This window comes from Clavelina lepadiformis, chromosome 7 (genome assembly GCF_947623445.1).
Source record: "Clavelina lepadiformis chromosome 7, kaClaLepa1.1, whole genome shotgun sequence".
NCBI lineage: Eukaryota > Metazoa > Chordata > Ascidiacea > Aplousobranchia > Clavelinidae > Clavelina > Clavelina lepadiformis.
In genome coordinates, this window is record NC_135246.1 from 18,837,533 (window position 1) to 19,929,550 (window position 1,092,018).

The 1,092,018-nt window shown below is 38.3% G+C and overlaps 142 protein-coding genes, 8 long non-coding RNA genes, 34 other non-coding genes and 3 pseudogenes across 236 annotated transcripts in view; 65 read left to right on the forward strand and 122 right to left on the reverse strand.

Moving 5' to 3' along the window:
• LOC143465014 (transcriptional repressor NF-X1-like) overlaps nt 1–3,718 on the reverse strand; it is a 10,417-nt gene extending 6,699 nt beyond the window's left edge. Inside the window, exons 1-6 of one of the 2 annotated variants that reach the window (XM_076963129.1) lie at nt 3,551–3,718; nt 2,397–2,493; nt 1,973–2,101; nt 1,230–1,392; nt 849–969; nt 285–321 (exon numbers count right to left, since the gene is read on the reverse strand). In XM_076963129.1, the coding sequence (XP_076819244.1) occupies nt 285–321; nt 849–969; nt 1,230–1,392; nt 1,973–2,101; nt 2,397–2,493; nt 3,551–3,619 (616 nt within the window). In that variant the 5' untranslated portion in view covers nt 3,620–3,718. Of the gene's footprint in view, nt 1–284; nt 325–848; nt 970–1,229; nt 1,393–1,972; nt 2,102–2,396; nt 2,494–3,550 lie in introns of both variants that reach the window. The other variant, XM_076963128.1, reaches the window with a different exon arrangement.
• A 1,540-nt stretch (nt 3,719–5,258) lies between these two features.
• On the forward strand, nt 5,259–9,750 carry LOC143464939 (single-strand selective monofunctional uracil DNA glycosylase-like). The gene is made up of 9 exons (XM_076963004.1): nt 5,259–5,649; nt 6,500–6,685; nt 6,801–6,977; nt 7,156–7,308; nt 7,632–7,744; nt 7,864–7,985; nt 8,233–8,371; nt 8,595–8,685; nt 8,936–9,750. Exons 1-9 carry the CDS (start codon nt 5,455–5,457, stop codon nt 9,014–9,016), a joined length of 1,257 nt encoding a protein of 418 aa, XP_076819119.1. The 5' UTR covers nt 5,259–5,454; the 3' UTR covers nt 9,017–9,750.
• Nucleotides 9,751–9,790: 40 nt separating this feature from the next.
• On the reverse strand, nt 9,791–13,122 carry LOC143464940 (uncharacterized). The gene is made up of 7 exons (XM_076963005.1): nt 12,935–13,122; nt 12,387–12,591; nt 12,212–12,315; nt 11,774–11,947; nt 11,528–11,577; nt 10,957–11,191; nt 9,791–10,849 (listed from the first exon to the last, which is right to left on the reverse strand). Exons 1-7 carry the CDS (start codon nt 13,118–13,120, stop codon nt 10,697–10,699), a joined length of 1,107 nt encoding a protein of 368 aa, XP_076819120.1. The 5' UTR covers nt 13,121–13,122; the 3' UTR covers nt 9,791–10,696.
• A 29-nt stretch (nt 13,123–13,151) lies between these two features.
• On the reverse strand, nt 13,152–14,212 carry LOC143464941 (cyclin-dependent kinase 2-interacting protein-like). Its single transcript, XM_076963006.1, has one exon. The coding sequence runs from the start codon at nt 14,031–14,033 to the stop codon at nt 13,353–13,355; it is 681 nt and encodes a 226-aa protein (XP_076819121.1). The 5' UTR covers nt 14,034–14,212; the 3' UTR covers nt 13,152–13,352.
• Nucleotides 14,213–27,903: 13,691 nt separating this feature from the next.
• On the forward strand, nt 27,904–48,888 carry LOC143464539 (inactive phospholipase C-like protein 1). 3 transcript variants are annotated; one of them, XM_076962370.1, is made up of 21 exons: nt 27,904–28,058; nt 28,356–28,548; nt 28,713–28,796; nt 39,804–39,985; nt 40,339–40,559; nt 40,968–41,116; nt 41,292–41,408; nt 41,799–41,904; nt 42,705–42,859; nt 43,120–43,244; nt 43,479–43,562; nt 43,731–43,890; nt 44,131–44,286; nt 44,415–44,575; nt 44,750–44,836; nt 45,131–45,243; nt 45,568–45,653; nt 45,785–45,893; nt 45,989–46,201; nt 46,503–47,353; nt 47,492–48,888. In XM_076962370.1, exons 2-21 carry the CDS (start codon nt 28,483–28,485, stop codon nt 47,990–47,992), a joined length of 3,726 nt encoding a protein of 1,241 aa, XP_076818485.1. In that variant the 5' UTR covers nt 27,904–28,058; nt 28,356–28,482; the 3' UTR covers nt 47,993–48,888. The 3 variants fall into 3 exon arrangements, with proteins under 3 accessions (XP_076818485.1, XP_076818484.1, XP_076818482.1); XM_076962369.1 differs by having other exon boundaries at nt 28,428–28,548; XM_076962367.1 differs by lacking the exons at nt 27,904–28,058; nt 28,356–28,548; nt 28,713–28,796 and adding an exon at nt 35,707–39,294.
• Nucleotides 48,889–51,933: 3,045 nt separating this feature from the next.
• LOC143465251 (uncharacterized) lies at nt 51,934–52,523 on the forward strand. The gene is made up of 3 exons (XR_013118596.1): nt 51,934–52,095; nt 52,264–52,298; nt 52,454–52,523. It is a non-coding gene; the product is annotated as an uncharacterized LOC143465251 (long non-coding RNA).
• A 3,367-nt stretch (nt 52,524–55,890) lies between these two features.
• Nucleotides 55,891–59,396, forward strand: LOC143466131 (beta-1,4-galactosyltransferase 1-like). The gene is made up of 5 exons (XM_076964750.1): nt 55,891–56,714; nt 58,105–58,325; nt 58,411–58,525; nt 58,615–58,731; nt 58,840–59,396. Exons 1-5 carry the CDS (start codon nt 56,011–56,013, stop codon nt 59,177–59,179), a joined length of 1,497 nt encoding a protein of 498 aa, XP_076820865.1. The 5' UTR covers nt 55,891–56,010; the 3' UTR covers nt 59,180–59,396.
• A 1,715-nt stretch (nt 59,397–61,111) lies between these two features.
• LOC143466212 (general transcription factor II-I repeat domain-containing protein 2-like) lies at nt 61,112–62,274 on the reverse strand. The gene is made up of 2 exons (XM_076964848.1): nt 62,242–62,274; nt 61,112–62,041 (listed from the first exon to the last, which is right to left on the reverse strand). The coding sequence occupies exons 1-2, from the start codon at nt 62,272–62,274 to the stop codon at nt 61,112–61,114; spliced, it is 963 nt and encodes a 320-aa protein (XP_076820963.1).
• A 3,150-nt stretch (nt 62,275–65,424) lies between these two features.
• LOC143464424 (transmembrane channel-like protein 7) lies at nt 65,425–76,814 on the forward strand. 2 transcript variants are annotated; one of them, XM_076962175.1, is made up of 23 exons: nt 65,425–65,573; nt 66,302–66,388; nt 66,609–66,698; nt 66,959–67,132; nt 67,367–67,427; nt 67,541–67,622; nt 68,029–68,125; nt 68,509–68,669; nt 69,929–70,077; nt 70,278–70,425; nt 70,584–70,748; nt 70,837–70,988; nt 71,247–71,346; nt 71,601–71,707; nt 71,884–71,994; nt 72,115–72,190; nt 72,898–73,028; nt 73,245–73,415; nt 73,701–73,887; nt 74,138–74,314; nt 74,753–74,873; nt 75,386–75,462; nt 75,610–76,814. In XM_076962175.1, exons 1-23 carry the CDS (start codon nt 65,492–65,494, stop codon nt 75,742–75,744), a joined length of 2,841 nt encoding a protein of 946 aa, XP_076818290.1. In that variant the 5' UTR covers nt 65,425–65,491; the 3' UTR covers nt 75,745–76,814. The 2 variants fall into 2 exon arrangements, with proteins under 2 accessions (XP_076818290.1, XP_076818291.1); XM_076962176.1 differs by having other exon boundaries at nt 65,425–65,564.
• A 798-nt stretch (nt 76,815–77,612) lies between these two features.
• LOC143464423 (trafficking protein particle complex subunit 8-like) lies at nt 77,613–84,047 on the reverse strand. The gene is made up of 2 exons (XM_076962174.1): nt 83,096–84,047; nt 77,613–82,346 (listed from the first exon to the last, which is right to left on the reverse strand). The coding sequence occupies exon 2, from the start codon at nt 82,319–82,321 to the stop codon at nt 78,536–78,538; it is 3,786 nt and encodes a 1,261-aa protein (XP_076818289.1). The 5' UTR covers nt 82,322–82,346; nt 83,096–84,047; the 3' UTR covers nt 77,613–78,535.
• Nucleotides 84,048–85,842: 1,795 nt separating this feature from the next.
• On the reverse strand, nt 85,843–88,598 carry LOC143464426 (D-aspartate oxidase-like). Its single transcript, XM_076962177.1, has 5 exons — nt 87,873–88,598; nt 87,456–87,676; nt 87,110–87,329; nt 86,869–87,011; nt 85,843–86,458 (listed from the first exon to the last, which is right to left on the reverse strand). Exons 1-5 carry the CDS (start codon nt 88,082–88,084, stop codon nt 86,052–86,054), a joined length of 1,203 nt encoding a protein of 400 aa, XP_076818292.1. The 5' UTR covers nt 88,085–88,598; the 3' UTR covers nt 85,843–86,051.
• A 5,360-nt stretch (nt 88,599–93,958) lies between these two features.
• Nucleotides 93,959–104,967, forward strand: LOC143464656 (uncharacterized). Of its 3 annotated transcripts, XM_076962559.1 has the most exons (20): nt 93,960–94,873; nt 96,541–96,614; nt 96,748–97,136; nt 97,251–97,924; nt 98,040–98,134; nt 98,473–98,541; nt 99,120–99,453; nt 99,663–99,732; nt 99,878–99,989; nt 100,138–100,361; nt 100,817–100,890; nt 100,972–101,053; nt 101,182–101,253; nt 101,361–101,456; nt 102,043–102,196; nt 102,423–102,501; nt 102,579–102,623; nt 102,970–103,037; nt 103,943–103,979; nt 104,065–104,967. In XM_076962559.1, the coding sequence occupies exons 2-20, from the start codon at nt 96,583–96,585 to the stop codon at nt 104,152–104,154; spliced, it is 2,796 nt and encodes a 931-aa protein (XP_076818674.1). In that variant the 5' UTR covers nt 93,960–94,873; nt 96,541–96,582; the 3' UTR covers nt 104,155–104,967. The 3 variants fall into 3 exon arrangements, with proteins under 3 accessions (XP_076818675.1, XP_076818674.1, XP_076818677.1); XM_076962560.1 differs by lacking the exons at nt 103,943–103,979; nt 104,065–104,967 and adding an exon at nt 103,249–103,922 and having other exon boundaries at nt 93,959–94,873; XM_076962562.1 differs by lacking the exon at nt 98,473–98,541.
• Nucleotides 104,968–106,335: 1,368 nt separating this feature from the next.
• Nucleotides 106,336–106,549, forward strand: LOC143466311 (small nucleolar RNA U3). Its single transcript, XR_013118756.1, has one exon. It is a non-coding gene; the product is annotated as a small nucleolar RNA U3 (small nucleolar RNA).
• A 624-nt stretch (nt 106,550–107,173) lies between these two features.
• LOC143465214 (thymidylate synthase-like) lies at nt 107,174–109,497 on the reverse strand. Its single transcript, XM_076963404.1, has 7 exons — nt 109,349–109,497; nt 109,087–109,257; nt 108,858–109,016; nt 108,537–108,691; nt 108,326–108,457; nt 108,132–108,255; nt 107,174–107,875 (listed from the first exon to the last, which is right to left on the reverse strand). Exons 1-7 carry the CDS (start codon nt 109,350–109,352, stop codon nt 107,658–107,660), a joined length of 963 nt encoding a protein of 320 aa, XP_076819519.1. The 5' UTR covers nt 109,353–109,497; the 3' UTR covers nt 107,174–107,657.
• A 151-nt stretch (nt 109,498–109,648) lies between these two features.
• LOC143465215 (methyltransferase-like protein 27) lies at nt 109,649–111,722 on the reverse strand. Its single transcript, XM_076963405.1, has one exon. It carries the CDS (start codon nt 111,644–111,646, stop codon nt 110,936–110,938), a length of 711 nt encoding a protein of 236 aa, XP_076819520.1. The 5' UTR covers nt 111,647–111,722; the 3' UTR covers nt 109,649–110,935.
• Nucleotides 111,723–113,911: 2,189 nt separating this feature from the next.
• On the reverse strand, nt 113,912–115,070 carry LOC143466213 (E3 SUMO-protein ligase KIAA1586-like; annotated as a pseudogene).
• Nucleotides 114,881–118,714, forward strand: LOC143465468 (uncharacterized). The gene is made up of 8 exons (XM_076963787.1): nt 114,881–115,104; nt 116,327–116,453; nt 116,615–116,705; nt 116,871–117,027; nt 117,091–117,241; nt 117,357–117,445; nt 117,848–117,999; nt 118,093–118,714. Coding segments are annotated over exons 3-8 (594 nt in total). The 5' UTR covers nt 114,881–115,104; nt 116,327–116,453; nt 116,615–116,662; the 3' UTR covers nt 118,095–118,714.
• Nucleotides 118,715–120,691: 1,977 nt separating this feature from the next.
• LOC143466168 (uncharacterized) lies at nt 120,692–122,932 on the forward strand. The gene is made up of 6 exons (XM_076964800.1): nt 120,692–120,909; nt 121,056–121,266; nt 121,351–121,501; nt 121,865–121,953; nt 122,303–122,454; nt 122,544–122,932. Exons 1-6 carry the CDS (start codon nt 120,888–120,890, stop codon nt 122,576–122,578), a joined length of 660 nt encoding a protein of 219 aa, XP_076820915.1. The 5' UTR covers nt 120,692–120,887; the 3' UTR covers nt 122,579–122,932.
• A 660-nt stretch (nt 122,933–123,592) lies between these two features.
• LOC143466167 (uncharacterized) lies at nt 123,593–127,447 on the forward strand. The gene is made up of 7 exons (XM_076964798.1): nt 123,593–123,931; nt 124,942–125,022; nt 125,580–125,675; nt 126,201–126,460; nt 126,859–127,047; nt 127,129–127,196; nt 127,289–127,447. The coding sequence occupies exons 1-6, from the start codon at nt 123,925–123,927 to the stop codon at nt 127,177–127,179; spliced, it is 684 nt and encodes a 227-aa protein (XP_076820913.1). The 5' UTR covers nt 123,593–123,924; the 3' UTR covers nt 127,180–127,196; nt 127,289–127,447.
• Nucleotides 127,448–132,390: 4,943 nt separating this feature from the next.
• Nucleotides 132,391–135,192, forward strand: LOC143465407 (uncharacterized). Of its 3 annotated transcripts, XM_076963661.1 has the most exons (6): nt 132,394–132,568; nt 132,725–132,926; nt 133,006–133,156; nt 133,279–133,430; nt 134,735–134,771; nt 134,904–135,192. In XM_076963661.1, exons 1-6 carry the CDS (start codon nt 132,514–132,516, stop codon nt 134,931–134,933), a joined length of 627 nt encoding a protein of 208 aa, XP_076819776.1. In that variant the 5' UTR covers nt 132,394–132,513; the 3' UTR covers nt 134,934–135,192. The 3 variants fall into 3 exon arrangements, with proteins under 3 accessions (XP_076819777.1, XP_076819776.1, XP_076819774.1); XM_076963662.1 differs by having other exon boundaries at nt 132,391–132,568; nt 133,006–133,126; nt 134,735–135,192; XM_076963659.1 differs by having other exon boundaries at nt 134,735–135,192.
• A 733-nt stretch (nt 135,193–135,925) lies between these two features.
• Nucleotides 135,926–138,195, reverse strand: LOC143465481 (uncharacterized). Its single transcript, XM_076963805.1, has 6 exons — nt 138,059–138,195; nt 137,663–137,864; nt 137,444–137,576; nt 137,064–137,158; nt 136,431–136,582; nt 135,926–136,358 (listed from the first exon to the last, which is right to left on the reverse strand). The coding sequence occupies exons 1-6, from the start codon at nt 138,114–138,116 to the stop codon at nt 136,348–136,350; spliced, it is 651 nt and encodes a 216-aa protein (XP_076819920.1). The 5' UTR covers nt 138,117–138,195; the 3' UTR covers nt 135,926–136,347.
• Nucleotides 138,196–138,682: 487 nt separating this feature from the next.
• LOC143466236 (uncharacterized) lies at nt 138,683–140,548 on the forward strand. 4 transcript variants are annotated; one of them, XM_076964868.1, is made up of 6 exons: nt 138,683–138,839; nt 139,047–139,245; nt 139,332–139,437; nt 139,551–139,693; nt 139,903–139,948; nt 140,052–140,548. In XM_076964868.1, the coding sequence occupies exons 1-6, from the start codon at nt 138,797–138,799 to the stop codon at nt 140,190–140,192; spliced, it is 678 nt and encodes a 225-aa protein (XP_076820983.1). In that variant the 5' UTR covers nt 138,683–138,796; the 3' UTR covers nt 140,193–140,548. The 4 variants fall into 4 exon arrangements, with proteins under 4 accessions (XP_076820983.1, XP_076820986.1, XP_076820985.1 ...); XM_076964871.1 differs by having other exon boundaries at nt 139,593–139,693; XM_076964870.1 differs by having other exon boundaries at nt 139,332–139,434.
• A 307-nt stretch (nt 140,549–140,855) lies between these two features.
• On the reverse strand, nt 140,856–143,551 carry LOC143466237 (uncharacterized). Its single transcript, XM_076964873.1, has 6 exons — nt 143,419–143,551; nt 142,485–142,686; nt 142,249–142,411; nt 142,108–142,187; nt 141,545–141,687; nt 140,856–141,475 (listed from the first exon to the last, which is right to left on the reverse strand). Exons 1-6 carry the CDS (start codon nt 143,459–143,461, stop codon nt 141,465–141,467), a joined length of 642 nt encoding a protein of 213 aa, XP_076820988.1. The 5' UTR covers nt 143,462–143,551; the 3' UTR covers nt 140,856–141,464.
• A 924-nt stretch (nt 143,552–144,475) lies between these two features.
• Nucleotides 144,476–147,406, reverse strand: LOC143465463 (uncharacterized). Its single transcript, XM_076963783.1, has 6 exons — nt 147,274–147,406; nt 146,352–146,553; nt 146,116–146,278; nt 145,925–146,004; nt 145,189–145,340; nt 144,476–145,119 (listed from the first exon to the last, which is right to left on the reverse strand). The coding sequence occupies exons 1-6, from the start codon at nt 147,314–147,316 to the stop codon at nt 145,109–145,111; spliced, it is 651 nt and encodes a 216-aa protein (XP_076819898.1). The 5' UTR covers nt 147,317–147,406; the 3' UTR covers nt 144,476–145,108.
• A 1,967-nt stretch (nt 147,407–149,373) lies between these two features.
• On the forward strand, nt 149,374–150,990 carry LOC143466031 (exodeoxyribonuclease-like). Its single transcript, XM_076964606.1, has one exon. It carries the CDS (start codon nt 149,408–149,410, stop codon nt 150,470–150,472), a length of 1,065 nt encoding a protein of 354 aa, XP_076820721.1. The 5' UTR covers nt 149,374–149,407; the 3' UTR covers nt 150,473–150,990.
• Nucleotides 150,991–151,046: 56 nt separating this feature from the next.
• LOC143466029 (protein mono-ADP-ribosyltransferase PARP4-like) lies at nt 151,047–166,466 on the forward strand. Of its 2 annotated transcripts, XM_076964602.1 has the most exons (33): nt 151,047–151,202; nt 151,396–151,597; nt 151,975–152,132; nt 152,341–152,528; nt 152,702–152,819; nt 153,196–153,336; nt 153,458–153,622; nt 153,723–153,931; nt 154,225–154,330; nt 154,469–154,590; nt 154,775–155,002; nt 155,371–155,470; nt 155,813–155,956; nt 156,191–156,322; nt 156,621–156,707; nt 156,930–157,159; nt 157,293–157,374; nt 157,528–157,668; nt 157,978–158,109; nt 158,203–158,346; nt 158,666–158,886; nt 158,978–159,077; nt 159,382–159,567; nt 159,635–159,715; nt 159,952–160,134; nt 160,200–160,313; nt 161,109–161,301; nt 161,590–161,827; nt 162,161–164,153; nt 164,352–164,451; nt 164,522–164,586; nt 164,734–164,854; nt 165,483–166,466. In XM_076964602.1, exons 1-33 carry the CDS (start codon nt 151,059–151,061, stop codon nt 165,599–165,601), a joined length of 6,687 nt encoding a protein of 2,228 aa, XP_076820717.1. In that variant the 5' UTR covers nt 151,047–151,058; the 3' UTR covers nt 165,602–166,466. The 2 variants fall into 2 exon arrangements, with proteins under 2 accessions (XP_076820717.1, XP_076820718.1); XM_076964603.1 differs by lacking the exon at nt 165,483–166,466 and having other exon boundaries at nt 164,352–164,405.
• A 198-nt stretch (nt 166,467–166,664) lies between these two features.
• On the reverse strand, nt 166,665–168,258 carry LOC143466032 (protein FAM241B-like). The gene is made up of 2 exons (XM_076964607.1): nt 168,150–168,258; nt 166,665–167,866 (listed from the first exon to the last, which is right to left on the reverse strand). Exons 1-2 carry the CDS (start codon nt 168,234–168,236, stop codon nt 167,528–167,530), a joined length of 426 nt encoding a protein of 141 aa, XP_076820722.1. The 5' UTR covers nt 168,237–168,258; the 3' UTR covers nt 166,665–167,527.
• A 6-nt stretch (nt 168,259–168,264) lies between these two features.
• Nucleotides 168,265–170,925, reverse strand: LOC143466030 (DNA-directed primase/polymerase protein-like). Its single transcript, XM_076964604.1, has one exon. It carries the CDS (start codon nt 170,373–170,375, stop codon nt 168,747–168,749), a length of 1,629 nt encoding a protein of 542 aa, XP_076820719.1. The 5' UTR covers nt 170,376–170,925; the 3' UTR covers nt 168,265–168,746.
• A 2,452-nt stretch (nt 170,926–173,377) lies between these two features.
• On the reverse strand, nt 173,378–174,659 carry LOC143465860 (mRNA-decapping enzyme 1B-like). Its single transcript, XM_076964371.1, has 5 exons — nt 174,475–174,659; nt 174,226–174,266; nt 173,957–174,090; nt 173,806–173,878; nt 173,378–173,516 (listed from the first exon to the last, which is right to left on the reverse strand). Exons 1-5 carry the CDS (start codon nt 174,601–174,603, stop codon nt 173,387–173,389), a joined length of 507 nt encoding a protein of 168 aa, XP_076820486.1. The 5' UTR covers nt 174,604–174,659; the 3' UTR covers nt 173,378–173,386.
• A 3,167-nt stretch (nt 174,660–177,826) lies between these two features.
• Nucleotides 177,827–178,420, reverse strand: LOC143466173 (uncharacterized). The gene is made up of 3 exons (XR_013118723.1): nt 178,346–178,420; nt 178,183–178,249; nt 177,827–178,031 (listed from the first exon to the last, which is right to left on the reverse strand). It is a non-coding gene; the product is annotated as an uncharacterized LOC143466173 (long non-coding RNA).
• Nucleotides 178,421–180,939: 2,519 nt separating this feature from the next.
• Nucleotides 180,940–181,021, reverse strand: Trnas-cga (transfer RNA serine (anticodon CGA)). The gene has a single exon. It is a non-coding gene; the product is annotated as a tRNA-Ser (tRNA).
• A 236-nt stretch (nt 181,022–181,257) lies between these two features.
• Trnas-cga (transfer RNA serine (anticodon CGA)) lies at nt 181,258–181,339 on the reverse strand. Its single transcript has one exon. It is a non-coding gene; the product is annotated as a tRNA-Ser (tRNA).
• A 77-nt stretch (nt 181,340–181,416) lies between these two features.
• Trnas-cga (transfer RNA serine (anticodon CGA)) lies at nt 181,417–181,498 on the reverse strand. The gene has a single exon. It is a non-coding gene; the product is annotated as a tRNA-Ser (tRNA).
• Nucleotides 181,499–181,575: 77 nt separating this feature from the next.
• Trnas-uga (transfer RNA serine (anticodon UGA)) lies at nt 181,576–181,657 on the reverse strand. The gene has a single exon. It is a non-coding gene; the product is annotated as a tRNA-Ser (tRNA).
• Nucleotides 181,658–184,265: 2,608 nt separating this feature from the next.
• Trnas-cga (transfer RNA serine (anticodon CGA)) lies at nt 184,266–184,347 on the reverse strand. Its single transcript has one exon. It is a non-coding gene; the product is annotated as a tRNA-Ser (tRNA).
• Nucleotides 184,348–184,424: 77 nt separating this feature from the next.
• Nucleotides 184,425–184,506, reverse strand: Trnas-cga (transfer RNA serine (anticodon CGA)). The gene has a single exon. It is a non-coding gene; the product is annotated as a tRNA-Ser (tRNA).
• A 77-nt stretch (nt 184,507–184,583) lies between these two features.
• Trnas-uga (transfer RNA serine (anticodon UGA)) lies at nt 184,584–184,665 on the reverse strand. The gene has a single exon. It is a non-coding gene; the product is annotated as a tRNA-Ser (tRNA).
• Nucleotides 184,666–186,574: 1,909 nt separating this feature from the next.
• On the reverse strand, nt 186,575–186,656 carry Trnas-cga (transfer RNA serine (anticodon CGA)). Its single transcript has one exon. It is a non-coding gene; the product is annotated as a tRNA-Ser (tRNA).
• Nucleotides 186,657–186,733: 77 nt separating this feature from the next.
• Nucleotides 186,734–186,815, reverse strand: Trnas-uga (transfer RNA serine (anticodon UGA)). Its single transcript has one exon. It is a non-coding gene; the product is annotated as a tRNA-Ser (tRNA).
• A 2,255-nt stretch (nt 186,816–189,070) lies between these two features.
• Trnas-cga (transfer RNA serine (anticodon CGA)) lies at nt 189,071–189,152 on the reverse strand. The gene has a single exon. It is a non-coding gene; the product is annotated as a tRNA-Ser (tRNA).
• Nucleotides 189,153–189,229: 77 nt separating this feature from the next.
• Nucleotides 189,230–189,311, reverse strand: Trnas-cga (transfer RNA serine (anticodon CGA)). Its single transcript has one exon. It is a non-coding gene; the product is annotated as a tRNA-Ser (tRNA).
• A 77-nt stretch (nt 189,312–189,388) lies between these two features.
• Trnas-uga (transfer RNA serine (anticodon UGA)) lies at nt 189,389–189,470 on the reverse strand. The gene has a single exon. It is a non-coding gene; the product is annotated as a tRNA-Ser (tRNA).
• A 1,909-nt stretch (nt 189,471–191,379) lies between these two features.
• Nucleotides 191,380–191,461, reverse strand: Trnas-cga (transfer RNA serine (anticodon CGA)). Its single transcript has one exon. It is a non-coding gene; the product is annotated as a tRNA-Ser (tRNA).
• A 77-nt stretch (nt 191,462–191,538) lies between these two features.
• On the reverse strand, nt 191,539–191,620 carry Trnas-cga (transfer RNA serine (anticodon CGA)). Its single transcript has one exon. It is a non-coding gene; the product is annotated as a tRNA-Ser (tRNA).
• A 77-nt stretch (nt 191,621–191,697) lies between these two features.
• Nucleotides 191,698–191,779, reverse strand: Trnas-uga (transfer RNA serine (anticodon UGA)). Its single transcript has one exon. It is a non-coding gene; the product is annotated as a tRNA-Ser (tRNA).
• A 1,909-nt stretch (nt 191,780–193,688) lies between these two features.
• On the reverse strand, nt 193,689–193,770 carry Trnas-cga (transfer RNA serine (anticodon CGA)). The gene has a single exon. It is a non-coding gene; the product is annotated as a tRNA-Ser (tRNA).
• Nucleotides 193,771–193,847: 77 nt separating this feature from the next.
• Nucleotides 193,848–193,929, reverse strand: Trnas-cga (transfer RNA serine (anticodon CGA)). Its single transcript has one exon. It is a non-coding gene; the product is annotated as a tRNA-Ser (tRNA).
• Nucleotides 193,930–194,006: 77 nt separating this feature from the next.
• On the reverse strand, nt 194,007–194,088 carry Trnas-uga (transfer RNA serine (anticodon UGA)). Its single transcript has one exon. It is a non-coding gene; the product is annotated as a tRNA-Ser (tRNA).
• A 1,909-nt stretch (nt 194,089–195,997) lies between these two features.
• Trnas-cga (transfer RNA serine (anticodon CGA)) lies at nt 195,998–196,079 on the reverse strand. The gene has a single exon. It is a non-coding gene; the product is annotated as a tRNA-Ser (tRNA).
• A 77-nt stretch (nt 196,080–196,156) lies between these two features.
• Nucleotides 196,157–196,238, reverse strand: Trnas-cga (transfer RNA serine (anticodon CGA)). The gene has a single exon. It is a non-coding gene; the product is annotated as a tRNA-Ser (tRNA).
• Nucleotides 196,239–196,315: 77 nt separating this feature from the next.
• Trnas-uga (transfer RNA serine (anticodon UGA)) lies at nt 196,316–196,397 on the reverse strand. The gene has a single exon. It is a non-coding gene; the product is annotated as a tRNA-Ser (tRNA).
• A 1,909-nt stretch (nt 196,398–198,306) lies between these two features.
• Trnas-cga (transfer RNA serine (anticodon CGA)) lies at nt 198,307–198,388 on the reverse strand. Its single transcript has one exon. It is a non-coding gene; the product is annotated as a tRNA-Ser (tRNA).
• Nucleotides 198,389–198,465: 77 nt separating this feature from the next.
• Trnas-cga (transfer RNA serine (anticodon CGA)) lies at nt 198,466–198,547 on the reverse strand. Its single transcript has one exon. It is a non-coding gene; the product is annotated as a tRNA-Ser (tRNA).
• Nucleotides 198,548–198,624: 77 nt separating this feature from the next.
• On the reverse strand, nt 198,625–198,706 carry Trnas-uga (transfer RNA serine (anticodon UGA)). The gene has a single exon. It is a non-coding gene; the product is annotated as a tRNA-Ser (tRNA).
• Nucleotides 198,707–200,615: 1,909 nt separating this feature from the next.
• On the reverse strand, nt 200,616–200,697 carry Trnas-cga (transfer RNA serine (anticodon CGA)). Its single transcript has one exon. It is a non-coding gene; the product is annotated as a tRNA-Ser (tRNA).
• Nucleotides 200,698–200,774: 77 nt separating this feature from the next.
• On the reverse strand, nt 200,775–200,856 carry Trnas-cga (transfer RNA serine (anticodon CGA)). The gene has a single exon. It is a non-coding gene; the product is annotated as a tRNA-Ser (tRNA).
• A 77-nt stretch (nt 200,857–200,933) lies between these two features.
• Trnas-uga (transfer RNA serine (anticodon UGA)) lies at nt 200,934–201,015 on the reverse strand. The gene has a single exon. It is a non-coding gene; the product is annotated as a tRNA-Ser (tRNA).
• A 1,909-nt stretch (nt 201,016–202,924) lies between these two features.
• Nucleotides 202,925–203,006, reverse strand: Trnas-cga (transfer RNA serine (anticodon CGA)). The gene has a single exon. It is a non-coding gene; the product is annotated as a tRNA-Ser (tRNA).
• Nucleotides 203,007–203,083: 77 nt separating this feature from the next.
• Nucleotides 203,084–203,165, reverse strand: Trnas-cga (transfer RNA serine (anticodon CGA)). Its single transcript has one exon. It is a non-coding gene; the product is annotated as a tRNA-Ser (tRNA).
• Nucleotides 203,166–203,242: 77 nt separating this feature from the next.
• Nucleotides 203,243–203,324, reverse strand: Trnas-uga (transfer RNA serine (anticodon UGA)). The gene has a single exon. It is a non-coding gene; the product is annotated as a tRNA-Ser (tRNA).
• A 5,412-nt stretch (nt 203,325–208,736) lies between these two features.
• On the reverse strand, nt 208,737–214,703 carry LOC143466021 (mRNA-decapping enzyme 1A-like). The gene is made up of 6 exons (XM_076964596.1): nt 211,911–214,703; nt 211,658–211,698; nt 211,393–211,526; nt 211,242–211,314; nt 210,838–210,982; nt 208,737–210,366 (listed from the first exon to the last, which is right to left on the reverse strand). Exons 1-5 carry the CDS (start codon nt 212,037–212,039, stop codon nt 210,853–210,855), a joined length of 507 nt encoding a protein of 168 aa, XP_076820711.1. The 5' UTR covers nt 212,040–214,703; the 3' UTR covers nt 208,737–210,366; nt 210,838–210,852.
• A 2,786-nt stretch (nt 214,704–217,489) lies between these two features.
• On the reverse strand, nt 217,490–219,383 carry LOC143465707 (mRNA-decapping enzyme 1B-like). The gene is made up of 5 exons (XM_076964141.1): nt 219,178–219,383; nt 218,943–218,983; nt 218,699–218,826; nt 218,560–218,623; nt 217,490–218,114 (listed from the first exon to the last, which is right to left on the reverse strand). The coding sequence occupies exons 1-5, from the start codon at nt 219,304–219,306 to the stop codon at nt 218,000–218,002; spliced, it is 477 nt and encodes a 158-aa protein (XP_076820256.1). The 5' UTR covers nt 219,307–219,383; the 3' UTR covers nt 217,490–217,999.
• A 5,226-nt stretch (nt 219,384–224,609) lies between these two features.
• LOC143465888 (EH domain-containing protein 3-like) lies at nt 224,610–231,381 on the forward strand. Its single transcript, XM_076964408.1, has 10 exons — nt 224,610–225,275; nt 225,528–225,734; nt 226,062–226,250; nt 226,602–226,737; nt 228,958–229,049; nt 229,459–229,564; nt 229,676–229,854; nt 230,175–230,361; nt 230,810–230,868; nt 231,007–231,381. The coding sequence occupies exons 1-9, from the start codon at nt 224,736–224,738 to the stop codon at nt 230,842–230,844; spliced, it is 1,671 nt and encodes a 556-aa protein (XP_076820523.1). The 5' UTR covers nt 224,610–224,735; the 3' UTR covers nt 230,845–230,868; nt 231,007–231,381.
• A 2,147-nt stretch (nt 231,382–233,528) lies between these two features.
• On the forward strand, nt 233,529–234,586 carry LOC143465889 (uncharacterized). The gene is made up of 3 exons (XR_013118669.1): nt 233,529–233,623; nt 234,072–234,130; nt 234,269–234,586. It is a non-coding gene; the product is annotated as an uncharacterized LOC143465889 (long non-coding RNA).
• Nucleotides 234,587–238,165: 3,579 nt separating this feature from the next.
• LOC143465582 (mRNA-decapping enzyme 1B-like) lies at nt 238,166–240,434 on the forward strand. The gene is made up of 5 exons (XM_076963957.1): nt 238,166–238,945; nt 239,153–239,193; nt 239,310–239,437; nt 239,514–239,577; nt 239,977–240,434. The coding sequence occupies exons 1-5, from the start codon at nt 238,817–238,819 to the stop codon at nt 240,086–240,088; spliced, it is 474 nt and encodes a 157-aa protein (XP_076820072.1). The 5' UTR covers nt 238,166–238,816; the 3' UTR covers nt 240,089–240,434.
• A 3,003-nt stretch (nt 240,435–243,437) lies between these two features.
• LOC143465697 (mRNA-decapping enzyme 1B-like) lies at nt 243,438–245,458 on the forward strand. Its single transcript, XM_076964126.1, has 5 exons — nt 243,438–243,591; nt 243,861–243,901; nt 244,180–244,316; nt 244,409–244,475; nt 244,627–245,458. Exons 1-5 carry the CDS (start codon nt 243,463–243,465, stop codon nt 244,637–244,639), a joined length of 387 nt encoding a protein of 128 aa, XP_076820241.1. The 5' UTR covers nt 243,438–243,462; the 3' UTR covers nt 244,640–245,458.
• Nucleotides 245,459–249,434: 3,976 nt separating this feature from the next.
• Nucleotides 249,435–253,060, forward strand: LOC143465633 (mRNA-decapping enzyme 1B-like). 3 transcript variants are annotated; one of them, XM_076964026.1, is made up of 6 exons: nt 249,435–249,630; nt 249,811–249,851; nt 249,985–250,118; nt 250,197–250,269; nt 251,734–251,878; nt 252,641–253,060. In XM_076964026.1, exons 1-5 carry the CDS (start codon nt 249,514–249,516, stop codon nt 251,861–251,863), a joined length of 495 nt encoding a protein of 164 aa, XP_076820141.1. In that variant the 5' UTR covers nt 249,435–249,513; the 3' UTR covers nt 251,864–251,878; nt 252,641–253,060. The 3 variants fall into 3 exon arrangements, with proteins under 3 accessions (XP_076820141.1, XP_076820142.1, XP_076820143.1); XM_076964027.1 differs by having other exon boundaries at nt 252,702–253,060; XM_076964028.1 differs by lacking the exon at nt 252,641–253,060 and adding an exon at nt 252,096–252,613.
• Nucleotides 253,061–254,606: 1,546 nt separating this feature from the next.
• LOC143465632 (uncharacterized) lies at nt 254,607–258,211 on the forward strand. Its single transcript, XM_076964025.1, has 9 exons — nt 254,607–254,910; nt 255,081–255,166; nt 255,284–255,536; nt 255,978–256,202; nt 256,461–256,569; nt 256,765–256,922; nt 257,023–257,192; nt 257,427–257,519; nt 257,630–258,211. The coding sequence occupies exons 1-9, from the start codon at nt 254,844–254,846 to the stop codon at nt 257,798–257,800; spliced, it is 1,332 nt and encodes a 443-aa protein (XP_076820140.1). The 5' UTR covers nt 254,607–254,843; the 3' UTR covers nt 257,801–258,211.
• Nucleotides 258,212–259,174: 963 nt separating this feature from the next.
• LOC143464973 (uncharacterized) lies at nt 259,175–260,828 on the forward strand. Its single transcript, XM_076963062.1, has 2 exons — nt 259,175–259,542; nt 259,867–260,828. Exons 1-2 carry the CDS (start codon nt 259,432–259,434, stop codon nt 260,392–260,394), a joined length of 639 nt encoding a protein of 212 aa, XP_076819177.1. The 5' UTR covers nt 259,175–259,431; the 3' UTR covers nt 260,395–260,828.
• A 192-nt stretch (nt 260,829–261,020) lies between these two features.
• LOC143464971 (protein AATF-like) lies at nt 261,021–262,990 on the reverse strand. The gene has a single exon (XM_076963060.1). It carries the CDS (start codon nt 262,942–262,944, stop codon nt 261,631–261,633), a length of 1,314 nt encoding a protein of 437 aa, XP_076819175.1. The 5' UTR covers nt 262,945–262,990; the 3' UTR covers nt 261,021–261,630.
• A 320-nt stretch (nt 262,991–263,310) lies between these two features.
• Nucleotides 263,311–268,046, forward strand: LOC143464972 (uncharacterized). Of its 2 annotated transcripts, none has more exons than XR_013118563.1 (4): nt 263,311–265,174; nt 265,358–265,469; nt 265,808–265,887; nt 267,485–268,046. XR_013118563.1 is itself a non-coding variant. In XM_076963061.1 (4 exons), the coding sequence occupies exons 1-4, from the start codon at nt 265,109–265,111 to the stop codon at nt 267,557–267,559; spliced, it is 333 nt and encodes a 110-aa protein (XP_076819176.1). In that variant the 5' UTR covers nt 265,009–265,108; the 3' UTR covers nt 267,560–268,026. The 2 variants fall into 2 exon arrangements, 1 of the variants encoding a protein (XP_076819176.1); XM_076963061.1 differs by having other exon boundaries at nt 265,009–265,174; nt 267,485–268,026.
• On the reverse strand, nt 266,412–267,491 carry LOC143464974 (uncharacterized). The gene is made up of 2 exons (XR_013118564.1): nt 267,138–267,491; nt 266,412–266,641 (listed from the first exon to the last, which is right to left on the reverse strand). It is a non-coding gene; the product is annotated as an uncharacterized LOC143464974 (long non-coding RNA).
• A 2,046-nt stretch (nt 268,047–270,092) lies between the features above and the next one.
• LOC143465584 (integrator complex subunit 4-like) lies at nt 270,093–279,993 on the forward strand. The gene is made up of 23 exons (XM_076963962.1): nt 270,093–270,343; nt 270,648–270,781; nt 271,092–271,276; nt 272,222–272,352; nt 272,557–272,721; nt 272,951–273,090; nt 273,280–273,373; nt 273,578–273,676; nt 274,012–274,183; nt 274,435–274,505; nt 274,922–275,011; nt 275,146–275,249; nt 275,395–275,484; nt 275,695–275,810; nt 276,002–276,138; nt 276,498–276,617; nt 276,853–276,993; nt 277,174–277,275; nt 277,567–277,688; nt 277,909–278,140; nt 278,590–278,726; nt 278,960–279,059; nt 279,327–279,993. Exons 1-23 carry the CDS (start codon nt 270,272–270,274, stop codon nt 279,513–279,515), a joined length of 2,943 nt encoding a protein of 980 aa, XP_076820077.1. The 5' UTR covers nt 270,093–270,271; the 3' UTR covers nt 279,516–279,993.
• Nucleotides 279,994–280,403: 410 nt separating this feature from the next.
• LOC143465036 (uncharacterized) lies at nt 280,404–289,435 on the reverse strand. The gene is made up of 10 exons (XM_076963155.1): nt 289,215–289,435; nt 288,991–289,031; nt 288,720–288,847; nt 288,576–288,642; nt 287,993–288,242; nt 286,477–286,581; nt 285,361–286,252; nt 284,571–284,641; nt 284,236–284,400; nt 280,404–283,906 (listed from the first exon to the last, which is right to left on the reverse strand). Exons 1-10 carry the CDS (start codon nt 289,353–289,355, stop codon nt 283,793–283,795), a joined length of 1,974 nt encoding a protein of 657 aa, XP_076819270.1. The 5' UTR covers nt 289,356–289,435; the 3' UTR covers nt 280,404–283,792.
• Nucleotides 289,436–291,395: 1,960 nt separating this feature from the next.
• On the reverse strand, nt 291,396–294,962 carry LOC143465276 (mRNA-decapping enzyme 1B-like). Of its 2 annotated transcripts, none has more exons than XM_076963493.1 (6): nt 293,137–294,962; nt 292,892–292,932; nt 292,643–292,773; nt 292,494–292,566; nt 291,997–292,159; nt 291,396–291,661 (listed from the first exon to the last, which is right to left on the reverse strand). In XM_076963493.1, exons 1-6 carry the CDS (start codon nt 293,263–293,265, stop codon nt 291,560–291,562), a joined length of 639 nt encoding a protein of 212 aa, XP_076819608.1. In that variant the 5' UTR covers nt 293,266–294,962; the 3' UTR covers nt 291,396–291,559. The 2 variants fall into 2 exon arrangements, with proteins under 2 accessions (XP_076819608.1, XP_076819609.1); XM_076963494.1 differs by having other exon boundaries at nt 292,027–292,159; nt 293,137–294,953.
• Nucleotides 294,963–295,740: 778 nt separating this feature from the next.
• Nucleotides 295,741–301,230, forward strand: LOC143465622 (kelch-like protein 12). Its single transcript, XM_076964012.1, has 12 exons — nt 295,741–296,055; nt 296,370–296,490; nt 296,741–296,888; nt 297,865–298,088; nt 298,245–298,394; nt 298,681–298,780; nt 298,920–299,011; nt 299,173–299,380; nt 299,782–299,925; nt 300,108–300,266; nt 300,498–300,651; nt 300,973–301,230. Exons 1-12 carry the CDS (start codon nt 295,955–295,957, stop codon nt 301,100–301,102), a joined length of 1,731 nt encoding a protein of 576 aa, XP_076820127.1. The 5' UTR covers nt 295,741–295,954; the 3' UTR covers nt 301,103–301,230.
• A 301-nt stretch (nt 301,231–301,531) lies between these two features.
• Nucleotides 301,532–306,626, reverse strand: LOC143465624 (phosphatidylinositol 4,5-bisphosphate 5-phosphatase A-like). The gene is made up of 12 exons (XM_076964015.1): nt 306,022–306,626; nt 305,170–305,259; nt 304,920–305,030; nt 304,705–304,828; nt 304,492–304,608; nt 304,157–304,326; nt 303,887–303,998; nt 303,640–303,717; nt 303,470–303,581; nt 303,212–303,357; nt 302,928–303,065; nt 301,532–302,736 (listed from the first exon to the last, which is right to left on the reverse strand). Exons 2-12 carry the CDS (start codon nt 305,181–305,183, stop codon nt 302,521–302,523), a joined length of 1,338 nt encoding a protein of 445 aa, XP_076820130.1. The 5' UTR covers nt 305,184–305,259; nt 306,022–306,626; the 3' UTR covers nt 301,532–302,520.
• A 341-nt stretch (nt 306,627–306,967) lies between these two features.
• LOC143465627 (dnaJ homolog subfamily B member 6-like) lies at nt 306,968–311,207 on the forward strand. The gene has a single exon (XM_076964019.1). It carries the CDS (start codon nt 308,755–308,757, stop codon nt 309,637–309,639), a length of 885 nt encoding a protein of 294 aa, XP_076820134.1. The 5' UTR covers nt 306,968–308,754; the 3' UTR covers nt 309,640–311,207.
• On the forward strand, nt 311,156–315,417 carry LOC143465625 (inositol polyphosphate 5-phosphatase K-like). Its single transcript, XM_076964016.1, has 11 exons — nt 311,156–311,293; nt 311,733–311,843; nt 311,937–312,045; nt 312,222–312,338; nt 312,546–312,715; nt 312,835–312,946; nt 313,165–313,242; nt 313,446–313,557; nt 313,796–313,926; nt 314,133–314,267; nt 314,551–315,417. The coding sequence occupies exons 1-11, from the start codon at nt 311,271–311,273 to the stop codon at nt 314,752–314,754; spliced, it is 1,302 nt and encodes a 433-aa protein (XP_076820131.1). The 5' UTR covers nt 311,156–311,270; the 3' UTR covers nt 314,755–315,417.
• On the reverse strand, nt 315,388–317,633 carry LOC143465628 (large ribosomal subunit protein bL9m-like). Its single transcript, XM_076964020.1, has 7 exons — nt 317,554–317,633; nt 317,198–317,399; nt 316,872–317,025; nt 316,195–316,316; nt 315,977–316,105; nt 315,698–315,799; nt 315,388–315,622 (listed from the first exon to the last, which is right to left on the reverse strand). Exons 2-7 carry the CDS (start codon nt 317,288–317,290, stop codon nt 315,539–315,541), a joined length of 684 nt encoding a protein of 227 aa, XP_076820135.1. The 5' UTR covers nt 317,291–317,399; nt 317,554–317,633; the 3' UTR covers nt 315,388–315,538.
• Nucleotides 317,634–319,417: 1,784 nt separating this feature from the next.
• Nucleotides 319,418–322,689, reverse strand: LOC143466134 (alpha-(1,6)-fucosyltransferase-like). The gene has a single exon (XM_076964752.1). It carries the CDS (start codon nt 322,641–322,643, stop codon nt 321,054–321,056), a length of 1,590 nt encoding a protein of 529 aa, XP_076820867.1. The 5' UTR covers nt 322,644–322,689; the 3' UTR covers nt 319,418–321,053.
• A 5,047-nt stretch (nt 322,690–327,736) lies between these two features.
• On the reverse strand, nt 327,737–340,886 carry LOC143465435 (regulatory-associated protein of mTOR-like). Of its 2 annotated transcripts, none has more exons than XM_076963724.1 (30): nt 340,539–340,886; nt 339,669–339,771; nt 339,428–339,510; nt 339,072–339,230; nt 338,700–338,846; nt 338,102–338,322; nt 337,787–337,887; nt 336,874–337,006; nt 336,672–336,768; nt 336,286–336,387; nt 335,961–336,155; nt 335,458–335,704; nt 335,289–335,386; nt 334,729–334,984; nt 334,454–334,579; nt 333,714–333,860; nt 333,277–333,401; nt 332,959–333,050; nt 332,681–332,801; nt 332,107–332,220; nt 331,902–332,010; nt 331,410–331,524; nt 331,009–331,133; nt 330,862–330,938; nt 330,491–330,628; nt 330,102–330,211; nt 329,879–329,962; nt 328,858–328,986; nt 328,248–328,377; nt 327,737–327,938 (listed from the first exon to the last, which is right to left on the reverse strand). In XM_076963724.1, exons 1-30 carry the CDS (start codon nt 340,719–340,721, stop codon nt 327,867–327,869), a joined length of 3,939 nt encoding a protein of 1,312 aa, XP_076819839.1. In that variant the 5' UTR covers nt 340,722–340,886; the 3' UTR covers nt 327,737–327,866. The 2 variants fall into 2 exon arrangements, with proteins under 2 accessions (XP_076819839.1, XP_076819838.1); XM_076963723.1 differs by having other exon boundaries at nt 330,090–330,211.
• A 5,410-nt stretch (nt 340,887–346,296) lies between these two features.
• LOC143466094 (membrane progestin receptor epsilon-like) lies at nt 346,297–350,437 on the forward strand. Of its 2 annotated transcripts, XM_076964705.1 has the most exons (9): nt 346,297–346,563; nt 346,841–347,064; nt 347,425–347,556; nt 347,856–348,001; nt 348,518–348,694; nt 348,922–349,084; nt 349,286–349,443; nt 349,655–349,778; nt 349,925–350,437. In XM_076964705.1, the coding sequence occupies exons 2-9, from the start codon at nt 346,883–346,885 to the stop codon at nt 350,073–350,075; spliced, it is 1,233 nt and encodes a 410-aa protein (XP_076820820.1). In that variant the 5' UTR covers nt 346,297–346,563; nt 346,841–346,882; the 3' UTR covers nt 350,076–350,437. The 2 variants fall into 2 exon arrangements, with proteins under 2 accessions (XP_076820820.1, XP_076820819.1); XM_076964704.1 differs by lacking the exon at nt 346,297–346,563 and having other exon boundaries at nt 346,570–347,064.
• A 76-nt stretch (nt 350,438–350,513) lies between these two features.
• LOC143466096 (testis-specific serine/threonine-protein kinase 1-like) lies at nt 350,514–351,720 on the reverse strand. Its single transcript, XM_076964706.1, has 2 exons — nt 351,060–351,720; nt 350,514–350,903 (listed from the first exon to the last, which is right to left on the reverse strand). Exons 1-2 carry the CDS (start codon nt 351,642–351,644, stop codon nt 350,532–350,534), a joined length of 957 nt encoding a protein of 318 aa, XP_076820821.1. The 5' UTR covers nt 351,645–351,720; the 3' UTR covers nt 350,514–350,531.
• A 1,298-nt stretch (nt 351,721–353,018) lies between these two features.
• On the forward strand, nt 353,019–359,568 carry LOC143465580 (proton-coupled folate transporter-like). 3 transcript variants are annotated; one of them, XM_076963952.1, is made up of 13 exons: nt 353,019–353,139; nt 354,883–354,980; nt 355,055–355,323; nt 356,357–356,457; nt 356,616–356,777; nt 356,861–356,986; nt 357,083–357,420; nt 357,511–357,648; nt 357,756–357,928; nt 358,000–358,162; nt 358,375–358,458; nt 358,721–358,877; nt 359,251–359,568. In XM_076963952.1, the coding sequence occupies exons 3-13, from the start codon at nt 355,279–355,281 to the stop codon at nt 359,339–359,341; spliced, it is 1,578 nt and encodes a 525-aa protein (XP_076820067.1). In that variant the 5' UTR covers nt 353,019–353,139; nt 354,883–354,980; nt 355,055–355,278; the 3' UTR covers nt 359,342–359,568. The 3 variants fall into 3 exon arrangements, with proteins under 3 accessions (XP_076820067.1, XP_076820066.1, XP_076820068.1); XM_076963951.1 differs by lacking the exons at nt 353,019–353,139; nt 354,883–354,980; nt 355,055–355,323 and adding an exon at nt 355,343–356,153; XM_076963953.1 differs by lacking the exons at nt 353,019–353,139; nt 354,883–354,980; nt 355,055–355,323 and adding an exon at nt 356,261–356,283.
• A 162-nt stretch (nt 359,569–359,730) lies between these two features.
• Nucleotides 359,731–362,942, reverse strand: LOC143465581 (membrane progestin receptor gamma-A-like). Of its 2 annotated transcripts, XM_076963955.1 has the most exons (8): nt 362,685–362,942; nt 362,320–362,451; nt 362,068–362,213; nt 361,744–361,920; nt 361,048–361,213; nt 360,786–360,958; nt 360,398–360,521; nt 359,731–360,254 (listed from the first exon to the last, which is right to left on the reverse strand). In XM_076963955.1, the coding sequence occupies exons 1-8, from the start codon at nt 362,837–362,839 to the stop codon at nt 360,095–360,097; spliced, it is 1,233 nt and encodes a 410-aa protein (XP_076820070.1). In that variant the 5' UTR covers nt 362,840–362,942; the 3' UTR covers nt 359,731–360,094. The 2 variants fall into 2 exon arrangements, with proteins under 2 accessions (XP_076820070.1, XP_076820071.1); XM_076963956.1 differs by lacking the exon at nt 362,320–362,451.
• A 2,732-nt stretch (nt 362,943–365,674) lies between these two features.
• LOC143466097 (membrane progestin receptor gamma-like) lies at nt 365,675–371,710 on the reverse strand. 3 transcript variants are annotated; one of them, XM_076964708.1, is made up of 10 exons: nt 371,402–371,710; nt 369,555–369,601; nt 369,399–369,445; nt 368,982–369,113; nt 368,613–368,758; nt 368,095–368,271; nt 367,546–367,708; nt 367,032–367,201; nt 366,577–366,700; nt 365,675–366,318 (listed from the first exon to the last, which is right to left on the reverse strand). In XM_076964708.1, exons 3-10 carry the CDS (start codon nt 369,422–369,424, stop codon nt 366,159–366,161), a joined length of 1,098 nt encoding a protein of 365 aa, XP_076820823.1. In that variant the 5' UTR covers nt 369,425–369,445; nt 369,555–369,601; nt 371,402–371,710; the 3' UTR covers nt 365,675–366,158. The 3 variants fall into 3 exon arrangements, 2 of the variants coding, with proteins under 2 accessions (XP_076820823.1, XP_076820822.1); XM_076964707.1 differs by lacking the exon at nt 371,402–371,710 and having other exon boundaries at nt 369,555–370,015; XR_013118699.1 differs by lacking the exon at nt 371,402–371,710 and having other exon boundaries at nt 366,178–366,318; nt 367,009–367,201; nt 369,399–370,017.
• A 2,042-nt stretch (nt 371,711–373,752) lies between these two features.
• Nucleotides 373,753–378,284, reverse strand: LOC143465261 (PAT complex subunit CCDC47-like). 2 transcript variants are annotated; one of them, XM_076963467.1, is made up of 12 exons: nt 378,024–378,284; nt 377,812–377,891; nt 377,184–377,276; nt 376,785–376,945; nt 376,495–376,663; nt 376,067–376,228; nt 375,538–375,651; nt 375,289–375,374; nt 374,986–375,044; nt 374,811–374,914; nt 374,330–374,497; nt 373,753–374,063 (listed from the first exon to the last, which is right to left on the reverse strand). In XM_076963467.1, the coding sequence occupies exons 1-12, from the start codon at nt 378,184–378,186 to the stop codon at nt 373,983–373,985; spliced, it is 1,440 nt and encodes a 479-aa protein (XP_076819582.1). In that variant the 5' UTR covers nt 378,187–378,284; the 3' UTR covers nt 373,753–373,982. The 2 variants fall into 2 exon arrangements, with proteins under 2 accessions (XP_076819582.1, XP_076819581.1); XM_076963466.1 differs by having other exon boundaries at nt 376,785–376,948.
• LOC143465262 (acetyl-CoA acetyltransferase, mitochondrial-like) lies at nt 378,217–381,651 on the reverse strand. Its single transcript, XM_076963468.1, has 3 exons — nt 381,306–381,651; nt 379,745–380,140; nt 378,217–379,482 (listed from the first exon to the last, which is right to left on the reverse strand). The coding sequence occupies exons 1-3, from the start codon at nt 381,592–381,594 to the stop codon at nt 378,917–378,919; spliced, it is 1,251 nt and encodes a 416-aa protein (XP_076819583.1). The 5' UTR covers nt 381,595–381,651; the 3' UTR covers nt 378,217–378,916.
• Nucleotides 381,652–390,096: 8,445 nt separating this feature from the next.
• On the forward strand, nt 390,097–391,656 carry LOC143465859 (lactadherin-like). 2 transcript variants are annotated; one of them, XM_076964370.1, is made up of 4 exons: nt 390,097–390,459; nt 390,813–390,956; nt 391,083–391,246; nt 391,319–391,656. In XM_076964370.1, exons 1-4 carry the CDS (start codon nt 390,171–390,173, stop codon nt 391,454–391,456), a joined length of 735 nt encoding a protein of 244 aa, XP_076820485.1. In that variant the 5' UTR covers nt 390,097–390,170; the 3' UTR covers nt 391,457–391,656. The 2 variants fall into 2 exon arrangements, with proteins under 2 accessions (XP_076820485.1, XP_076820484.1); XM_076964369.1 differs by having other exon boundaries at nt 390,098–390,459; nt 390,810–390,956.
• A 3,521-nt stretch (nt 391,657–395,177) lies between these two features.
• LOC143465515 (lactadherin-like) lies at nt 395,178–397,666 on the forward strand. Of its 2 annotated transcripts, XM_076963847.1 has the most exons (5): nt 395,178–395,316; nt 395,494–395,792; nt 396,338–396,493; nt 396,567–396,730; nt 397,258–397,666. In XM_076963847.1, the coding sequence occupies exons 2-5, from the start codon at nt 395,519–395,521 to the stop codon at nt 397,393–397,395; spliced, it is 732 nt and encodes a 243-aa protein (XP_076819962.1). In that variant the 5' UTR covers nt 395,178–395,316; nt 395,494–395,518; the 3' UTR covers nt 397,396–397,666. The 2 variants fall into 2 exon arrangements, with proteins under 2 accessions (XP_076819962.1, XP_076819963.1); XM_076963848.1 differs by having other exon boundaries at nt 395,206–395,792.
• A 2,091-nt stretch (nt 397,667–399,757) lies between these two features.
• On the forward strand, nt 399,758–401,516 carry LOC143466215 (neuropilin-2-like). The gene is made up of 3 exons (XM_076964850.1): nt 399,758–399,980; nt 400,453–400,596; nt 401,341–401,516. The coding sequence occupies exons 1-3, from the start codon at nt 399,758–399,760 to the stop codon at nt 401,442–401,444; spliced, it is 471 nt and encodes a 156-aa protein (XP_076820965.1). The 3' UTR covers nt 401,445–401,516.
• A 3,575-nt stretch (nt 401,517–405,091) lies between these two features.
• Nucleotides 405,092–408,660, reverse strand: LOC143465623 (uncharacterized). Of its 2 annotated transcripts, none has more exons than XM_076964014.1 (5): nt 407,080–408,660; nt 406,673–406,820; nt 406,430–406,589; nt 405,976–406,166; nt 405,092–405,869 (listed from the first exon to the last, which is right to left on the reverse strand). In XM_076964014.1, exons 1-5 carry the CDS (start codon nt 407,729–407,731, stop codon nt 405,407–405,409), a joined length of 1,614 nt encoding a protein of 537 aa, XP_076820129.1. In that variant the 5' UTR covers nt 407,732–408,660; the 3' UTR covers nt 405,092–405,406. The 2 variants fall into 2 exon arrangements, with proteins under 2 accessions (XP_076820129.1, XP_076820128.1); XM_076964013.1 differs by having other exon boundaries at nt 405,094–405,869; nt 406,430–406,592; nt 407,080–408,659.
• A 3,740-nt stretch (nt 408,661–412,400) lies between these two features.
• On the reverse strand, nt 412,401–415,191 carry LOC143465621 (uncharacterized). Its single transcript, XM_076964011.1, has 6 exons — nt 413,954–415,191; nt 413,670–413,874; nt 413,438–413,588; nt 413,098–413,288; nt 412,893–413,010; nt 412,401–412,777 (listed from the first exon to the last, which is right to left on the reverse strand). The coding sequence occupies exons 1-5, from the start codon at nt 415,116–415,118 to the stop codon at nt 412,899–412,901; spliced, it is 1,824 nt and encodes a 607-aa protein (XP_076820126.1). The 5' UTR covers nt 415,119–415,191; the 3' UTR covers nt 412,401–412,777; nt 412,893–412,898.
• An 8,372-nt stretch (nt 415,192–423,563) lies between these two features.
• On the reverse strand, nt 423,564–425,865 carry LOC143465626 (uncharacterized). The gene is made up of 5 exons (XM_076964017.1): nt 424,712–425,865; nt 424,562–424,625; nt 424,322–424,487; nt 423,982–424,172; nt 423,564–423,910 (listed from the first exon to the last, which is right to left on the reverse strand). The coding sequence occupies exons 1-5, from the start codon at nt 425,421–425,423 to the stop codon at nt 423,802–423,804; spliced, it is 1,242 nt and encodes a 413-aa protein (XP_076820132.1). The 5' UTR covers nt 425,424–425,865; the 3' UTR covers nt 423,564–423,801.
• A 2,362-nt stretch (nt 425,866–428,227) lies between these two features.
• LOC143465509 (fibronectin-like) lies at nt 428,228–436,373 on the reverse strand. Its single transcript, XM_076963840.1, has 14 exons — nt 436,185–436,373; nt 435,375–435,493; nt 434,888–435,044; nt 434,056–434,196; nt 433,120–433,236; nt 432,648–432,737; nt 430,935–431,031; nt 430,684–430,865; nt 430,357–430,487; nt 430,016–430,184; nt 429,752–429,918; nt 429,482–429,653; nt 429,064–429,174; nt 428,228–428,967 (listed from the first exon to the last, which is right to left on the reverse strand). Exons 1-14 carry the CDS (start codon nt 436,234–436,236, stop codon nt 428,855–428,857), a joined length of 1,818 nt encoding a protein of 605 aa, XP_076819955.1. The 5' UTR covers nt 436,237–436,373; the 3' UTR covers nt 428,228–428,854.
• Nucleotides 436,374–442,286: 5,913 nt separating this feature from the next.
• On the forward strand, nt 442,287–451,846 carry LOC143464837 (chloride intracellular channel protein 5-like). Of its 2 annotated transcripts, none has more exons than XM_076962854.1 (7): nt 442,287–442,410; nt 443,969–444,241; nt 444,579–444,650; nt 450,382–450,491; nt 450,559–450,800; nt 450,902–451,086; nt 451,173–451,846. In XM_076962854.1, the coding sequence occupies exons 1-7, from the start codon at nt 442,369–442,371 to the stop codon at nt 451,335–451,337; spliced, it is 1,089 nt and encodes a 362-aa protein (XP_076818969.1). In that variant the 5' UTR covers nt 442,287–442,368; the 3' UTR covers nt 451,338–451,846. The 2 variants fall into 2 exon arrangements, with proteins under 2 accessions (XP_076818969.1, XP_076818968.1); XM_076962853.1 differs by lacking the exon at nt 444,579–444,650 and adding an exon at nt 444,922–445,035.
• Nucleotides 444,093–446,978, reverse strand: LOC143464838 (uncharacterized). The gene is made up of 3 exons (XR_013118544.1): nt 446,312–446,978; nt 444,681–445,012; nt 444,093–444,233 (listed from the first exon to the last, which is right to left on the reverse strand). It is a non-coding gene; the product is annotated as an uncharacterized LOC143464838 (long non-coding RNA).
• An 808-nt stretch (nt 451,847–452,654) lies between the features above and the next one.
• On the reverse strand, nt 452,655–459,566 carry LOC143465153 (tetratricopeptide repeat protein 5-like). Of its 3 annotated transcripts, none has more exons than XM_076963331.1 (7): nt 459,462–459,566; nt 455,794–456,382; nt 455,582–455,682; nt 455,188–455,387; nt 454,583–454,677; nt 453,411–453,527; nt 452,655–452,965 (listed from the first exon to the last, which is right to left on the reverse strand). In XM_076963331.1, the coding sequence occupies exons 2-7, from the start codon at nt 456,364–456,366 to the stop codon at nt 452,762–452,764; spliced, it is 1,290 nt and encodes a 429-aa protein (XP_076819446.1). In that variant the 5' UTR covers nt 456,367–456,382; nt 459,462–459,566; the 3' UTR covers nt 452,655–452,761. The 3 variants fall into 3 exon arrangements, with proteins under 3 accessions (XP_076819446.1, XP_076819445.1, XP_076819447.1); XM_076963330.1 differs by lacking the exon at nt 459,462–459,566 and adding an exon at nt 457,026–457,100; XM_076963332.1 differs by lacking the exon at nt 459,462–459,566 and adding an exon at nt 456,998–457,018.
• LOC143465154 (protein O-mannose kinase-like) lies at nt 457,323–459,381 on the forward strand. Its single transcript, XM_076963334.1, has 5 exons — nt 457,323–457,673; nt 457,802–457,939; nt 458,018–458,236; nt 458,329–458,432; nt 458,768–459,381. The coding sequence occupies exons 1-5, from the start codon at nt 457,323–457,325 to the stop codon at nt 459,090–459,092; spliced, it is 1,137 nt and encodes a 378-aa protein (XP_076819449.1). The 3' UTR covers nt 459,093–459,381.
• LOC143465155 (meiosis expressed gene 1 protein homolog) lies at nt 459,565–462,731 on the reverse strand. Its single transcript, XM_076963335.1, has one exon. It carries the CDS (start codon nt 460,315–460,317, stop codon nt 460,030–460,032), a length of 288 nt encoding a protein of 95 aa, XP_076819450.1. The 5' UTR covers nt 460,318–462,731; the 3' UTR covers nt 459,565–460,029.
• Nucleotides 462,732–466,224: 3,493 nt separating this feature from the next.
• Nucleotides 466,225–470,822, reverse strand: LOC143465849 (glycosylated lysosomal membrane protein A-like). Its single transcript, XM_076964358.1, has 9 exons — nt 470,630–470,822; nt 470,485–470,544; nt 470,087–470,308; nt 469,417–469,545; nt 469,014–469,186; nt 468,468–468,669; nt 468,250–468,340; nt 467,378–467,510; nt 466,225–466,877 (listed from the first exon to the last, which is right to left on the reverse strand). The coding sequence occupies exons 1-9, from the start codon at nt 470,747–470,749 to the stop codon at nt 466,694–466,696; spliced, it is 1,314 nt and encodes a 437-aa protein (XP_076820473.1). The 5' UTR covers nt 470,750–470,822; the 3' UTR covers nt 466,225–466,693.
• Nucleotides 470,823–477,204: 6,382 nt separating this feature from the next.
• On the reverse strand, nt 477,205–484,848 carry LOC143465878 (uncharacterized). Of its 2 annotated transcripts, none has more exons than XM_076964395.1 (5): nt 484,613–484,848; nt 482,765–483,711; nt 479,278–479,423; nt 479,013–479,114; nt 477,205–478,906 (listed from the first exon to the last, which is right to left on the reverse strand). In XM_076964395.1, exons 1-5 carry the CDS (start codon nt 484,753–484,755, stop codon nt 478,025–478,027), a joined length of 2,220 nt encoding a protein of 739 aa, XP_076820510.1. In that variant the 5' UTR covers nt 484,756–484,848; the 3' UTR covers nt 477,205–478,024. The 2 variants fall into 2 exon arrangements, with proteins under 2 accessions (XP_076820510.1, XP_076820509.1); XM_076964394.1 differs by having other exon boundaries at nt 479,013–479,132.
• A 6,989-nt stretch (nt 484,849–491,837) lies between these two features.
• LOC143464789 (dnaJ homolog subfamily C member 16-like) lies at nt 491,838–499,092 on the reverse strand. Its single transcript, XM_076962777.1, has 14 exons — nt 498,749–499,092; nt 498,357–498,501; nt 497,413–497,589; nt 496,777–496,961; nt 496,312–496,447; nt 496,027–496,157; nt 495,494–495,627; nt 495,040–495,241; nt 494,608–494,796; nt 494,206–494,354; nt 493,524–493,667; nt 493,026–493,163; nt 492,858–492,958; nt 491,838–492,629 (listed from the first exon to the last, which is right to left on the reverse strand). Exons 1-14 carry the CDS (start codon nt 498,965–498,967, stop codon nt 492,139–492,141), a joined length of 2,541 nt encoding a protein of 846 aa, XP_076818892.1. The 5' UTR covers nt 498,968–499,092; the 3' UTR covers nt 491,838–492,138.
• A 2,952-nt stretch (nt 499,093–502,044) lies between these two features.
• LOC143464790 (uncharacterized) lies at nt 502,045–508,934 on the reverse strand. The gene is made up of 2 exons (XM_076962778.1): nt 508,733–508,934; nt 502,045–504,178 (listed from the first exon to the last, which is right to left on the reverse strand). Exon 2 carries the CDS (start codon nt 504,007–504,009, stop codon nt 502,069–502,071), a length of 1,941 nt encoding a protein of 646 aa, XP_076818893.1. The 5' UTR covers nt 504,010–504,178; nt 508,733–508,934; the 3' UTR covers nt 502,045–502,068.
• An 840-nt stretch (nt 508,935–509,774) lies between these two features.
• On the forward strand, nt 509,775–512,046 carry LOC143465050 (ubiquitin thioesterase otubain-like). 2 transcript variants are annotated; one of them, XM_076963182.1, is made up of 8 exons: nt 509,775–510,009; nt 510,171–510,232; nt 510,351–510,457; nt 510,649–510,747; nt 510,863–510,981; nt 511,125–511,209; nt 511,300–511,494; nt 511,721–512,046. In XM_076963182.1, the coding sequence occupies exons 4-8, from the start codon at nt 510,694–510,696 to the stop codon at nt 511,916–511,918; spliced, it is 651 nt and encodes a 216-aa protein (XP_076819297.1). In that variant the 5' UTR covers nt 509,775–510,009; nt 510,171–510,232; nt 510,351–510,457; nt 510,649–510,693; the 3' UTR covers nt 511,919–512,046. The 2 variants fall into 2 exon arrangements, with proteins under 2 accessions (XP_076819297.1, XP_076819296.1); XM_076963181.1 differs by lacking the exon at nt 510,351–510,457 and having other exon boundaries at nt 509,777–510,009.
• A 596-nt stretch (nt 512,047–512,642) lies between these two features.
• LOC143465790 (alkaline ceramidase 2-like) lies at nt 512,643–516,009 on the forward strand. The gene is made up of 6 exons (XM_076964259.1): nt 512,643–513,104; nt 513,270–513,384; nt 513,874–514,015; nt 514,392–514,529; nt 514,629–514,757; nt 515,121–516,009. Exons 1-6 carry the CDS (start codon nt 513,000–513,002, stop codon nt 515,302–515,304), a joined length of 813 nt encoding a protein of 270 aa, XP_076820374.1. The 5' UTR covers nt 512,643–512,999; the 3' UTR covers nt 515,305–516,009.
• A 159-nt stretch (nt 516,010–516,168) lies between these two features.
• LOC143465789 (uncharacterized) lies at nt 516,169–519,662 on the reverse strand. The gene is made up of 9 exons (XM_076964258.1): nt 519,380–519,662; nt 518,935–519,041; nt 518,350–518,513; nt 518,026–518,154; nt 517,850–517,943; nt 517,214–517,335; nt 517,045–517,148; nt 516,545–516,725; nt 516,169–516,438 (listed from the first exon to the last, which is right to left on the reverse strand). Exons 1-9 carry the CDS (start codon nt 519,502–519,504, stop codon nt 516,274–516,276), a joined length of 1,191 nt encoding a protein of 396 aa, XP_076820373.1. The 5' UTR covers nt 519,505–519,662; the 3' UTR covers nt 516,169–516,273.
• A 534-nt stretch (nt 519,663–520,196) lies between these two features.
• LOC143464753 (serine/threonine-protein kinase PLK1-like) lies at nt 520,197–524,782 on the reverse strand. The gene is made up of 11 exons (XM_076962712.1): nt 524,544–524,782; nt 524,207–524,356; nt 523,946–524,071; nt 523,620–523,807; nt 522,713–522,841; nt 522,460–522,638; nt 522,200–522,355; nt 521,803–521,880; nt 521,500–521,705; nt 520,980–521,111; nt 520,197–520,849 (listed from the first exon to the last, which is right to left on the reverse strand). The coding sequence occupies exons 1-11, from the start codon at nt 524,712–524,714 to the stop codon at nt 520,643–520,645; spliced, it is 1,722 nt and encodes a 573-aa protein (XP_076818827.1). The 5' UTR covers nt 524,715–524,782; the 3' UTR covers nt 520,197–520,642.
• A 3,932-nt stretch (nt 524,783–528,714) lies between these two features.
• LOC143464752 (forkhead box protein K1-like) lies at nt 528,715–535,617 on the reverse strand. Its single transcript, XM_076962711.1, has 13 exons — nt 535,228–535,617; nt 534,484–534,589; nt 534,022–534,248; nt 533,850–533,952; nt 533,437–533,523; nt 533,166–533,267; nt 532,802–533,007; nt 532,451–532,603; nt 532,178–532,362; nt 531,762–531,854; nt 530,259–530,489; nt 529,930–530,013; nt 528,715–529,806 (listed from the first exon to the last, which is right to left on the reverse strand). Exons 1-13 carry the CDS (start codon nt 535,581–535,583, stop codon nt 529,757–529,759), a joined length of 1,983 nt encoding a protein of 660 aa, XP_076818826.1. The 5' UTR covers nt 535,584–535,617; the 3' UTR covers nt 528,715–529,756.
• Nucleotides 535,618–545,403: 9,786 nt separating this feature from the next.
• LOC143465986 (noggin-2-like) lies at nt 545,404–547,382 on the forward strand. Its single transcript, XM_076964550.1, has one exon. It carries the CDS (start codon nt 545,440–545,442, stop codon nt 546,106–546,108), a length of 669 nt encoding a protein of 222 aa, XP_076820665.1. The 5' UTR covers nt 545,404–545,439; the 3' UTR covers nt 546,109–547,382.
• A 7,665-nt stretch (nt 547,383–555,047) lies between these two features.
• Nucleotides 555,048–586,093, forward strand: LOC143466216 (uncharacterized). The gene is made up of 75 exons (XM_076964851.1): nt 555,048–555,263; nt 555,711–555,877; nt 555,974–556,219; nt 556,375–556,515; nt 556,618–556,786; nt 556,986–557,171; nt 557,350–557,509; nt 557,712–557,937; nt 558,208–558,421; nt 558,544–558,711; nt 559,059–559,265; nt 559,560–559,706; nt 560,016–560,158; nt 560,483–560,619; nt 560,702–560,877; nt 561,128–561,322; nt 561,756–561,877; nt 562,194–562,530; nt 562,684–562,836; nt 563,032–563,260; nt 563,733–563,987; nt 564,382–564,563; nt 564,750–564,902; nt 565,070–565,382; nt 565,481–565,585; nt 565,673–565,767; nt 565,938–566,093; nt 566,382–566,601; nt 566,856–566,989; nt 567,344–567,579; nt 567,901–568,058; nt 568,173–568,309; nt 568,420–568,667; nt 569,023–569,161; nt 569,337–569,687; nt 569,758–569,820; nt 569,887–570,112; nt 570,234–570,357; nt 570,558–570,714; nt 571,297–571,521; nt 571,694–571,906; nt 572,051–572,172; nt 572,359–572,636; nt 573,214–573,332; nt 573,483–573,668; nt 573,734–573,922; nt 574,199–574,402; nt 574,627–574,795; nt 575,039–575,210; nt 575,356–575,464; nt 575,847–576,035; nt 576,299–576,490; nt 576,676–576,843; nt 577,299–577,519; nt 577,782–577,881; nt 577,942–578,070; nt 578,248–578,354; nt 578,423–578,531; nt 578,795–578,956; nt 579,188–579,406; nt 579,606–579,702; nt 580,076–580,228; nt 580,338–580,471; nt 580,751–580,951; nt 581,344–581,411; nt 581,542–581,748; nt 581,811–582,019; nt 582,124–582,227; nt 582,288–582,440; nt 583,113–583,253; nt 583,320–583,545; nt 583,749–583,938; nt 583,994–584,126; nt 584,418–584,563; nt 585,750–586,093. Exons 1-75 carry the CDS (start codon nt 555,128–555,130, stop codon nt 585,948–585,950), a joined length of 13,056 nt encoding a protein of 4,351 aa, XP_076820966.1. The 5' UTR covers nt 555,048–555,127; the 3' UTR covers nt 585,951–586,093.
• A 701-nt stretch (nt 586,094–586,794) lies between these two features.
• Nucleotides 586,795–590,805, forward strand: LOC143464746 (uncharacterized). Of its 3 annotated transcripts, XM_076962701.1 has the most exons (7): nt 586,834–588,010; nt 588,104–588,205; nt 588,306–588,365; nt 588,755–588,847; nt 589,297–589,431; nt 589,679–589,754; nt 589,851–590,805. In XM_076962701.1, exons 1-7 carry the CDS (start codon nt 587,873–587,875, stop codon nt 590,078–590,080), a joined length of 834 nt encoding a protein of 277 aa, XP_076818816.1. In that variant the 5' UTR covers nt 586,834–587,872; the 3' UTR covers nt 590,081–590,805. The 3 variants fall into 3 exon arrangements, with proteins under 3 accessions (XP_076818818.1, XP_076818815.1, XP_076818816.1); XM_076962700.1 differs by having other exon boundaries at nt 586,828–588,010; nt 588,104–588,365; XM_076962703.1 differs by lacking the exons at nt 589,679–589,754; nt 589,851–590,805 and adding an exon at nt 589,542–589,666 and having other exon boundaries at nt 586,795–588,010; nt 588,104–588,365.
• An 896-nt stretch (nt 590,806–591,701) lies between these two features.
• Nucleotides 591,702–592,347, reverse strand: LOC143465162 (uncharacterized). Its single transcript, XR_013118587.1, has 2 exons — nt 592,246–592,347; nt 591,702–592,173 (listed from the first exon to the last, which is right to left on the reverse strand). It is a non-coding gene; the product is annotated as an uncharacterized LOC143465162 (long non-coding RNA).
• A 114-nt stretch (nt 592,348–592,461) lies between these two features.
• On the reverse strand, nt 592,462–600,676 carry LOC143466218 (DNA-binding protein RFX6-like). Its single transcript, XM_076964852.1, has 21 exons — nt 600,433–600,676; nt 600,133–600,321; nt 599,809–599,953; nt 599,610–599,733; nt 598,518–598,579; nt 597,639–597,716; nt 597,534–597,561; nt 597,337–597,450; nt 597,176–597,253; nt 596,321–596,437; nt 596,157–596,206; nt 595,771–595,930; nt 595,297–595,441; nt 594,948–595,033; nt 594,743–594,869; nt 594,093–594,206; nt 593,751–593,933; nt 593,320–593,393; nt 593,168–593,244; nt 592,973–593,094; nt 592,462–592,814 (listed from the first exon to the last, which is right to left on the reverse strand). The coding sequence occupies exons 2-21, from the start codon at nt 600,317–600,319 to the stop codon at nt 592,462–592,464; spliced, it is 2,424 nt and encodes an 807-aa protein (XP_076820967.1). The 5' UTR covers nt 600,320–600,321; nt 600,433–600,676.
• Nucleotides 600,677–601,600: 924 nt separating this feature from the next.
• LOC143465630 (proline-serine-threonine phosphatase-interacting protein 1-like) lies at nt 601,601–605,478 on the reverse strand. Its single transcript, XM_076964023.1, has 5 exons — nt 605,208–605,478; nt 604,320–604,460; nt 604,153–604,242; nt 603,649–603,841; nt 601,601–602,764 (listed from the first exon to the last, which is right to left on the reverse strand). Exons 1-5 carry the CDS (start codon nt 605,393–605,395, stop codon nt 602,219–602,221), a joined length of 1,158 nt encoding a protein of 385 aa, XP_076820138.1. The 5' UTR covers nt 605,396–605,478; the 3' UTR covers nt 601,601–602,218.
• Nucleotides 605,479–610,333: 4,855 nt separating this feature from the next.
• LOC143465508 (uncharacterized) lies at nt 610,334–620,641 on the reverse strand. Its single transcript, XM_076963839.1, has 3 exons — nt 620,328–620,641; nt 611,389–611,532; nt 610,334–611,237 (listed from the first exon to the last, which is right to left on the reverse strand). The coding sequence occupies exons 1-3, from the start codon at nt 620,489–620,491 to the stop codon at nt 610,934–610,936; spliced, it is 612 nt and encodes a 203-aa protein (XP_076819954.1). The 5' UTR covers nt 620,492–620,641; the 3' UTR covers nt 610,334–610,933.
• An 8,088-nt stretch (nt 620,642–628,729) lies between these two features.
• On the reverse strand, nt 628,730–633,990 carry LOC143465506 (phosphate-regulating neutral endopeptidase PHEX-like). The gene is made up of 20 exons (XM_076963837.1): nt 633,853–633,990; nt 633,438–633,786; nt 633,204–633,333; nt 633,028–633,134; nt 632,896–632,949; nt 632,632–632,793; nt 632,434–632,517; nt 632,125–632,321; nt 631,971–632,030; nt 631,707–631,892; nt 631,486–631,613; nt 630,868–631,090; nt 630,417–630,599; nt 630,149–630,317; nt 630,016–630,070; nt 629,675–629,873; nt 629,517–629,582; nt 629,345–629,446; nt 629,180–629,256; nt 628,730–628,913 (listed from the first exon to the last, which is right to left on the reverse strand). Exons 1-20 carry the CDS (start codon nt 633,982–633,984, stop codon nt 628,814–628,816), a joined length of 2,763 nt encoding a protein of 920 aa, XP_076819952.1. The 5' UTR covers nt 633,985–633,990; the 3' UTR covers nt 628,730–628,813.
• A 4,000-nt stretch (nt 633,991–637,990) lies between these two features.
• LOC143465507 (peroxisomal succinyl-coenzyme A thioesterase-like) lies at nt 637,991–640,951 on the forward strand. Its single transcript, XM_076963838.1, has 5 exons — nt 637,991–638,128; nt 638,200–638,298; nt 638,430–638,530; nt 638,921–639,179; nt 639,468–640,951. The coding sequence occupies exons 1-5, from the start codon at nt 638,056–638,058 to the stop codon at nt 640,271–640,273; spliced, it is 1,338 nt and encodes a 445-aa protein (XP_076819953.1). The 5' UTR covers nt 637,991–638,055; the 3' UTR covers nt 640,274–640,951.
• A 5,850-nt stretch (nt 640,952–646,801) lies between these two features.
• Nucleotides 646,802–647,958, forward strand: LOC143465494 (uncharacterized). Its single transcript, XM_076963820.1, has 2 exons — nt 646,802–646,965; nt 647,032–647,958. Exons 1-2 carry the CDS (start codon nt 646,834–646,836, stop codon nt 647,239–647,241), a joined length of 342 nt encoding a protein of 113 aa, XP_076819935.1. The 5' UTR covers nt 646,802–646,833; the 3' UTR covers nt 647,242–647,958.
• A 625-nt stretch (nt 647,959–648,583) lies between these two features.
• LOC143465237 (acyl-coenzyme A amino acid N-acyltransferase 2-like) lies at nt 648,584–651,213 on the reverse strand. Its single transcript, XM_076963429.1, has 5 exons — nt 651,078–651,213; nt 650,797–650,895; nt 650,436–650,536; nt 650,093–650,351; nt 648,584–649,928 (listed from the first exon to the last, which is right to left on the reverse strand). Exons 1-5 carry the CDS (start codon nt 651,154–651,156, stop codon nt 649,120–649,122), a joined length of 1,347 nt encoding a protein of 448 aa, XP_076819544.1. The 5' UTR covers nt 651,157–651,213; the 3' UTR covers nt 648,584–649,119.
• Nucleotides 651,214–652,865: 1,652 nt separating this feature from the next.
• On the reverse strand, nt 652,866–658,529 carry LOC143464818 (Na(+)/citrate cotransporter-like). The gene is made up of 13 exons (XM_076962823.1): nt 656,700–658,529; nt 656,153–656,418; nt 655,889–656,036; nt 655,647–655,748; nt 655,452–655,576; nt 655,237–655,356; nt 655,084–655,161; nt 654,706–654,899; nt 654,516–654,631; nt 654,232–654,393; nt 653,906–654,043; nt 653,609–653,741; nt 652,866–653,246 (listed from the first exon to the last, which is right to left on the reverse strand). The coding sequence occupies exons 1-13, from the start codon at nt 656,802–656,804 to the stop codon at nt 653,209–653,211; spliced, it is 1,725 nt and encodes a 574-aa protein (XP_076818938.1). The 5' UTR covers nt 656,805–658,529; the 3' UTR covers nt 652,866–653,208.
• Nucleotides 658,530–659,688: 1,159 nt separating this feature from the next.
• Nucleotides 659,689–663,482, reverse strand: LOC143464819 (protein phosphatase 1A-like). The gene is made up of 5 exons (XM_076962824.1): nt 662,568–663,482; nt 662,135–662,252; nt 661,945–662,068; nt 661,751–661,871; nt 659,689–660,659 (listed from the first exon to the last, which is right to left on the reverse strand). Exons 1-5 carry the CDS (start codon nt 663,408–663,410, stop codon nt 660,642–660,644), a joined length of 1,224 nt encoding a protein of 407 aa, XP_076818939.1. The 5' UTR covers nt 663,411–663,482; the 3' UTR covers nt 659,689–660,641.
• A 7,264-nt stretch (nt 663,483–670,746) lies between these two features.
• Nucleotides 670,747–675,237, reverse strand: LOC143465793 (protein lin-7 homolog C-like). The gene is made up of 4 exons (XM_076964264.1): nt 674,995–675,237; nt 674,472–674,624; nt 673,695–673,904; nt 670,747–671,404 (listed from the first exon to the last, which is right to left on the reverse strand). Exons 1-4 carry the CDS (start codon nt 675,067–675,069, stop codon nt 671,240–671,242), a joined length of 603 nt encoding a protein of 200 aa, XP_076820379.1. The 5' UTR covers nt 675,070–675,237; the 3' UTR covers nt 670,747–671,239.
• A 6,604-nt stretch (nt 675,238–681,841) lies between these two features.
• LOC143464702 (ras-related protein Rab-32-like) lies at nt 681,842–684,625 on the reverse strand. The gene is made up of 5 exons (XM_076962633.1): nt 684,456–684,625; nt 684,161–684,329; nt 683,123–683,253; nt 682,730–682,879; nt 681,842–682,374 (listed from the first exon to the last, which is right to left on the reverse strand). Exons 1-5 carry the CDS (start codon nt 684,483–684,485, stop codon nt 682,228–682,230), a joined length of 627 nt encoding a protein of 208 aa, XP_076818748.1. The 5' UTR covers nt 684,486–684,625; the 3' UTR covers nt 681,842–682,227.
• A 169-nt stretch (nt 684,626–684,794) lies between these two features.
• Nucleotides 684,795–686,075, reverse strand: LOC143464701 (uncharacterized). Its single transcript, XM_076962632.1, has one exon. It carries the CDS (start codon nt 686,052–686,054, stop codon nt 684,933–684,935), a length of 1,122 nt encoding a protein of 373 aa, XP_076818747.1. The 5' UTR covers nt 686,055–686,075; the 3' UTR covers nt 684,795–684,932.
• A 2,457-nt stretch (nt 686,076–688,532) lies between these two features.
• Nucleotides 688,533–695,420, forward strand: LOC143464700 (headcase protein homolog). Its single transcript, XM_076962631.1, has 12 exons — nt 688,533–688,757; nt 689,046–689,167; nt 689,600–689,708; nt 691,465–691,614; nt 691,682–691,808; nt 692,369–693,224; nt 693,296–693,406; nt 693,478–693,597; nt 693,702–693,818; nt 694,041–694,161; nt 694,232–694,303; nt 694,374–695,420. Exons 1-12 carry the CDS (start codon nt 688,664–688,666, stop codon nt 694,517–694,519), a joined length of 2,145 nt encoding a protein of 714 aa, XP_076818746.1. The 5' UTR covers nt 688,533–688,663; the 3' UTR covers nt 694,520–695,420.
• Nucleotides 695,421–697,080: 1,660 nt separating this feature from the next.
• LOC143465900 (uncharacterized) lies at nt 697,081–702,035 on the reverse strand. Its single transcript, XM_076964422.1, has 10 exons — nt 701,877–702,035; nt 701,404–701,518; nt 700,838–701,021; nt 700,180–700,352; nt 699,600–699,989; nt 699,308–699,412; nt 698,947–699,039; nt 698,592–698,846; nt 698,293–698,521; nt 697,081–698,191 (listed from the first exon to the last, which is right to left on the reverse strand). The coding sequence occupies exons 1-10, from the start codon at nt 701,975–701,977 to the stop codon at nt 697,887–697,889; spliced, it is 1,950 nt and encodes a 649-aa protein (XP_076820537.1). The 5' UTR covers nt 701,978–702,035; the 3' UTR covers nt 697,081–697,886.
• A 10,273-nt stretch (nt 702,036–712,308) lies between these two features.
• On the forward strand, nt 712,309–714,422 carry LOC143465568 (uncharacterized). The gene is made up of 8 exons (XM_076963937.1): nt 712,309–712,742; nt 712,816–712,931; nt 713,197–713,253; nt 713,394–713,480; nt 713,549–713,704; nt 713,782–713,935; nt 714,003–714,065; nt 714,126–714,422. Exons 1-8 carry the CDS (start codon nt 712,613–712,615, stop codon nt 714,188–714,190), a joined length of 828 nt encoding a protein of 275 aa, XP_076820052.1. The 5' UTR covers nt 712,309–712,612; the 3' UTR covers nt 714,191–714,422.
• Nucleotides 714,423–716,064: 1,642 nt separating this feature from the next.
• On the forward strand, nt 716,065–718,929 carry LOC143465342 (T-box transcription factor T homolog 1-like). 2 transcript variants are annotated; one of them, XM_076963576.1, is made up of 9 exons: nt 716,065–716,334; nt 716,473–716,645; nt 716,728–716,896; nt 716,990–717,133; nt 717,213–717,274; nt 717,573–717,634; nt 717,920–718,129; nt 718,203–718,551; nt 718,628–718,929. In XM_076963576.1, exons 1-9 carry the CDS (start codon nt 716,242–716,244, stop codon nt 718,827–718,829), a joined length of 1,464 nt encoding a protein of 487 aa, XP_076819691.1. In that variant the 5' UTR covers nt 716,065–716,241; the 3' UTR covers nt 718,830–718,929. The 2 variants fall into 2 exon arrangements, with proteins under 2 accessions (XP_076819691.1, XP_076819690.1); XM_076963575.1 differs by having other exon boundaries at nt 716,069–716,334; nt 718,625–718,929.
• Nucleotides 718,930–721,109: 2,180 nt separating this feature from the next.
• Nucleotides 721,110–723,621, reverse strand: LOC143464428 (uncharacterized). The gene is made up of 4 exons (XM_076962179.1): nt 723,186–723,621; nt 722,595–722,639; nt 721,764–721,931; nt 721,110–721,583 (listed from the first exon to the last, which is right to left on the reverse strand). The coding sequence occupies exons 1-4, from the start codon at nt 723,384–723,386 to the stop codon at nt 721,386–721,388; spliced, it is 612 nt and encodes a 203-aa protein (XP_076818294.1). The 5' UTR covers nt 723,387–723,621; the 3' UTR covers nt 721,110–721,385.
• A 2,991-nt stretch (nt 723,622–726,612) lies between these two features.
• Nucleotides 726,613–746,629, reverse strand: LOC143464427 (uncharacterized). The gene is made up of 29 exons (XM_076962178.1): nt 746,285–746,629; nt 745,946–746,043; nt 741,765–741,928; nt 741,479–741,696; nt 740,838–740,925; nt 740,543–740,613; nt 740,028–740,244; nt 739,610–739,740; nt 739,227–739,409; nt 739,027–739,109; nt 738,833–738,935; nt 738,421–738,531; nt 737,543–737,695; nt 737,189–737,344; nt 736,713–737,027; nt 736,088–736,476; nt 735,778–735,926; nt 735,573–735,672; nt 735,310–735,370; nt 732,144–732,189; nt 732,014–732,049; nt 731,866–731,911; nt 730,155–730,387; nt 729,795–729,972; nt 728,425–728,864; nt 728,190–728,356; nt 727,830–727,999; nt 727,454–727,680; nt 726,613–727,354 (listed from the first exon to the last, which is right to left on the reverse strand). Exons 2-29 carry the CDS (start codon nt 746,001–746,003, stop codon nt 726,827–726,829), a joined length of 4,821 nt encoding a protein of 1,606 aa, XP_076818293.1. The 5' UTR covers nt 746,004–746,043; nt 746,285–746,629; the 3' UTR covers nt 726,613–726,826.
• Nucleotides 746,630–748,216: 1,587 nt separating this feature from the next.
• On the reverse strand, nt 748,217–750,715 carry LOC143465027 (actin, muscle-like; annotated as a pseudogene). The gene is made up of 4 exons (XR_013118577.1): nt 750,501–750,715; nt 749,879–750,360; nt 749,571–749,762; nt 748,217–749,400 (listed from the first exon to the last, which is right to left on the reverse strand). The product of XR_013118577.1 is annotated as an actin, muscle-like (transcript).
• A 354-nt stretch (nt 750,716–751,069) lies between these two features.
• On the reverse strand, nt 751,070–755,847 carry LOC143465985 (organic cation transporter protein-like). Of its 2 annotated transcripts, none has more exons than XM_076964549.1 (11): nt 754,815–755,847; nt 754,094–754,261; nt 753,848–753,951; nt 753,611–753,765; nt 753,328–753,517; nt 752,853–752,976; nt 752,534–752,663; nt 752,166–752,342; nt 751,868–751,976; nt 751,539–751,638; nt 751,070–751,379 (listed from the first exon to the last, which is right to left on the reverse strand). In XM_076964549.1, exons 1-11 carry the CDS (start codon nt 755,130–755,132, stop codon nt 751,233–751,235), a joined length of 1,722 nt encoding a protein of 573 aa, XP_076820664.1. In that variant the 5' UTR covers nt 755,133–755,847; the 3' UTR covers nt 751,070–751,232. The 2 variants fall into 2 exon arrangements, with proteins under 2 accessions (XP_076820664.1, XP_076820663.1); XM_076964548.1 differs by having other exon boundaries at nt 752,522–752,663; nt 754,815–755,845.
• A 1,513-nt stretch (nt 755,848–757,360) lies between these two features.
• Nucleotides 757,361–758,580, reverse strand: LOC143465106 (putative methyltransferase DDB_G0268948). The gene has a single exon (XM_076963268.1). It carries the CDS (start codon nt 758,553–758,555, stop codon nt 757,677–757,679), a length of 879 nt encoding a protein of 292 aa, XP_076819383.1. The 5' UTR covers nt 758,556–758,580; the 3' UTR covers nt 757,361–757,676.
• A 1,468-nt stretch (nt 758,581–760,048) lies between these two features.
• Nucleotides 760,049–764,140, reverse strand: LOC143465103 (uncharacterized). The gene is made up of 8 exons (XM_076963266.1): nt 764,009–764,140; nt 763,160–763,330; nt 762,505–762,651; nt 762,205–762,312; nt 761,619–762,046; nt 761,222–761,334; nt 760,941–761,062; nt 760,049–760,806 (listed from the first exon to the last, which is right to left on the reverse strand). The coding sequence occupies exons 1-8, from the start codon at nt 764,084–764,086 to the stop codon at nt 760,648–760,650; spliced, it is 1,326 nt and encodes a 441-aa protein (XP_076819381.1). The 5' UTR covers nt 764,087–764,140; the 3' UTR covers nt 760,049–760,647.
• Nucleotides 764,131–765,851, reverse strand: LOC143465105 (short-chain specific acyl-CoA dehydrogenase, mitochondrial-like). The gene has a single exon (XM_076963267.1). It carries the CDS (start codon nt 765,769–765,771, stop codon nt 764,491–764,493), a length of 1,281 nt encoding a protein of 426 aa, XP_076819382.1. The 5' UTR covers nt 765,772–765,851; the 3' UTR covers nt 764,131–764,490.
• A 1,819-nt stretch (nt 765,852–767,670) lies between these two features.
• LOC143464897 (kelch-like protein 26) lies at nt 767,671–781,107 on the forward strand. Of its 2 annotated transcripts, XM_076962938.1 has the most exons (13): nt 767,671–767,822; nt 768,046–768,210; nt 768,325–768,426; nt 768,506–768,752; nt 768,968–769,121; nt 778,723–778,815; nt 778,896–779,025; nt 779,123–779,298; nt 779,454–779,668; nt 779,919–780,026; nt 780,248–780,367; nt 780,442–780,652; nt 780,804–781,107. In XM_076962938.1, the coding sequence occupies exons 1-13, from the start codon at nt 767,819–767,821 to the stop codon at nt 780,990–780,992; spliced, it is 1,914 nt and encodes a 637-aa protein (XP_076819053.1). In that variant the 5' UTR covers nt 767,671–767,818; the 3' UTR covers nt 780,993–781,107. The 2 variants fall into 2 exon arrangements, with proteins under 2 accessions (XP_076819053.1, XP_076819054.1); XM_076962939.1 differs by lacking the exon at nt 780,804–781,107 and having other exon boundaries at nt 780,248–780,353; nt 780,442–780,628.
• Nucleotides 769,330–769,543, forward strand: LOC143466314 (small nucleolar RNA U3). The gene has a single exon (XR_013118759.1). It is a non-coding gene; the product is annotated as a small nucleolar RNA U3 (small nucleolar RNA).
• On the forward strand, nt 770,660–770,873 carry LOC143466313 (small nucleolar RNA U3). Its single transcript, XR_013118758.1, has one exon. It is a non-coding gene; the product is annotated as a small nucleolar RNA U3 (small nucleolar RNA).
• Nucleotides 771,982–772,195, forward strand: LOC143466312 (small nucleolar RNA U3). The gene has a single exon (XR_013118757.1). It is a non-coding gene; the product is annotated as a small nucleolar RNA U3 (small nucleolar RNA).
• LOC143464898 (nucleoporin SEH1 pseudogene) lies at nt 774,254–776,361 on the forward strand (annotated as a pseudogene).
• On the forward strand, nt 776,443–778,112 carry LOC143464899 (nucleoporin SEH1-like). Its single transcript, XM_076962940.1, has one exon. The coding sequence runs from the start codon at nt 776,537–776,539 to the stop codon at nt 777,641–777,643; it is 1,107 nt and encodes a 368-aa protein (XP_076819055.1). The 5' UTR covers nt 776,443–776,536; the 3' UTR covers nt 777,644–778,112.
• Nucleotides 781,108–782,285: 1,178 nt separating the features above from the next.
• LOC143465654 (growth hormone secretagogue receptor type 1-like) lies at nt 782,286–785,038 on the reverse strand. Its single transcript, XM_076964056.1, has 7 exons — nt 784,675–785,038; nt 784,252–784,433; nt 783,921–784,085; nt 783,652–783,801; nt 783,300–783,445; nt 782,946–783,195; nt 782,286–782,772 (listed from the first exon to the last, which is right to left on the reverse strand). The coding sequence occupies exons 1-7, from the start codon at nt 784,810–784,812 to the stop codon at nt 782,622–782,624; spliced, it is 1,182 nt and encodes a 393-aa protein (XP_076820171.1). The 5' UTR covers nt 784,813–785,038; the 3' UTR covers nt 782,286–782,621.
• A 1,683-nt stretch (nt 785,039–786,721) lies between these two features.
• Nucleotides 786,722–790,177, reverse strand: LOC143465656 (growth hormone secretagogue receptor type 1-like). The gene is made up of 7 exons (XM_076964060.1): nt 789,059–790,177; nt 788,659–788,840; nt 788,235–788,399; nt 787,841–787,990; nt 787,608–787,753; nt 787,412–787,523; nt 786,722–787,310 (listed from the first exon to the last, which is right to left on the reverse strand). The coding sequence occupies exons 1-7, from the start codon at nt 789,191–789,193 to the stop codon at nt 787,049–787,051; spliced, it is 1,152 nt and encodes a 383-aa protein (XP_076820175.1). The 5' UTR covers nt 789,194–790,177; the 3' UTR covers nt 786,722–787,048.
• A 1,621-nt stretch (nt 790,178–791,798) lies between these two features.
• LOC143465655 (growth hormone secretagogue receptor type 1-like) lies at nt 791,799–796,768 on the reverse strand. Of its 2 annotated transcripts, none has more exons than XM_076964058.1 (8): nt 795,385–796,768; nt 795,109–795,290; nt 794,073–794,237; nt 793,594–793,743; nt 792,804–792,949; nt 792,609–792,720; nt 792,114–792,242; nt 791,799–791,993 (listed from the first exon to the last, which is right to left on the reverse strand). In XM_076964058.1, the coding sequence occupies exons 1-8, from the start codon at nt 795,505–795,507 to the stop codon at nt 791,852–791,854; spliced, it is 1,149 nt and encodes a 382-aa protein (XP_076820173.1). In that variant the 5' UTR covers nt 795,508–796,768; the 3' UTR covers nt 791,799–791,851. The 2 variants fall into 2 exon arrangements, with proteins under 2 accessions (XP_076820173.1, XP_076820172.1); XM_076964057.1 differs by having other exon boundaries at nt 792,114–792,257; nt 795,385–796,762.
• A 2,421-nt stretch (nt 796,769–799,189) lies between these two features.
• Nucleotides 799,190–803,762, reverse strand: LOC143464615 (ras-related protein Rab-38-like). The gene is made up of 5 exons (XM_076962497.1): nt 802,110–803,762; nt 801,303–801,471; nt 800,675–800,805; nt 800,241–800,381; nt 799,190–799,817 (listed from the first exon to the last, which is right to left on the reverse strand). The coding sequence occupies exons 1-5, from the start codon at nt 802,131–802,133 to the stop codon at nt 799,656–799,658; spliced, it is 627 nt and encodes a 208-aa protein (XP_076818612.1). The 5' UTR covers nt 802,134–803,762; the 3' UTR covers nt 799,190–799,655.
• Nucleotides 803,763–807,667: 3,905 nt separating this feature from the next.
• LOC143464616 (uncharacterized) lies at nt 807,668–819,471 on the forward strand. 3 transcript variants are annotated; one of them, XM_076962498.1, is made up of 17 exons: nt 807,668–807,959; nt 808,212–808,317; nt 808,801–808,985; nt 810,888–810,974; nt 811,251–811,395; nt 812,924–812,962; nt 813,107–813,279; nt 813,510–813,584; nt 813,772–813,847; nt 814,118–814,275; nt 814,487–814,555; nt 815,218–815,326; nt 816,425–816,508; nt 816,556–816,742; nt 816,936–817,154; nt 817,321–817,487; nt 817,725–819,471. In XM_076962498.1, the coding sequence occupies exons 1-17, from the start codon at nt 807,837–807,839 to the stop codon at nt 818,447–818,449; spliced, it is 2,727 nt and encodes a 908-aa protein (XP_076818613.1). In that variant the 5' UTR covers nt 807,668–807,836; the 3' UTR covers nt 818,450–819,471. The 3 variants fall into 3 exon arrangements, with proteins under 3 accessions (XP_076818613.1, XP_076818615.1, XP_076818616.1); XM_076962500.1 differs by having other exon boundaries at nt 816,571–816,742; XM_076962501.1 differs by having other exon boundaries at nt 816,607–816,742.
• Nucleotides 819,472–820,301: 830 nt separating this feature from the next.
• LOC143464617 (uncharacterized) lies at nt 820,302–830,127 on the reverse strand. Its single transcript, XM_076962502.1, has 17 exons — nt 829,918–830,127; nt 829,566–829,671; nt 828,989–829,167; nt 828,215–828,301; nt 827,940–828,069; nt 827,069–827,113; nt 826,780–826,970; nt 826,293–826,367; nt 826,113–826,188; nt 825,752–825,909; nt 825,475–825,540; nt 824,791–824,914; nt 823,898–823,981; nt 823,567–823,720; nt 822,788–823,006; nt 822,453–822,619; nt 820,302–822,215 (listed from the first exon to the last, which is right to left on the reverse strand). Exons 1-17 carry the CDS (start codon nt 830,071–830,073, stop codon nt 821,494–821,496), a joined length of 2,739 nt encoding a protein of 912 aa, XP_076818617.1. The 5' UTR covers nt 830,074–830,127; the 3' UTR covers nt 820,302–821,493.
• A 1,759-nt stretch (nt 830,128–831,886) lies between these two features.
• Nucleotides 831,887–832,352, forward strand: LOC143464623 (thioredoxin domain-containing protein 17-like). The gene has a single exon (XM_076962508.1). The coding sequence runs from the start codon at nt 831,960–831,962 to the stop codon at nt 832,332–832,334; it is 375 nt and encodes a 124-aa protein (XP_076818623.1). The 5' UTR covers nt 831,887–831,959; the 3' UTR covers nt 832,335–832,352.
• A 632-nt stretch (nt 832,353–832,984) lies between these two features.
• Nucleotides 832,985–841,322, reverse strand: LOC143464618 (sorting nexin-29-like). Its single transcript, XM_076962503.1, has 18 exons — nt 841,085–841,322; nt 840,299–840,472; nt 840,043–840,168; nt 839,811–839,881; nt 839,549–839,740; nt 838,841–839,390; nt 838,282–838,406; nt 837,995–838,088; nt 837,510–837,565; nt 837,375–837,438; nt 837,098–837,226; nt 836,722–836,804; nt 836,425–836,495; nt 835,790–835,918; nt 835,029–835,181; nt 834,523–834,663; nt 834,133–834,272; nt 832,985–833,634 (listed from the first exon to the last, which is right to left on the reverse strand). The coding sequence occupies exons 1-18, from the start codon at nt 841,198–841,200 to the stop codon at nt 833,559–833,561; spliced, it is 2,490 nt and encodes an 829-aa protein (XP_076818618.1). The 5' UTR covers nt 841,201–841,322; the 3' UTR covers nt 832,985–833,558.
• A 1,826-nt stretch (nt 841,323–843,148) lies between these two features.
• LOC143464619 (fatty acyl-CoA reductase 1-like) lies at nt 843,149–850,187 on the forward strand. Of its 2 annotated transcripts, none has more exons than XM_076962504.1 (13): nt 843,149–843,324; nt 843,747–843,947; nt 844,022–844,197; nt 844,378–844,472; nt 844,899–845,037; nt 845,394–845,517; nt 845,889–846,096; nt 846,262–846,429; nt 846,860–846,944; nt 847,072–847,161; nt 847,350–847,479; nt 848,216–848,343; nt 848,478–850,187. In XM_076962504.1, exons 1-13 carry the CDS (start codon nt 843,313–843,315, stop codon nt 848,671–848,673), a joined length of 1,752 nt encoding a protein of 583 aa, XP_076818619.1. In that variant the 5' UTR covers nt 843,149–843,312; the 3' UTR covers nt 848,674–850,187. The 2 variants fall into 2 exon arrangements, with proteins under 2 accessions (XP_076818619.1, XP_076818620.1); XM_076962505.1 differs by having other exon boundaries at nt 843,151–843,324; nt 848,527–850,187.
• A 397-nt stretch (nt 850,188–850,584) lies between these two features.
• On the forward strand, nt 850,585–856,702 carry LOC143464620 (fatty acyl-CoA reductase 1-like). Its single transcript, XM_076962506.1, has 15 exons — nt 850,585–850,724; nt 851,019–851,138; nt 851,258–851,414; nt 851,484–851,675; nt 851,947–852,122; nt 852,675–852,769; nt 853,021–853,159; nt 853,415–853,538; nt 853,619–853,856; nt 854,048–854,143; nt 854,489–854,567; nt 854,783–854,875; nt 854,942–855,071; nt 855,236–855,363; nt 855,796–856,702. The coding sequence occupies exons 3-15, from the start codon at nt 851,361–851,363 to the stop codon at nt 855,929–855,931; spliced, it is 1,680 nt and encodes a 559-aa protein (XP_076818621.1). The 5' UTR covers nt 850,585–850,724; nt 851,019–851,138; nt 851,258–851,360; the 3' UTR covers nt 855,932–856,702.
• Nucleotides 856,703–857,392: 690 nt separating this feature from the next.
• On the forward strand, nt 857,393–861,978 carry LOC143464621 (fatty acyl-CoA reductase 1-like). The gene is made up of 13 exons (XM_076962507.1): nt 857,393–857,555; nt 857,844–858,038; nt 858,270–858,445; nt 858,947–859,041; nt 859,174–859,312; nt 859,454–859,577; nt 859,914–860,148; nt 860,307–860,417; nt 860,499–860,577; nt 860,721–860,810; nt 860,957–861,086; nt 861,175–861,296; nt 861,367–861,978. The coding sequence occupies exons 1-13, from the start codon at nt 857,538–857,540 to the stop codon at nt 861,503–861,505; spliced, it is 1,653 nt and encodes a 550-aa protein (XP_076818622.1). The 5' UTR covers nt 857,393–857,537; the 3' UTR covers nt 861,506–861,978.
• Nucleotides 861,979–863,190: 1,212 nt separating this feature from the next.
• Nucleotides 863,191–867,657, reverse strand: LOC143466123 (fatty acyl-CoA reductase 1-like). The gene is made up of 13 exons (XM_076964738.1): nt 867,578–867,657; nt 867,076–867,270; nt 866,669–866,844; nt 865,983–866,077; nt 865,712–865,850; nt 865,447–865,570; nt 864,949–865,183; nt 864,680–864,790; nt 864,520–864,598; nt 864,287–864,376; nt 864,011–864,140; nt 863,801–863,922; nt 863,191–863,730 (listed from the first exon to the last, which is right to left on the reverse strand). The coding sequence occupies exons 1-13, from the start codon at nt 867,593–867,595 to the stop codon at nt 863,592–863,594; spliced, it is 1,653 nt and encodes a 550-aa protein (XP_076820853.1). The 5' UTR covers nt 867,596–867,657; the 3' UTR covers nt 863,191–863,591.
• A 1,419-nt stretch (nt 867,658–869,076) lies between these two features.
• LOC143465779 (uncharacterized) lies at nt 869,077–869,865 on the reverse strand. Its single transcript, XR_013118647.1, has 2 exons — nt 869,736–869,865; nt 869,077–869,303 (listed from the first exon to the last, which is right to left on the reverse strand). It is a non-coding gene; the product is annotated as an uncharacterized LOC143465779 (long non-coding RNA).
• Nucleotides 869,866–872,226: 2,361 nt separating this feature from the next.
• On the forward strand, nt 872,227–888,522 carry LOC143464533 (uncharacterized). 5 transcript variants are annotated; one of them, XM_076962355.1, is made up of 48 exons: nt 872,227–873,362; nt 873,737–873,807; nt 873,903–873,948; nt 874,091–874,140; nt 874,274–874,320; nt 874,440–874,581; nt 874,789–874,876; nt 875,111–875,255; nt 875,382–875,517; nt 875,757–875,850; nt 876,008–876,062; nt 876,274–876,409; nt 876,562–876,859; nt 876,989–877,103; nt 877,203–877,353; nt 877,572–877,779; nt 877,990–878,211; nt 878,405–878,449; nt 878,541–878,667; nt 878,814–878,919; nt 879,046–879,185; nt 879,288–879,406; nt 879,468–879,653; nt 879,965–880,135; nt 880,229–880,334; nt 880,521–880,634; nt 880,882–880,999; nt 881,126–881,207; nt 881,316–881,502; nt 881,784–881,990; nt 882,167–882,289; nt 882,528–882,689; nt 882,990–883,115; nt 883,196–883,346; nt 883,524–883,630; nt 883,781–883,919; nt 883,993–884,160; nt 884,261–884,318; nt 884,421–884,526; nt 884,635–884,733; nt 884,954–885,070; nt 885,303–885,385; nt 885,465–885,610; nt 885,883–886,434; nt 886,608–886,663; nt 886,755–886,847; nt 886,950–887,107; nt 887,329–888,522. In XM_076962355.1, the coding sequence occupies exons 3-48, from the start codon at nt 873,926–873,928 to the stop codon at nt 887,765–887,767; spliced, it is 6,501 nt and encodes a 2,166-aa protein (XP_076818470.1). In that variant the 5' UTR covers nt 872,227–873,362; nt 873,737–873,807; nt 873,903–873,925; the 3' UTR covers nt 887,768–888,522. The 5 variants fall into 5 exon arrangements, with proteins under 5 accessions (XP_076818470.1, XP_076818471.1, XP_076818473.1 ...); XM_076962356.1 differs by having other exon boundaries at nt 872,227–872,552; XM_076962358.1 differs by having other exon boundaries at nt 872,227–873,807; nt 883,784–883,919.
• Nucleotides 888,523–890,946: 2,424 nt separating this feature from the next.
• On the forward strand, nt 890,947–896,904 carry LOC143465428 (pyridine nucleotide-disulfide oxidoreductase domain-containing protein 2-like). The gene is made up of 15 exons (XM_076963707.1): nt 890,947–891,633; nt 891,685–891,835; nt 891,911–892,008; nt 892,105–892,272; nt 892,385–892,540; nt 892,770–892,902; nt 893,094–893,155; nt 893,268–893,365; nt 893,435–893,576; nt 894,115–894,325; nt 894,706–894,862; nt 895,612–895,766; nt 895,913–896,019; nt 896,202–896,322; nt 896,395–896,904. The coding sequence occupies exons 2-15, from the start codon at nt 891,754–891,756 to the stop codon at nt 896,454–896,456; spliced, it is 1,752 nt and encodes a 583-aa protein (XP_076819822.1). The 5' UTR covers nt 890,947–891,633; nt 891,685–891,753; the 3' UTR covers nt 896,457–896,904.
• A 1,122-nt stretch (nt 896,905–898,026) lies between these two features.
• Nucleotides 898,027–899,400, reverse strand: LOC143465295 (uncharacterized). The gene is made up of 3 exons (XM_076963516.1): nt 898,999–899,400; nt 898,578–898,724; nt 898,027–898,371 (listed from the first exon to the last, which is right to left on the reverse strand). Exons 1-3 carry the CDS (start codon nt 899,180–899,182, stop codon nt 898,193–898,195), a joined length of 510 nt encoding a protein of 169 aa, XP_076819631.1. The 5' UTR covers nt 899,183–899,400; the 3' UTR covers nt 898,027–898,192.
• Nucleotides 899,401–900,026: 626 nt separating this feature from the next.
• Nucleotides 900,027–905,325, reverse strand: LOC143465269 (regulator of G-protein signaling 7-like). Of its 2 annotated transcripts, none has more exons than XM_076963482.1 (16): nt 905,074–905,325; nt 904,877–904,944; nt 904,605–904,688; nt 904,282–904,486; nt 903,955–904,076; nt 903,725–903,776; nt 903,350–903,411; nt 903,107–903,183; nt 902,671–902,846; nt 902,516–902,579; nt 902,059–902,178; nt 901,623–901,826; nt 901,250–901,468; nt 901,113–901,136; nt 900,663–900,716; nt 900,027–900,557 (listed from the first exon to the last, which is right to left on the reverse strand). In XM_076963482.1, the coding sequence occupies exons 1-16, from the start codon at nt 905,153–905,155 to the stop codon at nt 900,539–900,541; spliced, it is 1,632 nt and encodes a 543-aa protein (XP_076819597.1). In that variant the 5' UTR covers nt 905,156–905,325; the 3' UTR covers nt 900,027–900,538. The 2 variants fall into 2 exon arrangements, with proteins under 2 accessions (XP_076819597.1, XP_076819595.1); XM_076963480.1 differs by having other exon boundaries at nt 902,516–902,582.
• Nucleotides 905,326–907,630: 2,305 nt separating this feature from the next.
• Nucleotides 907,631–910,651, reverse strand: LOC143465315 (retinoschisin-like). The gene is made up of 4 exons (XM_076963541.1): nt 910,347–910,651; nt 908,542–908,685; nt 908,305–908,468; nt 907,631–908,207 (listed from the first exon to the last, which is right to left on the reverse strand). Exons 1-4 carry the CDS (start codon nt 910,639–910,641, stop codon nt 908,070–908,072), a joined length of 741 nt encoding a protein of 246 aa, XP_076819656.1. The 5' UTR covers nt 910,642–910,651; the 3' UTR covers nt 907,631–908,069.
• A 4,416-nt stretch (nt 910,652–915,067) lies between these two features.
• Nucleotides 915,068–916,015, reverse strand: LOC143466219 (lactadherin-like). Its single transcript, XM_076964853.1, has 4 exons — nt 916,006–916,015; nt 915,540–915,692; nt 915,303–915,466; nt 915,068–915,205 (listed from the first exon to the last, which is right to left on the reverse strand). Exons 1-4 carry the CDS (start codon nt 916,013–916,015, stop codon nt 915,068–915,070), a joined length of 465 nt encoding a protein of 154 aa, XP_076820968.1.
• A 2,592-nt stretch (nt 916,016–918,607) lies between these two features.
• On the reverse strand, nt 918,608–921,535 carry LOC143465314 (EGF-like repeat and discoidin I-like domain-containing protein 3). Its single transcript, XM_076963540.1, has 4 exons — nt 921,230–921,535; nt 919,457–919,603; nt 919,219–919,382; nt 918,608–919,121 (listed from the first exon to the last, which is right to left on the reverse strand). Exons 1-4 carry the CDS (start codon nt 921,522–921,524, stop codon nt 918,984–918,986), a joined length of 744 nt encoding a protein of 247 aa, XP_076819655.1. The 5' UTR covers nt 921,525–921,535; the 3' UTR covers nt 918,608–918,983.
• A 4,063-nt stretch (nt 921,536–925,598) lies between these two features.
• Nucleotides 925,599–926,546, reverse strand: LOC143466220 (lactadherin-like). Its single transcript, XM_076964854.1, has 4 exons — nt 926,537–926,546; nt 926,071–926,223; nt 925,834–925,997; nt 925,599–925,736 (listed from the first exon to the last, which is right to left on the reverse strand). The coding sequence occupies exons 1-4, from the start codon at nt 926,544–926,546 to the stop codon at nt 925,599–925,601; spliced, it is 465 nt and encodes a 154-aa protein (XP_076820969.1).
• A 2,592-nt stretch (nt 926,547–929,138) lies between these two features.
• Nucleotides 929,139–932,066, reverse strand: LOC143465317 (EGF-like repeat and discoidin I-like domain-containing protein 3). The gene is made up of 4 exons (XM_076963542.1): nt 931,761–932,066; nt 929,988–930,134; nt 929,750–929,913; nt 929,139–929,652 (listed from the first exon to the last, which is right to left on the reverse strand). The coding sequence occupies exons 1-4, from the start codon at nt 932,053–932,055 to the stop codon at nt 929,515–929,517; spliced, it is 744 nt and encodes a 247-aa protein (XP_076819657.1). The 5' UTR covers nt 932,056–932,066; the 3' UTR covers nt 929,139–929,514.
• A 4,063-nt stretch (nt 932,067–936,129) lies between these two features.
• On the reverse strand, nt 936,130–937,077 carry LOC143466221 (lactadherin-like). Its single transcript, XM_076964856.1, has 4 exons — nt 937,068–937,077; nt 936,602–936,754; nt 936,365–936,528; nt 936,130–936,267 (listed from the first exon to the last, which is right to left on the reverse strand). Exons 1-4 carry the CDS (start codon nt 937,075–937,077, stop codon nt 936,130–936,132), a joined length of 465 nt encoding a protein of 154 aa, XP_076820971.1.
• A 2,722-nt stretch (nt 937,078–939,799) lies between these two features.
• Nucleotides 939,800–942,727, reverse strand: LOC143465708 (EGF-like repeat and discoidin I-like domain-containing protein 3). Its single transcript, XM_076964142.1, has 4 exons — nt 942,422–942,727; nt 940,649–940,795; nt 940,411–940,574; nt 939,800–940,313 (listed from the first exon to the last, which is right to left on the reverse strand). The coding sequence occupies exons 1-4, from the start codon at nt 942,714–942,716 to the stop codon at nt 940,176–940,178; spliced, it is 744 nt and encodes a 247-aa protein (XP_076820257.1). The 5' UTR covers nt 942,717–942,727; the 3' UTR covers nt 939,800–940,175.
• A 4,063-nt stretch (nt 942,728–946,790) lies between these two features.
• On the reverse strand, nt 946,791–947,738 carry LOC143466222 (lactadherin-like). The gene is made up of 4 exons (XM_076964857.1): nt 947,729–947,738; nt 947,263–947,415; nt 947,026–947,189; nt 946,791–946,928 (listed from the first exon to the last, which is right to left on the reverse strand). The coding sequence occupies exons 1-4, from the start codon at nt 947,736–947,738 to the stop codon at nt 946,791–946,793; spliced, it is 465 nt and encodes a 154-aa protein (XP_076820972.1).
• Nucleotides 947,739–954,108: 6,370 nt separating this feature from the next.
• LOC143466223 (EGF-like repeat and discoidin I-like domain-containing protein 3) lies at nt 954,109–956,752 on the reverse strand. The gene is made up of 7 exons (XM_076964858.1): nt 956,680–956,752; nt 956,417–956,557; nt 956,176–956,343; nt 955,260–955,423; nt 955,040–955,175; nt 954,355–954,518; nt 954,109–954,270 (listed from the first exon to the last, which is right to left on the reverse strand). The coding sequence occupies exons 1-7, from the start codon at nt 956,750–956,752 to the stop codon at nt 954,109–954,111; spliced, it is 1,008 nt and encodes a 335-aa protein (XP_076820973.1).
• A 2,640-nt stretch (nt 956,753–959,392) lies between these two features.
• Nucleotides 959,393–961,938, reverse strand: LOC143465741 (retinoschisin-like). The gene is made up of 6 exons (XM_076964203.1): nt 961,895–961,938; nt 961,516–961,543; nt 961,136–961,439; nt 960,444–960,590; nt 960,207–960,370; nt 959,393–960,110 (listed from the first exon to the last, which is right to left on the reverse strand). The coding sequence occupies exons 3-6, from the start codon at nt 961,419–961,421 to the stop codon at nt 959,973–959,975; spliced, it is 735 nt and encodes a 244-aa protein (XP_076820318.1). The 5' UTR covers nt 961,422–961,439; nt 961,516–961,543; nt 961,895–961,938; the 3' UTR covers nt 959,393–959,972.
• An 8,969-nt stretch (nt 961,939–970,907) lies between these two features.
• Nucleotides 970,908–972,479, forward strand: LOC143465782 (uncharacterized). Its single transcript, XR_013118648.1, has 3 exons — nt 970,908–971,039; nt 971,186–971,495; nt 971,919–972,479. It is a non-coding gene; the product is annotated as an uncharacterized LOC143465782 (long non-coding RNA).
• Nucleotides 972,480–973,339: 860 nt separating this feature from the next.
• LOC143465640 (uncharacterized) lies at nt 973,340–974,790 on the forward strand. The gene is made up of 3 exons (XM_076964038.1): nt 973,340–973,516; nt 973,605–973,708; nt 974,124–974,790. Exons 1-3 carry the CDS (start codon nt 973,401–973,403, stop codon nt 974,246–974,248), a joined length of 345 nt encoding a protein of 114 aa, XP_076820153.1. The 5' UTR covers nt 973,340–973,400; the 3' UTR covers nt 974,249–974,790.
• Nucleotides 974,791–984,192: 9,402 nt separating this feature from the next.
• On the forward strand, nt 984,193–985,709 carry LOC143464657 (uncharacterized). 2 transcript variants are annotated; one of them, XM_076962563.1, is made up of 3 exons: nt 984,193–984,474; nt 984,563–984,666; nt 985,082–985,709. In XM_076962563.1, the coding sequence occupies exons 1-3, from the start codon at nt 984,359–984,361 to the stop codon at nt 985,204–985,206; spliced, it is 345 nt and encodes a 114-aa protein (XP_076818678.1). In that variant the 5' UTR covers nt 984,193–984,358; the 3' UTR covers nt 985,207–985,709. The 2 variants fall into 2 exon arrangements, with proteins under 2 accessions (XP_076818678.1, XP_076818679.1); XM_076962564.1 differs by having other exon boundaries at nt 985,085–985,709.
• A 2,713-nt stretch (nt 985,710–988,422) lies between these two features.
• On the forward strand, nt 988,423–998,455 carry LOC143464658 (uncharacterized). The gene is made up of 6 exons (XM_076962565.1): nt 988,423–990,712; nt 991,198–991,295; nt 991,603–991,717; nt 992,206–992,435; nt 992,600–992,785; nt 992,889–998,455. Exons 1-6 carry the CDS (start codon nt 990,580–990,582, stop codon nt 994,902–994,904), a joined length of 2,778 nt encoding a protein of 925 aa, XP_076818680.1. The 5' UTR covers nt 988,423–990,579; the 3' UTR covers nt 994,905–998,455.
• A 195-nt stretch (nt 998,456–998,650) lies between these two features.
• LOC143464659 (uncharacterized) lies at nt 998,651–1,001,646 on the forward strand. The gene is made up of 3 exons (XM_076962567.1): nt 998,651–1,000,356; nt 1,000,445–1,000,548; nt 1,000,964–1,001,646. Exons 1-3 carry the CDS (start codon nt 1,000,241–1,000,243, stop codon nt 1,001,086–1,001,088), a joined length of 345 nt encoding a protein of 114 aa, XP_076818682.1. The 5' UTR covers nt 998,651–1,000,240; the 3' UTR covers nt 1,001,089–1,001,646.
• A 2,260-nt stretch (nt 1,001,647–1,003,906) lies between these two features.
• Nucleotides 1,003,907–1,005,331, forward strand: LOC143465521 (uncharacterized). 2 transcript variants are annotated; one of them, XM_076963857.1, is made up of 3 exons: nt 1,003,907–1,004,104; nt 1,004,193–1,004,296; nt 1,004,715–1,005,331. In XM_076963857.1, the coding sequence occupies exons 1-3, from the start codon at nt 1,003,989–1,003,991 to the stop codon at nt 1,004,837–1,004,839; spliced, it is 345 nt and encodes a 114-aa protein (XP_076819972.1). In that variant the 5' UTR covers nt 1,003,907–1,003,988; the 3' UTR covers nt 1,004,840–1,005,331. The 2 variants fall into 2 exon arrangements, with proteins under 2 accessions (XP_076819972.1, XP_076819973.1); XM_076963858.1 differs by having other exon boundaries at nt 1,004,718–1,005,331.
• Nucleotides 1,005,332–1,007,489: 2,158 nt separating this feature from the next.
• On the reverse strand, nt 1,007,490–1,029,854 carry LOC143464540 (ectopic P granules protein 5 homolog). 2 transcript variants are annotated; one of them, XM_076962372.1, is made up of 53 exons: nt 1,029,714–1,029,854; nt 1,029,399–1,029,528; nt 1,026,368–1,026,595; nt 1,025,916–1,026,091; nt 1,025,541–1,025,657; nt 1,024,672–1,024,812; nt 1,024,452–1,024,562; nt 1,024,076–1,024,307; nt 1,023,813–1,023,979; nt 1,023,581–1,023,712; nt 1,022,734–1,022,913; nt 1,022,419–1,022,563; nt 1,022,229–1,022,349; nt 1,021,816–1,021,929; nt 1,020,237–1,020,481; nt 1,019,900–1,020,051; nt 1,019,673–1,019,799; nt 1,019,281–1,019,432; nt 1,018,924–1,019,061; nt 1,018,676–1,018,811; nt 1,018,402–1,018,564; nt 1,018,112–1,018,252; nt 1,017,762–1,017,907; nt 1,017,139–1,017,295; nt 1,016,686–1,016,886; nt 1,016,266–1,016,412; nt 1,016,076–1,016,195; nt 1,015,746–1,015,877; nt 1,015,106–1,015,270; nt 1,014,891–1,014,996; nt 1,014,528–1,014,692; nt 1,014,352–1,014,462; nt 1,013,939–1,014,078; nt 1,013,696–1,013,839; nt 1,013,376–1,013,496; nt 1,012,964–1,013,191; nt 1,012,738–1,012,886; nt 1,012,522–1,012,667; nt 1,012,174–1,012,381; nt 1,011,808–1,012,026; nt 1,011,633–1,011,725; nt 1,011,281–1,011,458; nt 1,010,758–1,010,959; nt 1,010,391–1,010,659; nt 1,010,063–1,010,264; nt 1,009,774–1,009,955; nt 1,009,329–1,009,473; nt 1,009,120–1,009,217; nt 1,008,837–1,009,030; nt 1,008,604–1,008,698; nt 1,008,401–1,008,532; nt 1,008,208–1,008,305; nt 1,007,490–1,008,067 (listed from the first exon to the last, which is right to left on the reverse strand). In XM_076962372.1, the coding sequence occupies exons 1-53, from the start codon at nt 1,029,762–1,029,764 to the stop codon at nt 1,007,873–1,007,875; spliced, it is 8,187 nt and encodes a 2,728-aa protein (XP_076818487.1). In that variant the 5' UTR covers nt 1,029,765–1,029,854; the 3' UTR covers nt 1,007,490–1,007,872. The 2 variants fall into 2 exon arrangements, with proteins under 2 accessions (XP_076818487.1, XP_076818486.1); XM_076962371.1 differs by having other exon boundaries at nt 1,010,758–1,011,013.
• A 2,316-nt stretch (nt 1,029,855–1,032,170) lies between these two features.
• Nucleotides 1,032,171–1,035,255, reverse strand: LOC143465518 (proteasome subunit alpha type-2-like). Its single transcript, XM_076963852.1, has 7 exons — nt 1,035,107–1,035,255; nt 1,034,807–1,035,016; nt 1,033,499–1,033,621; nt 1,033,258–1,033,339; nt 1,033,080–1,033,153; nt 1,032,743–1,032,800; nt 1,032,171–1,032,467 (listed from the first exon to the last, which is right to left on the reverse strand). Exons 1-7 carry the CDS (start codon nt 1,035,142–1,035,144, stop codon nt 1,032,351–1,032,353), a joined length of 702 nt encoding a protein of 233 aa, XP_076819967.1. The 5' UTR covers nt 1,035,145–1,035,255; the 3' UTR covers nt 1,032,171–1,032,350.
• Nucleotides 1,035,256–1,037,291: 2,036 nt separating this feature from the next.
• LOC143465516 (apoptosis-inducing factor 3-like) lies at nt 1,037,292–1,041,345 on the reverse strand. Of its 2 annotated transcripts, none has more exons than XM_076963851.1 (10): nt 1,041,071–1,041,345; nt 1,040,826–1,040,961; nt 1,040,569–1,040,746; nt 1,040,385–1,040,493; nt 1,039,873–1,040,108; nt 1,039,300–1,039,510; nt 1,038,940–1,039,052; nt 1,038,523–1,038,724; nt 1,038,232–1,038,378; nt 1,037,292–1,037,931 (listed from the first exon to the last, which is right to left on the reverse strand). In XM_076963851.1, exons 2-10 carry the CDS (start codon nt 1,040,957–1,040,959, stop codon nt 1,037,528–1,037,530), a joined length of 1,734 nt encoding a protein of 577 aa, XP_076819966.1. In that variant the 5' UTR covers nt 1,040,960–1,040,961; nt 1,041,071–1,041,345; the 3' UTR covers nt 1,037,292–1,037,527. The 2 variants fall into 2 exon arrangements, with proteins under 2 accessions (XP_076819966.1, XP_076819965.1); XM_076963850.1 differs by having other exon boundaries at nt 1,040,826–1,041,000.
• A 1,982-nt stretch (nt 1,041,346–1,043,327) lies between these two features.
• On the forward strand, nt 1,043,328–1,048,882 carry LOC143464995 (receptor-type tyrosine-protein phosphatase alpha-like). The gene is made up of 17 exons (XM_076963093.1): nt 1,043,328–1,044,074; nt 1,044,367–1,044,493; nt 1,044,643–1,044,701; nt 1,044,786–1,045,028; nt 1,045,139–1,045,215; nt 1,045,297–1,045,431; nt 1,045,592–1,045,723; nt 1,046,161–1,046,309; nt 1,046,377–1,046,512; nt 1,046,889–1,046,992; nt 1,047,121–1,047,257; nt 1,047,333–1,047,406; nt 1,047,473–1,047,601; nt 1,047,686–1,047,832; nt 1,047,926–1,048,065; nt 1,048,192–1,048,327; nt 1,048,512–1,048,882. The coding sequence occupies exons 1-17, from the start codon at nt 1,043,999–1,044,001 to the stop codon at nt 1,048,611–1,048,613; spliced, it is 2,103 nt and encodes a 700-aa protein (XP_076819208.1). The 5' UTR covers nt 1,043,328–1,043,998; the 3' UTR covers nt 1,048,614–1,048,882.
• Nucleotides 1,048,883–1,050,160: 1,278 nt separating this feature from the next.
• Nucleotides 1,050,161–1,055,179, forward strand: LOC143465354 (eukaryotic translation initiation factor 4 gamma 3-like). Its single transcript, XM_076963589.1, has 9 exons — nt 1,050,161–1,050,384; nt 1,050,607–1,050,780; nt 1,052,085–1,052,190; nt 1,052,308–1,052,429; nt 1,052,742–1,052,879; nt 1,053,595–1,053,822; nt 1,053,886–1,054,119; nt 1,054,444–1,054,548; nt 1,054,681–1,055,179. The coding sequence occupies exons 1-9, from the start codon at nt 1,050,256–1,050,258 to the stop codon at nt 1,054,720–1,054,722; spliced, it is 1,278 nt and encodes a 425-aa protein (XP_076819704.1). The 5' UTR covers nt 1,050,161–1,050,255; the 3' UTR covers nt 1,054,723–1,055,179.
• A 2,208-nt stretch (nt 1,055,180–1,057,387) lies between these two features.
• LOC143466115 (uncharacterized) lies at nt 1,057,388–1,062,051 on the forward strand. The gene is made up of 13 exons (XM_076964731.1): nt 1,057,388–1,057,597; nt 1,057,787–1,057,936; nt 1,058,072–1,058,162; nt 1,058,239–1,058,333; nt 1,058,584–1,058,688; nt 1,059,024–1,059,102; nt 1,059,301–1,059,425; nt 1,059,703–1,059,840; nt 1,060,082–1,060,315; nt 1,060,402–1,060,635; nt 1,060,761–1,060,865; nt 1,061,004–1,061,144; nt 1,061,399–1,062,051. The coding sequence occupies exons 1-13, from the start codon at nt 1,057,433–1,057,435 to the stop codon at nt 1,061,603–1,061,605; spliced, it is 1,869 nt and encodes a 622-aa protein (XP_076820846.1). The 5' UTR covers nt 1,057,388–1,057,432; the 3' UTR covers nt 1,061,606–1,062,051.
• Nucleotides 1,062,052–1,062,557: 506 nt separating this feature from the next.
• Nucleotides 1,062,558–1,064,327, reverse strand: LOC143466116 (uncharacterized). Its single transcript, XM_076964732.1, has 4 exons — nt 1,064,126–1,064,327; nt 1,063,927–1,063,999; nt 1,063,716–1,063,833; nt 1,062,558–1,063,545 (listed from the first exon to the last, which is right to left on the reverse strand). The coding sequence occupies exons 1-4, from the start codon at nt 1,064,248–1,064,250 to the stop codon at nt 1,063,463–1,063,465; spliced, it is 399 nt and encodes a 132-aa protein (XP_076820847.1). The 5' UTR covers nt 1,064,251–1,064,327; the 3' UTR covers nt 1,062,558–1,063,462.
• Nucleotides 1,064,328–1,066,005: 1,678 nt separating this feature from the next.
• Nucleotides 1,066,006–1,067,567, reverse strand: LOC143465101 (uncharacterized). The gene is made up of 4 exons (XM_076963264.1): nt 1,067,365–1,067,567; nt 1,067,112–1,067,244; nt 1,066,410–1,066,527; nt 1,066,006–1,066,222 (listed from the first exon to the last, which is right to left on the reverse strand). Exons 1-4 carry the CDS (start codon nt 1,067,481–1,067,483, stop codon nt 1,066,122–1,066,124), a joined length of 471 nt encoding a protein of 156 aa, XP_076819379.1. The 5' UTR covers nt 1,067,484–1,067,567; the 3' UTR covers nt 1,066,006–1,066,121.
• Nucleotides 1,067,568–1,069,476: 1,909 nt separating this feature from the next.
• LOC143464802 (uncharacterized) lies at nt 1,069,477–1,070,514 on the reverse strand. The gene is made up of 4 exons (XM_076962794.1): nt 1,070,334–1,070,514; nt 1,070,065–1,070,188; nt 1,069,869–1,069,986; nt 1,069,477–1,069,692 (listed from the first exon to the last, which is right to left on the reverse strand). The coding sequence occupies exons 1-4, from the start codon at nt 1,070,435–1,070,437 to the stop codon at nt 1,069,601–1,069,603; spliced, it is 438 nt and encodes a 145-aa protein (XP_076818909.1). The 5' UTR covers nt 1,070,438–1,070,514; the 3' UTR covers nt 1,069,477–1,069,600.
• A 1,006-nt stretch (nt 1,070,515–1,071,520) lies between these two features.
• LOC143464801 (uncharacterized) lies at nt 1,071,521–1,073,586 on the reverse strand. Its single transcript, XM_076962793.1, has 5 exons — nt 1,073,358–1,073,586; nt 1,073,174–1,073,225; nt 1,073,005–1,073,094; nt 1,072,205–1,072,371; nt 1,071,521–1,072,064 (listed from the first exon to the last, which is right to left on the reverse strand). The coding sequence occupies exons 1-5, from the start codon at nt 1,073,409–1,073,411 to the stop codon at nt 1,071,912–1,071,914; spliced, it is 516 nt and encodes a 171-aa protein (XP_076818908.1). The 5' UTR covers nt 1,073,412–1,073,586; the 3' UTR covers nt 1,071,521–1,071,911.
• Nucleotides 1,073,587–1,073,882: 296 nt separating this feature from the next.
• On the reverse strand, nt 1,073,883–1,086,254 carry LOC143464800 (uncharacterized). Of its 2 annotated transcripts, none has more exons than XM_076962792.1 (22): nt 1,084,371–1,086,254; nt 1,083,788–1,083,885; nt 1,083,283–1,083,397; nt 1,082,543–1,082,772; nt 1,082,193–1,082,378; nt 1,080,109–1,082,089; nt 1,079,604–1,079,797; nt 1,079,179–1,079,381; nt 1,078,363–1,078,546; nt 1,077,607–1,078,254; nt 1,077,279–1,077,477; nt 1,076,934–1,077,028; nt 1,076,614–1,076,742; nt 1,076,138–1,076,344; nt 1,075,921–1,076,002; nt 1,075,742–1,075,839; nt 1,075,569–1,075,647; nt 1,075,362–1,075,493; nt 1,074,942–1,075,017; nt 1,074,510–1,074,666; nt 1,074,217–1,074,295; nt 1,073,883–1,074,080 (listed from the first exon to the last, which is right to left on the reverse strand). In XM_076962792.1, the coding sequence occupies exons 1-22, from the start codon at nt 1,084,501–1,084,503 to the stop codon at nt 1,074,052–1,074,054; spliced, it is 5,334 nt and encodes a 1,777-aa protein (XP_076818907.1). In that variant the 5' UTR covers nt 1,084,504–1,086,254; the 3' UTR covers nt 1,073,883–1,074,051. The 2 variants fall into 2 exon arrangements, with proteins under 2 accessions (XP_076818907.1, XP_076818906.1); XM_076962791.1 differs by having other exon boundaries at nt 1,077,204–1,077,477; nt 1,084,371–1,086,246.
• Nucleotides 1,086,255–1,092,018: the final 5,764 nt, after the last annotated feature.

The window sequence follows — 1,092,018 nt, forward strand, 5'->3', positions numbered from 1 at the left end:
CTGAAAAAAACAGAGATTATATTGCAATATAATTATTATTATTATCCGGTCACAGATCTAGGAAGGTTTTTACAGGTTGCAAGGTGGCCATCTAAGTTTAAACATTCAGTAACAAATTTCCGATCACTATCAAATCACATGAAAGGCAGAAAACCAACCTAATATAATATGTTCATGTGGACTTGGAAGTACCCAAAAGTCACTCAACGAACAGGAAGACAATTATGATACAAAGAGAATTTTTAAAACTTATTTTTAATTTTAGTTATCATTACTTGACCCACCGTTTTGTCTCTGGTGACTGAATCGTATTGGTGCCTTCTTCTAAATGAAAAACAAATTGAGACAAATTTAACAAAAATTATGCTTTTCCATTTAAAGTTAATTTTGAAAAGGTTAAAAGAAAAAATTTTGAAAGGTTATAACTTGCTAATGGGATCTCTTTGACCAAAACTCTGCAGTTACATTAACAGCCTGGCTGTATTCATATTGCCAGGAAATCCTGAAAATCATGCCTGACTTAACTCAGTCCTGCTAGACCAAAACAAATATTATATTGCACAACATTTGGTAAACAGTTAAAATGGCGAAGTTGTTTTAAGGATAAACATAGTAAGTTAAGATACATAATTGCTTTAAGTTAGACATGATGTCTAAATTAGCTAAAATCATGAAAATGTGGTACTGTACAAACATATGGTATGCATCATACTTACAGTATAATGTATATAAATGTTTATGTGTGTTTATAAACATAGACTTTGCCAATGCAAAATATACATTTTTAAGGTGGCATAGTTTATAGCTCTCTCTCTCTCTCTCTTAGTAGAGTTTGGTGATATGCTTACATTTTGTTTGCTTGTATGCTGATTACTTTCTTTCTCAAGATTTTGGGAACATATTTCTCCACTCGTTCCAGGAGAGCTTGCTTCTTTGATGTTACGTTGACGACTGAAACGACGAGATTTTCTGAAAAAATAAAAAGTCTGTCAATATCTTTGTGACAACTCAGTGCTACCAACCTACCACCAAAATGCAAATGACAGAAACTATATCAGAATGCAGATCATCATTACTCATTAGCACTAAGTTAGCTGCAAGTTATCGTTGCCTGAGAACTCTTTTTACTTGATGCCGATTGTTGCTGTACTGATTACACATCATAAAAGCAAGTGCTGAACAGTATAAGTTGCATACGACAAAGTTAATGTACTATTCAACCTTTTTACCCTGCAGACATTGTGGGTGCTGTAGCGTCACTTGTTGGTTTGTTTGCATAATTATCACGACTATTTACACTGGCAGGTAGGTTAGTTTCATTCACATAATAGCTGCCACTTGGGTCAACAGGAGATTGCGCCATAGTAACTGAATATTGTTCAATCTGTTGCCCTGTATTATTAAAAGATAATTACTTCATAGCATATATATATAAGTTGTATAATACATTAAAAACTGAGATGAATAAGTGAAACTTTCAAGATCTGATTGATGATTTATACCCATAATAATCGCACTTCATAACGATGTTATATTTTCCATGAAAACTTTGACTAAGGATTATATTGTCAAAAAAATACATGCCGGTTCTACATACAGTAACAGGGTCGGAAATTACAGGTACTTTTTATGCAACCCACAAAAATAATCCCAGAGTATAATAACCTATAGGGTTCGCAAACAACATTGAAAAATTGGAGATTTATCTGATCTGTTTTTGCCAAGGATTTATCTCTAATATACAAAAGTTTTCCATGGACAGTGGAGTTATAATTACATCAGTAAGCATTACAGAAAACAACTGTAGTTTAATGATAACAGATCAAGTTGTAATGTAATCAAGCTGTAAAAAATGTAACAATGTTCTCGCGGACCAAACTTGGGTCACTATCCACTATTTGCTGATCCTTGCTATACAGACCTGCAGTGCAGCAATTTATTTCATCCACATTATTTCACACGTCAATTTTACCTGGGTGGTAGCCAGCTGCAAATGCATATTCTGGGTGGTTTGGATAATAATTATATTGAGTATAATACAAATCAGGTGATAAAAAACGATTTCCATTGAAATGAGGAGCAGCGAGGGAAGAGTTAAATCCTGGAAAGAAAATAGTGATCAGTAGGACAATAGTTCTGATTTATCCATAAGAATTGACATTTTGCAACTTCAAACAATCTTACTTTTTTAAAGAAACTGTGCTATTGTACATGTTTTATGTAACTGGTGTGTTAAATTAAAGTTACCAGTCGTGCAACAACACACCAACAGTTAAATGATTGAAATCGTGACATTTGAACTTTAATTATTAGCACATTTAAAACTTGCTTGCAGTGTTTAAACTGAACATATAAACACAAGACATAAAATTATAAATGGAAGCATTAGTCTCAACCTGGACCACTTGGGTCGGAAAAATAAGCTACATCTTGTCGAGGCGGACGGAACGCTTGAGAAGGATAAACACGTTCTTGGCCTTGATTTCTCTGAAACTTAGTTGATAAAATGGTTTTAATTTGCAACAATATTATAATAACAAGTACGTTAACCAGTTCAGACTAACTGCCATTAAAACAAAAGATAATAACTGGCATGACTCAAAGCCTATTAACTTAAAACATTGATATATTGACATAGTCTGATACTTGAAGTTCAAGTTCAAGTTCAAGTCTTGAACAGTGCTTGATATGTAAACCCCCAACTTTCATGTGTGTGAGCTTTGCTCGACACAACACTAGTTAATTCTAGTTTTACCTATTGCTTTAGCTCATTATACAAAGGATATGAGCACTAGGTTTGCAAAAATGCGGCTCGAATTCGATTCTTAGTAGCACTACCGCTGTAATACTCTTGGGCAAGGTATTGACAACGCTTGCATTTATTCAGTGGTCCTGGTCAACAGTTCTAAATTCACAACTTGCACAAAAGCCAGCTCTGTAACCGAGGCTCGAACGATAAGGAATCATCGTTGAGTTTAAGTTGTGCAAAGACTTTCCTCAGTCTAAAGATAAAGATTATGATACCATACCAAATACCGTATATATCAATCAAAAAGAGTATTTAGTTTCAACATTTTAGAAAAATATTTCTACATTATGTAAAAAAAAACAGCCAAAGTGACCAACTAAATGCCAAGTATTACCCAGTCAATATTAAAAGTTTTAAAATGACAAAAATTTGTTAATTGTTTGTGAGTATGTGTTTTATTGTGCTACAACGATAACGGTTAGCAAACCAAACTTTCGCTCTGCACAATTAATGGCGAAAAATAAACAATATCATACAATAAAAACTAATTTATTTATATAAATAAAGAGCTTATTTCAAGAAAGTTTGATCCTTTAGCAAAACCTATCGTGCACTTATTACATTTCCTTGTGAATCTTTAGCACCCGACTTGCTGAATATCACTACATACTTTACAGAATTATGACAATTTTTTTAATGAATGAAATAACTAAACTGTAGAGTAAGTTAACAATTTAATATATATACATATATATATATAATATCTTGGGCCTACAATATACATAATACTGCATCTTATACCGGTTCATTTTGCTGCTGTTGCTCAGGTGGTCCAGGAAAACCTCCATAAAATGAAGGGCGTAGACTCATTACCCACACATTGAAAAGAAGAAGATACCAGAAGCACAATGCTTGACACACTCACAATTAACTTGCTATAGATGTTTTTCTGCTGTTTGAAAAACAGAATGATTGGAAGTTGGATTGGAAACACGCAAATTTTAACGTAATGGCGTGCAAAAACGCCTTAATTGTTTGTTTATCTATTATAAATTGAAGTTTAAACAAACGGTTTTTCTTGGTTAATTACAAATCGGCATGATGATGAATATCGTGCGTGTAGGTGCCACACTTTCCACTGATCAGAGACCAGTAGGCTAAAATGACAGAATAACATACCCGTTTTTCAGTGGAAAAAGAACGGTCTCTAAAAAAAGACACTACTTGACACACCATTAGCCTAAGAATACTAGGCCGATTAAGTCTACTAGTCATTTAGTCTGGCGGCACCGGGTAAAAGCTGGACACGACGCAATCCGCGAATTGTCCATGGACGGTTTTACGCAAAACCGACGTTCTTGCTTAATCGTCCATGGACGGTTGTTGAAATAGGCTTCAACAACTAATTAATCAGTTGTTTTACAACAAAGCGTCCATGGGCGGGTTTTCGGATAAGTTTAAAGCAGAGGTTTCGAGATCGACCGACGACCATGGACACTTGAAAACGGACGATTTTTGCATGAGCGTCCATCGACGATTCTAGGATAAGCTTAAATAGCGGATATGAGGAAAGCGTCCATGTACTGTTTTGGGATAGGCTTAAATAGTGGATATTGGAAAAAATGTCCATGGACTGTTTTAGGATATGCTTTATAAGTGGATATGATGAAAGCATCCAAGAACTGCCCATGGACACTTTCATTATATCCACTATTCTCTGGATTATCTGTGTTCTCTGTGTCCATTGGGTTCGCTGAGTTTTCCGGGTTCATTAAGTTTACCCTGAGTTCGCTTGGTTTCATTGGCTAATCTTAGGTTTCATGACATTTCTTATATTTCCTTAAGTTTCTTGCAATTAAGGATAAACAATTGCACCCTTAACTTAAACGTTTAAAGCTCCTTGTTTCACGGAAATCAGGGAAGGCCCTGAAAACCTAGGGATCTCAGGGAACCCGGAGAATTCTAGGAACTTAGCGAACCCAGAGCATTTAAAGGAACCGATTGGTCGTTACATTTGTTATGAAGTGACAATAAAACAAAATTACATGGTATGTCAATAAGCACTGATCGAGCAAGCACACTGCTTTACACTTTAAGCTCACAAAAACATGAGTCACGAAAATAGTGCGTACGCGGCACCATACACACTGCACTATGTGCTAAATCACAATTAGTAAATTGCAAATTCCGATCGTCACATATTTTTTAATTGTTTTTGTATTTTGTATGGCCCGAATTTAGAACTGTTCACCTGTACCACTGAACAGGAGAAAGCGTCGCTGATGTCTTGCCCTAGACCCAAGAACTTTACAACGGTAGTGTCATTAGATAACAAACATAGGCAGTATTGCGAGCCCAGCGCTGTAAGCAGTGCGCCACCGAGCCGAAAACAAACCCCGGAAGTAACGCCAAGAAGCATTTTTTTTCAAAAAAAACAGCGTCAAATCGTCGCCACCTACCGGTAGTCTACCGATGGCTACTGCCTGCAGGTTTGGCACATAACATGGTTGATAGAAGTTTTTTAAAAATCCGGTTTTCAGACGGGAATCTGAGTTTACCCAATTAAGTTTAAATACCATTATTGCAGAAATGTAGTCTATATAAATAAAGAAAGAAACTGTAAAAGGCTAGTTTATAAACTGGCGAATTTTGTGGTGGTCAGATTCGTGCTTGAGCCATAAAGTCTGGATTCCACACGGCTGACAATGGACGGTTATTTTAATGGAGCCATAGAAAAGCAGGCAATTCAGCAACACCTTGGGCCTGGGTTTAACTTCTCCTCGTTTTCAAATATCAGTCAGACAACATCAACTGTTGATCAGGCTTACAGCAAACAAACAGAAGCAGGAATACCCCAGGATTATTTCAATGATGAACCGAGATGGAAAGACAATAAGCAGGTGTGAAAATGTTTGGTCGCTTTTTTATTTTGTATTAGGCTGCCTGAAACTTGTTGCTATAGATGATAATAGACCTATCATTGTAAGTTAGACTGTCGCTGTTTTACCAGAAAAAATCGGGTCTAGTCTAGTGCTAAAGGACACAGCCATTTTTGATGCATTTGTATACTAGATCCCCTCCATACAAACTGACGTCATTAGGTACACACTTCTGCACTAACCCTGACTTACTGTATCAGAGTTAACCTAACTTGTACCTACCTTCTATAAAATCCTATTTAACTTTTTGGGGTCTAGTATACTAGTGCACAACCACCAGCCCACAGGATGTCTTTGTATCCTAGACCCACTTTTTGCCAATTTCCTTAACTAACCACCTGTTCCTAACATGGAGCAGAGTGGAAAGCATGGCACTTATCAACAAGACATTAGGGGTACAGTACGGCCAAAATTGAGGTGACTGGGTGCAGCACTGCTGAGATTAATGTGCACTGGGTGCAACAGGTGCATTTTGCGGTCTGCTAGGCAAAATATAGAGCCTGTGGGCTCCGTTTTCGTTAGGTAATTGTGAAAATTTTCGGTGCAGCAAGCACAGTCTTTAAAAATCTCGTCAGTTTCCATGCTTTCCACTATGAAACAAGGACTGTGTGATCTACAAACTCAGTACAAAAATAATTACAAATAAGCAAATTTAACATAATTGGTATATAGCAGCTTCTTTAAATTCATTTGGAATTGACCATTGTAAAAGCACCTTGTAAGCCCAAAAAGAATGAAGCCTTTGCTTAGAAAGCATTGTTGTCATGTTATATATTTACAGTAACTGTTTGTTAAGTGAAGTGTGTTTTAGGGTTCATCGATGGCTTTTGCATCAGCTTACAATCTGTACAATAACAACTTGCCAGGAACCCTAATTGCCACCCAGCAGCAAGCTGCCACGTCTGAATTGGATGTACTGCCAGCTACACAATTGCCTAATCAGTTGTTCTCTGCCTCCGTGCAAGTCAATCGTCTGATGCAGCAGAACATGTCAACTGTAACACCATGTTGTTTCATTGTCTAAGACCACAGTTTTATGTTTTTGCACTATTTATGAAAAAAACTATAAATGATTGATTGACATCTATTTAATCTCATTTATTTCTGTATAGGATAATACTTCATCATCATTTACGAGTCAGGAGCAACAGATCTTGAGTCAGCATCAGGAGCTTGATTCCCAGCAGGAACAGGTGATACTGGGGAACGATATCGAAGAGGAGAACTTCAACTCTCAACTTGTCCTCGCATTTCTTTGGATCGAAGCAAAGTTATGTGCTCAACTCAAGGTGATGTGATAGCATTTGATGAATAAAAAATGTACATAAATTAGAAACGTTTAGCAGTTGAGTTGTATAACATTAATATTTTATTTCTGTCTAGTCCTGCAAAGTAAAAGTTAATTACTGTCCAATAACAAGTGCATCGCTGATATTATTTTAATTTCGCTTCATCTGATGTATTTAGTGTTTAAAGTTTTGTGAGAGGGTGACTTCCATCTACAATCCCTTGGAGTATGCATCAGATCCGCACGCTCATTATGTCAGCAAATACTGTGGGACGAAAACCGTTCTCTTCCTTGGAATGAACCCTGGACCATTTGGAATGGCACAGAATGGGGTAAGTCAAATTTATTCAACTTGAAAAGTCAATGTAAAGCTTTGAGTAATGTTGAGAAGGGGAAGTACATAGCTGTAAGGTGACGAAAAAAGTTTAGCGCCAAAGCATAGGTAAGCACTTAAATGAAATAAGTTACAAAGCAATTCAAGTGTTTGCATCTACTCCGTTCTTGTGTTTTGATTTTGTAGTAATAAATTAATAATAATAAAAGACACTCCAAGACTTGGATTTTAATAGGACGTGGTGGAAAAAGTTTGCTTAAACTAAAATCTAACTACAGTGAAATCATAACCTGTGATTAAATGTCAAATTGTATTAAATAGGTTCCGTTCGGTGATACGCGATATGTCCGTGAGTGGTTGAAGATAAGCGGCCAAGTCCACCCCCCTGCCAACGAAAATTCTAAACGACCAATTTATGGATTAAATTGCTCCAAGTATGCTCTTTAAAAAAACACCGTTACCATTCAATTATTTTTGTGGAACGTTGTAGCACCAGTTGTAACGTTGTGTTACTAGTGCTTAATTTTCAACCAATCACTGTTTGTGGTTACAGAAGCGAAGTCAGCGGGGCAAGATTTTGGGGCTTCATAGCAAAGACAAGCGGTAGCCCTGAAATTTTTTTCCAGAACTGTTTTGTTCACAATTATTGTCCATTGGTGTTTATGACCAAGACAGGTACGAAAATAACAAATGTTATTGACAGCATGAAAGTGGCTAGATGGGAGACATTTCATGTTTAAGTTTCAGTGCATCTTACCAGGATTTTGGCTCACTCATTACTGGCATGTACATCCTGCTAAATTGTGTCGTTTTATTTCTATCATTTTACTTGTAAGTGTCAGTGTTGTTGGACACTTCAGTGGCTGTCCGTTCGAACATTAATTGCTGAGGCGTTTCCCTTTAAAGCTTCGTCCCTTGTCAGGTAAAAACATAATCCCAGCAGCGTTACCAGCTTCAGACCGACATGCGTTGGAAGATATGTGCGATGTCGCTCTGCTGCAATGCATACGTGTCTTACGGTGTCAGGTTGTGGTCGCCATCGGCAAATATGCTGCTGAAAGGTGCGGTAATTGCATAACAGGCGTCTAAAGTACTTTAACTCGGAAATTTAGCCATGTTTTTATTTTCTGAAGTCTGGTGCATGTACAATTGTACATAACACAGCCGTGTAAACTATTATCTCTGTGTTGTGATAGCGCTATCTATCTTGGCAAGTTAGTCGGTAATTGCGCAATAAAAACGTTTAGGTTGTTAAATAAAGCGTTTATGTCTTCTTAAATACAGAGCACAGCATGTTCTCCAGACATCTGGTGATGCGTCATCTGCCAGTATTCGTGTCGAGCGGATACTTCATCCATCTCCCGCATCACCTCAGGTTTGTACTAAAAGCAGAGCTAGGCAATCAGTCTATTAAAAAGGAGCAGACTCGTGGTTCCATTCCTAAGTTGAAAAAAAAAGCATCGATCTCGCGTCCACATTTGACCAAAAGTAGGGTCAGCTTGTTTTCAACACTTTTGTGTCCCCAAATTGAAGCACATGCACACAAGGAATCGATAAACGACACTTTGTGGGTTTTTGCATCATCTCATACGTTTCAAACCGGTAATTTTGTATCTATTTTAAAGGCAAACACTGGCTGGGAAGAGGTGGTGACGAGACAATTGCGTGAAATGGGAATAATGCATTACTTGCAGCATCCCGGATGAACAATGCAGTAAAACTTTCTTCTTTGAGCGATATTTTTCCAAACCGTAAACTGCCTCGTTTTGTAATATCATGCTTGAATTTGTTTCCTCTTTTTTATGTATGTTTTTGCATGCTGGTCCCATCGAAATAGTTGTCAACTTTGCCCAGTGTTTTTGCAAAATTTCCTGTCATTTTGTTTTGCAGTCACACCTTGCAAACATAAGTTCCAGCTTCCCACTGTATGTTAGAAGGTTGACTTCTCTTGTATGTGTCCACTCACCTTGAAGATATGAAAAACTTGTATTTCTTGACACATGACCTAAGTTCCACATGTTTTTTTATAACCTCTTGTTTGTGTTTTAAGGTGCCAGCAAAGTGCAGGCGATTGGTGCATAAATTATTTTGCCAGTTTTTCTGCAGTTGTTTCTCCTGTTCACCAATACCTCAAACTTTCACATAAAGGTGCCATTTGTTAGACTATTTTGTGTTTTCAAAAGTCTTGCACTGCGCTAAGTAGCTACATTCAGTAATTACTGTGTTCGTCTATTTATGACATTGAGACTGGTACAGTAAGGTGTACAGTTATGTTTATAGGACGTTTATAATATGGAAATTTTTACCTCGTTGTGTTCTTCTTTGGAAATCGGCTTGGAGCTGTCATGTAAACCCACTAGATCATAATAGCCCCATTGGGGTTGAAGCGTTAATATTTGCATTTTATAGCATGTGGAGTACAATATAATGTTGCATTGTTCTAGTTATATATTTCATACGAGCCATGTACAACTGATCACTTACAACCAGGTTTGTGCGTTTATTACAAAACTTAAATATACTGCAAGCACAAAAAGTCAAATGAATTAGCGATAAACAATATCTGTAATATTGCCCTGTTTTTTGCACGATCACCACTCTCAGGCAAAATGCAATGTTTTAGAAATACATAAAACTTCACATGAGCGCAATCTTTCAAAATCAAGGTCTGATTTTGCTGCTTGTTTAATCATGTTCTACAACCACCTCTTGAGAACCGATCACATAGTGTTGTCAAAGCCTTCCAGTTTATGCTAACGTCTGCGATGTCACCCACTCTCCAATGCTTGTTTGTTGAAAAATGGAATTGTGTCATTTTTGTTGTATGTGACATTACACTAATATTCTACGTATGACAGGTAAATTATTGTGGGATTTGCGTGGTAACTTGCCATAACCAACCACAAATAATAATAATCTGAAGCAGACGTTGCTTTAGTGTCCTGGTCCACCACATTTGAATTACAAAGTAATTGCGTACAGTCTAAGGGCAGGAATTTAGCCTTTAGCTGTCATAGAGGCAAATAGTTAGGTCTCATTCACAATGTTATAATTGCAGCAAAACTACTGTATTTATTCTTGAAGGTAGAGGAAAATTGTCCTATTAGCAAAGCATGTCATAGTTGATCCACCGCTGGATTGCCAAACATTTTGCTTTGAATTCTTTTGTATGTTTTCCGCTGATGGTAACAATTATAACAGATTTTCTGTCCCCAAGAGCTGTAACAGTTAAGTGGATAACTGAAGCATGGCCGTCGATTCTTCCAAGGATTTTTGGTGGTCTCAGTAACATCATACAGCCAAATTGTCAGCAAAGATCCATGAACTCTCCAAAATCAGCAAAGAAGTCGTCCAAGCATCTGGTACAAGTAACATCCCCTCACGACTTATCCTGTGATAGACAGGCAGTGTAGGGTGGAGTCTTGGCAACCAACCAAAAGGTGACCACAAGATGGTGGATTAGGAAAATCCTCAGCCTCCGAGTCCATCAAACCACAAATAGAGACAGGCCAACTTGGAAGGGAGAAAGACTGAACAACCTGGCAAAAGATATGGTACAGCGATAACCTCTTATTTTTGTCAAAGATTTGTCGGAATCATTAGCAGAATGCATACAATGCAACTATGATCAGTTGTCACAAATTACCTTTCCATGTTGCAGCAGTTTTAAACATGAAAAGTGACCTCCACAGACTAGCAAATCAACATTATCATTGCCTGTGTTTGTAGCGGTGAACTGTACAAAGTTGCTTTTTGTCCGCAATCTCCACAAGTGAGTTATTGGATGACCAACTTGTGCATATGGAGCACTTTTATCAATGTTGAAGTCAACACTGATCCATATTGAACCATCTGCGCAACCCAGGGCAATCTGCGTGAGGCTAAAAAGTAGAAAAAATTATCAACTTACTGCGACCTGCCGTGGTCAAACGCAAGTAATTACCGCTTGGCAGTGGCCAGAAGTGGGCAGTCGGTAACGGTGCTTGACTACTCTGTACCGGTAATTTTTGTATAACGGATTCTGCTGCAAGTGCAATGTTTGCCTCTATTATGACACCGCTACAAATTATTCCAGGTCAAAACGTATTTCCCAAAACCAAAATCCACGATACTGGTATTGTTATTGTACTATACTGAAAAAGTACCATGGTGCAATAATTTGGTACTATAGTGATGTGGTACACCCACTTCTGGTAGCAACTAATGAGGACACTTACGACTTACTGCTGGAACTATCATCAGCTTGAAGAAAGCAACCAGCTGACATCTGCAATGGAAAATCAAATTTCATATCGTAGAGGAAAATAATTAATCATCATAATGTAGTGTGTGCAACAGATCCAATGGCATGAATCGTATTAGTAATGGAGGAGATTAGGAGCAATGCACAGTGATTTTGTATTACTAAAACTACTTGTGCAGACAGGTGTATATTATACAGCAGTAATATATAAATCATTTACCGTAGTCACAACAGCTCCAACATGTATTGACCTAAGGACATTTTCCTCCTGCAAAATGTGAAGGTATCCTTGAGAATCTGTGACCAAAAGATAATCTTCTGCTGTTCCAACAGATGTTGAAGATACAATTGAAGCGGCCAAAATTGACGTGACAGAAACAGATTTTTGGGTTGTCTGCACAAATCAAGCTTATGCCTTTTTATGGTTACAATGACGTGCAGATTTAGGAAAGTAAAAACTTGTAAAATAGTTTGAGGCAACTACATAAACAAACAGATGGAAAGCTCGTTTGACTAAATGCTGGAGAGGTGCGCTTTAAATGAAGTTGGTAAGGTGTTGGCTGGCGTGTATCGATGTTTTTTGAAGACGAGCTGAAGTACTTTGCACACTTAAACATAATTTTACATGAAGAAGAAATAAGTTAAAACTTCACTGTACTTCTTTGGTAACATCGTGCAGACGAATCTTCCACAACTGTGAAAAGGTGTTGAAACATGAGACCACTCCATCGTCGTAGCCAACAACCACACAGACATGACCCACTGCAGAAATAAAACATTAAGTTAACCTATGTGGGCGGACCAACTCACAACGCGACTGAAAAATAACGTACAAGCAGTTTCTTGGACTTCTAATGCTGAAACGCGAGACGCTTTTCCAGAAATAGAACATTTTCTAATGAGGATCTGGCCGTCGCAAAAGAGTACGACTGAACCTCTAGTGTCGGAGACTATCATGTCACATGGACACAACCGGGTGACGTCTTTAAGTAAAACGTTGGTTGCCGGCCCACACTTAGTTTCCAGGCATCTTTGAGGCTTAAATAAAAAGAAGTTTTATTTTTATGATTTAATATATTATATTTGTACAGGTTCAGTGGAATAAATGTATCTAATGTCAACATATTTACTTCATTCCAAAAGCAAGTGGCTTGACCAATAAAGGGATGTCTATTCATATTGTGACTCTGTACAACTAATCAATCTGAATTGTTATGTACAGTCAACGTAGTTAATAACCTACATTTCCACAAATTGTTCGGGATTTATTGGCACCCTATAAAAGTGCCTTCTGCTACAATGTCATATTCACACATCAAGGCCGAAAACACATACGTTGACACTTTATACGACATACAAACTGACATGGAGAGTTTTTTACCTCTAGCACCAGATGCTGATCAACCCGATCATTCTCAGGAGCTTTGTAGACCCTAATGATTCTGTCTTCTCCAACTGTGACAATTAAATCAGATGGACTTTTGAAAACTTTGCCATGAGCTACTGCATTGAATTTGTGCTTGATGGTAGCACACCATAACACGTTCACTTTTAGGTCCAGTAACATTATTCTGAAGATTTACTAAGGTAATGATCCACTGGTAGTAAAATACAGCGAAAATGTTAAGTGAAGCACAAGTACATTCCACTAGCATAGGGTGAGCCAAACAATATCATTATTTCTGTATTTTAATTCCAATGCCATGTCTGATTCCATTAAATGCAATTTACTATTAATGAAATACTATTAAGAATCAGAATGGTATCATGTAAGATGTGATAAATTTAGTTTGCAAAGACTAGGAAATATGTCCACTTTCAAAAAGCATTCCTTCCAAATGCAAGGTTTCAATGCACTCTTTAATAAACGGTTGATACAGCCAACACGATGAATATGTAGTTAATATATCACGGCACTTCTCACTGAGCAAAGTGACGTCATCTTCGTCTTTTATGAGGTCAACATGAGCGGCATTTTCAACAATACAACGCTTGCACAAAAGCTCTTTTTTGTACATGTTCGAAATTTCAGCAGCATTGTCTGCAAATTGTGAAATATGCCACGTTCTAAAAACAGCATCTTCACATTTGGATACATCACTGTCATCGGAATTGCTCACATCTAGAGATGAAAGTTTATGAAGCTTTAGAGAAATCATTTCCAGTTTGATTGAAATCTTTTCCAATTCAGAAAATGAAGATACAAGTTTCTTACAAGCTTCTTCCAACTCATTTGAATAACGAGGCTTATCTTTATCGCTTTGATCATCGTTAGTTGTGTTTAAAACAAACAGGGATAGCTTAATATTGGAAACTTCGGATAAGGCACTGAACCCAGAGTTATTAAATTTCTTCCATTTTAATATAAGGTTGTTTATGTCAGCAATGGCGTCTTTAATTATCCTCGGTATCCCAGTGAGTTCTCCTTGTGAGTGAAGACTTGAGCTTGAGAATTTCTTGTGTTTTTCACTTGAGCTCATTTTATGTCATAAATATTATCAGTTCACATCAAGTTGCTAAACTATAGAAATCAAAGAGTATTTCATGAAATCTAAAGTAAAATATATCAAAGAGTGACAACCATATTCTTAGACATCAGGAAAGCCATAAACATAAATTAAAAAAAACAGGAACACAGACTGTAATAATCAACTACTTTAATCTTTCTCAGGTCTGCACTTGGTTCGTTTGTTTTTCTTATGTTTTAACAATTCTTCTTCAGGAACATCTTTGTACATTGTATTGTCAATGAAGGAAGTGTCTTTTGTAATGTTTGCACGAAATTTATTTTCCTCTATTTGTTCAAGTTGAAGTACATTCTTTCTCAAAATGTTTGCAGAATCTTGGGCAACAGTGATGAGCTCTTCAATTTTAACAGGGTCCGTGATATCCTTGTTTTTTCGAAAGTTTTGGTTAATCTCCAACCGACCGGCATCCAGTGCCTTCTTGTCACCACGAAATGTCTGTAAACGAGCTTTGTGTAAATCTTTAAATGCCACCAACACTTTGCTTCTTAAAGCATTTGTTCCACTCATCACCTTCAAAAATTGAAGTTTGATTGGATATTACAGTATTAAAAATAAAAAAATATGAATCCAAGCACCTAATTGTCAGACAACCACTTTCGGACTATCTAAAGTTTAAAAGTTAATAGAAGAATAAAATTAATCATAAGCTAGGTTAGTTATGTGACTAAGGTTAGCAAGTCATATGGAATGTCTATGGTGCCTAGTAAAACCAGGAGGTCTGCTGAATCAGCTAGAGGTTAACTAACAAAGTAACCTATTGTATTGTTAACTTTTCTGATCCATTTAGGCATTTGATGTTTTGATGATGTTGTTTCATACAGACGTATCATTCTACTGGAAACAGGGGAAAGTTTGTATGATGCGTTGCCGTTTTGCCATACCGGTATATTCCGTGTTATAACTATTATGCTGGCGTGGCGCAAATTTCAGCATCGTGTGTATATTGACCTTCCAGTGCTCCATTTTTTTCTTAACTATATACTTCATACTGGTCTAGTGCAGAAATGCACAATCACTGTCCTTTCTTCTGCACTAGTATTCACATTCAGCATGCCAGGTTCACAATTTGGGGAAATCCCTGTAAGTCACACACTACGATGTTAGGTACAAACATCTTATATTTATAGCTAAGAACAGTGTCGCTTTGTAAAAGTATAGGTAAATATGGTTTGATATCATAATCTTTATCTTCGGACTGATGAAAGTTTTTTTGAACGGCTTAAACTCGACAATGATTTAGATTCATAATGTCAGTTAGGTTGAAAAAAGTAGGTTGCAAAGGTAAAATCTATGTCTTCAGTTTTTAATAATGTCATACGAAACTATAACTTAGATTAGATATATCATCTGTTCTCTTGTTTTTCATTGTACAGTTGGCTACTTGGCTACCTTTACTATTTGCTCAAGTCATGAACACAATCCCGAATGCTTACTCGATTTACTGCGTGAAAACAAGGAAAGGAAATCAGGTTTCCTACCGCTACCGTACATGAAAGTTTCATTTAGGCTATTAAACAGACGAAGTTTTAAAGCGTTTCTGGTAGGGTGGTAGTGTTCAAAACGTGACGGCGCCAAAAAGCATTCCTATTTTATCTGTTAACATTTCACGTTGCCTCATTAGCTTATTGTGGTCTCGAAAATATAGGCTACATCGTTTCTAAGTGCAACAGCGGAAAAAAGCCTATTTAAACTCCTCTCTTATGAATTTCGCCTTGTGCGACTGTTGAATCATTAGAATGGATTAGATGTATAGATAGGCTATCGATAGCGATATAGTCGATAGCGATATAGTCGATAGCGCGTGCGTGTTCAGATTGCGGCGTGAAATTTATTTTGTAACTTTACTCGTACAGTACATGCAGTATTATAAGTGGACGCATTTAAACTATTGTCCGTTTGGTATTGCGCAGATGGCTAGGCTATATTCCAGTACATATAGTTGACATAGTGGTACTGTAATAGCTTTATGGTCAATTTTTAGTACTTATCATATCTGATCTACGCTATTGTTGTTCGGTTATTACACTTTTTCCTATCTGAGGTCTAACATTACTGGTCAGACCTTTGGTAAATTGTTGGAAGTCAATTTGGTTCTAATACATTTCATTTAATGAGTGTTTGATTGAGATTCTATAACAGTTCAAAAACTTTAGTTGAATGGTTGTTGTGTTTATCGCCAATTTCTATGCTGAAAGCATGTTAATGGTGTGGCAGCCTAAACTTACCGGCGTAGTAGGTTTAACACAGTTAGTAAGCTGCACACCCACATGACGTCAAAATGTGGGCCATAGTGCAAAGTGTGGCACATACTAGGTCTATTGGAAAGCTCGTATGATACGCCGGATTTCTTCGCATAGAAAGTTGGCTCATTGTCCTTTTGCCTGTAGCTAGTATTATGTTAACATTGGTGCAAATTTCAGCAGTACATTTATGGGCGTATTTATCTGCCGCACTGAAAGCACACTTTCCAATAGGGCTGGCACACGCATGCAAGTTACTCATCATGTGCCTGCCAAACTTTCACCTTATCTTATCACAAACAAAGAAGGCAAGTTGGTTGCTTAAACACCGATTTATATTTAATAAGCAAGAATTAGAGCTTCATTGCACATCATCACACCAAAATTTATGTCTCTTTCAATTTCTTGTCGAAAACTACCATTCTATCCAGTTCGTAATTTCGCAAACAGGTGGCTGTTGCCACAAGCGCATTACTTTTACACTGTACTGGTTAGCTGTATGGATATGTGCATTAACTGAAGCCAAATAGGAAAAGTTGTTTGCAAACTATGTCAGTATGTGAGAGGTATAAAATATCCACAACAGCCTAATCTGTTCTATTCTTTATTGTTGCAACATTAGCCGTGTGTTTGCTGCACTGCAACACTTTATGACTATGGGAGAACAAAGAGGCTAGTTTACACATTACTATTATCTCATTAAGTAGTCTCATAAAGCACATCTTTAGTGCTTTTTATTGTGCTACAACTTCACTACCATAATAAGGATCATCTTGGTGTGCAAGTACATTTACTGTAATATAAGTGTATAGTAATTACCTCCACCAACTATAATTAAGTTATTTATATTACAGTAAGATCTCTGTTAAGCTTGCAACTTGAATCTGAGCAGTATGTGCGAACTTAGCAATTATGGTTTTGGAAATAAATTTGTAGTTAGCTGTATAATAGGCATATTATTATATAATGTACAGTATATATCAGCAAAACTGTAGTCACTGATAAGTTACCATTCAGGATGGATGCCGTAACCGATATTTATCCAACCTTTCTGCAAGTACAGTATCACAGACACTATTTGTAAGTTATATATGCGCTAAATATGCTTCGGCTGACTATACGTAATGTGTTTAATAAATCACAAAGTTTAGTAAAGCAAAATGTTTAAGTTTTTTTGAAGACGTGTTTGATTGATATACTGTAAATACCAAAAAACTTCTTAAAATATTTGAATCTAGATTTTTTGATAAATTTTTGCTTACTTAACCGGAATGCAAACCTAACGTTACTTAGGATAATGTTATAAATGTGTATGTGATTATTCTTTACTCCGTTCTAAATATTTTTTATTATTTTATACATTTATTTGGTGTTGCTATACATGCCTTTTTTTCTTGATTTTAACTTGTGTTATTTTCTTCATAATCATGTTTTGGGTTTGGTGGCGATACTAACCAAGCATCTTATTGTGCCATCACCTTGCTTGTTTTAAGCCCTTGGGGCTTTGTCAGCTTTTCCATTTGTTTACTGCTTTTGTAATATTCATTTAATCTGTGATATATATGTTGATTAGGATTTTACTGTATTTTGGTTCCCCACAGTAAACGAAAAATATTCATCTTGATACAATTATGTTATGTAGTTGTGAAACTGCCTTTACTATTTTCATTACATTTGAAATATGTACAATCATAATTATTGGTATATTTCAAATTACCGTAATCACACTTTAAGTTTCATTGCAGCAATGGACTGAAATTCAATGCAGATCTAATTGTCGTCAGGCTATTAAATTTGTTGGCCATGTAATGTGTTTAACCACTTTGTTTCTTGCACTAGAATTTCAGGCATGTTTCCACTTAGTATAATTCAATTTTCCTTGAGTTACTTACTTATTAAGTTTGATTACGGTTTGTAATTGAAACAAATTTGTTATGCTACAAAATGCGCTTTGTTATGCTCTTACTGAATAGATTACCATAACTCACTAGAGTAGGATTGTTTACATTTGATTTAAAGGGATGACACTTCAATACAACAACCTTTTTGTCAACCATGTCTAGTATTTATTGTGCTGTCCCGTCCCATAAACCTCATATTTGTTTGTAATTAGATACAAACTTGTCAGTGTAGAATTCTACAAAGCAAGGGCTGTGAAGGCAGTACTGGGACTACAAGAAGCTTACCTTCACTCATTTTGTAAGCTTATCATCTGTCTTCATGTCTTGGCGCCTTGCTCCTACTCCATCGCAATGTTTCTTTTTTAAAAGTAGCTAATCTGTGTTGGGCAACTGTTATTTTCAAGGTTTTGCATAGGAGTACATGTTCCTGTTATTTATCGGTCTTGCTAACTTCCTGACTTTGTGCTATTTGTGGCCAGCATATTTTTTATTAGACTTTGTAAGTTATAGTAAAATGATATCACCCTGTTAGAACCAGTTTTGTGTGGTATTAAGTACTGAACATTGTGAACAAGTTGCGACATTTGTTTATGCATTGCTGCTTATGTGGTTAAGGTTGTTGTCCACAAGGCCATCGCTGTGACTGGTCGTTATGTGATGCAGTGAAAAGCTGTGCAGACTGGTTTAAAGTGACAGTTGTTGAAAAAAGACTTAGTGCACCTGAGACCGAACAAAAATACTTACCGCAATCACAATGGTTGCGATTGGCGTTGTCACAAAACACATGGACTTGACTGTGTTTTTCTAATTGAAAGGTTAAGCAAAGCAGAGAATTGGTATATGTTGTGATTGCCCTAAAACGTTTCCGGTATTTCTGCTGTTTCCTTAGCAATTTGGCCGAAATAGCGAGTGTTTTTCCTGGCTGTGTTTTCAGCGGAAAAGTTTTCAGCGATGGGTGCAACTCATTGGAGATGGCCAAGATCTGTGCAGTTTGCACCGGCGAGCATTTTGCGGTTCGGCTTCGAGTGAGTGTTGACAATAGATAAGGACAGACGAGTACTGTTACACCACGTCAAGTGCCCAATAATCCTTCTCCGCAGAAGTTACTATTTACGGTGTGGGCTGAAATGGACTGATCAAGCGGCCAAAGCGTTGTGGTTACCTTTTGTTCGTTGCATTGATTACGCCTTGTTGTACACCACCGATTTAAACGCGATGCAAGTCTGATAAATAATTTAAGGCGCCCATGCGTCACGCCCAGCATTGGGCTGAGATTAGCGTCATCTAATGGCTTGAAGAAGCCAGTGGCAGCTTTTGTTACGTTGACCGAAATTTCTACCAAAGGCGCATTGTGTATGGCGCCCCGTCTTAAGTCTTATGTCTGAGCGCACTGTGTTATTTTGTCTGATATGTTAATGACCGTAGTTACAACAAGGGTGGTTTGACGTTGTCTCCCGTCCAATCTGATGAATTTCGAAAAATATTCAAAAACAAATTATCTGCCTTCAACCAAACAGCGATAGAATAGGTGATGGCTGCATGTATTTTATCCGCAACTATTTGTTTGTTTTTCAAGCCAGTTGTTGGATAAGGTGGTTGGATATTGTGAAGTTTGAATAACGCGCTTTTTATTACATGCCTGTACGCAACTTGGATTTAAATAACGTTCTATTTGCGGTAAAAGCGACAACACACAGTAAATACTGGCAATTTTTTTTTCATTGTTCACATTTTCATTTTCAGATTCACCGGATTTATAAAGCAAAAAAATCGAAATTACTTCAAGCGAAGTCGTATTTAACTGATAAATAATAATACTTCTTCAAGCTTTGCCGCAATCAATACTAGATGGAGGTTGTTACGTCGTAACAAGAAGCACATTTGTCAATAACACCAGCAATTTGGCCAGAATTAGTAATGGATAAAATTATCTTGCATATCCCCATTAATAAGCTGCGCAAAGTAGAGGTCTTATTGAAATTCGTCTTTCAGACGCGTTGTTTCTGCTGCATTTAAACCATTAAAATAAACATATCAGCTCGCAGAACGATGTGTCATGTTTCAGGCGAACGACTGATGTACTTTCGACCCTTGCTGCAATTAATTATGCAAATATACTTTCTCTTTTCAATTATCTTTCGAAATCCCCCTGTTCGGGTATTTGTGGGATTAGTACTTGTATCTTCTGCGCCAATGTTGTACAACCGATTCTTTTGTTAAAATGATAGATAGTGTCTTCTTTGTTGAGTAACATATTGTTAGTGCCACTTATTTCAAAGACCTTCACTAAATTTGCCAAGGACGAACAACGAAGCTGATACTGTGGGCGACAAAATTTCGTTGAAGTTTGCTGGGGTTTTAATGGTCTTCCTTGACATATGAAGTTTGCGAAACCCTTCCAAATGCTTTTCTATATTTTCTATAACTTGTTAAATCGTTAAAATTTAGTAATTCATTGAACATCGTTTTTGTCGTATTTGATCGGTGGGTCGAGTTTGGTCGAACTTCCAATAAGAAAAAAATTTGCGCCCTTTCATTGGGCATTGGGCTTATTTGTTCCAGCAAAATTAAAAACGTCGTTTGTCTCCTTTCGCTCAAAAAAGTCATATTCGCTCTCCAGTAATTGCGAGTGTTCAAGTCTTATCTCGCATATTTGTTGGTTTAGCAAAGCGTCGTCAACCGGAACCACACGTGACGTGCGTCGTCAGCTCGCTCATCCGGTCCCATGGCCGAGTCATTGTAGTTTTAGAGTGGGAGCCAATAACTTTTGCTTGAGATCACAGACTTAGGGCTGCAGAAAGTTTGCCGGTTGCTTGAGGTGGCCTTACACAATTATGCTACAGTAGTCAGTTTCAAGCAAACGTATCTTAAAGTTGACAAAAGCGCTCTAGATCGCGATGCGTTAGTCGTTGTATTCGTAAATAGTGACAGGACTTACTTCACCGTTTGAACCTCCTTGTTTATCGGTTTTTCGATGAACCATGTAACTTAGTTTAGCACCCTAATGTATCAAGGAACGTAAGGAAATCTTTACGGTCGGACAGCGTTTTTTAATTATGCCCAAGCAACTGTTGTGTTACGATATATTGTCATATATCATACGTTATACGTGTTTTTGTTTTACTGCGTTTAAAGCAATTTATTTAGACGAAACATCGTTGGTGTTGAAGTTACAATTAATGAAATTATGCGCGCGTTAGATTAAAAACACGATTTTTGATTTTGTCGATCGATATTGCTAACAGCTGCTTCAGGCCAGATTGAGTGCTGCGGCAAAGGATTTTCTTCTGTTTTTGTTCCACCACTGGAATAGTTCGAACTTTGTAAACCAAATTGTAATTATTTTTTGGCTTATGCTTCAATTTAATTCAATACTAATGCGACAATGCCCAAACTTACCCAAACTCTGAAAATTATTTGATGACTCTATTGAAATTTTTGACAAGTTTTCATGTTTAGTTTTTTTATTTCTTGTATTTTGAAATTATTCTGTCGCATGCATATGGCTGAGCTTCTGGTACAAAAGATACGAGTGTGTTGAAAGGGTCGCTCATAACAAACGAATTCCGCGCTACGCTTGTGTGACTTGGGACAAAGGTGATAAATTGATACCCTGTCACTTGATACTTTGTTAATATTTTGCTTCGAAAACAGAGTTCAAAGTATGGACTTGTGCGCAAACAAATCGCAGAACCTTTGTTGACTATATTGTAGTGACTAGCTATAACACATGAGACGTGCCAGGCGTGGCGAAGCTTATAAAAGACTGGGCATTGTACGTGTCATGACGCCGAACGCTTCAGAAAACTGAAATAAATGGTTCATTGCGTTGTAGCTGCTTGCCGCAGAAAACTATCTATGTGTTATGTCGAGCGGCTAAAAAACTTAGTCGTTCCCAGGCGCTTACTAACGTGTTGTTGTGTTCCTATGACTTCGCCCATAGTGAGTCACATGTGACGAGAAATCTAACAAACTTTAAACGGATTTATATCATATCATAAGCAGCTGTAGAACGTATTAAGGTGATGAAAGTGTATCTGAACTTCAGCGGTTTGGTCTTAGTCAGTTCTGCAGCGTAGAAAAACAAGATTGATAATTTTCTATAAATATGTCCCCGTGTTTTAGCAAAGTATCTTCAAAACAGCGATTTGTATATTTATTGCACTAGGTTGTAGTTTGTCAGCATAATAGCATAGTATATGTGAATGCTTGGTAAAAGGAATATTCTCACATCAAAGAAACACTTACTTAAATTGACCACTCTTCATGACAGCGGTCTATCACTTCCCTGAAGACAACTTTATGTCTGGGAGTTTTTCCTCTGACGTAATGACTGATCCCAAGAGTATCATGATCTTACTGCACCTTGCCGTCGCCTCAGAAGTCGACGGATTAATTAAGAAATTCGATTTTAGTTTTCTGCGCTCGACGTTTTTATTTCGTTAAAGGCTTGCAATAATGCTGTTTTCAACGTCGTTATGACGTCAAGGCCATCAGATCAATATATTGGATTATAACCGGCATCACCAACTCAAGTAATCAGCGAAGAAGATTCTATAGTGGGGCGTTTACTAATGTACGGTAGCTTCTAAGTCTTTTCGGCGGGCCATTAAGGAGCGTTTTCAAAAAATATCAGCAGTTTTTCGCGGTGCTTTGTGGACTCCTTCATTCAATTCAAGCTGTAAGTTTTTGTGTTATGAATTTTTCCAGGCTTTCACGCATGCCGACCGAAACACTGGGGATTTACGGTTCGTCGCTCGTCCCGTAATTGTAAGGGAACTCAACAGCATATTTTAAACCCCGGTCATACATATGGAATATTATAGATACCTTAGTGCTACGTAGACATGTTTAATGCGAATAATCGCCGATTCAATAGTCGAAAACAACTCCTTTTCAACGAATAATTTGCCATCAGATATTCAACTGTTTTTAAATAGCCTAACTTTCGTCTTTGATAATTATTTCGACTCGTCTGATATCACGGAACATTTAATTTAAGGATCGCATCACGTGTTTATTTGATTTTCGCAGAACGGTCGCCTTCTACAGTTCGAAGAGTCAAACGTTCACAGGATTGAGAATTTGGCGCGAGTGCAGTTAACCACAAAAGTGTAAATTGGTATTTTTATAGTTCGAGCGACGAGTTGAACCGCAATGACATCATCATTATGAGCTGTAAACTGTTCAGTTAAGTCACACTCGAGCACCACGAAGTGACATAGCAGTTGTGCAGAAAATTTGCATTGTCTTCGAGAACAAAATGCAATTAAATCGGTTTGGCGGCATACCACATAATCTTTACTTGCTACTGTGGCAATGGTCTTATCAATTGTATACGTTTTTATTCCCGATTACAGATGTTTAAAGAGACAAGTCGTTGCCCCGTTTTGTGACTTTTACTTTGCCTTGATCGATCCTATAATTGAATTACAACTCAATCGATCCCTTTTTGCTTCAGTTATTACTCTGAAGCGTGAAAACCGTCGATGCTCAAAGCGCTTAGGTCTGGAATATCGTGGATTGCATGGACGTAATACTGTAAGGGTGTAATTTCGAAATGTTTGCTGAAATCCTATTAATTATCGAAACGCTTCCGGCATATACAAACAGACGGTAAGAAAGATGGTGTAATATACATTAAATAAATTACTCACCGCGTGTTACATTTAATGTACATTATATCGAAGACATTAGACTGCTGATGCATTGTCGTAACACGTTTAGATGTAACATATACAAACTTCTTGATGCAATTTTTCGGACAGGAAGTTGTGTAAGAAGTGTCATCACTTCATGACGCGTTTATTTGCCCAGTATGTGGTCAGTTACTTGATGCCCGTCGCCACTAAGTTAACTAGCAGAAGAATGCTTTTTATTGTTATTTCATTCTGTAGCTATATGTTGACATCGTGCATGACAGCAAATTATTGAACAAAGTATTTGTGGTCAGAAGTAAGGTGGTCGCTTTTCCATTTAGAAAATGCACAACTTTTAGTAGTTTGCTTTTCATATATTTTCGCGTTCCTACTGCTCTGGATAGGTACGCGACAAATGTTAATTCGTCGAAAGTAGAAATTGTGTAGCGAGAGTTTTAAAATCTACTTTGGACTGAGATTCTCGTTTTTTGAATGGGTGTATATAAACACCGCATTATACATTCAATTTATTCTGTGTTGAAAAGTATACGAATAACATTGTGATATGTGTAGATAGGCTTTAAGCTTCGTTGCTGTGTGCGTGGAAAATTAGAACTTAAAATAGCGGTGGGATCAGATTCGCACCTAACTTTCGCTTTAGGTAAGAACCAGTCATTCTAAGATCGTCTTAGTAAACCCACTCCTTGTGAAACAAGTGAACATTTGCTGAAAGATTTTCAGCTGATTAATCACGGCACGTTCCCATGCAAATAACGGAGTGATATAACGACTTGTTCCGTTGCATGCCAGGAGCCGTATCCTTACTATAGTGCTTCGCTAAGCTTTGTAGCTTTAGCTAATGACAGCAGACGACGATAGAGTGCAAAATATTTTCTTCAAATAACCAGTTAACCTTAATTAAGGAAATCTAAGCTTAGTAATCTATGGCCGAGTGATCTAAGGTTAAGCTATGGTATTGAAAACTGTTTTATGAGCTAGGACCGAACACATATCAGCATGTCACGTAGTTTAACTTCGTTTTTGCAGGTTGGTTTCTGACTTGCTGATATGCATAACATCTGTATTGCACTCAGCGATAGCCTACCGCAGCTCATGAATTGCTACCGTACGCAGTGAATAAGTTTTTCCTAGTCTAGTTGTCATATCAAAATACTTGTATTAAATGTCTCGTAATACCAAACGTTTTTGAAACAATCATTTTCTGAAAATACTACCAGACAAATTAATAGGTGCTTGGGTAAATAGATGCTTTGGTAAATTAATTGTCGCTGCACCCCTAATGTTATATTTTATCTGTAACTGGACAAAAGCGACAATCTTGATCATAATGTAGTTGTCCATAATTAATTATTCCCGAATCTACGTGTATCATATGGCGTTATCCATGGGTCTTATAGGCCGGTGTTTCAGATTGTCAGACCTGCATTTTCTACGAGAAACGGTCATATTAAAATAGCGTTTCAGATTTTTGTTAATTACGGTAATTACCTATAGAAATAACTTAGAAATTAGAGAAAGTAAGCATTTAATATGACTCATTAACGAATATTTTGCTGAATCGGGATGTTCTTTGTTCGTTAAAGACGACATCCGTAAATATTGGCAATTAATGTCCTGCCGGATGTTGTGATTGTCACGTAGCAAGGTGCAAAGAACTGTTATTAATCCGCATTGTTAATGTCTGTTTATTTCCATCAAGGATCTCAACTATGAGCAATAAAGCCTGCTGTTTGCGCTAAGCTATGTTTGGACCAGGAATATTCTACTCAGCTTCTTAGTCTGCGTTGTCATACGATGATATGTATTTGCTTCAAAGTTAATTTTCAACGAATTGTGCGAGCACATCTGTTTACACGAACAGTTGCAACTGTTTATTTATCGTTTTTCCGCAGCCCAGACGCAGAGCTTCCCAGCACTGAGCAATTCAGAATAACTTGCAAGTTATCAAATAGCACCCTCTTGTCACTAAATGTTCGTTGAGTTATTTCAAATTGAAATGGATTTTTCGTAGAAAAAATGAAATGAATGCATTTCTTTCAGTGCTACCTAAGTGGACGATGATTCGATGACGATGACATTTAGTCAGTGGTTGTGAAATGTTGATGAAAGGTCTTAACAGCGGTGCAGTGCATTTACGAGATAATTTTTTATTTCACAGAAGGCGCACCGCTTTGACGTGTCGATTGCACAGCTGCAATTATGTGCGAAACGCATAAAGATTCGCTTCGACAGCGATGTGTACCTGTGACTACGCGGAACATGCTGGATTTAAGAAACTGTAAATGCCTCTTTCTGTAAAGCTGTCTTCCATTGAGCCTACCCCAGGATTAAGAAGCTTTTTCTCGTTTTCTTTTTTTACTTGCGCAATCGGTTGTCAGTAAATTCCAGTTCCGTTTTTTTCTTAACCGACACTGGCTGACTGTACCCCACTGCCCTGTTGAAGCTGACCCGAGTGAGTTAACGAAACGTAGGCAGGACCAAATTTCTGTATTTCACCAGTGGTGCCTTGTTCTTATGCCTGGTGCCAACCATAGCATTTTTAATGACAGCGGCTAATTCGATCTCTGCTGAGTGAACTTTAGTTTAGATTAGAATAAGTTCATGTCTCGATAAATTAAGAAACTTCAGCTATAAAATTTGTACCCGAACTTAGTAAATTAAACCAAATTCCAAAACCAAATTCACCAATCTAAAGATACTCCTAAAAATACCCTCGTGTTATCGTATTCACAATGTGTATTTATTAGTTAAATTATTACCAATTCCTTACAAGTTAGAGTTGTTATTATTTTTCGATGAACAGAAATTCTGGGTCTTTAAAGGTATTAGGTTGATTGAAAGCGATCATTATTATACTTTGCACTGAACTAGCTTCAATTTCAATCGGGGTCCGGTGAAACGTTACCTGTTATTGAAAGGCAGCCCTGTTTGCGCTCGAAGTTTTACGTTTGAAACTTTACCAAATAAACAGTATTTTCGATCTTTAGTTAAATATTTACGTACCGCTGAATTAAAATATATGGCCCTTACGAAGCCACTGAACCTTTTGTTAGCTTCGAGTTTACGAGTTTCTCGTATGTGCTAGATGATAGGTGCGTGCCATAAAAATTTTATGTGCCGTAAATTGAAAAGGTGGTTCAAATAAAACGCCGTGTACCGATAATTACCGTTTCTGACATTATCGATTTACAGTTGTCTAGTACCAATAAAAATTGTAAGCTCTAATTGTTGGATTATTGACAAGGGATTTGGTTATCCAGTGCCTATGACATCCTCGTTCAAGTAATTGATTTACCAATGCGACGTCAAGTTTGCAACTGCTTAGTTGGAATAAAGCATTTATTTTCGCGTGTAGCACCGTATAACAATTCCAGGTCGCGTTGATATTTGGGCTTTCTATTTCTAACTTGCACTTTGAGTGATGATGGCTCAGTGTAGCCCAAGGCATAGCCTGGCATTTCTTTGGCTGGAGATTATTGTTGAGTGTATGTCGGTTGTTGTAGTTGAGTTTTTTCACTCGTTTTGCTTTCATGTTTTTTTCCTTAGTGCTCGGGTAATTTATCGGTATCGCTTTTGGTAGATTCCCTTTTAATTGCGGTTAAATTTCAAGTTGACTTCAAGCTCCTATTCCAGCGGTTCTTAAACTTTTTTGAGCGCGACCCAAATCTGAGTTTCATGATCACCTCACGACCCAAACCTATGTCGCGACCCATTTTAATGTCCTATAGACCTATATTATATTATATTAACCTATGTCGCGACCCACCTATGTCACTATGTCGCGACCCATTTTCTGACCCTCCGCGACCCATGTTTGGGTCGCGACCCATACTTTAAGAACCCCTGTCCTATTCGGTTGAAAGGATACGTTTAGTATTAGGTTTGATAATAGCCATACATTTAATATTAAGTTCGTCATATTTATTGCATATAAACTGTAGAATGCTTTGTACCGGACTATGTTTTCAGTTAAAAAGTTTTCCTAGAGTGTTCCTAACGTTGGCAATCTATTTTCAGATTTTTAGGGCTTTTGACTTTAGAAAATGTGTGAAAGTTAAGATAGCTGTAGTGAGTTGTCGTCTCTTAGACATGCCCCAAGAAGAAACCTGAAAACTAAACATCAAGTGGATCTGAATCGTTAAACTTCAAGCATATACTTAGCATGGAAGACCAAAGGTTGGTGGTTGGTGAACATATTTCGCTTTTCAGATGTGTCACAAGTCAAGACATTTACCATCTTACTGCGCTTTTTATTGCCCCATTTAATTTCTTTACCCGCCTTTAACCTCTAGTCCGGCATCCGGTTCTTCTGCGAAATCTATAAGGTTTGTCGACTTAACTGACCAGTTTAGAAGCGAGGTTGAGCTAACTCTCAATTTTTGGCGTCAAACTTGCATAAAGTTTTGCTTAATTGAAGATTTTTCTTAAAACGAACAACGATGGCGATTATCCTAATATAAGTTGCGCTGTCAGGTTATACAGATCGTAACCTTACATCCAGTCGAGTTCGTTATGGTTCGAGTAACGTCGAAATTCCTCACGCAGTAAGAAGACTCATCAGATCCTACACTCCACGGCATCATCTTCGTCCTTTTCCGACATGGAACCGATCCCAGAGTCGGAACACGACGTAAGCGACGCATCGGAGTCTCCAACCCCGGCGCGCGTGAGTAATTTCACTCGAGCTCAATTTTTTGAGTAGGTTATATTTATGGTGGTGAGCGTTAAGAAAATACAACCTGAACGATGGACGGTGTAGTTAAAGTTATAGTTTGTAAAGTTGTAATTACAGTAGAGCTAACATTCTACCAACTTTTAATGCTCTTTCAGACCACACCGGTATCAAGCCAACCTCCTTCGGCTTCTCAAACGCCAAATGTGAACGGGAAGGAAAGACGACGCAGCATTATAAAGGTGAGTAGCAACACTGCATGCAGCTTCTTTTCGTGATGTTGCCAAGTTATCGTTAAGCTTTCTGTGACGCCACAATACCTTATTGTTCCCTTGATACCATACCAACGATCGTTATTTCGTTTGTGTTTTCTTTCTTCCCTATTTGAACCATCATTAGGTCCCGATGCCACCAATGCACCGTGTATTTTTGAGAAATACCTATTGCGCAAGGCATTTAAGTAATAAGTTGTTTCAGCAGCAGGTGTAAGCCTCCGAACGTCACAGAAGTCGCGTAATACGTGGGCTTACGAAAACATCAATTTACATTGTACCGTAGGACGTAGGACAATCGAGATTAATTTTGTACAGACATCAAGATTAGCTTAATCCGTCCCAGTTTTTACCAAAACATTCTTCTTTCGTGCTCAGTATAGGCAAGGGTTAGAGATGCCGTTTATTTGTTATCATGACGGATGTCGGAATACCCTTTTATTATTGTCGATTACGTCACAATCGAAATTACTTCGACATCAAACGGTGTAGTTTCCCTGATAATAATAGTTCTACTCTCGGAATCCGCACGTCCACAAATGAATGTCGGAAGCGCTCCGCCCTTAAGTAATTTTTCGCTTGTCAAACTTGTCCGGGATTTTTCAAACTTCATTTAAGCAAGTTTCGAGTAGAGAATGTGGTTTACTTTGTCCTTTGATTTGCTGCCGCCAATTTCAAAATTAATTTGCTCTGGAAATTGTTTGCTACCGTTATCCATTTTGTCTTTCTTTGCTTTTAACTGACTGATACGGTATAATAAATAACATGATTTCTTTGGCCACATTTTATCTCTGATTGTTTAAAATTTTGATCAAAAGCGCCGAAGTTGTTTGATCATGGAACTTACAGGGCATGTTATGGAATATGTTCTACCTTGTTGTCATTATTTGCTTGTTATCTGACTTTTTGAAGTTTTTTTTTGCGATTTTGTTATTTAAGGTTTGAAGTGAAGTCGTGTACCGCTCGTTACATCAATTAACAGATTAATACTTGTGTAAAGATTAATACTTGTGTAATTTGTTTCCTATTCCATCTATTTCTCTCCGAATGGAGGCGTGGGTTCGAATCCCACTTCTGACACCATGTAACGTTTGTTAAGCTTTTGTTGAATATTTCGAGTGTGAGTCACAGGTCACTTCAATATAGAATGAATTTCAAAACTGTTAACCTGACATAGAGGTCGTCACATCGCGCATGCGCATAGCATAGACATCAGAGATTAAACGTAGACGTAAAACATTATAACATAGGTCGCGTAAGCATAGAACATTGCACCATCTGTAACACCATTTTGTCTCAAATGTATCTCTCCATGCAGCAGTGTTTATATATGAAGATAAACATAGATATGTTTGTTAGCAAAGTCAACTTTGCTATTATGGTAATGTGGTTGTCGTCGCACTCTTGTGAACTCGCAAGGTTAAGTTAAGTTACTTTCGTTTTTTCGTCACTTCCGATTATCTGATTTAATTGCTTATCTGATTAAATTGCAGCTATTTCACTCTATCTCACGATTTTTGGTTTCAAATTTCACTAAATTTCTTCTTCAGAAAACAATATATATTCTGGTATTTATGGTTTCGTTACGTAAATTTGAGACATACACTTTTGTAAGAATATCATTTCAAAAAGAAAAATAAACAAAAAGCAAACAAGGCCATTTAGTCAGTTAGAATGGTTGGCTTGTGTTTTATAAGTTGAGATATCAGTGAAATTTTTGCTCCCGCCAAGTGGCGCTCGTGGTTTCCCAAGAAGATTGAAGTCAAAATTGTCAAGTTGATTGACACGACACACATTCTCTGAATCTACACTTCCAGGAGCTTATCAACATTTGTAAATAACTTGAATAATTCAGCATTTTTATGTGGCCATAACATTGCCATCATGTTTTGTAATCGTGATAATGGAACTTTTCACACCAGATTGACCTTGTAAATGCTGCTTCAGGTAAAACGCATGAAAAACTCCTATGACGTAAATACAACGCACGTATTTATTATGTCGCTGCATCTTCATTGTAAAGGTTTAAAAGTGATGACGTCTAACTCAACATCGACCATGCAATGGCCTTGAGTAACCTTGTCTGTGGCTAAATCTGCTGACATTTTTTTTCACTGGTGGAGTTTTTTCACTTAAATAACAACCACTTTGTAGCAGAACTTTTTGATAGATAAGGCTTGTAAGTTAGTTGACAAGCTGCTAGAATTAATTACGATGAAATTCTCTTTAAGTGGAAAGTGAGCTTGAGAAATAATAACATATTAGCACAATCACGATGACAACGAGTAAAAAAATCAGGACATTTAACTCCTTCATTGAGTTAGTGGCGAAAAAATTCTTGGTTGATGTCATAACTGTGACGAACTTGTTGATGTGAATTACTTGTTAAGTGTTTCAAAAACTGCCAGTCAGTTTAGCTTCTACCTTCACCAGATGAGAAGATAAGTTGCCAGACCGGACCGTGTCCCGGTATTCTGCCGTTTTTAAATGACAGCTCAACGGCAGATAATTATAACAAAGCCCAATAACCTCCCAGCGATCCATTTGGGATTTATCAGTGTTTTAAAGTTCAGTTTCATCTTTCATGATATCACTGGTACGTTTTGCAGTTACATAAAAATGATATTAAGCCTGCCAGGGTATTAGAAGATGGAGAGTAACTATTTCATGCAGCCCGTTGTTAGAGATCGGCGATTAAGTTAAAAGAATGGGTATGCAAAAAATTAAATTGTGATATTTGAGGAAGATTCAGGTTAGGCTTGGTTAGAATGCTATGTTAACAAGAAACTGTAAAAAGCTGCTTTGAATTGAACAGACGATTTTCCGGTGAAATAGCGGCATTCCAGAAATACGGGGCCATGCATAATGCCTACTGAACATATTTTTTTAAAGGAGCGCCGAACCAACCTGTAAGGGCAGTCCAACCAACCAACCAACCAACCAGTAGTACCGTATTCTTGCGCAGCCTGCAATGGCGAAGTAATCAAGTAACCGGTGACCTGAATGAATGTTTAGAGGGCACCTAGCAAAGAACAAATAAGGGCTTAGGATACGGAAATGCTAGACTCAGCTGCCTTCTCTGCGTGCTGTGAAGGATTATGATTTGAGTGCATGCCATCACCCGCACACACACTTCGAAGCGTGAGAGTACACACGCGCCCACGACATCCTGTTATTATGTGTGTGGTAGATGAGAATTTTGACATGCATTGAGGTCGACATCGATTACATTTTGATCATCACTTGTAAGAGACGTGTTTTTGGATTGAGAGAGAAAGGTGTGGGCACCCGGAGGATTACGTCTCTTCATTTGTTTGTTGTTGCCATGTCGTAGTTCATGTAGTCTGCTTAGTGAGTTGGAGGTCTATTATGATGCCGGCGAGTGTTTATTGCAGTAACCCACCCTTGTGAGGTTTGGTTTTGATTTTGTTTAAGCTCCAATCACGTTGGTGTGATGCCTGGAAAAGATAGGCAAGAAAGATTTGATAAAATGTTTTTTGTTACAATCAATTTCTTATAGTTTTCTTTTATCTTGCAAATCTTGTGGATTTCTTTGCTAACTCTTGTTCTTGAAGCGATATGTAGTGGATTTGTCAGGATTTGTTAATTTTGTCTGCAACATATCACGTTTTCGCTTTCATTTGTTATTTTTTACTTTTCAAATGTGACGATTACGTTGATGAAATGAACATGTAATTGTTCCGTTATTTTATTGTTCCCGACATAATCTTGTAATGGAAATATTTGCTTAGCGAATTTTCAAAAGCTTTTGTTGTTTTGGTGAATACGATAATCTCTTTAGGCTTTGTGATTGCCTAGTTCAAACTTAAGAAAGGTTTTCGTAGGCTCTCCACGCACCCCACATAACCCATCAACGTATTGCGCAAGTTTGTAGCAAAGATTATTTTTCAGCGAGATATTGTTGCACTAATATTCTGCTGGTTGTGTTTCGTGGCTTGTCTAAGGCAAAATATCATAATGAAAAATATATTCAGCCAGAAAGGCAATTTGAAAACCAAACCCTAGATTTGCGTATAAGACAATAGCAGCAGTACTGGCTGGTTGGTCACTGAGCTCATAGCCTTCGTTTACCTGTGTTGCTCTGAGGTGCTATCATAAGCTTCCTTCCGCCTATTTAGTACAACCTTCATTCTAACGCCTCTCAGTTTCCTAAACAGTTTGCAAGGTTGTTGTGTAACTTAGGTTGCAGGCATTACTGCTTCGCTCGCAATTACATGTTTCAGTTGTAACCCTAAATACAGGTTAATTTAGGTATTAAGTTTTGTTGATCAGTTCGTATAAACTGCTCTAAGTTCAGACGATTATTCTGTAAAAGGAAAGTGCTGCGGTAGGTTTGTTTGTTTTGGTTCCAGCAGGAGTCGTAAGCTTCGTGAATCTGTTTGGAATGGTCAAGTCTTAAGTTAGCAATAATTGCGACATCCATGCAACATCAGATATATAAATATACTGTACAAGATATTGATTACTTTCTTATTTGTGCTGCTGCGAAATGGTTCAGTTTTAATAGGTTCCGGAAAGAGAATTTGCATGACTTGAAGACATCGATTATGCTCATCATTTGCACCTAGTTCGCTGATCTAAGTTGCTGATAGTTTTGTTTTTAAGTTTTTGTTTGCTGTCATTCATTCTTTACAGTGGGCTGTGCTTCTGCACACCGGGATTCTTGCTTGTGTGATTGCTTACGGTTTAGCTAATTTATAAGAAGGTTATAAATCCCAAAAGTGAAGTGAAGTGCAGACCCAACAATTACAACTTCCCGTTTTTCCGCATTTGCGCGTGGCCATCAGACGAGAAATTTTCCATGGCCTGATTTTGACACGAGTGGCCTGCATTGTGTCATACGCAGCCGTCAACCGTATGTCACGTGATGAAACATTTCGCAATGGGTGCCCATTAGGTACGCAGTCTGGTCAGTCGTCATGTGACCAACCTGCAACGAACGACGTACATTGACCAATCAAAGTAGCCATTAAGTAGAGTTCCAACACCAACGTTGTACGCAGTTGATTTTTTAAAGTTAGAAGTCGCAGAGTTGTTGGGAGCATTGCGATGCGGAACTCAGTACCTGGCAAATGTAGCCTTATGTAAAGCTCTCGTATGTAGTTTTAAAGCGTTAGGAAACACAGTAAATAACCGCTGTCCGTCGTTTGATGGGATCCATGTAAAATTGTAAATACTAGGTTTCAAATGTGTTTACTGGTTGTCATTTTCTTTCTGTTAAATCCGTCAAACACGAACTTAATACCGATCTTAAGAAATCCAACGAATCTTACAGGCATTGAAATACACGTCGCACCAAACTTAATACAAATGACGACCGATTGCAACTTACCATCGTTGTGTGCAAAATAATGTCAACAAAGGTAATATGATGGATTAGTCATACGAACTTACGTACTTGTCTTCGATACGTCCGTCACTTGTAGCTTTCTGGTGCCTATACGCCATGCCCGTGGGCGTAATATCGAGTTTTCTTTCATATACTTGAACGTCAAATGTACACGTTTACTCTATATTTGGCCCCAACAGTGCCTTCTTGTATTTATCAGTGGTTGTCCACCTATGACATGTAGCCGTGTTTTTTTGCTACTGCGCTTTTTCAAAAGACGGAAAGTACAGAAACAGTGCAATTGTTAAGATGAAGACTGCATGCCTGCATAGTGTATAAGCAAGCTTGCTGGAACGTTGTTTTCACAGTTATCTTTTACTGCGTTCTTCCTAGTAGCACAGTATTGGATGTCGCTTTTGGCTGCTGGTTTTTCTTTCTGTAAAAGTATTTTGCTCATATGTTGACTTAAAAGAACTCATTATAATTTAGCTATCTTCTGGTACAGTGGAAGTAGGAGAGTTTTCTGTCTTAAGACATCGCATGCATTATGGGATACCCTGTGATCGTTCAAACATAATCCTACATGTCATGACGTATAACGACATTTGTTTATACGAAAACCTGCAAATCCAACTGTATCGTCTGCGGCTCGTGGTTTGTGGACGTATCTCTCTTAAACCCCTTGTGTACCGGACAACGCTTTGATTCGTCGATATTGATATCTTCGTATTACCGGACCTTGGTATTGATAAGTTGATAAAACCATGAGATGAAAACGACTTTAACGTCGTTTGGTGCTATAAGCTCATATTGGCAGCTGAGATAGCCCAAGCGCTATTTGACTTCAATGGCCATGATAATTGATAAGGCATTTTTAACTTATTTGATCGTACTTTCTCACCACTGTAGCGAAATACGCGGACCTCTGGTAAACGTATAGGATCGTTGCGGGCTTTGTAAATTCACCACACTATGAATGGAAGCTTGTGGAAATGTAGCGTAGTCATTCTTCATCTCGGTTTCAATTCTGGTGACGTCAGAACAGACCGGAAAGCATGATTTGTCATTAACAAGGAGTTCGCGTGCTTGCGATGCGCAGCCCTACTTAATATATGACTTGTTACTTGCTTTGGTTTGCGCCTGTGGCCGATTTTTGGCTATTTGTAAACAGAAAATTGATAAACGTTTGGGACAAAGGAAGCTTCCGCATATAAACCGTGTGATGAGTATACGGTTCTGGAAAGAGTGAAGTAAAATAATGTACAGTTATTATCAGGAAAAAAAGCTTAGTAATAGAAGTTGGTTTTGCCTAGCTTCAGCAAACATTATGAACGTGGTAAATTATTTGACTTACATCTGTATAATAAATCACATTGATTTTCCTGCTCTGCTCGGCTCACACAAAACTAAAATCATCGCTTGTCAAGCATCTTACCTATAATCGCCGTATGGCGTATAGAGAGGAGTCAGCCATTTCAAAGTTAGGGCTAATTTGACAAAAAGGCAAAGTGTTGATGTATTTGCGTATAAGCTGTTTTTTTCAGCAGTTGGAAATTATTCATGAAGTCAGTGTCAGCGTGCGTTAGATTCTCAATATTCGAATAGAGCTTTAGTTAACTAGCGGCTGTAGCTGTACTTTTTTTAATATGACAATATGACAGGACGTTTGCAAAGACACAAACATCAGACATTTCCGCCTCACGCGTGTGTTATCTTCCTTTAGGCTTAGCCGTGTCACCATTTGATAATAAAAGAGCAAAATTGTCTCTACTATTCAGTGGAATATTTATTCTGTAAACTGATGCAGATGCGCATTGTTATATAACAGACGTGCTAGGCTGGTATAATCCGAAAAACTGGTCGTTACTGCTTTTGATGACGTCACTATGATTGTACCGGGATTTTATCGCGCCAGTGTTTATATTGGTTGTAAAATACGTCAAAATAATTGCGTTTTTTGCCTTTAAATACTGCAAAGAAAGTTGTGGTTTCAATTTATTGTTTAAATGATTTAATGTTTAATGATAATGTTTAAATTTGAATGTGATTTAGTGAAGATGTTTGTTAGTAGAATCAAAGAAACACAGTATCCCGTTGGCCATTGCGTGGATATACGTAGTTAGAGGTGCAGTGCTGGTGCGGTGTGTTGTACATTGGACTTAGCAGATTCTTTGTAGAGATATTTCCCTGTTATTGGCGTTCGTTTCAAGCTGAATAAACTCTGCGCCGGTGACGTTTGTAGGTCAGTCGTCGAATTATTTTTAACCTGAACTAGTCTGAGTCTGCAGAGAATTGGCCAACAAGGAATTTTTTTCCAAGTATGGCCTTGTACTTGTGACGTAATTGTTTCCTGTAAACAAAATTGGGTTGCCATTGAACCGGAACGAAGGAGCTCCTTGGTGGCTGCCCTCTTGTCTTTGCTGCGCAATAATAAATTTCGTGTGGCGCTAAATTCAGCTTTTTGAAGAGTTGCAAGATAAAATACTTCCGAACGAGTGTCGTCTTACTCAGCGTGAAATAATGCCGAAGTCGCGGACGCATTAGGGTTTCATGTAAATCGACTCGCAATTTAAGTTAATACGTTTTCTAATCAGTTTGAGAGCTTATAAAAAGCGGTTTATGAACATAGTTATAGTCAACAAGTTCAACTTCATTCGCACAATGAAATCAACGCGTGCTAGTCGCCATGCGCTGATGACCTGTCTTGTGTAATTATTGGGCTATTTACGGAAACTGACTAGACCCGTCCTTGCCAGAAAAGGTTATCTGAGGTCAGTTAACTTGGACCTTCCGATATAGCAGCATTATCCAGCTGCAAATTGTTCTCGGTTACGTCATATACATTGCCGTTTAAAGTCATTGTGACGTAAGATTGTGTAACAATTCACCGTTTATAGCGTCATAAATTACCGACTTTCCTTGTTCGCAAACAAGCAATAGCACTAACTGTGTTACGTTTGCGCGGTGTTGCCATGGTGGCGTAAAAAGGAAGTGACGTAAAAGCGTTAGAAAAAAACAGTTTCCGGTCGTTCATAACCGTTTTTAATCTAACCTTAAATTAAGTTAACAACAGATTCGAGCGATCTTCCGTGCCAGTCAGCATTTATTCAGACAGACTGAACTTAGAATAGCGAAGAATGGAAGGTGTTTGTGCTCCCTTGAATGACGACTACTTGTGTAAAAATGTCAAGAAAATGCACGTCTCGCAGTGCCTGACTTGCATTTGGACTTCTTCTAAAGCTACGGCCACCGCAGTAAACAAGGAGTTTAATATTTAATCGACGATTTGGAAATGTTTGTGCACGAGTGACGAGCTGACGTCAACGCCCTTCGTTCACAGATTTTGCCTAGGTAGGGCCAGCCTTGGCATGTAGTGCTTCGACATAAGTGCCTCAAGGCTACATAATTTTGTAAATATTTTTGCTTGTGCTCACAGGCGCATCTACGGCCATAGCATTCAATTGCAATTAGCCGCAACGTAGATTATACAGCGCTTTATTATTTCTAGTCTTGCATAATTTATTATACACGGCTGACTCGATGTCTTGGCAGCAGTAAGGCGTCGTGTAGCAAGACGAGCTCAAAAATATTTTCATTTGTGCAATCAATATTTTTCCGAGCTTGCACCTGTTGACCCGTAGTGAGACATTTTTTATCTGATAAGACCAACCTGCGTGATCGTGGGTTGAGTTGAAGGTAACTCGTTGGCCCTTGAATTGTCTTCTAAATGGCAGGGGATTGATTTTATTGATTGTGCAAGCTGATTTTTATTCCAGACTAACCAAGTTAGGCTTTGCTAGTAAAAGTTCGCGTTCATTTACGAACAAAATGGGAGCAGTAATCCCAGATTGCCGCTAAATCGTCGCAGAAATAGTTTCAACAATGGAAATCCAAGTCGAAAGAGCGAACGTCGTGGTAAGCTCGAATATTGCCGCACAAGACCCGGATTATCCGAAGAAGAGCGGCAGCAACAGCGACAGCGGCCGAAGCAGCACCGCAGAAGAAGACATTGAGATCGGGTTAATCAACGAGGTCGATCTTTGCAATAACCTCAGTTTAAAGGCCGACCCCAGCGAAGTAACGTGCGGCGGGTCCTGTCATGGCGCCGGCAACGGGCTTGCCCTCACCGAAGCAGTCAGTTGCGCCAATAACCCGTGTTTGCTTCGTAAAAACAAACCCCCTGACCTTGAGCTAAAACCAACGACCCCGGAAAGTGAAGATTCGCCCCCGGGGGTGGAGAAACAACCCCTAACTCGCGAGAGCTCCACGGAAAGCGACAATCAGTCCCCGTTACAATTTATCACCCTGAGGAAGCGAGTCACCAAATCTTTTGGAGCCAATGAGCTCAACTCCCCGTTCGTGAAAAGAGCGTCACGTCTGGAGCAGATTCTCGAGATCCCGGATGTTGCAGCCGCGCTCGTCCGTGACGAAGGGTACGACATGATGATGAGGAGACGTAGTCATGACAACAGGGAAGTCAACAAGCTGTTGGCCGGCCGCCAGCCCACGCCGGGTGGAAAGAAATTGGCAAACGATCAATTTGTGTTTGAGCCAGGTTCTGTCGATTCCCCCGACGTCGATTTAGAATCCACGACGACCGAAAGTGATACGTCATCTATCGCGTCATCAGTCTTATCCAATCCGACAATTTCTCCCGACATATACAAGACCGCAATTTCTCATGTGGGGCTGGTACGAGCCGAGGCCCGAAACGGCGACAGAGACGTGGCCGAAGCACTGAAGAGAATATCAGACTGCAGCGTCCCAACCACTGTGTTCAACGCTTCTCTGGACAGGGAATCCCCCCAGCTTTCTCCGTTCAAAAAAGGCAAAAAGTTGAAAAAAAGCGCCCGTGTTGACGTTGACGAAGACGGAGAGACGACACCGACACCCAGAACCCGTTCCTTCCTGGCGAGGTTAAAGTTCACGTCTGGGGGTTCAGGTCGGAGTTCAAGCACATCTAGCTTGGATGGCTGGCAATCTCTGACCAGAGCGCTGGCGAGGGTCGGAGTTTTATCGTCTGCGTCATCAGATACTGACGTCAACCCGCCACTTACTCCAATCTTGAAAAAGAGAACGGCCCCGATTTGGGACAGAGAACCACCCAGTTCACCCAAGGTCTTTTTAGCTTAAATTTTCTAGTCGTAGATTGATATCTGATGGTATGCCTGGCGCACTCGTTTGTGTATGACGTCATAATCCAATACTGTTCCTAGTTTCTGCATAAATTGATTGTCAGTGCAATTAATTAGAGCTGCTGTGAGCAGTTGCTTAGTTTGTGTTTAGGAATCGATGATTGTGAACAGTCGTTCAAGAAACTTATTAAACTCTATTCTAGGCGTGCTGACGTCAGTTTGACCTTGGACTCGTATTTCTACTTTTTTATACATGTCAAATTAACCTTTTCGTAATTATTTGGCATCAAAATTCCAACAAAGAGTCTTCTCCAAAATCGCTTATGAACATTGCCTGGGAATATAAGAGAAATAATAAGTAGCCTAATCCTTAGGGACCGTAATAGGGGCCTCGCACTCATTAGCAATATTGGACTTTTTCCAACAGCATTAAACACAATCATCAGAATATATCGCTTTGGTTTCACTGACAAATCTTCTACCATCTTTTAGGAGCCGGGCACAAGGGGTTCCCTGCATAAGAAGACGGTGTCATTCAGCAGTCTGCCCAGCGAATCGTGTGTCAAGAATGCTTCAGATTGTGTCAGTCTCATGCAGGCTGGGCACCAGTTCGTTAAGATGAGGTCAAATTCAAGGGTCTACAATCGATTCTACTGGCTCAATGAGAATATGAGGTGAGTATTCAGTTTGTTATGGTGTTTGATATTAGGCAAACATCTTTTTGCACAAGTTGCCATCTTTTTGGAAATCATCTGGAGTCATCTGTGCATTGTCGTTTTCTTGTAATTGACCAACTTTGTAAAATATAATATAATTTAAAACCATAACAGCAGAAGAAGTTTTCAGATCTGCGAATTGGTTTATTTCAACTTGATCCTAGATATCTTTATTTCAGCAGTATCTTATTCAAACGGAACTTGGTATTTTCATAAATATATAGCTTACCTACTAATATTTCAACAGTAATATAATGCTAATTGAGAAAAGATATGATCAAAACTTCTTCCTCATCTTCCATTTTATCCAGTTGTTTGCATTGGGAGCCGACCAAGAAAGACTCCGGGAAAGCGAGGATTGACGTCACCAACATCCGTGAGATCCGACCTGGGAAGACAACAGAACTCTTCCTCACGTCGGACATTTCAACTCATTTTCCCGATGAGTGCTCCTTCTCCATCATCCATTGGGATGGAAAGACGCTGGACCTCATCGCAAACTCCCCGGATGATGCCAATATCTGGGTCACCGGTACATCTTCTTGTTGGTCTTCTTAATTTTTTCCTCCCAATAGTTTTCATCCATCCATTGTGCTACTATTTTTCTTAATTAGAACTTTACTCAAGATCATATAGTGTATTGACCAAAGATGTCCTTTATCGTGGGCCAAAACGTGTTTATTCATGCTTAAAACTTTACTATTTTCAAAAATTGCTTTCTTTAAAAGTGCGTTATCTTAGATAGAGTTTGGTATCTAAGCAAATGTTATGGGCATTGAATGAAATACATTGCTGCAAAAACTTTGTACTTTCAATCTTATGTTTAATCATCTAGATTTGTTAGTTAGACATAGAAATCATTCTTTCCTGTTGAAAGGATTTTTTGCCTCCTTGGACATCTTTGAGCTCCTCCTTTCAAGATGCCGTCTTTTCCTTGCAGGTCTTAGGTGCTTGATGTCAAGTCAGGATGTGGAAGGTCTTCGGATGCGCTCGGATCACCGGGATACCTGGTTGTCTTCCATGTTTGATGAAGCAGACATCAACAAGGATGGATATCTTGACGAGGAAGAGTCAATCAAACTCCTCAAGGTAAGTTCAACTCAGTTGCTCCTTTATTCTGCAACTACTTTGTTTCTTCAACGTTAAGGCATCGATATCATTGAGAATTATTCACTGTATAATCCATTGATTAAAACTGTTGTGAATCGTTTAACACTGAAAAGGATGTTTCTATGTTTCGCAACTGATCTTAATCATCTTATAGAGTCTCCATGATGGAATACGTGAGCTTCGAATCAAACAGAAATTACAGGAACATTTCCTGTTCAAAGAAAACGACAAAAGCAGATTGTCCAGGGACGAATTTATTGAAATTTTTAAGGTGGAAACCGATTTATGTTAAGTTTCACTTTAACAGGAGACGTATTACATTTCAAAGCTTTGGTGTGGTTACCCGTGTACTGTGTAACGGATTTTGTGGTGATTAAATTTTTACCGGCTGAAGGAAACTCGAATGTTTCAGTGCTAAATCGACTGAGTTTAAAGTGATGTCTTCCAAGAATTAACAATATTTAATCCTCGTAATGTTTTATGGCTTTTATAGCATCCTTCCCAAACGAACCGTGTGGTTGCTAAGTTTAACGTCGCAGCATGACATAACCACGTGCTCATAACATTCAACCGTTACATCACATTAACCGCTACATGATTTTATATTGAAACTTAAGATTTTATGTTTTCATGAGTGAGTAAATTTCTTGTGTCTACTCAGGATGTAGCAACCAGACCAGAGGTGTACTTTTTACTGGCCAGATACGCGACCAAGAACGACCAACTGTCCCTTGACGATCTCAGACTTTTTCTTGAAACTGAGCAAGGTGGGGACATATTTGCAGTTTTATCGATTGTGAAGAAATTCGCTCACTTTGATTTTGTTGGAGTTTGAAATTTTTGCTTTTGCAAAAGCAAGAATTTAAAACACGTTTAGTCTGTGTTGACAACAGCGTTAGATAATCCGATTTTAATCTGCGGTATTTTTGGTCGCAAAACTCCTTCCAAAATTGCGTTGCTCCCAGAACCTAAATAAACGTGCTGAAAATTTAATGAGCAAAATTGGGTTGAAAATAGCTTTGTTTTCATGTTCTTATGAATGCCAAATCACATTCTTTATTTGGAAGTCGGGTCCATAGTAGGGCTGGGAATTTAAGTCGTTAGCTGCCATAGCCGCTAATTTTCAGATCACATTGTTAATCGCAGACAAAACTACTTTTTATTCTTAAGAAGTGTGATGGAAAGGATTGTGTTAGCAACTCCAGCCATGCTAGGCCACAAAGTTTATCCGGAAGCCAAAGTATTCAAGATTTAAAATAATTAACACAGTAGCAATCTATTGTTAATCAATCAATGGATTACCAAAATTTTTGCTCCAATTTCTCCGGTACATCATGTACATCTTCGGCTAATCGCTAACAAAATTTCAAATCCAGATTTCCCAGCCCTAGTCCGTAGCCAAGTTGCGTGTATTTTTTTGACGCAACTGAGTTGTTTTCAGAGTCGTTTGTGTGTTTTCAGAGTTAGAGTAGGACTTAGGAGTCCTTCCTACTTCAAGCAATCCCTAACCGTTGCTTTGTTTACAAAGGCATATCAAGCAAAGTCTAAGACGGTTATTTGTTTGTAGGTGTCTGTGACGTCACGAACGATGACTGCGTCAGAATCATCGAAGAATTCGAACCGTCAGAAGTGACAAAAGCGATACCGGCGCTGGGCATCGATGGTTTCACCAAATATCTCATGTCCGACAACTGCAGCGTGTTCGACCCGAAACACTTAAAGGTGAGCGTTGTAACTTGGTCGATTGAAGTTCGAACGAGTTAGCACCGGTACTAACTTGTAATACAAGGTTTTTACAACGTGAAGTGTAACGGTAGATGTGGACTTCGTAGTCGGCGGGTTAGTTTGACCGCAATTTTTCATAACCTCAGTCTCAACCCGAAAGCGTCACCTGAATGTTCCCAGACATTTACAATCCGGATGTTAACAAGTTGTATAATTTGTCGACTTGCCAGCTTAACACGTATTACATCGTATTACAGGTTTGCCAAGACATGACGCAACCGCTATCCCATTATTTCATCGCCTCCTCTCATAATACTTACCTCATGGAGGACCAAGTGAGCGGGCCAAGCAGTGTCAGTGCCTACGTGCGAGCCCTTCTGAGGTAAGTCTTCTGGAAAATTCTTTATTGTTGATTTACTGTACGCCGCGCTGGTGCTTTTTTGGATTTTATTGTTCAGTAGTGACTTTTATGACGATAATAATGGTAAAATTTTCAAAATAAACTCTTCCAATAAAGGCGGCGTTAAATAAGAATTACGACGTACGGTTTATAACCTTCGAACGTAAACTTGCTTGTGTTAAAATTAATTCCAAATTCGTCTGCTGTGTCTTGCAGATGTTGTCGCTGTGTAGAACTCGATTGTTGGGATGGTCCAAATGGTGAACCAGTTGTATCACATGGTCACACACCAACTAATAAGTAAGTCAAGAAATTATGGTGACGATATTGTTATGCTTAAAATGTACGCAATTGTGTCTTCGTACGATAAAACTTTAGTCAAAACAACTTCCCTATAAATTTATGCCAATGTTATCTGTGCTAACCGGCAAATGAAGTTGTACTTACCGCCGATTTTCACGCTCGCAGAATTCCATTCAAGCAAGCGATAGAAGCAATCAAAGACAGCGCATTTCGCGCCTCACCTTACCCGGTCATTCTGACCATTGAAAACCACTGCTCGGAGTCACAGCAAACCGCTATGACGTCATATTTGAAAAGCGTGCTTGGCGACAAGATGTACACAGAGGTATTGTGGAGCAATTGTTGGAATTGCGTTGTTACTTATACTGTGAGCAGGGCGTATGATATTCATTACGAAGATTGACATTTTATGATCTGATAACTGGTGATAAAATGCGAAGAAAAGTTTTCAGCAAAGTATTCCGAGAGCAAATATCACTGACAACAAACTGTTTCGTGTTCAATATGAAGTATAAACTTTTTTCCAACTCTGATCAAGCCATAACCATCGCCTTCTAATGTCCAGGCTATCAACAGCGACACGCATGAGTTACCGTCGCCGGAATCACTCAAGCATAAATTCCTGATTCGCGCCAGGAAACTACCGCTAGAGTGCACTGGTGATGTTGGTTATGTAAGCGAAGATGACGAAGGGAAGGAAGTGAATTACAAAGTTTGTGATGTAAGTATCACGTGATCATAACGATGGCATGCATTTCTTATGTCTTTGGTCTTGGCCTTGAGATGTGTTCATCATTTAAATGGCTCTGGTCCGATTCATTTTTTAAACAAAACCCGTTCTTATTTTAGCCCACAAACTCTCCGGGAACTCCCCCGGTTGACGACCCGTTCAGCATGATTGACCAAGCGGAACAGAAGCAGCCACTGGTGCGTGAACTCTCCGATCTCGTCACAATATGCGAGTGTGTTCGTCTGCGGGACAGCTTCGCCATTCACAGACAAACATACAGGCGAGTTGTGAAGGCTGCTGATATGCATACGTCATAATTGTTTTCAAAATTCAGTCATGCGCAAAGATTGCATCACTCTCCTAATCAATGAAATGATCGGCTTAATATCTGTGAGTGACGTCATTAAAAGAGATATCTGACAAAATCAAAAAATTTTCCTAACTTTTTGTGCAGTTGCCAGCACACTAGTTCTCTCCATGAAAAAACTGCTGCCAGATTGGTCGAAACGCTTCCTGAGGAATTCGTAAACCACAACAAGAAGTGAGTCACATTTTCAGCCATATTTTTCTGTGGTTAACGCGGAGGTTCTTATGCTTGGCGATTAAAATCGGAATTAATTTCCTTGCAACTGTATTACCGGTTTCAAATAGCGTTCAAATGCCGTCATATATTAAGCTGTCTAGTGTCCGACAAGTTTAAATTCTTAAAAATACTCGAACATGTACTGTTTGTTTTATATTTTGCCATCATCTTTACAACTGTGCGTTATTCTACAACTTTCTTTACCGCGATCTGGTTTCCTCGGAGTAAGTTTTTTTTTCAATTTCCCATCAGGTACCTGACCAGGGTATATCCGAGCGGACTTCGAGTGGATTCGAGTAATTTTAACCCCCAGGATTACTGGAATTGCGGGGTACAGATCGCATCCCTTAATTATCAGACGCCGGGTATGTTTTTAAAGGTTTGCTTTCGTGTTTTAGATCTCCGCCTTATGAAAGGAAAGCCTATGATATTTTCATCTGTGGGATAAGATCAACGTTAAAGAATATCAAAATAATGGAATTGGTGTAATTTAGTGTAATTAGTTACAGCAATTAGTTAAACTTGGAAAAGAACTTATTGCTTTGATGAAACTAATTAAGAAATTTTAAACTTATTCCATTGATTAATTATCTCATATCTTCATTCATGCGAAATGCGTTACTTCATTGTAACTGATAATTGTGACGTATTCCCTTCTATTGCGTGACTTTCTGTTGTTTCTATGTCAGGTTTAATGATGGATATCAACGATGGAAAGTTTTCGATGAACGGCGGCTGTGGCTATGTGCTCAAGCCCGCCATCATGCGGGATCCGGTAATTCATTTGATTTTCAGTATTTTCTCAAAACCTGTAACGTCCACGTTTAATCTATTTAATTCAAAGTGTATCTTGTAGTGAATTTCAGAGCTTGATTGTGAAATAATGAACGAAATTTCGTCCTCTAGATGGCGTATTACAGTTCTCAGCTCCGAGATTCGATCCCTGGCGTCAAACCCAAGCTCTTGCATCTCCGCGTGATCAGTGGACAGAACTTCCCCAAGCCTCGAGGTGGCGGTAAGTGATATATTTGTCCATTTTTTTTCTGTTGAGTATTTGAAAGTTCATCAGCGAAAATTTTCAAAACTTGATTTTTAAATAATTTTGTGCAGGCGCCAAAGGCCAAGTCATCGACCCTTACGTGTTAATTGAAATATTCGGCGTTCCGGCCGACTGCGCAGAGCAGCGAACCAGAACGGCCCCAAATAACAGTGGGGTCTCCCCTATTTTTGATGAATCTTTCGAATTTCATCTTGTCGTATCTTCACTCGGATTGGTGCGCTTCGTGGTGCTTGATGACGATTTTATCGGAGACGAGTTCATCGGTGAGTAGCTGAAATTTCGATCAATCGAATTAATCAGAATCGTCTGTTAACAGAAGTTGATTATTGCGTAATAGCTGGTTAAGCACATATGGGAAATGTAGCAGTTTATGATGTGTTTGGTCTGTGTTGAAAGTTTAAACAGAACCTAAACACGCAGAAGTGCCTACCACTGGTATTCACACGGCCTTATAGAATAAAATTTATTTATGGAAATTTTGTAATAAAATTGTCAATAACGTACGAAGTGAGTGAGTTATCTAGAGTAAAAAAATGTCTAATTTGTTACGTCATGTTTACGTAGGTCAGTACACGATCCCGTTCGAGTGCCTTCGACCCGGATATCGTCACCTCCGTCTCCGCTCCATCTTCGACGAACCCCTGGAAAATGCGACCCTGTTCGTCCACATCGCTATTTCTGACGCTGAAGGCCCCTCCCCGGGTTCTGCGGCTTCGACGCCGAATCTGACCTCCAACGCTGCGCCACGTATACCTGGCAAGCGTGGCAGCACTCAGAAGCGCCAGCGTAAAACGCGCGGGCGAAAAGACGCCAGCAGTATTCTTCAGATCCGTGACGTCGGCCGACCCGCCGTGGACGATTTATTTCGTGGCGCCACCGAACATATTCAATTTGCCGCCACACTGCGCGATACCTGGCGCTGGTCGCTTTCTTATTTTCGCGAAACGTGTGGCGTTACTCCTCTGGCGTCAGTCAAACAATGTATCCGTGCTCTTGGACAAAGAAGTAGAACGGATGCGTGCGCTCCGGAAGCTGTTTCGCGCCAAAAGCGAAAATATTCGACCCCAGTTGAACCCGAATTAACTAAACTGGACGATAATCGTAGCGTGGCCGAATTAAAGCGTCGAGCCACTTCAACCGACGTGCTAGTGACGCAGCTCAGACGCCAACCATCAGATACATCACAATCGTCGACAGAATCAAGCAACACGGCGCCGGCGCATGTTTCATTATTACGTCATAATAACAGGTTTATGCTTCACTTGAAAGGGCAATGCGCGACGAACGAAACTTGGAGAAAAACCGCTCTGGCGTTCGATGCTCTCATCGCCGATTCCCTGGCGCTTCGGGCCAAGGCCAAGGCGTGTTGTGACGCGTTAACTGCCATCTATCAGAAAGCCGTCAAGCTTAGCGCTGTGAGTTTGAATTTCAACGTTTTTGGTTCAAATTTTCTTTCTGCCGCTACTAAAGAAAGCACACTTGTGGTTAGATATTTAACAAATTTCCATTCTTGTCGTCTCGTTCTTATTTTGAATACGTTTGAAATATTCCAGGATTTTCCGGTTATTCTTGACAACGGAAGTGCGCCTTCCAAGAACGATGACGTCACTTCGGTAACAAACGGTGCTCCCCCTTTGAAGAAGAAATCATCAAAGAAAAAGCTTTCCATGTCGCTGGATCTGGAACGCCGCAAACGCCAAATGTCAGAGGAAAACTTCCGCTGGAATTGCAGTGTCATCAAGGGACAACGTGACGTGCTTATGACGTCATATACGGAGGTTAGGAAGTTGATGTCAGATATTTGGGAGACCGGCGTGGAGGTCGGACTTGCCGAGCAGCAGGAAGAAAAAGAAGTCAATGGAGTGGAATCAGCCAATGAGAACTCGAACAACAATGTCAAAATTATGGCGTCACAATCAAACGGCAACGGGGTGGAGTTGACCACCTTCAAGCGGGCAGTGGGTCAGTTTACACGGCCTCGCTCGAAATCTGTCCCAAAACTAATCAAACGTTCCATCTCTGATGATGACAATTTCCCGGTCACTTCACTGTAATGACGTACCAAAGTGATCTCTGACGTGGTAATGTACTGCTGTGCCAGTGCCCCATCGCGTTTTAGAAAAAAGGTGTATGACGTAACGCAGTTTTGCGCATGGTGGTGTGTATCCGTGTTTAATTGAATTACTGTTCCAGTCATAATTCTGTTGATTACCTCGCGCTAAAGGCTCTGTGACGTCACTATGGCGTTGATTTCGTCACGATCGAAAGTGGACCAATTTGATGTTTGTTTTTGTGACTTCATTTCAAATATTTATTAGTTTTATTTATGGTATTTTATGACAAAGTAATTTTCGTTGTTCGATTTTTTAACAACTTATGTCATTGTTACGTAATCAATCTAGTATTATGTGTTGAAAGATGATTTGTTAACGAACCAAATTTTTCTTAATTGCCCAAGTCCTTGAATCTCAAATCATGGTTGATGACAAATTGGAGCGCAAAAGAATTCCAAGACAGTTCCTTTAAAATACAAAGGAATACGAAACGAAGGGGTTTTTTCAGAAGCAGTTTACATTTAACTTTGGATGTGTCAATGAAGAAGGTGGGAAAACTTTTCCCAGTCCAAGGCCATCTAGGGGTCAGCTACGCCGCAAGCCCGCAACCCTCAAACAAGAAATTACAAAGGTTACTTTTTGAAAGCAATCAGACGATTGAAACGGCGCACAAACCTCTCGGAAAAGCTGCACTTTTCCAACCACTGGTATATTTAGTGGTAGGTTGAGCGGTGATAATGTATCCGGCTGTCCACAACATTTTGCTAGCCCATGGACTCGTGTGGAACTGTGCTAGTTAGTCATAATCATTGTAATGCTTGAATAGTTTGTTTTACCAATTAGCTTTAAAGTCTAGTTAGCATGACATAAGTTGCTAATACAACACTTTTCACTTAGCCTGCAATTACCAATGTGACTGGCCAATCAGCGACCATGGCAGCTGTCGACTAAACTGATAGGTGGCCCACGGGAAGCAAAATAACTTGTTAGATGGGGCACAGCCCTAGCTCACCAACCATTAGATTAGCGCTAGTTTATGCAAAGTACACTGAGTTTACTCTCGCATGGATGTTAAAACATATGAGCCATGCAGTACACCAGCCTGTCATATCAACTTTTCAAACGTTCACTTACTGCATAAGCTTGTATGGGCTTTAGAAATAATAGTTATTGTGGCTAGTAATCAGAACTGCTTTACCCGGGTCAAGTATCTTAAACTAGATAGATACAAACGGATATCTACTGCTTGTGTATTACTATTGTGTTTGACGCTTATGGCTGCAAGTATGTTTTTTCCCCTATAAACTGTAGCAGCAGAAAAGCGCTAAAGGTGAACCGAACCATTTTCAAGTCGCGTTTTGTCGCTGGATCTAGACGTTTTCTGAGGAATCATCGCCGGGTTTAAGTCGGGCAAAAACTTTTCTCAGTCCGAGGATAAAGTTTACATACTTTGGACATGACCAGAATTTCAGGTTGCGGCATTGACATTATGAAATTACTGAAGAAAATCTAACAATAAAGAGAAACTCAAAGTGAAAATCACAAGCACATTAATGCAAACGTAATAACAATTTTCGAAACAGATCATTTATACTGAAACCAAAGCAATGTTGCACAATGCAGTATAAGTTTAGTACAGCTGTGCAAAATGCTAATGGTCTTAGGTTGTGTAGAAAGCTGGAAAATCACTGAAAAGGATTTATTAATTGGTTTTCTTATACACCAAAACGTGATTAATTACATAGCGCTGTCTATAAAACAGCAATTGCCCAAGGCACGTGAAAACCGATGGTGTGCTAGGTGGTTACAATGTTGTTTTCCAGTGAATCCAACCAAGGCCAATGCAGAATTTTGCAAAGCTCCGAAATGGCCTATAGATATACTTTGGATTAGGGCTAGGCTAATTATACACTTAAGCGCATTCGCATTTCTAACAAGAACACTTAAACCAAGTAGGAATACGATCCGCACGCTGATCAGTTAGGAAAATCCCAAACTACGTACACAGCGACCAAAGCAGAAACAAAAAAAAACAAAAACACAGACTCATCAGGAAGCAAAAATCTAAACGATTTAGTAAATAGTTTAACATTGCGCACGTTTCGAGTAACAACTGTACTCATTTACATGTTAAATAAAATTTTTAAGTTGGAAACGTCGTTCTTAAAATGTCTATAAGATATCTATACTTTGGCTCTAGAATTTTTGCATAAGTTGTTGTTCCCAAAATTTTGCTCTTAATGCTAATTGTACAAAATAAAGGTTTATATTCAGATGGAAAGTGAAGCTACAGTATAAGGGTATTAAGTGTTTGTCCCTCGCAGCTGCCTCACACTACGACGGGAGTTGTTATGTAGCTTGCTACAGCTACTGTAGGCTACAAGTGTTGTTACGTTTAGAAGTAAGCAAGGTCAATTATATAGACGAAAACAACGGTAATCATAGTTTTCTCCACATGACACCTCATTTCCAAGTGAGCACATTCGAAAATTTGACCACTATTTTCTTGTTCTGCCAAAAAACAGTCAACATCTAAACCAGCAATCATTATATAGGTTGTAAAAGTGATCACGTACTGACTGGGTGCGGGCTTTTCGCGGTGCGATTATGTTGTAACAATCGGTTACCATTACAAAACAATTCATTGCGTCAAGTTCAGCCGCCTGTGACAACTAACAACACAGTTTGTCGGCTTGTGACTAAACAGTGTTCTTTAAATTACAACGATTGTCTTTTTATGGCGAATGTTTTGTTGGTGATGACTTTCCATTCTCGAACAAAATATCAATATTAACAGCATGAAATAAAGCAAACACACCGCAATAAAATTAATATCTACAAACACCCACTGACGTTAAGCCTTCACAGAATATCCTGATGATGCTATAATTTGCACACGGACAATCTCAGTAACCGGTGCTGGAGTGATGAGAAATAATGTCCTAGTTTAAGTCGCTCAAAGGCCGCACCGCTAGATACATCCATATTGCACACAGTTACACTATAGGCTATGTTTATTATTACTTTGTGGAGGTGTTATTTATTTGTGTTTCTTGCTGTAGATAGGCTTCTTCATTTGCAAATTTGTAACAGCAAAAAATAGCTTGAGTTAACTTGTAGGTCCTTTAATCACTTTTGACTTTGGGCTCAAAAGTCTTTCAAGTTTGGTCACTAGCTGGCGTTAAACGTCTTTATATCTATAGTTTGGTGTCTCTCCCATCTTCAATCGCGGTTTGTATTATTTGCTTATAGAGGTATAATTAGTCTCATTTTTAAACATTGTTTGTTTATTTTTGTAAATAACTTTTTCTTTGTTTTCTTCATTTTTCGTTGATTTTATATTATTGCTTAAATTAATCTATGACAATAATTCGTTGCTGTATTACTTGTGTGAAGTATTACACAACAAACATAATCGCCATAAAGACCGCGTACACTGGCGGCTATTGTTACTATATGAGCGAGGACCATTGATGGTTGATAACTTGTTTTGATTATGCTTCGATGATATGAGTTCTCATTTCTCAAACGGCGTGACTATGCTGTTAGTTGCTTAATTCTGTCTATACTTATTACTAAATGATAAAGTTCACATTTTTATTTATTATCAGACACAAAGGTTTTCACCTTTGGGTAAAGCTTACTGAATGTTACATTGCGCAGTAGTAATAAGTGAAAGAGTACAGGGTAAAAAGGAAGTTGTAAACATTACAACAGTATATATATGTGGCACATCAGTTCAAGCGAGGTAATTTGTCTGAACGTCATTAAGGAGGATTTAAGTTTGGTCAACAACTGAATTGCAAGATCCCGAAATAGAATTTCAGCATCGACAAAACAACCCATGACTCGTGACGTAACCGTCACAAAGCCAAACTGCGGTCCCACAGCGAAACAAACTTGGATCGAAACGAAAAAAAAGTGGTCGATATAAATACCACAAACTCACAGACATTTCAAGCGGGAGTCAGCATTCAGTCTGAACAACCAATTCTTTGCTGTTTGTAAAGATTTTCGAGTTTGGAAATGAACAAACTTCTCATCTACGTCGTTGTCTTTGCGCTTCTGTGCGCAGCCACAATCTCTGCCTTGCCCTACTCTATGTAAGATTATGCTTTTGTGGTTTAGCATTTGATTTTAGATTTTTTATTTTGCTATTTTATTGTTTTATGTTGCTATTAACTCTTTGATTTTAGCCTTTAGCTTTTTACAGTAATTAAAGTAGTTAACCTGATATGTGCAATATTATGCAGTTTTTCTTTTATTTCCAGGAACGCCGATGGAAGAGCCCCGTTAAGAGTAAGCGGTAAGTCGCTTAAATGTATAGTTTTGCATTGTTGTTTGCATCTAATTCAATGGCACTGAAATTCTATAGTTTTACTGCCATAGAAATATGGTTTATTTACTTTATTTATGTCTCATTTTGATTGTAGTTTGTTTTAAACTGATCTAATTTTGCAGCCGATTCCGACTACGCCGGACGCTGTTGTGTTGCTTGCTACTGGTACTGCAGGTGTTGTTACGCCTGAAGGTGAACAATGTTTAGTTTATTTTCTTGCATTTAAAATCATAGCCTGACTACTACGAGCATATTTCATTTAACAACTTGATGAAAACTTATCTGTTTCGTCAGAAAGAAAGCCAACAGCTCCAATCAGGCAGCAATTTTAACGGATTGTGAGAGTAATAAAGCAATGAAATAAAATGCAGTATGCGGAAAAACCTGTTGTTTACGCTTATACTTTATCAGACAAGCATTAATTTAAAACATTTATTATAAACAATGCCGTCACAAATTTTATCTGCAATCAAGAAGTGGCTCGTAGTATATTAACGGTTTTGTTTTTTTCATTTTTATGATTTTGTGTAGCCCAGAGATTTTTCATACGTCTAGCAGTAAGAAGTGGGCAGGTCGGTGCATGAAAGTTTTCAATACGCGCTTGGTCGTTGTCAGTGTAACTTGGCTTAAAAACCTTGCCAGCTCCAGAATCTAGCTTAAACCGCAAAAGTAACTGCCTCACACATTCCAACGCGATTTCTTGACTTCTTAGTGAACGATAAAGTACTACAGTATAAACTATGCACAAAAAACAGGGTTCATTAAGTTACAACCGAACCGGATAAGAGGAAAACAACATTAAAAGCAAGATTAAACATTGACAACACCAATGGTCATTCACAAATGAAACCACTGTATGTGAAGTCTAGAACGTACAATTCCTTAGTCATACTGTAAAGGAAGATTTTCAATCTTCTGATGCCAGGCCTTTTTCCACATTTAAGGTAAGCCGCGACACCATCAGTTAAACATAAGAAAGAAATTTTATTAAATAGCCAACAACCAAAAATCAAGAGTACCCTTAAATGACACAACAACGGCTTTTATAGCATGCAAAAGTTGTCTAACTATTGTTAAGGTAAGATCGTGCAAACGTGAGATAAGCATTGATATAATAAATGATTAACTAAACAAGCCATTTGAATAAGCAGACAATTATCGCATTACGAAAACGGTGAAATATAAAGTACCAAATAAAACGCGGAACACCATAAAAATAAAACAAAAACATATCATACAGAAACACAAAGCTGCGTCCAACAAATTGCTAAATGTTAGATGTTCGGTGTAAAGCCAAATTCATTTCTAGGCGTTTTACTGGTAAATTCTTCGACAAAAGCAAATAATACCCGGACAAAACTATCGCTACATACGCAGTTCTAACGCTACTATTATTATAATGTGAAAACAAACATTTCAAGGTAACAGTGCATAATTTTATAGATGAAAGTCTAATTTAGCAGATTTCAGACGTTCGCTCAAATGACCAGACGGAAGCGGATTCATTTCGGTACCAGATCTCAATTAACAGAACAAAATTTTGTTTGGTGACTGGTCTTTTTGAGGAAACTTAAAAAAAAACACTAAGTTCAGGACGCAATACGTTTAACCGCCATTAGGCTAAAATAGGGAAATTGCCGATTGTATCGGTCTTCTCTTGTTGATTGCGCGGTGGTAACCTCCTTCATCACGTGGATCAACAAAATAAATCACCAATTTCTATAATTTAAAAGTTTGATTAAAATTAAATTTCTCTCTGATGTTCAACTTCACACAAACACGACAAGAATAAAAGCAATACCGAATCTTCCAATTTTCTCAGTCTTGCCCGGATCTCTAATTCTTCCTTAAGGTATACAAGTTTATGTTAATGGTGTAAAATTGATTTATGATGATGACATCAAGACAACCACATGTGTCATAATAACGAAGAGCGAGAAATCAAAAACATTTAAAAGTGTGTCTAGATCCACCCGCTTCGTCAAGGATTAGCCCATAGGAAAGGCAAAAAGGAAAAGACGGATTAGCCATTCGTATGGGCTGAAAGGAATAATTCCATCTTTTAAAGTAATTGTTGTAAGGCTAATCGTGTTCGAATGAGTAATCCATTTTATGTGAAACTATGGCTGGTCATTGTACGGTCAAGGCTACTGCTGTACATTATTGATATCTATAGGCTGTTGTGTTGATACCAACTACAGTATAGTACAGTGTGATTACTGGCTACTTTAGCATATAGCATAGGTTTATCTGTGCAAATGGCATTGGTTCTGCAGTTACAACCGTTGGAATGGCATTGCACAAAGTATTAACGGATACTGCGTCATAGACTGCTTACAGGCTATCTATATAAGGCTTGTAGGCATTAGAATAGCCGTATGCGACAAAATGGATTACTTATTCGAACACGATTAGCCTTACAACAATTACTTTAAAGGATGGAATTATTCCTTTCAGCCCATACGAATGGCTAAATCCGTGCCTTCCTTTTTCCCTTTCCTATGGGCTAATCCTTGACGAATGGCCTGCTAGATCGCTGAAAATTATTGCTGTAATCACTAGTGGAAGAAATTTAGACTCTGAAGTTGAGCTTGAAATTTAGACTCCGAATTTGTTTTGTAAATTTTAAGAGTATGAAATATGTAACCTAGGTCCACTAGGCCACAGGGTTTCTGAAACTACTGGTCGCGAGTCGCAACCCCATAAATACAAATTAAACGACAAAATGAAAACTTACAATAAAAAGTTCAATTAACTTGGTACTTGCGGCCACACTAATATAAGGGTCAGTATTTCAGCCAGAGATGCCATCAGTTTGGATTCAAAAATAAGGACGACTAGGAAACGAAGAATACTGCCTTAAACAGTGCACAACAGGAGAAGGAAATCAATGTTCCAAAAAAGAATATAAAACGAGACATATTTGCATGTTCTTAATTTTGGTATCCATATGGTACAAAAAGGTATAGGTGACGAAATGCCCAAAATACAAACCTCTGCCCTGAAAATAAAGACGTTTCGTAGAAAAAACGATAAAAATATTTTCTAAGACACGGATCTTCAAAATTGGATAAATTTTAGAAATAAGGACGGTATGGCAACCCTGACTTTAGCGCTATTAAGCTTGGCTTATACACCTGATGAAGCAAGCTTATACTTGCGAAAGCTAGAGTAGGGTAATTAAAAATTTTAAATAACATCTAACTTTATAGAGTCCAACTTAATATTCTGTTATCCTACATACTGGTTTAACACGATTCAGCCACCACCAACGAATTAAAAAGAAATTTCGTAAATATGAACCATGTTATTCCAAATTTTGATCCTTTAGCGGGCCCACACTTACACTACAAAAAACGCATAGAGTTTTTTTGTTTGTAGCAAAGTGTTTAACAAAACTACGATGCATTTAAAAAACCATCAACTTAAAAGTCTTTATAGTCGCATAGGCTAAAATTTCAGCTAAGGTGTGTAGTATTAAGTTTTAACTTTCAAGCGAACCTTCATCATTAAGGGCTTTGTGTGATGTCATAATTATTTTGCTATCTAGTCTCCAGTTGCTTAGTAATGACCATACTAGTCATCTAAGCTGTAGGCTAGGTTTTTATTGACCTAGCCTACGTTGCGGTACCGTATTTGATCCGTGAGACTTGTTGTACCCGCTGCAAATATTTTGAAGATGATCAGAAGGAGACTAACAGCTAATAATTCGTTGATTTTTTGTTTCTTGCTCTGCGGAACAGCGTTGTTTGTTTTCACTCAGCTGGGAGTTATGTACGAATTTTTACCGGCTAAATCAACTCGCGTCATTAAAGCTACAGGAATTAGCCTGTTATCAGTATTTCGTCGTCTAAAACCAAGACTACACCCATATATAGGTTTTTTGGCATCAGTTGTAACACCGAACGCAACAGACTTGATGAAAGATTGCCTTTGGCAAATGCAAAATAACAGAACTTTTATGTCCACTTTGGAAGTCCTCTTACCTTACAGACAACGCTCAGAAGAAATCGTCAATCATATACAAACTGGGCTAGTGATTTGTCTTAGAACATTACCAGCAGTATCTTTTCGGTCTCGAAGAAATTTTTCTTCTCAAACAACGCTTGCGACAACCACCAGTATTCAAAACCTTACAACAGCCACTGTAAGCTTCCGTCAATTACTGGATCGTTTCCAAGAAAAGCCATGTTTGCTACAAAAGGAAACTTTGGCCACTCCAATTTCGTTTGATCTTTCAGTGACTCCGCCAGAAATGGAAAATATATCAAACGAGTACCCGCAGTTGCAGGCCGGTGGTTTATATCTTGGCCCAAAGTTCTGCAAACCTAGGCAATCTGTTGCGATCATCATACCGTATAGAGATCGTGAAACTCATTTGAGGTAAGACTTAAACTACGTAGTACCGGTACTCCACGAATTTTTTGAACATTCCAAATTCAGCATTACACCTGATCTAAAACTGTACTTAAAAATTTGGTAAAATATAGGTAATGCAAAAAAACATATCATGATTTAAATCAGCGACATGTTTGCGCTGATTTACAAATGCAATCGCTGTACCATAGCCTACGTTTGACTTATAGTGTTCGACTTATATAGCATTCAGTGGCGTAGCCAGCCCCAAATTTTTTTGGGGATAGGGGGCAAATATTAAGCGATTAAGAATGCGGACTTTAAACGATTAAGAATGCTATGTTTGGGGCAGCGCTTATCCAAGCATATAGTCAACAGCTTTCTCAATGAATTTCTTGAAGTCAATGCATGGTATTGTCACAAAAGCAGCGTTTCTGAAATTTCCATGCTTTAGACGTGCTTGCATTACGATGTGTATCTTGCACAAACCGTCTCCACCAGTGAGTTGGGTGTAGACTAACCAATCGGAAAACCTGTCATCCTCAAGTCAAACTTCTAGAAATTTGCGACGATTTTGTCTAATGGTATCAAGAAGCGCCACGTTTTTCGGACCATCCGAAGTTAGAAATCTATATCTTTCAGTGTCGGTAAGCTGCGAACGATGTTCAAGGACGAACCCAAGATCGTTTGTTTTCCCCACTTCGTATGTGTATTGATGCCCGGGAATACAAGCATGAACATTAGGTGTAATTAGTGTTTCCACGGCAGGTGTGCCCTAATTGATGTTTCTAACGGCTGAAAATCTTGAGACTTTGTAGAAAAAAAAAGCTAACAATTTTGCTTGTTTAGGTTTTGTCATCTAAGTAAACTGTGGTTTGCAAAACTTATATAATAAGCTGGCTAAACGTTTGAAATTCGAAATCGCAGAGTACAAATCTCGACCAAGCTAAAACTTGCCGAAAATAAAACACAATACTATACACCAAACTGTTTTCAATAACGAAAACCAATGGTCGAGTAGTAAAACCATAGGTGGTCTATGACGTAACAGTGTATGGAAACTGAGCGGGCGTAATAAAGACCGACCTAACAACTGACCGCCTGCTCGTAAATGTGAAAAATATAATTATTGATAGTCCGAGTCTTAGAAATTCGGGGGGCCTTTGGCAACCCCTGGCTATATCTGTAGTGTTATTGTTTGCTGCTGTTCTGGGTCATTATCTTTTTGGGTGCACGCCATTACTCTGCTAGAAAAATAAAAAGCTTTACCTACAAAGAAAAAATGGTTGACGTGACGTAAAAATACGATGTTTTGCTGCAAGGTGTGCTATGTTCCGATTTTTGAATCGTCTTGTTAAAGCATAAAAGGGTGTCTGATCAATGATCATTTTAACAAAATCACGATTACTTTTTCCAGACTCTGGCTCCACTACACCTTGGGAACGTTGATCATGCAGCAACTGTATTTTACAGTGTTCGTCGTCGAACAGGAGGCCACTGGAGTGTTCAACAAAGGCCAGCTGATGAACACTGCCTTCAATTGGGTTACTACATATTCAGGACATAAATTTGATTGTTTTATTTTTCACGATGTTGACATGATACCAGAGGTACCGGGGAATTTTTATCAATGTCCAAGTTAGTAAGAAATCTACTGAAACTACTTTTGATTCAAACTTAATGTTGGCCCGGCTAGCCATAAGACATATTTTCTCCGTTTCAGAGGGCAAAGCAATCGCTCATCTGTCGCCGTTCATAGACAAGTTCAACTACACGTACAATGTTAAGATTGGAATTACGGTGGGCGGCGTGGTAGCGTTTAGAGAGTGGCAATACAGGTTAGGAAAAAGTTAAACTTTCAATGACCAGGTCTCGTCGCCAATTTTCACACGTCTGAGCAGAAACCTAAATTTTATTTTACGTGCAGGGCAGTCAACGGATATTCAAACGTTTACTGGGGTTGGGGCGGCGAAGATGACGACATGAATGTTCGTATTAAATTATCCGGCTTGAAACGAGTGCGACCGACTTGGTGGTATGGACGGTAAGATTACCATTGAAAAATTCTACACCGCGTATTGACACTTTGCGTATTACGGGCAAACCCGTAAATCTATCAAAGCGATTTTCAATGGCATGTTGGTGTTTTTAGGTATACGATGATTCGCCACCCTCACGATACCGGCAACCCCATTAACACCATACGTCATAAACTGCTGAAAGCTGCCCCTGAGAGAATGGCCGTCGACGGACTCTCGGACTTGGACACAGTTGTGGACAGAGTGACGTATTTACCAACCCACACCCACATAATGGTGCGTTTGAAGCCGCAAAAAGATGTAAATAATACTACGCCTCTCCCGGAAAATCCAGTTGGTGTCGGACTCGAAGCTGTTCCCGAGAAACCGTTTAAGAAGTCAGTGAAACTGCCTCCTGTACAAATTAACAAAATAAAGAAAAACAGTGGCAATGCCGTGAGACCACCGGGCTAAAATCCTGTTATTTTAAAATCCTGTTGTTATCTCATGTGCGTGTTGCAAGTCTGGAAGAAGGCTTCTCCTCTTAGTTGCCAAACTATTGACCATTTGCGATGTGTTCGACAATTTTAGATATGTTTGCCGCTGTTTGTATAAATTTATTTATATCGTTTGGGTATGAGCGGGATGCCATCCATGAAATAAAACAATGCTTGGTGGTGGCACAAAATAATCTTTTCACTTGAAAAACTTTTAATCCTGCTAAAGCTTTATGTTTGCAGATACTGTACAAGTATTCAAATTCGCCTAAGACCGACTCGTTTGATTAACTTTCTGTGTGATAATTTTCATGGTCAGGTTAATGTATATGTCTATGATGAGGTCACATCTTCACACTTCTTGAATTAAATGTATAGCAAGCCCTCCCTTATAATTATGAACCATATTTGTTACTTAAGCCTCAAAAACGCTTTCCCGAAAAAGCGACAACTTTCCATAATGGACACTTCCACGCAAAAAACAAAGCCATAAACAATCCAGAATGTTATAATGTCGCACCTTTTTCGAAACCAAGTAGCACTAACGTTGTAATGGCCTTGTGCACCTGCTCCTGTACAGTGGACGAGGTCAACAGTTCCAAATTTGGTCCGTACTATATTAGCAAAAAATAAATAAATTAAAATTGTGTGTTTATCGGAATTTGCACTAAGGCTAGCTCGGTAACTAACGCTTGGGTGGAAAGAAGCATCGCCAAGTTTAAGTTGTGCAAATTCTTTCCTAGTTAATGGATTTTTTATAGAGCTTCATCATAAAAACGCCAATTTTTGTTTCGGCAGAGATTTTTGCCTAAAGTTCATCACGCAGCTTGTGGTAGAGGACTTTTTGTGATGTCTATTATTTTGACGTCACACCATCACAGTGTGTATACCAGGCATGCACAACTCAAAACAGTACGCGGGCCGTTTCAGGGAAAAAATATTTTTCGCGGGCCGCATGCTAACGTTGTTGTAACTAACGTGTAGCCTACTTTATATAATGTAACCGTTAAATAAGAGATATCGTTGAGAAGATGGTTACTGTCAAGAGACGGTTGCCTCTCGCACTGCAGTATCTAGTTTTTAACGCTTATCGGCGGTAAAGCATCGGATTCGTTGATGGTGTCACTGTAACCGTGGAGAAACGTTTATTATTGTTTTGTTCTATTTATCTCTCATAAGAGCTTGTAACTATGTTTCGACGGTTTTATAACAAAAGTAACCCCTCGACGGTGACAAACAAAAACAAATCCAACGAAGTATAAATTCCTAACATTAACAAGAAATCTACATACAAGACAAATATCAAAAAATGAAGTTTAATGAGAAACGTTACATCTTTTGTTCGCAACAAGCAAGTCATAATTAGGCGAGATGCTGGAAGTTGATATTTTTAGGATATCTTCCAAATGTCCATCAGTAAGCAAGGATCGTTGCTTACTCTTGTTATAGTTCATTACTGAGAACGTTTGCTCACATATATATGTGCTTCCAAATAAGCTGAAAATTTGTTTTGCCATGGTAAGCAAATTTTTAAACTTTTCTTTGGGCAAAGACTTGTAAAATTCTTGCAAACTGCTTTCTCCATATTTTGTTTTGTACAAAGATGAAGTTTGCAAATCAATGACCTCCATTTGTAAATGTGGAGGTGCTTCTTCCGGCTCTATTGAAAATGGATTTTCAATGATTTTTAGCTGTAGTTTTTCTTCACTGGAAAGAGAAAGCCTGCTGTTAAATTCTTCAATCAGAAATTTGATTTGTTGAGCATATTTGATTCCTACTGCTGAATGCCTCTCTTGCAAAATATGCTGTGAACAGGTTGGAAAATGTACCAATATTCCATCTAAAAGCTGATTTTTGAAAAGTCGTAACTTTGCTTTGAACCCGTTTACCGCAGCAAAAAGATCGAAAATCACCTTCCTTTTCCTTGAAGCTTCATATTGAGGTCGTTCAAATGTGAAGTAATGTCGCAAAGAAAAAATAAATCTTCATTCCAAGACAAATCGTCTAGCTCGGAAAACTTTTTTGGCTCCGTTTCCAAAAATTTCTTTATCTCGTCTTTCAAAGCAATGAACCGTTTTAGTACTTTTCCTCGACTTAGCCACCTTACATCGGTGTGGTACACTACGTCACCATATTCTGCACCAGTTTCTTCAAGAAACGATTTAAATAAGCGATGCTTTACTTTCCTAGTCCGAATGTAGTTTACAATCGAAACTGCGACCGACATCACATGATCAAATTTTAAAACCTTGCTGCATAAAACCTGTTGGTGTATGATGCAGTGGTGAGCAATTATGTTTCTACCAATAACCTCCTGTAGCAAAGACATCGCTCCTTTCGTCTTTCCGCACATTGCTGGAGCACCGTCAGTGCACATTCCAACCAATTTTTTAAAATCAACGGATAGTTTTGTAGTAATGCAATCAACAATTTCGCCGCAGATGTGTTTTCCAGTGGTACGACCTTTCATAGACTGCATACCAGCAAGGTTCTCAGACACGTTAAAATTATCGTCAATGCCTCTTATAAACACCAAAAGCTGTGCTGTATCAGTACAGTCCGTACTTTCATCCACAGCCAAAGAATAAGAATGAAATTCATTTACTTTTTGTTGTAGTTGATTTGTTAAGTTTGCCGCAATATCTTCAACTCTTCGTTGTACAGTTGTACGTGAAAGACTAACGCTTCGAAATTTCTCGATCTCTCTCGGGCATATCCTAGAAACTGCACGCAACATGCATTTTTTAACGAATTCTCCCTCAGTGAAACTTTTTCCTGCAGCAGCAATATCCGTTGATATTTCGTAGCTAACTCTGGTAGCGGTAACATTTACCGGACGCTTAAAAAAATTTCGTTCCGAGCAAAGATTCTTAATTAAACTGTCTGCTTTAAGGTTCCTTTCAGTAGCATCTAATTCAGCTAGGTTCGGGTGATTCGATTCAAAATGGCGTCTCAGATTATACTCCTTTGGGACTGCAACCACATTTCGGCAAACAAGACACAGTATTTTCGAGTTTGTTTCTGTAAATAAGTATTTACTTGTCCATTCTCGGTTAAAGATTCTGCCCTCATTTTCAATCTTCCTTCTCTTGTTTTCAGTTATAACGCGATTACGGCCTTACGGGGTACTGTATATTTCACAAAATGCTGACAACTCAACCAACAGTAAACTCAACTTTGTGCAGAAACAAGCAACAAAGGTTGGATTGTTCTTGTAAAATTTTTCAGCAAAAATGAGCGAAATCACGGAATAGCTCGCGGGCCGCATGAAAAGGTTTCGCGGGCCGCATGCGGCCCGCGGGCCGCATGTTGTGCATGCCTGGTGTATACTAATAGACGTCACTATTCACAAATAATAATATTAGGCCTAGCCTATAGCCTATGCCCTATACCTATAGCCTAATCGTTTGATGTGGGCTTGTGGAGCTGAGCCCTGCTAGTAACGTAACTACAGCCTGGACAGACCGAATTTTAGAGCGGCAGTGCACGCTACTACGTCACAATGAGCATTTGCTTATTGTTTTTACAAGTGTAGACCCCAAATTGCCAATAAATGTGTTATTTTTCCTTTGTTGCGAAGGTTTTGTGTTGATGTTCTCACGATTGCTAAATTCAGCAAATACCGGTTACGGGTCTTGTATACAAATGCACAACCACAGGACGCCTTTGTGTACTAGAGCCCAGCTAAATAAATTCTGACATCATCTGGTTGTGCACTTCTGCACTAGGCTAGACCAGAATTATGATTTCATTGTTTATAATAGGCTAGTTGCCTGCTGCCACATTAAAATTTGGATCTCTGCAAGCAGGATTTCTCATCGAAAACTGCAATGTTTGCCAGTGTGGTCTATAGTGTGAGTGTACTTTAGTCTCTAACAAGTGTTTTATTTTTTACTATTGTGCACGCACTAATTATAACAGTACCGATAATTGGTAACATAGGCAATTGACTATTGACTATGGTCTATATTAGGGGTTGGCAAAAGTATTTGATGGAAGAGCCAACTTGCAGAAAACCACAAAACACCAGAGATCTGTAAAAATCAGTTTGTAATAAGTAATAATACTATTAAGTTTAAATCCAATTTGGCTTTCCATACATGTTTGAAGCGCCTGATTATGCTGGTATTAATGAAGAAGGGGAAAAGAAGCAACGTTTACACAGACTGCGCTCTTTGAAGCCATTACAATTTTTTTTAATCTTACGATTCAACTCAGCGAGCCACAAAAAACATGTCAGCCACAGTTTGCCCACCGTTGGTCTATATAATTAATTAATCGAATTTTAAAAATGCAAGGTGATTACACAGATATTCTTGGTGTTTGTTTCGGCTTGTATAGATTTAAGCTATATATGAAGCACCAAAATAACAGTGTTGGTTTTCATGTCATTACTATGTTGCCACACTGCATTTTTTGACCTTTTTTGACAAGATCTAAGGTCAAAAAATGCCTAAGAGTGTACTTCAAGTGGGCACTCACAAGCTGCCAGGTGCTGGTTTTGATGCTTTAACACAGGGTTGTCCAAACCTTTTTCACTGAATATCTGCAAAGTTAACCAGTGTCCTGGCCACTTACTATGTTTGAAGATCGTCGCTTGCCTTCAACGCAATGAATATCGTAAAGATCATAAACAAAGGCATTGGCGGAAAATTTCATTAATTCTAACTAAAAATGTTAAATAGTACTCCGAGGAAATATCGCCCAAAGCAATAAAAAATCACACAAATGTAGCGACTCACTTGCCCCTGCAACACTAACAGGTACCACAAACTCAAAGTTTATGCCGCCCTATATAAATAAAAAACCTTAGAAGAATTAATTTAATGATTTCATTGCAAAATGGGCGGATAAAGATTGGCAATATTTAAACGTTCTTTGTGGGCGCAGTGATGCGATGGTAAAGACATCACTAGGGCAACCAAAAGTCAATATGGTCAATTTTTTTTTACCTGCTCAGAATGCTATGAAACAAGCACAAAACAAATTTCAGCTTTGTACGACGTGTGGTATAGAAGTTATTAGGTCAGATAAAGTCAAAATGTTACGTTAGGTCAAAATACGGTCAAATTGTTTCGTTAGGTCTTTTTTTTAGGTCAAAATCTATTAAACTTGTAATTTTGTAACCATTTTGTAATATTATTCTTCCGTTTTTCTCTTTTCTTGTACCGCAAACAATTCCAGTCCCGCAAATTTTACTTAGAACCCAAGCCACAAAGAGAGGGAAGGCTTTTCAGCGCGTTTGGTGACGTCACGATGTGACGTCATTGCATTTGAAACTGCAAGTTATCAATCTTAATACGCAGAAACGAAAAAAAAGTCAACACTAGAAAAGCATTTTGTCATTTTTAAATGCAGCTTTAGATTAGAAAGTTGCTGTAGACAGTGTAGAGACTATCAGTATAGCGTTTTTCAAAATGAGGTCAAAATTTAAACTTTTTAGGTCAAAATAAGGTCAAAATTTGCAAATTTTAAGGTCAAAATTTAAAATTTTTAGGTCAAAAAACTGGTTGCCCTAGACATCACATAAATGCTTCTCAGTCTTTCTGGCTCTCAGTATATTTTGGTTAAGACTTATAACAATGAAGATGTTTAATTTGTGTACGTGTGTTCGAAAAGTTCCTTTGGTTCTGCCATATTTGATGTAACAGGTAACAACATTCAACCGTTAACTGCAGTTTACAGGCACCACAGGGTCTTGTGACAGGCGGGACCATAAGAAATTACAGTATTGTGTTGTTCTTGTCCACGCAATATCTGCTCAGTATTGTACCGTAACTTAGGTCACCTTACAATTAACCAATGCAAATTAATAATTACCGCCAAATGCTTGGAAAAATAATTTGCACCTGAATTGTTTGAAGTTGAACAGTTTTATGTAAGCCATGTTGAAATAAAGTTTGATAGACTTAAACTTCAACTTCATTTGTTTCATATTTCGTTATCTTTGGTACGACATTAAGTGTGACCTTAATGATGGCCGCATGCCAATGATAAACAGGTGCCGGTCCGCAGTTGGCCCGTGGGCCGTAGTTTGGACACCCCTGCTTTAACAAGCCTACGTCAGCATTTCTGCAAAACATTTTGCTATAAATCATGTAAAAATGCATAAAATATGTGTCCTCAATTGATTAAATGCATACAAAACTCAGCTAAGTGCGCATGATTGTGCATAATAATTTTCTGTTAAATCGTAATGTGTTTTATGTAATATACAGAGCTGTATGGTCTGTTGTATTTACATTTGTGCAATAAATGTGTGTAAAGTCAGCAGGATCTCTGCTAGACGATGAATGTTTATGATACAGAACTGGAGGAACATCCCATCGTAACTCAGCAACATCAGAACTACAGTACCAATGGTGAGTTAGGTGGGTAGCATTGAATTTAATTTAGCATAACTGTATGTTCTGTACCTTTGTGGAATCCACATAATATACCGTTATATGATTGATTTTAAGTATTTGAATTGTCTATTCATACACATATTTCTGAAGTAGACATACATGGAGTAACTTTTGAAAGTCTACAAACATAAAAATTTAACTAAAAATCCTTTACTTGAATCGTTGTTTTTGTCTATTTTTTTTCATTCGTCAGAAATTCAGAATCATCAGTTACAACAAAAGAAATAAAGCAATCAGATAAAGAGTTCTTTGACTAGTTGCTATAGTATTATGCTTTTCACAATGCTCATCAAATAGTCAAGGTCTGTACACTCATGCATATGCAGCTGTTAACTGTTGACATCTGATTAACACCCTCTACCCCAGGAAAAATTGAGATCTTTGGCTGAGATGAGATGAGGTGAGGATTTGATCATGGCAAGATATGCTATATACAACCCAAATCATGAGAAAAACAGAAGAGAGAAAGAGACCGATACAGAATTACTAAAAACATCCACAGACCATCACAGGACAGCTGGTGCAAGTGTTAAAACAGACAATTGCTGCAGAATGTTGCAGATAGAGTGTAGTTAGTGTGTTATCGTAAGGTTCTTTCAGCTGTCTTCTCGCTGATGATAATGACAATTACTGGCATGTCAATTAGTGTTTTATCCTAGTCGGTTTGTCTAACTCAAGTTGTTTTATTGCAGGATACCAAGGTTACACACCTGCTGCAGTTTATCAAGGAAACAATGAATTGGACAGAGATGATGACCCTTATCAACCCTACCCTCAAGGTGTGTATGATTTCATGTGTACGACAACCCAGTCAATTTATTTGAAGACTGGAAGCTCAGTACTGTGAATAAATATGACATTTTTGCTGAGTAAATCCTACTCTGTTATCTAATCTGGTTTAATTGCATTGGTTGATTGGTTATTCAGTATTCGGATAATCTTAGACTAAGGCAAGCCCTATGAATTTTAGGAATGATATGTTTGAAATTATTTGTTAAGATGCATTACTCCGAAATAGGATGCCTACTGCCAGGGAAGCGGCAAGTGGCATTGAAGAGATTATCATGGAAATGCCAAGCCGAACAATAAGTGAGAATTCCGTTTCCCCGTCACAATTTTCTTCTTGGGCAATTTCATAAACAAATTTGAGCAAAATTGTTGAAAACTGATAATTAAAGTTATTCACAAATAAAGTGGCCAGCATTTACATTAGCATTTACATTAGCATTACGTTAGCATTACGTTAGCATTGCATAGGCCACTAATAATGTTCAAGCTTTTATCCCACTGCAGTTGTTTTGACAAATAATGATGTGTAGCAGGTAAATGTAATGCCAATTTTCTAACAGGCAGAGGGATGGGTGGCCATATTGGAACTATGGTCAACGCTACCTTGGCCCGGCGAAGTGCTTCTAGGTATCGCAAACGTCAGTTGGTTACGCAAGGTACTTTTGATGGAATAGAAAGACCGAACGATGAAATTCAAGAACTTTATGAGGAATTGGCCGATGAACAGACTGGAGGTTAAAACATAAAAAATGCTTAAGTTTTATTTATCAAATTAAATTCACGTTTAATTCAATTTTTTTTTGAAGTAAAGTTCAGCGCATTAAGACTCCGTTCAGACTAACAGGCTGTGACAGAACAAAGAGTTGTTTTACTTTCTATTGTTTTGCTACTTTTATTCATTCTGCACGTTATGTCTTGTTTTGGTTGAATAACTTTTTGATTCGTATAAAAACATTTTGTTCTTTCAGAAATTGACAATGAAGAGCTCCGACAATTTCCAGTCAGCATGGCCGTGAAAAAACAAGTCAGGTAATGGCTTAGGCTTCGTCTTATTTTCTTTGTTATTATCATCAAATTACGAATATTTTTATAGTGCGCTGAACATTTAAGATTGTTGATAATGGACATTTTAATTTAAACAGATCTCACGCAAATGAAAACCGTGAAAAGAAAAAGTCCAGGACCGTTGGTTCCTTTAAGATATGGAGATATAATATGTCAATAGTAAGTGTACCAATTTTTGTGTTAATTTGTAAGTTGTAGCGGAGATAATTCCATGTCATATTGTAAACAGTGGTTGATTTGTGCTCTTGAAGTCCTGTTTTATTTTGATGTTGTTTTTACAAAATTTGATACTTCTGTAGTTGATTTCAAACGTTCTGGTGTTAGCTGTTGTGTTTTCTAAGTGGTGTTTTTCAACTAAACTCACAAAGCCTGATGTGATGTCATAATAGGTAGCAGGAAGTGCCACTTGAATGTGGTGTGTTCACATAATAATAGCTGTTCCATTGTGCATTCTAAAGTGCTATTTTGTCGTTAACGACTGCAGTTCTTGACAAAACATTGCACTTAATCTAATGATTGCTTGCCAGTTGCTTCACGCAGGAGCCTAAGATCATGTTTGTTTTAGAAATGGCGTCATTTTAAACAAGACACCAAGAAATTTGCTCAAAACTTTCGTCTCTGGCAGCACGACCTGAAACAAGTGGAAGGCCACTTTGGCACAGGTATACCATTGTGAGGTCATAATACTACAACATCACGTAAATTTGTACAATGAATATTTTCAGTATCCAATAATGTACTCTTGTGTGATTTTTGATTTCAGTCTATTTTCCCAAGCATTGTGACAAGATTAATCAAATATATGCTTTTATTTCAACAATAAAGTCACCATTTTAAAATTAGATTTTTCTGAAGAGTAAACTTTAAAGCAGTGTTTAATACTGCTGCAGGAGTAGAAAGAATATGCCAGTGCATGGTTAATAATGTATATGGGCATATGGCATGAGTTATCAAAAGCTGAATTGGGTAAACACTGGGTGCTTTAACTGCTCTTTTTCTTACCGACTTTTTTATGTAGGAGATAATCTTTATGTGTTATCTGCAGGAGTGTCATCATACTTCACATTCCTTCGTGGGTTGTTCCTTCTCTCGATTCCGTCATTTATCTTCAACTTTGCGTTCATTTCCCTTCCTCAACTTCTCCAGCAACCAAACAGAACGGATCCCAACATCACCTTCACTGGAGAAGAGCTGCTCACTGGTGCAGTAAGTAATTTCAGTGTGTAGTGTGTGATGTGTTGCTCTAATGACTATAAAAGTGGGCCTTACATCAAAGAAGACTTGTTCTTAAACATTCTAAATCTTTGTCTCAAAATATTTCATGTAAAAAGCAATTATCTCCAAACATGTGCACTATGAAATCGCAAATTGTTGACAGGGTATGGCAATGCAATTATGATGTCACAACGTGAAATCAGTATGCATTGTGGCTGGTGTTTGGTTCAAGTATGAGTGAAACTTACCAATTTGTGTTGAATTTAGCCTGGTATGTAGCAGTCAGGGTTTGAGCATGGGAACGTCCAGCAATTCCTTGTTTCAAAGATTTGTTTTTTATGGTATATTCAAAATCACGTATGTAATCTTTCATTGTTCAATTATCTAATGCAACTAAATGCTGTATAACAATACAAACATGTTGGATATTTTTAAACCAGCCATGTCGAAGAAATAAACTTGGTTACCAAAACCCAAAGTCCATAAACTACAAGTTCTGTGATATTCCATGTACTCCAATTTTGTCACATTGTATAAATTGTATCATTATCGTGACAAAAGTACCGCGCCCTAGCATGTATCGGGCTTATTTTTATAGTTTTACGTGACAATAACTTCTATGATTGGACTACACGGAACGCTTTGGCAATTCAGTACTTATTCTATCTTTTAAGCTTCTTGCTGTGATTGTAGATCGTTGATTAATATTTAAGGAAAGGATATTTGGTAAAGACTCAGCTACATTTATTGAGCAATAAACTATAAATGTAAGGTGAGTTCTTTACACTAAACAAACACCAAAGTGAAAACATGGGATCGCATTTATTCAGCATAAGTTTTATTGCCAGGTAAATAACTATTGATCTTTAGCATTTTCGCTTCAATACTCGTTCTACGTCCCATCTGGAATTTCCCACTTTTTGCTACGCACTATAAAACGCCAAGCATATGTTGTAATAAAGAAATATATTGAAAAGAAAACCTATGTTAGTGCTGATCTCGTGCAACATTAAATTTGCTTGTGTTTACCATTTACGTCACTGGATGTGTAACTTATTAACCGAAAGGTCTGCCGCTTGAAAGGTGTTTTCTTGTTAACAATTCAGCATTATGACATCACCCCATAGCTTACAATATTTTTATTTAAATGTACTGAATAGTACTTTTAATGTTGACAACATTATTCTTAGTTGGTCGCACAGATTAATGTGTAATTTATGTGTTGGGAACTAGAATTAGTTTATGTTTAGAACTGGCTCACCGAGACCATCATGTACTATGGCTACTACATCAATGGGACAATCGAAGCCATACCAGGTTCAGAATATGACATGCCGCTTGCTTACCTTCTTGCCACTGCCGGCTACTTCGTTCTCTGTCTTATTTTGATCGTTCGAACGTGAGTCCATCATTGACGATTTAATGTTGTTGAATTTTAAAATGCCTGCTGGGTGCAAATACATCGGTCATCTGAAGTAAACTGAATACTTTTTCTTGTGAAGAATTAGTGAAGATTATTGGTTAAGAAACTTAACCACATTATTTTATACTATTGTGCGCTCACTGTTTTTTTTCACCAGTTTATGTGTTAACATTCAGAACGGCGTCATCATTTCGACAAAATTATGTCGACGGGAGAAGTGATTACAATAATTTTATCAGTAAAGTATTCTGTGCTTGGGACTTTGGAATTACGTCGGAAACTGCCGCCAAACTCCAACATAAAACCATCACCACAGAATTGAAAGTAAGCTTCTGAGAGAGAATGCCATTTCCTAAATCTTGGATGGAATTTAGGTTTAGCCTTGGCTTGACTTTTTCATACCAAAGCTTACTCTGTGAATTTAGTGGAAGTTTTCTTCAGGCGTCAGTGACTTCATACTTAAAATTTAACGGTTAATGCAGGAAATTCTGTCTGAGCAAAGACGATCCGGAGAGAGCAGAGATTTTCAGGAGAAGTTGAAGTTTTTCTCCTTGCGGCTCCTCACTTGGACTCTTTATCTGTCTTTGACTGGTGGTTGCATGGCCCTTGTCTATTTTGTTAATGACTTTTTGCTGGACGACATAAAGGTATGGGGGACAGTGCACTGAATGTTTATTAACATTTTCCTACTTCTTTTGAGTTACTCTTTCAACGATTTTGTCTTTGTTTTTGCAGAAAGGTTTGGGGGGCATTGTCATTCTGGAACAAATTGCGCTTGCACTCATAGTGTCTTCGATTAACTTGATTATGCCAATTATCATAAACCTATTGACACATTTGGAGAAGTATAAATACCCACGACATGAGATTTACATCGCTGTTTTCAGGTAATTGTCATGTTATGAGGAGTGTTTTCAATTTCTAAACATGCCAAGGGCCTCAAGAATTGGGCCTTAAAACTTGGGTTTTAGTGGTGGGCCACGTGTTGGGAAAATATGAAAACCACCGACCAATGTTGAAAATATCTCCCAGAGCAGCAGAATAGACTCTAGTTTTAGATCATAGCTTTTGTATAACATGCATGCGCAAATTGGAATCATTTTTTTATCTCAGTCTTGATAAGAATCATGTTTCATTTTTTTTAGAAATTATATTCTTAAAATGGGATTGATTGCTGTGATATGTGCATTCTGGACTGATGATGAATTAAAATCGACTTCAAACGACAACAATGGATCAGCAACTGTAAGTATTGTCCGCTGCAATATCATTTAAGTGTTTTCTGACAACAGACAAATCATAAACTTTTTGTGCAATTATTCAGACATTTTCTTTTCACCTTTGCTTAACAATGTCCGGTTTCAGTGAAAACCACGAAACACAAACACAGCTAATACACTTATAAGCATAAAAGTGCACATTTTTTAACATAAACTTAAACAACTACTCATTACAATGCAAATTAAAAGCAAACTTCTAAAAGAATGTTCAATTGAAAGGTGGAGTGCTGGGAAACTGAACTTGGGCAAGAAATTTATCGTCTGGTCATCATTGACTTTCTATTCACAATCTTCTTTGCAACATTTTGCGCTGAATTTTTGAGAAAGTGAGTTGTTTTTAAAATGTAAATGTGAGAGCAGTGCTTCACTCTGTCTAATGCCTTTTTGAAACATTGTATGGATATTGGATGCATAATGTGCTTAGTGCATGTTTAGTTACAAAATCTACGTCATCAAAGGCAACTTTGATGCATAATACATAACAGCTTGCAACATACCGCAGGCTTCTCGTGCTCTTACTTGATGGCAAGGAAATGTGCCGAAAGTTGGATCGGGCTGAATTTGCCATCGTCAACAGTGTCATGGACTTGATATACGGACAAACTCTATGCTGGTATGTGCTTTAGTCTTGCGCTGAACAGACAACTTGGCGTGTATGAATTGTTTGATTATCGTATTTAATAGATCAAGTAGCTAGTAAACATGATTAGTTAAGGGGTTATGCTTTTTTCAGGATTGGAGTCTTTTTCTGCCCCCTGTTGGCCGGCATTGTCTTCATCAAATACTTTTTCATGTTCTACATTAAGAAGGTAACGCTTGACCAGACAAGTCAAAATAGAAACATTAGCTACAAAATTCTAATTGAAAATGCAACTTACTAATTAATAAGTGTGTTCGGACAGTTTGCTTGCAGTGATTTCTTGTTTGGCCCAAATGTTTCCCATAGGACCGAGAAAATTTGGTTGGTTAATAGTCGCTAACGGCAAAACGTTGGAAACGTGCTTCTCTGTTGATCATTTTTATGCTTGAATAGTTTGATTCCTGGATAAATGTCGTAGTCTAACATGATATATGCATATGCTTTTCACCACGCTTCTTAAGAATAAACAGTACTTTTGCCTGTAGTTAACAACGTAACTTGCAATTTAGCGACTACGGCAGCTAACCACCAGCCAATGGCTAATGCCAACCGGCTAACAGCTAAAGATAATCAACTAAATTACCAGCCCTAGTTTCCTGCACTGTGAGTGCAATTTTCCCAAAACCTACAAAATAACATACTTCGTAACTTTGTTAACTTAATGTTGCCTAAAGTAGATATTTCAAAGCAATTTGATTGATTTTAGAAAATGCTTATAGAATAAAAATGGTTACACCAACTCTGGATATCTCAGGTTATAGAGCAGATAATTCAACCCTACAGCATTGAGCTTTAAAAGCCTACGCTGCATATTCAGTTTTATTGTGCTCCTTCACTGGTTTACCATCCGACTTCTTGAATTGAGATCATTTTCAGGTGAGCGTGATGCAGAATTGTCGTCCTTCTCGTAAAAGATGGAGAGGTGGACAGAGCCAAACAATCTTCATCGGACTGCTCTTGCTGAGCTTCCTGCTGTCTGCTATATTCTTGTGTGTCGTTGTGTTCAGGTTTGTGTTCCTTGAGTATCTTTTTCTAGTGTTCTGAGTACTCTTTTCTGTGGCTGTGAGTGCCAGTTTTACTGACAACCACTCTACAGATGCTTCGGCTAGCATCGAATCCTTGTTTTACAAGAAGTCTTACATAGAAGTATAACTACATGAATGTACAATGTACATTTTAACGTGCATAACTGATCGTATTATTATTTTATGTGATGTCATTAGGGAAGTCCCTTCCACGGCATGTGGACCATATCGTGATCAAGATCGAAGTTACGATGTCGTGGTAAATCTATTTAACTCGCTTTATGCAACGTCGTCAGGACAGTGGTTCGCGACCATCATGGATATAATTTTCAGTGTCTGGTTCCTCTACTCGGTTGCTGCTGGACTTCTGTAAGTTCCAAACTTCGTGCAACTTTTAGAGAAACTTACATGCGCTTTGTGAACATCTGTAAATAATAGCAGCCTGATTTTTTATGGAAAATAATAAACCACTATAATCTACAGACTTACGCGTTTAAAATATATTTCCCAAAGTTTTTTGATAAACATTTCATCCTCACCAGAATTTGAATGCTAAGTAGCATGGTGATAACATTATTTACATGTCAAAGTCTGATCGTTGTTACCAACAATCGAGTTTAAATTAGCGATCAATTGACATCATATTTCATGCAGAGTGTGGGCAGTCATAAAAAGCAGCGAAGCGAAGGGGTACGAAGAGCTTGTGAGGTCACTTCGAGCTCAAATTGAGCTGCAGGGCGATGACAAACAACTTCTTCTCAAGTGGCTTCAATCGACGGTCGCCAACCAGAACGGGAAGCCTCCTCCCACTGGTGGGGCTTTCCAGGGCGGGAAGGAGAATGTAATCGCTTGTTATGTTTTGTTTGAATCAAGACTAGGATGTATTTGTGTGTTGTTGTAACCAGAGTGTTGAACTGGAGCTGAAGCAACTGTTCAATCACGATTTAGCATCCTGGTCATAGCCTAAATTGTGTTGTTACCAAGTTTTTTTTATCACAGACCCACCCCTGTTACCTGTTCTAATTGCGCTGAACAAATTCAAAACTCGCTCGAAGAATATTACAGCCATTTACCACAGAATTCTTTTGCAGCATGTCATTCCTATCCTACATCATCGTGACTCAGCAAAAAGTACACCCTGTCCGTCCCGATCCGCATCAGCGAGAAACTCGCCCAAGCATGACATCAATGCTCCAATGACTGGCGACGTCTTGACCTACGTTGACCCCCAGCATGTGCAGGCCAGCCACTTGGTTGGAGAGAGAATGGTAAAATAGAAATGTTATGAAATAGCGCAACATTTATGAGACTTACCTGAAGCTCATGAAAGATAAATCACACCACTCCTTTGAACAAATTCTAGCCAGATTGCACTTTAAAGGATATTCAACAAACCTGCAACTTTATCATGATAATGCTGTGATCTTGTTGATATAATTTTGCCTATTTTGCAGCTTCTAGTTAACCTGATAAAAATGTTATAACATAGCAACCTAAATATTTCTTTTAAAATCTAAATCTAATTTCAATTAAACCCTGAATAGCTAAAATCAACTTTCTGCATACCCATTCTCCTCGCCAAACCGCATAATTTTAGCAATAGCCTGTATGACTTAATTAATATGATGGAATAAACTTATTTCTATATAATTAAGCGATTCTTTCAATGGCTTGCAACTTGCTGATACAACATTTTCTTTGGGCAGATGGCTACAACATCATTTTCAAATCCCTCGCAGATCTCGCTGAGACAGAGAGAACACAAGGATCCTTTGCTACACAAGGCGCTGGCCAATCAGCAACGACCACGCAGCATGTTCGTGGAGGGTCAGTGGCTCTTATTGACTCCGTTTATTGTCGTTGTTATGAGGTCATAATGTTTATTTATGAAGTGAGGAAAGTCTTTGCACGACTTAAACTCAATGATGGTTCTTCATTGCCCAAGCCCAGGTTACCGAGCTTGTCTTTGGTGCAAGTTCCAAACAGCAAACGTTTTTATTTGTTCTTGCTGTAATGCCCAAATTTAGAACTGTTCACTTGATCCACTGAACAGGAACATCGTTGATGCCTTGCCTAAGGGCATTGAACACAGGTCGCAATTGTGTGCCAAGTGCTCTAAGCACTACCAAGCCCACCATAGTGTTGTTATTGCTTCGGTTTCTGTCCAAAGAGTTAGGTTTCAACACAAAATTGACGGCGTTTGCTTTTCGCAACTAACATTCCTAATCTACTCCAGCTGGTTACGGCTAAAGCAATAATACGGCCAATTGCAACTAGAAGAAAAATTCTATAAACGACCTTCCAATGTGTAAGATTTTGATCAAGGTTTTATTGCACAGGTGTGCCATCGTCTTACGACACACAGAGAAGAAATAGCTTCGCTGGAGCTTCTGTGGACTTGGAAGACTTGGATACGGTACGAACCATGAATCTATTGTAAATGCTGTGAAACGGAGATGAAACCCCTGTTACCCCAAATGATTTGTAAAAATTCGATTAGATAGTTCAAACTTGCTGGACAACTCAGGTTTGTAAATGATGAAAAAAAATCTTTTTGCATCAGGAAACCGTCTACGAGGAAATTTTAAGTGATCCAAATGGTCCATCTCCACTATTGCTTGCTCTTTCGGCCAAAGTTCAAGCGGAAAAAAGTCAATCAAGTGAGCAGCGGCCTGGTTACGGTCGTGGCGGATATTAGAGAACGCCACGCAACGTTTGGCAGGTTTCTTGGCTGTTATTTGTTTTCAATATTAATGATAATGCCGTTCCTTGTTGTGTTAACTTTGAACAAAGGATCTTCTCTTAACTTTCCTGCATTCGTACTTTGATGATAATTTTAATGACAGTTTTTTACTGATAGTTGTAATTTCTACAATGTGCAATCCGTAATGTGTGTGACTTGGTAACAATCGTACTTTCTAGTTCATAATTATCAATGCTTATCGCTGTGCAGTGCTCTGTGAAATTATTAGTAGAATCTTCAATTGTGACATTGTTGAAGTATAAGCTGCATCTTGCTGCATTTTTGTTTTGAGTATTCAAGCTATTTAATTCTGCTAATCCATGGCAATCATCTTTTTTATTCGCTTGCAGAGTTATATTTTTGTTGTAAATTTCCCATTTTATTTTGCAACACTGTCTTCATAATTGTGCACTTTTGAGAACCCACGATTTTTGAAATCATGTCATGAGGTTGATTTCTTGTATTTTTGCTCAGTAGCTTGTGCTATAATTATTAATGCTTTGAACTTGCTTGGGCGAAAGCAAAATTTTAAATGTTTTAATTGAAATCTTTGGGTAATCTTCTGTTGATATTTTTTATCTTATGCCTTGTATCATGAAACAAACATTTTTCTTGAATGCTCTGGTATTGTGAAACCTATCTTGACGTTATGTAAATTGTAGAAACAAGTCTAATTTCATTCTGTCTTCCAAAACTATTTTATTTGTTCGTGGGCAATAAGCATTAATATGTTGAGTTAGTTATATCAAAAATCCTAGAAATAACCTGGTATAATAATGTATAAGTTTGCCGAAAGCCAGTGTGTCCATGTATTCCCTGAAGCCAGCATATTTCTTCTGGAGTTGAGCTTTAATGCTGGCAATACTACACGTCTTTTGCAAGAATCGCAGCCATCCATTTCGTTATTAAGTTGTTTGTTTACAAAAAAGGTTACAAAGATATTTGTCAAACTCTTTAAGCGATTAAATATGAAGCTTTGAGATGGGGTTCTCATTTTATGCAGAAATAACAAGAGATTTAGCTGATTGCACGAGCAAAACTGCTGGTCATCAGAATTCGACTGTATAAGCCGATGACAGTAACCTTTCATTTAGTAATGGAAACAAGTCTTAATAGTCTTGACACAAGTCGAGTCTTTATAATTACAATCCAAAGTCAAGTCGAGTCAGTAACGCTTATCAAGTTCAAGTCTTAACACATGTCAATTCACAATTTATTTTAGGTTGAAAGTAAACGGCTTTCTGAATACACATAACATAAATACAAGCATAAAATCTCATTTCTGACGCTTTTTGTCATTCAGTAGATTGTCTTGCATAGTGATTTTTGAATAAATTGTAAAACTTTTTTACAAATGTAAAAACGAATTTGAAATAATTTGTTTTGTGACTCGAGTCAACTCAACCAAAATTTCCATGTTAACACGAGTGAAGTAGAGTCTTTAAAGCACTAAAACCCAAATGAAGTCTTTCCACAAACCTGTCTTCCGTTTTTGCTTTCATTACAACAGGTTAATTTTATTGTTATGAGATAGCTCATCTGGCTGACATGGGGGCGGCTTGTTCATATTACAAAAAAATGGGTTAATGAAAGGTTTTAGTGGTCCAAGAATGATATACTTGAATTGCTTTCATTGTTTGAATAGAAACACTTTTTAATTATTATCATATTTTCTGCATTTCAATATCACCAGCGAACTTCAAAAGTAGTTTTTAAAACTACATGATTTTGAATAATCACAAAGCATCAGTTAAAAGATTGTTATTTTCATTTTTTCATGACAAGCATTCCAATTAAGTACCTAAACATAACAATAAACCACAATGAGTTCATATTGTATATTACGGAATCACAGGAGTATAATGTGCTGTCTATGTTTGGTTGTAGAGGTGTAATATCATTTATTGATAACACGGTCAAAACACAAATCATTTAAACGAAATAAAAACATTCATTGCAAATAAACACGAAAGCTTAAAAACAAGGCATCGTTGTGAATGATTAACTATGTGACATGAAAAGTGATTGTTTGCGATTGGTTTAACATCTGCAGCTTATGCTTATGTGATTGGCAAACTTTGTGCACAAAAGCAAACATATAAAAGCTTGCGCAGGTACTGCAATGATATGAAACACTTTTATTAAACCATTCCTGATTTTCCAGGAATTTTCACTGGCAACAACAGTTCTGTGTTGAAAACACAATGACAAAATGACCAAAACATCGCATCGAAATAAAATTAGTTGGTAATTAAAACTCTAAGTGATAAATACGTGCACCAAGGTGAACATGCTTATATACAAAATATATATAAGCAAAGAACTTATTTTATTGCACTTCTGCTTTATTCTATATTTGGTTGCAAAAAGACAAATTACAACCGGTCTAGAATTTTGAACAGTCAAATTATATCTGACCAAATGTCGAGTATATCAAAGCAAATTACCTCCTATAAGAAATAAATATTTGCAAAAAAGCTACACAACATTGGATGATGCAGAGTAGTAACAAGAATCAATGATAAAAGAAAGTGATTAATTACCACAAACTTATAATTCATCACAGATTAAGGAGTTTGAGTAGGCTTGTCTGGTTAACCCCCTCACATGATACTGAATCAATGATAAATTTAACAACCAAAATATATTTCTTGATCTAGAGCTTAATACAAGTTGAAGGAACAGGGGGTTTATTTTGCAACTCGACAAGGAATAAAGAACCATTCTTGCATTAAGAGCAGAAAAATTATGGTTTATAATTTGCATCGTTTATGGTAACTAGACAGGAGTAATGGCAGTTTTGTGGTAAAAGTGGAATTTTGTTCATGATTCGAGTGGGAACTGCCCAAACGCTAAAAGAGTTTAAGTTGTAGACCCCGGCTGACGAAATACACGCTTTCATAGTTACCGTGTGGGTCTTTTTAGGCTGCATAGTAAATTTCGATAAACATTTGCCGGCCCACAAAAACCTAGTACTGGCAGCTGGTATTCCAGTGGTCTGTGTTTGATTTGAGTCCATTCCATTAACATCGACATTCAGTTCACAGTCGTATTGATTTTGCAAAACAATCTTAACCTTTACAAAGCATGCACCGGAAGTTATAAAATCATGCTGCTTGCTTCTTTCAAATTCCAGTTTCCATTTGACGAGCTGATGCAGAGCAACTAAACTCTGACTGCTATCTTCAGCTGCGTTCGAGTTCTTTAGGAGTCCGATTTTCGACAACGAAACTTTGCTGTCGACCAACTCAGACAAGTGCAAGTAATGTTGGCCAACCAGGGTTTCACCTTGACACCGAGCCTGCCATTCCAGCGCTACGAGCAGGTAACCAGGATTTTCTGGGGATAAAATATTTCCAAAGTCTGATACAGATTTGAAAGAAAGATTGTTTCCTTCAACAGAAAACGCAGATGAAGTCATTCCAATTTTTTCAAGAAGGTCAAGCTTCTGTAGGTTTCCTTCCAAATTTTCATGAATGTTATTTGCTTCGAAATAAACTTTGGCTGATTGAAAGACATCTATTTCTGGTGATGGTGTCTGTGATATCGCACCTAGCACCCAGTCTTTGGAACTGCACAAAAGTTTTGCACCGTTGAATGCACAAGACTGACTTATGTTGGTCATGTTGACCGATATCAAAGCTCCTTGCCTACTGTTGTCCCAATTTACAAGAGGTTGCACAGATAACGATGGCCTTGTAAAAACATCATTACTGTATTTCAACGTCCGAGATTTCAACTGTCCGTCAATATTACCGGCCGATTCGTAATAAAAATATAAATTCAAGGGATGAATGTTGTCACTGGATGGCGCGTGTATCCAACATAGAAGCTCCACACTTTCATTTGGTTTTAGCTCTCTGTGGACAAGAGTCTGTACTTGACAGACTTCACCTTCATATGACTGGCCAGTCACTCTCAAGAAGTGGGCCTGGGCATCAAGTAAAGTCTTGTCAGGGGGGGTGAAAAGGCATTTTGTGTGAGACCCATATGCAACCTTCACATTCTTCATGTTGCACTGGCCAATATTCGCAAGACAAACTTTATTTGACTTGAGCTCTCCACACAACATCTTATGAGGAAAATTTTCATAAATCACATCCAGTTTGGGAGCAGATGGACATACACGGATGCTGGTATTAGCACCGGACCGAAAAAGCTGCTGTCCGGTTAAATCAAGTGTTGAAATGCTGGTCTGTGACGTAAATCCTGTAAGTTTTGCGATGCTGAGTTGGTAAGAGATCCCAACAAGCTGAAGGTCACCAACGCTTTGCGGATTTATTTCAAATGTTAAAACATTTGTGGAGTCCTCCGGGATAATAAACTCCTTAATAGGTGGAACATTGATCTCAGCTTCTGATTCGTCTTCTTTTGTGAATTTATAGATCAAACCGACATTGGCAAGGGACAACGCAACTTGCAAGGGGTTACAAACAGTGACATCTACCCAAAGGAGCTCGTTAACAACAGCTTTAAACGACGAAGACTTACCAATGCCAGTGAAGATTGATGAATTTTGTGGCGATTCTTTCGTGACAACAGTCTGAACAGACTCCTCCAATAACTTCCATTTAGAGTCGGGAATTACACTTCCGCCAGATGTTGCGTTGCGTGCTGCTATACTAGAATGGTTTATGAGAGGAACTGGAAGATTGGTGACAGCTTTTGTGGCTTCAGTGTTTCTCTTGGCAACCTGGAGGTATTCGTGAAGAAACATAGCTTGCTGGCTGGTGGGCTGTTTGGAGCCATTGAGCAGTTTACTAAATGACTCACATGCAACTTCTAGCTGCTTCAAATTAAACGACTGCCTGCCAATGGTAAAATTGATGTGATCTTCTGCTAAGTTCCACCCACTTCCTCGATAGACCTGTAAGGCAGACCTGTAGCATAAAAGGGCACAAGAACGTTGAGAAACTTTTCCATATCTATGTCCAGCTAGCACAATATGAAAGGCGAATTTTCGAAGCTGAGGCTTCTGGGTACGTAGAAAGCAGTGTGCAATTTGCTCCAGTAGTATTGCACTTCTGAGGTCATCCACTTCACTTGTTAGACGAAAAAGCTGAGCAGATGCTTCAGCGTACAAGCCCTGCATTCGAAGACATTCGAGACTAACAAGACCACATCTTAAAGCCAAGTAATCGTCGCTGGTTGTAGTAGAATAAGTATCGATTGCTGAGTCCACGTAATGGGCAGGATACGCTCTTTGTGAGCGCGGTTGCATGAAGTTGGCTAGTGCAGCCATTTCCGAAGCTCCAGCAGCGTGAATCCATACTTGCTCATTAGCGAAATCTTTTCTAACGGCGTGGTAGTAATGATAGGCCTGATCGTACATCTGACAGAGAAAATAAAGATCTGCTAATTTCCGAACTTGCAGTTCTGGTGATTCCAGGCCACCACTGCCATAGTTTTTCAGTGCGGGGGCACTGGATGTCTTTCCTCCACCAAAAAAGGTCCGCGTTGCCCTGAAGATGGATCGATGTATTGCTTTTCTTGATGCAATTTGTTCACTGAAATTGCGAATCAACTTTTCGATGTGAGGGATCAGTCCACGAGAAGCAAAATCGTGCATAAATGTCTTCAACCCCTCATGATCGGCCAAGGTGAGACAGCATCCGTATCCTTTATCAGAGATGTTGGCTTTCTGTTTCAAGTCTTGCATCCACTTCTTATCAGACGGGTGCACTTCGGTGGACGATACGGAAAGGGGGTCAGCTGACAAATCATTAGACGGAATATCGGACATGTTAATGCCGTTTGCTTCAGTGGCCATCTCTGGCAGTTTGCGATTCAGGAAACATCCCCATGGATCAGGTAGTTGCTGAGTCTCACTGGCATCTTTGGAATTGATGCGCAGAAGGTAGCAGTTGTTGTTTCCGTACATAGATTGAAGATCATTCATCACAGACTTTGCTCTTTCAAAATCGGGGTGAGAATTATCATGCAGAAGGACGTAATACTTCAAAGTATTTGGTACCATCCATCGCACCGAGTGATGTTGAGTGCTGTGCTGTATTTGATTTTGATGTTGGCTAAGCTTTCCAAATTCTTCTACCGGATTCGGATGACGAGATGAAACTACCAACATGCAAGCTGGACAGTGGTTGATGAACTCGTGCGGCTTTTGTGGAGCCGTGGCTGTCAAAGTGTCACGATATGCTTCAAACCAAGGGCAAGACATGTTGACTGCAACGCTGTAGCCATCTGATGAAAGAGAAAGCGTCTTTGATGTTTCTAATATATTGGCCGCGTCACTCACTACATCTGACAACAATTGTTTAACGGCATTTTCATCGGCTGGGGAACATCTCATATCACATGTTGTTATGTGAAGATCACGGATAACATAAGCTTGGTTGTTGGAATCATGAACGTGTATCTCGGAGTTAATCGTACAAAATGGACGAATTAACTCAGCGAACGAAAGATTATTTCGACGGCTTATGATCTCGGCATCTTGACTGCACAGAACTCCCACTCTTGGCCCAAACAAAGTCTTAATGAAGCCATCAGTACTTTGTGAGCACTGAGACATCTTTAACTCTCACAATAGTTTGCTCCTATAAAAACAAAAATGTTTGTTTTTGTTCCAGTTCAATAAAAACACTCCATGTATACCAACTTCAAAATTCCATCAAAATTGAACCATAGGCTATCAAGTATTGGCAAGGAATGGTCACATAAAAAACACTGTCAAACATTGGGTTATCAAGTTATGTACAGATTTAATGTAAAAATACAAATAGGGTAAGATAAACTGAACTGGTGCAACAGACCAAAATTAGCACATACAGTCAGACCTCGTTAATCCGGACCACTTCGCTTCGTCATAAAATGTCGGTTTAGCGGGGGTATCCGGATTATCGGAAAGCGAAAAATCAATCAATCTTGTAAATGTAGCACTGTGTTCAAAAAGTAGTATGCACCTTACTCCAATTCTAAGTATGCGTAGGAGTTTAAAGAGTGGAACTGCAACATTATTATGTGTAGATTATCGGCTATAATCGGCTATTTTCGTCAACTAACTACTGTGTCTAGGACAATCGTGAATCATTTTCGCTTCACTCTCAATAATCCGGTTTGTCAGAATTAATTGCTATTTATTTAGCACATTTGTTCCAAAACTTTTGTGTCAGAGTTGGACAGCAGGGTTTCCAGATTAAAGGGGAAAAATGCATAGGAAGAAATCTGTTCCCGGCATTTTTGTGTCGGATAACGGGGATTCCGGTTGTTCAGAGTTCAGATTAATGAGGTCTCACTGTATGTACATTTCAATTTAAAAACTATAGCCTTTAGAATTGCCATTCACCATATTCATCCAACTAGAAAGTATGGCATTTTTCGACGAGAACTTGTGCGTGCAAAGCTGTGAATTTAGGCGTGCACTTGAGCCTCAATTCTTCATTTGGGTCTAGCACAGAAGTACACAACAAAATGACATCACAACTTGGATGACAGTGGTCTAGCATAGAAATGTATCACGCGTTTGTGCACTTCTGCACTAGACCCTTGTTTTATTATAACTTGGCATCCAGGTGACTAGCATTTGTTGTTTATTTATTATAAATCGGCGTTAAGGTAAAAAAGTTTGGTTCTAGTACTGTATACAAGTGCGCAAAGTTTGGCATAGACATGTACCACCTTATGTACACATTGATGAGCTTCGTGCGTGCAGGTGTCACACTTTCCACTATGGTGTATTCCTCTTTTCCTACTTTGGTGAACGGCGGCGGCGGCGGTTAAGATAAGTGTCTAGGCAGCTTCACCGGCCGCCGTTTACCGAAATAGCCTAGGAAATTGCGTAACCAGCTAGCCTAGTCGTTTACTGAAGTAGCTTTTTCCAAATTCGGTATATGGCAGTCAGTGAAACAGACGCTGCCTTGATTAAATGCACAGGCGACAAAATTCAGCCAAGTGCATATTTATTCATGTAACTGTGCGCATTAACGTACCTGAAGTGAGCTACCGGTACTGAATCTCATGAAAACTACACTTGAGTGCGCCCTTAGGCTTGTCCAACTCTGCAGACCGGGTTACAAGCCGACAAGCCTGACACTGACAGGCTTCAGGGCTTGGGTTTAGATTAGTAGCGGTCTACCCGCGGTGTGTTGTATAATATAATCCGTAAGTTTTGAACAGAACACTAGAAAAAATATTTTTGGACGTACAAGTTTTTCCTGTGAAATAATGACAACCTAAATTAATCCAGTATCAAATCATTTTTCTTTCGATTAGGCTAGCTGCAATCGCATAAAACAACTTTCCCACTACCGGTAACACTGTGAAGCACCTTGAAGAAGCAAAGACTGGCAAAAGTACAGCCGCGGTTTCAAGCTATTCGATCATGCAACAGTTCTTATCGCTTAATGCACCGGTAACGGCATTATTTGTTACGTCATGCGTGTGTCATGTTAAGGTTTTTCGGTGATGATGATACATTTTGATGACAGTTAAAGAGGAGAGGATTCGTGCAAACAAATTTAGCTTATATCAAACAGCAGTATTCACTGATTAAATTAGGGTAAAAGTTAGTAAAATTTGGCCGCTGTACTAATCAGTAATCACTATAGAATTTAGACTAGGCCTATAATAGCCTACGTTTTTTCTTTAGATTGTATTTTAACTTTGCTCATTCCAGACGCTTAAGTTTTTGCTGCTTTTTCTCATTTGTTTTTGCTGCTATTTTTATCATGCCATAACGTAATGGTTATCAAGTTTATTGTTCGAACCCCAGATGCAAAGAGGAAAAATAATCCTTGAAATAAACAAAGTAACCTACTCATGCTTTGACGGTAAACTAAACAAAAGGCGTGAAAATTTCTAATAAATATTGAGACAGTTGTGACGTTTTGGACCTGAAAAGCCAACAATGGGTAAATAAATAAACCCTGTGCTAGGCAACTTGATTTTGAAAATTTTTATGATGAATCAAAAATCTGATACCTATCGCAATTAAACGCATGTACCTTTCCATAACCGCTTGTAATTTATTTCCAAATATGGTTAGTTCGATTACTCAATGTACGTGAAAAACAAACGAATTTATTGACATTCAAATAAAGCACCAATTGTGGAAAATAAAATGTGCATATTTTTAAGGAAAAGAACCGCAAAAACAGAAGTCATTCAGGGCAAGTCAGAGACGTACGCAGCAGCCTATTTTGACGAAACGAAAACTGTCACGTTTGGACTTCTAAAAAAATTAGTTTCATGCACATCGCAAAAGCGTATAGACTGGTCCAAGTTTCGCTTTTCTCATATTCTTGGGTTATCTGACGGTGCTGCGTGACTTTCATTAAAAAATAGACATCATTTATTATCCTTATACGCAGTTTCTTTTGGGCATAATTTAGTTGCCGAACGGTTAAAACCAGGGCTTTGGAGCCGGAGCTGGAGCCCGGAGCCGGAGCCCCGGAGCCGTGCATTTTCAAAGGAGCTGGAGCTGGAGCCGGAGCTCTTCGTGAAATTCAAATGGAGCCGGAGCAGGAGCTGGAGCCAGTTGTTTGAAACATAGCTCCGGCTCCGATGTATTTCATAAGATGCTATGTTACTAGCCTACTACTATTGGCTGAATTCACATAATTTAAGAGCAACCCTTCACAAAATTAAGAATTACTGGGGATTTGACAGCAGAGCAGTCACATGTTCATAGTAGCAACCGATGGTACTGACTACTGACTGACCCATTGAGCTATATATTCCAAATTGAGCCTTCATCCTTAAACCTCAGTTTGTGACGTAATGGAGCCGGAGCTGGAGCCGGAGCAGTGGTATCAATGAGCTCCGGAGCTGGAGCTGGAGCTAATTTATGATAAAAGAGAGCTCCGGAGCTGGAGCTGGAGCAATTTAAAATTTACGCCTGCTCCGAAGCCCTGGTTAAAACGCCCGGCACACAGTAAAATAATGTCACCCGATTCCGATACCTATCGGCTTTCAAGTTATAACGTTTTTCAGCAACGTATAAAAATCGCTTACTTTTGATCAATGATCCTGCAGGGTGGACCAAGCAATTTGTTACAAAAATCAAAAACAAACGCAATGTTTTATGTAGCAAAATTGATCAATTTACGCGCACTAAGTATTATAAATATACCTTTTCACATAGGATCAGTAACGTTACATAGGCTTGTAATAGAAAAATAATGATTAGGCCTACGTTACACAGTAGACTACACACCGTTTAGGTTAATTACCACAAACATCCACCACTTCGAGGTAAGCCACAAATTAGGCAAATTTTGTTGGATAAATTAAGTAGCACTATCTCATAGATTTGATGAAAGCTTGAAGTATTCTGCAGCAAGTTCGGTCACTTTTTGTGCGCAACCCCAATGCTGAGCTATACCTCTTGGACCGTGCCCGTAATTGTGGATGATTGGAGTTTTCCTATTTCCTCCCTTTGCGCTGATAAATTCAACTTCAACCCGTGGACCACTAATGCGTCCAGGTGCTATGCCAACGTCCACTTTACGGATTTCGCCTGCTTTCAGCGCTGGTGAAACGGCCTCAGCTTGCCGCAGAATATTGTTTGGATCCTCGGGCTCTATTTGACAATTCCATCTTCCCACTTGATAAACACCAGCAACCGCCGTGTCGTTTCTTCTTGGGACAATTACAATGTGATTAGCACAAAAACATCGCTTCACTGGGCATGTTAAGCTGAAGTATTGACCTGAGAAAAAATCTTACCTATAGATAGCCTAATTAAGAAAGTTACTATTTCACCGTACGTGGGCCAAGACGAAACAGAGGTTTAAGACATCCTAAAAGGATAGATATCGCAAAAGGTTGATTTTAGGGGTTTTCTTAGGGTTTTAAAGTTAGATTTAAATTAGAAGAAAGATTTAGGTTACTACGTCACAGTATAGGCCTAATGTTCAAATTAGGTTAACAAAAAAAGGAAGAATAGTTTCGAACGTTGGCTGCGAATTCTCCGGTGAAATAGTGACAGCCAGTAACCAAATAAAACAATTTCAATCGAGTTTAGCAATTTTCACTTCAATCTATCTTGAAGAAAATCACACATTAAATGTTTACTGTACATTGACAAGCGGTTGTGGATTACGAAACTGATTTTTTCACCTCTCATAGGAAGCACATATGGATCATCGCATAACTCTCTAGCGCCAACGCCCGAGCAATTAATAATCAAATCACATGGTTGAAGATCGCTAAAATGAACCAGTTTTCGATTCACAAAATTAACCCTTTTTATTCTTCCATTGCTATCAAGGAAAAAATTAAAGTTTTAAAATAAAATACTTTTCAGATTGCCAACACTTTTTTCGTATAAATTTTCATTTTTTGTTGAAGAGACACAAACCTCTTTGTCAATTCGTCCAGCCTTCTTCTCAGCCAAGGCAGGTAGACGGTGGGATCGATGACGTAATGATGACTTATGTAGCCTTGCAAAGAAACATTGCTGATGTTATTGTCTTCTAGAACCTCCGCCAGTCCGCGGTTCTTTTCTACGTACCCTGCTTCTTGCATTTCGCGCTCCGTCGCTCGGCGAACGTCGATTCCAGAACCAATCAGGTTTGTAACTAGACAGAAAGCAAGATAAAGCCTTGTTAGTCGCACAAACATCTTCCAGGTTACCCGGGAGAAGAATAACGTAATCCCGCAGAAGTAAAGCGGTTTTGTTTAGGGCTATTGGCCGAGTCACGAACCTTCAACGGGCGTGACAGGGCCCCGTTTATGAGCCTTCCTTGTATTATTCTCGTGAAAATTAATCAAAGAGAATATCTCCATTAACTCAATGCCCCGCTCTCTAGCTTCCTCTGGTGACAAATCATGACAGTAATCACGTGTTTTTTGAACGAATTTAGTGACGTCATCGTGGTCCATTATACCCAGCTTTCGGGTAATGACTAGGCCAAAACCATGTTCGCTGAAATAAGTAAATGAATATTTACACCAAATTAAATGAGGTATCGAGGTATAACTGAAATAATGGTTTTCTCCAGAATAAACACCCTTCCAATAATGCGGTTTTACACACATCAATTTTATTTATTCATAAAGTTTTTGATTGAATTTTTTCATTTTTAAACAGTATTCTAAATTCGATAATTAATCGAGATTACCTACAATTCCCGGTTTCATTATCAGCTGACGTGATCGTGATGTCACAAAACGGAAAGCGTTCTGCAAGGCAATAAGCTGCAGAAAGTCCATTGATGCCGGCACCAACCACTTCGACTTTCATGTTTAGTAAAACTTTATGTACATTTGACGGAGAAAGGTCACTATGCCTGCCTTCTACTTTGTACAATTCGAACACTGAATTTAATTTCATTAATAATAAACTATTCTAACACTGTTTATGGGCACATTTCCATATACTGCTGTGAATGACTATCATTCCATATACTGCTGATAATCGTTGTAGACTACAAGTTCTGATAAAAACAGGCATTTTTATTTTTTATGGTTTGTTTTTTTTTGTATTGTGTTTTGTACCGAGTTTTGAACTGTTTACCAGGACCACCGAGCATCAGCCATTAGCCACAAATTAACCACGTAATCTGAATACTCCCCATATTTTCATGTCTCTAGGCGCCTGACAGCTGTGCTATATAGATGCTGAAAATTAAACGTTAAGCAAACAATTATCAAGGTTATAATCAGCTAACCATATGCAGCAACCCTCGTACGTATTTTACAACTTCAACGCTGCAAAGCTATTGTTTAGAATTAGATGATTTAAAATAGATTGACAGCGGGTTGCTTTCCGCCGAACCATTCGCATAACGGAGCATTAGCTTTTGTCAAGCAGAAATGCGCTCGATAGCTTGCGAACTAAAACTATTTCATCAAAGATCGAGCCGCGTTGTATAAGTTCCTAAAATCGCTTTGACCGCTCAGGCTGTTTGTCTTTGGGCCCCGGGGCCTTTACTGCCTGGTTATCTGATACACGAAAAGCTATCAAGTTGCCTTTTCAAAACAAATTACATTAAGTTAATATATATATATACAGTATATATACCTAGGCTATACAAAGCTGTGTAATAAACTAAAGTTGCTTGCTTTCATTGCAAACGAAAGCACTTACATGCCTTGAAGAAATCAAACACTTCTTAAATTCAACCTGCAGTTATATAAAACAAAGTTTCTCTGACGTGTAAAGTTGGAAACGATTGTGGTGTGTGAATGAACTTGCGGTTGAGCTAGGTCAGATGATCACCCTATCAGGTTACAAAACGCGGCAGGTAGTTTAGAACATGAAAAACTTATTTGTCTTTGCCAACAAAAAACAAGTTTAGGAAAAATACTAATCTGCAGAAGTAACAAGATTAATAAATCTACAAAAGTGACGGCGTAAAGAGCAGAATTGATGAAGTAAATCAAAATTCGAAAGCAATGGATTTAAAGAAGTTACGTTTTGAGGGTGTTCCTAAAGAGTATAAAACACTTTGGTTAATTACACTTTTATACTCTTTCGTCTTCTCATAAATACTTAAAATTTGGGTCCATGGGAATTCGTTTTAAGTTAATTTAGGGTTTGTAGAGAATATTATTATATTTTTAATTTAAAAATTGACTGCTACTTCAATTTGTAGGCTACCCTAAATGCCATTTAACAAATTAATATGGCAAATTCCGCAGCTCCTCATTTCCTCACTTCCGCAGATTAGTGTTCGCCCAAGTTCTGCATTGACAAAATCTGGCACCTTCAACTTCACAGGTTGCTTGGCTGGGTTTGGTAAGGTATACGAGTGTACAGCCAAATGATGTTACAATTTGAGTAGCTGGGGTCTAATATTTAATATTTAATATTTGAATAGGTAAGGTCTAGTAAACAAAAGCATCCTGTGGTTGTGCACTTGTATTCTAGACCCACTTACGGATGTAAGCTATTTAGGCTATTAAGTTTCAATTTGAACATTACCAAAGAATAGGTTTTGCTGGCTTAGCTTATTAGGGGAAGTTTATATGCTAGCCTAGATGTCTTGAAAGCTTGCAAGGTGCAAGCCTTTTTTTCTATTTTTACGCAAGACCAATAGACAAAACAAAGCAAAAAACTTACGCAAAAATTTGTTTTTCATTGTAGGTGGTTTCATTTTAGAATTTATTTTGTTATTGTTTCTATAGACTGATGGTAGATTTGTATGGTGTACTTATTCAGACCATTTTGATGTTGTTCCAATGAAGATATTCTTCTGTTAATAATTAAAAAATTGCATCCCCATTTAAACAACTGAATATGCCTTGTAAAATTATTTGGTAGGCTATGCATGGTGATGGATTTTGTATGTGCTTGTTCATCACACTTTTATCACGTTCAGGTTTCAGCAGCAAAACATACATTTAATTTGCCTGTTACATAAACTGTGTTAGAGCATGAAGTTAAAGTTTAACATACTTTTTTGGCAATTACCTATTGACAACAAATGACGTCTTAATAGAGACAGCTAAAATGTGCGAAGCTCCCAATGTAGACTTTAGCGCTTCACAATTCAAAGCACAATACAATTCAGAAGATGCGTCAAAATACAAATACACGCCACAATACTGATTCTCTGTAATAAAACAGACAAATTGTAAATAATGCAGTCAAGGTTACAAGTGAATAATAAAAATTAAAGACACTTTCTGGGCCGTTTTACTTCCAACCTGCACAGTTGAATGCAATAAAACTCAGAACAATTTTTACCTTAATAAGCCTGATAATTCTAAACACTGCAAAATAACTCAATGTTACACTTCAAACAGGTTACTGGCGGCATAAATAACTCTAACCACCAAGAAACTGAAGAGATTACTTGGAATATTAACCACATCATACACTTTTCAAATGGCCAAGTTCTGTCATATGGATACAACTAATCCATCATGACTGATATGCACCAAAAAATATATACACAGGCATCATAATCTGTACTTGATTATTATATAACATTTAATATATGTTTATATGAACTCATCTAACCCTGGTACCAGGTTTGCAGTGATTATGTCTACCAAGTAATGGAATAAGTAATTGCTTATATGTTAAACTAATTGGTTTTATTCGATTTTTAATAGGACTTTTTAGAGTATTGTTACAAATAAAATGGAATAATTTACCAGAACCTGTGCATTATTTGATTAAACAATTGATTTGTCTAAGATTTTGGCCAATTAAACCGAATAAACTGTGTGATTTAGATGAATAAATCGATTACTTTTCATACACGTTATAGAGCTTGGATGATTACTTCTAGAATGTTACTAGAATAAATAAAGTATTCAATAAATAAACCGAATTCAGCAGTAGTTTCAAATGCAAAGCAACCCAAAAAATTGTTGTAATAGCTTTGAAATGACACGAAACATCTTAACTAAGCATTGACTACGACAGGCTTTACTTGCGTCACACCTATGAAAAGCTGTGCAGCATTTTAAGATTGTGAATAAATGTCTATAAACCCAACGCCTTCAAACAGTTTTGCTGTTTTACTTCACATTTAAGCAGTGCACGTTGTTCTACATTTACTGTAAGTTATTATGATGCCTTAAAGGTATTGTTTCTTACAATAAATAATACTTGATTGACAGTGCTGTCGGTTAAGTGTTGAAAAACAAGTATTTATTGTTGCTTGTGTAAAATTACCAATTAATAATTAAAATTAATTCTATGTGGGATTGCATATGACTGGAGAATTGATCACAATTTGAATTAACAGCAAACTTTTAGCGAATAAATCAATTGTTTTTCACTTTTGTACCTTACAAATTGAATAATCAACCGATTATTTGAGACTAAGCGTGAGTTTATTCTAATAAAATTCGATTCCCAGCAAATGCATATGATAGACAATAGATTACAACTAAGGATTAAGATTGCCGCAGCCCATACTGGTACTTATTTTAAACTTATACATATATATATACTTTCATACATGAAAGCTGGTTTTTGATTTGGTGTATGTTTTTACATTAATATTTGTACCTCTGCCTGCACGAAGTCTCTTTGAAATCTGCCGTACTTTCCGTTTTGGCTATACAAAGATATTTTATGTTGATGTATGGCTAAATAGATTGTGCTGTGCCATGGGCTGTATCTATGCTTGCTGTGGGCAGATCATATCAATTGTTGCTTGGCTAGATATTGAAAATTATTTGAGCCCGGTACACGTTTTCTTTTCATGTGTTGTTGCCTCCTTTGAATGAACAGTTTAAGTTCACTTATTGTCTGTCATTCTAAATATAGTCAAGTGGGGCAAAAAAATGCAAAATTGACAAACTTTTGATTTTCTCGCTAAAAAATGCGCCAAAAAGTCAAGTTTTACCCTCTATTGATCAATATTAATATTCCATTGATGTATCCAAAAAATTGGAGCATTATGTTTATTCTTTTTATTTTTATCGAATATTTTGTGTTGCTTTTTTTTCCCCAGTGTTTGGGGCAATAAAAACCATGCTCGGGGTAAAAAAAAACAATCAATTTTGACAGCAAATTTTGTTTATTAAAAGCAACACAAAGCAGAAGAAATAGCAATATATACAGATGAGGATGAAACTGTAACATCTTGTTCAAACAAACAAAAAAGTTTATGCATTATGAAGTCCATATTTGCTTAGGAACACAAATTTTTCTTTCACTTCCTCTTCTTCGGCAAAACCAAAATATGATTTTGCACGTCCGACAGAAGTTAACACTGCGGTTGAAGGACCCCAAAAACAATTTTCAACGGTGACTATATCTATGTCTTCCTTTGTTTGCCAGTCCCAATACACTGCATCTTCTGAAGTTGATTTCTTGTCCCAAAACTTAAATTCAGCTTGCTCAATTTTTCCATCAACCTCGTCTCTGAAGACCTTCAGAACTTTTCCCCAATAATATGTTTTTGGCTTCTCCCAAAACACTGCAAAGTACTTTCCAACTTGCTTTTTGTTTATTTCCAATTTAAATGTTCTCTTTTCTTTCTTCTGTTCGTTTACACTTTCTTCAGTTACATCTCTTCTCTCTTCCTCTACATCTTCCATTCTAACAACTGTGTCTTCTCTTGTTTTGTCATTCATTTCTTCAGATTCATCGTCAGACTCTTCTACCATCTCATCCTCTGTATCTACTCTCCTCATGTCTTCATCCATTTGTTTTTGAATTTCCCGCTCCATCCTTCTTTCTATTTCTTCCTCCTCCTCCAAGTCCAGTGAATTTATTTCTTCATCTTCGTCTGCGTTCCTTTTCCTTCTCCCAGCTTTTTTCTTTTTTGCAATTGTTCCATTTGCTTCAAAGTTTTCAACTTGCTCGTTAAATTCTTCATTTGTTAAAATGCTTCCATTCATCTTCACTCTTTTTTCTTTTTTTCTTCTTGTCATTTGTTTGTCGTCCCCTTGATTTTAACACACTTTCTATCGAAACCGATTCATCTTTTGACACAAGCCGTATTTCATACTTCATCCCTTCGGGAGCGTGAAGTTGCAACTCATTGATGATGTCCTTTGTTGTTCTGATCCGTGATTGTACTGTGGTGCTCGTCGACGGTGTGGAAACAGCTTAAATGTTGCGGATTGATGAGGTGGATGGCATTTCTTCCACATTACTTGACCATTCAGTTTCCTGTGGACTGGTCTTTTCCAAAATTGGATTGCCTTCTTCATCTTTTGGAGAAACACAATGCTACCAGGACTGGTTAAACTACTACTGAACAGAGACTTCTGAAACTGGAAAATGCTTACAAGAAGGTTAAGCTTTTGAATAGCTATTTGGCAGGAGTTCAACAAAGTGGAATGGTACATAAATCAATTAACTACAAAGAACAACACAAAATGATTGGAGAGTAAAACTTAACGCTTAACTTCACTCGCTTAACTTAATTTCAAATGAATCATCAGTACATTAGGATTAATGTATTTACTAGTGATCAGGAAACTGAGACAATGCAAGTAAAGCATTAAAGTGCTAGTTTAATTCCTTATAGCAACCAAAATCGTTTTAAAATGAAAGTTATTAAAGATGGGGTAAAAAAAAACAAGCACTGGGAAAATAAAAACAACTGTTTTTTTTTGCCCCAACACATTGTGTAGTTTTGGGGTAAAAAAAGACAACATAGAATAGAATGAAAGGTTAACAGCAATCAAAATTGAAGTACTGGAGTACAATCATACTAAAATATCATGTAGATACACATAAAAAGATTGTGATTTTTAACCATCGTTTTTGATCCACAAAAAGTTTAGTAAACAGCAAAAAAAGTTTTTTTGGACCGTTTTTGGGTCAATTTAGTGATTTGCATAGTTCCTGAAGAGTACTTACCTCTAGACCTGTATTGTATGTTAAAAAACTATGCAAATAAATGATGTTTCTAACCATGCAAAGCTTTTTCAAAAAAATCATTCTTAGGGGGAGTTGGGGGGGCTGTCCTTTTTTACCCCAAGTACCCCTATGTTTTTTTTTGCCCCAACTGACTATAATGCAATACTTTGATTATTTTTTATCGTTTTTCTCTGTAGCACTTGTTAGTTTAGGTCCTTCAGAGTCTTTTGTTGATGTTTTTATTGTTACAAATATTGGGTGGTACAAAATGTGATGCAATGAGTAACAAATTGATAATAATAACAAACCAATCATAGACCACAAAATGGTTAGGCGAATTCTTGGATCAACCTCCATGCAAGTTTGCTATTAGGTGATTGTGTTTTTGTTTGTTGTTATTTATTGAGTCAAATTGTTGTTAAATATTTGGTACGAAAAAAGTGACTTGCACTCGAATCAATACAGTAAGTCAGAATGGGACAATGTTTGTGCTTTAGTTGCAAAAATTTGCTTTGTAAGTTGTTGTTTTCCAGCACTGGTGCTGTCATACCATCACGCGATGTTTGATTACTCTTCATTTGACTTGTGTAACTAAGTGACATCATTAATGACATTGTGACATCATATTCGACTACTTGGCCGAGTAACGAATTTAATTAGTTGGATCTGGCAAGTCCAAGTGCTTTTGATTTGCCTCAACCCTATTCTAAATGTATAGTTTGTTTTTTCTTTTAGGTTTTTCGCTTATTGTGATGTTAACATTTTAAAATACTTTTGGGTTCATGACAACTTGCTTGAAGTGATTGAGGTGGAAGAAGCCCTTCAACTTTGTAGTTTACTACGGTAAGTGAAAACCTTATTGTGCTTGGTAGGATCTTACAATCTTTTTTAACGGTATTTCCAAAGTGGCTGCTTAACATTTGAAAAGGTTTTCAAATGCTGTCTTGATTGTCTTTTGTGCTTTGTCAATGTCCGTAATTATATAATCACATTTTCAACTTCTTACATAGCTTTTAAGATCTTGTGGATTCTTTAGTGCTTTTTTCCCCACTCCTGTCAGATTAAAGTATAATTGGATATTCTCAATCTGTTACCAAAAGTAGTTGTGTCCTTATTAACTTAACAATCTGTTGCCTTCCACTGACTACTTACCTCATTCAAGTGGGAACATGAATAGTTTTTTGGAATTTGAAGTGTGTAAGTGTTCAAAGATTTCTCCATTTAAAATGGGTTGAGTGTTAATTTTGCCAGGCTAGTGTATGTTGTGTCATTTGCATCTGGCGATTGCTGTAGCGTTTAAATATTTCTGACTGACACTGTGAGAGAAGTTTGTCACAAGTAGCATCATGTGTGCAAATAATTTGTGTGAAAGAAATTTAGAGCACTGTGTCGATAATTCAAATATAATTCAATGATAAATCAATAATAAGTTGATAAGTTGTAAAAGGCAAGTTATTGTGAGAGTGTTTCAAAAATACTTAAATGTATCTCTGCAGTTGCTCTGCTCAAACATGGCAAGTACTTAAATTTAGGGAATGAATACGTCCAAATATAAAGGCTAATGTTTGCCTTGCTGTTCATTTCAGTGGGTTCTTGAAATGAAAAGCAATATTAATAAGAGGACGTAAATTGTTCTGATAATGTGACGTTAAATAAATAATGTCAGATTTTTAATATTAATCAGATGATTTAAATGGTCTCGTGGGCTAATAAATTATTCGGCACTGTCTCATGTGTGTAGGTCAATAAAAAGTTTTTCTTGTACTATATTTTTTTCATATGCTGTAGCATACATCTTTATTTGTATTGTTATCTGTGGCGGGTATGTCTTTTGAAGCATATGATTTATTTCGGTGCAATGGAAACATTCACCGTGGGTGGTTAGTAAACTAAAAACATTTGATCTCAACATTCTCATTTTAACAGGATAGCTACTTGGGCAGAGCAGCTATAACTAAAGCTACGGTATCGAGTATTGGGCTATAGTTTGTGCAATATTTCACACATTGCTTATTCTTTGTTGCTTTATTCCAGTTGATTTCTATTATCTTATGCAGTCTACAGCCTCTTTACTGTTAATTTATATATGATTTTAATATTTGATTTTAAAATTTGTTTTCTAAAGTTGGGTGTATTTTAGAATCCAAGATGTATTTTCTATTGTTTGTTTGTTTAACACGTACTTGTACGATATTTTACAGTTTTCTTTTGAAATCAGTTTCAACACGGTGTAATCTATATATCATGGAGTAAAGCGTTAAAATTATCATGTAAAAGTTGCATAATAAATTACAACCACTTAACTCAGCGTTTTGACTAGTATCTTAACAAATAAAAATTCCAGTCATGTCGTAAACTAATTTAATTGTGACCTAAGTCCTTTCGGTAATTCAGAGCTGAGTTTTTTTATATACAAGTGCAGTGTCTTTTTTGCTGTTAATGGATATTTTGTTTAAGTTTTGAAAAGACTTTCCAGCATCATTATTGTATTTTGTGATTCATATTTTTAGAAACTTAAAAAGGACTCCAGTACCTTACTTCTTATACAGACGATGTCTGTAAAGTCAAGGATACCACAAGGAAGGTAATAAAATATTTCTTTATAGCATTGTAGTTTATTTATTGCTATGCTCTTGCTGTATACAGCATTTGAATTGCATGTTATTAAGTTGGTATTGCCTCAGATTTTTAACTTGTGACTTTACTATTATTTACAGGCCTTCAAAAATCCCAGGTTTTGGTGGTACATCCAGGTTGCCGTTTGCCTCTGGCAGAAGCAAATATGGCGGTAGTAAGATAACAATGGCAATGAAAAATGAACCTCTCTCATCAAATAGAAACTCGACTGTTGTCAGCGCTGTTTCTGACAATTATAAATTGACATTTGTGCCACCTGGAACCACAGATTTTTATGAAAACCTTAACGACAAAGTTACATGTGACACTGTGAATAATATTTCCGTTATGCAAAATGGTTCGTCAATCACTCTTCAAGCAGATGGCACTTGCCAAGAGTTTGAAGAAAATTGTGAAGTTTTGTCTTTATGTTCAACAGATCCATCACCTACCAAGCATTCCAGCAATGATAACTTGATGCACCAAACTGGTATCGTATTTTGTTAAGCTAGAGATGCAAATATGAATGCAACACAGTCCAGAAATATTTGTAATATAATAAGTTAAGTTTATTAAATTGGGAAAAAAACATTGTGTTTTTCAGATCATAACTATAACAACCTTTCTAGCGCCAAAACAGTTGCTGCCCTTAAAGATAAGATCTTAGCTGCAAAAAATAAATGGCTAAATAACAATGAAGTAGTTCACGACTATCATCCACCTCTGCACGTGAAAGATCTTCTTGAAGATAACCACACAGACTCAGGTGCATCTAGCACAGGGGGAAGTAGCAAAGCTGGAACATCGAGAATCAAAAAACTGAAAAAAAGTAGTCATTCTACGAAATCAAACACTGTGAAGAACTTTCCACCTGGTAACATAAGTAAACAACCACTGACCACTACAAGCGCTTTTGTTAACGAATGCATCGGAGGTGGTAAGCTGTGGAAAAGTACAACCAGTCGGACAATTGTGAAGCAAAAGAAAATTACCTTGCCACAGAAATTAACCACCACTGTTAACCCATCAAGTGCAATGGATTGTGTGGCTTCAAACACTGCCAGGGCTTCTAGCAGGCCACTTACTCGTAGAAGAGGCAGTGCAAACCTATTCTCCGATGCCGCGAATGAAACTTGCCAAAATGCTCGTCCATCGCGCAAAATTTTAGCCCCCAACCATTCGGTAATGGATAAAAAATCGAGTGGGAAATGGTCGAGCGACATAGACAGCGCGATGAATCTCGCTCGCCGAAACTCCAGGAAACCTGTTGACGATGAGGTTGTATTTTTGAATTGACATAAAATGAATTTAATAGAACTATGTTTTCTGTTCGTTACGTTTTTCTAAACCTTTTGCTTGTTTGGAAAGACAAAATAAAAGTTGTTGTTCGTAGATCGCGTCTAATGGTAGTGTCGACCGAGCAGATCGAAAAAAATCATGGCGTGGTTCGAGACAGCAAATGCAACTGACTCCAGATGGAGTTGAAAAGTAAGTAAATTTGTTATCTTAGTGGTCTTTCTGAGTTTGATAAGGTTCAGTTTAATCATTACCTGATAACTGTTTCTAAACTAACCACAATTTCTGACATCTTTGTTAGTTTTACTTGTTCAAAAAAGTTTGGTTTTCTGCATGCATCATTGTGGGAATAACTTTCATTCAATGCTTTTTATTTTTTTGTTGTTTACGCATCATTTCTAGCTTTGTTTGAAAAATAACTGAACGCTGAATTGCTCTCTTTTAACCATCAAGTTGTTTTGATTGCTAATAATGTAAAATTCTATAATGTTCATTTTGTGTTATTATGAACAATTTGGTGTGATGTTCAGTAATTCTGAAGAGACATTGCATGCCGATGACTCCTTGTCAACTTCATTGAATGAAAATGACCTTTCTGGGTAGGTCTTAGCGTTAACTGTTTGCTCAGTGATAAGAATAGACCGTTACCGTCGTTTTGTTTCTGAGGAAGGTAACTTTTCAAATACCTCTGTAAGGCCCTAATGTGTGTCTTACACTTCTTCTTGGAATCTTGTCGTTTGCTTCTCTTTCTAATTTAATTTGTGATGATTTTATCACCTTAGAAGCTCTCACTTTTCTCTTTCTGTTTGATTGGTTGATTGACTTAAAAATTATTAGTGACAGAAGCAGAACATCTGCAAGCAGAAAGTGCTGACATATGGTAGGCAATGCAAAAGTCACTGTAAAAACTTCTTTTCTTTCCTATATCCTGTTGGTGCTTGCATTTTCAACTCATACTCTTGTTATGCCTTGTTTTCACTCATGTACATAGTTTTGTAAAACTTGCAATGACATATTTTAACACTTAACAAATGTGAACACTCTTTATAAAAATATATGCAAAAAAGTGCAGCTTGTAAGAAAATACCTGCAGTAGCATTTCTATGACAAGTAAATTGTCTGACTTGTTTAGAAATAAATCTAACAAAGCAGCAAATACTATCACAATAATTTGTAGAAAGTCCAACGGCCACAAATCGTCGAGTGAGACAATAAAATCGGCCAATCGGAGCCCCAGAATCGCTCGACCTGTCACAAGACCTCCCCGAAGAAGGGGTGTGCAAAATGACAAACCCGACTCAACGGACGACCCCACCACAACCCCAGATCAGGACACAGCAGGTGTCAAACCAGCTGACCCCGAGGAAGAGTCTGTTGTGCCAGCTCTGGTCCATCTCAGCCGGAGGGCGAGTGTCCCCGCTGAATCGGCGAATTCACCAAACGGAGCTCTACCAACGAGAAGTCGACAGAGACGTCGAGCTTCTGAGGCAGTAGCTCACCATCGCCACCAGGTGTCTAATCTCGGCCTACTTTTGTGTTTATTGTATCATATTCTTAATTAATTTATAACTCAACAATGTCATGGCAGCTAACTTTGCTTTAACATGAAATTGAGTTGCTGCTTGCTAACACACGTGTATTATTCGATCAACTTAGAAATCAGTGTATGATGTGTCATTAAATAGCACATTGCAACTATTTACATTTTGGTTGTCATCAGCGCATGATTTCTGGAGTGAGTGAAGAAAGCGGTTACATCGCCAACACAGCTTCATTTCTTGGCAGCTCAGGTTTGATAAATCACATTTTGATGTCATTATTTCGATATCAACTTGCTCTGTGAGTAAATTACAAATCTGGTATCTTGTGGTATGATTGACAAATATCACTCAATGTTCACTGAACCACCATTCAATGTGTTGTCTTTTTGTGTAGGAGATTCTGTCGCTGTCGAAATCGCTTGCTGGCAAGACCGCCTTCACCAGAATGAACGATATCGACAGATTCTGGAAAATCCTGATATTGTCACATTTGGACAGTGGAGAGTGTAAGAAAGCATTTCTTGTGACATCACAATGCCCTTGTGGTTAAACAAATACAATTTCTCGGTTTAAATGAGCCTGTTCTTGATCACTCAAAGTTAATAGTAGTTTAAGTAAATGATGTCAGTTTTGAAAACTCCAATGTTTTTTCAGGAAAAAGGAGGGCAATTATGCTCCGGAGGAAAAGTACGGGAGGACAGAACGACGATCGATTCGATCTTCCTCTGACAGCGACAGCATCTCCCCACGAAGAAGATTAAAAACGCCTGTTGATGACACCGCTGACAATCAAGCGAGGATTTCCAACGATCACGCGGAAGTCTTTTCCGAGTTTGACAAAAATCCGACGACTGGAACAGATTTAAGAGAAGTGGATGGTGAGTGACTTGAAGCTGTGCTATTGACATCAGTGTTGTAATGACTTGAATCATTGATTTGAGTCGAGTCACATTTTTTCATGACTTGACTTGAGTCAAACACTCTAAATGACTTGACTTAAGTCAGAGTCCGAAATGGCTCAATTCGCCATTGACATGACATAGGGAGATGCAGCATAAAAGGTCTGTGGTTTACTCATTGCCAGTTTGGGTTCCTACCTTGAACGTAGCTCTGTGAGAATTCAAAATTTGTTGTAAGAATGCTCGCTAATAATTTTGGGTAAATTTTTCAATTTTATTTAAAACTAATACTCAAACTTCCAAGAATATCTGAAAACCTTGGAAGTAGCGACACTGGTTTTTCGTCCCTTCTGCTCAAGTCTTTCTTATGCATGCTTGGAACCTACAATATGATTGACATTATTACTTTAATTTCACTTTGAATGTATTTGCAGATAAAACACGCACACCTGAAAATACTTTAGCAGAGGAAAGCATGATTGACAGAACAGACCAAAGCCTATTGACGGTAAGATCAGACGCTGCCCATTTGTGCTTAGCATCTATATTCATGTCTAACAGTTGCTAGAAGTGTATATTTTATGGTCAGGACCTCCCCAGCATAGACAGCACTGCGATGATGGTAGATTACCTCACACGGAGCAATATTTCAAGCCCACAGGATGACGAAGGTATGAAGCCGCGTCCTCACTTAACCCTGGACTCTGTTTGCTCATCTTGTTGAATTTGCAAACACAACCCTCAACTCAGGCGCTCTTAGCTCATGTATAACCGTGGGATTATGTCTTGCTTTTGACAGATGCCCTGATGACATCAATGACTGGAACAAGCACTGAGACGTCAAATGCCGTCAACAAGATCTTAAACAAAGGTCTGTTGTGACGTCTGCTTAAACAAACGGTTTCTTGTGCAGTTGAAATGATATTATATATAGTATATATATATGATACCATTATAACTGCTTACATATTTTTCCAGGTTTGAACGGGGTGTCTGAACGCTTGGCATCAGAGGTCATATCAAGGTCAAATGTGGGGAGTCCCCGATCGCATTCCAGTCCTCTGCAGAGGAGAGGTGAAACATGTTGTGTTATTTATGACTCTCGTTGGTCAAGTATACCACTGAAAACACAAAACGCCATATTGCAGTAATACGATGTTACAACTCCTTTCCATATATACCGTGTTTCTCCAGAAATAAGACAGGGTTTATATTATTTTTCGCTTAAAAATATGACACTAGGGTTTATTTTAGGGGATGTCTTTTATTCTCATTTATTAACAGCAAAGTTGAGAAATATGTTTATTCAAACTTCAAACGCGTAACTTCAGGTCATTGCACTTTCGCGCTATCGACGAGGTCTTATTTTAAAGGCAGGACTTATATCAAAATCATTCTCTAAATTCAGGCTAGTTCTTATTTTTAGGGTAGGTCTTATTTTTGGAGAAACACGGTAGGCGTCCAGTTTGCGTTTGCGTGACTGTTTAATGCCAATGCACCTTTGTTGCAAGAACTTCTAACCTTTTTTCTTATCCTCTATTATTTTTGCTTTAAATGTTGTCAGTTATGATAATTAATTCAAAACATACATTGCTCTGCTATGCTGGGCAAAATCAGTTGACGGTAAATTTGCCCACAACAAAGCACTCTTCTCTTCCAGCACTGGATGACATCAACAAGTTGAGTGAAGCGATTCGTGCGAGCGATGATCTCGCGACGACCATCGATGACGTTTTGAACGAGTACAAAGTCGTTCGTCTTGTCCTTGAAAAACTTTACGACACCCTCTCCCAGGATGAAGATAAAATGGCCAAGTAAACTGTAGATTAGATCTTAAACTTGTGTTATTATGTCTTCCGTGATGAAGCTCTTTCATTTACAAAGCAAACATATGCAAGGCAAATTGATAAAAGCAAACAGTAATGTACTTTTAGTTTTGAAATACTGTGGTGTTTGCGAAATGGTTTTAGCGCATGTTCAAAATGCATGCTTTTTAAAATATAATGTTAAACATTATTATTTGATGTTATTGACCTTTAGGATGTCGACGGAAAACGTGAAGTTACGTCAGAAGAACGACGAACTTACTGATGAGGTGAACAGAATCACACGACTGCTCGTACGTATTAATATTTATTTGTGTTGAAATAATCACGTTTTCATTAAACTAATTCATGGAGTTATGACGTCACATAGGAAGTCCAACAAGCTTCACCAATCAAGCGGAAGACGTTCAAGCTGGTGAGTTGTTCTGTCACACGTGTTTTATTTTTGTAATTATTGACATTGACAAGTCATCGTATTCCTCTGAAATATAAGTCAAATTTTTTTATGATAGTTTCTAGAAACGTTTTGGTTGGCTACTGCTGCCTTAATCAGCTGGTCTTAAACGTACGCAAAGGGATCTTAAAAATTTCTTTTTTATGAAATTTCATATGTGGAAAAATTTCAAACTGACTTAACATGAAGAGTTACTTGACCTTGCAAAACCCTGTGAAATTTCTGTGCTGGTTAATGATCATGTGCGGTTATTTTGAAGCCATACTTCCATTTCATAGTCGTTCTATTTCTCTTTTAATACTTGCAGACCACCACCAGAAACGCTGAAGCTCAGACTGACCAGAACTGCCAGACCTGGTATAGAACAGAACTCAAGTATGTCGTTTTACTGCTTTGGTTTCCAGAATAATTCTCTTTTGGTTAATTAAATTCGTTCCTGTTGAGTTTTGGAACTTGCAGTTAATTTTTTTTTAACCCAGAATTAAGTCAGTTTCTCAACAATAGCATAATTTTCAATTTTTATTAAGTTTTTTTATGACTTGAACTCGCAAGGAACTTTAAATTAATAAAAAAAAACTTTTATAAGTTTTGCGTTATCGATGCCAATGGTGAGTGAAGCATGCATTGTGTGTTTCAGACAATATCGTAAATCTGTTGATATGAGGCATATATGGTGTAGTCCTGTCGGTAGTTTAGACTTTTGATGGTAAATTTAATTAAACTGCCGTGAAAGTGCAATCATACGTTGCTTAGCTGCATGTTGACAGTGGCAGCTGTGTAATGCCTTGTTCAGCTGGACCCCTAAAGTGTTGTGATAAATGACACAACATGGGTAGATTGCGCTTGGTCAATCAAGTCAAAAACATTATGCATTGATATGATTGATTGAAAATACGTTCATGATGGTTACAATGTTACAGCTTAAAAAAACACAGAATGATAAAATGATCATCGTTATTGATCTGAACGTCATAATTACTTTCCATAATACCGATTAGCCAACAGGATTTTCCCTGAGTTTATTAATGATGATGCATAATGTAGATATCGTGTGACCTGCTTTGTTGCCATGTGAGGTGTGATTTTAATTGTTAAAATAGGAAAACTGAGCTAAATAGGTTCATGAATAACATGCATGGTAGTCAAAAATGTAAACAGTGCTAGCTTGTCTACATCTTTTATGTATGTGCAAATCGATCTCGCTCTACAACATTTTTTAATGTAAATAATAATTTATAGATGAAAGTTTATTTGATATTTTTCTTAAATCATTTTTGTAGTTCTGTGGGATTGGATCTCAACGAAGCCAAGTCCGCTGTAAGTGCTTCCTTTTTGATAAATTCTAATTTTTGCTTTTCGTCATTTAATTTTGCTCTTGTGGTTACGTTTTTCTCTGTTATAGCTTCAAGATCTGAAGATAAACTTTGAAGACAACGTGAAAAAAGCCGAAGATAAACTGGATTCAATGCTGAAAGAAATGAAGCAAACATAAAAATGCTCTTCACAATCGTGATGTCACAATGTTGTCGCCTTTTGAACAAAGAGATTTATAAATTAAAGTGTGCTTTACAGATAGCTAATTTTTGTAGTTTTTGTCACAGTTTGTAGATATTAGTCGTCACTCTAGAAAAACAGAATCTATTTATAATACTCGATAAAAAAGATTGATTATTTCTCTTTTTGTGGGGTATAGTTTTGCACGAGTGAAATTCAGTGTTACCGTAAATTCCATGTAATCCAAAGTGTTATCAGCTTTGCCCATGTTTAATGCCACGCTATTATTTATATCCATTACACAGTGAACACATTTAAGCGCAAATTGCCATTTTATGAAATGTTTCATGTATATCTCATTTTCCACTTAACGAATAAACCATAATATTATGATGATACACATGATATCATATTCAGTAGAATATTTTTTTGCTGTAGTACTTCTTAGCTTAGCCATACTGCATTGAAAATGTTTAGCATAATTCAATATTAGCGACCACTTGTCTTTCAAAGCTGCTACAAACACTGTGTTTCAGTGGTTTGCAAAAAATATTTATTAAAATATGGTGCAAATACCGTTATAACTTTGTTTAGAAAAACTTAAAAATTGTCGTTTAAATCTACTTCATTTTATGATATTCCTACGGCTTGGCATGAAATTTTAGCATCAGCCATATTTTGTGATAACCGAAACTTAATGTTGAGCACGTTTTGAAAGTTTTTCGCACGTTTGTCGAATTTGCCGATGTGCTGTCAGAGTTAATCACTAATGCACTGTCGTTACTGCGCAATAAAATGAAAACGTTTTGAATCATGTGCAACAAGGACTGAAACAAAATATGGTCGCCCAAGTCTGGGTGTTTATTAATCACAGAATAGAGATAGTGTCAAAGAGACCAAGCGCTGAAGAGAATTGCCAAACGCTGTCTCGTTTCGTTTCTTCTCTTGGAGATTTTACTCCAAACCCTTGTAGTCAGCCATATACTGTATACACCAAAGTCGCGCCAAGTCGAGAGAATCGAGTTATTCCATTAAAGTTCGTGTGTTGTACAAGTCTGTGCTGGCCTCACCTTTCTAAAAGAATAAGCGTTTATATCAGCACTTCAAACAGCGGTCAGTATAGAGGCAAAACGATTACTTGGTCGGAAAACTGCGCTATGAGCTAAATGAAAAAAAGTGTAATATCTTTCAAAAAGTGTCATATCCTTGGATTAGGTAGATTTTGAACTTAGCGTTACAGACACTCAGGACAACTTGTATAAGTAACCTTATCAAGATAAATTGAAATAGCCTGCTGTGGGCTAGTTACCCAAGCCTAAAGTAAAGCTTTTTGCTGATTATCTTCTAATTTTACTGCAGTTTCATGCCAAGCAACTATAATCAGCTTTTTTATATGAATTATTTCATAACAACCGTTTGTCTGAATTTATCTAAATAAGGAGCAGGTGACCTACTTTTGGTGAACTATTCGCTTCCTTTTCTGACCATGTAGCACGTCACAAAAAAAACAAACACAAAAGTGGATTATGTTATACTGTAATGATATAATACGGACTTAATGTTTAAAAAGAAAATTAATTTCATAAACACCAAAGTTTCTGTTTCATTCTTATACAGTTCTATTCCAAAATATCCAATTACAGTAATAAATAAATAAAAATTATAGCTTTACTAACGAATCGTTTGCCGCATTATATGATTTCTTTGTAGGGAGTTTCCCAAAGTTGATGTTAAAGGTTCCATTTTTTATAAAAAGATCATTGTATTGGTTAAAGCACGACGCAAATATTTATGTAACAAACCTTAAAAGTTTTTGCTTCGTACTTCATACATCATACTGCAAGGTATCTACACACAAACATATGCTAAATAAATAAAGGCCAGTCGTCTTAAAAAGAGCTAGCTTACTGAAGTTTAGACTGCTTGTTAAATTTAACCACTCGACGTCTTTGAAAATGCTGTATGCTTTGGGGTATGTGCATGCACAGAACTTAACAAGATGAATCTTGGAAATTAAATTAATGGAAGTTTAAAACATAATTCTTAAATATAATTTAAATAAATTTTACAAAACTTTCTAAAACAATTGATTACGTTGTCGGTGGATAGGTTTGCATGGGTACCACAAATAAAAAGCTAATTTTACGAATAAAGTACAACAGAATGAAGCTGTTTAATTAAGATCATACTTTTAGGGATCATTTCTATAGTATGTTTCTTGAAAACGTCATTCAAGCATGACAAAACCCCAACTACGATGATGAGTTGAAGGGTTTTTTCCTGAGCATGAAGCTTGATCGGATGTTGCTCTTCGGAGCAATTTCCGGTTCTTGAGGAATGTTCTTTGCTGCGCTTGTCGCTAGCGAGGAGGGAAGGAACTCATTCTGAGTAGTTTCATCTAAATTTACAAAATTCAACTGTTCTAGTAACCACTGCTTGATGTAAAATGTGGAATGAATAAACTTGCTTTGCTGTAGTGGAAATTTGCAAACGTACAGTTGTTGGGCAAATGCAATTGAGATGGCGACCGGTTACAGCCGGAAGTTATAAATTTCACTAAATATCTTACTCCGGTACCTCAGTCAAGTTACCTTATTTGCTACAGTCCTAAACTTCTAATTGATTTACATCTAACGTGAAAACTTTTTTCTTATTTTCAACGCTTAGTAGATATTTTGTTGCCGTCGCCGCTCATTGCCCGGCCACGATGTTAGTTGCAAGCAAAACTATTTTTGGTCATAAGAATCGGGATGTTTGTTGTCTTTGCAAAAGAACTCGCGCAAGACTTTTAATTTATTGTGAAAATATGATGAGGAAAGTAACGCATTTCCACAGGACAACGATATACACTAGAAAAAAATTTCTCTTTAAATTCTTGCCAAATGATTTTGAAATTAAGCTGCTGCTTGTATTTTTTGGATAAATTATCCTGTTCTATTCTCAACATCCTATTCATGTTCCCAGATCATAAAACGTCCTGACCAATCAAGATTACCCGACTCGGTTAAAACAAAATGTTAAAACGAACGCAATACATTTACTTAGCGTATTCACAGAGAAACGTGGCAGTGAAGAGAATTAATCACAACAACAACAACAATTCATGAAGTTTGCAGTCACCACCATTCCAGGCAAAACGTCCGCTTGTGATACTGTAACAGACACATGGCAAGCATGACCGCTTAGAAAATCGGGCAAATTTTAAAAATATTTCTAATAAAAGGTAAATCATTACCAAGTTCAAAGTAAAGACACAATCAGATAACATCAGCATCGCTGTTGCTTTACCTTCCTTTGTTGCTGAGATGATATTCAATGGCAGTTACAGTCGCAATATTTAATGAGCAGCAAGGTTTTGCGAGATTCACCAACTTTGGCATCAACTCTTTTATGATTGTGTTGATACAACACAAACGTGGAATATAATCACATAGAGTTTGTAGGTTGCAGTTAAACATGTACAACAACCTTTGGCAGAATCGACAGCTGAAGACATTCAAGCTAAACGGCCATTTTCATCACTATCTTTCCGTGCGGCTTGTAACCTTCCAGGCAAAAATCTTCCATCTTGAAATCGTCGATTACTTTGACAGTTCGGTTGAACTTCAATGTGGGAAATGGACGAGGTTTTCTAGCGAGTTGCTCTTTCAGTGGTTCGATGTGGTTCACGTAGACATGAGCATCACCAAGTGTATGAACAAAATCACCAGGTTTCAAACCTGAAAAAATGTGTTTTAACTTGAATAAATCGTTAAAATTTTAAAGAGTTTGGTCAAATCACAAAAAAGTAGAGATTTATCTGGTCAAAGTCCTACCAAGGTTGTGGTAAAACGTCTAAATGGTAAGTATTTTATTTTCACGTATGAGTTGCTCAGTTAAATATGATTATAAACTAACACAATTCAAAACCTCCTAAATTAAAATTTTGTGCTGTATTTAGCTATTAGTCAAAGCAAAATTATTACAAAGCTATACCTGTGATATGAGCAATCATACAAGTTAAAAGTGAGTAACTCGCAATGTTGAACGGCACCCCCAAGCCCATATCTGCTGATCTTTGGTACAGCTGGCATGAAAGTTCCCCATCACAGACATAAAACTGTAACAACGATAACTAAAACTGAACAAAAATTTCTTACGAATTCTTTCTTTCAAGTTGTCAAAAATACCTGGCAGAGGGCATGACAAGGGGGCAGTGCCATTTTCTTCATGTCGGCTGCATTCCACGCACACATGATTATTCGTCGATCATTTGGATTTGACTGAATTGTGTCAATAACACGCTGCAACTGGTCGACGCCCTAAACAAGAAATTTGAAAACTTCTTAACTGTTTGCAAGTGTGATGTTTCAATGTTTGTGACATGCAGAAAAAACCAACTTGTCCAGTGTAATCCTTATGCATGTCTTCATATTTAGCTCCGAAATGTCGCCATTGGAACCCATAGACGGGCCCCAGGTCTCCTTCGTCACGGTTGGTAAACCCGAGTTTGTCAAGAAAATCTCGGGAACCGTTTGCATCCCATATATGAACTCCTGGATATTTTTTGAACAATTAGCACTAAAAGGCCCAACCAATTAATTCCTATCTTGAAAGGCATGCATGTGTTACATGTGCAATTGTGCATACATCATATTACTCTTGTTTTACCATTACGTTGGAAATTTTAATCATGTTGTCTTTGAAGAATTGAAAACTTGCCTTTCTCAGAAAGTTCTTTTGCGTTTGTGCTTCCCTTAATAAACCAGAGGAGCTCTTCAGCCATTCCTCTCCAGAATACTCGCTTTGTTGTCAACAGAGGAAAGGAAGTACGAAGATCGAATCTCATTTGAGCTCCAAAGATGGATTTGGTGCCGGTGCCTACATTTCAAAAATATTATTTCTAATAACTGCTGTTTTTGTTTGTATTTGGATAAGTTGCAATACAAGCCTGTTCGGTCTCCTTTTTCCTTTCCAGTTAAAATAATTTTTCGTATCAGATCAAGGTATTGGTTTTCATCGTGGCAAAAGGAGATTCCATTCTCCAATTTATCATGTGAAATTATTCCATTTTCCATCTTCCGATCGTCATTTGCTTCACATGTCTTGCATTCACTGGAATCTGGAAAAAATTCAAAGTAAGTACGCTACTCGACATTTGGAATAAAAACTGCCAATACAAGCTGTGTTTCAATTGAATTAAAACTACTTACCCATAGCGACAGAGAATGTGTTTCGACAAATGCACAAAAACCTAAAGCACTACAAGGCACCTTTTTTAAAACATGAGATGATGAGCAAGTAATGAAATAAATGCATAATTATGATACCGTAGGTCAAAGCTTCAAAATCTTTAATTCTCGACCAAGGCTAAAGTTGGTTTGTGGCCGTTTATAAGATATGTACGTCACGTTTTATGGACAACTGTACCAGGAAACTAATTCACAGGTGGAAACTCTACAATAAAACAGCTTTGTCACAAATTTTATTTAATTTCTACCAGACCGGTTAATTATGTGCATAATTGAAGTACGAAGTAATGGTAAATGTCACATGATCAAGCATTTGTAATGTAACAGCAGCAGGTTGCCAATGTCAATCCGCATTGTAATAAAACCCAAATTAATCGTTGCAAAACACAGAAATTTACACAATTAAAATAGACAGCAACATCTCTTAAGCCTAAAACTTGGTTGCTGCATGGAAGGTTGCGAAACAATGCAGTAAACACAGTTGCTGTAAACATAGTAAATGCATAACATTGCAGGGCTGGGAAATTTTGCCAGCAAATAGCTCTTAGCGACTATATATTTTGTTAGCAATTAGCTGAAAATGTACATGCAGGGGAAAATTTGGAGCAAAATTTTTGGTAATCTATTGAGTCACAGAAATTTGCTGTTCAGTTAATCATTTTAAATCTTTGCTATCATTTAAATACTTTTTTCCCGATAACTTTTGTGGCCTAGCATGACAAAAGTTGCTAATAGTACTCTTTTCATCACATTTATTTCTAAAAATAAATATAGTAGTTTTACCTGTGATTAACAATGTGACATGACAGTTAGCGGCTATGGTAGCAAACGGTTAAAGGAAATCGGCTAAATTCCCAGCCCAATAATATTGATACAATTTTGTGCACTAATGTTATAAAATTGAATTACACGACAAAATGTGAATGCAGTACTATAGGCTATAACGTGATGAATAATGTTGTGAAACAAATTGCAAAAGCTCCAAACTCAATAAACACAAAAAGGATGGTTACATAAAGCACTTTGCATATCACTTGATTCAAGATTAATATCAATTTGTAACATAATGCTTGTACTTTGGCCTTAGCGCTACATTCGAAGGAACTTTTTACATCGTACATTTTTGTTGTTAAATTATAATTATCTAGCAATGTCCATTTCACAAAGAGCAAGAATCTCATTTTTCCAAGAGAAATTAGTTGCCTGATTTAAAAAAATACACCTTGGTAACAAAAAGTGAAACACTTCAGTTATCATGTGATGGATTAATACAAGAATTACACAATTAATACTTTTATTTGGTGATTTTTGCGTCTATTCATGGTTGATTTGATATCGAAACAAGTGCAAAATTTGGATATTTTATCATTAAAATTAATGAAATTAGATTTACATAAACTTTTATTAAAAGCATACAACTCTTGCATATTGTACAAGCAAAGCATTTATCCACACACAATATTTCTTTTCTCCTAACATATATATGCTAGATATTGCCCAAATATTTACAATTCAAGTTTGGTGCAATATATTGCAAAAAATCAAGTTTCACTTTTTTCGATAACAGTAAATTGAAGCCAAGAGTGGTTTAGATTTCTTTTCTTCAGAAGCGGATAAATCAACGCAGAAATAAGGAGCTAAGAAAATTTTCACTTTTTCCCATTTATTTTGTGTCACCAACGCATCTGCCTCGTTGGTTAGTTGCTTAACATAAGCATCTGCTGCCTCGTTGTACCTAGTGGAGTAGACGATCAACCCGCCTGACTTTGTAACACGAATCAAGTCTTGCAAGGCAGCAGGAATTAAATGGCCTGGCCCGAAACCTCCACAACAAACAATAGCATCATATGAATTGTCATCGAATAAAATTGGTTTGTCGATAGAAATAAATTGCTCTTTTAAAATTTGGTACAACCCCTTTTCTTCGGCTATTTTCAGCATGCCTTCACTACCATCGATGCCATCAATAGAACCTTTAAAACCATCGTTTCTCAGTCCTTGTGCGACTAGACCAGTTCCGCAAGCAATATCAAGTATCTTGCAATTGTCAAGATCTTTCTTTGTTTCCTGGAGGAGTTTCAGTGCTTCAGAAGCGAGAACTTGCGGTGTGTCGTATCCCATTCCCACAAAGTCTTCTTCATAACTTTCAGCGAGCTTGCTGTAATTGTCGACAGTTTTCTCTGAGTTTGTGACGTCGATGTAGGAACCGTAAATTTTGCGATAAAGCCCTGAAAAATCTTTATCTTTTGCAGCAGACATTTTGATTTATATGTTCCAGCAACTTAAACAGGAAAAAACACTAGGCTAATATAAACACAGGACGTTAATAGGCTTATACTAGATTGCTTAATAATTGAATTGGAGTTAAGTAAGAATCATAACCAACTAGACCAGCTTGAATCACATCAAAGTCTACGTATTGCGCTAATTCTTTTCTATGTAACCCTCTAAATATTGCAACAAAATTAGGCCTAAGAGCACTGTATACACAAAGAACTGAGGATTCGATGAAAGGCGTTATGCCAAAATTTGTATCGCTACATGCAAGATTCCTCATCAAAAACTGCATTATTTTTTAATGCGGCAATCAAATGCAATCCCCCAAAATTGGTAAGTTGTTTGCAAAACAAAAGTGAAACTTCCACCAAAGGCAGAAACGTTTGGGATAAATCACCAAACAAACAGAAACAGTTGCCAGACCAATACAACTGAGCTTTGGATACCAATGAATACAAACAGAAATGCAATTGTAGACCTAACCATAATTGAGTAAATCAGGTACCGGTATCTTACTTCATCTACAATAACTAGCCTTCATAACGAGAAAGTAGATTACATAAAACAAGCGAAGGTGCAAAGCAGAGGAAGCAAACCAATTAAGTAAGCTAGCTTATTAGTTAATGGTTTATGTATGCTGTAAGTAAATATGTATATATAGGTGCCGACAAACAAAAAGGGTAATCTAGAGCCATGCAGTGTCTTACCGATCTTTGTTTTGAATGATTATAATGTAACTCGCCAGTAACCTAACCTCAACATTCATCGAATAATAAGCGATCATTTTACAGTAATGCTGTCAGTGAAAACTATTTTGTTATAAAGAACTATAAAAACAGTCGTTTTAAAGAACAATTCTTAAGTAAACAGCAGGAAATATTAATAGTTTAAGAATCTATATATGAAATAGGCCAGTAGACGCAAGTATACAATCGGCAAGTTAGCGGTAGCCTGTCCCGTCCGCACTTTCGGTACTACTGCAGGAATTACACTTCTGGTCTCGTCCTAACTTTGGAACGGTAACAAACTTCACTTTTTGAACAATCAACGTACGAGCAAAAAGCGCAAGCCAAACATTTATTAGACTTTAGACCGGTACTTGTACGCTAATAATACTAGCACCAACGAGTATAGGCATCACATAATAATCAGATCAGCTTTAGGCCTATTTGTAACTAAACGAGAATCGAATTTGGATTATACGCGGGCGCGCGAAGTGAAAATAGCTCAAAACCGGCGGGAAAATACGTAAATAAATACTCAACAACAGCAAATATGGTGGCGCGTAAAGTCGCATCGCATTCGATCACCAAAAAATATGGTGACAATCCTTGTTACAGCATATGAGCTCAATAAAAAGAACAACATGTTGTGTTGCAATCTGTTGACAAAAAAGTGACCAACAACAAGAGCTAAGTTTTATTATTAAGTTTTCTGATGAACATAGCTTGTGTTGCGTAGGGGTCGTTACCCTACTCACGTTACAAACAGTTTGTGAAATGTTTCTTCTCAACATTTGTCTTGGAAAATACGATACCGATGATGATACGGCATGATTAATGGATGACTTAAGTTCGTTTTAACAACTCGCAACGTGCGATTAACTTTGCAGATAGTAGGCCATCAAATCTTTCTGGTTGACAACCAGAACGACAAGCAACCTGCGGTGTTCTAGTCATAATAATGACGTGAGACTCACGTCGTGAGTCGAAGTCGAAGTCGAAATGACCGGTTGGCATACTGGTATAGACAGTGGTGGGATTCAATCTAGTTAGCAACCGGTTCGCCTACATACCCATTGTTGAAGATCAACTTATTCTTTGTATGGGTAATAAAAAATACAAATATTTAGGTAATAATTTTATTTACCATAATAATCCATATACTTCCGTATAGACAGTTTATTGCTATTATGTGAAGCTTCAGTTGAATGTTTAACTCTGGTATCATGTGGTTTTTTCTTAACCACATTTTAACCGAATCTTTTGCGTTCCACAAATTAAGGGGGAGCCCAATCAATTTTATTATCAAAAGATTTGATACGTTATTAGCGACGAGGCGCTTTCTTTTGTTGCTATATATGAGATTCATGCTCGAAAATCTTCGTTCTGCCTCAGCAGAGCTTAAAGCAATCGTATTTATAATATTTTTTGCTTTTAATGTAATTTGATTGTATCAGGAAACCTTCGATTTGAGCGATTTTGCACCACATTTTCAACGTAGTCACGGAAATCGTTCACACAGGTTTCATGATGGAATTGCAGATACAAGTTGTAAACGATGACTCAAATAGTGCCAAATGATAACATCTGGAAAGTCGTTTTGATGCCTTGTGCTAACTTCAGATAATTAATTTGCCAAGCATCACACTTGCTCCGTCAGAATACAAGGCAATTAAATTGCGCTTCAAATATTGGTTGTCAAATTCTACGTTGTTCAAATTTTAAGCAAATTTACATGTATTGTTTCAGCATCTTGTGCTTCCAACTCTATACTAAATTTAAGAAAATTGTTGGCAAAAAATCATCATCTTCATTTTTAATGAAAATGATCAAAACTGCTTTGCTAGATATTGTTGAAGCTTCATCAATAATAACAAAGATCTTCAGATTTTGTTGAATTATTTTGCCAAACGCTGTCTGTTTAATATGTCCATCAATATGCTCAACTATTTTGACAGCAGTTTTCCACTCCCATATCAAATCCACTTTTTATCTGCAATTCAATTTCATCTTCTATGGATGAAAGCAGTAGGTTGCGTTTTGCAATACTCTAAACTGTATTGAAAACCTTTGCTGTAGAACTTACATATCTATCATTTCTTTTGTCAATAGCTTCGAGAATTTCAGGTTTCCCACGTTGTTTCAGTTCGACAACGCACAAATTGTGGGCTTCAGATGTGAAGTGTTCGTGCATTTTTCCGTTGAGACGCCTGTCTAATAATTCTATTTTTTCCTTGTCCTTTGATATTATGACTCGCCCATGATTTGGATATTTGTAGGCTATAGACTTTATATTTAGAGTCCCAAGTTCAGCACATGCTTTGCAGCCTAGTTTTCTGTTAGTGACGAGCAAATATTCGTACTTTTCTTTGGACATTTCAGCCTGCTTTTGATTCCAACACTCAGGAAGTTCATTATTTACGCCATATTCGTTCTCTTCATCATCTATTGCAGTGGCTTCTAAACTTTTTCAACTTGTGGCACACTAGAAAAATTATAAAATGCTGGCGGCACACTTACAAGAGAAGAAAAGTTGCTTTTAAAAAAAAATTTTCAGGTGTTAATGCGATGGATGACGAAGAGCAGCCTTGGTCACGAAGAGCAGCATTTCAGTCACTGAGCAGCAATTAAGCAATAGCAAGGTGCCGCTTTTTTGGTTACGACCCCGTCTTTGCAATGGACATATTGGGCACTCCTGACCTCAAGGCCGTAGCCAAGGTAAAGTTTTTACGGAGGCAAACACGTCAAGTATGCCGCTAGTGATCAATGTTGTTGGTGTGGTAGTATAGTATCATACCATAGTACTCGATATTGTATTACAACGGTAATGTCCGAGAAGGAGTAAATCGTAATAAAACTGTCCAACGATTTTGAAAAAAAATAATTTTTTGTTTTTTTTCTGACGTTTTTTTATAGCTAAAGTTTGACAAACGTTTTGAACGCAAAAATTACTATCAACTTATTGCAAAATTGTTCAAGTTATAAAACTTCAAAAGTACATTGTCACAAAAAACACAGTTGTTACAATTCAGTAATCAGTAGCCTATTGTACGTCGAATAAGCTTACACTAAGAAAATAAAGGGTGAAAATTTCAAGCATAAAATTATAGGTCGCTACATGAATAAAAATTATGCTTTCGGCGCTGACTAGAAGATTATATTGACGATCATTTACATTGATGACAACCATGGTTTGGGAACCGCTGATTTATAGTTAAAACGTTTGATGCCGAAGTAGGCCTATAGCAAAAGCAGTTTAAAAAATACAACCAAGAAATACAGAAAATATAACAAATAAAACCAGTAAATACAACAAGAAAAGTAAGTTTTAGGAAAACGTAACCATGATATAAGAAAAAGAGTCTGCATGTTCCAATATCCACATATAGCTTACGTTTTATTTCTTTATTTATAGGCCTAATTCAAAACCAGGGTATTAAACTAATTTATACTATAACGCCTTGAGTGGCATTCTGAACACATAGCCTATATACTTCGCAAGGGTTTAAGCAAAGTTTCTTCTGTTGTTGTTGTTTTAGCTACTTTATAAGATCAAACGTTTGATGTCATTGATAATACGAGCTCGTCATTCAGACTTTTAGGCGGTTATTTCGCACATGACAATTTTTCATGATGTCACTTAACTTGTGAGTTATAAATATCCTTAAATATAACATGTTTCAATCAGTTACAAGCACATGGTGAAAACCTCAATTCTATTTTTATAACATAATGTTGCAAAATGTGCCAAAATTATGAGGTAAACTGTTTAGTTTTCCTTTTCGATTAGGTAACTTAAACCAATTACAGTATAGTTGTTTTTGCTTAAGGCTCAAATGTTACGTGGGGTGATTTAGTGGCCCCGCGTCCCGTGTAATTAAGTTGTAAACATGGTTTCTGTTTTTCTAAGCAATTAACTGTAGATTTGTTGGTGTAACAGGGGCTTCGATTCGGTAAGCGCCTAGTAGCTGGTATGGATTCAGAATCACTGCCGCGCAAGAAAGATCTGATTCAATGCAACAACCAGATAACTGGTCCGGGAAATCGTTTTATTGAAGACAGTTGAAGTATAAATGACGTCTTTGAAGGATATCATTCCAACAAACAAACCAGCTTACTTCGCTTGATTTTAAAATAATTGGCATATGGGCATGTCTGACTATCACTAATCTCAGTTATAAGATAATGAAGATCTTTTTTATTTTAACGAATTACATTTGTTTCATAGGAGTAAAAATAACAAAGTAGGCCTAAAGCATCAATTGCAGCTACAAATATGACCGAAGAACAGCAACCTCCAACTGCAAAATCATTGCAAAGTATGTATTATGAAGAATTACATGATTTAAACCAAAAATCTTTGTAAAAGTGTCAAGTGTGTGCTTTTAATATATTAATTCATTAGTAACGTCATGAAAATGTCACTATTTTATACATTTGCTTGTGCTTACACACTGTTTAAGCAAAGCTTTTAAACGTTGCAGTTGAGTTGCAAAATGAAAAGCAGAAATATCAAAATCTCTCGTCCACTCTTCAACGTGAACAGGAATGTAACGGGCAGCTGTCTACCAAGCTTGCGGCATTAAACCAAGAAATGAGTGTTGTCTTCCAGAATAATCACAAACACATCGTCACATTGAAGTATGTATAAAACGGAATTGAGAAGTTGGTTAGGTTTTCTCTGCATAGAAACTTTTTTGCCAGGTCGTGGATGGATCACACCACCGCGGAATTGGTTTTTACCCAAAATAAAGTGAAAGAACTGAACGAGAGAAACGCGAATAAAAGGGAGGAAAGAAAACAACAAATAGAAAAAATGCAAAAAATATGTGACCAACTTGCTAGCGATATCAAGGCTAGTGTGATAACGATAACAATATTGCGAATTATGAACTGCACTTAGAGGTATCTCTTACCAATACCTTGTCAAAAATAACATTTTATTTTGCTAACTTGGTTTAAAATTCTAGTGGATGCAGAGATCGAGCAATACATTTTGCGAATTTCACCAGAAAAATGCAAATGTTCTTAAAAACGAGTTTATGCAACTGACAAACAAGTAAGTATGTAATCTAGGTATATTGTAATTTTGAGCAAATAACATGGTTGAATACAGTTTTGAAACTATCGATCTCATTTATTTGATGTAACACTTCTGCTCCCTTATTTGTAAACGTAAGCATATGCCTACGACATTCTTGGGTGCCTGATCTCGCCTATACTCGTAAATAAAAACTCTTGCGATAGATAAGTCATACTCATGCTCGCAGAAAATACATGTTTAGCTAAATACTACATTTGCTTGATGCTTTAAACCGTTTGTTTTTGTTGCTTTTACTGTGTTTTTAAAATCTAATTAAACCCTTTTAAGACCTAATCTTTTTAAAACCTGATAGCTTCTTGATTAATATCACCACGACTTAATAAACAAATTTTGCATTTTTCTAAACGTATCATCTAGTTTTGAAGAAATGGTAGCTGCAGGAGAAACAGAGCGGGACATACGTTTGAACCTTCGTACTGTTTTGCAACAAAAAATGTTTTTTTCCGGTGCAACAAGAGACACGTTGAAGAAGATGCTGAATAAAATTGATAACCTCCAAAATATTGCCTGTAAGTATTATTGATCAGTGGTTAGCATATATCATAATATAATGGGCCAATACTTGATCAAGATAACTACAGATACGATAAAACCTTTTTTAGGAAATGTGATGCATATCTACAATAGATTTGAAATGAGATTCTTGGCTACGAATAAAGGATAAGCCGTATTCTTCCAAACATTGCATTTCGGTGTCATGATACTCCAGACAAAAACATAATTTTGCCTCAGAGTATTAGACATTTATTCAGTATGTCACAAATCTTACCACCAATCTTCCTTTCTTACTGCAGTAAAAACATTTGAAAACTTTCATTGCGTACAAGTTAAGAATAAATGCCTGCACGACACTTTTGCTGTCAATATTGTTTGTATTCTAAAAGCTACTGTATGTTGTGTATTAATAATAAGTTAGGATTCTCGCTTTTCTTCATTTTATTTTTGTCTTATTCTCTCGTCCTCAATGATATAGTAGTTTATACGTTGCTGATAAAATTTCTAAATTTGGATTTTGGAACGAGCGAATTGTGCGTGTCCGTTTGTTATTTAATACGTTGTTCTGCTTATGGATTTATTTTGCCTTTCAATTTTTGTACATGCTCCTTGTATAAAAAATAATCTGATACTTTACATATTTTAATTATTAATTTTAGTTTGTTTAAATCATTAGTGATGAGAATAATGTGAATTACTTGTTGATAACATACTTGTATATTAGTTAAAGTAGTTGCTGAAGATGCTCTTAGTGATAAGTTTTAAATTAACAACAAAAATATCAATATATGGCAGGGTTGCCGGAGATACAAATATATTTCAACAATTACGTAATTTCTAACCAACAGAACCTTTGTCCAAAACAATGCAAATTTGAAACCAAAATCCATAGTATCATAAAATATACTCTTACTTTTAAATATGAGCGCTGCACACTAAGCTATTACGATAAAAATGTAAAAAGCTAGTTTTGGGTCTCCAAAAACAAGTTAGGCGTAGGATCAACTGCAAATGCAAGATTAAAACAAGTTAAGCTACCAGAGTTAAAATCATGTCAAACAATGTAAACATTCAATTCAACGAATAACAACGTTTAGCAATTTCAAAATAATGTATAGGCTACAGGTCGTTTTCAGCTGGTCGGCGCTAACGCTAATGTACTATATATACCTATTCGTACATAGGCTTATTCGAAATAAACTTTGTGCTTGACTTGCATAGTTCATACTGAACAGACTTGTTCATAGCAGTCGTTTGTTTCTGCTTGAAAGGAAGTGCGTAGGATTCAAAGCACTGTATAACAAGAACTAAATGACATATTTTCAAACATTTTATCGCGTAAAAGAATTCATATGCAACTGACCTGATCGAAATCTTTACAATCCAATGCCCAGAGCGTTCGTAATTTAAAAATGAATCAAACTGGGTTAAAAATTTCCATTGTTAAGTACAGGCGATCGAAAAATCTTGCCACCTCATAAAATTAGCGGCGTTAAATCGGAAAGGGTCTGTTTTCCAAGCAACGTCTCCACAAGTACCCTGGTAACTCAATTTGTTACTGCTCTAGCCTATCACTGTATAGCACGAAGCTGTCGTTTAACGGATGACTGATTTATTTTGCTTTGAAATTTTACAAGAGGCTTCATGAAATCACTAATCGTAGGTGTATTAGTTTATTGTAACATGATATTGTTTGTTTATTTTTAATATTTACTTGATTTATATCGATCCTTTATCTGAAAGCTGCATAAAGCAGCTGTTTTTCAATTATGGTGAACGATTTTAACTTATTTTGTACAATGCTGTTTCGTATGTGCTTTTGCTTTTATTTATCAATGGAATAAGTGATCGAATGATTTATAGCTATAGAAATTTTGGTCAGATTGTTGTAGTTATACAATAAGCATACAGGAATGTTTATTTAGCATTGTATTGAACTTGACATTTCTACTCTTTTAGAAGTAAAATACAAGAAAATAAAACGTTTACTTCAAGAGTGAATTGACCACTATAGAAGTGACAGAAAACTTGAGAACTCCTGTTGTCTAGAGAGTAAATTTCCCTTTTTTTCGAGTAAAACTCCCATCCGTTCAAAAGAATAAAACGGAAACACTCTTTCGGAAGGAAGAGAGGTAAAAGAATAAAAAAGAACGGATTTTGTTTAGAGTGTAAGCAAGCCGTTAGCATATAGCCTACTTCACATGTTAGTTGGCAATCGATAAACAAAATTTTAATAAGAATAGCCACCTGACACTGTAAAATGAACAGTAACATCTAACCATAAAAAAAACTGTTTCTTCACTTTTTATGTGCGACGCAATCACGCAATCACGCAATCACGCAATCACGCAACCACGCAAACACGCAACCACGCAACCACGCAACCACGCAACCACGCAACCACGCAACCACGCAACCACGCAACCACGCAACCACGCAACCACGCAACCACGCAACCACGCAACCACACAACCACGCAACCACGCAACCACGCAAACACGCAACCATTATTTGCATCATTCAGGTACGAATAAAATAACAGTTGGTTGTTGCAGGTTGCGATCATTCGCCTTTAAAAGCATTGCACGCTTACCTAGGCATTCCTCATAATTATGACGTGTTTGGCCACGCTTTTCCCTTCTGGCATTAACAATTTTAGTTTCAGGTTCTTTGTGACCAATCAGATCATTAACGTCTGTTGTCAAACCTCACCAAAAAAACGTCGACGTAACTAAAATCAAAAAGGAACAGTTTTAGCTCAAGCAAGAGCCTGAAAATAAGAACGTTTCATGTTCCTCTATTCTAGAACTGCTTCGATATACTTCTTTGAATATTTTAGACGTTCAGGTTTTAGATTGATTGATTTGATTGATTTCAGAATTCATTAGAAGAGCTTGTAGCAATGAGCTCAATGGACAATAACCGTAAGTATTATGGCAAATTACCAACTGAAAACAATGAACTTACATGAAAATTTAGTAACTTAATTGTCAGTTTATAGAACGACATGTTTATACAACTTATTGCTCTTTGCTTGGTATAATTTTGTTATAACTTAAGTTTACAATAGAGGGTCAGAGGTTTGAAAATGAACAAGAAGACGCGGTCATCACTGACCTTCGCACCTCACTTAACACTGAAAAAAAGAGATCAGAAGATCTTCTTGATACTCTTGAAAGCGTACAGAAAAGCAACCTGGAGTTATTATGCGATATTGCGACTTTAGACCAAGACATGAGAAAGTGCAACGACAAGGACCAGCGCCAAATCGTTACATTGACGTAGGTGGATGAGATAGAAAAGATGGTGTTGATATTCAATATTTTGGTGATGTTGTTTCTGCCTACAACCAACTTCTTTGTCAGATCAAGCTTGGAGCTGGCGAAAAGAAATTTGGAATTTTCCAAACACGAAGTTAACGAGTTGGAAGATCAACACAGAAGAGAAGAATTAGAGGTGCAGCAACGAGGAGACATGTTGCATAGACAGATAGAACAACAACAGCAAAGTTTAACGGCAAGTAAAATTGTTAGGATGCCATTATTTCATCAGAAAATTGTGCGTTCGAAGCTGTTTTTCACAGCTTCTTAACCTAAGTTAAACGCAACCTAGCTCTAACATAACAAAATTTTTTTTACCCCGGTCTACATTTATCTCAATGTTACTTCAATGAAATGTTAAATACCTGTAGCTAAAATAACCGTTTGTCCTTAACAATATACTGCTTAACCTACCCAACACGCTAAAATGGTCACTTTCAATTTGCAATCAAAATTGGAATCAATGAAATGCATTAAAGCGTTTCTTGGTCCCTTATTTAGAAAAATACGACCTTTAATTTAAATAAATTTAACTAACAAAGTCTCAATTAAAATTCAGGTGCTGAAAAACGATTTCCATATGAAAAGCTTTCAGAATCAGGAAATCCTCAGGACATTTAGAAAAGAAATTGCACTTCTGAATGACATGTGCGTGCATGCTTTGGTTACAAGTAAAGTTTTAGCTCACAGTACTGTACGTGTGAAATACTTTGTTGAAACATATTTCAAACGAACGCCCCTGTTTCGCTTTTTCGTGAACACATAAGTGACTACTTTTGAAACATTAGAAAATCATGCCTCCGTAATAAGTTCCTGTTCCAGTGAGTAACAACTTATAGAAAAAAACCAACCTGATTGTGCATGGAATGTGTTCATTTGTAATGATAATTACTCAAGTTTGGGTTTGAAATGGTCGTTGCTTTATTACACTAAAAAAACTTTATTGTCCGCGAAATGCCAATTTTTCATCAATCAATGATTTCTATCTCTACTGCAGATGTGGGGAAATGCTAGATTATGAGAACACCGAGTCGAGTAGGTGTGAAGCGCTTCGTGCCGCGTTGGATTGTAAAACGACTTACAGCCCTCATAAAGTAGATGAAATGCAGAGCCTGCGGCACAAAATCAGCGAAATGCAAACAATCTTGGGTAAATATTGCTCACAAGTTATCAGATGTTTTCGTAATAAACCAAACGTTTATCAAGCTAGTTTATTACAAAGATAACAAATCTTGCAGAGAAGCTATTGTTATGTTCAAAAGAAGAAACTTGAAGTGAACGTGAATGTTGATGGAGATAATATGCACTATAGTAGTCCAGATCGCTTACAGAAGACGAAACGAAACCAAACAAATTCTTAACATATTAAGCAGTAGCGTTTTTTGCAGTGATTTAGACACAACTTAAACTTTTCTATGTAGTATTTGTCTTAAACTTGTAAGCCAAAAAGATAATTGTCTGTTTTTTGATTCAAGTTAAGGACATGGTAGTAATACGCTAATGGGGAGATTCTTTGGATTTTCATTTTCGGAGAAGTGGACTGCGTGTGTTTGTTTTGCTACATCTTATATTTTTGACTTTTTCTTTACTATTGTTGCTTGTTGAATTAAACAATTTTGACCCTTTGCTTTTTGTTTCGTTTTACATTTACCATGTATTGTGATATATATATATATGAGTCTTATGACGTAAATATTGCTATTTATTTTGATACAAGCCACAAAACACATCTTACACTTAATAATTTTTAAAACAGCTACCAATCTTGACAATTGACACCTACTTGCATCAAGCCTTAAGAGTTGCAAAATGATTTTTGTTAAGTAAAAAATGACCCAGATAACCTTCGGGCGATTGTTTTGTCGGTTAAAAAAGAATAAAAAGCACGGTTATGGAAACACTAACGTAACAATGGTCTAGCATTTAGTCCTTCGTTACACGCTTCGCTTTGATAGGTGAAAACAATACAAAGCTCCCTACTATGTAGCTCTTAACATGTCCAAAGCAACAATGAATGCTACTTTACTGCCACTCTTTGAAGAAATCACTCGACGACAAAAACGTTGAAGAATGAGTTTATCTTCAATGAAAGTACAGCAGTATGGAGTCTATGGACCGTCATATACTCCATGCTTGTACATTCAACTCAAATGTTCGGGCAACCGATATCACGCATTAACACATCTGTACATTGTTCTTGTGATCATGTTTCCATTCAGTCCGTTGAGAATAAAATTGACGTCACAATTGCTTTTGTCTAGAAGAATGGTCCAAAAACTCAAACGAGCTCAAATATTTCTGGAGCATTGTTTAAGATGATGGAGACCCCAAAACAACTGAAACATGCGTAAACGTTTGACGATGCTGGCGGTAAAAACGCCATCTAATCACAAATTAAGTAATTTCGGAATAGCGCATACGCTTCGAATACGCAAAAGCAGAAGGTGTTGAAAAGCCACACGGTTCAGGTGGCTCATGGCTGTGATTCTAACCGTCACACGTTCAAATCAGTTCCTAGTTTGACTTGATTGATTTGTTAAGAAAAGAAGCATTTGCAATTCTTTGTGAAACGTTCTAGGCCGTAGCCAGAGAAAAGCTCTTGCGGAAGCGGAAGCAAATATGTCAAGTACGTTCCGGGTTAAGTATGTTGTTATAAGTACAGTATATAATTTAACACTAGAAATGTTTTGTGCCAGAATTCCGCAAAGGTTCAGGCAAACATCTCATTTCACTCGATCGCTAAGACCTAGAAGTTGTTTATTAAATGAAACGTATATAAGGGTTTTGTCTTTGCCGTGTAGAAGACTGCTCGATGTAATTATTTCACAATTAGTATGGATCCAAATCGACATTTCTCGCAAGCAAGTTTTACGTTTGTGTAAAATAACCAACTAATCGAAATGCCTAATCTGCAGTCTTAAAATATTTGTGTGAATCCAGCTTTTCTGTTGAATTTGCGTTCTTCTGGGAACAATCAATAAATCTTCTCTTTGAAATCCATTTTGGAATTGTAGCCTACTTCTATGTACGCATAACTATCAAATTTTTGGGAAACAAATACACGTGGTTTACTTCTAATTTGTTCAACGGAACCAACTGAGTCCCGAAATCGAAAGGGGGATCACTTTTATTGGAAAGTTTGTCTGCTGCGTTTAGACTGAATGCGGCCCATAGGTTCAGTGAGGTCATTACACAAAGTAACCATCATCCAGTATGGATTTTTATTCAAAAAAATTAATAGGAAGTAGTAACTAAAAGTGCGATTCTATATCGCTTTTATATGCGAGAAACATATAAAAATTGAGCTGGGTGGTGCGGATGTAAAACGTACTACTACATAAAATATACCGTAAATGTGGCACATTTTGGTGCAAAAAATATACTAGTACCATTAGATTCGGTGTTATTTACAGAATTCTTCCTCCCGTCCATTAACTTTACATTCCAAAACTGTCTCTGCAGTAAAAACTTTGTCAAGACTGTTTCCCAAATCATCACATAAATAAGGAAAGGCTGTCGGGGTTGCGTATCTTACACTTGTTGCGAAATAGTCAAGTTCTGAAAGTTTTATGAGTGTTTTACCCAATTAATGACAGATATCCCGTTGTAACTTTTAATGCTTTTGTTTGGTTTTAGACACCTGTGCTAACCAAAAAGTTTCAGACAACAATTTGCTCACAGTGTTTAACTGCTTTTCATCAAAAACACCAAACCAAGGTAATTTCACTGCGGTTCATGTTGTTTTATAACAATGATATGACTTAACATATAATTATGATATAACTATAGGGCCTATGTGTGTACCCATAAGTTAATATGTACTTATGTGGTTTAAAATAGATATGTAAAGAACAAGGTTTACTGCAATAAAGATCAACTTAAGTATGGTACTATGACTAAGTTATTATGTTACAAGACAGTCGAGCCGCGAAGAATGAAAAATTAATTATTAAAAGTTAAATTACTAAGGTAGAAATAGTTTTAATAATTCTATGAAGCATTAGATGCTTCATCACATGTGGATTTGTGATAGAAAAACATTGTGCTGTGGAATATATTTGCTGTTGTATGCAATCAAAGCATCTGGGTTTCCACTTATAAAGTGAAAAAATGACTTTTATTAAGTCTAGGTATCCTAATTTGTTAGACACGGCGGTGGGCAAAGTTTGATATTCCGGTTTTTTCTAAATTTGCCACAATTTTTTCACTTCACACCATCAAGTATTTCTTATTTTTTTGTGTATTTTCTTATTTTTTACTCTATCATTATTCAGTTGTTCTTGAAAATCGAAAAATTCTGGTGAAAAGACTCATCAAACAACTGAAATGGTTCTATAAGAAAGGACGGGATGATATTTGGTGGTGTAAAGGTAATTTCATTTCACTTTTGCAGCTGCTTAGTAAAAGCATCCACGCCAACAAGATCACATCAAGCACAAGAACACCAAAAATACAAAGTGTATGAAATGCATGCAGGATATGTGCAAATGTACATCAATCACATATCCTTGTGTTGTACAAAACACAGTATAGCGAATGTTCCATTACACACAAAAAAGTTAGCAGTCTAACCGCAACCTACCTTTGCTTGTCTCTATTGTACCTTGTACCTATAGCTTATTGTAATGTAGGCTTTCTAGCTTTTACAGCAAGCTTAAAGGCTTTATAATTGCTTCATATTTTATTATGTTTATATGTAGGCTTTTGATAACAACTTCTAAAAACAACTTGCGACAGTTAACAATGTTTGTCGTACAATTTATCGTCACAAACAAACACTTGCAGCTGTGGCCTATAACAATATCAGTCATAAATGTAGCCTAAACATTTCTAATTCTAATTTTTTACAATCCGGCACATAATAGCCAGATTCAGCAACTATTATGTTTATTTAGGTGAAAACCAGCGTAGATACATTTCCTTGCTTACTGACGTCCATGAACTCTTTGATGAGAAGTTGACAGAGAAAGCAGCTGAACTCTTCCCACAAATACTGAACCTGAACCGAACTAAGCTAAACTCGTCCTCTACCGCCATCTTGTGTGAGCTACTGATTAAACAAAATAAATTGAAGGAGCTTTATCTGTGGGACTGCTTCTCGAACACCGACGACGTTGGCAGAATAATTTCGGCAATCATAAATTTACCCAGAAAGGTCTGTGATTTTTTTCATTTTTTATCGTTTTCGTTGATTAATTGAAAATCCGGTAATAATGCGCTTTTGCATCGCAATGTGACGTCACAATTATGAGCATGTTAAATTTGATCAAAATTGAAATTTAAACCTTAAAAATTGAAGATAGTTTTCCGACTGTAATCCCAGGATATATTTCTGCAACTATACAGCACTCGATGTCGCTTGTAATTGGTTGCTCAAAATTCGTTTATTTTGTTTGAAAAATCATGAATTTTCTGTTGCTTCAGCAGGTTTAAGCCTGCATTGGTATGGTTAATTATTAAACCGTTGATAATGGTAATTTAATTAGATAATTAGTAACGTGCAGGAGTTTATTATTAGACGAGGGTGTAAATTTACAAACATTTAATCTCCAGATTCAGGTGTTGAACATGAATGGAAACATAATTCCAGAAATCCCTTCCCGCGAATTTTTTGCCAAAGTTGAAGAGAAGCTGGATATGTGGGACTGCTTTTCTCGCGGCGATGGAATCGAATTAGGACGAGCTGCAATCAAATCTGAAAGGAATCAGATCCAAAAAATCTTGAACGAGCTAGAAGACACGGTGTTGTTCTTGTCTCGTTACGTTTGTGTGGAGTTGAAAATCAAAGAGAAATTTAATTTTTATCGAACTTTTTATTTGTAGAAGTTGAAGGTATGGATTGACGGTTTCAGTTCGATTCGCCCGCAAAAGTGAAGTAAGGTCTTACACTGGTACGTACAATTATTTTTAAAGAAAAGATCGATTTCTACGTTTATTTTAATAAAAATATTCCTCAACAACATTTTTTTCCACAAAAACAAAGGTTGTCCGAGATTTTTTTCTGTCAATCGCGACCTGGACGGAAATCGTACCCAGAGTTATGACGACATTCGAGCGAGCGCCAAAATCTCTCCGCCACGTTTGGATGTATGTGGTTTGGTGAAGTGGATTTGTATTGTCATTAAATTTTGTTTTTACATTATTGCCGTGTGTTTTGTCATAATAGGCATAATGATGTAAGAATAGCCTAATCGGTTATGATTTTGCGCGGTTTAATCGGATAAATTTCGGTTTTGAAACTAAGTTTTTTTACTAACTGAATCACAAACGTTAGTGGGTACTTTGGAACTTGTAAAGAGCTATTTGCGTAAAATAGGAGTATGTATTTTGATCGGACGTGTTTACCTTCTGTAGTGGCTTGATCAGATGTGTTTCCTTTTTTCAATGTGTTCTGTCACATGTAGCGTTTTATTTTTCAATGGTAATATACTGAAAACACACTTTGAAATTAATAGTGGCCAAGTAAAACATTGAAAGTACAAAACGAAACATGTAACAAAACTCATTCAAAATCACAATCCTGTTTAATAACTGCTTCTAGGCTGTCAACAAGCAGGCTATCATATTTTGTTTAAGAAACATAGTTTAAGAGAATTAATAACAGAATTGACCACAAAATGAACTAAAAATAAACATAAGACAGCAATTACTTTAGAAAATCATAATAAATATAAAATTTTAGCTCAATTATGGAATTCTTTGTTTTTCCTAAAAAAAAACTGTTTTAGACATTATTTAACCCTAAAAACTCTCAAAATTCAGGTAAACAATAGTGTATTAAAGCCATTCCTAAACATAATATGGTGCTCAGAGATCAAACTTATACAAAGCAAAATGTAACATTTCTATACATGATATTACATTTTTGAGCAGCAAAAATCCTACAAACCCAACAAAGGAATTTTTGGTGAACATTGAGGAAATGACACTGGGGAATTTTTCTTTGTTCTCTACTGGACAATTAAAATCAAACATTAATATGCTTAATTCAGAGTAAATGGTGCTACATTTAAGGCTAAAATGTCACAACCTGACAACACCAATAAAACAACTTACCTTAATTAAAATACTTAATTCAAGGACATCTTCAGAGCAAGTTTGTTAACTGTTTTTTAAGAAAAACACACCATCATTATCTAAAAAGAAAAATGTATATGCATAGCACACTAACACTAAAATATTTGCTTGCAATCACACCTGGGCTAGGCTAAAATATAATAAACAAATACATATAACACAGTATAACATCGGTGAAGCAAACTACATTATAACCAATGAAGGAACAATCTAAACCGCATTCTTTGCATACTGCGCAATTTAATGTTCTGATTCACCTCTCAGTTCTATGATTTAGAATAAGCTCACACACAACGTACATACACGACTGTTGGTTTGGATTGTCATGGCAATCAGAAGGATATCGACACAACAGTAATCATTTAATCAAGGAACAGCTTGTAATAATTTATGGGCAATTAAAGTTAAACAACCTGTTTCCCCATTAGGTAATGTAGCAGTTAGGGAGGCGATGGCGAGGCTAGATCAAACAGTTACCAGGATAACTAGTATAGCGGCAAACACACCAGCAATCAAACATTATCACATGCGGCATAGATTAAGTTTGAATTTTCATAATGTACGATTGACCTATTGGTTTGGAACAAAATCATATCGTGTTTACAATTACAATTAAACGTAATCTATACTTTTGCTTCCATTTATTGCCCAAATGTGCGGTCGAGATGTGCATTAGTCTGTGCGGCGGAGTTTAACATAATTTTGCGCAAAAGCAGCTGGAATCCAACAGTTATGCGCAGGGAGTATTAATACTATATTTTCCCAATTTGACAAAAGTTCCTGTCTTGGCAATAATCTACACTTAGGCAAAGATTTAACTCTCTAATATTGTTAAAATCTAGTATTGATATATGTTGCAACTGGTTGGGCTGCTACGTTCGAGACTGCAGAGCTTGGCATAGGGGCACTCAATATTATTTTTGTCACGAGCTTTAGTGGCGCACTTAAGGTGCGTTATTTTGCATTTAACGACTTCGACTAAGTTCTTTGCAATCAATTTTCAATGGATTTGAAGATTGAATAAGTCAAACTGTGCATATTTGCACACTGCATACGAAATTTGCACACTTCCATTGCGTCTGAACATTTTTGCAAACTCGCATTTTTGGTTGTTTGGTGCACGCAATTCTGCAGGCCGAGCAACATGAATTCCAGAACACTTTTGTTTTTTTTCGTTCACAACACATTTTTATTTATACATTTTTCATTTCATCCTTGTCTTTACACAAAACAAACTTTTTAACAGTAAAAGCAGCAAAATCTTGACTTCAATAAATAATAAATCTAACACAAATTATTTAATTTTTGCAAGCAATATAGGTTAAGAAAAATACAAATGGGATTAATTCTTGAAAAAGCTAGACCTGTACAGCAGGAGCTGATTAATAAGTTAGGGCGTTAGGCTATAAATTGCTAGTGATGCACATATACAGCGCATCAAAACCTTTCTCTAGGCCTAACTTGTAGCCTAGGTTTCGCTGTATGTTTCCTAAACTTGTAATTAAAGATAAGCTTGTGTTACAGATTTTCTTTTGCCAGATCCTTTTCTACCTTTTTCACGGCCCACTCAAAGCCAACGAACGTTTTTCAATGTAGCTCGATTGTATTTTCAAATGAGATTAAAAACACTCCTCTACGTTTGGGGCTTAACTTTCGGGACACACGTTCAAAATAAGTCGATAAAATATAATAAAAGTAACAAGAGCAGATCCGAGGGACCAACAAAAACGACAGGTCCTCGTCTTCTACGCTCGTATCCTTACTGCCTTCGAAGGCCACGTTTTCTTAGGAAGGCAACCACTCCCGCCTGAAGCCCATAACTTCGTCTTAACAACGAAACATTTTAGGTAATAAATAGCATTTTTGGGTCTAGAATACAAGTGCACAACCACAGGATGCATTTGTATGCTAGACCCCAGCCACTCAAATTGTGACGTCATCTGGTTGTGCACTTGTATACTGTAGCCGCATGTTTATTACCAGCATTTCAACAACGGTGCTGGGTACTGGCGCGTGTTTTTCGAACCGCTATGAAATCTGTTAAGAACGCAACCAACTGGAAACATCACGTGACGTAAAATTTTTTTTTACGCGACACAAATCGCTGACACGTGTGTAACATGTTCTAGTTATTCGTGGTGTTTTCTATGTTTCATAAAAGTGTGATACTTGATCAAATCTAAGGCAACACGTGTTTATGTGTTCAATTTCAATATGTTTTATACGGTTTTCGAAGCAAAATAGATCTAAAACAACACACAAACAGGTAGGAAACGCCAAAAAAGCATTTTTTGTGTTTATCAAGTGTTGTTTTGGTATAAAAAAAGAGGACAGTGTACCATTGTTGAAGATAAGTTAGGTAAGGAGAACAGGTGTGCAAAAAGTTGATTTTAGCTATTTTAGGTCTTACTGAAGTTATACTTAGGTTGTTATGTTATAACTTATAACATTTATGTTATAGGTTAACAACAAACTATGAAATTAGCCCCGAACACACCATTTTTTCCGGTGAATTGTAGTGCCAGCCGTCACTTTTAACTTAAGTTACATAGAGTAGACTCTGTCTTGTCTTGCATTGGTTACTTTCGTCGTTATGCCATTCTCACACTGGTGGAAAGATATAGCAAAAGTCTCATCATTTAGGTACATTTAAGCGTCCAGTATTCACCATATGTCGCTGATTAAAATCGATGCCGGTTCTTCTAATCTCAAATAACCCGCTGTTAATTACTTGCTTTTCTCGTGGGAATGCATTTGCGTATACTGTACTATTGATTGTTTTGCTCTACTATACCCTCCGGTCTTATATCGCATTTTCTTTGGGTCAGCGCATGTGATTTCTATCAGCACGTCTTAATAATCGCTATAATCACCGCACAATAGTATACAGCGCTACAGCGCAGTAGGTTGTTAGAAATGCATGGAGTTCGCAGCTAACAATAGGAAAGGTTTAGCCACATTTTTGTAACTAGTTCGCTCAAAACGTTTTCAAAGATCTCTGTTTTAGTCAGCTAGCTCAAATAAATAATAGACAATTCACAAAACTTCTCGTGTACGTGGTGTTGTACTGTACATGCGTAAATGACTTTTTCTACCGATTTGTAGTTTTACAATAAATACTTACAGCTCTGTGAGTTCCACAAACGGCTCAGGTTTGTGATTAGTTTAATAAACGATAATGCCCGGGTAATTAAGATATCCGAACCGGTGACCTATAAATGCTATTTCACATCGTAATATTCTTTTTGATCAAATAACCTCTTTATGTTTGTCATAAGGCATTTTCCCTGGTGACGTAATAATCGGTGCAACAATAATGTGACGTATTAATGCGATCACTATTCCGGATTTTCATTGATCAAACCGACGAAATGACTCCGGGATGCAAAAGCAGCGAAGCTTATTACACAGAGCAACATGTTGTTAAAAAAATTTGCTTAGCTTTCAATGTTCTTTGTTTTGGTATTTTCGGGACTGTTTAGAAAGCCTTCCTACTAAAATAACTTTCATAATAATTAATCAATCGAATCCTTACAAGTAACAAATCTTGGGAAGCTTTCGAAGTAATTTCTTACAGAGTGACCTTATGTGTAGTGAATAGTTAAAGAATAGGATTAGTATTATTATTATTATTGTGGTTCTATCCGTCCTATACCTTATTTTATTGTGTATGGGAACATAGTCAAAGATAGGCTGTTAGATTAGGAAAATGGGAAGGAAAAAATCGATTTAAGCTTTTGGCGTTTAATTAAATTTATTTGTACCGTATATCAGATGGTAGATTTAGGTTAGGTTTAGGTTACTTTGTTATGACATTTAACTTAGGTTAACAATAAACCACGAAAAATAGCTTTGGATTTACGCTTTTTCTGGTGAAATAGTGGCAGCCATTTCTTATTCGCCACCGCCACAATGCAAGTTGGATAACGCAATGCTTTAGTGCCGTGTTAGGTTGTTAACATCTCAACGAGTAACAAATATATTTGTCCAACTTCGATTTTATATTACTGAACGGTTTGTAAAAGTTATTTTTAAGCAATTTTGGATTAAAGGTTTTCAGTTCAGGTTTATGCCGTTTGTTAGTGTTTTGTTTATTGCTCACTGCGTTGCGTTGAAGACATCAATAGCTGAATGCAGCAACAAAACATGGCGGAACTGGAAGATTTGACTTCGCTGCAAAACGAGTGTGAGTGTTATAAAAATGTTTATGAAATAATATCAATATGTATACAAAAGTCATTAGGTATGTTGTTGTTTCCTTTAAATAAACAGGGAAACTTTTTGTTTTCTTAAAACAGTTTGCTCACATACTTGTTTACTGAAGCTGTTAAATCTTGTTCAGTTGAAAGCTTGAAGTCCGAGGTTCAAGATTCGGAAAGAATTTCAGCTGAACTTCGCACATCACTTGAAACTGAGAAGCAAAGATCACAAGAGACGCTCTCTGCTCTAAAGCAAGAACAGAAACGTAACCTTGAATTGACAGCCATGGTTGAGCTGAGTTGTAATGAAGCCGAGAAACTAAAGCGACAAATTGATACGCTGAGGTAGTTGCTGAAGAGTTGATGTAGGTTTTCATCAATTTGATGACGTATGCTTTGTGTATAAACACTTTCATTCTTATAGAATGAGTTTGCGTGCGGTTAATAAGATGTTGACAATTACGGAAGACGAACGTAAAGAACTTGAAGAGCAGAAAATGAAAGAAATGAGAAGAAAAGCGCAGAGAGAAGAGTTGGAAAAACTGGTGAACCCATATTATCCGAATGATAACACGGCTAGTGTGATAACAACATGTCAAACTTCTACAAAGAAAAAAATACGTTGTTTTAGACAACATTTGCCGTTTATTTTTGCACAAACGCAACAGCTAACCAATACTTATTTAAACGTCAGTAGGTCTATGAAACGATAAATGTTGAAGAGAAACCTCCAAACCATCGAACCTTGAACGCAATTGAGAGAGATTGTGGCGACATTTCCCAAACTAATAAGGAGCTGACTTCTAAGCAATTATCCCCAGAATGTGACGATATTCTATCGACATCAAAGTACGTATGACGCATTACTTTTACAAGATCGCACTTTTATTTTACATCGCGCTGACCAAATAATATATATCTTTATATGTATATTTTTATATTTTTAGATATAAATTATTCGAAACAAAAACAGCATTTTGTGGGTATTATGATGCTTCTGTTTCTTGTTTGTGAACGTACCCCTTGTGCTTCTGTTACTTTCCAGAGGTTTCCTCTACTCTAGGAGTATAGACCCCTACGCTTATGAAAAACAAAGTTTGAATAATTAAGTAACAGTAAATTAATTGTTCAACTAAACCTTGTACATAGTTGGCGCTTATGTTGAGTTATCTGAAAGTATAAGCTAAATGGGAAGTGACGTTTGGTGTAGTTTTATTTGTGGTTTAGAATTTTACCAATAACTTTAAACGACCTCTCGCGGTAGTACAAATATGGCCTACGCTGCTTAGCCGTATAATAACATAGAAACTTTTCGCTTTATAAATGTATTTGCTCTGCAGATAAACTATTACCGCTGAGTGTTGCGATAGACTAGGGAAATACACGCAGCTACAGTAGGTTGTACTGTACTGTATGTGGAACTCCTTTTGATTTATCGTGTTAAGTCAAAATCTATTGATTAAAAGATTTGCTCTTGATGATAAATTGCAAACGAAACAGAAAATGTAAAAAAATATAAAAAGAAACTGGTGGCAAGTGGCAAGTGGCAAGTGGCAAGTGGCAAGTGGCAAGTGGCAAGTGGCAAGTGGCAAGTGGCAAGTGGCAAGTGGCAAGTGGCAAGTGGCAAGCTCTTGCAGATTTGCAGAAGTATTTATTTGAAAGCTGTCAAAACGTTGTTCAAGTCAAAACATTTGTCGTTGCTAACAAAGTTAAATCTATTGCACCGGCTATAAGTACTAACGTGAATCCCCTAGTTCAGAACCTTAATGACGGATATCGGGAGCATATCCTATACCCTATATACTTTCTTTGCGATTACCTAACAAAACAACAGTCGTACTGACGTTTTGAATATATTTTACAAGTTTTTCAAGCATGTTGTTGTTCATATTGAGTCGTATGTATTCGAAATAAACGGGTACGTGAGTGCTAAGCATAAGCCTACGAATTAAGGCAACATGGCCCTTATGATATATTGTAACAAGACTGTCGCTACAGATATTGGGCAGTTTGACATATACCTGATATATAAGCTACACTTAAATACCATTCACAAAAAATAAATTTGACCAGTAAAATTACCTGTATAATTTTTTTAATATGAATGATAGATCACACAAAAGCTATTTCAAATTGTTCTTATATTTTTTCAGTTCTTCTGAGGTAAATGCGATAGAAGCAATCAAAACTGTGAGTGTTTTTCCTTGTCGGAAAAAGATTTAGCTTTCACGTTTTGCCATTTTATATTGCTCAGCATTTTCTTACTTTTATTTATGTTTTCTATTAATTTTTTGCGTATTAAAATGATGAATTGTTGAGAAGGTTACAAAAAAACATAATCGAACTGATTGAAGAATTAAATCGAAGAAAATGAAGAAATCGCAAAAAAAATTGAAGAGAAGAATTCATGCTAAAATCTCTAAGATACAAGCAAACTTAAAATACCCTTCATGTGATCGTGACATCTCTTCGCTGTATTGCGAATTAAACAAATCGGAATATAAAGAATAAAAGATGTGTTTTTTTGCTGATATCTTTAATTTATGCAGTTTTCGCCATCGTTTGTAAAATCTGTTACCAAATTGCTTGAAATAAAAATACTTGAAGAGAATCCAGCAGTACTTGGTATCCAAAATGGATTGTGGCTTCCCCTCGAGGGGCGATAGATAGAAAAGGCAGGCATGACCACTGACCATTGTCTGCGGTTTGCTTCTGAGCGTAACACTCGTAGACCGCGTAGTGCGGAGTGTTCCACCTTCTAATTAAGAAGATTTGGGCGGAAAGGAGCAAAAACGGGTGCAAAGGTACTCAAGGCACACTAAAGCTACCTTGTAACTAGAAAGGAAGGTCGTTGGCGGCCATCGACGTTGAGGTTGAAATTACAAAAGACAGGGTTGTGCTGCCACTTCGCAGTTTATTTCGCCAGCTCAATGGACCACATTGATGCTTCAATCGCCAACTCATTGAAAATTTAGCAATGTGGACGGACATCTCAATTTCTGTGATCGGGTATGCATTTTTCGTAGGAACATAAAACGTTTTGAGTTAAAGTGGCTCTTATTGCTTAATAAGCCAATAAATTAAGAGTCATGTTAGGTCATGTCAGTCAATTAAGAGTCATAAAGTATGCCATGTTAGGCACCTACACCTGCGTTCCTGTAATGGTTACACTACACATATTCCTTGTAAATATGTTCTAAATTTCTGTAGCGTTTTATTTTCTACTACTAAACTACTCTCCCTGTGATACCTGCACTTCGGTTACAAGGAACACAAAATCTGGGTATCGCTAACGTCATCTGATCAACATACATAACAATAAACCACAATAGACCACAAAAATGTCCCAGAAATAGGTCCAGTATTAAGCTATTTTCTATGCATCGACAAAGTATAAACAACGGAAAGCAAAAAATATAATACAAAACGGGATAGAGTAAATCTAACCGACTCTGAAGGCAAGTGTAAAGAGTTTTTATACCATTCTGGATCGAACAGGCATAGACAAATTTAATTTTGTGAAAAGTTAGTTGTACAGCTTCAATCGAAAATTGAATGTTCTCAGGTTTGAATCTTTTATCGCTTATTGAATGCACTGTTAGTTGAATTAACTAAAGAATCTGGAATGCACTAGAATCTAGTTTAGAGACAAAACTTTTCGTTAATTCGTTGATGTTTTGCTAAACAATGATTTTAAATGATTGGAAAGCAGCGCACCAAGTCTTCACCACTGCCCATACCATCGCAATTGATTGAGGAAGACGCGCTACATTTTTTCTGCAAAAACGTTTTTAAGTTAGCTGGACACATTAGTGTAATTTATGAATACTGGTAAACAATTACAGTTACCCAAAATAAGTTCCAAATCCGCAAATTTAGTCTTTAGAATGTTTAGTACTTCTTCCATCAGACGAGCTCGAGTCTGCCTTAGTTCTGATGAAGCACGATATTTGGAGTTTGCCTTTTGCTCTGCGATCGCAACAGCTTTCAAGTCCTTAATTCTAGTAAACACGGTTTAAAAGGAATTTAACGTAGCAGTCAACGAACGGAAATCCCTGAAAACTTCAAGCAAAATTTAAAATTATTTTGCAAGATCGATTTTGCATTTAGTTTTAAGTTACAATTATTTATATAAACTTTGGATGCAAAAACTCGACATTTTCAGAAATTGGTGCTAAATTTTATCCAATATGTTGCATAAGCAGGGCTGTGATTCAGCCAGTTCGCACCTGTTCGTACGAACCGGTTCTTGGAATTTTAATGGACTCCGTGAACCGGTTGTTAACAAGCGTATGTAGAGGCCCAGATATATATCGGCCCCGGGTCAATATGGTATGCTGCTAGTGACAGAACCGGTTGTTAAAATATTTCGATCCCATTACTGTGCATAAGCACTATTTCTCCCAAAATATATAGTGCTTGCTTTGAATATTCAAATATCTTGGACACTGAGCATAAAGAATAAGCCTGAAAAAGCATTACGTTATGTTTTGCCGACGCAGTTCTCCATTAAGCCGATTTATCTCCGTCTGTCGGATTCTCAATTCTTCTTCTTCAGTGTGGTATGTTTCTTGAATCTACTAAAATTTATGTTTTAGGCTTACAAGTTTTTCCCCACAAATGTATGGCAGCATGGAAACATCTAAAATCAATGTTTTCCGATCTTCTCCCAATGCAGTCGTTGGTCGCCTAACTGAAATAATCCCTTTTTCTCGGACCCCGACTTAAAAAGGGTTAACTTAATAAGCTATGTATGACGAATTAAAAAATTATTTGCCGAGCACGGGTTAGAAACCACTGGTGTAAACGCATCTTATTGTTTCCCCTTGTTCAGATTAATATCATGGCTTTGTCGTAATTACTTCCTCGAAATCTAGCTTGAGTTTCTTGAACTTGTCCAAATGATCGCTTACGAATGTCTGTGTAAACAACTTCTCTCGTTCAAGCGTCATGGAATCCTGCATCAACGTTCCTTGGGTTTCCTCTAACTCGAGCCTGTAAGGAAAAAAACATTTCCGCCCAAAGCAGGATTCAATAGAACATTCAACGTCAATGTTTCCTTATGGTCCAAACTCCTTTACCTCAGTTTATTGATTTCTTCATTCATATTCCTCTTCTCCTTTTCTAACGCCTCAATATTAGCTACAAGTTTCCGGCTGTTTTCTCCTTCCTCTTGAAGAGTTGTAAGTAGGCTGTTTGCTCTCGCCGTTTGAGTTCTCAACGATATACGAAGCACAGATGAGACGTCGTATTCCTGATGAAGCTTGGCCCCCAAGTTCTGAACTGCGGGAAATGTCAGAAGCTTTGCAATGATCAAAAACAAATCATTGCAAATACGAACTTTTCTTTCTAATCTTAAAGTATAAGATAAAAACAACGCGTGTACTAGTTTACATTATATGCATTGTCAATATTTTATAAATCTTTTTTGTCTTTCGTGCATATTTAAAACCACAATACTACTGCACGGTACTCACGGTCATTTTGCAGTGCAGTTACATAATCAGGTCCTTCAGAATTGGGTACTTCTGCCATTTTACGCTGCTGAACTCAACCAGATATACGTCTTCAAAGCAATGCGCGATTACCAAGAAATGAACCGCACAGTTTCGAGCTAAAAGGAGACAAAGTACGTCATAATTACTACAAATATTTGAGCGAGCAATGTCTTTTAAAGGTTATATGTCCACAAATTAAAAAAGATCAATATTTTTCCTACGACTGCAGTTTGTTAGAAGAGCGGTTAAGAACGAACAAATGAGGGCAATGTTGGTTATCTAAGGCCTTTTTAGAACAACAAAAAGCCTCGTTAAAATGTTCCTGTTGTATATTTAGTGCGACATATGTTGTTAGTCAAAACGCCTTGAGTTACTTTATTGAGATAAAGTGCTGAGAAATGTCAAATATAAAATACAAGTTGTACAAAAACTCACTTATTTAGGCGCTGTTCACATATTCGTTCTTATTTTATTATATGATGTGTCAATGCAAATGATTTGATTTGTTTTAGCTTGTGCACAATCGCCTTTAAAGAAAGACTGTGTGTGCTGGCGCATTCCTTCTAGTAATTATGACGCACTTTAACGCAGTTACTTTTAGCATAAAAATTTTCCGTTCAATTCTTGGTATTCGACGAGTAACGTTTGTTTGTGAATATAGCTTTGTGCTCATTTCATTGCATTGAAGACATCGTTGACTGAAATCCGGAACATAAAATGGCTGAGAAACTTGAAGCTACATCTTTATTACGAAGTCCTAGTGAGTACTTAAAAACGTTTGTAACATATTTGTTATGTTTATACGGAAATAACCGTGTGTATGTAACCTTTATCCATTCATTATGCCCTGTATATTGTATATATATATTTCATGTCAGTAAAAAACAAAAAAAGATTAGCTTTTTACTAACTGTTCATTTGTGCTATGTAATTAGTAAAACATTCAAATTTACGGTTAAATACCTAGAGTTAGAGATTCAATTGAAGAAGATAATCACCGCTGATCTTAGCACCTCGATTAAAACTGAAAAGCAGACATCACAAAGTCTTAGTTCAGTTCTTGAGAGAGAGCGAGAGCAAGAGCAAGTACCATCCAAGCCTGCGGCATTAAACCATCAGACGAACAAGACACTCGATAATGCTCACGAACGGATCGATACGTTGAGGTGTCTATACATAGCGTTTAAGTGATGGTGTTCATGCTGATCGATTCGATGAGGCATATACTTTAAGTGCTAAAATTTTTTCTCAGGTCAATGTTGAAACTGACTAATGCAAAGACGGCTCTTGCCGAAAAGAAGCTGCCAGAGGAGAAAACAAATACAGATGTGGAAGAAAAGAAGAATACGGAAAAGGTGGTAAGTACCAAGGCTAGTGTGATAGTAATATCAGTATTAAATACATCTCCGTCTGTTACCGGATAAACACTTTTGTACTTTACAATCAGAGGTAACCAATTTATAACAAAAAGGTGCAAGAAGCATTCAGTGCTAAGCAGCAATCTTGCCAACAGATCGTGAACCCAGTTAGAGATAGTCGTAATGTTTTCCAACTTTATCAAGAGCTGGCTTGTGAGAACCTACACTCGAATGCAGACCTTCCGTTTGAATTAAAGTTCGTACATTACGTTTATACTAAAACACTCTTACTATGCTGAGTGACTGGGGAACTTAAAATTATGCAGGCTGTGTATGGTCAAACTTTTTACACTTAAGAACTATTGTTGGCTTGTTGCCGTTTTGAAGAAAACATCAGCCAAACAATTAGCCAATGATTTGCTCCTTTTGCACGGTAGATAATACTTTATTTCTCATATGTTTCAGTTTTCTTCAGTCTGGTAAGCTGGAAAGAAAATCATCATCATCTGCGGTAAGTGTTTTATTGTCGAAAGTTGATTAATCTTTTACTGTAGGCTTCTTAATTCGGTATTTGCAAGCTTGTGCTTGTAATTTTTGTCGTTTTTGTGCTTTAGTTACAAGATTTAGAGAAGGAGTTGGATAAAGCATTGAATGTTGTCGATGAACGCGTGGATCGGCTGGATAAAGGTATAAAAGACACAAAGAAAATTGAAGATCTGCTGGATTCATGCTTGAAAGAAATGGAGCAAACATAAAACGTCCTTTATGTACTTAGTGTGATGTCATAATGTTGCTGTTTGGTGTTTTGCTTAAAAAGTTTTTTTATTTTAGTCACAGCTTGTGGTTTGTTACCTTTGAAAACTTGCGTGCAGTAGAAACACTTGACAAAATGTTGTTTGTTTTCACGTTGTGTAATTTGCATCAGAAAAATTTTAGTGCTTTCTTAAAATCCATGTTCTTAAGTAATAACCGTTGTCCATATTCGGTGTCATGCTATACTATGTACCCTAGACCAAGGCAGTTAAAAAACTAGAAGATGCGGTAAAGTATTTTATGTACTGCAAAGTCGATGTAATAGATATGTCCACAATAAATCTGTTTTATGTTGTCATTTTTGCTGTAGATGTGTATTTGACTAAAGCAACCATAAAACAGTAGAAAGACACTTATTATAGCAAATAACTTACAGTTAATTAACATAGAAAACATTTATTTATTATTTCATTTTGCTTCTGAATCCCAGACACACACAATAACATTACTTGGCTTTGTAGTTAGTTGATTTTATTTCAGGGTTGTACTACTCCGTTGTAAGACATATTTTTACTTTGGTTTGTAAGGAAAAGTTTTAATTAACAAGGTGCTCTTCGGAACGTCCAAATAAGCTGAACCATAAACAGCTTACCGACAGTAAGTAATAAATATCAAGTACCATTTAATTCTGGTTGGAAGAAGATTAAACCAATTCTAAATTACCAGCAGTGATAAACAACACACGATCAAAAGAGATGGCATAACACAGAAGAAAGACATTTGAAGTGTATAGTGTATGAGTAATTGACATTAAAAATATTTTAATTCTTTATATTGCTTATGACACCCAGAATATGATTAAGTCATGAGATACTTCCTTTCAGGATTGCATACTTCGTGCACTAGTGCGTTGTAAAGCGTATTTTTACTTTGGTTTGAAAAACACATTCACAAGGTCAACGGAACGCCCAAATGAAGAAGCTGAACTACAAACGGACAACGATGATCCGTGTTTGCTATGAAATAGTTTTTCCAACAGCAAGTATATCAAGTACCATTTAATTCTGGATGGAAGATTAAACCAATTCTAAATTACCAGCAATGATAAACAACATAATTTCTACAAAGCAAGCGATATCAATATAATAACAAGTAACGAGTCAATCATATCAGTATACATCAATCTGCCAGGGAGTTGTACCACACCGCAGTGTTGGAAGATTTCAACGTGCAGACAGATACGTAGTTTCTCTTTTCCATATGTTCCAGGCGAGCTATATTGTCTCTGCAAAAATATGTTCGTTTGACAAGTGTCAATTACTGATACAAAGGGCCATTGCCTTGCAACCGTTACCCAAGAGAAGTTTTAGATTGTTAAAAGACTGTTGTAAATCGTGAAACACTTGTCTTGCCCTACGAGCCTCAGTCTGATTTTGCTGCAACGCAGCACAAAGTGCGAAGTTCATTTTCTGCTCCATCTCCTGAGAAGCTTGTTGACTAAGAATTTAAATCGATGTCATTGCATACGAATATAGTCAAGCAATCTATTTAAAGCAATAAGTATTTTCAATATTTAAATTTAGAGGTATAACCAATGTAATGCATAAACGATGCAAATATTTTTCTTTCCAAAAGTAATTACTTAAAAACATATAGACGTGCATTGAGGGTTAGTCCCTCCATAAACTTAATGATTAGTACATATGATGCACAATTTTGCACCACCTCTCCCACCGACGCCTTGTCAAATTTTCCTGCTTTAGTTGTGATTTGTTAATTTTGTCATTGTTGCTAATACATTCGCTACTTTCATGGTCAGGACAAATTTATCGTTCCACACAATTATGACAAAAAATGAAATAAATGGTCATTTATGCAAGGCAAAGTATATATGCATAGCTTTCAAAAGAAACTTGCCCGCTTCCCGGCATAAGAGATTTGGTGTTGGTTAGATTTTTTGGGCAATATTTCTCTTCATTACGGACAGCTTTGCAGACCTAAAACAGTTAAATTCGTTCCATCATTTGACACTCTTTAAATTATCATCATCAAACAAACCGTGTTAGTGCCATGATGTTGTCCACCCATGTCTGGATTGTGTTGCCACATCTCCATTTTGTTTGATGCCTGCTCTCTTTGCAATTCTTCGTATCTCGCCTTCTGCTCTTCCAGCTCCTTGATTTTAAGAACCAACTCTGAGTTGGTCAATTCCACGATTTCCCTAAGAAAAATTTCCAAAGGGATAAAACCTCAGCAAAATGATCAGCATCAAAAGTAACTTGTGAAACTCATACCTGCATTCATCGTTTTCTAAAATTGCATGACTTATCTTCTGCTTTAATATTGAAGTTGCATTTATCAGCTCCTCGTTACGTTTCTCTTCCATCTCGAGGTCAGTAAGAAGATCACTTGATCTTTTTCTTTCAATTTCAAGTGTTGTTTGAAGACTATCCAAAGTTGACTCAAATTCAAGAATCTTGGACCTTAAGTACTTAACTGCAACGTTTAACAGCTTCAGTGAGCAATTATAACCTATACTTGAGCAAAATCGAAGTTATTGGAAAATCTACCTTCTCCCAATGTTTATGTAATGTTATAAGTGGGCTGTACCGCGGTACTTCATTTGTATCGATACCGGTACTGTCGGTATTTTTGAAAAAAGTACCGAAACTCGGTACCGAATTACTTTTTTCAAGAAATTTTGGTCGGTCCCAGTCCCGGTACTCGGTACTTTTCAGGTGATAATTCATTTCAAAATTTTGACAAATACGTTTTCAAAAATACATGTTAATTAATCCTTAATATTAATTTTAGCATTTGTTGATAATTTTTTAATCTAAAAATGTCAAGTATAATTGCAAGCGATTAACATCACATATGTTTTGACCTAGATTAACCTTTACTAGGGGCATAATTGCGGCAAACATTGCATTTGCTGCAGCATCTTTTACACAAAAAGTATCGGTACCGAGTAGGCTTATCGACAAACTATCAAACTACTTTTTTAAAATAGTACCAAATACTGGAACTGTCGGTACACTTTTTGCAAAGTACCGGTACCGTTACCGACAGTACTTTAAAAGTACCGACGGCAAACCTCGGTTTAATTGTACACATTTGTACACCTATAATCATTTTTGTATAAGTTTTAACTGTAAATTACCGAATTTCATACTAATGTTATAGTTATAAGTATAGTTGTAAGTTATAATTCGCCATTATACTCACTTTCGCTTTTCGCAGAGGGGAAAGTTCCTTGCTCTTCTGTCATTTTCTGTTCAGCTTAAATACTTACGTCTTCAAAGCAATGCAACGAGTTGATGGCAGACTATGGCTGCTTGTCGATTACCACGAACAGAAGTGAAAAGTTTGAAGACGAATAAAGCGTGATCAGTAACGTCATAATTACGCGAAATCGTAGCGTATTTTTTAAAGACGATTTGTCCACAATTTAAAAAAGTTGAATAATTTTCTTATTAGTTTGTCAGCGGTGTAGGAGAGAATGATTCAAAACGTCAACAGAGTACGTTTTATTAAGCTTGGTAGATTCAACAAGATGATTAGAATTTAATACACTTCCTTGCCGAAATGATTAACTATTGGCAAATCTAGGATTGTAACCAAGTTATATTTTTCTGACTCGAGTCAAGTCGTGTAATTTTGAGTTGTGATTCGAGTAGAATCGAGTCAATTTAAGTTGTGACTACACTCAAGCCAATTTAAACTATGACTCGAATAAAGTCAATGTTTTTAACGTAAAAACTATTCTGAGGTCACACTATGGGTTGCAATAAACTGATCAGTAGGTCTATATATAAGTAGTAGGTTATCGATGAACGCGTGGATTGGCTGGATAAAGGTATAAAAGACACCAAGAAAATTGAAGACCTGTTGGATTCATGTTTGAAAGAAATGGAGCAAACATAAAACGTCCTTTATGTACTTAATGTGATGTCATAATGCTGGTGTTTGGTGTTTACAAAGTTTTTGTAAAATTATTCACAGCTTGTGGTTTGTTACCTTTGAAAACTGGCGTGTAGTAGAAATACTTGACAAGATGTTGTTTCTGTTTTCACGTTGTGTAATTTTCATTAGAAAAATTGTGGTTTCCTAAAATCCATGTTTGAAGTAATAACCTTTGTCCGGTGCTATGCTACTGTGTACGTTAGGCTCACGTACGCAGTTAAAAAACAGAAAATGCTGTATAAAGTATTTTATGTACTGCAAAGTTGATTTAATAGATATGTTCACATTAAATCGGGTTTTATGCTGTCATTTTTGCCTGAATGTTTATTTGACTTTCTTAACCATTGTCAACTCTGAATGTTGGGAAAAAATATTTAACTGTGGTCTAATAGGCTACATTTCTTAAAAACGATCGAAGGAGATTGCTTAAGACAGTAGAAAGACACTTTAAGTGTAAGTTAGTAATTAACTTTGAAAACATTTTAATTCTTTATTTTGCTTATGAATAATCCCAGACCACACTTATCATTTCATTAACTTCTATGAGACACTTCCTTTCAAGGATGCATACTTCGTTCACTAACTTAGTCAAAAACACATTTACAAGGTGAAACCCTGCGGAAACGTTCACATAAATAAGCTGGACTACAAACGGACAACCATGATCCGTGATTTCTCCGAATAAGTTTTACTGACAGTAAGAAATAGGCCTTTCAAGTACCATTTGATTCTGGATGGAAGAAGATTAAACCAATTCTAAATTATCAGCAGTGATGGACAACACAATTTCTACAAAGCAAGCGATACCAATATAGTAATAATAATAAGCAAAAAGTCAGTCATATCAATGTACATCCATCTGCCAGGGAGTTGCACCATACTGTAGTATTGACCGAAAGAATTCAACGTGCAGATAGATGCCTACTTCCCTTTTCAATCTGTTCCAGACACGTTATATTGTCTCTGCAAAAATATGTTCCTTTGACAAGTGTCAATTACTGAAACAAGGGACCATTGCTTTGCAACCGTTACCCAAAAGAAGTTTCAGATTGTTAAAAGACTGTTGTAAATCGTGAAAAACTTGTCTTGCCCTACGAGCCTCAGTCTGCTTTTGATGCAGCGCAGCACTAAGTTCAGAGTTGTTTTTCTGCTCCATCTTTTGAGAAGCTTCATCTTTTTCACGTCTGTTGATAAAAGCTTGACGTGATAAAACTGAGTTTTTGACTAAGAATTTAAATTGATGTCATTGCATACGAATATAGTCAAGCAATCTATTTAAAGCAACAAATATGTTCAATATTTAGCTTTAGAGGCATAACTAATCCAGTGCACGTACAATGCAAATATTTTTCTTTCCAAAGGTAATTACTTACAAGCATATAGACGTGCATTAAGGGTTAGTCCCTTCATAAACTTAATGATTAGCATATTTATGTTCACAGAAGATGCGGAGTAGGCCTAATTATTTGTAGCAGATAGAGTTTTTACTTGTATCTAAACAGGTTTGGTGCTTTAACGGTCGCTATAAATTTGCCTTTCCTAAAATTTATCTTTATGATGCACAATTTGTCACCCCCTCCCCCACCGACGACTTGTCAAATTTTCCTGCTTTACTTGTGATTTGTTAATTTTGTCATTGTTGCTAATACATTCGCTACTTTCATGGTCAGGACAAATTTATCGTTCCACACAATTATGACAAAAAATGAAATAAATGGTCATTTCTGCAAGGCAAAATATATATGCATAGCTTTCAAAAGAAACTTGCCCGCTTCCCGGCATAAGAGATTTGGTTTCGGTTAGATTTCCTGGGCAATATTTCTCTTCATTACGGACAGTTTTGCAGACCTATTAAATTACAGTTATTACCTATTAAACAGTTACCTATTAAATTACCTATTAAACAGTTAAATTCGTTCCATCATTTGACACACTTAGGATTATCATCATCAAACAAACCGTGTTAGTGCCATATTGCTGTCCACCCATGGCTGGATGGTGTTGCCACATCTCCATCTCGTCTGATGCCTGCTCTCCTTGCAATTCTTCGTATCTCGCCTTCTGCTCTTCCAGCTCCTTGACTTTAAGAATCAACTCTGAGTTGGTCACTTCCAAGATTGACCTAAGAAATATTTCCAAAGGGATAAAACCTCGGCAAAATGATCAGCATCATAAGTAACTTGTGAAACTCATACCAGTATTTATCGTTTTCTAAATTTGCATGACTTATCTTCTGCTTTAATATTGAAGTCGTATTTATCAGCTCCTCGTTACGTTTCTCTACCATCTCAAGGTCAGTAAAAAGATCGTCTGATCTTTTTCTTTCAATTTCAAGTGTTGTTTGAAGACTATCCAAGGTTGTTTCAAATTCAAGAATCTTCGACCTTAAGTACTCAACTGCAATGTTTAACAGCTTCAGTGAGCAATTATAACCTATACTTGAGCAGAATCGAAGTTATTGGAATATCTACCTTTTCCCAATGTCTATGGAATGTTATAAATGGGCTGTACCGCGGTACTTTGTTTGTATCGATACCGGTATTGTCGGTATTTAAAAAAAAAGTACCGAAACTCGGTACCGAAGTACTTTTTTGAAGAAATTTTGGTCAGTCCCGGTACTCGGTACTTTTCAGGTGATAGTTTATTTCAAAATTTTGACAAATATGTTTTCATAATTACATGGTAATTAATCTTTAATAATAATTTTAGCATTTGTTGATCTTTTTTAATCTAAAAATGTCAAGTAAAATTGCAAGCGATTAACATCACATATGTTTTAACCTAGATTAACCTTTACTAGGGGCATAGTTGCGGCAAACATTGCATTTGCAGCAGCATTTTTTACACAAAAAGTATCGGTACCGAGTACCGACAAACTATCGAAATACTTTTTTAAAATAGTACCAAATACCGGGGCCCTCGATACATTTTTTGCCAAGTACTGGTACTGTTACCGACGGTACTTATGAAGTGCCGACGGCCAATCTCTGTGTAGTTGTACAGATTAGTACACCTATGATCATTTTTGTATAAGCTTTTACTGTACATTACCAGAATTTCATACTAAGGTTATAGTTATAAGTATAGTTGTAAGTTATAATTCGCCATTATACTCACTTTCGCTTTTCGCAGAGGGGAAAGTTCCTTGCTCTTCTGTCATTTTCTGTTCAGTTTAAATACTTACGTCTCCAAAGCAATGCAACGAGTTGATGGCAGACTATGGCTGCTTGTCGATTACCACGAACAGAAGTGAAAAGTTTGAAGACGAATAAAGCGTGATCAGTAACGTCATAATTACGCGAAATCGTAGCGTTTTTTTAAAGACGAGTTGTCCACAATTTAAAAAAGTTGAATAATTTTCTTATTAGTTTGTCAGTGGTGTAGGAGCGAATGAATCAAAACGTCAACAGAGTACGTTTTATTAAGCTTGGTAGATACAACAAGATGATTAGAATTTAATACACTTCCTTGCCGAAATGATTAACTATTGGCAAATCTAGGATTGTAACCAAGTCATATTTTTCTGACTCGAGTCAAGTCGTGTCATTTTGAGTTGTGATTCGAGTAGAGTCGAGTCAATTTAAGTTGTGATTCCACTCAAGCCGGTTTAAACTATGACTCGAATAAAGTCAATGTTTTTAACCTAAAAACTATTCTGAGATCACACTATGGGTTGCAATAAACTGATCAGTAGGTCTACACTCTACACCGTTATGGCTGTCTACAAATTAGTCTGGTTGTTACTTAACCTACTACAGAGTGTTGTAATTGTTTAGAAAAATATCCGATTTTGTGACCTAAAGTTGTCTTTCTTGCTGTGTCGATTGTCATAACGTGACTCAAATCGTTTGGAGGCTGACTTGAGTCAAGTCGAGTCATCGAAAAGCTTGACTCGAGTCAAGTCAATGACTCGATTCATTGCAAAACTGGTAATAAAATTAAAAACACAAAACGTTTTAACCGCTTTGCTTGGTACAACAAATGATAACAAAGTCGAACTAAATGTGTTTTCGCACCATAAACCGAATCGCAGAAACTTGACTGGGGACAAAATTGCAAGTAAAGCAACAGGAAGAGAACACGATTGATATTTGGATATTGTTGGTATTCTGAATGGTTTCTTATTCACACCTTTATATATACTTTATTTGTTTGATGGAGATACGACACTTTAAAGAAACTTTGATTATTAGTTTGTTCTTTATAAATGGCGTCTGGTTGATGCCACATTCTTGGGATTCCCCCTTTTCCTGATGATGTTATTTTGGGAAACCAGGCTTACCAGGCCTACTAGCCTACTGCCTATATGGCATTTCGGATTTTCGGTTACAATTTGAGAGGGATAGGTTACAGACTACAGCATATTGGTTACAGACAGGATCTAGGCTACTGGATGTTGATTGTTAGACAGGGCATAGTTATTGGTTGTGATGTTCATTCTACATTGAAAACATTTGGGTTTGCTCTTCAAAAACGGGTTGTTTTCGACTTTGGGGCGGGGATTTCCCCGAAGTATAATAATTTTTTTTATGTTATTTGTTTTGACTGCTAACTTATTTACCCCGTTACCACGAAATAAAGAGCTTTGATAACGTCACACTTTGCTGGCTTTGAGGTGGTTGTGTATTTTCGTAGTCTAACCCTGAAATCCAGTTTAAAGTAAAGAAACTTTTGTGCGTCATGCCACAGACCAGCGGTTCCTAAACTTTTTTGAGGGCGACACAAATCCGAGTTTGGTGAACATCTCGCAGCCCAAGCTTCAAACATCGTATTTTAACACGAAAAAATAACGATTGTATAGATGATTTTTTTGCAGTAGCTAAGTTGCAATGTCAGCAATTTACTCTTTTCTCAAGTACCTTGGGGCCTACGCTACAGACAGACACAGCAGACAAGCAGTGATAATAATCTGATCCACTCACTATGGAACAATGTATTTTATTAGAAACATCGGTTTGCATCGCCTTGGTGCGACCCATCTTTTGACTCTTCGCGACCCTTGTTTGGGTCGTGACCCATACTTCGGGAACCACCGCCATAGACTACCATCGAAACCTGACGTAATTTCCCGTTTGGTTTACGCCTAAATATGTAAGAATATCTTTGCTAGGCCTTGTGACATGTTAAATCACTGCAATGATCTAAATGCCAACTTTTGATTTTAATGAGTTAAATTGATATCGCCAAATATAAGTTTAAAGACTAACATCAATTATGCCTAATCACCACAAAGTTATTTTGTTAGCAGGTTATGCTAAGGAGTGCTGTAAAATCTTTTTTGAATAATTTTCGCAGTTATCAGTTAGGATTACAAGCAATGGCACCAGGCAGAAAAAGGAACCGTGGAAAGGGAAATAGTGAACCTACCACTAAAAAAGCAAAATCAAATGCAAAGAAAACAACTGATAATGAGATTACAACAAAAGACGACCCTATTGTTGCCCCTGTGAGTGGGGTTATAGAAAATGGTCAGGGTGACAATGGATCAAGTGATGTTACTGCTGTGCCACGGGAAACAACAGCTGATGGTCGAAGATACAATCTTAAAATTGCATCGTGGAATGTAGCCGGTGTTCGAGCCTGGGTTAAAAAAGACGGGCACAAGTGGCTCTGTGAAGAAAGTCCTGACATAATTTGCTTGCAAGAAACTAAATGTGCTAAGAAAGATATTCCGAAGCAACTGAAAGACATGAGTGATTACAAAATTTACTGGAACGAAGCCAAATCGGTCAAAGGATTCAGTGGGGTGGCTTTGTTATCTAAAGCTAAACCCATGCAAATTGACTATGGTATCGGTGTCGAAGAACATGATCAAGAGGGGCGGACAATTACAGCTGAGTATGAAAAGTTTTATCTTGTGACCACATATGTTCCAAATTCTCAAAGAGGTTTGAAGAGACTCAGTTATCGCATGAAGTGGAATGAAGATTTCCTGACTTACTTAAAGAGTCTTGATGCCAAAAAACCTGTCGTTCTCTGTGGAGACATGAACGTTTCACATCTTGAGATAGATCTTGCCAATCCAAAATCAAACAGAAAAAATGCGGGATTTACTCAGGAAGAAAGGGATGGAATGAGCACGCTTCTTGAAAGTGGGTTCGTGGATACTTACCGCAAATTCTACCCCGACTTGATAAAAAAGTACACGTTCTGGACGTACATGAGCAATGCTCGAGCCAAGAATGTCGGTTGGAGACTCGATTATTACATTGTGTCAGAGAAATGGATGGACAATGTGTGTGATAATGTCATAGAGCCGTCAGTTATGGGAAGTGACCATTGCCCTGTTGTTCTCTTGATGGCAATACCAGAGTGACAAGCTTGAAGCAAACTTTTTTGTGCTTAAAAACTTATTATTACAAGTATGTGTCAGTAATGTCTGTATACTACCTTTGTGTTGGTACAAATAAAACCAGATTTGGTGCATTCAAGGGTTATTTTTATGCTTGTTAATTGCCAGTAATTCTGTTTATTTCAGTGCTAGTTTATTACTCATTTGTTTACGGTAACTGCTTAGTACGTTGTGCATGGTTATCTTTCTTAGCAATGTATCCATTTTAGTTTGGTGCTGCAGTTGTTATGTGAGTACGGTCACTACTAGTAAATTCTGTGAGTTTTTAATGATTTTTATCATCACTGCCACGATTTTCTTATAACAAATGTCATTTTCAACTTCGTTTCATTTCTTTTTTGTGTTTGGAATTTATATGATATTGGCTTAAGTAGCAACATCAGCTTCTTACCGGTATTTGTGTGACCATAAGCTACTGCATTAACTTATTGATATGTTGCAATGCTGTGAGCTGACTTGTAAATATTTTCATAAATTTCAAGTTTTCTGTGTTATAATGATTTAAAAAGCTTTTGATGAATTCTGTTGTGTGTTGATAAAACAAGTTATCATGGGGCTGTTCGAAGAGAACCCGCTGTTCATAAACAAACTCTTTGTCCTCGATCTTGGATCTGCTTCGCATAAAACTAAGAAGAAGGTTCGTGAAAAGATCACAGAAAATGGCGGAACCATCTCATATATTTTGACAAAGAAGGTGCGTTATAGTTTGTTGACAAAGCAGAAAGGTGTTATGTGACACTTTATTTGACAAGTAAATTTGTGCTTAACTCTATATATATACGTATGCCTGTACACCAGTATATGAATAAGGTAACTTACATGAATAGAAAAAATTGCCCTACAAGCCTTAAAGTTTTTACGTTGTACATAACAGTGTTCTTATTCAGAGTCATTTTGTTGTGGTCCCACACAGCAAAGGAATCCGGGTAGATACATACAAGACTCGAAAAGCGCAACAGCTTGAAATTCCAGTTGTGTCGCAGGATTTTGTGTTTGATTGCGTCGAAAGAAATTGCATTGTTGACACAGACCAGTATTGTGCTGCTGGATTAACAAAAACTGACAAATTTAGCAAAGGAAAAATTCAGGGTAAGCAAATAACTCGAAGTGAAAGGAGTAATTATATCTATTAATCTTTTCTTGTCTGCCACAGAAAACATTCTGTTCATACTTGATCCAAATACATGAGTCATCCCAATTGTGTTTTATTGTGACGTAATAAGAACCGCCATCCTCGTCATAATTAAGTGATAATTTGCATTTTTGACCACTAACCTATGGCAATAGCTGCTTAACTGCTACATATTAGTACAAATCCTTTCACCATATTTACTGACAACTACTCTTTGATTTAAGGCCAACTTGTTTTTGGATTTGCTCCTCACTGCAATAAATGAATATATACTTAACATTTATTGAACGTTTTACAATTTGCACAAATTAAGATGGTATTTTTATAACTTTAGTGTCAAACTGGGATTCATTTTCTGGAAAAAGTCACACCAAAACCAAATTGACTTCCACACAAATACAAGCATTGGCATCACGTCGGTATCAAAGTCATGCAAAAGATTGCCCAAAGTTTTCAGAAAATTTCAGTATCGTTAAATTTGCAATTCTACAGGTGCATTTAATTTCAAGGTTTATTCCATTCATTTTCCACGTGATTAAGAAACTAACAAGAAAAATTCTAAATTTTTAATAAAATGTGTTGTAATGCCGGGCATTAAGCGAGAATGAAAATATTTATCAGAATTTTATGCTAATCTGTAATTACAATGACTATTATCATCATGATGTTTCAACAATCACAACAGTTTCTTCCACTTTAGGGTGCAAAGCAAGGAAAAAACGCTGACAATACCCAGATCTTGTGCATTGTGGAAATGCATGTTCCCGTTGCATTGAAAAGTGAAGCAAATCCAGCCAACTACGTCAGGATATTGGAGCAATCTTGTGAAAAGAATTCATCGATTGATGAAGTTACCAAAAAGCAGTCATTGGAATACTTCTTTGACAGGTTGAGTCAACCGTTTACACATTTCCGATGTTCTATTGTTTCCTGTTGGTTATTGTTGATGCAATTTATGCATAAGCTGGTGCGTGCATAAACCTGACACCGGGCTATATAATTATAATGATGTTGTTTTTGATTTCTTGTTGAAATGTTGTTTTTGACACTTTGTTTTGCAGTTGCACCAAGGCGTTGACCTATATGCAGTACTTGGTGAATGAAAAAGTTGCAAAATTGCACTTGGTGGTTGTTCATCAAATGCCGTCAATAAAACTTGGCTCTTCAAAACTGAGACAAGTAATGATTTTTTTTAAATTTACTCCTCAAGTTTATACTCAGTGTTGTTTTCGTTCTTTTAAAAGAGAAGCTTTTCTGGCTCGGAAAATAGGTTAAGTTTTGTGTGAATACATTAAAGACACTGAAAGCAGCAATTGACATAATACATTGACATAATACATTTGACATAATACATCCCAATACACTGTCTACTGTGAAGTAGCATAGGGCACAGCAATTACTACAGAAAGAAACATTTAAATTTTGCTGCAGTTGTTTTATTATTGTCTGGTTGATTTTGTAATGTTCCACGAATGTTTCATGACATATCTGTGTAATAAAAAAGTCAGGCAAAATTTTCATTATCATCTCTAACCTCATCATCCTTTATCCTCAGATGCTCGATGAGATGGGAGCATCTGGTGGTGTGCTTCATCCTGAAGTGACAAAGTTGGTTTACGGCATTGCCACTCTTGCGTTTGGTGAACTTCGAAACGGTTTGAGCCACAGAGATGTTGCAAGCATCACTCCTGATGAGGTGTTCTAGTTGCTGGAAAACTCATTTAAGTTTGTCCTAGAAACAATATAAAGTTTACAAATAGAATAAGTTTAAGTTTGCCATGGAAATACTATAAAATGGAATTTCTGACTTTCACCAGATCACCAAGGCAGTTGTCATCCTGATGAAAATCCGGAAATCAATCGACAACAACATGGACACGTCCGACTTGTCTAACGACTTTCACTCTCTTCTTTCCCTCACTGGTCCTTGTGAGGTCATAAACGACAAAAAAGTTTTGTCTCGGAAACAAGACTTTGTCCAGGTTTTCATTTGATATTTTTAAAACCGTTGCGGATAAAATTGTTCTGCGGTAATAAAAAAGTTATCAATCCCATAGACATGATATTGTGTGTTGCGTGCAGCTTCTGAAAGATACGATGCTTCTCTCCGAGAGTACTTCGAACGAAATTATGACATCACTGGGAAGGAAAGACAGAAATGAAGACGATAAGTTTTCTGTCGTCGCTCCTTTGTACAAAATGTTCAAGAGCGCCATCGTCTGCTTAGAAGATGATGATTCTGAATACATCGACATCCTAAAACTTCTCAGGAAAGAAACTGAATCGAACAGGTAAAATTTTATTTATTTGATGCTGTAATTGTAAACCAGTCTTATCTAGCAGTTGTAGTGTGTGCCGCCTGGGCCATGTTATTCATGCTTCGATGTTTATAATTTCAAGTTATAGCATTTATTTTAAATACGTTGAAAAGTAGAAGAGTTTTTTTTTGATTTTCCGATATTTTGACTATTCTGAAACAGTAATTTTTATAGTAGTTTGAAAAAATTTCATATTATTTGTGTTGAGTTTAGCGTAGTCTTTACCAAAAAAACAGTTCAGCTCACGTAAATGCCATTATTTTTAGCTTTCAAGTGAGGAACATTTTTCGAGTTCATCGTGGCATTGAAGATTCAAATTTCACACAATCGCTTCAGCCCACCAGGCTTCTCTTCCACGCATCAAACCCACAGGTGAAAGTACAATTGCTTTCATTCGTAATGCAACTTAGTTTGTGTGGGCCTCCATTTAGTTTTTCTGCTTTCAAATGCGTGGTTGTAATCGAGTGTAGAACAACCAGTGGAAGTAGTTTTGAAAAATTTTTTTATCAGAACTTTATCGGGATCTTATCTCGGGGCTTATTACCCCCTCTAGTGGTTGTGAGTGAGCACGGAGGAGAAAGAAGTGATGTCGGGATGCTTGGAAACGCCATTTATTTTGCCGATGACGCAAGGTTCGTCAGATCAACCAACAGATTCCTGCTTTAGTTGAAAGTGTCACAGAAAATCTTAAATTGTTTAGAAGATAAAGATAAAGTTTTAATCTTCTGGAGTGGAACCTTCTAAATTTTTAGCGTAGAATATTTTCTTAACAAACAATTTTCTTAATAAACAATTTTTGAATTTCTTGATTTGTAGGACGAGTCTTCAGTTTTCAAAAGTTAATCCTGTCACTGGAACACGACTCATGCTTGTCAACGAGGTTGCGCTAGGACATTGTCATGACTACAATAGACATATGCCATCGCTCACTTGCCCACCAGAGGGCTATGACAGTGTACGGGGAATTGGGCGACGAAATGATCCGAGCTCGGAGTTTGAGAATAATGAATACGGGATATACAACGTGGCTCAGCAAAGAATGAGGTCATTTTATGGATGTTTTTGATTTGAGTGGAAACTTCATTTCAGACTGAAATTTTGAACAAGGAATTTTTTAACATGCTACAAATCAGTGTTTTTGAATGTTCACATTGCTGAATATTTTGTTTATCACTTCAGTGTACCTTGCCGACATTGTTAGTACTGAGTGTGTAGAAAAACTGTTGAAAAAAAGAAAAAACCTTGTGCGAACATGCGATCAGTTTAACAGATTATTTACATTGATTTTTGTGTGCAAAATGCTCCCATTAGTTAAAATACTCACGTATCAAATTATTGAACAATGCTATGAAAACCGTCCCTCAATATATCCTGGTATTTTTTGGAATTAATTGTTAGCTTTCTTTTTGCAGATACTTGATAGAGTTTGTGCTCCCGGATGACAAGGTATGTCCAATAAGTTGTCCTCCTGCCAGCCTAGATATTGTGAACAAGATGGAAGGTTATGAAATGGTGGGTATTCTGGGTTCATGGTTGTTGGAAAAAACTTTTAAATTGTTACGATGTTTATTAAATGTTCAAAGTCGTGTTTGATATGTTTTTAAAACTTATTTTCTGTCAGTCAAGGCATCAAACAAGGTTTAAGCCCAAATAACCATGGAAAATTTATATGCTTAACTCTCCTACTGTTTTGCTGTTTTTTCATCAATGTCGGGATGTGTAGTTCGCTCCATTTGATTTCTTTTTGTTTTTGTTTATCACCCAACCAACCTTACACAAACACAATCTGCAAAACAACACAAAGTAACTTAAGCTTAAGTCTAATGTAGAAAAATATTCAACTTCTATCTGAAGGTGGATTTCATTGACATCGAACTCAGAAGCGATCCACTGGACAAGGTCAAGCCTGGTTTGCTCATCAAGCATGAAGGAGAAGAAGTTCAAGTCCCGCTGCGGGAAGTCCATGTCAGAGCCAAGATGATGGACATGGTTGCTGAGGTTGGAATCTATGTCATTGTTAATTTCGTGTAATATTAATAGATATCATAAACTTGCTATTGTTCTATGGTGCTTGTATTTGGTATGGTTCATTTTTTATGGATATTTAGATTTCGTTTATGTATAGATTTAGATTCTGTTTTGATTCGTCATCTTTGGTGAAGTTGAGAATACCGTGTTCAGTAAAATATTCAAACCTCAGTCTTACATGTCAGTTCTCAATTCTTTGAACAGGTCGTTGTCATGCAAGCTTATGCAAATGACTCAGATGCGGCCGTTGAAGCAAAATACGTCTTTCCACTCGATGACTCTGCTGCTGTTTGTGGTTTTGAAGCTTTCATCAATGGAAAACACGTTGTCGGCAAGGTTTCTAATTATGATGCAATATCCTCATTGAAAAATTATCGCAAAAGTCACGGCCATTTACTTTATGCAAATAGAACCACAGTTTTGTCTGTTAAAATGTCCACCAAGGAAAATGCAACTTTTATCGTTCTCATTTAATTCAAATCTCCATAAGGAAACTTTGCAACATTTGAAAACTTTGTCTTTTTGTTCAAACTGAAACCATAAAATTAAAAAAATCAATTTCATCTTGTCAACATCAGTTAAAATCTTGGACCTTTTCTTGAAAGACCGGATGTAAAACCTTCATCTTTTACAGGTCAAGGAGAAGGAAGTTGCTCACAAGGAGTACCGGGAGGCAGTGGAAGCTGGACATGGAGCTTATTTAATGGATGAGGAAAAAGCCGTGAGGATAATTTACTGTTTGTGCACAATTTTTTCTTTGTGTATTTATGAGCTTACATGCATATTGCTGCGGTCTATTTGTGTTCTTTAAGATAGATGAGCTTTGCCGGATTTGTGATGTCATAGCGGAAGTGTTTATTTTTATAAAAAAATTCCAAAACAGCAGTTTAACAAATTTTTAATCTTTCAAATCGAATGTTGTTTCTATTTTTTCTCTACGAAGGATGTTTTCACCGTCAGTGTCGGGAATCTTCCTCCAGGAGCAAAAGTTCTCATAAAAATAACCTATGTTGCCGAGTTACCCGTTATCCCCGGCACCGATGGATCATCGGATTCGATCCAGTTTTATCTTCCAGCCTCAGTAGCGCCATCAGTGAGGAACGACATGCTGATATCCGGTCCAGTCACCCAGACAATGACGGACAGAGTCACGGCTGACAGAGGTCAAACGAGGTGGCCAATCAATTATTTTCGCATCGAGCATTTTGAGTTTTATTTCATTTATGACCCTCCTGTTGGAATGAGTGGTCTTTTTGCTCTCTGGAGTTGCTGATTTGTTCTCACCTTTAGTTTTATGTTCTTTCAGCGTCACGTCATTGGTTGTGTCGGTTGAAATGCCGTTTGATATTCGCAAAATTGAGTCACCAACTCATAGAGTTCATATCAAGGTCGGTGTCATCGGAATCTAAGCGGAGCCATTATTTGAAAAAAAATTCATTTTAATCGTGTTGTCTGATGCAGTGAGAACGAATACAGTTTTGAAAAGTATCAGATCTTGCTTTTCACAGTTAATCAACATGGTCTGATTTTTGTGTTTGCAGAAAACTGCTGCAAAAGCTTGCGTACGTCTCGCGCTAAAAGAAAATCTGGGAGACAGGGATTTTCGTTTGTTGGTGAGTCTGGCTGAAATTCATGTTCCGAGAATGTGGGTAGAGCGCCACCCGGAAGACTCAGACAGTCAGGTTCGAATTTGTGAATTTTGTGTTTTATTCTATTCTCAGTTTATTATAGCATATTCTAAAGAGACAAAAATTGCTTTATTATGAAAAGTTTTTTTTTCTGGTGATTGTTATGTATGTTTCATAAAATAATATGCTTGTCAACGTGTCCATAACTACTGGAAAAGAAAATAAGTCTTTATGAAAACACTTCTGGTTTTCTTGCAAAAACCATTTCATAATTTCTTGTATAGATTTGTGTTACATGTGTGTAATATTGTTGCTTATATATTATTTACTATATATTTATGTTATGGTATCCCAATGTTCCAGGCATGTATGGTTGCTTTCTATCCCGAATTTGATGCCAAGCCAATATCAGATTACAAGGCGGTTATCATGTTGGACATGTCACGGTCAATGGCAACAACGCCACCAAACAACCTGGAACGTGAAGTAAAAAAGGTGAAATAATCAGCAATAACCACCTCAATTAGCTCGGTTTTAGGGTTCAATGAAAGCTTATTTCCAGTGCTTTTATGATTATTTTCTGCTCAGTTGGCGTTAATGATAGTTGCCAATCTTCCTCAATGCTGCACAATCAATGTCGTTCGTTTTGGTTCAACGTATCAGGAATTATTCATCCTTGAACAGCCGCTCAGTGATAATATTATTCGAGAGAAGTCGGAGGCATTCATCCAGGTAAGCGATAACTTTTCACATAAAACGGAAAAAAATTAAAAGCTAATATTTTTGTAAACATCAGCTTTTTGTGTTCTTTTAACTCCTGAAATGTCTCATCCTGCTGTGTTGAAATCATGCAAATATTTTTCATTTTGATGTAATACTTTTTAGGACTTGTCGTAGACTAAAGCAAATATTTACTGCATGAAGATTTCTATTGATATGTTAATCAAGGTGGAGACATAGATTGATCCATCGTCACTTGTTCAGCATCAATCAACTTTTATTTCTATTGAAGAGAATTTTAAATATTTTCCTAAAACGAAATGTTTTGCAGCAATGTTCTGCTTTGATACTTGGTTCATCCGATGCCTGGCGACCTTTGACCTCGTTAGCGAACATCCAAAACTCGCCAGGTCATTCCGATCAGATCACAAACATATTCCTGCTTTCCGATGGTCACCTCAGTGAAGAGGGGGTCCTGCTGCAGCTCTCCGCATCACTTGGAGGAGGAGGAAAGGATGGCGGCATCACCCGGATATTCACGTTTAGTGTTGGGTGAGTTGATGCTGTAGAAGTTGTTTCATTTTTTCTTGCCGTGAACTTTTGAACTTCACTGACCCTTCACTTTTATACGTGACATTTGTAGCTCAACTGCCAATCAGCATTTGATGAAGGGCATTGCGACTGCATCTGGTGGCGCTCATGAGCATTTCAGCAGTGACTCAAAATCGAAATGGCGAGGCAAGGTTTGTAAAGTGAATTGCAATAACATTGGCATGATCTTGTGTAAAGTGTTCTTTTTTATCTTAAAAGAAAACATGAAATATTACAACCAGTGTTTTTGCTTAAACTTTCGTAGCTTTTGAATTTTGAATTGGAGGTGGAGATGTTTTCTATATTGCAGTTGTTAGATAATTTCTAAAGATTACCTGAAGTTACTATAAACTTTTTCTTTTCATTGCACCAACGTTGGCAAATGAATGATGTTTTGCCACCAGCTTGACAATAAAAGTTTGAGAAAGTGACAATGTGACTCATAATTGCATGCAGGTTAAAAGTCAGTTGGAAAAATCCAGTCAGCCACTGCTGACAGATATCAGGATTGAATGGAAAAGGTTCGATGATGCTTTTATGAACGCAGAAATCGATTTTCCGATACAAGCTCCGGAAAAAATAAAATCTCTCTTCAATTCGTCACGCTTGGTCGCATACAGTTTCATACCTCACTGCACACAGGTAAATTCATGCAACTGCCTAATATGGTCATGAAGGAAGTTTTAATGACTGTATTATCCTGTCATAGGCAGAATTGTTTGCAAAAGTTTGTGGAAGTGAAATATCAGCTGTTGTGTCGACGTCAGATTTGAGCATAACAACCGGGAAGGTGATTACAACATCATTCCACTTTTCCTGTTTCATTTATTTCTCAGTATATCAATAGTTTGTGTATAATTTTTGCTATTTTTTGAATTTGCTAACATAAATTTTAGTTGTTTAGTTTTGAAAACGATAGATTAAACAGGTACAATTGTGCATGTATGGCATTGCAAATATGCAAGAACATTTCTTGTTGAGTGTATTTCACCTCTAAACGGTTAAAAAAGCTGTCATTGTTTTCAGACTCTTCATCGACTTACAGCTCGAGCGATGATCCGAGATTACGAAGACGGAGCGCACGATGTTGATCCGTTGCTCCGTGACAAGATAAAGACGACACGAAAACCTCACATCATCGAACTGAGCATTTCTCAAGATGTTGTTTCTCCTTACACCAGCTTCGTCGCCATTGAGAAGAGAGAAGAGGTGGAAAGGTTGTAAAGATTCAAAACTGATCTCTTTGAACTGAACGGTGTTTGTACTTGGAATAGGGTGAAGATTTAACAACCAACGAAGGTCCGACGATAAATGAGCTCGTAGCGATTGAAGATGTCGATGTCATCCCTGAGGTGGCATGGGAGGAGGAGGTTATAGAGGAAGACGTCGTAAGATGATCGGATACTTTTATTGAGTTGATTTATCTTAGTTAATTAATGTCAAGTGTTTTATTCTTATCATAAGTCAGAAGTATTTTATCGATAAAATTCACATTAACTTGTTCAAGTCCATGCTTCATGCACGGCACGAGATACTTTTTTGCCGTGAATGTATCAGCTATGTGTGTTGAGAGATTGTACTTGTCTACGTCAAACCATTATGCAACAAAATGTCATTCAATGCAGCCCATTTTATACCCGAACGTAATCTCTGACTCCAGTTAATTAACCTGCTGCGTTAATAGCCCTTGTACTTTACCAGTCTCTGAGCCGACACAGTAACAACAATCCGACTTGTCAGGTTTTTTTTTATTCAGGGCTTCGCAGCTTACTGGCTAGCTTGGTCTTATACAACTCATCACGGTAATAAATTGAAGTATTAATATATGCTCAAAACAAAAGGCGGTAAAACATCATTATAGAATTTCTTATTTTGCGTTTACACTCTCCCAAAACACAGTGTGCTAATGTCCCAAACCAGTTGCCGAATATATGGCGTTATGGTTTATCGTTCTTTCAGTTTGGTAAATGTCTGAGATTGATTGTAGAAGTCATAATGAATAATTTAATGAGCGGAATGCTCCAACTTGACATTTGCAGGTGATGATGCACCATCATGTAGCACTTAATGCAGTCATTTATCATCAGTTCTAGTCTAGCCGTTACATTTTACATGCAATGTTTGCCTTACATTGCGTAGTTTTTTTAAAAATTGATCGGTTTAAAAATCTGAGATATATTTAGACTCCCATAGACAACTTGAGGAAGGAATTAGAAGCGGCTGAGGTGTCGTACGGAACTTCAGTTTTCCAATCTCAACGCCACTTTGAAAGTGCAAACGATCTAGCAGACAGTTTGTGTGATGTTGAACGGAAGGAAGCAGAGATTTGGATAGCTGCAACCAGGTCAAAGTTAAACATGGAAACCAATCTACCATGTACGTTAGAAAATTTGCTGTTTGCCTTACAGATTGTATTATATTTTTAAGCATTGCAAACGTGTAAAGTTATTGGTTATTATCTGTATTTTAGGAGATGTTTTTATCGTTATTTGAATTATAGTTTGTCAATCTCTTGTAGACATTTGTTATTACAACTTTCTTGTTAGTACTTTGTAATTTTTATTTATTACAATTGATTTATTGCTTTAAAAATCAAACATATTTTGTTTCATCCCATGTAACTTTGCGCTTAGATTGACAATTTTCTTGTCGATATTTTTCCAGCTGTTAACAGCGACATGGTCAAATTGTTGTCTAAATCAGAAAACAACGAGGAATTACTTCGCACTTTCGCCACAATTTTGTCAACGCACGACATATCCGAATGGTGTCTTTGTTCGGCCGAGTCAAAGGAGATAATTCCGATGGTGACCCTTCTCTTGGCTTCGATTCGCAAGTTAGATATCACTGATCTCACTGATACTAAGATTATGGAATGGAAAAATCATCTAAATAAACTATCGTAAGTATCCTATCTTTGATTGTCATCGTATTTGTCGTCCATTATTGTTGTATCGCATTAAAATTAGAAGCAACTTTATTTTTCAAACACATAAGTAGGTTGAATAACTTTTTCTCAGCTGAGATAGTTATTACAATAGACCTGTTAATTACTTTAAATATTATTATTATCTTATTCATATTAAGATATTTTGTTTGTAAAACTAAGAACTTTCAAATCCAGCAATTTCTTTCGTTTGCATTTTTAGTTCTTTCCAAACCAGTGCAAAACTATTGTGTAAGAATGAGAATTTATGTGACTAGAGTTTGTGAATTTCCTTATTTAATTCTGCAGGGATCATGTTGTGAGCTCAGATGAAAGATATTCTGAACATGAAAGATCGTCATCATCATTTGATTTTGATTCAGCGGCTATGTGGGGTCTGTCTAGTAGTGCTTCTTATTCAGAGGCCTCTTCTTCACACTCCGATCCTTCATCATCTTCCCCTCTTAGAACTAATTACCGACAAAGTCGAGCTCCGCACGATTCTGAAAGCTCCGATGATGAAATGGGATTCTGTGTGGTGGATTGCTTCATGGATGTTTGTCCCACTCCGGTGGTCATTGATGCAGGAAGCGACTCTGTGAAGTTGGGTTACGCTGGGAAGCCTGCTCCGGAGGCTTCCATCCCGACCATCGTTGGAAGACCGCGGCACAAAGGTGTGATGGTTGGTATGGGACAGAAAGATTCTTATGTTGGGTCAGAGATTGATGACAGCAGAGTTAGAGAATTTAGCCCGGACGCCATTTCAAGTTCGAAACGTTTCAAGAAGATGAGGAAGAAATTAAGTGCTTTCTCGAAAGCATCTTCAGCTCGAGATGTGGTGCCTGATGGCAATAACAGAAGGTCAAGATCAAGAAGCAGATCCAGGGAGAGAAGAAGCTCAAAAGATTCACCAAATGTGGATTATCTTCGAGATATGATGTCGAACGCGATGAGTTCAATGCTGCAGCGATCAGCTGATGATGAACTGCAAGATAAATCTTCTCCAGTTTACATCCCAACAAGTCCAAGTTTTGCTCAAATTGAGAAATTGGAGCCAACGGTTGAATGTGATTTGTTATCCGATGAGCCGCTGGAAGCCCAGACGAAAGATATTTCTCCATGGAAGGCTCTAAATGCAGAAGACAAGTTGGCTGAAGGTCCGGCAACATTCGGTGCTGCACAAGCTCACACCAGGTTTAATGACCAACCACTGTCGCCACCAAAAGCAGATTTATCCTCAAGTATACCAGCCTTATTTCTATCCTCACGCCGTGTACAGGGTGATCCTGTGCCTGGTCTGACTCAGTCTTTTGGTGTCCGACCGCCATTGGCAGGAGGGGTGTCTGGGCAGTTGTTTGGGGCTTCTTCGCAGAACCAAGTAGTATTTGATAACTCAAGCGTTTCACAATCGTCAGGGAATTTCGGGGGATTTGGTGCATTACGTGCAGCAAACATTCCTGCTGGGCTGTTTGGAGCCAAATCACGATCTCCGACCCAGCATGTTAATTCTTTGGCTGCACCGCATTCACCACCAGCATCTTTGGAGGAAGAGTCCATGGAGGTATCGTGGGAATCTGCCTCAAAACCTGTGCAACCCCAACTAGAGAGTGACTTGTTATTTGATGTTTCTCTGGCTGCGCCACCACCACCTCCTCCTCCAACATCTTTCTCATCTGATGTTCCACCACCTCCTGGAGCCTTTGCCCCTCCACCTCCACTAGCCCGAGGATTCAGTGGATCATCATCACGACGGCCTCCACCGCGTCGTAACCGATTATCACCACAAGAAAGAGAGACCAGGTTATGCGAAGAAACGCCAGAAATTGCGAATCAATATCGTCCTCCAGCCGCGACTACATTCAATGCTGCATCATACTATCCACAGAAAACAATGCTTACCAAATCCATAGAGAACTTTACTCCACCTCATCCTAAGCTGACTGAGGAACCAGACTCACTCAAGGCGTCCACATCACCGAGTGTAGTGTCAACACCAGCATTAGAAAGCATATTTGGAACAGAAATTTTTACAACGACACGGGCACGACGAAAGACCTCTTTATTGGCTGAATTGTGTCCAGATAAACAGAAACTATCCGTGGAGAGTAATCGTCGAATGCGAAGGTCAAGACGACGTTTAACAAGCGTTGCAGGAAACTGCCCAAGCATCATCGGAGAATTACTTAACTTGGCACCGCCTAATCCTTCTCAGTTGCTGACCAGGATTACTGGAGATGTTTTTTCACGTTTATCTTCAGAGGATGTTCGCTTAATGGCCGTAGAACTTGGAAAGTTCGAGCAGGTTCGTTCGACTTCTTTCTATTTATCTTCAACATGAAAGGAAACTTTGTTTTACAGTGTTTTCATGCTTTTTATCACTATATTTTCAATCATATTGTTCACTATTTCTTTCAATTATGTTATGTGTTAAATCTGATATTTAAGACATTAATTTATTTCATACTTTTGTTCAATAATCTTGCCGTTGTCTCCGACACAGGGCCATAGTTTTTGGTTTCTTCCCTTGTCAGATGAGAGGTTTGAGAAAGTAACGGTGAGTTGCAGAAATGTACTCAAGGAAGTTGGCGCATTATCACTGGGTAGGAAAAAAGAAAATGTATAGACTTGTCCTTGCATCATTTATTAATGTTAGTCGTGAATTTCTGACAGGAGAAAAGATTTATGCCACCTTGTGGAAGATGATATGCACTGCTTTTGTGATTTGGGCTCTCCAGGTACTTTGGTCAAATATTAAACATTGAGTATTTTTGTTTGAAAACCCATTTTTATAGCCGGAAGTCATTGGGTGTAATGTTCATTAATACATCATTAAAATGTGGGTTCGCAAACGTAACAATACAATTTTTGATTTCTGCTGGCAGCTTGCAGTCAGTATGAATGTGTTATATAACACCACGGTTGAAGAAATGTTAACGGTTGCTCAAAGTTGGCTCAAGAAACAAGACAGTGAGACTCCGAGCTTACATTTCAGGCTTGAACTTGGTAAGAACTTCACTGTCTCAAGTAAATTTATTGCAGAAGACTTCGATGGACAAAGAAATTACAAAGCTTTTATATTAAATATAAAATATTTTTATATAAATTACAAAGTTGTATTTTTCCTATTTTTGACGTTTGTTATGCCGGAACAAATGACAAAATCACAGTGATGTAACGTAGGGTTTTTAAACTATTTTTGTTCGTGGCCCCTTCATTCTGCTAGGAAATATGCATGTGACCTTATTGTACAGCATATAAAAGGCATAAACCACCCAATCTTTAACGAACCTTCCAACTTTCCTCACATATTGATTCCATTTAATGATGTCATAATCACCACCAAACAAATTTAAAAGGTGCTTCAAACCTGCAACACAGTTTTGATCATAATTATTTAACAAGTAGGCCTGGGAAAAATTCTTAGCTTAATACGTATTAGAAACCTTCTTTGAAATTTGGTGAACTTGTTTCTGCAAAGCCTCCGCAAGACAACATTTTTGCAACTTTAACTTCATATATTAGGTTTAAGAAAGCCCCGATGTAAAGCATCAAAGTATGGAATGTATTGTTCACCGAATGTATAAACCAGTGTGCAATGTTATGCTGTAATATTATTTTTTCTCATCCACAGGTAGCAAATGGGAGGAGGCAGCTTTAAACTTCTTTTCAATGGTTATATCCGACGTCAACGATTCTGACAGTGTCATATCGGAAATGACGAGACTGGCTAAACTTTTGATCAAGAAATAGAGAAAGTCCCTGTCCGGAAAACCTTGATATTTCGACTTACGTTAGAAAAATCAACTTCAAACATAGAATATGGAGTTAATTAACTGAATGAGCTTTCTACTGGAACGATCTTGTATAAATCAAAGGCTTTTAAATCCAGGACGCAAAGTCATTATGTCTGTCTCCAAAACAAGTTTGATCTCAATCTCAGCAAATTGCAATGAAGTCAAACAGCATTATTGTTTGTCATTATTATGATTTTGTGTGTATTTTATCCCACGGACTTTCGTTTGAAATATTATCAAATAAAAATAATTTTTTAAAATTAGCCATCAGATTCAGTGCGATATTTTGAAATGGAAATACATGCTTTTGATGTAGTTTATTATATCACTACTCTCACACTGGTTGTATTTGTACAAAATCTCAGATACCTTACTCATACGTATGTAAATGTGTGTGTAACTGTGTTTAGTAAGTATATTTGTGCAAGTAGTTTGAAGCTTATACAAAGTTTTTAGCAGTAGTTGTAGTAGCATTGTTATCGTATCCTAGGTGTGATTAAATCGCCTATATCTGAGGTGTGATTAAATCGCCTTCCAGACTGTAAACACAGTTCTGGTAAAATGAAGCTCAAGTGTTATCTTATATAATGCCAGATTTAATCTGCTCTTATGCACTTGTTCATTGTAGCCTTATTTTTATGCATTTGTTTATGGTGTTTTAATTTCCAAGGTATTGTGTACATTTCCTAAATTTCTTATCCAGGCACTTGTAAGTTTAAGCTTGATTGTAGTAGGTCTGTATATTTCTGTGTGAAAATTATTTTGAGTTCTCTATCATTGATAATATCACTCAAATAATTAAAATATGCAGCTTGTATCAATCATGTGAATGTCATTACCAGGTGCGCGCTCATATTACTCTACTATTAAAACACTTTGATGTTTTAAACTACTGGTGGTCTTCAACGTTTCTTAAACTTAACGAGCATCTGCTTACCGTACCAAATCCCATATGCATGCATTCTCACTATGTGCTTTGCCAGAAAGCAAAGCAGTTTATTTGCAATCTTCCCTGTAAATTAAATTGTAGCTTTTTATTCGGGGAATTACGTAGTATTTTAAATGGATTGGAATGGCATCCATGCGAAATTTACATACATACTCACTTGGTAAACTTTGAATTTTAACAATGAATCAAATCAGCTTCATAAGATACTATTTACTACTAGACCAGTTAAAAATAGTTACTACACAGCAAGTTACGCATGAGCGAGTACGATTTAAATGGTGTTGCTAATTGTTTGGTCAACATTATTATCACTGCTCAAACATTTCTAATGAACAGGAAAGTTAAAAATTTTTGTAAAGTGACATCTCTCACCATATTATTTGAACACCTAGACAGGATAACAATCTTTTATATGATTTCCACATTTATAATCTAAAAACAGTTGCACGTAATAATTTCATCTACAGACATTTTATCAATCCATTTTATATCAAACAATGATATGTACTATTAAATATACTTGTGACATCATAAAGAAACCTGATAAAAGCTCTAGTGGCAATTTTAACATTCCTCAAATGAGTGCAACAGGACATCGTGAAAGAGCAGACAATAGAAATCATACTCTGACTAATTATGACAGAAATGGCGAGAACACAATGATTTACTGCATAGCAGTAGCGCCGCAACCAATAAAAAGCTAAAAACGGAAGAAATTGCACAGGTAGACAATTCATTGACAAATTAATTTGCAGATCAGTGGTAACACATTAACCCAACAACTTTCAGTTCATGGACTAAGTGCCCATCACAATTTTAAAATCAATTTTTCTCATTTTGGAGAGTTTTCTATTGATTTTATGAGCAGCTCAGTATTTGTAAAAAATATAAATGAAATGCAAAATGTTAGATTTGACCTTTGAGAAATGATCATCATCTTCCTAGTCGCCTTCCTCCTCCTGTCTGCCCTCTTCCTGGTCCACCACTAGGTCCTCTGCTTCTCGGAGGTGCGTTATCTGTCCTTTGCTGACTTGATTTTACAACAAAATACAGTAGTCCGAGAAACAGGAGCCCGGGAAGCCCGACAAAGATGAGCACCAGCAATGCAGCGACCGTCATAATCGGTTCAACTGTGTGCGACCCTATGTTCCATCTTGGTATGCCAACTTGTAGAAGTTTCTGATTCCAGGTATCAAAGATCGTTGGCCCTCCTTGATAGGCGTCGTTTTGTCTGTAGTTGCCCTCCTGTTGTTCATCCCTGTTCACGCCTCCCTAAGAATGTTAAAATTTTGACGTCAGCAACTGTGCAAGTAATGTAAGACATGTGCTACGTAAATGAATCTAACTTTTAAGCTAGATCACAATATTACACATGAAGCATATGTGCTGTTTGCATGAAAACAAAACTGGATCAAATATATGATTCAGTGAACATTGTTTCCAATGAAACTCCCTGTAACTAGTAAACGAAAAAATTGTAAAACACTCTGAAGTGGAATATGCTGTGCAAGATACATGAACTGGTAAATTTTGCACAACATTAGATATTACTTACAATTCTTGAAGTAGAACTGGTTGGAGTTCTTCTAATTCTAGGATCGTCATCCTGCACAATCTCACCATTTGCTAAAATACGAACCATTCTATATGATAACTTTTAGTTTCTGAAAAAGAATTTAAGGGTTAAGGATAGTGTTTTTCAACCCTTAGAAAGACACTTTGTTTTATCACAAACATCTCATTTGGACATCCAACCAGTGATGCAGATGAGTAGTCATAAAATCAAAATAAACTGCTAATAATGCAACAGAAATTTTTAAATGCCAAGTATTAACTGAAAAACTACGAGTATGAAATTGTATAAAAATGAGAGATTTAATGATATAGGGTTTTTATCCACAATAGCATTCCCCATACGCACCAGTGCATTTGATGATATAGACAAGTAAGAAAAGAAATAATTATGCTTAAACTGATAAACTGCCTCTGGTGCGAAACAAGGGCATAAAATACAATTAAAGTTTAAAAAATTATTAACAGAATCTGCTAACACAGCACATTCCTTAAAATAGCTTTAAGTTGTGCCTTGTAATTAGCATTACGTTCGACAAACTGTTTTACATGTGTCATTTATTACCATTACAGATCCATTTCAAAAATTATCATTTTCTTGAGCAGTGTGGTTCTGGTTTCTTTCCCAAATTTCCACTTCTTTAACCATTTCATCATCAGAGAGTTCATTAAAACTATTTTTTAATCTCTCCTTGACGGCTTCGGGAAATGGAATGGGATCAGATCTGTAATTCCTGCATTCATAATCATGACATTTCTGATAGCAATACATTGTTTTTAGGTTGGCCACGTATAAGATTCCATTGCTTTTATGTTCACGACCAATGTTTCCACAATACCTTGTTCCTGTGATTTCATATGATATGGTTTTGGTGGTTGGGAAATACCTTTGCATACGCACGAAGGCATCCGAATTAAATTGTTTTATTAGGTCAGTCACAAACGCATGTAGCTCCTTGAATGGTACGTCAGTGTCATTGTCTTCTGGTATACATGACTCGTCATACTCAATGTTATGCGATGTTCCACTGACCAATTGGGAATTTTTATAAGGTGAAACATATGCGTTTGATTTTTTATCGTGTTCAGGCATTTCTAGTATTGTTAAATCATCACGATTAAAAACATTTGTTATAAACGAAGAAAAGAATATAAGTTCATCTCTACATTGAGTGAGCCCACCGTTTAACTTCTTGGTTTTGCTTGGGGACATCATGTGATGCATGTGATGTGATGTGTGCATCATGTGATGCATGCAACAAGTTGTTCTGATGTTGACCGGTTCAAAGGGAAATTGACAATTCTCAGAAAGCTCCAACTCTCGAATTTTTCCTTTTTTACTGGAATGAAATAAACGGAAATTTCGATTGTTTGAATAAACAGATTGATCAACGAATAATTGTTTTTCACCACTAGAACTTGTCACCAAAAGGTTGCTCAAGTCATCTGCATGGTCTAAAGAAGTTATCCAATGTTTGGCAATAGCATCAACATCACTAGATACGTCATTTTTCAGCTTAAGATAAGACAGCAGATCACAACAGATTTTTTTAACAAAGTTTCCAGCTTCCAAATTATTTTTAAAAGCTGCATTAGGTACATGCCAGATAAGATGTTGACTAAACTTGGTTTCTGTAGTGGAGTCCAATTCTACAACGTTTCGCCTTGAACAATTGACTTTAAATTCATTGTACAGACATTTGCAAGTGTATGTGACCCACATTTGTATCATTGACTCTGTGTTTTTTGTCTTGTTCAAAGTCTTATCAAATTCCAGGTCAAAGTAGAGATGACACAGAGCTCCTGATTGGATAAGCTCATAAAAATGTCTCTTTCCTTGAGCCATCTGAATGTAATACGACCAGAATTCTTCCAGACTTGCCACAACATAACGCCTGGCCCCAGGTCTTGAGTTATCAATTTCGAAAGAAAACACAAAAGCATGTTGGTGCTTCTGAGTTTTTGCATAATCTATAGCATCGCTTTGTTTGTAAAATAGTTTCCACAATGGCGGTGGCAACCACACATCTGACAATCTTGGTTTGTAGGTCATTTTTACTGGATTCTCCTGATAATCTTTCATCCGCTTTTCAATATTGCACTGGTGTTTAGTTTTCAACTTTTTTATCATGGCGCCAACACAGAGCTTTCTATAACAAATTTTGCTAACATTAAAACAACAAAAGGTCCACGATTTCAACATCGTCATTTAGATCTATAAAAAGTGTCAGTGCTATTTTATGTGTGTTCAACTAGTGTATCTGCTACAGTGAAAAGCATGGCAACTGCATTCCCATGTAATTTTGAGAGTATGCTTCTCGAAACACTAATACGCAAGACTATTAGCAACACTATTCTACTTCTACAGAAGTCACAAAATTAGGACTATTCCATGAAATGTGGGACAAAATTACTAAAAAATAAAGTTTGAATAAATTTGGATCTCACTAAAAACCTGAAACGAAGAAAATAGGCCTATAGTTGGAAAACCCTGTTTTTAATTTCAGCCCTTTTGGTGTGTCCTATAAATTTCACTGCTTATTATTTAGTTGGAATCATTTTCTGTATGAGACTACGTTTTCTTTTAAGATTAGTTTTCATCTTAGTTTAGTTTTCGTTTCTCATTAAATTAATGTAAAACTAATCCACACCGACCCCAACGCTCACTTTTTGTGACTAAATTTGAATGCTTTGTACCCAATACTTTGAAAAGGTTGTTTAGGCTTAGCAGAGGTAATCAGAAATGAAGAGACCCTTTTAGCATGTGAGGGTATCTTTACTTAATTTACCTGTTAAATTGTCTGATTCTATTGTTGTGTGCAGTTAGAATACTGCAAATCTTTTGTCGGCCGAAAGGTTTTAAATTACAATTACAATAGAAATGGTTTACAAAAAAAGGTTTTCTTATAGGTGCGTCACACTTTCTCAATATAACGAATAACAGGACATAACATAAGCAATACTACTGCTTATTTATAAGATGTCTATTGAATTGCAATCACCATGGCTAGCCTGTTGATTTCAATGATTCACTCAGCTAACTCTGCCCGCTAGTAGAAGTGCGAGCTACTAGGGATGTGCCGCGAGGAAGATTATTCTGGTTCGTGCGAGCCCGAATGTCATGAAGGTCGACACGAACGAATTCCGAATCTATTCGTATTAGAACCAAACAATAAAATTTCATCCAAAATTTTTCAAGTCTTGCTTGTAACATGATGTAATCGATAAACAAATCGTTTTCTTTCGAAAAATAGTGTTTAAAAAACGATTGAAAAAGCGAAATCGTTAGGAAAACCACCTTCATTGTAAGTAGTGCTGACTCTAGTTTAGCTTTGTCGGGAAACTACATCATCATTTTTAACAAAAGTCAGTAAATTTATAAGAAATATTATATTCGGGTTTGCCATTGTTGGTATTCGTATTCGCCCGAATCTTCCATAAAGGCGATATTCGGCGAATCTATTCTTATTTGGGTTCGTATTGGCCCATTCCTAGTAAATACCGTGAAAGCGATGGGAGTGAAAATGCTCGACATGAAAAACGCACTCGTACCAGGTGAAGCGAGTAAAACAATGTTTAGACAACGGGAGATACATATAGTTGAAGCTGATACATTGAAACATAGATAAATAAAAATTAATCAATGTTAAGAAGCGGCCAAACGGGCCTTTCCGATAAAGATTTCTAATAACTTATTAATAGATGCTAAAAAACAACCTGGGAACATCAATCAACCGAGCAATAATCTCAATCAATTTATTTTTGTCAAAAGCGTGGCTGGGACGAAAAATAAAGCCAGAAGTTAATAACTCGAGCCAATAACTGGTTAAAAGTAACAAAGCCGAAAAAGCCTAAAACGGGCACAAGAAAAATGACATTAATAATTGGTGGTAACAACAAGCACGACCACAAAACCGAATTAGTTGATTCCATAAAACGAAAGTTGAAAAAGTGAAACGTAAGAAGACGGGCAAGTGGTGTGTTCAAGCAACTGATGAATGAAAATTGCTTCAATGCTGTAGCCTACATCAGCGAGTGGAAAAGAAAATCCATCCCGGGGAAGAGCCCGGTTTCTGGTGGCCATAGCACTAATTAAGTAACGGCGTCGTTGATTAGCCCGAGTTTATACAGCAAGAATGCACAGTAATGATAATGTTTGGAAGATTAGATGACAATAGGCTACTACTTGTTATTGTCTAAGATCTCTACGATTTTTTTGAACGTCTCACGTAGGACTTTAAAAAACCTGTTCAGACCAATCAGAAGGCAACATGGTTGGTGTTACTTTCTAGCCTGGGAATTACCCTAGCAGTTGGCTTGCTTCAATGTCCCAAATCGCGTGCAGATTTAAGCTAAAAATTGGCATGAAAGGGGCTAAATATAGGTTTTTTAAGCAAAAAAATGTAGGGGAGACCCCTACATTTGTTGAAACATCGCTGTTTTAGTACTCTCCGAACATCTTTGTAAATGTTTACTGCCCCTTAGTGATTGGCAACGATGTTATCTATTATTCTATTCACCATGTTAATTTTATTGGTTTCGGAGCAGAAGCATAAGATTGGTACACGTGTGGCAAAATAATATTTCGCCCCATTGTTTGTTTGTTTTTCGAGTGTTTTCCCACGCTTTTATTTTTGTTAGTTAATCATCAGTTAGCTTTTATTCTGTTTGTTATCACTTATCACCATGATTTCTCTTGTCCACTGCTTTATTTCATGTTGTTTTCTTTGCCGCCTCAAGTGTTTCGATGTAGCCGAGCGCGGAATCATTGCGTGTCATTTTTCGGTTGGTGTCCCGCATGGGCTTCAGGCGGGAGTGGTTGCCTTCCTAAGAAAACGTGGCCTTGGAAGTGAGTAAGGACACGAGCGTTCAGGACGAGGACCTGTCGTTTTTGTTGGTCCCTCAGATCTGCTCTTGTTGCTTTTATTATATTTTATCGACTTATTTTGAACGTGTGTCCCGAAAGTTAAGCCCCAATCGGAGAGGAGTGTTTTTAATCTCATTTGAAAATACAATCGAGCTACATTGAAAAACGTTCGTTGGCTTTGAGTGGGCCGTGAAAGCGGTAGAAAAGGATCTGGCAAAAGAAAATCTGTAACACAAAATAAAATGCTATTATTGTGATATTATTAACGTTATTTTACTTGTTCATACTCATAACCCAGGGTAACAATCTTTAATAAATTGCAACCTTGACTAACTGACCTTTGTTGTCCTCGATTAATCCACTTCTTCCAGAATGTCTTCCTCGAACTCTTCATCGCTGTCTATTTCATAAATCCCAAAATGTTGTGTTCGATATGCCAAATCTTGTTTTTCTTTGGCATCGTTTTCTTCATGTTCCATTAGACTGTATAATTGTACAAAAGATAACTTCAATGACAAGGTTGACATTTTCATGCCACTACCAGTCTATGTTTTGGATGCAGACAAATGCTTGCTACTGCATTTAAATCTAATGCTTTATGTCAACTTTTCAAACACTATTTTGTGCAGTCCGCTTTGTCATTAGGCTAAAATTTTCAATTAAGCATTTGGTTTCAAGGTTACTACATTTTTCTTACATAAATACATGCTGATAGAAACAAGTATGTCCAGTTATATACAGATATGTATGCTATACATGTTCAAGAACGCACTTATTTAGAAGATGCCCGATTCGATAACCATCTCCTTCATCGGAAAACTGTAATCGATGATCAAAATTTGGAGCTGCAAATAAATAATCTTAAGTAATCCAACGTCTGATATAAGCTTATTGATATATTCAACTAACATACTTGGACATACTGGGACATCTTATATATTCAAAACTTTGTGATCGAATGTCGAACAACTCCGTACAACAATAAGGCATCGGTTCCAACAAAGTTTTTAATTGCAATGGATCCAATATTATGAAGCCATAGTAGGGACGAACGTAGCTATAAAACAATGAGCGAGTTAAGAAACCCAGCCGAGACAAGCTATAGTAGACGAAAATAGACGCAAAGTAGAATATAAAATCCATCAAAAAATGAGAAAAGATTATACATAATACGGTAATGAGCTGGACTTACCTTGAATAAACAAACAAAGTTCCTTCCATTATAAATTCCTCCTAAAAAAATTGAAATTTGTTTCAAAAATATAGACGATAGATTAATAACTGCTGGAATGATTACACGGAGAAGCTATTAAAGTAACACCAGCTCTTTGCAGAAATATTAAGTAGACTGAAACATTTAAAATACAGATAGTGTAATTACCATAAAATGGAAAATATGTAAAAAATTTCAAACAATAAACAATATACACAAGCAACATACCGTTTTTGCATTTGAATTGTACAGATAAGCTTCAACTTGAATTGCAGAATCTATCATGTGCGAAATGTTAGAATTATGACGCCGAAGTATTCTCAAAATAACGTTCTTTTCCATTTCAGAAAACATCATGAAAATTAATTTGTACGGAAATGCAGAAAACCTGGTATTTTAATCGCGAGCAATCTTATAACTTATATATACACTACAAAAAAGATTTTTTTTAAAGTAAAACACATTCCTTAGACAAACTTACTTGTCATCTGCTGTCATTCTACAAGACAACTGGTTTTATAGGGCAGTCATCTTATTAAAACAAAGGGATTGTCTAACTCTAACAGAAAAAATTTCAAGCAAAAAAAGAATTTGAAACCATGGTCTCAAAAGTAATCAACGATGAAATGAACGCAGGTTCAAAGTTGTGAATAGGTAAATATTGCACAATCATGGTTAGCACCTGTTGCCCTGAGACAATGAGCTTTCTTGGTTTACACACTCACACGATTTTTTTGACTTAAAATAAAATAAAATGAAACGTTTAGAAACCCAGCAGCGTTTTAGTTTGAAATCAGGAGGAAATTAGGTGTGAGTTGGATAACAACATGCAACGATTGGCATCACCAGATAAGTCACTGAACGTAAGTTCGAATTGGAGAAGATGAACATGAAGTGTTTGGTTCTTACACAACCGGCTGGGAAACAATGTGAGAGATATAACCAGACTGAGCAATATAACTTGTTCGCATGTGAAACTTAAATATGCGAAAAATATTCTTTTTTCAAAACGTAACTCAAACGGTTTAACCCTTTTTTGCCCTGGTTTGAGTCCAATGGATCCAGATGATTTTCAGATTCTGGTAATTATTGATAACACTATTTAGCATATCGACCACTACGATATAACGATTGCAAATTGCACGTTAACCGCGCTATATCAGTACACTAAAGCAAAAAGTAAAACGTCAAACCCATACTTACCCCGCATGAAATGAATAATTTGAAATGTGCCTCGCAAACAAGCAAGCTATGTATTATGTTCAGTTCTAAGCGTTACTAACAGAAATATGTTAAAATACACTAAAGTGTTGAATTACAAAGCATACATTTCGTCACAATAGCCAGTGCATTTTGTCATGTACTTTTAATCGTTGTTAGACAGTGTATTTGATTATTTTATTACAACACCTTTGGCTTACACGTTATGAAATTTGTATATTATATGTACTAGAGTAACTAGACTATTTAGGGAGAACCACTTGTCCATGCTCCCGGCACAAACTCTATTTTTAGGAGCCAGAAACGATGTTATGTTTTCGATTTTTCGTTCTTTACATTTTCTTGTTTGCGACTCCTTATCGGTTACAACCATTACAATATAAAGTTCTGGGAAATCTCCAGACAACATTTTTTCAAAACAATTGCAATAGTCAAAACAAAATGGTCTTATCGTCAAACATGGCAGGTTGCTTGTTGTTATCGTTGTCAAGTGATGTGAGCTGATTCTAACCCCCAACTTTCAAAAAAGGCGATATGGGCATTGCAGTTGTTAATAAGAAGCTGTTTATTGTTTAATCGAGTTGTAAAAGTAAACTTAAATCATTTCCATGTTTCAAAAACGTATCTGTTGAGAAGAAATATGTCACAAACTTATTATGACGTTAGTACAAGTTGGGTGAGTATTCTGGCTTCGACGAAGTTCAGGAGTAAAACAATGTGCGTGATAACTAGTCGAATATTTTGGGATCATAAAAGTTTTTACCTCTTTATTCTTTATTTGCTAAAACCGTGGCAATATTAAGTGTTGTGAGTCACTGACAGCATTGTTATAACACGATGACTCTAGTCGAGATGGACTGATGGTGATCAAATAGAGCAGGTTGCTTGTTGATCTGGTTGTCAACCATTGAACGAAATATTTCCATGATCTACTTCCAAAAAATCAAGTTCCACTTTGCGTGCGTTATTTCAATATTGTGCTCGATGAAGTGTCAAACTTTACGTGGGGGTTGTTTTAATAAAGGCAGAGGAAAGCAGTGTTACGAAATTTACCGTACATTAAAATACGAGAATACGTTTCGATTGATTTTAAGAAACTTCTGAGGCATAGAAGCGCAAAATTCTTGGAATATCTACACCAATTTTGGGCGGTTTCCCTCATCGCAATCAAACGTCGCTACTGAGTATAATGAATGTTTAGATTTTTGAGTACGATGAGTGCATATGTGACGTGTAGTTTTAAGTTTTAACAGTTTTAAGTTTTAACAATTTCAGCCTAACGTTACGTTAGGCTGAAATTGTTTGATTTAATTGTGGTGAGCAATCGTCATAAAATCAGAAACAGAAATAATTGAAACTCTATGAGAGGCACAACTGAAGCGAACATAAAAACAAGGATGTACCCAATCATAAACACGTCCGTTCGGTTGCTCACTCAAACGTGGAACGAATTGTAATTTACTTAACATGCACACCAAACACAAGAATAGTTAATTAACACGCTCAAAACGACGCGATTGCATGATGTAGTACTAACTTGATTTATTTGAGGTTGCAGGTTTTCGCAAAAACACACCATCGATGCAAACATAAGAAACCATCCAAAAGCATAATGCGTGATCACAATCAATGCGCTAATATGACATCTATGAGTTAGTGGTGGCAGTGAATAGAAATATGTGATATCTAAACATCATGTTTAAAAATTAAAAGCGATGTGATACTGGAAGGAAATATTAAAATAATGTTTGGTAATGCTGCACTATTGTGAGTGTGACAGTGTGTACTTTTTTTAGTCACACACAAATAAAACATTTAGAGTTTGATATATTTAAAAATCTAAAAACCACTGGATATATCTTCCCGATATAAGCAGGTTGTCTAGCTTTCATACGAATTGAATAATAGTGAAAATAGTTGTGAAATATATACTTATACATACTTCCTATACATGCGGTTACTTATGTAAATGCTTGTCGCTAACTGCAAAAATGGTTCCCATCATTTATTAAGTGTCACATTGATATTTTACAAGATTTTGAAAATATCTCGACTCTATGCTTACAATTACATTGTGCTGGAAACAATAAAACTTTTTGGAGCCCAAACGTTATTCCACCACACGTTTTGCCGTCGTTAGGCGAAGTTAAACTAAAAGATAGCTTATATCTACCAGCTAGATACAGGAAACTTTCAAAGGCAGCAAGAGACTAAATAATTGTTTTTTATACCGTATGATATTTCGAATTTTGTACAAATACAGCAGAAAATTTATAAAACATAGTTTATTTATTGTTATTTTCGATATAAAACATGATTCGAAAAAACAAACATATATACGTGTACAAAATACGAAAAAAATACAAATCACACTTAATATAAAAGGCGACATTTTTAATCAGTTGATACACAATAATACAACACTGAACTTGGAAATCCCAAAATATAAATATAAAACAATTGAATTCAAAAAAAATCCAGAAAATTTAATCCCATAATTTAATAATTTAATTTAGTCCTTCAATGGGAGTCGCTTCACGGTCCATTCTATCTATTTGCAAAGACTGTAAAATAATCGCAAAATCATTGCTCAGTAATAATCGCTTTTAATTTATATTACCATCAAATCAGCGTTTGTTCATAATGTTACCGCTTGGTGTTTCATAGTAATATGTATAAGTTTATGTGCATCTTTATAATGAAGCTAATACTCACTCGTTTAGAAGATATCCCATGCGTCTGCAATCGACCATGTTTTCAAATTTTAAGCCGAAACCCATTGCTGAAACATATAAAACATAAACTCCAATATATTGTCCAATGCATTCTCAACTTAGGCTACTACTACGGTATAATCGATCATATTGAATGCACTTACATTTAGTATTTCTGGTCACCAGGAACGTTGAATATTCATGAAATTCCAAACCAGGATAGATAGTTTGGCTCCAATTAATTATCCAATCTGTCTTGGTTCATGATGGTGAAACCAAATGTAGGGCAATGCATAATGTCAAAACTTGAAAGAATTTATGTCAAAAATTGTGGTAAAAATTGCTGTATTATGTAAAAAGCTAAACAAACAGAACAAGATTAAAGAACAGACAAAAAACACTTTTAATATTTCACAACCTACAACAACACATAACTGAAAAGTCAAATTAGAAAATGCAAAACAATGTGCTCTACATCCTTAAAGTACTCGGGATAAACTACTGCATAATGCGAAATATTGATTAAACGGAACAAGACTTAAAAAATACTAAACAATAAGGTAATTTAATAACTTTGGCTTACCGTTTATGAACAAATATCGTTCCGTCCATTTCAATGCTTTTCTTGAAAAAAACGTTTATTTTAATGTAAGATTCCATTGTTGTAGAACTATTTCATACATCTTATAGGGAATCTTTTTTGCTCGGCAGCAAAGGAGGGCATAAAACTTATTAAAAAGTTGTAACTTTGTGATCTCAATCATCCAAGCTACCAAAACGAATCGGACAAAATTGCAGCATAATTTAGCCTTTGCAGAAAGATTAAAGTTAAACTATAGTTAGAATGATTATTTAAATTTATACCAACAACATACCCATTCTTTGCTTTCATCATTGAAAATATAAACCGCAACTGGATTTGCAGAATCAAGGATGTCCGAAACGCTTTGATCTTCGCGAAGAAGTGCTTTCAAATTAACTTCTACTTCACCTTCGAACGCTATTATGTACCAAGCTGCTATTTAACACTGACCTATAAAGAACAAGTCAATTTTGAGTAATAATGCAATTGTATGAATTAAAGAGAATACAAAAATTTTTTATGTATTTATGGGCAAATGCGAATTCAAGTAAGATGGTTGACTAAGCTATCATAGAGTATCATCTCATCAGACAACACTACACTACTAACAGGAACCAAAACTTGACTGATCGATCTACTGTAATTCTGAAGGGGTCATGTCCCAATTCAAAGAGATAGGCTTTTCAATGCAAAGTACATTAAATCAAGAAGCTACCAACGCAAAACTACATCATAAACCTACCCTGAATTTTGGCTTGCAACAAGACCTAGGTTATGTCTGTCTACAGTCTTAATTTGGACAAAATCCATGTACTCAGTTTTCTATAACAATTGCCTAAACTTTACAACAAGTTTTTAGCTTAACATTTTATGACAAATACTCCAAAAAAACAAAAATTCAAACCCACACAAAATTTACAACTTAGCCTAGACCTGGAACCAGCTGTCGTCAAAGCAACGACGAACTACTCCACATCGACGTCACATGCGCATTGGACCGGAAAATTTTTACTTTTTTTAATATGACGCATTGAGTGCGACACGGTCACAATCACTGTGTTGCCGGCACAAAATTGTCGTTTTATTGGGAAGTGACCCCTTAAACGTGAAGAAATTCATAAATTTTAGTTTTACTTATGACTATATCTATATATAGATATCTATATATATTATATAAGGTAAGTGATTAGGATTAGGATTAGGTGATTAGTAGGGCAAGTTTTTGCAACTTTTGCAACTTTTTTTACAGCTTCCGGCAGCTTCCTAAATACTCAGGATTTATGTGAGTCTAGCCAGCTGGTGGTCTAGACACCAATCAGCTGGTGGTCTAGACGGTCAAATGGTCATCAAACGGTTGTTGGCTCGTCGCTCTGCGGCTCGCTGGTTTGAACCTGCAGCTTGTCTGTCGACGTTCTCCGGTTTTTCCACTGTGCTATGAGTTCCCCCCACCCACCCTATGCTTTCTGCGCATCTTGACTTTATTGCTTTAGGACTTTGGGCGTTTTTGCAATATTATTGTGCACTTTAACGCAGTCGGACTTACAATCTCGCAAGAAAAGCAGGAGGTGGGTGGACAAGGTTTGGAACCTGCAAACTCTGGGAGGATATTCGGCAACTTACAACCAGAGCAGTATTAACCGGTGTTGATATCTTGTTATTATGCAATACCTAAATTATTCCAACATCAGTAGTTGTTACGGCTGTTAAACTTTAGTTACTGTACATTGCTTTCGTCAACCAGAATATGTTGCAAATTACCCGCTCTGCCTTCAGTCAGGCCAATGGCGCAGCATCCTGATGCACATTAGGTGGAGAGTAAAGTTTAGTGAATAACAATCCAAAGGTTCCCGGTTCAAACCCAGGACCTTGCAAGTCCGTTTCGGCGTATAAACTTGAATTCCAAATGTTTTCATTGGTTTTTTTAAAAAATACACCACAACTGTGCTTAATGTTCAATGCAAATAGATAAAATCGCACTTTTCGCAAATCACTTATGGAAGCGTGATTCCAATTCCGCGTTGTCGGCAGGATTCGAACCTAAGCGGGCAGAGCCCAGCAGATTTCTAGTCTGTCGCCTTAACCACTCGGCCACGACAACTGTGCTTAATGCATAGATGAAATAGTTAAAATACCACATTTCCGAATATCCATATGAAATTGCAAAAGTAATATCGGCGTTGTCGGCAGGATTCGAACCTACGCGGGCTGGGCCCAACAGATTTCGAGTCTGTCGCCTTAACCACTCGGCCACGACAACTGTGCTTAATGCATAGATGAAATAGTTAAAATACCACATTTCCGAATATCCATATGAAATTGCAAAAGTAATATCGGCGTTGTCGGCAGGATTCGAACCTACGCGGCCTGGGCCCAACAGATTTCGAGACTGTCGCCTTAACCACTCGGCCACGACAACTGTGCTTAATGCATAGATGAAATAGATAAAATCGCACTTTTCCGAATATCCATATGAAATTGCAAAAGTAATATCGGCGTTGTCGGCAGGATTCGAACCTACGCGGGCTGGGCCCAACAGATTTCGAGTCTGTCGCCTTAACCACTCGGCCACGACAACTGTGCTTAATGCATAGATGAAATAGTTAAAATACCACATTTCCGAATATCCATATGAAATTGCAAAAGTAATATCGGCGTTGTCGGCAGGATTCGAACCTACGCGGGCAGGGCCCAACAGATTTCGAGTCTGTCGCCTTAACCACTCGGCCACGACAACTGTGCTTAATGCATAGATGAAATAGATAAAATCGCACTTTTCCGAATATCCATATGAAATTGCAAAAGTAATATCGGCGTTGTCGGCAGGATTCGAACCTACGCGGGCATAGCCTAACAGATTTCAAGTCTGTCGCCTTAACCACTCGGCCACGACAACTGTGCTTAATGTGAAATGCAAATAGATAAAATGGCACTTTTCTCGAATCACTAGATAGATTCCACCATGTCGGTGTTTCCGGAATCTTCTCCTGACTTTCAAATCTGACAAGATGAAAATGTAGCTAGCGTAGTCTAGATAAAAATCTAGCTAGTGTAGTCTAGATGAAAATGAAGCTAGCGTAGTCTAGATGAAAATCAAGCTAGCGTAGTCTAGATGAAAATCAAGCAAGCGTAGTCTAGATCAGGGCTTCTCAAACTATGGGTCGCGACCCCAAATGGGGTCGCGTAATGAAATTTTGGGGTCGTAATGAAATAGTTTAATTTAGTCTAGTGCCGGTAGGTTGTAGTCTTGCCATGATGTCAATCTGAAGTGGCCAAGTTTTTCAAAAAATCACATGGAAATGACTGCATTTTAGGGCCGTTATGTAAGCGGTCCTTGATGACTTTACAACCAGCCCGGCCTGTGCACATGGATTAACATGGATTTAATGTCATTAACGTGAATGTCCCCATAATGGGGTCGCATAGAAATATCTTTTCCAAAATGGGGTCGCAGAACAAAAAAGTTTGAGAAGCCCTGGTCTAGATGAAAATCAAGCTAGCGTAGTCTAGATGAAAATCAAGCTGATTTCGAGACCTAGCTACGCCTACGTCTCTGTAGTGTATTAACTATAAGCTAGTTTCAACTAAATTTTAAGTATTAAAGTAAACTTCTGTTATTTTCTTAAGGGGTCATGTCCCAATTCAAAGAGATAGGCTTTTCAATGCAAAGTACATTAAATCAAGAAGCTACCAACGCAAAACTACATCATAAACACCCGATTCGTCTGCTTTCCGCCCATTGAAATGGGTGGAAATGCGGTATTATTTTCCCATTAGAATGCCAGGAAGTATGCCTTTCTTACCCTAGAGTAAAATATATGCATTTGGAATGGGGAGATGTTTACTTCGGCAGAAATATAGTTTGTGGGAAACCCCATTGCTGAAAGCAGGTCCATTTTAATGGGCGGAAAAATAGACGAATGGGGTTCACAAACCATATTTGTGCCAAAGTAAAATTCTCCCCATTCCAAAGGCATATATCTTACTCTAGGGTAAGAAAGGCATACTTCCTGCCATTACAATGGGAAAAATTTCCCGTACTCTGGACCATTTTAATGGGCGGAAAGTAGACGAATGGGGTGTCATAAACCTACCCTGAATTTTGGCTTGCAACAAGACCTAGGTTATGTCTGTCTACAGTCTTAATTTGGACAAAATCCTTGTACTCAGTTTTCTATAACAATTGCCTAAACTTTACAACAAGTTTTTAGCTTAACATTTTATGACAAATACTCCAAAAAAACAAAAATTCAAACCCACACAAAATTTACAACTTAGCCTAGACCTGGAACCAGCTGTCGTCAAAGCAACGACGAACTACTCCACATCGACGTCACATGCGCATTGGACCGGAAAATTTTTACTTTTTTTAATATGACGCATTGAGTGCGACACGGTCACAATCACTGTGTTGCCGGCACAAAATTGTCGTTTTATTGGGAAGTGACCCCTTAAACGTGAAGAAATTCATAAATTTTAGTTTTACTTATGACTATATCTATATATAGATATCTATATATATTATATAAGGTAAGTGATTAGGATTAGGATTAGGTGATTAGTAGGGCAAGTTTTTGCAACTTTTGCAACTTTTTTTACAGCTTCCGGCAGCTTCCTAAATACTCAGGATTTATGTGAGTCTAGCCAGCTGGTGGTCTAGACGGTCAAATGGTCATCAAACGGTTGTTGGCTCGTCGCTCTGCGGCTCGCTGGTTTGAACCTGCAGCTTGTCTGTCGACGTTCTCCGGTTTTTCCACTGTGCTATGAGTTCCCCCCACCCACCCTATGCTTTCTGCGCATCTTGACTTTATTGCTTTAGGACTTTGGGCGTTTTTGCAATATTATTGTGCACTTTAACGCAGTCGGACTTACAATCTCGCAAGAAAAGCAGGAGGTGGGTGGACAAGGTTTGGAACCTGCAAACTCTGGGAGGATATTCGGCAACTTACAACCAGAGCAGTATTAACCGGTGTTGATATCTTGTTATTATGCAATACCTAAATTATTCCAACATCAGTAGTTGTTACGGCTGTTAAACTTTAGTTACTGTACATTGCTTTCGTCAACCAGAATATGTTGCAAATTACCCGCTCTGCCTTCAGTCAGGCCAATGGCGCAGCATCCTGATGCACATTAGGTGGAGAGTAAAGTTTAGTGAATAACAATCCAAAGGTTCCCGGTTCAAACCCAGGACCTTGCAAGTCCGTTTCGGCGTATAAACTTGAATTCCAAATGTTTTCATTGGTTTTTTAAAAAAATACACCACAACTGTGCTTAATGTTCAATGCAAATAGATAAAATCGCACTTTTCGCAAATCACTTATGGAAGCGTGATTCCAATTCCGCGTTGTCGGCAGGATTCGAACCTAAGCGGGCAGAGCCCAGCAGATTTCTAGTCTGTCGCCTTAACCACTCGGCCACGACAACTGTGCTTAATGCATAGATGAAATAGTTAAAATACCACATTTCCGAATATCCATATGAAATTGCAAAAGTAATATCGGCGTTGTCGGCAGGATTCGAACCTACGCGGGCTGGGCCCAACAGATTTCGAGTCTGTCGCCTTAACCACTCGGCCACGACAACTGTGCTTAATGCATAGATGAAATAGTTAAAATGGCACATTTCCGAATATCCATATGAAATTGCAAAAGTAATATCGGCGTTGTCGGCAGGATTCGAACCTACGCGGGCAGGGCCCAACAGATTTCGAGTCTGTCGCCTTAACCACTCGGCCACGACAACTGTGCTTAATGCATAGATGAAATAGATAAAATCGCACTTTTCCGAATATCCATATGAAATTGCAAAAGTAATATCGGCGTTGTCGGCAGGATTCGAACCTACGCGGGCATAGCCTAACAGATTTCAAGTCTGTCGCCTTAACCACTCGGCCACGACAACTGTGCTTAATGTGAAATGCAAATAGATAAAATGGCACTTTTCTCGAATCACTAGATAGATTCCACCATGTCGGTGTTTCCGGAATCTTCTCCTGACTTTCAAATCTGACAAGATGAAAATGTAGCTAGCGTAGTCTAGATAAAAATCTAGCTAGTGTAGTCTAGATGAAAATGAAGCTAGCGTAGTCTAGATGAAAATCAAGCTAGCGTAGTCTAGATGAAAATCAAGCAAGCGTAGTCTAGATGAAAATCAAGCTAGCGTAGTCTAGATGAAAATCAAGCTGATTTCGAGACCTAGCTACGCCTACGTCTCTGTAGTGTATTAACTATAAGCTAGTTTCAACTAAATTTTAAGTATTAAAGTAAACTTCTGTTATTTTCTTAAGGGGTCATGTCCCAATTCAAAGAGATAGGCTTTTCAATGCAAAGTACATTAAATCAAGAAGCTACCAACGCAAAACTACATCATAAACCTACCCTGAATTTTGGCTTGCAACAAGACCTAGGTTATGTCTGTCTACAGTCTTAATTTGGACAAAATCCTTGTACTCAGTTTTCTATAACAATTGCCTAAACTTTACAACAAGTTTTTAGCTTAACATTTTATGACAAATACTCCAAAAAAACAAAAATTCAAACCCACACAAAATTTACAACTTAGCCTAGACCTGGAACCAGCTGTCGTCAAAGCAACGACGAACTACTCCACATCGACGTCACATGCGCATTGGACCGGAAAATTTTTACTTTTTTTAATATGACGCATTGAGTGCGACACGGTCACAATCACTGTGTTGCCGGCACAAAATTGTCGTTTTATTGGGAAGTGACCCCTTAAACGTGAAGAAATTCATAAATTTTAGTTTTACTTATGACTATATCTATATATAGATATCTATATATATTATATAAGGTAAGTGATTAGGATTAGGATTAGGTGATTAGTAGGGCAAGTTTTTGCAACTTTTGCAACTTTTTTTACAGCTTCCGGCAGCTTCCTAAATACTCAGGATTTATGTGAGTCTAGCCAGCTGGTGGTCTAGACACCAATCAGCTGGTGGTCTAGACGGTCAAATGGTCATCAAACGGTTGTTGGCTCGTCGCTCTGCGGCTCGCTGGTTTGAACCTGCAGCTTGTCTGTCGACGTTCTCCGGTTTTTCCACTGTGCTATGAGTTCCCCCCACCCACCCTATGCTTTCTGCGCATCTTGACTTTATTGCTTTAGGACTTTGGGCGTTTTTGCAATATTATTGTGCACTTTAACGCAGTCGGACTTACAATCTCGCAAGAAAAGCAGGAGGTGGGTGGACAAGGTTTGGAACCTGCAAACTCTGGGAGGATATTCGGCAACTTACAACCAGAGCAGTATTAACCGGTGTTGATATCTTGTTATTATGCAATACCTAAATTATTCCAACATCAGTAGTTGTTACGGCTGTTAAACTTTAGTTACTGTACATTGCTTTCGTCAACCAAAATATGTTGCAAATTACCCGCTCTGCCTTCAGTCAGGCCAATGGCGCAGCATCCTGATGCACATTAGGTGGAGAGTAAAGTTTAGTGAATAACAATCCAAAGGTTCCCGGTTCAAACCCAGGACCTTGCAAGTCCGTTTCGGCGTATAAACTTGAATTCCAAATGTTTTCATTGGTTTTTTTAAAAAATACACCACAACTGTGCTTAATGTTCAATGCAAATAGATAAAATCGCACTTTTCGCAAATCACTTATGGAAGCGTGATTCCAATTCCGCGTTGTCGGCAGGATTCGAACCTAAGCGGGCAGAGCCCAGCAGATTTCTAGTCTGTCGCCTTAACCACTCGGCCACGACAACTGTGCTTAATGCATAGATGAAATAGTTAAAATACCACATTTCCGAATATCCATATGAAATTGCAAAAGTAATATCGGCGTTGTCGGCAGGATTCGAACCTACGCGGGCTGGGCCCAACAGATTTCGAGTCTGTCGCCTTAACCACTCGGCCACGACAACTGTGCTTAATGCATAGATGAAATAGATAAAATCGCACTTTTCCGAATATCCATATGAAATTGCAAAAGTAATATCGGCGTTGTCGGCAGGATTCGAACCTACGCGGGCATAGCCTAACAGATTTCAAGTCTGTCGCCTTAACCACTCGGCCACGACAACTGTGCTTAATGTGAAATGCAAATAGATAAAATGGCACTTTTCTCGAATCACTAGATAGATTCCACCATGTCGGTGTTTCCGGAATCTTCTCCTGACTTTCAAATCTGACAAGATGAAAATGTAGCTAGCGTAGTCTAGATAAAAATCTAGCTAGTGTAGTCTAGATGAAAATGAAGCTAGCGTAGTCTAGATGAAAATCAAGCTAGCGTAGTCTAGATGAAAATCAAGCAAGCGTAGTCTAGATCAGGGCTTCTCAAACTATGGGTCGCGACCCCAAATGGGGTCGCGTAATGAAATTTTGGGGTCGTAATGAAATAGTTTAATTTAGTCTAGTGCCGGTAGGTTGTAGTCTTGCCATGATGTCAATCTGAAGTGGCCAAGTTTTTCAAAAAATCACATGGAAATGACTGCATTTTAGGGCCGTTATGTAAGCGGTCCTTGATGACTTTACAACCAGCCCGGCCTGTGCACATGGATTAACATGGATTTAATGTCATTAACGTGAATGTCCCCATAATGGGGTCGCATAGAAATATCTTTTCCAAAATGGGGTCGCAGAACAAAAAAGTTTGAGAAGCCCTGGTCTAGATGAAAATCAAGCTAGCGTAGTCTAGATGAAAATCAAGCTGATTTCGAGACCTAGCTACGCCTACGTCTCTGTAGTGTATTAACTATAAGCTAGTTTCAACTAAATTTTAAGTATTAAAGTAAACTTCTGTTATTTTCTTAAGGGGTCATGTCCCAATTCAAAGAGATAGGCTTTTCAATGCAAAGTACATTAAATCAAGAAGCTACCAACGCAAAACTACATCATAAACCTACCCTGAATTTTGGCTTGCAACAAGACCTAGGTTATGTCTGTCTACAGTCTTAATTTGGACAAAATCCTTGTACTCAGTTTTCTATAACAATTGCCTAAACTTTACAACAAGTTTTTAGCTTAACATTTTATGACAAATACTCCAAAAAAACAAAAATTCAAACCCACACAAAATTTACAACTTAGCCTAGACCTGGAACCAGCTGTCGTCAAAGCAACGACGAACTACTCCACATCGACGTCACATGCGCATTGGACCGGAAAATTTTTACTTTTTTTAATATGACGCATTGAGTGCGACACGGTCACAATCACTGTGTTGCCGGCACAAAATTGTCGTTTTATTGGGAAGTGACCCCTTAAACGTGAAGAAATTCATAAATTTTAGTTTTACTTATGACTATATCTATATATAGATATCTATATATATTATATAAGGTAAGTGATTAGGATTAGGATTAGGTGATTAGTAGGGCAAGTTTTTGCAACTTTTGCAACTTTTTTTACAGCTTCCGGCAGCTTCCTAAATACTCAGGATTTATGTGAGTCTAGCCAGCTGGTGGTCTAGACACCAATCAGCTGGTGGTCTAGACGGTCAAATGGTCATCAAACGGTTGTTGGCTCGTCGCTCTGCGGCTCGCTGGTTTGAACCTGCAGCTTGTCTGTCGACGTTCTCCGGTTTTTCCACTGTGCTATGAGTTCCCCCCACCCACCCTATGCTTTCTGCGCATCTTGACTTTATTGCTTTAGGACTTTGGGCGTTTTTGCAATATTATTGTGCACTTTAACGCAGTCGGACTTACAATCTCGCAAGAAAAGCAGGAGGTGGGTGGACAAGGTTTGGAACCTGCAAACTCTGGGAGGATATTCGGCAACTTACAACCAGAGCAGTATTAACCGGTGTTGATATCTTGTTATTATGCAATACCTAAATTATTCCAACATCAGTAGTTGTTACGGCTGTTAAACTTTAGTTACTGTACATTGCTTTCGTCAACCAGAATATGTTGCAAATTACCCGCTCTGCCTTCAGTCAGGCCAATGGCGCAGCATCCTGATGCACATTAGGTGGAGAGTAAAGTTTAGTGAATAACAATCCAAAGGTTCCCGGTTCAAACCCAGGACCTTGCAAGTCCGTTTCGGCGTATAAACTTGAATTCCAAATGTTTTCATTGGTTTTTTTAAAAAATACACCACAACTGTGCTTAATGTTCAATGCAAATAGATAAAATCGCACTTTTCGCAAATCACTTATGGAAGCGTGATTCCAATTCCGCGTTGTCGGCAGGATTCGAACCTAAGCGGGCAGAGCCCAGCAGATTTCTAGTCTGTCGCCTTAACCACTCGGCCACGACAACTGTGCTTAATGCATAGATGAAATAGTTAAAATACCACATTTCCGAATATCCATATGAAATTGCAAAAGTAATATCGGCGTTGTCGGCAGGATTCGAACCTACGCGGGCTGGGCCCAACAGATTTCGAGTCTGTCGCCTTAACCACTCGGCCACGACAACTGTGCTTAATGCATAGATGAAATAGTTAAAATGGCACATTTCCGAATATCCATATGAAATTGCAAAAGTAATATCGGCGTTGTCGGCAGGATTCGAACCTACGCGGGCAGGGCCCAACAGATTTCGAGTCTGTCGCCTTAACCACTCGGCCACGACAACTGTGCTTAATGCATAGATGAAATAGATAAAATCGCACTTTTCCGAATATCCATATGAAATTGCAAAAGTAATATCGGCGTTGTCGGCAGGATTCGAACCTACGCGGGCATAGCCTAACAGATTTCAAGTCTGTCGCCTTAACCACTCGGCCACGACAACTGTGCTTAATGTGAAATGCAAATAGATAAAATGGCACTTTTCTCGAATCACTAGATAGATTCCACCATGTCGGTGTTTCCGGAATCTTCTCCTGACTTTCAAATCTGACAAGATGAAAATGTAGCTAGCGTAGTCTAGATAAAAATCTAGCTAGTGTAGTCTAGATGAAAATGAAGCTAGCGTAGTCTAGATGAAAATCAAGCTAGCGTAGTCTAGATGAAAATCAAGCAAGCGTAGTCTAGATGAAAATCAAGCTAGCGTAGTCTAGATGAAAATCAAGCTGATTTCGAGACCTAGCTACGCCTACGTCTCTGTAGTGTATTAACTATAAGCTAGTTTCAACTAAATTTTAAGTATTAAAGTAAACTTCTGTTATTTTCTTAAGGGGTCATGTCCCAATTCAAAGAGATAGGCTTTTCAATGCAAAGTACATTAAATCAAGAAGCTACCAACGCAAAACTACATCATAAACCTACCCTGAATTTTGGCTTGCAACAAGACCTAGGTTATGTCTGTCTACAGTCTTAATTTGGACAAAATCCTTGTACTCAGTTTTCTATAACAATTGCCTAAACTTTACAACAAGTTTTTAGCTTAACATTTTATGACAAATACTCCAAAAAAACAAAAATTCAAACCCACACAAAATTTACAACTTAGCCTAGACCTGGAACCAGCTGTCGTCAAAGCAACGACGAACTACTCCACATCGACGTCACATGCGCATTGGACCGGAAAATTTTTACTTTTTTTAATATGACGCATTGAGTGCGACACGGTCACAATCACTGTGTTGCCGGCACAAAATTGTCGTTTTATTGGGAAGTGACCCCTTAAACGTGAAGAAATTCATAAATTTTAGTTTTACTTATGACTATATCTATATATAGATATCTATATATATTATATAAGGTAAGTGATTAGGATTAGGATTAGGTGATTAGTAGGGCAAGTTTTTGCAACTTTTGCAACTTTTTTTACAGCTTCCGGCAGCTTCCTAAATACTCAGGATTTATGTGAGTCTAGCCAGCTGGTGGTCTAGACACCAATCAGCTGGTGGTCTAGACGGTCAAATGGTCATCAAACGGTTGTTGGCTCGTCGCTCTGCGGCTCGCTGGTTTGAACCTGCAGCTTGTCTGTCGACGTTCTCCGGTTTTTCCACTGTGCTATGAGTTCCCCCCACCCACCCTATGCTTTCTGCGCATCTTGACTTTATTGCTTTAGGACTTTGGGCGTTTTTGCAATATTATTGTGCACTTTAACGCAGTCGGACTTACAATCTCGCAAGAAAAGCAGGAGGTGGGTGGACAAGGTTTGGAACCTGCAAACTCTGGGAGGATATTCGGCAACTTACAACCAGAGCAGTATTAACCGGTGTTGATATCTTGTTATTATGCAATACCTAAATTATTCCAACATCAGTAGTTGTTACGGCTGTTAAACTTTAGTTACTGTACATTGCTTTCGTCAACCAGAATATGTTGCAAATTACCCGCTCTGCCTTCAGTCAGGCCAATGGCGCAGCATCCTGATGCACATTAGGTGGAGAGTAAAGTTTAGTGAATAACAATCCAAAGGTTCCCGGTTCAAACCCAGGACCTTGCAAGTCCGTTTCGGCGTATAAACTTGAATTCCAAATGTTTTCATTGGTTTTTTTAAAAAATACACCACAACTGTGCTTAATGTTCAATGCAAATAGATAAAATCGCACTTTTCGCAAATCACTTATGGAAGCGTGATTCCAATTCCGCGTTGTCGGCAGGATTCGAACCTAAGCGGGCAGAGCCCAGCAGATTTCTAGTCTGTCGCCTTAACCACTCGGCCACGACAACTGTGCTTAATGCATAGATGAAATAGTTAAAATACCACATTTCCGAATATCCATATGAAATTGCAAAAGTAATATCGGCGTTGTCGGCAGGATTCGAACCTACGCGGGCTGGGCCCAACAGATTTCGAGTCTGTCGCCTTAACCACTCGGCCACGACAACTGTGCTTAATGCATAGATGAAATAGTTAAAATGGCACATTTCCGAATATCCATATGAAATTGCAAAAGTAATATCGGCGTTGTCGGCAGGATTCGAACCTACGCGGGCAGGGCCCAACAGATTTCGAGTCTGTCGCCTTAACCACTCGGCCACGACAACTGTGCTTAATGCATAGATGAAATAGATAAAATCGCACTTTTCCGAATATCCATATGAAATTGCAAAAGTAATATCGGCGTTGTCGGCAGGATTCGAACCTACGCGGGCATAGCCTAACAGATTTCAAGTCTGTCGCCTTAACCACTCGGCCACGACAACTGTGCTTAATGTGAAATGCAAATAGATAAAATGGCACTTTTCTCGAATCACTAGATAGATTCCACCATGTCGGTGTTTCCGGAATCTTCTCCTGACTTTCAAATCTGACAAGATGAAAATGTAGCTAGCGTAGTCTAGATAAAAATCTAGCTAGTGTAGTCTAGATGAAAATGAAGCTAGCGTAGTCTAGATGAAAATCAAGCTAGCGTAGTCTAGATGAAAATCAAGCAAGCGTAGTCTAGATGAAAATCAAGCTAGCGTAGTCTAGATGAAAATCAAGCTGATTTCGAGACCTAGCTACGCCTACGTCTCTGTAGTGTATTAACTATAAGCTAGTTTCAACTAAATTTTAAGTATTAAAGTAAACTTCTGTTATTTTCTTAAGGGGTCATGTCCCAATTCAAAGAGATAGGCTTTTCAATGCAAAGTACATTAAATCAAGAAGCTACCAACGCAAAACTACATCATAAACCTACCCTGAATTTTGGCTTGCAACAAGACCTAGGTTATGTCTGTCTACAGTCTTAATTTGGACAAAATCCTTGTACTCAGTTTTCTATAACAATTGCCTAAACTTTACAACAAGTTTTTAGCTTAACATTTTATGACAAATACTCCAAAAAAACAAAAATTCAAACCCACACAAAATTTACAACTTAGCCTAGACCTGGAACCAGCTGTCGTCAAAGCAACGACGAACTACTCCACATCGACGTCACATGCGCATTGGACCGGAAAATTTTTACTTTTTTTAATATGACGCATTGAGTGCGACACGGTCACAATCACTGTGTTGCCGGCACAAAATTGTCGTTTTATTGGGAAGTGACCCCTTAAACGTGAAGAAATTCATAAATTTTAGTTTTACTTATGACTATATCTATATATAGATATCTATATATATTATATAAGGTAAGTGATTAGGATTAGGATTAGGTGATTAGTAGGGCAAGTTTTTGCAACTTTTGCAACTTTTTTTACAGCTTCCGGCAGCTTCCTAAATACTCAGGATTTATGTGAGTCTAGCCAGCTGGTGGTCTAGACACCAATCAGCTGGTGGTCTAGACGGTCAAATGGTCATCAAACGGTTGTTGGCTCGTCGCTCTGCGGCTCGCTGGTTTGAACCTGCAGCTTGTCTGTCGACGTTCTCCGGTTTTTCCACTGTGCTATGAGTTCCCCCCACCCACCCTATGCTTTCTGCGCATCTTGACTTTATTGCTTTAGGACTTTGGGCGTTTTTGCAATATTATTGTGCACTTTAACGCAGTCGGACTTACAATCTCGCAAGAAAAGCAGGAGGTGGGTGGACAAGGTTTGGAACCTGCAAACTCTGGGAGGATATTCGGCAACTTACAACCAGAGCAGTATTAACCGGTGTTGATATCTTGTTATTATGCAATACCTAAATTATTCCAACATCAGTAGTTGTTACGGCTGTTAAACTTTAGTTACTGTACATTGCTTTCGTCAACCAGAATATGTTGCAAATTACCCGCTCTGCCTTCAGTCAGGCCAATGGCGCAGCATCCTGATGCACATTAGGTGGAGAGTAAAGTTTAGTGAATAACAATCCAAAGGTTCCCGGTTCAAACCCAGGACCTTGCAAGTCCGTTTCGGCGTATAAACTTGAATTCCAAATGTTTTCATTGGTTTTTTTAAAAAATACACCACAACTGTGCTTAATGTTCAATGCAAATAGATAAAATCGCACTTTTCGCAAATCACTTATGGAAGCGTGATTCCAATTCCGCGTTGTCGGCAGGATTCGAACCTAAGCGGGCAGAGCCCAGCAGATTTCTAGTCTGTCGCCTTAACCACTCGGCCACGACAACTGTGCTTAATGCATAGATGAAATAGTTAAAATACCACATTTCCGAATATCCATATGAAATTGCAAAAGTAATATCGGCGTTGTCGGCAGGATTCGAACCTACGCGGGCTGGGCCCAACAGATTTCGAGTCTGTCGCCTTAACCACTCGGCCACGACAACTGTGCTTAATGCATAGATGAAATAGTTAAAATGGCACATTTCCGAATATCCATATGAAATTGCAAAAGTAATATCGGCGTTGTCGGCAGGATTCGAACCTACGCGGGCAGGGCCCAACAGATTTCGAGTCTGTCGCCTTAACCACTCGGCCACGACAACTGTGCTTAATGCATAGATGAAATAGATAAAATCGCACTTTTCCGAATATCCATATGAAATTGCAAAAGTAATATCGGCGTTGTCGGCAGGATTCGAACCTACGCGGGCATAGCCTAACAGATTTCAAGTCTGTCGCCTTAACCACTCGGCCACGACAACTGTGCTTAATGTGAAATGCAAATAGATAAAATGGCACTTTTCTCGAATCACTAGATAGATTCCACCATGTCGGTGTTTCCGGAATCTTCTCCTGACTTTCAAATCTGACAAGATGAAAATGTAGCTAGCGTAGTCTAGATAAAAATCTAGCTAGTGTAGTCTAGATGAAAATGAAGCTAGCGTAGTCTAGATGAAAATCAAGCTAGCGTAGTCTAGATGAAAATCAAGCAAGCGTAGTCTAGATGAAAATCAAGCTAGCGTAGTCTAGATGAAAATCAAGCTGATTTCGAGACCTAGCTACGCCTACGTCTCTGTAGTGTATTAACTATAAGCTAGTTTCAACTAAATTTTAAGTATTAAAGTAAACTTCTGTTATTTTCTTAAGGGGTCATGTCCCAATTCAAAGAGATAGGCTTTTCAATGCAAAGTACATTAAATCAAGAAGCTACCAACGCAAAACTACATCATAAACCTACCCTGAATTTTGGCTTGCAACAAGACCTAGGTTATGTCTGTCTACAGTCTTAATTTGGACAAAATCCTTGTACTCAGTTTTCTATAACAATTGCCTAAACTTTACAACAAGTTTTTAGCTTAACATTTTATGACAAATACTCCAAAAAAACAAAAATTCAAACCCACACAAAATTTACAACTTAGCCTAGACCTGGAACCAGCTGTCGTCAAAGCAACGACGAACTACTCCACATCGACGTCACATGCGCATTGGACCGGAAAATTTTTACTTTTTTTAATATGACGCATTGAGTGCGACACGGTCACAATCACTGTGTTGCCGGCACAAAATTGTCGTTTTATTGGGAAGTGACCCCTTAAACGTGAAGAAATTCATAAATTTTAGTTTTACTTATGACTATATCTATATATAGATATCTATATATATTATATAAGGTAAGTGATTAGGATTAGGATTAGGTGATTAGTAGGGCAAGTTTTTGCAACTTTTGCAACTTTTTTTACAGCTTCCGGCAGCTTCCTAAATACTCAGGATTTATGTGAGTCTAGCCAGCTGGTGGTCTAGACACCAATCAGCTGGTGGTCTAGACGGTCAAATGGTCATCAAACGGTTGTTGGCTCGTCGCTCTGCGGCTCGCTGGTTTGAACCTGCAGCTTGTCTGTCGACGTTCTCCGGTTTTTCCACTGTGCTATGAGTTCCCCCCACCCACCCTATGCTTTCTGCGCATCTTGACTTTATTGCTTTAGGACTTTGGGCGTTTTTGCAATATTATTGTGCACTTTAACGCAGTCGGACTTACAATCTCGCAAGAAAAGCAGGAGGTGGGTGGACAAGGTTTGGAACCTGCAAACTCTGGGAGGATATTCGGCAACTTACAACCAGAGCAGTATTAACCGGTGTTGATATCTTGTTATTATGCAATACCTAAATTATTCCAACATCAGTAGTTGTTACGGCTGTTAAACTTTAGTTACTGTACATTGCTTTCGTCAACCAGAATATGTTGCAAATTACCCGCTCTGCCTTCAGTCAGGCCAATGGCGCAGCATCCTGATGCACATTAGGTGGAGAGTAAAGTTTAGTGAATAACAATCCAAAGGTTCCCGGTTCAAACCCAGGACCTTGCAAGTCCGTTTCGGCGTATAAACTTGAATTCCAAATGTTTTCATTGGTTTTTTTAAAAAATACACCACAACTGTGCTTAATGTTCAATGCAAATAGATAAAATCGCACTTTTCGCAAATCACTTATGGAAGCGTGATTCCAATTCCGCGTTGTCGGCAGGATTCGAACCTAAGCGGGCAGAGCCCAGCAGATTTCTAGTCTGTCGCCTTAACCACTCGGCCACGACAACTGTGCTTAATGCATAGATGAAATAGTTAAAATACCACATTTCCGAATATCCATATGAAATTGCAAAAGTAATATCGGCGTTGTCGGCAGGATTCGAACCTACGCGGGCTGGGCCCAACAGATTTCGAGTCTGTCGCCTTAACCACTCGGCCACGACAACTGTGCTTAATGCATAGATGAAATAGTTAAAATGGCACATTTCCGAATATCCATATGAAATTGCAAAAGTAATATCGGCGTTGTCGGCAGGATTCGAACCTACGCGGGCAGGGCCCAACAGATTTCGAGTCTGTCGCCTTAACCACTCGGCCACGACAACTGTGCTTAATGCATAGATGAAATAGATAAAATCGCACTTTTCCGAATATCCATATGAAATTGCAAAAGTAATATCGGCGTTGTCGGCAGGATTCGAACCTACGCGGGCATAGCCTAACAGATTTCAAGTCTGTCGCCTTAACCACTCGGCCACGACAACTGTGCTTAATGTGAAATGCAAATAGATAAAATGGCACTTTTCTCGAATCACTAGATAGATTCCACCATGTCGGTGTTTCCGGAATCTTCTCCTGACTTTCAAATCTGACAAGATGAAAATGTAGCTAGCGTAGTCTAGATAAAAATCTAGCTAGTGTAGTCTAGATGAAAATGAAGCTAGCGTAGTCTAGATGAAAATCAAGCTAGCGTAGTCTAGATGAAAATCAAGCAAGCGTAGTCTAGATGAAAATCAAGCTAGCGTAGTCTAGATGAAAATCAAGCTGATTTCGAGACCTAGCTACGCCTACGTCTCTGTAGTGTATTAACTATAAGCTAGTTTCAACTAAATTTTAAGTATTAAAGTAAACTTCTGTTATTTTCTTAAGGGGTCATGTCCCAATTCAAAGAGATAGGCTTTTCAATGCAAAGTACATTAAATCAAGAAGCTACCAACGCAAAACTACATCATAAACCTACCCTGAATTTTGGCTTGCAACAAGACCTAGGTTATGTCTGTCTACAGTCTTAATTTGGACAAAATCCTTGTACTCAGTTTTCTATAACAATTGCCTAAACTTTACAACAAGTTTTTAGCTTAACATTTTATGACAAATACTCCAAAAAAACAAAAATTCAAACCCACACAAAATTTACAACTTAGCCTAGACCTGGAACCAGCTGTCGTCAAAGCAACGACGAACTACTCCACATCGACGTCACATGCGCATTGGACCGGAAAATTTTTACTTTTTTTAATATGACGCATTGAGTGCGACACGGTCACAATCACTGTGTTGCCGGCACAAAATTGTCGTTTTATTGGGAAGTGACCCCTTAAACGTGAAGAAATTCATAAATTTTAGTTTTACTTATGACTATATCTATATATAGATATCTATATATATTATATAAGGTAAGTGATTAGGATTAGGATTAGGTGATTAGTAGGGCAAGTTTTTGCAACTTTTGCAACTTTTTTTACAGCTTCCGGCAGCTTCCTAAATACTCAGGATTTATGTGAGTCTAGCCAGCTGGTGGTCTAGACACCAATCAGCTGGTGGTCTAGACGGTCAAATGGTCATCAAACGGTTGTTGGCTCGTCGCTCTGCGGCTCGCTGGTTTGAACCTGCAGCTTGTCTGTCGACGTTCTCCGGTTTTTCCACTGTGCTATGAGTTCCCCCCACCCACCCTATGCTTTCTGCGCATCTTGACTTTATTGCTTTAGGACTTTGGGCGTTTTTGCAATATTATTGTGCACTTTAACGCAGTCGGACTTACAATCTCGCAAGAAAAGCAGGAGGTGGGTGGACAAGGTTTGGAACCTGCAAACTCTGGGAGGATATTCGGCAACTTACAACCAGAGCAGTATTAACCGGTGTTGATATCTTGTTATTATGCAATACCTAAATTATTCCAACATCAGTAGTTGTTACGGCTGTTAAACTTTAGTTACTGTACATTGCTTTCGTCAACCAGAATATGTTGCAAATTACCCGCTCTGCCTTCAGTCAGGCCAATGGCGCAGCATCCTGATGCACATTAGGTGGAGAGTAAAGTTTAGTGAATAACAATCCAAAGGTTCCCGGTTCAAACCCAGGACCTTGCAAGTCCGTTTCGGCGTATAAACTTGAATTCCAAATGTTTTCATTGGTTTTTTTAAAAAATACACCACAACTGTGCTTAATGTTCAATGCAAATAGATAAAATCGCACTTTTCGCAAATCACTTATGGAAGCGTGATTCCAATTCCGCGTTGTCGGCAGGATTCGAACCTAAGCGGGCAGAGCCCAGCAGATTTCTAGTCTGTCGCCTTAACCACTCGGCCACGACAACTGTGCTTAATGCATAGATGAAATAGTTAAAATACCACATTTCCGAATATCCATATGAAATTGCAAAAGTAATATCGGCGTTGTCGGCAGGATTCGAACCTACGCGGGCTGGGCCCAACAGATTTCGAGTCTGTCGCCTTAACCACTCGGCCACGACAACTGTGCTTAATGCATAGATGAAATAGTTAAAATGGCACATTTCCGAATATCCATATGAAATTGCAAAAGTAATATCGGCGTTGTCGGCAGGATTCGAACCTACGCGGGCAGGGCCCAACAGATTTCGAGTCTGTCGCCTTAACCACTCGGCCACGACAACTGTGCTTAATGCATAGATGAAATAGATAAAATCGCACTTTTCCGAATATCCATATGAAATTGCAAAAGTAATATCGGCGTTGTCGGCAGGATTCGAACCTACGCGGGCATAGCCTAACAGATTTCAAGTCTGTCGCCTTAACCACTCGGCCACGACAACTGTGCTTAATGTGAAATGCAAATAGATAAAATGGCACTTTTCTCGAATCACTAGATAGATTCCACCATGTCGGTGTTTCCGGAATCTTCTCCTGACTTTCAAATCTGACAAGATGAAAATGTAGCTAGCGTAGTCTAGATAAAAATCTAGCTAGTGTAGTCTAGATGAAAATGAAGCTAGCGTAGTCTAGATGAAAATCAAGCTAGCGTAGTCTAGATGAAAATCAAGCAAGCGTAGTCTAGATGAAAATCAAGCTAGCGTAGTCTAGATGAAAATCAAGCTGATTTCGAGACCTAGCTACGCCTACGTCTCTGTAGTGTATTAACTATAAGCTAGTTTCAACTAAATTTTAAGTATTAAAGTAAACTTCTGTTATTTTCTTAAGGGGTCATGTCCCAATTCAAAGAGATAGGCTTTTCAATGCAAAGTACATTAAATCAAGAAGCTACCAACGCAAAACTACATCATAAACCTACCCTGAATTTTGGCTTGCAACAAGACCTAGGTTATGTCTGTCTACAGTCTTAATTTGGACAAAATCCTTGTACTCAGTTTTCTATAACAATTGCCTAAACTTTACAACAAGTTTTTAGCTTAACATTTTATGACAAATACTCCAAAAAAACAAAAATTCAAACCCACACAAAATTTACAACTTAGCCTAGACCTGGAACCAGCTGTCGTCAAAGCAACGACGAACTACTCCACATCGACGTCACATGCGCATTGGACCGGAAAATTTTTACTTTTTTTAATATGACGCATTGAGTGCGACACGGTCACAATCACTGTGTTGCCGGCACAAAATTGTCGTTTTATTGGGAAGTGACCCCTTAAACGTGAAGAAATTCATAAATTTTAGTTTTACTTATGACTATATCTATATATAGATATCTATATATATTATATAAGGTAAGTGATTAGGATTAGGATTAGGTGATTAGTAGGGCAAGTTTTTGCAACTTTTGCAACTTTTTTTACAGCTTCCGGCAGCTTCCTAAATACTCAGGATTTATGTGAGTCTAGCCAGCTGGTGGTCTAGACACCAATCAGCTGGTGGTCTAGACGGTCAAATGGTCATCAAACGGTTGTTGGCTCGTCGCTCTGCGGCTCGCTGGTTTGAACCTGCAGCTTGTCTGTCGACGTTCTCCGGTTTTTCCACTGTGCTATGAGTTCCCCCCACCCACCCTATGCTTTCTGCGCATCTTGACTTTATTGCTTTAGGACTTTGGGCGTTTTTGCAATATTATTGTGCACTTTAACGCAGTCGGACTTACAATCTCGCAAGAAAAGCAGGAGGTGGGTGGACAAGGTTTGGAACCTGCAAACTCTGGGAGGATATTCGGCAACTTACAACCAGAGCAGTATTAACCGGTGTTGATATCTTGTTATTATGCAATACCTAAATTATTCCAACATCAGTAGTTGTTACGGCTGTTAAACTTTAGTTACTGTACATTGCTTTCGTCAACCAGAATATGTTGCAAATTACCCGCTCTGCCTTCAGTCAGGCCAATGGCGCAGCATCCTGATGCACATTAGGTGGAGAGTAAAGTTTAGTGAATAACAATCCAAAGGTTCCCGGTTCAAACCCAGGACCTTGCAAGTCCGTTTCGGCGTATAAACTTGAATTCCAAATGTTTTCATTGGTTTTTTTAAAAAATACACCACAACTGTGCTTAATGTTCAATGCAAATAGATAAAATCGCACTTTTCGCAAATCACTTATGGAAGCGTGATTCCAATTCCGCGTTGTCGGCAGGATTCGAACCTAAGCGGGCAGAGCCCAGCAGATTTCTAGTCTGTCGCCTTAACCACTCGGCCACGACAACTGTGCTTAATGCATAGATGAAATAGTTAAAATACCACATTTCCGAATATCCATATGAAATTGCAAAAGTAATATCGGCGTTGTCGGCAGGATTCGAACCTACGCGGGCTGGGCCCAACAGATTTCGAGTCTGTCGCCTTAACCACTCGGCCACGACAACTGTGCTTAATGCATAGATGAAATAGTTAAAATGGCACATTTCCGAATATCCATATGAAATTGCAAAAGTAATATCGGCGTTGTCGGCAGGATTCGAACCTACGCGGGCAGGGCCCAACAGATTTCGAGTCTGTCGCCTTAACCACTCGGCCACGACAACTGTGCTTAATGCATAGATGAAATAGATAAAATCGCACTTTTCCGAATATCCATATGAAATTGCAAAAGTAATATCGGCGTTGTCGGCAGGATTCGAACCTACGCGGGCATAGCCTAACAGATTTCAAGTCTGTCGCCTTAACCACTCGGCCACGACAACTGTGCTTAATGTGAAATGCAAATAGATAAAATGGCACTTTTCTCGAATCACTAGATAGATTCCACCATGTCGGTGTTTCCGGAATCTTCTCCTGACTTTCAAATCTGACAAGATGAAAATGTAGCTAGCGTAGTCTAGATAAAAATCTAGCTAGTGTAGTCTAGATGAAAATGAAGCTAGCGTAGTCTAGATGAAAATCAAGCTAGCGTAGTCTAGATGAAAATCAAGCAAGCGTAGTCTAGATGAAAATCAAGCTAGCGTAGTCTAGATGAAAATCAAGCTGATTTCGAGACCTAGCTACGCCTACGTCTCTGTAGTGTATTAACTATAAGCTAGTTTCAACTAAATTTTAAGTATTAAAGTAAACTTCTGTTATTTTCTTAAGGGGTCATGTCCCAATTCAAAGAGATAGGCTTTTCAATGCAAAGTACATTAAATCAAGAAGCTACCAACGCAAAACTACATCATAAACCTACCCTGAATTTTGGCTTGCAACAAGACCTAGGTTATGTCTGTCTACAGTCTTAATTTGGACAAAATCCTTGTACTCAGTTTTCTATAACAATTGCCTAAACTTTACAACAAGTTTTTAGCTTAACATTTTATGACAAATACTCCAAAAAAACAAAAATTCAAACCCACACAAAATTTACAACTTAGCCTAGACCTGGAACCAGCTGTCGTCAAAGCAACGACGAACTACTCCACATCGACGTCACATGCGCATTGGACCGGAAAATTTTTACTTTTTTTAATATGACGCATTGAGTGCGACACGGTCACAATCACTGTGTTGCCGGCACAAAATTGTCGTTTTATTGGGAAGTGACCCCTTAAACGTGAAGAAATTCATAAATTTTAGTTTTACTTATGACTATATCTATATATAGATATCTATATATATTATATAAGGTAAGTGATTAGGATTAGGATTAGGTGATTAGTAGGGCAAGTTTTTGCAACTTTTGCAACTTTTTTTACAGCTTCCGGCAGCTTCCTAAATACTCAGGATTTATGTGAGTCTAGCCAGCTGGTGGTCTAGACACCAATCAGCTGGTGGTCTAGACGGTCAAATGGTCATCAAACGGTTGTTGGCTCGTCGCTCTGCGGCTCGCTGGTTTGAACCTGCAGCTTGTCTGTCGACGTTCTCCGGTTTTTCCACTGTGCTATGAGTTCCCCCCACCCACCCTATGCTTTCTGCGCATCTTGACTTTATTGCTTTAGGACTTTGGGCGTTTTTGCAATATTATTGTGCACTTTAACGCAGTCGGACTTACAATCTCGCAAGAAAAGCAGGAGGTGGGTGGACAAGGTTTGGAACCTGCAAACTCTGGGAGGATATTCGGCAACTTACAACCAGAGCAGTATTAACCGGTGTTGATATCTTGTTATTATGCAATACCTAAATTATTCCAACATCAGTAGTTGTTACGGCTGTTAAACTTTAGTTACTGTACATTGCTTTCGTCAACCAGAATATGTTGCAAATTACCCGCTCTGCCTTCAGTCAGGCCAATGGCGCAGCATCCTGATGCACATTAGGTGGAGAGTAAAGTTTAGTGAATAACAATCCAAAGGTTCCCGGTTCAAACCCAGGACCTTGCAAGTCCGTTTCGGCGTATAAACTTGAATTCCAAATGTTTTCATTGGTTTTTTTAAAAAATACACCACAACTGTGCTTAATGTTCAATGCAAATAGATAAAATCGCACTTTTCGCAAATCACTTATGGAAGCGTGATTCCAATTCCGCGTTGTCGGCAGGATTCGAACCTAAGCGGGCAGAGCCCAGCAGATTTCTAGTCTGTCGCCTTAACCACTCGGCCACGACAACTGTGCTTAATGCATAGATGAAATAGTTAAAATACCACATTTCCGAATATCCATATGAAATTGCAAAAGTAATATCGGCGTTGTCGGCAGGATTCGAACCTACGCGGGCTGGGCCCAACAGATTTCGAGTCTGTCGCCTTAACCACTCGGCCACGACAACTGTGCTTAATGCATAGATGAAATAGTTAAAATGGCACATTTCCGAATATCCATATGAAATTGCAAAAGTAATATCGGCGTTGTCGGCAGGATTCGAACCTACGCGGGCAGGGCCCAACAGATTTCGAGTCTGTCGCCTTAACCACTCGGCCACGACAACTGTGCTTAATGCATAGATGAAATAGATAAAATCGCACTTTTCCGAATATCCATATGAAATTGCAAAAGTAATATCGGCGTTGTCGGCAGGATTCGAACCTACGCGGGCATAGCCTAACAGATTTCAAGTCTGTCGCCTTAACCACTCGGCCACGACAACTGTGCTTAATGTGAAATGCAAATAGATAAAATGGCACTTTTCTCGAATCACTAGATAGATTCCACCATGTCGGTGTTTCCGGAATCTTCTCCTGACTTTCAAATCTGACAAGATGAAAATGTAGCTAGCGTAGTCTAGATAAAAATCTAGCTAGTGTAGTCTAGATGAAAATGAAGCTAGCGTAGTCTAGATGAAAATCAAGCTAGCGTAGTCTAGATGAAAATCAAGCAAGCGTAGTCTAGATGAAAATCAAGCTAGCGTAGTCTAGATGAAAATCAAGCTGATTTCGAGACCTAGCTACGCCTACGTCTCTGTAGTGTATTAACTATAAGCTAGTTTCAACTAAATTTTAAGTATTAAAGTAAACTTCTGTTATTTTCTTAAGGGGTCATGTCCCAATTCAAAGAGATAGGCTTTTCAATGCAAAGTACATTAAATCAAGAAGCTACCAACGCAAAACTACATCATAAACCTACCCTGAATTTTGGCTTGCAACAAGACCTAGGTTATGTCTGTCTACAGTCTTAATTTGGACAAAATCCTTGTACTCAGTTTTCTATAACAATTGCCTAAACTTTACAACAAGTTTTTAGCTTAACATTTTATGACAAATACTCCAAAAAAACAAAAATTCAAACCCACACAAAATTTACAACTTAGCCTAGACCTGGAACCAGCTGTCGTCAAAGCAACGACGAACTACTCCACATCGACGTCACATGCGCATTGGACCGGAAAATTTTTACTTTTTTTAATATGACGCATTGAGTGCGACACGGTCACAATCACTGTGTTGCCGGCACAAAATTGTCGTTTTATTGGGAAGTGACCCCTGAAGTCATTCATTGCGTCAACTTTTTCTACGCTATACTAAGCAAAGGATGAATGCTACGTAACTTAGTATAGAAGTAAATTGCTGGTAGTTACTACGAATAGACAAATGTGTTGAAAAGCAGATCTTAACGCTGACCTTTCAATTGCAAATGCATGATTATTTTGCAACTCGAGCAATTTATACGGTACAAGACGGGAAATGATGAAAAAAGAGATGCGTGAACCGAAGTATAAGTTGCAAACTGATTAACGTCGCCCAGTGGATAGATAACACAGCAGGAAACCTTCTATTGTTCTCAGTGTCATTATCAAGCTGTGAGTCTGCATATTTCTTTATTTACAGAGTCGTATGATGGCAACTACATAACCAAACTACAACAATAACCAAACTACAACGTTGCTTTTAACTGTCGTTTTTTGTCGTGATTGTTTTGCACTTTTTCCAGAACGTCTTGAATGAACTCTTTATTATAGTTCATTTCATAGATCTGAAAATGTTTGTCGCTCAGATCCTTTAACATCTTCCTTATCTGTTAGGCTGAAAATTGAGTATAGCTGTGATTTACCCCTTCATAAGAGTTCCCATACAATCGTTTTCGAAGTAGTCCTCAAATGAAAGGTCTTAAGTTGCTGGAAATCGAAATGTTATCCAATGTTTGCATGATTTACCATTTCAAGCAACTGTAATAAGTGCACCAACATCCATCTCTTCAGTAACTTAAAACACGTCGCATGTTCTTCATGGAAGTCGATATTAAGGCATGACATGTTCGGTCATATGCTGGTAAGTTATTTTGCTCATAATTAATTCATTCACGTATGAATAGAAAATAACTGTTAAAACATGAAAATGTGGGCAAATTAGGTCTATATACTTGATATAATATATAATACAAATTTCTAAGTTAACAGAACAAGGACAAGTAAATCTACAAACACGAATAATGGTTTGATTTACCATGAATAAACAAGTAATGTCCCTTTTAATCCAAGGTAGTCCTTACTCCTTACAAGTGAGAAACTTCTTTCTAACGATTTCAATTTGCAAAATAAGTTAAACACAAAAGTCTTAGAAACAATTATGGGCAGCAGCAACATCTAATGTAAATGGTTCAACTTTCATGAGCAAGTAGAACTTGTACTGTATATTGGTCTGGAGGTGTACCGACACTTAATCACGTGACACTTAATCACGCGACGCTTAATCACCGACACATAATCACTAGGACATTTAATCACGCGACACATAATCACTAGGACATTTAATCACGCGACACATAATCACTAGGACATTTAATCACGCGACTTGGATACTTAATCACGCGACATTTAATCACGCGACACATAATCACTTGGATGCGACTGCCAAAGGCTTCCTTGGTCTTTCTTTTAGAACTCCCCGACAATTGTTTTGACTCCGTTGTTTCTTTAAATCAACACCAGCTTCATAAAGTCTAATTGTTACATTGTCCGAAAGTATAACCTATGTAATATCTAACATTATTCTACTGTATTGTCACCGAAGCTCTTGACCAAAGTACCATCAAAACGTTACACCGTAAAATACAATGCTACTTGAAACTGTGTCAGAGCGTCGATTTTGGAACTCTGGAACAATGCCACTGAATGAATTATTACAATTTACTATCACGACCGGTTTACAATTTACTATCACGGCTTTGGCAAGACAGGCTATCAGTCAAATGAAGGTGAATATGGGTGAACTGTCAGCCAGTACAAGCAACGTCATCGGGTCTGTAAGCAGAGACTTGGAACCAGGTGTACTCATGGCGCTGCCAAAAAAGCAATCTTTGAAGCGGACCTTGCAGAGAAAACGTCGCGATATGCTGACTGCACACTGTACGGCCGCTCTACAGTCTCCGATGGATACTAATTTCACAATACCAGAAACATTCCAGCGCATGATTTTGCACGACTCTGGACCTGGAAACAATCGTCTGATTCTTCTTGGCAGCAGGGATCTGCTAGACGGTTTGGCCAGAGCGAAATTGTGGCTAGCTGATGGAACGTTCAAGGTTGTACCGTCTTTGTTCTTTCAACTATACACAGTACATTTTGAACTTGTTCCCGGTCTTATTCCTGCAGCAGTTTACTGCCTCGTTCAAAATAAAACGCGAGCAACGTACGATCGCATCCTTGATGCAATTAAAACAATGATCCCCACTGCTGTACAAGGCACTGAAACTGCGCGTGCAAAACACAGCTGACCGTTATCTGTCAAGCGAGATTTTAGTCTATCTTCGTGCAGTTGCTTACATTTCCCATGCATAACATTGCTGTAAATTGTAAATGTAAAAAAATATTGTAAATGTGTAATTAAATGTCGCGTGATTAAATGTCCTAGTGATTATGTGTCGCGTGATTAAATGTCCTAGTGATTATGTGTCGCGTGATAAAATGTCGCGTGATTAAATGTCCTAGTGATTATGTGTCGGTGATTAAGCGTCGCGTGATTAATTGTCGCGTGATTAAGTGTCACCAAACCGGTCTGGAAGGTTGTTTTTGTTTGCAAGTACTGTAGAAGAAGGCGAAAAAATTAACTTTAATGACAAGTTTGTTGTCTTTCTACCTCTTTTTGACTGCGTTTTTATCACTTATTTTCCTCGATATATATTTACTGGCAACATCGATGTTATTGATAGAGAACAACGTACATAGATTTAATCTGCAATGTAAACTTTTAATAGAGAACGTCGTACTTACTGTTTTCACGACCGAGTCTTGACATATCCTCTTTGCTTTGAACAGGCCCACGTTGGGCAAAGTTGCCAAATTCTTTACATCGAAACGCTTTTTGCCATGAGCAAGGCGACCAAACTCTGCCCATTCCAAGTCAAATCACAGAAAACCCGGAGGCAACATGCTCGGTTGACTTTTCCGTTGATGGAACCACGTGGTCATGGACCATATTTTTTAAGACAGTGCCTTACATTATCACTGCAAACTTTTAAATTGATTGAAAAAAGATAAAATTAAATGTGGCAGGAATATCATGTTAGTAAAACAACTGTTTTTAATTAGTGGAATACAAACAACATCCAAATGACGTGTAGGCCATGATGGACAATGGGCAGGGTTGGGGTTGTGATGTACGGTGCATATTATACCACACAGATGGAAAATAATATATACTTCCTGGTTTGGGAAATCTACTTTGCGAAGCGTTGCGTTACGTGTCGCCTATGCATAACTTCCTGTGTATCGTTATAAATCGTGACGTGAGTTATTCTTTCATTCATAGCTATTCATTGCGTTACAGTCTACTAAGTTAACCCTAGAAAGTGGTCGACTTTATTATGTAGCTGTCCCAATGTTTTATCTAAATGTGTGCGTTTAAAGAAGCTTCAATATAATCAGAATATACAGTTGTCATTGTTGTGTAACCTTTGTAGTGAAGTGGGTAAACCTTACAGGTTAAGGTACCATATACCACTTTTCATTACAGGGTATAATGGTTAGTAGTTATCGATTCGTCAATTGCCGGAATTTACTTGGTTTTATCAAAAAACATTCATTATTTGATTAATCATTACTTTGAACAAAATGACACCGTACCAATTAACGCCATCAGGCGAGTAAACTTATATCAATTTGAATTCTCATTCGGCCTCTTTATATCAGCGCACGTTTTTAAGTCTGAAGTCTTAAGTCTTTAAAAAGATTTGCACGTTTTCAAAAACATTTTATAAATAATTGTTTGAAACGTCTTTAAGTAGGATGGGCAACCTAGTAAGTAGTTTATTAAATTACTTTAAGGAATATTGGATTAAACATTCTTTCAGAGCAACTCAGCCTAAGCGTAATCAAAGTGACGAAACAACGCGTAGGTTATTCCTCAACTGGTCCGTCGCGATTTGTGAGTATCTCCAGAATAAACAGATTTTTCGTTAAAAGGTGCAGGCGACTAGATAATTACACTTTTTGCCGTCTGATAGTTTGCAACGACAGTATACGAATGGCACATAAGTTACAAAACGAAGTTTATTTATTTTCAAAGTATTAAAAGTTAGTTCCCTTTGGAACAACGCGCTCTTCCATCGAAGCATGGACAGAGTTTCCAAACAAGACATCTATCTGAGACCAGCCGCTTCCAAACAAGAAACGTTCACACGGGGCAGAAATAGATAAGTCCGTTTATTAGAAACCTGGGAAAACAAAGTCATGCAACTCGCTGTAACCATTAAAGCAACATATAACGACCCCATTGAAATTTAAAGCTCTCGTAAAACTTGTGCTTTTTGCACAGTTTTTAAACTACCAATATCAATATCAATAACCGGCCCTACTTTGATCGTGATATAATCGTATCTGTTCTAAGCACTGCACGCGGAAATTGTTTGGTTTTATGATAGTTAAATGCTGCGAGAAATCGCTGAAAACTGACTGAGCCCTGTGGAAATAATATATTTCTGCAAAAGTCTAACTAAAAGAACGTAGTAAATAGACTAAGCTATGAGCTTTCGCTTCATCTCAAGACACTACCTCACCAGCAAGTACTAAAACTTAATTTAAAAACGAAAACTATTTATTGTGTCAAAATTCCGACTCCTTACTAGTTACTACACATTTGCATCATGCAATATTGAAATTGTCATATTGGAGCGAATGTCTGGAACGTATGATGAGTAGACTAATGAACGGAACGTACGACAGATCCAAAACGCTTGAGAACACAATTTTGAAACAGAAATTTCAAACGAAAAAAAATGTTTTCGCCAATAAGATAATTTATGGGGAAAGATTAGACAGGGAAGAAATAAAGATTTGGACACAAGGTGCAAGATTGGTAAAATTAAATAAAGCAAGCAGGGGATATTGCAATTTTAGGATTAGCTCAGGTGCCAAGTCGCTATATTTCGAAGGCTCTTTTTGTACAGTCTCACGCAATTATCAGCTTGAGATAAAAGTATTGCCACAAAGCCAGGAGCAATTAAATCAGATATAACTGGAAGCAAGCGCGACTTCCACAACAAATTTTAAAGGTTTTGGCAATAACGAGACTGGTGGCTTCAAAATGTGAGCAAAGCGTTACTGTGAAGAACATAACTGAAGATTAATCGATTTTAAACTAAAATTTGTGTTTTTAAAATTTGCAGAAAGTTCGGTTTTGTTATAAAATAATTGTGCAAAATATTATTTCTAATCAAATTGATCGAATCTTCCTTACACGAAATCGCAACAAGTAAAAACTTTTAGATAAATTTTTCTTCTGCGGCATGCATCCTGATATTTATTTCATAGATCAAAAAATCTTTGGTTACATTCGCCAAAGCTGAACCATTGTCTTCTTTATCTTCTGGTGAAGCTTCTCGAAGGCGGCTCATTGTATTCAGCCATGAAACCGTTTGGTACAAAAGTTTATTTATAATTATAATAAATGTAATCAATCAATACAATGAAGAAGCACCGACGACATAACTTGGTACAAATCATCGAACTGATTTGAGAGTTTATAGATCGATATAAAAATCGCCACCAGCCGGGATATTAAACGAGCGGTGAAGTGAAGAAAGCGCGTATTGTAATATTTCGTCAAGAAAATTTTACGCTTATGGTCTTTATATATTGCAACAATTTTTAAAATGCTGGATCGGTGCAAGCGCTCTTGTGCTACCGTGGCATCAAAACGAAATGCAGTGAGCTTACAAGGAAACTTTCATCAAAGACGAAGCAAGAAGCTAAAGGAAATGTTTCCGAATTAAAAAAAAGTTTCTGATATAATTTATGCGCGGTTATTTGCATTACTAGTAACAAGTCAGCCATTGCTTACTTAGAACATTGCACATAATTCTGGCCAAAATCGTGGTAAATGGCAATATTGCAGCATTCTACTAAATTGCACTGTTATGTTTGAAAAATAATATGAAAAAATAAATAAACTCGAAGAAAGCAATTCTTTTAGGACGTGGCAAATATGGTAAAAATGTAGAAGAAATTGTTATTTCAGCTAGAAAGTGCTAGTTGCTAATTGCAATTTTAACAAAAAACGTGGTGCAAGATCATATAGTAATGAGGTCATTTTACAAAAATACATTTCACAAACTTTTAAAATTAAACAAAACTTAAAGGATGAAATCAAAATCAGGACCTTGATCAAAAAAATAGAACACAAAATTCGAGTGCTGTCTTAATGCGAAGCAGAAACAAAAATCCATGATGTGTTTGAAGTATGATGTTAATTCCACAACTGAAACGTAATAATTGAAAAGCATTGCCTGCCAGTTTTCCAAAGTAAAACTAAAATTTGTAAATTGTGACTTAAATGGGAAATGAAGAACTGGACAAAATAGCAAACTCTGATATGGGGGAAATTAACACGTTGGATGGAAAAGACTTTTCGTATATTGATTGAACACAAATTTTAAATAAATAATGTTGTGTGAAGATGTAAGAGGCAAGAGAGGAGATACATAGTAAGAACTTCTACATGGTAAGAAAACTTAACTGGCGTAAGTACTTCATCTAAAACTTAAAACAGTCATTTTGTGTTAAGTAAAACCTATCTGCGGTTAAATCTCTATTCAAGTAACGCAACATTTTATGAAACGCTTTTACAAAATGAAATGTTATTGTTGTGACTTGTGATGTTATTCAAGTTATTTTACCTCTTCACTATCTTTAACTTGAAATAAGGAAACTGTGACATTGACCAACTGACCTTCGTTGTCCTCGATTAATCCACTTCTTCCAGAATGTCTTCCTCGAACTCTTCATCGCTATCTATTTCATAGATCCCAAAATGTTGTGTTCGATATGCCAAATCTTGTTTTTCCTTGGCATCGTCTTCTTCGTGTTCCATTAGACTGCATAAAAGACAACATACAAAAGATAACTTCAATGAAGAATTTGTCGTATTTTGCTACTACCAGTCCGTGTTTTGGATGCAGACAAGTGCTTGCTACTGTACTTAAATCTAATGCTGTACTTCAACTTTTCAAAAGTTATTTAGTGTAATTTGCTTTGTCATTAGATTAAAATTTTCAATTGACCATTTGGTTTACATAGACAGGTATTTGTGCAGTTATATACAGACATGTATGCTACACATTTCCAAGAACTTACTGAAGTAAAAGGTGACCAATTCGATTACCATCTCCTTTGTTTGCGAAACTTAAACAATGTTCGAATGTCATATCTACAAATACATAAATTTAACTCAACCAAGGTTCTGTATAAGCTTATTGATATTATTAATTAATATACTTGCACCTACTATCATATCTTGTGTATTTCAGGCTATGACTTTCTAGATTGAAGAACTCCATACAAGAATATTGAACTGGTTCAAACAAACTCTTTTGATTCAATGGGTTCAGTACAATGAACCCATAGTAGGGACGAACATAGCTGACCAAAAATGAGCGAGTCATGAAATCGGCTCATGCAAGCTATGATAGACGTTTAAGCAGCAAAATAGAATATAAAATCCGTTAAAAAATAAAATAATATTACACAAAACGGTAATGAGCTTGGCTTACCTTGAATACACAAATAACGTCCCCTCTGCGATTAATTCCTCCTAAAATAATTGAAATTTGTTTCAATAATATAGAGAATAGATTATTATTAACTGCTGGAATAACTACACGCAAACGCTGTTACACCTACACCAGTTCTTTCTAGAAAAAGTAAAACTAGGCTAAACTTTATAAAAGTACAGATAGTGTCATTGCCATAAATTGTGAAACATGTAAAAAATTCAACAATAAAGAAAATACACAAGCAACATACCGTTTGTGTATTTAAATTGTGCTTGTAAGCTTCCACTTGACTTGCAAAATCTATGATGTGTGAAATAAATGGATTATGACGGCGAAGTGTTCTCAAAATAACGTTCTTTTCCATTTCAGAAAACATCATGAAAAATAGTTTGCACAGATATGCAGTAAATCTGGTATTTTAATCGCGAGCAATATTATACATATGCACTGCACAAAGAAATTTGTGAAAGTAAAGAACATCTTTTAGACAGATTTACTTTTCAACTGCAATCACTGTACAGGACAACTGCTTTTATAGGGCAGTCATCTTATTAAAACAAAGGGATTGTCTACTAGAAAAAAATTACAAGCAAAAAAGAACTTGAAACCATGGCTCAAAAGCAGTCAATGACGAGATCAACACAGGTTAAAAGTTGTAAGTTGGTAAACGATGCACAATGTGTGAAAAATTCAACAGTATACACAAGCAGCATACCCTTTATGCGTTTAAAATGCAGATATAAGCTTTAACTTGTTTGGAAGAATCTATGATGTGTGAAATGTATGAATTATGACGCCGAAGTATTCTCAAAACAACGTTCTTTTCCATTTCAGAAAAAAATGGAAATTATTTTGCACGGATATGCAGTAAACCTGGTATTTTAATCGCGAGCAATCATATACACAAACATTGCAAAAAGAAATCTGTTAAAGTAAAGCACATCTCTTAGACAGACTTACTTTTCAACTGCAGTCATTCTACAGGACAACTGCTTTTATTGGGCTTCCATCTTATTAAAAAAAGGGATTGTCTAATGCAAGATATTACAAAGCAAAAAAATTTGAAACCATGTCTCAAAAAGTAATCAATGATGAAATCAACACAGGTTCAAAGTTGTGACTTGATTGGTGATAGCACCATATTCCAAGCATAAACTTTTTCGTTAAAGATAAATGGCCATTCTTTGGTAAGAGTTTCAGTAATGCACCACTGCTAATTTCCGGTTAACTGAATGAAAAGCTTTCTTTCATGAACCTTTTAACTTTGCCTTGATCTTTGATGGTTTACTTATGCGTCTCCTGCAAATCCAAAGATATTCCCAACTTCTAATTTCTTTTCTTATCACAGTTTCCAGCCTGTACTTGAGTTGCTTGGTCAATGACTTATGTCCACCACCCAAAACCACTCCATCGCAAAAGTCCTCAATTGGCTGAGGAAACTTTGATATAACTTTGTACGATATTAGCCGTAAATCTCTAAGTGATAGTTTTTTGCAACTTTCATTACATCTTCAATAATAACCCTAACCATATACGGTATAGCTGCCAGATCTGGCATCAGGCCTTTGTCAGAAGTTTGGTTTAAAATGATTGGAAACTTGTTACAGGGATATTGAAATCCAGCTGGCCATGAGTATGACTGATAGCTCACTGATGAAGTCGACGCTTTCATACTAGTGCTGTCTTTTTCCATAACTTCACATTTTCCTGCCACCTGAACTGTAGCAGCTAAAATTTGGAAAATCATTCAAATTCATTACTGCACAGGATTTTATTTTACAACAAAGGTCACAAATGACTAAACTCAATATGACTTCCAAGCTCTTATAAGCTTTCTTGCTTAAATAGGTTTGATAATGGAAGTGATGTCTGACTCTTGAACTTCAGATAGGTCGGCTTCCTCTTCTACTCCTATATCTTCTAAACATTTCAATAACTCTACCAATTTAAGTACGCTAAACCCAGGTAAAATTTTGCTTATGGACTGCCCTATCACTTTCAAAAGAAAATAGCAATCAGTTGAAAGTATACAGTATCATAAATGTAACTTGATAAATGCTGTACAAATCATATTTCAACACTAACGTATACCTTTTACAGCCTGTGAGTGCCAATTTAGATAAAGCAGTATGACGTAAAGTAAGAAGCTTGCAACCATTAAGATTATAAGCAATCGAAAGATAGCCTAATAGTTATAAAAATCGGAAATAAGCACAAACATACTCTCTATGCGCTTCTGCACTACATAAACCCCCAAGGAAAGCAAGAAACGTAACAGACGTTTTTCTACACCGATTTATCAATAATTAACCATAACTTAAGCTTTCAACGCACCACGCATGTCTTCGCCCGAAAATGTGTTTCAGCACATACAATTTCGTTAAAAACTGTTATAGTATGACCTGTAAGCCTATACTGGGAACAGTACTGGTGTAGTGGGAAATAGTCACCCCTGCCAAATATTGAACTCCCTCTGTGACGTAATGAATTCATTGTCTGATAAAGGATTTGACTCAGCAGAAAACGTACCATTATTCTATGGCTGAATAGTGTAATATAGTAACTTTTGTGAATGCATGTATACTGGAAAACAAAATACCCTATACACTGTATACAGGTTACATTTGTTGGCCTACTTCTGTCAGTAAGTTCTGTAGGCTACTTGTGTATAGACTTGTCACGGTTACGTCAAGAGTCACGACTTGTTTTGTCGATGCTGGAATTTTATTTCGGGATCTTGTAATTCAGTTGTTGACCAAACTTAAATTCTCTGTAATGACGTTCAGATAAATTACCTCGCTTGAACTGGTGTGCCACATATATATACTGTTGTAATGTTTACAACTTCCTTTTTACACTTTACTCTGTCACTTGTTACTACCGCGCAATGTTACATTCAGTAAGCTTTACTCGAAGGTGAAAGCCTTTGTGTCTGATAATAAATAAAATGGGAACTTTATAATTTAGTAATTTATATAGACAGAATTAAGCAACTAACAGCATAATCACGCCGTTTGAGAAATGATAACTCATATCATCAAAGCAGAAGCAAAACAAGTTATCAACCATCAATCGTCCTCGCTCATATTGCAACAATAGCCGCCAGTGTACGCGGTCTTTATGGCGAACACCGTATTTTCTTGAATAGAAACCGCCCTTGAATAGAAGCCGCCCTCGAATAGAAACCGCACGATTTGATTAAAAATAAACAATAGAAGCCGCTTTCGCATAGAAACAGCAGAAGACAATGCTGAAATCGCTTCGGTATAATATAAAGGCTGTCATTGAGAGCTCGCACATGCGAAAAACAGCAGTTGTCACATTGTAGTAGTGATCGGATAGTAGTCAAAAGAGAGCGCAGAATTTTAATGTCACCTAATCCACACTACCGGTACTTCATGTAATAAATATAGAAGCTGCCTTCGAATAGAAGCCGCCCTCGAATAGAAGCCGCACAAAACCTTCAAAAATAAAAAATAGTTGCCGCGGTTTCTATTCAAGAAAACACGGTATGTTTGTTGTATAATACTTCGCACAAGTAATACAGCAACGAAATCTGTATTTGTCGTAAGCTTTTTGGGTGTTGAATGAATGAATTTATTACGTCACAAAGAGGGGTCACTATTTGGCACGACTCCGGTACCTCCGATCCAAAACTCTTAACTCTCATAACTAGGCCTAAATTAAACTGAAAGTAAATTTTAACAAAAACAAAGATACGAAACAATCGTTGCTACCTCAGCAAATACGTCACGTGAATCGTCACAGCAAATAAGTCACATGAATCTGTCAGAATACGTCAGACGTAGTTGGTACCGGTATACCGCAGCTTAGCATAATCCGCCACAACTTGATTCATGAATCAAATTGACTATTTCACCGGCGTCCTTTCACCAGAATTGCAGTTTGTGTACATCACAATGATGACTCGAACAATCAAGGATGATTCCAAACGAAACTTAAACACGTGATTAAAAAACAAGTATCAGTTTTTAGTTGTGCATGTTGCCCATGCTTGATCAGTACACTAAAGCAAAAAGTAAAAAGTCAAACCCATAGGCCTACTTACCCACCTGAAGTGAATAATGCGAAATGTGCCTCGCAAACAAGCAAGCTATATATTATGTAGCTTACAGTTGAAAACGTTACAAACACAAATACGTTAAAATATCCAAAAACGTAGAACTACAAAACATACATTTGTGTTTTGAATCATTGGTAGACCCATGTATTTGATTATAATAATATATAATATAATAATTATTATAGCACAACACCTTACACATTATGAAACTTGTATATTATATGTACTAGAGTAACTAGACTATTTAGGGAGAACCACTTGTCCATGCTCCCGGCACAAACTCTATTTTTAGGAGCCATAAACGATTTTATGTTTTCGATTTTCCTTTCGTTGCATTTTCTTGTTTGCGACTCCTTATCGGTTACAACCATTACAATATAAAGTTCTGGGAAATCTCCAGACAACATTTTTTCAAAACAATTGCAATAGTCAAAACATAATGGTCGGAACGTCAAACATGGCAGGTTGCTTGTTGTTATCGTTGTCAAGTGATGTGAGCTGATTCTAACCACCAACTTTCATGAAAACAATATGCGCATTGCAGTTGTTAATAAGGAGCTGTTTTTTTGTTTTATCGAGTTGTAAAAATAAACTTAAATAATTTCCATGTTTCAAAACGTATCTGTTGAGAAGGAATATGTCACAATCTTATTATGACGTAAGTAAAATTTGGGTGAGTGTCCTGGCTTCGACGAAGTTCAGGAGTAAAACAATGTGCGTGATAACTAGTCGAATATTTTGGGATCATAAAAGTTTTTACGTCTTTATTCTTTATTTGCTAAAACCGTGGCAATATTAAGTGTTGTGAGTCACTGACAGCATTGTTATAACACCATGACTCTAGTCGAGATGAACTGATGGTGATCAAACATAGCAGGTTGCTTGTCGATCTGGTTGTCAGCCATTGAACGAAATGTTTCCATGATCTACTTCTAACAAAACAAACTTCGCATTGTATTTCTTGATGCGGAGTTGATTGTTATTATTTGGAAAACCGAGCTGCAAAAGCAAATTTAGATCATACGTGGTTTACAAGATAGTGAATGAGGGGAAATATGTCACAAAACCCGAGTACGGTTGTGTGCGGTTACGGCTCCTATCTGCGAAACCATATAGACCTCAAGCTTAATTTATCAGAAAAATTATCTACTCCTTGCAAAACACATGGTAGAAAGATTATATAGCGTTTCAAAATTATCGCATTTGGTGTTTCAATATTGAGGTCCATAAAGTGTCAAACTTTACGTCTGGGTTCTTCGAATAAAGGCGACTTTTTTGAAGAAAAGACGTTAAGGTAATGCTCAAAACTGATCAGACAAAGCCAACAAAGCAATTGGGGAAAGTTGCATTTCTGCGAAGCAAGCCGCTGGTGAGGTGTGATGTTGTAAACATTCTTTATCTACTGACTTCCTGCTTACAAAAACTTTTATGAAAGAAAAGTCGCAAGTTTATCAGAGTTTGAAGCCGATGTCACTGATAGACTTGTTGTTGTTGATGTTGCAAATTGTGATCTGGAAACACTTTTAGTTGAAGAGTAGCAGCATATTATTGTATTAGAAGTTAATGATTTATTTACTGCATTTAGCCAGTGATGACGATTTGCAAATCCAGTTAATGAGAAATAGTTCTAAAGTAACAAGCGAATAAATGATATGATGTATTCAGTCTGCGCTATCGTTTTCTGTGCCTATACGTCGTACAAAAGAAACCAAAACCGGTTGAATTATATTTGTATTTGCCGCTAAAACGCGTTCAAGACAAACTTCACAGATGTACAGCAAATATATATAGACATCTCAATGAACTACAAATGAACATTAAACAACTAAAATATATACGAATATAAAATAATATGTCACTTATAAACACGCTATTAGTTTTTATTAAACGGTGAACAACAAGTTAATAGCAGAAACCGGTTTCATAGTCTTACTGGCTGCTCCAGCATTTATCTTCATGGTGATAATATAAAAAGAAAAAAGATAGAACGACAAGTTGTAATGATTGTACCATATCAACGCTTAAGAACGCTTGGAACCACGGTTTGCTGTTAGTGAAACTACAGTTTCTAACTTAAATATAAGCGTATTATGCAACAGTTACCTTCAATTACACTCAGCTATGAATGAAATACATGCACCCAGGAAAGTTACTTAATTTCGACAATTTAACAGTTCTTGAAACGCTGCCTGATAGAAGCTGATTGTTTATAAAAATATTTTATCAGAAAAATTAATGATCACAGCGATCTTATATTAGGCCATATTCTCCTCCGAAGCAACATCGCTTAACTCCTCATCATCACTGCTCTCTGATGATGAATAAGTGCTGCAGGGAAAGTCCGGAGGATTCTCCAACTCTTTCCACACACTGTGAAAAAAGTGCAAAATTCAGTTTTAATAACAAGTCTTCCAATTCCATTTGTCTGAATTTTGATGGAAATTTATTGCATAATGACGTGCAGTAACTTATAATTAAAGAACAGTGTTATATACTTGTTGCCTATATGTTATATATATATTGATTTATCAGCATATATAGCACAAATAGAAATATTAGATTAGATATTTATTAGATAGCACTTTGTAATTATCGCTTATTTTTAAATGCTCAACACAAGCTAAGCTAAAACAATAGAAATAACTGTTAAGATGCATAATGCTATCCAGAATCTTGCTTTTTACTTCACTGTATTCTCATTATATACTGGGCTCACATGATTCAGCTTTCATAAATTTTGGAATATTCTTTCTGTTACAGGCTTACAATTATATATATAAATGTAACTTGTAAACGTTAAGAAACTGTAACTTACTCCTTCAACAGATTTCCCATGCATATGCAGTCGAAATAATCTTGAAACATTAGGCCGTAAGTTGCTGCAAATAATTAATTAAAATTAAATTAAAATTTTTCATAGGTTACTACAAAACAACTATAACAAGGGCACTAACATCCATAGTACTTGTAAGTTAAAAAACAATGTTCGGCGATCATCTCGGCGCTAGGCGTGTTGGGTTCCGTGAGGTCTTTCGGGGAAAGTTTGTTAATAATAACATGGCCAGGTTTGAAAGGATAAGAACTGTTAAAACATAAAAGCGTACGCGTCAAAACCTTAATAACAAATATAATGCAAATTTTTAAACAATCATAATAAGAACAAGTAAATCTATAAAGAAAGAAAATGATTTGACTTACCGTGAATAAACAAATAATGTTCCTTTCATTTCAAGATATTCCTTAAAAAATAGAAATTTATCTTTAATGATTAATTTAATTTTTGTAAAATGAGTTACGTAAAAAACTGTAAAATCAGTAACAGTTATTTGCAGTAAAAGGCACAGTTGGAATTTCAAAACAACTTAGCTGTAGTTGTAAGAAGTTGAAATTAGTGCAATTTTCTCAAGATTTCCGAACGTTGCAAACGACTTACCCATTCTTCACTTTCCTCATCAAGACGATAAACCGCCACTTGATTAGCATAACCCAAGATATTTGAAATGTGAGGGATGTCAGCCAGAAGTGCGTTCAAATTGATTAACATTTCAATGTTCGACTCCATTTTAGCAAGTTTATAATTACTCTGATAAGCAAAATATTTTAATCGCGAAAGATAATGCAAAGTTGCAGCTTACTATAAACCCTGGCAAAAAACGAATTGAAAAGTAATGGTTAGACTTTAGACTAGACTATAACGTCATTTCGTTGCTTGGCACTATACCGTCAACTAGCATCTAAGCCTGATTAAAAATTTTTGCTCAACATTGCGTCATGTTTTCTTTACTTTACCAGGCATTGCATCAAGCAATGTAACTTTACACAGAAGCAAACTGCTGAAAATTACGCAGAGTACAAATACACTGCAAAAAAATCTTTTAAAGTAAAGCACATCCCTTAGACAGACTTACTTTTCAAATGCAGTCACTCTACAGGACAACTGCTTTTATAGGGCAGTCATCTTATTAAAACAAAGGGATTGTTTACAAGAAAAAATTTCAAGCAAGAAAAAGAATTTGAAACCATGTCTCCAAAGTAATCAAGGACGAAATGAACGCAGGTTCAAAGTTGTGAATTGGTAAACATTGCCCAATCTTGGTTAGCACCTGTGCACCTGTTGTTCTGAGACAAGGAATTTTCTTTGAAAGACTCGCGCCATTTACAACTTAGAATAAGACCGTTTAGTAATCCAACAGCGTTTTAGAGTGAAACCAGGAGGAAATTATGTGCGAGTTCGATAACAACATGCAACGATTTGCATCAACAGATAAGTCACTGAACGTAAGTGCGAATTGGATAAGATGAGATTGAAGTGTTTGGTTCTTACACAACCGGTGGCGAAAGTGTATGAGAAATATAAGTACTGTAGTCTGAGCAATACAACTTGTTCGCATGTCAAATGTGAATATACGAAAACCATTCTTTTTTCAAAAGGTAACTCAAACGGTTTAACCCATTTTGCCCTGGTTTGGGTCCAATGGACCCAATGGAGCGTGTTTTAAAATTTCATTAGCTGCTTCATTGATTAGACCTGCAGGTTCTTATTACAAGTTTGTAATGTTAATGTTAGATAAAATTGCAGTAAATTAAATTGCATTGCCTACCATTTCACAAAGGCAAATAAATAACTTCTCCGTAATCGGGGACGTATTTGATCAACTTTTTGCAGTAATAACAATTACTCATGTAGTTACCTGTTTGTGTTGTCTGCGTCATATACTGCAAGTAGGCTAAAGCAAGATCTCAGCAAAAAAAAAATAGGCTAATATAGGTTTCCTAAAATATGCTTTTTCGTTTAGTTTGAATTTGAATACAACGTTGAACGGTTAAAGTGAACTTTAAATCCCAGCACGTAGTTGCAATTGAAGCAACAACTTCATGCAAAAATTATCTTTATATCCAAGGTACTTTGACACGTTTTGGACACAAATATTACTTGTTTATAGATAACTTAAAGGAGAAATTTAGGAACAAGCCTACTTGGAGGAAAGCAAAAGTAGCAGTCCCAACAAATAACGTAAAACCTAAAGCGTTTCATGACCAAGATATGGAAAGTACACCACAAGGATAACATTAGTGATAAATGGTAATAGGAATTGCAAGAAATGAAGCGAGGTATAACATTGCACCAGAGGCAACGTACTGTGCTATACATTGGAAAAATGAGCATTGATGTTGATAACGAGAATAACACGTTAGGAAAAATGGAAAGTAACTGTTAATTTTGGGCGCTAAATTTTGGTGTAGATCTTACAAACTAAAGCTTTTTATTTAAATGGACAAACCTTTTCAAATGCTTATTTGTTGATGACAGGGTTTAATTGTTTGATCAAAAAGGCCTCATGTACTTTGTTTTCATAACCGGTTTTACATTTAAGGAATATGTTGAAGTTATTCGGTCGTTACGTCACAGCGTCTGTATTTGATGAAATGGTAATTTTTATGCACCGATCTGACAACATGTGTGTAAAATTATGAAATATTTTTGCATTGCGCCACGAATGGAACGAGCCAATTTCGTCCAGCTCTAAACAAAACCATCCGGTCATTTTGTGTTAAGTAAAACCTGTCTGCGATTTAATCTCCATTGAAGTAACGCAACAATTTATGAAACGTATTTTCAAAATGAAATGTTATTATTTTGATGTTATCAAAGTTGTTTAACTTGTTCACATTCATAACCCATGATAACAAGCTTTAATTTGAAATAACGAAAGTGTGACATTAAATAACTGACCTTTGTTGTCCTCGATTAATCTACTTCTTTTTTGAGAATATTTTCGTTGAACTCACCTTAGCAGTCGTCATCATCGAACTCTCCTGTTTTGGATGCAGACAAATGCTTGCTACTGTACATAAATCTAATGCTTTGTCAACTTTTCAAACACTATTTAGTGCAATTCGCTTTGCCAATTAGGCTAAAATTTTCTATTGAGCATTTGGTTTCAAGGTTACTACATTTTTCTTACATAAAAACGTGCTGATAGAAACGGATGTTTGTACAGTAATATACCGATATGTATGCTATACCTATCGCAAAAGTTGTTAAAACAACACCAGTTTTTTGTAGAAAAATCAAAATTAGGCTTAACTTAATATGAGTACAGATAATGTTAACACAATAAAATAGAATACGTGTGAAAAATTCAACAATAAACAACATGCAAAAGCATCCCATCCGTGAAGGCAGTTGATCCCGGTTTGACGTACTTAGTTCCCAAACGCTGCTGTCGAGGAGTTAGGAGGAGTTAAATTTAGTTTTATATCTAGGCATACCATATTTTTGTGACTGAAAAGTGGGACGCTTCAGAACAACGAACCTTATCAGATAAATGTGGTTCATATTTTACTAGGAGTATGCAACTATTTTGGATTCCTATCGTCAGGGATAACTAAAGTAGTAAGACACCAAGAAAAACTAAATTAACTCATTTTACTAAGAAACAAAACAATGTTCAAGCATTTGTAAATTTACATAATCGTCCAATCATACTTTTCTGTAGAATATACTTTCTTCAAGAAGTCTTTATTCGACTTTATTTTCTCATAAAAATCACAGCAGGAAAAGTCAGTGTTAATTTTGCAGGTGGTAAGGGCTTTCACATTCAAATGGTTTTTGCAGAAGGAAACGCAAACAAGTACCGGAACGAAATAAGTTCTTTCCATAACCTAACTGCAAAAAGTTCACCTCCTCCTTCTAGCCTGCTATTACTGAACTAGCGAATGCGTTAACATTAAACTCACTACTGGACCAATTACCCGTTAGAATGACGTAACAATTGCTTTCACATTAAACACAACAAAACAAGAACACGCATCGAGCATTGCTCTTCAGCAAGTTGGCTAAGCAGACCTATCACAGCATGCTAATACTGGTGTAGTGAAGGGCAATGCTGGTTGACTAAATGCCAAAGCGGGACTTTGGGTTGACTCAGCGGGACGCCGGGACAAAGCCTTAAAAAGCGGTACTGTCCCGGCTAAAACGGGACGTATGGTAAGCCTATTTATATCCCTAATTGCCTACCATCTCCATTGCAAGTTCTATTGGTTTTCACAAGTACATTCAAAACGTATATCCTGTTGAGGATAAAAACATTTCGGTTATTGAGAACTATAACTGATAAAACACGTACAAAATTTTTTCCAGTTTAAGACAAAACCATCCAATCTAGAATTAATCTTCCTTTAGTTAAATCACATTTAATAAAGCGCTTTATTTCAAAAACAAAATGTCAGCATTGTGGATTTATTAATGGAATTGTAGTTGCCGTCATATGTTACATCCAGAGACAAAAGTTCGTTGTCAAGCTTAAAAACGTTAAGTATCTTCCTCATACATGAGATTGTGAAAAGTGTTTTACGTCGTTTTAGTTTATCAGAAAACTTATCTATTCCTTGCAAAACACATGGAAGACAGATTATACGGCGTTTCAAAATTATCGCATTCGGAGTTTCAGTGTTGAGGTCCATAAATTGTCAAACTTTGAGTCTGGGTTGTTTGAATAAAGGGGGTGGAAAGAAGTGTTACGAATTTTACTGTACATTAAAATATGAGAATATATTTCGATTGATTTTGAGCAATTTTGAAAGCAGAAAAGCACAGAATTTGTGGAATATCTGCACCCTATTTTGGGCGTTTTCCGTCAGAGCAATCCTAAATACGTCGCTACTATGTACAAGGTAGGCTTGTTGATATTTTAAGAAACTTCTGATTTTTGAATTTCATCAAAATGCTTAAACTAAGCTTTTTATACTTAAAATCGTAATATTGTCACGTGTCATCTAAAAACATGCTTTATATCTTACTTTATATCTTTATATAGCTTTAATCTTCTCATTTTTTGTCTTTCTTGTACTTTTCTTCAATTTTTATATCCTACTTCAAACTTTTTTAATAATTTTCATTATTTTGTTGAAAACAAGTTATTGTTTGCGATTTCTATGATTATGTTTTGATTTCATCAGAACGCCAGAATGACGTTGCTTTTGTTATTAAAACTACAACTACAGTACTACTACTGTACTACTTTTGTTATTAAAAGTCTACGTACAAATGTAACAGCGCTGTTAGTTGTTTTGGAGTCTACATAAAAAGTAATATAATTGCAGAATGCTTTCTTTAAATAATACTGACAGGTTAATTTAGAAAGTAAAAAGAGTAATTGCCTATTATCTTCCTTTTTATTACTCAGAGGTTTTGATGCTGAAAGGAGTGGAAAATACAAACAAGTTGACAATAAATCAAACTAAGCTAGCGCTGTCTTTTAGGCTTGACTTTTCAGAATAGTAAATATATCAGAGAAAAAACTTTTAAATGATGCTGTGCGGTTAAACAAGTAAGCCTGCTGCCGAAAGATTGTCCCAAAAAAGCAGATTTGACGCAAATTTTGACATTTGTGGTACAGTAGTGACGTCATAATATAAGAGCAATATGTATGAGTAGGCTAGCATGACTCTGGTAAGGTTACGCCATGCAGGGAAACCTCAATTGTCTGTTCATTTATTACAATTGGCATTGAAAAATTCTGATTTGCTTTGTTTATTTGCTATAAGTTAGTGTGAAGATGTAAAAGTTTGGCGTGCAAGTTAATGAGATTCATTAACGCAGGGTGCGGTGGTGTGGTATAATCTTTATCCTTGGACTGAGGAAAGTCTTTGAACGACTTAAACCCGGCGATGATTTCCAATAACTTGAGACCCGGTTACTGAGCTAGCCTTTGTGCAAGTTTGTAACATGAAAAGGGTCTTTATTAGATCCAGTGTAAACCTACATTAACCTGCAACTGATGTATTTATGCTGGTGAAGATTGATGTTAAGCTACAGCTCAGTTTTGCCTATGCGTTCAGTTGCTGGATGAAAATATACAACCTGTGTTAAGAAATTTTTCTCGTTTTTCTCAGTAGAAAAACTTCAAAGCAATCATGTTAGATATGTTTGGTCCTTAAGTTTGTAGGTTGAGCTGTGCAACAAAAATTTCACTAACTTAAAGGAAAATGCTTCGTTGGATATGTCGAGAAGAGAAGGAAAGAGAGCCAGAGATATTTGAAAACGTGTCGTTGGGTTTAAAGAATCTTTATAAAAGCAGACTTAAACCACTGGAAGAGGCATATAAATTCCATAACTTTCATTCACCTGCATTACACAATGCTGACTTTGACTCAAAGCCTATGATTTTACTAATAGGCCAGTACTCAACCGGAAAAACAACGTTCATTAGATATTTGTTGGAAAAAGATTTTCCAGGCATGAGAATTGGCCCCGAACCAACAACAGACTGCTTTATTGCTATAATGGCTGGTGCAAAAGACAAAGCCAGTGGAGTTGTCAATGAAGGGATTGTTCCTGGAAATGCTGCTGTTGTCGATGATACAAAACCTTTTAGGGCCCTTTCCTCATTCGGAAATGCATTTTTATCTCGGTTTTTATGTTCTCATATGGAAAATGAAGTTTTAAACAGCATCAGCATCATCGACACTCCTGGTATTTTGTCTGGTGAAAAGCAGAGAGTAAACCGAGGTTATGATTTTGCAAAGGTAATTTTAAAGTGAGGTTTCTCGTCAACATGCATAACCGAGCCATAAATTATCTAAAGTAACACTTGTACATATTATAGTCCTTTGCAATTAATTTAATCAAATTTACCGATAATTTTTGTTTTGGTTTGCTCGTATTATGTTTTGTTTACCTTTTAAGACAAATAATTACCATGAATACAAATAATTACTTAATTACCTTAATGTTTACAGCGAATTTAGAAGTCCTTTTGTTAGCCTCAGTTTTTTCAGGTGCTGACCTGGTTAGCAGAGAGAGTTGACCGGATCATTCTCTTGTTCGACGCTCACAAGCTTGACATTTCAGATGAGTTCCATGAAGCTCTCGACGCCGTTAAAACCTTTGATTCCAAGATTCGCGTTGTTCTAAATAAGTCGGACCAAGTCAACACTCAACAACTGATGAGGGTTTATGGAGCTCTTATGTGGTCCCTTGGAAAGGTAGGCTAATCTATGCAGGATGGGGAAATTATGGAATTTTCTTCCAGTAGGGACCACATGCACAGTATGATTTTAACATCATTATAGTTTTTCTCTTACCAAATTGCACTGAAATGATAAAGTTGGAGCTGTTTGATATGACATAATCATATGCTTTGCTTGCATTTATAAAGACTAAACATATATCTTATACTGTATGATGTCATGAGTTTGTGCTTAACTGGTATTTGTTGGTATCATTTATAAACATATTTAAAGACAGCATAAAGTTGACAGTTTTATGCACCTGACTCCAACAAAGGGTGCAGCTAAAGCTTGTGATCTCAGGTAATAACCACACCGGAAGTGGTTAGGGTGTATATTGGGTCATTCTGGGACCAACCACTACGCTACGATGAAAACAGGCTCTTGTTTGAAGCTGAACGCAATGATCTCTTTGATGATATTCAAAGTCTGCCCAGGAATGCTGCTTTAAGAAAACTGAACGATTTAATTAAAAGAGCTAGACTAGCAAAGGTGAACATATTATCAAGTTTCTTCAGACTAATTTACATTCCATTCTCCACATGCGTTCATTTGTAGTTTAGCTACTCGATATTAGTTTCAATATACACATGTTCCTATTACTTTGTAATACACTTGTTATTATAAGTTTTGCAAATGGCAGCAAGAATGTTATCTGTGTTTATGGTAAGTTGACTTTGCTTCTAGTTAAGGCAGTACATTAGGCATCAGTTTAGCGTCACTATTTTCAGGCACCGGCTGAAGTTAGGAAAGAAAACATGCATTTGTGATAGTGCATGTGCATCATCGATCAGACATGCAAGTGTGATAGACTTTTAATGTTTTCACTTTTCTTATTTTTAGGTCCATGCTTATATCATCAGTCATTTGTATGACAGCATGCCGTCCCTGTTTGGCAAGACCAAGACCAAGAATAAGCTAATTAATGATCTGGAAAAAATCTTTGTCGAACTGTCTCATAAACACAGCATCTCACTTGGTAAGCTATTGCATTTTTGGCCTGTGGTTAATTTATGCTGCATAACTATGTCAGTGAAGAAGACCACAGTTACACTTTGTAGTACGGGTGGTTGTGTATAAATGTACGATGGCTTTTGTTAGGCAACGATTTAAAATAAAATTTTGCTTGATTACACAATGTAACAAAAAAAGAAAATTTTTTTGTTCCCAGGTTCTAATCGATTTTTCCCTATTGCTTAGGACCAGTAAGTGTTGAAAATCAACTTTATTTCATATAAACTTTGTTTTTGTGGTTTAGAGACTGAAATTCTAAAATCGCAATATTTTTGAGAAAAGATATCAAAGATATGGCTAAAGAGCATCCAAGATGGATGTTAATCACTTTTAAATGTTAATATACTCTCATTCAGTCCACCTGAAAGAAAACTATGAGACTGTTAAGACTTTGTTGAATGTTTTAAAGTACGATCAATATAACTGGGAAAAATTGGGGACTTTAAAATGGTAGCGTTTGTAATGGGTATGCAAGGGGGGTTCACCAAGTATCCTTGCCACCTTTGCCTTTGGGATAGTAGGGCTACCACAGAACACTACAAAAAGCAAATATGGCCAAAACGAAACGAATTTGTTGTTGGAGAGAAAAACGTAGGGCAAACTCGGTTGATTAACCCAAACAAAGTGCTTATGCCTCCCCTTCACATAAAACTTGGGCTTATAAAGCAATTTGTGAAAGCATTGGATAAAGGTGGTGACGCATTCCAGTTTCTGAAAAACTTGTTTCCTGAACTATCAGAAGCTAAAGTAAAAGCTGGTGTATTTATTGGCCCACAAATTAAAAAGATTCTCAAGTCAAATGATTTTATCCAAATGCTTAATGATGTTGAAAAGAAGGCTTGGGATAGCTTTGCAGATGTGGTGAATGGGTTCTTGGGCAATAACAAGGAAGATAACTATGCCGAACTCGTTGCCAATTTGGTAAAGTCGTATGGAAACATGGGGTGCAGAATGTCCATGAAAGTACATATGCTTGATGCTCACTTGGACGAGTTTAAAGACAATATGGGAGCTTATTCAGAAGAACAAGGGGAGCGATTCCATCAAGACATAACAGATTTTGAAAGGAGATACCAAGGGCAATATAATGAAAGCATGATGGGAGATTATGTCTGGGCCTTGATGCGGGAAAGTGATGTGGAGTACAAAAGAAAATCCCGCAAAACATCCCATTTTTAACTGATTTTATACTTGAACTGTTTTAGCCTGAAATACTTATTTAGTTTTGCATTTAACATTTAATGATGGTATTGATTCGGATACAGTTGATACATTTATGTGCAAATTTCCATGTACCAAATGCCTGTGCTTTGTGATTTGATTTTAATAACAAAAATTCTAATTCGTTGCCTGTTACTAGGCAAACTCAGAATTAACCCTTTGCCAGACAGAAAAATAGCCAAAAGTTGGCTGTAATTTGCTTTGCGAAAAAGCAATCGATAGCCTACGACTAGCGCGTCAGAATATTTAGTAAATACATTGATAGAATATAACTTCTTAGTCGATGCCAAGCGATTAAAAATGGACTTACAGCGATCAAAGACAGTTTGGTAAATATCCATTTCCTATAGGGTAAATCAGTATAACCATGCACAATATTGCACATACAAGCAAATTCAAAAAATTACTCTCCTAACCACAAAATCAATGTTTGGAATGAACTATATTGATTTTTGGAAGTTTCTAGGTGAGAGAGATCAGGAAATATCAATTAGAACCCGGGAACAAAAATCGTGTTACACAGTGTTATCTAACTCGATTGAACACATTCATTGTATAAGCCACAAACATTGTCTGGTCAGTCATCCAAGGTATTTGTCTTTAAGTAGTTGTTGTTGTTGTGAAATTGTGTTGATACGAAACGAATAGTCGTTTTTAAAACTAACATTACTTGATAGGGCATTGCAATCAGAACTGCTTTAAAGTGCAAGTGCTAAAACAAGTTTACCTTAATCAAAAATGTGTCGGTTGCTGTAAAATATTTTTTTCCGGGGCTTTTCCTGGCATCTCTTATTTGGTTTAAGATCGACTTGTTTTAGAACTTGCCCTTCGCTTTATACAAGAATACTTCTAAAAAATAATAACAGTTTTTATTTTCCAAATGTTTGGTTTCATTTTGTTCTTTTATAAACTCGCTTGGCTTTGTGTTACTATTAAGATTGCTTTGATAATTTCTGTCTTGCAGGTGATTTCCCAAACGCACAAAAAATGAAAGAAAAACTGAAACTCACAGATTTTGGCAAATTACGAAGCTTGAGTAAGTCCATGGTTAAAAAGGTATTGGCTTATTTGCTCACTAAAGTCATGTTTGCTGTTATTTATACACGTTTTAGAGTTTTTATTACTAACTTAGCAGAAAAAGTATTTACTAGTGATGGGCCGCACGAACCTGAATAATCTTCCTCGCGGCACAGTATTTACTGAAGTAGCCCTTTAATTTTCATTTAGAAATAGTAAATGTTCATGTTGACTGCTCAGAGACAGTGTTGCTTTCTGTATTAAATTTTATTTCCTTGGAAAGTAGACCTATGTCTTTTCATTTTATGGAATTATATTGAGACAAAGAAGCTGTTGAATCATCGCAAATTATCACACACATTATGACACAAGCCTTTAAATGCATGGTCATTCTGGAGAACAGTCGTTCCCAGCCTTTTCCAACTTATTATGTATCAGTTCTGTTTAGGTTGACGACATGCTTGCAAAAGACATTGCCGAGTTGATGAAGTTGATTCAGAGAGAGGAAACTAAAGCTGCCGAGAAAATCAAGTCTGAAGGCCCTTCAGTTAAAGGTATTTGCATTTACATTTCTGTACAGCACATGGTGTGTTTTACAAACTATTTGACAAAGATATCACCACTAAAATTCACCTTTAACCTTAGCACACTGTCTGTTGTTTCAGGTGGAGCATTTTTTGCTTCCAAAGATAATCCTTTCAGCAATACATTTGGAGTCGGAGTTAACGCTGGGAGCGATTGTGATGGAGAATGGATCGTTTCAGAGAAGAAATCAGCGTATGACGAAGTCTTCATGAAACTGAATCCGGCCGACGGCAAAGTCAAAGGAAGTGAAGCGAAGAAGGTGGTACTCTAAATAATAACAGCAACCAGTCCAGCTGGTCACTATGGTGTCATAACTGGTGCAAAATGCACGTAGTTGTATAAAAGTTGTATTATTCCAGTAAAAATTTACTAAAAACTGCCCATTGTTTTCTCAGCGAATTAAAAACATATGTGTTACTTATTTAATATGCTGCATGTGTATATTAACTTATCGCTTTCCTTTTACTATTATCGCATAAAATGTGTCCGAACCTATACCTAGAGTAGTTGCTGGCAATAGCTACTATCATACTATCACAAAAGTTTTTGGTTTTTTGCATTTTTTTCTCTCGTATGCAGGAAATGATCAAATCAAAACTCCCAAACACGGCACTGGCAAAGGTCTGGCGTTTGGCAGATCACGATAAAGATGGTATGCTGACCGAGGAAGAGTTTGCACTCGCAATGCATTTGATAAATGTTCGCTTGGAAGGACATGTCTTACCTGACGATCTTCCAAAGCACCTCATCCCACCTTCTCAAAGATGTAAGCTAATACGATTTAAATTTTGTATCCACAAATCTATTAAGTGTAACTGTTTAAGCAAAAAGTTACAGCATTTGTCTAACCACTTCCTTTATCTTTCACGTTTTAATGATGTTTTTCTGTGCATCTGGGTCTGCAGCTTAGCTTCTTTGTTTTTCAAAACCAAGCCTGTTCGGGGATTGTGAAGCACTCGATATGAATGTAGTTAACATCATCAAAGCTAATTATATGACTGAATTGAAACACTCATAGCATTGTAGACCCAATTAATTATAATAGATAATTATAATAATAAACAATAAACATTATATATATTTAGAGGTTTATGTTATTGGACAAGATTTGGGAATCAATAACGTAATGGTGTCACAATTGCCATTCTTTGATGTACCGTTGAAACTAGTCGTATAGCTCCTCTTAGCGCATTTTAACTAAAGCTATCTTTTAGCTGATGAGCCTGACTTAGAAGAAGAATCAGATTAACTAACCTTAAAACACAACACAAAGGTTAGTTATTCTGTACGAGTTGCAACATTTGCTTTTTCTCTGGCATTATTAAGTCGTTACAACGACAAATAAATTTTTCATCCATTGTATAATCATGTGATGCGACTGGGATGATTGACAGTTGTTGTTTTCTTTTAGTTTTGGAGGCATGATGGCTTATTTCAAGTTGTTCACTTCAAAAAGAAAAAATCTAGTGTAGCAATAGGCAGATCTTTTTTCTGTTTGGTAAAAATATACCTTTCCCAATATTGCAAGAAATGTTTTGAAATGCGCACAAATTTTCACGCAGCACTGTGTTGTTTTGTACTATGTTATTTATTTTTTTAAATTATAATAATTTATAATATTTTTTATAATATACTTTCTGTAATTGTTCATTCTTACAGTTTTCAAGTTTCCTATGAACAAATGTGATTAGTAGCATAGCAGTATGTTTGCATTGCATTTGTACCTGAATGAGTACATTCTTACGCATGCGTGCATACTACATTTTATTACATTTTATATTACACAATATAATTGAAACATTTTGCTATTTGGTAGCCTAGATTTCAGCATAGATAGGCAGGTACTCTGGTACTGATAGAAGGCGAGTTGAATGGTAGAAAAGAAATCCTTGGACAGATGACTCAGTTTGGACTTTGGATGCAAGAAAAAATTTTCTAAAAATTGATAAACAGCATTTCAAGTCTTTCAAAAACTATCAGTAGCCTACTGGAAATTAGCACTCCAGTACGTTGTAAAGGGATGTCAAGTCCAGTACTGTACTCTACAAAAACAGCTCTGGATGCTAGATTGACTATTTTTATTGTATAAATGAAGACAACATGCGCCGATGAAATAGGCTAGCACATTTTGAAAAACGTCTTATAGAGCAGACGGCTTTCACGCACAAAGATAAAATAATTTAATGGATGAATGAACTTAGTGCTCTACCGCCAACTGGCGGTCGTTATGACAAATCTACCATCACATAAGCTTGAAGTATTGATGTCAAAACTCACTACACGAGAGCCAGATCCGTTTAATTAATCTCCGGAGTTGTTAAGACTAAATACACCGACGTCAATCTGGTTATAGGTTCCCTGGTTTAAGTGATAACCATTTAATTATTCAGTTCCAGCCTACCTGCCTAAAACGTGTTGGGTAAACAACTGGTGTGGTTTGAAATTAGCTACAACTTAAAAGTAACTTAGTCCTTCCATATATACACTAAAGCTTACACACCATATTTTCAATGCCCTTTTCTTAACATGAAAATAATGGTTTTTGAAAATCAATGCACTTTTACATTCACTACGTTAACAAACACGCATTTAAACAAAACAAACACAATTTTAAAGTAAACATTTGTCTTAAGTTTAAGCAATGAAGTTATTAAAATTGAAGTCTAGTCCCGTAGTTCTTTAAACTCTGTCAACTTTATCCGTGAGTCTAACAATAGTAAAATAACTAATATTCAAAATTTGCAAATTTTATTTTCAATGATAAATTATCTTGCAAGTGTTGTACTTTTACACTCTGCCGTTAAACGACACAATAACTAAACCAATTTTTATTCAACATGTAGCATGGTTCTGTCGAACTTATATTTCAAAAATGGATTGGTAGTGGCAAAAAACGACAAATTTGTCATTGAAATTAAACTTTGGTATATTTATGCAGTCTAATAGAAGAGGAAAAAAACGATGAATATGAAAAACGAGATTTAGCATATCGAACGCAAATTTTTTGGATATATGAAGAACTGCATGACGACGATAGCGATGGAAAACTCGATGACGACGATAGCGATGATGAGGTCAACGAAAACATTCTGGAGGAAAAAGTGGTTCAATCGAGGACAACAAAGATCAGTTAGTCAATGTCACAGTTTTGTTATTTCAAATTAAAGATTGCTACCAAGAATTGTGAATGTGAGCAGGCAAAATAACGTTAATAACATCACAACATAACCATTTCATCATATACAATTGTTGTGACGTAACGCCCGAATAACTTCAACATTTTCCTTAAATGTAAAACTAGCAATGAAAGCAAAGATGATGACGCCTTTTTGATAAAACAATTAAACCCTATCATCAACAAATAAGCATTTGAAAACGTTTAATCATTTTCAATGCAAAGATTTAGTCCATAAGACCTATTTCAATATCCAGCGCCAAACCTTACCTGTTATTTTCCATTCTTCTCACCGTGTCGTTCTCGTTATCCAACATTGTCAACATTGCCACTGTTCATTTTCTCATAGCACAGTACGTTGCCTCTGGTGCAATTTCATACCCCGTTTCATTTTTTTCGAAGTTTTTTAATACCAATTATCACTAATGTTATCCTTGTGGTGTACTTTCCATATGTTGCTCATGTAACGCTTTAGGTTTTGCACTATTTTTTGGGACAGCTAATTTTACTTTCCTCTACGACTCTACGTAGTTATTATTATTCCATTATGTTATCTACAAAAAAAGAAATGTTTATGTCCAAAACGTGTCAAACTAACTTGAAAATAAACATCATTCTTGCATGAAGTTGTCGCTTCAATTGCAACTACGTGCAGGGATTTAAGGTCGATTTTAACCGTTCAACATTGTATTCAAAGTCAAACTAAACAAAAAAGCATATTTAAGCAAGCTTATAGGAAGAGTTGAGTTGCAGGAAGAGTTTGCACTCGCAATGCATTTGATAAATGTTCGCTTGGAAGGACATGTCTTACCTGACGATCTTCCAAAGCACCTCATCCCACCTTCTCAAAGATGTAAGCTAATACGATTTAAATTTTGTATCCACAAATCTATTAAGTGTAACTGTTTAAGCAAAAAGTTACAGCATTTGTCTAACCACTTCCTTTATCTTTCACGTTTTAATGATGTTTTTCTGTGCATCTGGGTCTGCAGCTTAGCTTCTTTGTTTTTCAAAACCAAGCCTGTTCGGGGATTGTGAAGCACTCGATATGAATGTAGTTAACATCATCAAAGCTAATTATATGACTGAATTGAAACACTCATAGCATTGTAGACCCAATTAATTATAATAGATAATTATAATAATAAACAATAAACATTATATATATTTAGAGGTTTATGTTATTGGACAAGATTTGGGAATCAATAACGTAATGGTGTCACAATTGCCATTCTTTGATGTACCATTGAAACTAGTCGTATAGCTCCTCTTAGCGCATTTTAACTAAAGCTATCTTTTAGCTGATGAGCCTGACTTAGAAGAAGAATCAGATTAACTAACCTTAAGACACAACACAGAGGTTAGTTATTCTGTACGAGTTGAAACATTTGCTTTTTCTCTGGCATTATTAAGTCGTTACAACGACAAATAAATTTTTCATCCATTATATAATCATGTGATGCGACTGGGATGATTGACAATTGTTGTTTTCTTTTAGTTTTGGAGACATGATGGCTTATTTCAAGTTGTTCACTTCAAAAAGAAAAAATCAAGTGTAGCAATAGGCAGATCTTTTTTCTGTTTGGTAAAAATATACCTTTCCCAATATTGCAAGAAATGTTTTGAAATGCGCACAAATTTTCACGCAGCACTGTGTTGTTTTGTACTATGTTATTTATTTTTTTAAATTATAATAATTTATAATATTTTTTATAATATACTTTCTGTAATTGTTCATTTTTACAATTTTCAAGTTTCCTATTAACAAATGTGATTAGTAGCATAGCAGTATGTTTCCATTGCATTTGTACCTGAATGAGTGCATACTACATTTTATTACATTTTATATTACACAATATAGTTGAAACATTTTGCTATTTGGTAGCCTAGATTTCAGCATAGATAGGCAGGTACTCTAGTACTGATAGAAGGCGAGTAGAATGGTAGAAAAGAAATCCTTGGACAGATGACTCAGTTTGGATGAAAGAAAAAATTTTCTAAAAATTGATAAACAGCATTTCAAGTCTTTCAAAAACTATCAGTAGCCTACTGAAAATTAGCACTCCAGTACATTGTAAAGGGTTGTCAAGTCCAGTACTGTACTCTACAAAAACAGCTCTGGATGCTGGATTGACTATTTTTGTTGTATAAATGAAGACAACATGCGCCGATGAAATAGGCTAGCACATTTTGAAAAACGTCTTATAGAGCAGACGGCTTTTACGCACAATGATAAAATAATTTAATGGATGAATGAACTTAGTGCTCTACCGCCAACTGGCGGTCGTTATGACAAATCTACCATCACATAAGCTTGAAGTATTGATGTCAAAACTCACTACACGAGAGCCAGATCCGTTTAATTAATCTCCGGAGTTGTTAAGACTAAATACACCGACGTCAATCTGGTTATAGTTTCCCTAGTTTATATCATAACGATTCAGTTATTCAGATCCTGCCTACCTGCCTAAAACGTGTTGGGTAAACAACTGGTGTGGTTTGAAATTAGCTACAACGTAAAAGTAACTTAGTCCTTCCATATATATGTGGCGGTCGTGATAACAAACAATAATAAGTTATGTAATTAGCATTTTAAAAAGCGGATTGTGTGTTTCTCCAGTTAGAGGCAATTCAATATTTAAACAGATGTATTATTCGTGGTTAAGCAGTTATTCAAACAAAGGAGTTTGAAGTGTTTCAAGTACCATATTGTATTTTTACCGTGTAACGTTTTGATGGTACTTTGGTCAAGAGCTTCGGTGACAATAGAATAATGTTAGATGTGACATAGCTTGTACGTAAGAATGCAAAAATAACATATGGCACGCGCCCATTGGTCAAAATACGGGAGTATAAAAGCTAAGGTTTGGTCTAAATTGGGATCTTCTCTCTTCGTGCTTTTCGGATTATTCGGTTTACTGAATTATTCGGAATTGGAATCATTACTGAATTCGAGTTATAGCTTGTTTAAATGTGAAAATATGGTGTAAATGTTTCTAATTTGATACAACCTATTCGGACAATATAACAATTAGACTTTATGAAGTTGGTGTTGATTTGAAAAAACATTATAGAGACAGCAAACACAACGAAGTCAAAGACAATTGTCTATAGGAGTCTAACAGTAAGACTAATAGTCTTGGCTTAGGCCAACCTAAAAGCAAAGCCACACCGCCATCCCCACATATACACTAAAGCTTACACACCATATTTTCAATGCCCTTTTCTTAACATGAAAATAATGGTTTTTGAAAATCAATGCACTTTTAAATTCACTACGTTAACAAGAACGCATTTAAACAAAACAAACACAATTTTATAGTAAACATTTGTCTTAAGTTTAAGCAATGAAGTTATTAAAATTGAAGTCTAGTCCCGTAGTTCTTTAAATTCGGTTAACTTTATCCGTGAATCTAACAATAGTAAAATAACTAATATTCAAAATTTGCAAATTTTATTTTCAATGATAAATTAACCTGCAAGTGTTGTACTTTTACACTCTGCCGTTAAACGACACAATAACTAAACCAATTTTTATTCAACGTGTAGCATGGTTCTGTCGAACTTATATTTCAAAAACGGAATGGTAGTGGTAAAAAACGACAAAGTTTTCATTGAAATTAAACTTTGGTATATTTTTGCAGTCTAATAGAAGAGGAAGAAAACGATGAATATGAAAAACGAGATTTAGCATATCGAACGCAAATTTTTTGGATATATGAAGAACTGCATGACGACGATAGCGATGGAAAACTCGACGATGACGATAGCGATGATGAGTTCAACGAAAACACTCTGGAGGAAAAAGTGGTTTAATCGAGGACAACAAAGATCAGTTAGTCAATGTCACAGTTTTGTTATTTTCAGTTAAAGATTGTTACCAAGAATTGTGAATGTGAACAGGTAAAATAACGTTAATAACATCACAATATGACCATTTCATCATATACAATTGTTGTGACGTAACGCCCGAATAACTTCAACATTTTCCTTAAATGTAAAACTGGCAATGAAAGCAAAGATGATGACGCCTTTTTGATAAAACAATTAAACCCTATCATCAACAAATAAGCATTTGAAAACGTTTAATCATTTTCAATGCAAAGATTTAGTCCATAAGACCTATTTCAATATCCAGCGCCAAACCTTACCTGTTATTTTCCATTCTTCTCACCGTGTCGTTCTCGTTATCCAACATTGTCAACGCCACTGTTCATTTTATCATAGCACAGTACGTTGCCTCTGGTGCAATTTCATACCCCGTTTCATTTTTTTCGAAGTTTTTTAATACCAATTATCACTAATGTTATCCTTGTGGTGTACTTTCCATATCTTGCTCATGTAACGCTTTAGGTTTTGCACTATTTTTTGGGACAGCTAATTTTACTTTCCTCTACGACTCTACGTAGTAATTATTATTCCATTATGTTATCTACAAAAAAAGAAATGTTTATGTCCAAAACGTGTCAAACTAATTTGAAAATAAACATCATTCTTGCATGAAGTTGTCGCTTCAATTGCAACTACGTGCAGGGATTTAAGGTCGATTTTAACCGCTCAACATTGTATTCAAATTCAAACTAAACGAAAAAGCATATTTAAGCAAGCTTATATTAGTCTACTTTTTTTGCTGAGATCTTGCATTAGCCTACTTACAGTATATGACGCAGAAAACACAAGCAGGAAGCTACATGAGTAATTGTTACTAACCTAAAAATTGATAATTTTACGCTTACGCTTTCCAGTATCTGCAAAGACAGGATACATATCATAAAATCCGTCTCTATGAACGACTATACGTCCTGTGACATAATTCTGTGACATATTTCCTCTCATTAACTATCTTGTAAAGCACCTATAACCTAAATTTGCTTTTTGAATGTCTATCGTATATTTAAGTTTCACATACGAACAAGTTATATTGCTCAGACTAGTTATTTTCCTCACATTGTTTCGCCGCCGGTTGTGTAAGAACCAAACACTTCATGTTCATCTTATCCAATTCGCACTTATGTTTAGTGACTTATCTGTTGATGCCAATCGTCGCATGTTGTGATCGCACTCGCACCTAATTTCCTCCTGATATCAATCTAAAACGCTGCTGGATTTCTAAATGTTCTTATTTTATGTTGCAAATCTCGCGAGTCTGTAGGCAAAGACAGCTCATTGTCTCAGAACAACAGGTGCACAGGTGCTAACCATGATTGTGCAATATTTACCAATTCACAACTTTGAACCTGCGTTGATTTCGTCGTTGATTACTTTTTGAGCCATGGTTTCAAAATCTGTTTTTGCTTGAAATTTTTTCTAGTAAACAATCCCTTTGTTTTAATAAGAAGACTGCCTTATAAAAGCAGTTGTCTTGTAGAGTGACTGCAGTTGAAAAGTAAGTCTGTCTAAGCCCTAAGGAATGTGTTATACTTTAACAGATTTCAGTTTTGCAATGTATATGTACTCGACGTAAATTCAGCAGTTTGCTTCTGTGTAAAGTTACATTGCTTGATGCAATGCGTGGTAAATAAAGTAAACTTGAGGCAATGTTAAGCAAAATATTTTAATCAGGCTTTGGTGCTAGTTGACGTTATAGTGTCAAGAAACGAAATGACATCATAGTCTAGTCCAGGGGCGGGCAACTTTTTCGGTCGGCGGGCCTGATATGAGAAAATAAAGTACTTGGCGGGCCGGATTCCTGAATCGATACATTAATCGTGGATTTATCCACCTATGCAAGCAATAAATCGTATTTAATGTAAACTTTAAGTTTTAAGCATAGAGACCAAAAACAGTATTTAATGAATTTATTAACGATTAATGTACTTCAATAGCTGCTGAAGTCAAAACTGAACTGCTAAACTGAACTGCTGAACTGTCTGCGGGCCGCTCAAAATCCCGTCGCGGGCCGTATATTGCCCACCCCTGGTCTAGTCTATATTCTATCTATTACCTTTCAATTCGTTTTTGTCAGGGTTTATAGTAAGTTGCAACTTTGCATTATCTTTCGCGATTAAATTTTTTTGTTTATCAGAGTAATTATCAACTTGCTAAAATGGAGTCGAACATTGAAATGATAATCAATTTGAACTCACTTCTTGCTGACATCCCACACATTTCAAATATTTTGGGTTATGCTAATCAAGTGGCGGTTTATCGTTTTGATGAGGAAAGTGAAGAATGGGTAAGTCGTTTGCAACGTTTGGAAATCTTGAGAAAATTGCACCAATGTTATAACTTATTGGAATTACAACTATACGTTTTTTTTTTTGAATGTCCAACTGTGACTTTTCCTGCAAATAACTGTTATTGATTTTACAGTTTTTTACGTAACTAATTTTACAAAAATTACATCAATTATTATTATTAAAGATAAATTTCTATTTTTAAGGAATACCTTGAAATGAAAGGAACATTATTTGTTTATTCACGGTAAGTCAAATCATTTTCTTTCTTTGTACATTTACTTAACCTTGTTCTGCTTGTTTAAAAATTTGCATTGTATTTGTTATCAAGGTTTTGACGTGTACGTTTTTATGTTTTAACAGTTCTTATCCTTTGAAACCTGGTTTTGTAATCATCAACAAACTTTCTCCTAAAGACTTGACGGAACCCAACACGCCTAGTGCCGAGATGATCGCCGAACACTGTTTTTTAATTTGCAAATACTATGGATGTTAGTGCCCTTGTTATAGTTGCTTTTGTAGTAACCTGTGATATATTTTAATTTAATTTTAATTGATTATTTGCAGCAACTTACGGATTCATGTTCCAGGACTACTTCGACTGCATAAGCATTGGATATCTGTTGAAGGAGTAAGCTACAGTTTCTTAACATTTAAAGGCTACTGTAAATATATTTGTAAACATATAACAGAAAGTACACTCTAAATTTATGAAAGCTGAATCATATGAGCCCAGTATATAACCAGAATACAGTGAAGTAAAATGCAACATTCTGGATAGCATTATGCATCTTAACAGTTATTTCTATTGTTTTTAGCAAAACTTGTGAGGAGAATTTTAAAATAAGCGGTAATTACAAAGTGCTATCTAATAATTAATTAACTAATATCTAATAATAATCTAACATTTCTATATATACTGATAATTCAATATATACATAACATATGCAGTAAGCAACAAGTATACAATATTATTCTTGAATTATAACTTACTGCACGTCATTATGCAATAAATTCACTTTTTTCACAGCCTTTGGAAAGAGTTTGAGAATTCTCCGGACTATCCCAGTAGCAATTATTCATCATCGGAAAGCAGTGATGAAGAGGAGTTAAGCGATGTTGCTTCGGAGGAAAATATATAGCCTATTATAAGATAGCTGTGATCATTTATTTTTTTAATAAAATATTTTTATCAACATACAGGTTCTATCAGGTCGATAATAGTCGAAACAAAGTTTAACTTATATTTTCTTAACTTTCCTGGATTATTGTACTTTATTTATCAGGCGTGCGTGTTTATAAGTGCGTTTATAATTGCGTTATTATAAGTGACGTATTTTATGTTGATATAAATTTTAGTTGTTTATCGCTATTGAAATTTAATTAAAATCTTCATTTTTCATTCATTGAGATGTCTATCTATATTTGCTGCACATCTGTGAAGTTTGTCTTGAACGCGTTTTAGCGGCAAATACAAATATAATTCAATCGTGTTTGGTTTCTTGTGTACGACGTATACGCGCTCAAAACGATATCGCAGACTGCATACATCATATTTTATATTCGCTTGTTATTTTAGAACTATTTCTCATTAACTGGATTCGCAAATCGTCATCACTGGCTAAATGCAGTATGTAAATCATTAACTTCTGAAGCAATATGCCGGTACTCGTCTCCAGATCACAATTTGCAGATCGTAAAGAAATAGAAGACAACTTGCAAAGTCTATCAGTGATATCGGCTTTAAATTCTGATAAACTTGTGAATTTTCTTTCAAAGTTTTCGTAAGCAGGGAGTCTGTAAATGAGGAATATTTACAACATCACACCTCACCAGCAGCTTGCTTCGCAGAAATACAATTTATCTCACTTGTTTTGTTGACATTGTCTCATCAGTTTTTGAAAACGATCTCGTTTGCTACCTTTCAATGGCGTTATAATAAAGAGGGTATAAGCTTATAATTTCTTGAACACAGCAAACTTTAAAGCTGCAGATATTATTGCACATAAACGAGTCTGTAAAAAGACACAAAATAAGTTAAGTTTGTTGAAGTAACTTCCTTAAATGTCTGAGGATCCCAACGACAGTGGACCCGTATTCCCTTTTTCGACCAACTGTGCCAGGACGACGCGCCCTGAATAAAAGAGCTTTGAATTGCAGAGGTATGTCTTGATCAAAGCTGAGATTTTACAGGCTTGTCCATGGGACATTTTTTTCTGTCCCATCCCATCCTATCCCATAGCAATTCATGCCTGTCCCATCCCATCCCATCCCAATGTCCCATCTCATTTAAAATTGGCAGGTTAGAATGAAGCTATGACATTTTCGGGCAGATATTATTTTTTAGATTTACATTTTCGGATAGATATATTAAATTAAAATCGATTTCACCCACAAAATGGCTTCAAACAATAACCTCTGTACTGGTTCCCATGTCCCATGGGAATTGCAATTCGTGCTGTTCCATCCCATCCCCTCCCATGGGACATTTCCCATGGGATTCCCGTGGGAATCCCATTCCCATGGACAAGCCTGGAGATTTATGACTTTCCCTAAAATTTTACAGTCCATTAGACTTTGCAACTTTGATAAATTTCCCTTTCGAAATTTATGAGATATTAACATATTTATTTCGAAATGTTGCTTACTACCTTCTATGTTGACCTCACTTTTATTATTCGCCTGTTAATATTTGGGGTCTGGCTGTCAAAATTTGTAGTTGCTGCTAGCTTTCGCGAGAGAAAAGATGGACCTTTTCTAATCACCGCAGTTGACACAAAAGGACATTTTTCTCTCTCGTGCTGGGCAGTTGTATGCTGCAACCTCGAACTGATCAACCTTCTCGCTTTCATGTCCCAGATTTTCTGCTGCGCGTAATAAGCATAAGATACAAAACAGCGGGAGCGCGACAAGTCAACGTAACAAAAACTGAGCTGAGCGGTAAGTCTGGCGTTTTTCACAAGGTGTGCTTTGCACAAAATTAACATCATGCAAGGATTCAAAAGCCAAAGAATTTTTCTTTCAAGTCGTGAAAACCCGATTGTTCTACCACGGTAGTTTTCGAGCACTATGCAGTAAAGTATAACCAGGAGTGCGTCGCTGCAATACACTTGTTCCTTCGACCGACATGGTGAGCATGTTAGAAATAGGGTTAAGGTTAAATTGTTTTGGACTGTCCTTTCACTTTAACGAAAAGTGTTAAAAACCATGCAAAAAATCCTTTTCACGTCTTTACGCAATTAAGCGTTGGTTGGTATAATTATATGTGAATACTCTATACAAAAAAGGCGTTGACTTATGATAAAAAGTTCACAGTAATTAAGCTCACATTAACAGGAACAACTTTAAGAACCTACACACAACCCCATGCTCGAAGTGGAACTGATTTGATATAGGTAAATGTATTGTATCAGGAACACGGAAAGAATTCAACAATTAGCTTTATATTAAGTATGGATAAAAGTAATTATGTATGGATAATAGTAATTTAATTAGGTTGTTGAATTGAAGCAGTTATTCAAAACATAACAATACCTAATATTTGCTTCGAGATAATACGTTTTGTAAAACTTTTCTCCGACAATTCAAAACAATAGTTTTACACCGGAGCAGTATTAGGCACTTCTAGTATGAAAATGTTTAGAGTTTATGTCTAACACATTTCGCATTGAAAGTAATTGCTGTAAGTTTCGACTCTTGCATTCATTTGCAGAGAAGTCTCATTGGTCTTCCAACAAACACTCTAACACCCTTTTAGAAGAACCCCTCCTTATCATAAATTGATAATTGGTCCAACTTTATCCTTCAGGTCCTGATTCCAGGCCTTTATCACATGATATCGTCACCCATTGTGTTGTTGTTAAGTCCGCGTTAATCATCTTCGCACTCGCTATCAGCGACACCTCCTCTTCTGCTTTTACATTTCTAAACAGTTTATGCTGAGTTGACATCAGACGACTCTGTAAATAAAGAAATTAACAAACTCGCAGCTTGATAACAATAGAAGGTTTCCTGCTGGTTTTATCTATTCACTGCGGGACGTTAATCAGTTTGCAACTTAGACTTCGGTTCAAGCATCTCTTTTTTCATCGTTTCCCTTCTTGTACCGTATGAATTCATCAAGTTGCAAAATAATCATGCATTTGCGATTGAGAAAGGTGAGCGTTAAGATCTGCTTTTTCAACACATTTGTCTATTCATAGTAACTACCAGCAATTTACTTCTGTGCTAAGTTACCTTGCATGATCCATTGCTTAGTATAGCGTAGAAAAACTTGACGCAATGAATGACTTCAGATTTATAGTAGATCGATCAGTCAAGTTTTGGTGCCTGATAGTAGTGAAATGTTGTCTGATGAGATGATGCTCTATAGCTTAGTCAACCATCTTACTTGAATTTGTATTTACCCATAAACACATAAGGCCTTTTTTTACTTTCTTTAATTCACACGATTGCATTATTGCTCACAATTGACTTGTTCTTTATAGGTCAGTGTTAAATAGCAGCTTGGTACATAATGGCGTTCGAAGGTGAAGTAGAAGTTAATTTGAAAGCACTTCTTCGCGAAGATCAAAGCGTTTCGGACATCCTTGATTCTGCAAATCCAGTTGCAGTTTATATTTTCAATGATGAAAGCAAAGAATGGGTATGTTGTTGGTATAAACTTAAGTAATCATTTCTAACTATGGTTTTAACTTAATCACTTATTTTAACTTTTCCGAGACTGCTAAATTATGCTGCAATTTTGTTCGATTCGTTTTGGTAGCTTGGATGATTGAGATTACAAAGTTACAACTTTTTAATAAGTTTTATGCCCTCCTTTGCTTCCGAGCACAAAAGATTCCCAATAAGATGTATTATTTAGTTCTACTACAATGGAATCTTATATTAAAATAAACTTTTTGTATTTTTAAGGAGAACATTGAAATGGAGGGAACGATATTCGTTCATAAACGGTAAGCCAAACTTATTAACTTACCTTATTGCTTAGTGTTCTTTAAATCTTGTTCCGTTTAATCAATATTTCGCATTATGCAGTAGTATATCCCGAGTACTTTAAGGATGTAGGGCACATAATTTTGCAATTTCTAATTTGACTTTTCAGTTGTGTGTTGCTGTAGGTTGTGAAATATTAAAAGTGTTTTTTGTCTGTTCTTTAATCTTGTTCTGTTTGTTCAGCATTCTACATAATACAGATAATTTTACCACAATTTATGACATAAATTCTTTCAAGTTTTGACATTATGCATCGCCCTACATTTGGCTTCACCATCATGAACCAAGAGAGTTTGGATAATTGGAGCCAAACTCTCTATCCTGGTTTGGAGTTTCTTGAATACTCACCGTTCCTGGTGACCAGAAATACTAAATGTAAGTGCATTCAATGTGATCGATTATACCGTAGTAGTAGCCTAAGTTGAGAATGCATTGGACAATAGGATTTTATGTTTTATATGTTTCAGCAATGGGCTTCGGCTTGAAATTTGAAAACATGGTCGATTGCAGACGCATGGGATATCTTCTAAACGAGTAAGTATTAGCTTCATTATAAAGATGCACATAAACTTATACATATTACTATGAAACACCAAGTGGTAACATTATGAACAAACGCTGATTTAATGATAAAAAAAATCAAAGCAAATATTACTGGGCAATATTTTTGCGATTTTTTTTACAGTCTTTGCAAATAGATAGAATGGACCATGAAGGCTCTCCCATTGAAGGACTAAATGAAATTGTTAAACTAAAGGATTAAATTTTATGATTTTTTTTAATTAAAATGTTTTGTATTTATATTTTGTGATTTCCAAGTTCAGTGTTGTTTTATTGTTGGCTGTTTATTTAAAACTAGCAACTGATTAAAAATGTTGCCTTTTATATTAAGTTTGAATTTTTATGTTTTTCGTATTTTGTACCCGTATATATATTTGTTTTTGGATTATGTTTTATATTAAACATAGAAATAAATAAATGTATTTTGTAAATTTTCTGCTGCATTTATACGCATTTCGAAATATCAGACGATTTTATTGTCTCCAGCACAATGCAATTGTAAGCATAAAGTCGAGATGTTTTCAAAATCTTTTTAAATATCAATGTGTCACTTATAAATGATGGGAACCATTTTTGCAGTTGGGAACAAGCATTTACGAAAGTAACCGCATGTAAAGGAAGTATATATTTCACAACTATTTTCACTATTATTCAGTTCGTATTAAAGCTAGACAACCTGCTTATATCGGGAAGATATATCCAGTGGTTTTCAGATTTTTAAATATATCAAATTCCAAATCTTTCATATGTGTGTCATCAAAAAAGACACTCTTTCGCTATCACAAAAGTATACCAATACCAAATATTGTTTTAATATTTCCTTCCAGTATTACATCGCTTTTAATTTTTAAACATGATGTTTAGATATCACATATTTCTATTCACTGCCACCACTAACTCATAGGTGTCATATTAGCGCATTGATTATGATCACGCATTATGCTTTTGGATGGTTTCTTATGTTTGCATCGATGGTGTGTTTTTGCGAAAACCTGCAACCTCAAGCAATCGTTGCGTTTTGAGCGTGTTAATTATTCCTATGTCTGTTGTGCATGGTAAGTAAATTACAATTTGTTCCAAGTTTGAGTGAGCGACCGAACGGATGTTTTGGTACATCCTTGTTTTTATGTTCGCTTAAGTTGTGCCTCTCATAGTGTTTCAATTATTTTTGTTTCTGATTTTATGACGATTGCTCACCACAATTAAATCAAACAATTTCAGCCTAACGTAACGCTCAGGCCGTTACTCAAGAGTGTTCCTGGAAGTCTAAGGTGACAAAAACTGCACGTCACATATGCACTCATCGAACTCAAAAATCTAAACAATTTGCTTTAGCGGCTCGGTTTTACAGTAATACCAAACTCCACATCAACAAATCCAAAGTGTGATTTGTTTTCTTAGAATTAGATCATGGAAACATTTCGTTCAATGGTTGACACCCAGATCGACAAGCAACCTGCTATGTTTGATCACCATCAGTCCATTATTGTCTCGACTAGGGTCATTGTGTTATAAAACTTATAACAATGCTGTTAGTGACTCACAACACCTAATAGTGCGATGATTTTAGCCAGAAAGGCGTTCACAAACACAAAACTGCGAAAGACATTTTTTATAAAACATTAAAAAGTTATTTTGCTTCATCATCACACTTGCAGGACACTATGTGAGAATTGTAATCATGCAGTATGTAAATCTGCACTCCAGCACCAAGCACTCTCGTATATTTTATTGCACTATACACTTATTTTTCTCTATATTATGTAGGCCTATATGTTTTCAATTGTATTCCACTAATAGATGTTCGCTGGCTTTAAATCACATTCTGTTATTGAGTGCGGGCAGCATGTAGTAATGCTGGTTAACTGTAATCATATTGACGAGGTTTCACAGAATTTTTAATACAATGTAAATCAATACAGTGTAAATCTTAGATACTGTGTAATTTTAACCATAAAGAGTTCATAAACAAGAACCTGCGATACACGAACAACAATAAAGACGTAAAAACTTTTATGACCCCAAAATATTCGACTATTTATCACGCACATTGTTTGTTTCTTGAACTTCGTCGAAGCCAGGATACTCACCCAACTTGTACTAACGTCATAATAAGTTTGTGACATATTTCTTCTCAACAGATACGTTTTTGAAACATGGAAATGATTTAAGTTTATTTTTACAACCCGATTAAACAAAAAACGGATTCTTATTAACAATTGCAATGCGCATATTGCTCTTTTGAAAGTTGGTCGTTAGAATCAGCTCACATCGCTTGACAACGAGAACAACAAGCAACCTGCCATGTTTGACGATCAGACCATTGTGTTCTTGATTATTGCAATTGCTTTGAAAACATGCTTTCTGGAGATTTCCCAGAACTTTATATTGTAATGGTTGTAACCGATGAGGAGTCGCAAACAAGAAAATGTAACGAACGGAAAATCGAAAACATAAAATCGCTTATGGCTCCTAAAAATAGAGTTTGTGCCGGGAGCATGGACAAGTGGTTCTCCCTAAAAAGTCAAGTGCATAAGATGTATAAGTTTCATAATGTGTAAGGTGTTGTACTAAAATAATCAGATAATCGGTCTATCAACAATTCAAAACACATTGCAAAATGCACTGGCTACTGTGACGATAAGTATGTTTTGTAGTTCTACACTTTAGTGTATTTTAACATATTTGTGTTTTTAACGTTTTCAACTGTACATAATACATAGCTTGCATGTTTGCGAGGCACATTTCGCATTATTCACTTCAGGTGGGTAAGTATGGGTTTGACGTTTTGCTTCTCGCTTTAATGTACTGATATAGCGCTGGTAACTTGCACAACTAAAAACTTACATTTCTTTTTAATCACGTGTTTAATTTTCCTTTGGAGTCATCATCGCGATGAACACGATTGTGACGAATCTCCTTCCCGCGCCTCAAGCCCGAGGCAAGGAGCGCGTTTTGTCACAAATCTTATTTAGGTTTTTGTACCTTGTTCTGGTTTTGATTTGCCTTGGAGTTAACTTCAGTGACGGCTATAACAATTGTGACAAGTGATCGAATCGAGGGATCCTGCAAATAAGGTGGTTGTACGAAAACTAAAAGAAACTTGCTTTTATTCTGATTATAAATCGAGGCATTTGGGAAGTTGTAGGTTTGGTTTTCAGAGACGAGCAGCAGCTATAAGAGTGGGGAGTTTTCTGGATAGAACACTTTAACGTGACACTACTTTAACATAAAAAAGTATTGTTAATATTAAAAATTATTAAAAGTAAATAAGTAAGTAAGTATTAAAAGTATTAAAAAGTATTCAAGTTATTGCTGAGAGATAGTAAAATTCAGTGCAAAAGTAGCTCCATGAGCAAGTCGATAGAAATTTTACTGACAAAATAGTTCATCATATTCTACCTGGGCTTCTTAATATACAGAGGTGGGCAGTCGGTACTTTGAAAGTACCGTCGGTAATGGTAACGGCAAAAAATGTACCGACGGTTCCAGAATTCGGCAATATCTTGAAAAAGTAGTTTGATACTTTGTCGGTACTCGGTACCGGTACTTTTTGTATAAAAGATGCTGCTGCAAATGCAGTGTTTGCCACTATTATGTCCCTGTAAAGTTTAGTCCAGGTCAAAAAAAATGAGACGTTAATCGCTTGCAAATTTTCTTTGACATTTTTAGATTAAAAAAGATCAACAGATGCTAAAATTGGTATTAAGGATTAATTAACATATATTTTTAAAAACATACTTGTCAAAATTTTGAAATTATCTTTTGCATATTCAAGGTTGACATGCAAACAAGTCATATTGCTCAGACTAGTTATTTTTCTCACATTGTTTCCCCACCGGTTGTGTAAGAACCAAACACTTCATTTTCATCTCATCCAATTCGCACTTACGTTCAGTGACTTATCTATTGATGCCAATCGTTGCATGTTGTTATCGAACTCGCACATAATTTCCTCTTGGTATCAATCTAAAACGCTGCTCGATTTGTACAGTGTAAAAGATATTCGTTAGTTTTACGTGAAAATGTCTGTAATAATTTACAGTTGCGTACGTTTTCTTAGTTTAACCCTGTTTTGAAGTTTACCTGATTTTCTAGTATTTTCATTTCCATGCGATTGCCGAAGTCCCACAACCAATGATTTGTTTGATAATATCACGTGACCTTCCAGTAGTCACTTTGAATATATTTTTTCCAATTAAGGATGTTGTGTGCGTTCTGTCAAGTTGACCTAGGCTAGCTGTTGCTAGCAGGCAAGGGTCATGGGTTGTAAATGATACAATGCACGATATATAGTTATATATATATAGGCTAGAAGTATACTTTCTGCTGGTTATGATAACGCACGGGAAGCATCAGCTCAGCAAAATTTATTTGATACGCGTAATGGCCAACGTTGGAGTTTGTATGCTAGAGGGTTCGATTCTTGCCGTTGTTTAATTTCTTTCTTTTTGTTAAAATTTATTTTGAATTTAACATAGGCCTATAGTCATGAGCAGGGTTTTTTTTAAGGTTTGGTTTGGGTGACCGCTAAGTAGTTTTAAGAGACCGCAAGTGTGTCATTTAAATACCAAAAAAAGTAGTAGTAAGTTGCAAGTCCAAATTTTGGGAAACCGCTGGAGAAATTTGGGGGACCGTTTCGGTCCCTCAAAACACCTTAAAAAAAAACACTGGTCATGAGAGATGAAAGTTTGGATCGTAGGTACCGGTGTCGTGCCAAATAGTGACCCCCATTTGTGACGTAAGAAATCGATTCATTCGACACCGAATAAGCTCTATACACAAGTAGCCTACAGAACTTTTTGACAGAAGTAGTCCAACACCTGTGACCTGTATAGGGTATTTTTTTTGCTGCTGTGCTGTAGAATGACTAAATAAGTAAGTCTATTTAAGGGATCTGCTTTACTTTAACAAATTTCTTTTTGCAGTGTTTATGTATAAGATTGCTCGCGATTAAAACACCAGCTTTACTGCATATACCTACAAAATAATTCTTCTAATTTTCTCTGAAATGGAAATGAATGAAATTGTATTGAGAATACTTCGTCGTCATAATTCATACATTTCACACATCTTAGATTCTTCCAAACAAGTTGAAGCTTATATGTGCAATATAAACGCAAACAGGGTATGTTGCTTGTGTATATTGTTGAATTTTTCACACATTTCCCATTTTGTGGTTTAGTCTACTTTTAATTTTTCTACAAAGACCTGTTGTTACTTTAATAGCTTTCGTTTGTAATTATTCCACCATTTATCAATCTATATTCTATAATCTATAGTATTGAAACAGATTCTAATTTTTTAGGGAGAATTCATCATAAGGGGAACGTTATTTGTTTATTCAAGGTAAGCCAAGCTCAATACCGTATTGTGTAACCTCATCTTATTTCACTGTTGGATTTTATATTCTGTTTTGCTTCTTAAACGTCTACAATAGCTTTTCTAAGCCTGGGTTCCTGACTCGCTCATTGTTGTACAGCTACGTTCCAGCCTACTATGGGTTCATAATATTGGACCCATTGCAACTGTGCAGCTTGTGTGAACCGGTTTGTTATTCGAGCGTAGAGGTCAACGAACGCGAAAGTGGTCTTCTAAAATACGCAAGATATGACTGTAGGTTCAAGTATATTAGTTAGTAATATCAATAAGCTTACGCAGAACGTTGAGCTACTTAAGATTATCTATTTGCAGGTCCGTTTTACGTTCATCTTTTAAACTTCGCCAGTGTGGAAGAATGTGACCGAATCGGACAACTTCTAGTTGAGTAAGTTCTTGTATGTGTATATAGCGTATTCGGAGGGGGCATTGGGCCATGGCTCCCATCACTACCCCAAGTTTTTTGGGGTCCATAGGCGTTTTTGCGTCTTAAGCTTCTTCGTTTATCGTATTTTTGAGACTCCTTTCGACTTTGACCGAAAAGCGTTGCAATTACAAATACACAAAGCTCCCTCTTAATTGCGTTCCCTTTTAGAAGAAACACACAGACCAAATGTTTGCAATAAAAGCCACAGAAGCAGGTATAAATATTTTATTAAGAAGGCGCGAAAAAGGTTTCGAACAACATTCGTTCTTTATCGAAGCTGGAATAAATTATAGGAGTTGAATTATCGATTTAAGTACTCCACAATGTTATATTAAAGTAAGAAGAGAATAAAATAAGTAGATAAGAAATATGAGCCAACAACGTGCAGAAGTAAACGATAATGTCAGGAAAACAATGAGTCTGCAACGATTCGTGGAACATGGTAGTTAAACAAAACGGACATGCAAAGCAGTAAACCGCATGGTGCAGACATGTCGGAATATTGTGTTTGGGCTCTAGTAAATTTTTAGTCCCACATGTTTTACGGCGCCGCTGGCACGAAAATTTATTTATCGTTTGTTTCAAATCGCCATTGTTATCGCTTTGTCAGGGAGAAAAGTTATTTATAAAGGGTTTTTTTGCAGATAGCAACATTTCAGTTCCAGTACAGTGAAGTCGATCATAAAGCAGGAAGGGAAGTTTATTTTTCAGAATCAAAAAAGCAGAAAGTTTTGTTAGTTTCCGAAACGACCAAGGTTGTAAGCGGCGATGTAACAGAAAAGAATCACAGTAACGTTCCCTGTTTTTGTAAAAAAAATACCAATGTTTGTCGGACGCAGAGCCGCCATTTGACATTGCACGTGCCATTGTCACTCCTTTGTTAGATGACCGAAAGCGTTTTGTGATAAGTGTTTTTATAAAAAGACATTGTGTGCATATTTTGAGGTGACCTTGACTTTAGTAGAAATGACATATCGCGAGAGTAATTAGAAAACTACAATTTATTTCCAGGCGTTTTTAAGCGGTGTTTTGACGAAAAAATATAATTTTTGCGCTCCACGAATTTTGGCGGAACGGACGTACGCGTGAGTTTTAAACCTAGTACTAAAACGTTTTGGTCCTCCATAAACGTCATCCAAAATACGCTACTGTACATGGCTGTATGTAACTGTAGCCTGCATGAATCAGTTTCTATCAGCATATTTTTATGTAAAAAAAGGGTAGTAACCTTGAAACCAAATGCTCAACTGAAAATGTTAACATAATTGGCAAAGCGAATTGCACCAATTAACTTTTGAATAATTGACATAAAGCATTAGATATAAGCACAGTAGCAAGCGTTTGTCTGCATCAGAAACACGGACTGGTAGTGGCAAAAAAACGACAAACTCTTCATTGCACTTAATCTTTTGTACGTTTGTGCAGTCTAATGCAAGATGAAGAGCAAGATGTCTATGAAAAACAAGATTTGGCATATCGAACACGGAATTTTAGGATCTATGAAGTACATAGCGATGATGAGTTCGAGTATGAATTACTACAACAAGTGGATTAAACGAGGACAACAAAGGTCAGTTGGTCAATGTCACAGTTTCGTTATTTCACCTTCAAGATTGTTACCATGTGTTATGAATGTGAACAAGTAAAATAACGTTAATAACATCACAATAATGACATTCCATTTTGCAAAAGCGTTTCATAAAATGTTACTTTACGGTTTACTTCAATAGATATTTAACTGAAATTAGGTTTTACTTGACACAAAATGACTGGATGGTTTTGTTTAGAGCTGGGAGAAATTGATTCTTTCCATTAGAGGCGCAATGTAAATATATTTCATAATTTTATTCACATGTTGTATGTGCAGTGTGACATCGTCACATTTTAGGTTTAGGTTCTTGATACGAGATACTTAAATTTCTTGCAATGTATCTAGTTTAGTTTTCTTTTTAACTTTTCTTTTAAGACTTTGTGCTTTCCCATAGCTTATCTACTTATTCATAAATGTGGGTTGGGTAAAGTATTTGGAGTAAAAGATTAATGTCATTTGTTTAATCGCAATTAAAATAACAGCGTGATTGTGGCAACCTCTGCCTGGTGTAATATTGTGATGGTGATCACCTCTTGACACAACATTATTCATTTAAAATTTGTGTTCAATCAATTAATATGCGAAAAGTCTTTTCCATCCAACGTGTTAATTTCCCCCGTATCAGAGTTTGCTATTTCGTCCAGTTTTAAACTTCCATTTAAATCGCAATTTACAAATTTCAATTTTACTTTGGAAAACTGGCAGGCACATTGTTAATGGTTTTCAATTATTACTTTTCAGTTGTGTATTAACATCATATTTCAAACACTTCAAGAAATGAAGAACTTTAACTCTTGTTTAGGCTTCGCACAATGACAGCACAACGTATATCTGCATCAGCATGGCATAACTGATTGCAAACCTGTGCATATATTTTATCCGTTTGCATCAACGTATCTGCCCGAATTTTGTGTTCTATTTTTGTGAACCGGCGTCTTAAGATGTTTTATCAAGTTCGTGACTTTGAGATTATTATAAAAGTCGTATTTACTTCGAATTTACATAACTATATTCTCCTACGCATCGTTTTTTTGCCAAAATTTGCCATAAGCCACCAGTAGTGTCAAGTCCATATCGGAATTTATTTCTACATTTTTACCATATTTGCCACGTCCTAAAAGAGTTGCTTTGTTCGAGTTTGATTTTTTCAAATAAAATAATTTTTGAATACGTGTGTGTAATTGAGCATCTTGTTATCAGCAGACGCAGATATCTACAGTAATAAGTTCTTTTACCTTTACTTTGCAGGCTTTGTATCTGATCTGGAATAATCACTGATCTTTATAAACACTGTGGGGATAATCCGGCAATGCCACGATTTTGGCCAGAATTATGCGCAATATTTTAAGTAAGCAAGAGCGCAGAATGAGGGAGACTTGTTACTAGAAATGCAAATAACTGCGCATAAATTATATCAGAAACTTTTTTTTAATTCGGAAACATTTCCTTTAGCTTCTTGCTTCGTCTTTGATGAAAGTTTCCTTGTAAGCTCACTGCATTTCGTTTTGATGCCACCGTAGCACAAGAGCGCTTGCACCGATCCAGCATTTTGAAAATTGTTGCAATATATAAAGACCATAAGCGTACATGTTTCTTTAAAAATATTACAATACGCGCTTTTTCCACTTCACCATGACTTATTCGCTGAATTGTTAAAGTAATTTGTAATAGATTATTATGGTGTTATATATTGTCGCTATATATTATGTGCTATATATACTTTCTGATCTAAGGCTTAAAAAGTTGTTAAAACATGCTTTGCCGCATTTCGCAAAGAACAAGGATTATTATGTACAGTAAGGTTTGGAACGTGAACGGAAACAGAATTAAAAATATTAAAATAATAAACACACGCACCGATCGCATACGACTTAGAGCTGATCGTGAAACCTCCAGTCAAAATAATACGCGAACATGGTGTTATTGTTGACATTCTATAGCAGGGGTGGCCAGACCTGCTTCATGCTCGAGCCGCATATAACAAATTCCAGTTTTAAAAGAGCCACAACACAAAACAATAAAAAACACGAATTTATTCAGTTACAACGAAGTGTAGCTATTGATAAACATTAGTGCTGCGTGGTGATACTATGAGTCTCCACCTGGGCTTCACCAACTCTTTTTGCAATTTACAATTATTAGTATAACCGTAACCAAGACTTAAAACTAGGTCAGCCCTGACGTACAGCTTCAATTTGACAGTTTACTTAACTACAGTGTACAAGTTAGCACACTTCTGTACAATAATGTCCTTTTTGGAGTGTAATTTGATTATTACTAACAATGAGTCCATTGTTACTACGTGTGATAGAACGCATTGCTTCATAATCTGATCAAACAACTCGTCTAGACCGGGAAAATTGCATGTCTAATTCAACAATGCTAATTCATTAAAGAGCCGCAATCAAAGGCTCAAAGAGCCGCAGTTTGGCCACCCCTGTTCTATAGCAATGTATTCTGCATATAAAATCATAATTGATCGCTCAAAAATTGTTAAAGTTTGAGATAACCTTTTAAAAGGCTGGAAGATTTTCATGGTTGAAGATAATGGGCCGCCTTCAGATTTTATCGATGTTTGAAGTTCATTTTCTTTCCTGGCAGCACCGTTTTGTACGGTAACCGTCACCCACCCAATATCAGGTTGCAAAGGTCAGTTCGATTATGACGTTATAACTTGAACACAGCAGCATGAACCAAGGAGGACTTATAATACCCGCTTTATAAGAAGATCAACGAATTGAAGCTTAAAGGGAAGATTAAGAACTTTTAGTTCGTGTGAAGGTTCATGGTACAGACTATTCACAGAGCAGGCTACATACTACTATTTGTTGCTTTACTGGAATCTAACAACAGCTTTCATAAAGATTGTTACCGTGACAAGACAACACTTGCCAGTTTAGTTTAGAATATATTTATACGCACCAGAGCTCATTAGTCGCAGATCATGAGTTTTAAGTTTGGTATTATTGTCAGTATTTTACATTTGTGTGTTGTCACAATTGCTGGTCGTGGTAAGTTTTGTCTCGTTCTTAATTCGTAAATAGTACGTTCGGGTTTTAATGTAAATATCAATTAATAAAAAGCATTCTTGCAAAGAAATCTCAAGTTACAGATGCTTGCTAAAATGTTTTCGGTCCGTGCTGTAGCCTATAACTGAACTTCAACTTCATTGTTTTTTTAGACTTACGCTGCTACGAATGCGTCGACGCTTATTCCAATAAACACTGTCTTAGAATCGGGAAGATAGTCAAATGTCACCACAATCAGGTGACAACAAGTCATATATTGTGTAACATGTAGAGGTCACCAAACCACAAGTTTCAGTTTTTTCACCGGAGCGGTTTTTCCAAATAGAATATTTTATCACCTTTTGTGACGCAATAGGACGCATGTATGACCGTAGTTAGACGAATGCGCACCGGATACAAAGCCATCAGGATTTCGAAACGCTGCAAACAAGGGCTGGCCTGCGAAAACAACTATCGGCAAAATGTCGGTGGATTACCTGGTGTTTTCAGAGCAGCAACAGAGCGCCAGTGTGCGGGTGAAGACGGACCATCTACTCCAAACGCTGCATGCCGCTGTTGCTGCGCTGGAAATCTTTGCAATTACGGATTTATGGAAGCCTGTAATAGCGGTGAGTGTGGATATGACACTAGAAGTCTAAACCTGAAAATTACCTGCTTTAATCATTCACTTGTATCGCACGGTCTGTATAGCCACTCTTGGTTATGTCATGAGCACTATCTAAACACATTAATCGGACAAGTTTCGAATAACTTTATAAGCCTACAACTACAGTAGAGTCGTGGACAGGCTTTTTTCGCTTTTGCTTTGGCGACATTTTAAGAGACCGCGACTTTCAAAGATTAATTGCGTTTTTTTCTACTGTCATTACCGAAGTATACATTTTATGAGATCGTTGAAGATATGTAGAAGATCATTTGGGTCCCAAAAACACCTTAAAGACACTTGTTGCAGGGATGATTGATCAACGGTCTTTTAGCAAAGGAGTTGCGTTGTGTTTGTGAGAAGGTTTGAAAGTTCTCACTCACTTGAATTTCTCCTCTCTTCCTAGCTCTCCTCAGAAGACCAAAAATGCCTCAAAATGAGCCCACCTGCCCATCAATTGAAGGTATTTTTCTAAACGGAAAAGCGACTTGTTCGCGCGACCATCTTCTCACTTCCCGATGCCACTTCAAGTGCGATCGGTTCTATGATTTATACGGCAGCACTGACGTCACATGTGTGAAGAAAGGTTTTGCAAAGGCTGAGTGGTCAAATCGGCCACCATGCTGCGCTCGTGAGTGAAATTGTTTGGGACTGCTTGATATTTTCTAAGCGTTCTAGAATGTCCTTTGAATAGCTTTTTTGAAGGCCTGTCTTATGAAAACGATTTTGTTCTGTTATAGACAAGTTGAAGAAGCGACTCCTGTTTTTATGATTAAGATAAACCTCTGAAAAGTTTGTAAAAATAATGTGACCGAAGAACGGTTTATCTTACTTTTTTATTTGAATAAACCAAAGCGTAACAAATTGTTTTTTTTATAACGACCTCTAGTTCCCTGTCCGCCATACGGCAGTATGGATCTTATTTTTGCGATGCAACACACTGTTGCCAGTTTGCCGATCTGGGAAGCTATCAAAAGTTTTGCAATGTCGATCTTAAGGTAATTGTGTAACGTCCTATACTATGTAGAAAACACAAATCAAAACATGCAGTTTTAGAAAACAACAAAACACTTTTATTCCATCTCTTTTTTTTATTTGTTTTTTTTGAAGTGTAAGACAAAGAAACGGTGTTGCATTGAATAAATAAGTTATCGAGCGGCCAGTTTCTTGAAAACCAAATTATTCCATTTCAGACCATTTGTCCAGGCAGACAGAGTGGGCACAAGGGTGGGATTCTTCACATTTGGTAAGAAACCGGATGCTGTCAGCCAGTTTATGCTCAACAGCGACATCAAACCTTCCAACTTACTGTACAGACGTGTCCGAAACCTTAAACGCAGGACTTATGGAAGTGAGTTTATAAACTAATTGGATTATTCTCACAAAATGTCGTTCATTGTTAAAGTTTGACTTTTGTCACTTTGTTCAATCTTGTTGCCGCTATGTCATAGACACAAATCTGACGCTTGCTCTTAGACATGCGCAGCAGATTTTCGTGTCTCGTTTTCATGGTAACCGACCAAACGTGCGAGATGTGTTACTTGTTGTGACGCAAGGTCAACATGAAGATTTATTTGACGCCATAACACCAGCTAGACAAATGAGAGATAACGGAGTACAGGTAGGCCTATAAATAAAATAAGACAAGAATAGCTGAAGAACCATCTTGGTGCCTATCTTTATCGCACTAGCCTGTAAAAAGGGTTGAAACAGTCTGAAACAACTTCAAGATGTAACTCGCTTCTAGTTGTAGTTTGGAAATATCAGTTCGCTATATTCCGTTATTGAAATTTTCAGCGTCCCTCTTACGTCACTTACATCGTTGTATTGTAACATTGATTTTACCAATTTTCAGATTTTGATGGTCAATATAAATACACCAGATGGCACCAAACCTAATGTCACTTATCAGCAAAATGTAAATGATATAACCGGTTTCGAGAATCAGGTAGCCTGGCTCTTAACAATAAACCTACACAACAGGAGTTTGCAGCTTACACACGTGAAAGCATGTGCAACCAAAGTTTATTTGAAGTTCAAATTTATTATTTATCGCAGACTTTCTATGTGGAAGGATTTGTACAAGACCTGAGCCAGATTGTTCGTTCCGTCCAAAAGGCGCTGTGCAGCAATCCGTGCGACAGAATCATCTTTCCGCAAGACGGCGCTCATAAATTTTACCACTTCTTTAATCGCGTTTCCTTGTATTATACAACGAAATTTGATTGAAATACCGGAGCGTTTATCAATCTTTCAACTTTACCATTTACTAATAATTAATTTTTTCTGAAAGTTTCTCTAGGAACTGTAATCGTGCAAAATTTTCATCTGCAAGAAATAGGAAACCACTTAACATATTTTGATAATGATGACCGCTCGGCCTAATACTTAATTTTATAAACAAATAATTTAAAGGAAATAAGCCTATCAAGTAGAACTCGCAAATAACGGATAACCATAAATACAGGATGAAAATTCTTATCCGGATGGTTTCCTATTCCTTTTAGTGCATTTCAACTGGCTTATAACGGATCCGTTATCACATATAACGGATATTGTGTAGGCCTATAACGGATAAATATCGCTGGTCCCGACTTGCCCGTTTTATGCGAATTCTACTGTATAGAATGGCACGTTATGTTTTTACTCCTTCACTTCCTTCACTTTATCCACAGTCGTACACTCAGTCAAAAGCAACATTACTAGTTTCAGTTACGTGATTGTTTATGTATATTTATAAAATGCACTAAAATTTGGGATGTCTACATGTCAAATTTTATTTTCTGGGCATAGAAAAAAACACCTTGGATGAAAAATTTGTCAAGAGGCTGAAGTTATTGAAAATAACTCTCTAATATATTTTGCTTTATGGCAGCATTGCGTAAATGTACAGTATGAACAAATTTGCAATGAGCCGCTAGAAATCATATCATGACCCTTGTTCGGCATTGCGTCGCTGTAGTGTATATGACTATAGGTTTGAATCAACAGAAAATAAATGCTAACGCAGTTAGAATAATGAATATTAAACAAAAGCATATTGAACCAAACTGAGAATAAAATTTGAAGGTTTGAATAACGTCCCCAAAATAACTGCGTAAGCGGTCAAGCTTACACTTAACAGCCAAACAAATAACTATGAATAAGCTTAAACTAACAGAGAAATATATTTTACTCAGCAGTCAACCATTGATCGCTTCGAACGCTGGCCTTGCAATAATTGTGGCTTGTGTTCCGTGTTCGATTCTCTGTAGTGCCATTTAAGTCTTGCAAAGACTTTCCTCTGTTCGGAGATAAAAATTACCATACCATTATCATCAAACGTTCAACCAATTAAGTTGTTAAACTTTGGTCCATTAGGTGTTACTGTAATTACTGTACTCAAATTGACGTTGTAAACAGTATTAAAATTTTAAGCTGGTATGAGTTAAAACAGATTATATTAACAACGCATTTTTAGACGAGGCAGGACATGCCACTCGAATAGTGGCTTGTGGCCATTTACTGGTGACCGCTCTTGTGCACCAAGCAGCAAGAAAGGTTGCACTTTTTTCTCTGCTGTTTTTAAACATTTCGCGCTATGTTTACCGAAATCGTAAAGCAAAAGCTTATTACCTAAATTGTTGTTTACGGCTTCAATAACTCACTATTAGCGGCGAAATGCTCTACGATTTTTGCAACTAGGCCTATTTAGATACTTATTTCTTTGATGTTTGTCTTACAAATAAACAGGAACCGGTAGCCTATAAATGGACTATGGGAATAGGCTGTTCTGGATGAGTTACCGGTATAGGCTAGGCTACTCATGCTCAAAAAGTAGGAGCATACTCTGAAAGTGAAAAGCAGACAGACAAAACGTCATGGATTTAATTAATGAAAGCAAAAAGAGATTAAAAGATTTTCTTGAAAAATTGCAAAATGAAAGTTCGTTTGCTGATTTGGAAGAAGGCAATGCTTCCGCTGTATCTCAGGTACGATAGCCTACCACTTAAATATTCTGGTTTTAATGTTTGTGAGTTTGGCCTATGTTTTGTCATAACGTAGCATATGTTCTGGCCCTCGAAACATTGCCACATTTTTCCTCATGCTTCAAGTTTGCTAATTATTATTATCATTGTCATTGATGTTACTTGCAGTCATCAATACTTTTGTGAGCACAATTTTTTACCCCAATCGTATATGACAAAAAAGTGAAATGAATGAAAATAGATTTTTCCAAAAGTGTTATAGCCTGGTGTGTAAGCTAGGCTGGTCTCTATTGAGTAATAACTATTGCATTTGTTGCTTTGAAAAAGGATACAGATATCTTAACTGAAATTGAGCACATAGAAAATGCACAACAACTGAGATGGGATAACTTGCAACAGGCTCATGCTAATCAGCAATCATCCTTGGAAAGCCTGTGGGAAGAGCAACATGCATTGAAGCAGTTGATTAATGATGTTGACAAAGAGGTAATGAGCCTTAGAGAAAAAGAAAAGGAGTCACTGTGCGAACTGGAAAATCTTGAACAATCTCGATTAGCTGTTGCCCAAGCGAGGCAAGAAGCAAATATGGAATCACTGGACATTGCTCGACAGACTTTATTTGGTGCACGTCGAGAGCAATCGATTAATCAGTTGGTAAAATTAATCGCCCCAATAAAATGGGATAGCCCAGACACTTCTAACCCAAATATTGTAAGAGCAACGATTGTTCAAAAGTCAGGTGTCAAATCTTTGACATTTGAACGAAGTGGTGAGTCTGCCGGTGATATTGGCAACAAGTTGTGGAATGTTTTGGAGGATGGTGAAAATTTTATTGGAACAGAATCTTCCACGTAATTGTTTAAACTTAACCACTTTACGGGGCACACATCAAAGGAAAAAATACTTGTGGTGTTTGTAACGTTACAAATTGTTTAGTTTTGCGATTAGTAAGCTTGATTGTCATCCAGACAATCAAGCTTGCACATTTATTGTTATGTTACTCTGGTCATTTTTCATATTGTATTGCTGAAACTTTTTCTGCAGTTCTTCACCAAAATTGAAGTTTTTCCTCAAAAAAGAAATGTGTACAGCTTTTCACAAATATGTTATCAAAAATTGAACTTGTAGATATTGTCTTTTACTCAAAAATGTTATTTCACGATGGCAAGTTATTTTTATTGTTGCTAAAACTAGCTATTCTTTGATGTATAAATTGGTTTATGTTTCATGTGTTCCATGTTACAGTATAATCAAATGAACATTGCAAAGAAAGTATGCTTATGACTGTCGCTCACCATGAATTGTACTGTAAGCAGTTCCTAATTGGTAGTTATAATTGGGGGAAAGAAAATGCAGGACTTACCTGTATTGCAGTACCGTTTCTGTATCAGTATTGGTGGGCTCAGCATTGTTTCAGAAAGTGAAGATTGCCTGCACCCAGTCTACTATTTCAGCTAATTCCTTTGAAACTCACACACAAAAATCGCTCAAAATTTTATAGAATAACACCATTGCATAAAACATCATGACAAGATGGTAAATAAGTTGGAACACTGATTAACTTCAGTTCTATCCACTGAAACTCTTTCATGTTATAAAATATCCCCAATTCACTGGAATTCAACAAGGGTAAACATAAGCAATAGAAGCAGAAGGTTAGATAACACTAACTGTGATCTGTGTGTATCACTTAAATATTAGCTTCCAAAAAACAATGTTGCCTAACATGAATTAATGTACAACAAAGAGCATTGTGTAGAGTTTACCAAGAAAGCAGCAAATACTTCATCAGTTGATGATTTTAAAGCATATGGCAAAGCCTTTGGTGATATAAATAAACCAAATAACAGAGACATTCAATAATAACAGCGTCTATCAGGCACCAATATGTCGACCATACATTTTACGGAGTTGTAGTTAGATTTAGGAATGGATAAAAATTTTTATAATTAGGTGAGAATCAAACTATATCATATATATAAACTGTTCTCATGACAATTGGAGTTTACTGTCTTTCTGGAAGCAATAAAAATAGTTCTTGCGAAAGTAAACAGAAAATAGTTATAAGAAAGAAAATCCCAATATTTTGTGTTAACTTCCACCTGGTTTGCCAAATACAGATTTTAAAAGTTGGTTGCATGATTCATCAGACCATTTCTTTTTGTTTACAGGTGCGGTAAAGTTGAGTAATTTTGAGTGCACATGGTACCGAATATTTCTTCCTTTACTTGCTTTAGTGTCAACATTTTTCTTTACTTTTTTCCTGCTTTGCATTTTCAACCAATTCCTTGTCATTTGTATAGAATTTACCGCAGCGTCTGCAACATCTGGTGCCATTTTCCATTCAATGAGTTGTCGTAGCAACTGCTGATAAAAGTCATCATCGTTGAAATTTTCTTCATCTGTTTGTTTAAGATGGAAGTCAGGATCATTCTTGTCTTCATCTGCACTTCCTGTACAGCCAAGGACTCTACAGTTCAAGCGGCAAAGTTTTGTTCTTTGAATGTGGTGAGACAAATCAGCCAGAGCATGCTCAATTTGGGCGTCGGTTGAATGCTCAAAATTGGAAAACGACTTGTTAGGTTTGGAAGAGAGCTTAATTTTGTTGTACCAATATTTCAAAATATGGTTTCTTTCAATCCTTAATCTGCAACTCATTTTCTGTGCTCTCTTTGTCCATGTATCGGTCTTCAGTGGTGCATTGTTGACTGCTTTCAATTCTGATTCGTTTTCAACAGAAGTTTGTTTTAGAAGTGCATACTGCAAATCAGTTAAAGCTGTGCCCAGCGCATCTACAGACAAAGCTGTTTCTTTAACAGATGAGATGAGACTTTCTCCTCCGTGGTCTGTGAATTTTGAATAAACACAAAATTTTGGCAAACGAGATGAAACCGCTGTAAGTGTCTGCATTTTTATCCTCATTTCAAGAACAAGTTCCCACAAATTAATCTGGTTGACTGTCGCTAGTGATTGAAGGTTTCTGGAGACGGCTTTTTGGGCAGAAAATATATCAAGTGCTGCATCTTCATTACTGTTTAATACTTTTTGCTCTTGTGAAATTATCGGCTCGAAGTTGTCTTCCACTGAAATACTTTCTTCTTCCTCCTCGTCCATTTGTATGGCATCAAGCATATCAAATGCATCATCCTCATCACTGGAAGAATTAAAGTTTTCGGCTGCTTCCTTTCTACTAACCACCTTTCCAGGGAAGCTAATATCTTCACTCTGCAATACATGTTTACGTAGTTGAGATGTCTGTTGTATGTTGGAATCATTTTCCGGTATTTCATCAATCAAATCTTTTTCCACTAGTTTAGCTCTTGATTCTTCAAAAACGTAATCCTCAGGATCGCACTGAGGCTGTGGATTACTGATAGAAGACAAATATTCAGCAAAGACGCTCATGTTGCAATGTACGGTCAATTCATAAGCACGTGTAAAAAAACTAGGCAGAGTTTTCAATGAGCTAAAATCGGCAACACTGCTCTCCAGTGTTAAAAAGTATTTTTAATTATTATTAGAAAGCATGTGATTTTTTTTCCATAGTTTGTTACAATTTAGTACTTTACTCTTAATCTTGAATCAAAAACCGGTACATTGGCTAACTGGATATCTATGTGGTCAGCAAAGCAACAAAATAATTGCATAAAGTTAAATTTTTTCCTATGGTATTTACTGCTGTTGCTTTTATATGTGGGAAATCACCTTCTTGTTGCACTGTTGCGTTGAATTGTATTGTTTATTTTTCATCGTTTACTGTGCGGAGCGAAAGTTAGGGCACTGGGTAAAACCTGGACACGACGCAATCCGCGGATCGTCCATGGACGGTTGAAAATGGACGATTTTTGCGTAAGCGTCCATGGACGCTTTTACGCAAAACCGACGTTTTCCTTTAATCGTCCATGGACGGTTGTTGAAATAGGCTTAAATCAGTTCTTTTGCATCAAAGCGTCCATGGGTGGTTTTTAGGATAAGTTTAAAGCAGTGTTTTCGAGATCGTCCATGGACGGTTGAAAATGGACGATTTTTGCGTAAGCGTCCATGGACGATTTTAGGAAAAGCTTAAATAGCGGATATGAGGAAAGCGTCCATGGACGGTTGTGGGATTAGGCTTAAAAAGCGTCCATGGACGATTTTAGGATAAGCTTAAATAGCGAGATGATGAAAATGTCGTGGACAGTTATGGGATAGGCTTAAATAGTGGATATCATGAAGTATCCATGGACGGTTATGGGATAGGCTTAAATAGTGGATATGATGTACCGGTAGTGTCCATGGACTGTTTTGAGATAGGCTTAAATAGTGGATATGATGTACCGGTAGTGTCCATGGACTGTTTTGGGGTAGGCTTAAATAGTGGATATGATGTACCGGTAGTGTCCATGGACTGTTTTGGGATAGGCTTAAATAGTGGATATGATGTACCGGTAGTGTCCATGGACTGTTTTGGGATAGGCTTAAATAGCGAATATGATGAAGTATCCATGGACGGTTATGGGATAGGCTTAAATAGTGGATATGATGAAGTATCCATGGACGGTTATGGGATAGGCTTAAATAGTGGATATGATGTACCGGTAGTGTCCATGGACTGTTTTGGGATAGGCTTAAATAGCGAATATGATGAAGTATCCATGGACGGTTATGGGATAGGCTTAAATAGTGGATATCATGAAGTATCCATGGACGGTTATGGGATAGGCTTAAATAGTGGATATGATGAAGTATCCATGGACGGTTATGGGATAGGCTTAAATATTGGATATGATGAAGTATCTATGGACAGTTATGGGATAGGTTTAAATAGCGAATATGATGAAGTATCCATGGACGGTTATAGGATGGGCTTAAATAGTGGATATGATGAAGTATCTATGGACAGTTATGTGATAGGCTTAAATAGCGAATATGATGAAGTATCCATGGACGGTTATAGGATAGGCTTAAATAGTGGATATGATGAAGTATCCATGGACGGTTATGGGATAGGCTTAAATAGTGGATATGATGAAGTATCCATGGACGGTTATGGGATAGGCTTAAAAAACGTCCATGGACGATTTTAGGAAAAGCTTAAATAGCGAATATGATGAAAGTGTCCATGGAAAGTTATGGGATAGGCTTAAATAGTGGATATGATGTCAGCATCCAGCAAGCATGGACAGTTTTGGGGTGATATGCAGAAATGATGGGACATGCAAAGACGTCCATGGGTTTTGGGATAGACTTAAATGATGTATTTTGGATTAACGTCCATTTAAGGGTTTTGGGATCTAGGTTTAAAATTAAATGATGGATATACGGTTTTGGGTTAGGCTAAAGTGATACAGTTATAGGCATCTATAAGCTGGACACGACACAATCCATGGACTGTTGAAAATTTTGAGTAATTATTTCGTGGCATGACCAACTTTTTTATTTATGTGTCTTTACTGTAAATTGTTGTTATTATTCTGATTTAGATATAACATTACTGATCTCAATACATATTTTTCTGATATTGTAAGTGTATTTTAGATCATTTTTACGTGCTAATGGCAAATGTTTTTGTGGCACTTGGGATAAATGGATGTTTCAGCATAGCAAACATGAAAGGCAACAAGACAGTTTGAATTGTGGCTCACTTGCTTTAAAGGTATTTTTAGAAAGGATGAATTCAAATTTGTGAAGATTAAGTATATATATAATCACTATTATTATTAGTATATATTATCACTAATTCAAACTATTTGACATCACAATGTGTAATCGTGTATATTCCTAAAATCAAATTGGATTGTAAAAAATAGCTTTTCTATCAATAAGTGGCATATTGCAGGAAGCTCAAAGAATCCTTAATGAAAGTTCTTCCGAGGAACAGATCGATACGGACAGCGAGTCCTGCAAAAAGTATCGCATGGACTTTGGCAATTTACTGCTTGATTCCACCGGTGAGAGGCTGTTGGGCTTTTAATTAGAACTGCAGTATTTGTAGCATGTTGTGACCTTGTTGTTGTTTAAGGTCGTTGAAGTATACCACATAATTTTCCAGAAGAGCACTAAACCATACTTATGTATAAAGTTAATGTAAAAGAGATTTATAGGAAAACCACCAACATTTTTAACCTGACTTTAAACAGATTAACTATTTTGTTCGTTGTTGTATTTGTAACTGGCACATTGTTGGTCTTGAATTTGTTAACTAAATATTTTTAAAAACTGTATACTTCTGTATTCACAACAAAGTATTTTAATGTAAAAATGCAGATAGATTTATTTCATTTTGCAGACTATGATGTATTGTTGAGTTTTTGCAATATATGCCACAATCAAGACCCATCTGAAATTGACCAGCAAAAGACAGAATGGGTAAACCTTGTTCATCATATAATATATTAACTTAGGCAGATTTAACCATCATTGCATACAGTTTAGTAGGTATTATAAGTTGCAACTATTTTACCACTGTAGTGAAACTATTTCGAACTGGGCAGCGGCAGATATTAGATTTTGGAGAAGTTTATTTTCAGTTTTACTGTGGTCTAAGCCAAATTTTGAACTTTTTACTTTTAGCTTGATACTTCAACAGGACCATGATAATCTCTATCGTCGTTTCTTCGCATGACTTAAACCTGGCACTGATTCCTAATCATTCAATACTCTGGTTAACAAGCTAGCCTTTGTACACTTTTTTTTGTGACATATTTTTTATTGGTTTTTGCATCATATTGCCCAAATTTCAAACTTTTTGCCAGTTTAAATAAAAAGACCTAGCGTTGTTAATGCATTGCAACTGAGTATCGAACACAAGCCATGCACAAAGTTTGCTCATTTGTTTCAGATGTTACTCTATGTTTCTACATACAGATAATAAATGTCTACGAGCACACAGGTCCAGTAGTGCATAGTTTTATTTTTGTATAATTCCTGTTCTACAACCAAAAATTGTGTACATAAAACCGTACATAAAAATTACTTAACTCAAACACAACTAGAAAATTTAAAATCACTTTTAAAATTCTAGTTGTTTTAATTTTGCACTCGTGGTTCCAAAACACTTATGAAAAAACTAAGTTAATGACTTGTGTTTTTTTTGATAGGTTGTTTTAACTTTATAGAACACCTATACCAGGGGTGGCCAGACCTGCTTCATGCTCGAGCCGCATATAACAAATTCCAGTTTTAAAAGAGCCACAACACAAAACAATAAAAAACACGAATTTATTCACTTACAACGAAGTGTAGCTATTGATAAACATTAGTGCTGCGTGGTGATACTATGAGTCTCCACCTGGGCTTCACCAACTCTTTTTGCAATTATTAGTATAACCGTAACCAAGACTTAAAACTAGGTCAGCCCTGACGTACAGCTTCAATTTGACAGTTTACTTAACTACAGTGTACAAGTTAGCACACTTCTGTACAATAATGTCCTTTTTGGAGTGTAATTTGATTATTATTAACAATGAGTCCATTGTTACTACGTTTGATAGGACGCATAGTTTCATAATCTGATCAAACAACTCGTCTAGACCGGGAAAATGCATTTCTAATTCAACAACGGTAATTCATTAAAGAGCCGCATGCGGCTCGAGAGCCGCAGTTTGGCCACCCCTGACCTATACCATGCTCAAGCATATGTGGGCAGTACTGCGGTACTATAGTACCGAATTACTTTTTTCAAGAAATTACAGTCAGTCCCGGTAATCAGTACTTTTCGTGTGATTAGTTAAAATTTAACAAGTTTATGTTCAAAAAACACATGTTAATTACTCCTTAATACCAATTGTAGCATCTGTTGATCTTTTTTAATGTAGAAGTGTCAAGCAAAATGGCGAACAAGTAACCTTTACCGCAGCAAATATTGCATTTGCTGCAGCATCTTTTACACGAAAAGTGCTGTCTGTTCACCTCTTTGCTTAAGAGATCACTTTACAGGATTTAATTGTCTATATTGTTTTTTCAGATTGAATGCAGTCTTTGTTGTCGATGGGTTCATCAGAATTGTGTACCATTAATACAGTATTTGTCGCAGGAATAATTTTGCAGCACCTGCAAAAAAGAATAAATGGATTAATACAAATTTTTGTGTTTGACGCGAAAGTGAATATATTCAATTTTAAGCAATATATGACGAAATGAAATCGAGATTAGGTGTTACGCTGCTCACAGTTATAGTAAAATATGTACAATTTAACACATTAAGCTTGAGTGATGATGAAAACAACTTGGTTAAAGTCTGTAATCACATAATTTAAAAAGTTTTTGGAATTGGACTTTATTCAGACCCAGATTGGAAAGTTCGCTGTTCTTGGGTGAGAAATCCCCTGTGCTACATTATAAAAGAATAGCCATTGTACACCCAATTAATTATATTCCTCCCCCTCGTTCACATTCAAATACTGAGTGAGTTTTTACTGGATTGACGATGATGGTCACTTCTCTCCTGTCAGCTCATCCTATAACAAAAATCGTTCATGGATGCTTTTTAAGCCCATCAAATCAAATCATCAAATCCACTATTTCAGCCTATGCCATAACTGTCCAAGGATACTTTCATCATATCCACTATTTAAGCCTATCCCATAACCGTCCATGGATACTTCATCATATCCACTATTTAAGCCTATCCCATAACCGTCCATGGATACTTCATCATATCCACTATTTAAGCCTATCCCATCATGGTCCATGGATACTTCATCATATTCGCTATTTAAGCTTTTCCTAAAATCGTCCATGGACGCTTTTTAAGCCTATCTCAAAACAGTCCATGGACACTTCATCATATCCACTATTTAAGCCTATCCCATAACTGTCCATAGATACTTCATCATATCCAATATTTAAGCCTATCCCATAACCGTCCATGGATACTTCATCATATCCACTATTTAAGCCTATCCCATAACCGTCCATGGAAACTTCATCATCTCGCTATTTAAGCTTTTCCTAAAATCGTCCATGGACGCTTTTTAAGCCTAATCCCACAACCGTCAATCGACGATTTTCCCATATCCGCTATTTAAGCTTTTCCTAAAATCGTCCATGGACGCTTAAGCAAAAATCGTCCATTTTCAACCGTCCATGGACGATCTCGAAAACACTGCTTTAAACTTATCCTAAAAACCACCCATGGACGCTTTGTTAAAAAATAACTCATTTAAGCCTATTTCAACAACCGTCCATGGACGATTAAAGGAAAACGTCGGTTTTGCGTAAAAGCGTCCATGGACGCTTACGCAAAAATCGTCCATTTTCAACCGTCCATGGACGATCCGCGGATTGCGTCGTGTCCAGGTTTTACCCGGTCCCGAAAGTTAGTATGCTAACAGTTGTAGTTATAGCACAATAAAACACATGCTCAAGAGGTGCAGAGCCCAAGGGCTTAAAACATGCAAGATAGCAACGATAGCACATAGCTGTTTTGTTGTTTGTTTCGTCACAAACAACTACACTGTTGGAAGATGTAGAGGACAGGTTCCCTAACATTGAAAACACAGATATTAATAGCCGAAATAAATGTAAAAAGTGACATGTTTTTTTATTAAAATGACAATAAATATCTTAAGTGCTCAACAAATGGACGTTAAAAGAAAACCGCACAAAAGGAGCTCCATTCTAAGGACCAGGATCCCGTTTCTGTCGCCTACAAGAGAGGGAACAATATTGAGGCCTATAGAAGACCATTACAAGATGGACATTATGGATCAAATAAAAATTATAACAATGTTATTAGGAAATCATGCCTCTACATTCCCTTCAACCACAGTATCTGTGATGAATAGTGAATACACCGACTATGACGTATACACACTAGCGATTACGATAACTCGGCTACAACATATTACAATACACAATAACAGAAAAAGATATATTTTTTAAGAGATCCCCGATTTAGAATGAGCACAACCAGCAATGTGGAAGACCCGATATGATGATTATGTTAAATTTGACCGATGATAGTGAAAATGCTTTGCCAGCTTGACAAGACAATTGTTTCATCACAATTGAATTCTGTGCAGCCCCGACCAATGAAATCTAACAAAAGAAAGCAAAGAAAAACTTGGCAGTCAACTCTGAAAAAGAGTGTGCTAACCTGTACATAGTTGCTATACAGTATTAGATTATGTAAACAATGTTACATAGGTTAAAGAAATTAAAAACAGCTTATGGTTGTAGTTGTTGGTGGCAGTTTAAAGCACATGCAAATTTATGATGATTTGTATATCTTTTATTGGTTCGGGCGAAACATTCCAAATTTTAACACCAAAAGCTGACTTGAATGAAATTTCATAACTATAACCTAGGCCTGTAATTTATTGCAAGGCTAAACAATTTTCCGGAATCTCCTGACCTATGCTATGTCCACTAGTACTGCCTTGGTATGCCAAGTAGGCTAAACAATTTTGAAAGAAAGTTTGGGGTAGGTGAAAAGGACAGAGATCAAGACAAAAAAGAATAGGCCTATTTGATAGATACATCTATGATCTGTTGTTTGATGTCGAAATTCTGAAATTTAGTTCAAACTTGAGTCTGAAATAATCGAGTTTAATGGAATTATTTATCTATAGAAAATAAATTAGGCTAAAAGCCTGTTGGCTTAATTCCAAAGAAAAATTGGTAAGACTTGAAGACAAAAGGAGCAGAAAACCACAACAGGCAAAATTCTGCGTTATCTACTAGCATACCATAACAGTTCTGCAGTTAGTTACATGTACGATTTAGTGCCAAGTGAATTACAACCACCACCATGGCTGTTCACCTGAAGAAACGGGCCTATGAAGAGTTTGGCCATGTCATACAAGAAGCCCCAAAACTAAAGGTATTGGTTTATAGGCTACTTGTTTTGCAAAGAACCAAACAATCAAAAAAGGTTAATACTTTAGAGTTAAGAAGTCGCTAATTTACTTATTGTCCTGTAAATTAAATCGGAAAAGATGTGTAAGTAGTTGTAACGCCAAGAAAATGTTACGTTTTATTTTGGTTAGAAGCAGTATATATACTTTTTATCAAGTTTGTAGTGGTAGTACCGCTACTTTGTTGAAGCAGCATTTAGAGTACATAAAATTTTAATTATTAAAATCCATTTTGTTCAGGCTGACGTAAATGTTGAGCTATAATTTTAGTTAAGAAAGCTTCGAATATCGAAACCATCATCAAGTGAGCCAGCAACGTTATCAGCTGTGTCAGAAGACATTCAACTTGATCTTGAAGGTCAACCGTCACACGTCGTGTTACAGATTCTACTCAAATTTTCCAAGTATATAACTTACCATATATATTGTATATACTGTTTTATTTTTTCAAATTCATTGTTCATGATGGTCACTGATTATGGAGTTGACTATAGAGTTTGACTTGCTCCAGAAACGTGTTCTCCACAGAAAAATTTGTTCGCAGTTGTTCACTTGTTCATGCAATTTTTTGCTTCTCAAATTTTCTGTGTATTCAGCAAAAAGCTAAGTTGCATACTTTTAGACTATCACTTCTGTTGCATGCCATTTAAAATCTTAAGTTTTTATTCTATGTACACGGATTAAGTTATGTATTATGTTTTTCTTACCTCATAGGCAATTACCTGTTTCTGCTGACCATGCACAACAAATCTGTGACATTTTGCTCAAACATTTTCATTCTGAAAAGAACACAGCTGTTCGGGCCAAGATTGCTTGGCTTTTAAGGAGACTTTCTTCAACACTCGGCTTTCATCCACTGCAGACAGCGGACAAGATTATAATCTTAATGGACGCTGAAGGTAAACGGCGTTAGTGATCTTGTCTTAGCAATAAAGGATATTTTAAGGTTGCCTCGTTTCATGGAGTAATAATGTTGATTTTGTTGCTTACCATTAGTTCATGTGATATAACAGAATTTTTCATTAACTTTAAATTGGCGAGTGATTCTTGATTCGTTTCGTAGCTTGTATCTTTTCCACAAGAAGAAAATGATTTGCATCAGCAACAATAGCTCGCATCTTACCTTTCAACCTATAACAGTGGTTCCCAAACTTTTTCAGCTTGTGGCACACTAGAAAAATTATAAAACGCTCGCGGCACACTTCCAAGAGAAGAAAAGTTGCTTTAAAAAATACATTTTCACGTGTTAATGCGATGGATGTGCTTATTGGATGGACATGTGCCTATTATCAGCTATTGAAGCAGTTAGAGCACTTTTAAGTCGCATATGCTTGTCTGCATGTCTTATTTTAAATATTTATACAGGTCTTTTCCAAAATTCCAAAAAGATTCGCGGCACACAGTTTGGGAATCACTGACTATAATGTGTGCATAAATACAGATATTAACTTTGCGAATTAGAACTGGAAGTTTTGTGCAAAACTTTTGGGGTATATAAAGCAAAACAATAAAACCCAACATCCTGCTTTATAAAAAGTGATGTTGCGAAGTTAATTACAATATGACAGAATAGTTCTCATTCCCCAAACCCATAGGGGTTGAAACACCTCCAACTGATATAAGCTGTTCATTGAGGATGTTTTCTGTGCAATTTATAACATTTTTTTGTCTTCAATATGGTAATCTTATTACAAATAATAACAATAACAATTAATAAACAATTTACAAATAAGTATATTTATGTAATCAATACAAAAGTTCTTGTTAAATCTTTGTAGTGAATTTTTGTTTGATCCAATCATGATATCTTACACCCAATCCTTTATATCCAACATATCTTCCAGTATCTGGCAAGGTTCTTGCCCAGTTATGGTCTGCTGCCCTCTCCATTGCTCTTCGTCTGACACAGGAGAAGTCGTTGCATCAGAAGTTGGTCACAATGGCGTGCTCGGGATTGACAGACCATCACCAAGAGGTCAGACTGAAGACAGATTTATTGTTTTAGTTTCATCAACGAGCATGTACTGTGAACAGAAGTGATGGTGTATATATCATAAATATGACAAAACATGGTCTTCTAATGGGGATGTGACAATAAGATCGCTGAACGCAATATGATCTAATAAGAGTATTGGCAGTCACACAGAAATTGTTTTAGTTTCAAATGTTAACATTTTAGGTGAGGTGCTGTTGCCTGAATGTGATCGGAAATCTTGCAACAAATAAAAACACATCGAAACTTCCTTCGGAAAAAAGATGGGACCAAGTGAATGTACACACTCTAGTGGCTGATTATTTTGCTGACCCCGAACCACGAGTTCGAAGTGCTTCTCTTCGAGCCTTGGTCTGTTCATCATGATTTTGTTTCACTCGGCTAAACTTGTATTTTTGAAAGTCGTCGACCAATATCATAAATAGAATTGAAGCAGTTTGACAAAAAATTGCATTAAATTAAATTAATTTTTTTTAAAGTTACTAGCTCCCTATTTACATCTTAGTGCCGTGCTGCTTTCAGTTCACTGACACACTATGAGTGTCTGCACATTGGTATTAACATTAGCATGTGTTTATAGATACTCATGCACCAGAGAGGTCAGAGGCTTGAATTAAACGTCTATGAACAGTCATGTGCAGCCTTAAACGACGATCATGAAGTTGTCAGGCTGACTGCAGTTGAACTTGTCTGGATTCTAAGCCACGTCTACCCTGAAAGGTTGGATAATGTCAGAGTCTGAAAATACAAGAATTAAACTATTGAACAATTGAGGAAAATTATCTTTCCACAATTTCATAGTTTGAAGTTTGTTTGTTTGTTTGTTGGAAAGTCCGAACGTAGATTCAATTAAGTTCAATCAAGTTCAACCACAATATTCTGGACATTTTCTAAATTTGCTTACTTCAGTTTAGTGAAAGCTCCGTGCTCTGATGAAAAAATTCGCCTTGTGGACGACGCGTTCGCAAAGATTTGTAACTTGTTTAATGACAGCTCATACAAGGTCAGTATTTTGCATTTTGATGTAATCTACTTGTACTTTTTTACAGGAAAAGTTGAACCTCTGTTATGCGCCAGTGTTAGACAGAAAATGTGTTAAATTTGTACCTTTTAGTTGGCCTAGTCATTTTTAGTTAGCTTAGTGTGGTGCAATGTCAGTTTTAGTGCAAAGTCATTGAAATAACGATGCCTAATATTTCTATGACAGGTTCGAGCAGAAGCTGCGCGGTTACTTGGATCAATGCATCTTGTCAGCGATTCTTTTCTCTTTCAAACCCTCGACAAGAAACTCATGTCAGATTTGAGGGTAAGTTTTGACTTGTTCATTTCTTTGAAAACTTCAAGGAAAATTTGTTTTCTCAAACATAGCATAAATGTTCACGTATCGATTAAATTTTTTGCACCAAATATTTCTCAAAAAATAGGGTGTGCCGTATATTCTAAGGTTCAGCAAATATGAAACTTTTTTACAAATAAGCATGATAGCCTACGTACAGTTTGACAAACTATATACAATTACATGAAAAGAAATTCAATATGTATACGTTAAAAAGATTCTGTTATTAGCAATATGTCGTGATATAATCTGACGACACGATGTTAGCGTTTATAAACTGTTTTTAAACAATATGTCGTTTTCAGAGAAAGAAGTCATTAAACGAACAGGCCAAAGAAGGTTTCGTTGAGGAATTCTCCTCTGGGGCGAAATGGGCTGATGACGCCGTCCCACGTGAACAAAATCCAGACACGACCACCTTAATGAACAGTGGTGCTTGTGGAGCATTCGTGCATGGTTTGGAAGATGAAATGATGGGTTTGACATTGTTGTTTATACTTCCTTAGTTTTCATAAATTAGCTCGTCAGCTATTTTGGATTATTTTTTGTCTGCTGCAAGGCTTTGTACCACATGAAAGTAGAAATTAAAAACACATCTAACCTTATAAATTCGCGCATGTTTTATCTCAAACGTTTATTTTTGAATTTTTGTTGTGTTAAGTGGAGCAGCTTAGGCTTGAAACGAAATCAGTCACATTTCTTGATCAATGTTCAAAACTTCTTTGCAGAGGTTCGAACTGCTGCAGTAGACTCACTCACAGAGCTCGCATCCCAGCGCAGTAATTCAAGTTTTGCGCAAGTATGGAAACTTTTAGCTGCATTTTTACAGCCACGTATCAACAGTGTACCACGATAACATGATATTTAGTATATATACATATTATATATTATAGAGCTGTGGTTCTCAACCTTTTATGAATCATGGCCCTTTGCTCATCAATACAAAATGTACATTGTTGATTGCAAAACACTTTTTACTTCACTACTGCGTGTGCGATATCCTTCGTGCCGTTAATTTTGCACAGCAAGCACAAAGACATGGGACTTTCCCTACCACTACACTATAGCTCACTAGTGGGTCATCTGCTCGTGGCCCTTGTAGGACGTCCCCATTGTCTCCCAGTTGAGAAACCCTGTTAATGAGCATATTGTATTGACATCATATTGACTATTTTCCATATATTTTACGTATTTAGACAAGTTTATTTTTTCCAGGCTGCGCTTGACTTCTTGGTCGATTGTTTAAATGACGAAATTGAGGCAGTTCGGTTGAATGCCGTCAACTCTTTGCACATGATTGTAGAGGTCACTTACAAATATTTTCAAACTTAAAACCTAAAATTTGATAAGAAACTCTTCTTCAAGCTAAACTTTGAAATAATACACCAACAATAAATGTTCTGCCCATTGAAGAGTAATCTTTGTTATTTTTACCACAGCACGTTACTTTGCTTGAAGACCAACTTGATAATGTGCATTCAGCCATGGAGGATTCGTCTGGAGATATTAGAGCGGGGATTCACCAGTTGCTTAGCAGCTGCAGGTGACTTAAATATGGATTTGCAACTATTGTTGTGTTAAAATTTGATGATCTCACCAATTCCTTATGAATTTTTTTATTTGTAGATGGTGATCTATTGTTTAAAGTATCTTTTAAATTTTTTCTTCAACAAAGATTCGTTTTTCAGGTTAATGTCAAAATCCTGTTTGTACGACACGGTTATGATGTTATTGAAAAATCTTAACAAATACCCTCAAGATCGTCATTCAGTATGGAAGTATGCGAGTTATTGTTCCACTCCTGAAAATTAGATGTCAATTGTTTCAGTTACACACTATATCGTACACGACACATTTATTTGAAATAAATTAGCCAAACTGAATGCATTTGCGGGTTACTTCGGCCAAAGTGATAATACTTCTGGTAGTAAAGTTTCATTTCTATGTTTCTATATTATCAATCATTTTGATGTTTTTTGTTTTCGAAGAACTCAGCAGCGTCTTGGCAAGCATCACAGTGAGCTGGTGTACCTGTTGGTGCCCCAGCTACTCTCATGTCATCCTTTCTTTGATACGTCTGAACCTGAAATGGATGATCCTAGCTGTATCCTTTGCACCTAGTATTACCCCATAGTTGTATAAATTTTTCAGCAGTGATAAATTATTTGGTTGGTACGCTAGGGACAATAACCTGATTGCTTAATATGTCAGCAAGATATCGAGATTGTTAAAAGTGAACTTTTTGTCATAATACCACAATGAGCGGTACCTTCCTTAGCTATCCACATCACAAAGACATTTCGATTCTCATCCTGGTTTTCAATGCCGCTGAGTCATGTCCGCAAATGATCCAACTCTTTCCCGAGCACGTGCTTCGTCATTACCAGTACTTAAGAGACAGCATACCGGAGTTAGTGCCACAGGATATTCAGGTAAATTTATTCAACTTGTTACATTAATATCGTCAGCAACAAAGGACAACTCTTCTCGTGTGCGGCTTCTTTTATAGCAGCTTTTCACCGCCCCATGTGGCTGAGCTTCATCAGGGCAAATTACAACAATTGAAAATAGCAATTCATTTTCAAAAACTACATTGTATCGGCATTCAAAATTACACATCTTTCAATATCTGAGTTGGTTGTGATACGTTAACACTAAAAGTCGTATTAAAAAGTTTCTGGAGATTTTAATGTTCCTGACTTGGGAGATTTTTTAATAACGTTACCAGACGTATAAAATTCCTTTCTAATCCATTTCTATTATAATCAAGTCGGGTTTCAATTATATTCAGTTGACGACGAATACATCTGGAGTCGACTTCTGCATTCAATCCCCACCACATCAAAGTGACTCCAACAATGACCCTGCGTCTTTTTTGCAACAAACTTTGGCTAGAGTCCGGGATTTAAAAGTAGGTCCTATTCGCACATTTGCTATCATTTAACTCATTTTTCTCTGCAAAGCTGTATGCTCTACCTTGCTCTACCTGCCTTTGCATGTCCGAAGTAAATGACCATTGGGTAACTGGCATTTCCCGTTCAGATTGATGCTGGCAGTTAAACCCTAACCAAAGGGTAAAATTTGTCCTGGATAGTTATTGTTGGTTTGAAAACTTATTGTATAAGCTTAAAATTTTTTATATGTAGAGTCACGAAACATCCACACAACGAATTCTTCTCGAACGAACCATCCATGACCTACGCCATACCGTGGAAATAGCGCCCTCACTTTCCTCAACTGCGCAATGCTCGGCTGACTTTTTGCAAGCTCAGCTGTTGCTGTTGAAGGTGACGTCAGTTAACACAAGTTGTTTAATTAACTCAACAATAGAAGTTATGTAACAATGTGCAAAAACAGTGATCTATGGACATGACAAAATCTTTAATGTGCTTCATTTTGTGTCTGTGCTCTCCAATTGAACTCTCTTAATTAAAACAATCTATTTTGGTCGATTCTTTCCGATGCAGGCTGTCGATAAAAAAAGCTGGTCCGGGTCAGCACAAATATGTTGTCAGCATATCGCCTTCGCTAAACCTGCTGCTGACCAGATCATACAACTCACGTTGGAGGTAATCGTTACTCTTATCAATCACCTGCTTTTTGTTGTGCTTATTAGTCATTTGTTGACTAATTGGGTTTGACTGTGCAGTATGAAATAACCGATAACCACCCTTACAAACAATGTTCTTGGGCATACAAAACAGCAAATAGTTAAAAGAAATTTGCTGAAGTGCACATTATACAGCTTAAGTGCAAAACCTGAATACTAGCGACAGATGGGTTCAATGCAATAATTTAGCTAACTTATGTTTAGAACACCGCATGTGTTTTACTTTTGCCAACATGCCTCCTTTTTCCAGCTTGAGCATCTCTACTTGGGCTTAAGTGACGAGGAAGTAGCAATGATCCGACAACTTCGCATCAAGGCACAGGCCTTGCTCTTTGTCCTTCAGCTGCAGGAGCTAACAGCAGGCAAGCAAAGGTGACTATTTGATTGTGAAACATTTCTGACTAATGCATTTCTTAAACTGGTGATTTGTCGTTGTGATGTTTACGACTGACGTAGTTTTGAAAGAAGATTATTAGCCTACTGCTATTCTTCATTGCATACAATTGTCTTCAGTGCATAGCAATGTTTCATCATAATTGTGTTAACTTGGATGTTATTGTGTGGTTGTTACCAGCATATTTGTACTTCACAGCCAACCTCAACAGGACAATGCACGGCTGACTTCGCTTTGCAAAAAGTTCTTTAGAATGGTTGAAGGTTTACAAATTTTCTTGAACGACAGAAGCCTAACACCTGACTCATTTGCACGGACTCTTTTCAATGAACTTTTGAAGTTGTCTCCCCAGAAGCATTCTCTGATTATAAAGTTCTTGCAACCGCTACTTTCGCATTATTCCGCATCTGAAGTCGATTTCAACAATAAGGTAGATTTCTATGACTTTGATATTTGTACTGCTGAAAATATTGAGTTAAAAACACTTTCAGGGTTCTTTCGTGTTTGACAGAATATTTTTATTTTAATTGTAACTATAAGAATTAAATCCCATATACGTCTGTTGGCAGTAATACTAGTAACTAGGCAGTTGATAGTATATACTATCTTAATGCTGTAATAATCCACACCATGCTAAAAGTACCATAGCTACAGTACATAGTTATATCCGTTCTTTGAATTTTATATGAAGTCGTTGCCCAAAAATACTCTACATCCTTACATTTATGCAAAAATATCAGAACTAGGAACAATTTTTAATTTTGTCCTGCCGTTTATGTGTTGCGGGATCAATTCATTATCTACCTACTTCTATTATATCGGTAGCTTAAAACCTTATAAAAAAACGGCAAAAAATTGTCGCTTTGTTTTCATGGTCAGGTTCAACGATCGTCTGTGGTGGTCCAGCAACCTCAGCCTCGCTTTGACGCCCCGATCACTTTCAGCGCTGGATTGGCCGCCTGTGTTCACGTGGAAGCAACTTTATTGAATGTGGTCAACCCTGTGTCAGAAATCAGGTGAATTGGTTGCTAATGGTTTAAAAATGTCAAGCCAAGTGCTGTATCATGTGAGATATGTGCCGTGACAACACCTGTTATTGGTTTGGAGTGTAAAGTCTCAGTAGTTTGTGTTAATCTGCATTGTATGAAGTGCGGCAGACCTCTTGTCATTTGGTTATTTTAAACAAAAATTTGGTATAACATGCAACCGTTAAAAGTAAATGCTGCATGTAAATAGCTTGGTTTTACAGAATACGAGTGATGTATCCAGATATGAGTTGCCAGTTGTTTGAACTTCACTCATATGACGTTAAACAACTGTCACCGTTTCGACATCAGATTAAATCAAAGGTTTGCTGAAGTCAATGTTACTTTAAGTGACTATTTAACAGGCTAACTTGCGTTATTCAAGAGATTTAATGGTTAAATGATAACTTTGAAGTTACATTAATATTTCTGTAAAAAGTATTGTTTTGAAAGTTTACATTTTGTTCGTTGGTGAACTAGCATGTTACCATAGCGACTGTGCATTATGAGGAAAAGTTTTGCCATCTTATAAATCTTCCTGTAGTTTTTTTCTCTGACATGATCATTGGATACCAAACAACTTACTTTTAGATCTACCTCAGCCACACCCAGTGGTCGGACTCCTGCGTGATTAAGCTAAGTTTCGTGAAAATCCACAACAAGCTGGTCGTCCTTCAAAACTGCCAGAAGGAATCAGCAACCAATCATGAGAACGGACAATTGCAATTGTGCAAGCCAGTTAGTTTAACTATACACCCAAAGCCTGCCATAAGAGTTTGATATGGCCGCACTTGTACGTCAGTTGTATAATAAATGACAAGTGGTTGATAACCACCAATCAGCAGTCGTCTTAGCGTGCATAATCATTTTTAGAGTTTTATTTCTCTCTTCTTGCTTGTCATTCTCCTTTTTTGTCGTGGTGTATTTAGTGATGCAATTAAGAACGCCTTAAACAGAAAAATGTCGGATTTCTGCAAAGTTACACTCCTGTGTTTCACCTGATTAGATATCCGTTTAGACTAATGGCAGCATCGTGTACGTATCGATGGACTTGTTATTTTAACTTGGGTCTAATGCTAGCAAACGGAGCATTTAAAAATAACAGGTTGTGGGCAGATTGTAGCTAGAAATGGGCATGAAAATTGTTAAAATTTATAACTTTTGCCCACGGTAAATAGTTTGGATTTGAAAAGTTACAGCCCGAGATGATGATGCAGCGATGTGACTCATCCTACGAAAATGAAATTTCCAGAAACTATTGAACATCTGAGCCCAGTCTTGATTAAGTTAGGGAGCGAAACCGTCCATTCCCACAGTAAATGGTGAAAGAACAGACATGGCAAAATAATGGCCACAAGTTATTTCCGGTCAGGTGACAACGGTACTCAATGATGTCTGCTGTGTTATATATGTTAGGGTAATTGTGTGGTCAGACAGAGAGATGTCTATCTGAATTAACTTAATGAAACCTTGATTTTTAGGAAAATTTTGCAATTTATGTACTGCTATTGCACGGACCGTCCCATGCTTAGACATTTTTCCATACCTCTGCGACTTACTGAAAAATCTTAATTTTACTATTCCAGTGTAGGTATATGTTGGGCTTTCAAAGTAACTGGCTCAAACTTGAGGAACAACTTTCCCAAAAGTAATGAACAGACAGATGCAGAATGTACATTGACACACAATGTGAGAGACAGCTGCACTTTTTTATTCAGTTTAAAAAGAATTATCGCCGACGTATCAAATATCCAAAATAATACAAGATGTAATAGCAAATTCAAGGTCATACAATTTTTGATGTACTATTAAGAAATGCAAAGTTGAAAATACTGAATGGCAGCGGCAAGCTTAGTTTATCTGACAATAATTATGGCTCTAATTTTTACAGAATAACTTTCCAAGAAATAGTACAATAAATTTCTAATTTGATTTGTCAAAAACTTAATAAGAAAATAGAAGCCATAATTAAAATCGGCAAATAATTATTTAAGAAAAGCTTAATTTTTTTCTTGAAAATAAAAAGAATCTTCAGCCAAATCCACGAAACAAAGCATGATTATCATTTTAGATGGTTTGAAACATTTTAAATTCTCACAAATGAATCTCCACAAGTCAAGTAATTAAAAGATAAGGCAGATACACTTAGAAACATAAAAATTCTTCATAACAACAAAACCAACCTGAACGCTTAATTTAGTTGTGTTGATGCAACCAAGAAAGAAAAGGCGAGAAAATTGTAAAGGTATCTCGTAACAAGACTCATGGAAGAAACATTGGCACATAACGTAAAAAGCAATAATAAGCGTTAAACACTGAACTTTTGAAAGGAAATACCCGAGAAAAGTTTATCACACAAATCAATCAGATTTTAATGTTTAGTTTTAAGCAACAAAAACGCGTTATTTTATTCTTGTTTCTAAAACAAAAATTTAACATTTATCAAAAAATTGGGTCACCATTAAACATCCTGTGGTACGACAGAAAATGTTGCAAAACTAAAATGAAATTTCTTTCATTGCTGCTTTTACACCTTTAAAACGTATGGAATTTATTCAACAAACGCAAATGATAAAGAGTTTAAATATTAACTTGCAATAAAAATACCGACACTGAGCAGAATATTTTGCAGTATTTGAGTGGACATCGCCGGTAAAATAATGAAGGTTACAACAGTCTTAAGTGCTTGGACATCACGTATGCTTTTGACACTCGTAAAATTTTACCTGTTTAGTTTTCATACAGAATAGCATTAGCTTGCACCAAAAATTGCACATAACCACGTAGAAAAAAATTTGTGTGGTAAAACTCTAAAAAACGGTGCAACATTTCCCTTTATAATTTTCTTTAAGTCAGAGGGATATGTAATTTTAATTTATCCTTTCTTTAAGTGACCACAGTGACAAAATTATACGTGTCATGTTTTTTATTTATGAAAAGTAGTCATACAAACCCATCCCAGAAAAGTTTAACTCATCACATTCGTACAAAGTTCATCGCGAGACCTTTGTTTGAAAACGGGGATTTTTTCTTGAAGTTTTACCGCCTTAGATTACCCCTAGACGCTTAATCTTTGGCGTTCTTGTCCATGAAACCTAACCACCCCTAAATGGACAAGCCCCCCCCTCCAAAAAAAAAACAGCCACTGTAATAATCGTGCTGGGGGTCGCACACAGTGGTGTTGGTGTCGTCGTCATTACAACCTGCATGGACGACGAGGAAGTTGGAACATGGTTGACAAACGGTCGCATTCGACCTTGCATAGGCATGAAATAAAACCGCGTGTGCAACAATGCCCAACCTAAAAGGGTACTGCTATACAAAACACAGTGTATGTTGTCTAAATTAAGCCTTTGATAAAAAGATCAAATTGAATGGAAGCCACGATTTACAAAGCTTAAACAACTTTTTAAGGAATTTGGATTTCTTCTTTCGCCAAATTGATGAATTTAAAAGTGGCTTATATAATAAGTTTTAAAAATGGAACCAAAAATTCGATTAATGTGTTGCTTAGTAAACATAGGGTCATGTACGTTATCTAAATAACAACTTAATGTGAATTTTAACATTTGTAAAAACATACATATTATGGTACACAAAGACATGAGTGACTATTTTCTGTGAACGAGGTGCTGATTTAGTCAACAAAGTTATGTAATCTAGTGATGCAACAAGACGTTTGATTATTACTAAGTGGAACTACTGACAGCATTTCGTAGCTAAAATTTACAGAATAATTCTAATCTATTTCAGAAGACTTCAATATTATTCATATTGTACCTAAGAATCTTAACCTAAATTGGTTGGGAATCGTTTAAAAATAATTTTCGTCAAAGGAGTGCATTTATGTGGTGAACAGACGTAACGACTTAAAACGAAAATCAAGAAATTATAAATGTACAAATTTACAAAACAATTGTTAACACAGCTTCCCACCCAATTATTTTCTCTGCTATTCCCCAACTATCTACAATTAAACCATAGACTTCACGGAATTCTGGTCCTAATACTTCTAATTATCTGTACAGTCAATACATGTGATAGGTGTTATACGAAAAATTTCAGTAATCTACTCATAAAGCGCAAAGTATCTCGCTGACTGGGATATAATTTGCTTTGTCGCTTTCTTTGTGCTAGAATAGACATAAAAAACAAAACAAAATCCAAAAAATATCGGCAATATCATGGGTATCGCCAAAATCAATGTACAGGCAGGCACATGAAATTATAAAAAAAAATCTTACATAATGCCCCCACTCTCAAGTAGGCATGTTTGTGTGTGGTACATTTGCCAAAACTGGAGTTTGTGTAGACGGGCGCCTACACAGACAGCCTGGGCAATTTAAGGAGCTTTTTAAAAGCACCGCAGCAAAAGTGCAAAAAACAAAAAGACTCCAGAGATTCTTTGCCTGATCGTGAAACTTGGCAAAAAAAGACATTCTGACAAACAGACCAGGTCTCCAAAAACCAAACAAAAACTGGGAAAAGCATTTCGCATCACACTACGCGCTGCTTCACTAAACTGATATTGAAAAATTAAATATCTAAACAACAATTTCAACGAAGTCCGTCATAAATGAGTAGAAAAGTCATGACTTCACTGCGAGTACCTGAAAGAGTCATGAACTTGTGCGTAACTCTCGTCTGGAATAAATACAGACTTCAAAGGTTCCAACATTTTTGCAAAATTGTTGGCCTTTATAACTAACATACAGGATTGAAGACACATACGATGAGAGCGAAAACATCAAGCAAACAAAGCACACGGATTGAATGGCCTGATCAATGACTCGCCCTTTAACTGGCAGTATTAAGAGAAAGAACATGGTTTTGTATGTGCAGAAAAAAATCTCCTTTTTTAAAAATTCTGCAAAAATCCAAAGCCAGCGTCAATATGACAATCACCATACCGGCTAAATGTAATGCATGCTTAATACAAATGCACATTTGCAAATGATGACAGCTCTTACACATTGCTGCTGCCTATATACACTGCCTCACTACTTCAGCAGAATGAGAAATAAAGCTGTAGCTGCTTAACAAAACCAACTTGGGGGTCATTTCCATACTGGAAGCGGCGGTACGCCATTGGTACTGGTGCCGTCACCACGAGCGGCTTCCGTTCCAACAATGTAAGCTTTGTGAATTGAGTCCACAAAGGTCTGGTCAGTCTAATAATAAAACACCGATTTTAAACCACAACTATCTACGCAGATGAACCAAATATGGGTTTTAGCATGAATGGTGTGTGATGATACTATTTTGGAAGTTATTTACATTTCAATTGTATTTCATTGAAGTAAAATAGTTGAAAGTGGGATCTCAAAAATTAATTGCTTGTATTGATATTTTAAGCGATTGTACCGATTGATTAAAATGTGATTAAATTAAAATAATAATTCAAATTATAGTAAAAATAAGGCAGCTCAAATATAAATACAACATGGATTGATTATGATTTAATAGCCAACACAGTCCCAGTCTAAAAAGAAAGCTCTACCTGCAATAAATGGATCAGAACTTTTGAAAGCTGTACTTTATCCAGAGACAGTTGTTCTTTGGTTGGCAGTAAACGTTGTCTTAGTTCCATAGTTTTTTGTGGCGTTGTTGTGGAATGTTCGAAATCTTCTGGAGATATCAAGGTTTTTGTGTTCGACGTAGACGGCTGCATTACACATAAATTGCATCACCACACATTGGAAATGTTTCATAACTCACAACACTTTAGGAATTTTAGATAAACCAGTTGGTTAATTTACTGCATTAAAAGGCAACACTTTCAACAACAGAAAATACGAAAGCTATAAGATAAAATTCCACGTTTTACAAACTTACTTTATTTTGTACCAGAGGAGAAGCAACTGTAGACAGAGACACAGTCGCTGTTATTGGAGTTGTATTGCTACCTGTATCAATAATCAACATCTTACAGTATTATTGGCAGTACAGTATTTAGAATAAGTACAGTAAATAGTAAATAGATTATTTCACAATAACTAGTAGTAGAAATGGGGAGCATTTGCGCCTGTGCACTATGTGCTCTATTGCACTATGTTAAATGAGATCTGCATAAAGTACAGATATCACCATAGATCCAATAGCAAAAAGGTGTTCAAACAAGGGCTGGGAAATTTTGGCCGGCTACTAGCCGCTAGTGGCTAAGAGACCTCAGCAACTAAAGACTTTGTTAGCCATTAGCCGATAACATACGTGTGGGAGAGAAATTGGGGCAATGTTCTTGGTAATCCATCGACTCACGGATATTTGCTGCTCTGTTGATAATTTTAATGCTTGAATACATCGTTTTCCTGATAAACTTTCTGGTCTAGCATGACATAAATTGTTAATACAAGCTTTAATCACATTTCTTAATAGTGAATAGCAGTTTTGACTGCGATTAATAATGTGCCATGATAAAATTAGCAACCATGGCAGCTAATGGCTATGTTCCCAGCCCTAACTTGGACATAACTTCAAAAAAGTAGTTGACAAGGAATGACAATAAAGAGTGGCCAAATTGTAAATACGTATTGTATTTAGTTTAGTATACCGTCAGTAAGTATTTTTCAATGAGTGAAAAGATTGCGCAATAAAACTGCTGCTTACGAACACAAATTATGCTCACATGTGTCTGAAGTATTATTGCACTGCACGTTTCGAGGTCTGTTCCTCACAGGTTGTAGAGCGTGTGGAGACAACAACAGCATTTTCTCCCGGTCTTTCTTCGCAGTGCCATGTAGCGTGGCAGCAAGCTGTACTGGCTGCATGGCAGGTGGCATTCGATTCATGCCAGCAAGTCCACTTGCCACAGACATGCTTTTAACCAAGCCAGCAACATTAGGGTTCTCGTGCAGGGTCGCCATCAGTGGGGCGGGGAGCGACGATGCAAATGGGGCTTTCGTTGCTTCAATTTCATCAGTTAATATCTTTCTGGGGGGATCCCCACTATCAAGCATCGTCACTGTGCTTGGAATTGACTGGGAACGATGCAGTGTCTTTGGTGGTTTTGGCGGTAAGCCACCACTAGATATGACAGTTTGGCTGAGCGCGGAGGCTTTATTGCTATTGCTCAGATTTTGTGAAAAGTTTGAAACAAACTGGGGCAGCGTGGCCAATTGATTGTCAGGTTTTGCAACGGTCTTCGAGACGGGCGCAAAAAGCTTACTGAGGGCAGATTCCTCTGCAAGAGGCATTCGCGGTGAAGGCCCATTCCTTACCAACCCTTCACTAGTGGAGTGGTATCGTGAGCGTCTTGAAGGCTTGCCCATTACGGGACTTTCTAGTTCTTCAACAGAAATAGCACCATTAACGATGTTCTTGTGTGCGTTATGAAACTGTTCGTTTGAGAACGACAGTGAGAGGGAACGCGCGGCATAACGTCTATTTCCCTGGTTCGAAGTATTAGTAGAATTGCGAGTGTTTTCGGTTTCTCTTCTTTCAAACATGTCTGCGGAGGACGGACGAGTACGGTTTTCAGGTTTTGCATTGGACTGACTGAACAACGATGCAACACTGACCTGGAAACACACATTATATCTAAATAGAAAGATTATTGGTAAAAGTAAAAACGGCATTTATACCCTGTGTATACCGTAAAGAGGTACATGAAGCATGTTATACTTGAAGAAGTCCTGCTATTAACCAGCAAACAAAAGTAAAACATCTCAATAAAAAGAATTTTAGTAGGTGATTAAATTAGTTAAAGCTAAGAATAACACAACGAAGTTGAAACTTTGCCCACCTTCCTTGAACTATCAAAGTTCACAAAATGGGGCTGTGCATTCTCATTGGCTGCAGCGTCGTTTCGTTTTGTAGGTTCTTCTTTATTAGTTTCGATAGAGTGGTCCTAAAATAAGATGTTTATGTCATGAGAGTTCACAGTGACTGAAAAATAGTGCCCGCCAGTTCACCAGAGAAAACAGGAACTTTGGTCCAATGTTATTTTAATGAAATGCTGTAAAGCTGGATGTAATATCAAAACTCTTCAGCAGCTATAAATTATGCAATTATGATCATTCCTTAGCAAAATGACTAGAAATATTAGAACTGTAAACGTTATTTTTTTAGAAAATTTTTGCATATGTTCAATGTTTACAATTCAATGCAAATACTAATTGAATCAGAAAAGAATAAACCAATACTTTAAGTTGTTATTTAGATCGAATTAGGCTAGAAATGAGTTGTCTGTCTGGATAATGCCAATTTTTAAAGCTTTATCTGTACCATGCCATGTTACGTGCACAGCATGAAGGGGGTGTATTAAGAGATATATTTACAGGAATGACTCTGGCAATTGTGACCATACAATTAAAGATAGAAAAAGCATAGCTTTTATGAAGCCGGTCTAAAAAGCACTACATTGTTCGATTGTGTCTGTTGGCAGGTCAAGCTTAGTTTGCCAGAGTTGGGCATCCAAAGTTTTTGAGGGCACCCATTTTTACAGAGCCAGTACACCCAGGGAAATTCACTCAGAAAAACAAAGGGTGTTTACTGCAAAATTAGTAGGCAACGCTGTTAGTACGTCAATATTTGAGCATAATTTCACTTGTCCTCAGATCAACGCTGTTTTCTATTCTTATATTAAATAATTTTGTGTTCCTTTTAATTAATTCAATACGACACGATAAACTTAAAATGAGGTTTTAACACAAATATTTTTCTTATATAATTTGGTTCAGACCTACACGCTCCTTAACGTTTAAACTAGAGCAACTAAAGCAGAGCAGAGTTAATTCAGGCCTGTGTTTAACTGGAAGTGACCAGGCCTACTTCAGAGTATGTAGGACAAATGGCCTTTTCTTGGAGATTGTCAATTAGACTGCGAATAAGAAAAGTGAAAAGGTTGGTTTTAATTATTTAGGATTAAATTTGAAATTGGTTTACGTTGGTTTAGATTAGGTTTAGAATTAATGTCCACACGCTCATGCTATGTATCTAGGTTTACATGAAAATGCAAAAAATAGCTTCAAACAAGCGCTACGATAATAGACATAACTATGTTACATTTTTGCGTTGTAATCACCTTACAGAAATTATCAATTACATTCAGCTCTAGACAGGTAAACCCCTTTTTACATATATAATTTTACAATTAAGTTAAGCAGCAGTTTGATAAATGCTTTTCTAAAATGAAATCTTATTATCATGCATTAACTGTAGTATTAATATATAATAGTGTATGATCTTATTAACATTACTTCACTTGTTCACAAAGTCTTAACTTATTGCTATTATTACTCTTGTCCTAATTGACCTACCTTATCATAACGATCCTTGGCTTTAAATAGCAAGTCCATAATATTGACAGGTTGGTTTGGGCCATTTGTAGTTGCGGACGTTTGAATCTTTTCGTCCGGAGCAACCTGGATCAATTCTTCATCGATGGCGGTTTCCGATATGGACGAGGTACTGCTGCTGCCACCTGTTGAATTTGGTGATGGCACAACGAGGTCGTTCTTCACTGCCAGTTGCTTGTTGGGTGCGGAAGGTTTTTCCCCTTTGCAGAGACTGGGAAAAAGTGTCACATAGAACATTAACCTTAACGATAAATCTTTCATGCTCACGCCGCTTCTCATCTGGGTTTTGGCAGCAGAAAACTGCTTTCAGCGATATACAATGTTTGTATATTATGACGACAATGGACTTGTAAGCATGAAGTAAAAATGTAGAGCACCATACCTTATATACATAGAGCCTATTGTGTGAAGCTTTTTTATCAGGTTTTTCACACAGCGTTTGATAATGTTTGTTTTTTTTATTGTTATCAACCAAGTTTTTGGTAATAATGTTGCAACACTTTGATTACATAAAAAACAAATATATCAAGTTGTTATTGCTTACTTAATTAGAAGTTTCCCAATCCGAGTGCAGTCATACATGTCATAGAACCATAAACCGTAAATCATTACTGTAAATAAAAAAAATACAAGCAATCAGATGTTTGGAAAGCTAATTTATATAATCGACTTCGGCAAGTGAACCAACATTTAGCATTTCTGTAAAGCAAGAAAGGATCTTGGTTTTGGAACTCCAGGTCGGCAGTGAGAGCCTCAGTCAGGTTTTCCATGCTCAGTTGGTTCATGATTGTGAAGCCAGTGGTGGGAGGAGCAATACTGTGAAATCATGAGATTTTACAGATCAATGAACCTGACATGTACTAACTGCACAACTAATATACCGCTAGGCTAAGAAAAATAGGATCAAAAAGTGTAAACAAGGATAAAAAGCTATACATTAACGGAATAGTTTGGCTTACCGTGAATATACAAATAATGTTCCCTCCATTTCGGTTTTTTCCTTCAAAAAATTCAGTAATTTTTTTACAAACTCTAATTCAAATTTCGTGATATAAATTACAAATGTAAATTGTCAAAGTAGCCCCTGTGGCATATTGTTAAAGTAGAAAGTTTATTATAGTAAAATTAGCGTCCTTAACTCAAAATAGGTGTTAAAATAGGTGAACTGATACAGACAACATACCCATTCTCCACTTCCATGATTAAAAGTATAAACGGCGACTTGAGTTGCAGAATCTAAAATGTTTGAAATGTATGGGTCTTGACGCTGAAGTGCAGTCAAATTAATGCGCGTTTCGGCTTCAGACGCCATTATTGCAACCATTTCACACTTGTATACAAAATATTTGAATCACGAGCGATAACGCAATCATATACACAATACACTGTAAAAAGAAACATTTAATGATCGAATGAAGGCAAATTTTTAGACTAGGATAGCTTAAGTTACAGTCCTCTCGTAGGATAGCTTAAGTTACAGTCTTCTCATAGCACAGTCCTCTACAATCCACAGCTTACCAGCAAGATCCTAAACTTCAACTAAAACCAAAATGATTAATAACGTGACACTTTTGAGGTAAGACGCCACGTCACAAAAAAATTGCATGACAAAGCGTAAGTTGATTATGAAATTGACACAGAAAAGGAAAGCAAGAAAGAGAAGTAGAAGATTACGGATAGAATCAGGTTTTTAGGATAACTACATTTTCTCAGGTACCATATCATAACATAAATTTTATGTGACATTTGCTGATAAATTTTATCTGCAGCATTGAGTAAGTTAACGTATCGACTTCTCGTATTGTTTTTAGACGCCACCTTGCATTTTTCATAGCCAAATTTCGTTTGGTGACAATCAGGAATGCGTATGCTAAAGCTAACATAAGTTTTTTTAATAAACTGTGTGATAAAGACTCATTCTAAAACTTTAAAGTAAAAATTCTGAGGATTTGTTTAGGAGCAAATCGTTGGGAGTTGGTAAGGTTGTATGGTTTGATGATCTTTATCAAAGAATCGAGGAAAGTCTTTCCCAGACTTAAACCCGGGAATGATTGTTTATTACTTGAGCCCCGGCTACCGAGCTATAGCCTTTGTGCAAATTCTGATTGTTACAATTTTTTATTTTGGTTTTTAAATTTTTATGTCGCATTGCTCGAATTTAGAATTGTCCACTGAACAAGAGCAAATGCAGTTACTGGTTTGCCAAAGTGCATTACAGCGGCAGCGTCATTGGGAGAATACGGAACACGAGCGGCATTGTTGCAAAGTCAGTTCTAGAACCACTCGACTACCGAGCTACCATTTAAGATTCTGCAAACACTAGAGCCAAGGCAACAGAAAACATATTTTAAATTGTTACAGCACAAACATTCATGTTTTGCTATTGGTGTGTGATAATATTATGAATTAATGTAATATAAGATTGTGTACGACATAGAATTCTCATCTATCGAATCAGCGAAGCATAACACTGCGTGACGTAATCGATTGCTTCCCTGTTATTGTGCGTGCAGTACGAGTTATCACTTATCAGTCTCTTCTTGCTATTACGTTCAACGCCGCAACATGTCTTTATGCTGTTGCTGTGACAATGTTTTATCTTGATGTATTCGTTCAAAGAAGCTTCAATATAATCAGAATATACATTTGTCGAGGTGAACAATTAATTCTAAGATTAAGAAAAGCAGACAACGACCTTGAGGCTCATTTACATCGAGGACATTAAACAATTCAACAGACAAACGTTGTAGTGATTTGGTCGCCCTTACAGGCTAAGGAACGATAAACAACCACTTCATTACAGGTGTTTTGCGTGTAAAGATTTATCATAAAGTGCTTTTCCATCTCTAACATGTTACCATGAATGTTATAACACCTTATAGGCTTAGACTCTTAGAGCTTAGATATCGCGTTATCAATATAGGCGACATTCAGACGTAGGCTACAATGCCTCAATATACGATTGAGTTAGGCCCAACGTGGAAAACGATGTTAGATTAAAAATAAAACTGATAAAATATTTTAACTTCGGCTAAACTAAACTAAACGAGACATAAGAGCTTTTTCGGGTAACTAAGAGCAACGCTATGACAACTTTATTTTTGCGCATTGTAAATACTTTTTATGTTTTGCAAAGGAAAGCTGTGAGATGGCTGCCAATCCCCATACGTCTGATATCACAACATGTTTTTGAAGCAGCCAAATTTGGTCATTGCCCTGTAAGTTTTTTTATGACTGACAATAATTACAGTATAACGCGTTTATAAGCCTACCCCGAAGATTTAGGTTAACATTGGTCGTGCTTTTTGCCATGAATTAATTAGTTAGCCTACTCACTGCTGCAAATTAACTGAAAAGTCACACATAAGACATATTTGGATTTTATTGACAACAATTGTAGTCTACACAAACTCTTTAGTAAATTGGTGCTTTTAGAACACTCTAAACATTGGTATGATATACATTGGAACATTCAAAAAAAAAGGACATAGAAGAACAACAATGAACTATTAAGAAATAGACCTTCTTTCAAATATCCAAATTTGCTAAAACAGGTTTTCCAATCTCATTGGCCGACCCATCCTTTTCTTTTGCGAGTTTTTGTATATTATTATCGTGCAGATGGTGGCTCTAAATGAAGATTTTTATTTCACAAACGTTCGTAATGATTAAAAAATAACAACTACTGGTTTGTCAAAACGGAAAATTTGGACAAGACTGGCACAGTCAATCAACAAAACCTGAGTTCAGTTATGCTTTCAATTAAGTCTGCTATGTTGAGCAGTGGTATACAAAAAATACTTTTGTAAAAAATCTGTAAAAAATTCTGTAAATTTTTGTAAGCTTACTAGCACAATTTTTCTTATTCACACATAATTTATCTCCATTGGATCCTCAACGTTTAATAGAACATCCATACGTTTGACAAATTGTTATAAGCTATTTGTTGTTATGGGTGTTTTAACCTTTTCTTTGGGAGCAAGTTGACTAAATACCTCATCAAAGGCAGTTTCATATACGGAGGAAGTGCCGCTGTCGAATGTTGTATTCGGAGACCAAAGAACAGATTCGTCATTCGCTGACAGTTTCATGTTAGGAGGTGAGAAAGGCTCTTCCTTTTTGCAATGACTGAGAAATATGTGAAAAATTACCGTCAATGACAAATTTTTGATGTTTATGTCACTTCCTGTCGGCGTTTAGGCTGTAGATAAAATGTAGCCTAATATGGTTTTTCTTTAAAAATTGGTTTTTGTATATTTTATACGTTTAGTATTTGCTTCTTTTATTTTTGTTATTTATCGAACTTATGGGCATTTGGTTGTACAGCTATGTTACGATTCTTTGCTTATGTGTAAAATAAATACTGTGTATTGAAGGGCAATTTTTTATAACTTAGTGCTAAGCCTACCAATTTTGATAAGATGAAATCTAGACTACAAAAAGCAGCGGTTACAGTACTTACCTCATTAAAAGTGTTCCAATGCGTTTGAAATCGTGCACTACATAGAACCACAGACCGTAAATCATTACTGGTGCTGCAAAAGAAAAAATTGTAATAATAAACTGATCGAATGTTTTCACTGCTCTCAATCAATTAAAAGGTGTACCAACATTTGGAGTTCCTATAAATTAAGAATTCGTCCCGGTGGTTCCGAAATTCTAGATCAGGTGTAAGAACTTCGGCCAAATATTCTCTACTTCCTTGGTTCATAATTGTGAAGCCAAACTTAGGGAAAATGCCACTGTGAAAGCAAAAAGCTGTGTGTGTCAACGAACTGGTTGAACTGTCATAACTGGTACAGAATTTTCAATAAATGGAACAAGTTTTTATGCAAGATTAAGGAAATAAGCTTGGCTTACCGTGTATAGACATATAACGTTCCCTCCATTTCAGTTTTCTCCTTAAAAGAGTTAGAACCGTTTTTTATATACAACTCCTAAGTTATTCAACTTTTCATGAGAAATCGCCCACAAACAATTGAAAAGTAGCAACAAAATGTTTAAAGTCAATGTGTCAAGTCAAAAACCCAGCAGGACATAATCGATCAGAGCCTTTAACATAAAACATATGGAAAAAAGATTCACAACTGACACAGGCAACATACCCATTTCCTACTTTGGGAACAGAAAGTATAAACCGCGACTGGACTTGCAAAATCTACGATCTTTGAAATGCAGGGATCTTGGCGCTGAAGTGCTTCTAAATTCGTTCGCATCTGGCCTTCAAACTCCATTATAGCATATAAATTAAGACTGATACTAAAATACCTTAATTGGCATCGATAACAGAAACTTACAGCACTGTCAAAATTAAAGTCTCTTGATGAAATCAATGTTGAAACATAATTGTGGCGTGACGATACTCAACTTCATAAAAGGCAAATTACGTTACGATAAACTTCAAGGCTAGGCTATTGTGTGATCACAGCAGGACGTCATACACAACCAGCAAGTTTCGAAACTTCAACAAACACTGAAACCAATGATTGCGTCACGATCAAATTTTACAAGATAGTACCTCAGACAATTTAAATTGACATGTGAGTGGCTGAAAAACAGAAATCACGTTAAGTACAAAGAACCTACATGTTTTGTAGATAACAATGATAAACAAACACACATCAATAATGTCACCTAGTGGCTTACACTGTACAGCTTGCACAAGCACAGTTATTACGAAAGTCCGCTTTTTCAAAAGTTTGACCCACTTTGCAAGAAAGAAGAATTGTCCAGCAAGCTATAAAACCCCCTAGCTGCAATGTCCTCTTTTCACGATACTATAACTTTAGCATAAAAAATTTCTTTAATAAAAGAAACATAATTTCTATGTAAACTGTGATGAAGATCCACGCACAAGGTTTGCCTAGTAAAAACTGCGCCCCTATGCGGCAGCATTGTACAACATTGAAATATTACCGAGTAAGAAATGAGTTTTAAGTCGGTTTCATTTTGACCATAAATTTCGCTATCAGTAGTAGCAGTAGCTTGAATCAAACACGGAAGCGCAAAGTATTCAACAACGTCCTTCCATCATCGCTTCAAGCTGTTCGTAAATGAACATGCTTACATTTGGTTTGAGAGATTTAGTATATTGTTGTTTGTCTTTCTCCACAAAAAAGCTTTGTTTCTCTTGCTTATGGTGATGCTGCTACTGATGTTTCGTACAGTGAATAAAAGCCTTTCCGAAGCGGCATGCAGCTGCACACGCGACTTACCGTCAATAACTGGGCCGAGTATTGCAATGAAGCACTTCAGCGGTGGCGACACCCCGACTGGCGAGCGCTAGAAATAGTCGCCATCCCCATAGTTAGAATCCGTGCTTGAGGCGATTGAATAAAACATATGCTAACTGAACATCTTTACATTTGGAATTAAGGTAAAATTTTTCAGAGAAAAATAATTGTTTCCATACCAGTGTCTATTACTTGCAATGAACCCGTGGAAGCAATCAAATGAAAATGTTCAGTTTTATGACAAACAGGCCTCTTACACTTTCCAGGCGGTACCTCAAAAAAACTTTGCTATGCTCATTGTTTAGCAACGTCAGGCTAAACGGCCAACGACTTCTTTACATCCACAAAACGTTTTCTTACTAGCAAGTCCACCGCAAGCCTCAAGCAACGAAATTGACACACAGACGGAATGCTTGGTTGATTGCATTCCTTGATTAGAAGAATTTTTCATCAACTTTTTACCTTGTGGCCGCTTTTTGCTGCAGTACACATGTAACAGCCGTTTCTTTTAATATATTTTGACTGCAATGCAAGCCTAAATAGCCGTTACCATCGTTACATCATCTTATTTCGAAAAATTGATAACATTCGGCAGTTCGATGTATATTGTAATGAATTAATGACAATGTTTACAAGCAAATTTTTTTCCCACGCCTTAAAGTGGAACATCGGGCAACCGTTCTGCCCATGTTTACCTAACATGTAAAAAACAATATAATTATCTTGTTTGGTTTACTTCTTTGTCCAACCACGTAAAGTTAAACGAGGAAATCTCTATTCGATCACTTCCACTGGTCAGCGAAATCCCTACAACATGCTTTCTTGTGAAGTGGAAGGATTCTATCGCAACTAGAATCTTTTACCATTGACACCATGTGATGGTCACAACCGAACAACACCAACTTCCTAAGGTATAACTACACGTTTGATAGCACCAATAAACAAACAAAGAGAAATAAAACAAAATACGTCATTTAGCGGAAGTTTTTTATACATTTTTAGATGACGTCATTGCTAAACTGTAAAACTGTTTGTAAATGAATGCTCAAAAAACAAGATTGTGACTTGCAATACATGAACAAATAGGTGTCTTTAAGCAATTTTTAACCGTTAAATGTGATTTCAATGCATTTTTTGAGGCAATGAACGCATTCTTTGAAAAACTTATTCCACTTTTTTTTCATACAAATAAGTGAACTTAGTATCTTGCCTTTATCTTTTGGTATAAAAACGGAAAAAACCCAGAAATTGCATATTTAAGGAAAAGGTTGCTTGCGAAGCAAGGACAAAACTTGAATAAGTGTTGACGTAATTCTACTCCGCGTCAAACTGATTTGCTTCAGCGATTTTCTGAAGAAAAATAACAAAACTTGGTCTACCCAGGGTTGGAAAAAAGCGGTGAAATCGAAAGAAAAAAGCCGTGTGTTTGCAATAATAGCGCGAAGGAAGTTAGCTCGTGATCCTTGCGTAAACGCTTTAAAAGTACAAGGTCAATCAATGCAATGCAAGCCTTTTTGTGCTAAAGTTTTAGCAAGAAAATGTAGTGAGCTCACAATAGAACTTTAATGATATGAAACAATTAACAGCGTCAGGAAAACGTCTCGTAATTTAAAAATTTTTTCACTGGGATTTAGCTTAAATTGATTCTGTAATCAAATTAGAACCTCCAGTGCAAAAGACTTCATCTGAGATGCTGGCATCCTTAAAATCGGAGTTTTTATCCGGGCCCGATACAGATGAAGTAGAATATGACAGGAACGGTCAAATATCGTTTCTAAAGCTTGCGGACAAGTAAGTAATAGAAGGTTGCAAAAATGCATTATTTTTGTTTATTTTCACGGTGGTATAGTTTTCGGGCATTTCTTCATAAGAAATTTCAGCAATGCTTTTTACTGTTGCATTCACAGTACTGAAGTGTTTATTTTGCGTTAGGACCGGCATCAAAGTGCCTTACTCGAGTAAAGCAGCTCCGGCATAGCTCAGTACCGTTAGCGCAAAACACCTCTATTTAGCCGCGTTTTTATGAACAGCGAAGTCTGTCACGCAACTCCTCCAAGCACGCAACTGACAACGAAACTAAACTTTTTCTTTTCTTTATTCTGCAGACACCGACAGTCTGGTTTTTATAATGACGTCACGATACGCGTGAATGGTCGCGACTTCGGGGCGAACAAAATGGTTTTGGGGAGTTTTTCAAAATATTTCCATGAGCAATTCACAGTCAAGGTAAGAGCGTATGCTGGTGGGCTTGGTGATAATTTTTCGAAAAATCTCAAATCTAAGTTAAATTCTTATCGTTTTCATAAGTGCAAGCTATAAGCTGATAACGAAACGAACGGGTTGTGTTTATGTTTTTGCTTGCATTTTAGTGAATTCCGATGTTCTTAAAATGCTGTTTATACTGTACAAGTGGGGTAAATCCGAGCAAACAAAACACACCACACTTTTTGCTAATCTTCGTGTTTTCGACATTTAGAAACCAAACCAGGAGGTGATAAATATAGAGGATGCCGATGCGGAGAGTGTTCGACTTTTGATAGAGTTCATTTACACCGAGTCGATCACCGTCACTAAGGAGAACGTATACGATCTACTGGCGACCGCCGACTTGCTGTGTGTTGACGGTAACACTTTCATTTTATGGAAAATTTAGGGTTAAAATATTTGGCGCAGTGTGACTTTGAAATTCTTTGGAGGCTAAACACCACGCTTGAGTTAAGATTTGTGTGTGCATTTGCGCGCGTATTTGCATATCCTGTAAAGGCGGAATTTTACGTTGAAATTGAACACTGCTCGTGCGGTCTTCTGAAATTACACCGACGGAAAACACCTGAACTTCATTTGCACATAAACTGATGAAAGCAATACAATGGAAATCTAAGAAAAATCTTTTTGTTAACAGTTTGGTCCCTAATTTGTCAAAATGAGGAAGAATATACCAGAACCCTAACTGCAAAAAATAATACAGTATTAAGTAGTTTAATTGAAATTTAGCGAAATTCCTTCAGTTAACAACTAGGCACCTAATTTGTGAAAATAGAGATACATATAGTAGGGTTGCCATACCGTCCGGAAAATTCCGGACATGTCCGGAATGTAGCGTTAAATTTTGCGTCCGGGAGGAATTTTAAAAAATGCTCAAATGTCCGGAATTTTATGATGGGCGTTTTGGGGGAATTAGAATTGCGGGAATAATCCTGTAAATCAGGGGTGTCCAACACGTGGCACGCGACGTGTCTGACCTAGACCCTAGCCTAGAGATCACCATAGTCTAACCCTAGCCTAGAGATCACCAGAGGTCAAATCAGAAAAAGCCCAATAGCCTAGTGAATTCACGACACTATGTTCAAAAATCCACTCCGGTATACAATGGATAGGCAAAGCATTGCTAGTGTGACGTCATATTGACAGACAATGTGTTCATACCTCATTTTTAAAAACCGCTAGTGGGCACTAAAAAGTGTCCGGATTTTAGGCCACGAAAATATGGTAACCCTAACATATAGGCTACCGGGTTCTGTTCATTTAGAGACTTAGACCCATGCTTTTGGTCAATAACAATATTCTAGTTTGATGAACTTTGAACCCTATCAACTTCAGAGGTCAAACAGTTTTGCGCCCTTTATCTCGCCCGTTGTTTGTGCCCAAGAAACGTCTGGGTTGTCAGAAGTCTGGGTGATTACAACAATCACAGCAAAATGCTGGTGGAGATGGCGGATGCGTATTTGAGGAATAATTCGGAACAAATCCTCGGTAATCAAGATGACGTCAATCCGCTGATGGCCGGCCAGATGAAAATTGGCATTCAGGCCAGGAACAAAAAGGTTTGAGGTTGAGCAAATAATTTCAAAACTCCTGCCAATAAATTTTATTGCCAAAACGCTTGACACAAAAGACGAAAGATGGCTTAAAATTCGTGAAGAATTCAAAAACAGCAATTAAATAGAGGTTTGATTGATGAAGGTTTTATCAACATGCAGGTGATTTCGGAAGAGTCGATGTTCAAGAAATTGATTTTGTGGGTGAAATACAACCAGGAAGATCGAAGGAAAAAATTTCCCAATCTTTTTCGGTTGTTAAACTTGGGTAGCATGTCACATTATTCATTGGAAGAAGTTGTGGCCAACGAGGTAAGAATTTAGCAAAAGAACTTCTTTTCTATAGTTCCCATCATGACAAATTGTCTTCCGTTTTATCTCCGCATTCTTCTGCGGAGTTTGAAACTCTCGAAGTCAACTGTATTGTTGCTATTCTGAAACAAATTCATTTGGTTAAATCAACAATTTCTAAGCTTTCTTCTGAACAAAACAATTAACTAGAAATGACCTTGACCCTGCTTATATGTTATGTTGCACGTTTTGACAAGAATGTTTTAAGAGATAAAGATGACGTCAGTTTACGAGAAACATGTTTCAGGAACTGGTCAGAGAAAACACGGCTTGCTACGAACTCTACGTCGCGACCTTGCGGGACAATTTTAATAAAGCACGCCGGCGGAGAGAAAGTGAAATCAGCCGTGAGTTTTATGTGCATGTTTTTTCATATTTTTTTATGTGCAGCGGCCGATTGTGACTTTCAGCGCGATTGAAAATTTTAGATGTAATCTATTTAGATTAATAAATATTGAAAACTAAGTTTGTAAAATTGTTTTTCAGAGGCTACAAATTTTCTCGTGCTCGGGGGAAAATCCCCTACAAATGACGTAATACAGCTGGACACCAACAAATTTGAATGGAGAACATTTCCGGTTAGTTTAATAAACTTAAGTCCGGTTATATCCGTCGGTGCAGAGACATAAAAAGTCCAAGTAACGAGAATTTTGCTTCTTAGTTCCTGCTGGTTGTTTTCACACGAGAAGGGGCCTTATTATGTAATTATATTACAGACTTATTTTCCTACTTTTACCAGAAAACAACAAACACAAGGTTGGGGTCTTCAGCAGCTACGGTCCAGGACAGAGTGTACATAGTGGGAGGCCTTAGCCAAGACTTGGCAACTTGCAGAGCAACCGATAAAGTTGAGTTTTGGGATTTTGGTCAAACCGGCCAGCAGCGCTGGGTCAAAACCTCGCCAATGAAAAAGAAAAGATACGTCACAGGAGCCGTAGCTTTGAACGGTAGGTGCAAAATTGATTTTAGCGTAGCACGAACGCTGTAAGCCTAAACCAGATGCTTGGATCGGGTGGTCATGCTAATCTTTCATCGTTATGACACCGTAGCATCGTAAATATCCAGATCACTCAATGGCCAAAAATAAACTAGGCTATAGCCTACAATATAAAGAGAAATAAACGATATCGTTTGATATATTATGTGTTAATACCATAGACACCTCTATTTAAGGTGTCTATGGTTAATACGCAAAAAGCGCCAGACTATCATTTAATTTATTTTGTGACCATGCATAGTCTCCTCGTGGAAGCTAACCGCATGGGCCTACGCCAAAGAAGCAACTGTCTATCATCATGCATCAATATAGCAGCCTAATTGCTTTAAACAAAGGTATGTTTACATTCAGGTAATCTGCTGGTGGTGGGAGGAGCAGACGAAATGGGATATTTCTTGGCATCCTCCGAAACATACGACCCAATACGAGACGAGTGGAATCTATGGCGGAACATGAACAAGATGATATCTGCCCACGCGGTGGCAGTGTGCAGAGGTCATTCCCCTAAATAAAAACCATTTAGACTGAAATTGCGACCTATCATTTTGTTTTGATGACTGCTGACAAACGACTTTTAGAAGAGACAAATTTTCATGACTGTCAGAAGCAACAGAACTTATTCGTTAACTTTCTTGAAAAATTCTTTGTTAAGCTGCTTTTCCGGGAAAATTTTTCAGGCTCCGTTTACGTCATTGGCGGTCACGACACTAGAAAAGTTTTGTCCAATGGGGAAAGATGTGATGCAAGATCAGGAGAATGGGAAGAAATCGCCCCGATGAGGAATGCACGACGGTGGCCGGCTGCGGCTGTGCTAGGCGACACAATCTACGCTATAGGTGAAGAATTTATCTATCAAATTGTTGCCAGTAATAGCCTGTTAAATTAGACTCAAATATTTTCCTGTTTAGACAAAAATGTGCCCGCAAATCATTAAAAAAACAGAGAATTTCATGATTAAGCCCCTTCAAGCTTACTAAGGCTCTTAAAGCTTCTAGCTCTAATCTCTTCATTTTCTAACCACCGCAAAAACACTGTTGGCCTATTTTAAGCGCACATTCGTTCTTCAGGTGGCGATGAAACTGGCGACAAGAAATCCCCGTTGGACACTGTCGAAGCCTATGACGTCAGAGCAAACGCTTGGAGGTCGGTGGATTGTTTGACCAATCAGAGAAGAGGCTGCGGCGCATGCGCAGTAGGCGGGAAGATTTACTGCGTTGGAGGGTGAGTTGCGAAAAGTACTAAGAAATAAATACCATTGACATCGTAGATAATTAAAAGCATAAACATTACATTACTGTCAATGCACTTGTTTTGGTTGTCGTTAAACTTCGCCAATACATGATTTTTTAACACTCCGTGTCTGTTGAGAGCCAGCGTGCCCGAGCATTACACCTTTGTTTGTAAAATTCTTTAGTTCCTGGTAGCCGTGCAGCAAAATGGCAAACGAAGCAAAAAATCACAAAGCCCTCGCTTTGAGTGGAGCCGGACAAAGCTTCTTAAAGCAAATTAAACAACCAGCTTTAAATCTTCTTCCCGTTTCAGAGCAGACGCGTCCGTTACGCACACCACCGTCGAGTGCTATGACCCGGTAGGAGACGAATGGTCCGCTCTTCTTAAGGAAGCCGACTCTGAGCTGCTGTACCCTGCCGTGGCTGTGATGCCGGTCACGTGACCGAGAATTGAGGAAATTTTTGCTTCTATGGTTACTTTGCGATTGTGTTTGGAATATCAAATAACTCGCGTTGCACATAGTTTTTTTTGTCTGCAGTTAATCTCGGAAATAAAACGACATACAATATCCTACATGGGTGTATTGCTGATATGATTTCGTCACCAGGCCCAGAACACACCATTCCAAGTAAATACCCTTTTCTGCGACTTGCTTTACAGTTCTTTCCGACTCGGAGAAAATGATAAAAAAGTGAACGAACGAACGTCATATTTCTTCATTAAACCATTGTGTAGGTGCCGGTCACTCTCCGCTTCGTTGAGCACAGGACAGAAATGAATTAAAAACACAATTTAAATTGACAACACGGAGATGAGCCAAAACGTTTGCAAACTCACCTTTCATTAAATTTCTTTGTAAAAAAAGTCTCGGTTATAGAGCGAAGTAACTTTTAATATCATCTTTCTTCTGCAATAACACCAACTTACTCACAACGTAATACAAAAACGTTTAGTTAACTCAAATCTGTGCACAATAGTCATGAAATAAGTGCAGCAAGCAATCAACTAGTTACGAAATGGCAGCAGATAAATGAAACTCGTCGAAAAGTTAAAACTGTGTATCAGTTATAAATAAAAGAAATTTTATTAGAACTAAAGCCCAGTGACATATTATATCTTTGAGTAGCGGAAAGTTCAGAAGGTAGAGATATTATGACAAGAACAACACTTCACAACCACGCATTAGCGCATTCACTGCCAATGACAAAGCATTAACGATCGGGATACTTGAGCTGGGGTAATAATGATTGACACTTCCGAAGCAGTTTATCACATAATACACGATAACAATAGGTAACATTGTATGAATATGAAGCACATGATTAAATAATATAATTATACAAGAACACGAGAGGAAATGACTTCTAGATTATGAGCAACTTGACTAATATAATGCACGATAGAACAAAAACTAAATGGAATGCAAAGACACAAGTAAGAACGCCAAACAACTAAAATTGAACGGTTCATCATGATTTTAGAATTATCAGAAACACTTTATCAGCAACACTATCCATACTATGATTGAGTTAATGTAGCAATAAGCGGCAAAACTAGCCAAAACACACACTAAATCAAAGCGAGTTGTATTTTGTCACAAAGAGTAACTTTCTAACAATGCACGTCCAAGCAATAGTTATGATATTTAACACTAACAACAACTGCTAAAATATAAAAATGAAAGTAGATCATCGTAGCAGAAAATGCATGATGTGCAAATATGAAAACTTACATAACGTAAACACAAATGGCTCTGTGCATTCAGTGCAAAACACTTCAAGTGTGTACTGTTTTGCTTTCAATAAGAAACACTGCAGTAACTGTGACATGAACGAATAACTTCAACGTGTAACTCACAGTTCAGTTGTCAATTGTTGATATTTCAAAAGGATCGCTCAAAGCCAATAAGCAAGACATCTTATTGCTGTAATACCCAACACGATATTTACCAGTTTCCTTTATCTTGCTGGTTGAAAACTTACAGCTTTGTGTCAATTCTCCAGCTTTGTTGGGTTTTGTTTTCATTTTTGGCACATCCATCCAGGCTTTGTAAGCTCGATATTCAGTGAATGGAGTCTGAAACAAATTGATGCAGAAGCTACTATGACGTTAAATTAATTATGTTCATGAATGAAATTAATTATTTTTAGTGGGATATTTTCCACTTCCCACTAAGTTGAAATAATTTTAAGTGATCTAAAAGTAGTTTACATTATACTGGATGAGGTTTTTAAAGGAGATGTTTTCAAAACTTCGCCACAAAATACCTGATATAAAGCCAAATAATCCTTGTCCTTGGGTTGCATGTGCTTTCTATAGGTTACTTGGAATTCACCTTTTGATTTGGCAACCCATGAACCAAGTATTTCAATGTCAACCAAGCAAGAATTATCATTCCGTGGTAACTAGCATGACAAAACAAGTTATAAAAAATAAAATATGATCATTTCAAAAGCACTCGATCTTCATATAATTTCAAAATATTTTGAGTGAGAGTTAAAATATAAAATATGAATACTTCCAGGAAATTGGACTCAAATTTTCAACTTACTGTAACGATGCATTCTGCCACTACAGGCTTATGATCACTGTTCTGAAAATCCATGAGACTCGTATATGACCCTTTTATTATCTGAATGTCAGATTGCGGAACTGAGTCATGTGGTTTAATTGAAAACAAGTGAAGCATTCTTGCAACTAAAACATAGTTAAGTACTGTGCGTCAAAATCTCGTGGCAAAAAATGATTTCACTTTCATTCAAAATTAACTTCATTGCTAGAACAAACCACGGCTGTAAAAGTCACTCACATGCACTACGCATGGTACGAGAATGTGGACTGACTCGATACAGTATACGATCGGTCCACGCTGGGACTCGCTGCTTTTCACTTGTGTCATACGAGTCGGAGTCAACATCAAACTAAAAAGAAACAAGTTAACGCTGTATATAAATATTTTTGCTGACTGATGCAACCAACCTTGTACGATGGCGGAAATGTTATCGCAGCTTCACAAAATTCTGATATAACTCCCTTGTGTTTCATATGTTTTATCAGCTGCAAAATAAGTATTGCCATTAACGTACAGTGTGCAAATTGCAACTTGAATCCAATCAAGTTTGCAATGGATTGAAATGATGGAAAAGCTAAAAACCAATTTGAGTTTGCAAATTTGGGAAAATTGGATCTTATGCACAAATAGCTTTAAGCATGATTGTATAAAGACCTGATCCTTATGGAGGAGTTTATCGTATTCTTTCTTCACAATCATTGACACAACTTCTTCTTTTGAGAACTTCTCAATTCTCCAATTCATGTCACCAAGCCATAAAACCAAGCTTAATTGGCAAAAGTTGTAATTCTTAAGTTACAGATCATGAATCAGCATAAGTCTTAAATACACTCGTAGAGAAGAAATTCTTCACTTCAGCACATGAACCAATGTCACACATTCAAGGTTATGTTTATTAGGCTACTTCATATTAAAATAACGTACTCATGACTTTGAATGGTTGCTCTTCTCTTGAAATTGATCTCCTTGAAAATCTCTAAAACATCTTCCATCCGCTCATGATCCTTGTCCCGATGAGCAGCGAGATGCGTATTGAGGAAGCAAACGTTTTCATTGTAAATATTTGCTGATATCGCAACACCACCCTTGTTCCCCTGCACAATATGCCATCAGAATTCTGCATTTGCCACCACAACCATGTATTTTTAGACTGGTTGATGTAGTTGTTTCAGAAATTCATCAGATTTGTTGTTTTGTTGATTTATAAGGTTTTTCTTAATGATTTCTTATTTCATGAAAAAGTGCAATCGTGTACAAACCCAGACTCTGCCAATCCCGGTTCTTTCCACATCAGTCCGAATGAAATGAATGAATGGAAGATGTGAGATGTGGGCAAATACTGAGAGAGAGATCGCTTGGACTTTCACGTTTTCAATCTTAACCGAATATGCAAAACATTTGCAAAATACAAAAAACACACAAAAACAACTACCAACCTAATGGAGTTGAACCAACCAACCAACCCTATGTACCAAAAAATAGTCACGCTTCGACAGAATATTCAGCAAAACCTCAGCCCAGTCGTCATATGTTTCAGAAGCAAAGTTAAGGATTCTTGACGCTGTGTCACCAAAGTCTACTTTAATTTCTTGCAACCTAATAAACAATTAAGAAACACAAATCTAATCCATTGCATCACCGGCACCAAGTAAAACACGGGCAAATAGTGGAGCCAACTGCAACTCACCCGACCATGTAGATGTCAGCACATTCTGTCGAATCAAGTTTCAGCAATTTGACAATATCGTCGTCAACAACAGGGTCTGTGTTGCCAACATTCCAAGTGCAAAGACGAACTCTTTGAAGAAAAAACAAAAAATCTTGTAATGTAGACATAGTGTGTTACTAACACATAAGCAGTTTATCCAAAGAGATAACATTTTAAAATATGTGCGCTCCCTACAACGGTCAAAATAGCCTATGGTTCATGCACTTACTTAACCTCCTTCATACTCGTGAAGTTGTTTACTGATTATTTAAAGAAGACCCAAGCTCAAGCTGTTCATCAAATGCACTTTATTTAAGAACTGGAAAAATAAAAAGTCAACCAAAATAAGAAGTTATTTTCGAGTACCATCCAACCTAAAGCATGTTTCAATTGTCGTGAAACAATATGTGATTTCAAGTTTTCGGACAATTTAGACCGTGCAATAGTTGTTATTCACAATAAACACATAAAATCATCTTTTATCTCATTATCTGGAAAACTGACATTACAATATAGGCCTACTCAGAATGGCGCAATCGGAAGTGCCATAATGAAATAGGCTAAATTCTTCAAATAAAGATTTAATTTTAAAATGTTTCCGCCTATGCTAAAAAGGATGAATGAAATGAGCGTACGCCACTCGTATGTTTTCATTGAACTATTGTGTAGATGGCAATATAAACCCATTTTGGGGAGCACAGGACAGACTGTAATTAATCATACAGAGTGAACATTTCACCATATGTAGGTTAGGTTACGCCACCCATATAGTTAAAGATAGATTAGGAGAATGGGTATGGCATGGAAAAAGTCGATTTAAGCTATTTAGGCCTATAAGATTTAATTGAAGTTAGCTTTACATTAGAAGGAAGATTTAGGTTACTACCGGTATGTCAGCATGTCGTAATATTTAAGCTAGCTTAACAAGAAACCATGAAAAATTGCTTTGAACGTAAGATTTTTTTTCCAGTGAAATACTGAAATAGTGGCAGGCTCGCAGTCTTAATCATAACACATGTTTGATTGACAGCACCGAGTTCCGGAGTTGATCTAACTATTACTAAAACCTTTGCAAACTCACCTTTTTGGGAAGGTTCATTCATTCATTGTAAGGGGATAAAAAATTGTTCTGACGCAGAGCAAGTGCTTAATCACAGAATACTAACAACAAGCCTAATTAATGCAATGCTTATCAAGCACATCAAGAAGTACAATTATTTTGCCCTTTGGCGCTATCATCACTTGGCCAAGACTTTCCTCAGTCCCAGAGAGAAGGTTAATTATAATGATCATACCACATCATCCCTAACCATTGGCGTATGCAGAAAATTTTCATGGGGAGGATTTTGCAAGGTCGCCCACTAAATTTGGTATGGTCTGGTAATGGTATCATAATCTTTATCCACGGACTGAGGAAAATGTTTTTACATAACTTAAACTCGGCGATGAGTCCTCATCATTGGAGAACCGGTTACGAAGCTTGTGGTAGCGCAAATTTCGATGGATACACATGTTTACTTCATTTTTTTGATTTTTGAGTTTTTACTGCCCGAATTTGGAAATGTATATTAGCACCACTGCAAAGGAGCAAGTGGCCTTAGTGCCTTGTCCAAGGGCATTACAGGAATAGCGGTACTGGGTATCGAACACGGGCCGCAATTATCCAATGCCAGCGGCCTAACCACTTCGTAACCGAGTCGATAATTTAGTGATAATTACCGCTCTGGTTACCGAGCTAGTTATGCAAGCTTTGAAACAAAAGTAATTTGCGAAATATTATTAGAGCGTTTATGACCAAACCAAAAACACTGGTTGGGAATTTCCCTATAAGGTTATTTTCAATTGCAGAAATTTCGAGAACTTGCTCAGAGCTGGCCTAATGCGTACCGGATGCTAATTTTGGTGGATCAGGTGACATGGAAAATATAGAGCCTGCTACTTTAAATCGGGTTGCATCAAAATCTCGTAATTCTTAAGTTGTAGTTAACCAACCAATACGGATGGATCTGAGCCAGGCAAACTTACAGAATAATAATAAGGATGAGGAAAGTTGAAAATGAAACCAAGAAATCAAAAGATTTGCGGTTATTGGTTTATATGCTTATTTGTAGAAAGTGATCAATAGTTAATTTCATCTTTTACATACACAAGTAGTGCTCATTTTTAACATTAACAGGCAAAGATTCCTACCTATAGCCTATTGAAAATGGGATCTTTTTTACTTTTGCACTTCCATATTAGGATCGAGTATTGAATTATTACGTCATAATTTCTTCTTTAATACCTTCAGACACCATTCAATTCATGCCTTCGAGTTTGAGTGCAAAAGTATAAAATACCCCAAAAAAGTTTCTTGTACACCAGTAGTATAGTCCTACATGTAGACCTATCAAACGCTGACAAGGCCAAGGGCTTATCAGCTTCACGCTTTTTGAAAATTTTATTTAGCTTATCGAGAATAGAAAGAAGCGATTAGAATTTTCTACAACTGTAAAAAATAAATTTTGTTGTTATCACAGTGCATTTTACTGAATAGGCTCTTTTCAAGTTACAGCCGCCATTTTTTTTGGAGGTGACAAAATTTTTTCGATTGCATTTAGTGAAAATTGTGGCACCTACACGCACGACATTTATCAACCTGCAAGCCAAATATATTTCTCATCACTCTGATTTGTAATGCTGTACCGGTAATTATACAGAGAAAAACTCGTTGCTTGAACGCCAATTTGTAATAAATAAACAAAGACGTTAGGCTTCATTGTACGCCATCATGCCAAATTTATTATAATTATAATGTTGATTTAATATAATTCTGTGTGCACGTTGATGAATCTCGTGCGTGCATGGTTTCGCGAATGTTCGATCATTGAAACGAATTCAAGCAACAGAAGAGCATCCTTTATTATCAAGTAATTTTAATCTTAACAGACTTGCTGAAGCATTTGAGTTTGCCAACTCTTGGTTGAGAAACGTTGCTTTAGACCAGGGGTCGGCAACCTTTTTCTAGTCACGGGCCAAATGTCGAATGTACAACTCTTTGGCGGGCCAGAATTTTCATTAATACTATAATTCACACTCACTTCAGTATATTACGCTACATTGTTGCAATCTCAATCATACCAATCACAAAAAGAGCAAAATATATGTATTCACACTTCAACAACTAAGCATTATAAAAAAGTTTAGGTTAAAGCTCGTGTGCATCTCTCTTTTTATCTATAACGACTAGTCTAGTCTACTCTACAGACTTGTACGAGATACTAGTCTACCGCCTTCGCACCAGTTTTATGGCGTAACAATAGACTAGTACGACGTACTTATGGCGTAACCATACCACAATTTTTTCAAACAGTGCTAACACTGCAGTTTGAAACTCAACAAGAAACGGCAGGCCGTATTCTTGTGATAACTAATTAATATGTCTCTGGCCGGACGATTTCGCATGGTGGGCCGTAGGTTGCCGACCCTTGCTTTAGACCAAAGTTTAAAGGTAGCTTGTCTGTTAAAATCACATCGGAGACACGTCAGCAATAGTTGTGTTGATTTGAAATTTGGTCACTAAACTTGTTTGGTTAACAAAATTTTTAGCAATACATGTGACATGACTCAACAATTCATGTCACAGTATACAGATCAATTATATATAGATGTTAAATGCTAATCTTGTATTAGGTCATGTAGTTATTGAATTTATGCATTAAGAAGCTTACTATATATATAACTATATAAGTTTTGCTTGCGTGAAAGTTAAAACTGATAATTTAATCATTGGTTTTGTTTACTGCTATCATATAAATTTTTGCTAGACTAAAGAATGTCGGACTATTACGAAACATTGGGCGTAAAAAAAAATGCGACGGAAGCAGACATCAAAAAAGCTTATCGTAAAATGGCCCTGAAGTGGCATCCAGATAAGAACCCTGATAATAAGGAAGAGGCTGAAGCAATGTTCAAGAGTATATCGGAAGCATACGAGGTGCTATCCGATAAGCAAAAGAGAGAAGTTTATGATCGTTACGGAAAAGAGGGACTCACAAATGGTGCAGGACCTGGTGGTCCAGGTGGATTTCACTTTGAGTTTCACAATCCGCAAGATATTTTCAAAGAATTTTTCGGAGGACATGATCCTTTTGCGGAAGCTTTTGGGGGTGGAGGAGGATTTGGGTTTGGAGGTTTAACCGGACATGACCCATTCGCTGGCTTTTCTACATTTTCGTCAATGGGAGGGTTTTCCGGATTTTCTGGATTTCCTGATGCCGGTGGTGCTGGCAGTGCGTCAAGTTTTACAACATTCAGTAGCAGTTCCAGTGGCGGTGGAGGTTTTCGTGGAAAATCTGTGACAAAAACAATAAAGACTGTCAACGGACGCAGAGTTGAAACCAAGAAGGTTGTTGAGAACGGTAAAGAGAGAGTAGAAGTACGAGAAAACGGCAAAATAAAATCTGTTACAATTAACGGAAAAGCAGACAATGAAGCACTGGCAATTGAAAGAAGTAAGGAGAATGAAGGAAGCCCCGTGGACATGATCCAGGACCGCTCGTCGTTTCGAACTTCCTCTCATCACTCTTCCCGGAAGCATCCTTTCCCTGAAAATGATGGGTTTAGCGAAGAAGACATCCGGCGAGCAACAGAAGAAAGCCTCAAAGAGCAGAAAAAAAGCAGACCAAGCAGCGGCAGAAGTTATTTTAACTGGAAATAACTGAAAGGCGACAAAAACTGACGTTTACTGTGCTAGTATTTTTACTTTATTTTTTTCTGTTGTCTTGATGTTTACAGATACACTTTGGCGAGTAAATGTGATTCTAGTTAATTAAATGGAAATGTCCAGATTCATTCATTCATGAATGAAAATTACAATGAATGTGTAACGTTCTGTATATAATGTGAAATACAAAAATACAATTAACTTACGCATTCATTTGTAATTTGATAACTTGGATGTCACATAGAAATGGAAAGCTGGTTGTTTATACTAAACAGGAGTGAAGAGATACTTTAAATATTATTGAGTGATAACTGACATTACATGTTGTTCTACCACTTTTCTCTGCCTTTGCAACTTTCTTTCACCCTTAATTCCACATCTTATTGAACCTAAAAGCTTTTGTGTATAGTTGAGAAATAAGTCACTCAAAACATACTTATGAGAATATTCAATAAGAAATACTTGCTGTATACCTATTTTTTGTAAGTTGTACATGTTATTGTTATATTATTGTGCATCTTGGTCAGGAGAGTTGGTTGTGGTTAGCTCATTGTGATGTAGGGATGATGATATTTAGTTTGTTCTGTTTTTGGAGATTTGTTTACCATGTACATATAAATATGCATTGATATTGACTGATCCATTTAGTGACAATCCAATTTGAATTTAATTCATTCTGTGGGATAACAGTCTAACAAGAAAAAGGTAATGAGCGATTTCTAATCTGTCAGGATTATAAATATAGCTTAACCTATTTATGTGTTTTTTTACATATCGAACATTGTGTGGTCACATGCAATTCGAAAAAAGAAATCAAGACCGCCACTGTCATACTTGAAGTTTATCGTTACTTGATGCTCCGTTGTTTCTAAATTGCATTCCATTCGTCTATTTAAAAGGAGACGATCTTCTTATATTATAACTTACAGAAGTGTTCGACTGAGTAAGAGTGACCTACACGCTGTCGTATTAATAAGGCTGATGTCTATGTGTTTTATATTATGTTGTGATATTTCATTTCTGGGTGCAGAAATCGTTGATGTAGCTGCAAGTTTGTAAATTGTCAAGTGTCAGTCTACATTTTTTGTTTTTGTTGAGTGGCGTTTACTGTTTTTACTCGTTCACTACCAATGCAGGAGTATTTGATGTTAAAAGTTTAAGTTTTAAAATAACAAAGGCGAGGATCATTCAAAACAGCGTTAGTTTAAATAAAATAGCCCACTTGTGATTCAATAAGTTTCATCTATATTTCACTATATTACTAATTTCACTATAGTACCAATCTGCCCGAGGTATTGGCATTATTACATTTCATCAGATATCGACTTTCAGTGAGATTGTTTTACATATTAGAACTGAGAATGTCTCTGGCATATAGCGCTACCTTAATTCATGTGTTGTATGTAATTGTATATGCCAATTATATTTCTCAAGTGAACGTGACCACCATATGAAGTTAAGGACTTAGATGCCGCAATACTTAATGTTTATTATAGCTTACTGGAAAGTGGTTCATTGCTCGCTTAATGCATTTAGGATAAGTGTTTGCTCTCTTGATCAGATTTCTAGCCTAAGGATAAAATGTAGGTTCTCTGGTGTAAGTTAGCTTCTCTTAAAGTGTGTAGATGTACATCATGAAGCAGTTGAGGTAAGAATTATAGAAACATTTAATGGTGTTTGTAACAACTACTTTGATCATTTGTTTACTTCTTAACTCTCCTTATTGATTTGAAATGTTTGTGAAAAATATAGGGATGTTGATGCAGTAGAATCCACCTCCAATTCACTGCAAATCTTTTATTTAGTGAGCAGTAAATGTATAAGCAAATACACTTGAAAATACCAAAAATAATGAAATAAAATCTGTTATTATTGTTTACTTTATACATCTCGCACACAAGAGAATATCACGGTATCATAAAGTGTTTTACTGCTTTCAGTGCAAAAATTCCACCCAATTGTAAATAGGACGCAGCAGTGGTTGGATTTATTGTTTAATCAGCAATGAATTCGTTTAAGTTGATTGTTTTATATTTGCTTATTCATCTCAGTTGAAGTTTTTGACTTCACTATGAACTTATCTTTAGGTTGCAGATAATCACATGGAACGTGGGGGGGTCGGAAACAATAAACAATGATCAGTTCACCAAATTGCTTTGTCTGGATAAAGCAAACCCGGTTGATGTCTATGTAATTAGGTACTCTCGTTTAACTTTTCTTGATATTCATAAATTTAACAACAATGTTTCCTTCGGTAATATTTTGCCTGATGTCATTTTGAAAATGTTTAGTCTACAAGAGATCGAAACGGGATTTCTCGAGACCGCAAAAAGCTTTGTATCTTATGATGACTGGGCCAAGTTATTTATGTCAACTCTGTCTTCTCTTGGATTTTACCTGGTAAGCGGCTCATTGTCATGAAAGATCAACCATGTAGACGATATATTTATCAATACATAGCTGCTTCAAAGATAAGTCATAACTTGTAATTATAAACATGTCGAATGAACATAGATGCTAAAGTGGTTTGTGGAAGTTGAAAAAAAGCTGCCATATATTTCTTTGATTTAATTCAGGTTGAAAATGTTCGTGTTCAAGGATTGTCTCTTTCGGTTTTCGCTCACCTCACTCATCTTCCGTTTGTTCGATTTGTGAGGACACATATCGTTCGAACCGGTTTGGCAGGCAACTGGGTACGTTCTCGATATTACAAATACTAATTTCTACTTCAAAGTTCATTTTCACATGGATGCTCATTGTTTGAAATATCGTGATAACTGATAATATGATATGATAATTTAATGATATGATATAATAATGGCACCATGTTTGCTGCTAAAACTAACGAAGCAGTATCAGTGACATTCATGGTCCGTTTCAACCAGAGTTTTTTGCACCAGGGCAACAAAGGTGGGGTAGCGATATCTGCCAGGGTGTACGGTGAAAAAATTTGCATTTTAAACACCCATCTCCCCGCACATCTCGAGTACGATGAAGCACGCGTGGAGCAATTTTCCGATATTATCGAACAGATGGATTTTGATAATACGCTACCAATCTTAAGTCACGAGTGAGTTGCTATGAATGGTATTTTTGCTGTGGTTGGTTAAAAGAAATTGTGGTTTTATGCACCTGCAACAGAGACAAATGGCATGATTCGTTTAGCTTTATCTTCTGTTTTGTCAACAGCGTGATATTCTGGTCGGGAGATCTCAATTTTCGAATAAATGGCTTTTCTCGAAAAGAAATCCTGGACTTGATTGAGAAGAAAGCTTACACTGATCTTTTACAAGGCGACCAGGTAATTATTTAAACATTGCCAAGTTATTTAAAAGATTCTGTATTTGAAGACAAATTAATCACGTGCAATTTTTTATTATATACGAGCATGTAGGAACATGTGTAAATGAAATGTACACATAAGTGCAACTATAGCGATAAGGCTGCGTGGTTTGCAAGAAGCTACACCATAACATGACAAAACATGTTCTATGGCATAAATGAATGATCTGTATGCAGCTGAAGAGGCACCTAGTACATAAAGATATTATGACAGATTTCATTGAAGGGGAAATCACCTTCCCACCTACCTACAAGGTAAATAAATTCAGTATTCAATGGATCCGTTTTGTGTAACTGATATTTTGATAATAATTTGTATAATATTGTTTCTATTGCCTGATTTCACTTCAATATTCATCAGAGCTTACCTGTCATTAATTTGATTGAAAATTTGACATGTTCACAGAATTCACATAAGTGCATGTTATGTTGTTGTTATGCTTTTGTTTAAATAATAGTTTGATTTTGGAACTGATCGTTATGACACGAGTGAAAAGCAGCGGAAGCCAGCTTGGACCGATCGTATTCTCTACAGAATTAACCCCGACGTTGAAGCACTGGCTGGCTTGGGTGAGTAGATTGTTACTACTTTATTCCAACAAGTAAAACTTTCAACTTTGATATCTGCTTATTTCGCCAAAGCAGTATTTTTGTATATTTAGAGTGAGCAACATCTCACTAGAATTTTAGCAGATTTGTTGTGATTATGAATTATATGGTTCAAATTTGCTTGATCATTCAGTGTTTTTACATTCAGCAAGTTGGCAAAATTCCATCGATAATAATTTGACTTATGTTTTATTTATAGTGTCTAATGTTTCACTCGAGCAATGCGATTACAAAAGGTCATATGAGTACATTAAACAAGGGTCATACAGAAGTCACATGGAACTCAAAAGCAGCGACCATAAGCCTGTCTCAAGTCAATACAAGATTAAAGTAAATAATTTTTTTTTTTATTTAGCATAAGATAAGATTATAGTATTAATTACCGGTTGGAATTTGCCACTAAGCAAGTTTGAACCTGCCTGTCAACTAGTCTGCTACAAACTGCAGCGATCCTTCGCCTAAATTTACATAAAACACAAGTCGTCAACATGTTAACTTCCTCAGTCACCCCAAATCCGCCATTTCTCCACTTTCAGATCAGAAATGCCATAAAACAACTGGTTGAAATAAAAGTTGTTGGACCCTGGCAGAGTAAACTTGAGGGAGAGGTCAGTGTTGTTTATTCCAACGGTATGGTGCCGGACAGTTACGACTATCTTGCTCTTTATGAGGTCAGTGGGCTCTTTGTTTAAATACGTTATTTCCACCATAGTTGCCAGCACAAAATAATCAATAAAAATAAGCTGACTGTAACAATAGAAATCATGTTTGGATGGCAATGGTTTGAATCCATCCACAAAATGAATGAGTGCAATTTCATCGTACTAGCTTCTTTGTTTCACAAACTCTTAGCACTTTTTTTCTGTCATTTCTTGCAAAATATAGAAGCTTAGCGTTATTTTTATTATAGTTTTGACTATGAATCTTGTAGCAAAACTTCTGCTATGTTCACAGGAAAACATTTCTGATTTTCGTTCGTACAAAACGTGGGTGTATTTACCAACGGTTGGAGATGAATACAGGATAAAAGACTCAATTCAAACCTGTCGATTTCCCTCTTTTGAAGTTGAAAAAAATGGAAGATTTCGTGTCGCATATTATAGCAGTAGAATGTCATGTTTATTAGGTTTAAGTGAGCCTTTTGAAATTAAAACTTAATGAAAGTGTTACCATAGTTCAGCTGTTATTTGCGTTTTGTTGTGATGGTACTGTAGAGTGCTTTGGTACGGTAGTTGCAGATAAATTTATAATCAACTTGCTATTATTAATAATTAATTTGTAAATAGTTTGCCTGTGTTCCATTGTCGGCATAAAGTAAGGAATATTAATCAGTGTTACAGTTTATTGCATCACGAAACTTGTGGCAGCTGCCACACCCAACCTTAAAAAACTATAGAATAATCAAATGCAAATTTTCTGTTTTAATGTTCTGAGCGCGAAGAATCATTTGTGAAGCTTTTAAATAACTGTTTAACTGAAGACACTAGCTAGACATCCAGTAATGCATTCCATGTGTTCATGTATTCTGTTGCAACTGAGGAACGCCTTGTATTGTACGCTAAACTTTTATAAACTGTCTTCTAAAAACTTCCTATATAACCAAGCAAATGTACCCGGACCTTCACGTTTTAGGCATCAGGTCAACTAGCTGTTAGTGTGACAGATAGTTTTTTTTCATTTCACTTTTATCTTTGTTGTTTTTCCTTAACTTTACAAAATTGTGCTCTGTATACTGTGATTAGACTCATGTAATTGCCATTTTGTTGAATGCAAACTAGTTTTACACAGATGAACTGTAAATAATAAATTTTATTCAACAAAGTTTCAGCAATGGTGTCCATGACCCCTCAGACTGTTTTTCGGCCGTAGGTCAACCCTTTCACATTGACCATTATACAAAAACATTATGTAACAAGAAGCGTGTTCTTCCAAGGCCTTTTTATCAAGATAACTCGATATCGTTGAGCTCCGTAGGCTCCCATCCCGTGATGGTGATTTTTAGTGGAATTGTGTCGAGCTCGTTTACCTGTTATAAAGGGTCAATACTAAATTTGGAAAACAGTAAACATAACAAGCAACTATAAACTTCTCTTTTACTTACTGTTACTTTGATCTCGTGCACGCGATCCTCGTCAACATTTCTGTTTGTAATCGGATAATCAGGCAGAGTTATAGCTGAGGGTACAAGTGAAAGGTTGTGTGTCTGGGAAGGGATAATTGTATATGGTGAAATTGTGCAGTCTTCAGTATAAATTATGTTATTTTGACTGCAACAAAATAACTTTAACCTGCTCAAACAGAACCACAGAATGGTCTAAAACAGTCAGCTCTTGCTTGCACATATTTTTACGGAATGACAAAATTCGGTGAACTGTCTCACCCGAAGAAGTGACCGAGCCAATAATTCAGGGGTTAATGTCCACTCTACGTCTTTTCGGAAGGAGCAGGGGAGAATGGTTTGTTCCTTTAGCCAGAGGATCATTCGACGGCCGGAAACTGATTGTGATGTCTTAAACATTCAAACAAACATTTCTCAAAATGTTTTCAGCGAGAGAAAGCGAAACACACAACTCATTTATAAATACGGTCAGTAAGCACCAGTTGTTGGGCCGAATACTCCTCAATATTTTCAGGGGATGCATACACTGCTTTTCCTTGAAAAATTAATCTTCGGCCGAAGTGTTTAGGTAAATCTAACATCTCCCCTTTGACACCAAATTCTGTAACGTCAATACAAGACCACTTAATATACATACATCATACGTGCAGACTAACCGTCAAGTTCTATATTCTAATACATTTTCAAATGTTTAACTCTTGTTTGTTTCATCAGAAGTGAGTGCATGTTCCAAGCCAATTCTTGCTACCAAAACTTGAGCTATGTTTACAAAATGTAAGGCAACTTATAAAAGTCAGTTGAAATAGGGCGATGAAACTTCCAGCAAGGGATTGTGTAACAAGGTCTGATCGATGCGGCCAGATGAGAATTTGCAGTGTACATAATCATAAATATTCCAACAGTTTAAGAATTTATCGCGAAATTATTAACTGTTGGCTTAAATCTAAACATAAGAAGGGGGGCTGGTGTTCAATTCAGAAACCTTAAGCTTTGAATTTCACAAGTTTCTTTCCTGGAGTAAAATCTCATCCTACTAAACGGCAGGTAACTTGACTTGCTCATAATGAGGAAGCTAAGTCTATGAAAGTTCCCTCATGCAAAAACATTGTAAACATATTATGGACATGCCTTGGAATTAACTAACGTATTGTAATACCTGATACATCCTCTGTTAATATGAATTTCAAGTTTTTAGGACCATTATCACGTCCAACAACCTTGTAGACCTGATGAAGCTCTGTAAGTTTGGCAGGTCGTCCTAATTTTGGAAGCGGCGCTTTATTATGTCTTGCTAATTTTAATGTACTGGCCTGAGAAAAATATTTATCGTTACCAAACAAACAGTAAAATTTCATCAGCTTCAAAATAGACAATTTATCAAAACTACTACGCCAAAAAAGACTAGCTTTTTTATAACCTGAGATAAGAAAATAAATATAAACCGTGTAAACAATGTACAACGATAGGCCAGCTTCCACATACCGATGATGTTGCGGTTGTCTGTAACAAAGCACATGATTGCCTTGTAAAATGTGCTAAGGTTTTTAGTAGTCTTCCTCCAACAAAGTAAATCATTTTCTAAAGTTCCTCGATCAGCAGAGCAGTGAATGTTAGGCTAACAGACACCGGTAACTCAAGCCCCGACTTGCCTACGTTAGTTGATCTATCTTGCGTATTTCACCACCTGAAAATCAAGCTAGCATATAATCAATGGTTTAAAATACGGGACTGGTATACATGTACACAACCACAGGATGCCTTTGTATATTAGACACCAGCTACCCAAACTGTAACGTCATCTGGTTGTGCACTTGTATATTAGACCCTAAAATACTTACATGTGTGCTTATCAACTGATGAATGCTGTTCCAAACAAACTTTTCTAAACCACTTCAAATGAACAGAGAAACAATCGTTTGTAGTAGAGCATAAAATCCTTCTCATATGAAGGGAATCCCCTTAACATAACCCAACCACCAACCATTTCAACAGAGAGAGTTTTGACTTTTGACATTGGTGTAAACAAATTGTTGTGTCATCTTGGCTTGCTATTTAGCACTAACTTTTGGTTACTTTAATGTAACCATAGACGAGCACACTTGAAGCATTAAAATTAATCGTACGAAGAACGATGAAGCACAATTTGGCGTTCTGCTCTGTTGTCAAAATGCAAAGGTGTAATAGTGCTTCTTCGTTTGTCCGATTTAGTTGGGATAAATATTTTAAAAACTTCAACGGATAGGCAGAAAAACAGAAAACTGAATTGTTATATTTGGGAGATAAAATAATTTTTTCAAAGCCAAACATTTTAATTTCCTTTACATTTAATTTCTCAAACATTTTAAAATAATGTATGGGGTTTAGTTTTTAAAGACGAACTTCAAATACAATAATAGTAATAAGAAAACCTTACAAGAACAGGTATGACTGATTATATGTTTTAACAACCCTCAAAATGGTATATTCATCAAAATATTTGAGCGAACACCGCAGAAACCTCCAATTTCAACACTAATTTTTGCAGTGGCAGATTAGTCTTGTTTAAATAAGCATACTTAGCTAAATTGCTGCCTGTCGGTGCCATGTTATACTTTAATGTGAAGTAATTAAATACCTACTGTAGCTTAAGTATAAATGGCTAGCATCACTGCAAAAAGGTATAGCAGAGTTGCGCCTTAAAGGTCAAATGTCTAAGCTTTTGCTCTTGTAAATAGTCTACGTGTTATTTAAAACACTTTAAATGTGTTGTTATCTAAGTATTTTTCAGCAATGAAAACTTCAATTTAGTTTTGCGAGTTTTTTTTCTGGATTTTTACCTGAAAAATACATCATGTAAAGTAAGAATTTATTGCAGTGGCGTCTTCATCTTTCAATCTTGTGGAAAAGATCTTCTGAAACAAACGTTGATCTACCGCAGCCGCTTTGCTCCTGTTTTTGCAACTTTAACACAAAAGAAAAGTAATGAGGCCTATTTCTCGTCATTTAAGCCTAAAATTAGAAAGTCCAAGACCATGTGAGTTTAACCAATGACGGAGGAAATATTTTTTGTTGTCAGGTGTTGTTGTTGTTGTTATCGGTGCTCTTCTGCGAGGGCCATAGGTTAAATTACGGAATAGTTTTATGCTGGCTTGTCTGTTGCACGTATAGTTTATGAACCCCGACAACTGTTTTTTTTATGAAGACATTTTCTTTATCTTTTGTGACATTATTCAACAACACGTCTTTGGTGTCATGATAAAACTTGTACCGGCCCAAGTATCCTTCTCTGCCGAGTAGAACCATCATCTCCGTCGCGGTCTATACACCCACAAAATTGACAATGTCATAAACTGCGTCATTGTGAGAATAAGAAGTCCGTTATTTTAACTGCTAGAACTTAGAAGTATGGTGAGCCTGCAGACAAGCACTCTTTCAATCATCACTGTTCAGTAATTCCGGTGAACTGTTCTAACTTTGGGTAATACGATAAAACAAGTAAAATGTGTGACAGTCGGAGCTTGCACGAAGGCTAGCTTTAGTGTCAGCGTCAGAAAGCGCGGGCCCACTTGCCAATTTTAAATATAATTTAATGTAATAACAAGAACGTTAGCCAAATATCAACTTTTTGAAAATCAGCTCCGATCAAAACCTTGCTTTGTTGTTTATTTTCACCAGAACAAATTGAGAATAAATTGTGGGGATGGCGATCGTGATAATAATTGCAATAACTTATATAATTGGCATTTTGCATAAGCTTTTGTATTTCTCCAGTTAGATAAAATTGAATATTTAGACAGCTGTGTTACACTTGGTAAATTCTGTTATTCAAACAAATTGTATTTCTAACTGACATATTTGACGCAGATATAAATATTTCAAGTACCTTGTATTTACGGCGTAAAGTTTGAAGTGTACTTGATGAAATGTTTGGATGACGTAGAATAATAGATATTACACATATAATACGTAGCAATGATAAATATAACATGGCGTTAGCTGATTGGTTGAGGTGTATGATATAAAAGGTTAAGCTTGGTTCAAATGGTTCGGCTCTGGCTGGCGAGTCTCTGCAAGGGCTTGTCTCTTCAGGACTTGCTAGTACTTCTCTCGGTTTTTAGTTTTGGATCTGTTTTACGTTTTGGCTTATTCAGTATTGAATTCAAGTGATAGTTCTATTCAAATATGGAATGGTGATTAATTGGTTTCGATGTGACAACGACTATTGGACAATATAACAATTTAGGCTTTATGAAGTTGTGCTGACTTAAGAGACAATCAGAAAATAGCACACGCAAACGGAATCAAGGATAAAATAGTCAAGGAGTCATAAAAGTAAGACTGAAGCCTTTGGCTTTAGGCCAACCTTAAAACATCTCAACATCACCCTCCCCACAGTGGATTGCTTTTAGGTTGGCCTAAAGCCAAAGGCTATTAGTCTTTCTTTTAGAACTCCTAGGACCTAGACAATTGTGTCTTTGACTCCGTTGCACCTGCTTTCTCTATAATGTTTCTTTAAATCAACACCAGATTCATAAAGTCTAATTGTTATATTGTCCGAAATATGTTGTATCACATTAGAAACATTTTCATCATCTTTTCACATTTAAACAAAGCTATAACTGCAATTCAGTAATGACTTCAGTTCCGAATAATTCCGTAATAACTTCAATTCAACAGAAAGAAGAAGAGAGAAGAGAACGATTTTGACCAAACTTAGTTTTTATACTCGCCCTAATTGACCAATGGGCGAACGCCATGCTATATTTTACCCTGACACGTATAACACGTGTCCATGTTGCACATTTTAAGCTTTTTCATAAAGAAAACCACTTGACACATTTCACTACGTCACACATCGATTTGGAACTGTTTGAATAACGGGTTACTACGAAAAATACACTTCAAATATCGAATTGAATTGAATTTAGCGAGAGACAAACCCAGTGCATTCTTTACAATGCCAATGAATGAATTATTACAATTTACTATCACGACCGCCACAAAATAATGCGATTTACGCAAAATAAAAGTTTAATTGTTATAAGTTAAGAGTTAGTTAATTAATTAATTAGTTAGTTAGTCGTGCATTGACTTAGAATCCCAGAGACAGACTCATAAAAGTTACTTTAAAAACCACAGTTCTAGCTACTTTATTTTGAAATTAAGAGTAGAGATACCGCAAAATGACTCAATCGTATCGTCCTACTAAGTTATAAGTGATATTTACATGGAAACAAATATACACCGGAAAAAGAAGTAGCCTGCCAGTATACGGAAATCTTTATGCAACTGGTATTTATTTCGTAATCTAAACATCAATCAAAATATGATCCAACGTTAACTTGATATTGTCACGTTTTCACAAAAATGAAACTGAGTTGGTTCTCAAGAATGGTTCTACTTTATAACTTGGAACTAAACCTACTTCTCCACTGACGGTGCTGTTCATCCAATAGTAACCTCCTGGTGGATGGCTATAACGTTCGAATTGAGATATGTCGTAGATAAATAGTACGTCCCCACGCTTGATGTTAAGCTCTTTGGACTGAGGCCTTGCTACGTGGTCCATGGCTGCAAGGTATCGATTTCTTGTGATCGGAGCCGTTAATTCCGGATTGTAGGCGCCAGTAACAGAAACCATACGATCACTAGCGTCCGTGTAGAGGGATTGCATCAAATGAAACGCTACCTGGCATACGTGTGATTCAAACCCGCAGACAAGAAAATCGCATTTGCTCAGAGCATGAACATCAGTTACAAAACCTATTGCACCCATGTCGGTTTTACGTATTGTGCTCGAAGAATGATTTGTGCTTTCTTCGTCATTACTGATATGATAACTTGGGTAATCTTGTCGTAGCTGTAGCACAACTGAAAGTACGTCGGTTGCTACGTACAGTGTTCTTCCGAATGAGGAAACATCTTTTCCTGCTAGCTGTTGTTGCTGTTCATAGCTAACCCACCACTTTTCCACGTAACCCATGTAATGACTGAGCGGATGGCGTATGTGCTTGTCCATGCCAGCACGTATATGAACCCCGACAATTGGTCTTTTTATGAAGGCGGTTTCTTCTTTATGCTTTATGATATTTTCTAACCATTTCTGAGGTCGCATGATAAAACTTGCAATCTGCCCATTCCACCAAGCTAAAGGCTCGCTGTTAAAAGCGAATATCAATGGGAAGATATCGCGCGGCACACTGTAGGACAAATAAAATTCGTTGGCAGGTGGGCGCATGTTAACTTCAAACGTCAGACAATTTTCATTGTCCAACGTAGCTTTTTCGGTGTCCACCGTTACCACGTGATTGCAGGACAAGGAGACATTTTCACAACTTTCACTGAACGGTTTATGCATTGAGTTGAACACGAGTCCTCGTTGTTTGGTTGTAATAAGCACTGTTCGATTCAGTGAAATACCAACATTAAAGCAAGTAATAAAATGCCTCACTAAGCAACCGTAACCGCACTCGACATTTACTTTGCAATTTAGGACTTTAGCGTCACTACAATCCCTTGGGTTTTGTATGTCGTAAAATTTTTTAGCGGCGTACAATCTGAGTTTTTCAGCTAACCCATCCATTTCTGGCGATAGCACGTCATGCGATATATTGTCAAGCTTGTTCAGCAGAAAGTTTATTCTGTCTTTTAAATTACAGTCACCTGGGGTTTCTGGTCTATCGCGATTTGCTTGTTGATCAAGGCAAGCAAACATCTGCTTAAGTTCCTTCTTTTGTTTTGTAAACCTTTGCTTCAAAGACGAGCTCGGTTTCTTCAAAAGATCTCTTTTCAAAACGGAGATTTCCTGGGATACTGATCTCATTTGCGTTGGTTTCGGCAAGGTAAGGTAATTCCAGTTGTTCGTAGAGATGTCGGTGAGGATTGATATGACTAATAGTCCACCTAACACTCCAGCGCACAGGCGTATCAGACAATTTTTGAGTTTCATTTTGTGTTAAGAATCAGCTTAAGTTGTAACTGCTATAAAAAAATTGCTAAACCTTTTTGTTATAAAGGTACCGAGATTATATTTCGACAAAAATATGTGTTGACTTTGCATTAACAAAGATCTAACAAAAACAATCTGTTCGTAATTTATACAAAACTGATAACAACCGAACGTTCAAAATAATCCTAATGGCGTGCGGTCTACCCAAACTACGGTATATTAGTAACTAATGCATCTGGCTTAATCTCTTACAATTAGGCCTACCATATTTTCAGCACCCAAAAAGAGGACATTTTTTTTGCCGGCAAGTAAAACAAAAGTACAATTGTTACGTTTGAGTTTGATGATGCATTATACCAGGGGTAGGCAAACTGCGGCTCGCCAGCATGTTTTTTGTGGCTCTTCTAGTCGAATCGCAAAATTCCAAAAAAACTGTAAAGGCTACCAAGAGTACCGTTTATGAACGTTTCTGTCTGTTTTTTTCTTTATTTAGGCCAGCATTTTGTTTATGACGTAACAATAGATATAGAATCCGAAATTGTTTTCAGATATACAGTAGATTCTATACTCAATGGTAAAGGTGGTCAAAGTGCGCTTCGCTGACATGTTTTTTATGGGTCTTCTAGCTGAAAAGTAATATCCCAAAATGACTACTAATAATACAATAACCAAATTGACAATCATTACTGATTTTGCGGCTCGCTGGTGTTAGTAGTTTTCCGCAAGCGACTCTTTCATTGAACAAGTTTGCAAACCCCTGTTTTATACATTTCCTTGGTAGTTGCAGGCAAAAGTTCCAAAAACAGACAAAAAAACAACAAATCAATTTATTTTTCGGATTCAGCCCATGAAAACGTTGCGGTTCCCTTAACTTTTGCCAATAAGGAACGATCACTTTTAACGAGATCCTGAAATAGTTTACACTAAAAATCATTGAAATTATATACAAACGTCAAGATGCTCGAAACTGATCTAACTGTTATAGACTGTCTTTTTCTTTGCACCATTGTGGCTGCATCAAAGAAAAAATGCGTTCAACATTTGCATTATGGGCCATAATGCTAAAGTAAAATTGCACGATTTTTAACAAGATCAAGAAAGTAGGGCTGGTAGGGCAATTTGTTGGAAAACCTTTTTTCAAACAGCAATTCAGCATGTTTCATGGCTACAGTACTAACAGTAGGCCTAATTCTTGGAAATAAATACAACGTCTCGCCTAAAAGTCCTGTTGAAAGTATAAGCAACTAACTCGAAATGCGAAAAAAGAGGACATTTGGGCATTTTTGAGCGTCCTCGGAGGACCATTTACTTTTCTTGAGAAAAGAGGACAAATCCTCCTAAAAGAGGACGTATGGTAGGCCTACTTACAATCATTGCGCTCTGTAATATAAATTCACAGAACCAGATGACAAAAGAATGAAACACGTTAACATTTCTTTATTCTTTTACGTTAGACCAGGAGGTTCACTATAGCTGTATTTCGACAGATCAGGCGTTTCCTTCTTACCATTGTTTGGCATCTGCTATTGTTCAAATTTTCTTAGGCTCTGTTTCAAATGTTTTGTAAACGTAGATACGAGATCGGGAAAGAAATAATTTCTTTATTTTAATTTCCCTTTTCAGTCGTTCAATACTAATTAATGTTATATTAAGCGATTTTTGCCAAGGCCGAGGATACCAAAATTAAAATTCATTTAGACACTTCTATTTTTATTCCACAGTAGCCTATCTTCTCCTATCTAAAGGGTCGCTGGGGCGTTGTTGATATTTCTGCCGATTACACCAAGCGATCTGTTCCCTACCTCTGTAGCGGCCTGGGTGGCATTTTTAATACAATTACATCATTTCTTGGAAAAGTGTTTTCTAGTTACTGATTGAAGTTTATGAACTTGTTTTTTGATAACATTTCAACTGTCGTTTGATATTTGGAAACTTGCTCTGAATAACTTCGTGTGAACACTCCTTTTAGTACGTTCCCAGGTTGTTTCCAGCACCTGTTCTGATAAGAAATCTTTATTAGAAATGCCCGCTTCTTAACTTTACACTCATTATTTATCTACGTGTCAGCTTTAACTACATAGCTTATATCTCCCATTGCCAACACATTGCTTTCCTCTCTGCACATGTTATGAAATGCTGCGTTTTTATTGTCGAACAATTTCACTCCCATCGCTTCACGTTTTATAAGCTCGCACTTCTACCAGCGAGCAGAGGCAGATAGAGAAAATCACCGAAACGAACAGATGAGCTTTCTACGCTAGTCGCGATGATTGCAACTGAATAGACATCTTATAATCAGTGGTATTACTATGTTCTTGATTATGCGTAGTATTGAGAAAGTGTGCAGCACATACAATAAATATATTTTCTTGTAAACTATTTCTGTTGTAATATTAAAAGCTTTCGGCTGACAAGAGGTTAGAGTATTCTAACCGCACGCAACAATAGAGTCAGATAATTCAACAGTTAAATTAAAATACTCATAACATAACATAAGTTAAGTTAGTGCTCTGCACTTCCATGCGATACGAACTGAAAGCAGTAAGCCTAACTGAACACAGAGGCCGGCCCGAGGCCCACTGACCTACCCACATCAATATTTTCGCTGAGTTCACTCTGATGGAGTTCAACAAAGCAAAACTGTAATCTGAATGGAGATGAAGCTTGCCCAGTAGTCTAAGTCTTAGATATCAGGTTATCTTTAATCTTAATTATCCACTTTTTTGACGTTTTGTTTTGAAACAAACGTTTTGTTCCTGTTGGTACTTAAACTTTCATAAAGGTTTGTTTTCACAACTGCTATGGGTGGGGTATGCATACCGGTTTGACTTACTTTTTTTGATGACAGTTCCTGGTCTCTTCGAAGGTACACGCCCGCAATTAAGTGGGCCAAAGAGGCTCAGACCCTCCAAGAGAAAAGGTCGGTTCCCCTGAGGAAATGTGTTGTACTGTAAGTATAATGCATTTGTAGTAATTGTTGTTCAGCTCCCTTCAGAAAACTATTGGCTTCTTCTGGTACGGCGTGCTTGTGAAAGCAGTAGCAACATTGTGCTCATCCAATGTACCACTACTTTCTACATTATGCTCATCCATTGTACAACTACTTGCTATCTTTCTTCAACTCACGGCTCACTTTTGCTGACAATTGCTATTTGGGCCCAGTAATTTAAATGACTATATTTTACTGGCAATGTTTTTTACTCACATAATACGAACACGACCGGGTAATGGCAATCTTTTTCAAAAAATGCTTTTACGATAGCTTCCGCGTCACAATATCCTCACCTCACGGTAAGCCTATTTGCTTTTTTTTAAGTTAAATTCCCACCTGAAATAGCTTTGCGGGCCATTCCGTAGCACCGCTACTAAAGCTTGAGAAGGTGTTTTGATACAAGCAGTAGAAACGCTTTTGCCACAATTATCATAATTTTAGCAAACTTGTCGATAACAGTAAAAAACGGCATAAAAATCTTGTTGGTTTTTTCGTAATGAAATCACTAAAAATAAATTTCGTATGGACTCACTGCGTGACGTTACCCATGGTTTTGAAAAAAAACTGGACTTATACTTTGTCGCACACCCACAAACATCTTAAACTTTTGTAATAAAGCTTCGAAGCCAATACTAAAATTTTTGGCCAAAAATACACAACTCACTCGTTTTTGTGCCAATTTTTACCTAAATTCTGCACGCGACCTGCAACTTTCATACCACGCTAACCATGCTGCCCTTTGATTGGTTAAATCAGTTTTGTAAATGCTTTCATAAGATTTTCAAAAAATCATTTCAGTCTTAGTTGCATGTGGTGGTTGGTAGAACCTTGTAGGGTACTAACCGTATTAGCGCACAAGCACACACGTTTATCTGAAATAGGCACACAGTTGGTGCCCTGAAGGAACCATAGATATCTTATATATAATAACTAGATATCCAACTACCTTGCGCTTGTGCTTTAAGAAGTGAAGCCAGTATGTGTCCGCCATTTTGTCAACATATGCGACCAGAAATGCTCTGGCGCATATGTGTGGAATGCAACATATGAAAGGATTATGTGAGATTGGCAAATAATTATAAAATGGAAAGACGTTTTTTTGATGCAGACGATGCTAAGCAATATTCCTGAAGCTCAATTGCATAGTTAAAGGGTGTTTGGCGTTTAAATATGGGCCCAGATACTGGAACGGCCCGTACCGTACCGGTATCATTAGCGAGCAGTTTGTGCGAATGGTAGGATGTTTCTGGCAATATTTTTGTGGAAAATAATTTTTTATGTATTAATCATTTGCTTTGGATCATGCAACTCTTACTCAAATGAAGGGCTACCACATTGCCTTATGCTAGGCCTATACGGTACCGGTAGGCAATTAGCCTAGGCAAGCTCACTCATTGATACAGCAAAAATACAAATATTTACAAAAACAGTCAATGATTGTGCAGAGCAAACACCTCGGCCTTCCGAAAAACTTCCATAGAATTAGGACTATACAGAACTACTGCCATTTACAATTGGCTTTTAGCCTTTGTCTCACTCTCGCCCAACGCTTTTGGGCGTATGTGTTATCGCAGGCTTGCTTCACTTTTCAGCGAGAGTTGGATATCTAGTTATCATATATAAGATATCTATGGAAGGAACTGTCTGACTACGATGTCTATGATTTTGCTGGACGTCTTTGAATAGCTGGCGAGTCCAATCATAGGGCGAAATGGTTGGTGTTTTTTTAGCCGGGGATTTACCCTACCAGTTGGCGTGCTTGAATGTCTCAGGTCGCGTGCAACAACAGCCATAAAACCAGCTAAACTTGTTATTTAGATCAAAAATTCTGGTGTTGATTTTGCGCCTCTTAAAAAAGTTTGAATCCTGTTTTTTTGATGGCACTTTATGGAATGTTGGTCCAAAGCATACCAAAGTATCAATCAAAATTTCAGAGAACCCCATGGAAGGGTCTTCGAGTATTCAGCTTTTTTAGTAAATTCGCTGTATAATAAAAAAAACAAGACTTTAACGGCATTTTTTGGTATTGGACGGCTTCGGAAACGGGTGAAGAAAACTCGCAGTAACCTGACGCGACCGGCAAAACAGTAAACGACAACAGTAAGACGAGATGTTATAATTATGACGACAAAATACGAAACATATGACGACAATGTTTGACAATATGACGTTGTGTGTGATTGACAGTGAGCGGCTGATTGCAAGGTTTTAAAATCTTTGAGAAATAAAAGCTAAGACTGGGATTTGCTTTCCCCGGAATAGACGGTGAGAAAGCAGTCAGCAGTCCCAACAGCGAGGTTCGCCTGCAAATGAAACCAAGTTAAGTTGACTAACCTGCGAGCGCAAACACATCTAGAGAGATAACAGAGACACATAACATACATTAACATAACTAACATTATTCGCCGGCTATTGCCTACTTTTAAAATATTGTTTGTAATTTAATTAGACGGATAAACCCTTTCCAGTCTCACATAAATTGCTTTTCATACAGTTAACACCGGCGTACAACTAGCCTGCAGAAAATGCCACCGGTACCAAACGGTACGACAGCGTATGGGTTAGAGCATAATAACTGTTAACAAAATAATAATTGTTCGAATTCAACTCACAAGCAAAGGGTGAAAGGCCATGCAAGTTATCCTGCCGAGTCTCTGGCCAAGAAATCCCTCGTAATATTTGACAGTGCCAAGATCTTCGCCATCCAATCCAAGGAAACTGACAGAATGATCGGCCGAACCACTAACAAGTTATTGAAGAGATTTGACACATATAGCTTAAGCATGCAAAATTTTGTTAAATTTGTCACATACAATTTCAACATGGGCATTCAAGCGTAATACAACAAAACTTTATTCTAGTTACTGTCACAGTTATTATTGTGTTATTGTGCGCATGACCGGATCAACGTAATGGAAATAGTGGCGGAGGCAACTTAAGTAAATTATATGCTTAACTCAGTATGAACAGTTTTTAATGTATAATTCAGTTGAGAAAACTTTCCACTTTACTGTATTTATTCTCTGATGTTGGCTACATTTGGGTAATAACACAGCTGTTTGTTACTTTGTCAAACTAGCTTAAGAACAGCTTAAACTGACGACTTAAAACTGAAAATTTACCACGGGCCTCGTAGTTGGTTTACCGGTCCCGAGTGTGTTCAAGTAATATGATCAGTACCTAAAGGAAAGTTGAACGCTATCAAGTATGATTACCAATTACCATGCTATGATGTGAAGATTTGGATGAACGCCAACGTGTCTGATTCCTCCTGTGCGTACGACTTTTATGGTGCGATACGGGTCACCTGACATCTTACGTATGTCCCACATTTTGACGTCACCAAGCTCACTGTAGATGAAAGAATAAGTAAGAAAAACCTATGATACTAATTCACAATGTAAACACGATTTTATGAATTCTGTCCAATGGTTGTCCTAGGACTTGTGACTACATCTTTGTTTGCTGTTCGAGAAGCAAAAGGACATAAAAGCTACCGTCGTCAGGATATGCTTGAGTTTTGATACACAATGCAGAGTTCTTAAGGAGGCGACAAAAACCTAAAACTAAGATCTTTATGAATTTGTTGGACGTCCTACGTAGGGCTTTAAAAAACGTGTTCAGACCAATCAGAATCCAGCATGGTTGGTGTTGTTTTCTAGAATTACCCCAGCAGTTGGCGTGCTTCAATGTCGCACTTCGCGTGCAGAATTATGCTAAAAATTAGCATAAAAGTAGCTAAAATTGGGTTTTTAGACCAAAAATTCTAGTGTTTAATTTGCACCTTTGTAAAAAAAGTTTGAATCATGGTTTTTTGATGGCATTTAACGGAATGGTAGTTCAAAGCATACTAAATTGACATGCAAAATTTCAGAGAGCCCCTTGCAGGATTTTTCGAGAAATCAGTCTTTTAGTAAATTTGCTGTATAATAAAACGAACAAAGATTTTATGGCATTTTTTGGTGTTTGACGCCAACTTAAATGAACTAGATTTAAACAGGTATTCAGTATAATCTAATACTAGTGGAAAGTTAAGCTCATACATGAGAGTAGTCACAAAAAACAAGATAGCTGAATGGAAGCTGAATGTCACAAATGCCGCTTATTAAGCCACATTTATCCAAAATGCACGTTTCGGTAATGTTCAACAAATTGCTCGGTATTCCGTCCCGAGCAGAACTGCTTTAATCTGCGAACGAAATTATCAAGCTAGGAATCGAAACCAAGTAAGCAGTTGACCAACCTTGCCGTGAGCAGAAGTTCCTTCTCCAGAAAAGTCGTGTTCACGATCCATTGGTTGTGGGCGGGGTGGGCTTTATGCCTCGGACTGTAAAACAACCGCGCATGTGCGACTTACAACAGGAAACGTCCACTCACAAAAACACAACTTCCAATGGTCGGGCTCCATTAAAATTTAAGGAAATTCTTAGAACTATGTTAAAGTGACCCCTGACCTGTCAACGTACCGGTCGCGCGTGTCGAACATCCTTACACTACCGTCTCCGCAACCGGCTGCTAGGAGGTTGCCGGAAAAATCCAGGGTTGTGACGCAGCTGTCAGCGCCGGTGAGGAATTCCTGCAACAAAGAAGATATTCAGGAAAGGGCTGGCGCACATCTGATGACCTACTGTGGCCGCAAAACACGCTTTGGTTCTGCTGCGGTAACGACATGACAAGTGATTCGTGATCGAGACGTGATTTGGGCACTGATGGAAATAGTTGAGCAAGTGTTCTTAATCGTAAAGTTACTATAATTTTCTGCCCTAGTAAAATTTAGGAGACCCCTTCGGCCTTCAAAATACCTTAAAAATACTGGTAGTACATAGAGATCGTTTAATGACATTTCCCATTTAACCTGTTCCTTCCGTTCCGTTGTAGTGTCCCAGAGTTGTATGTGTCTCGAATCGCCTCCGATGTAGATGTGGAGGTTGGACTGGTCCCAGGTCGTGACTAAACCTGAACTCCTGGACGACGGAATGATGTCCGAGATTGCCTGGAACATGACCAACAGTGAGATTACTACATAGCGTTGCTGAAAGATCGGATCCAATCCTGATCAAGTTAAAGCGATTTGTCCAGATAACATTGACTGGTGTTTCGAATGAATGTATGTTGCAATTTAAATTCCCAGTAACATTCCGATAATGCTTAAAATCATCTTTTGAAAGTTTGATATTCATCCTGGGTCCTAAGATAATAGTGCAATAGAATGATCATTGAACCAACCTGCCATGCTGCGACCAACTCTGGATTTGGGTTTTCCTTCCTGCAGGGATTCTTCCAAATCCGAACACAACCATCATCTAAAACCGATAAAAAATCTTTGCAATTTTCTTCAAATCGTCCTTTTGAACACCATGAATTATCGCCTACCTGAGCCGACCAATAGGAGGGGATCCTGATGCTCGTTGATGAAGTGCATGCTGCTTATTGACGAGTTGGTTGGGTTATTATTTCGCAGACATTGCTTCCGCTGGCCACATTCCCACTCCCATACACTGACGAGAATGATTGGGTTGAATTAAACCGAATAACTTATGGTTGGATTATTTTAGCTAAGCCACAAATCTGGTTTATCTTGCTTAGTTAGTATTTTGATTGGTGGTTGGCTCAATCAAGCCACAAACGATTCGACATAGGACAGTTTAATCCAGGACTATTCAACCCACATATGTTATTTTCGACGTCCAGGTCGTAATTACAATAAGTTATATATAGTTTATATAGGAGTTTGTATATAATATATACTGTAGCGTCTATATAAGCTTCATTACTTGATTCCTGTTCTATCAGCGACAAGGAGATTGTTGTTGTGTGGATGAAACAAAAGTGAAACTGGTTGCTGGGGATTTTTGTTGAAAAACTGCTGATCACCGAGTCTTGACATATCTGCATTAACAAGTGCACTTTGAATTTTCATTTTGATGCAAAAACAGAAATGTTAATATTGCAATAGCCAATAATTTGTTGTAGATTGTGCAGTGTGTATTACTTTTATTATTACTCGTTGTTTGAATCAACGATGCCTTTTGGCATAAATTTTGCAGTATGTCGTGTTTGAAAAAAGGTGGAATGAAGATATTACCGGCAACGAAACGGCAACTTGCCATGAAACAATATATTCCACAACCTTCTTACCACAATGCGATAATAACCATATGTGAGGATAGTAATTGACCAATTAGTCATTCATGTATACTTACACACAACACTTCTACACAACAAGTTTACTAATTTGCTCTGTTGAAAGAGCAATGAGTGGTCACCTAGCTTCTGATGAGCGACGTCAATCTCGATTCTGTTCAGGAGAAGTTTCTCCAGGTGAGAGTGCCGTTTTTGTCGAATCAATTCTTCCTTTTCTTCGTTACAAGTCTCCTGATATGGAAGATTCGCGTTATCGATGCGATATGAACAATTGGTGCCCTACTTTTACCGATGGGTGACGTAGAAAAAAACTGCAGCAACTCGTACTTTGCACAAAGGCTCGAAAAATGCTGTTGTGCTCCATGAGCAGAACTGAGTTGAGACGAGGCGATCCTGTACCAAAGCGATGGATGTGGAAGGAACATCCGAGGCACGAAAGACCTGTGTTTGTGAAGGCAAGGTGTGCATTTTAAGCTGAAGTTTCGAAACAGGGCTGGGTTAAAACAGTGGGCCATTTGACAAGAAAATGACAATCAAGATTAAGTTCAGCGATGTCACACAAATGGATGTGAGGAGCATATCCCTGTAAGCTCAATCGCAACGAAATGTGTCTATTCAGGAAGATCAACCGATTAAAAGTGAAGTAATTTTTGACCAAAACTGATGGCTCAAGAACTTTTCAATGAAAATAATATGGTTTTTAAATAGAAAATCTACCAATAAACATACGCGGTGTTTTAGGGGCCTGAAATGGCCTCTTACATTTTTCCAACGTTATGTTAAAATTTATTTTTCTGCAACTACAGCAGAAAATTAGCAGATAGTCTTTAAAGGTCGTGATATCTTAAAATTTCTTAGCGACCACCACAGTCAAGCCATAACACAAGAATGACAAAATTACCTCCTTTGACCTATCCGGTCCCTTCCAAAACGACTTCCTAGTCCTGGAATAGGGAGTCAGCTGAATAGGAATTAAAGGTGAATTATTGCTCTGTGATGGGGAGCTGGATTCGACGGACAACCTACGAGGAAATAACAGCGGTGTCGATAGTGAAGTAGTAGACGCTCATACGCGTTAACTATAACCTAATTCCACATTAGCCAGTTTGTTAAGAAGATTATCTGTTTAATTACGACTAAATATTTCAGCATTATAGGCAAGCAAATTAAATCTTTTACCCGTCTCCGTAGTTTTCTGAATCTCCTCTTCTCCGCGGTCTTGGACTGCCGGACTCCGACAGGTAACGACAGTTTTGCTCTTTTGCCATCAGCTAAATTCAACTTCAAATTTCAAATATCATTTTCAAATTTTTGTGGAAGTTTTGCAGTCGGTATATATGAAACATTTCATAAGAAAACCTTCCGCTAATCACAGCAACCAGGAATATAGATTACATCATATGCTAACTTGTGCCATGTATGATGTATTGTAGCTACTTATATGCCCTCAGCCATGATATTACCAGCAATCACTATCGACTGAAATCAAATACTCACAGCCACACGTTCCATTACTCCAGCAACAACACACTTGGCAAGCGCTGATACATTTGGGTGAGGGTCTGCGGCAAGAGACAGAAGAACCTTCCAGATATTTGCGTTCACTGAACTATACGACGATCCTGACAAGTGGTTTAAAGCGTTACAGGCATAGTGGTGGAATCTCGTTTTGATTGTTGATATTTTTTATATAAAAGGAATAGTTTTTCGAAGTAAAATATATATTGTGCAAATTGGAATAGTTTTAAGTCATACATGTATGTAACGCAGTATAAACATGCTGAATACCCACAAAACTTTAAAATGGTCAATTAAAAAAAGTCGTTAGCCTGACAAGTTCGTGTAATACACGATCCGAATGCACTGACTGTTTAAACCGGATCGTCAGTATTCGCAAGTGAATGATGTCAATAAAAACGGAAAAGATGACTCACCGACGATTGAAGGTAACCCAGAGAATGAGATTTTCCTTAAACGATTTAATCTTTCTGCCGAGAGGTTGGTGTCTTGATCGTACCCGGATGCCGCTTGGGTGGTTGAATCAGATGAAGACGAAAGTCCGGACACATCTCCAGCTAAACCTGGAGGAGAATCAATTTTTGGTCAACATCTACTTGCTTGTGATTTCCACCTCATGGAGGACCTCAACAAACGGCTCATAATTTCGATGAGTTTGTTTTCATACCCCGATATCATAAATTTATGATATGCATAATGTCATGGATAATAACAAACTATGCTTATGTGACATGAAAATATCATAATAGTGTTGTTCGGGAATTTAATTTTTGATGTCACGCCATATAATTAGTTCTTAAGATAGGAGGGAAGTCAAAAGTTTGGATGATATGAAAACATGGAATTGATTACAACGGTTGAAAAACAGCAGCTAAACACTTTTAAAAGCTGCTGTACAAAACTTTTCTAAGGCATGGCTTTGGCAATAAGAAAAGAAATGTTTTGAGGCCGCAATTTCCGCGACTTTTAAAGACTAACTGCTAATTTCATGCTGTGGCAGCAGAAGAATAAATTTTGAAAGGTTGATGAAGAAATTTAAGCGGCTGCCTAGGTCCCCTAAAGGCCTAAAACAATGGCCTTGTGTAAGAACTAACAGCTGGCTGCCCAAATTTCTAAACATCAATCTGCTAAGCTGTCAGCACAGACCATGACCTACTTTGTTTCATCATAGAAAGATAATTCGCCGGTGGGTTTGTGTGGTCGAAACTTGAACGTGAATTTGATCGCGTCACTTGATGAACCGAGCCATTCCCAGCAGTTCGTGTCTTCGTTTTGCTTCCGACTATAAATTGCACATGTTTGTATGAGTAACATGATAAGGTACCTACTACTGAATGACGCACAAATCATCAAAGTTAAGATAAGTTTTGATAAGAACGCTGGTAGAAGAGCTGATAAATAAGGGCCTTGCGGTGTGTTGCGCTAACTCACCTTCTTGTATGACATCCAGATTTTTTTCCTCTTCCACAAAACGGAATGCAATTGCGGCAAAACTACTGTCGTAACATGACACCAGTCTCTGTAGGGCGCTAGCGAGTTCACAGCGAACAAGCACACTTGCTTCACGGCGTTGCAATGGAGCCAGTGTCGCTCCCACTGCCTGGTTGACGTGTGCCGCGTGGTCGCTGCCGGCCTTTGGTTGGTTGTCAACGAACGTTCCGAGAGCATACACGGCAGCGGCACGAACCTGAGCACCATAAATACTATTCACAGCCAACATAACTCCATAACAAGGCATGACCAAATGACAACAAAGTCAACTAACTATGAAAGCTGAAAGTTAAATATGAGAAAAAACTGTACAGAATCGTTCACATTTACAGAAAAAATGTAACAATAACAGTTAAAATTAGTTACTTCATTACAGTAAATATGATTATTCAACAATATTTCATAAAAATCTTCAAGTTCATTGACACTACGACTAACGCCAAGATCTGCAGAAAACAGGCCACTAGTAGTAAGTAAAAAGATCCAAGACTGAGACTTGCCTCGGCTTGTGGATCATCAAGTAACTCGTAAAGTCTCTCATGTGCTTGGTCCCTCACACCTCTCCACCTGGCCTCGTCGTAATTTGTCCACACACGACCTTCAAAGAATGTGAAAATAAGGTGACACTCACTTTTAGACGGGGTCACCAAATGATGAAGAAAACCTCACCCAAACATATAGACACCCACTGCTTCAGCTTAGGAGTGGTCATGACGATCTCGTCGTCGAGTTGATCGAGGCAGATCGAGACGACGTTCCGCTGCAGGCATGCCTCCTGCCCAGCTGAGTTTCCATTGACGATTTCCGCAAGAACGAACGCTGCCATTGTCCGTCGAGATGCGGACATCTGTGGGTCCTGAAGTGCTCGTAGAAAATACTGGTGACCCCCATCTTTGACTAAGTCACTCTGACATGTCTGAAAATCAGTGACTCGACATTAACACAAATAAACCGGGTTATTCTGTTAATTAAATTGTCCAACCTTTTCCCAACTAGAACAACAACATCAGATTTCACATCATCATTTCTATTTCCACCAAATTACTTAGATACTACTATACTTGCTAAACATCAACATGAACTATTATTATCTCAATTTTATCAATCGTTTTATTTTTTTGTGAAAATTGCGATGGCAACTTTCAAAGCACAAACAACACGTAAGTACTCACTGAATCCACAGCTAGTATCTTAGCCCATATGAAGACCAGCAATGGACGGAGCTCTTTTGCTTGACTTTGTAGCAACTTAAGAACGTACGGGAAGATTCCTACAGACAGCGCCAGGCTGACTGCCCATGGTCCGAGGTCAAGAAACCTTCCGAGCAGATCGAGAGCCCTCAAACGATGAACTTGACTAAGTAAGACCTGTGGTTGATGGTAAGTAGAAGAGTCACCACAGCTAAACAATTTAGTCCACCGTGTATGATGCCAATAAATATACAGCGCTTACTTGTGTTAGTACAACACTGACTACAATAGGTTTATGATGTCATACTTGCAACACAATGGGCAATTGTTCGGGAGGGTCACGTTGCTCAATTCCGAAGGACAGCCAGACTTCAAAAGCGGTCAGATGTTGAGCAAAAAACTGACTGTTCTGAACGATAAGTAACACGGTTTGAGACACAAGCATCATACAACCCAATTGCAATAACTTATTCATGAGTTTGCACAGCTACAAGTTTTGAATTTACAGTATTCCACAATTGAATATTCTCAAAGCATATAAGAATACTTTATCATGGTATGTATGTGGAATAGTGGATACAAGTTTCCTCTTATCTTGGTTACACTGCAATGTCATGATGAATGGAACATAGATTGCGTGGATTCATATTCATGAAAAAGTGTAATATAAGTATATGACTACAAAAAACATACCTGGAATGCGTAATTTGATGAATCATCGCTGAGTAACTGTGGCAACTGAGACAGGCACACATCAACTGCATGGTCCCACGCTGCCCACATTGGGTGCCTGCAAAGACATTACATTACTTCACCACTGACATTAATCATGAAATAACAACAATTCTCAAGTATAAAAACGCATTATACGCTTTATTTGGGCGAACTTCCTAACCTGAAAGTTGCTGGTACTGGTGGGCTTGACACGGGTGTGCATCTGTATGACCTCATAATTCTCTCGGCCAGTAAGAAGTTGCGGAACAGGCTGGCTACCAATAGATCTTGTCGGAATAATTTTTGAAACAAATCTGCACCAGAAAAATAGTAATTATATGCACATGATTTAGATGAACCCAGAACATAAATACGCAAGACATACAAACTGCATGGATCGATTGCAATTAACGGTTTGATGTGTTTCGAACACAACAGTTAACAAAAACAATTCAATCAAATATTCTAGCTTCAGTAGCTTGAATGTTATTCTGGGAAAAACAAGGCGGATACAAACAGCTTGAAAGAGTACGAAACATTCACTTTCAAACCAGCTTTAAGAATAGCAATATTCCATTAGACCAGGGCGGTCCAAACCCAGGCCCACGGGCCACATGTGGCCCGCAACATCATTATCTGTGGCCCGCGGAACATCATTTAATTCAGTGATTACTAAACTTTTTCTATTCAAGTACCAGTACATTAGTAGGCTACTGCTACTCGTCAGTAGGTTGCAGTATCACAGTGAAAAGTTTTGGGTTTTCGTTGAACAACGTGGAGTGTTGCGTCATAAACACATGAAACCCGAATAAAGTAATTGTGACACAATGCTCTCTGCGTATTCTGAAAGTTCTCGCAAGGTCTATTAGTGATAAGATGTTGATGTATGTATCAATAAACAGGAAAGTTGTTTGAATTGTTTGACTATGGTTTAATGGTTTTCGTGTAAAATAAACTTACGTGTGGCCGGCGAACAACGCTCGAAATAATATTGTGGCCCCAGATGCTGGGGGACTTGGACCACCCTGCATTAGACTATGAAGACCTGCTATGCAAAACATACAAGTGGCAATCTACATAACGTAAAGCTTCACCTCGTGGCAAAATATTCCAAGCAATTGTGTCGGTTATTGCTGTAAATATCCAGTTAAGTTCGCCAAGTGGAGTGCGTCGATCGTTCAGGCGACCTGGAATCCTTCAAATAAGCAGCAGTATCAGCGAGGATAGAATCAAACATTGTGATATATCACAAACAATAGTCACCAACCAAGAGATAGCCAATAAATTAAAATGACAATAGGTAGTCAATAAAGAAAGATTTTATTATTTATCAGTGATTCCAGACAGTTTTACTTATAAAAGCATCGTTGTGCATGTACGACAGTTAACAAGTTGGATCGAAATCTTACTTTTCAATGAGATCTAGGGTGACACCCGGCGCCAGCGATCCTTGTCGTTGGTGGCAGAACCACTGGAGGGCGATCTTGATCGGAGTAGTCAGACAAGTAGTGAAAAGATCAGCGGGTAACTCCGGATTCATGGGAAGAAGCTGGGAGGCTGAGCACGCGGCAAGCTGAATGCAGTTCTTGGCATCGCATGAGTTTGAGCTTGGTGAGTGTAGAGAGTTGATCTTAGAAAAACAAAAAGATTGTTAAGTGATAAAAAGAAATCATTTACGAGATTGACTTAGTTTCGAAATCCGCAACCTGGTTCGTTGAATTGAAGCCATAAACTAATCACGTGAAGCCACTCGTTTAGCAATGACCGCTGAAGCATGAAATGTTCGGTGACGGCACACTACGTTATTTATTTTGTTATCATGTTACGATATTTAACCACAAGCCTACAAAAGGACACACTGACACCTACTCGCCAATTAAACAATACAGTGATGTACAATGCATAGATTTATAATTAAATAATAATAATAAAAGCTAACATCCACATATTAAATTGATACAAAATGGTGCAGATTCTATGATCAAAAAGTAAAGTCTGTCAAGTTACTTGAAAGTCTTGTTCCCGTTGCTCGGCGAATGATTGAAATGAACTGACGATGAGGCCGGCACACGAACAATCATAGACAAATATTGACGGACTTCCCATCCATGATTGCAGGTCATATATGGACAGTGGAATGTATTGGGTGTAATTCTGAGAAATTAAACTTGGCGGTAAAATGTAAAAAATTCGTTTAAAAGTCTAACTATATTTACCAAAACAATACACATGCTAGATGTAAAGCATATAAAAAAGAAACTTACCAGTAGCTTAGTTTGATTTTAATTAATGTAATTAGCAACTTGCTAGTAAGCATAATTGCATAACATGTTGCAAAAGCCCTAAATAATTACATCTTCTGAGCATATCAACACATACTTTGTTGAAAACCCATATCTCTCCGTTAGCTGTAGGTCGTGGCACTCCATGTCCATTGTAGTGGAGGAGGACTCTTTCTTCCTTTGCATTTCTCCTCAACGATGTGCAAAGTCTCTTTACATCTTCTACAGTGGGATCAAGACTCTGCTTATACCTTGCCTGGAAAATAAAAAACTTCTGGATGATATTTGATGCAAAGTGGATTGCTATGGACGGGGTTTAATCATCACGCAGCAATAAAGTGGACTGGAGTTTGTGAGACATTAAACATGACAACACAGCCTGTCGTTGAGATTATAGGCATCATGTCTTACATCAATTGTATTAACAGTTAGCACTAATGACAAATGCATTACCCTTGGTTGCCATCTCTCGTATTGCTTCTGTATGCTGTTTCCAATTGATTCTAAAGCTTTTTGTGGGCTGTTCATCAGAGGATCTACCACAGATTACCATAAAATAAACATAATTCCCATAAAAACTAAACGTCAAGAATCGTAGCTACAAAACCTAGCGTTTATTACTGGAGACAGTTTTAGTAATCCACACAATGATTAAATTTTGAGCTTTGGATAAGGCTGGCTAATCGACGCTCACCGATCCAACATTCTCTTCTTGCACAGGGTGATGTCTTCACCACATCAGGTGGATCAACTCCAACATTCAAGCACAGGACAAGTGCAACACTGACAGTTTTCATCTGAACAGAATTACAATTTTGTTAAATACTATCTGCACATCTGGGCTACGTTTAGAAGATGTAGTTATGTCAGAACAGTAGAATCCACTGAATAAGACCTCTTTCAGACTGGACCCTTTTCGTCATATTACCTAATTTGTCACACATATAAAGCCATTATAGTCAGACCTTCACTAATAGGATTAGCCAGACTATAAACATCCTATTCATGCGACAATAGTTTGTTTCGTGAGAAAAACCAAACTCAGAATTTCACAAAGTCAGTCAATGTAAACTAGTAACTGTCAGTTTCGACTAGAAAAAAACTTGATAATGATTTGCAAAACAAAAGAGAAAAAAGAAGAGCATGGAAGATAAAGATTAAGCTGCTGTTTTAACGCCAAAAACTCAAGCTCAGTCATCAGATACATCAAAAAATGTGACAATTATAAAACTGTGATGCAGATTTAAAATGCTACATGGCACACAACATAGATACAAAAATTGAGGTTTCAAAGGTGACTCTCATGAAACTAAACAGTATATATACGTGATTAAGTGCAGTGACATGGTGTGTAGCAAGAAGTCTAATAGAAAACAAATATGTAATAAAAAGGGCCATAATATGTGAAATCTGATCATAGCAAACAAAGACTGGTATAATCTGCAGCAAAATTCAATGTTGCAGGTGGCTTTTACTGTGTTTCTATAAAAAATATTAACATCGCAGGAAAATATTAGGTTTGCAATTACAAAAATTCAAAATCAATTATCGAAAACATAGATACCCTTTCTTTCAGTCTCCATGACTCGGCGACTATTTTAGCGCCAGAAATTTTCTCCAAGTGACGCTTTTCCTGATATGCGATTGGAACGTGCAACATTTTATCAATAACGGAATTGATTTCCAAAACTTCCTCATCGTCTTCAAATTGTTCTTTACTTCCATTGTCTTTGGGGCCCATGGTCATTTTCAACCACAACCAGATCCTGCTGCAATTCTACTTATAGGCAATGAGTGTTTGCGCATTAACTGGATAAATTCACCTGAAACGTCTTTTTATGAATAAATTAACCTGGACTAAGCATTGGCAACTGGTGAAATGAGCAGATATATACGTGATAAAATGCTTATAATGCCTGTGCACACAAAATGAGAGATTTGATAGCCCACAATAGTAAAGAGATATATACCTTGGAAAAGCCAAGAAGTAACAAATTAACAAAGTGGCGAAAAAAATATGTCTAGTGTTAAATTCTAGTACTCTCAACAAAAACTTCAATTTCAGATTGTTTTTTCAATTTCTTAGTAGAACACATGGCAGTAATTATGATTTCACTGATTTCACTTGCCTCGTTTGTGTAATTTCATGGTTCATATGCTACACTTCATATGCTAGCTTATGTCAAAACTTCTTTGTGCTGGTTTTAGCAACAGTTTGTAAAACTGCCACTTGACAAATCTCATTTTTGCCGTGGGGGTTTAGTTTGAAACCACTGAGTGAATTCTATTGATGATGTTTTTAATGAACAGATGAGAGTGTCCTCAGCTTAGAAAAAAATATTAGAGAGCACAAAAGGCATGTAAAAGACAAGTCATAGTGTTCCTATTAACATCTCCGTGACCCAGCCCATGCTGTATTTGAAACAGAACGACAAATCAAGTAGAACCCAGAAATCATGCTGTAATCCATGAGATGTTGAATTATTTAACCTCATGTACACATCGATTTTTATCAACACAAAAACAAACAATTAGTTGTTTCAGCGCCAATTTACAATAAACAAGTATTGTTTACAAGTTTATTGTTTGTTTGTTTATTTTTTATAATTTATACAAACAAGTTAAATAAACTAGAAATTGAAATTACACTTGCAAGAATGACTGAATGGTTAAACAAATATTGCAATTTTGAATTCAGAATAATGAGCTATTGGCCATTCTGCCATTTTTCAATATGGTAGGTATGTAGTTTATGGTATAGCCCAGGGGTGGGCAAACTTTTCGTACTGAGGGCCACATTTGAAAAAATGTTGCAGCCGGCGGGCCGCACATTTTCATTACAAAGTAGGAAAATTTACCCGGTGTGTAAATAAACGCATATTCATATTAAGCACAATTTTTGTATTCCACACTCAGTTACGTTTAAATCTATGCAATCATCATCACAAAATTTAATGAGACTTGTGCAACTGTTCACAGTTTTACGGTTACGGTAGGCCTACGGTAGCCGCTACCGTAATTGTATTTTATGATCAAACAATTGAATCAAGCAATGCGTGAGAAGTGTATGTTGCAATACATGCTCGACTGACGCCTTACGGTATTACGGTAGCCGCTACCGTAATTGTATTTTATGATCAAACAATTGAATCAAGCAATGCGTGAGAAGTGTATGTTGCAATACATGCGCGACTGACGTGTGTGTGTTTACGCACTGAAAGTGAAGAGAAAAACACACTCGTAAAGGGAATAATATTTTGTCATGTAACCTGTTTAATTAAAACAATAAGTGATGAGTAGGAGTTTCTGCAAGTGCCGGCGGGCCGCAGAAAATGGACCCGCGGGCCGCATGCGGCCGTAGTTTGCCCACCCCTGGTATAGCCAGACTACGGAACAGATGCACTCAATACTGATTTACATGAATTCCAGTGCTGCATTTAAGGTGCGTTATTTTGCACTTCTGCACTTAATGACTTGGACAAAACTTGTGTACAATTTATTTTCAATTGATTGTCTTCCATTACTGGATTGTCAAGAGGCAGTTTTCTATCACTGGAAATTACAACAGCGTTTAACAAGAAATCGGGCACGCAAAGATAAATATTTCGGTGTGACACTGAAAGCAGACACAGAGCAGACACTGAAGCTTTAATTCTTTGTTTATTTATTGTAACTTGGTGTTCAAACAACAAGCTTTTTTATTTGTTTAGTATAAATGAGCATGAAGATAAAAAATGTTGATGAAACTTCTGCATGTAACTGCCACAGTTTCAACTATGGCTGAACAGGAGCAATTGTCATAGCTGCGGCTGCCCAGCCCAAGTGCATTACAACGGCATTACAACTGGGAGTTTCCCAAGGAAGCATGATTACGAGATTGGCGCTTAAACTACTCCACTACGGCGCCGACAAATTTTGTGGAACTTTTAGATAGGCTATGGGGCTTGCTGTATAAAATCGCGTTTGTCTATGCGTGTTTAAAGTCGTGCGTCTTCTGTAGACAAAGAGAAGGTTGGACAGACAGTTCAAGAATGCTGAAGAACACTGGGGCAGACGACCTAGATGACCGTGAGGTCTTTCCGCTGCCCCACACCTATCAATCATGTTACGATCCTTTTTAGTTTTGTTTTAAATGGTGAAATAAACTCTCTCTCTCTCATTATTTTGACCAATGACAAACAAACTGACAATCTGCATTCCAAATCTGACTTCGTTCAAGTCAAACAACCAAATAAGCTAACTCAGCAGCAGGCTGCAGAGTTTATTAATTGTCATCCGCGCGCAACCTTTCAAATTGGGACTAACTTAATTACAAAAAGCCTTTTTCACCGGAAAAATAAGTAGTTGGAGCGTTATTTCCAATGAATAACAAAAGGTGAAAGTTGTTGTACTAGTCACAGTTACCAGTTGATTTACTGCAAGCCTTAGGCTACCTAGGCCTAAGACGGAGCGGAAAGTTCTTCACACATGAACAACCCTCACACGGACTCTAAGGACAACAATAGTTTACGGAATGAATTAAGCGAGGCGTCTGAGGAATCTCGGAAAATGCAAATAATAATTTACAAAATCTCAAAAATACCATTTTTTATTTTTATAACGACTGATAACGAAAATAAATTGTAATGGGTAGGGTAAACTAGCATCATTAATAAGTTAATAAAACAAATAAATGTATTTACAAAAGATTTTTGAAGCAAATTCTAACCGCTTTTTTGAAAAATAAAAATGATTAAAAATTGTCAGTGATCGATATCTGGATATCACCAATTTACGCTAAATATCGCCGAGACTGTGAAACAACGTTCTCTAGAAAGATTGAAAATTTTCCTATTTTCCTAGTTTCCTTTTTTTGTATTCTAATGAATTGTTTATTTTTCGTCATTAATTAACTAGTAACTATTTTTCGCCGTTAACTAATTATACCTATTAACTAGCTATTGTTCGCCGATAGTAAGTTAGAATGCTAACCGTTGTAGTAATAGCACAATAAAACACATTCTCACGGACAAATTAAATGGACACGGACTTAGTTAAAACTGTAAATATTTCTAAGTTTCTTAGATTTCTAACTTTCAGTAAACAAGTTTTGCATTCATCAGAGCCTTTACATTTTAATTTGGTTTCGACTTCGAGCAACAAATTAGCGCAGCTCTAAACCAACCACTAAAGTCAAACTTTATAGGCTACTACTTCAATTAAGGAAATTTAAATTTCTATGCATCGTTTCTTGTTGCCTATACAGTATGCTAACTGCCTGCCTGCCTGAAGCAACACAATTTGCCGATAAAATTATTAGGCAACTCAATTCCCTGTTGGAGCATCCTTTCTCTCTCAAATTTAGACCTCATCCACACATAGTAGGTAGCTGTGTGCTATCAGCACATATTCCTGGTAAAACTTCACATCAACAGCCAACCTCAGTAGTCAGTACTTGGCACACTTTTCAATCAGGCAAATGACGGCAGCAAGTTGGTCTTTATTTGCATGAATAAGCAGCAACTAACAGTAACAGCTGGCCACGCTAAGGCTTCACGCTGTGATATAAGATTAACCTCAATCCCTGGTTTTACGCCAGCCACGGCCACTCTACTAACAGAAGATAAGATGTTGGATATTTCACAGCAGGACATCGTCACCATTGGCGTAAGAGGAAGGTTTTCTTGGTGAGGATTTTCCGAGGTAGTAGCCTACGTTACATTCAGGTACATGATAGTTACAACACTGTTTACTTTTATACTAAAACACTCCCCTATAGCACATGCCAATTAGCCTTACTTGGATGTTTTATCTATGCCGTATAAACTATCGACATTATAATGCAAACGTGTCATTACTATTAGGTTACTTTTTTTTTGTAACACTGAATATTATAAACGGTGCAATTTGCATTTTTATGACCCAAATAGGACCAGAATTTTTTTCCTGTTGTAGCTAAGAATGGAAATGTTGTATCTGAATTAGAAATGCATTAGAATACGTATAACTATAAAAGTCTCCCGTAGGAGACGTTTAACAAAGTCACTTGGCTGACAGTAACAGACTTTAATGTAGGCTACTAAGTCGAACCCTGAATTATTTAATTGCTTTTAACGTAGGGCAACTCTAATTTTTTGCTGACAGGTAAGAACTAGCTTTCAAACCCCTAAAATATAGTTTTGCATATAACCCAGGACATGTGCAGGACAATGCAGTTTCTTTTAACACATGAATTCCGAGACCGATATGAAATTTTAAGAGACCGTCGCCTTTGAGGAGCCGTATAGGCTAAATATAACTAAATATAAATTTTGAGAGACCGTTGGAAAAATGTGAGAGATCGTTTGGGTTCCCAAAAACACCTTAGGACTTAGGAGTACCGCTTTGTTGGACAGATAGGCTAATAAATGAACAACAGGACACAATGTCTAATTGCGCGTTGATTGACCAAATCTTAACGCCAAGCGACACTTTTTATCTTGGCGCAACACCAAACCAACTGAAAGCATTTAAGACGATGCATTATAGCGCCCCTTGTTTCCTAATATTCTGCATTCACGTTTGCAGACTGCGTTGATTAGAACCCCTTAAAGAATTTATTGGTGCATGAAAAACAAATTGCAACCGCCTATTTGACCATTGTTTGCAACTTTGCGTCGTGTTGCAACGCCAATACGCGGGTGTTGTATTATACAGTAAGGCACGTAGCCTACGTCGGCAAATTGGAAGATGGCCTAAATCCAAAGGGGTTTTAAGTAGGCGCTATAGAATATTGACACAATTAACAAATGTTTACTTAACTGTTTTCTGCTTAATGACAAACTTTGTTTAGAGTTAACTGACGAATTTAAAAAAGTTTACATTTACGCGTAGACTACTTGTAGCCTACCGCTCTTTTTTGACATCAGTAATGTTGAAAAGCAGTTTATCAAAATTTTGTTGCACCAGTTCTGCTCTGATTTGTATTGGATGCACACATTTACTTCGTTCAGCAAACTTGAGTTTACATAGTTCGTTCCTTCTTAAAACTATTTCTTATAGTTTAACTACATTTCTTCATTTAATCTGAGTTTTTCGCTTGGTTAGAGTTAGCTTGCAACACAAAGTTTATATTTTTCCTTTGAAATGTTGTTATGTACTTTATTTTGTAACTTCGTAATTCTATATGTTTTATTTTTTTATTATCACCGTATTAGTTAAGTATGCATGATTATGACATCACAACCATGCGTCATAATTGTTCCTAAGTGGGCTAATTCAGCACGTTGTAACCTAGCAATTGCAATTTTAACACTTGCAATTCATGCAAACACTTTGTAGTATGTAAATGGTAAAAGCTTCAACTAAAGTTATAATTAGAACCTATCAAATTAACTGGCTTGTGTATTTTTTTGTCAGAAATTTTAGCTATCAACAGTGTTAAGATGTCGATGGATTGCGACGTCTCATTATTCACAATTTAATGCTGTCACCTGCAACTGTCTGTCAGGTCTGCCGATATGCCTTTCTGTACATCGACGATCCGTATTGTGGTGTCTCCGCTGTGAGGGTTTATTTGTTTTCTTTGAAAAAAAAACTGCTTTTCGAAAATTGTTTGTCGGATTCAGAAGGTAATCTTTAACTAGTTTTGCGTCTGATTAGTCTTAGCATCGTTGCGACATAGACAGACGAACCAAGCAATCAAAGTTAAAGCCTAAAAAATAATTGATCGATAGAGTAGGAAAAAACATATTTTAGTATATCAAAAAGGTAATTATAATAAAATTAAGTTAATTTGACAGCATAGGTCGGAAACAATTCGCTTAAAACATAAAACTAATCAACTTTGGAAAAGCGGACATTGCTCATCTAAATAAGTGAATAACAATCGCATATAACGTAATTAAGCGTCTTCATTTGCTGAGTTAAAGCAAAGTCCGCGTCAAGTAAATGCAAACAAGCGCCACTAACAAGATGAGAAGAGGTGAAAATGGGGCAACTAACGGTAACTTGGTCAGGGACGATGAAAATCATACCTTGTCTGTCATCTCGGAAGACGACATCTGCTCAACACAAGGGGTCAAGCCGCGTCGTCAATCGAAAATTGGACAACAACTAAGCGCCGCGTACAAGTAAGTGTAGTTTTGTCTTTAGCGAAATCGAGGGCAACCGCGGTCGTGTTTATTGCCATTGCCGACAGCCGACTGATAACCCCGTCAATCAAAATTATTGTTTGTCTTTTGCCATGATAAGGTTTGTGTAGCCTGCACGGCTAATATTAGGCAATAATTGGGGTCAATGTACGAGTGAAGACTATACTTACGACAGAAACTTCTTACGTAGATACTTTTGTCTGTTTCTAAAATGGAAGTACCGATAAACTATTTTGTTTGGTAAAGTACGGCAGTCAAAAAGTGTTCTATTTTCATCTGGGGCAGCATGTTGGCATAACCTCATTACACCGCGGTTATACAAAGGATTTCGTTTTGTAGCAATAAGTACGACACCTGGCTACGTTCGTTTGGTCTGAAACCTTGTTGGGAAGTTCCGAAAGACGTCATTGAAATTTACATCTGGCACGGATACAGACCTAATCCGTCGTCAATTGTCTACTGCTTAAAAAGGTATCTTTTGATACGGAACTTGCTGTAAAAGTAGCCTAATATATTACTCGATTGGACGGACTATTATTATCTGTGAATGTATGTTTTGTGTACATTTATATTTCTTGAACCACTTGCCTTAATATCTGCAAATGCGGACTTGCTTGCACTAATTGTCATAAGGCGGCATCGTGTAGAATCTGATGAGTTCGCTACTTTATCGTTGATTGACGTACTTGACAATTTCGGAGTAAAGCGACAGCATGTTTGACAAGTCAAGCCTGGAACAAACAAAAGCATGATTATTATTTTTCAAACAGTGCTTTCTATCCATCCAACGAGACTCTGAACGTGTGGACACACTTCATACCGTGCCTTCTGTTGCTATGGCGACTACAGAACATTTTCTCTTCATTTGAAAACCCGACGGCAATGATAACTTATCCATTTTGGATTTACTCTTTTGGTAGGTGAACATTCCATTGACTGTTCTAATTAATCTAAAGTGCTTTAATGCAAGTAGGCTACTTGAATTAATCATTTTTCGGTTTTTGCCGCGCTATGTGCCACAGTATTATGCTGGTAGTAATGGTGGGCTGGTGGCGCTAAAGTGCTTTAACCAATTCTTTCATTATATCACTTATATCAAAGCAATTACTAAATAATAACGGACAAACGTTGTGATGTTGCAGTTTCCACGGGCCTCGTGTCAGGCGGAAGGTGTGATTATTTCGGCCGAAAAACGTTTTCATTTTACGGCATTGCTTCCTTTATCCAAATATTTTTGCAAGTTGTATACACGTTTGCAATCAAAGAAAAATTAAATTGGTGTTTCGTATTTTGACGACTAGCTTTAAAGCACTTGAAACTATTCCTTAAAAATAAAAACATTTATGAGTTTTTCGCTGAAAATTTGTCACGTGCCCCGCAATCAAGTTACTTTAAGCTTGAGAAAACTAACTCGTATATTTATCACATACAGGATGCTGTTTCATCTTCTTGCTTAGTGCAAGTGCTCATCTTTTCAATTGCCACTCCGCAATGGCGCAGGAATTTTGCTTCTGTCTCGATTATGGCGGCATTTTTGTTTTTGGTCTTTCTTCCGCCATTTGCATCCACTTTTATATTTGCTCTTATGGGTGTTTCGTGCTTGACACAGGTACGGAAAGACAATCGACCTTTTAAATGCAAGTTTATTTTAGTAAGCTATGCAGGGAAATATTTTGCAATATAGGCTACCATAAAAGCCATTAGTTCCATTATGAGGTTTGGTAACCCTAAAAGTTACCGAAGTGACACTGCGCACTAAGACTGTAGCTTTGTAGGCCAAAAATGTGTGCTAATCAAATAAAGCCAGATTTCATGTTGCTACCATTGATGCTATAGAACACATGCCTTTGCCGTATCCGTACGTGATACTTTTCATGGTCATGGTCTCCACTTACGTGTCCTGCCAGTCGAGATTTCCCAATTGTCGAGCCAAGTATTTGATGCGTTTCATGCCCGGAGTACTTTCTCACGTTGTTTGCACTTTTCCTTGTGCTGTGAGGTAAACAAAGTTACAAAAAGGTGAAAATACAAAGTGTATGGTATCATACTAAAAGTGTTTTTTTAAGAGGTAAAAAAGTCAGAATAAGTTAAGAAGTCACAAACTGTGACTTTGTAGTCCTAGCTAAGCCTAGCCTAGCCAAGCTGTTCGGTACTTTTTAGAATGTTTAAAATATCATCATTCTCTCTTCGTTTACTTCAGGTTCTCGATGTTACGACATCATGTTCGACTGGCGCCTAGTCAAACTACAACCTGCCAACTCGGCGAAGATCCCGCGTACTGGTTCTTTTTCCATATTTTTTCCTACCTTGTTGCAGTTGCTTTCGTTGCATTCAGATTTCCGGAAAAATGGAAACCAGGCAAAAGCTTTCTTGCAATTTTGCTTAATATAAAGATACTTTTGCTTAATCTTTAAAATCAATTTATAACTCAGGTTGTGTTCAATAATCACAAAACGTAGCCTAGTTTTTAATTGCATGTTATTTTCAAACATAAATTTATTAAGATATCTTTGCGATTAACGCATCATTGCCTTTGACTGATAAATAATTTTGTGCTTTGAATATTCAGGACATTTCGACATTGTTGGCAACTCCCATCAGTGGTTCCACATTTTTACAGCTCTTGGCATGTATTGCGAACACTTGATGGCGGAAGACTCGCTTCGTCACGCTCTAGCGCTCATAGAGGCCGGGTAAGCTATGAAAGAAAGCTTAGCTCAATACCCCAGTTTACTTGCACATTGGACTAATGCAGAGAAAATAACTGAAACACTGTTGTGGGACACTTTTAAAGCAGCTACCTGTCAGCCTACTGTTTAATACTGTGCTATGTGTTCAGGGATTTAGATGAAGACCAATTTGGTATAAACGAATGGACAACGATTGTGCCCATGGTCCTGATCGTGTTAGCTGTGCTGATTATTAGCTGCAAAATGGCAATACGTTTAGCTCCTCTAGTGCACGAAAATCGAAAACAGAGTTGCCACTAGTTGAAACATACAAAGAGATTAGGCAACATAATTTGGTAGCAAGCATACGCTTTATTGTAATTTTGGAATAACTGTTTCTGTGCATGAGATCAATACAATCGTTTAAAATGTTTACTTGCATCTAATTTTTTTTACTTTATGCATTTTTTTGTAATTGTCTTTTTTGGTTGCTCATATAATTAAGGAAGTTAATACGCAAATAAAAAGATGGAAATCAAAAATGATATTTTTCACGACATTTATCAACTTTTATGAGACTCGTGTACAAGAGTTTGGTTAAACTTTTAAGTCATTGAAAATTACAGTAGTTCGTTTAGTGAATGAAGATAGCCTACACAAAATTTTACAAGCTAGTCGACCGTTTCGAAAAACTTTATAATAATAAAGAGATTTAAAAACAAACACTTTTTCACATGTTCAATAAAACGATATACAAAGTTGTAATTCCAATTTTATTCAAGTTGCAACAGATTCCGAAACAGTACGTTGGGTGGTTTCAAGGCCACTTGAGTTCCCGCTTTTCACAATTGCACTATCTGACCCAGCACGGTTAGCTGCGGGTCTATTTATGTGAATCCACTCATGAGCAAGAATTTGCCTCATATTCAAGCGCTTTTTGAGGTCATAAGTAAGTATGCCTTGCATGAGTGATTTTGCCGGCAAACTTAGTCTCTGTTCTAAGTTGGGTGTGAGACGCAACGGCATGCGTTGATCCATAATTAGCGAACGCATATTCCCGTCGCGGAATGGCATGAGCGCACAATTCATGACAAACAGTATCACTCCAGTGCTCCAAATATCAGCCTTGGCTCCGTGGTAAGGTATGCCCTGCGTGTAAGAATTGACATGGATTATACTGTACCTACGAACGAAAACTAGGTTTTAAAAAAGTTGGAAACAGTTCGGCCTGTTTTTTTATAAGTTCAATAGGCTAACTTAATGTTCTTATGCATGGAAATGCCTGATAGTGTTTTGCTCCCGAACCTGAAGTATTTCTGGAGCTGCGTACGCAGCACTTCCGCAATAAGTCTTGCTTAAATCTTGCTTGGACATCTGTCGGGCAAATCCAAAATCGGCAAGTTTTATCCGATTTTTACTATTTAACAGGATATTTTCACACTTCAGGTCTCTATGCACTATGTTACGTTCATGGAGATAGGACAGTCCCTGAGCGATTTGCTTGAAGAAGCATGCCGACTCTTGTTCTTTTAACGCGCCCCGAAGCTGTATATAGGACAACATATCGCCGTGACCAGCGAATTCCAACGCAAGATAGGTCTTCTTGCACCCGTTGAATATTTCCATTGTCTTGATGACATTTGGATGATTTAAAATTTGAACGATTTTAATTTCTCGAGGAAGGAATTTTTCTTTAAAATCTTGAGGCATATCCGGGTCGTTTATGATCTTCAGGGCGACTTTGATGCCCTTCGGAGCGCCGGGACGCTGCCAGATCGCGCTTTTAACAGTGGCATAGCTACCCTGGCCTAAGTCTGAACCTAAAACATAACCTTTCTTCTGAAGCAAAGCCGTTTCGCTGCGGAACAACGTCATTAGCTTGTGCAACATCCATTCGTATTTGAAACACCGGTAGTTTAGTAAAAACACAGCAGTTATTTGGGAAATCAGCTTTTCTCATAACATGCTGGGCATATTTGCTATTATTTGTAGGCAAATTACTTGCAATATTCACTCTTTATTGCGTCATAATAAATTACACGTTGCCACAATTAGGGCAATAAATTTATTATGCCAATTAAGTGAAACTAGAGCGCCAGACTAGCAATTATCCTAACTGTAAAATCCGAGTTTGATGCTCGGCGGCGTTACGCTACCGTGCAATGAACTTAGACAAGATATTGACAATGCTTTTTTTCTTTTTCACTGGTTGTCATAAAAAGTTCAAATTTTAATGGACAAAAAAATATCAATGCCAGATAAAAAATGAGATAGATCTCCCTCAGCTTGGTAGCTGCTGCTCAGGAAGCAAAGAGTTATTGCCTATTTGTGTTAAAGCTTCAATAAGTTATTCGAAAACCATATTTTTCCGATGCTGTGAAAGAATAAATACTGATTTATTTTGTAATGGAATGATTGGTTATTGTTGTTGAACTTGACTGTACCAGTCACTCCAATACAATCTTTGATTGTCTGAATGTTTATTGTCTTCGATATAATGAGTCTCAAGGCCGTTGTTTGCTTAATCAATCCTAGACTCGTCTGTTCAGCTAAAAGCTGATTGTCTTGTGAAGCCGACAAGCAGAGTTGTCTGACCTGACACTGAGCTTGTCTTAAATTGTACTGTTCAATAGTTTGCACAAATTGTTGATTGTATAAACTGGCTATATTGATTCTTCGTTGTACGATTACAAATTGACAGAACATTGGCACATCAACAGTATTTCATTTAACAGTTAATGTAATAGCATTGTGGCTTAGCTATTTTCAACTGCATTAATTTGCTGATTGCTGATTATTCCCAGACTTGTTAATTCGTACTGCCATACGCTAACAAACTTATTTTCGATAAACTGAACGCATACGAAAAAGGCGAAAGTATTACGTCACAACAATGGTACAGGAAGTGATTGTGGCTCGTGTTACTCTTAGCTAAAACGACATACAAGTACTAGAATTGAAATCTCACATAATCTGTATATTAGTTTTGGTTATAATCACAATATTATCACAATTTGTTCAGAAATGTTTTTTGATTTGTTTCGTTTCTTTTCGTTTTGGTGTTTGTTCGTCGAATGAGTAAGGTTGCAGAATACCTACAAGAGCAAACTGGGGTTTGTAACCGCAGTCTTAAACTCTTAACCGCTTTTTATTTTGGTTTTTGCGTAAATGATTTTATCTCTTTGGAAACACTGGTTTTGGAAAATAGCTGTAACAGTTAAATCGAATTTGGGTATTTCCAAAACTATTGCAACTGAGTGGGAAATTTTTGTTGACATACATTGCTGACTGCAATCTGCACATAAAGCAGATCTGTCTGCGCAGGCCTACAGACTTAACAAGGAACCACGTTATGCGTTATGTGAGCAAAGAGCAAGTGGGCCAGGTATACAAAGACTTACATGCATTTGCAGTCTTAGAAATGTTATGACGCTTTAGGTTTCGTCACAATGGATAGCTGTATTTGACTTAGCTATCGTCTTGGTTGGCATACGAGTCCCTCTCACTTCTGACCGTGAAGTTTGATTTTTCGGTTTACATCAATACGTAAATGTTATTTAACGTACATTTACCTATTGATAAATCGCCTGCAAAAATAATGAATACCCCAGCAGCAACAGAATACACTTTTATTATAGCCTTCAGTCGCCCAACAAATGTAATTCAGGTAATCACGTTTTAATGCACTCGTTTTACTGTATCCCCATCAACTCTCTTAGACTCGCAACCAAACCATCCCCTTTTTTAGCATAAATCTTTTTTGTCCGTTCGTTGTTTTTCTTCAAAAGTTGCATCATCCTGGCCAAGTTTGACCTCTGACGTATTTGTTTTCCAATTTCCGAACCAGTTCAATCAAGGTCTTCACATTATCATTTCTGATGCAGATGTTTTTCTGCACGTAGGCTATGACGTGACACAGAGTCACGTGGTTTGGTTGTCACAATGTATCCTGACAAATACCAAAAATGGATAGGCATATAGTACCTGTACCGTATTGTGATTTGTGCGCGGTAACTGTTGTCCTTTCATTGTCTGGTGTTAACATCGAAAAATTGTCAAACTGACCAGATTGCAAAATTTCCTGTTTTTCATAACAAATTTCCCGTGCAACAAGTAGAATCAACTCGTAACAAATTAGTCTGCAGGTTAAAATTTCCCCAACACTTTCCAAACTGTTAAACTGAACTATGAACTACACACAACTTGATACAGTGATATGTATAAGTTCCTCGATAGGTGTGGAGCGCTTTTAAGTCTCAATTAATGCTAGATAGTTTTTTAGCACGCACCAGACTAAAATGTATGGCAGTTGTTTAGTGCTTATAATGACTGCAGTAATGAAAAAGGATTTAAGTTCTTGGTTTATCTGATATATACTTTCAAACAACTAACTTTGCCTTGTTTGAGTATTACAAGAATGGGGTAAATGGGCAAACTTAGGCGTAAAATTTAACACTACTTATGTATTCATGCATGTTGATAAAACTCCTACGTGTATTTGCCGCCCTTTCCACTATGGAAGACACCTCCTGATAATTCTTAATTTTTTATATTTATTTCCATGCTGCTGTGAACAAGATAGTAAAGACTAAATTCTGGCAGATAGTATAGATAGCAGATACCGATTTAGTGTAGGTAAAAATAGCACATTTTGAATGCATTTTCTTGCGTTAAACAGTTAACGTTGACTGTTTATTTTGCCATACTAACCTTATATATGTTATGTAAGTTTGTTTTATTTGTTATTGAAACTTGTAATGAAACTTTATTAAGTCACAATGTCAATGAAATTTAACTGTCTGTTGCTGTATAATTTTCCCTAATCGCAACCACTTGTCTTAAACAATGCAATTTACCAGCAAAATAATTGTTTTGTCATATAAATCGTATGTGCAGGGAAACATTCGACCCATTGATAAATTTTTTTGTGCGTGCCAATGTGGTTTCTGGGTAGACACTATTGTTACATGTAATGTTCAAAAGTGGCAGAAAAATTTTTCATGTTTGCTTTGTAAAATTGACATTCATTGCACAAGTCGCAACTTGTTAAGAATCATTTAAATGGAGTTTTAAAATTTATGACTGCAGACAGTGCCAGGGATGTTTCTTAATTTGCCTTTTGTTCTAGGTTGGACATAGTAGAATGACTGTGGGTCAAGAGATCAAGTATGCAAATCCTTCAGGTCTACTGCACAGATGTCACCTAACAACCACAACTACTTACAGGTTTTGTAACTTTTATTGTAAACGGAAAGGCGACTCCAAATCTTGTCTTTCGTTGATTGAACCTCTTTAATTAGTGTTATGGGGTACAAGTCAATAATCTCCACGTGGTGTTCCCTGGAAACCAAAGAGTAACTCCATTTGCAAGAGTAAGAGAACTCTCTAGGCGGATGTTGACAACTCATCAATCATCATCAATGATCGATTCATCTTCACTGCTCAAAGTCTCAGAGTTCCGGACGAGGAGATGAAGAGCTGGCTCCAGCATCTGGTCGAGTACTTTTGATGAGCTTATACTCATATGCAACGTCTCACAAATCAACGTCTTTTGACACAAGAAGAATTGGTATGCAAGAAGAATTAGTGTCTTGTTTATTTTGTGCTTTTTTAGCTTTCGTTACATTTAACTTCTGAATCTGCAGAATGCAAATGTTATTTTTGGTTATGAAAATAAGTTGTGTAAGGATGCTTTCTTTTTAAGAGAAGTAGATTTTACAAGTAATAGAAATGTTAGGTGTGCCTCTTCTGAATGCTCCATACCACCTATGCAATTACTGGATAAATATACGCTGTATATATTATATATATATGATTATATGCATGTTGTAGACTACTGTAAACTTATTAAATAATATTATATCTACTTTTCCAGTAATGTTCACTTCCATTGTATGCTCTCTTCAATTTCTTTTAACTGTATAACATATATGTCTGTGTCTTGTTCAGTTTCGACAAAATGTCAATATTTTCTATGGATAGCTTGTAAGCTGATGCCATGAAACTTCTTGTCAGGAAGTCACGTTTTTATTAATTTATTTCCTCTGTTGAGAGCTGGTAGCAATTGGAGCAATTTGGCGGTAAAATGTAGAGTTAAATGAGAAGTAAAAGCAATGCAAGATGTGACAGGATTTTTGTTGGAGATAGAAATGTTGATAATGCATTATTTAATAGAATTATAAGATGAAATGTGTCAATGTGTAGCCAATCTCTAGAAACAAAATACATTACAATTTTCAATTTTTTGTAAGTTTGACCAAGTATAAACAGTAGTCGGTATAGTTTGCTAACATGAACAAATCTCATCAAAAACGAAGTTTTCTTATTTATGTCATTATTACTTTGCAATCAATTGCTGCGTTAACTCTCAATGCTTTGAAAAGCGAATACATATATAGGGTATGATTTTGTTTCCCTTTCATTATAAACATATTATATAACCGTTTTGCGAATTTGTTTTTGTCGTAAAATACCTGATATGTGTCCTATCCAGTCCTAATACACCTAATAGCTGCTGTGTTGGTCACTGGTAAGTTGACAAAAAAGATAGAAAGAAGCGATGAATAACTGAAAGATATTGTTATTTGATACTGTTTTGACAGAAAGTTGCTGAGGCACATAACACCACAAAGTCAGCGACAGGAGGGTGCGGACAGAACAAGACTTCTCCAACTGACGTTCTTGTCCAGCAAGAAGTATCAAGGTAAGGGATTTAGTTTAACAACTTTTAACAGGTCTGAGGTATGTTCAACTTAATGTTGAAAGGTTCTGCAGTATTAGATCTTTGGTCATAAACTTTTTAGTTGCACTGTTTCTTAAAAATACTTTAATATTCTCTGTGCTGTGAATGTGTTACCTCAGTTGGACTCTTCTGTTCAACGTGACTTTGACAATTCCTGCCAGCCTAACAACAGTTTTGATTACATCTTGGGGAGACAGAGTGGGCCGTAAACTTATCCTTTCAATTCCAGTTGCAGGAATGACAATCAGTGCAGCATTGCTTTCAACTTCTATCTATTTGAAGTGAGTACCCTTGGTAATTTTTATTCCAGTAAACTGACTTTAGTTGTAGTAAATGTCTCATTTATTGTCTTTTCCAACCGTAGTTGGTCGCTGAGCACACTGTTTGTTTACTATTTTCTTGCTGGCATCTCTGGATATTACGCTGCATTGTTAGCGCAAGGCAGCGCCTACCTGAGCGATATCACATCCTTGGACAAGCGCGGATTGAGGTAGCTGACACAATTGTAGTCACAAACATGGGTAGTAAAAAGAATGAAATAAATGTTATTATACCAGTGACATAAAATATTTCAAACTTTTTACAGATTTGTTATCCTGGAAACAGCGCTTGATATTGGTGGTGGCATTGGTGGATTGAGCACTGGCTACTGGGTAAAAGCTGAGGGCTTTTTCAAGCCAGTTGTGGGCATTGTAGGGATAAGTTTTCTGTCGTTTCTCCTCATTCCTATCTTGCCGGACTCAAGAAAAATACGAGATATGAAAGATAAGACACAGTCAAGTCTAACTCATCAAGACCAACCTGAACAGACTAAACTTAAAAGACATGGAACATTCAATTTAAATGACAATGTCAATTGCATAGAAGAGTGTCCAAGTTCTTGCAGTACTTCTCAACATGACAGTGCAGAGAATGGCAATGGGGGTGGGTGTTCTACAGAGATGGCTTAGTTAAGCGATCAATGTGGCTTGAAGATTGTTGGTGTGGTTTTAAAAGAAGTTTGCAACTTTGTAGGGTTGCTGCACCATGAGAAATACACAGCAGCGGATTTACTAAGGGCAGTTTGGAAAGTGTACAGTAGTGATTACAGCCACTGTGAGAAATGCTACAGTTCCTGCAATGACACATCCAAGAATGGCAAATTACGTTCAGGTTTACACCGCAATTACTACAAGTAGCAGCATGTATAAATGTAGAATTATTGCAAATAACTTATTTGTTTTTGGTGTCTTATTGTCAAGTTTTGTTGTTTCCTCCAGAAAGGTGCAAGCATGGAGGTGGAAGATATCCTGGCAGAGTTTGGCGAATGTGGTTCTATCTTGTCGCTTACGCCTTCACCATGTATGTCATAATTGGGTCAACAATGGTTCAGACTATTTTCCTTCTGTCACCACCCCTCTGCTTCACCCCAATCCTAATCGGGATTAAAATGGTGAAGTTGCTGTTTTTGTTTCTACTCAAAAGAAACATGGCGCTTATTCATGAAATTTTTCATATTTGTAGGGTTTCGGGTTTGGCTTCTCTCTGCTTTCACCATTGATTGTGTTGCTTTATCAGCGGGTTTTTCACTTTGGAAATCATGTCGTAATCATATTGGCCCTCAGCTCGCTTGCTATTGGTTATTTGATCATGTCCTTTGCTACACAGTTATCAGTGGTGTTTCTGGGTATGAATTTTTGTACATTTAAGTTATTGTATTGGTACAGTCAAGTACTGTAATTGCCAATATGTTGCGTTTGATACTACTATATTGTCTAATTTGTACTGTATACCTCATTTATGTCAATGTTCTATGTCATAATAATTAGCCGGTTTGTGACATAACCATGGATAAGGCTTAAAGAATAAAAATCTTACTGCCTACAACCTTATTTGTAGCGGCATCCTTTGGTCCATTCGTTACACCAGGAAAATCTTTCATCGAAGCCCAGATTTCAAGCCTAGTATCCGCAAATGAGCAAGGTTCCATGTATTAGAAAACCCATTTTTTGAGTTTGAATTTGTGACGTTGAAAAAGTATTAATTTTACTATGATAATGTACAACCGCCCATGAGGTTCCATGCTAAACTTAGCCACCCCCACTTTTCTCCCATTGAAGATTGACAATAACATACAAAAAACTACTTAAACATGTATCACTTTTGTTTCGTAGGGAAAACTTATTTTGAAGATTTTTTTTTGACGAATGATAACCTGTTTCTGATCTTACATCTGTCTTTACAGGAGCTGCGTTTGCTCTTTTGTCTTTCACTGGCACCATATCGTGTTTGTTGTCCGCGGTTTCGTTTTTGTTGCTTTACTCGGTCACTGCCGGGATATATCACGGCTTTGTTTGGCTTCATGGTTCTCTCTTCGCCCTCGTTCCAATCTCATTGATAATGTGAGTTCCTATTTCAGTTTGTGACCTGTGATTTTGTATGATGAGGTTGCTTCGGTCGTTTATTTATTGATACTACGAGAGGTATATTTTCGGTATACCTGAGTCCTGACTCTGAAGGCTGCTGCTAGTATCCTCGCTCATACATTACTTGATAGATAAGCCCATCTGTGCTCTATTGGAAACTATTACCTCGAGAGCTCAAAACATAGAATGGTAGAATGAACAGCAAACGTGCATGCAGCGGTTGAAATACGAGGTTTACATAAAACCCGAAATGGGTAAACTGCGCCAACCAGCGACACAATAATAATACGTTAATGACCGCTACATTTGAACAAGAAGATTTCACGTCATTAGCGTCTGTGTTTTCTAGATTCGTGATGGTCTGTGATCGCAGGAGAAGAAGATTGCTCGGAGTTGGTCGGACGCTTGATGACGAAAATAGGCCATTGCTTCATTCATGAAAGCAATTAATGTAAAGCAGGCGCGAAGTGTCAATAATTTGTTAGATACAGCGTTAAAGTTCGATTTTATTGTGCACAACTGATCCGTCCGTTCCGTTTTTGAAATAAGTTTGCTTTCCTCCGACAAAAAATTTTATTCGAAATAAAATTGTACATCTACGTAAATTGTATTCTCGATCAGGGAAAACCTTTTTGTCAATTAAAATAAATGAACCTGCAACAGCTCAGATATTACACGTCGTCGAAATATTGATTGATTGGTGAAATTGAAAGAACTCAAAGCTCGGACAATGCGCTGTAGATGACGGGACTCCTTTCACCCACTGACATCTTAACACCGGGGCGGACTAATTGTTAAAATTTGCAGACAAATACCATCCACACACCGGTCAAGTGAACAGGTCCATATTCTAAGGTTACATACATTCGGCATTATTAAAATTTCTTGACATTTAGAATTACAGCAGAAAGTGTTTGCATATTAAAAGAAAGCATAAAATCCTTATTGATAGTAACTCAAGTCAACAACAGCAGGATTCAACGACGAGGCAGATGCGAAGCAAAACCCATTGGTCGGTGCAACCGATACATAATAAATTAAACTTTCCTGAGTACAATGAAGATTATTCTGTAACAAGCACTGTTTGAAATAGTTTTAACGACAAGTACTTTTTCACTGTGACGTAATAAGCAGAGAGAGAGGTATGTAGGATGAGCAAAGTGATGCAAAGGAGGTTGGTGGCAGTCATGTGCTTAATGCTCAAAGGATAAATTTTCTTTGCGATTTCTATGAACCAAAGACCCAACTTTGCTTGCTGTGCTGTACACTATGAATAGCACAGCGGTTATAAAAAGAAACATTGGAATAACTGTTGACCACTCGTTTATGCCAAGAACACTCTCTTCCAGTTCGCTAAAAATGAAAAGGCAACTCTGTAAAATGAACTGTGACATGAGTTTCCATAAATAAGTTTTCTTATTTTCCGTAATATTTAAAAAAATAAAAAAGAAATACTGCCCAGTCAAAGCTCATTGTGATTTTGTCGTACATCTTACCCGGCCTCTATGAGCGCTAGAGCGTGACGAAGCGAGTCTTCCGCCATCAAGTGTTGATAGTACATGCCAAGAGCTGTAAAAATGTGGAACCACTGATGGGAGTGACCGACAATATCAAAGGTACCTGTTAGAACCGAAAGATGACATGTCCGAGGGTGAATCTTCAAGAACCGCTTGGACAGACCTTAGCCTATATGTAAACTACTACCGAATGTTTACAGTCCAGTACAGTTATTTATTTCTATTCCTCTATCACAACTTTCGCCTTTTATAGCACTGTCGATTGTTACAACAGAACTGTAGATCAACACTTATTTACAGAGGTGGAACATTTTACAGCAAAGCTCTATCTAACAATTCCCGCAAAACAGAAACATCATAAAAATACCTGGAAACCATTTCTCTGGAAACCTAGTAGCAACAAAACCAATCGCCGCTACATAAAAACAGGTCTGGAAGAAGAAGGAATGAAGATAATTGTCGCCAAGATGACAGACCTCGTGGTCGGTCGAAATAAAATTCAAACCTTCAAGTAATGAAGGTTGCAGCGTCATTATCACTCTGAAGAAGAAATAAAACACGTCACTTCACGTTTTCGTGCAGTAGATTGTTTTAAAAACTTTTCTTTTTTCCATGAGTGAAGTTTGTACCGGTTAATGCAGGGTACAGTGCAAATAGTATGACAGATAGCCGTCGGTCCGAAACGACATAGATATCTTTGTCGACAAAAGGGAAATCTGGATTGACAAGTGACGTAAGTGGCGAAAATTCCCAACAGTGACATCACATAGGGATAAGCTGGCAATGAGAGATGGTCTGTGATAAAACAACAGCTCGCTATGAAGGCACAATTGCTTTAGTTCGAAACTCTTTAGTTTAAAAAGCTAAATGTGGAAGGTTGTTTTTGGAATGTTAGAATTTCTTGCCTTAGGCCAAATCAACGCAAAGGAACTTTTCAAGTCCATTCGTTGTCTGTTGGGCTGGTTTCAAATGCGACATGTATAAAATTGTAAGGTTATATTAAAAAATTAGCAGTAAACTCCGATTTCTACTAACTAGTAATTTTTACAATATTGGACAGTAATATGTTAATATTTTATAATATTAAGGTTTTGGAGTTTGCTAAGTGAAATTTGGCTTGAAACAAGTTTATGTCTTGATAATTAAGAAACTTTACAAGAAACTCACGCTTCAAAATCTGTGCTCAAAGCTGAAACCCAAGTTACTTGCCCGAAATCTGTTAGCTCCAGCCCAAAATTTTTTTTTATAGGAAAAGATAGAGCGTATTTGCATTTTGGCAAAAAAGTCGCGATTTACATAAATTCAACGAGTGCAGTTAATGGTACCTGTTTCAAAGCCGAAGCATCTATACGAGCACATGTAGTAATGGATGCATATGGCGGACGATAGACCGAAAACAGAGATACCGCCGTAGTCCAGGCAATAACAGAATTCCTGGGCCGTAGCCGAATAACAGTTGAACAGGTGAGCCAATGTACTCACCAGGAAAACAAAGCAACAACCTGCGAGAACAACATGACTTTGGTGTGCTGGCCTGAAAAACCTCTAGCCACGGCTTGCTTCAGTTTGTCTCGGAATTGTTAGTCCACAAATCACGGATCATTTATTCAACTTCTGCATTTCAAATATTTCGACAAAAAGTGACTCACCGATGGAGAAAATCCAGAAAGGGTACGTGACGTCATCAGTTTGGTATTCCAACGAGCAATAAACGTTGTAAATTCGAAAGCAGAAAAGAAGAAATGGGATGAAATGAGTCCAAGCGTTGAGAGTCTCGTTGGAGGGGTAAAACGCACTGGAAAAGTTTAAAAATGATTTATTCGTTAGGAAAAGTGACTTTATGAACTCACAAACAGCAACATCGAACTGAAAAGTTGCAAAAACAAAGCTAAAATATCAACCTCTTCAAACAGTAGAACAGCGAAGAGGGATTTGGTCTATATCCATGCCATATATGCACTTCTACGGTGTCCTTGTGTACCTCCCAGCAAGGTCGCAGTTGAAAGGAACGCAGCCATTGGTCGTACTTGGTGCTGAAATTATTTAAAAAGTTAAAACCTAATTTCAGTTTCAAACGAGAACAACATGTATATACCACGGAGTTGCTTAAATGCGTAGTCTATGGCATAATGACAATCAATAACAATATCCAATATAAAGCAATAATCAATATCAATAATCTAATTCTAAAGCATTAATCAATTTACCGTGGTAAATCAAACATGTTTAAATACTAAAATACACAATGCCCTAATTCTAGAAGTACCCATAAACTGAATTCAGCTGATGTCCTATTCTGGAATCGTTTCGGGGTTGTTTTCCATTTAAAGAGCATATGACGTCATCATCGTCGTCATAACGATGCTTGACATAGCCGTTGGGATGTTTGTGGATAGAACTGGTCCCGTTTTGGTCACGCATAGCGGTCTTCCAATGGCGGGGGTTTATGCGTTAATAATTATCAGAAACAAACAAAACGCTTTGCTACAACTTATCGTCATAGACATCATAAAATTGCCATGCTAAACCTGTTAAGCAAGGCGGTGAATAATTTAAGTTGATGTAACTTCACAAAAATTACGTGAAAAGTAGATTTTATCAAGTGGTGGTCAAAGTAACCGCAAGAGTTACTTGAGTAGAAATACAGTAACTCCCGAAAAAAACTGCTTCACTACAAGTAAAAGTATTGCCGTTTAAAACTACTCAAGTATGAAGTAGAACATCATAAACTACTCAAGTATGAAGTAGTTTGAGAAGTAGTTTTCGATCTAAAACATGAGGTTGTGAAAGCACAAGTTACCAAGAACTTGCTAAAAGCAATACAACTGCAGGGAAACGCATAATTCAGTGAAACTAACTAGTTTCAGACATACTTTGTCAGAGCATTGTTACGTGAAATACATGAAGATCAAGTTGTAGACTGTACGTAAACGCTCTACCGTATTTGCTTGAATAGAAACCGCACGATTTGATTTAAAATAAACAATAGAAGCACAGATGCGACAATAATTACACAGATGCGACAATAATAGCAGCTGTCGGATTAGCGGTTTTACAAAAAGAGGCAATAAAATTGCAGCTGACTTACTGTTTCCGTTTTCTTGTTACCAGTACTTATGGTAGATAAACTCAAATGCCCACTGAGCGCCAATTAAAAGACAGAAACGTTCATGTAATAAAAATAGAAGCCGCCCTCGAACAGAAGCAGCACAAAACGTTCAAAAATAAAAATAGTAGCCGCGGTTTATATACAAGAAAATACCGTATGTACAATTTATACACTGCCGCCAATAACCGACCCGACCATCGCAGCTTTGCAATTATTCAGAAATCGGCTTTCTGCATGGCAACGTTTAACCAACTGTTTACTATTTTCACACGAAAAGCAAAGCAATTTCCGGTTCAAGCCTCTATATACCAACTACACTCACATACCGACGAAAGCCTGTCGAAGCCGGATACGTTTGGCGATGTAATAATCAAAATCCAGCTACAACTTTATCATGTCATAAACCTCAACCTAATTCAAACTAATCAAATTAACCTTTCTTCAGCAACCCAACGGCCGACGTTTATTGCGGTCTGGATGACCTACTAGTCAGTCATCGAGAAAACAGTCACTGTATTGAAAACTACTGTATGTAGCCTAATGATGACTAATGTATCATTTAGTCGATTTAGAATCAATAATGTGTAAGCCAAAATAGTCACATGTGCTTTTTAAATCAGTCATCCTCACATGTCATACCTAAGATACTAACAGTCATGTAATACAAAACACAGCCGTAAAGATTTGCTATTATTTCAACACATAGACTAAAACATCCTAGTAGTGGAAATTTGGGCCGTTAAACTTTCTAACTTGGCCATCACTGGTAATATACAAAACTAGCAGAAGTCGAAAAATAACCTGTGCTATTAACCTTAAAGTACGGTACATGTTATTTAGCCTAAGGCGGCCTACGCTTGAGATCCTAGCAATGCATATTCAACCCGGGCAAAATGGCAACTCTTAAAAACGCTTTTACTAACTTCCTTTTGAGGTTAGTTATGCAAATCATACGCAAAAAAGCCACATATGTTTAAGCTATTGCAAACTGTCTAAATGCATTACATGCCTCAGTGTTGCTGTAGTTTATTTGAGCAAATAACGATCAAGTTGAGGTAGTTCATGTTTAGAACGCTAATATCTGATCGAGTGTAAGAGAGATTATGATGTCATAACCCCCTTCAGGCCTTTCATATTGACCTACGCAGGCGTAAACTGTTATTAGACCCTACACCTTGATGAATTATTATGAGTATAGTATAATAACACCTTGCGCATAAATTGCTTGACTATTAAAACAGTGAGTTATATCTTCCCTACATAGCTATATACTATCATGCAAGCGTCGTGCTCTGCCCGTTAAATAATATATTAATTCTATCAACTACGGGAAAGCGATTTGGTGCTGCAATAAAACAACTTACAGCACGAAATATTGATGCACAATCTACGCAATGTATTGATCAAGCAAAGTTCATGTTTGACTCTTTTTTTCTGAAGATAATCATCAGCAACAGGCAAAGCGATTGAGTATTGATAAATCAGATTTGAGCTGACGACATGATGATGGTTGTTTGCTTGTACAACTCTTGTTAAATACATTCGCACACTGACAAAACAGACATGTCGTACTTAAACTCAACTCCACTCGTGAAATATTTATAAAGGACATTGATGGTTTTGGTCTCATGCTCGAACAGGCGGGACATTATAATCATCACGTTTCTTTCTGAGCCACTATCTCTGAAGATGTAATAAGGCGGCAAATAAGCTAATTCAGTAAACTTTAAAGCGACGTTAGTTTCTTGGTGAAATTGTTTGGAGGGTTCATGTTTTATCGCATGAGAGAGGTAAGACCTACACAGGAACAGATCTAAAATATTGAAAGAAGACCAAGATCGAATTTAGTCAAGTTTGGAAAAAATATGACAACTTATTGTTTTGGTCACGAAGGAATTATTCAGGGCATTCTGGACTTATTTTGCTGATGATATTATTCTGTTTTCGATCTGTTAAAAACGTTTTCAAAGTTGCTTGCATAATGAACTCATGATAAATTTAAGCTGTGTGCATGACCAGGCTTTGCCGCCACCTTGTAAAATACACATTTGTCTAACTTGCAGTTAGCCTATAGACATCATAATTTGACTGTAAACGATTTTCACTAAATCTCTTTGAAATTGTGCTCCAGATCACCAGTTTTTTGATTTTGTAATTTTTTACTTTATTAAGCTGCAACGCGTAAAATAACTTGGAAAACGGCCAAATTAAAATAGCAACAATACAGTGCACGTAGAATAATAACACAGTAAAGAGTTTAAGAAACATCTCAAATTCACATAAGTTGTGTGCAAATTATTAAGTTTTTACACTTTTCTTGGACTATTCCCAATACCTAGTTTCAAATAAATATCGTAAATAAACTCGGCAAAATATGAGTCAGACACATCAAATCTTCGATAAGTGCATTTTGTTTGTTATCGAAAATGGATGACTCTAATTATTTACTTATATTATAAGTCTATATCAAACCATACGATGTAAGTAATATTAAAGATAATCAGCATAGTCTATTATTTATTGCAAAAGCATAAGTACAACGATAGCCTGCATTTTCTGATGTATTAAGAAGGGTTCTCATAAGCTTGGAATCTGACCAAGTAAATGCTTCACAAAAAATCCGGTTGTTTCTCACGTCTTTTTCAGGTTGCTACGTCTCCGCTGTTCTTGCACGATTTTGCCCAAAACTTTGCTGGCGTAGAAGCCAGAAGTGAAAATTATCGCCAAAAAAAATACAAAAGACATCAGCATTTCCCGGAAGGAGAATTTCAAGTTCTCGTTCTTTAATAAACTAAAAATTGAGAAGTTTTGTTACAACTTTGTTCTTTACGTTTTGTGAAGGGTGCAAGTTCTTAAACTTTTGTCTCTCAGTTTAAAAACTGGAAGAAGTATTACAAATTTTTCGTCTAATTTTGAAATTACATCCCCTTCTTTTTATACACTCGATCAGAGTCATTTGGGCAGCAAACAATTATAGCAAACAACGTTTTCGAAGTATTCTTAATTTTTAAAACGTATACCATCAAGTGAATTGTAGAAAAGCACTTACCCTTGGCGCTTCAATTTAATAAGATCTAGCATTCCATTTTCGGCCATAACGTTCGTCATGTACAAACAAATTGCAGATAAAATATGGAAACACTGGTGTGAATGCCCCACTATGTCAAACATTCCTGTTACAAGAGCAACGTAAATCAAACTTGTGCACAGTTACACCATAACTGATAAAAAATAACTGTACTTTTTACATAATGGAAACTTTTTTCTTTAAATATAAAAGCGTTTCCATTCGATTAAGTCTGGAAATACTTTTTGACTTGAAAACTTATAACTTTAACGGCTTAACCAGCAAAAGAAGCTTGAGAAAGGTTTAAAGACTTTTGCATTTAGTATCACTCTAAAAATCGATTGTCAAAGTAAAGGAATTGAAAACAATTGTAGCCTAATCACTTAAGTTTAGTTTGATCAGAGCTTGATCTACATAGATTTTGAAGCCGTTTAAACCTGGAAACCATCTTTCCGGTATTTTAATTCCAATCACCAATGAGGTAACGTTCATCAAGCACAAAATTAGAATGAATTCTGAAGGAAATCTTTCTTTTACCAAGTTGCATTCCGTCAAATTAACATGCCGTGAATTTTCAAAAATCTCTGGAAATTTTACGACAAAGAACCTTAATAAAAAAAAACGAAGTCATCAGAATAATACGAACAATAAAGAACTAAACATTGAGAACTGTAACTTATACATTAATCCTAAATCTATGTAGTTGAGTTAGATAGTTTAACTGGGCAAACAGTAGCGTTTAACAGAAAAATTATCGATTAAAATAACTTTTCCTTCTAGCGTCAAACACTCTGCCAGCTTGATGTGTGCGGTAATGCTTAATAGGCCAATCCTAAACCTGATTCGGAAGTTGTAAGCATGTGTTAGACAGATTAAGCTATCTGAGCATCACAGTATTACACGTTAATTAAACTGACGACTAACTAGCGCAGCACAACACTGAAGCGTTACCGATGGAAACACGGCGTTAACAGCACCCAGCAAAGGGCAATGAAAGGAAAAAATCTCAGTAACGTCTTCCACTGTTGACAAGACGGGTGGCGCGAAATGAAAGTGACGCAGACAATCAGGCCACACGCCACAGCTAATAAAGCCGGAAATGGAAGGAACAAATCTAAACATAGAAAGATAAAATACATTTCTTAGTTGGTTCCACGAAGAGACCATTGCAGTATATTGACGTTGACGTGATGATAAATTAAATAAAATGAAACATAGTAACACGCATTTGACTTAAACAGGGTGGCACCAGGGTATAAGCTAAACTTTCAAAATACCAAGTATACGCCATTAAACTTTTTTTCAAGCAAAGCTTCCAAAGTTCAGGCATTTCTTAGTACACTTGAAAAATCAAACTTATGCTTGCGAAAGCTCGTGTATAGAAGAATCAAAAATAAAGTTAACTTCAGAATGCCAACCTTCTTGTTTTTTTATTTTACTATAAACTGGATTAACACGGTTCCGCTACCATCAAAGTTTAGGCTTTCACATGTCTTGTACCTTCTAAATTTCCATAGCAATGTAAAGGGCACAAGTAAGCGTTTGTGGCCACGCTCAGAGCGAACGAAGTTATTCCAATGCTGCCGTAGTCGATACAGAAACAAATTTCCCGACCCTCTCCTGATCGACACGAGAAAAGATGAGCGCAAGAACTTGAGAAAAACAGGATAATGAGAGCTGCGTTTTAAAACAAAAATTAATTTTAGATCAAGGATTTCTAAGTGTTTTCACCTGATCACATTTGCCCACTACGAAAATTTAACTTTGTTAAAACGCTTTTAAGTGCTCAGGTCTCGAATATAGACTTTAAATTTAAACCAGAGTTAGCCTTGGCCAACATAACCTAAGTTCAGAAATATCGGCTATATACTAGGCCTATCCTAAGTTCACTTAGGCTAAGCTCACGTTAACTTAAATTAATGTAAGCCTAAGTTGACATGACATTTAGGCTACATAAGAAGTTAGTCAATACACCGTTGGCAAAATCAAAAAATAATAAGAAACACTTTCTTCCTCACCAAATGTTTCGAACCAGAAAGGATAAGTCTCGGGGTTGGTGGGGTCATCTAATGACTGATAAATACGGTACGATCTCCAAATCATCAATGAAAACGGGATAAAATGGGTCCAAACGTTTAAAGTTTCGTTTGTGGGATAGAATAGGCTACAAAATGTAAAATAAATGTAAAGTTACGTCTAACCAAGTAAGCTCGATTCTTTCAATACAGTAATGCTATTGGAAGTGGTAATAGTAACGCGAATGATAATAATTCGTTTATTTTTCCTGGAAACTCTTTTGTTTATAAACATTTATGATTTATATTCCTGAGTGTATAATAAACCGCCCATTTATCAATGACAATAGTTTAAATTCTTCAAACAGAAACCTTTTCAGACAATAAGAAATGGATGAAGGACTTGGCCTGTATCCGTGCCATATGAAATCCTCTCGGCTATCAGCGTAGATTTCTGGATAAGTTATCAACCCAAAGGAACGCATCCATTTGTCGTATCTAGCGCTGTGAGCAAAGAACAATTATTTTCTTTCACCAGTTTCGCGACAAATACGTCTGGAACAGTTTCAAGCTTTATTGAGACTATAACAAGCCATGAAGACGACGCTTCTATAATTTAACAGGGACTGAATCACCATCAAGTAACTGCGACCAGCTAGTTTAAACTAACCGGCAAATCGCTCTCTTACAATTTAAACCTGATATAAAGTGATGTGATGACGTCAGATGATCAGTTGCATAACTTCTATTCACACAAGATACAGGCTTAATACAATTTCTTATATTTACCTTAATTCCATTCTCGTTATTTCCATAGCGAAGGGTCCCGCAGATCACTTTAACAATAAAAGCTACAACTCACACGATTACAATATATTATACATGATGACAAACCTCAAATACCGACCGCTCATGCATTGTATCGATTGACAGAAAGCAAATTACCTTTGAATACGTTTGTTTTGATGCAACATTAACAGATCCGAGGGACCCTGTAAAGGAAATACGCACAGTGGCTACGTTAGCCTAACCAGCTTACAATAACACTTTTTTACGTTAATATTACACAGGGTTTCGTCAAAACTGTCAGTTCTATTAAACTAAACATTTACAGTTTGTGTAGAAGAATTGAAAATAGAGTTAACACTGGAGTATCATCATATGTCTTGCTTTTCAATTTTACTACAGGTAGGTATTTATGACACCATTACTATTATGTTTGGTGTCACAATCTTTTCATTCTTTGTCCTCGGACAATGAACAATGGGAAAACAATGAACAAACAATGTTATGTTATAAAATATCAAGCTTTATCCTTGGAATAAGGAAAGTATTTGCACGACTTAAACCCGACGATTAATTATTCCTCCTCGCTCGAGCACCGGTTACTGAGCTATTTTTTGTGCAAGTTCCGATTGTCACACATCTATATTTGGTTTTTAGTGTTCTTTGTCCGTATTGGGAGTTATTCGCCAGGACCAACCTAGCGTCGTTCATGTATTGCACAAGTACGTTATAGCGGTAGCCTAACATGTAGTATCATACGTTGGTCGTATAATTGCTAACTTATTTAGTCAGGCGCTCCAACCCAGGGTTGTACAAACTAAGACCCGCTGGCCAACTGCTGTCTGCCGCATAATTTGGCCCGCTATCATTAATTATCGGGCTATTGCATATTTTCGAACCAAGACAAAGAAATACGGAACTAACGTTGGAAGTTCGAGGCTGTGATAATAAAGGGACTTTATAGTATACAAATCGAATTCTTATTTTCAGAAGTCTGCTTTACCAAACATGACGTCAATGATAGATAACATTGCGTACCGGTAACTTTCTGTTTTCTGAAGGAGATTGGTACCACCGGTCGTGCTCGTTTTGTTGACATATCATATACCATGCTAACATAGTGGTCAGGTAACGTTACACGTTTCAATTGAAGTAATCACCAGAAATATGCTCAATTACCGGACAAAATTGTGCAATGGATGATAAATATCTGAATTGCTGTGCTGTGGCATTGTCCAATTTAGAGGGAATGCCCGTTACCAAGACTTTATGGTCAGTAAACAGGCAGAACTGTCGACCATATAAAAAGTAACGAAAATGCTTGATTCTGAGATATAAAGCAAGCAATCCTCGGTCATAGACACTATATTTACGTTGGGCATTGGAGAATGATTTTGAATAAAAAGCAAGAGGTTGGGGAGAACCATCAATAACTTGTTCTTAAACCCTACCACAACTGAGTCTGAAGCATCTACTGAAAGCCTTATTTCCGGACCATGGACCGGATGACCTAATGTAGCAGCTGTGCAAAGCGCCTGCTTTGTTTCCTGAAAGGCCTGTCTGGCAGTTGGTGTCCAAACAATGTGTCTTCTACCCTTTCTAGGTCCCAGCAGCTTGTTGAGTGTATCTTGAATTCCTGCAGCATTGGGCAAAAATCGTCTATAAAAATTCACCATTCCTAAAAAGCGACGAAGCTCCTTAATTGTCACAGGTTATGGGTAATTTTCAACTGCTTCGACTTTGGGTTTGATAGGACTTGCTCCATGTTCATTTACAGTAAAGCCAAGAAATTTTACTTCATTAGCATTAAACTCAATTTTACTATTCTCAGGGTATCCTGAATCAAACAAATTACGCCTATTTGCACGTAAATTCGAAGATGTTGAAGTCAGTCGTCGACCAATATACTTATGATAGGGGCGAGAAAGAGAAGTAAGAATATTATACTTAGAATTCATTAATGAAAGAAAATACACAATACATTAAAACAACTAAAATCCATGTACCGAATGTTTGAATGAAGATTTCTTCCACGGTCCTTAGATGTCCCACGATGGTAAATGAGTGTTCCGAGATTTCGTGTGTTTATTTCAGAATGCGTAGATGTTCCATGATGGATTTTATTGAACAGTTTGATAATATATTCATATATTCCTTGAGAAATGAAAAGCGTATTTCCCACCGATGTCGGAACACCAGACTTCCCACTGCTATATTATAGGACAAAATTCCTTGTTGCCTTGCGAAGAGGACAATGAAGTTATCTATCTTAACACTGAACTTGTTCCAATAGAATTCAACAATGGTTACACAGGAATGACAACTGTATATACTTGAACAATTACAATTATACAAAACATTAGCACAGCAACAGCAAAAAGACGTCCATGTTACAGTGTTCATCTTAGTTATTAGTAGAATGAATGCATTGAACAGCTGTGCATAACTCACGCAAGATATAGGCAGGCGCGATATTTATGTCACGACTTAAAAACGGAAAACAGAAAGTTATCGGTACGCAATGTTATCTATCATTGACGTCATGTTTCGTAAAGCAGACGTCTGAAAATAAGAATTCTATATTCTATTCGATTTGTATACTAAGGTACCTGTACCGAATAAGGCCCACCTAACACTTTTTTGAAAATAACTCAAGAACCAAAAATGAGAATAGACTGAAAAATCGTATTCTATTAGTGAGGGTATATGACTACAACATATTAAAACCACAATACCTGACAACCCCCCAAAAAAATTTTATAAAGAAATTAAAAATTCCAAAAAATGGGCCTTATTAGGAGCATAGGCTCCTAATAAGGCTCACCAATTTTGTGAGTATTTTGATTCAAAACATAGTAATAGACAACATATAACATTATTAGAAATTTCACATTTTAAGTTGTACAAACATTTAAAAAGATTCCATTAGGCGCATCAAAGTAACTGCAACAATTTGCCAACTGATGACTGGAACCACTCTTGAAGTCTGGACATCAATTAGCCAAGCATCTTGTATGGGCCTTATTAGGCGCATGTGGCATCCACGAAAAAAATGTCACATTTTTATCATCAGAAAAATTTTAGCAAAAAAAAGTGCATTATCCTTTTCAATACTAAGTTGGTTGTTACATGAAAACTTCAACCGGCTGACAACAGTTCATTTAACCGGCCAAATTCTCACTTACTTTTTTTCTAAATTAACAAAACCACCTTAATTGCAAATATCAAATTTTTGTTGTGCTCTAGCGAATCGGTTGATCACGTGACAAGGATGAAATCTGGTAAACCATGATGAATTTATATTAGTTTTTATGTAGGGACAAAATCTTTTATTTATTTGCACGGGTTTGCGAAATATGAGCAATGGGCCTTATTAGGGACCGGGCCTTATTCGGTACAGGTACCTTATAAAGTCCCTTTATTATTACAAGGTTAACAAACGTTTTCAATATGGCTGAGATGAAAACGTCTTAATCAAACGCAAATTATGTTTCCAAGCGTTTAGTGTTAACTTGTGTGCATTAGTTGTAAGTTACGTTTCGTTGTTGGGTAGCAACTACACCAACTAAACAGAACTGTTTTTTGTATCGTCTCACCCACCCTGAGACCTTCTACAATCAACCGTTTAGTGTTGTCATGAATGTGTTACATCAAAATGGCAGAATGAAAGAAATCTTCTGAATCCACGCGCCTACAAGGCAAAAATTCTCATTGTTAAGTCTTAACCAAATGCACTGAGAACCAGAATGACTGACAATCATTGGGCTGACATCTTTCGCATCGCTGCCGCCATTAAGAACGCCGAAGCGTACTCGTCCTTTATCCGTCCAATGAAATTGTTGTAATAATTCTTTTATTTTTTTGTCTTATATTGCGCTGGTGGCGCCAGCAAGCGATTCGCCACTATCGCGCGATATTTTTTAGTGATTTAGGACGATTGTTTAGTAACAAAATAGATTTCACTGGCAAACCCATTGTCAATGGTCTGTAGTTCTGTACGATCTTTATTGCGTTGTAGGCAAAGTTAATCTTCACACAGAGCGAGTGGCACTTGGTTGACCAATCGGACCAGGATTCGATATTGTGTTGGTCCGCCTTACCATTACTAGGCAGCAGACGCAACTACTTTTAAAGTGAGCTTTTAGGTTAAACTGTTCACATTCACACCGATTCGTAAACAACGTGTCTCCCTGCCATCTGCCAAGCTGGTGAACGCAGCATGTCCCGAATACGAGTCGCCACTCAGCTTTCTATTTTAAGTGGTCAATATTTATTCGGACTCCCAGAGATATTTAACTCTTCCATATCTGCTTACTTACAACAAGTAACTGAATTTCCGCACAAAAAAGCAACACGCTTTAAAATCAACTCTGTCCATTGCGAATTGTGGTACACACGTTTGTTACATCATAAACTGCACAAATGACGAAAAAAGTCCGGACACTAATTGCACGAGTTTGTCAAATCGCGGTTCGAACAAAGGGGCTCTGGACTTTTAAAATTCTTAAACTGAGAGCTTGAAAAATTGTAACTGAATTCCCAAGATGCATGGAACATAAAATCAACCTGCAGCATTCGTATTTCAATCTACATCGCCTTCACTTTAAATTGGCGACCCTTCATCATCTTCTTGTTCTTCTTGTTCAATTCACGCCGATGTATTTGCTCCTGCGAATACGACACGTGAGTTTCAAAATTAAAATCTTCTTCGCAAGCTTAAGCTGATATATTTATATTCGACTTTTTTATGAGGTGGAATTTACTATATCAGCAACCTTGCAAGTGCCCAAAGCAAGTTTACTATGAAGCAGCCACCACCCATGTTACCTTTACTTCGACAAGTCACAGTAGAGCCTGGATTTATCAAACCTCGACCAGAAGAAAGTCTTTGCACCACCTATTTCAATTACTCTTCTACAAAATCACAGACTCACATCCATGCGACGCTGCTTCTCGGGGTCCTCCTCGTTCATCATCTTGTCCTTGAGAGCGCGAGCTTTCTCCTCTTTCTTCAGTTGGGCCGCTTCCTGACGTTGCAAGTGAGTTTGCTTCATCAACTTCAGCATCGCCTCCTGTCGGTGCTTGTCCGTTTTCATCTTATTCTGGGGCCAACAAATAAACATGGGTGAGGTGAAGCAGAGGCATTATTTGTCTGATAACATACTGACGTTAATGAACGTCTGCCGGGATATCTTCTATCTATTAATAATAACGAAGTAAATGTAATTGAAACCACGGTAAGATGGACGGAGCATAAATTGCTATGATGACAACATACTGATGATGATACAGAAATGTTTACAAAAAATATCTGCCGTCTTCTATCAATCTACTTATAATCGTGTTGTGATTGCAACAAGAAGGAATACAGGCTTGTAGTTAAGTAGTTCGCAAAATGTGACGTCATCCCCTTACTTCGCGACTCAGTCTGTGTTTCTTCACTTTATCGGTGAGGTAGAGCGCCATCTTGAGGAGATTGAGAAGATTCGGGATTTTTCTTTCTTTGTTCTCGGACGGGACTAAAAGTGAAATTCACTAATTTCAAAACCAACTCTGATGATGCGGGACAGGCGCAAGATTTGAAACTTACTGTTCAGCGTGAGCGAGATTATCTTTTCGGCTTCTGGGAACTTCGCGGTGGGTTCTTGCCTGAATGATAAAAACCAAAACTGGCAGATGCACACAAAGTTCAAAGCTAGGCATAAAAGGTAGATAAGTTATGACGTAGGTTGATGGTTTTTACGTTGTATGAGACAATGCTATAATGAAGAGACGAAATAATGTCAATAGGTTAAAATTGAAGATATGGATAGAAAACGTCTGTTGTCTTCAGAAAACCATTCAAATAAGGTTGATAATATGAGGCCCGACAGAGAAAATGGAGAATACTTACTGGTCTGTGAGCAACGGTCCAGAGAATTGGTCGGAGATTAGCAAGGAATCGAAAACACCTTCGTTTTCATTCAGAACTTTTCGAACCTAAAACAGTTGATTTTTAATGGTAAATAGTTTAATTAGATTGAAATAAACTTCCAAAAATATACCGATGGTTTGGTAGATATTGAATAGAAAAGAATAAACATAAAATTTTACCGCTCAACTCTGACGATATTCAGAACAAATTACATAAAAATAATATTACCGCATTGTCAAGTATTGCATTAGGTAGTTCCCCAAATAGCTCGGACAAAACAAATAACTTAGAAGACAGGCCATACTTCTCTCCACCCCTGGATTTTTCAACGCAAAATGAGTTCTGCAAAAAATCCATAGTTAGAGTTATTACAACAGAATTGACAATCTAAACCACACGCTGCGTGTTTAACTTTTGCCACATGTCATAGTTAGACAGTCCAGTCTGGGTGTCATAACAGACGACCGATTGTTACAGTGCATACTGTACATGTATGAAGATTGAGTCACGTTGAACTACAAAAGCTATTGGACAGTGGCCTGCATATGTTATGAACACTGTTAGAACTGATGGTTTAGCTTTCAAACTGGACCATGCTAAGTTTTGTGGTGAAACTGGAGCAGAAATAAGGCAACTCATCAACCTGCCATGCTCATCCAGATATACAAACAGCTCTTTGTGTAACAATAAATCTAACCTAGAAACCTGGATGCAACAAACATAGCAATAAAATGTAAACGTTCTTATCACAACTTACCACGTCCTGCATGTTCTTGTGCAAGTTTGCGACCGATTTCTTCGTTCCAACGCAGAATACGAACGGGTCCATGGAGGTAAGCGTGATGGTTATCACCACCTGGTCTACTGCAGGCTTCAATCGATCCGATATCACCGAGATTAAATCTTGTCTTTTGAGCAACTGCATCAAAACAGATCATTGACGGGCTATCTTTAGAACTTAATTTACTAGTTTATGTTTATTTATATTTCTTAAAAACAATATGCGATAAACGAGTCATACATGAGGGTAACGTAATAGTTTTAAGGATTTGCAAAAACATATTTAGCAACATTAAGTAAAAATACCATCATTGACTTTTAGGCCGTTTTTATTTGCGAAGCATATTTAGCGACCGAAAACGTTTCTACTCTGCTATTACTTAAACGTACGATGTCATTATTTACCTTAAGTTCGACGAGCATTCCTTCACAACATGTCCGTCCAGAACACCAAAGTGTGTACAAGTGCTCAGATTCTTTCACAAATTGGTGGGTGCTCGCAGCTTTCTTGTTACTAGGGTCGTCCCCAACGAGTTCAAATTGCTTGTTAAGATGATCGACATGAGATTTTAACCTGGGTAAGAGCGTCCATATATTCTTTTACAAAATAGACACCTTATGATCTCACGGAATTAAATAATTATTTACTCTCTAGAGTTGTTGTTAGTTGACACATGACCGAGAAAACATCATACCACGTTGATGCTATGCTGTTGTTTTTTGCTCGGCCAATGAAGAAATTAACGACATAAACGAGGAGACCAGCCCCCATAAGGAACTCGATGTAATACTTGTCCCAACTTCTCAAGTGCAAAGGAACATCTGCTATCTTCAGTTCCGGCTCAGACGACTTCTTCTGCTGGAAATCACAAAAATACATCCGCAGATAATAAAAAATTTACAAGCATAAAAGCACTAAGTTTAACTTCCTTGAGATTAAGATAGACTTAAGGTATGAAGCTAGTCAATCTACCAAACCAGTAGGCCGGACACTGAAAGTTAGTTCCGCAACAATGGTGTGTCAATACAATTCAAACATTGTTTTTAAAGTTGCGGATGATAAGACACAGTTGCTGTAACTTTATAAATTGAACCTTCTTGGTCTTTTTGTTCTCATTTTCCCAGATCGTATCATCGCCTGGAAGTCCTTCAAACTCATCAGGATCAAGAGATTCAAATTCATCCTCCTGGAGAAAGTTTTAACCATTGCAATTCAAAGCAAGCAGTAAGTTGTGGAAATAAAACCATAAACAAGATATCGTGTAGTGATGTGCCAAATCGAACATGAATCTGAATATTATTAGGCATGAATGTCAACAACTTTAGTTATTCTCATCCATTTAAGTGTTGTGGGCAAATTCGGGTCGAACCTTTTAGTTTGCAAAAATTAAGAAAATAAAACATTGAAGTTTATACTAGTTTAGTCGACGATAAAAACAATGAAATGTTTGCGAGTACTTTTAAATATGCAAAAATCTTGGTTTCTATGATACACTAATAGAGCAGCAACTATTAGCATTGACTCTCTCCGTCTCTTGGTTATCAGGACATTTGATCAAGTGAAATTAGCAATGTTTGTAAATTTGGATATGCACTGATATTAACATCACATCTATTACAGTATTTGTGTTCTCAAAAGTCAATTTTTTGCTTTGGAACATCCTTAATATTGAGACAAGTGGAATCAGAGTGAACAAGAAAAGCACAAAACACTGATCATGCCTCAGTTTCAACGACTGCGTCCTCATCTTCTTCATCTAAATCCTGGAAATCATCGGCGACTTCCTGCGGTTCCTCCTTGTCTGTAACCAAGATGTGACGTTAACAATATTATGTTTAAAATACTCATTTCTTCATCAAAATAATCTCGCAAACTTCAATTGAACAAATGCGATTAAATTCTACAATCGTTGACGTAACATTCATCACTTTACCTGGTAGGTCGCCTTCAGATGCTAATTCCACCACATCTTCGTCAAAATCTTCAAATTCGGCAAATTCATTATCTTCGATTTCTGCCCCATGCTGATTACGGTTGTCTCCGTTTACACCGAAAGTAGTCAGCAGAAGAATTAAAACAAAGACCCACAATTTCATAATAAGGCTAAAAAGTGTTCTAAATAAAACCTAAAATTTCAGGAAAAAAATATTACAGATTTAAACTTTACAGACTCAAAATCCAAGCCAAAGCCAAAATCAATAGGTAATTTTTCAAAATAAAACAATAATTCAATGGCTATAATAAATTCTGAGTGACATGGAAAACGCACGGTAAAAGAAAGAGTAAATACAGAACAAACACCCTAGCTCGGGAGATAAAGTCAATTAGTTTTCCGTCATCAATGTCAAATACCCAGTTTATTTCATGAACTAAAATACCTAAATATTCCTGAATAATGAAATCTATGTGTAACGTGTGAAATTTCTGGGCAGAAAAGGAACAACAGAAGTAGCTGATGAAGAATTACGTTATCAGCAAATAAACTGTTATAAGAAAACAAAAATTTCACTCTACATCTATTCTACACCTGCTCAAGATACTCATGAATCATGATACACCAATGTATATGATGTTTAGCCAAAACCAGTTCAAATCATTCATGATTAAATTCCACTTATAGAATTATAAGTAAATTATAGAAGTAAAATTAAATATAAATTAAAATTACAGAAAATTACAGAAATTTTCATCCATCCTCATCTTTCATTGTGGTTAAAACGGCACAGTATACAATTCAAATACAGGAAGGCGATGCATAAACTACAACATACTTCATAAAATCTTCTCAATTGTGTACAACAGCCATGATAAAGTTGCAACAACATTTTAGGCACATTTCCTAATAACTATGGCACTGGCACCACCACCGCCATTGCAAATGCCAGCACAGCCAAGCTGACCAGGGCCAAGCCGATGAGCAAGATGGGTGACAAGCCTTGCGCCGGACATGCCGATTGGATGGCCAAGTGACACAGCCCCTCCATCGACGTTAACTTTTGACGGGTCGAGATCCAAAAGTTTGATGTTTGCAAGCGCAACGACGCTGAAGGCCTCGTTTATCTCCCACATAGCAATGTCGTCTTTTGTCACACCTGCAGCTTCTAGTGCCTTAGGGATGGCGTATGCGGGTGCAGTCGGAAAGTCGATCGGTGCCAGTGCGGCATCTGCGAATGATACAACAGTAGCGAGTGGTTTTACACCAAGTCTGTCAGCTGCCTGTCTGGTCATTAGCACAAGTGCTGCAGCTCCATCATTTAAAGTGCTTGCATTGCCGGCAGTTACGGTTCCTTCTTTGGGTTGAAATACGGCCCGCAGTGTGGCCAACTTGTCAAAATTCACTTTCTTAAATTCCTCGTCTTCAGCAACCGTCACATCAGGCTTGCCTCGTTTGCCTGGAAATACATCATCGGTGTTGCAACGATTCAGTAAAAACAGAGTTGAGAATAAACATTTGTAACTTCTTTCATAAGAAATTAGACATTCATTAAACACCCAGGTAAACACTAGGTTACCACCGTTACTGGCATGTTTGACTTTTTGGACTGTTTCACCATACAGACAAAAACTGCTGCATAAACACAAAATGTTGCAAAAACATTAAGAAAGCTATATTAGTGGAAGATTAGATGATCAAATACATTGGTAGTGACCTACCTTCGATGGTGACTGGAACAATTTCATCGCTAAACTTGCCATCCTTTGTTGCTTGGGCACTCAACTTATAAGACGAAATCGCATATTCATCTTGCTGCTCACGAGATATAGAAAACTTACTGGCCGTGTCCTCACCACATATTCCCATGTGCATCTTCCCGTAAGCGTCGGTCAAACCGTCATGCACGATTAAGTCGAGCATCTTAATCCCTCCGTACATGGGTGGGGTTCGAGGCATGACAAAAGGAGTGTTGGACATGCTCTCCATTCCACCGGCCACCATCACTTCCTGGTGACCACACATAAGTGACTGCGACGCCAACATGATCGACTTCATCCCGGACGCACAGACTTTGTTGATGGTGGTACATGGAGTACTTTCAGACAAACCAGCTCCTGTATCAATATGACATTATTAAAATTCCGTGTGGAAGTGACTGTTTGCAGTGAACGTACCAGTCAAATATCATGGGCAATCTACCTGTGGTTGGTTTACTATAAGCAAATTTATGACAATTGAAAATGAATACACCATTTAATCACAAGGCTAAAAACAACCAGTACATATATATGTGTAAAATCGTTTGGAATGTTTTGATTTAGTGTCAAAAACCTTGTCAATTTCTAAGGAATACATCAATGGGAAAAGGAACAAAATCGAGTTTGGTAGCTGAGGCTCAAGCAATGAAGAACACATTACCACGTTTAAGTCGAGCAAAAAACTTTTCTCAGACCAAGAATAAAGATCCTGATACAACACAATACCAATTAGATTAAATTGTACATAAAAGAAGACTAAGTTAAAACACTATCTATAGTCATCATTACTTGATGTGCATATACCCAACTGAAAAAAAGCTGTCACCACTGGTGTCAATATTTATATCTCTATACCCAATTTTTGCTGGAAAAAAGGCCGCCCTGAAGAGAATCAGATTTTAAATGGATGCCAGTTTATTCACCACACAGTGAGTTCAACCTGTTGTGTTTTCACTTTTATAAATGACCATATGAAGACCTAAATGGGAGGGGCTTAGTGTGAAGTAAAACAAAAGAAAGTTATGACGTAATAATTCCCCGATTTTTCTGGATTTCATATGTAAAGGTGAAAAAGACATGTTCATGCCATCCACGCCTAAATAGTAAACTGCAGAAAATCACAGGTGGGAGGCATCACTCACGCATCGTGGCATGCTACACCCGATCATATTGCACATTATATAGTCTATCGACATAATATTGCCTGGATTCAGATGTTACTTGTGTACACTTAAGTACAGAAAAAACAGCATTTGCGTTGATAGCGGAATTGTCACTGTCACAGGCATAAATATATACACACTAAATAATATAGTTTATAAGCTATGCAAAATAGTAGTCGGGTTAAAATGAGATGATTTAACTGCGTAGAGAGTGCACACTGTTTAATTTATTTCGTTAAAAACTAATCTTAGCATTACTGCAAATGCGGCAATTTGCCAATCAGTAGTAACAGATGATGCAAACACAAACTTAACAAAGTAAAATAAAACTTTAAACCCGGCTATCATATATGTAGTACCTAATGCAGCTTGCCTAGTAGGAGCTTGGCCCTGACCAGCCTGTAGTACGTTTCCCATATACACTTCTTGTACATCATTGGTCGATATTCCTGCTCGCTCAACAGCAGATTGAATTGCAATGGAACCCAGTTTTGTAGCGGGAAGAGAACTCAGTGAACTATGAAACGATCCCATCGGCGTTCGAGCTGCGCTGGCAATTACAACTTCATTCAAAGATAACTTTGATGAAAATCGAACAGAGGCTTGACGAATTCGAGATAGGCTTTGCCTCGCAAACTGTGGGTTCATTTTGTAGGTTTATGAGGTAAACACAATTATTAAAAAATCTGCCAGAGAAAAAAGTAGAACCGATTAGACAACACTGGCATAATAAAGTAAGATAAATATCACGTCATAGATAGCTTCAGCTTCCAAGGTTTGCATGCGATATTTAAAACAGTGCATGCCAAGTCAATAAACTTGAACTATATACAAGCTAGCCTTTGCATTTAAAAATGTCGTAAAGGCGTAGACATTAGGCTACAAGTAGCCTGGCTGTCTGGGCTAGCCTATGAAGCAGATGGGATTTTTTGGCCTTTTTCAACAAGATCTTGGGTGTGCAAAAGACCTAAGAGTGCACACTCATAGGCTGCCAGGTGCTGCTTTTTATGCTGTAGCAAACCCAGAGCTGTCAGTCTGTCGGCTCTGTGACGTAACGGTCACAGTGATCAATTGCTTCAATTGTAACATTATGATGCCCGTATTTAAATGGAAATTTTGGGTATAGTGTAGAAGCGCACAACCAAATGACGCCACAATTTGGGTATTAGGGGTCTAGTATATATATGCATCACACGGTTGTGCACTTCTGCACGAGCACTCTACGTCAACCTTGCTTCTCCAGCAGCTTACAATCACATGAGAAAAGCCTGTAGGTGACCGGCCGGTGAAATAGGGCGAAAATAAAAGACGGAGATAATAATTTATGGTGAAGGTAGATCAGAATATTCATCCTGGCACTTAGTTAGGAAACTTTTAATCGTCGCCGACCAATAGCGGCATTGGGTATCGAACACAGCCAACATTATAGCGACTCTGCTCACAGTCTCATGCCAAATCGACACAAGACTACCACTACAACGCACAATCATACGGAAACAAACAATCCGTTTCAAAATTATATAAAACTTGCTTTGTCATACCGGTAATTACGTGTGGCGGTCAAGGCCATCATGAGTGTCGTAAATTTATGTAAAAGAATCGTAGTCTTGTTTTTGGAAAATTTTCCTTTAAATTTAAAGTACTTTACGTTTTCGTTTATCCTTGCGACCTTGTTTGGTTCACTTTGATCAGCAAATGCTGAAGTGAGGACGTTCTCTCTTCCGCATAGTTTTGCTCTGTTTAGCCTAAACCAAATGTTGAAATAGAAGTTTTGTTGGCGTTCTCATGTTGAAGTGCGTGGTGGGAAGTACACTCAGCCTTCTTGAGAAGTCAGAGTATGTATAACTTTCAGTTATAAATTTTCAGTTTATTTTAGGCTGCCACTATTTCAACGAAAAAAAAATCGTGCGTTCAAAGCTATTTTTTACAGTTTTTTGTTAACCTAACTTAACTTAACCTAATCCTATACCATAGTAACCTAAATGTACGTTCAAGTCAAGTCTTACTCCTATAACTAAAATCGACTTTCTGAGCTTTTCTCCTAACCTAACTGCCTATATTTAACAAGCTACAACAACAACAACAACAACAACAGGCTAAGTGACCTACATACGAATACAATGAAATGGTATGGTATGATAATGTTTATCCTCGGACTAAGAAAAGTCTTTGCACGGCTCAACCGAACAATGATTCAGACCCGACGACACCAGACCTACTGAACAGGAGCAAGTGTCGTAATTGCCTTGCCCAAGTGAATATGACGGTATGGCGCTACGGGTATCGAACGCGGTACCTGAGCCGCAATTATTGCGACGCCAGTTCTCGAACCACTCGGTTGACGAACTATCAAATAAGCACTCTTTACTTTCTCTTTATTTTATGAAATATTCACTCTCTTTATGCGCCACAAGCGTTACACCTCCAAATGATGATTGGCAAGCCTCGATTTTGCCAAAAACTAAATTTTACAAGCCCATTCCTATATTCTGTATCAAAGTTACCATTTGACATATAGATAGCCTACGCCACACCCCGTCGTTTATAACTTGGTTTAGTTGCCGTACTAAGACAGTAATCTGCCGTCTTTATAATCAGTGGGGTGTTTGCAAAATGACAAAATGATAAAGCCTTGTAACGGCTGGAACACATTATCACTACGTCATGAACAATGACGATGACGTCTTTGATTAGGGACTTTTCCGCAAGTTCAATTTATAACACTGGACAACAGCAAAATTATTCCTCAAATGAAAATAAACTGCCTAGACTAACTTTGGGACGCTGATTCCAAATCTGAAATCAGAATTGGTCTATCACGTCAGGTTTTCAAGATATGAAAATTCACGAAATTCGGATTTTGCATTGATTGGCACTATATTATAAGGTTCTACAGTACAAGGTATTGTGCAATTTTCTTTCCCAGCGAATTTTTGGTCATATTATGTCACAATGCATGTTATGTAAGATTAATATTGACATTATTTTGTAAATGCAATGTTCTATCTTTTCACAATTAATGCATTCTTGAATGTTCTTGGCCATGACTATAGAGGGGAGGGGGGGGGTAGGGGTAGGGGGGGGACATATGTGGAGACCTTAAAGTTGTGTCACTTTTGCTCGGATTGCAGTTGGGTTACACCAAGCATATGTGCTTTCTCTGTTTGTGGGACAGTCGAGACGATGCAAACCACTATGACACAACTGAATGGCCAATGAGAACGGACTACATTGTTGGAAGATATAATGTTAAGTGCCAACCCCTAATTGATCCGAGCAAAGTGTACTTGCCACCACTTCACATTAAACTGGGCCTGATCAAACAATTTGTGAAGGCAATGGATTTCAATGGAGATGGATTCCTGCATATAAAAGAAAAATTTGGTGCAATACCAAGTGATGCTAAACTGAGAGCTGGAATATTTGTTGGCCCCCAAATACGTGATTTGATCCGTGACCCAGTATTTCCATCCAAGCTTAATTCAATTGAATTAAAAGCCTGGAATGCATTTGTACAGATTGTACAAAATTTTCTTGGGAAGTACAGGGCAGAAAATTACTCGGAACTAGTGGACAATTTGCTGGAATCATACCGCGAAATGGGCTGCAGAATGTCGGTTAAACTGCATTTTCTTCATTCACACTTGGAATTTTTCCCGCCAAACCTGGGTGATGTGAGTGACGAGCATGGGGAAAGATTTCACCAAGACATCTCTGTGATGGAATCGCGGTATAGAGGTCGATTTAACCCAAACATGATGGGGGACTACTGCTGGTTTCTTCAGCGTGAAACTGACACTGAACATACTCGAAAGAGCAAGTGTATAAAGCACTTTTGAGGGAATATAATGTTATTTTTGTCTGATTTAATTATCCTGGGTTGTGTTAAATTGTGCAGTATGATAATGCTGTTATTTTCAATAGAAATTACTGGGTTGATTACATGTAATGTTTTGTTCCGCTCAGCCAAAATTAGCCAAAATCACAGTTATGGGTTGTCGTGAGCATATATCATATCTCAAAAACGTGACGTGTTAGAAAAAATCTAAGACCAGATTTGGATTCAGCATTGCAAAATTAGTCTAGGTAAACTTGAAATGAGCGAGGAATAAAAAATAAGTTGTAAATTGTTGTCCAGTGTAATTAATCAATTCTTACCGGAAAGCGGGGTTTCCATTCACGAGTGAATTCAACAAGTGTAAATTGGTTTACGATTTAAAAACTTGTTTTAGATTGTAGCGGCCTGGGTGGCATTTTTAATACACATCATCACATCATTTCTTGGAAAAGTGTTTTCTAGTTACTGATTGAAGTTTATGAATTTGTTTTTTGATAACACTTCAACTGTCGTTTGATATTTGGAAACCTACTTTGAATAACTTCGTGTAAACAATCCCTTTAGTATGTTCCCAGGTTGTTTCCTGCACCTGTGCTGATAAGAAATCTTCACTGCAAATGTCCCCTTCTTAACTTTATACTGATTGTATTTATCTACGTGTCAGCTTCAACTACATGTAACTCCCATTGCCAACACATTGCTTTCTTCGCTGCACATGTTTTGAAATGCTGCGTTTTTTGTCGAATATTTTTACTCCCATCGCTTCACGTTTTATAAGCTCGCACTTCTACCAGCGAGCACACAAAGACGGAGATAGAATCAGATGACCTTACTACGCTAGTCATGGTGTTTGCAACTCAATAGACATCTTATAAGTAGTGCTGTTACTATGTTCTTGATTATGCGTGATATTGAGAAAGTGTACAGCACCTACAATAAAAACCTTTTCTTGTAAACTATTATGACACATTTTTTTATTCGTTTGTGTATTACTTGTGTGAAGTATTACACAACAAACTCATCTGTCATAAAGACCGCGTATGCTGGCGGTTATTGTTGGAATATGAGCGAGGACGATTGATGGTTGACGACTTGTTTTGCTTCTGCTTCGATGATATGAGTTTTCATTTCTCAAATTGCGTGACTATGCTGTTAGTTGCTTAATTCTGTCTATATAAATTACTAAATTATAAAGTTCCCATTTTATTTATTATAACACAAAGGCTTTTGCCTTCGGGCAAATCTTGCTGAATGTTACATCGCGTTCAGTAATCAGTGAGACAGTAAAAGGGAAAAGGGAAGTTTGTAAACAAGACATCGGTATTTATATGTGGCATACAAGTTCAATCGAGGAAATTTATCTGACGTCATTACGGAGAACGCAAATCTGGTCAACAACTGAATTACAAGATCCCAAATTAAATTTCACATATCGAAAACAACTCGTGACTCGTGACGTAATCGTCACACTATATCTGTTGTAATATTAAAAGCTTTCGGCTGACAAGAGGTTAGAGTATTCTAACCGCACGCAGCAATAGAGTCAGATTAATTCAACAGGTAAATTAAGTTAACATAACATAAGTTAAGACAGATAAGCTCTGCATTAAACTAAGCTCTGCAGTAAGTAAGCTCTGCATCTGCATTGATAAGCTCTGCAAGATAAAGGAACTTAGCAAGGCAAAACCTTTCCTTCAATTTTGATTCAAGTATCGATTAATTTGTACAACATAGGCCCAGTGGTGGGATTCAGACGGTTCTTGGAATTTTAATGACCTCCGCGAACCGGTTGTTAACAAGCGTATGTATAAGCTTATGTGTATATCGGCCCCGGGTCAATATGATATTCTGCTAGTGAGAGAACGGGATGTTAAAATATTTGAATCACACCACTGCATAGGTTGCTATAGCACGTGACACGATCATAAAAAGTAGTGGAAAATACTGACAAAATGCTGGCACCGACAATTAAGCCTTTTCTTATGACAGTTTTCGCCGATGTTCAGTTGCTTCATGTTGCACAAACTGAGGTTATTTGTTCTCATTTTGCGTTGTTTTGAATTAAAAGATGATTGTATTCTGAGAAATCTTCAAAAGTTTCCAGGCAAAACTAATTATCGCTCTATTGTATTTATATTTAAACAAAATTATGATAAAATTTCACAAGGTTAAACAAACCTTTTATCTAGAGTTTCTCTTGCCATGTAGGCCATCACTTGACATGCAATAACTTATAACGTAATGAATGTTACTGATATAAAAATTTGTAGTGAAAATTGGTTAAGATAAGAAAAATTCCATTGTAAAGTTCTAGTCTGACTGGTTAATTCAAACACGAGTGATCGTTTTAGCAAATGTTGGTTTTCAATTGGGAAGAATTTGTAGAGACGTTTGGTTTAAAACAGCAATTTTCAACAAACGAATTCTTTACTGATGTGACGCTTGAAATACAAGCACTTGTTTTGGCGATTTTGTGTGTTTAATTGAGCGTAAATGGCAGTACAATTTGTCTTAAAAAAGCAAATTTCGAAAAACAAATTTACTCTGACGCATTGCTGTCAAAAGAGGTGAGACTTTTTACCGATAACGCGTTTTCAATAAAAGGCATTCGGAAGTGAAAATCGGTTTAAAATAACATATTTCAACGAACAGGTTTATTCTGACAAGAAGAGAAAAGTTTTACCGATTGCGTTTTCAATGCAAGGCGTCTAGGAGTGAAATTTAGTTTAAATTAAGAAATTTCAAGTGTTGTGGTGGTGAACAGTCTGGAAGCAACAACTCAATGAAGAAAAATCACAGCTAGATGTTTTAGAATGTTATTGCAAACGAAAGATAATTTTCTGGTTAGAAAACTGCTATATGAGCCTAAGTGCCATTTAAAAAGTTAGTCTGTGATGAGAAACTTGTATCCCAGCTTGTTTGAAGCAGACTTAAGCCTAACTACAAGGAGAACTATAGCCTATAGTTGCCCGAAAGGGAAGCTTAAACTTCTTTGAATTATTCAAGCTTTGTGATTTTGATATTATGTCGCGTATAAATACAAAATTAAAATAGGCTGCTTAGTAGGCCTATACCGAGTACCGACCAAACTAACAAACAAACAAACAAACAAACAAACAAACCGACATAAAACTAAAATGTCAATTCTCTGGAATAACTACTGTACACAATAGCTCATCAGGAGGCAAAGATAAAACGTAAGTTGTATTTAATGGGGTAGTTACAGGGAGCTCACGAACCTGATTTTTTTGGGCCATAAGCCTTTTTAGGTCTATTTTTTTGCGTCGTATATTTCCTTTTCGCGCTTACTTACGATTACTAAAATTTATAAGGAAACATGCAAAAAGCGCGGGTCCATCAGGTATTTCAAAATCGCTGTATATATGCCACGAATATTTTAGTTGTTTTGTTTACTATTGTAGCTTTGGCTTGTGTTTTTAATGTGTACTGTGTGGTCGCCATTTCACCTTACACGTATAGGTTAAATCTTTTAAGCTTTTATTTTCAGCTTGTCGCTTTTCTCACTATATCCACGATCACTATGTTTGGCAGCAAAAAACCGTCTTAATTGCATGCGTGGTTTGTACGGTTTTGTTTGCAACTCCCAGAGCACTAATTCTGCCCAAGCGTCTGACTTAAGCTGATTGCTATTAAGTGATGATAATAATTAATTGTTGTATTGGTGATGGCGAGAGAGAACAGTCAGGCGGAGACGGTACGAAGGTGTAAAGGTCGGTGACGTTCTGCTGAGTTGTTTTGTGAAGTCGTTTTTACTGGTATTAAAATTAGACGAGTACCATCTTAAAACAAAGCCGTTGAAAGCAAACTTTCCAGCGTTTTATCGGGCTGTAACAAGCAGCCGTTACACAGCAAGAGCCTGACAGAACGGACCGACCAAATTCCGTTACATTTACAACCTTATAATAACACGGCATTTCAAAAGTTACATACAGTACACAACCTTACAAAACACACGACGGTTCAAAAGTGTGCACCATAAATTGGCAACTTTTATATAAGCTGCATGTAAATATGAGAATACATTTTTTTTCAAGGCGTTTTAAAGCAATTTTTGAGACTTAAAAACTCTAGATTTTTGTGTTTGCGCGTTTTTGGCATTGACATACTTGGAAAGTTTGCTAAGCTTTATAAGTTATAAATTTTGTCCCTCCCGCAACGCAATCCTAAATATGCTAATAGCTATATTAATAAAATCTTTGTGACAAATTACTGTGTGACTTTGTTGCTATAACCATGCGGTTGAGTGACTTTGAGTCAAGAAGCGATCGATGCACTTACAAGCTTTCATTGTAAACTGTAACTCCGATAAGTAAGCTAAATTCTAAGCAGGACACCAGCACCAAACCTTCATGTTTTAGAGCGTTCATGTGTCATGTTTCATGCTTTTCAATCAATTTAAATGCCGTGTTGTTCGCAGAGGTGGTAGCCTATGGCGTGGTCGGACCGAGGAAAATCTTTGCACGAATTAAAAACGTCAAACATTTCTCATCGCTCGAGCCCCAGTTACCGAGCTAGCTTATGAGTAAATTCCGATTGTCGCACATTTTATAATCTGTTTTTCTGATTGTATATGGTTTTGTCCGAATTTAAAACTGTCCAGAAGATCCACTGAACAGGAGCAAGAGTCGTTAATCCCTTGCTTGCTCAATGGCATTACAACAGTGGCGCCACAGGGTATCGAACACGGGGACACGGGCAACATTTACGCCAGTGTTCGAACCACCGATGTCTCGTTGGATTACTTCATTGAGGTTCTGAATCAGAAAAACATTTTGGCAATCTGTGAGGAAATAATTAAGGTAATGTTTCGTCCTTCGTCTAACAGCGTATCAGCAGGCTGGATCGTGTGGTCCCTTAAGAACCTTGGTCTTGTGGCATTACGAGCAGAGCGCTTGATTTAATGTTACAGTCAAGACTCTTGACTCAAGAGTATCCTGGCAACACAATTTTATTCAAGTGAAATCTGTCTCAACTTTTTCTGTTATCCCCAGGCAATTTTTCGACAGCACCAACATGCAAAATTTTCGTGCTCTCCTGCGCTCAACTGTTGATGACTCGGTTTAAACAAATTTTACCAATGCATTGTCGGTCTGTCTTTTCAATTTTTTTTTTAAAATATGCAACAAGTTGTACCAGATTTACAACTAAGAGTAATAGCCACGAGTCAGTTTAAGCAACGTATGCCAACGCTTCGGTGTTGTAATTTAGTGACGTGAGCATCAAGTAATGCTCCACTGAACATTCAGAACATTATACATATATATACAAACGAGATGACACCAAACCAAGCTTTTAACAATCTTATTTTCAGCCTAAAAATTAACCGAAAGTATCAAATTTCGTAACAACTAGTTGAACAACATTGATGATGACGTCGGTAATAGCGCACGTCTTAGCATTGGCGTTGGCTGCTAATCTGGCGACACTTGTGCTGAGTCAAAATGAACAAATTTGTCTGAACGTCCGACGCGACCCGCAAGGAGTAGCTAATATTAATGGTGTGCCAGGGCCGCCTGGAAAACGGGGAATACCCGGAGTTCAAGGCCCGCAAGGAACCAAGGGAGACCCTGGTCCGCCAGGTCGATGTGAGTGCGATCGAAGCGAAGTCGTCGAACTGAAGGAAATGTTATTTCGCTTGCATCCAAATTTTCGAGGTAAACTGCAAACAGTTTTAAAGTAGGTTAGATGCGTTGTGACAAAAAGATATGTTAAGGAGGGCCATATGAATATATTTGCATATACTTGGTCTATAACAAATACGCTATTTTATACGCGCAAACAATAAGTTGCTATTGACTCAAATACTTCTGATATCGTCTTTTAGTGCTTTGTTGTAGCAGAAATACTTACTTTAAGTGATTTTATTGTTCGCCATGTATACGAATCGTAACTTACCATTTGCTACGATCCAACGAAGAGCTGTATTAAATTTTACAATATCTGGTTGTCAGTCCTGGAGATCCACCATATTTGAAAATTTTCAGCAATTTTACCTCTTTTTCAGAAGAAATGTGCTCGGTGGGTGTGAAGAGCGGGACAGTCCGGGATGAGGATATGACAGCATCGTCGAACTACTGGGACAGACGCTATATCTCATATGCTGGAAGATTGGACGGAGATAAATTTTGGCACCCAGATGCATCCAAGTATCGTAAGTTTTTTTTTTTTTTTCAGTAACTATTCTGTCCAAGCAGACAACACGGACGAAAATCGAAAACTGTGATGCATGGTAATGAGTAATGACGCAATATTTTAACGACGTAATATTTTCATACAGAGTCACCAGGCGAGTGGCTTCAAGTTGACTTGAGAACTCCGACCACAGTGACAGGTATAGTTACACAGGGTGCTTCTGGATACTGGATGACAAGCTTTAAGGTATCACTTGGAAATTCCACCGATCAGCTTCAAGTGATACAAGATGTCGATGGAAACGACGTGGTGAGCTTTATGCTTGAGCGCAGGTCGTGCTTTACAATCTTGTTTATTTCAAACTTGTTTCTGACCCTACAGATTTTCCAAGGCAACACTGACCATAACACTCACGTGCAAAACATGTTCCCGAACCCGATCAAAGCCAGATACTTTAGGCTTATTGTGGTCACTTTCCACAGATACATCGGCTTACGCTTGGAATACCTGACTTGCTGAGACCACGAAACGACCGATGCTGAAAAGACCGACCGACGCTGAAACGATTTCATAAATACCGATCATTAATTGCTCTTATAAAATATAACTATACCACTAATTATAGCTGCTAAAATAACTACTCGTGTGTGTATACAGAAACAGAAAAAAGCGTATAATAAGTCTATAATATCTTATTGTTAATACAGAAATCTAATGAACAGCGTGGGCATTGGGTTGCGTAAATGCAAAGTGACCTTTGTGTGTATATAAACTTTTTCTGCATCTGACGCAATAATCAGCCACCTTTAATGACGGTAACAGTCGATTTTGATACTGGTAGGAAATGAAGCTGCCGATATTTTTAGGTTTCAGTTGCTCCAGTATCATAAACTAACAAAATTTTTTGACACGAGATATGTACTATAAGAAGGGATTGACAATCTCGACTTGAAACAGAAACTTTCCTTCAACGAGCGTACAGTTAAGCAGGGAACCAATGCACCAGACGTAATTAGCACGTAAAGCGAAAATACAGACATCAATTGAGATTCGGGCAAACAACAAATTAATTAAAAAACTCGGTGAATGAATTAAACGTCAAATGTTTGCGAAACGAATCAGAGGTTTTTCTAATTTATGCGTGAAGCACATTGATTGAAACACATTCTCGTATTCAGACTCCGGAATTAGGATAAACATGATCAATTTGAGCTTTGAAATATCCGTATTGGAGCCAAGTAAAGTAATTTGGTTTTCCATTCGTTGTGAAATTGCAACTATTAAAACGATCGTTATTTTGACCAAGCACGAAGCTTGATCCATACCTATGTCTGCCGATGTGATGACGAACACCAACTACGCTTTGGTCTGAAATAAGTTTGCAGAATTTAAAAGTTAACAACAAAATCAATTTTTTAGAACTAAAACATAAAAATCAACCCTTTCATTGCTATTAGTCTTCAGCATTTTTAAACATTTTTGCGACAGTTCATTAACATATAATTGATAAACCTCAACCAGATTAAGCGGAACAGATTTCTGTTTAACTCTATTCCTAATTCGACCACCACCTAAAGTAAAGAAGATCGACCTACAGAACCCTAACCATTATGCCTACATACATGCATGTAATCTGAAGAATTGTTTCATCAGAACAACACATTAAGCTTTTAAATTACAGCAAAGGTAATGAATTGACCAAAACTGACAAGCTACGACATGACGTGCCAGCCCTAAATAGTATGTTTCTTAAAACGGATACCGGTATGCAAATGTGTCCAAAGATTACTTCCGTAATCTGCAAAGACGAGAATGCGGCTAACACTCCTCTATCCGTGCTTTGGTTGTGCTTCTGTGTTTCATTAAGTTGTCTATTCTTTTATAGTATTGTAATTATTTCTCTTATTCAACTATATACGCCAGAAATGTTCATCATCTTTGGAAAAACTTCCCTTTTTAGTGGATCTCACCTTAATTTGAATCTGATGTGGTCTACCGCAGCCATTATATGGCTGTTTTCTTGGTTGATGATTATTTTATGCATTTTTTTGAAGCATTTGTATGGAAAAGTTTGTTTACACTTTTCAAGAAGTTTCTTTCCCAGAAATGTATAACTTTATCGTTTTTAGTTTAAACGAACAAAGATAAAATATAAAGCTGTAAAACCATTTTGCTCTTTAGGTGGCGTCAATGGGTCAAAAATTGGTAATTTTTTTCTTTCTAATGTATTTTTCTTTCTCTTTTTCCGAGTGTGTATCTTACCCTTTTTACCCTTTCTTACTACTATCCACAATACGCGCAGCAGGTAGCCGGTAGTACGATGTAGCAACCTGTTTTTTTCTTTTCGTGCAAGCCGACGTCAAATATGTGATTGTGTCTGTTATAGTTTGAATTAAAAAACAAATACGTTTCAAAATTTAAAATTTTTCACTCAATAACTATTTTGCGACCTACAAAATTTAATTCCAACAAACTTGTTTATCACAGTTGAAACAAAATTTCCATCCAACAATTTTCCATTTTACTTACTGTTACCGTCACAGGCACCAGTTTTACTGCTAGCGAATTTAAAAGGGGAAATGTTTTCAAAAAATCTTCCCTTATCAGCAGCAAACTTTAACAAATAACTTTCGTTCTTAGAAAGAAACCATAACAGGAAACCATCGGCATTTTTATTGCTAAAAAGTTTACCAAATATTTCCGGATTAAAAACCGACTGATTGTTTCCGCAGGTCTCAGTTCCACAGTAAGGCAGCCAACGTTGCCAACTTTGTGTTTGAAACTGGTAAGAGTTGGCTGTAAAATATTTTTTGACGATTTCAACAAACTGATATATCCCGAGCTATTGTTTAAACGCAGGCTCCAGGCTTTCCGTTGTCGGGGTTATATTGAGAAATGTTGGCGGTGAGGTTTGGCTAAAATCAATGTAAACCAACAAACAAGTTCCGTTTTTGACGTAATTAAGCTGCCGTATGAGGAAACAATTAGAAGTGTTGTTGACAATTTCCAGAATTGTCAACTTGACCGTTTTCAAGTTCCAACAAAGTTTCCTGCAATCAAGCTTTTCCATTTCTTCAAGCCTTATAAGGTGGAAAGCGAGTTCTTGAAAATCCATTCGACTGTATTGCCGTGGGTCACCTCACAATTGCTAAACAATGCAAAACAAGTTCTAATAGTTTTGGTTAAGACCTGAATAGTTTTACTCGGAGTAATTTTATTTTAATTGTATTAATTTATATTAATTATTATTTAACAGAGACTCCGTTTTTATTGAACTTTTTACATAAATATTCGTTTTTAATTTTAATACAACTTTATCCCGTTTTTCTTTTATTTACCAACTGGTTTTATTTTATTTTGTTACGTCATTAAGTACTTTGTGATTGCTTGGATCCATGTAGATATTACGTCACAATTGCATTTGTTGTTTCCAAGCAGATCTGTACCAAATAATTTTGAAATATTTTTTGCCATTTCTTAGTACACCTGTACTAAGACACCTGACACCTGAAAGTTCTTGTAGAAAAATCAAAATAAAGTTAACCTTCAGAATGCCAACTTATATCTTGTTTTTATTTTGCTATTTTTATATTGGTGTCGTTGACAAATTTCACAAAGAGCATTTTCATTACCGCATTCTGTGATGTAATAATAATCATTCTGACGCACTTGCGATGTCCAACAACCACGTCCTGTAACGTTTCTTGTGTGTGGATAATGTGTGTTATTAACAACGTGCGCACTGTACGTAAAATGTTGCTTAAAACTTATAAGTTTTCTCGACTTGTGGAAAATTGTGTGGCGGGCCCTTGCCAATTGGAAAAACGTTAACTTATAAGTCGAGTATTCAAAACAGCTTTCTTCAAAACTCTGCTTTGTGGTATATTTGTACAAAAACATTGTCTTTTGAGAACAGATTAAGAAAGAATACTGTTATTTGCGAGAAATAAAAATTAAATTGTTATTTTTGTTGTGCGGGACCCAACGAAATCGCGTCGGCCGCATTGGCTTCAAGCCCTGCTTGCATCAAAACAACTTTCCTGTAGTTCCATTTTTAACTTCACGCGCAAAAGAAAAAGATTAGTGGCTGGAAAATTTGCTTTAAAAGCGCCATTTGCTGACTGAGCTCTGGTTCAGTGAGATGTAGTTAACTCGTGCTTATGGTCGGCTCACAAACTTGGTACTTTTGTTCGATGACATTTGCAAAAGTGACAGAGTCAGTTGTTTTTCAGATTTAAACAAATCTGCTGACTGCATTTTATCTTCCGCTCAAGTCTGCGTTTATCTCTTAAACTTTTTCGTGACTAGGTAGTTTTAATTTCGTAATTTTTCAAGACGGTTTCTTGACAACTTCAGGTTTCAACGTGCTGAAGGCAAAAGTACACTTTATTTTAATTAGATTTTTATATAAAATATAACAAATAAAATCGCCTAGAATAAAGTCAAAGGCTAATCTTGTTATTAACCACAAGATGCCGCTAAGATCCAAAATAAGTTAGTTGGCAGATCCGTCAATTACTCCTACACTTTATTGGCCTTTATAAATATTGTTTCAGTTCGCAGAGGGACTGTCAATTCAAGATGACGTCATTGACAGCCGCCTGCTTAGCACTGGGGTTTGCTGTTAATCTGGCGACGTTTGTACTGAGTCAAAATGAACAGATTTGTCTGTCTCTTCAACGTGGTGCTCTAGCGCCACCCCAAGGCAGAGGCCAGAACGAACAATCTGAGAGACGGGGAATTCCAGGACCACGTGGCCGAAAAGGAATGAAGGGGAATCCCGGTCCTCCCGGCCGATGTAAATGCGATCTGAGTGAAGTGGTGGAACTTCGAAAAACTTTTGATCGTTTGCAAGGTAAAAAACTTAGGTTCACCCAAGTTTTCTGAAATTGTTTTATCTGAACTTCTGTTGCTGATATAATTTGTCTTTTCATTTCTGAAACACATTTCTGTGAACTTGTGGATAGAATTGGGTTCAAGTATCATGGCTTGTGCTTCCTGTATAGTTTTAAGTAAGAGAAAATCGCTCTTTTTCCATGGCACGAGTATAAATAGAGCAAAGTTGATTTTGAGAACGCAGAGATGTTCTAATATCGCACCTCTTAGTACGCACCTGATGAAGCTTTTGCTTGTGAAAGCCCGTGAAGTACAATTAAAAATAAAAGATAATCTTATAGAGTGCCACATTGTATTCTGTTTTTGTGTTTTACTGATATCTGCAGTAACTCTTCTTGGTTCTGTATCGCAGTAACTTAATCTTGTCCGTGTTGTTTGAAACAAACTTTGCTCACAAATAGCGGACGTAAAAGCGCAGATAAGTCCAGAATATTTGAGCTCCAGATCTGTCCTAAATTGTTACATTCAAGAATTTATCAAAAATTTCAAATTTATATTTTGCAGAGAAATTTTGCTTTGCTGGTGTGAAAAGTGGGAAAGTGCGAGATGACGAAATGACCGCGTCGTCATTCTACGACCAAAACATGGCCGCTAGTGAAGGAAGATTGGATAGTTCAGGCAGAATAGGAAACTTTTGGACGCCTTATCATTCAAGATGGGGTAAGTTGTACTTCTCGGCAATAAACAATCCATGGTGGCATCCACGATAAGATGACGTAATAATTTCTTGCAGAGACGCCAGGCGAGTGGCTTCAAGTTGACTTGAGAACTCCAGCGAGAGTGACCGGTGTAGTTACCCAGGGAGGGGCTAGCTGGTGGGTAAAAAGCTTCAAAATATCATTTGGAAATTCCACCGAACAGCTTCAAGTGATACAAGATGTCGATGGAAACGACGTGGTAGGTTTCAAACAAGACGTAAGTTCAATTGTTACCACGACGCCCTTTCTTGACCTCGGTTGCACGCGTTGCACAGAACGTATCTGCAGATCGTTGTCTGTGGAATAAAATCTACCGCATTCTAGAGTAACTTAAACTCCAAAACTCTTAATTGCCTCTTGATCGCAAGTTTTCAAGCAAAATCAAAATTCAGAAACGATTTCAAACTGAAGATTGCTAACAAGCTTGTGCGGTTTTTCCGCTTTTTCGACATTTATTTGTTGTCTCATTGTCTGTGGGAATATTTACATTCAGTTACGCTGTGACGATGCTAGCGATATTGTTTTCGCTTCCCACAGTGGCCTGAAATAGACCAGCATACGAATTAGTCGTGCTATCACCATACACAGCTCTGCTGTTTATATTAATCGTGTTATAATTAATTAGTTATATTTAGTTATATGGTTAATTAGTTATTATCGCAACTAGTTCTAGTTAATTAGTTATAGTTAGTTAGTTAATCGTTAATCGTGTGCTTTACTTTGTAGATTTTCCCAGGCAACACAGATCTCAATAGTCATGTACAGAATATGTTCCCGAAACCAATTGAAGCCAGATACTTCAGACTTATTGTCCTCACTTTTCGTGCCGTCATCGAGTTACGCTTGGAGTATCTGACTTGCTAAGTTCGCGACATCTGAAGTCCACAAGACGAAAATTGTAAAGTTCACAACAACATGACCAACCGATGTTGAAACGGATATCCTATAATTGCTAAAGTCATGAATATTTCCATTATGTTTTCTTATATACCTCTTTTATTCATGTGTTTATAGAAACTCAACTATATAACGTGTCCAACTCTCCATGTCACTGCTCAAAGTGAGCGGCAAGTCCAAAAACAAATTGGCCTTAAATCAAAGTGTAGTTGTCGGTAATTAAACTTCTCCAAACAGACTTCACAATTTCATCACTAGCTCCGATTCCCACTTCACCGGGGAATCAACACCCAGAATGGTCTGGGTAAGTTTGACCGCCTGCGAACCGACGTTTGGTTGTTTCGCCCAACCCGTGCAAATGGGGAGATGCAAATGTTGCCGCTAGTGGGCGTGTCACGAGAAAGCAAACCGCACACTGTCGCTTTAAAGTTTAAACCAAGGGGTCGCAAAATATGCTAAAATGTACAGTGCAAATAGAAACAATCGTTAAACGAAACTTTCGTGAACCTGAACGTTTCTTAAACATTTTCTGGAGAAAGTTGTCTACGCCCCACTTAATTATACCATAGAAAACTGACGGTTAGGTTATAGGCACAGATTTCATAGCCCAAACTAATTTATTGTGTCGCCTGAAGCCTAGTTGGGTCGTGGTCTCGTTTTATCGTGGCTGCTTGCCTTGTAATTAAGGCACTGACGTTTTTTTCTCTTTAACTGAAGCTCATTACATTTAGTTTGTTGGTGCCGACTTGAGTGTAGGTTTATGTTTATTGCCAAGGTATTTTACTTTTAAGTAATATTGATCAATATACGTGGCATCATTGGGCTCGCTAGGGAATTATTTTCCTTGAATGGCAAGATGACCAAAATTTTCAATGGCTTGCCACACTGTAAGTCGACGAAAAAGAAGCCCAAGTATAGCAATAGAAGTGCACTCACGGTAAGATTTACGGTCTCTGCCTCTTTATCTGTTCACTTCACGAAGCCAATTGCAAATGCGAGGGCAATAGAGAACGTTTCGGGAAACGATAAAAAGACAAGAAAAAAGAAAAGTTTTTCTTTTTTTTAGTAAGTCTCGTCAATCGTAATTTTTAATAATAATATTATATATTAATTATATAGAATAGATTATAACCTGTCAGCATATTTCACGCGAACAAATCGTGCATTCAAAGCTGTTTTTCCTGTCCTATTAAACGAGCTTAAATTTTATAGCATTGTAACGAAAATCTTTCTTCCCGTCTAAATCTAATTTCAATGTTTTAATTTAAACCCTAAATAACTAAAATCAACATTTACGAACATCGATTCTTCTTACCTAACAACCTATCTTTAACAATGGGCTGCGTGGCCGATATATATTTACGGCGAAATAGTTACTCAATTTTGAGTAAGCCAATAATTTAAAGTAGTGCAGTCTGGAAGGTAGTGACGTAACTTTGATATAAATATAGCCCAAGCTAACATCGATAACTGGAGAAGAGTGGAAACGGACTTTTTGTGCTTATGCCGATATCCAACGAAAAACATGACCCGAAAGTTGCGCAAGATCCAGCACTTAGATAGGGTCAGGAACTTTTTTGTACTACTAAAGATCTTGCGTAGCCAGCAGCCTTGCGTGTGCACCAGCGCTAGTGCAACAATAACGTTTTTGTTAGGTGTTTGACACGTTTAGTTTAATTATTTTACGGTTTTTTATGTTAAATATGTTTATATGTTCGTTACTTGTAGATTTTTACCGGTATCTGGCATATTGTTTGCTGGTTTCTCTGTCGCCACGTACTTTTCATTTTATCTATTTTGTGCGTTGTTTTGTATTGCACGAACAGTACAGTGTTAGCATTCCCTGCAGCACAAGCTTTTGTAAGTTTAGTTGTTTTGCCTTTGGCCGCGTAGCGTCATCCTTAATTACAGCAGCAGTTCCGCATCGTTTTGCTTACGTCACAAACTTCCTCTGTTCGGTTGTGAGTGTTGGTGAGAAGACAGAACAAGTCCCGTAGTTCTTCTCAGTTAACCTGTCGATCTGGTCATAGTATTTCTACCTCGAAATTTTAAAACACGTTGTGGTTATAGAGATTTTGCTGCGCCCCAATGTACTAGCGTAGTGGTTGCCGTTGCTGCTTTATCTTCCCTTAGATTTGTTGTTTGATGTATTCAAGTTTTATACTTCTCAGCCGGTCAACACTCAGTCGGGCAAATGCATTTCCTTAATTGCTTTGAAACGTTCTTTTGTTGATCGACTTGATCATGAAAGGTTGTGCGCAGATCTGTGTTGCATAAAATACTCGTCTCAATTCATATTTTGTTGCATTTTGCAGAACAACAATTGAATATGACGTCATTGATAGCTCTTGTTCTAGCATTAGTGTTCGCTGTTGTGCTGAGTCATAATAACCACGAAATCTGTCTCTCTGTTCCTGAGTGGGGGGCACCAGGGCCTCGCGGCCCGGAAGGGTTTAAGGGCGATGTCGGGCCAACTGGCCAGTGCCAGTACAATCTAAGGGAAGTCGTCCAACTCAGAGAAGAGTTGTTTCGTTTGCTCGAAGCTCTTCGAGGTAAATTAATTATCAACGAAGGTATTAGTAAGTTGGTTGCAATATGCTAAAATTTTATTAAGATGTGTCGGAAATATATTGACGAAATAATAATTTCAACATCCTGAAAAAAGTAACATAAAAATGTTTATACTATATCTATGGTGAAGAATAAATGTATTTCTAAAATATGATGTCACGAAAAAAATTAATCTGTTTTTAAAGTTGATATGAAATCGAAATTTTAAAACTTTCACTCAAAAATTTTCCGCTGACCAGTTTTATCAATGCACTGAATCGTAATAATCGAAGCATCCCCTAATAAATGTGCTGTCTATGGTTTTAATTTCATTAATCATTTTGCACACGAATAGTGGGCTCTTCTTTCCGAAGAAGTGCATTCAATCCTGAAACTCCTGGCCATGGGTTTTGGAAACTCTCACACTTAAACTAATCCAGCAATAGCTTTACATATGTCGTTTACATTTTGCAGAGGACACTTGCTTGGTTGGTGTGAAAAGTGGGAAAGTGCGTGATGACGAGATGACCGCGTCGTCATTCTACTTGCAAATTTATGCTGCTCATCAAGGAAGATTGGATGGAGACGGTTTTTGGCATCCTGACGTATCGAAATACGGTAAGTTTGCTTACTGTATAGTCATTAGTCATTACACATTAGAGTCATGCCACGCGACAGTTTAGGGAACTTCCCGCTGTTAGGGCAAGTCACTGAAGCCGAATCTACAATTTCCCAAATGCCGGCATCTGCCGACAGAATAAAAGCAGCGTTTTTGTGTAATTTTCGTAAAAACCTTCATAATTGGGGCAGAACTTCATTCAAAATCACTTTTCGCAATCGCTGCTATCACTAGAAATGAATCTAAAATCAGCCAAAATCCAGTGCGCCGCCCAGCAAGCTAATTAAGAATGGAGCGTTCCTTGTCTCGAGGGGGAAAGCGTAAATGGATTTCGAGGCAATTCCGCACCTTAGGCTGATTACGCAATTTATAAAACGTGAGAGTTTCAATCGCAACTTAAACAAGTGATTAAAAACAAATAATATACTTTAACTCTGTGCGCGTTCTAAATGTTGCATCTGTGCATAAAGACACAAATGAGAAAAGTTTGACCACAAACTTACTCTACGTGGAGTGGAGAACGTCGCTTGCAGCGACAAGCAGACACAAAGCGACCATGCGCGTGCATGACTGTACGACAATTAAACAAGCTATATATGACGAACGACACGAAACGTTAAAAACATACAAAAGTACAAAAATACAAAACCTACATTTCGTTACAGTCATTTACGGACGTTACAGTAGCTATTAAAACATCTGTCAATGCTGCCACGATATAATGACGTAATAATTTCTTGCAGAATCGCCAGGAGAGTGGCTTCAAGTTGACCTAAGAGGGCCGACCACAGTGACAGGTGTGGTCACCCAGGGAAGTGGAGGGAGCGCAGGTTGCACGACTTGCTGAGTGTCGAGCTTTAAGATATCGTTTGGAAATTCCACCAATCAAATGCAAGTGATAACAGATGTCGATGGTAACGAAATAGTAAGTTTGTGATTCAGCTCCAAGCTGTTACCTGTTTATGTCAGGCTATACTGATCTGTTATGGTTAATCTTGTGTTTCTTTTTCTAGATTTTTGAAAGCAACACTGATCGTGAGACTCGTGTGCGGAATATGTTGCCGAACCCGATCAGAGCGAGATACTTCAGACTTATTACCGTCACCTTTCACGGCCGCATCAGCGTACGCCTGGATTATCTGACTTGTTAAGTCCGGTTAAATCCACTCCGAGACCGGCCTGTATAGAGACTACCAATGTTGAAACGGGTTTCTTATTTACTACGTCATAAATATCTTTATTACAACTGTTATATATTTTTGCGTATAAATGAACTTCAAATAATGTCTACAATCACGTGAGCTTTTTACAAAATATTTTTAATTTTAGCACTACAGCTAGAAAGTAACAATGCTTCATATTTATTTTACTTCTGCGATGGTTGGCAATAAATATATCAAATTTCTGCTTTTTGTAAATTTGTACAAATTAATAAAAATCTAATGACTCTTGAATTTCTGGCCAAGCCTCAAACAAGTAAACGAGTCAGTAAGTGTAGAACGGATGAGCGCAAAGTAGATTTTCACTTAATACTTTGGAATTTCTTGGAAAATTGAGAAAAAGTTCAAAGAATTGGGAGAAAAGCCTAATTAAATGTTGTCATTCATCGATTAAGTCGAAATATTAGCGCTACCAAGAGGTTTACCAGCGTAGTCATTTACTCCGCCAGATGGCGATGAAACAACGATCAATCCATTAATCGTTATGATGTCATAAACGGATAGGCAAGCGCAAATTTTGGAGATAAAAATTATGACAATTTTCAGCTGATCACGAACTTACGGACAGCTAGGCACCATTTTCAGACATCAAATTGAGGTAATAAGTGAAAAAGGAAGTGAAAAACCGTTCACGGAAGTGACGTATAAACTGGCATTGATGCAGCCGATAAATTGCTACGGAGGTTATGGCGGAGATTATCAATCCGAGAACAAAACTTCACTGCTTAACTACGGGTGAGTGACTTGTTACAATCAGACTTACAACAATCCGCTTACATTTGCTGTATGCTTGATGGCGGTTGATCTTGAAGTAATTTGAACTTATCTCAAAGTTTGTTCAACTTGGAAATGGTTTGTGCAAGTTTTGGTTCTTTAGCGCCATCTCGAGTCCAGAAATAACAACTTCGCAGCGTGATTTACGAAATATCGAAGATGACAAAGATAAAAGGCAAATATCTCAATTTGCTGGTGTATGTTGATCGATCAATGCCTGGTTGATTCTAACACAGATATCTTATGACGTAAAACCGTCAATACTTGCGTATTTTATTGTTTTTTCAAAGCTGAACGATTGTGACGTCAGAGTGTATACGACTTTGAATATTTTCTACCACTGCCCAGTGTCCAGTTTGGCAAAAAGTGCATTTTTTCTAAATATTTTTGCAAATTAAAACAAAATTATGTTTTTTTTTACAAGTGTTACAGCAAAATGTACGAAAACTGAAACTGTTACTGCAAGTTTGTTGCTACTGTTCGTGTGTTTTTTGACGTGCTTTGGTCGCAATAACTAAATTGTGGCAATGAATAAAATCGTTTTTTGTTGACAAGCTTGCTTTAATAACACTTTTGAATCTTTTACGTGAGAGCTCTTAAAATGATTTCATTCGTCCCAGGTGCAGATTGCGAAAAAGAAAAAATACTTTTTAATTCAATAAATCCCGACCTCATCCGTTTTACTTTCCGTTAAAATAAAAGAGTATCATTTATATGATGCGCCGCCCCATTCATATCCAAGCACCATCGTCGCTGGTTCTGAATTCTAATTAAGTACCACTTGTTGCAAATTTAATATAGTCAGGAACCAGCCGACATTCATTTGAAGTGCGTCAGCAGCATGAAAATTTGAACACGAAGTAGCACTCTCGCCGCCGACTTTGCGCGATTTCACTTCGCAAACTCGCGATGAATGATCTAGATGGGATTGGTTTTGTGTTCTTCAAAAACATCTGCTCATCAAAGCGCACTCATCAAAAAGAACTTCTTCAAAAACAAAACCGGATATTTTCTATAAAGAGGATGCACCGCAAAGCGATAAATTGTTGCATCATCAAATCATATGGATTCGTCATACGCAAGTCGTACAAATAAAATCAGCTTCTGCCAGTGCAAAGTATAAACAATCTGGCAACCGACAGATTCTGATGACGTAGACACGTTTTTATTTTTGCAACAGAACAATTTCACAACCGTCATAACTTCAAAATAGCCTGGAAACGGCCATCAAAAGTATAAATTCGTTTATGCTCATAGCAAAAGTATTTTTCCAAAGTTAATTCAAAACCATATTTATTGGTCCTTCGCTATTCGGTGGTAACCTCACTTTAAAATTTATGACTTTTTCTTGATGATTTATTCGTTTAATGGAATCACGATAAGGCCAATGATACCTGCTAAACTTCATTTTTGCCACCCGGGTTCCAATACACGTTGCTTTACTGACAGCAAATTGGTAGTCAGAAACGAAAAATGAAAAATACTACACTACAGTTTTGTGTTGCAACTTGCAGAGCGCCGTTTGATGACTTATTTACTTGAAAAACATAACCTATAGCTGTTTGCTATGCAAAGCCTTGTATTCACGTCACATTTTAGGTTGAGGTTATAACTTTGACAAGCAAGCCTTGCTTTTTAACATATAAAACAACGTTCCATTTGAACAATATAAGGTATAGCTTGTTTAGTCATTGCGTGATATCTTTTGTGATGTAATAATTCTGTGCCAAGACTTTCGGCGTTTTATGAAAATTTACCGCTCGCTGTTGCGTTGCTGTGATTTGAACTTTGTCACTTTCGTTGCGGAGAAGCTTTTTTGTTTAAAGACAAGCTACGTGTACAGTGTACAGTGACCTGTACAGCAAAGTGAAGGTTGGACTTCACGGAGGAAGCTGATAGAAGTGGAAACATGAGTCCAGGTATGTGATGCTTGTCTTGAAAGATTTTAAAGTTTCAGCCAATGGCAGTCTGTAGCGTTGTATGAAGTCTTAGTTAAATTTCTTATAAAAGTTTTTGTTAAAATTGTTTTATTTGTATCTTTAAAATTTAAAGTACATTTTAGCTTGGGTGGTGAATTGCTAAAAACGTCACCTGTTAACTTACATGGAGTTATCGTAAACGGTGCATTGTTAAAAGCTACGGTATTCAGATAATGACACCGCAATGTTGCCTTTCAAACGTCAACAAGCCGATGATCTCATGCTTCATATTAATGACGTAACAAACCGTTTTCAAGCGTTCTTGTTTTAGCTTATTGATTTGTTCTTTTGCCGTTTAGGTTGCAATCATGAGCTGGTAACTTTGACGTTTTTCGTAGAAATGTTTCAATATAAAGTTTGCGGTTTCCGGTGATGGAAAATACGTGCGAATCACTCTATTTGTAATAACTTGACTCACGGTTCAAAATGCTGTGACTTGTGTTTCATTTGGTCAGTATTTATATTTGATTTGATAGTATTTGATCAGTATTTGCTACGGTATTTGTTTTGTTTATCAGTATTTGCTTTTCAAACTTGTGTTTTCGTTTTTTCACGCTCTACCAGGTATAATTACATACTTTACGGCAAACTTATGTGTTGGAATTCACGATAAAGATCTTAACGAGCCATGCGCTGAACAAGAACGCCACAATTTGCCCTTTCAAGTTTTGTTACTATTTGTTTACCAATTACACGTCATCGTTAACATATAGCACGACTGCAAGCAATTTGCTCATCAAAAAACCGCGATTGTTTACCGATTTATAAACAAGCTTGCACATAACTGGTAACTCGGTCGTTCATCATTTCGCCCATAATGAAAAAGTTAGGGCTCGTTAGATTTTTTCAAAAGTGATCTTGGTCGGAAATTTATCTGCAACTGATCCAACGTTGTTCGAAAGATCTCCAGATGTGGTCGCTCTGGTCGAAACGATTCCATCGCGATGATATATTTTACGTCCAGTTTCGATTAACAGCGCTTTGTTGTCATGGAAACTTGGAGCGAAAGCGTTGTTTGCTAAATGTGTTGACATGGGACGGCACGTCGTAAACCCGCCGTGCGCATGCGCGGAATTTCCTCCCGGGGTTAGATTTCTTTGATCGCTGGTGTCGCTGTTGATTGAAAAGTGGCAAACAGCTCGAGGCAGATTCGCGCAAAGATCGATGCGTTTCAATCTTTGGTCGACGTCACTGCGCGCTTTCAACATTTCATCGAAGCCGCTATTTATACGAGAGGAATTCCCGGGCATCGATGGCCGTGTGTTGTCGCGCTGGCAAACTCTTCCCGGTGAGAAAATGCTAGAAAGAGAAAGGCGGATGACGCTATTTTGTTATTACGAGATTGAAACTGATAAGCATAATCGTTAATCGATAATCGTTTTGGTTGCTAGGCAACACCCCTCACCTTGCATGGAGCCTCATGTGGGTCTTGAGGTTGCTCGTTGAGCTAAACCGCTTATGACAAACAGCGCACTCGTGCGGTTTCTCCCCAGTGTGGACGAGGTGATGTTTCTGGAGGTGGGCGAGTTGGGTGAAGTCTTTGCCACAGACGCTGCATTTGAACGGTCGCTCCCCGGTGTGAACACGAAGGTGAACCTGGTAATGGAAAAAAACGATTAGATGCACCACAATAGAAAGTAAGGATGTGTAAGTGACAGGTTTTTTTTAAACTGGAGTCCACGGATCCCAAAGTGGTCTTTGAATGAATTTTAAGGGGCTTCGTTTAAGACCATCAATATGATGGAGATTCGCAAAAATCAAACAATTATATTTAGGGCTCCGTGTTCTAAAACCTCAACGACCTTTGCCTTGGTCACATATGCAGTTGACACGTGTCGTCTAGTTAAGTTGGGTTTTACCTTTAAATTGGAAAGTTGTCCGAATCTCTTCATGCACACGTTGCACTCGTACACGATCTTTCCATTCTCCTTGCGCAGCGGATAAGGAAGCGATTTGTAGCCAGATCCTCTACGGTTCTGTAAGTTCAGCTGAACCTTCTGCTCCGTTGAATGGGACTCGCTGCTAGAAGTGTGGCGTGTTGTCAACATTTCAAGTTTTTTGCTGTGTTTTTTGTCTCCAATAACGGATGATTTTTATTTTACCGTTGATAGAGGGCCAACGTGCTTTCACTGCTTTCTTGTTGTTGGGACAGCATGTGAGTAAGATGTCTATGAGAGGGATGCGAGATCTCTGCGACGTTTTGATAGAGACTAGTTCTTCTTAGAGGGGCTTTCCCATATGATTCTAAAGCAGACAAATCAAAACAGCGCAATCATCCAAGGCTTGTTTTACTTTAACAAATATTGCAAAAAACATTAAAATGCAAAACTTTATGTGGCGTCAGAAATCTATCAACTTAATGCTCCATTAAGTTCATTGTAGAAGCGACTTCATTATTATAAAGATCGTGGTTATTCGTGGTCATTATATAAAACGTCACTAATTATTAGGCATCGGTGTGCCTTGTTACGTAATAATAAGTAACGTTGCAGAAAATGTAATGTCTAACCTGGTAACGCCGCTGTATGCTGCCGAGCTTCGTTGAAACGCGACGTCGACATAATTGCGTCACAATGCGCGCTCACGTCCGGTTTGTAGGAGCCTTCGGGGCCTGCATTGAACGCACCTTCTTGGTGATTCCCCACCGAATTACCCACGGCGACGTTGGCGAGCCAGGAACGCAGCAAGTGGGGATAGATGGCGGTGGCGGCGGCAAAGAAGGCGTTGTAGTTGTCGCTGTAACTCACCACATCCTCCGATGTCGATCGGAGCGGCATCTGGTTGCGGACAAGGGCGGTATAAAGCTTCGCGAAATCGAGCATTTTCCTCCAGGGAGAGGAGAAGGAGGAGGAGGACTGCGTTTCGTCGTTCTTCATGACGCGCTGATCATTATGACGTTGGTTGTTATTCTGGTCGAGTCTCTCCCTCTTCGCCGCTGAAGATAGCGAGAGGTCAAGTGGACCTTCTTCTGACGTCATAGGCGGTGCGTCGGCGGTACTTCTTGCGTGATTACTTGAAGTCGAATCCCACGCGTGGCATTTATACGGAAGAGTCGAATTTTCGTCTTTTGTCGCGGTGTTTTGCCTTTTGTTTTTGCCTACGTCATTTTCGTTGTCGACCTGCCAGGGCTGCCAAGTTTTTTTTGAAAGTTTGTTGTTCATTTTATCCTGAAATACTTTGTAGAGTGACCAGAAACGAGAAACAAAAATTAAGAATCTTCCAAGGCTGGAACATTGCCGCCATGACGGTTCTGGCTGTTTTATTCCTGCTTAGAAATTAGAAGCGTTAGCGTTTCTCTTTAATTGTAACAAATTATAGCAAAATATTTGATGATGTCTGAATCGTGTTAACCCAGGATAACATTAACATAACAATAACATTACTTCTATTCCTAATTTCTTCACACAAGCTTTCGCAAGCATCGGCTTCATTGGGCGTATTAAGAGATGATTGTGCTGCTTCAATTGTATCTTTTCATTGATTGTACAACTTCATTAGGCGTTCTCTTAGTACACCTGATGCAGCAATCTTATGCTCGAGAAAGCTTGTTTAGAGCAGTGTAATAAAAGTTACTCCTAGAGCCCCATTGAATATCCTGATTTTTCATTTTACTAACGAAATATTTGTAATGCGGTTTAGGAAGAGTCGAAATCAGTTTTAAAAGCTTCACTGTTGCAATGAAAGCAGTAAATGCAAGAATCCTATTCATCTGGTACGTATCTTGCAGTTTTATTCCGTTAATAAATATCATTTCTAAATTTATTGCTTCGTATTGTAACCGCATGGTTCTTAAAATATCCGCAACTTCCATGAACCAAAATCCTATCTAACTTCCAAAGTTATTCCTGGAACGCTTTCTAGCTTTTTAAAGTCAAAACTTACTCTCCCCACAAAATTTACATTTCTGACTTTCAGTGAAACGTTTTCTTGAAAACTGTTACAAGCAACTTCCAAATCTTGCGCGCTTTCGCTCCAAGGTGCAGTCAATAAACTCGCTGATTACAAAATTCCTCGCGCGTAGTGAAGGTGCTTTTCAAATTAGCTCAGTATAGTCCGGCGTACTCGTTGTCTCTGTCAGGTTCTTGCTGCATGGTCAGATATACAGCGCTCATTTTGTAAAGTTTCTTTGGTACGTAGGCACTGACTAATTTGTTCAGCAAACGCTGTTTATTGATTGATTGAATGTTTGTGACTTTAAAACTTCTGAATAATGCGACGTTGTCAACGTTGATTAGTGATGAAACACCAAACTATATTTTCAACTTCAAACCGTCAACATACTCGCGACGCCTGTGTTGCAGAAACATAAAAGCGCGACCTTCGCGATTGCATTTGAGCGAGCGCTTTATGGTCATTGCCTTTTCCTGTCAAACAATCGCAATTTCATCTCGATTTTGCAAAAGTTCTTTCACAATTTCCAAAAACTATCGCAGACTCTGCACCGGAAGTGACGTCATGTCGCCGGTTTAAAAGTTCCCGTCGAATTGAGTTGTTTTTTAACGCGCATAAGAGTTGGTGCTGCGCTGTATGTAGATGTTTTGTTGATATTTGGTTTAAAAACATTATTTTTCGTTTCATTTTTCTTGCTTGCAGCAAGTAGTAATTAACAAATGAGCAACATTTCTTAATTATTAACCTTTATTTATGCCCGAGCTTGGAATGCGCTTTGCCGTATTTTGATTGAAACAGAGTAATTACCTGTTGCCACTAGGTGGAGACAAAGATGCTTGTGTTGCTTGTTAAAACTTGGTTTTCATTCCTTTTCTGACGTCACATGATAACGAAATAGAATCTTCACGTGACTTGCCAGCCTTCTTCTGTGCAAAACCCCACTTTAAATGTCCGACGTTCGGCAAAGTTCGATGGTGGGATGAAATTATATGACCTTGAACTGCAAACTTGCCTGCGTGTGACGTGGCTCGGACCCTGTCATAACTCACGGTGCCACATGTCTTTATACCTACAGCGTCACCCGCTATTCCAGAATTAGGTGCAATAGAAATAGATCTAACTGCGGAAAGGGGGCAGTACTTTGTTACGTCACACTGATTATCGAAACTTGCTGAACAGCTCGTTGGTTCGTGTTTTAAATGCAAACAGTGAGTAAGATGTACAATTGTTCAGGTATAATTAGTACCACCCCATCAAAGACCCTTTCCGTTGCAACTATTTTAGTTGCAATAAACAAAGAGCTGTTTCATGTGTAGTGTAGGGATGCATTTATATTTGTGTTTTGTGTAGGTGGTTTTCTGTCGAGAATGTTCTAAAATGTTGGGAGACTTTTTTTATCTCGGCCCCGTTTTTATAATGACACTTCATGACGTAACCGAACCTTTATCTCCGCTGAAAGCGAAAATAATTTTAAAACTTTTTCTGAATATTGTTTTTTGCTAAAATTCTTATGTAGGTCCGTCTTTGGCTATTCCTGATTCAAACAAAGAAGTTGATGGAAAATTGTTCAAGATTGGGTGGGATCTATATATAGCGGGGTCACTATTTACTGGGAAGCGGGGAGAATTTTCAATTAGGTTTCATATTTCTTTCCTATTTTGCCTCATTTGTCCACCCTGTGTGAAATCAAGCCAGGTTAAGTGACGGAGGAAGATTAATGACAACTGACTGCGGTTTGTTTTTTGTTTTCATTCGATCAACTTATTCTAACATATGTTCATTCGCTACACTGAGTGTGATTGGCATATTTGGTCCTTGTAACTTCGCCATTCTATGCAAAAAGGCTTCTGTTCCATCGGGATAGTTTCCGAACTCTCAAAGATAATAAACTGCTTTTCCTTTGAGGGTTTTTGTTTCGGTTTCAACGAAGGATACGCCCACGATGCCTCTTTCCGCTGCAAAGTGCTGCAACTCTCGTGATTGTTGCGCGGGAAAACAGATTTTGCAGAGTTCTTAATTCCCCAGCAATTTTTTATTGTTGTCATTACTGCGCATCACGCCAATCAACTTGTGAAAGTAAACATGAAAACAAACAACTTCAAGTTCCTTGTCTGTTACGTCACAAACAAATGGCTGGCATGTCGATTTGCGAATTGGCTTGTTTCCAATGATTACCAGGTCTTCGCTCCTGTTTATGCCGCTGCTGTTCTACAGTAGGGCAAGAAATAGAGATGATTAATTACTCTGATATCAAGTCATTAATCACTTGCTGCAATGAAACCTTAAATAGGCGAATTGAATTTAACAAAATAGAAAGGAATACGGAAAGGAATTTGATCGTGGAAAACGACGCCAGCAGATCGCTTCGAACAAAATTATGTAACTTAGCAAATAAATATAACAGCTTTAAACCAATCAAACTCAGTCTTAAAAGAACAACAACTATGGGAAAACGACCCGGTTATGCTGTATATCATAGCAAGCGATTCTCATAAAGTTTGCATTCTGCTGACGTCGCTCGACGACATTTCCGACAATAATTAATAAGAGCTAACAAACGCGATTGTTTCGCAAAATACGTGAAATCATAATCAGAAAATTGTACTTATCGAAGCGGAAAGTTGTCTTTGCACGACAAGATGTTACAATTGCTTTACATTTGTGTGTTTTAACTCGACACGTTCGTGAAATATTAGAATAATCGCCATCGCACATCGAGCCGTGGTTTGTATTGCACTACTCGATGATACTATAGGTGCACGTGCAAAGAGGAAACGAGTCGACGCGTAGGTTGCATTGTTTGCACTTTCCGTTCCGTTCCAGCGATTTGATTATCACGTCATAATTGAAACAACGTTATAGAGTGCGCGTTGTTATTCTATGATTGTTAATCTTGTTCGCTTGTTGTTGCCTCTGTTTCATGTCGTCTCTATTGCGATACACCCTGTCCAGTGGCGATGTAATTTTTGATATGAATCGACTACACTTCGTGGGAACATTAGCCACTCTGAATTCTATTGGCTTTTGACTGGTACAGTAACATCGAAATTTGATTTTATTTCAATTATTCCTGGAAGTATGCCTTGGTTATGAGCCTAGTCTCATCAAACGAAACTAGTCCTGTTAGTTACAGCCCATACTGTTACATGATAGGTTGAGTGCAACTGCTGTTCTGTCCGGAAAGGGGCTGACAGAAGCAGACCTATTTTGTAGCACACCTCCTACAATTTTCTTAGAAATCGAATTTAGCAGCTACGAAAAAGAGCATGTTATGAGAAAGTCGTTTGCCTGTATGACGATGTAAGACGTTTTGGGTTTACCTTGTTTTGTTTCGACCCTCGCTCTTTTAGGCGAGTTAAGCTACTGTTTCATCAGCTCATCGCAATCTGCTGCTTCGTTGTTGTTTATTTTCGCCGCCACTTATAACTGTCGATGTGTAATCTCGCTTATACGCAGGTGCACTTTTTACTCGGGTCGTTTATACAAGAATAGTTAGTTTGCTTAATTGCACTTGCGTTGCCAATAACATGAGACTGGCCTTGTGATAACAACCTCTCCCTGACTTCCACCTCGCCGTGCAAATGTTCCTGCGACGCCCTAGCAACAAGCACGCCTGCGTCACAATCATGCATGGCAACAGCTTTCACCGCCCCGTAGAAACCGACTTCGTTGAGAGCACTTGAGATCAAAGGCTACATCCGATGCGGCTACCATGCGACTCTCCCAGTGACGTCACGATCATTTTGCGTGCGCGATGCGTCGTTAGAGCAAGACGCCATTTTATTTTTGCGATGTCTGCTCTGTCGCATTGGAGACAAATTTTGGATTCATTCGGATTTTTTGACGACTGCTTCCGAATCAAACTGAATTTCTTTGAATTTTTGTATTTTCAATTCACATTTGCACTTCCGCTGCCTGGTCTATATCAACAGCTTATGATTGTGTTGTATGATTGATATATTACACTTTCTTGAACTATAAGCGCATATATAAACTTGGCTAAAAGAACAGAGTATAACCATACACGTGGCGTAATGAATTTCAAACGCATAGACGTCACGTGAAATCTAAAGTTATCGACAAAAGGACAGTGGACGTTCATGTTGCTGTGTAATATCATGTCTATGTATAGGAAGTTCAAGATATACAGTCGATTGGTGGCGCTAATTTTTCTCAGTGGATCTGATCTGCTTTGCCGTGATTACATCAGGATCATATCTGTTGGTTCGATCTTATTTCATCATTTGCATTCATCAAACGCAGAAGCAGCGACGTGGATTATTACGTCATAATTGATTTCTTCCAAAACACGTCTTCTGTAAAATCAATGGGATATTATTAGACCTGTACGAGTTTTATTTTCCTTGAGTGGAACCTAATTCTCGTTACAATCGTGCTCCTGTTACTCCAGGGATTAATCGCTTTCCTCACCTGGATTTAGAACCATCGCAGGATCTGTGGAATGCTTCCTTGGTGGAACGGATGCGAGGACGCTGAGTAGGAAGATTTTGTGGAAACCGTCCTCATCGGATTCGACGAGAATTCATTGCTAAATTAAATTTACTCATTAAGAGTGACGTCCATCATATGATTTTAGACTTGCTTCCATTTGTAACTAAACCTGGTTTTTACCCACCTTGCATGGAGCCTCATGTGGGTCTTAAGGTTGCTCGTTGAGCTAAACCGCTTATGACAAACAGCGCACTCGTGCGGTTTCTCCCCAGTGTGGACGAGGTGATGTTTCTGGAGGTGGGCGAGTTGGGTGAATCCTTTACCACAAGTGTCGCATTTGAACGGTCGCTCCCCGGTGTGAACTCGCAGATGAACCTGGATGACGATGAGGCCACAATAAAAACTTTTGCCCTTTGAGCTTAAATTAAACTGGATGTGCTGTTCATAAAACGCGAATACGAATTTCCTGTATGTCTTAGGGATGACTATAAAAGCTTTTGGCGTCAAATTGTCGAGGTTTTTACCTTTAAATTGGAAAGTTGTCCGAATCTCTTCATGCACACGTTGCACTCGTACACGATCTTTCCATTCTCCTTGCGCAGCGGATAGGGAAGCGATTTGTAGCCGGAGTTGGGACCTCGTTTGCACCGCGTCGAGCCTGGCGTCGACGATTCGCTGCACGGAGAGATATTTATCAAGTTCAGGTTTATCAGCAGTTTATCAGCTATTTTCGCGTTATCCACGCGATTCGTGTACCTGCTAGTTGGGGAGGAAGCGCCTCTGTTTGTCGACTGGGCTGGTCTGGGGAGGTTCTGGTGAGTTTGGAATTGACTCGAGTTGAACCTAACAAGTGGGTTGTTGAGCAAGTTGAAAACTCTTTGACCACTTCGCCACGTATCTGCTGATGATGATGATTTTTCGCTCAGAGCCGCGCGTCGTGCCGAATACGGGAACGGAATTTCTTGATAAACAAAAAAGAGAAAAGAATTATTTGCCGCATTTCACGACTCTCAACTTGTAAAGGTGGTCTTTCAACTCACTTGGGAAGGTCGAATGAGTGGAAAGGCCCCAGCTAGGAGATTGGAGCCCAACACCCAACCCCGACGTTGGGAGCTGGAATGTCGCGGGATTCGGAGCATTTTTTCCCGAGGTTTCCATCAACTTCTGGAAGTGGTCGACGTAACTTGATCCCTGGAGTTGAAGTGGAGGACGTTTTCCTGATGCCGATGAAGAGTGGAACAGAGCGCTATCCCACAACATCTTGTTCATCTGCATGACGTAGTAATCATGCGGGAGCACCGGAACAAAACCGGGGTTGGCAAATGGAGGGACGGGGACCGATGATACGGGCTCACGGGCTCCATCATCAGCGGGTTTCGCCGGCTTCACTTCTTGCTTCCCACTTTCCACAGCGGCTTCTACGCTTGAGGTTCTTCTGCTCGGCTGGGAGCTGGACTTTATTTCATCGCGTTTTTCAGTCGTGGAAAGATTTAAGGCTTCTTCTTGACAATCCGAAGAATCTGATTTAGCCGACAATTCACTAGAAGGTGGATTAAGTTTGTCATCTGCGCCCATTTTTCTATCTTTACCCACACGTTTGTCCGACTCGACCGGTTTTGTTTGAGAATCGACGTTTTGGCCAAATGTCTGCGGGGCTTGGGAATGCTCAGATCCGGCCGGCCGAGCATATTTTTTCTGTTCCTCGGCTTGCCTTGCCAAAAAATGCGAGTTCATGGCATAGAGGAGGTTTTGGTAGTAGACAGGCAGACATGTCGTGTTCTTTTCATCGGTTGCTGTCTCGTTTATATCTCCGGTCGATTTATTTCGCCAAAATTGTTCGAGAACTCGGTTCCGGGGCAAGTCCTTCCACGTCGACGGAACATGGGTGTTACTTTCATTGGGACTGGGGCTACCACTTCCGTACCCACTATCTGAAGGGGATGTGACGTCTTGATCGAGAAGGGACTTCACCGAAAAGTTGCTGCATCGAGACTTGCCCGGAAGCTTTAGGGACGGCAACGAAGCGATCGCGTTTCTTCGCTTCTCGGGCGACCTATTCGCGAACTCTTGGGTTTTCGTGTCGCGTTTCGCCATAATGTTGCACTTGATGTCGTGAGTTGCTTTTCCGGTCTCCGGTTTCACGGTATTAGCTTGACGGGGAGCCGTCCACAGTACGACGGGTCGATCAGCCCTAGCTTGACTCATGCTTCGTGCAGAAGTTTATGCAGCGGTTTATTTTCAGTTGAGTTTGAATAAGAATTTCTAAAATGAAATATAATTCAGAAATATTTTTTATGTTTTTATTATAATAGTCTATGTTCATATAAGGCTTAGTTCTCCTGTCCAAACTAAATAGCCAAAAAACACTTCACTTTTCACTAAAATTTTGTTTCAGTTTTCTGTAAATATTACAAAACGTCAATCGAAAAAATGCCTAAACTCAATAAAATCTGCTGCATTAACAATGACTGAAAATTTACCCAAAATAAAATCAGTCTGTCTCAAATCAAGCTTGTCTCTCTTTTGCTGACAGCTTCGAAATTACGCAAATATCTCTGCATTGCATTGTCAGTAATTGCTCTACAACTTAACTTAATTATGATCCCAAGCTAAAGCGACTAACCGCAAAATTCAACTGACAACTACAACTGCCAGGGCGTAGGTTCATCTTGTTACAAGTAATTACACATCGATGAGCTTTCTGTGTCGCTTATTCGCTTTTATTGGGCTGTGCGTGTAGAAGCGACGATCGCTTGTAACCGCTTAATACTTATTCCCACTTAACCCTTTTTCTCACGCAACTCGCTGTTTCCACTTCGCCTTTTTCTCGCAACAGACCTGACGACTTAATCATTTTATTAAAATAACTTGAAAGGTTTTGATCGTATACTTTTAAAGCGCGCAATGCAATATTTTTACCCCCTTCGACAATCTACAACCCACAGATTTTTACCGCGTAATCATAGTCTGAGCTCTTCCTCATTTATGGGCAAATTTGTTGATTAAAATTGACTTCAACCTGCAACAAGTAATTGTGACGTAATAATAAAGTGTTGCTTTTGTCACGTGTAGGGGTAGAGCATCGTGGGGATTAAATTTAGAGAATCCTTTATGAATTTCCACCCCTGCGCTCTGATGCATTGTTTCGAACGCGTAGGCAGGTGAGCTATGATGGCGCACATTCTTCCTGTTCATAAACCAACTTGCATTATATGACTTACTGGGCTTTTGTGCTTTTAGATTTTGTGATTTAAACGCCACATAACCGCCAGCGATCCTATCCACTTCGTTACGTCATAATATGTCAATTGTCTTGTTTATTTGATTTGTTGAAGCCGATTTGTGCGCCAGGTTAGGATTAGGAGTTTGTCGCGTGAAAGTTAAACAAACAGGGCCGCTTTATCCGGCCTTGTATTTGCAGGTTTGTCTTGAATAATGAAAAACAAACAAAAACATTTTTCCTCGTCGCCGGCAATCGGGGACAAGTTGATTGTTGCTTTTTCATAATGTTATCGCTTTTTGCCCGCTCTTAACAAAAGCAACACTGATAAGAACTTGCGTTGCGCGGAATTGTTTTTGACTTGTCTCAAAACTCTTCTTTGACGAACGAAGCTTGGAATAAAACGACAACTTCCTCATCATTGTCTAGAAAGGGTGGTATCTGCAATTAGCGGATGCGACAATTAATTCACATTTTCAAGTCCGGTGAAGATAATTAACTTAAAATTACACTCGCGCTGTCTTTCGCTTTCAACAGCCTATGAACGCAAACTACGTCATTCAAGCCTAACCAAAGCGATGGCGTCACACTGACGTCAACTACACTTGTAAGCATTTGATTAATTTCACATTCTCAGTTCAGTCGCTGCTGGCCTCAAAGCGCCAAAGCCTTGTTGCGAAAAAACACCAAAGCGTTGGTGCGCTATTTTGATAATGACACATTTCGAGCGGGTGCTGCGCTCATAACTTTCTCATAACAATATGGCGGAAACGTACCAGGCTTCGTTCTACTGTTGGTTTGTGACGTCACATTGTTATGCTGATACTAATCTTTAGTGAAGATAAATTAGACGACAAGACTGGTTGGGTCTAATGTCTGTATCATAGACTTTGAGCCTCGATCCCCTGAAACATTTCCTATTCTAAATCCAGTTTCACAACTACTTTGACGGCCGACAGGTGTTGGTTTTGATTTTACATCTGCGCATGTATTCTGTGTCCGTTGTTGGCGAGGAAAGGCCCCGATTTGTGAAGCGATTAGTTGTCCTATAGAACGTTAATGCGACGAACAAGTGTTTTGACCCATTGTCTAACTTCTATCTCCCGAAGCGGGGCCGATATATTCGCACGGGCGAAATACGCATCGTTGCCGACTCTTGCTTGCCGTCGTTTCGTGGAAAACATTTTTGTGAATCATTCGCGGTTCGCTATTATGCCGTCGATCAAGCAAATAATGTCTTTTCCTGAGCAGAATCTGTTCTCCGATTCGGCCAGAATGTTCGGCTCGTGTATCGCGCCGAAGAACAATTGAATCCCGATTGTCAGTTTGTGCGCGTGTTGCCGGTATTATGCCGTTCAGTTTAAAGGTAATTATGCGAAGATAAGACAATATACTTCCTAGGCTGTCAGGTGGCTTAAATAGACCTCACCTGATGGGCTGACTGCCTTTAAATATTAAAAGAATCGACTGAATGCAAAATAACAATCGCTTCAGCTTTTTTTTTCAATAAATATCGACTGAGTCTTTGCCGTTAAAACCATTTAAAATCTTTGTTTGTTTCATTTAAATCAAATTGTGGCTGCTTTGCGCCTTTTCAACCGACTTTACGCGATGGTTAATGTGATTTCTATGCTTGCATATAGCTATATGACGTAACTGGTACGAGGGCAGCCGGTGAAAGGTCGCCGCTTAATGTCGACAGAATAACTCACTTCCTACATGATCACGTGATCCTACCCCGAAACATTTCCATTCATAGGAGACAAGAAATGAAATGTTCGACCCAGTTTTTATGCTTTCGATGAAATCATCAAACAATGACGTCATAGCTAATGTTTTCATCTGTGTTTGTGCCTGATTGTTGCAAAATCTCATTTCCTAAAGAAAGCTCCATTTTTTGAGTCGAAGAACATCAGCTTCACATAATTAGATTTTAAATGACGTAAAATGAGCAACTGGTGAAAACCTAACAATGGGCATTGCTGTAATTTGAGTAAATAACTCTTTGCTGCCACCACATGAACGGATTTTATTGAACGAAATCAACCACGAACACGCTCGGGGCAATTTCGAAAATAAAATCATTAAACGTTGAAGTGACCGTGGCTGAAACTGATGGACGATGATTTTTTTGAAACGTTTTCGCAAAAATAATCTTTTCCTGCCATCGATTTTACTTCTTGGTAGGTTTTATTGTTCTATTTATACCGGCAGTCAGTAAGAAAACAGTTTTATTGATTCAAATCAACAACGAACAGGAAAACACGCTTTAGGCAATTTCGAAAATACAATTAAGCATAATTAACCGTGACTAAAAGTAAAAGTTGGTGTTTTTGTTTGAATTGTTTTCACAGAATTAATCTTGCTCGCTGATAAACGAGTTGTTTCCTGATGGTCGTTATGTTGCCCCATTCATATTCAATGTGAATTGATAATAACATTGCGGTGCTGGTACTTTAATTAGCTCAAAGTTCTTTATCAGAGAATGCTTTGTTTTTCCAAGCTTTGTTTCTTTTTCTACGCCAATGAAGCTGTAAATATTGACTCGAATAAATAAATGTCAGATATTTTGACATTTTGCTCCAGTGAAAGTGACAAAAATACTCGATCTTGTTCAACAAACTTCGCTCGTGCAATCTGCAAGTTGTCATCGCTCTCTCGGGCGAAGCCGCTAATGACGTGATTAAGTTCAAGGGTCAAGTTGTTGAGCTTCTAGAATGCAACCGACGACTATCACTTACAGGATGACAGGTGCGCGCGATGCGTCCGCGATGGTGAAATCGGGTTTTGCATTTCTGCCGAGCCCGGACGAGCTAATTACTTCAAGTAGCCCGATACCGAATATCCCGAGCATAGGTTAACAAGCTCGCGGGAAGCACGCCGTATCACCTTCGCTAAGTCGATCGCTCTTGTCACGAAGATGTGACCAACTTACAAGTCTTAAAGGGACCTCCCTTACCAGCGCAGAGCGTTGCCAAATCCTAACGTGCGTTTCGTCGTTTATCTGCAGAGGCCTTTCTACCTTGACCTCAAGTTGCCGTGGAATCCTCGATGGATGACGTATTAGTTGCTGTAGTGAAAAGTGACCCGCTATGTCAAGTGCTCTGCAAGTCTTGGTAATCCTAAACCACCAGCGATCGGCGAGTTATGCCCGAAACTTTAAGTGTTATTCTAGGAGAGTTTGGTTTGCAAATTTCGGGCTTCGTCCGTAATTGCCGCTACGTTTTATACAAATCAGTTTGTTTTATTTCGGCTCTTCGATGATAAGCGTCTTAATCGTGCTCGCAGCTTGTCAGTTGTCATTAACAGATTTGCTTTTCCGCTTTGGTACTTTTTTAATTGTGGCGTCACAGCTAAAATTCACTCCATCAATTCAACCGCTCCAATAGGAAGATGCGCTGTCCAATAGGAAACCCTGCAATCTGTTGCGTCACAAACGGTGTGGCAGTGGAATCAATCGATATTAATCTGGCATCGAGAACTTCCATCGGCGCGAAATGTTTCCTCAAATTATTTTCCACGCGAAATCATCCAGGTCGGAAATGTTCGAGTTTCTCGGAACTCGTAAAAACAAACTAAAATTTTCACTTTTCGACCTTCATCGAGGAAGAAAATGAACTTCGTCGCTGCTTCACATTTCATTGTAGATCTTCCGCATCTTTGCATTTTCCTGGTTGGAGTTTGATGGATTATCTGCGAGTTAGTCGGCCAAATCATCGGCTGCTTTCAATCAATCATTTTACAAAAGCGACCAAACTGTAACTTATATTACGACAACACTCTGTTTTGTAAATTTGTGCAATTGTAATGAAAGAACACAAGATACATTAAGATGCACAATGCAAATTAAATATACCTTATGATTTTCATTAACGCATTAATTGATTTTGTTTGTGACGTATCACAAATTTCCCAGCACAGTGTAAGAACTGAAACAGGACCGGACTTTGCATTGATTCCCGGTTTTTACGCGGAGCTATTTTTAACACCTGCGGAATTCTCTGGCGGAAATAATACTTTGAAAAATTCCGGACATTTTTGATAATTGTTTCCGCGGTTTTCCTTCCGCGCTCCCATTCATTGTACCGGTTTGTTTTTTACCCCCGCCCCCTACTTGGCAAAGCTTCTTCACAGAGAAAAGTCTAAAATTCACTCTTTTCTTGTCCCTGGATGACTTTGCGAGTCTCGTCTTCCAAATCGCGATCAGCCGGTTTAAGAACATCCGAATGTCACGTCACACTCGATTTGGTTTGTGACGACATAATTAGATGCAGATTCTTCGTTGTCTGTTTGTGGTCGAGTTTAGCGTTTCACTTCCGACTCTTTGTCTTGAATTTGACAAGACGCGCATTTGCGTGCAAAGCGCGGTAATTCAATCTCGAAGTCTTAGACCCACGAAGGCGTCCATTGAAGCAGATGACGACCCGGGTCGTATTCGAAACCACTTCGTGCTAAATCGCGAAATTTGGGAGATGTTTTCATCCCAAGATTGATGAGATAAAAAAGACGATTTTTGAGGATAATTCTCGACCTGAAAACTCCCGCGTCTGCTTTCTTCTTGCACTTCCGCTGTACCAAGTGTTTCAGTGATTATTGCGGAGACTGACGCAGACGTAACTCTTACCCAAATCTCTATGGTTGGGATTCTCACGTTTCTATTGGAAGTTTAATTAGAAGGTAACACTTTAGGCAAGCTGAGGAGATTTTTAGCGGAGCTATTTGATTTATTGAGACTTGTTTTCCTCGTCGCCTACGTCACGTGCTCGCAGAGATCTTGTTGCTTTCCGTGAAAAGTTGTTTTGTGGGGGACAGGTTCTCCTACGGTAATTTAATACACCCTCCCTTCTGCTTGAACAAATCTTTATTATTCCTCCACTTTCCGCTCTGTAATTGCTCGAGTTTTGACTTGTACTGTTGAATCTGCTCAATGTGGAGCGGAGAATCGCTCTGTGGTCAAAGTCCGAGTCGCGAACGCCGTGTAGAGAAGTCCCTGGGATACTAAAACTTGTTGAGTTCTTCTAATTATCCGATGCGGCGTATTGGAAGTGCAGTGAGATGATTTATAGCCCGGAAATTTCGGTTAAGCTTTAGTTAACAACACATCCCGTTGCTGGAAATGAAATATACACTTTAAAATTTTCTTTTTCGGTGATGCGAGGTCTCGGTTGTACATATTGAGCTGGAATTTTCTTGGCATTCGAATAAGTTGTCGCTCATTGTCGCTGAGAATAAGTTGTCCGTTCTTCTAACGGTGCATTTGCAAACACTTTCCCAATTTTTATTTCTTAAAACATAATCACGCTATTCCACAATACACAGGCTCTGACGTCACAAAGCGATGGAACACGACGCGAACAGGTGGTCGTTGGTGGCGAGATTGAAAACAGGAAAAGTCAAATGGCGAATAACTTCGATTAATCACACTCTACTTTCGGAAAGAAATGATGTTAGATGCAGATTTACGCGCAATATATGGTGTCATCTTTCATTGGACCGTGTAATTTTTTCAAAAACTTGTCAAGTTTGATCAAGGCAAAGCGCCATCGACAATTCGCTGTCGAATATTCGCGACTCGGCCGCCCGAATTACATCTAAATTTCCGATTTCATGTGACGTGAAACCTGTGTAGGGCGGCGGCTCACCTCAAATGGCTTTAACGTGTTCTTTGAACTTGACAATGGGGCTAAGTTTTATTTAATAACACACAGCTGGGTACGCGGTGGCTCGAAATGTCAATCAAATCAAATCCAAAAGAATTGATTCAACTTCGTCGATTTACGGCGTTGGCAGATCCTGGCGCGTGAGAAATTCGGCTTCGACCTCAAGTGGGCGAGTGTTTACAGTGACATTTAGGAAACGGAATTCGATCATCCGTAGATTCCCTCCCCCCCCCCCCGACCACTCTCGCTTGCTGTCACGTGGTGTTATCGCGATTGAAAAGGAGCTGATTTTCTACCAAAATCTTGAAAGGAAGCAAATTTTCTTCACGTTTGTTTCTTTTTTGTTTTGAGTCGCGATTTATTTATGACGTCATTGTCTGGTTTTAATCCACAATTTTTTTCAGATTTAGAAAGATTTTTTATTTCGGTTACAAAGTCACAATTATGGAATTATTCTCCGACATATTGCTGACGAGTTTTTGAAACATGACGTCACATCCGGTATCGATTTCACGAGAAGTATCCGTCTCTTCACTCGATTAACATCGTCAGCTCCTTGAAACTTTTCGTTGCGCTATTCCTTTGTCGACGTCACAATACTTAATTGTGATGTAGCGTTCATCTTCGCACGCCAACACAAATGACGCATCGATCTTTGCATTTGTGACGTATTGAATTCTCCTTAAAACATCGTTTCACCAAAAATTTGTTCGACATGATTTACGCGAAACGAATGATTATGATTTAAAAATGAGCATTGTTACGTCATAGATGTTTGGTGTTAATTACTTTCCCGCCAATCGTCGACATGGGAACTGCAAGCACTTTCTACACTGCGCAAGGTATGTCACGCTTCACTGATTCCTTGATTAGATTTGTTTACCTGATACTCCGGTTACGTCACTAACTAGCTCACACCTGATTGGTTGAAATAAAATAGAAATTATTTCTACATTTTGACATTAAAAGATGTTAAAAGACATTTTTATCATTAAAACGACTATGAATCATCTGAAGTAATTTTTCGTTGATTTCGTCACGCTTGAGTTGAACAGGTCTGCGACCTGTCACTCAACGCGCCTTCATAGGTGTTATGACAACTTAGGGCTTGAGAGAGAGTTCACATTCTCGCTTTGTCGATTTTGACAACTTTTCAAAAACGTTTTTTTGGATCTCATCCGTCTCACGTTCCGCTATATTCGATAATAATCGCGATTTTCTTATTTCGCGTTTCTCGCCGAAACTTTCGACGCCGCTGACAGAGTGAACGTAAACTGCAGATGCGAGAATTTCTTTGATTTTCTGCCGCTCTTTCAAGCCAAAGTCACCCTGACAAGTTCATTTGTATACATCTCGGTCGCATCTCCGGCTCACATCAACGAAAGTTGGTCTTTTGGGAGAGTGCCAGCATCGTGCCCCCCACCACCTGCCCGATATCGCGCCCTTGTCGGTGCTGATTCATGCTACGTCACAATCTAATTGCGTTATGATGTCATTGTTCAATTTAGCGCAACCTGAAACCTGTAGAAGCAAACTACAACGGCTCATACGTTGGATATAAAAGATTTCCTCGCGCCAAGCTCAATTTTCTTCTCACTCCTATGAGTGACAGGTCGGTTTGAAATGTTTATATAAATGCGCTCCTGACATATTTCAAAGCACGATCGTCTTTCTGGTGGAACTAATCTGCCCGGTTTATTAGGTTTAATTGCGTTTCTGATGTCACAATGCACACCTTCTGATGTCATAATACACGCATAGGCTCCGAGATGGAATCAAGGGCTTATGTATTTGCATAGGCAGACATAAAACACAGAAATGTGAATTATTCTAAAGCGATTCAGAAAACGCAACTGAATAAAAATATTAAATCAAACAAAATCTACCATTGGCGCCTATTCTAAAGCTATTGAAGCCAAACCAGTGGCCCAACCACCATGGAACGCCACACTTGCCGATTAAAATCGTAAGGTGTTTGTGAGGTAATAGAAGGCGGCTTCTGGTTGATCTAAAACCACGGCCTCAGTGGAACGGTTCGTGATTGGTGGAATTTTGTCACGTGAGCTGCATCGGGGGTTTGAGATAGCGGATAACCGATGTCGGTGACGTAATCGCCGCTGTAAGAAACGAAATGGCGTTAAAATCGATATAAGGATCGATCCATCATCTTCAAAGCGATGTTACCCACCTTGCATGGAGCCTCATATGAGTCTTGAGGTTGCTCGTTGAACTAAACCGCTTATGACAAACAGCACACTCGTGCGGTTTCTCCCCTGTGTGGACGAGGTGATGTTTTTGGAGATGGGCGAGTTGGGTGAATCCTTTACCACAAGTATCGCATTTGAACGGTCGCTCCCCGGTGTGAACTCGCAGATGAACCTGGATGACGATGAGGCCACAATAAAAACTTTTGCCCTTTGAGCTTAAATTAAACTGGATGTCCTGTTTATAAAACGCGAATACGAATTTCCTGTATGTCTTAGGGATGACTATAAAGGCTTTTGGCGTCAAATTGTCGAGGTTTTTACCTTTAAATTGGAAAGTTGTCCGAACCTCTTCATGCACACGTTGCACTCGTACACGATCTTTCCATTCTCCTTGCGCAGCGGATAGGGAAGCGATTTGTAACCAGATGCTGTCTTCTTCTTCCAAACAGTTGGCGAGATCAAGTCCTCACTGTGAAGTGAAGAGGTTCTAGTTGAAAAATCCAAACATCTACTTTAGTGTAAAATGCATGCGCGCAACTACCCTCTCATCCGGTTTATTACCTGCTGCTCTCAGGTGACTTGACCATCACGTGGCCAACTTCTCGCGTCGTTAAAGAAACTCGACCTAAATAGACATCATATTTTAAATCTATTTAAAACAAAAATGAAACCCGGGTTAAGATAGAACGGATGACGTCAACAATATCTCACCGTCACATCCGGATCGGGAGTATTGGTGATGTTGTTTGTCATCAACCGATGATCCATTCTTCCTCATCGAAGTCAAAAAATCCTCCGTGTTCCTCATCTTGATTTGAGGAGGAGCGACTCTGCTCGCGATCAGGGCGTTCTGCCAGAGAAGCTGCTTTAGATGATTTGCGTAAAGCTCGTCGGCGAGCGGAAGGGGCGGAAATGTTGCGGGAACCAAAGCAGCTCCGAAGTTCAGAGGAGGCAAGCTGTGCCGGTGTTCTCGTTTCACTTCTTCGCTTAAAAGTTCTCGTTCGGGTTCGGGGAAAGAAAACTCAGACATCGAGTCGGATTTGGTCATCGGCAGCATTTTCCTCGGCCATGACCCGGCAGGAATAGTTGGAAACGCGCCGGGGTTCTGCACGAGCATCGCGTGGTTCACGGTATTCAGAAAGTGATGGTAACACATTGTCAGCATTGGGTTTACGAGCGCCGGCATGGAGGAGACAGAAGTTTTAGGATGAAAATCTTCTCCAATCTTCTCCGAGTCTCCTTGCTGCGTCCTATCTTCATCATGGCAGTCAACAGAAGAATGAAGAGGGGACGGGCTTGAACTGCTGTACCCGCTGTCCGATGTAGGTGACGTCACGCTTCTGCTTAAAAGGGACTGAATTGAAAAGTTTGACAATTTTTTCTCCTTTTCGTTTTCGGGCTTCGTCATTTTCTCAGATTGCATTTTTTCAAAAGTTGTTCGATCCAAATGAACTTAATGCGGATTTCACTGCAGCTGAGGTCTTTTATAAAACCTACGAACAGCAAGTTTGTCTGTTTTCCAAATACAAATTCATGACTTGCTTTAAATCAACCATCTTTGTATATATTTATACTTATAAACAAAACTTAGTTCACCCTCTTTTTAAAATTTAAATTGAATTGTTTCACTTGATTGAGCGTCTAAAGCTCAGCCCAATTTATTGCGGAGCTGAAGATGCCGACATTTTGACGCATTCGCTTGAACTGGCTCACCTCAACCCTATCTCGGCTGCACTGGCTTATAAATAGTCTGGGGTTGGGTTTCTTAAAGCCCCAGACTCAGAACGTTTTTTCCCAAGTTGCCGTTTGGGCTGAAAACGTTTTTCTAGAAGCAAACAACAACGCGGTATCTCGTGGTTTTTCCTCAAATCTATTATTACGTCAGTTTGTTATATTTTTAGTGTCTGTCGCTATCCTAGTATAAAGTTTACGCGCTTCTCTGATATAACAAAATCACGCTTTTAATCAGTCCATTGCATGAATTCGTTTCGTCACCTGGGCCACCGAATAACTAAAAATAAGGTGCATCTGAAAGAAGTTGAGCTTACCCAACCTACTGTGGTAATATGCGAGCACTTGTCGTCGCCGCGCCTGCTTAAATCGAGGACCTGGCAAGAATTAACGCGCTTATTGTGCCAGCAGCTAGGTCGGGGTCCCCTGCAGAAAATAATTTTGTTTGTATAAGTGGCACTGGTGTCAAATTTATGTCAATACTCTCCGCGAAAGTTAAACACAGTGGTCACTATCGCTCAACCTGATTGTCTTCTGTTTGTTTAAGATAAAGTGCATTATGGTGGAATAACTTCGCCAAAGTTTAGAAATCTAATGCACCGTTGGCTGACTGTGTGCATTTGTACCTGGCACCATTGATAAGGAGCTCAAGTCGCATGCGTTTTATTGCAGTTAACGCGATTATGAGATATCTATGTGCGCTGCATGGAAACGAAAACTCAGGAATTCTTAAATGGCCGATAAATCTGTGCTAAAACAGAAAAAATATTATTCTGATTATTTTTTTTCTCTGCTCAAACTTTCATTCACACAAATCGGTATTGACACGGATGTTGATTGTTTACTGTGGTGGTTAATGTTCCCAGTCATATAAGCCGTGGAATTTGTTTTTCCTTGTTGTTAAACTGCCGATGCATTGAGCTTATAATATCCCGGCGGATTATTGGAAAGTTATAATTTGTTTGCATAACCCCATAATTTCTCTTTAACATTAACAATAACCCGTCGTATGAGTCTCTGCATATTTGCCGAGCACCTACACTAAAAAAAACAAGTTGAATTTAATCAAACAGCGAGTTTGCTTCCTGCAATTAATCATATCAACCTTTGTTTGCCGCACGTCGGAAATTAAACAAGTTTTCCGTAAATTATTAATAATTCCTTGCAGAGAATTATTAGGTTGAGCGATTTCGGCCGGGAACTTACGGATTTTCGCAACAGCTTAATGTTTAAAAGTGACCGTATTTCTGGTTCATTTTACTGAGCCCTTCGCAGAAGTCTTTTCACAGAACATCTGTTTGCATCTGCCTTCTACATACGAGTAGCTAAGTGACGTGTTCACGTCGTAACAATGGGCGTTAAAGTGTCGATGTCAATTCTGTCATTCCGCCGCGCGAAAGCTGAACTATTTGAATCGTTTGCGAGTTGAATAATATGTCAATTAAATATCTGATTTTTCCACGAAGTGAGCAATCCAGGAACCGCTTCCCATCTCGGATTTGATTCTTCCATCTCGGCTTTCGCGGAAAAGATTCACAGCATCTTGTCTCCGCCCACTTCACTATAGGATACGAGTTGAAAACTTTTAGGAAAATGTTTGTGACAACTTCTCCAGTATCTGCAGACATCTGGTCCCCCTACTGCTTCGTTCTCAAACCTTCCATTGATTGTTATCCGTTCCCAACGTCCCGGTGTGGATGACGCAATACAGGTTATGACGTATCTATTGCAAGAACTTTGTTATGGTCGAAGTTTGCCAATGATATTGATCAACGAACCGTTCATTGCAAGTGTAAAGTTGTTGAACAATTCTCTGATTGTTTTCTGATTTTACGTATCGAGTCACGCGAAGTCGATTTCCGAGCGATGTCAGATCAGCATTCACGGCTTGTCGACGCCGAAACGCGATTCGTTCGCGGGCCGCTGCACCCCAAGCTAGCCCGGAAATGTTGTGACTTTACACCCGATTCTGTTGCGGGTTGTTGAGCACAGGTGCGCGCTAGCCTAACTCTGACGTCACTGATTAATTCTGGTTTGATTTGATGCCGACCGGTTGGTATAAGATTAACGACTAATTACGACCCTTATTGTGATATCATAATAATTAAACTTTTATAAAAAAAATTTGAAGTTTTGCGCGCCGATGACTTGGACCCAATCACGTAACGTCACACTTCAGTGCACGTCGTATGCTGATGACGGTTTCATTTCCGAGTTTTTTCGCGAAAAAGAATAGGATTCGCGTGCAAGGGCGCGTAATCTAATATTATCGCGTTCAGTGATGACTAAAGTTAGTGCTATAGCCCAGTGACCTTGTTTCGTTGGGTCCTCTTACTTTTCCGTATCCTGTTACCAGTGTGGGGGTTTAACCCGAAAGCTTGTGTTACTCTGGAAACTTGTCTGCTCGAACCGGGACACGTTCTAGCGACCTCTTAAACCTTCTAAGCTTGACACGGTCTTTGAGAAACCTCAGTAGCTACCACGAGCGGCAATAAATAGCTTCAATATTTTATATTCAGCGGTTTGTGTCGTCACGAAGCAAGGTGCGGAAATTTTACTGATAAAAGAATTGTGACGTCACAAGAGTTTTTATGTTACTTGATCCCACGAATTTCCAAGCGATAAGTAGTTGCTAAACTGCATGAGGTGAAACCAAAATTTTTTCCAAGTATGAAACGACGCGAATGCAAAATGGCGATTATTTGGACACGCACAGTATTTGTCCTGTTAAGCTATTGTGACGGCATAATGTAGGGTACAATAGATTGCGAGAGTAAAAAGAATAGCAAAGAATCTCATGGCATATAGACAGTCCAGAGCAGAGATTAGATTATTTTCAATTTGGTTAAATGATTCGCTTTTAAAGTAACATCGTGTAACAACTGAAAGCAAAAGCGAGCACAATTTTTTTAACACGTCACCGAGAGATTGTTACGTAAGAATTTATATGCGCCGAAGCAAAAATTGTTGATTAGCAAATCCTGGTTGGATGAAATGAGGTTTAAGCTTCCAGTTTGTCCTCAAAAAATCTGAACTTTTTGCTCAAATAATTTCTGCAGCGGTGGAATGTATTTTAGTGTTAAATAAGAATTGTTGACTAGCTTTGTGGCTGCGCAGCGCCATCTAGGGAATCTCGCTAGGGCATCCCGGAATCTTCGGGTGAACGAGATCGTCCCCGCAACAAACGAAGTCATCCTTCCTGTACGGTCGCTCCCCACAGCAGAGTCGTTCGCCGTCTGCGAAGAAAGTTCAATCGAGTTCACAACGGTAAACGTCGCCAGAAACCGATCTGCATGCTTTAGTACGCAACCGTTATGACGCAATAATCTTACTCTTTTGAACTCGAATGCCCCCGCAGCACTCCTCCTTCGCCGAGTGATAAGGGAGATCCCCACAACACGCGTCGGGTCGGTATGTGTCTGGGTTGGTCGGGCCCGGGTGAACTGCATGTGGGTGGAAGAAAAAAGGCGACCGTTTTGAGCGGACTAAATCACTACATAAACATCCTATTTCAATAAATATACGACTGCTTAACGCTAGAATAATCGACGTTTTGTACAAAACAATTCTATTTCTAAATTAATGACAGTTTTTCCAGTGCATTTGATATGTCTTGCTTAAACTCTTCGAAAATGTCGGTATTTTAACGGATCTAAATTCTTGAGCGAGTCTCGCATGTTTCTGGCGGGGTGATTCCAGCGATACTTGAGCGTTCCCATGGCAACATAGCCTGTCGTTAGCGATGCTCACCTTTCTTGATCAGGCACGGGACGAACATCTCGGCCGGGGTGTCGTCCGGACCGCGAGATCCGCTCAAAATGTCCGTGAATTCCACGTCTTCTTCGCTCTCCACGTTATTACTCACGCATCGAGCGTGGATGGTGTACAGGGTATTGCGGTTGGTCCCGTGAAAGAAAATGGTCTGAAAACGTCGACAAGCGTCATATTTGGTCGCATTTTTAAAGCGATTATTTGCCCGGATTAATCGCTTCGTTTTCCCGCAAGTTTTAATTCGCTTACCGATCCCGTTTCGTAAAGCAACGGTCGTGTCTGCTTCCCATCCTCACCCGGGCTTAAACTCACTCTCACGAACGGACATTCCCCTTCGTCGGGGGGAGGCCCCTCAACCAGAACTTGAAGTCCATCATCCGTGACGTTCAGAAGGGTGACGGTGGGTTTTGGAGGAACTATGACGATGAAACGCTTGATAGGCTTTTTTTCCAAGCTTAACTTGACAATGAACTTGCACTGATTAGACCTAAACGGAATTCACAAATAACTCACCAGTTGTGATGGTGAGTTCTGCTTGCACCTCGCTTCTTACGTCATCAGTCACCGAGAAGACCATTAACTTGTACGTCACACCCGGCGTTAAACCCCGCAGTCTGGTGTGAACCAACTGGCCACCAGGTGGCACCACACCCGTCTCGGTGCTCATCACTTCTTCCGGGTTCTAGCGGAAAAATTGACGTCATAATAGACATTTGTTGTCTAACAAGCAACTCCACACGCGGTAGAGGGTTACGTTGCATTTAATTCAAATATGAGAAATGGAGTGGTTGTGATTAGCCGCAAGATGACGCCCTGGTTCGTCATGACGCATTTTTGGAGGTTATTGAACTTACTCTGATGTCTATATATTCGATGACGTATTGTGTGACGTCACCTTCCATCACGTTGGCCGGTGGCTCCCATTGCAGTTCCACTGACGTCATATCAAAATCGGTTGCTTCTAATCCCATTGGTGCGGCAGGTTCTATTATGATGTCATAAAAGTCAGTAAATTTGAAGTTATTTTCTGAATTTTCCCAATAAGTTTCAAAGTGAAAACCAGAGCCGCACAGCTGCACTGTGCCCTTCACAAGCAATAAACATCCCTTCATCCAATAAACAACATCATTCATCATCAACAGCCCTTCACAAGCAATAAACAACAGTTCGAATGAACTCACTCGTCTTGAATCTAATCGTGAAAGGTTCCTCGCTGAGGACACCTTGCGACGAGGTGAAAACGTCGATCGTGTAGCTGGTGCTCGGGGTAAGATTAGTGATGGAGTACATGTCGTAAGTCTGATAAACCGGGTCCGGCTCCGGGCCCCCCACTTCCCCGCCGTCAGGCTCCATCTGGAACACCCTGTCAATGAAATGACGTCATCAGTGACCGTTTTGTGACGTCATTGTGTTTTTTATTCAGTAAACTCACAGTTTGTCGTGGATTCCGTTCATTGGACCGATTGCTCTGATCTGCGCGGTCGTGGCCCCGATTGCGATTTCGTCGACCGTAAATGGCATAATGGGAGCTATGACGTTACAATAAAACATTTTCTTATATCAAAGCAACAAAAGGTACAAAAGCATACCCACGTGCAGACAACAAGTGAAATAACTTTTTACTGATTATTTTGTAAAATTAACGTTTCTTGTTTCACTGGTCCCGCATCACAATCACAACGTTAAGATAAATGAGACCATGTGGTAAGAAACATACATCTGCACGGTCTGGGCAATGAATTCAAGTCTAAACTCCCGAAGTTATCCTCCGATTGACAACCATTGACAATTTGTTTAATTTTTAGTTCGCTTGTGTTTTGATATCATCCCTACGCAGATATATTTAAGCGCTCAGTTTCACAGAAAATCATTTTGATCACAGCATAATGACGTAATAATGGCTTTGTTTGTCTCAATCGCTTTTTCTCACCGCTTTTGAAGGTATGGTCACGTGCGAGAGTTAATTTCATGTTTATGACAAAAACTATGAAGTCATACATTAGCGATAGTGGCCAGCATTATTTCGACATAATAACTCAAACAATTCAGCGCTTATGACATCATAATCATTAGTTTGAACCAAGGTGGAGCTTGAGAAATTTTTTGTTCGAGCCAAGTTAATTTTGAGCATCACAGTCGCTGAGTGTTGTGCCTTGTCTTGTAGGCCGCGGGCGCCTCGGGCGTACGCTGAGGCGAAATGATTGCGGCACGAGATTTATCAGCAAATTTCAGGACAAGCAGATACTGTACATAGCGCAGCCTGCGGCAAACCACATTTTGCGAAGAATTTTCGCAAAATGTGAAAGCGTTCGAACTCGCGTCGATTATTTCCCGATTGAAAGATTCTCGCTGCTTGCGATGCGTCTTTTCTGACGTCACAAAGTAGTTTAACATTTTGCGCCACTTTTGAAGTGTTTTCCTATATTTTCGCAAAATGTCATCAAGAATTAAGCGATGTTGGTCAAATGTTGATCTGACGGTTGGATACGTCAAGTGGAAAATTATCACTTGTCAAACTACACGATACCGTGACCAGGTTTTGTTCAACTAAGCGGTTGATGTTTTTCAAATTTGAGCAAAAAATAACTTTACGGAAAACTTTAACCGATTTAAAGCTGTGTAGGCTAAAAATTTAACATTTTTCGCAAAACGCACGAACAGTTTTACCTCTAACCAACGCTTTTTGAAGTGCGACGTTTTTTAGGAACCGAAAGGGCCGCTTGGATGTCTCCAACAGTCTCGCAAAATTTATGCTTCTGCAACTACAGCAGAAAAGTAGAGAAAAATAATCTTCTTTTAGTCTTTAAAATTATTTAAAAACTGTGCCTCTGTCTTCCCTGAAACAGCACACAGTCAGATAGCAGCGTAAACCTCAGATTTATGGAAAATTCTGCCAATTTTGGATATCTTTGAAAATTTATCACAGTTTGAGGTATGGCCTACAACTTAAATATTTCCCGATAAGTGTTTATTATTTTAAGAAACTATAGTTATCCCAGCGTTGATTGTAGGCCAGTAGGGGATGAGATGGAGGTTATTCTGTAATTTTGCGATTTTAATCCATCAAATAGTTTTCACAATTTTTATATTTTAATTCGAAGTTCATGCTCAAAAAACCCCATAATATCATAAAACTTCTACTCACGTATGACCACATTCATGGACACCGGCTCACTGAAGACCAGGTCAAAGGGAAATCCCGCCTTCGTTCGGACGGACACCGTGTATTCCTCCCCTGAAACGATAGTGACGTCATTATCATTATGACTTAATAATTTCTCGTTTAGATCTATGCTTTACCCCTTTCTATTTTGTGGGGCATTAATATGAAATTTATTTCTATTATGACGTATTGACAACATTATTAGGGATGACAGCGGTTAATTATGTTGTCATTATGGCATCCAGAACGAAAAGAATTGTGACGTGATAATTATTTTTTCGCCAACCACTAATTTCATGTCGTTGCTAAGAATAAGTGTGATGACTGCAATAACACAACCGTTGTTCGTGACCGCCACACAAATTCAACCTGGCTTCTAATTGTTACGTCACAACGCAGCAGTAGTTAATAATTTTTAAGTCAGACTCATAAGGAAATGCTGCTGACGTCATACCTGGGGTCAGTCCGGTGAATACCCTGCTGGTCCCGTCGAGGTCATCTTCGGCGAGTTCCTGTGGGTAGAGTTCGGTCCCGTGTTTGGGGCTGATTCGTACGTCATATCCGAACGAACCTGGGTGAAAAAGTCGACTTCAATTTTGTGGGCTGGTGGGTTTAAATTTTACTTCAAACGCAAAGGCGTGTAAATTTAAAGCCGACATTTTTTTCGTCTTAAATTGATAATTTACACGAGGAAGTTGGCAATGAACTTGTCGATTGTTGGTTAAGCCCTAAAAATTAAAGACGTTTTCATCGAAAAAATATCGAAAATTATTGACACGTATTGAAACTGTTTCTAATATGACTTAAGTGGTTCACAAATAGGTCATAATTACTGTTCATTACGTGACAATAGATGGTAATTGTGAGGCAAGATTATAGATATTTTATCTGCCTGCTGGCCAGGGTAAGGTAATATTATGATCTCTCTTCCTTGTTCCAAATAAAGCCGCTGTTGCTCCTCCACAAAAATGTGGCCTGGCTGGTTTTTCAACTCGACTCAGTTATGAGATGTTTATGAGCTAAGTATCCGACCGTATTCTCGGCAGCTTTGAATTCTTACATACCGCGTTTTGGTGGAGTTTGTCACGTTTAGAAAACCCGCGATTTTAATATTAATGACGATGCGTTTTGTTGATTTGAATTCAACAAATAAAACTAAGGGACAACCTGATCAAAACATTCTCGAATCAACTGAAAATTACAATATGGCCGAAAGGGAAATCTAATTACCTATTGCTACACAATCCACGTAATAATTGACAATTAGCGTAATATTACGTTATAACAGATATTGTTGTACGACTAAAACATAAAACTGGTAATATCTTAACGCAATTGCGTCATAAAAGGCGTTGTTTTACAAAAATAAAAATAATAATCGTTTTCAAACCGATCATTCCTTCCGCTGCGTCCCAGTCCGCGTGAAGTCCAACCGTCGCTACCGTATACACGTGATCATATTCAGCCAATTGGATAGAAAGCATCACCTCGCTGACCGTTCTTAACCTCAGGTTGCTTGGGGATAGAGGTTCTAAAATGAAAATAAAGGTTTGATTGTGACGTCACATTAGATAGAGACCGACACTTGCATATGATTGAGTGGAATTATTTCTGTTCGAAATCGCTTGAAGAATGCATAAGTATAGCTTATTTGGGTGAATTAAGTTTTAATAAACTTATAAATTTACTAAATACATAATGCAGCCGTTTTTCCTGTTTTTTAACTCATTGTTTAGTTCTAATCACAACAGATGTGAAATCCGGTTTGGCGTTGTACGTAAAAAGGCAATGTCTGGCCGTTATAATCCATCTCATCGTGTTAATCTCGAACAAAGATGGTTTATCGTCAAACTGAATCGTCGTCTAATCTATTTTTGTTTAAAACTAAAAACTTTTCATAAACATCGATCAAGTAAAAGTGGTTGTGATTTCTTAATGCTTTGCTCTATTAGCGAATAAACAAGTTTTTATTGCGTATTTCCGCTTTTTATATGAGTTTTCTTCTCACAGCTCAATCAATCAATCAATCAATCAATCAAAAGAGAAACTGCGATTTAGACCACGTCAAAATAAATTCGTCCAATAAATTAGGTGCACCTGCTTCTGCATAACCATGCACCTCCTAATCACAAGGCAAAAATCTTCGTTCGCAGAAGTATTCCTTATTTTTGTGACGTCATAATGAATTTATCTGTTAATAATGATGTCATAATGAAACGTACGGCTCCAGAGTGGGAAGGTCAAAGGAGGGGATCTTTGGAGTCGCTCCGTGACCCCGACGATGCTGACGGTGTACCTCATTCCGGGCCGGAGGTCGCTGAAAGTTCTGCTCGTCTGAGAACGACTCGACGGCCGACCGATGCGCGCGCGCGGTCGGATCTGCGGAATACATGACGTCATAAAACATTATTTTAACTACAGAAATTGTGAAATGATTTTGCAGTGTGCGAGGTACATGGCTTCGTGTACTGTGGTATGCAGTTGCCAACTTTATTTTTAACATTTTTCGATACATTTTGAAATTCCTGAATTATTGTCTTTTGTTTAGATTTAGCCAGAGTCTTTGCCCCGCGGTAAAATTTCGCCCACATGAAAGATTTCGGGTGATTCATTATGACGAAATAATTGCGGTTGTCCGTCTTTTGTTTTAATCACGCGGCATAAGTCGGCAGATTTCAATCAATCTAAATTTACGTTTAAAAGACTGACCCTAACGTTGAACTGAGCGTACGTCACTCCGGGAGGTTGTCTCCATTCCACCTGGACGGTGGTGGGCGTGCGAGAGAGAATATTCCTGCCCACCACAGTAGGAAGTCGTTGGGAAATTCCTGCAACATTTAATGAAGTTAATAATACTATGGTTATAAAATAAGCGGTTTGCCTCTAAAATATTTCACCTTGCCCTGATGAAGTTAACCCGAGTGAGTTAACAAAACTTTGACAGATGCGAATTTCTGTATTTCACCAGTTGTGCCTTTTATTTGATTCAATAAAGCTGTTTTATTTCTCAATTCAGGTAAAAATGCATTGAAACATTCGCTTTCGCTGACCATATTTGTTCTTAATTTTACCACAATATTCCACTTATACGGTTATATCGATCTATACTGGCTGAAGTAAATTTTGCGCGACCAGTCTTAAAGATAAACATTTCAAATCACATTATCAGTTCAAAACACGAAAATTTCGCGATAATCCGTCGCTTTAGACGCAAATATGTGAACGTTTGGTTTTCTACACTTGAAAGCGTTAGTCATGCACTGAAAGTACAGATATAACCTTTAAAGGATGTAACATGTAGCAGTCCATCTATAGCAAGAGTTGCCGCCGATTAAATGCTTTAATGAACTTTCTCAGTTATAGTTCTTAAGACTAAATTAAAAGTTAAATGACTTCAAACATTCCTTTACAAGTTCCGAGTTTTTAACAAAACTTTTCTCTGCACGTTTTTAGAAACCGTAGGCTCTCTTTGTTCGCATCTCACGTCATTAATATGAAGTTATGTCGTAACAGACTCACCACTTCCGGTCAAACAAAATAATCCAATCAGAAATAAGGTCAACTTCATCATCTTCTGATTCGTGGAAGCTTAAGTTGATCTTGAAAAAATTCGCTTAAAAAGCTTCCAAATTCAGGTTTGTCCTTACAGCCAAGTTTATAACATTCGCTTATTCCATTGGTGGATTTTGAAAATTTTCCACCAATCCTTCAACTACAAAAAAAAACATTAAAACTTTTTAGAACTAACACCACAGCGCTATTACTACTAACTAAACTGTGACAGAACAAATGCTCATTTAATCGGCTAATTGTTTCCTATAACAACTACCATAGTCTCTGAAACTGAACTGCGCAAAAAGAATTCTCTCCGTATAAGGAACTGGACCAAGCAAACAGAGTTAAACTTTTTATCGAGAATCTTTCGAAGAAATTTCACTTTTTCGTTAAATTGAAGTCAGTTGAACATATCCAGGACACTTTGTAACTTGAATCTTAAATTGCGTACAACTCGCCTCTCTTTACGGTATTCCTTTCACGATTTCCGCTACCAAGTGCGTTTGGTCTCCACTTAACGACTTTTATGTCGTTTTGAACGACATTTGCCCTCAATTGTTGCGACAGACGATTTTTTTTTGTCCCCAAACTACCTTGATTTTTATTAATCTCATGCATTTTATTGTCTCATCGTCCAGTCTCATCCAATTTGAACTAACCTTGACTGACCCTAACCAGCCAGCCAATTAGATCATTTATCTCCATTTGGCCAAAATGCTTGTGATTATGCGCGGTATGAAGAATTAATTTAACCTTGTTGTTTTGTACAGGGCTTGTTATTAACTCCTTACAAATATCTCGTTTAAAAATCTGTTTTGGCTAATTATATGATTTACGGTCCACTGATGCCTGCTTCAAAGAAATATTCTCAGCCTTGAAAATCACTGAAACACGAAGTCGATCTTCAAAATCGCTCCGGACTGATGATCAAGTTAAAAATTCTGCAATCGCTTTGACTTTTCTCGTTGTTATTTTAGAACTCGCCCGAGGCCAGTTAGCTAGCAAGCGCAAGAGCAACGACTAATGCTAACGTCACGTAATAGCCATTGTTACACGTCGTGATGTAACAAGAGAACCTTGTGACTATGCTTTGCAAATAAACGGTCGCAAATTTGTTGGGTTGATGGTTATATGACGTCGTAAAATATTTTACACATTAGTTCGCGATTTTACTGGAAACTTTGGATTAATTCGTAATAAAATTTATGGGATGTCTGCACAGTAATGACATCATTGATCTGATTTCATCCAAAACGAAAAGGATGACGTAATAGACAACCGCTGATGAACTCAAAATTAAGACTGAGATCGCTTTTGAATGTGAGAAGCCTCGATTTTGTCCGGAAAATTTCCGGTACAAAAACGTTCAATTACGAGTGGACAACGTTCAAAATTTTAGGAAATATTTTACCCTGAAAATGGCAGCGACGCCTCGCATTGAACCAAAACCTGTTCGACTTGGTAATGAACTTGTCTGCGCCGTGCCCGAGATTAAAATAAACATTCTTCGAGGGAGAAATTTTTTCTCCTGTTTATTTTTCCAACGCAGCTCAGATGTGTTATCTCGGTATTCGTGGACTTGTACAACGAAACCTTCCATAATTTTACCCCGTGTTTCGTCGTCAAGACACAAAGTTGCCAATGTATGACTATAAGTATAATCCAAATAGACAACTCTGCCTACACCGGTTTCCAAGGAACACTTCCCGACGAAAGGTTAATCTCTGACCACGTGATTAAAACTCGCGTATACAATAGATTGAAGAATCGATTCTGGTTTTAATTAAATAAACCAAAATGACATCGTAATTCAAAGGTTGACAATCTCTATCTGCAGAAAGTATACACAGTCCTGTTACATGCTGTTCTGGTATTGCACCGTGACGACATAGACATCACTGTGTAATGAATCATTTTTCGTTGAATTTGCACGCGCTTTGACCCCCGTAGTTCACCCGCGCATGAATCCACACCTGATATATCATCCGCGCAGTTGACAAACGGTCCTTCAATAATTCTAGAGCACTTTAACCGTCGTCATGGTGACCAAAACGTGGTAAAACGGTAAATTTAAGGTGGACGTAAATCACGTGAATTTGTAAATTGCTCGCTTTGACCTCACAGTGGACACAAGCTAGGTGTGTGTGTGCACGCGCGAGTGTGTGTGTGTGAGTAGCGAACGCCAATTTTCTTAATTACCCTTCGTTTGAAGAGAAATTTTTCAGACTCAATTAAAATATTTTTAAGCACATAGGCTGGGCAGGTTGTGGGCGATGTTGTGTCAGGTTATGCCCAGCACTGAGCTTTTTGTATCAAGCTTCATATAAAGCCACTCCCCTTTACATTGGGCGTGGGCTATTTAGCTTTTATGGCATCTGCTTCTATTGTTGTTTTTTACACTTTTTAAATTTTTGTGTAATTGGCGAATTTATAAAGCTATCTAAAATGATATTATTTATTTTTGTCTGTTCGAAATATTTCTTCGTGTCTTGTTTTTTGCATTTTTTCTCTTTGCCAAATTTCAAGTCACGCTTAAAGTTGTTCGAAGGCTTTTACCATGAAAAAGAAAATTTTGAAAAATTTCAAAATAACTTCATAGATTCTTTCTTGTGCGTTGACCTTTGCTTGTGATCATGCAAAATAGTTAAGAAACCTTAAAATATTGTTCTATTTTACGATAAAATGTTTCTCTCTTTTTCAATAACCGTTTTTACATCGCGATGACGTCTGAATTGCCCCCGAGGGTTTCACGTTTTTGCATCTTGTAAAAATTCGTTTTAAAAAATTTTGTCGTAATTTTAGTAAAATATCGTAAAAGTCGTAAATTTTTATCGTAAAAAGTTTTATCCCCGGTGTTTCATCTTTTTCAAGCTTGTTCGTAACCCCGCTGCTCTTCAATAACCTAAATCTACCTTCTAATCTAAAACTAACCTTAATTTACTTCTAAAAAACTAAACAACTAAAATCGACTTTTTTCATTCTGCCCAATTTCAAAAATCAACCCCCTAGTTTAAAAATGGCGTTGCGTGACTGACACACTTACGATGAACTAGTCACTTCTTTAATAAAAGTACAGTATTATTCTTCTAATGAAGCCATACTTTTGCGAACTTTTGTTCGTTTGTTTGTGAGCGGAAATTACGTTACATCTTTTTGCGAATGCTTCTTCCGGTTTATTCCTGAAATAAAAATTTGCATATTGTTGCAACGAGGTTTTGAGTAAACGGTAAACACTGGTATAGGCCATATCCAAGTTTAAATGAAATATCGAACTAATGGTATATTTCGTTGGGATGAATGAGAGGAATGCCATATGCTACCACCGCTGCGTACTCTAGAATCATTTGGGTAGTTTTTGTAATAAAGTAGCTTCTTGTGCAATTTTTTCTGTTTTTTTTTAGTTGAACTGAACCGTAGCCTATGGCTGTATTTGCAGTTTTTAAGATCGCATTTAATTTCATATTTACGCTTGATGCAGCCGCTAGACGGTGCACAAGAACAAATCTGAAAGAAACAAAAGGCGAGCGCCTTCGAAAAGCGTCTGAACGAGACAAGTCCTCTTCAATGGAGTATGGTAATGATATTGACTTCAGTTAACAAAGCGAATACTGTAATTAATATTTGATGATACCCAGTAACTTCCGGTGTGACCCCGTCTAAAACCGTCCAACAAAAGATTGAAGGCAGGTGACGTCATTGTACAAGTACAAAGTAGCAACAAATTAACCAATTATTCTTAAAAGGTGATGCGTGAACGTATTAATCCATCAACTCAATAGCTCTTGAAAGATAAAGGCAAAGAACCAACAAAGCGAATAGTTAGTTAATAATGAACCCGACATTCAACGCCTTCTCTGTGAATGAGACAGAGACAGCTGAACCTTAATATTCTCCATTTTAAGAGAATACACGTCGACTTCAGCGGCACTTCACACAATAAGTTCGACTCTGAGTGCGCTGTTTGAAGAAAAGTTTTACTATTTCGTCGAAGCGGGCTTGTTAAGGCAAGAGCTTACATACCGAGCATTGTAAATCGCGAGTTTAAGCCCGTAGTGTTAGAAGCAGAAGTCAGCGGTGATATTTGTTTTGCTTCTATGCGGCGCGCTATGGTATTTTTAATCCGAAAGTTTTGAAAGCTCTCTGTATACATTTCAGCTGGTGGTATGGCATGTTTCAACTTTTTATTGCTGCCACAAAACTTATAGCTCTAGGCCTCCGCATTCTATTGCGTCAGTAGCAGGTCTGAGTAGAACCGAAAGCATCCTTTTTGTTGCAATCTGCTTAAAAGTAACTGTACCTTCCACAGTTGGCTGACTGAGTTGGATTGCAGGGTAGGCCGCCACTATATTTGAAGAGCAACTTATGAAAAACCCCAAAAAGTTTGGGAATCTCCTTAAATTCAGATATAGGTGCCAGGTTCAAGAGGCCTATTATGAACTCTATCTGACAGAGACAACACGCGCTGCTTCATTCGAAGCCTACGATGGGGCAACCAAATCGGGTCATAAAACCCGGGACGTCAGCAAATTACTTAGCAAACATCTGTAAATTGAAGTCGTCAGCCAACCAAGCATTGGAAAACCTATCAACGTCAGTGCAGGAAAACACGACCTTATGTTGTCGAGCACGAAATAATGCGCACTGTGTAAACAGTGAACCACCCTTGGATTAATATATAACCAAACCCGGTTTTATCTGCGTGGTTATAAACGCGATATCAATTTGCAAGTTACTTGGAAAAGTTTAGGCTTGAAGATAAAGTGAGCTGCCTATTGCAGTTGATGATTATATCGATAAAGACAGAAATGTGTTGTAATGCTGTAACTGAACATTGCAACATGTTAAAATGAGATAGTACTTTGCTAACAGGTTAAACGTAAAAAGCGCAGGATAAAGCTAGAGAAGTGATCAAGACATTTGACAAAGAAATTGCCCGGAGGGTTTCATTGTAAGAGTCTGTCAATATAAAGATTAATCTGAGCGTATCATCCATTCCATTGTCATTCAACTTATCGTTTCCTATTGATTGTTACGTCCCGTTCCCATGAATAGAGTCTATGACGACACAAATACAGCACTCGAAGTAGCGACAAGAACATTCGAAAGCACTCACACATTTATGACGTTACAATTCTAAATTTATAACGAACTTGTGCTTTTTCCAGAAATTTCTTGATTAATCCTGTCCAACCTGATTTAGATCAATGCAGTTTTCAGTAAGTTCAAAGGTAACTCACGTGATTTTTATGGAAGGACGATTATGACCAAACATGGATAGACAAGACCTAAAACAAAAGAAGTCATGGCTCTAGATCAGTGGTTCTTAACCTTTTTTCGCTTACGTCACCCTGCAAACAACCAAAAGATTTGGCAGCACCCACAGTCAAACCAAAAAAGTTTCTGCATTAAATTAAAACAATTTTCGCAACCGTTTTCCTGGTCTAGTGATTAGTGCACAATAACTTGCGGCACCCTTGCTAAACGTAAATGGCACCCCGGTTGAGAACCACTGCTCTAGATCAATTCAATCCAGGATGATTACACCGAGAACGACCCAACCAACGCCCATTGGTTTAATCATCTTGGGTTAAATCGTGCGAGGATTTAATTGACCTACCATCTGAAGTTAACTCACAAAGGGATTTAATGCAATCTTTAATGAGTATTCGTTTCATCGGTCTGTATTCTAATGATCAACATTTACTTACAGCCAGGACAGGAACTTGTGGCTTATTCTGGAATGCCATCAATAATAAACTTGGCGTGGTGACGTCACTTTGAACTTTTAAAAAGTTTTCCACCACTTTTATTCCCGTGAACAAATCATTCCCACCTTACGTTTACTTAATTCTATGGAGAGACATCACGTTCTCACGGTACAAAAACATTTTGTTTTAAAAACTTCGAGAAAGGTTTCCTAGTCAGAGTGACTTGTAACCGAGTGGGACTTGCTGAAGTGCTCGTGTCAAAGTGAGAACTTGTTTGGTTTAAATTTGAGATTATTCCCGTGGTATTGATACGGCTTCCATTCCGAACATAGAAGTTTTTTTCTTTGGATTTGAAACGATTGAATGTTGTTTGTGTTTTAGGGTGTGGTAGGTTTTGTGCAATATTCCTAATTGCTTAACTTATTGAAAAGCCACTTAAAATGGATGAGCCCGGGGATAACGTGTACGAACACCCAGAAGAGGTAAGTCATGTTGTTTGATGTGAAATTCATAGAATTAAACTCGTTTATTTTAAACTACCCAACAACACTTAAAGAGTAATGACAGGTACCCTTTCCGCCACTAGTGGGCGAGAGCGGGTCCTTTAACTACAGTGCTAGACAATGGTTAAGGAATTAAGCACAATGGTGGAGGTTGGAAGAATGACGTCACGACAAAAAGTACCACAGTAATTTACGGGGTAATATTGGCCAAAATATTGCCCATTTCACCGAAATATGAAACTTAAAACACTTGTGTTTAGGATATTTGTCGCAGTAGAAAATGTTACAGTTACATTGAGTTATAATGTCATTTAAAATTTAAGAAGCATGAAAACGCTTTGCATTATACAAAACAATAAATCTCGCGAGTACGCAACCCACTCAATTTCGTCATCTTCCTATCTGATTTGTGCGGATATGACGTCACCCTACAATCCTCCACTGGATGACTACATTACATAGTTATACATGCGCCTTCTTGGCGTCTTGCAAAGCGATTTCGCGTGTTTTCATGTTCACGTCTTGTTTTGAAACTTTGCAGAATTTAAACCCAATGGCCGCTCGGCCTGGATTTGATAAATTTAGTTTATCCAAAGATGTGCGCCGCTCAAGTGCGTCAAGTGGCACCAAGTAAAATGGCGTGCACAGCGTCGCATTGTTGTTGGGAAAGCGATGAACTGTTAGGAATTCAGTTGCGGTTTTCGGGAATGGCATAAAGACCAGATATAGAGAAGAGAGTCGGTGGTGTTAATGATAGCGAGAAGTGGCTTTCAGGCAATAGCTTCGCACCTAGCAGTCTTACAAATCTAAAAGATCTCGATAATGAATCGCCCCATTTGAGTTTATTCTCAGGTTTTCATATTGCAGTTATTTAAAGTGTATTTTCCTTGAGCCGCGTAATTGCATTTGGTCTAGTGTTGTAAGACTGTAAACAGAGCTTACGAGCTATGAAGTGCGCGTGTTTAACGTTGTTGTATCAATATTCGCGTTCCGTTTTGGCCTAGTGCAAAACGCACAATTTAATTAAGCATTTAATAGCAATCAAATGTCACTTCCGGACATTCATTTATGCACAATATTAAGCTAGTTTGCCAATCAAGCATATAGACCTACGTGCATAGTTTAGATCCGCCAAAGTGGACCAGGCCAATGTTCCCTCTAAGCTGCGCGCGTGCGCAAATGCGCACTGCTGACACGGTCTCCGCGCACAGAAAATCTGTGCTGCGCACAAGAAAAAAATCTAACCTGAATTGAAATTAAAATAAACGCATAATTATGGCCACAATGCGCACGTGGCACGTCTGATGTTGCTCACGGTGGTCCAAGGTACCGCTCAGGGAGTTACTGTGTTTGCTCAGACTCGTGAAAAATTAGAGGGAACATTGGACCAGGCCAAGTTCAATGCACAGCAAAGAACTTGCAGACAGAGGCTACTATACGTGAACATTGTTTTAGCATTTGTTCTAAACGCAGTTGCATGTAATGCTATGACGTCCACACAATTGAAGTTTTCATAATGTTTTTATTTTATGTACAGAATATTTATAGTGAGGTACCCAGTGAGGATCCCCCTGTGGCATCATACAGTGAAGGTGGTAAAGATTACATCGACCATTACACCGACGTAGCAGACGACCTGCCCCCACCACCAGCTGCTGAGCCAGAGCACAGATACGATTTCGACCAGCAGTCATCCGCATCGTCCGTCAGCGAGAAAGAAGAAGTACACAGTGAACCTCCACCTCTTAAACCTCTCGGAAGTATGGCTGAGCTTGTGGTTGAAGGCATCGAGAATCTTAACACTGAGGAGGTACAGAAGTAGAATTAAACTTGATGCATAATCTCATAAATACTGGATGTTAAATTTAATATTGTACATGTTTGTTCGGTTTGTGAATTTGTTTACTAAGGTGTAGTTTTTATGATGGTCCTACAAATTACCAGATGTCGAGATGATTTATGAGAATGATTTTCAAGCCAACATTACCTAACATTTACTATTAACCAGTTATTGATTAATTGATAAAACTTAGACTCCATACAAAAGCAGTGTAAGATGATCAAATCCAAAACTTAAGCCTCAACCAGTTGCAAATGAATGAAAGTAAAACAAATATCTTCTGAACAAATGTGAAAATAAATTTCAGGAAGAGAATGAGGTCCGCACCATCAACGAGGGTGGAAGTCAAACTGAGAAAGTTATCTATCTCTTTATTAAGGTTCTATGACAAGACTCAGTTTGAACTCACCTTTTAATTTCCGAAAGACATCATATAATGCTGTCTTGGTGCACGTTTTATTTTTGCTCTTCAGCTGCGAGTTATGGTGGTGGATTCAGAAAAATTTCACTCATTTGTGTTTTCACCACACGATGGCAGCAGTTACTCCACATTTGACATTTAACACACGATACTTTTTCCGTCATTATTTGATTTTCATGGTGATTTCTGTTCTCTTTTGTTTTCATTTATGCATGGAACACTAACATAGAAATCAAACAAAAGCGAGGACCCACAGACAATATTAGTGAATGGAGATGCTCCCATTGATGAACCTCAGCAAGTATCTCAACGACCGGAACCTAAAATTATGCTTTTTGTCAAGGTCAGTTCCAAGTTGTGTGCACTTGAACTAGAATAACATATATAAGTATATCTTATGGCTGTGTATATCTCAGCAGATTTTGTTTGTATGTTCTTATACACTTGTAAAGTAAGTTAATGTTGCTTCAAATATAATTTTATGACTTCAATAGTTCCATGATAGCATCTAAGTCCACACGTCGCATACAACTTCATTTGTATATGTTCCTATGAACGAGTTACTCTCAGTTTTTATAGCCTAACACTTTTCGGGTTTGACCTTGACCTTTAATTTGTTAGGCTTGGGCACAAATTTTATAGCATATCTTTCAAAGTTGGCAGTAGAATGGTTTAATCTCTAACAGTCTATTATAAGCTGTTCTTATAAAAGGTCTTTTGTTAAAAATGAGTGTACTATGCTTACGTTGTGTATGTATATGACACAGTCATCCACAACCAATGAAATTTTAACGAATACAAAGCATAAAAACTAGGGCTACCCTTTCAGCCTTAGTATAACATGCAATAATAGCCTTCAGTATAACATGCAATAATTTTAAAGCTTTTATCTGGCTTTGCTTAACACTACATTATTTAACATACATATTATCGTATTATAATTGCATATAAATATATTTATCTTTTTACTGGCGATAAGATTAAGTTGCAATTTATAAAGTAATGTTAAACATTGATTGCAATGCCAATATTCGCTGTGGCATAGAATACTATCACCTCACTATGCCCCACTGTTAACTTAACATCACAACGCAAACGTTGCTGTAGTGGCCACTTCTTGAAGTGGATGGATTGAATTACAAATTAAATTTGAAACCTTTTGTTATTGGATCGAACTGCTCCACCTTATGTTTGACAACCAGGAATGGTGAATATGTCCAGAGAAGCGTGAAAATGGCAAAGTTTGTTTTCACTTTGTTTCGTCACAGACGTCTTTCATTAGTTGGCTTGAAGCTACTTCAACAAAGTACGTTTTTAAAGGTTTTCATGGATTTAGTCCGTTTTAGAACCCACCCAGCCAGACTAGCTCAGTAAGCTTAAACCTGAACTTGATTGGTAGATCAGTCTGTAGGTCGTTAGTAATAATTCGATACAGAAGTTTGTGATGGTAGTAACTGATAACCTCTGCTATAGAATGTTTTCACAGATGCTATGTGTGTTTGTTAACGTGGCGGGCGGCCGCTTAGTATTACGACGATGTGTTTTAGCCTATCTGCGCTAATGTTTAGCAAGTAACAAGTGGTTTATAGCTTTGCAAGTTTTAAATGAGCTGCACTTACCGTTTCAGTGAAAAGGTCACAAAACTCTTCTGTTGAGCCAACCGTTTGCTGAAAACCTTGCAACTATGTGCAACTTGTTTTTCGCTTCCGTTCTTGTCTTTCCGCAATGCCGCTTCGCAATTGCGAGCTTGAGCTTGGAGCGTAGAAACCTGGACAGAAGACACCGTACATTGTATGACATCACGCTTTATACAACGCCCTATAGCCCAAGGCAATGCTGGTATTTGCAACTCAATATCACACAATACTGCCAGCAGGGAATTGTGAAGTCATAATTGTTTAGATGAGAGAAGAATTTCAAGGTTGAATGCGCACAGTGAGGTTACATCTCGAGCAACAGGCGTTGTTAGAAAACCTATGAAACAGTTAAGTGTGACGTGCTGCGTTTTGTGAAGTTATGCTTTTGATAACCTAATCGCTTTAACTGTTCGACTAGAAGCTTATTGGGTATTATACTAGCTACTTATAGCGAAGGTATTAATTAGTTTTGGATAATCTGCGTTCATCCCATAACACGATGTTTGCTGCAGCATAACACGAGATTGTCAGGATACTGTGGTAGTTTAGACAACAGCTAATGGCCTGTTTCGCATCAGTGATCGTCAATGTTCTGTTGATTCGGACCTCGCTTGAGATAAAAGATCATGGCGTCTTGTGTAATTACATCACTGTATTTGTTAGACTTCTTCGGTTTGTGACGTCACCTTATTAGACGAAATTACCTGTGAGTCGTTGTCCGCGGCCACCGCCCAATTCGTAAATAGAAGTCGCGCCAAGTATTTGATTGTTGCGTCATTTATGGTGATGGTTGTGTTTAGAATATTCAGTTACGTCAGTCAGCACCGAATTTGGTGGAGCATTATTGGCTTATTGCCTTCATATGCGCTGGTAGTTTTCGAATTACGTTGATTGGTCGCTCAGTATGAATACTCCTGCTAAATTCTTACTGCAGTGTAGTGGAATTTCAACTCCGAGGTGAAGTTTGAACAATCTAGAATCTTCCAGAAACGTCATAATCAGCCGCGGACTGTGTTCGATGTTTGACGAGTTTTCCACCCGGTTCTAACGCAAGCGCGGCCATGTTTACAACTTCGTTCCGACTTATTTCCATATTTGCACGTTTCTTGCCGACAGTGCTGTTGATAATTATGGGTTGTCGGGTTGGTATTAGACGTTTCGTATATGCTAGGATAGCGGAACACGATGAGTTACGCCAGGCGAGCGATTTTATGTAAACTCGATATTCTCTGTTCAAACCAGATTCAAGGTTTTTCTATAGAGTTTAAGGCTCAAGTGAATATTTGTGCAAACGCACGGATCTCAAGTACAGCAGATGAAATTGTTACTCGTGCCTGAAACGAAAAACGCTTAGGTTGGAATTACTGGAAACTTTATCACTATAGGACATGTCAGAGGAAATTGTGAGTAGTGCGGCTGAGGAAAACACGCGCGAAGTCGTCCCTTCTGGGGCTGACGGTGAAGAAGATTCGCTCGCTGACCGAAAGCATGTCATCAACCTCTTTGTGAAGGTAAGTGCTGTCTGGGCACGATTGTGGAAGGGTTAAGTGTCAATGGCCACCTTTTACTCACTCTTGGGTAATCTGAGGTAATTTTAGCATGACAGCATACGTTTGCTGCTTCAGTAATTTGCGTATGACTGTCGATGGAAACTGTGTGAATGGTTTAACACAGCGCAAGCGGAGAGAGCTTCAAGTACCCCATCTTTGCTTGGTGAAAATATTTTTTTTCCTTTTCGTAGCAACGCGCCCAAGAAACATGTGACGTCATCATGTTGTTTTCGTTTGCATTTGAGAGCTCAAGTGCCTGTTGCGCATGCGCACTAACTCGTCATCATCATATTTTGTGCGGTCGCTTGCTGATAAACTGTGTTGGCCTTTTCTGTTCCAAACAAGATATAAAAGCAGTGGCGTTCAAATGCGCGAATTCATTTGCTGTTTAGAAAGTTGTATCTTGTTAAATGCGCCGGTAATGCTCAGGTGTGTTGTCATGTTTGTAGAAATATTATTAAATATCATGTGTTAGTGAATACATATGTCTTGAAGTTATGTATCTGATTGTGATTGCCGGAATCTATACCCTACCCACAGCCGCATATTTGCTACGTCCGCCCGTTTACAGTTGACATGGCAACCAAGTTGTTGTTGGGTTTTATTTAGTCGTAGCGTTGATATTGAGCGGTTACCGGCTCACGCGCTTACATTTCCTATCGAATATTTTCATTATTTTACTATCAATTGGCCAGCGCTAGCGTGGAATGTCATGGAATTTTCTTTATTGACGTATTTCCTCACCAACGCTGTTTGGAGTAGGACGCCGACGCCCTTTCATAAACGCGCCTCTTGGAGCGAATTGATAGCATTTGAATCAGCTTTTCTACCTCCAACTAACTATATATCAAACCATGCTAAGAGTCAGTGCGCTTGGAAGTACACCAGGTTATGACTGATCTTCTAAACTTGGAATTTTGCCTTTTATAGTCGGGTGCGACCTCTGCGTGGGTATAATGGCGGTTGTTGTGTGCTGGTGAGTCAACTGTCTCCCTTCTCTCTTTCATTTTACTCCCCGTTTGTTTGTTTTTTCACCCTGCGCGCTTACGTCGTTATTGTGGATCTTGTTGCTGTGAATTTGCTGCTTCAAGTGTGGAAATCTTCACGCACAACTTGTGATGAAATTTATTCTCGACATTCAAAATGTATTGGTCCCATGTATTAGCTGTGGCAGCATAACTTACCTTCATGACTGCCTGATTACTTTAAATGGGATTTGTTTTAAAGCTACTGACTGAATTTTTAAAACAAATTTCACTGTCATAAGTTTTTATAATTTATAGTTTGTAATAATCCCGCTATTTTTTGCTCACAATAGTGCGTGACCACAAGCCCTAAAGTTTTGGATTAATTAAATCTGATTAATATAATCGCTTAAAATACTTAACCCTCATTTGCCATGCCGTTAGAACTTCCCATACTTACAATGGTAGTCCGGACAAGTTGATCACAAACAGTTGCAGCAAAACAGTGGATATAGAGGAAGTAATAGTAGAAAGGATTATTCCATTGTGACATGTGTGTTTGTAACAATGGAACAATCCAGTTTTGTCTTGAACATGAAAGCTTTGGTTCTCACTTCTCAAACCATTTAAAGGAAGACTGAGACAAATTCTATTTACAATCATGACAAAAACATTCACTTCCACTTTGCAGTTTTGCCTCAAAAGTCTTCATTGCAAGTTTTCGAATATATCACTGAACTCAAATCTATTCTTAAAAAAAATCGGTGATGAACAAGTTGTGATAAACCAACACAGCCAGCTTCATCTAGAAATAAGAACAAAATAAATCATTGCCTCGCAAATTTTGAAATAACTCCGCTGAAATACTATCAAAACAATATGTTCGTCCTTTTCAACTCCAGACGTACAGTACGCTGTACACCTTATTCCAACAAATGCTAACCATCTGTTACACAATGATGCCTGTCATCCACCAAGTAGCACTCAACTTGATGAGACTTTATATACCATAATGTCGTTTTACGAATTCGAATCCAGTTCTATATTTATGATGTTGTTTAGATTTGCAACACAGCTTCGTAGCAGAGGTAACTCGTGGGATTGTTTGAGATTTTCAGTTGAAACATTTCTTTGCATGTATTTTAAGTTTTGTTAAGCTTTGTTTTAACAAGCTGGACTCAAATTTAACACCCATCCGATTTTGTTTCTTGATAAGTTTTTATTTTTCTGTATTAACTGCTTGTGTTCAAATTCCTTTTTGAATCCGAAAAGCATTTCTTATATTTTATGCTCGGCTTAATATTCACTCAAATTTGCTCAATGAACAAACTAAAACAATAATACCGCAAATTGTTCTTAAAAAACAGGTTTTGCTGACCATGTCAAGGATTTTTTATAAGATATGAGAAATGCCTTTTGTAGTTTTTTTTTATTAAGCTGCAGCATTCCCTATATGCAACAGATCTGCATAAATTGATGAAAATAAATGTTTTGGCAGCATTTTTTCCAGTGCATTAAAAAAAATTTTTTCAACTAGGCTGGCTCGGACAGGGAGTGTGTTGGATGCTGCCCATTCTCACAGCGGCTCTTCATGATGCTTTGGCTGAAGGGGGTTGTCTTCAACGTCACAACCGTCGACAAAGCAACGTAAATTTTGTTGTTAAATTTGTATGTGCTTGTCAAGGGTTGTGATCACTTTTGCGTCAATTCACAGAAAACCAAAACAACTGAAAGATATCGCGTTGGGTGCCAACCCCCCCTTTCTGCTCTTCAATGGGGAGGAGCTGACCGACATCCAGAAGAGTGAGGACTACATTGAGGCCGAACTTTACCCCCCTCGCTATCCCAAGCTCGCCTGCAAGCACCAACAGAGCAACCGGGCTGGGAACGATGTCTTCGCCAAGTTTTCTGCTTTTATCAAGTTCACTGGAAACCAAAATGACCCTAAACGCAAGAGTAAGTGTGGATTGTGTTCTTCAAGGCTTGGTTCTAGTTGCACCGGCTGTTAAAAGATAGCTGTGAGATCACAATCGAATCTGCTGCTTTTGCATTTTTAGTGCTGGAAACAAAGTTGAACGATGCTCTCAGAAAATTCGACAAATATTTAAACGAACCACTGGATGACGAGATTGACGAGAATGACGACGGGGACGAACCACAAGTCTCGAAGAGGAGGTTCATTGATGGCGACGAAATGACGATCGCCGATTGCAACATGCTTCCTAAGCTGAACATGATTCGGGCAAGTTCACGTCACATTCTTCTCCGTCACTCAATGTTACAAAGATTTTCAAAGCTATCTTGAGTCTGTCCATCTTGCTTGTGTAGGTGGCGGGAAGAGAGATGCTGAAATACGAGATCCCGGAGGAGTTCACCGGCATCGCCCGATACCTGGCTGCAGCGGACGCGACTGAAGAGTTCATGCAAACGTGTCCGGATCCAGGCGAGATTGTCTGGTATTACGGAGGAAGAAAACCCCGCCCTAAGAAATGATCCGCCCCGTCTTTTCCCGCATCGTCAGATAATCCTTTGAACTGATTTGGACACTCGAAACCACTCGAATTCGATTGTTTTTGTGGATGAGAGTCAAAGAATTGATGAGAAATTAAGTCAGTTTTGTCGATTTCTTTATAAATTTTCCCCGTCTGTGCATTATAGTTTTTTTCACTGCAGCGTCACTTTGCTGCGGTCTGTAACAATAACTTCTTATAATCAAATCATGTTTTATTTGTATATATTATCTTTAATATTTTAGTGTAACCAATTGCTTCGATTACGTTATCATTGACGTTGGTGCAGCCTTGTCTGAAAATAGAAAAGCAAACACTCTAGTTTCGGCTTCTTAGCGCCATCTTTTGATCGGTTTATTTATTTCGGTTCCTGTTCCCTCAGAGTTGATCCCAATTTCTATCATTGTTTCTGGCAAACAGACACTTACACGTGTTGTATATATCGCTGTTACGTTCATATGACGCGCTACAAATATAATCTCTCAAATTGTGTGTGAGCTCGGAATTTTGAAAATTGTTGAAACGGTCGTGGTGTTAGAATGCCGGCATTTGGTGACTTTGCCTAAACATTGGTGGGGTCGGCCACTGTGAGATCAAGTGTTACGTCAGAAAGGCCGTCAAAGCAGGGTTGTAACCAAGTCACTTTTTCTGACTCCGGTCAATACTTTTCAACGTAAAAACTATTTTGACGTCACATTATGCGTTCAATTGGTTTCAATCCTTATCCTTGACCGAGGAAAATCTCTGCACAACTTAAATTCATTGAGGATACCTCGTCAATCAGGCCCAGAATCTAGCTTATCTTTTTGCAGGTTGCCAATGAATGTTTATTTGGCTTTTACAGTATGTCGTATCTGGAATTGCTCATCGGGAGCTAATGTCGCGTATGCATTTCTCATGACATCACAACTGTAGTGCCGCTGGGTATCGCATTGTTACCAGCCCACCGTTTCAATCACTCGGCTAGCGAGCACACTTTTCTAATCCCGAAACAGAGCAATTATGACTGTTTTATAACCCTAAATTTTATCCTAATGTATGTTCTATGGTTGCAATTTTTTACCTACTCCAACTTCCTTACAAGTAGGTTCCGCCAACAGTGGATGGTTCCTTAAACAACTTTTTAGTCTACGTAAGTTTTGCAACTCCAAGTTTATACGACCATACAACCTCAACATTATCCTTTGATGAATACTGAATTTTGTTAAGCTCTGTCAGTGTACCGGTAGCATATCATAATGTAGACATAGATTATTCACTTGTTCTATGGAATTTATGGACACATTGTGCAGTAGCCAACTATAACAAACATAGAAAGTATATATTTTCAAGCAAACAACTGCACATCGAAATAAAAACGGCCCTAAACGACGTCACACCAACATAAAATATAAACACATTATGACGTTACAAATCGCTCGGTGTCATCGAAACCCTGGTGTATCCGCAATGTTCATTGGTCAGTTTCTTCCCGTTCACGACAAGCACAACCGGGTTGGTGACCCGGATGCTGCTGAACTTCCATCTACTGCCACCTTGCCACTCGATGTCGTGATGAGTAAGGTAAGGCTCGGGGATGGCGACCGAGTCCCCGATGATCATGCCCCGACCCTGCCATGATGGGAGGTTAACTCACTCAGGGGCACCATGTAGCGGTAGTAAATAAAAGTGTTAGTGGAAAAGATACGTCATTGCTATATGCCAGTGGTTCCGAACCTTTCCTACTCGCTTTCCCGTAGCTGCAATGATTCATTTCTCGCCGAACCGCAACTTAAAAACTGTTACTTAATGCGCTATTTATGAGAAATTAAAGAATAATGTGCGGCCTCCAGGCTGGGAACCACTGCTATATACTGTATTCAAAATTCGTTCATAACGGTTTGGTTAAGATCAGATGCTGGGTTAAGTTAAGTCTGTGGTCATATACATTTACAGTATCATGTAGGTTGTCGGTTATACAAAAACTTAAGTCATATAAAACCAAGACACAACTGTTCGATTGCAAGACATGCGCCCTCCAAACAATACAGGCAAGACAGCCATGTACGAGCCTCACCTGGGCAAGGTTGTAGAGAGTCACCGCGCAACAGGATCCCGATGAATCGACGATGGCGAACGTGAAGGGGACCAGCGTGAGGTCAGCCAGGTTGCAAACGACTCGACCGAGTAGAACCTGAATATTACAACATGAAGGATGTTGAAGTTTTGGGAGTGAATACTTCCAGGCAAGTATGTCAGGTAGCTTGTTGCTAAAGGTAGGCGGTTAGGTTGGGAGGACGGGTATGCAACAAGTCGATTTGAGTTATTTAGAGTTGAATTGAAGTTACATTTATAGATTAGAAGAAAGATTTAAGTTACTGTCAGAAACTGAAAAATGGCTTCAAAGGTAAAATTTTTTTCCGGTGAAACAGCGACAGCCAGAATTTTTTATTTAAATTTATTTGAAAAACACAGAAGTTCTAGACTGTTTGGAATAAAAAAACAAACTATTTAAAACGAGTGAAGATCACAGTTTGAGTTATCGTCTTATCCTGTGAAGCAAATCCTACTGCGAAAACTAATCGATTTTTATAACGTGCAATACATTATGACCAAACCTTACTACTAGCTGTTACTAATAAAATTACAACATTCACGGTGCTGTAAATTATTTCCAGTTTTCTTGTGCTATTGTGAAAAAAATTTACGCCAAGAAACAAGTAAAAACGAAAATTTCCAGTAAAACTAACCGTAAATATTGCAAATTACTGAGTTAATTCATTACTCTAAGACCGCGAAGAACACAACAGTGCGAAGTAAAAATTATTGCAAAATTGCAGGATCATAGCAAGCATGTAAGTTGAATAATACTTTGGTTGTGTTAATGCTATTGTATGGAGAGGGTGTGTTGCATTATAACGTTCTGAGGTCCAGAAAAAATTCTATCATCATCGACAAAACGTTGGGGAATTCCACTGGGATGGATTATAAGTTTTTAAGTTTTTTAAGACCAACCAATTCGTTTGCAGTCCAACGTTATACATTGTTAAATCTTGGCTTGAGGTCATATCAAAAACTTGTTAAGAGCAAGCAAGATATGTAGATGCGTATATTTTAAAAGCTTTTTTAATTCCTAGATATTGTTTGTGAACTGTTTTGTTCGTGATCCAATCTTATTCTTGAATCGAAGGACGAATCTATTAGTAAAAAAATCGAAATTTCTTAGAGGAGCAGAAAACAGGAAACTACCTTTTCTTCGTTCCTCCCTTCTTTCAAATCTTTGATATTTGTCGATGTCAGCGTCACTTTCTTATCTTTGTTAACAAATTCGCCATGGTAAGGACCTAAAAATGACATCACCAGATATAAGAGCGGCAGAAAAACCACAAATCAACTATAATATGTTATTCTCTGACTTTGCATCAACACGTTGTGGCGCTAGTAACAGATTCAAAGCATCAAACCAGCTAAGACCTGGTTATCTGAATCTTTTATTAATCCACGCAACCAAATAAACAAAACATGAGGAGAATGGTTGTGTTATGGTGACACTGCAATAGGTAACTGGTCAGCCACACTGTTACCAGTTACCAGTATCTACAAAATGCTTTGAATACGACTGGAAATAGCCGTCACGAAAAATCTTTGACACTTTTCAATTCAAACTTTGCCCAAAACGACATCCTGCATTACGTAGTAGAAATGCATTCTAAAATAAAATGCAGTTCTTGCAAGTTGGCAGGAAAATAATGTGGGCCAGACACACTGTCGACTGGTTACAACGTATACAAAAGATTAAAGAAAACATGCAGTTTTAACCACAAATTCATCTGAAAATATACGACCCGACTAACCAAGATCTTTCTCTTTAATTGATGAGATGAGGTTCTGCAACCTCTTATTCTTCAGCCTCCCTCTCTTCTTAACGAGCTCATTTAGCTTGTCGAGGAAGTTGCACAGCTCCGATATCTTCGCTCTCGGCTCTACCCACGTCGGATCAAGTTCCTCCGCTTTCAACCAACCTTCCAGCGCAAGCTTGTAAGCCTCCTCGTACCTGACAAGGACTAGAATTAAGACCATGACGATAATAATCGAGAAAAATGACATTCCTACTATTACCGAATAATCGCTTAAAGAACATCAACTGTATACCAATTCAAATCTGCGAAAAGAGGGGACCGTTGCAAATGTCAACGGGAATTACTCAGTTGTTAAAACAAGCACAACTCTGCTTAGCACTCCACTGACCTACAAGCTGCCGCCCTGTTGAAGTGGAGGTCCGGGTTGTGCACTGACAATGGATCAACCTTCTCAGCCTGTGCATAGGCGTTTAGGGAAAGCGCCAAGACCTGGAAACGATACTAGAGCACTCAAGCCAGCAAATTTATGCACTACGGTATAAGTTGAAGCTGCCTTAGACTTGCCACAAACTAATAAAGTCAAAAAGCTCAGATTGTTACCTTTGGATTTTGCTCTGTTGAGAAGAAGAGTGATAGATACGCGTTTCCAAGGACGTACCACGACGTGCCGTCATTGACATCTAATTGTACGGCTTCCTTGGCGTGCTCCACACTTTGCAAAATGTTCTTTTGTTCATCCCCGAGTTTAGAAGGTTTTAATTGTCTCAAAACCATTGAGAGCGATCGTAACGAAACTTTCTCCTTTGATCTCTTCAATGCTCCTTCAAAGCAGTCCTTGGCGGCCGAGATGTCCCCTTTCTTCCAGAACGTCTCCCCCAACATATTCCATGCTTCGATTAATGACGGGTCGCGTTTGACAACTTTTGATAAATATTCTTCGCACTCGCGGCTGTACTCGGGGACAATGTTTAGAACTTTTGCATAGAGAAGCATGTACATTGTCTTTTGACAGTTCGATTCCTGTTCCTTGAGCCTGCACAGTGTCTTGTCCATTTCACATTTAACTAAACCTGGTTTTTCTTTGATATTGTTTAGACCGTGAGTGTCGACAAAATTATCTCGGTACTGGTAAAGTTTTTCAACCAAATCTGCAACGTCCTCGCTTGATTCCATGTCAACAGGTACAAGGCTGTAACAAAAACATTTGGTGTTAATACAAACACTAAACATTGACTTAAAAGTGATTTGGTAATTTCTGTTAGGCGGTAATTTTTCGCTGACATGACAGCAATTTTGCAATAATAGTAATAATAGCGGTGGAAGCAATTTTATAACCACTGTTAAGGTTCTTGAATTTGAATTTTTGCGGACAACATTCTGAAACAAGCAAAGTATTCAACTAAACTGATTGATTATTCCTTAAATAAACAACAGAGATTTCTTTTCGTGCTTGACAGTGGACGTAGTGAATGTTTTCACAACTTGCCCTGAGGCGATGATTAACTTTAAACAAGTGCAGTCAGTCTGTTTACATTCGTGGTTAAAGCAGTTGTAGAAGACAGCGCAGGAGACTTTATGCAAAATTTAAACAACTACATTAACTAACATGTAATTTCTAATTATGATTCTTTTCATATAATTGACAAGGAAGAAAGGTTTTGAGAAAGAAAAGTTATAAGATTTTCACAAATTTGTTTGAATTTGTGAACAGTTTTGTTAAAACAAATGACAGTAATATTTACTTAAAATGTCAAATTTTATACCACAAAAATATTGGCAAAAAGGACAAAAAGACACTTTTCACCTTTAAAGAAAACATGCTCTTAAAATACCCTTTATTTGATATGAACTTGAATTGATGCATAAAACTGCATTTTCAGCGCTTCTGCTTGTATTCACATCCTAACTTTATTGATGTGGCATTTTAAAAGCAGGTTATCGTTGTGACAGACACTGAATTATTAGATCTCTCTTATATAGCTGGAGGCAAGTCTACAAACCGATGTAGTCGGCTGGACACCACATGACGGCCATTAAACATTATCTGATGTCGTTGAAGTTGAAAAGTGAATAAAAAATCTTCTGGTCAAATAAGTGGATAATATTGGACAAAATCACAAACAAGTTAAATGACTTGGTTGACAAATTGCAAAAAACTTTTTATCCGACTTGTCATTCTGATCGTGTCAGTCTGCTTGATTGCTCAGACCTTAGCGTTTCTGGATGAGAAAAAGCAGATCAGTGTGAAAAATAAAACCAGGAAAATCCAACCTCTCCTCGAGAGAACAGAAACGAATAACGAGCAGCAAGTGAAAGCGGAACATAGACAGACGATAACACGAGAAAACGACAAAAAATGTGAGCACGGATACTTCAAAGTGGATGAGATGGTAGAGTGTGAAAAGTGGCTCGGTTGTAACGAGATCAACAAATTGCTGAAGAAGGAAAATAAGAAACTGGGCGAGGGATGGTTCAAACAGGTTCAACACATCACAATGCTTTGACCACTGTGCTTTCGCAGAAGGTTTCAATTTGCCAGTTCGAGGAGTTTTTGATGAGAACACTCACAAAGATTAAGGTTCTTCTTTTGAATATCTCGTTTGTATAGGTTCATCTTGTCCAGTGGAAAGGTCACAAATTTGCAATGGTCATGCCGAAAAGTCTTTCGAGAAAAGGATCCATATACAGGTCAAGGATCGCAGCGGAAACTCTAGCAAGTTTTCAGCCCCATAGAGAAATAATACAGGTTACAAGATTTCTATGCAAATAAGGAAACACTGGTCTATACATTCACGAGCATGTCATTAACGAGATTACGTTGCAGTTAACTGGGCTTTGCAAAGAAGGCAACAATACAATCTTTCTAACGGAATCGTGCAATAAGTATGGTACGCCTACAGATCTCTTGAATTCTCCAAATTATGTTAAATTGTCTGCCAAAAAACGCATGAGGCTTATCATAGACATCATAAAAATCTATGTCTTCCTTCATCACGAGATTGATGAGCCACGAGTGAATTGTGACACCCACGAAGCGAAACAGGTGACTTGGATAAAAGAAGATTGTGAAAATTAGTTTATAATCTGATAAACAATTATACACTTAGATTGAACAATCTGTTTATTTGTTTCCAGGCCCTTGGTCAGTTTTTGGTGACTGACGACATGAGAGTTGTGCTCAGTGACGTTGACGAATTGCCGATTGACAATCCAGCTAAAAATAAAATAGCAACGTGTCGGTCAGTAAATTTGCTTGTAATGGTGAATGACAGAAAAACTGTGCACCAAATATACATGGTTTTAAAACTTGAAATCTTATCAAACATATTTCATTTGTATAACTTTATCTCCGTGATTCATTTCCCGCCATAAGAGTAGGACATTAAACTTTGTTGTCCATTGACGTCCAGGAGGAAGTAGGATATTAACAATTATCGCAAAATTAAAACATGTCTTGAGCAATCAGTGGCAAAAAAAGGCATCAAAACCTTAAGAACATGAACCTTGAAAGATGTTAAAACAACAAATGTTCCATCTCAGACTCAAATCCAAACGAACACATTCTTGTTTGCAGCAACGAACCAAAGTGCCGACTGTCCGATGCAAAATTTATGCCACCGGAGGAGCAATACAATGAAGAAGAATGCCCAGAAGATTTGTCGCAACGTCAGCATGAAGTCACAATTAAGGCCGACGTTTGGAAGATCCCGGCTATTTCGAATGAAATATTAAACGAAACTTTGCCAGATGACTCGCATAGAAATCAAGTGATAAAAATTAACAAACTGCTGAGTGAGACACATGCACGGTGTAAATCGATAAACCCTCAGAAACGAATTTCTTCCATAGAAATCTTGAAACAATATCTAACAATTTATAAAAAAATAAATGGGAGATGAGAATGGCAGACCTGCCACAGATTTTGTTCAACAACATGGGGTCACATGGGGTCAGTGTCACAAAGAAGCTCCAACTATTGTTGACAAAAGCAGCATTTGTTAGTCAGAAGTGTAAAACTGTCATACACCTACATAATGTCTTCATTTTACTGTTATGTCAGAACACCTTTGCAATTGTACCAAAGCTTTTTATGCGACATGTCATTTGCCCATGAAGCAAATATTGGTTTTGATTTCAACTTAGATAAAATAAATGATCTTTTAAAAGTATTTCAACTAACGTATTGTTTGGATGCCAAACAACACCAAGCCTACTGACAAAAGTCAATAAATGTTCCAACAACAAAACATATCGGCTAAGTTACTTGCCCAAGTTCTCTGCTGAAAGCTTCAGGTCATAAATAATTGATGTCTGCTTTCATATATTCGTACACTCGCTATAAAAAAACAATAACTTTCCTACGTGGTTCACCTATAAGATTGTAAAACAACCAAACATAAGGTACAGATAGGATTAAAATTAGCAATGCATGTAAATTCTACAACAATTAAAAAAGCAGCCAAGAAAATTGAAGAACTTATGTATAAATGGAGCAAAAAATGACAATATTTCTGACAAAATTCTCTTCCAAGCTGCAAAAAACATGAAAATTTACAAATGGAAGGTAAAACTGTTTTGCTTCTATGAAATACAAACCTTGAAAATAAAGGCTTCAAAGCAAATTCAAAACAGGAATAACATAACTCATACAGTGGTTTATGTAATTATATATTTATACATGTTTTATACCAAAAACTGTTCTCATAAATCAACTGTAACGGGAATAAAAATACTGAAAAAAAAAGACACAAAACTTAACAAAAGAAGATTTTGAGAGAAAACTCAAAAATTCAAAAAACGTAGGAATGTTTATAAGTCTGTAAAAATCTCTCGAGATTAATATTGATAAAGTTTGATTTTATGAACCTCCTTGTCCTGGCATTCACGCTTGCGATTGTAATAATAAAATGTTCCATCTCTCCGCTGCAGTTTCTTCACATAACCTGGCCCCACCGGCCATCTCTCTGCCTCTGTTTTCTTGATGATCTTGTATTCAATCTCGTCACGATATCCGGCCGTTTGGAAGCGGTAAGCATTCTCCACCTCGTCGTCCCAACGCTTTGCGCGAACCATTGACTTCGGTTTCGGCCCATCGCCCATTTGTTCCACAGAAACAGACGCCATCTTTTACAGCTTTTTTATAACAAACTGTTATCCTGTCAGGAGCAAACTGTTGGGAGTAATGACTCATTGGAAAATGAAAACACGAGGCAAAACAGTAGAAAACATTTTATTAAACACACATTTTGATCGGCGTACTATTAAGTACATTGAAAATGGTTGTTGTATCAAAACCTGGGTAAAATGGGCAAAGTTGGCAAGTTTATTAACTCCTCAAACTTTGTGTCAATTGCAGTTTATTAAACATGGCCCAATAATCTTTATCCTTGAATGAAGGAAAGTATTTGCACAACTTAAACCTGGCGACAATTCATTATCGCTCAATCACCAGTTACCGAGATAGCCTTTGCGTAAGTTCCGATAGTCAAAAATTCTTTTAAATCCAGTCTTTTGATTTTTTTATTTCATGCTGCCAAAATTTTAATAATTTATTTAGGTCACGCTGAACAGGAGCAAGTTTCATTAATGCCTTGCCCAAGGTCACTACCTCGGTATAGCGCCACTCGGTATAAAACATGGAAGGTCAAGCCGCGAGGGCGGCGCTAGAATCCTACGACTACCAAGCCGATAATTCCACCAAGCTACTGCACTTCAGCTCCACACACACACACCAACAAAAAAACAAAGAAAACATTATGGCAAAAACAGCTTTTTTTAAAAAATACTATGTCCGATTTATTCCAGATGTGGAAGTATATAGGCTGGACCTTATATGGGAAATACCAGTGGTCTTGGCATCTTTCTTCAAAACTCCATACGCTACTGGCTAAGCTGGCAGAAAACGTGACATACTCACGCATAAAACTCAATTCATAGGGTAATAAACAATCAAGCGAAAGGTATTTGTTTGAAAGCTGATAGGTAAACCAAGAAAAAGTTTGCAGAACACACCATCAGCCAGATTGGAAAGGGTGCTGAGTGCACAGGGGATTAAATTTAACTGCACAAATAGGTTAAAGGGCTTATTTTTTATCTTGTTGTGCACAGGATTTTTCACCCAAAAACATCAATTTATTTTCCAATCTGGGCCATCACGCCAAAATTGTGATTCTGGTCGATACCATTGTCTTATGACAAATTTTAGTTTTGTTTGATATTACTTGTGTAAAGTATTACACAACAAAAATATTTGCCATAATGGCCGCGTGCACTGGCGGCTATTGTTACAATATGAGCGAGGACAATTGAAGATGATAATTTGTTATACTTCTGCGTCGATGATATGAGTTCTCATTTCTCAAACGGCGTGACTATGCTGTTAGTTGCTTAATTCTGTCTATACATATTACTAAATGATAAAGTTCTCATTTTTATTTATTATCAGACACAAAGGCTTCCACCTTCTGGCAAAGCTTACTGAATGCTACATTGCGCGGTAGTAACCAGTGAAATCGATCACGTAAAAAAAGGGTCCTGATTGCAAACAACACAAGAGTATATATAGGGCACACCAGTTCAAGCGAGGTAATTTATCTGACGTCATTGCACAGTCTTAAAAAGTGAGTGATAAAAGTAACAATTCATGATTCGTGACGTAACCGTCACAGTCTGACTGAACAGACGATTTCTTATCAAAAACTGCCATATTTCCGAGTTGGGCAAAGAATATTCCGATTACCCCAGTGACTTATAATTCATTTAGCTAGATTATATCTAATTTCTCACATCATGAACATCAGAACATGTCTTACTCCAAAAGTCAAAAAGATTTCTTCGAAAAAATCTAGACCTATGCAGAAAACAAGGTATCCCTACTACAATAAACCATGGCAAGAAAATAAAAGGAAACATCAGCGTTTTACTTGTTTAAAACTTAAAACAATTAATGATGTACTCGGTACTCCAATTGACATATAACAGTGGTGGGCAAACTGCGGCTCGCGAGCCACATGCGGCACGCCGGCATGTTTTTTGTGGCTCTTCCAGTCGAATCGTAAAATTTCAAAAAAATGTAAAAGCTACCAAGAGTACCGTTTATGAACGTTTCTCTCTTTTTCTTTATTTAGGCCAGCATTTCGTTTATGACGTAACACTAGACATAGAATCCGAAGAGTTAGTTAACAGCAAGTCAACGCAATTTCACTGCTAAGACAGTAAACTTTAGCTCAGTTTAGTCTACTTAAATACACTGCAAAACGAAAACGATGACATGTAATGCTAGCAAGTATAGTCTTTAACAAAGATGGGCACACTGTGGCTCGGCGACATGTTTTAGTGGCTGCTTTAGCTGAACAAGTAATATCCAATAGCCTAGTGTTCATTATATCGATGCATTGTTTACTGTATTTGTATAGACACTACTGATTTTACGGCTCGCTGGTGTTTGTAGTTTTCCGCAAGTGACTCTTTCGTTGAACAAGTTTGCCCACCCCTGACATATAAGCACAGTTTGAATCATAGCCTGACTCAAGCACCTTCAAGCATGGAGACCAGCTGTGCGTTGCCTAGCATTTGCAAAAGCACAATAAATGCCGTTAAAAACCATGTTTCCAAACTAAAAAAATAAAAATTATTAAAATTCTAATAGAAGTCAAACGTGACAACATTTCAAAACATGAAAATAATTAAAATTATGTTAAGGAAATGTTTTATGTTTGATTTAAAAGTTTACAAAAATCGCATTATGCTACACACAAAATTTAACTTCTAGGGCTCAGATTAAAATGTTTTTCTGCCCCAAATCCTTAGGCTTACCATATTTTTTTGATTGAAAAGCGGGACGCTTCAGAACAACAAGCCCTATCAGATAAATGTGGTTTACATTTTACTAAAAGTATGAGACTATTTTGGATTCCTATCGTCAGGGACAACTGAAGTAGTAAGACAACAAGAAAAACTAAAATAATGCATTTTACTAGGAAACAAAACAATGTTCAAGCATTTGTAAATTTACATAATCGTCCAATCATACTTTTCTGTAGACAATACTTTCTTCCAGAAGTCTATATTCAACTTTATTTTCTCATAAAAACCACAGCAGGAAAAGTCAGTTTTAATTTTGCAGGTGATAAGGGCTTTCACATTCAAATGGTTTTTGCAGAAGAAAATGCAAACAAGTACCGGAACCGTACGAAATAAGTTCTTTCAATAACCTAACTGCAAAAAGATCATCTCCTCCTCCTAGCCTACTATTACTGAACAGTGAACAAGCGAATGCGCTAACAATCAACTCACCACTGGACCAATTACCCGCTACATTGATGTAACAATTACTTTCACATTTAACACAACGAAACAAGAACACGCATCGGGTATTGCTTTTCAGCAAATTGGCTAAACAAACCAATCACATCATGCTAATATTCGTGTAGTGTGGGGCAATGCTGGCTCAGTAAATGCCAAAGCGGGACTTTTAGTTGACTGATCGGGACGCCGGGACAAAGCCTTTAAAAGCGGGACTGTCCCGGCTAAAACGGGACGTATGGTAAGCCTACAAATCCTGCAACAAGCCAACAGATTGGAGTCTTCCAGTGCTTGGAAACACGATTTTTCTACCGAAACCTATGGTGTCGCTAATTCAATTGCAGCGCACTTCACCAAGATCCCTTATTTAGTTGTTTTGCGTGCTTTGTTTCAGTACACTGCGTTTACACGTGTTATTTGAGTAGAAGTTAAACCTGCTCACTATGTTCGATTTTATGTTTGTTTGAATTTCAGTTGAATAAAGCTCATATTAGCTGTTAGTGGTTTCAGTTCACAACAATGCTTAAATTAGTCAACTTTAGTTCTGGTTTGGTAACACTGTATCTGAAATTTTTATCATTGGACTAAAGAAAGTTTTTGCCCGACTCAAACATAAAGATAATTACTCATCGCTCGAACCCCTGTTACCGAACTTGTTTCTGTGCTTTAGGTAAGAGCAATGTTCCCTCTAAGCTGCGCGCGTGCGCAAATGCGCACTGCTGACACGGTCTCCGCGCACAGAAAATCTGTGCTGCGCACAAGAAAAAAATCTAACCTGAATTGAAATTAAAATAAACGCATAATTATGGCCACAATGCGCACGTGGCACGTCTGATGTTGCTCACGGTGGTCCAAGGTACCGCTCAGGGAGTTACTGTGTTTGCTCAGACTCGTGAAAAATTAGAGGGAACATTGGGTAAGAGGTGTGGTTTTCTATGTTTTACGCACTTTTACTATCGTTTGACGCTGACGCCAAACAAGAGCAAGCGTATTAGGTGGTTTTGTGAGTCGAATGCTTACTACCAAGCTAAAATTTGTAGCAGATTTTTGATGATCTCAAACTTTAACCATTTAATTGTCGTGTAATTTTGTACAATTTGCTTCAAGGAGAACTGAAGTTATCTGATTATACCAAGTAGCGCTATAGGCCTATATTGTTTAAAATCACCTTCGTAAAACCCTGTGCTTCATGGACCTTTTCCGCAACTAGCCTGCTGTTGGCCTAATCCTATTCATCAACATCATCGAGATTTTAAAGACGGAAGTAAATTTTTACCCGATACACATAAAAAAGTGTAAACTATATCTTAACTCTGACAATAATGATTTTTTTCAGAGGTTTGCAGTCGGTAACGGTACCGATATTTGGCAAAACATTCACGGACGGTTCTGGTTGTAATAGAATGATGGTTTATGGTTGTTGAACTTGACAGGTTGACCCACTCCACTACAATGTTTGATTGTCGAATTGTTTATTGCGCTCGATGTTATATGAGTCTCATAAGGTCGTTGTCTGCTTTTCTCAACCTTAGACTTAATTGTTCACCTAAACGAATAATTGTCTTGTGAAGGTGACAACAAAGTTGTCTAACTTGACACTGAACTTCTTCAAATTGAATTCAACTGTAGTTTACACAAGAATCACAATTGTATAAACTGATTATATTGATTCTTCTTTGAACGATTACATTTGAACAGAACATTGGCACATCAACAGCATTCTATTCAACAGTTCATTTTACAGCATTGAGCTTAGTAGACTTTTTGCTATTGTCAACTGCATAACATTACTGATAAAGATAAGCGCTACTGAAAAGTTTCTACTGCAAGCTAAACGCATACAAAAAAAGGCAACACAAAATTTTATAGCACAAGTTATAACGGGAAGTTATCATGACGCAATGTTACGCTTCGCTGATTCGATACTTAAAGACGAGATTTCCAAATCTTGTTTAAACCCGTACATTACATTAATTATAATATTATCACATGGTATTCGGTAACATTTCAAAAAAGTAATTCGATACTTTTTGTACAGCGGATCTTGTTGTGAATGCAATTATTGCCGCTATTATGACCTCCCTGCAGGTTACTTAATCAGGTCAAACAATTTGCGAACTCACTGCTTGCGATTTTGTTAGACATTTGTAGATTAAAAAAGAACAAAAAGCGCTAAAATTGGCATCAAAGTTTAATTAAAACGAAGTTTTGAAAAATATACTGCTCAAAACCTTGAAGTAATCATTTTAAAAATACCGAGTATATCTACCGGGATCGACTTATATTTCTTGAAAAAGGTTATTTCTGTACAGGGAATCAGTACTTTCAGTAAAAGGTACCGACGGCACCGGTATCCCTTCTAAAAAGTATCGCGGTATTGCCCACGTCGGCTTTCTACTACAATACCTCGTGTCAATTTCAAATATTATATCGTAATTCGAATCGCCTTCTAAAATTTGTTGCTTCTTTTCTGACGACGTTCAGATTTTATTTATATAAATTACGAATCACTCCTCGATAAAATAAGTCAGATCCTCTCAAAAGCTACTTCTGAGTTAACGCAAAAACTGCTGTACAATTAACTCCGGCATAAAAGCTGATATGGTGACAAAAGCACGCAGGAACATTTCATAAAGTCAACACATCTCACCAGGTATTGTCGGTTGTTTCGCAGGGAACTTTCAAATTTAAAAAATGTTAATACCTGTAACTCCAGTATAAACATAATTTATGTACAGTGCCTTTTATTTTAATGTTGCAATGTAAAAACACGTAATTGCTGAAAATGACACAAAAAATATTGCAAAGGGAAACACTGGACATGGATAAGTCATTGTGGTCCACAGTGGCATCAAACAAACATTTGTGTTTATTTAAACCGTGAAGGCGAATTATGCGACCAGAACGAGGTAATGAGACATTTTTTCGCACTAAGACAGACGTAAGAAGCTAAGTCCGATAAAAAGTGCAACAAATTTGTTCTTTGCCTCCCGCTAAAAGAAAAACACAAACGATCAAAAATTTGCAATTCAACTACGGTAAACGAAGTTTCAAGTTAATTTCTCATAATGACGTCATCATGTGTACTAAATCGTAGTTGAAATACTGCATAAGCGCAAACAATGCAACAACAAACTACCGCACAATGTAAATCGAATGCGGAAAATCGGAAGATGGTGAATATATAAGATGACCGTTATTCAATGGGTTCGTATTGACTCCTCCTAATACGAGATTCGTCACAGAACCTTCTTTTGAGGAGGAAAACCGAACCGATGAGAATAATTACGATAGGGATGCCGACTCCAGCAATCAGGATGGAGATGACCGTGATGGAGAAACTCTCGGGAGGAGGCGTCCCGAATCCGACCAGGGAGGTCCTGAGGAGGCAAGATAATGAATATGATGGGGAAGATGATATGAAGCTATCTCACCACATCGATGAAGATGGATTTCGTTCGTACTTATAAGCACGTTGTAATTATGAGTGCCGCAGAGATCTGTGTGCGTTTGAGCTTGAAACATCTTACGTACGTGACGTTGCCTTATCTTTACGCCTTACATCAACTATAGCAATAATGGCAACGGTTGGTAATAAGATTGATAAGAGCAGCAGTTACAACAACTCGCATGTACTTGTACGGAACAGCATCATGCAGAAATTGTTGAAGAAAAGTGCCCTTAAGCAGAGCAGAGTAAGGTGGGGCTTTAACAGCTGTGCGACTTGTGCGTGTAGCAATGCATGAGCTTTAAACTAAACAGCTATTGTCACTCAATGATGTAACTATGTAATGATGTAACTATGTAATGATATGATGTAATGATGTAACTGCTTTTCGCTGCTTGCGCAGCGAAAACACTACCAATGCCATACACATACCAGCTGATGTAGGCAGTCGCATTGTAGTAACCGTCGTCCTCTTTACCAAACCCAGCAATTGTCGCTCTAGCTTCAATCAATTGAAGGTTGCTGAAGCCAAAGTAGCCCTGTAGAAGCTTGTTATCCAACAGAGCTGTAAAGCGGTAACAATGGTGCTCAAATCATGTGACAAGGGAGGAATTTCTGCTGACTAAGCAACTCTAACGTTTGTTAGTTGGAACAAGAAGGGAATGTTACAAAGAATGTATATGACCTATTTGCCTACTAACACTACGCTTAGAAACTATTTACTCTTAATATTAGAGCCATATTTGCGTTTCTAATTAATGTCTTACTCCTAGAATTAATTTCCATTGCCCTAGTACAGTGTTTCCCAACCCATGAATGACAATATAAGAGTCTTACACAATGACCCAAAAGATAACACCTAATTACTTAATAAGCCACTGTAACAACTGTAGTTGCTTATATAAACAAGATTAACTGGAGACCTGTCAATACAACTCTGGGGATCAGCACCATTATTATGTTTTGGGTCATGACCCATGGATTGAGAAACGCTGCCCTTGTTGGCACTTGGCAGTAGCCAAATTAAGATGTCAAAATCGAAGGATTAAACACGTATCAGCAGGTATGATCTAAATAATTTGGCACTTTATGAACATCTTTAATGCAAGTTGAACAAAATCTTTGGCGCATAATATTTGGAACGACTTGTCATTTCAACAATGACTAGGAAAAAAAGAACTCAAAACATTTATACATATTTGTAGCAAATACTTCATTAGAACCAGGTTCAATGCTGCATATTCTGGACCATCCCTGCTTTGAAATAAAATTCAGTTATTAGTCATGAAGTCACTGACACTAACCTGGTGCCACATAAGTTTGGTTGCCAGTCAGCGTGGTTGACTTCACATCTGTGGCGTCATCGTTGGTGTGATGCGGCATGACATAGCAGACCTTTACAAACAAATGCAATCCATCAATTGGTGAAATAAAAAAGAATGCACAGCGGGAACAACGATGGAAAATGTGAGCTCAGTATAGAGTAGATCAAACTGCATTAACAAGGAGTTTATAAGTTTACCGTCCTCCACTGCCAGAAATTATTTGTCGCCGAATTTTGTTTTGTTTTCGAGAATATTTGGCCAAATGTGAAAATAGTTGGTGCATATTCATCATCAATGATTCGTTTTGAAACTTGTTCAACAACTGAGTCGCTTGTCACTTTGACGCTCGGCAAAAATGAAGAATTTCCAGGATTGGCTACAACCAGCATGACGGCAAATCTGAGAAAGATGAGATATAAGAAAAAACTGGTCTGACATGAAAATCAACAAAAGTTATTACAAAGTCGTAAAATGTTATCAGGTGAATACAATCCACCATCTAATCAAGCTTCATTGAATAATATGATGTATATAATAAAGCAGTGATTTAAAGTCATATTTTTTGGAGAAAAATACTAACCTGACAAATAAAACGGAACAGAAGGACACACAACATAGACAACATTTATATCCTATATGTAATTTTTGCTTTCTGCTGCATTATTGAGGCAGAAAGTAGTAAAATGTTTGAGATTTAACGTTATCGCGCAAAACACAAACGCAATGACATTCACGGAAGGTACCTTGAACTTGGACGAGATGCTGCGATGCCATCTACAATGAACTCGACATCCGCGGAGAGTTCATTGTGTGCCATCCTCGGGAGGACTGACCTTCGACCTTTCGTACTGAAGGGAGTGAAGCGCAGTTCCACTTTACTAGTGTTGGTGAATTTGCTTGAATTCTTGTCGGTGCCCTGGTTCGAAAGCAAAATACGCTTTGAGAATATGGGTATAACTATGTAACCATTATTATTATATTGTTTGTTTGCGAATTAAATCATATCGTGTTGATAAACCATCCGTATACAGCTGCTATGAGCAAATGAATTGAAAATTGCATGAATGTGTTAAAGAATCCATGACATATTCGGCAAAATGTGAACAACTTAAGTTGATTTCAAGCGAATCAAAGACGTGAAGTCACCTGCAGAACGGCCGTGAATCCAGTGACATTGGCGGCCCATGACAACTCATCGAGACGAATGCTCGTGAGGTTCTTATTCTTAGGGTCAGTGATGTCGCTGCTATTCTGGAGGTCTTCGTATTCAAGCAGCTGTGTCAGAGCAAAGTATAGCAAATTTATTAAGCTCAAAAAATAGTACGTACACTAATACCGCAACTAAGTTTGGTCATAGAGTAATCGTGTTGAAAACTTTTAAGCCCATGGCACATAAGCTAAAAATATCACCGCACTTGCAATTGTCACAATGAAGCACAACAGTTGATATTATAACACAGTTTGTTTTGGCCACAAGATACGAAGCTCGCAGGTTGGTAGGTTTACTTGAAATTTAAAGTTTTCTTGTAAAATAGAGTCATGTCAGCACATCAGTAAGTTATAGTTGAAGTTGCACTTTCATTACTAGAGCTACAGTTTGGTGTCTGTGCACTACACCTCCTGTTTTATCAACCTATATCGGGTGATTTATTTATCACTCAGTGTCATATGTGTTCATTTTTACACCACCTTGTCAGTTGCATTGTGGACACAGTTTTTTTTTTGAAGCATTTGGGCGTAAGGGCGGCCACTGTTTCATTTGTTAATTACCAAAAATAAATGAGAATTATTCTAAGGAAAAACAAAACCAACAAACCTCATCAAAAATGTAAAAACTTGTTTTTGGTGATTTTGGCAGCGGTTTACCGTTTTCGTCAACGAGATGAACAGCGCCTTCTACCACTGATGAATTGGGGTGAAGCAATTTATCCCAGAAAATATGGACCCGAGATGTGTTGCTGGCACTTTTAAGCAGAAGGAGAGTCGGCGATGTGGGGCCGACTGTCGTGATGACGTAATGAAGACAATCAACTTCGGCCTAACGTGGTGTTAGAATCAATACTTCAATAAAATATAATACTGACAAAATATTATCACTAAATCCAGTCACAACATGCCTGGAGAAATAGTAAAATCAGTTTTAAAAACGAGTTGGATGATCTGATAATAATTAACCGTTATTATTACCAGTACAAAAAGTGAAAATTAATATACTTGAGATCTTATGTAGACAACACTGTTGTTCCCAGGGCCATCTATCTTCTCAAGTGTAACCTGAAAATAAAATCAAACCTTCATTAACCTATGCAAGTAAGAATCGTATGTTAAAATGAAAGCGACAAAAAAGAACAGGACTCACATTACGAAGTGTAGCAGTGCCTTCAGCATTTGAAGCAATGACTATTAGGATAAAAAAAATTCCAATTGATGTTTTTCCACCCGTAGAAAATCGTAGAAATCTCATCATTTCTTCGTACATCCACAAAAAAATGATATCAATTCAGTACACACACTTCTATAAACAGAAACCTAACCAAATGCGTATACAGTGAGACGTGTATTAAAGTGAGAGTTTATTTAAATACAAACATTTAAGCCTTCAAAATAGTTTCAAACAAAATTGTGCCAGTAACCTCGGCGCAAAATTTTATTTGTGCTTTTCACAAGCATCGTTTGATCTATCTCTAACAGCTGATTCGACTGACTAATACATCTCAATGCTTTGGGTCAGCTCTTGCTTAAGTTAAGGTGAAAGAAGAAATCGTTTTTGTACTGAAACAAACACATTCCAACCATATTACATTGTAGCCTATACAATAAATTTCAATCAAGCAAAGTTAGTCTGTCAGCGTCACAAAATTCCAGATGTTTTAACTTGTTTACCAAACGGAAATATAGTTGCCCAATTAATTAATTAGTAGCAGCTGGAGGTTACAAAATGTGCAGATACCACTTACATGACTTACTTGCAAAATGGGAACATAGGTCTAGCCCTAGACCTATTTTAGACAAAGTTAGGGCGTTTGCCCAGGTGGCAGCCTTGCCTACTGTACATCGCAGAATGCAAAGTTAGGATCGCTTTGTCTGTTCTATGCTGCAGGCTTGCTTCAACTGAATTAACCTCTTCTCCTGACCAGTAATAAACAAAACTTTAACAACAAACGCAAATGTGGTGGAGCCGCAAAAAAGGCCTCGGAGCCACACAGCGATAAACTCAAATTCAAACTCAAATAAGCATAAGCAAAATTAATGTGACGGCACTCAATGGCAGCCAATTATCACTACCAAGTAAAATATATACCAGAGAAAAATGGTTTAGTTGTAAAATGTCTGCGATATTTTTGCCCAACAATCCGGTAATTCTATGCGAGGGTTAAAAACGGTAGTGATGGCAGCCTCACCTTTGTATCGTATCGCTAAACCTTTGCAGTTAAAATGTCTGCCTTTGCCATTAACTGTGAGGAGCAGTAATGTGGTGCTCACCGTTGTTATGGCACAAATAACATAAATGCTCCCTTGCAATTAAGAGACGAAGGAAATATGACAAAGAAGAAATAAGTCGCACCTTTTCAAAGTTTTCCCGGCTATGCAAGCTTAATTTATAAAGTTTGGTAATACAACATTCAGTTACAGAATAGTAAAACATACCTTTGGTAATAATACTTACATTATATATTTCTCACGCTAATCTTCTTGGGTAGGCTAGAGAACTCAGAACTGTATATACCGACCGTATAACAGGCGACAAACTTTCATTACCACGTAGGGTATGACGATTTGCTGAGCGAAGCACGTTGTTCAAAGAAGACCACATAAAACTGACCTGCTGACCTAAATCTGTCTTCTACCACAAGTCTAACTTTAATAACAATGCAGCACCTCTACTACAGGGAACCTACTTTCGGTAAAATAGTCCCTTCCCAATTGACAAATTTGTTACCAACGACCCAATAACGAGGTGTAAGCTACACCAGCCACGTCTGTAGTCCGTAGTGCTAGCCTATGCTGCACCTCAATTCTAGAGTAAGCTAATGCTTATCAACACAAAAATATGACATTCAGCAACAAATCACAAACCGGTTAAGACAAGTTCCCAAAAGTAATGACAGCTTTAGTCGGCTCGGGACGTACATTAAGCTCGGTAGTCGCTTTGAAAGCGTATGACAAATTTTATATTCACTTGTGCACTACTCGTGTGAAGTATTACACAAGAAACATATCTGTCATAACGTCCGCATATGCTGGCGGTAATTGTTTGAATATGAGCGAGGACGATTGATGGTTGATAACTTGTTTTACTTCTGCTTCGATGGTATGAGTTTTCATTTCTCAAATTGCGTGACTATGCTGTTAGTTGCTTGAATTCTGTCTATGCATATTACTAAATTATAAAGTTTCCATTTTGTTTATTATAACACAAAGGTTTTCACCTTCGGGCAAAGCTTACTGAATGTTACATAGCGCTGTAGTAACCAGTGAAATCGATCACGTAAAAAGGAAGATTGAAAACATTACATCAGTATTTATATGTGACACACCAGTTCAAGCGAGGAAATTATCTGACGTCATTAAGGAAAACTCAAGTCTGGTAAACACTGAATTACAAGATCCCAAATTAAATTCCAAACATCTCAAAACAACTCGTGAGTCGTGACGTAATCGTCACAAGCGCAATAATTCAGTCAATTCATCGGTTTCAATCACAAAGCATCTTCCTAAACAGGTAATCGAACAAATAAATTAAAGCCACCTTGTATCATTTACTTATAGGGGCATTTAAAATGTGGACCTGTCGTACTCTATTTTCCTTTGATGATCTTCTATTTCGGGGGCGTTCAAATGGCGGATCTCGATCCGGATCCGGATCTTTTCAACTTGTTGTGTGGATCTTCCAATGTAGTTTTGAAATAAAAAACTTTTTACAGTATTTTCATGTGGATACCAATTGTCAGTCGTTGTTTTCATCAATGAATTTTGTAAAAAAACAAGCATAGAAAGAGACTCACAAATGCTCATCTTCATGAGCTTTTGAGGATATCAGTAAGTGACAGAAAGCCCCGATTCGATGCTATTGTGGGATCTAAACCAACTTATCATTTTTCTCACTGAAACAATCTTGCAGCTGTAGCACACTTCACTTTTGAATTTTACAAAGTTATTAATATGTTGTAGGCCCTACAATGTAGGGTATATTTACATATATAAAGCACCATAAAAATTAAAGCATGTCCAATATGTTTACTATTCGTATTTAGTGGATCATCACGTTGTCAGGTTTGACTGTGGTGAATCATCGCAGAAATCATTTGAACATCCCTGTTCTATTTATTCAACCCACATTCTAAAGCATAAAGATGATCTCGTAGATTTTGCGCGCCCTTTTCAAAACGTGTTGTTTTATCTCTGGTTGTTCAATGCACCAATCGCGTCTGTTGAAAAACGATGGCGGGCATGATTGTTTGCTTGATATCGTAACGAGGTCTTTTATGCCTGTCTACAAAAGTGTAAGCTACAGCAATTGTTCCAATAACATCGCTTTGTTTTTCTCGACATCGCTTCTTGGAGAAGGAAAAGTAAAAAAGCGTGACAATTTCACCATATATAGGTCACGCAGTCCGTTGTGAAAGATAGGCGGTTAGGTTAGGAGAAAGACCATGCAAAATGTAGATCTTAACCATTTAAGGCTTTATTGGAATTAGATTTAGAACGCATGATTTTTCTGGTAAAATAGTGGCAGCCAAAATAAAACAACTTCAATAAAATCTTAAATAGCTTTAATTGACTTTTTGCCAACACATTCTCCTAACCTAACCGCCTATCTTTAACAACAGTCTGCGTCATCTACATACGGTAAAATAGCCACTTCGAATAATAACTACACATAAACGAAAAACTCTGCATACAAAAATATATTGAAAAAGTCAACGTCGTAGTAAGATTGAGTTGCTTCGTATGAAATTCAGGGGCGAATTTAAAAATCAAAGAAGAAATTGTAACGAAAAAAAATCTAAAAAGAGAGAACGAAACCTGAAAAACGACCTGATGTAAAAAACATGACGTTGACAGATAGCAAAAGAGTAAAACGTAAACCTATCAGGTCCATAAGCACCTGCACATTTCACACATTTTTAACATTGAACAAATGTAAGAGTAAGTTTCAGCCGAACAAATTGCACCTCACTTTATTACGTCAGTTTCTTTGCCCAATATCTAGAGATACTGCGAACATCCTCATCGGTCGGGTACCGTCGACTAAACATCGACTAGATCGTTCACTATTGTGGCGTTTACGCTTTCATGCCTAGGGAAAGACAATTGAAAATTGACATGCTTTAAATTGTGTACAAACAAACACGACAGATGGCATAAAACATGAAGTATGATATGTAATAAAAATAAGTACAGTTAGTTATGTACGTTATGTACTTATGTAAAGTAGGAAATTTATGTAAAGTTAAGCAACGTAACACATCGATAGTCGGCGTCAACACGGTTTTAGACGTTTTTGATATGACTTTAAGTTGCACATAATGTGACCGGGTGGAAATATTTTCTGCACGAGTGACAGAGAGAAAAAAATAACAGACAGCCTATAGAAGTATCCTGCAACATCAAACAGCATGTGATGGTGCAAAGGTTTGTTACATAAGCCACAGTTGATAGACTCAAAGCACACATTCTTAATAATCAATATAACTGTGTGACGTCATTATTTAGACGTGCCGAGAACGATGGAACAATTTCAAAAACACCTGAACTTACACAAAAGGAGGTTGGTGCTTGGTAAAACGGTGGACTAGACTAACTTGAGCCGTAACACACCGTCAAATATGCTTGTTTATTAACTTGTGGTCATAGAAACTATTTTGTGTTTTAAATAACTTTGCACAAAGCCTTTATATAGTAAACAAAATATCAAGTCGCATGGTGGCGACAAAACACCACACACTTTTAAATATAATACAGTTTAGTGGCACAATGCACTTAAACTTAGTATAATTGCTTCCGCTAGGTAGAACAAGATAATAACAAATTGAATTTGAACTATCTTTTTACAAATTGCTTGACGAATTTATTACCTGGTTAATGGTTATCTTTTTATAGCAAATGACCCGATCATGCTTCAATCACCTCGCACACAACTTGCTCTGTTTTACAGCGTCAGTGAGTTACGTATGAAGTTATGAAGTGTCATGTTAAGTCATGTGTGAGCATGAACATCAGGTGAGTTATTTCTACTCTTCACCGTTTAAAAGTTATATATTTGAAGCAATTATGTTGTGTTTCATGCAATTAAAGTTTATAAAATCTGTCAAAAGCTGTCAAAAATAAATCGCACTCAAATTATTGTAAAATTGTAAAAAAGAACTCCTCGAGACGAGATTAAACAAAAAGCAAAATAAAATTTCGTAACTTCCAAATCTAAACCCTGACCTGAGCGATTCCATTTGGAGAATATATAATTATGACGTCATAGACACAAAGTGGCCACGGTCGAGTTTTCGCGACACACTTAAGAGGGGAAAACAACTTTCTTATCAGGATCATTTGACGTTGACCAGACCTTTATGCTGCTGACGGGCGGAGAATCATTTAGCGGACGTCATTGTGACGGCATAAACGACATTTGTTAAGGCGACTGCAATTTAGCGCAAGGGCTTCGGGCACTTTATTACAATTGAGCAGTGAAAGAGATCTGGGCTGGAGTCTCTAAAATGACAAATGTTTCTTTTAAATCGTTTCCAGTTATAGCCAACAGGTTTCATTGATCGGCGAAAGCTGTTTCAGAGCTTCAAAGTCCGCTAATTAAAATCGAAGCTCGAAGCTCCCCGGCCACACACAAGCACAAAAAAGGGTTATATTTTTGGGGAAACATTGTTTTACGTTTATCAGATAATTGTTTACAAGGTGCAAAAAGTGAGACAACGATACATAGAGATCAAATAATTAGTGTTAAAAAGGCGATTTACCTCCCACAAGGATCGCCATAAACATCTGATAGTATTCTGCCAAACTCACATAAACATCTTCTATCCCATCTATAAGCAAAACAATTTCATCGCTTCTGAGACTAATTACGGGCAGCCCGAAATTTTTCGCTGATTTTTATCGAAGTGTCGCTATCTTGTGGCCCGCGACGTCATCCCCACTTTGGCGCGTGGGTCTGTTGACTTTTCCGTCACGGGTTACAGGAACCCCCGGTGCTGGGGTTTAATTGGGGCCACGCTGTTTGCACAATTTAAGCCCACAGTTATAAAACACAAGGAGCGATGTAATAAAAGGGTATTGTGATGTAACAATACCCGGAGAGTTGCAATTAGCTTAAAATGCCAGTTCCGTGTATCAATGACGGGCTTTAAAAAGCGCGCGAGTAAAAATAACATCAGCCAGGAAACTTCTCGCGAAATCTTCGAGACGGCTCTCTCCTAGTCGGCGCCGTCACGCTTAAACGCTGATTAAAATGACGTAATTAGCTGTAATTGGTGATTTAAGGCTTGAAGGGTAGTGGGCTATGTCGGTGGGTAGTCACAATATCGTTACGTCCCCGCCCTTCAACGCGCGCTAATACAAACATAACAATTGAAAAATGTTGGGATTTAGACAATAATTCTCATAAATTAAAGTCTTTTTAGAAATGTTTCAACAATTTTGACACAAGTATGACTGATTACTGTTACGTCACAAAAAGCATTCGTGTTATGTGCGATTGTCAGCTGCCACGGTGGTCCAGCAAAGCCGGAGTCTCAACACAAAATATTCTAGGGTATTCCTGTAGCTGATTGCTGGCAATTAGCGGGAGAATGTTTGATCAGAAATTTGTCAGAGAAATTGTTGCAAAACTCGAAGACGAATCGCTTCGAAAACTGCGCGCCATCGCCAAAAAATGCATCGAATCTTGTCTTAACTTCCCTGGTGTAAACGCCACTCGATGTGTTTAGGCAAAGATTGTATTTCGAAGATGCAAGAATCGATTTAAGAAACGTCACAATTATTTACAAAGGCAAGAAACAATGCTAGTACAATAATGCAGAAACTATGACATCATAATACATTAACAATATGAAAGAGACGCAAAATAGATGGCAAAAATAGAATTATATCTCATAGAAAACTTTGTAAGCATAAAAACGGACAACAAACATTTTTGCACAACCACAATATTATTCAGTCAAACATCTGTTGTGACGTCACTATTAATTAAAGACAACGCAACAAATGTTTGATACATGGAGCAGTATATTTTCTAAAATTCATTGTCACTGATGTCATGCAAAAAAGCTTTAAGAATTGGGTGGTAATCGCGAAAAAACGCGTAACAACGTAAGGTGTGCCAAAACATCTCTAGCTGCAAGCAAATTAATTGAAATTATTTTAATTGAAAAACAAACACGAAATAATGCAAACAACACAAATATGCATTCATCTAACGGGAGCAACCGCTGTTACACAACAAACAAGAAAGCAAACATAAATATATTAGGTATTTAGACGTGATTCTGGCACAGTTGTAAGAAACACTAAGCTGAAAATAAAGCTGGATTTGCTTGATGATGAAACGTGAAACTAATAATTCCGGAAAATGGCAGTTTTATGAGATGTCATGTGCAATAAGAGACGTTTTAGAAAATAGCAGCATTTTAGTGACGTCATTTTCCGAAAAAACAACAAATTTTCCAGAAAACTGTGAAACCTACACTTTAGCGAAATACATTAAGTGTTCATTTCGCTAAACATTAATGACATCGAGCAATTTTTAATTAACGGCCGACTCTGGCTTTATATAAGTCGGCCGATGGCTCGAGTATCGCGGGTAAGGGTGATATTGCGAAAAATGGCAAGCTTGGCCTGATCTTGACGCACCCGACGGGTTTGCGCCCGCGTAGAAAGCTGTCAGTCCATTGTAGTGAACCCCGTGGTTGTCCGCGTCCACGGAAGCCGGACTTGACGTAAAATTTTGACTTTCCAGGTACGTGGGGCGGTTGAGCAGGTTTGAAGCCACGCCATCAAATTGCGAGTTCGATTTCTGATCGCTCTCGACGCTGTAGTTGACCCCAAACCCCAAGCTGTTGGGGGAATTTGTATCAGACGATGTTTGCTTCTTATCAAAAGGGTCTAATTCGTGTCCAGTCTCCCCTCCTACGAACTGTCCCATGGGGCTGTACCCGTTCGACTCCGGGGACGACTTCACTTCGCTCAGTCTCCGTTCCTCGCTGCTTCCCGCTGTTGTGTTCGCTCGAGCATTACCGATCCCGGAATCTGGGGACGATCCGACGAATCCACAATTTTTTGTCGATACCTCGGGAGAAGCGGCGTCTCCGTCTACGATCGCGCTCACCGAGCTTAAATTGGTGACCCCCACGGTTAGAGTCGAATCGAGAATGGAAGCGGAAATCGTAGAATTTGACACCGCGCTTTCCGGCATCGATAAATCTTCCGCTCTCACGGCGCCGACGTAACCTCCGTATACGGAAATTGCTGGTGACGTCACCGCTAACGACGTCACCTTGTTGTTGACCTTGTTCAAGTTGTCGGTCTTGTTCGACCTCTGTTTTTGACCTTTGCTCTTGCCTTGACCTTTAGGCTTTCGTTTCCTGGTCTGGATGCTGTCTTTCTTCATCGTGCGCGGCCGTGGAACCTGCGATGATATTAAAGCTCATTAGACAATTGTGACGTAATAAACTGTGATTGTTGTTATTGGAAGCATAACGCTGGCTTGGTGTTTCTTACTGGGCGCCACTTACCCCGTGTAGTTTCTGGTAGAGGCCACAGGCGTTACAGACCGGGTTGCCATCGGGACTTCGCCGCCACAGAGTGGTGACTGTTGTGCTGCAGTTTGAGCAGACCTGTCGATGACATGAGACCTGTTAGAGAACACACGCGACTATTTTAGAACGATCTATCGCAATCGCCAAATCGCGTTTACAAATTAATTTGCAGATTTTGTTTCAATTTATCAAACGCGCGATTTCCGGTGTCGGATGAAATGAATTGAAATATTTTTCTCACCAATTTTCCTTTTGCTTTTGTTGTGCTCCGGATTTGTGTTCCATTCCGCCAGATGGCGCATGTGTTGCAAACGAAGTGGCCGCTCGTGTCGCGACGCCACGCCGAGGCAGAGACGCTGCCACAATGCACGCATTCTCGAGCGTCAGCTGTACAAGAAAAATAAGTTTTTGTAAATAACCAGGTTTGCCAAGAGCCCTCTGTGACGTATGCTAGGGGTTTTATGACGAGGCGATATCAAACAAAAATATCAACTGCTTATGAAGCTCGCGCAATAAACGTACATCCATACAGTGGTGAAAGTCTAAAAAGATTTTCGCGGAATCGAAGCTATTTATTTCTGGCCGTGGCCTGTGAGGGGTGAACACCATCGTGGTTAAGCAAAACGTGGGAATGCAATTTGTGCGGTGATCGACCTTCCTGTTACTAATTCCGCCACAAGCCGCACAATACTCCTCCGCTGAGCAACGAAACGGCCTAATAACTGCAGTGTCGAGAATGATTTGTACAAGGCCGCCAATTCTACAGAATCGATCCGAATTTTCATAACACGATTTTGACAGAGCACAAGTTCGGGTCCGGCCTTACCGGATACCTACTACGTCATGCCTGAGAGTCGTGCCTGCTGCCCCCCTGCTTTATAAGGACGAATAAACGTGGAAAACTTGGAATCGTCGATTTGAGTTTTGACATCAATTTCAATGTATTTATTTATCAGCAAATTAAAGTAAAGGATTGACTTTGAGATACCGAGCAAAATTTAGCGAAATTACGAATGATTTGAAAAGTTTGGAACCATCAGTGCATGAAAGGTTCGCAAATATTTAAACTGCAGAGTTGGCCAACCAAAGGTAATGTTTGCTTCCACCAGGCACTGATAGGCGGGAACTCCAAGGTCAAATGAGGACATTTTGAAAGACCGACTTCCTCTCTGCGCCGTCACCGTGTTTGTTTGGATTTTAATATTAGCAGGTTGTTATAACGTGCAAACTTGTAACAGATTTGTCTTGCAAAAGTTTGCAATTAAAGAAAGCGGTTTGAGCGTTGAAAGAACACGAACATAAACACGAAATCTACATTCAACTACAAGCGTGCGGACAGAGCCCTAAATTAAATCGACAAATTAACACTGGCCACGTCCGCCCGACCAGCAAATCGTACACAAAATGTCGTGTTCCACCTGAGTACAACCTCGTAACCGGCATGTCACGCAGAAATGTCGAGTGTACTCAACGAATGAAGAACGCGCGTGTGTTGAACGGTCGATCTTGTTCTGCCGAGCAGTTTGCTTAAGGCTTTTGCGCGTAGTTCCAAGAAAACTGACAAGGCTCAGATTTGTTTGGTTAACTTTTACATCCCGAACCCAACCCGACGATTGGCCAACACGCAAACACGTCAACATAACCCACTTTATGATGCAACAATTCCTACTTTAGAAACAATGAGTACATGGAATCATGTCGTTAAAATCTTTATTTTTGCGTAACAAAAAGCGAAGGGACGTCAAAATGTCGGCGACGTCTTACGCAGAACCTTCTCATTCATCATCGACCGCCACCCACGTCACAATAGAAAGGCATTGAGGTCATAAAGTACTTATTGTGAGTTGGACTTTTGAATACAAGTTCGTCTATCACTAGGTGGTGATGCGTGCATGTAGTTGTGTTCCGGATATCTGTCTAAATGAGTTTGCGAACTCCCCAAATCAAATCTTTGCACCTGCGCCGTCAAACGGTGCTGTCCATGTAGACGGCGAACCTCTATTCCGAGCTGGATCAACTTAGAAATAAGCAACCAGCAATGCTTATCATTTTGACATGTTGAAACTGATTCGATAAAAATATTTTCAACAATTTTCGCTTAATTGGGAGTCCAAGATGCGGCCGAGCTGCCCCGGAGGTCGCAGAAAGTTTTGGAAAGTTAAAAAATGATTTGGTCTGATCGTTCAAAGTTTTCAAAATCTTGTCACAAATTTGAACGGAGCATCGTCTGCGCAGCTGCAAGGCCAGATGTTTACGTCAACGTCGAATCGAACTGAATGAAAAGACTGAAAGTAGCAGTTTATGCGCCTCCGCGTTTGTTGTTCTAATAAATCAGAAATGACGTCGGATTTCAAAACGACCGTGATTTTGATGCGAAAATATTACGGTTGATAAACTTCCTTAGCGCAGCTGCGGACCGGGTCTTAACAGATTTAGCTGACCAGTGGAAACTTTTAACGAGCAACAAAGATGGATTAATTAAATTATCTACCCAAGGGCGTTACAACTAAACGATATGACAAGGGCGAGAACCATTCAAAAAAACATCGACATCTAATTACAAAACAAAGTCATACGGCGCCGTTTAATTTTTGTCTTGCTTGGTTATTGGCTGTTAGTAAAATTTAGCTGATAAAATATCATTTTCTGAAATCTTGAGCAATCAAAACGGTTGTTTTTGGCCTTTCGTCGGCAACTGAAAATGCGAGCCGCCACAAACCGCAACGCGTAGAAATGGCTGCATTATGCGGTCATAAGCTTAGAAAACAAAACATGGCGCTAGTTATAATATTTTTATTCGGTTGCTTAATTCCCTGGAGAAAAAAAGATTCAGAAAAATCATTACGGAAAGAAACCGCAACAGAAATTGGCTATAACCCAGCTACGTCGGCTGTAATGATAAATATCCAGAAAGCCTGGACACCTGGTTTTTGACAGCTCCAGTACACAACTTACTACTTCATATAATAGTTGATCAACTGAGTACAGAAATAGAGTTATAACCGCGCTCTGATAGATCATGTCATTGAAGTATGAGAAGGTTCTTTTAAAACTTGTTGCGCGGCCCTTCGCTATTCCAAGCAAAGCGATTTAAACCAGAGTGTCGAACCGGAACCGAACACAAACGTTTAAATCGATTTGAGCGGATGTTCTTGGGAACCGGAACCGGAACCGGAATCTAATACGTATATTAAATTTTTCTAAACGCAAATCCAACCGGAACCGATGAAAACGAAGACGCAAGACACGAATAGCAGCCACACTTTTCACTGATTGTATGTGAGCATACTTTTGTTCCATTCTACTGTAAAGGTTAATTCCTCACAGGCGATGACGGAGACTTAACGACAAGAAATTTTTCTCGCTTTTTAAGCGCGGTAACTTTGTCGAAACGTCATTGAAAATGTTTCTTAATTAGTACTAAGTCCACCTATTTCAAATGTAAAAAGCCATAAACCATACACCGCTGCTGATTAATATTGTTAAGCTAACGTACAGTGGTGTTACTCAACGAAGAAAGTAGATTTAGCATTTAGCTGGAGTATATTACTTGAACCCGGAGCACCCGTATGTGATTGTACGAGCGCCCGCAACAGATTAAGAGTGCGCGTCCATTGCAAACTCGAACCGGAGTAATAAAACGATACAATGAACTTTTGTAAAACCTTACCAGTCTACACGTCGTTTCTACATCACAATACTACAGGCTAAGCTACCAAACTGCTTACCATATTGTGACGTCAGGCCGGTCATGTATGATTGGTGGTTCATGGTCGCTCCATAATTCATTGCGGCCGCAGCAGCCGCTGCAGCAGCGACCCCGTTGGGGTCGTACCCAATCGCCGGGGCAGCAGGGTTCCACAGGTCTGTGTGACCAACGTAGCCGTAGCGAGGGTTGCTTGAAAGGCTGCTACTACCAGTCATTGGATGCTGGGTGAGACCTGTGACTGGAGAATTGTAGTCACACGAATTCTGTCCGCCGTAAGACGAGCTGCTCGCGAATGGGTGATAGCTTGGTTGTTGGTTGGCGCCGTACAGGGGGTTGTTACAACCCTGCATCGCGTAGCCCCCGCTTTTCATGGACCCCAGAGTCTGCCCCGTCGTGTGGTATCCCGAACTCTCGCCTAGTTGTTGGTAGAGGCTCGATTTCGTGACGTAATCGCTTCCCGATGGCAGTATTGGCAAACCAGCATGGGGCTTGAATGAAAGGGACGAATAAGCGTCCAAGCTTTTAGCCGAGAAACCATCGAATACGGGACCAAAATTTGTCGGGTTGGCATCGCGCGATTTTTCGCGATTTTGAAGTTCGTCTTCTTTAGAGTCGTAAGAGTAAGCGCGCCTCAGGTTTTCTATGGTGCTGTTTGTCGGGTTGATACCAAGGTCGACGTTGCCCGTGACCAAGCCACAACCTCCCAAAGCTGACGGGTTGGCCAGGTCACACGATGAGGCCGGGGAATCGGTCCCGCGACATCCGAACAACATGCTCCCATCCGACCCTCCTGCCGCTATGACGTCATCGGATAGGGGAGACGAAAAAGATTGCGGAGAAGTGGACGACTGTACGGGTTTTGTTGAAAGATCTGGAAAACTGTTCATGTTTTCATCTGGGCCGGTGGCTTTCTCTGCACCGTGGTATGCAGCGTAAAAGGGTGTTTCGATTTCACCGCTACCGTACCTGCAAATACAATTATTGTAATCGGTCAATATCTCACAATCGAGTAGATTAACAACGGTCAGTTATGGCGTTTAGAAAACGTTCCGAAAGCACAATAAGTCAAAATCTTAAGAATTTGCGATAAAACGTATCAGCCAACAGTCCAGAAAATCAGGCGAAAAGTGATACATGGCCCCAAACATACTCGCAACTAGAATTTTAGAATTTATGTCGCGGTTAAGGCGCCAATGCCGAAGCTTTTACGACGATCTAAGCAACAACTTGATCTATGGCGAACAGATTTCGGCGGTTGGTCACGTTAAGTGGCCGATTAATTAGTTCTGGGACTTCAAACTCACAACGAATGAATTAAATCCCGGACTTGGTACAGTTGAACCCAATAGGATAGAAGTCAGTTAATCAGGTTATTTATTTAACGCATTAGGTTCGCTTGATGCCAACTACTCCGCCAAAAACGAGCAAAAACAACAAAAATGTCGCCGCCGCATCGCGCTTTCCCGACACGGCCAATTGAAATTGACTCTCCAACGCGACCCACTTGATACAAAATTTGAGAAGTTAGTCAAACTCCAAAGATTTGGCAACAACTTGTTTGTTTCTCTGTTTTGCAATTTTTTGCTTTTCTTGCTTAACAAGCTAAATTTTGATTTTAATATTTTTTTACAAATATGGCGACTTTGCACATTCGCTGTTAAATGCGTTCAAACTTACTTGCAATTCTTACTGTTAATAACACAACAAAACAAACGTTTTGACATAAACATACATTATATTAGAACTTGTAGCGAATTTGAACAAACAAAATGGAATTACTAACTGTGCTGCCGAGGCCATTTTTAAAGACGAAAGTTAACGAAAAATTTTACTGCTACTTGACACTATTTTACTAATTTTCACTTACTTCGTGATCGACTTTCCACCCTCGTCGTCATCTGCAAACTTCGTGACGCTCAACTTCAAATTTTGCTCGTTGTTTGTGACGTAATGGGATCCGGTTGGCTGCAGGACTCCACCACCTGATGACGTGTGATCTGACATATACATTTTACGGAACTGAGGAATCTTTTCCGCTTTTTCAGATTTCGAACTCAAAATTAAATCAACTGAAACCAAAACAAAAATCGAACAAAAACCTTCTGCTCTGCAAAACAAGGAACTAAATATCAACATGACGGTATTAGATAATATTTTACATCGTCTAAACCTCTCAAATTCTGCCTAAACTCGGAGGTTGAATATCGGCAGGTGCAGAAGCACTGACTCGAGGTAGTAAATGGCGTCCACGGTCGCGCACCAGAGACCTCTCGCTCCTCGCCGCCGCGTATAAGTGAGTGGCTTATCTAACTCAGCTTGTTTGTCGAGCAATTTAACCGATTAAGAAAGGAAAGAAAGCAACAGGTTATGCGGGCGGACACGTGCATCGGGCCGGCCCACAACAATACTATACCTTGCAAGGAGTCTGATAAAAATATAAACACTCAACAATGGCAGGGACACTCCTTTCATAAAAGTTTTCCTGCCAACTTTTGAGCATGGACTGATTAGATAACAAGTCACGTGGTTGTCGCACTATCGCGATTCGAGCCCAAGATCATTCCGTCGATTATGACGACATAAGGGATAGTTGTCAAGCACTGCGCGAAATCCGCGGTTTTGTGTCAACACAATAAAATTTATCCGACTCTATCGGTGCTATTTAATACGATTTATGGTGGTTCGACGTATTTTGCAAACACCAATAAGCCTATACAACACGTCATAAAACTATGACGTTTTGCGCTACTGTGACGGGCGATCAGGCCACGCCTGACGTATGGATTTAAAAAATAAAATGTTTGACGGTCGAGCCTCGCTTTAAATGTTGAATTTTATTGAAAATGGGTGAAAAATGACAATTGCTGACAAAAACCTTTGATCTCACCAAGGAAATTTTCATGAATAACTTTAGTTGGAATATAACCTTCATAAAACAACATGGGCTTGTTTGAAGTAAACAATTAGCAACTTGTAAACAAATGGGCTCTGTGACGACTCAATTGAAGAAAATAAACAACATTATGGCGTCACACTCGATCGACTACTGATTGGCGAAAATGGCGACCAGCAGAAGCCAACAAACAACAAGTGCTTGCAGAGCGCTGATGTCGTTCCAATTTCAAGTCGCGTTTTGCGAGACACCGTAGTTCTAGAAAACGCGATTCGATTTTGCGAGAAACATGAAAGTTGGGCCAAGTTACAAGTTTTGAGCTTGTTAAATTACTTCGTGGTTTTAGATTTTTTCGCTCCCGCCCTGTGAGCTAAAAAGCGACTCCCTCCGTCGAAGCAAGCGCATAGCACATAGAAATCTAATAAATTAAATTATTGCTGTTTAAAAATAATTGAAAACTAGTCGCCAGTTTTTGTTTTTTTTCATCAGCCCAGGTTTATCTAAAGAATGATAAAAAACCTCACAAAATTTAAAGTGAGAAATTTGGGGCGGGGATTAACCCCCGGTGGTGGCAATAACAAAAAGCTCTAAACAATGATCTCACTGGTGCGTGATGCCCCAAAATATTCCCGCAAACTCATATCATGATAATTGAACAAGGAATGGTTTCAAGAAGAATCATAATTCTTGACCAAACAAATGATTATTGTTCGCAAATAATTACTTTAAAGAACCGGGAATTTCCAATTCATCGGCTGTTTACATCAAAGATACTTCAAATGAGACAAAGATTATTATTACAGTAAATCGATTAGTAATATCCAGGAATTGTTTTTAATCAAATAATTTCACAAGTTTTCTTGATACAAATAGAATCTTTAAACTTTGTAATTTTATGTTCGTCTCTGAAAAATACGAAACCAACCGACAGGTCACGTGAGATTGTATCGGAATCACTTCATTTAGATGATATCGGCTTAATTTTACAAATATTTTTCAAAATATTGGAATACGCAATCAATTTTTAACCCAAATTCCTCACATTAACACAACGTTGCATCTGTGACGTCAAACGAGTCAAAGCAAGCGCATTGGGAGGGCTTTATGAAGTGTCGGGCGCTAATTGGTTAAATTAAAATCGATGGGTCGCCGAAGTGTTGCTAAATCCAAGTCAAACAGGGCTAGAAACGCTCAAGTAAAAAGACAACAAGTATAAGCGCCAACCGACGATCGGCGACCACAAATATTGGCACAAACACACTGCCGGGAATTGCTACATACAAAGACACATTTAGATCAACGCTCGTATGACGTAACAATAAACATTGAGACCCCAGCGACGCCGCGCGGTCGGAAGCGAATTAAGCGAGGAAAATAATTGTCGATTATGATTGACAGGTGGGAAAATGTTGCAAAATCATTCCAAGAAATTTATGAATCATGAGCGGTTGCAACCCACGTTTCATTCAAGCTTGCCCGGTCATTCCACACATTTTGTGGCAAAAATTTAATTTTTTCAAATAATATTTTGAGCGTTTGTCGAAATAATCATAATTAAAACGATGACGTCAGAAACTTCACACACTGACGTCGTGTTAGAGTCATAGCGAGCTTCATTTTATATTAAAAAGCGTAACAAAGAATATGCAATTTTACTAAAGTGTTTCCATCAATATTTAAACAACCTATGCAAGGAACAAATCTATCTAAAATCTAATCGTATTCTTGACGGAGCATTGAAAAAAAAGGTGTCAATATCATGTAAATTGACTTTCTCTTTGGAAAGTTATTACTTTGAAAGCCGCTCAGCCGACGATGTGGAACAAAATGCAAAGTTAAACAATTGTCATGAGTCTACTGCTGGTTAGGACAGACTAGTTCGATCTGTCAAGAGCAGCACAGAATTCAGAATGAAGAGAAATTGTTTTGAAATGTTTGGTCCATGCTTTTCTTTTAAAATGTTTGGTAACTGCGAAATATTTCAACTTAAACAACAACAACCGTTGACGAACAAGCTACTTCCTGGTAAGAGGGAAGTAAAGCGCCAAAGAGCAAACAAAACGGTTTAACACCTTCAAAAGTTAAGACATTTTGGAAACACTAAACCCACCAAACGATTTTGTATAAAAAGTATGTTATGGAAAATACTTGAGAACATTCTACCTTCAACTTTGAAAGTTTTTTTAATGCAGAAAGCTCTAAACTATGACCAGGAGTAAGCAAATTTTGACAGATTTAAACGACGTTGGACAAACATTCTGTTTGTTAATGAAACTGTTTGTGAGGTAACTACGGGCAACGACTGACGTCAGGTCTTAATAATTACGTTGATTGCGTAAAACGTCGTGAAAATGATTTTGGTTGTAAAAGACAGGATAACCCTCAAAGCGCAGCTGAAAAAACTTTTCGGAAATGTCACCGGAAAGGAAACGACATGAAGTTAATTCTCTGCCTAATTGAAGCTATCTACGGCAAACACCGACCCACCTTAATCACTTTCAAAATTGCTCCCAACTCATTAAAAAGACTTTTGTCATGCGTCATAGGCGGCTTATTATCCGGTAGCTATGATGTCATAAATAAAATCCTCGCATCATCACGAAGGTTGGAGTGTTGGACACACAAAAATGTTCCTCAATGCTACAAGCGGAGCCGTTCAGCGAACCGCATATTGCGAGTTCTTTATTTATCGAAGGTAGTCGGTCGATGGGCGACGTAGCTGCTTCTTCAAAATGATTAATTCCTTCCCTTTGTGCTTGTTTCGCTTTGCGTAGTTTACTGAGCAATTCCGCTCACAAATAAACGACGAAGCGGGTCTCAAACAAGGCCGGGCCCTTCATATTCGTACTGACACGGTGTCAGTCAATCATTTACGGAGTCACAGATCGGGCGTCGATCGCTTCCGCAAATAGAATCAACCTGAAGGGGTCAAGCACTTCGGGAGCAAATTATTTAAACTTCTCCACGTCGCCCGGCTAAGAATCGCTGCTGCAAAATCAGCTACCGTCGACCGGCCGTGTTTGCTCAAAACACAACTATAATTGATTTCATTAATCGCTAACCAACCGGCGAGACGTCTCCGCCATTTTACGAAACTACAACTTCTCTGACAATCGCGAGTTACATCGCAATCCTAAATCTATTAAATATCTCATATCCTGCACTTGTCATTTTCACTTTCTGCCAAGTCCCGAGCCTCCTGGAGCTACAAATTTTCACCAGAACTGAGCACGCGAACACTGGGACGGAATGAGCCCGAAAATCGCGGGTTCAGTTTCTTCGAAAGCGTTTCTCGCTTCCAGCGCTTTTTGCTGATAACGCGTCTACTGTACGTTGATTGGCTCCACCTTAAAATTGGGAATGTCGTCACTAACCAACATCTTCGTTCGTTTGACTTTGTCATTGTTCGATTGTGACGTTAACAAAGAGTTTTGTTATAAGCATTCTCATCGAAATTTAACATTCTGAATTTTTATCTGATGTTTATTTATCAATAAGAATATAATAAAATCATCACATTCGCTACAAACATTTTGACAAAATAAAGTTCATTGCATTTTGACGTCATAATACGTCGATTCACCTCAGTTATATCTCATGTTACGTCATAATTGCGATATCGTCTCACCTAGTTGTGACGTAACAAGCAAAACTTTACCACTGAAGTTGAAACAATCTCTCAAGATCCTCTTCAGTTCATTTGTAACAAGTTTTCACTTTTCGCGCTTTCATCTTTGAGGATGCCAATCGCGTCGGCCGCGATTTCAATTCAGAAAAAGATTTCCAAAAAACTTTCTCGGCCGATTAAGTGATTGAATTTTCTCGGATTTCACGGACGATTTCTTCCTTTCCCTCTCTGCCCGCGCCGCGTCAAACGCGATCGCAAATCAAACAGGTAGCTTGTATCGATTTTCACCCAACATGGAGCCCACTAGCCCCAGATTAAAGATGACAAAGGGTGATTTATTGCCCAACTAGTACCCAATGCATCGCGGATTTTCGGTGTCATGTTACCTGGTCCATTACCCCCAAATCACGCGAAAGAAAATCGTCGAAAAATTTGTCTGTTCGCGTCGGTTAAACGTAATTATCACGTCATAATTAATTCTGAATTGAAGATCTGAAAGCACTGTACCCACTGTGCTGTAGGTTAATTCTGCTTGTGACGGAATAATTTGCGAACAAAGCAAAGCGTGCAGATCACAATGGTATGGCAACAAAAAGTGAATTGTTATAGCATTGATTGGCATGCCACGGACCTTACATTGGCTGGAATGCAGCCCCTTTTACAGGAGCTGAGTTAAACACACAAACGTATCAAGCAGATTCTTTCAAAAACCATGTCATGTATTGGTCAACATTCATAGAATGAAATCGCAAAGAAAACTTTAAAATCTTACGAAATGTAAAGATGATTATAAATGCGAGAACCACGAACTTGACTGCACAATTAAATCCAAACGTCAACAAACAAGCTTTCGAGAACGTTGTTTATTTCTATTAAAAGTTTACAATCTGCTTGTCGAGAACCGCACGTGTTACCTCGTATTTATCATTTGCGTTGTTGCCATTGTCCTACGCTAATCTTCGCACCTTATGATACGTTGCGTCCGTTATCATTACGCCTTGTAAGTTTAGCGATTTTTCGCATCTGTTATCGGCGATCCTATTGTCGCGGCCGCAAAGATTAAATTGCGTGTTTCGTTCGAGCCGTTACTTTTTTGCGGAGTTTATAGGCTTGTTTATTTTACGTCCATTTTTATCTTTCATTCGCTTGTATTGTTGCTCTGAGGAGATGCGAATGCCGACACGTCCGAAATATGTTTGTTTAAAGAGCCCGTGAATTTCATTCTTGCGTTTGCTGCTTTAATTGTAGCCACACGTGTGGTTTTAAAAACCGACCTTTACGATTCTATTCATGTGCGATGTTTCAGCATTATCGGAAAAGTCGGGATGTCTTGGCAGGCGCCCAGAACCTCTGCCTTAAGATGCAGAATCTGCATGAAAAATCGACTCAAATCTTGTAATTTCTTTAAAGTGGCCAGGGTCGCCGTTGAGTCGGGCAGACGTCGCTTTTCTGCCGCTCTGTTGGTTCAAAGCGCTTTTAAAAGTCGCCAAAACGATGATTCGTCATATTTCAGTGAAAACAAAACGACATTTCAAACAAGCGGTCGGGAATATGCTAAAAACGAAGATTCTTTAAAATAGTAAAATTTTGTTAAAGTTCCACAGATTCTGCAAAGTCGAAAATTTTTCTTTTTAAATAAATTCTTTACTTCGAGTGATAGAGGTCACAAACATTTAGAGGTTTACAAAAAGTCATGAATTCGGCGGATGTCGGCTTGTAATTACTTTCAAATACCGGTCTCTGGCTGAAGCTTTTCCACTTTCATCGTTCACATTCCAAGAGTCACTTTAAATCGCCCCCACTCTGTTCATTGTCATGTCACCAAAGTTCACAACGATTCGCGATTTCATTCGAAGACATTTTCGAGCACAAATGGAGAATATGACGTGGCGCTTTCCTACTGGAAGTTGTCAGGAAGGCGCCACAAACGATGAAGGCTTTCAGGCCATTCATCCGACATTAGAAGTCGTCAAAGAATTCTAGAATGGCCTACTTGGAAGTGTCTGCCTCGGAATGACACGAAATTCTGGACACAGAGCAGACCTCGTTGGAAGAATAATGAAGGATGCGTCTCTGGTCTCTGACGCACTTTTCTGCAAATATTTTGTCCTAAAACCAATAAAAATTTCAGGTGGACCCGAAAATTATTTATTTTGAGCCTGTTTTATCGCACGAATAACAAACTTTATGACGTTCAACAACGTCACAAAGAGCGTGGGAACGAGGGACAGAGGCACTCGGCTGGGATAAACAGACCAGGTCTGGGTGTTGGAGGGAGACAATACGTCTGTCAGCGAGGTGAAGGTTGTTACAGTGTGCAGGTCCTGGATCGTCGGAGCCGGTTTGGTGGTCCACGGTGAATCAAGCGCCTTAAAATAGACGGCGTGGTTTCAATAATAGACGACTATGACCCATATAACGTCCAAGGAAACCATATTTGGGTGAATGACCCAGAAACTAAACCTACGGAATTCCCCGCTTCGCCACAGCCAGAGTCGTCCTTCACAAATAATTACCTTTATGACGTCACCCCCGCACAATCGACGGCATAGTGATGTAATAACGCAGATGTACGATAAACACGATTTTTAATTTCTCAGCTTTAATGGACGAATGCGTATCTCAAAGTAACTCTGTAGCGGCTCAGCATATTGGTACGATCAAAATTGCACGATGTTTATGACGTAACAATGCAAAATACAAAAACTACATACGTAACGCAAGTTGATTGGCAAGACAAAATCTAATTGAGTTGGTAGTTGACGTGCAAGAAATTCAGGTCAAAACATCAAAATAAAAAGCAGCCTCAAATTCAAATAAACAAAGAAATGGAAATATACTGGCGTGTGCAACGCTACTACAACCTTCAAGATTATTTATCTTCGTTGTCGCTGACATCGGGCGATCTTGTGTAAAGTCCCGGCCACTGGCGCACGTAAAGCCGGGGGAGCTGGCCTTCGCAGACGCGATCCATCCAGTGCGTGAGAGAGTCGAGGTAACTTGAGCCGCTCTCGGCTGGACCGGCTTTCTCTAAGCTCTCAACGCCACCTGACGGATTACTATTACCGCTTTCAGCCTGAGTTTGATTTATGTTTCGTGGCGCACTGTCCTTACTTGATTGAGGTTTATCGCCCGAGCACACATCATTATTTGATGACGTATATGGAACGTCATGTATGACGTTGCCATGATTCAGAGACCTGCCTTCTCTGGGCACGAATATGCAGTACCAATGCTTGGAACCGTTCAAAGCAAGCGCGGTGCCACGGGCAGAAAGATCAGTACGCTTTCCGCAAGATGGCAGCAGGTGTTCGTCACTGTTGCTATGGAGAGAGGAAAGTCCGGGTGTGGTAATGACGTCATCTAAAACCGTTGAAAGTTACTAGAAAGCATGACCAGCGAAGCCGTAAACTTTTTCATAATAATCACTGCTTGGTATATTGATCGATTTTCTTTTATAATAACATTGTAATTTCTACAGCAATGAAACGTTATTTGAAAAAAAAATTTGAAGAATATTTTGAACCGACAGTAACATGAGATTTCAAAAAGTAAGAAAAATGCTCTTGGACAAAATTTGAATTTTCTCACCGTCGCCACCATGCGGTTGGGCAGATGATGCTTTTCGAAGCTCAACAAACCAACTCATGAAAGATGACAAGTCGAGATAGACAAAGTGAAGCCTCGGATCTCTATAAATGATGCATGATGACGTCATAGGGAGCATTGCTACGCAAAAATAAAACCTTATCTTTAAACCTTGTGTAAGATTTCACAATTTTCATCCAATCTTCAGTCATGTGATCTTGCCCGTCCAATAGGAAGACGACAGTCATGTGACCACGCTTCTGATGTAAAACGAATTGTTCGTAAGTCGAAGGTTTCAGTTCCGTTACGCTGGACACGACAAAAATGAGATCACCAACATGACAACTCGCTTTAGTGGAGCGCAAGATTATGTGCACCAGGGTTACAAATGAAAGCTACTTTTCAACGTATAAAAACTGGCATAATTATGGCGATTTGATATTGGCGAAAACTTTTATTATTCGTTCCATGCATCTCATTTATGTAATTAATCATTAACTTTGGTTGATAAAAGTTTAACGCATTCAATTATTTCAACATTCAAATTAATTAATTAATTTTATTCATCGTTTTAATTATTAAATAACTCCCAAAAGCTAATTTTCCATGAATTATTTCTCCTGGTTTTAGCCTACATAATCCCATGATGATGAATAAATTGATCCTCACCAATCAAGGAATCCTCCCACGTCTTCGGGATCACCGACCTCTTCAACTTCCACTTCAAACTCTTCCTCTTCTTCCGTGGATGGTGGCAGCTCCTCTTCACCAGCTGATTGCGGTGGACTCAAGTTTTTCTGGAGTTTACTCAAGCTGATGACAAGAAAAATGGGATGAATCTGGATCAGAGTTAAATTGAGTCCTTTGGAAGAAGTGACTCGATTCAAGTCGAGTCATTTGGCAAATAAGACTCTAGTCGAACTAATTAATATTTGGAGGCAAGCCATACAAAAGGTAAATATTCCATTCCTGTCCACAAGAAACGCTTCAAATTTTGGAAAATTTGCTTTGTTTTGCTGCTCCATACACTTTCGGACGCAAACAAACCATAATTTCACATAAATGCTGAAACCTTCCAGCAAACTGTGACCCGAGCCAAGTCATGACCAAGAAAGATTTGAGAAAATGAAAATACGATATATTTGCAAGGTGGAGCCTTTTGCTTATCATTCAAAAGACAAAATGATTACGTTCAAGTGATTTAGAACTTTTATGCCAGCAAACTTGGTTATGCAAACATCTAAAAGATGGCGCTTTCCTTTTCACATTTTGAACAGCGAGTAAAAAGCGCCACCTAGTTGCAATCGTGTCTTCACAAACATAAACGAAGCGATGAACTACGTCTACTTACAAGCCGGAGCAGGTTGACATGATGGAGAGGATCATGATGACGGACGTGATGAGGAAGAGCATTACTTCCTGCTCTCCGAGAAGATGAAGCTGGTTGTAGAAGCGCACCACGGAGCTCCACGCATCATAAATATAACGCATGATGAGATGCTGCAAGAAAATAGAATGCAATTAAACGACGATTGCACCATATATATTGCATATATGCAATATTTTGGGAAGCAAATATTGAGGTTTTGGGCCGTGTTTAAAATATAGAGAATTGATATATTTTGCTAAAAATATTACCTATAAACATCCATTGCAATAAACTTGATTTTTTCTCATCTAAAGCCTAACTACTACCACAAAACTCTTCATCCTTGCTATGCATGTCACCAAGACTAAACATTTTAAAACTTACCGGCCCAAGTTCATCCTGGATTGGTAGAAGTTGGACATCCCTCTCAAACTGCTGCTGTCTAGATGTTTCTAAAGCCAGTGCGAGAAACTTCTGAAAGCCATAGTCCAGGTTCTTGTAGGAATTCAGGAACTCGGAAGATACGGTGGAGGCGGACGCCCTCTTTTTCCCTCGTCGCCAAATCAAGTAAATCTAATAAGATATTTTCTTTTCCTTTAAACACGTGTACTCATGTTGTCCTCACAGAATCCATAATTGGTGTGGTTTAATTTTGGCGATGACTTAATTATTCAAATCCGGGTTACAAAACCTATCTATCTGCTTGCAAAATTGCGTCATCAACAGCAATCCGCTTTATTACAAGTTTTGAGAGCTAAACAATTGCACCTATTTCCCAGCATAATGAGCTTCAAATTCACTAAAATGTTGACTTACAGCTGGATCGCTCGGTAAATCTTCGCGGCCGCTCAAAGAACGAACAAATGCCGGCTGTGTAGAGTCTAATACAAACACAAACTTCAGCCAATCAGAAATTTGATCATCTTTTTCTATTGCTATGGCAACAGACTGTCGAAGATTTTCAACTGCTTCTTTGTAGCTGCGATGTTTTGGGTTCGTTGCAAAAATAGCACAAAACCTGCAAAATATGCTATGTCATGATTACAGTGCAAAATATCCACAGCTTAATTGAATACGCAAACGAAAAGGTGTGTGCTTTGGGAAATGGCAAAACCTGTATGTTGCATTGTTATGAATTGCCTGTCTCGTATATGGATGCACTCATCTTATTTATGACATCATAAAGCATTGTAAAGTAGACCTCACATGTCAATTTGTGCAAGTTAAATCAAACCAAGCCACATGAAATCATGACGTTCTTTGTACTCACTGCATATGGTAAGTGTGGTCACTAGGTGGCGGACATAGGTCATCAAACACAGTGGGCGACGTGATGCGAGGAACGGTCATGTAGTGGTGCCGGCTGAGAAGGTCATTCACTGCACCTTGTGGCATATCGGACGACTAGGTACACATACGGCACACACTTAGCTGTGAGTCTGAACTCGTGAGCATTAGGTCTCAGTTCAAGGAATAAATCAGTGAAAGTTCATTGACGCCAAGTTGAATGTGATATTCTAAGCTTTTATAAATAGTTTAAGCTAAAACGCTCAACTGATGAATGAATTCTTTAATGAAACCAGGGTTTTGCAAACCCGTGTGGGTGAGCTTGGTCAGGGCAGATTACAATAACAGAGAATGAGAAAACTTTCATTAAAGAATTCGGTCACCTGTTGAGCTCCTTTTATTGTTGAAATAATGCCTGGTGGCAAACATAGTTTAGTTTAAGCTACAGTTTTGAAAATTGTTTAACACGACAATAACAGGTGTAAGCTAAGTAAGTTCACAGCTCCACTAAACTACCTGTAGAGTGACAGCCGGCTTTAAAGGGTTTTCCTTGAACACAAGCAATGACGGACCACTACTGTCCTTCACACCAAACTTCCTGCCAACCTTGTACCAGCCACTTGTTGCGAAGGAAACAAAACCAAATTCTGCATCAAAATTTACCTTAATTATTTTTAGAAATAGACAGAATAGTTAGAGTCAGAATCACTGGCAAATGAGAGATCATAGTGTCTGGGGTAGTGCACTTATTGTACCATAGTCAGTAAACTATTCAAAGAAAGCTGCAAAATTAGATCCAACCGATATATTTCTGGTGTTTCATGGCCATGAGCTTATAAAGCAGGGTGGGTGACAATTGCTTCGAAAATAAAAGAACTCGGGGTTTATCGTCCATTTCGACTTTGCGGAGGAATTTATCCGCGTTGCTCGAAGTTACCTGATGAGATTAATGATGATGAGATTAATGACATACCGGATAAAGTGCGATAAATAATGGTGTTCGTTTCCGCGCCACCAAGTAAAATCAACACCCAGGATCTCATTAATCAGATCCAACGTGTTAACAAGCAAATGAGGTTGAACAAATATTTACTATATTTCATAATTCCAAAGTGCGTTGCCTGTATGCTCATGTGCATTTTGTACTCGAAAATAATAACCATACTATCGAACACTTTTCATATAATCCCTTACAAATATCGTAACCGTTTCATTTTTAAAACTTTCATCATAATAACATCCCTAAAAAAAAGTCAAAAAACTTACTATTTTCACCAGATAATGAGGCAGTTGCTGATTTACAAAGTTCTTCAAATTTTCATAAGAAATAATTCCCTGATAATACGAATATTGTTCCTGAAATATGACAACTGTGGTGGGAACCTTGGAAACCCGGAGACTTGTTGCGATTCGTTTCGTAAACGTTGTGTCAACCGTCCCAACTCCAAGACCTAAAAATATTTCTTCTTTAAACAGTAGTAGTGTAAATGGGTAGTGCGGTAGTGTAAATGGGTTTTGTAACGGAAAATAGTTTTCAGTAGTTCAGCAACTACGACTGAACTTCAATCAAATCAACAAGAAAATGAAACAAAGCAAAGTTTTATGAACAGACTAACTGCAGATTCAGGTCATGCAAGTACTTTCTACAGAAGTTGGTGCAAAGATTCTGTAGATGGCATATTTCTTCTTAACCAAGCGTTAAGTTCTCACAAAACTAAGTAAACAACACTATGATGCACTGCGGTGTTTCAAAACAAGATATCAATAGCTTTACAGTTTACAGTGAATCCACTGACAGTTCAACAGATCTAACAATTAGCCAATGCTAGTGCAATCATTTGTTAAACAAACACCTTCTAAAAAATTACATAAACTACAGTAAAAACAAAGTCACAAACTCACCTAACTTCTCCAAGTCTTGTGCTGCTCGTTCCCATGATGTCCTCAGTATGACAATGCACTGAGCACAGAATGTTGAGTAAACGTAGAGCACTTGTGGAGTGTGATGGCTGTTTGGAAGAACTTGCTTGTAAAATTTGTAATTTGAAATTGACCTTGAAGAAGCGTCATCAGAAGAATCTGTAACAAAATGGCAAAAGTGATAACTGTATACAAGTTTGAACTGTTTAGCACAAATACTACATATATACATAAAAAGTATTTTTCAAGTCCTAATCACCCAAAAATTTGGTAAAGTTTTGCTCCGAAGCATAAAGTGTTGACAGTGATCAAGTGCAACTAACACAGATTACCTGCAACAGTTGTTACTGCAGCATCATATGATTCATATCATAGCCTACTTATACGGGTAGATAGGGATGGGCAATTCAGCATACTAAATTACTAATTTCAAAGTATTTGAACCCAAAAAGCCAATTTAAACCGAATAATAGGATTCGGTTTTAAGAGAGTGAGAGCGCAATCGAACAAGCGAGAAAAAATTTGCGACGAAACAAGTAAGAGAAGTGAACGTGTCACACAAAATTGAAAAAAAAGCTTGTGAGTTTTCTTGTATGCAATTGATTGAAGGAAACAATCGTAACCATTACTCGCACTTGTCACACGCACACGTGCATTTGTTACTCACTTGTTTGTCCTCGCTGTTCGAGTTCAAGCATACTGTATCTCATTTATTAACGTAAAGATGTCTGGGAAAAGGAAAACTTCACAAGTGTGTGAGCATTTTATATTAATTTTTAATAAGGTTGCAGTGTGTAAGCACTGTAAAGAACAAATGAGTTAATGTAACGGTACTCTGGTTTAGAGTATTCGGAATAATTCTAGAATACTAAATTATTCTGAATGGCCAATCCCTATTTATTGACCATACATGCAATGTTCCTCACCAAAATCATAAAAGTCATTTCCAAAAAAGTCGGAAAACCTAAAATTCTGCTGAAAATGTGTGCGTTGGGAAGCCCAGTTTTGGCTGCTATCGCTACCAAACCCGTGGTTGTCATATTCCTTTCGCTTCTCTTCGTTGGACAGCACCTATAGCAATATAAAATTCCAATTACTTACATATTTTACAACACAGCAATCTAAAACGATAAGCATGTTGATACATACTGCTGTACTGGGCATTTTATATTAAACTCAAAAATCGGGAGTCCGGGTGAAATTAGGAGTGAATTATGATGTCACTACATAAAACTTTACGTTACGGAATATATCATGCAAAAATGACCAGACTTTAATCCAATACACAGGCGGATATCACATTAAGCAATTCCGTCACCTCATACGCTTGCTGTAGCTGAATAAATTTGTCCTGGGCATCAGGGGAGTCATTTTTATCAGGATGACATTCCTTTGCTAGCTTACGATAAGCTCTCCTGATATCGGCTGTACTGGCAGATTTTGCAACATTTAATACTTGGTAAGGATCAAACTGCTCTTTGGCAAAAATATTAAATATATTTAAAATAATTATTGTAAATATAATTGTTCGAAACATTGTGCACTGAAAAACAAAGTCATACGCTTTAATGCTTTACGACACTTCAAGTGATCACCCAAGCACTGAACAGTCACAGCGGGTTATCACTGCACAGGCTATACACATAGAGTATCAGTTTATAAATTGACCTGTATGAATTTAAACAAACCTGTGACTACTTGCAGCCCAGCCTGAAAAGTATGACGTTATAAATGATGTGCATGTTAGTGAGTTTTGTATGTGTGTGCCAAGCTTTCCACTACAGTCTGTAGTAACCTTTTACATACAGCAGGAAGTGTGGCTGTTCACCTCCTGAAAATACTTTGATACTATAATTATTTAACACATATTATACATATATAATTATAACATAAAAAGTGCATTGCTTGCCTGGCGTATGTTTCATGCAGACACAAAGTAGTACACCATGTGGCACTTTATAGAAAAATATTTACAATTTAAAACATATGTTTTTTGAAATGGGACTAAACTTCAGTATTTTGATCTCTGTTATCCCAGGTTCTTGGACAAAAGAATCGCAGATATTTCATGATTTTATCACTTACTGTTTATCATTAACAGTACGACGTCATGACTCATTGTTTTAATATGAAAAAACATTCTAACAAGTTCAACCAAAGAACAAGAAGAATCCACATGAAGCCCCAAAAGCTTATAACATGCAGTTGATGACAATAATGTAGTTGCGCTGTCGGATGGTAAATTAACATGGCCACCGAACCCACAACATAGTAAGTTACTAAATTTATATTAAAAATATCAAATTGTGCACACAAATATCACAAACTACAAAAAATGAAAATCTGTTATAAGGAAACGAGAAGGGCATGCTCATCAACGTTACCAATAGCAACCTAAATAGCAAATAACATAATTTGATTAGATTAACAAAAAATATCATATCTTTATTCTACTTCCGAATTCCGCTTCTAAATACAAATACAATAAGAAGCTTCCGTCAGTACACAGACGCATGTACAGCCTAGGCAGATAGAGCTTTAATTTTACTAAAACGCATCATAGGCTACAATATAGGGCTACTATAGGCCAAGGCAGAAATACCAGTATACATGCCCCAAACATAAGCTGATGCGGTTTGTGTAGTGTCTGTACAATGTTTTACACCCTATAGTTTCCGCAAACAATGGTTTCTCGAAAATTTCCTTACACGAAATAGCCAAGTAATAGTGGTGCAACGTACGGTCGTGCAATGTCTTCCCCAACTAAGCACGGGTCATACTAGGCTAACACTACTTGCATATAAGCCTGCTGCCCTGCTGCAACATTTAATCCAACACCAGCTAAACCTAAAACGTCATGACTAAGCGTAACATTGTAGAGGTTGGGGTCGTTTTAGGATGTAGAGGTTGATGCCGACAGATGCAGATACAGATGCAGAGTTTATCGGTCTTAGCTTACGTTACGTTATTGACTTAGTTAACCTACTACATTAGTATCTGACTCTATTGTTGCGTGCGGTTAGAATTCTCTAACCTTTCTGATAGCCGAACGTTCGTGTTATATTATAACAAATACCGTTTGCCAGAAAAGGCTTTTATTGTAGGTGCTGTACACTTTCTCAATATTACAAATAACCGAGAACACAAGTCATGTGACTGTTTACACGATGTCTACTGATTCAATCACCACAACTACAGTAGTACGGTATTACATATGTCTATAACTTCGCGTCTGTGACTGAGGTTCTGAGGCTCTGAGGGAGTCTCACACAAAAGTTCAAGCTTATAAAACGTGCTGCGATGTGGCGGAAATATATGACAAAAAAGGCATGAACATTTCAAAGCGTGTGAACGTGAAAATCGGTGTGTTTGCAATGCAAATTAAATTTGGTTAAGTTGGAAACAGTTACTTGGAAGCGACCTGGTAACGTACTAAATAAGGAGCTTTCACACGAAGTTATTCGTAGCAAGTTTTCAAATATACCAACGGTAGTTTGCAGTGTTCTGAAAAGGCAAGTTTTAAACTCCATTTACTAGCTGGAAAACTCTTTCATAAGAATGATGTGGCGGGACTGAAAGTTTAAAAACTCCAATTGTTCTGGAAAACACATTTCTACGAAAGACGTAAGGATTTTACAAAAGCGAGCCAAGCCGCCACATTCCTCCCCCGCTACGGAAGGAAAAAGATGACAATTAACATGTAACGTACTGAAGGTGGCAATGGCGAGCAAGCACAAACAAAAAACTGAAGTTATATACAAATGAATGAACTGTAACATATGCTTAAAATAACTGATGGTAATATAGCTACATGTTGGAGGGTATCTCCAAGATTAACCGGGCATGCAAAAATTGTTTGAACTGTTCGTATTCCAGGGTTTTGTCCGTAACCCCGTTGGATATATACTTCATCAAGGGGGCCATGTGGAAAGCAGGTGTGGCTGCTACCATGGTAAGGATTTTGCTCATAAACTCAAAATCAGGAACCAGCTGGAACAGTTCATCCAGCTGCTGGAACCAAAGTAGTAGATCCTCAGCCGAAGTGGTTGGCGGCGCAGGAACCGCAAGGGTCGGCATTGTAACGGTTGTTTTAAACGGCCGAAATAGTCTATGTACTGGTTGTAACACCGTAGCTTGTATATCTGCTAGATCAGCGCTCTGGGGCATGGGGGCAGGAGCGCCTTGCTCCCCAGGTCTGACGATCGGCACATACGGCGCGGGAGATGATTGTTGAACCGGTGAATCGGGTGAGTCGGGAATCATCTCAGTAACTGAAGTGATTTCGTCAATTTGAACGTCAGCGGAGGAATCAGATACCGTCGACATACTGAAGTGGTTTTGGCAGCAATGGTAGTGGCAGCAAAGTCTGTGGAGAAACTAAAGGGGTAGAGGGTAAATTTTTTGCAACTGCACCTCCCCCTATTGAGGTGGGTTGAAACAGCTAAACTCATGCACAGGAATAGTTAGCATGCAATAAGGCGGGAAAAGTGAAAACGATACTAGCACAAGAATAAGCTACTAAGCATGCAACGAAGCAAAACGGTTACAAAATCGAAAGCGGCGACAAGGGAAAACGGCAAAATTGTACATGCAAAAGACATTATCGGTATTGAAGCAAGGTGATACACATAGTGAAACTTAAAGTGTGTGGGTGCTCGCGAAATTATCACGAGAAGATGAAGCGGGCGGTGCGTCATCAGCAGATCCGGACGGAGACGGTTCATCACGAGAACGCCGAGGCAAGGGCAGCGGTTGTGGTAGTTGAGGTCTTGCAACCGGCGCCTGCTGTTGGTGGCGCCAAGCGCGGACACGGGATACAAGGGATCTGGCATACTGCAAATGGTGCGGAGACGATCGGATAAACCCGATGGTATGGAAGAGGGCCCACATCATGGCAAGGAGTTGCAGGATGAATATAAGGGCTGAGAGAAATGGATTCGTAATTTGCGACAGAGCAAGGAGTAACGTTTGTTTCGCGGCGTGTGCGAATGTGTCTGCGACGTAGGATCCGTTGATCATAGTTTCATCAGTAGTAGTAGTAAGGCTTGTCATGACATGTCGCATTTGTTCCTTGAGAAGGTTGGCTTCAGACATAGAGCTGAGCAGCGATTGTAGATCAGTAAACGAGTCAGAGTCAGGTAGCTCGTTGAGAATTTTCTCGTAGTCGGGTGCCTTGTAGTTGACGTGTATAGGCGACAAAGGTAAGTTGAGTTGATGCACCTGCACATGTTCGTGCGATAAAGTATAGTTGTGATACAGGACAGTGTGTCCCAGAACTCGGAAGACAAAACTTCTTGCTGGTCGATACGATTCCAGCAGGTGCACTCCCGGTAGGACAATGTTGTCTGAAATGAGTTGGCCGTATTGACTGTGGCCGTTTTGATCGCGATATTTGATGAGAGGACGTTGGCTGAATGCGTTTCGGTACGCAAGTGACGGTAAGACGGTACCGTTGATAGAGTGACATGCTGCTCTGGACATAAAATCTCCAAGGCTGGAACCCATGGTTTGATGTCCAAGAGTAGTAGTGAGTATCTCAGTAGGGAAGATCTTCCCAATTGCTTTGTAGAGTGTGCCAATTAGCTTCGTGAGTTGGCAATGTAGGAACTTGTTCTCTTCGTTGAAGGTAGTGAGAACTTCTGAAATAAGGTCGTCCTGTTGTGTGTCGAAGGTTGCAAAAAGTCGCTCGAATTGAGAGTATGGCGTTCGAAAAGGGGCACGCCTTAGCCGGTTAGGACGAAAAAGAGCGAGTCTGTCGAGCTCTGTACATTGTTGGTAGCGAAAGATAAAGTTGTTGTTGTCGCAGTGAATATGTTTGCCATAGCAGTTTTTCGCACGAGAGGAGCATTTCCTCCAGTGATGTACCGAGATCCCGAGATCAGGTAAGGAAACTCTATATAAGGACGTAGAGTTGTAATGGAGGAGCATCTTGTGAGTCCCGAGAGGCTTGGTTGGTGGGCAGTTGATATGCGAAGGTACTCGCCATATAAACATACGATTGCCCGTTAAGCAGTATCCACGCCCGATTGAGCACGATGCAAGAGATCCAAGAGACGACGTCATTGTGTCCGTGACGTAATCGTAGTAAATTGTAGTGTGAAACAAGAAGTCGTTTGTTACTGTTCCAGAAGCTGAAGTCGGCCAGACAAACTTATAATGGACTGCATTGCGTGTTGAGTACGCCGCAGGATTAGACAGGATCAGCGGTCCATGTGATGAAACGTTGGTTTTATTCCACGACGAACATTCTGGGTTGTACGGTGGGTGTGCGTCAAAGGTGTTGGCCGATTTTTGATAACTCCCAAAAAAGAAGTAAGTAGTGCTCCAGGAAGTAATCTGTGAAGTGCAAACTGTTGCAGGAATCTTCTGGAGATGCAGATCTGGAGCAAACACGGTAGCAGAGCAGTTGTGTATGGAGAAGGGTGTCTGCGTTTGACAATGTATGTCGTCATCAAAGGTATATAACCCGAGAGAATGCGAACGCTGACATAACAGAAATTTCTGTGTATCCGGATGAAGATTCGTCTGAGCGGCGGATGTGAACAAAAAGAAACATGTAAGCAGCAGACAAACGAACATGTTGTGTTGTTTAGTCAGAGAACCGTTTCGGTGGAATGATTTTGCGACCAGTCCGAGAAGTCTTTACAACTTCAGGCGGTTTTATAGAAGCAGGAGCAGTGACAGTAGGTGGTGTCGTTTGCTGTTTCGCTGAAGTAGCGGAGACTGACTGAGGAGCAGGGTGTCGAGTCTGCAAAGAAAAATTTTGTTGATGCGAGGAGGATGATGGTGAGGGAGCATCAATATCAATTGTATAGCTAGGTTTGAGACGGTCGAGTGAGACGCGATCCGGTTTGCCATGACGGGATATTACAAAATATTTTTCGTATCTTTCCAATACTGGAAAAGGACCAACATAAGGGCGTTCTAACGCACGTTTGACATGATCGCATCTAACATAAACGCGGTCACAATGTTTCAAATCCGGATGCACGTAGGACTGCATGAATTTTGTATGAGCGGTCGTTGGAGTAAACTGAAGGTCGTTGATGAAGTCTCGGTAGGCACCGAGGTAGCTGGATGTAGGAACTGCAGAGGTAAGCTTGGAATCAGAAAAGAAACCACCTGGGAGCCGTAAGGTGTGTCCAAAAGCTAACTCAGCAGGTGTACATTTCAAATCCTGGAGATAGCGATTACGCAGGGCCAAGACAATAAAACCTAATTTGTGAAACCAACGTTCAGGTTCGTCTGAACACTTGATGGCGCGCTTGATTTCTGCATTTGCACGTTCTGTAATTCCATTGGCAGTGGGGTGGTAAGCTGTAGTCAGATTGTGTTGAATACCAAGCGAGCGCATAATTTCCGCCCAAGCGGAACTTATGAAACATGGTCCACGATCACTTGTGAGGATGATTGGAACACCGACCAAGGAACACCAGTGATTTACAAAGTAAGCGGCGACGGTTTCCGTGGTGGCATCAGGGATTGGTATGGCTTGAACGAAACGCGTATAACGGTCAATACATGTAAGGATGTATTTGTAACCATGGGAGGTTGGTAGTGGTCCAATCAAGTCAATTGCAACATCAGAAAATCGTCCGTAGGGAATTTTAAATTTCCCCGGTGCGGTTTTAGTGTGGCGGAAAATTTTTCCTTCCTGGCAGTTTGGGCATTGTTGAACCCAGGTAGCGATTTGTTTACACATCCCTATCCATATAAATCTTTCCTTGATGAGCTTAATTGTGGCTTTTTTTCCAGGATGCGATAAATTATGTAAGTGCAGGAATACTTGACGTTGGAAGGAGGAAGGAACTAGAACACGCTCTGTGTCAGTGGACACGTCACAAAGGATGGTAAGGTCCTTATTGGGCAGCTTGCAGTCCTGGAGTTTGAGTGATGTTGTTGCGGTGCGTAGTCTTTGAATAGCAGGATCATTGGCTTGAGCTTGTGCTATTTTCTCATACTCTAAAGGAGGCGGAACGTCCGAAAGAGTATTAATGTTGGGTGCCGAAGGTTGAGACCTTGACAAGAGGTCCGCCACAACATTGGCAGAGCCTTTGATGTGCTCAATGGTTGTTGTATATTCTGAAACAAACAACAATTGCCGGAACTGTCTTGGAGAGTAATGTTCGGAGAGCTTACTGAGACTTGAAACCAGAGGGAGATGGTCTGTACGCAAAGTGAATTGTCGGCCTGTCAAGAAGTAGCGGAAATGACGTATTGACTTGTAAGCGGCCAACAGCTCTCGGTCAAAGCAACTGTATTTACGTTGAGTAGCGTTCAGCTGTCTTGAAAAGAAGGCCAAAGGAACAAGTTGATTTCCTTGCAATTGCTCTAATGTCGCTCCAATACCGGTCAACGAAGCGTCAACTGTTAGATAAGTTGGAGCATGGAGTTTCGGAAACGCTAAAGTGCTAGCATTTGCAATAGCTTGTTTGCTGCTGGCGAAGGCGCATTCGGCTTCGACATTCCATGTTAAAGGGGCCGCGCGTTTGCTGCGACTGTTCGGAACTAGCTTGTAAAGCGGTTGTAAGGTTGTGGAACAATGCTTCAGAAAGCGAAAATAATAGCAATAAATTCCCAAGTAACGTTTCAGCTGTTTGCAGGTTTGTGGCTGTGGGTAATCAAGAATGGCCTGCACTTTTTCTTGAGTTGGTCGTATACCCTCAGAATTTATGTGATGGCCAAGGTAGTCAAGAGACTCGCGGTTGAATTCACTTTTGTCTAAATTGAGCGTTAAGCCAAATTCCTCAAGTCGTTGAAAAAGCAACTTAAGGTGTTCAAGATGTTCTGATAGGTTACTACTTCCAATGATGATATCATCGAGGTAAGCAAAGATTCCAAGGTGCTGAAGGGGACGTACTACTTCCCCTATTAGTCTGGAAAAGGTCCGTGGGGCGCCCGATAAACCGAATGGGAGTCTTGTGTATTCAAATTGTCCTAGGGGGCAAACAAACGCCGTTTTATGGACATCTTCTGGAGCCACTTTTATTTGATGAAAGGCGTTTTGGAGATCGCATTTAGAGAAGACAGTTTTACCATACAAAACCTCGGAAAAACTATGTAAGAACGGAAGAGGGTAACAGCTGTCGATTGTTTGTTTGTTGACTAATTTATAATCAACGACAAGACGATATTTATTGCCAGAAGAGCCTTTAGGAACGAGCAAGGCCGGACTTCCATAAGGAGAATCACTGTATCGGATAATTTCTCGCTCCAGCAAGCTGTCAATTTCTTTCTTCAAGATCTGCATTGTTTCTGGGCTATATCGACGTGGACGTGCACGTACAGGAGAACCTGTGGTATGGATGTGGTGAACGATGGAATGCTTCACTGGTTTAACAGCTGACATGGGTTTTTGCAAGTCTGGAAATTGATGTAAAAGGTCTGCAACAGGATCTATCTGGCTGAGAATGGATATGCGAACAGGATCACTTTCAACAGGCTCTAACGTATATTGCTGTTGGTTCGGTACATCTATGAGATGCTTGGCTTTAAGATCCAAAACAAAGTTGTATTCAGTGAGGAAATCCAGCCCCAATATGCAAAAAGGTGTGTCCGCAAGCACAAATTCAAAGGGATAAGAAAAACGAGGATGAAGGGAAACATTAAGTTGTGTAGTGCCATACGTAGTAATTGGCGTGCTGTTAGCAGCGAAAAGCGGTGTTTGCGGTTTGCGGTTTGATACGTCAGCTAAACTAGCGGACAAAAGAGAAGTTGCTGCCGCGCTATCTACATAAAAGTGAATACTATTGGCGTGATCATATACAGTTAACAAGGGGCAGCCTCTTTTTATTGTTGATGCGATCGACGGGACTGACGGGGTTAATGTTGCGTCGATCGCCACGCGTTTTTTGTTGGGCGGGATTGGTTCTCCCACATGCTACAACTTGGGTGACAGCGGCGCGCATCCCTACCGAAGCGGGCGTGGTAATAACATAAGCCATTAGAAGCATCAGACGCGCAAGGGTAATTGCTACGTTGGTAGTCTGGTTTCTGAAATGTGGGGGATGAATGTAAAAAATTATATTTGCGTTGGTTTGCAAAAGAAGAACCATTTTGTCGGCGATTATCTCGATTAAACCCGTTGTTGCTGTATGATTTGTGAAACTGTCCATTGTTTGTGCGTGGTGATCGTTGTTGCCATGCTGAGTTAAATGAATTGCGTTGGTTTGGCGTATTTTGATTTGTGAAATTCGTATTTCTTTGCCCGGAACTCTTAGATTCGTTGTTAGCGTTAGATCGTGTATAGCGCGGTGGTTTAGACAATTGAATTTGCTGTATTTGCGGTTGCATTGGGTAGTCAATGTCATCCGTATCAGTGATGGCAAGGGAAAGGTTGTGCGAAGAAGTTTTTGGTTGTTTAAGCAGCAAGATTTCGTGGGCTCTGCTTGCAAGGTTCTGGAGATCGTGATGTTCCACGCTGGCTAACGCAATTGCGACGTCTGGTGGTAACGCTTTAAGGAATTTAGCACGAATTAGTTTGACGACTGGCGGAGTAAGATTCTCTTGACCTACTGCGCTCATTAATTCGCGCATTAAATGTTTCGGGGACTGATCGTGCAGCGTCAGGTCCGCCAACAAAAAATCTAAATGGTCCTCACGTTTATCAAAGTTTCTCAAGATTTCATTGATCAATATGTCGTAGCAGTTCTGTGCTGACGCCGAAGGTAACCGAAGGAGCGCGAGGTCTTTCGCAGGAATTGCCTCTACCGCCAACAAGTAACGATTAGTTTGAGAAGTGATTTGATAAAGAGAAAATTTATGTTCAAGGTGAGAAATCCACGCTTCGGGATTAAATTTCCAAAAGGTAGGAAGTTTAACGTGTGAAAACAAATCGTTTCGTAAAGTATTGTTCTGTGGTTGCGCGTTTGTTGGTAATTGGTTACTAGTACCCAGACCAGACGGACCAGCAATGCCATTATCGGGAGTATTTGCAGATCCCTCCCCGTTTTCGTTCGACATAGTTGTATTATTAATTGACTCGTTGGAACGGTCGGTTGATCGTGTGCTCATGTGGTATTCTGTCTTAGCTTTGCCAGGCACCGAAGTAACTTTTCGTTGTGTCGGCACAGGTTGTGACATTTATCAAAACCGATAGAAAATGTTTTAGGCGGCGCACCGCAAAAATTGTTCACAATTGAACCAAAAAATACTTTACAACAAGAAACTTTTATTTCAAACTGCAGCACAATGCAGCACAATAAGAATAGCTTAAGCTAATTTAATAAGGTACAAGCCGATGAGCATGCATTTACAAGCTATGGTTGCAAGTAGTTGTATAAAAAGTGAAAAATCCACTTACCAGTGAAGAACGGCTGTGCGAATTGCGAGAGTGTGAGAATTGAAACGCGTCGTTTTTGACACAAGATCGTCAGTGATCACTAGAACGTCGGTGGTTTATTAGAACGTCGAAGCGTCGGGTTGTCAGTAGAACGTCGGGTTGTCACCAGAAATGTCGGTGGTCACTAGAACGTCGGGGTCATCAGAAATGTAGTGTCTGTACAATGTTTTACACCCTATAGTTTCCGCAAACAATGGTTTCTCGAAAATTTCCTTACACGAAATAGCCAAGTAATAGTGGTGCAACGTACGGTCGTGCAATGTCTTCCCCAACTAAGCACGGGTCATACTAGGCTAACACTACTTGCATATAAGCCTGCTGCCCTGCTGCAACATTTAATCCAACACCAGCTAAACCTAAAACGTCATGACTAAGCGTAACATGACGTGACATGACTATACAGTTTCACAATTCCTTTGCGATTTCGCAGCATGTCTGTGAAATATGGTTGACTTAGAGAAAAACGCCACATGAGAACAATCTTAAGCAGTAACAAGTAACTCTGTTTAAGCTAATATTTAATCCTTTTGTATTAAAAAAGTTGTGCAAAAACTTGGAAGAAAGGAATGAAGGCAGATACTCTTTTGTCAAAATGTATGGTTAATGTGGCTTCCGCAAAGAGATGTCGTTCTCTAAAACTTTGATTTTGTTAAGGCCTTTTTTCATTTAATGTTTACCATTTACCAGCAATCTTCTGTGAACTGGACTAGCAGCACCGACAATAGGCAATGTATTTCGGCGATTTTAGAGCTATTTTTGATGATTTTTTGAAAGAAATTTTTTATCATTAATATTTTCTTATAACCTGAATAAATATGGGTCGGTAGCCGGTGCTCCATCGATGAGGAATCACATCGCCGAGCTTAAGTGGTGCAAACATTTTCTCAGCATTTGCTCTATTATAAATATTTCGGGTCTGGTATACATGTGCACTACCAGATGACGTCACAATTTGAGTAGCTGATGTCTAGTATACAAAAGCATCCCGTGGTTGTGCATTTCTATACTAGACCCATTATTTCTACATTATACCGAGCACCGACAATAGTAAAAACCTAAGGCTTGGTTTTCCCAATAGTTTAGACCTTCAAGCTTGCCTACTTTCTGCATTTCAGCGTTTTAAACAACCAAAAAACAAATAAACAATTTGATTTGTTAATCTTAGAATCTCTTTTGTAATTTTGTGATGGACAACGATAGAAGCCATGATAACTTAAAAGAACAAGATTATCTGAAAGGTTCACCATTTAGTGTTTAGAGTTTTTAATCTGGAATTAAGGGTTTGCTTAAAATTTTTGCCCCAATGTAATTGGTTAAATTTAATTCAATTTAGGCATTTTTGTTCTTGTTGGCATAACTCAAGCCAGTTATTCAATGTTTTTCAACCTTTTATATTCAGACATGCCCAACCATGAGTTTGATGAAGCTGTAAACACCATGCAAAGCTCCATCCAGGATGAGGTATTTTTGTTAACACCAAAGTATGCCATATTACTCTGTTAGATTTGTATTTTATTGCTTATTGTTTGCCATTAACTGTGCGGAGAGAAAGTTACGATACTAACCGTTATAGTTATAGGGCAGTAAAGACACATGCTCACGAACAAATAACAAACACGAAAAAGTGGCGAAGCTCAAGGACTTAAAGCACACAAGATAGAAATAATAGAATTGCGCTTTAAGACGGTAGGTTAACATGGCCACCAAACCCATAAAATAGTTCCAAAGTGTAACATATTTACAAAAAATATTACAAACAGCAAAAACGTATTGGAAAATGTAGAAGACATGCTCACTAGCATCCAAGGCACTGACATTAACACCCGAAATGAAATATACAAAGTAACGTCGTTTGATTACAATTTTGTCGTGCACAGATTGCTGCTTCTACTGACTTGCTTGGTGACAAACTCGACATATCAATGTTGAAAAATGAATATTCTGCTGATGATGTGCAATATCAAAAGAAGATACAGGTTCGGAACTTTAAGATAAATCCTTAGATCCATTCAAATAGTTTTTGTAATCCATGGTGACGTTTTTCATGTTATAGAAAATGTACTGTTATAATGATGTTTATTTGTGTTCCAGAACCTTGAAAAACGTTACAGCCATGTGAGGAAAACAAGAGGTGATGGCAACTGTTTCTTTCGAGCTTTTGGATTTGGATATTTGGAACACATGCTAAGTGATAAGAAAGATTATCCAATGTAATATGCTTCAACTTATCTCATAGTTAAGAATTTTTAAGTGGTACTTCTTGCATGTGAGATATATGCACCAACATGTTTTGGCGATCGTCAAACAAATTTAACTCGTTGAGAATGAACTTCAAAGACTTTTTTTTCTTCAGCTTTCAAGAAAATGCGTCAAATTCCTTCCAGAAACTTATGGATCTAAAATATCCCTCATTCACAGTAGAAGACTTTTTTGAAAATGTAATGTGCTTTGGTAGTTTTTTTTGCAGACATATTAATACTTGACCTTTATTAGATAAATGACATTACATTGACGTCAAAACTTTTCAGTTTATTTCTGTCGTGAACTCTGTTAAAGAAGGGGTTTCTCATACTGAACTTCTAAACACATTCCGAGAGGAGGGAATGTCAAATTATTTTGTTGTCTATCTGCGGCTGATAACATCGTGTCAGTTGCAGAGCGATTCAGATTTCTACCAGAATTTCATCGATGGTGGAAAGACATTGGTCGAGTTCTGTAAAACGGTATGGTGTAGAAATGCTTTCTAAAGTTTGATTTTAGTTTTCATGTTGACGACTGATATGCATATTTGTCATCATCAATTCTGCTAATCAAAGCAAAACCTCATAAGTGTTAAATAGACAGTGTAATAATATAAAGTGTTGTTTATACAACAACTTAGACAATAGAAGATCCTAGACATAGGTTCAATCAGAAAATGGATGAATGTGTAACCGGTCACATTTGTAGGAAGTCGAACCGATGTATTTGGAGAGTGACCACATCCATATCATCGCACTGACCAGTGCACTAGGTGCTTCTGTTCGAGTCGCGTACATGGACCGCGGTGGGGACGACTTGAGTTTCCACGACTTCCCCGAAGATAGTCAGCCCACTCTACATCTACTGTACCGGCCTGGGCATTATGATGTCCTTTATCCCAGATAACTTGCATTGTCATATTTTTGCACCATTTTCTTTACTGTGATGTCATGTATTTGCAGTTCAACGCCTTTCCTTGCTGTATTGACATTGTTTTGTGTGACTAATCATAATAAACAGTTTTGCTGATAAAACTTTTGCCCTTCGCTGGAATTAGCAGTGCTTGCTGTCAATCTAAGAACAGCAAGGAACTGTTCACTCTTCAGCACCAGTGTTGTTTTACCAATCTCTTTACTTTTGCAACAACAATGACATGCATAGTGTTGTCATAATGGAGTTGGCACTGCCAAGATTTTAAAATTGGCCAAATATTTGGTAAAACAAGTAGAAAAAGATGTGAGAAATGTAACCAAAACTTATGCGTGAAGAAGGCAATTAGCATGTAACAGGTAGGAAAATAATTATGCCCTTGTTAGGAAATATGAAGTTCAGTTAAAGATCTCAATATCAAAAATGTTCCTGGCATTCATTTCCAAAATTAAGATGAAACCTTTAAAAAAAAATTAAGTTACTGTAACCACCAAAACTTTATGTCAGCGAAAGTTAATTGCAAAAATTACCCTCTCAAACTAAATTTTGAACCTTATTCATTTTTAAGTGGCGTTATTAAAGCGCGGTTACCAGAAAATAAAGTGGGCGTATTGAAGGTGTGACAGGACAACTGACAAAGAACTTACGAATCAGCTGTTCCTTGAGTACAAGGCCAACCTGGCATTAGACCAACACTAAAAGTAGACATTTTACATTGGTTTTTGTAACATAGTCTTCTGTTTTTGGCATGAGGCTACCGTTTTTAGGTAATGAAAAGATTAGTTCCTGCCGTAAAAAACGCTGCGTGAATTTGACGTAGAAAATGGGACACAACTGCCGATCTGAACTTCTCTAAATGCAGTGTCCTCCTTGTATTGTAGAAGAACCAGCAATTCCGTGCCAACAATAAGAGAATGGTTGTAAATATTTTAGTTTAGATTTAGGCTAAACTGCGAAATGATCAGTGCATTTTTTAAAAGAAAGCAAGTGCATGTAGGTGTTGCAGGTTTTATGTTTTAATTTAACTTAATTGTTGTGTTTGGTGTAATTTTGTGAGATGGGTCAGTCATTGTGGAAAGATTTTATGCCCCTTTCCTCGCAAGTGGATTGGTGTGAAAACAATTACGAAATTATTCCAATTGTGGCCGAATTCTGGAATACAGTATGTTTATAAAATGACTTTAGGCTAATTTGATATCATTAATGCATATGGTTAACCTACTGTCTGTAAAAATACTTAAGTAATATCTGAGCCCTATGTTCATACAATGCTACATTTTAGCAACAACTATCGCTCTAATTAGTGCAATGTGTTAAACTGTTTTAGATCAGCAACTCCATATTTTTCATCATTCCTCCAATACTGATATATTTGTTTAAGCAATATGCCAGGCAAGTCTGTGGATTGGTTAATTTGGTATGGTCTCTTCTCATTATTGTTGGTGAGTCAAGTTATCTCTAAAACTCTGCCTACCCTTTGTATGTTTTTCTATGTTTGTAGTAGGGTAAAATTGTATGAGAAACTTTTCTGTGTTTCCTAAAACTTAAAAACGTGTGTCTAGTGCAGAAATGCACAACCAAATGACGTCACAATTTAGATAGCCGAAGTCTAGTATAAAAATGCATCACATGGTCGGCACTTGTGCACTAGATCTGAAAAAAATGTGTCTTACGCAGAAGTGCGTAATCAAATGACGTCACAATTTGGCGTGACATCAATTGACGACATAAAAGTTTGAGTACCTGAATTCTAGTATGGAAAGGCTCCCTGTGGTTATGCACTTGTATACTAGACCCAAAAAACTGGCATGAAAATATGTCAACTATGTGCGATTATTTGAAATTATTCAATATATTTCAGCCAACTTCAGTGGGATTGAAGCTTTGTGGAGTCCATGTAACAACAATAAACCAAATAAATTTTTGTTTAGGTGCTGGATCAGTTTATTTTCATTCGACGTTGAGTTTAGTTGGCCAGCTTATGGATGAGATCGCCATCTTGTGGGTATGTCTGGCTGCGTTGGGAGCTTGGCTGCCAAACAAATATCTTCCGTTATCCCTGCGTGACGATAGGTAAGATCAAGGACACATAAACATCATATGTACCTGAAAATATGTGTTGCAATAATCCTGCTTGGTTGCATTGGGTAATGCGTCTATGGGAAACAATAAGGACCATGTTGATGTACTTACACCAGAATAATCCCATCCTACATGAGTTAGCAGCTTACGGAAAAAATTTGTCAGCAATTCTTGTTTTTTGGATAATTTTTAAATTTGAGCTATTTAGTGTTTGACAAAATTGCCAAAATATTTAACTTAGTAAATACTATAAATATGTATATAAATACTTCGTAAATGACAATTTTGTTATTACGGAGTTTGGATTATTCTGACGTTGCAGTTAAGTTGGGTGCCAGCCTACAGTAACTCATGATTTTTGAATCAGACGGAAATATCAGCTCATCATAGCTGGTGTGGCGGTTGTTAGTTCGTTCCTTGCACTCATCAAACCAGAATTTAACCACGGATTGTTGTTCATGTTTGGAGTTCCAGCTATATCCCTACTCGTACTCGAACTAAAAAAGTAACGCAGTGATTAATGATTTTTCTGCTTTTTAAATACAACCCTTGACAAGATGTGGACGAATAATTTTGCTTTATGTCGTACTCGGGCTATTTCCAGGTGCAACTGCCCTCGTGTGGTGCATGTTGGGACGATGTCGGCAGTATGGTGGGTGGTCGCTGTATTTTGTTGGGTCACAGATAGATTTCTATGCCATGTCACCCATTTCCCTTATCTTCACAGCGCTTGGTGAGTTGTTAAATACTGCATGTGCTGTGTGAATAATATACAATTAGCATAGAAGCCTGTATTGCTTATAATGCATGAGTTCAAAGATGAAGTCATTGAATGACAGATTGGGATTTTGATGCAGCTGCCAGTGTCATGTAATGACAGATTCACTTTAATTACAGAGAGTAATTCATCTGATTTTTTCATAAACGTTAATCACCATACATAAAGTTTTAGTAAAAATAAACAATTAGAAAAGCTTAGGCCACAGTTAAGTTGTTGATTTCTGTAACTCAATTTCTTACTCAAAAAACAAATAAAAAATGCTCAATATTACCTAACAATGCTTTCATAACAGTTTTAATTGTTTCTTGTCTCCAGGCACATAATGGTGTGTTTGGCATCATACATGGCTTGTGTATGTTACGCATACTTCTACGCAAGCTATGAAGTCCCCGAACAATGCCCCCGTCTCCGATTTTGGCCCCACGATCGTCACACGTGGTTCGGTATCCCGTATGTCTCGCTAATGGTGACTGCCGTCAAACCTCGAAAAAATTTGTAATGTCTGTGTTTTTAAATGTACAGTACCTTGCCAGCTAACAGTCAGTTTTCCTTGCACATAAGCTTTTGTACGCTGTACTTATTTCGCGGTGCATAGTTCAATCATAGTCGCTATTGACATGTTTTGTATAATTTTGTTATTTCATTCAGTGCAATGAAGTCTGTTGTTGTTTTTAGAATTTCATTTCCTTGCTTAATTACTCTCAAAATAGTTTCTTCTTCATATTTTTTGCTTTTTAAATAAACGTTGGGTGTTCATTGCAGCAGACAGGAATTTCTTTCAACAAATTTCTCTCCATTCATTTTTTTTGTCATGTGCTCTTACACATCTCGTATTGTGCTCCATTATTCTTTGTTTTTGCTTTTAGCCATGGCTTTTATGACATTATAGAATTATTTTTGTTGAAAGTAAAGACCTGCTACTGCCACTAGGTGATGATATTTGCACAGTATTCTTCCTCTTTGCAACATTTTTCTTATATCAAGCTGTTTCACTTCCATGCTATTCTGCATTGTAGAGTTTATTTTGCATGCACTTTTTGTAGTTATGACGTCACAATTGAATGTTTGTTTAAATGTTGTGTTGAAGGCTCAGCTTGGTGATTGTTACGTCGTGGCAGACCGGTTCCGGGCGGTTGGCTGATATTTAAAACATTGTATAACGATTGATGATTGGACCCTTCCTGAATAAAACTGCTTTAACCTATTGCGGGCTTGCTTTTACGTCACGTGATATGTGACGTTAGATGAAGGCAGTTTGTGTAAGAGTGACGTCATATAGTGTAAACGAACAAAGAACCGAGATAAGGAATAACGGAGTTCGTAGTATGAGGTAGAAAAGTTAGTTGTAAAGAGTTTCACGAAATTTCTGCTTAAAATATATTTAGTTGCATAGTTTTGGCGTTAACTTAAATCACTTGCGATAGGTCACATTTACAATGGGCTTTGCTTGCACGATCGACGTAGTAGGCTAATCGTCGTCGCTCGAAAATGACGTAATCGACATGTTATCGGACGCAGTTGTGCCATCACTACTCGAGGAACAGGAGGAATCTTCTTCTTCGTCAGAGTCTATCGCGTATGTCTTCGAGAAACAGGAATCGGAAGTTTTCTTGATCAGCTTCTGGATGGCCACCTGCCAACAATGGGTCATTGTTACGTTGACCAATCTCCGCTCAAAAACATAAATCTTTATAAAACAAATTGTCCGATTTTACGACAGCACTATATTACGTCACAACCTGGACTCGACTCGGTTTCTTTTGCGGACGCGCTGCCGGGTGTGGGCGCTGCGGAGTATGCAACTCGGCGACTCTGGTTTGGGACGGGCTGGCCTTTGTGAAAAATCCCAGTTTGTGAAGATCAGACAACCAGCAATTGAAGCGGTGGATCCTCTCTAAGCTCTTTCTCTCACATCCAAGCCTTATCATAAACATATTCTGTGATGTAATAATGCCAAGGAAACAATTCCCGCCGGCATTGTAAATTACTGGGAAAACGTTTGAAATTTTTGTTTCAAATCTAAAGTGATTTCTTCACCTGAAGTTGTTTATACTACAAATACCTGAAAGTTAAAATTGAAACTTATCTGTTTAAAATTTAACAAATTCAACGGGCCCTCTGATTTGCAGTGAGTTTCAAATTCTAAATTTTATTCATGTCACGTATTTTGCAATTTTGACGTCAATTTTCGTCTTAGTTTTCATTTCACTTGTACACGGCTGTGTCTGCTGTCGCTTACCTGTACACGTGCCTGGCGAGCAAATCGCTGTTAGTTTTCCGAACAATCCTGAAATAGACCCAATACCAAATCCAAGTCTGACACATCACGTCATTCTTATCCGACTGCAAACAAACGCGTCATTATGATGTAAGAAAAATTTGTGTGTGACGTAACATTTGTCAGTTACCTGGAAGTTAATCCCTTTCGCGGCCTGGTAGAACTTGATTGTTTTCCCGGTTCGTGTGCCGAAGTAGTTGTGCATCCACAACTGAACCTCTTCCGAACCTCGCTTGTCACCGGACGGTCCGGCTAGTTTGGTAAAAATATAAGCATTATTGCAGAGGTTCAGTTGTCTGACCGCTAGACGGCGATAAAGCACTTCAGTTTCCATTCATAAGAGTTTGATTGAGAAGTGTGTTTATCTGTAAGACTTTACGCAGCCGTTGTTTAGACGAGGAAGCACGAACAAATACAAGTTCTTTCGGGGATGTCTCTTCGCACAAACTTTTTGCCTACGTTTTAACCAATCTTTTTTCTTGAATAAAACTTAAACGAAATCTTTCAACTTATGGGCCACAAAAAAGCTCAACAAGATATTTAGGTGAGCTATCTATCAAAGCGTCTTACATTGGTTATACCAGCACTTAGTACAATGCACTGCGGTAAAACCTCAACCTTCAAGGCGTTAAAATTTGGAAAGCTGCACATTAGTTTCTACGAATTGTAGCGGAAAAAATAATTTCTTGGAGTTTCTTTCTTATATCTTCAACGAAGCTACACGGGCCGGTGAAACGATGCTTTAAACTGCAAAATACTTTCCTACCTGGATCAACGTATTCAACGTAGACTTGAGTGGTCGTTTCCCTGATGTAGGCGACGGTAATATGTTGTGGTAAACCAATCAAAATGATTGTGTCCTGCGTAAAGGGCAAGGCGTTATCACAAATCTATTCTCGATAAACTAAACACAAAAAATTTCAAACGAATATTCTGATTTACAAGATACGTTCTTTTGCGCCATCTTGTGGGAACTAGAATGCTCGCGGGGGCGATCTTCGCCTTATAAATTCCCTCCGAATTTGCAGTGAATCTTACGTCACAATCGGGACAAGGATCTTCATCAAGGGGCTGTAATCAAGGCGGAAAAGTGTTATGCTTCATAAAAAAGCGTTAATGCTACTAAGTAATACATATGTTACTTGTAACAAGGCCGAGTTAGTGTGTAATTAATTAATTAATAATGTGCTAGTTATTACTACTTTACTGTTACTAATTAGTAACAGAACTCTTTAAACTTTAAAGTAAGTGATATTCTTTTTTCACCTTTTCGTATTCTGCCTTCCATTTTGGGTGTTTCCATAAATCGTAATGCACGCAAGGTGGCAGCACAGAAACGTTGACGCGGTGTTTATCGAGAAATCTCTTCATGATGCAATTTGTTTGAAACTGCATCATCCGCCATTTCTCGTACAACGAAATAGACTTTCCTGCAAAAAAGATTTGAAACGCGTTGACATTTGATTGTGAACATACTTACATTTTTTCAAACTTCTTTAGATGGCTAAATGGGTGAAAATTCGCGAGTTAGCTTACGCCTTGAACTGTGAAAACGTAGCCTAAAACTGGTTACATGTATGCAGTTCCGTATGTAGGCCTATATCCAATTGTACACATCTATCTGTATCTTTTGTCCTGGCCAAATAGGGTCAAAATAACATGTATTAATTACGTGCAGGAAACTTAAGTAATTTATAGTTTTAAATCCAATAAAGCTTTGATAGGAGAAAGTTTTAATCACAAGTCACAATTTATCTTCGCTTCCAATAGCCTATTACAAGTCTGAGCCCTTTGGGCGAGCCTACGATTACAACTGATTGTTCTAAATAAGTCGGAATTTTGCCTCCTAACCTCCGGCCGCCCTCAGCTTCGCTCGCCGAGGAATGAAGTGTCTGTTCCCGGGAGGTTTCGAACCTATGCTGAAGTCTCCGTAAGTAGATCTGCCGTCGATGTCGAATCTGAAAATGGTTCAATAGAATCACCGAAAACATAACGGCATTTGATGGAAAAGTTCCAAGCGTAGCGTACGTAAGCGCCCAAATCCCCACAAAAAGGCGGATATCTTCATTAACGTTTACTTAACTTATACTATGTTATGTTATAGTGTGGCATGTTTAATCTGTTCCGCTTAGATGCATTGAAACCTCAAAAAATCGACATATTGTCTGGAATAAAAAAATTCCTCCTTCATATAGATTTTGGTACCTTATCATATTATGTAAACAACACCACGAGAACGTACAGAGCATTTGCTTCTGCTTCAAACATTCAGCTAATTTATTGAAAGCATTCTTACCTTGGGTCTTCTAAATGGCGCGCTATGGCGTATCTTGCTCCGGATGGGTTTAGTTGGTCCTGTGAAGAAGTCTCACCTTTGGATGAATGCCTTCTACGGGGTGCTGCTGATTCTTTAGAGCTCATTTTGAGGCGTTGCTTTAGTAACTTTATGTTTCCCTACGTTTCGTTATTTGTCTAGCCTGTTCCCATGCCACGAGGTAAAGTTTTGCTTTACTTGGCCTTTTCCTTAAAAGATTATCTTCGCAAAAATATCCAGTGTTGGTTAGTTGAAAGAAACTTGCAAGTTTTGTCAGTTTGTGGCATCATTTATCCTGTTCAACATTCGCTTGTGACGCCATAATCAGCAATTATGAATGAATAGAAAGGATGGAGGTTGGCTTCAGATTGCTAAGAATAATAACTGTTACAATCATTTTCAAGCGACAAAATATTCGGAAGACCTCTCTGTGACGCCACAAAGACAGTTTAGTAGAAAGTTCCCTCCAATTAAGTGAATCGAAGTGACTATTTCACTGTACGTACTTCACGCAGCCCGTTGTTAAATAAATATAGTAGGCGGTTAAGTTAGGAGAATCGGTATTCAAAAAGTTGATTTTAGCAAATTAAGGTTTTGTTAGATTTAGGTTGCTGTGTTTTAATATTTAAGTTAGGCCAACAAGGAACTGTGACAAATAGCTTCGAAAGCACAATTCTTTCCGGTGAAATAGTGGCCGCCTAAAAGAATAAGGCCTTGGCGGAACGTGCATATTGCGGATATCTTGGACATATCTTTATCAAAATCACAGCATAAGCGAGATTTAAAAAATCCAGCCAAGTTAGTTACAAGAGTAATTTTATTTTTGCAGAACAAAAAACACGCAGAATTTATTGTTTGGATAATACACAGTCGAATAAGAAATAATTAGGCCAATATCTCTGAAGCACCGACAACAACCGATCCTGGAAGAGGATAAAAAAAGTCGGAAAACAAAAAATTAACGGATGCGTCACTAAGACAACACGAAAAGAAATAAACATGATCCTAAAACAAAGTGAAGGCCCAGAGAGAGAGAGAAAAATGCGTTCGCAACGCAATTCATTGTGCAGAGGCCACAGCGAGCAAACACTCCAAATACAGCAGCTGTAAGGAAAATATAGAATCCTAAAGAACTCGCCTATATGGGCAGTGGGATGGTTAAGGAATTAAGATAGAACAGGATTGGTCAACAACTGTGATTACAAGCAAACTTGATCGAAGTGAAGTTCGACCAGGCGATGACGATCACGCTGTTTCCTTGTGTCGGGCTGTGGTCGACCGGCTGTTGATCAACTTCTCAAGCATCGTGCGTGCGTAGCGAAGCCTGTGCGCCAGCTCGCGGATGCATCCGTGCGTCTCCAGCTGAGACAGACGGAAGGTAAGAAATCGCTTGCTGGGGTCTATGTAGGTGACAGCGCCCATCAGTGGGCAAAGGATGACCTTCGTGTGGTCCTGGATGTTAGAAATTGTAATGTTACGAAAAAGTTTTGATTGAACTTGAACATTTCTTTAAATAAAATGATTACGAAATAGTTTGCTGACAAATAACACAACGTCAAAGTCAAAGTTGATAATCACTAACATTAAAAAAGTTGATCTGCAGAGTTCCGTTGCTTAAATGAAGGATGATCGCGCTACGAGTTCTGAACCAGGTCCTCAGGAACGGAAGACGAGAGAACTGGTCCCCTTCCTTGGGAGCCATACCCGCTCCAGCCTGCGTTGGAGGAAGAAAAAGATGCTCTCATTGGAAATAATTTTGTGGAAGGTATGTGCCTTAGTTTCTCAATCTTTTGGTTTGTTTTTGGTGTTGGATTGTGCCAGAGTTAGAACAAAGTTTGTTTTAACAATAACCCTGGAGGGCAGTGGCCCCCAACCCAGGGTAAGCAAATTTTACTTCAATTCCTTATAAATATTGGGTAACAATTTAGAAGTTGGGGTCCGTGGGAAAGAAATTGTTGCGGCAAGGAGTCCGACTATTTCGTTAATAGTGAAAGGTTAGGAACCACCACTGTAGAGGGCGTGCATGTGTGCGTGTGTGCACGCAGGTGAAAATTCTTAAAAACCTTTATTACCAGCAACGAAAGTTATTATAATAAAACTACCTTCAGCAAATGTTCCGACATGTAGTTCCGGAAGTATTTCAAAAGAGTCACTTTCTTTACAAGAGTCTCAGGGTAGGAACGAAGAGTGTGGTAAGCCTCAGTCATGTCCTTATCAATGTACTCAATTTGTTCATTGTTGTTGTAGAGTAGAAGGCGAGTGCAGTCATTAAAAAGTACTCCGTTGCTGTTGTCACACAGTTGGTAGCCTGTTAAGCAAACAAAAACAATCAGTGTTGGATAAAAAGGCACAAGTTTCTGATAAAGTACAGCTACGAACCGATCGTACAGTCCCAATCGTCTTACCAAGTCCATATTTGTCGGTGTAGTCGACCCACTTGCTAATCCATAGGACTGGGTGAGCCGCTGGGTCTTCAGCTTCGTCTGCACAAACATAAAACCCGGTCACGCAGGATAATTATAATTATTATCAAACATAGGATTTGGTAAGATGGGCGAGCAGCTTGTACGTTGGAGCAAAGATATAAATTGTGCAGCTGGATAAAGCAAATGGTTTGAAATAACGGTTGCTATTCATCTGCAGTAGGGCCAATTCCTCCCCATTATCAAGCATAACCCAGGGCTAAAATTGTGTCAAAGATCGCGATATACGGAGAAACAGATTGTGACATCACAAGGAAAGCAACATGATTTTAGGAAAAACTACTTTCCCAAAATAAACTGCTGTTGTTGTCAAACATACCCATTTGAATCACCCTTCGCTGAGATGGATTGGAATCGACGAGTTTTGATAACTGTCGCATGAGGTCAGCCATGTGGAAGTCCGGAGACTCGTTGCTTTTTATTTCATTTTGCTCACATTTCCCACTCACGCCAGGAGCTGTGTTCACTGTACCAGCTGTAAAAATGAATCACGCATTGTCACAGTGATAAGCTCTGCAAGCACTGTCGTATACACCTATGTACAATCAGTCGAACGTTCAACATTGCAATGAAACGTACTGTTATTTATGTCATGAAGAGGCTTGCGTTGCGCAGACTGCAGCAGTTCTGGGGCGAATCTCGGGGCCATTGTCAGGCACGTGGTAGGCAAGCGCGGGGGCAGGTACCCACTGGAGAAGAATTCGTCCGAAAGCAAACTGCTCACTGAAGGTCTTGATTGAGGGTCACTTCGCAGCATTCTGGAAAATTGTATTTTGTTTTATTTCTGGGATCTGTTGCAGCACAGATTCTTTCAGGCCAATTATTTTTGTACCTTGTTATAAGATTTTTAGAGACAGATGAGATGTGAGAGGGGATGCGATATTCGTTCTTCTTGATCCTGGAGTAAGTTTCTTTCAGCGAAGTTGTTTCAAACGGTGGTTTCCCGATCAAGAGGGTGTACCTGGTAGAAAGGACAACGCTTCAATATCTGGTAAACACACTACACAGATCATATGTCGGTCAATATTTCGAACAGGAAAAGGCCGAGTATCGTATTTGGTTGAGTATTGCATAACATTCTGCATCATGCCGTGTATTGTGTTTTGTTAATGAACAGACAATTGGCTGTATTCGGTATCCAGAACGGGACATTCTTAGAGGATATTGTCATTGAAAGATTCGCTGTAACGTTGAATCATTCCTTTAAAATTATTCCTACTCTTTATAAATGTATACGTTTGCAGTTCAACTCAGTCTGTTAATTTCTCAATCATGGACTTCAAAAGACTGTTTACCAAAAGCAAAATGCTCAATCATTCCGTTAACAACCTCTATCGGTATGGGTCGATGTAAACGAAAACATCAAACGAACCCAATATCTGTAAAAAATGTCGTACAGCTTTAACTTTCAAGAATCGGAATTGCAATTTGGAAGGTGCTTAATGTGTAATGGTCGAATTATTAAACTTTTTACTCTGTTGGTAGCATAGGGCTGCTTCAACACACTCAAGAAAACATGGTCAGTCTTAGTATTTAGCCCCTGTTCAACTACTCCTTATGACGACTCATACTGTGCATAAATGCCGACAAGAAGATTAACCCCAGTTGCATATTGGTGAAAAACTACAGGTTTAAGTTGGGAAAATTAACTATGTTAATCATCAGTCTATCGTAGTAGCGTCCAAATTTCATGAAGGTAGAATTATTTCACTGGGTACGACAATCTGCAAATTACTAACATGATGCATCCAAGAGACCAGATATCAACTTCGTAACTGTGGCCTTTCTTTCCTAGAACTTCTGGGGCAATGTAATTGGGTGTTCCACAGAGTGTCTTCTTGCGTTCACCCTCAAAATCAACACGTGTGGCAAGACCCAAATCACCGATTTTAATTTCCATCTCCTCAGTCAGGAATAAATTGCCTAACTGTAACCAAGATCAAACTTTTTGTTATAATGAAACATGCTATCAAAATTTCTTTTTAATATTGCCATATCTAACATTTTCTAGGTAAATCTGCTATTGTAATTTACTGGATGGCTGATACCAAAAACCTGTATCTACCTTCAAATCCCTGTGAATGATTTTCGCGTCATGCAGAAACTGGACTCCCGTTATTATCTGGCGCATGTAATATCGTGCCTCTGGTTCAGTTACAGCTTTTCTTCGTTTGTGCAATTCCATCAATGACTTTATAAAGAAAATTGTTTAAGGCCTTTCATTTTAGTTTTTTTTCAAATGAGTTACAGTGAGGTATTACATCGGTGCAGTCAGAAAACCAAAATTACAATTGATGTTACAGTAGGTAATACATGCATTTTTTACCCGGCGTCTGCAAAGTTCCAGGACAACATAAACAAAGTCTTTATCTTCAAAAAATCCATGAAAACCAACAACGTTCTCATGCTTTATGCTACGATGCAAAGCGATTTCCTGTGACATTTTGTCTTTCTGATGTGGTTTAACCAACAAAGCCTTTTAAATGAAAAATAAAAATTTTTTAAAAATGGGCTGGAAGCCAACTTTCAGAGGATTACTGCAACATATAATATACAAATTCAAATATTAGATAGAATAAGTCTACTAGAACACCAGTTCCATAGGTATATTTATTTCAATGGTAGATAGGCATAAGATTTAAGAGTTAGGCTGTAAAAATAACCTTGGGAACAATTTTTCCAGCAAAAATTTTGCTTGTGTCAAGATCAGTGATTTCATAGCATTTTGCAAAACCTCCCTTGCCAAGAAATTTTCCTTTTTCATAGCGTTTTCCATTTGAAACATCATGTAAGATGCTGGGAATCTCCTTCTGAGGTATGTCTTTGCGAGACATTTTTTAAAATAGGTTAAATACACAAACAAGCCTATAAATATACAAGCAAAGTTCACTAATCAAGAAGATTATTATTAGTCAGACATACTTCCTCAAAGAGGCTTTGTTGGCTCAAACTTAGCCTACTACAATATTTGCATCTTTTATCTTTCGCAATTGACTGCCAGGAGCAAAAAGCCTATGGAACTACAAAGACGTTCTAGGCTAGACTGATAAAACAAGAAACACGGCCTCGGCCACAGTGAAAAACAGAAAACTTAGATGAGTTATCTAGGCTATTCTAGGCCTGTTAAATCTAGACTAAGTAACGACATATCGGTGCGCTTAAACTTTACAACTGCAAGTTTTCCCAGGTAGACCAAACCTAGCCTCATATGGTAGGTTAAAGCTGGTTAAGTTCTCCGTTTAATCAATGAAAGTGAAATAAAGAGTAGGCTAATCTGAAAACTAAATTTTAAAAGCAGTTTCTAACAACAAATCAAGTAAACATTAATCTAACTTAACGACTAAACGTATTCTGCTGTCTTGTTTCTTTCGGCGTCCTTTTCACGCGTCTGACGCGGTCATTTAAATCGGTTTGAATCTCGCACATAAAGAAGACGCGCTCTGATTGGTCCATTCAAGTGACGTAGCTGGTTTTCAATTGTTTGAAAAATTCGTGTTGCGTGGTTGGAGAGGATTTCCCAAACGACCATATGTCGATCTGTTTGCGGTTACAGTACTTATATTTACTGTTTGTCAGACGCCAAGCCGATAGCTGAAGTATTTTGGTTTTGTTGGATATTTAAAAAACCGTTGACTAGCTCGAGTTCAACGTAATTATGAAGTGCTTTTTTCGTGTCACACTGGCTTCACTCTCCAGCATAAAGTAGGTATATCCGCCTAATGCAGTACGCACCTTGGTCTGTATAATGCAGTGTTTCTCAACCTTTTTAGCCCACGGACTATTTTCTCATTAGCATAAGTATTCGCGGACTCAGGTAATATGAATAAAAAATAAGTTATTTCAACACTAAAACAGTAAGATAAAAAAGCAGAAGCGGTTTGTTTATTGGGCACATATGCACTATAAATCTCAGTGAGAACCTTGAAAATGACGACCTTTGCTCAACCTATCTCAATGAGAACCTTGTCCCTGAACTTGCTTCACAAGTTTGTCGAAATCAGGAATTATGGTCGTCAATGCACACCTGATATCATCTTCCGGTTGAAGTTGGTTCCGGCACTTGGTTTTAACCATAGCCAATATTGAAAATCCAGCTTCACACGAGTATGTAGTCGGAAAAGGCAAAAGAGCTATTGTTGCTTGTTTGCAGAGGTCAGAAAGATTAGGTTCCTTCGACAGAACATTCGCCCAAAATTGAGTCAGAGAAACAATTTTGAACTTGTCTCTCCACATCTGTCGACTTTGCAGTTCAATTAACTGTTCAGCAATGCAGTCTATTTCTGAATGAACCTCTAACGCTGACACCTCAAAAGGACTTCGTACCCAGTTAAATCTCTTGTTATAATTTAGGGAAGGAATATATCGATCCAGCTCAGAAATAAATGTATTGAGGTGCTCAAGAAACATTCGATGAATATAGGTTCAAATATAACAAATAGGTTCAACGTTGGAAAAGCAGCCATCTTCCCACTTTCCATTCGATGTATCCACAATTTTATTTTACCTTTAAACGCATCAATGCTTTCTGTTACATCTAAAATATTTTTATCTTTTCCCTGCATAGAGCCATTCAATTGGTTCACATGGCTGAAAAAATCAGCTAAGAAAAGCAATTTGGCAATCCATATGTCATCGCTAAAGCGATCAACAAATTCATGTTTCTGTTCTTTCAAAAAGGTGCTGATTTCATCTCCTAGGTTGGCCACTCTCTCCAGTACCTTTCCTCGCGATAACCAACGAATGTTTGAATGGAACAGAAGCCCATTGTGTTCTGCCCCCATTTCTTCACATAATACACGAAATAAACGAGTGTTCAAGGGACGAGATTTAATAAACTTGACCACAGAAACAACTTCTTTGAAAACTATGGCGAGGTCTTCTTGGATCTCTTTTGCTGCCAGATTTTCTCGGTGGAGAAGACAATGAACAACTGAAATGTTTTTGTTTTCCTTTTTCACGAAACTCATAAAATCCTTTTTACTTCCCATCATGGACGGAGCGCCATCAGCGCAAAGAGACACACAGTCAGACCACTCAAGCTGATGTTCTTTTGAAGAACGAATCCACTTTCTTAAATATTTGCTCTCCAGTGGTATTTTTGGCAAGTGCACGGCAAAACAAAAACTGCTCCTCACAGTCATTTGTGTCAACGTATCACACAAACACCATGAGCTGTGCATCATTCCCGATATCTATTGTCTCACCCAATTGCAAATTAAATTTTCCACTCTGCTTTACAGAAGTAATAGTTTGTTGCAGAACATCTTCTGAGAGTTCTTGGATACGCCGCTTGATGGTGTCGTTTGACAAAGGAACCATAGCTAACTTATTAGCAACAGCATCACCGCACATTATCCTGGTCATTTCTACAACTACTGGTTTAATCAAGTTCTCTCCCACTGTATGAGGTGCTTTTTCTCGAGCAATTCTCCAAGCAGCAGAGAAAGAAGCACGCACTGCTTTGCTGTGAGGGTAAACTCCTCCCCAAGCGGTTGGGTGATCAATGCGACTTCTCTTTACCTGATATTCTTTTTCTTTAAACACAACAAGAGGTTTGTTTACGAATTTTTCATGGTTTGCTTCCAGGTGTCGACGAAGTTTGGCTTCCTTCAAAGAGCTATGCGCTAAGACTTTTAAGCACAACACACACTGTGGCCTAACTTCACCATTTACCTCGACCGAAGTAAATCGAAGCGTCAAGTAATCATCATTATATGCAAACACCTGCTTTCGTTTTGCCATGACCAGATATTAAATTAAGTTGTTAAATATTTTAACTTTTCGCCACTAATAATGCCTAATCTGGCTTCCTATGCACAGACATTTGTGAGCATAACCAGGTGTAACTTGTTTAGGCGAAATCGCATTGCGAGAGAAGGAAAGAAACAAAAAAAGCTCTGACACATGGGAATACCTTTTAAAAAAGAGAAAAAAGGAGCTGATTCGCGCGCCAGGAGTTGGAAGAAGGAGAAGAGAACAGAAGAATTAAGGAATTGGATTTGCCACCAGCGTAACAATAGAAATAAGCAAGGCTCTTTATCAGACTATTTTAAATTACCAACAATGGATGTTGCAATTACCAAAATTTTCCAACACACTAAGGTATCTCTTGCGACCCCTACTTGTTGAGAAAATTACGACCTATGCCTAATTATATACGGTAAATTAATGGGCTTGCGGACTCAAATGAGTCCGCGGACTCGGGGTTGAGAAACACTGGTATAATGTATGTAGCCTACAGTTTCTGCCCGTACAAGATTGCTTAGTTCTACCTTTTGCCGTAGCTGCAACAAAAGAAAATATTCATGAACGATTAATGCAAATGTTTATACCTGCATGTATGCAAATACTGCAGATTGCTGATGAAGTTTGCTTCTCATTATCTTACGCCGTTAGGATGAGACCACGCAGTGAAATGTTGCTAACTGCCGGTACACACTTGTTGAAACAAGCTACTCAAACGTCAAATACAATATAATAACGCAGTTGGAACTGTAAGGTGAAAAAACTTGGTCAAGTGTATTGTTTATTTTTCGCCATTGACTATGGGGAGCAAAAAGTATGGTGCCAACCCCGTTGTACACCGGTCAAAAATATAGACCCTTCTAAAGTATGGCAGCGACATGGCTAGCTAGAAGTTCATTTGGGTTCGACAAATCAGCGTGAGACATAAGTCATTCAGTTGCGTCCACTGCTTTCCATCAGGCTGCTGTAGCGACTGGGCTCTCCTGTCACTGACCATTGAGAAGAAACTATTCTGACAGCATTAGAACAAGCTGCCTTAGATTTTGCAGCTCTAACCACCAGGAAAACGATAACATACCAACACAAATATTTAAACTGGCAAATGTACTCCACAAAATGCGATATGCAATAAAAATGTCCAATGAATTTCCCGTGACAAACATAAAAATATCCTCAAAACCACATCGGTGAAACAATTTGCTTATTCTAAGATACCGAAATTATGTTCTGAAGCACCATGAGAAGCCAGTATTATTAGCTATTGGCATCACATATACGTATATATAACAAGGTTAGGATATTGCGTAACAATTGATGCAAAATGTTTCATTGCGGAGTTACAAATAAGCATGCAAAACTCTTCGGATGAAAATGGTATAGAGTGGTGAATAACGGCCAAATTAACAACATCAACAAACAGGGCCTAAAAGAGTTTTAAACCAGCATAAAGCACTGGTACATTTGCTGAAGACAGGTTTTCCAGCTGAGATGCCATGGAACTTTTACACTGGAACACTCACAACATTGCACCAATACGAATCCTTACAATCATTGGAAAGGTTTCTTGAATTAATTTTCTCAAAAGTTGGTTAATTGGGATTTCAAAACGATTTTAATCCATAATCAAAAATGAAATGATTGATTAATTCCAATCATCCGGTAATTTTTTCACAAATATATGAATATAATAACTAGAGGTATGTCAGGTGAGGAAGTGTGGCTTAAGATGGTTGTTGCCGGGCAGGGAATTCCCCTGATGTAACAGATCACGAAACACAAAACAACTTTTCACAGCACGGGCGCAGGCAGGAAAAAAACTCAACACAAAATTAAGAAAGTCCGCTGCAAAATGGATTACTGTTCGAGAACAAAACTTACACAAACACAGCCTTGATGTGGTTTGGCAACGCGCTGAAAAAATTTGCATCACGGCATTACACGTCAACTATGTTGCTCGATATTATCTATGTACACCAGGAACTTAATACGCCGCACTGCACGAGACGGGCAGGCTGCGTTTCAAGATCGCATGCAGTGTCACTGTGACTCAGGTTCCACTCAACAATTAACACATCCAACATTTTCCTTTGTCATCATGATACGGCAATTTAACTCCCCTCCATTGTTAAGGTCACTCCACTTTGTTGACAATGGGCGGCTCATTTGGTTTATCTGTGGTTTCTGTTACAAAAAATAAATTTTAAAAGGTTGAGTTGAATAAGAATTGCTCTAACAGACTTCCGATCATTTGGAAGTAATCATAGCAGGGAACAAACTTGGTTGTTTCATCACAAGCCTACTTGCCTTCGATTTTTGCCCTTTTCATAGAGTGGGGTGACTCGCCTATAGGAGTTTCGTTGACTCTTTTTACAACGTATTGCTGACTCGCTGCAAAAAAAACAACAAAACACAAGTTGTAGTTGAAGGTTAGCACTTAACAGTAAATAACAAGTTCATCATGGAACACTGATGCTTGAACAGAATAAAAAAGCAAATGCTCATACAGAATAAATAATTGTGCTAACATTTTTCGACTACCAAAGAATTGTACACACTGAGTGCCAACCTCAGGATAAAAAGTTAATGGTGAAAGATCATGTTTTATCGTGAAAAATTTGAAAATATTTTCCTACCTGGAACAACGAATGGCATTGCAGAGCTGACAGCAGATGTCGGGACAAGAGTCCCAATATTTATGGGAATCCCCTGTGGGATACAATGCACATTTTGTCCGCCAGTCATTACAAAGTTCTGTTGCTGTTGTAGCAGTTGTTGATGCTGCTGTGGTGTGAAAGCGATCGTTGCACCGGTTCCGGCATTTGGCGGTTGCATTATGAATGAAACTTTGGCACTGTCTGGGTTCGCTGAAACAAGTCAAGTGAGTTAATTCTACTCACAAGGAAGATTTCTGACAGAACTTTAAAGTTTACTTCCAGCACAATATCAAATTTAAAAGCAAGCTATTGGAAAATTTTAAAAGCCAATTAAATATTTCTAAAGATGTGATGTATCCCGAATCTGTTTGTATCAGCACCAAACGTTTTAGCCCAAAAGTTGCCAAATCTCGCTTGTAATATGAGCCAATTGCTAAATAAACTATTTTGCTTTATAAAAATAAAGTCTGAATGACGATTGCGGAAGTACAATGGATAGACAAATAACCTTCATTGTATGGAATATTAACCTTACTTTAGCGCAGCTAGATCATCATTTCTTGATGAAGTCCATAAATTTATAGGTAATTTAGTTTGCCTGAATCAATTCAGGTTTTGATTCGTATCAGTTCATCCCTAAATATCCATAAACTCATTATCAGTGACAAACAAATACTTAGTTAGCAGTTGGTATTTGTATCGTCGCTTTTATAGCACGTCAACATGGGCTCAAGTCCTTTTACAATTGTATATCTGTGGTTCCCAACCTTTCATACTTGTGGACCTAAGCTGCAATAATTCCTTTCTTGAGAACCCCCTACTTCAAAATTGTCACTTAAAAGGCTATTTATGAGGAATTAAGGTAAAACTTCCAGACCCCTGGGTTGGGAACCACTGCTGTATGCCATCAAACTCAACTAAAAAATATGGACCAAAAAGACATCAGATATTACAAGCATTTAAACCAATAGTTTCCAAGCTCTCCTAATGTCAGAGCCTAGAGTATTATGAAGCCCACACCAATAAACAGTTCTTGGTTACTAATTACTGCGTCATCATGTAAGCTGAAAGAATTACACACAAATTTACCCAGAAGGTTCATCTACTGCTTCGTGATTCGTGATTTATTTCCATTAAAGTTTTGTTCCTTGCCAAGGAATCAGCATTTTTTTAAATATCAGGTTTAATTTTAGCTTCCAAAATATTCTAGTAGCACAGATGCAATGTTTAAGCATCCTTGAGAGTCACTAATTTAAATCATTTCACATTAATCAAAAATCTGCCAAGTTATCACACAGCAAGAAAGCTGTGTAGAGTTTTGCATAAAATTTAAGTGAAAATTTTCCTATTGCGCATACTTGCTAAACAATTTAAACTTTAAACGATTCATGCCTGAGGCAAGCTTTGTTATAAACATACGAGCAGCACTAGAAAATGTGTCATCGACCACAAAATGTAATTGTTATTGTAAAAGTAGCTCACCGGGAGTGTAGGTAGTAATAGAAGTTGTGATGTTATGCTCAAGGCTGGGCTTTGCACCGTTGTCTGCATTAGCTGGAACATAAGACTGAGATCCTGAAAAAACAACAGATCGATAAAGATCACAAACACCAAAGTAGCATTTGTCTGACTTTGCTTATTTCTGTACACAGAAGATTTAGCAAAATGTTTAACATTGTAACAAGGTTAAGGCAATGGTTGCATGGATTGGACTCGACAATGATAAACATCTGATCAAGCAGCAACTGATTAAAATGCAATGGTCTTTTTCACCACCCAATTCAACTGCCTTAAACCCTTCACAATTTGAACGAGGAAATAAGCAAAGTTGCGATGACTCGAGTCACTTTTTCCCATGACTTGAATCGAGTCGACCCGATTTCAACCTTGGTACGAACCTGGTTGCTGCTGATTGATGGCTTCCATCGGCCACACCATCTTGGTCGGGTCCGCTACGATTGGTACATTTCCAGCTGGACTCCCTATCGCCACCTGGTGCTGCTGTAGACCTGCAATGACCTTGCTATCAACAACTGTCGTCATGGCGATCCTGGAAGGAGACCCAGGTGCAGATTGGGGGTATCTGGGTAAAAAATTAAACACAAGTGTGGAGCTGGCGTCGATGGCACTTAGTCGAGAAAAACTTGAAACTGATGAAAGTATCAAATTACCTCGACGAGAGTTGGAGTAGGTTATGTTTTGAGTCATTGCTGAAGTTTGAGAGCAGATGGGCATGTTCCTCTTTTGAGGAGTTTAGTGGGACCGTGTGGGGCATGGTGATGGGTGAAATCGGGTTTGAGTGTTCCGGCGAGACTGGAGCTGATCTACAATGACACAAACATTTACTCTCACGACCTCTAAAAGTTAATGCGTGGTAACAAGGTTGGAGAGGGTCCATTATTACGTTGTAAAAAAATTATCAGCAAAAACTTTTCACATTGTTGTCAGAGCCGTACAACATCAATCATGAATGCAGCAATGATCTTTCAAAATAACAAAAAGTCAAAGGAAAGTTGTAGCACCGTGTTATAGTTGAGACGGTTGTCGTAAATGGTGCGGCACAGAAACACGGCACAGCACGTTGCCGTCTCTTTCTCCAAGCTTGTTCCACTAACTTTCTCTCGGAAGCGGGATCAACACGCCAAAATGATCCCTTCCCGGACTCCTCTTGGGAGCGAGGGACTTTCACAAAATATCGATTCAACGAGAGATTATGACGAATCGAATTCTGGAAAATATTTTCATCAGTTGTAAATATTTTCATTGTTACAAAATAAAACAACGACTCAATCCAAAAATCTTAAAATAAATTTACTCAAAAGAAAATGTTTCCAGTTGTAATACGGCATAAATTTCAAAATAAATCAAAAGTTTACGGCCAACTACCTGCCAGCCCTTATCGGCATTCCTGTAGTAAGGATAATTTTTTGTGATGTGTGCGTAGATGCCACTTAATGTGAGCTGACGGTGAGGTGCAGATGAAATAGCCTGTGTGGGGAAACAAACCAAAATTATCACAAAATCAGATCTTACAGCAAAAAGTACCTTGTGTCGACAAAATATAAATATTAACATTAGGGTCAAATATTTTGCCTTTTCTGTTTTATCATAAAAACTGAGCAAAATCAAAAGTTACGGTTAAAAAACAACAACAAACCTGTATAATAAGTTGTGCGTAAGAATATGGCGGTTTGGAATCGATCCCTTCCGTATTCGAACCCTTTTCGTTGTGTTCCTCCCCAACCTTCATAAGCACGGGGTTTACAAAATCGCACACACTACAAGTACTAAAAATGAATACCTTAGTAACACTTTATAAACTAAAGAATTACATATCTATATGCGATCCGGATGACAATGATGTAAATTTTTCGAGCAAAACAACAAATTATCCGGATATAAAATTATGACTACAATAAAACATAGGAGAAACTAAATGTTAATTTTTCCCTTAAGCAACAGGAAAATCACAATATGAACAATGTTAGTACAGCTATTCCTCACCAGTCACACAAATTAGAAGATCAGGTCAATTCAATCACACACAAATTAACGAGTAGGTCAACTTACAGCAGCGGCGATTGCTGAAGCAGCTGCGCTAAGATTTTCTGTGACGTTGTGAACGAAAGGGGTGACACCACTTCTCGGGCTAGCCGGACAGGAATTCACGGCACTGTAAATAAACAACAGTTACAATAGTGGAAACATTACACTGCGATTGTGGAATGCGAGAAAACCTCACCTGATGGTGCCTGTAGGAGACGGCGGCGCACTTAGGAATCCTCTAGGTTCCCTGGGTATCACATACTTCAGCGACGGTGATGACGTTAATTCCGGATTATCTCCTCTAACGCTAGGTTCCAGCTGGTATGCTGGAGACAATGATTTTGTTGGTTTTAAAGGAGCTTGTAAATTTGATTCCGCTGGTTTCAAGTCGGGATGTGAAACAATAACAGGTGTCATGTGACCCTGCAAAACAAGTTCAACCAAAATGCTGACTTCATAGACTTCTTTCTTTGAAGTACAACGATATAACACCTACAGCAATATTATCATACTCTTGTGAACAATATATGTTTCATCTTTAAGCCAAAAATACAATCATTTGCTCCACAAATGTAGATTAAAGTTTTATGCAAATATTACATATCTAGTAAAAGCAAATGCATGGATGCAAACAAACATGCATTTGTTGCAGATATACCGGGACAGTAATTTTCTGGTTTGTGTTTCCATTTATCTGTTTCGTTTCTTCTGGCAGCGGAGTAAAATGAAGTCTGATGTCTGTGCTTGGAAACCGAATCACACAACTGCAATAAAAGTAGGATAAATAACTTGTTGAAAACAATTTATAACATATTAAAGACAAATGTGGAAATGGTTCGTAACAATCTCAAAATGAGCGGTTTTTGTGGAGCTAGAACAAATAACTATAAATGGATGCTATCGTATTTTGCAAATCATTTAATTAACATCGAAACAACATTGGTTTTATGCTAACAGCGTAAGCAATAACGTCATGGGATGATTTGTTTTGGAAAAGCTAAGTAAACCCCAGACACCCAAGTGACAAAATATTTGATTAGAGAATGAAACGGCCTAGTACTTTTATTACATAACTTGTTCTTTATACTGTTTCACGTCGTGTTTCTATAAAACACCGGACAAATTTAACTTGTAAACAATAAGAATGCATGTTGTGTTTTGTTTTGGTGTAATATATAACGTCAAATCGTAATACACACGTGCACAAAGAGCATAGTAAAATAAAAAGAAACAAACAGATATTTCGCAATCGCTGCTGTCGCAACGAGTAAACACGAGGCTCCATTAGCTAGCGTTTGTTTACGTGCGAGCCACGTGATCGCTCTACAGCCAATAGCACGAGAGCTTTGTCTCACGCTCGAGCGGCGGCGTTGCGCCCGCTATATCAACAAACACAACTCACGCTTTATCTAAAGGCAGAAGATTGGCACCCAGCCTTTGAAATTGTCCATCGACAAAAACTCCATTCTTTCCGAGGCAGCCTAGAAAGAATCTTCCACGTTCGAAGGTGATTTGTAAATGTCTTCGTGATACATAGGAAGAAGTTCCAATGTTCACGTCAACTTTCCCGTGTGAGCTGTTTCGGCCGATTACTACCTTGTCTTTCGTGATCCGGTACTCAAAATCAGAACCACTTAACTTTGCTAAAACTTTCTCACCGCCATTGGCAGTGTCTTCAGGGTTTATTTCGCTTAATACTGACTCTGACTTAATTCCCATATTGGCTTTAGCGCCGATGTCAACAGGGCTTGTTGTCATCGTTCTCAACTACTCTCGCCACGTTGTTTTCTGACCTTGCAAATGAAAACAAGCCGTGATAGAGCGCCTCTAGTGCCGGTAAACAACTTTATTATGACGTAATTTCATCTAATGATTCCATTATATTTTGTGTGATAAACAGCTAAAACAAAATAAGATTAACCTACTTAAAACTTAAAGTTTTAATAAAACCTACGCAGCCTTTTAGGGTAAACAATACTTTCAAGATTACCGTATTATTTTTAAATTTTAGTCGGGATAGCGAAAAACAAAAACGGTAGTAAGCTACATTCCAAAGCATATCTGTGCTTTCCATATAGTTTATGATATTGATAACATTACTATTTACATAATAAACTGATTCACTTAACTAAAACGTTTTACAGTTGTCGGAATAAATTTTAGGATACGCTAGAACTTAAATAATCAGCAGCAGTAGGCAAGGCACAAACTAAAACACCCAGATAGCGCAGCTGGTTGAAATGGTTCTTAGCTGCAAAAAGTTTTGGGTCGATGTCGTTTTGCTGAAATGGACATGTCGCTTGTTTTTTGCCAAATTTTCAAAGTATTCACTTGTCTATTGTAATGAAAAGTGGTATATTGGTACCTTTGCCTGAAAGGTTTACCCACTTACACTACAAAGTCTGTTTCCTTGTGTATATCTCAACAGTGAACTTTGATAGACTTCAGCAATAATGACACAGGAATGATAACTGTATAATCTGATTATATTTGAAGCTTCTTTGAACGAATACATCAAGATAGAACATTGTGACAGCAACAGCACAAAGACATGTTGCGGCGTTGAACGTACGACTGAAAAAGAGACTGAGTAAAACAAAATGCACGGACAAGGGAACAATCGATTACGTCACGCAGTGTTATGCTTCACTGATTCCATAGATGAGAATTCTATGCAGTACACAATTTTATATTACATTAATTGATATATTTATCACATCTATGAACTTAATTTTAACTTGTGGCGGTCAGTGCCACACCTAAATTTATTTGTTTTTTAAAAGATGTAATTGGACATCTGCTTTTAATGTCTACTTCTGTGTAACCTTCCGTATCTTCCTGTGTCCTGACCTTCATAATTGCGTTCATTTTCATCATTTAGTTTACATGTTACATAGAAGGTAGATTTATAGTTTCTGATCTGCCGAACGTTGAAGTTATACATTTAGTTGGCGGTTGGTGTGAGTTCTGTGTGCTTTCTGGGAAGGACAGTCAGCCTTCTCGAGGAGTCGGAACTTTCAGTTGTTCTTTCATCAGTTAACGTTGCCACAAACTGTTTTCAATGCGACGAAAGCACTTCACTTAAAAAATCTAGAAGGTTTCACCAAAATTACCTTTATTAGATGGTTCGACTTGAAATTTTTGTTTTTGTTACCGGACCCGGACAGCATTTAATTCAGAACCAGCCTATACAAACAGGAAATGGCATCAGAATCTTTCTCTTTGGACAAATTTCGATTGACACACACGCATTGTTTTGTTGGTATTTTATTCGATTTGAATATCGTTTTGTTAGAATTTGGAGCTATTCATCTGAACTGGAGCAAGCTTAGTTCATGCCCTGGGCAAAAGCATCGCGACCGTATCAACGCTAGATATCGAACGTGGGCTGCATTTGTGCGAGTTCGGCGCTTGCAGCAGACTTGACTTGATCCGTATTGATATGGATAATGACTCGGTTTCATTAGACTTGCTATACCTAGAGGTAACTCGAATTAATAACTTTTGTGAAAATAATCTGACGCAAATTTGATGAAGTTATGGCTACCTTGTCGCCAACCTGGTTCTAAGTAATTCGTAAACATATTGGCCGAATTCAATTTATGCACAAGGAGTCATTTGTTTCTTGGCAGGTCCGAGTATGGAAAGCAGCAGCGCTTTACACATCGAAGCTGGCTAATCACAGTAAGTAACATCATGGCACTTGATCAACTCCATGAGACAGTGACAGGCAAAACGAAGTGGTCACATCATCGTGTGGCAGTGACATCATTAACTATTGGGTAAGGGGAAAGGGGTTGAGGGAGTCGTCTAAGCACGATTTAAACTCGATAGGTTCTTTTCAATGTAGGCCACCAACTTTTTTCTGTGTGTTTTTTTCGAATTGACTGACGGCATTCTGTCACTGGCACCACCGCCAGGAATCGACCCCACGTTGCTTTAGTATGAACCCGATGCTCTTTACCGGTTGAACTGCGTCATTCCATGTGCGTAAAAGCAATCTATCAGACTCTCCTGCTGTTTTACAAAATGTGTTATCGGTAAGATGTATTTGGCGGTGCGCGGCCGCTACAAACTCCCCATCACGCTGGCTTTGCCGCAACAACGTTGAAAGGTTTATTAGTCATGCTAGAGTGGTGAGAATGTAGGCCCCTTTCACATTTCGCCGGCCCTCTTGTACATAGATTAATAATGAGTAAGATATCCTCTAATTCAGCGACGTGTATCAGCCCTAAAGCTTGTATGGCTGAATAAGTAACCTAATCGATGGATCAATGGTTTGGAACGAGTGCGCAGGTGCGTCTCGAATAATGCCTGAGGCCCGACATTCTTTCGTCAAAGGATTTGCATTTTTTGAAGTGATAGTTTGACTTTAAAAGTACATCATTATATCTTCATTACACGCAGACCATTGACCACAGGTGGAATGGAAGTTAAGGCTTGGTTTCATTTTAAGCTGATTAATTCGAATTTTACGGAACATGTAACCATAAATTCAAAGTTTTTTCCTAATGCCCGCACATTCGAAGCCACTAACGTATGTTTGACGTTGTTTTATGCTAATGTCCATTCAACATGTTTTAAAAACAGAGAATTAAAGAAAAACTCAAAATCCAAGTTAGGTTAATGATTAGGAAGTTCAAGTTTTAAAGTAAGTTTTCGACATAAACGATCTTTCAAATTTCATTGCCACAAGATGTCTATAATGAGCTAATGCGCAATGCTATTTTCACGGCAACAGGTCTTACATAATCTTACAGGTTTGCTTTGTAAGTCTTTCATGTTGGGTTTGTGGTTGCCACTTCTTCGTGTTTATTCATAACAGCCGCAGTGCCTGTGGTTGCTGCTCAAACCGAGTATAATATCTTGTGCCAAAAATACAGGAACACAGCCGCTTTGTCCATTGCATTTTTTGTTCGTTTTCGCCAACACAACTTAAACTGGTGATTGGTCAATTTGATGACGTGTTGACGCGAGTTTTAGGAGTCTCTCATCCATTAATTATTTTGTCATTAATGTTTTGACAAATTAGGGCAGAAAATGGCGGCGTGCACATCGATTCAAATCGAATAAAACTTTGTTTGAAACGACGTTTGGAGCCTCACATACTTGCGTGTCATCGAATTTGCCGACAAATCGAATTCATGAAATAAAATTAGCGAATTTCTCGCCAGGTACTGTGACGTGAATTTTGCGGCGTTGCTACGGGCAACTATTGATTTGACCCGGGCTTGATCAAGCGAAAGTGTCCGCAGAGAGTCGATAATTGATTCGGCGCCGACCCCCCGACGAGAGGTGATGGCGGAATCATCCGAATCTCAAACTCTTCAACTCTGCGACGGAAAAGTCGTGAGTCCTGGGACTTGGAGGTCGGAAAAAATCTGACAGGTTCGCAGGAATTTCACAGCTACGGTGTCATCTAATTGAAATTTTCACAAAAAATCCCGACCTTTAAAAAAGCCGCCTCGTCGTTAGAAGCTTTATACGAAAAACAAAGAAATTTGCGGTCAACGATGATGAAGTCTAATTCGCTCCGCAGTGGCCATTTCAGGAAGTGTTTCATCTCTCATAACCGCATCAGGGAGTCGAAATATATCGTTACAACAACAATAATATAGCAGTAAAACTTTCCTCATCTTGAAGAATACAGTTTTCAATGCGGTGTTTAAGCTCTTGACTTCATCGGAGTGAAATCTTCACACAACTTACGCAGTAGTGACGTCATTTGTGGCGAAACTTGAAGCCTTTTATGTAAAAATGATTCAAAGCAAGGAAATCGCGTTCCTGATCTCTCATCACGGGAAGACGATGAGGAAAGTTACTTTAACTAAAATTTTTGTGGCGACGATAACTGTATGAAGGTTTTTTCGTCTCTCCAGAATCAGCATGCGTCACATACGCGAGAGGATTATTGCATTTCAAACGTAATACTCCACCCTGCAGCATTTCGGTTTTAATCCGAAAACGTGAACTTTATGCCCAAAGAAACCTATGTGTGAGAAATTACGGTTTCAGTTTTTGAATCCCCTCACATGAAAGCGAATAAATATCACGGAGCCAATGAGGACCCTTCACGTCACTTTACTTATTTATGACGTCTTAATAACAACTCGACTTGTGATCAATCGGACCAATCGAAATTAATCTAGACTTCTTAAAGGTAAATCGCCCACTTTTATTCCACTCCAAATATCGCGGGAGTTTATATAAGACGCGCATCCAATGGTCATCACGTGGACAGGTCATCCATCTATATCGACCAATGACAGCCGCGTTGACGTCACGTGGCTTTACGATTCTCGAATGTCACTTGAAAGCTGGAGTGAACAAATCGTGAAATCGCCAATGAACGCGATAGAATTGGCATCCATCGAAAACTATGAAACATATTTCAGGCTTACACGTCATAATGCAACGTTTTGTTGACGTCACGTCAGAAAAGACAGCTCTGCGTATCACGTGATGCTGTAAGTAAAGATCCCATTGTTTCGTAATAAAGTGCGAATACGATTGGCGCGCCTTTCACAGGAAGATTATGGCTTGGAGCGGATGGGGAAAGAATTCGAGAACAAGGTGGAAACAATCGCGATATCGTGTATAGTGACGTCGAAAACAACGGCGGAGTTGGTTGAAAAAACACAGAGCGTCGGAGGGGCGGGGCAATGAAGGTTTATCCAACATAGAAATCACATCATCGAGAAGATGATATTTACAACTGCTCCACCTTCGTCGAAACTTGGGCCATCCAACCACCCACCACATAGAACGTTCACTGAGAATAGAGATCAGGTGATTTTTTTCTTTGGACTTGAAAGAAATCGTCGAAGATATGCGAATGAACTGCGGGTCAAGCTGACACGATACAGCGCCGCCCCTTTACACGATGTTATACATTCTTCTACGTCAACCTGTCCTAGAATTACTCTGCTGCCAATCTTCCACTGTTACATGATATGACGTAACAATGTTGTTTCTGATGATACGAAAATGTCACAAGCGAGCAAGCGAGTAGGCGATTTCCTCGCAATATTTTTACGAGCCAGCCAAGTTGTGGCGCCAGGATCGCATTCTTGCATGCTGAGGACCTGCTAATAATGCCTTTGTTGACGTGGCAACTTAACAAATTACGAAGAAAAATCCGATGAGGAAAGATTTAGTCTGGATGAGCGGAGGGATCAACGTCAAAACCCCGGGATCAAATTTTGAAGACGAGGCGCTTTGATAATGGTTCATGGAAACATTACAACTTTTTCAATAACTCAAAACAACCAGCGCTCATGGTCGCCTCATACAACAGCGTGTTGACTTCAGCAAAAAACTAATGAGATTTTGAAAACTTTCTGTCAGTTATAGAACCGTCCAAGAGCGCCACAAAAATATTTGAAACATTTCAAGCGCTATGTGGAATGTGAGACAGAGCCAATCAAAACGGAGATTTTTTGTTGTACAAAAAAACTTATTTCCTCTTTCTTAAACTAAACCACAAAAAATGTTTACAAACACTTTTATTCCATCGTTTTAAAACATATGGCGCCACTCGACTGGGCGGGGCTATTTTGGGAAGGTCAAATCTTTTAAGAAAAAACGATTTCGTTAAGTATTGCGTGGGCAGTTGCTTTATGCGCACCACGCGGGTGTTTTAAGGTTTCCAATCTTTTTCGTTTTAAACGTCCAACATTTTCAACAAAACCGGTCGCACGTACGCAAACCCACGCAAAGCCTCACGTAAAATAACACGTTTTACGTCGATGACGTCACAGGTCAAATCTGACACCGCTTTCAGTCCATCTGTGAAGAATCACGTGATTCGTTCCAGGTTGGGTGAAATCCACTGGTTTATTATAACACTCTAAATTTGGGTCACATTTATAGCCATCATACATGCAACCAACGCATCTCTTTTAAAGGCAATTCTCGAAACTTCTGTATTTTGGCAATAAACTATTGCAACAAGATTTAAATAAAAATCCCATTCTTGTTTAATTATGAGTTCAGAATGGCACCCTTGTTGCGTCAACAATGTGATTGTTATGATGAAGGATACTTTTACATGCAAACAAAGGGCCAGACTTGTGAGTTGTGAGAGTCAAGATAAACAGCGTGACAGCATTTAAGCAGACAATGCTTTGGGGACAATCGTTTGCAATGCAACAAAGATTTCGGAATTGAACCGCGTTTTAATCACAGGGAAACGCCGCTCGTAAGTGCTTGGAATGTCTTGTGTCATGTTGAAACATTTGAATTTAAGTTTTTCCTCGACTACCGCAAATGACATGTAAATTCCAGGGTATAAGGAGCGTTTTTTTTTAAGTTTACGAAACCTTTCCAGAGTTCCAGAATGCACAAAAATAAATGTAAATTTCGAGGCAGGAATATTCTTAACAAAACGACTGTGTCGAATTTTTAATTCGGAACGTCTCAGAAATTGGAGACATTTTCTGAAAAATTTGAATCTGTTGAACATTTTTCCCACGCACGGGCTACGAAGATCTCGAATGAAAAGAAATCTTTGAGAGGGAAAAGGGGTCACAATTGAAATGTTATAACGACGATTCTTGAACCATCACTCGAAAGCTTTTGAGATGTATTACATCGGCGGTAACTTAGGGCGAATACGGCTTCGAATTACGCGACAATTTGTAGATGTGCCGATTTTCATTGTCGCGACGATGTAGCATCCGCGTGCAGCAATAAATTCATCGATCCGTAACGACCGGTTAGTTAATATTCGGTATGGGAACGATTTGAAAAACCGACAGAGATTTTCCCACAGATATTCGCACTTTTAACGCTCAATTGAAATTCGAAGTTTTGTCGAATATTTTCCTGAAAGTGCCCAGAAAGCTTCGTGTCTGTTCACATTAAACTATGAAGCACACAATCATCTAAAAGCACACGGATTAGGCCTGATGCTTAATATTTGTAATTCACATACAACGTTGTGTAGATGTAGGCTGCATGCGGTGTTTGGTCAGCGCCTGCGTTCCTGGAAAATCTCACCTATAATGAAGCAAAACAAAGACCAGATGAGATGAGATCGTAATGAGTAGTATCGTAGATGAGTTTACGTAATGAGATCGAGGAGTTGAATTTGGAAGCAATGCTAGTTGTCATCATCAACGTCGCCACAAATAGCTGTATGCACGTTTTCAACTTTTGCGTTTGCGCAAATAGCAGCTAGGACCGTTTTTCGTCCCCACCGCGCAAATGACGAAAAATAAAATGGCTGAATTGAAAATCGCGTCTGAAGCCAGCTGCCTGTGAGACGTAGTCGCGGGGCAGTATGATTGTCATGGACGAACATTTCACCAATAAAATAAACTCTAATTCGAATGTCAACGATTCTCATTCTGATCTTTATCGATCTCTATTCTCCCAATAATCTGACAATCCATCACGCGATACCATCTCCACATCTCCTTCTTATGACGTAACAATGCTTCCTTTAATAAGGGCAGGTTGCCATAAAAATAGTCTGCACGTGTCCTATTAGCAGGTCCATGTGACGCAACATATGCTGCGCGTCCCCAACCTGTGAGGTCTTGGGTCGTCAGATCGCGATGACAGTCTGCAAACTTCGCGCTTTCCACGGGTTATGAGAAGTCACAAAAATATCCGCGTCGCGATGGACAATTATGAGGCAATAGTTGTCAGATTGGTCACGTAATATGACAAAACAATGAGAGCTGTATAATGGCAGGGGCCGTTTTCAGGGCAATTGTTACCAAATAATCGGAAAATTGTCAACAAACAATAGAAAACTCCGCAATGATAAAAACTCAACAACCAACTTTCACGTCGAAAAGAGAGGGAGATATTTCCAGAAAAATCGATGATTTTGTAAACAAAGTCGCGGGGAGGAAAGAACGCGACGAAAAACAGCGATATATCGGCGATGACCCTCAAATTTCACCGGATGAAAATCTACAAAAGTAAACTGTAAAAATAAGGCGGGTGCAGAGCGGAAGTGACGAATCTGACAAGTTTCGCGCGCTGACGGCGAGGAAAGTGCTTTTCCGGTCAACTTGATACAACCTGGCCGGTTAGTTCTTTCAAAAACCATGAAAAAAGAAAAATAATTTCGCTTCGCATGACCCGAGTTTGACCGAGTCCAACGCGCGTCTCCGATTTGCGAAACTAATCTTCGAGCTTTATTCCAGGCGACGCGTTATGACGTCACAATGGAATTTTTCGATCGGCAGAGCGCGACATCAAAAAGCTGCCATCATGCATCGGAGCTTTTCCTGCAGCGAACTCGGCTGCGGTCCGGCAGTGACCCAGTCTCGCCGGCGCCAATCTGCCGGGGCAAGAGAACTTCAGGGCGCGGGAAAGCTTCGACAAAACCCGAACCAGCTTTGCGTTGATTAAAAACAAAAATCTCGCTCGAATTTAAAGACAACTTCTGGGGTCGGCTGGTGGTCTCGTTGTCTGGAAAAAAGAAATCGCGAAACTTTGATTCCAATCAGCGATACTTAGAGGAAAGGATCGAATAGCCGCGATTTCGCTTCAGTCAAAGTAAAAAGGAACTTTATTTTACAAACCTGTTGGACGCTGCGCAGTGTCGTTTGATGGGAACATGGATAAAATTGCCTTCTACCGCCGCCATCGTGGCGCGGTCATGTTCGCATCACGATTGTTTTCTCTCTCAGCTTCAGAGAAAGTTCTTTCGAGTTCAAATCAGGGCGCCATCGTGTAGTTTTGCCAAAAAACGCGATGCATAGATTAATTATAAGTTCGAATTTTTCCTAAAAATCGAATATCTGTCCGGCAAGTCAAAAACAGGAATAGCGTGAGGTGAAATTTAAAACGAGAGTCGTCGGAGAGAAAAAAGTCCGTATAAAAAAGAGAGAGACCCAATCGCGATTTGTCACTTGTGGAATATCTGTCCAGCGCGGACAGGCCGGGTTGTTTATCTAGTAATCGCGCTAAGCCGCATTCCCAGGTTCCATATTTACGTATAACAAACGCTGCGTGTAGACGCCGAAAGTTTAATTAACCGGGACGCTTATAAAAGGCGGAAAGTTTCCGAATAAAAGTTGCATTCAGCGATTGTCTTAAGCCGAGACAAGTAAGAAAGATGATCAAAGCGGTGCATGTTTGGCGTCTGTGTCGATTCTTATACAGTCAGGCTTAGTAGTTTAAAGAAGTTCGGCCGAGCGCGAAATAACAACGCGATATATTTGGGGGGTGGCGGTCGGGAGATATTTACAACCGGATTTTACACGAATGGAATTTCAATATTTTCATTTGAAACGCATCAAAGAATCGTGTGTTTGTTTGCGCCTGTTTTACTGCGCGTTGTACCTCCGCAGAATTTAAGATAGAATTCCCATGATTTTAAAGATGAGAAGTGCGTTGTGCATTGGAAGGCAATTGTTAAAATAAATTGTCTTTATTACGTAATAATACAAGAATGCGAAACGATTTATGGCAGTATGGCTGTCGGTTGGATTAAGCATTTTGATGTGGATTATTACATCATAATATAGTGACAGTTGTACGTTGTCCTGTAAAAATGTTATATTATGACAGTTCTTGTTGTGGTCTAAGTAGTCTAGTTTGCAATTTATTTATTTTATTGTTATTTCTAATTTTCAGCGATAAGTTGACGTCAATGATTGTTGAAATGTTTAGTTTAAATTGTGTCTGCTTACTCCTGGTCATCGCCGTGTTTGAGGGATCGGGAAAATTTTCAGCGCTCGGCCAGCATTACAACCACCTTCGCCCGATGCCGACCAACAAAATGCCCCTGCCAATTTTGACTGAAGATCCTAACGACGAATACGACCCAAAGCCACACGATATCAACGAGCGGGAGCTTCGAGACCGGCTCGGAGTGGATTATCTTCCCGACTTCATGTCTCCGACGCAGCCGGCCGACTTCCACGACACGGAGATGGTTAAACCCTTAACAGGGAAGATCCCGAGCGAGATCAGGAAACTCCTGAAGCGGCCGACGCGATTTAAAATGCCGAAGAAAGCGTGGAAAAAGATCATGAAGAACAAGAAGATTCTTCAGTCGTGGCTTTACCAGGAGACAGCCTGTCCGGTCAGATATCGCTGGAAGGATCTCGGCGTCCGGTTCTGGCCTCGTTACGTCAAAGAAGGTTATTGCGACTCGTCGCGATCCTGCTCGATCCCTGCAGGGATGAAATGCAAGTTTTCCCAACAATCGGACATCAAACTCCTCCGCTGGTATTGTCAGGGAATTCTAGAACGGAAGTATTGTTTGTGGCTTGAGATGCAATATCCGGTCATTTCCGAGTGCAAATGCCAATGTTGATCGGAAGATCGCGCGTTTTTATTTGAAGCTGGATCTGGAAAACGGATCCTTGGCGGAAGTGACGACGTCGCGAGGGTGCAGGTGGAGTAGAACTTTAGAACTTTTTCCAGCGCATCTGTCGTGATTCTCTTGTGGCGTCACAATAGAGGCGAGTGACTTTTCCCCTTAAAGATAACGTTCAACTTTGTAACGACGGTCGTCTCGTCGGCCAAATTTTTTATTTCCTTTTTAATTTATTCTTCATTTCTTTCTTTGATTTCGTTGCATGATGACGTAATAATAACTCTTGGTACATTTCATATTATGACGTAAACAATGATTTGCAAGATTTTTGATTTGTTTTCGAAGCGGTCGGGTGAACCTCAGCCGGAGTTTTCGTTAAACAGCGGAAAAGTCGGCGCCGACCCCCCACTGGTCGTACTTCGCGATATAGACAATACACCCCCCCCTCCCCGGGTTGGGTGAGGGGGCGCATCCTCTCTCAAACCAGCCCTGGGATTTAAAATCGCTTTGCGCCGAGAATTACTAAAGAATTAGTCCTAAATAGATGATTTTTTATGGCGAAAATTCCCACAAATATCTCCCTCTTCAAATTCGAACTTCGCGGTCAAGTCGAAAATTGGGCGAGTTCGAGAAAGAAAATCGCGGATTACTCGAATAACACTTGACATCAGACAAATCCTTCCTTGAGATGAAACAGAGAGCGACAAAATGCGCGCGGCGCCACACAAAGCCAATGTAATGTCTCAGCCTCCCCGCAAATCAAGTCACCTGCTTGCAAACTCCTATTATGACGACATAAAGCAGATAAGTAGCGATGAAAAGTTTTTCACGCACTCTAAATCTTGGACAAATTTCAGAGATAGGGGTGGTAAGGTCATAAAGATAAACCTTGTTTCCGGTGTGACGTCATAACTGACTGACGACTGGCGCGCGGTTCAAAGCGACTTTCATCGATCCTAATTCTCTAAAATTCGAAAAATTGATTTCGCCACGAATTTACTGTTCTTTGGTTGTTTAATTGCAGTCCAATTTCCACTCCCAATCATACGGAACTCTGTGTTTGACTCCCGGGAAATTTCCTGACAGTTTTTTGATTTAAACTCGCTACAGCGATGTGAACTGTAATTTCGGGCGTGACGTGCCATTTCAAACTTTTTAAACTTGTTTCTTTGTATGTTTTATTTTTGCAATTTTTTCAGTTTATGAGCGCATTTTTCAACGCCAATTTTTCTTTGCTGAGTCACCTTCATTAAAAATCTACTAAGTCATAATTTGTTGTTGCTGTGTTTCCAAATAAGGAATGTCAGGGCAAAGTCACGTGATTGTGAAACATCGCTCAGCACAGATGAAGATGGTGTAGGGCGACACACAGCGATGAAAATTCACAAGTCTTGAAAGATAAAAACCTTAAAAATGTGTTGCGTATAAATGTGCGCATTCCGCAAATTTGTCGAATAATTTTCATGAGTTCAAAACCCACCGTAGATTTGCTTTCTTTATCAATCATTCAGTTTTCGGGCCCGTTGCCCCCCCCGCCCCTAAATTCGTCAAGTGGGGTGCCTAACTTGATTAAGGGCTTATATGACGTCATAAAACTTAAGCGCTTGTTTCACGAAAGATGTCGAGAATGTTTGTTTGTTTGTACCAGACGCTTTTAAGGGACCGCAAATTTTGTTTTGAAAGACAAGATCGCTTTCAGAAGGGTCAGCCTTTGCTTTATGAAGACAACAGGATAGTTTGGATCAGAGCCGAAACCCTCTCACGTTAATTGAAAAATTATCGGTCCTTGCGTGTCATAATCCGTTTAAATCGCAATTTTCAACACCCGAGCGCGCCGCAGAAGCAAAATTGAAAAAACTGCATAAGTTTTCTAGAGAAAAATATGACGCTTTCTGTTGTAAGCAAACATTCTCCTGCCAAAACCCTGTAAAAACCAGAGGAGGTGTTCTAGAATTACCTCCGCCTTGCGGTTGGATGAATTACACATCGCTTGTTTTGTTTGTTGTGACGTCATTAATAAATTTTAAACGTTGCCGCTGGGTTCTTAGAATAAAGAATGTTTTCGAAAAATTTACAAGAAGCATTTGCTAAAAATTACATTCGCAAACGGAGAGTTTTTAAAGGAAAACTCAGAAATTGGAAGAATTACTCGAAGAAGTCCAATCGGTCCAAGATCTGCTGTGGCTTGCACGCTTCGACGAATTCTAGAGTGCTTGGACCTCTACGCACAGTCCTCGAAAATGGCCACAAGGATCGAACAATGCCATTTTCCCACGCCATAAACGATTCTCAAAAATCACTTGTTTTATTAATTTCAACAAAAAGTCGCTGTCTTCATTTGTGCAGCCCCTTTCACGCTTATTACGTCACAAAAGAAATCGAAATCAAGGAAATTAGACACAGTTACCATTGTGAAGTCACACTCTGGCACACAGACCTTATTCACGAGCTAATAAAAGGGTCTTTTTCACATCATAAAGCTTCTGTTGATCACGTGATTGCAAACAATGGGATAAAAAGAAACCGACGCAAGCTATATTGCGCGAAACGTGAACTGAGTAAGCGCCGGTTAGAAAATCGTCATTAAATCGCTCAAAATACAGAGTCTAGTCGCTCAAGCCTTCTACTTTATCAGTATCATCATAATTCGAAGTGTTATAATGACGCCATAATGAGAGTGTTTCTGTAATCCCCCTTTTCGTCGTCGTCAATTACACGCTTGAATGAGCACGTCGTGACCAGGTTTGTCATTAGCTTCGATGCAGACTTCGATTCCAGATCTCTACATGATCAATGATGATGTCACCGTTTGCGTCACTTGCAGACTTAGCGCCGCTGGTCAGCTGTTGCTCCTGTCAACTCCATGCTCCTTGTATAGAAACGTCACAATGACATCATTTATTCGGGAATTGGGCTTTTATTAACCTGAAGTTATATTGATGGCGACGAAACGCGATTTTATCTTTTATCGCGACAAATTTAGAACTGTCGACGACAACCGAGGTCGATAAGGGGGTCGGTGATAATCACGTGATACCCATGAGAAATAATCGCGATGGGGTAATTCGGCCCCAACATACTTGAAAATGGAAAAGATATTTCTAGAATTGGGTTTCGTCGATTTAAAAACCATTTGCTTTGACTCTACAGCAGGAAAAATTGAAATTTTTGGTTGTCGTTATGCGGCCCGACCACGACGTTGTCGATCTTCCGCGTTTGTTGCGTGCTTGTTACGTAATAAACGTAAATGACGCATAACATAAAACCGCTATCAGATTGTGATATAATCGCTCGTAGTTTTGTGAGCTCAGTGCCAAAAATAATCAAAAGTAAAACGCGATTCTTGGCGCTATTTCAAGTCGGCGAGATGAAAGCGGCGACCGCTCGCGACAAACCGCCGCTTGTCGAGGTCAGAGGTTAAAATCATTCCATGTCATCAGGGTGCATCGTGCGAGTTTCTCAGGAAGGTTTATTTTCTAATTATCAATAAATTTAGTATAAGCTTGAAAAATGTCAAACGACAATCTTCCAGGACTTGTGTCGTCATAATGGCCATTGTGTAAACAAGCGATGAGATTTCATTCCATCAATCATCGAACCCTTATCGAAGCTGGCGCGCTGCAGCCTTCGTTCAAGTCTGGAATCGTGCCATATCGGCGTTCCAGAATTCCTAATTCAACTTACTTTAAATTGGCGGAAGAGAGAGTAAGCTTCATTCGACCAATGACTGTCGCCAAAAATCGTCGTAGCCCGCGATTTTAATGAAATAAACCAGAGTATCGTCACGTCGACATTTCCTATAAAATAGGAAACATTTCGCGTTTAATCCTGTTTGCTTATCGCTTATCACAAGATGTTGTTGGATACGATCCAAACTAATCGTTTTGAGACCTCATTATGACGTCAATAAAGTCACTAATTTAGAATAAAGGACCAAGGATGATGTAACTGCGGTTTCGGGAGTTTGCCAAAAAGCAAAATTTCTTTCAAAATTTTCATAACAGGAAAGCGCGACCAGACCCAGATTGGGGGCAAACAAAAGACCACCCCTCCCCCACTACGGCGCTCTGTGGCTTGTTGTCATGGCAAATAAAACATGGAAATCGGCGCCAAGAAGTTTTTGAAGGAGAAGCATTCGCGCGAAGTTTGGGACGATAAGGAACTCATTTCAAGGGAATTTTATTTAATTCTGGAGATAGCGAAGCGATTTTTCGTCGTCACAAAGGCGATCTCCTCTATTTACGTACGTGACACGCATCAATGGTCAGCGTTCTGCCTGCTAAAGTCGCACTATTATTAAAATGCATCTGACAGGGAATAATTCACGCTTTATGACGTAACAATAGGGAGTATTGTGAAGAAACTACACGTCAGACACTTTGATGAAATTAATCATTTGATTGACAGGAAATGTGGGCGGACTATCTTTTATTTGAAGAATATTTCTCTCACAATGTCGTGCTGAGATTGTCAACAGGTCTCGCGGACTCGAAACCACCAAAGTTTCTTTGAGGATCGAATCCCAAACTTTACATTGATAAGAACTTATTTATGGATGTTTGTTGCAATAATAATGTCGAGAATGACGTCATAAACGTATGTAAACTTGACGTCATGTTTTCACGAGGTGGCGCAACGATTTGACCAAGCGTCTGTGGAATAAATTCTGGAATATCTAGTTGTGTGTGGGGAGGGAAAGAAATAAAATCTCTCTCCAGTCATGGGCAGGCGGTGGCGAAATACTCCAAGACCGGTTTGAGAAAATACGATCAATTGTTGCATCACAATGCCGTCGATTGCTGGGAATCGCGGATGATTATGGGGAAACAAACACTGGAACGTGACCGAAGCCACTTTTGGTGCGGACGTCGTCCAATTTTCATCGAAATTCTGTGGCAAATATCTCAATCTATCCGCGACGAGGTGGACAACCAGACGCCATTGATACTTTAATTGGAAGTTTAAAATATCGCGGGCACGTGACGATTTGGCGACGATCCAACATCAGACCTGGGAATTATTACATCACAATAAAGTTGCGACAGGGAATTTTTGATTAATCGAATTCCATCGCTTCTGTACACTTGAACACGGAGCAGGGCTTGAACCGGCATCGCACAAATTTCTTTCAGTGGACAAACAAAGATGATGCTCGGGACCTGAATCGAGGAATGTTGTGGACGACGGGAGAAAAACAACAACTTCGAGAGAAACAGTAATTCAGCGAAGAAGCTGACACCAAGACCCAACCTATCAGGACAAGCTGTGGAACTGCCGGGGTATGGTTACGCACAAAAGCGATTTAGTCTTCCAACAAAGGACACAAACAATGATACGAAATAAAGTCCACAATATATCTGCAGAAGCTTTCCACAACAATGGCATTATCTGAATTTGTAAACGAGTTGTACGATCAGGGAAACAATTAATAATGTTTAGTTTGCCGGGGACAGTGCATTTACGCGCCCGGAAACGATCGTTTTTTAACGGGCAACGTTTATGGAGCTTGTCACGTACGAGGGCAGGTTCCATAGAATGATTTCAAACAATGGAAAAAGACAAACTTTGCTTTTAAGAAAAAGCAATCTGGGAAATTTCGGAAAGATAGTTTGCAAAAACCGCCCTTAAACAATTAAATCATATAATACAAAAAAACGAATGACCCGAAATGAGAACGGTTGCGTCTGTAAAACACAGTTTCATTGTGCTACTTATATAAGCTTCGAAGTGAACTTATCGATAGAAAGGTTAAAAAGTTTTAGGTTACTCAAGGTTTTTGAGATCAGATTGCAGCAGAAATCTCGTAAGTTTGTGATCAACGATTAAAATTCAAAATTGACGTAAGACATAAAGAAAGGACCTGATTCCACACAAAGTTTTATTGAAATTCTTCATCTTAACCTTGAACCTTAAACCAGAGATCTTTAAAGAGAATGAGTTAACCATGTTTACCGTCAACAACAAACTGCACTTGCTCCCTTGAACAGAAACACGTCGCTTTGGCGCATCTGTGACGTCACGATCAAAATCGTGGAAGTTAATCGTTCGGATTCGATCAGGCGTGCGCGGTTATTCAATTCGGGATTAATTTTATGTCCTGTTTACGCGGCAGAAGTTTAATAACATTGAAATATTTTCTCAAATTCTTACCAAAGGCAACAAGATCATTTGCTGAAGAATCAGGACACACGTCACAAACAAAGATTAAGTTTCAAGGTTGAAGAAAAATGATCTCAACGTCTCGATGTCGAACAAGAAAAGTTCTATTTGCTAAACAAGTAGAGTACAAGCGCTCGGTCGTTTTAAATAGCCAAGTTTCTGAGTTGTTTGCTTAAATCTGGCGCCGTCGACAGGCTTAGACGCTCTGGGGCATCAACAGAAGCCTGGGGTTGGTCGATGAACGTAAATTCTTTTGCTTCTCACGACTTACATCATGTGTTAGGGCTTCCCTGTATTGTGAGGTGCCAGCGGTGAAACGCAACGATTGTCGTCGAAGCTGAAGTGTTGACCCAACCATGAATAATCAATTTTTATTAAGTGCCCAATCGGTTCATTAATAACTTTATTATGATGTTATTAATTAAAGTAAAAGGTTTGGAAAATATCAAATCAATCAACAATCAACTCAAAAACTATGAAACTTTGAGGCAATTTCTTGCTTTGAAACATGCATAAGAAACGTTAATTTTCTCCATACGTAGGTCATATGCACAGAGGTTAAAAAAACATTTTATTTTAAATAATGATAAAAAAGCTCAAAGGGCAATAAAACGTCACAGTTGTAAAAAACGTAACAAACAACTTACAATTGAAATCGAAATAACAGCGTAGTATCTAGAACACTTGGATTACTCATCATTCTTCAATCCAGTTAAGACTAACCTGCTTGATCGAGTTCAAATACGGATTTTACAGAGTTTTTCTTGGCGCCCAAGGGACGTGGGAACCATTTGAGAAAGTTTTCATGAAAGGTATCTTCAACCTAAATTAACGTGACTTAATGGCATGCTGGGATATCATTTCCTGGTGACTGTGTTTGTAATTCAAGTGGTTTGAACCTGGTCGGCTCTAATGCCTTGCGGGTGGTAATGAACAAACTTTGTGGTTCACTTTTTTCGCCTTGACGGAGTAAAGCTTGACAGCGACATCGCGCGACTAGCAGGATTGCAAACGTGTGTCTAGATATTATGATAAGACATCGTTTATTTTTATCTTGTAAGTAAATGCAAAAAAGTCTTTGGACGGCTTAAACTTTGTAAATATTGAATTGTTGGAGCTGGCTTTACCACAAAGTTACTTAAATAAGTTAAGTTGAAAATTTAATGTCAACATTTAACTAATCTAATGCCAAACAATGCATTATTCCATAGCTCAATATTTTTAACAAGGTTATAGCATGATCATGGCTTAGTAGTTTGCTATGGGTCAAAATGATCAACCAGTATAAAAGCGAGTATGTATTTACTATCGCAAAACAAAAGAAAAAATTCATTACAAGCAATGATTTACAAACGATGTAAACGTATTACGTTTGTCTTTCACTTCATGCAGTTTCTTCAAATAGTGTTTGTATGCAAGAAGTTTGAAATAGTCATGCCCCTAAACTTATGTCACAAGCAACTTGGAAACCAAGCTCATAGAAATCAAAAAAAGTTTGGGAAATTTCCCTGAAGAAACGCGCGGAATAGTTCGTCTGATCTCAGTTGGATTCAAAAATTAAGACCAGGCTCGACCTAGTCGATGAGAACCAGGTAGGTTTTCTTAAATTAATTTTATGAGTTTGATTTCTGGGAATAAGTGTGTAGCTATACAAAAAATCTTTCCATTTTTGGTACCTAACTTACAACTCTGATAAATTGCTTTATTCATAACAGCTAGGCTAGGTTAGACTTCTCGTTTCTTAACAGGGTTGATGTAATATGGTGTGGTACCGCCAGGTTAAAGGCTTGGCCAAATTCAGTTTCGTAATTTATGTTGGTCTAGTTTAGATTAGTTAAATATACAGTAGGTTTGGTGGACGTGTGATTTATCTATCTTTATATAGCCTTGCAGCAGTAGCAGTCCAACACTATTGTAGTTTACCACTATAGGCATCGTCAATTGTACCTGCTGCCAGTTACCCATAGTGGAAAATGTGGCAGCTGCACGCCTGACTGCAAAGTAAGGCAGTTTTTGCTGAAATTTTAATTCTATTTTTTCACTTTACACCGTCATAATGCACGTTTTTGCCTTTGAGGCCTTGCCGCATTTGCCTGACATATTTGAGGTAATTATCATCGTTATTGCTCTGTTGCTATTATGTTTGCCACCACCTGTGTCAGCAAAATTTTTTATCCCCCACATTTAAGGCAAAAATTAAAAATAAATGAGATCTCGAGGGTGCAGACGCAAAGTTCTGGTGTGCAAGGAAGCAGCCGCAGTGCACTCCGACTTGTGGCCCAAGCCTATCCAGTGTTTGTGGTAAGCAAGGTACGGCCTTTTACAATAGAAAACGGAGAAATCTCCTTTTCTTTTTTTGGAAAGATCGCTTGTCTTCCGGTGTTGTTTGAACACCAATTTATAATGAATAAATAAAAATTTGAGTCTATAGTGCATCCAATTACACCAAAATTTGCATTTTTGCATGATTTTTGCACGATTTCTCGTCGTAAACTGTCGTACTTTCCTGTGCGCAATTACATAGTAATGTGTGCAGTTTGACTAACTTACTTTCAAAATTTATTAAAACTGAAATGCGCCATCCCAGCCATTAAGTGCAAAATAATGCACCTTAAGTGCACCACTATAGCTCGTGGAAAACAGAATTGATTGCACCTATGCAAATCTCTGCAATCTGGTGTGCTTGCAGATGCCACACTTTTCACTATGGGTGCTTATGAATCAAACGAACCCAATTTTGATTTGGTGTAAACGATAGTTTTCTTGTTACAGTGAAATGATTTTTAGGCTTATAGCCAAGCCTGTAGGTTTGTAAGCCTGTAATTGACAGCCTAGTGTTTATGTTTCATTTACAGTGATGAACATGGCTTCTACATCTGGAAGCTCTCAGTTGCTTGTCATGAACAAGAGTTTTCGAAGATATCGAAAAAGACTTTTGTGTATTTCGGCTGCTGTTGTTTCATCCTCCTTGGTGGCGTGTTCCTTAACTATAGGTAGGTATGATGGATTCATCTACTTCTAGGTCATAAACTTGTATGTAAATAGAAGTCGTATCTGACAGTGTTTATAGTTTTAAACATAGCGTACGTCTGACCAAAAATTTGTATTTGCAAATTCAGTTATTAACTCAATCGAGTTGAAAGTTATGCTATAGTACTACTTAGCTTAATTCTAATCTTATTTTGTTCTCTAGACTTAATCCCAGTCTGCTAGTACTGACTTTGTAGTCTGTTGATAGACTATAGTTCATGTATGCTTTATAATCAAACTTTACTTTCTTGAACCCTTTTTATTGCTTAACTACTTAACCTGAATAGCACATTCTTCTGTTGAAATATTTATATAATATAAACAAGACAAAATTAGAAGTAGCCCTACTTAGGCGCAGTTTATGTTTTGCATTAAGCAGTCTTGCATTATTTCATATTTTTCATTTCAAGGTCTTTTTCTGTACTTCCATACCGATGACAGTCCTCATCTACGAAGCAATCTCTTCGCAAGAATTAGAATCACAAAGGTTGAAGATGAGCAAATTGAATGGAGCTCAATCTTAAAAATTCCTGAAAATGATCAAACCAAACATACCAAAGAGATGGTGGAATATCAAGTTAGTTTGATCTAATTTTTTCGCACCTCTGTTTATTTTGTTTTTCTTCTCAATCAAATTACGCTCAGGATATGCTTGATTGACCATGCGTGTTAGTTGAAGGTCGCACTAATGCAAGTGGCTGATGAGGTCGACTCTGTTTCCGTGATGAAATTTCAAGAAGATCAATTTGCTCGTTTGGTTGGAGCATCCAATCGAGGTGTTGAAGTTTCTTTTAAAATTGAGCTCAGTCAAATGATCAACAGCTCCAAAGAGGTAGAGGACTTCAAAGACAAGTTGGTGATGTTTTTTGCGAAAGACAACAAAATGGTTGTGGATCTGGATTCGCTGGAAATTACCTCTGTATGTCGTTGTGAACATTCCTGTCAGATATTGTGTTTTATTCATTAACTTTGTCTTAATAAATCTTGTTACCTTTGGTTTTGTCAAATTCAAAAAATAATGTCTTGGCAAAATGAGCGTTGTGCTCGATATGAGTTTGTGTAATTGTCAAACAGGACCCAAAGCTTCAAGGAAGATCTTTTGACACATTTGAGACTTTCTTATCCGATAGTCGATACGATTTATCACATGTGGAATTAAGTGGAATAACACGACCCGAAATAAATGATGACAAAATAACATGCCCTACGTTGCAGGTAGCACTATTTTTTTGAGGGTATTTATCATCAGTTATCTAGTTATAATCTCATTAGTTCTCGTGAACAAGTACTCAAGGTATGGGTATGTTTTTTTTTCAGACAATTGATTATGGTTTTATTTCTCCGTTGACTTGTTTGGTGGCGAATAATTCCAAATTGGGAGACACCTGCTTCTTTTTTTGTGTTGTCAACCACACACTGATTGGAGAGGGCAAGATTACGTGCATGTCCACTGGGCACTGGAGTCATTCGCCACCGTTATGCAAAGGTCGAAAACTTCTCTCATTTGTTTTAAGCCACCTGATATTTTTATCTGCAGATTAAGTTATTTTAAGAAACAACTCCTGTATCAGTTGGTGAATGAAGTAAAACCCCTCCTGCTACTCCTTTGCATAAAATAATACTTTTACGATTGTCAATAACCTGAAAAAGTAAACGCGAGTTTGTTTAAAATATCCATCACGCAGTTCAGTGCCAGCCGCTGGGAAAAGCATTTGGCATAGAAGTTCAACCAAGGTCATGTTCCGACAAGGTGTCTCTCGCCGGCACTCACTGCTTCCATCACTGCGCTTCCGGTTTCGTGCTCGATGGGGACGCCTCTCGCGTCTGCACTGGAGCAGGAGCTTGGAGTGGGACTCCTCCAGTTTGCAGGAGTGAGCTGCAGTTTATTGAGTGAAATTTATCAAAGCTTTTCTTAAATTTGAATGTTTTTTAACCCAGATTTAAGAATTTAAGTTTTCACTGAGTTAATGACAGCTCAGATAAATGATAAGTGGGTTAGGGCTTAACCCACTCATGTCCGTAAATCACACAAGTTTACGATGTTGACAGGGACATGTGCTTCACTGAGCATCCCCGATAGCGGAAACATCTGGCCAACTTCCTGCTCCACAGACCACCTGCAACCAGCTGGGACAGTTTGCAGTTTTTCATGTCGGGAAGGATACGCATTGGCTGGAAGTCCCACTTTACTCTGTGATATGGACGGAAGGTCAAGCTGAGATTTAGTTGGAATGTTTGAAAGTAGTTAACATTTAATGAAGGAAAGCTTCGAACACACTTCATTTTTATTGTTAATATGTTGCTTAGACTGCAATGCATTGTCAGCCATTGTAAGTCTTTCACAGTATGCAGCTGCTGTTTCAGTTGTTTCTATGCAAACATCATCTTACTGCTTTATTGATCCGTTTTAGATGGAACTTTCCCGCCCCGACCTGTCGACAGGGATGCTTTCCTCTGCTAGCGCCAGCGAGTGGTGAAATCTTTCCCTCGATTTGTGCAGAAAATTCTGTGATTGCGGGACGACGTGCGGTGGTCATGGAAGGAATCATCTGTGTTGCCTGGTGTAGTGAAGGATACAGGTTGGAAGGAAGCACACAGAGGTTATGCACGACTGGTGGGATATGGACCGGAGAGGAGGCAAGTAAATCAGATGAGAGGAAAGAATTAGGGTATGGTATCATGCATGAAGCAAGTTGACCTGTCTTGTTGTATTATAACGTTTTTACTCACATTTCAGGTGCATAGTTAGTGCTTATTGTTCAGACTTCATAGCAACCAGTTTATTGTGTGATACAGATAATTGCATTAAGGTAGTGTGAAGCCCTTTGTCCTCCATTCTACATACTTTGTTGACTTTCAAGGAAAATACGATTGCTGTGTCATGAATATTCGTGAATTTTGACCCAGACTTACTGCTCCAAGCTGTGTCCTTCTCTGAAGCTCCCAAGGCTCATGGGGGCTTCCCCAGCATATTGCACTGATGTTAAAAGAAAATCAGAGCTCGCTGAGGGTCAAAAGTGCGAATTATTTTGCCCCGACGGCTTTGAACCATCCAACGAAGTAGACGCTGTTATGTGCCTCAGTAATGGATCTTGGAGCCAAATTCCTGACGCTTGTATAAGTAAGATTTGACCAACATTGTAAAATGTGCTAAAGAAACTAAGCCTGTTATCTTTTTGATATGTCTGTAGATTAGCGCTTGAAAACTCTTTTTTAAAGTGACCCTTACAACTTGTTCACCAGGGACATGCCGCTCGCATGCAAAGGTGTTGAACGGGGTCCTATCACCTGATTCTTGCTACGGGGCTAATCCGCTTCTCCAGGACACAAGATGCACTCTCGACTGCGACGATGGATTCGAGCTGCGTGGACCAATGCAGGTTCAGTGTCTGGCCACTGGGAAATGGACAGGTAGACAGACTGATGTGGTGTCATTTATTTTAGATTGTACCGTATCGTTTATTTTTTTATCGATGCTTGTGGGGGACGAGAGATAAAATGCTAACCATTATATCGAGATGACGTAAATAATAACTCCCCGAGCAAACAAGCAAAGTCATAAGGAATAGAACATGCACGGCATGATGATGATTAGCACGGCCACTGAACCCAATCAGCGGAAACGCTTCTCATCTCACAATGTATATTACATTACTGTTATGTTTGAAGATTGAGACATTTGACTCTAAGCTGCCTCTGACTCCACTGGAGTTTTCATCATAAATTTGCGCAGTAATTCAGTTCTTGTTTCTCCCAAGATCACCTCGGAGAATGCTTGAAGCGTTGCCCTTCACTTACCCCGCCCTCACACGGTTCGTTGACCCCCAACAACTGTTCGGCCACTCAACTTTTTCAGGGGTCTGAGTGCCAGTACATCTGTGACAGTGATTATGGATTGGAAGGCGACGAAAGTCGAACCTGTCTAACTGATGGTACCTGGTCTGGGGATCCCCCTGAATGCGTCGGTGAGATTTTTTCGTTTCTTCACTCGTTATACGGTCTTTGACTTATTGAGACCTAAGTTGCCGTGGGTTTTAGTTTTAATGAATCTTCAAATATAAAAAACTTCACATGTGCAATTACGTTTACTTAATATGCCTAGTTATTAACCTACCGGTAATAACTTATATCCAGTTTATTACCTTAGTTAATAATTCTATTAATAAACCTAACCATATGATAATAATAATAATTATATAACAATAATAATACCCACTAAGTTAATAACTAAATAACCTTCCACTTGTCGTTTATTGCAGCCGAGAACCAGTTCCTGATTCGACAAACCACGGCCGATCGAGACGTGTGTCTGGATATCAATACGGTGACGGGATTTGTCGAGAAGAAGCAGATCAAGAAATGCTCGTTCAACAATCGACTCCAACGATGGACTATTCTCAGCCAAGGTTCAGCTCATCGTTAGCTTTCGTTATTCGCCTAAATTTCATTCCTTGCCTCATGTGCCTATGCTGGTGCCAAATCAAAGCATGTGGAGTGGTAGACGTTAGTAAGCATCAACATGCAGCCTGAAGGGATCTGGGTGGGCACTCTTGCTGTAATCATGAATGGATAATTAGCGTGTCTGGGGTTCTACGTATTTTGTAATGAAGTTCCAGTAGGATTTTCACGGCCTACCATCCAATTGTGTGTGCTTAGCAGAAATTGTTTTTGCAAAACTTGAATTAAAACGGAAATTAAGTTGACAATCGTTCCAGGTCTTATACGGAATGTGGCATTGAGGAAATGTATTGAAGTGGAGCACACAGAAGTAGGCTCCTATCTCACTCTACAGGACTGCTCTGACGATGATGAGCGGCAAAAATGGGACTGGACCGACAATGGAGACGTCACACTGCATGTGAGTATGTGCACAGACAAGCTCTCTGAGCAGGAATCAAGCGGTGAGGAATCATTGCCGTGATAAAGCCGTGTAAAGACTTTCCTCGGTCTGAGGATAAAAATTCTGATGCCGTACAAGTCGTTGTCGTCTCAGTAATAATCTCTGTCGTCTTAATAATTTAGCTTAGATTAAGGTGTCATGGGAATAGACATCAAAACAAGAGCATTTTTTGATTATGTAAGATTTCAAGATCTTTTAATCTGCTAGAACAATTTTTCAAATTTAGTGATGCGTTTGTGATGCAATAGTGATGTGATAAAGCATGAATTTTTGTTTAACCAGAACACAAACCTACAGCTTGGTTATGGCTATGCTTCAATTGGCAAGATCATGTTGGTTGAGGAAAGTGATGCATTAACGTGGTATGCAGTGACCTCAAGTGGACAGCAATCGCTTTATAGCACCTTTTCCAACTCAAGGTCAGTCAAGGTTATATAGCGGATGTTATAATAATATCAGGATATGAAAAATTCTAAGCTGTAAAATATGATATCTATGTAGCTGTCCACGACTCCGTGTTCCTTCCTTCACAAACATCTCTCCGACAGCGTGTGCCGAAAATCAAACTATCGTCAATGAGACGACTTGCTCCTTCTCCTGTGCGGAGAATCGTAAACTCGTTGGAGAAGGAAACAGAAGCTGCAGTAATGGTCGATGGAATGGGACATACCCAACATGTTGGTGTTTATATTGCACTGGATGTGTCATTGTTTGAATTATGTTTGTTGTACATAGATGGGTATATGATAGTGGTACTCTTTGAAGGAGCCTATCATAATTAATGCTTCCACACATATTCATCTCTTTTTACGCCCAATAATCTTCGTCAAAAAAGAATAATTTTACTAATACGGTGAATTTGTATATATAACCGCCATCTTGTTCCATCATCATGACGCCGTGCATTAAGAGAGCGATTAATTTCAGGTGAGACTGCTTGTCAACCATTATCGCCCCCTAGCGGCAACGGAACAGTAACAGCGGAATGTCAGTCAGGGCTACAGGATGAAGGAAAAGTCTGTAAATTTGACTGTCCGCTAAGTAATTATCATTTGGAAGGAGAAGCCGTTTTGATCTGTCTCTCAACTGGCAACTGGAGCACCTCACCAGCGGCTTGTACATGTGAGCAGCGTTTTATTTGAAGTTTGGCGACCGCTAAGAAGTTTTAGGTGACCATGGCCTTTAAAGACTAACTACTAATTTTCTGCTGTAGTTACAGAAGTAAAAATTTTGACAAACCATTAAAGAAATTTATGAAAGTGTTTTGATCCCCAAAACCACCTTTTAAAAGCACTGCGTGACTACGTGTATTTACCTCATTGTCTTAACCTCCAAGTATTTCTGTTTTGAGGAAAAAGTATTAGTCGGTACAAAACGAATCAAACTCGGATAAGAAATATTTTCTTCGTTGAACTGATTGCAACTTTACACTCAACAGATTTTAATTCATTTCTCCAGTTAGACAACTGTTACGTTTAGAAACCAAAATGGAAAGGTGTCATGAAGGAAAGCTGGCAATAAGACCAGACAACATAATTGCTCCTGCTTTTTACAGTGCGATGTCCTCAGTTGGATGCGGTGGAAAATGGAATTCTTTTTCCATCATCTTGTTCCGCTGACGACAGCTCCATCGGTGCAAGCTGCAATCTCAGCTGTGAACAACCTTACAAGGCAAAGGTAGCTTCCACACATACTGTCACAGCTTCTACTACAGCTATTGTGGTTATCTCCATAACCTGCTTCATGAAATAACTGCTTCTTCATCATGATTCGCGTGACGTTCATCGTAAAGGCATCATGCTGACTTGGGCAGTCACAGCTTACTAGTTCAGCCACTCCTCTGTCAGTCGTAGAAAGCATGACTTATTTTGAAGGCTTATTACGCAATAACTTAGTGAGATTGTGTGATATTTAATAATTGTGAAATATTACTTCCGCGTCGCAATTGTTGTGGATTGCGTGACTTGTTCATTGAGTGTTCATCTTGTCTCAGACTTTAACGTCGTTAACTTGCCTCACCAATGGGAGTTGGTCGTTCGGAAATTTTTCCTGCGAACAAGGATGTTATGATGTTAATGCTCCCCCTGGTGGTGGTAATGTGTCATGTGACTCTGACGAGTTGTGGGAGGGAGACCAGTGCACATATTCATGCGGCGACGAGGAACATCGCGTCCTTGCGTCCGTCACTCCAGGAAGTGGAGACACCACGCTCCTCGCTGATCCTGGACCCAGCGGAACAATTTCAAGAACATGCAGAGCGAATGGGACATTTAACGGAACACTGCCCTCGTGTGTGTCAGTGTGTGAGCAACTTTCCATTCCGAGCAATGGTACGAGAGATGTCATTTGGTCGTGAAATGTATTTATCATACGTTACATAAAAACTGGTATCAGTGCTGTTTTGCTTTTGCACGAATTTATTCCTTAATTTGCTGTGCCCTAAACATTGTGTCCTGATGTGGAGGATCACTCTGTCTCCTCAGGTACATTGCAACCATCCAACTGCAGCAGCAGTAGAAAGGTGGAAGGATCAAGATGTGAACTTAGATGCTCCACGGGTTTTGGTGTGCAAGGAAGTCCGGTTGCCACGTGCCAGTCTGATGGGGAGTGGTCCATGGATGGATTTCAATGTCAAGGTCACTCCATCATTTGTTTGTTTTTTTCACATCTTTAGTGCCACAAAGACACTTCCACTTTGAAGAAAAAATAAAAATAAAAACTCACACTTTTAAGAAGCTTTCAAACGTAGACTTTAGTTTCCACTTGGTAGAAATTGAAATTGTAAGAATAAATTAGAGTATTCACTCGAAATCGCATCTTTTTTTCTGCAGAGGAAACACAGTTCGTCATAAAAATAAAAGACTCATCAAATCCAGTTTGTCTCGAGGTTAACACGTCATTGGCCGAAAATCATCTCGATTATCTTCGTGTCCTGAAGCGAGACAGCATCTCGACATGTTTAAATTCAACCAATGCTCTGTGGACATGGTCGAGTGCTCATCAACTCAAGCACGTCCAGTCTCGATATTGCCTGGCAGTTTTGGACAAAAACGCAAAAAGGTCAGAATATGATGGTTTTTATTGCTATTGTTGGTGATGTGCAAAATTTTGCAACTATTATGATACGTGGTCAGTGTCAGGGCAACACAGCAGTTGGTCTATCATGAACCCGAATAGATTAATAACTGTAAGACATCGCATATTATAATATAATTGCAATAATAACCACAGCAGATCGTGCCCAAATACAACTTAAAATGTGAACTAAAATCCAGTGTTTTTCTGGATTTGAAAGACTCATAAGTTTGTGATAACTTGATTGACGTCATGTGCAGCTTTTTTCAAGTTTAACTTTGGCGACCGCTGAAAAAGTTAGAGCGACAACGACTTTAAAAGATTACCTGCTATTTTTGTACTGTTGCCGCGGAAGTATAAATTTTGAAAGATCATTGGAAAAATTTAAGAGACTGCTTCAGTCCCTCAACACAACAATGGTGTAAATTTTGTGTTGAACTTGTCTCCTCTTCCACAGGTTGACTCCTCTCCTCCTGAGGAATTGCTCCACATCTGATCTTTCCCAGCAGTGGAGTTGTTCCCCAACAGATCCACATCTCCTCCACCTCACCCACCACCCACTCCACGTCCACCTCGGAGATTCAAACTCCAACCAGGCGGCTGCTTATCGCCACCCGGTGGGCCACATTATCAACGAGAAGGAGCTGTGGCTCGGAGTCGATGCCACCAACAACTCGCATGCCGTGGCTCCATGCTCTCTGCACACTGACAGGTGCGTGATGTCATAATAGAGGCTCACCCATGCGTAACTTGGCCACATCCTAACACTTTCGTTGAACGACAAAAATACAAGTCTTAAACCGTCTGACATGTAGAATTCACTTTTAACATGTTAAGGATTTCATAGTTTTGGAGTAGGGCTTTGTTTGTCATACCCAGTGTTAGTATATGCATCACTTGGATACTTTATCATAATAAACTCCAAATTTGGTTGTTTTTATCTTACTTTAGGATTTTTTATTGTCGTGCATGTGCCATGCGTTCGTGACAAGCTGGTATGCCTGCATACAATCGCTGTACAATGTACATATACGTCATGCTAGGATACAGTGCTTGTATGTTTTATCTTAGCAAACAGCGATGCGAACTGTTTTTGTGGCACACAGGTGTGCACCTCTTGTAATCCCTGAGCATGCCACTGTCACCCCGTCTTCATGTAGCGATGGAAATGTTGTGAGTATCAACACCACATGCATTGTGACCTGCTCCACCGGGTACATATTGCGCCACATTCTAACAACCGGCATATCGGCCACTTGCAATGACCAAACAGAATGGGATTATAATGGTATGGTCCATTAAAGAACTCATGCAAAATATGCTTTCGTTTGGTTGTTTCGTTTATTTTTCTTCTGTAATGAGATTTCTATTAAATTCAAGTTTTTGTCTTTTAATTGCAAACATACAATAGGGACCACTGTACCAGTATGTGTTACCTGTATTGCTCAGATATCAATACTTTATTCTTTGACAGACACTGTAAATACATTTCCACTGGAGTGCACTCAGCCATGTCCAGGGATGTCTGTTCAATCATCTGTGAATTTCTCGTCAAATTGTGAAAATGGTCTCGCTACATTTGGAGATGTCTGCAACTTCACTTGTGACGAACCCAACCAAATGATAGGTGTGCTTTGATCTCTGCTTCGCAAGTACACACAGTTTGAGCGGTGATGAGTCGTTGCTTAGGTTTAGTCGTGCAAAGACGAATATTACAACATCAGATGTGATTAGATCTTTACCTGAAGTTTTCAACATAGTCCAGCTTACTTCTCTCAATTTTGTACCACACAGGTGTACCACACTCCATATGCGGTCTGAATGGGGCCTGGTCCTCCACTTCACCCACCTGCATCCGTGTCTGCCCCCATCCTGCTCCTTCAACCCACACGCTTGCCAACCAGACTGTCTATGCAACCCCCGGCAACTGTCTCTATGACGACGACATTCTCGCCTCTCAAGTTGTAAGCGATGATGAATGTAGTTACAGTTGCAATCCAATGTACACTGTGGGAAATACGTCGATGACGCGTACTTGTTTGTCGAATGGATCGTTTGATCATTCTCTACCGACCTGCTACATTCCGCAAGCCTCAACCACTTACAGGTGGGTTTGGCTGCTCTCGCTTTAAAACTAGAACCGGTTTTGTTGGTAGTTTTTTTTATAATAATCGAGCTTGTTGCAATATTGAGCTTTTAATGCAGCGACTCATCCTGTGGAACACCGCCGTCCCACAGTCAGTACGTCGGAAGATTGTTACGCGTTGAAAATTGCACCACGCCTGCAGACACTCAACGACTTTGTGCTGTGTTAGTCACCAACATCTTTCATTCACAGTGCACTCACTTCCATGTGATAAGTTGGAACTTTGTTCATTTGTTTTGTTGTTTCTTCAGTTACGGCTGCAGTTCTGGATACAAGATTCCATCCGGCGATACGATTCACTGCGCCGCCAACAGCTATACCTGGCCTTCCCCGCCCTTGTGCAAGCGTAAGTAGGTGTTGATGGATTTCCAGTCAAAGAAGTTTTCAGATCATTCTAAGACTTCGCGCAGATGATAACTCTTTGCCTGAAATTGTGCGCTGCAAAGACATGTTGGAAATAAAAGATGGCTGTGTTGAGCGCCTAGTTTCTGTCAATCATTTTTTGTGTCTTTGCAGGGTTGTGCCCAGACATCAGTACTCAATGCTCTGGTAAAGTGGAAGGAGAGTATTGCATCATCGAGTGTGAAGCGCAGCAGACGATATCTCATGGAAACAATCGATTGCTCTGTAACGTAGACGGCACTTGGAGTGACACTCTTCCATATTGTGTTGGTGCGTTCTTCACCTAAATCAGGCGTCACCAAACTTTTCTTTGAAAAGGGCCAGATAAGCATAAGAACTGACTGGAATGCTTTGTTCAATAGTTTGCAATACAATGAGCTCATTCACGGCACAGTGAGGTGGGCCGGATAAAATTAACCATGTGGTTCGGGCCGTCGTTTGGTCACCCATGACCTAAAACGTTGCATGCCTCTAGTATTGTTCTGCTTAATTTATGCTGGGGTTCTTAATGTGTCATTTTACCGTGATAACTTTATGCTTGCGAAAACAATTCCTCAGATAAGGCCCACTTCAAAATCCAAAGCTCGCTGCAATCGTCGGGTGATTCTATCTGCATCAGCCACAATGGGAAAGTGAACATCGATGCCAAAGTGATGTTGGCCAGTTGCAGCCCGTCGAACCAGAATGATTTGCTCTGGTCCTGGGAGAGTTCTTCGCTCATCCGACACATTCGAAGCGGGTTTTGTCTTTCCTCATCCGATCGCAAGCATGGATCGAGGTAAACAATCCTGATTGGCTGAGGAATTTTGACCATACAGATGATGCAGACCTGTCAACAATAAAGAAGTTGTCATCTAAAACTTTACATAAAATTCAAGAAGGGTTGTAAACCGTAACATAATGATCAGCATACCACCTAAAAGCTCTTGGTAGAAGTTGAAAGTCTTCCAAAGTTTTATATATTGGAGTTGTATTAGACAATGCATCACAGTTGGCCCAGCTCCAAGCTCATCCTCCTCCTGTTCGTTGCAGCCTGAAGCTGGAGGAGTGCAACGTTCTCGACCAGCTCCAGCAGTGGAGATGCTCGGATGTTGCCGACCATCCTCATCGGATCAATCTCAGATCCGATGATGAGTTTATGTGGGTCGCTGGATCTGTGTTGACCGGTATGGTGCTTGTGGTGCTTCTTAGATGCGGCGTGAAACATGAGACCGCTAACATTAGAAAGTTTGACGCTTGGATGGATTATCTGAGGGTTTTATTCATCCCAGGTTGAATAAACTCAGAATGACCAACCTACGATTAAAGTTACAGATGTTGGTTTAGTCATCCTGGCTTAATCGTGCGTGCGTTAGTTAATCTAGAACTATTTTAATTTCGTTAAAGTGGGTTCGTTCAAACATATCCACTCTTTAACAAATCAACTTCAGTTGATTCTTCTTGTTTACGACACAAAAATGCAAAAGTTCCCGGTGTAAGCTTCGCCATAAACTTTGACCTTACATTTTCCGATGACGAAGGTAACAGCAGCGACGGAGTGAGGCTGCTCCATTCAAGTTTCTTCACCGATTCTCAAAAGAATTCGAGCGAACTCGGTGTCTCGTGGGTGGCCTTAAATGAAAGCCAACCAAGCGTAACGAACGTCACGCTATGCGCCGTACAGTCCTCCGTTGTCCAGTGTCCCCCACTCTCGTCTGTTGTGCCACTAGGCGGCGTGATGGAGCCTTCGATGTGTGCGGAAACGTGGTCGCAAGAGGTAAATTAATATAGTGCATACGTTATACACATTTTAAATAGTTTAGTATAATCTGGTATTTTAAGAAAATCTTTGCGACGATTGTTTCTTTATTAATATTTGACAGATTATTTCTATTTATTTTGGTGGCGATATGTTTCAATAAAAAAATGAAACCATTTAAAATCTTCTTTATACTCACATCAAACGATACATATTAGCAGGGCTGGTGCATATGTTAGAGAAATATTATCGTTGACTTATTATCATGCAAAGGTTTAAATTGAACAGGAAGCATTCCAGCAATAAGTAAATACCTTTGAAAACTCTTGTTAAACTTAGGGACAAAACTGCACGCTTGAATGTGGGTCTGGTTACACATTGCCCTCAGATTCATCGACAACGTCTGAGTGCTTACGTGAAGGTACTTGGTCAACTCTGGAGTTTGAATGTCTTCAAGTTTGTCCTAATCTTGCATCTCCTGAACATGGGGCAATTTCGTAAGAAACATTTGTTTAGATCGGGAAACTGGATTGTGTTCTACTCTTTATTACGTCACTTTATTTGTGTGGTTCCAAATCTTCACGAGTAATCTTGTTGTCCTCATCATACAGAGCTTGCAATGAAAGCTCGCTCACAGAGGGATCCACATGTGACTTCACGTGTGACGAAGATTATGAGCTAATAGGAGATTCTCAGCGTGTGTGTCAGTGGGATGGAAGATGGTCTGGCGTCACTGTTCTCTGTGCGAGTGCGTACTTGTTGGCTACCTCTGTGTGCAAAACATGTTTCAGTGTAATTCAGGGTCGCAGCGTAAGTTTTTCACCAACATAACGTGTTTAAGTTGTCAACCGATCACAGAGCGATGCGAAACACTCCCTGTGCCTTCCAATGCGCTTGTTTCACCACAAGAGTGCGCAAGCGAGGACAGTGACGTCATTTCTGGCACGGTGTGTTTGTATACGTGCGTGGAAGGATACCGCATATCCATCGCACTGGATGCCAGTTCGGAGGTCACCCGAACATGTTTTCAAAACGGGACCTGGTCAGATAGAGCGCCCTCGTGTGTAAGGGTCTGCAGTGCCCAGGAAGATCCCCCGAACGGAAAGGTGATGAGAGAGATATTTTGTGTTCATTTTTGACTTTATGATGTCTTTTATGACACATTGTATGTGGTATTATGATGCATTTTTTTACGTAACATTTGTTTTATCTAAATGTTATTTTATTAATTTCTTCTTCTCAATTACTGTAAGTAAGTGAGTAGCACCCATTCCAGAGCACAGCATCTGATTATTAATAATGAATTCCTGCGTGATTGTGGACTTTTGTGGATTGTGTTTTCTACAGAAACGTCAACCTTCGCAATATTCTGATTCTGTGTTTATCCCACTTTATCTGAGTTAATCAGTGGCTAACATGTGGTAGTCGTAAATTCCACAGCAACTTGGTGTTTTTTTACAGATAAGTCCTGTGCTGTGCACCACTCAGTCAAGCACAGCAGGTTTCTCTTGCAAGGTGAAATGTGACGATGGTTATGCGGTCTTTGGTAACGACACCAGGGAGTGTGGTTCTGATGGTGTGTGGACCAACTCTGTTACTGGTTAGTTCTTTGGTTTAGAAGGATGCCAGCTTTGTTTGGTTACTGTTTTTTCAATGCAAATCAGCAAGAATTGAACATGAATTTCTATCAAATTATTTTATTGCTAAGTTTTTCTTATAAACTGTGAGGAATAATTTTAAATTTGTTTGAGTTCGAGTTAAAATTTTGTTTGAAGACGACCTCGGAGCGGTTTGTCGTTCCAAATGCCATCCACTGCCGGCAACAGACAACTCAGTGATGGAATGTAACGTCATCGGTTCATCCTCGTCAGAGTTTGTTTCCGGATCTCGATGCTCAGTGGAATGTGAATCTGGCTTCGGCCTCGCAGCCGGCTCCTCCAGGACACGCCAGTGCAACGATTCTGCCACGTGGACAGGCCAGGCCATGACCTGTGAGAGGGAGGAGCAGTTTGCTGTGTTTCTTCGTAGAACATCGAAATCAAATCTTAAACCTCATATTTGCCTGGTTGCCGACGGCGACGATCTGGATGCTGTCAATAAAAAGGATTACTCACAATGTCAGACTGGTGAGTCTGGATTGTGATGCCATGTGCTGCGCGTTTGTTACATCATAACGTATCGCTTATCACATCACAGAACAGAATCTTCTTCATAAATGGTCTTGGTACAACAACTGGCTGATAAAGAACGCTGGGACAGGTGCAGAACAGGTCAAGTTGAACTTAGAATTCACGCAGATGATTGATATTCTTGTGCCTGTGGCAGGTCGCTGTTTATCCGTTGAAAATCTCGAAGTCGGCGAGAAGTTGCGAACCACGGCTTGCGATGATGTCACAAACAACAAGTGGTCATGTGATGCCGTTTCAGGTCGGCCGTGGTTTTTGAGACTCGCTGCTTCAAATTTCTTTCTTGATTATGGTCACGCTTCATCGACCAATGTCTGGTTGATGAACACTGAGTCGATCGACTTAAAACACGATGAAGTGCACTGGTACGTGCTATTTCACCTCAGCAGTGTTGTAGGCTACAGGCTTATCCTGGTAGACAATGATTGTCCACCACGTTGTTCATTATCAAAACATCAAGACCATTTTGAAGAGATTTTGCTGTAGGTATGCCAGGCATTTCAACCCAGATGGTTACACGCCGCTGACGCAATCGCCACCAGTCACTGTGTGCTCGATGAGATTAAATCATGGGATCTGTTCGCCTCTGCGCTCACCGGCGTATGGGAGTGTGAGTTTAAACTTGTTTGTCTGCTGCTTTAGTGGCTCTACACCTTGAGGCATTGTTCTCGGCTTCTGCTTGTGAAGTTAACTCATTGAATGAGCAGGAACCGATCAGAAAGATTTCTTTTGTTTAAATGCTCGTATCTAACGCTAAACTATAGACATCTTAACAGTGTAATAAGTAAACTTTGTCGAATGCAAGCACAGGTCCATCCATACGCATGCTCTGGCAATGAGATGGGCATTCACGTCGGAACAAAGTGCCAGTTTGATTGCGTGGTCGGTTACAAACTTACTGGTGGGTCAACGCAGGCCACGTGTCAACAGAATGGGCTGTGGAGTGGTGCGACCCCACTGTGCACTGGTTGGTGGTTTCAAATATTCGCTACTTTCGCATATTTGCTCCAAATCTGTAAATTGATGAAATCTTGAGATTTGTTGCAAACAAATGTTTATAGTTTAGGCCTAAAATTTAATTTGAACTTTGCTTCATGACTTTGTGCTAGTGAGTATGACTTATTGCAGGGGTGGGCAAACTGCGGCTCTCCGGCATGTTTTTTGTGGCTCTTCTAGTCGAATCGTAAAATTTCAATAAAATTGCAAAGACTACCAAGAGTACCGTTTATGAACGTTTCTCTCTTTTTCTTTTCCTTATTTAGACCAGCATTGATGACAAGTTGTTAATTATCCAAATTTAATGATATTTTTCGACTGAGGAATGCAGATATGGAACAATTAAACGACATAAACTATTTATGACGTCATAAGTTCTTATGACTTGGCTCGTCAGTAAAAATTTAACAACCAAAGCGGCTCTCGGGTTCAAAAAGGTTGCCCACCCCTGACTTATTGCATCACAAACACCTGATTGCCTCATCCATTTAAACTTGATTATCTTTTACTTCCGTTTTCTATTAGATCACAATGCTCTATTGTTTCATCACAGCTCTATGTCTGAGACTCCCAGCTCCGGCACACGGTCGCATCTTCCCTCCGTCGTGCGTGGAGAACGTCGACAGCGATGATGAAGACTCCTCCCACCACACGGGTGTCATCCAGGACGGCACCTGCTCGTTTGAGTGCAACCGCGGGTGGGGGCTGGTGGACGGTCCGTCGATCTTGAGTTGTCTGCGAAGCAGGAAGTGGAATGCTCGTCAACCAACGTGTAAACGTGAGACCTTGTTATGGTTGTAATGAAACTGTCAATCATTTTGTTATGTGATAATGTCCCATCCGCTTCGGCAGGATGCTTAGTTTGTAATTGCTGTTAATGCTTACATCACAATTTATTTTGTGACAATTCTCTTACAAAACAATATCATTTGTCAATTAAACAACTGCAGGAGTATGTCCGGTGTTGAGTTCTGCTGAAAACGCCGAAGTTTTAAACCAAGATTGTCTGACCACGGAGTTGACTGAAGGGAGCATCTGTAGCTATCAGTGCCACGATGGTTATGCCATTCGCAGTGTCTCAGCGTTATGCAACACGCAGTCCAACTCCAGTGTCATGACAGCTGCCGTGGATAATGAAGGATACTGCAGCAATAAGCAAAGTGGTGCAGTTACACTGAAATGTTTTTCTAAAACGAGTTATTACAGACTTTTTTTTGAAAAATTTGTGTTGCTTTGTGTTTCATCATTTCTTTCTACAAATAAAACCCGTAATAGCATTGTAACAATCACCATTTATGACATCACAGAAAATGATGACGGTTATGAGACGGTGGTCCACCTCTCCTGTTCATCGGATGGCAAGTGGTCCGCATCGGAGCCAGATTGCGGCCCGCTTTGCCCTCCACTCAGCTATCCAAAGAACGGCTTCGTGAGAACTTCTATAATTTGCCTGTTTTATTTTAACTCTTTGCTTTTTAACATTTTGCATTGTTATGATTTTTCTGCTTGATTGACAGGAATGCTTTTGATTCATTAGAATGCTTTTTTATTGGCAGGAATATTTTTTCCACAAAGTTTTGTTACTTTCATTGACATCTTATAACATGTTCGGCAGGTCCGTCCTCTCTCATGTGTGGAGCGCCCACAAGTGGCAGGTACATCATGCGCGTTTGAGTGCAACGAGAAGTATTTTGCTCGTGGCGAGTGGTCAAATGTCACTTGCCACAGTGGGAAATGGATCCCTACGCAACGACTGCTCGATTCTGATTTTGATGTCTATGGCCTCGACGATTATGAACTGCTGATCCCGACTTGTGATTTCTACTGCCCTCCGCTGGTGATGGTGGCAGCCAATCGAAGCACCTTGCTCCCGTCCAAGTGCGCATCGGAGAAGTAAGACATGAAACATTTGCATAGACATCATAGGCAGTGTACGTGACACTATTAAGTTGTTTTCGTTAAATTATTCTGAGGAACCACTCAGCTTATTTAACTGGAAGAACAGTTCATGTTAAAATATTTGTAATTTCTCGTTATGGGAAATTATCCAGCGCTTAATATGCGGGTTACGCTCCATGAAGTGTCAATCACACACCAATAAATATTTGATAACATTTCTTCTTGTCACCACTTTTCTTTTATTTTCCACACATCGACGTTGTTCCTCACTTTCTTAAAGCTTTGATAAGCCAGAACAATTGGATAGGTGTATTTCATGGGTAAAGTGCCTAAATAATCAAATACATTTTGCAATGGTTGTAACCACTTCGCCGGCCGATCATTTTGACCAGGCTTCCACTACTGTAGCTCTTGATCACTCAATAATTGGTCATCCTGTGTTAAGACATTTACCACATACTATTGCCCACTAGGTTGACTTGTTGCACTTAGCTGTCTTAACTTACACGAACGGCAATCTTTTTTATTATGTCATTATGGTGACGTCACATATTGTTCTATGACATCACAGGAATAAAGTGGGATCGAAATGTGAGATTGTCTGCGAATCAGGATTTATCTTGAGGGGAACTCCCTCTGTCACCTGTCGCCACGATGGAACGTGGGATGGCTCTCTGGGATTTTGCTTGAGTAATCCTCTGCTTTTATGTCCATGCTATTGCAGTAGATCAGGACTCGACTAAATGCATTTGTCAATTTCTTGCACCTAACCTAGATGGCTTTAACACCTGCTTGCAAATGCTAAGTTAAATTGATCACTGGAGTCATTTTATGTCTTAGAAAAGTGTCCTTCGCTTGGAGCACCCCCTAACGGGGCAATCCACCCGATAGAGTGCACCATGACCCAGATGGGTGATGGGGCCACGTGCACCTTCTCTTGTATGGATAAGTACGCACTAGATGGCGCCGTAACAACATTGTGCAATGGGAGTGGGCTGTGGTCGTCACCGACGCCTACTTGTAAACGTGAGTTGTGACATCACACTGTGCATTGTGATGCTGGTTTGTCACGGTAATGGATCATTTTTAAGGGAGGTGTCCCGCGCTGCCACAACTATATAATGGTCAAGCATCACCAATCACGTCGTGCTTCACCGAACACATCACAATGGGAGAGCAGTGTTCTTTTTCCTGTCTCGATGGATTCCTATTGGTCGGCAGCGACATGGTTGAGTGCACGGAGTCAGGGGAATGGAACAACGAACCACCAACTTGTAACAGTAGGTCACTTTAATTGATATTGTGAGGAGATTATTAAGTCCAGGTAGAAAGTATTTAGAAGGTTTTATTCAAAAATACACTTTGCTCTCCTGCAAATACCTCGCTGCTGTTGTGTTGAGAACTTGAGAGAACTCCACATGTTGCACCCTGACATCGTACTCTTACACGAAGCTACGTAACCTACCCATAGTTATAACTGTATTTTGGTATCTATGGATTTTATAGAGCTCATAACTCCTTTTTCTTTCCCACCTGAACCATTGTTATTTGTACAGGGATATGCGCCAATCCCGAAGTCAACCGCGGTCATGTGATGTGTGTGATTGATGGTGCAGAGCAACGATTGGTCGATGATCACGTGCTCACCTGGGGTACGAAGTGCCGGGTGGAGTGCGCTGTAAATTATTCACCCACGCGCAGCACCGTCTTCACCTGCAGGAATGATGGACAGTGGAGGCCAAGCGTGCCGGACTGTGTCGGTGAGTTACGATGTTTCTCTGAGAGTGGTTCAAGAATATTACCCGAGGTTTTCTGCTGCCAGATGAAATAGCTTAAACTTTGAATGGAATCTGTGAGAGCAGCACAATGGTACCTCATTGCATCGAAATGTGACAACATTAATGTTTGGGCTTATATTGTATGAATAATATTTGATATTTCACAACCAATCGCTTGTTACATACCAAGCACATACTTGTAACAGAGACAGGTGTTGCCATGTATATTTTACAAACCCTGGGATCAACTTCCGTGTGTTTGACTGAAGATGAAACGAAACACGTGGTCGTGCAAATGTCACAATCTAAGTGTTTAGAGCACGGTGACTTTGTCAACCCTTCAACATGGAGATGGTTGGATCAATATAATATACAGTAAGTGCATTGCTATCCCTGGTCATTCAATAATGGCTAAAAATTATCAACATCTCTTTCATTTAAACAATTCTTCGAAATTATTGCCCGTTGCCTACTTTGATTTGTCTTGAAAATAGAACGTTAAAGAGATTGACGACTATAGTAATAGGAGAATAATTACAGATGAAGTTGATTTATGTCTATTGCTGGTTTGTTTTCGGCAACATTAGTGGTGACAGTGCGGCGATATATTTGTTGCAGAAACGCCCACTCTGGGAACTGCATTGCTGTGAGGTCCGCTTCTGAGAATGAGAGGATTCGAACTGTCCCGTGTAACACAGGCCACCCACTCCAACACTGGGACTGCTCCGTCCATAATCCGTTTCAGGTCGTTCTGCACGGAACTATCCTGGCGCCTACCACTTTCTATTCTGTGAGTATGTTAAAGATTCGTGTGGTCGTCGTGGTCGCAGAAGTTAACAATGAGCAGACGTGCTCATAATAATTTTAAATTTACACCTTGCCGTATATTTGGGTTTGAAGGTGCAAGAAAAATTGAAACAAAATTTCTTCCTCAGAGCATCGGAGAGGTCATCCTGCAAACATGGAGCGACTCACACAGCTACTATTCGACCTTTGACCTTGTTACCCTCACCCACTCCAGCATTTGTTCCCGCAGACCAGGAAGTCAGTCAACATTTTTCAACTCACTGCTCATTTTTTGCGGATAGTTTTTTTGAGACCAACTAATTTAGAACCAAACCAAACTTTACTGACATTGTTTTCAATCACACAATACAGACAAGTCCAATTAAACACAATCTTTTTGCAAAATTATGTTTGCAGTTGCCCTCCAGGTTCACAGTAACCTCGCGTTACAGTATTCAGGTTTTGTATCGTAACAATTTGACATTCTTCCAGGTTTACTTGCCATAACTTCGCCGCCCACCAATTAGGATTAGGACACCACAACCATAGGACACCGATTTATTCATTCCCACCCACAGTACTCTATAAAGAACTTTCAATTGCCCAGTGTTGTAACTTTTTAAATGTTCTTGCTATCAAGGTGTTTGCCCGCCGTTGTCCAACCCAGAAGGTGGTCGCGTGGTACCGGTGGGCAACTGTACGTCGGACAACGTGAGGGCGGGTCAGCACTGCTCGTATGAATGCAATGAAGGGATATCTTTACATGGGGAGGATTTCACCACATGTATGGGCAATGGGTTATGGATGAACCCACCACCAATCTGCACCAGTAAGTCTGGGTTCTCTTCAGAAGCTTATAGCTGTTTAGTTTTCGCGTTCTCTCTCACTCTAGATTGACTTTCAACAAAGTTTCAAGCAGACTTGGAGCATTTTCTTGTAGGCGATGATTATGTGTTGCAATTACCTGGCCAGTTTAAACAAAGAAATTTACAGTATTTGTGTCTACGCTAATCTCCACTCCATCTATGTAATAGCATCAGTTGTACCCTAACGCTGCAAATATATCAGCACTAACTTCCATGATTTGTCTAGATCTGTGCGAACCACTAGCTGGCGATATAGCGCCTTCTTCGTACCTGATCGACGCAGATTGTGTCTTCGACTATCTCAAGGTTGGTCATTTATGTGCGGCGAAATGCGTGAGTGGTTATGATCTCCATGGCAACGACACCAGGGAGTGCTTACCATCGGGAACGTGGTCCCCTCTTCAATACCAGTGCCACAGTAGGTTCTAAGATGTTGTGCAGGTTTCTCTTCGGTAGGTTTTCAACCCATAGCTCAAAAGGATAACTCAACCAAAATATAAAGTCACCAATCGCGCTTATCAGTTTGTCCTGTTGGGTTAATTGAGCGAATGCTGCATCGTTTGGGCAGATCAATAAATGAACGTTCCATGACCTCGTCTGCAGGAACTTGCCCGAGCATATTTGGAATTTTGAATGGTGAAGTGAGCCCACTGCCGTGCAGATCAAACTTGTGCCAGTTCAAGTGCAAACCCGGGTACGTCCTGGTTGGAGAAACTCGTGAGCTTCGTTGCGTGGACGGCAGCTGGGATAACGTCCTGCCAAAATGCATTCGTAAGTTAGATATTATGATTCTAACATGATGAAAAGTTCAAGAATAAATAATTTAGTTAGATAAAGATCCAAGAGGTTCCCAGAAGTTCCCAGCCCAGGGTCAGCGAACCCCTTGGGGTCTGTGAAGGTGGTGCAAGGGGACCCGAGGGTTAAAATTTAATTTGTCATCAAAAATCTATTAATTAACAATTTAGAAGATGGGATCCGCAAGAAAGAGATTGCAGCTCGGGGATTGCAAATAAAAAAAATAAGTAATAAAAAGGGTTGGAAACACTGGATTTAATCAAAGTCAACCTTTGGATTGAAAATGCTGAGTTTATTGGTTTGTGAAATGAAACGTCCCACATAGGGTTCTTGTCATATTATGTCACACACGACAAAGCACAAACGCTTGACACTTTATCATCAACAATAACCTTTAACCTGCCGTACATCAACTCACTCTTTCATTTCAGAGGATATTCAGTTCCGCATCATTTTAAAAGGCTCGTCCACGGAGAGGGAGATGTGCCTGACAGTCGATAAGGACCCCGATAAGCCCCTGGTAAAAGCCCCATGCACACCTCTTCAAAGCAACGATGGGTCTCAGTTGTTCAAGTGGGGATTCACCTCCGATCAGCTTGTCCATCCGGATAGTGGAAAGTGCGTGAACGGGAGCAGACAGACATGGGGCAAGGTAAGTACGACGCCAAACTTTATGTTTTTTTGGCTACAACTGGGAGATTTTGAATACATCATCTGCAAGGATAACTTCCATGCTTTGCCAAATCACCAACCATACTGCCCTCTGATTGGTCTTTTCTTTAAATTCTTTGGCATAAGTTCAACATCTTTTGTAGGAATTTCAGTTTTTATTATCTAGCATCTTCTATGCTTCAGCGTTCTTGGACCTTCTCATACAGATAAGTTCTTTCATAGAGAAAACATTTATTTTCCAGATTCGTTTATCAAATTGTTCCGACGCAGATCCAGACCAGTTGTGGGATTGTGGAGAGTCCTCAGGCATATACGAGTACAGCCTCCGTCTCCGAAACTCGAGTGAGTGTGTCCGGTGCGCTTTCTGTATCGCCCACTGATAGTGACTGAAACCATTTCTAGGTTCCTTTTTGGACAACGGACCCAGCGCTGATTATCTACCGACTCCGATTGAGGGTCTCCTGCACGTTGTCATGGAAACAGATTATTATGAGACGAGTCAATGGTTTGCGCGACATCATTTTGGGAAAGGTTCGTTCTCTAAATAGACATGACAGGATATACTTGTCTCAGGTTTTGAAAGTTATTTTTTTATTTTTCTGCCATCTTTGTAATGTTTTAACATTTCCAACTTGCTAAGGACTCAAAGCTCTTTAGTGTGGTTTCACGAGACACCACAGGCTTTGTGCTCATAGAAATCATATTTAGGCACAGTTTGCTCGATGAGGAGCACGAAGCAGTGCCCACCCTTCTCTCAAATACTCAACGGAGTTGTATCGCCGTCTTCGTGCCACGACCATTCCGCTGTTGTCAAGGTGAGTATTAGAATGGATGAGCTCATTGATTTCATCACATAAATTTTACCGCGCTGATAAATTACCAGGGCCTGGTCTGCAGTGTTACATGTGATGCCGGGTACATGCTAGACCTAACAGAGCAGGCGGTGTGCGGTTCAGATGGAACCTGGAGTACCCCGATACCAGTTTGTACAGGTGTGCTATGTGCTGCTAGGGCTCAGGCATGAGAGAGGTTTCTTATCGGAAATGTAATCACCTCAGAGGTTGAGGCTTAACTAAGCTTTTAAGTAAGGTCTAAACACCGTGAAAGGTTTATTCTGTCGAGACAAGTGTTATAGACTTCAAAATTTTGCAGCACTTCGACAGTCTTAGAAAAAGGCGTATATGATGTTATGAGAAAACATGTGGCGAAACACATTAGTCGTTGACAATTCATCACCGGTTATTTGTCATTTCAGGCATTTATCAGTGCCCAGGTGTCACCCTACTCGACCCATCAGTTAAAGTAGAGCCATCGATTTGCTCATCAAAGGCGGTCTCCGAGGGTTACAGCTGCAAATTCTTCTGCGAACACGACCACTACATGGTCGGCAACAGAATGATAACTTGCCAGGACAAGGGTGAATGAAAAGCTTTGTGAAAATTTGTGATTAATGACGTCGATTCTGTTTCACCAGCGAGTCGCGTTAGGTCGCAATTCATGCCACGTGTGAAGAAAAATTTCTACACGCTTTGATGCTTATTCTAAATTTGATCTGGATTTGGAAGTGACCAGCACGGCAACAGCAGCAAGCGCCGTACAATGAGGACTGGTATATTGTTAAAAGTGTAATATTGGTTTCGCTTTTTAGGTACATGGGCGGGTTTTCCCCCATCTTGCAAGCCCCTGTGTGGGGCTTTATCATACGTGCAGGGGGCCACCATCTCCCCAATGACGTGCTATGGCCCCAACAACCTACTGGGCACAGTGTGCACACTGACGTGCGATGATGGCCTCAACTTGGTCGGGGTGGCGTCTAGGACTTGTAGAAGTGACGGCTCATGGTCAGGCAGTGAAGCTCAGTGCATGGGTCAGCTCCTGTTTTTTTAATGCTTGAAATTTTGTGCAGTTTTTTAAATGTGACTTTTTCTCGGATAACACAAAGATTCACGAAATTTTGTTTTAATAATACTCTGACTTTTTGTTGTTCCTTTAAAAAAAGAATTGTGATGTCATAACTGCATTGTTTCACTCAAACCAAAGGCTTAGTGAAAATCTTTTTGTTTTAGCTTATTGTCCTGCCGTGCTACCGCCCACTAGCGGCAACGTTTATCCAGATCGCTGTAAGAAGGAGAAGAATTATGAAGAAAACGCTTGCAATTTCAGGTTATAGCATAACAGTATTTCTTAAGTTTCACGTTAAAGATAAGTGTAGGGCTCCCATTATGATCTAATTGCTTCGTCATAAACTGGAAAGAACTTGAGTACCGTAATTGTTCGGTGATTTTAATGCTGAATATGTGACAAGCGACCAAAATTCGACATTAACTTAAATAAATCATTCCCAACACAAATTGAGTCAAGAAAATTGCCACGTTATTCTTTTTATTATTAAAAGTGCGTTACATTATCCCATTACAATGCATCATTATTTTTAATACCAAGTTAACTTGGTGTTCACAACTTACTGGTAGTAGCTACGTAGAATTCCCACCGTAATCACATAAACCTATCGTCTCATCTCTTGCGTTCATCACAGATGCAATCTTGGCTTTCTTCTGATTGGTCCAGACCGGATAACTTGCACCAATGGGAAGTGGGCAGGCGAGATTCCGGAATGCGCGCCCTTGTCGTTGTGCACGGAGATTGACAAGGACAAGGCAGCATTGGAAGACGTTATTTACAGTGAATTGTAAGCGGTCAAACTTTCCATTTCTCTCAATAGATAATGACGAAATACACAACCCGACTGTTGCGTCATAATAGTGGATTAAAGTCGAGATTTTTCGTATTGTTGTCAGGATAGACGGTCGTGCGATTGGGGCAGCGACGGAGATCAGATTGACATGCAAGGATGGTTACAAGTTAAACGGACCTTCCACCAGGAGATGCATGTCGAACGGCCAGTGGCTGTTTGGTCTGCCAAAATGTACAGGTACTCTAATCGTTTAAAGCCATTTACAGTGGCATTTTGAGCGGAAGCGTTTCTTTGTTAAGCTCAAGGCACCACAATTCACTGTGTCATTGTCATTTGGTAGAAGCTTCCTAATTTTTTTTGTCACATCGCTACATTATGTCGTCACAACATCGCTTGTGTTAAACAAACTACATCCAAAAAACGACGTCGATGAACCGAACCTGGACGCTACGACGTCGATGAACCTGAATGTGTCCTGGAGGAAACTTTTTCCCTGATAACTTCTTCATTTTCCAGCAACATGTCCTCCCCTCCAGCCTCCAAATCACGGCAGCATCGTCCCAAGCTCGTGCTCCTTAGAGAGCCAGGAGCCAGAGGGGTCCTGCATGGTGAGATGCGAACAGGGCTGGACCCTGGATGGGGATGCGATCGTCCACTGTGGAGCGGACGGAAAGTGGTCCCCGTCTACTCCGCGATGTGTTGGGGGAAGTCTTCAAGGTTCAGAAATTTTTCTTTTATTTATGTTTTTGTCGGAATTTATTCCGTTTGCCCACTCGGTGGCGCAACAGTGAGAGTGTTGGTCTTGTAAAAATGCGACCAAGCTTCGGTTCCTGGTGATGTCGCAATATTTTTGTGCACGGTATTAACGATGCTTGCTCCTGCTCAGTGGAGCTGATGGAAAGTTCTAAATTACGGCGAAACGATGCAAAGAATCAAATAAAAAAATGTGTGAACTTGCGCAAATGCCAGCTCGGTAACTGGGGCTCGAGCGATGAGGAATCATCGCCGAGTTTTAGTCGTGCAAAGATTTTTCTCAGTCCAAGGATAAAGATGAAGACACCATTCGCATTCATCTCGCCCTTTAGCTTGAATTTTGTTTGAAATCTTAGAAATTGCTCAGAATCCATTCATCGTTCATCAGAAGTATCTTGATCGTGGAGTCCACGTTTGCCTACAAGTAAGAAATATCTGGGGCACTGGAGCCATTACTATATGAACCAAGATCATTCTTCAGATATATGCGATGTAATTCATTGATTGTTATGTAATTAATATACTCATCAAGTCTAAACCAATCTTTTGCGCAGGCTGACAATGACAGCAGCCTTGTTCGCCTTTCCCGCGATTGTGACTTCACAATGCCAGTGCAGTCAGACTTACAGTGGAAATGGCGGGACTTGGATAAAGGCCTGGTCGAAAGCCTGGAATTCCCCGGGTCCTGTTGGGCCCCTGTTCGTCAGAAGACTCTGGTCGTCCTGGGACTTTCCCCTTGCGATCGAAACGACCCTACGCAGGTAATTCCCCCAATGTCATTCGTTGATGATGTCATAGACACATTGGAGTTTTGCTCTGCCAGAGTTTCCACTGCGGTGACGTATCATTACGTCAGTACTCGTTGCACGTCGGCACTGGCGTCCTGTGGCTGGCACTTGACGAAGATCCATATGATGGGCTGCTCCACCTGGTGGCCGTGCCTCGGCGCCACCTGCTGGACTGGGAAGCTCTCGCGATCGATGCGAACCAACTCAACCGTGACAACATGACGCCAAGCAACACAATGTGTCGGTGAGATGTCTATGTTTGATGATGACGCTTGTCCAGGGAAGATCGACCTTGGATGGAGGGTAACTGTAAACGAGGTTTTGATGTCGATGTTTGATGTTTTGCAGCCAGATGTGCGGGGGTTACCTCAGGTCAAGTTCAGGTTCTATTTATTCGCCCGGATACCCCAGCAACTACCCAAGAAACACGATCTGCCAGTGGGAGATAGAGAGTAGGTGAAATCATGCGCGGTAACTTTTATGGAGCGTGAAATATCTTCCCCTTTCGGCAGTGCCAGGCTATGTCTTGCGGTTATGGATATCCGATATTGACGTCACAGAAGGCAAGGACGGGTCAACGACCCACTGCGATAGAGATTACGTCATCGTGGCAGAGGGCGGTGGTTTTGAAGTCGAGTCTTCGCACATCCTGCTCACAATCTGTGGTAAGTCCCATGAGTTATGACGTGTCTATGTTTCTTCTTCTTCACAATTCTTGAAATTGAAAGCTCTGAGCTCAGTTAAAACTTCATGGGTTTCTATTCAGGGGACTCCCCCACGTTATCATCTCGCTGCTGTTTCCTTCCTTGTAATGATGGACGATTTCATAGTCGTTTATAAATAGTAGGGATGGGCCGATACGAACCCAAACCCGAATAGATTCGCCGAGTATCGCCTTTATGGAAGATTCGGGCGAACACGAATACCTTCAATGGCGAACCCGAATACAATATTACTTATAAATTTAATGACTTTTGTTAAAAATGATGATTTAGTTTCCCGACAAAGCTAAACTAGAGTCAGAAATATTTACAATGAAGGTCGTTTTCCTTACGATTTTGCTTTTTCGATCGTTTTTTAAACGCTATTTTTCGAAAGAAAGCGATTTGTTTATCGATTACGTCATGTTACAAGCAAGACTTGACAACTTTTGGATAAAATTTTATTGTTTGGTTCTAATACGATTAGATTCGGGATTCGTTCGTGACGACCTTCATGATATTCGGGTTCGCACGAACCAGAATAATCTTCCTCGAGGCACATCCATAGTAAATAGTGACATACCGCACACCTGCTGCTCGCTGCACCGCTTATCTTTTAAATCTTGCTGCCCTCAGGTCAGTCACGTGAATCGGTTGGTCCATTCACGTCCCGTCACGGTCGGCTGATGTTGAAATTCAAAAGCAATGACGTGATTTCGAAGAAGCGAGGTTTTAACGCGCGATGGACGGCGGAAGAACTCCCGAAACCGATGGAAGGTCGTTTGATTTAAAGGATTTGGAATTCGCTTCCGACGTCACGTTTTTATATTTCTATGATCTTAGATTGTGCCAGCCCACTGCCGGAAGCGACACCACGTGGAAATTCTCCACACTTTGCACGACTGGTAGGTGGCGAGCAAGAGTCAACCGAGCGAATACCCTGGCACGCTTCCCTGTATCGCGTGGGTTTTGGGGACGACACCGCCCCCATATGCGGGGCTGCTATAATAAGGGACCGGTACCTGCTGACGGCGGCCCATTGTGTCGATGACGTCACAACAGAGGAAGGGTAACGTGCCAGCACTATTATGGTTGAAAAAATTTTAATTTGAAAACCCTTAAATTGATTGAGGCGTAATGCGGTGTTTCATTGTTTTTCTATTTGTTTTATATTTTTCACGTAATATCCTCATTGCCTCTTACTGAGTCACATATCCAGTTATGTTCTTATACAGTGAGTTATATTAGACATTAACGATGTGAAATACGCAGAGTCAAGTCTCTTGTTGTCGCGTTTGGTTCATCAGAGTCCTGGATGTTGTTGAAACTCGTCACAAAGCTTCACAATGACGATATGGACGTACTTGATGACGTGGCTGGGGCTGTTGCATCTCGCGTTTCCCGCCTTTTCGTACATCCGGGTTACAACGCCAAGATGGAAAACGACATCGCGCTGTTGCAGGTGACGTCACAAATGAAACAGGAACATTCCAGAATCTGATTGATGTCACGTTCAGGTCTCGTCTACAATTTCCTGGACCAGTGACGTATTTCCGGTTTGTTTTCCTCCGGCGGATGTTACGTCGTCGGGGTTCAGTGGCAGGGTGGAGCTACCGAAGTTATACTGCAAGATGGCGGGTTGGGGCGAAGGTAGGAATAAGCAGAAATAGAAGAAAAGTCAGAACATCGCTTCATTCGTAGACCGCGGGCCAAGTCCAAAACTAGTCGTGGTTGTCCTTGGACGGCTTGTTTTGTTTTTGGACTTGCCCCTCGATATAAACTCGAATCGTCTCATGCTTGTGGGGCGAGATACTGAGATATTCCCGGTAGAACGTTCTTGTACATTCATACTGTTTGTTATATACAATAACTTTAATATTATACATAGTATATACGGTAGATGTAAAATCATGTGCAAATATTTAATTAAACGTCCACTAGATGGCGGACTTGCTTCTATTCAACTACCCGCAATGTCCGACCGTTATTGCGTCACAATGTCAGCTCGAATGTTCGGTCATCGTTTGAACCCGAACACCACTATGTGTGCCGGACACTTTGACGGAACCCGACAGGCTCCCTGTGACGTAAGTAAAACGTAACACAAGAAATTATGATGTAAATAGAAATAACAATGTGAGAATTATTTCAGCATTGTGAGATTTTAGGAAAAACACGCGCCCCCTAGTGAGCTTATTTCTTTTATGACTTTAAATGCATTCACTGTCTGAGGGTAATAAAGTGGCGCTTTACTATTCGCATTGGGTTACTTTGAAGACGGGAAGCGCGTTTTCGACAATGGTCAGCACGGCCACCAAATCCACATCCTATTATCCTACAACGAGGCTGGTGCAATACTTTTCGCTCCCCGCGGTCAAGGTTGAAAAACAAACGATACGAAATAACTTTTTTAAATAACAATAACAAGTAATTTTGGACTCAAAAAGTCAAAATCCGCAATTTTCAATCACATTTTAGCCTTACCCAGCAATGCGACCTGGGAGTTTTTAACTGCTGTTAACTCTGGGCAACCCCGTACTCAAAAACACCGCCGGACATACCGGCCTCTGATTGGCCGAACATACCTTTTTAACCCTATCCAAACCGGACTCGCGACATTACTAATTTAACTAGGTTGTGGCCGACCCTGCACACATTTTTAATCGTTAATTACTAGAAAACTATACGTCGTAAACCGATCGGATTTTGACAGGTTAGTAGCAAAAACATCTGGCTTCCTGTATACATTATAATTGTAAAACTAAAGAAAGTGCATTTAGTGTAAATTAAGTATTTCTACAAGTGATACATTTCTAAAAGTTTTTTTTGTTAAGCCGCGCCCCGCTGTGCGGAAAACTAGCTGACCGCGAGAAGAGAACACGAGAGAATAGTTAGTCGAGTTATTGGTGCGTTAATGAGTAAACGAAAACGATACGCTTCAATGCAGAGAGAGAGCAAAATTATGACAATATCTCAAAAATTACAAAATCCAACTTTATAAAACAAACATGGACAGATAGCTGAACATTTTTTAGAAAAAGTCACTAAATTTCAAGTTTCTACAGCAAACAATGCAACTGTACGCAACATTTTGCTGTAACTGTGTGCAGGAGAAGCCACACCTAGTGTAAATTGGGTTAAACCATTTGGCACAAGTCCAACATTTTCAGTGAAATTGAAAAATTCTAGAATATACCTCTCTTTAAATATTGAGCTCTGCCATTGTACGATAATGATACGTGCAAGCTTGCTTAGAGGTTCCAGTTTCAACAGGGCGACAGCGGTGGTGGGCTGGTGTGCGAGTGGAATGACAACCTCTACCTGGTCGGGGTCGCCTCCCAGCAAATCGCGGCTTGCACTGCGCTCAACTCGCCGCGTTACTTCGCTCGAACATCGACGCAACGATCCTGGATTGACGAACGAATACGAAAGGCTGGTGCGGGAATGACGTCAGAGTTTGGGAACTGGGTATGAGTTGGTGTGAAAGAGAAGTTCTTGGTACGAGGTTATGACGTCATGATGACGCAACATGCTCTGCATGTATCATGTTTCGACTTTCCAAGGAATATCGTGTTTGTTGACGTCACCATAGCGCAAATAAATAGTCGATTTATTTTCGTGCATAGAAGTTCAGTAAAAGTCGAACACGTGCACAGAATGAACAGAGACAGCGCATATTGATAAGCTACATATGATTTTGTATAAAACGAAGTTCACTGGATGTGCCGTAGTTGCTGGGTAGACGCAGGAAGTAACTAGAAGTCTTGGCAGGGCCAGACACAAACCAACGTGGTTGTTCATTAACCCTTAAACAGTAATTACGGGCCTGGGAGACCCGGTGAGAGAGAAAATTCTTTTAATTTTTTTTTTTTTTTTGGTTTTGAAAGCTGTTGCTCCAGAAATGCCTAAAATAGTGTCGTTTGCAAAACTTAAAACCGGAGTGTAAGGATTAGTAAGTCCAAAAAAAATTTTGTAGGCTAAAAACAAAAGTACACCTCAAATTGCAATTTAGGGCCTCGGAGGCCCGGTTGTAGTTTAGAGTAAACTTTAGAATTTTAATCAATGTAAGTTACATTGCATTTGTACAGTGGATCTCAATAAGATGAGTTCTTTTTTAGGCGCACTCAATAACAACCAAAATATGTGATATGTGTGCATAGTTAGGTGTCGCCGCTGCTAACCGGGTTAGCGAGATGCTCGGAGCGTCTGCGGTTAGGGTTGTGTTTGTCAAACATTCATTCATTCACATTCCTGTTGCTACATCCGTGGTTCCGTGCATTATAGGCAACTTTGGCCTAAAATCATTTTCGCAAAACGAATACAGCCGATGTAATGAATTGAGATACGATTGACTTACTTTTTCATATTATGTTAGTATTTGGCCAGAGAGGCCCGTAATCGCTGTTTGTGTAACAGAACAGTAATTACAGTTTAAGGGTTAAACTCACCGTGAATTCATGTCAGCACATACAGGCCGTGCAGGAAGCTATTTGAAAAATATCCCAACAACGGGTTGTTGACAATGTTCGACAGCTGCCAGACAATTGTTCACAAAGCTGGTCATGCATGACGCGTTTCCTTGAGACTGGTGTTATTCGATTACCAAGTTGAAGTGTAAAATGCCGATAAATCAGACATTTAGGCTATTAAGAAGGCAAACTTTTGGTCTTACCTGTAGGTTCATACACAGCTTATTCTTAAACACGGGAACTGCATTGTACAACATTCCAAGGCATACTGGGGTTTAGGTATTGATAAAGGGCCCATGTTTTGTGCTATGTTTGACAAGAAGTCGCCCACACAGCGGTATTGTGTTAAGCAAGCAGTAGTTATTCAGTCATGCGACTCGGTGCTTGCCTAAAGTCAACAGACAGCGGAACAGGAATTAAGTTTCCGAATTATTGAAACCAGCATAGAACACTCATGGTGGTAAACTAAGTCGCTCGCTTTAAGTCAAAGGTGGCCTACCTGGGGTTCATGCTGTTAGTTTTCTGATTAACAGTAGGAAAACTTTCGATAGAATAATGGTTTTCAACTAGGGTCAGCCAACAAGACGGTAGAAGTCGATTACGGATATCACCATAACGATCGATGTGTACAATGTACTACAGGTGACGTAGAATGAACGAGTTCAAATCACACAGAAGATTGCTGCTGCTGTTTTTCAACAACAGGGCGATTTACGTCAGAAAGTATTGAGAAAGGCACATCTCCAAATATGTAAATGTTTGCGTTGTAATCAAATGTTAGACGGGTTGCACTGACCAACTCATTCTTGAAAAGCATACTCAGTGTAACTACTTCAGAAAAGGTTGAAGAAGATTTTTATCATTAGAAACATTACAACGTTTGATAAAGATTTCTGTGTAAAACTTCACGAGTATCTACAACTGATTATGGCGACTGTCAGCCAGCAAAACGCAGCAGCCAACGATTCAGTCGATGTTGGTCAGTATCAGACACAGATTGTGTTGATGCCGAATATAGTCAGAACCGTTTCCCCAAAGACAATGAGAAATTTCCGACGAATAGCGGTGAGACCCGTGAATAATTGAATGCGTTTTAATCCAATTACAACTTTCTGTGGAAGGAGCATTCAGTATCTGGTACCTTTTTCTTGTTTTCAGATTGCGCAAGTGGTGCTCGGGTGCTTGTCCATCCTGCCGGCTATAGGGCTGGCAATACATCATGGGACCATGGTCGACTTGATGGCCTGGTTTAGTATTTTGGCAAGTCAGGACTTTAATTCGGCGAAGTTGTTACTAAACATCGGTCCAAATGCAACGTTGGCTGAAATTAATCTTCTTCTTAATCGTTCTTCTTCCTCAGGTGGTGGTTGCAGGAGGGATCGGGATACGCGCCGGAGGAGACAAATCTTCCCCCTGTTTGGTGAGTAGCCGTCAAATGCCCGCAACTTTTATAAAGTGGGGTGAAACTTTTGAATGCCACGAAGTAGCAACGGCTGCCAGGGCTGACGTAGTCAGAGTAAAATGTTTACCAAGTCAATTCAGTCCCCGGTTAAGTATCTCGTTAAATGTAGTTTAGCACTAAAGATTTTTGTGCCCGAATTCCTGAAAATTTACGAAGGCGAACGCCTCGTCTGCATCGATGTAGCCACGACCTTTGAGCTGCGACAGTGCGAAGTATATTTCATTTACATGACGTTTAACTATTTTGAAATGTTAAACAAAAACCGCCCATGGTTGAAAGCTTGCCAATTACGCAAGAACACAACGAGGAGGACAACAACCTTTTTCTTTGATTCTCGAACATTTCAGATCAACACTCACATGGGGTTCGCCATCGCATCGGCGGTTTTGACTGGGATCAGTTTCATCTATGGAGCGATCGTGGTTGCGACCTTTTACATGGTGAGATATTTCTTAACTCATTTAGCGAAGGTTTTACACGTCACTGTATTATCAGTCAATCTTGTTTCGGGCAGGAAGAAGCACTAACTTTTAAGCTGATATGCGGAAGCATTGACGCTTACCCTTATACGTATATGCTTCGGTATATTTCCATATAAGTGTTCGCCTTCTGCTATCTTGTATGTCTGCTTATAAACGATTAATTTTACTTGTTGTCAGTTTTTCAATTGGTCGATATTCGTTTCGGTATTTGTCTGCATCGCAAAAACGTCAATTCACACTAAAATACAAAACATAGCAACTTGTAAAAGATTGGTGTTTGCTGCATTGAAAGTACCGTTTGATTCAATAAAACACGCAGTTAAGGAATTTTCCTCGCGATGACGTTTGTGAAGAAGTCATGATAATCACTAACAAAAAAATAAACTTTCTGAAACATGTTGTTTCAGGATTTAACGAGCAAAGTGTTGGTCAGCCTCACAACAGTGATAACATTCGTGTCTTTTGTTCTTCTCATCGTGAGCTCCTCCTATGCTTGCTGTGGGATCAACAAATTCGGATGTTGCGGTGGCAGTTGCAACCAGGTGATTGTAACAGATGGCGGAACAAAGGGTTCCAGTGGGCCTACCCCCCACTATTTTTACAGGGAAAGCCCCTCCGCTTTTTAAAAACCTAACATATTAAAAATTGGTAGACTTACAGCAAAACAAAAATGCCGTTGTGATAGACTTTGCATGCCAGATCGCTCTGACAGAGGTTTCACCGTCACTGATGAGCATGCGGCAGAAAACGCTTTGAGCGCCAACATAATCAACATGATTCTTGTTACAGAATACTGCAGGTGTGGGCAGCCATCAGGTGACTTACCAACAGACTGTCTCCACCCAGCAACCGCTACTCGTTCAAAGTAAAAACATATTCGATATTTACCAAGACCTCTATAGCTGTGCATTGCGGTGCTTTAGCTGTTGAATACTGTGATGTTTGTTTTTTTTTTCATAAGGCGCTCAACCTGGTCAGCCGCCACACAACAACTTCGTTCAAGTGGCGCCGATTTTGGGTCAACAGCCAGGCACGCCAGTTCCCATGCAAACGCACGCCACAACCAGCCACGGCACATCTGGTCAGCTTCTTGACGCCAGCGTTGTTCAGCAGAAACAACAAGAAGCTCTCGATTCAGCACAACAACCGCCAGAGGGCGGACAAGATTATCCACCTCCATATTCTTTATAATGTGCCGGGCTTAATTGGAAATTAGATGAATCCTTGTCAGGTCGACAATGCACTGACTGAGCCTGTTTCCATAAGTTGTAAAGTTTTGTTCATCTAAAGCTGTAATCCAATTGAAATATCAAATGATTTATCTTTCCAAAATATTTCGGATACTTGGCTTTGTAGTAGCGTACATAGAATCCCAAAGTTAATACCCATTTTAAGTTAATTGTTTCACCAAATAAAAGTACAAACTGGTGCTTTTATTGTAAGGATGTTTTCCTAAACTTGTATACGGCAGCATAAGATGTTGCAATGTCATGAAATGGCTTCCTACGTATTCATGTTTTTGCTTTAACCATAAAGGCTCGGGTGCCACACCACGATAAACTGCCAACGTCTACCTTGGTGTTAGTTTAAGCGTGACGTCATTTTTCTTAAACAACCTTGAACTTGTTGCCATAACTACCAAGCATGGGTTAAATGTGACAGAGTCGAATAAACAATTATCATTATTATTATTTCGCCAATAAAGCTGACAACCGAGATCGAAATTTCCTTTGCACTGATGGCTTTCATTTAATGCAATGCCTTTGTCAAAAAGTCAATGAAATGGTTTCAGCAATTCAGTTTCATATATTTGTGAATGTTCAAAATGATTCACGATACTTGGAGGAAATTCAACGCGTCAATAGAACTTTGTTATATTTTGTGAAAAGATGAAACTCAATAAATTTTAAACGTGGTTTTCGTGGTTACAGTACATACACAGTTTGGTTTAGCTCAGTGGTTCTCAAAGTTTTTTCTGATTCCTCCCTTACCAACCCAAACACCGTCAATTCCTCCCCCCAAAAAAATCATAAAAAATAATTGCCAAAATTTTACACTACCTGAATATTGTCCCTGGATGATGTCTTTTGAGGATTTATCTCAGGAATAAAATTAAAAATTGCAAAAGAACGCTATTACAAAACAACCAAACAAATTTACAAACAAATCGTTGTTCATTGTTAGTGAGAACCGTGAGCCTCATGTTTAGAAGTTAATAAAGAAACTCGAGGAGAAAAAGCGTGTGAGTTAAAAAATTAAGGTTTTTTTCGTCTTCAGTTTTTCCTCCCCAATTCCTCCCTGGAGCAAATTTCCTCCCTGGAACTAAAAATTCCTCCTTTAGTGAGCCAAGTGGCCCGGTTTGAGAAGCACTAGTTTAGCTCAAGACTGTCAAGTTGTTAGCATCCCGCTCAACTTCTTCACAGGCTCGTTGAAGTTGGAAAGAATAATCGTTGTAGGGCGTATTATTATTATTGCTCCAACAGAACACGGCTGGCCAATACCACGTGATCACCCGCGACGAAATGAAAAACTTCTCTGAAGAACAAAAACGTGCGTTTACGTTCCTTGAACAGCGCAGCATGATGAAGCAAGCTTGCGTAGCGTGAACGTAACGTAACGTGAACGCGTTTCACATGCGTGAATGAACGAATTATGGGATGGACGTCGACGTTGCTTTGATGTGCACAGGACAGCTCATCACATAAAAGTTCTTTCTTTTTTAACGGAAAGTAAAATGGCGAAGATTGTTGACTTGAAACCTTTCTTTGGTCATAAACTGCGCTTTATAATGTGATCATTCAATTCAAGAATGTTTAAAAGTATGACAAAGTTTTTCATTAACTGTCATTTTCAAACAACAAACACACAGAACAACACACAACAAACAAAACCTTCTCACACAAATTTGCGCAGCAACATTCGAATAAAAACAGGATTTTGTGTAAATTTGCAAAAAAGGAACATTTCAGGCAAAGATACTTTTCGTAGCAAGTGTAGGCAAAACTGCACGTTTAGGCTGTTTTTAAGTAAATAATAAATTCAAACTATGTACAGCCAGGCCCAGGTCTTCGATTTTTGAATAAAAAACACCCGCATTGATGAAATTTACATCATAATACAGCTTTTGTTTCATTTAACCAATCGCTATTCTCCGCTTAAGACTGAAGAAATAGAGGGAAGATCTTTTTGCTCATTCGCTGAACTAGATATCACGTGATTCGCTAATTGTGTTTCTTTGCCAATCAGAACAGGGCTGGTGACGTCAACGCTCCACGATATTCCTTCTAAAGAAATATATAAAGTTTATTGTAACGTCATTTTGCAGCAAACATTACGTAATGTGCACACAATCTTACCGCTGATATTTTGTAAATCACTCTGCGGAGTTATTATTTCTGGACTCGAGATGGCGCTAGAGAACCCAGGACTTGGCAAGGATTTTTGAGTGGAAGGAAGTCTGAGAAGAGATTGTACTTAAGTTTTTCAGGTAAGTTGGAGTCATTAATATGAACCACCATCAAGCATAGAACAAATGTAAGTTGATTATTGTAAGTCTGTTTGTAACAAGTCACTCACCCATAGTTAGGCAGTGAAGTTTTGTTCTCCGATTGATAATCTCCACCATAACCTCCGTAGCAATTTATTGGTTGCATTGGTGCTAGGTTATACGTCACTTCCGCTGACAGTTTTTCACTTCCGTAAATTTTGTGTGACGTCAGTGGAAGAAATTCTGGAATCGAAGTTGAAGTCGATGCTGTCGCTGTCAGCTGACTATCATCATAGTTTCTCAGGCCAGTTTGCGCGTTTGTTTGTACATTCATGACGTCATAATGATCGACGGGTTCGATTGCTGTTTTTCCGTCATCTAGTGGTGTAAACGTCAAAGATTGCAACTCTCTCGGTGGCGCTAACGTTCCATAATAATCTGATGAGGGCAAATCGTTATCATTATGTTGCAATAATCAGTAATAGTGATTTTCAATCCTTTCAAGTTCAACCAGTCTGGTCTCTACTTGAATAAAAGTGCAAATCTGCTTCATAATCGAAGTCCACCAACTCCGTGAGATAAAAGCACCAACGTACCTGAGGTATAATTGGACGCGGAAGGTTCACTTTGTAAGAAAAAATTAAAATTTTGATTTCTTGAAGTTGGTGGAGATTGAAGGTTCGTAAAAACCGGGCAGTTTTCGTTTGTGTAAGATCCCCTGAAATATATGATGTCTGTTGTTACAACGAAAGTTTCAAACAATTGATTGCAATTGCGAGAAAACGTCATACCTGATGCTATTTTGTGGGTTATACCCCGCAAAATATTCACCCGCACTTCCGGCGTAAGATGTCTGTGGATAGAATTCCTGATAAATAGAAAATAGCAGTTTAAATTTTGGTCCTATAAAAAATCAACTTTGGGGAATTCCCTTCCGTTTTACCTGATAGAGGTTACTTTGGTTTGCTTCACGATTGAAAGTTAATTGCGACGGAAAATAAGAATTCGTGTCGTTTTCTGCAAATAAGTTAACTCAAAACGTGAAAAAATGTATTGAAAAGTTAAATAGCGTATATAGAGACAAAAGTGATGCTATCAAATGGACCATTGTTTGAACGATGAAGCGTTTCGAACGCATCTCTCGTATTTTCAATTTTAATCAAAAGAAGAATTTATTAAAAGTTCCAGCTTGTTGTAGGGATGGATTACTGGACGTTTTGTGAAATGCTGAAGCCCGTTAAGGCAGGTTTGGTTTTTGCTGGTTTTAAAGCTACTTCAGATTTTTATGAACACACTCTATGGTTCAGAAGAAAGATCTAGTAGGTTATGCAGTGTCACAAAAATGTTTTGTGACGTAATAAACCTATAGCTTACTTTCAGTAAACTTTTCGTGCACGTTCGATGGATACCAGGTCTCATAATCGCACGAACCTCGCGCTGGATTGACGCGATTGAAAGAGCTCGAAGTGGCTTGGCTGGGATTTGAACCGTAAGCACAAAACTCGCTGCTGGAGACACCGGGCATTGATGAAACCACGTGACTAGTCCGTACTTGTTCTGGTGAGTCAGCACAAATTGCAATTAGTTATTGTGACGTAACATAACAACACTTTCTTGCATTGTGGCGTAACAATCTCGAATAAGCACGAGATGTATTTTGAGCATATCTGTCAGGATATTAAGTTAAATTAACCGAATTAAAGCAAAATAACCTACTTGCATGTTTGGAAACAGTATTTTTTATTTCTTGTTTCTTCTCATTCGAGAATTGAGTTTCAATCGCAAATAAAATATATTCGTCCATTAACATTCTCAGGCAATGATAAGAATCTAAAATATTAAGTTTCAGAAATTTTCAATATTGCAGAAATTATTAAACATAAAAACTATTGAGCTTGACCACGTTTTATCAGTGAACATATTTGAAATTAATTTGAGAAATTTTACCTGCATAGATAAAACTTGATTCTGTAACAACTCGTGAATTAACAGAATTAACAGGATTGCGTTTACACAAACTCTCGCAAGTGATCTAAAATTCAACGATCACATAGAAAATTATTGTGCAAAGGATTGTGTGTTCAGGCGATAAATTTAAATTTGCTGAAAAATAAAATAATCAACCAACGTAAAATTCAAGTAAATCATCACGATTTGGCAGTGGCCGTAAAATTAATGAATGAATTGCAAAAAGCGGAAATGAAATTATTCGAAACTGGACTGAACTTACGATTAGCAACAAAGTAAAATTAACAGTTCAATAAATCGATTTAAGTGCACCCAAATCCCAAAATCAAATGTTTAGTGAAATTTGTCCAAAATCGCAAAAGCATGTGGCATGTGGCAGGTGGCATGTGGCAACTCACTGAACGAGACCGCTTTGTTGATCGTCAGATTGTGAGTTATCCGAGCTTCAAAGAAGGACCATTTATAGAGGAAATCCTGGGCTCGTTTCTTCAAGGAGCGGCCATTTTGTCTGCTCGGCTTGATCACCTATTTATGTATTGACAAGCATTTTAGAAATCATACACGTTGTCTTCCTATTGCGCTGTTTTTGTCCAATTTTCTCACCTTCATGTCAACGAGGGTGTCCAACCACTCGATGAGCGTTTCAACTGGGGAGTGTTTCTTCAGCAAATCTTTCAAATCTTTCAGAACTATATTTTTAAAAGTTCGTACTTAAATTTACTGGAAAAAGTATTTCAGCTTTATAAATTTACAGTCATGTGTGATAACGTTAAAAATAAAAGTTAATTAGAAAAAAACGCATGAATTCTTACGATTTTGTAAGATTAATTGTACAGAAGTGCACAACCAAATGACGTCACAACTTTAGTAGCTGGTGTCTAGCATAGAAATGCATCCTGTGGTTGTGCACTTGTATACTAGGCCCCCATTAATTTTATTTTAAAAGTCTTACGATCAGAGTTGAGGTTTTGTTCTCTGTCGTCGGCGTCTTGGGTCGGGTAGAAAGCTTGCGATCCGATGTTTTCTAAATTAATCATTTCAACGTCGTTCAACATCGGCTGAAACGAGGCCGGATTGTTGAAGATTGAACGAACAGTCTGCGCGAAAAATCGCGTGAACATCGCGAGTTAATCAATTTTTTGTGTTCAATTAGTTAAGTTTTATTAATAGTAGGTTAAGTCTAAAAATAGTCAAAGTGAGTTCATGATTAAAACTCGGCGCCAACTTGGCGGAATTCCTTAAATAAGCAGGACAATGCCATCGCAACATTGACAACTTATCATCAAATAAAGCCCATTGTGACGAGTAAATCATATCTTTAATTACACAATAATGGTTGAAATGAAGGCGTGCAAATAGTAAGAGTTTATCAGACTGATCATAATTTGTTCGTTTTCATAACTCGAGACAAACAAACCGAACCAACCCTGCTGAGATTTATGATGCTGATCTGTCGGGAGATGGACTGAGAAAACTGTTGCGCCAAATTTAGCTTCTTTCCCACGAGAACGGCGGGTAATGACGTCATAGAGGTCCTGCACCAATCGACCCAATGTTTGCTGAAAGTTTCAATTTCCAGCAAAAACCTAAATTTTTAAAAATGTTGTTGTTGGAAAGTGCAATAATTGTTACAACTGCAGAAGTAGTTCACGGTTCACTGATTTATTTTACTTTGTTCTTAGATTTCTCCTAAACGGCATCATCATAGTTTTTATTCAAATAGAACATAATTATCAATGTACTACTGTACAACAAACAAAATACGGGGTGAGGTCATAGGGTCATAAATGAGATCATAACAACCACACTGACCTTTCATCGATGTTCTCGAACGGAATTGGAAGAAAAATCTCGTTCAGGGCCTGTCACGTGATAGATCATTAGGGAAATTCCCAATAAGATTTTTTGTTTTCAGTAAAATCACAATTCATTATCAAAACATTGAAATGCTTCATAATCTGAAGTCTATTTGTTACCTCATTGAGCAAAGAGTCACACAGAATGATGATGTCACCAACAATGACGTCATGCAGCAGGACGCTGTTGGTCTGGCATGGAAGTTCTGTCCAGCAATGATGTAATATCGATGGAATCTACGTCACAAAGGTTAAGTGATATGAATTTTTTCAAGAATAATCAATTTTGACAGAAATTATACTCAGTGATTACTTTGTTTAAACACTCAGTGATGGGACGATGAAAGTTTTGTGACAGAATTAATGTTTACCTTCGTTTTTTTTAAAAAGTAACAGAGACTAATTTTATTAATTTAATACGAGTCAATGTATGTCGCCACACGTTGATGTTTCACCCCTGGAAGTTGGTGCATAGGATATTAATTGAATTAATTAATTACTTGGCAAAGTGTCGGCGTTTCTTCTACAGTTGTGAAACATAGTTTTATATACTTGCCCTAAAACGAAACCACTGGTGTCAAGTGTGGCTTGGTGTCACTACAATGTGGTTTGGCGTCACCGTAATGTGGCTTGGCGTCATTACAAGTGTATTCTTCAATTCCTATGCATTGTTATTCTAATTCTGTGGCTATCAATGAAGACTGGTCGGACTTTTCACTTATTTTTTATCAGATTCTGGGTGTTGCATTGGCTTCGCTGCTTACCCGGCCCGAATTCAAGTCATTTCGTAAGTGAAAGGTTATTGGTCAGTCAGTCTTAATAAATCACCATCTTGACATTTCTTAGCAATGAAGAGAATACTTTCGCTACGGCTTCACAATTGCGTCATAATGTAACCTGTTTTCAAAAATTCGGAAAACAGAATTCGATTTCTAACACAAAGAGACTCGGCAAGATTTTGAATTTTTCTCTTACCGCTTCCAAATCTCGATTCAAGGCTGCGTTTAGAAGTCTTTCGCAGAAGGCTTTTAACAGTTCGACAAAATTTTGGACCTGAATCGAAATCATTTTCATGTGATAATTCTGAATAACTCGGAAATCATCGATTTTAATATTTTCACTTCTAATAAACTCACTTCGGCCCTTGAAATTCCATTCTCAAAATCTGACGCAAAGTTTCTCACATCTGGGAATTCCCCGAAAAAGCCACTTGTACCGTCTTTGTTAAGAGACGCTTTTCCAAGATTTGTCTGTTACCGAACAGTAGTTTGTAACAAAGATCATATCTCAATAGACATAAAATAAACAGAAAAAATAATTACAAAGTTCTCACTTCCTCGTGTTTTGATTTTGGCGAGAACCTGGAAGCAAATAAATTATCGATTATTGTCTAGTTTTGTTGGTATTCGAATCTAAACCGAAACCGTCATAGTCTTACCTTGTTAGTCCTTTTCCTGCGTACACTGAGTTGTAATAAATGCTTGTCTCTCGGATCCCAATCCCGTAGTAATGATATCTTTGAATAAGCCGATATTCAGTTGAAAAACAACAAAATTTATTTATTTTCAATAACTTTATTAAAAAGTTCTTTTATTTTGTAAAATCTTGGTGTTTTTACTTTGTTTATATTGGACCTTGTTCAAAGTTCGTCATCAAAGCTTTCGGCCGAGATACGCGACTTATAAATTTTCTTAAGATATTCTTTGAGGCGAGTGATGTTTTTTCAAGACTGAAATTTACGAGCGCGCAAATACAAATCGATATTAAATCGGGATCAAAGAAGTAAATTAAGATCAAAAGACGGCGCCGATTGATTAGCCGCGTATACCGCGTCCTAAGTTTCATCCAAACACCCTTGGTTGAGAGTGGAACGCTGCCTAAACGTCTTTGTTTTCATTAACACTGTGAAATATTAATTTTCAACTTATCATACTAACGTCACAATGCCAGCTTTGATTTACTGTAAATGAGCATTATGGCGCCATAGTGGTGTCTCGAAGTTGAGATTATTAAGCCACAAATGACTCAGCATCTTGTTGACATTGTACATCGCGCAATACATTTGCCTCAATCTATTTGCAAATAGTGTTTGTTTAAAGAATGTTCTTTAATCTGACATAATTAGACCCGTATTGACTTAGAAAGCGGTCAACAGCACGTATCGAAAAGCTTTGTGGCCGAACACTGATTACATTTGGGTCGTGTGCCACGATGGGTTTAGTTTAATTGTAAGGAAAGTGACGATGCGCGGCAACACTTGGATGGTACGGTCGTCCACAAACAAATGCAACAATTCCAATTAATTCTATTTACTCACTTCGAATGACCACGTGTTCCCAATCTTCGCGTTGTCACCCGCGGAAATTTGTGACGTATGGTCTGTGAAAATATTAATTAGTTAAAGCACGTGGCATTAGCTCTCGGCGTCACGTGGGTTAAGGTCCGTCATAGCTGATGACGTGGGTCTAACACGGCACAACAAATTCAGGGAATGATGCTTTCAATGCTGCGCTAGGAAACCTACACCCAGTAGCGCATCGCCATCTACAGCATGTTGCACTTCCTGGAGACGTTCATATGTGATTCGTGTAAAACGCACTTTCTTTTGACAAAAGGCTCAAAAATCTCCCTATGATTTGGTATGGGAAGTTGGAAGTGAATCTACCTCAAAATTCACTAGAATTTTATGTTTAATTGTCCAACTTCTTTAAAGCGGGAGCGAGGGCTGAAAGGAGTGGTCTCCAATTCAAAGAATAGTTGCCATACAGTAACGTACCGGAAAAGGCATTTTTTAATAATATGTTTGGCCGTTTAACGTTTTTATTGTCAAAAATGTATTGGAAATTGACCGCTAATTATGACGGAGATGGCGGAAATAATGGCGTCACAATGTACGATCTATAGCATCTACTGTACTTTCAACAATAGCACATCTTTCATCTACTCGCGTAAATACGCCAACTCTAAGGTATAGGTTAAGACTAATTTGAGTCATTCGCTGAAGAACGCATCATTTCTTGTCTCTTGCTCGTCACGTTCAAACCATTGTTGATCGAAACACCGACGCCATGCACATGGGCCTTACATTGTGACGTCATCATTGCGATTACGTATGTCATAATTAACAATAATTATGTCGATTTTTTGCAACGTAGCTTTGACAATAATTGCTTCACCACTGTGTGTTAGTGAAAAATCTTTTGTCTGGTTTATTAACTGACAATTTCACTCGTTACGTTCTTCAACCCTGCTAGTAATTGAGAGTTTACTAAACATGATATTTCTCCTAAATATGCCAATTCACGGAAGATGCCAGTACGCGGAAAGTACGATGATGGCGGCAATCTCGCTCAAATCACTGAGCTCTTATGAAGATTTGAACGGGCTGAAGTCAGCCATTTTGTCTTACCTTTCCGAAAGTAGCCGCACAAGCTGGTTCGAGATTATTCTTCTCGCAGAAGTCCAGGTAGTGATTATAGAGGATGCATCTTGCCAGGCAGACGCCCTCGCAGATCATGTAATTTCCTTCCAACCTGCAAAGACAGCGCTCCGATTAGGAAGATGCGTAGACGACAGATGACTCCTCCTACTTTTAAAGCGATGCTCACCATTCCAACGTGAGGTCAATCTTTCTCCTTTTCCCCAACGAATTCTTCTGCTGTGAAGACTTCCTTAACTTTTCACCGACTTTCGTCACATTTTGTTCCATTTTCACTTTTCCTCCCGATTTTGCCGTCACAATCAAATTGTTGTCTGAGAAAATGATATAAAATAGCTTAATCCAAGAAATTTCGATACATGTTTAAACGTAATGTAACTTATAGTGTGCTTAAACTTATTCTTTAGACTATACGTACAAGAGCATCTTATGGGAACCATCGCCTACTCTGTTTTCTGCAATAAACAAAAATATTCATGTTCATCGTTGTTACCTCGGTTGTCAAATTTCCTCTTCAGATTTCTTCGTGGAATCTCCTCCCTTTCGTTCAATCCCTGGTTGAAATTGAAATGCGGGAATGGCGGTGGAGGCGAGTTTGTTTCCTGCTTTGCACTAAACTCCGTCGGTTCTCTGTATGGCGAGTAGTTACATTGCAAAACCATTTCAGAAGTTTTAAACATACCTGGTGAGAAAAATATCAACTTTGATAAAACCAACAAGACTTTGAACTCACAATTTCAACGTTTTCTTCAACTGCACTTTCAACGTCAAATTTCACGCTAAAAACGCAAACCTTAAACTGAACGCGTCATTTTTCTTGCCCAGGACTTTCCAGTTTTTTAGACTTTGTGTTCCTGACCAGTTCAACCCAGTCTTTGTACAAGCGATGACGATAACACAGACTTACAACACAATTACGTCATACAAATATTAATGCAATAATTTATCTCGTTTCTTTGAAGTTCTCCGATGCGCGCGACTCGAATCGCGAAGAAATTCCGTCTTTGTTGTGGAAACTCGCCTCGAACTCATGCGATCTATTTACCGACTCGTCAATTACTAAATGAGCGTCAAAGCCCGGCGCTACAGATTTTATACAACTCGGTGTTTACTTAAATGCAGTCCCGGCAGACCCGAGCCACCTAAATCACCTATTGCTTTGAAGAACCGACGTAGAGTGCTGTTTAATGATAATTGCCTGTCTAAGCCCGGCCCTTCGGTCTTTAATTGATGCTCCATCGGAGAAATGTTCCAGATTTCTTATTAACTCAAACATGCTACGATTTGGCGGCGAACGATTATTCCGCTCATTACAAATTCAGGCATGATACGGCACGAAAATAATGGAAACAAAATTGTAAGTTTTATTTTTTTTAAATTATTTTATATTTTACAAGTTTAGCACAAATTCGTGAAGTTGAAAGTGAGGTCAGTGACCTTAACATCATTATCATTGCACCGTTCAACGACCTTTCCTATGAAACTCGCTTTTTTTCCTGAACTTTGCCGATGAATATAGCCGCTCGGTGGAGATATGGAGCAGCTCAGCTCACATAGCTTGACTTCCATATGATGTGAAAATGCCTTCATAAGCAGCCTATTCGGTCAGAGTCGTGTGTTTCTATTGATAAAAAGGCATCAGCTGTTAGTACGCTTTGGAAGGCGGTCTCCAGTTCCTCGCTTCACGTGATTGTTCAGGGTATTTTAAATTCGTCTGACAAAAAGTTTCGGACATGAGATCTTAAAGCCGCCACTTACAAGCCAAAGTGAACATGACGTAATAATACAGTTCACCTTCGACCCTGTCCAATTACGAATCACACCTCGGCCAGCCTCTTGTAGTTGCAGCTGTGTTGACAAAGATGCATTATGACGGCACAATAGCCTACGTTATATTTAATATTTTTGATCTAAAATGGAATACTATCGTACGTTTCCGTGACCAAATGAAACAGAAAAAATAACTTTTTAAAAAGATGTTTGTTTATTTCAAAAATGACGCAACAATTTAAAATACGCAGAAGACGTTCACGCTTCAGTAAGAGCACGTGACATCGCGCAACGTGTTGACAAAATAAATAACTTTCAACAAGCAACAGTATTGAGCGAACCCTGACGTCATAGGTCGATACAACGTTTATTGCACGTTTCTAGAATAAGATTGTGTGACGTCATTGCATGACAGTCTCTACAAGAATTCAGTGTAATTTCACATTTAGTGCAAGAAAATTTCTTCTTGCGTTTTGAAAGTCTTTTAATGGCGCTTTATTTTCGGAAGAACTTTTCCCTTCAAACGAAAGTGATAAAGTTCGTTGCACAACGAGTTTCTTATTTTCATCGGAAATGACGAGTTATGACAAACACAAGGAACATATGACGTAAAAAAGTGGCTTCGTGACTCAGCGAAAAACGCGAAATTATTAATAGATCAGTGTTTCCAACAAAATTATTTGTAAAACAGCTAAGAATCTGCTGAAAACTTTATCTCGAGCAAAAAATGGGTGAAGACGGACAAAGTAAAACGGAAACAAACGGAACAACAACAACTTCTGGCATTTCAAAACCCTGGACCAAAATCTCTAAACTTCCTGGACGTAATTCTTTGGCAGGAGGCCTCTCAACTGCGTACGGGTGTTGAGTCCGTAAAGCCAGCCATCCTCCGTGGCGGCGCCAAGCGTCACTTGTATTCGATCTCCGCATTCCATGCCAACCTCATCGGCGTTCGCAGGCGAGTAGTCATAAATGGCTTCGTACAGGTCATCTGGGTCCTCGCCCACTTCGTAGATGTGACGCGAGTTGGACAGTTTTGGCTTCGGCGCTGCGTATATCATGTTGTTGTGGTTCGGCGTTGGATGGTTTTGTACAGAGTCGGGCGCCCCGCATGGGATGTACTCGACCGCTTGTAACGGGCTGGTCGAGGTGGACTTGGCCTTAATAAAGTCCTGGATGTCGGTATCTTCGTTACAGAGTTCAGCGACAAGCCTAATCTTCTCCCTACTGTCGTCCAACCGGACACAGAGGTCAGACACGAGATTTGTAAAGATCCATATCATATTCCTCAAGTACACTATCCGGTCTTCTTCCAATCTCTGAAGAGTGTCGCATCCGTCCGCGTGCTCCCGGACCTGGAATTGAAACATGATCACATTTCGGGAAGATTTTGGTTCAGGAACCAATTATAAGAGCAAATAGAAAACAATTATTGGAGTGAAACCAAAGTCAGATAATACCAAGACCGTATTCAAGAATTGAAATTAAAAAATAGTCACAAGAACACGCTGCTTTGATGGAATTATTCAGGTTACTAAATTAAGCGTTTTAATCTTCGCGGCTATGCACGAACAAAGACATCGCGAACACATCGCTTTGGCGTGACGTCACAGAGATCACGAATGATGAAAATGAACTCACAATGCATTATAGTATCTTCACGAAGGGAAAAACGTTCCACTAATCACATCAGGTTTATACATTACCTACAAAGTTCGACTGACGCAGCTGTGAATCAAGTTTACTAAATAATTCCAGTGCAGAGCGATTCTCAGCGTTGGAAAAAAAACCGACTGAATCATTCCAAAAAGGTGATTGTCGCGGAGTGGTGTTTGCAGGTTGTTTGCTCACAAACGGCGGAAGTAGTAAAGAGCGGAATGATTGAAGGATTTTACAAACAATTGCTCACAGTTCAATTGTCGCAAACATCGTCACACGCAACATTCCGCCATCGGGCTGCTGTGTGCTGTGATTGCACCAGTTATGTGTCGACTGGAATCTTTTTAACGCAGGTTCCGAAATTAAAGCCTGCTGTGGTTTGTTACGTCCTCAAAGCTTGCAGGCGATTTAAAACTGCCTCGTTCTACTCGGAAAGCTTTCGGCTGAGCTCGAAACTAAAAACGGGCTTCGTTGAAGGTTGTCATTCGGTGTTAGCGTGTTAGCGCCATTTAAATTAAGGAAGACGCAGCATCGCGGTGCACAAGCAACATAAGCGAGGTTCCTCCAACTTTCCACTCACCCAACATTTTCGGGCATTCTCCACCGCTGTCACCGACATCTTATAATCTTCATCCGCCTTCATGGAGCTCGCCTGGCACTGATGGGCCACCTTCCGCGCTTTTTCCACTTCCTTCGGTTTGGTTCCGAATTTTAGCTTTTCCGCGTCCGACTCCGCCTTTTCCGCCGCTTTAAACTTTCCCTCGTAAGTGTTTCTAAAAATATGAAAGTTTAAAGATATGGAAGTTTGCTTCTTAAACCAGAAGGGCCGCTGACCAAATTTGGACATACTGATACTGATAGATCGTGATTTTGTTTAGCATAAGCAGCAGTAGCTTCTTTGAAATTCAAATGGACACTAATCGCTCTATTTTTAGCGTCGTGGGCATTGTACATATTGAACTGTTTGACAATTGATTTTGGGTCGCGAAAAAATTTGGTTGAGAAGGGCTGCCCGAATCTCTATAGCGTGTAAAAAACCGCAAACATTCGTTAATATGTTAGTTTATGACGTAACAATGCTCACTTGCAATTAAGCATCTTCCGGTAGAGGTCAGCTTTAAACTTGTGGGATTTGTGAACAACCTCCTCCGCTTTCTTCCGTTCCTCCTTCTGCCTGTAGATCCGTTAAATTTAAATCCCCCACCAAAACTTAAGCCTCGTCGACGTGACTCAGTGAAAAACCGAACTTACTTTTCCCGGAACTCAGTGAGTTTGGTGACCTCTTCCTGGATTTTGGCAGCAGTCAGGGCGTGCACGGTCGCTTCCGTTTCCGCTTCCGCCTTCAGTTCGTCGACCGCTTTTCCCAGGCCTCCATAATCAACGGGGAACGATCTACGGATAAATGAACAGGTTTGCAGGACGATCGATCATTCTTGAGTTTTCGTCGATGCAATAAAGCTTTGACGTCATAAACACGTCTGTCTTCGGTCAAAACCTGGTTCCTTGTTCCAAGCTTATAAAGTGACTATATTGCCACACGTTGGTAATGGACATATGCTGGGAACTATACGGTTTTATACTCGGGCAACACCGAGATTAAGGGAGAGCGAATGATATAACAATCACAGTTTATTCGTCAAAAGCAAATTCATAGCGCGACAAAGCAATTGAAAAGGCCCCATTTTCAAGCAGCTTGCAAATAATCTTTAATCTTGGACGATTTATAGTGACGAAATAATTGCTGAATTGATGCTGTCATGTTGCTGACAGGGGGGAATAAAGTAGCAATATATTTGCATGAAAGACATGAATACATGGAGACTGAAATAGAACATTGTCATACACGATCCTATTTTTAACATCAAAACGACTCAATGGCGGCTCAATTCTTATTTGCTGTGAATCGGCGGAAACCCCCGAATGAAATCTGTGGCCTGTTTAACCAGCCAGCTAAGGGGTAGGGTCATTACTGGCTGAAATGAAAATCAACAAATGCTGACATACTTCCCTGCGGAAAATGCTGTATGGAAGCAGAGCCATTGGCTGTGAAACTATGTCCTATGTCGCACTGACATCTATTTGACGACGAGATGATTGAGTTATTGAGATGACTGCTCAATAACCAAGTTAAAAACTCACTTGGTCAGCTTCAGAAGCGCCTTTGAGTATTCGTCCTCCGCTCTTGCCCTCATTTTGAGATAGTCCTCAAGGGTTTTACTCGAACGTTGCCCCTCCTTGACGTGAGATACAACAGCGTCGAAGCCATGTTGAGTTAAAAAGTCTGTCTCCCAGAATGATCCTTTAAAAGTACCTGGTGGGTAGGCCATTGCCGCATAAACTGTCCCTAAAACCGACCTACAACAATGATTAATGGTTACTCAGATTACGTGAAAGTCTTTTGAAGCTTTAAATATACAATACCCGATCCTCTCGTTAATGCGTCCTGATCGATTTTGCCCCGCGTTTAAAACGCCAACACACAATGAGGGTCACATGAATTTTTATGAGGTTTTGCATAACGTCAGTGTGACGTCATAATAACAGAGAAATTTAGTTCCGCCCGAAACTTGCTTGCTGAAAATTTCCTCATACGTCATACATACGTTTCAATGTGTAATTTTGACGCAACAAAATGAAATGAGGGTTCGGGGCTAAAAACGCAGTTGAACGTCGACGATTAATATCAATTAATATCAAAAACTGAACGAACTTCACTTCAACTAGATTCTAGAATATCAAGTGCAATCTAGTATGACGTCAGCATTCAATTGCAAAACAGTTCAATAACAACAAATAGAAAGCAAACCACTGAGAAATACCCTGGCAGTTTTTTCCACGATGCTAAGTTGTTCAGACTTGGACTAACAATAGCGTATTGTGTTTATTTTCTAATGCTACTTTTTCCTAACACCAGCCGGGAATCTGCATTGGACAAACCACAAAGCTGTTTTTACAACCCGGCAAAAACTTTCCAATGACACTTTCAGCAGCTCGCCCTGTAAATTCCAAACCACAACAGGCAACAACTATTTGCGCGCACAAATGGCAAAGTATTTATGTAAACAGTGCAAAGCCTGGTATGCACGACTTGGCTGCTTCTCTGTAGGCCGGGAAAGAATCGATCTGACGTCACCAGTCAGTGTTACGTCACACACGATGTTGGCCTTTCTTAATCAGCAAACAGCGATGCATTGTTCGTTTATACTGCTGCTAACTTTGGTATAATTAGCTTCATAGCAGTTGATTTGACTTTATCGTTTCTACGGTTTGAGACTGATAGTTCATAAATCCACTCAATAACTCATCTGCTTCTAATTGTCTAGGACTTAACTGCAACCATACGTTTGCCGGTTTAACCTTTTACATAGAAAATTTAGCATTAAGTCTGGCAAAGACTATGACAACCCCAATCAGTTCTAGTCATTATCCGTCACATTATGTTCAGCCTAATAATGTCGCTTTAGCGCCGAAGAACCAACACTGTCTATTTACCTACCCTGTGGTCCATCGCTTGCCTTCTCAAAAAATAAACAAATTTCTTGAGGAAAGGTCTTTAACATGTTAACATGTCCAGGCATAAAACGTGCAACTACTTAAAACTCTGCCTCAGATATCCGGTACAGTTACCAAAGCACATCTACTTACAGCGATCGTTGTAACTGCTCAGTAAGTTGCTTGTTGCGCTGCGGCGTCTGCTTTTAATATTCGCCGAGTCAGTATCACAATTGCTTTCGTTTTAAATGTAAACTTCAGCGCGGTAGAGGCTGAAACCGACGTTAGTTGTGAGACCATCTCACTGCTGGTATAACTCATCTGTCTAAACAGCTGTAAAATATTAAACACTTGCTGAACGCGGCCTGCAGCGCGCTATTCACTGCAATGAACGTTTGTCATTGGTCTCGCTATTTACTTTTATATATTAGTGAAGCGAACGCCGCCGAAGGACAATTTACTATCGCACTTTACACAATGATACTCGCTGGTATTAAATATGACGTGTGCGGAATCTGTGTTCTGTAATATAATAGGATACATTGTGATGTCACACTCGCGCAATGGATGAACTATGTGATCAGCTTTAACCTGATACTGCCTCCACTTCCTTCTATAACAGCACTGGTCTGGTTTCAACGCTCGTTGAAGCTTCGCGAGCACCATTAATACTCTAGATATGACACATTAGAAGTAATGAAGGACAAAACATTACATTCAAATATGCGTTGTCGATTTCGGACAAGCATTGATTCACACACACACACACACACCAGTAGTGCGCAAACAACAGAGCCATAAGGAACTATGAAGCTTCCTGTTTGCTCTGATCGGTAAAAATCGCCAAATTCTGGTCACTGCTGACATCTGCTGGTCGCAAAATTCTATCAAAATGAGCGTTCACAAAAGGGTTCCGTGTTTACTTGAATAGAAAGCGCAGGAAGCGGTCTGAAGGAAAAAGAATGTAACTTTGGTTGAATTGAGCCGCGTTTTACACACCAGCTGGTTGCAAGAAGCGCCTCAAAAGCAGGTAAAATCATTTTATTAAATGGTAAATATGTTTTAAAGAACATTTGTTCTTTCTGGAAGCCAGATCGAAAAGAAACGGTTGATAAAGGCATTTGACCCTATCTAAACTTTGTGTGGCCTACCCTGCAAACAGTCACCGCAAAACGTGGCGTACAGTTGCACTGTTTGCTGTAGAAACTTAAAATTTGGAGACTTTTCTTAAAAAGGTTCAGTTATCTGTCCATGTTTTATTTTATAGAGTTAGACTTTGTAATTTTTGAAATATTGTGTTATTTTCATAATTTTGCTCTGTGCTGCCACCATGAGCGCATTGAAGCGCATTGTTTTCGTTTAATCATTCACGCACAACTAACTAGATGACAGTTAGAGGAAAACGGATGTGATATGGATCTGTTATCTTCTCGTAGTCAGCTGGTTTACCAGGCGATTAACCACAGCGGGAGTGCGGCGTAACAAAGAAAAACTTCTAGAAATGTATTACTTGTAAAAATACTTAATTTACACTAAATGCACCTTTTTAGGTTTGCAATTATGCTGCATACAGGAAGCCAGATGTTTTTGCTACCAACCTGTAAAAATCCGATCGGTTTACGACGTATAGTTTTCGAGTAATTAACGATTGAAAATGTGTGTGCAGTGTCGGCCACACAAAGACAAGATCAAAATGTCGCTCACCCGGTTTAGATGGAGTTAAATATACTCAGGGTTATGCGATATAATCATAGGGATTAAGAGATAAAAGCAAGAACGACAGAGGACAAATATAACAACATGCGATAATGATGACTATAAGTCTGCAGCGTTGTTGGACGTACTATAAAGGCAAACAAAGTAGATGTGAAAGTGACAAACCTTAATATTGGACGAGATAGGAAATTATGTAGTTACCACTGAGATTGACTGAAAACTTAGTAGACTTTAAACAATATCCTGTCAAGTCTAGTAAAGTAGTTAAAAATATTAAGTGGTTAAAAGCATCGAAGTCACCAATGTGTATTGAATTAGTTAAAAAAATTCAATCCCATACGCGCCATAGCGAATGCTAAGAAAAAGGTCGAAGTTAAAGCAGAACAGAAAATTGCGACAGCAAAGTGCGTGGTTGTTATCAAAAGCTAAACTTGACCGGTAGGGGACGCCTAAGTGGTCCAAGATGACCATTCTCCAGGTTGGCGGTAAGAATGACATCTTAACTTTTTCTGGAAAAAGCGCTGATGCTGGAAATGTAGTTATTTGGTCACTTTCCCTATACTGTACATTATTCGGGAAGTTCCCTTAACCGAATTAGATACAATGACGTAGATATAGTGACGTGTCGAAGTAAATGATGTCCTGTCGGACCAACATTGCCGAATTGGGATCAGTCCTTGTGAATATTTCAGTTTGATTTCTTTACATAAACATCGATGACTTCATGCAGATACGTAGTTTAACTTATCATTTTGAACATAGATTGTGTCACACTTAAAGCATTACGTCATGTTGTCATAGTGATTTAAACGGACAAATAAAAACAGCGATGGTTTACATTAAGCCTGTGTTGAACAATCCGAGATTATCCGGCATTTTAAAATGCGCCTTCATTGCTTATTGTGCTTTCTGGTTGAAATATTTCCAATTTTTTTCTACTCGCTGGAAGTGAGATTGTGTCAGGGTGCTTACCCTTAATCAAGAGCGAATTTAGTGCAATGTTTCCATTTTAAATAATATTATTTGTTGAGGTGAAATTAAATCGGTGTGAAGCGGAGAAATAAATTCCACAAATGAACGGAATCAATGGACTCGTGGAAACGCGTTTTTCAAAGTTTTTACGACAACGACGACGCGATTGGTCGATATGCAATTCTAAAATTTATTCTTTTTTGACAAACGCAGCTTATGACATCACAATAAACGCAATGAAACGGTGCTTTGTAGAAGATTTTTATAAAACCATGCTGGGCCATAAAAACACTCGTCGGTAGCTGGCGCATTGTGCCAAAGCTACAACATTTCTCTCATAAAAAAAGTAAAAAACGTCGTAAAAAAGTGCTCGTTAAAAAGTATAAAAGTGCGTAAAAAAGTGCTATTCGTTAGACTTGTGTATTTGTCTATTCAATGAGTGCAATAAATTTGAATTGAGATAAAAGAAAACTGTACTGGAATAGCGCCACACCGTGATTACGGTCCGGGTCATATCAAAGAATCTAAAAATGAGGATTTTCAGCTCATCGTTTGGCACACTGAAGTTTCCAGGAAAAGTAAAAAGGTCCCTGCTGTGACACACGTACGCACGAAAAAAGCTACGTTTGCGTCTTTCTTTCGCAACACTTATTCAAAACCTCTTTGACGCGGGTATAAGTCTGGTCACGTGATTTTCTGCCAATGGTTGCTGCCTTTTCTGTCGTCTCAGCACGAACTCAGCTGACCTTGAGTTCATTCAAGCGTGACGTCCATCGCGTTCGCGTGAGAATCGACAAGTTCGGTGGAAGAGGATTTTACTAAAAATACATTGTACAAACAACTTTCTCGGTCTGGTGTGCGGGTTGTTTGGACTTGATCGGGTGGTTCCTGAGACTGAAAATTGGAACCCTTTAAGCATTCTGGCTGACTGACGCTGTGCGACTAATCATAGGGCTGATGAAAGGTTGTCAAGATTTACAACATTCTCCGCTTCTTTCAAAATCGTTTAAAATGGACCTACTTTGAAAAAGGTCATTGTTCCATCTAAACAAGACATTGGAGCGATCAAGTGAACGGTCAATGAGTAATTGAGAAAACTTTTATTAATTTTTACAAACATCAAAAAACATATGGAACATTATCGAGGTTAGAATTATGAAACCTTGGTAAAATATTAAACAAATTGAACTTTACAAAATTTGAGTCGGCCCAGTTCGTCGCTTTGAGAATTAAATTAGAAAAATGAGCACACGAGGAAATCCACGTAAAGAAAAAGTTTGGTCTAAATTGCACAAAAAGGCAAAATTGAACTTGAAAGACAAGAAAGAGAAAAAATATGTTAAAACGGGAGCGACAAAAGAGAAAAATAACAACAAAACGTACAAAAAGAGACGAAAAGGAAGAAATATGCGGGAAAAAGTATCGACAAAAATATTCAAAAAACGAACCCACTCGAACTAGAACTTAAGTGTCGTTTTTATAATCAAATATTTTGTTAAAAAGTTTCAAGAAATACTCGACGCAAAAATGCTGATCAGTAAAAAGCGTGACATAAAGAGTGTTAGTGCGACAGCTGATGGTTGCCCCAAAGTATCTCCGCACGCCACCAGGAGAGCGCTTCAGTCTGACAGGGCCGCGGCCTACAACTGCCAGTTTAAGGAAATAAATAAAGCAAGAATTTTAGTTTAAAATGATATCATCTGCTTTCCATCGAACGCAGCCCTCGGGTACTTCGAAAGAAATCTTTTCCGCAACAAAACTCGTCGCCTCAAACGCATCAACCTATTCCTTCCTAGCGCCCTCATACGGCGAGCTTTATGTAACTCTTTTAGGACCAGTTTGAGGAACACCGATCTCTGTGAGTCGTCCATACTCCTCACAACTCTGTCCAGTTCCTTCCCGGTCCCGCTTTCTGAAGATCTCAGGGAATTTATCAGAGTTGATAGCAACGACGTGAAGTCACAGTGACACTTGTGACGATGTCCGGTTCTATGGAAAAATTAAAAAACAGTTACAACTCCCTAAAAATTTATTTTAAAGGCTCTGATCGAGTCAAAACACATCTGTGGTTTGTTCACGACCGAACATGTTTACAAAATCATACAAAACTTGTCGATTTCACCAATTAATTAATGGCTACCTCTTCACGAAAAGACATCCGCATTTTCCACCCGTGGCTGTATCAGCGGTCTGTAGAAGTTGAAGGAGAGCTATCTGACGTTCATTGGCGGCGTGGCTCCGTGAAGCTTTGTCCGTGATCGACAAATCCGCCACGTGGCGTTTGCTGTAGAAAATAATTTTTCGTGAAAAACAAAAATATTTTTCTGTCGGTGGTTCACACAAAAAAAACAAGATTGTCACGTAGGCAGTTGGCGCGTATTTTCACTCAAAGTTAAACAAAAAAGGTCAAAAAATTGCCACCGCCCGGGAAGGAAAATGCAATTTAACCCGCATAAGTCATTTTTGCAGTTAATGACGTGCAAGACCCCGACACAATGACTGGGGCCTAACCGGGAGTAGGCGAAATGCGATCCCTGATTGTAATAAAAGTGGAGAAGCTGAGAAATCTAAAGTATCCTGGGGTAGAGGGCTCATGTAAACTTATGTATCTGTCACAGTAAGCTTTGATAAATTCGAGATTTATTACAATTTCTTAAGTCGAGCGAATCACCGGGAGAAACTTCAAGGAAACTTTTCAAAACTGCGCAAATTACGGTTTCAATTCTCTCGACAATAACCTTCGTTTGTGGTTATTACATGGTAATGGAAATCGCGTGTTTTCGCTACCATCTGCAGAGCTTAAATATTTGTTCGTTCGAAGAGGTTGCTATCGGTCCCAACGTGTTGACATTCCGTTTTGTTTTTCACGAATTAATCTGGCGGCCACATCAAAGCCGAACTGTTATCGCATTTGTGTTTGTCGGCGGCGGAGAAACACTTCGCTCGTTCAATTAGTTACGACCGACACTGGTCACATAACAGATACCTTCCACTTTCCACGATAACTTATACCGTGCTTGATGGCCTGTTGACAAGCGAGTGAGAACACAGCACTTCAACAAGTGACGTTGATGACTTTTGGTGATCTTTCGTCATTAAAGACACAAGTGTCGTTGAAGACCTGAACCTTACAAAACGAACTTGTTGTCCTGATCATCGAGCGTGGCCCTTATCGATTTTCCCTTATCACGTAATAAACAACACGGTTGCCAATAAGAATAGAAGCCACTTTACTGGCTTATCGGGGCGATGTTTGTTTAAGTAAACGCTTCCGGTCATGAATAAGTTTGCCGCAGAAAATTTTCATTTTGCAGAGTTTATGCAGGCTCTGGATCACGTGTTTGCGCGGTTTAAATGCGTCACTCTAAAATGCAACGGAGCGTAACAGGTACTTTTGTCAAAACACGAGTTTAAACTTCGTCATCTGGTAACCAAAGATTCCCAATCTTATCTAAATTTTACCCAATTTTAAACCCGATACCATTCGCAGCTCGTCTGTCCGCTTATTGCTTAACCTGTGTAGTGACCCTTTTTGACCTCGCCCAAGCACTAATTAATAACTAATTAATAATTAACATTGGGTTGCCGGGACGGTCGCGCCTGGAAACTGCTTGTTTGGTCGGACGAAGTGGACAAACACACCAAAGGCCAACAGCAAAGGTTTCGTGAGAATCGAACCTAATCATCGGTGATGACGGCAAATGGAATTTCATCCACGGCCAAGATTCAAATAAAATTCCAGTAAAACCGTCACCGGCCTCGCAATTTCCTCCTCCTTGCGGTCATCAGTGTTTGTTGTTGTTACGTAATAAAGCCGTAATTTATTTCCAAGGTCAATACTTTACTTCCAAAACACGTAACTGGCCGAGCGTGTAACAACGCTAAGTATGACGTCATAAAGTTAATTCGATTTTTAAAAACAAGTTGATTAAATTAGTGCATGAGTCACGTGTTACAGGTTGAGTTTTATGACGGAAAACTTTTAGTTTGACACAAAATAACGAAATTTTCGCGGTTTGTTTTAGCTATTTGTTTGCATTCCGCCAAAAACAACAGTTTCATGCTCCCCCTAACTAGGGATGATTAAAGTTCGTCTTGAGATGACCCCGAATTATTTACCATCCCCTTGCTATCGCCCACAATGCAATGGAACCTCAAAGTCCAAACGAACTCATACGACAAACAAACATAAATTTACCGCAGTAGAAGGAACAGAATCACCGCGACCCTAGAAAGTCTTGTAGTCATGTGATCATGTGACCTCTACCTCTACCGACCCAGCCACTGACAATGGGGATTCTGTGCAAGTTGTCGGTCGCCGTCTCTTTCGGGGCTTTGAAAGGAGAATTCCAAAATTAGCTAATCCTGATTGGCGGCTTCGAACTCAAACCCATCCAAAGGGTAAACAATCGTCGATAAAATTCTTTAAACTTCTCGACATGACAATGAACGCGCCCCTATATCGCGTTCGTCTCTGACTATCATAAACATCATCACCTGCATAATGAGAGGCCGCAGAATGCAAATACCTCGTTTGATCGGACCCGGGTATTGTCTATTTTCCGTTGATGGAGATGATTACAGACGGGCTGCAAGCAAGCGTGCTCGATTTTGAAAGCACTCATCATTATTAAAATGGTTTCGTGCTTGACGGCAGCCGACTTTTAATAAACAAACACGCTTCGAAAAGAGAATGTAAATTTGCTCTTCGGAAAAAACCGACCGAGGTTGCATCCATTAATGCAGCTTAGACCAGGTGGTCGGGTGCAGGGCAGAAAACCTTTTTGTTTACTTTCACACTTTCCTTCTTCAAATTTTGACAAAGTTTCAGTTGATTTGACGTAAATTCAATCAATACCAGACAAACCCACTTAAAATTTGCCGGGAGAAATCAACTATTGTTGATTGTATTTCACGGGACGTAATTACACAACCCGCTGCATTAGCAACCGGCGGGACGCAGCAGCAAATTGCAAAATCAAAGCAGCAAAATCGATGGAAAGCTTTTAAGTTTTCGAAAATTGATTGTGCCGTCAAGAAATCCGATGGCAAGGCGCCATAACATTTGTTTGATTAGGTTAGGAACTAACCACATGAAAGTAAGGTGCCAGGCAGAGAATGTTTTACAGTTGCTCGAAAGAAGAAGCTTCCGCGCAAAGCAAAGTTCAGTCTGGTCGTAATTCCTTCACAATTTAATTTCTTACCCAAATTTAAATTCTTTGCAAACGCTGAAACGACTCTTAAGGCTTGGGGAGGCTCGCAGATGTCAAAGCCGCCATCGCGCTATCGCGGAGATATCGCTGTTTGACGGCAAACGACAAAACAGACCTCCCACATTTGCCGGAATGACTGGAGATACCTGTCACGTCATAATGCAAACGACAATGCCGAGAAAAGTCGTGCTCGGTTTTCGCCGATTGATCGATTCTAATCGCGATGAACGCGCTGCCTACCCCTGTGATCAGTTGTAATCGAACGTAACATTCAATAATCGGAATAATCGGAGCGAAGTTCAAGTTGGTAGATCAAAGCAAAGGAAATGAGAAACGAAATCGTGGTAATTGATGCAAAGAGAACATAATAATCAGGTTTTTGCAGTTAGACAAGTTTTAAATCTAAAATCGCATTTATCGATGCGATCTCCTTATATGGAGTTGTATTTTCGCGGGCGCCTCATATTGTCAATCTGCAAGCAACGAAATCGTCGAGTGATTTTTGGAAAAATCGAAATGTTTCGCGTCAAGGTGACTGACGTTACGCGACTGTTGGTCGTTGAAAGCTTAAACAAACAACAACAGTCTTTCACAACTCGCATGATTAACGACATTGTCCGTCATAAACGGATTAATCACGTAATAGTACTCGTTTATCTGACGTATATCCAATCAATTTTATATGTTTCAATTTGTTTAGTAAGTTAATATTTTCACGCCTAATCAAAGCACTCCTGTCAAGAATATGACATCGGTATGTGTGAATGATGTTCTGCTTGATCCAGATAAGATAATAAGCTGCCAATTGACTTCTTAAATACGGAAAATGATCTTGTTCAAATGAACCGCGATACCCACGCATTCTATGATACGTAAAAAAATCGTTCGCGTTTTTCATCCCAAACCGAAATCGCGTAACACAATAATCGAGCGATTTTAGCAAATATTTACAAAATATCCTGATTTAATGAGATCGTTTATCGTGCTTGACCTGAAAATATCCGGCCGAGAAGATCAGTGAACTGTGACGAGAGCAATTTTGCCGCCAAATCCAACCAGGGAATTAAAAAACTCTGCTTTGCGTCTGTTTTGTGTCGAAACAATCACTAATATCTATGACGTCAAACAAATGAATCTCAAGAAACTCCCACTAGTTTGAGCAGCCTAACACTGATAACATTATTAGAACATAAACAGCGCAAAATTGGTTACAAATTACTAGCTTACTAGTAATTCGTTATTCGTTAATTAGTTAAATAGTTATTACTACAACTCGCTCAACTAAATAACTTCCTCGACAAACAAGTGGATGATTAAGCAGCTAAGTAACGTGTAACGGCTACTACTGTGAATGAGTAATAAAATAAGCATATTGGGCAAGTTTACGTCCTAATTTAAAGGTATTAAATACGAAATAGTTACTAAATAACTAATCAGAGAACAAATAACTAACATCACACCGATAAGATAAAAGTAGAATTAGAAAATTTGACTGAAATTATAACTTGAATTTTTCATAACTGAGAAACCAAAGTAAAGGCGAAATTGAAACACGAAACCTGAAGAGCATTCTCTCGCCGGCTGCGGTCACAATACGACCTCGTATTAACTTGTAATTTGGAGCGAGCTGAAATACTGGAAGAATTTTAATTTGTTTAAATTGCGTCGAGTACCTCGTACCATCGCGTTTTGCAAGTTCAAGTCTCCTGGGGAAATTCGATCGAAAATTTTCCTGGACAAAGCTGAATGTCTGACCGCAACTACAGCATTTATTCTCACACATATCGACGCACCCATGTCTATAAATTGACAGCCAAGTACGGCGCTGCTGGTAATCAAATACGTCACAATGAGGTCTTTGTTATACTTTTGTGTCGTATACGTGTAATTTCTTTCATGACCCTGGTTCCCAATGAAACGCTTGTTTAGAACAAACTCAAAGATACCGACGAAGACGACAACACATGTTGAAAGGGATATTCTTCATCAATGCAGTCATCAACAACAAGATCTTTAACATTTTAAAGCCAGGTTAAGATTCAAACATGTTTTTACCGCCAATTACGTACATCTGCGACATTTACACAAGCATAAGCAAAAACACAGCCTTGCGCATACACTGCAAGACAATGGTCTAAATGGAACCTACTTTTATTAAATTTTTTACACCCGAGCAAGTCAAACAAGATGTGGTGTCCAATGTTTTATCAAAGATTTACAATGACCTGGCAGTAGGAAGAAAGTGAGACGACATTCCGCCTCATAATCTTTCTGGACTGGTCTTGAACAAAGGTTTGAGACAAATATGGGAGTAAAGGTTCGCTTGAAGTATTTAACATTTGTGCGACGATTAAATTTTTACAAATTTTCAAATTATTTCTTATTATTTGATATAATGATCAAATTTGAATGAATAATCGTAGTCTCACTACAGAACGAACAAACTTTACAATTTGTCTAAGACAAGAAAGCGTTAAGGTACATGCCTTCAAAAGTGGTTTAAAGAAGAAAACTTCAAAACATCTCCATAGTATTTAAATTTATTTTATAAAGAGAACATAAAAAGGGATGAGCTTTGACGCGTTTTGTGGTGGTTAGTCAAGGCAGCACAGCCTAAGTCGACGAGGTTTACTTGAAAATTCTGGAAATGCTTTCAAACCAAAAGCGAAATTTAAAACCTGGTTTCCTTGAACTTTCATTGCTTAAAAATGCTGATTTTTCCTGGTAATTGAAACCGAGTTAAGCCAACGATGCCTGCCACGCTCGACAGTCGTCTAAAATAACTGCTTACTAATGTCAAGAACAAAAGCACCAAGCGCAACACCGGCAGCGCCCGAGATTGAAAGCAGATGGCTGTTGCAATGAAGTCAAGTGACACTTTGAATCGCTGCGATGGACTCAAAACAATTGATCAAAGGCGGCAGTAGCTCGGATCTTTCATCGTAGCAAATCTTCGGCAGCTGGCAGTGTTCGCCCGGTCGTTTACAAGGTTTACGGCCACTTTAGCGCACTTAACTAACAGCTCGCGCAGTAAACAAGTTTAAAAGTATTCACTCTGATATCAGCGACCGCTTTTAATAACGTCAAGTTTAAATCTCAAACCGCCAAGCGTCAGAACATCGCAAAGTTTTCGCGTTTTAGCTCGAAACATTTACGCGAGAAACCAAGCCTCAAACTTCGTCATCTTTTCTTACAAACCACCGAAACAAATTTGACATTTTCGGTGTAAACTTCAGTCCAAGGTCAAGGTCTGTTGGTGGTTCGACGACGTCAAAATCCCTCAAACACGCGACGCTGTGTCTCGGCCCAAGCTCGCCGCGATGCTTATTCCGGAGATAAGGGATGGGGGGTGGGGTAATAAAGCGGTGGAACAATTACTGCGACCATTTTGAGCTGAAGAATTATGCACAGGTATCTGTTTTGTCTCGCGCGTGATCAAGCGTCAAGTTTTTGCCGATGCCAGGCAATGAAAAATCCGTCAAGTCACCGTCTCGTTCGAACTAGCAGCATGCCAATGAGGTATTTAAACGTCGAGGCCCGAAGGCAGATAAAAATATTCTGGAAGTCCGATATTACTGCGTCAGGCTGTAATTAGTGATTTTATAAGCCTGCACCGACCAGCAGCCGATGAAAGACAAGAGCTATAATCTTGTTTATTTATGTCTATCCAGGTAAACGGATTTCTATTAAAAAAAGAATTATCTCAATCGCTCTACCAACTGAAGTGTCTTGTCATGAAAGTAGGTGACAAGGTATCTTAAAAGCCTTGAAAGTTTCACAAATTCGTTTAAAACATCAACTTTCTCGGTTGTATTTGCTTCATTGGTCAAGCGAGCGAACGAAATCTTCGAAGAAAGTTGGTTGGTGACCCCGCAAAGATGAAATCCTTTCACCGTTTTATCAGTTTTTAATCACGTGAGAAGAAAACCTTAGTGACGTTTTACCTCCTCACAGAAGAGTGGGCCGCAATAACAAGGTCAAGTTCGTAGGTGGTCGTCGCTGTAGCGGTTTCGTAATCGTATTAAGTGACTAAATATTCGGTTTTAGGTGTCCCTTCTGGAAACTAAATTTTTTCATTTTTTTCAAAAATTCGTTTTCTAAGAATAACAACGCGTTTGATTATTTTAGCCGTGAAGTCATCAGCAATAACCACAGTAATTCGCTCATCAATTACATTGTTGTAATAACAATCAACTTGTTATTACACAATAATAGACAGCGGGGCGGCGGCAGACAAGATGGAGGCATCGCATAAACAGGGCCGACCTCAACAAAGATCTTTGAAAAAGGTTCAAACGCCGAACTTTCGTTCTACAAATTAGATTTTTGGAGCTGCGGGGAGAAAATTTTTAGAAATAGTTTCAGCAAGTTTGGTTCTTTCCAAATAAATCTAAAAAAAAGTTATTTTAACTTCTTTTTTTAATTTAAAACGCACTTTGAAGTTCACCCTTACAACGTAGGCTGACGTGTAAGTATAAATCAAACGCCACGGGGCTATCTGACATGTTTTCAGCGTAAAACGTCAACGACCTATCAGCCGAGCTGACATCCCTGTGTTTACCAGAACATGATCACAATTTATGAATTCTTTCATCGGGGACGTCACAACGGTGATTATTTCCTAACCAGGCGCCGTTTGATACCGATTATTCGCTCATAATGGATTAGGCCTGTAGCAGCAGCATAGAAGGTCGGCAAATGAAAGATGGCGCCGATTTTTACATCTGGATTTTGGCCAAAAAATAAATCTTATTTCCTGAAACTTTTTTAAAACTTTTCGAGCGTAAAAACGGATTTGCCGCCCATTAGGTTTATGACATCATAAAACATTCGCTGCTCATTCAATCACATCAACCGCCGACGACAAGTTGTCTGCATTGTTGTGAGCTCAAATCTAAAATGGCGAAGTTGCCACAATAAAAATAACAAAAATGAGATTACCTCGTGCAGTCTTGCGGAACAACGAAGCGATTCTGCCACGAATGTTTATTTCGGAGAAATTTCAAAATCCTGTTTTCCGACTTAAAATAACAAAATCGCAATAAACAAACCAACCAATCAAGTTAGATGAGAACCTTCGTGACGAAAACGGCCCGAGTTATAAATAACTCGGATGTGTGAGGCGGCGAATCTCATCTACTTAAATTCACCTGCTGGCCTCCTTGAAACAATGACAACAAAGCACCACACGCTGTGATTATGACGTCACAGAGGACAACTGGTACAAAGTTTGAGGCGGGACTTAAGGCGTACACCTTTATGACGCAATAAACGTTCGTTTTATACAAACGCGATCGGTTTAAGGCAAATAACTTAAAACTAGCAAGATTTTAAGAAGGAAATTGAACAACAATTAACCATCACCAAAAGTTATAACCATCAAAACTGTCCAAAAAAATACAAAAAATATTTTCAAAAATTTGAATTTTTATCAAAAGATCAAGAATGTCCGACAAGCTGGTGACATTAAAGGAACGTATCTCATACCTGCGACTTGTTTCGAGTAACAACACCATACAAGCAGACGATGACCGTGATGTCACTACATGCAACATAAAACACTTGGCTATAATGTGTATTGGAAATACCAAAGGATTTTGAAACATATTCAAGGCGCGTCGTTCTCATACTGATAAGGTTCTTCGTAAGATAAGCCAACCAATAACAATTTCCTATCCTCGCGGAAATTACATTGCGTCGTTTGGACGAGTTATTATATTTTCATTTTAATTGAGCTTTTTATACATTGTACGAACCAACTGCCAATTCTTAGACTTTGATTTGAAATAAAAAATATGTTACACAAAGAAAGCTGAACAGGACTAAGTCATGGTCATTAGGCCATTCTGTATTTAATGCGACTTACCTTCGGCGCATGAAGTCTTTGTTTGGCGGTGATGCGAGGTCTTTTTTCCCGCCAATTGTCGTGACAAGTCTCCGAGCCTGCACTGGAGAAGGGTTGAAAACAAGCAAACAGAGACTGCAGACAACAATAACTTTTGATCTCGATAAAGCTTTTAAATCCGTCATCGTCGAATCTTCAATTACGCGATGAAAATCTTTCGAAATTTTTCAAGTTCCGAATATTTTTAGCAAATGTGAAAAACTTTCTACAATTGTGGAGCTCTGCTGTACAACACAATAATCTAATTTCAGAAATCCCTGCTCTTATATACGAAGATATCTGCGTAAAACAAAAAAGGTTCAGCAATTCCTTCTACGCTGGACGCAAGCACCGTCTGCCTCACAGCTTCTAGAAAATTTAGTCCATTTCGTTGCTGTAGTAAAACGCGCCAGTGCCCGCTTTGCCTCTTTGCAGTAAGTGACTGACAACAGTTCCAATGAAATACGATTATTGCCTTCGACTTTTTTTATTACAACTTTCTTGATACGTTTAACCCGCTGCTTTTTATAGTAATGCATAACTTCTCTGTGATGTCACAAAGCCTGCACGCTTAACGATTGTTCGACGCCTATTGTTTGCTTTGTGAGCGTGTTCTCAACTATGTCAGACGCGACGGTTTACGACCATGAGATCGCGCCGAGCTATTGAAGTCAAACCGCGACCACGCAGCGATATTTCTTGCCAACGGTCAACTTGGTCAGGTTGAACATCGCGGACCGTGTGGACTTCGTATCTGTAACTCTCTACGTTCGTCGACAACAAGCCTCGGTTAATATTTTACCTTTTCAGCTTGCACTCCGCTCTGCACACCTGGTTATGGAAGGAACTGCGTTGTTGAGTCATAATCACATCTTTGTTTCTTCACAAAAAGATCGTTTGCTACTTGTAACATCGCTTGTGATGTCACAGATCGATAAATGGTGTCGAAGATGTTGATGTGATCGACTACGTCACGTGCAAATTGCAAAAGCACTCGACACGTGATTAATTGCGTCACATACGTTGTTGTTACAGGTTTTTAAGAAATGTTCATTAAAATTACGTCATTTATACTTTGTGGGAGGTAGCATTTTTCTTTTACTTGCATGACGAATATTGTTTATTACGTCATAAATCTTACAAGCGATTTACGACCAATCTGAGCAGAAAGAAAACTTTCTCTTCAAATCTAAAACTTTCTACGTCACGTCGTAGTGGCTTCTCTCGTAAATCATCTCTGCCGCCAATTCCGGCAAATATTTCGGTCAAGACACGATTACGATCAGTTTCCGTTTGTGCTTTATGCGCTATTTGATTTCTATGGCCACAACCTGCTCAAACAAATGATGCAGTCACGCAATGTGTGACATAATAATGTAAACAGATTTTAAGTCCAAAACGCTCGATTTTGGGTCGCTGGGTCAGAGTTTGTACCAGCCTTGACCCCATAGCGACTTGACATCAATTAACCCTCTTATTGTGAAGTCATAATGAACAAGAAAGGCTTCGTTTAAATTACAAGCTTTTGAGATTGACAGGTGTGATCATGCTAAACCTGTTTTTGTTCTTAAACTTGAATTTATTAACGAGATTGCTGTTGGACTTGAACTTGCACAACTTGCAACGAAAGTCACAATAAGTCCGCGTAAGTTGAGCCGCTAGTCTCATCCGTTCTACTTTCTCGTCTGCTCAGTTCATCCAATTTAACTGCGTTAGATATGTGACTAGTTTCACTCCTATATTATTATTCAAGGCAACTAAATCGATCCACGATTTTCTGTCACGTTGACTGAAGCAAACACGCGGGAAAGCAAAATGATAAAAAACCCGATGAAAATTTGTTTTCCAAAATCTTCACGTTTTACTAGAACAGCTTTTCTCGCTTCTAAAATAAAACATGATTCTGTTGTCCGCGATTCAGCCTGTAAACTTATTTGCGATGAGTCGGACTCATGCGCCGAAATATTTGGAACAAACAACGAAAACTATTTCGGGCTTCAGAGACTCCGGCATTTTATGCTGAGTAATTTGACACCCATGTTGCTGACTCGACAAATTTCTACTATAAAGCAGCACGTTTCAATCGGTCACTTCAATCATCTGGATTTCTTGCTTTGTGACTTAATAATGCGCATCCAATAGTCTGGAGAACGGGGTTGGGGGACCGACATCGATTTTTGACGATTAAGATCACGTGATGTTACAGAACTTAGAAAATCACTGAAGCGAAACGGCGCAAATGTATCACGTGATCAACAGCAGCAAGCGCATTAATTGTCTGCTTTCATCTGTCTTTCATGTTTGTCTGTTCATTTCCATTTTGTGTTGGAGTCTGTTGAAAATGGCCGAGATAAAAAAGATTTCCCAAGGCCCATTACCGCGGGGAGAGTCTGGTGCAAAGTTTTCGTGGTTTTGCCATTTTGCGGGGGATTTACAACCCGGATGCGATCTAACATCTGCTACACTGCTGTTACTTTGATGACGTATCAATGCTTATCAGCCAATCAGCGATCGTTATCGTCCTTGTCGAACCAATCAGATAATGGGGTAGGGAATCGAATCATTATTGCCAGAGACGACAGTAAGTAAACAGGACAGCAGCAGAAATGCGAGATGAAGATTGTTTGTTTCTTCTGCGTTAAAGTTTGCACAAAGTCGTGATTAATCGATGGGCTACTTCATACACACGATCAAGCACGATGACGGTATCAGTTGTATGATTTATTCTCAACGAAATAACCCAATAGCAACGACGGTGGCCGGTTAAGCATAGGACGCGAGGGTCAAAGCAATATCTTTGTGAAGATTTGCGTGTGTTGTTGGAGCAAAAGGGGCAACTTTTCTTTTTATTGTTAAGTTAATGTCTGCAGGGTTTCTGGAATGAATTTTATTGAACCTCTTCCTAAATCGAACGCATATTCACTATAAAAACAAAACTTTAGAATATTTTACAAAAATTTTACAAAATGCAAAAATCCGCAGTTGCAAAGCTCAAAGCTTTTTTGCAAGATTATTCATCTCGCGCTGGTTTTCCCACATTTTATGAAAAATCGCCATAAAATTAGACTCCCGCAGAGGATAGTTTTATAAAAATACGCTCATTTAGGCGTCACAATCGCCGCTTTTGTGGTAAATCGCGTGCTGTGTATAAAGGCGAATAGCTATAAGCCCGACCAATGTCCTTTTAGAGAGTTTGATTTTTTATTTAAACTGGGCGCTGCAAATCCGTTGAAGTTCAAATTAAATAAAACTTCACACAGTGCAGATCGATTCCAAAGTTGATTTAAATCACTGGAAGTTCAAAGTGTCTTGGAAAGAAGCCAAAACGCGACGAAATTCGATAAAGATCAAAGCAAACCACAGAATTCCTTGCCGTGAACTTCTTGAATTAAGCTCTACTTTGCGACCGCATCGTTTTCACTTATTGAGCTTTTTATTTATTCTGAGAGAATGAGGGCTTTATTGCGTCATAATGGCAGCAACACTTAAGTTCTCGAGATCGTTGTCTTTTTCCCGAGAATGCGATGTTTTCATTGACATTTCTGGTGTTTATGAATCCAAAGCCTGACTTCACGCCGCGCCCCCGTGTTCCGTCGAGTCGCCTTGAAAGTGATAGGCTAAATGCATTGACTAATTAACCAATCACTCGTCGCTCCACTACAAACCACAACGTCACTTATCACTCTGCCCTGTCAAGTCACGTGATCCATTTCGATCCGTGACGCCCCACTCTGTTCGCTCCGGGGTGCGTGGGAGCCCAAGTGGTCTTCGCGATCTGTCGCGGCGTCAACCGCTTTTATCCTAATGATCGTCTGACTTTTACACGAGAGTGCCAATATCTTGAAAAGCCGTCACTCAGTGTCATCGTGTCAAAGGTCAATTGGTTGTGACCCTTAACCCCCATGCACAAGTACACTTAAACCAATTTATCGTTATTGATTGCGCCGGAGCTGGTGTCGGCGGTTGATCGATGCAATATTTCTTCCCAAGAATCGATTAAAACATTTATATTGGGAATCGATTATATTCGATTAATTATTAGGAGTCTGAAGATGCTGAAGATGTCGCTATGAGGCAAAAATTCCATTTCTCAATAAGCAAATTTCGAATTGAAAAAATTTTCTGAATTTAATTCAATTACACCAGGATACGAAGCACCAGAACCACCCTCTACTCTAGGGAGGTCCTGCGTCCCACAATTTCATTGCATTTAATTTTACGACATTTAGAGATTCAGAGATTTTAATTCAGCAGCTTGTGCGAATCATTTTGTCAAAACGAGCTAAATGGTTAAACTGTTGCTAAGAATGCAGAGTTTCTATAGTTTGGTGGACGTTGGTTGATTTTAGAAACTTCAGAACTTCAGCTCCAAAGCTTCAGTTTTCAATCGCTGACTATTTATTACATCATTCTTCCCTACGGGCTAATTTCTCATTGGTTGATATTTTAATTTATAAGTTATCTTGAGTAGCTGTGATTGGCCTATGGAACGTGGGCGTTATTAAACGTCACAGTTATGATCATGACGATAACGTATTTAATGGTTTAATCTAGAGAAGATAGGGAAGGCTGTCGTTTGAAAATCATCCTTATTACAAACCACTTTACAGCCGTGCCTATGTATTAAATGAAGACCTAGACACGATATGCTGAAGGAGTATGACGTCAAATTTTCAAAGTTTTTCATGCGGAACGTTTCAGGCTTAACCCGAGCCTTCTAATTGTTACAAACGCACCAGGTATAACTTTCTCTGATGTTTTAGCCAAAGCCCCGAGCTTATGATTGATCTAGTCGACCAGGAACCATCATCGCTTGAACGGAGTCAATTACAAGACCTCTCCCCAGCCCAAGATTATCCGCTTTTATAAAATCTTCGTTGTGTTTGCTGCGGCGGTGGTGAAGCTTTGTCAAGGTGCTTCCATATTAGTGGAGTTCTTGTGCCAGCAGGTGCAGCTTTTCGTGTTTCGGTTAACTCCAGAAGCGGTGTTGAAGCCTATTGTGAGGTCATTATGCTCTCAAATATGTGCAAACATTTGAAATACGTGCTCGACGTTGAAACGTCGGTTGAGCTCGACCACATCAGAAGAAATCTAGACAACGAAGAAGAAAGGGGAATTGTTTCCCCTTTCCTATTTTCGCGATTTTGGAGATCCTTTGCGTGATTTATTAGATTAGAAAGCAAATTTTGCTTGACATTAAATCCAGGCGTTACATTGTAAATAGCGTTAGAAAACATTTCGAATCAAACAACTATTTGCGATTTACAAACGAACGCAAAATTTTCTGCCCATTCATAGTTGGCATAAATTTTGCAAGGTCCAAAAATCGATTAATTATATATAAACTCGACAAGGAAGAAGTAAAGCATATTTCGAAAAGGCGTGTCTAGGTTTTTGGGCGTGATTTGCGCTTAAACAACCTAAATTACCGCAGACGACCCGAGTACAAGTTCTTGATCAATTCAACGATCCTGTTTACCACATTCGAGTCTTCAGAAAGAGCAGTTACTAGTTATTTTCTTCAATTACTACAATGGTGGTGAGCCAACTACGTGAAAGCGGTTTTCGTCGCGATTTTTTTCCACAAAAACAAGCGACTGTATAATAATTAATGATTGGTTCCACCACCGCGGTTATAGGTTGCGTCAAAATACGAACCGAAGCAGCCATCAAAGTATCTTGCAAAGTGCCGGGTACGGTTGCAGATACGAGACAAGACTTTTGTGGTAAATCGAAGAGTTTGCCTGTGTCCATTGTTGCGGCAACATCACTGCTGCTCCTGGTATTTTGTAAACACCAACTCTGTGCAGCGCGGGCGACGCGTTTATTCAAAGAACAACCTTAATCCAATTAAACTAAGCGGCTAATCGCTGAAAATTTATCGACCAAACTTGGAGTCAAGAATTATGAAGGTAAAAAGCCAAAAATTATTAACTGGGCTTTGGAGCGCTTTGGATTTTTGAGGTTTTTCTTTTATTTGTTTTATTTTTTACGGACCCCAAGCATGACAGGTCGAGGATCGCTGCTTTAGAACGCTCGATAAAATAACGAAACTTCTATCGCTTGTTGTATGAGAGCGCGGCCTGTTAAAAGAGATAAACCACGATAATTACCATTTAATCGTCATAATCTATTGACGGCCGGAGGGACAATTTGGGTTGATTTAATTCAATTCCTGTAAGTAATTCTAGGTTTTTTCGCGTTTCCGAGAGTTTCGCTGTAAATTTGAATTTTATCCGCGATAATGTCATAAAATTATCACTGTACGTGACCAAATATGTCTTCGAAAACGCGATAATACCTGTCTTTAACAAGAAAGTTGTCGAGACAGTGGCACGAAAGTTAAATTTGAGTTCGGAAAATTTTCGGGAAAGTTCTTCGTATACTCTGACCTGACGTATGTCGCTGTGTAGAAATCTTTACCGCCACTTAGTGTTAAAATATTAATATCGTTAAAATACGATAAAATTTAACAATTACAATTTACCGCTGAACAATTTAATCCAAGTGTAGAAATTCAAGGCTTAAATCGATAAATGGAAAGTAATCGAGTTGTGTGGCAAAGTAATCTTCTGTCCAGTCTCATTCCAAAGTAGTTTTCACATTTTTTAAAGTTTTAGTTATCAGCGGTCCACCCCAAAACCAGGGCGGATGATTATCCAAAGATAGATGATGAAAGCGCGCGCGATATCAACCAATGAGTCACTCTGATTGCGAATCATTATGATGTAACAAGAATATTTGTTTTATGTTTATGACGTCACACAGACAATCCCCTTTTCCGACATCTACTTAACACGGAAATTTATGGATGTTTCGCGCATCGTAAAATGCGAACCTAAAGTTGACGAGTTTGCAAACAGGTGATAAACGTCAAGTTGTCATCTACTGACGTCATCCGACACAAAACAATCACAACATCATCGCGATAAAAAGATTTTCTCAATAACCTCAGCGAATAAAGAAAAAACTCCCGCCTCAAGCGGGAATCGAACCTGGGACCCCATGCACGCTTCGGATTGTTCAAAAGGCCTGAGGTCGTGGATTCAGTCACGTCGTACTACTTGCATTGCGCTATATTGGGCCAATCGCGACCGCATCGAGCTTAAATAAACTTCTCTCGTCGTTCTTACTACGAAAAGTAACCAGCTGATCGCGGTTGCGTCTCGCGCTTGTGACGTCATTGCAGAAAGAAATCGAAAGGAAAAAGTCCACAAAAGAACTTTGAAGTTGCCATTGCCGCAAAGCAGCATGGTGTGAATGTCGAAATAAATATGCAAAAGTAATTAAACATTCTAGAAAAGCGACAAACTTTTTTAAAACTATAACAACCAATTTTTTTTTTATTCCGTATCATTTTTTAATCAACGTTATAAATTAAGAAATCGAAAATATTTTTGAGTTAATTTTGGTATAATTAACTATATTTCCAGCAAACTTAATTGTTTTTAAAAATTAAATTTTCTGGCGCTTTTGTTTCTCTATTTTCTTTTAAATGATAAACGGAGCATTTTTGGATACGAAATCACAAAAGTTTCTTGTCACCAGGTGCTTACGTGCCAGCGTGGAGGTGTCTTTATAATAATTAATTGAATGTTTAATTACGTCTCGTCCTGCGGGTTTCATAAATAGCGACGACTGCTAATTTATGATCCCACCTGCCACGATGAAGATCAAATAAACTCCGATATCTGCCTTCCCTCTCATAAACCACCTTTTCTACGTCACTGTACAGTGACGTAATCATCTTATAGAACAAGTAACTACGTGACGTCTCTCACATGTTCTAACCCGATCGCGTGATTCCACGTAAAAGTCATAGGCTACGGACCTCCGACTACGGACCTCCATGTGCAACGACTGCTGGATATTTTTGGCGTTTCGATATTTCGTTCCAAGTCAATCGAGGTCTGAATCTTCAATTATTCTTTATAACGCGCCCTGGTTGTACTGAATATAAATCTCATTTAGAATTCATTCAACAACAGAAGAGCTGTCGCGTACTATTTCATATATCGGATGTCAACTGAAGGACGAGCCCGCGACAAAGAAGATTTTAGTTATAGTAATACAATGATTTAAATTTGTAATTTTCCCAATTTTTTTTAAAGAAACTTTTACTTAGCACTTTGCACTTTCCACTTTAACTTCGAACTCTTGCAACATCTGCCAAGCTTTCGCTGATTTTACGCAACCTTGCACCTTGGAGCTGTTAACAGTTCGCACTGTGTCGTCACAATTGGACTTTATACTGACGGGCAAATTCATGTCAAAGGTTTTGCTTACTCAAACGTGACCGCCAGCAATCTTCAACAAATAGCGAAAAATTGTGACGTCACAACGGCTTGATCTGACTTGAACTTTTTGCACAACTTGGTTTGGTGACGTCACAATCATTGATCGCTCGTTGCTTTATTTTTCGCAAAATTGAAAATTTGTGCAAAAACGCAAGTGTGCTTATTACGTCATCACCATATGACGCATTTATGACGTGGGTTCATGAAGGATCCAACAGGACAGTCGAATGCTTTTGAAAACTTGTCGAAGTTTTGTAAAGACCCGATAACTCTGCAAAATGAATTCACATCTTACAAGTGGTTGGGAGCTTAGAGCAGAGATGCACCACAGTGAAGTGGAGTTCGTAAAACCCTTAATTATTATCAAAGACGCTTTCTATACAATAATACATATAAGCAAATTAAAATTATATTAATATAAACGTAAATGCAATAAGTGGAAGTAGATTTATGCAAATTTAAATGGGACCGTTGTCAGATTGTCATCGAGAAATAGTTTGAAGTCAAATGTAAAAAATGTTAATATTTTATCTTCACCTAAACCTGCCCGGACTATGGACGTTCGCGGCAAGATCATGTATCGCGGCTTCCGGTTTGTACAGCGCACAACGAGCCTGTGTGACGAAATAAAACGTGAAGTTCTGGTTCAACAAGCACAAAACAGCGCAAAAAGAACAACAACAGTAGCAGCAAAGCTCATACTGTCGCAAATCCGATGAAGAATAACTGGTCGTTTGTGAACCCCGATGCGGGTTCAAGTCTTTCACTTGTCTTGTTGTGAGCCTTCAACCACAGGTGATACCCCTAAATCGATACCAAATTAAAATAAAGATCACGAGTTTGTTTGTGCTGTCGATTGTCATTAATGATGTACCGCGTAAGATTCTCTAATTCCTCCGTTATCCGCAATATTTTCCGCCAGGTCTTTTTTCCCGTTTAACTATAAAAAGGAGAAAAGTTGCCTCCAAAAAGTTTATTTCAGATAAATAAAAACTTTCAGCGTAAAAACGCACTCCCCCAAACAAAACTCACATTCTCGCCTGCAGGTTCAAAGTAATACCGGTCGTATTGCTCCTCCATACATTTCACTCTCTTCTTGAAACGATCCAGTGAGCTTGGAGTCCACCAGCTGAGCAACTCTCCGTCAATTCCTCTCTTCCTCCCGTTGTTATCGAACGAATGGGTCAACTCATGTCCTAATATGGTGCCGATTGCTCCGAACTGAAACATCCTGCACAACCACGTGACAAAACATGAAGGTCCTTCATGATTATTTTAACACCTTGATATAAAAGTTGACGAAGATTTCAACCTGGATGACGCTTAATACAGAAGTTATTTTGTATCAGGAGTCATTATTATTTTCTACTTACGCCGGGAATTTATTTCCCCAATAGAAGGGGTACTGCATCTCGCCGGCAGGGAGCACTGCAGAGCAAAGATACACACGTTACGTTAATCGAAATCAAAACCAAAACAGATGCTATTGTGATGTCATTTACATACTCATGACGTTGTGTTCTAGATTGTTTAACGCGTTCACCATCGTTGGTCGAATGTTGAAAGGTTCAACTTGAGGGTTGTACAACCCCCCCATTAAACGAAATTCCTTCTGAGCCTGATTGGTCAAAAGACTGATGACGTTATTGAAGTAATCGTTCGGGTCAATAACAACCTGTAATGTCATAAAAGAGTAAAATAGTTACGTAATAAACATCGCCTATAATTGCGGCAACATGTTTTAAGATGGGAAAGTTCGCATGACGTCACTGACGTTTTTGTAGTGTTGGTCCAAGTAGGTGGCGTTCTTGTAAATGCGAGGATTGTAGCCGATGTCGCGTTTAACGCCGAGCGCTTTGAGTCGCGCGTAAGCTTTTGTCTTGTTATCCATCCACGTGACTTCGTTGTCCAATAAATGAAGGAATCCTTTCCGAATAAAATCGAATAGTTCCTCGGCCTGTAACAACGACGAAGCTGAATTTTATTGTTTCTTTGACTCCATCAACAAAATATGAAAGTGAATAAAGTTTGTCACATCACTTTCATATCACATCACTTTCATATCACATCACTTTCATATCACATCACTTTCATATCACATCACTTTCATATCACATCACGTTCATATCACATCACTTTCATATCACATCACTTTCATATCACATCGCTTTCATATCACATCACTTTGCTTCAATTCACAAAACGTCCTATCACGAAAGACTCACGACTTTCTTTTTCGCTTCAGAGAAATATGTTTCGATGTACAACTTTCCGGTGGGTCCTTTCATGAGGTACATGGTGTCCATAGCGCATCGCTCCCGTCGCGATGTGAGCGCGCGTTTGCCGAACAAGGTTTCCTCAAACTCGAGGTATCTTTGCTGGAAACGGGAACTGAGAGACTGGATTCGTCGCTTGACGTTTGTCCAAACCAGGTAGTTTTGAAGGGTTCTGAGAAATTTTTGACGTTTGTTTTCATTTATTTCATAAAATCAACTTCATTATCAAGATATGGTCGACCTAGTAGTCGAGTGGTTGGAGCACTTGTCTCGCAATAATGCGCTCCGTGTTCGATTCCCAGTTGCGCCACCGTGGTAAGCTCTTGGGCAAGTCGTGAACGACACTTGCTCCTGTTCAGTGGACTTGGTTGAAAATTGTAAATGCGGGCAATAACATATAAAATGAAATATCAAAAAAAATTGAAAAATGTGCGACAATTGGAACTTGCACAAAGGCTAGCTCGGTAACCGAGACTCGAGCGACGGGGAATCGTCGACGGGTTTAAGCCCTGCAAAGACTGATTCCGAGGATTAAGCTGTCATACCATCTCAGAATTATAAGATTACCTTCGATCTGTGTTTTGCACCAGATTGGACAGGTGGGTCAGATATTCTTCATCCCAGACGAGGATCTGCGTCGAACTATTCACCGGATGTGACGTGATCATTCTTTTAAACAGATCAAGCCAGTCTATCTAAAAGTTTGTGAAGTCGTTACAGGGAATATATTGATTTGTCCCGTAAACTTATTAGACCGCGTCGTAACTTCTACTATTGTGACGTCTCACCCCCGGTATGTCTCTATTCATTTCCGCGATGCTTTTTTCCACTATGACGTCATTGTCGCTGTACTTGTGGGTTGCCAGCTTGTGTTCTAGCCTTCTTACATTTATGACGTCATTCCGCGCAACCTGTGGGTCTGCCCCCAACATTATTGCTACATCATACATCAAATCATAATAAGCGCGCAGTCTCTGCAAAGTATAATACGTCATAAGTAAGCATTTGATGACGTAAGAAGTACTAATTACAGTGCAACAAAAGAATCTCACGTCATCGTAACGGCTGTCTATGTAGAACTTGAACGGGATGGACATGGTCCCTTTTAAAGTCTGACAATGAAATGAAATATTGTGGTTGTCTTTAAGGTTCTGGGTTTCACTCCATGCAAGACCGCGAGTTACGTTCAAAGCTTAACATGCTTACCATTAGGTATCTTTTGCCCTTGTGTTTTCCCATCTTTGCGTCCAGGACAACTTTATTGCTGAGCTTTCCCCTGAGACTCGCGACTGTAGACTCAAAATTGAAGTCGTCCGGATCCCAAAACTCGTCCAAGATCGGCCACGCCATGTCGCCACGGAGCATGTCCAACAGCGGCTGACTGTCCAGTCTTTCAATTAATTCTAAAGCATAAAGTTATCCCATGATGGCTTCAACGATTAATTACTTATTAAGTAGTGGCCCATCGGCACACCAGGGCTACGGATAAGCATAGAAAGTGCTAGGACACGCCACCTTCATTTAAGCAAGCTCTGTACGCTGTTTTCGCTTTTGCGACCGCTTCACACTCAGTCGCATTTATTGGTTCCATCAGGAGCTCTGAAAGTACAACATTTATTAACCGTTATGACGTATATATTTTTATTGTGACGTAATAATTGTAAAAACAAGTATTAATGCTATTAATTGAGACGTCATAAACAAACGTCTCACGTGAAAGTTCTCTATGAACTCTGTCTCTGATTATTGTATAAGTGGAATATTTTCCATCAGCGGGAGGTATCGACGTTTCGCTCATCCATCTTCCGCAAGCGAATTTATAGAAATCGTTGCAGGGGTTAACGGAAAAGTCAATCCGGTTCATGTAGTAAGCCGCTGAACAGTAAATTAGTTGTCATCAGTCGATAACGCGATTAAAATCTAGAAGCGCACAAGGCTATGACAGAACATCTAGATCTCATTCGGTTTACCACTAACCTGTTGCCAGGCATTCTGGCGTCAAGCAGACGTCTATTGTTTGATTCGTGGAACCTGAAACAATTTATCGATGGAGTTATAACAGGATGTGACGTTAGAATGTGCAGTCTTAACGGAAGTGACGGAACCCACCACTCAGGCATCTCTCTTCCGGCCGTTTGAGGCCTCTGAGCTGGTACGACCATCGGTGTTTGGTGGCGGCGCCACAAAGCTCGAATTGAGGCGAAGAGCCCTTCCACCTGTGAGTGTATGATTGTTGATGACGCAATATTGGAATTGAAACTGAATGTTAATGTCATATCACCCACATGTATCCTTCCCTGCAAGTGACGTGGCACCATTCTATTGGACCAAGTGGCGTTGTTGCGCTTCCACATGATGTCACCGTTGAGTTACCAAGCGGCTTGTGAAATTTTGAGCATTTCCGAGGAAATTTGCCTTAAATGTGACGTGAAGTAAAGAAATAAATTTAGTGAACCTTAAGCTCAAATACGTATAATGCGTAATATTAAAAGCATAAGCTCAAATAAATGGCGATTTACCGGTCGCGGTGTGTACGGCTTTGCGTTTCTTGGAACCTTTAAGTATGTCCCAGATCAACCAGCGAATCGAACCTCGGTTTAAACTTCTTTTTTCTACCTCATGATGATCATCAGCGTCCGGAGGAATCCCTTCCACATTCTCGATCTTTGCGTCCGGTAAAGATTGATCTTTATTCAAGAGTTTGCTCAACAGATCTCTGAGTTCCTCCTCCAAACGATGTTTCCTCATTTTCTCTTGATCCTCTGATGCTATTTCTTGGTTTTCATCTTCATCACCTGTCGATGATTCTGAGCTCAATTCATGTAGAATCGGTAAACTCCAGTCCGGGATCGAATCGAGTTCTTTCATCTAAACAACGACTCATTAAACAAAATTGTTGCTTCACTCACAGCAATCAATGCAGACAGTTTATACCTCATTCTCTGCTTCCAAGAGTACGTCATCAAATTCAGAATCCGCATCCTGCTCACTCTCCACATCAGCGTTGGACCTCTGAGTCAGCAGGAAGGCAATCAGCAAAAATAATATCGGTCTTGAACCAAACATTTCTAAGGAAACTGCAGAAATACCAAGAACTTTAAACGGTTGCGAAGTCAAACACAGACCCCTGCAACTTTCCTGTAAACCTCTTATGGTTTATATTGCCATGGCCCATGTGCTCTTTTGTTATAAACTTCTCAACAAGCTTTAAACAAAGCCAGAGAAAAAATACGATTTCAGCTAATATTGTAACCTACCCTAACGTGAGTTTCAACGTACAAGCCATTCTACCTCTGCTTTAAGTAACATTAAGTTCAGTTTTTTTGCACTACAAATGTTCTATTACATTACCTACGCATTTACCCAACAAATTTTCAATAAAAAAGCTAAATGAATTTGATTTAATATAGGGTCTAGAAAAGTCGCTTAAAGAAATGCACTTGCTAATGGTCTTTATGCTACTTTATTCTTTCCGATCAACTGACAGTTTAATCTCATTTAGCTTGAAATCTCTTCACACTTTTAGCATATGGACAATGCCGGTCTATCCTCCAAATATTAACAGGAAGCTGGATAGGATAGGAAGCTGGGGGCAATTCAACTTTAAAACAATGCGGCAATCATCACAATGTCCTAGTTGCCTCGTCATGCCCTAGGAGGAAATGCATGCAAATGTACAAAGTTAAGCCAAACTCAGGGTCGGGTTATGCTGGTGCGAGGCCTGTAGCAAAAAAACTCTGCTGAGCTCTAATGCTCTTAAATTAACGGCTGCCTCTATTTCATCGGAAAAATTGTTTAAAATTAAAATTAAATTAAAAAAAATCTAACCCCAATAAAACCTTAAACAACTTAAATCAACTGTTTGCTCACCGATTCTCCTAACCGTCTATCTTTAACAACGGGCTGCTTTACCTGCATACGATGAAATAGTCACTCTTTAAATTCTGATCCATCGAATTGAACCAATCGAATAGCCTACTGACTGATTTATTTCTTTAACTTGTTAGTTTAGATCTTGCAAAATCCTATTGTAGAAAGGGAACGATACTCGTCATGCCATTTTACGAAGCGATATTGGGTGTAGATATGACTACACATGCTTTTCTGACCTAGCGCTAGATTATCGTCAAATAAAATTTGAAAAGAAGGTTGCTTGAAGACTTTGAACGAAGCTGCTAATTTAACATTTTCTGTTTCACAAGAGAAAATTTATTTAGTTTCAAACTAACATGCAAAATAAATGTAAATTTAAGTTAATATGATATCCAGTTCCAAACATTTCGTTAATGAATAATGTTTGGAACTAAATTTCTTTGGCACTTTTCATATTCATTGTTTTTTTAATCAGATCATGTCACTTCATATAATTATTTCGACTGTTAATATCCGTGTTTTTAATGTTAGGGAACATGTTCTCTACATCTTCTAACAGTGTAGTTGTTTCGTTGTTTGAGTTATTTTGGTTTTACATTTGTTAAAATTAAGAACTATTTTGTGGGTTTGGTGTCTATGTTAACCTACCGTCTTATTTATAGCGCAATTATATTATTGCTATCTTGCATGTTTTAAGCCTTTGGGCTTTGCCATTTTTTCCTGCTCGTTAATTGTTCGTGATCATGTGTTTCATTGTGCTATAACTACAACGGTTAGCATCGTAACTTTTGCTCCGTAGAGTTAATGGAGAAAAATAAACTATACAAGTCAAATTGACCAATTAACTTAAAAATTTTCGTAAGAGTTTTTTATTTGGTACTTCCCCTATGTTAAATATCTTAGAAAGTTGAATTGGAAAGTTGTCTTTTTCGCCATCATTCTGCCTCAGAATCTTAACACAGTCATCATATAGAAACCGGAAGTCATAGATTTAGAAAACTACTTCAAAAGTATTCAAAGAAATTTTCTTATTTTAGTAATTTTAATTTCATTCATTCATAAATCCCACTTCCTATTCTAAGGTAGGGCTATATCACATGAATTGTGTTTGACTGGCCTGCACAACCAAAGGATGCAATTGTCAGTTTTTATACTAAACTCCAGCTGCTCAAATTGTGAAGTCATTTGGTTGTGCACCTCTGCACTAGACCCGGAAACCAAATGTCACAAATTCGGAATTCTGGAATTTGATTTTTTTGAATCAGCCCGGGTTCAAAAATAAAAATTTGAAGATAAGTTTTGATTTTATTTTAACTTTATTTCACATTGCACAGGTTTTGACTGGTTTGTACTTTATGGCAAGAGCACACCCGAGATTTTTAGGTCAAAATGACAATGCGTACTCGCAGGCCAAAACGAGGTGGGTCTCTAAAAGAGCAAGACAAACTGACAATGCCTTCTCTTCCATTTGTGCTATAAGATGATTTGATTACGAGTCAAGGTGCACACTTGGCTGGCTGCGCAGACCCGAGATTTGACCCAACATTTTCAAAAAGTTATTTTTAATCTGATTTTTTAACATCAACTTTGAACGTCGGAATATTTTTCACTGTTTAGCCTTTTTGTCCCGTTTTCATGGAATGACCCCTCGGTGAATTCTGCCATGAAATACAGACCGACAAATTGAAGGTTTGAATGAGGAGGAGATAATATATAGAAAAGAAATTATGACGTAATAATTAGGCTACTCGATCCTGATAAAGGAGAGAAAAAGTAATCACATTACAACTTTTTCGGATATTTACTGCAATTACTGCTGATCGCTTTTACATATTTTCAAAATAAAAGACTGGAACCAGTTACTGAATTGAAACGTCACCACTAGCGCCACTCATGTGTTTAACTTCGGATCAAGAGAGGATTTAGCACTACCATCTATTGGACAGCATTGGCATCTTTTTCCGTACATCATTGTCGATGTACCAGAGAAGTTTCCATCTTGCAAATGTGTGCATTCATGCTGTACAAAGTCGGGCTATTCAACAACGCCCTTCCTTAGTGCTATGGCCATCAGAAACCGGGTTCTTGCTTGAGATGGGGTTTCCTTTACAGTAGGTTTCTTTTCCCATCCTCTGATGTACAGCACTGAAGCAATTTTCAATCATCAGTTGCTTGAACACACCACCTGCTCATTTGCTTAATTTTTCGCTTTTTTAAACTTATGTTTTATGGATTTAACTAAGTATAGGTTTAGTGGCCGTGCTAGTTGTTACCAGCAAATATCAACGTTATTTCTCTTGAGTATGTTTTAAGCCTTTTCGGCTTCGCTACTTTTTCTTGTTCATTGGCGCGTGCTAGTAACAACTGGCTTGATTTTTCGTCTCCACTGCGCTTTTAACAAAAAATAAATGAAGGAATGAAGGAATGTAAACCTGAACAGACATTTATTTAAATGCTTTTCCTGTTGTGAATTGTTTAGCTCCTAATTCTGTAATTGTGGAAAATGTGACCCAAGTTGGTTACTTACCACAGTGGAAAGTGTGCCAGCTGCACGCACAGATTCAATAATTCATCCACATGCACGCCAAATTTTTTATCTTCACATCGATGTATTATAAACAAACAAAAGAAAACTGGTTGTTTGAACGCCAATTTATAATTAATAAACAAAGAATTAAGGCTTTGGTGCTCGTCATCACGTCAAAATTTGCGTTTGAGACTGAGGAAAGTTTCTGTATGACAAAAAAGTCAGTATCAATTTCTCATCTCTTGAGGTTTGAGCTTCTGTTACTGAGAGTTCGGGATTTATGAAAAATTATTTTTGGAACAAACAGAACCCGTTGTTATAATTAGCATTGCTACAAACCGTAGGAGCATACCCGAAATTTTTTGGTCGAAACGGAATTGCACACTGGGAGAAAAGCGATCTCTCTAAAAAGAGACACCAATTTTTTTTCCCTTTTCTGTTGTACACACCAAACACTGGATAGGCCTGGGTCCACAAGTCGGAGTGCTCTCCGGCTGCTTCCTTGCACACCAAATATTTGTTTCTGCACCCCTAAGCTCTCGACGAAAAGTGCCTTACTCTGCAGTCCGGCCTGTCGGGATGTCCCGGTCAAAGATGCAGTTTGTTTTTTTTTCTAATTTATTCTAGTATGGACAATACGTATGATCTCCTTTCTGGACCTCAGATGAGCTTTATGTTTACAATATTTTCAGGCAAAATTTATATCATTAGGATAAACTGACCTTGCCATTCAAAATATGGCATCACCAGCGATAAACGTGTATCCTGAACGTTCCATGTTTGACGAGAAGGCCCACATCACTATCAAAGGTTAGTGCGCCTGTGACTTGTAATTAACAATGTATCATGTGTCTGTTGGTCAAGTCTGTTTAACATTGCAGGGTTAGCTTCGAATGAGCTGTTCACTTTGCATTCAATAACTAGAACTGAAAATGGGAATTCATTCGAATGTGTTGCTGTGTATCGCTCCAACGACAATGGTAGTTAAATTTATCACCTAACTGAGTGATTTTAATGTTGGTCCATGCATTATGAACTTGAGTTTTTTAGGGCAATAATTATTCTTTACACATCTAAGGTCTCTTTGACTGATTGTCTTTCTTGATTTCAGGTTTCATCGATCTGTGCGAAGATCAGTCGGTGGGAGGTACGTTCACTGGAGTGGAACCGATGGGTTTATTCTGGGCAATGGTTCCATCACCATTGAACAAGGTGGTGACGTATACTGTGTATTAAACCACGATTAATTTATTTGTCGTTGTCTAATTATTTAATTCCAGAAACACGAATAATTAATTAATTAGCAGGAATTATTTTTATTTTTCACATCTATCACCTTCATTGAATGCTTTGTAACAAAATTTGATATTTTTCTAAACAATTACAACTCTCTGAAATAATTATCAACCAGGCTAATTTATTGACAGTTGTACCGTTTATGTAGCGTTTTAATGCAACATATAGTATGATCTTACAATAGATTTTAGGTGAAAGGCATTGATTCAACTTGACTGGAGTCAAAACTTAATTTTCACTTGACTTGACCTAAGTCAGACAAAATGAGATGGTTACAACCCTACACGGACATATTCTTCATTTCAGCGACCACACGCTCGTTTGATGCAAAAAGATGTCACAACGCCGATGTTGGTTAAAATAAGAGTTCTTGACATCATGATCGAGTCAGTGGAGGAGCTTCATCAATTGAGAAAGAAGAACGAGCTTGAACGGCACGAACTGATAGTAACTGAAGTTCGTCGACTGTTTATGGCTCCCGGAACGAAGAGGAAGACATACACGGTCCAGGAAGATGGTTTCCATGGGACTTTATTCATTCCTCCAGGAGATGGTCCATTTCCAGGTCACTGTTGTTGTTATTTCAAGATTGTGTTGTTAGAAAATTTGTCTTTGCTGGAAATTGATGAAATAAATAAAGACAGTAACTTGAAATATATTTATCCAATAACAGCAGAGGTAGTTCTCGATTCTGCCAATCGACTATTCGAGAACTACTTCAACTGTTATTGCGTGTGCTATCCTATCATAGGGTGATCGCCTGAAAGAGAACCCCCTGACCTCAGATTTTGGTTGTTATACACAATAATTTAAAATAGGTTTAAGATCAGTTTGAATTGGTTTGTATTTGTAGGTGTGATATCGATGTTTGGTGGCTTTCCTGGAGTAGTAGAATTCAAAGCCGCCCTCCTAGCGTCTCACGGCTTTGCTACTTTGGCCTTGGCATTTTTTGGTGTTCCTGGTCTCGTTACTGGCCTTGAAAGTCCTTTGTATTTGGATCTAGAATATTTTGAAAAAGTTGTGGATTTCATGAGAAAACAGCCTTGTATTGATGGACGAGATGGTATTGGTGTAATCGGTTTATCGATGAGCACATTGGTGGCTCTGAGAATGGCAGAGTTCCTCCCCGGTATAAGATGTGTGGTTTGCATCAATGGTTTCACTATGGGCACATTCCCAGGGATTAAATACAAGAACATCTCCATTCCCCCGATGGACTGCTCAGTGCTATATTTCCCTGGTGCCCCACTGGACAGTATTTTGTCCTCGAGAAACTTGCTTGATAACTTGATACAGAATGCAGACCATGATGACATCGGCATTAAAATCGATTTTTACAACAAACACAACATCTCGTTTTTGTTTATTGCTGGTCTCGATGACGATGAGACTCCGTCAGAATTCTGTCTCAATCATGCCGAGAAAAAGCTGAAAGCTGCGAAACATCCCGACTACAAATTACTTCGCTATCCAGCCACCGGCCATTCCATCGAGCCTCCGTATGGAAACCATACCAGGATCTCAGCCAGTGTTGGCCAAACCATGAGATCCTGGGGCGGATTGGCTCACATCCACTGCAAAGCTCAAGAAGACGCTTGGCTTAAACAAATACAATTTTTGAGAGAGAATTTAACACGGGATTTCTCTCCAAAGTTGTGATGTTGAAGTCCTCTTTCTGCTGTCTACGCATGACGCGAAGATGTTTTAATGTTAAGCAGCTTTGACATTCATTCATTTAAACTGCAATATGTGATTCTGTTTCTGTTTTTGTTGGTGCAGTATGGTGCTGCTACTCCATGTTGATTCTTTGGTTTTGATTATTCTCCTAATATTTTCTTATTATTCTTTTGATTGTTATTGATTATTCTCCTCAGTCAAGTATATGTGGTTTGTGCTGCTTTTAGAATCGTAATCTTGCGATCTTAATCTCTGCCCGTGTAGATCATTGATTCATAACTTGGGAGGCGCGCCCCTCTCTATGAGTTAGAACTAAACATGCTTTCACAACCGAGCCGGGCAGTCAATTGCTGTCAGTTGTCAAATATCTGAGTTATCTCAAATACTCACTCAGATATCTGAAATATCGTCTTTCATCCTATTTACTGTGGTGTAGATTCATTGTCAAGGTTTTTTCATCATTTTGTAAACGCATGTAAAACGTGTATACATGTTAATTGTGAACATAACATGTAAAATTAATGTAAAGTATGATTTCAGTATCCAGTAATCTTTAAAGCTGCAATCCTGTTGTTTTCCACCTATGCATCGCACATTGATATAATTTCTTCAGTGAATAATTTGTGTTTTTACGTAAATAAGAAAAAAAGCCAAACTGCATCTTTGACCGGGACATCCCGGACTTCAGAGCATGTCACTTTTCGTCGAGACCTTGGGGGCGCAATTCTGGTGTGCAAGGAAACAGCCGGAGTGCACGCCGACTTGTGGCCCAAGCGTATCCAGTGTTTGTGGTAAGCAAGGTACGGCCTTTTACAACAGAAAACGTTTTCAAAAGCATTCGACTGTGTTGTTGGATCCTTCATGAACCCACGTCATAAATGCGTCATATGGTGATGACGTAATAAGCAGATTTTTTGTTTCGTTGTTATAGTTTTAAAAAAGTTTGTCGCTTTTCTAGAATGTTTAATTACTTTTGCATATTTATTTCGACATTCACACCATGCTGCTTTGCGGCAATGGCAACTTCAAAGTTCTTCTGTGGACTCTTTCGATTTCTTTCTGCAATGACGTCACAAGCACGAGAACGCAACCGCGATCAGCTGGTTACTTATCGTAGTAAGAACGACGAGAGAAGTTTATTTAAGCTCGATGCGGTCGCGATTGGCCCAATATAGCGCAATGCAAGTAGTACGACGTGACTGAATCCACGACCTCAGGCCTTTTGAACCTCCGAAACGTGCGTAGGGTCCCAGGTTCGATTCCCGCTTGAGGCGGAATTTTTTTTATTCGCTGGGGTTATTGAGAAATCTTTTTATCGCGATGATGTTGTGATTGTTTTGTGTCGGATGACGTCAGTAGATGACAACTTGGCGTTGATCACCTGTTTGCAAACTCGTCAACTTTAGGTTCGCATTTTACGATGCGCGAAACTTCCATAAATTTCCGTGTTAAGTAGATGTCGGAAAAGGGGATTGTCTCTGTGATGTCACAAACATAAAACAAATATTCTTGTTACATCATAAAGAGTCATGAGCTGGTATCGCGCGCGCTTTCATCATCTATCTTTGGATAATCATCCGCCCTGTTTTTGGGGTGGACCGCCGATAACTAAAACTTTAACAATTGCGAACACTACTTTGAAATGAAGCAGGATAGAAGATTACTTTGCCACACAACTCGATTACTTTCCATTTATCTTGAATTTCTATGAATAATAACATCTTGAATATGTTGAATTTCTACACTTGGATTAAATTGTTCAGCGGTAAATTGTAATTGTTAAATTTTGTCGTATTTTGACGATATTAATATTTTAACACTAAGTGGCGGTAAAGATTTCTACACAGCGACATGCGTCAGGTCAAAGTATATGAAGAAATTTTTCCGAACTCAAATTTAACTTTCGTGCCACTGTCTCGACAACTTTCTTGTCAAATACAGGTATTATCGCGTTTTCGAAGACATATTTGGTCACGTACAGTGATAGTTTTATGATATTATCGCGGATAAAATTCAAATTTAAAGCAAAACTCTCGGAAACGCGAAAAAGCCTAGAATTACAACAGGAATGGAATTAAATCAATTCAAACTGTCCCTCTGGGCGAATTAGCGGTCGTCGCTATTTATGAAACCCATAAGACAAGACGTGATTAAACATTCAATTAATTATTATAAAGACACTTCCACGCTGGTACGTAAGCACCTGGTGACAAGAAACTTTTGTGATTTCGTATCCAAAAATGTTCCGTTTATCATTTAAAAGAAAATAGGGAAACAAAATCGCCAGAAAATTTAATTTTCAAAAACAATTAAGTTTGTTGGAAATATAGTTAATTATACCAAAATTAACTCAACAACTAAGTTGGTCGACTATTTGTCAATTTGACTTGTATTGTACTGTAGGCCTATTGTTTATTTTTCGCCATTAACTGTACGGAGCAAAAGTTACGATGCTAACCGTTGTAGTTATAGCACAATGAAACACATGTTCACGAACAATTAACAAGCAGTAGTCCTGTAGAATTTTTGGTCAACCTAGAAAAAATTCTTATAAAGACGTATTATATACTGTTGGAAAGATAATTTTATCAGCTTTTCAATGATAGGTTTTGTCATTTTTTTTACCTTGGGGAAAAAAGTTATGACCAAAAACGTGCCAGGGGGTAAAACACTATTTTGCCTAACATTATAATACAATTATAAGCTAAAATACGATACCTTCGTAACAGAATACAACACCATAAATTGGAATATTACTATCAGCAAAGCAAACTAACAATAGGACAGCAAAAAAAATAAAACATAACTTTATTAAGAGGTATTTATCACACGTTTAAGGGGGTAAAAGTTGACCGAGACGGAGATAATAGGAGAGATTTCACAGAAATAAAAGGTTTTTCTTTTATAAGCAAGGTCATGTAAGCAACACATAAAAGTTATCTAAGACGTAGTGAAAATGTATTTAGTTAAAATGCTATTTCATAGGGTATTTTGTTACAAAAATACACCAAAAATCTGTACACCCCCAGTCCTGGAGTGCCAAAAAAGCCCGGTCTTGCTAGGGTTAAACCAACTGTAAAGATGTAAAAACGATATTTACAGTTTTAAGTTCTAATAAAATATAAACACATTTCAATCAAAATCATGCAAACGCATCCATAAAATGTCTCTCTTCTTCTCCCAATTCGTCATCAAACACGACTGTAGTATTTGTGCATGTCATTCCGCAACATTCCTTGCATGACGATGTGCATGTTAAGCCCGCTTTCCGACAAGAGCAGCGTCTGTTACATGATCCCTTGCAGCTACATCGAATGATTTTCAAGACATCTTCTGGTGCAGCAGCTACATCCGTCATTACTGGAGAAAACATGTCATCTTTCTTTTGCCAACCCCATGACAAGGGTTTCAAATCTGAGTTGCTTAAAGTTCTCCAAACTTTCAGCTGGTGATATACTCTGAGGCCGTGGTGATATGCAGCTCGTGGTGATGGTGGAAGGAGAGCTGGATCAACGTGAGAACGATTAGACATGACCATTTCCTCGTACTTCTGTTTCCTGATTTGCGATAAAGTATACGTAGACGAGTTTAAAAATTCGAAGAACCGTATCGAAGCCCTGCCAACTTGGTCTGGAGACACGTCGTCTTTGTAGAAAACATCGGCAACATTTCGCAAACTGCTTGATTTCAACTTCTCAAATATAGATATCTTGCCGAATTTATGAATTGCTGAAGTTGTATCGCAGCCCGTAAATGCATGAGCGAATAACAAGTACTCCAAAACAATAACATCTACCTTCGCAATAATATCTCTAACTCTGTAGCACTATCTTTGCTGGCAGTTTTTCCCTCTTGTAATGTTTGTCAAGAAGATATCAGGATAGTTGCGGTGCATAGCATGATGCACTAGCAAGCAAAGGACATCAGTATCGTCGGAGTACACAGTTACAGGTGTCCCACCTACCGAATCAAAAGCAACTTGAACGATTGTTGTATCTGCATCACTAGGGCACAAATGAACTTTGAAACCATTCACCTCCAGTTGTTTCGATAAAGCCACCACAAATCTTTGTTTGTTTGTATAGTTTGAGAAAAAGATGTTCCTTTCAGTTGGGCAAGGATTTTGATTATTTAATTCAACAGTTTGAGACGTCGTACCAGAGCGTTTTTGATGGGTCGAATCTTTGGTTGACACCCTGTAGCCATCAAAAACAATAACATTGGCGCGCAAATGCTGAAGTGGCAAAACGCAAAGGCTTAAAACATGCAATACAGCAATAATAGAATTGTGCTATAAATAAAACGGTAGGTTGGCATAGACACCAGACCCACAAAATAGTTCTTAATTTAAAAAAATGTAAAGCCAAAATAACACAAACAACGAAACAACTACACTGTTGGAAGATGAAGAGAACATGTTCCCTAACATTAAAAACACGGATATTAACAGCCGAAACAAATATATGAAGTGACATGATCTGATTAAAAAAACAATGAATATGAAAAGTGCCAAACAAATTTAGTTCCAAACATTATTCATTAACGAAATGTTTGGAACTGGATATCATATTAACTTAAATTTACATTTCTTTTGCATGTTAGTTTGAAACTATAAATAAATTTGCTCTGGTGCAACAGAAAATATTTAATTAGCAGCTCCGTTCAAAGTTTTCAAGCTGTTGCGGCCTGGGTGGCATTTTTAATACCAGTACATCATTTCTTGGAAAAGTGTTTTCTAGTTATTGATGAAAGTTTATGAACTTTCCAGCACATGTGCTGATAAGAAATCTTTATTGGAAATGCCCGCTTCTTAACTTTATACCGATAATTTATCTGGTAGTTGATCAACTGAGTGACAGTTCATTTGAGTGACACATTGGTAAGTACTGTTCAAACTACAGTAATGGGTTAGGGTTAGGGTTAGGGTTAATTATGTCACTCAAATACTGTCACTCAAATGAACTGTCATTCAGATGATATACACGCGATTTATCTACGTGTCAGCTTTAACTACATGTAACTCCCATTACCAACACATTGTTTTCTACGCTGCACATGTTCTGGAATTTGGAATTTCTAGTCGAACATTTTCACTCCCATCGCTTCACATTTTATAAGCTCGCACTTCTACCAGCGAGCAGAGGCAGATGGAGAAAATCACAGAAACGAACAGATGAGCTTTTTAAGCTAGTCATTGTGATTGCAACTCAATAGACGTCTTATAAGCAGTGGTATTACTATGTTCTTGATTATGCGTAATTTTGAGAAAGTGTACAGCACCTACAATAACAACCTTTTCTTGTAAACTACTTCTGTTGTAATATTAAAACCTTTTGGCTGACAAGAGGTTAGAGTATTCTAACCGCACGCAACAATAGAGTCAGATAATTCAACAGGTAAATTAAGTTAACATAAGATAAGTTAAGCCTCTGAAAGGCAACCTTCTTTTGAAATTTTATTTGACGATAATCTAGCGCTAGGTCAGAAAAACATGTGTAGTCATATCTCCACCAAATATCGCCTCGTTAAATGGCATGACGAGTATCGTTCCCTTTCTACAGTAGGATTTTGCAAGATCTAAACTAAGAAGTTAAAGAAATAAATCAGTCAGTATTCAATTGGTTCAATTCGATGGATCAGAATTTAGAGAGTGACAATTTCATCGTATGCAGGTAAAGCAGCCCGTTGTTAAAGATAGACGGTTAGGTTAGGAGAATCGGTAAGCAAAAAGTTGATTTAAGTTGTTTAAGGTTTTATTGGGGTTAGATTTTTTTTAATTTAATTTTAATTTTAAACAATTTTTTTACGATGAAATAGTGGCAGCCGTTAATTTAAGAGCGTTAAAGCACAGCAAAGTTTTTTTGCTGCAGGCCTAGCACCAGCATAAACCGACCCTGAGTTTGGCTTAACTTTGTACATTTGCATGCATTTCCTCCTAGGGCATGACGAGGCAACTAGGACATTGTGATGATTGCCGCATTGTTTTAAAGTTGAATTGCCACCAGCTTCCTGTTAATATGTGGAGGATAGACCGGCATTGTCCATATGCTAAAAGTGTGAAGAGATTCCAAGCTAAATGAGAATAAATTCTCAGTTGATCGGAGAGAATAAAGTATCATAAAGACCATTAACAAGAGCTTTTTTTTAAGCGACCTTTCTTGACCCTATATTAAATCAAATTCATTTGGCTTCTTTATAGAAAATTTGTTTGGTAAATGCGTAGGTAATGTAACAGAACATTTGTAGTGCAAAAAACTAAACTTAATGTTACTTAATGCAGAGGTTAAATGGCTTGTACACTGAAACTCACGTTAGGGAAGGGTTTGGTCTGAAAGTTATTATTTACAAAGTTACAGTAACTGTTACAATATTAGCTGAAATCGTATTTTTTCTCTGGCTTTGTTTAAAGCTTGTTGAGAAGTTTATAACAAAAGAGCACATGGCCATAGAAACCATAACAGGTTTACAGGAAAGTTGCAGTGGTCCATGTTTGATTTCGAAATCGTCTTAAGTTCTTTGTTATTTCTGCAGTTTCTCTAAAAATGTTTGTTTCAAGACTGATATTATTTTTGCTGATTGCCTTTCTGCTGAGTCATCGGTGTAACGCTGACGTGAAGAGTGAACAGGATGTGGATTCGGAATTTGATGACGTACTCTTGGAAGCAGAGAATGAAGTATAGACTCTCTGCATCGGTTGCTGTGAGTGAAGCAACAAGTTTGTTTAATGAGTCATTGTTTAGATGAAAGAACTTGATTCGATCCCGGACGGGAGCTTACCGATACTACATGGATTAAACTCAGAATCATCGACAGGTGATGAAGATGAAAACCAAGAAATATCATCAGAGGATCAAGAGAAAATGAGGAAACATCGTTTGGAGGAAGAACTCAGAAATCTGTTGAGCAAACTCTCGAATAAAGATCAATCTTTACCGGACATCAAGAAATAGCATCACTGCTGTTGTAAATTCAGGCCGTCACGTTTCGCTTTGCCCGCGTGCGGTGTAGGCTAAGCCCTGCATTTTGCTCCTCCTGCGCATGACTTGTTCTTTATGTTTCTTGATGTGTTTACTTGAATAAATTTCCATCATTTTTGAAACGCCGAAACCAGGTGATATCGACGTTCAGCAGCAGGGACAGGCTTAAGCTAATGCAAGTGATGCGACTGTTTTCCGCCCGGTGGTGCTCAGCAGCAAATCTCAATGTTATTTCTCATTTTTTTCTCGAAAAAGAAATTTTTGCTGAAGAAATATCACGAAGCAAAACTTTTATGAGAGCTGATTCGCAAAGATATTTGGTTTAAGCTGTTGTTATTTTCATCATTACATTTAGTAAATTGATATCGGCAAGAGAAACGTCATCAGGTACCATTCAGTTTTTGCATTAGACCCCACGCTTGCTTGGGCCGGCACTGTTCGCTGCAAACCGTACGTACGTCCTGGCTGACAACATTAAAAGATAACACGTATAACCTACTCCTAAATATAAGGGAAATATTTTCCTACCAGGCTCATTATAGGCCTGGCAACTCACTTTTTATTTGTTGTTTTGAACTAAATGTTTTCTTCTTTACTGCGAGCAAATTACTCCTGACTTGTGACGATAGAAAACATCTTCCTACTACTTGTGACCTGTAGTAAATATGTCTGTTGACTGCAGTTTGCGAAACAACAAACACGTAACGCTTCGTGTTAACAAAGCATGTTGGCGTTTGTCTTATGACGCCAAATTGGCAATGCTGACGTAATTCGATTGATATAAATTGTTCGATGTTTAGCGTTTTCCAGGCTCTTGATGGCTCGATCAGGCTGAAGTTGAAGCAAACAATAGCTTTTCTTCTAGCGCTTGATACCTTGATATATTTTAAGGAAGTTAATTTAAACAAGTAGGCCTATAGGCTTTCGTGGCAGGAGTCGATGTGACTGACTCACGCACTGCTCTTACCACGCACTCTAGAATTCTTAATGTTGACGCGGTTTTTCAACAGCTTAAATTGCGAGTTGACTTCGTCAAATAAAGTGGAACGTGTAAGCGAGGGAATGTTACAGAAAAAATTGAGGGTTAATTTGTTTAAACGACAAGGTCTCATCTTGACGAAAGTGATTAAACTTTTTTATAATAATGTCGACAGACGTCACAAAACAAGCATTATCACCAGACAATATGAAACAATGGTTCAGCCTTGAACATGTGACTTAGAAGTTCAATTGCAACGTGTAGACTATAGCCTACAGTTTAAGCATAGTATCGTTTCAAAATACCAGGAATATATTTATACGATGCTGAGACAAATATATTTTTTGGTAGTTTAATGACGATTCTGGAAATAGCTTAGGCGTACATGACTTGCTGAAGTGAAACTCTCAGAAAGATCAGAGCAATGGAACAACGAAAACAATGCAGGAATTATTTCCATGTACCTTATATTAAACAGCTTGTAAAGACAACCCCAAAACATAAGCAATACAAGTTTGAACCTGTGGCAAATGCACTTCGTCACAAGTACCAAAGTTAACGTCGCATTGTAGCAGATGGCAGAGTTAGTAGAATTCCATCCGTTGCCGAAGTTGCAACATTACAAACAGCAAAAATGTTGCTGCATAATATCATCAAATGCACAAAGATCTTAACCAGCAGCAAAAACTGTAAATTTGGAAACAAACTGGCGTAATAAACAAAAATCATTCAAACAAGAGCTAAGATAAATTACAATACAAGGTTTAGTAGATGACAAATCAGAATAGACACAACTTACTAATTAGGCTACAATAAAGGAGGATATCGAAATAAGTGAATGTAATGAAGACATTCATTCCTTACATTATACGCTACAACTTTGCCTTTTCCATACATGGATCTAGATTGGCTTTCAAGAATTCAATCTGACAATGCCAAGCACTTTCCTGAGCCCGACAATGAGCTACTTTTTCACCACCTTGGACCATTTTTATATTGAAATTTCCCTGATCCAAGGTGATTGTTATGGGTGAATATGGGGCCATGATAACATGCCCTGCGCCTGGTAACCTTAGAATCTCATAATTGGGGTGATTGACTTCTTTTAGAAGTGTTTCAGCTCGATTTACGTTTAATTCTGAAGGCGAAGCTTTGTCATCCAAACTTGTAACGAATAAATAACCTACTTTTGGCTTTAAATGGAATTTAATTAAGCTTGAAGCAATACTCTCATGCAAAGGATCATTACAAAGGTTATGAGCATATCTAGCTGATGCGAAACCCTCTTTAGAAAACTTGGATTTTTTAAAATTTGGCGGAATAGATGGCAGAGTGACCTCCTTAAAAATCAAAGGACAATACGTCGCATGGGTCTGGCCATTTATCCAGATAACACATTTAACTTGGTCCAGATGTTGCGCCATGGAAAGGCCAAACGCTGTGGTAAAAGAAAATGACACTACGCCAACACCGCATGCAGAATCCACATAAGGATTGCTCGTGAAAACTTTAAGTGCTCTCTCAAAATAATCTAATCCAAATCCTTTGTCAGAATAATGAGTGAATTTTCCAGGAGTTTTATCAAAAGAAGCGAGGGCCATTGTTGCAAAGCCGTATCTTGACAACAGAGCGGCTTGGTTTTCTACTAACCCAGGACGACCTCCCCCCAGATGGATCACTCCTACGTTAAAATCTCGTGATAAGAAAACTGAAATTTAGTCTAGTAAACAATGGCCAATAAAAAAAAACATGTCGTTAGTTGCAAAAGCAAACCGTGGAGTGAAACAATATGATACGTAGCCACCCAAGTATAAACGCGACTACTCCAAAAAGCAAACTTTATACCTGGAAACGGTCCTTTACCGGGTGGAATGAACAAACTCGCCCAGATTCCATCGTCTTCAAGAGTCAGAGACATTTTCCTCACACCATCTGCCAGATAACGACGTTCAACTTGCTTCGATGACACCGCGTGCTTCTGCAGGATTCCTTGCTTCCTCAGGCGACTGATCTCTTCCAAGGAATGAAGGATCAGGTCATAGACATGTAAGTCAACTATGGTTGGTTTAGACGCATTCCTTTCAGCCATCCTTGCGTGTGGGTTCTACAAAAAGATTTTTATAGACTCGAGATTGGTAGAAAAATTGATTAATCAACAAAATGTAGCATTGACCACAACAATATTCACTGTATTGTCTGGTGAACGGTCCATTGCCCAGAATAGACCCATCGGTTCTACTCCACGATATGATCCACCCAACGAACTATCATCTTTTATGCTTACTACACCTGGTTCAAAACACAGTTTAAGTTATATGTTAGAAGCATTAAGGCATTTAGGGGTGATCTTGTGTTGTGACAGCAAATAAATACATTTGTGACTGGGTTCGAGAATCTGGATATCAACAATAGGGGTGTTCTCTTCTTAGTCAACACAATGGATGATATTAGCGAATCAAATCGTCGCAGTATCATTGGCGCCACTGCTTTGCATGCAATAGAGTCAATGTCCATTAGCAGGAATAATGTGAAATACGTAATCAACTCACCATGCTTATTGCTCTTATAATGAGCAAAGCATTCAAAGGCTGACTCCTTGCTGACATTTGTATATGAATGAATGGTGTATGTTCTGTTGGGTAGAAGACCTGTATAGAAACATTGCATTGTAGTGAGGAGAAGCAGTAACACTAACAGTAACAATAGCACACTTGGTACTGTATCACGCAGGTATAAAGCTTAAAACTTCCTTGTGTGGGGAAAAATAAAACTGCCAACTACGCAAAATGAGAAAAAATATTTCATTAAATTTATTGCAGATGGACCTCACCTTCAACAGATATGTTGACTTTTTCATCAAACATGGACCGCTGTGGACTGACGTGGATCTGTGCTTTGGTTTCTTTCATTTCTTAGTTTAGTTGAAAGTTTACTTACTAGTTACATTCTAAACTTTCGATTAAAAAAAGGAAAAATATTTTATCAACAATTGCAAATAGGCTCCTTTATGGACAAGTTTCGGTTGGGAAGAAGAAAAAACTAACACGAAATATGTCATTAAAGCAGTCTTGGACAATAAAAAGTTTCAGAATACCAATTTATCAACAAACTTATATAAAAATACAGTAAAATCCGCTTGAAAGCCTTAACTGAATCCATCAATCCTAAACCAACCGACTATTAGGCCTACATTTCTAACTTGCTTGGTGACGGAACTTTGTACTAGACACTTGACGTGCTAATATTGCACATTCAAATTCTTATATAAAATTTCACTTGTGATCCTCAATATCAAAAAAAGAAATACATCTATTGAAAGTACTGCTTCGGATGAACAAACAATCAATTTCATCTTGTCGCTGGTTTCAAAATGATTGCGATTATGAGCAAACTAGAGCTATGACCGACCTGGCAACCTCATTATCGCGTATTGACTATCAGCAGGTCTGTTAATGTTTAACAAGAAAGCTGAATTGCTACGCTGTTGTCTTTGGCGCAAAGTACATGCTTCAAACCGGCGTTTTTGGCCGTGTTTACAAAGCCATTGTCCAGTAGAGCAGCGTAAGTTTTGGGTTCTCGGGGCAGCTTGAAGGCCCTTCCCGCCCGCCCATGCCGCGCCATTGGAACTACTCATAATTCCGTCGCTTTTTAAATCCAATATTGATTGGGCCGGAGATGGATGAGATAAGCGGATTCTATTGCACTCATAAATAACCATTGTCTGAAAACACCAACTAGCACAAACCATACACAGTAAATTGGTTAAAAATTACAACAAAAGCATCCATATGACGTCACGATAGATGAATGCCAACACTTGGCGCAGAGGAAAGAAAAAGGTTAACACCAAAAACTGCAGCTTAAGTGTTTTCTAAGTCCACGTGTTTATGAGTATTATATTACCCACTTCTTGCACCTAAAGGCCTTGAAGCGTGAATGCAAGTTTTTCCGGACCCTGGTCGCGTCGCAATTAGTAATTCTGTAGATAAACAAGTTCTCAGTTGTGACAAATGAAACAATTCGTTACAGTTGTTTGAGTCAATACCTGCGAAACTACTGTAAATAAAATAGGTTTTTGGGATCGCCCATAAAGACAGTAGAAACTTTGTGCATGGAACATAAAATGGAAAAAAATTAGTAGCAGCGTTAAAGTTATGACTTGATTAATAAATGATCAAAAAATCTTTTTGTTTTGTTCCTAGTGCTTTAAAGAATAATAAATGAATGAATTTGAATCAAAGAATGAAGTTCTTTGTATCAAGGCGACGATTTTAATTGATTTTTGCAGAAAATGGAAACGTGAATTATTTCAAAAAAACTGGGAAACTGAAATTATAACCAAACCAATGTGTTCTCTTTTACCTGATTCATGTACATCCTTGCTGTTTGTGATGTCACATTGCAACTTCATGACGTTTCATTGGTTCGTGCGTTTGCTGCTTTCTACGTTTCGACGTGTCTGTTATACAACTATAATATAATGTTCCACTTTTATTTGATACCAAACATTTTTGTCAACGACCTCACCATTCGAGCAAACTTGTTTGGCTTATATGACTGTGTTGTTTTTGACAGGTTGTATACACTACGCAAATAAACACTGAAAGATTTCGTTTCGTTGGTATATTGTTGTGATCTTTCCCATAGCTCAGGTACAACTGATTAAGATAATGAGCGTAACGTGAATATACTTTGACAGAAATGCTAAAGAAATGTAAACAACAAAATAGAAAAAGTAAAAAACTTTTGAAAATTCATTGAATTCATTTTTTATTGAAAATTAACAATTGTGCTAATCAACGATTTTCGTGACGCAATAAATCGCGACGGAAGTATAACCAATTCGCTTTAGAAAGTACGCCGCAAATATCGCTTGCAGAGTTGTAAATGATTTCGATACAATTTCCAAATAAGCGGTCGCTCTCAGTATTGCAATTCGTCATTTCGATAAACGCTGATGCTCAAAGAGTGTTGTTTAGTGTTAGATTGTAAATTTCACCTGAAATAAAAATATTTTCTCAAAATGTAATAAAGCCTAATAAAGTAATAATAACGTAGTAAAGTCACGTAATAAATCTTAACATTGCGCCCTTTGAGCTATTTCGACATGAATCATAATCTTAAACTTGGTTGTGTTACTTTTGAAACATTTTTTCTCTATCCTATGGTCCAATACTGCTGGACCAAAGCAACATGTTGAACAACAACAACAACAACAAGCATGAAAACTTGCTCCATTCCAAGTGAAATATATGAGATGTGGGCCAAATTACTTTTCCACTTATGTTGGCTGCAGAAACCTCACGTCAACTCTGTTAACTCCTGTTGAGTTTGACTTAACCTTGAACTTGGTTGTATTACCTGCTTGCGATGCGTTCAACGTCTCTGCCCAGAGAGGGTATTGGTCAAAGTTAAAGATGAATCCGCCGTATGTGTGCGTGCCGAGCATGATCACAAACACTCCCACTAAGTTCAACAACCAGCCGGTTTTTATCTGGGAAAGCATGATCTATATATTATGTATCCATTTTATATACATCTTGCTGTTACAAGATATTACATAGATACTCTATGTTACTACGTGGTATATTTTATCTGAAAAGGATAATCGTATGACGATTTTTCACGCAGAAAACAAAGGCGACAACTTTTCTTTACCATATCCTTGATGGTGAAGTGGCCATAACTGTAAGCTAGTGTTGTCGGGACCGTTGCCACGGGCAACATGAAAGCCAGCGAACAGGCCTGAGCAGGCGGCATGCTAAAATAGAACGGATGGATGTGCGTGGTTTTGGCCTGCAAGGAAACAAAAACATCCCTGTCACCTTTCCAAAAAATATAATTCACATCAAAGCAGACAAAGCACTTAAACTTGGGCACTGTTGGCTCGTCGGCCACAAAACTAAAGTCTCAAAAACTAAAACTTGTAGCATTGTTCCTGCCACCTTAAAACTTTGCTAAAATTGGATTTAAGCGTCACCCACCACTCCCTTCATCACTGGAAAAATCAAAGTCAAGGCAGCAATCCCGCTCATGCACTCAGTGACGTAAGTTGTAAATAACGCGGCTACAAGGCAAGTGAGCCAAGGAGGTATCCAGGCCAAGAAAGAGAGAGCTTCCTCCAAAATATCCGGCAAATTGGACGACTAAATCAGATATTATAGTTAATTGGTTGTCAGCGGCGATAGTTATGAAGTATAAAAAGATGATTTCTTTGTCAAAATGTGTAGAATCCGCCTTGCGAATGGTGGGTTCGATCTGAACAAACCTCGAAAGCTTTGGCGATCGTCAGACAACCACCAACCACGAAGAGAATTCCCCACGGAAATTTTGCTTCGAAAACTTTCCAGGTCAACAACGGAACAGATCGACGTTTCGCTTTGTCTGAAAGACACGAAACCATCATCTGTATTTTTATGCGCTGATGGATTAAAAACTAAACAATGTCGATTTCTCACCGGGGCGGTCAAACACGACTGGCTTTTGGTTCGGAATGAGAAAAAGAAGAAAAGACGTTGCCATGACAACCGTGCCGTCGGCGACGTAACCATCCATGACACCATCCCCCCAACCAGTGCAGAATCCGGGACTTCTCGTGAACCAGAAAACAACAGTTGTGAGGAAAAGTATCAAGATCCAAAGTTGATCCCAACTGAAAGAAAAATAAGACTATATGACTACAGGGACAAGGCAAAAGATTATGATGAATTCCTGCATTGAAATGTTAAAAAGTAAGATTTCTTTGAAATTGGCGAACTGAAAACTGCATGGTCTGTGATTCCAAATCAGTTTAAGGCTACTTCAAGTATTTCAAATTCACATAAATTTGTACCCACGTTATCGGGCCCAACTCGTCGTATTTTTTCATCATCATTTTTCGAGCTGAGAAGTTTTCGTCCATTTCTTCTTTAGAACTCGAAATAAAAAATGCCTTTGAAAATATTTTTATTTACCTATAAGTTGATCTTATTTTGGTGTTTTATTCTCACCTAAATCCGAGGTGGTACCAAAGGATCCAGGCGTACATCAAGATGAGAGTGACGGCGGCGCAGGGAGTGCAATAAAGAAACCACTGGCCGTAAGATATCTCTGGGGAATCCGGGTAAAGGCTGATGAGAAAAATATCGAAATAATTCATTTTCAAATTATTACGTAATTGTCCATATTACAAGTTGTGTTAAGAAACGTGTTCTGTCTAACTTACTCCTTCAACATGGCGACAACAGCCACGTTCCCCGCACTTCCGGGAATTGTCCCGATCCCTCCGACTGCGCTGGAGTAAGAAACACTCAGTGTAAGCGCCACTCTGAACCTCTTCATTCGATTAGCCTGGACGACAAACATTTAGAGACATGGAAAGTTGATGAAATGTTCATAGAGCGATGGGATATCCACCTACGTGATTTTGCGCATGCTCTGATTGGTTATTTCCATCTTCCATAAGTGGTGACGCATCTTCTTTGTCCGTCAAATTAATTTTGAGCAACTTGCTTTCGTTCAGCTTATTAACGGAAATGTAACATGTTTAAGAGCGATAAGAAGCAATAAACACTAAGTTCCGAAGATGACGTTTAGCTTATTAATAAGAGCACAACATGTTCAAGTAATAAGGAAATATAAAGCACAGTTCTAATGAATAACCTCTAAATTTAATCTTTCTTCAGATGCGGTTGGTTTTTCCATTTCGTTCAAGACCTCTTCGGCTATCGGCATCAGCATGGCAACCACCGCCAAATTCGCCAAAAACATCGAAAGTATAAATGCCGTCACCATGAAACCGAGCAATAATCTGAAAGAAATGCGCGAACCTTTCTAAATAAGAACTGAAGTTTTATTTTTAATGTAACTCATTGTTTTGAAAGTTTCTTGTTCGTGTTGGTTTGAAAATCGTCGAAGGAGTTTTACCGCTTCGGCCTCGTTCCAATCAGCAGCAACATTTTAAGCGCGATCCGAAAGTGAAGATTCGAACTTTGAACCGCGATCGCGAATATGATACTTCCGGTGAAGAGCCAGAGGCCTGGGAAAAAGAAGGCGGAAGTTGCCTCTTTATTGGTCAGGATACCGGCAGCCGGGAATAGGAAGACAGGAATGATTCCAGTCACGCTGAGAGGCAGACAAGCAGAAGCCCAGTAAACGCTCACCAACAGACTGATGTAGACGATCAACGATTCCTGCAGTGACGTAGAAGATCACAACTTACAGTTAACTGACGTGGTAAGTCATGCTTCAGTGCACAGCCTATGGTTAGAACCTTTCACTTCATTAAACAGCGCTCTAATTACGTTCAGTTAACAATTAACTAACCACACAGCACGTATTTCTAGTAACTTATCCAGCCAAGAGAGCGGCCCTAAGCACTCGAAACTGTCCGAGTTAGTTAAATGACTTAGAAAGTCCGGTTATGTCCGCCTTTATAAAACCTTTAAGTTAAATCGCTCAAGCATCGACTCGCCTTCCCAGGGATGTAGACAGGAAGAGGAAGAAGCAGGAGCGGAGTGATCACGATCACCAGGGTGGAGATGCTCGGGATGCAGAAGATCTTCCTTTCTTCATCCATTTTCCTCCTCGATAAGCAACTTTGACAAACTTTGAGCTTACAGTCCTTCGACCGCTTTGGAGTTATGTGAAGGATTTAGTAACTTTATGTCTTTGCAGAGTGATAGAATTTATCGCAGACAAATATTTGTGTATGGCTTCTGAAACGAGGTTATGGTTGTTAGAAACGTTATTCAACAAACCTCTGGCTTTTGTCCGGCGTTTATGACGATACTTTATGATTATGACCGAAGCTGCCATCGTTTCATTGAAGATCTCAAGGCGTTATAAAGTAAACGTTGCCAGCTTTTGGTTTTATGTTCAGCCAGCATTGCAACGCATTGCTCTTTGTAACGAATCCAATTTTCCATAAACAAGTATTCGGACGGTCTTATGAAAGAAGTTATTAACTTATGTAAGGTTTGTCAACAGCGATAACTCTTTATTGCGTGTTAACGACATCGACTCAAAACGTTTTGCCCAAATAATTGTAGGCTAATATCTAAGCTGACTGCAGGTATTTATTCCTTTTACGTTGGCTCTACACAGAGATTGCTCGTAAATTCGGTTTAACGTTTAAAAAGTGCAAAGCAATCGTGAGAAATTTCTGTGCTTAGGGTGATATGTTTAGTCGGCGTAAAAAATAGGGGACCCTCCCGAAAGAAACATATCAAACTGCGTATAAAAACTGGCCTAATTTGGGCTAGGCTAGTAGGCTGCCTAGCTTTTAAGCTTGTGATAAATATATCACTTAATATAATATAAAATTGTGTACTACATAGAATTCTCATCTATGGAATCAATGAAGCATAACACTGCGTGACGTAATCGACTGCTTCCCCTGTGCGTGCATTTTGATTCATTCAGTCTTTTTGGTTTCTACGTTCAACGCCGCAACATGTCTTTGTGCTGTTGCTGTCACAATGTTCTATCTTGATTTATTCGTTCAATGAAGCTTCAATATAACCAGATTATACAGTTGTCGAGGTGTACAATTGATTCTAAGATTAAGAGAAGCGAAACAACGACCTGAGACTCATTTCACTTCGAGGACATTAAGCAATTCTACAGACAAACATTGTAATTGAAGTGATCGTCCTTACAGGCTAAGGAACGATAAACAATCATTCCATTACAAGCTCTTGAAAAACCGCATCAACGTAATTCTAGGAGTGCGTGGTAAAAGCCTATATATAGCCTATAGGCCTACTTGTCTAAATTAACTTCCTTAAAATATAGGCTATAAAGGAATCAGGCGCTAGAAGAAAAGCTATTATTTGCTTCAACTTCAGCCTAATCGAGCCATCAAGAGATTGGAAAACGCTAAAAATCGAACAATTTATATCAATCGAATTACGTCAGCATGGCCAAGTTGGCGTCATAAGACAAACGCCAACACGCTTTGTTAACACGAAGCGTTACGTGTTTGTTGTTTAGCAAACTGCAGTCAACAGACATATTTCCAACAGGTCACAAGTAGTAGGAAGATGTTTTCTATCGTCACAAGTCTGGAGTAATTTGCTCGCAGTAAAGAAGAAAACATTTAGTTCATAACAACAAATAAAAAGTGAGTTGCCAGGCCTATAATGAGCCTGGTAGGAAAATATTTCCCTTATATTCAGGAGTAGGTTATGCGTGTTACCTTTTAATGTTGTCAGCCAGGACGTACGTACGGTTTGCAGCGAACAGTGCCGGCCCAAGCAAGCGTGGGGTCTAATGCAAAAACTGAATGGTAGGCTACCTGATGACGTTTCTCTTGCCGATATCAATTTACTAAATGTAATGATGAAAATAACAAGAGCTTAAACCAAATATCTTTGCGAGTCAGGTCTGATAAAAGTTTTACTTCGTGGTAATTCTTCGACAAAAGTTTCTTTTTCGAGAAAAATATGAGAAATAACATTGAGATTTGCTGCTGAGCACCACCGGGCGGAAAACAGTCGCATCACTTGCATTAGCCTAAGCCTGTCCCTGCTGCTGAACGTCGATATCGCCTGGTTTCGGCGTTTCAAAAATAATGAAAATTTATTCAAGTAAACACATCAAGAAACATAAAGAACAAGTCATGCGCAGGAGGAGCAAAATACAGGGCTTAGCCTACACCGCACGCGATCAAAGCGAAACGTGACGGCCTGAATTTAGAACAGCAGTAATGAGCCTACTGTCAAATAAAAAGCAGCAACACCATTCAGGTTTTAGTTTTGTGACAAATTATAGGCTTCCACATTTATGACGTAAATTTTACTGCAACTTTCTTTTTGTAGCTGAAGTGTTTTATATAAAATTGGGATGGTAAGCATGATGATTGTGGTCGCTGGTGCAAGTTGCACACCATTTATGACGTCACAAGTATAACGCGTCTGTTCGAATAACCGTATGTGCATGACTGATCTTTCCGTGCGCTGTTTACGAACTTACCACTTTGTGTCTATTTTGCAAGTTATTTTTGTGTTTAGTTGTTGGTCGGCTTGGTGTTAACTGGAAAGAACAAGCCTTTGCTACGGGGTAAAATTTCTCAACCTATTGACATCGAAGCCCACCTTGGTGACGTTGACAAAATTTAACGTAAAATCTCAAAAACTCTGAGACTTAATGGATTCCATTAATTTCGAATAAATGAGTCTCGACTGGAGTTGGTCATTCACCTCTGGCAAAATCAATTGTTCGCATACTCGGAAAACTTTGCAATTGTCGACCAAATTCTTCCACTTGTATGGCGAGACTGACGAAATATTCCAGTGTCGGAGATTTTCAAAATCTAAGTGACGGTGAGGCCACGCCACTAAGACCAAAATTTGTTGCATTGACAATTTATAAAAATGATAATTGCGAAGAATGAGAAATTATACAAGTTGTTGCAGAGGGGATGAAGCTAAAAGCTGTGACGTACAATAAAGTTCTTCGTGTATCGAGGCGACGCTTTTAATTAGTCTTTGCAAAAAAATGGAAACGTGAATTATATAAAAAGACCGCGTAATACATAATATCAACAATAGAATAAAGGAATTTTTGAACAATCAAGAGTTGACGGAAGTCCACGGTCAGATGGCGGAAAACCCTCCTTACGATATAGGTTGCCATAAAAATGTATAATACATATCGACGATTGGTTGCATTGGAGCTGGTGCGAGAATTCACATCGCCATAACGTCACTATATTTTTGGGCGGCGTATGACGTTACTGATTACGTCACATGACAAAGGAACCAGAAAGTATAGACAGGAGGGAGGGATATTAAAGCGACAGGTCTATTTTATTATCTGTCGGCGTGACCAGATTGTCAATGAAGTGCAAATCCATCAAATCTTTACATAGAATCAGGTTTCTCCAGACAAGTGACGTCACTACATGGAAGCCGGCCATTAGAAACGGGAATAGAAAACACACACAACACAGTTTACGAAGTACTCTGTGAATTTGGGTCTAGCTACCACAGTTTCAAAACCAAAATATTGTGCGATTTGCTAAATAATTACAAGGATCACTGTGAATATGCTCAAATACAAGTTCGTCGCCCTTATACAAATGAAACTGCATTATAAATTAACTTTAAAATGTTACGCGAAAGCCGGTGACGGTGCTAAACTACCAATTAACAGACGGGGATTAACCGAAACAAATCACTCTACAAGCAATTGGTGCCCTACAAAAACAACATTAAAAAACATGAGATATGACACAGAATTTAAAGAATCAACAGTTAGCAAAGAAACTTGGTTGATATCACAATGCGGTCATCAGTGGCGCGTATGGGCCACCGTCGACAGTATCACAGCCAAAAAAGACTCGAGCTGTGAAGATTAATTCCTTGCACTTGCTGACCAATTATGATGTCATAGCTGATTACAAGTACATCATTTAAACACCGGATTCAGACTGAAAAACACAAAAATTTGCATAGAGTTAGCGCATTTGCAGCATATAATGTGACGTGTGGTGCATACAATATGCCTATAATATACAACGCTTTTTAAGGCGATGTTGGACATCAAAACAATGTCTCAAAACATATACTTTTGAAGCTAGAACAGAAAATTAGCAGTTAGTCTTTGAAGCTTGTGGTCTCTTAAAATTCTTATCGTGCGCCAAATTATAACTTTAAAAAATCCAGAATATTCATTTTACATTTATAGACTAATATACTTATGTAATATACATGGGCACAAAAGCAACAGAAAGATGACAATACTTGTATTTGGGCCAAACTTTATAAAATCGCTGAGAAACAATTGCTACAAATTAAATACAAGGCGTTGGTAAGATTGGAAACATCGGACTTATTTGATGACTGTTCAACACTGACGGAAAATTGAACAATCTGAACCAGTGAATTAAAAGATTTATCGGAAGGATAAAAAAATATAAAATAAAAAATTACAATCCAATAAAAGATTACATGCATGGCGAATCAATCGTATTGAACATGACGTTGAGATGATTGTACATAATCGGAAAAGCAATATTCTAAGCTAAAATCAATCTTTCCAATGATGAAATTTATAGATGAATGAGATATTAAGAATTTAAGGAGATGGCATCGGTTTGCAATACCAAAATATTGCAATCACTGCTTTGAGCACAGAAATAGACACATTTTTTTACAATAAAAATATCTAACTTGTGTCAAACTATACTCTGGTCTTTCATCGTAGCGAAAATTATTTAAAACACAAATGCCTATGGTATAAAATTACCGAAAAAAAATTCGTGGGTTTTATGATGGGTAACAAAGATAATAATGCAAAACAAAATCTAATATAAAACAATGGAGGCTAGCGAGAGAAACATGTGACAAAGTTGAAAACATGCATCATCGCAAGAAGAATAAGTTACAACTGCACTATATTCCAAAACGTACTAGTTACTTTTTGTTGTAAATAAATGTGTCTGTTTCTACATTTATTGCGTCGATAGCAACATTCGGTAAATGGGATATTTTAAACTATACCTTCAAGCAACAATCTCACCTCCATTGGAGTTGATGTCTCTGAATCTGGGCCCAATTCATCGATATCACACGCATCACCGTTGATGGCGCTGCTGCCTTCAGGGAAGAATTCCTTGTATACACTTTCCAGGAAACCTCGCCTGAAACAAATTAGGTTTTTGAGTAAAAGTTATTACCGACTGGTTAAGTCGTTTCCCTTCCTGTTTAACTCACTTAGAGTATATCCCACCACCTGGAGGAAGACCCTCTATTTTCTCATGTTCATTGATAAAAGTTTCGAGGACAAATGAAAAATCGACATTGTTTCCTCGGGAGTCCTTTGCTCTAGTGCAGATGTCTGCTCAACGAGAACAAACAATTTAAAACTGTGTAAAGTGACGTAACTAGAGAGTAGCGTGGATACCTTTCATCATGTCACGGAGACTATCGTCTAACTTCTTTTCCTGTTCTCTCGCTTTCTCAGTTGGTTTCGGAATTGCGGGAAATCCGAGCAGAACGAGTGTCATGTTGTCACGGCTTCCCTGCAGATGAAGACATATTATCTCATCTATTTGAACATGATCCAGTTAGTATTAGCTTGTGGGTGAATGAAGCACTTTAAAAGAGTGCTAATGACACTTTAAACTGAAGTCAAACAAACAAGGCGATATACACACACTTACACAACAGCAGAATAATCTCAGTATGTTACACACGAGATGTGATCATGGAAAGGAGCTCTTTACACTAATTTCAACAATAGCCATTCACTTTCGTCAATAATATTGATTAAGTACCATTAATTATTCGTGTAAGTTTGATTCGTATTATGCGGCACTAAATTAAGGGTTTCCTACCTTATTTAAGCTCATATCTACTACATCGTTGCATATGTCGGTGAGATTCTCAGTGATTCTTAACCTTGACATGATATAACTGCATAACTCTTCATTGGTCGACACATCGTAGATACCGTCACAGGCAAGGACGAGAAACTCATCTTCCTTGCTGTTCCTCTCAATCACTGTGATATCTGGCTCTGGGGACACTAATTGTTCAGTCGGTCCTTTGTTTTCGACATTCTTGTACTCGTAATCGCCAAGAGCTCGGGACACGGCAAGGGATCCGTTCACTCGTTGAATCATCACGCTGCCTCCTGCGTTCTGAATTCTCTCCCTCTCTATCGGGTTGTTGGGTTTGTGGTCTGCGGTGGCAAAATGAACTTCACCCTGACGGCACAGCATTGCTCTGGAGTCTCCGCAGTTGATGAAATAGTACCGTGAAGGAGATATGAGGACACATACCGATGTAGATCCGCTGCGATCAAAACCATTTTTTGCATCTGATATTTCTCGCATGGTGACATCAAGTTTTAAAAACGCTTCAGTGACGGCTTTTTTGATCAGTTCTTCCTCCTCATTCTCCCCTCCATCACTGATTAGTTGTTTAATGTTCTTCTGTTCCAGTATGACTTCAAGAAGATGCTGTGACGAGTATTCTGCAACTTTGGAACCAGCGTGACCATCGAACACGGCAAAGAATGACCAATTGGGAAGGCCGTCAAGACTCAACTTTGCAGTGTGGCTATCTTCCATATCCACCCGCCAGCCTTGCATGCTGCTGACGGCATAGTCCACTTCATTACCACGGCCGTCCTCATTCTCTTTCTCAACCTTTGGTTTGTCTAAAAATGCCCCCATCAGTAAGATACAATTGTTGATAGGCCTAACATATATAAATACATGGACAATCTGCAAAACGATATATAAACTTCTTTTATAATGAAGTGTTAGCAAATATATACAAAAACATTGGGGATTTCCCCATCATAAGAGCAGCATAAAGTTGACATTGTTATGTAATCCATTATCACAATGCATTTTACAAGTTTTATATAGTGACTTGCTTTCATAGGTGTCTACTTTTCAGATTATCTGGGGGGAGGCAAAATGTTAGCAAAATATAATAAGTTAGTGACTAAGTTTAAAGTAAATTTAAGAAAAATTCTCCTAGGATCGAATTACTTTGAATTTGAATGCACTGCTTATGTTTAGTTGTATTTATGTCTTGTCCCTTCCACAACAATGCGAATAATTTCCAAAAACATTATCTATAACAATTTAGGTAAGACACTGATATCGAGAAACTATGCCACACTTTTCACTGCGGCAAGACACCATAACTTGCAGAAAATATCTGAGTCGGACAATCTTTAGTAAGCTATTTTAGTGGGCTCAAGTCTGTAAAATGAAACCTATGTTCAGTTAAATATTATAAGTACAGTAGTTGAAAAGATGACAAACATATTCCTTTTAAACTCTATCTGGCTGTGTACAGACAAAATCGGTTAATCCTATACTGGTTTAACGTATCAATCGTTTCATGGTATCAAAATCTGAAATCCCAAACCAAATCCTATCTAATGTTATGTAAAACCATCGGTTAATCGAATCACACTTAAAGGAACAAATCGGATTATGGTATAAGGACTTGCTTTTCACTTGCATGCTGCTGTCATTTAATCGTATCATCGTCTTCGGCCAGATGTTCGGAAGCAAAGATGAGTCGCGCATCTCACGTTTACCGATAAGCGAAAGGAGAATGGAGAATGCCTTTTCGCGTAATTGTGTTGACGTTTAAAATCGAAGTGGAGATGAGGTCATGTGTGCGGTCATCTCAAGTAACCAATTAATTATTTTACACAGTACCGGTACCGATTATGCTTGAAAAAAAATCTGTGACGTAACAGAGACCATTCACGATAGAAGGAAAGTCCGATTAAAGCAGTTTGCCGAAAAAATGCTTTAATCAACAACGTGCTCTTGGGGGATAGCTGGCAATGTAGCCAGCTGTAATAAACTCTACATAATTTAACCAGAATTGTCGTCAGCTGACGTTGTACGATTGTTTCACAGAGTTGTACAGTACTGTAATGCTCATTGTAACCGAGTTACCTCATACACATTATCAACAATAATGCCTGTTCATGATAAACATTCTTTAGCATATTGGTTAAACGGATCAATCGGATAATCGTATCGAAACGTCTGGCAAATAGGTGATACGATTAACCGATTTCATCTGTAGCAACAATCGGTGAGTTACCAGGACTTTGAATCTTTCACAGAGCAATTCCAGAAGCAGGCCAGATCCTCCATTTTAACATGGGTCAGTAATATTCAAGCGAAAATATTAGGCTACTTATTGCATTCAAATGAGTTATACTTGTAACAAATCCATTTTTCAATGTTACCATATGCGTTATGCTATTTTACATTAGGCTGTCAAAAATATTTTGCTAAAAGTATGAAATGGCATGGTTTTGTTGGTTTACAAGATTGACTAGGCCTCAGTTCTCATAACCTGTATTCAAACAAAGTTTTGTTTTACCAGTATATATATATTAATATACTACAAAAAAAGTTGTACATGTGGTAAAGATAATGAGACTAGCTATTACATCATGCAGCTTCTAATCTGAAGATGGGCGGTAAGGTTAGCAGCAACAATACTGGAATGCAACGAATTTAATCTAACTAATTAATATTGTGTTTGATGTTGAGTTGAAAGATAAAACTTCATTTGTTGTAGACTTCACATCAACTGGAAAATCGCTAAAAGCTCGAAGAATTCCAGCAAGTTCATATATATTAGCGGTAAAGGTAAAGCAGAGTTCTTCTGCTCTAATGCTGACAATTGGCAAACAAACCTTATAACTGCTACAACTACAACCTGGGTATCTGTGGAGGATTTAGATGGGGGTGTTTGGGTGTTGCTCCCCGCTCTTCAGGGAATAGACCTGATATTATTGTCATGATATTGCCCTTCGTTGTCACGTCATCTCGACCTGAATAGACTAAATCCCGAGACAGTAACAGCAATCTCGATTGGGATGATATTAACCGGATAATAACACAACGAGAAACAAAGGAACATTTAATTATTGACACGTTTGCAACGTCTATGATTGGTTTTGTGCCTATTTCGATTAAGCTCCTGTTCTAAACAATGCAACGGCAGGAATGCGCTCTTTTTCTGTGCAATCTGTCCAATAGTCTGCCTAGTTTTGACTATTGATAGAACGATACGACCTCATCACCTGATAAGTGTTTAATATAGCTTTTGCGCAACTTAAAATGAAAACAGACTTGTCATACGTCTGAATGAGATGCAAACAAAATAAAGAGTTCACAAAAAATCAAAGATAGTTTTTCATACCAAGTAGTTCTAACGAAAAGTTAGCATGCTAAATCTGTTAATTAAAGATCGTCACTTCAAAGGAAAGTTATTGCTTGTGCAGGTTTTTCAAAGAATAAATATTATAACCTAAACAGCAGCTCTTATTTTATTTGCTGACATTTCGAGTTATGCTTAACTCTTTTTAAGGCGATATGGAACGTCAATGTTTTATTAAAAAATTGTCTGTTTTACTCTATTTGGTTCCTTGAACACCTTGATTTTATCCAATTTAGATTTAGTTTAGTATTAAATAACTAAAATCAATGTATAACACGTCCTTTCTTCTGAATCCTTACCGCCGATTTTAATTTTAAGAACGGTCTGTGTGACTAACTTATGGTAACTTTGTTCATTTACAATGGGAGGTTGGTGCTAATACAAGGGCACAAAACATCAAACCAGACTGTAAAGTAAATATACTAACCAGCAAAAATTTTAAAATTGTTTATCGCCTCCAAGTCAATGCAAACTTGCCACCAGTGTAAGCAACCAGATTTTCTTTATTCATTATAAATTGGTGTAAAAAGAAAAAGTTAGGCGTGCACGTCGATGAATCTTGTGCATGCAGGAACCACACTTCTAGCCCTACTGGAAAGTTTGCTTTCTGCGCGCCCAAACATTCTAATGCCAGAGTTTGCACCATGCCAACGTAACACTTATAATACAGAACAGCGTGGTCCAACTTCTTTTCATTGCGGGCCAAAATCTGAAAATTTTTTATCTTGCGGGCCAATGTTTTTAAATTAGAACTGAAGAACAATGTGACATTGATATTAGAACTGAAAAAAGTTCTTTTTTATTAAAACTGAAATTAGAATAGTTCAAAATTTAGCTGATAAAATTTAAATGCTGATCAATGTGACATCTGCGGTCGAGGTTCTTCCTCGACAATAGTGACTATCAAAGCTGACTATCAGTTCGCGGGCCAAAAAATCGGTGCTCGCGGGCCAACTTTGGCCCACGGGCCTGCAGTTGGACCACGCTGATACAGAATATAGGGCAAAACAGCAATTCTGTGTCAGCAAATTGGCACAAAAGCCAACTTACTGCGCCGGATTTCTATTCACATTACACAATTTTTTTTAGTAAGGATTACTACTGATGTACAGCATTGAGGCAATTTTCAATCATCATCAGTTGCTTGAACACACCACCTGCTCGTCTTCTTAATTTTTCGCTTTTTCAAACTTATGTTTTACGGATTTAACTAAGTATAGGTTTAGTGGTCGTGCTAGTTGTTACCAGCAATTAAATTATTAACGCTATTTTTCTTGAGCAAGTTTTAAGAATTTTCGGCTTTGTCAGTTTTTCCTGTTCATTGGCGCGTGTTAGTAACAACTGGCTTGATTTTTCGTCCCCATTGCACTTTTGACGAAAAGTAAATGAATAAGTGACTACTATGGCTCATGAATCCGAATCTTTTTTAACTTGGCACAACTCTAAAAAGGAGAGCTCCATTTTACTACAACCTGATTGATAGATTTCTAGCCTAAAGGATGCCTTTGTATACTAGACCCCAGCTACTCAAATTGTGACGTCACCTGGTTGTGCACTTCTGCACTAGAGCCAGTAAGTTGGAAATCTGGCACTAGGCTTCAACAACATAGTTTGTCAGTCTGTAATGAAGAGACGACAAGCTAGGCTATAAAAATAACTTTATAAGATCTTTGTTAAAAAAACATTCCGCCAGTCTAATAAACATGCATAACTAGGAAAAGTGGTGTACAATAAAAACTGAAAAAAAACAGTACACATTCAAAAAGCTCTGACGTTTGTTACTGCAGTTAGCCTAGGCCTGTAACGTATTCGGATGTGTACTGCACAAATGACCGATGAGGCTTAAGCTTCGAATGTCTTCACTGAACTCGACTACAGAGGGTGAAGGAAAATTTTAGTATTACGCAATACCCAGTTAAGATGCACCACCATGGTGAAATATGGGATTTTCGGTAGCCAATTTTACCTTCCTTTTATTCAAGCGAACCCAGTTCTTTTAGCGTAAGGTCAGTTGTAAACCAAAGATTGCTGTTGGGTTGAGTGCGCATGCTCAACTACATCCGGGATAGCAAAAATGACGTCATTGTTTTTTTGAGTTTGTTTTGTGCAATTAACTAGATTTTATCGCTTTTGAAGTTGTAACGTTTGTTGGTTGCGCTCCTCATGTTTTTTTTGTGAAAGAAAAATAAATATCTGGCATACTCTTTCATTCTAGAATTAATAGAAGTATGATTCAATTTCAAATTTTGATTCAATAACTCAGAACTCAAAAAATGGGGTTCCTTGCACTACCAATCTTTTAACCTTAACCATTTTTTGTCGTTTTACGTATAATGTAACCAACAATTCTGATTAGCTATTGAATTATTGGCCTATTTTATAAAATCCTAGTAGTAACCAGCAACGTAAAGGAATTTTTCGACTTTGGTTAAGAAGGCTCGTATTTGCAGATTGGGCAACAAAAGCAACTATGCTATTACTTAACTTACTAGCCTAATCAAACTGTAATTGCACAACGAAATAAATCTTGATTGTTGAAGAGACTTTTCATGAAAATATCTGTATGCTACCAGGTCTAAAAGACGTGTCAACGAATATCAAACACTGTGACTAAAAGAAAAAAAAACACAATAAAAACATTCTTTTAAATAAAGCGTGAAGTTCTCTGCTGCCACCAAGCGGTTTGGAGTGTGGGACGTTACAATGCTTAGGTTGGGTATGATCACTGAAATAAAAAACCAAACATTTTCATAGATAATGCTGACCAGTTCTCTTCCAATAGTAGAATTTTTTGTTGTTTGCAAACGTATTTCTATTCCGTGAAAAAAGGATATTACCAAAAAACTGAATAAGCCTTGCATCTCGCTATAAGTCACTGTTGTATTCTTATGTAATCATTTTCCGTTTGACATGACAGTTTATTTATATCCAGGGTTACCATTCCGTGCTTATTTCCAAGATTTGTGCTTATTTTTGTCTTATTTTTAGGGCAGGGGTTCCTACTTTGAGCATTTCGTCCCCTTTAGTGAACTATTTTGTACTCAAGCAATACCAAAATTAAGAACATGCAAATGGTGTGTTTTTTTAGGAACATTGATTGCCTTCTCATGATGTGCACTGTTTAAGGTAAATTTAATGTATTCTTCTTTCGCTTCCTAATCGTCCTTAATTTTGAGTCCAGACCGATGGCAACCCTGGGTTGGTTTATACCTGGGTTGGTTTAGTAGAGCATTCTTCATTGGCATACGTCTGACAGGTAGAATGACGTTTGTTTTGTACTCGTATCACCAAAAACTATGTTAATGATCTTTATGTTGATCACGAACAGCTGCGGATATTGCGTAGCGATGACAATTTTGCTATAAAGTGATTTATTGTTGCTCGATTTCCTACAGAAGACTCATTTGACCTTCACTATCCCATTTAAATTAATGATTGTTGCCTAACAAAACACTATTGATCTATCTTGCGTGTGATTAACAGCTGGAAATCTCTGTCGATTTTGTCAAACTCATTTGGCTTTGCCGATCGATTACTGCAAGGATTTGGGCTTTGGGTTATTTGCTTCTACTGATGATAGTGACGTCACTCTGTATGTTTATTTTTGTCTGATTGGACGCGGTTTCAATTCTTTCTCCGTGCGTTATTCGTGTTATTTTACTTTGTTTTTTATTTCATGTAGGGCTACGAGGAAAAGAGTAATTATGCGTCGTGTAAGTAGATATAAATAATTAATCCATGTTTCGTGCTAAAATCATTATCAACTTCTGCTACTATCGCTTAATAATTTCCACATTGCGGAAAAACTATATACTTGTAACATACAGGCCTACTTCATAGTTATGGTATTACCTTACTTGTATCTCCCAGGATTAGCCTACCTTACAGGAAATCCAAGTGCTTGACGTAGCGCCAACTATAAGTAGACGTAATTATAAGCTGTGGTTAGTTGCACCGTTTTGTTCCCGTATACGACAGGAAATTTTAGCAAGATAGTGTATGAATGCATGATTTGACCGAAATATTTTGGTTTGTTTTTTCTAGAATTTGTTTTGTGTAGCTGGCGAATCGAAAAAAACATCACCCAATATTCCCTTACCTTTAACCACAAAGCAATACGTGAAGTCAGACGAGCACTCGAAGCTAAACGTTCTGAAACGCTGTGTTAAGAACTCGTGTAGAAATAAATAAAGTATATAGACTGTATGACATGGTTATATTATTTTTAGACTTTTGCATTCTCACAAACTTCTTGCTTTATACCACTCTCCAGGTATGTATAATAATGAAATAGCGTTTGTCGTTAAAAAGGTAACAGGCGAGCCCCATATTTAATTCCCAGCCTTGGGAGATGAGAATTGCTCCAGCGGCACTAATGAGAGGATTGGGCCAGTTTCTTTCTCTCGATCATCTTCTGCCTTCTACATTTATTTCTGCCTGTACGACTTCACCCTGGCTGATGGAGAAAAAGCGCTTTTGCGAGATTTCAGGCAGGATCTAACAATTGCCAGACCAACGCATCAACCTCTCGGCCACAAGTTGTCTTTGTCGTGCTACCAATGCTATAATCTGCCCAATTTATCAACTTTCCTTCAGTTGTCGTAAAAGTTCAACAATTTTTCGTGGCATGATGGAAATGCTTTCCCTTTCTCTCTCGAAAAGCAAAGTGAGGCCGATCAAGCAGAAATCAAAGGGCGTTTAAATGTGTCCTGTAAAGGGTTTTACACTTAGTTTAAGTTTTGCGAAGTTACCGCTTGTGACTGACAGACTAAATAAACTTGCAGATAGAAATGCAGCAAATAGAGACATAATAAACTTTATTATGTGTTTAATGCATTACTCATTAGCACCGACAGTACAGCAAATACACTAATACAGCATAGGCCTAAAATTACTATTTTAACAAACAGAGTTAGTGAGAGGTGGGAAGTGACGTCAGTTAGCCAGGGCAGTTTCCTTTTTCATTTATGATTTAGCCAAGATGTTATTCAAACTCGAATGGGATAATTTTGTCTGATTGAAATAAATAGTCAGATGAAAATCAACGTAATTGTTCACTATACAACTTAATGCTATTCCTGACATAAACGATAATTTATATACCAACAAAGTGTTATTAAGATCACAAAAGTCAAACCATCATCAAGGAAAAAACACGATTACCTTGGAATAGCGTGTAGCCGTATACATGAGCTCGCCACTAAACATGTGATTAGGAAAGATACTTCGGCTGTCACTCATTTGATAGCAAGAAATGCAGGAGAAAGTTAAAAAGATGATTAAAACAAGTTGATCAACCAGAGCTGTGCTGATGCTGTCTCCTGGAAAGCCTCATCCTCTCAAATCTACTCTCCATCTCCTCGAGGACCTTCGGTGTGTACCGGACGACCAACTTCACACTCCCCTGAGCAGCTTTCAGGAGGTCAACAGCTTTCTCGTGGCACTCCCCTTCAACCGACTGTAATATGACGTAAACAATGATGTATATGACGAAACAATGATGTATATGATGTAAACAATGATCATCGACAAAGATACAGCATCAATAAAATGACGCAGGATGGATGTGTAATTGAGCATTATCCTTATCAATCTACACAGGTTGGCAGGGAGTACTTTGAAAATACCGACGGTACCGGTACTTGGCAAAAAATGTACCAACGGTTCTGGTAATAATTCAAAAAAGTAGTTTGGTACTTTTTGTACATGGATCCTGTTGCAAGTGCAATTATTGCCACATTATGACCCCGTTAAAGGTCACTTCAGGTCAAAAACTATGTCAATTCACTCTTTGCGATTTGGGTGACATTTTTAGATTAAAACAAACAGCGATAAAATTGGCTTTAAGTTTTAAGTAAAATGAAGTTCTAAAAAACCTCCTTCTCAAAACCTTGAAGAAATCATTTTAAAAGTACCGTGACTGACTTATTGAAAAAGGTAATTCGGTACTTTTTGAAAAAAAGTACCGACAGTACTGGTATCAGTACTGAAAAAGCACTGCGGCACAGTAATTCAGTACTACAGTATCGCAGTACCGACGCATTGCAAAAGTAAATGTGAATTTTCCATGTTTTGAAGATATTTCATAACTCAGCAAGTCAAGGACGTTTGAGACGTAACTCACGAAAGCGACTTTGTTCGGCGATAGCTAAACCTCTGGCCTGAACGATATAGAAACATAAGATAAATTACCACAGTTAATGACAATTCCCAGGAAATAGTGCATACCTTCTTTAGCAATAAAATTGCCAACTAAACTGTTCCTGTTGCAGCACCTAGAAACTTATCGTAAAATCAAATTGAAAAACTGCAAAATTTGCAATCACTAATAGCACGAGGAATTTTCACTTAAACTGTAACAAAATCTTGTGCGTTCTCGTACATGTTGGGTCAGTATCAATTTGCTTAAATGTCAAGTGGACATATATAAGTGTTTTACACAGTTCTTTTAAGGTGCTTTTGAGGACAAAAATGGTCGCTCAAAAATTATACTTTTGCAACTGCTGCAAAAAGTAGCTGTTGCGGTCCCTTAAAATTTCTTTAGGTCACAAATGGCTGCACTACAAAACCCTAACATATACATCCACATTGTGGATGTATTATTCAAAGATGTATTTGAAGTGATCAAGTATTGTTGTAACATCCATCTTAACATGCTAAAACCTAACGTAATTAAAACGTCACCAAAAGCTTAGGAGAGCGGTGAAAAGTAACAATTGATTTAATACCAAGAAAGACTCGATACAAATACCAAACATTAAATTATTTGATGTAATTAGACGTTTATCACCAAAAATGTGTCGAAAATTTGCAATATCTTTGGATTTGTTTGATTCTGTTGTGACAAAATTAAATCAAAATGTGTGATAGCTGGTGTTTGGTTCAAGCAGGTATAAATGCCAGCTTGTCCATTCTATCAAAAATAACTGAGTTGAATACCCAACCAACGTGTATATCAAATTATCACTGTCATATTTCGACAAGAAACGCCATATATTTTCAAACAGTTTAAGATTTCTCTGTCAATTGGAAGAAAATGGAGCAAAAGGTTGAAAATTATGGTGATTAGGTTGAAAATTAGGCTATACATCAGGGTTGCATAAAAATTACTACAAACACTGTCACTTGCCTTATACAATCTGCTGTAGGGTTATTACCTCAAATATTACAGTGTATTATAAAGAATGAATTTGTCACAGACAAAACATTTGCATAAGTTTATCACAAAAGGGCGATTTTGTGCCATATCTGCAGCATTAAGATCAACATACTCTTTTATCTAAACAGATTGCACTTCCAGCTAAGTAAGTAGCATGTTTCAAGATGTAAATTGGTTTGGACCAGTGATTTCCAACCGCGACTCCAAGCTAGCCTTCTTGCGGCTCTCATTGACCCCTGAAATCTCACAAAAATTGTAAAAAATCTATTTATAGTAATTAGGGCGATTATTTTTTGACTTGTCAAAAAAAGTCGAAAATTGGTCAAAATTTGTGTGATTTGTGTAATTTTTCTTGTTAGTGTTGCTACTCGTTGGTACATTATTTCGTGCTTTAAAATTTTTGTTATAATTACTTGAGTGTTTTCATGCGGCTCCATGCGTACTCTGAAGTTTGAAACTCAGCCCCGACAACAAAAAAGGTTGGGAACCACTGGTTTGGACAATTATCAAAGCAACAATTAGCACAAATGTATGTGAATAAACAATAATAATGATATCTAATTAAAATATTTGTGTCATGAAAACCTACCACTCCGTTGACCGACAGCAACTGGTCGCCACGCTTGAGCGTACCGTGTCTGTCTGCGACGCCACTGGGAATGATTCGTGAGATGTAAATTGGGGAGTTTTGCTCCTTTCCACCCATCACGTTAAAGCCCAGGCCTTCGTCAGTCTTAGGGAGTTCAACCACTCTGGGGTGTGCGTGACCTTCACTCGCAGCAAATGCTGCCACTGTTGCCTGCATGACACAGCACGTTTGTGATGTAAATGGTAGTGAGATATTTAGCATGACACAGCACGTTTATGATGTAAATGGCAGTGAGATATTTTGCATGACACAGCACGTTTATGATGTAAATGGCAGTGAGATATTTAGCATGACACAGCACGTTTATGATGTAAATGGCAGTGAGATATTTAGCATGACACAGCACGTTTATGATGTAAATGGCAGTGAGATATTTAGCATGACACAGCACGTTTATGATGTAAATGGCAGTGAGATATTTAGCATGACACAGCACGTTTATGATGTAAATGACAGTGAGATGTTTAGCTTGCCCAGCAAATTGTATTCTTCTAATTATACAAACTAAATTTTGAAAAGTTACGAAAACAAGTAACTTTATATACTTTTGTTACCAAAAAAGAGTAACAATTGTTATTTGCTGGGTTCATTCAAGTGGAGACACATTAAATCATTGGTTGTCGAAATCTTAAAAACTTTTGTCTGACACACCCCTTGATTTAAATGAAACAATCCCAACTAAAAACAAAGTGAAGCTGATAATGTTCTGGAACATACCTTTGCAGTTGCATTTGCAGCAATGTCAGGACTTGCCGATATATCAACGGTCTCATAAACATGCTCGTAAACTTCGCGTACCGCCTGCAAAAACTCACTGCGAAGGACAGCTTGCAATTGTTCCAACTTCTGTGTCGGAACTTGGCCACTAGACTAGAAACACAACAGTAATGCCAACCATCATTATCATGACCTTTTCTCTCCGCAGTTAGGTTCATATGACTTTGATATATTATGCAAGGCTTATCTAGTGCAATATAACATCAATCTAATCATTAAAAAATTATCTCGTATGCAGATTTGCCATTAACGAATGATCGTCGCATTTTTGTATTTTGCTCCATGGATATATTAATGCGACATTTTACGAAAATTAAATATAACAAAGGTAATATACTATAGGCCTATACAAACACATATATACACAAGAAAGCCATATTAGTGCAATAAGAAGCTATTTTAGGGACTAGTATAAAGTGTTTTAAGCTAAGCCAGCCTATCACCAAGAGACTATTACCGGTACCTTCAAAATATCGATGAGCTCACACGCTCTAGTGATGTCACGTTCCAATGTCAGTGGTTCCGAACCCATTGTCATATTCCAGCTCTTAATCAAGTGTGAGGTTTAAGGTCCTAACTGCCTGACAAGATATTGAAACAAAGGTATAGTAACTGACTAAGGTGTTCAGTAGGACTGTGCTGAGGTAAGCACTATATGTGTTAATACAAGCAAATATCAAACAAGTCGAAGCAAACAATTTATGAGATTACTGCCATCTGCAAAGAAAAATATGTTACCAATGCGAGAGCCTGCTTCGTCAGTTGCGCTAAGTGGACACTCGTTAGGACAACAGTAATTTACGGAATGACGAAACTGAGGAAATTAAGTAATGCAATATTAATTTACGTAAAGTGAGGAATTACGGAAAAGTGCCAACACTAATTTGCGGAATGTAAGAAATTTCGGAATAATTTTCTTCGTTGTTTGTAGTAATGCGACGTAAAATGTGTAAGCTTTTGCGTGTGATCTGCGGCGCGTTAGACAGGCTAATTTTGTTTGGCACATCAAACATTGTTTAAAATAATCATTCTAGATAGCATATACAAACCGAATTATTACATTTAAACGCGCCACAGATACCTCGCAAGCTCTAACGCATTTCACGTTGCATGCTACGCTGACCAAGTAACGTGACTTTGTATAAAACTAGTCCAGTACATAGGATTCAAACCACTGTAAAAGAAGAGCTGTGCAACAGTACCCAGACATATATGTTTAGCAATGACACTGTTGGAATGTAATCGATAAAAGCGTAAAAGTTCGTGATTTTTAAATTAGTAGTTTAAAATAGGTATGGTATAGGCTACTGTAAAAAAACACTACTTAATTTTCCCAGAAAATTCCCAGGATTTGCTCATTAGTTGCCCAGTAATACTAAAATTTTGTGATCTTTTGGAAACATACTTATAACCAAAGCCAAGCGGTGAACAAATTTTTACAGTAGAGTTTACAGCAACAAATGCTCTGTCACTAATATTGTTAGTTAGGACCATAGATATCCTATACAAACACTAGATAAGAAGAGCGATCTAGTGTTTTATAGGATATCTATGGTTAGGACAGATTATGTGAAGACGGTGTCATAAACAAAAACCTTGAAATGTGTTTTAAATTGGCTTCTATGTAACTTCCTGTAATAATACATTTTTTATTTTTGTGCACATATGTTTTCTTGTAGCTATTGGAAACTATACTCACGGTTCTTGAAAATGTATTTTTTAGCACCTTGCCAACAAATAGAAATAAGGTTCAGTTGAACTTGTATACGTTTCAGACTAAGAAGCATCAATTGCCTCATGCAAATGTGATAAATTATGCGTGGTCGCATGATTACGTCATGGAAGAATGCATATTCTACACTGCTCGTTGTGTATTTGCATAGTTAATATTTTTTTAAGATATATTTTTCAAATTTAAGCCTTCTGGTTCTAAGAAGCTGAAGGTGAAAGTAAAGAACAAGCAATTTGAAGGTGAGAAAGTAAATTTAAGAAAGCAGTTTAGAGATGGGAGAATGAATTGGGACAGGCAACTTGAAATTGATGATATGAATTTGGTGAAAATCCATTTAAACGTGAAAAAGGAAGTCGGCAGTTGAAAGATGTAGCAGGAAATCCGGAACGTCCATTTAAAGATATAGAGGCAAGTCTTAAGGAGCAGTATATTAAAGAGGCTAGCAGGGCAGTGGTTTACTGCCGAAAATCTAATTAGTTGTTGACATCATCACCAATCCTGATGCAAGCTTACTTTCTTTCCTGCCTCCTAGTTTTCCAAAGGAAAATTGAGTTTTATGTGTATCAGTATAGTTCTGATTCAGCAGACAAAATGGAAAATTGGAAATGTGACAATGTGAGTTGGATCTGTGATGGTGTGAAAAACCTGTCACATTGGGGAACCTGGCTCCATAGGGACAGCGGCTGTGATAATATTTTACATGTTCAACCAGCGTTTGTCAAACGATGCATTGAACATTATGCATAGAAATCTAGCGTACCGACGGACGGTTGAGGGGCGTGCGGTTGGGACTAGAGAAGAGAGGCGGGTTCGGGGGCCTCATCTGAGGAGGAAGAGGCAGGCAACTCAGACTGAGAATACATCGATGGTAGGGTGTCAAGTGGTGGTGGTTGCGACAGTGGGGCATCGCTTTGCGTCTCCTTTATATTGGAAATGTAGAAATAATTGCAAGATAAGAATTTGTAATCAAATCAACACACCAGTATACCTTTAAAACTTTTAAGGTATCTGTAATAGAACGCCAACATTAATTGCTACTGGATTTAGATAAGAATACAGTTTTTGTAACATATACACATCGTCTGATCAGATTAAGTTCTATTTCTTATTTTGACTGATATGTGGAAAATTATAAAAACAAACGAACGTTTATTAATTATCAGCGAATAAACACTGAGAGTATCTTTGATATATCACTTACAGCCTGGCGGTAGTGCCTCACAGTTTCTTCTAATTCCGCTACTTGAGCTTCCAGAAGACTTTTGTCGTGTTTTAGTTGCCTATTTTGACCCTGTTTAAAATTATAATAGCAGTGTCAACGTACTGTAGTTCACAAAAGAAATGTCTACGTACTGTTTTAAGACTAAGTTTTACATCAATTTGGATTAATAGGTCAGCATAGGCCTACTTACAATATATTTTCAACTTGCTGATAATATCGAGCTACTGACAAGTTCAATGACGTAACACTAAATGACATTGCCGACCTTCAGATACGTTACAACGGACTGGAACCCAGACGTAGTAGTTTTAATGGTCTTGTTCAGCCAAACCTCGTCTCCTATATAACGGCCGCATATTTACACGATCATCTTCTTAGCTGAAAGGGAAAAGATTTGTGGTGTTGTGGTGAGCCATGATTATTGTGTCCGATGATTGTAATGAATAAATTGTATTGAAATTGTGAAGGGATAAATTTGTTTGAGATAAATTAGCTGAAAGTGTAAATCTAACCGTCATGACAAATGTATAAGGAGAAGTGTAAAGGAAGTGTCTGTAGATGTTTTAATTCGCTTGTTATAATCACTTTATCAATCGATACCAAATTTAAGAAATCGCATAGAACGCTGAAAAACAAAATGGTTATCACTTGAAATTCTTACTCACTGCAATAGTCCTATTGAAAACATATATTTCCATAATGTATCGTTTATATTTCTTTCAAAAGCTCAAACATTTTTTGTTGATTTTGCACAAAAAAATGTTTGAGCCGTGATAATGCATGTCTAGCAAATCGTCATGTTTACGATAGACAGTTGGTGAAACTACGTAATTAGAAGTTTTGTAATAACTGTAAAGTTAAAGGCTTGTTGGTGATAAGTGGGGTCAGATTATATTTGATTTGCTAAGCAGGGTTGTCATTCGAACAAGAAAATATTTCTAAAAACTTAATGAAGCCTTTTTGTCCCAAAGCTGTTCGTTTAAAGCGATTTTACCAATTGATTTAAACGTTATCAACCGCTTCGTGTAAAAACGAGTGTTCGTCTTTAATTACGAGTTAGGCTATAGGCGATAAAACATTGACGAGGCTGTCGCTTTGGAAATTAGGCTGCAAGATTCGCATGCCTGGTTCTTATTTGCTTTGCTACAAAACATACTTGCAAAGAACGAAAAGCTTTAAAACGAAGAAATGTCTGGATGGGTTGCAGTGCAGCAATGGACATAACAGCGACTGTCGGGACAGTCAGGACAACTTCTTCAAAACAGCAAAAGTCTTAAAACATCCATTATTAAAATAGCTATTTCTACCTTAACTCATTTCATAAAACAATGACTTAACTAGCGAATTAAGCAAACCACAATTTGGGACTGTACATACTTGAATAGTCAAGTAAGAGTTCTCATTTAATTAAACCATTTTAATCGAGTTATCATTTAGAAACCTATAAGTTACTACATTCTAACAATCTAACTTGTACAATGAAATATGTAAATTTCACCTTAATATACTTGCAATAAGATGTGATGGCATGATTTCTTTTATACCTTTTACCGTATAATTAATTCTAATTGTAATTCTTATTCGTATTGTAATCGATTTCATAAATTGCCACAATTTTTTTGCACAATCAAAAAATCTCATTCTTTCACAATTACAGGTTATTTTGCATTTCCCGTTCCACGTTAAATTGATCATTTTTCTACATTTAACTCTTTGTTGTCTGATATTTTGCAGTAGCTAAAGTACTATGTGGTTGCTCTTTTTAATTCACTGGTTTGACACTTGGTTTGACCCATTGACGTTTCTTGCGGTCGCTCTTATGACAATCGCTATACGCCACCTACCATCCATACATGAACAATCACGTTCAATCGCCAAACACGTTTCTAGGCATCAGCTTAACCTTAACTTACTTCTCGCTTCTTTCAGCGGTTTACAGCAATCAACTTTTTCTCAAAGGTTGTTCGAGTTTGGGATAAGCGGAAGACGCGGTCACGTGAGATGTGGAACCTTGATCACCCTAAAAAATGCGCTTTGATATCGACAAATGGCTCAAGCGTAATCGTTGTTGCGAGCGCCGAATATTATAAAACGTTACAGATATTTTTTAGAACAATTTATATGAGCAGTACATTGAACTTTAAAGCTCATTATTAACCAAGTTACCCTCAAAACTTCTGCAAGCAATTGGGTCAAAACAAAAATTGTGAAACTTGATAAGCCGTGGTAGCGCTAGGTAGCGGCAGAGGACTTTTTGGTCCATTCATGGAAAATGACACTCGTTCTGAAATTAATTTTGGACCATTCTTTGCTCAAGAAAAATCAAAAACTCAAGTGAATCGCAGTCTCGGTTCAGATTCAACAACGGAGCCCACAGATAACATGACATTTTCCTTGCGCTATTTATCTGTAGAACAGTATTAACAGGTCACATGCCAGATGTCATTATACAGCTTACAAGAGGTTCTTAGCCCTAACGAGAAACAGGATAATTTTGGAGCTTGCAGATAAAGTATTTCTAGGTGCATAACCACCAAAACGTTTAAAAATGCGTTTTTTATTTCAGGGACGGCAGTAATTATGACGCAACAATATACTGTTTATTCGTTGTTGATCGCCGTCGGCCAATGGTAGACTAGTTGTGCTTCTGAAGTTCTGCTAGTGAGATCGTTGTCGGTTCGGTAACATGCCGAGTGGTTAAAGCATGAGCGTGTGGCGAAAGCTTTGAATCATTTTCTTACAACGCTGTGGTCTTGCGTTCATCGTGTGCTGTATGTAGAGTTATTCCGAATTATGAAATCAGCAAATTGGGTTTCAGAACTATACACTTGTTTTGAACAAAACCCAAAATCTACTATACTGGACATAACATGTGCAATTTTTTTAAAGTACAATCTTGCTTTTATTACTAAATATGACAGAAAATGCTTTTAAAGATGTTTACTGATGTTACATTTTCAAGAATATTAAACAAAAAATGTTTTAAATTTCTCACAGCTTCATAAATCTAAGTTTTTGAGCGTTTTCGGTTTGGAGGAATTCCCACATTTAGTGAATCGTTTAAGTGAAAATTTTGTGGTTCATGAGCAGGGTCAGAAAGTTAAAATTTTTCAAAAGTTTTTTTGTAAGTTTAGTTTTGGTTGATACAGCATAGGATTAGTCTATTTAACTTGAACTTTTTAAACATGACCTGAATATGAAGAAATGGAGAACCCTATAATAGTGCCCATGTTTACCTTCCATGACTGTGGTACAGCACAAAAAGACACAAAGCAGCAAATATGTTTATATCTTTAAGCTGTTCCTGGTCCATAACTGAGGTTAGCTCGAACGTATTTTATTGATTGACCACGGACTAACAACACGTGACGAAGCACAAGCAGAAATTGATGGATGCTCCGGCAAAATAAGGAGGTGTCCTTCCACTGCCTGACTACCTAGAAAGTCGCTTTTTCCTATTCATTCATTTTATTTTTAGCCATAGTTGCTGGGGACAAAAAATTATGCTGACTCCGATAGTAGAACTTATTAGCAACGATGTTAATACACCAAAACTAAAGCAAGGAAACGTGGCGAGGCCTCGAAGGTAAAAACATGCATCATGACAAATAAGTTTAAGATTGTCAGCACGGCCACCAAATCCACATCCTACAACGAGGCTATACGATACTTTTCGCTCCCCACGGTCAAGGTTGAAATATAAACGACACGAAATAACTTTTGTTTTGGTCGAGCCAAGTCAAGCAATCGAATTTTCCCGAAACTGATATTTGGTATGTTTATGGTATCCTACGGCAGAAGTCTTTGCATGACTTAACTTAAGCTCGGCTCTTAAGCTTCTTCATCGCTCGAGCTCCTATTACCGAACTTGTCATTGCAAATATTCCATTAGATGCACTTTCTGGTATTTTAGTTTAGGCAACACTGATATTATGACTTGTTAAAAGTGGTAAATGACAACAAAAACGTGTTATTATGAAGTCAGACTTTTCACTTTTGTAAAACGTAAGAGACGAAAGGATTTTGTTCACAAACGCTTTAGCTAACTAAAGCTTTCGCAAATGCCACATACAGTAGCTTTAGTCTGCAAAATTAACTGCAGAAGTAGAGGCTTGTAGCTCAACCAGCCTATATCACTGAGGATGCAAAACGATTTCTTGACTTTTTGTCCATAATTGCAGCCTTTCGCATTGAAATAAAGCTGATACGATCCTGCCTCCTGGTGGCGCAGAAGAGACCGGTTTTGAATAGATCTGGTGCGTGGCCTGATTTCCCATTTTTAAACTTGTTCAAAGTTTCTTGTAAAAGTATCGCGATTACGCGGAAGAATAAAAACACAATTTTAAACGCGGTGAAGAACTACAAACTGAGCAAATCAAATTTTTATTAAACGATGCAATAAAATCCAAAACGTTATTGCCATTGCCGCTAGATAACACTTGAGAGCCTAAATAACACTAAGTAATAGCCTAATAATAAGCCTAATAGCTTAGAAGACAAGGATAACATAAACGTGGTAATAACGTAATAACATACAAAAAATATCATCCTAATCAGATTGTAGATTTTCCAAACATACAGAATTGTACAACAGTATTATCAAGTTGCACTTGAAAACAAAAGCCAGAGTTAAATCACCTACATTTTGCATGAAAGAAAAAGTAAGATAAATGAAAAGCAATCATTGTATCTGTAGGAATTTTATAAATCTTCTCACTGCTGAAATCTCAGCAAGAAATTCTTCAACCACAACATCCTGTTTTCGTTTCTTCAAGCGGCATGTTCAAGTCCAGGCTATTCAAATCGATGTCTCTGCTCGGGTACGTTTTGTCATTGGCCAACATTTGACCAACCAGAAACTTTGCCGCTTCTTCGACGTTTATGTTTGCCTGCCATGGGAAAAAGGTTGAAGTTATGTCCCCAAGTCGCGCAAACTGTAGTACAGTACGTAAAGTCATGATTCAGACTTGACAATCGGCAACAAACGTACGAACGTGCCCGAAAATTATATGAAATAAAGTTGTGCAATAGCTGCGTATGAAATATCATCACGCTGTAGCAGGCTGTTTACCATCGTTCTTGTTTTTCTCGCCAGCACAGGTCAGTCTGGTTCGAGCCTCGTAAACACCTGATGACGTAATGTTTTGGCATTCTTTCATCGTGGCGCTACGTGCTAATTTAGATTCCGGTAAACACTTCGTACGTGATGCCAGCCATAGTCAAGCTTTGGAATATTTGACCAACCTTTGCCGACGTTTCATACCAGGCGGCGAAACCTTTTTCTTTGCAGTATTGGTCCATCTGAGACTTATTCTTGGTCAAGCCCTCTTTCATTTGGTCGCATTTGTTTCCCAAAAGCACTGCCGGGATATTCTGCCCATTGGGCAACGTCACCTGAACAAAAAGATAAATTGTCAAAGTCCGATACGCGATCGACATCACGTGCATATAATTTGTCATTACATGTTGTTGTAGAATGATAACCACAGTCTGTGGGCAATGTTTTGTCCATTTTTTAATTTCAAAAAGAATAACAACAATCAACAATTAATGAAAAAAACAATAACAAACAAATAATGAAAAAGTCCGAAAGTTAACTGAAGGACAAAATATGCAAGTTCCCAACTATAGCGCCACCTTGCTGTCCAGGTCGTTTTTCCATTTATTTACCGCTTCGAACGTCGATGCTCTTGTGACATCGAACACAACAAACGCGCCAACCGCTTCTCGATAATAAACCCGCGTCATATTCCCGAATCTTTCCTGTCCTGCAGAGAGCACAGTTAGCCAAGACAAGAGAAAAATCTTATGTCCAGTAGAGTAAACACAGATTTTGACGTCATAATAGAAAGCAAAAGTGAAATTATACACTGGAGGGCAGCAAACTTGTGGTTGCGATGTGACAGATACTGACAGGTAAATTGCAATGATAGTTTTCAGTACTTTAACCGCAGTTATAAGGAATGATTAATTTCACCGAGTTTACCGCGCAGTTTCTTCATTTTGGCTTAATCGTCCACTTTCAATTACACTTGCCCAAAAGCAATAATTGCTTTTATGACGTAATAATGATTGTTTGTTGCAAAAACAGTTTTAACACCAAGCAAAATAATAAAACTGAACATCAAATACGAGGCACAACTGGTGAAAAACAGTTAACCCAATTAAGTTAATGGTTCAATGAAACGTCAGCAGGCGATTAAGTTCTGTTTTTCACCAGTTACATTTGATGATTATTATGCCTGGTGGCAGCCATATTGTAATAAAGCTGAAGTTAGCAGAAAAGGTAGGCATAGGAAAGTACAATATAAAACACACGACTATTCTAGCTAGTTTGTAATCAAAAAGTGCTAGCCTCAGCGGTGCTTATTCTTCGTCTTTACAATGTTATCAATGGTTCAAGTAAGGTCGCAGTTGCCAAATTGATATGATGCGTTTAACTTCACGACAAAGACGCGTTTACGATTTCTAATAAATGCCGCGTACCAATGAAAGCATTTATTTATGAAAGACACCCGGTTCCTAGCGTTCTTATCTTGAAATGTGCATCCCTATACGCGCCAAGGATAGAATTTAAACATTTTTACAGCCATTTTATAGCCTCTTCAATTAACTGAAGCCACTAGCAGCTTCAGACTTGCAGTCAGGCAAGCATTTATTTAAGTCACTGTTTACCTGCAATGTCCCACAGCTGTAGCCTTATCAGGGTGTCGTCGTTCCAGTGGATAACTTTAAGTGCAAAGTCAACACCAATAGTCGCCCGGTAATGCTGCGAGAATATCTGATGGACATACCGCTTTATTATGCTTGTCTTGCCCACTCCCAAGTCGCCTACTACTAGCACCTGTACAATGATGACGTATTAGGCAGCGTTAATACTCTATAGTCTATATCGTCATTGGAACGTCGATGACGTCATAATCTAATCGTCGAACGCTTTTTGAGCGACTGTTTAAAGTACAGAGGGTACCTTGAAAAGATATTCTTTCTTGTCTGCCATTGTCAGGCGTCAAATCAAACCCAGATGTTAACACCTCGCTTCAAGATTCCAGGTGAAACACGAACAAGCGTCTGTATATCTCTGCACTTTGCTTAGTACGCGGTCTTTAGGTTTTAAAACAATGCAGTTCAATCAATGCAAGCTTCGCACAATTGATTTAGATTTGCACGCACTAGCTTTTGACCCGATGTTCTTTATTTCTTTGTCACGTGAAAGCTCAGATTGAAGATTAACTTTAAGCGCGTGATATCGCTTTATTACGTCATAAAAGGATGTTTTAAATAATCGTTGAAAGCAGATTATTATGACGTATTATAAAACAGTGTGGTCAAAAAGAACTTCCCCATGAAAGTAAAATGCTTTATTCGACTTCACAAATCATAAGTACAAAGCAACATATTTTAGCCTAATGTTTTCTTAAATTGAAATTTCAATTTACTGTCAAGGTTAGCGCAACCAGGAATCGTTGACAGACGTGGCCAGTTGATAAGAGAGGCTTCTCTTTGTACGGCCTCGAGCCGCGCCAGCTGAGTTGGCTTTAGTTGTGTAGGATATGATTCCGCCAAACAAATAGAGCGTCATGCCGTGTAGCAATAAAGCGGAAGCGACGTAACATGTGTCACGGACGAGTGATTCCTTCACTAAAACTAAGTGGATGACAATAAAACCGCCTAGAACCTGAATCAACGCGAATGAAACGCGATGTAATATTGACAGCGCCTTTTCCGCCACAGAGTTCCTTTTCTTTTTATTGTCGGATATTTTCAGTCCGCGTTCTCTTCGCCACGCGGCGGCGCCAATGCTAGCTGCTGATGAAGCCGGCTCAGACTGGAAAACGTCGTTGGTCCAAGATTCTTCCTTTATCTGGCCGTCAGTCGGGTCGGAGATCTTCATCAGTCGAATTGTGTGCAGAAATATACCGGGCAATTCATGAACTAGAAGGTTCAAGGTCAAAAGCCAGGCGATGTCCGATGATTTAGCCAGCAGGTGGTGCGATAGAGCTTTCCTCTGTACGTTTGTGGGCTGGTTCCACCCGGAAGAGGGGTGCATGTCCATCATCAGGGGAACCACCGTGTTTCGCCATCCCGCCATTTCTATAGAGATTGCTCTAATGCTGAAGACAACGATTGCTAGCGACAGACAACTATGAATTAACCGTATCAAGGATGAATTGTTCGAATTATTTTCCAGTTGGTCCCGTTTCTTGCTGTCCAAGAATTCTCTCAGCAACCAGTAGGTGGAGTAACTATGGTAACCGAGACTTGAAAGGAGCAGGAACGCGTGCGATTCGACGTCATTCATGCGTGACGTGATGAGCAGGAAAGCCCAGATCGAGACGAGGACGGAATGGGATAAATCAAATAAACCGCGAATCGATTTTAAGATTTTCTGCTGGCATGATCGGACCACTTTTAAGCCTCGTCTATCAGAGCCTGCTGCCGCAGCTTGACCGGTTACGGCGAGTTGGTTTAAACTGAAGTCCAAGAAGAAATGTATGATTGTCCAGGAGAAAAACGCCAAGCAAGTCTGTAATACACTCTGCTGCCATAAACATATCAACAAAATCATCTTCTTGTAAATAGACTGGTCTTTTCCCAGTCAGACCATTCATTCTCACACTTTTTTTCATTATGAATTTATGCAACTCAATTGCATTATGACGTCATAATAGAAATTGTTAGCCATCAAGACACCAAGGTCAAGCAATAGATTGTAAGAATGTTTTGTCAAAATGCTATTTCCAGGTCTTTGTCTTTGTAGAAAAGTTTTTTAGAACATCAGTGACTGTTTTACGGTAAGTACCGGTATTTCATGCAGCCCGTTGTTAAAGATAGACGGTTGGGTTAAGAGAACGTACGATTTTTTCCGGTGAAATAATGACAGTTTTTCCAAAAATACAAAATCACAAGCAATGCATAGGTTAACTAGTGGGGCATATACAAAGTCCACGTCAGAACTAGGAATTATTACATCATAATTTCTTCCCTTTCCGTCTCTATATGGGCAATAGGGCATAGTCTTCACAAACAGATGTGCAATTGCATACTTGACTCGAATAATTGACAATGCAGATTGCAGACCATCAGTGCAACGTGGTTGTTTTCAAGTTAGTGGCTTTATTTGGGCCTTGCAAAAAGCATCGGCAATTTGCAAAAAAGTGATTCTTCATCGAATACGGTTTTGCATTCAGCTATGTTCTTTAGACCACGAAGCTAGACACGTAACCAACGCACGGTCATGCTCTATCATTCGAGTAACCTGTAGCGCTGCTAGCGGCCCACGTGGTAATAAGTAAACGTGCCGGCTGCACGTTGTATAGTGACATCACAAACGTGTAGATCAATTGCAGCATTCAGGGAAAGTTTATTGATGTTTTAGAGATTTTGTTGAGAAATTGTTCCAGTATTAGATGGAAAGCATTGCTGATAGAAGCTGTTGGTGGTAAAAAAGTTGATTTTTTTAAATGTAAATTAAATCAATTTGCTTAGTAACAGCCGAATGACAGATTGTTTTGAATTTTTGCAAAATTGTTGTGTGCAAAAGTGTACACAAGCACCCTGCGTGGTTTTATGCACGTAGTTAGGTCTTAAAAATTCTGATGTAATCTGGCTGCAGCATTTTACACTTGAGTTTTACTTTGCAAAAAGTGAGGTTTCTTGCATGAAGAACTTGGCTGTGACTAGTGAGGCTGGGTATGGGCTTTGCATATTTTTACTTTGCTTTTTGAACCTAAATAACTACAAGTAACTGTATAAACAGGGCGTAATTAGCCACGTTTGGAGCTGCTACATGTACCGGACGCTTTCGAATGCAAAAAAGGTAAAGATGTTTGTCGTCACAAAATTTTCACAATAGCTTGGTATTTTTAAGAGTTTAGACATGTATGATATTGTTGTGACCGCCATTGCAAATCCTAATTGGTCATTATCATTAATTTTTATTCTATTTATCTAGACTAGATGTTTGGACATTGCAAGCAATTGATTAGTGCGCACTGTACGCTTCGTCAAACTTATGCAATGACTAGACTGACGATTTGCACAATATCATGACGATGACTGGCCAATGCCCACTTAAAATGATAAACGAAATTTCAGCGGCTAGCCAGCTAAAGGCACGACTTCATAAACATTATTTCTTGGAATGCTGTAAAAATGACGCAAGGCCGCATTGGCGATAAACAAGTCCAATGCTTCCGCCCGATCATGCGCTCGATGCGTGATCAGGTTTAAACACGGTCACTCGCTGACACACCCCCTCCTCATAGACATCAGGCGAAACAATTGATAAGATTGTGTAGTAATAGCCACAACCACAACACATCGTCCATGCTCCATGAAAGAAACACTTCGAGTTGTTTTTCTAAATAAAATACCGCGCTGTTTTTCTCGAAGCTTCCTCATAATGAAAGAGAAAAAGCTTCTCCTAGGGAGCGAAACGGCGCATGTCAATTGGATAAAAGGGACTGGAAGAAGATAAAAGAAGAAAGACGCAGAAAAATTGCAGATAGTCGAGGGTTGGTTTGTAACCGACGTAAACAACTTGTCGACGGCATGGTCTTCACAGCAGCAGTATTGAAGAATGTGGGAACTGACAGGGTTTGCAATGCTGGGGTTTTTGCGTTCAGGGATCATAAAATTTGTGGTTTACAAGTTGTTGTTGAGGTTTAACGAAAAGTTTTCTGGTGTATGCATAAACTTGGCTGTTAGTTTGTGGTTTGAGTAAATGGTGGTATTTCCGTTGTAGTTGTAGGTTTAACTTTGCAGTCAGAATGTTCTGCATTATTTTTTGATGAATTGCGACAGTCTAGAATCTAGAATGTAGATCATTAAGCAATTAATCGCTTATTTTGTTCGAATTACGGCTTCATTAAAATAGGTTACCGATAGTAGTCTATGTCCAGTGCAGATATTTTTATTTCAAAGCATCATTTACTTAAGATGTTTTAGCCTAACACTTAGAAGCCCAGCATATTATACGTTGGAAGTTTGATTGTGCAGTTACTTGTACACATGTGATTTGTGAAACTAACAAACTAAGACTTTAATTTTGCATATTTTTGCAGAATGTTTGATGTAGCAAAAATTTGTTGCTGGTTTGACCTGTAGAAATTAATTGGTCTCTTAGATTGACACATTAGTAAAAATTGGAGTTAATGCGAAGAATACAAGTCAAATATGGCTGGAAAACGAAATCGTAAAGATAGTGACCGATCTGCTGGCAGTGGATGCAGCTCTGGTGTGCCTCCTGGTGATGATTCTCCTTGTGGAGGTTTGTTTCCGGAGACAGTTTTTGTAATTTTTTATTTAATGGTTGGTTTTAATGTGAATGGAATAGAATTGTTTTGCTCTTGAATGTGTGGGTCATGCAAGCTTCAGTTTGCAGAGTTGTCTGTTCATTGCATTAGAGTGTGAGCATTTTTTTATGTGATTCAAATACCATCGTCGCTAGAATCACAAGAATGCTTAGGCTTAGTGCACGAACTGCCTGTAATTTGCAATTCTATTTAAACAAGTAGTTACTTCAATCTGCCCCAGCTATAAATCATTTTGTCTGCAGGAGCATGTTCAAGCAGTAGCTCGGGATCACTGGGTAGTGACAGTGGGGATACCCTTATGAGAACCTGCTGCTTCCCTATGGGATGCCCTTTTGGGGAAGACGCTGAGGCCCCCGAACATTTGGTGAGTTTTCCCTAAATGCACCTGAATTTTGAAATGTGTGAATGTTGATTGCAGCATTAGGTGCTTTTGGAGACCAAAACAGTCTACATTAAATGTCATTGATTGTCTCAAAATTCCGCGGCTACAGCAGAAAAGTAGCCGCTTTTAAAAGTTCTGGTCTCCTAAATTTTTTAACAGTCGCTAAAGCCAAGCTTTAAAAATGGCCAGTTGCATTGATGAAATGGTAATATATTTTCGCAATTAGGGCGTCGTGATGTTTGTTGACACAACAATTGTGTGAACTGGTTCAACAATTGGCTGAGCTACTTTGTACAGAAGTTGTGACATCAAAATATGCGTTTAGTCCTGTGGGAATGTGTTCTTATTTATATTGTTGTGTATGTAGTATCAATGATAAAGGCACCAAAATTTAACAAGCTTTAAATTTTTCAGATGGTGAAAGTGATATGCACTTACGATGCATGTCCTACAAGCCAGTACATGCATGCAGAGTGCTTCACACACTGGGAGGACGGACTACTAAGCTACCTCCGATCTCACGGTAAGCTTCTTAGATTAGACTTGAAATGAAAGTTAAAACCACACGATTCCACTGAATAACACTTGCAAAAGTGGATTATGATATTACAGTTGGAAATGCAGAAATGAATTCCAAGTTTACATTTGTGAATAGTTAATTGCTGGGTGTGCCTATGGATAAGTGTATGTTGCAATGACTGATTGTCACAGCAAAGCGTCTTATTAAGGCGTTTAAAGTTATTTCTATGCCATATAAGGCAACAAATTTAGCTTGTCTTTGCGGCAATCGAATGGCCTTTAATCGTCTTATTATATTTTTGATATATGTCAGTGGTGGGCACAATAACAAGTGTATGGCGTACGTGGGCGTCGCTCAAGTTTTAAATGGCTACTGGCGTAAAAATTTCTGGGATAATTTATTGGCGTCTTGTAGCTACGTGATCATGTGCACACTGTGCGACGGCTATTGCATCATTCCCAGTAAGCTCGCCGAACAATTAATTATGATGTCATAGAGACGCTGTCGATTCAGGAAGGGAACAGTTTGTTAGCGCAATCTGTGTTCGCTGCGAACGACAAATTCGATAGCAATCAATTACTTTTGTTAATGTGTTCGTGTTGCTTTGATTTTCCCGGAACACGTTGTAGTAACCGAATACCTGTCGTAACGTACAGAACGGCGAGTCCACCAAGTATTACATCATAGTTACGTAATGAGCATCGTGAGATAAGCTAGCTTGGTATGCCGGGCACGTGTCGGGCGTCCAGTTGTAGAATCCGCGATAGTCGTGGCAGGCAACGAAAACGAGTTTAAATTCAACGTATCAGGAAATTTTAACGACATTTTGACGACGGGAGCATCAATTTTCGTTTAAGTAGCTTCGTTGTGAGTGGACCTTTGAAAGGTCAGTATATGTCCGTTGCAATTGCATTCAGAATATATGAGGCATCGTTAAAACTTGTTGTTTCAATCGCGCTTCTGGTTTAAGGCTGGCATCTGAACTTGATTGAACTCGATGTTTTCGACGTCAGCTTAATAGTTTCAAATCTTTTAAAACAAAAGTATTAAGTTTGAGATGAACGCGACCATCGAAATAACCCGTCCACTCTCTAAGACAGTTCCCATTAAAACCGGAGTTCAAATGAGGATAAAACTGGGCGGGATTCAGGAACTTTTAAGTTGATTCCACTCGCGACCTAATCCAAGATGAGCCGACCAACAGGTAACGTCCGACGTCCGTAGATTGAAGCTTCAAAATCTGAACAGTTTGGGCAGTAAAGCTTAGTTACGATGATATGAAGCAGTCTAAAATACTTTCGGTGTTGGAGAATTGGTCGCAAATGCTTATAAGTGAGTCGCGTTGAGTCTCTGTCCACCACTGGTCAGTTGGTGATTGTTTGCACGTCACTTCAGTGGTGAACCCGCGTGGTCCTTGAAGCGAAAAGTTTGTTTCGCAATACCGTTCGTGTTTGTTTCAATCTGAGCTGGATTATGTTGAAATAATTGGCTTCTTAATTGTACCGCGCTTGGCAAACGTTGGCGACCGCTTGTTCGGCGAAGCAATGGCGTTGAAGTGAACACAAAACGATGATGTCATCAATGCTTAATAGGACTTAGTTACGTGTCACATCGTTTAGACATATTCATTCCTACGAACGCGCTACTGTGACTGTTACAGCCAGTAGCGCACTTGCGGTTCGACTCTAATGCAATGGCTAACAGTGGTAATGGCAGCGTCATAGGCTCATGAAGTCATCTTTGATCGATTTTGTTCCAGGTCGGGCACGGAGCTGGTCTGACAAGCAACGACGTCAGAACTTGTGGACAAAGAAAGGCTACGACCTCGCCTACAGAGCGTGCGTGTGCAAGTGTAAGCATGGACACCTTAGGAAAGATCTAGACTGGAACCCACAATCTCCATCTGGTGGTGAGTTAATAGTGATGATTTTTTTTATATTGAGATGTCGATGTAAAAAGTGATCTTCGTTCCGCAGCGTCCGAGCAAGATCTGAACAACAAGAAGAAAAACAGGAAGAAACACAAAGATCTTCCAAGTCTGGGAAGTGGAGTCGGTCTGAACGGGAACTTCAACAGGACCAAGTCCAAACCAATCCCTAACAGGTCAGATCAGGTTGTTTTTAATAGTTCGGCTTCGGCGACTGCTGAGAAATTTTAAGAGACCGCGACTGTCAAAGACCAACTGCTATTTTTCTTCTGTGGTCGCAAAAGTATAAATTTTGAGAGGAATTTTAGACACTGTTCGGGGTCACCAGAAACACTGGGTCGGAGGTTGATTTAAGTTATTTGTTGGATTTTCTCCTTTTTTACCTTGTTGGTGGGGTCATGCCAACTACGTGACAAGAATCGAATCCACGCAATGGTCACGATTGATTGAAGTTTAACAATTTTAATCCCCGAACTCTTAAGAATATGATAAAATTTTGGAATTTTAGGGAAGTTTATTGTCTTGAGCAGTCGGGTGAAATCTCATGAACTAGCCGTCTGTTGACTAAACTGGTTCCATGTCGATTCAACCCACCAGAAATCTTGGCCCGGAAAATTCAACCCAAACACGATTGACATACGTCCTCGGGTTGAATTGTCATGGGTTTAACCATCTTTTGGTTGAGTTGACCGACCACCTACTGAACGTGCTTCTAACTTGCTGCTTTTTTTTCCAGCAAAGACGCCCGCATGCGTCACAGTTCGACAAGTTCCACCCCATCTGTGGATCAAGGATATCTCAGCGCCTCCCCCAACACAACGGAGATGGGTCCCGCCGTGTTTTCGCCCCCTTCCACTCAACGGTCTGTGTTCCCGTTTCACAATTTTCCCCAGTCTCGTACATCAAATGGGTTGCATCTACCATCCACTTCACCCCTGCTCGAAATCCCCGATGACGGGAGTTCCCCACAAAGCCAACTTTCTCCCACATCGATGGATCCTCCGTTCACCTCCCCACTTTCTGGGTTCACACCCCCCACGTCACCCGACGAAGGCCTTGTGCAGAAACCCATGGAGAGGCGCAACAACCAGTTATCTGATGTCTATGAGAACGAGATCCGCCGATTATTTCCCAGTGCGGGGGACGTACCCTCCCACCCCGCCAGTGACATCCAAGCCATGACCACCCTCATTGACAACCTGCGCCGCCGCACTCGCTCCACGCCAGGCCACTCACCCTACAACGAAACCTTCGCCAGCGACCAATACGTAACAAACGGAATGGCCCAACTCAATCTGTGCCCGGATGCCCCCAACACCCCCTACAGTGAGCCCCACCCCCTCACTTACTCTATGAGCTTTCCACCGTCAGCTCCGCGTAATGCAATGACCGCGTTCGGTAACCAGGGCAACCAGAACCTCTCCAGCTTGGGCAACGGAATGACGTCTTCGTACGCTGACATCATCAATCAGGAGCAACGTAACGCGCAGTTGATGCTGGCATTACGTCAGAAGGAGCAGCGAGAGATAGAAAAACGAGAATTGAACAAATACATCTTGAGCATGATGACGTCAGAGGAAAACAAACCGCAGGTAATTTCAGCGACCTATTTCATGTACGATAGCGCAGAAATCTTTCTTATTATGACGTCATTGTCACGCAGGTGATTAAGATCCCGCACGAGAACGGTCGTCAGAGGAGCCACACCGAGATACGGTTGGTGCCGATGCGCTCCACCGCATTCAGCAAAAGATACGACTTCTCGCTCTTCGAGGTAAGATTGACGCAAAGCTCGCTTTCACTGCTTTTTGTTACGTCATCACGACGTCAACGTATTGTGTTCAGGGAGTCTTGTCGCGATCTCACGTCAACCCATACCACATCAAGATGGAGGGCGAAGGCTACGGGAGCGACGATCTTCGCAACTTCATCTTGGCCAGCTTGAGCAAGGCGAAGTGCTCACAGGTGCGCGCTATGACGATGAATTCTAGAACATCTGACCAAAGAGAGTCGACATTCGGCTAATTACGTAATAATTAACGAGAAGTTTACGAAATTTTTTTTCGCAGATGAACTGCGTCATGTGCGGAGTCGACTTGCCGGTTTACGACCATTTCCCGCTGGTCGACGGCACGATGTTCCTCAGCACCGAAAGAAACGAGAGAAGCACCAGGAATTGTTTCAAGGTAATTATGACGTGACAATGTTGCATTGTTGTGCAAGACATTACGTGATCGATTAAGATCTGAGGGCACATCATGTTGGTAGCGTCAATGCAGTAGGTCACGTTGTTTGGATTCGATGCAAATTTTAGAACACGATTTACCGAAATTTCGCTTTTTTGCTGCAATTTGCTGAATATAAATAGCATGTTTTGTGACGCGATAATCGAAGAGTCGTTTTTGCAGATAAAAGTCGACTCGAAGTGCGAATACGTACACGCTGTCTGCATGCGTTGTCTGGAAGGGCTCCACAACATCGTGTGCAGGTTGTGCAATACCAGATGGGAAGGACTGCATCATCAGTTGGGTGAGTTCGATTCCCGGCCAGGTCAGTTTTTCTTTGCTGCATTTTACTGAACAGACTTTCTACTGAACAGGGACCCTGTACATGTACGACATCTTTGCCGCTTCCCCGTGTTGCCAGCATCGACTGTGCTGCAAGCATTGTGGTGGGTACAGTTCATACAATCTGGAATGTTGTGATAACAATCGCGCTAATACATCTTCGAACAATTACAGGAGGGGTCATCGTCAACATCAGGCGCGGTCTCACCTACTTCAGCGACTACAGCAGCCAGAAGACTTGCCCCCATTGTAGCGCGCGTGATTACCACTTCGTCCGTCCCGCCTCTACTTTCCAGCTCATGGGCCTCGTCTTCTCATAAAAAGCTGCTCTTCGTATCTGCATGGTGGCGCTGTTTGCTTATGACGACGTCACATCGAGCTTTGTACATGATCTGCGGCGTCTGTGACGTCGTAATGTTTAACAATAGCGTGTGAAAGTGTAAAAATGCTCTGCGAGGTGCTCACGCTCTTACGTCATTAGTTTTCTTTTCTCTTATGACGTCACCATTTCGTAATTATTTGTAAAGTTCAACGTTTATTACTAAGTTCCGACTGGTCGATTTGTAAAGCTTGGTGTCGCCTACGTCATAATTGTATATCGCGATTTTTAGCGATCATAAAAGCTCGAAGGTGACGTCTATTATTATGTAAATAGATCGGGGCTAAGGTGTTGTATATTCCGCCCTATTGCAGTACATGATGCCTTCTCACCGCTAGATGTCTTTAATGTGCCATGTTATTGTTCGGTCGTTGACATTTATGACATCACAAAACCTTCATCGATTTCTACCTAAACTATTCGTTATAGGAAATGAACTTTAGTGTAATTTTTCTTTACACGGGAGTTAGAATTATGTGAAATGCAGTTTTAGTTCTAGTGATCAAGAGCTTGCTTTGCCGACAAAGAAAAAGTTCGTTTCTGTGCCTTTATTTCATTTCTCGTCTCCGTTAAGTTTCGTTTGTTTTGTTCTTTCGCCCGTTTCTTATTTCAATGTTCGCATTCCGGCTATTTAGTTAAATTTCCACCATTCTAGTATTCAACTTGTTTCAATTGATATAAATCAGTTCCTTATTTTAAACAGTAAATTCGATAGAAATCTTACAATTTTTCGTGACGGTGAAAACAATGATGTCACAACTTACGTCAGAATAGCGTTTATGCTCGTCTTTGCTTGTTGCGTATTATTAGGTAATAATGAAAATATACGAAAGCGTAGACGATGTGGTTTATTGCAATGACCAGTCAGAAAAAATGGAAATTTCTTCCAAAAATTGCAGAATTGGGAAGTTGTTTAGAGCCGATTAGCTGCGCAAGTTGGTGATCAATAACCCCCGATGTCAGGCGGACACAAAGGAGCAAGGAAACAGTCTCATGCGTATACAGTACTGTAGAAAATAGGATACTAACTTTGTCTTGAAATACTTGGCAGCAAGTAGATATTGATGTGTGCAGAAGTGCTTTGGTTCATTGACGACGAATAATAAAGATCGTGGAAAATATGTCAACACCGATATCCATTTTCTGCGGATTGGTCAAATTTAGGCCTAAGATCGTGTGGAAATCTTTAGGCAAAGAAAACTATATAGACGAGCGGTCATTGACTGTAGATTATTATTGCTTCATAAACTTATTGCAGAATAACAAGAAATGTACTAAGAATTTGATAAAACAAGGAAGTTATAACAGTTTAAGTATCTTAAAAAGTCATTAAGTGGATTCAATTATAATGACAAAATGAACAACCCTACTGTTATCTAAGGCTACAAAAGTTTTGCTCGAGTTGAGTATTTCACTTGAGTAAAGTAACGCTACTTTTCCAAAAGTAGAATCCTGGTGGTTTTTTGCTCCAATAAATGAGGAAAATTGTTGCATAGCTGTTACGAAACAAACCGCTTCGCACGATTCTAAAATGCCCCAAGCGCGCCAGCTTGTGGCTAGCAATCGAAAAAAATGTTTACCAAGTTTAAGCTTCAAAGGATATCACAGCAAGCTGGAGCTTTGGAGATGCAAATTTTTTGCCCACTGATAAAGTGCGCAATTTTGAAATTTCATAAGAAGAAGGAGGCAATAAAATATGAGGCTACACGACACGACATAATCATATCACAAATTGCTGGCTATCACCTTTGCTTAACCTCCCTTTCGATGCAAAACTTCATGATGTTCGTTCACAGCAAGCAAGTTTCATGTTGCTACGGACTTTTAATGTTTCTATATGATGTCACAATATCCGCCAAGCGTGTCATAATGAAGGTAGTACCAGCCACAAAATATAGGCAATATTGTAATTACATAACCGCTAAAAGTTACCTTAAATTCTTTCACAATATTATACAGCGAAGAGTGCTCTTTGATATGTGACCATAAGTTGGCAACTTGTGTTTAGAATTTACCGCTTGATGGCGAAAAGGGTAAGTAACATTGCATTGAAAGGCTTTAACTCGCAGCTCAACCTTTGAGTTCTACAGCTCCGTCAAATCTTTGCGCAGAGAGTTTAAGAAAAATGAAAATGTAGCCTACGTCTGCTCATGTGAGACGTTTCTCGAAAATCAAGCCCTGTCTGTGTTTACATCACATAGGCCTATTGTTAACCAATAAAGCGATTCAATTGAGCCGAAATTGTGTTTCATGAACAATGCAATGACATAACCTATAGCACGGTCTTATCACTTGTCTTATGCGCATGAGGTGATTTAGCTTTTGAAGTAACAGGTTATGTGCGCCAAATTTTCTGCGAATGGCTAATTTTGGAAGAGAATGCTGGAATGCAAATATGCAATAGCACGGGCACATTTGGTTTATTTGGACCATATACATCACTATTGGCCGCTGAGCACTAAAACCCATGAGCGGTCAGAATAAAACAGCTGTCATTGGCAACCATTTGCAGTTAACTTCAAACTTTATTTGTCATATTTTAGAATTCATCCACAGCCTTATCTACAAAATATTTGTCAAGTTTTGAAAAATCTATTTTCCTAAAAGTTGAATCTCAGGTTTCATCAATTGCAAATTCTAGAACATGCTTATACAATCGATATCTCATGTTTCCAATCTTTTGTTGAACAGAGTCTGGTCGACGTGGCATAACCCACAGCTTTCTCATCTCTGCCGCAGTGTTAAATGAGGAGTTGATTCAAATTTGGATATGATTAAACTTGAACAGGTTATGTCTTCTTGGACAAATTCATTTTACAAGAAGCAGGAGAGTCAATTGTTGAAATCAAATCGAAAAGAATAGAATGAATGATCTAATGAGACTGTGTGTCTAATGTAACCCACGAAGCCAACACATGTTTCTATGGCATAAAATTTATCATCTTTTCGTTGTGTTATGATTGGTCAAAGCGAAGCAGCAAAGCGAGCGAGGACGTTAGACAAAGCAATATGTTAAGGCGACAACAACAGTTATAACTTTTGTAAAATATTTCGCACATTCTTGATTAAAGTGGATTTGGCACAAATTTTGACAAATGGAACAGAAAATTCAAATAACTCGTTCAACAACTTACAAATTGGATTGCACCAACACGAATCAGTAATTATTTTATGAGGCAATAATCAGTCTAATCTTTAAATCGAGTACGTCATTTGGCTTTGTACGTCTTAATTAGGCTTAGTACGTCACCCGGCCAAGTACGTTATTAGTCATGTACATAACTTTGGCTGTGGGGCTGTTCTTTTAGTCAACTGACTTGAATAGTCCCCTGGTGGTGGTTTTGCAGTAATCCACCGGCTCGGTGGGGCGGCGACAAAGAGCTGCTACGTAGGTCAGTGCTTCTTGGTTTTCTGTTGCTTGTGACGTAATCAGATGATTCGCTTGAAGCCGAGAGCGGTGACGTCGGACTTCGTTTTTCGTCAGATGAATGGCAAGGTGATAGTGACGTCAACCTCCCGGCACTGAATGATGACCTCACAGACTTTGATGGAATTCCCCAATAGGTGTCGCTGTCTTCGGTGGAAGTCCTTTTTCTCTTAGTCGGTGACGTCACTATATCAAAGGTGAGATGTTCAGTTCACATCAAAAACTTTTTAGGAAATTCTAATCTATCAAAATAGAATGAAAATGTTCCACAAATGGTCGCCACTCACCGCTCAGGTCCAACGGCGACGGCGATAATCGCTTCGATGACGCATCTTTCGATAGATGGCGCTCTAGAGTGGGACTTTGCGACGCCACGAAACGATTTGGTTCCACTTGAAAGTAACGCGTGTGTGGCCTCATAATTGCGGCTTGTGTGACGTCACTAAACGCCGTTGTTGTTGTCTGAGTTGAGTGGAGTTCGCTTTCCTTCTGGAATCTGGACACGTCATTGGAGTTCTGGAAAGATGAATACGTCACATTCGGTACTTTCCCATTAAAGTTTTATTCAAAGCGGATTAGAACTCACCTTAATTGGTTGGATCGCTGTCTGTCGCGAAAATGCGCTCAACATTTCCTCATCCCGCGGATGAATACGCACAGCAAGACTTCTTATACCATCTCCCATCTGCTCCAAGACTACTTTCGTTTTCTCGCGCTCGATTTCCAGCTTTTCTCGTGCTTCCCTTTCACGCGCATGCGCAGTACGACTTTCGGCAAGGTCTCGCTCCAAAACTTTGATTCTTTTCTCCGCTTCATCGAGTCTCATACGCGATGTCGACCTCTGATGTAATAATCGTTATTAGAACAAAATAACCTGTCAGAAACATCGACACCGATTAAGCAGAATCGATCACGATTTGATGACGTCGGTGTTTACGCACCTCCGGTTGTTCCGACGAATTTTGCCCGAGTAGCAATTTCAAGCTTGCCAAAACTTCTTCTAATTCTGCCGCTTTACGATGCAGCATGAAAGGCTGGAATAAAACGACAACGTTTCGTTAATTGCGTTTCAGAGTTGGGCGTGAACTTAACTATCATATTAAAACCACTTTTGCTGGCTTTGATCTTAATGAGCCCATACCAGGTTCGAAAGTGGGAATTCCCTATCTCAACGGCAATAACAATTAAAAACGCGACTGGGTAATAAACATAACACTACACAGCGGTCAGGCGTCTTGGTTTAATTAAATCGGCTTAAGGCGTTAATCAACTGTTTTCAAGTCTCGGAATTCGAGCACTTACGTTGTGGCCTATGTCGTCTGTCCCTTCGGCTAGTTTAGACAGCCTATGCCGGATAACGTCTTCCTTTTCTAACTTGACGCTCTCCAGCGATTTCTTGGCGTTGACCTTTACAAGAACAAACACAGGTCTTAGCTTAGTCTGACAACACGGGGTTTTCCAACATGAATTTACTATGTTAGTATTTGCAGCGACCTTTTACAAGATTTCAATTCGGCGAAAATCCGGTTAAGCAGCATATTGCGCATATGAATCATCTCACGCATGCACTGGCCAAATCATCGTAACAACTCACCTGTTCAAGTGATACGTTTCTGGATAATGCGAAAGCTATATCCGCCTCTTTTCTTTGCCCCGGTGCCAGTGCTTGACCAGCAAGTGTGAGTTGTTGTCGGAAAGCTTCAAAACACGGAGCAGCAGCTGTCAAAAGTTGCGGAATGGTGGAAGGCGGAAAAGTGAAGGGCGTTGGAAAAGGAGGAAGTAACGGATAAGCGGAATGTCCGACGGAAGTTGCCGCTGTATCTAGAGGAACCGGATTAGGACGGGAAAGGTGCATCGTTGATAGGACTGGAGAGATTGACGATTTCAACGGTATCTGCGCGGGAGGACTGAACCAAAATCGCGGCGAAGATAATGCCTGCGCCTCGAGCAATTGCGGCGATGTTTTTCCAGCATAGCCTGCAGTCTAACATCACAATATGGAGAATCAACGAAAATGGCGCCATGAGACAAAGTTTTTTTAGTAAGCCTTGCTGATTACAAGAAGTGACTCAATAAAAGTTATAGCGTCTTTATGGACAAACAATAGAAGCTTTATGTTGCACATAATGCTGCTAATTTTATCACTTCCAATTGCAGCACGATCGTCAACTTACGTCGATTGAGCTGTTTCTTCTCTGAGCGGAAATCGGCTTGGTCCAGTTTTCTCCGTTCACCTCAAAAGCTCCGCTCTTAAATATTTGACCTTGACCAACTTCGCCAAAGCCGTGACCGTGGTCCGGTTCCTGACTTTGACTCCTTTTGTATAATCTTCGTCGAATTTGGGAGGCTGCAGAAAATCCAAATCAATTTTGATCATTTCTACAGAAAATTTCTGGTTTTGGCACAACAAAATATATTTGGAATTTTAGAAAAGCAAATATTCAAATGTTTTTATTTTCCGTCATTACTTAATCGCTAGACTTTTCAATCGCTTGAATGAAGTAATTTATGATAATTTTGTTTCAAGTAGATTGCGCTAATCACCATAATTTGCCATAACACTTTTAATGTTAAACACATCGATATTGGCCTAAGTACTTTAATAAGGTTAAAACAGACTTAATGAAAATCAAGTTGGAAGTATTTTGAAGATGTTCATTTTTTTCAAGTAGGATATGTATTGAGTCGAGATTACATACGTGTAACTATAACTGTATACATACATAGCAGCTACATAGTTTAGATAAAGAAAAAGTTAAATCAAAAACTCATCTTTGCAGTTAAGTTACGCGTACAACGAAACACCAACAACATTTGTGTCGCTCCTCTTACCTTTGTGTACGGGCGGAAGGAGCTGATAGACCCTGTAAGGTTCACTGATGTCCAACCTGCTGCGATCGGGCAATTCTCGAATGTCTGGCATCTTGTTGAGCGCACAACGGAGCCTTGTCTTCCAAACAATCGGTTCCGGTTTATCGACCCCTTCCCTGTATCTTCCGCTGTGTTTCGCCCACGCCTGCATAAAACAAATTTGTTGTTTTCTGTGAAAAGTGATAAAAGTCGGATTTTGGTTTTTCGCGGAAAAAGATTTGTCGAAAGCGATACAAAATGGCGACGTTTTTAGGCCGACTGGAAATTTGGGCTGTACAATTATTTCAGCCTACAAATTGTTTCGAAATTGTTTAGAAAGTTAATTTAGATCTTCTTCTGTTTAATTTGCAAAATTTAAAAAAAATTTTATCTCTTTGTGGAGGAAAATAATTGAAAGACAATTTTTTTAAAATATTTGCTTTTTTTATAAAGAATGCAACAGATTAAAGAATAAACGAAAGAATGGTTAAATATTAACAAACAAGCACCACTAAAAAGTGCTTTGTGATGTCATAAAGTAAACTAACCATAAAAATCTTTGAATCCTCCTCTAAGTTGTAATCTTGTCTTCCCGCGTGTTTCCATGGCATCCGAAATATCGTTTTCTCATCGTTCTCCCACCTCAGGCCTGGAATCGTCTCACTAAGCAGACACAAAGTGAGATTTTGTATAAACAGCTTATTATGGATGATTTTACTTTTGCTTTCAAGCTCCTTTGTCTCCGACGTTTGCTTTGTTTACAACAATAAGAACGTTCTTTTACTGGTAAATTCTAAGCTATACGGTTGTGTTCCTGTTTTTAACAACATTTCAGATGCTTCATGGACAGAAGCGTCACTTTAAGTTCGATTTGATTTTAACGTGAGGAACATTTGATTTTCTGTTAACATGCTTGCTACGCTTTGGTATATTTCTTGGCACATACTTTTCTTTGTTATTCGCTCTATGGGTTCGATTTACTACTTGAAATTTTCTACAAAAAACATCAAATTTTTCTCACCTGTGTATCATCTTAATCAGCCAAGTTCTTAGCCTGTCTCGGTACTCCGGTGCAAAATTGTCGCTTTCTGAAGAGTTAAGTTCGTTGCTTTTGGCATCCATTATAGTGTATACACCTATACTGGTTATAACCTACAATCTAAAGCAGAAAGACTGATTGGTTACTATGCTATACTCTAACATCTTTTTTTAACAAACAAACAGCACAGTAGCTAAAGAGAAATAAATGCTTACAGCACCCATGGTTTAACCTGAACACCGTAAAAACACTTCTGCTAAGTGAAGTTCTCCGAAAACATTTATCAACTATTAAAGGCGGGAAAAAAGCCACTGAAACCGCGAGCGTACTCTGCCAAACTGGAAAATTTGGTTAAATATTTTTCCTGTTAATCTGTATTGGATGCAAAGGAAAATTAAGCCACTTCGCGCGTCGTATCTCTTGTTACCATCGGCTACCGGCGAATCTGAAGCGTAAATTCTCCCGCCGTCGTCTATATGATTGGCCACCGCAGCTAAATATGGGTTGTGCTGAACGTAAGTCTATGTTCAAGGTTGCAATCCCAAATGTCAAGGCTAACGTAGGCTTTGTGTATATTTAGAATAGAAGATTTTTGAGTGGGATATCGTTTGGCAAAACAATAAAAATTTAGCAGGTAAAGCAACTCTAAGAATGGAAAACGTTTTCAAATCAAACGGCTTTTCAGTCCAATTTGTTGCAATTTTAATTAATTTGGTGAAAAACATTGCATTAAAATTATATCATCATCGTTCGGTTTTATGTTAAACAATTGAACATTTACTTTGTTTAAGCTGTAGTAATTAATGTAGAAATATGGCCTTAGGATAATTAAAATCAAGCTAGTAGTTTTATTTATATAAATAAATAGTAATCTTCAAGTATGAAACGAAAATTAAAAAATTACAAAAATTACATTATAGTCTACGTACTTCTCCAAGAAGTACGTAGACTATAATGTAGATGGAGCATACAGCATAAAACAATATGAGACAACACCTGCCATGGCTGTTCCAATGCGTAGGCGTATAACGCGCAAAGAATTTGAAAGTGAAGGTTAAAAAATGACATTTGATTTGATCGAAACTTTTCTCCAAAGCTGCTCAGCAAAATTCATTTCTTTAAGAACTAAGCTTCGATTGTCACGCGAAGCGCGTACAAAGCGTCACGATTCGTGCGTAGAAAACATATCAGGTGGTTAAAAATACGCAACATGGCCAGAAGCAACGATTTTGACATTGTTTCGATAAAGTGCAAGAGATATTTTAAACTGGCAACGAGATTTCCTGATAGAAAGAGGTTCGATTTTTAGTTTTGCGCCAAAAACAAGGTGCAAAGTTCTTTTTCTAAGCGTCATGAATTTAGTAAAAATATCTCAACAGTAACCCGGCTGCCTGGATTATGGATTTTGTAAATGTTGCAAACCACTTACTGGTATTTAGCCTTGAACTTTGGCTTAATCGACTTTGATTTATTTTGCTATATCACGTTATAAGAAGCTTATAAGCAGATTCTGACATCTTTGCTATATCAAATCTAATTTTAACAATTTTTTAGCTTAAAAGTAATCTTTTACTTAAAATAAAAAATCGTTTGCTAGACCAGATATGGGCAGCACTAACATACTAGAATACCGCGGTTTTTCGCGCTTTCGTTTTCGCAAATCAGTTTCCTTGTTTGTAGCGAAGCCGCGAGGTCGCAAAAGCCGATTTAAGCGATTAAGCGAAAAAAGCGATTTCTGTGAAAAATTCCTCCACCACATTTTGCAAAACATAATTTGAGGCTAACTTTCTCACTTTCTGTTGCGAAACGTATGAAATTTTGGTTTTTCCGATAAATGTTTTTGCCGACTTTGCAACAGAAGGAGATTTACAAAGTGTGCGAAGGCATCACCAAAAATTAAGAGCTTTGACATTTTAAATGTCGCTTTTGTCGTGTGTTTCTATAATCCGCTATTTTTGGCAATTTAGCCGCTTATTTCAAACAATCTTGACAAATTTTAACTAAATTTACTTATTTGGTTCATGTTGGTGATTTTCCGCTACGCAATAATTATCTCTGTCGATCTGCAGAAACCTGTTTATGACATTTTTACTCCTGACCAATCGCATTTGAGCAAGTTCATTTAGAAAAATATCTCCACAAAACTTTTTCTACAATAATCCAACTTTTTATGCATCCGTCTCACTTTGCACTTTAAACCTGTTCCTTGGAGTTTTAACTCAAGCGGACATAGAATGAAAGTCCGACCCGATGTGGCAAATTTCACGACTAAAACTGCGGTAAAATGACGGGCAGGTTTATATAACGCGCAAAATATATATTTAGTCGGGCCAATGTAAAGGCGTGCTCATAAAACGTGCACAATATGCCGCATTTAGATTGAAGACCTGCAAATAACACGACAGGCTATTAATGTTACCACGTGACTTGGACCTGCTATTAACGGGGAAAATAAAATTTCTCAAAATCCGAACGATTTTGCGAAAATTGAAAAACATGAAAAAAATCCAAGTTTTCTACCGTTCTGCTTAAATGGTTCGTTTTGGTAAAATCTTTCTAAATCGACACGGTTGGTTGCACATCCTGACGAATTTGCTTTTGTCATTATGACATCACGACCACAGGATCACGTCATATTATTTATGAAAGTCGTTATTATAACTACGTATATGGAGGTGCACATCGCACACCTCGCTGGTGATAAGTTTTGGTTCAACCTCCTTGAACGTACATGGCGGTGTAAGGTTTAAGACCAGGATGCAGACAAAGACCTATTTCCCGGACAATCTACCGGCCGACAAACGGCGCGCATAACACAAAAAGGCGCGCAATAATAAAGCGTGGTTCCCAGGCATAGGCTACTGTAGAAGTCATGGTGTTATGCAGGCGATTAGTCAGCAGCGACGCATAGGCTGCAAATGTGCACGCCGATTCGCTAATCGTGTTCATTTCTGGCAACTTTTAGTAATTAGCGCTTTACTAGTCGCTTATAGAGTCAGGGGATAAAATACCAACGTATTTCGGGACTTTTTGGTTTAAAATTCTGAAAAATTTTGTGGGCGTTTCCAAAATAGATGAAAAGATCCGTCATTGTTTCCGTTTTTTCCAAATTAACCACCAACCGGAAAAACGCTGGCAATAAAATTTATTTTTGTTTCCTGGTATAATGGCACACACTGCACGAATATAAGTCACGACGTCTACGCTGAGTAAGAAAGCAAATAGATACGATTGAAAGGTAATGTTTTGTGCTATTGTTAAATGCATTGTGACGTGTTTGCTGACTTACTGCATGCATGCCAATAGACAAACCGGAAGTTAAAATAACGTCACATTATTTTATCGTTGCCAGAAAATGACGACGCTTCCTGTTTAGGCTAATTTTGTTTTAGACAATTTAATCTTTTATATTTGACAGATTTTGCAAACAGAGTATTTTGACAGATCACAGATTTCGTTTTAAAATTTATAAAAATATGCAGCAAAATGGTTAACAGCAAAAATACTTTTAAAAATTATCTTACCACAAAGGTTATTTGAAAACTCACGCCTGTTGGAAAGTATTCTTAAGAAATAGTCAATCAATTTTATTATGACTTCATACCTATAAAATTTTTAACGTTTTCACATAAAAGCAAAAGCGATTTCGACTCTTCTCTCTTTCGAGAATTGACCTAACTTTTTAACAAGCCCTTTTGCGAACGTTGTTTTCAAATTGAGGAAAAAGCATAGCATTAAAATACTGACCGTCATTGACGATAAATTTGCAGACAGCAGCCATATATGATTCAGAATTTACTCAAAGTCAAGAAAAATAAACGCATTGTCACGTGGAAACGTCACCTGAAAGTGAGCCGTCAAATTTAGAAGTCAAAGATCGTAATTTATTCACGTATAGTTAACTTTAGATTTGTAAATTATTGATTCGAGTTAACTGGCTTAGGCGAGGTTCGCGCTTAATCTATTTACAGCCACCAGCGCCAGAACGATTTTGAACCCGGGACTTTCTGTTACATCTCAACTGTAATCTGTTTATCGGTGGGCAATGGTAAAGGTGCAGGGATGTGTTGTCGTATTAGTATTGGTCTCTATAATATTGCAGTTGCTAATTATAAGTTAATTTTTTGCACGTTTTTTTGTTAAATTTGGGATGTTGCCACTTCTCAATTCTCAATTCGCCCTGGAGCGGAATTATTTGATAAAACTGACTTGAAAGTTCACAAAAATAGGATCTGAGGCTTCCGTTTGAAGTCCATCGCGTCTGCCTAGCACATCACCTTCAAAACACATTGTTACTGCAACGTCAGCATCAAATTCTCGAACCATCTCTTACTTTTGACAGAATTTGGTCCGGTTATGATTTTTGCAATGCCAATATGATGACGTCAAATCTTAATTAGTATCTATCAGAGAGGAACATTTAGAATTTCTGCTTCGGTCGGAGAATAAGGCGAAAAACAAAGTGACCATATAGTGCCCCAAGCAATAACAAGCCGGGCCTAACCCCTCACGATTCAAGAAAACTTGAATATTTTTCAACATTTTACAGTAGTGTTTATGTTGAGATTGTGGCGTAATAATGAAGATAACTGGTTGAGTAAAGTTTAGGAGTTTGAGTCAGAGTCCGCGAAACAGTTTAAAATAACAAACAGCAACAACGACAAATGATGGAAAAACATTGTGACTCCACACACGACAAAAAACGTCACAGAACCCGATTGTTACTTGGAAAATGGAAGGTGTGAACAAACAAGTGACGTTTATTTGCAAAAATCCAGTGACGTGGTAAGTTAAGAAAACTGACTTATAAGGATTTTGCACGTGATATTTCCCGCCAAAGTTTTTAATAGTTTTACTCGGAGTTAATCATGCTACGAAAATCACATGACTTTCAAATTGAGTCGATTATAACGTCATAATGACAAGCAAAAAATACAGAGATATCCATTTATGACCAAAGAGTATATTGTAGGGAAATTTTTACCACAAATTTACTCGAACGCATTCAGATGTAAATAGTGATTACAAAATATCCAAAAGTGACAAAATTATTATTCGACAACTCACCAAAATATGTTTCAGCTTAGACAAGGCAGCTTCTTAAACTAATCATCACGACGCACTGTTTCTTTCTAACAATTCTCAACTTATACTCATCGGCTCCAATCTTATCCCGAAAATCTCTCCTTTTTTTGCCGAAACCTCGCCTCCAAAACACGGCAGAGGTTTCAATTTGAGCACGATGTGTCAATCAAGCTCAGCGACGTGTAACAGGGCTCGGGCGCGCTCTGCGTTTTAAACTAGAACTGTCGAGATTATGTGTCGCGGTTGTCTTTTGAGCCGGTTTTGTTTGACCAAAGCTATTCAAGCATCTCCTTTTCAAACCTTCTTATCTCGTCCATGCACTTTCGTTACCGACTGCACAGGTTAACTACAACGATTGTGACGTCACAATGATCATTTTGTACAGCTTTCGGTCAAATGCATTTTCACCTTTAGCCTGACTATGAGTTGTGGTCTGAGGAAAACTGGCTTCGTTCTTTCTGATATTTTCTTACCACGTCATAATGAAAATGCTTATGACGAAATAGTCGAATCCGAGCTCTTTTCATTTCAGTTCGTTCATAAAATAAATGAATTGAAAATCGCTTATACCTGGCTGCGTCACAATGCCCTTTATTCGCTCGTAGTCTGTGATTATGAACTTCCAGCGACGCCCATTTAGCAAATACGGGCGCGAATTAACCATTAAACGCCTCGCGCTGTTTAACCTCGCGATGATTCCGATATTGGAAAGCTTTCTGCTCTAAGAAGCTCTCTAAGGTTGACTTCGGTGTCACAATGCATTATTACTTATTAGTCACGTAATAAGTGACGCATTATTATGCAACAATGCTTTGTTTGGCCCTAATCGCCAATCAAATCACCTCTATTCATAATCACACGATTTCTTTACGTAATAACCAACCTGGGCTTCCTTTAAAAAAACCTGCCTTGCAAAAACAACCATTGTGACGTTAACCTGTCGTCACAAAACCCTGCATCCAGGCTTTGCCATGGAGAGGAAAACCGAAACAAAAATGGTCTTTTGTTTGCACTAAACGTCACAATGGGCAGGAAAGCTCTCTGTCTGTTGACTGCAAACGTCAACAGGTCGTTCAACCTTCTATCTGATGCTCGCTGTCGTTGCTGTCCTCATTTTGTGACCATAAGAGCATTGTTACGTCAGAATTGCATAGGCTCCCGGTATTTTCGGTTTCATATTTTCTCTTCAGACAAATTTGGCTTCAACCGATATTTCCTGTATTCTAGAGTGACGTCATAACGAGAATAACTTTTCCCCTAATAATTGTTAAACAAACGTCACAAAATTTAAGAATACTTTCGATTGTTGGAAATAATTTATCGATTCTGTGCGTTTGTTTGTCGATTTTAGCCGCGCATTCGAATTAGCAACACGATAAAGTGTCGCTTCTAAACATAGAACTTCCACGCACGCAGTCGCTCCAAATCCGAACAATTTCAGATAAAATTATACCCGCGACTGCTACGCCCTGTCTTTTGCGTCAAATCTGACGCAAACGCCGTGCGTGGTAACGTAGCGCATGACAGATGCGTCAGAAATAGAAAACCAGATTGGTTACTGCTTCTTGAAAGTCTGCGGTTGTCATGGTTATATTGTTACGTATCACTGGTTTGTTTATCGCTTTATGAGGTCATATGATCGATGCAAAAGAGCGTCCGTATTAATTTCAACAACAAAGATCTCTACAGGGAAAGAAAATCTAAAATGTTGCAAAAACACATCAAAAAATAAAATTATATCAAGACCATATTTGGTTAAGTTTGGAAAAGACACAAAAACTTGTATAGCTTTGTTGGAATTAATCAGGCCACTTTAAATTAATTTTGTTCGTACTATAAAAGCAACGTTATCACTGAAATTTCTCACAAAATATGACATTTGACGCTTTCCCTCTGTTCGAAAACGAATCGCTTTTTGCAACGCGGCGATTTTCGTTTTATTTTGCCATTCCTTGAACATTCTTTCTTCATTTTTTTGCCCCGGGCGTAGCGACTCAAATCGATACCGATACCAAATATGGTCGTGGCTGTCGGAGTGTTTTTGCTTTCGGATTATTCCAATATCGCTGCATATTGTGACGTCACAAGACGAGCCGCTATTTCAATAATTAACTGAGGCTTAATGGTGAGAAATATTGATTGAAGTAGACCGAGAAATTTTTAATTTTATGACACCGTGAAGCTGAAAGGAAAATCATGAAATGATGAATTATAAAACGCATTGTGACATCACAATGTTCGGTAGGATATGTTATTTGTTCAACAGCGGAAAAACCGAAAGTTAACGTATAGTAAATGATTAATTATTTCATCATAAAAAACTTCCTGACGACGAAGTGTTTGCTGAAACAGGGTTTCGTTTGTTATATCACAATGCACAATTGTTTGCTGCCGCGATTATTACTTCACAACGAGCTCATTTACGACATAAAACGAATATAACGAGTTTGGACTGACCCCATGGAAACGGCATCTACGTGACAAGTTTATTTATTTTAGCCAAAACATGGAGCTATAAATAATTTGATAGGATTTCTGCCCGTTTTAAGTTTCCATTTCAATTCTTATTTGCTTAATTTTATTACGTCAATGATAGGATTGTTACGTATTTTTAGCGGCCGATAGTTGCGGAACCCGTAATACATGCTTTTGCTACCTCGATCGGCATACAACGCAAAAGCTAATTTTCGAAAAGAACTCGGCGTAATTTATGGCAGAACGAGCACAAACGCAATCAAAATCGAACTAAGTTGACAAGTTTCGAAGTAATTTATCACCGATGCGGTCGCGTTAATAAGCGATGCTTTCGACAAACAAAACATAAAACTTCGATTTCAGCCAACTTCCCGGAGCTATAAATCAAACTCTGTCTTGTACCAATTAGCTTTCCTGTCGCCTGCCCCTGTCGTAAAGCGAGGCCGTAAAAGCGAAATGAGCAGATCCGGTGCAGGATTATCAGCAATTAATGCCCTTTTGTACGCTAGCTTGTTGTGTGCTAACTTATTGTGTGCTAACTTGTGTGCACAAGGCTTCAGCATTTGCAGTCTTTGACAGAGCTCGCATGAAAATAATTCTGTCTGAACAGCAATTGTTGCGGCGTGCGCCGACAATTTGTTTCCTTGCTTGCGAACGAACACATTTTCGTCAGAGAAACTTCTATAGTTTTAAAACTTTTCAGAAAGATTTGTGACGAAACAATCTCGCCTTTTTCACGTCACACTTCGGGACGTCTGCTGTGACTGGAGTCCCATATCGACAACCTACTGGATCACATTTTAAAAGAAATTTGGGCTGGTTCCATTTTTTCCCGCAATGTTGTAAAGATGTACATTAGGTTGCTATGGTTACAGTGATATGTGGTAGTTTTGTGCCAAATCATGGTTATTAATTGCGGCTGGGTCACGGTTGGTCTTTTTGCTTCATTTATGGTGTAATAGACACCGATTGTGACGCAGATGCTTTCACTACATATGCGCTAGAAATTTGGTTTGAACCGGGATATTTGAACATAACAAGATATATCGATGTAGTGTTGCACATACTGGCTTCAGTACCTTCCTTAGCACCGATAACGCGATCGATAAGTAGAAAGAAACGTGATCTCTGTTAAGTATTACATCACAATAATGGAAAAGCCCGAACTTGTTGAAATATTCCAGAAATGTTCTTTCGTTTTCAATTGTTTATTGTAGCGTGTGGACGCTCTTTGCTCTTTCAGGTTCTGTAAACATTTCAATCAATGGTTTTTCTTCGTCCTGTGTAGATTTGATAAACACTGTTTTAAGTCTTGTTGCCATTAGCAACGCCATAAAAAGAACTGACATTGGCGTGGGCAGAATGAGGGGTGGGGCCTCATATTTTAGCGACGTTTTTTTCCTGAATCTTGTTTCGTGGCGAAAGGGTCTGTTTGAGTTGAAGTGAACCTCGTAGCTGGTTGTCAAAACTTTTGATAAAGTTTGTGGAGCGCTGGAAATTGGTGAATACCTACAGTCATTGTGTAATGAATGGCTGTGTGTTACGTCATAAAGACAAACACCTGCAGTCTCACTTTCGGAAATTCTCTTCAATAACTGTGAACTATTATTATGACATCGCATTACTTTATTATGACATCACACTTACGCCCTTAAGCTAAAAATTTAGCGTTAAGTGCAACACGTGGTGTGGAGTTGAAACGATGTTTTTTGCTCTCTTCGTCAATGCAACCTGAGAACCAACACAAACAAACAAACAACACCTCCTTGTCCCGCTAATTGACGTTTCGTTTTCAATGAAATCGCGCTCGTAACGAGAATTATTGCTTCTTCCGTTCACAAAACCGGTAGTGATCACGACACAATCAATTGGTTTCGTTCAGACTATCAGGTTGCGTTCTATACAGAGCATGAACCGCTCCCTTGATTAGCTTTTTATAAACTTTGATTGACGTCTCTAATGTTTTTATAAAAACTCAACTGTTTGTTTGTCAACATCTTTGTCAATTTCTTACGTCACAAAGCGATCGATTAGTTGTTAAAAGGTTGTGGCTGGAAAAGCGCGAACTGCAGAAAGTTTGAAACCGGCAGTGAAATCCCTTCACAAGGTTTCACTTTTTCCTCAATTATGATCTCAAACGTCATACTCGACGCCTCCCCCAAATAACGATGATATTACAAATATGATGACGTCATTAGCTATAATTGCACCCGGATGGAACCAACCAATCAAAATTCATTCGAAATCAAACGTTACAACAGAGCAAATTGTGATCACGTGGTTATTACAAACGTTTCCTTTTGTGAGAGAGACGGCGTCCGTGGGAACCAAAACGAAGACAAACCGTCTAGTTGGACGAGGGCCAAGCCGAAAGAGTCCACAAAACAATGTTGATTGTGATGTCATTGATGATTCTAAAGCCATGTTTATAAAACGTCGAAAGCTATCAAGTTCTACTCAGTTTAATCTGATTGGTTGATACAATATTAGGGTGAGAGGATAATTTCAACGACACACTGAAGCAGAGGTAAGTACTTTTTACGTCACAATCAGAAAGCAAGTCTGTACTTTCGAAAATATAGATATAAGAAGTTGCTTGTTCCTGCCATCTTGTGGTTATAATTAAAGAAGCACCAAGCGCAATGAGCGTCGTTTTCACATTTTTAATTATGACATCACACTGATGAGCAGACACGGTTAATCGTTAAAATCATGACGTCAATACAATGTCGTCATTAACTCGTACAATATCATCACAGGTTGTAGAGACATCCAGTTTCCTTTTTATGCGCAAAATATCTTGCCAATGTCTTTGAGCTGATTGAGCGGTTTAAGCAAAAATACACGATTGTCTCAATAACAAACACATCAAATCTTTCACACAAGGGCTCTTCATTATTTGCTCGCTTATTATCAATGGACACTTCACAAAACCATCTATGACGTAATAAAAGAAAGCACTTTCGCTAAAGGCTTCAAACTACTCTGAAGAATTTCGCTGATGCCATATTGGAAGTTTGTAAAATGAGTGGGCAGGTTACAGCTTAACTTGTTTCAATATTCTGTGCTCACTTCAGCTTGGTGACGTAAGCGTGAAGAAGTTGTGACGTCATAGCACAAAACTGTTGCAGCCGTCGGGGCAACGTTCTAGAACAGAGATGGGAGTTTGCGACGAACAATGCACGAGTTGCAGGATCTTCTACTTGAAGTGGATGAGACCAGGCGACTCTGTACCGTTCAAAATACCTCGATTTGTTCTGGAGCTCGGAGTCACTGAGATAATACTTGGTTTGTGACGGATGATCTGTTTTTATGACGTATAAGCTAAAGTTTAACGTCACAAAGAGATTTTATGTTACAGCCATTCTCGTCATCGTTCTTGCGAGCTTGGCGCTTTTTGACCAATCACAAGGCAACACATCACCAGCCCCGTCTTTCATTGGTCGACCAGGGGCGTTTTTGTGGATTTCATTTTGGGTGAGTTTGCAAATAGAAATCTTATATCATTTTGTAGGAAATAATTTCATCAAAATTAAATAACGATCCAGATTTTGGCTTCAACTGGTTCGAATTGAAATGGTGGTCGGTCAACTCGACCAATATACAAATAAACTCAGGGTAGTTCAACCCACAGGAACTGGCCGGTTCGTCCTGGGTTGGGTTGTGCGTTGGTTAAATCGACCTCGAACCAGTTGAAACTCCTGGGTTTGGAAAATTTACTCACCAAGCTTTCATTGTTTAGTTTCTCGTGGATGGATTCGCGAAAGTTTCAGTTTTCAAGAGAAAGACAAGATACTCCGTAAGTTAGCCAGACGAAAAAATTATCAAATGTGGGCTGTACCGCGGTGCTGTGCTACCTAAATACTGTACCGCGGTATAAATTATCAGCTTCAACAACACACAACAAGTCGCAGATATTTCAGGGTAATTTTTTTTCAGGCGGCCTTGGCTCTTGCTTCGTCGTGTTTCGCTACTCTGCTTCTGATTGGCTTGCTGGCCTGCGTTACCATGGCAATTTCTCAAGAAGTAAGCGAGTATATCATAGTAGCGAATGCAAAGGATTTCTAAATCATAGCGTGCATTTTTCTTTTTAGGTAAAATTTCAAAGCAACACTGGTAATGCAACTGGAACGGCCATTTCTTCTGTGACGTGTGCGCTGATCACAATGCTGCTTATTGTGACGCTGTCATCTTCCCTTATGCTCTACATGTCTGTGACGTCACACGACAATAGATGGTTCACAGATAGGGTGAGTTTTGAAAAGTTCAAATTTCTAAATTTCAAATAATTTTGTGGCGTTGACTTCATGACCTCTACGCAACGCAGGGTATTCAACACGACTCATTAGTGCCGTCTAGCGGAGATAGGACAAGCTTGTCTGTGCCGAGCTCGCAGCCTGCTCTCATCTTCTATGCGCCTTCTACCGACGGTCTAAAGTATTCGTCCGCCTTCGAAAATATCATGAAAGATTTTGAAGAAGGTAAAAATGATATCTGGTGAATTTCGACGACGGAAATAAAGATCTTAACCCCCTTTCTTGCCAACAGACGACAAACTGCGAATTGTTAAGAAGGCGAGCGACAAAATTCGAAACAAACGGAAAACGTCAGGTAAGTCCGATTGAGTTGGACCTCCATGGACTGAACAGATCGTCTTCATCTTTGTTCCAGAGTTCAGCGACGACGCGTTTCTTGAAGCCACCGAAGCTTATACGAACGCTTCACACGACCACTGAGCTTGTCGTGGAAAAATATGACGTCATGCTATTGTCTGATGACGTCATTGTAAAAATGATGATTCTTGCTGAAGCAGCAACTACTTTGCAGTTTCAACGAAGAAATTGAAACTAATTAATAACTTTGCAACAAGTTAATTCGTTTAATTGGTGATTTTGGCCACGGTTGACTGATTTTACTGTGAGACCGTGTACTTTTGTCCACGTTGGAATAATGTCGCTGCACATAAGATAACGCAAAAATAAATTCTTTCCATGTTTTAAATACTTTTAAAAGCGGCATTTTTGAAAGTTTTGGTTTAGTTTAGAGATTTGTACAGGATTAATTTTAAGAAGTCATCAAGACATCAAAGGACCGCATCACGCCGCACTTACCAAAAGATACAGATGTTTCTTATCGATATTTTTGGAACAAAAAAGCAGCAGACGATGAAATATTGAGCGTGGAACATCAAGGTGCAACGTGGTAGCACAAATATATTGTGACGCAACAAGTGGCTTTATTTAGTTGTCGGTACCATAACTCTTATTTTTGGGCGTCACGGCATCTCTAACCAAGTGCCACTAAACACATAAATGGTATTGAATTTTATTCTGTTAAGCATTGTTTTACCAATTTAGCTTTTTCAGAAAATCGCGAGGCAACGCTTAGACACGCTCGCTTGTCGTGGTGAATATTTTGCCAAAAGTGAAGTAGAAATATATAAGAAATAATCTTAAGTATACCACTATCACAGTGCCAGGTTAAATAGCACATAACAATGCTTGTCTTATGACGGAACAATGGCTTATCGGAAATATTTCAGAAAACGTCTTCACTTAAACATTGCTTTGACTTTCTGAATTGCTTTTAGTTCATCAGCCGCTCCTTTTATGACGTATTTAGAATTTAGCGAGAACGTGCAAAAGCGGGCGATTGTGAGACAATAAAAGGTCATTGTTTGCTCAGCAAATATTGCATTGGGAAGCGAAGAGTCAACAGACAATCAAAAGTTGTCAACTGTAGAGTTGAGTTAAGTTTAAAGCTGCACGTTTGAATATTTTTCCACTGTTACCAGCCCACGTTGAATCAGTCGCGAACTTTCTCATGAAGCTTTTCGCTTATGACAGTCGACGCCAAATCAAATTAATTCTTGTGACGTCATAAACTTAACCTGATATTCGGAAGGTCGTGCAAAAGTTAATTAAGGTTATGACGTAATAATGAGATCAAAACTGACAAAGAAAGAATTCTGAAACTTTTAAAGTAACTTGAAAGCTGTCAACAATCTGCAGGTTTTAACTCGATCACCAACTTCTGTGACCAATTTTTACTCAACGAGTTAATTGATTTTTCAGGTCATTAAAACGAAGTTTAGCCATAATTCCACAAAAACCAACAACAAATCATCTTCCGCTGCAGACAATCAACTTTATCGTTACGTCACAATCAAAAAGGATGTTTTATAATCAAGTAAATCAACACAAGGTATCAATTCTTTGTGAGATAACAAACAAACTTGCTTGTGTAAGAAAAAAAAACAAAAATGCCACGTGCGGCGACTACCTGCTGTGAAACATGACCACCTGCGGCGCTTGTCTGAGTCACACGATATCAACTTTCCCCGCTCTCCAATCTGCACCGAACGAAGATTGTGATGGCAAAAAAACGCATTGTGACGTAGTGGGTATAAACTTTGCACCAAAGTGCCAGCCGAGGCAGTCCAAGATTGGTAGCGGCTGACAGCGGCTCGCGATTTTTCGCCGGCACGTGACAATCGCAAGGGGCTAGATATGCCTAAGGTGGAAAGTTGTCAATTTGGCGAACAAATGTTAACGCATGTTTATTAGCAGCTGTGGTATTATGATAAGTTTATGTGAATCGCAGTGAGGTGTAAGGTCAAGGTCAAGGTTTAGTTTCGATCCCAATTTTAAATCTTTCGTAAATTTTCAGTTTTCTGTTCTTTTTTTGAAATTGAGTTTCAATTAATTTTGAAATTTTTGTTTGTATGAGAAACATAACAATAAATATTTTCTATTATTTCAGATTTTGACCTGTTAACTCGCCTACTATGGAATCAGCTAACACAAAAAACTTAAAAGATGCCCTAAACTCGTCTGTGATGTCACAAGCAGATCATAGTGACAAAAACAATGGTGTTAAGGTAAAGATAATGTTGTTCTACCAATGCATCATTTAGTATAGACCGCTAGACTTTATAGATTTTATTTTATATTTTATATTTTATAGATTTTATTTTATATATTATATTTCGATAGACCCTGAGTCAGATTTTATTTAGATGTCGTTACTTGAGCAGTCTCTGTGGATAAAATTCAACAAGTTCGTCAACGAGATGATTGTGACGAAGAATGGACGACGAATGTTCCCAGTTTTAAAAGCGACAGTGACGGGACTTGAACCCGGCTCTATGTATTCTATAATGCTCGACTTTGTTCCGGTGGATAACAACAGGTGAGCCGAAAACCCATGACTCACTGTAAGTTATTGTTCCTTGTAAATTATCGTTTATTACGTCACAATGTCCTGCTCTAAGGTGGAAATATGTGAATGGTGAGTGGATACCTGGGGGAAAACCCGAACCCCACGTGTCATCGTGCCCTTATGTTCACCCCGATTCACCAAACTTCGGTTCTCATTGGATGAAGCAGCCAATCGGGTTCAGCCGCGTCAAACTTACCAACAAAGCGACCGCCAACTCCCAGGTAAGAAATCGCGAAATGACAGTAGATGACTTATGACGTCATAAAACTTAACTTGCTTGCTCGTGATTTTCACAAATAATTCCGATTTTTCAGCAAATTATGTTGAACTCTCTCCATAAGTACGAGCCCCGCATCCACGTGATAAAAGTGGGGGGCGCGGACTCGCAGAAGATGATCTCGACTCATTCCTTTCCCGAGACGCGATTTATCGCGGTCACAGCTTACCAGAACGAGGATGTGAGTGGAAAATTATCTGCGCAGTCGCAACAAAATGTGTAAAAGTTTTTCAAAATAAAACGTTCGTTTTGTTCGTTAGGTGACGTCATTGAAGATTAAATACAACCCGTTCGCGAAGGCGTTTTTAGACGCAAAAGAAAGGTGAGAAAAGTTTCCAATTTGTTTCATAAAACTTTCCTGTTCTTTTATGTTCCTAATAATTTCAAGTAATAACAAACTAACTAACTAACGTTTTTAGCAATTTCTTCAAATTTGTTGGGTACTTGCGTCAACCCAAATTCTGAAATATCTAAAAATGCTAGAAATATGGACAAATTATAACTTCTACGCTGCTGTCCCTTGCGTAGTGAGATCACACCGGTGGCGTAGTTACTTGGCTCCTTTACATCTACTCGACTTTTTAAATTTCGCTTTTTAACAAATTAATTTCTTTTCTCAGCCGAGCAGGTTGCGAACAATACTTTGATGCTCAGAAGCAAATGCCACAGAAATACCCGCAAAGTAAGTTTTTTTGTTTTCCTACGATGAAAAACGTTTTAGTTGTCGGCAAATATTATGCATTTGCGACAATATTTCTCACTTTTATGTTGATTTAGACTTTAGAGAACAAGCCTTAAACACTTATTTGCACTTACTACATAACCCAAGCTAACAGTCAATCAACCGATAAATTACTCATCTTATTCCGCCATTTTGTGACTGTACAAGAGCTCTCGGTGCTTGGTGTAAGTCTCAAATCAATTATTTGCTTCAAACATTCAAAATAATTCGAGTTAAAACTTTCAGTCAACGCCTGGATGATTCCTGGCACTGAATCAACATCAAGCGTGGCAGCCCCAGGGAATTTCCCTAACTGTTCTTTCCCCAACCCATCGATGGGACCCATGAGCCCCCATAACCCTCCATGCTACGGGAAGCAAACACAAACCGGGTCAAAAACCCATCGGTACGCCCCGTATTCGGTCAACCGTGACGTGTACCAAAGAATGTCGCCAGGTATGCAGCAGCTCGCGTGCCCGTGCCCGTGCATTATTCTTATGTAATAATCTCCTTTTTTTCTTCCTTTCAGCACAATTTCAGTTCCCCCAGGAACAAACGGGGTACCCCGTTCACTGCCCCAACGCTCCCGATCCGGGCACCGCTTACTTCAACCCCTCCGAGTGGAACGAGGTCCAAGATCCCATCCCCGTTCAAACCTCAGACCCTTTCGTAACCGACCAGTTTTACTCCGAAGATGTCTTCCCATCGTTCGACTTTAACCCACAACTTCAGTCCGGAGAAATGCCCCATGACGTGGCTATGACGTCACATGGTTATGACGTCACGCAGTTTTCAACTACCTGGAACTATGGTCATGCGAACGCGATATATCCCGGAAATGGAACAACGCATGATGTCGTAGCGGAGCAAAATAACGGGTATTTCACAAAGTTTTTTCAGGTTTTCTGTTTAAAATGAGAAGTTCTGATTTTTACGGCAGTTCCTTTACAGCAGTTTCATGGCAACTCAACCGCCTAACGCAGCTTGCGTCACTACTGCGTCATCATCGGCGAGCAGTGTTACGTCACTACCGTACGAAACGCCTTCCCCTACCATTGTTGACTTCAACGTGCACAATCACTCGCCACTCTCTGATCATTATGACATCACAGATCTCGGTCAAGTTTGGACTCCAATAACCCCGCCCAGTTTGTAAACAATCCTGCCGCTTTTCAAAGTTGGATTATACTTCGCCTCAGTTTGGCTGCCGATTATTTTGTCTTTCACTTTTTTGACAATAAAAATCTCTTCACAAGCGTCTGCTTTCGGTTTTTCTTTTTCATCCATTTTATTTCCGTCATTAACGGAAGCGAAAACGGTGCATGTAGAATAAATCACATCTCAACTTAAATGCAAAGATCATTAAGCGAAGGGAAAAAAGGGAAAAGTTATCGTTAAACTTGGAAAATCACATTTGCAAGGCCGAGGAAAGACCGCAAAAAAATTCCAATATTTTTGAGATAAAATTGAAAAAGAGACACGTTCTTTTACTTTTTCTCAATTCAAATTTTTCGAATGAACATTCGGGTATGATTGGCTGAATCCAATGCATGAGACAATTACGCATTTACGTCATAGCCACCCAGTTAAAGCGACTTGTTATTTTCGTCAAACTATAACTGTTTCTCCTATAATTTAATGTACGTAACAGTAAGGTAGCTCGTTACACAAAATTCCGATAAACCGTTTTAGTAGGGGATACTGCATATCGCGCGCACAATCACGCAAGCGCAATCACGATAAACGATTCTGCATTTTTTGAGGTTTTTGTTTTTTGATCTTTGCACGCTTTTGCAAGATTTATACGAGTAAGATCTCATGTGACATTTGCAGTGAAAGTTACGACGACCAAAATTTAAGTCATTTTATCAAAATGCTTGCAAGTTTAAAATAATTTTTACGCAATGCGGGAGACATCGCCGCTCATTTACAAAAACGCGATCAGATAATATCATGTTGCTAAATTCAACAGCATAAAAATATTATTTTCTACGATGACTCATCGTCAAATAAACTGGTGTGGCTTGTCTTCGTCGCTTTTACAAGATTTTGCGCAAGATTAGACAGACATGCATGTCCGTGGCACCGTTTTAAACCGCCAAAAATGGGCGGACGATAAAATGTGAACTTTTTACGGAATAGTTTGTTCAAAATCTTGTGATGTTGTAAGTATATGTGCAGGAGATAACAGCTTGCAGGGTTTAAAACCTTCTTTAACTATTTTCTTTTATCTCCATTTTATCAAAGATATTCTTGAACCGCATAAGAATGCACTTAAAAAATTTTGCAAACAAATTTCCCTTAAATCATGAAGAAAAATGAAACAGAAGCATCAGTTATATTTAATGTACCGGCAGCAAAGATTTTTGCTGTTACTTTTGCGACTTGTCTGGGTTGAATGTGTAACGGAAGGTTCTGATCATCAAATAAATTAACGCTTTTAGATTCGAATAAATGCTTTATAAAATATATGATACGAAACAACACACATATTGCACAATAACAATAACACATAAATATTAACATATTTTCGTCACATATGTAATCATCAAAAGCAAGCGGTGCATGTACCAATACTAGGTACATAAACACGATGAATGGAAACTGGTACATTGACAGTTAGCAGGTAGATTAAAATTATCGGTCGAAGCTGTAAATGCCTTCGGTAGTCATTTTTCTATTCTGTCGCGTCCGACATTTTGATAAAAATTCACTGGAAGTCAATAATAATAACAACTTTTAAGACGCCTATAAAGGGCAGCAGAGAATATATAGTTTGTCTGAATTTGTTAATCTTAAAAGATATAAAACGAAATTATATAATACAATCATGGTCCAATGGCTTGTTATTCACGCTTCAATAACTTAAGAAAATTTTTCCTGTAAACCAAAGTTTTTACTGGCGGTGCATTTTATCGATACGTTAAAATAAATTCATGAGTTTCTTAAAATTAAATTTTGTTGGCGGTGAAGTAATCGTTAGTTCTGTGATGTTGAGAAGTATAAAGTTGCACGCCGGTGACAATTACGTCAAAATGTGCCATTCTTTCAACTATCACATCGCGATCAAGGAAAAGGAACCGCCATTTTTCCCATCAGTAATTTTCTTCAGACGTCACAGAATTATATGATGCTTAACTTTAAAATGTTTTCTGTCATCATTGCGACAACTAAAATTTTGAAAGCTATAACTCGGTTTTAAAATCACTGTTGTTGTTTTTAGTTAAAAACTAAAACGGAGCAATAATCTAGCAGCATATCTGTTCACTTTAGGCAAAATTTTATCAAAAAAAGCTTTTGTTAGCAAAGATGAATTATTTTTGAACCACATGATGCGCAATGGCTGAGAGTATTGCATACCAACGTTTTCGTTATTTCCTCATTAAAATTGTAACCAAGTTTCTAAAATTATTCTTATAAATTTGATAACCACTAATCGGTTCTAAATTTTATTATAAAAGAACAATAAGTTACGTGACAAGCAAGTAAAACACGAAAAAGTTGGAAACCTGTAAAACAATGGTTGTAAAATAAATATATGATATTTTAACTAGTAATTTTTAGAACAAAAGTATTTTTATAAAATAAGTTTAACAAAATTAATCATTTTCAGCGATTCAAAACAATATTCTATCGCAAAACACTTCAGTCATGTTTCAAGACAAAAATGTAAAGCGTACGTGCAAAATAATTGCGTAAACACGGTTTGGTTTCATCTTCTGCATTTGGTGAGGTATCTTCTGTATAAATCTCTGCCGGTGATTGCATTTCTTTTTGAATTGAAAGCTGCGTTGCTTTTTCTCAAAACTTCATGAATATAATCGTGAATGTTCGTCACACAAAGATGAGAGAAGGAAGTTCTTCTGTGTGAATTACTCACTTTATTCGAGAAAGAGATTTGTGCGGGATGCTTTGAAAAAATGTCATAAGATTCGGTTGTAACTTTTTTATACAATGAAAAAGCGGCAATTGGCATTTTCTGCTTCTATTGTGCCGTCTGCGATCATTATTTGACAAAGTACCAGGCAAACAATAATCAGGGATTTAAAAGTATTTGACATAATTATTAAAAAAGAGAACTGTAACTCACGGTGGGAGATTTTCTTCTGATATATTCCCGCAAATGATCAAGAAATTGAGAGAATCTAGAAAGCGAATTGGGCTCGAGCGGACAAAATCGTAGAAATTGATCAAAAATTGTCAAACCGGTTGTCAGATGCAGAATGGCGTCATTACTGGAGGCAAAATCGGCGAGCGACTGGAAAAATTCAAACAGTAACAATATCGTTGTGTTTTTAAATCACCCAAATGAATACAATTCCGGTACATTTTGAGCATAACAGGCCGAATACTTCTAGGCTACGCGTTTAACTTTAACAACTCAGGCTGGACAAATATCTTTCAAAAAAACTGACATTGACCAGAATAAAAAGACAGGTGTGGACACGGTCTCGATCAATCTCATACAGGTTGGTCAGTCGGGGACCGTTCTTGGTTGCTGAAGTGTTAAAGTCAATAAAGTTGTATTTATTGCATTTTGATTATCAAGGCAAAGCTTCAAAACCGATGTTTAGAACAAACTAAAGCGTCCTCTGTTTTGCTACATAAAAAATGGTTTTGACCCGTGTAACCACGTTGTATGCCTCACCCCGTGATTAAACGTTATGCAACGGAGATCAAGCAAAATTGATGATTTTTCGGGTCAAGATCAAATTTAGATGCGAAGTTATCACTTTTGGAGAAACTCTGCGATAAAGTCATATTTTATCTGTGATATTTTTAGGCAAAGCATTTCTACGTTTATGGCGAATTTCGTAACCGTCCTGTGACCTATCGCTGACGATAAGCACAGTAGCAAGTTTCGTGCAACTGTGGTTATTGATTGCAGCAAATATTTTTAATCACTAAACCAACTTCTTACCGTTCCCCAGGGAACTTGAAATCTGCATTCGTCGTCGCCGTTGTCCTACGAGAGAAACAAAAGGAAGTTCGTTTAAATTGCTGAGTCAACCGTTCATGTAACAGAAAATTTTGTGGCCTAGTGGGCGGATTTATTGAGTCATGGCGAGCTGGTTATTGTGGTTTTCGACAATCTTTCGTGTTTCACTTATGCAGAAACTTTCAGGGCATCATAAACAGGAGGAGTGCATCAACTAGCTCTGCCATGCTATACAGGCTGGCAACGTTTAGAGAGTTATACAAGGTGTCTGCCTTCAAGTTTATGTCAAAAATCATTCAAGAGTTCTATTTAGTTCAGTTTCGTAAAAAACAAGATCTTTGACAAATAAAACATGATCTTATTCAGCTCTATTATCTTGGTGAAATATCATGCCGATGACGTCATCGTTGAATGAACCTCTCAAGACTCGGTAGCAATGACACGTCATTACCACATCTGTTGAGTTCACATCGCGTCAGGGGACGTGTTCTTTGATTTAGTTATTTCAGTTTCTAACCTCAGCGATAGCGCTATTCTGCTCGCAAACCAATAATGACATCACAATGACTTCACCTTCCATGCGTGCAAGATCCCACGTAATTGGCGAGCTCGCCTCAGAAGTTGCAATCTCATGTTTTCCGTGCTGACGTCATTGACTGCGGCATACCTTCGAACGCGATGTTCGATTTCATTGTGACGTAAAGGAACTGCCTTCAGACGATGTGGAATAAAAACTAAACACATCATCAGTGATAACGTAATTGATGACATCATATAAAGTGCTGTCTCATATCTTTGACGATAACCCTGACCGACTACAATGACGTCAATCACTACAGCAGCAATATCGCCACTACAAGGTCAATGCCTACAGCCTGAAAGAAATGATCCAAGACTAAGTTTTTGCTTAGGTTCAAGTCACTTTCAAAAAGTTACATTGGTACAGTTTAAGCAGCTCACCACCCAACTGCCTGGGCTGAAATTGAACTCAACAGAAAAGTGCTGAAACAAGTCAACCTGACATGCCAGCCGGCTTACTGATTAGTGATTACGTTTGCCGGCTTTTATCGCTTATACGCCAAATTCAACTATTTGGTCATAGACGCATGCCCCCAGGGGTCACGAAATTACTTTACATATCATCGGGTGTCATGTTGTGAACGCAAGCTGAAAAAGATTCAGAGGATTCATAGGATTCAGATCCAAGGGAGGAAAATCTGATGACCAAAAAACTTTCTTGGAGTATTAGAAACAATTATTTCAGATTTAACAGAAACAGATCGACCAAGAGACGTTGAAAATTCGAGCAATGAAAACGACAGATCATATCAGTTTATTTTCGTTAAATCGATTCGATAGAAGCTAATCATATTTTTTCAACTGGAGTTTTTTGACTACCAGCTGTAGCTTATTGCGACTTAGTGTTTAAATGTCAGGGCTTAGTAATCTACTGATATAGCCTGTTGGGACATGAAAAGTTTCTTGAAAGCGTATACTTGTGCAATTTTGACTACTCGTAAACTTTTGAAAAAACGGCTTCTCAAATTTTTCTACTTTTTCTATTTGTTTTAAAAACTTTTCAAAATATTTATTCACCAAATTTTCGCAGAAACCACGTCATCATGCCAGAAATAATTTGACGTATTTGGTATGACGACGCTATGACGCAGAACGTTTCACGCTCTTGTCGTGGCATGCGTCATTACGCATCACGCTTTCGATAGTTCTAATCTAAAAGTATTTCTGAAAATTGCCGCGCTAAGCAAGCCAATCTTTTATATAGAAGTTGTTTAACATGGAATGTGACCGTATCACTTAATCCATTACTTGCTTACCTCTTCATATCCGACACATACATTCATAGACCCGCTGCTCAACAAAAGGTCAGGTTTGGCAGCAGTGGCACTTAGCCTGGTTCGGCAGGTTAACGTTTGGGCGAAATTCTATTAAAACCAAAATAAACAGAGGTTTCATAGCTTTTGATGGGCCTGACTTGGCCTAGAGCAAAGTTGCAAAAACGAGTTATGAAGCAAAAGTTGGGCTAGCCCAAACCCAAGCGCTGTGAATAATAATCGAACTTTAAGACCGGAACGCAGACGTTCTGAGCTCCAAAATGTTACTCGTCTAAGCTGATAATAATCGCCTGTGCTAATCCTCGTAAAGCATGAGTCATTATTCGAATAAATTACTATGAAATCCACTATCGATGACTCAACGTCAATGCCAATGCCACACCGTGCAATCGCGAACAACAGGATGTGACATTTTACAGCTTGTCACGTGTCAAGAAGCAGATTTCACAACCAAACCTATTATTACGTCAATAACAGGTCTAAAATGATGACGTCATACACAAAACTGTGACCCATGAATTGCTGTAATTCAAGTTAGTAGAATAGAAACTTACTGCAGATGGTTCAGTTAGTCCGACCTACTGCATGTAGGCCTAAGTTGGTGAAGCAAAATTATGCTCTACAGAAAAGCGACGGCGTTTTTCCACAAGCACCAGATTGGCCTAAACCAACGCACGTGGAAAAATGTGATTCTGGGCCGGCAAAGGGCAAAAGGCAAAAGGCAACGACTCCTGCAGAACAAACACGAACCAAAATGGAGAAAAACAACTTGCATTGATTGTTAAAAGTAGTTGTAGCACAGACGACGATATCGAGCGAATCGCTCGCCATAAAATATGTTTTCTATTGTTTTAGTTTTGGTTTATTTTGGGTCGTAACTTCTCGTTCCCGTTCATTCAACAACACAAGAGAAGTAAAAATGCGGGTTATGCAGCAGGTGACGGGAAAAGTTGAAGGAAAAATCCAAAAATAAAGAATTTGTAAATTCACCAGATGGAGCAATAGACTAGAAAGCATTTTTAATATCCTCGATATCGCCGAAATTTTCGATGATTGCATAAACGTTGGAAATCTGATGACAGAATGCGGTGGCGATATTGTTGAGTCATGCAATGAAATCTGAATTAACCCTTTGTCAACACCGAGTGGTCAGCAATGTAAAATCATGAACTGCAGTTGCAAATTCATAGACTTGTCATTACAAACATTCAAAGGCTTATTTCTCGATTTACAACGCTGTGAATGTTGATCGTGATAATTAACCGATCATAAGCTTTAACGTATATTGTCAAAACTTGAAATCATTGTGGATTATTCCAGAATAAATTTGAAAAAAAGCTTTTAATTGCACAATTGATCGATAAGTGCAAAGTATCAAATAAAGCGAAATTCACCTTCTTACACTTTAATGCCAGTTCCTCGTGCGTTAATTTCTTGAAGTGTTGAACTTCGGTTGAAAATATTTCAATCATATTTTCGTGTATAACTGATCGTTTTCATCTGCTTTCTGTGAAGCGCCTTTGAGCGGTTTTGATCTGGTGTTGAGCGCCATAGAAATGCTCAGGACTATTTAAGGTATTTATAATTTGGTAACTTGATTTCTTAAGCAACCTAAGCTAGTTATTATTATCGTTGTGTGGTTGACTAAGAAAGCATTGTAGATATGACAAAATCTCCAATAACTATCCTAAGAGTTATACAGATCAGACAAGCTATACACTTCGACGCTCAATTGCCGCGTGCTCACTTTTGGTTCTGGATTTCCGCCACTGTAGGGCAGTATTCCTTGCGTGCCGCGCAAACTAAACTTGCAAAACATATTCCGAAGCTAATCAAAGCTTATCTTGCCAATGTCTCAACCACGCGACAAGACGCGGCACAGACATTATGTCCATGGGCAAGGTATGTGGTATGAGAGAAAATGCACTAGAACTAGCTCAGTGACCGAGACTCGAGCGATGTGGAATCATCGTGGAGTTTCGTGTAAAGACTTTTTTAGTGCGACGCCACACCGTAGAACAGCAAATGGTCGAGCTGTCGTCAGCAATACGTCACGTGCGAAGCGCTTGTAGATTGGTCGATCCACGGCTATCAAATCAAACGGTTTCAAAAATATTTCAACTTAAAAATAAAATTACTGCCACATGTACTGCCATTACACGTTTATTAGCCTGGAGTCAGGCAAAAGGACAGTGTTAGTTCCTAGCAACGAGATTGCACTGTTGTATGGCTCGAAACGATTATTGCATAACAATGCATCAACGAAAATCCCCTAACATGAAACCAAGCTTGAAACAATGAAGAAATTCGAAACACTTGCGGTGAAAAATGTTACTGCAGGTAACGACGTCATACATGGCGTCACAGGTCTGTTTCAAGGTAGGGGGTGGCGGATTTGACGCGGGAAACCACAGACCGGTTTGGAACGACCTTCCTGCGGCGTGGCACGGACGCTGACGGTCGTGGCGCAGACGCCACAGCAGTTGAAGTTTTACGGAGATCTTTATAATTAAAATCGACGTCGGTAAGCGCGCGAGATCGCGGTCGCTGTCCACCGCTCGCATTGTTGCTATTGTTCTGGTTGGCACTCTCTGTGACGTCATCGCTGAATACTTCCTTGTCCTGGGAATTCACGTGATCTGACGCAACTGACAAACGACTTCCGTCTTCAGACGTTACAGTCGACAGGCGATTCATACTGCCCATTTGTGACGATTCCATAGTGTTTGCGACAGGCACTCGGTGGCGCTGACGCTTAGACATCCTCCTGATGGTTCCGATCTCGGCGACGAGAGACGGATGTTGATTGATCCAGTCGTGGAGCTCGGATTTGCTGATCTCCTTTCTCGAAGTGAGTTTATCAAAATAGGCCAGCTCAAGTTCCTTTGCCTGAAAGACAAAAAAATAGCAAAAACACAGATTTAACGATTTTCCAACATAACTAAAACCTCCAAGAAATATTTGCATCGTGACGTCATGATCGTTTACCTTGAGTTCGCGCTCTAGCGCCCTCCTACGTAGCATTTTTTCATTTATATTCGGATCGCGCGACAGTATGGTCATTTTTCGACGAAGAGTGACTCTTCGACTGACACCGCGCAGATCGACCTCGGAATGTTTAATGTTCTTGCACAGATCGTCCATCGGGTCTTGCTGCAGCTGCTGGCTCAGCTGGTCTGCTTTCTGCTTCGTGCTCAGTGCGTCGTTGCTCGGATCTGTCACATCAATGCATTAAACATGACTCCAGAAAGATTTTAAGCGACTCGCTCAAATCGTGACTTGAAAGGTTTTTGCCGAGTAACAATGCTCAGAAAACTGAGGGCGCTGATTAATTCGAGCAACATCCCAAATCCTCTCAACTCACCGTGGGATGATGATGGGGAAGCGGGGAGCTCGCCATCGCTGAGTTTCGGTCTCCCAGCCGCATCCCGTCGAGAATTGCTTCCCGGTTGTGCCCAGGATGCTCTGGTCGGGGACAGAAGCGATGGAGAAGAGGAGTGCGACGGACTGGTTCTATCATAAGCAATCGACTTGCTACGGAGGAATGAGAAGATGTTGATGTTTAGAATAAAAACGTAAGATAAACTAATAAGTAACAAAATTGTTCTGCAGTGAAAAGAATGACCTTGTAACCATGCGCTAATAAATTAAACAATAAACTTATTAACTAATAACATTATTATTAATGATAAGGCAGATAGTGAAAAAATGCGGCAAGACTTACTTCAGCTCCTCTGAAGATTGAACTCGAAAAATATTTGGAGCAGAGTTCCTTGTCCCAAATGTATTCTTTGGAGATGACAGGGAGGAGAGTGATTGAACCGACGGACTCCTATTCTCAGCTGGATCAGGAAAACTTGATGAAATCCGACGCATTCTCATCACTTCAGCCTGAGGTCAAAAGAACAAGAAATGACGAGACTCGCATCAACTTTCGTGCATAGCTAGTCGGTGCTTACTTTTTTGGCCGCCATTTCTTGAGATTTCTGACGCTTTGAAGAATTGTCGTTAAGATGAGAACCAGGTAGTGATTCCAGGCTCCGCGACAGAGTTCTTTCCACACCTTTCTTGCCACGATGACGACGTTGCTCTGATGTCACAATGGGCTTCCTCCTCGATGGCGACGGGGGAAGAGCGAGGAGTTTGTTTCTCTCCTCTGTTGAAGAAACTGACGCCTCAGCATCCTCGTCGATGCGTTTAATCGACTCCGATTTCGACCTGTCCCGCATGTTCCCATTGCTCAGAGAGAATGTGGAAGAGTCCATTGTACTGCTGTGCACGGACGCTCGAAAATCGTCAACTTTCTCGTCCAGCGCTTCATTCGACGCTTGTTTAGCCGGACTATCATCCGAGCTTTCCTTGGTGTCGTTGTCACTCTCACTGTAATAATCCTCGTCAGCTGCATAAATTAAAATGATAAATCATGATTACTTGAATATGCACTCATAGGGCACAAGATTATCACAATCCCAGATGGAGCAAAATAATTACACAGGTTTACGCCAGATTAATCCCACAACACGGACAATAGCAGCCCTAAAGTTAAAATTTTTCAATATTTCTAACATTTTTGGACAATTTTGAAAATAATTTGTTAGACCAATGGCACTGATAAAAGTTGGAAGATTAGCAAAATTTCGTGGCTAGGATTCTATTTGTCTGGTTTGGACTATTCCAGCGTTTGGATTGAGATGGGAACCATCACACGTTGTACCAGTATAACACCCAATGAAAAGTAGCTGCATTACTTAAAGTAACTAGGACCCTGCCTAGACTGGGCGGCACTTGCGTGACTTCGACTAAGTCGGATTCTGTTCAAATTATTCAATATTTTTCAAACTTGGGAGGTGACAACAGACTTGGTGAATGACTTGTTTATATTTTCTTGTAGTTCAAGGTCATGCGTTTTTAAAAGTTCAAGTTTATTTCATTTTTTTCTCATCTACTGTCAATTGAAACACTCAGCAACAATGCAAAATGCTGAGAATGCTCAAATTAGTTCTCACAGACATCTCACTTCGTGTATCACTGCATCACCAATCAGACTTACTCAATTCTAATCATCAAGCTGTTGTCAACATATGCTGGGATAACTCACAACATTCTAGCATTGCCAGCACACAACCTGCTAAAGTGGAAATGTCTTTTTGATGAACACCAACACACGTCAGAAGACCACACAGCAACCCTTCTACGTCATTTTCTCAGTAGGGAAGCTACGGCCTTAATAATGATGTTCTGCCTTAACTTAACTGTTTTTATTCCATTTTCCTTCTAAAAAGTCACACGTGCTGCGTTAAACAAATCCAGACAGGACATTTTTTCGCACCTTTGGTTTTTCCATCCGTTTTGTCTTCCTCGAACTTGTACTCGATGGATGCGAGACCCATCTTGTTCATCCAGCGAGACATGTCCATCTGGCGCTCGGCGGCAAAGAAGAAGGTTTTCCTCTTTGGATGCGAGATGCGAAACGCCAACCTCCTTTTGCACTCCGGAGCAGGAGCAATCTGTTGGATCAGCGGAGCTTAGAAATATCGAACTAACTTTAAAAAGCGGAAGTGACATATTTTAACAAAGCGTTCGTAAAATTTACTAGTTAGATCAACAAGACCATAAATTGCGACGAACAAGCAAGTAGGCGCAGCAGGTAACAGTGCCCGCTTCATACGACTGATTTCACGATAAATACCTGATATCCAGGAAGGCTTATGTAGCACTCTGCTCGCTGTTCATCGTCATCCGAATTACTTCGATAACAGTAGACTGCCCCGTTCTTTATGATGACCCATCTTTTCGCCCACTTTTGGGACAGGGGGCCGGGCCCACTTGTGTTGACCCCACTTTTCTTCTTCCACAGCCAACCCTCACAGTCCCCGTGGCCCAGGTCCCGACAAGAAACCCTTCGTTGTGCTTTCATCTCCGCTAAATAGAGAAACTGATACATTGCAGCGATTCATGAATCTACGCTTTAAACGATGCGCACAATAGACATATTATAATCCTGGCCCATGGAATTGTACCACTACCACAGCCACTACCACTCAACATACAACACGACATTATTTGTACCATATGTATTCAGATGTCTTAGAACAGGGGTCGGGAACCTTTTGGCTAAAGTGAGCCATAAAAGCTACATATTTTTAATTGTATTTCCGTGAGAGCCATATGATATTTTTCTAAACTTAAGGCAATTAACATGTACATTTTAAAGCAAAACCAACAATTGTAGACAACAGTAAAAGTGTGAATTTACTCTTTATTCTTCAGTAACACGCTTTTTACAGTTAATGCGTCTTCTGGTGTTGCATGGTATTACTGATGGCTTTGTAGTCTGATTGATACTTGGTGAGGTTAAGCTTCATACTGTAAGCGTTAAGACTTCCATCAGTTAAACGAAATCGTAGGTTGGTCTTGATGTTTTTTAAGTGCGAGAACGACTGCTCACATGCGTACGTGGAGCCAAACATGGTCATTACAGCAGTACACACTCTCTGCAGTGTGTGATACGTGACAGGCAGCTCATTCCAGACTTTGACAATCAACTGGTCTACGGGTTGAAGTTTTTTCATTTCTGTCCACTTGTGGTTGCTAGCAAGCTCTGCTTGCTGTCGTGCAAGTTTTTCCAAATCATCATTCAGTGACTTGAACTTGTTCACCCAAATCTCGGAAGCTTTCAGATCAGCAACTTCTAACTCAAAATCTCTGACGGAAACACCAGGGATGTAACTCAAGTCGACTTCGTCCACAGCACACTCATGCGGATGAGTGATGAACTTAAAAAGAGAAGTGCGCTCCCGAAATTCTTCAGAGCGTTCTTTGAATGACTGCAGAAGATTAGTTGTGAAGCCTACCAGCTGCTGGATATTAAATTGTTGAGTAGGGTTGCTTACTATGAATGCATCTTTAAATGCTTTCAATGTTTCAAAATGTAACAGACGACCTGTTTCAATATCCGTAATAAATAACTCATCTACTGCAATAGCAAAACTCTGTTCAATAAAATAATCTCTCAAAAAACAACTCGATTTACTGAAATACTTTGCTAAAGAAGTTCAAGGTTTCAAGTTACCGAAATATGGCTGACAATCTGGCATTAGCGCAATTGTTACGAATCCATCTATTGTTTTGCATAATTGTTACGAAAGGATTGTTACGTTATGGAAAGTTACAAAAAAAGTTGCAGCAATATTGATAATTAAGATGCTAATTAAGAAGTGCCAGCTTAGATTATATCGGAGAGCCAGATGCCATCATCAAAAGAGCCATATATGGCTCGCGAGCCATAGGTTCCCGACCTCTGTCTTAGAACATTCTGTTCTACTCATATACGACTGAAATTGAACATCTTCTTGTAACTACTGTGTACTGTTGCATGTGGTGCTAGCAAATAACCTCACCTGTGACTGAAGGGTTCAAAGCGGTTCTGCTTCTCTCAGGAGAGCCCTGAATATAAATAATTTAGAAGATGAGTTGGTTGGACTCAACTCAGAAACGTGATAGAAAAAGTACAGAGATTAAGAGATTGATGTAGAATTTTAAATTCACCTTGGATTGTGCAGCTGCGCCAAGTCTTGATAAACTCTAAAGAAACAAAAAAATGTTTTTGCTTTCTGCGTTACTTCATGGCACTGTGCTAGTGTTGCACTTGCTTTATTACATCACAATGTTTTTTTACCTTTCTCAAGCGAACAGGAACACCGGCAATGATCTTCAGTTCATAACTGCATAAAATAACAAGGAGTGAACAAACGAACAAAATTGATAAGTTATGCGTGATCATGATGAAACTGGCAAAAACTTTGCTTTGTTATGTTTCCACAATATTCAATTTAAAAAGAAACTTGCTCTAATGATTAACTTTCCACTCAATACATTTGAAGGAGCAGCACGGAATCAAACCTATATGTGTACTTTCACTTTACCTTAAACGGACTGTGCTGTTTACTTTAACAGGAACAATATGATTCAATTTTCTAATTCAATGCTATTTTAATATGTGCATTGTGCATTGTCTACGCCTAGTTAAGTCTGTACTTTGATGGCGATTTATCATATTTCGTTCCTGGCACTAGAGCAGACCGTACACAAAATCCTATGGCTTAGTATAAATAAATGCATGCAAGCTACATTGGCGGTGTAAAGAGTGTGAGTTGTTATAAGCTGAAGGTCCATATCACAAAGAGCTTTTCCACTCATCAGCACAGCCACCAGGAAATAGCATTTGCACGATGCGCCCGTCATATCTGCTTACTGCTGTGCATAGCAGTCAGCTACACGCGAACGTTTGTCTGGTTAAGCTGTGTTATACCGCCTTATCGTTAAATTCAAAATTTAATCAAGTTTTCCAAGAAATATTCTGGCCAATCATTTTTAAACTCCACAACACATAGCCTTGATTACACTTGAGATTGATAAATGTCTCCTTGAAGAACTATTTTCAAGACATACTCGGCAGACAAAAAAACAATCAAAATAGAGAGAAACGACGTCGCGGTCAACTTCAAGTGAAAAGGGACCAGAACATAACTGAACAACACAAAGTTCCAGCAACTTAATACAATTGTTTAACCCACCTGCCAAATCCGGCCATTTTCCAAACATCAAATTACAAAATCGCCGGCAACACCTAGCTTTAAAAACGACAACTAGTAGGTTAAACTGAAACCAGCTACGTCTGATATACATGAAATTTCAGTGTTGATCAGGAGTTTGCTAAGCTTAATCATTAAACTTGCAGTATACCTAGCATGCCCACCGATGGTTATGCAAACAACTCCACTATCAACTATTCATGATAAGTTCGTTATAAACACCGCAAAAGTTCGTTTGAACGTCGCTGGCTCGCTGCCCATTCTGTAGATATGCATAATCTACTTCCTAATAGATGAATTGACGTTTCCTTACCATGCAACTACCGTTGTGCTGTGTTACATCACAACTAACTCACTCAAGCAACCACAGACAACGAGCCTAGTTTGCAAAAAAACAACAGACAAAGCTTTGTGGTACCGGATCACAAAGTACATTGTTGTTTCTATAATTACGCAAAACGCGCAGGAATCGAGGCTAAATTTACCAGGCCAGCAACACGACTGATAACTCACACTTTAAGTGGGTATTCGTGGCAGAAAACACAAGAATGTAGCCGTGTACAATGACGCCTTGATCCGACCTTCAGACAAATTTCTGCAAGATTTACCAGACATATTTCCAAAAAAAGTAACTACATAAAACTTACCTTTAATTTACGCCTGGCTACTTGAGCAGTCGGTCTGTGAAATGGAGCGTGTTAGAGAATTGGCAAAACGATGGTGAAAGGCTTCAGGCAAAAGTGAGCAACCTACGTCACTTATTGTAAACTTAACTACCTAGCGCTGGCCAAACAAATCCATGAAATTGATGAGCGAAGTAAATGTCCCGCAAACGTGACAACTAGCAAATTCGGTGGCTTCAACGCACGGTATGCGATACGTTTTTGAAACCACGTATTACCATTTGAATAATTGTCACTTAGTATAACAGACGCAAATTTAGCAACAAACAGACGCGGTGTTGCAGTATTTCATCATGTTTATGGCTTCGACTGAATCGACTTCTAAAAACCTACAATGCGCGTGACTCGCCTCACTATGATAAATGACGACACTATACCACGCCTTCCTGCCACGGAAGATGGTGGTTTTTGAACAATCGTTCACTTATCAACCAGTGCTATTCTTCAACCTTTTTGTCATTGTTGTATACTTCATACAAACTCGTATAGAAAGTTCCTATGTTATGAAAACATCCTACGCGACTACCAAGTGAATACGACGACGATTGTGCTGGCTTTTCAACAATGGATCTCACCTTCCGTCATATGCCAGCACAAGACTTCGATCAGGTCGCACCAACTACCGCTTTGCTACAACAGACTTAACAATTACGTCAGCCCACTACATTCCTCCGTGTATAAAGTTTCAGCATGCACGAGTGTCGAAATACTAGTTGGCGCGAAACTTTTGCCACATTGCTGGCTTGCACGATGCTTTATAACCCGAAGACATTGGTTAATAAGTAACCAACGAATAAATGTCGTAGGCAAATAGTAAGACAAAACCATTTCAGGCAGTTTTAACTGAGCTAGTTGAAACCGGATCCCTGTATATGCTGTAAAGAAATGACTGCCGGATAACGACAGCTAACATCGAGGCAAAGTTATTTCCATAAAGAGCAGCTCGATAAACTCAACGAATGCCCTCATATGTGCATGAAAGTAAGAGATTAAGCTTTAAGAGTTGTAATTAATGGCGTGTGTGTAAAAATAGGGCAAGTGAAACCAATTAACACGTAATCATCGCCAGCGTAAATGTATCTGTCAAACTTGTCCAAGCGCTAGACTAGAGCGACGGTCACCTCACCACAAAGCACGGGCACAGGCAACAAGCATTACGTATTAGCCACACAACCATAAATGAATCGCTAAAAAAGCGGTTTAAGGACTATGACAAATTGCGGAAGAATTTCCAAAAACTCGCAGCAGAATTAACAATATTTTTCAAAAAGTTATCCAAGTAATTACAGCAATATTATTACAGTAGGTAGTTGTGATCGAAACCACAGCCACAGCGACTCGGCGATAAAGTTAAGCGAAACATTTTGAGAGGCACAGGCCAAAATAAATTAACACACCGCCACAAAATACGATCAAAAACAAAGCTGTCAGAAGTGCACGTTGACCTTTCATAAATAACACAAAAGACTTGACCCACTTACATCTGTGAGCATTTTAAATTTTCAAAACGCAAGTCCAAGCTTTATGACACAACAATAGTATTTTATGACACGATAGCGTACAGTACCTGTCACTAGGCTGAGGTATGTCGTCAGGGAACAGAACGTCTCCGTAATCCTGGTATTTATCTGGGAGAATGTGACGTATTGTTAATAATGACGTAACGTCCAACCATATCAGAGACAACCTTGAACTTTAATGACAATGAAAGAGTTCTAATTGTTGAAATCGATGTTTTATGATGGTTAAATGCCCAGACGTTTTCAAAGTTAAACCGCAAAAGACAATCGAAACACTGACGTCATCAACAATGACGTCAGAATAGCTCACAGTCAATGGCGGCGTTGTAAGATATTCTGGCAGTGGGAGGGGTATTGCCAGGCGACCGCCTCCAAGGTACCTCAATGGACCCGTCTGACCCTTCGTGACTCTGAACATGGAGTGAAGGGGTTAATGACGTCATGAAGCATGCGATGTCGTGAATGACGTTACCTTGACGATGACGTTATAATCATGGACAAAGAGAAGAACTTACATCGTTCCGGAGTGATTCGAGAATGTGGTCGATCTTGTTCTTCTGGGGAACAGGGTCAGCGCTCCTCCTCCTGTTTGCGGGGACAGGTGGAATGAGGAGTCTTGAGTTCTTGCTTCCCTGCGAACTCGAACGACCCCGCTTTTCTGGATCTGGAAGCACAGAAAAGAAACCAAATTTTAATGAATCAGAAAACTAAACCAAAATTTAAAATCTTTGCTCGCTTATTGAATAAATTTTGATTTTCCGCCATTTTTTATCAAGCGCTTGTTACTGACAAGCGAAAGAAAAAAATTAAAACCAAAAATTTTACCGAGTTCATTTTTCTTCAATTTGTTTCGTGGTTTTGGCACTGGCTTCTCCTTGCTCGCTGTATCCTGGTTGCTACTTGGGGGATTGACCTCCTCTAAGGAGCAGCTTTCCTTCTTGGAGGATGATCCAAGGCTGCTCATCTTCTGAAAGAGATGATCCAAACTCGAACGACTTCCCAATTTCACTTTCCTCCCATGCTTGGGTGATGATTTATTCTCTGATTGCTTCCCGGTGCTGAGTTGGTCGGAGATCTGAAGTGTGGTGATGAGGTGTGGGGTGCTGGAGCTCCGAAGACGTTTTGCCAATTTCTTCCGCGAACTCTTCAGCGACAGGCTTCCGCTCTCACCAGTTCCACCCTCCAATGGATTCCCAGCGTAAGAAGAGTCCAGGCTAAAGGGAAATCATCAAATTTCAAAAATCAGCAGTAAAATGTTGTTTTTGTTTGTCCACTTGACATTAAAAACCAGTGAAAATTAACAGCAGCAAAAGCAGGAAAACAAACTACGAGAGAATCATCTTAGCCCTGAAATATTTCAGATGGATGTAAATGTTAGTGCTGTGATTATTGTTTTACAACTTTTCATTCTACATCTGCCAACAAAGAAACCATCTACAACTGTTCTTACTCAGGTTTGCTATCCAGTGTTGAGGAAACCGATTTCGACTGTGGTGAATTATCCAGATGATTCGTTCTGCTCAAATCCAACGAGTTCCTGCTCAGTTTCGTCACAGAGGACGTTCTCGGAGGTGGTTTAGGAGGATTTTTCGATCTGTTCGATGAAGTGGATTGTGGGCTATTCCTGCCTGAACTTAGATGATCCAGCGACTTGTTGCTCACGTTGTTGTGATTGTTTGAGTTGTGTCGTCCGAACCGGGGATTATATCGGCTGTTTGGAAGATTTTGATGATCCCGTGCTTGGTTTGACAACAGTAATCTTTGGCTTTGAATTTCATAGAATTAAAATTAAAACGAGATTCAATCATCACCAGCAATTGAAAATACCCGAATAGCAAAGTGTGCACAATTGATAACTTTAAATGAACAACGAGACTTTGAAATAAAGCAGCATCAGAAGAACAGATTTCAAAGCGCTTGACCAACCTTTGGTATTGAAACTTGCCGGATCTGTTGTCACGGTAACCATGCAAACCACGAGGGGTCGACGTGTTTCTAGTTTGTTGGGCGATGTTCAAGTTCGTGTGGTAATTTGGGGGCATTGACATTGGCCGAAAACCGGGCACATTCCTCGATTGTATTCTGAAAAGAAAAAAAGAAAATCAATGGCAACACTTACAGGATATAATTAACTTTGAAACGATCTGAATCATACGACAGAAGTAAACCACAACAGGAATTAACACTTTATAAGAATTTGGGTGCATTTTTAACAATTTGGTTTACTCACACGTGGAATGCAAAACAAAATTTAACGAAAAACAAACAAATATATCGTACATTCTACCACTCTTGCCACGATAGAATGCAGATGAGTAAGCTTTAGGAGGAGTTGCGAAAACCTCCTCCGTGGATGAGATTGGGTCCTGAGATGTTCCAACACTAGATGTCGCACATTCACACTTATTAAGCTGAGCGAGGAAATCCTCGTACCTAGAAAAATATTTCAAGTTCTGAATAAAATTCATTGGAAACTTTTTCCAATTCTCAAGGAATCTGACAAATAATTAATCTGACGGCTCCGATTAACTTCTATTTATGCTCACATATATATCGTCAACATACAGACATATCTAGCAACTGGCTGGGAAATTCTTGACTGGGATTATCAGATAACTAGATTATTAACTCAGACCGTTATGACGGTGATTACAATAATTTGAACTTTATTAGATTACATAATTTTAAGCACTTTAAATGCTTCACTAAAGGATTCAATCTCATTGAGCTCCACAATCCCAAAAACATGGAAGAATCTGTTCCCCTGGCATCTACACCAAGCTCACTAGTGACCAGAAAAAGCCTTGTACAGCACCACCCCAATACACTGGCTGTTCATAGGCAAACAAGATATATGCAAGGGATGAAATCATCGCGACAAATCATTTCCTATCTTTGACAGCTATTGTTATAACAGCGCCACGCACAGCTTGCTAATATCTGTAAACTATTTTGATTGGCAAATATTAAAGCGATGCTGCAGCATCAGTGCGTGACGTCGTGAACTCAAACACAACACAAAGTGATTCAAAACCTTGTTATTTTTCAATCAAGGCAAACAACAAGGTTTCATCAATCTTTCAAGATTAAGGTTTCCAGTAAACAATAAATTAAGCAAAAATAATTGAATCATAGCGTTGGCCTGGAATAAGTGTTACCATATTTGGTCGACATTTGAATCACCGATGACTGTATAGCGCCTCCGGTGTTCAATATCGAGCATAGAATTGGGTGAAGCTGCCCGTGGGTTCCGTTCAGGCTGCTCCCCCCTGTAAAAGAAAATACAAAAAAATTAAAACTAATTATTCGATCCTTTGTTGGCGCTCAAGTTGAGTTGGTCATGTCTAAAGCTCCAGGCGGTGTTTGGAGCAACTGGCACAAACTACATCACACTCGAGCATCAATGTTCTTGAAATGATGGAATAAATAGCGGCAAGTTCAAAATCAATTAATTATTTATCGTCAAGAGTTTGACTGAAATATTCATGGATGTAATCTACTTGCGAAAACAAGATAAACTTGTAATGTGGAAGTCAGCATAAGATAAATTAAATGTCACGGTAGACTCACATAGGTGAGTATGGTACGTTAGGTGGTGGCGGAATTTTCAAAAGATCGATGGGACTTGAAGGTTCGTCGGGAGCAGCATGTCTGCTAGGAGCCGGTAAGACTCCTGAAGAAAAAAGTGATGAATTTTAAAGGGAAGAGTTTTTTAGGGCAGCTCATGAAATATGGATAGAAACAAAAAGTTTTAATAAAATTACTTCTTGATCGCTGTGAAGCTTCTCTCTTTTCTTGTTTTGTTGAAAACTGGAACTTTCCATGCAAGCTGCCGGAATCAATGGAGCTGGAAAAAACATAGTAAAAGTAGAACAGACCCGAAACAAGACACAGAGCTTAACAAGCTTTTTAAACGAAACTCTTTGATATAAACTCGATTCGTAATATTTTCATGGGAGCTCACTTTGTCTCCGAGCCGTTCCGCGATGAAATTGTTTCAGACGGAGGATTGTTAAAACTTTTCTGGGATCTGTTTGACGAAGACGTCCCATTCGAGCTGTGCGAAGATCTTCGCTGCGAACTCGATTTTTCTTGCGCTGGAAGATTTATGCGTTTGACAGGAGCAGGCGCAAACACTTGGCTCGGTCTGTAAAGTTTTCAACAGCGTAAACTTTTACTCATATTCATTTTGTTAAATCTCGCCACACATGCACTGACGTAACAGCATATGCACATTAGCCACTGAAAGCAAAATAAGTGATAACCAAAAAGTCGAACAGTAGCTAATTCTTGCAACAGCGACATTCAATTATCATGAAGATATTTTGACAAATATTCTGCTCTCACCTTTCATTTCGTTGAACCAGGAGATTTGTTGCAACGGAGCTGACGATGTGAGGTCGCTTTTTAATCAATAATCTCACACTGGTCACTTTCTCTTTGAGCACGGCCACCAATGAACTGAGCGTCCATCCGACCTGGGTAAAAATGAAACGTTTTAACGAAAAATAAAGACACAAACATTAAAAAAATTTTTCTTAGTATAGAAAGAATAACATGGGCAAAATCGATTTTGTAAAAAACTCAATAATTAATCAATAAAGCAGAAGCAAGTCCCAAGCTATAACTAAACCCTTGTTAGACAATAAGATATTGAATAAGCCAATAAACGAAAGCTTTTAAGGTACTTTTCAGTTATTAGAATATTCGTCGAACAAGAACAATAAGACAGCACAAAAATCAATAAAATTATAAACAAACTTACAACAGCTTTCCCGTTCACCGCAACAACCTCATCCCCGGATGTTAATTTTCTCGCTTTTGAAGCGACTGATCCGATCCTGGTGCCCGTCACAACGTGATAGCCTTCGAATGTGGCTTTGATGAAAAGTCCGAGACCCTCGTTCGGGTTGATGTCTTCAAGACTGATTTGCTCCAGTGAAACAGGATGGACTGTAATTGAGTCATTTGATTGGACGATTCTGAGAACAATTTAAGACAACTTTTGAAACGGGGACTCAAAATTAAACCGATGGTCAACAAAACAAGTGATAAGTTGGTTCACCACATTAATCTGGCGCTGGATCTCAATGTTAAAATTAAGATTTGATATTGCAAAGTTTTTTAGGGCAAATAAGTCAGATGTTAAATCCTTAACTAGAAAACCGAGATGTTTTGCAGCGACTCTCCATTGAAGTAAACACCATTTTAAAATGCTTAAAACTTTTATTTGAGTTGGAATTTAAGTCAAAGCTCAATGTATTATTGATATATTCACACCCGTCTGCGCAGTTCTCCAACTCCGTGCAAATGTTCAAAGCCGCATCTTCAATGACACAAGCAAACACACTCTGCAAAACGAACCAAAGCGAAACATGCAAAATAAAATGATTCGTAGGCTAAACAAAAAGATAGTATAACTTAAGTAAAGTTGAAGTGCACGATGAACAGAAAGATTTGAAAATGGAAAAGTTAGTGAGTGTGGACCTTATCAAATCAAATCAAAAAATCACTAAAAGTAAAAAAATGTAAATCAAATCATAGCTTAATGGCTGTAAATAATTTATAGTATTACCTGTTGCATAGTGACACTTAATTCGTAGCATAGCTGCACTAATTTGTCCCGAGTTGAACCAAAATCCTTCTTTGTGTTAAACGGAGCTCTAATTAAAATACAATAAACTTTTATGTGAGATTTCCACAACTTACAAACTTACACAGCGTAGTGTGATAGCACACTGCAGTCTGGACATTAAACATATGCAAGGGGAGCAGACAAGACAATGCAATGTCCTATACTCGTAACTTAGCCTGGTGGTACTTCACCTTCTATACCAGTGGTTCCCAATCTTTTTTGGTGTCGGGGCCGAATTTCAAACTTAAGTGTACGTATGGAGCCGCATGAAAACACTCAAGTAATTATAATGAAATTTTTAAAGCATGAAATCATGTACCAACGAATAGCAACACTAACAAGAAAAATAACACAAATTTTGACTAACTTTTGACAAAAAATAATCGCCCTAATTATGATAAATAGATTTTTTATATTTTTGTGGGATTTTCAGGGGTCAATGAGAGCCGCAAGAAGGCTACCTTGGAGCCGCGGTTGGGAATCACTGTTCTATACATTGCTAAAATGGAAAGTAGAATACATTATGGATATGGATAGCTCCACGCAATACAATTAATAACATAGACATCTTTATCTTTCACCTGTCTAACCACAAGACCAGTTGCTTCCCCTCGTCCAGGACATCTGCTGCAAGATGGAGGAGTTGGTTAGGAGCTCCTCTCTGCAATGAGGCTCCGCCGTCATATTCATACTCTTCCGCTTCACGACGTCGGGTGACGATGCTGGATCGTAACCCCCGGCAACGACATTTTAAGCACAGCGCCCTCGACTGAAGCGTTTCAGTCTCGAGGCCGTAATCCTGGAGTGAATGTGTTAAATGTTAACGAGACTAAAATGCTTGACTTCACAATTAAACAGGGACCTCACCAACTGCTGCAGCAGAGCAACGGCTTCCAAGATCAATTCCTGGTGACCCACGAGATGGATCTGCAATTTATGAAGATCTTCGTGACTTAAGGATAATAACTGGGCTCCGGATACATCTGCGACTCGTAGATGGGATTCGTATCTTTGAATGTTCTCATCAAGACCTGAACAAGATCAACAAAACGTGAGTAGGTGTCTGATGTAATTAGGTGGTCGGTAACTTGATCTCACTTATGCCAAAAGTGGCACTCTTACATAGTACCACAAACTAAAGAACCAATCACACCTTCAATAACTTTCTGGAAAGAAGTGTAACAGACCGTTTGCAACCCTGCTATGCCTAATCTAATTTAGTTCATTGCTTGCATTAATTGGTTGAGAATAGAGCTATTGACTAAGGAATCACAAAATGCTCAGTTGCAAGTTTGCAACAGTTGTTAGCCAAAATGGAAAGAAGTTTACAGCGTACTCTGTAACAAGTGTCACCTGCCCGTCTCAAATATACAAACCGTGACCACCCAGTAGCAAATTACAATGACAAATGATGGATGACCACCGAAGCCACGAGAAATCGAGGCCACGCCATGTAATTGCTTCGCTAGGTCGCCAATGATTGAGCAGAATTAGAAATGACATAAAAAGATGAGTGAAGTCCCCAATCATTGCTTACGATAGTATGGAGCATGGACATGTCCTACATTCTCTTCAAAGCACGATCGCGGGGATCTCTTGTAAGCTCACAATTACTGGAAGTCGTCCTCGTAATAGACCAAAACAGCGTTGACGGCGGCCTTGTATGTAATCATATGGCTTTCATGTTGCGCGTTACCGTTATATGAGAACAGTCGGCAGAGAAAGGAAAATTATGTTCTTGTTTGTCAGCTCGTTACAGTCTTATTGCCAGAAACACAGGAAGTGTTATTAGAAGGCGCTCTATCAGCCGTCTGGGTCGTGTTTAAGATCATGTTCGATCGGAAAACTCAAACTTGAGCAATAACGTTACGTATCATTTAAACAAGTCACTGAATTTCATAAATAATTTAACAGGACGTCGACAATGTCCCTTGTTTTAAGAAAGAAATTTACAGGCGCCGGAAAAACAGAAACGTATTTCGTTACTGACCGAAGCTCACTTATTTCACTACAAACGCGCGTTGCATAGAACGAGTGTAAAGAGAAATGGATCTTAACAATTACGTATCGGACACTTCTGCGCAGCATAGATAATGACGTCACCATTTAATAGTAAACACAGCGACGATGGAAGGTGTCAGGTGACACAAGAGTCGGTCATGTGGAACGTTAGTTTTGAGGTTCGCTTAAGAACAACAAAGAAAAATGTTGAAACTTTGTCGCTGTGAGTGCGGAACAGTAAATGCGGCCACAATCGAAGCTCGGTTGTGTTCTCTGTGTCAATCAATTCTTGATACAAAACGCAGTTTGGTGAATTTTAACGCTACCTCGAAACAGATCGACAACACACACGGCGTGAAAAGAGACAAGTCGACTTCGTTTTCCTTAAAACAGAAATTAAATCATCCGGACAAACCGCGAATTCATGTTTGATATAAATATTACGTCGTGTTTGGGCCATGACGAATTGTGAATGGCTCACGCACGTCAGACTGAGATCGGCCTATCATCTAACTTCATAGTGGTTAAACGCAGACATTCCAATCGCAAAACCAACACCAATCCAAACTTGATAATGGGTGTAAGAAAATACAATCGGTTTCAAAAACGACGGGACATGATGACACCATTTATTACGAGCGTCTTGACGCTTTTAAATCACAAAATGGTTTCAGTGGTTACATGCAGACCGGCGCGCCTAGTGAAAATTTAATTACAAAAGCGCTTACATCACTCTAGGTCAAGTGTATACTGTAGGTATAGTATGACGAGAGGTGTGGTACACTATTTGATGATGTTATGTCAATTAAATATATTACAAATGATGATAAATGGAATGTGATACACTCTAATGACGTTGACAAAATAAAACTCATGCCTTGTGTACCTGACTGTGTGTTTACTCAGCCATTGATCAAACATCAGTTTGATAAAAAAGAGAAGATTAACCATAGTAGCACAACGTCTAAGAAAATGTCAGTTGGAAAGAGGAACATATGGTGGAACAACTCTACGGCAGAATTGTAGAACATTGAAAAATCAATGTTTCTTGTTGCCAAAGCACAAAGATCACCCAAGATTTTGTAGATCAATATGACACGGCTCAAGATGCTCAGAATGAACACCGACTTAAGCCAACATTTACTGAAACATATTTTCCTTGCGTTGAGCGTTTAAAATAAGGTTGAGCAAAAACACTAAGTATTATGAATTGTGTCAATGAATATACTGTAATTTAACAGAATTGGAAAACAATCAATCAATCAATCATTATTAAACTTGATTAATATTTAAAAGTTTTAACTTCATACCATGCTTTCTATTACATAGTTATTCAGTTTGATAAATAATAATTAACATGCCTATTCTTCCATCAGCCTAACAAAGCAGAAATTATATATGATCTATACTTGAGATTAATTACAGTGAAGGAGATTTCTTTCACAAACCTGCACGAAAACATTTCTTAACTATTAATCAGTGAAAGTGTGTTTCTGGAACCAAACATTGTGAATTTGCTTGCAATAAATAGCTTTAAGCTTTAAATTACCTCCTAAGTTGTGTGCTTAAAATTAAGCATAATCCATTTAAATAATCTTTAGGTTGTGATACGCAGAACAATCACTTTTTACATCATTAATGGAAGATTGATTTAAACAAACCAATGATCAAAAAAAGAACGATCAGTATAAAAAATGACGCAAAGGGCAAAAATATGATTCTCACTCAAAAATGGGGAAATGCTCATTCTCTTCTACAATAATAACTGGCAGCTAATATATATATAATTTCAAAACAGCAGCTGTGAAAACACAGTCATTGCAGTATGCATATAAAATGGGTTAGTTGAGGTTTGCCCAAATTATACTTGAGATTGAGCAACCAACAAAAGAGCGACAACAACATTTTGTAAGGTGCGGCAGAACGACCACCTTTATCACATTTGTGATGTGTGGTTTTGAAATGGGAGTCATCTGTGCTGTGGAATGGCAGGAATTGCTAAACAAAGCAGAATTTTCTTTAAGTCTCAATGACTCATAAGAGTGGGCACTGCAATATTAACATATACTTATACTAAGTATGGTAGAACATTAATGTATGCATGGAACATGGAATTGTTTGTAAGATTTGCATGTAGAAGACAAAGTGCCTTACTAATGCTTCACAAAACAGAATGGGTCTATACAATTACAATTATAAGATATCAATGTGGTCCTCTGGAGGCATTGCATCCTTGATCAATGTTATTTTCTCATAACATAACATGATGACATCACAATCCTAGAAACAGAACTACTAGCATGGTCCAAAGTTAAAAATAGAAACATTGTAAAGCAATGTTTCCAAGTTAACAAAAATATTATCAATAAAGCAGACGGTGCGAAACAATCGATGACAAATATATAAGTAGATAATGGGATTGAACTTGAACTTGATTTTAACATGGATATGCGCCAAATACAAAAAATTAAAACACACTGAATTTCCTCAGTTTGGTTTGGTCTAAGGAACTGAAATGAGCAGCAGGAGAATCATGTGGAGACTACGCCATCACGAAGGAAAAAAGAAATCTGTTTTATATGATCGACAGAAGAATATTATCACTGGAATAAGTTCAAAATGACCTGAATAATTCCACCGAAGCAAAAGGTTGTTGTATCTTTATGTACATCATATTATGTTCTGTGATGGTCAAAATTTTTGATTTTGTTTCCGTGTTGATTTCATTCTTTTGACAAAATTAATAAGGGCCTTGCCCATAGTTTTCCAATTAAATCTGAACTTAAATACAACATCACCATCTCACTACCTTAAGGTTAATTCAAAAGTGAAAAGTTTTTGTCTTGTTTGTTACTTCGGGCAATGTTTAAAAACAGTTCTGAAGTCAGTCAGTAAAATCCGTACTCACAAGAACACATTTTTACAATTTATAAATGACACACTCAATATTCACAAATCTTAACCAATTCAGATAACCATATAATGCATAGGCTATGTACATATCAAGTACCTAATTTTGAAGTTTCAGCAAACAAACAAAGATTTACCTTTAAACCATTGAATAACTTGTTGATTGTTCCAGTTGTGAATGTTGATAATGTCCATGGGTGCTCATTATTCTTCAATCATTTATCATGACCTATTGCTGTTATGAAACGGTTTAATTAGCAAACAATTAATTCCAGCGTAAATTTATGTAAATATTTGCATATCTATGTGATAACTCTTTGTGAGAGTTGCATGAATAAAATTACTTTACAACGTAGGTTAGAATTTGACAAGGCAAAAATAAAAACCAATTTTTTAATATGCTAAAAACGAGACATTTAATATAGTAACAGTTTAAGCTAGTTGAGACAAAGCAATATTCCTGCACATTAGTTTACCGGGTCTAGTGCAGAAGTGCACAACCAAATGATGTCACAATTTGAGTAGTTGGGGTCTAGTATAAATACAAAATATGTCCTATAAACAGCAGGTATGTATCATAGATAAGTTCTACAAGTTTCGAGCATGTAGCGCGTGCACTTTAAACGTTCTGCGCGTTCAAATTTGGTCACGGCAATTTTGTGCGCTGCTGACAGAAAGCTTAAGTAATCTGAGCGCAAATCATCTCTGAGGCTTGAATTGTACGCTAATGACTCTGGAATTAGAGAGCTGCTTGGACTGTCAAGTTATGAGTTCTTACTCTTATTTCACACCTATTTATCAACGTTTTATGAGTTTGCTCGGACAGTTCCGTAAAGTACTGGCTGTACAGTAGACATCTGGTAAACACAGAAAGTTCCACCGGTGCAACATCTTGAATACAGCTGGGCCAAAACGTTAATTCGCCAAATTACTGTACCAGACTGATCTATAGATATCTTGTACATGTAAATAATATCTGTACATTGCACATAGGCAATTCCCCAGAAAATTAAAGTAATAAAAAATCAAGAATTTTAGCACTGGTGGTCCGAAAGAGGTAAAATATTTTCATTTTAAAGATGTAGAAGTTTAAAAAATTTTGATTTCAAAAACAATTTTAAAGTTCAACTTTTCTTGAAGCGTAATATTTTGTTAGGAATTTTGAAAGATTTATTTAGCCAAGTTTTGCTAAGTTTGAATTCGTTCAAGTTTGTTGTAAACTTGTAGTTACGTCTAATTACAAACGTGAGCCGACTTAAAGACACAGTTTTGTCATGTATTTCATATTCCGCTGTAAATATATTCTTTACCAAACACGCTTCATGCTTCATGCAACACTTTATTAGAGGCTTGCACCAAGTTAAAGGAAATTCTTTTTGGTGTAGCATATGTTAGGTGTAGGCTATGTAATGTAGGCCTACGTATTATATATCTAAGTTACCATGTCTGCAAGTTGACATGCCAAGCTCAAAACGTTTTCCTCTGTTACCCTTCATTTCAAAAATATTCTTTATAACCATTTCTATGAATTTTCTGTAATCAAAGTTCAAGAGTGGAGAAATCATACGATTAAGTATTGCCTAACGCAGGGGCGGGCAACTTACCCAGACGGCGGTCCCGATAAATATAAAGTACTTGGCGGAAAATAAAGTACTTGGCGGGTCAGATTCCTGAATTGATACATTGCTCGCGTATTTATCCACCTATACAAGGAATAAATCGTATTTAATATAAACTTTAAGTTTAAAGCATAGAGACCAAAAACAGTATTTAATGAATTTATTAACGTAATGTTCTTCAATAGTTGCTGAGGTCATGTCTTCCGCTTTTAATTATTACACTAAAAAGCCCAATTTCACTTTGGTCTATTTTTCCGGCTTGAGACTGAAGGAGATTCAAGCAAAAGACAAAGAAAAAGATGGAAAGGCCCTTTATGACGAAATGCTTGTCACTTGGCTAAAAACCGAAAACAAAGAATCAAAGAACACAAAAAAAAACAAAGAACTAAAGAAAAACTAACAATCACTATTATTTGACGTAGTAAGCAAGTAGTGAGGGATTGCGGCAGAGTGTGGCCGCGGGCCACATTATCATGTAAGAACGGAAACTGTCTGCGGGCCGCTCAAAATCCCGTCGCGGGCCGTATGTTGCCCGCCCCTGGCCTAATGGTATAAACTGTCGGCAAAGGGACATTCAAATATTTGGCCTTTTGCGATTTCACCCGGGTTGGTTAGATTTGAAAGTTCAAGATTTTGTAGGTAAATAAATGGAACATAAAACTTATGAGGTTGCTTAGAATAGGCTCATGCTGACTTCTCTTGGTAAGACCAGTGGTTACGTACAAAGGTAAGGGCAAATGAAGAACGCCAAAATATTGAAAATCTTTCATTTTATTGCAGCAAACTTTAGTTAAAAATCCACTGAAAACTACAAGTTTACAAAAGTGCGTATTGTTTGCAAGTTACTTTGATCTTGTTGCAAGCAATTGTAAATTTAAGAGATGTAACTTGACTGTAAGTTTCAGGTAAAAAAATTTTATAGCTTCAATTAAATCTTTTAAACAACATTTGCGACTTTGATTACAGCCAATTGCTGCAGTGGGCTCATGTTGTAACCAAAAGACGAAAAATATGCAAAACGAGCCAGAGGAAGTGGATTTTCCTTTGAAAGTTACTTGGCCGAAATAATGGTCAATGTACGATTTGGGAAAGTTTGTTTGGAAATTGAGGAAAATGAAAACAAGAGAAAGAAAGAGGAGAGCGACAGAAAAAAGTCAGGACTCTGAAAAAAATATCACTAGAAAGATGCAGAAACACAGAGAGATAGATAGATAAAGTAAGAGAGAGATACAAAACAGAGAAAGAGAGAGTGGGAGATAGAGGGAGGGCGCGAGAGTAAGAAAATGAACGACTGAAGAAAGAAAAATTAAGAAAAGGAAGAAAGAGAAGAGAAGAGACGGAGTAAAGGAAAAGGGAAATGATGACGAATTTCAAACGTTAGCTGAAAGCTTTTAACAATGGAAAATGAGAAAAAAAGCTCACCTTAATTTGAAAACAATCAGACGCCTCGAAGTGAAAATGACGTAAAAGGAAGTTAAAGGAAAAACCGATGTAAATCTTATTTTAAGGTTTCATGAGAAAAGGAGAGAAGAAAAAACAGAAACAAAACAAGAAAACAGAAAGAAATCGTTGCCTGATTATTTAAAGATATTTCCGAAAATCTGTTCAAATACAAATGACTGTAAATGCGTATAAATGTACATTTGATTAAAAGCATTTTCTGTGAACGATCGACGGTCCGGCTTCATCGTACTCCTGCTTGGTGATCCACATCTGTTGGAAGGTGGAGAGAGAAGCAAGGATGGATCCTCCGATCCAGACCGAGTACTTCCTCTCCGGTGGAGCAATGATCTTGATCTTCATGGTGCTCGGAGCAAGAGCAGTGATCTCCTTCTGCATCCTGTCAGCGATGCCAGGATACATGGTGGTGCCTCCGGAGAGCACGTTGTTGGGGTAGAAATCTTTTCTGATGTCGATGTCGCACTTCATGATAGAGTTGTAATTCGTTCCATGGATGCCAGCTGACTCCATTCCTGTGAAATAACGTTTTGGTTTGAATTTGAAGACACTTTTGCAATATTCAAAGACTTCTTTCGATGAAAAGTCAAACTAAACACAAAAAACAATTTCGTATTGATGTAACTCCTAGCGAACCACAGAAAATATCAGCTTAAAAATACTTTGAACAAAATATCTAACTGACCGATGAACGATGGTTGGAAGAGTGTCGCAGGGCATTGGAATCTCTCGTTTCCGATGGTGATCACCTGACCATCGGGCAACTCGTAGCTCTTCTCCAATGAGGAGGAGGAAGCAGCGGTCGCCATCTCCCGCTCGAAGTCAAGAGTGACTTAACAAAGCTTCTCTTTGACATCACCAACGATTTCGCGTTCAGCTGCACCATCTGCAGAGATTTTAACATTAAGTTTATGTTGTCTTGGTAGTAACTGTATTCCACAAGAGCTTATAGAGATGATGACATATTACGTATAATGGGCATTTCTAACCCACCTGTTGTGACGAAAGCATATCTTCACTCTGTCAAGATCTTCAATAGATAATCAGTCACGACGGGCCAATTCCAACCGGGCGATGGCGTGCGGGAGCGCATAACCTTCATAGATTGGGACGTTGTGGGAGACACCGTCGCCTGAGTCGAGAACGATTCCAGTTGTTCTTCCGGATGCGTACAATGACAAGACAGCCTGGATGGCGACGTACATCGCTGGAACGTTGAAGGTTTCGAACACGATCTGCGTCATCTTCTCGCGATTTGCTTTGGGGTTCAGTGGGGCCTCGGTCAAAAGCGTGGGGTGTTCTTCTGGGGCGACACGCAACTTGTTGTAGAAAGTATGATGCCAGATCTTCTCCATATCATCCCAATTGGTGATGATGCCGTGTTCGATGGGATATTTCATAGTGAGGACACCTCTCTTGCTCTGGGCTTTATCACCGACGTAACTGTCTTTCTGTCCCATGCCGACCATGACTCCCTGCAGTTAAACAGTCCCTAGGAGTTCACTATTGCCCACGAATATATTCATGTAGGCTACCTACCCGTAGTAGTAATGCTTTTAGCCAGCTGCCTCGTACAAATCATGTTGAACCAATAGTTTACGAATCTATATTTTACCTGGTGTCTTGGTCTTCCTACAATGGAAGGGAAAACCGCTCTTGGCGCATCGTTGCCTGCAAATCTAGACTTGATCTGAAACGTTTTCGCATACCAGGGCGGTCTGGTCTTCTTCGGAGTCTGACATTTTTGCTTCTTTGCTGTACTGAATGAACTGATTATTATTCTGAATCTAAGCAACCAACTTTATATTCTGCTTGCATCGTGTCATCTGTCGTCACAGTTGTTCGCGCCCCCACTGAATGGCGATGTTCGTCTGCAATTGTAATCACGAAGCGCTCTTTGCGTCCCGATTAACAAATATGGTATTAGACGGTGCTATGACGTATGTTGCCACGTGAAGCCGCTACACGAACAATTGGATCCCTGAGTTTTCTATTTACGAGCTTTTTGCTTGCTACAAGTCAGTGTAAATAAAATCGTAAAACTGGCGATAGTGCTGCGAAGATTTCCCCAACATTGAAACCTAACGTTGAGATGTGGTACAACATAGTCTCGCTAAAAAGCGCCTGTGTTTCGAGAAGAGATGTAATCTGGGTTTACGTTTTTACATTGTCAAATAAAACAAGCCTTATTGTTATGGTATATTAGAAACAAGCAGGACATGAAATAACCCGAACAAACGTAAGACGCACATATAAGCACATGATGACACTCAGAACATTTATAACACTCGTGTGGGTCCGTAGTTGCTCAAGCAACAAAGCATCTCCGTAGTGGTATAAAATGTTTTCAGCAACCTTTCTCGTCCTCTTCTGACTTTTCACCTCTGTAGAAACGCTCTGCTTCATCTAGTGACGTCAGCATGGGTTTATTGAGTGTCTCCGGTAACCATAGCGACGAAAATGCAGCAATTAAGCTCAAAATTCCAAATATTGTCTAAACAGAATGTCAAAAATTATCATTATTGTCAAAAATTCCGAATATTGCCGGAAAAGGATCAATTTGTGCAAAGTTTATCAGAGTGACGTCATCTCCTGTGACGCATGTGATGTTGATAGATCTAAAACTTCACCGCTATCCAGTCTATATACTTACCCCACTAATCCAGGGCTCAATTACTCGAAGTTCCAACGTAAAAGGGGCAATAGCAGCCCCTAATCTCGCCCCCATGATGGTCAATCCGGAGGCAGTGGACCTTTCAACGTTATGTCAAACGTTACAAGTACACAATTATCAATTAATAGTAGAAAATTTTAACGAGACGACAACACTACTTGCCGGTCGTATACAGTCTATTCTATAGGGTCAAAACTATATAAATTCTAGATAGACCAAAGGCCACAGTTATAGGCTAGTACTGCACAGTGATGTAGATCGAATGCAATTTGAGTTCAGAACACATCGACCAACAATCCAATATTTACCTGACAACTGTCGGGTAAAGCTCCACTGTATAATTTGCGAGTACGGCGAACGCACCGGCAACACACATTTTCCCGATCAAGCTCATTGCTGTGACGAGCGTCCCGACGCCTGGATCGAAATAAAGTAAATTTTTGAGGCTGGTTCATGTTAGGGGAATCACCCACTTGTAATTGCTTGTTGTGATTAGACGTATAGTGAGAGCAATTTAGCGTATTGAAAAGCAAGGAGATGGTAGACATGTTAAAACTTTGCAAGCAAGTTTTAAATATTTTTACTCGCAGAAAAAAATTCTCTTACCGACTGTTGGCTTCGCAAAGTTGTTTACAAAAGTCGAAATCAAACACGCGACTCCACCAATCAGGAGCGGGCTGAAGATCACCGCTTTTCGTCCGACACGGTCCATTAGTGGAATTATTATGACGTAACCAATTGGTTCAACCAACGACATCAGGATATTGTTCACAAATAAACTGCCTTTATGACGTAAAACATATTGTTGATGAGATTTAAACCATAGGTGTTGGTATTCCAACCGAAAGAAATTGGCTTTCACTTTCAACTTAGTTTAAAAAACCAAACCCAGCCCACACAAAAGAAAAGCGACTGAAGTATTTTGAAAGTGTTCTCTTGAAAGAAAACAGTTGTACCGGTACCTGATAATGTACCCACGCTGTAGCTGAGACCGTAATAGACCAGAGTGCAGACGAACCACAGAAATATAAGCTCTATGGTGATTTTGCGCATGCGCACTCTTGTAAATATTTCGACGACGCCAACAGAGCCGGCCTTCGTTTCCTTCGCGTCAATATAAAATTTAGTATTAATTATGCAATTTCGATGAAGTTAATTTTAATAATTTCATTATTTTAATGTGTACGTTTCGTTTATATGCAAAAGGATTTTATTACCGATACAAATTGAAAGAGTTATATTCATTTTTATTAGTGGCGCAACTTGTTTTGAAAGAAGTGTGTCAACAAGTACCTGAGTCGCTCCCGTCTGAGTCGCTTCCCGCCAGATGTCGGGCGAGAGCAGATGGCCATTCCTCTGGGCCATGGTCTCGCTGATATTCTTCGCTCTTTCGTCCTCTCCTTTGCTGAATAACCACCTGGAGATAAAGGTCATAAAAGCAAGGCTCGTTTTCGTTTGACGTCACCCATATGAACCAAAAAGTTTTCGACTAAGTTGCTTAAGAATCCGATCCATGATGATCATCATCATCTTCAGGTCCCACTCAGTCGTGGACCAGGAATTTCAAAAAGTTTTCTTGGCAAAATAAGGAAGCGGTTTGCCATTTCCCTCTCCATTGTGTTGTGTAAAAAAAAAAAAACAAGCGACGGGACTTAGCAAAGAATCAGCAAATAGCAGAACAAAAGAAACTATTAAAGCTGACTCCAGTTCTGCTGAGCGCAGCAACAATATCCTCTACAATTATAGAAATTCCTTCGGTGTCACTCACATTGGCGATTCTAGCAATAGTGGAGTAAGAAGACAAAAGAGCGCGGGGACAAAGGAACTGTAGAATTGAAGATCTCTCCAATCGCGAAATCTCATCCCGAAGAGCGAGACAATGACGGCGCCAACTGCAAACATTGTCTGGACATTAATTCCCACAAGAGTCCGCCATTTTGGTCCAGTTATTTCCATCACTGTGAGTCACAATAGAACAGCGATTATAACGTCATAAAGAAGTCGGATTTTTCATTCGAACCAACGTGGCTCAATCAATTGCGTCAGCTTACCGTAAACTATGCATATTAGATATCCAGCTTGTATAAATGCTGCCATGACGAATCGAATCACAACGTAGGAAGCGAACGTAGGTGAAAACGAGCAGCCTATACCAAGCACAAGAACTCCTAGCTGGCTCATGAACATACCAGGAACTCGACCGAACCTATATGGGCGATTAAGAGGTCAGGGTTAAAATGATGCTAAAACCCTAACAAAGAGCTTTGTGACGTGTTGCTGGCTACTACCTGTCTCCTAAACTTCCTCCAATCACGCCCCCTAACAAGACACCGACGAAGAAGATGGAGTCAGTCGCCGATTTCAGAGTTGCTTTGTCGCAAACAAGTCCCCACTGAGCCAAAAATCATAGCATTAACTTTTGAAACTCCAACGCAAACTTTGCGGAATGTCGCAGCCCGCTAGTAAGCACGTGGCAAGCTATTAAGTTAAGGAAATTGACTAAGTTTGGTTTCTGCTTCGCGAAATCATTTTACCTCGGTGACCACAGTCTTGTTGAAGAGAGAGTTGTTAAACGTGTGGCCTTCATCGCATGGCATGCTGGTTACTAGCGGTGACACTGGCGGGTAGGGGCTGATGCAATCCAGTTTCCCGGGGTTACAAGAAGTCAAGCTATAGTTGTATCTTTGACACTTGTCGTATTCCTGCGAACACAGCAACCGTTATTTACCTAGCTTCACTACCACGAGTGACTCTTGGTGTCATTACGTCATCATTTCTATTTTTCGTCATTATTGCGCGATGGGAACAGTTGTTAATAGTGTGACAAGTGATGAAGCCAAAAAACTTAAAACGTGTAAAAATAATAATTATATATAATATAATATAGTTATATAATAGGCACATACAGTAGTAGGCGATCCTATACATATGTACAGGCATCAAATGTTTAATCAGGTTTAGCAAAGGTCGTAGCTTGCAATTGTCTTGTTGAAATGGCCTAAGCAGTAAGTTGCACGATAAGCGACGCAAAAGAATAGAAAACAAACTTTTTTGCCAGGCAAGCAAACTTAACCAAATAGCTTGCCAGTCAACAAAATAACAGGTTTTGACGAGGCAAATAAGCTCACGCCGCACAATCTTTTGACAACGGCGGGCTGGTAATTTTAACGTTTCACTTTTAAAATTCACTCCATCCAAAGCGTTAAGCACCACACAAATTCATCCTGTACATCTATGCAATGTAGATGTACTCACGTTCGTAGAATTGGAAAACGGAATGACGAGTTCTTTAAGATGCTCGGCGGTCAGATTAGGAAACAAAGTTCTGTTGTCCAACGGTGGCAGGGCGCACCAGCTATCTGGCGTATATTCAACGAAGACTGGCGCGATCATATGAAGACCAGCCGGTACCGGTACCAGATAAGCTACTAGAACCAAACAGACTTGAAAGCGGCCAAGGTTGCCGATCTTGCTCAGCACAAAATTGAAGTTAATCGATCCTTCCCTCGGCAATAACTTCGAGCGTTCGTCGATATCTTCACTACTAGCGCTGCTGCATTCTGAATGCATCATAGTTATGTTTAACGCATTACCCGCATCGATGTCTGAGTTTGAGGTTTAGCTGGCCTGGAACTATTTATGAAAACTGCAGCACAATTTTGTAAAATATGCTGTCAATCACGTGCATGCTGCTGCAGCAGCTATTTTTGCACTTTACAGAGTAAACAATCAACTGTCCATTCGTACCCCCTCAAAAAATAAAAGGCGTCATAATGTTAATCAGTTAATTAATTATTAGCCAACAATGATCTGTATTGAGTCATAAATACAAGTGAAATTCAACACTGACCGCTATTTTTGGCTGTGTTATATGTAATTAATGCTGTAAATATTTCACAAGATTTCGTTAGAAGAACTTCCTTATAACGTGTGTCATTATTATCAAAATATATAAACCTACCGCAGAATGAGCGTTAGGATGCGAACAACAACACAATTTGAGGTGCCACATTTCGCTCACATGGGCACAAACAGATGCTTAGCTACGGCGCTGTTGGAATATAATGGATAGAAGTACAAAAATTCGTATTTTTTGTAGAATACGTTTTAACCTTCATTTTTATTTTCTCCCTTTATCGAAGCGTGAGGAAAGTTGTGATTTGCAAATAATAATAAGTCTCGTTAAAAGTCGCAGGCCTGGGCCAATTGGTCCACCTGAACCCCCTCTACACTGGCTGCGTTTTCATCATCACTGCCAAAAGCTAAGCGGTATCCGCCAACTTAGCACCAACCACTGCTACAGCAGTTGTTCTGAAAAACTGCTGTTAACTTCCTTATGTCGTCACAAAAGACATCATACAAAAATCCCGCCATTATTGCGAGGAAGCCGTAGCGATTTATTATTGAGATCAGTGAATTGTTTCCGGTTTATTTTCGGAAATTATTTTCTCATTTAGGCTATGGAAGCACTAAAGCCAGTATGAGTTGAATTTTGAAGCTGCATAATGCAAATTTGGCTGAAGGATTAGATTAGAAGGAAGCAGCCAAGGTGGAAGTTTAGGATCGGATTTTATACGTGCGTGCCTAACTCTCTAAAACTGATTGTCTGAAAACTTGCGGCGGCGTCCGAAAGTTTTTAAGGAGATTAGTTTAAACAATAGACATGGGCTATTAATGGGTTGACTGAAGTATATGGTAACAGTCCATAACCATAAGCTAATAATAATAATATGCGAGTTGTAAATTGAAACAATGTAAACAACAATATGCTCGATGAGGTCACAATAGCGTTTTCCATGGCTAGCATCGTTACATCAGAATGAGGAACCTGCGATATAAGTTATTGCAGCATTAGAGAACTCAACAACTCTTATTGCAATTGAGCAATTCGTCGATAGTTACGACACAATCGCAACACACACTTCAATGCTCAAACGTCCGTAAAATTAGCCCCAAGTATTGATTTAAAACTGAAATTGAATACAAAGTGCAAGTGCATGTTGGCTTACGGCAAATCTGCTTACAAGATATAAGTTAGAACTCTGAGGTTAACTTTATATTGGGTATAAGACAGAATAAAATACTAGCATATACAAAAATACATATGCAAGTAGGGGTATTAAGTTTGTTCTTTCCAAGCTGATCTTTACCCAGCAATTTTGAAATAATGTGTTATTGTAGTACTTTTAGTACACCTAAAAGAGCAAGCTGTACTCAAAAATGCTCGTGTAGAAGAATCAAAAACTAAGTTAACCTCAAAGTGCCAACTTATTTCTTGTTTTTTATTTTACTATAGGTTGGGTTAACACGGTTTAGCCATCATCAAATCTACTTACGTGAGTGTTAATTAACTGAAAAGCGACCAAACCTAATCAAAGCAATTAAGTGAATAAATATGACACAAAACTCTGCCCTCTTGAGTGTAAACAAGCAGCAGAACAGGTCAGTAAAATGTCACAATCAACGCTGTGGGCTTAATCAAAGCAGTTAATTAGGGCTGACCTACGTATTCAGAAGGTATGTTCGCTGATCGCAACACCTGCAGACAAGATGGATTTTGTAAATAACGAGAACGTGTCTTTTCCCATTTTTAACAAAGCGGTTTAGATAGTTTCTGGGTATAACGCATGGAAAACCCAGAGATTGAAGCTTCTTCGTTACCGCCACTGATAAAAACCGTGATTTGCACAGTGGCGTATTTCACCAGCTGTACAAGCTTTATTGGACGTAGTATACCCATTAAAAGAAAAATGCGTATCAATTTGTATTTGAATACAGTAGCTTGCAAGCACAAGTGTTTAAAAATCACTTCCACATCCCCCATACAGGGAAAACCCCTACAGTGACCTATAATTATACTAAAAAACAAAGTACAATAAAAATATGATCTTTCAATCTTTTCACCACACAAATACCTCTGGCTTTGATCTGCCAGTTGTGTTTTTTTTTTTAATCAAATTCATCAATTAAAATATTTACAAAAATACAGACCTATACATGGCAATCATTGGAGTTTAACATCAAAATAAAAACAAAAGATTAAACAACACCATAAACAGCTTCAGTATTCAACAAACACAGGAAATGAAGCAGAGTTTACAGAGATTATGCGGACATTTATGAGGCATCAAACATTGGCCTTTCTGACATTATCATAAACACATTCCAGATTACATCAACATTTATTTCATCCAGTTTATGGCCAACCAGGCCCCATTCCTGCAGAATAGTTTGGATGAAAATGTCAAGAATATTTTCAACTTTTCCATCTGCAACTTTCTTCGCATCTTCCAGGTACTTTATGTAGCCAGACCACGTGTCTATGTAAGAGATGAAGTCAGCCAATGAGCACGTCTTCTGTATTGTGACTGATTCATCTTTCGTTTTGTGATCACTTTGTAAAGAGTCAAACACTCTGCTATAATGATCATCGATATGAGTTCGTCTCGGATGGAATTTGCATTTGGCATAGAAACGTTTAAACGCTTTCTCGGCACGATTTCCAGCTTCTGCGCAATCCAGCTTTATCTTGTTGCTTGAATGGGAAAAAATTCGTGGCCTGTCATAACCATGCACTAGCAGACAACCGTCAGGTTTAAGGGTACGATGACATTCATTGAAAAACTTCTGGAAATCCATCCAATGAATTGCTTGGCAAGTCGTGATCAAATCTACACTTTCGTTGCCAAACTTTATGTCTTCACCAAACCCCACATCGAATAATATTTTAGCATCATTAATATTCTTTTTTGCCATTTCGATTTGGTTTGAACTTGGATCGATTCCAACGAGGGTCTCAAAGTAGGGTGAAAATATCTTCACAGACTGCCCACTGCCACAACCAACGTCGAGCATTTTCTGATACAAGCCAGATGAAGAAGGCGGCATTCTTTTTTTCAAATAATTCATCATAATTTCAGCAACTTTTAGGGGTGTTTGAGGCCGAAAAGAAGCATAAGCCTCTGTGTGTTTGGCCCCTTCAAACAACCTAATCATCGTTAATAATGACCTTGATATCCTCATGCCTGGATAAATGATTGAAAAAAAATGAAACTTAATGTAACGTAAAAACTAATATCAACTTATTCGCTTTAACTAAATACATTCACTGCTGAATGCGTTATTTAAATATAATGCCCACACCCTCGGTGAACAAGTATGACAAATTATTTCATCTTACAGGGTCTTTGGTGCACATATCCTTTAGAAATATTTCAAAAAAAAACACTAAAGACTTACAGTATGTGTGCAGGTTAACGTTTGAAAAGCTACAAGATTCGGGTCTAGTAGACAAGTGCACAACCAGATGACACCTGATGACATCACAATTTGAGTAGCTGGGTGGGGGGAAGGTCTAATGGGTTGTGCACTTGTATGCTGGACCCCATGATTCTATAACAACTTGAAAGAATTTTGCAGACGTAGCTTTGTTTAATCCTCTGAAACTTTGCTGCATTATTGTAATGTAAAAACCGCTTCGTTTTCATATCAAGGCCTAATATTTACCACTTAAAGGTTAGTGGTAATGGTTTCAGTTAAACATACAGTAGCCTTAGTTGCACTGTAAAGTTTGAATGTGTTTATATCAATGAGCAATTTGTAAACTGGAAAATGGTTACTACGAACCAGACAAATAAAAACACAAATGTAGATCAAATATTTCATTTCTGTTATTTCCACAGTTTTCATGAAGTATTTTCTACAATTGTTTCTATAAACTATAAACATTCCCCTGAAAACTTGATGACATTTAAACTTCCAGGATGTAGGCCTAGTGCCCTAGTCAAGCAAAGATTAGCAAATCGGTTCCGTGAGCACAAGCAGCTTTATCGAAAAAAGCAAAATTTTATGCCACTTCCTTTCCCAAAATGTTAATCTGCCTCCGGGAATATCCCTTATGCAATACTTAATAAACCATTAAAACATAGACATCTGCACTGTACAACATAAAATTAAATTTTTCGCCAGTTTTTAATTTATACTCATAGAATGGAACATAATTTGCATTGTAAATTGATTCACTAGATTTACAATGCTCGTCATTGATTGTGACGTTCTGCTGCTACTAACGCGTAAAATTACATATTATGTAATCAAGCATGCAGTCCTGCAGATGGTTAAAACTTTCAAAAACAACAATTTCCTGAAGTTACTAGCTTATTCTGTTTTGTTTTTTATTTTTTAAACTTACTCGGGTACAAAATGCTGGTAGTTTAATAAGTTACTGCTCGCTCTGAAGTCATCGCCCATGTGTGGCAGGAAACCGGATTACTTGCTCGGATTTTAAACCAACGCCAAGTTCACGTACAACTTAACATAAGTTTGAGTTGTTGCAAATTATTACATGGCAACTTGTATACTTCAAGATCAGTCATACACGGAATTATCTTGTCTTAGATCGCGTCCTTTAAGATGACTGTGGTCTGTTTGACCTTACCACAAAAAAGTCAAAAGAAAACCAGAAGCTAACCCGTCCACCTGTCTTTTTTTTTTTTTTTTTTATTTATTCCTCTGCATAGAAAATTACAGTTTTAAACTGACACAAGTTTAAATCTATAGAAATCTTTATTCAAGCAAAATACGATTTAAATGCAAGAATATTTTTCTACAGGACACTTTCGAGCAATGACAAAAAACAAATTGTGAAAACATGCTGCGCCTGCATATATCTGCTTTTCCATCAATTTAAAAAAAATCCCAGAAAGGAATTTTCAAATAATATAATAGATGTACGGCAGTTGAAAGATGTCAATCAAATGGAATGATTTAAACGGTGAAACTGTCACTGAAATGCAACGAATCAATCTAAAAATCCGAGTAAAATTGTAAGAAAAGTGCTTGTGTGGAACGGCAAGGAAATGGGGACAACTACTCACTGGTAGGGCTGCTTTCAACTCTTTGAACTTTTAAAAAATCCTTCAAGCGTTTACAAATGAACACTGTTGTTACAGTGGCGGGTTTCTAATTGGCAAAACGAGCATAAAATGTTTGGTAAAAAATTGGACAAAATTCCCCTGAAAGTCTGGTCCTTCTGGTGCAAATTATTTGCTTGGAAAGCATTAAGCGGTTGCGATCCCAGCTTTCCCATCTATGCTTTGCCTTTTGAAATCTGTGCAATTTTCTTGAGTAGCTCTTGATTTCTGTTGCGATAGTTCTCCATGTTTCTAAAGTAATCCTCCTCGTTGGATTTGACCTTCGCCTGCAGTGCTCTTATCTCAGTCAAATGTCCAACTTTTAACATCGAGACCTTGAACACGGCAACAATTTCAAGACTAAACTAAAACTTTCAAGATTAATGAAATTTATCCACTTTTTCAAAACTATCATGATTATGCTACGATAGAATTTAAAAATCGGCACCAATATAAATAATTGGTGAACCTGTTTATCTTTTTCAATGAGTTGCTGATCTTTCTTGGCAAGTTGCTTTTTAAGGCTGCTGATTTCTTCGCGAAGTTTAGAAACTATGACGATGTTTCCATCATTCACAGGTGGGATGACACCTATGACGACCAAGTTAGTATGATGTAATAATAAAACTTTATGATGTCATAAGAAAACTACATAGTGAAGTAATAAAGCTTCATTATTATCAAATTATCTTTGCAGAGGAGTAAGACAAATGACATCTAACCTTCTGTAAGTTAAAAACATGGGCATACTTATGCTGTCGAGTGGCGCACCATTTCGTATCCTATCACTCAATGCAGTGCTTGAGCCAGGAGTGGTTGCTGCTTCTGTGTCAGACTTCACATCGGACGACGCGCCGTCGTTTCTGATTAAGACAAGATAAAAAGCAGCTGTTTTATAATAACTACACACATAACCTAAGTTACATAATTGAGGATATTGTCACAAAAATTGTGATGAAATTTGTGACAGTGGTTCCCACGCTTCTCTACATTCGGGCCCCTGGCTGCAATAATTCCTTTCCCGCGAACTCCCAACTTCAAAATTGTTACTTAACAGGCTATTTATGAGGAATAAAAGTGCAAGTCGTGGGACCCAGGATGAAAACCACTGATTTAGGCAACGATGGTTGTTTGTAGAAACTTTCACCTCGGTGTGCTTCTGTTGCTACTTGTCTTAGTTTCTGTCTTCTTGCCGGAAAAGCTCGGTGACAGGTTGACTGGACTGCTTGGCGCACTCAGATTCTTCTTAAATTTACTGAGACGGACGTCAAGTGATGTGTGGATGGAACTGTCTTCTTGTAACTGGTCGTAGCGTTCTTTCCTACAGTTCTCTTGCGCACGTTTTCTCAGTATTTTTTCCTTGCTACGAACATGTAATCGATTTGACGGAGAACTATTCTTGGTTTTATTCTCCAGGATTGGTTTCGATGAAGCATCAACTTTTGTTCCTTTGCCTTCCCCCAGGAGCTCTTTCCAGACTTCCTCTGGGGAGAGATCCAGACGAGGTTCTGAAATATCTTCCGGTGACGACACATCCCTTCTTATGTAGGGGTCGTTTGGGCAATATTTCTGCACCTGTGACGCATGACAGAGAATTTAGTGCACTCGCGGAACAAAAACAATCCATCTGATATATGAACAAAAGTATATGTAGATATGATACATATGTCGAACTGGGTATAGTAACAGGCCGGTACTTATGCAAGATAACCGATAAAGCACAAAAACTTTACCTTAGAGTGTGATTCGCTGCCGGCCTTATGACCCAACTTCCTCTTTGCTCGTTTCATTTTCTTTTGCATTGTGATGTAACAAAGCCAACATAGAACTTGTCCATTAATCTAATAATAAAGAAAAATAAACTTATAAGTTATAACTATATTTAGTACTGCATGGGCTTAGATTAGAGGCAACTTTAAAGGCTGGAGTTTGCTTGCTAGCGAAACTGCAAACAGCTTTGGCGAGTGTCATATGAGTTAATATTTAAAAAGGCGTTATTGTTGACATTAATTGAACAATGATGATGTACACACCCTCGCTTTTGAATGGTCAAACGCAGCCAGTTTGTCGCACTTATGACATTTTACCGGACTGCCATACTTCTTCTGGCTGCTAGCACACCTTTGACACTTTGAGCCGATGAACGCCGATTGAAGGGAGCAATGCTTGCAAATGCGAGGCTGAAAATTTCAAAACACTTACAGTTAAAGGCAATGATGGATTACCTCGTCTCCTTAGAGTCACTAAACTTCTTGCTTCACACTACGTACAAATTATGATGTCATGGTGATTTCCTTTGTCTCACTCAGGAACATTAAACACTGACACACAAAGCAACGGCATTTTTATTCTCGGAGTAAGGAAAGTCTTTGCACGACTTAAACATAAACCCCTGGTAGCTGCTAGTTGCCTTTGTGCAGGTTCTGATTGTCAAACTTTACCTGTGTGGTCTCTTAATTTTTGATATTGCATCACCCAAATTTAGAACTGTTCACCTGAACCACCAAATAGGAGCAAGGGTGGTTCTAAGCTTGCTCAAGAGCATTACAATTGGAGCACTCCTGGGTATTGAACATAGGTCCACTGCTCTGATCGAATCGACTCATGTTCACTGTGTGGATGAGGAGTAACTCCCCAAAGTTTCTCGTAAATAAACAATGCAAGTCGCAAGAGCGCGTCTGAAAGTACCTCTCCATGCTCGTTGTAATTTTTGAGACATCTTTCACAAATCTTTGTCTTAGTGGCAACATCAGTTTTACAGAATTTACAAACTGGTCTCCTTGATTCCTTCATAGATCCACCAATTATGTTCTTGCTGCTCGGTTCAGGTTCATCTGAAGATTTGGTTGAAACACAAACCTGACAAATACATTTTACTTTTAATAAAAACTTGTGCCCACAATAACATTATAACTAACTTTTAACTTTGGCATAAAACATTACAAGCAGACAAGCTTAATGCCATGATCTTATCTGGCCATGCCAAAAGATATGTGCTAGATCAGGGGTGACGAACCTATTCGATGACGCGGGCCACTTTGTCAGTTACGGCTGAGCAAGCGGGCCGCACAATTTTTTTAACATTTTGCATAATAATTAGCATTCAAGCACAACCGCTTCATTTGGCAGATTTTTAGCTGCTCCCGCGGCCGCAAAAAATACATCGATTGAGTGCGGCAATCTATTGAAGACATACTGCTGCGACTCAATTGTGCTATCAGCTTTTGATATCGCATTGCGCAAAGATTAGAAACAGGTGAAAGAAAGTTCAAGACTGCTGGTCTCACCGGACGCTTCGTTCAAGACTGCTGGTCTCCCGGACGCAAAATTTAACCCTAAATTCCGGACATGTCCGGAATTTTCCGGACGGTATGGCAACCCTAAATCCTATAAGTCCTATATGCCTTGCATGTATGGGCGTTTGTCAAATCGTTTGGTGGGCCGCACAAAATTGTTTGGCGGGCCGCAGGTTCGTCACCCCTGTGCTAGATCATAGCAAACTAATAATTGTAGCAGCTCTGACAAGTAAATACCAACCAAACACAGCTGGTCCTCTTTTGAAAGCTGATCAAATTTGAACCACTGCATGCACTTTGTACAGGCATATTGAGCCATTTCAGGAAAATAATTGATTACAAATTAAACACTCAGAAAGTTACCTAAATTGCAAGGATAATTGTGTTTAAGCTGATTTCATTAAGGTAGAAACTATAAATTGAATTGACAGGCAGCATATCATCAGATCATTCGGGTAAATTGTTTGACATTTCATAGATATCATAGATAACACATCATAAAAATCTTTTACGTGAACTAAAAATTGTAAAAAAATGTAATGAAATTTTCGACACCTTTCAAAATATATACAGGTATGTTGGAGATTACAAATAAAGTGTTGCTAGTTGCAATTTTAGAAGAATGACATGAAGGAACAATTAACAATGTTTATATATATATATACTTCCTATACTCTACTTTCAAATATCTTACAAACTAGTTAAATGCCTTGCCACATTTAATCAGGCGCTATATTCTTTTAAGAGTCGTCCAGCAATGACTAATCGTTGAACTTCGCTTGTTCCTTCGTAAATCTCTGTGATACGAGCGTCACGATAATGCCTTTCGGCAGGCATGTCCATTACATAGCCCATTCCGCCAAGAACCTGCATTGACTGATGAGCTACCTTCGTAGCAGTCTCAGAGGCAGCCAACTTGGCCATTGCCGCTTCTTTCGTAATGTTCTGTCCACTGTCCTTGAGTCGAGCAGCACGCCACGTCAAAAGTCGAGCAGATTCTATTCTCGTAGCCATGTCAGCTAGTTTGAATTGGATGGCTTGCAGTTTGTTTATCGGTGCACCAAATGCCTCTCTGTCTGCTGCATAAGCAATAGCACAGTCTAGTGCCGCCTGTGCAATGCCTAGTGCTTGGCCTGCTATTCCGATACGACCACCATCTAGTGTGGACATTGCAATTTTAAATCCAAATCCAGCTTCTCCTAGAAGATTCTCTTTTGGTATTCTGCAATTTTCGAAAATCAGGTTCGCAGTGGATGAACCTCTAATTCCAAGTTTTTCTTCTTTTTTCCCCAAACTAAGCCCTTCAGTTGGCATTGGAACAACAAAGGCACTGATGCCTTTATGCTTTAAGGATTTGTCAGTTGTCGCAAACACAACAGTTGCAGATGCTTCATAGCTGTTTGTTATCCAAGACTTAGTACCGTTCAAGACCCACGAGTCTCCGTCAAGTCGAGCTGTCGTGGATGCAGCCCCAGCATCTGAACCATTCCCGGGTTCGCTGAGGGCAAAACAGCCGACTTTAGTGCCGTTAAGAAAAGGCGTGATGTACCGATCAACAAGATTATCAGCAGCCCATGTTTGAAGAGGATAGAGATAGAGTGAATTGTGGGCGCTCATAATCACTCCAGCAGTGGCACAACCTCTGCTGATTTCCTCCATAGCAACTGCATATGCCAGCGCGTCAAGTCCCGCACCCCCGTGTGACTCTGATATATTTATCCCCATTAAACCCAAATCTCCCATCATTTTTACTTGTTCTGATGGAAATCTGTGTTCCTTGTCAATTGCGTAGGCGATCGGTTTCAGCTCTTTCTCAGCAAAATCTGCACAAGTCTGTCGGAGCATCTGGTGAGTATCTGGAAGAGCATCTTGATCCGGAAGAACAGAAGTAAACGATCTTGATGCAGCAACACCAGGCACTCGCATGGATTGACTTTTACAAGAATTCAACAATGAAATTCCGAATGATTTAAAGAGCATTAAAGACTTCATCTTGCGAACCATATGAATAAACTATTTTTGGAAAATTCAAGCCTATTATTTGCCTTTAAAACCAAATAATGTACCTTAGAACAGAAAAATAATAATTACAATAGTATGAAATCGGCTTTCAGTTGTGAGCCATCATAGCCAAATCAGTTTACAGTAAGCAACAACCATTATGCAAATGCAATTATTTATAAACTATAAAATTTACCACAATTTGAGTAAATCTCTAACTCAGTATTATAGCTTAAGACAGTGGCAGCCCAATTAATTTGCAACCACAGAATGTGATAAATCTAAAAGAGTTTGTTATAATTATTAGTAAGCGGTACCAGTAATATATGTTACAATTACCGGTAAGCGGTACCAGTAATATATTGTCAAATTATTTAAGCACGCTATTACGGCAACACCATCACTGCACCAGGTGTTGTGGCAAAACCGCTGCCTAATATCATGACAACATCACACACACACTGGCCCATTTCATGCAATGAATGCAGATTGCAAAGGTGGCAGAAATCTCAGCTAGGCTTAGCAAGTAGCAACGAAATTGTCTGACGTAAACTGTTTGCTAGTTTTACAGAAATTAAGCGGGCAAACAATATTTCAGAACTAAGATGATTAGAGGACAGAGATTATAATTATCTTTCCGCCCTTTAGAGTTTAAACTAACCTATTTAGCTTAGTTTTAACAAATAGGCTAGTTAAGCGTGTTTCTTTTGGAAAACTAATTCTTCATTCTGTTCAAAAGACGAATTTTATAATTTTACGTAAAGTTAGAATTTAGAAACTGGTGTGATGTGACCTCATACGCTTTTCTTAACTCATTACATCATTGGCGATTCCATGTTTACTATTACGTCACGTCACTCATACAATATTCTAATGTATGGCTTTAATTTTCTAACTTATAAGGTCCGCTTATAGTCGCCGCTTATAAGATCCATCTCTGTTCCAGGAGAAATGGATCCTATAAACCGCGGATCTACCTTAGGTGTCCATATGAATCAAACAAGCTCAGTGTGCGTGGTTGTTAATCTTGTAATGTATATAAATCTCAGAAATAACTCAAAGAACACAAAAATAACACATAAATCACTCAAAAGCATAATGAAAGCATTTAAAAAGATTGCAAAAGATTTAGGCCCAAGATCCATCTATTAAAGGTTCCAAAAAGAATTGTGTATATCAGTAGACGCATCTGGCTGTAAAAAGACGTTCATAATCAAAGCTCAATACTCATTGGTTATTAAGTCACAATACAACGCTGCTGAAGACAATTATCTTCTGTAGAGCAATTATTTCAAATTTCCAAATTAATTAATAGCAAATTAATTATTGATAGCAAATTTCCAGTAAAACTTGATGTCACACACTCTAGCCGTCTAGCGTAAATCAAAATGCAGCAAAAATTATTGCCAATTAATTCTATTTTGTGTCTTCTACACACACTAATACGTTGTTTAGTCATATGATACACTACAATGGTAAATTTGATTAAAAAAAAGCAAAACTTCAGTAGCCTACAATACCAATAAAAAAGAAGAAATAACATGCTGAACTTTAACCTTTGAAAATTTTAAAATGGTATTGCATGCTCTTCTGGTTTCACTTAAACAAAAAATTTGAGACTAGATTAAATATTTTACCCAGCAACCTTTAGCTTAGTTTTTGCCTTGCTACTTGTCAAGAGTACTCGAGTGGAAAGGTCATTCACTAGACTAAGCACCGCGTCTGAAGAAGATCGACAAGTGTGTATTTACAGAAACTTAATTACACGCAAAGAGTTTTCAGAGCAAAAGGAAGATATTATGTAAAGGCAGCCAATAATTTTCTACCGTAGCCTACTCTTCTTGTCAACCATTCTACTACAACAAACCCTTTACCGGCGAAATAAATATTAAGAATCTTTATGACGTAACAATTGATACGTTAGTTAGCCATATTTAAAACTCGAGTTTTGAGAAATTAATTTAGTTTTGTAAGTATCGTTACAGATGCGTAGAAAAGTTTACCATCAAGGTACAACTAGCCTTATTGAAATTTCATGTAGCAATTTACTATGGGTAAGGAATTAAGTATTAGCTTGACTAGATATAACTTTGGACAGTACAGTAATTTTTGGTCCGGACACCAGTTGGGATTCATATTAAGCTTATAAATCAGACAACGACGTAGTAGTCAAATATTACCTTGGGTTTTACCGTACACGACTTACCGTATTCGCTTGTGTTCATATTTCTATGATTTGAGTTTTACTGCCGCCTTTAAAAGACTTTTTTACTATAGGCTCAAACGCATCCAAGACCAGACGTGTGAGCTCGAGTGTTGATGACACACGGATACTTTCAATACCCCATCAGCATTCTAACGAACACATCAATCTACTTGTGGAAGGGCTTGTTAGCCTGCGAGATAATTGCACCTTTTGTGACGCAATCATATGCGCTTTCGGTATGTGACGATAGCTCGTATTCTTAGAAAAAGTTTTCTTCTAATTGTAAGTAACTCACAGTTCCATTCTATGGGTACTTTAGCGAAAGAATGTTGAAAAAGTAAAGTTTTTAGACCCAGACAGCAAGGAACAACGCAAGCACTACACCCATAAATGTGTGCTGGCGGCTTCCAGCGGGTACTTTCGAGAGAAGCTTGGAGCAACGTTACCAGCAGGTTTCGAAGACTTACTCGACATACAGGCTGTTTATTTTTTGTAGGTAAACTTCAACTACTGTACTTCCTTTTTATTTAGATGCTTGTTCGTCTACGATGGAAAGTCCTGTGAGCAACGAAACATCCCAAACAGATACGGCCACAAACACCAGCACTGTAATACTTGACTTTCCAATTAGAACCGCAGCCTTAGAGGTGGTTTTGAAATACATGTACTCGGCTGTGCTTGACAGTAGACTTGAATTAATCCCTGATGTCCTTGAGGCAGCAATGAAATTGAAAATCGCTTCACTCAAACGACGGTGTTTGTTCGAAATACAGAAGGAGTAAGTATTGAGAGTTGTTTTAAGATTTTTCTGAATTAGAGAGAAAAATAACTTTCTAAAATTTTAAAGAAGACATTCTTCAGCCCATGCATATACTTTAAGCTAAACGTATCTTATCTGAATATTGATCATTTACTTGCGTTGTTGTGTGCACAGTCTCTTGCTATCATTTTCGCATAATCGTTTACTCAACGTTGTCCGGTGTGTTGTTGCAGGTTTCGTCTGGAATATTTCCAACGTATTTATCGCCTCTCATGTCAACTTGGCATCAGCGAGCTTCGAGACTTCACGTTAGAGCAAGCGATAGAGAAATTTGACCTGTTCGTCGACACCGCTTGCTTTTTGGAACTTACCGGAGCAGAAATGCAGGTGAATGGTGATCATGATGATCAGTAGAATAATTTTAGATATTTACCGGTAGTTCGACTGAAGCATGCATACCTTACCTACTTTTCATTAAAAACTCAAGAGTTAGAATACATTTCAATGAGCGTCGAAATTTTTTTAAGATCTTCAGGAACCACAAATGTGAGAAATTTATTCTACTGTATTCAAAACTGAATTGGGCTGTTAGGATAAGATCATATTTTTAGGGATCATTTCTATAGTATGTTTCTTGAAAACGTCATTCAAGCATGACAAAACCCCAACTACGATGATGAGTTGAAGGGTTTCTTCCTGAGCATGAAGCTTGATCGGATGTTGCTCTTCGGAGCAGTTTCCGGTTCTTGAGGAATGTTCTTTGCTGCGCTTGTCGCTACCAAAGAGGGAAGGAACTCATTCTGAGTAGTTTCGATAAGAAGTTCATCCGAGACTCAATACCTGTGTAGAGAGACATGATGTGTTTGAGGACGGCAGGTGCTACTTGATGAGAAAATGCTATTTACCAACTGTTGACCGGTCATTAGGGATGGGACGATTCGAACCTGAATTGATTCACCAAAATATCATCTTTGTGGAAGATTTGGGCGAACACAAATACTAACAATGGCGCAGCCGAATACAATAATACTTATATATTTACTGGCTTTGGGAGAAAATGGTGATCTAGCGTTATGGCGAAGGTAAAATAGAGTCAGCAGTAGTTGCAATGAAAGTTATTTTCCTTACGATTTTTGCTTTTTCAATCGTTTTTAACACATTATTTTTTGAATCAAAGCGATTTGCTTATCGATTACGTCATGTTACAAGCAAGACTTGACAACTTTTGAATGAAATTTTATTGTTTGGTTTTAATACGATTAGATTCGGGATTCGTTCGTGTCGACCTTCATGATATTCGGGTTCGCACGAACCAGAATAATCTCCCTCGCAGCACATTCTTACCGTTCATCGCCATACTTCTGTGCTTGTCGTTGGCGAGGAGGAAGGAACTCGTTGTAAGTAGTCGAACAAGCAGATTGTTTATGTTTCAACGATCTCTATGTAGGTTCGGCATCGACCTAGTAGCAGACTTACTTTGCCACTGCGCCTGTTTCAGATTTTTTCATTTACTTTTTCTGTCATTGTCATCAAGTACAAAGATGCGACAGATGGCATTGGGTTTTCTTCTGATGAGCAAAATGCTGGTGATGCGTCGGCCAAGCTTGTTCTGTTACTTCTTTGCTATCTTGCAAATGGTTTCAGACGATTTTCTTCTATATGGCCTCAGTTTCGCGTAGAATTATTTTCCACTCATTTCCATAAGGTTGTGCACCTGCAATCTATCCCAGGCAAAATTCCGCACTCACATTAACTCTTTTCGGTCGGTTAATTGTTAGTTCATTAGCATAACACTGGTAGCTTGTCTTCAGCTTCCCGTTGTTCAAAAGTGTTCTCATCTGTCAGTCTTGCGTATCACTTTTCAGTAACCACAAATGCAGGAAATTTATTCTACTGTAGATAAAACTGAATTGGGTTGTTTGAATAAGATCATACTTTTAGGGATCATTTCTATAGTATGTTTCTTGAAAACGTCATTCAAGCATGACAAAACCCCAACTACGATGATGAGTTGAAGGGTTTCTTCCTGAGCATGAAGCTTGATCGGATGTTGCTCTTCGGAGCAGTTTCCGGTTCTTGAGGAATGTTCTTTGCCGCGCTTGTCGCTACCAAAGAGGGAAAAAACTCATTCTGAGTAGTTTCGTTAAAAATTTCATCCGAGACTCAATACTTGTGTAGAGTGACATGTTGTGTTTGAGCACGGCAGGTGCTACATGATAAACAAATACTATTTACCAACTGTTGACCGGCCACTAAGGATGGGCCGATTCAAACCCGAATTGATTCACCGAATATCATCTTTGTGGAAGATTCGGACGAACACAAATACCAACAATAGCGCAGCCGAATACAATATCACTTATAGATTTACTGGCTTTGGGAGAAAATGGTAATCTAGTCTAGCGTTCCGGCGAAGGTAAAATAGAGTCAGCAATAGTTGCAATGAAAGTCATTTTCCATACGATTTGTGCTTTTTCAATCGTTTTTAAAACATTATTTTTTGAATCAAAGCGATTTGCTTATCGATTACGTCATGTTACAAGCAAGACTTGACAACTTTTGAATGAAATTTTATTGTTTGGTGATTCGTGCTTCGTTCGTGTCGACCTTCATGATATTCGGGTTCGCACGAACCAGAATAATCTCCCTCGCCGCACATCCTTACCGGTCACCGCCATACTTCTGTGCTTGTCGTTGGCGAGGAGGGAAGGAACTGGTTATAAGTAGTCGAACAAGCAGATTGTTTATGTTTCAACGCTCTCTATGTAGGTTCGGCATCGACCTAGTAGCAGACTTACTTTGCCACTGCGCCTGTTTCAGATTTTTTCATTTCTTTTTTCTGTCATTATCATTAAGTTCAAAGATGAGACAGATGGCATTGGGTTTTCTTCTGATGAAAAAAATGTTGGTGACGCGTCGGCCAAGCTTGTTCTGTTACTTCTTTGCTATCTTGCAAATGCCTTCAGACGATGTTATTTTATTTGGTCTCAGTTTCGCGTAAAATAATTTTCCACTCACTTCCATAAGGTTGTGCACCTGCAATATATCCCAGGCAAAATTCCGCACTCTGATAAAGTCTTTTCGGTTGGATAATTGTTAGTTCATTAGCATAACACTGGTAGCTTGTCTTCAGCTTCCTGTTGTTTAAAAGTGTTCTCATCTGTCAGTCTTGCGTAACACTTTTCACGAACCACAAACGCAAGAAATTTATTCTACTGTACATAAAACTGAATTGGGATGTTTGGATAAGATCATACTTTTAGGGATCATTTCTATAGTATGTTTCTTGAAAACGTCATTCAAGCATGACAAAACCCCAACTACGATGATGAGTTGAAGAGTTTCATCCTGAGCATGAAGCTTGATCGGATGTTGCTCTTCGGAGCAGTTTCCGTTTCTTGAGGAATGTTCTTTGCTGCGCTTGTCGCTACCAAAGAGGGAAGGAACTCATTCTGAGTAGTCTAACTAGTAGATTGTTTTTTTTAATACGCTTACTGAATAGACTTGACTTTATCTTGTAACTTATTCCCTTCAAATGCATCCGCTTCAAAATTGTGTTTTGGCTTACGAGTCTTTATTGCCAAGTTTTAATACGTCACGCCCTGTTGGTGTGCTTGAGCCTTTTTTACTGTAAGGAAACATTATAATGGTGCGTCTGCAAGGCTCTTGTCGAAGACGCATCAGCGACTACTTACAGATCAAATATTCTCGGATACGTTACAATGTTATTACAGGCTTTTCTTTTAAGTCGCCATAGTTCCGTGTGGGATTCGTTTCAATTCACTATCATAAGGTTGTGCACCAGCAGCCTATCTCTCAAAATTTCGCACTCAGATAAACTTTTTTCTGTCGGTTAAATGATAACTTTGGTAATTGTCACGCTGCAAGTTGCTAATTGCTGTAATACAGGGGTGACGAACCTGCGGCCCGCGGGCCGCATGCGGCCCACCAAACGATTTGACAAACGCCCATACATGCAAGGCATATAGAACTTATAAGAATACCGTCATATTATCATATCATATTATTGCCATACCGTCCGGAAAATTCCGGACATGTCCGGAATTTAGGGTTAAATTTTGCGTCCGGGAGACCAGCAGTCTTGAACGAAGCGTCCGGTGAGACCAGCAGTCTTGAACTTTCTTTCACCTGTTTCTAATCTTTGCGCAATGCGATATCAAAAGCTGATAGCACAATTGAGTCGCAGCAGTATGTCTTCAATAGATTGCCGCACTCAATCGATGTATTTTTTGCGGCCGCGGGAGCAGCTAAAAATCTGCCAAATGAAGCGGTTGTGCTTGAATGCTAATTATTAAGCAAAATGTTAAAAAAATTGTGCGGCCCGCTTGCTCAGCCGTAACTGACAAAGTGGCCCGCGTCATCGAATAGGTTCGTCACCCCTGCTCTAATCTTATATAGATTATATATAATCTTATATATAACGGTAGATACCACCCCTGCTGTAATAGAACTGTGCTCTAAGATAGAAGGTTTGCATGGCCACCAAACCCTCAAAATAATTCCGAATTAAAGACGAATTTAAAGCCAAAATAACACAAACAACTACACTATTGGAAGAAGTGGAGGCCATGTTTTCTAACATTAAAAACATGTTTATTGACAGCCGAAAAAATTAGAATGGAATAAACTTGTTTCCTTGTAAACTGTATTGTATATTATTCGCCAAAACCTGTGCGGAGCGGTATGATAGTTTTCGATGAAAACTTGTGTTTGTTTATCATAAATCGGCATGACGTGTACACTAACACGTCTTAGTAGGAAAGTGTTGGGAGTTATTGCTCATAGGCACAATCAGTATTGCATTACACCTGTCATTGCTGTGATTCGTTTGCAAACCTCATTCGCATGGTACGGAAATTCCCCGAACTAGAAACAAGAATGACGTCACGAAGCTTTGCATTTGGTGCCTCATTTGACTTGTGAATGTGAAATAAGCGAACGAACGAAATGTGAAATAAGCGTTTTACTGAGGACAGGAGAGTGGAAATCGACTAGAAACTGTAGCTTATTTGCAAGGTTTACCGGTGCATTTCTTATGTCCGCAATTATAACGTTTCTCAATGATGTCGATGTGAATGAAACCTGGTGCTGTTGTAGGATGTAGGCTACGGGGCTAGGCCTACTCTAGGCTTCGCCTAAACGGTCTTTTACCTTCCTGTAGGCTAGGCTTGCCTATGTGTTGAACCTAGGGGCCTCTATTTTATGGGTGTGCTAGAAAATGTCGGTAATTTCTGTTATAACAACGACTCTTTTTAACATAGATCGTGATCTAAATTCCTGCCACAGCAATAATCCAACTCTCATTGCTTAATTCTTTTAATAAATTCTTCAAGTTTATTTAATACGGTGCTGATGCCGGAACTAACCCAAACCCGCAAAATTGTAACAAGAATGGAAACACTGGTTAACGCCATTATCATTAATAAAAGCTGTTTGATTTTACTTGGAGTTTCATAACAGCAACCTCACCCTATACTTGTGGGCTTGTGCTGGACTGCTGGTGTCATGCTTAGTTAAATGATACAAGTGACTGTTTTACAGTTGCAAGTAGCCTAGTTTTGTTGCTTATAAATAATAATCTTTGTATGATGGATGTGGTGGATTTGAGTAATATATATACAACAATGAATATCAACTCTCAGCACAAAGACCTCATTCACGACGTGTCTTTTGATTTCTTTGGAAAGAGAATGGCGACGTGCTCGAGCGACCAAAGTGTCAAAATTTGGGATTTAAACGAGAACGAAGAATGGATTTGCACATCTTCGTGGAAAACTCACTCTGCTTCTGTATGGAAAGTCACTTGGGCGCATCCGGAATTTGGACAGGTTTTGGCGACTTGTTCGTTCGATCGAACAGTGGCTGTTTGGGAAGAATCCATCGTCGAAAATGCTTCATCACAGCTCAATCATATCTGGATCAACAAAACAAATCTAGTAGACAGCCGAACTTCAGTTAAAGACGTTAAGTTTTCCCCAAAACATCTTGGTCTTCAACTTGCCTCTTGTTCTTCGAATGGAGTTGTCAGAATATACGAAGCGCCAGATCCAATGAATTTAACTCATTGGTCAATGCAACACGAACTCCTGTGCAAGATGTCATGTAGTTGCATATCATGGAATCCATCTACTTATAGATATCATGCTCCAATGCTGGCAGTTGGTTGCGATGATCCCAGTAATTCAACTGGTGGAAAAGTTTTCATTTTTGAGTTCAGCTATGCACTGCGTGATTGGGTCAAAATAAAAATTATCATGACAATCACCGACCCTGTGAATAACGTTGCTTTTGCACCAAATATGGGCAAAAAACATCATGTTTTGGCAATTGCTTCAGAAAAACTTTATATTTACAATTTAAACCCAAGACTAAACGGTGAACACAATCAAAGTTCATCCGAACAAAGTGACATAAGTCTCCAGGAGGTGGCGCACTTTGCAGACCACAACTCCAAAGTCACTCGACTTTCGTGGAACGACTTCGGCACAATTTTGCTTTCAACTGGTGATGATGGGAAGGTCTTCCTGTGGATGGCAAATTACATGGACATCTGGAAACAGGTCGGAACAATCAAAAATGATTCCTTGAACCAATTTGAGTTTGAATTAGTGAAAAATGTACCTTCAAGTGGAGAAACATCAGGACAGAAATCAAGCCGAATAAGCTTCAAACGATTCACCCAAACTCGTGGCCCTCCACCAGAAAAACCTTTAGAACCAGTTTATAAGGGGGCTTACTATTGATGCCTGCTAAGCCTTAAGATTATTTTGCCTTCTTCATAATATTGAAATATTTGTAATTTGTTCACACAAACAGTCAAGACCACATTTTGGTTTATGGTGCAGTAACGATATTTACAGAATTTGAGTGATATTTCCATCTGTGTATGGTGTTTTGAATATTTAAACAAGATATTTTACAGCCTAAAACTCCCGTTTTCTTTAAATTATATTTATTAATACTGTGTAATATTATATGATTATCTTATGTTTGTTTTCATAATATGCCAGTTCTAGATAGGAATTAGTTCAATGTTCTGTAACTGATTTGTTACATTTTCTTGTTTTCTTTTTTATTTTAACTTTGCGTCAATTGCAATGTATATATATTAATTATTGATTTCATTTTTTAACTATTTTTTTTATAGATGCAAGTTAGAATTCTATTATTTTCATCGCTTGAGATTAAGTAGACGTCGTGATGTTGTGCACAAATGCATTGCAGTTGTCCTGCTCATATACTGTTCTAATTTTGATGTTTCAAACAACCATTTACTCGTTGTCCGTTTTTTTCAATTGTTTCTCTGTAAACTATATTACACCTGTGTGTATTGATGCCATGTCAGGCATAAAAATTCAATTCTAATTTGACATTACACAGGAAGAATTTTTATTACAAATTTAAAGCTTTTGTCCATAACTATTGGGAATAAGATGGACATTGGACAACTGTTTTTAAAAAAAAGTTAAAGTAGGCCATGAAGAGAATATTTATCATGATACCAAAGTTGAAAAAGGATGTTGCCTGAAATCATGTTTCATTAATTGGTCATTGTTCCATTTAAAATATTTTGTTTGCAAGTGATTCAAAATGTTTGCAGAATGCCATTTAGTTTAATTATGTTTTCTATTTTCGTTTTTGTCACTGTTTAAGTTAGTATGGACATGATCTCTGCAGTTTCATTTGATATTAAACTCCAACTGTTTCTATTTCAGTGATTTGTTTCTCATTCAGGTTTGTAGTCGCTTTGGTTTACTCGATAAACTGTTCTCTTGTACAAAATGGGTGATTCTTACGTGAATAATACTTACACTGCCATGAGGATCAACTCTCAGCACAAAGACCTCATTCACGACGTGTCTTTTGATTTCTTTGGAAAGAGAATGGCAACGTGCTCGAGCGACCAAAGTGTCAAAGTTTGGGATTTAAACGAGAACGAGGAATGGATTTGCACATCTTCGTGGAAAACTCACTCTGCTTCTGTATGGAAAGTCACTTGGGCGCATCCGGAATTTGGACAGGTTTTGGCGACTTGTTCGTTCGATCGAACAGTGGCTGTTTGGGAAGAATCCATCGTCGAAAATGCTTCATCACAGCTAAATCATATCTGGATCAACAAAACAAATCTAGTAGACAGCCGAACTTCAGTTAAAGACGTTAAGTTTTCCCCAAAGCATCTTGGTCTTCAACTTGCCTCTTGTTCTTCAAATGGAGTTGTCAGAATATACGAAGCGCCAGATCCAATGAATTTAACTCATTGGTCAATGCAGCACGAACTCCTGTGCAAGATGTCATGTAGTTGCATATCATGGAATCCATCTACTTATAGATATCATGCTCCAATGCTGGCAGTTGGTTGCGATGATCCCAGTAATTCAACTGGTGGAAAAGTTTTCATTTTTGAATATAATGACACCGAGCGAGATTGGGTCAAAGTTCAAATGATCATGAAAATCACTGACCCTGTGAATGACGTTGCTTTTGCACCAAATATGGGCAAAAAACATCATGTTTTGGCAATTGCTTCCAAAGATGTCCACATTTATAACTTAAACCCTGTCTCTGACGACCTTAACAATCAAAATTCAGCGGAACAGAGTGACTTGACTCTCCAGGAGGTGGCGCACTTCACAGACCACAACTCCAAAGTCACTCGACTTTCGTGGAACGACTTTGGCACAATTTTGCTTTCCACTGGTGATGATGGAAAGGTCTTCCTGTGGATGGCAAATTACATGGACATCTGGAAACGGATCGGTATTGTCAAGGGCAAAGCTTCTGGGGGTTCCTCAATGAATCACCACTCCGGTTTTGAGATTTCATCCCATAGAAATCAGCAGTACAATGGCAGAACCACATCACACGGCACGTCATCCCCGCGTCGTTGAGACGTAAATCATAGACTGTTGGATTACTTGCCACCGTTTCCATGCTGTCATGTTCCCGCTACAGACTTAGCTGTGACAGCTCAAAAGAAATTTTTGTGTGTTTTGAAACCGTATGTGCTCTTTTGCCAAAGACATTACGTACATGTCTACCTAACTGGCCATAAATTTTCGTTTATATCAGGTGCATCAAAGTCTTAGTTGCGAGCAATGGTTTGAATCTCTATTTTTAAAGCTATTATGAACTGAATCATCACATTGCACTGGATTTTCTATGTTGGACGCAGTCTCACGTAACTATTTTCTGCCTTAAATGCTCCAAAACTTTTTACTTGAAGTATGGGACGAGTTGTTGTAATGAAGAGTTGAAAGTTTGAACTTACCAAAGTTTCATTGAGTCAATTTACTTTTGTAGTTTTATGACGACGAAACTGAAGTTTGCTTAATAATAAATTGAGATTTATATACTTCATGCGAGCTTTGTTCTTATACCACAGCGGTTCCCAAACTTTTTTGAGCGCGACCCAAATCCGAGTTTGGTGAACATCTCACGGCCCAAGCTCCAGTATTTTAACACGAACTGGTTTAACGATTGTATGGATGATTTTTTGTATTAGTTTAAATTGCTAAGTTCGTTTGCAATGTTAGCAATCTACTCTTTTCTCAAGTAGCTATGGGCCTACGCTACAGACATACATAGCAGGGGTAATTTGATCCATTCACTATGGAGTATGGAACAATGTATTTTATTACAAACGTAGGTTTGCATCGCCTTGGTGCGACCCATTCTTTGACTCTTCGCAACCCATACTTTGGGAACCACTGTTATACCACATACAAAAGCGGCATTTTAACCGGCGAAAAGCTTTTGTTTTTGTATAATGGAGAAACATGGAAGCCAGGATAATCATAAACGTTTGATTATTTTGGGGAATATTTTGTGCGCCTGCTTCCTAAAAATTGTTAATGGATTTTTGTGTTTTGTTTTACTAATCAAGTATCAAATAAAATGGTGTCATGTTTTCTTAAAGATCTTAGTGCTTGGTGTAGTTCGTTATTCGATAAAATCTGTTTTATTTCAGGAATTAGCCAATCATCGCTCAGGATTTTTGCCAAATACCTCGGTTATTCCAGAATTGCAGCTCTTTGATGCAATCCTTATATGGGAAGCCCACGTGAGTGTTTCTTGAAAAGGATGAAAGGAGATATTTCTTGCATTCGTTGTTTATTGAAGAAAGAGTATTTTTGTGATTAGAATCACCCAGACAGAAAGGATTCTGCTTTAAAACTTCTCAAATGTGTTCATTACCAGAAGATTCCGCAATCAACATTGTCTGGATATGTGCTGACTCATGATATTGTTAACAAGGACAAAGAACTGCTGTGTAAGCAACACAACCTTGGCGGTGAATCGCAATTTGCATTGTCCACCCTACATCAAGCAAGATTTATTCCATAGAAATCTCAATTACATGTTTCCAGGTATCATTGAGTCAATCCTCGGAGTCGACAAGAAGCGCATTCTTCGTAGGTTGAAGGAAAAACATAATCCTTCCACCCATCAGCTAGCCGGCGGTGACCATGGCGACGGCGTCGCTGTTACTCGTCCGGCAGTTTTGGTCACTGGAGGGAGACTGTATGACCAGCTCACAGCCCAGGTAAGATGAACGAGGTTACAACTTTATCGGCGGTTTTTGGGTAGTTTGCTGATATTTTTTCAAATTATCAGAATTATTTTCAGGACAATATATCTGCATTGTATGTATAATCCACGTGTGGCGTCTAGTTCATGTTTTTAAACGCTGATTTTAAGATCCAAGAACTTAATCCAAAAGACGGAAGTTGGAAGGAAATCACACGGATGCCCGTGACGCTTTCCCACCACTCGGTGGCGGTGAAGAACAACGTCTTGTACGTGGCGGGCGGAGAGGACACGGCGATGGCCGGAGTGAGAGCTCTAACGTCGATGTGGAGTTACGACCCGTCAAAGAACGAATGGGAAACTCTGCCCGACATGCTCCACGGCAGGTTGGATTTTTTATCAAATTACCGTCGACGACTCGTTGTCACTTGACAGTGTGGTGTCAAGTAGAGTCGTTGATGCTGCTGTATTAGAATACCCTCACAGTGAACAAAGTCTTTTACGGACTTAAACTTATCTTTTTGTATTCTCTGCTAGACACACATGTCTAGAACACTAGAAACAAAGCAGATAATACCTTTAGTTTTCTTCTTTTTAGCTTTGTAAATTGTTTGTAAGCTTCAATTTTTGTTTTAGAGCTTTCTTCTGTTTCGCTTCACTAAATGAACACTTGATTGCTGTTGGAGGAAAGAGCAGCAAAGTGATTCGAACGTCAGTCGAGAAGTATTGTATTCTGTCCAGAAGGTAAGCAGTTGACATGTCGTGATGTCCTACATTTCGCTGCACAGGGTCTTTAAAATGTCTTGACAAAAATGCTCGCATACGGCTGTACATCTAAACTCTGGCATGGATAAATTTTTAGTATATGCTGTCAGTAGTTGGCATTCCTACATGTCTAGAGACTAGGGCGTCCTGTACAAGGCAATGGACCTTCTGCACCTGACTCGTTTTATGCTTTGAACCAGGTGGGAATTTTCGCATTGTCTGAAGCAACCACGTTTCGCACACGCCGGTTGCGTGTACAAACATCACCTCTACGTCACTGGCGGTGTTGTTAAGAAGTCATCGAAGGTCGATACCATGAGGTTGTTTATAGTCGATTGTCCTTTGTGACGCTTTCGTTTTCACTTGTTTAGCTTGCTTTCTGATTCATAAACAGGTACAACTTGGACGCCAACCAGTGGCAGAATTTAGCGCCGATGCGATGCGCTAGGAGTCGCCACTGCATGGCGTATGTCCGGGATCGTATGTACGTTTTCGGCGGGGAGAGCGAGTCTCAGGGGGTCTGCCAACCTGTCAATATCGCCCTCGAGTGTTACACCCCGCTGTGTGATCAGTGGCACAAGGTGGCGCAAAAGGTTCCATTCCAGGTATATTTAAGTTTCCGAAGTGTGGTTTTAGCCTAACACGGAACACGTCTTTTTCTATATAACTTTGTGATGTATGAATTATGCTATACAGTGATTCGAGCCACGCGTCAGAGTAAATCTTTGAATCCTATTCTTGTGTCCTTTCCATCAGAGCGACATCGAATGCGGATGTGCCGAACACGGGGATCAGATCTTCCTTATCGGGGGATGTCGCGCTAATCTCGCCGATCATCGTCTCGACGTCGCGAGCTACGATCCAGAGACTGACACGTGGACGCCGCGCAACAAACTTCCCAGAAGACTTCGTGGAACCGCCTGTGCCGTGCTTGCCCTCAGATGAACTATGACGTCACTCGCTTTGATAGTATATTTTTCGACTTTAAAACGTTATATGTATAAAATAAAACCGAACGAACCGAACCGGTACATTTAAGAAATTTGGACCTTTGCGAATTATAAAGTGTCTTGAGCGTTGAACGACGACTAAGCTTTGACAAAGTCCAAAACATCGCTAAAGTCGTGATTGCGTATAATGCTACTGACTCGAGTCGCTGGACATTTCAAACGGAGACCTCTTTCTTCGCTTGCCTTCCTCCTTCGTCGAATGAAGTAGGCCTACATGGGGGCGGCTTTTCGGTGTTGTATTGTGACGTGGGCTGGAACTATCTGTGACGTCAGTTGTCGGGACAATGACATGGTCTTTTAACCCTTGACCCTTCGATCTTTCTTGCTCGTGATGCAGAGCTTCATTTTCACTACTCCACAAGTTCTGCGAAGAAAAAATACTTAAACCACGCGCGGAATCGAACCCATAACCTGCTTTCCAAGTAGTTAAAGCTGTTGGCTGTCTGTAATATTTGCGATACAATGTATTAAAGGAGGCGTCAAACGCTTAAAGCGTTTTCTTACGAATACATCTTTATGAATTTGTTGGACGCCTGACGTAGGGCTTTAAAAAACTTATTTAGACCAATCAGAATGCAGCATGGTTGGGGTTGTTTTCTAGCCTGGGAATTACCCTAGCAGTTTGGCGCGCTTCAATGTTCCAGGTCGCGTGCAAAATTTGGCTAAATATTAGAATGAAAGTAGCTAAAATTGGTTTTTTTACATCAAAAATTCTAGTTCTTTTTTTGCACCTCTGTAAAAAAAGTTTGAATCATGGTTTTTTAATGGCATTATATGGAATAGTAGTCCAAAGCATACTAAATTGACATGCAAAATTTCAGAGAGCCCCATGGAGGATTTTTCGAATAGTCAGTTTATTAGTAAATACACTGTATAATAAAACAAACAAAAATTTTATGGTAATTTTTGGTGTTTGACGCCTACTTAATGTACCTGACCAAAACACCAACTCATATAACGATGACCACCATCGCCCTCAACTGTTCCACACCATTGTATAATCAGTGACACAAGGTGGCGTAAACTTTTCTATCCACGCTGTCCAATTTGGTGCAGCGCATAAATCCGAATCGTATATAAGTCAGTATAGTAGTACGCGCTAGCACTTAAATAAATGTTTTTATATTTTGATTTTATCATTGTTTTTTTGGGCTGGACACCGCGCAGCAAACTTTCGAGGAGACTTTGTGGAGCCTGCGCCGTGCTTGACCTCAGATGAACTATGACGTCACTCGCTTTGATAGTATATTTTTCGACATGTATACGTCATATACGGAAAAATACAACGCTATGGAGGAACACTGAAGGACGGAATTAATTCTCACAATTGTCTTCTTATTACGTATTTGAAGACTTGTGACCTGTAAAACGGGTTTGAGACAAAGACATATCGCAAATGCAATGACATGCTGTACTAAGACACTATCTCAGTACAGTTCGTATATGCTACAATGCTACATGGTTCAAAATATCTTCCGCTCTCACTAACTCATATTACTAGAAATTTCAAAAAAAAAATCTCGTTCTCATGGCTTCCGCCTTCCGTGAAGGAAGTTATTGGCGTCTACTTTTTAGGCGTTCCATTATGACGTGCATTGAAACTGTCGGTGACGTCATTCATCGGAACAGTGAGATGGTCCTTTGACCCTTGACTCTTCGATCTTTCTTGACTCTTGCTCGTGATGCGGAGCTTCTTTTTCACCTTGCCACATGTTCTGCGAAGAAAAGAAACTTTAACCACGCGCGGAATCGAACCCGGAAACGCTGGATACCGTTTCCTATACTATAAGTTAAGGTTGTTGGTTGTTTCCTAGCTTCAAGTTGAAACCATCGCTGTCTGAGATTGTAAATGGAGTTTAAACCATCCCGCTAACTTCGAATAACTCACAAGAATCTTGTCACGACATTCTTGGATGCTTCCCTCATCTTGGTCGAAGCGAGGTTGTACATGACCGGGTTGAGACACTCCGAGAATCTCAGCGCAAAATAAGCGCCGACGTTGAACCAGTAATCGAACCCGCAACCGAAACTGTGTTTTTTGGTTGATCTCGTCGTCCATAGCATGTATGACGTCATTGGAACGTAACCAATCAAGAACGAAGTTGAGATCAGAGCCAGCTGGTAAGCGGCGTGTCTCTCTAAAAACGGAGCAGGTTTGATAAATAATTCGCATCAATCTATGAAGAGAAAACGCAAGCTGACAACCAAGTGAACGTGCAAACTACAAAAATATCGAGTTCACCTTTCTTGCGGCGGTTTTCGCTTTTTACAATCTTCTGGAAGTAAAGCTCCTTCACGAGAAGTACAGATGATACGAACAGAATAAACATAGGCAGGAGGAGGAAGGTTGTCGAGGAGAAAGTGTAATAGATTCTTAGCTGTGAAACCCTGTTAACAACAAACAAAATATTTAACCTGTAATTTTAATGGACTAAAATGATTTTGGTGAAAATGAATAAGCAGACGCCACGCACGCCACGAAATGATTATGTTGGTGAGAATAGAGTCAACGGTTTTAAATGAACAAATGTTTTAGTTAAAAAGAATCGGACCAAACAATTTTAAAGACCATTATTGCAACGCCCAAGTCTCACCCATTGTTGGATATTCTTATGGAACACATCGGCCAGCAGCTGGAAACGTCTTGGCCGCCTTTCTCAGCAACTTCATAGAAATACGTATAAACAAAACCCCCGAATGTGAGAGCGGTGAGCCAAAGGATCGAATTCAAAATCACCACTGTCCTGCAAAAGTAAAATGTATCTTTATGTTATATAGAAGAGAAGCTTGATGTGGCTTAATTGAAAGATACGATAGAATTTCTTTTTCTATCATCCATCAATTATCTTTTTCAATAATTTACCTTCGTTTTATAGCTTCAAATCGAAGTGGCCATTTGACCCCGATTAACCTCAAAACCGCGAACGACGCGATGTGAAGCGCCGTGCAGTATGACGTAGTTTCGTCCGCCCCCCAGTAGAGTTTGCAGAGAAAGTCGCCCCAACCCCAATTGTAAAAGCCCCAAGTTCTGCAAAATTTTAAGATTTCTTTGAAAACAGAAAAGAAAAGATTCCAAGAGATCTGACATCACAGGTCAAATATTTAAGAATCGTCACCAACTACTTTATTCCGTTTCTTACATTTTTCTAAGTTTTTTTAGATGTTTATTTAAACAAATAATTTCCACGTCATACCTTCTATAGAGCCAGAGCGGTGAGGCGACCACCCCCGAAATGAGATCAGACAGCGCCAGACTTAGAATGAACAAATTGCATTTGGTTCTCATTCCGCGATGAAGAGCGATCGCCAAAATGGTGACGAGATTCCCGAATGTGCTCCATATTCCAAAGATTGCGATCACGGTTGCCATAACAATCTGTTAAAGCATATTTTTTTATTTTTTTTTAATAAAACATTTTACTGCTAACGTTTTGTGTCCACAGAAATCGATTCTTTTTCAATTGTGCTGTTCGTACCGTTCGAATAATGTAATAGCACATCATTCATCTATATTACAGTATTTCAAAGCGTTTTTGTTTAAACCAAATCTGTAGCATTTATGTTAAATAAATCAAAATTTATCCGCCATGATGGGCTTCTCGGCTTTAAGACGATACCTGCTCGTAGTATGTTGCCGGAGATGTCCCGGCCTGTACAAAATGGGTGGTTTGCTCGACAAATGCTGACAAGCTTGGTGTCGTGGAATCGAGAAACCAGTGGCTTGTGTGGTTGACAGGTGGTGTTTCTGTTGCCATCTCGACCAAATTACGCTACAGCTCAAAACGTCTCCAACAATATGCAGGCTATAAGTTCCTTGCAACAGTATTTCTGTCCTTTAACTTAACAATAACTTGAATTTAAAGAAATATATATGGATTCCAGCAGAAGTTATTAAGCTAATAGACTATATAGGATCAATAATGCATTAGTATATCACTTAGAGAATCGGAATTTCTTTCCGTCCCTGAATGTTTATCTCAGTCTCTCTACCAAGTAATAAGGAGGCCATTGAGTGCTCAGAGATTTTAATAAGCTCATATACAAGGAAGTTTTATCTAATCGGTCTATAGTAGTTTGCGTCATACAGGAAATTCTAGAATTAGACGGAAGTGATTGCTTTAAAATGAACAAAACACTTAAAAAGTTTTCTAAACGTCTTCCTTTGTGACATCACTTTATTTACCACCAATTTTTCTGCAGTGATGTCGATATAGGATTGTTGCGGAAGTTGCGTTGTAAGGTTGTTCGCAAACAATGCGCGAAAAAACCCCACGTCGTGGTTTCGGCTCACGGGGTTGGGTTCTTGAAGACCAATAAGCAACAAGAGCAACAACCTTTTAAGCAAAAATTTGACTCAGTAAATTATAGATTTAACCCCTCTAGTAACCGTTAACTCGACTTTACGTAAAAATGAAAATATTTGAAAAAAAAAAACGCTTATGACCTTAATTACCACTATGCATGGACCTCTCAACACAAAGCGCTACGAGAATAACGGAAGTGCTGACAAGGAATTTTTTTTGAATTTTCTAACACGAAAGAAGCACCATGCAATGAAAGCTCTGCAGTTACACTGAATGCGACGTTCATGTTGTACAAACACGTTTTTGTTGTTTAATGTTCACATCGGCGTCTGACATAAACAGCCGCGTATTACGCAACATACGTTGTGCGCAGCTAATAAAGTAGTAGTAACATTATGACGGTGCTACTATAATTTACAGCATAAAAGAGCGGCACCTGCAGATCTGCTTCTGGGGAAATGGTTTCTCACACACTTCCCAATCATGATGACGTGCGCCTGTGTGCGTTCTAATACGTCGTTTCATGCTATGACTGAGACCGGTCTTATAATCACGACATGGATGTTAGACAAACTGCTTGGTTCGCTTTTTTTTTTAAAACTGATCAGTGGTCCTAAAATGTTTACTGCAAAACTGACACGAATCACTAATGTCCGCGCTGTGGACGTCCCTAGTGTTTTGCAGATACACAGAAATTAAAGAACACTCCAACCGCCTTGTTACAAGCGAGTGGCTTCCAGCAAGTTAGAGTTTATAGCGCTCCAAATCAATGAGTTGTTTCATTAGCTCCTGATGATGTAGTTTGTAATTATATTATATTAATGTAATTCGAATACACTTGTAATTATATTAATTAGCAAATTTGATATTTTTATCACAAAACCCGCTGTGCAATAAACCGACATACAAAATTAAAGTTTGTATAAACAGTGTATATCAGTGCAAAATGAATTTCCACTGAATAAGTGAAAATGTTTTATTTGTTTTTTGTTTTTCTTTTGTATAAAAGACACGTGATCGACAAAGAATAATTAATCACACTATATAATAATTTTGATATTTTTGAATAACTAATTTTGAGAATTTGGATTATAATTTTTTATTTTTGATATTTAGTAAACTTGAAAGAACACGCAGGCACTCATTTTGCAGCCTACTTTGATGGTTTATGCGACATACACGCAAACCATAACTCAAGTCCGGTTATAAATGGATTTTTTATTTATTTCAAGCACAAACATCTGCACAATAATTTACAATGGAACAAATCAAAATTTTTATACATTTCCAACTTTATCGCAAAAGTCCAATTAACTTTATATCGGTTCTAATTCTATATCTGTTTGCTCGTGTGCAAAATATGTTTTGATCTAAGCAAAGACAGCTTGAATTACACGCAGCAGAAATTGTAAACGCTTCCTCTGTCGGATTGTTGCTGCAAGTTCAACATTAACTTTGGTAACAAAGTCTCTAATGTCATGATAAAAGCTCATCCCTGGCCCACATCATAATTATACAAAACCGACTTTGGACCTTTCATTCATTGGAAGGAGAAACTGATTTTTTAAGCAGAGCTGAAGAATTTTTGACTTGACTAGTCGATAGAATCCGACTTTTGGACATTTCTCGAGAAGACCCAAATTCTTTCTTTGATTGATTACAAGTTCTGAAAATGCCGAAATTTTAACTAAAACCTCACCAAAAATGCGTTTGACCGACAGTTAACATGTCGATGACGTAGCACTCCTACAAATCTACTCAGTTTACATTTTGTGTTGTTGGTAAATTTAATTTGTAAGTTTACAGCATGAACCACCGACCTTAACGTCCACAGGACATCCTTGGATGCTTCCCTCATCTTGGTCGAAGCGAGGTTGTACATGACGGGGTTGAGACATTCCGAGAACCTCAGACAAAAGTACGCGCCGACGTGGAACCAGTAATCGAATCTAAAAACCACGCATTTTCAAATATATACATGAACTTATGACGTAAGAGGTAAAAGTTTATTAAAGTAACTTGTAATTGTTGATGACGTCATAACACTTACAGCGGATCTTTGTGCGCCACCCTTGTTGTCCACATCACGTATGACGACATTGGAATGTAACCAATTAGAAACGAGGTAGAAATCAAAGCGAGTTGAAAAGCAATTTTTTTCTCTGCAAGTTCATTTATTTTCATTTGTTGATTTTTAACTGAGAAACAAAAAATAGAAATAATCGGAAACAACCTATCTATTTCACCTTTCTTGCGTCTGGTGGCGCTTTTTGCAACTTCTGTGAAGTAGAGTTCTTTCACAAGAAGAAGAGAAGATACAAAAAGAACAAACAGAGGAAACCAAAGGAAAGTAATTTGACTGAAAGTGTAATATATTCTGTGTTCTGCCACTCTGAAAATATAAAAAAATGCAATAACTTGACGTCTTTATGTTATTGCTGACGAACGCCCCCTGCCGTCGCAACTTTTCACGCCTCACCCGTTATTCGAGAGTCGTATGGAGCACATCGGCCAGCTGCTGGATACTTCCTGAGCTCCTTTCTTGGCGACTTCGTAGAAATAACTGAAGACGAATCCTCCGAAGATTATTGAGACGAGCCAGAGAGTAAGAAGCCAGATCGCCAACTTCCTATATGCATGAGAAAGGCGTTGAGAGATCAGCCTTAATGTATTTTTCTATATTTATAGATGTACCATATATGTATGTGTGTATGTATTCGTATTGATATATTGCATATGTTTTATTAAAGTATTTCTCTGGTAATCTGAGTTTTGTCAAAATTATCCAACCGGCCAGTTCCACCCAAACACTGCGAAAACTACAAAGTAGTTCTGATAGAATGAACAATTTCATAAAATTTCTAAACTTTTACTTTCTCTTCATAGCTTCGAACCGAAGTGGCCACTTGACTCCGATTAACCTCCAAACCGCGAACGACGCGATGTGAAGCGCCGTGGAGTATGACGTAGATTCGTCTGTGAACCAGAAAAGTTTGCAAAGAAACTCGCCCCATTCCCAATCGTAAAAACCCCAAGTTCTGTAAATTGAAACGTCGATGTCAAATGCATGCACATTAATTATTGATGAAGTAATTTTTTTCTTTATTTCGAATTATTTTAAATTTAGGCAACGAAGTAACTGATTCTTTTAATTTAATCGGCTGAATTGATTTAAAAATAATTTCAGCAGAATTTTTTAAATAGTGCGCTTTATAGACTTTCCCGAATAATTAGACTAGGTCGCTCTACCGTGTTCTAGAGTGTCTATGACGTTAACAAATAATTTCCACGTTATACCTTCTATAGAGCCAGAGCGGTGAGGCAACCACGCCCGAAATGAGATCAGACAGCGCCAGACTTAGAATGAACAAATTGCATTTGGTTCTCATTCCGCGATGAAGAGCGATCGCCAAGATGGTGACAAGATTCCCGAATGTGCTCCATATTCCAAAGATCGCGATCAAGGTTGCTATGGCAATCTGTAAAGACGCATTTTTCCGTTTTTTTAGTAACATCTCCTATAATATTAGTCCGATAAACATGCAGAAATCAGTGCTTTACTTGTGCTTGTGCCTATTTTAAATGGTTTAATAATGTAATTGGCTTTCACATCATTCCATTTATATTCTTCTCATTATATAGCGTTGGCGTTAAATCAAAATCTGTTTATAATAATTCCTTAGTTACGTCACAGTACCTGCTCGTAGTAAGATGCCGGCGATGTCCCGGCGTGTACAAAATAGGTGGTTTGGTCGAAGAACTCGGACAAGGGGGTCGTGGAATCGAGAAACCAGTGGCTTGTGTAGTTGAAAAAGGTGTTTCGTGTTGCCATCTTAGTCAAACTATGCCAGAACTCAAAAAAATTCAATTCACTTTGAATAGTCTAAACAAAAGTTTTTTTTGTCTTTCGTAACTAAAACTCGAATCGATCTTCAAAAAAAAAACTAACTGAAGTCGAGAAGTTAGAAGGTTCACAGATTAGAACCAATAATTAATTAATACTTGGAAGTTATTGATTTCTCTCAATTTCTTTTCCAAGTTTTGAGGAAGCCATCAAGCGTTCAGAAGTTTCATTTTCTTCAGAATAAAACAGCAAATTATGCAATACGTATGTCGTCATAAGAGTACGTCAATATTATGTCAATGGAGGACAAAAACGCTACTGTAATTAAACTGTTCTTTTTTCTAAGATTTGTTCTTATTTTGAAGGTCTGTGTCTTAGAAAATATTTTTGTTTTTACTTCTAAGAAATGTCCTTATTTTCACTTGCGACCTTAGCTTTGTCTCATTTTTAGGGTAGAGATTTCTATTTTGGGCATTTCGACACCTTTAGTAAACCATTTTGTACCAAAGAGCTAACAAAATTAAGAACATGAAAATAGTGTCTCGTTTTTTTTAGGAAGATTGATTGCCTTCTCCTGTTGTGCACTGTTTAAGGTATATTTAAGGTGTTCTTCTTTCGTTTCCTAGTCGTCCTTATTTTTGAGTCCAGACCGATGGCAACCCTGCATATATGGGATTTACTCAGTCAGGCGTCTGTCACTCTGTGTAAGTCATTAACCGGAAAGACTTTTCAACTGAGGGGTCTAGAGACGCCAAACTTTCACAGAACGCATAACTGTTACAGAATCAGTCTGCCAAGTGCTCTTTTACCGTTTTTACGATCCACTTCAAACCAAATGTTTTGAATAAAAGCAGCTCTCTTGTATTATAATGTAAAACCTGTCGATTAAAAACATACAAGAAAAGCCACTAACAGACTTGTACGTTTAAGCGATGATTAAAACTTCTTTATAATGGATCCGAGGAACGTAACATGAAATCATCCTGAATCTAAACGTATGCAGCAGATTGGTTTTAAACAGTGACAAACAAGTTTTGAATAAAATAATTTGCATAGAAACATGGCCAGTTTAGCTAAAAAAACGTCAGTGCTTTTAGGTGTTATTTTATCAAAGTTTATCAAGCTATAAATAAAAATACACGACGCAATTCCGCCACGCGCTTTGATTTATTGAAAAATTCATGTATGAATGCCATGGTACTACACTATACTGTACTATAGTACATCGGTATGGTGCTTGGATTGTCGAGAAAACGCACAAAAATCGCCCTAAACCTTCTAAAAACATAACTTGTTCTCAGTCAAATTAGTTATCTCAGAGGAATATTCATACGTCGTTTACAAAAGCCCACACAGTAGCATCTACTTCATTATTTAACTCTGATCATGTTCGAAAATTAGGTATTTTCTATTGTTAAGGATAGGCGTATCGATGATTTGAGACCAATTGTTCTCTCATTATCGAGTTAACAATGGGGTCAATTGTCCGCACAACTTGTGTTTTCTATTAACTTGGGGTTGACCACTTCATCTAGTATGTACTACCCACTACACACCCACCCATGTACTGCCCTCTTCTATCTTCCATCATCTGCCTTTTTGCAAAGGTGCGTTGCAGTGAAAATTTAAAAAAATGTTTTACAGGATATGTGCCTTCCCTTTAAACAATATACCTTACAATATCAATATCCTTTATAACAATACCCTTTTAAATTTTAAACAATGTGCCCTACATTGCTAAATGCCATCATACATTTATAGGCAGTCTCCGTTTTATCGTCTAAAATCTAATTTTAAAGCTTTGCAGTAATTTTAAAACGAGTCAGTCCCGTCTTCTACAAAAAGGAACACAGTCTTTTTAATTGTAAGCTTGGCTTATGCCAGCCTATAAAACTTTAGCCTGCACAGAGAACGTCATTTTCTCGGTTAAGCTCCAAGGTAGCAATCTCTACCAACGCACAAGTACGGGTTTTCGCGCACATTGCGAGACGATATTTTTAACATTTCATCGCCATGGCACCTGAGTGCCACGCTGTGCTGTGTGGCTCCTGACGATCCACGTTCTGCACACCTGCACACCTGCACACCTGCACACCTGCACACCTGCACACATGCACACCTGCACACATGCACACCTGCACACCTGCACACCTGCATTCTTTTGCTGAGATCTCGATTGTTCACAAGCAACATTCTTCTATATCCAACGTGACTTCATTCATCACAGACGTAGGTCGTGACAATTGTCGGTCGGTTTGACACGCCCAATGACTGATGGCTTTCACATACGCAAGTGGTTTGCATTATTCTGATCAACAACGCTCGCAAGTTTTGTGAGATGTGTGGCACAAGGTGGCGGTAAAGAGTTTTAGGACAAGCCAAAGCAAGAGAACTGTCGCAGAAAGTCAGTCGATGCGACGGTTTTTAAAGACGAGTATTTTTAATATAAATATTTTATTTTCAAAAGATTAAGATGTTATTCAAATCAACGAGAAAAGTTTTAAGAGGGCGTCGGCGATCAAGAACGCTTCTTATCAACATTTCAACACCTTTCCAAGTGCCCGGGTTTTTCTTTGTGACGTCAGGCGTTCTGGTCATAGTGCATACAATTTTGTTTCCAGTCAGCCACTGTTGCTGTAAATGACGTCAGAATATCGATCTTGTGACGTCATTGACTGGTACGAATAGCTGATCTTTCTGACTGGGTCGCAGCTTGATTGGCGATCCGGGATTTTTTGAAATTTCTTGGCGGGAAGATCGAATTTCTTTGCTTGATTTTCTGCAGGTTCTAGAATTAAAGTTCTTTTGATTAAAATCACAAAACGTTTCAGTTATTGAACAACCACCAGTCGCAGGGTTGTGTTATGACGTCAATAGATCAGAGTGTTAAGCTTACGACACCACCAACCTCAACGTCCACAGGACATCCTTTGATGCTTCCCTCATCTTGGTCGAAGCGAGGTTGTACATGACCGGGTTGAGACATTCCGAGAACCTCAGCGCGAAATAAGCGGCGACGTGGAACCAGTAATCGAATCTGCAGAAGGTCGGCCTTCATAATAACATGAGGTTATGGAGCACGCCATTAAATATAAACAAACATATATGTAGTGGTTACAAATTACTGGACAGACTGTATATGGGTTTGGTGCAGTCTTGGACAAACAGTTACTTTATTGATGTTGTTTGAACCGTGTTAACCAAATTTAACCAATTTAAAGTTAACCAAATTTTAAAGCAAAATAAGAAACAGGATATAGTTTGGCACTCTTAAGGTTAACTTTGTATTTTTCGACACGAGCTTTCGCAAGCATAAGCTTGCTTCTTCAGGTGTACTGTGAATTCTACTGTGAATACTGTGAAAGTTACTTTATTGTAATACTTGTGACGTTATAGTACTTACAGCTGATATTTGTGCGTCACCCTTGTCGTCCACATCACGTATGACGACATTGGAATGTAGCCAATCAGAAACGAAGTCGAAATCAAAGCGAGTTGGACAGCTGCTTTCTTCTCTAAAATTCCAAAAAGAGGTATTTTTTCACGGAATGACGGAAATTTTTGTTTTTGAGTTTCGTTTGAAAAGCATTTGAGTTACCTTTTTTTCGTCGGTTGGCACTTTTCACTACCTTCAGGAAGTAGAGCTCCTTCACAAGGAGAAGAGAAGACGCAAAGAGGACCAGCATAGGGAATAGGAGGAAGGAGGTTGTGGTGAAGGTGTAATATATCCTGTGTTGCGTCACTCTGGAAATTAACATAAAAATCTCACAATAAACATGCTTTTTTATAGAATTTCGATCCTGTTTAATAAATAGACAATTCATAATTAATCGATGTCGGCTGAGTGGCGAGACCGGAGACGTGCACACACTTAAAACAAGTTGTAACATCAACCGCTAATTAAATATGGTTAGTTTCGTTTTTAAGATACAATGTAAGTGGCTTGGGGAGTTGACGTAGATTAATATGTCAAGTCAAGTTAATTTATTTCGCATTTACATTTTTTCCAACTTATTTACTTGCGTAGTCTTGAGCGACCTCATATCGAGCGACCTTTTCTATAGTTTATTTGCTCATAATCTAAATATACACTCGACCCACATTTCCTTTATTACCGCATAAACACTCCATTGTTTTCCAATCGAACCATTTCCGTAACTTTGCCCGAATCGCTTGGACGAGTTTTGGTGACGCAATTATCGGAAGACAATTGTCATTATGACGCCAGATTAGTTTTGAAAATGCGTAAAATTCGCTCAATTTTGGAAAAAACTTGACAAACAGTACAGGGCAAATATTATTCAGGCCAATAACATGAAATGTTGCGACACATGAGCAGGCGTAGTCTGTTTTGTTCTGAAATAGAAGCGCAAATTTTCACGCCTTACCCGTGATGCGAGAGTCGTATGGAGCACATCGGCCAACATCCGGACACTGCCTCCTCTCCTTTCACGGCGACTTCGTAGAAATAACTGAAGATAAATCCTCCGAAGATTATTGAGACGAGCCAGAGAATAAGGAGCCAGATCGCAACTTTTCTGCAAAATTACAAAGATTAGCTTTGAATTGGATCGATTCAAACTGTCACTGGGGTCTCAAGGAAGTGACATTTAAGACTACGACGACGCTGTGGGGGGCACCTCTATCTTTGAATGATGAAAATGACCTTTTAGATAATTATTTTCAATTGAACAGATTCTAATACGCTTTAATAGCATCAGTGATTTCATAACACTCTAGCTTTGAAAGTCCGGAAGAATAAGGGAAGTAGGTTCTCATGGTTTTAAAGAAGATATTTATCCGGGCTTGAAATGCGCTGGACCGTCACAAATCTTTAATCAATGAAAAATGTTTTCAAACTTTTTACTTTCTCTTCATAGCTTCGAACCGAAGTGGCCACTTGACCCCGATTAACCTCCAAACCGCGAACGACGCGATGTGAAGCGCCGTGCAGTATGACGTAGATTCGTCTGTGAACCAGAAAAGTTTGCAAAGAAACTCGCCCCATTCCCAATCGTAAAAACCCCAAGTCCTGTAAATTGAAACCTCGATGTCAAATGCACAGCAGTTTAAGCATAGTTTTGAGCGCATCATGCAACCTACATAGAGAAGTACAGGAATGAATGGAGCTGTTTTATCCTTGTTTTAACTTCAAACCGGTACAATTTGCACAACACAAGGCTAAAAGTGCCACAACAACCACAGCAGCAAAAACACTGAAAATAAATCTCATGAATGACGTCATTCCAGCAAACCATTGACATTTAATATCTCTGTTGAGTTCCACCAATCAGAGCTATATATATAGAACGGTAATAAATGCTTAATTAAAAAGTTGTTAGTTGCTTCAGTCGTTCTACTGTAGCCATGTTTGTTTTCTCAGGGAGAAACGCCCATATTCTAACAATTGCGCTTGGCTAATGAGCTTCTGCCATTTAACAATTACTTTAAATCTCTTTGTTACGTAACAATGCTCAAATTATGATATTTGAATTTCGTTTGAGCATTGTTAAGATTTTAAACATTTATAAGACCGTAACCGCCACTGAAAATGCTTGTAACGTTTTGATTTCTGTTGAAAACGTTTGCTGAAAAAAATTTGTATTTTTCGTCGTAAAACTTCTTTATACTTTTGCTAGTTTTGATTCTGTTTCTATCAACCACATTCCGTGATTAAAAAGTTTGTAAATGTGAAAAATATTAGTTTCCACGTCAAAGCTTTTTCTAAGCTTTATTAGATGTTTATTTAAACAAATAATTTCCAGTAATAATTTCCAGCAGTTTAAGCATAGTTTAATTTTTTAATATAGTGCGCTGTATAGGCTTTCCCGAATAATTCGACTAAGTCGCTCTGCCATGCTCAAGAGTGTCTATGACGTTAACAAATAATTTCCAAGTCATACCTTCTATAGAGCCAGAGCGGTGAGGCAACCACGCCCGAGATGAGATCAGACAGCGCCAGACTTAGAATGAACAAATTGCATTTGGTTCTCATTCCGCGATGAAGAGCGATCGCCAAGATGGTGACGAGATTCCCGAATGTGCTCCATATTCCAAAGATCGCGATCACGGTTGCTATGGCAATCTGTAAATGTGAAATATGATTTTATGATCTGCATGACTGCTGTAATTCCTCTTAATCAGCGTTACAACAGGGTCAAAAATGAAAATGACAAAACCTGTTCGGTGTACGTAGCTGGGGAAGTCCCCTTGTTTTCTGGTCTGAAATCACTTGTGACGTAGTTGGTATCAATTTCATTAGTGATGTCATAGAAGGAACTCGTAGAATTGAAAACTTCCATTGTGGTCGACAATTTTGCTGGTGCGTTGCCAGAACGTTCCGGGGCGGTCACTTTGAAAACTAGGATAAACCTTTTCAAATGGACATATCTGTGTGATAGTGCATTTACTCTTAAGCAATACAGTAATCTTAAAATTAAAATAGCCGTTTTACGAACGATGCCCAATCGCAAAAAACCTAAATCTGAAATCTATCTGAAATTTTCCCACTTGACTTCGCATCTGTTGCTGTGAAATCGACTCTGCACTTGCGTTATGAGGACTGCTAAGTCGATGTGCTTTCTACTTCAGACAACTTTCGACCTTCGTTTTTCTCTTTGCTTTTACTTCATCACCTGTTTACTTGGGGTCGCGTCTTACCTCCGCATTTACTGACCCGAAACAAAGTTCTAGGTCATTGACGCTTCGCGGTGTTACATATTACGTCACAATGCACATTGTTATGATCAACTTCTTCCCACGGAAGCGAGCAAGGTTGGAATTAGTTGAATAACTTCCTGCGCAAACAATTGCTGCTTGTCGGTGAACATCAAACAGTTGAAGTCACAAAAAAGCAATGGGCAATTGTAGCTCATAAAGGGCATTGTGAGAAGTTATTTGAAGTACCGCGAGTGACTTTGATCCAAATAAATTCACGTGAACGACCTCGACTTTGCAGATGCGTCGCGAATAAAAACAATTCTCACAAAACTATCGATTTTTTTCAGAGTTTAGGTTTCCCCAGAATCCATTCTCTCGTAATTTTCAATCATCTGATGACTAATTCAAAGTTGGAATGTGAAACACGTCTGTGATGCCACAATGATACACTCTATGACCTCAACCGCTTCTGACCAACTTGTGTGACATGGACCACACTAATGCACTGTTGTTGTCTGCTGAAGCAGTTGCATTTGGAAAGAAAAGTAAAATAAATCTAACAGTCTGAATAATTCATACGTAACCTTGGAGGGAGCCTGAAAACTTTCCGTTTCCCGATTTTAATCATGTTTCGATGACGAAATATCGAACGAAAACCACCGGAAACGGTAGCGTAAATGACGTCATCGCGTTTTCTGCCCTGCTCGTTGTCATGACAACATCTTTCTCCGTCACCGTCACAAGATCTTTTTTTATCTGGAAGTTCAAAATATTCGTGTTAACGCACAAAATACTTTCGCTTTCGCTTTTGCAGAGCCTCTTCCATATTGTTACATAACAAAGGTATCGATTTCTTTAATTTCATTTCGTCGATTCGATCGATTCTCAAAACAAACACCGAGAAATGATCGTGGACATAAACTCGGCAAAATTTCTGAAAAAGTCGAAAATTCGCCGCTTACTTTCCTGATAATTAATAGACTCTGACTCTGTTCTATAAAAATCCCACGCACTTAATCTGAAAGTGACGTATCAATCAAAACATTTTTCAGCGCAACGATTCTAGGTCACGTGACAAGAGTGTCCCAAGCGACTGCAGTCTTGTCGGAGCTGGCGTTGTAAAACAATCTTCCAGCAAATTGAAGCGGCCTATTAGAGTAATTAGATTACTCAAAAGAGACTGGTAGCGCTTTAATGAAACAAAGTGGCTAGTGTCATACTAGATGGGCTCAATTAACCTCTAACGGTGCCATCTTGTTCATTTCAATTAATCAAGTCGGGTCGTGAATCATGATCACGTGTTAATTTCATCGATTCTACGTCACAAAGCCCATTGGGATCACGCGCGGTAAATACTTTGCTAATTTTATGAATATCTGAATATCAGACAAGGCTGCTAGTTACATGGTTAAAAGCTAATTTCTTTAATGCAAGCACCAACTGTAGACACCTTAGCTCATGAAACGCTTCCAACTGTCTGTGCGCGCTCACATCCTCATTGGTACATGATTGGGTTTAACTCTCCAACCTTAAATCTGACGTTGTCGTCTTAAAAGTTGCCTTATTTTCGTCTTAAGTGTAATCAGCAGAATGTTTTAGTTTCAGGACAGACCCATCAGGCATGTCAGTTACGTCACTCTAAAAATTAAAGAGTCAAACAAATTACTTTTTCAAAGAGTCATTTTTTTGATTGAAAATATTCATAATGAATAAATAAAGAGTTAAAATATTTGAATCGAATTGGCTTAAAAAAGAGTCGCTTTAAGTTGAGTCTTTTATACCGAACAATTTTTATATTGAGTGAAATTTTAATTCAGTCACCAAGTTCAGTTTTCAACACGAAAGACAGTTTCGAGTTATTGCTTAGATTGATTTTAATGTGGTACAGTTTTCGGTTCATATTTTATCTTTCATTACACGTAAATAACATATATTTATCCAATAAGACATATATACACACATGTGGCTATATGCGTAAAAATCTGTAAAACGAACAGTATATTAACAATGCTTCATTCTTAGTAAATATTTTGTTTAGTTAATATTATTTTACTGTTATCAGTCTCTGTGACGCTAAGCTTTTAAAATAGTTTAATAAGAGTGCGAAGTGAAACGATATTATTCCTTTAAAGCTGTTTACCACCCGGCTTACAGGTGACAGACTTTGTTACTTTAGTCTGTAAATGATGTTTTGAAAAGGTCAGATAAAAACGTTTTTCTGCAAATATTTGTGTTTTTACCGGGAGCACAATCAACAACAGACAAGCATCGCTCCGTCCGCGGTAGTTTCACCGTTTCCTGCCATTGTGACGTCACTTTCACACATCGATCAAGACTTTCACGGATGGTTGACTCAATCAAGAAATTGAAAGCGGACAAGTCGTCTCACACATAATCCTCCGCCAGAAATTCACGTATTCCTCAAAGATTGTCTCGCTTGAGATAGAAGCTATACGTAGGTTTGCTAAGAACGCGCTCATCTTGGAACCGGTTGTTGAAGGAACTTGATTTAACTCGAAAATCTATTTTGAATTCACGACCCTGTCTCGAAAAATTGTGCAACTGCCATTCCAGCTCATCTTGCTTCGAATACATTCATCATTAAGAGCGAAGCAATCTAATATAATCTAATATTGCAGCGAACTTAACATGACCAGGTATTTTGATGGAGGGCACATCATTTATACTTTCATCGGCTAATAAACTCGCGTCAAACATCACATCATATTCTCTCTTATTTATAATCGCGGATTGACGTCACACTATATGACAAGCGTATTCGAGAAACAACGTGAGTGACTTTCAATTTTGTATTTTGAATTTCTAAATACAGTCAAACCTCGTTAATCCGGACCACTTTGTTTCGTCACAAAATGTCGGTTTAGCGGGGAATCTGGATTATCGGAAAGCGAAAAATCAATTATCTTGCAAATGCAGCACCGTGTTCAAAAAGCAGTACCCACGTTATTCCAATTCAAAGTATGCGTAGGATTTTAAAGAGTGAAACTGCAACATTATTATGCATAGATAATGGGTTATTGTTTTCGTCAACTAACTACTGTATCTAGGAAAATCGTGAATCATTTTCGCTTCCCTCTTAAGAATCCGGTTTATCGGATTTTATTCCTATTTATTTGCACATTTGTTCCAAAACTTTTGTGTCGGAGTCGGACAGCGGGGTTTCCTATATAAAGGGGTAAAATGCATAGGAAGAAATCCGTTCCCAGCAGTTTTGTGTCGGATAACGGGGATTCCGGTTGTTCGGGTTCGGATTAACGAGGTCTCACTGTAATAAATTTTGATTTGGAAACAAGAATGAGAAAATAAAATGACTCACAATTTTATATTTAAAGCACAGCAAATTCATCAAAGTAAGAATTTTGAACAAAACCAGAACAGAAATTGATTAAAAATGCAGGAGAAAGCTGTTATGTGATACCTAGCGGACGCCAGGAATTCTCAAAGAAATAAATATTTCACAAAAAAACAAACGGAATTGTACACAACCGACATTAGACGTAAAACGCTTAAAAAGACACTGATAGCGACTGTAGATATCCGACGGCGTTATCGTATGATAGCAGAGTACGCAGCCTATTCATTGGATTCAGAGTCTATTGAACAGCGTCCACTTCGAGTGTCCAGTGGACGAACGAGATACTATCTTCACTTCATAGTCGTCACGTGACATACTCTCCACACGCCCATTGGCTGGAACTTCCATTGCAGCTGGCAGCTCCACGAAACCGGATGACTTATCTCTCATCCAAGTTTGTCCCGCTCATGTGGTCTACCAGCAGCAACCTTTCTTAGTTTCTTCTGGTCTGTTCATGCTGCTCACCTCCATGCTAAGCTGAATCGAGTCATGGAAGTTGTTCGGGGAATACAGGGCATCGTTGGCCATGATTAGGCCAATTAAGTGCCTGGTCGCCTTGTCTATGTTTACGTTGTTCTACAGAAAGGTTTCAAAAACGTCTTTGGTTAATTTCACAGTTTTGTTGTCGATAGAGCTCATATTTAGCACAATATACCGGTTCCAGCTAGAGGGCGCTCATTGCAAACCGAGGCCGTAATCAGGGCAAAATTTTTACGGAGACAGATACGTCAAGTACGTCCCCGGTTAAGTATGTTGTTAAATAGAGTTTAGCTTTAAAATTTCATGTACCAGAATTCCGGAGAATTCACGAAGGCAATCGTCTCATTTGCCACAACGTGGCTACGGCCTAGTACTAGCTGCAGCTGCAGTAATCTACACTAGGACTAGACCACAGACTACTGTAAAAAAAACACTTAAAACTTAACAGAATTAACAATTAAACTTAGCTCTGCAGCCAAATCCATCGAAACTGACGTCAATAGAAAGACAAGGACTTACCTTGGCTGAGACATCGAACCAGGCGTCAAAGCCCTTCTCCCTGCAAAGGTCATCCATCTTGCCTCCATCCATCTTCCTCTTCCCGCAAACTTGGTCGCATTTATTTCCCAGGAGAACGGTTGGAATGAACGTGCCATCAGACTGCCAATTGAAATCAGTTACTTCGTAACAAAGTATAAGTATGACGTAACATCTAGACACACTTGTAAAACCAAAACTGGTTTTATGACGTCAACATATGTCTGGGAGGAACGCGTAAATATAACCGAAAAAAGACTGTAACACAGAACTTAAAATTCGTTAATAATTCCAAAACAGTTATTTTTGATAAAAAGGGTTAATCTGACGTCATGACATCACAGTATGTTTTATTGCATGTTAAGCATTATTTAGGTTCTGGATTATATGATTGAAACCAATATATCTATATATACCTTGCGGTCAAGGTCATTTTTCCATTTTTTCACCGCTTCCAGCGTCGATGGCCTTGTGACATCATAAAGGAAAAAGGCCCCAACCGCCCCTCTGTAATAGATGTGGGTGATATTGCAGAATCGTTCCTGGCCTGTGAAATTGACAACTCAAGTAAATTTTCATAGAAAGAAGTTTTTTTTGATTTTTTAGCATTTTTAAAATTTTAAGCCATACCACATGCAAGTTAATAATAATTGCGCAAACGACTTCACAAATGTCTGGTCATTACGAATTTAATTTGTCCAAATGCCAACATTATTTCTTATACTGTAATGGTAAGATTCGTCGATTCAAAAGACGTCGCTTGTTGAGCCGAGTCTAGTTTGTCTAACTTGCACTTTTGCAAAATACAAAACTTTTCGTGAATTGAGTGAAAGTGTTTAAGGGACCTATAAGCTGTCGTGTTGTTTATATAACGTCACGCTAGTGAGCGAAAACTGAATAGCTGACCGATACAACAGCATGATACGAGCGCTAAATGACATAATTAACGCAGTAGCAGTATAATCACGGACTTGTAACCTTGTGTGTGTGCTCTCGTAATAATCCCAACTGCGATAAAAAGTCATCTTTTAACCTCCCACTCACCAGCGAGATCCCACAATTGAATCCGGATGATCGTATTCGAGTCCCAATGGAGGTGCTTCAGCGCGAAGTCCACATCCTTCGTCTGAGCGCGGGACGACGAGAAGCGATCGTCGACGTAGCGACGGACAAAACTGCTCTTCCCGACATCGGGGTCACCAAGAACAAGCACCTGGAGAACGAAGACAACGTTCACAATCAAGTTCACTAAAGTTCAAGTTTTTTAAGTGAAATTAAGTTTTTGACCAAACATGCCAAGATGACCTGTTAAACCATCGACATCAATAAACATGGATTAGATGAAATTAAATAACTAGAACCGTGGACAGCAATAAGCAGGGAAATAACCGCACAGAAAAGAACATGGCCGCGAGGCAATAGACGTTGAAACCGAATAATATAATCCATGCGCCTCCAGCCAACGCGAAAACAGCGAAGTTGTCTGACCTCGTTTGATCTGTTGAGGTCAATGGTCCATGCAAATATGAGTCAGCGAAATTATCGCACAGGTCATAAAAAACTTCAGTAAACAAGTGACGTATAGTTCTTTAAACGCAGCAACAACGTTTCAAATTCCCAGCGATTGCTTTTAATGTTCAACGCTTTGTGGTGATAAAATCGACTTAGTATTCCGCGAGTAAAACGCTTTCTGCGATGATAAACATTACACCTGAACATAAAGCATTGCTTGCCCTATCATGGATGATACACATGGATACAACAACACACTCAGTGCTGGGCGTAAGAGCGGATTTCCGCTTATCAACTTATAGTTGCACCAAATCTCACACACACACACACAAATGTTACCTTAAACGTGTAGTCGTTTTCCATTTCCAACGTTGAACGACGTTGACTTTAAGTTTCTATGTTTTTATTTTTCTCAGTTTCTAAATCTTATCGCCTTGTGACTGTAGTTGTTCAGAACTTGTGATTCCTGAGACACGAACGCAAAGTAAAATTCCAACAACTCTTACCTAGTGACTGAGTACGACATTTAAATAGCATGCTATACAATAGGCGCCGTGGATAATGCACAGAACGAACACGATTGACATACTAGCATACGTCATAATTGCAAACCGCTTTTTCCTACTCGTTGTTTGTTCGCGAAGCTACTGTCGTACATTAAGCGGCAAATTGTTCAGGAATGTGTTATACTAAGACGCTAAGTTCGACCTTCTTCACCGCTGCACGTGCAAAAGCATGACACCTCCTAAACTGCATCTCACCATACCTGACAAGCTACAGCTAATATAGTTATGTAGCTTGGTATATCGGCAGTCTCACTCGTTCTATCACTCTGACATTCCTGTGTGCAACAAGCTGCAAAACTAAAATACACGATTTACGTGGTTCGTTTAGTTTTTCACATTCCTCGTCTACCGCGTCGACATTCGATACGCAATCGCTTCATGACGCAAGTGATTTCACCAGAGAACGCTCGTCTGCTGATTCGAGCCAACATTAACCTACTTCTGCTGTATAAGTCTTTTTGGTTTGGTGTAGCCGGGAACATTTGGCCCTTGTTTCATTGATACCAGTACATCAGAACACATTTTATTCTCTTTTTCAATTGAGGTGAACCATAATACCATCAACAAGACATAATCGTGTTACAAGTGTGACATCTGCTCAGACATAAACAGTCTTCAAGTTGCATATTCTGTTCGGTTAGTCAGTGAAATGGCAAAGACTTGATTAAGGTTAAACTAATATGTAGACTTTTTTGCAAACATTGGCGTCCCAATATCACACATCATTTAGGAATCCTTGGTGTCAAACTAATACATGCTTCAGCTGCAATCACTTTCTAATGTCTGCGATTTGTGCTAACTTGGTATACCGGCACCCTTACTTATTCTATCACTCTGACATTCCTCTGTGCAACAAGCTACGAAAGGAAAATACACAATTTACTTGGTTCGTTTAGATTTTCCCATTCCTCGTCTGCATCAAACTGATTTCGCGAGAGAACACCGATCTGCTGATTGTTTCGTCAAAATAACGCTGCACGTGTGTGTCACGTGCCACATACGTCATATGATTCTTATCACAAAACATTTCCTTCGTTGAATGACTCGCAGAAAGAGAATGTAGCTCTACAGTCCAGGGCTCTAAACGTAATGTTCTAGTGCTGAATGGATGCAGTAGCCTTGAAAAGGTCGCACGTTTATAGACTATGGCTATAAGCTGATGTACGCTTCCTTATATCTCTACCAGGAATAGTCATGCAAATGTTATTCAATTATAATCGGGTGGTTAACAGAAACATGGACGCCAGTAAGCGTGCGTTGCGATTGTTCTAACCTAACGTTTAATAGATTCCTTTGGTAAAAGCGAAGCAACACAGTTAATAGCTGCCTTCCTGTGCTACTAGCTGAAAGTTTTCTTATATATTTACAAACAACAACGCTTCCGCAATGCAACCACCAAACATTTTTAAACAATGAAACAGCTGCAGAGCGACACTTGTCCAATTTATCGAACATGTTTCGCCTAACAACGCAACAGCACTCGCCTGGTGCCACAGGGAAACTCCCAGACGTTTTGATGGTGGGTTCCAATAAAAAGTCACGTTTTGCAATACAGTGAAAAGACGTCAGCTATTCATGCTTTGAAAGAAATTTGGACAGAAGTATTATTATTCAAGCGCAACTTCCAACTTGGCTTTCATCGCAATCACAAAGAGACTTTTATACAATTCTTTCCTTCAGCATCTATTCAACAAAACGCAACTGGAACTACCAAAGTTATCCACAAAAGAAGATTTTGAAGATATCACGAAGAAATAAAATCCGAAAGAAGTAATAATATTTTTTAACCCAACGTTTTAGTACAAGTTCAGTTTGATGGACCTTGCAAGTCAAGCAAACAGTTTGCGTTTTAACTAATAAAAATGCAGCAGGCCTAAATATGTTACTCACTTGCGATACGGCATGATATGATAATCTTTATCCTCGGACTGAGAAAAGTCTCTGCATGACTTAAACCTGGTGATGATTCCGCATCGCTCGAACCCCAACTACAGAGCTAGCCTTTGTGCAAGTTTCGATTTCCACACAATTTTATTTGATTTTTTGATTTGTTTAAATCGCATTGCCCGATTTTAGAACTGCGCACAAGGCCCACTGAACAGGAGCAAGCGGCGTAATACAAGAATTTAACCGAAATTCCTATTTATCCTTAACAGAAAAAAAGTTTACAATTTGTCAAATTTAATATATGCATTTTCTCCCCAGAAAGATCAACTCAATAAATGGCAGTTGCACATATTAACTTACTTGTAGAGAAAAATGAGTGGCTCGAAGCTTAGTCCTACATATTTTGCATAAAAAGCTAAATACATGCACGTTTGACGTCATTATCAAGATAGAAACGAAACGTTGTCTTTCAAAGTAAAAAATATGTTTTCGCTTTGTAACAAAAAAACTTGAAAAACGCACGCATTGTTAGTCAAGCCGTAACCGGGTCTCAAAATGGACGAATGTAAATTTTTTAGGCAATTTGAATGCTTTGGAAATATCGGACAAAACACATTGATATCCCAAATAGTGGAAAAAGTTCACTGTGGTTATAGCCTGCCCTACAGTATTAGAACGAATAGCTTACACGCGAAGTTTTATGTAAGCTAATTTTATGTTTCTAAACGTTATAGAGGGCGTGCTCGCAAAGTTAAAAACGTAAAATATGTTGTAGACTATGAAAATGTTACAGTAGACTCAGCCTGGGGGTATACTCAGCCCAATTAGCGATCTCAATGTTTCGCGTGACGTCAAAGCGATTGCTTCAACAGTGGCGATACGCGCTGTTTTGTTCCAGTGCTTAGTCATTCGGTAAGTCGGCAACAGGGTAAACAGAACGAGATTAGATTATTACTCGTCCTTTTTCTTTGCTTATGTTTTTTCGAGATCGGAAAGTGTTAGAAGTTTCAAAACTAATAATGATAGTTAAGCTCTGTGCTTTAAACGGGGTCACGGTTGAGCGATTCGCTCAGTCGCAGTTAACTACGAGAAATTTATCTAATGACAATTAAAAAAGCAGTTGTAGCAGGTCAATTATGGTCGATTTATGATTTATGAGGATTTTCATTGCGTTATTTTCATATATATAGCTTAAAATAAACCAGCATTTGCTTTTAGAATAGCAATTGTCATTCAGAGAAAACTGGAAAATTCCAAGATATCGTTAATCAAAGTTCAAAGTTCATGTTTGGTACCAAAACTATTCAAGCGCGGCAAGTTCAACTTGTTTTTATTTGGACCGAGTTCTGGACGACCGGTCTGCTGGCTAGCTTAGGCTAAGTCTTCTAACCTCGCATCAGACAGGCGCTCGGCAAGCCTATCACCTCCTCTAGCAAACTGAAAATTAATGGCAGAGCAGATTTTCTACACCAGCACACAGCCTGGCAGCCATACTTTCAGTCTTTCGTCGTACCGTGACTTTTGCTTCGCAAAGTTGAAGTCGAAAAATAAAAACACTGCATTAAGAGGCCGGCCATTAACATCAAATTAACCTGTACTATGTTTAGTTTGTATATGATGACGATATACCGTTATATATTTAACATATAGAACATATAGCGTAGGCTTAAAGAAACCATTTACTTGCACACGCTGGAAATTTCGCGTTAACATTCATTCATTTTATTTTTCGTCTTCAATGTCGGGAACGAAAACATTCTTCTGACGTAAGTGGTTGCAAACATATTAGTAGTTATCAACATTTTCCACAAATTGGACAGAAAAAATTTGACAAGACTTCGAGGGCAAAAACGTGCATTATGGACCAATCAGAGAAAATAAAAAAGTTATTAGCGTCAGCACGGCCACCAAACCCAAATTATAAACACATTATTCAAACATAATTTAACACAAAAACACGCAAGTTAAACACATTTAATATAAAACAGAAGTTACGCAGATAGTTTGGCAGGACATAAGCGTTGTGTCACCATCAAGATGGAACCGACCTGTGTGTCTGGATGGAAGAAGAAAAACCCCACTAAAATGAACTCCATCCATGGGACTAGTTTCCCGTTCAGGTGGCCTGTGTACGTGGTACGAATCTTTTACACAGGTTTGTTGTGAGTGGAAGTAGCAGATGGTCAGATACGTCACTCATGTCCAACCAGATGGTAATAAATAAATCTTTAGGCTGCCACTATACTGCACAAGGCTATTTCACCGGAAAAAATCGTGCGTTAAAAGCTATTTTTTCACAGTTTCTTGTTAATCTAACTTAAATGTTATAACACAGTCACCTAAACTTAACCTAAATCTACCTTCTAATCTAAATTTAACTCCAATTAAGTCCTAAATAGCTAAAACTACCTTTTTGCATAGCCATTTTCAAGTAATCGCCTGTCTTAACAATGGGCTGTGTGACTTACATACGGTGAAATAGTCACTCTGAAATCTTTAAATGAAATGTCTGCGTTAGTGTTCAAACTTCCTGTTTATCTGCTTGCTGTGAAGGATTGCAGCGGTAAGATTGCATTACAACATTGTAAGTTGATTGATAGACTGGGGCTAAATGTCACCAATGGATAATATCAATAAAACATCTGGTATCCTACGACAGAGTGGCCAGAAGGCAGAGTTAAGGTTCAATTACATTGTCATTTGTCACAATCACAATGAACCTTAACATTGGAATATAGTTGATGTACAGGACCCAGATAGGAAAGTTTGCTGTTTTTCGGTGAGAAATCTCTCGCGCAACAGGATAAAACAACAGGAATTAGGTCTTCATGGGCAATTAAATTTAATCCTCTATGTACTTTGACAACTTTCCAATCTGGTACAGAACGGGGGCATAGGCCTAGGTTGCTGGCGTAGAAAATGCTTGAACACACTGATATCCTGCTTGCAGTCTGGGAATCTGGGCCAAAGATAGGCTAGACTTTAAAAATTTCAGAATTAGTAAGCTAGCCTATATGTCTTCAACAACTGGTAAATTTTGGCAAGTTTGTTAAATACGCCGTGTGATCATCATAGTCACTTTAGTTTCCGCCATCAGTGCTGACAAAAAATAAAGCGATTTGTTGATGTGTTTCTCAAACCTTAAACAAAAACATGTTTGTTTTTGATGTGTTTTTGCTATGTCGTATGTGTGTGCAAGATTTTATAATGTTGGGTATAAACAGTTACTGAGTTTTGAGGTTGGACCATTTCTAAACACCATTTGGTTCATGTTGCAACTTATAAAATACTTGCCAATGAACAAGACAAAATCCTGGGCGATACTTAACCACATAAATTGCTCAGCACGATATGAGTAAAGCAGTTCGTTGTATTTTTCTTGTACATATGCACCAACTTAAATGTTCTTTTCAAGTGACTTCAATGTACCAGAATGTCACTCATTCAGTCTTTTATTTTCAGATAGGATACTTCAGTAGTTCCAGGCTTGTGGTTTAAGTTTTATTGGTTGGCGTTTAACAGAAACTGGGCATTAAAATGATGTGACATATTTGTGAATCTCTGTGGTTTTCTTGGGTGTTAAACGCATAAATGAACATCAAACAACAGTATTATGCAACTTACAACCACGCACAAATTCGACAAGCTTCTTCTTCTTATATTGTTTATGAAGCAAGCGCTGGCAAAGGAAGCGGCATCATCATATTATGACTGTTACCGTCCTTGTATTCAACAGGTTAATGATGATTAGCTATTTGTCTGTTTCCTGTACAGTATTTCATAGTTGCTTCAAAAGCGAAACATGATTCGTTTATTGCTTCTATTAAACTAGGCTAAAGCTGCATAACCTATCTGCTTTTATATTATATACTGCACATTACACTTAAAAATCTGTTTTTTGCTAATAGATTATCGGTAGCCAATGTAGATATTTTAAATTCAAAATTCATGCTTTGTCTAATAAACTTGTATTGAATTTTGAATGCAGGTTGTTCCACGACTTGAAAAATCAGATGCTTCTGTGGCAACGTCACAATATTTGCGTTGTATGGGAAACTGCACTTTAAAACCAGTCCTACAAGAAGCTAAAAATGGTTTGAATGCAGCTCTCCATATGTTTAATAACTCTGAACTTTAATTTAAGGAACATTTAATTCTATAGAACTATAGATCTCTGGACTTATTTCCCAGCAATTAAGAAGTTTTTGTCTGTTATAATTTTTAAACTAAAACTCAAATACAAGTTAAACTAAATGGTGGTGTTCGAAATCCGGAATTTAAATCAAATTTGCAAAATTATGAAATTATTTTTCGAATTTAAAATATTTATCAGCAGATGTGATATATATTTCTGCCCAATTTAGTATATATAGTGTCAATGCTAATTAACTACATAATGACGTTTTATGACGTTGTAAACTATGTTTCGGCCAAGGGAACTATTTTTCACAGCGCTGCTAAAACTAAGATAGTCCTATAATTAGATAGCTTACCTTAATATTATTAATTTGTTAAGCTCCCTGTGCAGTTGGCCATTGTTACATTAACGTTACTTCACGATCAAATCAAAACTTTAGAGGCCGATTTTCATTGCAATGGTGAACCCACACAATCTTTTGAAGCTACATGTCTTCCTCTTGCTAGTACTGTAACGGTGGATTGGGTTGATGTGAGGAACAGAGTTAAAGGCGAAGTTGTCATTTACCCCGTAATCGAATGGATGCCTTGTGCTCCAGCTATTGACAGAATGACTGGTTATGTGGTGAGGCTGTTTTTTATTCCAGTACTGTAGAAGCAACTTATTGTAACCACAGATAATATTGACAACCGTTTTTGTGTAGTCCAAAGTTTTTTTTATATAAAAACTAACCTTCAGTGAAATGACAGTTAATGAGTAAATGTTGGTTTCCATATTTTCTTATAAATTTGTACTTGTCACCGCACAACATATTGTTGCATTTGAGCATAGCCATTTAGATTTATAGGCATTGTACTATACGCATGTAGTGTGCAAATCGGTTCCAGAGTGGTATGTTATGGTAATTTTTTTATTTTAGGTCTTTGCATGAGTTAAACTCGGTGATGATTTGTCATCGATTGAGCCATGGTTACTGAGCAAGCATTTGTGCAAGTAACGATCGTCAAACATTTTTTATTTTGTTTTCTGATTTTTTATATAGTATTGCCTGAATTTAGTACTGTCCACCAGGTCCACTGAGCAGGACTGAGTGTCATAAATGCCTTGCCCGAAGGCATTACAACAGTTTAGTGCCTCACTGGGTATCGAACACGAACACAAGCTGCATTTATTGCCAGGCCAGCGCTGAAACCACTTGGCTATTGAGCCAACTGTGCTTACACTAAGCTACTCCCACTGTACCAGTGTGTTTGGTTTGGTGTAGCCGGGAACATTTGGCCCTTGTTTCATTGATACCAGTATATCAGAACATATTTTATTCTCTTTTTCAATTGAAGTGAACCATAATACCATCAGCAAGACATAATCGTGTTAGACTTGTGACATCTGCTCAGACATAAACAGTCTTCAATTTGCATATTCTGTTCAGTTAGTCAGTGAAATGGCAAAGAATTGTTTAGGGTTAAACTAATATGTAGACTTTTTGTGTACATTGCCTCTCTTATATCACACATCATTTAAGAGCCCTTGGTGTCAAACTAATACTCCAGCTGGCTCAAACCAATTTAAATTTTGTGGTAGACTGGCCCACCCCAAGCACCTTTGTGTTTGTACTGTACAATTGTTAGTCAGTTTAATTGCCGATCAAGGTATGGTATCAAAATTTTTATCCTCGGAGAGTCTTTGCATCGCTTATGATTGGAAATGATGGAGCCCTGGTTACTGAGCTTGTTTTTTGTGCAAGTTCCGTTGGATGCACATTTTTTATTTCATTTTTTTCATATTCTATTGCCTGAATTTGGAACTGTTCATCAAGACCACAGAACAGAAGCATCACTGTTGCCTTGGTCAAGGGTATTACAGTGGTAGCACAACCGAGAATTGAACCCGCCAAGTAACCTATTTCACTACAAAGTTCTTTAAGTAAATGGGTTCAACTTGTGGGTTGCAAACAACTTCCAACTCTGTAAATAAACTTCAAAATGTTCAGCCAAGCCACCACGAATTTAAGTTTGAAATTTGTGACAGATATAATTTCTCGCTATTCATTCAACTCGTTCATCATTGGACAACTGGAGTGTCACAATGCTGCGTGGCGTTAAAAAGCATTACAAAATGAGTTTGTTAACAGTTTTTACAACAGAAGAAACCTTTAAAAGTATCTGGTTTGTCGAAGAAAGGTCAACCTGTCCATTCTCTTGTTCTTAGAATCGTTTTTAATAACGTCTTTTATGATAATTACTTCCTTAAACTATGAACGAAAGCTGTTTTAAGCTTATAGTCTTAAAGCAGGCATGCTTTGTTTCAGGAACAAGTCCGAAAAACTGGTCGCAATATAAAACATGTAGAACGCATTGTGATAAAGCATTACATAACTACACAACAATGCTATTACGATGGGAAAATACCTGATCTTTAATTTGTATCCCAGATTTTTCACTTTCTTTAAAAAATTGACGCCTATGGTATCTGGGTCGTATTTTTATGACAAGCTTTAAAATTACTTTATCATGTTTTATTCTCCAGATTAATCTATACCTGGTTCCCTCAGTGTCTGATTTTGGTTGTTACAACTTTTCGATTTCTCGCCAGTTATCGTCAACGGATAGTGAGGTAAGAATGGTATTTTGTGATGTCTAGTGCTTGTATCAGCATGTCATGTCTACTACAGCATGCATATATAGTGATGTGCGCACATACATCTTATAGTAGCTGCATCTCATTAACTATGACTTAATTTTTGTTAATTATGATTATATGTGTGTATTATTATGTTACTTATTAATTAAGTTGTCGTTTTTTTATAAAAACAATGTTTTTTAAACTGGCAGCATTGGTTAAGATATCTTTAACTTTTAACGCCTTGTTTTTTTTGCTTGATGGAAACAGACCCCTCTAAGTGTGCTGCTGCCGATCTACCTCCCGTATAAAGCACATTTCGGGATTCAGATCATCCCACTACCACTCTTTTACCCCCAGACTCCAGATGCTAATGGAGAAGTCCAGCTCCTGGAGGTTGCTGCACAGGCTCCCTGTGAGTGGAACAGCTCCATATTTTTAAAATACATGAAATATTGGCTGATATGCTAAAACTCGAATAAGTTGAGGTAGAATCCATCAAAACTGTAAGCTTGTATCTTTGCTGTGGTAAAACGGTGTCAATAGCATTGTGCCACGGTTGAGCGCTCAGTCAAGTTCAGGTGCAGTTAAGTGTCATTGCCGTCTCACTTCGTGTTTGTTTAAAGACAATGTAACTGATTAAGTGGTTGCTTGTCAGTTGAAATCTAAGCGCGATTATGATGTTTTATGGATAAATATTCACTGACTAATGCAGCTTAAATTGTAACTGGCCGGTTTAGATGTTGATATGTTTCATTTTCAACGTGACGTTTCAATTTGAAATCAGTTGAATGCTTTGTAATAGCAAAATTTATCAGACATTTTCAAATTGCTCTTGGGCAAAATGGCAAAGTTTATGTAGTAACAGAGCTGTGTTGGCATACATAAGTATAGATATATGAACCACATCTTCAAGCATTTCTCCTTACTGACAAAAATAATGGCAACTGGGATAATTTTCATGTTTTTTTTCATAAATACAACTCACGCCAAAGATAAATCTTGACACATAGTTGAACTATTTGAAGAATAGTTGTAAATGATAAAATAAAATTGTGAAAAAATTTCTGTGATTATTCTCGATGACGTCCTTCTGAAGTCAACCCCAGAATGATCTTTAACCAACTAAACCATACGTGTCAAACTCCCGGCCCGCGGGCCACATCCGGCCTGCTTTGCAATAAAACTTGGCCCGCAATGTTATTTTATACATTGAACTATTTCCGGCCCACGAGATCATTGTACAGTATAACTTACTTTTTTCAAGCAAGAAACAAGATTATAACAAATCGCACAATACAGCAGCACAGCAGTTGCCCCACCATACGGTAGAATAAATCCCGATAGAATAAATCGATTTATTTTAACGCTTGGAATCTGGGCTGCTTTTTTCTTTATTGTTTGTTAATTCTTTGATGCTTTTTCAAGGAGATCAATGAAACATAATGACGTAAGAGAAAAATAATCAAAAATAACCCCGTCAAAAATCGTCAAAAACATCAGAAATTTGGTGTTGTTTCGCTGCCTGTTTCAATTCATGTACCCGTGTCACGAAACGTTCAATCAAGTTTTATCTTTACGGCCTAGTTTTGGCCCCTGGTGCGATTGAGTTTGACACCCCTAAACTAAACCATAAAAACCCTCGTCTTGTCCTGCCCCGGGGACTGCTTGACGCTATCATTGTTATCAATTTTTGCGGTTTCTTTAATTGGCCTATCTTTTCACCACTTGTCATGCAGAAAGCAGTTTTAAAACAATGTTTTAGCTTGATTGACCGCAGAGAAAACGAACGTAAATAAATTAATGGACGTGACCTGCCAACTGTCAATCAGGTGCTTATGACTTGACCAACCTTCACCTAGTCCAGGGCCCCTGAAATTGACTGTTTATTACTTTAAGCTTCACATATTGAACATATTTATTGATTCGCTTTCTTTTGACAGCTTGTGAAAAGATCAACGGAAATTGGTCTTGTAACTGTGGTAAGTGCATTTGTGTAATTAGAAATTTCTATTTACTAATTCTATACACAATATACGAGTGATGTATACATGCGTGTATAACTGTATGTATTAGGGTCATATGTGCTGGTTTAATTTACTTTCAAAGCTGCAAAATATTTTCAGTGGGACATGAATCTGATGTCCTCTATCCAGCTCCGGATGTTGTTGTCGACGGTTACACGGTGGTTGTGAGGTGGAAGCAGATGGATCCTTGTTTCAAGGTTGAGGATTACGTGGTGCAAATTTATGTTTCTCCTGGCGACAAGCCAATATTTCGTGGGGTGCAATTGGCTGATGTAAGTCCATGAAAATTATTTTGAACTGGAAGTTTACTGTGTGCAGAAATCATTTCAGACACGCCAAGAGATTGACCATGTGGCAAAAATTCAAATAATTTGCATATTTGTTTGTTGCTGCAGTATTCATTTTTAATTGGATCTAGTAAGTCAGTTTGTGTTGTTTCCTTCCTAGCTGCCAGTGTAGATCCAGTTCTTACATTTCTCTAAACCTGCTTGTTTGTACGTAGAATAATACCTCCACGCTTGCACATACATTTTCGCACGTCTACGAACCACCTGAAGGATATGAATTAAAAACCAGGGTAATTTTGATTTTATTTAAAAATGATTTTATTTAAATGTCAATGCTATGTGGCTCCAAAACTAATATTTGGAGAATTTATTGGATAAGTGCTTTAAGTTTTTTGCTTGTAAATTTACAAAATTGATGCTTTTTTACAGATGTTGTTTTATATTGTGCAACTAAATCATAAAATTTTGGGTATTTAGCTGCTAATCTGGGCCAAACCAAAAGATTTTCAGGAACTTTTTGCATATTCAGAATTTGCTCCGGTTTCCATTCAAGGTAACTGCCCTTAACCAACCGTAGCTGAATTTTTTATTTATTTAATTTTCTTTATTTTCTTTTTATTTACCTAATTTAATTTTCTTTAAAGCTGAAAGTTTTGTTGGAAAACTTTTAGAAAAGCCAAAGTTTTGCCTCCTTGCATGGATTGAATTTCATGTTTGTGGCTTTCTCGATAGAATTTGTTTAATTGTGTGTTGATTTTAAAAACTCTCCACACAAAATCAGAAAAACTTGACTAAAATATTAATTTCCATTTCAACAAAACAGATTGGAAACTATTAGCATCAGATTTGAAAGTAAAAACTTTTCCGCTTGATTCAACCATTGAAGTGTCGTTTCCAGCTGCAAATTCAAGTTACGACATTAAGAATTACAACATCTGCCTAAACAGCTCCAGCTACGGCCACTGTGAAGTGGTGGCGCAGGTATTATGATGTCATAATATCACCATTATTGAATGTTATTTCTAACTACGACTATTTGTTGCATCAGTTTTTATAGTTCATAGACAAAGATATTGTAGTCAGGTGATCAGTAATATTTACTTCTGGAAGAAAGTTTTGTGAAGATTTTTAGCACAAATCATGAAATATTTAATCAAATAACTGGATCCAGTGACGTTTCCATGTTATTTAGCCGCAGGAAGAGACCCACAAAGTGGTGAAAGAATTCACCAAGCTCAATCCTGGATACTACACAGTGCAGGTATAATCATTGCGTAGATTACCGGATTATGATCTCATATTACAGCAGTGTGTAGCATATCTGTTGCTGGTAGAGCTGGGACGTTCATTGCAATGCAAACAGCCCAATAATTGGCAATATATTTCCTGTTTTCATAATTTTATGTTGTTATTAAAGAAAGCTTCTGTGTTTATTGATGAAACTAGTTCTTTGATTGCGTCAAGTGAACGAAATATTATATCTCAGTTTAGGTTTTGCAAAAGCTAAAGCCCGACTTAGAATGCCAATTATGTGGAAGATATGCCAATAATTGCGGAACTTATAAAGACACAGTCACAATTGACTGACTTTGTTACGTCATGTATATTAAATATGACGCTTTGAAATAACCCAGTAGTCAAAATAGCCGTGGAAATACCAGGGATTGGTTGATATGACATTGGATTATGATACTTACATATGACTCGTGTCGTTCGTCGTTGTGGTTATAAGCAAATTATTCAAGGCTTGACTTCGGCGACCGCAAAAAATTTTTAAGAGACCGCAACTGTTAAAGAACCGCTGGTTTTCTGCTGTGGTTGCAGAACTATAATTTTTGAAAGAAATTTTAGAGACTATTTCGATCTCTAAAAACACTTCAAAGAACTTTGGTGGAAAAAGATTGACCAAAAATATGTTTCCAGGTTGGCGACGTTCGCGACACGCAGCGCGAGTTTGTTGGAGAAAGAAAAATGACCAAACGTCGAATCGTGCTCGATCCCAAGCCATCTTCAACTTCTACAAAGCCCATCGGTAAACAAACTTTATCAAAACTTAATGGTAATAAGACTAATATTGTAGAACTGAAAGATGTATTTGTGAAATGCATTGGTTTAGTGCAGCTTTGAGGTTCAAAATTTTCTTCACCCGCATGACGTCATCCTGTATATGGCCGGTCGATATAGTTAGATACAATCTGACTTCTTCCATTGCTTCAAGGCAACACGATTTTCTAAAAATACTTTTCAATTTCACGCCAAGTTTTCACCCAACGTTTTGTAAAGTGACGTCAAAAGCAAAGGAATGTGTTTGCGGAGTGATTTTACTCAACATTCGTTTTAAACTAGACTTGCAGCACTTGTCAAATATGCTTTGTTTTGTCACCTTGCTCCATACATCGGCTACTTTCCAGTAAGTTGGGTCGCGCTTAAACACGGTGGTGCTTTGGAAGGGTGCGTGATTTTTTACTAAAATAATTTTGTAAAACTTCCAGAAAATATCTCTTTAGGCCAGCTTTTGATTTTATGGGAAGGTTCCCGGTAAATCTGCGAATGATGAAAAGTTTTCTGTTTCATGTTTCTTCTTTTTTCGTACCGTTATTCTTCAAACCGTTTTGAACTCGTTTGAGTTGTAAATTTATTCCATTATTGCTACGCGTCGTCGCTTAAAGTGGTTATTGCCGGGTTCCTTGATACGCTGCGCGAAATATGGTGTGTTATTTTGACGTCATAATCACACTTTCGTTTTGATATAAATGTGATAATATCGGCGTTTCAGAAAACGTCCATGCCCGTTTTGACGTAATTTCACGTCATAATTGTCGTCATATCAGACGATACTTACAATTTAAACGTGTCGACCGAGATACCGCGTAAATACTTAATACGTTCAACTTCCTTAAAAAGCTAAAATAGAATTTTTTTTCTTGTCTATGGAAATCGACAAAACTAAAGCCGCTGCACTTTGTAAGGCCGGGCCACTTATGCGCCCACTAACGGATTGTTAATTATATAGAAAGAAAAATAAAAAACGTTTCTTCTTCACTTCCAGTTGGTTGGCGGCAGAACTTTTTCAGCTTTTGCGTGTTTATTTAAATTCATTGCGTCACTATATTTGTTTATGACGTCATAGATCTATGGTTGGTCGCTGTCATGGCGGGGATCGTCGGCGTCTTGCTCATCGTCGTGGTCGCCTTCTTCTTCGCATGGAAGCGAGGTGAGACTGATTTTTATTTTACATCTCGCGCACATTTTCATTCCTAGCTAAATTTACTTCAGGAATTTGCGGAAAGCTTCGAGTTTGTCTTCCGGCAGGTGTCGCTTTGCGCCTTGACAAACAAACCGCAAAGAGGTCGATTCATTTCTCGTTCAAATCTCGCTCCCTGTTGCTTGTCTGGCAGAGGGACCTCAGATCGGCCGAACTGGACGAAACACATTCCGACAATATCAGGTTTGTGACGTCTGAAAAGCCATTTATTTCGTCATGAGGTTGTGGTCATCGCGCGTTGAATTACAACGAAATAAAAGAGATTTTCGTGCAGCTGTGGTGTTGGGCCACTTTCTGTTTTCTTAACGACTTACCACCTCATTTTAACTTGTAAATCTCAACCCGCAAACCAACTTGGTGCGCTTCCTCTATAAAGACATCTCGCCGCCTTCTTGAGTGTCGTCTGTGGTCTTGACGTCATACTTGATCTATTCGAGGACCGACAAGTTTGCGAAGGAATATCGAAGTGGATTCAATCCGCTTATGACAAGGCCGAGTTTGTCGTCTTCATTTGCCCGCATTTCGACTACACCAGACCCGGGCAAACCGCACAGAGCGTCCGATCCTTGATTGGCGACTTCGACCGCATATACAAGTAAGCGCTGGGTTGCGGACCCCGTTGTTAAATCTTACGCAGTTCTATTACCTCGTGCTCTTGCCTTAAATGCCGATGTGACAGCGTTTAAATAGATTTGTTTTGTGTTTGAATTAAGCTTAATGTCGCGATGGCAAAGCACTAATCACGTGATTTGATGACGCAGTTATCTTGAGAACGAGATCGGAGTCGGCGAAAAGCGAAGCAAATTCATCACCGCCCTGTTGCCTTATTCGGACATCACGTGCTTCGAAAAAGCAAAGTACTTGAAGAAAATGACCTCGGTTTATAAACTGATGAACCAAATCGATGACTTCTTTCTTCACGTGCAAGGTGACCAAGCCAGTGGCCTGGCACGAAGCCACATTTAGCATTGTGTGGTCACCGTCACGCATCCAATCTGCATTTCTAAGAACTTAAAGTTGTATGCAAATTTTGTTGTCTATTGTAGTTTATTGCGCGTAATTTCTGTCCAGACCTGTTGAGTGTTGTCCGCGATGTAGTTGAGGAAGTGATGGCGACCGATGCAATCTGCTCTAATTTTATCTTCGATGAATTTTGTATTCTCAGGGAGATCGAAATTGAGTCCGGATGGCAAGCTGGATCTTCAAGTGGTGAGCAAGAGAGGATACATCGACACGAATGAAGGAAGAGCGATCCACGAAGGATTCATCAAGTTTCAGAAACTTCTGAAAGATCACTCGTTATGTGTCTCCAATGCAGGAAGCGAATTCGATGATGAGAGTTCAGCATCCGATAATATCTCGGAGTCGTACGAAATTTCTCCCGGAATCTCCATGGAAACATCAAGCAGTGACCTGACGTGTCCGGATTGCTATCGGCATCAAAGCACAGATGAGGAGCGAGGAGCACCGATCATGGTCAATGTGATCAACGAAATTCTTCCTCCTAATCCTCCAGATTGCAACTTCCACATCCGGCAGCAGGTATTAAATGTTCCTCCATCTTTTGTGAGCAATCCGGAAGAAGAGATTCTCCTCATCAATGCTGAGTCCGGGAACCTCCCAACATCCGAAAGTCATCTAGTTTCCAGCAATGAAAGCATCAACATCAATCCAGGAGATTGTATAGAAAAACTTGAATCTCATGAAGTCGAAACTTCTCCGAAAAATTTAAACTTCATCCATTCTTCAACATCCGTGCAATCCTCCTCTGGAAGTGAAGGCATTATTACATCACAGTCCAGCTCTTCCAATCCAGTGATAATTCTACCGGGCAATCTTCATCAAGCACCTTCATCTGAAGATAGCGGATTCCTCTCCAACACAGTTTGAATCACAGAGGACATTGTTTCATCACCACCAAGTTGCTGTAAAAAAATCGCTTCGAATACTTTCTCCTGTCTCTGAAGATTAACCTACTGTCTGTCTACACACCATGACGTTATAGATTTCATGTGCGCAAGAGTATGTTTCTATGGATCGAAGTTGTATCCAAGTAGGGAAAGTACCGCAAAATAGTGTAATGAGTTAATTTTTATCGAGGTGATCAGGTTTAGAGTTAATTCTTCTGTGACGTCATCATGGTAATGAGTCCAAGTGCATTGTGGCATGTCCAGAGTACATCGTGCTCAGAATCAGGTGAGTTGTTCACAGTTTATTCATTCTTTGCACTTTCCAGTTTTACCCTAGCAATTTAATTTCTATATCAGCGTTTCCATTTATTTTTGCCTATACCACTCATTTGCTCATATCTTTGCGTGTTTTTGTCGTATGCAGTCATATTGTTCACGCATAAGCAGGCTACTTCTATTGAGTAACAGTGCACAGTAGTGTTTCTTTTTATTGAGCGATAATGCAGTAAGTGTTTATTTAATCTGACCTAGCACATTACGTAACCTTCCAGAGCGTTCAAAATTACAGATTTATTTTCCTAACATCCCAATCTTCCTCACTTGTACTGATGTTTATGCAAGTTGTGAGAAAGGATCTTTTACTCACCATTCAAAATATGAAAGAGAGGATGGTTATGAACCTATACGCTGGCAAGCATCGTCTCGCTTTTTTCCGCCATTCTGAAAAAGAGATTCTCTCTTTCATATTGTGAAGGGTGAGCAAAGTCAATATCACACGGTGTGCACTTGTGTTCCTGCCCCGGCCATTGCATGTGCCTGTTGCGCACTTTTCCTTTTATTGTTAATTTTCATTGAGCTCAGCATATTTCCCCGTGGTTGTTGTTTCTTTGCTCATATATCGCTCGCTCATGTCCAGCATTTATATGGTAATGTTACGCAGTGTTTCTGTGATGTACAATCGTGTTCAGGCAAATTTTGTGAAATAAATTTATCGTGAGGTGGCGCCCGAGATCTTATATTTGCTGGCTAGGCAATCCGCTGTAGGTTTGTTGTAAAGTTGCGACCACGCATTTCAAAAACTTACGGCGTGTTATAATCCTGGTGGAACTGATTGGCGAAAACTGCATTTTTGCTGCGATACGACACAATGCAGTAATAATGCTAGTCGCCTTACTTTGAAAGTCGATGATAAACGGCGTATTATGTTATCTTACGCTTGGTTAGGTGAAGGATTTGGCCGTGGGAATTTTCCTACAATCACTTATTATCGTTTTGGTGAGTTCCGTTGTGTAAAAACCAGCCATGAAACTTGTCAAAATACTTGTATAATAAGCTAGCTCAGATGTAACCATGGAAACCAGTTATGGCTAAGTTTTTCGCCGCAACTGTGGGGAAGCACCGGGGTTAGACATTTGGGGGCGATACAGAAAGGATGAGCAAAACAGTATCAGGGGCTTGTTGCAAACGAACAGATGTTCTTTCAAAGCTATTATAATTAAGGAACTACTTCAAATTACATTGATGTCCAACTTACCTGTAGCACAGGCACTACAGCAGTTTTTTCTTTTGTGGCAGATTTTTTCTTTTATTACTGGGACTTGAGACTGTAGGCGGGGGTGCACCAGACGTTTTAAGCGTTTTTTAGCAAAATTTTGAACTGAAAAAAATATAATCGCAGGTTTTGTTGTTGCTCTCACAAAATGCCTGATGATGCAGTATGATGATATACTTGAAAAGTTGTCGACTCTTACCCAGTGTTTAAAGAAAAGAATAAATTGCGCCACTATTCGGCAAATATAAATACAATATTTCCTGGATGAACGACGAATATCTTTAAACACATATTTACAAAGATTTTATTCATAAACAACAGAGTGACGCGGTTGCAAAATGAGTAACGTTGCAACGTAATAACAGAGGAGGTGCATCTAAGTTCTAAGCAATAAATGCAAGAGGAATAATCACAACCGAGAACGTATTTTGATGGTGAAATAAAGTAATAAAAGTATTTGCTGACTTTATACACGCATTTTGAAAACGTTTATAAAAGGAATAAATCGCTGATGTACCGTTTGAACCCTTAAAATAAGCACAGACTGACAGAAGTACACACAGATACGGTATCTGCTTGAACAAAGTACGCCATAAAAATGCGGCTTATGGTGTTCAGTAGAACAAGTTGCATAAGAAATTGAGCATTTACTGCATGTACTTGAGAACGATATGAGATACGCGGCCGTAAAAATACTAAGACAATAGATTGACACCTACAGAGCGCTCTGCAAGACTAAATCGGAGTTTAGGATTGATTCCAATTCAAGAACATTATAACAAAATAGGCGATCACAATCGAACAATGTGACTAACACCGCACTTTGGTCAAAACCAATAGCACAAAAACACCCAAAATATAAACCTATGACGAAGGTAAACATTAATTAGACAATAGAAATCTTATCTTGATGGCTGTACTAGTTGGCACAATGCAATCAAATAAATGACCGCCAGGAAATTAACAACGTATAAATCTCGACAATGATGGAAAAATGAACCTACATTAATTTTACTGTAAACTAGAAGTAGAAGAATTTTCAAAAATTAACATAAGTCTCAATCAAAAATGAAATAACTGCATTGCAAGAGACTTTCCCTATTGGGATATAAAATTGATCGGAGACAACACTTTCGTTCCAACGCCGGAATAATCCGAAAGCCGCAATTAAAATTTCCACCACACAATCGTGATAATTTCTACTGTATTTTTTAGAACCTTACCAAAACTTAGGGCTTCATCTTGAAATAGGCTTCTGTGATGCTGTTTCATTTTCATGGGTAGGATTATCCCAAGGTAGGGAAAACGCGGTGCTCCCTTCGATCCATAGAAACAAAATACTTTTGTGCACAAAAAATCTATGACGTTATGGTGTATAGACAGACAGTAAGTTATCTTCAAAGCTGGGAGCACGTTTTCGAAGCGATTTTTTTACAGTAACTTGGTGGAGATGAAACAATGTCCTCTGTGATTCAAACTGTGTTGGAGAGGAATCCGCTATCTTCAGATGAAGGTGCTGGATGAAGATTGCCCGGTAGAATTATCATTGGATTGGAAGAGCTGGGCTGTGACGTAATAATGCCTTCACTTCCAGAGGAGGATTGCACGGATGTTGGAGAATGAGTGAAGTTTAAATTTTTCGAAGAAGTTTCGACTTCATGAGATTCAAGTTTTTCTATACGATCTCCTGGATTGATGTTGATGCTTTCATTGCTGGAAACTAGAAGACTTTCGGATGTTGGGAGGTTCCCGGACTCTGCATTGATGAGGAGAATCTCTTCTTCCGGATTGCTCACAAAAGATGGAGGAGCATTTAATACCTGCTGCCGGATGTGGAAGTTGCAATCTGGAGGATTAGGAGGAAGAATTCTATCGACCACGTTGACCATGATCGGTGCTCCTCGCTCCTCATCTGTGCTTTGATGCCGATAGCAATCCGGACACGTCAGGTCACTCCTTGATCCATCCAATAAGCGTTGATGCACCGAGTACGAGTCCGAGATATTATCGGATGCTGAACTCTCATCATCGACTCGGCTTCCTGTGTGGGAGCCACACAACGAGTGATCTTTCAGAAGTTGCTGAAACTTGATGAATCCTTCGCGGATCGCTCTTCCTTCATTCGTGTCGATGTATCCTCTCTTGCTCACCACTTGAAGATCCAGCTTGCCATCCGGACTCAATTTCGATCTCCCTGAGAATACAAAATTCATCGAAGATAAAATTAGAGCAGATTGCATCGGTCGCCATCACTTCCTCAACTACATCGCGGACAACACTCAACAGGTCTGGACAGAAATTACGTGCAATAAACTACCATGAACAACAAAATTTGCATACAACTTTAAGTTCTTAGAAATGCAGATTGGATGCGTGACGGTGACCACACAATGCTAAATGTGGCTTCGTGCCAGGCCACTGGCTTGGTCACCTTGCACGTGAAGAAAGAAGTCATCGATTTGGTTCATCAGTTTATAAACCGAGGTCATTTTCTTCAAGTACTTTGCTTTTTCGAAGCACGTGATGTCCGAATAAGGCAACAGGGCGGTGACGAATTTGCTCCGCTTTTCGCCGACTCCGATCTCGTTCTCAAGATAACTGCGTCATCAAATCACGTGATTAGTGCTTTGCCATCACGACATTAAGCTCAATTCAAACACAGAACAAATCTAATTAAACGCTGTCACATCGGCATTTAAGGCAAGAACAGGAGGTAAGAGAACTGCGTATAAGATATAACAACGGGGTCCGCAACCCAGCGCTTACTTGTATATGCGGTCGAAGTCGCCAATCAAGGATCGGACGCTTTGTGCGGTTGGCCCGGGTCTGGTGTAGTCGAAATGCGGGCAAATGAAGACGACAAACTCGGCCTTGTCATAAGCGGATTGAATCCACTTCGATATTCCTTCGCAAACTTGTCGGTCCTCGAATAGATCAAGTATGACGTCAAGACCACAGACGACACTCAGGAAGGCGGCGAGATGTCTTTATAGAGGAAGCGCACCAAGTTGGTTTGCGGGTTGAGATTTACAAGTTAAAATGAGGTTAAATCGCAGACGACTGGCGGTGGTTCCACCTCATCAATACATTTTCAATTTTTAATTAAATATTCATAAAAACCTACACAGGCCTATTTCTGAGAAATGTACGAATTTCTCTCGTCTGCAAAAAGCTAATAATGTTCTCTTTTACGCTCGTATTCAATGACACGTGGATAAAAGTTGGTCATTTTGTTAAAAAAAAATTGCAATTTTCTGCTACCGGCAACCCGGCCCTAACGCACTGAATTCGCCTGTGGGGAAAATTCATGAATTACCGTAGGTTTAGGGGACTCTGTTCTAATCTTTCAATTCGGTATCTGTGCCCAAATGTAAGATATTAATTGTGCTGGCGTCTCGAACGCGGTGTTTCACGAAAAATGAGCGCATATTCATGAAGATAATTAAAACAACTGTTTCCTGCAAGTTTGTTTCATTCAAAGAACTCAACGTTCACGGTTATTACGCAAACATGACGAAATAAATGGCTTTTCAGACGTCACAAACCTGATATTGTCGGAATGTGTTTCGTCCAGTTCGGTCGATCTGAGGTCCCTCTGCCAGACGAGCAACAGGGAGCGAGATTCGAAAGTTTTTGTCTGTTTGTCGAGTTTTTCGGCGATTGTCGCGGGAAGGTACATCCGGAGCCTTCTGCAGTGTCCTAATGCGCGACAAAAAGATGAACGAGCGATGAAGGCAAAACCGCGATAAATCTTGGTTTAATTAAGCACAGATCGACATGTTTGCGACATCATGATCAAAGCAAGCGATTATTACAGCGCCGCAAAACGCGTCAAAATGCGACACAAATTTGTGGGAGACTTTGAAATAAACTCACCTCGCTTCCATGCGAAGAAGAAGACGACCACCACCACGAACAAGACGCCGACGATCCCCGCCGTTACAGCCACCAACAGTAGATCTGTGACGTCATAAACACTGTTGTTAGCATTAAAGGTTAGCAAAGAGCATGGGGTACTATGGAAACAATGAGGTCGTTCGGTGCGAAACGTCAAGGTACCAGTTTGTTTTGAACAACAACCCTAAGAACGAAGGTCTTTCAAGTTTCCTCGTCAAACCGGTGCATTTCCGCGTCTTGTGACGTCACTATAATTGTTAATGACGTTGTAAGAAATGATTAAGCGAGTTGCAATAAGCAGGCGAGCGGATAAAAATACTTTTGATGAAAACAGAAAATTGTATTTTGCCTGAAGCCATGAGAATAAGTCAGACTGTGGTGCAATTATACCACGCAGCGTTACGTGGTCAACATTATTTGGAACTAATCATCAAATACTTCCAAGAACTCAGCTTTGTAAACGCCCAGATTTAAACGATTTCTCTGTGACGTGACAACCGCAAGCGCGAATAAGTGCTACATGGTGCACGGGCGACAATAGACTGAGCAACATGAGATATAGCAAATGTAGCTAATGTAATGTAGATATAGCTTTGTCTCTGCGATTCGTGGAGCGAAAAATAATAAAAACAGAAACTTTCTCTGACTACGGTAACTACCACAGGACACGATCAGCAACAACTTTCCGAGAAACTTTTCGAGGTCATGGTCGAAAACCAGAAATTGGAAAAGTCAAACAACATAGAAAAATGAACCAAGACACTTTGCATGGATTTTGACGCTTTTGCAGAAACATTTTTTAAATTTAAATTACATAGATTTTCCCGAAATTTCACATCCATAACACCGACAAAAACTTATTTGTGACTCACATGACGGTTTTGTCTCGACAGTGGTCTCGACAGTGACAGTTGGTTTTGGCTCGAGAATGGCAGTTTGTTTAGTCCACTTCGTACTTCGAGTGCGCTTCGGCAATGGTTTGCGGATTTCGCGAACCTGAGAAAGTATTTGCAAGACGTTTCGTGATAAAAAGTATTTTTTAACAAATCCTGCTAAATTTGTAACCAAGCTATCATTGTGATGTAACAAGCACGTTAGAAGTGACGACATAAAGGTCCTAATGAAACAAGAGTGCATGGCCAAATACAGGTCAGAAATCTCTTTTCTAAAATGGGGTCGCAGAATGAGAAAGTCCTGGTCCAATGAACCCCGTAAATTCATTGACGTACCGGAGAATTGTAGATATCTTATTTTAAATTGATGATATAATTTAGCGACTGAACCGTGACTAAAAATTGATATGAAAAAAAAACACCCATAATGATTAATTATTAGTATTAGCTTAAGATTATAAATTTGCACTGAATTTTATTGGCTATGGTATGCATGTGCACCACAGAAAGACTGCCAATGAACAGACCTTCAATTTAAAAATAAAAATGCCAATTATTGGGCTGTTTGCATTGCTATGAACGTCCCAGCTCTATCAGCAACAGATATGCTACACACTGCTGTAATATGAGATCATAATCCGGTAATCTACGCAATGATTATACCTGCGCTGTGTAGTATCCAGGATTGAGCTTGAATTCTTTCACCACTTTGTCAGTCTCCTCCGGCGGCTAAATAACATGGAAACGTCACTGGATCCAGTTATTTGATTAAAAATTTCATGATTTGTGCAAAAAATCTTCACAAAACTTTCTTCCAGAAGTAAATATTACTGATCACCTGACTACAATATCTTTGTCTATGCACGATAAAAACTGATGCAACAAACAGTCGTAGATAGAAATAACATTCAATAATGGTGATATTATGACATCATAATACCTGCGCCACCACTTCACAATGGCTGTAGTTGGAGCTGTTTAGGCAGATGTTGTAATTCTTAATGTCGTAACTTGAATTTGCAGCTGGAAACGACACTTCAATGGTTGAAGCAAACGGAAGCGCTTTTACCTTCAAATCTGATGTTAATAGTTTCCAATCTGTTTTGTTGAAATGGAAATTAATATTTTAGCCAGGATTTTGTGGTTGCCATGAAGGAAACATCAAAATGCGACAGAAAAAATTGCAAAAGATTATGCTAATGTACAAACGTACAAATATTTTGCAAGAAGACACAGCTTGACCGGTAAAAATGTTCAATTTTCAAGACGTTTTGACAAAAATATTTCCTAAGAATAATTACCATGTATTTCAAAATGAGTATATTCTGAATCTGCAAAATGTTTGTTAATACCCTTCGGATTGGCATAGATTCTCAGCTAAACGCAAATATTTAAGGATTTATATATTTTGTAAATTAAAATTTTAAGCAAAGCTTATTTTTATTGTTCTGCCGCATACAATGAAATGAGAACCAGATTACCCTGGTCTTCAATACAAAACTTTCCTTTGGTTCGTAGATATGTGAGAAGGTGTATTCAAGTGTCGAACTATTTTTCTACAAACAAATAAACAAGCAAGCTTAAACAAATCTCAGTTACCTGTAAATGCAAGATACGTAGTCAAATGCAAATTTACACGGATTGGCTAAAAAATATGTGGCATTCAATAACATTCTCGTCTTAATGGTAAATCGTGCCTTTGGTTGAACCAATAATGTTGAAAGGTGAACTGAGTCAGATGTACGAAAAATTATTAATGAATGTTTATTGTGAACATGGACAACAAAATATGAAGCAACCAAAAACAATATTTGAGCCTAAAAAGTTCTATACCTGACAAAATCATCAATCAATAATTAATCTTTCCTTATAAAGTTGTAGGCTAAACGATATCTAAAAGATGCAACTTATACTTAAACTAGAAGGTCTGTATAAACATTAAGTTGAAAATAATTCACGAGTATTCACGATTGAATAATGGGTTCCTTCCTCCCACAAATAAGATGTCCCAGTCTTAGGATGTTTGGGGGACACAATGATCTGCACAGTGTAGTCGGTCACAGAGAAACAAGGATCCATCGGCTTCCATCTCACAACCACCGTGTAACCGTTGACAACAACATCCGGAGCTGTGTATAGGACCTTACGTTGTTGGTCTTCTGAAAATATTTGGTATAGTGTTATATTGAAAATCAAATTCCCACATAACGACCGTATTGGAAATTCACAAGTTCTGTAAATCACATCATCAACTCACCTCCTCTGCATTCACACGACCAGCCTCCAAACGCCTCCTGGCAAGCTGCGAACATGCATTAATAAATTTCTTAGAATGATTGTGCTGGAAACACATTTCATAGTAACGGTAAAAATGGCGATACTAAATTTCCAAGTGCAATACCAGCCAGCAAAATGATTAGTAATCAACACCAATCATGGGAGAATGATATCAAATGGGAAGGTGACATGAAAAGGAAGAATAATATTTTGAAGACAAAGTAGGAGTGGACATACTACCATACGTATTTTGTTGTTACATGACAATTACCGACATTGATACAGTATTACAATGAATGCCATATTTATTGTAACGCGAAACTCAAAACTTGATTTCTTGCTGAACTCTGATATAAGAGGAAGAATATGCAGAAAATGTTACTTGTAGTTAAAACATATTTTTACCATTTAACTTTTATTATTCCTCTCATGCATATAACACATTTGATGTGGGATTGCACTACCTTGCCTCTGTGAAAGGCAGCTTTTGACTAACAGAAGATTAACTACTTTTGGATCCAATTAATTGCCTTTCCAAAGGTTTTGCACCCCTTAAAAGGTTAGGGGGTGCAAGCACAGTTGGGAACCCCAGACATGTATGGTTCAAGCGTCACCTAATGTCCATAGGTTGTATTTTTAAGAGGTCTGAGCTATCTCTAATTGACATGCCTCTGACATGCACAAAGGAAATCAAAAAAATTCCAAAAGAAACCTAAGCGAATAAAGATATCGTTGACAAACTTTATTACTGGCAAATTCTACCCTATATTCAAAAAAACAAAATTCAAGCAACTTGCAGTAAAGTCAAGAAATGATGTCAATATTATAAAAGGTAGAAATAAACTTCTCACACGGAGCTTGTTCAAGATATTCCTTAGGCGTCGAATCGAATACGATGTCCTGCTGGTCTACACGATGTCTAATCTCAAAGTTCATGTGTGATTGGTACGAATAATAACGAGGCACCAGAAAGCTGAGTTTCTAAGTTGGTAAAATAGAATTAAAACAGACACGTTTTCAAACCAGATTAAATGTAGTTGTTATTATGACTTGAATTACAAAAGTATCTGGCATTGCGCATAATGCACAGACTGTGCAACAACATAAACGTTGCAAATAGTCTCACCTGATTTTCAGCTGGAGATAGGGGGGATATGATGGAAAGATTATAACAACCATCGTCAGTAGATGGAGTAGTTTCAAAAACGTCTATCTAAGTCACAAAAAAAACAATTTATATATTTTTGAAAATATTTTGTTATTAATGTTGCTTAATTACTTATTACTGCAAATAATGTCAGTTTATCAGCAAATTGATTATTGCCTTCTATTTCGTACAAAGTGCCAATTCCATTGTAGTAAAATCCAGCTATCCTCTTTCAAATACTAATTTCAATTACAAAAACGTGTTTTAATAAATCAAAGGAAAAGGATCAAGTGAAGTGGTTGTGGTTGGTCATTCGCCTCAAGCAATCTTTCAGCGCACAAGTGATCAACCAGCAGTGAGTCATAGCATAAAAATATTATAATTACTAGTCAGTGAAATCATTCTCATTTCGCGTGATTTATTGATGATCTGTTCATGGAACACTCTACATTGAGATTTGAAAGGATTGCAAAATATCTTTTGGAAATTTTTACTACTTCTTCGTAAGTTACTGATTCAATGCTGCACAATAACCTAATGTTGGAGAGTTAACCTAAGAGTCTTCACGGCAATGTGTGGTTAAACGTTATATTGGGTGTTAAATTAGCTGAAGAAAATTTTGGCATTAAACATTTTCATCATTTGCAATTTGCTTAACAATGACCACACAAAATATTCTTGCAAAATAAATGCAAAAAATACAGCAAGCATAGAGACAATGTTGTTACAAACATAAAGAATATTCAACCGTACTATAAAGCCCTTCAGCTCGACAATAGATGCATCTTTGGGTTTCAACTCAAGAATGGGATAAATAACAAATTTTCCCAGGTTTCTATTCTTTACACGAATCCAATGCACATCTATATCTGCATGATGTGGAAACTCAAGTGGATGGTTCAAACTTTCTCTTTTACATTTGAAATCGATCTCTGAATACAAACAACAATGAATTGTTAATAGTCCTGTTGCAACATTAAAAATAGCCAAACCTTAATTTATCACATCATAGATATACGGTTAGCAATGGAAAAGATATTTAACCACTTCAAATAAATATGCTTCGCCAAATATGATGATAATGTATAGAAAGAGTTGCAAAACCTCTGATGATCAAATATAGGAGTTCCTGCTAACTGCTAATGCTAATTGCATGCCAGATTGCAACAAACAAGAGTTTCATAAAATTGCGAAAACTAGTCAAGGTCTGCTAGCTTTCAATCTGTGCAAGATGGATTTTACTTCAAATTGAAAGCTGGTTGAAGTGTAAGCCACACAAACATTTTTAACAATGCCTACAAAATAGGAATTTTAATGGCTGCATTCAAACCATTTTTAGCTTCTTGCAGCACCGGTTTTAAAGTGCAGTTTCCCATACAACGCAGAAATTGTGATGTTGCTGTGGAACGATCACTTTTTTCAAGCAGTGGCATAACCTGCATTTAATATTCAACAAATTGAATTGATCAAGTATATAACTTAATGTATAAATGTTTCATCTCCAACTACATACACATTTAATACCTTTGAACAAATACATCATACACAATTCCTTTATATATGCCAGACTCTTGCATACAAGTGAACAACCAGATAACGTCACAATTTGAGCAGCTGGGGTTTAATATTGCTCATCAACTAGTACAGCTTCACGAATATTAATAAATAAAAAAATCATCCACCTGTTCAACGCATGTATCGTTGCAAACATGGTACGATGATGCTCCCATCACAAGGTCTCGCTTCATTAAAAGTAAAAGCATGAAGAACTTTCCCAAGCACCACATGTTCTTGAAATATTTTACTTGTTTGCCATTGCATTCATTTATCCATGTCATGATTACAAAGCAGAAAAAACATACAACAAACAACCATACATAGATTTATGAAGTCCTCTCTGTAACCAAATTTATACTTATACCAAACTCTAGTTATGTCATGCTAGGGGAATATTTAATTTTCACAACTTGATTGCTCCAAGCAGTGTATTAGCTTTGCTTTGATGAGGTGCTTGATGCTTAATCTTCCACTTCAAGAACATTCTGTACACGACAATAACTCGACAAAGCGGATATTTTTCTTAAATTCTAAATATCTCATCCATGCACAAAATAATGTCTTAGAGAATTTTTAAAGTGAAATCCCAGATTCAAGGATTTGTGGAGGATGATTGATTTATCGACCGCTCTATTTAGTTATATTGACAGTCATTGCTGCACTTAATTAACAAAACATTGGTAACATTATGAAAATTATATGATTTCCTTCGATTGAAGTATTGCAATCCACAAATTTCAAGGCTGTGAATGTTATCAGCATATTTTAAAAATATTTTTCAGAGAAAATGTACTATTATATTTGGCTACACCAAATTTTTAATCCATTAAATTGCCTTAAAGAAAGGTTTGAGCAAAAATGCCGCATTGCCGACCGAATCAGATTTCTGCTAAACTTATTTAGAAATGATCGCAAGATTTTGATTTTTTCTATTTCTACACCCTATTAGCCTAATAAGCAGACATGGCTTGGAATTCACTTGACCTCATTTCTGTCATAAAGATTTCAGCACCGCATATGCAAGTTACCACAAAATCGGAACTTAACACGTAATGACATTCTAACTGCTTCCTTAGAGGTTTACTACAATTACTCCTTCCTGAAAGAGAATACAACATCATCTGACCATCCTGCCTTCTTACGTCGTAATTTTTTTCACAGAACAGCCGAAACGCGACTTTGCAAATTCAGCAAAATCGTGCCGTATTAGCAACGCAGCGTGCTGCACGCATGGCTGCATGGCATCGGCTTTTTCAACTACGAGAGCAAAAAAATGCAAATTGTTATTGAAAGAAATCAAATTTAGCAGGATGTCCCCGGGAGAACGCGAGTTATTTGCATCTTACTTCGGTGCAAAATCACCTTCTCCGTCCTGTAAAAAAATCGCGGCAGGCGGCAATGCAATGGGGATGAAATTGGTTTCTGTTGCAAGCGACCGCGTTGTTTACAAAGCAACTTACCAAATAGATAGTATTCACTCAAGCATAGAATTAATCAGGTGTGCACTACCGTATTGCCTCCTTTGGAATTAAGTCGGTCGAATGACTCCGGTCAAATTTAAACAAACACCATTCCTCCTAATTCTTGTTAATTAAGTTTTATCCTCTTTACTTCCCGTATGCATTTACTGGTGGTATTAATAGAATTTAATTGCAAGCGTAACCTGGATGGGAATAAATTTAAGAATATGATTTATTTCCCTGAAATTGTTCAGAAAATTTGAAGGGAAGTAAAAACTTTTTTCGTATCAGATTGCTACAGTATGTGTTATGCATTATCTAATAGTGAACTGAAAACTGTTAATGCAAAATTGTTGTCAAAACCGGTTATCACTCACTCACAAGCAATGGCAGCAATGCGAGGCTGCTTAACACATAACACAACCAATTTAATTTTTAGTAAACAATGTTTCTGGTAAATAAGTTATTGTTTGTAGCCTTATATTTGTATAAATGACCTCAGTATAAACATTTTAATAAATTTAATAGCTAAAACAAAAACAATCATTACTCAAAATATCAAAATTAAGAATGGAAACCCTGGCTATGGGTTGTTTACTTACAGAATGTCAGTACGAGCCTACGAGGGCTCGTTCTGTGTGAATCAGTCATTCAGTTGTTGAACCTGTCTGTAAGGTTATAAGTCCGTGTATAGAATAACTTCCACTATGAAGGAAATAAAAGCGCATGGATTTGCTGAGTTTATGAAAATTGTCTCGTCAGACGATTTGAAGGGAAAGGCTATTTTCTGTCTTTTCTGCGGTGACAAGGACGCAAATGGCAAAAGTTGGTGTCCTGATTGTGTTGTGAGTGAGCCCGTTGTGCGGAGTTCGTTGGACCAGCTCGATGATCCCGATGCCGTCTTTGTTTATTGTGCTGTTGGCGGAAGAGAGTACTGGAAAGACCAAAGGAATGAATTTCGACAAAATCTGAAGCTCACTGGCGTGCCTACTCTAATGAAATGGGGAAAACCAAACCAGAAACTTGTTGAAAAGGAAATAAAAGCAGATTTGATTGCAATGATGCTGGAAAGCGAAGATTAAGTTTAACTTATTATTTTTTACATCATTGTAATGAAATTTCTGTATCTTCACAGTTCATTATACTTTTTCATTAGTTGAATGCCTTGTTCATTTCCACTCTTTACATATACTTTGCAGCTAAAGTGCTTTTTTGCGAATTTGTTGAAAACTGATTATGCTTGTCACGTTTTTTTCTGTATTGAATTGATGCATTTATATGTTAAACAAATTTTATCAATTCACCATTATTCCATATACAGTATATGTAAGTGAACAATGGTGCAACTGGCATTTAACATTGTACGAAAAATAACCCATTCATTTCCTTTGTAGAAGTCTTGATGTAATTAATGAACAAAATTTTCCAAGTGCAATAAAACCTAATATCTGAGCTGTTTGTTTGCCGTAAATAACAATCAAATTTCATGTGAAGGTTGACTCATAAGCAAGGATGCATTTCAAGTTCTAATACCAACAATTGATTTCTGAGTGGAATCATGAAGACATGTCTGCTTTTGACAGATTTCTTGTATCTTAGCAGATGTCCGTACTACAGTATTGGTCCAGGTCGCATTAACTATTGGTTTCATGAGATTCTGTGGTGAAGTTTATGTGTTACTATGGGCGCTTGATTAAATTTCATCACAAGCAGATTGTATGGATGACAGGCCTATACATGCTTGGCAAATGCAGACAAACATATTTTATTGTGGCTTGCTTGGAAACGATAGGTAACGGGATTAATTGCACAACACGGGAGATAAAATGGAAAGCAATGACATAGAAACCACGATCATAGTCTCCAGAGGTGGTTGACAGATAAATCAAAATTCGACTTGCAAATGAAAAATCAAAAAGGTTGCTAATACTGCAGTAGAGTTAGAACTTAGATGAAATAGTTTTGCGATTAAACTTAGATACATTTACGTCAAAGATGTTAAAAGTAACTGAAGTAAATGGAATTTTCTTCAACAATTACGTTCGGCCTAGTTGACTGTTCACGGTTCCACAAATTCTGTGAACGTATGATTTCTATGGAGTGTGTAACATTAAAATAATCGCAATATACCACAAACATCAAAGCCTACCTGGTCGAAAGATAAAATAAAATTCAATTTCTTAAGAATTAGGACAAAAGTAATTAAGTGGAGAAGGCCACATGGCAATATAAAATATATCAGCAGTAATTTGATGCAGATGCATTTCGCCAAGCACAATTCGTAATCAGCTTTCAAGAATTCGTACTCAATTCCTGTCACTTCTTCTGAGGGAGAGCCCTTTACGTTGCTTTTTTGATTCGCTTGGTGCATGCAGGGTTTCACTGGAAAAGAGGTATTTACATGATTAAGTAATTAACCAATTACAATAATATGCTACGGCTTGATTATTATCGTTATCATCAAACTGAGGAAAGTCTTTGCATGGCTAAATCCAGCGATGATTCCTCATCACTTGAGCCTCAGTTACCAAGCTTGCCTTTGCGTAAGTTTTAGTTGACTTCCACGTTTTCTTTTAAATCACCAAATTGAAAAGGGCACACAAGTAGCACTGGACAGGAGCAAGTGACGTTGATACCTTGTTCAAGAGAATTGTAATGCTATGATCAGGTGTGCAAAGATTCAATTGAGCTGTGTGGTGTCATGCAATTTGCTGCCTTTCATTTTATAAATAACCAACAGATATCAGTGCTTGAACTAGACACCTCAACCAGCTTACAGTGATTGAGCGATAATGCATTGGATAAAATGGTCTTGCGGACAACCTAAGTAAGCATTAGCACGAGGACTGCAGCCTTATCAGAAATAAGTACATCTTTAACCTGAAGAAGGGCAGTAAGGCGATTAGAGTGCTCTTGGCAGGACTCTCCACCAATTTCTCATTATTTTGCACAACATTGTTCATCATCAGGCGGAGGTAGGTCTGCAAAGCCTTCCTGCGATACTCCACAAACTTCTTCCCCTGAAAGCAATTTGATCTTTTGTTATGACGACGCAAAAGATTTGACAAAGTGGAAAACAAGTGCCATAAATTGATGTTGTCACAATGCTAAAGCTTTCAGCCACAAACACGGTTATACGAACACTGGGAGTATTCTAAAGCAGGAAGTTAAAATGTGAGCGACCAATGTTGCAATACAATGCATCAGAAGCCATCGGTTGCGTTGTTTTATCTGCTATGATTTAAAGAAAACTAAATACTGAATTCTTGCCTTGTTCCCAACCGCTTTCTTTGGTGGAAAACCATAGGAGTCGAGGACTGGAAATTTCTTCCTCAACTGAATATGTAGTTCGTGGAAGTGAGAGTATCTTCTGTAGATGTTCCACTCCTCATCCCCGATCCTCACATACACCTGGACAAAGATGTGAAGTTGCGACAATGAACTTATGAAAAGTTATAATCATGTCAACATCAACAGGCTATTCTGACATCGGCATTTTTACTTTGCAGCAATTTTCAAACAAATTTTGACATAGTCGAAAACTATTTGTAAAACAGTTCCACTCATTGCCTGTTAGCCATACGTTCCAACTACGGTTCTCTGCTACGATAACTGTAAGCAAATAATACTTTAGACCAGTCGGTATAGTCCTGGCTGCCCACAATCGGTTTATGTGCAATGGCCTGAGAAATGCTGTCTTACAAGTGAAGAATTATGCTTTAAAAAGATACAGATTTTGTGAGGATTTCTTGCTTTGTCTTCAGTGAAGAAAGTACCTGATACAGGTGATGAGCTTCAGGACCTTTCCCTTTCAGAAACACAGAAGGCATCCAGATGTTTATCAGAGCTCGACCAATAGGAGGCGAGTAATCATTTGCTCCTGATAAACTGTCATTTTCGATTTTCTTTATCAAATCGTCGTTCGGCATCTGAAATAATACAAGAAGCAGTTTAGCACTATTTCTGCGGAAACTCACTTGACTAAACTTTTAATTTAATGATAATGAGAAATCAGAATCAGCTTTTTAACATAATAATATAATATGTACTTTTGTGGTACTTTACCAGTTAATATAAGATTAATCACATAACAAGTTATGCTTATGGGTGCAATTCTGTGGTTACAGTGCACCACAAACACATAAAGAGTAAAAGAAATTCAATAATTAAACAGCAACTGAAAAGAGAAACTTGAGGGAACCATAGCAAGGCATCAGTCTTAGCAACGTTTGCTAGTTGCTGCTTTTCAGCAAGTTTCAAACAAAGAGTCTGTTACAAGAGTAGCAAAAAATCGTGCAGGGGTCTAAATTTCTAGTAAATCTTTTTACATGGCAAACTTCCATATGAATCGTGCTCTGTAATTTGTTGATGGCGGCGAAATCATATCAATCCAGTTCATTATATAATAAAATAAAAAGCAGATAATGGTAGCACTCTAGGGGTTAATTTGCTCAGCACAAGCTTTCGCAAGTATCAGCTTCATCAGACGTACCAAGAGATCAGTTTGTTACCGTGCTCACCAAGTCGCTCCACTTACCGGTCCACGCAGGTCTACGAGCTCAGACTTCATGTTGTGCAGGAGAGAAACGGCTGATTGCAGACGCACGTGGAGTCTTTCGTTGAATTCCATCAGCTCTCCATGCATCTCCGCCACTTCGATCAATTTCTGATGTTAGAATAGTTAACGCTGGCACGATTAGAACTTGTTACCAATCAATAGTTAATTCATAATTGTTGATCAGAAATTATATCCTTCACGGAATACTAGTTATTGAAGTAGAATAATCAGCTTAAAGCGTACCAGCAGTTAATATATTTAATTTAAAAGGCAGTACGCACAATTGTCATTAGATATAAACATCAGCAGTTTTCGCAATTCCAGTTTAAAGAGACACATCTATAACAACACAGAAAACCACAATTGCCAATTGCAAGCTTTCTTGTGAGCAACTTCTTAAAGCACGGTGGTTTAACAATTGCTATTTATCAAAGAGGGAGCGAGACCCTTACTTAAACAATAACTTAGCTCAGTTTGACAGCAATGGCACAGGTAACGCAAAGGAATGTTTGTTCTTAAAACTCGTACGCATTAGACTGGTGCAATTGCACTAAGCATAACCGTGAGTAATTATTAACTTTTAATGCACATTATGACATCATAGAACAACCTACTTTCTCGTACATGCTTGTTTCGTCAGAATCAACGAATTGATCCTTGGTGTTATGGCTTGGCTGAAGTGGCACTATAGACAGGTCACAAATCAATGATTTTCAATGGCATTATTTAATAATATTTGTATTTTTAAACATTGCTGGCTTAACTGATAGCTGCACCACAGCTCGTAATAGTACACAGGTGGCCAGGTATGGATTTCTCATGATCATATACTCAGACGTAAATGTGCTCTCAAGTTCAAATTGCTTCTGAGTACATTTACTGCAGTTGGATCTATCCCGAACAGAACTTACAATCGACACTTTTATCGCCCCTCTGCAAGGCTTGTACAGCTCCAACATACTTCTTCAGCTGGTTGCGTAAAACTTCATTCTCCCTGCACAAGATATTTCAAAGTCATAATTATGTGGTGCGACTGGTTCCTTGTTGTGTCAAGTTTATACCAAGACGCTGGACGACAACAGATGCTCAAATAACAAATGATTTATATTGGCAGTTCCTTGAAAAAATACTGACAATGAGAGGAAAATGCAACGGTCTAAGCAGAAATATTAAGACGGCCAATAAATACCTCTAACTGTTAACAAACAATTGACCATAAAGTACAAATGCATCGAGCATTGTGAATTAATAGACGCATGTATTGCATAACAATGTAGAGGGGCTTACCTTATGTGCTGCTGTTGCATTACAGCGGTCGCCTCCCTTTGTTCTTTCAATGCCGCTTGCAAGGTTTCTATTTCCAGTCTCAGCGACGCTGAATATTCCATTTCAGTGTCGAGCAAAGATCTTGTCGACCTGGCAAAATTTGCCGGCTGAATAATCGTCTTTGTCAACCTACACTCCGCTTGTGCTTGCTGCTAACTTGTCAGCGCCACAATGTTTAGACAGTATTACAAGATAGAGCAGTTTTACTGAAGCTAGCTTTGAAGATTTAATGTCAAACCTGCTGGCTTCCTCGATTTCATCTTTGCGTTGCATGACGGCCATGAAAGCTTGTTGAAGTTCGTCTGAACAAAAAACATGCTCAGTTTTTAAAAATCATTTTTGAAACAGAAATATGCTTCAGAAACACACTCACCAACGGTCATCTCGCTTTTCTCTTTCTTTTGCAGATCTGCTGCCGTTTCCTTCCAACTGTGGAGGGAAATCACAAAACATATCACTGCAAACTGGGCAACAATTTTTCAAAAATTGTTTTTGCTTCGTAAATGAAAAGAATTTATTGTTATCCAGTTTTGGGGCTGAATCCAAATATTTCAGGAAAACTGTTGATTAGCAATAGCTTAAAAAATTAATTTTGTAATTTTGTGATATTAATTTATTGATCAAGCAACTTGCATGGCCACAAAACCTAACGTTCATCTGTTGCCAACTGGCTGTAGACCTGTTTACATTCAACAACAATTGTGCAAAACTGATTCTATAGGTATAGTGTCAACCACAAAGAAATGTTAAGGTTTGCAAAATATCAATAACAAATTTATTTTACGTTGTAAGCCTGTTCTAAAAATTCAAACATGTACAAATTTCCCAACATTTCTGTTCATTATGGTAATTACATACCTATTTATTTCTGGTGCAGCTTTATGTGCCGATGAAAGCACGATGTTGCTTGAAGTCTCTGTGTCAGTTCCAGTCAAAATGTCGCTTCGTGTATCTAAACAAATTCACATCGTGTGTAAATCAGAATAACTAGAAGGTATCATACATAATCAAAAGCCATTAAATAAACGAAGTAGTTCTACAGTTCCATTAAAATAAACACAGCACAACAGCATTAAATAAACTTATGGTGAAACATGAGTTATCAAATTAGCTATGTGAGTTTATGAGTGCCATGCTATGCTCACCACTAGACTGAATGTCATCGTCGCCCCGAACAGGATAAAGTTCACCCGAAGTGTTGTCTGTTTGTAAACAAATCCCGGAGTTGGAGCCAGACTGCACTGACCAGTCGTCCATGATGAGGTCGTGGCTGTTTTAAGACAAAAAAGTACCACAGTCATCACCATATTCTTACAAAGTTGACAAAAATTCAGTAATTTTCTGTTTATAGCTCAATTACAAACATTAAGTTTGTGCACATAAGAGATGTTGCTCATTGGAAAGAAATATATTTAAATAGGGCTTAGTTTTTTATTTAAATAGTTAAATTATTTTGTACTCCTTGACAAACCGAAAGCAACCAACTGTGTATACATGCTATACAATTAAAAGATATAGATACTGTCACTCACTTATGTGTTACAAGATCAATAATAAAGCAAATTATTTTGTTCATTAAATATTGTAAATATATTCCAATATCAAAGAATAGTTTCATAGATATCGTATTAAAACTTACAAGCACAAATTATCATTTGACAAAATTACGTGCAATCAATTGATAAAAGATATTTCTGTTTTTACCTGCCGAGGGCGCTGTTGTGTCGCATGGACATTAAATGCCGAGTCACCTCTCCAAGTTCATCATTTTTTGCTGAGTCATTGTTTGCCTGTGATGAAATTGCTTCTGCTTTTTTATCAGGAGTTGAAGTCAAATAATTAAGTCTTGATTCAACTGATGTTGGATTGACAGGCTGTGATGAATTAATGTCGCTTATATTGTTTGAGCCGGTCTGTCCACCAGTTGTGTTTGTGAAATCAGGTTCTTTGGCAAAGATGCGATTGTTGACTGAAGACCTGTTGATGATGCTATCTGGCAGCTGTGTGGAAACCATGTTCCTCATTGGCTCTTTGCTATTTTCACTAACATTGATGTTGGTTTCACTCAAGATCGCTGAGCTAGCCTCCAATGTGGTCGGCGCGGTAGATTTAGGATAAATGGCTGATGAGCGGACCACTACGAATCCAGGTCCCCCTCTCTGTGCCGGCGTGGCTGATCCTTCACACAGGTCATCATCACCGAAACTTATTATCTTCGCTCGTTTCTTACGTCCTGCCTTCTTCTTTATTTTGTCTAGCAAAAAACAAAATAATTGTGGCAGCGTGCACTGGCAATTGAATCGAAACCAACCAAATAATGAAGAAACACTCTCACAGTCGTTGCCAAGCATGGGAGCTAAAACTTGTCACACAACATGGATTGAAAAAGTCTCAAACTGTTGTTTTCATTACCTACGCTGCCACTGGATTGAGCTTCTAAGGAGGAGTTGGGGATTGCAGAGTCAGACTTTGATGTGAGGCCGCTTGATGCAACGTTTATTAAATTTGGGATCAGGTTCGATGCGAAGGAAGGTTGAGGTTTGGTCGCCGACCCATCCAATGATATGTCGTCATATTTAATTTTAAAAACAATAGACCCAAGGCCTGAAGCAAATGAATTAAAAACAGATAGATATATTGTGGGAATGAAGACAATTTCATATGAAATGACAACCTGCAGCCATTTGAGGCAGTGTGCTTGATCTTTCTTGGTCCAGCATAAAAGCTTCAGGCTCGTAATAATCCCTGAAAGAAATGAAAAGAAACATGAAAAAAATGATAAATGATATCTATTATGCCAAATTTAAAGCTACATTCATCAAGCACTAAAAGTGTTAATTAAAAACAATGTGATCCATTTTATGTGAGAAATAAGGTTGGATTAATGATGCAGCAGAGAATTCTACCTGAGCAAATTAACATCGCTTAAAAAAATGTGAAAATATCGCTCCAGTGAATGTTCATTCAAACAGCAGCGCAACCAAGCTCTCCCTCGACCAATGTCAGTTCCAATGTTTGGAAGAAATTCAAATCTAAATAAAACACAAGTTAGAAAAATAGTATGCAAATGCAATGAGTCATAGTCTACAGCTGTGGTTTCGATCAAGAAATAAACCCTAGGCCCTAGTAAGCATAACACTGCAATAGCGCCAGAAACAATACCGTTCAACTTCATGCTTCGTGAGATGGTTTTTCACAAAATTCCAATACGAGTTTTCGTCCCCAGAACCCCCAACAGCGACTTGCTTAATAGCGGATAAAGCTCCAGTGGCATAAAGTGCAGGCTTCAAGCGATGTTGAAGTACGGCTTGAAATTGGCTGCACAGACATGAGACCCTGAAAACAATGAACATGTATTTATGTGGAACACACTAGGGTATGTGTGGCGTTTACCACCCTGTCTGATAGATAGCGACAGGACTTCACGTTTATTTGCCCAAAAAATTATTTTTTTTCTCTTCATCACTCGTTCGCATTTCGAGTCTTTCGTCTTTTAGACAAGGAGCCATACAGACGCTCTTTTGAGATGTCTCTCCTCGTCAAGTTACGCCTGAGCTTTGGCACATGTTATTTGCCAATACAATAATATCAAGTTAGCCGCAATGGTGTACCAGGAGCAGTTTAACAAAAACTTAGTGAACCATCATCTGCACAGTTATTATGTAGTATGTGCAAAATTTCAAAGATGATGCACCTTAACCCAATGTTTTAAACGACTTAAATTCGGGTCTAGTTGGCAAGTGCAAGTCCACAACCAGATAACGTCACTATTTGAGCAGCTATACAATAGCATCCTGTGGTCTTGCACTTGTATACTAAGCCTTTAAATTTAGGGATAATTCCTAATCACTCAACTCCCAGCTACCGAGCTTATTAAGCGCCCCACAGAGATTCTTAAACTTGCTAACAAACATAAATTGGTAGGCCAAGTAATTTTTTTCAACTCACCAAATGCTGGTTTCAGTAACAAGTTCCTTTTTACCACCTAAATGTGTTTGACAGGCGCGAACAGCATCAAGAAGACGACTGTGCAAGTTCACGCGCTCGTTTTCAAGACTACCCATGAGTAAATCGCTGTGAATATGTTTCTGATCATTAGTATATGTCAACGGCAGTTTTCCAGCCTAACTCTTAGATTTGATGGCGGTGAAATACCTGACAAAAAAGCGAACGAACTGTAACTGCTGATAAAGTCTGCCCCAGCGCCATCTCTCGGCACTTGTCCGTGTTGTCAAATAATTAAAATTTATCTAGCCCAATTAGTGACAAGAACTTGGCCAAAACAAGCCCAATTTAAAACTTCCAATTTCTTTCATCACATCATTAGCTATCATGCATAGGTAATAACTAGGTTACTACAGCAATTTTTTTTTGTTTTAAAAACTAAAAATTTGATTTGAAAATTAAAAAAAAATTACTTTATTGACTCCACAAAATTTTGATTGAATAAGTTAATATTTTACTTTTATTTATTTAGATGAATTTTAAACTAACAAAAAATTAAATAAAAAGTCTTTAACTATGGTGATTGTGGTCTGTGACAGCTTGGTGACAATTCAAACGTTTTCCTTTAACAAAACCATATGTAAGGCAAGTATTTATAGTCTGCTTGTCACAAATATTCCGATTGCAGCACATTCTAATTACTCACAAATGTTTTTTGATTTGTATATAGCCCCAAAACTGTTTAAAAACAACACAAGGTCGCAAATTTTACTCAGTATAGATTGAGGAAAAGAGCAATATATTTCTTCAATAATAAATTGAGCCATAAGACTCAGGTTTACATTTTGAACACCCCTACCTTGCGGCACCCGTGTTACTAAACTGTTTGCGGGATTTTATATGCTAATAGATTTGTAGTGGTTGTGTCAGTTGAGGTTGAGTTACTTTACTAAGTCAGCAAATCCTGGAAAACATTTTCTCCAAAAGTCAAATTTACCATAATAATTAATAAATTATTTCGTTACTTGTTAGTAAGCCGCCCTCAATTGTTAAAACCACATTTAATGGTGCTAAGTTATGAATCTAAACTAAATTATTTGAGGAACGATATAAAGAACGTTCTTTATATCGTTGATTTGAGTCTTATGTTGTGTCTGTTTGTCGCCATAAAGCTGGGATTCCCCTTCATTTTTCTCTCATGATTTTGTGTGTTTAGTGAGTCTCATTGTGTCTCATTTTTACTTTGGTAGTGTAGTGCCATAGCCTATGGTATACTATAGTTAGCAAGTGATATAGAGAGCTTATTTAGTTTGGAGCAAATACCAAGTAATTTTAAGGCGCTTGTCTCCCGTTTTTGAGCTTTCTCTAGCTATAAATTTCTTGCCTTGTACACGTTTGCAAATTTTTCTTTGAGTTCTTTTTATTTTATTGTTCCCCAAGCGCTCTCACTAACATGACTGAGCGTATCCGTCATTGCTATCGTTAAAATTGCATGAGTTTGTGGATAACAATTGCAACGTAATCGGTTGCTAACAATGGCCAGCAGTAGAATCAGCACAATGCTTTGTTCGGCGCACTTTTTTCTTGACATTTACACCATAAGTTCTATCTGTGCCGGCATCAGGGGTACGTGGTAACAACATATACTGTATATCCTACCAGCTTGCTGAAGCAGAAAGTCTTTTGAATGCATTGTTTCTTTGCTAATTTGTCATAGAACGTGATATGGCACAACAAACACTTTAAAATGTCACAAATTGTTTCTCAATGGCCAGATGGACATGCCTTTGCTGATTGATGAGTAAGAAACGTTTATGTGCAGTTTCAAGTTCACTACATCAAGTAGTCATGAAATGCCGGGTCCCCGAAATATAGGTTGCTAGGAAAAGACCCAACTTTGGGTCACAACTCATAGGTTGATAACCCATGGTTTAACATATTGCAGCCTGTACAAACCGATTAAAGTTTCCCCACTTTATGAGAGTGACAGAATAGAATTTTATGTCTACTGATTAGCCTAAATAGCTTAGCCTGTACTGATGATGTTTTCACTTTCCAGCCATCCAGTTTAAGGGGCTAGGGTTGCCGGGTATATTTTTGATAACTAGCCATAATACGCAGAAATAATTTTACTTATATGCCCAGGACCTAAGGTATGATAACGTTTGTATTCCTGCTGCTGAGACAAGAAGATTGATTTTGTTGATATTATTGATGCATGTCAATCACAAATGACGATGCAGGTATGCTCATACAGCTGTATTTTTGGTATCTAGCTTATACTATGTGCTGCTTTTATACCAGTAGGTGTAGTGTAGAATATTTTCATTCTATTAACAGTATAAACCTACAAGTTGTGCACATCCATGCAAAACCCTTGCTTCTTATCTTACCTGCTTCTCAATTATTTTACTAAAATAGCCATGAAATGAGATTTTTGGTTTGTTTATGGCAAAGTAATTTGTGCTTTTTGCCCTAGAACATCTCTGTGGGTAGTCTCATAGTCCAGTAACAGGCTGTTAGTAACGTCACGCACTATTTTTAAGCACCATAAAGAAGCACCATTTTCTGATGATTTGTTAAAATGGTTAGATTTGTAAAAATCATATTAAATATCGGTATTTTTATCAACAGTTTTAATGAATAGTTTTAACTCTCTATCAAGGACAGTCGTAACAAACCTGGGATCCCTGAATTTTTTGCCGGAAAAACTGTGGCTTTAACTGGAGCAACTGGATTTATCGGACAACTTTTGATAGAAAAGCTCCTTCGTAGTTGCCCAGATATAAAAGGTCTCATTTTGTTGATAAGATCGAAAAAGGGTAAAAGCATCACTGAGCGTCTACAAAAGATAATAGAGCCACCGGTATGTCAAAGATGGGTATTTTAGATGGCAATATGTTTCGTTGGATTGTTTACGATTTATTCTTGTTTGTTTAGATTTTTGACAAACTAAGGAAAACACAACCAGGGTTTGCATCAAAATTAATCCCTGTATCAGCTGACATTGAAAAACCAGGGTTTGCTCTCAGTGATGAAGATGTACAACTTGTACTGGACGAAGTCAACGTGTTTATCCATTCCGCAGCCACCACGAAATTTAACGAGCATTTAACGTGCGACTCTATTCGTATTTTAACTACATAGTGTCATCATCCAAGAAACAACTAGGCGTACAACACGATCGATATGCCATACAACTGTTATGCCTGCATGTATTAACCAGAAGGAATGTTTGTACTTATTATTAGTACTAAAGTTAATAATGGCGATCTATCCCGTTAACTTTTATGCAGGTTATCGTACGCGGTCAACACCAACGGTGTGCATGAGCTGCTGAAACTTTGTCGCAAAATTAAAAATCTTCATGCTTTTGTTCACATATCAACAGGTAATTACGATTCAATAATTGTAAATGTGTTTGTTGAATAGTTTGTTAAAGTAGCTGATTGCTCATCTGTGACAAACCAGCAAACTCATCATTATCATGATTGTAGTCAAATGCCGTCGATTCAGTTGCTAAGCATTCGTTGCGTTTGTTAGATTGATTAATTACCGATTCACAAAAGATAGAGAAATTGCACGTGTTAAACAGGACTGAGGAAAACCATTTTTAGACTTAAGCCAGAAAAAAGGTTGCCATTTGTCAAGCATAACAGAATGACTTATGAAAAGCTAGAAAGTGCTAATTATTATTTTTTAAACAAGCTTTAGTGACTCGTAATTTTACCGGATTTATGTGCTATATATTTGTGCAATTGTTTTATCTTTGGCTGTTAGGTATCGAGTTCTGACAACTGCTTTCAAACATTTTCAGCTTTTTCCTTTTGTGATAAATCATTCATCGGGGAAGAAGTTTATCCGACAGGTTGGGATTATGACAAACTCCGCTCTTCTATACAATGGATGTCTGATGATATGGTTTCCGATCTCACTCCCAACATAGTAAAGGATAGGTTGGATGATTGCAGTCAATTTAGTATTTTTAAACTGTTTTTTGTCAAAACCGACACTCTCTCTTGAGTTTGTTAAATCGACTGTCAAATTTTTTACTTCGGCATCTGCAGCAGAATATTTGCAGTTGGTCTTTTAAAGTTGCAGTCTCTTACAATTTCTCAGCAGTCACCAAAGTTAAAAAAAATATTTGTGATACCATTTATGTTCTATCATTCAAGGCAGAAATTTTTTAATTTGCAAATTTATTGTTAAAGACAACTGCCTTTGCTTATTCTGGCGGGCTGCTTGTGACATGCAGAGAAACTAATAGAGTTATACTTCAACGGCTGAGTTAACCTGTCATGTTTGTGCCTAGGCCAAACACTTACACGTTGACCAAAGCATTCGGAGAAGAAGTTTTAGTGAAGGAAGGTGAAGGTTTGCCGATCTGCATCATCAGACCGAGCATTGTTGGGTCAACATACAACGAACCAATCCCGGTACGAAAATCAAATCAATGTATTTTTAGGCTATTGTTGCTTTATTGGAAAAAGCGTTCATTTGAAACTGCTTTGAACCTTAACCTGCCTGTTTAATCCAAAATAACAGAATTCATCTGTTGGCAACATTTTAGAAAGTTATGTAAAAGATGCACCACTTGTTTGTCTGCTTTATTTCCATTAGTTAGTTTACTTTACGGGTTTGTTCAGGCAACAAGTTTTATAAACCTATTTTTTAACAAGCTTTTATTGCTTTGAAGAAGACTTTCAAAGAGTTGTCTGTGTAGAAAATAGGACATCTTGTTTCATAAATAGTTGCAGCAATCCCTGCGACATGAAACACAAGTAACATCTTTGCCACCTTTTCCCAGGGCTGGTGCAGGAGCCTCAACGGGCCGACCGGACACTTCATAGCATTTGCCAAGGGATATGCCCGGTTGTTATGTGCACGCTCAGACCATTATCTTGACATTATCCCGGCTGACTTTGTCGTAAACGGCATCATCGCCGCAGCCTGGAAAACTGCTCTTTCTGGCCGATCAGATCAGTTGCTTTCAAATGTAATCAGCACAACCGAGTGTGAGTGTCTTGTTCTGTCTGCTCTATTTTCTCTATGAGCAAAGCCACATTGCTTCGATTTTACTGACGTTAACTTAACTTTCTAAACGTAATCTTTTTATTTTTTTATTTCAAATATGTTCTGTTATAAGTTGACTTTAAATGCAGCAATTATTTTGCCCATAGACCATGCTTCGTTGCCGAAAAATATCAGCAGGGAACAGCTGCAACTACTGGAACTACTGGGTTATACAAAGGAAGACGAATCTGTTAGTGTGCAAGCCAGGAGAAAAAGCATTCCCATATACCACATAGTTACCAACCCTAAATACGCCCTCACTGTATCGCGTATGGGTGAGTGACCACTTTATTTGCTCCTTGTTTATCCGACATTTGGGGTCCCATGCGGGGTCCCAAAATTAGTTTAGTTTCCGGGAGGAATCCTTGCAGGATGGCTACGAAGGATTGTTATCGGTCAGAAATGCTCATTTAGTTACAGTTTATCACGTATCGCCATTCCACGAAGTGATCCTGTTTTTGCTGAAAACGCCTAAAGACCGTTTGTGCTTAAGCGGAGCCAGTTCAATTTAACGATTTAACCTTAATTAATCAGGTGGATGTCTGTGTGGGGTTGCGTATAACAACCTTCGTATGTTTTATCGTTCATAAACGCTGGTGGATGCTACTAATTTATACCGCTACTAGATACTGATTTTAGTGGATGCTTCCGGTTTCGTCATCTTTGTTAATAACCAACTTCCTGTTCATTCTTTCCATGAAAAAGCGAGCAGCATGATGCATCACTTCACGCGCTATCCAGTCGACAACGCTCTGCGGCTGCCTGAGAATGTCATCGTCATTTCCAACAAGTAATTTCGTCAACACATTGATCATGTTTAAGCTTTACTTTTGTTCTTTGCACTTCACTTCAAGTGAGCAAGGACCAGTGTGTCGTGTAGTCGTCCACTGTGTTAAGAAGTGACATATTGCTTGCAGGTTCCTCTACCGAACCTGCGCATTTTTCCTCGAGTACATTCCCGCTTGTATGTTTGATGCTGGTCTCATTCTGTTCGGACAAAAGCCAAAGTAAGGAAAATTTCTTTTGATTTTAAATGAAACTGCAACGTCATAGTTATTATAGTTCAATATCGTTGGCGAGTGTCACCGACAGTGAGGCATTTTTCACGGTGTTTTATTTCTTTGATGCGGAGCCGGCCCAGAACATCACGTTTTAAAAGTTATCTCGTCTTAATGACGATATTTTTATTACCCAGGCTATTGAGGGTGCTGCGGTTGCTTTCATCTGCGATGACTGCATTGCAATTTTTTCTCTACAATCACTGGGAGTGGGACGAAGGCAGCACATTGAAACTACAGCGGGAAATGTCTGATCGGGACCAGAAGGTAATGGTACAGTTACGACACCAGTGATATAATTTTGAAGCATTGTCATTTATGTCCTTGTAACGTTTTTAACAATTAAAAAATGCTTGTTTTTACGATCAGTGAAGACGCTTTTATTTCATGCGTTCCACCACTTCTCAAAGCATGTCTAGCTTGCCGTAGTATATCATCGCGGTGGCCGCAAAGCATGCGCAAAGTTACCGTTACAAAAAAGTAAATACCGTGGAGTAGTGCCCTTCAGAAGTTAAGCGCTGTTGTAAACACTTTTTTGAAAAAGATTATGTTTAATTTGACGGGTTTATATCACGTGACAGAAAGATATTGATGATAAAATTTTTTGATATAAATCAGTCGCTAGTTTGAAAAGGTTGAGAAGTGCTGATACCACAAGGCCACCACAAGGTATCATGGCGTTACCATAAAACAAGCGACTGGAAAATCACCAGCATAGATTTCGGGGTGTCCTCGGATTAAGCGCAGTAACCGACTTGTTCCTGGTTCTCACTCAAGTCACATGATTTCAAATCCTGTTGTTCACATTTTTATGAACACACGAAACTTAGATTATTTTGGCGCATCTGAAGTTTTGTTGCTTTTCGCTGGTTTCTGTAGCAATATTTTCAAATTTTGTAGATTGAAAACTAGATTTTTAACTTTCTAAACTTGTGGTACCTTCATACTGAAATATAGCACATAAGAATATTTGTTAAATAACTTTAAAACTCATATTTTTCAGGAATTCAATTTCTCGAAGGACGATTTTGACCTGAAATTGTTCATAGAACGCTACTACATGGGAACAAAAAGATATGTACTAAAAGAAGACCCGCTTGGTTATCCTGCGGCTCGACGGCATCTTTGGAGGTAAACATGATATTCACAATCAGACTGCTAGAATTTCGTGTCTGTTCCGTCATAGAGCGCTGCGGGAGGTATAATGCAGACAGGAAATTCTTTGTTGTCTTAACTGTTACCATTTCCTGAAATTTCTTCTGCAGAAAACGCATGGTGGCAAAGTCGATTGTTTTTCTAACTGTTTTTTCTCAGGCTGCGAGTTCTCGGTTGGATCTTCCAGTTTTGCGTATTCATGATCACATGGAGGATCTTGATTCCACGGAGTCAGCTGGCGCGGAATCTCTGGCACTTGTTGACGTCATTCTGGTCGAAATTTCTTCGATTTACCTCAATTTCTAGCAGCCTGTCTAGATTTAAAATGTTTCATTAATGCTCCATTTAAGAAGGATTTTGCACATGTCCACACTACGCCTTCGCCTTGTGCAGCTATGATGGTGGTCTTGCACTTTTTATATCGTTTTATTCTTGCCTGCAACAGTGTCTGTTCTCCTTCATGCAATGATGTCTATTGTGACATCACTTACATGCACACTTTGTTTCCATATTCTGTCACAATCGTTGTTATCTTATCATTTGTGGCTTGTGTTAGTTTGATAAAAATTTACTGTTTTTAAACCTTGGCTCGTAAACCAGAGATCGGTTGCTGCTACTAAGTAGTTGTCTTGCATGGGCTGTGAATGTGCGATATTTATTGCTTGGCTTTGTCTTGTATCGTCTAAGCCAGGGATGTCCAACCTGCGGCCCGCCTGAGATTTTTGTGCGGCCCGCTAGTCATTTTCACTCCAAGTAGTATTTTGAACTTTCAATCTTACCCTAATTAAAATGTACCAGTCAGCTTTTAGGGGTGCAGTAATAGTATAGTATGGTAGCAACAGGATTATATATAACTATAAGACTCGAAGATGTACCCATTTTTCTTGAAATTTAATAGTTTCTGCGGCCCACTGAATTATTTCAAGTGACAATGCGGCCCACTACAATAAAAGGTTGGACATCCCTGGTCTAAGCAAACTTTGCCACAATGCACTAAGTCATAGCAGAGAAGTGCTGGTATAACTGTTTCTTCATCACAATAATCATAATTATATTTTCGCACTTTATTTTCCTGAAAAATAGGAAGGATTTGTGTTTTTTTATCGTACCGCGGTCCGGTTGTTCATTCAAAGTTGCTGCATATCATGGTAATACCTGCAAATGCCTTCACTTGTCTTTCCACCTTGTTTTACGAATCGTGCTTAGAGATGAGCCTGCCGTGTCCCTGTAATTAATATTGTGCAATTTTATTTATCAGAACTTGTTGCAAGCATTTCCAAAATTGTTGAGTTAATTATGTGTTTAGAGATTGCGTTATGCTTTGGCAGTATCGATGGTGTAAAAATATGACCGTGTCTGAAAACATAGTCGTGTGTTTAGCGCATTAATTACGTGCAATCTATGAAGTCTTATATGACCATTATTATTTAGGTATATGCTTTTCTATGCTAAATTATGTGAAATATGCTCTGGTTATTACGTCATAATTGCTGTGTACATGGAAAATAATTTATTTTTTTAGCTTAGTTGCAATCGGTGTTTGTATAAGTTGAATATTTTGTTCATTACTTGCCGGTTGCCTGATAAATGGTGCGGTTGTATTTGTCTGCGTCATAATGACTGCGCTTTAATTGAAATTATCCGCCGTTTAATAGAATTGCGCATATTTGGTGATATTATGCACAATTATGCTTTTGTGGTTTTAAGTGTAATTGCGTCAGAGTGGAATCACTTATTTTGATGAAATTTTTTCTTGGTTTATGAGATCTTTATCTATTCAGATTGTTCCAGTTACTTTGAATAAAAATAAAACGAAGGAAGTTAAGGTTTGCTTTTGGCTATTTTGTTTGTCGCAGACTGGCCCAGTTTTGGGAGAAACGTAATAATTTTGAGCAGAAAAACAAGAAGGGAAAATAAATTATGATTTTTGGAAATGTTTTTCTGACTCAAAAAGTTCCCAGTCAAACATCAGAGCAGCATTAAGGCTTTGAAACCTGTTTTCGTTCCGTTGACGAGACTTATGTGGAAGGTTAGCTCGTGTATTATAGTAATTTTTTCGAAAATTTTGATTCAGTCAACGATTTTGTGGTTTTCATTATGCTGGGCTGACGTCATACATTGTAGGATGTATGCGGCAACAATAGAAAGTATTACGTCATCAGAATACCATTGTGAGGTCTGTAAATAAAAAAATTGGTCAGAATTTTGGTAACTGAATTGTTTTTGTTTTTTGAGGAATATTATAGTCCCAGCTATGCTGTGAATTGTTAACAAAGTTTATTTTGTGTTTAGCTCCTTGCCTACACTTGTTGAAGCTTTAACTATTCGGTGCATCCATGCAAGCTGCTTTAACTAAGGTAAATATTTCCTTTCTTGTATTAAGACTTAACTTGTTGTTAAGAATTTAACCTGGATAATTCACACGCTATGTTTTATGACCGTACTGGGTACATGCTGATATTATTATTACTTGGAACAATTGCATCGTATCCTAAGTAATGTAACATTTTTCTACTGACGCCTATCGGACGTACGGTGTTTTAATTGCAGCTAAACTATATGACATTGCAACAACAAACAAATACATTACACCTATTGCTGTATAGCACAATTGCTTGCTAACAATTGAAGTATTCGTACGTTTCTGGTAGAAAAATTTAGGAAAGTACCGTGAGGTTATCTACTAGATTTCAAGCCATCATTTCGCCCAGAGCTACGATTGTATCACATTCCTTAAGCAACGCAGCTGACGTCATCTTGTTTATTCTCCTGTATGTCCAAAGCAAAGTATTTATGTGGAGATGTAGCATGACAGTCAGTGTTTTGCAACATATAACTTACTAGTTGCTTGCTTTTCCAATTAATCTTCTAATTCTATTTTCTGCAACAGCCGTCATTCAAAGGCTTCAAATTCATGCGTCGTCCCATCCAACTGCACCCAACCATAATTGTTGTCCAGTTTTCTTTTATGACGTTTTTGTGTTACAGTCGCTATGGCAACACCGGAAAATTGCAAATGTCACACTAGCAAAATCAGTTCTGAATACGTGAGTTTCATTTAAATTTGATGCATTTAGCTTAGTCGTTAGTCGCTCACAGACTTTTTTGTTTTCCAGACTTGCCCGAGCGCGCAGGATTTTTTCACGGATAAAACGCTCGCGTTGACCGGCGGAACCGGATTTTTGGGTCAGGGTATCGTGGAAAAGTTGCTGCGATGCTGTCCGAACATTAAGAAGATAATTCTGCTGATGAGAACAAAAAAAGGCGCTAAACCAGAAGAGAGATTGAAGAGCTTGATCCAATTACCGGTACTTTACCAGAATTTCGTTAATCATTAATCCGATGTTTAACTCAAATTTTAATCGACATGTTGAGTGACGTAACTGCCGAAGCGTTTCATCCTCTTGCGGCTAAATCACAGTATTAATCAGTTATATAGCTGTCGCCTGATCAAATAATATTTATAACGAAATATTTTTGCAAATGCCCTGTATTCCACAAAGCGCTTCTTGCTGAAAACATTGATTGCGTAGCGATTGTACCAATATCTTCTTTCAACTAACTATATCTTGTTCTGAGGTGTTCGATCAACTTCGGGAAATAAATCCAAAATTTGCCGAAAAATTATCTTTTGTTTCCGGCGATCTGGAAGCCGAAGACCTCGGGCTTGACCAGAAATCAAGAAGGCTTCTCCAAGATGAAGTTCACCTCTTCATTCATTCCGCTGCTTGTTTGAAATTCAATGAACATCTCAGGTGACGTCATTACGACGTATACAATATAAAGACTCTTGGACGAATACAGCGGCATTATGACGTCGAAACAATGGAATTTAATCAAAAATGACAATTGTTAAAATCAGCGTTGTGGAGCGCTACTTTAACTGTTAAATCTCAAATCTACGGTTATTTAAATTAATTTTCAGTTTAAAGGCTTATTTATTTGTTTATTGCTCATTTATTGCAGTTGCAGTTTGTTGCCTTTCGGGTAATTCATAGTCAAGCAAACGTCCTTGTAGCGATAGCAGCAGGGTTAAATTAAATTATTTTAAGTTTGGATGGTTTCAATGGAAGTCGTATATTTTTCCGAGAAGTACAAATGTTTATTTTCGCCAAAGTACAAAGAGTAATTTATTAATCTGCCCAAGTTCCACTCCGCTTATGCAACTGTAACACTGGTTAATCATTGTCCTGACTTAGCAATATATGGAAAAGTGCACTTAAACCTCATGCCGGTGGATTGGTTACGACTTACTGGAAAAATTCACTTCAAACATTTTCTGTAAATCCTCTGCTGTTTCTTTGCAGACGATCGTTCGAGATCAATGTTCAGTGCGTGCGACGGCTGGTTAAGTTTTGCAAAACGATGCCGCGTCTGGAAGCTTTTCTACACATCTCCACAGGTTCGCGTTCAGTCCCATTTCTGATCAACTCATACCATTGAATTGTATATCATAATGTTATTCAATTATTAAACTTGCAAATTCCTTTGATAAACCTATATAATATATCTATTTAAAGTTATAAATTGCTTGAGACTACGTAGATAATTGCCTGCTATGGCATGTTTCAAGCATTGCCCTGTGCAATAGACTTGATATGTTTTGTTGTCATCTTCAACTCGTTTTTAAACTCATGAGATTTATGCTTGCAGCTTACGCACATTGCGATCAAGGAAAGATCGATGAAGTATTCTACGAACAAAGCATCGATTATCGCGATTTAGAATCAGCGTTACGATGCATGGACAACGACGCTGTGGCAAACATCACCCCCAACATTTTAGGCAAAAAGTAAGTAGGCTTATTTACTTATCATGCTTCTTTCAGGTTCTGGAATTGTCTTCCCAACTTTTAACCAATTAAAAACGATCAAACTATCCCAGAAAGGGGGCATCCCCTAACGTGATTCGCAGCATGTTGCCGATTGAACGGGTATATAGACTTGGCGTAAAATCAATATTACTCTAGAGTGGTCCATTAAGCGAGCAGCCTATTTGACATAGAGCAAGTCACCTTACACCTGGTTAATCCGATCCTCCATTGCAGACCAAACACGTACACTTTAACCAAGGCTTTAGCGGAAGACGTCATATCCCGTGAGAGCGAAAACCTTCCGGTTTGCATCGTTAGGCCAAGCATGGTCATACCGGCCTGGAAAGAGCCGATGCCGGTTTGTTTCTTTTTGTCGTGCTGTTGTGAGTTCAGTCATCTTATAATTGCATATTTTTGTGCATGTTTCACTTCTTTCAGGGCTGGTGCACAAACATGTACGGTCCGACCGCTTTCCTGGTGGCCTACGCAAAGGGCGCCCTGCGTTCAGTTATAGCTGATGAGGAGATCGTCGCCGATCTTATACCGGTTGATCTTGTCATCAATGCTGTCATCTGCGCTTTGATGAAGACGGCTATCGACGTTTCGCGTTCTAATCGATTCGCGATTGGAGACGACCCGAAGTCTGTTGACGTCGATTTTCTGGAAGAAAGTTCTGGTTAAGTTTTTTTGTTGCTACATTTTGTTGCTATATTTTTTGCTTTGCATCGTTTGATTCGTACTTTTTCGGAAAAATATCGTGAAAAGTCGCAATTAATTCACCACGATCCACAGCTTACAAGTTTTGAAATGTATTTTATCTCTTTTTATAAAATGTAATATGATTGCTATAATTCCTATTTTTTCCAGAGGCTACAGACGGTACCCTCGTCACCGTCAGACCACGAATCCCGATCTACAACGTCACAACTGGAAATGGGAATCCCCTTTACATCCACAAGTTTGGTACGTTTGCTCGCAAAATACTTACAAATAAATTGCCCATATGTTATCAAAATATCCACTTATACCATGCCTATATATCTTTAATTAAAACCTTGAAAGATTTAATTCCCAAAATAAATTATTATGAAGTTTTCAAAGGTATTATGGCAATGTGGTATGTCCCGTAATACTGTTAAGAGCCTCATATACCTCATTTAATGAGCATTTGATCGTTGCCGCTGTTGAATTTTTGATGATGCTTTTTTGTTTTCTTGCCTTGTGCACACAGTAAATATGAGATATGAATATAATCTTGCTATAATTTTGATATAATTTGTAATTTCATAATTTATCCTTTCTACCCAGTCAAGCTCTGTCAACGCTGGTACCACCACTATCCATTGGACCCGTTGCGTCTTCCTGAAGTCACCGTCACCAGCAACAAGTAACCGACCTGTTTAAAAGAGCAATGAAAGTAGTTGTTAACTTTCATCCACACACAGCGGCTATTTAAATAACTTGAAAAGCGATTTCTTTAAGTGCCACGCGGTAACTTAAAAACTAACTTACAGTTGATGTCATAGTTGCTTTGATTGTGTTGTTTGAACGTGGCCACAGAACAATTTTCAAAACATAAATTTTAATCTCAAAATATTACAGATTTCTTCATAAAGCATCCCTCGTGTTACGTCAGACCATACCAGCTTATCTTTATGACGTCACGCTAATGCTTCGACGTCATCAAGGAATTAAGTAAGTTTGTCAAGAGGATTTTTGGAAAAAGTTTTCCAGTAAAACGTTTTTTGACTTTTCTTCCAGAATGTCGGATTTGAACGAGAAGTTGATCGCGGGGATGGAGGTCATGGAGTTCTTCTTCACAAACCAGTTCCGGTGGGGGGGAGACAACGCGCGAAACCTCTTAAAATCGATCTCCCCCGTTGACCAGAAGGTTGATTGTTACGTTGGTTTGATTTCACTTAAACGCAACATTCATTTTTTGCGGTTTTAACCGGCGGCCCCAGACAATCCCAAGCTTGATGCGATCTAGTTCAGTCTTGAACCAAATGAAAAGCGTACGGGAACTATTTTGTCATTATGACGTCAACGTTTTAGGTTTTCAACTTTGATTCAAGATCTTTCGCTTGGGAAGAACACATCAAACATTACGTCATGGGAACCCGGAAGTACCTGGTTAAAGAAAGTATGGACGACTATCCAAGAGCGAGAAAGTCCGTGGAAAGGTATCACGTGGCGTGGAAATAATTTCGATTTATTTGTGACCGGTGTCGTGTCAAAATTGTTCCGGGCATTGTGACGTATAAAATTGTTGTTGCATGACTCAGCATAACTTTTCTGCTCAAAACTTTGGAGATCGTCGTCAGGTCCAGGGAAAACTTGCAAGGCTACAAATTTGACTTACAAATAAGAAAACAAAACTTACAAGCTTACAGGAAAAATGACATTTTTAATCGGTAAACTTTTGAGTCATGCGACATTTTTACGTCACAAGCCCGGTACCAGTCTGGCATGACGTGGGACTTGTGTGTACTTACTGTATAAAGAAACCGACAGTTGTAATAGGATGTGCACAATGCGCATCCGCGTCAGTAGTACTTAGGTGAAATACTCGCGGTCAATTACACCAAGGCTAATCGTCCATTGCTTTTTCAAAGGCTGAGAATTCTTAATCGTTGTGTGGACTCGGTCACCGCCGTATTTTTGCTTGGACTTTTCACCGCAAGTGGAGCTACAGGTTACGCTGTCGACGCGATTTCGTACATTTCCGGATATGCCACCGGGTTATTGTAACTATTTTTCACATAATTTCTGGTGTTTGTGTATAATTCCATCTCATAATGGCGTTTATTGACCTTTGCAAAATGCATGAAGATAGTTTTAGCCAATGCCGTGCAACATTGCGTCATACTCGTTTGCAGAAGTTCAGTGAAACGGATCAAATGCGGCTTAATCCCGATCGCTCTGTTTGTTGAGCATTTCGGGGAAACAGGGCGCGATTTCCCGGCTACTGAAGCCTTATTCCCGGCAGATTCCAATAAACATGGCTCGATAAAGCACTTGTAAACAATACGCCAATATGCTTAGGACGAAAGCTGAATACCTCGTGAGCCCGTATGTGGCTCGTATGACGGCAAACATTTACAAGAAGCGTTAGTTTGAGTTCGCTCTATTTAACCATGTAGCTGTGAACGATAAGCTTTTAATATCTTGACTATAGTATCTAATATTTTTCTCTTACTATATCGACTGTATGATGACGTGAAAACGGGAAAACATTTTTTGTTTTTAGAAGGGAAAATATCCATATAGAGTCTGCAGCCGAAACAGCTAATTTCGGTTGTTTTGATTAAATAACATTGTTATCATATTCTGAAATCTATTTCTCCAAATCGTACAAGGAATCTATCTAACTTAGATATATGTTTAAAGATATTTTGCAACTTTTCTCAAACGCTTTGTTGAGATCCAAATCTCAGTCGCTTGAATTATATTAACAAATGTGTTGCGCGTATGTTTTACTCGTAGTGATCTGTAACTGTTTTAATATTTTGATGGTTTTATGGTTATTACATGTAAGGGTCGGCCATTGGAATAATCGTTTTGCAAACGATTAATTATGGTTGGCGAAAATATGGCGAAAACTGTGATGCTGACCAGAAAAAAAGGTCAATCGCTTTAGGACGCGCTTCCAGTAATTCGGTGCCGCGACAGATTTCTCGTTACAGGAATGAAGTGAAGTGCAAAGAGAACGGCCAATGATAGCTGCACTGCACCTGCAAACCTGATTGGTCAATCAAAGGTCACATGATGGTTGCCAAGTTTCTGATTTAACTGTTGGCTTAAAAGCAGTTTGTTTGCTTTTGATTGGACGAAAAACGCCCGATTGTTACGTAAAAATCTGCATCGTCTCGCAAATTATGAAAAACTGTTGGTATAAACGTGCATTGTACTTTTGGAGTCACGTGACGTTTTTATGGGAGTTTGTCAAGAATTTTTGATCAAGCAAGAGCAGAGCTTTTTTTTCACAAACCACTTTATGAGTCATAAACACGACCAGGACTGTTATAAAGCGGCAGCAACAGCAGGTCGGGGCATTAGAAGTTGCCAAGGCTGTGGATACTTACAGCTTTATTGGTGAAGGGTTTGTTAATTAAGTTCTGAAAAAAGTTTAATTAAACAACATCATTGTTTGTTTAGAAATGAAATTCTTTGAAAAGTATGAACTTGATAATATTAGGAATTAGTTTTTAATTTCAAGGCGATGAATATGAAATACAATTTGTATAATGTTTTTAAGTTTCACTTCAAATAATTATAAATTGCATTTTTTACCAAAGGTATAAGTTAAACTGAGCATTTGATTTATTTTACTGATCCAAATCTGAAGCAAGGCGATATGAAGACAGAACAAAAGGTAACTAACTAGTCTAAAAATAGACATAGTTTTTATAAATATTTGTTGATCCATACTCTTAGAGCAATATTAACGCGTGGCAGCTGAATTCAGTTGTATTGTGAAATGTATTAACTGCAGCAATAATTGTCACTGGTTTATAGGTTATTAAACAAAGTAGGTTATAAACACTTCAACGTCTTATTATTTTTGCAAAATTGTATGATTATTATCATTGCGACACTTTATTTTCTACTATTGCTTACATTCTACTTAACCTAAATACGTTACATCTTCTATCCCATGAAGGTCAACTATCCTCTTATGGAGAAATATTTTGCCCGAAAAACGGTCGCTTTGACCGGAGGAACCGGATTCCTTGGACATGGCTTGATCGAAAAGCTCCTCCGATGCTGCCCGGATGTGAAGAAGATCATCCTCCTCATTCGGAGCAAGAGGAACTCAAATCCGGAGGAGAGACTTGAGGCGCTGACGAAGTCCTCGGTGGGATTTTATCTCTAAGATTTTTAAAGTATTCTTGAGAATATTTTGTTGTGAATATTAGATCGATCAAAATTTGACCTTGTGACGTGTCTAGAGACATTTATTTACTTGGCCTCGTTGAGAAAAAAGTTGATTCTCTTTCTAACTTTGTAGAACAATGTTTAATAAGTACAACATAATAATAATTGGATTAGAAATATGCAAGAAATGCAATTAAATTTGCTGCTACAGGCATTCGACACACTTCGGGAAATAAATCCGAAATTTGCCGAAAAACTCTCGTTTGTTTCCTGTAACCTTGAAGCAGATGAGCTCGGTCTTGCTCAGAAAGATCAGGAAATGCTGCAGGATGAAGTGGACATCTTCGTGCATGGAGCGGCTACTTTGAAATTTAACGAACATCTGAGGTATTTTCATTTTGGATTTCCATTGCATAAGATTTTTCAAAAGCTGAGTTTTATCTTCAATCTTGTTCCAGTATTACAAGATTAGCAAAGCGCTTCGACTTAATTTGCGGTTGGTACATTTTTTCGTCCAAAGTATCTGTATAAACAGCGTAGATAACCGCAGAGTGACCTTTGTCCCAGATAGTTCTATACGCCATCTTGCGGCGATCCTAGAACCAATTGGGCACAATGATTTCGCGCGATGACATTATGGCTATAAGCACGTATGTGTGACCGCAGCACCTTATAAAAAGTACTAAAATTTTCAACTAGCGGTAGTGTGTTTAAGCAAATTATTTAATAATAGATTTAAATACGATGAAGACTGCGCACGTAAAACAGTAAAGTTGACTCAAACATGAGACATCACTGATATCACTCGCTTAGTTCTTCTTTGAGCCATGTTTACGCTTTATTATGCCACCTAGCGTGCAACGATTGAACAGTTGTTTTCGTTTTCAGATTGTCTTTTGAAATCAACACAAAATGCGTTCGGAAAGTTCTCCAACTTTGCAAAAAGATGACTCACCTACAGAGTGTCGTCCATATTTCAACCGGTAAGAAGGCATGATGGTTTAATATTCAGTGAAACTTAAATTCTTCATTACAGTCTCGTATACATTTTTTGGAGTGAATTCTAAGGCTATCGATGGGAATCGAACCCGTAATCTATGAATCTTTTGAAACAGCTTACGCCTACTGCAACCAAGAAGAGACCGACGAAAAATTTTACGACTGCGACGTTGACTACAACGACCTCGAGAGCTCCCTCCGGTGGATGAGTGATGACGTGGTAACCAAAGTGACGCCGGATTTGATTGGAAAGAGGTATACCTACGTCACAAATACCCAACATGTTTCAACTATACGGCAAAGAGATTAGACGAATTAGTAATTGATTATTATCTCATAATCAGAATACTTTGATCTATAACTGGCTGGCAGGTAATTTCCCTTTTTCTCACACAGACCCAACACGTACACGCTCACCAAGGCGTTGGCCGAAGATTTGATCCGTAGAGAAAGCGGAAGTCTGCCAATCTGCATCTGCAGACCGAGCATGATTATTCCGTCCATACAGGAGCCCAGCCCGGTATGGATGGTCTGATTTTTATTCTCAACACGTCATAACAAAACGTCACAACAACGTCATAAAACGTCTAAAAATCGTGAAAAAACTTGTGCTGAGTCGTTGTAGTCGCCAAGATTATATACCTTGGCGCTAATAAGTTATACTTAAGTTCGTTTTGTGTCAGTTTCTGTTTGTTTGAGCGCGGATAACTGTGCTGTGTTACACTTAGCTATGTGGCTTGATAAATTATGTGCATGGCCTCTTATATAATGATTATGAACTCATGCTATGATGGTATTATCAGCCGCATGGTGGCTGATCAAACCGTCTTTATCACATGACTCTGTATTTTTCCAGGGATGGTGCAATAACGTGTACGGGCCCACCGCCTTCGTCGTCGCCTACCAAAAGGGTTTCATGAAAGCAATGATGGCTGACCTTGACATTATTTGTGACCTCATACCTCTTGATTATGTCGTCAATGGCGTATTGGCGGCGGCAATGAAGACCGGGACTGACTTCATAGATGGAAGGAAAGAGCGAAAGTCCTCGACTGGAAGTGAGAGCGATTCTGATTTCTTCACGGATGGCGGTGAGGACCAATTCTAGTATCAGTTTTACGTCATAATTCTTTGTGTTTCTTGCTTTTTAAACTTCTATAAACACAAATTTGTTTTGATATCTGGTTTACATCAAGTATCGCATGAGTGGCTCCAGAAATGATTTTATAAAACTTGAATTTATTTGCAGTGGATTCTGAAAAAGATTTTGCACCATGCCCGCTAGATGACGCCAAACGCACAATTCCCATTTATACGTTTAATACCGCGACGCAAAATCCGTTGGTTCTTCACCAAATCCGTAAGTATTGTTCATCTAATAAAGGGTTATAAAAAACAAATTTGCAGAAGTAACTTATTTATTATATAACTTGCTTTGTAGAAGTCGGACTTGATCATTGGCTGAAAGAATTTCCGTCAAAGCCTATCAGGCTGCCAAGCATGTCATACCACGAGAATGAGTGAGTAGATTTGACGGTTTAATGCTGACAAAAAAGCACCATCTGCGCATACCATTGAGACGGCACTTACTCGCAGAAAACTAACGACTTATTTGTTGTATGAATACTCTGTAACGAATCTTATTTTTGGAATTTGATTGCAGGCTATCTTACAAAATGAAAGTCCTGCTTCATCAAACAATTCCTTTCCATGTGATGGACGCAATAAGCGGAATAATGAACAAAAAACAAAGGTAGCACAATCTGAATATTTTCTTATTTTGCTTTTTGTTTTGGCCTATATAACGACAGTTTCCTTGCAGTCATGGAGTCTTGAATGAACAAGTTATAATTATTTTTCAAATATATGAAAAAAACTAATGTAAGATTTCTATGTTAGGATGGTGACGATAAACAAGAAGCTGCAAGCCGGTATGGAGGTCATGAGATTTTTCTTCACAACTTCGTTCAGATTCGGCAACGAGAACGCCTTGAACTTGTTGAATTGTTTGGACCCAGATGACAAAGTTGTGAGTGGCTCTTAACCGTTTTTCGACGAAAGTATGGCATGTGCCAGACGCCATTAACAACAACGCTAATATCGTTGAAAAACTTTAGACTTACAACTACGACGCGCGACAGTTTGATTGGTTCAACTACATGAAGTGCTACGTGGTCGGCACACAGAAGTATATTTTGAAAGAAGACAACCACAGCGAGCACAAGAAAGTGATAAAAAGGTAACAATCACGTGAAAACAAGTGAAAAATTTGTTTTCCTTATTGATCATTTTTCTTATTTTGTTGTCAGACTGAAAGCTTTGAACACTTTCCTCAACACAAGCGCAGTGGTCGGCACGCTAGGGTTGGCGACATCTACCGGATTGACGAGCACCTTATTTGACATGGCTACTTACGTATGGGAAACGGTGGGTGCAGTGCTCGTGTAAATGACCTTGCACTGTTTCTACGTCGACCAAGATGGTTGCTGTGTTGCTAGCGCTTGTTTATTTATTTACCTGTTCATTTTCTTTATTCAGCTTAATTAAAACCGTATAAACGGGTTTGGTGTATCACATGACATATGGCGCAACCTAGGCTGTGAATCATTTATTTTAATGATGTTCCTGTAACTTTATTTCTATTGTTGTGTGTTTTGTTAAATAATGCGTCCTTACATAGATTATCACGCCTGTCTTCGTTCATTACCGCGCAAATAATTTGCTTGCTGTACATGTTGTCTTTCTTTGCAACCTATTTTGTGTTTCATGTACAATGTGCAGTTTATAACAGTCAGTTACGTTCAGTTTGTTCCTGCTACCCTTGTCCGGTATAAAAATATCGACTTAAAAAACGTTGATGTTTGTATAAAGTGTGAAGTGGGTAACCACTTAGATTTATAAAATAAATCGTGATCGATCAGCTCGAGGCCGTAATTGTTTATAACCAGGCAGTAAGCTCATAGATTTTAAACGTAACGCTAGATTCCAAAATAGATGCAAATCGCATCATGCCGTGTTGTCAAAGGCACCACGATCAACACACGCGCAATTGTAAACTGTGAGTTCAAAGTTCGCGTATAGATGTCGCCATCGAGTTAAACGTTGGTTTAATGCGCGTTGTAATGTTGTAACGCGCACGTATACAAACATTTTTATTTGTTTCCGACAAATAGCGTCGGCAAATTTCCGGTAAAAGTTGCAATTCATAGAAAATAGTCGGTAAACACGTTAACTACCGATTTATCAGAAACAATGTTTAATAAATTTATGGAGCCTTGGATAAAAAAAACTTTCCTAGGATAGGACTTGCAAATGTTTTTCGAGCAAAATATTTTCCGTAAGCGGAAGGTTTTGGAAAAGAATAAAAACCATGAACTACGATAATAATTAAATGTTAGAAATCTTTGCAATTTTATTATGAACTTGAAAATTTAAAAAGTAGAATTAAAATTATCGCCGTATAATTTTCTCATAGATCTTCTACTTTATTAAAATTTATTTTAAAATTATTGCAATCAACTTATCTTTTGAGTCTCCTTTCATTCAGTCGATTCAGCAGCTCAAATCCAGCGAAATAGCGAAGGAAATGCGCCGTTCTCGTAAAGACTACTCGCGTCAATTTACTGGAATTGAAAAGCAAAGCTTGCATGCTGGCATCTTTTTCTGCGGTTTGAACACTCGGGTTTGATATGAGCAAAAGTACTTTGTAGACTCGCCGTGAGCTCCAAGCTACAACTAAAGCATTGAAGCAAATAAGTAAACAACTTTTTGCCGTTCACCAACACACCTGCTGTGCGTGAAGTTAATCGAAGGTATTTGAACATACAGTGAAATATTTATTGGAACTTGCCGGGAACGAGCCCTCGGTGGTCGCGAACCCGAGTATTTTTCTCCGAAACGCTAAAAGCAAAGCATCTGCTAAGTCTGCTAAAACAAAGCAAAAACAAAGCATCTGCTAAAACAACATCTGTTAAGTGCAAGGTCGTAGCTTCATTGAGGCAACTCGTCTCCGTAAAACTCTAACCCTGGCTACGGCCTCGAGCTGATAGATTTCGATTTATTTTATAAATCTAAGTGGTTACCCACTTCACACTTTACACAAACATTAACGTTTATTAAGTCGATATTTTTATACTGGACAAGAGCAGCAGGAACAAACTGCACGTAACTGAATGATATAAACTGTACATTGTACATCAAACACAAAAAAAAAGTTGCAAAGAAACACAATCGCAAAAAGAACACAACATGTACAGCAAGCAAATTATTTGCGCGGTAATGAACGAAGACAGGCGTGATAATCTATGTAAGGACGCATTATTTAACAAAACACACAACAATAGAAATAAAGTTACAGGAACATCATTAAAATAAATGATTCACAGCCTAGGTTGCGCCATATGTCATGTGATACACCAAACCCGTTTATACGGTTTTAATTAAGCTGAATAAAGAAAATGAACAGGTAAATAAATAAACAAGCGCTAGCAACACAGCAACCATCTTGGTCGACGTAGAAACAGTGCAAGGTCATTTACACGAGCACTGCACCCACCGTTTCCCATACGTAAGTAGCCATGTCAAATAAGGTGCTCGTCAATCCGGTAGATGTCGCCAACCCTAGCGTGCCGACCACTGCGCTTGTGTTGAGGAAAGTGTTCAAAGCTTTCAGTCTGACAACGAAATAAGAAAAATGATCAATAAGGAAAACAAATTTTTCACTTGTTTTCACGTGATTGTTACCTTTTTATCACTTTCTTGTGCTCGCTGTGGTTGTCTTCTTTCAAAATATACTTCTGTGTGCCGATCACGTAGCACTTCATGTAATTGAACCAATCAAACTGTCGCGCGTCGTAGTTGTAAGTCTAAAGTTTTTCAACGATATTAGCGTTGTTGTTAATGGCGTCTGGCACATGCCATACTTTCGTCGAAAAACGGTTAAGAGCCACTCACAACTTTGTCATCTGGGTGCAAGCAATTCAACAAGTTTAAGGCGTTCTCGTTGCCGAATCTGAACGAAGTTGTGAAGAAAAATCTCATGACCTCCATACCGGCTTGCAGCTTCTTGTTCAGCGTCACCATCCTAACATAGAAATCTTACATTAGTTTTTTTCATATATTTGAAAAATAATTATCACTTGTTCATTCAAGATTCCATGACTGCAAGGAAACTGTCGTTATATAGGCCAAAACAAAAAGCAAAATAAGAAAATATTCAGATTGTGCTACCTTTGTTTTTTGTTCATTATTCCGCTTATTGCGTCCATCACATGGAAAGGAATTGTTTGATGAAGCAGGACTTTCATTTTGTAAGATAGCCTGAAATCAAATTCCAAAAATAAGATTCGTTACAGAGTATTCATACAACAAATAAGTCGTTAGTTTTCTGCGAGTAAGTGCCGTCTCAATGGTATGCGCAGATGGTGCTTTTTTGTCAGCATTAAACCGTCAAATCTACTCACTCATTCTCGTGGTATGACATGCTTGGCAGCCTGATAGGCTTTGACGGAAATTCTTTCAGCCAATGATCAAGTCCGACTTCTACAAAGCAAGTTATATAATAAATAAGTTACTTCTGCAAATTTGTTTTTTATAACCCTTTATTAGATGAACAATACTTACGGATTTGGTGAAGAACCAACGGATTTTGCGTCGCGGTATTAAACGTATAAATGGGAATTGTGCGTTTGGCGTCATCTAGCGGGCATGGTGCAAAATCTTTTTCAGAATCCACTGCAAATAAATTCAAGTTTTATAAAATCATTTCTGGAGCCACTCATGCGATACTTGATGTAAACCAGATATCAAAACAAATTTGTGTTTATAGAAGTTTAAAAAGCAAGAAACACAAAGAATTATGACGTAAAACTGATACTAGAATTGGTCCTCACCGCCATCCGTGAAGAAATCAGAATCGCTCTCACTTCCAGTGGAGAACTTTCGCTCTTTCCTCTCATCCATGAAGTCAGTCCCGGTCTTCATTGCCGCAGCCAATACGCCATTGACGACATAATCAAGAGGTATGAGGTCACAAATAATGTCAAGGTCAGCCATCACTGCTTTCATGAAACCCTTCTGGTAAGCGACGACGAACGCGGTGGGCCCGTACACGTTATTGCACCATCCCTGGAAAAACACAGAGTCATGTGATAAAGACGGTTTGTTCAGCCACCATGCGGCTGATAACATCATCATAGCATGAGTTCATAATCATTATGTACGAGGCGAAAAAAAAAACTTAAAAAAACGAACTTAAGTTTAACTTGTTAGCGCCAAGTTGTATAAACTAACGATTAACAAAAATTTGTATGACGTCTTTTAGAGGTTTTATGACGTTATGGTGACGTTTTGTTATGACGTGTTGAGAATAAAAATTAAACCATCCATACCGGGCTGGGCTCCTGTATGGCCGGAATAATCATGCTCGGTCTGCAGATGCAGATTGGAAGACTTCCGCTTTCTCTACGGATCAAATCTTCGGCCAACGCCTTGGTGAGCGTGTACGTGTTGGGTCTGTTTGAGAAAAAGGGAAATTACCTACCAGTCAGTCATAGATCAAAGTATGCTGATTATGAGATAATGATCAATTACTAAATCGTCTAATCTCTTTGCCGTATAGTTGAAACATGTTGGGTATTTGTGACGTAGGTATACCTCTTTCCAATCAAATCCGGCGTCACTTTGGTTACCACGTCATCACTCATCCACCGGAGGGAGCTCTCGAGGTCGTTGTAGTCAACCCCGCAGTCGTAAAATTTTTCGTCGGTCTCTTCTTGGTTGCAGTAGGCGTAAGCTGTTTCAAAAGATTCATAGATTTCGGGTTCGATTCCCATCGATAGCCTTAGAATCCGTTCCAAAAAATGCTTACCAGAACGTAATGAAGAACATAAGTTATACTGAATATTCAACCATCATGCCTTCTTACCGGTTGAAATATGGACGACACTCTGTAGGTGAGTCATCTTTTTGCAAAGTTGTAGAACTTTCCGAACACATTTTGTATTGATTTCAAAAGACAATCTGAAAGCGAAAACAATTGTTCAATCGATGCACGCTAGGTGGCATAATAAAGCGTAAACATGGCTCAAAGATGAACTAAGTGAGTGATGTCAGTGATGTCTCATATTTGAGTCAACTTTACTGTTTTACGTGCGCCGTCTTCATCGTATTTAAATCTATTATCAAATAATTTGCTTAAATAAAGTACCAGTAGTTGAAAATTTTAGTACTTTTTATAAGGTGCTGCGGTCACACATACGTGCTTATAACCATAATGTCATCCCGCAAAATTAATATGCCCATTTGGTATAAGGATCGCCGCAGGATGACGTATAGAACTATGTGGACAAAGGTCACTCTGCGGTTGTTTGCGACCGATTAGGCGTGGTCGCTCTTTTACTCGCGTCTCTATTTGTGTTTGCTAATTGCCGAGGGCTTTTAGTGAATTTCCAGTAATCGACGCTGTTTATACAGATACTTTGGACGAAAAAATGTACCAACCGCAATTTAAGTCGAAGTGTTTTTTGCTAGTCTTGTAATACTGGAACAAGATCAATGATAAAACTCAGCTTTTGAAAAATCTTATGCAACGGAAATCCAAAATAAAAATACCTCAGATGTTCGTTAAATTTCAAAGTAGCCGCTCCATGCACGAAGATGTCCACTTCATCCTGCAACACTTCCTGATCTTTCTGAGCAAGACCGAGCTCATCTGCTTCAAGGTTGCAGGAAACAAACGAGAGTTTTTCGGCAAATTTCGGATTTATTTCCCGAAGTGTGTCGAATGCCTGTAGTAGCAAATTTAATTGCATTTCTTGCATATTTCTATTCCAATTATTACTATGTTGTACTTATTAAACATTGTTCTACAAAATTTAGAAAGAAAATCAACTTTTTTCTCAACGAGGCCGAGTAAATAAAAGTCTCTAGAGACGTCACAAGGTCAAATTTTGATCGATCTAATATTCACAAAACATTTTCTCAAGAAAACTTTAAAAATCTTAAAGATAAAATCCCACCGAGGACTTCGTCAGCGCCTCAAGTCTCTCTTCCGGATTTGAGTTCCTCTTGCTCCGAATGAGGAGGATGATCTTCTTCACATCCGGGCAGCATCGGAGGAGCTTTTCGATCAAGCCCTGCCCGAGGAATCCGGTTCCTCCGGTCATAGCGATCGTTTTTCGGGCAAAGTATTTCTCCATAAGAGGGTAGTTGGCCTTCATGGGGTAGAAGATGTAACGTATTTAGGTGAAGTAGAATGTAAGCAATAGTAGAAAATAACGCGTCGCAATGTTAATAATCATACAATTTTGCAAAAACAGATACGACGTTTAAATGTTTATAACCTACTTTGCTTGATAACTTATAAAGTTTATAGGTATAAAGCAAATGACAATTATTGCGGCAGTAAATACATTTCACAATACAACTCAATTCAACTGCATCGCGTTAATATATTTGCTCTAAGAGTATAGGATCAACAAATATTTATCAAAATTTTGTTTTTTTAGACTAGTTAGTTACCCTTTGCTCTGTCTTCATATCGTCTTGCTTCAGATTTGGATCAGTCAAATGAATCAGATACTGAATTTAACTTACACCTTTGATAAAAAAATGCAATTTATAGTTATTTGAAATGAAACTTAAAAACATTTTAAACAGATTATATTTCATATTCATCGCCCTGAAAAGACAAACTGAAACTTAACATTGTCAAGAACATACTTTTGAAAGAATTTCACTTCTAAACATACAATGATGTTTTTTAATTAATATTTTTGTCAGAACTTTATTAATAAACTCTTCACCAATATAGCTGCAAGTATCCGCAGCCTTGGCAACTTCTAATGCCCCGACCTGCTGTTGCTGCCGCTTTATATCAGCCCTGGTCGTGTTTATGACTCATTAAGTGGTTTGTGAAAAAAAAGATCTGCTCTGGCTTGATCGGAAATTCTTGACAAACTCCCATAAAAACGTCACGTGACTCCAAAAGTACAATGCACGTTTATACCAACAGTTTTTCATAATTTGCGAGACGATGCAAATTTTTACGTAACAATCGGGCGTTTTTCGTCCAATCAAAAGCAAACAAACTGCTTTTAAGCCAAAACTTAAATCAGAAACTTGTCAACCATCATGTGACCTTTGATTGACCAATCAGGTTTGCAGGTGCAGTGCAGCTATCATTGGCCGTTCTCTTTGCACTTCTCTGCATTCCTGTAACGAGAAGTCGGTCGCGGCACCGAATTACTGGAAGCGCGGCCTATAGCGATTGACCTTTTTTCTGGTCAGCTTCACAGATTTCGCCATTTTTTCGCCAACCATAATTGATTGTTTGCAAAACGATTATACACAATGGCCGACCCTTACATGTAATAACCATAAATCCATCAAAATATTAAAACAGTTACAGATCATTACGAGTAAAACATACGCGACTGAGATTCGTAATTCAAGCGACTGAGATTTGGATGTCGACCAAGGGTTTGAGAAAAGTTACAAAATGTTTTTACTATATAAAGACTATATATTTTATACTATATAAGACTCTATATGGATATTTTCCCTTCTATTGAAGCATTCGCGTTAGCAAAAAGTAAAACTTCATACAAAATTCGGTTCTGTTAATGTTAAATTAACTACAAAGGCATCATACAGTTGTAACAGTAAGAGAAAAAAATTTAATACTATAGTCAAGATATTAAAAGTTTATCGTTCACAGCTACATGGTTAAATAGAGCGAACTCAAACCAACGCTTCTTGTAAATGTTTGCCGTCATACGAGCCACATACGGCTCACGAGGTATTCAGCTTTCGTCCTAAGCCTTTTAGCTTGTTGTTTACAAGTGCTTCATCGAGTCATGTTTATTGGAATCTGCCGGTAATAAGGCTTCAGTAGCCGGGAAATCGAGCCCCGTTTCCCCGAAATGCTCAACAAACAAGAGCGATCGGGATTAAGCCGCATTTGATCCGTTTCACAGAACTTCTGCAAACGAGTATGACGCAGTGTTTTACGGCATTGGTTAAAACTATCATCATGCTTTTTGCAAAGGTCAATAAACGCCATTATGAGATGGAATTATACACAAACACCAGAAATTATGTGAAAAATAGTTACAATAACCCGGTGGCATATCCGGAAATGTACGAAATCGCGTCGACAGCGTAACCTGTAGCTCCACTTGCGGTGAAAAGTCCAAGCAAAAATACGGCGGTGACCGAGTCCACACAACGATTAAGAATTCTCAGCCTTTGAAAAAGCAATGGACGATTAGCCTTGGTGTAATTGTCCGCGAGTATTTCACCTAAGTACTACTGACGCGGATGCGCATTGTGCACATCCTATTACAACTGTCGGTTTCTTTATACAGTAAGTACACACAAGTCCCACGTCATGTCAGACTTGCACCGGGCTTGTGACATAACAATGTCGTATGACTCAACAAAAGTTTACCGATTAAAAATGTCATTTTTCCTGTAAGCTTGTAAGTTTTGTTTTCTTATTTGTAAGTCAAATTTGTAGCCTTGCAAGTTTTCCCTGGACCTGACGACGATCTTCAAAGTTATGAGCAGAAAATTTATGCTGAGTCATGCAGCAACTCTATAAGTCACAATGCCCGGAACAATTTTGACACGACACTGGTCACAAATAAATCGAAATTATTTCCACGCCACGTGATACCTTTCCACGGACTTTCTCGCTCTTGGATAGTCGTCCATGCTTTCTTTAACCAGGTACTTCCGGGTTCCCATGACGTAATGTTTGATGTGTTCTTCCCAAGCGAAAGATCTTGGGACAAAGTTCAAAACCTAAAACGTTGACGTCATAATGACAAAATAGTTCCCGCACGCTTTTCATTGGTTCAAGACTGAACTAGATCGCATCAAGTTTGGGATTGTCTGGGGCCGCCGGTTAAAACGGCAAAAAATGAATGTTGCGTTTAAGTGAAATCAAACCAACGTAACAATCAACCTTCTGGTCAACTGGGGAGATCGATTTTAAGAGGTTTCGCGCGTTGTCTCCCCCCCACCGGAACTGGTTTGTGAAGAAGAACTCCATGACCTCCATCCCCGCGATCAACTTCTCGTTCAAATCCAACATTCTGGAAGAAAAGTCAAAAAACGTTTTACTGGAAAACTTTTTCCAAAAATCCTCGTGGCAAACTTACTTAATTCCTTGATGACGTCGAAGCGTTATCGTGACGTCATTAAGATAAGCTGGTATGGTCTGACGTAACACGAGGGATGCTTTATGAAGAAATCTGTAATATTTTGAGATTAAAATTTATGTTTTAAAAATTGTTCTGTGGCCACGTTCAAACAACACAAGCAAAGCAACTATGACATCAACTGTAAGTTAGTTTTTAAGTTACCGCGTGGCACTTAAAGAAATCGCTTTTCAAGTTATTTAAATAGCCGCTGTGTGTGGATGAAAGTTAACAACTACTTTCATTGCTCTTTTAAACAGGTCGGTTACTTGTTGCTGGTGACGGTGACTTCAGGAAGACGCAACGGGTCCAATGGATAGTGGTGGTACCAGCGTTGACAGAGCTTGACTGGGTAGAAAGGATAAATTATGAAATTACAAATTATATCAAAATCATAGCAAGATTATATTCATATCTCATATTTACTGTGTGCACAAGGCAAGAAAACAAAAAAGCATCATCAAAAATTCAACAGCGGCAACGATCAAATGCTCATTAAATGAGGTATATGAGGCTCTTAACAGTTTTACGGGACATACCACATTGCAATAATACTTTTGAAAACTTCATAATAATTTACTTTGGCAATCACATCTTTCAAGGTTTTGATTAAAGATATATAGGCATGGTATAAGTGGATATTTTTTATGACATATCGACGATATTTTTGTAAGTATTTTGCGAGCAAATGTACCAAGTTTGTAATTGTAAAAGGGATTCCCATTTCCAGTTGTGACGTTGTAGATCGGGATTCGTGGTCTGACGGTGACGAGGGTACAGTCTTTTGCCTCTGGAAAAAAGTAGGAATTATAGCAATCATATTACATTTTATAAAAAGAGATAAAATACATTTCAAAACTTGTAAGCTGTGGATCGTGGGGAATTTATTGCGACTTTTCACGATATTTTTCCGAAAAGGTACGAATCAAACGACGCAAAGCAAAAAAATCTATCAAAATATAGCAACAAAAACTTAACCGGAACTTTCTTCCAGAAAATCGACGTCAACAGACTTCGCATCGTCTCCAATCGCGAATCGATTTTCGCTTTTTTGGTTGTCTTTTGCAATCAACACCAGACGTAAGTTTTCCAACTTTGCAAGAAGATGGCGCACCTACAGGGTCTCGCCTGCGTGAGGAAATGGCGTGCTCAGGTGGTTGTAAGCTTTATATATTTGGTAGTTTCGACCATAATTAATTTGTCACTTCTCATCTTCTCTAAGCAGCATACGCCAAATTGGACCAGGGCGAAACCGACCCACAACTTTACGACTGTGAGCTTGGCTACCACGACATCGAGTGCTTCCTCTGGCGGATGTGTGGATTGAGTAATCGCTTCACTTTTAGTGAAGTGGTGGGTTAAGTGAGAGTATGATGGATGATTCTATATTGCTCGAGCCCCGGTTACAAAACTTGTCTTTGTGAAATTTTCGGTAGATAGACACACAGTTTTTTATTTGCTGTGTATTCTTTTTTTTATCGCATTGTCCAAATTTGGAACTGTTCGTCAGGACCACTCAACAGGCAACATAGATGCGACGGTAGCGTTATTGGATTTCCAACACAAGTCGAGCTCCGCTCTAACCACTCGGCCTCCGAGTATACGTAAACCCGAACACACAAAGCTAAGGATTGGAAACAAGCAACACGAATTTGATTATGCAAAATGATAGTTTGATTAAGCACTACCACTCAGAATGTCATATTATGTGATAAAATTATCTAATAAAGTTTCTGGGTAACTTCATTCAATACTAAATTGAGATCAGTTATGTCTTTGAGCCTGGCAGTTTTGCTCTTGTATTCTAGAAGCAGAAAATAGAAAGTATAATTAAAAGGTGTCTATTGTAAACTCACCTGCACGTGATTACAGCACATTTTTTATCGATTTTATTTTTTGCACATTAGTTCAGACTTTTCTTTTAATGATGACGTACTCGCACGTTCTGGTCTAATGTTTCTTGGCGTGGAATAGGTGGTTTATGCATTTTCGAGGTTTTTGGAACTTTTTCCATTTGGGAAACGCATAGATCAATTAGAAGTTTACTTGGAATTACTAGTTTTAGTTAAACTGTTAGACCAAACGGTAAAATTTGAGGCAATTCTTTGGCTGAGAATTTATCGCGTAAAGTCAATCGAAGAACTGAGGTTTTCGGTAGCCTAGCTACCTAAACTGCCGCAGACCGACTTCGGCAGTTTGGTTTAGCATTGCGATCAATGCTGCACACGTCTTTGTGTTGGATCCACATAGAAAATAGCTACAATTGATGCTCGAGATTTCAACACCAGTTTGTAAGTATGTTTCCAATCATTTGCAACCTTTAACCCAATTTTTTTGCAGTCATTTGTGAGAAGCATGTGCTACGTTTAAAGCCTTGTCCTGGTGGAATTGTGGATGAAAATCTAGGTTTTCTGAGCTTCAACTTGTGTATATTGCATAGAATACATAGCCACGTGTGGTTTTATTCCATTTATAATTGTTTTTTTAAAATTCAGTTTTTACTGCACAGCATTCAGAATGGTTTTGCAGCATTGTAATTTATATAATAGTGAATATCCAGCTGTGAGCTGCCATTGTATTTAAACGCTGTACTTTAATAACTTGTGGTCTGCTTACTTCTGCCACCTTGCAAACTGTGCTAAGTTAACACACAAGTAACAACCATGCAGCAGATATAAGACAATTCTTTGCAGTGTCTTGACAGATGAAGTTTTGTTTTATTTAATTTTTCCCATTATACTTTTTAGTTAAAAATGTCGTTGGTGGTTTAGCCAGTAAAAAGCTTGTAGCTATTATTAAACGCTGTTCACTGCGTTCAGTTACATACCGGTACCTTTATCCCCAGCTTCTAGACTTAGGCATGAGTTGTGCTCTTGCACAAAGTTGGTAAGCGAATGATTTACATTGCTTCTTATGTAATTTATTCTTCGCCAATGTTTCAAAACTTCAAGATTGTGATTATTAAATCTTTACCTATTTTGCAGGTTTTTATATAAATTACTAGTTAATGATTGTAAATTATTTTGCTTTATTACACAAATTCCATTTACCACTACCATAAGTTTAACATATGGGTTTATGAACTAGCCTGTCTAAAGATGGTAAGTATTTAGTGTAAATAACAGTTAGGTTGCCACCAGTGCACTGAAATAACAGTTTTATGTTGATTTGACTTAAATGCTGCTTACTGCATTACCATTTAAAGCAACTATATGTGGCTCAGAATTCGTGTATATGTCATTTTATTTTTCTTACAAAACAAACAGATCCTACTTGGTGTGTATTACGTATTTGTTTTTATTAAATCGTTTTGTTTATTGTGTATTCATTGGAATGAAAACTGTTTCCAGTAAGTCCCGTTATCCCATTATCATTGAAGAAAGATGTAGTTACTGTTTTGTGTATATATTGATATGATGTGAATTCATTATTTTACAGTGTTTGACGGTTTGTTTTGTGTTGATTTCTTGTACAGGGTGATATCACTAAAAAATTCTTGGACTCTGTTTCATATCCAGAAACTTCAATCTTCTTAACAACAACAAGGTAACAATCAATGCAAATCACTTAATTGTGGATGAAATTTTTTCAGTTTTGTCATGTTCTTTAACTTCTTTCATAACTAGTTATATTGTTTGTAGAAGAATTTCGTGGCACTTTGAAGATGGCTGACAAATCTTCAGCAATGTAAGTTGGATTACGACTTCTCACTTGGCCTAATATGTGGCAAATTGTTGTCAGACCGTTGTAGTAATGCCTACGATTATTACCAAGTAGGTAGCAATGTACCACTAGTTAATCAATACTTAATCAATTATTTATTTTACAGGTCGGTTGGTGAAAGTGGTGAGTGCAATGGTTTTTCTTACTTGACTCAAGGTTTGCATCTAGCCTTTAATTTTCTTCACAAAGCTGGTTGTTGGATACTAACCTATGTGTTTATTACTTTTGCTGTGAATCTTTATTGAAAGTGTGAATCTTTATTGAAAGAAACGAATTATTTTTTTTGTAGCCACACCTACAGTTACTACAAAGAAAACTGCACCTGGGAAGAAAAAGGTAGTTATTTGCTAACTTAATACATGTAAAGCTGCAAGTTACCAGCTATGTCAATGTTAAAATAGCAAAACCTCTCTATAATTAGACGGTTAAATTAAATTGCGTATTTCATTTTTCAGGTCATTCGTAGGTTAGTAAAAAATGCTAAGACAGGTGAAATAATAAAGACAGAAATAGTAAGGATTGACAGTAACGGTGAAATGACTGTGACATCATACCCCGCTGGAACTCCGGTGCCTAGTCTGGGTGGTTTGCAATCAGGTAAGAAATTATGTTTAGTATTAAAGCAGTGGCTTATATCCATTAAAAACTGATATGTAAAGTGCCAACAATGGGTTTTGACTTCAAAACTTTTTCCTCGCATACGCCACTGTATTAAAGCCCATCTTTGAACCAATTTTTGTCTGGGTCTGCATCTTCTAAATAAACAGTTTTTATTGATGAATCAATCGATGTAAATCATTTTAGCATCTAGAAAGTCCTCTCAGGGTGGTTCTCCTCCTGCGAAAAAGGAAGTCAGCAATCCAAGCCCAGAAAGAATTTTTCCTAACAGAAGGTAGAACTAAATGCATGTTAATGATGCTTTGGATTAGTTAAATCGCCTTTTATGTTTGCCTCGTTATATTGAAAGGTGTAGACTTTAATAAACATGAAAACGTTGCTAGTAGCACAGCATAAATATCGTCATGAACGCCTGCACCTTCAATGCAAATGAATTGCTACACTGCACTACTGTACGCCTGTTTGAACTTTAAAGGCCGACATTTTCTAAAAATTTATTCTATCTAAGGAGCGATGTTGGACCGAGTGTTCCTGTTAATGTTCCCGGCCTCGAAGATCTTCTTGAAAAGGAGAGACAGCTTCTGAAATCTGCGAAAGAGCAGGAAGACGCATCCCAGGACAAGGTGAAGAAAAACAGCCAAGAAAAACCATCGGTACGTTTATTTTCAAGCAATGCTCTATTTGTGTCAAGCGTGATACTTTTTACACAGCGCAACACGATTCTAGATTTGCTTAGGCCTATTACAACATAATTTTAAGTAAATAACTTCCAATCACAGGCAGGAGATGATAACCTGGAAACAGCTCTGATATCGATCATGAAAAAGAAACGCCACCGTGACCCCAAGTCACGACGCCGTGGCCTGGCCGCAAGTACGATGGCGAGAAGAGCAGACAGTGATGATGAAGATGACGGTAAATGGTTTATTTTGTTTTAAATATTAAGCTATCAATATGCTTTTGCCTACCTTGATTCTGGGTCAACGTAACCATGACGACCCAGCCTACATCTGTGGGTGGAATCATTCTTGGGTTAAATTGATCGACCACAAGTTGCCTCAGCATCCTATGACCTATGACCTTTTATGAATTTACTTTCTAGCCTTTTATAAAAATTCACTAAAATGCATCAAAATTGTGTTTTTCTTTTGAAGCTGATAAGGACTTTGGTGGTGACACCGACTACAGGAGTCTCACTGCCAATCTTGATGATGAGGAGGACAACAGGAGAAGGAAAGAAAGGCATAGGTGTGTTACGGTCTAATGAATTGATGTCTAGTTATTACAGTCATTATGTTGAATTGGCACCATGTTCGATCTATGAATTCATCTAATTTTTTTATCTCCTTCACTTTTTGAGCGAGTAGAGTTACTGCTCTTTTATGATTAATGTTTGTATTTTTAGACGACGTCGTGAAAAGAAGCACAGAGACAAGCCAGCTGCCTACAGAGATCCAGAGGTGTGTGGATTTTTTTGATGCTGCCGTAACAACTTTAATACTGCTCACATTTGTCGATCTTCTGTGATATTTGTGTTTAGAATTTTTAAACTATCGTTTACCATGACGGTTACAATGGATGTCATTATAATTGTTATGCTTTTAGTAGAAGCACAATACCAATGCCAGCAGTCACTTTGTTGGTTTCAGTAGTTTTATCTGTATTTTTCAGCCAAACGACAGTGGCATTGAGGCACGCAACGATCAGCGTCCGTATGATCCGGAGGACGACGAAAGAGAATTACATCCACTAGAGGAGGCAGAATTACTTGCTAGGCAGCTGCAAGCTTCAGCGCAGATCAAACAACGTATGACAATAATTATGATGTTTATTACAAAATAAATAAAAAGCCGGTCATTATTAGTAAAGTATTTTTTTGCTGAAAATTGTAGCATATATGTCGGTTATTTTTGTAAAAACAATTTTGTCAGAATTTTAAGTTTACCAACTTCCTCACAGAGCAAGAAGAACCTGAAGCGATGGACACAGAACCAGTAAATTTGTCCGATGCTCCGTCTTTAAAGGAAGAGAAACTTCAGCTGAGTGAGATCAGTGAAGAAGATGATGATAAACCAAAGAAAAAGAAAAAGAAGCACAAGAATAAGAAGAAGAGGAAGAAAGAAAAGAAACAGCAGAAGAGGAAAGATTCGGAGAATGACTTCTCGGATCTCGGTAGGATGTCAAAGGAGCCAGAGATTAAGGATGAGGGTTTTAAAAGAGAAGAGATTGAAGAGATGAAAAGGATGAGTCGAAGCAGGTGAGGATTTATCTTGCCGTCAACTTGTCAGCATCGACCAACGTCACTGGCTGTGCATTGCAGTCCTCGGTGCCTGAGTTTATGCAGCGATAAAGTTGTGTTAGATGTGACTCATTTTTTTCTTTGTAGGACTCCCAGTTTCTCTTCGCTATCACTTTCGAGCATCTCATCGGTGTTCAGCGAATCTTTTGATTTTGCCGAGGGAATGATAATGCCAGTGCCACCTGGTGGTGATTTTGATAACGTAATGCTCAGTTTTCATATTCTTCACCAAATATATCATCCAATATAAGACGTGCCTATTTTGTTACTTGTAATTTGATTGTTTTATGCTATCATTCAGGCATTAGGAGATTATCGCAGAATGAGGGGTATTCCTGGCTTTCGCGGTCGGGGTGGTTTCGACATGTTTCGAGGTCGTGGCGTGTTTAGAGGTTACCCACGTGGCAGGGGATGGCCTCGTGGGAATTTTAGGGGTCGTGGACGTGGCTTTGGTAAGCTTTCTTCTATACAACATGACTGACTAGTGTGTGATAAGTCTAGGTGGTTGTATGACACCAGAAACACAGTAAAACTGCAGTTACATCATAAAAGGCTGGTAATGCTTTTCTAGCACTGAAATAAAAGCAGTTCTGTGACATAGCATCATATATTGTACTTCCACCTACACGGAAATCTTATTTCAGCACTCGACATATCTTGTTTCTCGCAGACATGTCAGGGGCGATGTTCGTGGAAGGTGGCATGATGCCAATGATGGACCCTATGTTTGTGGGTCGTGGAGGCCGCGGCATGTGGAGGGGCGGACCGTGGGGACCGATGGGTCGAGGTGGGTTCAATAATGCAGAGGATGGGGGCATCGGGATCTACGTGGAGGATGATAGCGATGGTAGCAAGAAGAGGAGGAGCTACAGTTACAGGTGTGTCAAAATTGCAATCGCTGTAACGGGAGGAATCGAAAAAACTTCTCTGTTTCTATGAATTTATTATTTGTTTGCGGTGGACTTACACTTATTTGCCGGATGCCACCTAGTGTTTCAAATAGAGATGTCCGATCTTGTAAACGCAAGTCACCGAATGCTATGAGACCATACCAAGCTCTTACTAACCCTGCAAGCTTATTCACACAGTTCCTACTCCTCTTACTCATCACGATCGAGGTCGAGGAGAAGACGCAGACGTCATCACTCCAGCAGTCGATCTTACTCTTCATACAGCTCCAGGTCCTCCTACAGCCGATCCTACTCTCGCTCGAGTCGCTCTTACTCTCGCTCCTACTCACGATCTAGTTCAAGATCGTATTCATCTCGATCGAGGAGTCGCTCGGGCTCAAGGAGTCGCTCAGGGTCAAAGTCAGTGACTTTTTTAACTTTTAACTGTTCATTTTTCCAAACTTTGTCTCTCTGTTGTGCAACAGCTTTTATGATAATGTTAGAATATGTTATGGTATTTACAAGACCTTTTTTAATCACCATCATTTCAAACCATGCTTATGGCGGTCGTCTAACACCAACATCGGATCTAAACATAATAATCGCTTTCTAGGTCTAAGGCAGCAGTCGGGTGGGGCTCAAGTGATGATTCGAGGAGGTAAGAACTGTCTTGTTGTTATATTGAAGTTTGTGATGGTTTAACATGTCGTTTGTAACATCCCCTGAACCAATTGGTTTCCTTATGTTAGGGGCAGCCCCAGCATGAGAGATGTCTATGCTGTTGGAGCAAATGCACAGGAATCTAAGCAAGAAGAAGAAGTGCCGTGGTGGGCGGAGTTCGATAAGACATACGAGGTGCAGCAGAAGCAAGAGAAGGTACGAATCATTTTGCTGAAGTTATCGATTTCTAATAAGTTAATTGATTAGTTAATAGGTCATCAATTTGTTGGAATCTGTTAGAATATCGGATTATTCTCAGCAGTGTCAATTATTCAAAGAATTGCTTTCTCCTCTTAATGCAGGAAGCTAAAGCTAAAGCTGCTGAAAAGGATGAGAGCAGTGTTATAATGGATGAGGGGGCAGCACCGGCTGAGAATTCTCAAGATAAATCTGACCTCACAGAGAGAGGTAGGATTGTAAATGATATGTTTCAAACTCTCTCACCTTCACAACAAGACTAAATTAAATTAAAACAAATCGTTGCAGTATTCCTGCGATCGTATTATGACTCACAGTAAGCATTATTACATGTAGTCCCCAACCCATTCTCGGACTTGACGGGTGATGACATTGACGTCATTGGTTGTCTCATGTCGTTGGTTGACAGGACGTGCCAGCAGCAGGACGTCGTTCTTGATGACACTCGCCAGTGTTTGGTTGATCTTGTTGATGAGGTGAAAATGTCCTGATGCTTTGTTGTTAGATTAAGCAAATTGTAGGTCTCAACCATGATTGACCAACCTGCGAAGGTTTTATTAACTTTAATGTGTTTGCAGGTGTGTGAGACTGTACTAGACCCACCAAGCGTGGAAAACGCAGAATCAGTCGTCCAATTTTGCTTGGATGACATCATCGATCAAGTTTGTAAAGACGAGAAGCCAGCAGAAGAGAAATAGTGAGGGAACTTGTCTCAATAGAAGCATTGCGTGCTGTTGTTAATACTCTAATTGTCACAGTCTGCTGAGGTGCTACGTTAAAGCGTGTGAGGTCACCAACGAACTTCGCACACGACAGCTCGAGGCGCGGATGATGGAAGCGGCAGAGCGTGTCGCTGCTGCAGAGAGATCCTCGGACAGTGACCGTGGTCGTCGTAGCGACAGAAGGGGAAGACGCAAAAGAAAGAGGGGACGAAATCGAAGCAGGTGAGACGGTTTGTGCCAGATGAGCAGATGAGCGCACTGTTGGCTTAGGTGTTTGCTTACAGTTGCGTTATTCTACAACTTTCACAGTGTTATGTTTGTTAAACTTTGTAATTTCAAGGGAACACATAGATGCAGATTAAGGCAGAGCTTTTGCAAAGTAAACGTTTTCCTAATGTTTTCTTTAACGTACGTTTATTTTATTCTATAAGCATGTGGCGCTGTGTTGGTACATCACAGTCAAAGCCCAGTACTGGGCAATACTTCACAGAATAGTGGACTTTCCTGACTTGCAACACAATATTTATTTGTAGCAGGCGTCGACGTCGCAGGAGTTACAGTCGTTCTTCATATTCATCTTCATCAAGCGATCGGCGACCGTCATTGGTCGATTTGACGGCAGAGCAGAAGAGTCTGCAGCAGGCTCGAGATTTATTGATCCTGCAGCAGAAGCAACTTCAAGTAGCTGGAATCTTACCAGCCAGGTTTGTTAATCGCCAAGTTTAGTTTGATATCTATGCTCCATCACTTACCAGTTCATTCCGCGTAAAATATATATGATTTCTATGATCATGCAGCCTTGCACTTCCCGTTTCGTCGACCGATTTATCGAGCCTCATCCCGACCAACATAGCAGCAGCTCCTGAACCTGAAATCCTGACCAACAGATGGGATAAAGACCTGGTAAGACTGCATTTTAAATATGTTGTGGGCCTACGATCAAGTGCTGTGTTGCATAGGCTACTTGGTTTGTTGTTGGTTGTCGTGCAGTTAGGCCCATATGTTGCTCTGTCCTGTCCTGTCTGTCCTCTGCTCTGTTGCCGTTGGCTTTAAATACTCACGGCGTCCTTTTGTTTTTCAACACGGCAGCCTTCGAAAAGCAAAGATGACATCACGAGGAAGCTGATGCAGCGTATGAAGGAGAAGAAACAACTCGGAGAATCTGGCGACCTTTCACCCACTTTCCAAGCTCGAAATAAAGGGGTAAGTGCATGCCATCGCAAACACTGTTTCAATTGAATTTTTTCTCTCATGCTACTGTGTGTGCTCGTATCACCGGTTCTCTAAGTCATTGAGAACGGTCGTAGGCCAAAACGTATCAGTATTTCTTTTGTGTGAGTTTATCTGTTTCTTGATGCTTGAACTTGAACTTAAGCAACTGGCACAAGTTGCTAAAGATTTACTGAAATGATGAACAGATTGTTGGTTAATTTTCCACCTCACTTTTCAGATGGAAGGCGTTCCGACAGAGAAAGTCTTTCCCGGTGCTGGAAGTCTGAAAAGTAGAAAAATTGCGTTTTCCTCGATCGATAAGTCGAAGTTTAAAATGGGTGAATCTTCTCCTGGCGGTGAGAATCTCCACCTGAACTAAATATAATGACACAACTTACGAAGTGTTACTATGAGCAGTACAAGTTGATTAAACAGAATAATTAGTCGTAGATATTGCGATTAACCGTGTGTGTTATACCCAGATGAGATATCCGGTTATAAAAAGAGTGACATCGTCGCGGCAACCGCGATGCTTGACGCAGAGAAGTTCAAAGAGATCGAGAAGTAAGTGAATGAGCATCTTGTACACATCGCGAGCTAAGTCCTCCGCTTTTTGCACCATCTCTATGTGGAGGTAAAACACTTCCTCATTGATGTCATCTTGATGTGCAGGAGCCGGGAGCAAGAGCAACGGGAGCGACTGGAAGCGTGGTCGGGTGAGCAGAAGAATCTCAAAGAAGAGGTAAAGAGGAAGATGCGAGAGGAGATTGAGAAGGCGGAGAGAGCAAAGAAGGAAATGATGAGAGAGAGGATGCTGGAGGAAGAGAAACAAAAAGAAATCATGAGGATCAGGGAGGAGGTTTGTGACATCATCATCATCATTTTTAGTTGTTTTTTAAATTCAATTATTTTAATGGTAAGTTGTAATGCGATGTTGGCATCATGAAACAAAGCAAATGCTTTATATTTCTGTCGGCCACGTTTGTGTATTTAAAAGCGGTTCTGATTAATGTTGTTTGTTCTTCAACTTTATCTTTTACATTTGTCCATTAAGCCGTGAAAAAATTCCACCTGTTGTGAGGCCTTGTCTTTAGTAGTTATCTAAGACACTACATCAGTTATTACTCGTCATTGTTTCAGGTCCGAGAGCAAATCAGAAGAGAAATCCGCGAAGAAATTGAGAAGCAACGGAAGGAAGTTCTGGAGGATCCAGATCTGAAGAGCTCTCTGATGGAGCTCGAAGCGTTGAGGCAGAGCAAAGTCCCAAAAAGCGATTCCGGGACCGGAAGTGCAAAGATCAAACCGCTGGAGGAGAGCTTTGTGATGCAGCAAGATAAACACAAAGAGGTTAAACTTTCAAATTTTTGCAGTCTTGCTAAAACCCTACCCCTGTAATTTGATGTTTTGATGAAGTTAGCCCCTACATAAAATACGATTTGTCTCTCAAACTCAAACTGAATTGAAAAGCTGAACTGAATCTTAAGCCCAACATCAGCGTTAGAGGATTTTTATTTTGTAATCAGGACATGAACAAATGGTTGGAGATGAACGGGAAGAGAGCATCTGACATGGGCGTGGATGAGATGAGGAGGATGCAGGTGGTATACATGCAACAGCTTCAACACTGGAGCCAGCAACAACAGAAGGTAAAGCGCTTTTTGTCAACACCTCATGCAGATGTGTTAAGCCAAAATATATGCAAGTACAATTGCAATAGACTTTTCTCGTTTCTTTCTGGAAATGCTTCTATCACATTGAAAGATGTGTCACTTCGAGCGGGAATAACACAGCAAACATGAACCCACCATGGTTCAGCCATTGGTGTTTAACAAACATCAGCATTGCATTGAAGCTTCATACTTCTAACCAAGTGATCTATTCCAGGCTTACATGCAGTGGTACTGGCACCAACAGCAGCATTACCAGCAGCATAACAGACCAAACCCGTACAACCAGCAGGGAAATTACTACAACCAGAACCAGCGCAACCCGAATATGGGAAGCACCAGCATGCCGAACCAACCAATGAGACAGCACCCTGAACAGGTAAGTTGCTAACTTCACTCGATTATTTGAGTACAAGTTCTCCATTTAGCACTATGAGCGTTTGGAGCACTATTGTTGGGTGTTTTTGTCGGCTTGAAATTGTGCACCCATATCAAGTTGCACTCAAATTGAGTCACATACTTAACAAGCTTGTAATGTTGATGATGAATCATAGTCTTGCTTTATAAGACAATGTCTTCAACTAAACCAGTTAAAAGAGTTACCAGACAACAAACTATGCTCATGGCGGCAATACTGTAGTCATCGGCAAGCTATGACTGATGATTATTACTCTTCTAGGATTTGAGAAGCAGCGGTCCGAATAAAAGCCGTGATATGGACTTCTCCCAGGGTAGATCTGGCGAGATGGGGGCTTCAACCTTCACCCACGCCCCCAGTAGCGGTCCATCACAGAACCCCATGGAGGTATCGTAGCCAATAGGTTCTTGATAATGGTTATAAGAAACGTAGCCCCAATTCATTCTTACACCGGTGTTTTAAACCAGGGTACTACCCATACCATGCCCCCGAGGGGTGTAATGACCCCACAGTCGGAAGACCGACCCCCAAACCTGCCTCCCAATCACCCCCATTATCGACCAAGCCCCAAACAGTTCGAGGAACGAAACATGTACGGCAAGTTCCGACCCCAAGATGGTGAGTTCATTATTTTTAGCACTTTTCCTTCCGGGTGATGTTTTAGAATTTAGTTAACTTGTCGACGAGGTAATTTTATGTCAAACAGCAAAAGAAATTGTCAAATATTACCATCATCGCCAGTTTCAAATCAGTTGTATTCTAAATTTCTTTGTAACTACTATAATATTTTTGCAGAACACATGGCTCCCAACAGACCTATGTACCCAAGAGGGGAATTCCATAGGCCCCTTGGTCCTAACACTCAACCCATACGTCACCCACGTTACCCACCTCCACATTCTGTAAGTTTGGTTTGGGGTAAGCCCCCTTATTTGTATAAGGCATCAAACCTATTCAGGTAGAACAATATCATCATCGTATTTGGGAAATAAATCTGTGTCAAGTCACGGAAAGAAAATGTTTGGTGATATTTTGAGTTGATGTCGTTGCAGCAGAACCCTCAAGATATGGGTCGAGCTCCCTTTAATAAACCCGATGGGGGACATCCCCCACCCCACCAGTACCCCCCTCCAGATATCGAAGCTCGGCGGGGCGAAGATCGTGCCCCAGGCACCACCCCACCGCCCAGAGGTATTTTACAATTACCCTGATTATATATTCGGGGCTTAGCATCGTCACAAATAACCCTATGGTCACTTTCCAGGTCCCAGCCACCCCGGGGCACCCGGCTTCAACCAGCGTCATGCTCACCCAATGGATCAACGTGGGCCTTTACCCAGAATGCCGGGGCAGTTTAACCAGTTTGATCGCCCACCCATGCAGCAACGGCCTCTCTCGGGTGAAATGGGAATTCCCCCCCAAAGATCCATCAGTAAGTGGAGTTGTAGAATAGGAAATATCAGAAGTTTCATAGAGATATTTCCGTTTCTTTTATTTTCTGAGTGTTTAAAAAAACATTTTTTCTTGCACAGGCACTGATCAACCGCCGCCACCTGGTGTTGACTCGTCCATCATCGCACCTTCTCAGAGGTAAGCATCCATTACCTCCTCGTAAAACCATAGAAGCATTATCATATTACGTTGTTTCGTCGTGTAATCATTGTTTTCTCACCATGCTGGATTTGTGTGAAGGGTGATGGCTCCACCTGGTGTGGATGATCTGGCACCACCTGGTGAGGAAAAGGCACCGATACCAGCCCCGCAGATGACCCCATCGAAGGAGGATAAAGCTGCCAAGGTAAGGAACGTCAAGAACTTGATTACTCCTTCGCAACATGGCACCGTATGCAAGCGTGCACTTTAAACTTTTAATAGTTTTACAAGTTTTGTGTCATCTTTGCCACAGATCAGCAAAAAGAAAAAGAAAAAACATCGTAAGCACAAGAAGAGGCGAGATCGATCGAGCTCCAGCGATGATGAGGAGGAGACAAGAGCCGCTCTCATGGTGAGTTCATCTTTAATCGAGAGATTTTCCAGACTGAACTTCTTTACCCACAATGCTAACTGCAACAGGCAGTTTTAAACGATTCCGATTGGATAAAATGAAGAGATAAGAAATTGGTGAAATAAAAAGCTTGCCAACCTAGAAATAAATAAATCTGTGTGTAAGTTGAACCAATAAAAGTGAGATTCATCTTTGTCATCTTTAAAATCCTCCTATCCAGGCACAACTTCAAGCTCTTCAGGAGAAAGATGAGGGAGAGTTTGAGGATGGAGAGGTGCAGAGTGATGAGGATGCCAAACCATCAGCCGCCACTGCTGCTGCTGCTCTTCTTCAACAGGTGAGCGCGGTAACTTGCTGGGTAGATGTCTATTGAGGACTTTTCATGCTCAGATTGAGTTAAAAATGGTCTTTTAGTTTTGTTCTTGGAATAACAATTCGCAGAAAATGTTTCAAAAACAAAAGAGTTGAGACAATATGTTGATGACTTGAAGTGTGCAAGTGCAAAGATTAACCATGTCTGATTGTATTATTTTATAAATGTTTACTGACTCTATATTTTAACGACAAAGTTGGAAGCGCGGAAGAAGAAGCACAAGAAGAAGAGGAAGAGAAGGAGGAAGGAAAGCTCAAGTGATGAGGAAGAAGCAGCAGAGTAAGAATCCACCCTGATTCTGTTCACTTAAGCGCCAATCAGTCTGGTTTCTCTTTATTTTGTCATTGTTATGTCACAGACAAGCAGCAGGTGATGCACAGCACAATCCTCCACCAGATCTTGCTCCTCCTCCATTCTTCCAGAAAACTCTCGAACCTCCCAACTTGGCTCATCAACCTCCTCTTGGGATCATTCCATCCTTTCCCAATCAGATTCCACCCCAAGGTATTTCTTCTTTATTTTAGTGCAATTACTTGCGAGTTCCGTTCATCGATATTTGATAGATTTTATTACTGATCTTCAAAAGTTGAAATGCCCTTGTTCCTTCTCAATACTGCACGTGATGTGAAAACAATTGTTTTGCATTTTCTTTATGAATAAAAAAAAAACACAAACAAATAATTCCATGGCTTCATCAAACAGTTTCTTATGATGCATGTTAAGGCAAAGTTATCTTGATCATGCAGTAGAATTAAACCCGGCTATCACATTGTTAGGGATGCCTCCTCTCAATGTGGAGCCACTCCACCCTGGTATGAATGAGCAGCGCATGCCCCAACCGCCCCTGGATGGTCCTCCTGCTCACCAGTATCCTCCTGAACGCTCGTCCCAGTTTGCTCCTCACATTCAGCAACCTCCGGAGCGGTACAACCTCCCACCAAACCCACATCCGACCGTTGATCCCAATTTGATGCTCCACCCATCCCAGCAACCGCCAATGCGCGATTCGATCCCTCGCGAACACTTCATCGGGCCCGGTGGAGACCACAACCCTGCACAGGGACTTCCTCAGATGCAGGAGAGAAAGCGGTCACCTTCTCCGCTTCCGATGGTCATCCCGTCCGATCCACGAGAGATGGACGCCTGGGCTCGTCGAATGGAGCAGAGATACACCGACAACAAATCTTCGGTGACGGAGGAACCGCCGAAGAACATGGGCAAGGTGGAGAAAATTCCGTCGCTCATGGACCAGCATTTTCCATCTCCTCCTCCAGGGCACGGGGAGCCGAGACACATTGCATCCCTGGGATCACATGGACCACCTAGAGGTGAAGAAGATTTCAATTGTTGCTTCTTGAACTCCCAATCTCAGAAATTTTAATATATTGAAGAACAGTATCTAATATTACTCCAGAAAATTTCTTAGGTGGACACTATGTGCACCCTTGCATAAGTCACTGGCCTTTGTACTTTCGACTCAATAAACCGAGATGTATTTTAGATTTTCATCCTGAAGACGACAGGATGGGCGGTCGTCCAAACAGACGAAAACGAGAGGTAAAAGTTATCCGCCACCAACACTACATAGTGAACGCAAAGAAATGATAACCTTAAAACTATAACCACTTTGATACTTGTTTGATAACAGAGAGGAGGTCGTGGTAGAGGTCGCAAACGACGCAGAGGAATGCAACAACGCAACTATCACGACTGGGATCAACCAGCAGCCGATGACAGCATGGTGAGTTCTGCAATGGTCATGTTTTACCATTACCGTGTTTAAAAACTTCAACAAACTTTCTTTTCCTAATCTTTGCCTATTTTACAATTTCGCCTCCTGCAGATCTACTACTACAGCGAAAGCGACAAGAGTTCAGGTTGGGGTTCAGATAAAGATTTTGACGACTTGCTTGCCAAGAAAAAGCGCGAAACCCAGCCAAAGATGAAACCAGAGCGAGATTTTCCTTCACACGGGCAGCCAATTCATGTCACAAATACCAGGTACATCAGCGTGATAGTGCTGAACGATTTCAATTTTCAGCGTCGTAATGATTCGAGTCCGTGATTCGAGTCGAGTTTGGTGACAACGACGATTAACAGTGATGGTCAACGACTCTGTCAATGTGTAATAACTACATTGTCCGGGTGCTTCTAGGTCTTTATTTATTAAAGTTTTATTCAAGTTTGTTTCGTGAGCAGCAGTATTATGATTTATTTTACAGGAGACCTTCCCCTGCCCGCAGAGACCCTTACTGGGACAAACCCGGGCATATGGGAGAGCCACAGGGTATACCTGTCATTGGAGGGGTCCAGAAACCAAAACCGCAGCCCATTCCGTCGTTAGCAAATCGGGGGCAGCCAGTACCCCGTTCAGAGCTCCCCCGCAATCAGTACGATCATCTCGGTCACCCGATACCACGCGACGACGACTTCAAGATGCACCAGGACATGGAGTACATGAAGAACACGATCCAAAATGACCAGCAGTTGATGCTGGGACGCTCGTCTCACTGGGATCAGGGTTTCGGTGGCTACCCACCCCAGGAACCTCTTCCTCCCCACATGATGGGTCACAACCTGCTGCCCCATCACCCTGGAAGACCCATGGAACACGACAGGGGACGCATGGACAATTTACTGCGGCGTCCGTATGGCCTCTGAGCCGCTCTGGCGTTGCCACGTCTCCTTTGTACATAGACATCACATGCCTTTTGTTTGTTTTCGGCTTTTAGTTTTGTGACTTGAACAAATTGTTGTGAATGAGAAAGATTTTGATAACACGGCTCATAATCAACTTGAAAGCCACATCCTTTTAATTTCTCAGTAAGATTCTTATGGTTTGTCTCTCAGGTGGACGCTTTCAATTGTTGAACTCAAATTTTAATTTGCAGATTCCAATCGTGTAAATAGTTTGTTGATGTTCTCGTTGCTGACGTGGGTTATATGCCGGGGTTCTGAGTCTCACTTCGTAGGTTTCAAGTAGTAACTCACATCCAGCTCTGACTTTTAGTTCGTGTTCTCTTATTGTTTCAGTTGAACTCTTACAATGAACTGTGTTTCCGTTCTTGAGTCCAGTGCAGAGAGAAACGTTCAAACCGTCTCTCATTCAGTTTATTGTTTCCAAATGGGTGTCATCTGTGTCCAGGTTGCTTTGGAAATCGTCTGTTATTTTGGCACCCCCAGACTTGACTGAATAATACCGACCTAAGCAGCGCAACTTTGATGCTGACAAGGTTTTTCCAGATTTACAGACAAAGCATTTGCGCTGTGCATTGGCGTATGCTGTTGCTTTTATTAGATCATGGAATAGTTGCTACTTGGACTTACCAGATTGATCAAGACTGCCGTATAATTTCGTGAGAAATGTTTGTTTCAACCTCGTAATGTGTTAATAAACAGAACCGCTTCTGTTGTGACTTGCCCTGAAGTCGATTTTTCTTACAGTTTTTAGTATCTGGCCTATATTTATTTACCCATTATAGGGAAAACTTACAGGACTGCGTTGGAAATGTTGGCAAGAAATTCTACAAGGTCAGCAAGCTTGTAATCGAAGTCTGACAAAAACCGACTGCAGGCATTTATGCGAATTCTTAAAGATTTAGTGTCATTACATATGGCAAAAATAGCCTGGAAATAACACATTATTCGGTTAGTATTTAACAGAAATTATACATTATTTCATTGCAATTGGGGCCAAGAAATTGCATCCAAGAACACACTTGGTTTTGATATTCTCATCTCTAATCCTGATTTCTACTATACTACACGTGTCACGTTTACAAATGCTTTAGTCTGCTCTAATTTTTGACTAAAAATTTCGTGTAACCTAACATAGTACCATATTTCTCAACCCTGTTCAAGATGAATTAATAGTCATAAAGATAAAAAGGTTTCGCAACGTTTATTAATAACGGAAGGCAGTTGCATTAACCTCGTTATTTTTTGATCATCGACGAATGCCGACGGTATGACTATGAAGCTTGTTTGGCTAGATACAGTTATTATTTTGTAAGCTGACAACAACTTTTTATCGAAATAAAATGTTTTGCAATAGCGTTACACGTCGCAATTCGGTTTACTGTGCTTTGGTTGTTACAAAGTACAATTGCAACTACACTGCACATGATTGACATGTTATCGTGGCATGAAAGTATAAAAATAATAAAAAATTATGGAGAAATATTCCCAGCTTGCCAACCTTTCGCCTTGCAACGACTCCCTTCAGACTGAGCAATTCAAGCATAGGTCATAGAAATCATAAATTGTAGGAATTATTTTACAGCAATAGAAATCATTAACTCAATCAACGTGGGTTGCGACCTGGAAAGAGTAGAATGAAAGTTGAGCAGTAAGAGTCCGATATTAGCAAAATTTGTCTGGTTTCGTATCTTATATTCCTTGCCATTGACTTTGGGAATTAAAAGAATGTTGCTAACTTCATTGTAATATAATATAACACACATTTTATTGCACTTGTTCTATAGCTACACTAGCACTTTCGCTCCGCAAAGTTAATCGCGAAAAATAAACAAAACTAGGCTATACAAGCTGCACTAGGCTACTTTTCTACGCTCGATTTTTCGATGAAACTGCCATACTTTCCAGTTTGGTGCAAAACTTCACAAGCGATGGATTTTTTTGCTTACTTTTATAATGAAGGATGCAGGTCTTTTACATCCAACCTCGTGTTCAGTGATTGTACCATTGTAGCCGACTTGATCATGCGTAATATTTGCATTGTAGTTACACAAATGGAAATTCTTAATTAAGCCCATTCTATAAACAACCATTATGGTGATGTTGCATTTTCTACTTTATTTACATTCTCACTTACAACATATTTGGTTTTCAGTTATTTATTCCCACATCACTTCTTGTTTAGTCTAAGTACAAGTTGTGCCACTAAGCATGCAGAGTGTAGTCGGTCATCTCAAATCGCGAACTTCTATTTTGTCTGTCATTCCTCGGATGATTGGAGGATTTTCAAATAGTAGCCTTCAGAGATCGATGTCATCAGCGGAGGACAAGGACTATGACGAACCAGAAACTGAAAATGTGACGACAGAACTTGTGGCAAAAGTAAAGTCACAGTTTCTAAATCAAGTCACACTGGTTGGCGAGGTAAATCGACCGCCGCGTGCTTTAATAAACGGCAGTACTGGTGAAGTTTTCGGCTACAAATTCTGGGTTCTTACAAGATCAGGTTCCGTTGCACCAACAGGCCAGCCTTTTGTTAGAGACAATATACACAGTGTGACTTGCTACAGAAGGAGCCTCTTTCCGATCTTTGAAAATACTGACCTATCTGACTCTCGCGTTATGATACGAGGAAGCCTGCATAACGTGATGTTTCCCGTGGAGGATTCAACAGTACCGCAGAAGGAGACACAAGTTAGAGTGGATTGGTTGGAATTACTGCAAGATCGCAGAAACATTAACTAGGCCCGAGAATCGGTAGCTTCGTAACACCAGCAAGAAGCACTGACATTGTTTAATGTTTACTTGTTCATGAAGCTGTAAATGCTGGAGTCTTGCTCATTGCTGTAGCTTTATTGCTCAAATTCTATTTAAAACTGCTGTGTAGTGCCGGCTATGTTATGTAAATTCTGTATTGTTTGCTTCTGTATAAAAAGGCATTGGGTTCGTTAATTATGCAGCTCCAATTCTTTTTGCCATACTCATTTCAAATTGAAAATTGGACCAATTTTAATTTTACACGCTCATTGTTTTGCAGTCAGCTAGGTTAATAAAAATAATGTGTTGTAATGCTAGAAAAAGTGACAACTTTTTCTTCAATCACAAAATCATGCTGATGAAATGATGACAGAATTGGTGTAAGTTAATTGTGACTAGAAGGCTTGCAAGCTTGAAATTGACAAATGTAGTTACAAGGCAGTGATACATCAGTTCACCAAGAGAGGTGTTTTGACACGTTAACAGTAAAATGAATTTATGAAGCGGTTAAAAACTGCTCTTTAACGTGGCCATCAGGTTGTTTCTAAAAAAATTCCAAGTTTGATGAAACCACTTCCACCAATGGCCTTGCAAATACATTCATCTGAAATTGCGTCTGTTCTTAACTAATTTTACTTTATTTTTTTGGGGTCCTGTAGCAATGAGTTGTGTCATTAGACATGCACAGTGTAGTCACTGACCTCAGACCTCAAACTTTTAGTTCATTCTGTCTGGCATCTGCCATTCCCCGGATGATCAAGGTTTACAAGAACAGATTTCATGAGGTTGATGTTGCCAATAGAGGAGGGGGTACGATAAATAGCAAACTAAGGACTTGAAAACAGGTTGTTGCCAAAATAAAGTCACAGTTTAATTGGCAACAAAATTGCTTTAATATTTTCATTCACACAAGCGATATCTAGAGCTCTTGCTCCTTATCATAACATTAAAGATAGCAGATAGACCATTCCGGATGAAATCGGTGGGGATTGGTTATATTAGTTCTAGCAGAGTCTACTGATTTATAAAGGGGCGTTGGATCCATTGGTCGTGCTAAAATGAAAATTTGAGTATGGTTGTGTTTTGCATTTTCCACCATTCACTTTTCCAGTTTTTTATTTCAGTGCATTAATTTATTTTATTTTCAGTCTATTGTACTTATTCAGTCTTTGCAGTGTGCTAGGTCAATAAAAATGATCTGGTCCACGGCCAGAAAAAGTGGTCACAATATCTTCCATCACAAAATTACACTGAAGAAATGTGTGCAAAGTTGGTGTAAGTCAACGTGACTAAAAACTGTGCACTTGATTTCCACTGTGTTTTGTTTTACAAGCCTTTCTTCTTAGACAGACAACAGACATCTGTCTACTGTCGTCACAAATCCAGAACATATCAAGTCCGAGTATGATGTCATAGTGATTGGGGCGGGTCATAATGGTTTGACATCGGTAAGAAAGAAAGTTTCTTACAAATTGCAAATAATTTTTCTGTGTTGAAAAAAGTTGTCTTGTAAGCAAAATATATTATCTCTGACACCTCTATAGGCAGCTTATTTGGCTAAACACGGTTTGTCGGTCGCGGTGTTTGAGAGGAGGCACATAGTCGGGGGTGCAGCTGTAACGGAAGAAATCATTCCTGGCTACAAGTTTTCTCGGGCATCTTATGTTCTTAGCCTGCTGCGACCTCTGATTATAAAAGAGTTGAATCTTAAGGTAACTGGAAAATTTTGTTATGAAACAGGCCATGTTAGTAGAGGTTGATTTAATTTTCATTTGATTTTGGCTTCGTTAAAATATTGTTTGATGCGGAAATTTGATGTTTTAGAAATATGGCTTGGAGGTATTTCTTCGATCTACTGCTGCGTTTACTCCAATGCTGGATGATGGTTTCTACGGGGGAAAACCCCCCTATCTGATGCTGTCATCTGACCCCAAACTAACTTACAATGAAATTTCAAAGTTTTCTGAAAACGATGCCAAGGTACTTTATATTTTTCTTGTTTCTTCTACATTTTCAAACAGTGAATGATTTTATCGTAGACTCCATTGGAAATGTTTAATTCTGTTAACAGAAGTATTCTTCTCGCAACAAACCTGTTATTTTTTTATAAATTTCAAAAGGGTTTATGTTATTTGTTATATATACCTGGCATGTATATTTTTCCACTTTCTCTTGTTCATCGCACAACGACAACGTTTTGCAACAACAGGCTTATTTTCCTTATGAAGATGCGATGAGCAGAATTTCTGCTGCAATCAAACCCATTCTGGATAATTCACCTCCAGTTACCAGCTCATCTCTCTTTGAATCTCTGCACTCCTCCCTGCCCTTGCTGAAATCCAGTAGGTTTTATCTTATTTCGTGTCTGTATAACTGTTATAATCTGATCATATTATAAATCTTCGTATTTAGATTGTGAAAATTACGCCTGTTCTTCTGCAGTAGTCACAATTTTGGGTAACTGTAATTGTGATGAACTTTTTCTGTGTTTATTGAATATTAATCGTTGTGAAAAGTGAAAATATTTTTACAGTTCGTCAATTGGGTGCGGATGTTGGATCATTCTATGAACTATTTACTGCCCCCATTTCAAAGGTAAAATTTTTTGCTTAGCATTTGCACTGAAAAGTCGTCGCATAAAACGAGAGTTTTTAAAGTGTGGAAAAAGTTTTTAAATCAATTTCGGTCACGTTCAATTTGATTTTAGATTCTAAATCGAGTTTTTGAATCTGAACCATTGAAAGCAACGTTGGCGACAGACGGTGTCATTGGAGCCATGCTAACACCTGACACACCAGGCAGTGGGTAAGACCTTGCAGCACACAACACACAAGGAATATTTTTGTTTATTCATTTATGCTTATGATGTCACAGATATGTGTTATTACATCATGTAATTGGGGAGTGCAACAACGTCCAGGGAAGTTGGGGCTATGTAAAGGGTGGAATGGGAAGTGTGTCGAATGCGATTGCCAGCTCGGCGTGTGACAAAGGAGCTCAGATTTTTGTATCTCAAGTAAGATTTTACTTTGTTTTTGTGCTTTTGAGGTTTCGATATCTTCCAACTTTGTACTTTTAATTGCTTAAACGAGTTTTTTTGCTTAATTTAAAATAAGTTTTTCATTTTTGCAGTCACTATAAAATATAACGGGTAGCTTTGAAAAAAAACGCATTTCTTGCAATGTTTCCTCTAAGCTGCGCGCGTGCGCAAATGCGCACTGCTGACACGGTCTCCGCGCACAGAAAATCTGTGTTGCGCACAAGAAAAAAATCCAACCTGAATTGAAAATAAAATAAACGCAAAATAATGGCCACAGCGCACGTCTGATGTTGCTCACAGTGGTCCAAGGGACTGCTCAGGGAGTTAGTGTGTTTGCTCAGACTCGTGAAAAATTAGAGGGAACATTGATTTCTTGTATCCTTTGCTTCGTTTAAGAAATGTGCAGGTGTGCACGCATGGTTAGAAATTTGTTCCGAAATTCTTTGCATTTTTGTTTTCAATCAGCAGGTTTTATTTTGTTATAAAATTAGAAAATTCTTAAACCTATTTGCAGCCGGTAAAGCAGATCTGTGTTGAAAATGAATCGTGCACCGGCGTAGTGCTGGAGGATGGACAAGAAATAAAAAGCAAGATGGTGTTGTCCAATGCAACTCCTCATGTTACGTTTGAGAAACTCATCGCAAAAGAGAAATTCGTGAAACATTCCGATTTCTTGCAGCATGTTTCAAAATTTGATTACACGTCCCCAGTTACAAAGATTAACGGTATGTTGACAGCTGTTAACAAGGTTTATCTAGTTTTATCAACGAGTGTTTATCATTTGATCAGTGAGGCTGATTTCCTTGCAGTTCCTATATCTGTTTTGTTTGGACCATTCCCTTGGCATAGCACTCACATGAAATTTACTTACTTGGTTATCACTAATTTTGATCATAATCAAGCAAGATCATATTTACAAATAAACCAGTTGAAAAAAGTGACCACGCAGCAAATTATACTTGTGGCTGCAATACCGTGGCTACCATTTCGGACACACAGCAACCAGCCACTAATGTCATAACCGTGCATAAACAGCTTGGGCGGTCTTGTTCAGTTGCAACACTTTTGTTACGTCATAGTTGATATTGTTCATTATCAATTTCAGTTGCTGTTAACAAGCTTCCAAATTTTCTGGCTTGCCCAAACAAACCAGGGAACGAGGTTGGAGAGCAGCACAAAGGGACGATCCACTTGAACTGTGAGAAGATGAGTTATCTTAACGACGCTTTCGATGACGCCCAGAAAGGCATTCCTTCAACCAGGTGGGTTCTGGAACAGACAAAAATAAAAATGAGTTGTAACAGCTGTGATCGCGTGCTTACCACAAATGAAAAGATTATTTTTTTATTTATATTGAGACTTTGAGTTTTCTGTGAACTGTTTGCACTTTCAACAGTGAGAGGTTAGATTGTTCTATCTTCTCACACACAGAGTGCTAGATGGAACGAAGAGTTAATCCTGGTCCTGTGTAAATATGCACAACACCTCTACAACTCTTCAACAAAACTTTTGTCGTTACTAATCCTTATAATGCAGCATCTACTATTTTTGACAATTAAACCGTCGCAATCAAGGCAACAAATGCAAGAATCATATTTTATTTTACAAAATAAAACTAACATGTTTCGTTCGTAAACATTTTTCCCTATTTAGAGTAAATGCGAAGGAAAGATGTCAGTTTAAACTTTAAACCCTTAATTAAACATGTTTCCTGCATGTCTTGCTTTGATTGCAACGGTGTGGTTTTAGAAGAAATTTCGAATTTTCCTTCTTTATAAGTGTCAGTTTTAGAATAAATGCTCTGATGAAGCATCGCTGGGTTAATTTAGTTTATTAAAGTATGACGTCACTACTTGACAGTGATAATAGCAAATCACCAGTAATAAGCACAGCAGCGTGAACACTGTTGTGAAAGCTGAAATGGCTGTAAGCAGTGTAGTGAATTCCACTCACAGTGTTGGTGGTTACGCTGCAGCATCGAAGTACTTGCTGATGTCTTCATTATGTTCAGGCCCATGATTGAGATGTGCATCCCCAGCTCCATAGACCCCACCCTTGCGCCCCCCGGCCATCACGTGATATCGCTGTTCACCCAATACACCCCGTTTTACCTCAACGGAGATCAGAAATGGACCGAAAATGACAAAGCTAACTACGCATCAACCGGTACCTTCAATTACCCACTTTTTTAGTTGTTTTTTGTGTCTTTAACTCAAACTTTTTTGCGTCACGCTTTAGCTGCGTCATTTGTGCTGTTGTTGAGACATGCCTAGTTATGACGTCACAAATATAATTGTTTGCTTTCATTTCAGTCTTCTCCCGCATCGACGATTACGCTCCGGGATTCCAAGAGAGCATCGTGGGAGTCGACATCCTGACTCCGAGTGATTTGGAGGAAGTCATCGGCTTAACCGGCGGGGTAAAATATGCAAACTTGGTTCGCGGTTGTGTTGACCCAACGATGCTCTTGTCACTTTAGTGTTATAACAGCGGCTCAGCGAATGAAACTAGACGTCGCTTTTCAAAGTCGTTGTGTGAAAGGTCGTATAGGGTCAACGATTACAGCTCATTCAGATAAAATCGAGCAAATTTTCAATCTAGAACATCTTCCACGGCGCCATGTCCCTTGACCAATTGTTTATATCTCGCCCTTCCCCTCTGCTGCCATCGTGCGAGAGCCCATTTAGAGGACTTTACCTCTGCGGGAGTGGAGCACATCCGGGTGAGCTTGTGGTCACTTTATTTGCTCGTAATTCCCATTTATCCGGTTTAAACCAGTTATATCTGGCTACAGGCGGTGGTGTGATGGGATCGTGTGGTCGTCTTGCTGCTCTCACTGCGCTCAAGAAAAAGTGAAACGAAGCTTGTTTTGGTGCAAAATTGTCCGATGTAAAAAAATTCTGGTACCAATGTCGAAAATTTAAATGGCTAAGGTTTTGTTAAGAAGCAATTGTCATATTTTTAATCAAAGTTTTTGATGATTTCTGTTCGATTTCTTCACTTTTAATTTTGTCTTCACTTGTGCAATCGGGGATGTTTCCATGTCCTGGTTTTATTGTCAAGATTATATTTTTACATGTTCTTCTTATTCAATCCACTTAATCATAGCTTTCGTCACTGTTTTTAAAGCACAAATTTCATCTTGAATTCTCTTAGATCGATGCAACCCGTCCAAGCAACCTTACATATATATTTGTTAAATGTTGTAATTGTGTTTGTTTTTGATCATACGCGCGTAAAAGTTAATGTGAGTCAGTCAATGTAGTGCCTTGAGCAGGCTCTTGCAATAAATTCATTAATTTTGCGACGGTCATTGTTAGCTGACTTCGACTGATAGTCAGACGAGTGTCGCGTGTTTTCGGGAAACACCTGTTTTGGAAGACTTGTTTGAAGCTTGAGAAAAACCCTCCGCACAAGCTCAACTCGACGATGATTTCCGACTTCCTCTTATTAATCTGCTCATGCGAAGCGAACTATGAGCAGCAAGCGCAAGGTAATGTCACTTTTTCGAGCAAAGGCGATTCTACTATCACCCACTACTACCTTCAGTTCATTAGATGATTGAAATTGTGCGCAAAATATGCCCACATGGTGGTGCAATAGCGAGCAGTGTTCGCTCGTCTGAGATTTGTGCAGCTCGAACCCCGATTACGGAGCGTGCCTTTGTACAATATCAGATGATTCGTTACGTAAATGTCGAACTGACCTTTCTCGAATTTAGAGCTGTCCACCACGTCCATAGAACAGGGGAAAGTCTCGTTAATGCCTTGCCCAAGGGCTCCACACTAGCAGCGTCACTGGATATCAAACTTACTTTTGCTGATTCATCTCTAGCTTACTATCTATCACCCAGTACTACCTTCAGTTCATTAGATGATTGAAATTGTGCGCAAAATATGCCCACATGGTGGTGCAATAGCGAGGATTGTTCGCTCGTCTGAGATTTGTGCAGCTTGAGTCCCGATTACGGAGCGCGCTTTTGTACAATATCAGATGATTCGTTACGCAAATGTCGAACTGACCACCACGTCCATTGAACACGAGAAAGGCTCGTTAATGCCTTGCCCAAGGGCGTCACTGGATATCAAACTCACTTTTGCAATATTTTGACCCCAGCGCTCTATTCCCAAGGCTACATGAGGGTGATGTATAGACAATCAACGACGGACAAGTTTCGAGCATTGTGATTTATCTCCATTTTTGTTTCGAATGTCAAACAATGTGCCATTTACCGGTATTGTTTCATCATTTCTAATTTGCAGTCTGGCCAAAGTTAGGACTTCCTGTTGTAATTTTGTGAACCTGTCCGATGTGGCGTGTGCGTGTGGCGTGTCCTATGTGGCATGTTATAAACAGTTGGACTATAACACGAGCTGGCGATATTTCCTAAAGTTCTCGATAACGTTTTAAAATGACGACCACTGCATTAAGCGAGGAACTTTTATTTAACTGAATATATCTAGAATAAAGTTGCGTTAAACATCTTGATATGTATTTACGGATATAAGCGATACAATGTTCTTGTAAGTCCTGGGCCGCAATTTGCTGTGAGTGTCAGTTGCGTTGTTGATGAAATACTCGTTCATCCATATTTAGGGGAATTCCCCACTTGAGCCAGCCCAGAAAGCGAAAATGGCGGCCACTATAGAAAGCCCGCCGCCGACCCAGCAGAGATAGAAGCTGTAGCCGAAGACGCTCCCGCCCCCTCCCGCTGTTGTTAAACCGAAGTTGGTCGCGAGATACGTGATCCCGGCTGCAATGGCGACGATTGCTGAAACAGTAAATTAAAGTAAATCTTGCCGGTCATTGTGAAGTCATAATGAAAGAATTGACGACAAAACCAACACGATGAAGCGTTACTTTCCTGTATTTGTTGAATTTTATTCATCCTAGGTTAGGTTTTGTGGGTTGTAGCCACTCCACGATGATAAATTAAGCGCAATTCACAGGCAACAACTTCTTCCATTCCAGACTCACCAGCGAAAAGCCAAAGTACTCCGGCTGAGTATCCTTGGTTCTTCTTGTCCCGGTTGATGAACATGACGAAGAAGACGAAGCCACTTAGGAGGAAGATCGCTCCGCACAAGCAGAGAATCGCCGTCACCAGACCGACAACGTTGTTTCCTGTTGATTGTACGAGAGGAATACACTGTACTGTATGCTGAGGTTGTATGACTGTGATTTATGGCGGTGTAATTTATGATCTGCTTTAAATTGCCGTTGACCTTGCAATTGTGATCAAACCGATTGTTGAAAAGAACAAGCGTCGATAATTTCAAGGTCAAGGTCACAGACTTGGAGAGATTCGTGAGTTTTGGAAAAGCTGAAAATACTTTAAGGCCGCATGACCTTGTTCATTTCAAATCACTCCCAACAACCTGAGCTCACAAAGACTCACCGAAAACATTGTCACAGTTGACCAAGATGGCCGTGGCTGTGTTGAAACAGCTGATGAAGACGCCTTCTCCAGCACCACCTGACGGAGGAGTCAGCCAACCGGGAGTGGCCACCGCCACAACGATGAGCACAAATGCAGCTATGGAGGTGAGAAGAGACCCGACAATGGAAAACATTCCTGACATCTTGTTGGTTTAGTTTTTCACGATTCTAATTTTATGGCAATTTCTTAGATCAACTTGGGGCGATAAAACATAAAAATGACGTTTTTGAATTCATTTTTCAACAAAAACAATTAAGAGCGTGAATGCACAAAACTCAATGAGAAATTCAGGAATGTGCCGAAAAAAACTATTCAGGTTTGCGCAAGAACGAATATCCTGAAATTCAACGACAACGAATCCCGAATCTATTCGAATCAGCACCAAACCAGAAATTTTATCTATATCTTGTGTATAGTTGCGCTCACAATATAACTCGGTTTCGAAAACATTTCATTACTGTAACGAGAGATTGAAAAGTTTAAGTCGTCTGGTAAATAACCTATTTTGAAAAAAATGTTCTTCTATTTGAGCAGAAACTGCATCATTATTCCTCACCAAAATCAATAAGTTCGTGGCCAATATATTTTATTAAGTTCGCCCAAATCTTTCATTCGGCGAATCTATTCGGGTTTGCGATTGTATTAGTCCTTCATTGCGGTCAGAAATAAACCTAGAAATGGATTTAATATGAAAGGCAAAGGCGTCAAGCGACTCAAGTATAATTCTTAACCTAAGCTGTCTTCACGAAATTAGTAGGTCTACAGTCTATTTAAGTCATCTTGTTCAGGCGACCTCGCCCTAAGCTCTCACCATCGAATTATTGGCTTGCTTCCGATTATTACCGCACAAACGATGACGTCAAGTCCGCTTTGGTGTTTTGAGGAGGATGTGGAAAGATGATGACATTTGATCCTATACCGGTTGTGACGTAAATGGTGTTATCTCGTTGCAAAATACGGTTTGTCTGACATGGTACTGTTGTGTTTATATTTCTGTTATACTGCATATAGCACATGCTAAATTGATATGGTAGTAATGCAAAGAATCCCCATTCTTTTGTTCTCGTTCTCAACACTTTAACGGCGACAAAAACACATAAATTTTGACAAATAATCGGCAACAAAACACAAAATATGTCAAACTACAAGACAATATAAACGTCTTCACAGTGGATCTTCTGAAGGGTTATTTAGCTGTGAATTATTCCTATGACAATCTCTGGCACTCTCTGCCTCCAATGAACACTACGGTTGTGTTTCAACTAAGGTGCATAACCGTTATAGTTTGTGCTTTTTTGAAAGATCTGCATCAACACATTTTATAAGAGTTTTTTACAAATGAAATCCTTAAATAGTTATTTGGGCGTCAGTTCGTACAAATACAACGGGACATCGACTCGTTAAATCCACTTTCACAGTAAAAAGATCCAACTAAACTCGGCCATATTAGTTTTTTGTCACGATGAAGAAGTCCGAGGTAGATGGAAGGAAAACTTAATCATTTGTTGTTCTCGCCTCTGCAACGCCACAGAAAGTTAGCTCTTTGCATTGACAAAGCTTAAAAGACACCAATCTTTATACACACACACACACACACACACACACACACACAACGAGGTTACCTCTCCGGGTCCTCTTCTTTTCCTTTGGTGAGGAACTGCGAGAGCCTCCATATCCTGAATATAATGCTGCCTTAATCAATGATATGAACGTTCCCATCGCATATGACGTCACCAATAAATGACGTATATGTCGCGTCATATTACGATGGGTTAACCTCGAAGCAGGTAACTGCGAGAAAGTCAAGAAAGTGGGAGAATGGAGAAAAGAACGAAAATGTTTTCAAAGATACTTTGTATGTTTTCATTCTACGCAGGTTGGCGCTGAACGCTTGTGACTAAGCGTCGTTGTTTGCAACATACGAGCTGGAAGGGGGAGGGGCGCCGCTATCATAGTGGTCTACGTAGGTTTTAAACTTAAAACAACTTATTGAGGAAATTTGAGGGTCAGGGGAACGCAGTTTGAAGAAAGGTCTCGTCTTAACATGCGTCATAGACCAAAAAACAACTTACTTTGGCAATTTTCCCTTTTCTTTCCTGCAAAACAATTCAACAATTTAGAATTTTTTCTTGCATATGTGACGTCATAAACATCAACGCGAAGTACTTTATTCAAGTGACGTAATCTCTAATGCCGTTACGTCACTTACTCGGGCTTCTGCGGCACTATCGCAGTTTCCAGAGTCTCCTTGAAGAGCTTCGAACTGGGGAACCTTTTGTAAGAATCCTTCTTCATCAGCTTGTAGATGTGCTCCAGGGCGAGATCGAACACGAATCTCGTCGTTTTCGTTTTCATCTCGGCTTTGACCGCGTTAAGTGTCTGCGTGTCAATGTTCACTGGCGTGGCGCCGTTCGGCGAAATAAACTCGCTGCCACAAGATACAAAGCGCATTTAACGAGGTCACGCATGCTTTGAGGGCGATTGAAAATTTCGCGTTGATAAACAAATTTTCTGACGTTGTTAGTTGGCATTAAGCTACTATAACACAGAGGCCTCTGTATGTGTTTCAATGTGTTAGTCACCTGAAAATTGACTGGATCAGATCTTCCAATTCTTTCAGAGGCGCGCTTCTGAGGTAGATACAGTCAAGGTAGAAAGCCAAGTTTTCTTCGCTGAATTCCTTCTTCAAATGTTTCTCAAAAGTCAACTGACCGAGCTCGTCCTTGAGCAAAGCATCGAAGCTCATCCCCCACGCCTTGCATTGTAGCTTGTACGGACCCGTGCTTCTGAAATTGAAAGAAATCAAAAACCTCTTTCTACGAATAATATTCTATTATTTCGCGTAGATTTATTTTGACTAAACGTTCTGCTGATGTCGCTTAAGCATCTATTTCTCTACCCTACTTCGTTTGCAAGTACAAAGCAACATTATGCAGTTTACAGCAAATGTTTACAGCTACGAGATGCCTGTTTTCTGTACTGATGGTTTGAAGAGAATTAAACGTCATCGGCGCTTACTCTGTGGCTTCCTTAGGCCACGCGTTCCTGATTGTTTCGCTCTTCCAAGGGTTGAAGAAACTCTCATCTTTGATCAAAAAAGGATCAATTTCCTCTCTCTCAAGGCAGCTGGTTATAATCCTGCGATTAAATTTCATTCTAATCTTAATTAGTTGTATGAATAAATAAGTTGTAATTGCTACAATGTCTGCAGACAATAAGTAAACTTTGCCGATATACCAAGCTAGTATAATTAAATTTGCAATCATGCAATATTTCTTTTTGCAAATAAACAAATTCTCAAAACTATTAACGGATTTTAAACAGAAATTGTCTGATTTTTCCTATCACTTGTGTGAGCCTACTGCGGTTGATGCTGTGTAGATGTAGATTTCTACTTCGTGTCCTGTGGAATTGGCGATTAATTGTCTTTGTAAATATCAAGCACTTTGGCGTCTGATGACCGACCTGTACTAACCTTTTGCAACTGGAGGTCAATATCTTGGACGGCGACATGGCCGTCTTCTTCTCTTTGTCATTTTCTGCTGAAAATGACGTCATAAACAATACAACCGATACAATGGAAATGAAACACGGAACAAAAATTTAAACAACAAAAACAGTGACATCTACCGGATGGGACGATTGATGTTTCTGTGAAAGAAGGAAAGTTTCTATTCGGTCCATTTAAGCAGCTCTCAGCCTTGCAAATGTACTTGTAGTAGGCTGGTGGACGGCGGACACGCCAGAAAGCGTAGTTCTGCCAAGCGTTGATATACTGATCTGACGGGCAGCAGCCTTCAAGGAAACTGAAAAGAGAATCCTATTGTTTTTGACTGTTAAAGATTTGGTCGCAAAGTAGGAATCCCAGCTGTAGATTTCAACACAGTTGCTTGGTATTGACAGGCAATGTGGCGTGAAAATGTTGACTTATTCAAAATACAAGGTGGTGTTTTGTCAATGCATTTGCATAAAGTGTCACAATGTAACAGAAGTAACTTGCCGGATGAAACCTTCTTCAAGTGATTTCCAACTTCTATTCGCATACTTTAATATACAGCCATATTACCTGGTCTGAGTGAGCGCCGACTGTGTAATGCAATCCCACTGATGTTTTAGCACTTTTTTCAACCTCGAAAGACACATCTAAGGTGCAGGTTAAAAGTTAATTATCACTTGGGCTACACCGACCTCTTTTTGAACTAACCAGCAAATAAACAGGTTAACCTACTACCCCTATGCTTAAGGTAAATGAATGAAATACTAAATCGTATAATTACTAAGTGATTAGTAGGATAGTTCTAGTAATTACTATTTCATATTCGTCCATGGGAATTCCATGATTGTTTGCCTCCCTCATCAGCAAATGAGAAGCTGCAGATAACAGGAAGAAAAATCAGGTGACGTGTCAACATGCCAGGCAAACGAAGCTAAAACTTAAACCTAATTAAAGTCTTTGCTTCTACCAAAACTCAAAGCAGTTTTAGTGTCATGTGGACTTATGAACAACGTTTCTTTTGTCTCACAAATCAGGTCGTTTCACGGACGAATATTATGAGCAAACAATTGAAATAATTAGACAAAATTCACAATACTGCTTGAGACAAATCTTGATGCGGCATATACGTCATAATAAATCCCAAAGGGAAAAATTTGCAGCTTGTTAGTCCACATATTACACATGTACCGTGATCTTGGTCAAGCGGGAATTGGCTTTCATTTGGCCAGTAGAAAGGAGTCTGAAAGTAGAGAAGAAGCCACGAATGCTCTAACTGTCGTTTACCAAAAAAAGTTAATTATAAGAAACATATCGCAATGGTTTGGAAAAATATAAAAATGGTTAACTCTGCAATAACCCGTATAAATAACCAACTAACCACATTACAAATCTCATTAATTCAAATCAATTCTTCTTACCTGGTAGCGGAAAACCATGTTTCCGTCAGGTTCGCTTATTTTAAAGTTCACTGTATTCCACTGCACGTTGCAAGGATAAATGTAACCAGTCTTACATAGCATTGTCGCTAGGTGGCAGGCTTCTGTGAATTGCAAAATACAATGTTTTACAGATTAATGCCGCGATAATATCGACACATGCTTTGGATTAAAATTGGTCCGGATGATATTTTATGACAATTGCTTTTGATCCCAGCTTAAAATGCCGTTCAGATTCAATCAGGTTGTTCATTTAAGCTAAAACCATAAGAAGCAATCTGTCGTTTTTTAATCTCGATCCTTGCTTACCAAGATCACATTCTATGTTCAAAACTTGCTTCAACCATCGGATCAATTCTGTCGTCCAAAAAGCGTCCGGCACTCCATCTTTTTGGTTCTTCTCGCGTTCCTTGCAATTGACTTTGCACGACGTATCTCTCAACGCACGAAAATTTTGACGAAATGTCTGCACGCCTTCCGTCTCGTGCTGCATCTCAACTAAAAGGGCCGACAACTGAAAAAGAATGGGTTTGTGACGTGATAAATGCATTATAATACACAAAGATTAGATATTATCTTGGCATTGCTGGTCAGCTTTAAGTAAACTAAAAGTTTATGGAACGTTTACCCACCTTGGTGTATACGCTTTGTCTCGGAGGATGCTTTAAATTTATTGCGACGTCAGAGGTGTCAGCTTTCCCGTTTTCAACCTGGTCCTGGTCAAGTAAAATAGTTTATCGCGTTACCTTGATTTATGTAACAAAACATTTCACAATAGAGAATTGAAAACCAAAGAACAGCAAACAAATAATCTGGAAAACGTTATTTTCATGTTAATCAAATCATCGACGTATCACGAAAACTTCTGTATTTCTACAATTGTTTGACGTAAAATAAAATCTACCTCCAAATCTTTTATGTCAATAATAACTCCATCGTTTAGATCGAATGTTGAGTTGTCAACTATCAGATCTGGAAAAAGACCAATAAAAGTTACCAAATTTGTCCGCTTTGCTAAGACCTTATAATCAAGGTTTACGTCTTAAACGAATTTCAAATCTTATTGATGCAAAAGAGAAACTTTAATTAAACACTGATTACCGGTCGGTCTCTTCAACAAAACTCCTTCGAGCGCTTTCTGCCATTGTGTGCGCAAAGCTTCCTGGGATAATTTTTTCGACATAATTGTTTTCTCGTCGGTGTCGCAAAGTTTATTTGAATCTAAATCTTTGACTAACTCGATGTTGTCAAATTATCTTGGTTAAATCTGCTCAATTTTTTCTACATTTTCTTCTTTCAAGGAATCTTGTCTCAGGATCTCAGAACATTTGTTTCATGTTTTCTAATGTTTCATCAAACAACTGCAAATTGAAAATAGATTAATGTTTTAAATCTCGAAACCTTTCAAGATGAACGATTAAGAAATCAATGTTCAAAAGCACAGCTTGAGATTATCGGAAAAAAGTCAAGCTAATGACCGATGCCATTTTATCCGGGAAATGTTTTTGAAGAAGCTAATCCATAGTATACTGCCACTTATAACACATCCTATCACGAGAAATCTTTCGAAAACTTTCAAGTTTTAAGAAGAAAAGTACCAAATTGTTACATTTCTTACCAAACGTTAATTCTGCAAATAAAAGTCATCGGTTTTCGTATTTTAAATTAAAATTAAAGTTTTTCCGTGATACCAAATTATTTTATACAAAATTACTTGAACTGAACATTGAGCTTGAAAGCTTGTCCACTGACTTAGAGAGCAAACGATTATTTTGAAATTATTTAACACTTCTTGCTTCTCTGTGACTACTTGCATTTTATTTTAATCAATATAAAACTTGATATTATGGTAAATATTTTTTATTTCTGTGAAGTTACATTGCTTTTAATGAAGCCACTTTTTGTAAAAGGAAAAAGTGTATAATATTTTGCTTTTTAAGTTTTTCTCTTATAACGACTGATGTCCATCTTATTCGGGCAACTGCATTTTCCATTTGGACAAACATGTTCTACTCAGTCTGCCTGTCTGCAGTAAAGCACCGAACATCTTCCTTCATCGTCCTTACACTTGGATATGAAAGATCAACTTTATCCGCAATCAATGTTTGGACAGATTTCACAGACAGCTGGTGATTTGCCATAAGGAGCATTCTATTGCTAACACTGCTTTGTTAAATTAAATAAAACCAACATAGACATCTGTCAGTCGGACGTGCTATTAGGATCGATCGTGATTGTTGGGAATTGATTTTCAAACCGATCAAAGATTCTCAAAAAGCCTCTAGAAAGTCTCCGCTAATGTAAATCGCTCATATTGTAACGTGACCAATAATTGCTTTGAACTTTAAGCTGGGTTCATGCGACAAAAAATACACGAATGACAGATTAAAACAAAACCGATTTTAGTATTTGGTAGAGATTGCGTGCTGCTGTGATTTGCGTCAGTTCGAGAAATATGTTATTAACGACATCGGTTGAGTAATTTATAATGCATGTTGTATTATGTCTATGACATAATAAGCAGTTTATTTATTTCATAAAGATATATTGTTATTTCAGTTTGATTTCACTGTTTCAGTATTTACTTATGTAATGAGTTTTCTTTACTTTTCTTTGTTTTGAAATGAGGTTGGACCGTTTGCTTCGTATTGTTTTATTTCTGGCCTTTTTGTGGGTGTGATCTTCCTTGTGTTTCGATGCTTTTGTTCGCACGCAAGTTTTATTTGCTTGGGCCGTCACTCTGATTTCGTTCTTCCTCTTGGTTGATCAGTTCCCGGATGCTAAAATCGCCAAAACACCCTTAAAAATCAGAACAATTTTTTCTATGAAGAATTCATTTGTTTTTACCTTAAAGCTTGTTCAAAGCAAGAACAGGTTTGGTGCTCAGTATCTATAGGTATCAAATCCGATCTACATTCAGATAATATAACTCCTGAAAAAATTATACTTCTGCATATATATTTCTGAATGAAATAGTTTGTTAGAATTTTCGAATGGCACAAAAGAACCGCTACAAATAACGATAATGCGCAGTTAATGCTTCAGTGAAAATGAACATTTTCTTCAAATTGACCAAACAAGGCCAAGAAATAGAAGCAAATGCAAGAAAATAGGGCCAATTTCGGTAAAAATATAACCGCTCATAGGCCTTTAACATATACGGCATCGATAATAGTTCTAAGAGTATAAAACATATAAAAAGTCAGTAAAAACTGCCATAATAGTTGGCATAGAAAAAAACTTACGACAGATAAGCCGAGCGAAAGAGGTACGTATGTTTCAGAGATTTTTTGTAAGCATTGAAGCTGTCCGCGTTGCGCACGTCCCGCGGTAGACTGTTCCACAGCCTAGAAGCAACTGCGGAAAACATTCTGTCGCTGTACATCGAGATCCGACAAGGTGGGACTTGGACGAATTTCCTGGACTGGGATCTCAGAACTCTCGTTGGGCTATAGCGGCACAGACGCGTTTGCTGATATAAAATTGTGAAACAGATATAGGCTCTCGGTACTTAGTTGAAATACATTTTATTGTTTATTTTTCGCCATTGACAATGGGAAGCAAAATTACGGTACTTAGTAATTATTTTACGCAAATTTGCACTGGCAAATACTTTCCTCAGTTCGAGGATAAACAAAGCTTGTTATGCTAGAGTAGACCTAGAAACCAGTTATCGTTCCACGTTGAATACATACCCAGTAAACATTGCTATAAATCATGTCAATATAGTTATACGCGGTCAAACCTTTGAAAAACGCTGTCATTGTGGCTTGTTTTATATCTCCATGTCCAACAAAAGAAGTCAATAAACCCACGTAATCAATTAATTTTCGTGTTTTTTGTTTTATTATTGTGACTCATATACAAATTTGGTTTAAAGTCACCTAAGTGCGAAATTTCCCGTTGGCTACGAAATGCAAAACTAAGGGCACAAAATTAAAAAATTGAACCAATAAATCCAAAATAATGAGAAAAAAGTGGACTTAATATTATAACATGGGTTTAACACAAATATTAACAGGAAAGTCAAAATCCGGCAACATCGACAGCGGAAATTCAACATCGGGTTGTCTCTTCAGGTTGGTCGTGTCGTGGACTTAGCAAATCAGATAATCCAAGCGTAAGGCAATGATACCATGAAAGGTGACGGCAATAAGTCTGAAAAGTCTGGCTTTAATTGGGTTCGGGAATAAATTCTGCATGGGAGTGTAGCTATCAGTTTTGCCTTGGAAAATCTACAAAAACAAACAAAATCGAAATAAACAGAGCTGTGTATCTTGATATAAACAAAACTTAACTTTTATTAGAGTTTTATCACGAATATCAACTTGCCATGTCGTTTCCATCGACATCTTGTATCGTTTGCAGCTGATTGGTGGAATTTCCAAATGATATCTTGAAGCTTGTCACCCAATAGCCAAAATTTCCCTGGGTGACTACACCTGTCACTGTGGTCGGAGTTCTCAAGTCAACTTGAAGCCACTCTCCTGGCGTCCCTGCATGAAAACATTACGTCATCATATCTTGGCAGCATTGATAAGATTCTTAGAGGCGAGATGCATTACTAACGATCTTTTGATGGATGAGGAACCCAATATGTTTCTCCATCCAATCTTCCTTCATGAGCAGCATAAGGTTGAGGGTGGATCGACGATGCGGTCATTTCGTCATCTCGCACTTTCCCACTTTTCACACCAGCCAAGCATACTTCCTCTGTGAAATGTAAATATCATAAATATGTATGTGTATGTATGTAAATATCAAGTTGTGGAAATATTCTTAAATGTGACGAATTACCTAAACCCATGACTTCGTATCGCAGAAATAAACAAAGTTCTTCTTCTGAGCTAAGTGTGGGGAGTTACCACAATCCCATAGAAATCATATTTACCATCATTTACCGGTTAATTTAGTTCAATACATGGTTAAGACTGGGCAACAGCAAATTATTTGGTGGTATTTTAAAAGGTTTTGGAAATAGTTTAGATGATAATTCAAAAAATTTCTCATTTTGTCCACCCCCACAGCAGGTTAGGATGGTTATTTTACAAGTTTTGCCTTTATTTAATTTTATCCGGTTGTTCAAAAGAACTAATCGACACATAATAAAAGTATAAATCAGCAAGCATCAAAACCAAAGTTAAATGGACAATCTTGCCACCACAGTTTTACTGAATGGCTTGTATGTAATTGAATCCTTTATGAAGAAAAACACCCTAAACAAATTTCGAATTCACGGCATGTATCGGTTAAGAAGTTGTGTTTAATGTTTATATTTCTTGAAATTAAATTTACTAAATATAGAAATTAAATGTAAAAATTAGCTCTTTCAACATTGGTAACAATTTCCAAGACTGGAAAGTCTTGAAAAGAAGCAAGGACGGACCTGGAATTTAAGCAAACAGCCAAAGTTGATGTTGTTAATGGTTGTGGTTTGCTTTATTTACAAGCAGAGTTGAATAAACTGTGTTTTATTTGCTCGATATTACGATAAGCAAAGGATTGGGCTCCATGTAAAATATACATCTTTGTACAACTGGACAGTGTAGTTTTAAAGTAATTTGAGGGACCGAAACGGTATCTTAAAATTTGTACCACGGTTCCTACAGCAGAAAATGAGCAGTTACGGTTTCTTAAAACACTAACTTGCGGTTTTTAAAATTTTTAGCGGTCGCCAAAGCCAAACCTTAAAAAACCTGCCGTTGGCTAAAGGGAAAGTCCCTATAATGCCTTATTTTCTAAGCTCTGACGTCAAACCAAACACCTTTATCTGGACTTGGAATAAATATAAAGTAGAAAGTTTCAAAATAAAATAAAATATTTAAACACTTGAGCTTGGAAAGAAAACGTGTTTGCAAAGATACCCTGTCTGTTTGCTCAAGATGGACTTGATGTGTTGGTGTGAATGTGTAAAGTTTCTTGCTGCATTAAGTTCGTGCAGCAACAATTTGTTGTCAAGTGTTAAGTTTAAGACATCAGATAATTTATATAGAAATTGCTTACAAAAAGAAACCGTTAAAATGCATAAAAAAATGCTGTCAGTGAAAACATTCACATACTTTAGCTCGGTTCAACATGAAAATGTGAAAACATGAGACATGAATGCGGTGAACATGATATGATATGATATAACATCGTGATATGAAGCTCTCATATGACATTTGACAAATGTTATGCTTTGCAAATATACCAGCAGTGTAATGGCTGCTGTATGGATCGAAATGTTTTTAAAAAACTTCTGCATCGTTTTAGACTGTTTGTTTAGATTATTTGACTGTTTTTTATAGTCCAGCCACTCCTCGACATATTGTCATAATGCGACCAATCTACATTAATCTTTTGATAAAGCAACTTATTTGTTGTTGGTAAATTACCTCGAACAGCTTCATGTAAACGATCCAACGTATCCAACCTTTTCTTAAGTTCGACAACTTCGCTTAGATCGCATTGACACTGGCCAGGTGGACCGGGATTCCCCTTTGCTCCTTGCGTGCCCTGAGGTCCAGGTATTCCCCGTTTACCGGATGGTCCTCGCGGGCCTCTACTTTGCAGGATTCCTAGAGCATCACGTGGAACAGGCAAACAAATCTGCTCATTTTGACTCAGCACAAACTTGGCCAGATTAGCAGCAAACACCAGCGCTAAGAAAGCAGCTATCAATGACGTCATCTTCACTTGTTTATCAGTCTGCAAAATATAACAGATTATGACGTGAGAGAGAGCATTCTATGCAACAAAGATCTGCGCGAAAAATTTCATTCACAATTAGGTTAGAAACAAGATGCTTTAAAGCAATTACAGAAATATACTTGTCCAATTGTGTGTGAAATATTAAGTAAAAAATAAGGATGTTCAAAAATTTTGGTAATAATGGAACGAAAACTTTTATATCAAATTTTCTTGCAACCCGAACCGATGTCAAATATATTACGTCATAAAAATGAAAAACTGAAAATTATAGTAAAAGAATTTTATCAATATTTATCGCGTTTATTGAACATTTACGTAATAATGGTTGGTTTGCTTTTTATATTCTTGGGATAAAAAGAAATAAAGCAACAGCGCTTCCGCCATAACATTGCCAAGTTATTTCGTTACTTGAGGAAAGAGCAACAATAAAGCGTTGATCAAATTATCAAAAAATCTGACGCTACATGTCGCTCTTTGCTTGCAATGTAAACTTCATCACCTCTAAGTCGGAGGCAATAAGAAAGGAAATGACGTCAGCAATATTTGAGACTCTTCTACCATAGAAAGAACAAAACCTACAGAATGAAAACTAGAGGTGCTAGAGAGAAACAAATGTCATGCGAAAGTTTTTCCAATTTTTGTTCATCGCAGATATTTGCCGTCGACTTATTTCAGTTTTCTATCAAGACTGAGTTCTTTCGCGGTTTTTGAGTTTCTCAAAGCACTTACAACCGTGACCCTGGTGTGGTTGGATGACTTTATAAAAGTGATTATATTTGAAAAAACAATCCGTGTTTTCATTTTGAATATTTTTATTTTCGTGTATTTCACACATTTCAGTGCAAAGAATCAGCTGCTTACGTATTTCTTCTTATACGGATAATACAACCAAGTCAGTCGGCGCAGTCATTAAAAGTTTTAGCTCTCCACTTGTTTAGAGCTTATTTCCATTTCTAAGCTTTGAATACTGTCTATAGCGGGCGTGTGCAACCTTTTTCACTGGAGGGCCAAATAGAAATTTTGAATGATAACGCAGGCCGCATGAAATTTTTCAGAAAACAATTAATATCATTTTCTTATGAAAGTAGTTTATGTAGTCAAAAAACAGATTTAATGCAGTCCACGACACACTTGTGCGACAGTTTATTGAAAAACTGTGAATAATTGTCGATGGAAGATGAGGAAACTAAATTCAGTCAAGCGTATTTAATCACAGATTAATGTGGTGTTTGATGTTGCGGATCTTTGCAAACTTTTGGAATATTTACTTTCACAGAACTACATTCTTACGCAGCAATCTTACATCACAAAGCTTCAGCGCAATATTACTGTACACAGCGCGCGAAAATTTCGCTTGCTTTGCTGTAAACCGCATCAAAGAGTGATGGCTAGTATACACTTCTAACATTTTGCTGAACACCACGCGGGCCGCACGGAACAACCTGGCGGGCCGCTTGTTGCACCTGTCTGGTCTATAGGAATATTAAAATAAATACCAACATCAAGTTATTCTTTTTACCAGGAAATCGTTTACTTTGAACAGGCTGAAAGCTGAAGCTTTTAGGAAAATACGAGCTTAATAACTATATTTATCAGCGCTGAAGTTTGAATTATGACGTCGATTTTCATAGAAAAGCAACTACCAATAAGAGCGTCAGTTTATATCTGGTAAACAACTTGAAGTCGTTCAGTTTCAACTTTCAAAGCAATCGATACTTTGTTCCACAAAGTCATATTCGCCTGCTAGCATACAATTACCTATAGTCGTAAGCTTACTGTAAGTTCGACTGCAATGTACTAGTCAGTTATTTGCGTAGTTAAGCTGCATTTATATAGAAAATATTCGAGTCAAAAAGTCTTTTTTTCCCGCATGTAACAACAAATATTTTGCGACTGCACTGCACCATTTCCCATGCCCCGTGGATTGGTTAAAAATCACCTTTTTTCTTCGAATTTTTAAACAAAACTAAACCAAGCTCAGAGATTTGAAACAAATAGATTGGATCCTGACGTAAAGTATGATGCTAACAAATGACTCAGTTATAAGTGTCACCATGTCAGAGTTTATGACTTGTTTTATTTCAACCGGTCCAAGGCCGACCTAAGGAAGTGCGGGGCCCGATGCAAGAATTCATGACGACGATCATCGCTGATTATAAACAACATCAGCTGTGAACTAACAATGTGATTTGTCCAAAATAAAAGTTAAATTGATGTTTTGGTTCTAAGCAGCGCGAGTCACAACGCAGTCGCATCTCTCTCATTGACCTAAGGCCGGTCCTGAACTCGTCATAGTTCGTATTCTCGCAGATTGATTGAAACATCAAATATATACACGCAAATAGTTTTGACTTACGTGTTTTTGTGACGGATTTGTCATGGTTATATTTTCTCTAAACAGGGTTACAATTCTTGCATTCACACGAAACGTGAAATACGGCAGAGTTTAACAGCAACTGAGCCGTTATATTTAGCTGATAAAGTTCAACTAATTCAACCAAGATTTTTCTTGGCCAGGATGTATGAAGTCATAATAAAACAAACAAAAAAATCAAATCGAAGCAAAACGCTTTTATCGATATATTTTAGTCTTCGACTCTTACATCATCGGTATAGACTATAGACCTTTGATATATAGGTCTAATGTATAAGTGCCTTTAATTCGATGAATTGAATCTTAACCAAGTTTGACAAAACACCAAACGCCAAATACAATTTTCAAGAACTATAAGTTTTCGTATATCCCAGTGACAATTGGCAAATGTTTTATGAATACTAACGCTAAGGTTATGGTACGACTTACATACGAGGATATTGTGCACTATTGTATGTTATATATTGTATATATATTAATTTGCTCTGACTTGTACCGCGCGTGTATACGTCTGCAGGCATCAAATAATAGAATAAACTCGTTTTTGATAAGGTTCGCATTTTGGCTTTCCTACAAATCTTTCTGTCTGTCCACGATAAGCAGAAATTAAAACATTCATTAAACAGGCAGCAGCAAAGCAGCATAAATAGATCATCGCCGCGGTTATATCGCGTAAATATTTACAAGAGGCACAAAAATGCGTTTGCAGAATCCAAAATAATCCAGCTTTTGTTATACCGCAGTGTTATGCTTGAAACAACGACAACAAGCAGCAGTGAGATTTTTGCACAAGATAATGACATGGAGTGTGTTTACTGGATTTTGTGTTTGTTGTACAACTATGCACTCCTGTCAAGTCGTTTCCGATAACCCGCTCAATATACACATTGATTCGAGGAGCTTTTCATGACGAACTTTTATGTATTTGGAATAAATTACTTGTTGTTTGTCCTGATTGTCTTTAAAACTTTGATATTTGAAGAAATATTCCTCAACAAATCCATAACTATATTAAACACCCCAGCATCAACAAACGAAACTTTATTAGCATGTTAGCTTGGATTTAATATTAATCGGAATTCCGCTTCAAAATCGGGTGGTCTCTTCAAGTCGGTCGTGTTGTGGACTCAACAAATCACATAATCCAAGCGTAAGCCGCTGCGAGCGTAATAAGTGACCGCAATAAGTCTGAAGAGTCTGGCTCTAATTGGTATCGAGCATATATTCTGCACGTGATTATCTGTGTCTTCAGTGTTGTCTTGGAAAATCTACAAAAACAAACAAAATCCAAATAAACAAAGCTGTGATATAAGCACAACTTCTATCGAGTTTTATCACAAATACAAATTTACCATGTCGTTTCCATCGACATCTTGTGTCACTTGCAGGTGATTATTGGAATCTCCAAATGATATCTTGAAGCTTGTCACCCTCCAACCAACAGATCTCTAAGTGACTACACCTGTCACTGTGGTCGGAGTTCTCAAGTCAGCTTGAAGCCACTCTCCTGGCGTCCCTGCATAAAAACATTACGTCATCATATCTTGGCAGCATTGATAAGATTCTTAGATGCGAGACGTGCGAGACGTTTTCGAGGCAAAAATGTGTTTGTAGAATCCAAAATAATCCAGCTTTGTTATACCGCAGTGTTATGCTTGAAACAACGACAACAAGCAGCAGTGAGATTTTTGTACAAGATAATGACATGGAGTGTGTTTACCGGATTTTGTGTTTGTTGTGCTACTATGCACTCCTGTCAAGTCGCTTCTGATAATCTGCTCAATATACACATCGATTCGAGGAACTTTTCATGACGAACTTTTATGTCTTTGGAATAAATTACTTGTTGTTTGTCCTGGTTGTCTTTAAAACTTTGAAATTTGAAGAAATACTCCTCAACAAATCCATAACTATATTAAACACCGCAGCATCAACAAACGAGACTTTGTTAACAAGTTAGCTTGAATTTAATATTAATCGGAATTCCACTTCAACATCGGGTGGTCTCTTCAAGCCGGTCGTGTCGTGGACTTAACAAGTCAGATAATCCAAACGTAAGACGATGCCACGATTAAAGGTGACGACAATAAGTCTGAAGTATTTAGCTTTAATTGGGTTCGGGAATATATTCTGCACGTGAGTGTCGCTATCAGTGTTGCCCTGAAAAATCTATAAAAACAAACAAAATCGAAATAAACAGAGCTGTGTATCCTGAAATAAACACAAATTAACTTTTATTGAGCTTTGTCACGAATATTCAACTAACCATGTCGTTTCCATCGACATCTTGTATCACTTGCAGCTGATTGGTTGAATTTCCAAATGATATCTTGAAGCTTGTCACCCACAAACCCGCAGCTCCCTGGGTGACTACACCTGTCACTGTGGTCGGAGTTCTCAAGTCAACCTGAAGCCACTCTCCTGGCGTCCCTGCATGAAAATATTACGTCATTATATCTTGGCAGCATTGATAGAATTCTTAAAGGCGAGACGCATTACTTACAATATTTTGATGGATGAGGAAGCCAATATCTTCCTGACTCTCCATCCAATCTTCCTTCATGAGGAGCATAATTAGAATGAGGGTGGATCGACGACGCGGTCATTTCGTCATCTCGCACTTTCCCACTTTTCACACCAGCCAAGCATAATTCCTCTGTAAAATATAAATATCAAGTTGTTGAAATATTCTTAAATGTGGGGAATTCCCAAAAAAAGTTCTTCTGAGCGACCTGCGGGGAGTTACCATAATCTCATAAAAATCATATTCAGCAGCAGACGATGATAACTCTCTGTTCAACAGCAAATAACATGGTGTTATTTTAAATGGTTTTGGAAGTATTTGAGATGCCAATTCAAAAAGTATTTCATTTTGTTATCGTTGTTTTCCTAATTTTACATTGGGACCATCTCACAAAAACAACAAAATTTTGAGAACAAATGGTGAATTTCTATTGGATGGTGTTTACCAGACGACATAACCAATTTAGAGCTTTCATTTAAACCTTAATACTTCTATAACCAGTTAACGAAACGATTCCAATTTTAACAAGCGTAGGACGATTTAGCCAGGCCCTGTCCAGACTTCCGTTGAAACTCGATTTTAATTACGCCTCCAAGTGGCAAGTTATTAAGTAACAAATTTATGTTAAATTGGGCTACAGATAGTAGGCGCTGTGTTAGATCTTTGATCAAAAAGAAGCTAGTGACCGACAGAGAAATTCTTCCCACTTCCAACGATATTAACGTTGTTGAAATTGATAAAGCCAGTGTAATTTCAGTTGCGAACTACTGCACTTGGGGCAGAAATGCATTGATTTAAATAGGGTCAAAAGTCGTTTACGCGACCTCAAAGTACTCTTTGCATAGACAACTTATTGTATTTTCTCGTTATTGCATTATCTTTTTATTTGGAACGACAACTTAGGAGGGCTCTCCCCGGCGATTGGCGAGTAACGACCCGCTAGCGACTGCAACTAAGACTGGTAACACGAACAATTAAGAATCACTTTCAATTGTCGCTCGATTAACGAACTTTGTACTTATTTTGTGGTGTAAGTCGGCCAACACTGACTTAGTTGTAACTGGTCCGATGAGGACTCATCGAGAACTTATCTACTTACAACAACAAAAACTAAACTGTCGAGCAAATGTCAATACTAGTTAATACAAATGTTATATTGTAGAAAGATTTTGGACAATGATTTGTGCGCCAAATTGTGCTCCACGTGAAAAGTGCCGAGTACCGGTGTAACGATTATTTTCTCGTTCATATAGCCAGGCTTAATTTCACATTTACGGTGAACCGCGACACCTTTAACTGCGAGTAACTGTGAGTAACTGTGAGTAACCTTCAACTGTGAGACTTTGTAGCGTTATCACGCTAACGAAACAAACCGATGATCTTCGAAAAGCCACATTTAATTGGTCTCAGCCAGACGCCGACTCAGACTAAAAAAACTCTAAAAAGCGCACAATATTTATATAGAATAAGGGTGCCAAATCATGTGATTAAAATAGTTAACAAACGCGTAGGTGCTGATTGGTAAAAAATGCTTCAAGCAAAAACACGGTGATAAGTAACGACACAACATGTGAGGAACAAAGTCCGTAACACCGGGACTGACCGAAATTTCTTGACAAAAAATAATTCGGTTCTATTTTCGAAAGTACCGACGGTATCGGTAAGTATCGGTAACGCGATAGTACCGCGGTACAGTAATTCGGTACTATACTAGCCGCGGTACTGCCTTGGTAGGTTGGAAAACTTGCTACAAATCAATGAAAATAAATTTTTAATAAAGATAATAATGGTTGGTATCGTCCAATCATACGCTCAAGGCTGATTGACTTATCTTGTAACAACCACGCCAACCTGCAAGCTACAGTAAGAGTTAGTGCTTTTCTAAGCGCAAAGTTAAGTTGATTCTAATTCACTTTTCACTTCATCTTCAAAGTGAGAAGCTTTCACTGCACTCAGTTGTAAACCTGCTTCATGAAAGCTCGGTCACAATTTGCTGATCACTTTTTGGAAAAAGATTTTTTATAGCTAGTTCTTGGCTCTTGCTTAAAAACGAGATTATAATAATCAAGCTACCATTTTTAACCAGCCTTGTTATGAAAATATTAAATTCTGCTTTGATGATAATATATGGACATAGTACTTTTTTTTAACAAACTGTTGCAAAATAATATTTCGCACCATTGTTTGTTTGTTTTTCGTGTGTTTTCCCACGCTTTTATTTTTGTTAGTTAATTATCAGTTAGATTTTATTCTGTTTGTTATCACCTTGATTTCTTTTGTCCACTGCGTTATTTCATGTTGTTTTCGTTTGCGCCTCAAGTGTTTCGATGTGGTCGAACGGTCAGTAAAAACTGCCATAATAGTTGGCATAGAAAAAAACTTAAGGCAGATAAGCACAGCGAAAGAGATGTGTTTCAGAGATTTTTTGAAAACACTGAATCTGTGCGCGTTGCGCACGTCCCGCGGTAGACTGTTCCACAGCCTAGAAGCAGCTGCGGAAAACATTATGTCGCTGTACATCGAGGTCCGACAAGGTGGAACTTGCACGAAGTTCCTAGACTGGGATCTCAGAACTCTCGTTGGGCTATAACGGCACAGACGCGTTTGCTGATATAAAATAGTTAAACAAATATAAGCTCTCGGTACTCAGTTGAAATACATTTTATTGTTTATTTTTCGCCATTGACAGTGGGAAGAAAAATTACGGTACCTAGTACTTAATCTATGCAAATTTGTACTGGCAAAAACTTTCGTCAGTTCGAGGATAAAGAAAGCTTGTCATGCTAGTGCAGGCCTAGAAACCAGTTATCGTACCACGTCGAATACATACACAGTAAACATTGCTATAAATCATGTCAATATAGTTATACGCGGACAAACCTTTGCAAAATGCTGTCATTGTGGCTTGTTTTATATCTTAATGTCCAACAAAAGAAGTCAATAAACCCACATAATCAATTAATTTTCATGTTTTTTGTTTTATTATTGTGACCAGTGTTTTTTTAAGGTGTTTTGGTGTTTTGGGAAACCGAAACGGTCCCCCAAATTTCTCCAGCGGTTTCCCAAAATTTGGACTTGCAACTACAGGCTATTTTTTGGTATTTAAATGAAACACTTGCGGTGTCTTAAAACTACTTAGTGGTCACCCAAACCAAACCTTAAAAAAAAACCTGATTGTGACTCATATATATATTTGGTTTAAAGTCACCAAAGTGCGAAACTGCGCTTTGGCTACGAAATGCAAAACCACGGGCACAAAATTAAACAATTGAACCAATAAATCCAATTAAGCAATGAGAAAAAGTGGACTTAATATTATAGCATGGGTTTAACACTAATATTAACAGGAAAGACAAAATCCGACAACATCGACATCGGAAACTCAACATCAGGTTGTCTCTTCAGGTTGGTCATGTCATCGACTTAGCAAATGAGATAATCCAAGCGTAAGAAGATACCACGACGAAAGGTGACGGCAGTAAGTCTGAAGTGTCTGGCTTTAATTGGGTTCGGGAATATATTCTGCACATGATTAGTGCTATCAGTGTTTCCTTGGAAAATCTACAAAAACAAACAAAATCAAAATAAAGAAAGCTGGGTAGTCTGATATAAACACAACTTAACTTTTATCGAACTTTATCACAAACATTCAATTTACCATGTCGTTTCCATCGACATCTTGTATCACTTGCAGGTGATTGGTGGAATTCCCAAATGATATCTTGAAGCTTGTCACCCAATAACTACTACTTCCCTGGGTGACTACACCTGTCACTCTGGTCGGAGTTCTCAAGTCAACTTGAAGCCATTCTCCTGGCGTCTCTGCATGAAAATATTACGTCATCATATCTTGGCAGCATTGATAAAAACTCTTAGAGGCGAAACGCTTGACTTACGATATTTTGATGAATGAGGAAACCAAACTTTCTCTCCATCCAATCTTCCTCCATGAGCAACATGATTAGGATGAGAATTGATCGACGATGCGGTCATTTCGTCATCTTGCACTTTTCCACTTTTCACACCAGCCAAGCAAACTTCCTCTGTGAAATGTAAATATCAAGTTGCTGAAATGTTCTTAAATGTGACGAATTTCCAAAACTCATGACCTGGTATCGCTGAAATAAATAAAGTTCTTCTTCTGAGCTAAGTGTGGGGAGTTACCACAATCCAATAGAAATCATATTTACCAGCATTTACCGGTTAATTTAGTTCAATACATGGTTAACACTGGTCAACAGCAAATTATTTGGTGTTATTTTAAAAGGTTTTGGAAATATTTAAAACGCCAATTCAAAAAACATCTCATTTTGTCCACCACCACGGCAAGTTATGATGGTTATGTTACAAGTCCTGCCTTTATTTAATTTTATCCAATTGTTCAAAAGAACTAATCGATACATAATAAAAGCATAAATTAACAAGCATCAAAACCATAGTTAAATGGACAATCTTGCCACCGCAGTATCACTGAATGGTTTGTACGTAATTGAATCCTTTATGAAGAAAAAATACAAAACAAATTTCAAATTCGCGGCATGTATCGGTTAAAGTGTTGTGTTTAATGGTTATATTTCTTGAAATTAAATTTACTAAATATAGAAATTTAATGTAAAAATTAGCTTTTTCAACATTGGTAACACTTTCCAAGACTGGAAAGTCTTGAAAAGAAGCAAGGACTGACCTGGAAGTTAAGCAAACAACCCGAGTTTATGTTGTTTATGGTTGTGTTGTGCTTTGTCTACAAGCAGAGTTGAATAAAGTATCTTTTATTTGCTGGGTATTAGGATAAGCAAAGGATTGGGCTCCATGTAAAATATACATCTTTGTACAACTGGCCAGCGTAGTTTTTAGGTATCTTGAGTGTCCGAAACGATATCTCAAAATTTGTACCACGGTACCTACAGCAGAAAATGAGCAGTTGCAGTCTCTTAAAACATTTAATTGAGGTTTTTAAAATTTTAGCGGTCGCCAAAGATAAACCTTAAAAAAACCTGCCGTTGGCTAAAGGGAGAGTCCCTATAATGCCTTATTTTCTAAGCTCTGACGTCAAACCAAACGCCATTATCTGCATTTGGGATAAAAATAAAGAACGAAGTTTCAAAATAAAATAAAATATTTAAACACTTGAGCTTGGAAGGAAAACGTTTTTGCAAAGATGCCCTGTCTGTTTGCTCAAGATGAACTTGATTTGTTGGTGTGAGTTTTGTAAAGTTTCTTGGTGCGTTAATTTCGTGCAATATCAATTTGTTGTCAAGTGTTAAATTGAAGACATCAGATTAGTTATTTAGAAATTGGTTACAAACATAAACTACTAAAATGCATAAAAAAATGCTGTCAGTGAAAACATTCATATATTTTAGCTCGGTGCAACATGATAATATGAAAACGTGAGATATGATTGCGGTGAACAAAGTCGTGATATGAAGCTCTCATGTGACATTTGACAAATGTTATGCTTTGCAATATACCATCAGTGTAATGGCTGCTGTATGGATCGAAATGTTTTCAAAAAAACTTCTGCATCGTTTTAGCTTGTTTGTTTAGCTTGTTTGTTTAGATTATTTGACTGTTTTTTATAGTCCAGCCACTCCTCGACATATTGTCATAATGCGACCAATCTACATTAATCTTTTGATAAAGCAACTTATTTATTGTTGGTAAATTACCTCGAAGAGCTTCATGTAAACGATCCAACGTATCCAACCTTTTCTTAAGCTCGACAACTTCGCTTAGATCGCATTGACACTGGCCAGGTGGACCGGGATTCCCCTTTGCTCCGTGCGTGCCTTGAGGTCCTGGTATTCCCCGTTTACCGGATGGTCCTCGCGGGCCTCTACTTTCCAGGATTCCTAGAGCATCACGTGGAACAGGCAAACAAATCTGCTCATTTTGACTCAGCACAAATGTCGCCAGATTAACAGCAAACACCAGCGCTAAGAAAGCAGCTATTATTGACGTCATCTTCACTTGTTTATCAGTCTGCAAAATAGAACAGATTATGACGTGTGAGAGAGCATTCTGTGCAACAAAGATCTGCGCGAAACATTTCATTCACAATTTGGTTAGAAACAAGATGCTTTAACCATTTACAGAAATACACTTGTGCAATTGTGTGTAAAATATTAAGTAAAATGTAAGGATTTGCAAAAATTTTGGTATTAATAGAACGAAAACTTTTAACCTCAAATTTTCTGCAAACCCGAACCGATGCCAAATATATTACGTCATAAAAATGAAAAACTGAAAATTATAGTTAAAGAATTCTATCTACATTCATCGCGTTTATTGAACATATACGTAATAATGGTTGACTTGCTTTTTATATTATTTGGATAAAAGGAAATAAAGCAACAGCGCCTCCGCAATAACATTGCCAAGTTATTTCGTTACTGGACGAACGAGCAACAACAAAGCGACAATCAAATTATCAAAAAAGCTGACGCTACATGTCGCTCTTTGCTTGCAATGTAAACTTCATCACCTCTAAGTCGGAGGCAATAAGAAAGGAAATGACGTCAGCAATATTTGAGACTCTTCTACTAATGAAAGAAAAAAAAAAGTTTAGAGCTTATTTCCATTTCTAAGTTTTGACTACTGTCTATAGCGGGCGTGTGCGACCTTTTTCACTGGAGGGCCAAATACAAAACTTTGAATGATAACGCGGGCGGCATGAACGTTTTCAAAAAAAAAATTGGTAACATTTTTCTATGAAACTAGTTTATGTAGACAAGAAACAGATTTAGTGCAGTCCACGACACACGTGTGTGACAGTTTATTGGAAAACTGTGAATAATTGTCGATGGAAGATGAGGAAACTAAATTCAGTCAAGCGTATTTAATCACAAATTATTGTGATTTTTGCTGTTGCAGATCTTTGCAAATTTTTGGAATATTTGCTTTCACAGAACTACATTCTTACGCAGCATTCTTACATCACAAAGCTTCAGCGCAATATTACTGTACACAGCGCGCGAAAATTTCGCTTGCTTTGCTGTAAACCGCATCAAAGAGTGATGGCTAGTATACACTTCTAACATTTTGCTGAGCACCACGCGGGCCGCACGGAACAACCTGGCGGGCCGCTGGTTGCACCTGTCTGGTCTATAGGAATATTAAAATAAATACCAACATCAAGTTATTCTTTTTACCAGGAAATCGTTTACTTTGAACAGGCTGAAAGCTGAAGCTTTTAGGAAAATACGAGCTTAATAACTATATTTATCAGCGCTGAAGTTTGAATTATGACGTCGATTTTCATAGAAAAGCAACTACCAATAAGAGCGTCAGTTTATATCTGGTAAACAACTTGAAGTCGTTCAGTTTCAACTTTCAAAGCAATCGATACTTTGTTCCACAAAGTCATATTCGCCTGCTAGCATACAATTACCTATAGTCGTAAGCTTACTGTAAGCTCGACTGCAATGTACTAGTCAGTTATTTGCGTAGTTAAGCTGCATTTATATAGAAAATATTCGAGTCAAAAAGTCTTTTTTTCCCGCATGTAACAACAAATATTTTGCGACTGCACTGCACCATTTCCCATGCCCCGTGGATTGGTTAAAAATCACCTTTTTTCTTCGAATTTTTAAACAAAACTAAACCAAGCTCAGAGATTTGAAACAAATAGATTGGATCCTGACGTAAAGTATGATGCTAACAAATGACTCAGTTATAAGTGTCACCATGTCAGAGTTTATGACTTGTTTTATTTCAACCGGTCCAAGGCCGACCTAAGGAAGTGCGGGGCCCGATGCAAGAATTCATGACGACGATCATCGCTGATTATAAACAACATCAGCTGTGAACTAACAATGTGATTTGTCCAAAATAAAAGTTAAATTGATGTTTTGGTTCTAAGCAGCGCGAGTCACAACGCAGTCGCATCTCTCTCATTGACCTAAGGCCGGTCCTGAACTCGTCATAGTTCGTATTCTCGCAGATTGATTGAAACATCAAATATATACACGCAAATAGTTTTGACTTACGTGTTTTTGTGACGGATTTGTCATGGTTATATTTTCTCTAAACAGGGTTACAATTCTTGCATTCACACGAAACGTGAAATACGGCAGAGTTTAACAGCAACTGAGCCGTTATATTTAGCTGATAAAGTTCAACTAATTCAACCAAGATTTTTCTTGGCCAGGATGTATGAAGTCATAATAAAACAAACAAAAAAATCAAATCGAAGCAAAACGCTTTTATCGATATATTTTAGTCTTCGACTCTTACATCATCGGTATAGACTATAGACCTTTGATATATAGGTCTAATGTATAAGTGCCTTTAATTCGATGAATTGAATCTTAACCAAGTTTGACAAAACACCAAACGCCAAATACAATTTTCAAGAACTATAAGTTTTCGTATATCCCAGTGACAATTGGCAAATGTTTTATGAATACTAACGCTAAGGTTATGGTACGACTTACATACGAGGATATTGTGCACTATTGTATGTTATATATTGTATATATATTAATTTGCTCTGACTTGTACCGCGCGTGTATACGTCTGCAGGCATCAAATAATAGAATAAACTCGTTTTTGATAAGGTTCGCATTTTGGCTTTCCTACAAATCTTTCTGTCTGTCCACGATAAGCAGAAATTAAAACATTCATTAAACAGGCAGCAGCAAAGCAGCATAAATAGATCATCGCCGCGGTTATATCGCGTAAATATTTACAAGAGGCACAAAAATGCGTTTGCAGAATCCAAAATAATCCAGCTTTTGTTATACCGCAGTGTTATGCTTGAAACAACGACAACAAGCAGCAGTGAGATTTTTGCACAAGATAATGACATGGAGTGTGTTTACTGGATTTTGTGTTTGTTGTACAACTATGCACTCCTGTCAAGTCGTTTCCGATAACCCGCTCAATATACACATTGATTCGAGGAGCTTTTCATGACGAACTTTTATGTATTTGGAATAAATTACTTGTTGTTTGTCCTGATTGTCTTTAAAACTTTGATATTTGAAGAAATATTCCTCAACAAATCCATAACTATATTAAACACCCCAGCATCAACAAACGAAACTTTATTAGCATGTTAGCTTGGATTTAATATTAATCGGAATTCCGCTTCAAAATCGGGTGGTCTCTTCAAGTCGGTCGTGTTGTGGACTCAACAAATCACATAATCCAAGCGTAAGCCGCTGCGAGCGTAATAAGTGACCGCAATAAGTCTGAAGAGTCTGGCTCTAATTGGTATCGAGCATATATTCTGCACGTGATTATCTGTGTCTTCAGTGTTGTCTTGGAAAATCTACAAAAACAAACAAAATCCAAATAAACAAAGCTGTGATATAAGCACAACTTCTATCGAGTTTTATCACAAATACAAATTTACCATGTCGTTTCCATCGACATCTTGTGTCACTTGCAGGTGATTATTGGAATCTCCAAATGATATCTTGAAGCTTGTCACCCTCCAACCAACAGATCTCTAAGTGACTACACCTGTCACTGTGGTCGGAGTTCTCAAGTCAGCTTGAAGCCACTCTCCTGGCGTCCCTGCATAAAAACATTACGTCATCATATCTTGGCAGCATTGATAAGATTCTTAGATGCGAGACGTGCGAGACGTTTTCGAGGCAAAAATGTGTTTGTAGAATCCAAAATAATCCAGCTTTTGTTATACCGCAGTGTTATGCTTGAAACAACGACAACAAGCAGCAGTGAGATTTTTGTACAAGATAATGACATGGAGTGTGTTTACCGGATTTTGTGTTTGTTGTGCTACTATGCACTCCTGTCAAGTCGCTTCTGATAATCTGCTCAATATACACATCGATTCGAGGAACTTTTCATGACGAACTTTTATGTCTTTGGAATAAATTACTTGTTGTTTGTCCTGGTTGTCTTTAAAACTTTGAAATTTGAAGAAATACTCCTCAACAAATCCATAACTATAATAAACACCGCAGCATCAACAAACGAGACTTTGTTAACATGTTAGCTTGGATTTAATATTAATCGGAATTCCACTTCAACATCGGGTGGTCTCTTCAAGCCGGTCGTGTCGTGGACTTAACAAGTCAGATAATCCAAACGTAAGACGATGCCACGATTAAAGGTGACGACAATAAGTCTGAAGTATTTAGCTTTAATTGGGTTCGGGAATATATTCTGCACGTGAGTGTCGCTATCAGTGTTGCCCTGAAAAATCTATAAAAACAAACAAAATCGAAATAAACAGAGCTGTGTATCCTGAAATAAACACAAATTAACTTTTATTGAGCTTTGTCACGAATATTCAACTAACCATGTCGTTTCCATCGACATCTTGTATCACTTGCAGCTGATTGGTTGAATTTCCAAATGATATCTTGAAGCTTGTCACCCACAAACCCGCAGCTCCCTGGGTGACTACACCTGTCACTGTGGTCGGAGTTCTCAAGTCAACCTGAAGCCACTCTCCTGGCGTCCCTGCATGAAAATATTACGTCATTATATCTTGGCAGCATTGATAGAATTCTTAAAGGCGAGACGCATTACTTACAATATTTTGATGGATGAGGAAGCCAATATCTTCCTGACTCTCCATCCAATCTTCCTTCATGAGGAGCATAATTAGAATGAGGGTGGATCGACGACGCGGTCATTTCGTCATCTCGCACTTTCCCACTTTTCACACCAGCCAAGCATAATTCCTCTGTAAAATATAAATATCAAGTTGTTGAAATATTCTTAAATGTGGGGAATTCCCAAAAAAAGTTCTTCTGAGCGACCTGCGGGGAGTTACCATAATCTCATAAAAATCATATTCAGCAGCAGACGATGATAACTCTCTGTTCAACAGCAAATAACATGGTGTTATTTTAAATGGTTTTGGAAGTATTTGAGATGCCAATTCAAAAAGTATTTCATTTTGTTATCGTTGTTTTCCTAATTTTACATTGGGACCATCTCACAAAAACAACAAAATTTTGAGAACAAATGGTGAATTTCTATTGGATGGTGTTTACCAGACGACATAACCAATTTAGAGCTTTCATTTAAACCTTAATACTTCTATAACCAGTTAACGAAACGATTCCAATTTTAACAAGCGTAGGACGATTTAGCCAGGCCCTGTCCAGACTTCCGTTGAAACTCGATTTTAATTACGCCTCCAAGTGGCAAGTTATTAAGTAACAAATTTATGTTAAATTGGGCTACAGATAGTAGGCGCTGTGTTAGATCTTTGATCAAAAAGAAGCTAGTGACCGACAGAGAAATTCTTCCCACTTCCAACGATATTAACGTTGTTGAAATTGATAAAGCCAGTGTAATTTCAGTTGCGAACTACTGCACTTGGGGCAGAAATGCATTGATTTAAATAGGGTCAAAAGTCGTTTACGCGACCTCAAAGTACTCTTTGCATAGACAACTTATTGTATTTTCTCGTTATTGCATTATCTTTTTATTTGGAACGACAACTTAGGAGGGCTCTCCCCGGCGATTGGCGAGTAACGACCCGCTAGCGACTGCAACTAAGACTGGTAACACGAACAATTAAGAATCACTTTCAATTGTCGCTCGATTAACGAACTTTGTACTTATTTTGTGGTGTAAGTCGGCCAACACTGACTTAGTTGTAACTGGTCCGATGAGGACTCATCGAGAACTTATCTACTTACAACAACAAAAACTAAACTGTCGAGCAAATGTCAATACTAGTTAATACAAATGTTATATTGTAGAAAGATTTTGGACAATGATTTGTGCGCCAAATTGTGCTCCACGTGAAAAGTGCCGAGTACCGGTGTAACGATTATTTTCTCGTTCATATAGCCAGGCTTAATTTCACATTTACGGTGAACCGCGACACCTTTAACTGCGAGTAACTGTGAGTAACTGTGAGTAACCTTCAACTGTGAGACTTTGTAGCGTTATCACGCTAACGAAACAAACCGATGATCTTCGAAAAGCCACATTTAATTGGTCTCAGCCAGACGCCGACTCAGACTAAAAAAACTCTAAAAAGCGCACAATATTTATATAGAATAAGGGTGCCAAATCATGTGATTAAAATAGTTAACAAACGCGTAGGTGCTGATTGGTAAAAAATGCTTCAAGCAAAAACACGGTGATAAGTAACGACACAACATGTGAGGAACAAAGTCCGTAACACCGGGACTGACCGAAATTTCTTGACAAAAAATAATTCGGTTCTATTTTCGAAAGTACCGACGGTATCGGTAAGTATCGGTAACGCGATAGTACCGCGGTACAGTAATTCGGTACTATACTAGCCGCGGTACTGCCTTGGTAGGTTGGAAAACTTGCTACAAATCAATGAAAATAAATTTTTAATAAAGATAATAATGGTTGGTATCGTCCAATCATACGCTCAAGGCTGATTGACTTATCTTGTAACAACCACGCCAACCTGCAAGCTACAGTAAGAGTTAGTGCTTTTCTAAGCGCAAAGTTAAGTTGATTCTAATTCACTTTTCACTTCATCTTCAAAGTGAGAAGCTTTCACTGCACTCAGTTGTAAACCTGCTTCATGAAAGCTCGGTCACAATTTGCTGATCACTTTTTGGAAAAAGATTTTTTATAGCTAGTTCTTGGCTCTTGCTTAAAAACGAGATTATAATAATCAAGCTACCATTTTTAACCAGCCTTGTTATGAAAATATTAAATTCTGCTTTGATGATAATATATGGACATAGTACTTTTTTTTAACAAACTGTTGCAAAATAATATTTCGCACCATTGTTTGTTTGTTTTTCGTGTGTTTTCCCACGCTTTTATTTTTGTTAGTTAATTATCAGTTAGATTTTATTCTGTTTGTTATCACCTTGATTTCTTTTGTCCACTGCGTTATTTCATGTTGTTTTCGTTTGCGCCTCAAGTGTTTCGATGTGGTCGAACGGTCAGTAAAAACTGCCATAATAGTTGGCATAGAAAAAAACTTAAGGCAGATAAGCACAGCGAAAGAGATGTGTTTCAGAGATTTTTTGAAAACACTGAATCTGTGCGCGTTGCGCACGTCCCGCGGTAGACTGTTCCACAGCCTAGAAGCAGCTGCGGAAAACATTATGTCGCTGTACATCGAGGTCCGACAAGGTGGAACTTGCACGAAGTTCCTAGACTGGGATCTCAGAACTCTCGTTGGGCTATAACGGCACAGACGCGTTTGCTGATATAAAATAGTTAAACAAATATAAGCTCTCGGTACTCAGTTGAAATACATTTTATTGTTTATTTTTCGCCATTGACAGTGGGAAGAAAAATTACGGTACCTAGTACTTAATCTATGCAAATTTGTACTGGCAAAAACTTTCGTCAGTTCGAGGATAAAGAAAGCTTGTCATGCTAGTGCAGGCCTAGAAACCAGTTATCGTACCACGTCGAATACATACACAGTAAACATTGCTATAAATCATGTCAATATAGTTATACGCGGACAAACCTTTGCAAAATGCTGTCATTGTGGCTTGTTTTATATCTTAATGTCCAACAAAAGAAGTCAATAAACCCACATAATCAATTAATTTTCATGTTTTTTGTTTTATTATTGTGACCAGTGTTTTTTTAAGGTGTTTTGGTGTTTTGGGAAACCGAAACGGTCCCCCAAATTTCTCCAGCGGTTTCCCAAAATTTGGACTTGCAACTACAGGCTATTTTTTGGTATTTAAATGAAACACTTGCGGTGTCTTAAAACTACTTAGTGGTCACCCAAACCAAACCTTAAAAAAAAACCTGATTGTGACTCATATATATATTTGGTTTAAAGTCACCAAAGTGCGAAACTGCGCTTTGGCTACGAAATGCAAAACCACGGGCACAAAATTAAACAATTGAACCAATAAATCCAATTAAGCAATGAGAAAAAGTGGACTTAATATTATAGCATGGGTTTAACACTAATATTAACAGGAAAGACAAAATCCGACAACATCGACATCGGAAACTCAACATCAGGTTGTCTCTTCAGGTTGGTCATGTCATCGACTTAGCAAATGAGATAATCCAAGCGTAAGAAGATACCACGACGAAAGGTGACGGCAGTAAGTCTGAAGTGTCTGGCTTTAATTGGGTTCGGGAATATATTCTGCACATGATTAGTGCTATCAGTGTTTCCTTGGAAAATCTACAAAAACAAACAAAATCAAAATAAAGAAAGCTGGGTAGTCTGATATAAACACAACTTAACTTTTATCGAACTTTATCACAAACATTCAATTTACCATGTCGTTTCCATCGACATCTTGTATCACTTGCAGGTGATTGGTGGAATTCCCAAATGATATCTTGAAGCTTGTCACCCAATAACTACTACTTCCCTGGGTGACTACACCTGTCACTCTGGTCGGAGTTCTCAAGTCAACTTGAAGCCATTCTCCTGGCGTCTCTGCATGAAAATATTACGTCATCATATCTTGGCAGCATTGATAAAAACTCTTAGAGGCGAAACGCTTGACTTACGATATTTTGATGAATGAGGAAACCAAACTTTCTCTCCATCCAATCTTCCTCCATGAGCAACATGATTAGGATGAGAATTGATCGACGATGCGGTCATTTCGTCATCTTGCACTTTTCCACTTTTCACACCAGCCAAGCAAACTTCCTCTGTGAAATGTAAATATCAAGTTGCTGAAATGTTCTTAAATGTGACGAATTTCCAAAACTCATGACCTGGTATCGCTGAAATAAATAAAGTTCTTCTTCTGAGCTAAGTGTGGGGAGTTACCACAATCCAATAGAAATCATATTTACCAGCATTTACCGGTTAATTTAGTTCAATACATGGTTAACACTGGTCAACAGCAAATTATTTGGTGTTATTTTAAAAGGTTTTGGAAATATTTAAAACGCCAATTCAAAAAACATCTCATTTTGTCCACCACCACGGCAAGTTATGATGGTTATGTTACAAGTCCTGCCTTTATTTAATTTTATCCAATTGTTCAAAAGAACTAATCGATACATAATAAAAGCATAAATTAACAAGCATCAAAACCATAGTTAAATGGACAATCTTGCCACCGCAGTATCACTGAATGGTTTGTACGTAATTGAATCCTTTATGAAGAAAAAATACAAAACAAATTTCAAATTCGCGGCATGTATCGGTTAAAGTGTTGTGTTTAATGGTTATATTTCTTGAAATTAAATTTACTAAATATAGAAATTTAATGTAAAAATTAGCTTTTTCAACATTGGTAACACTTTCCAAGACTGGAAAGTCTTGAAAAGAAGCAAGGACTGACCTGGAAGTTAAGCAAACAACCCGAGTTTATGTTGTTTATGGTTGTGTTGTGCTTTGTCTACAAGCAGAGTTGAATAAAGTATCTTTTATTTGCTGGGTATTAGGATAAGCAAAGGATTGGGCTCCATGTAAAATATACATCTTTGTACAACTGGCCAGCGTAGTTTTTAGGTATCTTGAGTGTCCGAAACGATATCTCAAAATTTGTACCACGGTACCTACAGCAGAAAATGAGCAGTTGCAGTCTCTTAAAACATTTAATTGAGGTTTTTAAAATTTTAGCGGTCGCCAAAGATAAACCTTAAAAAAACCTGCCGTTGGCTAAAGGGAGAGTCCCTATAATGCCTTATTTTCTAAGCTCTGACGTCAAACCAAACGCCATTATCTGCATTTGGGATAAAAATAAAGAACGAAGTTTCAAAATAAAATAAAATATTTAAACACTTGAGCTTGGAAGGAAAACGTTTTTGCAAAGATGCCCTGTCTGTTTGCTCAAGATGAACTTGATTTGTTGGTGTGAGTTTTGTAAAGTTTCTTGGTGCGTTAATTTCGTGCAATATCAATTTGTTGTCAAGTGTTAAATTGAAGACATCAGATTAGTTATTTAGAAATTGGTTACAAACATAAACTACTAAAATGCATAAAAAAATGCTGTCAGTGAAAACATTCATATATTTTAGCTCGGTGCAACATGATAATATGAAAACGTGAGATATGATTGCGGTGAACAAAGTCGTGATATGAAGCTCTCATGTGACATTTGACAAATGTTATGCTTTGCAATATACCATCAGTGTAATGGCTGCTGTATGGATCGAAATGTTTTCAAAAAAACTTCTGCATCGTTTTAGCTTGTTTGTTTAGCTTGTTTGTTTAGATTATTTGACTGTTTTTTATAGTCCAGCCACTCCTCGACATATTGTCATAATGCGACCAATCTACATTAATCTTTTGATAAAGCAACTTATTTATTGTTGGTAAATTACCTCGAAGAGCTTCATGTAAACGATCCAACGTATCCAACCTTTTCTTAAGCTCGACAACTTCGCTTAGATCGCATTGACACTGGCCAGGTGGACCGGGATTCCCCTTTGCTCCGTGCGTGCCTTGAGGTCCTGGTATTCCCCGTTTACCGGATGGTCCTCGCGGGCCTCTACTTTCCAGGATTCCTAGAGCATCACGTGGAACAGGCAAACAAATCTGCTCATTTTGACTCAGCACAAATGTCGCCAGATTAACAGCAAACACCAGCGCTAAGAAAGCAGCTATTATTGACGTCATCTTCACTTGTTTATCAGTCTGCAAAATAGAACAGATTATGACGTGTGAGAGAGCATTCTGTGCAACAAAGATCTGCGCGAAACATTTCATTCACAATTTGGTTAGAAACAAGATGCTTTAACCATTTACAGAAATACACTTGTGCAATTGTGTGTAAAATATTAAGTAAAATGTAAGGATTTGCAAAAATTTTGGTATTAATAGAACGAAAACTTTTAACCTCAAATTTTCTGCAAACCCGAACCGATGCCAAATATATTACGTCATAAAAATGAAAAACTGAAAATTATAGTTAAAGAATTCTATCTACATTCATCGCGTTTATTGAACATATACGTAATAATGGTTGACTTGCTTTTTATATTATTTGGATAAAAGGAAATAAAGCAACAGCGCCTCCGCAATAACATTGCCAAGTTATTTCGTTACTGGACGAACGAGCAACAACAAAGCGACAATCAAATTATCAAAAAAGCTGACGCTACATGTCGCTCTTTGCTTGCAATGTAAACTTCATCACCTCTAAGTCGGAGGCAATAAGAAAGGAAATGACGTCAGCAATATTTGAGACTCTTCTACTAATGAAAGAAAAAAAAAAGTTTAGAGCTTATTTCCATTTCTAAGTTTTGACTACTGTCTATAGCGGGCGTGTGCGACCTTTTTCACTGGAGGGCCAAATACAAAACTTTGAATGATAACGCGGGCGGCATGAACGTTTTCAAAAAAAAAATTGGTAACATTTTTCTATGAAACTAGTTTATGTAGACAAGAAACAGATTTAGTGCAGTCCACGACACACGTGTGTGACAGTTTATTGGAAAACTGTGAATAATTGTCGATGGAAGATGAGGAAACTAAATTCAGTCAAGCGTATTTAATCACAAATTATTGTGATTTTTGCTGTTGCAGATCTTTGCAAATTTTTGGAATATTTGCTTTCACAGAACTACATTCTTACGCAGCATTCTTACATCACAAAGCTTCAGCGCAATATTACTGTACACAGCGCGCGAAAATTTCGCTTGCTTTGCTGTAAACCGCATCAAAGAGTGATGGCTAGTATACACTTCTAACATTTTGCTGAGCACCACGCGGGCCGCACGGAACAACCTGGCGGGCCGCTGGTTGCACCTGTCTGGTCTATAGGAATATTAAAATAAATACCAACATCAAGTTATTCTTTTTACCAGGAAATCGTTTACTTTGAACAGGCTGAAAGCTGAAGCTTTTAGGAAAATACGAGCTTAATAACTATATTTATCAGCGCTGAAGTTTGAATTATGACGTCGATTTTCATAGAAAAGCAACTACCAATAAGAGCGTCAGTTTATATCTGGTAAACAACTTGAAGTCGTTCAGTTTCAACTTTCAAAGCAATCGATACTTTGTTCCACAAAGTCATATTCGCCTGCTAGCATACAATTACCTATAGTCGTAAGCTTACTGTAAGCTCGACTGCAATGTACTAGTCAGTTATTTGCGTAGTTAAGCTGCATTTATATAGAAAATATTCGAGTCAAAAAGTCTTTTTTTCCCGCATGTAACAACAAATATTTTGCGACTGCACTGCACCATTTCCCATGCCCCGTGGATTGGTTAAAAATCACCTTTTTTCTTCGAATTTTTAAACAAAACTAAACCAAGCTCAGAGATTTGAAACAAATAGATTGGATCCTGACGTAAAGTATGATGCTAACAAATGACTCAGTTATAAGTGTCACCATGTCAGAGTTTATGACTTGTTTTATTTCAACCGGTCCAAGGCCGACCTAAGGAAGTGCGGGGCCCGATGCAAGAATTCATGACGACGATCATCGCTGATTATAAACAACATCAGCTGTGAACTAACAATGTGATTTGTCCAAAATAAAAGTTAAATTGATGTTTTGGTTCTAAGCAGCGCGAGTCACAACGCAGTCGCATCTCTCTCATTGACCTAAGGCCGGTCCTGAACTCGTCATAGTTCGTATTCTCGCAGATTGATTGAAACATCAAATATATACACGCAAATAGTTTTGACTTACGTGTTTTTGTGACGGATTTGTCATGGTTATATTTTCTCTAAACAGGGTTACAATTCTTGCATTCACACGAAACGTGAAATACGGCAGAGTTTAACAGCAACTGAGCCGTTATATTTAGCTGATAAAGTTCAACTAATTCAACCAAGATTTTTCTTGGCCAGGATGTATGAAGTCATAATAAAACAAACAAAAAAATCAAATCGAAGCAAAACGCTTTTATCGATATATTTTAGTCTTCGACTCTTACATCATCGGTATAGACTATAGACCTTTGATATATAGGTCTAATGTATAAGTGCCTTTAATTCGATGAATTGAATCTTAACCAAGTTTGACAAAACACCAAACGCCAAATACAATTTTCAAGAACTATAAGTTTTCGTATATCCCAGTGACAATTGGCAAATGTTTTATGAATACTAACGCTAAGGTTATGGTACGACTTACATACGAGGATATTGTGCACTATTGTATGTTATATATTGTATATATATTAATTTGCTCTGACTTGTACCGCGCGTGTATACGTCTGCAGGCATCAAATAATAGAATAAACTCGTTTTTGATAAGGTTCGCATTTTGGCTTTCCTACAAATCTTTCTGTCTGTCCACGATAAGCAGAAATTAAAACATTCATTAAACAGGCAGCAGCAAAGCAGCATAAATAGATCATCGCCGCGGTTATATCGCGTAAATATTTACAAGAGGCACAAAAATGCGTTTGCAGAATCCAAAATAATCCAGCTTTTGTTATACCGCAGTGTTATGCTTGAAACAACGACAACAAGCAGCAGTGAGATTTTTGCACAAGATAATGACATGGAGTGTGTTTACTGGATTTTGTGTTTGTTGTACAACTATGCACTCCTGTCAAGTCGTTTCCGATAACCCGCTCAATATACACATTGATTCGAGGAGCTTTTCATGACGAACTTTTATGTATTTGGAATAAATTACTTGTTGTTTGTCCTGATTGTCTTTAAAACTTTGATATTTGAAGAAATATTCCTCAACAAATCCATAACTATATTAAACACCCCAGCATCAACAAACGAAACTTTATTAGCATGTTAGCTTGGATTTAATATTAATCGGAATTCCGCTTCAAAATCGGGTGGTCTCTTCAAGTCGGTCGTGTTGTGGACTCAACAAATCACATAATCCAAGCGTAAGCCGCTGCGAGCGTAATAAGTGACCGCAATAAGTCTGAAGAGTCTGGCTCTAATTGGTATCGAGCATATATTCTGCACGTGATTATCTGTGTCTTCAGTGTTGTCTTGGAAAATCTACAAAAACAAACAAAATCCAAATAAACAAAGCTGTGATATAAGCACAACTTCTATCGAGTTTTATCACAAATACAAATTTACCATGTCGTTTCCATCGACATCTTGTGTCACTTGCAGGTGATTATTGGAATCTCCAAATGATATCTTGAAGCTTGTCACCCTCCAACCAACAGATCTCTAAGTGACTACACCTGTCACTGTGGTCGGAGTTCTCAAGTCAGCTTGAAGCCACTCTCCTGGCGTCCCTGCATAAAAACATTACGTCATCATATCTTGGCAGCATTGATAAGATTCTTAGATGCGAGACGTGCGAGACGTTTTCGAGGCAAAAATGTGTTTGTAGAATCCAAAATAATCCAGCTTTTGTTATACCGCAGTGTTATGCTTGAAACAACGACAACAAGCAGCAGTGAGATTTTTGTACAAGATAATGACATGGAGTGTGTTTACCGGATTTTGTGTTTGTTGTGCTACTATGCACTCCTGTCAAGTCGCTTCTGATAATCTGCTCAATATACACATCGATTCGAGGAACTTTTCATGACGAACTTTTATGTCTTTGGAATAAATTACTTGTTGTTTGTCCTGGTTGTCTTTAAAACTTTGAAATTTGAAGAAATACTCCTCAACAAATCCATAACTATAATAAACACCGCAGCATCAACAAACGAGACTTTGTTAACATGTTAGCTTGGATTTAATATTAATCGGAATTCCACTTCAACATCGGGTGGTCTCTTCAAGCCGGTCGTGTCGTGGACTTAACAAGTCAGATAATCCAAACGTAAGACGATGCCACGATTAAAGGTGACGACAATAAGTCTGAAGTATTTAGCTTTAATTGGGTTCGGGAATATATTCTGCACGTGAGTGTCGCTATCAGTGTTGCCCTGAAAAATCTATAAAAACAAACAAAATCGAAATAAACAGAGCTGTGTATCCTGAAATAAACACAAATTAACTTTTATTGAGCTTTGTCACGAATATTCAACTAACCATGTCGTTTCCATCGACATCTTGTATCACTTGCAGCTGATTGGTTGAATTTCCAAATGATATCTTGAAGCTTGTCACCCACAAACCCGCAGCTCCCTGGGTGACTACACCTGTCACTGTGGTCGGAGTTCTCAAGTCAACCTGAAGCCACTCTCCTGGCGTCCCTGCATGAAAATATTACGTCATTATATCTTGGCAGCATTGATAGAATTCTTAAAGGCGAGACGCATTACTTACAATATTTTGATGGATGAGGAAGCCAATATCTTCCTGACTCTCCATCCAATCTTCCTTCATGAGGAGCATAATTAGAATGAGGGTGGATCGACGACGCGGTCATTTCGTCATCTCGCACTTTCCCACTTTTCACACCAGCCAAGCATAATTCCTCTGTAAAATATAAATATCAAGTTGTTGAAATATTCTTAAATGTGGGGAATTCCCAAAAAAAGTTCTTCTGAGCGACCTGCGGGGAGTTACCATAATCTCATAAAAATCATATTCAGCAGCAGACGATGATAACTCTCTGTTCAACAGCAAATAACATGGTGTTATTTTAAATGGTTTTGGAAGTATTTGAGATGCCAATTCAAAAAGTATTTCATTTTGTTATCGTTGTTTTCCTAATTTTACATTGGGACCATCTCACAAAAACAACAAAATTTTGAGAACAAATGGTGAATTTCTATTGGATGGTGTTTACCAGACGACATAACCAATTTAGAGCTTTCATTTAAACCTTAATACTTCTATAACCAGTTAACGAAACGATTCCAATTTTAACAAGCGTAGGACGATTTAGCCAGGCCCTGTCCAGACTTCCGTTGAAACTCGATTTTAATTACGCCTCCAAGTGGCAAGTTATTAAGTAACAAATTTATGTTAAATTGGGCTACAGATAGTAGGCGCTGTGTTAGATCTTTGATCAAAAAGAAGCTAGTGACCGACAGAGAAATTCTTCCCACTTCCAACGATATTAACGTTGTTGAAATTGATAAAGCCAGTGTAATTTCAGTTGCGAACTACTGCACTTGGGGCAGAAATGCATTGATTTAAATAGGGTCAAAAGTCGTTTACGCGACCTCAAAGTACTCTTTGCATAGACAACTTATTGTATTTTCTCGTTATTGCATTATCTTTTTATTTGGAACGACAACTTAGGAGGGCTCTCCCCGGCGATTGGCGAGTAACGACCCGCTAGCGACTGCAACTAAGACTGGTAACACGAACAATTAAGAATCACTTTCAATTGTCGCTCGATTAACGAACTTTGTACTTATTTTGTGGTGTAAGTCGGCCAACACTGACTTAGTTGTAACTGGTCCGATGAGGACTCATCGAGAACTTATCTACTTACAACAACAAAAACTAAACTGTCGAGCAAATGTCAATACTAGTTAATACAAATGTTATATTGTAGAAAGATTTTGGACAATGATTTGTGCGCCAAATTGTGCTCCACGTGAAAAGTGCCGAGTACCGGTGTAACGATTATTTTCTCGTTCATATAGCCAGGCTTAATTTCACATTTACGGTGAACCGCGACACCTTTAACTGTGAGTAACTGTGAGTAACTGTGAGTAACTGTGAGTAACTGTGAGTAACTGTGAGTAACTGTGAGTAACTGTGAGTAACTGTGAGTAACTGTGAGTAACTGTGAGTAACTGTGAGTAACTGTGAGTAACTGTGAGTAACTGTGAGTAACTGTGAGTAACCTTCAACTATGAGACTTTGTAGCGTTATCACGCTAATGAAACAAACCGATGATCTTCGAAAAGCCACATTTAATTGGTCTCAGCCAGACGCCGACTCAGACTAAAAAAACTCTAAAAAGCGCACAATATTTATATAGAATAAGGGTGCCAAATCATGTGATTAAAATAGTTAACAAACGCGTAGGTGCTGATTGGTAAAAAATGCTTCAAGCAAAAACACGGTGATAAGTAACGACACAACATGTGAGGAACAAAGTCCGTAACACCGGGACTGACCGAAATTTCTTGACAAAAAATAATTCGGTTCTATTTTCGAAAGTACCGACGGTATCGGTAAGTATCGGTAACGCGATAGTACCGCGGTACAGTAATTCGGTACTATACTAGCCGCGGTACTGCCTTGGTAGGTTGGAAAACTTGCTACAAATCAATGAAAATAAATTTTTAATAAAGATAATAATGGTTGGTATCGTCCAATCATACGCTCAAGGCTGATTGACTTATCTTGTAACAACCACGCCAACCTGCAAGCTACAGTAAGAGTTAGTGCTTTTCTAAGCGCAAAGTTAAGTTGATTCTAATTCACTTTTCACTTCATCTTCAAAGTGAGAAGCTTTCACTGCACTCAGTTGTAAACCTGCTTCATGAAAGCTCGGTCACAATTTGCTGATCACTTTTTGGAAAAAGATTTTTTATAGCTAGTTCTTGGCTCTTGCTTAAAAACGAGATTATAATAATCAAGCTACCATTTTTAACCAGCCTTGTTATGAAAATATTAAATTCTGCTTTGATGATAATATATGGACATAGTACTTTTTTTTAACAAACTGTTGCAAAATAATATTTCGCACCATTGTTTGTTTGTTTTTCGTGTGTTTTCCCACGCTTTTATTTTTGTTAGTTAATTATCAGTTAGATTTTATTCTGTTTGTTATCACCTTGATTTCTTTTGTCCACTGCGTTATTTCATGTTGTTTTCGTTTGCGCCTCAAGTGTTTCGATGTGGTCGAACGGTCAGTAAAAACTGCCATAATAGTTGGCATAGAAAAAAACTTAAGGCAGATAAGCACAGCGAAAGAGATGTGTTTCAGAGATTTTTTGAAAACACTGAATCTGTGCGCGTTGCGCACGTCCCGCGGTAGACTGTTCCACAGCCTAGAAGCAGCTGCGGAAAACATTATGTCGCTGTACATCGAGGTCCGACAAGGTGGAACTTGCACGAAGTTCCTAGACTGGGATCTCAGAACTCTCGTTGGGCTATAACGGCACAGACGCGTTTGCTGATATAAAATAGTTAAACAAATATAAGCTCTCGGTACTCAGTTGAAATACATTTTATTGTTTATTTTTCGCCATTGACAGTGGGAAGAAAAATTACGGTACCTAGTACTTAATCTATGCAAATTTGTACTGGCAAAAACTTTCGTCAGTTCGAGGATAAAGAAAGCTTGTCATGCTAGTGCAGGCCTAGAAACCAGTTATCGTACCACGTCGAATACATACACAGTAAACATTGCTATAAATCATGTCAATATAGTTATACGCGGACAAACCTTTGCAAAATGCTGTCATTGTGGCTTGTTTTATATCTTAATGTCCAACAAAAGAAGTCAATAAACCCACATAATCAATTAATTTTCATGTTTTTTGTTTTATTATTGTGACCAGTGTTTTTTTAAGGTGTTTTGGTGTTTTGGGAAACCGAAACGGTCCCCCAAATTTCTCCAGCGGTTTCCCAAAATTTGGACTTGCAACTACAGGCTATTTTTTGGTATTTAAATGAAACACTTGCGGTGTCTTAAAACTACTTAGTGGTCACCCAAACCAAACCTTAAAAAAAAACCTGATTGTGACTCATATATATATTTGGTTTAAAGTCACCAAAGTGCGAAACTGCGCTTTGGCTACGAAATGCAAAACCACGGGCACAAAATTAAACAATTGAACCAATAAATCCAATTAAGCAATGAGAAAAAGTGGACTTAATATTATAGCATGGGTTTAACACTAATATTAACAGGAAAGACAAAATCCGACAACATCGACATCGGAAACTCAACATCAGGTTGTCTCTTCAGGTTGGTCATGTCATCGACTTAGCAAATGAGATAATCCAAGCGTAAGAAGATACCACGACGAAAGGTGACGGCAGTAAGTCTGAAGTGTCTGGCTTTAATTGGGTTCGGGAATATATTCTGCACATGATTAGTGCTATCAGTGTTTCCTTGGAAAATCTACAAAAACAAACAAAATCAAAATAAAGAAAGCTGGGTAGTCTGATATAAACACAACTTAACTTTTATCGAACTTTATCACAAACATTCAATTTACCATGTCGTTTCCATCGACATCTTGTATCACTTGCAGGTGATTGGTGGAATTCCCAAATGATATCTTGAAGCTTGTCACCCAATAACTACTACTTCCCTGGGTGACTACACCTGTCACTGTGGTCGGAGTTCTCAAGTCAACTTGAAGCCATTCTCCTGGCGTCTCTGCATGAAAATATTACGTCATCATATCTTGGCAGCATTGATAAAAACTCTTAGAGGCGAAACGCTTGACTTACGATATTTTGATGAATGAGGAAACCAAACTTTCTCTCCATCCAATCTTCCTCCATGAGCAACATGATTAGGATGAGAATTGATCGACGATGCGGTCATTTCGTCATCTTGCACTTTTCCACTTTTCACACCAGCCAAGCAAACTTCCTCTGTGAAATGTAAATATCAAGTTGCTGAAATGTTCTTAAATGTGACGAATTTCCAAAACTCATGACCTGGTATCGCTGAAATAAATAAAGTTCTTCTTCTGAGCTAAGTGTGGGGAGTTACCACAATCCAATAGAAATCATATTTACCAGCATTTACCGGTTAATTTAGTTCAATACATGGTTAACACTGGTCAACAGCAAATTATTTGGTGTTATTTTAAAAGGTTTTGGAAATATTTAAAACGCCAATTCAAAAAACATCTCATTTTGTCCACCACCACGGCAAGTTATGATGGTTATGTTACAAGTCCTGCCTTTATTTAATTTTATCCAATTGTTCAAAAGAACTAATCGATACATAATAAAAGCATAAATTAACAAGCATCAAAACCATAGTTAAATGGACAATCTTGCCACCGCAGTATCACTGAATGGTTTGTACGTAATTGAATCCTTTATGAAGAAAAAATACAAAACAAATTTCAAATTCGCGGCATGTATCGGTTAAAGTGTTGTGTTTAATGGTTATATTTCTTGAAATTAAATTTACTAAATATAGAAATTTAATGTAAAAATTAGCTTTTTCAACATTGGTAACACTTTCCAAGACTGGAAAGTCTTGAAAAGAAGCAAGGACTGACCTGGAAGTTAAGCAAACAACCCGAGTTTATGTTGTTTATGGTTGTGTTGTGCTTTGTCTACAAGCAGAGTTGAATAAAGTATCTTTTATTTGCTGGGTATTAGGATAAGCAAAGGATTGGGCTCCATGTAAAATATACATCTTTGTACAACTGGCCAGCGTAGTTTTTAGGTATCTTGAGTGTCCGAAACGATATCTCAAAATTTGTACCACGGTACCTACAGCAGAAAATGAGCAGTTGCAGTCTCTTAAAACATTTAATTGAGGTTTTTAAAATTTTAGCGGTCGCCAAAGATAAACCTTAAAAAAACCTGCCGTTGGCTAAAGGGAGAGTCCCTATAATGCCTTATTTTCTAAGCTCTGACGTCAAACCAAACGCCATTATCTGCATTTGGGATAAAAATAAAGAACGAAGTTTCAAAATAAAATAAAATATTTAAACACTTGAGCTTGGAAGGAAAACGTTTTTGCAAAGATGCCCTGTCTGTTTGCTCAAGATGAACTTGATTTGTTGGTGTGAGTTTTGTAAAGTTTCTTGGTGCGTTAATTTCGTGCAATATCAATTTGTTGTCAAGTGTTAAATTGAAGACATCAGATTAGTTATTTAGAAATTGGTTACAAACATAAACTACTAAAATGCATAAAAAAATGCTGTCAGTGAAAACATTCATATATTTTAGCTCGGTGCAACATGATAATATGAAAACGTGAGATATGATTGCGGTGAACAAAGTCGTGATATGAAGCTCTCATGTGACATTTGACAAATGTTATGCTTTGCAATATACCATCAGTGTAATGGCTGCTGTATGGATCGAAATGTTTTCAAAAAAACTTCTGCATCGTTTTAGCTTGTTTGTTTAGCTTGTTTGTTTAGATTATTTGACTGTTTTTTATAGTCCAGCCACTCCTCGACATATTGTCATAATGCGACCAATCTACATTAATCTTTTGATAAAGCAACTTATTTATTGTTGGTAAATTACCTCGAAGAGCTTCATGTAAACGATCCAACGTATCCAACCTTTTCTTAAGCTCGACAACTTCGCTTAGATCGCATTGACACTGGCCAGGTGGACCGGGATTCCCCTTTGCTCCGTGCGTGCCTTGAGGTCCTGGTATTCCCCGTTTACCGGATGGTCCTCGCGGGCCTCTACTTTCCAGGATTCCTAGAGCATCACGTGGAACAGGCAAACAAATCTGCTCATTTTGACTCAGCACAAATGTCGCCAGATTAACAGCAAACACCAGCGCTAAGAAAGCAGCTATTATTGACGTCATCTTCACTTGTTTATCAGTCTGCAAAATAGAACAGATTATGACGTGTGAGAGAGCATTCTGTGCAACAAAGATCTGCGCGAAACATTTCATTCACAATTTGGTTAGAAACAAGATGCTTTAACCATTTACAGAAATACACTTGTGCAATTGTGTGTAAAATATTAAGTAAAATGTAAGGATTTGCAAAAATTTTGGTATTAATAGAACGAAAACTTTTAACCTCAAATTTTCTGCAAACCCGAACCGATGCCAAATATATTACGTCATAAAAATGAAAAACTGAAAATTATAGTTAAAGAATTCTATCTACATTCATCGCGTTTATTGAACATATACGTAATAATGGTTGACTTGCTTTTTATATTATTTGGATAAAAGGAAATAAAGCAACAGCGCCTCCGCAATAACATTGCCAAGTTATTTCGTTACTGGACGAACGAGCAACAACAAAGCGACAATCAAATTATCAAAAAAGCTGACGCTACATGTCGCTCTTTGCTTGCAATGTAAACTTCATCACCTCTAAGTCGGAGGCAATAAGAAAGGAAATGACGTCAGCAATATTTGAGACTCTTCTACTAATGAAAGAAAAAAAAAAGTTTAGAGCTTATTTCCATTTCTAAGTTTTGACTACTGTCTATAGCGGGCGTGTGCGACCTTTTTCACTGGAGGGCCAAATACAAAACTTTGAATGATAACGCGGGCGGCATGAACGTTTTCAAAAAAAAAATTGGTAACATTTTTCTATGAAACTAGTTTATGTAGACAAGAAACAGATTTAGTGCAGTCCACGACACACGTGTGTGACAGTTTATTGGAAAACTGTGAATAATTGTCGATGGAAGATGAGGAAACTAAATTCAGTCAAGCGTATTTAATCACAAATTATTGTGATTTTTGCTGTTGCAGATCTTTGCAAATTTTTGGAATATTTGCTTTCACAGAACTACATTCTTACGCAGCATTCTTACATCACAAAGCTTCAGCGCAATATTACTGTACACAGCGCGCGAAAATTTCGCTTGCTTTGCTGTAAACCGCATCAAAGAGTGATGGCTAGTATACACTTCTAACATTTTGCTGAGCACCACGCGGGCCGCACGGAACAACCTGGCGGGCCGCTGGTTGCACCTGTCTGGTCTATAGGAATATTAAAATAAATACCAACATCAAGTTATTCTTTTTACCAGGAAATCGTTTACTTTGAACAGGCTGAAAGCTGAAGCTTTTAGGAAAATACGAGCTTAATAACTATATTTATCAGCGCTGAAGTTTGAATTATGACGTCGATTTTCATAGAAAAGCAACTACCAATAAGAGCGTCAGTTTATATCTGGTAAACAACTTGAAGTCGTTCAGTTTCAACTTTCAAAGCAATCGATACTTTGTTCCACAAAGTCATATTCGCCTGCTAGCATACAATTACCTATAGTCGTAAGCTTACTGTAAGCTCGACTGCAATGTACTAGTCAGTTATTTGCGTAGTTAAGCTGCATTTATATAGAAAATATTCGAGTCAAAAAGTCTTTTTTTCCCGCATGTAACAACAAATATTTTGCGACTGCACTGCACCATTTCCCATGCCCCGTGGATTGGTTAAAAATCACCTTTTTTCTTCGAATTTTTAAACAAAACTAAACCAAGCTCAGAGATTTGAAACAAATAGATTGGATCCTGACGTAAAGTATGATGCTAACAAATGACTCAGTTATAAGTGTCACCATGTCAGAGTTTATGACTTGTTTTATTTCAACCGGTCCAAGGCCGACCTAAGGAAGTGCGGGGCCCGATGCAAGAATTCATGACGACGATCATCGCTGATTATAAACAACATCAGCTGTGAACTAACAATGTGATTTGTCCAAAATAAAAGTTAAATTGATGTTTTGGTTCTAAGCAGCGCGAGTCACAACGCAGTCGCATCTCTCTCATTGACCTAAGGCCGGTCCTGAACTCGTCATAGTTCGTATTCTCGCAGATTGATTGAAACATCAAATATATACACGCAAATAGTTTTGACTTACGTGTTTTTGTGACGGATTTGTCATGGTTATATTTTCTCTAAACAGGGTTACAATTCTTGCATTCACACGAAACGTGAAATACGGCAGAGTTTAACAGCAACTGAGCCGTTATATTTAGCTGATAAAGTTCAACTAATTCAACCAAGATTTTTCTTGGCCAGGATGTATGAAGTCATAATAAAACAAACAAAAAAATCAAATCGAAGCAAAACGCTTTTATCGATATATTTTAGTCTTCGACTCTTACATCATCGGTATAGACTATAGACCTTTGATATATAGGTCTAATGTATAAGTGCCTTTAATTCGATGAATTGAATCTTAACCAAGTTTGACAAAACACCAAACGCCAAATACAATTTTCAAGAACTATAAGTTTTCGTATATCCCAGTGACAATTGGCAAATGTTTTATGAATACTAACGCTAAGGTTATGGTACGACTTACATACGAGGATATTGTGCACTATTGTATGTTATATATTGTATATATATTAATTTGCTCTGACTTGTACCGCGCGTGTATACGTCTGCAGGCATCAAATAATAGAATAAACTCGTTTTTGATAAGGTTCGCATTTTGGCTTTCCTACAAATCTTTCTGTCTGTCCACGATAAGCAGAAATTAAAACATTCATTAAACAGGCAGCAGCAAAGCAGCATAAATAGATCATCGCCGCGGTTATATCGCGTAAATATTTACAAGAGGCACAAAAATGCGTTTGCAGAATCCAAAATAATCCAGCTTTTGTTATACCGCAGTGTTATGCTTGAAACAACGACAACAAGCAGCAGTGAGATTTTTGCACAAGATAATGACATGGAGTGTGTTTACCGGATTTTGTGTTTGTTGTACAACTATGCACTCCTGTCAAGTCGTTTCCGATAACCCGCTCAATATACACATTGATTCGAGGAGCTTTTCATGACGAACTTTTATGTATTTGGAATAAATTACTTGTTGTTTGTCCTGATTGTCTTTAAAACTTTGATATTTGAAGAAATATTCCTCAACAAATCCATAACTATATTAAACACCCCAGCATCAACAAACGAAACTTTATTAGCATGTTAGCTTGGATTTAATATTAATCGGAATTCCGCTTCAAAATCGGGTGGTCTCTTCAAGTCGGTCGTGTTGTGGACTCAACAAATCACATAATCCAAGCGTAAGCCGCTGCGAGCGTAATAAGTGACCGCAATAAGTCTGAAGAGTCTGGCTCTAATTGGTATCGAGCATATATTCTGCACGTGATTATCTGTGTCTTCAGTGTTGTCTTGGAAAATCTACAAAAACAAACAAAATCCAAATAAACAAAGCTGTGATATAAGCACAACTTCTATCGAGTTTTATCACAAATACAAATTTACCATGTCGTTTCCATCGACATCTTGTGTCACTTGCAGGTGATTATTGGAATCTCCAAATGATATCTTGAAGCTTGTCACCCTCCAACCAACAGATCTCTAAGTGACTACACCTGTCACTGTGGTCGGAGTTCTCAAGTCAGCTTGAAGCCACTCTCCTGGCGTCCCTGCATAAAAACATTACGTCATCATATCTTGGCAGCATTGATAAGATTCTTAGATGCGAGACGTGCGAGACGTTTTCGAGGCAAAAATGTGTTTGTAGAATCCAAAATAATCCAGCTTTTGTTATACCGCAGTGTTATGCTTGAAACAACGACAACAAGCAGCAGTGAGATTTTTGTACAAGATAATGACATGGAGTGTGTTTACCGGATTTTGTGTTTGTTGTGCTACTATGCACTCCTGTCAAGTCGCTTCTGATAATCTGCTCAATATACACATCGATTCGAGGAACTTTTCATGACGAACTTTTATGTCTTTGGAATAAATTACTTGTTGTTTGTCCTGGTTGTCTTTAAAACTTTGAAATTTGAAGAAATACTCCTCAACAAATCCATAACTATAATAAACACCGCAGCATCAACAAACGAGACTTTATTAACATGTTAGCTTGGATTTAATATTAATCGGAATTCCACTTCAACATCGGGTGGTCTCTTCAAGCCGGTCGTGTCGTGGACTTAACAAGTCAGATAATCCAAACGTAAGACGATGCCACGATTAAAGGTGACGACAATAAGTCTGAAGTATTTAGCTTTAATTGGGTTCGGGAATATATTCTGCACGTGAGTGTCGCTATCAGTGTTGCCCTGAAAAATCTATAAAAACAAACAAAATCGAAATAAACAGAGCTGTGTATCCTGAAATAAACACAAATTAACTTTTATTGAGCTTTGTCACGAATATTCAACTAACCATGTCGTTTCCATCGACATCTTGTATCACTTGCAGCTGATTGGTTGAATTTCCAAATGATATCTTGAAGCTTGTCACCCACAAACCCGCAGCTCCCTGGGTGACTACACCTGTCACTGTGGTCGGAGTTCTCAAGTCAACCTGAAGCCACTCTCCTGGCGTCCCTGCATGAAAATATTACGTCATTATATCTTGGCAGCATTGATAGAATTCTTAAAGGCGAGACGCATTACTTACAATATTTTGATGGATGAGGAAGCCAATATCTTCCTGACTCTCCATCCAATCTTCCTTCATGAGGAGCATAATTAGAATGAGGGTGGATCGACGACGCGGTCATTTCGTCATCTCGCACTTTCCCACTTTTCACACCAGCCAAGCATAATTCCTCTGTAAAATATAAATATCAAGTTGTTGAAATATTCTTAAATGTGGGGAATTCCCAAAAAAAGTTCTTCTGAGCGACCTGCGGGGAGTTACCATAATCTCATAAAAATCATATTCAGCAGCAGACGATGATAACTCTCTGTTCAACAGCAAATAACATGGTGTTATTTTAAATGGTTTTGGAAGTATTTGAGATGCCAATTCAAAAAGTATTTCATTTTGTTATCGTTGTTTTCCTAATTTTACATTGGGACCATCTCACAAAAACAACAAAATTTTGAGAACAAATGGTGAATTTCTATTGGATGGTGTTTACCAGACGACATAACCAATTTAGAGCTTTCATTTAAACCTTAATACTTCTATAACCAGTTAACGAAACGATTCCAATTTTAACAAGCGTAGGACGATTTAGCCAGGCCCTGTCCAGACTTCCGTTGAAACTCGATTTTAATTACGCCTCCAAGTGGCAAGTTATTAAGTAACAAATTTATGTTAAATTGGGCTACAGATAGTAGGCGCTGTGTTAGATCTTTGATCAAAAAGAAGCTAGTGACCGACAGAGAAATTCTTCCCACTTCCAACGATATTAACGTTGTTGAAATTGATAAAGCCAGTGTAATTTCAGTTGCGAACTACTGCACTTGGGGCAGAAATGCATTGATTTAAATAGGGTCAAAAGTCGTTTACGCGACCTCAAAGTACTCTTTGCATAGACAACTTATTGTATTTTCTCGTTATTGCATTATCTTTTTATTTGGAACGACAACTTAGGAGGGCTCTCCCCGGCGATTGGCGAGTAACGACCCGCTAGCGACTGCAACTAAGACTGGTAACACGAACAATTAAGAATCACTTTCAATTGTCGCTCGATTAACGAACTTTGTACTTATTTTGTGGTGTAAGTCGGCCAACACTGACTTAGTTGTAACTGGTCCGATGAGGACTCATCGAGAACTTATCTACTTACAACAACAAAAACTAAACTGTCGAGCAAATGTCAATACTAGTTAATACAAATGTTATATTGTAGAAAGATTTTGGACAATGATTTGTGCGCCAAATTGTGCTCCACGTGAAAAGTGCCGAGTACCGGTGTAACGATTATTTTCTCGTTCATATAGCCAGGCTTAATTTCACATTTACGGTGAACCGCGACACCTTTAACTGCGAGTAACTGTGAGTAACTGTGAGTAACCTTCAACTGTGAGACTTTGTAGCGTTATCACGCTAACGAAACAAACCGATGATCTTCGAAAAGCCACATTTAATTGGTCTCAGCCAGACGCCGACTCAGACTAAAAAAACTCTAAAAAGCGCACAATATTTATATAGAATAAGGGTGCCAAATCATGTGATTAAAATAGTTAACAAACGCGTAGGTGCTGATTGGTAAAAAATGCTTCAACCAAAAACACGGTGATAAGTAACGACACAACATGTGAGGAACAAAGTCCGTAACACCGGGACTGACCGAAATTTCTTGACAAAAAATAATTCGGTTCTATTTTCGAAAGTACCGACGGTATCGGTAAGTATCGGTAACGCGATAGTACCGCGGTACAGTAATTCGGTACTATACTAGCCGCGGTACTGCCTTGGTAGGTTGGAAAACTTGCTACAAATCAATGAAAATAAATTTTTAATAAAGATAATAATGGTTGGTATCGTCCAATCATACGCTCAAGGCTGATTGACTTATCTTGTAACAACCACGCCAACCTGCAAGCTACAGTAAGAGTTAGTGCTTTTCTAAGCGCAAAGTTAAGTTGATTCTAATTCACTTTTCACTTCATCTTCAAAGTGAGAAGCTTTCACTGCACTCAGTTGTAAACCTGCTTCATGAAAGCTCGGTCACAATTTGCTGATCACTTTTTGGAAAAAGATTTTTTATAGCTAGTTCTTGGCTCTTGCTTAAAAACGAGATTATAATAATCAAGCTACCATTTTTAACCAGCCTTGTTATGAAAATATTAAATTCTGCTTTGATGATAATATATGGACATAGTACTTTTTTTTAACAAACTGTTGCAAAATAATATTTCGCACCATTGTTTGTTTGTTTTTCGTGTGTTTTCCCACGCTTTTATTTTTGTTAGTTAATTATCAGTTAGATTTTATTCTGTTTGTTATCACCTTGATTTCTTTTGTCCACTGCGTTATTTCATGTTGTTTTCGTTTGCGCCTCAAGTGTTTCGATGTGGTCGAACGGTCAGTAAAAACTGCCATAATAGTTGGCATAGAAAAAAACTTAAGGCAGATAAGCACAGCGAAAGAGATGTGTTTCAGAGATTTTTTGAAAACACTGAATCTGTGCGCGTTGCGCACGTCCCGCGGTAGACTGTTCCACAGCCTAGAAGCAGCTGCGGAAAACATTATGTCGCTGTACATCGAGGTCCGACAAGGTGGAACTTGCACGAAGTTCCTAGACTGGGATCTCAGAACTCTCGTTGGGCTATAACGGCACAGACGCGTTTGCTGATATAAAATAGTTAAACAAATATAAGCTCTCGGTACTCAGTTGAAATACATTTTATTGTTTATTTTTCGCCATTGACAGTGGGAAGAAAAATTACGGTACCTAGTACTTAATCTATGCAAATTTGTACTGGCAAAAACTTTCGTCAGTTCGAGGATAAAGAAAGCTTGTCATGCTAGTGCAGGCCTAGAAACCAGTTATCGTACCACGTCGAATACATACACAGTAAACATTGCTATAAATCATGTCAATATAGTTATACGCGGACAAACCTTTGCAAAATGCTGTCATTGTGGCTTGTTTTATATCTTAATGTCCAACAAAAGAAGTCAATAAACCCACATAATCAATTAATTTTCATGTTTTTTGTTTTATTATTGTGACCAGTGTTTTTTTAAGGTGTTTTGGTGTTTTGGGAAACCGAAACGGTCCCCCAAATTTCTCCAGCGGTTTCCCAAAATTTGGACTTGCAACTACAGGTTATTTTTTGGTATTTAAATGAAACACTTGCGGTGTCTTAAAACTACTTAGTGGTCACCCAAACCAAACCTTAAAAAAAAACCTGATTGTGACTCATATATATATTTGGTTTAAAGTCACCAAAGTGCGAAACTGCGCTTTGGCTACGAAATGCAAAACCACGGGCACAAAATTAAACAATTGAACCAATAAATCCAATTAAGCAATGAGAAAAAGTGGACTTAATATTATAGCATGGGTTTAACACTAATATTAACAGGAAAGACAAAATCCGACAACATCGACATCGGAAACTCAACATCAGGTTGTCTCTTCAGGTTGGTCATGTCATCGACTTAGCAAATGAGATAATCCAAGCGTAAGAAGATACCACGACGAAAGGTGACGGCAGTAAGTCTGAAGTGTCTGGCTTTAATTGGGTTCGGGAATATATTCTGCACATGATTAGTGCTATCAGTGTTTCCTTGGAAAATCTACAAAAACAAACAAAATCAAAATAAAGAAAGCTGGGTAGTCTGATATAAACACAACTTAACTTTTATCGAACTTTATCACAAACATTCAATTTACCATGTCGTTTCCATCGACATCTTGTATCACTTGCAGGTGATTGGTGGAATTCCCAAATGATATCTTGAAGCTTGTTACCCAATAACTACTACTTCCCTGGGTGACTACACCTGTCACTCTGGTCGGAGTTCTCAAGTCAACTTGAAGCCATTCTCCTGGCGTCTCTGCATGAAAATATTACGTCATCATATCTTGGCAGCATTGATAAAAACTCTTAGAGGCGAAACGCTTGACTTACGATATTTTGATGAATGAGGAAACCAAACTTTCTCTCCATCCAATCTTCCTCCATGAGCAACATGATTAGGATGAGAATTGATCGACGATGCGGTCATTTCGTCATCTTGCACTTTTCCACTTTTCACACCAGCCAAGCAAACTTCCTCTGTGAAATGTAAATATCAAGTTGCTGAAATGTTCTTAAATGTGACGAATTTCCAAAACTCATGACCTGGTATCGCTGAAATAAATAAAGTTCTTCTTCTGAGCTAAGTGTGGGGAGTTACCACAATCCAATAGAAATCATATTTACCAGCATTTACCGGTTAATTTAGTTCAATACATGGTTAACACTGGTCAACAGCAAATTATTTGGTGTTATTTTAAAAGGTTTTGGAAATATTTAAAACGCCAATTCAAAAAACATCTCATTTTGTCCACCACCACGGCAAGTTATGATGGTTATGTTACAAGTCCTGCCTTTATTTAATTTTATCCAATTGTTCAAAAGAACTAATCGATACATAATAAAAGCATAAATTAACAAGCATCAAAACCATAATTAAATGGACAATCTTGCCACCGCAGTATCACTGAATGGTTTGTACGTAATTGAATCCTTTATGAAGAAAAAATACAAAACAAATTTCAAATTCGCGGCATGTATCGGTTAAAGTGTTGTGTTTAATGGTTATATTTCTTGAAATTAAATTTACTAAATATAGAAATTTAATGTAAAAATTAGCTTTTTCAACATTGGTAACACTTTCCAAGACTGGAAAGTCTTGAAAAGAAGCAAGGACTGACCTGGAAGTTAAGCAAACAACCCGAGTTTATGTTGTTTATGGTTGTGTTGTGCTTTGTCTACAAGCAGAGTTGAATAAAGTATCTTTTATTTGCTGGGTATTAGGATAAGCAAAGGATTGGGCTCCATGTAAAATATACATCTTTGTACAACTGGCCAGCGTAGTTTTTAGGTATCTTGAGTGTCCGAAACGATATCTCAAAATTTGTACCACGGTACCTACAGCAGAAAATGAGCAGTTGCAGTCTCTTAAAACATTTAATTGAGGTTTTTAAAATTTTAGCGGTCGCCAAAGATAAACCTTAAAAAAACCTGCCGTTGGCTAAAGGGAGAGTCCCTATAATGCCTTATTTTCTAAGCTCTGACGTCAAACCAAACACCATTATCTGCATTTGGGATAAAAATAAAGAACGAAGTTTCAAAATAAAATAAAATATTTAAACACTTGAGCTTGGAAGGAAAACGTTTTTGCAAAGATGCCCTGTCTGTTTGCTCAAGATGAACTTGATTTGTTGGTGTGAGTTTTGTAAAGTTTCTTGGTGCGTTAATTTCGTGCAATATCAATTTGTTGTCAAGTGTTAAATTGAAGACATCAGATTAGTTATTTAGAAATTGGTTACAAACATAAACTACTAAAATGCATAAAAAAATGCTGTCAGTGAAAACATTCATATATTTTAGCTCGGTGCAACATGATAATATGAAAACGTGAGATATGATTGCGGTGAACAAAGTCGTGATATGAAGCTCTCATGTGACATTTGACAAATGTTATGCTTTGCAATATACCATCAGTGTAATGGCTGCTGTATGGATCGAAATGTTTTCAAAAAAACTTCTGCATCGTTTTAGCTTGTTTGTTTAGATTATTTGACTGTTTTTTATAGTCCAGCCACTCCTCGACATATTGTCATAATGCGACCAATCTACATTAATCTTTTGATAAAGCAACTTATTTATTGTTGGTAAATTACCTCGAAGAGCTTCATGTAAACGATCCAACGTATCCAACCTTTTCTTAAGCTCGACAACTTCGCTTAGATCGCATTGACACTGGCCAGGTGGACCGGGATTCCCCTTTGCTCCGTGCGTGCCTTGAGGTCCTGGTATTCCCCGTTTACCGGATGGTCCTCGCGGGCCTCTACTTTCCAGGATTCCTAGAGCATCACGTGGAACAGGCAAACAAATCTGCTCATTTTGACTCAGCACAAATGTCGCCAGATTAACAGCAAACACCAGCGCTAAGAAAGCAGCTATTATTGACGTCATCTTCACTTGTTTATCAGTCTGCAAAATAGAACAGATTATGACGTGTGAGAGAGCATTCTGTGCAACAAAGATCTGCGCGAAACATTTCATTCACAATTTGGTTAGAAACAAGATGCTTTAACCATTTACAGAAATACACTTGTGCAATTGTGTGTAAAATATTAAGTAAAATGTAAGGATTTGCAAAAATTTTGGTATTAATGGAACGAAAACTTTTAACCTCAAATTTTCTGCAAACCCGAACCGATGCCAAATATATTACGTCATAAAAATGAAAAACTGAAAATTATAGTTAAAGAATTCTATCTACATTCATCGCGTTTATTGAACATATACGTAATAATGGTTGACTTGCTTTTTATATTATTTGGATAAAAGGAAATAAAGCAACAGCGCCTCCGCAATAACATTGCCAAGTTATTTCGTTACTGGACGAACGAGCAACAACAAAGCGACAATCAAATTATCAAAAAAGCTGACGCTACATGTCGCTCTTTGCTTGCAATGTAAACTTCATCACCTCTAAGTCGGAGGCAATAAGAAAGGAAATGACGTCAGCAATATTTGAGACTCTTCTACTAATGAAAGAAAAAAAAAAGTTCAGAGCTTATTTCCATTTCTAAGTTTTGACTACTGTCTATAGCGGGCGTGTGCGACCTTTTTCACTGGAGGGCCAAATACAAAACTTTGAATGATAACGCGGGCGGCATGAACGTTTTCAAAAAAAAAATTGGTAACATTTTTCTATGAAACTAGTTTATGTAGACAAGAAACAGATTTAGTGCAGTCCACGACACACGTGTGTAACAGTTTATTGGAAAACTGTGAATAATTGTCGATGGAAGATGAGGAAACTAAATTCAGTCAAGCGTATTTAATCACAAATTATTGTGATTATCCAAGCCACATTATCCAAGCGTAAGCCGTTGCGAGCGTAACAAGTGACCGCAATAAGTCTGATGAATCTGGCTCTAATTGGTATCGAGAATATATTCTGCATGTGATTATCTGTGTCTTCAGTGTTGCCTTGGAAAATCTACAAAAACAAACAAACTCAAAATAAACAAAGCTGTGATATAAGCACAACTTCTATCGAGTTTTATCACAAATACAAATCTACCATGTCGTTTCCATCGACATCTTGTATCACTTGCAGGTGATTATTGGAATCTCCAAATGATATCTTGAAGCTTGTCAACCTCCAACCAACAGATCCCTGAGTGACTACACCTGTCACTGTGGTCGGAGTTCTCAAGTCAGCTTGATGCCACTCTCCTGGCGTCCCTGCATGAAAATATTTCGTCATCATATCTTGGCAGCATTGATAGAATTCTTAGATGCGAGACGTGCGAGACGTTTTCGAGGCAAAAATGTGTTTGTAGAATCCAAATTAATCCAGCTTTTGTTATACCGCAGTGTTATGATTAAGACAACGACAACAAGCAGCAGTGAGATTTTTGCACAAGATAATGACATGGAGTGTGTTTACCGGACTTTGTGTTTGTTGTGCAACTATGCACTCCTGTCAAGTCGCTTCTGATAACCCGCTCAATATACACATCGATTCGAGGAGCTTTTCATGACGAACATTTATGTCTTTGGAATAAATTACTTGTTGTTTGTCCTGGTTGTCTTTAAAACTTTGAAATTTGAAGAAATATTTCTCAACAAATCCATAACTATATTAAACATCGCAGCATCAACAAACGAAACTTTATTAACAAGTTAGCATGAATTTAATACTAATCGGAATTCTGCTTCAACATCGGGTTGTCTCTTCAAGTCGGTCTTGTCGTGGACTCAACAAGTCAAATAATCCAAGCGTAAGCCGCTGCGAGCGTAATAAGTGACCGCAATAAGTCTGATGAATCTGGCTCTAATTGGTGTCGAGAATATATTCTGCACGTGATTATCTGTGTCTTCAGTGTTGTCTTGGAAAATCTACAAAAACAAACAAACTAAAAAAAAACAAAGCTGTGATATAAGCACAACTTCTATCGAGTTTTATCACAAATACAAATCTACCATGTCGTTTCCATCGACATCTTGTATCACTTGCAGGTGATTATTGGAATCTCCAAATGATATCTTGAAGCTTGTCACCCTCCAACCAACAGATCCCTGAGTGACTACACCTGTCACTGTGGTCGGAGTTCTCAAGTCAGCTTGATGCCACTCTCCTGGCGTCCCTGCATGAAAATATTTCGTCATCATATCTTGGCAGCATTAATAGAATTCTTAGAGACGAGACGTGCGAGACGTTTTCGAGGCAAAAATGTGTTTGTGGAATCCAAATTAATCCAGTTTTGTTATATCGCAGTGTTATGCTTGAAACAACGACAACAAGCAGCAGTGAGATTTTTGCACAAGATAATGACATGGAGTGTGTTTACCGGATTTTGTGTTTGTTGTGCAACTATGCCCTCCTGTCAAGTCGCTTCTGATAATAATTAATCCGCTCAATATACACATCGATTCGAGGAGCTTTTTATGACGAACTTTTATGTCTTTAGAATAAATTACTTGTTATTTTTCCTGGTTGTCTTTAAAACTTTGAAATTTGAAGAAATATTTCTCAACAAATCCATAACTATAATAAACACCCCAGCATCAACAAACGAAACTTTATTAACATGTTAGCATGAATTTAATATTAATCGGAATTCCGCTTCAACATCGGGTGGTCTCTTCAAGCCGGTCGTGTCGTGGACTCAACAAGTCACATAATCCAAGCGTACGCCGATGCGAGCGTAATAAGTGACCGCAAGAAGTCTGAAGTATCTCGCTCCGATTGGGTTCGGGAATATATTCTGCACGTGATTAGTGCCATCAGTGTTGCCTTGGAAAATCTACAAAAACAAACAAAATCGAAATAAACAGAGCTGTGTATCTTGATATAAAGACAACTTAACTTTTATCAAACTTTATCACAAATATCAACTTATCATGTCGTTTCCATGGACATCTTGTATCGCTTGCAGCTGATTGTTGGTATCTCCAAATGATATCTTGAAGCTTGTCATCCTCCAAGCACCACCTCCCTGGGTGACTACACCTGTAACTGTGGTCGGAGTTCTCAAGTCAACCTGAAGCCACTCTCCTGGCGTCCCTGCATGAAAATATTACGTCATCCTATCTTGGCAGCATTGATAAGATTCCTAGAGGTGAGACGCTTCACTTACGTTGTTTTGATGAATAAGGAATCCAATATCTTCCTTTATCCAATCTTCCATGAGGAGTAAAAGCATGAGAACGGATCGACGATGCGGTCATTTCATCATCTCGCACTTTCCCTCTTTTCACACCAGCCAAGCATACTTCCTCTGTGAAATGTCAATATCAAGTTGCTGAAATGTTCTTAAATGTGACAAATTTCTCAAAACCCATGACATGGTATCGAAGAAATAAATAAAGTTCTTCTTCTGAGCGAAATGTGTGGAGTTACTGTCACCAAATTTCACGTTTGGCAATTCTTTGTATATCAACGCTGACAGGCGTGCTGTTGTAGCACTGCACATTGATACGTTTTAGTTGTATAGTTAGATGTATATTCCACGATGTGTTTTTAGATTTATATTAAAATGTATTTCACCCGTATTGTTGTGGCCATATTGTGTGACCGCGGTTTTATATATAGTATTAGTAATTCATCGATATGCCACTTGTGACTCGTTTTATTGTTAGTAAGTCTTCTACACTTGTACTTGGTTTACTCCTTTACCCACAACTCCCCCAAGGTATGTTACGCTGCCCGTAATTTCCAATCTCACACCCTAATGATAATTAATTGATCACGCTGTGGTTTGTTGGAGAAGAGTTGATTAAGTCTACATTTGGTTTCAATACAAGAAAGACGTTTGTTTTTATTAAAGGAATGCTCATAAAAGATAGGAGAGCAGAAACCGGCTAATCGACTAGCCGTAAAAGCGGGAGGTTTCCTGGCCAAGGAAAATCTTGCTTACATTACCACAATCACATAGAAATGATATTTAGTAGCAGAAGGTTTGGTCAATTTAGTTCAAAACATGGATAACACTGGTCAACAGCAAATTACTTGGTGTTATTTTAAATATTTTGGAAATATTTGAGATGCCAATTCAAAAAATATCTCATTTTGTCCACCACCAAAGCAGGTGGTTGTGTTACAAGTTTTGCCTTTATTTAATTTTATCTGATTGTTCAACAAAATTAACCGTTTCATCATAAAAGTATAAATTAGCAAGCATCAAAACCAAAGTTAAATGGACAATTTTGCTACCGCAGGATCACTGAATGGCTTGTATGTAATTGAATCCCCTTATAAAGAAAATACAAAATATATTCGAAATCACTGCCATCTATCGGTTAAAAATTGTGTTTGATGTTTATATTTCTTGAAATTAAATTTATTAAATATAGAAATTAAATGTAAAATTAGCTTTTTCAACATTGGTGACAATCTTCAAAACTGAAAAGTGCTGGAAGGGAAGCAAACAGACCGAGTTTTTATATTTAATGGTTATGTTGTGCTTTATCTACAAGCAGCGTTGAATAAAGTGTCTTTTATTTGCTCGATATTAGAATAAGCAAAGGATTGGGCTACATGTAAAATATACATCTTTGTACAAATGGCCAGTGTAGTTTTAAGGTATTTTAAGGGACCGAAACGATATCACAAAATTTGTACACGTTACCTACAGCAGTAAATGAGCAGTTGCGGTCTCTTAAAACATTTAATTGCGGTTTTAAAATTTTTTAACCAAACCCCAAAAAACCTGTAGCCTTCTAAAGGGAGAATCCCTCTAATGCCTTATTTTCTAAGCCCTGACGTCAAACCAAACATCATTATCAAAACAAAAACTCATAAGTGCACAAAATAGGCGGATAACCAAAACAAGCGACGTTGCTTAGTTGTTCACATAATCCATTCCTTTTTTCAATATTTCAGGTGACAGAACTTTATGGAATTGATAGATATAATAAATAAATAATCATACTATTTGTATAGCTCCGTATTTCGGTAAAAAAATAACCGCTCAAAGGCGCTTAACATATACGGCATAGATAACAGTTCTAAGAGTATAACATAAATAAAAGGTCAGTAAAAACTGCCATAATAGTTGGCATAGAAAAAAAACTTAATGCAGATAAGCAAAAGTAAAGAGGTATGTTTCAGTGATTTTTTGAAAGTACTGAAGCTGTCCACGTTGCGCACGTCCCGCGGTAGACTGTTCCACAGCCTAGAAGCAGCTGCGGAAAACATTATGTCGCTGTAGATCGAGGTCCGACAAGGTGGGACTTGCACGAAGTTCCTAGACTGTGATCGCAAAACAATCGTTGGGCTATATAGCGGCACAGACGCGTTTGCTGATATAACACAGTTAAACAGATATAGGCTCTCGGTACTCAGTTGAAACACATTTTATTGTTTATTTTCGCCATTGACAGTGGGAAGCAAAATTACGGTACTTAGTAATTAATCTACGCAAATTTGTACTGACAAATACTTTCCTCAGTTCGAGGATAAAGAAAGCTTGTCATACTAGTGTAGGCCTAGAAACCAGTTATCGTTCCACGTGGAACGAGTAACACTGATACAAAACCTTATGAATGGATCGGTGACGAAAATTACGTATAAGGATTTATGGCCACAACTTTAACTTGTAACCATGTCAATTAAACTCAATGTTATTGACGAGCTTACTGCTGTCGTGACGTAATTTTTAATTTTCACAATGCAGAGACACAACTGTCACAACTCAGTTGACACTTGAGTTCGAATGCAGCCTACTTAAAGCTAAGTCTGGAATGGTCTAGTTATGTATGGAGTTCTATGTTAAAATAAAAGGAAGCTAAAATCACAAAAAAATCTCTTTGGGCGTTTGCGTTTTTGTTTTCTTGGTTTTGTAGGTGTTGGACGGCTGATAGATTTGAGCTGAGAATACCAAAAAGGCAAAATGGCATGAACTGCAAAAAGCAAGCAATGACTTGAAAAAATGCATCTTTTCAACATTGTTGGAGCTTTCTTGTGATAACAGATGCGAGCAGCAACGAAAAAGTGTTTAATTCAATTTGACGTCATCAAATAAAATGTCAACAAGTTTCACAAAAATTTTAGTTAAATTGAACCTGCGGCTTTAACCATCGAATTTTAAAATCCTCTGAACTCCCTTTAAAATTTTCCCATACAAATAAAATTTGCTTACAGTTGACGAAATTAAGCGACGATAATCGTTCTTGTCGGATTTACTGCATAGTTATACGAACCCATATAACGCGACCCGTATAATGCAGAGGTCGTATTGGATAAACTTTAATCACGGCAGAATAACAAAAATATTAATATGTATAGTTAACAATGCACAGCAAACACTGCTATAAATCATGCCAATATAGTTATAAACCTTTGCAAAATCCTGTCATTGTAGCTTGTTTTATATCTCCATGTCCAACACACAAGAAGCCAATAAACTCACATAATAAATTACTTTTCGTGTTTTGTTGTTTTATAATTGTGACTCATATACAAATTTGGTTTAAAGACACCAAAGTACGAAACTGCCCTTTGGCTACGAAATGCAAAACCATGGGCACAAAATTAAACAATTGAACTAATAAATCCAAAGTAATGGGAAAAAAGTGGACTTAATATTATAACATGGGTTTAACACTAATATTAACAGGAAAGTCAAAATTCGGCAACATCGACATCGGAAATTCAACATCAGGTTGTCTCTTCAGGTCGGTCGAGTCATGGACTTAGCAAGTCAGATAATCCAAGCGTAAGCTGATGCCAACATTAAAGGTGACGATAATAAGTCTGAAGAGTCTGGCTTTAATTGGGTTCGGGAATAAATTCTGCACGTGAGTGGTTCTATCAGTGTTGCCTTGGAAAATCTACAAAAACAAAAAAAATCAAAATAAACAGAGCTGTGTATCCTGATATAAACACAACTTAACTTTTATCGAGTTTCATCACGAATATCAACTTACCATGTCGTTTCCATCGACATCTTGTATCACTTGCAGGTGATTGGTGGAATTTCCAAATAAGATCTTGAAGCTTGTCACCCACCAAGCACCTCCTCCCTGGGTGACTACACCTGTCACTGTGGTCGGAGTTCTCAAGTCAACCTGAAGCCACTCTCCTGGCGTCTCTGCATGAAAACATTACGTCAGCATATCTTGGCAGCATTGATAGAATTCTTAGAGGCGAGATGCATTACTTACGTTGCTTAGATGAATGAGGAGGCCAAAATCTTTCTCCATCCAATCTTCCTTCATGAGCAGCATAATTAGACTGAGTGTGGATCGACGATGCGGTCATTTCGTCATCTCGCACTTTCCCGCTTTTCACACCAGCCAAGCATACTTCCTCTGCGAAATATAAATATCAAGTTGTTAAAATATCCTTAAATGTGGGGAATTCCCCAATCCTATAACCTGGCAGAAATAAATAAAGTTCTTCTTCTGAGCAAAGTGTGGAGAGTTACCACAATCCCATAGAAATCATATTTACCAGCAGAATGTTTGGTCAATTTAGTTCAATACATGGTTAAGACTGGTCAACAGCAAATTACTTGGTTTTATTTTAAAAGGTTTTGGAAGTACTTGAGATGCTAATTCAAAAAATATCTCATTTTGTCCACCACCACGGCAGGTGGTGATCGTTATTTTACAAGTTTTGTCTTTATTTAATGAAGTGTCGTGATATGAAGCTCTCATATGACATTTGACAAATGTTATGCTTTGCAATATACCAGCAGTGTAATGGCTGCTGTATGGATCGAAATGTTTTAAAAAAAAATTCCGCATCGTTTTAGATTGTTTGTTGAGGTTATTTGACTGTTTTGTACAATCCAGCCACTCCTCGACAAATTGTCTCAATGCGACCAACTTACTTAAAACATCTGCTGGTTTACCTCGAAGACTTGGAAGTAAGCGAGTCAAGACTTCCCTCATTTCGACAAGTTCTCTTTGATCACATTGACATTGACCAGGTGGCCCGGGATTCCCCTTTGTTCCTTGCGGGCCCTGAGATCCTGGTATTCCCCGTTTACCGGATAGTCCTTGAGGGCCTCTACTTTGCAGGGATCCTAGAGCATCACGTGGAACAGGCAAACAAATCTGTTCGTTTTGACTCAGCACCAACTTCGCCAGATTTACAGCAAACACCAGCGCTAAGAAAGCAGCTATCAATGACGTCATCTTCACTTGTTTATCAGTCTGCAAAATATAACAGATTATGACGTGAGATTAAAAAAGAGGTAGCTCGATTTAATTAAACACAGAATTTACTCACGTTGATTTTTCTATTTCCAGAAACGTGACTGAAAAAACAATTTCGAAACGGTTAATTTTAATATAAAATGCACCCTTGTTCACACAATTTGTGCGTTTGAATGATCTTAAATATTTTTAATTTAACGACAACAGAGTTGCCAAAAAAAAATTAATTAAACTTTTTCATAAAAATTCCTATAATTAATTTTTGCATTTTTGCTGCCTAAAAATAATTTAGAAATTTTACAACAAACACAAATGCATTAAAATAATGCAACACTAAAAGATTAGAAAAGATACTAAACCACAAAAATTTATTTAGCAATACTGTAATAACAATTTGAGTTAGAAAGTATAAATGGAATAATTTTCCTTTAATATTAGCAATAAATACTCACTTGAACGAACATTTGAACAAAATAAGTGACAAATTTAATTTAACAGCAACCTGTGTAAAACAAACTTGAAATTGAAAATAGTTAAAATCTATTTATATGGGAACAGGTCACAAAATGTTAATCAATAGAAATCTTAAAGCAATTATTCTTTGCCTGTGCAAGTCCACTTTGTTCTTACAAGGTCCAGATTAAAACTGGAGTTGAAAAAGTTTTTGCTTGTCACTTTACAAACAATTAATCAAAAAGCTTTAAAAATTCATTTATATCCAAGACAAAACAACTCGATTTTTTTTTGCTAAAGTCGATTTCTCGAAACCACCTGATGCTTTTATCATGTCTCTGATCCTCATGTAAGTAATTTCTTGTCTTTGATTAAAACGTTTAATTGTAATTAACGTGACGAAACACCATGAGCTTTTTCCAGATTTAGATAAATGACAAAGCTTGCGTGACAACATTCATTTAATTACTGTTCAACATGTGTCTTAGTTGTTTCGACAGCAGTTATAGTGCATGATATTTTGAATGGCATTTTGGTGCAGACTCGTACTGTCGTCATGTTGTTGCCATTTTACTGGATCCGATGGGTCTCATTTTCATTTGAACAGTCTCCAACATTATTTCAGTTTCATTCCAATCTGATCGTGTGCTCTGTACGGTGACCATATTGCAAAGATTGTCACCAAGAACCAATCAACGTCCCCGGAGATCGCAACAAAATAGTCTGTCCAAATAGTGTTGGCGATTTCGTGAGCTATGAATTGTCTGAATGTTAATGATTTAGTTTTAACCTGACACATCTGTGTGCACGTAATGTCTGCCTGTTATTATCCACTGTAAATTGGTAAATGTTAATTCTCTGCTTCTATATGACATCGATGTTAAATGTTTCCGAAATGTGCTGCTTATCAACCACAACAATTACTAATAACTTAATAAGTAAGGTAACTACAACTTAAGGTAAATTCTTGGTAATAAACTCAAAGACAGTAATCGCTTTTCTGCCTAAATTCTAGTCTAAAACCACTGACACAAGTTTGAGTAGAAACGCCACAACCTCCACCGTACATATTTCAAAGTCTTGTGATGTGCACGAGCTGTTGAATGTTTTATAAATGCACCACGTCCAAAACCCCGATCTTTACACATTTCCACCACGCATTGAAGCCGTTGCCACCAACAAAGCTTTCATGGTTAAGCAGCAGTTTTGCTCTTTAGCGCCACTTTAACTTTTAGGCTAAAACTGAGGCTTTGGTATGGCATGACCTAGGCTAAGACCAAAATATCAGAAATTAATGAAACAAACCATAGATCAGTTTGCTTTCACTCACAAAATGTTTTCTTAATCATTTTGTATTGCAAATAGCGTCGCTATTTTTGTGAAGGAGATCACAGAAGATATTATTGACAATGAAATATTATTTTCGTAATTGAAGCTTAGGTGAGAACGGAAGGGTTATATTGCAAGTTAGTGACGTCATGATATAGCAAATATTAGCATAAATAGTGTCGAAAACAAACAGCAATGACGACACAGTAGATAGCATCAACAAAACAAGATGCATTTTCACTTCATTGTTTTGCTATAAGTTTTCCTGACTGTTGTTGGTCCAGCTTTAGCTTACAGAATGAAACCGCTTTTTTTCTTTCAAGTTAATGACAACGATTGGAAAAAAGTTGCTGAAGTTAATGATAATGCAATGAAACTTACTTGGTATTGGGCTGAATTTATTACAGGATGGAGAACACTTCATGCAATGTTGAAAGTGTGCGTGACGTAATATAACACTCAAACATTTTTGAGAGCTGCTTGTGGAACAGGTTTTGGCAAATAACGATGCAAAAAACAGCTAACCTCAGGTCATCTTATATCTGATATTTCCAGCTAATTCAGCATATTTTCTGGCAAAGGTTTGACAAAAGTTACATTGTTAAGAAACAATTCTCCGATGAACTTTTTGCACTAAATTTTCACCACTTTTAGGTAAAGTAATTAGACGATTAACGTAACGATTCGACGCAAAAGTTAATACCTTTGCCACAAATGTAAAACCGCTTATTTTGATTATAAAGGTTTCGACTTTCGAGTGCTATTGTAGCTCTGTCGGACTTAATATTAGCATATTTGCATGGATTTAACAGTAATATTAGCAAATAATCCGCTTCAAAATCGGGTGGTCTCTTCAAGTCGTTCGTGTTGTGGACTTAACAAGTCAGATAATCCAAGCGTAAGTCGATGCCAACATGAAAGGTGACGGCAATAAGTGTAAAGTATTTGGCTCTAATTGGGTTCGGGAATAAATTCTGCACGTGATTAGTGCTATCAGTGTTCAAATCAAATCTCGCACATTTTCCGCTCGACTGATACCATCGTAGTTGCCTTGGAAAATCTACAAAAGTAAAAAATCAAACTACACGAAACTGTGCATCCTGATATAAACAAGATTAAACTTATCGTTCGTATCGTACATATCGAAACTCGATTTATATCAAGTATATTATCCACAAACCACCACCTCCCTGGGTGACTACACCTGTCACTGTGGTCGGAGTTCTCAAGTCAACCTGAAGCCACTCTCCAGGCGTCTCTGCATGAAAGTATTACGTCATCATATCCTGGCAGCATTGATAAGATTCTTAGAGGCGAGACGCATTACTTACGAAAGTTGAACAAATGAGGATACCAATATCTTCCTCCATCCAATCTTCCTTCATGAGCAGCATAAGATTGATTGTTGATCGACGATGCGGTCATTTCGTCATCTCGCACTTTCCCACTTTTCACACCAGCCAAGCAAAATTCCTCTGTGAAATGTAAATATCAAGTTGCTGAAATGTTCTTAAAGGTGACGAATTACCAAAACCCATGACCTGGTATTGCAAAAATAAATAGAAATTCTTCTTCTGGGCGAAATGTGGGGAGTAACCACTGGCGCACAGATCGAACAATAGACACAATCCAGTATTTAAGATGCCAATTCAAAAACTATCTCATTTTGTCCATCCCCACAGCAGGTTATGATGGTTATGTATTTAGGCTTACCATAAATTTGTGGCTTCAAAGCGGGACGCTTTCAAACAATCCAAACCCCTTAGCTGTGATTTTTTAACTTGACATTTTTCGGAATTATTACGTAGGCCTACATTTAAACCCACCCTAGCTGTCTTCATAGAACAGTGTTTGTTCTCTAAATATTGGTTTTAATTCGAAAAATAGGAAGGAATTGACGTTAACGATACAAAGATGCGTGACGCGACACCTGATCGAAAGACACTTTATCGAACGACACTTAATCGAACGACAGTTTATCGAAAGACACTTAATCGAATGTTACATGTAGTAACCTAATTACCTAAATCTACCTTTTGATGTTAATTTAACTTCAATTAAATCCTAAATACCTAAAATCAAGTTTTTGCGTGTGTATTCCCCTAACCTAAATGCCTATCATTAACAAAAGGTTAGGGAGTTTTTTCCGGTGAAGTAGTCACTGTGTACAAAAATTAGAAAAATAATAAGAACATGCTAATGTTCGTGTATGGCTTTTATGCGGTATGCCTATGCTGGCTGACTGAATGCCAAACCGGGACGTTTGGCAGACCGATCGGGACGCCGGGACAAAACGTTAAAAAGCAGGAATGTCCCGGCTAAAACGGGACGTATGGTAAGCCTATGTATGTTACAAGTTTTGCCTTTATTTAATTTTATCAGATTGTTCAACAGAACTAACCGTTTCATCATAAAAGTAATAATTAACAAGCATCAAAACCAAAGTTAAAAGGGCAATTTTTCTACCGCAGGATCAATGAATGGTTTGTATGTAATTGAATCCCTTATGAATAGAAATTACAAAATAAATTCGAATTCGGGGCAGTGTATCGGTTAAAATGTTGTATTTGATGTTGATATTTCATGAAATTAAATTTTCTAAACATCCAATTTAAATGTAAAAAATTTAACATTGGTAACATTTTCCAAGACTGGAAAGTCTTCAAAGGAAGCAAGGACGGACCTGAATGGGAATCAAACACCCAGAGTTTATGTTGTTCATGCAGTTATGTTGAGCTTTATCTACAAGCAGAGTTGAATAAAGTGTCTTTTATTTGCTCGGTATTAGGATAAGCAAAGAATTGGGCTCCATGTAAAGTATACATTTTTGTACAACTGGCCAGTGTAGTTTTAAGGTATCTTGAGTGTCCGAAACGATATATCAAAATTTGTACCACGGTACCTACAGCAGAAAATGAGCAGCTGCGGTCTCTTAAAACATTTAATGGAGGTTTTAAAAATTTTAGCGGTCGCCAAAGCCAAACCTTAAAAAAACCTGCAGCTGGCTAAAGGGAAAGTCTTTTTAATTCCCAAATTCTAAGCTCTGACGTCAAACCAAACACCGTTATCTGGACTTGGGACAAATATAAAGTAGAAAGTTTCAAAGCAACATAAAATATTTGAACACTTGAGCTTGGAAGGAAAACGTTTTTGCAAAGTTGCCCTGTCTGTTTGCTCAAGATGGACTTGATTTGTTGGTGTGAGTTTTGTAAAGTTTCTTGCTGCGTTAAGTTCTTGCAGCATCAATTTGTTGTCAGGTATTAAGTTTATTGAGTTTAGGATATTTGGTTAGTTTTTGGGAGATTTGATACAAACAGAAACTGTGAAAATGTGTCGTTTCAGTGAAAACATTCATATACTTTAGCTTTGAGACAAAAAGTAACAACAATTTTTTTTGTTATTTCTACATCATTTCAGCTGAAACAGACGCATAGCAATTCAATCCCTGGCCACAACGGCGCCCAAGAGTAAATTGATCCCAGCAACTCCCACAAAGCGAATTAACTGTACGCGACGGTAAAATGAACGTAAATCAACAAATGAACATGGAGGCTGTGGTGATGGTTTTCTTTAACACTTTTACAAAATATTTTGTGTTGAAAGTAAGGTTGTTTTTTTTGACTGCGGAAACGAATCATTCACGTCAGTTCATTGACTCAATCAAAATCAAGGCGTCTTCGCTTCTTCACCTTCCAACCCCTAATACTTCCGAACACTCTATTAAACGCTAGCTACAAAATCATGTGAAATTTACAGCCGTACTATGTTGAACTTAAGATTTCGTCAGTTTGGATTAAAATGGTTTCATATAAAGGAAGATCCATGAGCAATTGCAACAAAACTTTTTTCTCAGCCAGGAAACTTTCCGCTTGACAGCTAGTCAATTAGCTGTTTTGCCTCAATAACTTTTAATAGCATTTTCGTCGATGAAAACACCCATCTTACCTCTATAAAACCCAAACGTAACTGAAATCAACAGTCGACCAGCACTTCCCAGCCGAGCGCAAAAACCACACCAAAACAAATTCCACCCAATGAGACAATCAACGTGGGACGCTAAATACTAATTAGGCCCTAGAGGGAGCGATGTAAACGTTGCAAGAGATCGAATAAAAAAATATTTGTAAAAAACAAAAGAAAAAAACAAAACAAGTAAAATAAGGTAGCAAGTGAGCAAACATAGCACTTGACGAGCATGCATAAAAATTTGACATTTGACTAAAATACTAAATCAACCTATAAGAGTGGTGCGAAATAAACAGTGTAAGATGTGATGACTCTAAAACGGGTGCATAAAAATAATCCGGTGACATCACCCCCCAGTCCAGTTCTTTTCCGTCCCCGGAAAAGTTATTCAACTCCTGGATAAAAACGTGTCTGCTAAACTATTTAACTTCAACTTAACCGTGATTTTTCCTTTCTTTGTCAATAACTTTGTTGAAGCTTTAAAGTGTTAATGAAATTTTGCTAATGTGTGTTATTACTTGATCTAATTCTATTCCTGTTGTTGCTAAACTTAGTTTTTGAAATACAAAATTGCATTCGCCATATTTTTAATTTTTATCTGAACAGTTTACCAAAATAAATCCAAATAATTTCCAATGACATATTAAGTTATTACAATCGACATAGTTGTTAGAAATGTTTATGTTTATCTTGTGAAAATATTTTTAAGTATTAATTGAAAGTGGTGTTTTATTTGCGAATTTCTTTGCCGATTTCACGTTTGTACGGTCCATCAATAGAAAAACAATTTGCTAAAACTCTGTTGTAAAGGTTTTCTAAAACCTGGGTTCAAATAAATAAGTAACACTTGACTTTATGACATCATCAAAGCGAGTAGCTTATAATCGTACTTTTTCGTCTTTCCAGCGAGTCTTAAAAGAAAGGTTGGCTCAGTAATTTGAGAAACTGATTTCATGCTAGATCACATCTTACGTGCCAAGCTACGAAAAAAATATTTTGTTGAAATGAACATTACACAATTCACCAACCATGATCACCTCGTTGCTTAAACGTATGAAATGCAAAGCAACTAGTGATTGACAACTATTCAAAACTTTTGTCTTCGCAGACGTTATATAATGATGAGTCAAGGCACAAACAACAAAGTCGTCCACAAACATAGGAAATTGCATTTCTACACTATCCGGCCTGCCAGCGTTGTGTCAGTTGTGAGGTTAATACAAAACAATCACCACTGATAAGTGATAACACTAAATGACCAAACCTTATACGTTTTGTTAAGTTACTTGTAAGTAATTTTTTTAAATTTCCGACTTAAAATTTGAAATGAAAGCATTGCGAAAGTGGGGAAAGCCAAAAAAGAAGAGTTTAGCGTGAAATTTTGTTGTTGTCAGACAGACAAGCGGATCATCGTAGTAAAAATGTTCTTATTACAGTAGTAAAAAACACTTTATTTATCTACCTACACTGTTTTTGTTGGAACTAGCGGCGGAAGTTTCCGTTGGAGAGACAACCGATGTAAATGTTTATAAACCATACATTTGCACAAAACGTCGATTTAATGGAAGTACTTGTGTTTATATTATATCTCTAACACGAACACAAACCAAGTGATAAAATTAAATTGTTAGTGAATTAGTACTAAAATTGTGCATATTTTCGATTTATTTATTGTTTTGGTTTAGTTAAAACATATTGTTTTTGAAAAGTGTCATCAAAAATAAATTTATGGAACAACATTCACTTCAAAATAACAAAAAAGAGCTTTTCTTTTACTAAAAAGTCAACTTGTTACTTTGGAAACTATGATTAAATATCTCACATAGCAACATTAAACGCTCTGATATTATTAAAATAGGTAATTGCTGGATGTTTTGCCTCGTTGGACGCTTAGGCCAGAGGTGGGCAGTCGGTAATGTGAAAGTACCGTCGGTAACGGTAACGGTACCGGTACTTGGCAAAAAATGTACCGACGGTTCCGGTATTCGATACTATTTTAAAAAAGTAGTTCGATACTTTGTCGGTACTCGGTACCGGTACTTTTTGTGTAAAGGATGGTGCTGCAAATGCAATGTTTGCTGCTATTATGCCCTCGGTGAAGGTCACTCTAGGTCAAAACATGTGTGACGTTAGTCGCTTGCAATTGTACTTGACATTTTTAGATTATAAAAGATCAACAGATGCTGAAATTAATGTTAAATATTAATTAACATGTATTTTGAAATTGTCACGTGAAAAGCAACGAGTACCGGGACCGAACAAAATTTCTTGAAAAAATTAATTCGGTACATAGATTAGGAACTATTTTCAGACGTTCCAATTGGACCGGTTTCAGTACTGTAAAAGTACCGCGGTACAGTAATTCAGCACTGTAGTACCGCGGTACTACCCAACTATGGCTTAGGCCTATGTTATCGGTACTTGCAAATCAGGCAAATAGGCCTAGTCAATAGGTTAATAGCAAGTCAGGCTGACTTGGCTATCTTTCGGCTCACATCTACCCATAACACGTGCTGTTGTCTACTTTCAACATAGCGAAGGAACAAATATCGTTACGCCACGCCACGTTTTTGCAGACGTTATATAATGACGAGTCAGCAAGGCACAAACAACAAAGATTTTGATGTGGTCTTCGATTTTGCCAAGAAACATGACACAAAATCCTCATATGGTTGATATCATTTAGTGGCTGATATCTAACATTTGTCATCCCGCTAGTAGGCGTATGAGCGCTATGTTTGCCTGCGAAAAAGTGGTTTCCTAAAAAACACAAATAACGTGGGGCGTTATTTAATTATTTATTGTTCGTTATTTGTTTAATTTCAAGGTCACATACGAAATTTTTATGAAATAACAAAACAAACCTGACGTAAGTCGTCCTCTAAGCCCAAGCCACATAATGTTATATGTGAGTTTAAAATTATCAAATAGCTTTAGTTGGATGAATCTTCTCATTTCGCTGTTTCTGGTGATGAACATCTTTCACATAATAAAAACAAAAACTGTTAAATTTTTGGCTTAACTTTCCGGAACATCAAAGTCGAATGTTGAAACAGTTCTCTTGGAGTTTATTTACAAGCCTGATATGTAGATGTTACGTTGGTTTTTGCTTGATTTGTCATTCCGCAGTCTTGTCTGCTCCTGGGCGGAAGCGCTTGCTGATTTGGCTGCGCCTTGTCTGTTGCTACAACGAGTGATGATGACATTCTACCGATGCCTGTACTGCTGTGTAAACGTGCCTAGTTTTTATCAGTTTTGAAATACAATCCTATAGTTAACTGGAGGTCTCTTCGAACTAGCACTAGGAAAAGACCGGTAACATTTGGCGAGCACGGCAGGATCTGTAGTTTCAAAACGTGTGTCAACAAAAGTGATCTGGACCAAGTTTTATCCACGATGAACTTTTTTTTTTCTCTTTCGAAGTTTGAACTTGGAGAAAGTTTTAGCTCGTTTTTATCCACGTTTGAAAGTTTCTGCGACAGTGTGGACGCAACAGCAGCTGCTCGAAAACATGCTTTTATGCTCAGTTTACCGGAAGAGGTTAAGTTGGAAATGAAGTGCAACGGTGCAGAGGTAGGCACCATGAACTATGAAGAACTAAAGTCCAAAGCTGAGGAAGTTGCTTGTTGCTCACTTCGATGTCACAAGGCCAAACAACAGCTTGTACAAAGAACACAAGCTCTAGGTAATACGAATCGAAATTACGCCAACGCTCTTGTCAATTTGGGAGCAATTGCATACCCGAAACCGGAAGATAAAGGTACGAAGAATGACGTCTTGTATAACGCTTTAATAGCTGGACTGCGTAACAAACATGAAGCAGAAAGGCTGGTCACGTGCAACATGGAGGTACAGTGTCCAAAGTTTCTAGATGCTGTCAAAAAGCGATAGAATTGATAGAATTTTACATAATTGATAATATAATTGATATATATAATTGATTGATATATTGATGATATATTGATATATAATTGATAGAATTATATAATTGATAGAACTTGCGCATGTGCAACAACAAGTTTTCAAAATACTACTAAGAAAGCAAGTCCCATCAGCTTGCGAGGAAATGAAACAAATGATCCAGGAGATGCGGCAGGAAGTTGACGCCTTGCGTGACTCACTATCGGAAAAATTGCAGACGTCTCGTCTTACCAACAATCATTCCTTTTGCATGCGGAGAAATAGGTCACATCAGTCCTCAGCATAACCGCCAGGGAAACGCCAACGTGGTGGGCACAGGTGTTCGCCCCTGAATCCATCTCCACAACCAAAACGGGAATTGGTGACTTACAAGATACAGACCATGTAATTAATTGAGTCACTGTTTATCCCCGCGTTTACTAAGGTTGTGTTGGCCTTGTAGTGTTAAACGCCAGACGAAGTCTAAATCGAACGACGTTTTTATACAGGGATCTGCAAGACCTACACAGACAGTGTACGTTTTTATACAGATCCTACTAGACAAATACGAACCTTTAGGCGCAAATTACGTAACAAAAACCAAGGACAATTTGGTGCCAGTTAGACTTGCCAATTTTACGAATAAAAGCAAGTGCATTCCGGCTGGGACAATTGTTGCAGATTTAATATCAATTGTTGGAGAAAACGTTTCATATATTAATGCCTACTCATTATGTTGTATATCGAAAGAGGTTGACGAGCTGGCGACCGATGATGACGTGTCGTCTCTCGTTGAACAACTGCATCTAAATGATGTTAATTTGTCAGATGTTGAGCGAGAAGCTGTAATCGAAGTGATTCGAAGACGGCAAGCTGCTTTTTCACTCTCTAAACGTGATCTTGGCAAAACCAATATTCTTAGCCACAGTATTGACACGGGAGACGCTGCACCGATACGCCAACATCGGAGAAGAATGTCAGAAGAAAACAAACGAAAGGTAGATTAGTTGCTAAAGGATATGTTAAATGATAGAATGATTAGTCATTCACAGTTGCCTTGGTCCAGCCCAGTTGTTTTGGTAAAAAAGTACGGCAAATTGAAGTTTTGCATAGACTACAAGGCTGTCAACGATTGAACTAAGAAGCACAGTTTTCCTTTGCCACGGATCGATGACAGTTTGCTTTCATGCGGAAGCGCTTGTTGATTTGGCTGCGCCTTGTCTGTCGCTACAACGAGTGATGATGACATTATACCGATGCCTGTACTGCTGTGTAGACGTGCCTAGTTTTTACCGTTTTTGAAATACCATCCTAAAGTTAACTGGAGGTCTCTTCGAACTAGCACTAGGAAAAAGCCCGTAACGTAGACACATGATGTGCAGCTCACAAGTGAAATCAAGCGGATAACGCGACCAAGAACAGCGCATGTCAAATCGTAGACAAAGAGCGTTGGTTTAGTTTGTTTTATTTCTTGTGCTAATTGGATTGACGCAAGTTAAGCGAAACCACAAAAATTCAATTGAAAAATGATTTCCTCGGAGAACCGAAGAAATAATTGACAGAATGTTGTCTAGAAATGAAACTGGCTGCGTGGTTTATAGGTTTACTTTAAGGTTGTTATGAAAAGCAACAAAGCAAAAACAATATTCAGCAAATGAGTGTGCTTTAAAAATGATTGCCTTGATGCCAATTAACTAAATTTCGTTCCAATTAATTTAAAAAAAACAAATAAAACACAAACAGGCTTCATGCTACGGTATTTTTATTGAGTTTTACAAAACACTAATAATATTTTTCAAAGTAATCCTGTTCATCTTCAAATGATCTCAATTGATGACGTTTCTATTCGTCTCTATTCATTTATTTAGTAATCTACATTCACCTGACATTGATAAATAAACGTTCATGAATAAATTTTGGGGCGAATTTAACTTTTTTCCATTTTGTTGGGTTCATTTTCGTCAAAATATTTCAGGTTAAAAATCGAAATTTACAGCAGAAGAATTAGAAATGTTGTTTTTATAACGTTATTGTAGTTAAAAACATTCACAATGCAACAAGACACTACTCATGTGACGAAAGTTTGAAAAATGTTCTCGAAAGTTTTTGGGTTTGCTTTGAACCACTGCAAGCCAATGGCATCCTACCCCGCGAAAAGATAGCGCAGAAAAAATGCGTTTTTCAAAATCTTTTTTGTGCGCTTAAAAACGAAAACAGTTTGAGCAAGTTCTTATTTCATATTAGTTCACGAAGTTATAAAAATATAAAATTGTTTGTTTCCTGGTTCCGGGAAAATAAAATCATTTTGCGATGGATTTGTTTGACAAAGCACACTCAGGTTCTTATCTGAAGATGTATTTGATCATGTTCGTGTTATTTGCGTTGATCATGTCTTCGAACGGAAGGAAGAGAAGTCTCAATTATCGGTGAGTATCTCAGTGTTAAATGTACGACATTTACTCGAAATCATGCTTATTTCATAGGGCTTGTAAATGACGATACTTTGCCTTGTAGGGTGATCAAAGCTTGCCGGGGATTGATCAACATCAAATGCAAATATTTGACTCGCTATTGCAGAACGAGAAGTTTGTTCAAGCGAGATATTGGCAACAAGCAAGGTAAGATTTTACAAATTGCTTTATTTTTGAATAACTGCTATAAGTTACGTATAGGCGACTGAAAATTACATGGCATTGAAAACCTTTTAGATTCGTTAGCAACACCTAATTGTTACAAAATAAGTTAAACTATGATGATCGACAAATCGACATACACAAATATGTTGCTGTTGCACATAATATGAGATTTTGTTACTCAGAAAACTAAGTCATAATAATTTTAACGATTGACAAATATGTTTGATCAGGTGTATTGTAAAGCTGCCGAAACATGAAAAGAGATCTAGATAGACATGCAACTATATTTAAACCATCAGTTAACACTTTACTGCGCCCAGTGCATGTCCACGCTAAGAAGATTTGGCAGTTCAAGTATTTTCCGTATCAGTTCCATTAAATCAAATTTGTGTTTTAGAAGAATCTTCAGAAGAATTTTCAGAAGAAGATAAAAACCGCACAAAAAAGTCACCAGCTGGCTTTATCATAAAACGCGTGAGATTTCGTGTGACCTGCGACCTTTGCAGGAAGTTCTGTTGGTGAAAGAGATGCCAAAAGCAAAACTTCAACAAAATCTACCAAACATACATACATACAAACAAACCGTCATTACATACAAACTGTCATTTTAGACATTTTGCTGCAAAATATCCGATGAAAAGTTGCTTATTAAAACCAAATGCTTTGCTTAATTACCTGCCTTAACTTAAACTTGAAATATGTTAACTTCAACTTAACAATCATCTTTCCTTTCTTTGTCAATAACTTTGTTGAATCTTTAAAGTGTTGATGAAATTTTGCTATTGTCTGTTATTAGTTATTACTTGATCTAATTCTATTCCTGTTGCTACTAAACTTCGTTTTGAAATACAAATTTGCATTCGCCATATTATCAATTTTTATCTGACTAGTTTACGAAAATAAATCCAAATAATTTCCAATGACAAATTAAAACATTAAAATCGCCATAGCTGTTAGAAATGCTTATGTTTATCTTGTGAAAATGTTTTTAAGTATTTATGTGAAAGTGGTGTTTTATTTGCGAATTTTTTTGCCGATTTCACACTTGTACGGTCAGTCAATAACAGAACAATTTGCTGAATCATTGTTGTAAATGTTTTCTAAAACCTGGGTTCAGATAAATAAGTAACACTCGACTTTATGACATCATCAAAGCGAGTAGCTTATAATCGTACTTTTTCGTCTTTCCAGCGATTCTTAAATGAAAGGTTGGCTCAGTAATTTGAGAAACTGATTTCATGCTAGATCACATCTTACATGCCAAGCTACGAAAAAAATATTTTGTTGAAAGGAACATTACACAATTCACCAACCATGATCACCTCGTTGCTTAAACCAGTGGTTCCCAAACTATGGAACGCGTACCACTAGTGGTACGCGAAGGTCTTCCAGGTGGTACGCGAGCAACTTTTCAAGTTCACACCAAACGATCGCAAATGATCTTTTATTTTCGTCGGCATTATTTTAATTCACATAAATTAGGGAGAGCGTGAAATTTCATGCCATGTTCCCTACTGAATACTAATTCCTTAGGGTTATGACGCATTGGATTGTAAAACGGGAAATTCTTTGTGACGAAATAGAACGTCATTTATTACTACGTAATAAATCCTTGAAGTCAGTTTTTGTAATACGTTAGTTGTGCTGTAGCACTGTAGCGAGGGCGGTAAAAGTTCGACTAATTTTGTTTAATATTCACGAGCCTTTAGTAACATGTCAGAACGAAAGTATAGCCCGGACTATATGAAGTACGGGTTCATAGCTATCGAACATGGAGGAGAGTCTCTGCCGCAGTGTGTAGTATGCATATGCATTACTTTCAGCGACTTGGCGAGAACGTGAAGGGGCAACGTCTGGACATGACTTTCGATGCGCTGTCAGCAAAGTTATTCCTCGCATCGACCAACGGGTTGAGATAAAACAACTTCATCCATCTCATTAAAATCGTGTTGTGTTTTTTTTAATTTCATCTTCAGGGTTTTAAGTATCCCATTCAATGGTATTCATTAAACATTTTGCCTTTCATTTTTTATTTGTGAATTCTGGAGTTTTGTCGGATCACCTACAATGTAGGTGGTACAAGAACGCTGCATGAACCAAAAAATGGTACGCAAGTAGATAAAGTTTGGGAACCACTGGCTTAAACTTATGAAATGCAAAGCAACTTTGTCTTCGCAGACGTTATATAATGATGAGTCAGCAAGGCACAAACAACAAAGTCGTCCACAAACATATGAAATTGCATTGCTACACTATCCGGCCTGCCAGCGTTGTGTCAGTTGTCAGGTTAATACAAAACAATCACCACTGATAACACTAAATGACCAAACCTTATACGTTTTGTTAAGTTACTTGTAAGTCATTTTTTTAAATTTCCAACTTAAAATTTGAAATGAAAGCATTGCGAAAGCGGAGAGAGCCAGAAAAGAAGAGTTTAGCGTGAAATTTTGTTGTTGTCAGACAGACAAGCGGATCATCGTAGTAAAAATGTTCTTATTACAGTAGTGAAAAACACCTTATTTATCTACCTACACTGTTTTTGTTGGAACTAGCGGCGGGAGTTTCCGTAAAAGAGACAACCGATGTGAATTTTTATAAACCACACATTTACACAAACCATCGATTTAATGGTAGTACTTGTGTTTATATTATATCTATGACACGAACACAAACCAAGTGATAAAATGAATTTTTTTGTGATTTAGTAGTAAAATACTGCATTTTATTAGATTTATTTATTGCTTTGATTTAGTTAAAACATTTTTTTGATTAGTGTCATCAAAACTAAATGTATGGAACAACATTTATTTCAAAATAACAAAAAAGAGCTTTTCTTTTACTAAAAAGTCAACTTGTTACTTTGGAATCTATGATTAAATATCTCACATAGCAACATTAAACGCTCTGATATTATTGAAATAGGTAATTGCTGGATGTTTTGCTTTGTTGGACGCTTAGGCCAGATGTGGGCAGTCGGTAATGTAAAAGTACCGTCGGTAACGGTACCGGTACTTGGCAAAAAATCTACCGATGGTTCCGGTCTTTCGGTACTATCTAAAAAAAGTAAAAATCGATACTTTGTTGGTACTCGGTACCGGTACTTTTAGTGTAAAAGATGCTGCTGAAAATACATTATTTGCCGCTAATATGCCCTCGGTGAAAGTTACTCCAGGTCAACACATATGTGAAGTTATTCGCTTATATTTTTACTTGAAAAAAGTAATTCGGTACAAAGATTGGGTACTATGTTCAAACGTACCGATGGTACCGGTGTTGGTACTGTAAAAGTACCGCGGTACTGCCCAACTATGGCTTAGGCCTATGTTATCGGTATGTGCAAGTCAGGCAACTAGGCCTAACGAATAGTTTAATAGCAAGTCAGGCTGACTTGGCTATCTTTGTGTTGACATCTACCCATAACACGTGCTGTTGTCTACTTTCAACATAGCGAAGGAACAAATATCGTTACGCCACTGGCACAAATATCTGCTTCAGACAATCTGGTTTGGCATAGAAAGGTTTTCTCAGTAGTTTGAGAAACTGATTTAATGCTAACTCACATCTTACATGCCATGCTGTGAAAACAATATCTTTTCGTTAGATTACATTACACAATTTACCAACCATGATCACCTCGTTGCTTAAAAATATGAAATGCAAAGTAACAAGTGATTGACAACTATCTAAAATTTTTGTCTTCGCAGACGTTATATAATGATGAGTCAGCAAGGCACAAGGATAAGCGGAGGTTTTCAGCGGAGGTTTTCGTTTTTTTCAGGTTTTCAGCGTTTTCAGGAGCGGAGGTACAGTAGCTCGGTACCGGTACTTTTTGTGTAAAAGATGCTGCTGTAAATGCAATGTTTGCTGCTATTATGCCGTTGGTGAAGGTTACTCCAGGTCAAAACATATGTGACGTTAATCGCTTGCAAATTTACTTGACATTTTTAGATTAAAGAAGATCAACAGATGCTGAAATTAATGTTAAAGACTAATTAACGTGTATTTTTGAAAATATACTTGTTAAAATTTTGAAATTATCACATGAAAAGTACCGAGTACCGGGACCGACTAAAATTTCTTAAAAAAAGTAATTCGGTACAGAGTCTGTACCGAATTAGAGCTTCGGTACTATTTTAGAAAGTACCAACGGTATCGGTAAGTATCAGTAAGGTACTTACTTACCGATACCGATAAGTACCGCGGTAGAGTAATTCGGTATTATACGAGCCGCGGCACTGCCTGCCTTACCTTATACTTTTGTATTCCAACCCAAGTGTATAAACCTGGTTATAGATAACTAATATACCCAGAAGGTGTCGCTACCTAACAATCAAAAAACAAAAAAAATATAAAATGAAATGAGCAAAAAACTATTTTATTTTCATAATGGTTGGTATCGTCCAATCATACGCTCAAGGCTAATTGACTTATCTTGTAGCAACCACGCCAACCTACAAGCTACAGTATGAGTTAGTGCTTTTCTAAACGCAAAGTTTAAGTTGATTCTAATTTGCTTTTCACTTCATCTTCAAAGCGAGAAGCTTTCACTGCACTCAGTTGTAAACCTGCTTCATGAAAGCTCGGTCACAACTTGCTGATCATTTTTTGCAAGAAAATTTTTATAGCAGGTTTCCCACTAAAATTGCCTTTTTTCTTCTCGGCTAAACAAAAAAAACTTCTTAGAAATGTTGTTTTGAGGTGAGAAATGTTCATTGAGCCGGAAAGTCTATTTTTAGGTTTTAAAAGAAGAATAAAAGCAGGCTACGAAATTAATGCCGGGGTGTCTTTCGTCATTAAAATTATCATATAATACTTATTGTTATATTTTTAATATATTTAATTAAATTTTTAATTACATAACAACTTAAAATCGGCTTCTCCGTTAACAATTCTTCTCATTTAAGTTGGGAATATATTTAGGAAATATTTAGGTGGCGTTGCCAATAGCACAGTGATGCAAATGTCAACAGTATCAATGCAAATCTTTTTGTTTTGACGTTTCTGCCGACCTTACAATTTATGACTGATCGTGATTCTGCATTTGTGTGCACGTTCCAACTAACTCACGCCGTGCTGTCGTGAGGTGAAGTGAGGTGGTGAACACATACTGACTAGACTTAATTTGAAATTCGCTTTCATAAAGCAACGATGGAAAGATTTTATAAATACAAATACAATTTTACAAAAGATATTTGTTTTTCAGTATACATTTAAACACTGTTTCATGTCTCTGGATAGAGCTAGAAAAAAGACAGAATATATGTGGAAAATCTGGCAAAGTTAATGTATCGACGTTTCTCTTTCTACCTGAAAGCCTTGGCAAATTTTGAAAACTTGATGGAGGATTTAGTCTTAACAATATCAATTACGTTTTTGAGTGAGATCATAAATGCGCCGTGGTTTCATTATTTTATGAAAAAAAGCGAGATTTGCTTTATAAAAGCAGAAGGAGCAAGTGGAAGTTTCTGCTGGATGACTCATTTATATAGAACAACATGCATGCATGAATATATGACGTCATAATATAATACGCCAGTATTGATATATTTCTCTGAGGAGAGCCACTTGACGTACGTTGCTTCCATGGATGAGGAGTCCAAGGAGAACCTCGATCCAATCTTCCTTTATGAGCGGCACAAATTTGCAAGTAGTATGACGACGCGGTCACCTCATCATTTTGCGCTTTCCCACTTTTCACACCAGCCAAGCATACTTCCTCTGTGAAATGTAAATATCAAGTTGCTGAAATATTCCTAAATGTGGGGAATTCCCAAAATCTATGATGAAACCAAAACGTAATTTAACACAGAACAGACGGTACCACAGCTATTGGTGCGACGGGTTAATTAATTTGAGTCAAAGATTACTTTCGAGTATCAAACTACTCAACAACCGCGCCTTAACGCGTCAATCGGTCTTACAAATAGCTTATAATGAACGCTAATACGTTCTATGGGAAATATGAAACATATTAGATATGTATTGTAAAGGTGATAAACATTAGACAAGTCCACGGTGCAAACGATGAATGACTAAGATAACAATATATAAAAATCGTCATAAAGGTCAATAACGCAAACTTTATCGTGGTCTCATATCACTTCGCTTTCACGTTCACTGAAAATTCCAACTATCCACGAATAGAAGTTTGCGTTGGTTGATGCTTGTCGTTTATCACAGATTAGTGACTTGTATTGAAAAGGCTCAAGCTTGTTTGGAAAATCGAAATTTAATCACTTACTGATTTTGATGTGGTCTTCGATTTTGCCAAGAAATATGACACAAAATCCTCATATGGTTGATATCATTTAGTGGCTGATATCTAACACTTGTCATCCCGCTAGTGGGCGATTGAGTGCTATGTTTGCCTGTGAAAAAGTGCTTTCCTGATAAACACAAATAACGTGGGGCGTTATTTAATTATTTATTGTTCGGTATTTGTTTAATTTCACGGCCACATACGAAATCTTTGTGACATAACAAAACAAACCTGACGTCAGTCGTCCTCTAAGCACAAGCCACATAATGTTATATGCGAGTTTACTTTTTGTTCTTGTTTATCAAATTGTTTCATATTCAGTTCTCTTCATTTAAAAAAAATATAACTGATCGTGGTTGACCACGGTTTGGTGACCTCTGAATAATGATGAATAAATTATTTCATCCCTCGCCTTCTCATGTCTGCTAACAAACGGTTAAATCAAAGTTCTAGATTGCACTGTACTTTGTGTTCAGGATTGTTCCAGTCTTGCAGATTTTGGGAAACTGAAGTTCAGGTGATTGTTAAATAGTTTTAGCTCGATGAGTCTTCTCCTTTCGCTGATTCTAGTGTTGAATATCTTTCACATCAATCAAAAAAATGTATGTTGAATTTTTGGTTTAGCTTTCCGGAACATTAAAGTCGAATGTCGAAATAGTTCTCTTGGAGTTTATTTACAAGCTTGGTATGTAGATACATGATATGCAGCTTACAAGTGGAAGTCAAGCGGTTAATGCGACCAAGAACTGGGCATGTCAAATCGTAGACAAAGTGCGGTGGTTTAGTTTGTTTTATTTCTTGTGCTAATTGGATTGACGCAAGTTAAGCGAAACCACAAAACTTCATTTGAAACATGATTTCCTCGGAGAACCGAAGAAATAATTGACAGAATATTGTCTAGAAATGAAAGTGGCTGCGTGGTTTATAGATTTACTTTAAGGTTGTTATAGAAATCACATATTCAGCAACTGAGTGTGCTTTTAAAATGATTGCGTTGATGCTAATTAACTAAATTTCATTTCAATTAATTCTATAAAAACAATTAAAACACGAACAGGCTTCCAGCTACGGTATTTTTATTGTAATTTCGAAAACACTAATAATATTTCTCAAAGAAATGCTGCTCGTCTTCAAATGATCTCAATTTATGACGTCTCTATTCGTACGATTTCTTTGCAACTGCTGGCGCATCGCGGTTTCGTAGGACACGCAAAATGAATGTTACGTTCGATGCAGACTGAAGTACAGGGTGGGCATAAAAGCTACAAACTCATAAAGTGCCAAATTATATATTTTTTTCAACTGAATCATTAAAGCGTCATGTTGCCAACCAAGCAAGAACATTTTGTACTAAAGCTATTTCCAAGTGGTAAATATGTTTAAAAGCTTTCCCTTGTCGATGATAGAAAGGGCCGCATTATTGCGTCTGTAACCAAATGGCGAGCGGCGATGTAAAAAAATCCACTATGACGTCATATTGTTAATTGCAAGCAAAATTACTTCTTAAAAAGTGAGATGATATTTATCATTTATGTTAACAAAGTATTTAACCCTAAAATATTTTAGAGATAAATTTATTCCAGCTTACAACAAAAGTTGCACATTTCAGTTGTTGGACGCAGCTCAAACAATCTTGCTCCAACTCTTTTTCTTTCATCGCTTCATGATTAACAATTCAGTTTTTTTCTAACAACTGAAACTGCTAAGCGGTAATGAGCACGATAAATTTTCCAAGTTCTAGTTTGACGGCAAGCAAACGCGGGAACCAATACAAGAGCTAATATCTGCGGTGGTGGGGCCTGTTGCCGATTTCAATCAACGACTTGACGAAATGTGCAAGTGTGAGTATTTGCTTAATACAATAATGAACTCCATTTTCAACTTTTTAAACTTCTATAAAAATTTGCAAGCCGCTGTATTCAAATTAGTCTAAAATCACGATACCGGGATTTTCCTAGTACACTGAATTTTTTGAATGGTTCAGATAAATGTCTCTCATATCTTATGTTTGCAATTATTTGTATGCGTAGTGAAACAAACCATGGTTTCAAAAAGTCAGATAAATAGGTGGTAGTCCTGTTTTATTGCTTCATATTTTAATTTCGCACAATTTCTGATTATAGCTTATACGTCCCGACAGATCGAAATTACTGCAACTTAGAATGCCATCAGGAAGTGTTTGACCAACCTGCCGACTAAGCAAACCCGACCCTTTAAACAACGTGTTGGAATCCCGGGTAAATATACGAAAGTGAGATAGAGAGAAACCGACGAATAAATGAACCTGAAATACCACAAGTACACCAACTAAAACATTGCCCTGGCTTAGCCCGTAAGTAAATGCGGTGGCGTTTTAAATCCAAGCTGTGTAAATAAAACCTTGTTGTGTTAAGCCGATTGTTTCTGTTCTAGTTTTTCCGCTTTAACGTCCACTCATTGAACCGCAAATTGCTTCCTCAACATACGTTCCTAATCATATCTATCTGTAAAAGAGTAAGACAAACAAATAATTACAAACGATAAGCATCTAAAAAGTGAATAAACAGTTTAATAATATATTGAAACATTCAGACAAAAATACTTTAATACATATACAGACAGATGCATTTTTTGGCAGTTGCATAAAGAGACTTAAGGCGAGGGCGCAAAAATAAGTGGCTTTAAATGAAAGAGGAGTTGTGTGAGCGACGAACCGCCATCGGATGTCGGCGTGCCGCTCTACCGCAAGCCAACAACTTGTTCACCCGCCATCACCTAATCATAAACCTTCAATGAAAAATTTAAAAGTGACAAATCTTCTATCGAAATTATTCCTGCTGTTTGCATTGTCAACCATAACCATTATTCTTCTATTGTCTGCTATATACAGTTGTGGAAATGGTGACTTTGATCTTGCTCAAATATTATCCGTATCGTTTGGGGGTTTCCAGCGTAAACGTGGAACGAATAAAATTAACTATAAATACAGTGAGACCTCGTTAATCCGGACCACTTCGTTTCGTCAAAAAATGTCGGTTTAGCGGGGTATCCGGATTATCGGAAAGTAAAAAATCAATCAATCTTGCAAATGCAGTACCGTGTTAAAAATGCAGTATGCACCTTACTTCAATTCTAAGTACCGAGTTTCTGGCTGGACAGCAACTAAAATAACATTATATTTTTTGTATGATCCGATCCAGTGTCGAACCCCAGAACCACCGTATTAAAGACGAATGCTCTAAGCCAGAAGTGACGAACATGCGGCCGCAAATCGGTTTGACAACCGCTCTTGCATGGCGAAGCATTCCGGCGGGACCAGCAGTCTTAAACTTTCTCTGACCTGTTTCAAATCTTTGCGCAATGCGATATCAAAAGCTGATAGCACGATTGAGTTGCAGCAGTATGTCTTCAATAGACTGCCGCTCTCAACCGATATACTGTACGTATTTTTTTGCGACCGCGGAAGCGTTGTTTGTTACTGTTGATGAACAACGCAACGTTATTATGAACAACGAACAACGTTGATGAACAACGCAGACCGCAACGTTATTATGCGTAGATAATCGGCTATTGTTTCGTCAACTAACTACATAGTGTATTAGGACAATCGTGAATCATTTTCGCTTAACTGTTAATAATCCGGTTTATCGAATTTTATTGCTATTGATTTAGCACATTTGTTCCAAAACTTTTGTGTCGGAGTCGGACAGCGGGGTTTTCGGATTAAAGGGGTAAAATGCATAGGAAGAAATCCGTTCCCGGCAGTTTTGTGTCGGATAGCGGGGACTCCGGTTCATCGGGGTACGGATTAACGAGGTCTCACTGTACATTGGTTTGAGATTTTGTTACAATATTGATTGTGGTAGTTTATGATCGTGTGTTGGTTATTGGTTGTGTGATTTGTGGTTTGTGTAGTTGTTTGTAGACCACAATAGAAACATTTATTTAGTAATCTACTTACACCTGGCATTAATAAACTTTCATGATTAACATTTGTGGCGAATTTAACTCTTTACCATTTTGTTGAGTTCATTTTCGTCAAAAATATTTCAGGTTAAAAATCGAAATTTACAGCAGAAGAATTAGAAATGTTGTTTTTATGACGTTGTTGTTAATTGTTAAAAACATTCACAATGCAACATTAAGACACTACTCATGTGACGAAAGTTTGGAAAATATTTTCGAAAGTTTTTTTGACATGTTTTGAACGACTGCAAGCCAATGGCATCCTACCCCGCGAAAAGATAGCGCAGAAAAAATACGTTTTTCAAAAATTTTTGTGCGCTTAAAAACGAAAACAGTTTGAGCAAGTTCTTATTTCATATTAGTTCACGAAGTTATAAAAATATAAAATTGTTCGTTTCCTGGTTCCGGGAAAATAAAATCATTTTGCGATGGATTTGTTTGACAAAGCACACTCAGGTTCTTATCTGAAGATGTATTTGATCATGTTCATGTTATTTGCGTTGATCATGTCTTCGAACGGAAGGAAGAGAAGTCTCAATTACCGGTGAGTAACTCAGTGTTAAATGTACGACATTTACTCGAAATCATGTTTATTTTATGGTGTTTAAAAGTGACGATACTTTGCCTTGTAGGTCGATCAAAGCTTGCCGGGGATTGATCAACTTCAAATGCAAATACTTGACTCGCTATTGCAGAACGAGAAGTTTGTTCAAGCGAGATATTGGCAACAAGCAAGGTAAGATTTTACAAAATGCTTTATTTTTGCATAAATGTAATAAGTTACGTTTAGGCGACTAAAAAATACATGACTTTAAAATACTTTTAAGTTCGTTAACAACACCTAATTGTTATTAAATAAACTAAACTATGATGATCGACAAATCGGCATAAAGAAATTTTTTGCTGTTGCACATAATATGAGATTTTGTTACGCAGAAAACTAAGTCACAAAAAATCTTAACGATTGACAAACATGTTTGATCAAGTGTATTGTAAAGCTGCCGAAACATGACTAGAGACCTTGCTAGACATGCAACTATATTTAAACCATCAGTTAACACTTTACTGCGTCCGTGCATGTCCATGCTAAGAAGAATTGGCAGTTCAAATATTTTCCGTATCACTTCCATTAAATCAAATTTGTGTTTCAGAAGAATCGTCAGAAGAATTTTCAGAAGAAGATAAAAACCGTACAAAAAGGTCACCAGCTGGCTTTTTCATAAAACGCGTGAGATTTCGTGTGACCTGCGACCTTTGCAGGAAATTCTGTTGGTGAAAGAGATGCCAGAAGCAAAACTTCAGCAAAATCTATCAAGCTTACAAACCGGCATTTTAGACATTTTGCTGCAAAATATCTGGTTAAAAGTTGCTTATTAAAAACAAATGCTTTGCTTATTTGCCTGCCTTAACGTAAATTTGAAATATATTAACTTCAACTTAATCGTGATCTTTCCTTTCTTTGTGAATAACTTTGTGGAATTTTTAAGGTGTTAATGAAATTTTGCTATTGCCTGTTATTATTTGATCTAATTCTATTCCTGTTGCTGCTAAACTTAGTTTTGAAATACAAAATTGCATTCGCCATATTATCTATTTTTATCTGAACAGTTTATCATAATAAATCCAAATCATTTCCAATGACATATTAAAATATTAAAATCGCCATAGCTGTTAGAAATGCTTATGTTTATCTTGTGAAAATATTTTTAAGTATTTATGTGAAAGCGGTGTTTTATTTGCGAATTTCTTTGCCGATTTCACGTTTGTACGGTCTATCAATAATAGAACAATTTGCTAAATCACTGTTGTAAAGATTTTTTAGAATCTGGGTTCAGCTAAAAGATTAACACTTGACTTTATGACATCATCAAAACCTGTAGCGTATATAGCATTTAGTTGACCACATGAAACAAAAACAACTAAACCACAACATATTGATACAAATATAAAAGCAATACAAGTCATTGAATATGTGTGAATATTTGAAGCAATTTTCATTGCAACTATTATTATCAAAAACGTTTTAAACAAAACTTTTTTTCATATACTTTAAAATTTCACTGGTATTTTTGGTGTTATCATATTAATAAGTCAAGCATGAGTAACAAAAATATTACAAATAATTTTAAATCTTTTTTTACTGTAAATTTAAGCAACAAATACGCCAATTGTTTTTCACTCTGTAAATTAGGCGCGTAAACCAAAGCCGGCTTCTGAAGTAAAAACACTCTTTGCTTTATCCGGTCAGTCTCTTGCACTATTGAGTTATTAGGAAGATTAAAACGGTAACATTTTTCATTTTGTCAAGTTCAATGTGGTTTGCTTGTGTGTGTTGTGTTAGCATAAATCGCTATGGTGGCAACATAAGCAAAATGAAGGTTCGGGTCAACAATTTCGACTTAAAGACGAGCGAGAGCTTGACAAAGTAATAAATGCCCAGCTCAGTGTACAAATGACAAAAGTCGAAAGAAATGTTACTTACCCATATAACTGAATGTTAATGGCCAACTAAAATGCTTTATTTTGTCTTATCTCCGGTATGCTTAGGATTTGATTGAAAGGTATTCGGAGTAAACATGACTAAGGTGCAAACTAATCAAAGTCAAACATGACTTTGATCGTCATTGAGCATTATTTGGTAATCACCGAAGCCAAATAACAAAATTGGTTTTGTCTTAATCCAATTAGTTTCAAATTACTGTAACTTTGAAGATCATCAAAAAGTGGCCAACCTGTCAATGAAGCAAATCTAAATCAGACAAAGTTTAAGTTATATTCCTCGGATAGGGTTACAAAAGTCAATTAGCAGAAATATATAAGTCAATTAACAAATGACCTGAAAAACCGATTATCCCCCAGCTAACCAAGATTGACCGAGAAGACCGGAGAAAATTGGCCTAGTGTACCAAGAAAAAAATTTTCACCTCATTATGGGTAAAATGTTCCTACTAATACCTTCTCTTTCCCACGTTCGAAATTTGTCATCTTTCCAGCGAGTCTAACTAGAAAGGTTGGCTCAGTAATTTGAGAAACTGCTTTCATGCTAAATTTCATCTTAAATGCCATGCTGTAAAAACAATATCTTGTGGTTAGATTACATTACACAATGCACCAACTATGATCACCACGTTCGCTTAAAGTTATGAAATGCAAAGCAACACGTGATTGACAACTATCCAAAATTTTTTCTTGGCAGACGTTATATAATGATGAGTCAGCAAGGCACAAACAGCAAAGTTTCACGTTTAACTCTTCTTTTCTGGCTCCCCCGCTTATAGTCACATAGCCAGCCAGCCAGAGGTGTAGGTAATGGCGTAAATCATGGACATGGGTAGAAAACTTACTAAAAATAATCAAAGGAGCCACAATTGGCATATCGATAAATTATTAATAATACCAAACACGCAGTCACATATTGTGTACAAGAATGTCCGCAACAACATGGGTGAAATTCATCTAAATATTCGTCCACAAACATATGAAAGTGTAGTGCTACACTAACCGGCCTTTCAGCGTTGTGTCAGTTGTCAGGTTAATACAAAATGAATCACTACTGATAACTCTAAATGACTAAACCTTATACGTTTTGTTAAGTTACTTGTAAATCATTTTAAAAAAATTCTGACTTGAAATTTGAAATGAAAGCATTGCGAAAGAAAATAAACTATATGTTTGTTTATGCCATTTCAACAAAAAAAAAACAAAGTGTGTAAAAACATTTATAAATGTACAAATGCTGTAGTCACATATTTTCTGCAAAAATGGTATAATAATGTTGCCTAGGAAAATGATGACGATAAAGTTGTTTGAAAGATTTTGTCATCGTAAAGTTATTAATAAGATATCCGTATTTTATCTCATCACACATTTTAATACAAACAGCCACGTAGCATTCATATAGTTTTCATAGAGCAGTTTGTTATTGTCTTAAAATAGTGTAGGCTAAGTTGATGAGAACTTGGTCCTGGGTCACAGTGATACTATTGAAACTATGATACACAGTAGTAAAAAGGTTAGAAACTTTTTTCCTTAACACCTTATTTATGGTGTTAAGGAAAAGGTTAACATCTACACTGTTTTTGTTGGAACTAGCGGCGAAAGTTTTCGTACGATAGACAACCGATGTGAATTTTTATAAACCACAGATTTACACAAACCGTCGATTTAATGGTAGTACTTGTGTTTATATTATATCTATGACACGAACACAAACCAAGTGATAAAATGAAATTTTTTTGTAAATTAGTAGTAAAATAGTGCATTTTTTTGATTTATTTATTGCTTTGGTTTATTAAAAACATATTTTTTTTTTGAAAAGTATCATCAAGACTAAATTTATGGAGCAGAATTTATTTCAAAATAACAAAAAAGAGCTTTTCTTTTACTAAAACGTCAACTTGCTATTTTGGAAACTATGATCAAATATCTCACATAGCAACATTCAACGCTCTGATATTATTGAAATACGTAATTGCTGGATGTTTTGCCTTGTTGGATGTGTAATGGAAAGTGGTGTATGGTACCTTAACCTGTAAGGTTTGCCCACTTCCTTACAAAGTCTGTTTACTTGTGTATATCTTAACAGTGAACTTTGATAGACTTCAGCAATAATGACACAGGAATGACTACTGTATAATCTGATTATATTTGAAGCTTCTTTGAACGAATGCATCAAGATAGAACATTGTGACAGCTACATAATAAAGTCGACCACTTTCTAGGGTTAACTTCGTAGACTGTGACGCAATGAATAGTTATAAATGAAAGAATAACTCACGTCACGATTTATAACGATACACAGGAAGTCGGATACATAGGCGACACGTAACGCAATGCTTTGCTTTGCCGATTTCCGTTTTCTATGCGGCATTCAATTTGCAAACAATTTTATAAAATCATCACAGATGCTTAGGCCAGAGGTGGGCAGTCGGTGAAAGTAGGCCAGAGGTGGGCAGAGGTGTGAAAGTACCGTCGGTAACGGTAACGGTACCGGTACTTGGCAAAAAATGTACCGACGGTTCCGGTATTCGGTACTATTTTAAAAAAGTAGTTCGATACTTTGTCAGTACTCGGTACCGGTACTTTTAGTGTAAAAGATGCAGCTGTAAATGCAATATTTACCGCTATTATGCCGTTGGTGAGGGTTACTCCAGGTCAAAACATATGTGACGTTAATCGTTTGCAATTTTATTTGACATTTTTAGATTAAAAAAGATCAACAGAAGCTAAAATTAATATTAAGGGTTAATTAACATGTATTATTGAAAACATAATTGTTAAAATTTTGAAATTATCACGTGAAAAGTAACGAGTACCGGGACCGACTGAAACTTCTTGAAAAAAATAGTTCGGTACAAAGATTCAGTACTATTTTGAAAAGTACCGATGGTACTGTTGTCGGTACTGTAAAAGTACCGCGGCACAGTAATTCAGTACTGTAGTACCGCGATACTGCCCAACTATGGCTTAGGCCTATGTTATCGGTATGTGCAAGTCAGGCAACTAAGCCTTGTCAATAAGTTAATAGCAAGTCAGGTTGACTTGGCTATCTTTCGGTTCACATCTACCCATAACACGAGCAATCAGACAATTTCGCTATTGTGCGTGCGTTGTAAATTGTAAATTGTGAAATTTATTGTGTGGAAACTCGCATTCCTGCATTGAATTGTAGAATTCACAACATTATTTTGTAATTTACAAAATTTCCGTAGTGGAAAATGTGGCACCTTCGCGCACCAGCTTCAACAACTTGTCAAACTTTTTTGTCTTCATGCCGATTTGTAATAAATAAACAAAGAAAAGCTGTTAGTTTGAACGCCAATTTATAAACAAACAAAGAATTGAGGCTTTAATGCACGCCATCACGCGTGTGTCTTTGCACGCACAATTTCTTACCGGAAATTGCTGTTGACTACTTTCAACATAGCAAAGAAGCAAATATCGTTACGCCACTGGCATAGATATCTGCTTCAGTCAATCTGGTTTGCCATCACAAAATCGTGTCACAAGAAACAAGCATACAAAAATTGCAAGTGCTAAAGTGCAAACAATGGTTTTTCACTCGGCTCCATTTATTAAACTACGAATAGGCCTGTATTAGGGTAGGCCTGTTATTAAACTACGAATTAGGTTAGGCGTAGCTAAGGCGAAAAATAAGTAGAGTTTAAATATTGTCGAAGCATAAAACATAGACCCTGTTTTTTGGTGTAAATCTACCTGTGCTAAAATGCAAACTTTCCATGCAGGACTTTCCACTATTGTACAGCCATAGTGGAAAGTGTTGCAGCTACACGCACGAGATTCATCAATGTGCGTGCCAAACTTTTTTATCTTCACCCCGATTTATGAGAAATAAACAAAGAAAAACTAGGTAATTAAATACCAATTTATAACAAATAAAGAACTTGTGCTTTAGTGCATGCTATCATGCCAAATTTTGTATCTCTGCAAGCACAATTTTTCATCAAAAACTGCCATACTTTTCAGTCGCGTTGTGCAATCAATGAAACTTTGTGGATTGTACCAGTATATGGCCTAAGCCTTAGCCTAACTCTGACTTTATAAAATAATACAAGACAATCAGGCAAGCATAGTCCTTAGGTATATTAATAAAAATCTTTAAATCTGGCACATGCTGAGTCTGTGAGTTATGAGTGATTTTAAAGATGAAATAAAAGCTGAACTGGACGCACTTTCTGACTCGTCTTTGCAAGATGATGATGATGATCTTCCGATCAATATTCATGAGGATGAAGAAATAAAAGAAAAAACAAGAAGTGAAGGTATAGAGATTAACCATAGTGTTTTACTGTTTTGTTTTGAAGATAACTTTGTCTCATTTAGGTTTTCCTGTGGATCAGACTGCGGAGTTTGGCATAGGTACACTTAATACTGTTTTTCGTGAGCTACAGTGGCACACTTTAAGTGCATTATTTTGCCCTTAATGATTTGGACAGAGCTTCTGTGCACTCTGTTTTCAATAGGTTTAGAGAATAAATAAGTCAAACTGCTTACACTACTGTGTAATTGAACACCTAAGTACGCACTTCCATTACGTCCGAACATTTTTGCACACCTGCTCTTGTCAGTTTTAGTTGTTTGGCACACACAAGATCTTGCTGAAAATGAGCATGTATGTGTGCAAAGTTACAGAACACCCAAACTTTGATGATGTAAAAACGTAACAATTACATAAAAAGTTTAAAACATGTCTAAATGTTGTTCGTATTATCTCAATGCCTATATATCATACGTATGTGAAATTTAGACAACCAAGATTGGATTCTACTTTTCCTTGAAAAAACCTCAGCACAATCTAAGAAGACGGAAGATATTCTTTTCAATGCTGAGGAAGTTCTGAAAGAGGTGATCAGTTACTTTTCAATAAGTTGCTTTGCTTAGATTTAAATTATATTAAGAAAATAGCATGATACGTTGTCTAATAAAGTAGCAAAGTAAAAGCAAGTCTTCCAGTTCAAAAGAGAGTTAATTTGATAATGATGACAATTTAAGTCAAACTGCTTACATCATATGGTGCCGATAACATTAGATTATTAGACATTATTATTAGACATTAGAACATTAGAAATCAGGATAATCTGTCAATGATGTGGAATGTAGAAGATCATGAATGAAACGAACGACTTAAGAGTCTCGGATTTCTTTTTTGTAGGTTGAGGAAAATGTGACGCGCTGCCATTCGAGATTGTCCTCTGTGAATGACAAAGAACTAATTGAAGTTGAAAACGTGGCCATTGTTGATGAGAATGAAACGTCAATCACTGAAGGTGAGATTGCAAGCTTAATCCTGTTTATTTTACGTTGAGGACATCACTATAAAGACTGATTGCAAATGTCTGACCTGAACATTGCTTTAAAGTGAGGTGAAGGAAATGCTGAAATTGGTTGACGTTAAGCCTAAAGAATAATTGTCAGTAGGTATACCAGAGAAAGAAAGCTTTGGTAATACTTGATATATATCATAATTAAGCAATTATAACAAATATGTGTTGCAAATTATTGCTAGCTGTGACATAGGTGGTAGTAATTATGACATCACATTGTAAAATGCATGGCACTGGTGTCTGGAATAGCAAATATGAATAGAATGTATCATGTGTGTAGTCGATAAAATATATAAGTTATAGTTTATACTTAAGTGTCTGCCAGGAATAATTTGCGTTAGATGTAATCAACTTACAGCTGGTGTATTTATATCAACTGGAGAGCTAGTGAGTTTTCAAAATGGCATCTGTTGCATGAATTACTTTTCTAGAACTTCATTCATTTGTTGAAGAAAGTGAAGATCTTCTCATTGAACCAACAACATCAAGAACATCTGTCTTAGATGAAGAGGTCCTTGATCATTGTCTTGATGCTGGGAACCAAAATTCAGTTGATAACTTTCATGAAATGAATCAAAGAGAAACGCTTGACCACAAAGAACAGAAGAATCAAGTGTTTGATTTTAAGCAACAAAAAATTGAAAGTGATCGAAGGATGAAGGTAAAAATACTGTCTTATAAAAATCTGCAAATTCTGCCATTTAATATGTCGTGTAGTTTTATCTACAAGGATAGAGCCTGAGTGTTTCCTTTACAACTCTCGGCTTCCTTTAGCAGCCAATCGACTCAGATTTTATTATTGAAGTAAAACGCTGAATCTTCCAGAAGTTCCAGGCATCTTTCTATGAGGAAGTTGCTCTTCGAATGGACGACATCGAGTCTGAGAGTGTCGCATCCCATCAACATCTCACTGCGCTGGAGGAAGCAGAAAGTAAAATATTGTCCGAGCTCAAGAAACAACAAAAGTTTTTTGAAGAACAGCGCACCAATGAAGCAGCCACCTTGATTCAGGTTGCCTTGCTTATAACATTCCTGCTTAATTGCAAATGTTATGTTTCATTGCTCTTTTTGTGATTTCACAAGAAGCATTATTGTTCTTGTCATGCTTTTCCAGTGCCACTTTCGAGGGTATCAGTCAAGGAGAATGTACGCCGGCATCTTGCACAATAGATTGACAAATTTGCGTCAAAAGCAGAGAGAGCAGCGAATTCGTGAGATAGAGGAACGTCGGATGGCCGAGAGACAAGTAGAACAGCCCACTTCCAATTCGGATCATTTTAAAAATAAAATCAAACTTCAAGATGACCCAGAAAACATTCCAATGGTCACTGATGATGTTGCCTGCAATGATGTCACTATGGATTCAGACCCGAGCAAACCTAGAGAAGGTGATCATAAAACAGAAACTCATGTTATTACAACGAGAGAAGATGCGGATGATGGCAGCACAGCCAAAGAACCCAACCTCAACTTAAAGCTTTCAAAGCAAGATGTGCATCAATCAGGAAGTCTCACATCAGATGCAGGTGATGAGCTCAAGGAAAGCAAACTTGAACAATCTGACTCTGGTGGAAAGAAGGATCCGATATTGTCACTGAATGAGTCGCCACTTAAAAGAACAAACGGTGAGAAAGATCACCGTCCACATTGTGAGGATGGTTTGCTGCAGATGATAGCACAGGATGTGGCCGTGTTAGAGAAAAGTGTTTCCTTCTCAAAAAATTCCAAAATCAATCAACGAGGAAATGAAAAGTTTTCTTCTGCTAAAATTCAAGAGAAAGCACAAGAAAGTGTAGTCACTGGTCATGAAGGAAACTCTTATCAAGTCGGACAACAGGTTGGCTTGATACAGAATACTTTGGATCATGACTTGAGCATATTGGAGTCATCAGTACAACTCTCTCCTCCAAAAGCATTGGGAAGTCAATCATCCCTGACACTAGCAGATCACTCGATCTTAAGCGACTCTATCGCTTGTGACTCGCCTCTGCCAGGCAAAGTCCAGACTGAGTGGAGGAAAGAAATAAAAAATGAAATAAGTTTCATCACAGAAAAAGAAACAGAGCTCGGTCCATCGTTTCAACAAATAGATTTGAGTGTTTCCCATCTATGCCGACCTAGCAATGAAAATCCTCCAAAACCTGCAACATCTTTATCAACTGGTGGCAATGATCCTGATAAATCTCATCCAGGAAAACATAAAGTGCAAGAATCAGTTCCTTGCTTGGACTCATCATCAGCTATCAAAGTAGTCATTGAAGACCACCAAGAGAACAACGAGACGTCGAAAAAATGTCCAGATGACAATGCAGAATTATTAACTGAATTATCAAGCTCACCACCCATCAAAGCACATGATGATGAAGTTCAAGTCATCGTTTGTCAAGAGACAAGCGAGCCAATTCCAGAGGAGACTGAAGATGTGTTCACTCAGGATTCCCATCGAACTCCTTCGATTCCAGGTTGGATTTTAAATGAAGACAGTTCGCTGGACAATGTTGTGATGATTCATCCAAATATGGTTGAAGCTGAGCTCAAAGAACAGACTGTTTTATTGGAAGACACAAAACCTGAGAGTCCATTACCATCCAGCCATGACAATTCGTTAAAGTCCATCTCCTTAGGTTCATCTCTAACACAGACCGATAACTCTAGCGATGTTCCCAGTGTTGTTGTTAAACCTGTTATTGCTCACGATGGAGATTGCAACATGACACGACCAGGTGAAGATGATGGAATAACTTCCATGCAAGGTAATGTGAAGGAAGAGGTTGCATTGGATGACCACAAAAATTTCACTGATCACATCGATGAAGAAAATGTTAGATCACCAATAAACAGCCATCATCACCCAATCTCCTCTTCAGTTGAGTCAGAGATCATTGCAGAGGACTCCTGGAAGAAAGTCCCACAAGATCGTTCCAAGCACGAATGTCCTGATATTGCAGTGATGTGGGAGACATGGAGGAATAAATACCAGAGATGGCAAGATGCGAGATCTGAAGTGGTCGTCAAACCTCATCTACGATGGACAATTCGAAAGTCCTCTGCCGCAAAAAGGATGCACCCGATAACAGATGATGAGATAGTTAATGGTAAGTTAGCAGTTATTGACAGGTCATTACTTTAGGACAGGCATGCACAACATGCGGCCCACGAGATATTCCGTGATTTCGCTCATTCAGGCATTTTCTCCACGGTTACAGTTACATAATCAACGAATCCGATGCTTTACCGCCGCTAAGCGTTAAAAACAACTAGATACTGTAGTGCGAGAGGCAACCGTCTCTTGACAGTAACCATCTTCTCAACGATATCTCTTATTCAACGGTTAATCGGTCACATTATATAAAGTAGGCTACACGTTAGTTACAACAACGTTAGCACGCGGCCCGCGAAAAATATTTTTTCGCTAAAACGGCCCGTGTACTGTTTTGAGTTGTGCATGCCTGCTTTAGGATGACATGACAGAGATTTTTACTTTTGACTACATCATGCACTTCTGGACTCTTCGGTTTCCAATTGGCCTGCGCCCTCGTCCATAAAGGATTTAAGGCAGTTTTTGGGACTCGCATCATACTATCGCAAGTTTGTCAGAGATTTTGCCAACATTGCAGCCCCACTGTACGATTTGACGAAATCTCAAAAAAAAGTTCTGTTGGAATGGTAACTGTTTACACTCATTCAACTTGTTGAAAAACGCATTCGTAACAAACCCGGTATTGAGATACCCGGACTTTACGCAGCAGTTCATCCTCGATACAGATACTTCATATTCTTCGCTTGGCTGTGTTTTGTCACAGATTGTAGATGGTGAAGAGCACCCAGTTTCATACGCAAGTAGATCTCGAACGAAAGCAGAAAGAAATTATTCCACCACGAGAAAGGAACTCCTGGCAATTGTTTTTGGGGTGTAGAAATTTCGTTGTTATCTTGGCACACCTTTTCTTCTTCGCACGGACCATGCTTTGTTACGGTGGCTGTGGACAGCAAAAGAGACATACGGTCAATGGGCGCGCTGGTTTGAAATATTGGTTGATTTTGATTTTAAATTAATACATCGCTCTGAATCAAAGCACTCCAATGCAGACGCACTTAGTAGAAGGCCACAGAGCAGCAAAACAAGTGATTCTAATAGCGTCGAATTGAATCCTGTCAAGATCCGTTTCAAATTGAATAAAACTTTAAAACCGGTAAAACCTCGACGGAAAGTGTTTTAAGTATTGTTCTTCGTGAGGGTTTCAGTTGGAATCCTGATCAAATTTCACAAGCTCAAAAGTCCGACGAACATCTTTTCGTAGTACTAGGTTGGATTAGAGCCGGCGCAAGACCCCCTTTTAAGAAAATTTAGAAGTTGAGCAGTGAGCTTCGACATTACTGGTCTTTGTTTGGAGAGTTTTTTTTAGTACACCAGTGCTTTTACCACAATCTGGAAGACACATTAGAAGGAAAACGCCTTCAGTTGCTGGTTCCTAAAGAAATGCGTCCGAGAGTCCTGAAAGAGTTTCATGACGCATCACATGGAGGTGGACATATTAGTGTTGATAGAACAGCTGAAAGAGTTTCAAGACGATTTTACTGGCCCCGCTGGAAAACGGATGTCCGTGAGTATTGTGAGAGTTGCACACTCTGTGATTTACGTAAAGCTCCTTCTAGAACAGCGTGGTCCAACTTCTTTTCATCGCGGGCCAAAATCTGAAATTTTTTTATCTTGCGGGCCAATGTTTTTAAATTAGAACTGAAGAACAATGTGACATTGATATTAGAACTGAAAAAAGTTCTCTTTTTTATTAAAACTGAAATTAGAATAGTTTAAAATTTAGCTGATAAAATTTAAATGCTGATCGATGTGACATCTGCGGTCGAGGTTCTTCCTCGACAATAGCGACTATCAAAGCTGACTATCAGTTCGCGGGCCACCTTTGGTCCGCGGGCCTGCAGTTGGACCACGCTGTTCTAGAACGTCAAGAGCGCCCTTGGTACCTTCCGATGAGTTGGTGTCGTTGCAAAGAATAGAGATTGACGTCCTGGGAGGACTTCCTGTGACACATTCAGGTAACCGTTACATACTGGTAGCCACTGATATGTACACTAAATATATGCAGGCTTGGTCAATGGCATCACAGTCAGCCCAAGAAAAGGCATTTGTTCTCTATCATAATTGGATGACGATTCATGGTGTTCCGGAGCGTATTCACAGCGATCGAGGAGAAACTTTTGAGAGCCAGTTGTTTAAAGAGCTTATTGATCTTCTCGGCTGCAAGAAATCAAGAACCACAGCATACCACCCTTCTGGGAACGGAGCGGTTGAAAGGGCCAACAGAACAATCCTTTCCATCATGCAGAATTATGTTCAGCGCGATCCACTATCCTGGGATAAATCCCTCTTCCCAATTTGTTCAACCTATAACGCCAGCCGACACGAAGAGACAGGTGTTTCTCCACATTTCCTTCTGACAGGACGAGAATTGATGTTACCAGCAGATTTGATGACTAGACAACCTTCGAGTCATCCATCATCGTCGGCAATGTTCCATTTACAAGACCGCATGCCGCTTGTTCACGAAGTCGTGAAAGCAAGACTCGAACAACGTCGGCAATCCATGAATGCACGTTACGACAAGTCGGTATCGAGACAAGTGGAGTTTCAAATAGGAGACAAGGTCATGCTGCGAAACACTGTCACATCAAAAGATGAAAAGCGAAAGTTTCACCTCCTTTATTCAGGTCCCTACGAAGTTGTTGAGACTTTTCCGCCCGTAAATTATCTCATTCGCAATCATGAACGGACGTTAAGAGTACATTTTAACAGGCTAAAGCTAAGCAGAGGAGACCGTCATACAGGGATGCCTTCCTATAGTCAAGCTAGTCGCCCAGAAGAAGTCCCCCAGCAATTGGACATGCCCTTGACTGGAGCTTAGTTTTTTAATAACCGATCAAATGCAAATCGCCACGAGAGTAACAATTTTAATAACGTTTGTAACTTCCGAAATAACGGTCGACTTCGCCGAAGTCCACGTTGACCTATTCGTTACCCAGACGTCGAAACGTATTAATTGTGTATTTGTGTGATGCTTAATTTTTATGATTTGCGTTTTAAATACAACAGTTTCAAGTATGATGGTATTTTTTTTCGGATCCGTTTATATACGACCTATTTTACAGTAGCTATCAATCTCACGTTTTTTTGTGGTTTTATTAGCATGAAGCGTGATTTGTAACCCACCGATACTTTTTATTGTGTTTGTGTTATTGTATTGGTATAGACATGTTTACATTAATTGCATAGAAATGCTGTGCCTTGATTTTCGTTTGTTTTGATTGGTGTGATAATCATAATTTTTGTCACTAGTACACCATTTTGCTGTGTAAGAATCGTTTTTGTAAACCTTTTTTTTATGTGGCCCACTATAACATACGTAGACGAAAAATTTTTCTTCAAAATTCACGAATTCATCTGGGTAACAGAAGTAATAGCGGTTGCTTCGTGATTATATTGCAGTTTGTCTTTATATTTACCATATACTTAGCTTATAGCCAGTTATGCTGATTGATGTTCAAGCAATGTCGAAGCGAAATTTATTGGAGTGGGAGGAGTGTTACGTTGTTTTCTGCTTGGTTTGACGTGCCTTTGTATTTTCTGCCTTCGGTCAGAAGTACTGATAAATGTGATTACGCCTTGCCCGTTGTCGAACGAGTGAACAGACTACTGATGCCTGTACTGCTGTGTAGACGTGCCTACTTTATACCGTTTTGAAATGCAATCCTATAGTTAATTGTAGGTCTCTTCGAACCAGCAGTAGAAAAACGCAGGTAACATGTTTACCGCACCGATAACTTGTCTAGCTGGAAAGTGCTAGTATGAGTAATCACAAGTTTAAATGGTAGGATGTCGGATACATTAACAAGTGAAACGATGAAGCGTCATCAGTTGAATCAAAACAGAGTGACAAATGTCAGATTTCCAGCCAGCAAGCAGCTCCTCTGTTGTGCTCATCAACAACGGAGCGCCAGACGATTGACAAAGAGCTACGAACGATAGTCATTTATTCGTCTGTAACTTTCCGGGACGGAAAGAATGTACGATGTGGGGAGATGTGACGGGATTATTTCTACACACTTGTTTTAAGAAGCACTGCACATTGATACGTTTTTAGTTGTTTAGTTAGATGTATTTCCCACAACATGTTTTTATATTTATATTAAGATGTATTTCGCACGTATTGTTGTGGCCATAATGTGTGACGGCGTTTTTATATAGTATTAGTCATCGATATGTCACTTGTGAATCCGTTTATTGTTAGTAAGTTTTCTACACGTGTACACGGTTTACGCCTTTACCCACAACTCCCCCCGAGGTATGTTACGCTTCCCGCAATTTCCAATCTCACACCCTAATGATAATTAATTGATTACGCTGTGTTTTGTTGGAAAAGAGTTTTTTGGTCATTACATTTGGTTTTAATGCAAGAAAGACGTTTATTTCTATTAAAGGAATGCTCATAAAAGATAAGAGAGCAGAAACCGGCTAATCGACAAGTCGTAAAAGCGGGAGGTTTCCTGGCCAAGAAAATCTTGGTTACATACTGTACTATAAGTTATATATAATTACTATAACTTAGAGAGAGGGGTGAACGAAGAACCGCCATGGGCTGTTGCTGCAAACCAACAACCTTTTCACCCACCATCACGTACAATTATAATTACCACAATTATACAGGGTCCATGTAAAATTGGAAAGTGGCAAATCTTCTATCGAAATTAGTTTTGATGTTTGCATTGTCAACCATAACCATTATTCTTCTATTGTCTGCTATATACAGTTGTGGAAATGGTGAATTTGATCCGGGACAATTCTTATCCGTATCGTTTGGGGGTTTCCAGCGTAAACGTGGAACGAATAAAATTAACTATAAATTTAGTGGTTTGAGGTTTTGTTACAATATTGATTGTGGTAGTTTATGGTCGTATGTTGGTTATTGGTTGTGTGATTTGTGGTTTGTGTAGTTGTTTGTAGTCCACAATAGAAAAATTAGTTTAGTAATCTACTTACACTTATTGAACTTTCATGATTAACATTTGTGGCGAATTTAACTCTTTACCATTTTGTTGAGTTCATTTTCGTCAAAAATATTTCAGGTTAAAAATCGAAATTTACAGCAGAAGAATTAGAAATGTTGTTTTTATGACGTTGTTGTAGTTAAAAACATTCACAATGCCTCAAGATAATACTCATGTAACGAAAGTTTAAAAAATATTCTCGAAAGTTTTTTTGACATGTTTTGAACCACTGCAAGCCAATGGCATCCTACCCCGCGAAAAGATAGCAAAAAAAAAATACGTTTTTCAAAAATTTTTTGTGCCCTTAAAAACGAAAACAGTTTGAGCAAGTTCTTATTTCATTTTAGTTCACGAAGTTATAAAATTATTCGTTTCCTGGTTCCGGGAATATAAAATCATTTTGCGATGGATTTGTTTGACAAAGCACACTCAGGTTCTTATCTGAAGATGTATTTGATCATCTTCATGTTATTTGCGTTGATCATGTCTTCGAACGGAAGGAAGAGAAGTCTCAATTACCGGTGAGTATCTCAGTGTTAAATGTACGACATTTACTCGAAATCATGTTTATTTTATGGTGTTTAAAAGTGACGATACTTTGCCTTGTAGGTCGATCAAAGCTTGCCGGGGATTGATCAACATCAAATGCAAATACTTGACTCGCTATTGCAGAACGAGAAGTTTGTTCAAGCGAGATATTGGCAACAAGCAAGGTAAGATTTTACAAATTGCTTTATTTTTGAATAACTGCTATAAGTTACGTATAGGCGACTGAAAATTACATGGCATTGAAAACCTTTTAGATTCGTTAACAACACCTAATTGTTACAAAATAAACTAAACTATGATGATCGACAAATCGGCATAAAGAAATTTTTTGCTGTTGCACATAATATGAGATTTTGTTACGCAGAAAACTAAGTCGCATTAAATCTTTACAATTGACAAACATGTTTGATCAAGTGTATTGTAAAGCTGCCGAAACATGACGAGAAACCTAGATAGACATGCAACTATATTCAAACCATCAGTTGACACTTTACTGCGTCCATGGTTGTCCACACGAAGAAGAATTGACAGTTCAAAAATTTTTCTTATCAGTTCCATTATATCAAATTTGTGTTTCAGAAGAATCGTCAGAAGAATTTTCAAAAGAAGATAAAAACCGTACAAAAAGGTCACCAGCTGGCTTTATCATAAAACGCGTGAGATTTCGTGTGACCTGCGACCTTTGCAGAAAATTCTGTTGGTGAGACAGCTGCCAAAAGCAAAACTTCAACAAAATCTACCAAGCTTTTAAACCCGCTTTTTAGACATTTTGCTGCAAATTATCCGGTTAAAAGTTGCTTATTAAAAACAAATGCTTTGCTTAATTACCTGCCTTAACTTGAATTTGAAATATATTAACTTCAACTTAACCGTGATCTTTCCTTTCTTTGTGAATAACTTTGTTGAATCTTTAAAGTGTTGATGAAATTTTGCTATTGTCTGTTATTATTTGATCTAATTCTATTCCTGTTGCTGCTAAACTTAGTTTTGAAACACAAATTTGCATTCGCCATATTATCAATTTTTATCTGAACAGTTTATCAAAATAAATCCGAATAATTTCCAATGACATATTAAAATACTAAAATCGCCATAGTTGTTAGAAATGCTTACGTTTATCTTGTGAAAATATTTTTAAGTATTTATGTGAAAGCGGTGTTTTATTTGCGAATTTCTTTGCCGCTTTCACGTTTGTACGGTCAGTCAATAACAGAACAATTTGCTGAATCACTGTTGTAACGGTTTTCTAAAACCTGGGTACAGCTAAAATATTAACACTTGACTTTATGACATCATCAAAGCGAGTAGCTTACATAGTGTTTAGTTAACCACATGACACAAAAAGAACTAAACCACAGCATACTGACAAATAAAAAAGCAATACAAGTCATTGAAAATATGTGAATGTCTGAAGCAATTTTGTTGCAGCTATTATTATCAAAAACGTTTTAAACAAAACTTTTTTTCATATAGGCCTACTTTAAAATTTCACTAGAGTTTTTGGTGTTATCATATTGATAAGTCGCATGAGTAACAAAAATACTATAAATGATTTTAAATCTTTTTTTACTGTGAATTTAAGCAACAAATACGCCATTTGTTTTTCACTCTGTAAATTAGGCACGTAAACCAAAGCCGGTTTCTGAAATAAAAACACTGGTTGCTTATTCCGGTCAATCTCATGCGCTATTGAGTTATTCGGAAGATTAAAACGGTAACATTTTTCATTTTGTCAAGTTCAATGTGGTTTGCTTGTGTGTGTTGTGTTAGCATAAAAGCTATGGTGGCAACATAAGCAAAATGAAGGTTAGGGTCAACAATTTCGACTTAAAGACGAGCGAGAGCTTGACTAAGTAATAAATGCCCAGCTCAGCTCAGTGTACAAATGACAAAAGTTCAAGGAAATGTTACTTACTCAATATAACTGAATGTTAATCGTCAACTAAAATGCTTTGTTTTGTCTTATCTCCGGTATGCTTAGGATTTGCTTGAAAGGTATTCGGAGTAAACAGGACTGAAGTGCAAACTAATCAAAGCCAAACATGACATTTGTCGTTATTTGAGCATTATTTGGTAATCACCGAAGCCAAATAACAAAATTGGTTTTGTCTTAATCCAATTAGCTTCAAATTACTGCAGCTTTGGAAGATCATCAAAAAGTGGCCGACCTGTCAATGAAGCAAATCTAAATCAGACAATGTTTTAGTTATATTCCTCGGATAGGGTTACTAAGTCAATTAGCAAAAAGATATAACTCGATTAACAAATGACCTGAAAAACCGATTATCCCCCAGCTAACCAAGATTGGCCGAGTAGGCCGGAGAAAATTGACCAAATGTATCAAGAAAAATATTTTCACCTCATTATGGGTAAAATATTCTTACTAAAAGCTTTTCTTTCGCACGTTCGGAATTTGTCATCTTTCCAGCGAGTCTAACTAGAAAGGTTGGCTCAGTAATTTGAGAAACTGCTTTCACGCTAAATTTCATCTTACATGCCATGCTGTAAAAGCAATATCTAGCTGTTAGTTTACAGTACACAATGCACCAACTATGATCACCACGTTCGCTTAAAGTTATGAAATGCAAAGCAACACGTGATTGACAACTATCCAAAATTTTTTCTTGGCAGACGTTATATAATGATGAGTCAGCAATGCACAAACAGCAAAGTTTCAGGCTAAACTCTTCTTTTCTGGCTCTTCCCGCTTATAGTCACATAGCCAGCCAGCTAGAGTTGTAGGTAATGGCGTAAATCATGGACATGGGTAGAAAACTTACTAAAAATAATGAAAAGAGTCACCATTGGCATATCGATAAATTATTAATAATACCAAACACGCAGTCACATATTGTGTACAAGAATGTCCGCAAAAACATGGGTGAAAGTCATTTAAATATTCGTCCACAAACATATGAAAGTGCAGCGCTACACTAACCGGCCTTTCAGCGTTGTGTCAGTTCTCAGGTTAATACAAAAAGAATCACTACTGATAACTATAAATGACTAGACCTTATACGTTTTGTTAAGTTACTTGTAAATCACTTTTTAAAATTTCCGACTTAAAATTTGAAATGAAAACATTGCGAAAGAAAATAAACTATATGTTTGTTTGTCCCATTTTAACACAATAAAAAAGTGTGTAAAATACATATAAATACAATATACAAATGCTGTAGTCACATATTTTCTGCAAAATTGGTGTAATAATGTTGCCCAGGAAAATGATGACGATTAAGTTGTTTGAAAGATTTTGTCATCGTAAAGTTATTAATAAGATATTCGTTTTTTATCTCATCACACATTTTAAATTTATGACGTTGTTGTTCTTAAAAACATTCACAATGCAACAAGACACTACTCATGTGACGAAAGCTTGAAAAATATTCTCGAAAGTTTTTGTGACATGTTTTGAACGACTGCAAGCCAATGGCATCCTTCCCCGCGAAAAGATAACAAAGAAAAAAATGCGTTTTTCAAAAATTTTTTGTGCGCTTAAAAACGAAAACAGTTTGAGCAAGTTCTTATTTCATTTTAGTTCACGAAGTTATAAAAATATAAAATTGTTCGTTTCCTTGTTCCGGGAAAATAAAATCATTTTGCGATGGATTTGTTTGACAAAGCACACTCAGGTTCTTATCTGAAGATGTATTTGATCATCTTCATGTTATTTGCGTTGATCATGTCTTCGAACGGAAGAACGAGAAGTCTCAATTACCGGTGAGTAACTCAGTGTTAAATGTACGACATTTACTCGAAATCATGTTTATTTTATGGTGTTTAAAAGTGACGATACTTTGCCTTGTAGGTCGATCAAAGCTTGCCGGGGATTGATCAACATCAAATGCAAATACTTGACTCGCTATTGCAGAACGAGAAGTTTGTTCAAGCGAGATATTGGCAACAAGCAAGGTAAGATTTTACAAATTGCTTTATTTTTGAATAACTGCTATAAGTTACGTATAGGCGACTGAAAATTACATGGCATTGAAAACCTTTTAGATTCGTTAACAACACCTAATTGTTATTAAACAAATTAAACTATGATGATCGACAAATCGGCATAAAGAAATTTTTTGCTGTTGCACATAATATGAGATTTTGTTACGCAGAAAACTAAGTCACATTAAATCTTTATGATTGACAAACATGTTTGATCAAATGTATTGTAAAGCTGCCGAAACATGACGAGAAACCTAGATAGACATGCAACTATATTCAGACCATCAGTTAACACTTAATTACTGCGTCCATGCTTGTCCACACGAAGAAGAATTGACAGTTCAAAAATTTTTCTTATCAGTTCCATTATATCAAATTTGTGTTTCAGAAGAATCGTCAGAAGAATTTTCAGAAGAAGATAAAAACCACACAAAAAGGTCACCAGCTGGCTTTATCATAAAACGCGTGAGATTTCGTGTGACCTGCGATCTTTGCAGGAAATTCTGTTGGTGAGACAGCTGCCAAAAGCAAAACTTCAACAAAATCTACAAAGCTTTTAAACCCGCTTTTTAGACATTTTCCTGCAAATTATCCGGTTAAAAGTTGCTTATTAAAAACAAATGTTTTGCTAATCACCTGCCTTAACTTGAATTTGAAATATATTAACTTCAACTTAACCGTGATCTTTCCTTTCTTTGTGAATAACTTTGTTGAATCTTTAAAGTGTTAATGAAATTTTGCTATTGTCTGTTATTACTTGATCTAATTCTATTCCTGTTGTTGCGAAAGTTAGTTTTGAAACACAAAATTGCATTCGCCATATTATCAATTTTTATCTGAACAGTTTACCAAAAAAAATCCAAATAATTTCCAATGACATATTAAAATACTGAAATCGCTATAGCTGTTAAAAATGCTTACGTTTATCTTGTGAAAATATTTTTAAGTATTTATGTGAAAGTGGTGTTTTATTTGCGAATTTCTTTGCCGCTTTCACGTTTGTACGGTCAGTCAATAAAAAACAATTTGCTAAATCACTGTTGTAACGGTTTTCTAAAACCTGGGTACAGCTAAAATATTAACACTTGACTTTATGACATCATCAAAGCGAAACGCTTACATAGCGTTTAGTTAACCACATGACACAAAAAGAACTAAACCACAGCATACTGACAAATAAAAAAGCAATACAAGTCATTGAAAATATGTGAATGTCTGAAGCAATTTTGTTGCAGCTATTATCACCAAAAACGTTTTAAACAAAACATTTTTTTCATATATTTAAAAATTTCACTTGTATTTTTGGTGTTATCATATTGATAAGTCGCATGAGTAACAAAAATATTACAAATGATTTTAAATCTTTTTTTACTGTGAATTTAAGCAACAAATACGCCATTTGTTTTTCACTCTGTAAATTAGGCGCGTAAACCAAAGCCGGTTTCTGAAATAAAAACACTGGTTGCTTATTCCGGTCAATCTCATGCGCTATTGAGTTATTAGGAAGAATAAAACGGTAACCTTTTTCAATTTGTCAAGTTCAATGTGGTTTGCTTGTGTGTGATGTGTTAGCATAAAAAGCTATGGTGGCAACATATGCAATATATAAGCTCGGGTCTACAATTTCGAAACTCCAAGTAACTGACTTTGAGTAACTGATTTCACGCTAGATCAAATCTTACGTACCATGCTGTGAAAAAAATATCTTGTTGTAAGGAACATTACACAATGCACCAACCATGATGACCACGTTCGTTTAAAAATATGAAATGCAAAGTAACACAGGACTGATAACTATTCAAAGGCCAGAGGTGAATAGTCGGTACTTTAAAAGTACCGCCGGTACCGGTACCGGTAAGATCGGTTCCCATCTACCCATGACACGGGAAATCAGACAATTTCCGCTATTGTGCGTGCGTTGTAAGCGTGAAATTTATTGTGTGGAAACTCACATTCGTGCATTGAATTGTGAAATTTACCATATTATTTTGTAATTTACAAATGTCCGTAGTGGAAAATGTGGCACCTTCGCGCATTAGATTCAACAACTTGTCAAACTTTTTATCTTTAATGTAAATATTTATTTTCGTTGCTGTATTACTTTGTGTGAAGTATTACACATCAAACACATCTGTCATAATGACCGCTTTCACCGGCGGCTATTGTTGCAATAAGAGAGAGAGGACGATTGATGGTTGATAATTTGTTCTGCTTCTGCTAGGATGGTGTGAGTTCTCATTCCTCAAATTGCGTGACTAATGCTGTTAGTTGCTTAATTCTGTCTCTGCCTATTACTAAATGATAAAGTTCGAAATTTTATTTATTATCAGATACAAAGGCTTTCACCTTCGGGCAAAGCTTCCTGAATGTTATATTGCGCGGTAGTAACAAGTGAAAGAGTACATGGTAAAAAAGTGAGATTGCAAATATTACATCGGTATTTCAATGTGGCACACCATTTCAAGGGAGGTAATTTATCTGAACGTAATTAAGGAGAATTTAAGCTTATTAATTAAGGAGAACAACTTGTGACTCGTGACGTAACCGTCACACAACTTAGCGAAGGAGCAAAAAAAAACACAAAAAAACAAAGTGTGTAAAAATATTTAAAAATGAACAAATGTCACTATCTTCTGCAAAATTGGTGTAATAATGTTGCCTAGGATAATCATGACGACAAAGTTGTTTGAAAAATTTTTTCATCGTAAAGTTATTAATAAGATATTCGTTTTTTATCTCATCACACAAATATCCACGTGACATCCACATCGCTTTCATAGAGCAGCTTGTTATTGTCTTATAATAGTTTAAGTTGATGAGAGCTTGCTCGTGGGTCACAGTGACGTTATTCAGAGCGACAAGCGGATCACAGAAGTAGAAAGGTTATTATCACAGTAGTAAAAACACCATATTTATTTACCTTCGCTGTTTTTGTTGAACGAAAACTAAACCATCAGAGATTTGAAACAAATGGATTTGATCCTGGCAAAAAGTCTTATATTAACAAATGACTCAGTTGTAACTGTTTCCATGTCAGAGCTTATGAATTGTTTCATATCAAACGGTTCAAGGCCGACTTAAGGAAGTGCGGGGCCCAACGTAAAAATTCATGACGGCCACCATCGCTGATTATATGTTGGTTCCTTGTTACCGTGTCTGTTGGTTTAAACTTCTGCTTTTTTTTATTTGTGCCGATGTTAAATGCGTAAAATTACATCACAAATTGCACATTTTTAGTAATACTGCGTCATAATGACCACAAAATATTAGGTTTTGTTAATTGCAGCATCCAATCTAACTTGTATACGCACAGTGACCAGTGGCAACTCAACAAAATAAAATAAACGAAAAACTTTTAAAGTAGTTTTCCAAAAAAACTCCTGTGTTAACTGAGGACGTTTTAATCGAAATTTTGCGTAACAAAGCTGCTTTGAACCAGGTTCAGTTTGAACTAGTGAAAGATAGACATCTTGTAAATCCCGCCAGATATTTATCGCCTTAACGGGGGAAACACCTCAAACATAGACAACACACTAGCAGACTGAATCAAGATTGGAGCATGATGTGCCGCAGGTAGTTTTTTTCGCGGAAGTGTTTTGAGAGAAATATGGCGGAGAAACGGCGATGTTCGTGGAAACTGAACTTGTCCTGGTCGAGAAGGCGACAAACTTCATCGATGGTCGCTTCCAACTGCTGGTATGACTTGTTCGTGGTGGGCAGGGTCTTAAGCGCTTCATAAGCCTGAAACAAGCAAGGAATGGAAACAAACATGTCACCTTCCAATCTTGGTTAATAGACAGCAATATCCGATTGCAGTCGATTAAATTCCATCGAGTCGCAAACACACAACAATGCAGCGTTATTCATTCATCATAATTCACCTTCTGTGACGTCACAATCACATCTTGTGAATCCGGACTTATCTTAGCCAACCATTGTCTGACAAAGACGGACAGGGACCTGGCTGCGAGACGGATCTCTGCGGATTTAACATTGAGATTGAAAACAAAGTCCATGACCAGAAGCGCCCTATACCGGGCTCTATATCAAAGACTCAACATCATGCGAAGATACCTGGACAAAGTGGGGATTGCCTCCCTATCCCTATCGAACCAAGTAAGCCCGATTTCACCTTATCCAGGCTCACGTGATCAAGAATCGGGGGAAGTCCCGAAATGACGTCAGCAACTGCTTGCATGGTGATGCCTGGAACGAGATTTTTGTTTATTTTGAAAACGAGCGCTCTCCCTTATACGAGCGTTTACAAGTGAATGAACCTTGCTGTGTTGAAGTGTTGGCCGCCTTGAGCAGGACAGAGGTGAGGCAGAGGAAGTGATCCCATAAAATGAACAACTTGCTCTCGTTCGACGACCTGAACATTTTTATGTTCGTTAAAATGAGTAGCGCTAATACAAGTTCTACTGAAGCATCTGTGGCTTAACGTAAATGCCGGCACCAATTTCTGTTGATATTTACAAAAACATCTTTGTGCATTGTGGCGCCCACTTACGACGGGGAAATCGCAGACAACCATCGAAGCAGGGAGAGCGCGACCTCATATATCCTCTCTCGGGCGCCATCTGACGGCACTTCCATCTTTATGAACGCCATGTTGCCATGGAAACCGGGTAGATTGACAAGTGTGAGGGCGTAAATGTGTAGGGCGAGGATGGAGAAGTTCTGCAGAGATTCTTTGATCAATTCCTGGAGATAAATATACATTTTGTTTAAAACTCCTGCGGAATGAGAAATCAGCAGAAGCCGAAGTGATGTGAATAATAAAAACATGTCACCTCTTCATCAACAAGTGGTTTATGGTAAGACTTCAACAAACTGTCCCACCACAGGGAAATGGTGTCAGACAAGGAACACGCGTTCTCCTTAAGATTTGCTGCCAATGTAAAATATAAAACTCATGACACAGCTTTTTCGATTCAGTGACAGTCTGTCAAATCCTGCCAAGCTCAACTTTGTTCTGAAAAAGATTACAAGAGATGGAGACCTGCTGCCAGATCCAGGTAACTTCCCACACTCGCTTCCAAGATCAAACTCGTGTGCTTTGCCTGTGTTAGAGTATCACAAGACGCGGTTATCGATGAAAGAAGAGTTCTTCCATCCAACGCTCGGGACTTCATATATGTGCAGTCCTATGACAATGCCATGGAATGAATAAACATTATTGGGGTGAAACTGTCAACATTTTAGAAGTGAAAAACTACAAGTTAAAAAGAAGTTCAAAGGTGACTCTTGTTTCGTTTTACCAGTCTTGGTGTAAGATGCACTTGGGCTCATAAAAACTAGTTAGTTCTTGCTCTAACTGCCATATTCTATTCATAGCAGCATCGAAAGCATTATAGCAAGTTGTAACTTTCAACCAAAACTGAACACCATTAAGCTTTCATTCATCTCATACTAACATAAACATCTTATAAAACTTCCACACATGCCTGGCAGTGGGCTGGCATCTGATGTGCAGTGGAGCGTAACACACAACAAGACTGGCAGGAGGACTTCCGGGATATGACAGAGATTATGGCGTTAAGTGCTGATTCTTGTAAATTTCCAGGAATCGTGTTGAGATAGTCAAACAATACAGACAGCACAGAGGGAAGATGTAATGATGCGTTTTCTATAGAAAAGAAAAATTTAAACATGAATCTATCACAATCTGAAACTGTCACCATTCTTGAAATAAAACACGGGACACCTTTAAAAACATTAATGATAACAACTGACCATTGTTTGACGTCATTTCAATGCTCTCCATTGTTTGTTCGATGTTTCTTGAAAGAAGGTTGGCGACGACGGTCATTTGATTCTTCTCAACAGACTTCATCTTCTGGAAGAGTCTTCCGACGCATCGAATGTAAGATTGCTGCTTCAACCAATCAGAAGGAGAGTGTGGGATAGACCATGACGTCATAGAGAGGACAGGAGACTGATAATACAATAAGATAAAATCTGACTTGGACTCTCTTGGAATAAGCAAATATCGTCCAAAATTATCAGCTCATTGTTTATTTTTGTCTTTAATTTTGGGGAATATGATTTCACTTCATTCTACCGGTGGAGACTTTGCTTGTGCCTTCTCTTCAGCCACTAGAGGGAGCATGCACACGAGTTTGAGCAGTCGTACAGCGTTGTACCGAGGGTCGCGCTTGAGTGACTTGACAGTCTCCTGCATGAGCACACTGGTCCATGAATATCGATCCGCAACGAGGTTGGCCAGGTACTCAGCCTGGTCGGGGTTGATTCGATGCCACGGGAATCTGTCCACTTGCGTGAAGAGGGACCTGAGTTGGTCGAACTTTGCTAAATTCTCGGAGCTGCTTCCTGCAAAGACAACAGATCCCTGATGGACATCAGCCACGACAACTTTCTCAGCATTCTCATTGTTATTTGATCTACGCTGGGTGGGAAACATTGAGCACCTAACACCAGCATCAAGTGCAACATCCTGCAGAGGATCTCGCCAGTCACCGGATCCCACTCCTCCATCTCACTTCCAAGATCAGTCGCGTGAAGTTGGGAGTGAATGTGACACATCTCAACCATCGAGAGCCACGGAATCTTGGGCAGGAGGAAGCAGAGGAATTCCATCGGTTTATCTTTTACGACCGGCTCATCACAGATCTGGAATAAATTGAAGTTTGAAGCAGATTCCTTTGAAGAGACGACGCACTGCAACTAATAAAGTGGAAATGATGAAGTGGTTGCGCAGCCACTCAGGGCAGGTCCAAGCAAGCGATGGACTCAATGCAAAACTAGTGCCTGATGACAGAGCTCATATCTTAAATAACTTAATGTAATAATAATAATAAGCAGTGTAGGGCTCCGGAACGCAATTGCATTGGCCTTTAAGCCTGGTCCTGCAGCCATAAACAACCAAAAAGCAATATTGGCAGCATGAACAGCACCACATAAACCCCAGAAAAAACAATTATTTTGCGAAACCTGTAACATTTGATTCAAAGAACCGAGATCGGGCATGAAATGTTTCCATGGCAACTGATCCATAGTTGAGTGGTAAGCGTCGTAGATGTAGGATGGAACCTTGTTGATTCCGTGAAGAATCGCTTTTGAGTATTGGTTCCAAATATAAGGAAGGTACGATGCTGTGGCTGCCTTGTCGCTGTGAATATTTTATTAATGGCTCATAGGGTTGGTTTCTACAAGCGTCTGCTTAAGCTAAGATGCCTTCTTAGAAACACAATCATTTCAGTAAAACTGCAGCCGGCAAAGCATTTGAATTTAATCAATGGACACGATGTCCCATGTTGTTCCATGGATGTCTACATGGACTCACCTTTGGCAAAATGCCTTCAATACATTGGTGAAGGAATCGGTCATGAACTTGGTCGTGTCACCATCACGTTCCCGCCACGGCCAACATAAAGTTCTAAACATGAACCACAAGATGTCACTTTCACCATAACGTAACCCTACAGACTCAATGGAAAGATTGTTAGCGAAGAGACCACCTTGTGTCCGCATTGTACGTTGGTTGCATCCAAGCCGCGTACATACTGTACACTGGTTCAAGCGCTGACCACTTGGGGTCAGAAGTGAGCTTTGTCTCAGTGTAGAGCAACGGAAGTTGATTTCGACGAATGAAGACGAGCAGAGTGTGCGAGAGACAAAAGAAGAGACGGGATAGAGCAGGAATGTATGGGGTCCAGGTCATAAATAATCCGTGGCTCCTGCACAAGCCAAACAACTTTGCAATATATTTGTGGTGTTTGAACAAATAAAAGAAAGTAAGATCAATCAACAACTTGTACGAATGACCACAATAGTACGCAATAATATACATTGACATCAGAAAAATCTGAAAGTGAAATATGGACCTGGTGTCACCATCGGTGCTCCTGAAGTTGCTGAAATAATCAGTGAGGAGTTCAATTGATTTTATCAGAGTGTTCCAGTCAATTGAGGAGGAGAATTGAACAGGAAGATCACTCCCACCATCTTCGGATGTCAACTTCATCGTGTCCGTGAAGGAGGATTTAATGATCATCTCCCAGGTCGAGCTCTTAACCTCCTGTGTCCTTGAAGCTAACGTCATAAATAAAAATCCAGCAATAAAACTGCAGATGCGAGAAACATCTCGGTACGTAATTAAGTCAATTTATCAACATCAACAACCACTGCTTTGGACAAGAGAATAAAACTGTTAGAATGTGAAAGCACGATACCTTCCAACATGTAATGCAAAACTTCAACGAACAAATCAGGAAAACGATATGTTAAGATTGCCCTCAAGTGGTTGACATAAACCTCATGGACGGCTGAGTGGGACGGTTTGTGAGTGATGGCGTTGGTCAAAATTCCCGGGTTTCTCCTGAAAACAATTTGGGAGCAAGATATCCTACAGAGCCCTTCAATGAATGTGTCAATCAACAAACTCTTACTTGTCACTTTCTGTTAAATTGTTGCTCTTTATCTCGTGGCTGTGTGACTTGACCATGCATCCGACCAAACCAACAAAGACAAACTGGATCAGCTGCAACCGGTCACTTAAATCAGGCTGAAGGTCGTCCAGCCATGACGTCATGTCGAACTGTGACCAAAATTCACGAATAAACAAGATAATAGATCGATAGAAAGAAGCAGAAGACAAACAAGGAGTTCACTTACCTTTGTGAGGAGGACAAACAGAACATCCGGGTCATCTTTGCTCGTCGTGGAAACAACCCGCATCACCTTTTGATACATTGTTACGTACTCCTTGATGGAGGAGTCATGCGAGAGTCCGAATGCTTTTCCTGGAGCAAAGTGGGGGGAGAGGAGAGCAGCTGATGTTGGGTTTCGGAGAACCTGGTCGAGGATGTGGCTCGCTTGGTCGTGAGATCGAGAGATGAAAGTCTGCAGAGAACATCCGATAAAAACTGCAAGTTAGTGGCATCTGGTAAATGAATATGTGTTGGATATGTGGATGGTTGGATTTCTAATCATCAATATCAATGCCAGTTTATTCATTAAAAGTTAAAAAGAGACAAATTACATTTCAAAACATCATAACTCATATCACGATTATCGAAGAACTTACATGACCGAGCAGTTCTACTGCCGCTGATATCATTTGCTTGGTTGGTAGACAACTGACCCGATCTCCGTGGTATAAATCGGTGAGAAGATAAAAGAAGCGGATTGCTGCCTCATTCACAGCTCTATACACAAATACAGATTTAAGAGGTAAATATGATATAAAAAGACAGTGAAGAGCTGCCGACAAGAAACAATGCAAAAGCAACAAGGGCATTAAGATGAGTTCCGTTCACAGAATGACAAATAATTTGAAGAATTTCCTGCAATTTCCAGCCAGCGCACACAAATTGTTTGACAAAGTGTTAGACACCAAGACCCTGCCTCTTTATATCGTTGCCATGTGTTGGTTTCTTTGCACTGAGCTCCAGCGCCATGATCACACTTTCCACGTGCAGTGATGCGTAACATAAATCTTCCGTTAAGTTTTCCTTCATGAATTCATCCATCACAGTCTTGTACGTTTTCCTGAACAGAAAATTTGATCAATTGAAGTTGTTGGATTTGAAGCTTTTAGTCTGCGGTTGGTTGCACAGAAATGTAAAATAAATTTTATCAATCTCTTACCTGTTTGCATCCAGTTTTTCTTTCACCAATTCGTTTGTCGTCTTCTCTTTGAAGTGCAGATCAATGTGAGCGGCTCCAGCACATTTGTGAGTCGGTGAAAACGCAGACTGACACTCGATGTCCATGCTAAGTTCCGTCTCCTGGTTTTGGGAGGGAAAGATTTTATGCGATTGATAAGAAAACAACTGTCACTACAGTAAAATTGTTGTTAATTTGTGTCCATAGTTGCGAGCATTTTCACAAACGATGCACAAAATACTCAGCACAAGTACGACGTGGGCAAGATTTCAGATTATTGCTGAAGCTCTTAGACTTATTGAGATGCAACAAACATGTCAGAAAACTTTTTTAAACATCGTTGAGCATTTAATAACAGAAGCCCGTATCTATCAGTTCTGAGATGATGATGCTACCTTCATGAAGTAGAGATGAGGAAGAATCTTGAGATGATCTCGGTTTATCTGATGATGCTTGGCCTGCATCTCGTTGAAGCGATGAGCAAACTCCATCAGCAAGTTGATATCCTGGAAATAAAATTATCTCAAAGTGGATACACCAGATCGCATCGGATGTTGCACAGTATGCTCACTTGCTCCGTTTCCCGCATCACGGCGTTGTAATCATGGAGTGAAGAGTGATCCCTTGCATCAGCAGGAGGATCCCATGTCCCGTATAAAATTTGTGGAGGAATAGGAAGTGGAGGCTCAAATTGATGAAGAAGTTGAGAGATTCGTTCTTCAGAATTATCAGTTCCCTGGAAGAATGCAGGAAATATTTCCAATAATTTAACGTGGAACTTGGCAGTTTCTGCCGAAAACATAACGCAAATTTGCTACTGGAACTAATTATAATGGAGGCAGGGTGATTGTGACATCATAAAGTTTTAGCTTGCTCGTGCTTTTCAGCTAAGGTGGAAAAGAAAGATTCCATAGAAATAATAATAGCTTCTCACCTCACATTGATGGTAACTGTGTCTTTTATATTTGCGATGGTCCATCGAGTGCAACTTCTGTAAATTTGCCCATTTCTCGTGAAGTTTCAGAAGTTCCTTCTTAACGCTGCAAATATCAAAACAAACGCCCTGACATCTGCCTTGAGGACAACATCCATACATGTCAGAAAATATCAAGATGGATCAATGAAGATATTTGTAAGTCACAAGCCCACCTTGCCCTGTCAATGGCACCGTTGCATGCATTGGGGTTGTGAGTCCTAGCGCACCCCAACAGCCCGGGATTGTACTGGGATGGGAGAGACGGGAGGTAGAGTCCGCTCTCGTGCATCTTTGGCTCCTCCAGCCACAGCTTGTAAGATTGATATAACCGCACTAGACTGAAAATGGTGATTTTGACACGTTAACCACAGCAAGAAAGCAGCAAGGCGTGATAACTAAATTGAGGCGATAATAAACGTGATGAATTCCTACGTCGGTCTTTAAAAAACCTGGTTACCCCAATCAGAGCGCGGTATTGTTGGAATTGTTTTTTGAACTTGAAACTAGCGCAGTAGATGACGTGTTTAAAGGAGTTAAGTTGAGTGCAGAAGGCAGCTATGAAGTGAAGCATGAAAATTGGCAAAATGGGTAATTTTTGACTAAAAAATGTTCGCCTTCACTTCGTGATGCCCAGCACAGGAGTGAGCCCACGAATCCATGTGTCGCAAAATTCAGAGCGCACCATGCGATATTTTTCAAATAATTGCTTCTTAGTGGTTTCATCAACAACAAAACAATTACAACTTTTTTACAGTTCGATGACTCCTGCAGCAAAACAAAACAACCAGGTTTCATCCATCACATAAGACTCACATGTCATGCTTCTGAGGAACCTGCTCATCGGCGGATTTGCTTGAAATAATGCCGTGATGAAATTCCATCGAACTTTGCAATCTTGATCTCAACTTGTTGTACAAGGGCAGGATGCTGACTGGGTCAAAAAATCTACAAAAATAGAAATCATATACCATCTCTGAGTTAAATCAAAAAACCTTGTTATTTGGTTTGCAGATTATCCGACTACGTTGCTGGCAAATGAAACTTTGAATGCAAAAATTTTTTCTTGTTTTGCTTTCGAAACGATTTCATAGACTGGAATGAAATATTTGTGGTGAGTTGTATCACTCCGGGAGGAAGTCTCACCGGGATCCGAAGCTGTTTCCTCCCTGATGTGGGAGATAGATGAATCGGAGGAAGAAGTTGTACCAGATCACGGGAAGGAGAGGATGATCATGAGGAGTGTGGAGAGCGAGTTCCGCCCACCTTGGAAGAGATGATAAAAAAGTGACTACAAAGAGATTCTTCGAATCAAAATAGTCATAGATGAGCTCACCTGTACACAGTGAGGTGCAGGTGGAACGGGGTGTGGGCAAGTTTTAGTTTGTTGCCGCACTTCTTGACCGCAGACTCGATCGAAATCTTTGAGTCTGAGCGCAAAGTTGCCAGAAGAGTCTCCCATAATTTACAGTCATCCTCATACCTGTGTAGAGAAATGGACGCACAAATTAGAAATGTTGTCTGGATCTCTGCACAGAACTAAGCACCAACATGCCGATACTCAAACATAAGCTTTCAAAAACAGAAATATGAAGTTAGGCCCATTTTGCACCCATAATTGTCGTCATATCAACCGAAACAACAACGCGCTAAATACATCTAGTCAGTCACCATGACCAGGATCAACTACAAAATTCTGTATTAAAAAACTTTAACTTTAAATAACTCCTCGTTAATCTAAAATTCCTGCATCCACCTAGTTTCTGCAATGAGAGCGGCGTATTTGAAATAAACGCACTCGCTCGATGCAATGACGGGGATAAAGGTGGGGGCGCCTTGATGATGACCCCCGGTGACCAGGTGGAAAAACGACGAAACAACATTCCGAGGTGGCTGGGTCTGGTTGCTATGGTTACCATGAAGCATCAATTCAACATAATTGTCATAGAAGAATGTGCTGGAAAAATACCATCGTTATAAACTATAGTAGATAAAGCTATAATTGTATTTACCTGAGAAATATCAACACGATTAGCAGGATATAGCACCAACTTTAAGGCTGACGTTTAACTGATGTAAAAGAAAAACCACTTCTTTGAAATTACTTAGATGAAAGTCTTTGTGATATTTTAATGACAACATGCGAAAAAAGTGTCAAAGTGCTTGAGTTTTCAGTTTTTAAAAATAAAACTCGGTTTAGTTCGCTCACCTGCACTCCAAAGCACATTTATCACCAATAACAAACGACGATTTGAAAATAAAATCAACCAGAGTTCGCAAGTGGTTATCCTTGAACCATCCTGGAATGGTTAAAACAACCTGCAACCAGTAGGACAATATGCTGGTGGCTTGGTCTTCTTCTTTGCCTGGAAAAATGAAGAAGTCACATAACAATGAAATAAGATTTCATTAATTAATTAATAATATTAATTAACAATTAATTAGTAATAACTAATTTAACTAAGTATGTTGAGTGATTAAGTGCTATTTAACATAGAGGTAAAAAGCTTGGAATTTTGAGTTTCTAAAAACATCGTTAAAAATAAGTATAAAGACAACAATTTTATCTCTCGTTAACTTATGCTTATTTAAATGGATCATGCAAACATAGGTTATTACACAGTCAAGCAGCTGTTAGAGTAAACAAATAGAATGGCGCAAACTACAATACAACCCTTGTTGCACACACATACAAACGTAGCTATTACAACTTAGCTAGTTGGTGAATGCAACCAGCAGGTAAGACGAGGGTAAAGGCCACACAAAGAAGCATAACAAAATATTAACACGTACGATTTCTTTCAAGTATTTCCTCAAATATCAGACACGGACCTGCGATATGCTGATTGATGACAGAGGTTAACAACGTCACGGCATCATTATCCTGCTTTGTGTTGTCCATGAGAAGGTTTCGTGCAAAAGACCCCATCAATCCTTCATCTGTTGCATGGAGCAGTCCATGTAAAGCATCGGTGAATCTGCAAGCATGGTTGCCTTGGTGATACAAGCATACTCTGGTTGGTAATGTTGAAGAAGTCACCGTGGCCAAAGATATAATGACACTATTGCTATAAATCTCATTCATAATCTCTAATTTTGTACGATTCTCGAGCATTCACATAAAACATCACCACAAGAAAGCAAGTATAGGATGACCCGTTGTAACGTCAAAGCAACTGCACCTGTGATTCTGGCCCAAGTTGATATTACTCTCGTAGAACAGTGGCATGATACAGCTGAGACAGCTCAAGGCTGCCCGCACGTGGCCATCTGCAGCAAGGACGTGAAGATATTCTAAACCATCGTGAAGAAATAATTCTTTCCTTGAAACAAGTGACAGGATAAAAGATTAAATATATCAAATACGCAAATCACTTCAACTATAAGTTTGTTGCTGATTGAAACTACAGTAGATGTAGGTTAATAGACCGAGTTTAGAAATACTGAGGTGGCCAAGTGCCGAGTCACAAACCTGTGCCCTACAGAGGTCATGAGAAGAGCAACATGGCAAGCCATGGCTTGTTTATCCTGGCACGACTGCAGGATGGGGAGGAGGGTCATGGAAGTTTTAAGATCCGGAACATCTGAGGACTTGTCTGATGTCGACACTGTTGCATCATTAGAAGGACTGTCTTCTGCGTAATGTACATTGTGATGTAACAATTAATTTTTTGCAGTGAGATCAAACACAAGTTTCAAAGCATGTTACGTCATTGATAAACACTCTGAGTAAAAAAATCCTTTACTGGTTTTATTTTTGGTTGAAGGATTCTGCTGACTCTGATGTAGTTTCAATTTCAGTAAAATCTTCCAACTCCAGGAGAGAAATTGTTGCTCGTATGAATTCCCGGTCAAACGCACGACTGACGCAACTCTTGAAACCTACAAATATTTCCAGGGTTTGTCACAAACTTGTCATTTTCATTTTTATCAACTCACAAATAAAATGATGATCGAAGCGGACACACGAATGAAATTTAGAAGCCGAGCTCACCTGGTCGATGCTTTTCAGCATAATCCCGGCTCGTTCCTGCTCCACCTGCACACACGCTTCAACGAGTAGGACCGCAATTTGCTGAAGCGTTGATGGAGGAAGAAACAACTTTCCACTGACCATGTCGTAATTTAAGTTCTGTGCAAGGAAGAATAATTGAAAACACTGTGGAAATAATAAACGTCAAAAACAAGTTGATATGATGAGCGCATTCACACACATAAGATCAACTCACTCAAAACTGCACAAACTTGCATGAGTTTAATTAATTCGTATCATTTATCATTACCTTTACTTTAATATTTGAGAAAAATGTTAATTTTCACAAAACACTTGTAACCACTGACTTATCGTCACCTGTATCACAATCTGTGCCAACTTGAACTCCGTCGAACCCACAGGATTAGTAAGAAGCCAGTTACGAAGTGTTGTGATGTCATTATCGACAGGTTGCCAGGTGAAATAGGGCAAGTCGCTAACGGCATATATTGCCACTGATGCAACTGAACCTACAGAATGTCTATGTTTTTGGGAATGATCATCAATACTAGGCAGTCAATTGCATTTGGTTTAAAAGATCAGTGATGCCTTTGATTGAGATCTACCTAATCTTAGGGGTATGTCAGCTCAAATTAGTAGTTAATTGGCAGAGAGCTCACAAAATTATTTATGAAGGTTAACCAGGATCAAACATGAGAGCATCTACGATTAAATGAAGTATCAAAATAATCAATGGCTTAAGCACATACTCATATCATCGGAGACGAACTGAAGAAGTGTGGAGATCACGTACGGATGGTAGCAGGCAACTGAGCATAACAATTCACGGCCCATTTTACTGCAAATATCTCGCGTTGATTTGTAAACAAATGACACCTGAAGAAGAAATGACAAAATAAAAGTGGACTTGCCATTATACATGTAGATGACGGTGATGCAGAGGCAGTACAACGCTGGTTTATAAATATCCAATTACTTTAAAGATATCAACAACAATGGTGTTGATTAAGTGGCGTTCTGTGCAAGGTCTGGCCTGGGCAAGATTGGCGAAGGTTGTAAGTAAGTAAACAACCTCATTGGCTGGCATCGTTGACAACTGCTCCTCAAACGCAAGTTTTGTGTCTGGATCTATGGAAATATGACAAAATAATTTAAAAAGAAAAAATTTCAAAAAAACAAGTGGTGGTAATATGAACAATACCATGTGTGAAATATTATGACTCGGCCAAAAGTTGTGCAGATGCAGCCACTAATTAATATAAACTGTTCAAGCTTTATTCAACGACATAACAATTGAACAAAATTCCGCTCACCCTGTATGAAGTCCAACCAATCCTGTCTCGAGTATCCAGAGCTAACCAGGGTGTCGACCTCAGATCGAACTCCGGCTGGCACATTCATTAACAGATAGAGGGTTTCTGCAGCTCGTGGCGACACCGTGTGGTAGGAAAGGTCGGCAATAAACTGATAAATGCCGAATCGTGCGACAGAGAGGAGACGAGCGACACAGCGTTTGCAGAATTCGTCAAATTCAAGTTGAAGTCTTGCCGCACTATACCTAGGGTTGAGTTAAACAAATTTTTTATTTTACTTCTGAGCAGTTTCGAAATGTAGCAAGATGCTTAAAAACAAATTTTAAATCCAAGTGATAAGCAAAGCGAGATCACAATCAATATTCCTGCAAGATGCCAATCTACATGTCTTTGTTTCCTTAAAGAAGAAGAGAACAAACGATAGTTTGGGATTTAGTACAGGTTGTTGTAGCTGCAATCAGTGCAGGAAGCTTTATTAATATTGCATTGAAATTATTATTTTAAATCTTGGAACAAGCCTTGTTGTAGTTTGAGCGAGATGGTTTGTTGGCCATCCGAATAAGGTGTCGAGGTAAGAAACAAACAAGCACTGGGTCATGTTATCTTGTGCAGACTGAGTGCTCCGCAAGGAACACAGCGTGGGGAACAGCCAGGTGTGGCAAGGTCTGCATTTGCATCTGTGCCACACTCAAAAATTGCAAAGTGTGCAACTCCTATTTGTAAAAAATTGGGCAGAATCTGCTCACACCACCAACACACCACTCCATATTCCATTGAGTTTCCACTCTGCTTGCGAACAAGCTCCATCATCGTATGGACCACGCGCTTGTCTGAGAACAGCTGAGAATCTGAGAACCTTGCATGTAAGGCAGCGGCGCCATGTTGAATCATGGGCAGCAGAAAAGTGTAGAAATACAGCACCAGCCTTCACCGTTATGCTGAAGTTATCGGGAATATGTCATAAGAGTGACTTGGTTTATGATTCACTTCACATGTTGATACCCAGCATGCTCACCATGAAGAAGTAAGTCGATGATAGGTTTAATGCCGGTGCTATCAAGCGCCAAGGAAATGAAGAAATGAAACTGGGCAACATCTCTTTCAAAACTCTGATGGCTTCTCATGACCACACGCGCTTTCAATGAACTTTAGGAATTTCAAGGCGTTGCGGGAAACGACACAAGCAAGACTTCATGGCAGGTCCAGCAACGGAGTAAAGTCCAGGCCAATGTTGTCAGGCTCCAGACTCTTGCCTGGTTTTGTTCGCCGTCAGGAGTTTCTGTCCCTCCTCGGTCGTATAATTTCTTTACCACAACACCAGATTTATTCTTGTAGCCAACAGAAGAAAAAAAAGGAAACAGCAGGAGAACTTGATCGAGTTGTCGTTAGAAGGAACATGCTTTTTATATGTAAAGTTTTCCAACACTTAAAAAATGGAAACAAACACAATCTTTCAAAGAGTGATAAATAAGAGAGCAAATACACCATATATTTTAGCATACATTGATTGCTTCAGACCAAGCAAGATATCCTTCACACATCTGTTATTTGTGAACAACGAACGCTCAGAGGAACTTACGTTTGTTTTGTTGTGGTTGGTTGAACAGATAGCTTGTAATGAACCCAATGATAAGAAACCACCAGAACTGTATTACGAAGTGATTGCGCGATTCGACGTACCAACTGCTTGTACCTGGGTTGCACGTTTCGACTTAAAATCTAATCTTTAGATTTAATATTATAATTCAGATCATAAACTGATTACTGATTAAAAGCAGAGTTTTTCAAATTCATTTTTTGTAAAGATTGTACGTGAAACAGATTACGTTTTTAAACAACTGTGCTGCTTAAAAGCTAAACATGCTCATAACTACGACCGATTGTTTGAAAAATCTCTGCTTTAGTGAAACCAAATTTATGTTTGATCAAGTTTGTTTTTCTCAGATATAAATGCGAGAACAATCCAGAAAATGATATCTATGTGGCTCTTACTCAGGTCTGCCAAGTGTGGCCAACCCTTCACCCAGGATGTCACAGATCAAATCACAAACTGCAAAGGTCGCCATCATGTCCTCACTCGAGATATCACGACTCATATAATGATATGAACCACCTGTGATGTAATAGAGGAATGCTTTGTATGAATTATGCAGAAAAATCGAACCATCAAGCTTTGATTTACCAGAAGAGTTGTCAAGGCCCAGGGTATGGGCAAGGATTGATTCCAATGGAATTTGTCGAAATATGACGATGAGATCATTCTCAAGTGGAAGTGCTCCTGACTCTGACAATGAACTTGGATCCATTTCATCGCCTTCATCATCAATCTATAGCGATTATTTGGCCACGTTAGTTTAGATGCCAGGTCATAATTCAAGCAGTTGCAAGTAATATCAATGCATCAAAATCTTCCGCCAATGCAAAAACCAAAGTGTGTTCTAATTATATCATTATGCGTAGTTACTTATAATTAACATGAAAATGACCAGAAACTGACCATGGTCCAGCCCATGCTTGGTTTGTCGTCAGAAATTTCACTCGACTCAGCGATGTGATACTCCAAGAGGAGCTCAATTCTGCCCTTTGGTGGACGGAGTGAGAGGTATAGTAAGTAAATCGAATGGTCTAGGGATGTTTTGTCTTTACTGCCCTCAGCTGAGTTACTCGGCCCAGAAACCTACAATGATGGAAATGTGATGGTAAACGATCAATCTTTCTAGATGAATCATAACTTCTAATATAAGTCACTTATAAAAGCAAAATGTCGCATGGCAACCCAGGGGTTTGTGAACGTTAGCACTCTGAGAAAGGAATTGCTTTTCAATACAACATCGATCCATCCATCCTTGCTGTCAAAGCTGGACCACTTTGTATACCACACAATCAAGAGCAGAGTAAAACAGAAAAACATTGATTAATTAATTATTTCTATTTTTTGTTGAACAAGGCTGGAGCATCGAAACTGGTGAAACCTTTTCTTTTACGTACTCTCTCTCTCGTAATGAAAATATCTCTCATTTCATCTTTAATCATTGCTACGTTTTTAATAGTAATTGCTTATCAGAGCAGGTTTTGCAATTCCTGAGAATGCTCCATCAAATAGGTAACATTCAGACCGGGTTGAAAACATGTGAATTATCTGATGCGACTACAAGTAAAAAGTTACATAATTCAAAATATATACACAAGTCACTAGAAGTAGATTATAAAGTTTGATAAAAACCTACTTTTGTACTTTTATAAATTCACCAATGGTAAATATGCATACATGATCTTACCACCTATGCACAGAAAAAAGGCCAATAATAAAAGTTATTCATAAATAGAAGAATATCTGTGAGCACCTGCACAAGACCATCAGCCCACAGGTGGACACCTGGTGGACATCGCAAGATCTGGTTTATGACAAACATCTCTTCAGCGAAGTGTCGAGATGTGCTCGTACTATCCGAGGATTGAAGAAGATGAACAATTATCTGCATGAAACATCAATTACATTGAGCATTGTCCAAGTATTTTGTTCTTTACTGGAAGCCACAATGCTTGAAAACCACGAGTTGTTGATGTTTTTCATACCAGTGATATCCACTTCTCTACGTCACTCCAGAATCGATCTTTTATCTCGTCACGACTTCGCTTCCGGCGAACAAAGGAAAACAAAACATTGGCGACACATTTCAACTCGAGAACAGATTCATCAACAAGTTGCAGTAAAATGGATGAGGGTACACTTTTGGATGAGCCTTCGCAAATATTTCGTATTAAAATAACAATGTGGACAAATGTGTTAAAACTTAGGTAATTTATGTTCAACAACAAACGTTACAATGCCATCGTACTTTCTCTCAACTTGTTCCTGTGATGCTTGTATCTCTCTGTGACATCATAGAGGAATTGCTCACAATGGAGTCTCGCCACCGTGGAGAGGTAGCAAGCAAGGGTGACATCTTCGCTCACGATTCGCCGATCTTCGCGGAAGATGGAACTCAAGCGAGCCGCGGCTTCGGCATCGTACTTGACAACCTCGTACCGATGGAGATGATTCACCTTACGCTGATCCTGACAATAAGCCTGGGACAGACACAAATATCTCCGTGAGTGTTTGCTTGCTACAACTTGTGTTTATGACCACACAAGCTTGATCGACTAAAAAGAAAGCCAGACGTGATAAAAAAAGAAACACTATCGTTTAGTTTTGAGCCATAGAAGACCAACCTCCGCAAAAACTTCCCCCTCACCAACCACAAAAGCACTTTCAATTGATTTCTTAACAACGCTTCCATGTTCGTTGTACGACTGACGAGCTTGCAATAATTTAACACGAGCCTAAAATAATAACAATCAACAAAACAAATCCACCATACCAAGCTAGTGACAATAATCAATGATAAGATTTCCAACCACAAACCAGGAAGGCAAAGTGAACCCATTTGACCTGGTAATAATTGAGCAAGAGAGTTTTGAACCGGTCGTTGTGTTGCTTCACCTCTTCAAGGAACTGGTCAGTGTAGGAATCAGTGTGATCAAGCAGCAGGTTGTGGTAGAACACACTCAGCTGGTCTTGAGTGAATGGTTTCTGAGACAATAATAGGGGATATGATGCAATAATATATTCTGCACATAAACAATTATGTAAATAAAATATACAGCAGTGATACTGCAATGATGTGTTGGCAAAACAGCAACAAAAGACAACTTAAACTATTTCATTTAAATAAGTGGAGTAAATGGTCCCGCAACTCCAATGACAACAAACAGTAGAATTTAAGAAAACAATAATAACTATGGTATATAGCCTACAGGACTCTATGACAATGACTTATATGAAACAATGCCTGCTTGGTACGGATCAACAGAAAAAAAATGATTTATGGACTTGGTTATAAATTTTCTTGCAGGTAATCAGCTGAAAGCTTGACCAGAACAAACCACAGAAAAAATGATGAGTTGGAGCCAAACCGCTGAGTAAATTTGCTAAGTCACCACCACAGCCAATTTTTTCTTTGACACAATCTCCCTTAAAGCTATCACTTAATTCCCAACAATCTATTAAAGAATTTTGAAATATTTTGAATAGGAATAAAATAATTCACAGTACAAGTATCAAATTAACCTTTGAAAGAAATTCTAAAGAAGCCGGAATTTCCACATAAATAATTAATGAAACAATGGAGAGGCTTTGAATTATATGAACATAACTAAGCCTACCGCCATTGTCTGTTTAGATTGTAAGGTAGCCACGAAGTGATAATACCATATCACGAATAAAAGTTATTACACCACAACACGAAGAGTGGGACAAACCATGGCAGATGGGTCCACATCATCGGTGCTTGTATCAAGTGAGGGATAAATTTTCTCATTGTTCTGCTCCACCAGGTCCCAGTCATCTTCGGCAACCGGAAGCAGGACATCATCAACCTGGGACATAGATGAGTAACTTTAAACCTTGGAACTGGCAACATGAGGGGCTCTAAATACCCCGTACTTTAAACATTAACCACATCCAATGTATTTCAGACTCTTCCCTGTAACGCCTGAGCAGAATGTCAATCACATTGCACATGCGCAGTGAAGCATGCTGTGGCTTGTATAATACTGTGCCGTGGTACACTCTGCTGTCTCTTATAATTATCATCGATAAATGCAGTATTATGGTGCAACAATCACGACAACCACCTGGTCGGCAGGTGCAGTTGCAGTGATGACGTCATCGAACGCATCATCAAGGATAAATTCTCCGACAGAAGAAAGTTCCGGAGTGTAGATCTCAGGGGCGGAAGGTGAGAGTGATCCGATCTGATCTTTAGCTTCTTCTGCAGGCGCACTTGCTTCCACTGACTCCTCCAAGGACTCTGTTCATATGGCATGTGTTGAACATTGTGATGTAGCAATGTATACAGTGGCATAAGAATATAAAAGAGCCACAACACAATTAAAGCACATAATTTAAACTTTTGAAAATAAAACTCTTCTCACTCCTTAGGCTACTCAATTTTTCCTACACTTTCATAAAAACTTATAATAAAGTTGATTTACTTACACAATTCCAAACACCTAATTACTTTATTTATGTTGCTTACGAGATATTGATACTCATTTCAAATTATTGTGTGAAGCACAAGACCTACCTTGCCCAGAATAAGCCAGGACAGCATGGATGCCAGAGTCGGCCTGGTTGGCTGGGTCCTGGTCCTGCTTCGTTGTACAAAGTTTATAGAAATGGCCAGGTACAACAGGGCTGCACATTCCCTGAAGGTTTGCAGCTTTAGCCGACTCTTCTGTGACATCATCATCGGCTTTCCTGCTCACTTGGGCTTGGTCTTCATCTTGGACTCCATTCCAATCACTTTCTGTGTCTGAATAATCGAAGTCAGCAAGTTGTCAAATTCATGAAACATGAAGAACTATAACAACTTCAATGCAGCTTATATATAGTTTATGATTCCAGTAGCTGCTGCAAGGATTTACAGCCGTCCCCTGCAAATTGCAATTCATATTTAAACATAGTTGAAAAGATTAGAACAAGTGTGTTACAGACTCAAAAGATCACTTTCTCGGAATTTCTCGAATGTACAATCACTCCGGTCTTGTAGCTAGAGCAAGTCAGTACTTGCTTAACTATGCAGGCCATATTTAACGTGTCATATATAACTTAATAAGCTATAACAGGGTGGTCCAAGACTGCGAACATGAAGGGCCACATTAGGGTCTGAGAAAAACTTCACGGGCCGCATAGTGAGAAATGATAACGCGTTGCTGAAAGTAGAAACGTTGTTAACTACTGTTCGCAGGCTATGAACATTAACAAATCTTGTCGCTTACAAAATACAGTTGTATGAATGAAATGAAATGAATGAAAGGAAAGGACTGAGTTTGCTGTTCTGATCGACCTAATGTTTTGCTGCACGCCTAACTCACTTTTTAATCTCTGCTTGCGACTCTGCGTTTTTGCTTTTGCATATGGTGTCGATCTCTGCTTTAAATTCAGTGGTCGACAGACGTAAGCAGGCATCCAGGGTTTCATCAGCCATTCTGTTCCGTGTGTCGCTTTTTAATCGCTTCATAATGGAGAAAGTGCTTTCACATATGTATGTGCTACCAAACATGGAGCATATCTTCAGTGCGAAGTCGTTTAATCGTGGAAACTGTTCGTTGCTTAAAAGCCTCCAAAAGGCGTCGTAACGCTCATTCTTACGTGAAAGAAGAAAAGGGTCTGACTGCAATTCACATAGTTCTTGCTGAACGTAAGATGGTTGGGATTCTATAACTATTTCCATTGGATTGTTGAAAAGCTCCATTTGTGCTTTCAGCAAATCAAAGTCAGCGAATCTGTCGTTAAACTCATCGATGATGTCACCAATTTTGTTAGAAAATGCAGAAAAATCGATACTTTTTCTTTCACCAAGTACTTCACTGCATGCAGGAAAGTGGGTAGCATCATTCCTTTGCAAAGAAGCCTTAAATAGCACAAGTTTCTTGCGAAAACCTTCAATGTGTCCAACCAATTGAGAAATATTTTGTTTCTTACCTTGCAGTTTCATGTTTAGGATATTGAAGTGATTACTAATGTCTGTCAAGAACGCCAACGAACCAATGAACTTGTCATCACTCAACTGAATCTGGTATGTCTCGGTCGTCCCTTCTATCTCATTCTGGAGAAAATTTAGTATTTCTTTTCGCAAAGAAAAGAAATGTTTCAATGTTTTGCCTGCACTTAACCATCGAATTTTTGAGAATAGTGGAACATCTTCATATTCTGCACCCACATCTTTTAAGAACTGGATGAATTTTCTATGTCTCTGGGCTCTGTTTCCCCCTTTGATGATGTTGACTATATTCGTCACACTAAGCATAACATCACTCATCTGCAAAACTTTGGCACATAGTGCTTCTTGGTGAATGATACAATGCAATGTTGGGCAGTTCACTCCATGATCTTTTAGAATGCCAACTAGTCCTCTCTTTCGTCCTGTCATTGCCCTGGCACCATCTGTTACAACACATGCACACTTCTCAAATCCTCCATAAGCATCAACGACAGACGCAAGGCTGTTATATATGTCGATACCTTTTGTAGTTCCACGAAGTGGAGATATCTTGAGTAGTTCTTCAAATACAGTAAAGTTTTTATCAATAGTGCGAATGAAAACCAAAAGCTGGGAAACGTCACTGATGTCAGTACTTTCATCCAAGGCTAAAGAGAAGTACTTGCATTGTTGAACAACGTCTTTCAATTGCACAGTCACGTTTTCGCTCAATTCTGCCACTCTTCTTGCAACGGTTTGATGAGATAAAGAAACGTTTTCAAATTTTTTGGCTATTTTTTTATCTCCAAAGGAAAGGGCCATCTTAATCGCACACTCTTTTACAATCTCCCCGTCTCGAAAAGCTTTTCCATGTTTTGCGAGCGTTAGAGCAACTTCGTATGAAGCTTTAAGGTCTGCAGTTGAATCGGGTTTGGAAAAACCAATAATCATTTTTTTTTGCTTGGAATAATTGCCCTTTAACTCTTTCAAAATTGCTTCCCTAGAAGTTCCATGGTATTGGCCATATTTTTTCTCATGCATGGTGCTGTAATGTCGCTTTAAATTAAACTCTTTAGGCACTGAAATAACTTGCAAGCAAACCAGACACTGTGGTTTACCATTGCTATTGGCAAAAAAATACCTTTCCTCCCAAGTAGAATTGAACTCTCTGTTTTCCTCTGACACTTTTCTTTTGACACTCATGCTTTTAGTAAACTTTTCCCCTTGACTAAATAAACGAGTTGCAGCTAATTTACAACCAAATTCGAGAGTGTACTCTGCGCTAGCAACAAAAGCAAAATATCAACGCACGTTTGTGTCGTCACAAACCGACATTGTTCCCTCATAGTTACCTATTGACCCGATTATGCACGACTTATTTAGGGTTGTGGCGAATGTAATGTATTTATAAAGCGTAGGTGTATTTTTAAACCTTGGATTTAGCACTGATAATTCCGGCATCCACAAAGTGTTCGCGGGCCGCACAAAAGCTTCACGCGGGCCGCATGCGGCCCGCGTGCCAGGGTTTGGACCACCCTGAGCTATAATGCCAGGCAGTGAATGCATTCTGGCATATATGATACATTCATTTAAGCATCTCTCAATGGCTGACTAATAGAACCAGCGTGAGCACCTCCTTCCACATGAGTCATGGCTTGATCAGATGTTTCCTGGTTTGCCGGAGCTTCTTCCACACGAGCGGGTGCATTAGAAGATCCGAGGATTTTTGATGCAGTATCTGCAACGTCATCCTCAATTTTGGGCTGAAAAAATTATCAAATCTTTTGTGATTTTCTTCGGTATGCTAATGATGACTGAAGCAATTCTAGCAAAGTTAATTGTGTAGCAAAATACGTATTCAAATAAAACGTATCTAGGGCCTAGAACGCTTAAAACACACATATATACAAACATATTCCACATAGTGAGAAACATCTTTTATTCTTACCTTAACCTTCTTCTTACTCTTTGGTTTCTTTGGTCTAACAGCTTGCTCCATGGCATGGGAAATTAACCGAGTAACGACAGAAACAACAAGTTATCAGTTGAATATTATCACAATGCACAGTTCTTTCATTACAGCAGATGAATGCCTAATACATGAGTAGGGAAAAACTTATCAGATCTTGTGAAATGTTGAACCGATCATTAGGCTACCTACAGTAACCCCGGTTACCGAGCTGTTCTTTGTGCAAGTTCTGACGGTTACACATATTTTTATTTTGGTATTTTTATTTGCAAAACACCCTCACGACCACCATAGACTCGCTAGTTCATATTGTATTTTTTTTCCATATTATGTTCCGTGCAAACCATTACCCCAAAATTTATGTGTTTTCAGGCACAATTTCTTGTCAAAGACTACTATAATTTCCAGTTGGGCACACAAACACACCAACAAATGTGAAGTTAACTTCACGACAATGCCACACCATAGACTTCTAAATCATTGGTGAAATCGCTTGATCATAAACTCCACAGATAATAAGTTTACAAATTCACTTGAATATAATTGAAATAAAATACAACTGAATGAAATTTAACATTTGACAAGAAGTTTTCAAATTTCAACTTCAGATCTTCAACTCAGCAACTGGCAGGTACTTGTTGCATATAGTGACGTGGTCTTAAAATCTCTTCCGTTTTCAGGCTTAGTAAAAAATGATTTTCAATTTCACGACATTTCACGTAATGCTCAAATCTTTTACACACACTCCTTATACACATTACTGTACGCCTTCATGCTATCTAATTCTACTCTGGTCTAGGCTAGTCAGGCCAACTTGTCAGGCTGCCGTTTGCTGGCAAGGTTAAAAGAAACAGCCTAATAAAAATTTTCTTCGGTGTTATAGCTCTATTGTTTGTTCAAAGCTGTAAAACCAGGCTAAACACACATTTTGTAGTAACATTTCATATCATTCACAAGCTTCCATCTACCCACCCAGGTTGGCAAATTGTTTACATTCGATTCCAGCATCAGCTGGTATGTTGTCATTCAGACGTCACACACCATCGGTGTCACGAGAAGGGTCAATATTTCGACATAAACATCTTAATTTCGCCGACTTAAAACAAACAAACGTTGCACGCTCTCATTTCTTCTTTATTTTAGTCGTAAAATTAATAAAACTTTGTATGGGAACTTTTACGGAGGTAAGCTCGGTAACCCAGGCTTTAACGATACGAAACTAACTTGTGCCAAAACTTTCTTTAGTCAGCGGGAAAAGGATGACGTCCTCGCCAAAATATTTTCGAAATTAGGAGTCAAGCTGAGCTTTTATGATGAATTCGAAGTTAAATGAAAATTGAATTGGACAAGATTTTGATGACTGATTTTAAGTTGCGAAAACATAAGGCGCCGTAAGTGCTGGTAAAAAGGTCTAATTTTTCTGCTTATTTTATTATAAATTGAAATTGCTAAAATGCAATTAAACGAAAAACCTGCTTGGGGCTCACTGAAATTTTGTATGTTACTGCAGTATGGCTTAGGCTTGTGACGATTACGTCACGAGTCACGAGTTGTTTTCGAGATGTTTGGAATTTAATTTGGGATCTTGTAATTCAGTTGTTTACCAGACTTGAGTTTTCCTTAATGACGTCAGATAAATTTCCTCGATTGAACTAGTTTGCCACATATATATACTGTTGTAATGTTTACGATCTTGCCCTTTTACCGTTTCGCGTGTTACTGAGCGCGATGTAACATTCAGCAAGATTTGCCCAAAGGCAAAAGCCTTTGTGTTATAATAAATAAAATGGGAACTTTATAATTTAGTAATTTGCATGGACAGAATTCAACCAACTAACAGCATAGTCACGCAATTTGAGAAATGAAAACTCATATCATCGAAGCAGAAGTAAAACAAGTTATCAACCATCAATCGTCCTCGCTCATATTCAAACAATTACCGCCAACATATGCGGTCTTTATGACAGATGAGTTTCTTGTGTAATACTTCACACAAGTAGTGCACGAACGAATTTATTTGTCATAGGCTATTAGGCCTATTTCATGAAATCCTAATAAAATTACATATTACTAACTTTTCCAATTGAATGTTAAAGTCAAGACAGCAATTTTGGACCAGAAAAGTCAAACTTCATTAATTTTCACTCACCTAATCCTCCAATTTTGGCAAACTTAATCATGCGACCTGCAAGTTTTCAACGCGCCATTTGCTAGGGTAATCCCCGCACTGAAGAGCATCACCGGCCATGCTGGCCTCTGATTGGTCGAACACATTTATTTTAACCATTACGTATAACATCCAACAAAACCATCGAAATCGCAAAATTTCAGCATGCGCGGCTCCTATAGGTTTCACCCCATTTATCGGTCGAAGTTACCTGATGCACTAACCCTGACTTCAATAAGCAACCGTCACTTTGAGACGACAAACACAGCTCATAAATTCGCAAATTTAATGAAACAAAAGAAAGCAGCAAAACACACAACTTTCATCGCTTGCAAGTCGGGTAAATTGTATTCAAACGTCATCACAACAGAAGTGTGAGGTGTTGCACATCTGCGTGGCATGCTGCTCACGTGATATCAGAATCAAGTTGAAAGTTGGTTGGAATTGAACTAAGCAATCGAGGCGAGGTAATCTTTCACTTCAGATGGTGAGAGTCGATGGAATCCTTCTTCGTTTGCGATCCCGATCTCAATGTTGTCTTCAGTCATCACGCCCTCGAATGATTCCTGCATCACAATTGCATTTTATTACTTAACTAAAGTCGAAAATTTCCAGTGATATTCAAAATAAGTAGTTAGTGAGTGAGTGAGTAAGTTTTGTTAGTGAGAGTAAAACAAGCAGTAACGATAATAATTGTAAACGGCAATGAGTGGTACACAAAGTATTCAAATCAACACATTTACCACAGTATAAAAAATATTAAAAGTAGTATTCGTAATTCAACACGCCTTAGCAGCTATAAGTAATATTTGAATAAGATTGAGAACATTCATGTACTTACTTTCAGAGTAAGTATTGCAGTGTGCACAGCATCTTCTAATTCCAGGTCTTCGTTATACCTGCATGATAATTACAACATAAAGTTAATGTCAGGATTGAGAATTACTCAGATGGAACTAGTTAGCGGTCCTGGTGACCAGTTTCAGTTTTGGAAAAGATCCTAAAAAATAAAAAACAAAAGAAAAATGAATCCAGCAGAAAAAAGCTCAGACGAGCAACAAGGAAAGTCTTCAAAGGCAAAAGCATTCCTCAGTCGAAGCTTAAATATTACAATATCTGTCTATGACTGAAAATGCAGGATGCTTGAAACTAGAGAATGCCAGCTATGTGCACAATACCTCTTCTCTAAAAAGGATTTTCCATTTAAGTGATTTTTCCCCAGAGCTGTTGCTTTCCATGCAAAGTATGCTCCCTGCAAGATAAAAAGCAAACTTGCACGAAATATCGAGCTAAAACTTTCTAAATTTTAACCAAAGTGCTAGCAGGTGCTGGTAGTGTAGCAAGAATAAAACTTACGGATGGGTCGCATTGGAACAGATACGGTCGGTCGTTATCCCATCCACATATCAAGAGAGACACTCCGAATGGGCGAACGCCTCTGCAATGAAATTGTCACGCAAAATCAAATACAATCAAATACAATAAAATCAAATACGCGCTTTGCAAACATTCTACAGCAACTACAGGCCAACTTCGTACCGACGAGACATTAAAAACGCAGAAGTATGCTAGCTCATCTGTAGCTACCGGTACTTACCCTGACTGTGTGTATTCTTGCATCACAGAAGCAATTCTGTGTACCAATTGTGCGGTCGGAATGCTCTCCTGATATTGAAGAAAATAACTCTGAGCTATCTTTCTTGCTCTGGTCAGAAGGACTCTAAACATCAATCACATCATTATTAGTTGGTGATGAAGCTGAAGTAGGAATAGGAATGAATAACTACGAGCAGGGCCACCAAGTTTAGGGCAATAGAACACAAATGCTTCTCCAGATAAAGAAATGAGAATCATACACCACATGTTATAAACACCTTTGATTTCATTCATATGAAACTGATAGGTATTAAACAACTATTTTGTGACGTTTCATGACATTGTTTAGCTGCAAAGCTTCTATGAAAACATTAGTTGGGCAAAAAAATGTTTTGTAATATTCGATATTCATGATACACACAGGTCAATCCACATCACCTCAGTAGACCAAGAGACCTTAATGGGTGCTCCTCAATATGTGAGTAAAATAAAACCGCACTGAAAGCAGATACTGCTATAAACAGATGGTCTTACAATGCATAAGGACAAAATAATTATTAAATATTGAATTGAAACCAAGAGGTTGAGTTAACATTTATTTATTATGTTTTGGCATCACTTTACAAAAGCATGTTGATGGGCTAGTTGTTGGGTCTTGGTTTACTATCAGGCATCTAATGTTATGCTAATGTGATGACATCATAATTACCCATCCTCTGGCAAAAATAAAAGTCAACGGCCAGGTTGAATTTGACATTGATGTTTAAAATTTCATATAAATCTCTGGTTAGGTTAAAATATATTCATTAAAATAGCAATCGATACTCCCAGAAAGTTTCCATACTTCATCACTTTCGTTTTGAGACAGCAATACGGTAGATACAAAAATACCTTGCCGGTCATTATAAGCACTAATGCACACGAAAAATTGTGAAAGAAAATCTATACAATGATGGCAACAACTTGCTGATAACAACTAGTATGGCCACAAGCCATGTCACACAACCTTAATTACAAAGGAATGATTAATGGCAATCTTTCAGTGACCTCCAGAACTTAAGCAAACTTAGGGTGTGACATAACAAAATTAATCCAAACAAAATAATGGATCTTCAACCTTAAACTATTAGCCCATTTTTGGGCCTGCTTGTTGAATTGATCATGTCACAATTTGTACATATGAGTGTGACAGACGTATTTGAAGTATTTTCTGAAAGTTTTTTTCATCCAGCAGAGCAATGCAAACCCAACAAACACGTAAATTAAAGTAATTATTCGATGGCCGTATAAAAAATGTATATCGGCCTACCTGTAGTCAGGCCCCATGCCACTGTATACTATTCCAATCTTATCAGTGATCGGTTCAACCTTGTGAATACTTTGCTCATCGTACAGGATAGATTTCTGCTTCTTCTCGGTTGCCATGACAACTCCATTCTGTGCTTTTATGCCAACCGAAGGAGACCCGGTTGTTACGGCATTTAAAGCATATTCAATCTGGACAAGTTTTCCAGTAGGGCTGCAAAAATATTACAAGAATTGCGCAACATGATTTACAACAAACCAAAATCAGTAACTTAGTATTGTAATTTTTTGGTGCTACATGTACCTGAAAGTTGTCAATGAAAAGCTGTATCTTTCAGTCATTTTATAATAAATCAGAAAACCTGCAAATATTCACACTAGGCCAATTCAGAATCTACAATTGGTGGAAAGAGCAAACAATCCAAAAATAAAACAGTAATTGTAACAATTATACGGATGTGCAAAGTAAAAGAATTTAGGGTTTTATTCTTAAATATTCTATAACATTTTCTTTGAATCCAAAAATTTTAAAACCTATTTCGAATAATTTTAAATCAATATGCTATTATTTGTCCATTTTTTGGCCCAAGAATGGTGAATTTGAGAAGTTTTAAGAGAAATCTCTAATCTGATCAGGATAAATTTATCTAAAAATATGGGTCTAGTGCAGAAGTGCACAAACAAATGACGTCACAAATTGGATAGCAGGGGCTAGTATATGAATGCATCACTTCTGCACTAGACCCAAAAAAAATCTAAGGTTTGTTTCGCACAAAATGACAGAGACTTGTGATGATATGATAAGATTACCTGCAAATAGAATGCCGCATAGAATACTGTTTTGTTTACGGATATCGGCAAAGCAAAGCATTACGTTACGTAATCAATTACTCTCTGCTTATCGTATTAAGTTGTGACAAAAATGTCGTGCATGCCTGCATTGCGTGTGTTGTTATTCATAGTTGTTCAATGCGTTACAGTCTACTAAGTTAACCCTAGAAAATGGTCGACTTTATTATGTAGCTGTCCCAACGTTTTATCTTGATGTATTCGTTCAATGAAGCTTCAAATATAATCAGAATATACAGTTGTCATTGTTGTGTAACCATTGTAGTGAGGTGGGTAAACCTTACAGGTTAAGGTACCATATATACCACTTTTCATTACAGACTTCTGAGAATGGGAGTTTACGTTTGTTTTACTTTGCTTTTATTAAATAAAACAAACAAAAAAACGCCCAAGATAATCTCTCTGTGATGATTTACAGTACAAAGTTACCCTTTGAATGCTCAATTTCCCTTGTAATTTTTATGTTATCTAGGCTATATGAGGAAATATTCGATCATTTCACGAATCCTAACCACATCTTGATTGCACCGGGGCCATTTGGTTGTCAATTTCGTTAAAATTCAGTTTCGTTTGTCTGCTTTACACGGGCTCGTCTTGCTGTCTCTAGCCTAGTTTATGCTAGCACAAAAGTTCTTCACCGCTTTCTTGCCCATTAACTAGGCCTATACTTTAGCCGAGTTCTCTTCACACTTGGCAATTTTCGATTTGTCATCAACATAGACATCATAAATAAATCGTTTTTGTGAAATCTTTATGCTAATACAAAATCTCAAAAATAGAGTTGGGGTTTCGGGACCAAATTAAAAATCTCGGGATCGAGATTTCCCAGGATTTCTACTCAAAAGTTCCGGGACTGTTTGGGATTAAAAAATAAAAAACAAAAGTGCGCACATAATCTGCAGTTACCGCATTTATTTCTTGTAATATTGATGCATAAACAGGAGCGCATCAGAACTATTTTAACTATTATAAATTTATTAAACTAGGAAAAGAATCATCAATAATGAAGTTTAATAAGAAAGAAAGAAAGAAATTAAAAGAATACTACACTATTATTACTGACGTAATACACAAGTACAGCTGGAAAAAATAATAAATACCGAGTGCTTTAAAAGTGATCAATACTCCCAAGGCTTTAGTGACATTGCGTGGCACAGTGCACTATAAATAATTTAATTAGCAATAAAATATCGTTTGAAACCTGAGGAAGCTGTTTAGCCAGCTAGCTAACTGAACAGCGAACTTGGTAAAGAGGAAATACGTGCATGCAAGACAAACGTGAAATGTGGTGGAACTGGTAAAATAAAACATTTTTAAAACAGAATCAGAGATGGAGTGTTTGACAATCTGCATAAACACTTCTATCATTAAAAACTGAAATCACATATCAACACCAATATCAATGGATACTAGTTTTACTTTTAACACAATAGCGGGGAGTCATCAAGCTTTTAAAGCATTTGACTTGTAGCAGCAAACCTATTTTGAAGCTTCACACTTCACACCACCTTTGTGATGGCTTGATTTTAACAAACAATAAAACGCGCTTAGGCCTACAGAAACTGGAGTTTCGTGAGTCTTTTGGTGCTGCAACTGCTCGAATGCTGAAGAACTAATTTCAATTTAAACCTAGAAAAAACTTTCTCTATTTTAGAGATTCCTGAATTTTGCATCAATGCTATTATATTTGCTGTTCTTTGTTAATAGCGGATTAAATTTCAAGCACGCAGTTCAATACATTTGTCGCAATATTAATCTTGCGCGAATTTAACACAGAGGTACAGCACTAAATCGCATGCACATATGCAATCAAGTGCGCTGTGCATTAGAAATCACAAAACAACTTTAAATTTTTCCATGGCCAATAATAAGGAACTTAGTTCTCTTCAGGAAGGCGGACAGGGATATCATTTCTCGTTATAACCACACCGGACAGAATCTTCTCAGCGATTTGAGCTGCAAGCGGATCCGCCATTATTGTTGCCACGGCAACAACCACGTCATTTTTGAGGTAATAAGCAGCAAATTTTCTTTCGTCCAGACTACCGGAAATTATTACGTCATTAAAACCTGCGCCATATCCTGTGTATCGAATGCTAGACCCAAATTGGACAGTCCAGAAGAAGGGGACAGACTTTATTGGTCTGCCGGAATGGTTCGTCGAAATCGCGGCGTGATACGGTCTCTTTGTCCGACGTAACGACTCAGCAATGTCCATGGCTGCGATACGTCCGTGCGTGTGTGCCATTTGCCAATGTTGGACGTTAACTAATTCGCCGTCTTAAAAACAAGAGGAGTAGAAAATAATAAATATTGTTCTGCTGTAGGTGTACACTAATGAGTTTATGGCGCGGTATATAATGTATAATATTATGTATAATGCATAATAAGCAAAATCAGGGATGTTTTAACTTATAACGCAACATAATACGAATACAACACTTCAACAAACTTGACATAGGAGAGATAGAAAGCATTTCTTTACTTTAACTGCGTCACGTCAGCTCGCCCCATATAACATGAAAATAGCGAACGTATTTAATACAGCTCCAGTACACAAAACGACTGAATAGAGTTTACCTCTCCACGAAAAGGGAAATAGGGTGACGTCACCCAGAGCATAGACATGAGGAATCTTGGTCTGCATTCTGCCATCTACCGGAATGAACCCGCGCTCGTTCATACGAATCTCCGAACCCCTCAGGAATGACGTAGCTGGGGTGACACCTGCGCATTATTACGCAATAATATAGAAATTGTTTCGCAAAAAGTTATTTTGTTGTTTCTGGCAGAGTATCAATAATCTCACATAACGTCAAACTGGTTAAGTCATCAGAGAAATGTCGGTTGAGAAATGTCCGCTTAACTCACCAATCCCAACAACAACCACTTCCGCTTCGATCTTTGTACCGTCTGATAGCTCCACCTCGCGGACATATCCAGTGTCACCATTGTCTCCGCTAAATAGACCTGTAACGCCCACTAGCGGATGAAATTTCACCCCTGCTTTCTCTTCGTGGATCTGCTGGATCACGTGACCGACCAGTTTCCCCAGAGATGACTCAAACGGAACCTGGCGTGAGAAAAATAAGTTTTACTTAAACTTGGAATTTAGGCGTCTGACGCATGAACGTGAACACGAACGCATCTGACGCATAAACAAGAAGAATTCATTTCTTGTGATTGACGATTATAAACATCGCTTGAAGAGTTTTTGGTTAATTCAACAACATCTTCGACTGATTAAAGAAGCAGTAAAAGTTTATGAAATAAAATTAATAGTTTTACCGAAGACTTTTTTCCACAAACGACGGCGATGGATGCAGAAATCTTCTTTGCTCCGAGGAAGGAGGCGACTTCCATCCCGATGAAGGAAGACCCAACAATGACAACTTTCTTGTCTGGAAAATAATTCAATCTTTCACAGGATGAAGATTATTTATTATTACAGTTGTATTATGATCTGTATCTGCGTTTAATATGATAAAGTCAAATGACACAAAATATTGTGCGAAAGTGTTGTTTCAGACGGGGAAAGCACCACCGCCATTTGAAGTAGCCTTCAGTTATACCAAAAATGTAAAAGTTTCCAAGAATTTAAAACGAAATAATATTCACAAAATTTACCGCGATAAAGTAATCTTTTACCTTTGCTGGCTTCGGCAATTGCGTTCGCGTCATCAGGTGTTCTTAAAACGAAGACATTTTTCAAATTCCACCCAGGGATGGGTTCAAGGGTTCTGGGTTCACCTCCCGTCGCAATCACCAGGTCGTCATATTTCAACTGCTTGGAGGCTGTCCCAGGAATGGACTTCGACATTTTGACGCTCTTCGCGACAACGTCCACTTCGAGCACCTCCTGTGACGTAATAATTTATTTTGTAAGTTTAGTTTTCCTCGTTGTAAGCCATTGATTGTGTACAGCTGTATTTGCATTAACAAAGTCAATGGGGGATCATTTGGTCTGTGCATTAAGTGCAGCTTTCTTGATGTCTATGGTAGAGGTTAATCGGTGACAACTCATGCAACTGAATGCATCAGTTACGTCACAATGGTTAAGAGTAAAAGACAAAAGCTGAGTCAACAAAGTCTTTTTTGGAATCTTTTCAGTTCACAAATTCAATTGCCAAGGCATGGGAATGTATGTTGACAGTTTTGACAAAACATTATTAAGCTTCATCTAAACTTTAAAATTACGTGAAGTCCAACATTGTCACATACCACGTCATTGCGCAGTTCTATCCCAATCTTTTCATAATAATCCTGATCCGGTCTTAGATAAGCTGAAGATGGTGAGACATCTAGCGCTTTGCTTAGCTTTGGCCTATCGTACGGAGGGTGGCGTTCTTTGCTCAGTAGAATAACTCGACCGGTGAAGCCTTCTTTGCGCAGGGTCTCTGCGCAGGTTAAGGAGGATGGGCCTCCGCCTATTATGACGACATTGTGGTCTTCAGGATCTAGAAAAAAGTTTTACTGTGACAAAAATTTATCAATAAACGTAAATCCAATATGTCACCTGGCAACGTGAAAGTTCTCAAACAGCATATACAGCATAGTATACAAAGTAAAAGCATACGATGTTCGAAGAGTGCCTATGTTCCGAACTTGGAGTATTTAGGAGATGTTTGAGAGTTGAGATAAATGAGAGAATATTAATATTATCTATTTGTCTGGATCGCGACCAAACCCACAGAGACAATGACGAAGCAAAACGAACCTTCTTTTCTTCTTACCGTCATTTGCCGACGTCATGCACGATTTTTCGAGCAAGTCATTCCTCTTATTCTCAATCAAGTGTCGCTTTTTTGCACGAACTATGACGTCATCGTCTTGCACGGTGACCTGCGCGGGCACGATGGCTATATTACAGCGTAATGACGTCACAATCAACACTAGAAAGCATTCGAATGATTTTACCTGAAACAAGTGAAGACTATCAAGTCCGGGGAAGTCCTCAATGTCCCCGGTCTGGGTGTTGAAGCAGGCCCCATGCCAGGGGCACCTCACCTTATTGTTTGAAAGAACCCCCTTTATAAGAGGGGCGCCGTAGTGGGTGCATTTGTGCCCCATCGCGGTGAATTCACCGTTTCTGTGTCTGGGAATTCGACTTTGAATGTTAGCTGCTGTATTTGCAACTAAATATCAGCAACCAATCGGCTAGTGACACGTCATACCTGACTAGAAGACATTTTCCATCGCCACCTAACGTCACTTCCTTCATTTCCTCGTCATGTCCGCTTTTGAAATCTTGAACTTTGCACACAATTGATTCAATGAACTCGTCGTTATCTCCAGCCTTGGATTCCATGCCTTGGATGGAATTCAAATTAATCTCAACTCAACTAATATCTGCATAAAATAATGAATCATTCCAGCAGGCTTACGACCGCAGTTGAATGCAAAGCTACACCTATCTCACCAATCTACATGCAAATCTCTGTATTACCATGTATGCTCAGTGTCGTTTCAGCTGACACAATTGCAGCAGTTCGCTTGGGCCAGAATGCAGAGGTTTATAAACAATTAAGTAGCTTGCTAACGATGACGAATCAATTCAGAAATTCTTGATCCTTTTCAGCGCAAAACGGCGTGTGGAGTCACGCCCATACTAAAACCAGCAAAATATGTCTTTGATGCAAAGCTCCAGCTATTTACGCAATGACTCGAGACAACCACTCAATTATTCGCGACGAGATGCTTTTATAACAGTCGTTGAACATAATGTCATCTCCTGTATAGTGACGTCATACTACAGCAAGCTGAAACTTTTTCCGGTGCGCGACTACCACGCATAGTCACGTTATGAAAATATCATGGATATGTGGCGATGCTGACAATATAACTCGAGCGTGCAGGCGCGCGTTCCAAAGCGCTGTTAAAGCTGTCTTTGTAAACTAAATTGTTTCCTGATAACTCCGACGTGTTACAGGTGTTTCCACGCTTGAATGAATGGTGACAATCAACTTTAGATCTTATACAAAAAAACATCTCCATTATCTCCACAGACCATCATCCTAGTCCACCTCATACTTCAACATTGCGCTTGCGCAGACACCTTGACAATTATTTGATGAAACCACCACCAGAACTTAACCAGAACTCAACCACCAGAACATCGCCGCCGGTCATTGAATAGCGAGTAATCCCTGTTATTTAGGGATGTTTTTGTTGTTGCGTCGATCAACGTCTTGCTGTGCGTAGTTACGTAATCAACGTGAAAGATCGACCACGCAAACGTAAAAGCTCTAAAGAAGTTGGAGTAAAACAAACAGTAGAAGTAAAATACAACTGAGCAAACTGTTTTAACGACATTTGAGACTTATAACATCGCAAGCGTGTGTATAAACTCTAACTTACTGAAGCATCAGTTTGAAAGACAACTATATAAGAGCCCACCAGTTAAGATTTTTGTTGCAGTGTTTAGAGTTATTCGGCGCTGGAAAAATGAAACCCCAAAGAAATCTCTTTATCGTTTTTTAAGGTTACTTTGCTGTCTACCGTACAAAGGTAACGCATTTGGTATCCAAATTTTTAGGTTGCACAAAGGTAACAGATAAGTCTGTTATACTCATTCAAGTCCTTTTTGAGATGACGGCTGCCACAAAAATTGGGCTTTCCTGAGTCCCTAATACAATGGCCCACAAGGCTACTTGAACCATTTAATGAAACAAAAACAACTTAAACTGCTGGATGTCTCCTACAATACTCGTTCCTGAGCCAAAGTCATAAAAGCACGTCCGCGTCCCAGCCAGCCACAATCTTAATCCAACCATCCACCCTTTGCACGCCGTCGAACCAATCAACCGAGGGAGGAAGTGAAGTCAAAAGTCGTCAGCCTTAGATCCAAGAAAATTACAACATTCGCTGAAATGTTTTGTGTCCTTGGAAAAACCTAAAACATAATTTCAAAGCCATGCACATCAACATTTTAATTATTTCCCGTTTCAACAGAAACGTCGACAAAATTTAAAGCCCTTGAGAATCGATTCTACATTCGCAACGCAAGTCGCTGGATTTGTGAATGTGAGAGTCCATTGTAAGTAGGACCCTGGACTAGAATGAGTTTGGTTGACAAAGAGGTTGCAAGTTAGATCAGGTCCGGTCGCTCTACTTCAGGACAGAGAAGAGCTTCGTCAGTCTCTAAACTTTGTTGCCGGGCTGTTTGTTGAAGCGATGTTCGGTAACAGCCACAGACTATTCCTGAATGGAATTAAAAGGTCATTCAGGGTTGTGCGCCGCAAGTTTTGTTGAGATCACTGCGGCATGAACTTGTTTCAAAGTTGGCTGACGATTGATTTCTTCCACACATTGTTGTGCATTGTTTAACCAACGTGCCCAATGCATCAGACATTGTTTTCATTTTCTACGTCACACAAGTGAATTGCAATAAACTGTCTTATGTTTTATCTTTGTTTTGTTATTGTTAACAAAGAATTAAATGAATTGATGACGAACACAGAAGCTCTGAAAGCGGCAACAGGAAATAGGGATTATTCAACAGGGATGAGCGGATTGCGTAACTTGGCGAATCCGCATTGTTGTAGATATTGGCAGGTTGCTTTGTTGTCGAGACAGAGCTATGTGCCAGAGCAGGGCTGCTGTGTACGAGCTCTGCCAGTTAGCAATCTCGGGTAATGAAAGAACCGACTGTTTGTAGTTAAAACTTTTATCGGTGTTTTGTGACGTCTTGATAAAATGATGATGCAATGTACTGTGACATCATCAGAGCTTGCGTCAACCTGCAATTCCAGATCTGCAGCGAAAGCTTTTTAAGTTTATCTCAGATAAGACTTGACGAATGTGTAAAAGTTTGTTGGAGCTTACAAATTGTTCTACATGTGCACCGGATGGAAAGACAGTGTTGGCGTAAAAAACGTAGCTATCTGGTGCACGCACAGGCGCATAATGTAGTCATCGTAGCTTGTGTGCAAGTCACATGGCAAAAGGCATATCCGTGTTTGCCTTTTGTTGCCTATTGGTGCACACCAGTCTTTGAAAATTACGTCCTCCAGTGCACAAAAAACTTTCATTTAATACCGGACATGAGCCCAGCGAGTAAATTACATGCTCATTGTGTACTCTGCTTGTATCGCGCTCAAAGTGCCCATACTGCCCATAGCACACGTTAGTGGACATAAATCACCTTGTCGGATAGAGAGCATGCAGTGCTCGAACACAATTTGTAGGCGTCGGTTTACCACGAGTTGAACTACTTCATTGCATAGGGCGCCTATATAGTATGTGATGGAGCTTCAAGTAGATTGCAAGAATCGAAGTTAATTACAAGATGCCGTGTTTTATAACGACTTTTATAATTTCTTTTTTGAAAGCATAAAGTAGTATTGTGATGTCATACAAACGACACTTTCCATTGTTCCTATGGATCTGTCTTCATTTTATAGAACTTGGTTCCGCCCAACAAAGTAGGTGCTCTCGCTGTCATAGATATCTTTCGGCATAGTATTTAAATTATAGGATGTCTATAAGTATCCAGCATACCAAATGTGATAAAAATGTCCTAAAAAAATAACAAGTTTGATAATTAATTTATGAAAAAACTTGACGCGGTGTTATTAAAACATTTATTCTGCGCATAATTATGCGATAAACATCCAAGTTCTCTTGCTTATTAGCATTTGGTTTCATTTTAGCATTAGACATCATACACTACACCAGTTTAGAGATATCATAATCGGAACTATTGTGATGTCACAGATGGAACACAGACGACGGTCAGCAACGACATCTTCCATTTTGATCTGTATTGGATAATTCCTCTCTCATGCTTCTTCGTTTTGTTCGCCGTCTTCTTCTTTCTGCTCTCTATGAGGGAGCGCACAAGGTAGCATTATTGCGTCACAAAACTTTTACGAATGCCGCCACTCAGCAACAAGTTACCACTAAATCACAATTTAGTTAAATTCTTTTAAAATTATTTCATGGAAATATTTGAAACAAAACCAGATATAACGCGGTGATTTGCGATTCTAGAATGAATGCACATCGCGGAATGACGAAACTAATGGAAGAGAATCTTGCCATTATCAAAGGTTTCAGTCTTTTACCAATAAAGTTTAGTTTCTTTTCTATAATGACGACACAATGGAACACGACGTCAGTGATATTATTTTTAGAGTTACGTAGCAAGCAGCATGATCCAAAGAACGGGACAGTCCCTGAAAACTACGGACGTCACGCGATGAGAGCGAGCCAGCTGAGGCAGGAGCTGAGAATTCTTCGCGATGAAGACAATCGGGGTTTTCTGGAACAGTTTACTCAGGAGCTCCCTCTAGCGTTGTCCAACTTGTCAATGAGCAGTAACGCGGCGAAGAAGGAGGAGAATCTTTCCAAGAACAGGTTCAAGAACGTCATCCCTTGTAAGTAAATTTCAACTTTGACCCGCTCTATTGCCATGTTTACTCTACCCTCTGTTACGTCATTTGTGCCATTGTGTCGTGTTTGATACTTAATTGAGTATTTGTTTTAGACGACAAGACCCGCGTTAAACTCACACCGATTGATGACGACCCGAACTCAGACTACATAAACGCCAACTACATCGATGTGAGAATAACTTTATAGCGTTGCTAAGGTGTAGTGCGCGTGTGGGGGTTTTATTCTAACAGCTGTTACGTATGTGGGCAGAGTTATGACGTCCCAAAGAAGTACATCGCGACCCAAGGACCGAAAGCGAACACCATCAGCGATTTTTGGCGGATGGTCTGGCAGAGCGAGTGCGGGGTGATTGTGATGTTGGCAAACGTCATAGAGAATGGCAAGGTATAAAGTGCTGCTGTGCGATAAGAACATCTACTAACATCGTTATATGCCTCCTTCTATAATCCGGTGGAATTGTCGCAGTGTGTCGAATATGTTGATAAGTAGAAGAGTAAACTGCAGGAATTTTGTGAAGTTATTTTAGAGAATGTGACTTTGACAGAGAAAGTGTGAGAAATACTGGCCTGAACCAAACCAACCAATCAACTACAACCAAATCAGAGTTTCACTGCTCAGCGAGGCAAAGTACGATGATTACGTCGTCAGGGGATTCACCCTTTCCAAGTTGGAAGAGGTAAACCGGAAGTGATATCATAAGCATTTACAGAAATATGCGGAAGCAGAATCATATTGCAACGTTATGATGACGTCACAACTTTGTTTATGGTTCGTATTTTTATCTATGAAATTGTGAGGTGGTGCAGAGAAATTCAGACTAACTAACTCCGGATTAAACTACGTCGAACTTACGTCACAAGAGCTCTTGGGATACTTCACAAATGGGTTATTGTATGGAATAAGCTCCAAAATGTAGAGTTTACAAATTAAAGATAACGCAGCTGGTAATGCGTCCTGTGCTGAAATGTACAGCAGCCAGCCTGGTCTGCTTAATTCGAGGTTAATTTCAGTCGACTTTCTGCGCACCGCTCCTTAACTTCACTCTGTAACGGTTTGAATCAAATTATACGTTTATCTTTCCATTTGTTCGCTAACAATCGAAATCAATTTCAGGAGACGCGTCAGGTGGTTCAGCTCCAGTATCTGACTTGGCCTGACCACGGAGTACCCGCCCTGACCACCGGGATAATTCGCTTCAACGAAAGAGCACGAAAATGTTTTAAAAAATCGCGATTACCTGGTCCCATCGTCGTCCACTGCAGGTGACGTTTCGATGACCTTTAACCTTTTCTTCGTTTGCGAATCCCATGACATGCTTTTTCATTAAAGCGCTGGGGTTGGACGGACTGGAACCTTCATCGCATTCAATGTGCTAATGAGGGAACTGAACTACAAAGCCAGCGTCAACGTCTATGAAACCGTTCTAAGTCTCAGGAAGCAGAGAATAGCGATGGTTCAAACAGCGGTAAATGATTCAATCTTGTAACTACTTGTTTGGCAGAGTTGAACTTTCAAAGGTACCTAGTTACCTGGTTAAGGTTTTGTGAAAGTTTTTAAATTGACAAAGCTTTTTCTGGTATGTTTTTGTGGAAAGCCAAGAAAAAACTTTGTTGAAATAATGTCAATGTAATTATGAGTAAATTTTCAACCAAGAAATACAATTCATTAATATTAGAGTCACTTTGATGCATATTTGGATATCTTTATTCTAACAGCGCATGTGTTGACCCGACTTTAGCTGTTTTTTCATCTTTCGGTCCGCTTTTGCAGGATGGCTGCAAGCAATATGGACTCGCTCGTACGATTTTATTCTGTTTAAATTTGACATATTTCCTTCACAGAGGCAATACATCTTCCTACATTATTTGATCACAGAAACACACGAACTTGGAAACAGCGATTATGACGTCAAAGATCTTATCACTAAGATGAAAACCTTAGAAAAGTATGGTCCAAAAAATTATCAATTTATTTTTACAAATTTGAATAATTAGGCGCTGTTACTAAACTTGCACAAATGCCAACCTTGAACCCTGACAAATTCTCTTCTTTATGACGTCATTTCCTGTACAGGTTGAGCGGTGGCGGCAAGTCAGGATATGACGATGAATTCCAGAAATTGTGCAACCTTGACCCGGTAGAGGGCGCTAAGGAGATTGCAAATGAACCGGAAAATGCGACAAAGATTCCCTTATCAGGGGTTTTCCCCTGTGAATAACTTTTAATGCAAAGTTTTATACTCACGTGACATTCCCGTATAAATAAAATTTGTGTTTTGTTCTTAGACGATCACTCCCTTGTCTCAATGTTGCCGCTAGCGGATGGGACTCCATTGTTTTACAACGCCTCTTACGTGAAGGTTTGTGACGTAAGAAAGATGTTTGAAAGCGAATAGCAGACTTACCTCAAATGAGTTGTCATGTAGGCTTACTACGGAGATCGCTTCATCGCCGCCCAAGGACCTCTGCAAAGAACAAAGACAGACTTCTGGCATTGTGTCGTAAGCAATGACGTACGTGTTATTGTATCGTTAACGTCATCAAATCAAGAAGAGGTATGACGTACTTAAAAGATATTGGTTGCTATTACTTAACAACATGTAATTCTAAATAACTGGAATGATTATGCCGTCACAAAGGAAAGCGTGGTTTGCCCTTATTGGCCTGAACGTGTTGATGAAGAAGTGACGTATGATCACGTGACACTCGTCATGGAAGAAGAAGAAAATATTTCCGACAATTTGATTCGTCGAAACTTCACAGCTTCCGCCGAGAAGCATGGCATTGTGAGATCATAATTAATCTTTTGCTGACAGAGTTGTGCTGTTTGTTGAAATATCAAAAATAATTGGTCTGAGATGTTGAAAAATTCTGCCCAGGGAAGTAAGTCGGTCATCCAGCTCGACTACGATGGTTGGTCGGAGGATAGTGCGCCGTCTAACGGATCGGAAATTATCCAATTGATCGAATCAGCGCAAGAATTAATCAAAAGGCAAGGCGTCATGCTCGTGCATTGCAGGTAATTGAGCCAGATATATGCAGAGTGAACAGGAACGACACTTTGTGACGTCAAACATAAACTATTCCCAGTTTCCTTCTGATTTTAACCTCCAGTGTGAAACAAGAAGTAAAATATTTGTTACAGCGATGGCGTTAACCGCACGGGGGCGTTCTTGGCACTCACCAACCTGATCGAACGTGTCAAGTGCGAGCAGATGATTGACGTCATTAGGGCGGTAAAAGACCTACGGGACATGAGACCTAATATGGTCAAAAACGTGGCAAGTATTCTTTGATTAATCAGTGCTATAAAGGATGAGATGGAAAAAATAACTATTCTTGGGTTATTCTGCATGAGACGACGGCATTTTACCGTCGAGCATAACAGGCATGACGTCGAGTCTACTCAATGTCATCTTTGGAGTTTAGTGTTCGGCAAATTCTAAACAAGGACTTTATTTACAGGCTTTGTACCGCTACATCTACAAGACCATGGCCGACTACGTCATCAGCCATGGACTCAACACAAATAGCGACAATCTTGAAGAAGTTCAAGTTGACACATAATTTATTACGTCACGTCCATTTGTGTAATGTATATTCTTGTATAGTTCTGTTGTTTTTTCATTTTGTCAAAATCGTGATCATAATAACAATTTACGTCCATCAATGTAAAAAGAACTTTCTCTGATATTAAAAAACAAGATACGTTAGTATGTGGCTAAAAATAAAAATGTACTAAAGTTTGTTGAAATATTTTACTTTTAAATTTCATCACCTTACTGCTTTCATATTGTCGTGTTTTGAGATAATACACAGTTTATGTAAAAATTTATTTCTTGCTGTGTGGATGATATTCACTACGTCATCGGTTAATTCAGTTCAGTAAAGAAGCTTGTTTTCTCGATCAACGAAAAGTGAATCCTGGAGAGCAGAAGGAAATTCCAACCAAGTCGCTTTGTGACAACAACAAGTGCAGATTCCTCAGTTGCCTAAGACCTTGCAAGAGTCCTGTAAAGAATAAAACTTGATTTATTGCCAGAATAAACAAATGTTCTGCTTTTATTGTCTTCATATTGTTAAATGACCACATACCACATACAGACATCGATCAGCTAAATTGCTTAGCTGGATGATGATCAACTTTATCTTCCTATCCCATTATGACGTACAGACAGCAGTGCAACTTCAAATTATAGTTCGAGATGTGATGCAGTATGTGTAACATTTTACATCGCTGTAGATTGAGTTGCGGTTGCTTGTGGTTGAAGATGGTCAATGTTGGACACAATGTTGGCGAAATTGGTAAAATTAAATAAAACTTTATCACCGTATAGCCTACCTTAGCTTCCTTCAATTTCTTCGCCTACAATTATTTAAATGGCAGCAAAAAAGGTGACAATTGTCGACGTGTGTAGCACTGCATTCTTTTGTGCGTCATAATTATGTGTCGTCGTGAGTGCAAGACTGACGTTTATTTGACGCAAAATGACGTAGGATTACATCAACAGTCAGTGGGTTTGAGGCGCGTACACAAACCTATCTTGTAGTTATCATGGCAACATAGAAACCTCCAGCAACGCTCATGAAGTTTTTGTGTTGACGTGGTGTTAAGTCAATGCTGGTTTGTTCCCATTTTACTTTGTCTTTGTCTGCTTTTAGAATTCGCCGAATGCGCATTTATAAAATTAACAAACTTTTTTTATTAGAATTTTTGGGTTGGTAAAGTTTATTTATTTCAACATTATTTCTATGTGGTGGACTAATTGCCTTTAAAAGCGCCGCGAAAACGGCCCTTTAATTATGACGTTAGGGCGCGTCTTTTTGCTTTCAATTAGCGTTTTTAATTCATTGTTGTTTCGACATCGATAAAAAGGCCACGATTCAAGACTGTTGCTGTCGCAGTTATTTGGACAAAATGACGCTCTTCCCTCATTTCGTGCGTAAATTACATGGAAAGCAAGTAAAAGTGTCAGAGATGGTAAAATAACCTTGACGCAAAATTGTAAAACCACCGTAAGTGGCATCCGTCGCTTGGTGGAGCTGTGTCAAGCTTATTTCACAATAGTTCGGTAGCTACAGCAATAAACTGTAAAGATAATTCTATTAGTTTATTATCACGTTAGGACCTTTTTAATTTTTCAAAAATTGACTGAACTTCTCAGAGGAGAAAATTGTCTGAATTCGATTTTAATCAAGTCGGTACAGTATGGAGGAACTGGTTCAAGCAGATGAAGAATATGTTCACACCAAATTACGAGCCATTATAAAAAATGCAGATTTTCTTTTGGTAAGTTTTGCTGAAGCCAAGGATATTCTGGGAGTAAAGATGAATCAGGTATAAATTTGTAAGTTTTACCAAGTTTTTTGGTTATGACATAACTATTGAATATATTTTTATCAATTTATGCAAACATTAACAAAAATGGATTTCGATGCCAACCACGCAATTAAGGCCTCGTTTGAATAAATGTTTAAAAGCTTTGTTAATCCATCTATGAAGAACATGTCAAACGTTTAACTGAATGATTAAACTGAACTAAATGTTGATTAAACTCAGGATTTTGTCGATGAAGAGGAACTAAGGGTTATTGAGGAGGAGAAATTTTGGAGTCTAATGGATTGGATTCAATGCAAATTGGAAGCGAGAAGGGACCATTTCGATGACTTGTTTCGGCTTCTTAACCTGAACTTTTTGTCGAAGAAGTTCTTAAATGAAGTTGTTTACAGCGAAGTAAGATTATTTGATTCTAAACTAACTTTGTTTGTAAAACTGATCTGAATTTTTAGCGAAATCAACATTGGTTTGTGTTTATGGACAAACATTCACTTTGTTAGGAGTTATTCTGGCTGCTTGGACTGCCGCATTATTGTCATTTTTTGCCGTAGCCTATAATTTCGAGTGCACAGTAAACACAACGCTCTAAATCTGCTGGAGATGTAGCTGAAGACTAGCTTTGTTTACATTTTGAAGCCAGTCAAACGCTAAACCCTTCAATAAGAATCTCAGTAGTTACTAGTTAATATTAGTATTATTATTATTATCATTATTATTAGTAGTAGTAGCATAATTAGAAGAAATCGTTATATACCAGTCAGCAACAAAAGGAAGTGATAAATTTCCCAAATTCAGATCTGACGAAATGAGGTCGTACAACTGAAGGCAACAAACACGTATAATGGGCGCCTCTAGCTTAATTCAGTTTTCTAAATTCACTGATCTTTAAAAAATCACGTGATGAATTGCACAAAACCTTGTTATGCTTGGCAAATTTCTCAGTTAGTTTACAGTTAGAAACGTGTTTATGTGGAGTTAATCTCAATCACATGAAATCGTTTCTCGGGCTGATGCTCAGCAGAAGATGTCTGATCATGTGCTATTGCTACGTCACCAGCTGTTTGTCTAGAAACATAATTTATTTTAAAAATCAAAGGTCTTTTGAAAATATGTTCCTGTAGTTGGATTTATGTATTTCCTTCAAAGTTTGTAAAATTGCAAAGTTACTGCAATTTAGCAACTATCGTTAACTATTTCATGAGATTAAACATGTTAGTAGCTTTACTGATCGCTGATCCGGCGTCCTGTGTGGCGTGAGATACGTGTTGCGCCAAGTGAGTCAAAGTTGCATCAATGCTTGGTCATGCATGAAACCAGTGTTATTGTTGACGTCTTATCTAACATTTCCCGGCAAACCGAGCTGGAAAAATCGTCATGAATCGTCATGAATCGTCATGAATCGTTATGAAAATTATAACATGCTCGCAGTGACCAAAATAACCGCTAAAGATTTAAACCAAAACACCAACTGATGTTAATTTTAGAAAAAGTGATTAAGTTTAAAAATCAGCCCAATAACTCGTGTAATTTGCCCCGGTTATCTCCAAGGCGGGCTCAGGGTGAATGTAGGGTTAGAAATAAACCCAAAGTCAAGTTTCTAGGAAATAGGATTTGAGGCATTGCGTCCCTGTGCGCGTTTGATAGAAGCGTGTTGCAGTATATTGAGTCAACAGCATAGAAATAACGAATTTATTTTGTAGAGTCTGGTCAAGGAATCGATGACTTGTGTGCATTTGATTCTCACTAATTTACTTGGCCGGATACCGGAAGAATGTCTTCACATAAGGGGAGAATCTCAGTTTTCAAGTTCGTGTCAACTTTCAAAGTTGTTTTTGTACTAAATTACGCTGCAATATCAAAGATTTAAAGAAGAATGGACAGTGCAGTCATTGTTGGTATATGACACGTATTGTTTTTATACAGCCCGGTCTGCTAGCGAAGTGAATAGCCCACAAATCGGTGACAGCTCAAAGGCGTTAAAGGAAATTGAACAGAAACCGAGCAAGTTGGACCAAGGACATGCGGAGACTCCAGAAGAAACACAAGTTTGTTTTTTAGTTTTTGGTCCATCAATTTCTTCACGATTTCTATTAAGTTTGTAATATCATGACAGCGTTGGTAGATACCATCATGTTATTTGTCAGGCCCACAAGAATTCTTATTTTCAGCGGAATTTTGACAAAACTATTTGTCCATCATGTCTCCTAGAAATTTTTCTTGATAACATTCGTCGAAAAGAAACACTTCACAACGTAGTCAAATGGCTGAAATTTTACAATTTCTCGAGCGCACTTTTTGACCTTAGGCTCAACATCACAAGATCTGTGTTTTGAGTAACAATTTGTTTTCTTCACCAGTATGTCTTAGATGAAGCAAGGTTGATATTGAACAAACTAACTCCAGACACATTCAGCGAACTGATGGAGGAATTTCAGCAACTGCCAATATACTCTGAGCTGGGATTGAGAAGAATAATAGATCTCATCTTTGAAAAGGTATCTTGTCGAAGTTAAGCTGCATCAGATTTCATGAAATAAACAACTGGGCATTTCTGGTCTGATTGAAAATACTTGGTATCGTGGAAGTTAAAGCTTTTTTGTTAATGTTTTGCGATATATATATGATATTTATATATATTTGTTGCCTGTAGTTGTATTATTCTTAGCAAATAATTAGCAATAAGTTATAGGTGAAACAAAACACCAGAGAATTTTACACAGGAAATACTTCTAGACAAATTTTCTATAGAGTAGCCTAAAAGTCATCAGTAGAATTATAATACTGAGTTTCATCCAGTATTTGCTTCGTATCTTTTTACAAATAAATTCCACTTTGTTCAGATAACAAATAAAAAATTGAATTTATAAATCAACAATCAAGAATTTGGATTAATGTTTTTTTACATAAAAAGTTACGTACAGCAATTTTCATCTATAAGCGCAAACACACATTGCTGTAACTCTGGTTTTTTCAAATATATGATGAAATTTCATTTCATACCATATCATCTTTCGATATATTGATATGACGCGTTCGCAAATGGTTGCATTAACTTTGCGGTAAAAGATTAAGATGACGAATATTTTTAAAAGCATTAAATGATGACTTAAAATCAAACCAACATGTTATCAAAGTCAAAGTGTTTTGTCTTCACCATTAAGCACAAAAAGAAAGATTAACAAAAACTGAGGACCACCTTTCTCCAACCAGGTCAATGATGATCCAGATAACAGCAAAATGTACGCAAATGTATGCCGCATGATGGCGCCATATACAATTACAATCCCATCCACTCCAAACCAATCTCAGCAACAGACGACAACTTTGGAATTTCACAAGTTTTTGCTGACGAGATGCGAACACGAGTTTGAGAAGCATCGTCAGGATGATGACGTTCTCGTCAAGCTTCGACAGAAACTAAAAGATGCGACAACAGTTGTAAGTGAACGTCTTTGAATTATTTCAATAATAAACCTCATTTTATTGGTTCAACCAACGTAGACAGCGAAGGAAGAAATTGCGGAGGAGACGAGACTCGCCGAAGCCAAAGTACGAAAGGAAATGTTTGGAAACATTAAATTCATCGGCGAACTGTACATGCAGAAAATGTTAACGGATGCGATCATGCACGACTGTGGAATGTCCTTGTTCAAAGGCAACGATAACGACTTCCTGGAGTGTCTCTGCGCGTTGTTGACAATAATAGGCCAAGATCTTGAACTTACTAAAGACGAGGTATCTGACTGTTAACCATGAGCAGGTTTTTTTTTAAGGTTTGGTTTGGGTGACCGCTAAGTAGTTTTAAGAGACCGCAAGTGTTTCATTTAAATACCAAAAAATAGTAGTAGTAAGTTGCAAGTCCAAATTTTGGGAAACCGCTGGAGAAATTTGGGGGACCGTTTCGGTCCCCCAAATCACCTTAAAAAAAACACTGACCATGAGCTACAGAAATTTTGCTATTTCTTAACCTTACGTAGAGTTATTATTGGCACAAAATTCGTGCTTGTGATTTCATTGAATTCTCTCAGAGTGGTAAAACTTTTGTTGTCCTGTACGCAGCATCATATGAGTGAGTTCTTTGGTCTTATTGACAAGGTGATAGAAGAAAAAAGCGCATCTCCAACCATCTGTTCTGTGCTGGAAAATCTCATGGAATTAAGAAAGGTAACTTGATACATATTAAAACGACGATATTAGTGGCTGACTGGTATAATTGCTAAAAAGTTGACCACGGCAAAATGATTTCCGTGGTGTCGTCCTTGCGAAGATAACTTTATTACATTTCCTTATTTGTAGAATGAATGGGTTCCAAAACCAGCCCAAACTCAGAGTTTATAATGCAGTTGGCCGCACCCGTGTCAGCACAAAGAAATTTCCTTGGTATTGTAGATTGCCGTCTTTGTGATTGTACGTTTTTGCTTGCGGTGTCGACCAGAACAAATAAACTATTTTCCGCGCTGGTTGTAAATATTCCACTCAGACTCGGCAAATTAACTGCTTCAATGTTTTTCGCTTTGCTTTTGAACTTCAAGAATTAAATTTAACATTTGAATCACAGCTGTGTCCATGCATGCTCCTTGTAATCATCTTTGCTACTTATGTGCTTTGGTGCTTTGGTGCTTTGGTGTTGATGAATTTCAAGGTTTGCAAGTTCTGCAAATCTGTCAACTCACACTTTAACCTGTGACTACATATATTATGTTATAAATATAACGTGTGTTCTTAATGCGACTGCGATATCACATCGACATCACATTGTTCTGTGCGGTTGTTGTTTGTTGAAATCAAATAAAGCATCACTTCGTCAATCAGCCGCTGTTGATCTATTGAGCTCTGGATGAAACGCGCTGCATCTAATTGAGCACTTCTCTTGTCTTGTTGACTTGCAAATGTAGGGTTGTGCATGTTTATTGTTTATCCACTTTCTCACAACACAAGCGATCGCGTTAAAGCGTCTTAAAACTTTGCATTATAATCATTACTTTGCTTTAGTCGATCAAATTGATTTCAACAAACTCTGCCGCTTACCGCCGCTGTGTGATGCAAGAAATAGTAGTTTGAAGACTTGTTTGCGTCAAAGTACCGATAAAGAAACACCAAGCTCGATAGTTCCAGTGACACGAGCCAAACGATCTGCTGCGTTCACGATCAACCCATTGTTGACTATGGTCATTGTTTTGTAACAATGCTTAGGATGTTTAGTGTACCTGATAATGCAGCGACTCCAGACAATGACAATGGACCTGATATCTGGCCAAGTTGAAATGTTTGCTCAATGGAACAATTACGGCAGGCAATGACTGATTTGTCTGCTGACTTGCAAAAAGCAATTTGCGTAGATGCGAAATTGACAGATTTATCCTGCTGTGATTTAGCGATGATAACACAATCGGCGATAACACAATAACAACGACCCATTGTGATAAGGCGTCATCACTAAAAATCGCACCCGCCGTATCCTTTGTCAACATTGCACCTGTACAACAAGTGATATCAGGCTAAATGCAATTGCTTAACTCTTTTCTTTGTTCTTGTAACTAAATATATTTCTGTAAATTTGTTGTTTCACATTCATTTGCGTTTGTCTCAGCTGAAAGTGGATAAACAGTAGGAGAGGAGATTTGATGAAGAGCAAAGCATAGAAAGACCTCCAGGTTAAAGTGCTGCTTATACAGCTTGGTTGTCGGTGAGGAAGCATACATAGATAAGCTGAGGTAAACTGAACATTGCCTTAAGTTCTTGATTATGTTCAATTGAATTTAGCCAAGACGCAAATATTTTCTTCAACTTGTTTCAAAAATATCCAACCGACAGTTCGTGTCGGGAAATACGCTGCGCATCGCAGACCGAGTTTTCAATTAAAATCAGCCCCCGTGTTTCTTCGGTGATGCTTGAAAAAATGTTTCGCAGAATAAAGCTGAAATTGCGTTGTTTAAATAATTTTCTAAGCAAAGCAACTTGTTTAGTGATGACGTCACCTTACAAGCAATATTTGGCAACTTTTGGATAACATTTCATTGTTTGGTGTTAATACGAACAGATACGGAATTTGTTCGTGCCGACCTGTCACCAGTTAAGCATTGTTCCCCAAATGCAAAGTTTATCTTAAAAAATATATTTTTTTTTCTGATTTCGAAAGTTAGAAGCTATAACTCTATAAAGCATTTTCAATGTAACTGACAACATGAGTGAGAGCTGGTATTTGAATCAATTATTGTCCCAACAGCGCAAACTGCTAACTTTGTCGTGCGTAGTTCCACGAGTGTTTTCCCTCCATTAGCTTTACATCTAGCTTCTGTAGATGCAGTGTAACAAAACATTTCTATTTAATTTTGACCAAAAATTGTGCGTTTGAACAGAAAACAGAAACAAAATTTAAAACGCCAGGGCTTTTGCTTTTACTTTTTCAAATTTACCAGTTTTGTTGGTGTGGTTGTTGGTTAAGTGGTGGGCTTGCTACCATCTTTTTTTTAAATGGAATACATCCTCGTGTGTAGGTGATTAATTGCAGGTGATGTCAACTTTCAGCACAGATATGTCACAGGCGACAGCACATCTACAAGTAGATAATGAACCCACATAGTTTGACTTACGAAATTGCAACCAGTTCTGTTTCTAATTACTGGTTAATGGTAATCTAGTTAGCGGAAAATTTGAAACATTATTTGCAATAAAAACTTTGTCTGGTACACTAACTGACAACTCCTTTGCTTTTTCTCATTATTTCTTTCGAAAGGTAACCATAGAAATGTTAATATTGATATTTAATCGCAATAGGTACGCCAAAGTATAATAATCAGTGTTTTCTTGTGTTATCCTTGAGCAATCCTGAATAGTTTACCACCATCAAATAATGATATTTTCAGCATTATTACGAAGAAACAAACAACTTTTTGCTTATGAAAACATAAATAAAGATTAAAACATAAAATAACATCTTCTTTGGTGAAGATAAAATATGTTTTCTCCAGAAATTGACGCCAAGTTTTTCATTCAGGGCTAAAAGAATATAGCAGGATATTTTTAAGGCATCTCTCAGTGGAGAAAAATGTTTGAGATTCGATCTTATTTAAGTGGCTGCAACGTAGGTTTTCATACTCAAGCAGCTGAAACTTTTATTTCGGAAAATTTTCGAACATTTTTAAAGAGTCCAGATTTTCTTAAGTTACTTGTTGATGACGTCAAGGCTATGTTGAAGTTCAAATCCAAACAGGTACAGTTTGCACATTTTACGAAATCTGTATTAGGTGACTTACACATTGTTTTAATGGTTGAATATTAGCACATGAAAAAGTGGGCACAAACAAAAGTCATGCTGTGTAACTTTGTTAAAATGTCGATGAGAAGAGAGAGCAAACCGATAACGCTTGATTAAGACCGAAAATTTTTGATTTACTTTCAGGATTCCATCGACGAGGACAAATACAGATTTGTAATTGAGTGGACAAAATACAACATCGATTATAGAAGAAAACATTTCAGTGATTTGTTTCATCTCATTCAACTCAATTCTTTATCAAAGAAATTCTTAAATGAAGTTGTTCGCGACGAAGTGAGACTGGTTGGGTCTAAGCCTTTCAACGTCCTTACCATTTAATTTCTGAAATACTTTGCGCTACCACTGTATTGTCAGTATTGTCAGTATCCAGACAACAACAGATGTAAACATAATGAATTTATTTTGCAGGAGTTGGTTAAACAATCGGCAGATTGTATGGCTTTGCTTGTCACTGCTTTAATCAACCGGATACCAGAAAGCATCAACATGGAACATCAACGCAAGTTTTTATGTTTGTGTCATAATGAACCTGTTCCGTCTTTATCGAAATTTGATTGTCTTTTATCGTCGTGCAGGTGAACCCGATGAAGTGCTTGTTATCGGTAGAAAAAATCATCTAGAAAGTGTTGTCAAATTCAACACCAAGACAAAACAGTGGAGTGGCATGCCGGTATAACAGTTGTTTAAATTATTTTGTCATTTTGAACAAATAATAAGTTTTCAAAAATCTTAGTTTGGTAATTAAAAGTAAGACAATAACGTCTTTCCAAACAAATGTTTTGTTAACATTTATACGTTATTTATCCGTTTTAAGGTTATATATGTCTTATCATTCTGTTTCAGCCTTCATTCAATTTGAACATTTAACTTAAACTGGTTCGATGTTTTTTGAGGTATTTTAAAGTGTATATTCTTTACAGTCTATGCAAAATGGCTTGCGATGTTGGGATGATTCTGACTCACACTGCAGACATTTTCTCCGAACAGAAGATCAATCTGCCATCGAGAATTTTCTGGAGCAACGTGTAAGTTGTTTAGTAGTAGTAGTTACCTGCCAGTCAGTTTTAAAAAAATCGAAAATTTTTATTTACTGTGGTTTTCATAAACATTTTTAACCAGTTTGGATTCACCTGTCGGTGTCCTTATACAGAAATTTTAAGTTACGGGATAGAAACATGATGCCGCTGTAATCGAAGTGTTCTTATACACCAAGTCACAATAGGCGAAGTCATTTCGAGACTTTGCAATGGTGTCATTTTACACGTAATATTACTATCGTCACAATCACTAGGTGGTTTTTACTGTGGTTCTTTGTTTTGTTTAAATTTAACAAAAAAGTGATTTTAAAATTTTAATCCAGAATGTTTCGAATGACATGGAATCGTCAACATCTGGCGACCAAGTTAAAGATGAGGGAATTTGTTCCGCCTCAGAGCAAGGTTTTATTTTTCCTTTGAATTAGTTCTTAAAGACGCTGTAATAACACTTACTTAAGCCCTTTAATAATGTCTTTTTTTTATATTACTAATTGTTGTCAGTAACTGTAACTTATTTTCAGCAACTCAGCTGGAAATAGTGTAACAATGGCGATTATGTGTCTATTTTAAATACTAATTTTATGATTTTTCTTCTCGTAGAAGTACCTAATGGGAATAAAAAGAGGGTTTATGATCGTGATTTTTTGCTGAGATTTCGTAACGACGCTTTGTCAAAGGAAAGGCCCGAGAGTCTTCCAGAAGTTGGAGAAATTATCATGGATCTTGTAATATATTTCTTTAGTATAAAGTTGATGGTTTACGCTAGATATTTATCAACTAACAATTTAGCATATCACTGCTAATGCGTAAATATTCCATGTAGAGAGAACCCCCCAAAAAGCTTGTTTCTTTAATCCCTGCTGATGCAGTTTGCTTTTAATTTTGATTTCGATATTTTTTAGGTTCTCTTTTTCTACAAACATTATTTGACATATTATTAATATTTTGTTTGATGTCACAATATTTGCTTGTTATGTAACAGAGTGATTAATGTTTCCTCAGAGTGTACTGTGGGAAGTCCAGTTGATATTAAACCAAGCGACTTCACAGAAACTTGGTCCTCTCATGCAAAAGTTTAAAAAATTGCCAATCCATTCTGAGCAGAGATTGCAGGCGGTAGTTGACCTTATTTTTCAAAGAGTAAGTTTTAACAACATTGTGAAAAATCTTTATATCTAGCCAAAACGTTTGTGTTACTCATTATTAAGCAACAATTCTTTTACCAAAGTTACCAATATTACTTTAGTTTACTTCCACAGAGCATACTGCTATAAACAGCGTGTTGTTGTTGTTGTATTACAACTCTCGTCTCGAACAAACGTTTCGTCATTTTTGCAACTACACACTTTTTTCTTTGGTCTAAAAATTGCTTCACTCTAAGGTACTTGATAAACCAAAATTTGCTGAGGTGTACGCAAATGTATGCCACATGATGTCGCAAATCCTAACTACAACACCATCACCGTCAGCTTCAGATAAATATCAAGAGCAAACAAGAAAGATGGAATTTCGAAAACTCTTGCTGATGAGATGCCAGCGAAAGTTTGAGAAGAATCGTCAGAAGGAAGGAATTCTGAACAAACTTCGACAGAAATTAGAAAACGCTACCTCAGTTGTAAGCAAACAAGTTTAAATATTTCATAAATAAATGAATCGATGATGAATATATATTTTTCTTTTTCCGCGTTTGAACCAAAACAGGGAACGAAACAAAAACGCAAATCTCAATTAGAGGTCGTTGAAGCCAAAATACGAAAGGAAATGTTGGGAAACATTAAATTCATCGGCGAACTCTTCAAGCTGAGAATGTTAGCGGAATCCATCATGCACATGTGTATAATGGACTTGTTCAAAAGCAGAAATAACGAGTCACTTGAGTGTCTTTGCGCGTTGTTGACAACAATAGGCGAAGATCTTGACCATATCAAAGAAAAAGTACGTTAAGTGCGACCGACAATTATTAACATTATCTAGACTACATTGTTTTCTTGGGTCACGTTGGTTGTTTTTTACCCTCATGAAATGTTTTAATGGATAAATTGAACATAACTGTTTTCCAGCAACGAATGGATCAATACTTTCACCAACTAGACAAGGTGATAGGAGAAAGAAAGACATCTTTTCGCGTACGTCACTTGCTGCGGGATGTTGTTAACCTTAGAAAGGTAACATTGTAGGTGTTTTTCACAAATTATTATCAAGGACCAACTATTATATTCATCATGACTTCGTCGCAACACCTGTAAAAGTTAACTAAATATTTACATTTCATTTATTTTTGTATTCTACGTTGTTGATTTTAGAATCAATGGATTCCGAGGCCAGTACAAGCTCAAGGTCCTGAAACAATCGAACTGGTCAATGTCGATGTCAAAGAGCGGTTTGAATTGAAAGCTGCAGTTACAGCATCTGCTGCTGCCGGCGACACTGGTGGAAAATCCCAGGTAGGGAAAAACTGACTAAGAATGAAGCGAATGCTTCATGCAAAATTGTAATTAAAGCTTCAAACATAACTTTGATAATTCTAGTACATATGACTCTAGTATATATGACTCTAGTATATATGACTCTAGTACATATGACTCTAGTATATCAACCGTCTTTAAGGCGAACGATATAATTAATACCCAACTAAGTGTTTTGCTTGACTTGACGTTTTCTCAACACTACCCGAGTTAACCGAAAATCATTTTTATAGAATTCGGAAGCATTTTTTCCCACCAAAACACACACAGATACGTTGGAAGCAAAATCTAAATCATTGTTCACATTCAACCCACGTCATTCCTCCTTCACCAAGCTACTTGACAGGAGGAAATTCTACAATGATATATGCGAGTGGATTGACAACAGTTCTTATTATTCTTCTTATCAACCCGAAACTAAATCGCTGCTACGTTTATAAGTTTGTCTATGAAGAAACATCGCTCAAGTGCGCGGTCGACAAAATCATCCGGATGCGAGCGGAAGATTTCATTCTATCCCAATGATCTTATTTGTCATGACTGTATAATGCCCTTTGTCGTTGGCGATTTGCCGCCATGCAAAGTTATCTTGGACAAAAGAACACGATTGCCGAATCACTTCACTTGCAATACTTCTACGCTGTAAACTCTCATTCATTATAAACCCGTCGCATTCGCATTAAGTGTTCTTTTTGGCAATAAATGTAATCATTGTCGCACTCACAAAAACAGTTGAATTTTTGTCATCAACCATGTGGTTAAAGAACTGACAACCAGGCTTAGTTTAAAACAAAGTCCTTGCAGAATAGATACAACTAAACCAGCCAATGCATTCTTTTGAAACTCATTGATCAGTTACTTTTTTAGTTTTAGCATTGATACAAGCAAGCACATGAATATAGAAAATTAATGAGTGAAAAAGTAATTGTATAAACCGCTAAATCAATCAATTTCTGTTAAATTAAAAAAACTTGAAAAATGTGATATGTCATACGATATATGTTGATATGTGTTGTTGTGTGATATATATACGAAATATGATACTTACGTTATGCAATCTAGCCTATGGTCAGATAAGCAAAACCATATTTTTTAAATAAAAAAAAATTAAATGAAAAATTATCATGAAGTTGCTAAAAGTAAACAAACTGCAGACAAAAACATAATTCTGCTTGCCACCGCCACCGCCAGCTTTTGTAAACGAAATATTTCCGCGCAAGAGAAGTTTATTGCGGGATTGAAGTTGTGGTGGCAGTGACGTCACAAACCCACAACCTTCATATTAAAATACGTTCATATCGTTAATATCCTTTTCAAATAGTTTGGAACCTTAGCGACGCCGCAACAATCATAAATCGTGAAAAGTTACGTTAAGTTTAAAAAAACATCGAGTAAAAATCATGTTTTGTATTAGTTCTGGAAGCAATTAACTCGAAATAAATGAAGGCATTATGACGTAAAGCAATGATGAAAATCGATTTGAATAAATCCTGCCGCTGACTTATAAGCTTTTGATAAAAGAAATTCAAGATGGAAGACGTTCTTTTTTCACGACGTAGATTATTTTATTTGATATTTTGCTGAACTTGTGTGACATCTAACAAGCACAATATTTCATCGCTGTGTAAGTAAGTTAGCTTTGTGTTAGGTCCTAACTGAAACGTTTGCATCTTGTACGTTGTTGGATCGCAAACTTTGCTTTTCTTTGCAAAGTAAGTAAAATGAAAGCAGGCTACTCCTAGAAAAGGATCAAAATACAAGTCGTAGCAAATAAACTTGAGGTTTTGTTGCCGCATTCAAAAGTCACCATTTCAGCGAGGTTTGAGGTAACTTTTGAATTAAGATATTCAAACGAATGAATGGCTGCAACGATTTCACCAGAAAAAAGAACGTGCGTTCGAAGCTATTTTTAAGTTTTTTTTGTTAACCTAACTTAAATGTTACCAAATAGAAACCTAAACTTAGTCAAAATCTACCTTCTAATGTAAATTTAGCTTCAATAAAACCTCAAATACCTAAAATCAACTTTTTTCATACACATTTTCCTGACCTAACCGTCTATCTTTTAAAACAAGCTGCGTGACCTACATGACGTGCAATAGTCACTTAGTAAAGGAATTTTTCCTTCCCGCGTCCGAACACATTAAAAAGTTTAATTGCGCTTCCGCTTTCTTAGAAATTATTTTATTTTCTTTGAAATTGAGATAGGTTGACTTAGTTTGTTTTACCGTGCAAGGCCTGACTTTTTCTATTCGAGCGCACAAGTCGGTTGATCGAAAGGGTCAGATAGGGTCAGTTCACTTCTCACTTATTTCGATGTCGTCTTCGTTCAAAGAATCTAGAAAGTCTACGTCATCACTCGGAGCTGGTTTGTATTCATCTGAAAAAAACAACGTTTTGATGAGATAAATTTGATAATTTTCGATAGATGTTATGTTTGTTTGTTATAGTCAAAATCCCTTAGTCTTACACAAACGTTTTTAACAAAATTCAAAACCACTTGGTTGAAATCTTTAACAATTGCTTTACGTTCAAAATTTTGATTCGAACCTTTGCCAACGATGGCTTGGTCAAGTTCCGCTATGCCATCAGCGACCTCTTGAGGATTATATTCGTCGGAAAATTTGTCCGCTATCTGCTGCAAAGTGTCTTGGTACTTTTCGAAATCCTGGTGCAAAAATGTCAATTGAAATACTAGCTATAACATAAAAAATAGGAAAAAATATGATACAGTGGTATTAGTAGGTAAAAGAGTTTATACCTGCTGTCGAATTTCCTTTAACTTGGCTTTAAATTTGTTGTCACCAAACAGCTTTGCTGCCCAAAGCACACGTCTGAAAATACCAGTCAAATCACAACTGCCAAATCTCGGAATAAATTATTCACTTAAAATTAATTTATATAAATTTAAAGTGTTTTATTGCCTGAGTTTTATAGTTAAAGAGGTTTAGAATACTTACGAGGCGATGCGAGCCGCATTTCCTGGAGATAACCTTCGTCTTCTCCGACCACTCCAGAATAAAGCGTCGCTAGAGAGCAGCAGAGAGCACACGAGCAGCATGCACAACGTCAACTTCAAATTCATTTTTCGTTTTCAGCAAAATGTGATTTATTTAATAAGATGTTGATGAAATACCTGGCTCGTAAATCATCTGACAAGACAGGTTTTAAACCAAAGTTTCTCGATTATATAAGCGCCCTTCATTCGTTCCGCTTCCTGGTTGTAAGCCAATCAAAACTCAATGAGAAACAAGACGCATCTAAACATAGACATCTTAATATACATTTGAGAATATTTATTCTGTGATAGATCGAGGAAGGAGTGGGATGAAAATCTAAAATAACTTCGCATCCTGGTCGCTTCTGCGTCGGCGGCTTATAAACGTGGAAAATGGTGATTGTTGTAAACTCGGAATATGTTTTCGTCGGTTTAAATGTTTATATCTGGGTTTTTGGATTTCGCTTAATTCTGCGACAACTTGCGACTTTGTCAAACCAACACAGGCCGATGTATTCATCCGGAACCAATAAAGTGAATAAGAAGCATTTAAATAATTCCTGTTGGCTGATATGTTCTTGAACTAATTGTGGATGTTCGCATTCGACCCGGTTACGGTTGAGAGAAAACGTAGGTTACGTGATTTCTATTGATCCAGCGCATAGTGTGCAACTGCTTTCCTATAAATCCTATTAATTTCATCAACGTTTGATGGAAAGCTGAATCAGTCAATCAGCATGCCGCTGAAGAATATGTTTTGTTGCAAACCACGTGATCGAGTGAACAGAATGAGAAAGACAAAAGCATTTGAATAAAAGTTTCATAAAATAAAAAGTTTGTAGTTATTTACATTATCTTGAATTTATCCTGATGATGACATCTGTTTGGTCTTGATAATAATCTAACCTACCGGATCTACGGCAATAAATGGGCGTGTTTAGCAAACGCACCATTCTTAAAAGGAACTAACTTGCATAATTTACTGTTGTATCCAACCCACCTACAGTATCCACACTACGCAGCATACAGATGCTCCTGTCAACACAGTGTCTATAGCAAGCAGTAGTTTATTTTCAGCGTAGCCGCATCCTTCAACGGAATGTTTAAAGCTTTTGTATGTACGGTACCGGACATAATTGTTCGGGATGAATCGTGGTTATAAATAAAGTAGATAAAGTTAAACTATGACAATGTGGTGGTTGTGACTATAGGCCTCTTCCTAGGATTCAGTCCCCTCTTTAGATTACGTCATCAGCTTCACACGAATAGCTCTTTATTATGATTAAGATTAAACTAATATTTCGTCACAAAGGCTTTGATTTCCTTTGCTATAAACGTAATGACACTTTGTCCATAATTACTATTTTGTTTACACTTTTTTACTTCTACTGCTTCTACCTGGTCGCGATTGAACTGTCAAATAATACTTGATAGGTTGACACCATCAGCAAGAATATCTGTGATGAGTGATTATTTTAAATCAACTTAAACACAAAGATGTCGCTGATGCACTTTTTTAAAATATTCACTTTGTCGTCAGATATTTTATTTGCTTGTCTTAATTGTCTAAGGCCTACATATACTCGCCGTATTCTGTTCGAAGCAGTTTTCTTTATTTCACGGAGGCACTAACTACATGCCTTAGTGACGTAATAGAGGTGTTGTATTAAAAGCTGTCTGTAGTTTATTGCAGGTCGCTTTAACAGCTACAGAAGACAAATATAATCGGGGCAGTGGCAAAATACGATTATTTTTATCGATGAAAGTTATTTAAGCATTTCTTGTTTGATATTATTCCACGATCTGGGGTTGAACTTTGCCCGCTTGTAATAATAATTCACGAACGTTTATGTTGTTTTATTTTTTATGACGCAACAATGACAAAATCAATCGATTGCAAAGTATAACATGCACAACGATTCATGCAAAAGAAGTGTCAGCTACAGAGTATTCTTCCATCATGCAGTCTGTTGCTCACTAGCAACGTCGTCATCATTCAAAAGATCTAGGAAATCTACGTCATCGTTGACGTCATTGTTTGAAATATCGTCGTAGTCGTCTACAGCAAGAGATTGTTTTAAAAGGATTCAATGAGTTTATTACTTTTTATTGCACCTTTATCTACGTTGATGAATTTGTTCGTTGTTTTTTAAATCTAATGTTTAAAAACTGTGACGAAAATGATATTTAAAACAGAAATTTGAAATAAAAATCAATCTAATTAATGGTTTCATCTTATTACTAACTTTTTTCAGCAAAAATTCTATCGAGTTCCACCAAACCATCAGCGACCTCTTGCGGATCAAAATCAGAAGAAAGTTCTTCCGCTATCTGCTGCAAAGCGTCATCGTATTTCTTGAAATCCTGACGCAAAACACATGGCTTAATGCAAACCAGCTTCCGACAAACAATGCAGATGGGCGAAGGACAAAAATACAACGAAACCTATATAGGCCTGTAAATAGATTTCATTCTCATGTAAGCTAAGCCACAGGTCGACTAGAACGGCAAAGGTGGCAATAAGCACTATGAGATTTCATAATTCGTTAAACATACCACAACAGCCTAACATTGTCACGTCATCTCAGCATACAACTGTAACAAGGGTTTGTAACCAAGCAATGCTTTCATTATATTTTTCAATGCATCATGAGACGATGGGCTGTGTACTTTTTATGTTTTGTTTATGACGTCACATTGTTTTTGCTGTTTGAAAGCTGCCGCAAACCAATGGATCGCCACTATCACCTTGACATTTCAAGCATAAATATCTTATATATAACTATCTAGTTTCAAGATTTTTAATTATAAATAAAATCGAAACATTTATGGGTTATGTGGGCTCGAAATTAATTCACGACCGGCGGCTAATTTATGGATGCTGTGCGGATAAGTGGGAGCATGGCGCTGGTGCGGAGGTGGTGGTGCGGATGAGACTTTTGCGGTACCTGATGTCGGAGTTCTTTCAAATTTTCAATTCCTTCGTCGCCGAATCTTTTCCACAAACCACATCCGATTTTGGCAAATTTGGTCTTGGAGCCGAAGAGACGACAGTTGACAGTGGCGAGTTGTCTAAAAGTTCTGCAAAATTCGATCAAATTCTCGTCTCAGCTCACAGTGACGTCAACATGAAACTCGCGTATCTCAAAATTTATTGATATAAAAATTAAATTTATAGTTCAATAATTTTTAAACACCAACTTGTTTTTAAGAAAACCTCTGAAGCTAAACCTTCGTCTTCTTCGACCACTCCAGAAACCGTCGCTAGAGAGCAGCAGAGAGCACACGAGCAGCATGCACAACGTCAACTTCAAATTCATATTTCGTTTTCAGCAAAATGGGATTTATTTAATAAGATGTCGATGAACTACCTGGCTCGTAAATCATCTGACAAAACAGATTTTAAACCAAAGTTTCTCGATTATATAAGCGCCCTTCATTCGTTCCGCTTCCGGGTTGTAAGCCAATCAAAACTCAATGGGAAACAAGACGCATCTAAACATAGACATCTTAATATACATTTGAGAATATTTATTCTGTGATAGATCGAGGAAGGAGTGGGGTGAAAATCTAAAATAACTTCGCATCCTGGTCGCTTCTGCGTCGGCGGTTTATAAACGTGGAAGGTGGCGATTGCTTGAAACTAGAAACTAACACCGTTCATTTTGGAGAAAGATTATGATATGGGAATCTTTTCAAAAATTTGTCCAGTTTTAAGTGAATGATGCTCAAACAACGTCAGTGGGACTCAAATATCCTTCTTATGACGTCATTAGGTTTGTGTATTTGTGACAAATGCGGTCACAATTCACAAAAATTGTGCATGTTTTAGTACTTCCGGGTTATTATGTTTTGTTGGGTCATAAGTTTCATTTGTTTGAACTCTTTGTGGTTTATATTTTTTTCTGGACCTTTGTTGGTTTTTTGCTTTTCTTATTGTGTTGTAATTTTTTGTTTTGGTCTCATTTGTTCCTCGGCCTCCCAATTATGCTGCAGCTTCTCTTGTCCTTGTTAATTACATTGAATTCTTGTCGTTTACTCATCTAGACATTTAGCTTTGTCAGGTCAGTTCGGTTGAAAGTTTTGATAAAGCAACAGCTTTACTTGGCGCTGCTACCAAGAAACTTAACTAAGACTTGCGTTTTTATTTAATCAAGTATCGTGTCTTGTTCGGGCATTCTTATATTTTCTACATACCAACACTCACTCGGTGACATTTTCATGTGACGATTCACCGCGTGGGAAACTGAGACCTGCGTTTTATGCAACACATTTCACCAGGAAATGCTGTTCAAGTTGGGAGGAGGCAGCAACGTTGTGCAGAAATATTCACTCTGGATCCTAAACCTGATGCGGACCTGTTTAACGTTAGTTGTGCTACGACCATCCAATGACGTGTAGTGGCACGTCATCAGGTGTATTATGTAAAGAAAAGGTTCCTCCTTTTTTACTTTTATAAGTTACTGAGACACCGACATAACATTGACATTAGAATTTGACTGATACATGAACACGCGTTTGTAATATAATAAATAGATATAATATTGTAATATAATATAATAAATAAGCTCACACGTCCTACCAGGAATCATCAACTCTTGGAGTAAAGAAATAATTGTGTATTTGCCGCATTCAGCAAATAAAACTTTGGATGGCAAACGCGGAAATGCGCTCTATTTATTGTTTCCCGCGTGCACCATGGCGAGCGTTCTGAACCAATTAGTTCTAATTGTTGCTATATCTAAGTCACGTGATATTTCTAGCGGGTTGTTTACGGAAGTCTTCTTCAAAATCGAAGCGCCGATGACAATAGATTAATAGAAGGAAGTATGGCCACAATTTTATTTTATTTTATCGCCCGGTTGTGGAATTTTGGAACAATGAAGAACGAGGATGTAAGAAGGAGGAAGACCAACCGAATGAGGAAGTAGCTTAAGCAGGTGAAACGTGTTACTTGGGTTAGACCGATGCAAACCCAAGCCCAAATAAATTCCCCGAATATCATCTTTGCAGAAGACTCGGGCAAACACGACTACTAGCAAGGGCGAATCCGAATTCAACAATATTCACAACTTTAGCTAGTTTGGCGGCTTTTCCCGGCTATAGATAACATTCCTTAAAATGGAGGACATTTATCGCATTACTTTAGCTCACTAGCGCCATCTATCCTGAAGGTTTTGCGTGCCCATTTGTGAGGAGTGGCGGTGATAGGCTGGTATTGATTATGTGTGCAATGATATGACATACTGGTTTCCTTTTTTTACTTAAAAAAATATATTTTAAATTCTCGACTAAATACAGCCACGACACGTGGGTGCTTGCGTGCTTTTATTTCTCATGACGCAATAATGGAAAACACACAAGACTGAAAAGTTAACTCTCACAACGGTTCACGGAAAAGAAATCCTGGCCAAAGACTTCTTTTCCCTCATTCAGTTTATTGCTCAGTAGCATCGTCGTCATCGTTCAAAAGATCTAGTATGTCTGCGTCACTGTTGACATCTTTGCTCAGAGAGTCACTATAGTCGCCTAAGGTTCAAGAAAGTTTACAGAAATATAACTTCAAATTTGCCAATGTTGAATGGAATTTATGATTTATCTATGTTCAAGTTTTGTTTAGAGGAAAAACCGTTGACATTAATCGCAAATATGACACAAAAATTACATCGAAACCAACAAAGTTGGGATTTCAACTTATTTCTCACTTTTTTCAGCAAAAACTTGATCAAGTTCTTCTAAACCATCAGTGACCTCTTGCGGATCGATTTCGTCAGAAAGTTCGTCCGCTATCTGCTGCATAGCCTCCTCATATTTGTCAAGATCCTGATGCAAAACATATGTTATAACAATTGTAAATTCTCGAAATAAATCCCCAAGTAGAAGTATTAAGCTGATAGGTACCTGCTGTCGGAATTCTTTCAATTTGATCAGGTTTTCGTCTCCTATTTTGCTGATCAAGTGGCATCCCGCCCTTAGTCCCGGTTTCCAAACGCCCAGAATAGCACAACCTTTTCGGGCGACTCCACTAAGAAATATAAAATTGTCATAAAATTGAATTCTGCCTGAGGTGGTTTTTACCTTAATATTCTTCTGAGACGTGAAAAAATTGCAATAAAGAAAATATTTTTAACTGGAATATTTTCAACATAAAAATTGGATAATTTTCTTACCCAAGTCTGACCCTCCATCGCCGTCTTCTTCGACCCCAGAAAGCGTCGCTAGGCAGCAGCAGAGTTGAGACAAGAAGCAAACAAAACACCAACTTCAAATTCATTTTTCGTTTTGAACAAAACAAAACTTTCAAATGAGATGTCGACGCAGACCTCGTGCGCACGTCATCTGATCAAATTAATGTCAACCTCCTGCAATTTTATACATTGCCCGAAATTCGTTTCACTTCCGCGTTCTAAGCCAATCAATTTCTAAAAGAAAAAGGCTTCTTTTTACAGCAGACATCTTGAATGCATAACATAACAGAAAACAAACCGCTGCTTCGTTTGAATTTCAAACATTATAAGTGGCAAATTGGATGATGACCCAAAATAAATGATTGTCATGTTGGACTTTTAAGCGTATCTTTTATCATCACCAACCAACCTGGTGAAATGTAGAAATGCAACATTTCAGGAGAAGGCAATTCGCTACGGAAAGTTCTCTTCATACATTGTGACGTAATAAGTGAGAGCCTGATCGAGTTTTCAACAAGAAATTACAGTAAAGAATGATGATTTGGAATCATGACGATAAAAAAATGCTGCATTTTATACAAAATTCCTCTCGATTTTGTGTGCGACACGTCAATGAATCAGCGACTGCACGACATGACAGCGTCTAAAATTCTCCATGAAATACATATTTTGATGTCGATCAAATCATGATCGTTACGTCACGTGTTATATATGATGTAAATCGCTGTGACCGCGTTGTCATGACAGGCACCGAATATACTGTATATGATGCAGATAGCAAGGTCTTGTGAGACCCCATGAGCTGGCTGCAGATAATTGGAATGTTCCTGCTTCATGGAATGAATTAACGACTTCTTGAGACGATTAAGTATCGATCCGCATTCAGCGAATACAACTCACGATGATGATGGATCGAATGAAAAAGCTTCCTTCATTGTTAACCGCGCCAACCGGCCCAATGCAGAAACAATTAACTTCTATAACTCATTGTTTCCTCTAAACCACGGAAGGTTTAGGCAAGTCTCATGGCGTTGACACAAACAACAATAACCGTTGGAAGTTATAGAGCCGGTGCGTTTATTTCCCGGTCATGGAAATCTAAACTGATGACCGTCTTCATACAAGGAACTTACTTGCGCACTTCTCAATGACATCTGTGCAACTTAAAATAAATTGAACTCTGACTTTAATATTTGAATTTTTTGAAAATAAAAACACAACTTGAAATGCTATATGACGTAATAAACCAAGTTATTAAAAACTTGAGCAAAATCAATTCTAGAAAGTCATCATTCACGTCATGTTTTGCGCAATAACAACATAGTGCACAGAGGAACTTACATTCAGAATTATGACGACATAAAGGTATCTGGGCAACGTATGATAACGTGGGGAGCCCGGTTGAACGCCAATTTAACAAAACAATGGCGACCACAGCACGAAACAAAGAAATGTCCTTCCAAATGCAGATTGTGCCGGTATATTACAACAGCTACCGCATGCACACAAAATACGACAGCGGTAAAAATAGACTAAGTTTACGGGTAAAAATGGATCTTGTTATTGGTCATGCTCTGATGCGCTTTGTAACACAGCAGCGCTAGCTTGCGGTGTCTGATAAGATGACACCGCCACCTGCTGGGCGGCAAGACCCTGGGCTTGTAGATCTTGATATGAAGGGGGTGAATCTGCCAGCTTGGTCTGTAGAGCAATCTACAAGCAACAATGTTTTCTAGTAACTTAAAATTTAACATTATTACGCAATAATAATCATTATTTTGGTCGAGGTAACAGTTTACAATGAGTAGCTACAAAGAGACATGCAATTGGTGTTTGTGACGTAATACCACCACCTGTTCGTTATTTGGCGCCGAGTGAGTCATGACAACAACTCCAGCCTCTGAGTTACTGATGGATGAACTTCTCGATGATTTGTTGCCTCTGCGCTTTAAGTGCCTTAAGCAACCGGCCACCGCCGTAGCCAGCAGAGCAAACAAGGCAACCATTCCAATCCAGAAGTCTACGCAATGAAATAGGACATTATCGATTTTATAAACTGATACTGGGCGCATAATGTAGCGATGTTCTAATATTCGTACATCAGCATGGGATTGGGTGAATTTTAATGCTTCAAATTTAAAGCAAAGTTCACTTGGTTGTTAAGAAGTAGGCCAATAGTTTAAACCAGCGGTTTTCAACCTCTTTCATACAGCGGCCCAGTATAATCAAACGACCCACCACCAAAATTTCCAGCTAAACATATGTAATATTGTTGTGCATACACAATAGCAAAAGAAAAATTACTAAATGATATTGCTTTGAACAAAGACTCATGTATTAAATTTGTACACATTGACAGCAGCATGAGTGAGATGGCTGGTGTTGCATTTTAGTAACAAGCTCTCGCGACCCCTATAAAAAAGGCTAATGACCCCCAGGTTGAAAACCACCAGCCTAAATCGTTTGCTTAAAATATCTTGTACAGTAAAATACAGTAGTTTTACGGTGACGTCATTAGGCTGCCACTCAATAAGACAGAAGCCATTCGGAAGCCACTGCAGTGGTTATAGAAAGACCAAGGTCTGTGTCAATAGGTTTGGTTTGCTATAACTTATTTTTATTGTAGAAGTTTCACAGAGTTAAACCAACTTACACCACATCGCCCAAACTTTCAGGCTGTAGCAGCAATCAGTGTAGTGGTCGTCTTCATAATCACAGCAGTAACCCCAAGTGTTATAAGTGTCTGCAAAAAATAATGAAATTGTTCTTCAACATTCTTGTTTTCTTTTCTTTAAAATATCAAATATCAGCAACCATCCTACCATAGCACACCCTGTCCCAATTCTCCGAGGCCGTGTTGCATCTTTGGTAAGCCTGTGTTAGAACATAACAGCAAGATCAACTTTTAGAAAGTCGTCAGAAAAATACTTCATTTAAATTTAATAAAAATCAAGAATCATTTCAAGATTAATTCTAGAAACTATTTACCACAGAAATCCAACCTACCTTAGTTGTCACAAATAAACTAACTAGGACGGAGAAGATGAAAAAGCGAAACATTCTGAAATATCCCAACCTAATCGTTAAAGCCTAAAAACTTGTATTTCGTCTGCGCACAACAAACTAAATCACAACAACTTCTTTCTGTAAAACATCGACATAGTTTAACTGATGCTTGGTGCGAAACAACTTCCGCAACTTTACTTCAACATAATCGGACGCCCCACCTTGATGGGAAGCAATTTCACTAAAACAAAGAAAAGATTATTCCGGAACACTATGTTGCGTCATAAACGCGTTGCTGTTAATCATTAACCAGTTAATGTTTGGTAAACGAAACACAGGTACGTTGACCTAAGGTAAAGATGGAATGCCATATTTTAACATCTAAATCAAAGACGTCTTTGCTTCTAATGGAACTCAGGTGTAGCATGTATGAGCTATGCGTGACGCTACTGGAAGTTTTATATCAAAATGTGATCATGTTTTCTATCTAAACACTCAATGGAATAAATGTGTCAAAATAATGAATAAATGTGTCAAAATAAATTTTATTAAGTATTTATACGAAAGGTGGTAATCCACCATAGAGTTACAGTCTGTTATAAATGCACAGTAGGTTACACCGGATAAAAAGTAGAAAAACAAAAACACGAAAATAAAAGTGCAAAATATTATGAAGAACTCGACAACAGTGACGTCACCTTCGTGCGCCCAACACGTCGTATTCTGGAAAACAAAATGAGAATTTTGTCGATTGTGTACGTGGCGTGTACAAACGAAAGATGCGAAACATGACAGCAACCGCAGAAAGCAACCAGCTGTTTGTTCTGTCAACTTCAGCGCGTAGATGCGCGGAACTTACCGCCATGGCGATGCGCGATGTCAATCAAACGTTGCTTGCTTCTGCTTCTGGAACTCCCCAAGCTGCTCACAGACAAAACCTGGCCGAAATACACAAAACTGCTTATTTCGTCATAATCACTCGTTTTCTGGTGCGCAGGTCACGTGAAATGACTATCACGTGACCGTCCAAGTAGAATTGCGAAAATTTGTCCAAGACGTGATTATGACAAGACATGGCATTTATGACGTCACATTAGTTAATTATTACCAAGCCAACGAATTCGGAAAAACGCCTACGTCCTTACAACCCACCTCCATTCTCCCGCTGTGTGAAGCCGATTGTGCAATTTGGGGCAAGAACCCCGAATTTCCGTCGCTAGGTGGCCTCTTCGCGCGATTCTGGGCCGAGTGGTGATCACGTGATCTCGCCGAGCCTGCATCAGGACAACTGGCGCCATTGTGAAGCCACCTGGGCAAGAAGATAAGAACATTTATTCGTGCAGTAACCTATATCAGGGCATGACCATTCACACGTGTCTTCGTGTGCCTTGTAGGTTGTAGACGCTGTTCAAACATTATGCTGGCATTTCTTGCTACGTACGACTAAGAGTTGTTCTTATCGAACGTTGAGTTATCTGCAGCACACAAGAGACTGTTCAGGCCATTTGGACAAGTCTATTAAATACTCAGTCGTATTATCAACTGCACGCAGGTGGCTTCGATGTACTCGCAAGTGTCACTCACTCGTAGGTGTACCGCAGCTTTCTTTCGTCCTCTTCTGACGGAATCTTGTCTTGGACTTCGAACGACCTCTCTCGCGCTGAAAGTAACAACACAACCGACCTTAATTGTGTGAAGGGGTCGGATTGATGACCAAGCGTGGCTCATGGCCGGAGCAGCATTAGAAGATGAATTGTTGGATAAGCTTCATAACTATGCCAATCTTACACAATAATCAACGGGTTTAATTATATAACGACGTTGATTTTCCGATGTTGGCCCGCACACGTATCACAACACAGAAAATTTTCAACTTTTAAGTGTTGGTTTCATGAAATACGAGCACAGCCAGCCCAAGCAAGTAGTTTTCACTTGGTCAATAGTTGACATAAACCGCCCTAAACCGCAGCAGCAGGTTTGTATAAGAATTGACCATTCACAAACCTTTGAAATACCCGACTCTAGTCTGCTGCTGTACCGGCTTCCGTCGAGTCATCAACGGTTGTGCAGTTCGCTGAGTCATGTCCTGAAATTTTTTCAACTTTTCATCCGCGTTCACTTCCTTCCTTTTCCGTCCTGATGAGAGGTATATATATCATATAATTCGAAGTGACAGGGATTGAACAGTGATATGAAATAGTAGTGACCAACCTTTAAACTTTTTTGCTCTTTTCAGCATCAGCTCAGCAACAGATTTATTGCGAAATCCCCACTCGTTGGACAGAGTTTCCTTTTAAAATTTAGAAAAAAACTAATAGTAAAAAATGTTCAACTTTGATACAAAAATCAGGCAACTTGTCACAACAATAAGCTAAGCTGCAGACCTCCCTCTGGCTATGCCTGGAACTGAAGGTGTCCAATGTCGCGAATGATTCGCTGTCAAATTTATCAAAGTCTCCTTCATTGAAACTTCTGCTGCTCCCTGTATAAAGCCAGTAGCTTTAGTTGATAATTTTCAACATATCAGATGTGCCTCATAATTTTCAACGTGGTCCAAAATTACCTGAAGGAGTTATCGGTGGCAATGGCGGCTTTGAATAAGCTCCGATGTTCTTGTAAAGATTTTGAGAATTGAAGTCTCCAGGCTAAAGAAAAAGCATTGAAAGTTGAAGATTATTCAATCATGAAGTCAATAAAGTCATAAAAGTTGAAATCCTCTACAACCACTTTATTTAAAGTTCTATTTATGTCATCTGTTACATAAACTGCACAATTGTTACTTCAGAATGGTGTAAAGATAACTGATGCTGAGATGATGATCTACTCATCGCGTCGATTCTCGAGCTGCTCGATGGCACTCTAAGTGGTTGAGGTGTGATGTCTCTTGCGAAGTTGCTTCTAAAAGCCCAGCGCTGTTCAAAGCCGTCTTCATCAAAGTTAAGCTCAGAAAGATCAACTTCTTGGAAATCTTCATCTTCATTCGAGTCCTGGATGTTATCAAAGCGGAAGATGTGATCAGGATCAAACAAAATAACCACTGATTGCGTTGAAAATAATTAACAAAGTGTAATGGCTTCAACTGTAAGGTGGTACGTGGAACAGCAAGATGCCAGTAAGAGCACTTTTAATTAAGTATAGATGAACGGTTCTGTGCTGTTGAGTCCAAAATAGTGACTCAATTAATTATTGAGCAGTCGTTAAGAATTGTCAAGTGTTTGAAATGAATGTGTTGTACAGCCGTAAGGTTGGGACTCACGTCAAAAGAGTTAAATGCTTTTTTGATGTCTCTGCGAACTTTATATCCCTTCCATGTAGATTGGATGAGCAGAGCTGATCTCTGCTGCTCATCCATTATAGGATAATTGATCTTGGCATCAGCAGAATCCTTTAAGTGAAAAGAATTTTATAGAAGTTATTTCAATCACAAATTAAAGCATCATAGAGTAAACAAAAAATGAAAATTATTTCGACAAAAAGTAAAAATATGAGCCCATGAAAAACTAAGATGAGTGCGAGCAGCCAATCTGGAGGAAATGATAAGTAAATTCCTGCTTCAATCACTACAGAACAAATTACATGCTCAATATCCAGTATTTCTTTCTGCGGATTAACTTTCGGCATCATTCCCGGCTTTTTCGTGACATCACTATAAGCATCACCATCGTTGTCATCTACAAACAAAAAACTTCAGTTTCAATGACATTTGGTAAAACAACAAACATGTCCCAAGTTACTTGAACTTGACAAACTTGAGTGGGTCGCTGTTAACTACATAAACTAAGTTAATCATAAGATGCGCACTTGAAGAGTAATTTGAACATGAAAGATGTGAATATGAAAACTAACCAAGCTCTGGTTTGAGTTTGACTTGGTCAACTCCCTTCTTGTCAGGTGCCATTGTTGAGTCTTGCGGTAACTCACCAAAAGAGCTTTCCAGGAAAATCTTTTCACTCGATGGTGAATTTTTGTCTTGGGATAATAGATCTTGCTTGTTGTGTGACTTCTCTTCCATCAAAGATGATTTTTCAATTACACCAGTGCTTGTGTTAAGGTCGATGAGTTCAACTACAACTTTGTTCTCAGATTGTGGGGACCAGTCAAGCTGCTTCGATTCTAGAAACTGCCTGTGAGATGACAAAGTTGAACAAAGAAAAAAATTCTAAATGAAGAATTAGTGAACTCCAAGTACATCATGTTAAGTTGCAAAATGAAAGCTTGATGGAAATATGGGTGCAAACAACACATTAACTTGCCGGTGTTTAGCTGCAATTGCTAGATGTTTCTTGAGGTAATCACAGTGATAAGCAAAAATATCCGGAGGCATCACGAGTATCTCAAAATCTTCGTCGATCTTATTCTTCACCTTCCATCCACTTAAGCTCCGAGCGTCTTCCTTTTCGGCAGAAACAAGTTCCAGATATTTATTCAAATGCGTTCCGAGCTTTTTCAATTCCTCACTTCCATGTGAGACTTGTAAACTTGCACATCGTGTAAAAGGAAGTGCGAAGAATTGTTTCATAACTTCAAGCTGAGGGTTGCTGGATCGTAGCCGGGTATCGTTTAAATCCCAGAATAATACATCAAATCCACATGATTTTGCCAACTCGTGTGCTCGCATTTCCTGGTCTTTTGTGAGAAGATTTTCTGATAACGACAATTCCGAAAAACTGCTGAAACTTTCAAGTCCTTTGCATAAAAGTTCAAAGTCAGATACCAGATTCTGGTTCAAGTTCAATCTCATCAACGAGGGGGCTGTGGAAGGGTCAAAGTTCAAGTTTTCGAGATTGATTTGGTTTTGGTGTAAATCCAATTCAATCAAGGACGGCAGCCACACGGTAAGAGAAAGTTTCAAAGCTTTGATGCTGTTTTGGCTCAAGTCAAGATGGGCAAGTAACACCTGGACAAGAACAATCACAGTCATATGCAGACTACAATGTATGCAGCGTAGAGTCACAATCAGAGAGTGACAGTGGAGTAAGAAGCAACATGGCGATAACACACTTACAGCGTTCCTTAAACTCTGCAGGGGGATCTCGTCGAAGCAGTTGTTTGAAGCAACGATGCTTCGGATCAAAGCACAATTCTCTATCCCATCCAAGCTGGACAGATTGTTGCGGGAAATATCCAACGTTAGCAAGGAGCTCACTGCACTTAGCCCAGATATGCTGAGCAGCTGGTTGTCTGATAACCTGAGAAAGTGTTACCAGCATATTGAGACAATGCACAAAAGGAATAGTTTGTTTTAAGAAACCATCTGTTTTGAAACCATCCAAATTTGTTCATATGAGGCTATAACCATTATAGCAGCTGGCTATGTAAGTAAAGAATAAGTTTTTTGTAAATAACATTTTTTTAGTCCTAGCTCTCAGAGTCTTTCTAGAGTCAGCTAAAAGCTGTGAAAAATGTTCGGTCGAGAAACGTTGACCTAAATCAGGGCTACTCAATTGGCGGACCGCGGTTCGAATGCGGACCTTTTCAATGTTGAATCCGGACTTTATCTGTCTCAGTATTTACAAAAAATGAAATTGTTCATCATTAGTTTTGTTATTCCTGCTTATTCAATTAATCAGCGAGTGTGTAAGTGGTAAATTAATACCCATCCAGAGAATTATTATATTATATACCGTATTTTAATACATTTGTATGACTGTAAGTTATTTCATGAGAGTTATAACGGACCTAAGAAAATTTTGAACTTTTGTAACTGGACCTTTGCTAAGAATAGTTGAGTAGCCCTGACCTACTTAATGTGTTTCAAATGACATTAACTGTACGGAGACATTTAAAGTTATGACAGTTAGACTCACAACAGGGGATGTACCTGATATGAGACAGGCTGCACGCACTTTCCAGGCCCTGCACCTTCGTGATGTTGTTCCTGGATAAATCAATGAGCTGGAGCTCTCTGCATCTGTCCAATCCGTGGATCGACGTTAGTGAGTTGCTAACGGCAACCAGGGTTTCCAACCTCTTCATCCCATCACATGACATCACGCTGATGCGATTGTTCGACACGTTGATGTGCTGGCAATAGACACAACATAATATTCTGGTTTAATATCTTCACATTCAAGCATACATTGAACATGATAGCGCAGTGACAGTAATGCGCTACTGTACGTGCACATTTCACCAAGTAGCTATATCTGAAGATGTACGCCCACCCTGCTATGCAATGGTAGTGATATTGGGAACGCAGAAAAATATAACAATGACAATGTTGGAATGAAGCCTTTGGCTCCTAACCTTCAAGGTTGGGCAACTCTGCAAACCTTCCAATGACACCAGACCACAGCTGAGCAGGGTTAGATGGGTGAGGTTGGCACATCGCTGGATCTGCGTTAAATTTCTGCCACTCTGCGACAGGTTTGACAGGAATAACCGAGAGAGTGTGTGGAGGTCACGAACTTCTGGCAACTCCCTGTAATGCGGCCACTTACCTGAAGAAGGAAAATAATAAGCAGTGAAATATTTTCAAAACAACAAACAATACGTCAGTGGTAAGTTTTAAACGGTGTTTGAGAGCGTAGTGATATAACACAGGTAAGTTTAACCAGAAAAAAGTCAGAAAGCAGGAGGGCTAATTATGTAAAGGACAGAGAATTTTTCTGACTTTTTATTTCGTCGCCAAGATTGATTTAAAACACAATGAAAAGTCAATGAAGAGTCCAGAAGTGCATGATGTAGTCAAAAGTAAAAATCTCTGTCATGTCATCCTAAAGTAATAACCTGTCAATAACTGCTAACTTACCATTAACTATCTCGTCTTCTGTTATTGGGGGCATCCTTTTCGCGGCAGAGGACTTTCGAATTGTCCGTCGTAGATGAGGTTTGGCGACCACTTCAGATCTCGCATCTTGCCACCTCTGGCATTTATTCCTCCATGTCTCCCACATCACCGCTATATCAGGACATTCGTGCTTGGAACGATCTTGTGGGACTTTCTTCCAGGAGTCCTCTGCAATGATCTCTGACTCAACTAAAGAGGAGATTGGGTGATGATGACTGTTTATTGGTGATCTAACATTTTCTTCATCGATGTTATCAGTGAAAATTTTGTGGTCATCCAATGCAACATCTTCCTCCACATCACCTTGCATGGAAGTTATTCCGTCATCTTCACTTGGTTGTGTCATGTTGCAATCTCCATCGTGAGCAACAACAGGTTGAACAGCAACACTGGGAACATCGCTAGAGTTATCGGTCTGTGTTAGAAATGAACCTAAGGAGATGGATTTTAAGGAATCGTCATGGCTGGATGGTGCTGAACTCTTTGGCTTTGTGTCTTCCAATAAAACAGCCTGTTCTTTGTGCTCAGCTTCAACTATATATGGATGAATCATCACAACATTGTCCTGCGAAGTGTCTTCATTTAAAATCCGACCTGGAATCGAAGAAGTTTGATTGGAATCTAGAGTGAACACATCTTCAGTCTCCTCTGGAATTGGCTCGCTTGTCTCTTTACAAACAATGACTTCAACTTCATCGTCATGAGCTTTGATGGGTGGGGAGTCGGATAATTCAGTTAATAATTCTTCGTTGTCATCTGGACGTTTTTTCCACATCTCGTTGTTCTCTTGGTAATCTTTATTGACCACTTTGATAGCTGATGATGAGCAAGGAACCGATGCCTGCACTCCATGTTTTCCTGGATGAGATTCATCAGGATCATTGCCACCAGTTGATAAAGATGTTGCCGGTTCTGGAGGATTTTCACTGCTAGGTCGGCGTAGATGGGAAACACTCAAATCTTTTTGTTGAAACGATGAACCGAGCTCTTTTTCTTTTTCTGTGATGAAACTTGTTTCATTTTTTATTTCTTTCCTCCACTCAGTCCGGACTTTGCCTGGCAGAGGCGAGCCACAAGCGATAGAGTCGCTTAAGATCGAGTGATCTGCTTGTGTCAGGGATGATTGACTTCCCAATGCTTTTGGAGGAGAGAGTTGTACTGATGACTCCAATATGCTTAAGTCATGATCCAAAGTATTCTGTATCAAGCCAACCTGTTGTCCAACTTGACAAGAGTTTCCTTCATGGCCTGTGACTACACTTTCTTGTGCTTTCTCTTGAATTCTGGCAGAAGAAAACTTTTCACTTCCTCGTTGATTGATTTTGGAATTTTTTGAGAAGGAAACACTTTTCTCTAACACGGCCACATCCTGTGCTATCATCTGCAGTAAACCACCCTCACAATGTGGACGGTGATCTTTCTCACCACTTGTTCTTTTAAGTGGCGACTCATTCAGTGACAAGATTGGATCCTTCTTTCCACCAGAGTCAGATTGTTCAAGTTTGCTTTCCTTGAGCTTATCACCTGCATCTAGTGTGAGACTTCCTGATTGATGCACATCTTGCTTTGAAAGCTTTAAGTTGAGGTTGGGTTCTTTGGCTGTGCTTCCATCATCTGCATCTTCTCTCGTTGCAATAACATGAGTTTCTGTTTTATGATCACTTTCTCTAGGTTTGCTCGGATCTGAATCCATCGTGACATCATTGCAGGCAACGGTGACATCATCAGTGACCATCGGAATGTTTTCTGGGTCATCTTGAAGTTTGATTTTATTTTTAAAATGATCCGAATTGGAAGTGGGCTGTTCTACTTGTCTCTCGGCCATCCGACGTTCCTCTATCTCACGAATTCGCTGCTCTCTCTGCTTTACACGCAACTTTGTCAACCTATCGTGCAAGATGCCGGCGTACATCCTCCTTGACTGATACCCTCGAAAGTGGCGCTGGAAAAGCATGACAAGAACAATAATGCTTCTTGTGAAATCACATAATGAGCGATGAAACATTACATTTGCAATTAAGCAGGAACGTTATTAGCAAGGCAACCTGAATCAAGGTGGCTGCTTCATTGGTGCGCTGCTCTTCAAAAAACTTTTGTTGTTTCTTGAGCTCGGACAATATTTTACTTTCTGCTTCCTCCAGCGCAGTGAGATGTTGATGGGATGCGACTCGCTCAGACTCGATATCGTCCATTCGAAGAGCAACTTCTTCATAGAAAGATGCCTGGAACTCCTGGAAGATTCAGCGTTTTACTTCAATAATAAAATCGGAGTCGATCGGCTTCTAAAGGAAGCTGAGGGTTGTGGAGGACACACTCAGGCTCTATCCTTGCAGATAAAACTACACGAGATATTAAACGGCAGAATTTGCAGATTTTTATAAGACACCATTTTTACCTTCATCCTTCGATCACTTTCAATTTTTTGTTGCTTGAAATCAAAAACTTCATTCTTCTCTTCATTGTGGTCAAGCGTTTCTCTTTGATTCATTTCATTAAAGTTATCAACTGAATTTTGGTTCCCAGCATCAAGACAATGATCAAGGACTTCTTCATCTAAGACAGATGTTCTTGATGTTGTCGGTTCAATGAGAAGATCTTCACTTTCTTCAACAAATGAACGAAGTTCTAGAAAAGTAATTGACGCAACAGACGCCATTTTGAAAACTCACTAGCTCTCCAGTTGATAAAAATACAACTGTTAAGTTGGTTACATCTAACGAAAAATATTCCGGCCACACACTATATATATATATATATATATGTATAAACTATAGCTTATATATTTTGTCGACTACACATATGATACATTCTATTTAATTTTGCTGTTCCAGACACCAGTGCCATGCATTTTACAATTTGATGTCATAATTACTACTGCCTATGTCACAGCTAGCAATAGTTTGCAACATATATTTGGTAATAACTGCTTAACTATGACATATATCAAATATTATGAAAACATTCTTTCTCTGGTATACCTACCGACAAATATTCTTTAGGTTAACGTCTAACGTCAACCAATTTCAGCATTTCCTTCACCTCACTTTAAAGCAATGTTCAGGTCAGACATTTGCAATCAGTCTTTATAGTGATGTCCTCAAAGTAAAAGAAACAGGATTAAGCCTGCAATCTCACCTTCAGTGATTGACGTTTCATTCTCATCAACAATAGCCACGTTTTCAACTTCAATTAGTTCTTTGTCATTCACAGTGGACAATCTCGAATGGCAGCGCGTCACATTTTCCTCAACCTACAAACAAAAAGAAATCCGAGACTCTTAAGTTGTTCGTTTCATTCATGATCTTCTACATTCCACATCATTGACAGATTATACTGATTTCTGTATGGGATGTGGCATCAGATAATAATCTATTGAGGTTTGTGCAAACATGAATATCATGTCAGCCAATGAACGACAAATCTAATGCTATTTATGATGTACCTTATATGATATATGATGATGTATGATTACCTTATGATGTAAGGAGTTTGACTTAAATAATCATCATTATCAAATTAACTCTCTTTTGAACTGGAAGACTTGCTTTTACTTTGCTACTTTATTAGACAACGTATCATGCTATTTTCTTGATATAATTTAAATCTAAGCAAAGCAACTTATTGAAAATTAACTGATCACCTCTTTCAGAACTTCCTCAGCATTGAAAAGAATATCTTCCGTCTTCTTAGATTGTGCTGAGGTTTTTTCAAGGAAAAGTAGAATCCAATCTTGGTTGTCTAAATTTCACATACGTATGATATATAGGCATTGAGATAATACGAACAACATTTAGACATGTTTTAAACTTTTTGTGTAATTGTTACGTTTTTACATCATCAAAGTTGGAATATTCTGTAACTTTGCACACATACATGCTCATTTTCAGCAAGATCTTGTGTAGTGCCAAACAACCAAAACTGACAAGAACGCGTGTGCAAAAAAGCTCGGACATAATGGAAGCGCGTACTTAGGTGTGCAATTACACAGTAGTGGTAGCAGTTTGACTTATTTAATCTCTAAACCTATTGAAAATTGAGTGCACAGAAGTTCTGTACAAGTCATTAAAGGAAAAATAATGCACTTAAAGTGCGCCACTATAGCTCATGAAAAACAGTATTAAGTGTGCCTATGCCAAACTCTGCAGTCTGGTCCACAGGAAAACTTAAATGAGAAAAAGTTATCTTCAAAGAAAAAGTAAAACACTATGGTTAATCTCCCATACCTTCACTTCTTGTTTCTTCCTTTATTTCTTCGTTCTCATAAAAATTGATCGGAAGATCATCATCGACATCTTGCAAAGATGAGTCAGAAAGTGCGTCAAGTTCAGCTTTTATTTCATCTTCAAAATCACTCATGACTCACAAACTCAGCATGTGCCCGATTTCAAGATTTTCATTAATATACATACGAAGGACCTGATTGTCTTGTACTATTTTATAAAGTCAAAGTTAGGCTAAGGCTTAAGCCATATACTGGTGCAATCCGTAAAGTTTCATTGATTGCACAACGCGACTGAAAATTATGGCAGTTTTTGATGAAAAATTCTGCTTGCAAAGATGCAAAATTTGGCATGATAGCATGCATTGAAGCAACAGTTTTTATTTGTTATAAATTGGTATTCAATTGCCTAGTTTTTCTTTGTTTATTTATCATAAATCGGGGTGAGGATAAAAAAGTTTCGCATGCACATTGATGAATCTCGTGCGTGTAGCTGCAACAGTTTCCACTGTGGCTGTACAATAGAAGGAAAGTCCTGCATTGAAAGTTTGCATTTTAGCACAGGCAGATTTACACCAAAAAACAGGGTCCATGTTTTGTGCTTCGACAATATTTAAACTCTAAATATTTCTTGCCTAAACTAGGTCTACACTAATATGTAGTTTAATAACAGGCCTACCCCAATACAGGCCTACTCCTAGTTTAATAAATGGGCCAAGTAAAAAACCATTGGTTTGCACTTTAGCACTTGCAATTTTTGTTGCTTTTTTCTTGTGACATGATTTTGTGATGGAAAACCGGATTGACTGAAGCAGATATTTATGCCAGTGGCGTAACGATATTTGATGTTGAAAGTAGTCATCAGCAATTTACGGTAAGAAATTGTGCGTGCAAAGACAAACTTTTTGGAGTGATGTCGTGCACTGAAGCCTCATTTCTTTGTTTGTTTATAAATTGGCATTCAAACTAACAGTTTTTCTTTGTTTATTTATTACAAATCGGCATGAAGATAAAAAAGTTTGACAAGTTGTTGAATCTGATGCGCGAATGTGCCACATTTTCCACTACGGACAATTGTAAATTTTCTTGTAAACTTTCACGTTACCGACAGTCCACCTCTGGCCTAACAAGGCGTCTGGCGTCCAACAAGGCAAAATATCCAGCAATTACCTATTTTAATAATATCAGAGCGTTGAATGTTGCTATGTGAGATATTTGATCATAGTTTCCAAAATAGCAAGCTGACGTTTTAGTAAAAAAAAAGCTGTTTTTTGTTATTTTGAAATAAATTCTGTTCCATAAATTTAGTTTTCATGATACTTATCATAAAAAATATGTTTTAACTAGACCCAAACAATTAATAAATTAAAAAATGCACTATTTTACTAATAATTCACAAAAAAATTTCATTTTTACACTTGGTTTGTGTTCGTGTCATAGATATAATATAAACACTAGTACCACCATTAAATTGACGGTTTGTGTAAATGTGTGATTTCTAAAAATTTACATCGGTTGTTTCTCTTACGGAAATTTTCGCCGCTAGTTTCAACAAAAACAGTGTAAGCAGATAACTAAGGTGTTTTTTACTACTGGGACAAGAAGCTTTTTACTACTATGATCCGCTTGTTGCTCTGAATAACGTCACTGTGACCCACGAGCAAGTTCTCATCAACTTACACTATTCTTGGAGATACACTATTCAGCTAGACTTGCTATTAACTTATTGACTAGGCCTAGTTGTCTGACTTGCAAATACCGATAACATAGGCCTAAGCCATAGTTGAGCAGTACCGCATTGCTAAAGTACTGAATTACTATAACCCGGTACTTTTACAGTACCGACACCGGTACCATTCGTACTTTTAAAGATAATACCGAATCTCTGCAAAGAATTACTTTTTTCAAGAACTTTCGGTCGGTCCCGGTACTGGGTACTTTTCATGTGATAATTTCAAAGTTTTAAAAACTATTTGTTCAAAAATACACGTTAATTAGTCTTTAACATTAATTTCAGCATCTGTTGATCTTTTTTAATCTAAAAATGTCAAGTACAATTGCAAGCGATTAACGTCACATATGTTTTGACCTGGGGTAACCTTCACCGAGGGCATTATGACATTTTTATATTCACTTGTGCACTACTTGTGTGAAGTATTACACAACGAACATATCTGTCATAAAGTCCGTATTTGCTGGCGGTAATTGTTTGAATATGAGCGAGGACGATTGATGGTTGATAACTTGTTTTACTTCTGCTTCGATGGATGAGTTCTCATTTCTCAAATTTGCGTGACTATGCTGTTAGTTGCTTGATTCTTCGGGCAAAGCTTACTGAATGTTACATCGCGCTCAGTAACACGTGAGACGGTAAAAGGGAAAAGGGAAGATCGTAAACATTACAACAGTATATATATGTGGCAAGCTAGTTCAAGCGAGGAAATTATCTGACGTCATTAAGGAAAACTCAAGTCTGATAAACAACTGAATTATAGGATTCTAAATTAAATTTCAAACATCTTGGAAAACAACTCGTGATTCGTGACGTAATTGTCACAGCATAATAGCAGCAAACATTGCATTTGCAGCAGCATCCTTTACACCAAAAGTACCGGTACCGAGTACCGACAAAGTATAAAACCACTTTTTTTAAAATAGCACCAAATACTGGGACCGTCGGTACATTTTTTGCCAAGTACCGGTACCGTTACCGTTACCGACGGTACTTTCACATTACCGACTGCCAACCTCTGGCCTAAGCGTCCAACAAGGCAAAACATCCAGCAATTACGTATTTCAATAATATCAGAGCGTTTAATGTTGCTATGTGAGATATTTGATCATAGTTTCCAAAATAACAAGTTGACTTTTTAGTAAAAGAAAAGCTCTTTTTTGTTATTTTGAAGTAAATTCTGTTCCATAAAATTAGCTTTGATGATACTTTTCAAAAAAAAAAATATGTTTCAACTAAACGAAAACAATAAATAAATTGAAAAAATGCACTATTTTACTACTAATTCACAAAAAAATTTAATTTTACACTTGGTTTGTGTTCGTGTCATAGATATAATATAAACACAAGTACTACCATTAAATCGACGGTTTGTGTAAATGTGTGATTTCTAAAAATTTACATCGGTTGTTTCTCTTACGGAAATTTTCGCCGCTAGTTTCAACAAAAACAGTGTAAGCAGATAACTAAGGTGTTTTTTACTACTGGGACAAGAAGCTTTTTACTACTATGATCCGCTTGTCGCTCTGAATAACGTCACTGTGACCCACGAGCAAGTTCTCATCAACTTAAACTATTTTAAGACAATAACAAGCTGTTCCATGAAAACGATATGAATGCAACGTGGCCGTTTTTATTTAAACGTGTGATGAGATAAAAAACGGATATCTTAATAATAACTTTACGAAGACAAAAGCTTTCAAACAACTTAATCGTCATGATTTTCCTAGGCAACATTATTATACCATTTTTGCAGAAAATGTGTGACATTTGTACAATTTTAAATATTTTTACACACTTTTTTTTAGTGTTAAAACGGCACAAACAAACGCATAAGTTATTTTCTTTCGCAATGCTTTCATTCCAGATTTTAAGTCGGAAGTTATAAAAAATGACTTATAAGTACTTTTACAAACGTATAAGGTTTAGTCATTTAGTGTTATCAGTAGCAATTCTTTTTGTATTAACCTGACAACTGACACAACGCTGGCAGGCCAGTTAGTGTAGCGCTGCACTTTCATATGTTTGTGGACGAATATTTAGATGAATTCCACCCATGTTGTTGCGGACATTCTTGTACACAATATGTGACTGCGTGTTTGGTATAATTAATAATTTATCAATATGCCAATGGTGACTCTTTTCATTATTTTTAGTAAGTTTTCTACCCATGTCTATGATTTACGCTGGCTGTAAGCGGCTATGTGACTATGAGCAGGGAGAGCCAGAAAAGAAAAATTTAGCGTGAAACTTTGTTGTTTGTGCCTTGCTGACTCATCATTATATAACGGCTGCGAAGGAATTTGTTTTAGATAGTAGTCAGTCACGTGTTGCTTTGCATTTCATAAATTTAAGCGAACGAGGTCATCATGGTTGGTGCATTGTGTAACGTTCCTTACAACAAGATATTGTTTTCACAGCATGGTAGGCTACGTAAGATGTGATCCAGCGTGAAATCAATTTATCAAATTACTGAGCAAACCTTTCATTTAAGACTCGCTACAATGACGAAAAATTCCGAAGGTGGAAAAGAAAAGCTTTTAGTAGGAACATTTTACCCATAATGAGGTCAAAAATTTTATCTTGGTACACTTGGTCAATCTTCTCTGGCCTTCTTTGCCAATCTTGGTTAGCTGGGGATAATCAGTTTGGACTTGACTTTGAATTTTGTTGCCCTACCCGAGGAATAACCTTAGACATTGTCTGATTCAGATTTGCTTCATTGACCAACCTTTTAATGATCTTCCAAACTGTAGTAATTTGAAACTAACTGGATTAAGACAAAACCAATTTTGTTATTTGGCTTCGGTGATTACCAAATAATGCTCAAATAACGAAAAATGTCATGTTTGGTTTTGATTAGTTTGCACTTCAGTCCTGTTTACTCCGAATACCTTTCAATCAAATCCTAAGCATACCGGAGATAAGACAAAACAAAGCATTTTAGTTGACGATTAACATTCAGTTATATTGAGTAAGTAACATTTCCTTGGACTTTTGTCATTTGTACACTGAGCTGGGATGGCATTTATTACTTAGTCAAGCTCTCGCTCGTCTTTAAGTCGAATTTGTTGACCCTAAGCTTTATTTTGCATATGTTGCCACCATAGCGATTTATGCTAACACAACACACACAAGCAAAGCACATTGAATTTGACAAAATGAAAAACTGAAAAAAATGAAATGAAATGAATGAAAAAATGAAAAATTTTACCGTTTTTATCTTCTTAATAACTCAATAGCGCATGAGATTGACCGGAAAAAGCAACCAGTAAAAGAAGATTTAAAATTATTTTTTATATTTTTGTTACTCATGTGATTTTTCAATATGATAACACATAAAATATAAGTGAAATTTTAAGTACTTGAAAAACTCTTTTGTTTGAAACGTTTTTGATGATAATAGCTGCAATAAAAATTGCTTCAGACATTCACATATTTTCAATGACTTTTGTTGCTTTTCTATTTGTATCAGTATGCTGTGGTTTAGTTGTTTTTGTTTCATGTGGTCAACTAAACGCTATATAAACTACTCGCTTTGATGATGTCATAAAGTCAAGTGTTAATATTTTAGCTGAACCCAGATTCTAAAAAACCTTTACAACAGAGATTTAGCAAAATGTTTTATTGTTGACAGACCTTTCAAACGTGAAATCAGCAACGAAATTCGCAAATAAAACATCACTTTCACAAAAATACTTGAAAATATTTTCACAAGATAAGCATAAGCATTTCTAACAGCTATGGCGATTGTAATAATTTAATATGTCATTGGAAATTATTTGGCTTTATTTTCGTAAACTGTTCAGATAAAAATTGATAATATGACGAATGCAATTTTGTGTTTCAAAATTAAGTTTAGCAGCAACAGGAATAGAATTAGATCAAATAATAACAGACAATAGCAAAATTTCATCAACACTTTAAAGATTCCACAAAGTTATTGACAAAGAAAGGAAAGATCAGGTTAAGTTGAAGTAAAAATCGTTTAGCAGACACGTTTTTATCCAGGAGTTGAATAACTTTTCCGGGGACGGAAAAAACTGGACTGGGGGTGATGTCACCGGATTATTTTTATGCACCCGTTTTAGAATCATCACATCTTACACTGTTTATTTTGCACCACTCTTAACTTATAGGTTGATTTAGTATTTTAGTCAAATGTCAAATTTTTATGCATGCTCGTCAAGTGCTATGTTTGCTCACGTGCTGCCTTATTTTACTTGTTTTGTTTTTTTCTTTTGTTTTTTACAAATATTTTTTTATTCGATCACTTGCAACGTTTTACATCGCTCCCTCTAGGGCCTAATTAGTATTTAGCGTCCCACGTTGATTGTCTCATTGCGTGGAATTTGTTTTGGTGTGGTTTTTTCGCTCGGCTGGGAAGTGCTGGCGAGTGTTGATTTCAGTTACGTTTGGGTTTTATAGAGGTCAGATGGGTGTTTTCATCGACGAAAATGCTATTAAAAGTTAGTGAGGCAAAACAGCTAATTGACTAGCTGTCAAGCGGAAAGTTTCCTGGCTGAGAAAAAATTTTGGTTACAATTGCTCATGGATCTTCCTTTATATGAAACCATTTTAATCCAAACTGACGAAATCTTAAGTTCAACATAGTACGGCTGTAAATTTCACATGATTTTGTAGCTAGCGTTTAACAGAGTGTTCGGAAGTATTAGGGGTTGGAAGGTGAAGAAGCGAAGAGGCCTTGCTTTTGATTGAGGTTAAGTTTACCTGACGTGAATGATTCGTATACGTAGTCAAAAAAAAACAACCTTACTTTCAACTCAAAATATTTTGTAAAAGTGTAAAAGAAAACCATCAACTATCGCCACCATGTTGATTTGTTGATTTACGTTCATTTTACCGTCGCGTACAGTTAATTCGCTTTGTGGGAGTTGCTGGGATCATTTTTCTCTTGGGCGCTGTTGTGGCCAGGGATTGCTATGCGTCGGTTTCAGCTGAAATGACGTAGAAATAAAAAAAAAACTGTTGTTACTTTTCGTCTCAAAGCTAAAGCATATGAATGTTTTCACTGACACGACACATTTTAACAGTTTCTGTTTGTATCAAATCTCCATAAAACTAACCAAATATCCTAAACTCAATAAACTTAATACTTGACAACAAATTGATGCTGCACGAACTTAACGCAGCAAGAAACTTTACAAAACTCACACCAACAAATCAAGTCCATCTTGAGCAAACAGACAGGGCTTCATTGCAAAACGTTTTCCTTCCAAGCTCAAGTGTTCAAATATTTTATGTTGCTTTGAAACTTTCTACTTTATATTTATCTAAAGTCCAGATAACGGTGTTTAATTTGACGTCAGAGCTTAGAAAATTAGGCATTAGAAAGACTTTCCCTTTAGTCAGCTGCAGGTGTGTTAGAGTTTGGCTTTGGCAACCGCTAAAATTTTAAAAACCACAATTAAATGTTTTAAGAGACCGCAACTGCTCATTTTCTGCTGTAGTTACCGTGGTACAAATTTTGAGATATCGTTTCGGTCCTTCAAGATACCTAAAAACTACACTGGCCAGTTGTACAAAGATGTATATTTTACATGGAGCCCAATCCTTTGCTTATCCTAATATCGAGCAAATAAAAGATACTTTATTCAACTCCGCTTGTAGATAAAGCACAACATAACCGAATAAACAACATAAACTCGGGCTGTTTGCTTCCCATTCAGGTCAGTCCTTGCTTCCTTTGAAGACTTTCCAGTCTTGGAAATTGTTACCAATGTTAAATTTTTCACATTTAATTTGGATGTTTAGCATATTTAATTTCAAGAAATATCAACATCAAACACAACATTTTAACCGATACACTGCCCCGAATTCGAATTTATTTTGTAATTTCTATTCATAAGGGATTCAATTACATACCTTAACCATTCGGGATCACGTCAATTGACCGTGA

What these genes read in the sequence shown, in the direction of transcription:
- LOC143465276 (XM_076963493.1), bottom strand. Translation starts at nt 293,265, where the DNA reads ATGGAGTTTGAAGGCCAGATGCGAACGAATTTAGAAGCACTTCAGCGC. An exon ending in AATTTATAGGAACTCCAAAT is followed by an intron (nt 292,567 to 292,642) that starts GTTGGTACACCT and finishes TTTCTTTTGCAG; the next exon opens with CACCAGTAATGATTTACGGT. An exon ending in AACTTGCTCCCAAAGAAAAG is followed by an intron (nt 291,662 to 291,996) that starts GTTAAAACACCC and finishes ATCTTCATTTAG; the next exon opens with AGCCACCATCTGCACGATAA.
- LOC143465314 (XM_076963540.1), bottom strand. Translation starts at nt 921,524, where the DNA reads ATGACGTCAATAATAGCTGCTTTCTTAGCGCTGGTGTTTGCTGTTAAT. An exon ending in TTTACATGAAGCTCTTCGAG is followed by an intron (nt 919,604 to 921,229) that starts GTAATTTACCAA and finishes TACATTTCACAG; the next exon opens with AGGAAGTTTGCTTGGCTGGT. An exon ending in TCCTCATTCATCAAAATATC is followed by an intron (nt 919,383 to 919,456) that starts GTAAGTCAAGCG and finishes ATTTTCATGCAG; the next exon opens with AGACGCCAGGAGAATGGCTT.
- LOC143465859 (XM_076964369.1), top strand. Translation starts at nt 390,171, where the DNA reads ATGATGACGTCGGTAATAGCGCACGTCTTAGCATTGGCGTTGGCTGCT. An exon ending in CTTGCATCCAAATTTTCGAG is followed by an intron (nt 390,460 to 390,809) that starts GTAAACTGCAAA and finishes CCTCTTTTTCAG; the next exon opens with AAGAAATGTGCTCGGTGGGT. An exon ending in CCCAGATGCATCCAAGTATC is followed by an intron (nt 390,957 to 391,082) that starts GTAAGTTTTTTT and finishes ATTTTCATACAG; the next exon opens with AGTCACCAGGCGAGTGGCTT.
- LOC143464941 (XM_076963006.1), bottom strand. Translation starts at nt 14,033, where the DNA reads ATGAGCTCAAGTGAAAAACACAAGAAATTCTCAAGCTCAAGTCTTCAC.
- LOC143466097 (XM_076964708.1), bottom strand. Translation starts at nt 369,424, where the DNA reads ATGGAAATAACGAGAATGGAATTAAG. An exon ending in TTGCTATGGAAATTTAGAAG is followed by an intron (nt 367,709 to 368,094) that starts GTACAAGACATG and finishes TTCTATGTTTAG; the next exon opens with ATTTGTTCCTTCCATTTCCG. An exon ending in TTAACGCCGTGTTTCCATCG is followed by an intron (nt 367,202 to 367,545) that starts GTAACGCTTCAG and finishes TTTTTTATTAAG; the next exon opens with GTTCTTTGTCGTAAAATTTC.
- LOC143466021 (XM_076964596.1), bottom strand. Translation starts at nt 212,039, where the DNA reads ATGATGTTTTCTGAAATGGAAAAGAACGTTATTTTGAGAACACTTCGC. An exon ending in ACGTTATTTGTGTATTCAAG is followed by an intron (nt 211,527 to 211,657) that starts GTAAGCCAAGCT and finishes ATTTTTGGTCAG; the next exon opens with CTATGTTCGTCCCTACTATG. An exon ending in GAAATACACAAGATATGATA is followed by an intron (nt 211,315 to 211,392) that starts GTAGGTGCAAGT and finishes ATGTATTTGTAG; the next exon opens with ATATGACATTCGAACATTGT.
- LOC143465036 (XM_076963155.1), bottom strand. Translation starts at nt 289,355, where the DNA reads ATGGTTGCAATAATGGCGTCTGAAGCCGAAACGCGCATTAATTTGACT. An exon ending in CAATAATACTTCAGACACAT is followed by an intron (nt 284,642 to 285,360) that starts GTGAGCATAATT and finishes TTATTGATACAG; the next exon opens with GTAGCAATACAACTCCAATA. An exon ending in TTCTGATCCATTTATTGCAG is followed by an intron (nt 283,907 to 284,235) that starts GTAGAGCTTTCT and finishes TTTTATTATTAG; the next exon opens with ACTGACCAGACCTTTGTGGA.
- LOC143465656 (XM_076964060.1), bottom strand. Translation starts at nt 789,193, where the DNA reads ATGGCAACACGAAACACCTTTTTCAACTACACAAGCCACTGGTTTCTC. An exon ending in TTCGAAGCTATGAAGAGAAA is followed by an intron (nt 787,991 to 788,234) that starts GTAAAAGTTTAG and finishes TCATGCATATAG; the next exon opens with GAAGTTGGCGATCTGGCTTC. An exon ending in ATACGACTCTCGAATAACGG is followed by an intron (nt 787,754 to 787,840) that starts GTGAGGCGTGAA and finishes TTATATTTTCAG; the next exon opens with AGTGGCAGAACACAGAATAT.
- LOC143465407 (XM_076963659.1), top strand. Translation starts at nt 132,514, where the DNA reads ATGCAGCAACAAAACATGGCGGAACTGGAAGATTTGACTTCGCTGCAA. An exon ending in GACTTCGCTGCAAAACGAGT is followed by an intron (nt 132,569 to 132,724) that starts GTGAGTGTTATA and finishes AATCTTGTTCAG; the next exon opens with TTGAAAGCTTGAAGTCCGAG. An exon ending in CGACAAATTGATACGCTGAG is followed by an intron (nt 132,927 to 133,005) that starts GTAGTTGCTGAA and finishes TCATTCTTATAG; the next exon opens with AATGAGTTTGCGTGCGGTTA.
- LOC143465516 (XM_076963851.1), bottom strand. Translation starts at nt 1,040,959, where the DNA reads ATGGAATCCAAGGCTGGAGATAACGACGAGTTCATTGAATCAATTGTG. An exon ending in GGAAAATGTCTTCTAGTCAG is followed by an intron (nt 1,040,747 to 1,040,825) that starts GTATGACGTGTC and finishes TCGAATTCCCAG; the next exon opens with ACACAGAAACGGTGAATTCA. An exon ending in AATTGCCGAAGCCAGCAAAG is followed by an intron (nt 1,039,053 to 1,039,299) that starts GTAAAAGATTAC and finishes ATTATTTTCCAG; the next exon opens with ACAAGAAAGTTGTCATTGTT.
- LOC143465214 (XM_076963404.1), bottom strand. An exon ending in GGAAAAAGGAGACCGAACAG is followed by an intron (nt 109,017 to 109,086) that starts GCTTGTATTGCA and finishes TTTGAAATGTAG; the next exon opens with GCACCGGCACCAAATCCATC. An exon ending in CTTGTCATGCCCTCTGCCAG is followed by an intron (nt 108,256 to 108,325) that starts GTATTTTTGACA and finishes TCGTTGTTACAG; the next exon opens with TTTTATGTCTGTGATGGGGA.
- LOC143465584 (XM_076963962.1), top strand. Translation starts at nt 270,272, where the DNA reads ATGGCTGTTCACCTGAAGAAACGGGCCTATGAAGAGTTTGGCCATGTC. An exon ending in TTAATGACAGCTCATACAAG is followed by an intron (nt 273,374 to 273,577) that starts GTCAGTATTTTG and finishes TTTCTATGACAG; the next exon opens with GTTCGAGCAGAAGCTGCGCG. An exon ending in AAGTCGATTTCAACAATAAG is followed by an intron (nt 278,141 to 278,589) that starts GTAGATTTCTAT and finishes TTTCATGGTCAG; the next exon opens with GTTCAACGATCGTCTGTGGT.
- LOC143465215 (XM_076963405.1), bottom strand. Translation starts at nt 111,646, where the DNA reads ATGTCTGCTGCAAAAGATAAAGATTTTTCAGGGCTTTATCGCAAAATT.
- LOC143466115 (XM_076964731.1), top strand. Translation starts at nt 1,057,433, where the DNA reads ATGTTTGAGATTCGATCTTATTTAAGTGGCTGCAACGTAGGTTTTCAT. An exon ending in CATCAACATGGAACATCAAC is followed by an intron (nt 1,058,163 to 1,058,238) that starts GCAAGTTTTTAT and finishes ATCGTCGTGCAG; the next exon opens with GTGAACCCGATGAAGTGCTT. An exon ending in TTGTTCCGCCTCAGAGCAAG is followed by an intron (nt 1,059,103 to 1,059,300) that starts GTTTTATTTTTC and finishes TTCTTCTCGTAG; the next exon opens with AAGTACCTAATGGGAATAAA.
- LOC143465506 (XM_076963837.1), bottom strand. Translation starts at nt 633,984, where the DNA reads ATGTTTGGTTCAAGACCGATATTATTTTTGCTGATTGCCTTCCTGCTG. An exon ending in AGCCGTACACACCGCGACCG is followed by an intron (nt 633,334 to 633,437) that starts GTAAATCGCCAT and finishes GTCACATTTAAG; the next exon opens with GCAAATTTCCTCGGAAATGC. An exon ending in TAGACAGCCGTTACGATGAC is followed by an intron (nt 631,893 to 631,970) that starts GTGAGATTCTTT and finishes TATACTTTGCAG; the next exon opens with AGACTGCGCGCTTATTATGA.
- LOC143464533 (XM_076962355.1), top strand. Translation starts at nt 873,926, where the DNA reads ATGGCTGACAAATCTTCAGCAAT. An exon ending in TGCAGCAGAAGCAAGAGAAG is followed by an intron (nt 878,668 to 878,813) that starts GTACGAATCATT and finishes CTCTTAATGCAG; the next exon opens with GAAGCTAAAGCTAAAGCTGC. An exon ending in CAAGTTCCGACCCCAAGATG is followed by an intron (nt 883,347 to 883,523) that starts GTGAGTTCATTA and finishes ATATTTTTGCAG; the next exon opens with AACACATGGCTCCCAACAGA.
- LOC143465315 (XM_076963541.1), bottom strand. Translation starts at nt 910,641, where the DNA reads ATGACGTCATTGATAGCTGCTTTCTTAGCGCTGGTGTTTGCTGCTAAT. An exon ending in TTTACATGAAGCTGTTCGAG is followed by an intron (nt 908,686 to 910,346) that starts GTAATTTACCAA and finishes TACATTTCACAG; the next exon opens with AGGAAGTATGCTTGGCTGGT. An exon ending in ATGTCGATGGAAACGACATG is followed by an intron (nt 908,208 to 908,304) that starts GCAAGTTGATAT and finishes TTGTTTTTGTAG; the next exon opens with ATTTTCCAAGGCAAAACTGA.
- LOC143466167 (XM_076964798.1), top strand. An exon ending in TGATATTTGGTGGTGTAAAG is followed by an intron (nt 125,676 to 126,200) that starts GTAATTTCATTT and finishes ATGTTTATTTAG; the next exon opens with GTGAAAACCAGCGTAGATAC. An exon ending in TGAACGAGCTAGAAGACACG is followed by an intron (nt 127,048 to 127,128) that starts GTGTTGTTCTTG and finishes TTTTATTTGTAG; the next exon opens with AAGTTGAAGGTATGGATTGA.
- LOC143466220 (XM_076964854.1), bottom strand. An exon ending in TCCTCATCCATCAAAATATT is followed by an intron (nt 925,998 to 926,070) that starts GTAAGTAATGCG and finishes ATTTTCATGCAG; the next exon opens with GGACGCCAGGAGAGTGGCTT. An exon ending in ATGTCGATGGAAACGACATG is followed by an intron (nt 925,737 to 925,833) that starts GTTAGTTGAATA and finishes TTGTTTTTATAG; the next exon opens with ATTTTTCAGGGCAACACTGA.
- LOC143464819 (XM_076962824.1), bottom strand. Translation starts at nt 663,410, where the DNA reads ATGGGGGCATTTTTAGACAAACCAAAGGTTGAGAAAGAGAATGAGGAC. An exon ending in TAGATATGAGCTTAAATAAG is followed by an intron (nt 662,253 to 662,567) that starts GTAGGAAACCCT and finishes CTTCATCTGCAG; the next exon opens with GGAAGCCGTGACAACATGAC. An exon ending in GGTGGTGGGATATACTCTAA is followed by an intron (nt 661,872 to 661,944) that starts GTGAGTTAAACA and finishes AATTTGTTTCAG; the next exon opens with GCGAGGTTTCCTGGAAAGTG.
- LOC143466029 (XM_076964602.1), top strand. Translation starts at nt 151,059, where the DNA reads ATGGGGCTGTTCGAAGAGAACCCGCTGTTCATAAACAAACTCTTTGTC. An exon ending in CAAGCATCACTCCTGATGAG is followed by an intron (nt 153,337 to 153,457) that starts GTGTTCTAGTTG and finishes GACTTTCACCAG; the next exon opens with ATCACCAAGGCAGTTGTCAT. An exon ending in ACATTTCAGGCTTGAACTTG is followed by an intron (nt 164,855 to 165,482) that starts GTAAGAACTTCA and finishes TCTCATCCACAG; the next exon opens with GTAGCAAATGGGAGGAGGCA.
- LOC143466123 (XM_076964738.1), bottom strand. An exon ending in AAATTTAACGAACATCTGAG is followed by an intron (nt 866,078 to 866,668) that starts GTATTTTTATTT and finishes TTTCGCTTTCAG; the next exon opens with ATTGTCTTTTGAAATCAATA. An exon ending in CCGGATTTGATTGGAAAGAG is followed by an intron (nt 865,571 to 865,711) that starts GTATACCTACGT and finishes TTTCTCAAACAG; the next exon opens with ACCCAACACGTACACGCTCA.
- LOC143464423 (XM_076962174.1), bottom strand. Translation starts at nt 82,321, where the DNA reads ATGTCTCAGTGCTCACAAAGTACTGATGGCTTCATTAAGACTTTGTTT.
- LOC143464700 (XM_076962631.1), top strand. Translation starts at nt 688,664, where the DNA reads ATGGCTGGAAAACGAAATCGTAAAGATAGTGACCGATCTGCTGGCAGT. An exon ending in ACGACTTCTCGCTCTTCGAG is followed by an intron (nt 693,407 to 693,477) that starts GTAAGATTGACG and finishes TATTGTGTTCAG; the next exon opens with GGAGTCTTGTCGCGATCTCA. An exon ending in ACTGTGCTGCAAGCATTGTG is followed by an intron (nt 694,304 to 694,373) that starts GTGGGTACAGTT and finishes GAACAATTACAG; the next exon opens with GAGGGGTCATCGTCAACATC.
- LOC143465494 (XM_076963820.1), top strand. Translation starts at nt 646,834, where the DNA reads ATGTTTGTTTCAAGACTGATATTATTTTTGCTGATTGCCTTTCTGCTG. An exon ending in TCTTGGAAGCAGAGAATGAA is followed by an intron (nt 646,966 to 647,031) that starts GTATAGACTCTC and finishes GTCATTGTTTAG; the next exon opens with ATGAAAGAACTTGATTCGAT.
- LOC143466030 (XM_076964604.1), bottom strand. Translation starts at nt 170,375, where the DNA reads ATGACGATGTTGAAATCGTGGACCTTTTGTTGTTTTAATGTTAGCAAA.
- LOC143464426 (XM_076962177.1), bottom strand. Translation starts at nt 88,084, where the DNA reads ATGAAATTAAATTCAGTGTTCGAATTGTACAAAGTAGAAGGCAGGCAT. An exon ending in AATGAAACCGGGAATTGTAG is followed by an intron (nt 87,677 to 87,872) that starts GTAATCTCGATT and finishes TACTTATTTCAG; the next exon opens with CGAACATGGTTTTGGCCTAG. An exon ending in ATATGTGCTTCCTATGAGAG is followed by an intron (nt 86,459 to 86,868) that starts GTGAAAAAATCA and finishes ATTTTTTCTCAG; the next exon opens with GTCAATACTTCAGCTTAACA.
- LOC143464973 (XM_076963062.1), top strand. Translation starts at nt 259,432, where the DNA reads ATGGATTTAATTAATGAAAGCAAAAAGAGATTAAAAGATTTTCTTGAA. An exon ending in ATGCTTCCGCTGTATCTCAG is followed by an intron (nt 259,543 to 259,866) that starts GTACGATAGCCT and finishes GCTTTGAAAAAG; the next exon opens with GATACAGATATCTTAACTGA.
- LOC143466221 (XM_076964856.1), bottom strand. An exon ending in TCCTCATCCATCAAAATATT is followed by an intron (nt 936,529 to 936,601) that starts GTAAGTAATGCG and finishes ATTTTCATGCAG; the next exon opens with GGACGCCAGGAGAGTGGCTT. An exon ending in ATGTCGATGGAAACGACATG is followed by an intron (nt 936,268 to 936,364) that starts GTTAGTTGAATA and finishes TTGTTTTTATAG; the next exon opens with ATTTTTCAGGGCAACACTGA.
- LOC143466096 (XM_076964706.1), bottom strand. Translation starts at nt 351,644, where the DNA reads ATGTTGCACAAGCTAATGACGTTGTTCCGCAGCGAAACGGCTTTGCTT. An exon ending in CAGCTCCAGAAATACTTCAG is followed by an intron (nt 350,904 to 351,059) that starts GTTCGGGAGCAA and finishes TCTTACACGCAG; the next exon opens with GGCATACCTTACCACGGAGC.
- LOC143465878 (XM_076964394.1), bottom strand. Translation starts at nt 484,755, where the DNA reads ATGTATATGTCAGATCACACGTCATCAGGTGGTGGAGTCCTGCAGCCA. An exon ending in GGTGGAAAGTCGATCACGAA is followed by an intron (nt 483,712 to 484,612) that starts GTAAGTGAAAAT and finishes TTGTATTTGCAG; the next exon opens with GTACGGTAGCGGTGAAATCG. An exon ending in TCTACCAGAAACTACACGGG is followed by an intron (nt 478,907 to 479,012) that starts GTAAGTGGCGCC and finishes ATATCATCGCAG; the next exon opens with GTTCCACGGCCGCGCACGAT.
- LOC143465625 (XM_076964016.1), top strand. Translation starts at nt 311,271, where the DNA reads ATGTACATCATGAAGCAGTTGAG. An exon ending in CCTTCCCACCTACCTACAAG is followed by an intron (nt 313,243 to 313,445) that starts GTAAATAAATTC and finishes TTTAAATAATAG; the next exon opens with TTTGATTTTGGAACTGATCG. An exon ending in ACTATCTTGCTCTTTATGAG is followed by an intron (nt 314,268 to 314,550) that starts GTCAGTGGGCTC and finishes CTATGTTCACAG; the next exon opens with GAAAACATTTCTGATTTTCG.
- LOC143464746 (XM_076962700.1), top strand. Translation starts at nt 587,873, where the DNA reads ATGGCGACTGTCAGCCAGCAAAACGCAGCAGCCAACGATTCAGTCGAT. An exon ending in TGGTTGCGACCTTTTACATG is followed by an intron (nt 588,848 to 589,296) that starts GTGAGATATTTC and finishes ATGTTGTTTCAG; the next exon opens with GATTTAACGAGCAAAGTGTT. An exon ending in GCAACCGCTACTCGTTCAAA is followed by an intron (nt 589,755 to 589,850) that starts GTAAAAACATAT and finishes TTTTTTCATAAG; the next exon opens with GCGCTCAACCTGGTCAGCCG.
- LOC143465153 (XM_076963330.1), bottom strand. Translation starts at nt 457,057, where the DNA reads ATGCATCAATTCAAGTTCATATCAAATAAAGG. An exon ending in AATTAAAGAGAAAGATCTTG is followed by an intron (nt 454,678 to 455,187) that starts GTTAGTCGGGTC and finishes TGTCATTTTTAG; the next exon opens with GTCCTTACCATGGCGAATTT. An exon ending in CTCTCTACAACCTTGCCCAG is followed by an intron (nt 452,966 to 453,410) that starts GTGAGGCTCGTA and finishes CCATCATGGCAG; the next exon opens with GGTCGGGGCATGATCATCGG.
- LOC143464800 (XM_076962791.1), bottom strand. Translation starts at nt 1,084,503, where the DNA reads ATGAGTGATTTTGAAGATGAAATAAAAGCTGAACTTGACGCACTTTCT. An exon ending in CTGAGGAAGTTCTGAAAGAG is followed by an intron (nt 1,083,398 to 1,083,787) that starts GTGATCAGTTAA and finishes TTTTGTTTGTAG; the next exon opens with GTTGAGGAAAATGTGACGCG. An exon ending in AGAAGACGAGATAGTTAATG is followed by an intron (nt 1,079,798 to 1,080,108) that starts GTAAGTTAGCAG and finishes TTCCTTCTTCAG; the next exon opens with GTAAGTGGCCGCATTACAGG.
- LOC143464540 (XM_076962371.1), bottom strand. Translation starts at nt 1,029,764, where the DNA reads ATGGAGCAAGCTGTTAGACCAAAGAAACCAAAGAGTAAGAAGAAGGTT. An exon ending in TTGGTTGGACTTCATACAGG is followed by an intron (nt 1,020,052 to 1,020,236) that starts GTGAGCGGAATT and finishes ATATTTCCATAG; the next exon opens with ATCCAGACACAAAACTTGCG. An exon ending in TTCAACCAAAAATAAAACCA is followed by an intron (nt 1,018,565 to 1,018,675) that starts GTAAAGGATTTT and finishes TACATTACGCAG; the next exon opens with AAGACAGTCCTTCTAATGAT.
- LOC143465626 (XM_076964017.1), bottom strand. Translation starts at nt 425,423, where the DNA reads ATGCAATCTGAGAAAATGACGAAGCCCGAAAACGAAAAGGAGAAAAAA. An exon ending in CTCCCGATCCGGATGTGACG is followed by an intron (nt 424,626 to 424,711) that starts GTGAGATATTGT and finishes ATGTCTATTTAG; the next exon opens with GTCGAGTTTCTTTAACGACG. An exon ending in CATATGAGGCTCCATGCAAG is followed by an intron (nt 423,911 to 423,981) that starts GTGGGTAACATC and finishes CGTTTCTTACAG; the next exon opens with CGGCGATTACGTCACCGACA.
- LOC143465509 (XM_076963840.1), bottom strand. Translation starts at nt 436,236, where the DNA reads ATGATGAAGTTGACCTTATTTCTGATTGGATTATTTTGTTTGACCGGA. An exon ending in GACCTTCCCACTCTGGAGCC is followed by an intron (nt 434,197 to 434,887) that starts GTACGTTTCATT and finishes TTTTCATTTTAG; the next exon opens with AACCTCTATCCCCAAGCAAC. An exon ending in CCCGTGCCTGATCAAGAAAG is followed by an intron (nt 429,175 to 429,481) that starts GTGAGCATCGCT and finishes ACCCACATGCAG; the next exon opens with TTCACCCGGGCCCGACCAAC.
- LOC143465435 (XM_076963723.1), bottom strand. Translation starts at nt 340,721, where the DNA reads ATGACCATGGGCCCCAAAGACAATGGAAGTAAAGAACAATTTGAAGAC. An exon ending in TTTTCGAGCCTTTGTGCAAA is followed by an intron (nt 332,011 to 332,106) that starts GTACGAGTTGCT and finishes CTTCCATATCAG; the next exon opens with GAGACTTGTAACGAAGAAAA. An exon ending in AGTTGGTCGCAGCATGGCAG is followed by an intron (nt 330,629 to 330,861) that starts GTTGGTTCAATG and finishes GTCATGTTCCAG; the next exon opens with GCAATCTCGGACATCATTCC.
- LOC143466215 (XM_076964850.1), top strand. Translation starts at nt 399,758, where the DNA reads ATGACGTCATTGATAGCTCTTGTTCTAGCATTAGTGTTCGCTGTTGTG. An exon ending in TTTGCTCGAAGCTCTTCGAG is followed by an intron (nt 399,981 to 400,452) that starts GTAAATTAATTA and finishes TACATTTTGCAG; the next exon opens with AGGACACTTGCTTGGTTGGT. An exon ending in TCCTGACGTATCGAAATACG is followed by an intron (nt 400,597 to 401,340) that starts GTAAGTTTGCTT and finishes AATTTCTTGCAG; the next exon opens with AATCGCCAGGAGAGTGGCTT.
- LOC143464939 (XM_076963004.1), top strand. Translation starts at nt 5,455, where the DNA reads ATGGACGGTTATTTTAATGGAGCCATAGAAAAGCAGGCAATTCAGCAA. An exon ending in GGCAAATATGCTGCTGAAAG is followed by an intron (nt 8,372 to 8,594) that starts GTGCGGTAATTG and finishes TCTTAAATACAG; the next exon opens with AGCACAGCATGTTCTCCAGA. An exon ending in CATCTCCCGCATCACCTCAG is followed by an intron (nt 8,686 to 8,935) that starts GTTTGTACTAAA and finishes TCTATTTTAAAG; the next exon opens with GCAAACACTGGCTGGGAAGA.
- LOC143465508 (XM_076963839.1), bottom strand. Translation starts at nt 620,491, where the DNA reads ATGACGGATTTAAAAGCTTTATCGAGATCAAAAGTTATTGTTGTCTGC. An exon ending in AAAGACTTCATGCGCCGAAG is followed by an intron (nt 611,533 to 620,327) that starts GTAAGTCGCATT and finishes TATTTTCTACAG; the next exon opens with CAAACGCCACGTGGCGGATT. An exon ending in GGATGTCTTTTCGTGAAGAG is followed by an intron (nt 611,238 to 611,388) that starts GTAGCCATTAAT and finishes ATTTTTCCATAG; the next exon opens with AACCGGACATCGTCACAAGT.
- LOC143464615 (XM_076962497.1), bottom strand. Translation starts at nt 802,133, where the DNA reads ATGGAAAACGACTACACGTTTAAG. An exon ending in AAAACGACTACACGTTTAAG is followed by an intron (nt 801,472 to 802,109) that starts GTAACATTTGTG and finishes TTCGTTCTCCAG; the next exon opens with GTGCTTGTTCTTGGTGACCC. An exon ending in GGTTCGATGTCTCAGCCAAG is followed by an intron (nt 799,818 to 800,240) that starts GTAAGTCCTTGT and finishes ACCTTTCTGTAG; the next exon opens with AACAACGTAAACATAGACAA.
- LOC143465155 (XM_076963335.1), bottom strand. Translation starts at nt 460,317, where the DNA reads ATGGCGTCTGTTTCTGTGGAACAAATGGGCGATGGGCCGAAACCGAAG.
- LOC143465986 (XM_076964550.1), top strand. Translation starts at nt 545,440, where the DNA reads ATGATTGTTGAAATGTTTAGTTTAAATTGTGTCTGCTTACTCCTGGTC.
- LOC143464427 (XM_076962178.1), bottom strand. Translation starts at nt 746,003, where the DNA reads ATGGACATTATCAACATTCACAACTGGAACAATCAACAAGTTATTCAA. An exon ending in ATACCTCAGCCTAGTGACAG is followed by an intron (nt 732,190 to 735,309) that starts GTACTGTACGCT and finishes TATTTTATGCAG; the next exon opens with TTATGAACTGAAGATCATTG. An exon ending in TTCCCCATCATCATCCCACG is followed by an intron (nt 727,681 to 727,829) that starts GTGAGTTGAGAG and finishes TTGATGTGACAG; the next exon opens with ATCCGAGCAACGACGCACTG.
- LOC143464620 (XM_076962506.1), top strand. Translation starts at nt 851,361, where the DNA reads ATGGCAACACCGGAAAATTGCAAATGTCACACTAGCAAAATCAGTTCT. An exon ending in GTCACCGTCACCAGCAACAA is followed by an intron (nt 854,568 to 854,782) that starts GTAACCGACCTG and finishes AAAATATTACAG; the next exon opens with ATTTCTTCATAAAGCATCCC. An exon ending in TCTCCCCCGTTGACCAGAAG is followed by an intron (nt 855,072 to 855,235) that starts GTTGATTGTTAC and finishes TCAACGTTTTAG; the next exon opens with GTTTTCAACTTTGATTCAAG.
- LOC143464995 (XM_076963093.1), top strand. Translation starts at nt 1,043,999, where the DNA reads ATGTCATACAAACGACACTTTCCATTGTTCCTATGGATCTGTCTTCAT. An exon ending in AAGATGAAAACCTTAGAAAA is followed by an intron (nt 1,046,993 to 1,047,120) that starts GTATGGTCCAAA and finishes TTTCCTGTACAG; the next exon opens with GTTGAGCGGTGGCGGCAAGT. An exon ending in ACAACGCCTCTTACGTGAAG is followed by an intron (nt 1,047,407 to 1,047,472) that starts GTTTGTGACGTA and finishes GTTGTCATGTAG; the next exon opens with GCTTACTACGGAGATCGCTT.
- LOC143465463 (XM_076963783.1), bottom strand. Translation starts at nt 147,316, where the DNA reads ATGACAGAAGAGCAAGGAACTTTCCCCTCTGCGAAAAGCGAAA. An exon ending in CCCCTCTGCGAAAAGCGAAA is followed by an intron (nt 146,554 to 147,273) that starts GTGAGTATAATG and finishes TAAACATTGCAG; the next exon opens with TTGAGTACTTAAGGTCGAAG. An exon ending in TTAGAAAACGATAAATACTG is followed by an intron (nt 146,279 to 146,351) that starts GTATGAGTTTCA and finishes AATATTTCTTAG; the next exon opens with GTCAATCTTGGAAGTGACCA.
- LOC143465582 (XM_076963957.1), top strand. Translation starts at nt 238,817, where the DNA reads ATGGAGTCGAACATTGAAATGATAATCAATTTGAACTCACTTCTTGCT. An exon ending in ACATTATTTGTTTATTCACG is followed by an intron (nt 239,194 to 239,309) that starts GTAAGTCAAATC and finishes ATGTTTTAACAG; the next exon opens with TTCTTATCCTTTGAAACCTG. An exon ending in AATTTGCAAATACTATGGAT is followed by an intron (nt 239,438 to 239,513) that starts GTTAGTGCCCTT and finishes GATTATTTGCAG; the next exon opens with CAACTTACGGATTCATGTTC.
- LOC143464753 (XM_076962712.1), bottom strand. Translation starts at nt 524,714, where the DNA reads ATGTCTCGCAAAGACATACCTCAGAAGGAGATTCCCAGCATCTTACAT. An exon ending in TGGAACTTTGCAGACGCCGG is followed by an intron (nt 524,072 to 524,206) that starts GTAAAAAATGCA and finishes TTCTTTATAAAG; the next exon opens with TCATTGATGGAATTGCACAA. An exon ending in TGTCGGAACATTTGCTGAAG is followed by an intron (nt 521,112 to 521,499) that starts GTAGTTTTATTA and finishes CCTCCAACGCAG; the next exon opens with GCTGGAGCGGGTATGGCTCC.
- LOC143465105 (XM_076963267.1), bottom strand. Translation starts at nt 765,771, where the DNA reads ATGGTTCGCAAGATGAAGTCTTTAATGCTCTTTAAATCATTCGGAATT.
- LOC143464940 (XM_076963005.1), bottom strand. Translation starts at nt 13,120, where the DNA reads ATGTTACTGGACCTAAAAGTGAACGTGTTATGGTGTGCTACCATCAAG. An exon ending in AGAAGTCCAAGAAACTGCTT is followed by an intron (nt 12,316 to 12,386) that starts GTACGTTATTTT and finishes TTATTTCTGCAG; the next exon opens with TGGGTCATGTCTGTGTGGTT. An exon ending in TTGGAGCTGTTGTGACTACG is followed by an intron (nt 11,578 to 11,773) that starts GTAAATGATTTA and finishes TTTCCATTGCAG; the next exon opens with ATGTCAGCTGGTTGCTTTCT.
- LOC143465849 (XM_076964358.1), bottom strand. Translation starts at nt 470,749, where the DNA reads ATGTACGAAGAAATGATGAGATTTCTACGATTTTCTACGGGTGGAAAA. An exon ending in TTGTCTACATAAGATCTCAA is followed by an intron (nt 470,309 to 470,484) that starts GTATATTAATTT and finishes ACACCACGTTAG; the next exon opens with GCCGAAGTTGATTGTCTTCA. An exon ending in ATTTCTGGCAGTGGAGGACG is followed by an intron (nt 468,341 to 468,467) that starts GTAAACTTATAA and finishes TTGTTTGTAAAG; the next exon opens with GTCTGCTATGTCATGCCGCA.
- LOC143465789 (XM_076964258.1), bottom strand. Translation starts at nt 519,504, where the DNA reads ATGAGCTCTAAAGAATCAGCAGCACCCCGTAGAAGGCATTCATCCAAA. An exon ending in GGCGCAAAAGAACGTATCTT is followed by an intron (nt 517,944 to 518,025) that starts GTAAATCAGAAT and finishes CCCTTTACGCAG; the next exon opens with GACACAATCATTTTGATTGG. An exon ending in CGAAAGGGATTAACTTCCAG is followed by an intron (nt 517,149 to 517,213) that starts GTAACTGACAAA and finishes GTTTGTTTGCAG; the next exon opens with TCGGATAAGAATGACGTGAT.
- LOC143466223 (XM_076964858.1), bottom strand. Translation starts at nt 956,752, where the DNA reads ATGTGCAGTGCTACAACAGCACGCCTGTCAGCGTTGATATACAAAGAA. An exon ending in ATGTCGATGGAAACGACATG is followed by an intron (nt 955,176 to 955,259) that starts GTAGATTTGTAT and finishes TTGTTTTTGTAG; the next exon opens with ATTTTCCAAGACAACACTGA. An exon ending in ATGTCGATGGAAACGACATG is followed by an intron (nt 954,271 to 954,354) that starts GTAGATTTGTAT and finishes TTGTTTTTGTAG; the next exon opens with ATTTTCCAAGGCAACACTGA.
- LOC143465900 (XM_076964422.1), bottom strand. Translation starts at nt 701,977, where the DNA reads ATGGATGCCAAAAGCAACGAACTTAACTCTTCAGAAAGCGACAATTTT. An exon ending in CAGACGACATAGGCCACAAC is followed by an intron (nt 699,040 to 699,307) that starts GTAAGTGCTCGA and finishes GTTTTATTCCAG; the next exon opens with CCTTTCATGCTGCATCGTAA. An exon ending in ATTCGTCGGAACAACCGGAG is followed by an intron (nt 698,847 to 698,946) that starts GTGCGTAAACAC and finishes TTATTACATCAG; the next exon opens with AGGTCGACATCGCGTATGAG.
- LOC143465521 (XM_076963857.1), top strand. Translation starts at nt 1,003,989, where the DNA reads ATGGATTTGTTTGACAAAGCACACTCAGGTTCTTATCTGAAGATGTAT. An exon ending in ACGAGAAGTCTCAATTACCG is followed by an intron (nt 1,004,105 to 1,004,192) that starts GTGAGTAACTCA and finishes TTTGCCTTGTAG; the next exon opens with GTCGATCAAAGCTTGCCGGG. An exon ending in AGATATTGGCAACAAGCAAG is followed by an intron (nt 1,004,297 to 1,004,714) that starts GTAAGATTTTAC and finishes TTTGTGTTTCAG; the next exon opens with AAGAATCGTCAGAAGAATTT.
- LOC143465985 (XM_076964548.1), bottom strand. Translation starts at nt 755,132, where the DNA reads ATGATGCATTCAGAATGCAGCAGCGCTAGTAGTGAAGATATCGACGAA. An exon ending in CTCAGACGGGAGCGACTCAG is followed by an intron (nt 752,664 to 752,852) that starts GTACTTGTTGAC and finishes ATTGACGCGAAG; the next exon opens with GAAACGAAGGCCGGCTCTGT. An exon ending in CTTTGCGAAGCCAACAGTCG is followed by an intron (nt 751,977 to 752,165) that starts GTAAGAGAATTT and finishes ATTTCGATCCAG; the next exon opens with GCGTCGGGACGCTCGTCACA.
- LOC143465354 (XM_076963589.1), top strand. Translation starts at nt 1,050,256, where the DNA reads ATGGAGGAACTGGTTCAAGCAGATGAAGAATATGTTCACACCAAATTA. An exon ending in TAGATCTCATCTTTGAAAAG is followed by an intron (nt 1,052,880 to 1,053,594) that starts GTATCTTGTCGA and finishes TTCTCCAACCAG; the next exon opens with GTCAATGATGATCCAGATAA. An exon ending in TTGAACTTACTAAAGACGAG is followed by an intron (nt 1,054,120 to 1,054,443) that starts GTATCTGACTGT and finishes TCCTGTACGCAG; the next exon opens with CATCATATGAGTGAGTTCTT.
- LOC143464657 (XM_076962563.1), top strand. Translation starts at nt 984,359, where the DNA reads ATGGATTTGTTTGACAAAGCACACTCAGGTTCTTATCTGAAGATGTAT. An exon ending in AAGAGAAGTCTCAATTACCG is followed by an intron (nt 984,475 to 984,562) that starts GTGAGTAACTCA and finishes TTTGCCTTGTAG; the next exon opens with GTCGATCAAAGCTTGCCGGG. An exon ending in AGATATTGGCAACAAGCAAG is followed by an intron (nt 984,667 to 985,081) that starts GTAAGATTTTAC and finishes TTTGTGTTTCAG; the next exon opens with AAGAATCGTCAGAAGAATTT.
- LOC143464658 (XM_076962565.1), top strand. Translation starts at nt 990,580, where the DNA reads ATGAGTGATTTTAAAGATGAAATAAAAGCTGAACTGGACGCACTTTCT. An exon ending in AGAAAAAACAAGAAGTGAAG is followed by an intron (nt 990,713 to 991,197) that starts GTATAGAGATTA and finishes TGTGAAATTTAG; the next exon opens with ACAACCAAGATTGGATTCTA. An exon ending in AAGCAGCCACCTTGATTCAG is followed by an intron (nt 992,786 to 992,888) that starts GTTGCCTTGCTT and finishes ATGCTTTTCCAG; the next exon opens with TGCCACTTTCGAGGGTATCA.
- LOC143465624 (XM_076964015.1), bottom strand. An exon ending in AACTCCTCCATAAGGATCAG is followed by an intron (nt 303,718 to 303,886) that starts GTCTTTATACAA and finishes CTTATTTTGCAG; the next exon opens with CTGATAAAACATATGAAACA. An exon ending in CATTTCCGCCATCGTACAAG is followed by an intron (nt 303,582 to 303,639) that starts GTTGGTTGCATC and finishes GTTTCTTTTTAG; the next exon opens with TTTGATGTTGACTCCGACTC.
- LOC143466212 (XM_076964848.1), bottom strand. Translation starts at nt 62,274, where the DNA reads ATGAGGGCAGAATCTTTAACCGAGAATGGACAA. An exon ending in CTTTAACCGAGAATGGACAA is followed by an intron (nt 62,042 to 62,241) that starts GTAAATACTTAT and finishes AATTTTTTTAAG; the next exon opens with CGTCCGGTAAATGTTACCGC.
- LOC143466236 (XM_076964868.1), top strand. Translation starts at nt 138,797, where the DNA reads ATGGCTGAGAAACTTGAAGCTACATCTTTATTACGAAGTCCTA. An exon ending in ATCTTTATTACGAAGTCCTA is followed by an intron (nt 138,840 to 139,046) that starts GTGAGTACTTAA and finishes TTAAATACCTAG; the next exon opens with AGTTAGAGATTCAATTGAAG. An exon ending in GAACGGATCGATACGTTGAG is followed by an intron (nt 139,246 to 139,331) that starts GTGTCTATACAT and finishes ATTTTTTCTCAG; the next exon opens with GTCAATGTTGAAACTGACTA.
- LOC143466222 (XM_076964857.1), bottom strand. An exon ending in TCCTCATCCATCAAAATATT is followed by an intron (nt 947,190 to 947,262) that starts GTAAGTAATGCG and finishes ATTTTCATGCAG; the next exon opens with GGACGCCAGGAGAGTGGCTT. An exon ending in ATGTCGATGGAAACGACATG is followed by an intron (nt 946,929 to 947,025) that starts GTTAGTTGAATA and finishes TTGTTTTTATAG; the next exon opens with ATTTTTCAGGGCAACACTGA.
- LOC143465342 (XM_076963575.1), top strand. Translation starts at nt 716,242, where the DNA reads ATGGAATCAGCTAACACAAAAAACTTAAAAGATGCCCTAAACTCGTCT. An exon ending in AAGCGACCGCCAACTCCCAG is followed by an intron (nt 716,897 to 716,989) that starts GTAAGAAATCGC and finishes CCGATTTTTCAG; the next exon opens with CAAATTATGTTGAACTCTCT. An exon ending in GCCACAGAAATACCCGCAAA is followed by an intron (nt 717,635 to 717,919) that starts GTAAGTTTTTTT and finishes TAAAACTTTCAG; the next exon opens with TCAACGCCTGGATGATTCCT.
- LOC143464539 (XM_076962367.1), top strand. Translation starts at nt 38,059, where the DNA reads ATGGAAATCCAAGTCGAAAGAGCGAACGTCGTGGTAAGCTCGAATATT. An exon ending in AATTTATTGAAATTTTTAAG is followed by an intron (nt 41,409 to 41,798) that starts GTGGAAACCGAT and finishes GTGTCTACTCAG; the next exon opens with GATGTAGCAACCAGACCAGA. An exon ending in AAGCCGTCAAGCTTAGCGCT is followed by an intron (nt 47,354 to 47,491) that starts GTGAGTTTGAAT and finishes GAAATATTCCAG; the next exon opens with GATTTTCCGGTTATTCTTGA.
- LOC143464818 (XM_076962823.1), bottom strand. Translation starts at nt 656,804, where the DNA reads ATGGATGAAGAAAGGAAGATCTTCTGCATCCCGAGCATCTCCACCCTG. An exon ending in CGATCGCCAAAGCTTTCGAG is followed by an intron (nt 654,394 to 654,515) that starts GTTTGTTCAGAT and finishes TATCTGATTTAG; the next exon opens with TCGTCCAATTTGCCGGATAT. An exon ending in ACTTCACCATCAAGGATATG is followed by an intron (nt 653,742 to 653,905) that starts GTAAAGAAAAGT and finishes ATGCTTTCCCAG; the next exon opens with ATAAAAACCGGCTGGTTGTT.
- LOC143465518 (XM_076963852.1), bottom strand. Translation starts at nt 1,035,144, where the DNA reads ATGACTGAAAGATACAGCTTTTCATTGACAACTTTCAG. An exon ending in TTTTCATTGACAACTTTCAG is followed by an intron (nt 1,035,017 to 1,035,106) that starts GTACATGTAGCA and finishes ATATTTTTGCAG; the next exon opens with CCCTACTGGAAAACTTGTCC. An exon ending in CAAGAATACACACAGTCAGG is followed by an intron (nt 1,033,340 to 1,033,498) that starts GTAAGTACCGGT and finishes ATTTCATTGCAG; the next exon opens with AGGCGTTCGCCCATTCGGAG.
- LOC143465581 (XM_076963955.1), bottom strand. Translation starts at nt 362,839, where the DNA reads ATGCGTGACCAAAACGGGACCAGTTCTATCCACAAACATCCCAACGGC. An exon ending in TTTCTGGATTTTCTCCATCG is followed by an intron (nt 361,921 to 362,067) that starts GTGAGTCACTTT and finishes TTGTTCTCGCAG; the next exon opens with GTTGTTGCTTTGTTTTCCTG. An exon ending in ATGCTTCGGCTTTGAAACAG is followed by an intron (nt 361,214 to 361,743) that starts GTACCATTAACT and finishes GTTTTATCACAG; the next exon opens with ACCATCTCTCATTGCCAGCT.
- LOC143465627 (XM_076964019.1), top strand. Translation starts at nt 308,755, where the DNA reads ATGTCGGACTATTACGAAACATTGGGCGTAAAAAAAAATGCGACGGAA.
- LOC143465697 (XM_076964126.1), top strand. Translation starts at nt 243,463, where the DNA reads ATGGCGTTCGAAGGTGAAGTAGAAGTTAATTTGAAAGCACTTCTTCGC. An exon ending in ATGATGAAAGCAAAGAATGG is followed by an intron (nt 243,592 to 243,860) that starts GTATGTTGTTGG and finishes TGTATTTTTAAG; the next exon opens with GAGAACATTGAAATGGAGGG. An exon ending in ACGATATTCGTTCATAAACG is followed by an intron (nt 243,902 to 244,179) that starts GTAAGCCAAACT and finishes AATTCTTTCAAG; the next exon opens with TTTTGACATTATGCATCGCC.
- LOC143465154 (XM_076963334.1), top strand. Translation starts at nt 457,323, where the DNA reads ATGACTTGGTTGACAAATTGCAAAAAACTTTTTATCCGACTTGTCATT. An exon ending in GCGAGGGATGGTTCAAACAG is followed by an intron (nt 457,674 to 457,801) that starts GTTCAACACATC and finishes TCGTTTGTATAG; the next exon opens with GTTCATCTTGTCCAGTGGAA. An exon ending in CCCATAGAGAAATAATACAG is followed by an intron (nt 457,940 to 458,017) that starts GTTACAAGATTT and finishes ATTACGTTGCAG; the next exon opens with TTAACTGGGCTTTGCAAAGA.
- LOC143465568 (XM_076963937.1), top strand. Translation starts at nt 712,613, where the DNA reads ATGGGAGTTTGCGACGAACAATGCACGAGTTGCAGGATCTTCTACTTG. An exon ending in CATGAAAGATTTTGAAGAAG is followed by an intron (nt 713,936 to 714,002) that starts GTAAAAATGATA and finishes TCTTGCCAACAG; the next exon opens with ACGACAAACTGCGAATTGTT. An exon ending in AAACAAACGGAAAACGTCAG is followed by an intron (nt 714,066 to 714,125) that starts GTAAGTCCGATT and finishes TCTTTGTTCCAG; the next exon opens with AGTTCAGCGACGACGCGTTT.
- LOC143464789 (XM_076962777.1), bottom strand. Translation starts at nt 498,967, where the DNA reads ATGTTTCGAACAATTATATTTACAATAATTATTTTAAATATATTTAAT. An exon ending in AGCTACAGCAAGCGTATGAG is followed by an intron (nt 498,502 to 498,748) that starts GTGACGGAATTG and finishes ATATTGCTATAG; the next exon opens with GTGCTGTCCAACGAAGAGAA. An exon ending in ATGTCAACCTGCTCCGGCTT is followed by an intron (nt 493,668 to 494,205) that starts GTAAGTAGACGT and finishes TCTTGTCATCAG; the next exon opens with CTTGAGTAAACTCCAGAAAA.
- LOC143464428 (XM_076962179.1), bottom strand. Translation starts at nt 723,386, where the DNA reads ATGATGTCATCAATTACGTTATCACTGATGATGTGTTTAGTTTTTATT. An exon ending in GGATCTTGCACGCATGGAAG is followed by an intron (nt 722,640 to 723,185) that starts GTGAAGTCATTG and finishes TTTCTCTCGTAG; the next exon opens with GACAACGGCGACGACGAATG. An exon ending in TTCAAGTTCCCTGGGGAACG is followed by an intron (nt 721,932 to 722,594) that starts GTAAGAAGTTGG and finishes GAATTTTTCCAG; the next exon opens with TCGCTCGCCGATTTTGCCTC.
- LOC143465261 (XM_076963466.1), bottom strand. Translation starts at nt 378,186, where the DNA reads ATGAAATTGTGGGTCTTTGTTTTAATTCTTCTGCTGACTACTTTCGGT. An exon ending in ATCTGAAGGCGACCTACCAG is followed by an intron (nt 377,892 to 378,023) that starts GTAAAGTGATGA and finishes TCTTGGTTACAG; the next exon opens with ACAAGGAGGAACCGCAGGAA. An exon ending in AACACAGACTGAGTCGCGAA is followed by an intron (nt 374,498 to 374,810) that starts GTAAGGGGATGA and finishes TGTTGGCCCCAG; the next exon opens with AATAAGATGAAAACGGACAA.
- LOC143466218 (XM_076964852.1), bottom strand. Translation starts at nt 600,319, where the DNA reads ATGTTTAAAACTTCTGAAATGGTTTTGCAATGTAACTACTCGCCATAC. An exon ending in GGAACACGTGGTCATTCGAA is followed by an intron (nt 597,717 to 598,517) that starts GTGAGTAAATAG and finishes GCTTATTCAAAG; the next exon opens with ATATCATTACTACGGGATTG. An exon ending in GCAGGAAAAGGACTAACAAG is followed by an intron (nt 597,562 to 597,638) that starts GTAAGACTATGA and finishes ATTTGCTTCCAG; the next exon opens with GTTCTCGCCAAAATCAAAAC.
- LOC143465507 (XM_076963838.1), top strand. Translation starts at nt 638,056, where the DNA reads ATGGCATCACCAGCGATAAACGTGTATCCTGAACGTTCCATGTTTGAC. An exon ending in GGCCCACATCACTATCAAAG is followed by an intron (nt 638,129 to 638,199) that starts GTTAGTGCGCCT and finishes TTAACATTGCAG; the next exon opens with GGTTAGCTTCGAATGAGCTG. An exon ending in GTATCGCTCCAACGACAATG is followed by an intron (nt 638,299 to 638,429) that starts GTAGTTAAATTT and finishes TCTTGATTTCAG; the next exon opens with GTTTCATCGATCTGTGCGAA.
- LOC143465269 (XM_076963480.1), bottom strand. Translation starts at nt 905,155, where the DNA reads ATGTCGAAAAAATTATCCCAGGAAGCTTTGCGCACACAATGGCAGAAA. An exon ending in TTTGTTGAAGAGACCGACCG is followed by an intron (nt 904,945 to 905,073) that starts GTAATCAGTGTT and finishes GTCTTTTTCCAG; the next exon opens with ATCTGATAGTTGACAACTCA. An exon ending in CCCGCTTGACCAAGATCACG is followed by an intron (nt 903,412 to 903,724) that starts GTACATGTGTAA and finishes TGTTATCTGCAG; the next exon opens with CTTCTCATTTGCTGATGAGG.
- LOC143464659 (XM_076962567.1), top strand. Translation starts at nt 1,000,241, where the DNA reads ATGGATTTGTTTGACAAAGCACACTCAGGTTCTTATCTGAAGATGTAT. An exon ending in AAGAGAAGTCTCAATTACCG is followed by an intron (nt 1,000,357 to 1,000,444) that starts GTGAGTATCTCA and finishes TTTGCCTTGTAG; the next exon opens with GTCGATCAAAGCTTGCCGGG. An exon ending in AGATATTGGCAACAAGCAAG is followed by an intron (nt 1,000,549 to 1,000,963) that starts GTAAGATTTTAC and finishes TTTGTGTTTCAG; the next exon opens with AAGAATCGTCAGAAGAATTT.
- LOC143465654 (XM_076964056.1), bottom strand. Translation starts at nt 784,812, where the DNA reads ATGGCAACAGAAACACCACCTGTCAACCACACAAGCCACTGGTTTCTC. An exon ending in ATAAGAATATCCAACAATGG is followed by an intron (nt 783,446 to 783,651) that starts GTGAGACTTGGG and finishes TGTTGTTAACAG; the next exon opens with GGTTTCACAGCTAAGAATCT. An exon ending in AATGTCGTGACAAGATTCTT is followed by an intron (nt 782,773 to 782,945) that starts GTGAGTTATTCG and finishes TTTTCTTCGCAG; the next exon opens with AACATGTGGCAAGGTGAAAA.
- LOC143464790 (XM_076962778.1), bottom strand. Translation starts at nt 504,009, where the DNA reads ATGTTCGTTTGTCTGCTGCTTACATGTTTCTTTTTGTTCACATCCGCC.
- LOC143464618 (XM_076962503.1), bottom strand. Translation starts at nt 841,200, where the DNA reads ATGGGTAGTCTTGAAAACGAGCGCGTGAACTTGCACAGTCGTCTTCTT. An exon ending in AGCGATGTTAATTTGCTCAG is followed by an intron (nt 839,882 to 840,042) that starts GTAGAATTCTCT and finishes CATTTCTTTCAG; the next exon opens with GGATTATTACGAGCCTGAAG. An exon ending in GAAATCGAGGAAGCCAGCAG is followed by an intron (nt 837,227 to 837,374) that starts GTTTGACATTAA and finishes AAATTTTGCCAG; the next exon opens with GTCGACAAGATCTTTGCTCG.
- LOC143466032 (XM_076964607.1), bottom strand. Translation starts at nt 168,236, where the DNA reads ATGGTTCGTATTTTAGCAAATGGTGAGATTGTGCAGGATGACGATCCT. An exon ending in CCAGTTCTACTTCAAGAATT is followed by an intron (nt 167,867 to 168,149) that starts GTAAGTAATATC and finishes TAACATTCTTAG; the next exon opens with GGAGGCGTGAACAGGGATGA.
- LOC143465622 (XM_076964012.1), top strand. Translation starts at nt 295,955, where the DNA reads ATGCTGGCATCCTTAAAATCGGAGTTTTTATCCGGGCCCGATACAGAT. An exon ending in AGGAGCCGTAGCTTTGAACG is followed by an intron (nt 299,381 to 299,781) that starts GTAGGTGCAAAA and finishes GTTTACATTCAG; the next exon opens with GTAATCTGCTGGTGGTGGGA. An exon ending in AAGATTTACTGCGTTGGAGG is followed by an intron (nt 300,652 to 300,972) that starts GTGAGTTGCGAA and finishes TTCCCGTTTCAG; the next exon opens with AGCAGACGCGTCCGTTACGC.
- LOC143465741 (XM_076964203.1), bottom strand. Translation starts at nt 961,421, where the DNA reads ATGACGTCATTGATAGCTGCTTTCTTAGCGCTGGTGTTTGCTGTAAAT. An exon ending in CTTACTTCCAAGTCTTCGAG is followed by an intron (nt 960,591 to 961,135) that starts GTAAACCAGCAG and finishes TATATTTCGCAG; the next exon opens with AGGAAGTATGCTTGGCTGGT. An exon ending in TCCTCATTCATCTAAGCAAC is followed by an intron (nt 960,371 to 960,443) that starts GTAAGTAATGCA and finishes GTTTTCATGCAG; the next exon opens with AGACGCCAGGAGAGTGGCTT.
- LOC143465317 (XM_076963542.1), bottom strand. Translation starts at nt 932,055, where the DNA reads ATGACGTCAATAATAGCTGCTTTCTTAGCGCTGGTGTTTGCTGTTAAT. An exon ending in TCCTCATTCATCAAAATATC is followed by an intron (nt 929,914 to 929,987) that starts GTAAGTCAAGCG and finishes ATTTTCATGCAG; the next exon opens with AGACGCCAGGAGAATGGCTT. An exon ending in ATGTCGATGGAAACGACATG is followed by an intron (nt 929,653 to 929,749) that starts GTAAATTGAATG and finishes TTGTTTTTGTAG; the next exon opens with ATTTTCCAAGGAAACACTGA.
- LOC143465793 (XM_076964264.1), bottom strand. Translation starts at nt 675,069, where the DNA reads ATGACAATGGGTTCGGAACCACTGACATTGGAACGTGACATCACTAGA. An exon ending in CTGCAAATGCAACTGCAAAG is followed by an intron (nt 673,905 to 674,471) that starts GTATGTTCCAGA and finishes TGTGTCATGCAG; the next exon opens with GCAACAGTGGCAGCATTTGC. An exon ending in TGCTGTCGGTCAACGGAGTG is followed by an intron (nt 671,405 to 673,694) that starts GTAGGTTTTCAT and finishes GTCATATTACAG; the next exon opens with TCGGTTGAAGGGGAGTGCCA.
- LOC143464656 (XM_076962559.1), top strand. Translation starts at nt 96,583, where the DNA reads ATGTCTGTAAAGTCAAGGATACCACAAGGAAG. An exon ending in ACATTTGGACAGTGGAGAGT is followed by an intron (nt 99,990 to 100,137) that starts GTAAGAAAGCAT and finishes ATGTTTTTTCAG; the next exon opens with GAAAAAGGAGGGCAATTATG. An exon ending in AGCGGAAGACGTTCAAGCTG is followed by an intron (nt 102,624 to 102,969) that starts GTGAGTTGTTCT and finishes TAATACTTGCAG; the next exon opens with ACCACCACCAGAAACGCTGA.
- LOC143464623 (XM_076962508.1), top strand. Translation starts at nt 831,960, where the DNA reads ATGAAGGAAATAAAAGCGCATGGATTTGCTGAGTTTATGAAAATTGTC.
- LOC143465623 (XM_076964013.1), bottom strand. Translation starts at nt 407,731, where the DNA reads ATGAACAACAAACTTTCAAAAAAAACTTGGCAGCCCTGGCAGGTCGAC. An exon ending in GCATACAGCGGCGTTACCAG is followed by an intron (nt 406,821 to 407,079) that starts GTTAGACATTAC and finishes TTGATTTGTCTG; the next exon opens with CTTTAGAATCATATGGGAAA. An exon ending in GACAACTTTCCAATTTAAAG is followed by an intron (nt 406,167 to 406,429) that starts GTAAAACCCAAC and finishes TTCCATTACCAG; the next exon opens with GTTCACCTTCGTGTTCACAC.
- LOC143464752 (XM_076962711.1), bottom strand. Translation starts at nt 535,583, where the DNA reads ATGACAACAAGCCCTGTTGACATCGGCGCTAAAGCCAATATGGGAATT. An exon ending in ACGCACAACTTATTATACAG is followed by an intron (nt 533,268 to 533,436) that starts GTTTGTTGTTGT and finishes TTCCCCACACAG; the next exon opens with GCTATTTCATCTGCACCTCA. An exon ending in CTACTCCAACTCTCGTCGAG is followed by an intron (nt 532,363 to 532,450) that starts GTAATTTGATAC and finishes TTTTTTACCCAG; the next exon opens with ATACCCCCAATCTGCACCTG.
- LOC143465640 (XM_076964038.1), top strand. Translation starts at nt 973,401, where the DNA reads ATGGATTTGTTTGACAAAGCACACTCAGGTTCTTATCTGAAGATGTAT. An exon ending in AAGAGAAGTCTCAATTATCG is followed by an intron (nt 973,517 to 973,604) that starts GTGAGTATCTCA and finishes TTTGCCTTGTAG; the next exon opens with GGTGATCAAAGCTTGCCGGG. An exon ending in AGATATTGGCAACAAGCAAG is followed by an intron (nt 973,709 to 974,123) that starts GTAAGATTTTAC and finishes TTTGTGTTTTAG; the next exon opens with AAGAATCTTCAGAAGAATTT.
- LOC143464424 (XM_076962175.1), top strand. Translation starts at nt 65,492, where the DNA reads ATGAATGTTTATGATACAGAACTGGAGGAACATCCCATCGTAACTCAG. An exon ending in CCATCACCACAGAATTGAAA is followed by an intron (nt 70,426 to 70,583) that starts GTAAGCTTCTGA and finishes CGGTTAATGCAG; the next exon opens with GAAATTCTGTCTGAGCAAAG. An exon ending in ACTTGGAAGACTTGGATACG is followed by an intron (nt 75,463 to 75,609) that starts GTACGAACCATG and finishes TTTTTGCATCAG; the next exon opens with GAAACCGTCTACGAGGAAAT.
- LOC143466031 (XM_076964606.1), top strand. Translation starts at nt 149,408, where the DNA reads ATGCTAAGGAGTGCTGTAAAATCTTTTTTGAATAATTTTCGCAGTTAT.
- LOC143465630 (XM_076964023.1), bottom strand. Translation starts at nt 605,395, where the DNA reads ATGGCCTACCCACCAGGTACTTTTAAAGGATCATTCTGGGAGACAGAC. An exon ending in GCGCTTCTGAAGCTGACCAA is followed by an intron (nt 604,461 to 605,207) that starts GTGAGTTTTTAA and finishes ATTTATCCGTAG; the next exon opens with ATCGTTCCCCGTTGATTATG. An exon ending in AGAATGCCCGAAAATGTTGG is followed by an intron (nt 602,765 to 603,648) that starts GTGAGTGGAAAG and finishes TTTCAATTCCAG; the next exon opens with GTCCGGGAGCACGCGGACGG.
- LOC143466094 (XM_076964705.1), top strand. Translation starts at nt 346,883, where the DNA reads ATGCAAACAAGCGCCACTAACAAGATGAGAAGAGGTGAAAATGGGGCA. An exon ending in CAACTAAGCGCCGCGTACAA is followed by an intron (nt 347,065 to 347,424) that starts GTAAGTGTAGTT and finishes TTCGTTTTGTAG; the next exon opens with CAATAAGTACGACACCTGGC. An exon ending in ATTGTCTACTGCTTAAAAAG is followed by an intron (nt 347,557 to 347,855) that starts GTATCTTTTGAT and finishes TTTTTCAAACAG; the next exon opens with TGCTTTCTATCCATCCAACG.
- LOC143465708 (XM_076964142.1), bottom strand. Translation starts at nt 942,716, where the DNA reads ATGACGTCAATAATAGCTGCTTTCTTAGCGCTGGTGTTTGCTGTTAAT. An exon ending in TCCTCATTCATCAAAATATC is followed by an intron (nt 940,575 to 940,648) that starts GTAAGTCAAGCG and finishes ATTTTCATGCAG; the next exon opens with AGACGCCAGGAGAATGGCTT. An exon ending in ATGTCGATGGAAACGACATG is followed by an intron (nt 940,314 to 940,410) that starts GTAAATTGAATG and finishes TTGTTTTTGTAG; the next exon opens with ATTTTCCAAGGAAACACTGA.
- LOC143464802 (XM_076962794.1), bottom strand. Translation starts at nt 1,070,437, where the DNA reads ATGAATTTGAAGTTGGTGTTTTGTTTGCTTCTTGTCTCAACTCTGCTG. An exon ending in TGAAAGAATTCCGACAGCAG is followed by an intron (nt 1,069,987 to 1,070,064) that starts GTACCTATCAGC and finishes GTTTTGCATCAG; the next exon opens with GATCTTGACAAATATGAGGA. An exon ending in TCAAGTTTTTGCTGAAAAAA is followed by an intron (nt 1,069,693 to 1,069,868) that starts GTGAGAAATAAG and finishes CTTGAACCTTAG; the next exon opens with GCGACTATAGTGACTCTCTG.
- LOC143466219 (XM_076964853.1), bottom strand. An exon ending in TCCTCATCCATCAAAATATT is followed by an intron (nt 915,467 to 915,539) that starts GTAAGTAATGCG and finishes ATTTTCATGCAG; the next exon opens with GGACGCCAGGAGAGTGGCTT. An exon ending in ATGTCGATGGAAACGACATG is followed by an intron (nt 915,206 to 915,302) that starts GTTAGTTGAATA and finishes TTGTTTTTATAG; the next exon opens with ATTTTTCAGGGCAACACTGA.
- LOC143464972 (XM_076963061.1), top strand. Translation starts at nt 265,109, where the DNA reads ATGTTTCAGCATAGCAAACATGAAAGGCAACAAGACAGTTTGAATTGT. An exon ending in GTGGCTCACTTGCTTTAAAG is followed by an intron (nt 265,175 to 265,357) that starts GTATTTTTAGAA and finishes GGCATATTGCAG; the next exon opens with GAAGCTCAAAGAATCCTTAA. An exon ending in TTTACTGCTTGATTCCACCG is followed by an intron (nt 265,470 to 265,807) that starts GTGAGAGGCTGT and finishes TTCATTTTGCAG; the next exon opens with ACTATGATGTATTGTTGAGT.
- LOC143466237 (XM_076964873.1), bottom strand. Translation starts at nt 143,461, where the DNA reads ATGACAGAAGAGCAAGGAACTTTCCCCTCTGCGAAAAGCGAAA. An exon ending in CCCCTCTGCGAAAAGCGAAA is followed by an intron (nt 142,687 to 143,418) that starts GTGAGTATAATG and finishes TAAACGTTGCAG; the next exon opens with TTAAGTACTTAAGGTCCAAG. An exon ending in TCTCTTATGCCGGGAAGCGG is followed by an intron (nt 141,688 to 142,107) that starts GCAAGTTTCTTT and finishes TTAAATTCTTAG; the next exon opens with TCAACAAGCTTCTCAGGAGA.
- LOC143465633 (XM_076964026.1), top strand. Translation starts at nt 249,514, where the DNA reads ATGGAAATGAATGAAATTGTATTGAGAATACTTCGTCGTCATAATTCA. An exon ending in GCAATATAAACGCAAACAGG is followed by an intron (nt 249,631 to 249,810) that starts GTATGTTGCTTG and finishes CTAATTTTTTAG; the next exon opens with GGAGAATTCATCATAAGGGG. An exon ending in ACGTTATTTGTTTATTCAAG is followed by an intron (nt 249,852 to 249,984) that starts GTAAGCCAAGCT and finishes ATTGTTGTACAG; the next exon opens with CTACGTTCCAGCCTACTATG.
- LOC143465580 (XM_076963951.1), top strand. Translation starts at nt 356,046, where the DNA reads ATGAACAAATCTCATCAAAAACGAAGTTTTCTTATTTATGTCATTATT. An exon ending in TCCTAATCGGGATTAAAATG is followed by an intron (nt 357,929 to 357,999) that starts GTGAAGTTGCTG and finishes TCATATTTGTAG; the next exon opens with GGTTTCGGGTTTGGCTTCTC. An exon ending in GTTCCAATCTCATTGATAAT is followed by an intron (nt 358,878 to 359,250) that starts GTGAGTTCCTAT and finishes TGTGTTTTCTAG; the next exon opens with ATTCGTGATGGTCTGTGATC.
- LOC143465707 (XM_076964141.1), bottom strand. Translation starts at nt 219,306, where the DNA reads ATGGAGTCGAACATTGAAATGTTAATCAATTTGAACGCACTTCTGGCT. An exon ending in ACATTATTTGTTTATTCACG is followed by an intron (nt 218,827 to 218,942) that starts GTAAGTCAAATC and finishes ATGTTTTAACAG; the next exon opens with TTCTTATCCTTTCAAACCTG. An exon ending in AACTTACAAGTACTATGGAT is followed by an intron (nt 218,624 to 218,698) that starts GTTAGTGCCCTT and finishes AATTATTTGCAG; the next exon opens with CAACTTACGGCCTAATGTTT.
- LOC143466134 (XM_076964752.1), bottom strand. Translation starts at nt 322,643, where the DNA reads ATGAAACTCAAAAATTGTCTGATACGCCTGTGCGCTGGAGTGTTAGGT.
- LOC143465621 (XM_076964011.1), bottom strand. Translation starts at nt 415,118, where the DNA reads ATGAGTCAAGCTAGGGCTGATCGACCCGTCGTACTGTGGACGGCTCCC. An exon ending in CACTCATTCGACCTTCCCAA is followed by an intron (nt 413,875 to 413,953) that starts GTGAGTTGAAAG and finishes TTGTTTATCAAG; the next exon opens with AAATTCCGTTCCCGTATTCG. An exon ending in GCTTCCTCCCCAACTAGCAG is followed by an intron (nt 413,589 to 413,669) that starts GTACACGAATCG and finishes CTCTCCGTGCAG; the next exon opens with CGAATCGTCGACGCCAGGCT.
- LOC143464619 (XM_076962504.1), top strand. An exon ending in CCCAACATAGTAAAGGATAG is followed by an intron (nt 845,038 to 845,393) that starts GTTGGATGATTG and finishes GTTTGTGCCTAG; the next exon opens with GCCAAACACTTACACGTTGA. An exon ending in CATACAACGAACCAATCCCG is followed by an intron (nt 845,518 to 845,888) that starts GTACGAAAATCA and finishes ACCTTTTCCCAG; the next exon opens with GGCTGGTGCAGGAGCCTCAA.
- LOC143466216 (XM_076964851.1), top strand. Translation starts at nt 555,128, where the DNA reads ATGAACATGGCTTCTACATCTGGAAGCTCTCAGTTGCTTGTCATGAAC. An exon ending in GACTCCTCCAGTTTGCAGGA is followed by an intron (nt 557,172 to 557,349) that starts GTGAGCTGCAGT and finishes CGATGTTGACAG; the next exon opens with GGACATGTGCTTCACTGAGC. An exon ending in CCCACCACCAATCTGCACCA is followed by an intron (nt 576,036 to 576,298) that starts GTAAGTCTGGGT and finishes TGATTTGTCTAG; the next exon opens with ATCTGTGCGAACCACTAGCT.
- LOC143465106 (XM_076963268.1), bottom strand. Translation starts at nt 758,555, where the DNA reads ATGATTAGGTTGTTTGAAGGGGCCAAACACACAGAGGCTTATGCTTCT.
- LOC143465790 (XM_076964259.1), top strand. Translation starts at nt 513,000, where the DNA reads ATGGGTCAGTCATTGTGGAAAGATTTTATGCCCCTTTCCTCGCAAGTG. An exon ending in CTCGTACTCGAACTAAAAAA is followed by an intron (nt 514,530 to 514,628) that starts GTAACGCAGTGA and finishes GGCTATTTCCAG; the next exon opens with GTGCAACTGCCCTCGTGTGG. An exon ending in CCTTATCTTCACAGCGCTTG is followed by an intron (nt 514,758 to 515,120) that starts GTGAGTTGTTAA and finishes TCTTGTCTCCAG; the next exon opens with GCACATAATGGTGTGTTTGG.
- LOC143465481 (XM_076963805.1), bottom strand. Translation starts at nt 138,116, where the DNA reads ATGGCAGAAGTACCCAATTCTGAAGGACCTGATTATGTAACTGCACTG. An exon ending in AACTGCACTGCAAAATGACC is followed by an intron (nt 137,865 to 138,058) that starts GTGAGTACCGTG and finishes CATTTCCCGCAG; the next exon opens with TTCAGAACTTGGGGGCCAAG. An exon ending in GAAGAAATCAATAAACTGAG is followed by an intron (nt 137,577 to 137,662) that starts GTAAAGGAGTTT and finishes TTTTCCTTACAG; the next exon opens with GCTCGAGTTAGAGGAAACCC.
- LOC143466131 (XM_076964750.1), top strand. Translation starts at nt 56,011, where the DNA reads ATGATCAGAAGGAGACTAACAGCTAATAATTCGTTGATTTTTTGTTTC. An exon ending in GATCGTGAAACTCATTTGAG is followed by an intron (nt 56,715 to 58,104) that starts GTAAGACTTAAA and finishes TACTTTTTCCAG; the next exon opens with ACTCTGGCTCCACTACACCT. An exon ending in GAATTTTTATCAATGTCCAA is followed by an intron (nt 58,326 to 58,410) that starts GTTAGTAAGAAA and finishes TCTCCGTTTCAG; the next exon opens with AGGGCAAAGCAATCGCTCAT.
- LOC143465262 (XM_076963468.1), bottom strand. Translation starts at nt 381,594, where the DNA reads ATGAACCCACAGTTTGCGAGGCAAAGCCTATCTCGAATTCGTCAAGCC. An exon ending in TACTAGGCAAGCTGCATTAG is followed by an intron (nt 380,141 to 381,305) that starts GTACTACATATA and finishes ATATTGATACAG; the next exon opens with GAGCTGGTTTGTCTGAAAGT. An exon ending in TGTTCCAGTCACCATCGAAG is followed by an intron (nt 379,483 to 379,744) that starts GTAGGTCACTAC and finishes ATGTATTTCCAG; the next exon opens with GCAAACGAGGCAAGCCTGAT.
- LOC143465655 (XM_076964057.1), bottom strand. Translation starts at nt 795,507, where the DNA reads ATGGAAGTTTTCAATTCTACGAGTTCCTTCTATGACATCACTAATGAA. An exon ending in TTCGAAGCTATGAAGAGAAA is followed by an intron (nt 793,744 to 794,072) that starts GTAAAAAGTTTG and finishes GTAATTTTGCAG; the next exon opens with AAAAGTTGCGATCTGGCTCC. An exon ending in ATACGACTCTCGCATCACGG is followed by an intron (nt 792,950 to 793,593) that starts GTAAGGCGTGAA and finishes GTTAATTTCCAG; the next exon opens with AGTGACGCAACACAGGATAT.
- LOC143465628 (XM_076964020.1), bottom strand. Translation starts at nt 317,290, where the DNA reads ATGATTTACTTTGTTGGAGGAAGACTACTAAAAACCTTAGCACATTTT. An exon ending in AGTATTCGGCCCAACAACTG is followed by an intron (nt 316,106 to 316,194) that starts GTGCTTACTGAC and finishes TGAATGTTTAAG; the next exon opens with ACATCACAATCAGTTTCCGG. An exon ending in TGCACGAGATCAAAGTAACA is followed by an intron (nt 315,623 to 315,697) that starts GTAAGTAAAAGA and finishes CCTTTATAACAG; the next exon opens with GTAAACGAGCTCGACACAAT.
- LOC143465468 (XM_076963787.1), top strand. Translation starts at nt 116,663, where the DNA reads ATGACCGAAGAACAGCAACCTCCAACTGCAAAATCATTGCAAA. An exon ending in AACTTGCTAGCGATATCAAG is followed by an intron (nt 117,242 to 117,356) that starts GCTAGTGTGATA and finishes TTAAAATTCTAG; the next exon opens with TGGATGCAGAGATCGAGCAA. An exon ending in TTTATGCAACTGACAAACAA is followed by an intron (nt 117,446 to 117,847) that starts GTAAGTATGTAA and finishes CGTATCATCTAG; the next exon opens with TTTTGAAGAAATGGTAGCTG.
- LOC143465101 (XM_076963264.1), bottom strand. Translation starts at nt 1,067,483, where the DNA reads ATGAATTTGAAGTTGACGTTGTGCATGCTGCTCGTGTGCTCTCTGCTG. An exon ending in TGAAAGAACTCCGACATCAG is followed by an intron (nt 1,066,528 to 1,067,111) that starts GTACCGCAAAAG and finishes GTTTTGCGTCAG; the next exon opens with GATTTCAAGAAATACGATGA. An exon ending in TAGAATTTTTGCTGAAAAAA is followed by an intron (nt 1,066,223 to 1,066,409) that starts GTTAGTAATAAG and finishes CTCTTGCTGTAG; the next exon opens with ACGACTACGACGATATTTCA.
- LOC143464899 (XM_076962940.1), top strand. Translation starts at nt 776,537, where the DNA reads ATGGGTGATTCTTACGTGAATAATACTTACACTGCCATGAGGATCAAC.
- LOC143464617 (XM_076962502.1), bottom strand. Translation starts at nt 830,073, where the DNA reads ATGACATGGATAAATGAATGCAATGGCAAACAAGTAAAATATTTCAAG. An exon ending in AAGGAACCCATTATTCAATC is followed by an intron (nt 826,368 to 826,779) that starts GTGAATACTCGT and finishes ATTTGTTTGTAG; the next exon opens with AAAAATAGTTCGACACTTGA. An exon ending in CTTCTTCGCATGGAAGCGAG is followed by an intron (nt 823,721 to 823,897) that starts GTGAGTTTATTT and finishes GTCGCGCATTAG; the next exon opens with GACACTGCAGAAGGCTCCGG.
- LOC143465515 (XM_076963847.1), top strand. Translation starts at nt 395,519, where the DNA reads ATGACGTCATTGACAGCCGCCTGCTTAGCACTGGGGTTTGCTGTTAAT. An exon ending in GCCTTATCATTCAAGATGGG is followed by an intron (nt 396,494 to 396,566) that starts GTAAGTTGTACT and finishes AATTTCTTGCAG; the next exon opens with AGACGCCAGGCGAGTGGCTT. An exon ending in ATGTCGATGGAAACGACGTG is followed by an intron (nt 396,731 to 397,257) that starts GTAGGTTTCAAA and finishes TTTACTTTGTAG; the next exon opens with ATTTTCCCAGGCAACACAGA.
- LOC143466168 (XM_076964800.1), top strand. Translation starts at nt 120,888, where the DNA reads ATGAGCTCAATGGACAATAACC. An exon ending in GAGCTCAATGGACAATAACC is followed by an intron (nt 120,910 to 121,055) that starts GTAAGTATTATG and finishes AGTTTACAATAG; the next exon opens with AGGGTCAGAGGTTTGAAAAT. An exon ending in CGAAATGCAAACAATCTTGG is followed by an intron (nt 122,455 to 122,543) that starts GTAAATATTGCT and finishes CAAATCTTGCAG; the next exon opens with AGAAGCTATTGTTATGTTCA.
- LOC143465103 (XM_076963266.1), bottom strand. Translation starts at nt 764,086, where the DNA reads ATGGCTCAATATGCCTGTACAAAGTGCATGCAGTGGTTCAAATTTGAT. An exon ending in ATTACAACGAGCATGGAGAG is followed by an intron (nt 762,652 to 763,159) that starts GTACTTTCAGAC and finishes TGAAATTTTCAG; the next exon opens with CCTCGCATTTGCAAGCATTG. An exon ending in GCAGCGAATCACACTCTAAG is followed by an intron (nt 762,047 to 762,204) that starts GTAAAGTTTTTG and finishes CATGCGTCACAG; the next exon opens with GTGCAGAAATATTGCCCAAA.
- LOC143464702 (XM_076962633.1), bottom strand. Translation starts at nt 684,485, where the DNA reads ATGGCAGACAAGAAAGAATATCTTTTCAAG. An exon ending in AGAAAGAATATCTTTTCAAG is followed by an intron (nt 684,330 to 684,455) that starts GTACCCTCTGTA and finishes ATCATTGTACAG; the next exon opens with GTGCTAGTAGTAGGCGACTT. An exon ending in AAAACGACCTGGACAGCAAG is followed by an intron (nt 682,880 to 683,122) that starts GTGGCGCTATAG and finishes CTTTTTGTTCAG; the next exon opens with GTGACGTTGCCCAATGGGCA.
- LOC143465237 (XM_076963429.1), bottom strand. Translation starts at nt 651,156, where the DNA reads ATGAAAGAAACCAAAGCACAGATCCACGTCAGTCCACAGCGGTCCATG. An exon ending in TTATAAGAGCAATAAGCATG is followed by an intron (nt 650,537 to 650,796) that starts GTGAGTTGATTA and finishes GTTTTGAACCAG; the next exon opens with GTGTAGTAAGCATAAAAGAT. An exon ending in ACCGTTCACCAGACAATACA is followed by an intron (nt 650,352 to 650,435) that starts GTGAATATTGTT and finishes ATCTTTTTGTAG; the next exon opens with AACCCACACGCAAGGATGGC.
- LOC143465888 (XM_076964408.1), top strand. Translation starts at nt 224,736, where the DNA reads ATGCTTCGTTGGATATGTCGAGAAGAGAAGGAAAGAGAGCCAGAGATA. An exon ending in TTATGTGGTCCCTTGGAAAG is followed by an intron (nt 225,735 to 226,061) that starts GTAGGCTAATCT and finishes TTGTGATCTCAG; the next exon opens with GTAATAACCACACCGGAAGT. An exon ending in TGAAGGCCCTTCAGTTAAAG is followed by an intron (nt 229,565 to 229,675) that starts GTATTTGCATTT and finishes CTGTTGTTTCAG; the next exon opens with GTGGAGCATTTTTTGCTTCC.
- LOC143464701 (XM_076962632.1), bottom strand. Translation starts at nt 686,054, where the DNA reads ATGATTTTGTTGATATGTTTATGGCAGCAGAGTGTATTACAGACTTGC.
- LOC143464971 (XM_076963060.1), bottom strand. Translation starts at nt 262,944, where the DNA reads ATGAGCGTCTTTGCTGAATATTTGTCTTCTATCAGTAATCCACAGCCT.
- LOC143465860 (XM_076964371.1), bottom strand. Translation starts at nt 174,603, where the DNA reads ATGATGTTTTCTGAAATGGAAAAGAACGTTATTTTGAGAATACTTCGG. An exon ending in ACAATTCAAATGCAAAAACG is followed by an intron (nt 174,267 to 174,474) that starts GTATGTTGCTTG and finishes CAATTTTTTTAG; the next exon opens with GAGGAATTTATAATGGAAGG. An exon ending in ATCGGGCATCTTCTAAATAA is followed by an intron (nt 173,517 to 173,805) that starts GTGCGTTCTTGA and finishes ACAATTATACAG; the next exon opens with TCTAATGGAACATGAAGAAA.
- LOC143465428 (XM_076963707.1), top strand. Translation starts at nt 891,754, where the DNA reads ATGATCTGGTCCACGGCCAGAAAAAGTGGTCACAATATCTTCCATCAC. An exon ending in TTTCTGAAAACGATGCCAAG is followed by an intron (nt 892,541 to 892,769) that starts GTACTTTATATT and finishes TTGCAACAACAG; the next exon opens with GCTTATTTTCCTTATGAAGA. An exon ending in CGGGAGTGGAGCACATCCGG is followed by an intron (nt 896,323 to 896,394) that starts GTGAGCTTGTGG and finishes ATCTGGCTACAG; the next exon opens with GCGGTGGTGTGATGGGATCG.
- LOC143464616 (XM_076962498.1), top strand. Translation starts at nt 807,837, where the DNA reads ATGCAACTTACAACCACGCACAAATTCGACAAGCTTCTTCTTCTTATA. An exon ending in AAATTGGTCTTGTAACTGTG is followed by an intron (nt 812,963 to 813,106) that starts GTAAGTGCATTT and finishes AAATATTTTCAG; the next exon opens with TGGGACATGAATCTGATGTC. An exon ending in CTGGATACTACACAGTGCAG is followed by an intron (nt 814,556 to 815,217) that starts GTATAATCATTG and finishes ATATGTTTCCAG; the next exon opens with GTTGGCGACGTTCGCGACAC.
- LOC143464837 (XM_076962853.1), top strand. Translation starts at nt 442,369, where the DNA reads ATGGATGAGCCCGGGGATAACGTGTACGAACACCCAGAAGAG. An exon ending in TGTACGAACACCCAGAAGAG is followed by an intron (nt 442,411 to 443,968) that starts GTAAGTCATGTT and finishes TTTTATGTACAG; the next exon opens with AATATTTATAGTGAGGTACC. An exon ending in CTAAGCTGAACATGATTCGG is followed by an intron (nt 451,087 to 451,172) that starts GCAAGTTCACGT and finishes TTGCTTGTGTAG; the next exon opens with GTGGCGGGAAGAGAGATGCT.
- LOC143464801 (XM_076962793.1), bottom strand. Translation starts at nt 1,073,411, where the DNA reads ATGTTTCGCTTTTTCATCTTCTCCGTCCTAGTTAGTTTATTTGTGACA. An exon ending in TTGGGACAGGGTGTGCTATG is followed by an intron (nt 1,073,095 to 1,073,173) that starts GTAGGATGGTTG and finishes TATTTTTTGCAG; the next exon opens with ACACTTATAACACTTGGGGT. An exon ending in GAAAGTTTGGGCGATGTGGT is followed by an intron (nt 1,072,372 to 1,073,004) that starts GTAAGTTGGTTT and finishes TTCATTGCGTAG; the next exon opens with ACTTCTGGATTGGAATGGTT.
- LOC143465050 (XM_076963181.1), top strand. Translation starts at nt 509,958, where the DNA reads ATGGACAACGATAGAAGCCATGATAACTTAAAAGAACAAGATTATCTG. An exon ending in AGAACAAGATTATCTGAAAG is followed by an intron (nt 510,010 to 510,170) that starts GTTCACCATTTA and finishes TTTTATATTCAG; the next exon opens with ACATGCCCAACCATGAGTTT. An exon ending in AATATCAAAAGAAGATACAG is followed by an intron (nt 510,748 to 510,862) that starts GTTCGGAACTTT and finishes TTTGTGTTCCAG; the next exon opens with AACCTTGAAAAACGTTACAG.
- LOC143464621 (XM_076962507.1), top strand. An exon ending in TGATTTCTTCACGGATGGCG is followed by an intron (nt 860,149 to 860,306) that starts GTGAGGACCAAT and finishes ATTTATTTGCAG; the next exon opens with TGGATTCTGAAAAAGATTTT. An exon ending in ATGTCATACCACGAGAATGA is followed by an intron (nt 860,578 to 860,720) that starts GTGAGTAGATTT and finishes ATTTGATTGCAG; the next exon opens with GCTATCTTACAAAATGAAAG.
- LOC143466116 (XM_076964732.1), bottom strand. Translation starts at nt 1,064,250, where the DNA reads ATGAATTTGAAGTTGACGTTGTGCATGCTGCTCGTGTGCTCTCTGCTG. An exon ending in AATGCGGCTCGCATCGCCTC is followed by an intron (nt 1,064,000 to 1,064,125) that starts GTAAGTATTCTA and finishes TGGTATTTTCAG; the next exon opens with ACGTGTGCTTTGGGCAGCAA. An exon ending in TAAAGGAAATTCGACAGCAG is followed by an intron (nt 1,063,834 to 1,063,926) that starts GTATAAACTCTT and finishes TTTTTGCACCAG; the next exon opens with GATTTCGAAAAGTACCAAGA.
- LOC143464897 (XM_076962938.1), top strand. An exon ending in TGGAGCAACGTTACCAGCAG is followed by an intron (nt 768,427 to 768,505) that starts GTTTCGAAGACT and finishes CTTTTTATTTAG; the next exon opens with ATGCTTGTTCGTCTACGATG. An exon ending in TTGTTCGAAATACAGAAGGA is followed by an intron (nt 768,753 to 768,967) that starts GTAAGTATTGAG and finishes GTGTTGTTGCAG; the next exon opens with GTTTCGTCTGGAATATTTCC.
- LOC143465295 (XM_076963516.1), bottom strand. Translation starts at nt 899,182, where the DNA reads ATGTCAGGAATGTTTTCCATTGTCGGGTCTCTTCTCACCTCCATAGCT. An exon ending in CAACTGTGACAATGTTTTCG is followed by an intron (nt 898,725 to 898,998) that starts GTGAGTCTTTGT and finishes TACAATCAACAG; the next exon opens with GAAACAACGTTGTCGGTCTG. An exon ending in AGTACTTTGGCTTTTCGCTG is followed by an intron (nt 898,372 to 898,577) that starts GTGAGTCTGGAA and finishes TTACTGTTTCAG; the next exon opens with CAATCGTCGCCATTGCAGCC.
- LOC143465632 (XM_076964025.1), top strand. Translation starts at nt 254,844, where the DNA reads ATGAGTTTTAAGTTTGGTATTATTGTCAGTATTTTACATTTGTGTGTT. An exon ending in TCGGCCACCATGCTGCGCTC is followed by an intron (nt 256,203 to 256,460) that starts GTGAGTGAAATT and finishes AACGACCTCTAG; the next exon opens with TTCCCTGTCCGCCATACGGC. An exon ending in TAAACGCAGGACTTATGGAA is followed by an intron (nt 256,923 to 257,022) that starts GTGAGTTTATAA and finishes GCTATGTCATAG; the next exon opens with ACACAAATCTGACGCTTGCT.